Source organism: Lynx canadensis, chromosome D3 (genome assembly GCF_007474595.2).
Source record: "Lynx canadensis isolate LIC74 chromosome D3, mLynCan4.pri.v2, whole genome shotgun sequence".
Taxonomy (NCBI): Eukaryota; Metazoa; Chordata; class Mammalia; order Carnivora; family Felidae; genus Lynx; species Lynx canadensis.
Window position 1 is genome coordinate 57,757,490 of NC_044314.2, and position 1,123,878 is coordinate 58,881,367.

At 42.0% G+C, this 1,123,878-nt stretch overlaps 2 protein-coding genes, 2 long non-coding RNA genes and 1 other non-coding gene across 5 annotated transcripts; all 5 read left to right on the top strand.

The window, feature by feature from the left end:
* The first annotated feature begins 7,617 nt into the window (after positions 1-7,617).
* Positions 7,618-57,563, top strand: LOC115498662. Its single transcript, XR_003963901.1, has 4 exons — positions 7,618-7,862; positions 34,740-34,872; positions 51,101-51,162; positions 56,400-57,563. It is a non-coding gene; the product is annotated as an uncharacterized LOC115498662 (long non-coding RNA).
* A 6,331-nt stretch (positions 57,564-63,894) lies between these two features.
* LOC115528722 lies at positions 63,895-78,661 on the top strand. The gene is made up of 3 exons (XR_003973356.1): positions 63,895-63,987; positions 68,512-68,652; positions 78,499-78,661. It is a non-coding gene; the product is annotated as an uncharacterized LOC115528722 (long non-coding RNA).
* Positions 78,662-90,244: 11,583 nt separating this feature from the next.
* Positions 90,245-885,046, top strand: PTPRM (protein tyrosine phosphatase receptor type M). The gene is given in 36 exon segments (XM_032595357.1): positions 90,245-90,553; positions 288,523-288,645; positions 390,337-390,608; positions 419,005-419,083; positions 440,266-440,381; positions 464,387-464,561; positions 470,643-470,936; positions 573,015-573,323; positions 581,799-581,908; positions 591,178-591,379; positions 594,599-594,701; positions 619,038-619,311; positions 620,385-620,421; positions 626,978-627,052; positions 657,012-657,144; positions 736,007-736,158; positions 740,482-740,556; positions 740,787-740,813; positions 744,940-744,951; positions 745,665-745,852; positions 783,623-783,710; positions 800,436-800,441; positions 800,444-800,511; positions 803,248-803,284; positions 826,361-826,458; positions 852,915-853,031; positions 853,755-853,805; positions 858,088-858,242; positions 858,559-858,694; positions 860,609-860,758; positions 861,485-861,658; positions 862,659-862,790; positions 866,180-866,305; positions 868,237-868,400; positions 875,411-875,546; positions 884,200-885,046. Coding segments are annotated over 36 exon segments (4,521 nt in total). The 5' UTR covers positions 90,245-90,480; the 3' UTR covers positions 884,254-885,046.
* LOC115498904 lies at positions 847,104-847,210 on the top strand. The gene has a single exon (XR_003964011.1). It is a non-coding gene; the product is annotated as a U6 spliceosomal RNA (small nuclear RNA).
* A 170,156-nt stretch (positions 885,047-1,055,202) lies between the features above and the next one.
* RAB12 (RAB12, member RAS oncogene family) lies at positions 1,055,203-1,082,080 on the top strand. The gene is made up of 6 exons (XM_030336179.1): positions 1,055,203-1,055,443; positions 1,070,500-1,070,560; positions 1,077,180-1,077,318; positions 1,078,593-1,078,682; positions 1,079,306-1,079,410; positions 1,080,855-1,082,080. Exons 1-6 carry the CDS (start codon positions 1,055,218-1,055,220, stop codon positions 1,080,966-1,080,968), a joined length of 735 nt encoding a protein of 244 aa, XP_030192039.1. The 5' UTR covers positions 1,055,203-1,055,217; the 3' UTR covers positions 1,080,969-1,082,080.
* The last annotated feature ends 41,798 nt before the right edge of the window (positions 1,082,081-1,123,878 follow it).

Genomic DNA, 1,123,878 nt, shown 5'->3' on the forward strand with positions numbered 1-1,123,878 from the left:
ATGATGTTTTGCTGAAACTGGATCATTGCTCGCCACATGGCTCTGGTACCAACTGCTGTGGCACAGGGGGTTTCGAAATGGGGGAGGCCTGTCTGCAGGCTTCTAAGCCAGGAATCCACTGAGCCCAGGGCATCCTCATATTCATCACATTTCTTCGTCTTCCTAATTTTCGACAAGGGTGTTCTGTCCGTAGAGCTGGGCTTTTATCTTGCTGCTCTGACTTGCACTGAAATTCCTTCTTCCCTCAGATGAATCCCTCCTTAACTGAGTCTTAATGCCCTGGGATGGAACTCATTGGCCCATCATGAAGTCAATGTTGGCTCCTGATCAAACCAACCGAGGCCAGGAGACAAGATCCAGTGGTGCTAAGACGATGGCCGCCTCAGCATTCAGAAGGATGGGGAGGGGGGGTTGCAATACAGAGATGGACACCAACTTCAGAGAGTAATATGCCACGGAGAAGTCCTACATTTTTACTCTAGAACCAATGCCATGGGAATTCTGATGCATGGCCATTAGGAGACATGCATGAGGATCTTCGCTGAAGCATTGTTTGTGGGGGCAGGGTGTTGGAGGTGACCTGGTTCCCGTTGCTGGGAAGGCAATTCACAGCAGATATGCACCATGGTCTACTGTGTGACAGTTAGAATCAATGGAAGTCCACACATCAATGGAAGTCCTGCTCACCAACAAATGAGACAAAAGCCATTTGAGGGCCAATGATAATGATGTCCCTGAACATTAATGCTTAATGAGGGTTTGCATCACCAATCTGTGCCCAAGGTAAAAAAGAAGAAAAAAAAAAAGCAAAAAGAAGGGAAAGAAGAGAAGAAGAGGAAGAAGGAGGAGGTAAGAAGGAAGAAAGAGTTCTAGACACTCCAGGTATCTGCCACACATACAAATTACAGAGATTCTTTCTAAAATCTTATTTCACAGAACAAGAAAAAGTATTTTCAAAGTTTCCATTAGCAATTCTGGCTTTAAAAGGCAACAGGAATATTATTTGAATCCTAATTAGGGACAGCTATTTGCTGTAAAAGATGTAGCCTGACTGAGAAGAAGGTACCATGGATGGATAAAGATTGGGAGAGTGTCAAACTTTTCAGATTAAAACACTTTTTCTTGATTAATAAAAATTACATTTAAATCCCCCCTCCCCCATAAAAAGAACAGCTATTTGGACTTTAGCAGTGCCTACCAAAAGCCTGCCTAACTTCCCACAAATCTACATCTTAAAAAGTAACCCAGCTGTTACTCTTTGATGTGTCCAAATGCAAGTCTACCAACCCTGATTTGAACATAATGAACATGAAGCTATTGTTTATTGCATAATAAGTTCACACACAGCTTTATCTTTTCAAACCCGAATAGGCTGTGCTATTTCAGTTACATCTGAGAGAGACACTCTAGTCATGATTCATGAAAACATTTCATTAACTGATGGTAGATCTTGTCGCTTCAGTGGGGGGGGGGGGGGGGGGGGGGGGGGGGGAGGAGACTGAGACGTGCACTCCTGACCTGAAAATCCTTCCGTACAGATGGAGTGACATACCAAGTGTCACAATGGGTTGCTAGTAAGAGATGCTAAAAAAGTGACATTTCTTTCTAACCAGACATCAAACACATATTCAATAAGGAAATGACGTCCATAGTCATCTTGGGATCGATGAAAATCTTTTAAGACTTTGCAGAGAAGTTTTAAAAATAATGGCTTTGTGTACACAAGAATCACCACTGGTTGATACTTAATGCCAAGGCATAAAAATAAGCTTGTTATGGTTTGGCACTGAATCGAGGTTTCATCTTAAATTAAATCATAGCGATAAGGTCCCTATTCTCAATATGCAAATAAATTGTAGGACATCTTTCAGCTGCATGCAACAGCTACTGTCTTAAAACTATCTTCTGTGAGGTCCCATACTAGGTAAAGTCCCCATTTATGTAACTATCTGTCATATTATTCACGGTATAAATAGTTTGCTTCAATATCTATGTGCTGTTCCAATGTTCCAGTTCCTTGCAATTAGGCGGAACCAATTTTTCTGGTCAAAAGGCTGTGAGTAGGAGTGATGAAAGTCACATCTGATCTAAGGAACTTAAGACCTGTTGTATGGAGCTCACCTGTGAGTCATTAGAGCATCTGTCAGCCTGGGTCTCTGAGAAACCATGATGGGCAAGCTCCTCACTGGGTAAGGACGGTGGATGAGAAAGAAACCCCTGTTCTGTTAAGACACCGAGATATGAGGAATATTTGATTATTGCAGCATAACCTGGTCTATACTGACTAATATTCAAATTGAATGGCTTAATTAACAAATAACCTAATTTATCCCATCTTGGGAGAAACAAAACAAAATTTAAAAGATAACTGGCATTGGAAAGTTAAGCGACAATATTTTAAAAAATACAGAAGAGGGGGCCCTGAGTGGCCCAGTTGGTTCAGCATCCAACTCTTGATTTGGACTCAGGTCATGATCTCACAGTTCGTGGGTTCGAGCCCTGCATGAGACTCCTCACTGACAGTAAGGAGCCTGCTTGGGATTCTCTCTCTCTCTCTCTCTCTCTCTCTGCCCCTCCTTTGCTCTCTCTCTCTCTCTCTCTCTCAAAAATAAATAAATTTTAAATAATACAGAAGAAAAAATTCTTGAGGTGACTAAGTGAACTGTGAGTGAGTAAGGGCTCCAAGTTCAAAAGAGGTGTCACTGGGCTGCAGGGCTGGAGTAAGATTAATAAAATAAGGTGGGCTTTAAGCTAAGCCTTATAATTTAGGCCAAATTTGGAGAGGCTGGAGCAAGAATGTGAGTAAGGATCTGCAGTTAAGCGTGGACCTTCAGGGGCCCCTCAGTGGCTCGGTAGGTTGAGCATCTGTCTTCGGCTCAAGTCATGATATTATGGTTCATGAGCTCGAGCCCCGTATTGGGCTCTGTGCTGACAGCTCAGAGCCTGGAGCCTGCTTCAGATTCTGTGTTTCCCTCTCTCTGCCTCTCCCCCACTCATACTCTGTCTCTCTCTCTCCCTCAAAACTAATTAAACATTAAAAAAATTAAAAAAAAAAACGGACCTGCAGTAGTCCAAAGAGAGTGGAAAGAGAGCTTCTGTTAGAAGAGTAACTGGAAATAATGTTTGAAGATATTTTAATATCATAATGTGAAGCCCACTGAAAACTGAGCTAAGGATTTTGTACTTATATTAAAGGCAACAGAGAATATTTGGCTTTTCAAATATTAAGCTGAAAACAGAGAGAGTGAGAGAGAGAGAGAAGCTAGATACTTTTCCTATTTCAACGGTAAGTGAAATTTAGGAGCTTAAACTGACATTAACGGTCAGGGCAGATGTGAGGACTGGACTGGACTCCCACCTAGAAGTTGGGAGAAGGTTTCCTAGGGTTATGGTAATGAAAATAGAAGGCAAGACAAGACATGAAAGTCATCATGAAGAATCTATAGATATTAGTGACTTAGCAGATGCAAGAAGAAGGGTGACTATCAAGTCATTCATTCATTCATTCATTCATTCATTTATTCATCATCAAATACATAGTCAGTACCCCCCACAAGCCAGACACTATTCCTTGGAGGGAATGTGGGGTTTACAGGATAATTTAATGAGAAATATGATAGCATTCTTTTATACTGATAGGCGTGATCTACTAGAGAAGGAAATTTGACAGCACAAGAGTAAGAAGAAACAATTACAGCAGAAAACTCCTTGAATAGGTAGAAGGCAATAGGCTCCAGAGAATTACTGGAGGTCGTGTTAAAGAAGACAATTTTATCTTATAATTTGAGGGATTATTTCAGTTTTATTTGTTTCCTGTGTCGAGTTAATAATGGAGTCTCTGAATGTTATCTCTACTTTCTATTTTTGACTAAGCTGAATTTGTATCTATGCTTCTTGTTGGCAACTATGATGAAAAAAATTAATATTTTAAATGCTTTAGAATACCTGTTTTAGAATAGTGGTGGGGAGATGATGTGGAGAGTGAAGAACACTTTTCAGGGATATCAACGTCCTTTGATTGGTGATATACAGAAATTGGATGATTGATCTAGTTGTCTAGTGGAGTGCTTCCAAGGAAGCCAAAACATTGCTTTACACATACCACACCACCTTAAAAAACCTCAGTCACTGTCAGTATGCATTGGTTTTGTTTTAATTGTGAAACTCCTCAGTTTATCTACCAATGCCTCTTCCAATCTTAGTTGTACAACTTCAGACATATTCCAATTTCCTCATTTGTAAGATGGGGGTAGTAATACTTCCCTGACCAAAGGTAGGTGCTCACCGAATGCAATATTAGGCAAGCTGTTATCGACTTATAGGATATTCATTCCAACTCCTTCCCATTGGGGAGAAACCATGTTGTTTTGATAGTACTAATTCTACTTCTAGCTCTCTCTTTCTGTTTTAGGAAGAAAGCATCTGGAAGTCACCTTGAATCCATAAAGGGAGTCAATCTTAAGATAAAGCTGAGAAAGACCGAAGAGAGGTAGGAAGGAACCAGATCTATGATGACACGTTTGAGTTACTAGGATCAAGCCAACATTTAAGTCAGTTATAAGAATTAATTTTCATTGTTTTAGCCCATATGAGTTGGACTTTCTATTACCTATGTCTGAGGGAAATAAAGAAACAAATACAGACTCAAAGTATACAGTAAGATTTTGTCATTTACCAACAGCTGAATGCCAGAGGGAAGGAGGAAGCCTTCTCCAGGCAGACCCAAGGAGACCATTACCCTCTATTTCCTTGACTGGCTGTTAGATTAGAAGTCTATATTCACAAGTATGGCGGGAGGTGAATAGTGGTGAAGGGCAATAGGTTTTTTCGGTCATAGTAACTCCTAAGAATAGCTCATTATGGCAAAGGGTCATAACATAGCAAAGTGTGTGATTTTGAATAGAAGGCAATCAACTTGGAGAGCTCGTTATCCAATGCTGATGAACACCCTGGGCAAAGGAATCACAATTCTGTCCAAGACGTTTAACACCCAAGGCTCTTCGTGTGTTCAGGCTTTAACCTTTTCTCAAACTATGTGATGCCTAACTCTGTTACGGGGATGATAATAACAATAAAAGGTTCTAATTGATACACAGAATAAAGTCCAAACTCTTTCATCCATCTTCCCTGTGACAGCCACTGGGAAGGATGCTGGGGGAAAATAGTGAGCAAGATGAGAATGTCTCTGTTCTCATGGAGCTTATGCTGCAGTGGAAGACACAGACATTTACATTCAAAGACTTACAAATCCAGGAATCATACACACAAACAAAATATCAGACCAGTGGGAGAGCTATAAAGGAAAGACATATGCTGTGATAGCACCTAAGTGGTGAGTGACAGTCCTAATGTTCCCTGACACACTCTCCTATGAATGGTGGTAGTGGCTTGTTACCCATGCTTTGTCTCTTATCCTTCACCAAACTATTTGAGTAACTTGTCACTGATGATTTCATTAACTGTTAACGTCGTTATTGGATTGTCAGTAGGAACCTTCAGGTAAATCATGAGTAAGTCAATTTAACTACCTGTGAGCAACTCTTTTTTTTTCCCCCCTTGAGAGGGTTAATGTCTAATAGCACTTGGTTAATTTTTATTTATTCAGTGGTTAAAATATGGAAGTATTGGTAAGCGATGAAGAAACAGGCCTACTTATGCAAAATCAGAGAAGTCGTAAACTGATACAACCAGTTTCAAGGACTATTTGGCAATAGCAAAATTATGTGTGTGTATGAACTTCAAATGTATATTTTGTAACACAAAATTTCCATTTCTAGGACACTCCCCTACACAAATATTGATGGGTATACACAAAGGTTCTTGTATACAGGTGCACATTGCATCATTGCCTTTAGCAGCTAGGTATTAAGCACAACTGAAATGCCCATCTATATAGAAACAGGTAATTTATAGAACATCTATATGCAAAATACTGTGTAGTTTTTAAAAAGAATGATGATTTTTGTAGAGGGATATAGATCTCCATGGAATATTGGATAAGAAAAGCAAATCATAGAACTATATCTTGTGAGTTTTCATTTTTGTAAAAAGTAACTAGAAGCATGTTTATCTGTGCATGTATATATGTAAGAAAGACCCGTGAAGATAACAGCTACCTCTAGGATGGGAGGATGTTAAGGGAACCTTAATTTTTCACTGCAACCTTCAGATGTTTTACATTACTACTAAAAGATTTCTTTAAAGACTGGAAAACAATAGTTACTTAAGCATATTCTGGGGGTTCTGGAGGCTCTAGCCAGCATAATAAAAAAAATTTAAAGCAATTAAATATACAAACATTAAAAAAGAAGGCAAAGACCTGTACATTTGTGATAAAATGAACATCAATTGGCAATTTTATTTTTATTTATTTATTTATTTATTTATTTAAACGTTTTATTTATTTTTGAGACTGAGAGAGACAGAGCACGAATGGGGGAGGGTCAGAGAGAGAGGGAGACACAGAATCTGAAACAGGCTCCAGGCTCTGAGCTTTAGTACAGAGCCCGACAAGGGGCTTGAACTCACGGACCGAGAGATCGTGACCTGAGCTGAAGTCGGTCGCTTAACCGACTGAGCCACCCAGGTGCCCCTCAATTGGCAACTTTAAATGGAATCAATGGGAAAATAGTTCAATGGTAGCCACTTACTAAACACCCACCCACCCACACACACACGTAAGTAAACCATGAGTATGCATATATGCACACATAATCACACTATGCATATAATCATATATGCATACATACTTTATATATGCATATATACTCATACATATAATCATATACGCACGCATACGTGCATGCATAATCACACACTAATGCAAAACTTTTAAAATCTATTGGCCAGAAGAGTAAGGAAGAGAGGTGGAACCAGGCTTGCAATCCTGCCCAATACACCCGAAACCACACTGAAAAGTCAGCAAATCCCTGAAAAGTCTCACAAATGTCTCCAGATCTAGAGAGAAGGAAACAGTATCATAAATCATTTTCTTTTTTTTTTTTTTTGACTGAAGAATTACTAAAACACCTGCTGGAATGAAATTGGCAGATGTGGAGCAGACATGGGAGGACATGGGACAATGCTAATCCTCAGCCTGATACATAGTAGGGGAAAGTCCTAAATCTGAAACATGGTTTTTTAATAGCATAATGATGCTGAATGGTTAGCATCATTACTTTTCTGAATTCCAGAGAAAAATTTTCTAAAACAATGTATGTTGAGACAAGGACATATTTATAGAAAAGCTAACAATTCTTTGCGGGTTCACTGCAGTTCCTTTGTTCTATTATATTCAGGTAAAATTTGTTAGTGTCAGGCGTTGTGCGGGGTGAAGATAGGAGTTAGAGTCAAAAAGAATTTTTGCAGTTTAAGGCTTTATTGGGAACTAAGGTAACGGGCGAGGTTCCGTGACTCAAGGAGGGAGTCAGGAAAATCGCGCCCGGGTATGGTGGGATAGGGTTTTTAAGCTGTAGCAGTTCCGGGTTTAGGCTCGGGGTGGGTCTTTCTCTCGTGCCATGTTGTGCTGTCACTCGGTAATTGGTTGACCTTCAGTTCGTTCTGGAGAGCCACTGGGGGCTTTCCCTTGGATTGTGCTGGCACTCGGTGATTGGTTGACCTTCAGTTTGTTCGGGCGCGCTGGCGAGAGGGCCGCCCCCTTCCAGGGACATCCTAACATTCCAACCTCTTATTGGTGATAATGGGCAATGGATCTGATCTGGCTGCTTCCTGCGGTGTAAGGGCAAGGCCATAGTATGTGGGGTCTGAGGTTGGGATGCAGGAATGGGGCCAGACCACCATCTGATGAAATGCGACCTGGGAAACTTCATGAATTCGTTTCCGTACGAAACGGAGAAAACAAGGTAAGAACATATTATACAGATAGCAACTAGTGGGGTGACTATGGGGAGGAGCCAAGTTAAGAGGGGTGATTGCCACCAGGAGGTTAGGGGGTCTGAGGGTCCTGGGCGGGTGGATAGAGTTTTTTGGATTTCCTTTAGGTGTTCTATATTGGTTTCAACTAAGCCTGATTCATTGAGGTAGTAGCAACATTCTTCCCTCAGGAACAGGCATGTTCCCCCTTTTTCTGCTGTTAGGAGATCTAGGGCTCGTCGGTTTTGTAGAGTGACCTGTGATAGGGAGTTGATCTTCCTTTGTAAGGTGGATAGGGAGGTTGCTGAGGCTTCTATTGCGATTTGGAGCCTGTCTGACAGGTCCCTGGAGGAGGTAATGGAGTGTGCAAGGGAGCCGGTCCCAACCCCGGCAGCCAATAGGGATGTGGCTAGGGATAGTCCGACCATTAGTGGGAGGAAAACGGCTCGTTTTTGGAGACGGAATTCGAGGAGTTGATGGAGTTCTTCCTGTCCGTATAGGGTGAGTTGGGGGATAATGGTGACTGGGAGACAGATAAAAGCATTTTTGGGCGTTTGTTTATAAGCTGTGCCATTACACCAATAGAATCCCCCTGGGGGAGGGTGGTGGCTAGGCATAGGCAGGGGGGAGGGGCAAGTTGGGGAGGCATGAGAGGAGTAGCATATTGGGTGAGACGTGCTGCTTTGAGGGGTCTCAGTGAGGATGGGAATCTGTAGAGAGATTTGACTTCTGGGGTGGTTGATGGAGTTAGTGGTGTTGGGAAAGGGGGTAATGGGTAATGGGACAGCTATTACTGGATCCCGCTGAAGGGATGCACAAAGAAAGCAGTGTGACAGGTTGGTTAAGCCTGAGTGGTTAAGCAGGATCGCTCCTTGTCTGATTAATGTAAGCCATGAGAAGGGATGTTGTGCAGGGGGTGTCTGTAGTTGTGTGTTGAGCTGGTCTTCTTGGTCCGTGATTACTTGGGTAAGATCTTTAAGGTTGGAGAGGGAAGGAGACATAGAGGGCTCATAGGTTCGATAGATGGTTAAAGAGGAGATGGGGTTAGAGAAATGGCCGTTCTGATACAGTTTGCCCTTTATTCTGGTTTGCCAGCGGGTATCCCATGGATCAGGGACAGTAAGGGTAAAGTTGCCATTTTTTAAGCAGAAGCGGACTGTCCTTGGTCCTGTGAAGCAGTATAGGTTGAGCCAGTGTATGTTACAATAGTTAAAGGGGCATCCTCCATATTGGTTGGGGGAGGTTTGGGAGCATATTTTGTTGGTTCGGTCATATAAAAAGCAAATGGTGGGAGTAATCCACGTAGAGGCTTGGAGGGTGTTGAAAGAGGAGAATTTAAAGGTGACTTGATTTAGGCACCCAATAATGGGGCAAGGGGTAGAGGATATGATAGAGGTGTGTCCATTAAAAGTTTCGGATAAAAAAAAAAAAATAAAAAAATAAAAAAGTTTCGGATATGTAAAAAAACCCACCTATAGGAGGGTTGTGAGGGCATAAGGGGGATGATATTAACAAGGAGTAACAAGGGAAGTATCATCATGATATATAAGTATGGTTAGTAAAAAGGTAAAGGAGATTTCTACGGGGGAGAAATTGGAGAGTTCCCTGAAGCCAACAGTTGGAGACCCAGGAGAGAAATAAGGGGAGGGTGATGGGGTCGGATGAGTGGGAGAGTTGTAGCTCGTGTAATATTGTGAGTGTGAAGGTGGAAAACCGAGGGGAAGGGTCCATCATGAAGGGGCCTGTTGGGTTAGAGGGTGAGGGGGCCGGTTGGTTGGGAGGTCCACGACTCTTCTGGTATAGGGGGTAAAGGGGGGGCCTGTTTGAGGTCGGAGGTGTGAACCCACGGGGTGTGGCCCAATAATTTAGCAGCCGTGGGGGTTGTGAGTATGACTGTGTAGGGACCCTCCCACCAGGTGGGCAAGGGTTGGTTTTTGTCTTACTCGAAGGAGCACTGAGTCTCCTGGGTTTACAGGTAGTGAGGGAGAGGAGAGACCGATGGGAGCTGGTAGAGTGAGGTCAGCGTACTGGCGAATCAGGTGTCGGAGCAGGCTGAGGTAAGGGAGATGGGCAGCCAAAGGAGGAGGATCTTTTGGTAGGGGTTGGGGTAACAGGAAGGGTCGCCCGTATAGGAGTTCAAATGGGCTGAGGCCTGTGGGTCCTCGGGGAGCGGCTCGGAGTCGGGTGAGTGCTATAGGTAGGAGTTGAGGCCAAGAAAGCCGAGTCTCTATGGGGAGTTTAGTGAGATGGTCTTTTATGAGGCCATTGGCCCTTTCAACCTTACCCGAGGACTGGGGGTGGTGTGGTAAGTGGAGTTTCCAAGTGATACCCAAAGCTTTGGAGACCTGTTGGGTGACTGCTGAGATGAAAGCGGGCCCGTTGTCAGACTGTATCCTTCTCGGTAGACCAAAGCAGGGAATGATGTCCTTGAGTAGGATCTCAGCCACTGTGGAGGCCCCTTCGGATGAGGTGGGGAAGGCTTCTATCCACCCTGTAAAGGTGTCAATTATAGTAAGGAGATACCGTAATTTTTTGTGTTTTGCCATGTGAGTGAAATCTAGTTGCCAGTCTTCGCCCGGGAGATGGCCCCGCATCTGATGAGTGGGGCCTGGGCACCTCATTCTCCCTTGGGGACTGACTGCGACGCATGTGGTGCATTGTTCGTGTGTTTTGGCCATCAGCTGTCGTAGGTGGGGGTGGTACATAATGGGCTCAAGGAAGCGGAAGGTGGCCTCCAGCCCAATGTGTAGGGTTTTGTGGATTTTTGTTAGTAGGGAAGGGACTAGACTATTTGGGAGGGCCAGTCGGAGGTCCAGCATTATCCAGCCTGCGTTGGTGTGGGCATCGGAATGGGCCATGTATTGTTTTTGTTCATCTGGGGTATAATCGGGAGTTGTATCTTCGGTGAGGATGCCCATAGGAACTGGGTCAAGAGAGAGAGCTGTTTGTCTGGCAGTGTTGTCTGCCTTGTGAATTCCTATAGCTATCTCTGTGGTTAGGGGTTGATGGCCCTTGCAGTGGACAATGGCCACTTCCTGTGAGAGTTTGAGGGCCTCAAGGAGTTTCGCCATGAGTGGCCCGTTGATGATGGGGGTACCCTTAGTTGTGAGGAATCCTCTTTCTTCCCATAAGTGGGAGTGTGTGTGTGCAATAAGGAAAGCATATTTTGAGTCTGTGTATATTGCGACCCTTTTGTTTCTGGACAATTGGGGAGCCCTAATGAGGGCTGTGAGTTCAGCCTTCTGGGATGTGGTTCCTGTGGGTAGTGTCTGGGTCTCTAGAGTTTGGTTTAATGTAACTACAGCGTATGCTGCTCGTCGGTGGCCCTTGCAGTCAACTAGTGAGCTGCCGTCTACAAATAGAGTGAGATCAGGGGAAGTGAGGGAAAGGAGAGAATATCTATAAGTTCAGTGCAGGAGTGGAAGGGTGGCTGTGAAGTGTCTTTGGGGTTGATTTGTGGAAGTAGCGTGGCAGGATTGAGTCTGGGGGAGAGTTGGAGAGATATTTCAGGATTTTCAATAAAGAGCAGATGGAACAATTGTACGCGTGATGGGGAGAGGTGTGCCAGGGCCTTATGTGTAAGGAGATCAGATAGACGGTGCAATGAAAGTACCATTAGGGGGCAGTGTAGGGTGAGTTTGAGTGTGTCTTGGGTTAGAGTGGCTGCTGCTTCAAGTGCTCTGAGGCAGGGTTACCACCCCCTGATGGTAGGGTCCAGTTGTTTAGAAAGGTAGACGACAGCTTGTAACTTAGGGCCACACGGTTGGGTTAGGAGCCCTGTTGCAATTCCAGCCCTCTCATCTGTATATAAGAGGAAAGGCTTTGAAACATTAGGGAGGGAAAGGACCGGTTGAGTGACTAGAGATGTGACCAGCCGTTGGAAGGCCCTTGCGACCGATCCCAGGCTGGAGAGTGGGCCTTGGGGGGTTTCTTTGGCTGCTTTGTATAGGGGAGCTGCGTGTATAGCAAAGTTAGGGATCCAGTGTCGGAAGAAGCCTACTAGACCCAGGAAGGAGAGGATTTCGTCTGCATTGGTAGGTGGGGACAGGGTCTGGAGGGCTTGGAGGCAATCTTGGGTTAGGGCCTTGGTAGTAGGTGTGAGTGAGACTCCCAGGAATGTGACTGCATTAGTCCAGATTTGGGCTTTGTGTGGGGAGACTCGATACCCCAGGTTAGCCAGGAAATTTAGGATTTGGACTGTATCTTGTTTGGTGTGGTCGAAAGAGGTTCCACATAATAGAAGGTCATCTACGTACTGTAGTAGAGTACAGTGACTGGAGAGTGGGGCTTTGAGGAGATCCCTGGCCAAGGCCTGCCCAAAGAGATGGGGACTATCATGAAATCCTTGGGGAAGTACCGTCCGTGTGAGTTGGCAGGCCAGAGAAGTGACTGGATCTTGCCATGTGAAGGCGAAGAGGAATTGGGATTCAGGATGTAAGGGAATGGTGAAAAAGGCATCTTTGAGATCAAGCATTGTAAAATGGGTCGTGGATGGGGGGATTTGGGAGAGGAGGGTATATGGGTTGGGCACTACTGGATGGATGGGATTACAGCTTCATTGCTTATTCAGAGGTCTTGAACTAGTCTATATGAGCCATTTGGCTTTTTTACAGGCAAGATTGGGGTGTTGCAGGGGGAATGACATGGGATTAGGAGGCCCTCCTTGAGTAGGCGATCGATGATGGGCTTCAGGCCTAGTCGGTGGGTGTGGGAGATTGAGTATTGGGGTCTAGACGGGAATTGTGATGGATTTTTGAGTCTAATGAGGACGGGTTGGTGATGGGTGGTGATTGTTGGGGTGGATGTATCCCATACGATTGGGTCTATTGGGAGGTCTGGGTGTGGGTTAAGGCTATGGTCTGTGTCGTCCGTGATAACAGCCAGTAGGAGATGAGTGGGGGAGGGAGAGGAGCAAATAGCTGGTAAATGTGTAGAGGCTTCTAATTTACTGAGGATGTCTCGGCCCAACAGGGGGATGGGGCAGGAGGGGATGACTAGGAAGGAGTGGGAGAAGTGGAGGCCATCCAGGCAGCAGGTGAGTACCCGTGTGCATGGGGGAATGGAGGGGGTGCCATTTATGCCCATGACCGAAACGGAGGATGGCGTGGTGGGGCCGGAATAGCTCGGCAGGACGGAATAGGTAGCCCCCGTGCCCAACAGAAAGGAGATGGACTTACCCGCTACCTGGAGTTTTACCCTGGGCTCAGCATGGGTCACCGGAGTTACTGAGTCTGGGCCTCGTCAGCTGTCGTCCTCCATCTCCAGCAGTTGGAAGGCAGAGTCCAATCCGGGTGAAGCCTCGTCACGTGGGAGGCATTGCGAGTCTGTCGTCCCTTGGGTTAGGACAATCGGATTTCCAGTGGCCCATTTGTTGGCACAACGGGCATGGACTGGTAGGCTTTTTGGGATGGGGACACTGACGAGACCAATGGCCTTCTTGGCCACATTTAAAACAAGGCCCCGGAGGGGGCCGTGGTCCAGAGGGCTTTACTGCGGCTGGCCTCAAGGCAGCTACCAAGGCTTGGGTTTGTAATTGTACCTTTTGTTGGAGACGGGCCTGTCGCTGTTGTTCTTGAGCTTCCTCTCAGCCATTAAAAACTTTAAAAGCCATCTTTACCAGGTCGGCCATAGGGGTTTGAGGGCCGTCTTTGGCCCTTTTTAGTTTTCTTCGAATATCAGGGGCTGATTGGGAAATAAAATAGGTGGCCAATACCGTGGCCCCGGCAGAGGTGGTAAGGTCTAGTCTGGTATATTGGGTAAGTGCCTCTGTGAGCCGGCTAAGGAAGGCTGCGGGGCTTTCATGGGGGTCTTGTATTATTAAAGTTTGTTAAAATTTACTGATTTGTTTGAGGTTGCCCTCATGTCTGCTAGTAGGCATTGGATCATCTGGTCCCGGCGCCGGTGACCATTGCCTGCATGCTGGTCGTTCCAATTGGGATCGGCCGCTGGGACAGCATCGGCTCCTACCGGCGTAGTGGGGTCGGTCACGTGGGTTTGGTCTGCATGCTCTCTGGCTGCGGCCTGGATGCGCTCCCTCTCCTCAGGGGTGAGGGTAGAGGTGAGGATCACATGAATGTCATGCCATGTGAGACTGTAGGCTTGGGCGAGGGATTGGAATTCCTTAATGTATTGGGTGGGGTCTGCTGAGAATGACCGTAGTCGCTTTTCGATGGCAGACAAGTCTTGGAGGGAGAAAGGGACGTGAACGCGAACCAGGCCTTCAGGCCCTGCCACCTCACGGAGAGGTAAGATGGCCGCTGGGGTCTGTTCGCTGGGAGGGGCCTAAGCACCAGTTCCGGATGATATGGGAAGCGAGGGCGGGACGGCTGGAAGTTTGGGGTATGGAGGGGGGCGAGGGCGGGTGGGTGGCGTGGCTAGATCCTCTAACGGGTGGGAGATCGGGGAAGTTGGTGAGGTGGGGTCATCGGGAGGTTGTGGGCGGGCAGGGAGCACACATGCAGAGGGGCAGGAGGAACATAGGTGGGGGCGAGACCTGAGGTCCCAAAAGGCCATAACATAGGGTATTTCTCCCCATTTTCCCAGCCGATGGCAGAAATTGTCCAGATCGGTTAAGATTTGGTATTGTAAAGACCCCTCAGGTGGCCATTGAGAATCATTATCTAATTTGTACCGAGGCCAGACTACAGTGCAAAGGCGGACGAGTCGGTTACGACGAAGTTCGCCTTGTAAGCCTAGGAGCCGGAAGTTTTTTAACAGACATTGGAGCGTTACTCCTCATTGGCGTGGCAAGGAGAGGCATCCCTCGCCTTGCGATAAGGGGCCTTGCTGGCGTGCGGGCCTTGCGGCGTGCGGAGGAGAGGAGACTGACTTGCGAGACGTCTCTCGTGGGTGTCAGCCGTAGCCGGAAGGGGAAGGAGGGGTCTGTCGTACTTACCGGCTCCTGTAGGCTCTTGAGAGTAGGGTGGTTGGCATCTGGCTTGGTGAGGAGGGGGGAGTTCAGCCAAGGGAGGCGAGCTACCACCTCCTCCCGGGTTTCGGCACCAAATGTTAGTGTCAGGCGTTGTGCGGGGTAAAGACAGGAGTTAGAGTCAAAAAGAATTTTTGCAGTTTAAGGCTTTATTGGGAACTAAGGTAACGGGCGAGGTTCCGTGACTCAAGGAGGGAGTCAGAGAAATCGTGCCCGGGTATGGTGGGGTAGGGTTTTTAAGCTGTAGCAGTTCCGGGTTTAGGCTCGGGGTGGGTCTTTCTCTCGTGCCACGTTGTGCTGTCGCTCGGTAATTGGTTGACCTTCAGTTCGTTCTGGAGAGCCGCTCGGGGCTTTCCCTTGGATTGTGCTGGCGCTCAGTGATTGGTTGCCCTTCAGTTTCTTCCCGCACGCTGGCGATGTTTCTTCCTGCGCGCTGGCGAGAGGGCCGTCCCCTTCCAGCGACATCCTAACAAAATTAAGAGTACTATTTGTATTAAAAACATTTTTCCAACTGCCCACCATTCTGAGCACATGCATGGACAGGTGTCTACAACAATGTTCACTGAATGGCATTCAGCAGTACTTTTAGGACTTAAGATAGCATTTTACATTTCACCTTCATACTTTTCCCACATTATTTGAGTTGTTTATAATGATCGTGTGTCACTTATACACAATTAGTGCAATCAGTAAAAGAAAAATTTCCCCTCTCTTTGAGCGCAGTACACTTTGGGTTTTCTCTCCTCTTACAAAAAATATATATATTGGTCTTGTCTATTTTACAAGCCCCCTATAATCATTTTGTAAAGTCACATTACGTTTTTTTTTTCTTCTTACATAATTTTCAATTATCAATTACTATAGTACATTGCTGAGAGATAGTATACTATCTAGATAAGATAAGTAGATAAGAGGACAGACTCTGGGGCCTGACTGCCTGTGTCCACTGGACTTACTCTGACCTTGGGCACGTACTTCGTTTCTTCAATTTCCTATTTGCTATGAACAATATCTACCTCACAAAATTAAGCAAGTCTCCCTGTGCAGAGGAAACGTTCACAACAGTTCTCTGTGTTTACCATTGTAATGCTTTCTCTATTTTATTTTTATTTTAATAATATAAGCAAAATACGTTCACTTTAGAAAAGAAGTAAATCTCAACTAAGCAAAAAGGACAAAAAAAAAAGATTTCAATCCCTTTACCTAGAAATAATTACATCTCATTGTGGTACTTTATGTATTTACTTATACCTTTATCTTAGTTTCATTGTGTTGTGATTCAGGAAAAAAGAAAAACTACGAAGTACTTTTTCTTTCACATTTTCTTCAGGAAATTACCTTTTGACTAGGTATTAAAGGCACACAGTCGAAAAGTCAAAAGGTACAACAGGGTCTGTCTACACTGGAAGGTAAGTCTCCCTCCATCTCCAGCCACCACCCAGTTCTCCTCTCCGGAGGGAACAGATATGAACAAATGAATAAGTGAGTGAATGAATGAATACACTTTTTTGCTTCTAATACTTTCCTAATGGATTTTTTTAATGTTTATTTATTTATTTTGAAAGAGAGAGAGAGAGAAAGAAAGAATGAACAGGGGAGGGGCAGAGAAAGAGGGAGAGAGAGAATCCTAAGCAGGCTCCGTGTATCAGCGTAAAACCCTACGCACAGCTCAATCCCAGAAACCATGGGATCGTGACCCGAGCTGAAATTAAGAGTTAGCTGTTCTACCAACTGAACCACCCAGGTGCCCCGTCCTAATGGATTTCTAAAATTGAAGTATAATTAACATACTTCAGGTTTCAGGTGCACATCATAGTGATTAGATATTTTCATACATTACAAAATGGTCTTCAATAAGTCTAGTTACCATCTGTCACCATCTGTCACAAAATTACTACATTATTTTTTTTTTATTTAAAAAAAAATTTTTTTTTCAATGTTTATTTATTTTTGGGACAGAGAGAGACAGAGCATGAATGGGGGAGGGGGCAGAGAGAGAGGGAGACACAGAATCGGAAACAGGCTCCAGGCTCTGAGCCATCAGCCCAGAGCCTGACGCGGGGCTCGAACTCACGGACCGCGAGATCGTGACCTGGCTGAAGTCGGACGCTTAACCGACTGCGCCACCCAGGCGCCCCTACTACAATATTATTAACTACTTTCCCTGTGTTGTGAATTTCATCCCATGACTTACTTTATAACTGAAAATTTGTACCTCTCAAGCCCCTTCACCTATTTTGCCCAGCCCCACAACTCTTTCCCCCTTTCTGGTAACCACCAGTTTGTTCTCTGGGTCTATGAGTTTGTTTCTGTTTTGGTTGTTTTGTTTTTTTTTTTTTTTTTAATTCCATATGTAAGTGAAATCATATGGTATTTGTCTTTCTCTGTCTGACTTATTTCACTTAGTGGAACACCCTCTAGGCCCATAAATGTTGTTGCAAATAGAAAGATTTCATTCTTTTTTTATGTCTGAGTAATTTTCCTTTATATACATAGAATATATGTCATGTATGTATTGTAATATATAATATATATTGCTTCCATGTCTTGGCGATTATAAATAATGCTGCAATAAACATAGAGGTACATCTATCTCTTCAAACTGGTGTTTTCATTTTCATTTGGCTAAATACCCAGAAGTGGAATTGTTGAATCATATGACATTTCTATTTTTAATTTTTTGAGGAACCTCCACACTATTTTCCAAAGTGTCTGCACTGACTTATATTCCCACCACCAGAGCACAAGTGTTCTTCTTTCTCTATATCCTTGTCAACCCTTGGTATTTCTTATCTTTTTGTTTCTAACCATTCTGATGGGTGTAAGGTGATGTCTCATTGTGGTTTTGATTTGCTTTTCCCTGATGATGAGTGATGTTGAGCAGCTTTCCATGTGTCTGTTAGCCATCTGGATGTCTTCTTTGACAAAATGTCTGTTCAAGTCTTCTGCACAATTTTAATCAGGTTGTTCATTTTTTTGATAGTAAGTTGTATAAATTCCTTATATATTTTGAATATTAGTCTTTATTGGATGTATGATTTGCAAATACCTTCTCCCATTTGGTAGGCAGAAATTTGTTGTTGTTGATGGTTTCCTTCGCTGTGCCTAATGAATTTTTTTTTAATCACACTCATTTCTTCATGGAGAGGGCAGAGGAAGCAGTTTCATTTACCCACGGTCAACCACAGTCCAGAAGCAGATGATCCTCCTTCTGACATATCACCAGGTCAATAGCAGCCTAACGCTGTGTCACACACCCACATCATTCACCTCACTTCCTGTCATCATGAAGGCATGTTGTCATCTCACATCATCACAAGAAGAAGGATGAATACAGGACAATAAGTTATTTTGAAAGAGAGAGAGGACCACATTCACATATTATTTTGTATATTGTTATAGTTGCTCTGTTTTACATTGTTGTGGTTAACCTCTTACTGCGCCTAATCTATAAATTAAACTTTATCATAGATATGTACAATTAACCCTTGAACAATGCCAGCTTGACCTCTGTGGGTCCACTTATACACAGATTTTTTTTTTCAGTAAATACAGTCCAGTACATATAAATGTATTTTCTCTTCCTTCTGAATTTCTTAATCCCATTTTCTTTTTTCTAGCTTACTTTGTTATAAGAATACAGTAAATAATATGTGTAAAATAGACAACGTGTGTTAAGACCTTTATGTTGTTGGCAAGGCTTCCAGTCAAGAGTAGGCTATTCCTAGTTAAGTTTTTGGGAAGTCTAAAGTTATATGCAGATTTCCAACTGTGCAGGGGTCAGCTGAATGGGGTTTTGTACCATCTGCAGTTTCAGTCGTCTCCTGGAGGTCAAGGGATGGACCCCCTGCAGCTAAGCATGACTACTATATCTGACCAGTTCTTTCCTTTTCCTTCTCATGAATCTTTGAGAAATTCAGGAGAGATCTTTGGCTTCCCCAGGCACAGTCTAAAAAGGAGTGGCTGCTCGCTCTAGCCTGGGGCCTTCCCAGATCATCCCTCCCTTATGATTTGGGGGAGACTGCTAGCCACAAATCTCCTCCACGTCCTCTCCAGACAGGATTTCAGGGTGGCACAGCCAGTGAACCCTCCTCCCCTAAAAGATACAAAGTTCTGAATCCATTGTTCTTTTTTTTTAAATTTTTTTTTTCAACGTTTATTTATTTTTGGGACAGAGAGAGACAGAGCATGAACGGGGGAGGGGCAGAGAGAGAGGGAGACACAGACTCGGAAGCAGGCTCCAGGCTCTGAGCCATCAGCCCAGAGCCTGACGCGGGGCTCGAACTCACGGACCGCGAGATCGTGACCTGGCTGAAGTCGGACGCTTAACCGACTGCGCCACCCAGGCGCCCCTTTTTTTTTTTTTTTTTTTAATTTTTTTTTTTCATTGTTCTTTTATCAACCCTTCAAGTGGAGTTTCTTATTGTAAAAGTAATAAATGCTCATTCATTTAAAAAACTGGCAGAAAGGGGCGCCTGGGTGGCGCAGTCGGTTAAGCATCCGACTTCAGCCAGGTCACGATCTCGCGGTCCGTGAGTTCGAGCCCCGCGTCAGGCTCTGGGCTGATGGCTCAGAGCCTGGAGCCTGTCTCCGATTCTGTGTCTCCCTCTCTCCCTGCCCCTCCCCCATTCATGCTCTGTCTCTCTCTGTCCCAGAAATAAATAAACGTTGAAAAAAAAAAAATTAAAAAAAAAAAAACTGGCAGAAAACATATCACAATATGAAAAATAAAAATAAATGTCTGGATATGTGTAAATTCTACCATTTATAGAATTGGGGTTCATTTTTAAATATTCATATGGCTACTGAGCTACTAATTGAAAAGATACTAAAGCAAACAAAACAGGAGAGTTTACACCACATCTCAGTCACAATACAAAGAAGGGGGCGGTGAAAATGTCTCAAATGAGAATAGCCATTATTTTAGTCATTTTAATAAGCAAGATTCTAATGTGATATTTGGGCTAACTCAAGATTCCCTTACCCCGCGTCCTTTCTGGACCAGGATGGAAGCATTTGGGAGTGATAAATATACTCCTTGAGGGTTGAATTTTAAAGCACATCAGCTGTGCCAAATAATTATCATATGTGAAGCCTAGTCTCATTGCATTGTTGGCATGTGGTTTGCTGAGCTCCTTTGTAGAAGTTAGACAAGATGCTTGCCCCGCCTTTCTTTCTTTGACTCAGCCTCTTTCTATTAGACAAATCAGAAACGAAGATTGTCACTTCACAGAGAGAGGGAAGACAAGGAAGTCAAGCCGCCAGGGTAATTCAGATTCTGTGTGAGGACCGTGACTACGTGTGGCTAGGGGCTGGTTTTCCAAACAACTCGGTCGTCTTTTACAGCTACTCTAACTTAATAGCTCAATCAAGATAAAATGTTGTGAACATTTATAATAACAAGCCGGCCTCACTTATTTTTTGGAGTCAGATAACTCTTATTTGTTCACTATAAACAACTATTTTTTTAATCCGTGTTTATGTATGCATAATAATGACCTGAACGCTTTCACATCGTTTCAAATGAAATATTCTGGGTTTTCTCCCAACCAGTCCAAAATAGTGAGATTTTTACTGCATCCAGTATTCCAGGAATTTGCCTTTTTTTTCCTTGTAGTTCTTATATACATTTTTAATTACACACGGTATGTGTCCATTGTAGGGGGAAAAATGGGAAAAATAGCTATGTTTTAAAATATTTATAAGATTTGGAGGTCTGAACTTGAGCCAGAGGTGAGAAATAAAGTGAAGATATCTAACAGAGATATTTTTTTTTTATTAAAAATTTTTTTTTTCAACGTTTATTTATTTTTTTTTGGGACAGAGAGAGACAGAGCATGAACGGGGGAGGGGCAGAGAGAGAGGGAGACACAGAATCGGAAACAGGCTCCAGGCTCTGAGCCATCAGCCCAGAGCCTGATGCGGGGCTCGAACTCACGGACCGCGAGATCGTGACCTGGCTGAAGTCGGACGCTTAACCGACTGCGCCACCCAGGCGCCCCTCTAACAGAGATATTAAAATGAAATTTGAGTTAATTTACCAAGACTTAGGTATTTAGAATGCACAGATTTATCAGACACCTTTATTTTACTTTAAAATGATTTAATGTAGGGGCGGCTGGCTGGCTCCATCAGTGGAGCCTATGACTCTTGATCTCGGGGTTGTGAGTTCAAGCCCCACGGGTGGCATGGAGTTACTTAAAATTTTTAAAAATATCAATAAATAATATGATTTCATGTTGACTGTTACCATCAAAGTTGCTACTATTTTTTTCCTCTACTAACCAAATAAAGATGTTGACTAATTCATCCCATAGGCTGAACTATACCCAGTTAGTCAGAAGCAAGTGATTTTTAATTCCATTTATAAAATATGCAAGGGAAAACATTCCTACTTTGCCCAAATAATCTGTTACTGTATTTCCTTCCTGTCCTGAATAGCTCTACCATGAAGAAGCTTTTCATTACAGTTCATTTAAATCTCTTAAGCCACATCTTCACCCCATTTCTTGCGGGAATCAAATGTATTTGAACCTATTGCCTGTGACTTTCACTTCTGTCTGGGCATTTGTCTCAGTTTCTGGACTATTTTGGCTTTTCCTTGCCTGTAATCCACTTGTGTTTATTTGTTTGACAGAAACGACTGTTGGAGTCGTGTGCTTGTAAACACATAACCACAAATTCTACTTCCAAGCCCAATTTCTGAAATTGCTGGTAAAAATTTGTAAAACCTTGTAAAAATTCCACAAGAAATACACAAATACATTCTTACCGTAGAAGATACACTTCCTCTCACCACATTGATTTCCTAAGCCATTTACTGTCTATACTTTCCACCCAGTTCCTACACATTGTCAGCCTGTTTTGATTTTTTCCCCCCTAAGACTTAAGCAGGATTTATTTTCTCTGTCTGTATAACAGTAGAATACAGATCTATAGAATCAAAATACAGTTCATCATCAGTAGATAAAAGGTTTTTATGTCCTCCCATGGAGGCTGGATACTCACATCTAGTAGCTGTTATTTGACCCAGACCTGCTGAGTCATACCAATGGTCCACTGTCTTCAGTGTCCAGTCTCTGATAATTGAACCAGGACTCAGACAGAAGAGCTTGGTAGATATCCTTAGCAAAACCCCACCTTAGCCCCCACCCCTCAAAAAGCACGATTTAGCTTCAATTACCCTTCACTTCATTTAAATAGTGTTTCTCTCCATTAACTAGCTGAGTGACTTTGGGAACATCAGCTAACCTCGGGGGCCTCATTTTATTATGTACAAATAGGGACACTTGGGTGGCTCAGTCAGCTAAGCATCTGACTTCGGCTCAGGTCATGATCTCACAGTTTGTGAGTTCGAGCCCCGCATTGGGGTCGGAGCCTGGAGCCTGCTTCAGATTCTATGTCTCTCCCTCTCTCTGCCCTTTCCCCACTTATGCTCTGTCTCTCTCAAAAAGTAAAGAAACATTAAAAAAAATTTTATTATGTATAAATAAATCAGGTAGTCATAGGATGCCATTTCTAAATTTTCTCCCTGCTTCTAAAATTCTTTTATGTCCTTTACTTATCTCAAATGAGAGGCTGAAAATAAGATAATGATATTGGTAACAATAATTTATAAAAACATAGCATGTATTTTTCCCTAAGGAATTTTCACTTTGTTTCCCTATTGAAAATATTGATCAAGAGATTTTGACATCAACAATCTAGAAATGATTCCTATGCTGGGGTCGGAGTGAACCAAGGAGTCTGAGAGGACAAGTCACTGAGAGGACAACAACCAAAGGGCAGACTGGATTCCAGTTTGAGAAGAGAAGCAAAAGTTCAAAGTCAAGAAAAATTTGTCAAAAGTCAAGTTCCGCAGAGGAGGCGAGGCCATAAAAGAGAGAGAAAGTCACGTTTCAAAAACGATCAGAAATAGACTGGGTATCAGTGGGAATAAAGATAGTGTCATGGTGGACCATATGAGGCTTTTCACATTCTATACTGGTTATCTATTGCTATATAACAAATTACCCTAAAATTAGCTGCTTGAAACAACAAACATTTATCTTCTCATATGCCTTCTCAGGGTCAGGGAGCTGAAATGACTTAGCTGGATTTTGTGGCTCAGGGTCTCTCATGAGGTTGCAGTCAAACTGTTGTCTAGGACTACAGTCTCTGAATTCTCTGAATTCTTGACCAGGGCCAGAGGATCCGCTTCCAGGCTCACTCACATGGCATTGGCAGGTGGCTTCCTCTCCACCTGGGCTTCTCCATGGGGTTTCTTACAACAGGATTCCCCCAAGCCAGGTGATCTGAGTCAGATGCCCAGTCAGAGGGCAAGAAAGAGATCAAAATGAAACAGTAGTGTCTTAATAATGTAATGTCAGAAATGGCAATCACTTCCGCCATATTGTTCTGGTCACAAACACCAACCCCAGTACAATGGAAAGAGAACCACATGGGGGTGTGAAGGCCAGGATCGCTGGGACCATCTTAAGGGTTGGCTGCCAGAAGTCCCATGCTGCAGCCTATCTGTTTGGGGATAGCTTTTTATGGTGTCAAGGGAGAAAAACTCAGAGTGGACTTAATACATGAACAAAAGCTTCACAGTGTTAGGAGCTAAGCTCAGGCTCAAAGGTAACCAATGCTAGGGGCTGCCAAGTGAGGGGAGGTGGACAGGGCTATAGGCATGAAAAGAGCTAACAGAATACAGTAGAAGTTGTCAAACTTCTTGTGGAAAGGTCTGGATAGAAAAGATCCCAAGCTTCATGGGCCCTACAGTCTCTGGTGGCAATTACTCAACTTTGTGTTTGTAGTGTGAAAGCAGCCATAAACAACGTATAAAGGGATGAGTGTGGATGTGTTCCAATAAAACTTGCTTTGAGGACACTGAAATTTGAATTTCCTATAATTTTCATGTGTCACAAAATATTATTATTTAGATTCTTTTTAATCATTTAAAACTGTAAAAGTCATTCTTAACCCGTATGTCCTACCAAAAGAGACCGTGAGCCAGATTTGGCCAGTGGCCCTTGGTTTGTGGATCCAGAATGAATGTAGGCTAAGTAAGACCTGACTGAAACATGATTAATATGGCAAAGTGCTATTTTTCGATAAAAGTTTTAATCCTAGTAATATGCTGAATACCTAATGTGCCGCCTCAAGTAGTTCAAACTCAAAATATGTAAGATCCCCTAAAAATGTTCATTAGCGCCCTTAAACTCCTGCTGTTTTAGTTAGTAATGTTGGAGGAAATGGAACCAAAACCAAACATGGAGGAGACCAAGGTTTAATTAAAAACTCATCTCATCTGTTTTGTTCATTTGTTTTCTTTCTGAAATTCCATACAAAACAAACAAAGACACAAACAAACAGAAAAAACAAAGACAAGCAAAAACCCAGACTCTTAAATACAGAGAACAAAGTGGTAGTTACCAGAGAGGGAGTGGGGGGATGGGGGGATGGGTGAAGTAGGTAAAAGGAGTTAAGAGTACACTTACCGTAATAAGCCCTGAGTAACGTATAGAATTGTTTGATCACTATATTGTACACCCAAAACTAACATAACACTGTATGTTAATTATACTTCAATAAAAAAAAAAAACATCACATCATCTTTTAAAAATGAAAATCCAGTAACTGCTATGTAAATATTTGATCACATTTATTTGTTGCAAATCTTTTCCCCATATTTTAATAAAATAATTAAAAATAATTTAATAAATAATTAGAGTGATGTATGCAATTTAAGCCAAATTTATTTCCCTAGGATAAGCAAAGAGTCGTAGGAATTTGAGATCAAGAACTAATCTTTAAAGCACTGAATTTTTGAAACCAATGTGATTCCCAAACAATAGACACTTTGAATTCATGAACCAATGATAACAGGATAGCAGGACCATTCACTGAACATTTCCAAGTGTGCTATGATGGCTTAGGAGAATGTTAGTGCTAATGTCTGAACTCTTGCTCTTCTGAATTTTATTTTATCTTTTATAAATACGAGGAATACAATAGGAAAAGTTATTGTGCATATTATTTGAATTTTCCAAATTGGAAAAAGAAATTGAATTGGTCTGTTTCCTTTGATGATTACTTAGATTTCATTTTGAAAACATGCTGAATGCAGGTCCCTTTAATACAATAATAGATAATAAACCATCTGCTGGGTAGTATCTTCCTAACGACCAATGGCCTCAGAGCACGGAGCCCTCTCGACCATTCCCAGGGCAACTCATCTGAGAAGAAAAGACCTTGAACTGGCTAAATTGCCACAAAACTATGCCACCCGATTTCTCAGTCTCCTTCATTCATTCTTCCCTCCTTGATCCATCCATTCAAACAACTACTGTTGCTTTCCCAGCCCTGGGCTCCACATAAGAGAGCTTCTCTCCAGTGCAAATCTGACCTAATCTCAGCAAGGCTACAGAGCCCTCATCTCTAATAAGACTTTTCTCACTTATGTAGTGAGAGAAACTCAATTCATCTGTTTGCTTTGATGTCACCTATAATAAAAGTCAGTGCCTTCTTCATTGACTTAATCTTTGTTGTTTTTAAATGTTCCTAGTCAAAACTAGGAAAAGCCCAATAGCACATTCTTATACTGATTCATAAATGAACCTAGTATTTATATGCCTAACCTAGTACATATATGCCTACCAACTAATAAACTGTAGCATTAAATTAGGGGGGGAAACAGAAACAGGAAAAAAAATCTTTTTTAAAAAAAAAGATTTTATTTTTAAGTAATCTCTCTACCCAATGTGGGGCTTAAACTTACAACCCTAAGATCAAGAGTCACATGCTCTACTGACTGAGCCTGCCAGGCGGCCCCAGAAACAGTACTTTAACAATTCTTTTACCCTAATCAGGGTGTCGCGTAATAAAAAAAAAAATACGTCTCAGTTAGCTGGACAGCATTCTTAGTTCAGAGAGTCTGTGCTTTTAAGTGGACAAAAGGACTGTCTGGGTATGCTGCCTGGTACTATTCTCACTTCTCACATCCAGCGAGCCAGCGTGATATGTCAAAGACGTGAGAAAACGTGCCGAGCTAGAATTGAGGACTCTGCTCTTAAAATTGTACAAGCATTGTCAGTTATCAGAAGGAGTTATTTTAGTTGGAGAGGCTATTGGGATGCCCTAAGGAAATCTTCTGATTCTTTGTTGATTTAATTTGGTCAGGAGATACACTGCTCTGTGAACCACTGACTCGACTTCATTCTTACGAGGTGGGGCAATTAGTTAGAAAGAAAAGAAATGTACTCTTTGAACGAAAGACCATGAAAAGGGGCACTCCCTTGCTCGAACTCCTAACAATCCATTAGAGATCAAATAAAAGTTGGCATCTTTTATGATATCTGAGCGGGGATGGAGTGTGAGAAGACAAACACCTCTGGGTCATCGCTGCCTACGAGGCCCTCCATTTTCCCACGCGAGCCTGTGCAGCCATTAGCCCAATGTCCTCCAGCTCATTCCTCTTTCTGCCACATTCTGACCTCTGGAAAATTAGGTCCGTTAGTACTTTGGGACATTTGTCCTAATGATAGTTCTGAACTGATTTAGATAAGAAAGAATGCATATAATTTTAAACAATTTCTTTTATCATGCATGATATATTTATCCATCGTCATAACTGAATGAGAAGAAGAAAGGGCATTCGTCATCAAGTGAGGAAAGAAATATTTTCACCATTAGCAAAAAAGCTGTATATTTGGTAAGCACCTAACTGCATATCAAAGAGACTTACACATCTTGTTTCTTGTCTTTGAGGAGCTGCCCATTCTGAGAGGAAATCATGTAAATGAAACAGGAACTTTGGCATAAAGGCAATAAACCAATTCATGAATATGCAGTGCCTTATTTACATCAACTCCAAGTCAAAAATGATTTAAAGACAGGGATTATGAATAGCAGTCTATCTGGGGTAGGACTGGGGAGCTTGGGGGTACAATTTCAATTCTAGTCAAGAGGGAGAAGTTTTAAACTCTTTATAATCAATACAGAATTTTCCTTGACTGTGTACCTAAAACAGCAAACTATGATTCGAAATGATGACCCGAGAAAAGGGTCACCATAGTTTCTTCTTAGAGTCAAAGAAAAGACAGAGTCCCCTTCTCTTGCTCAGAGAGGGCCTACTCTTGCACCTGGGGAATTCACCTGTGTGTACTCACAGACCTGAGGCTGAAAGCCTGAGGCTTTCAGTGTCTTAGACTGGATTTGGGCACAGTAGTTTACTCTGGGGGTGACCCTCAGAAGCAGAAGTGAGGGGAAAAAAGTGGGCAAGACAGGAGGAGCAAGCCACTATGGTGTGTGCTATTGATTGCTTCTCTGGACTTTTAAGGCTCAGCCTTATTGTAGGAAATGCCCTGAAGGCCCATGCGGAAAGTAACTCTAAGTCATAGCACCCAAAGATGGGAGGCTGGTCTATTCATTTACGACAAAGAAGCCAAGAATACACAATAGAAATGATAGTCTCTTCGATAAATGGTGTTGGGAGCACGGAGCCTGCCTTGGATCCTCTGCCCCCCTATCTACCTTCCCCTCCCCTGCTTATGCTCTCTTTCTCTCTCAAAACCAAATAAACGTCAAAAAGAAGTTAGGGCTGCCTGGGTGGCTCAGTTGGTTGAGCGTCCAGCTTCCGCTCAGGTCATGATCTCGCAGTTCACGAGTTTGAGCCCCACGCTTCCATGCTTCATCTGGAGCCTGCTTCAGATTCCGTGTCTTCCTCTCTCTCTCTGCCCCTTCCCCACTTGTGCTCTGTCTCTCTGTCCCTCAAAAAATAAATAAGCATTAAAAAATGATGCTGGGAAAACTGAAGGCCACATGCAAAAAGCCGAAACTGGACCATCTTACACCATACACAGAAATAAACTCAAAATGAATTACAGACTTGAACGTTAAGACCTGAAACCATAAAATTTCCAGAAGAAAACATAGGGGGTAAACTCCTTGACATGGATCTTGGAAATGATCTTAAGAATTTGACACCAAAAGCCAAAACAACAAAAGCAAAAAAAAAAAAAAAAAAAAAAAAAAAAAAGAGGATTACTTCAAACTAAAAAGCTTCTGCACAGCAAATTTAATTATCAACAAAATGAAAGGCAAACTACTGAATAGGAGAAAATATTTGCAAATCATATATCTGATAAGGGGTTACTATTCAAAATGCATATAGAACTCATACAACTCAATAGTCAAAAAGCAAAACAAAATAAAACCCAAATAATTCAACTGAGGAAGTGAATAGATGTTTTCCAAAGAAGACATACAGATGGCCAACAGACACAAGAAAAGATGCTCAACATCACTAATCACCGGGGAAATGCAAATCAAAATGACAGTATTACTTCATACCTGTTAGATTGGCTACAGCCAAAAACAAGAGATAACAAGAGTTGGAGAAAATGGAGCCCAGGAGCACTGTTGGTGGGGATGTAAACTGAGGCAGCCGCTATGGAAAACAGTATGAAGGTTTCTCAAAGAAATTAAAAATAGAACTATCAAATGATGCTGGAGTTCACTTCTGGGTATATATCTGAAGGAAATGAAAACAGAGCCTCAAAGAGATATCTGCACTCCCTGTGTTCATTGCAGTGTTATTTATGACAGCCAAGATATGGAAATAACCTAAGAATCTATCAACGGAGGAATAATGAAGATGTCACACACACACACACACACACACACACACACACACAGTGGAATATTATGCAGCCATAAAAAGGAAATTCTGTCATTTGCAACAACATGGATGGGTCTTGAGAGCATTATGCTAAATGAAATGTCAGAGAAAGATAAATATGGCATGATCTCACAAATACATGAACCTTAAAAAATAAATATAGAAACAGATTGGTGGTGGCCGGATATGGGCAGGGGTTTGGGGGGAAGGTGAGAGAAATGGATGAAAGTGGGAAAAAGGTACAAACTTCCAATTATAAGATAAATAAGTCCTGGGCATGTAACGTATAGCCTGGTGGCTATAGTTAACAATACTGTATTGCGTATTTGAAAGTTGCTAAGAGAAGCAATCTTAAAAATTTTTTATCACACACACAAAAAAAGTGTATGTTCGGTGATGGATGTTAAACTTATTGTGGTAATCATTTCACTACATGTGAAATCAAATAATTGTGTTGTATCTCAAATCATTATGTTGTAAATCTAAAACCACTATAATGTTACATGTCCTTTATATCTCAATAAAAGTTGAAGAAAAGCAAACATAGGAGGCTGGGCATTATCAATTAGGTTCTATCTTCTGTTACTCTGGGGTGGCTTCTGAAGGCATTAAATCCCTCGAGTTTTCCAGCTACGACGTCCCCACCTGAGTGAGCTCGCGTAGCTTCAGAGAGAGTTCTGAGATAGAGAGAGTTCTAAAAGGTGCTTGAGACAGGACCCTGCAGCATAGATCGAACTGTCCACCGCTCCTGTGGTGAGAATCGGAGGCAAGAGGTGGGGTATGATAACGAGCACCACTCATGTCTGCTGGCCAATCTCTTGCAGCTGTCAGATCTCGTCATGTCCACAGTGGACCCACTGAGTCGGACGCGCCCATCCTGGAGCACTTACGTGATGCCCCAGTGAATTCCCTGAATTCCAGATATGCGTCTCCCTGTCACATTGCAGCAGCAACAAGCAGCTTTTCATGATAATCAGAACTGATTTCTCCTGCCGGTACGGGAACTCCTTCCTTGCCTGGTAGTCTCCCATCTTGAGACCAAAATGCCCAGGCCGCCAACTTGCTACAGTTTAGCTTCCATGGAAGCGTTACTGTGCTCAGGTCAAAGCAATCATCTGGAACCAGAATTTTCAATCCATTAGAACTTAGAGTCACAGGACTGATGGGTGCTGATGGTGACGGTGAGAAGGGCAATCCTACTTTTATCCCTTCGTCCCTGGACCCATGAAGTCCGGCTATTAGAGACACAGCACTCTGCACCAGCCAGCAGTCCCATCCTGAAGGACAGAATCCCCAAGCTCATGCCTTTTTGAAACCTTGAATAAGCCATCCCAACGTTCTTACTGCTTCCAGGTAATGGGAGAACCCACTGTATGGGTGGGACAATGGGTGCCCTTTGTCATACTTCCTTTGCCATAAAATGGGTCTTTTGGTGCAAGACAATGTTAATCTGGGGTCCCATGCCTATAAATGAAGCACTCTGTAAGCACTCAGACCACTGCACTCACAGATGTGCGGCAGGTGTGCAGTGCAAACCCACATCCAGGATTGCTGTCAGTTCCGATAGGGACAGATCGCTCCTCCTTCCAGAACGGACTGTGTCCAGTGTAATTTACTTGCCATCAAGTGGCTGGCCATTCAAACATATCAAAAATAGAGCTCCTGATATTCTCCCTCAAACCTGTTTTTCCTTGATGTTCCCGTTGTAATTTATGGCAACTCTATCCTTATGGTTGTTCAGGCTAAAAACTTTGGGAATACCCTGGACTCCTCTCTTCTTCTCACATTCTACTGCTGATGTGCTAGCAAATCATGTTGGCTCAGCTTTCAGAATATATCCAGAATATGGCTTCTCCTTCCCCATTTTTACCTCCCACTCCAAATTTACCTCTGTCAACTTTTATCTGGATTATTGGAATAGTCCTTAACTGGTCTTCCTGCTTCTGTCTCTAGCCCCACGAAGTCTATTCTCAACGTGTCATCTCAACCCAATCAACCCTGTTAAAACACAATCATATTATGTCATTCCTCAGTTCAAAACTTTCCAACGGCTCCCAGTCTCAATCAGAGAAAAAGTCAAAGTCCTTACAAGGGCCCATGTATCCCCTATGTGATCTGAGTCTCTGTGGCAGACAGACTCCCAGGGGTCCCCATGCCTTTGTGTGTCCATGCCTTTGTGTGATCCCCTCCCTTTGACTGTTGGTGGGAGCTGTGACTGGCTTCCCCCCAACAATACAGCAAAGGTGTCAGATGTCACTCCCGTGATTACATTTATGTAACTTCATGTAGCACTCCTCTGCTAGCAGACTCTCTCACTCTCCTGCTGGCCTTAAATAAGCAAGCTGCCATGTTGTGACCTGTCTATAGAGTAGGCCATCTGGTAGAGAATTCTATGCAGCTTCCAAAACTGAGAGTGGGCTCTGCTGAGGCCCAATGAGAAACCCCTACAGCTCTCAGTCTTACAGCTGCAAGGGAATGAATTCCAACAACCTGAGTGAGCTTGAAAGTGGATCCCTCCCTAGTTGAGTCTCCAGATGAGAACACGGCCCCACTGCCACCTTGACTAGAGCCTTGTGAGACCTCAGCAGAGGACGTTAGGCTGAGAATGGACTCCTGGCCCAAGAAAACTGTAAGCTAATAAATGGGTGTTGTTTTGAGCCTCAAAGTCTGTGGTCATTTGTTAGCAGCAACAGGTAACAAACGTAGTCCTGTTACTTTTCTGAACACATCCCCTCCAACTGTCCCCATCATACACTCTGCTTGAGCTACTTAGGCTTCTTCATTGTGTCTCACACGAGCCAGGTACGTGCCCATCACAAGACCTTTGCATGTGAAGTGTTCCTCAGCTTGGGATGTTCTTCCCTAAGATGTACACATAGCTCTTTGTCCTCACACACTTCTTGTTTTCACATAAAAGCCATCTTCTCAGTAGGCCAGCTTATCTAAAACTTTACAACCTTCCCTCATCCCGTAACTTCCTTCCCTACTTTATGTTTTCTCCTTGGAATTCATCTGTAACTCCATGCTATACCTTACTCTATACTTTAATGCTTTATCCTACTTACTGTTTTTTCTCTCTCCCTAGAATGATAGCTCCACGAGGACTGGGATCTTTGTGGTTTTGCTATATTCACCCCACAGCAAATCCAGTGTGTGTGGCGGTGTGATTCCTTTCTGCCACGCTAACTCACTCTGCAGCAGGTACAGATTTAGAACATATCTGGGTTTAGCCAGGGTTGGCGTATGATGAGAAGACAGAAGGGCAGCAGGGCAGACAGGCCGTGTGTTTTCTGAGGAGCAGTGACGCGACAAGATCAAGCGTAGGAGGGAAGGAGGGACATTCAGGAAGTGGTGTGTAATTTGAGGTTTCATTAAAATCCGGGAATTCCTGGGCTGGGATTACTAGATATGCAGGAGACTAGGAGGTGATGTTTGGAGAGGTGGCGTTTGAAACTGAGATGGTAGAAATGCGCTGGGTAATAACAAGGTCTAGGACGTGGCTTTGTGATTGGGTGGCTGAGATGAGGTGGAATAAGAGATCAGTGGCTGGAAAAGAGTCAGGAACTGAGAGACCAGTGTGTTGGGTGGATGGTGTCTGAAATTCTGAAGTCTCCAAGAATGGTGAGAGGGTTGAGAGAGAAGTGACTTAAGTACTCAAGCCACTGAAGAATAAGGCACATAACAGAGAGATTGGCAATTCATAGCTGTGATTTAGGACGACCGCAAGAGGGAGAAACCACCTTCGCCTGAAAGCTGAGGCAAACAGGAGTCCTGTGGGGGGGTAGCCAGGTTTTTGTTAGATCAGGGATTGGAAAGCTACCACCCTTGGGCCAAGTCTGGCCTGCCCCTGGCTTTGTACATAAAGTTTTATTGAACACTTTGTTGACGTGTTTTCTCCGACTGCTTTTGCACTAGAATGGCAAAGTTAAGTAGTTTCAACAAAGACTGTATGGCCCGCAAAGCCTAAAATAGGTACTTCCTGGCCCTACACAGGAAATGTTTGAGTTAGAGCAAGAAGAGGAATGGAATGTTCTGGTACACTAGGACTTTGTTGATAATGGACTATGAATTTCAAAGGGACCTTTGGGAATGATTTAGGAGGAGGGAGAGAGGTGGAAGATGAGGTCAGATGAGGGCATTTTAGGGCAACCTGGCCAGTGATGGTGATCTTGAGGCTTAGGCTTCGGATGGTGACTGAGGCAGCCAGGGAGGTGAGAAGGTGCGATGAGCTGGATCTCCAGCACACCCCAGGCTGGGGACCTCCCATGCATGGAGGTGCTGAAGCAGCTCTGGGAGTCTGCAGCCACTGAAGACCTTGGAAGCTTGATTTGCCTTCGGCTGATGCATGGGAGCCCGCAGCAGTAAACATCTCTGGGCTCTGGGCTTGCTAGCATCTGATCTGGGGTCATCCTGCACAGCACAGGCACTACCAAATTCCTGAACGTGTTCCTGGAACACAGAGGAAGGGGTAGAAGGAAGGAGAGAGGGAAAGAGAGAGAGAGAGAGAGAAAGAGCGCGCAAGCAAAGCAGGCAGGCAAACCAACAAGCCATATAAATAAAGGTTAAAATGACAACTCTGGGTTACATCTATTAGTTCTAGAAATTCATAAGCCAGATCAAATGCTAGCTGGCATGGATTTCATATTAAAAAGTCTCTTTATGACCTGAGACAATCAAAGTAAGGAATCTTATTATCATCAGTGCTAGGACCTCTTCCAGGACCTAAAAGATCCATGGCTCAGTGACAGCAAGATACAACGTGTATCTTACTCTCCTTTAATCTATTATCCCTCTAATCAACTACCTGGAGCCCTAGACAGTGATTAGGGTGCTCTTTTAAAACCTACCCAGACTCTTAACTGTGTCAGAACTCTTGCAGGATAAATGAGTAACACATGGCCGCTGGCTAGCCCTGGCAGAACTGCTTTCCTGCTGTTAACTACAACTTCTACCTGTCTCAGCCACAGGCAACCTTTCCCACCTTCCATCCGAATAATGATGGGGGAAGGCATTGCTTCTGTGTCAGCCCCATTGCGCAGAGAAGACCACGCTCTACTGCTTTGAGTCCTCTTTTCTGGCTTCCCATGAGGATGCACGGTTTTGTTACACGCCCCCCCCCCAGCCCCCGAGAAACTTAACCCAAATTCCCAGTAGGGAACCGCCAATTCTAGAAGATTCCACCAGTTAATGACTGCATTTTAATACATTTCCGTCTTCATAAGAGTAGAACGGCCCCCTCCCTTCCCTCGCAGTCCCGGAGCTGTCTGCTGGATTCGCACACTGTTAAATATTTCTCAGCTTTGCTGCCTTTAGCAAAGGTTTCTCCCCTACAAACTTGCTCAGAGCAAAGGGCCACTCAGCCAGGAAAAATAAAAACAAGATTCTGGAAAGATTTAATAGAAATTTTCAGCCAGGTTGATCGGGTTTCGTCATAGAATGCCTGACATTCCTCAGGGAAACCTAATTTAAAGGCAGAGAGTGAAGTCACTCTGAGAGCCGCAAGTTCTGAGAGCCAAAAATGACATCTAAAAATCATATTTGTAAATGTACCCGGAGGCTATGGCGTGATGGGCACCCATAGGAGCAGGGCCCTAGGCATCTGCCTGTGCCTCTGGCTGCTTATGTTGATTGACCAGAAATAGCAACAGCAAGTTTTCACCTAGGTTTCTACCATCATTCCCCCCAGCTACAAATGTTACTCCCAACCCAAGGATCAAAGTGATTTCTCTTACAGGGAACGTCTTCCATCCCCTTCATGGGCAAGTCCACATTTTGCTACAGTGCACGGTCTGTTCTCTTTGGAGCCAATGAATTTCTGTTATCATTCTTACAGCGGCCGTCTCCTGTGTTATTATATTTACTTTTCTTTGCTTCCTCATGTCTGTGTGCTTTCTCTATCTTTCCTGCCCATTCCTACCCGTTCCTTTGGGCCTGTTCCTACCTAGGAGAGGAGCAATTAATTCTAACAGAATGTGTAATATTCTAGGGAGAGGAAACGGGAAACAGGATAATGTAGTCACTTGGTATGTTCTGAGACCTATGAGCAGTTTACTGTGGCTGAAGCAAAGGATATGTGCAACATGGGTCAGACTGTGAACCTTTATCCTACAGGCAGAGGTCAGTCATGACAGATTCCCTGCCAGTGACATAACTAGGTCAATACTGTAGAATAATCTCTGTATTAACGAGGTCTCTAATAGTTATTTGTGGTTGCATATTAACAAATCATTCCAAGATGTAGAGACTGAACATAACAAAAAATTTGCTATTTTATAGTTTCCGTGGGTGAGGAATCCAGCCCAGCCTGACCGAATGCCTCTCTTCAGAGTCTCTCCCAAGTCTGCAATCAAGGGGTCAGCCAGGATGGCAGCCTTCTCAAGGCTCAACGAGGGGAGGATCCAATTCCAAGGTAACTCAAGTGGTTGTTTGGAGGACTCAATTCCTCACTGGCTGGCTATTGCTTGGGGGCCTACCTTAGTTCCTTGACACTTCTATCTGGGTTTTTCTATGGGATACCCACTTTCTGTGGGTTTCTCCACAGAGCGCCTCAAAATATGGCAGCTGGCTCCATCAGCATGAGAAACTGAGAGAACAAGTAAGACTTATTCTCTTTTTGCAACCTAATCTCAGAAGGGATATCATGTTATTTTTGATGTGTTCTGTTCATCAGTAGGAAGTCACTAGGTCCAAACTCTCCTCAAAGGGAAAGGATTACACAAGGACATGAACACCAAGAGGTGGAAATCACTGGAACTCATAAAAAAATAAGAAGGGAACCAGGAGACCCTAGTGTCCAGAATCCAAGAAGAAGATTTCAAAAAGTAGGAAGTTATACATAGCATAGAGGTGTCAATGCTCTCTAGCCAAAGCCTGCCAGGAACCTACTTGTAGTCGAACAAATTGGGTGTATTACTTGTTGCAGGAGGGAAGGCACACACCATGGGGAACCATGGGGTGTCTCAGCAAAATGTTGTTAGAAGCTATATTGGATCTGGACTTTGGATGAATGATTGGGGTGGGGGGAGTCTAAGGAAGCAGGGGCTCACTGTGGACTGGTTGCTGTCAGAGAGTAGGGTCAATTCTATAATCGTATATCTCAACGAGTCTTATCTACAGGGAGGAAGAATTAGAAGGAGGATAAAGTTGTAATCGGTCAAGAAGCCATCACTCATTTTGGCTGAGAGAGGGGATGGTTGGCATTTTGTGGTGGCACAGTTACCTTGCTGTTGTCTCTTCTGAAAATTATGACGTGGCCTTGTTGGGGCTCATTTTACCATGGTCTAAGGGTGGCCTTGTATGAGGTTACTGTTCTCTAAGACCATTTATGTCCAATAGGAGGATAACATGACCTAGCCATGAGTGCCAAGCCAGCTTCAGAATGTCAGGGGAAGACAAGCAGTGGTTAAGAACATGGCTCTGGAACCAGACTACCCGGATTCAAGTCTGGACTTCACCGCTTACTAGCTCTGTGACCCGGGTCCATTGGTAAACCTCCTCCGTGTACTTTAATTTTCCCCCTTTAGAGTAGAAACTGTAATAGTGTCTATCTCATTAGCTTGTTACAAGGATACATGAATTAATATACATGTAAAATATTTAGAACAAAATGGGCATGTGACAACTATCTCCATGCTGATTATCATTATCATCCATGACCCTTGAAGGAGCAATGTTGTTAGAGTAGTAGAAGGCAGAAGCCAGACTGCCATGATCAAAGATAAATGGTAGTTGATGGAGTAAGGTCATCATGTGCCAGACAGCCCTTCAAGAGGAATCATGACAGGAAGATCTGGAAATCGTGCAGAAAGGGGAAGGAAATTGGTTTATCCAAGGTCAGTATAGAATAGTGCCTCTCAAAGAGTGTTAGAAATGCAAAATCTCGTGCCCTCCAGGGGATTCTTTTATTTCAATACCTTTGTGGAAGTATAACTGATATAAAGTAAATCGCACCTATTTAAAATATAAAATTTGGTAAGTTTTGACATAGGCACACGTCATCAAACCATTACCAGATCAATCAATAATGAACATCTTCATCACCCCTTGGTAATCCCTCCCTTCTGTCCCCCGGCCCCCCATCACTATCCCCCCGTGGTTCTGATGCTGACATGTGAGAACCACAGGGGATGTGAAACAAATTCCGTTATGAAAAGGACCTAGAGTTATGGCTCAAAAAATAGTAATAAAGATGAAATCCTAACAGTGAGGAAAGGAAGGAAATGGGAGACACGTGTTGAGATCAGAGTCTGGGAAAGGCAGAGGAGGCCTGCCAGCCCCAAGGCTGCGAACAGGGCGTTTGCTGAGCTCTTTCACTGGACCAGGAGCGCAGGGAGCAGTGAGGACATTCAAGGAGCTTTTCAAAGGCCACCACTCATGCGCTTCTGCTAGGAGAGTGTTTCAACTCCAGGTCTCTGATCATGGCACACCCCTGCTTGAAACCATTCAGTAGATTCTCTTTTCAGCAAGGTGCAGTAAAAACAAATAGATAAACAAACAGCAACAAAACTTCAGCCTGACTTTCAAGACTTCATGCAATCTGGCTCCCTGCCTTCCAACGCTGTGTTTCCCTTTTCCACTCCAGTTTGCTCCAATATTGTCCCATGAGTTTGCTTCCTGTTCTGCAATATGCTTCCTCCTTTTCTTCCTTCAGAGAGTGTGTCCTCCTCCTCCCGAGTGTCCACCACCCACCCATGTGAACCCTGCTGTGTCCCTAAGCCTCCTCTGATGGTGCACCTGGGATGAATCTCTCTTTGCTCTGAATGTTTCTAAGATGGTCTTGTTGAGAGTGGCAGATTCCAAAAGGCTAGGACTGTGTGCACCTCATCATTGTCCCCTAGCCCCTGGCCTGCTGCCTTGAACACACTCGCTGAATATTTGCTGATGAGTGAATGGATGAACCCATGAATTTGCCTGGAACTGTCTGTCTTTCGTGTATATGATGGTGTCAGTACACCAGGATTTTTCACCCTTGGCACGTTTGACATCTTCGGTCAGATAATTCCCTGTGGTGAGGGCTGTCCTATATGTTGTTGGATGTTTAGCGACATCTCTGGCCTCTACTCACTAGGTGCCAGTGGCACTACCTTCCCAGTGTGACAACCAGAAAAGTTTTCAGACATTGCCTCGGGGGGCTGGAGGGGGAAGGTAGAGCATGACCCTGGTTGAGATACTTGAACATTAACTTCCCAGGTTTTCGTGTAAAATATTTATTATAAAAGGATAGTGGCAGTGACCTAATTGAGGTCAAGGAAAGAAGGAAAATGTTTGACACTTGGAACCCTTCCTAAGTCTTAGGAAGTCCCCTACGCTTTTCTAAGTGGCTTTCTCCCCGTTTCCCCATCCCCTCCCCACCCCCGTCCTTTCCTACTACCTGGTGCTTTATTCTACTAGACTGTCCATCACTTCCTGTGAACAGCAAAGGAAAATACATCACGAACCAGAGTAGTGCAGCTTTAAGAATGGAAAGGCTTCAAGTTGGTATTTTGAAATAGGGTACCCATTAGGTTTCTCAAACTGAACTATGCAGGTACCACTCACTTTATCTCCTCGTAATGCCTGCTGTGCATGATCTACAACCATCTGTTCTCAGGAACTGAAGATGGTAAATCACTTCCGCACATTTGTTAGGAGACAAAACGTTCCCCATCTTGACTTCATGTGGACAAGTTCTGAAAGTGACAAAGTCAGGAAACACTGATTCATGCTCCGTCTCCCGGAGCTAATCTAGATCTCTACAATCTTAAGTATTTCCCCCTCCGTCTCGTAGGCCCAGTCTTAGTTTTAATACAGTCATTTCCGTCCTTATTATAATCTGATACACGGTGTTCATTTTGCAAGTCTAAGTCAATGGACTAACTATTCGCTCAATGGGCTAGTAAAATGGAGGAATGGTCTGTTACCCCATGCCTCTGTCTGATTGCTCCAAGTCTCAATGTACCTCCGACTAGCAATACTCACTGCCCCCACTGTTTTGCCCTCCCCAGCCGCAGGCAGGCTGCTGCCGATCTCCTTTGGTGCCTCTTCTTCCCACTTCTCCCTTTTCTTCTTTACTCTCGATCTATTTCACGCTGACATTCTCCTTTGATCCATGTATGCTTTATAGACCCTTTGTCTCTGTTCTTGTACTCAACTTCTGTCTGTGTTATGTGCTTCAATTTCAAATCACCAGGAACATAAGCTGCATATCACTGTTTTCCTCCTTTAGTTACAAAAGCAAAGAGAAAATAACAAGGAACTCATCTTTCTCCCTGAGTGAAGCCTCATTCATGCAGTTAGTCAGTGGGTCTGTTGCTCAACACCAGCTGGAGTGAACACTGGACACGATCATCTTAATGAGGGAATTTCTGATGCAAATGAAAAGCATATGCTTGCGGGAAATAGCCTGGAAAAAACATGGCAAGATACCCATCAGTAGGAAAATCAAACTTAGTAACAGTATTTTCGTTGTTTTGATATCATGACAATACTCAGCTTTCCACAGAATCCTAGAATTTGTCCTTGAGACGATGACTTTGGAGTTCTCACTCCAAATGGGAACTATCTTTGATTTGGGTCATTCATAAGCAGTGAGAGATTCAGCTAGCTGAAGTCAGAACAGCTCTTCGGCAAGAATGCCCCTAGAAGGCAGCCTCATGGTGAAGGATTCTGCCGTTCTTTGCAGGTCACTGTGTCTGTATCTATCTGTTTCTCCCATTGTTGTGAGGAGCATCCATGGCTGTAGAAGGCATAAACTATCCGAAATGAAGAAATGAACACATAACCAGAAATGTGAGTGTACATATAAGAGCGGCTTAACAAATGTCACAGACCAGCTTGGAGAGCAATGATCCACTATTCGTTCCTAGAAAAGCATTAAGCTCTTTCCCACTAGCCCTATTCTCTTTTGAACTCTTTTATCAACTTGTCACTGTCCCTGATTACATATGCAGCCTGCAGAACCTAGAACGAATGATCGTCCAGGCTCTTGTTCCAACGACCAGAAAAGTCTTTTCAAAACAAAAAACACTTATTTATCTCTTCAAACCCCAGGGAAAACTGAGAGTTTGACAGCCAAGCAAGCTTAAAAGGCAAATGTGCTTCGCCTAAGAGGGAAAGGTGATGGCACGTTTTGCACATGCGGAAACGCAGACTGAAGCCTATCAGAGAACCGGAAGTAAAACTTGAAGACTTAATATTAATGCCTCCTGAGTAGATCTTCATAACATGACCTCAGTATTTCATTTGATATGAATTCCCTGAATAACAAATATATCCAACTTCATATTGCAATTCAAAATTTATTTTCCAAACCCAAATAGAAATAATCTTTAATATCCATGCTATTATCTTTCAATAAAAATAAAGGTATTTTTCCTTATGCATTTGTTAATCAGAACATTTTAAAACCTAGCTGATATTTAAAAAATGTATAATTTCATAATATAATATAAAAGCAGTGTCAGTAAAAAATACCTCATCTTTATTATGACATTGACATTTTTCTTCATGAAGAGAAGTAAGATAAAGCCAATACTATTTTAGCCTTCCTCCCTTATGAACTCAATGAATTCATAAAGATAAATACCATAAACAAACATTAGTGATCATGCAGTATATATTACAAGGGATTTCATTTTGATCTGACAGGAGGTTTGGTTTCGCAATATTTTAACAATTATTATAAAATTTCAGAGGTTTTTTGTTTTTAATTTTAGCTTTTCAGCTGATATAACATTTTCTTTCTCTATTATTCATGAGCTTTCTTCCTTTCTTCTTTTTTTATTCTCTGAACTACACTTGTTTTCTGAGACTGGATCTCTACCAACCATGTATAAATCTACTTTCTATGTTTCTCCCCATTCTCAATTGTAATGGGTCCTTGAATTGTAGCCCTTTGGGAAATAAGATTCAACGGTCCATAATCTCAGGTAGTCTTCATGATATTCTGAAGTAAACACATGACAAATTGTCAAATCTGGAGGTGAGAAAGGGAATACTTGCAATAGCCCCATTTGAGCTGTTATAGACTTCAAAGTGTTTTGCAGGAATCCAAAGATACCCCCAACACGGAATGCCAGTGATGTGATTTTACATGAGCTGTACCATTGCTCAGAGCTATGGCTTCCTCACATAATAATGGGACCCCACGTTTATGCAGAAAGTGGATATGAGGACTAGAGCATGAGTAGAACTCGAAACCACCCAGCCAGAGTAGGAAAATTGTATCAGCAGTTCGAATACACCAAAGTACAAACTTTAAATGTTGGTATAACATCAGCAGAAACCTGAATGGTGGGAAAGAAGTGGTATTAATTGTACTGTTGGAAAAAAAGAATCTGGTGACACTGGAGTAAGCAAAAGGCACTTATGGAGTGTTATTATGGTTCACAAAGATTCTTGAGAATTTGCCATTATGAATAAATAACCAACCAGCATTGCTTTTGAGAGGACCCAGGAGCAACAGTGAGTCATTATTTATTTAAAAATACCCCCAGGAGTTGGGTAAAATGTAAAGGATAAGAGGATAGTGAGGATTCTGGACCACAGGAAAAAGCTAGTATTAAATCAGCTCTCCTCATCATCTGTTGCCGTGTTCTTGATTCTACCTGGTATAAAGGAGGAAGCTGATCCCTAGTGGCATCACAGGAAAATAAGGTATGATCAAAAAAGTCCTTATAAAGCAGTTAATAATTACAAAACACTAAAATAAAAGTTGTTGGCTAGAAGAGGCTTCCAAGATCCTTTCTGTCTTTTGTGAGGAAACAGGGGTAAAGGGAAGGCTAACTATAATTTATTAAACACTTACCATGAAAAGACAACCATTTAAAGCTTCTGCAAATGGTCCTAAGGGCAAAGAGCAAATGAACAAAACATCGATGCAAGAAAATCTATGAAACTTTGCTAAGAAAGATGAGAGTCTGTGCTGTGTGAACCAAGACTCTTCTCCCTTCTGTCTCCCTGCTTAGCAAGGCGACTTCACTCTAGTCTGCTGCAGCCAAGAATGCAGGGCTGTCTCTCCCGGAAGCTCCCAGTAGGAGAGTTTTCTTACCAAGAGGAGCAGAACCTCAGTATTTCTCATTCCCCATCCTCTCACTGCCTACTGCTGAGGCTAGATCCTAGACAAGTGTGGTCAGGAAGTAGGGATTCCCTTCCTGTTCACAGCTCTAACGCATGGGGTGGAAGCTGTATCTTAGTCACAGCTCACTGAGAATTCTGGAGCCCTGATAGCTCTTGCTTCACCTTGTGGCTCCATGAAAGAAGAAACAAGCCAAGAGAAGTTCAGGCCGCTGCCCCTCTCTGCACACTTCTCAGTTCACCCAGCACTCAGCTCCTGGAGCAGCAGAATCAGAGAGAAGATTGTCGTAATCCCCACTTCAAGTTTCAGAACCCTATTTTAGGGATTTTACGTAGGGGGGAGAAAAGCAGGCTGTAAAACCCATATGTCTCAATCTCTTCCTAAATATATTGACTTCATTTGCAACAAAGATGGAAAAGTTTAAGCCTAAACTGCTCCCAAGAACAGTGGAAGTTGTAGTAAAAGACACTGGAAAGAAGATTCAAACTACTAGCAAAATTGTTATGCCATAGGGCATTGTTGAAAGCACGATAGCAATGAATCAGCAATTACTAAAGGTAAACAACTGGGTGTGGTCAGGGAAATGGGTAATAGAGCCTTATCAAAACCACTGCAATTCTAGTGTCACTTTATAAATTAAGATGTATATGGTAAACCCTGGAGCAACTCCTGAAACTCAAGAAATATAGTGACAAATGAAAGTGCTACACTACAAAATGAAAGGAAGCAGTAGAGGAGGGCTAGAGGAAGAAAAAGACACAAAACATAAAAACAAAACAAAAAAAAAAGGCAGACATGAATCCATTTATATCAATAATAATGTTAAATGTAAATGGATTAAAGAATCCAATCAAAAGTCAGAGATTGCCAGACTCAATTTTAAAAAGTATGATCAGGAGCACCTGGGTGGCTCAGTCAGTTAAGTGCCTGACTTCGTCTCGGGTCATGATCTCACGGTTCATGGGTTTGAACCCTGTATAGGGCTCTGTGCTGACAGCTCAGAGCCTGGAGCCTACTTCGGATTCTGTACCTTCCTCTCTCTCTACCCCTCCCTTGCTCATGCTCTGTCTCTCTCTGTCTCTCAAAAATAAACAAATGTTAAAACAAAATTTAAAAAAAAAATTAAAAAGCATGATCAAACTATATGTTAACCATAAGATATAAATTTTGGTTTAGTTTAGTTTAGTTATTTTGAGAGAGAGAGAGAGTGAGCATGAGCAGGGGAGGGCAGAGAGAGGAAGAGAGAGAGACTCCAAAGCAGGATCTGCACTGTCAGCACAGAGCCTGACATGGAGCTTGATCTCACAAAGTGCAAGATCATGACCTGAGCCAAAATCAAGAGTTGGACTGACTAAGCCACCCGGGTGCCCCTAGGATGTACATTTTAGACTCAAAGATACAAATAAATTGAAGTAAAAGGATATAAAAAAAAAATACCATGCAAAAAACAATCACAAGAAAGATGTAGTGACAATACTGAGCAATTAACTTTAAAATAAGAACAATGTTGCTAGAGATAAACGTGGACATTTTATAATGATATGTATGAATCAGGAAGAAATATAAATTATATATATATATATATATATATATATATGCACCTAAAACAGAGACCCAAAATATATGAACCAACAATTGACATAATTGAAAAAAGAGACAATTCAACAGCAATAGTTGGAGATTTTAATATCTCACTTTCAATAATGGATAGGAAATTAGACTGAAGATCAACAAGGAGATAGAAGACTTGAACATGTCTTGTTCATGTCAAGAAATCTTGAACAAGACTTCTTTATAGAATACTATAAACTAACTAGACCTAATGGACATTTTTCATAATCCCACCCAATAACAACAAAATATGCATTCTTCTCAAGTGCACATAAGATATTCTCCAAGATAAACTATATGCTAGGCTATAAAACAGGTATTGTAATCATTTGGGACATAAGATTCAACAGTTCACAATCTCAGATAGTATTCTGAAGTAAAAACAAGGCAAATTGAAGGATAGAAATAATACAAAGTATATAAATGTAATAAAATGCAAAGAATCACAATCCAATCACAATCCAATCACAATGAAATAATATTGAAAGTAATAGCAGGAAAATATTAGGGAAACTCACAAATATGTGGAAATTAAGCAACACACTTCTAAATAACCAATGGGCCAAAGAAGAAATCACAAGGAAAATCAGAAAACACTTTGAGATTAATGGAAATGGAGATACAACATATCAGAACTAACAGAATGCATCTAGAGCACAGTTTAAAGGGAAATTTATAGTTGTAAATGCTTATAGTAAAAAAGAAAACAGATTTCAAATCATGACCTTAACCTTCACCTTAAGACACTGGGAAAAAAAAGAGAAAACTAAAGCAAAGAGGAAATAATAGAAATTAAAGCAGAAATTAACAAAATGGAGAATAGAAAAACAAAGGGGAAAATCAATGAAAGCAAAAAGCTGGTTCTTTGAAAAGGTTAACAAAATTGACAAACATTTAGGTAGATTAACCAAGAAAAAAAAAAAGCAAGCACTTAAATTATTAGAATCAGAAATAAAAGAGAAGACGCTACTATTGACCTTACAGAATTGTTTTAATGGATCATAAAGTAATACTATGAATGGTAGTATGGCAACAAATTAGATAAACCAACTAAATTTGGACAAATTTGGACAAATTCCTTGAAAGATACAAACTACTCAAACTGACTTTAAAAAAAGATAGACAATTTGAGGGGCGCCTGGGTGGCGCGGTCGGTTAAGCGTCCGACTTCAGCCAGGTCACGATCTCACGGTCCACGAGTTCGAGCCCCGCGTCGGGCTCTGGGCTGATGGCTCAGAGCCTGGAGCCTGTTTCCGATTCTGTGTCTCCCTCTCTCTCTGCCCCTCCCCCGTTCATGCTCTGTCTCTCTCTGTCCCAAAAATAAATAAACGTTGAAAAAAAAATTAAAAAAAAAAAAATAAAAATAAAATAAAAAAAATAAAAAAAGATAGACAATTTGAATAAACCTATTGCAAGTGAAGGGATTTAATTGATAATTAAATACTACCCACAAAGAAAGGCTCATACCCAGCAGCAACCTCACTGCTGAATTCTACCAAACATTTAAAGAATTATTATGAATTCTCAACAAACTCTTCTCAAAAGTAGAGAACACTTCCCAAATCATATTATGAGGCCAATATTACCTGATACCAAAACCAAGCTAAGGAATCACAGGAAAACAAAAAACCTATATGTCTTATGAATATGGACACAAAAAATCCTAGCAAACTGAATACAGCAGCACATAAAAAGAATTATACACCATGACCAAGTGGAATTTAACCCAAGGATGTGAGGTTGATTTAACATCTGAAAATCAGTTGACATGATACATCGTATCAATAAAAATTAAAAACTCACATGATCATGTCAATAGTTGCAGAAAAAGCATTTGACGGAAATTCAACACCATTTTATAATAAAAATATTTGATAAACTAGGAATAGAAGGAAATTTTCTCAACATGATAAAGACCATATATGAAAAACCCACATCATACTTAATGGTGAAAGATTGGATCTTTTCTCCTATGTCAGTAATAGGACGAGATGTCTGCTCTCGCCACTTCTATTCAACATTATACCTGAAATTCTCATTAGGTAAGAGAAAGAAAGAAATAATCTAGATTGAAAAGGAAGACATAAACTGTCTTTACTTGGAGTCAACATAATCTTGTATACAAAAAACAAATCCTAAGAAATCCGCTAAAAAACACAATAAAACAAAAAAACAGTGAAATGGTTCTGCAAGGTTTCAGGATTCAAGAGCAATATACAAACATTGATTGTATTTCTGTTCACTTAACCAATCTGAAATGAAACGAAGAAAACAATTCCACTTATAACAGCGTTATAAAAAAATATTTAGGGATAAATTTAACAAAAGAAAAGCAAGAGTTATATTCTGAAAACTATAAAATGTTGTTGAAAGAAATTAAAAATCTAAATACTTGGAAAAACACCCTGTGTTCATGGATTGGAAGACAATATTGTCAGATGACAACTCTCCTCAAACTGATCTGCAAATTCAGTGCAATCCCAATCAGAATCCCAGGTGACTTCTTAGTAGAAATTGACAAGCTGATTCTAAAATTGATATGGAATTGCAAGAGACTCAGAATAGCAAAACAAACAAACAAACAAACAAACAAACAAAAACCTTGAAAAAGAAAAACAAATTAAGAAGGCTCACACTTTCCAATTTCAAAACTTACTACAAGGCAACATTAATCAAGCTAGTATGGTACTAACACAGGAGTAAACACATAGATTAACGGGGTAAAAATGAGAGTCTAGAATTAAACCAATACATTTGTTGTCAATTGATTTTCAACAAGGGTGCCAAGATAATCTGATGAGGAGAAAAATGTCTTTTTACAAATGATGCTAGGGACACTGGATACTCATATAAAAAGGATAAAATTGGACCTTTACATCACACTATATATAGGGATTAACTCAAAATGGATCAAAAGACTAATTGTAAGAGTTAAAACTATAAAACTCTCAGAAGAAAACATAGGGACAGATCTTCATGACCTTAGATTGGCAGACGATTCTTATATATGACACCAAAAGCATGAGCAACAAACAAAAACATAAATCAATTGGGCTTCATCAAATACAAAAAGTTTCGTGCTTCAAAGGATTTTATCAAAAAAGTGAAAAGAAAACCAACAAAATGGAAGAAAATATTTACAAAGTATATATCTGAAAAAGAACTTATATCCAGGATATATGATTAATCCTTATAATTCAATAACAAAAAGACAAATAACCCTATTTAAAAATGGACAAAGTATCTGAATGGACATTTCTTCAAAGAAGAATGGCCAATAAGCACATAGAAAGATATTTGATGTATTGATCATCATCAGGGAAATGCAAATTAAGAGTACATACAATGAGAGACCCCTCTGAACCCACAAAAGTCAGATAACAAGTGGTGACAAGGATGTGAAGATATTGGAGCTGTGGGGGAGGAAAAATTTTTCTCTCCCCTTGTAGATTCTTTTGGCTGGCCTATTAATTAAATTGACACAAGACCAATTAACAGAGGAGAAAAACAAATTTAATTTTGTAAGTATGGGAGCCTCACATAGACATGAGGGGTTCAAAGACAATGAGGCAATTAAGGTTTATAGGCCATCCTGAGCTAAGGAGAAGGGTAAAGAGGTCTGGGGCTTCAAAGGCAAGGAAGACAATTCACAGGAAGATGGGAAGGGCAAATGTTTGGCAAGCAAATATTTGCCGTGCCCTGCAGAGACAATGGGACACAGAAAGGAATTTAACAAACAGGCCCTATGGAGCTCCTCCAGCTTAAGGTACTCTTTTTTTTTTTTAATGTTTATTTATTTTTTAGAAGGAGAGAGAGACAGAGCACGAGTGGGTGAGAAGCAGAGAGAAGGAGACACAGAATCCGAAGCAGGCTCTAGGCTGCGAGCTATCAGTACAGAGCCTGAGGTGGGGCTCGAACCCACAAACCATGAGATCATGACCTGAGCTGAAGTCAGATGCTTAATATACCAAGGCACCCCTAGCATATACTCTTTGCAGTTACCTGCGGTGATAGCTCTCTTCCTGAACAAAGCCCTCTATCTAAATTCTCTTAGGCAATTAAAAGGGAGGTTAAAAGCTCTTCCTGAGCCCTTTGGGCCTTGATTGTCTTCTGCTCAAAATAATCCACATGCCAAAGTGGCACATTCTTGGGCGACTTGTTTCAAACCCCTTAAGAACGTTTGCATATTGCCAGTGAGAATGTGAAGCGGTACGACCTTTTTGGAAAGTGGTCAGGCAGTTTTTTCAACTATTCAATGTAGAGTTAGCGTATGACCCAGCCATCCCACTCCTTAGGTATATATCTAAGAGAAATAAAGCATATGTCCACAAAAAAACTTTTACACAGTGTTTATGGTAGTGTTACTCATCATAGCCAAGAGGTAGAAACAACCCAACATTTGAATGGATACATGGAGAACAGTTAAACAACATGTGGTATATCCATACAATGAAATATTCTTTTGCCTGACTAAAGTACCCATACGTGCTGTAATTTAGATGCATCTTGATTAAACTATGCTAAGTGGAAGAATACAGAGACACAAAAAAGACCACATATTACGTGATTCCATTCTTAAGAAATGTCCAGAACAGGAAGATCTGTAGGCACAGGCAGTAGATTAGGGATTGCTGAGGACAGAGCGTAAGGATAAGAGAATACATGAGCTGGGAAGGGGCAGAGAGAGAGGGAGACACAGAATCTGAAGCAGGCTCCAGGCTCCAAGCTGTCAGCACAGAGCCTGACGTGGGGCTCGAACACACGAACTGTGAGACCGTGACCTGGGCCAAAGTCGGACTCTTAACCAACTGAGCCCTGCAGGCGCCCCTACACTAACAATTTGTGCCTAACAGTATCTCATTTCTAGGTTCCCATTCATCAGGTGAGGAAACAGAGGCTTAATATGTTTAAGTCTGAAAGTCACACTGTGAGGAAGTAGAAGAGAGGCCAGTAGAACAGGAAAACTGACTCCCAGTTCACTGTTGGAATTGATATTTGCTGGATTTGATTATGAAGTGAAGTAACTGCTTTTGCCTGTATTATACCATTTAACTCTTGAAAAACCTGCTTTCCTCATTTTAGTAATAGGGAAACTGATATCCACAGAAAGTATGTAAACTGGCAAAATTTCAAAGCCGTTCTTTTTACTGAAATTGCCATGCTTATTCCAGCTCATCAGAGCAAAAAGTCACCTGCCTCCATGACAGTCAGTAGAAAGTGGCTGAGACCCAAATATACCAACCCTCTGAGCATAATGTTCATATTAAATGACAACTTTTTTTTTTTTTTTAAATTTTTTTTTTCAACGTTTATTTATTTTTTGGGGACACAGAGAGACAGAGCATGAACGGGGGAGGGGCAGAGAGAGAGGGAGACACAGAATCGGAAACAGGCTCCAGGCTCTGAGCCATCAGCCCAGAGCCTGACGCGGGGCTCGAACTCACGGACCGCGAGATCGTGACCTGGCTGAAGTCGGACGCCCAACCGACTGCGCCACCCAGGCGCCCCATAAATGACAACTTTTAATTACCTGCAAAAGAAAGAATAGATCCAAGCCTAGAAAAAAAAAAATACACCTTATACAGTTAAAACGATGTCATCAGTGACATCTTTTTATTTATTTACTCTATTTACTTATTTATGAGTTTTGGTCTCAGCTTGATAGGCCACATAAATGCAAAGGCCACGCTCCTAAAAGCCACAGTTTTCAAATGACTAATGTGATTCTAGAGTCACGTGTGTTAAGCCTGCTTCTTATCACCACTTATTTATTTAGCTGAATTACAGATCACTTCAAAAGTCCACTAAGGGTGAAATAATCCCTTATTGGGAATAAGGGAATTGTACAAAATCAGTACTTCTAAAGAGAATAAAATGCTTTCTAAGAAGATTTGTCTTCCGAGAGTTTTGAAATTCAGGCCTACCGAGCCAACACGCATCTGCCAGCAGGACCCACCAGGTCAGCATCCTTGCAGCTTTCTAGAGTTTTCCTAAGAAGGGCCCAAAGAACGATAAGCAGGGCCTAAGGCTTGGAAAATAAGCGGGTGATGGGCAACAGGAAACTACTTCTGGGATAGGAGGAAGGATATCCAGCAGGGGCTTCTTCATCAAATTATACTCCCTCCTCCCTCCCCAGCCTGAGAAATGAACAAAGAGGCTGACAGAGCTGAATCCTCTAGGAAGAGGACAGAAAATCTGCATGGAACAGCAGAGAAGCTGCAAACTCTACTTGGTTTTGCTTAAAGTAGGTCTTAGGCAAGAATTCTTATTGTCCCAGGGTTATGTTCAAGGTATAAAAGCATTGGTTTCTGTGTAAAGATAAAATATCCTGTTTCTATAGAAGAGTGTAAGAACTATATTTAAGGGCCACCAGTCAGGAAAATCTTTTTGTGACACCATGGGTGGCCTGCAAAAGTGGATTTCGTGGGAGCAGCCTTCCTCGTACGCAAAATATTTTTTTACATCATTGCCTCAACAAGGTACTTATTCTCTTTAAGATTCTTGGAATGCCAAATGCAATACAATCTTTTGAGAAGAGGCGAGAAAAACCTCAGGAGAGCTGATTAAATACCTGTGCAAGTATTGTCTGAGAGATATAGGGTCATTGGGCATTTTCCCAGAAAAGTCAGTCCTCCCACTGCTGGCTTGTCAGATTCCCAACCTTAGACTTTTAGAGAATTCCAACTAATGCAAGTGTAAAAAAATCTTTAAGACCCTAAAAGCTTTCGGAAAAAAGTGACAGCCTGTTAAAGTTAAGCAAAACTCAAATAAAGGCCTAGGTTATCCGTTCTCAGTGTGTTGGTAACAGAAGCAATCAGCTTTTCTAAAACAAAGAGATGCCTGCTTCATTAGAGCCCATACAAAATGCCTTTCCCGAGCATGTCTTCTCTTGGCTTCAGCTTCCAGCCGCAATCTTGAATAACTTGGAAGATGTGTGAGGGAGTGTTTCAGGTATCCATTACTCTTGGTGGGAAAGGAAGGCCTGAAAATAGACAAGGAAAGTCTGCTTGGCTTCTTCCCTCCCTCTCCCAGCTCTGTCGCTGTTTTCTGCAAATGCTTTACCATAGCTTATCTAGACAGCAGCTGACACGGGCCACTGATTCACTCTGGGTTGAAAAAGTGACCTCTTGAGGATAGTAATCTCTTTAGTCTGTGATTGTAGAATTGTGACTCACTCTTTCTGTAACACCAAAAAAAAAAAAAAACAAAAGTCAACTTAGAAACAAACATATGTGAAAGTTGTCAGTAATAAACTTCAAAGGTGGTCAGTTTTGTTTTTGTTTTTGTTTTTTTAAATTTATAGCATTAGATGGATGAACATAGTGTGATGTAACTTCCAGCTAATTGTCATTGTCCTCCCAACTCATCCTAGCTTCGGCTTTGGCTTCCTCTTTCTGGTTGGACAAAGATTAGAGTGAGGGTAGGATCATGTTCCCAGGTCTCTTGTCCACATTTCCTGACATTCTTTGGCCTTATGGACCCATGGAGGGACTTCCATCAGAGTTGGGCTCCTGGCCTCTCCCACCTTCACCTCCATGGGAAGACTTGTCACACCTCGCTGGATAGCTCAAGGGAAAGATTGACATGCTCGGGTCAGGCCCCTCTGGACGCCCTTCAGGGTCTGCCTGTCCACTGAATGGGTTAACCTGCACCTTCACATCCCAGGCTGCTCTGCTTCTTTGGGGGAGGCCAAGAGCATGGGAGGGACCTGTGTTTGGCAGGTGCTTGAGTGAGTTTAATTCTGGGGTTATTTAGAGTTAAGAAGCCTGTTGTAGGCACACATCTAAATGGCATCCCCATAGCCCCTTAACCCCTCCAATCCAGTATTTATTTGTGATAATACTGATTTTTTTAAATCTCCTGCCACAGTCAAATCCATAGAGACAGGAAGTAGAATGGTGGCGGCTAAGGCCTGCGCCTGAGGGCGAATATGAAGTTATTATTTAATGGATATGGGGTTTTGGGTTTGCAGGATGAAATGGATTCTAGAGATGGCTGATTGTAATGGCTACACAACAAAATGAATGCACTTAGGTAGGTGAATTTTATGTTATGTGTATTTTGTGTTATGTTATGTATTTTGTTATGTTTATGTTATGTTATATATTTTAACACAGTAAAATAAATGGAAAAAACAAGTTCCTTCCAGTTTCTTTGCCTATGTCCCCCAGGACTGGACACATCATACACTTAACTTTCAGTGACTTACAGGAACCAGAAGCTGGAAATGTTACAAAGGACACTTCATCCCCCTTTGATGAGGGGACTTCTATTCTTTTTTTAAGTTATTTTTATTCTATGAGGGGACTTCTCCCCACTTTCTCACCCACTCCTTTCCTTGAGAGGAAAGATGACTTTCCCTGCTAGGCGAGCTCTCACTCACCCTCAGATCCAGCTGGCCTGGAGAAGGCTCCTGTGGAAGTCTTTCCATCTCTACAGGAGATGTTTCAGGGTGTCCAGATTTTCCTTGAACTGGATGGGTTACTTGAATTCTAAAATGAAATATCAGGAAGCCAATTGCATTGTCCATTATGCTGCATTCTTCAACCTAGCTTTTTTTTTTTTCTTTTAATTTTTTTTTTTCTTTTAATTTTTTTTTTTTGTTACATTTATTTATTTTCGAGAGACAGAGCGTGAGCAGGGGAGGGGCAGAGAGAGAGGGAGACACAGAATCAGAAGCAGGCTTCAGGCTCTGAGCTGTCAGCACAGAGCCCGACGCGGGGCTCAAACCCATGAACCCTGAGATCATGACCTGAGCCGAAGTCAGGCACTTAACTGACTGAGCCACCCAGGCGTCCCTCTTCAACCTAGCTTTTACGAATTTGTTCATTAGCCAAATATTCATTGACTACTTATGTGTTCCAACTCTTCTGAGCACTTGGGACAGAGTGATGAAGCTATTATTTTTAATCTCTATCTGTCCAGTTCCTGGGTATTAATGCTTCATTAGGGAAAGAAAACAAAACTGGGGAAGGAAAGAAAAATGTTCAATGCATTATGTATTGAACCCCTTAAGCCTCTACAATTAACATATTCTTTGTTTAATGTAGAATTGATTAATATTTGTTTATTCAATATATATTGAGTCCCTGTGATAAGTAAGTCACTGAGATGAACAACAGTCTTTGTGAAGCTCCAAGTCTAGTAGGGAAAAAAGAAACACCAGTGAGTACATTCAATACATTATAACTGATGGATAGTGTGGTATGAGCAGAAACAGGACTGTAATTAGCATATTCTTATTTTAAGTAGTTCAATATGGAATACATATCAAATTCTCAATATACCCTTAACTGAAAGCAGTAATCCCCACCACCTTCTTTTTAAAATTCTGGCAAATGCGAGAAATAAGAAATTTAGAAAGGAAGACTAAGGGTAACAGCAAAAACAACAACAAAACCCCAAAAGCTTTACCTAAAATTAGGACAGAGTCAGATATTGTCATGCTTAGAGGTTAGTGCAAACAGGAATCAACACAAAATGGGTACGATTAGCCATCTGCAGGAATCATGGCAGGAAATAAGCCACCCAAGAGATGACTCACAAATGTATTGCTAGCAATTCAAGGGTGTTTTCTACATATCACCAGGGGTCTTAGCATGCTTCCCTAAAAGGGAAGCCATCAATTTAAAACGTAACTAGTAGAAGATTAGTAGTAATTTAAGAAATCGCAAACTGTCATAAGGAAATGATAGAGGATTTGGATGACAGATAAAAAGTATGAAAATGAATAGTACAGTAGAATTTGTCAGTGTGTCCTCACAATCTCTAGGGAAGGAATCTTGCTGATTCTAAAGGCTAGTAAGGGATATCTTAGCAATATTCCTAGGACCGAGGAGAGCAATTTGTCTCATTTGGTAGTTGGATAACCCCTAATTGCAGCTGAGTCTGTTCTTTATTCTATGTTCACTAATTAACTTGCTGATCCAACTGTTGGCCAAGCACAAACTCCCATTGAACTGGCCCAGTAGTCAGGCACAAATGACTACTAATGGTCATCCTGTTAGATATTATCCTCAAGGTAAATTAATGAATGGATATGCTCATGGCTAAACCACTTAGTGAGTTGGATTTAGGGGACTCACTAAGACTCTAGAGCCTGCTCATCTTAGATCACTAATAAAATTAATGTACATTCTACATGTGTTGCTCTCATTCAGATTCAGGGATATTAGCCATGAGACATAAACAACTAGTATGTCTGTCTGTCTGTCATTCTTTTCCTAATCCCCTCAACTTTGTTCATTTTCCATCCACTCAGGCCTGAAATCATAAAAACTTTCTTTGAATTATCTCCATCATAGGCTAACAATAATCCCATCCAATTAATTTTTCCTTCTTATTCTTCCTTTCACCTAAGTCTGGGCCTTGAAGATATCACAATTATGTGGTGACAAAGTATTTCCAAGTACAAATTGATGTGATTACACACGCCCCACTCCTATTCCACCTAAGTCACTCATTTACTCCCTAAGAGCCCCCCCCTCCAGATGAGCGTTAGACAGACACCCATTGCCACTGTGGACTTAACGCAGAACCAGCAAAAGTGGAAAGTCATTATTCTTAATTTCAAAACCTTAGAGGTGATACTGATAGATTCAGTCCACATGTGTGACTTTCCCACCTAGTCTAAAGAAAGAATCTCCAAGCTGGAAAAGAGGGCAATCAAGGGAGGGGCTGCCAGAAAAAAAGAAATAAATACAAGTATAAGAGTGGGGCCCTGCTTCTGCCCCCTCACGACGAGGCCTGAGAGAGGACACTGCCAATCCTCTTATTTATGTTTGGGGACCCATGCAAAGAAAGTTGTTCTGTTGGAGTAGGGCTGAGAGATAGCAGACAGTAAGAGTGGGGACAAATTCCCCTCTTCCTCCTCTCATGCTGCCATCATTAAGAAGAACCTGCCAGGTGAAAATGGTAACATGGATGCATTTAGATGCTAGCCGGAGACAGTCTACCTAGTGTCATGAGCTGGAGTGGTGTGGATGGTATCGGAAATCTCCCACGGCCCTCTAGTTCTGAACACTGAGATCGTCTAAGACAGGGACCTGCAAAGGTCCTCATCATCTGAATAAGGGCACATCTCAGAAGGAAGATTCTGTGTGGACAGTCTCTGCTCCCAGTGTCTGTCCCATGCCTATGTAGAGGACCACAAGATGAGTGAAATCATGAACAGGCTTCACCATAGTGTGGAGAAAGTTAAATGGAACATCTCTTTTGTCTACCTTCCCACTCCTTTCACCTTATCTTGAAATGATGGAGTTAAACACCCTGAAAAAAAAAAACACAGAATAAGACTTGTTTTACCTGGAAGTGACTCGAGTAAATTTTATCCAGCAAGAAAAATGGAGCTGAGCTCCAGAAATTAAAATGAATTATAGAAAATGAAGACAGTTATGGGTCTTGTTTTTGTTGTTGCACACTTGACTAAGACCTTTAGAATTTGTACCTGCTACTTTCATATTACTAAAATATCTTTTTAATAAGTTCCCTGCCTCTATCTTACATACCACTGTCAAATTAATCTTCCTAAATGCCTACTTTAACAGTGCACTTGATGACTTCCTATTGCTTTCAGGATGAAGTCCAAGCTCTTCATCCCCGAGGCATTGTGAAAGGCCCCACACCATCTGCTCCCCAACTACTTTTGAACATTTTACCTCCTGCCATTTTCAGTAGGAATCCTCTGTTCCCAGAAAGCCATCCCTCTGACTTCCAGCCTCAATACCTTTGTTCAACATCTTCTCTTACCACCTTCATCACATCTAAAGTGTTCTCCCTGCTTCTTTTATAGAAATCTCAACTTACTTCATAATTTGCTTAAAAAATTGTTTTTACAGTCCATCCTTGCAGTTTTCTGAACACACCTATCCATTTGCATTCCACTACATGGTAAGAAAAGTAGTGATGAGTTGCCAGGGGAAATGAGAGGAATCCCTCAAGATGGGGTTGTCAGAGAATGCTTCCTAGAAAGTGTGCATATATGTTGGGTCATAAAGGCAGGTAAGATTTATATATATAGGGATGGCAAAGATGGGGGAAAAGCAGTCTATAGGAAGAGATAAAATTATAGGCAAAGATATTTTCCATACATTTGGGGATTATTGAGTGGTTGAATCAAGCACAAGCTTGATTTTCTTAACTTCTAAAAGTTATTTTCTTAACTCCTAAAATATTTATTGTCCGTTCCACAAGTTTAGTATGTAACTGATATCTCTGTCTATACCATATCACCTCTCTCTATATACCACATTTTGTAGGTTATGTATCAACCTACCTATTGGAATGTCCAGGTACACGTACATGACTTGTCTCCAAGTAGGAAAACATTGCTTGGCATGTTTGGGATGTCTTATCACAGATAATTTCTGATGAGTATCACCACCTTAACCAATGATAATACATGAAAAGTAAAGGAAACTTGGAATCTGTGTCTGAGCACTGACCTCTCAGTAGCACTAATTGTCATTTATTTCTCATTTAGAATTTCTAGGAAATGAAATATCTAAGGTGTCAGATGTATAGATAGTCAGAATTAACAATGATAATTACAGAATCTGGAGGTAATAAAAGCAACTAGAGAGAAGATAGTGGACATGGAAGAGAGAACAAGATGATCCAACATGAGGATAACTGGTTATATAGATACAGAAAACTAAAACAAACAAAACAAAATAAGATAGTGCAAACATGTAACAAAGATTTTTCTAAGTGAATTATTCAATAGAACTTGTGATGCACAATATCACTGCTGACAGAGTCAGTTCTTCTGGGAAGAATGTTGGGCTCCTAATGTTACAAATTGAAGAATTGAAACTTTTCCCCCCCATGGAAAAAATAAATACCGGCTAAATTCTTTTAGGTTTAGTTCAAGTAACTTTTGAGTTGAATGAGCTTTTGCAGGCTGATTTAGGTGCAGAATCAATGTTTTTAGAATAGTTTCTATGTGGAAATATGTTCTGAGTGTCAAAGTCCTTAGAAATAGACTTCTAGAACATAAGTCACTTTTTCATTTGGAAGCTATCTATATTTCTTTTGTAATGGCTTCAGAGCCTAGCAGAAAATTATACTTAGAACAGGAATCTAGTAAATACCTGTTGGGGGAAAAAAATGAATGTATGCAGGTGCTTAATTCTGAAGTCACTGGGTGAGACTAGTAATGGTTTGTGTACTGGATGGGAAATGCTCACATTCTTCAAATGATAATTATGAGAAATCACAAGCACAAAATACCTACTACACACTAGAAATTTTAATAAATCTTATCATAACAGGTCAGAAATAATTGTCTCCTCTTGGAAGCCACTGATGGGACAAAACTTTGACATGGATCTGCAGAGTGAAAGGAATGATTCAAAGGACTTTGGAAGTAAAATGCATCTGGGAATCCACAACATTTGTTTCATTTATTCATTCATTCATTTGTATACATTTATGTATATTCTTTCATCTATTTATCCAGCCTATGTATTAGTTTTCTACCACAACAGTAACCAATATCACAAATTTAGTATTTTAATATAACACACATATAGTACCTTACAATTATGTAGGTTAGAAGTACAGGTGAAAATCAAAGTATCAGCTGGCTAGGATCTCATGTGGAATCTCAGAAAAGAATCTTGTAAACTTATAAACCCATTCAGGTTGTTGCCAGAATCCAATTCCTTACAGATGTAGAGTGAGGTTTTCACTTTCTTTCTCACGGCCAGCTGGAGATTTCCCTTAGCTCCTAGATATCCGTCTCTGATCCTTGCTTATGGCCTTCTACATATAGGAACCAACAACTGGGCAGTCATCCTTCTCATACTTGGAATCTCTCCGACTTCCTGTTACCAGGATAATTCAGGAAATGGTCCACACCATCTTAGGGTTCATAATCTGCATTATATCTGCAAAGTCCCTGTGAATGTAACACATTCACATCCAGGGTGTGAACTTCTCTGGAGGGCCATTCTGCTTACCAAAGCCAACAGTAATTATTGTTGCTATGGACCTTTTCTATTTTCAATAAATTCTATCTCAATGAATGGAGGAGGAGGGCTGCTTGGTAACCTTGTCAAAGCCCTGCCAAGAAGTGACCTCTTAGCCACAGGTTTCATGAACAACCTCACATTTTAACCATTAAAAAAACAAAACAAAACAAAAAACAAAACTCATTTCCAACCCTGAACTATGTTAGTAGTTTTCTACTGGTTATTTAAAAAATTATCAAAGTGTATTTTTTAGTTTATAGAATCATAAATAGCCGACAGAAATTGCACACAAATATATAATAAGGATATGACTTGTGTAACTAATTTATTGCTAAATCTTCTACCTTGTGGGGAAGTGGGGATTCTCATACACTGCTACTGAAAGGTAAATTTCTGGAGTGTGATTTGGCAACATATAGAAAAGACCCCAAATATGTATAGTCTTTAACACATAAATTGTCATTCCAGGAATTTCTCCGAAAGAAATAACAATGGAGGGGCACCTGGCTGTCTCAGTCAGTAGAATGTGTGACTCTTGATCTCAGGGTCTTGAGTTCAAGCCCCATATTGGGTGTAGAGATTACTTAAAAGATAAAAAATCTTAAAAACATATATTTAAAAAAAAGAAATGACAGCAGCTATGGATAAAGCTTTCACTACAAATATAGTCAAATGAACACATATGAATGTAAAGTAAAAAAATAACGATATAAATATATATGAAAATGGTTACAAATTATGCTTCTTCCATACAATGAAATGATGTTTTATGACAAAACTCGTAGACAGGTTTGGAGATCTGACTTCACAGGGAACCTGTGTCCCCAAATCAGGCCAAACCTGGGAGAGCTAGATAGGGCCCAAATTTTTCCTTGCCCAATAAACAAAAGAAGAAATATCTACATGGTGAATCTGGGCCAAGTTCTAGTATAAATCAAGAAGCATAATTTCCCTTATCCCTGGTGGGACATAGTTGTGGTGAAAGACCTTGGACCGTAACAGGTCTTGAAAACTCCAGAACATCACAGGCAACCTGCCCAAGTTTCCTGAGGGAGAAGCCAGACCGGGAGAGACTTTGTCGTCATGATTCCTACAAGGACCAACAATTGAGAACCTGGCAGGTAGGAGTATAATTCTATGCAAGCTCCCTGGAACTTTTAGATGCAATCCTAGGGCAGGGAAAAATCATGAATTGACAGATTAGTTTCTGCTGCCAGTAGAATGAGAAATAAAAATTAAGGTGAATTATGGAAAATAAATTGCATTTCTTGCATATCTGAGATTTCTACACACAATACATGAACAGACAAAGACTGGAAGTAGATATTCTATAACAGTGATGGTAGCTATCACTCTAGGTGTTATCATTATGAGTGATATTGACTTTATTGTTTGGAATTTGCATTTGTTAAAATAATGGAATATGTGTGGGTCTCAAATGTGGAAGAAATAATATAATTCTTTATTTTCTCATATACTCTAATAGAAGCATCATCCCTATCTAGCACGGGCTCTACCTCAAATAGTCTGGAGCAACCCCCATGTTGAATCAAGCTTCTGAGCCTTATGCTACGTAAATGTGTATATATGTGTGTATGTAGAGGAGGGCCCCCCATCATCATGCAGTTTTCTGTCCACGCTGTTTCCATGTGTGTCATCCACTGTCACCCACCCCATAGTTCCTAGAATTAAAAAAAAACACAAAAAAACCTCTTTTTCCCAAAAAATTAAAGTTTATTTATTTATTTTGAGAGAGAGACAGAAAGCATGAGCGGGTGACGGGCAGAGAGAGAGGGAGAGAGAGAATCCCAAGCAGGCTCTGCACTGTCAGTGTGGAGCCGAGTGTGGGGTTTGAACTCACAAACTGTAAGATCATGACCTGAGTTGAAACCAAGAGCTGGATGCTTAACTAACTGAGCCACCCAGGCACCCCTTCTTATAACCCTTTTTAATTCTGTAAGGACAGCAGTGATGTCCCTTTTTTCATTACTAATTTTGGTAGTTTAAGTCTTTCTTCCTTCCTTCCTTCCTTCCTTCCTTCCTTCCTTCCTTCCTTCCTTCCTTCCTTTTTTTTGTCAGTCTTGATAAAGGTTTGTCAATTTTATTGATCTTTTCAAAAAAGTAACTATTGATTTGTTGATTTTCACAATTATTCTTCTACATTCTATTTCATTCATTTCTGTGCTAATCTTTATTATTTTCTTCCTTGTATTTGTTTTGGGTATAGTTTTTTCTTCTTTTTCCAGTTTCTTAAGGTGATAACTTAGGTCATTGATTTGAAGTCTTTCTTTTGTTTCAAATATAGGTGTTTACAGCTATAAATTTCTCTTTAAGCACTGTTTTGACTATATGCCATAAGTTCGATGTTAACTTAAATCAAGTTAGTTTTAACACTAACTCGGTTTCAATAAAATTGAGAGAAACTGGCTCAAATATATCTGTATTCCTTTTCCCTTTCTTTGTGCTATAATTGGCATATAAATTACATCTTTATGCATTATAAATCCAGCAACACAATTTTGTAAATATTGTTTATGGAGTTGTTTTTTGAATCAGATAGAAGAAAAGAGTTACAAAAAATACACTTATATTGCCTCTTATATTTACCTATACAATTACACTTACTCACGTTCTTTACTTCTCCGTGTGGATTCAAATAAATGTTGAGTGCCTTTCCACTTCAGCCTGCATGGCATCCTTTATTATTTCTCGCAGGGCAGGAAGTTGTCTACTAGCAACAAATTTTCGGTTTTTGTTTGTGTGAAGATATGTTAATTTCACCTTCATTTTTGATGCATAGTGTTGCTGGATATAAGACTGCATTGACAATCTTTTTCTATCAGCACATAAATATATTTTCCAAGGGCTTTCTGGTTTCTATAGTTTCTGATGAGAAGACAGCCCTTAATCGCATTGAGGATCCGTCGTACATTATGAGTCATTTTTCTCTGGCTCTTTTCGAGATTCTCACGTTTGTCTTTGTCTTTCAACAATTTGACCAGGTATCTATGTATAGAGCTCCTTGAATTTATCAAGTCTGAATTTACTGAGCTTTATTGATGTGAAGGTTGGCTTTTAAATCAAACTTTGGAAAATTTCAGCAATTATTTCTTCAAATATTCTTTCTGCCCCGTTTCTCTTTCTTCTCTTTCTGAGATTCTTATTATGCATTGTAGTACATTTCTTGCTGTATCACAGGTCTCTCAAGCTCTGTTAACTTTTCTGCCTTCTATTTTCTCTCTGTCCCTCAGACTGTACAATATCAATAGACATATCTTCAGGTTCACTGATTCTTCTTCCAGTTCAAATTTACTGTAGAAACCCTCTAATGGATTTTTAATTTTATTTGTTGTATTTTTAAACTCCAGGGTTTCTATTTGGTTCTTTTGATAATTTCTTTGTATTGTTATTCTCTATGTACTGACATATAGTTGTCATACATTACATTAATTCTTTAGATTTTGTTTCCTTTAGTTCTTTGAACATACTTACTGTAACTGATTTAAAGTCTTTGTCTAGTAAGGCCAACATCTAGGCCCTCTCAGGGGCAGTCCTGTTGACTGCTTTATTTTCTATGTACAGCCACACCTTCCTGTTTCTTTTCCTGTTTTATAATTTTCTATCAACACCTGCACATTTTATATACTATAATCTGGTAACTCTGGAAATAAGCTATCCCCCCCACTCCCAGCAGAATTTCATATTGTTACAAAGTGTTTTTTGTTGTACTTGTCATTGTTGTTTTTTCTACTTGTTTGTTTAATGACTTTCCTGGACTAATTCTGTATTCCTTGTGAGGCACAGCCACTGAAATCTCTGCTCAATTAGTTTGGTTCTCAGGTGATGTTGGTCAGAGACTTTCTCAGCCAATTGGCTTGAAACAATTGGTTTGCACTAACAGATTTTCCACCCTTTCATGAGGGGCTCTGTGTGTGTGTGTGTGTGTGTGTGTGTGTGTGTGTTTTGGGAACACCTCCACCAGTCTGCCATAGCCTTGTTCTTCTGCTTATGCAAAGCCTCAAGAACCACAGAATAGAGACTACCATTCTCTCAGATCTTTGGTAGACATGCTCACAGCCCTACCCCTGTGTGTGGCCTTCAACATCCCCAAGGGCATGACAAAGTGTTTCAAAGCCCCTTTGGACATCTCATTCCCCAGAACGGCCTTTTCACTTTTTTGCCACCTCTTATCTGCCCCAACTGTGAAGTATCACAGCCTCAAGTAGAGGTGATATTAGACAATTACTGATGGTTATTTTTGAAAATTGCTCTTGGGGTTCTGTGTCAGGTAAAATAATGGCAACACCCTGTGAATAGGGCTTTTCCAGGAAGCTGAGAGACAAGTCAAAAAGGGAGAAAACTATGAGAATAGGACTTTATGAGGGGCTTCAAATCCAGTGTGCCTCCCCTGGGGCCTATAAGGCAGCTCGTTTTTGAGGTTATTGTGGAGTTGGGGAGATGAAAGAACAACACAGTTCAGCTTTTGAATTTAAAGTCTGACCGTTTATACCCTGACACACATACACACACACACACACACACACACACACCCCGTTTATGTTTCCAACATTGACATCAGAAAAATACAAAGACAGATGGTGACTTAAATATCCCTATCCATTTGTTAAGGCCTACCTCAAGTGACCCCTTTTGGTTTTCTCATCAATTCTGTCTTCCCTCTGCTAATTTAAATTCTCCTTCCTTTCGCTTGGTCATGCCCTTTTCATATCACTTTTCAACCTGTGTTACTCTTATTTGTATGTGTCTTCCCAGTATTTGCACATATTGTAGGAACGAAAAAGAAAGGAGCAAATGGACACAATCACCTCCAAAAAGGATAACATTCAATAATAAGGTAAGAGGAAATCCTTCGGATTTTATTTATTTATTTATTTATTTATCTATTTATTTTGATGATAATGTTTTTACAGTTTTAAAAAGATAACAGCTCTGTCTCTATGAAGAAACCATATCGTAAGAAGACCGCTCAGTAGTAGAGGGTTGGTTATAAGCATTCCTGGAAATGAGGCCTAATTTAGGTATGCCTACTATGTAAAGACTTACTCCTAGCCAGTTGGACAAAGGGAGAAAAGAAAGGAGGTAAAGAAGTGTGGACAGGGGAAAAACGAAAAACCTGAAGCATGATTAAGTAGATCTATAGGTGGTACATTAGTGGTCCTCCCTGTTACCCATGGCTAGAACAGGCCTTGACAGTGTGTGCATCCTAAAGGAGGCATCATTCTGCAGTCAAGGGCACCCATATGGGTTATAGACTCAGCTCCTGGGAAGAAACAAAGGCCCTCTGTAAGGCCAGTGTTAGAACTCTGAGCCTATTTCGGTAACAAAGAATTTCACCTAAAATTACAAAAGATGACTTAATATGGAAGTGTGTCTTTTATAGATGTGGTATATGTGGAAGCCAAGTTTAGTCTCTTTTGATATTTAAACTGAATAGAAGTTTCTCTTTGGATCCATGCCACACTTGGAGCTTTATCTCCATGCTGCGGTGAACTCTTATTTCACATTAGAGGTCTACTGGTTTGCAGCCCGATCGAATGGAAAGGAATAGATTCTGAGTCAGAATATAAAGGATGTAAGAACAATGTAAAAAAATGGCCAAAGTGGGTTAAAAATTCTATGCCATTCTCTTCAAGTCTAAGTCTTTTAGTTCTGATTAAAAAGATCACAGAGAATGAATTATTTAGATCCCTTCCTAAGGGGCTTGCTAGCTTAGAGACCACACTGATAAAACCAGGAAGATTAACTACACTCCATTTCTGATATGTGGCCCAGACTCCCTTTGGGTGAATGATGGAGTCAGGCTTTGGTTACAAAGATCACCGACTAAGATTTTTCAGGTGTGGACAGGTAAGAATAAGCAAGAATAATGTACATGATGTATCCAATTGTGATCTTTCTTTATGTATGTAACTCTATGAAAATAATGATATAAATATGTATACTTGTTTATATTAATTTATTGGAATAAAAGTGGGAAAACATTAAAAAATACACCAAGGCAGAGTAAATTTTATAATCATCAAACTTTGATCAATACATTTAATAGAAATTTATTTTTCTCATGACTAAATAGAAAATAAACTCTCCAATCAGTTTGAGTTTCCATTTTTGCTCAGAACCTTTCAGGGCACCTGGGTGGCTCAGTTGGTTAAGCTTCTGACTGTTGATTTCAGCTCAGGTCATGATCATGGTTTGTGAGTTCAAGCCCCGAATTGGGCTCTGCCCTGATAGTGTGGAGCCTGCTTGGGATTCTGTCTCTGCTTTTCTCTCTGTCTCTGTCTCTGTCAAAAATAAATAAACTTAAAAATTAAAAAAGTTTTCCATTCTGCTCAGTCATTACATACACCGGAAGACTTTAGAGCAATAGGATATAAACAATTGTCACTTTGGGGGCACATGGGTGACTCAGTCAGTTAAGCATCTGACTTCAGCTCAGTCCATGATCTCACAGTTTGTGGGTTTGAGCCCCACATCGGGCTCTGTGCTGACGGCTCAGAGCCTGGAGCCTGCTTCAGATTCTGTGTCTCCCTCCCTCTCTGCCCCTCCCCTGCTCGGGCTCTGTCTCTCTGTCTCTCTCAAAAATGAATAAACTTAAAAAAATTTTTTTTAAATAAATAAAAAGAAAAAAAATTGTCATTTTGGTCTATTGTGCCTTCAAGTAACAAAGCCTATTTTATCTGCTAACTTTAATTACTGTGGATGGTTTCTTATCTGTGCTTGCCACTGGCTAATCTTGTCCTTCTCATCATGGTCTCAGATGACACTGGCTGACATTCAGAAGACATTGGATATCTTCTCTTCTAGGGCTTGGAATTTTTCTACCCAGCTAAGAAGGCAACAACCCCAAGATCCCTCCATGGAAATGGTACTGTCCTTCTACTTGGCTTGCTTACTTGGTAACCGTATGAGTGTATCACTTATTCACTGGAAGCGGACTTAACCATGGCAATTGCTTTGTTAAATCCTAAGTTCCCATATTTTACAATCATTCACAGTGCTTTACAGAATCCCTTTTTATCTAAGGGAGTTTTGCCCTGCCCTTTTCCCCTTTGAACCATATTTGTATTATTTAACCTTAGAGATAACATACTTATGAATATTCTACCCTCTCAAACTCACATTCACTTGTGAATTCCAGACACTTTGGGCTACGGTTGGAATGTCTCTATGTCCATGATATTAATTCCTCACCATTCAAAGGGCTCTTTCATCTCAGTCTCAACTGGGCTCTTAGCAGTAAAGTCAGACTCTTAGAAGAGCCAAGTGAAAATGTAAATTGGTGTTCTTTTAGTTAACATCATTCTTGCTTCCCATTGATGTAAGCCTTCCATCTGGGTACTAGAATACAACAGTTTTTGGTGAGGACTAGAAGTGAGTCAAAAGGATGGCCAAACGATGAAAAAAAAAAAAAAAAGATGATTGGGAAAATGGGTATAAATTTCTAAGGTAGTGTCTCCCCTCCCACCAAAAAAATAAATGCTGCAAATGTTAGTTAAGTAAGGGACAATTGCATTTATTGTATGAATATAAAACTTTATAATACTTTATTGTTAAAAGTGCAAACCATAATCTGAGCTCTCAGTAAGCCATAATCACTGCTCACAGATCACCCACAACAAATATAATAATGATGAAAAAGTTTGAGGTATGAGAACTACCAAAACGTGACACAGACACACAAAGTGAGCAAATGCTATCCCGGCAAAAAAATGCTGCAAACAGACTTGCTGGAGGCAGGGTTCCCACAAGCCTTCAGTCTGTAAAAAACACAATATCTGCAAAGCATAGTAAGGCAAAGCACAAGAAATGAGGTATGCCTGTTTTTCATATTGTGAATATATTTGTTAAATATGAAAATGTTAGGCACTATGCTTAGGGAAAAAGAAGAAATTGAAAACTGCTCATAAAAAAAAGAAAATTGCTCACAATCCCATCACTTGTAAAATTTGGGGTGCTGGCCTATTTATTTCCAGAATGCATGGTATTCACAGTTGAAACATCGTGATACTCAACAGGGTGCAAATTATAAATACTAGGTAGATAACATTTCTCATTAAGGAGTTTCTAGCTTCCATTATTTGAATTTTAGCAAACATTTAAATTATGTCTATAAAAGTCTTCTTTCTGTATTCCACCTCTGTGTCTCCCTAAGTCCCTAAAGCCCAGTAAAATGTAGTCATTTTAGATATGGTTTATGTTTGAAATGACGGCTCTGAATACAAACAGATATTCATCAGCTAACAGTGGTTGGCAATCAAATGCTTATGAGGGCCTGACAATTCCTAAAATTTCCTGGGCAAAGATGTAGTAATACGAACTCCCAAACTTGCCCAAGCTGGCCACAATTTCCCCAAATGGCCCAAGGGCAAATTCAGAGTTGCCATAGTATTGCTCACTAGGGGAGACACTGGCTCACAGGCAGAGGAACAAATGAACGCAGGGGCTAATCTGTGCCCTAAGTGAGGACATCTCTTCCCCATGGATCAAACAATGCCAGTTTTCCTCTGCCCTCCAGCAAAATTACACAAAGGGAAATTATGCCTGACTTATCCACAAGAGTTTTTGAGAGTAAATAATGAAAAGGCTAAGGGAAAATTAATAGATTCAGTTAATTTAAACCTTCAAAATAAAATCTGGCTGTTTCAAAAGAAAGGCAAATGAGCCATCTCGGGTTGGGGAGACTGATATTCCGTCCTAGCAAAGAAATTTCGTTAGCGTTGACAGTTTGGGAATAAATAAACTGGCAGAGCTCTGCATGGTTCAGCACTGAAACTGATCTTACTTTAAATTTTACAAAGTTTCAAAAAGGTGGAAATATGGTAAAATGTCTAAAGGTGCACTTGACATCAGGCTCTCCTATGAATCAACTTGCTAAGCCAAATGGAAATGAGAGGTAGATCTTTTGAAGCTGAAATGAGTCATTGGGAGAGCTTCAGTCTGGGTGAGGAAGGACAAATTATAGGAATAGTGACCTAAACTGTGCTGCTCAGGTTACAGATTTATCAGGGAACTCTATTAGCATCTTATTTCGTGCTGTGCACCCTGTTAGATGTTTTCACACATTATTTTAAAAATAATTCTTAAAATAGATCCTGCACAATTATGTATTCTCATTTTACATATAAAGAAATTGGGATTAGGACAGTGTAAGTCATGTAGCCAAGGTCAGAGAGCTAATAAGAGGCCCAGCCATCCTTGAACTGTCTTCATAGGCCTGTCAGTTTTAATCCCCAAAGAGGTGTGGAAAGTATCATAGACTTCACACCACATACTCTGGAACAAGCTCCTACTCTAGCAAACACTGTTGATACAGTTTTTTAGACACAATCTGAAGGAATATTTGAAAGCAAATAAATCTTAATCTTAATATCATAGTATTTTTCTATATGGAGTATAATATGTGTGATCGTAATGCACATCTCTTCCAAAAAAGATACGTTGGAGCTGGAGAAGGTCCAGTGATTGGCAGGAAAAACAAATCTGCTCTTAGGAAGTGATGTCTGTTCAACTAAGTGTATCTGTGATTGTATGCTGCTTAACAACATAATCACAGCAACAAAACAAGTTCAAGGGCACTGTTATAATAGTCTTTCATATAAATATTAATTTGCACCTCCTTCTGTCTTCTCTTTTCAAACCTGAAATGGATATCTGCTGTTTTTGGCCTCCTTTCCCCAACCAGTGTCTATTTGCAGATATGCTTTGCTTTTGAGCAGTCTTCCCCTCCTCCTGCACTTGGAGTTCATTTGCCCATGTTCTAAGAACAAAAGGGATGACCTGGACTGACTTGTCCATTCTCAGTGATTGGCTCCGTTTGTCGTGTGACTCAGGATGGTCAAATCAAAGTGAACCTGTTGTATTAGTTTCCTGCATCCGCTCTAAAGGATTCCCACAAACCTGGTGAAAACAACAGAAAACTCACTCACAGTTCCTCTGAAATCTATCTCACTAAGACCAAAATTAAGGTGTCAGCTGGGCAATGCTCTCTCTGGAGGCTCTAGGGGAGAATCTGCTCCTTGCCTCTTCCAGCTTCTGGCGGCTGCCGACATTCCTAGATGTGTGGTCACATCACCTCCATTTCTACCTCCATGGTCACATTACTTTTCCTCTTCTGTGTGTGCAAAGTCTCCCTCTACCTTCTTCTTATAAGGACACTTGTGATTGCATTTAAAGTGCACCTGGGAAATTCAGGATAATTTCCCATGTCAAGATTCGTGGGACACCTGGGTGGCTCAGTTGGCTAAGTATCCATGTCTTGATTTCAGCTCAGGTCATGATCTCACAGTCATGGTATTGAGCCTGGCATCAGGCTCCACACTGAGCGTGGAGCCTTCTTGGGATGCTCTCTTTCCCTCTCTCTCTGCTCCTCCCCCACTTGCTTGTGTGTGTGTGTGTGTGTGTGTGTGCACTCTCTCTCTCAAAAAAAAAAAAAAAAGAAATGTTATTTATTAAAAAAAAAATTTTTTTTACATTTATTTATTTTTGAGAAACAGAGTGAGACAATGCATGAGCGGGGGAGGGGCAGAGAAAGGAGGAGACACAGAATCTGAAGCAGGCTCCAGGCTCTGAGCAAGCGGTCAGCACAGAGCCCGACGCGGGGCTCGAACCCACAAACTGTGAGATCATGACCTGAGCCGAAGTCGGACACTCAACCGACTGAGCCACCCAGGCGCCCCAAGAAATTTTAACAATCATATCTGCAAAGACTTTTTTTCCATTATAAAATAGTATTTCCTGGTCTCAGGAATTAGGACCTTTTATCTTTGGGTGGCCATTGTTCAGCCTACTACAGCTGGGCAGAAGTAATGAAAGGAAACGTCATTTTTATTCTGGACTCAGGCGCTGAGTGTATGATCCTGCAGACATATTGCCACCAAGGGAATACCTGCCTGAGAAGGACCAGAAGGAGAAAGTGGAGCCCAATACAGAAGGAGTGGGGACCTAATGATATACTTTCAGGTGTCTCTCAGGGTCTCAGGTAGGCCAGCCTCTCGACATCAAGTTATTTGAGCTAGTAAATTCCCTTTTTGCTTAAGCCAGAGTTTTTAAAATTTTGCCTAGAGAAGGACTAGCATAAATTACATCTCCACTATTAAAGTGTATCTTCCAGAAAAATACCTCACATTAGGCCCATTTCATAATCACAGGGGATTGGAAATTTCTACTTAAACCCAATATTTTGGAATACATGTGCATGCCTTTTAGGAACACTGACTCTGAGTGGAAGGTAGAATCAAGTTGTTCCTGAGTGCTGTCGGGTTTTGTTTTTGTTTTTGTTTTTTTACTTTTTCCATTGTTCAGAAATGCTTCTTATTCTCTCCTATCATGCTGTTTTTCTTTCCACATCACCTGACTCCCACTCGATTTCTTTTCCTTTCTCACTTCAAAGGTTTCCTAATTGAAATGTGCCGAAGCAATTGAAATGTGGTACCTCAGTGAATTACTGTCAGACACCGTAACCTTTCGACCAGCTAGAATCTTGTCGTGAGAGGAGACCGTGTACGTTGGTGAAAGTTTAGAAAAAAGAATCGTAAGTAATTTCACACTGGTAAAGTTCTATAGGATAAGAAGATAATTTTTAAAAAATTAAAAAATTATTCATTGACGACTTAATTTACCTTTTGTATTTGTTCTACCTATTGACAATGAATATTTGTGATATAAAATATTCTGAGCATATACGGTAAAATATATGTTGCAGGGACAGAGATTTGGAATAATGTGAAGCAATGTAGCTTTCAAGATTTAATTTTTAGAAGATGGCCTTTAAAAAGTTTCTTCCAGCATTTCTATTGACAAGATGGAGGAATCTGGGCTAGGCAGGTAGACGTGTGGCAGGTTTGTGACCAGGTGAAAACTAGATTAAGGGGGCTCACCACCAATGTTTATCCAGAGGGGGGTCGCTAGGCTGTTTTTCATTTGATGTGTTGATTAATAACTTAAATCAGGCTAGAATGGTATATTTGTCAAGTTCAAGTGTGACATGTGTTAGGGTCAGGCGTAAGGCAGGGTAAAGATAGGAGTCAGAGGCTAAAAAATTTTAGCAGTCAAAGGCTTTATTTGGGAACTAAGGTCTCGGGCGAGGTTCCGTGACTCAGGGAGAGAGAGAGAGAGGAGTCAGGGAAGTCGCCCCCAGGTGTGGTGGGGTGGGGTTTTTAAGCTGCAGCGGTTCCGGGTTTAGGTCCGGGTGGGCCTTTTTCGTGTCAGGTGGTGCTGTCCCTGGGTGATTGGTTGACCTCCAATTCGTTCTGGCACGCTGCTAGGGGCTTTTCATTGGGTTGCGCTGGCAAGATGGCCGTCCCCTCTACTGTGGTTCCAAGGACATCCTAACAACATGAACTGGGAGAAACAAAGATTATATATTGAATGACCGAATCCAAAATGAAACCGACAAGCTGGATCTTGAACTAAATCTAATGAAACCAATTTGAAGTGGCCTCTACTGTAGATTAACATGTAGCTTCACAAACCCAAGATGAGGAAACTATGGACTAACAGCACTTTCTTAAAAAACAAGCAAACAAACAACTTAATTTTGGTTAATTTCTTGATCGACATGAGCCAAAAATGTGAAAAAGTTACCCCGAGAGTTAACTGAATCATGGTTTTTGGACAGATCAGCAGAGTCCAGGCCTGCAGGAACGACCTTGGACCTCATCTCCAGAGTGGTCACTGTACTTGCAGTGAGACTCAGGTAAACGATGTTTGGTCCAAAAAAACAGTGACCTGGTGATGAATGGCAGGAAACCATGCCATTTGAGGCAGTACTGAAAGAACAAGGACGTTTAGTGAGAAAAATTAGAATTCTCAAATCTTAAAGTGTGTTTTCAAAATTTTAAACTATATGGGTTTCCAGGCCCCGTTCTCAGAAATTTGGATTCAGTAGTGAGGTGAGAGCCTTCACGAATCTTTTCAAACCTCTCCCAGGCAACAATCAGACAGATTAATTATTAAAACTCAGATTCTAGGACTTCCGGACTATCTTCCAACTTCCTTTATGCTCCTAAGAATTTTCGCTTCCTGAACTGTACATGTACTTAAAAATATTCCTTACAATGGATCTCTCCTTAAATATACATAATGTGTTTACTTTTTGCCAAATACCAAGTTAGATTCCAGGGGATTGCTACAGTTTCTCACACCCTGCCCGGACCCCCAAGCCTCTACTCACTTGAGGAACTTTAGAAAATACCACACCCAGCAAGCAGCCCTGGAGACTGAAAATACAAGGTGGGGCCTGAGAATCTGTCATTTCCGGAAAGCTTCAATGATACATAGAATGTCACATTCAGTGAGCCCTTTCATTTGCTAAAGAACTTTGTCTTTTGTAAATGGACAGGTTTTATTTCAGGCCCTGCTTAGGTATCAACAAAGGCTAAAAGGTTAACCAACACCATTTGGTTAATCAGTTACAGTTCTTTTTTTTTTTTTCATTTTTTTAAATGTTTATTTTATTTTTGAGAGTGAGAGCGAGCTTGAGCGGGGGAGGGGCAGAGGGAGAGGGGGAGACACAGAATCCAAAGCAGGCTTCAGGCTCTGAGCTGTCAGCACAGAGCCCAACGCGGGGCTGGAACTCACCAACTGCAAGATCATGACCTGAGCCGAAGCTCAACCAACTGAGCCACCCAGGCAGCCCAAATCAGTTCCACATTTCCATATGTGGTGGGCTCTACACATCTGCATGTGGCACAGAAGGGTCTGGGGGATCAGATCTATCATTTGTGCCCTTTAGTTGGTCCTCAGGATTTCACGTGTGTCAATCCCATTACTGTTGATGTGAGTTATATGCACTAGGCTAGGGAAGAGATCCTTGATAATTGTGGGATTCTGTGTTTGAAAAGCAAAGTCACATTTACTGTTTCAGACTTTTGTGAAGGCTTCCTGGCAGCCTTATTAATTTGCTCTTATTTTGGTAATCACTGTTCTTTCGTCTGAGTGGTTATTTTAAAATGGGAAAGGAACCTAAATTAGTATTTTACATCTTAAGACATACATTTGCATCCGTCATAAACTTTAATTTATACTTTGGCCAAATAATTTTAACAGTTGCTATAAAATCAGTTATTTAATAATAGTTTTTACTACCATATTGAATGCAGCAGGAGACAAGCTTAATAGCCTCGTGTCCACAACAAATTTCTAGCTATTATTCGTACATCCCACATGCCTTTGACAACTCCACGGACTAGTCAAATTCCCACTGATTGCATTATTTGAATCTTGCTAAAAACCAGTTTACCATGTGCACACAGTTTTTTAGTGACTACATCTGTTTTCCAACCTCAATTTCTTTTGCTTTCTCAGATTTACATCATTATAAAAACTACTGTTATTTTCAATAGAATAATTTTCCATAATCATATATGTGCCCCTTAATAGGACATCTGGAATTCAATTCTAAAGCACAAAGAGGATAATGTGTGTAAATGAAATACACTTAACATTTATATTTATATTAGTAAACATAAGAGAAGATTTCTTCAAGGGGGTTAAAATTAAAAAAGCACACTTTAGACACATGCCAGGACAGTTCAGTCAGAAATTTTACATTGGGCATTTAAGAAAAAAAAAAGAAAAGTAAAATAAGAAAGTATAACAGTGTAAGACTAACTTGATCTCTGTTTTTGGCAACTTGCTCTTTAAAATTATGTTCATTTGCTCAAAAGCATAAATACAATTTAAAGTGACTTATTCAAACCTGAGATAACTTTATCTGAATTTAAGAAACTCGAAAATTACTAAATCCAATTAAGGGACATACTCAACTTATCTAATTCGTATCTTCCAGAACACATAACACACAGTGCAGTTCTTGACCTGTGGAAACAGAGTACAATATATGAGTGAATAAATGTAAGAACTTATCAAAAAGTTAAGACTTTTTGAACTTGGATTGTAGGTTTAGCTGACATTCTTTTTTTTTTCATTGATACAATGACCCTTTATTTTTTAATTTATTTAATTCAATACGTACTGATTGAATACTCATTATAGGTGTTTAGGATACAGCAGAGATTTACTGTTTTTCCTAGGATTATTCATTAATTGGTTAATTAATATTGACGTGTAGTTGACACACAATGCCACATTAGCTTCAAGTGCATAACACAGTGACCCAACAACTCTACATGTCATTCCATGCCCACCACAAGTGTCACCATCGTCCGCCCTCAATTTATTATATTTCCTAGGCTGTACTTTTCATCTCCACAACTTATTTATTTTATTACTGGAAGTTTGTGTCTCTTAGTCCCCTTTCCCTGTTTTACCCATCCCCTCCCCCACCATGCCTGCCCCTCTGGCAACCACCAGTTTGTTCTCTGTATTTATGAGTCTGTTTCTCTTGATTCCACATATAAGTGAAATCATATGCTCTTTGTCCTTCTCTGACTTATTTCACTTAGCATAATACCCTCTAGGTTCTTCATGTTGTCCCAAATGACAAGCTCTCATTTTTTTTATGGCTGAGTAATATTCCATAGTATATATATACAGCACATCTTCTTTATCTACTCTTCTGTCAGTGGATACTTGTGTTGCTTCCATATCTTGGCTATTTTAAAAAATGCTGCAGTAAACATAAGGGTGTATATATCTTTTTTTTTTTAATGTTTTTATTTATTTTTGAGACAGAGAGAGACAGAGCATGAGCAGGGGAGGGGCAGAGAGAGAGGGAGACACAGAATCCGAAGCAGGCTCCAGGCTCTGAGCTGTCAGCACAGAGCCCGACGTGGGGCTCGAACTCACAGACCATGAGATCATGACCTGAGCTGAAGTCGGAAGCTCAACCGACTTAGCCACCCAGGCGCCCCTATACCTTTTTGAGTTAGAGTTTTCATTTTCTTCGGATAAACACCCAATAGTGGAAATACTGGATTATATGGTATTTCTGTTTTTAATTTTTTGAGGAATCTCCATACTGTTTTTTCACAGTGGCTGTATTAATCTACATTCCCACCAATGGTGCCTGAGGGTTCCTTTTTCTCCACATCCTCTCCAACACTTGTTATTTCTTGTCTTTTTGATTCCAGCCATTCTGACAGGTGTAAGGTGATATCTCATTGTGGTTTCGATCTGCATTTCTCTGATGACTAGTGATATTGAGCATCTTTTCATGTATCTTTTGGCATTTGTATATCTTCTTTGGGAAAAAAAAGTCTATTCAGATCCTCTACCCATTTTCAACCAGATTATTAGTGGGTTTTTTGGTGTTATTTATATATTTTGGATACTAACCCCTTATCAGATACATCATTTACAAATATCTTCTCCCATACAGTAGGTTACCTTTTTATTTTGTTAATGGTTTCCTTTGCTGTGCTTTTTATTTTGGTATAGTCCCACTAGTTTCTCTTTGTCTTTGTTTCCCTTGCCTGAAAAGACATATCAGAAACATGTTGCTAAGGCCAATGTCAAGCTGGCATCAATTCTTGACAAATGAAATGCTTTTCAATCTTTGAAAATTTGCAGTGCCTCAAAATAGTGTGTGGAAACAAATGAAGACCAACCAAATGAGAATAAAGGGTATTTATTAAGATCTTGCTGTAGCAAGAGTGGCAGGTACCATCACTTGTGTTTGCCCAGGACGCAAAGACGGGTAGAGGACAGGGAAAGCTTTATGGTGGGAAGAAGACATGGCTTCAGGTTTGCCCTGCTTGGAGAATCATGGCATGGGGGAGCCGTAAGCAGACTAACTAGAAGAGAGGCATCCTTTGTGATTGGTTAGGAGTGCGAATTTGGCTTTCACTGGTTGGTCCTAGTTGGAAGCAGGAATAAAAACTAGAACAGCTGTCAGTTATTAACCAAGTTCTGGCCATTTGGAGCCAATTGTTATATGGGGTAACAGTCTGATTTTCTACAAGGCTGAATTATAGCAGGTTGCTCCCTGGGCTGGTTACTGTAGGTCATGGGTTGGTTTCCTAGACTGGCTGCTGCAGGTTGTGGGTCAGAGTTCTGTTTTTATATTTGGTCTGGCCACTGCCCATTTGTAAATTCAGTGTCTCAAATGCTTAGAAATGGGGCAAATTGTATATTCCAATGAACAAGAACAAATTAGGGTTGAGAAACTATAATGTTTTCCCCTATAACAAAAATATAGTTTGGCAATTTAGCTGACTTTAAGGAATTTAGTTTATAGTTGTGTTATAGTTCCATATGCACAAAATCTGTAATGATGAGCACATTATGACAACACACACACACACACACACACACACTTCCTATTCTTAGGGGCAATTGCGTTAAACTCTTGGCCATTTCTTTTGATATTGATCTTCACATATCTAAATATCATGTTTACATACTGCTAATTTAAGACTTTGCTATTGATTGTCCACCTTGGAAGATAAACATTCAGCTCTCTGTCATCATTACCTCTCACAACCACCACCCCTTTACCCCTACACGGTGGAACCACTACACTTCTGTGCTCCCATTCTCTCAACACACTTATGTCCTCATTTTGGTCGATAAGCGTTTATTGTTCTGATCATCTAATTTCTATCGCTAGTTTATTCCAAACCCTACCTACCAATATCTAAATCTCGTCTCAGTATGTTTAAACACATTAAAGTATTCTATTAATTTCATCTTCTTGGAGACACCTCTTGTGGACCTGCTGACTCCATCCAGTCTTCCTTGGTCTTCCTCACAGCTGTCATCCTGAGATCTCCTTACATTATAATCCTGAGAATTCTCTTTCTTGCGCTGAATCTCGTGTATCTCAAATGCTATGCCCTTTTGATGCTTGGTTTGCTGTCAGTAGTTTCCTTAGAAGGAGTTTATTGTTCTGAAACTTTGCATATTTGAACAAGTTTTAATTTCACCCTCACACTTCATTGTAGTATGGCCAGGAACGCAATTCCAGACAGGAAATAATTCCCTTGCAGAATTTTGACAGCTTTGTTCTATTGTTTTCTAGCCTTTTGAGTGCTTAGTGAGAGGTTGAAGTCATTCTGTTTCACAATCCATTTCCTGAAGCCATTTTTTCCTTCTCTGGAAGCTTGTGGTATCTGTTCTTTGTCTGACTGTTCTGGAATTGCACCACCATGTGCCTTGGTCTAGGTCCATTTTCCTCCATTATGCTTGGCACTCAAAGGGCTCTTTGAATCTGGAGAGCTGTGTCCTTCATTTCTGAGAAACTTTCTGGCTTTATTTGCCGAGGATACCTTTCCCACAGTTTTCTCCTTTCTTTCCCTTTGGAACTTCATTTTCTAGATGATAAATGTTCCTCACCTAATACATTTCCTTTATTTCATCTCTTTGTCTTTCTGTCATTCTTCCATAGGAATTAAATCTGTTCTCCTTTCACAAGTGAGTTCATCAGCTTTATTTCCCATCCTTCTTATTGAATCTTTAATTTCGGCTATTGTAGTTTTAATTTCCAGGAATTCATTTTTGTCCTCTGGATATTCCTTTTATACGGTAGCATCCTGTTCTTATTTGAAAGAGGCTCTATCTCATTGCTCTAAGAATGTTAGCAGTAGCTTCTTTTTAAGTTTTCAAGTCTTTCTCCAATAACTGGTGTTGGTGTTTTCTGTTTATTATTGTTTTCGGTTAATATGATGTTTCATATTAGAGATTTTCCTCAGCATTCTGGTAGTCTCTGGTTCTTTGCTCATATTTAAAAGCGGGCATTCGATTCACTGCTTTGTGGGCCTTTAGCTGCAGTGGGGGTGGGGGGTGGGGGGACAGTCTCAGCCTTGTAACAAATGTGCTCCTTTGTTGCACGGTGGAAAGTCTTCTCCCTACCCCCTTCCATCACAAAACCCGAAAATGGCTCTGCAGCACCATCTGGATGACTTGGCCAAACTAAATCTCCCATCCAAGTACTAACCAGGCCCGACCTGGCTTAGCTTCCGAAATCAGATGAGATCGGGCGCGTTCAGGGTAGTATGGCCGTAGACTGGCCAAACTAAATCTCATGAATCTTCCTCACCTTTTTTTTTTTTTTTTACCTTAATATTTGAATAACTTTTAGTTATTTTCAGCCAAAAAAAAAAAAAAAAGTGGGGCATTTGATTCCCCCTTAGTGCCTCTGGGAAAGGATTTTTAACATCAGTACATGTGCTGTGGGTCCTGGGGTGGCCTCCACAGCCCTCTGCTCAGCAACAGGGTCTTGCTAATTGGGTTGTCACTGGATGAAAGTGCTTGGGATTTAAGTTATTATCCCCTGGCTTTGCCCAACCTCAGTGACTTACTTGTAAGACTGACAGTGAAATGAACCGCATAAATCCTGGGGGAAAAATAAATAAATAAAAGTGGGGCATTATTTTATGATTGCAAACTGTACCTCAGTAGAGCTCTAAACGGACAAAAGAAAAAGAAGGGGGGTTATGAAGCTGACAGGAAGTTCCAAGAATGCGGGTGAAGCTTGTCACCTTTAGTTAGCTACTGTATGGTTTCATTGTGGGAACCCCAAAGTCAGAATAACCCCAGGAATTATCTCTTCGTCTGGTCAGAGTCCTCAAAGAATCTTCCCACCTTCTATCTGGAGAGTAAAAGCCTGGTTGTCCATGTTCTGGAAGCTGAATGGGAAAAATGGGTTTCAAAATTCATGCCCTACACTGCCGCATAAGCTCTGTCTTCAACATGGTAATTCCCACCCTTAGCTGTACCTGATGTCCCTAAGCAGTGCAGATACTGACTGTCATGACTTTGCCAGAGCATTAACCTCTAGCCTTTAGCCAGAGCAGATCAGCTGGCTACGTGAGGAAAGGATGACGTGGGTGGGTGGCTGTCAGCTCCATTTAAACCAACTTAACCAATCCTTCTGTTTGCAGCCCACTTTACCCCACTTCTTGAAGCCATTGGGTCTTTAGTGGTACAGATTGGGGTGGTTCTTGGGTTTCTCAAATGGCAGCTTACGATTTATTTTCCCTTGTCCTGCTGGCTAAGTTGCCGGTCTTCTTCCTGCTTCCCCACTTTCAAAATTTAGTTGCCATTGCTTGTTCTCCCATTTATTGTCTTTGTGGCTTAATCCCATTTTCTTTCCCTTTTGCCTATGTCTATTACGATTATCATTATTTGGGGCTTTCGGGAAGAGGCAAAAGTAAAAGTGTGAGTTTGATATAACAGCTTTGACCCAAAGCACTGATAAATTTGTTGGCCTTTCTGCTCTCAATATCTTTTCCTATAAAAAGGAAGTGAGATATAGGCTCATGATACCATTTATAAGATACAATAATTTTCATCTGTATACCACTTTACACCATATAAAGTTTTCACGTGAATCTCACTTCATTCGCCTGATACTTTCATGAGTCAGTTAAGGCGGATATTGTTGGTCCTTTTATCTAAATGGAAACCTAGGATTGGGGCTCCTGGGTGGCTCAGTCGGTTGATTCGGCTTGATTCCGGCTCAGGTCATGACGTCGTGGTTTGTGGGATCGAACCCCACATTGGGCTCTGTGCTGACTGTGTGGAGACTGCTTGGGATTCTCTCTCTCTCTCCCCCTCTCCCCCCCCCCTCCACCTCTCTGCCCCTCCCCTTACTCACACTCTCTCTGTTTCTCTCTCAAAATAAAAATAAACATTAAAAAAAAAAAACCCAGAAACCTAGGATGGTGGAGGTGCACGTGCCCAGGGGTCACCCTGCCAGCAAGGGGTGGCATTAGATGCAGAGCTTCTGTGTGCCACAGGGTCTAACGGAGCTGTTTGAATGAACAGAGGACAAGGAGAGCAAGGGAGCACCAGAGTTATTCTGGAAACTGAAAATGTCCACATAATTTGACAAAAATGAGAGTATTTGACAAGAATAAGAGATCCCAGCTTCTGTCAAGCAAACAGTTTAAAAAATTCCAGGTAGGGGCGCCTGGGTGGCGCAGTCGGTTGAGCGTCCGACTTCAGCCAGGTCACGATCTCGCGGTCCGGGAGTTCGAGCCCTGCGTCAGGCTCTGGGCTGATGGCTCAGAGCCTGGAGCCTGTTTCCGATTCTGTGTCTCCCTCTCTCCCTGCCCCTCCCCCGTTCATGCTCTGTCTCTCTCTGTCCCAAAAATAAATAAACGTTGAAAAAAAAATAAAAAAAATAAAAATTCCAGGTAAATCAATGGTTAGGGAAACAGAATGAAGCCTGGAAATTTAATCAAGATTTCAAGACACCCAATTTGATTCCCTGGTGAGGATGCATATGACATAAGCCGTTATCTACGCACAAAGCCTTATTTCTTAAGGTTAAATACTGATTTCCTTATCTTAGTTGTCCTCTGGGAATCTTAGTACCTTCATGACCATTCTTCTATATTAAAGTAGCACCGAAACCTAAAGTGAACAGACAACATCAACTAGGATCTCTCTTTTCTGCTGAGGAAAAAATACAGGTAACTTTGGAATCTATCATCCTTCGTTGCTTTCTAATTCTGTTATTTTTTATCTTCAGCCCCTTATTCAATCAACTAACAAAGACCCATGGAGTACCCCGGTGGGGGCCCCAAAGAAGATGCAAAGAAGAAAAACACAATCTTTGCCCTGAAGGAGTCGTCATCTTTTGAGGAAACAAAACATCATGTCATAGTTATACTGTAGTGAGCTCAAGCTCTCAAACCCAATAAAATATAGGATATTCACATCCTGTCAAAATTTGTTATTCAAAACAATTCATTCATTCATTCATTCACTCCCTCAACAAAATTGAAGTACTTTCCTGGGTAGCTACTCAGTGACTATGGCTGACCCACTTAGATTAGTGCCATGTTAAATTTGGGGCGTCTCTGCTCTCAGAGCAGAGCTGTGGCAGGAAGGGGTTGGCTCTCCACCTCCTGTTCTCTTTGACATGAATTTTCACAGTATATCTTCCTCCTCTCTGAGGTGACACCATTCTGCCCTCTTAGTAGGGTTTGTAGTGGTGTGGCAAGGAGAAAAGGCAAGGAGAAAACTCTGCTTATTGGGAGTATAAAGAATATCATCCCTCTAACCTTGCCAAATGAATGAAGCATTTTGAAGGAAACAAACAACATGCTACGTAAAAAGATAAGAGGAGAGACCTGTATTTATTGGGGTGGTTAGAGAATTGTTTTCCACAGAGAAGGCGGTAACTGGAACCTGAAGGCTCAGGTAAAACCAACCATATAAAAGTATGGTTCCCAGGCAGAAAGAACCATAAAATAATTCCAAAGGAATAGTATAAGTCATGTCCTTGAAGTTGTTAATTAGGATAGATGTGCAGGTGGGGCATGAACTGGGACTTTTGGGTGGTATTAGGGGTCAGTCCACTCAACAACCATTCCCAAACATTCTACCCTGCCTTCCTCCACCAGAGAGCCTGGAAAACTCAAAGCTAAAATTCCCAGCCACCATGGAAGTGAGGGCTGGCCATATAACACCATTTTTACTGACAGGCTATAGGAGGAAGTCATTTAGGGGGCCCGCCCTTCCCAAATAAAATCCAAAAGTCCACAAGAAGAAGTCATCTGATCTGGCGCCTTTCCTTTCTTTCTGCCTGGAATGCAGAGGGGGCCACTTATGTTTTGCAAAGCTGAGAATGAGCAGTAAAGACAGGAGGAATCTGGGTCCTCGATGGCATGGTGATGTGGCTGTACCACCGGAGCTGTCTACCCCCACGTGAGAAACTATACAATGGCAACTTATTTTATTAGCATTTTCTAAGAGGTTGACTTGAATTTATAGTTAATCCTCTTAAGGGCTTAAAAAAGTGAGCGCATTGTTATTCCAGCTTTCAGATGAGCACACTGAACCATAGAAAGGTTGAAAAATGTACCCAAGATACTCAGTGAGTGCAGAAGTTGGACTTGACCTCAGGCAGTGTGCTACTCAAACCTCTACCTTTAGCCATTGTTCTATATGCCAGTGTTGGCTGGGTTCTCTGTTACCTACCGATGATTGCAATCCTGACTCTATTATCTTTGAGGAAGAGATGACACTTAGACGGAAGCTTTTAGATCATCGTATAAACAAAGATGGGTACAGCAGCCAAAGAATGGCAAGTTAGACAACAGTTTGACGATGAATTCATTTATCTATCTATTTATTTATTTATTTATTTTTGATAATGAATTTATGGTAGGAAAAGAGACACAGATGAAGATGGAAATGCAACAGAGTGGTCAGGAAAAGGACCTCAGGAAATCAGAATATTTGCCTGCAAATCACAGCACTGCTAGTTAGTAGCTGAACAAACGTGGTCTACTTGTATTATCTGCATGAGATCTAAGTCATTCCATGTTTAAAAAATTTTTTTTAAAACATTTATTTATTTTTGAGAGACGGAGACCGAGTGCCAGCAGGGATGGGGTAGAGCGCGAGGGAGACACAGAATCTGAAGCAGCTTCAGGCTCTGAGCTATTTTTAGCACCGAGCCCAATGTGGGCTTGAACTCATGAACCTCGAGATCATGACCTGAGCAGAAGTTGGATGGATGTTTAACAGACTGAGCCACCCAGGTGCCCCTAAGTCATTCTATTAAAAAAAAACTTTTTTTTAAATATTTATTTTTGAGAGACAGAGTGAGAAGGGGAGGAGCAGAGAGAGAGGGAGACAGAGAATCTGAAGCAGGCTCCAGGCTCTGAGCTGTCAGCACCGAGCCAGTCGTGAGCTCAAAGTCACGAACTCCAAGATCATGACCTGAGCTGAGGTTGGACGCTCAACTGACTGAGCCACCCAGGCACCCCTAATCATTCCATTTCTAATGCTCAGCTTCCTCATCTCTACAACGGGCATAACAAACATACATGTGTTTCAGAGTTTCGATGCCCTGGCAAAATACTTTTTTCATAGTAAGCCTCCAGTAAATGTTAGCCCCCAAATCACACTGAAATAAGTTTGAATGTTTTCCTCTAAGGCTTGTCTCAACTTGACAGTAATGACTGTCTAGAAATCTTCAATTCAAATGCAACATTTGGAAACTTTAAAATATCTAAGATGAAGAGAAAGAAAAGATGATCTTTTCTTTGATGTTCGCAGTGAAATGTTTTTTTCATATTCTACGGGAAACTCAGCCTTGTTACAGATCACAGGGCCTAGGACTCCATTGTTGCAATAATTTAATCTGAGGTAGGACTGACAACGTAGCGTAACATTTCTTAATAGTATTAGTCAAGCAGAGCTTTAAGGAACATACCTATTGACTTCAAAGGATTTGTTTTAAAGAAAGCGAAATAAAAAGGAAATAAGAATCCACGGGGACAGGACACAGGACCATGATTGCCACCCCAAGTTTTGGAAAATCTCACTAACCTCCAAACTGTGTTCTGAGAAAAACAGTTGTTTTATACAAAGGCACAAGAACTAATAGAACACATTAGTTCAAAGCCTCTGGGGGAAAAAAAAGAGGGACACAAAGTCACTCTCTCCTTTAACGAACCCCCACGTGGAAAGTAGCTGCTGCGGGTGAGCTGGTGCCTGTGCCTTTGAACTGACCGTGATTCAGACAGCAAAGTGTCATTTCATGCTCTCCGAGTGAGCTAGCAGACCTCTGAAACTTCTCAGCTCCGAGAAGAGATTACAGAAAGCATTTTCTTCCAGGACTTGTTGACTTACACATAAGAAATAGAGTGACTGTCGAGTGACCACCAGGGGACTGCGATGAAATCTTTGCAGATCAGTTTCCTTCTTTGTCTTTTTCCATATCTAAGGAACCAGCCTGACAACCACCCCTGATGTGTGGGTGGGAGGGTGGTTACTGTGTAATGTTGTCTGTGCCGCCGGTCTGTAGAGCCCAGCTACCAGACAGGAAAAAGCCAGTGGCTGGCTCCCTTGTCCCGGAGGGAGGGGCAGGGCTGACAGGCTATTCTGGTCAGAGGAGTGCTTCGTGGGCAGACAGTTGTCTCCCCTCAAGCAGGATGCAAGAGCGGAAGGGTACGCATGACCTGTTTCCCCAGAGTGTGCCTCAGGGTAAAGTAGCCCTAGTGTCCTGCCCGCACAGGGCAGGAAAGTCGCCCTGAGCTGTGTCCCACACCGTATACAAAACAACCCGCAGAGGCCACAGAGACCAGACTGTCCCAGGGATTCTCCAGCGGGCCCCTTCCTGTATCTGCTATTCCTGGGACCTCCAGGTTGGCCCTGGCTGTAAAAATGCTATCTTCTAGGGGCACCTGGGTGGCTCAGTCGGTTGAGCAGCCGACTTCGGCTCAGGTCATGATCTCACGGTCCGTGAGTTCAAGCCCCGCGTCGGGCTCTGTGCTGACAGCTCGGAGCCTGGAGCCTGTTTCGGATTCTGTGTCTCCCTCTCTCTGACCCTCCCCCCTTCATGCTCTGTCTTTCTCTGTCTCAAAAATAAATAAACGTTAAAAAAAAATGCTATCTTATGGGGCGCCTGGGTGGCGCAGTCGGTTAAGCGTCCGACTTCAGCCAGGTCACGATCTCGCGGTCCGGGAGTTCGAGCCCCGCGTCGGGCTCTGGGCTGATGGCTCAGAGCCTGGAGCCTGTTTCCGATTCTGTGTCTCCCTCTCTCTCTGCCCCTCCCCCATTCATGCTCTGTCTCTCTCTGTCCCAAAAATAAATAAACGTTGAAAAAAAAAAAATGCTATCTTCTAGAACATTGAGACGGCCATGGAGGGCCCACCTTTCTACGGACCCCATGACAAAGGAGGGAGGAGTTTGTCGAGAACATCAACCTGTCGACCTCTTTGACATAAAATAGTGAAAAGGTAAACATTCCAATCAGAAATAGGTTAAAAAAAAAATGACTTATTTGCAAATCGTGAACTTTTGGCCTCAGGTGGTAAAACAGAGTAGAAGGGCTACCAACGAGACTTGAAGCCCAGTCACGGAGGGCCCCGTTTATAAAGGATGTTTGTGCACACTGACATTCACTCCCTTACAGTGCAGTAGGGTAGTCAGGACAGAAACTGTTCTCATTTTGCAGATAAGCACACAGGAAGGGCCTGCCATGATACACGGAGTAGTTTTATTGCACATAGTCAGCTCTTGGATCTATCAGCTAGGAAGCTCAAAGAAGACTCTGATAAGCAGGGACAGGAGTATCTGTTGAAGGTCTTCCCAGCTAACTGGTCTCTGGGCCTGGTTAGATGCTTCTACCCTATCTCCACCTGCACAGAACCCCAGCATAGAACTCCCTGCCTACTAGACTCTCTTTAGTATTTGATCTTAAAAGTCAGTGGTTATTAACAACATCTTATACGTCACTAATAAGGCGGCAGGGACTGTATTAAACACTTCACATTATTATACCATTGAATTCTTATAACTCTGCGTAATGGGCACAATTATTACCTTCATTTTACCAATAAGGAAGCGGAAACACAGAGAGGTTAAATGACTTGCTCAATGTCACACAGACTAACAGTGTGAGGGTTAAGATTTTTAAAAAGAATATGCAAATGTACTGCCCTAGTATCAACATTTCAGGAGATTAATTTATATTCCGAGGGTATTGTGGGCAAAGCAAAGAATGAAAACCTATTACTTCTCCCCTTTTAATTAGGCCATGAGAAGGAATTCCTGGGGCATCTAAAAATTCATCCTAGTGATTTAAGCCTTTATACAAAAGTGGCTTTGAACTATGCTTGGATGAGCTTTGCCTTTTGTCAGTGACAGGTTCTGACCTCAGGTGGGATATAAACAGCTACAAAAAAGGGCACCTGCCCTCGTTCTTTTTTCTTCTGTTCAGGTGAGAACAGGGCTTCACTGGTGAAAGTTTAAATGACCTGGTTTCTTCTGACCCCTGTGAAAAACTAATGATTTTCATCCTATTCTCTCCAGTTTCGGGTACAGCAGCACCCCCCCCTCCCCGGCCCCTTATCTTCTGGGAATGGGAATACCTTCCAAGAACCCCCAGTGCATGCCTGAAGCCACAGTTGGTTCTGAACCCTATGTATACCATGTTTTTTTCCCTATGTATACATACCTATGTTAAAAATTCCATTTATAGGGGTGCCCGGGAGGTTCAGCCAGTTGGGCTTCTGACTCTTGGTTTCAGCTCAGGTCATGATCTCACGGTTTCGTGGGTTCAAGCCCCACATCAGGTTGTGCACTGGCAGCATGGAGCCTTTGGATTCTCTCCTTCTCTCTCTGCTCCTGCCTTGCTCATGCTGTCACTGTCTCTCTCAGAATAAGTAAAGAGACTTCAAAAAATTTTAAAAAATCCATTTATAAATTAGGCATAGTGAGAGATTAACAACAAAACCCAATAATAGCAGGGAACAACTATAACAATATACTGTCATAAAAGTTATGTGAATGTGGTCTCTGTCTCAAAGTATCTTTTTAAAAAATATTTTTAATGTTTATTTTTGAGAGAGAGAGAGAGAAAGAGAGAGTGCACAAGTGAGGGAGGGACAGAGAGAAAGGGAGACACAGAATCTGAAGCAGGCTCCAGGCTCTGAGCCGTCAGCACAGAGCCCGACATGAGGCTCCAACTCACAGACTGTGAAATCATGACCTAAGCCGAAGTGGGACGCTTAACCGACTGAGCCACCCAGGCGCCCCTCTCAAAATGCCTTATGGTGCCACCCTTCTTGTGATGCTGTGAGATGAGAAAATGCCTGCGTGATGGAATGAAGTGAGGAAAGGGCATGGGAATGTGGTGCAGTGTTAGGCTGCTACTGACCATCTGACCGTATGTCAGAAGAAGGATCATCTGCTTCTGCTGGGGCCGTGGGGTGGGGGGGTTTGACCACGACAACTGGAATGATGGAGAGATACCAGGGATAAGGGGGGACTTCTGTATATACATTCATAAGTGAGCACACCTGCGAAGTGAAGTCCCGGGTGAAAAGTTGTGCCTGCTCCTCTCCCGTCTGAAACGAAGTAGGGTGTGTGCAGCACTGGGCTCCGTAATGTGATGCTCACTTCAAGCCTTGTTTATAACCAGAGATCAATGCAATAAGTGATCAGGGTCAGTGCCTCCGAGTTCACACAGAGCTTTCACATGTAATACCATTTCTACGAGCCAGGAGACAGAAAGTAACTAATTTAAATCATGCAGGTGGGCCTCCATGAAAGTGGACTCCAAATTCTGAGCTGCTTTCTCCTTCTCTGAGTCCCTCTCTTCCACCTTCCTTCCCTCCGTCCATTCTTCCTCCCTCCCTTCTTCCATCCCTCCCTCTTTCCTTCATTTTTTTTTCAAGGACATGCTATCTTTGATCAATGAAAGAGAACACAGCACACCATTGTGGAAACCTATACAAGCATGCTTATTTACATTTCCTATTATTTCAAAATACTTTCATAATCTAAATGCATCTCTAAAAATGGGAATTAATCATTGTAGTAAAGCCCACAAATGAGAATATGAGTAATAGAAACAATGTCAGTCTTCTCCTTTTCTGTGAGGTCTGATAGCCCCAATTAAGTGACCCTGGGGAGTATTTACATGATTCTGTCCAGGTTTTTTGGCCAGTGTGGCCACTTTGGATGGATTAGGAACTTTCTGCATGTGGTTGACCTCCAAATTCAGCATAACATTTCAGATAGGTAGGCATGAGTTGGGAAAAGATAAGTTTTCTTTTTTTTAATATACATTTGACTTTGGTGGGGTTTGGACACGTCTCATGTTATCGCTGCTAAAGACATCATCACTGTATAAGGATGGTTGGCCATTCTTCCTGCAGACCCGGCAAAGTGAGCTCCTGCCCCGGGGTGTGCACCTCACAGGGCCCTGAGTATCACAACGTGTACAAATGAATTTATTAAGGGACACATGGTCACCTCGGTTGCTAGGGATCTGGTGCTCGGTGCTGAGAGAGCATAAAACAAAACCCTAAATATCCAATCTCAAAATGAACTTCTGTTCAGGCCCCAGAAAAACATCACAACTGTGTCCCACGGCCTTGAAACAGCACTGCGAAGGTTTTTGGTGTGCCCTAACGTGGCAGATGGACAGTCCTAGTGGTGGAGACATTTAGTTAAAAGTCAAATTAATTCCAAATCAAGTCCTTTCTTTCAGATAGCAAGTATATTCGTCTAAAATAATGAGTAGCATTTCCAGGGAGTGTCAACCATCAATTTTCTTGCTTCTTCTCATGTTCTAATCCACGGTTCTGGAAAGACTCACACATTAGCATAGTATTTGCAAATAGTTGAACATGGTGATTGAGGAACGTGTCGCAAAATTAAATAATATCGCTATTAAAATGGTAGATATGTAGTTATAACATATGTGAAACATGATACTGATTCTTTACATTGACAAATGGGGGATGTTGAATGCTAGAATTGCCACAAGTTTTCCATTTTAGTAAGAAATTTAATAAGGTATAATTGCATTTTTAAATATGAAGTAAAAATTTTAAGCTTTTTCTGATAAATTTTTATTTAAATATCAGCATTCTGATCAGAATCTGTAGTTTGTATTTAATTCTCATAACTTTGAGCCATTTGGAAGAAAAGAACTTTCAACAATTACACGACACTAATTTTACTTTTCTGATTTGGAAATTTTAATTTACACTTTTGATGAAAATATATACTCAAATTTTGTATAATTCAAATACACTAATCTTTTAGCATTGTTGTCTAATAGACCTTTCTGTGAATGAAAATGTTCTGTATCGGTGCTATCCAATTCAGTGGCCACTAGCCATATGTGGCCACTGAGCACTTGTGTCACTGAAGAACAAAACTGAGATGTGGCTAGGTTCTACATACAGAACAGCATAGTATCAGATCATTGCTGACACTGGAACACAACTTATGTGACAATCCTTTTGTTTGTTTTTTAATGTTTATTTATTTTTTAAAGAGAGAGAGAGAGAGAGTACAAGTAGGGGAGAGTCAGAGAGAGAGGGGGAGACACGGAATTCGAAGCAGGCTCCAGGCTCCAAGCTGTCAGCACAGAGCCCGACACCGGGCTTGAATTCACGGGCTGCGAGATCATGACCTGAGCCCAAGTGGGACACTTATCCAACTGAGCCACCCAAGTGCCCCTGTGACAATCTTGATTATAGCAACATATTAGTGATTTTACTAAAATAAAGGGGAAAGTCAATTTTATAAGGTAAATATATAATAATGTATGAATCACCTATGCTTTTACCACTTATCCATACAATCACCAGAAAATCTAGATATGCACAATGACATATTTAGATGTCTTTGATAATCATTTTGCTGACTTTTGTCATATAAAAACTATAGATTTTCTTATCTTTCAATACTGTTGAATTTGATAGGAAGATACGACATATATATAATTACGTGCTAGCTAGATTAATAGCTTTGCAATATTTAGTATGATGTGTCTCCATTTATACTTTTGCTCCAAGCCCAGGAATATTAGGGGCTGGCTTGAAAGCCCTAACTCTAGACCAGCCATTCTGCAAATGTCACTACTGTCCCCAGAGAGCCGTGAGTATCCTGTGGCGTGACTAAAATAAAAAATCTCTCCTGCTGAAAAAAGTGAAAGCAAATGTCCCACTGGGAGGATTCCTACAGCATCCCTTCCTTGGGGAAAATCTAATCCATTTATTTCCAACAGAGGCCTTCTATTTGGGCTCAAAGTTGCTTTGGCGAGTTACCTATCCCTAAGAGGGAGCAAATAACCTGTTGTCAAGAATTGGAAAGGGAAGGAGCGGCTGGTGTAAAACCCCTGTCAGCTGTTTGCCATGTGGATTGCAGGCTAATAAGGATAGAATCAGAGTATCATTGTAATGTTTAGGAAACAGACATAATGGAACTTCACTGACCCTCCCACTAAGCTTTAAGGAACAGGAAGAAGGGACAGGGTGTCCTCAGGTTACCAGGGTAGAAGCAGCTGGAATCTCTGCAGGGTTTTCTCTCTTCTGGTACAAGGAAAAGTTGTAAGTGCAGCTGCCTTCCAATCCACCACCAAGCCATCTTCCACATTTCTTGCCCCTTGGGGGTGTTCCACTCTGAGGCTGTTCCACACTTTCCTCCTGAGGTCTCCAGGCGGTTGAGTCCCACTTGCCCACAGTAGTACCCTGCTCATTAATACACCGGCATTGGCTTATTTTACTTTATTTTTCCCTCTTGTCTCACTTTCCAATTCCTTTTGGACTGCTTCCTGGGATGACTTTCCCAGTAGGTACCACTTGTACGTACATCCTTACCTCCAAGGTCTGTTTCTGGGGGAGCCCAGCCTAAGGAAGGACAACCTCCAGCATGCACCAGAGTGCCTGGCATACAGTATGGCCTTAATAGATATTTGCAGAAATAATTAACATAGTTTGCAAATGAAATCCTACACGAATATTAACTTCACCCACTTTAAAGAAGTTACTCAGAAGGAAAGCAACTAGATTGGCTTTTACCTCCTTATTTGGAAGCTCCACGTATCTACTAGCAGAAAAGTTCCATTGGAAAGCACATTACCATTCAAAGCCGGCAAATTTGGGCTCCCTCACATGCACACATGACCTCAGTAAACGGAAAGCCCAGGTTGCAGACTGGGCCATCCATCCTCACTTGCTGATCCTCTGAGGTATGCGACTCCCTTCTCTGATACTTCACCGTTCATTTTGCAATAAAGATAAGGCTCAACAAGTGCCTATTCGTGAGAGGTAGCAAGATGATGTGAAGTCATATTAAGAAGTAAATGATTAACACAGAGCCTTTTAAAGAGCACTCCTGATAAGGATCCACTAAGTGGAGTTCCTGAAGAAAGGGGAGTTTTGGGTTGGGACACCAAAAGCAAAAGTCCTCTCCTCCCTAAATCTGCCCCCAAGAGGTCCTTGACTGTCGATGGGGTCCATGGGAGGCCAAGTGGAGGTCTGCATGGGGTCGATGTACTTTTGGGGCCTTTATAAACACGCACCAGGTGGAAGCAGCGCAGGGGCGCTCCGAGGCGCACCTGCCTCATGGGTTTGCCTTTTTGCCAGTGTCATTGCCCTTGCTAGAACACCGCGTTACTTTCCTTAGTTACTTTGGTTTCTAATGCAACCTCGTCTCAAGCCCCTTTACTGCGTTTACTTAGCAAGGAGTGGCGTCTCCAGCTGCTTGGTGCTGCTGGCTCAGCGTGCTTGTTCTGAGGGAGATACAAGAACCACATTCCCCCCGCCCCCCTTGGTAATGTTACAAAGCGAACCTCTTGACTGAAAAACCGAAAGCTTTGGGATTAATAAAATAGTCATCTCAGGCACAAAATGGTGAGTGAAATATTCCAAGACATGGTGTGATTAATTTACCCACGCCTCCTCCTCACCCGTTCCCAAACACTCTGCACCTCCATCAGAAACCACGGGTTATGTCCAAAGCCTCGTTTCGGCGAGACCCCCGCCTTCGGTGCATTGCCCGCGGCTCGCTCCGGCCCACGCGGGGCTGCCTAGCGGCTGCGGGGGCTCCGGGGACGGGCGCGCGTGTCCCGCGAGGCGGGCCGGGCTGGCTGGCGCGCGGCAGGCTCGCGGCGCTCGCGGCTCCCGCTCCGCGCCCAGAGCCCGCCAACTTCCCTCCGTCCGCGGCCCCTCGGAGCCTCCCGGATCTGCCGGCTCGCTCGTCTTCCCCCCCGCGGCGGCCGGGAGCGCGGGCCCTGCGACGCCGGGGCGCAGCGGGCCCCGCTCGGCGACACTGCTGCCGTCCGGCACCGGGCGGCGGGGACGGTGCTTGCCTCGCCGCGCCCGCGGGGCCGCAGGCCGCTAGTCCCGCCCGCCGCTCGCACAAACTACTAGCGGCTCACGACCCAGGACAAACTTCTTTCTGGCTGAGGCGCAACCCTCGCACAGTCGGTCACCCTTCCGGAAGCCAGGCACAGAGCACAAGACGCGGCTGGGGAGAGGAGGGAGAGAGAGCGAGGGTGGAAACAGTGTCGTCGCTCCTCTCCGCACGGGTGACGCTGCACCGGCGGCGGCGGCGGCCGCCCCCAGCCGAGCTCCCTCCCGGAGGCACCGCGGCCGCCGAGCGCAGGGGCGCGGGCCGGCGGGGCTGGGCGCTCACGCCCTCTAGCGGGCCGCGGCGGCGCCGGGCGGCCGTGACGTGGGCGCTCCCTTCAGCCGGCCTGCGGGGCACCGCCAGTCAGTCGGGGAGCAAGAGCCCCGCGCGGAGCCGGCGCGGGCTCGGCCATCCGCGCACCGCCGCCCCCGGCGCTGGGCTCGTGGCTGGCGGCGGAGAGGGGGCGGGCAGGACGCACGCGCCCACCGCCACGGCCGCGGCCGGCGGCTCAGGTCCCGAGCAGGGGAAGCGGAGCGGCGGCGGGAGCAGGCGCCGGAACGGAGGGCGGATTTTGGCTCCGCGGGCGCGCCCTCCGCTCCCTCTCGCAGCCGCGCTGGACGCCGAGTGGGGCAGGCGGCGGCGGAGGAGGACCCAGGACCCCGAACCCCGGAGCCGCTAGAGTTCGGACTTCTGCAACTGTTGGCACTTCGGGGCTCCGGCTCTGTTTTTGGCTGTTTACCTTTCTCTTCTGGCTGCCTGGAAACCCAAGCTCCCGTCCGCCCTCCGCCCTCGCGCGCCCACCCAGCGCCGCCTGGGAGCGGCCCGGCGCACACTCGGCAACATGAGGAGACTTGGGACTTGCCTGGCGACTTTGGCCGGACTTTTGCTAACTGCGGCAGGGGAGACATTTTCAGGTAAGCGGGACCGTTTGTGCCGCCGCCGGGGACGCGCGGGCCGGAGCGGGGGCCCGGGACGCCGGCAGCTCCCGGCGGGGAGAGCCCGAGGCGGGCTGCGGGTCCGGGTTGGGGGCGCGGTGGGCAGACACAGCTGCTGCCCGTTAGCCGGCGCTGGGCGAGGGGCCGGCGGGGATCGCAGGCATCGGCGATTCGGACGGCCGGAGAGAGCGTGCCCCGAGCACTAGCCTCGAAGCGGGGAGCCCCTCCTCGCTCTCACCCCTCCGGGGCCTGGGCTCGTGCTCTGGCGAACCGCTGCCACTGCGAGTCCCTGGCCGGCTCGTAAAAGAACAGCAGAAAACTTTGCTTGAAGTTCGGCGCTGCAGCCCGGGGCCGCCGGGCGTGGGCGCTGCGCGATCCCTACGACCCGGAGCAGCGGCCGGGCCTGATTGCCGGTCCCCGGCTGCGCCCGTGGCGATCGTCCAGACCCGGTAGCAGCTCCGGTGGTGGCGACCGCCCGGCGCCCTGTGGTCCCTGCTGCCGCCCCCCAAGCTCCTCTCGGCCGGTGACCCCTGGCTCATCCAGGCGGTTGCGCAGCAGCTCCGGAGAGCCTAGGCGGGCGTTCCTCGTCGGTCCCAGCGGGAGGACCCGGCAGCCCGGGAGGGAGAGGCCAGGATCCCAGGCCCCGGGCCAACGCGGCCTTGCGCCCTCAGGGCCCCATCTACCCGCCTTCGGCCCCCAGCGGAGCGCTGAGGCCAGTGGCAACTTGTTAACCCAGCCGCGCCGCCGAGGGTCCCAGGTGGGAAGGAAAGGGACTGTGCGTGCAAGTGTGTGTGTGAGTGTGCGCGCGCGTGGGTCTCCTAGCGCGGCCGGGGGCGTGCCGAGCCGGGAGGGGCCCCTCGCCGAGAGGACCTGTAGACTCCAGGTGTGTGTGTGTGGGGGGGGGGGGGGGGTGGGGGTGGTCAGGCGTGAGGCCCAACGCCGCGCAGTGTTAGGGGGTTTATCTCTAGGTTGCCATCAATACCTGGAGCACACACGTGGGTGGATGGGCCAGACTCGTGCACATTTGCACACTTTCTCATGTGTATTAGTTTCATTAAGGTCCACGTACAATGGTGGCGCTGGGCTTCTTGTTTTTAGTTAAATAAAAACCCCGCTATTTGAGCGTAAACTTGGGTTGCATAATAGGTTTGTATCATTATTAGGGAGGAATGAATAAGTTGGACCTTTTAAAAGAATTTTTGGTGAAGGAGCTTTTCACTGACAGTAAAACGCGTATTCTAACCATCGGAGAGGTTTGGCTGTCTAGTCTGTGGAAACGTACAGTTTTACTTTTTTTGGAGTCCTGGGTTCACAGAGGCACAGACGCCTGTGTCCCGTGTGTTGCTGAGCTACAGGACCCTTGACCACAGTTGGCCGGAGAGTTGAGAATGAGATCGTGGTTGGCAGATTGCTCTGTGCTGTGAAATCCAAACTGTCAACTTCAATAAAGAAGTACCCTTTCCCTAAGTTTAATATTTCCTTAACTGTCTAGTAATTGCACGTGCTCCAGAGGGCTTAAAATGATACACTGCTGTCTGATATAAAATTGATGCAGATTTTGGCCTTATTAGCGAATTATGGAGTTAGACTCACCAGTTTTAGAGCCTTGTAACTCATTAGTGTTAGAAGCCAAATATGAGGGCCTTAGTGATGGTTTTCTCCTTATTAAGATTCATAAGTCCCTGCCTGGGATTTGTTAAAAGTTAAGCCTGTCGAATAGCGTTTGGGTGGATTTTTAAGTTGTGTGCAAGGGGATGGAAACAAATATTTATGTAGCTTATTTCAAGCCTCACTCATTCATCATTAAAAAAGGACTTCAGCATTAGATAGTACTGGCCTGTGTCCTTGTTAAGGCTGATTTAAACTGTCAAACCCCAAGAAACTTTGACTAAAATTTAGCCATATTTTTTTTTCAGAGGAAATAATCTCATTCTGTTTGTGGGTGTGCTTACCTTTTGTTTGGAAAGCCAGAGTTATTCTAGTGTGTTAGTGGCTAAAGGGGAAAGGAAGGGCAATATGCGAGAGACTGCTTGGAGATGTTGAAATTCTAAATATTTGAAGTTGGTAAACTTTGTGTGTGCGGCGATCAGGTATGTTGCCATGCATTATGGTTTTTTCTCTCCACTTTGCATTGTAGGTAGTATAGGCATGAGGCACTTAATGCTTTGGAAAAGTGAGTTTCTTTGTGTATGCTGGGAAAGTTATGAGCGACAGTGATGCTTATTTCTTTTTAGGATTCTTCTGGAAATTGTAATAATTGGCTGCTTTTTTCCCCTGACACACCTTATGTGATAATCAGTTTTAGAGGTAGAGGAGATAGATTGTAAGCTCCTTGAAGGCAAAGTCAGTATTTTTTTCCTTCTTGGTTCCCCATAAAACCCTTAACATGAAGCCTTAGATCTAACAGGCAATCACAATTTTTAGACTAGAACACTAACAAGAACGCTGACCATTTGCAAACAGTCGCTTTGTATCTGAATTAACTGACACAGAAGGGAGGGAGAGGAATGATTGTAGGAAGTTAGACTTGACTGACATTTCTCTGCCTTTGAAATGAGTATTTTCCAGAAGGGGTTCTCCTTAGCTCACCCAATGGCTTAAATGACGAGATTTTGTGTGAATGGTGGCAGGTTTTTTGTGTGACTAAGATTTATACACACGGGACTTTGCTCTTCCCTTTCTGCAGTGCTCATAATCTCGTGTCCTCTTCAGGAAGGACTGGAATTTATATATTTATTAATTAATCATTTCTAGAGGCGGACTATAGGGAATTTGGAGTCCAGAGATCAGAAATAGAATGCTAAACTTACTAGAAGAAAAAAAGAATTCAGTGTGTGGTTCATGTGGGCTTTATGTACTATAAACATGCCATTTAAAAAATGGTTTTCCATCTTTACAATTTCTAATTTGTTAATATTCTTGGAATTTCTAATTCTAATATTCTTGTTGGAGGCTCACTTTCCTGCCTTCTAGGCTTTTAATGGTCATTAAAAATAACTTGTTGGGGCGCCTGGGTGGCTCAGTTGGTTAAGCGTCCGACTTCGGCCTGGGTCATTCGGCCTGGGTCATGATCTCACAGTTTGTGAGATCGAGCCCTGCATCAGGCTCTGTGCTGACAGCTTGGAGCCTGGAGCCTGCTTTGGATTCTGTGTCTCTCTCTCTCTCTCTGCACCTCCCAGCTCATGCTCACACTCTGTCTCTGTCAAAAATAAATAAACTTAAAAAAAAAAAAAAAAAAACTATTGTAAAAAGGAACACAAGTCAGCCTCAAGAAAGTTAAGTCATTTTACTTTTGTTTGAAATTCTCCTTTTTCATGTGAGAAGCCAAATAGCTGGCAGGTCATTCTTCTTTGACCCAATTTCTTAAAAGCTGAATTGTAATATATTTAATACAACAGAGTATTTAGTTTTACATTATAATGGGACTGGTGTGTTAAGTTCTCTTAAAACTCTGGTTTGCAGAGATAGAAATACAAGCAGATCTGGCCCTTTGTTCCTACCACAGTGTTTGGAATAAATTAAACCTTACCATATCCTTGTGAATTTGGGACTCTTGTGGAAAAGTTTATTTTAAAAATACTCTTTAAAGGCTATTTGGGGAAAAACAGCCAACATCTGAATAAAAAGTCTATAGTTTAGTCGGTAGTCCTGTACCAATGTTTCATTTCTTAGTTTTGGACTTTGGTGAGGGTTATGTCAGATGTAAACATTAGGAGAGGCAGGTGAAGCGTTGTACTTGGAAGATGTACTATTTTTTGCAGCTTTCTTGTAAGTCTAAGCTTATTTTAAAATACAAAAAAAAATTAAGGTACACTTTATAAAGAGTGGGAATAGATTTGTTGAACATTGTGACTTATTTTTCTTTTTCAGGTAACTATAGTCATGACACTTTATATTTTTATGGTGCTTTAACTAGATTGATAATTCATGTGATGGAAATACTTCAAATTTAGATCAGTGAGCATGAAAGAAATATGCGTAGAAAATTACTATAACATTTTTAGTGTTATGTGTATGTAAAGAAGTATTTACTGCTTGAGCGTAATAAATTGTGCCGATCTGGAAAATTACAGGTTTTAGTCTTTCATGTTTCCAACGGGTTATTATACAGTTTTTCAGAAGTGGAGTTACTTACATATCATGATGTATGGGTAAGTATGTATATAACTTGAGTAATAATGAAAGTTCTGAAAGAACTTTCCTTAATGGACAAATAATCCAATTTGTGTCTTCAGATTATATAAACACTGGATGAAAGAAGCAAAGCCTTTACTTTTGGCAAAAGTTGGTTTTAGAATTTAAATATTTCTGTGGCAATTCTGTAAAAGTTGATGGCTTATTCAAATTTTTCCACGATGGTTCCATAACAATTTTAGTAACATTCCAAGAACCGATAGGCTGTATGTGACTGTTTTGGTAGAGGAATTGTGTTTTGGATTAAGTATTGTTTCCTTTCAGTTTTCATTTCAGGTTTTATCAAGTTTTCTAGAATGAGCATGTATTATCTGAATCTCCTAAGACTTAGCTTTCAGCGAGGGGTCAGGCACGTTGATAAGTAGTTACATATTTGTTCAGCAGTATAACATTTTTCTTGAGGGTGGTGTCTACAATCCCAGGCTTTTTACTTTAATTTTGAGCTTCTTGGCTTTGAAGACCAGCTTTCCCACCAACTTTCTTACAGTTTCGTCTCTCAGTTGCTTATTATCTCCACGAACGTAACACATTAATAAGCTCATTTTGTAAGTGAGCAAAGGTTTCATTACTAACGTGTTTCAGACTCAGTAGTGAAACATTTAAAAAGATCCAAAATAATAGAAGCCTCGCATCATAAGAGGGTGCAGCTTCTTGGGTTCCTAAAATCTTGCTGTGGTTTCCAGTGTAGTGGCCAGAAAGCCCGAGCTTCTTCTGTGGCTCTGAAAAACCCAACAGAGAAAAGTAAGTAGGGGCTGGTGTTGGGCGGGGAGCAGGAAAGCGTTAGTCACCAACCTTGGGAGTCTGTAGTGCCCCCGCCATTGAGTAGAAGTGTGTAAGAGACAAATGAAAGAAGAAAACGGGTGTGAGAAGAAAAGTGTTGTGTGCTCAGGCATCAGTGACATTAGTTCTGGAGGTCCTAGCAGAGGAGGGTCGCTGCCCTTACACCCTCCTTGCTCTTAAGGATGGAACTTGTGGAAAGGGAAGGGAAGGGAAGGGAAGGGAGGGGAGGGGAGGGGAGGGGAGGGGAGGGGAAGGGAATCAAAAGAGTGACAGGTAGGTCGTTCTTACATCCTGCACCTCAGCAGCTTTAGGTGGCCTTGGGGAGGGCCTGGGGGTATTGAGCCAAGTGTTGATGGCAAGCCGAGTTTAAATCTGCACTTCTTAAAACTTGGTGTGCTCCAGGAGCACCTGCAGTGGCCCTTCCCAGTGTTAATTTCTAGGGCTGAGCTATGGCGATTGTAAGGTGAAAGGTTCATGGAGGGTCTCCAGCATCTCACCACGTAATCCTGGTTTGTGGCCACGTTTTGGGACATGTTGATCTAAAAAAGCAGTTCTTAAAGTGCTGTCCTTGGACCAGCAGCGTGAGAGCATCCCTTTGGAACTTGTGAAACATGCCCGACTCTTGGCCCCACCCAGACCTGCTGAATCTGAAACTGGAAGAGGGTTTCAGGCTGCTGTCTGTGTTGCAGGAAGCCCTTGAGAGCGTTCAGATGCTTGTAAGAACTACTTTTCCCGAAGAGCCAGGATCCTCCTTTTGCAATGTCAGCCTACCTTGACAAGAGTTGAAAGAGAACCATGGGTAAAAATAGAAGTCACGTTCATGCACTTATTGGCCTCCTGATGAACACAGCCAAAATTATGAACAGGCTGACGTGACTGTGCTATGATTCTCAGCCTCTTAGGTGAAACCGCCAGTGTGACATTTCAAATGATAGTCTTATCTGGGGAAGATCTTGGAGCCAGCCGGTTGTTAAAACTTAAATGAAAAAGTTTTCTGTAATTTTACTTACCCCAACATAAAGTTTTAATTAAAACTTGTGGTAATGATTAGCCACTGGAAATTTTTCTGGGTGGATATTGTGTATAGAAGGTATTTGTTGGTTTGTTGTAATAAGTGCACAGCCCAATGTGTCTGTAAAATAATGCCTTTCGTTCAAGTAAATATTGAGCACTTCCTGTTTGTAAAGCCCCTTGACAGGGGAGCATTGGGAGGGGTGGTAGTGGGCAAAGATAAGAAACATACAGTTATAATGCTTTGTCCATTTATGAGAAGTTTCCAAACCCACTGAAATAGAATAGAAACAGTTCTGTCTTTGGAGAGCACTGGAAATTAATGTACGTGAAATCTGGAGTTTCAATGTGGAAATCAAAGGAAACTGTGCCTTTGGAAATGAACTCAACTTCCAGATAGAAAAAGGGTTTTCATTACCCTTCTCTTCAGGGTACCGCCAGTGCACATCCGAAAATAGAGCTGATTTCTGTTTTCCGCAAAAGACAGACATCGCCGTCTCTGTCATTTAACACCCCAGGTAACTAAAAGCGCTTGGCACGTTACTTAACAGATTTATCTTGACAATGTTGTCACCAGACTTTCCGAGAATCAAGGTGCCGAGTGCTCCCCACAAGGCAGGCTGGCCTCCTGCTTCCTGCTCCTCCTGCTTGTGATCCGGAGCTGATCACTAGGTGTAGCTACATCCTTAGACCCACCTGCCTGAGCCGGGAGAGGCCCAGCCTTACCCACCTGAGGCTTCCTGCTCTCATTTACTTACAGCTGAAGGAAGGATGCTGTTTAGTGCACCTTCCTCTGCCTGTCCGCGCGTCTTACTCTTTTCTGTAAGCTTAAACTCTTTCACGGAAGTTTTGGTTCCAGTAGTTGTAATCTTTAGTTTGTTGTGGTGCAGCCCTGACCCAAAGGCAACTTTAAACTGGTCTGTGATCCTCTTTCTCGTTTTTCTCTTTTGCTGTATCATATGTTGCTGCTATTCTATATATAGCAGCGGGGCTAGAAGAAGTAGTGTATGTCTGCCAAGTAAGAGTTTGTGTTCACCTGTGGCTGTGCTCCATCAGGCCTTTGAGCAGTAGCCCAGAAAGAGGCAGTGGGGTGTAGAGCCAGGGGCAGGTGTGTATCATCGGTGGGAAGTGGCTGTGGGCTGTTGCTTACTTAGCCTGCGAGAGATTACTTCTGTGGCATTGCGGTTTAGGTTTATAGTTGGGGAAGTCCTTACAGTTTGCACTGGAAATCTGATCCAGTTAATTTTCCTGCTTACAACGCGGAAGACTAATGAGTCATTAAACACTTTTTATATGAAGCTCAAGTGTTGGAAGCAAGGGGAAGGCGGAGGATGTGATGGAAGGCAGGGTCACTCACTTTATATCTGGGGCTGATGGGGGGGGGGCGTGACCTCGAAGGCCAGAGAGCAGTGATTGCAGCATGTGAGGGAGAAGATGAATGAAAGCAGAGTTGTCAGGGACTTGTCAGAACAGATGAGTTTTTGGCATCTCCCTTGGAGGAAAAGGCCACCGTTTAACAGAGTGATTTATTTCAAAATGCAACAGCCTAAGCAGAAGCAAAGCATTTACTTTTTATGGGCGGCAAAGCATAAAAGCTTATAGAGCATCAGTTTGTTTTCAGATGGGTGAATATTCATTTTGATCTCTTTCCTAGTCAATATGCAGAAAGCAGATTTATTGCACTGAAGGAGGAGAATGTGTTTTAGTTTGCATCACCGTGGAAGGCAGAGACCCCATTCCTTCTCCCCAGCTTCTAGCTGTGGAACCCAAGCAGGTTCACAGGAAGGCTGCTGACAGCAGGTGACAGGGAATTGGACCACACCCAATTGGCAGTCGGTGTTCCATGGATCCTATTAGATCTCTTTTCTCAGTTGGAGTGTCTTGAGCTACTTTAAATCATGTCCCAACCACGTGCTTGAGATGAACTCATTGTACATTCTCTGGATACAAAATTATAAAGTAGCCTAAAGCATTACCTTTAAAATAAATTATACTGATAATATATAAAATAAAAATCAAATCACTGAGCAATGTTTAGCGTGTATTAATGTGTATCAATCACTTAATATATTTGTGGAATGAATATGGAAATGAATTAAATTCTCTTGGGGAAGAAAAATATAAAATGACTTATACTTACTATGTGTTTTTTTTTTTTTTTCCTATCAAGTTTAGCTTTTTTGAGCATCTGGCATAACTTTAATAATAGGCCCAGGCTATGGATTTTGTGTTTGGTACCCTTAGCAATTTATAGGCATGTAGATAGTATTTAGTTGCTAAGTTTAGAGGAGAAAGTGTTATTTTTTGTTACCTGAATATATGAAAGTTAAACTGTAATTTTATCATGTATAATATAAATGTATTAATCAGGTACTGTTCTACAGCAGAAGTTTGCTAAAAATGGAATTTATCATATGGTAGGTTTATCGTGACTCTAGGAAGATTTGATTTTAGTCACTGGTAAATTAAAAGAACTGTGGTCTCACCAGTAAGAAGGTTCCATAACAGGGTGTCATGTATATTATCTCTGCTGGTTTTATTTCCGGTACCGAATGAAATTAATTATACTTAGAGCCCACTTTCGCACATTAACATCCAGCTCATCTTCAGTAGAGTCGGCATGCTCTGGTTCCTTTTTCATTCGGTATGGTATACACTCAGGTGATGAAACTTCATAAAACGAGGTCACCTTGACAACAGTCTCATAAACTGTGTTCTCTGCTTCCTTGACTTTTGAAATCTAGACCACTGAATATGGTGTGAGATCTCCACAATTATCCACTGGCATTATGGCCTGTGTGTGTGTTATGGGAGTTCTTGCCCTATTTTCTCAGTCAGTTACCATTTTCGTCCTATTTGCCTGGGTTTTCAGGGAGCCCCTCCTTGTCTTCCAGCAGGGGGTCACTGTGCAAGCATGTCCTGTGTTGCTGACCCTCAGAAGGTTTGGAGTGGGGGGGTGTGGGGGGCCTGCCTGGCTGTAGAGGGCCTTTGACAGCTGGAGGATGTTGAGGCTTTGACGTCAGCTATGGGTTCCTTGGGATTTGGAAAGAAGGGCAGTTCTCCCTCCCCCCCGGCCCGGCAGATCAGGTGTTCCTGATTTTGGAACAAGGCTTCTGAATTGCCTTGTGGCCTTGGGTATGCTGTTGAATTTTTCTGAGTCTTAGTTTTCTTTCTGGAAAAGTACCTTACAGGATTATCATAAAGACTAACCAATGCCATGACATTAGGAGGGCTCTTGAGGTGACAGGGTTGTGTCTGTTTAGTCATGAGGAAGAGAGGAGATTGGTCAGTTCTGCACCGTCCATGTCCATTGTGGGTTTAACCGTGTGAACCCACTGTTCTTGTAAGTCAGAAACGGTCGACTGTTGACAGTTTCATATAGTTCAAACTAATAGGTTCCCTTTCTGGGTCCAAGGGGTTGATAGTGGTCATACCTGGAGGCTGTAAAAGTGACATGTATGTCAGTGTGGTTATACACATATATATGTTATAAATACGTGGCCAATATTGTGTTTTAAAAGGAAAAAAAAAGCTGAAAGTAGCAAAGTGATCACCTCGAATTGGAACCATGCAAAGCCAACACTACTCAATAGCATGGAAGGTGGTACTCCACCTGTGTTCAAGTCACATGAGGCTCCTAGACTCATATTCCTGGCCCCACAGACCCACTGAGTCAGAATCTGTGGAACGGGGCCACAGAAACTGGTGGAGAAACATCTCAGATAATCTTGATGCTTGTAAAAGTCGAAAGACTACTAGTAAGAAAATAGCAGTGGCTCACAGACCATGCCCTTGGGAGAACTTCTCACATCTTCTCCAGTTAGTGTTAAGAAATCATCTAAAGATCATCACATGGATTTTTAGACCAAATTATCAATTGACTGAAGAGTATTTCTTTTATGAAGCAGAGGCTTTCTGGTATCAGAAGAAAACATGAATTATGAAACAAGGCATTTTATAGAAACTTGGCTGTTTTGTACCCTTCTTTCAACTTGGTGACCTCTAGTAAATGTGCTGTCAGTCTGGAATTTTTAGGATATAATAAAAGAATAAAGACATTTCAGGGTAATCAGAACACAGTGACTTTACATCTTCAGATTTGCAGCTCTGAGCCGCATTTTGAGATGACTCACTCATAGAAGAGAATGAGACAAGATGGCATTGGGAATAATATTTTCCAGCACTTATTCCTTTATATCATGTTCATTGAAACATGGACACTGTAGAATAATTGGTCTTAGGGGCCCCATAAGGGGGCCAAAAGCTTGGCATTTTGATTGTAGTAGTTCCTAAAAGACTCACAAACCTCAAAATGGGAATACCAGTCTGCTAAAGGCACTTGAAATTTCTACCAGCTCATCATTTTGACCAAGGAAGAAAGGTGCTTGTTGAAATGTCATGTCTGGGAGAGGTGGCTCATTAAGTCATCTTAATATGACATCCCCAACTAGCTGTCACCTTGATAAGTTGACATCCTTAGATGTCAGATTTCTTACTCGTTAAATGAAGACATTCGATTCAAGGATCTATAAGGTCTCTCCAATCACTTAGACTATGAGGATTGTCATCTTAGTTCACATTAATTTGTCAGATAGCATGGTGTTAAAAGAGTCAGACCTGGATCAATGGGATATTTTTGGTAGATGAGGATGGGAGAAATGTCTAGAACATTGGGTCCAATCTAAAAGAGTACCTGATACAGCATGAAGTTGCTTGTTAGAAGGAAGTTGGAGGAATGTCTGAATGATTTTAGATGCTTCCCACATTTGCTGTAGCTGCCTCTGCACAAATGAAGCTCATTCTTTTCCTCCATGCAGAGAATGTATTTGCCATTCATAGGTGCCATCAAAGGCTTTGCTGCAAGCAGACTGAAGTCTGTGATTTTCTACTTAAATTGTGGCAACAGATATAAGCCTCATTTCGGGGGCTTGGAATTGATAGTAATAAGTGATAGTCGTGTATTGAGCACTAATTATGTGCTAGGTACCGTGCCGAGAGAATATGATATTTTCAAACCCATTGCTGCACAGTAGCTAATAAAAGCTTGGCTGAGAGCAGGGATGAGAGCTTTGGGAGGTAAAGCCGTCTCTGTTTCTAACAGAGCGGGTCATCTGGGCATAGGGTATGTGCACCATACATCCTCCCTCCCCATACACACAGGTGCAGAGTGGCCTTTTCCTGATTTACGCTTTGATTTGATGCTATCCATCTGTAGCGAGGTGTGCTCTATGCAAAAGTGTTTCTGATGGAGTGTCGTTTCAACATGTTCTGATGTTTCAGGACATGCTGTGGAATCTTTTTTTTTTTATTTTTTTAATTTTATTTTTTTATATATATATATGAAATTTATTGACAAATTGGTTTCCATACAACACCCAGTGCTCATCCCAAAAGGTGCCCTCCTCAATACCCATCACCCACCCTCCCCTCCCTCCCACCCCCCATCAACCCTCAGTTTGTTCTCAGTTTTTAACAGTCTCTTATGCTTTGGCTCTCTCCCACGCTAACGTCTTTTTTTTTTTTTTCCTTCCCCTCCCCCATGGGTTCCTGTTGAGTTTCTCAGGATCCACATAAGAGTGAAACCATATGGTATCTGTCTTTCTCTGTATGGCTTATTTCACTTAGCATTATACTCTCCAGTTCCATCCACGTTGCTACAAAAGGCCATATTTCATTTTTTCTCATTGCTACGTAGTATTCCATTGTGTATATAAACCACAATTTCTTTATCCATTCATCAGTTGATGGACATTTAGGCTCTTTCCATAATTTGGCTATTGTTGAGAGTGCTGCTATGAACATTGGGCTGTGGAATCTTTATAATGGCCTTCTGGGGAGATTTCCTCCTGGGTCTTAGTTCCAGGAAAAGGTGTGACTCTTCTGTGCACTTAGTTTCTTCTTGTGGACATAGAATTGTATATAACCCATCAAGTTTTCCTCTTTATGTTGGCTGTTAGAAAGCCAGATTCAAATGTGTGTTCTGTGATGGTAAGGACATTTTTGAATGGGAAAATCTCAGTTAAAGCTGGCCTTCATCGGGGCGCCTGGGTGGCTCGGTCGGTTGAGCGTCCGACTTCGGCTCGGGTCATGATCTCACGGTCCGTGGGTTCGAGCCCCGCGTCGGGCTCTGTGCTGACAGCTCGGGGCCTGGAGGCTGTTTCGGATTCTGTGTCTCCCTCTCTCTCTGCCCCTCCCCTGTTCACGCTCTGTCTCTCTCTGTCTCAAAAGTAAATAAACGTTAAAAAAAAAAAAAGCCGGCCTTCATCAAACGGGGAATTTGTTGGCCCTCGTGAAGGCTCAACACAGCCATTGGGGTTCTGAGCCTTCTTCTGTAAACATCTTTCCTCTTTATGTGGTGTTTCTGAGGGGTTATAGGCTGAATCCTCCAGCTCTAAGCCTAGTGGGAAGAGAGATTCTGTACCCCCAAAGTACAGACCACTTCTGCTAGTGGGCTCACTGAGTCAGCTCATATCACCTGTTTCCACTTTAACCTCATGCTCTGCTTGACCTGCCCACTGGACCAGGCATGTGGCCAACTCACATGGACCACATAGACCAAGAGTGAGGAAATGGAAGTTTCTCCATGGAGAAATGGGTTCTGTGACCAGTTGAAGAGAGTGGATGCTGGGTGGGCAAAAAGCGGTAAAATGCCCAGAGTGACATTCTGTGCAATAGAACCTTGTATCCGATTTCTTTTTCTGACCTGATACTTAATCTCCTATTCACTTTTCTTACTTCATTCTAATGTATCTTGCTGTATTTTATGTGCCATTATAAATGCACTAAATCTTTGGAACTAAGTGATGGTAACAAAGTTAATGAGTTCCAAATCTTAACATCAGGGTCAGTTCAAATGCAGCTTTGGTGTGTGTGCATTTCTTTTACTTCCTAGTGACACCATAGAACACATTCAAAGCTCACTCACTGAAGAACACAGGTAGGAAGATGGTAGGGGTGGTTATTATAGCCCAGTGTAGTACTTCTCCAACTTATTTTTTAAAGCACCAGAATATTCCCATTAAGCAAAATTTTACATAGGTGGAAAAGCATAACAATATTTTGGTTACACAAAATTTTATATGAGAAGATTAAAACAAAAGATTCCCCAACTTGGGAAGCAAGGTATAAAGGGTGGTTATTGCTGTGTAACAAAGCTCCCCAAAACTTGGTAGCTTGAAGCAACAAGTTTTCTGTTTTTTTTTTTTTTTTTCTGTTTTTTATGTTTTATGGGGGGGAAAGTCTGGTGAACTAAACTGGGATTGGTATACTTTATGTAAATGTCTTTACTTAGGTGACCTTGGCTGGGCTCTCTTGCTGTTTTGGGGTTGGTTGACTGCAGGCTGCTGTAGGGTAGCCTTGGCTGAAGCAACTGCCCTCTCCTCCATTATTTTCCAGCACGCAGGGTTTCCAAAGAGAGTGGAAATGTGCCAAGGCCTTTTGGCTTATGCTTGGGAAGGGCACGTTGTCCGTTTTACCTTGTTCTTCTGGTCAAAGCCAGGCCAGCCTAGAGCAAGGGTCGGGAAATAGACCTCAATCGTTGGTGTATGGGGCTGCAGGACCACATTGTAAATAGGGTGGATACAAGGAGAGGTGGAGAATTAGGCCCCACATAGGGTCTGCCAGGCCCCGGTGCCTGTGCTTTGAGATGCCTCTGCTTTGTAGAGCATAGTTGGGAAATCACTGGCAGCATGAGAAAAAAGGAATTTGAGACTGAAAGATCTGTATTCAGGGTCCACCCTGACACTGTCATCTGAAAGGGAAGCTGTTTAATCCCAGTGAACTCAGTCCCTTGTCTGTAATTAGGGTCATTCAGTGGCATTCTGATTCATAGGTTTGCCTCTAAGATCAAATATGATAATGGGCTGTATAAAAAGAAACTTTTACAAACTGTTGTACCTCGGGGTATTCTGAAGGTGATCATAGACCGATTAAGCCTGAGTTCTCATCCTGGCTGTGTCATTTACCAGTTGTGAAAGTCACAGTGCCTCTCGGAGCCAGTTTCTTTATCTGTAAAGAGGGGATGACATCTGCCTCCTTGGTCATCCTTTGGAAAACATAGTGCCTGGTCTGTAAAGAGCTGTTGTCATTGTCCTTAGAGCCCTACGACCACAGAATAACCTTCAGTCATTGTCTTGTGTGTTTCCTTTCTGTCTGCAAACCCCAAAGGGTGTGGTTCCCCCAGCTCCAGGTTTTCTTCCATTTGTAATCCAACTCATAAAGCAGCTATTTCCTCTGGCTTCCCAAGGGCCAGGGCAAAGAAAATAGGAACATCGCATGCCACCTACGTGTGGGTCCTTTACATGTTATTTGCTACCAAAGCAGTCCTCTAAGGTGCAAATGGTGGCACTGTCATGTTGCGGTTTACGGAACTGCGGCCCTAACATGTGTTAAGGTGTAGCCCAGACGGTGGATACAGCACTGTGGACCCCAAAGGGCTCCATTCCTCCAGTGCCTCTTAAGACCAAACCTTGTGCTCTTCTTCTCGCCTGCTGGGCCCAAAGCACGTGGCATAATTTCCAAGTGTGCTTAACCTGTTTGGTACAGTTTCTCATTTTGATCTTAAAAACAATTGTGAAGTTGGCTTAGCTTGCAGTGCACTGTGGCTATTTTTCAGCCCTCTGAAATAGTAAATTAGAAGAAAAAGTACTTGGCTCCTAAGTAACTGGAATGAAACCAATTGATTTAGAGACACTATCCATATTTTTCACCAGCAGAGGAGGGCAGTATGTTGTCTTCTCTGGGGTTTCAAATCCTCTGAATTATGTTTTTATAATTTTTTGTGTTTTGTGGGGAGGAGTGTTAAATCCTTTGTAAATCTCTCATCTGTGTGTGTTAGCAGTCTCAGGGGCAAAGTGCCACTAAGGTCAGCGACAATTTATTTTTAGACCTTTCCCTGCAAGTGGAGGTAGGCTGGCCTTTGGAGATTGATGTTAATTACCTTCTGTGGAACAAATTGCATTTTCTTTTGAGGTTGGACAAAGACAAAAGAAGCAAGTAGATCCATATTTGAAGGACCTTTTTTTTTTAATCTGAGAGAGACAGAATGTGAGTGCGGCGGGGGCAGAGAGAGAGGGGGGGAGAGAGAGAATCCCAAGCAGGCTCTGCACTATCAGCACAGAGCCCAATGAGGGGCTCAAACTCAGGAACCATGAAATCATGACCTGAGCTGAAGTGAGATGCTTAATGGACTGAACCACCCAGGCACCCCAGTATTTGAAAGATTTAAAAGCATCTAATGAGTTGGGTCTTACTGTAGTCACCATGAGAAAGAACTCTTTGGTATATAATATTTTACAATGATTATGTGCATTGCTTAAATCACTTTTTTTTTCAACATTGTTAGAGATAATTACACCAAAATAGAGTGACTAAATATTAAAAGAATATTAATCCTTCGCAGTGATTTAAAAAAGTTCTGGGGTGCCTGGGTGGCTCAGTCAGTTAAGCATCCAACTTGGGCTCACAGTTCATGGGTTTGAGTCCTGCGTCCAGCTCTTTGCCGACAGCTCAGAGCCTGGAGCCTGCTTCAGGTTCTGTGTCTCCCTCTCTCTCTCTGCCCCTCCCCCACTCATGCTCTGGCCTTTTCTGATTCTCTCATAAATGAATAAACATTAAAAAAATTCTAAAAATATTAAACAATTCTGGATTTAGATTTTTCACCAAAATCATTTGTGAAATGATGATGACTGTAACAGATGCATATTTATTTCATTTTATTCTTTGGGCAGCTCTCTGAGCAGCTGGAGGTGAAACGAGGTGGTGTGGTCATTGTTAAGGATGAGAGAGATCCTGGGAACGGACCTCGGGGCTCTAATGTTGGCTCCTGCTCTCGTGTGGCATGTGATTTGGGTCTGGTCTCCTAATTGTGACTCAAGTCACAGTAGAATAAAATGGATATTAAAATAACTGCTTACGGGTGCCTGGGTGGCTCAGTCGGTTGAGCATCTGACTTCGGCTCAGGTCATGATCTCGCAGTTTGTGGGTTCGAGCCCCGCGTTGGGCTCTGTGCTGACAACTCAGAGCCTGGAGCCTGTTTCAGATTCTGTGTCTCCCTCTCTCTCTGACCCTCCCTCGTTCATGCTCTGTCTCTCTCTGTCTCAAAAATAAATAAACAATAAAAAAAAACTGCTTAAAGTGCCTACAGAGATTGCGAGGATCCAATGAAATAATTTAAAAACCTGCTTTCTCACCCGTGAAGTCCTGGCCACGGCCAGCTGCCTTTGCCAGACACACCCTTGTTTGGCTTTGTTTCCGAGTTTCCGCTGGAGTTGGGACGCTGTGTGGGGCTGACCTGTGTTCCTCCCCCTACCCCTGTGGCCCTCCTGCTAGGCCTGCTTTTGGTGAAACAGAAAAGCTACCAGCCACCAGGTGATTGTTCTCTCTTTATAAATGGGAAATTGCTATTAAGTTGGCTTTTTGTTTTTTCCTCCTGGGATGCTTTCGGAATGCATATTATTTTTTCTGTGCTGGACCCAAGGTTATTCTTTCATGCTTCAGTTCTATAGATTAAAATCAAGCACAGGGGTGAAAAATCCTCAAAGACTGGAGGTATTTGCAGGGCACATTCTTTTCCAAAGAGTAACTACGATATATAAATAATTACCTAGGACTAAGAGTGAGAATGAGGCAGGATGAAGTCTTCCTACCATAGCAAGTGGCTGTGCCTTCTGTGCCAGAGGACTGATGGGTGAGCTCCGTGTTGGGGCCCTGGGATGTGCTAGGTACTGAGGATATGAGCATGTCCAAGATGAGGGTTGGCTCAGAGGAGTTTACAGGAAAGCTCGAGGGGCACACAGGCAAGTTGAAGGCAGGCCTGGCAAGGGAGCTCACAGCTGAGCGTGCAGAAAGAAGGGAGGACCTTGAGCAAGAGCTCTCCAGTGGTCAGCTCACACGGTCCAGGGTTGCAGGTTTCCAGTGGAAACCAGGCCCTGCCCCAGAGGCCTGCGGGCACTATTCAGGGTACTGTTCAGAGGGATGGGAGAGGGTACTATTCAGAGGGATGGGAGAGGGGTGACCTCTAAGTATTGTCTTTAAACGTTTTGAAGTTTTTTTTCTCTTAGATGGGACACCTCCTAAGCAGGTGTTTTTTTTGTTTTTAATTGAAGTGTAATTGACATACAATATTTCATTAGTTTCAGGTGTACAATGTATAGTGATTTGACATTTATATACATTATGCAGTGATGACCATAATAAGTCTAGTTATTGCCTGCAAATGAGTTTTTGAGGTAGTGGAGATGCAGAAGGGGAGAGGCCTGGGAAATTGGAAAGAGGAACAGGCTTCATAGTTGTTGTTTTTTGTTTTTTCTTTGAATTAGAAGATCATGTTGTTGGTGACTTGGCATCTTTCCCTTCAGTCTCCATGCAGTAGATCTTATTTGCTGCTATATTTAAGGATGAGCTTGTATAGGATGAGAATTTGGCCAGAAGTAGGAAAAGTGTGGGGTGTTGGGGGAAAATTTGGCTTGTTATTCCCATGCCTGATGTCATGGCCCCAGTCTTTCTCTTTTTCTTGTTTCCCGTCCTCCATATTCATCTCGTATAGTAGGTGGGTTTTAAGAGACAGTGGTGAACTAAACAGATATCCATATCCCACTGCACCGTCACCACTCCTACTGTATTGGAATTATCAGAGGACAGGTACTTGGCATCCTACTTCTCCTCTGAAGGGTGTGGGCAGGACAGTGACTATTGACAGAAAGAAATGGTAAGTGAAAGTTTAACCACTACCATGTCTGTGTCAGGCATTGGTTGGTGCTCTATGTACTTCATTTCTACTCAGCACAGCAGTACTAAAGGGTAGAAGTATTAGAACAAAAGGAAAAGTAATGCTTATTGACTAAATGTCTAGGCATTATTTTATGTACTTTTTTATAAGTATTACCTAATTTAATGCTGATAACCACCTAAATTACCCCCATTTTACAAGCCAGGAAATAAACTCAGAGGCTAAGCAAAGTGCCCGAGCTCAGACAAACTGCAAGGGCAAAGCTGGAGCCTGAACCTGAAGCTGCTAAGCCACAGTGACCACCAGTTCTTTGTATCAGACACAGAAGCACTCTGCACACACCATGAACTTGAAATGCTTCTTTTCATGACCCAGGGTTGAAGGATGGATGCTCCAGATGAACAGGGCATTAGGCCCTGAATTGCAGAGTGAACGGACAGAGGAAAATGCCAACTCTTGGGACACTTAGGCTGGCCCCAAGTGGGAGGATGACTCAAAACAGAGTCAACAGATGGGTTTACTCATTATGGAGACTATGTTAAAACATAGCCAACAGAACTGTTAGAGTCAGGAACAAAAGAAGGGCTAGGTACTGCTTACTGAGATCTTGGTCTAGAGAAATGATTTCCTTGAGCCAGGAGCCGATGCTGGTAAGTTCCAAGATCTGTGGGCCACTGACCCTGGGTAGTCTTCTAACTTCACGCTTGTGTCTCCAGTCAAGTGACTTAAAGAAATTGGACAATTCCTTGAAAATTGATAAGTTCACGTCTGAAATTTTTCATCATAAATTTATACAATTGAGAAGGAGGGAATTTAGGCTCTATGGTAAATATTGACATTTTAATATAAAACAACAATCTTTTAAAGCATCCTTCAGAAACAGCATCAGAATACCAAAGAGATTTGATTCTCTCCATTGTCCATTTAAAAATACATGAACAAGCTTGTATTTAATTGAGAGATATTTTACATGCTTAATTTTTCTTCTTTAACTGCTATTTACATTTTATTTCCCCATAGAATCTTATCCTATTACAACATGTTTAAGCTTGAGAGTCTTTTAGTGATTACTTATCAAACTTCTCTGCAACAAAAATGTGTATAAATTGAGATTTTAATTCTGTCTTTAATTTTATGGGACCATAAAGCAGTAAGTGCTAAATTTTATCTAGTTGAATTGTCACTCTCAAATTATTTGGATACAATTGAATCATGGTTGAAATTTATTGGAATAGTATTTTAGATATCAGCTGGGTTTTAAAAAACAGTTAATGTAGCTGTGGATAGACATTATTTACCATTAAATGGGGTTAAACCTAAATTCTATTTTCAGTTTTCATTTTTATAAATCTGTGTTGAGAATTCTTTCATATAAATAGGTAGAAAGGACTAGAGAATTGCTCTACCTGTTCCACTTTGAATTCTTTTCAAGTTATATGCCAAGATCCCCATTGAGTTATAGCATTAGAAATTATTTGTAATGACCAGTGTGATTACTTTCATTCTTGACCATATTCAAAGCAAAAAATTGGAAACCAACTATTCAGTAAGGGATTTTTTTTCCAGTTATGCACCTTCTCCTTTGCTGGTGAGTAATCCAAGCAGACCGCCTAAACCAAGATTTATCACTACCTATTAATTACACCTGTTATTTTTATTTAAAAAAATTTTTTTTAACAATTTAATTATTTATTTTTGAGACAGAGACAGAGCATAAACAGGGGAGGGTCAGAGAGAGGGAGACACAGAATCTGAAACAGGCTCCAGGCTCTGAGCTGTCAGCACAGAGCCCGACGCGGGGCTCGAACTCACAGACCGAGAGATCATGACCTGAGCCGAAGTCGGACGCTGAGCCGACCGAGCCACCCAGGTGCCCCATACCTGTTATTTTTAACCTAAAGCCACCTTGTTTAACCCAGAAATACAGAACTATCCAGACATGTTGTGAAAATAAAAATTAATACAAATTTTAACGTATTTTAGCCAATGTATGCTTTAAATATACATATACATACACTTACATACCTTATGTACATAGACATATATATATGTATATATATATATATATATAAATACACATATACATATATACATATATACACACACATTTTTGTCAAACCTTAGAGGTGAAGATTTAGGCTAATCACTAAGTGAAAAATATCTATTATATGATTTGGTTTGCACAGCGGTCCTCATCAAAGCTGTCAGTCACATCAGCTTTACTTTTTATGAGAAAAGGTCTTAGTTTTTAATTTCAAATAAGTGTTAATTTGCATTTTGAGGAAAAATTTAAAAAACAGTAAAAAGAAATATGACAGGTTATTAAAAGCAGTTTAAAAGATGCAGATTCAATGGAGTTAATTATATTTTATAGTAGGTATGTTGCTTGAACCATGGCAAATCTATTCTGTTTCACATTAACTTACAGGAATGTAATATCATGGACACCTAAAATTATAAGGTATTACAGAGTGAGGATTATAATGAAGACACCTGCTGGTTTTCTGGTAAATATGTGTGAAGGTCTGTATTGAACTTCGTGTTTGACTTCTGGGAACAATTAAATAAGAATCACGGACATACTTCCAGAAATAACTATATCAGTTTCTAAAGAGTGCAGAATCCAACTTTTCCTGTCTTTAATAAAAGAAATGCTACTCAAAGTAAATGGGCACAGCAGCAGATTGACCTAGGACATTTTTGTTAACATGAGATAGAGAATATTAAATATTTTATAAGATGAAGGTTGATTTTCATTGGACACATTACCGCATAAATGAATGTTTGAGAAAGTGGATTTTAATTATATTACTGTAAAGTGCACACTGAATCTAAAGTAAGCCTCACATATTTTTAGTTGTGAATTTCGTCCTGTAGAATGTGAACATTTTGGAAAGCAGTGCCATTCTTTTTAGAAGAATCCGTGTCAGTACATCCGTATTTTCAGTTGTTGGATGCTTCTTTTATTTCCAGCTGATGTCATGTTTGAGTGTGAGTGTATATGCTAAAAAAAAGAATCATTACATTTAGGTACATTTAAAAGTAATTTTGGGGCATTTAATATTTACCAATGTCATCCTTCTTATAATTTCACCAATTCTTCAGCTGTGAAATGAGTTCTTTACGGTCAAGGGAAGGAAGATGTGTGGTTGTTAACTTGTGTAATATATCTGATTTTATAACATTCCACAAGGGCTAAAATATTCTATCTCTAGTACATTGTTTCGCCCTTAAATGAAATATGGATATGACAGGGAAAGGCACGAAGCCCCACAGTGAGTGTCTGGTGTTTGATTAATCATTAAAGAATGCTTCCTTGAGAGCAATAGCTCACGTTGTATCTTTGATGCCATGGATGTTTTTTATACTCTCGGGGCACGCCTTCCTTTTGTAAGGTGTGAGGTCTGTTGGGAAAGGGCAGACAGGAAAAGAGAACCTATCTGAAGCTAGGATGGAAATTGGTGCCTTTTTCCCTTCCTGTGGCTCCTGTGTGGCTCTGTTGGGACTTTTACACTGACCGTGGAACTGAGTGGACCCCTATGGCCAGGGGTCTGTAGCCTTTTTCTTTCCAGATAGAGACCTACATGAAAAAAGAAAAAAAGTTAATTTTTTAGAGCATTTTTAGGTTCCCGGCCAAATTATGAAGAGGAAGGTACCAGAGATTTTCCATACGCCCCTACCCCCACGCATGCATAGCCTCTCTCATAATCAACATCCCCCACCACTTGGTACATTTGTTACAATCGATGAACCTGTACTGACAGTTTATTATCACTCAAGGTCCATAGTGTATATTAGAGTTCCCTCTTAGTGTTGTACATTCTGTGGGTTGGACAAATGTATAATGACATCTATCCACCATTAGAGTGTCATGCAGAGTGTTTTTACTGCCCTAAAAATCCTCTGTGCTCAGCCTGTTTAACTCTCCCTTCTCCCCCAACATGAAAAGGCAGAAAGCAAGCTGGTAAACTCTGCTTTATAATAACTCAGTTCTGGTTTTGAATCAGTCTGTGACTTTGACAAATATCTTATGTCTCTCTGCCTCAACTACCCCTTCTGAAATCGAAACAGGTCATTAGGACTTAAAAATAATTTAGATGTTAGGAATCATTAATAGTGATATGAAAACTGGGGTGCCTGGGTGGCTCAGTCGGTTAAGCATCCCACTTTGGCTCAGGTCATGATCTCACAGTCCGTAGGTTTGAGCCCTGCATCCGGCTCTGTGCTGACAGCTTAGAGCCTGGAGCCTGCTTCAGATTCTGTGTCTCCCTCTCTTTTTGCCCCTCTCCCGCTCACACTCTGTCTCTCGCACTCTCAAAAATAAATAAACAATAAAAAAATAAAAAAAATAATCCTATGAAAACCAGGCAATGGAATAAACTCCTCATTTGCCCTGAAGGAATCAATGTGACCTGAAAGAATCTTGCAAAAAACAAAAAACAAAAAACAAAACCCAAAACAACAACAAAAACAAAACACAAGAAAACAAGAAAATTTGTTTCCCGTTATGTAACTAAGTCTTCCAGACGATCGGTACTTTCCAGCTGAATTCTTACCTTGTTTCAGGAAGCAGAATCTGAGGAAACAAGCAGCACAGAGAGTTGTAGAGATGCTTAAAATGGTCTCCAAGGCACTTTATTATTTGAGATTTTCTGTATACTCGGTGTGGTCTTTCTGATGGTTTCTTTAATGGGAAGTGGGTGACAATTATCTTATTACATGGATCTTGAAGCACAGGTTAAATGGTTTCTTCAGGCCCCAGAGAAAGCCAGAGCTCAGGTTCCCCTGTGAGTTCTAAAGCGAGGCAATCTTTTGTAATGTACTACTTAGGAAAATGATGAAGCACATTATTATCCCTTTACTAATATTCAGTGACATTTCTCCCTTAAATTTCTTTCAGACAGTACAACACTAGCACCTTGTGAGCATTTGAGCAATTGTCATACATAAGGATATTTAGAATGTGCTTTGAGTGGGACTGAAAAAGATGGCAAGATGGTGGGTTATCCAAGGTCAACCCACTGGCCTGCAGTTGTGTCCAGAGTGATGGGTCATCTGTAGTAGAGCGTGCACACCTGGAGTGTGGAAAGATGATGCCTTGGGATGCAGAAAACATGGAGCCTTTTAAAAATGTGATAAATCCATACTAAGGAAATAAAAGTGGGCATGCAGAGAATCCCCTGCATGCAGAGATATCTATATTATCTACAGTAGCGAAAAATGGGAAAAACCTGACTATCCAACAAGAGTGAGAGGAGTAAGTCATGGTGTCTTCATGTAATAGAATGCCATACAGCCACCAAGAATGATGACAAAGAGTATTTAAGGACGTCAGATGATCACAATATGGTGACATGGGAGAAAAACGAGTGACAAAAATCACGTGTATAGGAGGATGCCAATTTATTTAATGATTTTTAAATGTTTATTAAAAAAATCTGTGGAAATGTGTAAAATACAAGCCAAAATATTAATAGTAGTTATTTTTGGATAGCAGATTTATTGATATTTTTGCTTTATTTTAATTTTTCTACATTTGCCAGATTTCCTTCTGTGTGTTCGTATATCCAATCTTATGTATGATGAGAGAAAGTGACTTACAATAGTTGTTGTGTAAGAGTTGAGTCCATGGGTATTTAACTCAGTAAAGCACTGTGATGATTTTGTGAGAGTGATGATCATCCCCCACTTCTAGAAACCGAACAGGAAAAGAGGAAAGTTCTCAGGTTGGCACAATTTACCTCCATTCGTCTTTGCTCTGAGAGGTATAAAACACAAAACACATAAATGTAGATGTGAAAATGCTTGTGCCACAGTGTGATTTTTTAAAAACAGCTTGTACCCTCAGCCAGTTGTCTTCTAATCCTCATTTGGCTGGCTCTTCCTCTGGAATTGTTTCTTTGCTAGAGTGTTAATGGATTGGTTAATTTGTGAGCAACACTCCTAATTGTATTAAATCTCTACAACCTTATTAAGCATTTGTGCAGAATTAGATCAGAGAGCTTAGGGAAGCAGCGTGCCAGTGGTTGAGGGAAGGGAGGGAAGGAGGGAGGGGTGAGGGAGGCTAATAAGTGTATCTGTGCTCTGAGCACCCCCCTAAAAAATAAAATAACACAGATTGAAAACCTCACTGCTGAAAGTTCAGAAGTATTCTAAAGCACATAAAACAGCTTTCTTGCTGTATGTTTAAACACCATTAATGACAGAGAGAGAGAGAAATAGACACTGAGAAAGGGAGAGCCAACTTGTTTTCATTTAGATCTGTTAGGATGTACTTTATCTGGGGGAAAAGAAATGGTCAAGAATTAACAAAAATCTCAAGGGAGCTAGATTTAAATTCTGGTGGCCTGTGTTTATATTTAGACACCAGGCCACAGGTATTTGTGCTTAGAGAGAGAAACAATGTCAGAAAATATAGTTGTACCATGTCTGTTTTGAAAACTAAAGATAATAGCCTGAAACGTACTGAGTTTTAAAAACCACTGCTGGCTGCTGCTTTCTTCTGAAAGTAGGGTGCATGAATTCAGCCCCGCCGCCCCCGCCCACGAGTGCTTACCGTGCCTTCCAGCAGTGAGGATGGAGAGTGGATGAGGAAGCATTAACACTGACCTCTGGGGGCTCTGTGTGTCCCATTGCTTATATGTACTTACGGGTGTTTCTTTCCCAGAAATGTTTACAGTTTATTACTCAGCATTATTGCAACCATAATGGAACTGGAAATGAAGAATTTTAGCAGCCTGTTGTTTGATTCAAAGTTACTGATTCCTAGGGTGCCTGGGTGGCTCATTCGTTGAAGCATCTGACTTTGGCTCAGGTCATGATCTCATGGTTCTTGAGTGTCCAACTTCAGCTCAGGTCATGATCTCACCATTTGTGGGTTCGAGCCCTGCGTCGGACTCTGTGCTGACAGCTCAGAGCTTGGAGCCTGCTTCGGATTCTGTGTCTCCCTCTCTCTCTGCTCCTCCCCTGCTCACACTCTGTTTCTTTCTCTGTCAAAAATAAACATTAAAAAAAAATTAAAGTTACTGATTCCTTGTATTGTGTATGTTAGCACTTCTGGAGTAAGAACTACTGATAGACCATTAAGGATAAAAAACTATTCAAGCCCTGAAGCACTCAGAATTTTTACTTTCTTAATAGTTCTGCTATACCTCGCTAAGATTGCCTTTTTTGTTGTCATTGTTTTAGATCATACAGTTCCATGGGTTTTAAGAGGCACCTGGGAAATAGAAAAATAAAGGCTGTAATTAATTTTTGAGCTTTTACACAATTGTGTTTGTGCAAGCAACGTGAGCCTGAAGGGTCAGTAAGATAGGAGGGAAAGAGCGGAGTAGGTGGTAATTGCCTTCTCTACTCTCGGAGAGCTTCACTTCATCATGGATTCCACATGCCCCATCGGGCAATTTGTGGAGGTATCCCAAGGGTGTCCCCCAACTTTCCTGTCCTCTTCTGAGCAGGGTCTGCTGTTTTTGCTGCCTTGAATGCTGTGTGGGTGGCCCTGCCCCTTATTGCCACAGGCACAGACCAGTGTGGTAGCCTGACCCTGCTCCTCTCTTCTTGTAATGTCCCACCTGTTGTGGTGTTTCCTGCTCCTGAGCTGGCAGGCTGCTGCCCCCCTGAGGTGGGGAGCCCCACACCCAGTTCCTGGCTCACAGGGGCCTTCACTGGGTCAGACACATCACAGGCCCCTTCACTGAGGCTGTTGGTGAATTGGCCTGACCTTTATAGTCAATGGGGGCCTAGAATGGGGGAGTCTAAAGATTGGAGTACGTGGTATAAAACAGGGGTTTAGTTAATAAGTAAAGGTGGTAAAATGTGTGTGTGGTGGGGGGGGCAAAGGGAATTGAAGTGAGATAAAATTGCCCTTTGCTTTGGAACCTTCTAGATGGCTCTCCATATTTGTGAGAGGTGAGAGAGGAATATGGCTTCTATCATCACCCGGACTTGACCATTTTCTAGACAGATGCAGCAGGTTCCTTCTCCGTGCAGGTTTTCTAGGTCCTTGTAATGATGTAAACACATTTCATATAATTTTTCAGCCAGTTAAGTAGATAGGATGCTTCCTGGAATAAAATCTGTGGCAAGGAAAGTGGCACCTGACTGCTTAGTTAATAATTGCTGGCGTGGAGTGTTCTGTTACTTTGCTTTTCTCCCCTTAATTGGTTGAGTATTAATAAACTCATGGTTTGTTTCAAGGGCACAGCTAGTTTTTAATGGTCTTACAGAAATTTCAGGAAGAAAGCTAAGGAATTAACATAATAAATAATTATTGCTTCCAGAGTTTTTTGTTGTTAAGATAATAAAATGTTAAAAAGCAAGCCACTTGAGCAGAAACTAATTGCCCTGACAGGCACCACACAGGCGGCATTCACAGCGAAGCAGCCCTTCCCTCAATGTCAGCCAGATTTGCGTCCCACGTAAACGTTTCCTCACATTATAGAAATGTACTTTTGCTATCAACAGCGGAGAATGAAACTCCAGGCTTCTAATTGATCTTGGCTGACGTTAGATTTCATGCCCAAGTTGAAGGCAAGAGGCAGAGGGTCTCCCCACCCCCCACCGCCATGTACATGACCACAGGCAAATCTCTCCATTAATGTCAAATTGCATCTGTGTGTCTCATTGTCGCTGCCACATGTCAGTCATTAATGCATTAGCAATCACTTAAGTCCACTTTCTACCCACTCGTTCCCTGCTGGAGGAAACCACATTGCAGGAATTTTACTTTGCAAGCCTTTCACCTTGAACCTTTGTATTAATGACATAAAGAGCTTACTCAGATATAGTGCTTTACACATAATAACTTGCTTGTGCCTGTTCTACTGGTTGTGAGTTTTAACAGCTTGGCGAGGAAGGCCATATACTCACAAATCTTGGAGATCAAGATTCAGAAAACCTACCTAGGTACCTATGTAGCTTATCTAGGGATTCGTGGTAAGTGAGAGTGGAGCTGGGATTTGAACACAGACCTTCTTCAGTCGGGCGTACTAATCTTTTTCCTTTTTCCAGAGCTCCTTGAGGATAGCATTAAGTCTTAACTTTGTCTCTCTCTCTCTCTCTCTCTTTTTTTTTCAGGGCAAGCCTTAAAGTTTTTGTTTAAACATTTACTTATTTTTGAGAGACAGAGATAGAACATGAGTGGGAGGGCAGGGCAGAGAGAGAGGGAGACACAGAATCTGAAGCAGGCTTGAGGTCATCAGCACAGTTCGACGCGGGGCTCGAACTCACAAACTGTGAGATCATGACCTGAGCCAAAGTCAGCCCCTTAACCAGCTGAGCTACCCAGGTGCCCCATTAACTTCGTCTCTCTGTAACACCCCCTCCCACCTTTTCCTCAGTTTTTTATTTTAGGTGGATGTTAGGGAATCAGTAGACATTTTAATTTTTTAATTTAATTTATTTTTGTAATTTACATCCAAGTTAGCATGTAGTACCATAGTGGTTTCAGGACTAAATTCCTTAATGCCCCTTACCCATTTAGCCTGTCCCCCCTCCCACAACCCCTCCAGTAACCCTCTGTTTGTTCTCCATATTTAAGAGTCTCTTATCTTTTGTCCCCCTCCCTGTTTTTATATCCTTTTTGTTTCCCTTCCCTTATGTTTATCTGTTTTGGCTCTTAAAGTCCTCCTATGAGTGAAGTCATATGATTTTTGTCTTTCTCTGACTAATTTCACTTAGCATGATACCCTCCAGTTCCATCCATGTATTTGCAAATGGCAAGATTTCATTCTTTTTGATTGCCGAGTAATACTCCATTGTGTGTGTGTGTGTGTGTGTGTGTGTGTGTGTGTCACATTTTTATTCATTCATCCATCGATGAAAATTTGGCCTCTTTCCATACTTTGGCTATTGTTGATAGTGCTGCTGTAAACATTGGGGGGTGCATGTGCCCCTTCAAAACAGCACACCTGTATCCCTTGGATAAATACCTAGTAGTGCAATTGCTGGGTCATAGGGTAGTTCTATTTTTAATTTTTTGAGTATGGAGATACTGTTTTCCAGAGTGGCTGCACCAGTTTACATTCCCACCAGCAGTGCAAAGAGATCCAATAGACATTTTTGATTGGCAAAAGAAAAAAAAATCAAATGTATAGAAGAAAGAGTAAAACCAGTTTCATTTAAATTACTTGAAGCGAGGCATAAAAGGGTAAGAGAAATACTAAAACAAGAGTATAAAAGAAAGGTGTATATACCATTAGATCCCGGTTTTAAGCTACCTGTCAGTTCCCGGAAGAGGGAAAAAGAATTCCTATTTGCCGCTCCTAGGTTTCCTCCGAAGGCTCTATGTCAGCAGGTTGAATGATGTGATGGGGGATGTTCTGCCCATGAACAGTTTTGGTGTCTTTGTAGCCGCAAAGTACATGCAGCTGTTTTGTTTTTTTTTCCATCTGACCTCCAAATTGAAAGAAAACCTCCAAACTGAAACAGCTCAGTGAAGGCAACTCTATGGGAGGGAAGATGCTATATAGCTACTTTGATTTAAGGATAGAAATCAGTGTCCACACCTAGCAGGGGGAAAAAAAGTGCTTGTTTCTCACATTGTCATCCTTGAAGCCCACTTCTCTGAACCGAATTTTGACAGTCCCGGGCACAGCAGTCCTGTCACGGTGCCTTGGAGTTCTAGGGTCTTTCCACTGTCTGAATGGCTTGTTCAAGGACATCAGCCAGGCTGGACGTGGGCGGGAGCCAGGGTTCTCTTCAGGCGCAGCCAGGACTTGGTTGTGATCCCAGAGCTCCCCATGGGTGATGATGGCAGAGATGGTTTTTGCCTGGAGGATTTTGGAGCAGGTGGTGCCCTGGCAGTCACCATGGCTATAGGAAAACCTCAGGAAGATGCCCATCAAGTGTTGAAACCTAAGCAACATTGGTGCCTTCCTGATGCGCCTCTGAGGAGGAAATTGGCTGCCAAGAGCCCCTTTAGGAGTGAAACAGATTGACCTGAGTATGGAATGGCATTTTTATTGGGTACTTAAGTGTCTGTCAAGCCGTGATTTCTGTTCTGGTCTAGTTAATGTTCATCCGCTTTTGGGGGGACAGTAATTAAGGGAAGGAACATCAGTTCATGATAGCCTCATCTTGGGAAAATGCAGCCTTGCAAGGGAGGCTTGGCACGTCAGATACATTTTATACAGTCTCAGGTGGTTACATTAATAGAAGAATGTGCTGGTAGCACAGACACTTAAGTAACAATGTGGCTCTGTCCCCCTTTTTAATATGTATACTGTCAGTAGCAGATGGAGATCTTTTCCTGGATTATTTTATGACTCCTTCTGGTCCGTATTCAGGTCTTTGTCTTGCTCTGCCGTTCATCTGTGAAAATTTGGATTTGGTATACGTCTTCTGTCCCGAGGCCCCTTGAGGCTGAAGCACAGTATAGTCTTCACATCAATATAAGAATAAAACATTTCTGAAGTTTTGCAGTTTTTGTTTTTTTCTTTTCCCCCCCAAAATTAATTCTGTCCTAAAAAATTAATCCCACGAGATTGGTAATAGCGCTCACATTTTAGAAATAGGGAAATATGGTTAGGCCTGGCATGGCTAGTAACTAGCATATGCCAGGATGTGAACACTGGCTTTTAGGGTCCACACTCAGTCTTCTTCCCATGGCTCCACAGGGGCACCCATCTGGAATAGGAGTATGTGATTCATTTAAAAACAACAACAACAAACCCAATTGTTTGTATTTTAGAGAGTGTGAGCTGGGGGAGAGGGATAGGGAGGGAGAGAGAGAAAATGAATGAATGAATGAATGAATAAATGAATTAATGAATCTTAATCAGGCTTCACGCTCGGCACAGAGCCCAAGGCGTGGCTCGATCCCACAACCCTGGGATCGTGACCTGAGCCGAAATCAAGAGCCGAACGCTCAACCGACTCGGCCCTCAGGTGTCCTGGAGTATGTGATTCTTCATGCCTGTTTTGGAGGTGGTCTGAGCAAGAGAGTAGTATGTTTCTTTGAATGAAGCTAATCTAACTCGTGAGAAAATTGAGACTTAATTATCCTTATGTTTTAATGAGCAATCTGTCTTCTCATACCCAGAACTCCATGGCTTTTACTTACCTTTCCTTTTAGTCCATGAATGCTAATACTTGCCAAGTATTGGGGATTAAAGGGTGAGCAGACAGGCCTGGCCAGTGGAGGGGGGCACACAAGTGTAGGTCAAATGCTATAGCAAGATGATTGCTACAAAGAACATCACACAGGAAACTGGGAGCTTATAAAATGGGAAAGGCTTGAGCTAATCAGGGAAGGCTTCATTGAAAAAGTGACTTTTGGGATGATTATTCTTATTGCCATAATGAGAATGCATCAAAGAAAATATCACAGAAAAATTTCCCCCAGTTGTCTGTTTGATAGAGACTAGGAGAATAAATACATGGTAAAATGCCAAAATCAACTTTTTTTACTTTTAAAAGGATTAAAGATATTGAAATGGAGACCCAAAAGTGAACAAGGCAAATTGAAATGTAATAAATTAGTTTTAGAGTTACTTAAATATATATATATATATATTATATGTTCTTTCTAGGTTTCTCGTTATTGAATGCATTTTCAGTGAATATTTAGCCCCAAATTGGGACTAAATATATAAACTTGATTAATGTGGGTGAGTTTGTTAAAAAAAAAAAAACAAAAAAAACCCAAAACTACTGGTAAATGTTGCTCAGTTAAAATCTCATTTGCCATTTTTAGACAATGACCTAATTTATTTTGGAGGTAACTGCTAGATTACTGTGTTTTTTTCTATCCATAAACTTTTTTCAAGGTGTTATGTCCTCTCGCCAATTAAGTAGGAGGGTGTTCCTTAATCAGTCCAGTGAAGGTTCTTGCCATTCAGGTGCCTAGTTTATAATTTAGTTGTTTTAAGTTAAACTTGGTCATTCTGTGTCCCCAATGGATATGGGGCCTGTCAGACACTCATTTCTCTGATAAGTGAGTTTCATAAGTTACAGCATTGTGTAGCTTACTTTTTATCCTAAAACCTCTTTAGCAGAAATGCCTTGTACAGATAACCTTTTAAATGAATTTGGGCATATATTTTGAATTCAAATCTTCTAGGAAGATTTTAGTAGAAACACTTCTTTTTTTTTTTTTTATTTAAAAAAATTTTTTTTTTCAACGTTTATTTATTTTTGGGACAGAGAGAGACAGAGCATGAACGGGGGAGGGGCAGAGAGAGAGGGAGACACAGAATCGGAAACAGGCTCCAGGCTCTGAGCCATCAGCCCAGAGCCCGACGCGGGGCTCGAACTCACGGACCGTGAGATCGTGACCTGGCTGACGTCGGACGCTTAACCGACTGCGCCACCCAGGCGCCCCTAGAAACACTTCTTTACAGTTTATTTTTTACTTTTTATTTATTGTATAGTTTCTTCCTTAAGCTCATTTTTTAAAAAAATGTTATTTTTTTTTTCATGGAGACAGTTTGGAGAACAGTAACAATATAAGGAAGAAAAGTAAGTTTATCATGCTGCCACTCATCATTACTATACTTCAGTCTGTTTCCTGTTTATTTGCAATTCATGCGTGTTTAAAAAACTGTAAGTCCTGTATATAGAATTCCATCTTTTTCTTTCTTAAACTTAGTCTTAAATTGTTACCTTAAATTAAATTAACCGTAAATAATCTTAAACTGTATTTTCCTTCATCCATAAAATGTAAGAAGACAGTTGAGATCATATTTCCTTGGCTGACTAATCCTCCTTGCTAGAGAAGAACATGCTTGTGACACAGTTTTTTTGTGAGCTGAATATTGTTTCCAAGCTACAGATATTACGTATAATGGTAACTTGTGCTGTGGTAAACATTTTTGTACACATGTCTACTCTTTGCACGTGCCTTATTTTTTACATGGGATAGTGACCATTAATGTATTCATAGATTTCTTGACAAACTGTCCTCCAGAAAGGTTGTGTCCCTTCTCTTCACAGCCCCGAAACACCCCAGAAGTATTTTAGTCTTTGCCAAATGTTTGCCAAAAGACGGCGTTCTTTGGAAATGTATTTGAAAAAAATATTGGTAAGTTTTATTGGCCACTTGTGTTTATTTATTGACTTGTCCTTTGGTTTTTTTTCTACTGGTGTCATCATCTTATTGTTTTGTTAAAATTCTTTCTGGAATGTCACTTACCTTTCTCTACAAAGTACATTTGGCCCTTGAACAACTTGGGTTCGAACTGTGTGGGGTTACTTATACACAGAGTTTTTGATGAATACAGTTCAGTACTGTAAATGTATTTTCTTTTGCTTATGATTTCCTTATTAACAATTTTTCTCTATCCTCTTTTGTTGTAAGAATATAGTATATAATACATGTAATACACACAATATCTGTTACTCAGCTTGTTTACGCTATTAGCAAGGCTTGTAGTTAAGTTGTTGGGATGTTGAAAGTTATACATGATTCTCGACTGCCTGGGAGGGTGTCAGCACCCCACGTCTCCTGTTGTTAGAGTCAACTGTATTTTCCCCTGTTTTTTTCATTTATCTTTTAATTCATAGCATTTTCTTTTCTTTCTTTTTTTAAGTTTTATTTGTTTTGAGAGAGAGAGAGACTTGAGAGTTGGGGAGGGACAGAGGGGTAGGGAGAGAAAGAGAATCCCAAGCAGGCTCCAGCACGGAGCCCAACATGGGGCTCAAACTCATGAAACTGTGAGACGATGCCCTGAGCTAAAACCAGGAGCCGGATGCTTAACTGACTGAGCCACCCAGGTGCCCTGGATTCATAGCTTTTCTTAACACAGAGAAACTGAACTGTGTGCATGTGTGGTCAAGGGAGGGTGAAGAACTGCTTTGTGGTCAGTAGCAGAGGCCTGAGGTCACTGATGGAGAGGCGTGAAGTGGGCTGGCAGGAAGCTGTCTTTCCTTTCTTGGCCATTTCCTCTGTCTCAGATGTGGATGCTAATCATTTCTTCATCCCTCCTATGATTATTGTAATTGGAGGTAATTTTTGTCGAAAATGGGCAGACTAATGAGTTACTCTAGTCGGTTGTTAGGCTTTTTTGGTGGGACAATGCAGGTAGGATGAAATTAGACGCAGGGCACTGGCTGCTGTCATAACCCAGAGGTCATCTGAAGTTTCTTAGAGGGTTAGTTATTTTTTTGTGCTCACGTTTCCGGCTTCCTCTCCCGGTCCTTTCTCCGCTACACTGCAGTGGCCAGACAGGAAGGGGAGGACGACCATCAGTGGATTACAGTGTGTCCGGTGGGCCTAGATGATGCATAATTCAAGTTTCTAGTATTAGCCTGTATTACAGATGTTTTATAAAATGCTGGTTTAGATGTACATAAGCACTAGATTTTCTGCAAAGATTTCAGAAACCACACTATTTAAAAAAGAATGCAGATTTGCAAAGAATAAAAAGGTGATGATGGGAGAAAAGTTTCTTCCCTAAAACTGTCCAGATATGGCTACTTTAGGATTATGTGTCAAGAGTATTTATAATAAACACATACCAGTATTAATGCATATCGAAATGCTTAAAACCTGGAACCATGCATTGCATTTCTCAAAATGGGGTATTTTACATTTTGAAGATGGCCTTTATACAAGGAGCCCTTTTGAAATTAACAAGAAACTTTAGATAACATTAGATCAGACTCTTCAATGAGACAAAGGCTCCTCTTTTTAAAAATTCTACTTATATAAAACTAAAACAAAATTAAATCCTTTTGAACTTAATCAGAATATATAGATTGGTTGGCATTTCTTGTGTTTGAGCCCAGAATTACCCAGAAAAATCTTTGGTTTCCCAAAATTCAAAATGTTTATTATTGACAGCTAAGTAATATCTTCTGGTAAACAGTGTAGTTCCAAATTATGATCTTATGTTTAACTAACTGAAGTCTGAGTTAAGTGCTTGTGATTGTATTTGAACTTACACATACTTTCATAGGAATGAACACAAAGCATAATTCTGAAGTTAAGATAAATGTGTGTGGTATTCATCATCTCTACTGATCATGTCTACGTGTGTTTATGGATCATCCACTATATGCTCAATTCAGTTGCTTAGTTCTTTGGGGTGAGGCGGGAAGAAATTAGGTACTCAGAATTTTCCAGAATTAAGTAACATTATCTTTTAAGCGGATATAAAATAGTGCTAATCTTGTGTCCTTTTATAACAGGGTTCCCAGCCATTGTTGAGTTTTGCTGTATTAATAGCATTGTTGATGTCAGCACTTTCTTGGGAGAAGTGTTTTTTGCTTATTCAACCTTTGCCTCGTGTTAGATTTTTTTCTGCTAAACATTGTGTTATCTTAGTGGTTTTGTTGTTGTTGATGATGATGATGATAAATGGCTTTTTGGCCTGAAAATCCAATTTTGAATGTTTTCTTTCTTCTTTCTTTCTTTGGTTTTGTTTTGTTTTGTTTTGTTTTAAAGCAGCATAGAAGAGTAAATAAGCAACCATGTGTCCCTTGGCACAGTAGCTAATTTAATGTGATTTATACATACTTACTTAGCAGTAAAGTCTTATTCCTTAAGGATATAAACCTTATATTCCTTGTAGGGACACTTGATTTGTTGGAACTCTGTACATGTTAAAGTGTTCCCAAATTTTAGACCAAATAAAAATATTCTGCTTGTTCTAATTTTTGCCATTCCAAAATGCAGTGGCCTTCCATACCTTGTGTAGTTTAATCAAGTGTTTAGAGTTTCTTGGTTGCAACCTGAGGAGTTTAACTCAGCTATTGTTGAGGGAGGTCATTCTTCTGCTGCTATTAAGTTTTGTTAAGAGCTGTTGAGGAAAAAAAGAACTTTGATGCCTTAATTAGCAAATTAGATGTACTCATTGTGTTTTGTTTTGAGATCTAGCTAAGATATATATATATATATATATATATTTATTTATGTATTAACTTGTCTTATTTTTTATTTTTTTAAATTTACATCCAAATTAGTTAGCATATAGTGCAACAATGATTTCAGGAGTAGATTCCTTAGTGCCCCTTACCCATTTAGCCCATCCACCCTTCCATACCCTCTCCAGCAACCCTGTGTTTGTTCTCCATATTTAAGAGTCTCTTATGTTTTGTCCCCCTCGATGTTTTTATATTATTTTATTTTTATTTTTTAATTTAATTTTCCATTTTTAAAAATTTACATCTAAATTAGTTAGCATATAGTGCAACAATGATTTCAGAAGTAGATTCCTTGATGTCCCTTACCCATTTAGCGCATCCCCCCTCCCACAGCTCCTCCAGTTTGGTCTCCATATTTATGAGTCTCTTCTGTTTTGTCCCCCACCCCGTTTTTATATTACTTTTTGTTTCCCTTCCCTTATGTTCATCTGTTTTGTCTCTTAAAGTCCTCGTATGAGTGAAGTCATATGATTTTTGTCTTTCTCTGACTAATTTCACTTAGCATAATACCCTCCAGTTCCATCCACGTAGTTGCAAATGCCAAGATTTCATTCTTTTTGATTGCCGAGTAATACTCCATTGTATATACATACCACATCTTCTTTATCCATTCATCCATCGATGGACATTTGGGCTCTTTCCATGCTTTGGCTATTGTTGATAGTGCTGCTATAAACATTGGGGTGCATGTGTCCCTTCGAAACAGCACACCCATATCCCTTGGATAAATGCCTAGTAGTGCAGTTGCTGGGTCATAGGGTAGTTCTATTTTTAATTTTTTGAGGAACCTCCAGACTGTTTTCCAGAGTGGCTGCACCAGCTTGCATTCCCACCAGCAGTGCAAAAGAGATCCTCTTTCTCCGCATCCTCGCCAACATCTGTTGTTGCCTGAGTTGTTAATGTTAGCCATTCTGACAGGTGTGAGGTGGTATCTTCATTGTGGTTTTGATTTGTATTTCCCTGATGATGAGTGAAGTGGAGCATTTTTTCATGTGTCGGTTGGCCATCTGGATGTCATGTTTGGGGAAGTGTCTATTCATGTCTTTTGCCCATTTCTTCACTGGATTATTTATTTTTTGGGTGTTGAGTTTGATAAGTTCTTTATAGATTTTGGATACTAACCTCTTATCTGATATGTCATTGGCAAATATCTTCTCCCAATCTGTCGGTTGCCTTTTAGTTTTGCTGATTGTTTCCTTTGCTGTGCAGAAGCTTTTTATTTTGATGAGGTCCCAGTAGTTCATTTTTGCTTTTGTTTCGCTTGCCTCCGGAGACATGTTGAGTAAGAAATTGCTGCGGGCAAGATCAAAGAGGTTTTTGCCTGCTTTCTCCTTGAGGATTTTGATGGCTTCCTGTCTTACATTGAGGTCTTTCATCCACTTTGAGTTTATTTTTGTGTATGGTGTAAGAAAGTGGTCCAGGTTCATTTTTCTGCATGTCCCTATCCATTTTTTCCCAGCATCACTTGCTGAAGAGACTGTCTTTATTCCATTGGATATTCTTTCCTGCTTCATCAAAGATTAGTTGACCATATGTTTGTGGGCCCATTTCTGGGTTCTCTATTCTGTTCCATTGATCTGAGTGTCTGTTCTTGTGCCAGTACCAAGATACATATTTTTAATTGCCACAGGGCAGTGTTCAAACTTGAAATAAAAAAAAAATGGCTCTACTCCTAGGCAGATCGAATGTGTAATTAAGAGCTGACGTGTTATAGAGCGTAGATTGTACTAGGAGAATTAATGCAAGCCTACTTAGTCTCAAATGATTCTGCAGTTTGTACAACTGCAAGTTTAATAAGCAGTGCAATATGGAAATTCCACTGTTTAATAAGGGCCCTTCTATCCTGTGCCTGGACCATGGCTACAGTGGTCCCATTTGCCACAGTTGAGTTTCTCCAACCTTAGGGTTCACAGTATCCTCTGGTGGGGGTGGGGATAGCTGAAGCACAGAGAGCTGGGCCATGCTGAACAGTTTTGATTCAGGATGCTGGAATGGGACCTAGAAATCTGCAATTAAAAAGAAAAAGCATTTCAGGTGCTCTTAAAGCCCTCTTAAGAGAAAGCAAAGGCCTTTTTGTGATCCAAGGTTGGTTTGGCCTCCTTTCCCATCACCTTTGGTGAATTTCACAGGCCACTCGGAAAGATGGCTGTGCTGTTCCTGATGTGCCTTTGGCTTCCACCTCTCAGCCTGTTCTCTCACCCAAGTTCTGGTGTGAGGTCCACCCCACCTCCCTCCTGGCCATCACCTCCCCATCCACAGTCTAATTTCATGTCACTGCTTCTCTGTACTGTACTTTTCTCCCAAGATACACCATACCTGGGTGTGACATCAGCCACCCTCTCATCTGTGTTCACGTTGTGCTTTAGCCACATCTCCTGTCCCCTTTGACATTTGTTGCAGTGGCTAAAAGCAGGACTTCGAGGGGCGCCTGGGTGGCGCAGTCGGTTAAGCGTCCGACTTCAGCCAGGTCACGATCTCGCGGTCCGGGAGTTCGAGCCCCGCGTCAGGCTCTGGGCTGATGGCTCAGAGCCTGGAGCCTGTTTCCGATTCTGTGTCTCCCTCTCTCTCTGCCCCTCCCCCGTTCATGCTCTGTCTCTCTCTGTCCCAAAAATAAATAAACGTTGAAAAAAAAAATTAAAAAAAAAAAAAATAAAAGCAGGACTTCGGGGCTTTAGTGCCTGGGTTTAAAACCTGGTTCCTCCCTTCTAGCTGTTTGATGAAGGGTAAGTTACTTAACCTCTCTGGCCCTTAGACGCCTCCCATGCATTGTGGGAGAATAGTGGCCACCTCACTGTCCATGGCGAGGATCAAATGAAATAATGAGTATGTAGGACTCAGGACATGGACTGTTAAGTAAGAAGCATGCAGCAAAGGTCACGCATTGTCTTCCTGATGGTCTCTAATGTTATTTCAAATGCAAATACCGTTCCTGGCTTGACCGTGGTCAGACCTTAGCAGCCTGTGGCTGTAGAACACATGTCTTCAGGACCCCCTTGGAGCCTCTCTAAAGGACATTAATTCCCTTGTTCCTAAAGCAGTCTCCGTGCCAAACCCTGCCCTTCCTCTGGGTCCTCATAAGCTGCAGGGCTGAGCACCTGTGGCAGCTGCCGGCCAGGTACACTGTGTCTACACTCAGGACGCTCCTCCTGCTCCCCTGACAGGTGCCTGCAGCTTCCACAGGCTGCACTTGACTCTCCTGGGGCCTCCTGGTGCTGCCTCAGAGAAAACTGTACCTCCATCTGCAGTGAGCACGGCTTGCCTAGGAATGAGCTCATCCCAGGAACCAGAGCCTAATTGCACATCTGGAAAAGGCAGTAGTCGTCCACAGGAGGGGAGCCGTGAAGAGCCCCTCTGCATTGACAGAGCCTTTACTCCTGAGTTACGTGGCTCTGCCTTGCAAGGGAACAGATGTCACATTCCTCCCTCTTTGAAAAAACCGCCCAAAGTGGCCAAATGATCATTTTCCAGGACTGTAGAGGTTGTACATGGTTTCACAGACCTTGGGCCCATATTGCAATCAGCTCTTCCTCCCCCTTGGCATTTTCTGCAAGAAGTATAATTCTCATTGTGGAAATTTCTCTTCCCCCCTTTTACTTCTTGCTAAACAAATCACTGTGTATTCTTGGGTGTGTTAGTTTCCCGAGGCTCTTGTGACAAATTCCCACAAATTTGGTGATTTGAGACAACAGAAACTTATTCTCTTGGTTCTGGAGGCCAGAGGTCTGAGTTCGAGGTGGCTGCCTCAATTCAACAGGGTCACGCTCCTTCTAGAGGCCCTGGAGGACGGTCTGTTTCACCCAGGCCTGTCCCCTCGCTCTGTGCTGTGACAGTCCTTGGCTTGGCATCGCTCCTGTCCCTGCCCCTGCCTCTTCACCCGGCCTCCTCTTCTGTGTGTCTTCTCCCCTGCGAATCGCTCTTAAGGACCCTCATTATTGGATATAGGGCCCACCTGAACAATCTAGTTACGTTTCCATCTCAAGATCTTTAATTATAGCAGAAAAGACCCTTTTTTTCAAGCAAGGCAATATTTACAAGGTCCGGGGTTTAGGATTTGCTATCTTTGGGTGGCCATTAATCAGCCTGGAACATACCGGGTGATAAGTGTTGACATGATCACGTGTTGTTGCATTATACCAATTTCCTAAGCTATTTGTAATTTTGGTAATCTGGTTGCTGCCCTGAAATTTTCACAGTTGAGGGAGAGAGAATAATAACAATTACAGAAACAGAAGAGTTTTTGAGCCCTTGCCGTGTTGTGCCAAGTACTGTGATATGCACCAGCTTACACTGCCCTGGGAGAAAGGTTCTACCAGTATCCCTGTTTTCCCTGATGAGGTGACAGACATGTGGGTTGGTTCAGTAACTTGCTAACGTCTGCTTTTCTAGTTGGTAGCAGAGACAGCAGTATACTCCTGGTTGCCACCTTCAGAGTTTGCTTTCAAAGACTGTCGGAGCTGCAGAGAGGTGGCTGCACGTCAGGGCTGGGGAGAGAGGCTTCATGTCCTAGTTTCCACCATTAATATGGCGATAGGACCACGAGCAAGTTACTCTACCTTTAGGAACTTGATTTTCAGTCTTCCCCAGTAAAAGGACTTTGAAGAGGCAACTAATAAAGGGGGAAAAAATCAAAAGAAAGCCAGTGAGAGGCTTTGGAGAAAGGCTTTATTGGCTTAGGTTGAGCTGAACATTAGATGTTTGGGTTATCTGGGAAATTTGTGACAAAGCTTCTGCAAAAAGCACTGTATAAACTATTAGGCACTGTATAAATGTTAAATGATACTGTTATTCAGTTAGCCCCATTTCCCCTTGTACTGTGACCTTGGCACCTTCAAATGAACTTGTTGGAATAAAAAAATGCTTGTTAACGCTTCAGTGAGTTTAAATATATACGTCAATATTTGACATTAAACATATGAGGAGAAAATGATAAGGTATTAGGAAAATATTTAAGAACGATTTCTTTGGAATGATTTTTATAATCTTTGTTGACTTTTAACTTTATGGTAAAGAAATAACTGGAGTTTCCCTTAACTGTAGAATTTGTTTAGTCTCAATCTACCACAAAACTCCGAAAATACCTTTTCGCTGCTCCAATATATAGGAGAATCGCTTGGCATCTTTCTGGATGTGTCTGGTTGACTCTTGAGCTAACTTTTGCTGGGGGCTCCTGCCTGTTAACATCTGCCAGGCCTTTGGCTGTCTGGCACTGGCTTTTCCTCCCAGCCTTGATGGGAATCAGTGAGCTCTGGAGAGTCTGCTGGACGGGCCCTGAGCAGGGCAGAACCTCGGAGTTCCCTCTCCCTCCCTGCTTGGCTGTAGGACAGTCTGTATGAAATCTACCCATTCTCTCTGTTCCTCCGGCTCTATTTATTTTTACTGCCCGTTAGTAGCTTCGGCTTTAAAATGGACAAACCTCCTGCTCCCCTGGTTCAGAATCAGTGGTTTTTATCCTTTAAGGGATCTTGCTGGGAAACACACAGTGGCCTGTTGAGTTTCTGCCGAGCCCGCGGGCTCACAATGAAGCATTGATCCCCGTGGCTGAGCGGCACGCACACTTGTGCAGCTCAGTGCGAGCTCCGGGCAGAAAGTACCGTCAGTGGGTGTTTAGATCTGACACGTTGGCTTTTGTTTCTGGCTAAACCAGGGGCTTGCTTCCCCTTCACCCCCACGCTTTATGATGTGGTGACTAGCTGCCGTAGAGATTTTCGATGCCAATATAACCATTTATGAAATCATCATCCGATGCGCTGATTGTTTTTTCCCTCATCCAATAAGTGATTTCCAGTTGATGTATTGATCAGTGTAGTTGCTGTGAATTGAGCCCGATCCATTTCTTCTCTTTTTTGAGATTACTAAAATTGCCTCTCTGTTGGGGAGGTGGGGGGGGGGAACCGAAAAATGATCCAGGTTGCCAATGAGTTGTTCCAATTCTTTTCATGCCGAGCAAGTCGCCATGCTAAATTTGGGACCTCAGGAGACAGATTTAGGATCCGGAGAGTTAAGAGTGAGACATGGTAGCTGCCTGGCCGCATGCCAGATACCAAGAGGTAAGGCTGGATGGAGGTTCCTGAAGGGGTCTGGGCATAGCTGCTGCTCTGTTAGAACAGAACGAACAAAACCACCCCAACTTGATTCACGTGGCATATGTGCTAAAATCTAGAAAACCAAGATTCTCTGGTGTGGGAAATCCCTTGGAGTGCCCGGCTTTAGAGGTAGCACCTGGAAATACTCCTTTCAATTCACATTATTCTGAAGTAGGCTCCTTAGGGGCCACAGGGGGAAATTTGCAAGTGGTGTTTGTTTAGGGAGATGTGAGGTGTTGATGGGGATGCCAAATGTATGAATATTGAAGGAATGTGTGCACTCAGGAGGAGGAAATAAAAGGATTTAAAAATTTTATTTTGACATCACCATCCTGTGAAATGCGTGGTCTGGCAGTAACTGTAAATGAAGATAGAGGCAGTAGAGGGTTTGGTTCCTGTAAGATGCCCAAGCGGCGGCTGGTTCACCTGTTGCCACATACATTTCCCTGGGAATATGGGGCGGGGGGATGGCAGCTTAGCAAGCAGGCACAGCTTCCTTCAGCTGTAGTTGGGAGACACATATTTCTTCCACGTTCGTTTTGGTTGGAATGATAAAACAGTCCTAATAGTCTCATACTTCTCGGTGGAAATACCCAGTAACACACACTACCCAGGAATGTAAATTTTCAGTGTTCAATTTACATTACATTAAAGCTTTCCTAGGCCCCTAACATAGAGTTTTGGCTTTTCTCTTTGCGTGCTGACACTTTGGTGCAATTTGGACTATTGAGAAAAACTTCCAGTGCAACACAGATTAATTTTTAATGTGATCAGCTAAGTCATTTTTTACTCACTACAATATTAATAAATATTATGTAGCCAAAAGGCTTGTGCTTATATAAAATTTCAGTGGTAACGTCTCAGAAATTAGCTATATTCATCACCTTCTCATTTATTTTTTATTTTTTGGAAATCAGCAAAAATGTCACACATACCACCCTCCCCCACACGCCTTATTTTGGTAGTGTGCTTCGTAGCAAAAAGTCTTAGAAAAAGAGGAGATGTTTTTCTTCGTCGCACATCAATGTTGTTTTCTCCAGTAGAATCCTAAGGGAGGCAGGGTGATGGTTTGTCTTTTCAAGACTTTGCCGTGGATCGAGCCAAATCTTCGTGGTTCTTCCAAGGATTGGTTCCTCGGTTACTCTGCAGAAGTCAGTTGTGTGGACTGTATTGGGGTTAACGTTGCATAGCTCATTCTGATGTCCTCTCTCCTGGACAGCTTCAGTTTTGCATAGGTTGTGACGTACTAGCCATCGTGTATCAGCTCTGAGGCCTGTGGCAGTGATTTGGGGAAGGGTCCGCTGTGTTGCCAGCCCAGCTCCCCAGGGCTTACCTGGCTACAGACAGAGGGATCATGTGAGCTCAGTCGGTGTGTTGGGTCCGGTTCTCATCCTGGGACGAGCCTTTGCAGAACAGAATAGATAGGGTTTGGAACCAGGGGAGTGCTCCTGGGGATGAGCAAGGCCCGGGAAGTGAGGAAGGCAGGAAGTGCTTCTGGAGCCCCCCAGAACAGTCATTCTCTTCACCTGTCCTCTGGATGGAGCAAGGCAGGGAGGGGGCGGGCCCTTAGCGCCTCCCACGACTGCAGGGTGGCCACCTTGCTACCTGCTACCTGCCCTTGCTACCTACCTTGCCACCTTCCTAGCCTTGTTGCTACCTCGCTACTTGCCCTCTCTCTGGGCTGAGATTGAGACTGAGACTGTCCCTAAAATTCTCAAGGATATAATGGCCTGCACTGGATGTTTCGGAGAAGGCTCTTCTGGGTAATGGTGTTGGGGCTGGAGAATTCAGTGGTTGCCATCCCTGGTTCCTGCACACAGTTGATTTAGGGGGCCTTTTGGGTCCACACAGCTTCAGAAAGAAGAGGCCCTCTCTCCGTGGTTGCCTCGGGGTCCATCACCTACCTTCCTTGAAGGACACAGATCAGCCCCGCTCTTTTTTTCTTTTTCCCCTGTTTTGAATTGTTGAGTTCACCCAAGGGTTACAATTCCTATGCATCCTTCAGGCACACAGTCATGCATACCACACACTAGCAGAGTGTGGTAATATTTTACAGTACCTACTTTGTGGACACGGGCAAGTTTGTATTGGTTTAGAGCATGAATTGGCTATTTGGATGCTCCTCCCCTTCCATATCTTTGTAGTTCCTAAGCTTTTTCTCTAGACCCAGACCCTGGCTTTAGTTGAGGGATGGGTGTTTTGTTTTTATTTTTTTAAAGCTTATGTATTTATTTTGAGAGAGAGAGAGGAGAGAGGAGAGAGAGAGGAGACAGAGAATCCCAAGCAGGCTCTGCGTTGTCAACGCAGGGCCTGACATGGGGCTCGAACTCACAAACCACAAGACCATGATCTGAGCTGAAGAGTTGGATGCTTAACCCACTGAGCCACCCAGGTGCCCCTGTTTTGTTTTTAAGGTTTTCAGTCTGCCCAGGGATGCTGGAGGAAGCTCCCTTGTTAGTTTCTGATCTCTGGATTCCCTCAGAAGCAGATTTTTCTGACCTTGGCCTTGGTGTCTCTGCATTCTCCCTTCACCCCCTTTTGATTAAAACTTCTCTGCTGGAGGTCCCCTAATCTGTCAGCTCATCCAGTGGCTCTCTGAGTTTAACTTCAACTCTGTCCCTGACCTCCCTTTCTGCTGCTCGCAGACACTCAGGTGGCTTCCCTTGGGGGTTCCTAACCCACACCTGGAGTCTTCCACGTGGACTTCACCAGGGGCCTCTGGCAGGTGGAGAGGGGGCTGAGTGTGTACCAGCCCTCGGTGCAGTGTCGCACAGGTGCCGTTGCATTCACTGTTCACACCAGCTCCTGAGGGGAGACGCTGCCGTTCCCACCACTGTATGGCTGCAGAAACTGAGGTTTGGAGCTACAAGGAATGCGGATCCCTTACTTGTATTTCCTACAGAAATTCTCGCTGCAACCAGTTGATGCTTCCTTTCTTTGCTCATTGCACGTGGAAGAGCCTGGGGATAAATCGTGGTGAGAGTGATGGGCTCCAGTGTGCCGAGCTGTCTCCTCTGGGTGCATCTTCCAGCTGGGGGAGGCAGCCTGTGGTGGGGCGTAGGCCACAGCTTACTCTCTGGAGCCAGATTTCTGGTCCCCCGAATTGTTGTGTGGTGTCATGCAAATTGTCCAACCTCTCTGTGCCTCACAATTAGGGATAGTGGTTAAATAAATGAAGCATTTGAATACTATCCTAATAGTCTCCTACCAGAAAGTGAGCAAACATCCCTTCTGCATGTACCGGCTTGATCTGGTAGAGGATAGGGTTGTGGGGCCTTCTCTGTGATCGCCTCTGGGCTGTGAAGTTTCAAGTTGCTGACTGCCTGCTGAATGCTAAGAGGTCACTTTCCTAAAATAGGAATCCCAGATGCCATAGGTAAGCTGCCTGTTCCTCTCCCTGCTGTCCTCAGAGAACTGGTCATCCCCTATACATATAGCAGAGTCCTGAAGATGCCACAGCAGCGCCCCCACCCACCCCCGCCACAACCTCAAACGTGATTTTCTTCTGCCCGCAGTCTGATATTTAATCCCGAATGGCCTGAGGGTAGAGGGGTGGAAAGCAGCTTAGTAACTGGCTTATTTCCCTGCTAGCCTTACCGGCTGCCCATATGCTGGCCTTTTAGGGACATTGGACCCTCTTGCTCTGCAGGATCTCTCTCCCACCTGTTCCAGTAATGAATGAAACCATCAAGCCTTGCACAGAGCTCCTGAGACAGGCATCACATCAGCTGATACTCACATCAAAGGAATGAGCATCCCCTTTGCTTCTGAGTAGTATGTTTTAGAGACGGCAGGGTAGGAGGACCGTGAGAATATTGAGATAAAATGGAAGTGAGAGGCAGGGATAGTCCGGAGAGACGAAGAATCATTTTTCCTGATTCAAGTTTTATTTCAGGCTGGCATGCTTCTGCACACTCCCGACATCATACCCATTTAAATACAGCTTGTTTCAGATAAGAAAGGTTTCTACTATTTTTTTTTTTACATTCCATTTTTATGAAAAATTTTAGAGTTCTAGGCAAAAGGCGCCCTTGTTGATTTGTGAGATTACATTAAGAAACTGCTGTGCTGGTTATCTGATTTTTTTTCCCCCCATTGAAGCTCCACAGTGATCTCTGGAATTAATGTCAATGAGCTTTTGAGGTTTCTAAAATGAGAGTGGGAAGGACCTGGCTCTTCGTCATCCCCGATTAGGTGACTGAAGTTGGTGTGTGGTTATCTGGAGTCCAAATTTCCTTTGGATTTTCCACGTAACCCCTTAAGCTTTGGGAACAAAGCACTAAATTTTCCCCTGTGGGGCTGTTCCCATTTTTGTGGCCCGTTCTTGAGCCATTGCAGGTTTGGGGATGAACTGAAGCAGTTGCATTCAGCTGCTTTCAACTATCTTGGAGGAGGTGAAAAATTGCAGTAATGTTATCTGCTCTGAAACAGCTTTGAAAACTTTTAGATGAACTCCCTTGGGAACCAGGGTAGGGGTGTGGGAGTGGGGTGGTCTGATTAAAGAGGAGCCTCTCCCAGTTAGAACAGATGTAAGATGTAAAGAAAGAGAGCAACTCCAGTAACATCTGGAAAATGCTGAAGTGCAGACTCGTCCCCATGCACCCTGGAAAGTCGGCCTATCAGAAGCAGTGGAGACAGATGTCAAGGTTAGCTGTCTGGGATGCCCTTTGTCATTCCTGTTCTCTCCCCCAGGGTATGTTTATGCTATTATTAAATGATTACACACATACTTGTTCATTCCTTCTTAGTGTATATTTTCTGGCTAATGCCGTTGAAAGCTAAAAATAAGTCTGTAGTCCTTAGAGTTCCTGAGATTTTTCTGCCCCACTCTCTTCTAAGATTTTGGTCTTCCAGAAATGCAGTGAATGTTGACCTCACGTTCTTTTTTCCACTTGGTGTAAATGATGAGAGATTCTTGATGATGAAATGGACTTCTCAGCTCACGAAGAAGCCACAACCTGTGTGGGGACCGGTGCCCAGGTAGGTCCTGGGTGATGCGTTGCCTCCTACTGCTGCCATTGGCTGCCGGTTACCTTGGGCCACTGTCTCCCCTTGCGGAGACTCAGCATACTCTGGTAGAATGATGGCGGAATAGCAGTGCAGGCCAAAAAACTGCCCTCCCCCTTCAATAGTGGAGGATGTGCTGTCTTCAGTTTTATATGGAAGCTCAGTTTAGAAAAATGTGTGTACATGGAACTAGTAGTCCTTCTGTGTCACCTTCCCTCAGTTCTTATCGTGGTCCCTCAGGCCCTACCTCCGGTTGAAGGAAAACCCAATTTTTGATCTTTTGGAATCAGAGGTCCCCGCTCCCTCCCGCCCCAACCCCGGGGGATTTCTGGGATTTCTAATTATCACCCAGATGTGGCCATTAGCCTTCAATTAGGGAAAATACTTCCTCACAAGTAGAAAAGTAGTTCCGGGGCATTTCTAGTGGTTTGGGGGAAACTGGCCTCACCAGATGGTGAGAATTTTACTAAGAATGACTGTTAGCAGGATACTTCCCATGGTGCTTGTGGGAGAATGATGACGACTTTGTTTCTCTGGGGAGGCCCTACACAAATGGCTTACACTTCTTTGTTAGTATTGGGGGTTGGGACACATTTTCATGCAAGTGATGATTACAGACATCAACAGGGAGACCCCTCAGAGGGACATAGAGGGACGTGGAAGGCGTTGAGACACATTCTGTAGGACAGTTGGAAACCTTGATAAGGTAGATGGTCATTTTAGGGAGTGTCTCATAAAGACTCCTTGAACTGAAGAATTTCTTTTTTTTTAATTTTTTTTTTTCAACGTTTTTTATTTATTTTTGGGACAGAGAGAGACAGAGCATGAATGGGGGAGGGGCAGAGAGAGAGGGAGACACAGAATCGGAAACAGGCTCCAGGCTCCGAGCCATCAGCCCAGAGCCCGACGCGGGGCTCGAACTCACGGACCGCGAGATCGTGACCTGGCTGAAGTCGGACGCTTAACCGACTGCGCCACCCAGGGGCCCCAAGAATTTCTTATACTAACCTAGAAATTAGGGCAAACTGACAAGTTTGATAGAAATTATGGGGCTTTGCACAGTCGTTCTAAATGGGGTTCCCAAGCTTGAGTTCCTGTGATAGGTCTCTGTGAAAGTTCAACATGATTTGTAAATTTTATATTGATGCTCTAAAAGTGTATTTTATCAGTGGTAAAGTCTTGAAGTCTTTCTAGTTTTTTAGGTCAGTGTTTCTCAAGTCAGGGTTCCCAAGAACCCTTTAGTAGGACATTTTTTGGGTCCTTGATATCTTCAGAAGGTTTCTAAACCTTATTCAAATTTCAGAAGCACTGACTTTGAGGGATATTGAGGTAACTGATGCCACAGATTACGTGGATTTCTCTCATATCTGTTTGGAATTGCTTCTTTCTTTCTTTCTTTCTTTCTTTCTTTCTTTCTTTCTTTCTTTCTTTCTTTCTCTCTTTTTTTCAGGAGACAGAAAGTAAAGGGAACTAATGTGCACTCTGTGTGTGTGTGTGTGTGTGTGTGTGTCTCAGTCACAGAATGGTCTACTCTGTGCTACAATTTACTTTTGCTTTTTGTTCTGAGGAAGTGTCCAAAACATATATGGAATCTATAGTTGAAGTGCTGGTCAGATTGCAGGGACCTTAAGGACAGGCGATCCTTATGCTGCTTGGAAAGTCCTCACTGACTCTCTTTGCACTGCATTGGATAATTTATGTCTGGGTTCTGGCCTTTAATCTTTCTGGTCCATTGCACTTTCCACTATTTCCCAGCTTCTCTAAACCGTGCCTGTCAGGCCTGTCCCACAAAACCACCTTGATTCTGTCTACCTTGGAACCTTGGTTCCTATCAAACCCCTCATTTAAAATGTCTCCTCTTCCATCCAAATCCCGACCATACCTTGACGTTTGTACCAACCCATAGCTCTGTGATGAGTGGGAGAGAGGCTACGGTGTAATCATCACGTTCATGCCAGGTCCTGCAGAATTGGATACGCGAGGAGGAGATGCTCATGCGACCCTTCTTGTGGCCCTCACTCATTTCCATTGTCCCTTCCATTGTGACCTCGGGGGTGCTTTAATTCTTCCAGTGTGGTATGGACGAGGCTGGACCACCTCAAAAATGCTTAATAAAATAACATGCAACTAGTTAATTGGGTTAACAAATTAGAATTTACTCAGCTCAACTGGGAGGTTCCCTTCAAGTGTGTTTGCCTCTCAGACTCCCGCCCTGCCGCCATATCTGTCCTCAAGAGAGCAGGCCCTGGATGGTGACAGACATTGCTTTCCCATCTGGCTAAGGAAACCAGCGTCCTCTCTGTGACGTTACCTTTTTTGCTAGTGGTGGCCACTATAATATTTATGCTCTTTAGGGGAGCTGTCATCCCAAATACGTAAGAAAGTAACTTTACTTATGGCCTCAAGGGACAATTAACGAGTCTCAAAGTTGGGTCTATAAGATAATCTATATCTAATGTATATATTGGATCTCTATATAAAAATCTATAAATTAAGTAATTAAGTGTATAAATATTGGGTCTATATGTAATCTATAAATTAAGATAAACTCTTAAGGGTTAGACGCAGTTTAACCCTCAATTATATATTGTCCTACTCACTTCTGTTTCATTCAGGAGGCACTCAATAAACAATGCTTGCAGCTGATGCTGACCTAGCCACCTTGTGTCTTCCAGGAGGTTGAATCTCCCCCGAGAGCTGGGACCATGTTGCCCGTGCAGTTATTGATTAGGAAATAAATGCTTGGTTGCTTTCAGTGTAACAAAGAGGTGACCCTATTTGATTAATCTCCTGGGATGGACGATTACCATTGTCAGCTCCCACAGGGCTAACCCATAATTTTTCACTTGAAGCAGGTAGATAAATTGTAGTGTTGCTTAGGTGGAACAGGCCCTGTGGAGTGGAAATCTGAATTTTCCCTGGTAACATCGATAGCTTTATTTGGATTGCTGCATGGTTGTTGGAAAAAAGAAGGCAACACATGTGTGCTTTCGTGGGAGTCTGCTGGACCCAGCTCTCCAGCGGTGAAAGCAGCAGTGGAGAAAAACCTCTACCCATCCTAGAAAAGTTTAGGGTAAGATGCAGAACCAGAGAATGTGTGTTCAGTAGATCCAAATCAAACCTCCTAATTGTGCAAATGATTTAAGGGTTATTGCGGAAATTTACGTAAACTGCCGACTCAGCGTAAAACAGCACAAACATGAGGCAAAACTGGCGTTGCCATAGTAATAAAGTACACACAGGGTAATGAGCCTGTGGGATATGCAAGGCGATAGTTAAAACACATCTGGAATGCTGGTTTCAGAAACAGAAAAAGATGCTAGAAGTTTGATTCTGTGTGATCAAAGATCATTTCAAAGCTAAGGAACTGAAGGAATATTAAAGAACCCGGGATGTTCGCGTTTGAGGTGATTAGGGCTTCTTGTAAGCTTAGAAGCAGGGAGCGCATGGTAAGTGATCCTAAAAAGAACAAAATAGCTTGTTGTTACTCTGAAGGGTTGTCTTCCTTCCTGTTTAGAGAAAATTGGATCACTTATCGGCAATTGATCCGGTTAATAATCTGAATTTTATCAGACCCAACCAAATCATCTGGATGAATTTTTCCTGCCTTCCCCTGCCTAGTGTGAAAGACTAGTTCAGTATACCTCTCATTTTTCATTTAGAAATTGTCAGCTGCTGTTGACAAACAGATAATGAGCTTGACACAGGATCAATATTGCATCAGTCGCGTTTATCCCGTAATGTGGCGTCTGCATGCATGGGAACACATAGATAAACTCATTTTAACAACTGTTTTTAGAAGTTCATTCAAATATTTAAGAGGGTTGATCAGTTTTTCACTGTTTTGCACTTTGTGATGAGGCGAGTTGAGGCTTTAACTCAAACACTACTTGTCCACCCGCCCTTGCCAACACACAGCATTATAATAAAATTAACAAATGGCCTATTTCTCCATTTTAAAATTTCAGGTTGATGTTCCAGGAGGTTAACACTGAGTATTTTAGGGAATGTTATCTTCAAAATTCCTCGTTGCTTAACTCTAATAATTTTTCAGTGTGGGCAATTGGTTTGATGTCACTTTAAAGAAAAAAACAACCTCCTCATTTTAAATACACCTAATTATCATTTCATTGCAACAGTAGAAATAATTTGGGAACTCGAAGGGGGAAAGATTCACCCATGCTCTTATCACTAATAGAAGTGCAGCGATCGTGAGTTATTTTCGTTCTGTTTTTTTTTTTTTTTTTTGGGGGGGGGAGCACAGTTTCTTTCGCATACTCCGTTCTTCCCTTTTATTTGTTCTTCATGTGCCTGTTCAACACTTAGCGAGTGGAAGTCAAATGCAGAGAGGTGACCCTGGCCCTGCTGGTTGTCTGTGACTGTCCCTTCACGTACAGAGTGACTATCTTGGCTTTGAGGGTCAGGAGCTGGTACAGGGGGAGAGAGGCCAGCCCTTCTAATGTGCAAGGGTGAGGGGCCAAAAATGTAAGACCACTGGGGAACAGGTGGCCCTCCCCCAAGGCATCGTCACTGCGTGAAGGGTGCTCTGAAGGATTCTGTTTCCTGTGGCGGTGCTCTTGGGAGATTTGTTTGCATCAAGTAATCTTGACTTGTAACCATTTCACTGTATGCCTAAAATGCCACCTATGTATTGATATTTTCCATGTGTATGTTTTCTGTGAAAACCTTGCAGCTGTAAAACCTAATTGGCATAGCCAGGCCTCACCGTCAAACCAGGTCAGCCAAATATGACTTCGCTTTCTTCGGAGAAGTTCTGACTTTGTTTTTTTTCACATCACAGATGCCTCTGTCCACGCTCTCAGGTGTGCATTCTGATTCTGAAATAGAAAATGAGTCTGGGGACTCTGTGAGCACATTCTGCCCCCTCCGTCTCTGATGTTCTCTTTCCTTTGCGCTCCAGTGACATCCCACAGGTGGCATGGGGGGGGCGGTGATGAGGAGACAGGCACCGCTGTAAGTTGAGGGTGCAGGAGAGCCTGTTTTGGGGAGCAGTTGGGTTGCGGTGAGAGAAGGTACGAGCAGGGTGGGGGGAAGGGGGTGGGGGAGTGCAGACCATGGGCAGACGTGGCGGAGATAGGCCAGCATTAGGAAGGGCTCATCTGAAACGGATTCCCTTGTCCAGCTCAGAGTATCTTTCAGAAAGGCTTTGACTGCTCCCCTTCCTGCGAAGCAGAGGGACCTTCCTTTGAAGGATCTCTGCGCTCCTCTGATAAACAAAACTCTCCACAGGTTGCTTATTTGTGGAGCAGGAAGTAGTTTGAGATGACCTGATCCTTTTAGAATCAGCCTTTATTCTTCAAGCCTCATCCCTTTATTTCAGCTAGCATTGGAAAACTGCAGTTCATTGAAGACCTGCCGTTAAATGTACTAGAAAAGTCTCTGTCCTTAAGAAGCTTCTAGTCAGTGAAATTGCTTACAGCACAAATTAAAATCCACCAACAGCACTGCCACAGTAAAAAGTAAGAGGACACTCAGAGTTTTCCAGGTGGGCATTTTATTTTTTTTATTTTAATGTTTTTTAAATTTATTTTTGAGACACAGAGACAGAGCATGAGCAGGGGAGGGGCAGAGAGAGAGGGAGACACAGAATCCGAAGCAGGCTCCAGGCTCTGAGCTGTCAGCACAGAGCCCGATGCAGGGCTCAAACCCACAGAGTGTGAGATCGTGACCTGAGCTGAAGTCGGACGCCCAACCGACTGAGCCACCCAGGTGCCCCTCCAGGTGGGCATTTTATTTATTTATTTATTTTATTTTATTTTATTTTATTTTATTTTATTTTATTTTCAACGTTTATTTATTTTTGGGACAGAGAGAGACAGAGCATGAATGGGGGAGGGGCAGAGAGAGAGGGAGACACAGCATCGGAAACAGGCTCCAGGCTCTGAGCCATCAGCCCAGAGCCCGACGCGGGGCTCGAACTCACGGACCGCGAGATCGTGACCTGGCTGAAGTCGGACGCTTAACCGACTGCGCCACCCAGGCCAGGTGGGCATTTTAAAGAGGAGTCTCTGATGTGTGTGGCTGCAGGAGGGACAGCAGTGTTCCCTGGGGGAAGGTGATGAAGGGGCAGGCCTGTGTCCAAAGCAGCAAGGAATTTTCTTGTAGTGCATTCCATCGGTGGAATGGGCTGGTTTCTCTTATCCGTTATGTGGGATGTGGTAACAGGTTTTACATGAGAAAAAAGTTGATTGTTGTCCTGAGAGACGTGTTTGAAACAGGCCTGAAAAGGTTGCTTTATTGAAGTCCTGGGTGCCGGATGTGTACCTTGACCCTCTAAGATTGTGATGGTTTACAGAATATCCCAAACACACTCCCCCATGGAGCCCTGGTGTCCCTTGGGACACACTTCAGAGTGTGCCGGAGTGACAGATGGATAGGTGCCTGCTGCCAGTTGCCGTCCACGGGCAAGCCTCGTGGGCCCTCTTGTTGTGTGCATGGAGGGGGTGAGCCCTGGAGCCTTTTCTTTAAAAAAAAAATTTTTTTTTTGTTACTTACTTTTGATAGAGACAGAGCACAAGTGGGGGAGGGGCAGAGAGGAGACCCAGAATCCGAAGCGGGCTCTGGGCTCTGAGCCAGCAGCACAGAGCCCGACGCCGGGCTCGAACTCAAGGACTATGAGATCATGACCTGAGCCGAAGTCGGTCGGACGTTTGACCGACTGAGCCACACAGGTGCCCCCCTGGAGCCTTTTCTTAAAGCCAGGCGTGTGCTTTGATGAGACAGGGAGCCAAAGGAAGACTTTATGTAACAGAATGAAGCAGGGTTTTGGACCGAGGTCCAAACCGTGTCACCATTTGCATCTTGCCATCTCAATGCAGTGAGGCTTGGCGGAAGTAGAGCCTCCGTGCTGGACCCGAAGAGCCGTGTCTCACATCCGAGGGGACAAGGAAGAGAGCAGAAGGCCCGCGCCTGCCGTCTTGTCTGGCGCAGCCAGAGGATGAAGGAGCGGGGCTAGTTCTCTCTTCTTTGCAGGAAGCTTTCCCTTACAAGTCCCTGGCAGGAAGGGACTTCGTGAAACCCTCCGGGGATTCCTGTGTAGGGCTGTGGCTTCTGCTACAGGCCTGCCTAGTAACACCCTTCCTCGCACGGTACATATCCACAGGCCTGACCCACGCTAACAGCCCCAGAGCCTCGGGGATTGTTTGCTGATGTCTTTTGATTATCTAGACTCTGGCTGAGTTCAGCTGAAGAACCACCTTCGATTCTGGTTCTCAGGAAGGCCCCGTGAGGCTCTGCAGAGCTTCGGGTCCCCTCCCTGCGTGCCAGCCTGAGCAGTGCGTGGGTGGCGGGTCCCTCCCATCTCGGGCCCCCTTTCCTCTTTCCTCCGGTCCCGGGGCTGGCCTCCTGGACGTGCTCTAGAGCCAGCGGCCAGTTTGTGCTTGGTCTCCTCCCGCTGTCCCCTCCTGCCTGCCGTCCCAGGACAGCAGAGCTGCTGGTGGCTTCTGGGGAGAGAGAGGACTTACGGGAGGCCCAAGGCGACCCGCCCGTTCTCACCACTCACATGGCCAAGTTGTTCCCGGTGTCTCTTGTTTGTCTGGCCTGCTTTCCTGGCCGGTGCCCAAGACGAGGATTTCTTAGTGTTTCCACATGTGAGTGGCTGGGCTGTCCTGGGCTGTCTGACTTTGTTCTCACCATCGGCACCTTCTTGATCAAAAGAAGTGCAGAGAGGGAGGTTCGGTATTCACAAAAAGCAGATGGGAACTTAATGTATTTGAGTAGATGCTTTAGAAATAGTTCACAGCTGAATGGGGCCTCTCTCCAATGTAAGGAGGACTCTGTCCCACATCAGGTGGGGCTGGTTTGAAAGGCACCCAGCCGTGTCGGTGGGCGTGTGGAGGTTATGGTTCCCGGCACAGGTCTTCAAAGGGGGATGTTACAGTTTTCAGGTGAGTTTGGAAAAGGAAATGTGGGAACCTTGAAGTGATGGGACACATATTTTTATTTGTAGGTTGAAAAATTAAAATCCTCTACCTTCAAGTCCTTGCTTAAATGTCACCTCTTCCCTGAAGCCTCCCTGGATTCTTCCTGACTCGAACGAATATTGCTTTGCTGGATGATTTTCCAGTGCCCCAAAATATATGACCACCGCGCACTGCAGAACTTACTGCTTTTGTTTAAATGACTTTCTCCTCCATGAGTCTGTAAGCTCTTCGAAGGCATAACTTCCCTTTTTCCGTTCTGTTTCCCTGGAGAAAAATTAGACACTCAACAAAGATTTATTGAATGGAATCAAAATCTATCAGATAGTATTTCTCTTTCTGTTTTGCGGAAAAAGATGTAGTTTTCCTGAGTAAATTTAGAAGTTGTTTGCTTACATGCAAAAAGAGAGGCCTTAATCAGAAAACTAATTTTAAAGAGGGTTTACATCAAGCTTGAGCACTGGGAATAGACAGAAATACATAATACGTATTTCACTATAAGCCTTTCGTGAGAAGACAATAATTGTTAACCACATGAGTTAGTGTGGCGGAATGTCTGGGAAGTGGGAGGTTCAGGAATGCTGCCTCGTTGAATAAATTGTGAACATTTCTGGTTTCAATTTGGTTTACCTACTCTTGGTCTGCAAGATCTGGAACGCCGCCCTGGACTTTTGGTTCTGTGTGAATTGGCTCGGAGGAGGAGGAATGTTAGAAGTAGCTGCAGGAATTATGAGTTTCAGGGATCACGAGAAGTCAGTGGACTGGAATCTGTGTTCCAAGATGTTGCCTTGAGTCTGACTGGTTGCTGACAGCCTTGCACTGGAAATATTCTTCCACTGCTAATAAAAATGTTTTATTTTCACATGCAGCTTGCTAATAATGTAGCCCCAAATCCTAAAACAAATCACAACCTCCCCCTGCTCCCCCTCCCCCTGCCACAGAACAAAACAAAACAAAAACAACCCACAAGAGCTTTCTGGAAGTGATTACTTAATAGTTCACATTTCATAGACAGTTGAGCAAAACACTACGGTAAAGAAAATGTTATCTTTCTTTCCCTGAGGGAAGAGAGGCGGGCTAACAAGTTTAAATATAGAAGGGTATTGCCATCAAGTATGTTTTCATGCCTCTGTCTTTCCCTTCCCTTTTCCCATTACTGCCCCTTCTCTTTTCCTGATTTATTGACTATTCATGCTACTTGAATAATGCATGTTTAGGGTATCCCCCCACCTTCACTCTGATTTAACACATTTTTAGAACCTCTGTTTAACATATTAATAAAATTAGCTTGAGTAGGAGTCCTAAGTCTGGGCTGTAACACCTAGATTGAGTGATCAAGTTGGCTAGGGAGTGTGCCTGGGGCATTGGTGTTTTTGCTTTTGATTATCCTTCTCAGGTTCTTTTACCTGAAAACATATCCTCTTTGCTGGCACCTGTCAAGTGCACTGTGCCCACGCATGGACCTTCACCCCTTCGCTTCTGTACAGCATGTTGGATAGCAAAGAGTCAACAGGAGAGGATCGGCTAGCTTGGAGAAGGCGTGTTTCCTAGCGGAAAGATCAATTCTCAGCGACAAGGATAATACAGTTTAAATAATGACAATCGTAGCTCTTTAACTTCAGAAGCTCATTTACCTTCTCAGTTAGTTTAGTTTGGCCTAATGTCCGAATTAGTTTGCCACATTAAAATAGATTAAGGGGAGAAGAGTCCCCAAATGTGGTAAATCAGTAGGAAAAACCAGATTAGGATTAAAAATACATCTTGAATAATGAGGTGACCTTATCAAATAGGAAGTCTCTGTAGTTAGGATATTATTGACAAAGTCTCAGGTTTTTATTAGGGTGCTTCTGAATCTTTTGGTCAGGAATAATAAGCACTCACTTCATATTTTCATTGCCCTTAATAGCAAAGCTAGAAGGTGCCCTTCTGTAGTAAAATGCTCAACTGTTAGAAGCAAACCCAATATAAAAGGCTGTAAAAGAAAAAGGAAGTTATGATGTGTATTTGATTGTTGACCTACAGAATACCTGGAAGTAAAAAACACAAAAGTACTTGCTCTAACATGATTTGAAAATGCTCTCTTTTTCACACTAATATGTATGGACTTCTGAAGGGTGCCTTCCAGTTGTTGGCTGGGCAACAGGTGTGTCCTAACATAAGCCATCTTTAAAGCACCAGTCAAGAATAGAGGATGGAGACGCCTAGGTGGCCCAGCCAGTTGAGCGTCTGACTCTTGATTTTGGCTCAGGTCATGATCTCGCAGTTGCTGGGCTTGAGTTCAAGCCCAGCATTGGGCTCTGCGCTGACGGTGCGGAGACTGCTTGGGGTTCTGTTTCCCTCTCTGCCCCTTCCCCACACACATGCGCACACTCTCGCGCGCTCTCTCTCTCTCTCTCAAAAATAGGCATTAAAATAAAAAGAATAACGGAAGTACGTTTAGAGAAAATAGTGTCCCGGTGTCATAAGAGGTATACGGAGGTTTGCACAGAAGGAACCATTATTAAATAGACAATGTGTCATTACTGTTTTTTTTTTTTTTAAGTCAAGAGCCCAGGAGGTACCAACTATGTTTTACTTCACAACAGAAGAAATATGGAAGCTATTCCTCCAAATGACTGACAAAAGAAACTGATTTTATGGGGAGTGGTACCAAGGTAACGTCTCCAGTAGAGAAGAGCTTGGTTAGCGGGTCCCAAAATGTAGGAACATAACTTGGGAGATTCATCATTGGTGGTTCAGTTGATAATCTTGTTCCAAGGTTTTCCATGAAGGAATTGTTATCTTGATGCGTGCACACGTGTGTTGGTGGGTCATGATCATGGTGAAGGAAGCATTGGACATTATAGAGCAAATGTACTGGTTTTCCAAATAGCTCTCTACTGAAGTAGGTAGGTTGGTTCTGAGAAGTTTTACAAGCACATAAATTACCAAAGGCTGAAAACAAAACAACGTGAAAAAACCAATCCAAAAATCAATCCCAAACCTTTATACTCCACATCAATGATGTCTCAAAATCAGACAGTAAGGATGTCAGTTCTACAACATCTCTTTTCATTTTTCTTTTCGTAGTTTAGTGTAACCTTTGATTTACATTCAAACTAAATGTTTGGTGCCAGCTAAAACAAACGGACCTGGAACTGTTCATTTTGAATCCCTTCAGAAAAGCTCGTGTAAGGGGGCGCCTGGGTGGCGCAGTCGGTTAAGCGTCCGACTTCAGCCAGGTCACGATCTCGCGGTCCGTGAGTTCGAGCCCCGCGTCAGGCTCTGGGCTGATGGCTCGGAGCCTGGAGCCTGTTTCCGATTCTGTGTCTCCCTCTCTCTCTGCCCCTCCCCCGTTCATACTCTGTCTCTCTCTGTCCCAAAAATAAATAAAAAAAAAAAAAAAAAAAAAAGAAAAGCTCGTGTAAGGCATCGTTGTGATCAGATGTCACCCCTGTGCCATTAAAATGGATGCTCCCCAAAATACGGTAGCTGGCTAACCAGCTCCATAGACCTTGTTAAGCCTTTTCCGTTCTGCAGAGGCAATAGCTCTGCAATACAGAAGTGATTGCATTAAATCCTTGGCTGGCAATTTTGTGTGGGATTGGGTATTGAAATGCAGCAAAGCAAATAATGAAGGCATATGTTTACCTATAATTCTTTTTACCTTGGGAGAAGGATTAAATAGGAACAGTTTGGTTGTTGTCAAATTCTTAACAGTTGCTTTCAAGCATGAAACAGTCCCTCGGCTCTCGGAGGATTTACTTAGCAGTTTGAATAGAGAGGTCTTTACCGCTAATGGAACTGAGATGGCAGGCTTAAGCAATGGGGTGCTTTATAGCGTCTTTAGCCACTTGAGAAGATGTAACATCAAATAGCGGCAACCATCCTGGTCTCCATTGGTGTTTAGGAAGTTGTGCAAAATTGGTGAATAAATAATTCAGGGTTGCATGAATGTCTGGATGCCAAAAGTGTTGAGAGTATCTAAAAGCTTGATTCACGGAAGGTTTAGTTCTGGGAGAAGCTCAGCGCCTACTTGAGCTTGGCCCCAGGGAACATTTACAGACGATGACATTTTCTAAGGAAGAAAGAATTTTCACTTGGGATTGACTGAGCTTTGTAAAGAAACATTTCACTGGGGACTCCAATCCTGGAAAAGTGTTATTCATAAAAAAAGAATATTTTATTTTCAGTACAGATGGTTGGCAGTTACTGCTTGTGTTTGTATGCATGTGTGTGTGTGTTTAAAATACAAGATAGCGACGATTACTTGGAGTCTTAAGTAACTGTTTAAGCTCTGTGCTATTTAAGGGTTAGCTTTCAGAAAACAGTTGTTGAAGAGGTGGGAGAGAGTCACCGTTTGTCTAGTGGTAGCCAGTCAAAGCTTCTGCCTCGCACTCTCTAGTCATTCTGTTCCCCAGCCAGGGACCATGGTGGCGACGTTTCTCGAATATATTTTCTACTGAACAGGTAGAAAGCAGGTCTTGGGGACCTCCTGGAAGCATGGATGTTCACAGATATTCTGACGCTCTCTCTTGGCCTGGAAGACTGTATTTTCTGTCCATTTGACCATATGTGGCCATGTGACTGACTGGCCAATTCAATGTCAACTTCTGGGCAGAAGCACTAAGAGCCAGTGTGCGTTTCACCATTCCCTGTGCCCGCTGCTATGGCAAATTACCCTACATTGGCTCTAGGGTGAGGGTGACTTGGAAAGAGCCCCCAGCCGACCTGCAGTGAGCATGGAGTATGGACGAGAAGTGACCCCTGGTATTTTGTGATTGTTACTGCACTGGAACTCAGCCTACCCTGACTAACATACACCACAAGGTACTAGATTCTTCTTGAGGACGAGACGGGGCTCAAGGGCCTGTTAGTATTTCAATGGCAGTGAGTAAAGCAAGGCCCGTGCTGACATGTTGAGTGGTAAGTGAGGAACAGACAAACCTTGCTTCCTGCACAAGAACAGCTTCCATGGGGGGAATTGGCCTTTCTCTTTAGTTTCTTTTTTTTCCCCCTGTCATGGGTCACCTCCAATGATCTTGTTCTTCTTCTTCCCTCTACCAGTTGGAGGAGAAGACCCCCAGTGAACTCTCATGGGACTGTGCCTGAGCTTTGTCAGTCTGTGATGTGCTGTCCGGTGGAATCTGACGGGGCACAGATTGCCGAGATAGGCCTGGCTGACGTGTCCCCTGGGGGCTGCACTGTGGCTGCGCCCCAGATAAATAGGGTGGTTACAGAGAGGCAAGCCCAAGAGGGTCTGGCAGCCCATGAGCCGGGGGCAAGAGAGAGAGCAGGCCCCCCACCTCAGTATTGAGTAGGAGGGCACGCTCCCAGTGGTGGGTGAGGCCCTTAGCGAAAGCTGGACGCTTTACCCTGAGCGAGTCAAGAGTTAAATGCTTGACGAGGCCTGGCTTTGTGTGTGTCTGTGTGTGTTGAGAGAGAGAAAAAGAGAGCAAAAAAAAAAAAAGGGTTGTTGAAACAAGCCTAAGTTCGGCCAACTTCTTCTCTGAACCCCAAATCCCTCCAAGATATTTTTTCCAGGCATAAGAGGAAAAATCATTTTGTAAAACTTTCCATTTCTGATTTTTCTGTGATTCTGGGCAGTCACTTGTATAAAATTTTTATACCTTTAACATTTTTTTTTTTAAATCCTCAGTATGTTAGGCTTGCTTATTTTTAATGCTATTTGAATTTCTGGAAATTATTGTTTTTCCATTTTTCTTTTTGATGTAAGGGGATATTTTATTGGGGTGTTATTTTACAATTTAGGGACTTTAAGATGGTTTTGCTTTTAGTGTAAATCTTAACTTTTTTGGAAAAATGTATATTTTGTCAAAAATCACTTTGTATTTTTAACCTTTTTCCTGACTGTATGAATCCTGTATTGTTGGTCTAGGAAAAACTAGAAGATGCCAGAAAGTATCAACAATAAAATAAAACATAATCGAATGACTCAAAGAAGCAGGATTAACAGTTTGTTGTATTTTTTCTGGATTTGTGTGTGTGTGTGTGTGTGTGTGTGTGTCCATCCATGTGTGCTCCCGTGCACAATAGTGAATATGTTATGGATGTGATTTTTGCAGCTTATTTTTTTCAGAGGTGAAGTCATCACTACTTTTCCATGCTGAGAAATCATTCTGGAAAATATTATTAAATTTTTTAAGGTTTCTTTATTTATATTAGAGACAGAGGTAGGGGGAAGGTGGGGCAGAAGAGGGAGAGAGAGAATCCCAAGCAGGCTCTGTGCTGTCAGTGTTCTCAGTCTCACAAATCGTGAGATTGTGACCTGAGCTGAAATCAGGAGTCAGACGCTCAACAGACTGAGCCACCCGGGCGCCCTGAAAATACGATGTTTAATAGCTGCATGTGACTTTAATAATATTCTGCAGCTTATGTATTCTCCCTTCTTTTAGTATTGGGCGTTTGGGTTGTTAGCAGTATTTCACTATCAACAGTGCTACATCGAGGGTCTTTGTTTCCATGTTTTTGTGAGGCTTAAGAGTTTAGGTAAGAGACAATTAAGGCCTAGAGTAATAAAAATAGCTCCTATTCGTAAGTTCCTCACAGCCAACATGCACTAGACCCTTTATGGGCCTCAGGGACAACGATACGAAGTGAATGGCATTGTTTCTCCCAAAGACACAGTCAGACCAATCCAGTGCCCACAGATGGTAGGCCACAGACATGCACCCAGGACTTCCCAGGTGAAGCCCCAACTCTTCAGTGCTCCTCTGTCCCCGCTTGGGCATGCCTGGGGAACAGGGGGACCGAGAGGTGAGAGAAGAGTGATGAGGATTTTATGGGAAATGTCATGATTAAACAAAAACCTGCCAATGTTGGAAGATCTGAAACCGGCTCAGACATGAATGTACTGGAAAGTATCCTACTAACCCTCCTTCCCCAGCTTCTGGCATTTCAGATTAAAAAAACAAGGCCTTGTGATTTTTCTGAGACCACACAAGTATTTATAGGTGCGAGCAGGACCATACCCTCCCCTATTGGTCTCCCACATTCTTCCCTTGCACTGCCCGAGACTCTCTGGGCCCTGAAGAATGACGAGCTAGGAGTCCTAATTGTCTATTCATGAGGAGGTCAGATTGCATCTTGCAAGGGACTTTTGCCCATGTTCCCAGTTTGAAAGCAGCCAGTATCTATTGAAGTACAAGGGTAGCAGTACTGTTGACCTGCTAGGTTGGAATCCCAGCTCTGACATTTCCCAGCTGTGTGGCTTGGGCAAGTTACTGACTTCTCTGTGCCTCCATTTCCTCTTCTGTAAAGTGGAGACAAGAATAGTATCTACTACACAGGGTTGTTTTGACGACACTAGAGAGCGTATGCAGGGCTCCTAGAACTGGCCGGTGCCCAGTGAGCACTGTGTGCAGGTGAACGGCTGCTGTCTGAGGAACCAGCCATGATGATGCCTGTGCCATAACCTCCTTTGGCTAAGATTTTCTTTTCTTTTTTTTAATTTTTTTTTTAATGTTTATTTTTGAGAGAGTGAGAGCGAGAAGGGTGAGCAGGAGTGGGGGAGGAGCAAAGAGAGAGGGAGATAAAACTCAAAGCAGGCTCCAGGCTCTGAGCTGTCAGCACAGAGCCTGATGTGAGGCTTGAACTCATGAACTGTGAGATCATGACCTGAGCTGAAGTCAGGCGCTTAACTGACTGAGCCACCCAGGTGCCCCATTCGGCTGAGATTTTCAAGGATCTAGATGGAATCTTTTTTTTTTTGCCTCTAAAAAAATTTATAGAAACTTTATAGGAGCTTGCAATATACCTATAGCTACCATTGAAAGTATATATTTAAGGGGAGTAATGAGGTAAAAGTGTGTGAAAAAAGCTTTAGAAGGCTAAGAAAACTCCCAAGTTCAAATATCTTTTTAAGCAGGCAGTAGAATGTAATCTCAACTATGTTTCCTTTGTTTCCTTATTTGCAAGTTATTGGGAAAAAAATTAAAAACAACCTAATAGCATGTCCAGAAGTCAGAGAATTTCAGATTTCCTGATTTATTTTCACCTACTATTTTCCAGCTCTTATCACAGTGAATGCAAATAGATGTTTTTATTTGTTTTTTTAATGTTTATTCTTTGAGAGAGAGAGAGAGAGAGAGAGAGAGAGAGAGAGAGAGGGAGAGAGAGAGAGCGATAGCGCATGAGTCAGGAAGGGGCAGAGAGAGAGGGAGACACAGATTCTGAAGCAGGCTCCAGGCTCTGAGCTGTTACGACAGCACAGAGCCCGACGCGGGGCTCAAAGTCACAGACCAGGAGATCATGACCTGAGCCAAAGTTGGACGCTTAACCGACTGAGCCACCCAGGTGCCCCCAAATAGATGTTTTTAAAAGTCCCACACTACTTAAATCAGTGTTGCTATTTTTGTCTTAAAAATGAAGAAGGAATAGGGCCTAATACTTGCCCTGTGGTGAAATTATATTGTGAGGTAAGAGAATAGAAAATCCAGCTTCCATTATAACTTTTTGTGCCTTCTTGAATGAAAACATTGGGAAGTAACAGAGGTTCCACAATCATCAAGATGCACTTAGTCTGTCCTTGTCAGTCACTGGAGAGGTTATGGTGAGGCCACAATGGTCAGTGTGAAGGTCACTGGCAGTCACAGGCCTGGGTTTGAAACCCATATCCACAAGTGTGCAGCTGACGGACCTGGGACAGGTCACCTCCATGCCTCCCAGCTTCATCTTGTCTTTCTTTTCTTTTCTTCTCTCATTTTTTTTTTTCCCGTAACAGAGAAAATACTTCGTACTGCAAAGATTGAACGGGTTAATATTTGTGAGATAGCTTAATGCAGAGGCTCCCCTGATTTCACACCCTTTTACTCTGATAATGTTCACTAGGGGTAGCCAAAGGAAAGGCTGCACATAGATCCAGCTTAATTCTTATCAGGACTGTGTCCTAGATTTGTTTTTAAAAATAGATTATTTTCTGATACTGGCTGATCAGGTGCTATTACATAGGAAATGGCATGCCCTCTGTGGGACAAGCACTCCTCTTTGGGAAAGATCTTTGTTCCCGCCTCCATTTAAAAGGTTTAATCTTTGGACTCTGGCAGGGTCCATACAGGCCTGACATAGAGACTTCAGGTGGAGAGAAAAGTATGTTTCACTGTCTTGTACATAGCGACCCAAAAACCGCTATCAGAATGGTCTTCGGTGAGTTCACCTGTCAATCTGTGGGTGGATGGCCAGAAGCACATGTTGGGGCCAGAATTTGCTCAGAGAATGGGAGCAAGCATAGAGGTAACTTCTACTAGCACAACCCCCACAGGACCCCCATCCCTGTAATGAAGCTGGTGACTTCATGAACAGAAGAGGCCCGCTAGTCATGAAGTTGTGGCATGCTCGCCCAGGGTCTAAGCCTTACCTGTGTTACTGCAGCTTTCACACGTGGGTTATACTTGTGAGGTTTTGGACAAGCTCTTATCTCAGTCTGATTATATCTCCCATTAGGAAGGCTGCCCCTTACTTGGGGTAGGCCTCATAACTCTGTGTTGGTGGCTTAGTGTCCTTCTTGTCTACAGAGGAAATTCCCTGGTCTCCTCCTATTCTGGTGGCTCCAAGATGATGCACAATAAAATGGTGGTGGAATTAGGATTCCTTTTGGAAGCTGTTGTCTCCATCTGATGCTGTTTGTGCCCACCTCCTGACCCCACTCACTGATTGGTGAGTCACTCCGTCCTCACTTTGGGCAGGATGTGTTCTCTTTTCAGGTTTTGAACACCAAACATCACGGTTCTCTTGGGCCTCAGAGGGTTCTCTTGACCCTCCCTCGTCAGGGTCATGGCTCCCTCCCTGGAAGACTTGGTTAAGCCAAGAAGCTGAGCAGGATAGTCGCTTACATTTTGCTAATGTGGGCCGGGTGTCCTGTCCTAGGCCATCCTGTCTTTGGCCTCCTAGCCCCTGGAGGGAGATTCTGTCTGCCTAGAGCAATGGCCTCTTCCACCGCACAGCCATCTGTTGGGTGATGGTCTTTGTCCTAGTGTTTTAGGGCTGTACTATGGGCTTTGGGGTATCATGCTTCCGTGGACACCTTCAGGAGACAGATAACCCAAGGGGCCTGTGGTGATGTTCAGTCCACTCCAGCAAGTATCTAGGAAGTACCCGCTCCCTGCCCAGCCCCATGCTAGATCCTAAGGTAATATGAAGATGGGGCCTCTGGTGTATACCAGGGGCACCAGAGTCCAGGTACTTGGCGATGCTTACCTTAAATGCTATTCTAAATAGTTCAGGTGGGAAGTTTTTGTGGTATGGAGTAGAACTGAACGTGAGCCCAGTTATTTTCCCTCTGAAAGGACCAGCAAGGTGACCAACAGAACAGATTAGTTAGGAAGCAGGTTGTTTGTGGCCATGCTTGAGCAGAGTTCTGTTTATTCCTAATAAGGGGCCCTGTGGAAATGGAAATCCTAGTCTGGGTAGCTCTCCTTTTGAAAACAAAAAAGCCATCTTATTTTTCCTAAAATAGTTTGGAGAATTTTCAAATGGCCATATGATAAATGTACTAAATATACTTAGTATATATTTCAGTAGTGATATAAAAAATATATATGTTGGGATACATATTCTATGAGCCACTATTAGGTTTCTGTATACCAAATTGGATTTTCTTAAGCGACTGAGGCAGTTGCTGTTTTTCACCTTAGTATTAAAACATGGAGATAATTCAGAAACAAAAAATGTTAAGTAGTTTAATGATTCGATTTAAAATTAATGCAACCGATTTAATGTATTTCCGCTATTCCCTAGTGTCCCATTGCTGCATGGTGGATACTGTCTTGGAAATGAGATTTGAAAAAGATAATATAGCTTTCTGAGCATTGCAAATAAGGTACAGAATCTTGATTCTAAATCATATATTTCTTATTCTATTTTATTTAAACACATGAGACATTTGAATCACTGTATGATACGTCAAAACCATTAGTTGCCATTTTAAGCGTCACTTAAACAATATACTTTAATTTAAACTAAAAGGACACTACATTAGAATGCTTTTCCATCTTCCGTCTATTGTTTTTTTCAGCTATCTTCAAAATTACATATTTTCTTCTTTTAAATTCTGCTTTTGCCCACGACTGTTAATGATTCAGTCATTCAAGAAACAATTGAATGCCCACTCTGTCAGGTGCAGTTCTGAAAGCTAGCAGTGCTAAACAAAATTGACGTGAGCCCTGTCTTCAGGGAGCTCACATTCTATTTATGTACGTTTCTGTGTGACAGGCAGCGGGCTCGGTGCTTTCCTTGCATGAGCTATTTTAATCTTTATATTGACCCAAAGAGGAAGGCACTGCTGCCATTTCAATTTAACATATGAGGAAGCTGAGACTTGGTGCGGTTTGCAATCTTGAGCCTCATAAGTGACGGGCTAGGTTTCTAGCATGTGTCCGTTTTCCCCACTGCTGGTTTCATGACCAATGTCTAGTTGAGAGAGACCTTTTGAACCTCTGAGTTAGCTTCCATGGGAAGATGACCTGGAACCATTTTAATTTGGCTTTAGGAACTATACTTAAAAATGGGGGTAGGGGCACCTGGGTGGCTCAGTCAGTTAAGTGTCCAACGTCGGCTCAGGCCATGATCTCACGGTTCTGTGGGTTCGAGCCCTGCATCAGGCTTTGTGCTGACAGTTCAGAGCCTGGAGCCTGCTTCTGATTCTGTGTCTCCTTCTCTCTCTGCCCCTCCCCCGCTCGCACTTTGCGTCTCTCTCTAACAAAAATGAATAGACATTAAAAAAATAAAAATGGGAGTAGACTACGGACTCTGGGCTGTAATGTACCAATGAGTTCATCAGTTGGATCCAGTGTACCACTCTGGTGGGGGATGTTGATATGGGAGAGGTTATCTATGTATGGAGGCAGAGGGGGTACATGGGAAATCTCTGAAACTTCCCTGCAGTTTTGCTATGAAACTAAAAGTGCTCTAACAATTTAAAGTCTTTAAAAAAAATAGTAGCTGCATGGAAGCAGCTTCACAAGGAAACCATCAAGATGGTGGAATGCTAGCATGTCCTAGGAGGAGATTTTAAGGAATTATTGAACTAGACCAATGGGTAGAAGGTTCAAGGAGGCAGGTTTCAGGCCAACATAAGGAAGAGCTGTCTAACCTGTCCATAGGAGGAGTGGCTTGCCTCATTAATGGTGATCTTGGCCCCATGGATGTGGTCAGGAGGAGTCAAGTGGTTCCAGGGATAATTGTTCATATCAGGTCCCTGTACCTGCTCAATAGAATCACATGGCTGTTGTTGAAAACTTGTATTCTGGCTACTCTGAGATGTTTGGGTTCCTTAGGCTTAGGGTAGGGCCCGATCATCTGAAGTTTTTTTTAATGTTTATTTTGATGGGTGGGAGGAGAGTGCAGAAACAGGGGAAGGGCAGTGAGAGAAGGAGGGAGACAGCACAAAGCCTGATGCGGGGCTTGAACCCATGAACCGTGAGATCATGACCTGAGCTGAAATCAAGAGTTGGACGCTTAACCAGCTGAGCCACCCAGGTGCCCCCTGATCATCCGTATTCTTAATCAACGTAACAGATGTTCCATTTGCGGGGTAAGGAGTGGTGGTGGTGGTGGTGCTGTAGCAAAGGGCACTGATGTATGAGAGCCCTTTTTTGGGGAGAGTGTATGGAATATTTTAGAAATTAAAAGGCCAGCCTGTCTGTAACACAGAGAGAATAGGGTGAGCTGTATCAGAAATTGTGGAGATGTAGGGGGGAGCCCAGAAGTGGGGGAGTCTGCTGAGCCATGTGAAATATCTCAGGCGTAATCGGAAACCACTTGCGCCAAGAGCAACATAGGCTAACAAGATTATACGTGTGTGTGTGTGTGTGTGTGTGTGTGAATGTGAACATTCACACACACAAATACACAATGTTTTTAAAGGTCACTCAGGCTGTGAAGAGAATGGATTTAGAAGTGTGGTGGAGAGGGCAACGGTGGACTGTGGTAGATAGGTTCATGGGCGATGTCAGTATTCTAGGTGAGTGACAATGGAGCTAAAATCAGCAGGGTTTGGTGATAGATTGGATAACATCGGTGAGGGAAAGGGGAGAATTCAGGGTGGAGGGAGATGCCATGTACTCACTGAGGGAACGCCAGAGGAAGACCAGGGCCGTGGGAATGTTTTGAATGCATGGAAGTCGAGGTGTGGGAGACAGCCAATCTGAGATGGCCACTGGGAACTCAGGAGGGGAGTCCAGGTGACTGAAGCCAGGGGTGGATGAAATGTCTAAGGAGCAAGGAGAGTGGTAGGAGAGGATCCAGGGAGAGGTATAGACCCTCCTGACGTTGGACGCCTGGTGGAGGAAGAGGAAATACAGGAAGTCCAGGGAAGAGAGGATGTTCCAAGATGGCGAGGTGGTCCAGTCAGGAGGGAAGACAGGGCTTGAGAACAGCCTTTGGCAACTGGCCTGGAGCGGCCAGGAATTTTGCTGTGCTGGAGGCTGTAGTCAGCTGCAGGGGCGAGGGACCCACAGCAATGGCAGATGATTCTCCTGAGAGGTGGGGTTGCAAGGAGCAGCGGAGAAGTAGGACAGTTGCTCGGAGGAAATGTGGAAGGGAGTTTTGAGACATTTAAAAAAGTGGAACAGACTTGTAACTTGTTGGCTGATTTATTTTAGAATTGCATGTGAGGGGATGAGAGAAAAAAATTTGGAGTGATGCTTTTCAAGTTTCGTCTTTGTTATTTTAAAAATGCTTTCTATCGTGAACTCTGGAGAAATCCTTGAGAGGATGATGGATTTCCATGGCCAGTCTCTTAACACAAGTGACCCTTGTGGAGGGACTTTTTTGAGACTGAGGCTTTGTTTTTCTCTCCTTGAGATAAGATAAAAACACTGTTAATGCCACATTTTGTTTTATCTAGGAAGGGAAGGATGGTTCCAGATGTATGCTGCAGCACTAATATGAGCCAGTGGTTTTGTGCCGGGGCCCGAGGTCAGCCCACTTTACGTGCTGCATGGAGGTGGGAGCCCACATCCAGGACCTGATTTTCCTCTTTAATTGGGTATCACATTAAATTTGGGAGCCTCAGGGACCACCATTCAGAACCATTTCCCTCATACCGATTTGCATTTCTGGTCTACAAGTCCATGTCCCGTTTCATTTAAAACAAATGTAAGTCTTTAATTAAGAAGGTTTTAAAGTCATGAGATTACAAAGTAATCTTGAATCCAATCCTCTGGAATTTTAACCAAATCACCCAATATCTTTAAGCTCAGAGGCCTTTCAGCTTTAAATTGAAACTGAATCCCACCGAGAAAATATAACCCAGTCTCATCAGAACCTGTGCTAATTTCCTTCTTTGTTTTTACCCTTCCTTTCTTAAATAATCAATAAACTTGATTTTCTACAGCAGTGATTCTCAACTTTAGTAACTGTGATACGATATATTTCTTCCTACTAACTTGGCTGTAATTGCACATTTGTATTCAAATGGACAGGGAATTAACTAACACAAAGCTGACTTTTAAATTTCATAATACACCAGGGGATTCGTTGGGGTGCTTTGGAGGATTATCGAGTCCAGTTTGGGAGTTAGATAATGGTCCAGAGATATGGAACCATTTCCTAAGCCGATGGGTGATTTCCCTGACACCTTTCCCTGGACTTTTCCTGGGGATTGTTCTGGTTCTGCATACCCATCAGGGGTGAGGTAGTAATAGTAGCTGTGCATCTTAATGACATTTTTCCCAATTTTATTAAGGTGTAATTGACAAATAAGCATTGTGTATACTTAGAGCATACATATATATGCACATTCGATATACATGTTCATCGTGAAATGATTAGCACAATCAAGCTAATTATAATACATCTATCACCTCACATAGTTCCTATTTATTTTTTTGTGTGGTGAGAATGTTTAAAATCTATTCTCAACGAAGTCCAAGTGTGCCATGCAGTATTATGGATTGTAGTCATCATGCTGTGCGTTAGATGTCTGTAACTTACGCATCTTTCCTAACTGAAATTTTGTACCCTTTGACTCATACGTCTCCATTTCCACCCCCCCGCCCCCTCCAGCTTTTGGCAACCACCATTGTCCTCTCTGCCTCTGTGAGTTTGCCTTTTTCAGATTCCATATATAAGTGAGATCATGCAGTCTTTTGTCTTTCCGTGCCTGGCTTATTTCACTCAGGATAATGTCCTCCAGGTTCTGGATGTTAATGAAATTTGATTGTCAATATATCCTGTGCTGATTGTGCTCACTCCAGTTACACAAAGTCACAAGGTGCATTTGGTAAAAACCCAAATGTCAAATGTGAATCTATCAGTTTACGACGAGAATGCGGTATACAGCATTCTCTGAAAGGCACATCGTACCCAGATCTAAACAACCTAAGGGGAAGCTAAGTCAGAAGGTTGGTTGTGTATAACATGGAGGCATAATGTCAATGGCCAGTTGTCATCAAACTATTTGACTAGCGTATCTGTTTCCACTGTAGTGACGCACTTATGGCAGGAACCAGACCGTGGTGTTTTCTGAATCCATGGCTGTTCTGTTTTTCTAGCAGTGCTCCACTAGACATTTTATATGCAAAGGCGTGAAGTGATAGCCTTATTTTATAGAAGAGCAAGTGAAGCTCAGGGAGGTTGTCTAATTGGCTTAAAAGTTGCACTGATGGAGCACCTGGGTGGCTTAGTCCGTTATGTGTCTGACTCTTGATTTCGGCTCAGGTCATGATCTCATGGTCATGAGATCGAGCCCCACGTTGGGCTGTGCACTGCGCATGGAGTCTGCTTAAGATCCTCTCTCTGTCTCTGCCTCACTCACACACTCTGTCTCTCTCAAAAAAATTTTTTTTGATGATAACAGTGGTCATAATTATAACTGGATCTCCTGTTTAATTCCAGTGGCTGTGTTTCTACTCACTGTGCTCATACCGTTAACATTTGGGTGGCCCTTAGGTCTTAAGTGGCACAAATCTAAGCAACACCCATGTGTCAGCGCTGGATGGCCTTTTCGTGACCAAAGCATCTGGTTCACTTTGCTGAGGCATTTCTAAGACGGGGTGGCCACATCTGTTCTAATTAGGGACGTGTGAAATCTAGCCATCAACTCTGTCTGAAGTCTGGATGGGGTGAATACAGCAGATAAATGGTCTTGGGCAAATTATCCGGATTTAAGGATGGTATTTGGGAAGCAGTTGTAGAGATGAAAGAGAGTTTTAATGGTCTCTCACCACAGCTATGTGCTGTTTACTGTTGGAATTAGCGTGACTGATTAGTACAGTGCTCTGAAAAGCTGTGAAAACATCTAAAAAAATTCAGCAATTGCCTTGGTGCCCTAAATAGTCTTATGTCAGCAATTAGCATTAACAGTCTTTCATTAATCCATCAGATTTCTGATGCTGCACATCCCAAAGCAGGAGATAATAGAGAATCCTCAGGATTAGCCACCGATGCATCACACTACAGTGTGTCATTACAGCGGTGGTGTTGAGACAGCACTTGGAAGCAGAAAAATGGGGGAGGCAGTAATTCTCTGAAAGCAGCAGCGCGTTCCTTTTCTTCATTCAGTTCTGAGTGCGACATAACATGGCGATGACTAAGCAGTAGTCTGTATGGTGAACTCTTACACTCTGTGCAGGTGAGTGGGCTTCTTGTTGTCTTCATGAGACATTCTTGTAAAAACAAGACATTCCAAGTGCCTCCTGGAAAGAGCAGTGTTGCTGCTAAGTGCAGAGCGGTTCAGATGGTGCCACTATTACTTGCTGACACGGGCTTTCCGTCACGTATTTCATGAACATGTTCTATTTTAGCGGCATCGTCCACGTTCTCGTTCTTACTTTCATCCCTTTTTGGTGGACTGTGTATGAGAATAACTCGGCAAATATTCTACCTCTTTTCTGGTTTCTTGAGTCCCCACCCTTGTTCCTGGCATGGCGCTTTACCTTCTACTTGACTTTCCTTTTCTTGTCAACTCTCCCCCGCCTCCCTTCGCTCTGCTCAGAACTGCTCGTATCGTGCCCTGTTTGTTCCTGCGTCTCAGCCTCCATCAAAGCTGAGTAGAGCGTGTGGGCATTGGAGTTTGACAAATCTGACCTGCTGTATATTGTGCTGGCAGAGTGAGCAGACGCCACGCACGTGGAACTCTGGATTCTCCCATCTTTCTTTCTAGATGGTTGTCCTGTTTCTCTCTCATCTCAGTAAATGACGATGCCCTTCGTCTGGTTCGCAGGCTAAATAAGCAGGTTGCAGTCATCCTTGTTTCCTTTGTTTCTCTCATACCCACCTTCAACCTGTTAGCAAATCCAGTTGACTGTACCTTTGGAATGTTCCCAACCACCTCCCCTGCCGTTAGGTGGGTCTTCTTGGTGTGATTCTTCTCCTGGATTATTACATTACTCACTGACCTTCTGGTTTCCATGTTGCCCCCATGAGGGTCTTAGATACTTTTGAAACGTGAATCCATTTATGGAACCTTCGATGACTTCCCATTTCACTTGGCAAATTACAGAATCCTTGTCAAGGCCCCATAGGAGCCATATGACCTGCTCCCAGCACTTCCCTGATTTCATCTCTGAGGCTTAGCCCTCAATCCCTTCTCTGTCACATGGCCCTACTACCTTGCACACCCTCACACACTTCGTCCTTCGAGCCTGTTCTTGCTGTTCCCTGCCTGGAATCCACATCCTCCACTTTCCCCAATTCCTGCTGACCAAATGTCAACCCATATTAAAATACTACCCTTATACATCAAATTACTGTGTTGTTATTTATTTTTTAGATGTCTGTCCTCCATGAGAATGTTTGTGCCATAAAGAACAGCATTTTATTCCCATTTTGTTTGCTGCTACATCTGTCTCTACTGTCCCCCTCCCCGTGTGTCCCCTCTCCAGTTTGAGAGATGCAGACCAGTAAAACAGAGTTCCAACTCCTTATGGTGGCATTCAGTCTTCTCCACAGGGCCTGGTTCCCTATTTAATTCAGGCCATTACTGTTAGGACATCCACAGGAACCCTCATTATACCTGAAGGTTCACCTGCCCCCAGGTTTGCTTGTCTGCCTTTGCCTTGAGTGAGGACAGCAGATGCAGGAAAGTTCTCTCCTCATTTTTACCTGTGAATGGCTTATCCCTTATCTTTAAGGCTGAACTCACTTGCCACCCATTGAAAAATGTCTTAGATTCTTCCCGATAAAAATGTCTCTCTCTCGCTCCTCTGAATTTGGCTGCCACTTACATAGCATAGATCACATTGGGCCTTGCATAAGCTGTTTTGAACCTTTCTCCTCATTATCCTTGAAAACTCCTTGATGATGGATTTATTTTCATTTCCTTTTTGATTGTTGTATTCCTGCTTATCACCTTATACGCTGTGTTTATCCAGCTTACTTACTGAAACAGCTCCAAGTTCATATTTCAAATGATCTCAATTAGTGTGGGAATTGTATGAATTATTTACTTGAACAAGAAATAACATGCATATAATAAATTGGAATGTGTTATTTTCATACTAAATGCCTCTAAGATAATAAACAATGAATTATTAATGTGCACACAGGCATATGTCTTATTCTATTTTTTTGTTTTTAAAATGTAAAAAAAAAAAAAAAGCTAAATTGGTCTTAATAGGGTCCTATTAGGGTGTTTTTAGGATTTCAGGGAAAATGAGTATTTTTAATTAAAACAGAATCAGTAATTAAAAAGAAAAAAACTTTACATTGCATTGAGACCTCTAAAATTTTGCCATGTATGTATTTGAAACGTATGCTCCTAACGAATATTGGAGTGGGGCCCCTGGCTGGCTCAGTCGGTTAAGCGTCCAACTTCATCTCAGGTCAGGATCTCACAGTTTGTGGGTCAAGCCCCACATTGGGCTCTGTGCTGACAGCTCGGAGCCTGGAGCCTGTTTCAGATTCTGTGTCTCCCTCGCTCTCTGCCCCTCCCGCAATTGCCCTCTGTCTCTGTCTCTGTCTCTCTGTCTCAAAGATAAATAAAACATTAAAAAATTTTTAAGAAAGAATATTGGAGTGAATGTTATATACATGTTAGAGTTTTAAATATGTTTTACAAATTGTAGAAATATAAAATCGACTTCTGTTTATCTTAAGATCAACATTTATTTATGTTCCAATAGTTAACGTTATTCTGACTTTAATGTCTAAGGCAATTTGACAGTACAGGGCTCAAATCTCATTTTCTTCCTGTCTGTTGTTTCCCCCCACACCCCATGCTCCAGATAAGTAGTACTTCATGATTTAATGCACTAATATTTTGTGTAAAGGGCTTAGCATGGTACTCTATGCTTAATACATAGTAAACACTTAAGAAAAGTTAGCTTTTATTATTCATAAAGAACTGACCTTCCCTTTTCGGACACCTTCTTGACTTGTCATTCATCATACATTGCCTTATGTCATACTTATTTTTATATGTCTTTTCTAGCTAACTGTATTTTAAGATTGTAGAGAATTTTGTACATTGTAAGGGATTGATAAATTATTTATCCACTGAATAAATAATGAACTTGTGAACATTCTTTTAAAATGTAAGTAGCTTTGATTGTTTGATGTTTCATAACATTGAGCCCAAACATGGTGGAAATGCTACAGCACAGACAAGTTAATTCCTAAATGATCCCAGAAAAGCCACTGGAGACAGAAGGAGCCCCTGGGGACTAACCAGAAGTCACATTTGCCTGTCTATGGCTTCCTTGCTGAGGCAGTTCTACTAAATTAACAGGGGATATATTACAGTGTTCAGAGACCTCTAAGGCACCGTAAAACCCATAGAATGCCCACTTCAACTAAATTTGATAGAGTTACCCATTTGGTTAAGATTAGTTACTCAGTTTATTTATGGTTAATGACTCATTTGGTTTCCATTTGTTAGAGAGAGGTAGGAAAGGCAATGGAGAGAATGTTGGGGACTGTGCACAGCAGACAAGTGCTTCTATTTTCTGACTGTGTAGTCACATGAGAAAGAGGGCCTTTCAAAAGCTTTTGCCTGGTGCCTCGCATTTAGGATGAGAGCAGTTGGTCTTTAAGAGCTGGGACCTTGCTTGTGACAGGTTCTGCTTTGTGGTAAAGTCTGCAGGACTTGGAATATAGTAGGACTTGGAATATGGTAGGACTTGGAATAGAATAGGCATTCAAGGAATATTTGGATGGCTGGGTGACAGGTGGAGGAAGTTGTCCCACACTTTGGAGATGGCTCAATTTTAAGCCTCATTTGGATCTCCCAAGGCTCTGTGTTTTGCCGGAAGGCTAAATCATTTTCAGATCAATGAATGGAATTGATCATTACATCATCATTGTATGATACCATTTACTTTCAAACAAAACAAGTCTTCCTTGTCATGATTATATTCATTTTATTTATTCCCTCAATGATGCTAAAACTGTGTGTCTCAGAGAGTTGGAGGTCATTCTTCTGGGCAGTGGTGGGACTAACCTACATGAGATGCATTTTCTTGAGATGCTTACAGCCTCGGAGGAGATGAGGGCTGCTCACATCGGCGTCCCGATGGGACAGAAAGCCTGCTACCTGCTGAGGGCCTTAGGAGGAGGGAGGCATGATGTACAGCTGAAGAAATCCGAAGACCTTCAGAGAACTTGCATTTTGAACAAGGCTTTGAAGGAGACTTTGGATGTAAAGAAATGGATGAGGTCGGAGATTTATGGAAAGGGCATTGCGGTGAGAGATAGTCGCAGGCATAGTAATTAGTAACTGTGTGATCATGTCTATGAAGTTATGGGATTAAAGGTTTCATGTATTTGCTTATGTGTATGTATGGAAGGAAACGATGTGCTTTGTCAAATTGAAGATAAATTTGATTCTCCCCCTTTTATCTTCTTTTGATATAGGACATATTTCAGAATGAAAATTTTGTTTAGTTTTTTTTTTGTACTTTTACTATTTTATTTGTTTTTAAGTATTGGGGTTGTTGGTAATCAAAATAAAAAAGGAAACATAATCTCCTGTTGTGCTATGTTGGAAAAATGTTATGTTGGGCAATGTCCCTGATAGAGGTGAGGAAGTTGAAATTTACTGTTTATGAGTACGCACCACCTCTTGTCCTCATTCACTTACTCATTCATTCATCAAATATTTATTAAGCACCTGTTATGTGTCAGGCACTATCTAGAGCTTGCCTGCCTTATATTACGTTTTATATTCTTTTTCTTTATTCTACTCCATTAACCTTTCCTTGGGGAGTATAGTAGATTCTTAATAATCATCAAATAAGTGCATATTGAGAAGTCTCAGAAGGGAATTAGGACATTGATGAACCAGATGGACTTGTTGAAAATGCCGTTACAGTTTTGGGACTGGAGTGCAAATAGTAAGTACTGTGTTCCATAGAGCTTTGCTAGAAGGGAATGCATTCACTGCTTTTGCTTTGCATTAATTTAGCACATGAGTCCATAAGTGAAGCAGAGCAGTGTTCAAAAATACAGTTTTGTGTTTTGACCCAGCCTCACCATCGAATGGGGTTTTGGTAGTTATTTAACCATGAAGGACTTTTTTGTTGTTGGTGGTGGTTTTTTTGTTTTTAACCAGGAGAACAGATATTTAAAGTTCTTTACACATTTGTTAATGCTAAAATGTCTTTACCCCATTTTAGCTCTTCTCTGATTTGAAGATAAGTGGAAAACAAGTCAGTCAACCAAACAGAAAACTAAATATTGATTAGTTAAAACCTCACAGGATATGTGTTCCTTCTACTCTACCCCTAAACACCCAGGTAATCACATTCATTGCAGAGACCCAGCAAAGCCGGATTAGTCAAACAAGGTCCAGAGTAAAATGTCTCGTGAAGAGCATTATATCTATAAGCGGAAACTCTTTTGGAAGACAGAAGTTGCAGGTTAATAATTTTGGCTTTATGTGATTAATCTAATCGCTTCATTTAAAAATTTATGCTTAATAGTTTGGGCTAGGGCTTGAGCTTCTTGGAATTGGAGAAAGACTGTGTGTGAGTACAATGAACAGTTTCAAAGTCTGTTAAAGAGAACTATCTATGTTTCTGCCTGCCCTGTGTTGTATAAAGTTCTCAGAGGCGTTATGATTTCCTAAACATTGTTCCAATGATATGTGTTTGCCAGCATCCACCTTTTGTGTCTATTCCAGTCTTTTAATGATTTTAAGTTCATTTTTATTGGTTGACATTTTATTTATTGTCCTTGGAGGCAAAATCACGAAGTGCTACATTACAGTATTAAGTTATTTAAATTAGAATTGTAGTTTTAATCCATTTGTTATGTGAGTATTATTAGGTTGATTCTTATGTTAATTTTAGATTTATTAACAGATATGCTTGTGTCTGCCAATTATTAATTTTTTTCTTGATTCAGCAATAATTTGTGTAGTCCAAAATGCATATGCATTTCTCATAGTCTTTTAGAAAATGTTTTTCTTTAGATTTAATCACTTGGTACAAGACATATTTCATTAATAACACTTCTATAGTTAATTAAATATGAAACTTTTCTACAGGCAATGATCGTTATAAACTCTTTTCTCACAGCAGAAAAGTTGATCTTCTTAAATAAAGTTAACCATGTTTGTTTCTCTAAAACTGTAGTATTTTACCTTGTATTAAGTTTTCTTGGTTTCCAGGTGATGCATTTAAACTAGGTATCTCATTTCCACTTTTTAATACCTTTTTTTTTTTTTTTAGCATTTATTTATTTATTTATTTTTTGAGAGACACAGAGGGGCAGAGCGTGAGCAGAGGATGGGGAGAGAGAGAGAGACACACACACAGAATTTGAAGCAGGCTCCAGGCTCTGAGCTGTTTGTTAGCACAGAGCCAGATGCAGGGCTCGAACTCATGAACTGCGAGACCATGGCCTGAGTTGAAGTCAGACGCTCAACCGACTTAGCCATCCAGGTGCCCCTTATTTCCACTTTCAAAGCATGTTTTTCTGATTTGATCGACTTTTACTATTCTAAATGCTTTTTGTTCTTACGTATGTTGAGCAAGCAGATATACTGTCCTTATGTTTTGGAACATGCTGTTTCTTGCTATTTCCATCGACTCATTTCCTGTGAACAAATAGAATGGCTTTACATAAGTTTTCTTGTCCAGCAAGAATATATCTGTGCTTGCCAACTTACCCCGAGAAGGCTGCTACACCTTAACAGGCAGGGTAGGGAAACAGCCTTGTTACTAAGCTTTATTTTACTTGTAACCAAATACAAGCTACTAAGTCATTCAAAGGAAGTGAATAACTAGTCTTTTCCGGGTAATTTATTTGGTGTGAATAGTGGTGACAGAGGTGGTCTGTAGTGAAGGATGGATGATAGAATGGAGTAATAATTGGCCGGGACAGATATTGCCCTAAGAAAAGGAGAATGATACTTAAAAGAAGTTTCCTCTATTTTAGAAGGTCAAAAAAAATGTCATACACTTTATTGTATCAACAAGTAGCACTTGGGGTCTATCTTCTGCATCAGCACAGGCAGGCAGTTTGAAAACCAGAACTTGCTACAGATAGCAACTTTTCCCCCTGTCCACCTGAAGGACTAATAATTACAAATATCTATACTAGTCCAAAGTATCAGATAATTACATAATTTGAAACAAATAATTACATGAAAGGAGCTTTAGAGATGATCTCATTGGGAGGAGTTTTGGGAGAATGAAGAAAACTAGAGGTTCAAGAAAGCTTAATTACACAGATTGTCATGTATTAGGATGCTTTCAGTTGCAAGGACAGAATCTCCAGTTGAAACTAGCTTAAGCAAACTTTAAAATAAAAAGGATTTATTGATTTATGTGACTGAGAAGCCGAGAAGTGGGTTTGGGGCCTAAGCAGCATTGCCAGGATGCATGCTTCCATTCATGCAGGCATTTGCTCAATCCCCTCAATGACAAAAGGACATTACAAACTAGTACACAATTGTGCATCTTCTTTGTGTTTCCTACACCAGGTCCCTGAGCCAGTTGTGAATTTTGTTAAGAGTGGCAATGGAGCCTGTTCAGATTAGCCATCCCAATAAGAAAGGAGTGCAGTTTTCTCCTAATATTGTGGCTGTATTTAAAATAGCAGGAAACAACCTGATTTTCCTGCCTTGGGTCATGTGCAGCTCTCCTAGCCCATTGCTGTGGCTGGGTGTTCGGTATCACACTTCAAGGTCATGGCCCCATGCCTGAGGATGTGATGGGGAGGGGGGGACATGTGGTGACAGCTCCACTGGAACCACGTGGAAGGGGACAAGCAGGTCTCTGGAAAAGGAATCAGGTGACCTAGAATAATCGTACAGTTGCTGGTGGAGTCTGGCCTTTGGACTTCCAAGCTAGCATCATTTCCATCAAAACCTTAATATGTTGATCTAGGGTGGATGGATGGATTAGAAGGATACCTAACCCTTAGTTGAGAAGATTGTCTACTTTTTCTCACCCAGAAGTGTGGGTTCCAAAGCCTTGACTTTAAGCCAATAGAAGTGTATAGCTACAGACTTTTGGAGGTCAGGGCATTTATAAAACAAATTCGTTGTCGGGGCACCTGGGTGGCTCAGTCGGGTAAGCGTCCGACTTCAGCTCAGGTCATGATCTCACGGGTCGTGGGTTCGAGCCCTGCGTCGGGCTCTGTGCTGACAGCTCAGAGCCTGGAGCCCGTTTCCGATTCTGTGTCTCCCTCTCTCTCTGCCCCTCCCCTGCTTGCGCGCGCGCTCTCTCTCTCTCAAAAATAAACATTAAAAAATTTAAAAAAATTCATTGTCAATAATGGGATAAGTGTAGACCAGATTAAAGCATAAATCTATTAAACAGTTAGAAGTTATATGTGTGTGTGTGTTCTAATGAGAATGAAATAACTTCTGACAGCATGTAAATCATGATCTGTTCCACATGAAGTTTTTTTTAGCCTCTCCCTCCTCGTCTCAGAGCAAACCTGACCGTGGCTCTGTGTGTCCCACCTGGGGCTGTGGTCCTGGCCCTTTCACGGAACACATCCTTACTTGCTCCGGCCAACACATGCCTTCCTTTTCTGGGGGCCTGTTTTCATCGTCTGGACCACTTTCTGTTCATTTCAGTAGATGCTCTTTTTTCCCTTGCCAGATTTTAAGTGCCTTGAGAGCGGGGCCCATCTTGAGGTTTTCTGTGTTCCTGTTTTCCCAAGGATAGTGCTGAGTATGAAGTAGGAGGTTCGTGAATATTTGTTGCATTTTTGATTTGATTTGTTGTTGGAAGCATCTTTTACATTCAAGGGCCTATGCTAGGCTTAATTATATTTAACTAGTTCTTCATTTCCTTAGTCATATAAAAGTTCCTATGCTATTAACCCACAGAGAAATAAGAATTGCATGGGAGAGAGGTTGCCTAAGTATAATAGATAGGTAAGTTTCCTCTCAGCCAGTAGATTTTGTCTTTTTATATTAAATAGTAAGTAGGTACGTGCTTATTATGTGTATGTATTGAAGTTTTACATTTGATTCTTCCTAATTATCCTTGGTGAGTTTTTATAAATATGATCGTAAATGTTCCATAGTATCAGGAAAGAAAGGAAAAGACCAGAAAAGATTTATTTCATTCAAAACTGCATAAGATATCAAGATATGATTGCTGTCACATAACAGAATGTTTCTCACTTGATACTATGTTCATATCTTCCAGATATTAATGACAAAAAATGTATATCCTTTAATTATACCCCATATGTAAAACCAGAGGGATAGCATGAATCCTAAGAAGAGGGTAATTATGCAACCCTGTATTTCTGTATTAGATGGATAACTGTAATCACTACTCTTTCTTACAGGATTTGTTATGATACTGGGAACATAATGATTAATCAAAGGTAACGGTAGAATGGAAGACTTTTATTTATAGGCTTCGATTAGAATCCGAGAATAGGGCAGTAAAAAATAGGTGAAAATTTTATTGAATACTGACTGTGGGTCCAGTACTGTGCCTTATATAGATTCTGATTCATCTTCCCTTCTGTCCATGAAGTGAGTACTATTACAGATAATACTCCACTTTAGAGATGAGGAAACTACGGCTTTGATAGGTCAGTAAATCATCTAAGGCGGGTCCAGGTCTGACCACATGCCCTTGGGTACCATGGGGTGTGGAGGATACACGCTGGAGCACTGTCTACATGAGATGCATATGGAAGGGCAGACATCTGACTTCCCAGCCACCCGTTCGTTCTTCTGCCTGCAGAAGAATGTCCATGGCAGACATTTCCCCAAATATCCTAGAACTTAAAAGCAAGTAGCTGTATGAGGCTTATTGACTTATGGTTCTGCGAAAAAAAGAAAATTGGACATTTGTTTCGGAGAAAAATTGTACCAAAGTAGAGAGTGCCTTTAAATTGTATTGACTTTCAAGAAGTGTTTTAGGCAGGGAGAGGCACCCATTTTTTTGTTTTTGTTTTTGTTTTTCCCCGAGAAATGCTCCACAGTGTTGTGCCCTGGGAGGAATGGAATATACATTAACCTCCTTCCAGAGAACTTATTTGTTCCCTTTTAGAGACAAGATCAGGTCTTAAAAGTTGGGCAGACTTCACATCTAATTATTCTACTGTTGTTACAATTCCCTATCCTAGTCCTAAACCCCTTAGAGCTTTTATTACAGTGGTTGGTGGCATTAGCCTGTCAACAGCTGGATGAGACAGAAGTTGGAAAATGGACTTTTCGAGGTCAGGAAGCTAAGCAACCAGAAGAACCAATTTGTCAACTTAAATCATCTTGGGAATGGAAAAAGTTATTCCACAGAGTGGGAAATAAAAGACAGCAATGAGCTTCTGTTTTTTTTTTTTTTTTCCTTCTTTTTCCAGTTTGTACGTTTTTGTTCATAGCAGCATCAAGTCTGGATAACAGAGTGTTTAAATGTTGACTTTATTTGTGAGAGTCCCTGGTATGTGGTCACTGTATGTGCTAATGTGAACATTTATTATGAAAACTGGGTGATTTTTGCCCTTCTGGCTTAATTACCTGTGGCCACATCATCTTGCCAACATTTGAAAGCAAAAGGGACTTGAGACTTCAGGCATAGCCTCTCATTCCACTGTTTTATTACTTAACAACAACAACAACAACAACAAAAAACCTTCCATCTTTGTATTATTTATCTTCTGTTATTGAGATATTGATTTTTTTCCATATCTGGGATGACAACATGTGGGGAATGAACTTCACTTGCTGATTTGATAAAACTTACTCTTTCACAATATTTTGGAATATATTTAATATAGTATCCTATAAAATTTAAATAGAGGCTTCTCTTAAAATAGATATTCTTTAGGCTTTGTTGTAAGAGCAAAGTCAGATTCCTTTTTGAAACCATGAGATGGGGGTGATCATGACACGAAAACTCATGTCCTCTCACGGGATATTGGCAGGGTGTTCCCTTTCCATTACTCATGCTTTTTTTCCCCTTTAGTATAATACTTTGTAAAATGAAACTTTATATATTGGCATGGCACGAGGTAAAAGGCATTATTGGAAAACCTCTGCTTCTTTACATGATTCAAAGCTACATTTCTTTATTTTTAGTGTGAATCCATATTTTTCAGGTTATTTCAACGAACTGTGAAATCCAAATTACAGTTTCTTTAAATAGTAAAGCAAATATGCAATTTTAAAATAATCTGAGCATTTTTTTTGGCAGCTCAAAGAAAAGTTTTACATTTTTCGTCAGATTATCTCTTTGTCTGCCATTGCATCTGTATATCTAAGCAAAATTCATGAATGGATAATCTATGGATTAGTTTCAAAATATCATTCTATTATGAAAACAATTTAATATTGATAAGATCAAGTTAAAAAAAAGTTAAAAGCCAAGAAAGCTTGTAGTAACCATAAATATGCAGCACCGATTTAAATGTAATAATTGCATAGGAATTTGTTTTTAGACAAATTTCCTGCACACAAGTATAACTTATTATAATAATAATGTTTTTCTCTTATAAGTTTCATATAATTGAAATGTCATAAATAGAATATTTTGTGACACTTTGGGGTTTTTACTTACTAAAGATGTTCTGAGATCACTTCTTTTGCAAAGTAATGAATGAGCTTTAAAAATAAATAACCCTGTTACTTGTGTTTATAGATTTCGATAGTTATATACTAGATTATCCTTTCTTAGAGTGAAGTACCCTTGTATTCATTTTATTTCCAAATCAGAAAATCTTTATTTACTATGAAAACATTTAAAAATAACACAGTTGACCAACTTATACTCTCTCTTACTTCAGTAAAACTTCCTAAATAATGTCCACTCTGGGCCATGTACATAGCATTGTATATCTAGAAGAATCAGCTGTATATGTTCTCAATTCTGTTTATGCCAATTGTGTTTGCAATTTAATTAATTGGCAAAATTACCCTGTCAGAGAAGTTGATGAAAGTTGAGTCGGGGATGGAGAGAGAGTTGACCTACAAACATTTAGATGGATTTTTTTGGGAAACACTAAAGGCAAGCTGCTTTAGAAAAAGAAAAAAAAATGCTATTGCACTAAGGTAAGCAAGTCAGCTGAAAAAAAATTAGAAAAAGGATTGGCGGAAATCTAAACTGGAAATCTGAGAAGGAGCATTCATGGTTGAGGTCAGTGCAAGAGAGAGGAGTGGGGAACTCTGATCAGCAGATCCATACTCTGAGAAAATACTGGCCATACACGAGATTAGAGAATTATATGCATTTATAGCATTCAAGTTTGAAATACATTGTTTAATTAATTTATAATTTTTTTAAATCTCGTTTTGAAACTGCTTTCCAATTAACTAAAAGAACTAATCATTCCTTTGGGTTGAACAAGAGGCTTTCCACACTAATGATTGTCTATTAAATATCCAGTATACATTTGCTTTCTTTCAGTTAATGTGTCCACATAAAACTTTTGTCAACTCTTTTAAACTGGTGTGTATCTTCTGTCACATTACGGTGGTTAAGTAGAAAAAAGATTTTGTTACTCCCTAAAACTCTTCAAATACTTACATGATTAAACTTTGGAGTAGTTTTGCAGAAAGGTTCTGTTTTTAAGTGAAACCCAGAAAGTATTTAATTAAAATGAAAGCCAGTTTTTAATCTAATTCTGTAAAATCTAATGTTAAGTCAGCAGCCTCATTTGCCACTATTTGTTAGGGAGTAGTTCAGTGTCACGTGCACTTGCATGCCTATGATTCAATTGTGTTTCAGTTCTAATTGTGTAACCATGTCCACAATTCAAGGAGAATCCTTAGTGTTGAGAAATGAAATTGACCCATGACCCACCTATTTTATCAAAGTGGTTAAGCTTTGCTTTTCGTTTGATTGGATCATGTCTAGTCATTAAAAAATAAAAGATACTTTGAGAGGGCCTATGAAGTAAAAGTTAAAGCCATGTTAGTGGTAGAATGCTGAAATACATTTTGGTTGTTATAAAGCTTTAAAAGCACAAATGCTAATACCAGCTGTATAGTCTCAAATGCAATAAATGCATGAGATTTCTTCTGTGCCGCTAAGGAATCCTGCTCATTTTGGCTGTCAGTACAATAATAATTCAATATACAACATAGATAAAGACCATCCCACAGTGCTGTTCTGTTCTGGATTTATAACGCCTGCGGAAATTAAAAGAAAAAGTCCATTTAGTGAGCGACATTGTAGAGCAATAGACTGTTTAGCTGCCCAGATAAGCCTGAGAGGGCAGTGTCTCTTTTGTGAATTTGCTAAGATCCAGAGCCTGGCCTTTGGTCTTTGGAGAAGCAGATGCCAGGTTTTCTCATTTCACCAGGATTGAGTCTTACCCAAACTAGAGTCATACTGGTATTTTATTATTTATAAAGAACTGGGCACTCACAGCCTTTAACCAGGACAGCCTTTCTTTGTTGGTGAGCTCTGTGGGGAACCCTTTAAATCACACTGTTCTCGGTGGGCCTGGAAGCAGGGAATGGAACGTACTGGAAGGCTTAGGTTTCTTTTGTAAACATACGCCCAGCTTTTAAACTGGGGTCAAATTAACGTTGACAGTTATGCATTCTTGTCCCCTCCTGCATCCTACACTTGCTGATAAGCTGTGCAGGCCCGAGTCCTTTCCTTACAGAGCTTGCCGTCTGGATGAAGCCATCTTGAATACATTCCGAGACAGTGAGCGTGTGAGATGCAGGGATCAAACCATGTCTGGGGGCCTTGAGGACCTGACAGCCATCTGAGACCAGAAAGAAATGAGGGCTTACTCGCATGGAATGAAGGGCAAAGAGCACAGGAGGGAGAGAAGCCCTGTGTACAGAGGCCCTGAGTTGGGGAGAGAGGGAGCTCCAAGGAAAGTGGAGAAGGACAGTGCTGCGAGTGAGGTGAGTTCAGGAAGGGGGAGCCAGGGGGCTTCAGAGCCAGCATCCACTGTCCACCTGGGTGACCCTGGCCCTGCCTCACTGCCTGCTGGGTGCCCCCACTTCCTCCGTGGCTGTCCCCTGTGCCCGAGTGAGGACTGCCGTCTTCCTTCTGCTGTCACTTTCATTAGAGGGGATCCCATTCAGTGATGTTGGTGGCCACAGTTGTCAGTGACACGGTCATTGTTTTTTCACACTCGGATCTCCTCTGCATAGAACTTGGCTGTGAGTGGGAATCTGAAGCGGGAGGCAGGTTTCAGCAGCTCTATCGTGGTTCTGAGAAGTGTCTCCCTGTTCTGATGAGGGAGGTGGCACTGCTGTCTTCAGCCTCCCTGTAAGATCCTTATTTTTTGTTTCTTTTTTTTTTTTTAACGTTTATTTATTTTTGAGACAGAGAGAGACAGAGCACGAACGGGGGAGGGTCAGAGAGAGGGAGACACAGAATCCGAAACAGGCTCCGGGCTCCGAGCTGTCAGCACAGAGCCCGACGCGGGGCTTGAACTCACAGACCACGAGATCGTGACCTGAGCCGAAGTCGGCCGCTCAACCGACTGAGCCACCCAGGAGCCCCTGTTTCTTTTTTTTTTTTTAATTTTATGTTTTTCATCGTAATAAGTTTACTCGTTAATCCTCATCCCCTATTCCCCCCCCCCCCCCCATTTCTGGGAACCATCAGTTCTCTATAGTTAAGAGTCTGTTTTCTGGTTTATCTCTCTGGTTTTTTTGTTTTGTTTTGTTTTTTCCTTCTATGTTCATCTCTTTTGTTTCTTAAATTCCACATATGAGTGAAGTCATATGGTATTTGTCCTTTTCTGACTGACTTACTTCGTTTAGCGTTATACTCTCTAGCAAGATTGCAAATGGCAAGATTTCATTCTTTTTTATGGCTGAATAATATCCCATATATATAGATATATATACATATATATATCTATATATATGTGTGTGTGTGTGTATATATATATATATATATATATATATGGCACATCTTCTTTATCCATTCATTAGTCGATAGACACTTGGGCTGCTTCCATAGTTTGGCTATTTTAAATAATGAGGTAGTGTTTTTATACTTTTTGGGTAAATAATAATGCAGTTACTAGACTGTAGGGTAGTTGCAACGTTCATTTCTTGAGGAAGCCTCTTGGAGCCTGTCTCTTATTACATTGGAATCTGGCAAGTGGTGATTAAGGACACTGGCTTCTGTGACTTTGAAGTCAAAGTGTGGTGATAGAAGTAGTCATATAGAATAGACCAGGTGTTTTCAAACTTCAGAGTGCACCACAATTACTAGGAGGACTTGTTAAAACACAGATTCCTGGGCCTACCCCTAAACCCCCATTAGGGGGCCACAGAGTCCTGGGCCTACCCCCTATTAGGGTAGGACTTAATAATTTACATTTCTAACAGGTTCTCAGGTGGTGGTGGTTGTCTCTGGCCCACACTTAGAGAACCATTGGTATAGATAGGTATGTCTGAATGTTTTGTAAGCTAATTCGATGATACTCTTGGAATAAAAGGTGGATTTCAATCTCCTTAAATTAGCCCTATACATTTTTTTCTATAAATAAAGGGATAAAAATGTTTAAAACATATCATTCACTGTGTCTGAAGGCAGTGAGTATTTTGTTTGCTGAAATTCTTAATGAAAAAAAAAAATAAAAACAAACAACATCTTGATTGTGTATTTGGTCCCTTGCTGAAATGGCATAGAAATTACAGATTTTCCCCAAACTGTAATTTATTGTGGTTTTGGCAGGAAAACTTAAAAATTAATAGGAAGCTTACAGGTCTTAGTTTAAAAACCTTTAATTTTTGGATTAAAGATCTTTAACAGTTTATCTGAAATGGGCAATGATATTTTTCTTTACCCTTGTCTGTGACTGACCCATATACGCTCATTACCAAACAGAAGCTCTTTGTGTATAGTACTACAGTGATAAAGAGATCCATGATCCAGACAAGACTAAAACACCTGACAACATCCCATTTATTCATTCAACATTTGAACCATAAAAAGTTGAAGGAACTTTATAAACAACACTTGGGTCTTTTCAGTAAGTGGTACTGAAAAAATCAGACATCCACACGCCAAAAAACGAATCTAGACACTGACTTTATACCTTTCATAGTAATGAACTCACTGTGGGTCATAGACCTAAATGTAAAGTGCAAAACTATAAAACTCCTAGAAGATCCCATTGGAGAAAATGTAGGTGACCTTGGATTTGTTGATACCTTTTTAGATACAATAACAGAAGAACGATCCACGAAATGAAAGGTTGATAAGTTGGTCTTCTTTTCAAATTAAAAACTTCTGTTCTGCAGAACAACATTCTTTTAAGAGAATGAAAAGACATGCTACAGGCTAGGGGCAGGTATTTGCAAAACACGTATCTGATAAAGGACTAGCATCCAAAGTATACAAAGAACTCTAAAAACTCAACCATAAGAAAACAAACAATCCAGTGGAAAAGTGGGAAAAGATCTGAATTGGCACCTGACCATGGAAGATACTAAGATGGAAAATGAGTATTTGAAAAGATGCTTGGACAATATAATATGTCACTAGGGGATTGCAAATTAAGACAGCAGAGGTACCATCACACGCCTATCGGAATGGCTCAGGTACAAAATAATGCCAAAGGCTATCAGGGTTGTGGAACAACAGGAAATCTCCTACGTTGCTGGCAGGAATGCAAAATGGTGCAACCACTGTGGAAACCAGTCTGGCAGTTCCTTACAAAGCTGAACAGTCGTATCAAATGACTCCACCGTTGTGCCCCTCGGCGTGAGTTGGCAACTTACGGCCGTACAAACTCATGCATGACTGTTCATACCAGCTTTATTATTCATAATTGCTGAATTATGGAAATTGGAAACAACCAAGGTATCCTTCAGTAGATGAATGGATAAAGAAACTGTTGTGATTTATATAACATAATACTATTCAGCAATAAATGCATGTTCCTTAAGTGCATATTACTCTATGTTCCATATAATTCCAATTATTTGACATTCTGGAAGAGGCAAACTTATAGAGGCAGTAAAACAATTAATATTACCTTATGTCCATTAAGACAATGACTATCCAAAAAAAATAAAAACAAAATAAAATAGCAAGTGTTGGTAAGGATGTGAAGAAATTGGAGCCCTTGTGCACTATTGGTGTGGATATAAAATGGTGTGACTACTATGAAAAACAGTATGGAGGTTCCTCAAAAAGCTAAAAGTAGAATTACTATATGATGCAGGAATCCCACTTCTGGGTATATACCTAAAAGAGTTGATTAGGGTGTTGAAGAGATATTTGTACACTATTGTTCATAGCAGCATTATTCAAAATACATAAAAAGGTAGAAGCAACTCAAGTGACCGTTGATAGATGAATGGGTAAACAGAATGGTATATACATAAAATGAAATATTCAGTTTTAAAAAAGGAAGGAAATTCTAACACATGCTACAACATGGATAGACCTTGAAAGCATTATACTAGGTGAAATAAACCAGACACAAAAAGAAAAATACTATATAATTCCACCTATATGAGAGACGTAGAGTAGTCAGATTCATAGAGACAAAAGGTAGAATAGTGAGGCTCCTGAGTGGCTTGGTTAAGCATCTGACTTTGATTTCAGCTCAGGTCATGATCCCAGGGTCATGAGGTCAAGCCTTTCATGAGGTCACGCCATGTTGGGCGTGGAGCCTGCTTGTGATTCTGTCTTTCCCTCTCCCTGCCCCCCTCCCCCTGCTTGCTCGCTCGCTCTCTCTCTCTCTCTCTCTCTCTCAAAAAAAAAAAAAAAAAAAAAAAAAAAGTAGAATAGTAGTTGCCAGGGCCTAGGGGGAGAAGGGAAGGAATGGGAAGTTATTGCTTAATGGGTGTAGAGTCTCAGTTTTGTAAAGTGAAAAGAATTCTGGGGTTATATTATGTATATTTGATCATAATTTAAACAAAGACAAAAAAAGATCAGTGGTTACTAGGGGTTGGGAATGGGGGGAGAAATGACTGGGGATTTTTAGGGCAGTGAGACTGTCCTAATGGTGGATGTATGACATTATGCATGTGACAAAACCCACAGACCTGTGTAACACAAAGTGAATGCTAGGGTTAACTATGGACTCAGTTAATAATAGTGTATCAGTATTAGTTCCTCAGTTGTAATAAATGTACCACACCAGTGCAAGGTGTAATAATGGGGGGAAACTCAGGGTGGAGGACGGGAGAGGAAACAGATACATATTCTCTGTATTTTCTGCTCAATCTGTAACCCTAAACCTGCTGTAAAAAGTAAAGTCTATTAATTAAAACAGCAATAAACACACTGAAAAAAAAATCACGTGGGCCTAAAGAACAAAATAGTACAATTAGGCTAGTTTTTGAAATAACTCACATACTGGAAGTAATCTGAGTAAAACCAGCTACCTGAGATAATTGAATCATTAATATGGGGTATTGTTAAATATACTCCCTTCTCGTTTCCCTTCCCCACCAGCCCCATTACCACATTGAAGAATTCAGTGCTACAGTGGAAAGAGAACAAATTCTTTGTTTTGTTAGCAGAAGTGCTAATCAGGAACATGATTGATGAAAATACCTTAACATACATTAAGAACCTTTTTGGAGGTGTACTCATTCTGTTCTCTGGCCATTTGGTCATCTGCCTTCTCCCTGCCCACCCCCCACCCCCAGATGATTGGGTTCTTCTGTATTCCTTTTTCTCTGAGAGAAGGAAGAAAAGGTTTTGGTTTTTTCCTGTTTCCTTAGTCAGGGAGGGGATTCCCTTGTGAAAGAAGTTTTCTCTTCTGTCCAGCACTTTTTCTCCTTGTGAGGGGAGTAGTCTGATTGTGGTAGCAACAGCTTTATCTTGTGGGGCATCTTGTGGTCTTGCCCCGGGCTTTGACTACTCCCCAGAGAATGTGGACTGTCCTAACTCCGTGTTCCTTCCATTTCCATTGGGAATCTTTCTGCTTCTTACTGGCCCGACTTTTTCTGTCACAGGGTGGCCTGCCCTTCCTTCCTTCCTTCCTTCCTTCCTTCCTTCCTTCCTTCCTTCCTTCCTTCCTTCCTTCCTTCCTTCCTTTTTTTCTTTTTTCTTTTCTTTTTTTTTCTTTTCTTTTTTTTTTTTTTCTTTTTTTTACATAAATTTTTTAATGTTTATTTTTGAGAGAGAGAGAGAGAGAGAGAGAATGAGCAGGACAGGGGCAGACAGAGAGGGAGACACAGAACGTGAAGCAGGCTCCAGGCCCTGAGCTGTCAACACAGAGCCCGATGCGGGGCTTGAACCCACGAACCGTGAGATCATGACCTGAGCCGAAGTAGGATGCTTAACTGACTGAGTTGCCCTTACGGGGTGGCCCTTTCTGCCAAAAGTTTGATTTTTAACCTTTTTTTTAAAATCACCTTATTGTTGTAAATTTTGTTTATTTTTGAAACATAGATTTTATGGATGATTCTGGAAGCCTTCAATTTCCATTCCTCTTGTTTCATATAAATCATATAACAGAGAGGTTTTTGTTGTTGTTTTAAAACAAGAGCTGACTAGTTAACTCATGAATTCTTAACATTAGGATTCTTAATCGAACAAAAGATTTCTAGGAGATAGTTGCGTCCCTGTCCATTTACCGTTCCATTAAAAGATGCTGAAAATTACCCTTCTTACCCTCTGAGCGTCTCCCAAATTGTCGGCTCGGTTTGAAGGCCAGGGTCCTTGTGCGCTATTTCTGGATCTCCCATTGACAGCATCCAGATGATAGTGAAACCCATAAACTGACAGTTTAGGGCAGGCATGCTGTTGCCGTAGGCAGTCAGAGAAGGCAGCCCTCTCCATCCTTCCGACTTAGGACATTCATTCCTCCTGAGGTGGCTTGTCCTTTCTGGTGATGGATTGAGGGAGACAGGCAGCACATGGGCAGACAAACACCCCGCCTGGGCATGTGGTGCCATTTAACAGTTTCTTCCTGCTCTTGACATTTTCATTTCCCTCTTTCACCCCGCTCATCACTAACTGTTTGCATCTTCTTTTCTTTACACAGCAGTAATACAGAATGACAGAATACACATATGAGCTCCATTACTCATTTCATATGCTAGGTTCTGGTCAGATTACACAGTGGGTTTTACATGAGCTTGGCCGTGACAGGAGCATTACAGTTTTAATTATATGCTGGCCTTGTGCAGGGTATCCTTCACGATGGACTGAAATTTTCATGAAGCAGTCCTGCTCAAAAAAGCAGCCATGAAACAAAAAGGTGTTGCATTTGTGTTTCGTTCACACCAGCTTGGGCTTGCGTGTTTATCAGGAAGCCTCTTTCCCAGGAAAGAACAATGACGATTTTTAGTCGTATTCCTTTGGGAAGAGGACCCTGATGGCTGCTGTTTATCCTTGAATGCTGTACTGAGCTGCGGGGTGACTCAAATGTAGCTACACAGGATTTGCCTCTTTATCTCCAGAACGATTCCTAGGAGGCCTGAGTGTCTATTTAAAACTTTGAGACCTTCTAAAAAAGGTAGCTTTCTTTCTTAAACATATACACTTAAAAAGTACATCAGCTTAGTGCAGAGGATGGCAGAAATGCTCAGTGATTTAGGCAGATGTTTTTCAGGGATTTATGTTTCAGACTTGGATTGAATCAATGGGCCTCTCTACTTCCCTATTTCTTTAAAAAAATTTTTTTTTTAATTTTTTTTTTTTCAACGTTTATTTATTTTTGGGACAGAGAGAGACAGAGCATGAACGGGGGAGGGGCAGAGAGAGAGGGAGACACAGAATCGGAAACAGGCTCCAGGCTCTGAGCCATCAGCCCAGAGCCCGACGCGGGGCTCGAACTCAGACCGCGAGATCGTGACCTGGCTGAAGTCGGACGCTTAACCGACTGCGCCACCCAGGCGCCCCTAAAAATTTTTTTAATGTTTATTTATTTTGAGAGAGAGAGGAAGAGAGCCAACAGGGAAGGGGCAGAGAGAGAGGGAGGGAGAGAATCCCAGGCAGGCTCCAGGATGTCAGCATGGAGCCTGAGTGGGGCTCAAATCCACAAACTGTGAGATCATGACCGGAGCCGAGATCAAGAGTCAGACGCTTAACCAACTGAGCCACCCAGGCACCCCAATCTACTTCCTTATTTCTGACATCCCCATCACCAGTTTTAGTAGGTTTGCACACTTACTGTTGTCTCGAGTGCTTGTTTTCTCCTCCCTTGTAAAGACTTTGTATTGGTAGGATGGGAGGTTGGACCTGAAGTATGAGAAGACTTACAGGGAAAGTGGAGCACTCAGTGTCTTACTCATTGTGGGTCCTCAGTTTCTTATTTGATTCACTTAACGAAGAGCTGAAGGCATGAGAATGTGCTGTTTATCTCATGTGAAGTTTTCCTCTAAATAGATGGAACAGCAAATATCCGCAGAAGTTGTATCTTCCCTCTCTTTTGGCTACCTTACTTTGGTTTCCAGGAGTTTTTGCATTGGTTACCTCTCTGGCTTTGTCTCCTTCCCTTCTTATTCTCTGTGCTTCGGTTACCATGATGACATTTCTAGTCTTTAACCCTCTAATTTTGTGTCTGCCTCAGGGCCTTTGTACTTCCTGTCTTTCTGCTTGGAGCTTTGCCTATAGCTCTTCAGATGGCCAGTGTTTCTATACACAAATTTCCATTCAAATGGCACTTGGTTGCTAATGAGGTGACCTTATTTAAAGGTGACCTTATTTAAAATTGCAAGTACACACATACATACTCCCTATCCCTTCCTTTGCTTTACTTTTTCCACAGCCTCTTTTCCATCTTACGTATTAAATATTTTCTTTATTTTGTTTGTCTCTTGGTAGAATGTGAGTCCACGAATTCAGGCATCTCTGCTCTTTCCCTTCTCCAAACTGACTTCTGAATTCTCAGGGTCTAGAACAATGCTTGGCACTGAGGAAACTAATAAATATTTATTGACTGAGTGAATACATGGTGGCCCTCCCTGACCGCCCTGTCTACAGCATCATTTCCCTTACCTCCATTCGTTTTCTGCCTACGACCGGAAGTTGTCTTGTTCGTTTGTTTCCTTACCTGTCACCTGTCTCTCCTTCCTCTAAGTGGAGAGAAATTTCCAAGTGAGGAAGGGCCTTGGTTACTTAGCTGACATTCCAGAACCTACAGTAGTGCTTGGCAGTCAGTAGCTACTCAGTAAATGGCAGGCAGGTCACCGATCGGTTATTCTTCCTGTTCTCCCATCTTCCTCGTGTGGCACTTTCACGTCCGTTCTTCACAGAGCAGCCTCGTGGAATAATCTTTTTCACACTTGGGACGCGTGGATTTTTGTCTGACCTTGTGGTACTCTGTGGACAGTGAAAACCCAGGTGTGGATAGGCGAGTGGAGACGCCCTGTACCAAAGAAAATGACTCAGTCTTTGCAGACTGGCTTATTCTCAGGAAGAAGCCTTAGATTGTTCCAGAAGGTCAATGATTTTGACTCTTTTGCCTCATTTTAAAGTTGTCTGTCATGTTTCCTCATTTTGTGGGGTTCAGAGGGGTCTTTAGACAGCGTGGCTGGAAGAGTTTTTTCTCCACCCAGCTTTCTAGAGGGTGCCAGTAGACCCCAGAAGGTGCTGCACTTGGACGCAAGAGAGCAGATAACAGAGAGCCCATAGAAGGGAGGCTTATAAGGAGAAGCCCCAGAGCTTTTGCAGGGATGTCCAGGGACAGGCAGAATTCTTTTTTTTTTTTTTTTTTCCTTTTCTTTTTACTGTTTATTTTTGAGGGAGAGAGAGACAGAGTGTGAGTAGGGGAGGGGCAGAGAGAGAGGTAGACAGAGAATCTGAAGCAGGTTCCAGGCTCTGGGATGTCAGCATAGAGCCCAACGCAGGGCTCGAACTCATGAACTGCAAGATCATGACCTGAGCTGAAGTCAGATGCTTAACCGACTCAGCCACCCAGGTGCCCCAGTTCAGGCAGAATTCTTAAGCCCAATGTTAGATTTATCCAAACACCTGGAAACCTAACCTTGCCAGGTACACAGCTCAAGGAGAGCCTGAGTTCTGTCCTACCCTTGAGGAGAGCCCGCTGGCTTTGCTGAGACCACAGAAGAGTCATTTTCTAACATGCCCAAGTCAGCTTCATGGTGGGATGAATCACTGGGGCAACAGGAGAAAATCTGTACAGGAAAACAGATGGTCTTTGCACAGGGCAGAGGCACGAGGAGGCAAAGGGAGAGATCTGTTTCAGAAACGATTGATGCTTTTGCAATGGTTTTATTTTTAAAAAGCTGTTTTTCTTTTCATGAGAAATGAAAAGATGTGGCACCAATGTGGCTTTTCGAAGCTCTCATTACAGATGTGGTTCAGTTTCTGAATTCCTCCAAGAGAAAAGAAGACCCGAGATTGGCAGTTGGTTCTGTCTCTTGCATCAGCTACATCTGTGGGCCATTCATGACGCTCATGTGGGATTCTTGCCAACGAGTTTGCTGCTCTAAAGATCTTGGCCCGGACTGAGTTCTCAGTAGGGAAAGGTCGGGAAGAGTCCTTGGAAAGGCAGTGACAACGAATGTGCCAAGAAGAGGGAGAAATGTGTCTCTCGCCAGTTTCCAGGCTAGTAAATGGAAACATAACCCATACTTGGTCAGAAGAATGTCTTTCACCCAACCATTCATGAGAATGAAGTCATGGATAGAATTGAGCTGGGTGGTCCAGAAAGATCCCATAATCCTGTGGAAAGGTGAGCGTGTTCCTACTGCAGATTTGTAGCTCCTGCTACATGGAAAACCACTTACACTGCCAGCATCTGGTACTCCTGGTAAACTCCTGCTGTATACCTTCTTTGTTCTAGTTGGATAAATACTGAGTGGCGTCTGAGGATGAGGGGCAATGTGGCGTCATGGAAAACACATGAATAATGCTCATTACTGTCGTTAATGGTTTTGTTATCAAGTGGCAATATATACTTTGTCAAGCATGTTAACGTATATAATCTTTTTTTTTTTTTCAATGTTTATTTATTTTTGGGACAGAGAGAGACAGAGCATGAACGGGGGAGGGGCAGAGAGAGAGGGAGACACAGAATCGGAAACAGGCTCCAGGCTCTGAGCCATCAGCCCAGAGCCCGACGCGGGGCTCGAACTCACGGACTGCGAGATCGTGACCTGGCTGAAGTCGGACGCTTAACCGACTGCGCCACCCAGGCGCCCCTAACGTATATAATCTTAATAAAAGGTTAATGCTAAGGACCATGTCTTATTCATGTTTTCATTTCCTTTAATGGCCAGGAATACTTTGCATTTGGTAGACGCGTTGTCCGTGTTTGCAAAATAAATGCATTATGTCCTCTGCTCCTCCCTGCGGGACTGTGCAACGGGCAGGGTGATCACAGGCCAGAACGCTGTATTCTGGGGGGGTAAGTGAATGGTGAGCGTGAGGAAAGGCAGTGTGGTCTGCGGGGTGCTGACCTGGTGCCCTCTTCCCAGAACCACCACGCCACTAATGGCCATGGGGAAGGACCACGGCCTTCCCAGGCACACTGGCCATCAGTAGGCATGCACTGCACACCTTCCAACTACTCCTCCCTCAGTGTTTTAAGCTAGTAAAGTTTTCCTGTACTGGTCACCTTCTTATGTATGGCCCATCTAAAGATAAAATTTGCTCAGAATGGGATCTCAGTTCATTGAGCAAGCAAGTATTTACCGGGCAACTGCTAGGTGTGAGGCACTGCTCTAGGTACTGGGGACACAGCCATGAGGAATACACTCTCAAAATCACTTCCTTCACAGAGCATGTGTGTGCATGCCTGTGGCAGGGGCAGGAGTCAGGAGGTAGACAGCCAAACGAGAGTGTTCCAGTTAGCTTTTGCTGCACAACTGTCACCCTCAGACTCAGCAACTAAAAAGCCTAACAGCCATTTCTCTTGCTCTGGAATCTGCAGTTTGGGCGGGGGCCCTTGGGGAAGGCTCATCTCGGCTTCAGGGGGCATCTGTTGGGGCAGTTCACATGAAGGCTGCAGCAGGCCCAAGGCATAATGAAAACCAGGAGCCCCTTGTTGGAAGAACAGAAAAAAGGGCTGTTAAAGGTATTAAAATACAGAACGTTTTTTCCTCCTTTCTCTGGACTCTTTCTGAACATGTCATGGTGTTCTCTATTTGCCTTGTGATGATGAGTTCCCTCGGACTTGGGAATACTTGCTGAGCAGTGCAAACCCTCACCAGCAGCTGGGGGCCTTGCCTTGTCACTCAGCACATGCAGCCCACCAGCTTCCAGCTCTGGGATGGGTGCCTCATGTCCCAGCCCAGGGTGGGGAAGTCAAGACAGGCTTTCCCCCTTCACTTGGACCCACCGATCGCAACCTGTGGTGCACTGGTGGTGCTGAGGGGAGTTTAGCCTCCATGCAGGATGTGCTTGGTCCCTGGATCGAGGGTGGAAGAGGGCTTGTCCGCATCAAGTCACTTGTCATAGGCACCATGGCCGCCAGCTCAGGGTGGGCATGGCTTCTGCCATGCTGTACCTTGAAACATCATAGGATGCCCTCCCTGTGTTTGCACCCAGGGCCCTCCCTGGGGCACAGGAGGCAGCGGTCACTGGGTGGGGGTGGGCAGGTGAGCCAGTGGTTGGGGAAACGGGCAACCGTGAACCTGTCCCACAGATGAAGGACCCCAAAGGGGTCAAGGCTCCAGGTCCCCAGCTCATGTTACATTGTCCCATCAGGTTTCACATGCAGAATACAGATTCAAAAGTAAAATTGTTAGGAAGTTCAAGACTGAGCCCAGAGCGTTAAACCCCAAGTGCAAGCCCTGGTGAGCGCAGGTCCCTGTGTGACTGTGTGGGCATCACATCCACAGGCTTGGGCCCCAGTAGGTGCTTTCAGGTGACTCACTCCTGGTGGACGAGTTGGTGCTGGCTCTCAGCTGGACTTTCTCCATATGAGCCTTCTTCATGTGGCTTGGCCTTCTTTGCAGCATGGTGGCTGGAATCCAAGAACAAGTATCCCAAGAGAGCTGGGCGGAAGCTACATTGCATTTTATGGTCTAGTTTTGGAAATCACAGAGAGCCGCTTCTACCACACTGTGTTAGTGGAGGCCATCGCAGAGGCCCACCCAGGTTCAAGGGAGAGCATATAGACTCCACCTCTTGATAGGGGAATGGTGGGGTTCTACAGGAACATGTGGGTCTGGATGTATTGTTGGAGCTCTATTTTTAAAAGACAACCTGCCACAGTAAGATTGTATGTGAGATGGGGAGAAATGCTGTGGGAAAAAAAAATAGTAAGGCAGAGAAAGGCAGCAAAGGAGCATTGGTGGGGGTGGGTGGTTTGTACCAGTAAATAGTGTGGTCAGGTAAGGCCTCCCTGACCTTTGAACAAAGTTAGAGATGGATCCATGCAGATTGTCTGGGGAAAGAATATGCCAGACAGAAGAGAGAGCCTGGCTAGGGTGAATTATGAAAGCAGAGAGGCAGAATCAAAGTGAGGGTGGAGGAGAGTAGCAGGAGGGGGGTTCAGAAATGGAACAGGGACAAATCATTTCCAGTCTTGTAGGACATTGTATGGCTTTTACTTGCACATGGGAAGCCATTGAAGAGTTTTGAGCCATGGTGTCATATGGTCTGACTTACCTTTTAAAAGAACCACTCTGTCAGTCTGGCTGCTTTTTATAGACTAGACTGTACCAGGACAAAGGTGGAAACAGAGTGACCCATTAGGAAACTATTGAAATGTTCAATGCAAGAGTTGATAGTTGCTTGAATTAGCTGGTAACAATGGAGGTAAAAAGGAGTGATCAATCTCTGGATATATATTTAAAGGTAGAAACAGTAGAACTTGGTGACAGATTGCTGATTTCACTTAGGAGTAGATGAGGTCAAGAGTGACTCCATTGTCTGGCGTGAGCAGGTAGATTGATGTTGTTGCCATTAACTGAGCTGTGGAAGACCATGGGAAGAACAGGTTTGGGAGATGATGTGTGATGGGGAATATTAAGAGTTTGGCTTGGGCATTTTAAATTTGACAGGTCAAACAGGTATTTAAGTGGAGACACTGAGTATGCAATTAGACCTATAGGCTGGTGTCTGTGAGAGAGGTCTAAGTTGGAGATAAAAATTTTGTAGCTTCACCAAGATAGCAATAAGAGAGTGAATAAGAGAGTGAATGTATTTCCTGGGAGGAGTCCCCTCATGCATGTAGCTACTTTGCCATTGAAGGTGGATTTTCTTTTTACCTTTAAATTTTTTTTTAATGTTTATTTTTGAGAGAGAGAGTGAGCCAGAATGTGAGAGGGGAAGGGCCAGAGAGAGGGAGACACAGAATCCGAAGCAGGCTCCAGGCTCTGAGCTGTCAGCACAGAGCCTGACGCGGGGCTTGAACTCATGGACCTCAAACTCATGGACTGCGAGATCATGACCTGAGCTGAAGTCGGACGCCCAACCGACTGAGCCACCCAGGGTTCCCTCTTTTTACCTTTAGACTGATGAGTAAGTAGGTGCTATTATCACCTTTCCTCAACCTCTATGTTTGGATAGATAGAAAAGACTTTCAGTCAGCCAGCTAATTTTCCCAACTAATTTTCCAACTAATGGTTGGTGTTCCCATGTATGTATGTATATGTATTACATTCTCAGAATCTCAACCAATGAGCTTTCCTTTGAGATATTGGACATTTATGAATTTATTTTAGCTGATCTAGATTTTTAAGATGTTTAGAGTTTCATTTTAATAGTTATTTGTTTGCATTTTATTTACTAACTTGTACATTTGATCAGACATACTATGTAGAACTTGGCTTCTGCCTTAATAGTGTTTCAAAGTTGGGAGACCAAATTATCCCTCCTGCTGTCTTCCAGCAATGTGCTTCTTTTTGAAGGTATCATAATTTAAAAGTGCATTTAAATTAGGATCTTTGTAGTTTTTCCTTGGATGCGTATGCTTAGCCTTCCCATACTCGAATCAGGGTTTTATAGAGCAGATTTATTTAACTTTTGCTAATAATCTGTGAACATAGGTGGCAAATATTCTATTAGATTCAAACAATGAGGTTAATTGATGGAAACTGTGTTTTGATCTTAGGAGAAAGACATGCCATAAGATATTTCAAATATATATCATTAAGATACATTTCATTAAATCAAGAGTGTTTTGATTTAAAACACCTGAAGAGGCAAAGCTACTAATGAAAGTTTGGTTAAAAAATGCTTATTCCTGGATTCAACATTCCTTTTGTCTCTCTTTCACCCTTTGCCCCTGAGTATATATATTCCCTTCCTCCCCTTTGATTTCTTGTTTCTTTTCCCTTTCTTTACCTTCTGGTCCCTTCTCTTCCCAGAACAAAAACTGGATTCTTGCTTGCACGGGGGAAATGGAAAAGTAGGTGGGAGGGAAAACCCAAGCGAGACCAATAATACTGCTTCTATCTGTATTGCCTGTGCCTTCCCCTGTAACTACCCGAACAGGCTAGGGTTACCAGGGTGTGTTCTTGCTAGGATAAACACTGGGGCAGCCTTGCGCTTTGGTCAATAATTCTATTTTAGTTTAATTAAGGGAGAGGTTCCTGTGCCCACATAATCTTCAGAACACTTTGTCCTAGCTCTCAGGATTGTCATACAGATTTAATTCCATCCTCTGTAGTTCTAGGCTGAATCTTCTGGATACCCAGCAGATGGTTTTTCTCTGGTCCTACACTCATCCATCTTTTATCTTGGGAATATGGTCTTCAGACCAGGGCCCTGGTGTTTTGGGCTAAGTCTTCTTGTTTTTATTTATCTTCCTCAACCAACTCCCCCCCCCCCCACACCACTATAACCAATATAAACAATTTGCATGGTGGTTTTCTAAAGGCTGCTAAACCTTATTGTATTTGGAGATTCCAAGGCAATTGGTAGACTTTTTGAGGGAGTGGGTGGGTGTTGGGGGGGGTAGGTGAGAAGGTATTCAGAGCAAGTCAAAAGCCAGGGACTAATTATTTTATTTTAGGGGTGGCCTGAGAGACTCCTAGGGGAAAAGAGTCCGCCGTTCCAGGCCACAGTTCAGGTACACACTAATTGTTTTGTTATTGAAGCACATTTTTAGTAAACAATACCAGGGGCCAACTCTATTAATATGCTCAGCTGAGAGGGAATTTAGCAGCCACTTGACTGATAATGATGCCGAGCATTTTCAGGTGTTAGAATTTCATTAAGACTATGTGTTGTCTCTCACCGTACCATTTACATTTGGTGTCAGGTATTTCAAATTAATCACGAGCATAATTAATAGTTGTCGTAATTAGATTACCATTTTGTGATGCGCTGTAATGTAACAGTATGTGAAGGAGAAAAGAGAGGGACCACTCAGTATTCTTCGCTATGGGAAACTTATCTAAAAACAGGTCACCTCTGAGGATTAACGTATTGGTGTTTCATTCCACCTGGGCTTATTGTCACAGCTAAAAATGGAGACAATTTTAATGGGAAGTGGAACTCTCTGAGGTCCTTTCATCCCAAGCCGCCAAGACTGAATTGTTTTAGGAGGACATTATTGTAACAATGGTTTTAGTAGGTTACTTTTGATAGCTGTAGAGAAACCAGGAAGCACATATATGGTTTCACCTCCTGATAAGCTTAATTGAGCTAAGGATTAGTGTGCATAATCTAACCAAAAGGAGGAAATTTGGTATTTTAGAACCTTAATGAATTCTCGAACATATTTCAGACAATTTTAAATAGCTTTTTGAATATCTCTTGTTAACCTAAAGAGACACTTAGTTAACTATCCCTAGACTAATAGGAAAAGGACATTTGCATGGAAGTCACTTTTCAGCCATAGTTTACCCTAGAATGATTTCGAATGATTGTATAATGAGGGCAAAAAGTTGCAGGGCTACATATAAACTGCATGCTACTTAATAAATTATTCATGTTAGCCCAAAGGTATAATTATTCAGTGAAATGAGAACTAAGAAAATTAGTTCTGTATTAATGTTTATTTATACAGATAATTTTTTTTTTCTTTACATGGTCACATTTTCCTGCTAGAGGTAATCTAAAGGCAATCCACACAAAATGTTAAATCTGGTTGGAATTCCCAGGGTCATTTGTGTTCATCTTTTTCTATTTCTATTGTTACTATCATTTGTTTGCCTTTAGAGAAAATTTTTGTTTCCTAAAAAAGGGAAAATAAAACTGTCCTTAAAAGCATCCTTTTTTTTTTTTTTTTAATGTTTGTGTATTTTTAAGAGAGAGGGAGAAAGAGAGAGAGAGCATGACTTGGGGAGGGCTAGAGAGAGAGGGAGACTGGAATCCGAAGCAGGCTCCCAGCCCTGAGCTGTCAGCACAGAGCCTGACGCGGGGCTCACACTCACCAACTGTGAGTCAGAACGACACCATTTTCTGTCCTGGGCAAGATGGGCTTTCCCGAAACCACGGCTCCCACTCTATGGCTCTCCTCCCTCAGACCAGATCAGAAAGCAGGATTCTTATTTTTCGTTGTCTTAGTTGCTGGTATTTGGCTTCTAATTGCCACAGTACTTAACACATTTTAGTTGAATAGTCTCTGCTTCTACTACCCTTGACCCCTACAGCAGCCAGAATAATAGACAGGGTGGTTGGTTCAGAGAGGACTCAGAGCAAATCATTCTTTTGCTTAAACTCTTCCGGCACATTCGCCTCTCAGAATGAAAACTGAAGTCCTCCCAGTGGCTCCCAAATCCTGCCTGGTCTGTCCCTGTTCCCTCTGTGCCCTGTCACTCAGCCTCCCACCCAGCTGACAGCTGCCACACTGGCCTCCTTTCTGTATGTGGACATGTCAGCCGCACTTCCCCACATGGCTGTCTCTAAGCACCCCCCCCCGCCCCCGCGTATGCGCCCTCCACTCGCTTCCTTATGTTTAGAGGGCTTTGTGTAAACCCCACCTTCTGAGCCTCTCAGTATAGCTACTGCACCCTCAGTCCCAAGCCTTCCTGATCTTTAACCCACTCTGCGTCTTTTCTGCTTAGCATTCATTAGCTTCTAGAAGTCTACATAATTAACTCTTGTTACATTCCTTGTTTATTATCTGTCTACCTGCTTAAACAGAGGATCTCCGTCTCTCTCGTTTGATTGTTTGTGCCAGATGTCTTAGAACAATGCCTGGCACACATTAGGAGCTCTGCTCTTTAAGTATTTGTTGGATGAATGAATGTATGTGTATCCTGAAACTCTTCCATGAAAATGCCACATCTGCTGCCCCCAATGTATTTTGGAGAGTGCCCAAGCGCCATGTTGTGAGTGCCCTATGACCTACAGGAGTTTCTAGTTGTAGAAATCTCGGGAAGTCAGGGCAGGAAGATGGGAAGCAATGGAAGCAGTGGACAGCTTGAGTAGGCTTAGTGCTAGAATTTAGCATAGCCCATTTCCCCACCCCTTTGTGGTGACTAATCCCATGGAAAGAAGGCCTCTGTTTGGCCACAGTCATGTAGGATGAGAACCACACGTGTAGCTTGGGTGTTGCGTGGGTGGCCTGATTTGTGCCAATGTCCTGTTTGCATTCAACCTGAGAGAATTTCATGAATTCCTCAGGTGTCTGCCATTCCCATACCTGTTTGGATCCCAGCATTTGTAGAGCAGTGGGATTGCCATAGCTCCCCTGATCTATGAAGTCTGTGCTTGCTTCCCAGAACACTGGATCACTGTTTGCCTAGAAAGTTTCCCAGCAGGAAGCAGCAAAGTGGAGGACATTTTTGCAAGAGTTAAATGTCAGAAATGAGGCTGAAGGAGAGGAGCTGAATCTTTTGTTCCAGTAAAACCTTCCTGATGGACAGCTGTGCTGTTTCTTCCCGCTGCAACACCCACAGGAGGGTTAGGGAGACCATGCACGTTATCTTATACCTTCTTTTAATCTAATAGATGGTTGAATTGTCTCATTGACTACTTCAACATTAGTCTATAAAACCCACACTGTCCAGTAGAAATATAATGTGGACCACAATTAAAAGGTAACATTTTCTAGTAGTCACATTTAAAAAAGTTAAAAGCTTTACTATGGTTTAATCCTATATTTTAATGTTTTATTTAACCTGAATGTCCAAAATATGATAATTTGAACCTGTCATCATTATAAAATTGATTAATGTTAACTAAGCTTTCAAAATGTGGTGTGTATTTTATATTTATATCTCAGTGTGGACTAGCCACCCTTCAGGTATCAAGAGACATGTGTGGCTGGAGGCTATTATATTGGATGGCGTACCCGTAAAGAGTTTGTGATAAGGGGCGCCTGGATGGCTCAGTCACTTGGGCATCTGACTTCGACTCAGGTCGTAATCTCATGGCTTGTGGGTTCCAGCCCTGTGTCGGGAACTGTGCCAACGGCTTGGAGCCTGGAGCCTGCTTCAGATTCTTTGTCTCCCTCTCTCTCTGCCCCTCTCCTACTCATGCTCTGTTTCTGTCTCTCTCAAAAATAAATAAACATTAAAAAATAATTTAAAAAAAAGTTTGCGATAAGATAAATAGCTTACTATGTATAGATTTTTCTCTCACCCACTTTCTCTCTTTAAAAACTTTGCTCAAAGTATATTTTCAGCCTGTGAAAAGAATTATGTTGTAGCATGCTTGATGTTATGAAGTCAAACTGTGGAACACAGAGAATGTGTATTTCTCTGTGGCTGATCATGAACATAGTTATTAGCAATTGTCTTTCACCTTAATTGATTGGTGAATCAAACAGCAAAGATATATCCAGTAGAAGCAGAGAAAGCAAGAACTGTGATCTATAAAAGCATTCGTGTAACATTCATGTAGCAGTCTGGTCTGTGTTTCTGTTTGGGTACATGAGACTTTATAGAGGTCTGGCTGAAGAAATCATGTGCTATTCTTTGCATATGGCAATATCGTTATCATTTCAAGACTGAGCTGAAGCTTGTATAGAATAGTTCTATCTTGGACCTCTTCCAAGGAATTTTAGCTATTAAGCACCCTAAATGAATTCTGAAGATTGTATTCTAAGGATGCGTCGTGGTATGACGAGTAACTTGATTGGTTATTGTAATACACACTGAGAATCCTACGGTGATCTTGAGAAAGACGATGAAGAAGGGAAATCTTCCATCAGGAATAAGGACGTTACATATTTGCTTTCAATCTTCTGAGAAAACCAAAGGGGATGCCCTTTAGATTTAAAACAAAACATCTGTTGCTCGAAGATGTTAAAATGCAATAGAAAATCTTCAATGTTGGAGTGGATCTCTGGGTCTTAGCTCCCTATTACGTCAGGTCCTCTAGTTGGTTCTCTTCTGTAATCACTTTGCCCCTACTTGTGCTGTTTGCCTCTCCCCACCCCCGATTCAGAGAGACAGGTAATTATATACACACTAGCTAAATGTCTGGTAGAATCTCCGGGAAAAACTGAGTTGACTTGCGTGGAACTGAATTTAAAACCACTTGATGGAATATTGCTTCAGTCTCTGAACACTTGTCAGGTTGCATTTCCTGCCTTGCCTCCATTAGCAGGACATGTGCTTTGGTCCTGAGAGAGCTGCTTTGCCCAGACCTCCCCCGCCACCACCTCACCCCTTCCTTCTGACTATGTAACTCTGGCTTCTGAGGGGTCATAATTTAGCAGCTCTTCATTTTGTCACTCTCAATTAGAAAAAAATATATGATAGCCTATCTGAATCTTTTTATACCTAGACAACTGTCTTTGTACAAAGTAAATGTTTACATTATGAAATAGAGGAATGTTTCACTGTTGTGTAAATGAGGTATATCATAATATGGAATATATAGCAATTATTTCTAAAGTATTCTCCCAAAAGAAAGTAATGGGTTTAGAGAAACTCAGTGACCATTTCTAAGTGAATGCTATGTGGTTGGCCGTTGTGCTAGATCATGGTTTTACATTTGAGGTTGTACTAGCTGAGTGGAAGATAAAGCTAGACATTTGAAAGTCCTTATGATTGCTGTAGTTTAATTTTGTTCTGATTTTAAAAAAAGGAACAAATAAATACAAAACTTACAACATAAATGGAGACAAGCTTAGAATTTTATATTGGCTGGTATTCCAAAGTACACAAATAGCGGAGATTGTAAAAGCTTCATTCGTACCTGGCAAGGTGAAGAGAGGAAGGTCGTCATCTGTAATCATCACTGTTAAGTTTTAGATGTAATTTCTCAGGGAAGAACCTACCCTCCTTAAAGCACTCAGCCTGAATTTATTCAGGATTAAGTTAAATGAAAGTTAATCCATGGCATTGGTAAGGATCATAATTTTCCAAGCATATCTTTCAAGAATCCATTTTTTAAAATGAAGTTCAGGTTCAATAAGTATTGGAATCTGTGGTCACTGAAATGGGGGGAGCCTTTTCTCATGGGGATTGTTATTAAGTAGAAAGCAAAATGTATATTTATGACTTGCATATAAGGTAACATAGTAAAATATAGCAAAAATAATTTGTTTTTTAGAAATGAGTTCAGGCTTTGGAAATATTCTGAATATTCAGAATTGAAGGCTAAGCATTTTTTTTTTTTTCATGATTTGATCAACTTAATAAGACTTTTGGGATAGTTAGGATTTGGTTGGCTTTACTAAAAAATGTTTATTTGGCCTTAGTTTAAACTGTTTAAAAATGAAACAAAGACTTAGTTAAAGATGGTGGAGCAGAGGCATTTTTATTCCATTTTTCTGTGTGAAGCTCCCAAAAGGAACAGAGAATGGAAAAACAAATAAGAAAATACTGTCTCCTGCTAAAAAGCTACAACCCCCAGTCACAACCTATAAGGAATATCTGCCAAATGTAGCAAAATTTGGACCAAAGAAGAGAAGCTGGTGTGAGCTTACATAATCCTCAAATTTTGGGCAGGATACAGATTTCTCAAAGACTCAGGCCTATACAATTAAATGGCTTCACTAAAATGATAAGATAGGAGAGGTGGGACTCTTGAGGTAGCAGCTTTGTTGAAGCTGATTGAGGAGAAGAGCCAATAGGTAGCATTAGGCACGTTGTACACTGAACAATTCTAGGGACTCCATTAACATCAAAGTCTAGGTGAACCGAGTCCACTGGGGTGAGTGCCCAAACTGTGTGCCTACTTTGGTCACCATGGTGGCCATGTGTCACCTTAATGTGTAGTATCCTAAAAGTGGGGGACTGCTCAGTGTGAGGCTGGAAGAGGGGTCAGGTAGTGGTGGTCATGAGATCACCACACAGAGAGCCTGTGACGTGAGGGGCTTCTCTCTAATTTACAATGACTCTCTTGCCTAAGCTGAAGAGAGTCACGTCGAAAGCTTGAGTATGAAGTACTCCCAGGGTACAAAGATGTTGTTAGCAGAGGGGGAGAGATTGTTGGAAGTCCATTCTGGATTTGAAGCTTGCTCCTCTTTTCTGTTACTGTTTGGCAAGCTGGTTGTCTTCATCTCAGCACAGATGCTTTCTGGTTAGTACCACACGTTGGCAAGAGAGTACAGACTTGTGGAAGAAAGGACCACAGACAAAGGCAGAGGAAGAGTATATATCAGAAGGCAAATTATCTCGCAAACAGAAGACACATTCTGACTTCTAGTCCTTCTTGGTCTCAAGGAAGAATAATAACTGGGTTTTCTACAAAACAAACAAAACATTTAAGGAAAAGATACCTAGAATGAAAGAAAGGAGACAGAAACTGAGCTGATCAGCCTTGGTAAAGAAATGAGAGAGAAAAATTAAACCATTTGAAAGATGAAAGTCACATCAGAAACCACAAAACATAATAAACACCAGTAAAATCAAGGGATATACTGGTCAGACTTGAGAGCCTCTTATGAAAAAACAAAACAAAAAAACAAAACACAAAACGTAGAGGAAAAAGCTGAGATAAAAATGATTTCCCTGAAGATAAAACACTGAAAGACAAAAGATGATCACATATTCACATATTTGCTTATTTTTCAAAGGTGAATAAAATGGGAACAAAAAATATTCAAAGGCATAATAAGAGAAGATGTCACTGGTAAAAAAGAAAGATTGTATGTGGAAGCCAGAAGGGCACGCTGTTTCCCAGGAAAAAACCTAGGAAACATGGGTGAGAAGAAACGTACCCCTGAGTGGTCAAGGACATTATGGAGAGCGGGACTGGGGAGACTGCTGGCATTGGCATCACCGAGGGCTGTGGTGAAAGTGGTACCAGGTACCAGGAGGACAGTTTGGCAGAAGCTGGAATAAGCTGGGGGGAGTAGGGAGCTGAAGGTGAGGAAGCAGAGAAGAACATAGGCCCATCTTTTAAGAAATTCGTCATGAAGGAAAAGGGAATATGAATGTACCTACAAGGGACGTGGGATTGAGGGAGGGTGTTTTTAAGATGGGAGAGGCTTGCAAATATTTAAATACTCTTAGAGGACAGAGGAAAGCGGTTTTCAGCTTTGCACACGGGAGGCATGTGGAATCTTCCAAAAAATACTGATGTTGGGTCGCACCCACAGAGGTTCCCCTGTGATTGGTATGGGGCATGGCTGACCTTGGGGTTAAAAAAAAAATGTTTATTTATTTTTGACAGAGAGAGAGCCAGCGAGCAAGAGCCAGGGAAGGGCAAAGAGAAAGGGAGACCGAAGATCTGAGGCAGGCTCTGAGCTGGCCATGCAGAGCCCGACACGGGGCTCAAACTCATGACGTGAGCAGAAAGAAGTCTGACACTTAACCAGCTGAGCCACCCAGGCGCCCCTGATGTTGAGATTTTTAAAAGCTGCCCAGGTGATTCTAAGGAGTAGGTGAATTTGAAAACTATTCTCATGAAAGTTGAAACAGCGTCCCAAGAAGATGGGAGGGAAATTGATCCTAAGCTTGGTAGAGGAATTATCCCCAAATAAGAGTCGAATTTCCTCTTCTGTTGTGGCTGCAGGAAATGGTGGTGGAAGCCCTTTCAGTCAGATGGGAGCTAATGGGATTTCAGCTCTGGCTTCTGTTTTCTCTGTGAAGGGGCAGAAGGTGGGGAAGCATGCTGGGAGGAAGATGGGAAGGTTCTGAGGGGAGGAGCAAATGTGCAGCAGTGTTATGGAGAGCAGGAGAGAACACGGTGGGGGGGGCGGGGCACCCAAGCCCTTGGCCAACAGTGTTGAGAGGCTGAAGTTCGAGGTCTTAGACTTACACAGGCACTTCCTTCTCTTTCCTAGGCACACGTAAGGCAGAACACAGATGATGGAGCAGTAAGTTTTCTAGCAAAGAGTAGAGAAGTTAGTTACTTGGGAGGTTTTCTAATTTTCTGCATAACATAGAGCATCAGATACCGGTGGAAGTAAAATAAATAAAGAAAAACAATGCATTAGATTAAATTCCGTCTAAATGCCCTTCAGGAGGCTTTTCATTCTGTTTCTGTGCATACCACAGAAACGAAGGAAAACATCATTTTGATCAGTTAAATGGAAAGAAATGACTTTTCGTTCTAGTGGTTCAGAAACACAAGTAGGAAGTGCTGAAGATCCTTACCCTCTCCCTAGAGTGACACTTTCATTCTAGAGCCTAGTGTGTGGTTTGCAGTAGAGAGCATGTTGGAACTATAGTAATTAAGTGTTGAAACAATGTGCACACTCAAGCTGTATCTAGAAATTCGCTTTTAGTGAACTTGGCAGAAGACATAAACTAAATCAGTTTTAATAAAACCATCTTGCTTTGTAAATACTGCAAATTGAAATGTGTTCTTGTTAGGTGTTGCTGGCGGGGTCCTTAGAGTACAGATTTTTATTTTACCTTAAGGCCTTCATTCTTTTAGTGTTTTAAAACACTATTTCAGTTGTGCAGGTAGTTTGCATTTTAAATCATCTCACACAGCTTGCTAGAAGTTGTCCTCAATGCTGAGGACATTGTGACATTTTAAAGGAAAACTGAAAAACACTGGATGTGTGAGTGCCCTCATCCACAGAAAGAACACTGGGGCTGACGTTCATGAAGAGCCCATGGAGAGCCCCATGCATTATGAAGAAAATAAAAGTGTACATAAAAATTAAATCCAGAGCATACAGTCTAAAACATCTCTGGAAGTTTACTGATGTCACAGCTTCTTTTCATTCCACTGTTGAGGACAGAATGAACATTGACTGCTTGGACATGTTTGCAGAACAGTTTCCTGATCCTCTTATCACTTGGTGAAGAATACAGATACTGTTTACCCTGCGTCTGACCCTTCTCCACATGCTAACTTTTGCAGATACCCAGGATTACACGAAACTCGGCGGGTGATGGAAAAAAACTTTTGTTTACTCTTACATTCACTAGATTTTTTTTAAATTGTGAAATTGCTATCGACGTGAGGCATCAAGGGAGGAAGACATAATTCAGACTTGGCTCATGTTCTCAAGAAGTTTAATGTAAGCTTCTAGAAGCCCAGGGAAGCAGGGACATTTTCTTTGGCTCACTTTTTCAGTGTTTCCATAGCATTCTTGGCTGTTAGAAAACCGAAATCATTTATTGCTGGGATTGTTGGAAAAATTCTCGTGTCTCCTGATTATCTTCTTTAGTGACAGGTTAGTAGACAGATAACCTCTTAGTTACCTCAGAACCCTGGCATTAAGAAAATAAAAGTTTGGGGGCTCCTGGATGGCTCAGTTGGTTGAATGTCCTACTTTGGCTCAGGTCATGATCTTGCGGTCTGTTGAGTTTGAGCCTCTTGTTGGGCTCCCTACTGTCAACACAGCCTGCTTCAGATTCTGTCTCCCTCTCTCTCTGCTCCTCCCCTGCTTATGCTCGCTCTCTCTCTCTCTCTCTCTCTCTCAAAAATAAATAAAAAAAAAAAAAGAAAATAGAAGTTTGGTGCCTGCTCACAGTTCCATCTGTGGGGCCATAGTCTTCCCTGTGTCCTGTGTTTTGGTGAATTTGAACTTCATATCTCATCCTTGTGCTTTAGCCCAGACTTACACTGTATCTAGTTTGCAAAGGTCAGCTATAAAGGATTAATATGTAGCCGAAATCAGCATTACTGGCTTTCATATCTAGAGTGTCATCTTCCCACCCCTCATGAAAATTTTATGTCTCAAAATAGTTGATGTCCCATCTGGGCAAGTTTTCCATCAGCTGGAGGGTGATTCTAGCCTTGTGTGTATATATATATATATATATATATATATATATATATATATGTATGTGTGTGTGTATGTGTGTGTGTGTGTGTGTGTGTGTGTGTGTGTGTGTGTGTAGGGTTAGAATGTTAAGAGGATCCCCCCAAATCTAAAGATTTAACTGCGTAATTCTTACAAGTGTTTTACAGACTTGAATGTGGCCAATTATTTAAAACAATATGAATGAGATGATTTTTGTTAAGTCCTGAGAATATGAAAATATTTTTTAAAAAGTGCTTTTTTTAGTTCTTTGACAGGCACTTAAAGGTCCTTGAACTGATTATTGTTGTTATTATTATTTTTGGGCTTTGCACAGTTTTGCCTGTGAATTCACTGATAAGTCAAGTGTAGGGACAACTGTAGAAATGATTTGGGAATTTAATTTGGAATTTAATGACTGGCATTTTCTCTTAAAAAGCTGATACTTTTCTAGACAGACTACATTTAATATCCTATTCATCCCAAATACTGTCCTCTTTTACTATGATCTTTCTCTTTCCAGTTTGATAAACCAGTTGTGTAAAACCCCCATGTTGTTTCTAGAATTGCCCCAAGGCAGCCAATGATTACACATTCCTTACAGTTTGTAAAACCCCACCGGATTCTTCCCCCAAGACAGGCTTTTGGAATTGTTTGGAAGCTAATAAGTTCCCTTGTGCAAGGGAACTACTTTACTTTTTCAGCAGGAATGTTGGACTCTTGCAACCAAAAATGACTAGTGGTTACTGGCTTAAGAGCTGTGTGTTTAGGCAGGTATAGCAAAACAGTAAGTTTTAAGATCTACGTGTAGGGATGGGACCCACCAGAACTTACCTTGAGCAAGACAAGCAGATGGACCCCAGTTGAAAAGGGAGTTGATGAGAGGCGTGCCTTTTTTAGAAGGCTTTTCTCTCTCTCTGGTTGATTAATATCTCTCCCCCCCCCCCCCCCCCCCCACCCGACACTAATTCCATTAAGACAGAGGCTGTTCTGTTTCTGATCACCATGTGGCAGAGTTCCTGGGACATGTGACTTGGCTCATTTCTTGGAGTAAAACGCAAAGTCCTCTGCTGCATGAGCAGGCCCACTGCCTGCCTCATGCCTACTCTTTGAGCACCATGGTCTTCTTTGGGAGTCCTCTGCTGCCATTTCTCCTGCCTGAAATGCTCTGCTCCCTCTTCCTTAGATCTCTGCTCAAATGCTACCTTTTCAGAGAGGACAGCCCCACCTCCCATATAAAACAAAGCAGCTCCTTCTCCCATCAGTCGACGTTCCCTGTGCCCTACTCTGACTTATTTTTCTCTGAGGGGGCTTATCACTCAACCTATTACGTATCTGTCTCTTTATTGTGCGTCCAGCCCAAGCAGAACGTGACCTCCAAACAGATAGGGTCCATGTGTACTTGGTTATTAGCTGAAGGAGAGAATGAGGGAGTCGAGGTTCTCAGTGTGGATTTGGGGAATGAACAACTGAGTGAGGAGGAAGTGGTGCTTATGGCACATCAGTGGGGAAGGACTTCAGACATTGTCCCTTAGAAAGCAGGTGGTGATTGTGCTGGGTGGAGGAAGATTCCCATCCCTGAAGAGGGGTCCTCTTGAGGAAAAGGGGTGGTTAGCCAGTCATGGTTCAATGGTCATGGGCAAGGTGACTGTACATCTTTTTTCTTGGGAGAATCTTGGCCTACACCTATTTTCTAGCTTAATATTTCATAGCACCCTTTTTAATCCTCAGAAGTTTTCCTTGTTGGATTATAAGATACACAGATGTTCCCTGACTTATGATGGTTCCACTTATGATTTTTTTTGACTTTATGATGGTGTGAAAGTGATACATATTCAGTAGAAACTGTACCTTGAATTTGGAATTTTGATCTTTCCCCAGGCTATCTGTATGCAGGATGACATTTTCGTGTGCTGGGCAGTGGCAGGGAACCTCGGCTCCCAGTTAGCCATGCTATTGTGAGGATAAACAACCGATACACCTACCACTATTCTGTACCCATACATCCATTCTGTTTGTCACTTTCAGTTCAGTGTTCAGTTAATTACAGGGGATGTTCAATGCTTTATTATAAAATAGACTTTGTGCCAGATGATTGTGCCCAACTAAAGGCTAATGTAGGTGTTCTGAGCACATTTAAGGTGGGCTAGGCTGATCTGTGATGTTCAGTAGGTTATGTGTTTTACATGCATTTTTTTTTTTTTTACGTATGCTATTAACAACTTAAGATGGGTTTATTGGGATGTTAGCACATCGTAGATCAAGGAAGATCTATATGGGTCATCTTACTTGAGAGATTTGATTGCATTCAGGGATGCAGTTCTGTAGATGAGAACACAAAAGTGGGAAGCAGTAAGAGAAGCAACACTGGGGACACAAGCAGGTTTCATCCTTGACTGAAGAAGGCCCTGGGGGAGTGACAAGGTTTTCCTTCAAAGAACCACTGAGCCTGTGCAGTTCTGGACCAGCAAATGCTATCACGTTGTCTGTGAGGTCCTGTAGAAGTCGAGTCAGCAGTGACTCAAGAACAGTAGTGATCTGAGTTGATTCTAGCTGTCCACGTGGTCCATGCAAGCCAACCACCCCCAACCCTCTCACTCCCCCGCCCCCTGCCATCCTGAAAGCCCCCACCCTGGCCAGCTTTTACCTCTAGGAGACTGGAATAATTTGGTGGTGGTGGTAGCCTGCTGATAGGAAGATTGTGCCATTAAATGAAGAAACTAACAGTATGATTAGGGGTACATCCTGAGTTTGGTGAACAGTCGATACCAGGAAGTTATTTAAAAAGAATATCACATGGGTGACGCTTTTGTAGGTAGCAGTTAATATTTAACTAAAACATTATATTTGTATATGTCCACATATAGTGTATGCAGTGTATCAATCTAAACTTTATCCTAAACCTTTCAACTCTTCTGATTTTTATTACAAAATAATTTAGACTTGCTATTAAAACAGTTAAGTCATCTTTCTCTTTAAAACTCAGTTTTTTGAGGTTTTCAATGTGAACACTTGGGCTTATATCTCTTTACATATTTTCTGTGCTTAGGCAAAAGTATATAAAAATGTACATATATAAAGAACACTTCTCTGTTTTATTTCAAAGATATGGAATTATGTCACACCCAATACTTATCAAAGTCTTTTTCACTTAACATTTCAAAACATCTTTGCAGGTCAATACATATCGATCTCCTCCATTCTTTTTTAATTGTAGCTTAATATTCTATATATGGATATATCATCATTGATTCAATCATGTCCCTGTGATTGAACAAAGCTATTTCTTTGTTTGCTGTTATGAATACTTTTTAAACAAAAGATACCTATCTGTATCTGTCCTTAAATGCTGATGCTTTTATTTCTATGGACTAGACTCCTGAGAGCAGGATTGCTGAGTCAGAGGGTATGTGCATTTTAAATTTTAACTGCCATCACCGGGTACTTCCCCAAAGGATGTATAATTCATCCTCCCAGTAGCAATAGGGGTCATACCTGTTTTTTCCTACTTTTGCCAGCAGTAGATGCTCACATTTTTTTATTTTTTCTAATCCTTCAGGTAAAAACTAAGATTATCTTTACTTTTGCTCTTTATTTTTGAGTATGTATTTTATCATATAGTCAAGTGTTGCTTTCTGTATCTCCAAGATGACTGCATTAGACTTTATGAGCCGGAAATGATGTGGTCACATATCATAACAGACATTTCACCAAGGAAGATACACAGATGGGAAATAAACATCTGAAAAGATGCTTAACATCATATGTCATCAGGGAAATGCAAATGAAAATAACAATGAGATGCCACTGTATACCTATTAAAATGGTCAAAATCCAAAAGTCTAACAGCATCAAATGCTGGTGAGAATGTAGAGTAACAGGAACTCCCATTCAGTGCACATGGGAAAGCAAAATGGTACTGGTGCTTTGGAAGACAATTTGGTGGTTTCTTACAAAACTAAATATACTCTTACCGTACCATCTAGCAATCACACCCCTTGTGAAAGGATTTGAAAACTTAGGTCCACATAAAAACCTGTGCTTGGATGTTTATAGCAGCTTTTTTTTTTTTTTAATTTTTTTTCAATGTTTATTTATTTTTGGGACAGAGAGAGACAGAGCATGAACGGGCGAGGGGCAGAGAGAGAGGGAGACACAGAATCGGAAACAGGCTCCAGGCTCTGAGCCATCAGCCCAGAGCCCGACGCGGGGCTCGAACTCACAGACCGCGAGATCGTGACCTGGCTGAAGTCGGACGCTTAACCGACTGCGCCACCCAGGCGCCCCGATAGCAGCTTTATTCATAATTGCCAAAACTTAGAAGTAACCAAGATGTCCTTCAGTAGATGAGTGCATAAATAAACTATGGTGCATCCAGACAGTGGATTATTATTCAGAGCTAAAAAGAAATCAACTATCAAGCCATGAAGTGACAGGTGGGAAACTTAAATATATATTACTAAATGAAAGAAGCCAATCTAAAAAGGCTATATTACTATATGGTTCCAACTATATGACATTCTGCTAAAGGCAAAACTATGGAGGGATCATAGTATTTCCCAGAGTTGGAGGGTGGAGGGAGAGATGAATAGGCAGAACACAGGATTTTTAGGTCAGTGAAAATATTCTTCATGATATTACAATGATGGACACATATTATTATACTTTGCCCAAACCCATAGAATTTACAACACCCGAGAGTGAATTGTAATGTAACGTATAGACTTTGGGTGATTATGATTTGTCAGTGTGGGTTCATCCTGGAGAAAATATGTAGTACTCTGGCAGGGGATGTTAATAATATGCATATGTGGGGCATCAGGAAATATATGGGAGATTTTTGTACCTTCCTCTCAATTTTGCTGTAAACCTAAAATTGCTCTAAAAAAATAAAATCTTTGATTAAAAACACATGGAGAACTGTGATCCATTAATTTGTCATGTAATTTTTAACTTAATAGTTAACTCTGGCAATGGGCTTTATTTACCCATTATCGACGTGTAATTTAGTGGAAGCTATGCATTCTAAATATTTCAAATGTAAAGGAATCAAATGTGATGAAGAGGAAGAGGTTAATGAGCCACGCTATGGTGGAATTTCTTTTTTTTTTTTGACGTTTATTTATTTTTGGGACAGAGAGAGACAGAGCATGAACGGGGGAGGAGCAGAGAGAGAGGGAGACACAGAATCGGAAACAGGCTCCAGGCTCCGAGCCATCAGCCCAGAGCCCGACGCGGGGCTCGAACTCACAGACCGCAAGACCGTGACCTGGCTGAAGTCGGACGCTCAACCGACTGCGCCACCCAGGCGCCCCATGGTGGAATTTCTATCCCTTAAACCAAAGGCAACTATGTGAATAGCAGCTTGCTTACAGCAGCGTGCTATATTCAAGGTGGCGGGTTTCTGTCCCCAAGGGCCTTGTTGTATTGTGAAAACTTCATCGATTGACGCTTGAATTGTTGCCGCACAACAAATATAATATATTGTTGTCTGGTAGTGATGAAGGGAATTGTGTTACTGCACATCATGCTTGTGAGGGATGACATTTTCGAGGAGACATAGGAAAAATATTCCTACATGTTAGAACTGTTGTATACTTCCTCTGTCCAAATGCAGATAGACAAGGGACTAATACATTGGGAAATGCTTCTTTACGGTGTTACCTGGGAAACTGGGCATTTTTTGCTCGCGTAGAGAAAAATGAACAAATATCTATTGTCTTACAGCTTTATGGTATAAGTACTCCTTGAAAATAATGGATTGTATCCTTCTTTTTGGTCCTCATAACTTGTGCTAGCCATGACCTCACCTGACTATGTGCCGTGCAAGGTGTCACTCTTCCTTCTTTTACCCCCGCAGAATTCCATGTCTGCTCTGGGTGGCTGGTTCAGCATTTGGCTCAATCCATAGTGAACCCTCCCAGGCCCTGGGAGGTAATCATTTCTCCCGTTCTCAAGTGGTTGCAGACATACTTGAATCTTGGATTCCAACATGGAATGTTTGGGTCAAGGGGAAATACGAGTGAACTGAATGCAGAGGTCATCTTTCAGCTCAGAGGAAAGAGGACACTGTGCTTAGGAAATCTTTAACTTTATTAAGGTTAACATGCATAGAAAAGCAGCAATTTGTCTTGAGGTTTTTCCCCCTTTTTGTAATGTAGTTCTTCCTAAAATGTGCATCTCAGAATTGGCTCAATAATGATGGATAACCTTAATGAGTCCTTCTTATCAACTGTTATGCATTATCTCATTTAATCCTGAGATAATTCTGAGAAGGTTCTCAGGTTATCCTTTTTGTTGTTGAAGAAATTGAGATTTAGTAGTGTTTAAAGTATCTCACCAGTAGGGCAGTCCAAGATGGTGGCATGGGGAGACTCTGAACTCACTTCTTCCCCTAGACACAGAATCTACATCTACATATATAGCAGCTCCTCCTGAAGAAGAACCAAGGGCTAATTGAATAGCTTCTGCATAACAAATGACAGAGGGACCACATAGAGAAGAGTAGGAAAGATGGAGAAATGTTAATAATGATAATGATGGGAACCCTACCCCTGACACAGCAACCTTTGGTAAGGAGGAATATCACTGAAGGGCTCACTGCAGACTTGCCCAGCCTGGGGCATAGAGAAAAAACAGTGGCGTAAAGGGCAACTAGAATTTAAGTGAAGGAAATCCAGTAACTCTACAGTATTTGCCAAATTGGAGAGTAACTGCTGGAACTGTCTCTGGTGAGTGCCATTTTTTATGTTCCCTCTCCACCTTGATAGCGCCAACGGGAACAGGGTCCAGGTGTTCTAGCTGGCCTGTTAGGACAACGCCAGTGCACCCAAGGCCCCCAGGCTCTGTCTGCTCCAGTTCCAGCCATCCTGAGGCAGCCTCAGGCGGCAGGTTCTGAGACCTTACCCCTCACTGTCACCTGCATGGCTTGTGTCCAATACCATTCCAGTTGGACTGCCAAAACCACCAGGAACATGCAGTGTATACAAGGGATGCTCCTGTATAAGGCCCCAACTTCAAGACTGGGAGAGGTAGCTTATTCATAGCCACAAACACAGAAAGTCAAACAAAGTGAAGAAACAGGAATATATTCCAAATGAAAGAGCAAGAAAAAAACCCCAGGCCAAAAAACCCCTAATGAAATGGAGATAAGTAATCTATCTGATAAAGAGTTCAAAGCCATGGTCATAAAGATCCTCACCAAACTTGGGAGAAAAATGGAGGAAAATGAAAAAAAACACAGTGAGAACTTAAAGAGAAAATATAAGAGCGAGACTTAAGAGATGAAGTATACAATAACTAGAATGAAAAATACACTAGAGGGAATCAGCAGTAGATTAGATAATACAGAAGAATGGATCAGCAACCTTCATGACAGAATAACAGAAATGATCCAATCCAGAACAGCAAAAATAAAAAAGAAATTAAAAACATGAGGGTAGTTTAAGGCACCTCTAGAACATCAGGTGTACTAACATTCACATTATTGGGATCCCAGAAAGAGAAGAGAGAAAGGGGGCAGAACATTTATTTGAAGAAATAATGGCTGAAAACTTCCCTAACCTGGGGAAGGAATTGCAGAGAGCCCCAAACAAGATTAACCCTAAGAAATCCACACCAAGACATATTATAATTAAAACGACATAAATTAAAGAGAAAGAGAAAACCTTAAAAGCAGAAAGAGAAAAATAGTCACATACATGGGAAACACTGTAAGACTATCAGCTGATTTTTAAGAAGAAACTTTCCAGGCCAGAAGGGACTGGCAGGATATTTATAGCACTGAAGAGGAAAAACTTAGAACCAAGAATACTCTACCCAGCAAGATTATCATTCACATTTGGAGGAGAGATAAAGAGTTTGCCAGACAAGCAAAACCAGACGGAATTCATCACCACTAGATTAGCCTTACAGAAAACACAAAATAAACAAAAATGTTAAATTGTCTTCTTTAAGCAGAAAAACAAGGGCCATTACTAGAAATAAGAAAATATATGAAAGAAGAAAATCTCACTGGTAAAGGAAAATATATAGTAAGGCAGTGATTAGCCACTTAAAAAGCTAATACAAAGGTTAAAAGACAAAAATAGTGAAATCAACTATAACTTACCTAAAAGTAGGTAAGGGGTACACAAAATAAAAAGATATAGGGTGCCTGCATAGCTCAGTTGGTTAAGTGTCCTACTGTTGGTTTTGGCTGAGGTCATGATCTCATGCTTTGCGAGTTCAAGCCCCACATCAGGCTCTGCACTGACAATGTGGAGCCTGCTTGGGCTTCTGTCTCTCTCTTTCTCTCTCTCTGTCTCTCTTTCTCTTCCTCTCTCTTTGCCCCTCCCCCACTCATGCTCTGTTTCTCTCTCAAAAGGAGGTGTAATGTATGACATCACAAACAAAACAAGACAAGGGAGTAGAAATGTAATGTTTTTAGAATATATTTGAAGTTAAGTGACTATCAGCTTAAAATAGACTGCTGTCTGTCTGTCTATCTATCTAGATAGACAGGAACTTCAGGGTAACCACAAACCAAAATCCTATAATACTTACACAACTGCTTTACACCATAAAAAGAAATAAATTCAAAATGGATAAAGAACTTATAGGCAGTGAGCTCTTTGACATCAGTGGTGTGTGTATTTATATTTATGTGTGTGTGGGTATGTGTGTGTGTATACATATACAAATATATATATATACATATGTATATATATTTTTTATATATATACATATGTATATATATATATATATTTTATTCTTTGGACCAGTTTCCTCAGGCTCAGCCACGGGCAACAGAAGCTAAAATAAACAAATGGGTTTACATCAAACTAAAAAGCTTTTGCACAGTAAAGGAAACTATCAACAAACAAAAAGGCAACCTACTGAATAGGAGAAGATATTTGCAAATTGGATATCTGATAGGGATTAATACCCAAAGTATTTTAATAACCTGTACAACTTAATATAAAAAACCCCAAACAACTCAATTAAAACATCAGCACCGGACTTGGATTATTTCCATAGAAAATATACAGATGGCTTTGGAGGAGTAGGGGTTGGTATAATTGGTGGAAGGGATTAAGAGGTATGAACTTCCAGTTATAAAATAAATAAGTCATGAGGATGTAGTACAGCATAGGGAATGCAGTCAATAATATTGTAATAATTTTGTATAGTGACAGATGGCAACCACACTTATCATGGGGATCATTTTGTAATGGGTAAAGATATCAAATCACTATGATATACACCTAAAACTAATAGGATATTGTATATCAATTATACTTCAATAAAAAATGAAAGTAGCTTGCCACAGTTAATCACCACTAGAAAGTAGAGGGTCTGTCTGCCTACAAAGCCCCCATTTTATAGGACTTTGAGGAAAGCATTTTTTCTTAATGAGCAAGTTTGCAATTATTGGTTAATGGGCAAGTGGAGCCTATTGGCATGTGCCATCAAATTTTCTCCTTATAATTTTGTTTTTAGCATCAATTTGATGCCTCTCTCTCTGCTCAGTAACTCTCTCACCTACTGTGTTTGGAAATTAAAATAGTGTTATATTCTTAAAAAGAAATCTTATTCACATCCAGAAGTGCTCCCAAACGCACTACTGGTTTACCTACTAAATATCGTTAATTTTCATTGCCTTCCAGATGACTGGAACCACTTCACTAGCCACGTTACCTGCTTGATTGTTGGTAACTTTTCTTTCAATAACAACTCTGAAGTTTTTACATTCATTTAACAGTAATTTTACATTTTTAATTAGGTACTAAAAACGTGGTCCTCTCATACGTATGGCTGGAGGTGAGTATATTTCTGGTTTACGTGGGCATATGTACAGATGGAGGACCCTAGAAGAGAAGACCCTAGAAGTCTCTTCTTGTTCATCATGCACTGGCAATGGCCGTAGAGGGGAGTGTGTAAAAATAACAGAGCAAAACGTTCATCAGAACTGGTATTTATAATTGTGCCTTACACCTAGTGAGCGCTATGTAAGTGCTTTGTGAGTGTTAATTTATTTCACCTCTACCATCTTATGAGTGGTACTGTGATCCCCATTTTCCAGAAATTATATACCATTCTCAAGACCACTCAACTAGGAAGGGCTGGGATTCCAATGCAGTTGGTCAGATTCATGAGTTCCAGTTCATAACTCATAGGTTGGATTTTAGCCTTATCCTGGTTCACATGTATTTAAATATTCTGGGGCTGGAGAGTATCTCAGGTAGAGCTATATCAAGGGAATACCTAAGAAGATACATGAAATACCTTTATAAAGTGGCATTAAAAGCATACTAACTGGCAGTTTTTTAAAAAGTTTATTTATTTATTTTGAGAGAAAGAGCGCAAGAGTGCATAAGAGAGTGAGGGAGATAGAGAATCCCAAGCAGGCTCTGCATTGTCAGCACAGAGCCCGATGTGGGGCTTGAACTCAAAAGCTGTGAGATCATGATCTGAGCTGAAGTCAGATGTTTAACCAACTGAGCCACCTAGGTGCCCCTAAGTGGCAATTTTATTTAGAATCATTGAGCTGTGGGGGTGTATGTCATCAACATTACAAAGTTTCCTGAAAAAACAGGAATAAAGAAAAGCTTGTAGCATCTTAAATTTTACTCAGTTTTGTTCCCTGACTTTTATTAGGCTGGACTTGATTTATCCCAGCTTTCTCAGGATATGGGACAATTGTTATATGACTAGTACACTGTCTTTTTGGCTTGCATGTGACAGTAGGAAGTATTTAACCAGCTCTGTTTGTAAGGTGCCAAAAGACAAAACCATAAAACACCCATGGTGGTGTAATTGTAGGGTTGATGAGCTATATGACCTCTTCAAGTTACTTCTCAAATGCATCTTACAAATCAAACATTATTTTTAAGAAATCACAAATACTTTTTTTTCACAAATAATTTGCTCAGGGGATTAGTTGGGGGATTGTTTAGGAGTTTTAATTTTAAGTAGTACCTTTGTGAAGATATCTTTTCCTTCTGTCTCAGGGTTTGTGAGGTGTGAGTGTTGTTGGCCAGGGGGCCCTGGGACCGAAGCCTCCTCTTGGGTTTCTTTAGTGTCCTTGTGATTTAGTTTCCTGCAGTAGTTTTTGGGTGAGCATAATTTGGGATGCATTTAACCTTCAAAATCCAGTTTGGAGAACACTTTGTTTCTTGTGTGCTTTCACCTCCTGTTCTGTAGCTTTGAACTTCTATGCAACCTAATATTTGTGGGGCCAACTTTCTTTTTCTGTGAAATGAGGATGCACCCTCTGCCATTAGGACTATCCTGCAAATTCATTGAAGACCCCTTGTGACATCCCCTGCACTGAATTGTCACTCATTAATTGTGGCTGTCCTTTCCCTTCCATCTTCCCCTTTGGTGACTTATTGGGCATGGGAGGTTGGTAGAGGATCTTATTGGGCATGGGAGGTTGGCAAAGGAACTTGGAGGATAATTGCCCAAAGACACTTTATTTTCTCTGGGAAAACACCAGAAGCCCTGGTACGAGAAGTAATTTCAGCTGACCAAGAGTTTCCTGATTGAGAGATCTATTCACTTTCTATTGTTGCATGACAAGTGGCCATAGATGTAGCAGATTAAGACAACATGTACTGAGTAGCTCACATTTCTAGAAGTCAGAAGGCTGGGCTGGCTTTGTATGCTTGGGGCACCACAAGGCCAAAATCAAGGTGTCCCTGGCTGAGTGCTTATCTGGAGGCTGTGGGGAAGAATTCACTTCTATGTTCATTGCTGGTGGAGCCCAGTTGCTTGTGGCTATGGTCTGAGGACCCCACATCCTTGCTGGTGTTCAGCAGGAGGTTGTTCTCAGCTTGTCTAAAGCTATTTGCATCCTTCTCATGGCCCCTCCATCTTTAGGGCCAGCAAGGGTGCATCCAGTCAAATCTTTCTGAGTTCCCCCTTTGGCTACCAGCCTGAGACAGCTCCCACTTTTGAGAGCTCAAGATTAGATCAGCCCTGGAGGTGAGAATGTCTCACTCTTAAGGTACACTATGCCATATAATAATACGGCATAAACACATCACCATAATTATAAGTATGCACATAATGATAAGCATAATAATGAAGAAATCAGGAGTGGTATGCCATTTTCACAAGTTCTACAAGGTATGGAATCTAGGGGTGCATTTTTAGAAATCCACCCACCATAAGGGGTATCTCCGAATGCCTCCAAGTGCTCCTAGCTCTGTCTGAACCCTGCTGGAACAAGCCTGTGTGGCCCAGCAAGCATCTTCTATCAGTAGGACTGGCTAATTTCATTTGACTTTAAGGGGTTTGTGGGCAGAATTTTCAGCTAAAGTATGATCGTTATCTTGATGCCTCAAAGGGCATTAGAGATCCCTAACAATGATTGTGAAGGTATTAGAAGAAGAGAGAGTATTGTTCAAGTCTTTCCAAACTGTTTATATCCAGACTCTTAATGTGTTTTATAGGTGAGACAGAGATGTATTATAGGTCAGTTCACTGCTCGCTTTATTGTGCGAATGAGTCTGCGGAACTAGGTCACTTGTGGTTTTTACCAATATAATTGAGATAATAATAGGTCATAAGTTGGAAGGCCCATTATATAAATGGGCAAATGTAGCATTACTGTGTTGATCAGTTACCAAGTCCTGAGGCAACTTGGCAACAGCAAAGCCCTTAGAAGCAGTTCTCCTAAGGCTATTGATTTTTTTAAATTTACCTCCTAAGGCCTCCTCAGGGCCACCGAGCAAGGTCAGGCAATAATTCATCTCTTGGAGGGGCACCTGATGGCTAAAATCGAGTCAGCATCCATTACTTTATCATAGAGATAATCTCACAAAAGAGCACCTGTATCAGAATTCTTTGGTTGCAAGCAATAAACTTGGACCACAGTTAATTTAAAGCAGAAAAGGAATTTATTGTAAGGACATGGGGAAGCTCACAGAATCCAGTGTCAGGCCAAAAAGCTGGGCTCAAGATGATGGCTGTCAGGAGCAATCCAGAGTAGTTTTAGGGAGCAAGATTTATTACCTAACTACTGCCCTGTCTTTTCAGGGCATTGCTGCAGACAACAAGATGGAGTCCTTTTCTCTCTCTAGGCACCACAGTAATCAAGACTCAAAGCACTGAAGAGAATGTTCCATGGACCTTTCTCCAGAAAGGCAGGGACTCCAAGTCTGCTCCCACTGATGGAGGGAGGCATACCTTAAAGGGACTCAGGGTGCAGTTACGAGGCATGAAGGGAGGAGATGCTGGGGAAAAATCCTAAAACAAAAAGCAGACCTTTTACTCAAATCTTTTTTCTTAAAATGCCTTCTCAAAAACTATTCTAAAAAAATTTTTGAGTAGTGATTAAAAAACACACACTTCTGCCTTAAACAAGACAGCCTTTTATTGCTACACAATTGCTGTCTTAAATCATGGAAACCCAAAAGCCCCCGAAAGCTAATGTTAAATTAGAATATTGCAGGCAAATTCCTTTATTTGCATAATATCAATGAAATCCTTTGACTAGGTAGATAAGAAAGGACCATTTAGCATATGACAATGAAAACCTGTGGCAAAAAACCCCACAAAATCTGCAAGCAAATAACACAGAAGCAAAAAATCAGTGTTTGTTGTCCTGGAGTCATGTTAACTGATTATTTATTTGTAAAATGAATACAAACTACAAAAATAATCCCCGTTCTATTTGTTGCCTGATAATAGCTTTTAAAATGAACAACATTTGTGTCTAACATAAAAAACCCTCTGTGTCTGACAATTTATGGGTAAGTGATCATGTTGTAATAGCATTGTATCAAAAGCTGCTTTTCTTTATAAACCCTTATATTTAATCCCTCCAACCAGCCAACAAGCTACATGCTTCCTAGGGAATTAATTTAAGATTGAAGATAAAAAAAGAGGCCAAAGTTAATGACATCAAAGAGAAAGCTCCTGAAAGAAGTAATAGTTTCAAAGATTTTGACTGTTTTATGAAACAAATATAAGCTGCTATAGGCAGAAATGGTGTAAAAATAAGGTTATTGCTTCTGACTTATTCAAAATGATTTTTTCTAGTTTATAGCCTCAACTAATCTTGTGATAAATGTTTTAAAGTAAAATTTTAATGTGTGCATTGGGAATGCACAAACTGACCAGTTTTACTATTATATTGCAAAAACTTTTAAATATTGATAATGTAATTTTGACAAGAGCAAATCATTACTTTTGATAGCATAGAATTTTTATACTTGAAGTATGAAATTTCTAAATGGATAAATAGGCAAGAGAGGGTTCATTGGTGAGTTAGATAAAACCCAAGATTTAATTGTGTTCTGACGAGGAAATAAAATAATGGCAAAAAACTACCAATGTAAATTAAAAAAAAATCACTTTGGTGAATGTTCTGTATTTTAAATAAAAGCCTTTCCATGTAATGACTTATACCTATCGTGTAATTGAAGCCGCACATTATTTACACATTTAATTTTATTTTGATTTACTCTAATTTATCTGATATCAGCAGCCTGTTAGATGATAATTTAAAAATCCGCTGCTACTGTAATTGCTTTAGGAAACCTTCCTAATGATAATTTTATTCCCTAGAATAATTTAACTTTCCATTTAAAATGCACATCTAAACACGATAAAGTATGTATTGGCAACAGAAGATGTTTATGTTCATGTAGAATGATAATTTCCATTAAGGACAGCAAGCAATACTATGCTTCATATTTTATGGTAATGGAGGTGGACTAAAACTACTTTTTATTACATGTAACTTCTATGTTTGTATGTAGCATAACAAAGGAACTATAAGATTTTAAAACATTAAAAGAAATTCCCTAGAAGGGTGTTCGTGGAGGCACTCTCATATTATGACATCATATTTTATCAGCCCTTGCATATACTCCAGCTAAAGCTACTTCCCCAGCCTGGTAGCACTTTTGAAGACCTGTGTCTGGTTCTTTCCTGGAAAGATGGACAGAACTGGTTCTTTCTCAGAAGCCATGATGCCATGTTTCCAAATCTGTGCCCCACACCTGAGAGACGCTACCCTCTCTGGCCCATAACAATGGCTCCCCCGCAGGGTGCTTTATTCCACAGGGAGGAAGTGCTAGAGAAATCTTTGAATGTACCATCACTAGAAGGAAGTGCTAGAGAAATCTTTGAATGTACCATCACTAGAAGGAAGGTGAGGGAATGATGGAGACTCTCCAAAGGAAAAATGGTGATGGAAATACAGAGATACTCCTTCCAGAAGATCTCTGGGGATGCTTTCCCTCAAGCTTCTGAGGCTGCTGAGTGTCTTCTGCCAATCATTGAAGGCCTGACACTTCTAGCTTAGTTCCTGCAAATGTTGATTGCAGGGTGTTGGGGAAAAATAAATCCCAGATGATGGCATTCAGGAGAATCCCAGTGTTCATGTGTGATGAAGCAATGTGAGTTGTAGAGGAAGGTTGAGAAGACTTTATGCCTGAGGTATCAACTGAAGCAGATGCTTCCAGACTTAAGGAAGACAGCAGTCCAAACACTTTCAAGCCATGAGGATTTGTTGTAGGGTGATAACAGTTGCCCCTTGGGCATCTTTCCCTGTGCTTTTTACTTGTATTGGAGCACCAGGGCAGGCAATAATCATTGGAGGGAACTGCTCGCAAGAACTGTGACTTTCATACATGTATTCAAGTGGTGCCAACCCATGTTGATGGAACCCAACCAAAGGCAGAGCCCACGTAGGTTGCCCCCTGAGCACGGTAGAAGGGTAGAGAAGGTGGGGGGTAGGTTTAGTAGACAGTGGAGAATATGGAGCACAGACTGTATGTAAAAGTGGGAAGTGTGCAAATTTACCTACTATTCCATGTTATGATGAATAGTTTAAAGCATGATGAATTATACATGAAGTTTACAGATAATATTTAGTTTATAAAACCTCAGTCTTGTTTCTCATTCTTCTGCATGTGGGTGGGTAAACAGAGGAATTCATCATATGGTATATTTCTTGACACTCCAAAGCACTTCCAGAGGTGTAAGGATACTGAAAACACAGAATCTAAACACAGGGGTAGAAGTCTGTCGATACTCCTCTCTGTAGAGAAGAGGAGTGGTTACTTACCTAACCATGGAGACACTGAACCATGATAACTTTTCATCTTCCTTTTCTGGCATTATATATATATATATATATATATATATATATATATATATACACACACACACACACACACACATATATACATACACACACATATACGTATGTATACATATATATTCATATACATGCATATACATATATATGTATACATGTATATATGTATACATATATATTTTAAATAATTTATTTTCAAGTTAGCTAACATACAGTGTATACAGTGTGCTCTTGGCTTCGGGAGTAGATTCCCGCGATTCATCACTTACGTACAATACCCAGTGCTCATCCCAACAAGGGCCTTCCTCAATGACCATCATCCACTTTCCCACCCCCTTCCACCCTCATTTTGTTCTCTGTATTTAAGATCTCTTATGGGCATTATATTTTTAAAAGATAGGAAGTTACTAGAATTTGTGCCATCGGAGGCTTTATAAATGAAAAGGAATTTTGTAAACAAACTAGGACCATAACATGAAGTTTTGAGTGGAGAACTGAAGCCTTTGAGGGGGAGATAGATATAAACCCCATATCTGGGGCTCAAGATGATGCTACCTACCTCTCCTCTTTTTGTGTGGTGACCCTGATTGTTTGCTTTGTATCTTGTTCATCTGTAGAGTATTTCTTGCCTCTAGTATTCATGGGCATATTGCTAACTCAGCATTTTCATATATTGCTCAGAATATTCTGGATTACTTCAAATTTCACAGGTGCTCTAGAGAAGCATTTTTAATTTGAGAAACAAGATAGCAAGTGTGCCCAACATAGCGCAAGGGAGAAACGTTCTTAGGAAAATTATTTAGCTATTATAAGAAAACAACTCAGGACATGATAGAATGGTATTAAAGTTCCAGGAGAACATTTTTGTCATGCAGAATAACTCCTGAATAATAACATTTTATGTGTCTTTTAAATATGCGATAATAAAAATATGACCCTTAAAATATGTTACAAAGGTAACAAAGCTAGTGAGGAATTATGCAGGAAAGTCTTGTACTGCATGTGGATTGAATCAAAAATACTAATACCATATGCTAATAAATATAGTTACTGTTTTAGGAGTAAAGACTATTACAGAAGATGGGGACCATATGTTATCTTTATCCTAAAAAGAAAATGTTATAAAATATGCTTTTAATTTAACTCAAATATAATTTGTGTGCTAAATCTGATATTGAAGCTAAGTAGAGAAATTTTAAAGTAAAATGCATATGCTGTTCAGCTTCTTAAATCGTGGTAATCTGAAGATGAATTCTTGCATTGCATTAATTTGGGTAATTGTAGGTAAAAGTAGAGTGTGTTCAACATCTGAGATCTATGAGTCCTCTTCCTTTGCTGCAGAGAGATGTAAAATAGATTAAAGGGCACAAACTTGTGCCATACATGTTGGATAAGTTGTTAAATAATTGTTTAAACAAAGGTGTGTGTGTGTGTTTGTTTGAGTGTGTGTGTTTTATCAAAGTGAGGCTGATGTGGTTTCCTTGGAGGTTATTTTGACTTTCATCTTAAGTCAAAGCAAGTGCAGTAATAGTGTTTGTACTTTTAATACTTTCCTTATAGTCCACTTGTATCAGAATTTTCTTGATAATTGTAAACACACAGTGAGGGAGTCATATATTATCTTGATCTCATTTTACTTCCCTTGGGAGGTCCAGGTGAGTAGAGATCACATATTAAGTGCACTGAGCGTCATAATCATCTAATTCATATATTGCAGATGGTGAATGGGGGAAAAAGTTTCTGGAGAAAAATATAAAACACTGAAACTCCCTTTTTAAATTGTTCATGCTGTTGTATTTTTTTGAAATATAATTGACATCAATATCCTGTTAGTTTCAGGTGTATATCATAGTGATTTAATGTTTTATACACTGTGAAATGATCCCCACTGTAAGTCTTGTTACCATCTATCACCATACAAGATTATTATAATATTATTGACTATATTTCCCATGCTGTAAATTACATTCCTGTGACTTATTTATTTCGTGACTGGAATTTTGTACCTCTTAATCCCCTTCACCTATTTTGCCCATCCCCAAACTCCCTACCCACCTTGGTAACGAATAGTTTGTGTCCTGCATCTATGAGCCTGCATCTATGAGCCTGTATAGTTTAATTAATTTATTTTTGTCTTGTTCTTTAGATTGCTCATATAAAGTAAAGTCATATGAACCTGTTTTTTTCTTATTCATTTCACTTAGCACGATACCCTCTATGTCCATCCTAGAGGCAAGATGGCAAGATTTCATTATTTTCTTATGACTAATATTCCACTATGTATATATTTATATACATCTTCTTTATCCATTTATCACACTTAGGTTGCTTCCATGTCTTAGCTATTGTAAATAATGCTTCAGTTAACATAGGGGCACATAATATTTCTTCAAATTGATGTTTTCATCTTCTTTAGATAAATACCCAGAATTGGAGTTGCTGGATCATATGGTAGTTATATTTTAAATTTTTTTTGAGGAAACTGCACACTACTTTTCATAGTGGCTGTATCAGTTGACATTCACCAACAGTAAACAAGGGTTCTATTTTTTCCACATCCTTACTAACACTTGTTTTTTTCATGTTGTTTTGATAATAGCCAATCTAATAGGTGTGAGGTGGTGATTTCTCATTGTGGTTTTGATTTGCATTTTCCTGATAACGAGTGATATTGAGCATCTTTTCATGTGTCTTTTGGCCACCTGTATGTCTTCTTTGGAAAAATGTCTATTCAAGTCTTTGGCCCATTTTTAAATCTAATTGCTTGTTTCTTTGTTATTTAATTATATATATTTTTTTATATACCTTGATATTAACCCCTTATCTGATGCATGATTTACAGATATCTTCTTCTGTTCATCAGGTTGCCTTTTTGTTTTGTTGGTAGTTTCCATCACTGTACAAAAGCTGTGATACGAAAAAAGCTGTTTGATATAATCCCCTTTGTTTATTTTAGTGTTTGTTGCCCTTGCATGAGGAAACTGGTCCAAAAAGATATTGCTAAGATTGATGTCAAAGAATTTACTGCTTGTGTTTTCTTCTAATATTATGGTTTCAAGTCTTATATTCAGGTCTTTAATCCATTTTGAATATTTACATTTGTATATGCTATAAGGTAGTGGTCCCGTTCTTTTGCATGTAGCTGTTCAGTTTTCTCAACATCATTTATTCAAGAGACTATCTCCCCCATCATATATTTTGCCTCCTTTGTCAAAGATTAATTGACCAAATATGTATGGGTTTACTTCTGGGCTCTCTGTTCTATTCCACTGATCTATGTGTCTGTTTTTGTGCCATTGCCATACTGTTTTGATTACTATAGATTTATAGTGTAGATTGAAATCAGGGAGCATGATGTCTTCAACTTTGTTATTTTTTCCTCAAGATTGCTTTGGTTATTTGGGGTCTTTTGTGGTCCCATACATTTTAGGATTCTTTGTTTTATTTCTCTGAAAAATGCCATTGGTATTTTGATGGGGATTGCAATGAATATATAGGTTGCTTTGGGAAGTATGGAGATTTTGACAGCATTAATTCTTCCAGTCCATGATCATGGAATATCTTTCAACTTACTTGTGTTGTCTCCAGTTTCTTTCAAGAATATTATATAGTTTTCATGGTACAGGTCTTGTACCTCCTTGGTTGAATTTATTCCTGGATATTTTATGCCTTTTGATGCAGTTAGAATGGGAGTTTTAAAATTTCTGTAGCTGATAGCTCATTATTATGGTATGGAAACGAGCAATTTCTCTATGTTAATGTTGTATCCTGTGACTTTAGTGAATTTATTTATTAGCTTTAATAGCTGTTTGGTAGAATATTTAGGATTTTCTATATGTAGTATCATGTCATATGCAAATAGTGAGAGTTTTACTTCTTCCTTTCCAATCTGGGTGCCTCTTATTTATTTTTCTTGCTTAATTGCTGTGGCTAGGACTTACAGTACTATATTTAATAAAAATGGTAAAAGTGGGCATCCTTATCTTGTTCCTGATCTTAGAGAAAAGGCTTTGAGTTTTACCGTGGAGTATGATGTGAACTATCATGCTGTCCTCTTCTTTAAGTATAAAACACTGCTTTATAATTCTCAGATAGTATGAATAAAATATCATGATAATAATAACTTTCCTAATCATAGGTAAGTAATAAATGTGGTGTAGATTTTCACCTAAGTATGTTTGCTAGAATCAGGCTTAAATGAGCCAATATGTTATTAAATTAACGTGTGTGTGTGTGTGTGTTTGTGTGTGTATGGTAAGCTTCTGGGAGAACTAATCATTGAAAAATAATAGATTTTTAAAAGAGAATGGCAAATTGAAAGAGAATCGGTATAATTTTTAGAGGGAGAAAAATCGTTTCTCCAATTCATTCCAGTGAGGGACCCAGCATGACTGAGTTCACTCAGACTTTCAGTGGGAATCAGAAAGTGCTTACATTCAGCTCTCTCTGTTCTTGCTCATCAGACACTGACCAGTTTCCACTTTTTATTCTTATTATAGTCTTACTTGAATAATTCATAAGCACCAGTTATGAAATGACATAACCCTAAAACGACACAATCGAAGGTATAAGTTGATAATATCCTGAGATATTTTGCAACTGAAACCACAAATTAATAATATCCCGCGATTTTTAAGTTTACTTGCTAACAAGTGAATGTTTTCTTTAGTGTTGAATTTTCATTCTATTCTATTTTTAGATTTAAAATATACATTTTCAAAAATTACAAATGCTGTATAACTTAAATTGATTTTAAATCTTTGAAGATAATTTTGTTTTTCTGTTATACTTTGATATAAATTTAATAAGCATATAATATTCAACAAATTAACACTGTAAGAGGTTTGATCTAAAGTAACCAAACTTTTTGTGTATGAAGCTGAAATTAGTTTCTCAGTCTAGTCCGCATTCAACACTGACTAAACAGCTATTTCCTCAGTGCTTATAATTGGCAGGCTATTTTGTTAGGTACCATGAGGGATAAAGAATGAATTGGACTGATATTCTGTTCTTTTGTAGCTTACACCTAGCATGTGAGATAGATTAAGTAGTAAGATTTTATAATTTAAAGTAATAAATTCCAGAAAAGAGTTAAAGATGCATTTGCTCACTGAACACAACTAATGAGAATTTATTAGGTGTAAGCACTGTACTAGACATACAGTAATCATATAAAAGGCTATATAAAAGGTTTTGAGAAAATGAGACATGATGGGTGACCTTAGGCGAGCTCATCCCTCAGCGCCTGCGTAGGGACTGTAGGAAAGGAAAGGAAAGGTGCCAAATTCCACGGTGCACGGATTGCAGTAGCCAATTACGTGGGCAAGATAGCTGGGATGGGAGGAACGCAGAGGACAAGAAAGTTGTTAAGTATGCTTGGGGTAGGAAATGCCTAAAGAAGGCCTGGACAGGTATTCAGAAAAGTTGCTTAGGGTCACATTTTGGAAGAAAGAAGGGGGAAATAACCGTAGTAAGGAATTTAGACTTTAAAGGCAATGAGGAGCTACTGGAAGCTTTTAAGCAGTGACTCAATCTGAGTAAGATCAATCTGAAAACAGATTGGACCATGGAATTGGTGCATTGAGGAGAAGTTAAACAAGAGGGAGCTGAGTGGCACGTGTACCTGAGCTCTGGGCAGAATGACCTCTGACCATGAAAGATTGGAGTCCCGCTGCTGGAAAGAGGTCTCACGCCCAACCATATGGAGTGCCTGTGCCCAGCCCCCCCCCCCCCCCCCCCCCCCCCACCGCTGCTGCAGTGCCACAGATCCACCTGGCCCTCCGACCTACGGCAGCAACCTTCTCCCACTCCGCTTATCCTTCTCTTTGAGGCAGCTTTTTGGATTTTTTTCCCCACCCAGGAAAACTGCTAGTCTCCTCCTACATGGGAAATACTACACAAACACTTAGAAAATCCAAATCCTCCCTCCTCTGGCTCTCCTTATGACCTCCCACACCCTTTTTCATTGACTTGATCTTAGATCTGAAAATAACCAGGCAGATCTCTTCCATTTTGTGGATTATTTCTCTGGGCAGGTCTTCTGGAGTTATTGGTCAGTCCCTTGGGACTTTGTGATTTCCTGGTTTGTAACTATGTGCCACCCGGCTGGACGGCGTGGAGAACATTTTTGTTAACTAACTTATGTTTAGGCTACCTGACAGCAAAGGGATGCCGCCACCAGTGGTATGACTGTCCTTTGCAGACTGCAAAGCCTTTTCTCATAAATTATCCCCTTTGATTCTTCCAACAACCTACCTCTGGGGCAGGTGATGCTACTGAGCTTAGTTGAGAGTTGACACAGCTACTGTGAAAGATCGTGACATGCCTGAGGGTTCACGGTAAGTGATGAGGTGGCAGTTTTTTGAACAGAGTGCAGAACCTGAGAGGTCATGACAGAGAACTTACGGAGCAGGAGCACTGAAATACAAGCACGCTTTCATTGCATTTCTAAGCACCAGACTTTGTGCTAAGCAAATGACTTATGTGCTCACCTAAGCTTCACAACAGTCCATATTGTAGAGATAAGGAAACAATTTGTCCTGGGTTAAAAGGTGTCAGCGCCTCACCTAGCCCTCCCACAGTGCAGCCAACAATTCCAGTACAGCGTGGTGCTTCACCCCACGCTCCGTGACCACACACTGCTGTGTGTTGTTTCCGTGTAGTGGCGAGGAGCGAAGGGGACTGGCACAGACCAGCAGCCGTGTTGTGTGGTGTCCGTACCTGAGCGAGTTGAGTGAGCAATACACACGTGAACTTGACATTTAACAATGATCTGCTGAAAACTTCATAGGCAAATGTCAGAAAAGAAGCAACCAGCGAGACCTGCTGCATGAATTTACTTTCTTTGTCAGTTGACGTTCCTGGCTTTATTCTTTTTTTTTTTTTTAATTTTTTAATGTTTAGTTAGTTTTGAGAGAGAGAGTGACAGACAGACAGAATGCGAGCAGGGGAGGGGCAGAGAGAGAGGGAGACGCAGAATCCGAAGCAGGCTCCCAGGCTCCGAGCTGTCAGCACAGAGCCCGGTGCGGGGCTCGAACTCACGAACCGTGAGATCATGACTCGAGCCAAAGTCAGACACTCAACCGACTGAGCCACCCAGGCACCCCCTGGCTTGATTCTTATGTATTTCACTCATTAAAGTTGTAATTAGTAGTAAGTCTATTTTAATTTTTTTAAAAATAATTTTCATAGTTCATATCAGTGCTTTATACTCAGTGCATTTACTGAATAATGTACATTCCCAAAAAGGGCTTATTAAAAAAAGGGGGCTTATTTACCTTGAAGCTGATAAATGTATTATCTTTTATCATTGCACCACAACGAGCCCAATTAAATCATTGTCAAATAGCTCTACTTAGCTATCTTTCACATTCAGGTATCTTAACTTAGGCATATGTACTGTATGAAGAGATAATTGTATTGATACTTCGTTTGATGGTCATGGATGAGCAGAAATCAGAGAAGGATCCATATGCCACTTGGGTACAATCTAGATCTCTTTTATTAATAGCTTTAGAAATTAATGTCATTCAGTAGCAAATCCTGAACTGTGATAGGTGAACTCTCTATGACATAAGCTCCCAGAGGTCAGACATCTCTGTTATGATTCCTATCTGGAAAGCACATGGAAGTAGATACAGATTCACAGTAGCCTTCAGGTCACAGGTGGCTCCCAGCATGGAGCAGAAGGCTGCATTTCTATAATTAACTTGTTGTTTGCAGTGGTTTCTGTAGAAAAATTGTACTTAAAAAATTTTTTTTAACGTTTATTTATTATTGAGAGACAGAGAGAGAGAGAGCATGAGCAGGGGAGGGGCCTAGAGATGGGGAGACACACAGAATGTGAAGCAGGCTCCAGGCTCCGAGCTGTCAGCACAGAGCCTGACGCGGGGCTCGAACTCACAGACCGTGAGATCATGACCTGAGCTGAAGTTGGACACTCAACCGACTGAGCCACCCAGGTGCCCCGAAAAATTTTACTTTAAACCATGGTTGGGTTCCGAGGGCAGCTCCAGAGCTCATATTTAACGACTGTGTATTCTTCCATATTAGTATTATTTATATATTATATAATATTATATATTATTTATATTATGACATTTGGTGCATTATTTTATACCTGCTTTTCTTTGTCTGTATTGCTTACTGGGCTCAGAGTTCCCTATGAGCAGGGACAGTTTGTCTCAGAAAGTGCTCAGGCCTATTCCTGACACATATGATTCATTATGATTTTTTTTTTTTTTTTGTACTGATTGCAAGTCTGGCATTTTGTAAGTTCTAGTGAACTACATGTATAAATGTTTTCAAGAGAGAAATCTATTCACAATTCAAGTCTGGAAGCCACACAGTACTCCTGGAATAGGTGAATTGAGATTATCTGCAAGCAATATAGTTCAGTATTTTAAAATTACCGTTGTTACCTAAGCTTCATTAATTCTGACTGCCTTGATAAAGCCTTCAGGAGAGGCCTAACATTTCTCCAGCTGCACTGTGATCAGAAATGAAGGGTTAGTACTGAGCTTTAGGACAGGCTTTGTTTAAATCTGTAATTCTTTTCTAATCCAAAGGGAAATTAAGTTATGATTATATGTTGGGTTCTTTGTTTTCTGGAATTTTAATGGAATGTGAATAATGCTATTTACGATAGATCTCAAAAGCCTGGCCCTATGACCCAGAAAAATACTTACCTTTTTTTCACTTTGGGATGGGTATTTCCTAGATGCCATCTGAATTAAGTAATTTTAAAAGATAATTGTTTAGTATAGATGTTTTGATTGTACATTTTTGTATTTTAAGACCTTTAATTACTTTGGCCATATTTGGGAAAATACGAAAATCAGGGTGCTTTTATATTTGGAAATATTGGAAGCAAAAATTTAAACAAATTTTGTGTTGAACATATGGGAACAATATGGAAGTTTTTGAACAGTGCCTTAAATAAGAACTTGAATTGGGTTATATGCTTATATTTTGAAATTTAAGTCTCTATTGGACTGGACCCCTTTCTGACTGCAAGCCCCTGGAGGAGAGATCCTGTCTTAAGTTTTCTTTTTATCCAAAATGACTTTCACAGAGCCAGGCACATAATAGGATGTTTGTAATAACATAATTTGATGTTTGTAGAATGAACAAATTATGAAAAACTGACTCAGGCTTGTTTTAAACTATACATTAAGTATTATTTTGCCTTCTCTCTCTGGGAAACTATACTTCATGCAGTTCCAACGTTATATCAAAATCTCTGATACTACCTTTGATTAAGCCTAAGAAGTATTAAATAGCTTTAAAAAGTCAGAGTGTGGATAGCAGAATGTTTTAATCGGAGCAGAAAATGTATTTCTATAATGGCATTATTAAGGACCACCAGCATATTCATTTTGAATCATTATGTGGAAACAATTGAGTAATTAGAAACTTTTAAGTGATTGGGAAGCCAGCCATGATTATCCTTGGATTTCATGGATGAGTGCCACTAGTCATAAAGTCCTAACTTTCTCTAGTATTGCTGGTGAAAACCAAATTATCTTCGGTTTTCTAATCATGCTGGGAGCATGCTATCCCTGTATCCACCTGAAGACATGAATTACCTGGTAATTGAGGAAAAATGCCATGATCCTCTAGAAGTGACATTATTGCATAGTATATATGCATGAGAGAATGGGGTGGGAGAAGGTAGATTTTTCCTTCCTCCGTTAACTTTTCAGCAAGAAAGAGAGTTGGAGAACAAAATCATGAATGTTACAGAGGAATATGAAGAATAATGATTTCCTTGAATTGGTTTGCTTACACTCGGGGAGTAGTTTTTCTGGGGCCTTGAGTTCACACCAGTGTCTTATCAAGTATGCATTGCCCAGAACGAGTACAAATACTGTCGGGGCTCACTCTGAAGATGACTGTGTTGCGGGCTGACATGGGCTGCAGACCAGCTTGCCTTGACCTTGCTTCTTGTATTCTGCTGTGAGGGAAACTTACATGAATTTACATGTGACTTACATGAATGCGGGGTTTTTGTTGTTGTTTTATGAATGTGTTTCCATAACCGTTTTAATAGCTAACACTGGAGGGGTTACTACTTGCTGAGCACCCCATCTGCACGATCTGTTCCAATTCCTGCTCATCCTTTGAAGGCAGGAGCTTCATCTTCCACTTTGACATACACCTCAGTTGTTGGGAGTAACTCGTCTACAGTCCCACAGCCAATATGTGGCAGAACTAAGATTGGAAACTAGGCAGTCAGATCCCAGAGACTAAACCGTCCTACTGTTTTCTCATGACCTCCTGTTTTAGGACTGTTAAAAGGCTAATGAACAGAAATAAACAGAAACACACACGGCACATTTGGTAGCCAGCACTATATCTGTAACATTTAACTTAATCCACTCCTTCTCCCAAAAAAACGTATTGACTCTACACCATGTGTGATGTTGTGTGGAAAACATGAAGACGAATCCCCCACAGGCTCTTTGTTCAGGGAGGGAGTAGGGTATAATAGAGGCAATCTAGAAAATCACTAAAGAACTCTAATTCAAAGTGGAAAATACATGCTTTTTAAAGGCTATAATGAGAGAGTAATTGTGCTTATGGAGAATCCAGAAAGGTGTTGTGGAGGAAGTGGAATTTGCACTGGATTCTGGAAGGCCAGGTGGGCTGTCACAGATGCAGCCTAGGGCTGTGGGGTGCAGGGTGGGCCTACAGAAGGTGGGACAAGTATGAATAAATACAGGGAAGGGAGAGATGGGACTGGTATTTTCAGAAGTGGGAAGTGTAGCTTGAAGTGTAGTGCATTGTAGAGAGAGATTTGGTGGTACCGGTCTTAGAAAGCCGCAGGACCTCAGGGTGGTGTTCAGAGGCAGCGCAGTATCACAGAAAGCCTTGGCGTTGATTTGTTTTAGGCGTGGCTGGTCCCCGCTGTGCTGGTCTCGTGATCGAGAGTAGCCCAAGTGATCCCGGAAGCCTGATAGCTTGCTTCTGGGGGGTCCGGTATTCCCGGGGCTTGTAATGACCCCTCTGTTTATATCATTTTCCCTTTCTGTTGTCAACTTCCCTTAAATTTGAGGACTCCCCAGCCCCAGAACATAGGAAGGATGTGTGTTCTAGTCTTAATAATTCCATGTGTCGCATGTTTCTGTAGTCATTTTCCATTCTGTGAAATACGAGAAAAGGATGGTCGTTAATGACAGTTGTTCCTCATGATGGAGACTGCTTTGGGAGACACTTAACTTTGATTTTGATTAGGTGTGGACAGTTAATAGTGGCAAACATGGGAAACTCCTTTCCATAACAGTATTAAATATAAGGAGAAGGAACAGGATATAAGAACGTGTTCATGAAATGTTACATGGATGTGGTAAGTTTTAAAGGTCAGAATGTATACATTTAAGACAGTATTTTAAAAACTGAGGTTAAAGAACAGCTTTAAAGAGGGGTGCCTGGGTGGCTCAAGTGGTTGAGCGACTGATTCTCGATCTCGGCTTGGGTCATGATCTCATGGTTTTTGGGTTCAAGCCCCGCATCCGGCTCTGCGCTGATGATGTGGACCTGCTTGGGATTCTGTCTCTCCTTCTCTCTGACCCTCAGCCGCTTCTGGTCTCTCTGTCTCTCTCAAAATACATGCATACATATATGCATACGTACATAACTTTAAAAAATAGCTTAAAGAAAAAAGAAATCTCTGCAAAGCTTTATTGAAGGCCTATGGAGAGTAGCCCTGTGCTGAGTTTTTCTCAGGCTTTGTCTCATGCAATTCTGACAGTAGCCCTGAGCTGGAAGGGCTGTCGTTATCCCCCTTTTGCAGATGAGAAAACAGAAGCTTAGAGTTTGGTTGACTTGACCAATGTGCTGGAAGTGCTAACACGTGGCAGAGATGGGGCTTGAACCCAAGATAACCTTCCTCCAGAAGCTGCTGTTCTCTAGCTAACCTTCCCTATAGATGGACAGTCAGAGCTGCTCATCACAGCGGTAAAATCCTCTAGCAAAGCATACAAACCAAAAATGAGTCCCAGGTCCTTGAGTTATTCCTGGTATAAAAAGGTAATTTTTAGGGGTGCCTGGATGGCTCAGTTGGTTAAGTGTCTGACTCTTGGTTTCGGCTCAGGTCATGATCTCACGGTTCGTGAGTTCGAGCCCTGCATTGGGTTCCGTGTTGTCAGTGCAAAGCCTGCTTGGGATTCTCTCTCTCCCTGTCTCTCTCTGCACCTCTCTCACTTGCTCTCTTTGTCTCTCTCAAAATGAATAAATAAACTGAAAGACAAAGGTAATATTTTTAAATGTTTATGTATTTTGGAGAGAGAGAGAGACAGACAGACAGACAGACCATGAGTGTGGGAGGGGCAGAGAGAGAGGGAGACCCAGAATCCGAAGCAGGCTCCAGGCTCTGAGCTGTCAGCACAGAGCCCGGTGTGGCGCTCCAGCTCGCAAACGGCGAGATCATGACCTGAAGTCAGATGCTTCCCCTTAAGTCTGAGCCACCCAGGCACCACCCCCCAAAAAAGGTAATTTTTAAATGTCAGATTGATTTTGATAACACTTTGCCCCTTACTGTCGTTGGCCATGTTTACATAAGTGCAGTGATGCACTGGGCATGGTTCCCGATAGGCTTCCACACAGTCTTTTGTGCTACGCCACCATGCACCAGTCGATGGCACTTAATGCTTACAGGGGCTGTGCGAGGGCTGGTGGGCGGGTACCCTGCCTTGCAGTCGCCTCTGAAAGTTTTGAGTGCAATCAGCAGTCCATGCTACTCAGGAGGTTTAGGACAGTTTACTTGAGGTTTCTGCACACCATCGTGTAAGTTTTAAGCTTTAAAAATGTCCTTGTCTGTCTTTGACATACCTAGACAGAAGTGTCTGATGCCATGCTGCTTAGTAAGGTAGTTCAGGTGGTGTGGCTGGTGTGGCTCACAATTTGTGGCCAACCTCCCATCTGAATGCAGTTTTCTCTTTATACTGTCTTCAGTGAAGCTAATGGGCTTTGACAGGAGTGTTGGCATTCCCCCCATGATGGTTTGAGGATAAGTAGATAAAATTTTTGCTTAAACTCCTTAATGTAAAATTAGTTCGTTATAAAAGTTCCTTTCTCTGTGCCTCAGTGACACTGACAGCCTTATTAATACTTTTCAATATTCTAATGTCAGCAGCCATTTAATATCAATTTAATCATTTTAATGGTTAATGTTGGCTTTTTAGCGTGATCATTTAAATGTCCCAAAAGATTGGGTTTATTATTCCTCACCAAGTAGATTCATTTTAAAGTCAAGAAAATCACATTACTTACAACATCAGACATACCTTTTCAGGGATTTTTCTTTAAATCATTCTAATTTATTGTTCTGACACTGAGTTATAGATCTATTTTGACTTACTTCATTTCTTAATAGGATCACAAAAAGGCTTTTTTTTTTCTTTGCAAATTAAGCCGTCAGAAAATGAAAACAATCTCATGTTTTTCCCCCCCGATTCTAGCAGTACTCTTAAAAGTTTAGCACACAGTATCTCAATTTAAGTTTTCCTAGGAACAGGTTTGCAAAGTAGATATCTTTTCATGTACAATAGCCTGTTTTACCTGTGCCACAGATAATTGTTGGAATCAGGTTTATCACTTTACTGACATATTTTGATGTACTAATTCATAGGAATGTGTAAATGTTTCATTATTATAGATGTTCAAGTGTGCTATGTAAGAATCATCAAGGGGCGCCTGGGTGGCTCAGTCGGTTGGGCGACCGACTTCGGCTCAGGTCATGATCTCGCAGTCGTGAGTTCGAGCCCCGCATCGGGCTCTGTGCGGACAGCTCAGAGCCTGGAACCTGTTTCAGATTCTGTGTCTCCCTCTCTCTCTGCCCCTCCCCTGTTCATGCTCTGTCTCTCTCTGTCTCAAAAATAAATAAACGTTAAAAAAAAAAAGAATCATCAAAAACTTCTAATGGCATGTGTGTTTTCATAGTTACCAGTTCACACTGGTCATCCTATCGCTGGGTCTTTGTTTATGCACGTTTCTATGCAGAGCCCATTCATGGGGCTGTCTTTACTGCGCAGGCTTTATACTTGCAGATGATCCATAGAAACACAAACAAGGAATTGTAACAGCAGTATTTCATTCCTAAAGCTGAATGATGGCAGGCATAATGACTGTGACTAACATCTGGAGTGGTTTATTAAAGGGAAACCTGCCAAGATTGTTAGCATATACCAAACAGCACTATCCATATGTGCCATTTCATCACTATTGAACGTTGGGGTGTGTTAGTATGAAGGGAAAACGAATTCAATCCAGCAAAGTATCACTACTAACACATTATCTTTCCAGAGCCGATTTTGGTTTAGCTCGTCAGAGTAGTTTGCCAGAGATTTTTAAGATCCTGACCATCACTCATCTGGAGGGGTTCTAAACATACAAGTACTTGGTTACTTGATCTTTCCAGAATTAAAATGTACCCCTTCATTGAACTCCTGCTGAGTTCTTGTTCTATAAATGTCCTCCAAATTCTAAAAAGAATGAAAGATTATCATTTACAAATACATAAAATTAGCAGATATTGAGGACCTACTACATGTTCAGTCTTATTGGAAGCTTGGTACACACACTGAAGGAGTTTAATAGGGACCTTGTCCAGGGGGGTCAAGGAAGAGCACTGTGGTGCCATTGCCAAATTTCTTGGAGTCATACTGACTTCCTCTTCACTTTTTTCATTATCGCGTAGCTCTGTAGCTGAATAGAGGGTATTAAGTCAGTGGGTTGGTCCTTATCAAACTATAAAAGGTTCAGTTCTTATGAATACTATACTTGTAATAATCTGGCAAGTCAGTTTTATTTAAATAATAATCTAGGGAGGCTACCCTAATCTGGCGTGGTAATATCCTCATTAGGCCTAGTAGAGGGTATTAAGGCCATCTACATTCTGTCCGTGGGAATGGAGGGAGACGACGCAGATCTTCAAGAATCGTATTTGGATAGTTTTTCTTAGAATGGAGAAAACGTTGTTCGCCAGAAAGGGTTTCCCCTTTGTTCCAGTCATTGCTAGGTGCTGCCGAAGACCGGAAGAGAAGTGAGCGAGAACATCGCCATCTTTTGGTTCCATCGTAATCGGGGTGATTGTGTTAGTAAATAAGATGTGCAGATAGTTCATGAGTTGTATGGTGGAGGTGCTCGCAAGTATGGAGGGAGCACTGTGGGAGAGATGAGTGGTTTAATGTGCTCGTTGGACAAACTTAGTCTCTTGCAAAATCTCATCACCTCTCCTTGAAACAAGCACAGCAAACGCCCTCCCAAACCGCCCATGTGGTCTGTCATTCCCTCACCCTGTGCAGCTACTCTTTACAGTTTGCATTGAATAGGAGTTCCTCTCCCCACAGAAGTCCTGCTGCTGCTCTCACCTCCCCACCCTCCCCCGTCTGGGTCTCTCTTCTCTAGAACCCTATGGCTGCAGCCCCAGGGCAGCCCCCTTCCTAGCTGGGACTTTGAAGTCGGCTCTAACTGGTCTTTTGCTATCGGTCTCCCTTTGCCCCATGCCATCTGCCATCTTGCTGTCATTCATGCAGTGCGTATGTCATCCCTTCCATAAACACCAGACTTCTTGGGAAGACCCCCATGGCCTTCTTCCATTCTTCCCACATTCTCACAGCAGGCTGTGATGTTCACTCTTCTGAGGCTTTCACTCTGCCTTTTATTCTACCCAAAGGGCTCTTTCCCCTTTGTCCTGTGGATTCCTTGTCAGCCTTCAAAAGGAAGGTCAGGCCTTCACATTTTCGCTTCTAAGTGATGGAGCTTCCTCCTTCAGGGTCTAGTGCCCCTTCGATACCCCAGGGATGCACATCTCCCATAGCATTTCAACTTTCTGTTTCCTCCGTATTCTGTGAACTGCTCGAGGGTAGGGATTTGTCTTAGTCAGCTGTGCATTCCCAGGGCCTCACACACTGTAGGTGTACAACCGGTGTTTTGGAGTAAACCTGACTGAGGTGCTAATTGAAAGTGCCCTTGAAGGAGTAAAATTTGTCAGTGAGGAATACGAATTAATATGCATTCACCATTAGACAAACTCAGGCAGATACCTCACTTTTAGAAATGTGTTTTAGCAGCATAGACATCCTGGAGGGATATTGAAAGGCCTGCATGAAGCCTGCAGGGAGAGATGGGGCATTTGCCACCGTTGTGTTTCTGTGACATTACAAGTCTATGTCTTAAATGTGTGCGGTTTTAAATAATCAGTTACATAGCAGTGTTGATGTGAAGCTTTTAACCCATTTCTTAGATATTTGGCTTATTTGATTTCCAGTCATTCTTATTTCTGAATTGTGATTTTGCAGCTTTAGAAGGCACCAATCACCAATGCTTTAGTGGCTCCCATGTGTGTGCACATGTGCACGCCCACATGCACAACACACATATGCACAACATACATCTGTAGCTGGAGAAGGTTGCTAAGGTCCTCTGATCCCATATGTCACCCTGAAGACAGGTACACCATTGGTAAATATGCACAATTGAAGAGGTACCAACTTGGGAATTACAGCCTCTGGTAATGCGAGTGTCTGCAGTTGTTGTGGGCATTTCGCCATTCCTAATACTGGCCATCTTTTCTGTCTTCTTTTCTTGCTTTCTGCTGCTTCCTTTCCCACCTTTTCTCTTCCTCTGCTCTTGCCTTTGCTTGTCCTTGCTAGTGACTTCCCCACCCCCTCCAACACGCACATACTGTTTATTGCTTCCTGGTGAGCTCCTAGTTGAGAAGACTCCTGGTAAGCAGACAAGTCAGGCCAGAAATGATGCTATGACACAATCCTATGTGCAGGAGGACTTTAGGAGGCTCACTTATTGAGGCTCAAAATTGTGGAATGTACAAATGTGTCCAGAGCACTGACTCAAGACCGTGTCTACCACTGAATTTTTGTTCTTGAGGTAGGTGGGTGGAAGGGAGTTTATTTGCAGTTTTGGGTTTAATAGTGAATTTGAACATCAGCTGAACATTTATTGTTCATTTGTATTCCTTCTTTTTAATACCATTTGCCCATTTTTCTGTGTGTCTGCTTTCGTTTTACTAACAGAAAAAGCATTAGGATTCCTGACAAAGAACTATTTACTTGGCGTATCCCTTGTATCTGTAAGTAGCTAGGTACATGGGATGGCTGGAGCAAGATGTTGCTGGGGAGAGTTGAGAATAAAATAGGGATCTTTGAATTTCTGAGCATCCTGCTTTGTTGATGTTTAGAAGTCAACTTCAGAGCTGAGGTGGAAAATATCTCTATATTCTGTTTTTTCTGTTTCTACTGAATATTAATAGCATGAGTCCACCCTTCCTCTTAAATGGCCCTGGAGGTGACATTTTGTTTACTTGGTGTTTTATTTTGTTTTGTGTTGGTTTGGTTTTGCATTGCTTTTTTCTGTAATCGCTTTCCAGAGACATACATTCTGGCTCAAATTACTCATTATCCTAATCCCAGGATTTTCCTGTTTTACCTAGTTCCATGCAGTAAATCTTATAATTCATACAAATACCTTATCCATCCAGCATGATGATAGAAGGAAAGATATTATAACATAAGTAAAATTTTCTTGGATGATTGAAACTTATTAAATACAAAATTTTACAATTTAACTATTTTATGGGAATATTGCTGAAAATATATTACCTATATCAGACTACTAACATCTTAATACCATCATTATTTTCTGGTAGGTATATATCCAGGAGTAGGATTAATGAGTCATACAGTATGCATGTGCTAAGCTTCAGTAGACACAATAAAATAGTTTTCCAATGTTAATGTGTCAATTTCCAGTCCTTCAAGAGTGTTAGAGTGTTTTGGTTTTTCCACATGCTCACCAATACTTGGTCTGTCATTTTTATTTTACACATTCTGGTGACTGTGGGGTATTGTCATGTTGTGGTGCTGGCTTACAATTCCTTGATGACTGAGGAAGTTTATCACCTTTTAATGTATAATTAGCCATTTTAGCCATTTGAATATCTTTATATGAAGGGTCTGTTCAAGTCTTCTGCCCATATTTCCTTTGGATATCCTGTCTTCTAAATACTACTTTGTAGTAGTTTTTCTAAATTCTCTATGCTGTATTGGATATATTTAATGAAAATATATTTTTTCATTTGCTGTGTTTCATCCTTACTCTCTTAATGATGTCTTTTGATAAACAGAAGCTTTTGATTTTAAGAGTCTAATGATTAAAGTTGTTTCTTTAATAGTTAACATTTTCAGTGGCCTCTTTAAAATTTTTCTTGCCTGTACAAAAGTCACTAAGATATTCTCCTATGTTTTCCTTTAAATATGTTCTTATCTTTCACATTTATATTTTAGTTCTTATAGAATTGATTTTTGTGAATTGAGTGAGGGAAAGTCAATCTACCTTTCCTCCACATCCAGTTGACACAGCACCATTTATTGAAACAAGACAATCCTTTTCCCCATTGCACTGAAGTGTCATTGTGATAAATCACTCTATTGTGTTGCTTTCATTGTGGAATACTATAAGGACTTGTAGAATTTTGTACCTTTCACAAGTTTGTTTATGAAAATCTGTATGTTACAATATGCCATCAGAGGGAGTTGATGTGGAAGGTCCCTTATTTTTCCTTGCTAATAGAAAAAAATAAAAATATTTTATAAAGATAAATATTTGTCTGAGATTGAAAATAAGGAAAGACAATCTGTAGGTGCCAAAAATAAAGTAAGGAATCTTGGTGGTGAAAATAATCCACATGACTGATAAAGATAACTAGACCAGATAAACCCTTTATATGCTGGAGGCTTTTTTGTTTTTAACTGTTTATTTTTGAGAGAGAGAGAGAGAGAGAGAGAGCGCGTGCGCGCGCACAAGTGGGGGAGGGGCAGAGAGAGAGAGGGAGACCCAGAGTCCGAAGCAGGCTCCAGGCTCCGAGCTGTCAGCACAGAACCTAATGTGGGACTTGAACCCAAGAACTATGATATCATGACCTGATCTGAAGGTGGACGCTGAACCGACTGAGCCACTCAGGCACCCCTATGTGTTCGAGTTTAAATGTCTGACAGAACCAAGTGAATATGAGAAAGAATTAGGCTTCCTGCATAAACTGAACAGCCTGGAAAGGGTGGCAAAATTCTACCTGCTGGCTAAAGGATGAGGCATAGAAACTGAAGTCTCAAGACAACAGATGTAAACAAGACCAAGTTATGGGGATTAGATATTCTAGATTGTGCAATACATGCATTTGAAACGGAATTCTTCTAATGACTCTGGGGAAGCCCTGAACTAAGAAACCCATATGAAATCTAACTAAGTACTCTTTTGTGACATTGAGCTGAGGTAAAAGTGACCATGGGATCATTCCACAGGAATGCTTCTCAGGACTGTAAAAGAAAATAATTTGTAATTAAGATGGTAAAACTATACAAAGTTTTCAGGTAGAAATGGAGAATGTTAAGGGCTTTCAAAGAGAATGGGCAGATTATTGGCAAAGGAATAGAAGAGTGAGTATAGATTGAATAATAATAGATTATACCAGACATTGGAATTGAAAGTGCTAAGAGAAAATGTGTTGACCTATAATTTTATACCCAGCTAAATTATCACTCAGACTTAAGGATGAAATTAATACATTTTTGACTTGAACAGGAATACAAGATAATTAAAAAAATACAAATAGGGAATGAAAACAAATAATTAATGTTACTCATAATTACAGAGATAAATATTAAAATAACAATTTTTTACCTACTCACTCCATCAAACTGAGATAGAGAAGAATCATGTTGACAAGGCTCTAGGGACATTTAACTGCCTCACACTTCACTGATAAGTTTACATTGCTACATTTTTTTAGAGAACAAGACAGCAAAGACCTTAAATTGTACAAGGTCTTTTAACCTGCAGTTTTACTTTAGGAATATATTCTAAGGAAGTCATTTAAATCATATTTATTTAGCTACATAGTTTTCATACCAGTGTTCTTAAGAGTTCAGGGTTGAAAATAAATGTCCAACATGGGATGATTATTAAATCTGTAATAACAGAATACTGTATAATCACTAAAAACAACATTTCAGTGATATGGCAACTGATATAAAAATACATTAAAATAAATACACTAAATGAAAAAACTATAAAATGTTAATAGCATGATCTCTTTTTATAAGTGCATATAATTTACACCTAAAATATTTGAAGATACATCAATATGTCAACATGTATATTTACTTCTATATGTAGCTCAAAAGTTTTTTTTAACATTTATTTTTTATTTTTGAGAGAGAGAGAGAGAGAGAGAGAGAGAGAGAAAGCATGAGTGGGGGAGGGGTAGAGGGAGAGGGAGACACAGAATCCAATCCTCTGAGCTGTCAGCATAGAGCCTGACGTGGGACACAAACTCACCAACCTGTGACATCATGACCTGAGCCGACATTGGACACTTAACCGACTGAGCCACCCAGGTGCCTTGTCACTCAAAGTTTTAACAGTGGTTGTACTTTGGTTTTTAATATTGTGTAGTTTTTTTTCATTTTTTATTTTTTATTTTTTAAACTTTTTTTTTTTAACGTTTATTTATTTTTGGGACAGAGAGAGACAGAGCATGAACGGGGGAGGGGCAGAGAGAGAGGGAGACACAGAATCGGAAACAGGCTCCAGGCTCTGAGCCATCAGCCCAGAGCCTGACTCGGGGCTCAAACTCACGGACCGCGAGATCGTGACCTGGCTGACGTCGGACGCTTAACCGACTGCGCCACCCAGGCGCCCCTGTATTGTGTAGTTTTAAAACATGTTCATTTGTCTCTGTTTTAATAATTTTTCAGAGTTATATTATTTTGTAGAAGGAAAAGAAGAAAGAAATTTCACTTTGGAGGAAACACACAAAAAAACATCGTGAGCATTATAATGTAATACTTAACATACACAGCAGCTTCATAGAACTGGTGATCATCAGAGTCCAATGAGCTGTGGCCAGTTCATAGTTTTTTCATTGATTATAAGGATTAAGATGAAGTTATTTCTGCATTTTAAATTCCAGTAAATAATTTTAATTTCTTAAATTAAAATTTCTTTGGGGTGCCTGGGTGGCTCAGTCAGTTGAATGTCTGACTTCAGCTCAGGTCATGATCTCATGGTTCATGGGTTCGAGTCCTGTGTCGGGCTCTGTGCTGACAGCTCAGAGCCTGAAACCTGCTTCAGCTTCTGTGTCTCCCTCTCTCTCTGCTCCTCCCCTGTTCACACTCTGTCTCTCTCTCAAAGATAAATAAAGATTGAATAATTTTTTACATTAAAATTTCTTTAAAAACTCAAAGGTTAAAGGGACACCGTATTATTTAACATACAGAGAGTGTATGAATATTATTTTTCTTATTTTGTTCAGTAGTTCTCTTCATGATTCTCTACTCCTGTAATTGTTTTTATACATTTTCTTTTTCTGTCTAGATAGCCAAGGGACATTACTTTGGGCTCAGATCATCTGCGAATGACACATAGTGATCATCTGTTACAGGCAAGAGGGTGTGAGAGATGTCAAGAATAAGGCAATAATGAGGGTTTTTATGTGCCAAAACTTTTTCATTGAGATTTAAAAATAGCTTAAGAGAGGTGCCTTTTCAAATAGAAGATAACTTTAAAAGGATTGGAAGCCAAGATTCTGATATGGAAGAACAGACTGTCCCAGTGGAACACAATGCAAACTATACCCTTGTTCTTGCCAAAAGGAAAGTTGCTTCCACCTATGTAAAAGAGATTATCCTGAAAATAGATACTGCACATACTGAGAATTTTGAGACTACCGGGGATGAGACATGAGTGGAAACAGAAAAAAATTATATGAATTATTAGCCATCTAGCTTTTAAACTTTTCCTAGGAAATTTTTGAGGCTAGCCATGTAAAAATCCTTCAAGATTTGGGAGTGGGGGAGGAAGGGAGTTGAACAAAGACAAAAAATTTGACCTTTACAGCAGCGAGTTTTAAATCATTGATATTTGGTGACTCTTGATGCCTGAATTCCTTTTGGAGATAATTGTGGAATCAGTTTTAAAAACGTACCTCGTATCTGAGACAGCATTTGTAAGCTCATTATAGAAGAATATAAAGCATTATTCGTTACTTGAGGCCCTTTCCTTTTAACTTTGTATTATGCAACTTAAAATCATGAAGGAAAGAAAAAAATATTTTATTAATCACCTGCAGGCTCTTTTTAAATGACTTAAGGGAACTTTTCCCCTGGGTCTTTAAGCAGAATGTAAATGAACATCCAGTGCCAGCTACCTAAAAATATATTGTGTAATTCTTTACAAGATGTGTCCCACATTCTCTTGTGTTAGCTGTGGTTTAGAGAGAGAACAGAACAGGTGGAGTTCATACTTTAAAAAAAAAATTTTTTTTAACGTTTATTTATTTTTGAGAGAGAGAGACAGAGCATTAATGGGACACCCAGAATCCAAAGCAGGCTCTAGGCTCTGAGCTGACAACACAGAGCCTGACACGGGGTGCGAACCCACGAACCGTGAGATCATGGCCTGAGCCGAAGTCGGACGCTTAACCCACTGAGCCACCCAGGTGCCCCAAGTGGAGTTCAAACTTGATTGGGAACCCAAAACTATTTCTGGCTCTACCAATAACTGGATGTGTGGCTTAGAAAATAATTTAATCTCCTTGAGTTCAATTTTTCTGTCTATTATGTGAGAGGGTTGAATGTATTAGCAGGTGATCTTCAAAGTCCTTGCTACTACAGTATTCTATTTGTGTGTTCAGACACAATGATTCCAAAAGTTGATACTCTATCTGTTGACTTTTCCAGCATTCTAGCAAGAATTACTTTAGCACTAGAATATTGCAGAATCTGCTATTTAAAAGTGTTTTCGATTATTTATACTCAACTGCTTTATTCAGCTCGTGATTTGGCTTTCAGAAAGCATACAGAAACGTTTTTAAAGAAAATGAATATCGGACTATAGAAATATACATTAAACAGGGGATTAAGAATATATATTTTTGGTAGTATATCTGACTTTTACAATATCATATTGAAAGCCTTAATTGTAACCAAATAATGTTTTCCAGTCTGTGTTTAACTATACATCAACTCAGTGGACGATTCATAAAGAGTATAATTGACAGCTGGTAAAACCCTTGCAGAAATGAATCAGCTTTTAACTCATATTAAATTATCCTTTTCTAAAAGACTGAAAACTATAATCAAGTTCTTTCTGTATAATTTGCTATAGATTACTACTTTAAGAAAATAACATCTTTTGTTAAGAAGGCTTTTCTATTATTGGCTTATGGTGTCCCCTACTCCCACTGAATTAAAGCTTTCAACCTGCTGCTAGATGCCCTGAGCTTCTCACCTGAACATTTTTACAATGAGAGCATAATGAATGTTGAAACTGGCATAGATTATTTAAAATAGCCTTAGATTAGCTCTCTATTGCTGCTCTTGACCTACCCAGAAAGAAAAGAAACAAGTCCTTTAGTACAGAGATGGAATTGTTGTCAAATGCTTTAAAGCTTAAATTGTACAGATGAAGCCTGTAGCTTCCCATTGTTGCTTTCTGTTTATTTGAGTTCACTTATTAGATGAGCAAATATGAATACTCTGACAATTATAATTTACTCATTGTGTATTATAAACAGCAGAAAACAATGTAATAATTGGTATATGGAAGGAACAGGAGCTTAAAATTGCTCATTTATGCATTTATCAAAAATAATACTAAACTTTGTGGGTGAACATCCTGTAAATAGAGTGTTAAAAATGCAGCCAAGGTTTCTGCCTTCACAGAGACTTTGGGATTTTGGTCAAGACGTTTATTTTTATTCTTTTTATAGATGCTGAGGGTTTTTAACAAAATTCAGCACCTGTTCCTAACTTTACAAAAACATTAAGAAAAAAAAAACACCCACAACTCAATAAAAGAGGAAGTGGTAGACCATTCTATAATGTTAGTTAAACATTAGCTAAAATATTTAGATCAGCATCTTTATTAAAATTGAAATGTGAGAATCATTCCCAGTAGCCCCCAAACAAGACGAGGATTACAGCATCGTTCACTCTGTTTAACTTTATATTGGGGGGATTAGTCAATGAAATCAGACAGGAAAGATAATTAGAGGCATAAGAATTGTACAAGAAGGAATGAAGACTATTTCTTTGCAGGTGATACCCGGAAAATCCAAAAGAATCAGGCAGGAAACTAACACAAACAATAAAGAATTCAGGAAGGTACCAGGATATAAGATTAGCTTACGAAAATCAAACATTAACTGACCAGAAGGTAAAATGATAGAGAATATCCTATTTATGACAGCAACAACAATAACAAGGAAATAAAATACTTGGTAGTAAAATTAAGTATATGTGTGTGTGTGTGTGTGTGTGTGTGTGTGTGTGTGTGTGTATACACACACACACACACAAATCTATATAAGGAAAACTGCAAAACTGTCTTGGAAGGTTTAAAGTGGACTTGAGCAACAAATAGGTAGTCATAACTGTGTTCTTGGATTTGATTACTCAACGTGATAAAGATGTCATTTATCTTTAGGTTAATCAATTTAATGCAATCAGTAAAAGTGATGGATTTTTACTTTGAGCTTAACAATTTGATTCTCATGTTCATACAGAAAGTAAACATGCGAGAATATTTAGAAAAACATGAAAGAAGAATCACGGGGGGAGGGGTTGCTTTTTCTGCTATTCGCATATCCTCAGGAAGGAAATAGTGCCATGCTAACGAATCAGGTGGCCATTAGGGGGAAAAAAATCCAGAAATAGACCCAAGGGCATACAGAAATCCAGTACAATGAAAGTAGATTCTCCAACCAGTGGGAAAAGATAGAGTATAAAAAAATAGATTTTATTTACTGTTTTCATTTTTAATAGTGGTAAAATATATATACAATTTACCATCTTAGCCATTTTTATATATACAATTCACTAATGTAAAATATATTCACATTGTTATGCAATCAATCTCTAGAACTCCTGTCATCTTGCAAAATTGAAACTCTATACCTGTTAAGCAATATCTCCTCGTCCCCCCAACCCCAGCCCCTGTAACCACCATTTTTCTTTTTTATCTCTATGAATTTGACTACTCTGGGTACCTTATATAAGTGGAATCATTCAGTATTTGTCCTTTCATAACTGGCTTACTTCACTTAGCATAATGGCCTCAAGCTTCATCCATGTTATAGCATGTATGAGAATTTCCTTTCCTTTTAAAGATGAATGGTATTTTATTGTATGTATAGACCACATTTTGTTTATACATCCATCTTTGGACCCTTGGGTTGCTTCCACCTTTTGGCTATTGTGAATAATGCTGCAATGAACATGGGTGCAAAACATTTATTTGAGACCCTGACTTCAGTTTTTTGGGGGTGTATACCTAGAAGTGGAATTGAAGGATCATATAGTAATTCTATTTTTATTTTTTTGAGGACCCATCATATTGTTTTAAGCAACAGTCACTCTTGTCCCTCTTGTCAAAAATCATTTGATTCTATATGTGAAAGTTGATTTCTGGGCTGTTTATTCTATTCCATTGTTGTATAGACCTTATTTTTTTGTGTAGTTTAGGTTTATAGAAATAATTGAACAAAAAGTACAGAGAGTGCCCATATATCTTCTCTCCCCCTAGTTTCCCCTGTTTTTCACATTTTATATCAGTGTGGTACATTCGTTGTAATTGATGAGCCAATATGATAGATTACTATTAAGTCCATTGTTCACATTAAGATCCACACTTTGTGTTCTACATTTTATAGGTTGTGACAAATGTACAATGACGTGGGTCCTGCATAGTAGTAGCCTATAGAATAATGGTTTATCTGCCCTAAAAATCTCCTGTGCTCTACCTATTAATCCCTCCCTTCCTTGCCTCCCCACTGGCAATCACTCATTTTTGTCATCTCCATGGTTTTTCCATTTTTAGAATGTCGTATAGTTGGAATCATCTAGCATATAGCCTCTTCAAATTGGCTTGTTTCATTTAGCAGTATATGCATTTGAAGTTCTTCCACGTCTTTTGGTGGTTTGATAGTTCATTTCTTTTTATTGGAAAAGATAGAGTTTTAATAAGTGGTGTTGTGACAAATGGATAATCATCTAGAATACATAGAATAGGGTTCATATTACACAGCATACAGCAGAATACATTTCAGTTGGATCAGGGATCTAATTGTAGGAAAAATTTAAAAAAGGAAAAAGAAAGAAAAATCAAGGGGAAAAAATGAAGCCGGACAAATACTAAGATGAAACATGGGTGAATTCATTTATAAATTGTATATAAGGAAAGCCTTTCTATGACTCAGAAGCCAGATGGAGTAAAAGAAAAGATTGATAAATTTATAACAACATAAAAAAATTAAAGAAAAATTTGCATGATAAAAACCACTATAAGCAAAATCAAAAGAGAAATGACACACTGGGAAAGAAATACCTGCAACATGTCAGAAATAAAGGAACAGTCTCCATCATATTAAAGAATTTTTTTTAAAAGTCAAAGAAGAGACCAAAACTCAGGAGATAAATGGATAAAAGACATGAACAGACAGTTCATGTAAATGGTTATGGAAATGGCTTGTGCCTATGTGAAGATGTTCAAGTTCACTCAGAAAAAGAGAAGTGCAAATTAAAGCAACATTTACACTGAAATACCATTTCTTATCCAATAGACTGGCGAAAATTCAAAATCTTGAACAAATTCTATCAGCGGAGCTCAGCTAAAACAGGCTCTAGTGTGAGTGCAAGATGGTGCCCACTTTGCGGAGAGATATTTGCTAAAGTCTAAGAGAATCACATTCCTGGCTCTGTCCTTGCCCCTTCCCTCCTGCCCACTTATGTTACAATATACTGTGGAATTCTCCCTCCCCCCACCCTTGGACTTTGGTGGTTTCCTCTGCCTACTGTCATGGCAGGCTGGATGGAAATGCCTGGGAATTAATATTCTCTGGGACAGGCTGTCACCCAGTGTGTCCCGAGCACTGATGTAATTCCTCAGGTGAGATTATTTTGCAGCCTGTTCTATGCACCATTTCCTAGCGTTTCCCTTCAGGATTAAGCACCTGTCTCTGCTAGGACAGCAGGCTCAACAGAGCATCCCTGCTTGCCTGCATTTGTTTCCTGGTCACAAGGTCTGCTTCTGAAGAACCCAAAGAAAGACTGTATTACATACGCGCAGCTGCCCTTGGACCCAGCAATCCCAGGCCTTAGAGTTCACCCTGAAAATGAATCTCCTCAAAGTGAAATAACATACACTCAAGATTACTCACTATGGCATTATTTGTATTAACAAATTAAATGCCCAACCCTGGAAGTCTGACTGAATGAACCACGGTACATATATGAAATGGAATATTCTGGAGTCATTAGAAGTAAAGCTGAAGGTCTCTCTGGACTGCTATGGAGTGGTTTTCAGGAAATATAGATGAGGGGAAAGAAAAAGTAAAGAGAATATGTAGATTATGCTACCTTTTATGCAAGAAAGACGTGTATTTGCTGACTTTTGTAGAAGAAGTACAAATAAAAAAAAGTGGAACAATGTTTCTCAAGACATGGGCATGAGGCAACAAAGGACAGTGATCCCTGACAGGACTGAACACTGGAGGCAAGCCTTCTCCTGATCTCTCCTGACTTATGGGGAGAATTTCCAGACCACAGTGCAGGAAAGGGCAGTCTGGAACCTGGTGGAGTCCTTGAGGAGACAGGGATATGAGTCTGCAGAGACCAAGGTGGCTGGTGTTCATAGCACAGAGCATTGGACAGGAGAGAGCCACCCAGAGAGGGCACCCTGAAGATACACAGTGTGCCCTTCCACTGTGCATCAGCCCAGTGCGTGCAGGTGAGGAAGCTTGTCCAGTCTGGTAAAGGAACCATCGGGAAGGATTGGTAGGAACAGTGCCTAGGTGCCCACACAGCGCCGGGAGCAGTGCTTGTCCTCCTCAACCAGACAGAGAAACCTTCTGGACTCAGAAGTGGGGAAACATTAAACCTAGACTGAGGTCCATTTTAGACACATTTAACACAAATCATTAATGCAAGAAACTCTTTCCAGAACAAATTATGGAAGGGTATAGGAGTGTTTATGTAGTTTTGATTTTGGAAAGATGTAATGTTTTAAATATTCAAATTCAAAGTTAAGTTCAAAGGAATAATAAGAGTGAACCAGAAAATTAAGATTAGACAAATGAACCTGATGATGACATAAACACACAAAAGGTGAATTTGAAAGTGAAAATTATTTAACTTTGGGATCCAAATGCTATATTTCTCTACAGGAAAAACCACCTAACTGCAGAGATCTTGAACTCTCCTTAGTGGTATTGATGTACTCTAGTAATGTCCTCTTATAAAAAATATGCATTTTTTTGTACATATGTGTACAAAATATATGTATTTTTTTTATAAACTCCTGGAGTTTATGAAAAGTGTGACCCTTCAGAGTCAGGTATTGTTCCTTGCACATAGCTGTTCCTCAGTACATATCTGTTGAATGGATATATCCGTGTGTGTGTGTGTGTGTGTGTGTGTGTATGTATGTGTATGTGTATATATACATGTACATATATACATATACACATACGTGTGTATATATTTGTTGTTGTTAAAGAGCTATTATGTTAGGAATTACAGATAAAATGACAATCATGATAGTTTCTATTGTTGGAGAAGTGTGGCTTTAACTTTTTTTCCCACTTAAATTTTAAAATAAAAAAAAATAGTGGAAATACTGACCCAGTAAAGCCGAATTTAAATTAGACCAAGCCGACAAGAAACCTGCCCCTCTGCATGTCGTGACTGTTGTAAAAGGGAGTTGGATTCACTTACGTCATCATTATACCTGTTGATGCTGGTACATTGCATTATCCCTGTCACAGGTTTTTTTGATATTGATTTTGATCAATGACTTGATCTTGACTGTAACAATTTTTCAGAATCCAGCTGTGCGCTTTTATTATATTTGAACTCCATTATGGGTACACAGTATTTATACAATCCTGCATGGCCAGAGCACATACACTGAGGTCAAGTTAACAGTAAGAGTGAAGGCAGCTGTTTAATGTGAAGACAGAGAGACTAGCAAAAATAAAGAAAGTGGTATTAAATGTTTGTTGGCTGTTCCTGGTATATACATATATTTGAAGTAAACTTAAAAATTTTTAGGGTAATGGGACTCTAGCTCTTATTTTAAACTACTTACTGCTATTGTAGTGTTATTGAAGAGTAAGTGTTGAATTAAAATATTCGGTTCTTATTCATTACATTGACTGGTAGTATTTTAGAGTTGCATTTCACTCTAGATTTAAACAGATCCAGATGATTTTTCTCAGTTGTGGGCATTCTGTGGTAGCTACTTTGGAAGTTTACTCAGCTCCTCTCTGAACTTGCTGTCTTTAGCAGTGAGATAGACCGTTCTGATTATTGACTACATCTAAATGATGGACTGTCATACTTCATTCTGTCTCATTCTTCTGAGCATTGATGTTTAGGTCTGCTTTCTGAAATGATACAGAGTGTCATTTCTTTCTTTTCTTTCTTTTTTTTTTTTAAAACAGCTTTATTGACATATAATTCACACACCATACAATTTACTGATTTTAAAGTATACAATCATTGGTTTTTGTATATAGAAAGACTTGTAAACCATCACTATGATCTTATTTTAGAGCATTTTCATCACCCATTAGCAGTGAAACCCCATTTCCACCCCTCAACCTCAGTCCTCGGCAATTACTAATGTACTTTGCTTATTTCGGACATTTCATGTAAATGGAATCCTATAATACACAGTCTTTTGTGACTCCTTTCTTTTACTTAGTATAATGTTTTCTAGTTTCATCCATATTGTAGTATGTATCAGTATTTTATTCCTTTTATGGCTTAAAATTCCTTGTGTGAATATGCCACATTTTATATATCCATTTATCAATTGATAGGCTTCTGGGTTATTCTCTCTTTTTGGCTCTTCATGAATAATATTGCTATGAATACTGGCATATAAGATTTTGTATGCATGTATGTTTTCATTTCTCTCAGTTATTTGCCTAGAAGCAGAATTTCTTGGTCCTATGATAACTCTGTGTTTATATTTTTAAAAACGGCCCAACTTTTCCAAAGAAACTGCACCATTTTCACTCCCACCTTCAGGGCATGAGGGCTCCATTTTCTCCACATCTTCTCCAGTGCTCGTTATTGTCCATCTTTTTGATTTTTGCTATCCTAATGGGTGAGAAGTGGTACTCACTGTGCATTTGAGTTGCATTTTCCACAGCTAATAATGTTGAGTGTCTTTTCATGTACTTGTTAGCCATTTGTATATCTTTTTTTAAAACATCCGTTTATTTTGTGAAAGAATGGGGAAGTGTGCTTACAAGCAGGGGAGGGGCAGAGAGAGAGGGAGACAGAGGACATGAAGTGGGCTATGCACTGACAGCAAAGAGCCCAATGTGGGGCTTGAACTCAGGAACCGTGAGATCATGACCTGGAGCTGAAGTTGAATGCTTAACCGACTGAGCCACCCAGGCACCCCTGTATATCTTTTGAGAATTGTCTCTTCAGATCTTTTGCCCATTTTTACTTGGGTTGTTTATTTCTTCTTGAGTTTTAAGAGTTTCTTTATGTATTCTGGATATCAGTCCTCTTATTAGATACATGATTTGAAAATATTTTCTCCCATTCTGTGGGCTGTTGAGAGTACCATTTGTTTTAATTTTTTAGCCCTCATAGCCCTTCAAATACTTAAAGATTACTAATCTGTGACTTGCACAGTGCTGACACCTAAAAGGTTTCAGCTGAGGTTTATGAGTAAATCATGTATCTTCACTTCTCTTGTCAGCCCTCTCACTACACTAAATGTACTTCATTTTCCCTCAGTTGAGTCTCAGAATCCTGCCATCTCTCACGAAGCATGGGGGTAGCCATTCTCTGGAAATCTGCTAATTTGTCCTTGTCCCTGACTGAAGAGTGATGCTCTGAACCAGATTTCTAATTTTTTTTATTGTTTTTTTTAATTGTTCTTTTATTTTTTGAGAGAGAGACAGAGAGCAATCTGGGGAGGGACAGGAGAGAGAGAGAGAGAGAGAGAGAGAGAGAGAGAGAGAATGAATGAATGAATGAATCTGAAGCGGGTTCCAGGCTCTAAGATGTTAGCGCAGAGCCTCATGTGGGGCTTGACCTCCTGAACTGTGAGATCATGACCTCAGCGAAGTCAGATGCTTAACTGACTGAGCCACCCAGGTGTCCTATCTGAACCAGATTTCTAATGCAGCATCACAGGTGAAGGTACACTGGGACCATCACCTCCTTTGAAAATGACACCACTTTTCTATTTCTGTTTTCTATTTCTAATTTTTTAATGCAACTCTGTTATTATTACTATTATTATTATTATTGCAAATAAATGAGCTGTAATAGTCTACCTTGAATAGCAGATCTACACGATGCAAAGCTATGCCTTTAGGTTAAGAAGAATCAGTATATGAGTAACGAACAGAGGGCATCAGCCTTGGTTGCATTTCATATGACAAGACCTGGGTTTTTCAGTTAACCCATTAGCTATAATCTATTGGTAGGACAAAGCTTTGCTTTGGTTTTATTTTGTTTTGTTGTTGTTGGTTTTATTTTTAATGAAGAGCTTCATATCAGCTAGAGCTATCAAAAAATGGAATGAGTTACTTTGAAAAATACAGAGTTCGCTGTTGTTGACAGTATGTGAGCAGAGGCTGGATACACATTGACCAGGGATATGATAGAATGGACTCTTGAACAGAAGGACGATGAACTTAGTAACTTTTAAGACAAGCCTCTTTCTCCTCTAATTCTGTTACACATCAAAGATACTTATGAGAAAGTTCAATTTATTTTGTGTTTGTGTGAATTCTGAGATTGTATTTTCAATTTATTTTTTCATCGGACACTTTTAGCCTCAAAAATTGCTTTATTTTCCTTCTAAAATCTTTAGGCTTATAAGGAAGATATTCTGTCTTTGGTACTAATCCTTAATGAATTTACGTGTATACTCAGATAAATTTTGCTTAGTTGGGTATTCTTACTTTTTTTTTGTTAAGTTTCACAGCTGTATTTAGTATAGTCTTTTGAGAGACAGCCAAGTAGCTGATTTTTTTTGTAGCAAGCCAATAGCATGTCAAATTTGAATTTATGTTGGAAAGCTGTTTTGCAGGCACAGAAGTCCAAATAAACAGCCAAATTACCATTTCTCCCCAATTTGGATGTGGGAAAGTGAGTATGTGTTTGGCTTTTATTTCTAGAATAACTTGAGAATGGGTAAATAGGTTTTCCTGTGTGCTGTTAAACATTTGCAATTCTGCAGCAAACCCAAATGTGAGAAATTTAACCCCAAAGAATTATGTTAAGTGGTTGAAAAATATCTATTACTTAAGTTCATCTACTGTGTGCCAAGTGTTTTACAAATGCTGTCTTTTACAAATGTAATCCCTGAAATAGCACTGTAGGCATTAGAATCATTTCCGTTATGGGCACTTAAATCAAGGGCATCAGGTTAGGGTAGTTTGGTCAAGGTCACAGTATCAGTAAGCATGAGTAACTAACTATTGGGGATTAGAATCCAAAGACCGGTGTCTTTTGTTTTGAGACTTCTCCACATTCTTCCAGTTTCAGTTCATAATAGGAGGTGATCTTTAACATTCAGATATTTTGATATTTAAAAATATTACTTCTGAATTATATTACAGTATTTCAGTGGGTTTAATTATTCTGGTTTTTTTTTCATGACTATTTAGCATCCGGAATAGCAGCATTTCTCTATTTCAGTTGATGGAAACAGGAATAATTTTTCTGTACCCTGAACTGCTTCTGAATGCCACCTCAATTTAAATGTATATTCATAGGTAAAAAAAAAAACCAAAGGATCATCAAGAAACTACCTATTGATTGTTTTTGAAAGATAATTTCCCTTCAGGTTTCTATATGGGGTATTCTTGAATGGGATGCCTTAACCTTTGTTGTACAGCAGAGAAATGGAGGAACTTAATATGGCTTAACTTTTCCTCAGAGGACTTTGCAAGGATGCTTGTGTGTCCCTGATTCCAAGAAGTAGATGATCAACACAGGGTAGTTTACAGAATTATGCTCGAGGCTAGGCCCTGGGTGTACTGTTATCTGTAATTACAATTATTCTTTAATTTTCTGCTATAAGCAGAACTTCTGTTGTACTTGAAAAGAACATCTATTTTGTAGTAAGTCTGAAGGAAAAGCAAACAGTAAAAAAGTTTCAAAAGAATATGGTCAAGGTGCAGTTCCCGCCAGAAGCAAGTTGTACCATACATTGAAGTAAAGCAATTAAAAATGACCTTGGGACTCTTAGTTTTACTTTCCCTACTGTTTGTTCTAAAACTGTTCTAGGTGTTTTCTCCTTATTGTCCCAAAGCACACATTTGAATTTGTTATTTAAATTATTATCCCAAGCAGCTGCTTTGATTTTTTTAGATAACCTGTAACTTTGCAGGTTTTTAAAACCTCTAATCATAAAGAGTCATATAAAGCTCATCTGATTTTATATCCTAGTCTCTTTTTTATCTTAATGATAAAATAGTGAACTAAAATCAAGCTTGGACCTTGAAGTTATCTCTTGTGTACTTAGTGAAAATAGATACTCTAACATACTTTAATGCTTATATGAAATGCCTGTCAAATGTCAAACATTTATTGAAGATATTCTGCTTTGACTGTAATCTTTACTATGCCTAAAACCTCACTACAACATTAGGTTAAAGTGCGTGTGTGTGTGTGTGTGTGTGTGTGTGTGTATACATACATACATACATACATACATACATAGTTGTGGAGGGTCCCATTATTATAAATATTTGGCATTTATGTAGTAAGATCTGTTTTGTAAGGACCAAAAAAGTCGACTCAGTATTATGCTGGAACACATAACTTTAAGGATTATTCCCAGGTTTTTGAGAGTATGTCACCATGGGATGATCGATGCTAGAAATTAACCATGTCATGGTCACATTTCTTCTGTTGAGCATTTATTTAAAATTGTTTTTAATGTTTACTTATTTTGAGATTGAGAGAGTGGGGGGAAGGGCACAGAGAGAGGGAGGGAGAGAGAGAATCCTAAGCAGACTCCATTGTGTCAGCACAGAACCCAGTGTGGGGCTCGATCTCACAAACTGTGAGATCATGACCTGAACAGAAACCAAGAATCGGATGCTTAACTGACTGAGTCACCTAGGTGCCCCCTCTGTTGAGCATTGAAAACAAATTTTTTTGAGAAATTTGGTACATAAATTATTTTCTTGAGCTGTTTGAGTATTAAACTGCCAGTCATTTCTATGTTAGTTCCTACATTACCTTCCACATTATAAATTCATGTTTTTATATGGCAGAGAAGTGTCTGTGTTCCCTTACACCATGCAAAATTTGAAATGTAAATGTGCTTAGTACCTACAACTAAATAACACCTGTATTGTACTGAAAGTCCAAATGATTATTTTTGGATTATATACTATTTAGTTCTATAGTCTCTTCCTTAAATTTAGACCAGGTTAATTAAAAGTCATTTATCTGTTATTGTTGTATTACTCAGGAACATAAAGTGCAAATTTCTGTACCCGTACCTCATAGTAAATTCTTTCCCTAAAGGTGAATAATCATGGAATGGGAAACATTTTTTTTTTTTTTTTTTTTTGCCCCTTGGGGGCAGGGCTAGGGTTGCTTGGAAAGCTTACTTAGAAGTTCAAAATCCTGCCAATGTGTTGAGACAGTTTCGCTTCACTGACATCTTGATTGCACTTCACTCACACAAAATACCGAGGGACTGATTCTGTAAGGTTTCTGGCCTTCCCCTTTATCATAATTGTGTTGTGTCACATTGGTCTGATGGAGATAGATTCAGAACAGTTGTTGATTGGAAGCTCTTGATGAAGACAGGGAGTTCAAACATAGGCTCTGCCTGGAGATTCAGCCTGCGAACATCACTCATCTATCATAATTTAACAAATGGAAAAGATCAAGACAACTTGCCATCCATCATATCTATTTAACTGTACTCCAGAGTGGATTAATTGTATTTAACAACTTTTATCTTACAGGATTACGCACTCTGAAAGGGACTAACACTTCTTCATCATGGTTTTGCTTTCTGTTTATCACTGGGAGAGTTTGAAATTTGTTCCAAAACATTCAAAATCTAGTAAATTCTTTTCAAAGTCTTTATGGCCCTCAATTTTCCCCCCAATTCTGTTTTTAACAGAGTATCAATTTAGTAGAACAGCGATCAAAATGCATTCTTAGGCTACAATGGTATAAAATAGTCACTTATTCTTAAATAGCATTGCTCTGAATTGGAATAGCTTGGTTGGTATTGCAAGTATTAATTTGGAGCCCTTAAAGAAACTTTAAGAGGTATCATTTCAGGACCACAGAGAACTAGAGTTTAAAGAGCACCTAACGATCTCATCCAGTGCCTTTAGTTCACAGTTAAGAAGACTGGGAGGTAAATAGTGTCACAGGCTTGTCTAGATCATCTGCAATAGTGCTGGGATATGGATGCAGATTTTCCAGTTTCCAGGGATAGATTTTCTTTTCATCCCCCACCCCCCATACATCTTCATTTATTGAGTCTACATGGATTCTGTGAACCTCAAGTCTTATCGGTATCCTGGGGATTTAAGGGCGAGCGGAAGGAGGATCGTGGTGAGAAGTAATGTAACTGACTAAAAACTTGGTGCCATGAACGTTGAGTTAAGAGGAAAGATGTGGGTAAAGAAAGGGAAGGGAGAAAACTCCTTGTTCTTGATTCTGTCCAGCTTATCTAATTAACACTTGTGAGCCGATGAAAAATTTATGGACTTTGCTAATGGAGTTGTGTGTTGGCCTCTTGGAGGATTTCTACGTTTGCAGAGGCAAAGACCAAATACTTAAGTGTTCCTTTTAAAGAACAAGTAAATCCAATAAGAAAACATTTTCTAACATCTTGATGGAAATTATTGGTAGAAAACATTGTTTTAGTTAGGATTGGATCTAACTCAAGGTGATGGAAAACACAGAATAAGCATGATGTGAGCAAATACAACTATATTTTATCTTTTAAGTGGAAGGAATGCAGAAATAAGTAGACTGTGCCTGGTATGGCAGCCTCCTCCGTTCTCTTCCCTCTACGAGCCTAACATGGCAACTCAGGACTCAAGATGACTGCTCAGGGTCCAGTCATCACATGCAAATTTTAGGTAGCATGAAGGAGTAGGTCATGAGGAAGAGAAGCAGGGAGAGCAGGAAAGGGCCAATGTGAGGCAGGTTATAAGTTGATTTCTGGGAGCAGCCACATAATACTTCCACTTATATTCATTTTCATTAGTCAGAACCGATATAAGAATACATTCTCCTGCGAGGAGGACCGGAAAATTTAGACTGGTTTTGGAAAATTCTAGGTGGCAAGAAGTCCGGCTCCATCAGGATTGCGTTACTGTACTCGGTTTTGGTAAATTACAGTATTTGAATTTGGCAGTTCGGTCTGCCATTTTTTTTTTTTTTATTGGCCTAGATTTAGAGTGCCATGTGGAGACTTTGCCATTGGTGTCCAGTGGTGCCATTTAAAGTTCTCCATCTCACATTCTGTCTATAGAGTCCATGTTCAGAGGCAGTTCATTCTCCCTTGCCAGTCCATCTTTGTTTCATGAGCCTAAAAATGAAAAGTACTTTGTAAATGCCCAAGAACCTTCTATCAAGGCTCTTTTTGGGGAACACATGTATTTACTTTTCAGTTGTCTTTGATTGTCTCTTACTTGAAATGAGTAGTACAACTCAATGAAAAGTCAGACCCTGGAAGGATTTCTATGTTCATGCCCTCCCAGTAGTAACAGCCCATCACTAATAGACCTATATGCATACAAGGTACAGGGCTGTCGACACAGAGGAAGAGTCTCTTTGAAGCTTGATTTGTTTGTAAAGTATATTTGCAGACTTCTTTTCTCCCCAGCTAGACCCTTGGTTCTTCTTTCTCTGGACTCATGCACCACCTTCTGAATGCCTTCTCCAGCCTCCCCATAGCTTAACCTTGCTATATCCTTGAGAGAGGAGGTTCAGAGCAGCTCAAACCAGTAGGGGACAATTGCTTCTTTAATCTGCCTCATCTACAGAAACTCGTGGGGAACATATACACAGTGTGTACTCTTGGGTCCCATATCTGAACCACTGAATCAGAATCTCCGGGTATAAAGCTTGTAGGTTAGTTTCCAAAGCTTTTCCAGGGCTCCTTAGGCAGCCAGCTTCCTGCTGTGTGTTTAGGGACCCTTTGCGCTACCACAAAGGCATTAGACATAAACCTCCTCCCCAAAAGAAAAATGCTATCCACAGTAAACATTGATACCTATGAAAGGCTTGAAATTCCCAATCCTATGTTCCACACTTCTATCCAAACCCAAATGAAGCACAGTCCAGCTGATGGGCTCAGAGGAGAAATGATTAGTATTGATGTCAGGCACCATGGACAAGGACACAACGTGGGTGCCCCAAATTGGCATGTGTTGGGGCAGCATGGTTTGGGGAGGTATTGGGAAAGGAGTTAATAGGAAAAGAAGAAACAAGGTAGTACATTGTTTCTGTACAAATTAATGAGTTTGCAGTAGAAATACATCCCATTCACCCATTCGCTTTAAATAGGTTTTGGCTTATCTCATAAATCTGGAATATGTTATATAATTGTGATTTTATGTATACTTAAGAGTTTAATTTTATAGTTAAGTTGCTAATAGCGTTCTACTAAATCAGGAGTAGCGTGTATTTCTGTAAACAGATAAAAATTTGGGGGGCAAGGGCACACAAATCTGGATTCCTAGTAGAGTTGATACTTGAAATTTATCAGAGTTGTACTTTTTTTCTTAAGAATTAAAACAGACTCCAGATGCACTGTATCTGTGAATTAGAAAAGGGGAGAAAATGGGATGGAATTCTCCTACTGCTTGAAAAAGCCTTGCTGGTATCAGTGTTTTAGGAGGTATTGTGACATTGCTCAAGTTCAATTAAAAATAGTCTATGGTCGCCCCATTGGCATACTGGGGAAAAAAAAACACCTTAATTCTCTGAAGACTGATGGTTCCAAACTCATTAGAACATAAGATTACCTGTCTTCCTCTGGGTATTTATTTTTGCTTCAGCTTGAGCTCCTGTCTTAGCTGCATTGCCACTTTATAGCACGGACAGCTCATGTTCCATGGCAAGGGCCACAAACCCAGATGACTCTTCAGGCAAGAGACAAGTGACATTAGTGAGTGAAGCAGGCCAGATGTAAGAGGGGCCACCCCTGCTCAGCTCCAGGTGGGTACATAGGTCTAGGTTTGCCAGATCTTCTGAGTTTTCATAAAAGCCCCACGTGTGGCATTTTTAAACTGAAATTTCCTGATCTCTCTGTGCTGACAAGTAATTCAAATGAAATGTAATAAAGAGCACTGGGTATTCAACACGTTGTGAGCAAAGTCAGACCTGAATGTGGCCTTTAGGCCACCCGTTTGCTTTTTCGCTGTCCTGTGGTGGAAAGTTTAATTTGACCCCCCAGATTAGATAAGACTCCAGACCTCATATTCAGCCAATACACAGCTAATGTCTAAAATGGTACCATATCTGTGGATTTGTTGATAAGGAGCTGCAACCTGATGCTCCTGGGGAGCTTTGTGTGTGATTGACATGGGGTCCTGTACCAGCCCCTTGTGGGTCCAGCCTGTCCCGGATAATTTCTCTTCCCTCGCCCCCATCCAGTGTACCCTTTAGGCCAATGTAGACCCAGGTGGGGGGGATGTGGCATTTCCAGTGGGTTGATGGTTAGATGCACTGAAAAGCAGATACCTGGTGCCCAATAGGCCCTTTGCTTCCCCAGCCCCAGGTGATGGCTGTTGGCATACCCCAGTGTAGCCCTTTGTGGCCTGTTGTGGGCGCTGTGGCTTCCCCAGTGACCATGCTCATCAACAATTCAGAGTTCTCATAAAAAGCTTTCTCGGTGTATTTTGCCTTTCATTTAGAATAATCTTCTTCCTTGGACACATATTTCTGTTTTTCATCCCTTTATATTAATGATGCTTTTCTCTTGATTCGTAGACCATTTTCCTTTTGCTGTCTCCTCAACCTTACGATAATGTGGGGAATGCACACTTCTGCTTAGAATGTTCTTCTTGCTTCTACCACCTCTGCTGGTGTAGTCAGTTCTGCTTTGATTTTCTACAACTATGAAGTAATGTCTTCTTCCTTGAATTTTTAAAGGAAGAGGGTTCATCTGAATGTCTCAGAGAATTTATTACTCTATATTGCCTGTCCTGTATTGACACTTAGGAGAAAGTCTTTGGTCTTTCCTAAATTCTAAGGCTGCCCTGTCTAATATGTTAGCTGCTACATTTGGTATTCAAATTTAAATGAGTAAAAAGTAAAATTAAAAATTCACTTCCTCAGTGACACTAGCCACATTTCAAGTGCTCCCTAGCCACATGTGGCTGGTGAATCCAGTGTTGGGACAGTTTGGAACACTTTCATCTTCAGAGAAGTTTTGATAGAAACAAGGCCGCTCTCAACTCTTTGAGAGCTTTGTCTGGTTTTCTCCACCCCACCCGCAGCTCCAGCCATGAAGTATCATGTCTGCAGCCATCCCTGTTTTTACTGGGGTTGCAGGGGAAGCAGTGTGGGGTATTGGTAAGTGTGTAGACTGGTGTTGAACTACCTGGCTTTGTGAACTGAAGCGAGGTGCTAACCTCTTGTAGCCTCACTTTCTTCATTGGTAAATGGAAATACTCATAATACATAGAATGCGTTGTGTTGTCTTGAATACAAAATGAGATGCTTCATGAAAAGCTCTTAGCCTAGCGGTGGCCATATAGTAGGTGTTCTGTGAATGTTTTTTGCATACAGGACGTGTTCAGTGGGCATGACTCCCAAGAGCTCATACCTCCCCATTTTGGCCATGCTCAAGCAGCAGCAAGGTGGGCAGCCATCTGCTCTGCAGCCGAGGGGTGGCATCAGTTTTACTGAAGATGGGGAGACCCCGTTCTACCTGCTGCTGTGCCTGCCTTACTCCAAAGTGAACGTTTGTCACTGCCACAAAACCAGGTCTCCCAGACCAGAGCATTTTAAAACACTGACAGCAAGAAATTAATTCTGCCGTGCACCATTTCCTTTGTGCTTTTTAATAAAATATTGTATTTGTCGGTCACTAATACTTTCAGTTAATGAAAACACACAAAAATGGCTCTGTGTTTCCTGTATGGCTTCTGTGAAGCGCTCAAGGTGGTCATTTTTGACCAGAATGTTATAACTCTTAATAAGTGGCTTGACCTTTGAGGCCTGGGAAACTAAATCTTAAGGGGTTTTCATCTCACCAAGGTGCCTGTGCCTCTGATGAGATTGGTTTCATCTTTCAGGGCTCTACTTTGAAAGAAACCGTGAATTCCTTTAGTATAAATGAAACCTTATCCCTGGCTTCCCCTGAACAGATGCAGGGGAAATCAGCCTCTCAGTCCTGTAATTGCTTTCATCAGTTCTCAAAGGCAACAGCCAAATTACAGATCCCAGGGGAGGAAGTTTTCCTGCAGGGAAGTTCCTGTTTACTGGAATGGCTGTGCCCCCATTTGTCAAGAGCTATTGTTATTCTGATGTGCCACATTCTATTCTTCCCCGCTCTATAAAAAAAAACATGACATCCTTTACAGCCTGATGACTTATGTCATTAACACATTATTCCCCGCTGTAGCTTCCTAGAGTTTGAAGGAAGACCAGATATGGGTGTGTGGGAAGCGATGGAAGGATATTTTCCAATATCTAAAACTAAAGGTGATCAACTTGGAAGTTTCTGGAAGAAGGTGATACGTGATAGCATAGTGTGAATCCTACATACAGTTTTCATCTGTCCATTTTTAAAGCATCATGTACATTTAAAATGGCAGAATGTAAGTTGCAGTGAGTGAGAAATAAGTTGGATATTTCTAACAACTTCAAAAAATCATCAGAATTGTGGGTAAATGGATGTAAAAATGGGCTTTGAATTTATGTTCTTATGTGGTGCCTAAGGTCCTGGGATTTTCCCACTGATTGTGTAAAATGGTTGAGTGCCTGGATTTTTCGTGTCCAGTGATGGGTCTTTCCATTCATCGGTCATCTGTAGCCGGGGCACAGGGGTGCAAGAGCACCTGACTGTGGGGTTCCAAACAGACCAAGTTCAGCTACTCGCTGCTGACAAAATCCAAAGGCAGAGAAATGATGGTGGTAGAACAAGAAAGGAATTTATTTCAGTGAGGCCAACATCAGGAAGGCAGCAGACTAGCGTTCTCAAAGGCTGTCTCCAAAGTGCCGAAAGTACTTCCAGATTTATATAAGTGAAATGTGGACAGAGGTGGGTGGGCACAGGCAGGTAGGGAGTGAAGGTCTGTCAAATCGGTCCTTGTCTTAAGATCAATTACACGTGGTCTGCTGGCTCAGCAGCCCCTATTACAGGAGGGGTTAGTATAGGTTCCCTTCAGGGGATGTTTGCCCGCAGGGGTCTTTTGCTGAGTTAAGAGATAATCTGGACAGAACTTTATCAGTTAGAAAGTACAGACTGAGGTCCAGATGGAGGTACTGGAAGACCTCTTTCACATCCATTCACCCAAATCTCTGCTCATCATTTGTGTTTAAGATACTGTATTAGGAGATTAGATGGGTAAAAAGATGCATATTTGGGAAACAAAGTTGATCTTTTTTAAAGAACTGCTTTGGAAAACAGACTCAAATATAGAGAACAAACAGATGGTTACCGGAGGGGAGGGGGTAGGATGGGGATTAAGAGGAATACATGTGTCGGGGCGCCTGGGTGGCTCAGTCTGTTGAGCATCTGACTTCAGCTCAGGTCATGATCTCACGGTTCCTGAGTTCGAGCCCCGCATAGGGCTCTGTGCTAACAGCTCAAGGGCCTGGAGCCTGCTTTGGATTCTGTGTCTCCCTCTCCCTGCCCCTTCCCTGCTCACACTCTGTCTTTCTCTCAAAAATAAATAAAGATTAAAAAAAAAAAAAAGAGTACATGTATCATGATGAGCACCGAGTGATGTATAGAATTGTTGAATCCTTTTATTGTACACCTGAAACTAATATAACACTGCATGTTAATTATACTTGAATTAAAAAACAACTATTAAAAAATAAAGAGCTGCTTTGGTTTGAAGGAGACCCTAGGATTCTGTGTAGCAGATCTGAGTTTAAGCACTGAACAAGCCTCTGAGGCATAATTGAATTTTTTTAAAATATAATTTATTGTCAAATTGGCCTATATACAACACGCAGTGCTCATCCCAACAGGTGCCCTCCTCAATGCCCATCACCCACTTTCCCCTCTCCCCCACCCCCATCAACCCTCAGTTTGTTCTCTGTATTTAAGAATCTCTTGTGGTTTGCCTCCCTCCCTCTCTATTTGTAACTATTTTTTTTTCCTTTCGCTTCCCCCACGGTCTTCTGTTAAGTTTCTCAAGATCCACATATGAGTGAAACATATGATATCTTTCTCTGACTGACTTATTCACTTAGCACAATACCCTCCAGTTCCATCCATGTTGCTGCAAATGGCATGATTTTATTCTTTCTCATTGCCAAGTAGAATTCTATCAGATGGGAGTGTAAAAAATAGAGATAGATGATGGTAAGCTTAAAATTATAAAACTGTTAATAATTTCTGCTGAAAGTACAAATTTAACCTGAAAATTAGAAAGTAATTTGTATATGGGGTGCCTGGGTGACTCAAGTCAGTTAGGTGTCTGACTCGGCTCAGGTCATGATCTCACGGTTCATGAGTTCAAGCCCTGCGTCGGGCTCTGTGCTGACAGCTCAGAGCCTGGAGCCTGCTTCAGGTTCGGTGTCTCTCCCTCTCTTTGCCCCTCCCATGCTCATGCTCTATCTCTTGTCTCTCTCAATAATAAATTAAAAAAACATTTAAAAATATTGAATTATTACCTACTACATACTAGGCAATGTTCTAGGCCTTTGGGATATATTTTAATAGGGGAACAAAGTAGAAACATAAACATTACAAATAAGCCAACTATGTAGATCTAAGTTCTATGGGAGGAAAACAGACCTGTGTGAAAGGACTGAGGGAACAGGACGAGAAATAGGGAGCAGACTACAGGACTTCACTTTTACGTAAGACTATCCAAAGTACAGTTGATATTACTCCACCTCACTCCCCCTCTATTCATCATAAGGACATGCTTTACAGACTAATTGAGCCTTTTTTTCACCCGCAAAATTCAGTTTCCTGACACCTTTTAAATGCTTCAAACAAAAACCTCAGCACCCAGGATTACAGTGTACAGGAAAACAAATAGACTAATTATTCCTTTGCAACAGAATCCGGTATCCACACTGTGGCCTTTATGAGCCCAAAAGCTGCAGAGAAATATGGTCCGATTTTTCAAACCTGATTTAACTTATTTTTTTAAACAAAGCCTTTTAAAGAAGCTCTACTGAGTAATTCTTGAAAATATATAGTCTAGCTTAGGCTTTGAAAAGGATTTCCCCAGTCAGTCTAAATAACATAAATCCAAGTGTGATGCTTTCTCCCTAATTGCAGAAAAATCTAAGTCAGAAGCCTGATTTCATGGTAATCATTGCCATTTGTTTGATGAATTTTACAGTTATTTCAGAATACCCACGAAGCCTCTCAGATAAGAACACACTAAGCCCAGAATAAGAGCTATTGAATAATGTATTCCTGCTTTTATGTAAACAAAAGTATATTAATTTTGATAGCTTCTATGGATATTCTTAATCTACAACTTAAAAGAGGAACCTACATTTCTATATAAACGAGTTTACAAACCAAAACGTATGTAATAATTTATAGTACGTATAAATTCCCTTTTTGTTTGATGTCCAAAATATTTAAGGGAAAATTCACTGACATTAGCCAGCTGCACATTTAATCCTATAGAGGGAAAGCCCTGTCCACCTCCTAAATAAGGCAGGAGTTCTGTTTGTCTAGTTCGTTTAAACACTGGATTTTAGCCAGCCTTTCCCTTTTTATTTTATGAATATAATATTATTCAAAATTCATCATGTTATTGTCTCTATTTCTACCACTCTGGTACTCACAGCGATCACATCAGTAAATATTCAGGAACAAATTGAACAACTCAATGACATTAGTTAGGACAGAAGAATTTCTTAGACTGATGTCAAAGATTCCATTTAAAAATGCAAGTGGAGGGGCACCTGGGTGGCTCAGTCAGTTGAGCTTCTGACTCTTGATTTTGGCTCAGGTCATGATCCCGGGTCGTGGGACTGAGTCCTGTGTCACTCTCACTCCGCTCTCTTCCTGTCCCTCTCCCCCAACTTGCTCGCTCTCTCTAAAATAAAATAATAAAAAATAGATAAATAAAAATGCAATGGAACTAAATATAAGAATATTTACAGTCATTTATGTAGTATGATGCATTGCACCAAACCATTTTTTACATGCATTATTCCATGATATCTTCACAATGGTGTAGTATGTTTGATAAGACAGGTATTACAATTCCCATTGTTGTCGGTGATAAAAATTAGGCAAGGAATACTTAAGTGACAATTCGTGGTCACACAGGAGGTAATACTGAATTGGATATTTGTACTCTTTTCCTTTCTACTCTGAACCACTTAAGAACTAAGCCCTGGACTCTAATCATTCCAACCTAGATTTTAATGATTACAGTTAAGGAACATGTCGGTTAACATTTTTGCCCCTCTCTTTTCTCATCAGTCAAATGGGAATATGATCAGTGGTTTCACCGCATTGTCATCAGAATTATATCAGAAAAATCATATATAGCATTGTGACTGGTATCCAGGTAGTAAGCACATCTTCTCCTATATAAATCTGTGCAACTTAATTTCTAATTTTTTTTAATCTTTATTCATTTTTGAGAGAGAGAGAGAGAGAGAGAGAGAGAGAGAGAGAGAGTAAGTAAGTGGGGGACAGGCAGAGAGAGAAGGAGACACAGAATCCGAAGCAGGCTCCAGGCTCTGAGCTGTCAGCACAGAGCCCAGTGCAGGGCTTGAACTCACGGAGCATTAGATCAGGACCTGAGCTGAAGTCGGCTGCTTAACAGACTGAGCCACCCAGGCGCCCCTAATTCAATATTTTTTGAATGGATAAATGAACAATCACTAGGGTCTTATCTTCGCAGTCCTCAGTTTATCTGTCTAAAAAATGAGAACAATATTGGCCACCTCCAGACATTTTCCCAGAGAAACTATGAGGATAGCTCTGATCATAGACAGTACCTTAGTTTCAACTGAAATGTGATGGTATCTCAAAATGTCATTTGTTTGAAGTTCGAATTTACTTTGCCATAGGAAAACAACAAAACCCAATGTATTTAGATTCTGAACTCCAGTAGAAAGAGCATCAGGAGGGTGGGATTTTGAAGTCAGAAGACTAGCTCAGAACCCCACCATGCCATTTTCTGAGTTTCTTTATTGCTTAAGTCATATTAAGGATCAAATCAGAGAAAGTACAATAAGTAGTGGTTAAGAGACTCAGCTCTATGGGGCAGCTGGGTGGCTCAGTCAGTTGAGCATCCAGCTTGGCTGTGGTTCTGATCTCACAGTTGGTGGGTTCAATCCCGGTGTCAGGCTCTGTGCTGAAAGCTCAGAGCCTGGAGCCTGCTTCAGATTCTGTGTCTCTCTTTCTGCCCCTTCCTTGTTCGTGCGCGGTCTCTGTTTATTTATAAGTTCATAAATAAACTCATAAAAAAAAAGAGAGAGAGAGACTCAGCTCTAAAGTTCTACTAAACTGTTCTCAAATCCTGACTTAGTCTTTTGGTAGCTGATGAGCCTGGGTAAATTATCAAATTTAAACATTCATCTTCTCTGATAGAAAATGCCAGTAATAAGTAGTACTTTCTATAGTTGTTGTAAGGATGGAAATAAAAGTTTATCACCCCATAAGTTAGTGGCAATAGAACTAAATTGTTTTAGGCCAACCCTTTTGCTAAGAACAATTAGAGAACTCGACTATATGTATATATACAGCTATCTTTTTGGCATTAGCAAAGGTCTGCTAAAGAGTAGTTGTATGATTCAGGAGGCCTAGATCTGTGAGCCCAGCATTTAGGGCCACTTTTCTCCTCAAGACTGAGTGTCACAGACTCTCAGGCTGTGCTTTTGTAATTGACAATAGATATTAAAGAGTATAGCTTATAGGAGACTGACAGTTGGGATAGGGCAACTAGATTGAAACTTAGGGCCTGCCAAAGAAAAGGTAAATACACCAGGCTTTGAGATCCCAAAAGCTACATCCTAGGTGTTAGGGTGAGTAGGAAGTAGACCAGCTCAAAACCTTTTTGTTTTAAATGTTTTTTAATGCTTATTTATTTTTGAGAAAGAGTGCGAGCTGAGGACGGGCAGAGAGAGAGGGAGACCCAGAATCTGAAGCGGGCTCCAGGCTTTGAGCTGTCAGCACAGTGCTGGACGCAGGGCTCAAACTCACAAACCGCAAGATTGTGACGTGAGCCAAAGTCAGACACTTAACCGACTGAGCCACCCAGGCGCCCCAGCTCAAGTCATCTTAATCTTAATCCAGGTGGTCTGGAATGGCTAGTACCCCAAATCTATCTTCCGTCAGAAGCCCATCAGAGATAAGCAGGCATATGAAGAGATGGCAAACCGATGACCGAAAACCAAGAGCAAATAAAGACAGTAGAAACAGATCTACAGGGTATCTCAAATCAAAATAGGAGTTGAGGTATATGTGTTTTAAAAGAACTATGATTTTATATGTTAGAAGAATTAAAAGACAAGTTTCAGAACTGACATCAGTTACACAAGATTCTAAAGTTGAAAAGGGTAATAGCTAAAATTAAAAACCCAGTAGATTAAATACATGAATGAAAAAGTAGTTAAAAGACAGAATAAAATAGCCAGACTGATGAAAAGAGAGACAAAAGATAAAAGATACAGAAAAGAACCTAAGAGATATATGGACGTGGTGGATACATATGACTTAGATGGAACTAGAGGCCCAGAAAAAGCAGAAAGAAGAATGGAATAGAAGCAACGTCTGAAGAGATGATGCTTGGGAATTTCCCAAATTGGTAAAAGATATCTCATAAAGATTGGGGGAAATTACCTCAACAAGGTAAACACAAGGGACACTATATCTAGGGGCATCAAGGTCAAATTGCTGAAAATCAAAGACAAAGAGAAAATGCTAGAAGCAGCCAGAGGAAGAAAGACATAAGATCTTCAAAGAAGCAACAATAAGAATTTGAGTTGATTTCTCAACAGAAACAGTGGCATCCAGAAGACGGTGACATGATATTTTTGAAATCCTGAAATAATTCTGCCAATCTAGAGTTCTGTATTCAGTGATGACAGGCTTCAAAAGCGAGGGCATAATTCAGATATTTTCAGACATAAATTTTTATCAGCTCACTACATTCTTTAGACCCTAAATGGGTCCACAGAGCAGTATTTTAAATCATAGAATCTCACCACAACATACTGTGGTCTTTGCGTAAAACAGTGTGCCGAGTTCCAACTTGGGATACCTAGAACACCTCTTCCCTCTGCCTTTTCACCCCATTATAGCCTTGACAGTAGGGCAAGGCTCCCTCCCCACATTTCTGGTGAATGTCTAATGACTATTTCCATGGAGAGCTTGTTCTAGCAAGGGAGTGAGAAGGGGGGTGGAAAGGCATTAGGGGCTGTATATGCGTCTTCAAGGGACAGAGAGAAGATCATGAAAACCTCTGTGACTCCAGGGTCTCTTACAGGCATGGACCCTCAATTGAAATAGTCACATGTGGCTAGTAGTTCTGAATTGAATGGCCCCACTCCACACAGTGGCTATGTGTGGAAATGCTGTGCACAAATTCCCCTTAGTTGTCTTTAGGGGAGGGAAGTGCCCTTATCTCCCCTCCATCCTCCTTCATGGACTGTGAATGTGCTGGGTGGGGCCCGGTCCCAACAGTGCAGATCTAGACTATCCCTTCAGACTGTGAAATCACAGGCTGGAGGGAATTCAGCGTCTCTGGGGACATTATAGAGCACAGTTCCCATATCAACCCTAGACTACTCACACAGACTTCATCTGTTTGGGAAGGAAATATTCTGGGGTCTTGTTTAACCCACTGCCATTTGGATTTCCTGCCCTTTTTGATGAATCAAATCCTAATTGATACAAGGAGGCAAAAGCCAAGTATAGCTTCCCAGCCTCATTAGTGATGGTGATAGCTTAATATTTTATGCCACCCGAAATCCTTGCTGTCACCATTAAAATGAATCCCCTTCCAAACAGGAGGCAGAGTTCTTGACCTCAAGACCCCTAGCCTTCTGTTCCCATGATTGGAGAGGGTGCCATTAAGGATGTCCCTTTCTTCCCTCCCCTGTCAGAATTAACCTCCAACATTGATGAGACATCTTGGAAACTTCTGTTCAGTGAAAAGTTTAAAGCAATTTGCCCGTGTTTCACTCTAGGATAGTTTTAGAATTCCTCCGTTGATATTTCCTGATTATAGCCTAAGTGGTCTAAGTTTGCTCAGGGTGAGACCGCTTGCATCTGAGGAGCAATCTTACTTCGTGTGACATGCTTTGAAGGTCTACTAGCTGCTGTAAGGTTTGCCTTTGTGGTTACCTTGCCCAGATGGCCTTGTTAAGAACCAGGGAGCTCTTCAGGAACAGGACTGGGATATGGCCAAGTGAACCACTGTTTGAAGGGGGTCCACGGGAGGGGGCAGAACGGTTCTTTTCTCCCTTACCCCATTAAAGCACCATTTAGCTGGCAGGATCACCACCCACTGTTTTTGTTGACAGCACTACTGCAAGCTGTGTGTGCTAAAAACCACCATTTTTTTTGTCAAGCTGTTTTGACAGGGATTCAGTCTTTAAATAGTAATTGCTCATTAATTGCATTTCCCCCTACAATCCACAACCTGCCTGGTCTCCTTGTATACTTTGGCATATCCAGAGATGTAAGCCAATAATAATTTTATTTTAACTGAGATTCTGGGTGTGTTTGAAGAAAATTCCTTGGGACCACGTGGGAAATGCATGTCTTGCCTGCGGTAGGACTTTGAGCCCTATTTAAGTGTAATTACAGTCTGACCCCATTTGCTCCTAATAGCCTGAGCTGTCGTAATGGGCTGGCATATGGTTTGTGCTTACAGGGTCACAGGCAGGAAGATGGGGCTTGCTGGGAGTCACTTACTTTAACGATGATTTACCTGAAGCTCGTGCTTTGTGGTTTATAAAGCATAGATATATAGTCTCAGTCTCCATGTTAGGGATATTAACAACAGTGATGACGACAACAACAACAACAACAACAACAACAACAACAACAACCATGAAAACCTTTGCAGAAATCCCTATGGTTAAACGATCCTGTTTTTAAGTGAAGCTGGTGAGGCCAGATCTGTCTGTGCTTGGTCAAGCACTGAAAAATTTCATTTAAAGCAAGTCGGATAAGAGCCTCTGTTTGCAGATGGCTTAAGAAGGCTGGTATCTAGTGTTATAATATCAATTAATGTCGGTTAACTGCTGCTTTTTTGACTTCTTAAGCAAGGTTCGTGTTCCCTTTAGCTTTTAAGACCTGGTATTCGACTTGATAAGGGTTTCCACATAAATCCCCCAATACGTAATCTCTTTCAAGGTTTTGCCAAGAAAATTGGAATTACAGGATAGTTTTGTGACCAAAGGATATTTTTTCTCTGTTATCATTTTAATAACTGTAAAAGGAAATACCATGGGGATGCGTTTAGTTCTGATAGGCTAAATTTGAATTTATATCTTTTGTTTGCTTTTAAATTCTGTTGTTTTATTTTTTTAATTTTTTAAAAATGTTTATTTTTTATTTTGAGAGAGACTGAGAGAGAGAGAGAGAATCCCAAGCAGGCTCTGTACCGATGCAGGGCTCGAACTCAGGAGCCGTGAGATCATGACCTGACCTGAAATCCAGAGTTGGACCCTTAACTGACTGGACCACCCAGGTGCCCCTGTTGTTTTGCCCCCCAACTTTTTTTAAAAAAAATTCAAATGATTTCTAAGCCTCTTAGTGAAATGAACTTGTTACAGTCTATTTTTTAACAGACCATCTTTTACATGCCAAATCTAACTCCAAAACATTTGGTGGATTTAAGCATTTCTTCATTTTGAAGCTGCCCGTGTGCTCATTGGTGATGGCTCCTCTCTCTTTTGTTCTGGTTCATACTGTGCAGCTCCTGATGGAGTACTATTTGTCACATCAGTCTCTGCTCAGGTGTCCAAAATGGCTTGTCCCTGGCCATTACAGTAAATACAACTTTTCTGTTTGACATGTAGGACCCCCCCCTAGTACCCTAACACCTGACATTCTTACCTCAACTGTGCCACACCCTCATTTTATCCTACCCACCTCTTGGTCACTTCTGGAACAGTTCTTTTCTCCACAAATCCGGATAAAATGTGTGCCATGACCAGTTTATTTCAATCCGATTTCTTCATTTTTGGACAAGTACCTGTCCACCTAGAATTACCTCCTTCACAGTCTCTGCTCGCAATAAAGCTGAACTCCAGCTGAACTCCCAGCATAACTGAGCCTTTCGGTGTCCAGGGTTGAGCATGCACAACCAGAAGTGATCAAGATAGAAGCAAGTCCCTTTGGGATAGAAACAAAGATAGTTTCTTCTTGGTTCTTAGGGTGGAGCAGAGTTTGCCAGCCTGTGTACCCCAAATGGGTTCGGGGTGTAACTTTCCCTGCAGAAGGACAGAGAGTGAGATGTATACATATTTGTTTTCTGTATGTGCTGTGACGTGAGGAAGACCGGGTGCCCTACGGTCAAGACCAATATCAGTCTGTCCCCAGCTAACCTACTGAGCCTGTATGTATGTATCCTATTGGTTCTGTTTCTCTGGAGAACTCTGACTATATGGCAATTTATTATATGGAATTGGCTCACATGATTATGGAGGCTGACACATCCCATGATTTGTCACCAATAAGCTGGAGACACAGGAGAATTGGTGGTGTAGTCCTGAGTACCAGAGGCTAATGATGTAAGTCTCAGTCCAAGGGCAGGAGAAGGCTGATATTTCAGCTCATGCAGTGAGCCAGAGAGAGCAAGTTTTCCATTCTTCCACCTTCTTGTTCTATTCAGGCCCTCAATGGATTGGATGATGCCCATCCATTCTGGGGAAAGCCGTCTGCATTACTCAGTCGACTGATTCAAATGCTAGTTTCTACTGGAAACACCATCACAGATGTACCCAGATGGAATGTGTAGCCAAATATCTGGGTGCCTCGTGATCTAGACAAATTGACACAAGATAAACCATCATAGCCACTATGGCTGCCTCCAGAGGGGAAGAATCAGGAGGGAGGTGGTGTTCTCTCCCTTCTTTGAACTCCTTTGGTGTGGATTATCCTTTGCCCAGAGCATCACCTCTGTTTTATTTTGTTTCTTCACAGGATCATGAATCTCTCAAACAGAGACCTTTAAAGAAAAGGCAAGTCTTGTTCACTAGGCGGTAGGTTCTCGCTATTAACCATTGAGCTCCATGAGGGCAGATACTGCTTCCATTGTGTTTACCACCATATCGCAGAGTACACAGCCCAGCACATACCAGGGGCCTGTGCATATTTGTAGAATGAATGACTTTTCCATCTGGTATTTACCAAGCCTAATAGCATCTTTTTTTGGATTGTTTTCCTCCCTCCAGTTCCCCCTCCAACACACACACACACACACACACACACACACACACACACACTCACACACTCACACACACTCAAATGAATTTAATGTTTTTGGTGTCGACTCCTATTGAAAATCTCATCTTGTAAGGATTAGCCAAATTTCCTGCCTAAGTTAGTAAACGCAGTTGAATTCTGCTGAATGCATTTTTGTATTTTTTGGATCTTGTAAGATTTGTGGTGTGACTTTGACGCCACTTATGCTTGGACTATGAGACATTCTAGGAAAGTACATATGATAGGCCATGAATACTTCTTTAGAAAAAATATTTCTGTGATTTCTACAAGTGGGAAACATGAAGGTAATGGTTGATTTTAGGATTTATTAATGTTGGACGTGAACTTATGAGCCATGGAAACAGCACTCTAGAAAACTACCTTCTCAGCTCAGATTTCTTTTGGTTTCTTAGTTGTGGCCACTTGGCAAAGAATGTGTTTTCTCAGTTCATTAGTTACTTTGATGGATGCTCTTGGCTTAAAATCTATTTTGCTTATTATTTTTTTGTGGGGGCGGGGGAGTAAATATTCTTAAATTTCTAACTCCTATTTAAAGGAAAAAGCCATGGGGCACTTGGGTGGCTCAGTCAGTTGAGTGTCTGACTCTTGATTTTGGCTCCGGTCATGATCCCAGGGACTGGGATTGAGCCCTACGTTGGGCTCCACACTGAGTGCGGAGCCTGCTTGGGTCTCTCTCTCTCTCTCTCTCTCTCTCTCTCTTTCTCTCGCTCTCGCTCTCCCTATACCCTCTGCCCTGCTTCTGTTCTCTCTCTCTCTCCATAAATAAGTAAATGACCAAGACATAGAAGAATAGATTACAAATCTTTGGGTGAGTAGAGTACCTAAGCCAGTTTGGAAGGGGATACAGATATTTTTCTAGCCATATAAATTTGATTGAAACCGTTCGGAAAAATCAGTAATTTTGTAAAACATCTCTTGAGAGGTAACCAGTGATCTCTGTATCCCATCCTGTATTTGTGAGGGGAAAAAAAATTTGAGGTGGTTAAGTTTTGAAGGCAGGCACATCTTGTTTTGATGCTAGTTACTGTTAACTTGCTTATCTAATCTCAAGAAGCTTATCTCTGCGAGCTGTAGTTTGCTCATCAGTTACATGACCACAATAATTCCTGGTAAGGTTGTTGAGTATGAATACTAAGTATGGTATGATAAGTAAGGGCTACATAGTAGGTGATCAGTTAAGTATCATATTTTCTTGTCATTCTGTATATGTAATGTACCCAGGGTTTGAATCAACAAAATGAGCCATTTCACAAATGACTGCAGAGTAGCTTTGCCATACTACCTTTGAGAAGTTTCAAATGGTTAAATTTGCTTCTTTTTAAAATGCCATTTTTTATTCTTGTTCCTATCATTTGGTTTTGGCCCTCTTTGCTAATGTTTTTGGTGGAATCATACCATTTTCTGTTGGCTTAATTTATAACTCTATTTTCTTTTTGGCTGTATGCATACTATTTCATTTCGGGACCCATTACACTGTTGGATTTTTGGCTTCACTCACCTTTTTCCCCCTTTCTCCTCTTTGGCCCATCTCCTCCTATTTCATTTTGGCATCGCTGACATAACCGTTCACGCGTATGCTGTAATTCTGCCCAACACATCTTTAATGGTGCAGTATTCCTTTTTATTCTTTTTTATTTTTCAAAATGACAAGCTTGTATTTCAAGTGTGTGAAAATGCTCTAGAACTTCTTGTTGAATATAAATTAGTTGACATTTTAAATGTTAACCACTGTTGTAGAGTTGGGTTTTAGTTTTCTGTTTCTTCTCTGCCCTTTTCGTCATGTACCTCCTAGTTTCTGTCATCAACAAAGGATTATTGAGAATCCTCGAGTTTGTAGCCCTGTGCTGGATCTTGCATGGAGCAAGTGTAAAGCCCTGTACAGTCACCCTCCATTCCGTGTGTTCTTATTTTATGAAGAATTTCAGAGAATACGAATTGTCATCTTCGAGGTGCTTGAATCTAAAACAAACATGGACGCGTAGTCCAAGCAAATATTTGAATGAAGGTATGTGTAAACAGTAAACAAGTAGATACGAGCATCATTTACTGTAGACCAGACTTCTGGCTCCCAAGACGTTACCTGCCTTTAGTGTCTTCATTTTCTCTCACTGTTGAGATGTCAGGCTCCCTTCCACATCACCTCGAATAATTGCTAGGCAGTTGTGCCACTTGGAAATGAGGTAACAGGTCCTTTAATTGGACTGGCAGTTGCACTGCTTGTGATGGCATCTTTCTAGCACTGCTGCTTTATTCTCTTCATGATCTGTTCTCTTGAGAGATAAGCAGCAGGGGGTAGATAGCAAGGGTTGGGGGGATCTCCGGACAAGTCGGATACAGGACCCACCTCCCTGTGAAGGGGCCAAAGGGAGATGGGGAGTCCCTCTGTCTTCTCTCTAGTAGCTGGAATGTGGTTCAGTGACCACATGCAGCCAACGAGGAGCTTAAATGCAGGAAATGTGAACTTTAAGGCAATGACCAGTGGGACCAGTGAGTGATGATTCACTGTGTGGCTTTTGCAGAGCAGAGTAACATGAGAGTCCAGTATTCCTGAGCAGACTGACTCTCTGTCTCTCTCTCTCTCTGTCTCTTTCTCTCTGTCTCTCTGTCTCTCTCTCTCTGTCTCTCTCTCTCTCCTCCCTAGATCCCTGCAAAGCATGTTTCTCTAATCTACCATTTATTATTTACCCTTCTGATGAATTGCGCTTCTATTTAGATTACCCAGGCTTCATGATATTTGGAGCCAAGAATCTGAACATAATCATCAGACAAATCAAACAACTAGTGTAGTAGAGGGACATGTCCCCACTACAGGAAGGGGTAGAATGATCAGGGTCATCTGGGTGGCTCAGTCCATTGAGCGTCTGACTTCGGCTGAGGTCGTGATCTTACGGTTCGTCAATTTGAGCCCTGCGTCGGGCTCTGCGCTGACAGCTCAAAGCCTGGAGCCTGCTTCAGATTCTGTGTCTCCTTCTCTCTCTGCCCCTGTCTGCCCCTGCTTGTGTTCGTTCTCTCTCTCTCTCTCTCTCTCTCTCAAAACTAACTAAATAAGCAAACAAACATTAAAACAACAAAAGAAGAATGATCAGTGAAAATTGGACTGACAATAAAAGGACCAGCCAGAAGGAGCCAAGGTGGATCTATTAGTAGTGAGAATGGAAAGTTGTGGCTGAACATCAGAGAACTTAGCAAAGAAACAAACAAGTATGGTTTTCATCTCCTAGGTCCTTCGAGGAGCTGGATGTTGTAGTCTGTTCCGTCCACATGGTTCTTTTCATAGTGAGAAGAAGGACCAGAAATGAGAGGAATAAAGAAATGGCAACACACCCTTTTAGGGCACGGACAAGGATCATCTGCCCCCTGCAGCAAGGGGAACGTGTCTGGTCCACACGGAGGAGTAATTGGAATGCTTAGTAGCTGATTGAATTTGGGTCCAAAGCAAAAATAGGATGTGAAGACAGTGCAAGAGTTTTGTGCCCTGTATGTCACTTGGCTTTTAAACTGAGGCGAAATAAAATGAGATGAGAACAGTCTGCCCTCATTTCTTCGTTTTCTTAAATACTGTTGGTCCAGCGTGTGACCGGACCTTTTATATAGAAAGTCCTGCCTTCAAAAAGTGATGCGATACAATTATGTTTGTGCTCTTCTACATATTTATTTTTTTATTTTGTGGTCCCTTTTCAATTGTCGGCTGCTCTCTATGTGGGAGGCAAGAGTAAGAGGCAAGGTAGGAGTTTCAAGAACATGGAGTTTTGCTCTGATCATAGCCTTTTCAACACAAGCCTTGCCCTCCCTCTGGAGTTTCATTTGGACAACTTTGTTCCAGTTTGGATTCTTCGTAAGGTCCATCTTCATTTCCTCTGTTCCTATCAGATCCCTATGTTTCCTTGAACTTCTTGACCAAACACCATTGTTTTCTTCCTGCTGGGTGGAACAGTAGATGCTGTTCCAGTTTCAGTATTAATTTCCTTTCTGGTATGGTACTTCTGAGCTGGAGTGCATTAGCATTTCTTTTCAATTTTGAAGGGAGATTTGATCTCTCAGCACCCTGCTTCAGTGTCTACGCTTTAGTGATGGTTCATTGTGGCTGCTTTACTTGTAAGGGCAGGTTTCTGATGTAAATGGAAAAGCAAACAAGCAGTTAATTTTGCATGCCCCTGTATTTTGCCGTAAACATGCCTACCTCAGTGTATTGCTTCTCTAAGCGCTCCTGCTTAACATGCTTCAGTTTGTAAAGGATCGATTTGTTCGGCAGAATTATTGGTAGTTGATGGTGGGAATGAATTTTCTCTGGTATCTACTTGAGGAAATAAATCTCACTTCTCTTTTGCCTTCCCTTCATTAACTCCATATTGTTGCCATCAAATCTTTATTTAATAGGTATGTAAAGGATCTTCGGTGGTGTTAATATGTCAATGCTGTTTGGGGATAAAATTCAAGGATGACATCCAACGTGTCCGTTGTAGTAAAGATGCAATTTACTTATGTAGTAAATGCGGAAGGAGCATCCATGGAATAGTCACTTTACTGTAATTGTGTACAACAATTTTACTGTAAGGAAAGCCTGCGTCTTGCCATTATCCACTTCTTCACTGTAAGCAAGTCAGATCAGTATTCTGACCTCTTCCCTTGTCTGTAACATGGGATGCCTTTTTTGCCCTCCTTCGTCACCAGGCTGCTGTGGGTGACCATATCGGAGCGTGAATGTCGCAATGTGATAATCTCATTCCCGGCACTATCCTGCTCTGGTTTGCCTTTGCAGCCTAATTCAGCCCTTCTTCATATTATTCATGCTGAAATGAGCCTTGATTCCATGCCTTCTTATGGTGTATGTTTCTCCCCTTCTCCCCTTTGTGTTGATGCTCTCTTGAATCTCTGTCTGCCCCCTCAAAACTTGACCAGTCCTCCCAGCCACACCTGAAACGCCTTCTCCCCTGTGAATTCACCCTTTTTCTTCCTAATCTGAAATGGTCTTTTAGTAATCTCTGGTACCACGTGTCCTCATCACAGGGCTGAACTAGAGTTGGTTACATATGTGTTGCTAAGTATACTAAAATTGAGGATTGGGACCCTCTGTTCCTTCTTCTTATTTCTCTTTTCTTTTCTTTTCTTTTCTTTTCTTTTCTTTTCTTTTCTTTTCTTTTCTTTTCTTTTCTTTTCTTTCCTTCCTTCCTTCCTTCCTTCCTTCCTTCCTTCCTTCCTTCCTTCCTTCTTTTCTTTCATCCATCTGTTACTACACTGAACAGTGTATGGGTCCTGACTTACTGGATGGTGACCGGAGTGCTTTTGATAAATCAGGCAGCCCCCACCACTGTCTGCCTCATTCTCCTCCTTGCATAACGCTTTGGAGGATCTCCAGTTTCTTTTCGGCATTGCCCTTGGACATGGCTCAGGTATAGCAGTGTAAGTCACATACTACAAGTAGCTAAGGAGCAGCCACCCTGGATGGCCAGGCATCGCTTCTTGCATTAAGCCCAGGGTGCTCACCATGTAGTCTGTGAGACCACTGAACCCCATACTGAGTGAGAAGAGGGACGATCTCATTCATGGGAGAATTATGAGCTGATAACACAGGAACAGAGAGGACACCTAGTCCATTTTGCGGCAATGGGTCTTATGGACAGGTGAACAAGACTTTTCTGGGCAGTTGGCCAGGAAGTGGATTGCAGATGTACACAAGAGCCCAAGAGCCTGGTGTGCATGGAAGCGGGGGTGGCTGTGAGCAGAGCGTGCAGAGAGGGTGTAGATGCTGGTGGAGATGCCCTTTGGTCAGGGGGAGATGACAGAGGCTGGGCTCCTCAGGAGACAGGTAAGCGAGTACTGGGGAGGATCTGTTTCAGAACGAGTTGATAACATGAGAGGAGAGGAAAGTGACCAGAGTAGAAGATGGGACTTGCCTTCAACCAGCAATAGAATCACCGGGAAGCACCTAAATAGAGCCCCAGCCTCTCCCTCAGCAATTGCTTCCATAGGTCTAGGGCAGGGCTCAAGACCTGTGTTTTAAGAAATAATCTGGTGATTCTGATATAGGTAGTCATCGAACTGCCTTTCGAGTAAATGAATTGTTAAGAACTTTGTAAACTCAAGGAATTATAAAATTTGCATGCGCGCGCGCGCACACACACACACACACACACACACACACACTTGTTCTGGAGGACAGATCATGAGTAGCTTTGTTCAGATTCTCAAAAGTATCCATAAACTCCCAAACGTTTAAGAATCACCACCGAGCTAGGAGGAAAGCTTATGTGCTTTTCTTAACCTGGTACAAAATGAGAACAATGCTATGGCAGAGATACTAGAGATTGGTACCCCTTAAAAAAATGTTTTGTGATACAGGGATAGTTGGTATTTTCAGGAGCCCTACTGTAAACACATGGGGAAAAGTGCAGACTTGCCCAATTTGCAAATTGGGACTTATGTTTGGATTAATATCTCAGTGTCTCAAGAAGATAGTGTTTGGTCGATCCAGAGATTTAACAGTTTATCTGTAATAGGGTTTTTTTTCAAAAGACTTTTTTTTTTCTGACCTAATTAAATCTTCTGGTTTCCCCTGGGTTTTATTTTTTAATTTTGAAGTTAGCAGTATATAAAGTTCAGTATAATGAAGGTCTTTATTGAGAATTATTAGTAATGGTGCCAACTTTGCTCTCCTGTGGTTAAAGTCCTATCTGCATTTCTAAGATAAACATCTTTTTGAAATTTATGGAGCATATGAGAAAAAATGGATACTGATGCACTTGGATTTTACTGTTCACCCAAGCTTTGTGTCAGTAAGCGTGCTGCTAAAAATGTTGCCCTCTCCCTCATTTCCTCCTAAACCAGTGGTGAGTTGGGAATATTGTTTATCCTGCCAAGATCAGTACTGCAAAGGGACGCAATGACTCTGGCGGGGGGCTCTGATCAGAGATATGCTTCCCAGTGAGGGCTGAGGCTGGGCAAGGCACTGGTAACTACAGCTTATTCTTAGCAGTGTGGTTTGGGTCCCAGAGCCCACATTTGATCATTGGCTTAAATATTACAGAGATAAAGTTGGAAGAGATAAACTGTGAACTTCCCTCTAGGCAAATTTCTGCCACTATGAAGGGTTACTAATTCTTAAGCCTAGTCAATATTATATTGATCCACAAAGTTTTTTCTCAATTTACGGGGTACCCAGTGCTAGGTTAGATGTTGTTAAATGTATGTGTCCAATATGGCCAAAGGCCAACAACAATAAGCTTACTGAAGGAGAGTCCCCTAAGAAAGATCCAGGCTAGGTTTAACCAAGTGTAAAATTACACACTCAGATGCTTAAAACCAACTATATACTGACACTTTGATTAATCCCAGCAACCATGGCTTCTTATAAAACGTCTTATAAAAAATAATAATAAATTAAAAAGACCTTCCTGAGGGGCACCTGGGTGGCTCAGTCGGTTAAGCCTCCGACTTCAGCTCAGGTCATGATCTCACGGTCTGTGAGTTCAAGCCCTGCATCGGGCTCTGTGCTGACAGCTCAGAACCTGGAGCCTGCTTGATATTCTGTGTCCTGCCTTCTCTCTGTTCCTTTCCCCGCTTGTGCTCTGTCTCAAAAATAAACACTAAAAAAAATTTAAAAAAATCTTCCTGAGAAGCAGAGTTCTCTAGTTTCTTGGCTTTATATTACAGTTAGGCCAATGAATAGTTTCTCCATATTATGGAGTCACTGAATTTGATACTAGCTTTTTTTGAACCTGTTCCCCTTTGACTTTTCCTGTGTTTAATGCCCTTAAGTGATCTCTACCAAATTGGAAATATTTAACATCTAGTTATTTGTATGTGTGGATTGTTTGCATGGGCCCGAACATGGTCTAAATAAATATTTTTATTGGAGTAGATGTGGTTACAGGGCTGGTGGTGTGAATCCATTCCCGTATAGCTTTTGTTTGAGTTTTGGATTCTGAGCCTCTTTCTTATAGACTTTGAAAAAAACATAAACTGATTCAGATACTTTAAAAAATATTTTTTTAATGTTTATTTATTCTTGAGGGAGAGAGACAGAGTGTGAGTGGGGGAGGGGCAGAGAGAGAGGGAGACACAGAATCCGAAGCAGACTCCAGGCTCGGAGCTGTCAGCACAGAGCCTTACGTGGGGCTCGAACTCAAGAGCCGCGAGATCATGACCTGAGCCACCCAGATGCCCCTTGATTCAGATACTTTTAGACATGAGTAAGCAGCTGCTGCGGAGTGGGGCAGGTTGAGAAGAACTTCTGTTAGATATTCTAATATCCACCTGACAGATGGGATGTAGATCTTTTTGGGGTTGATTTGGATGTCAGCGATCCCCCCCCACATCAGTTCCAGCTCACACAGATTTGAGAAGAGCAGGTGCCTGGTCCTGTGAATTTGTGTTCTCTGCTTTTCCTAGGCCAGGAACCTGGCCAGTCATCATGCAGATGTTCCTACCTTTTTACTTCTTCACCACCTCTACCTTGAACCTTCTCTTCTCTCTTTAAAGTTGAGCTCTGCTATCCTTTTTGCCTATATTGTGTAACATTATTTTTCTTAGGTTTTATATTATAATCAGACCCCTTCCCAACCACATACCTAGATACACATCAACAGATTTTAACCTCCATCATGTTCCTGATAAAGAAGTATTAGATTTAGGAGAAGAGAGAAAAAAATAATAGAATGTATAATCTTAGAATTTGAAAATCTTACCCTAGAGATCATCTAAATCTGAAGTTGTCAAATACTGTTAAATATTAACTTTTTATGGTACAGTTCTCTTATTGCCCATGGAACACCAACATTTAAAGTAAAGGAATGTTGAATATATCAGGTTGAAGCAGGGTTTTAGGAAGGCCGGCTGTAGACTCACCTTTGCAATCTAAGGCAGTCTAAGGGTTCTGAGAGGCACACTGAAGAACCAATGATCTGGTTTATCTGTGCTATTTTATATAGATCAGAAGTGAGGACCAGAAAGGAAAGAGAGCCAATATTTACTGATTTACTGGACAGATAATAAGGAGGATACGTAACTGGATAGGTTGGTAGGTAGGCAAATAGATGGTATAGATGTGTATATGTATAAACACGCACATATATACAAAGCTTAATTCTTATAATATTCCAGAAAGTAGATGGTTTTACATATGAACCGAGGAGGAAAGCTTCTAAATGGATAGGGTTGTTACTTACCTCAGGTCTTTTTGGTGGTTAATCTACATTCTGCCCATTGTATCTCCACATTGCCAGCTGGTTGCCTCGCTCAAAACCACACACAGGCCAGGGCAGGACTGGGACCCAGACATTCTGCTTCCTGGTCCAGGGTTATTTCCTCAGACCACTTGTTGTCTTTAGTAGTGGCAAAATAATACCTGCTAAAAAGGGAAATAGAATACTGAGTAAATAAAAAATGATAGAATGAAAGGCGCTTTAATTGTTTTGTCCTTCAGAAGGGTTAATATTCTTAGTTCCCTATATTTTAGCAACTAATTGGTCATGTAAAATGACTGGAAGGAAAGCTGATTCATAGCCATTTTTGCATTATATAAGTGTTGCTCTTAGCTTTGAGAATGCAGCTTCCTAGTTTAAAAAATGATACAATGAACTATTCTTCAAAGTTTACTTTCATCATGGCCTGCGAATTGAAGTTTGATATTGAGTCCTTATTCACTACTGTTACATTTCATAAGTGTGAAAGATATATGGCATGTAATCATTAGCATTCTTTTTATGTTTGAAACATAAAATCAAAAACAACCGACTGAGGCATTAAACCAGAGTTCCAGTATGATACACAGAAAATCCGTATGCTTTTTGTTGACTTATGCTGAGGTCTGCCAAATAACAGCCTTATTATGCAGATTCTCAGAATAACAGGCCATGGATATTTTAGATTCTCACATCTAGTTGCTGACTCTCTGGTTTTCTTTTTATCTGGACCATTTAGGGACAGGAGGCCTTCAGGATGAGTTTTTGGTCTTTCTCTTGGCTCCTGTAGCATTTTTCATATTTCTCCTTTTTAACAACTTCCTGTCCCCCAAGTTGCCTTCCCTGAGGACAAGAGCTTCTTTTTCATCCGCTTTGTACTTGTTTTTAACACCCTCTCCCTTCCTCTCTTCCTCTGCCTGGCACATGAGTCGTCTGTTGAGAGGAATTGGGCTGACAGGGAGGGAGGGAGCAGGGAGAGAAGGAGATGCCATGAGTAAGATCAAAAAGTCAAGAAAGAGCTCTAGAATCAGAATTTCTTCTTCCCCTGGTGCAGTGAGAATGTTGAGTGAATAGAATCCATTAGTATTTTTGTTCTTCAGTGTTCCTTTCCAATAAAAATATAGCAGTAAATGGTTTTTGTGCTTACCTTTGTTATAGAAAACTCCACAAAAATTCCGTTAAATCTAGCAGGTATTTAATGAGTATCAGGCATCTGTCTAGGACTGAGGATACAGAGGTGAAGAGAACGTTGCCCAGACCCACGGACCTCAGAACGCAGCAGACAACAAACTTGCCCACAGTCATGTTGCCATGTGGGGTAATAAAGATACCTAGAAGACTTACATATTTTGCAGTCGTGGTACATTGGAAGGAGTGCTTGATTTTATCTGTGAAAAGGAATCCAAAACAGGTACCCGGGAGACGTAGCATCTGAGCTGGCATTTGAAAAGTTAAGAGGAGTGTGCCAGCCAGACTCTGGAATAGGTGCAGAGATGGTGTCCCAGACATGTGACATGTGGGCAACACGGTCCTTAGAGTGAATCTACAGATGGTCAGGAATTACTGGAGCATACTATTACAGGGAAATGGTGGCAAAAAATGAAGATAAAGAAGTATACACACACACAGTTCAAATCCAGGAAATCTCATATGTCACCTGATAACATTTGAATAGTATCCCATGGGCAGTCAGGGGCCCATGAATAATTTTAAGTAGGGAGAGACCATTTTTTGGCTGTGTGTTTTATAAAAGGTTAGCTTGCTGGTCATGTGTGGGATATACCGGGACAGGTTAGAGTCTAAATGTGAGGGGATGAGTCAAGGTCAGTGAGGAAAGGAGCTGAAACTAAGGTTGCAGTGTGATGGGAGTAGCGGAATTGTCAAGAAAAAGATCTGAGAAGGTGTTTGGGGGGGGGGGTAAGGTATTGGGCAGAGAGGTGGTTGAGTCACATTCTTGGCTTGAACCTCTGATTTGTGGTGACATCAGCCCCCATAGGCAGTATCCACAAAAAGATGTCTGGCACCTTAATTTCCTGTTTCAGCCAGCACATACCAAATTTGGCCATGGCTTTTTTTGAGGTTCATCATCTTTTAACAGTGACTACGCTTTCAAGTGCCCCACCGAGTTCAACCTGCACCAGTTTCCCTAGGAGATAAGTAATAAATTGTTCAAAAGAGTCATATCTTCTGTAGGACATAAATCCTCAGGGAGTTGCCTAAGGTCAGAATTTACCCTGGAAAATCCTATAGGGAACTTCTGAGTTGAAGACTGTTGTACTCTTTCTCAGTAAGCCTAACAGAGCCAGTCTCCAACCTTTGCCACGGGAATAGATGCTGTTTCCTCACTTGAGCACCAAATTGGAGGAGACTTGGCATTTGGACTCCTGTTGTATCAAAAAATGCAAACCTTTGGACAGGAGAATTATGCCAAACCCATTGTGATATGCCCTCTGAGAAAGACATGAGGAATGAAGGAACAGTGGCTGGCAGGTGGGGTGGGGGGTGCCAGTTCCTAGTTCTTTCTTCACACTCTTTGGCATATGAGTGTTAGGCCCTTGAACTAAATAGAAAACTTCTCTATTTAAATCCCCCCATTTTCATCATTGAAATCATACACATTAATTGCTCCCACGATGTGAGATTTGCATCTCGCTTTTTCATACATAGAGTATGACACACAGTCTGTGACTTGTCTGAAGCTAGAACAAGTAGTTGACAGATCCAGGGCTTAACGTATCCTGGGTCTCAGATTCCAATTAAATAGAGTCAGTCTTACAAGTTACCAATTTTTGTTTTAGAATAATTACTCCTAATGATAGGAAATTGGGATGAATGTTTTGCCAAGAGGATATAGGAAATTATATTTACTTTTTCCTTATAATATGATTCTACCCAATGAGCGTGATATGTAGAAAAAAATGTTCATTGAGGGAAATATGTTTAGTTGAGTTTAGGTTAATCAGCATCCAGTGAAAATAAACAATTGGTTGCCTGTTTTAAGCTGAATAACATGGCTTGGCTATAGTGCATTTGGGTGAATTCAGGAATTTATTTTATCGGCTTTCCCAGATAATGATTTTGTGCTAATAAAATCATCAAGAGATGGATTTATAAATCATACTAAACTGGCAGGAGCGCTACTGGGCATAAAATGAAACACTGTTTTTTTATTAATTTCCTGGGTTTCTCTGACCAACAACCAGGATCATTTTCTACTTAGGATATCTGCTTCTGTTGAGCAGTTACACTTAGGAGAAAAATTACAGATCGGGGGTTTCTTAGCATGAAATTAGAGCATGGAATTCAGCACTTTGATCAAGCAGTGTTATTCTGTTGCCCTTATTCACCTGAGAGATATTTATGACTAAAAGGAGTTATTTAGAGCAGTGATCTCCAAAAGGCTTTCTCTCCACCCTTTGAGGTGTATAGTACAATCCCTTGGTGCATGGAAGAAAATATTTGAACTTCAATTTATATTTACTTTGTAGTTTGCACTTGAAAAGGTCAGTTATGTGTGTGTCCATAATAATCTACATTATATAATTTATAAATAGGAAAACATAGGATGGTTGTGCCTTTTTAAAAAACTGATAATACCTTCTTAAAAATGTTTGAAGCCACTGATCTGAAGCAGTTTTCTAAAAATGGGCCAATGATTAGATTATTCTGGGAATTTTTTTAAAAGTGCCGATTCCCAGGGCTGCTCCCAGAAGAGTCTGGTTAAATAGGTCGGTCTGGAACAGTGGTTATCAGACATTAGTAGGCACCAGAATCACCTGGAGGTCTGGCTTGTTAAAACACAAGACTCCAGGGGCACCTGGGTGGCTCAGTTGGTTAAGCATCAGACTCTTGGTTTCAGCTCAGGTCAGGAACTCGTGGTTTCATGGGTTCAAGCCCCAGAGCTCTGTGCTGGCAGTGTGGAGCCTGCTTGGGATTTTCTGTCTCTCTCCCTCTCTCCCTCCCTCTCCTTCTTCCTCTCCCTCTCCTTCTTCCTCTCCCTCTCCTTCCTCTCCCTCTCTCTCCCTCCCTCTCTCTCTTCCCCTCCCACACTCATGCTGTCTCTTTCGAAATAAATAAATACACTTAAAAACAAAAAATCACAGGACTCCACCCCAAAGTTTCTCATTTAGTAGGTTGGGGGCAGGGCCTAAGAATCTGCATTTCTAACAGGATCCCGGGTGGTACTGCTGGTCCAGGGGCCACTCTGAGAACCATTGCTCCAGTGTGGGACTCAGGACCCATGCAGCTCCAAAGATGAAGTGATAAATACTGGTCTAGATTTGACCGTCTTCTCCCCTAGATGGTTCCTGCAGATACCCTATCATTTCTTCCTTCCTTCCTTCCTTCCTTCCTTCCTTCCTTCCTTCCTTCCTTCCTTCCTTCCTTCCTTCCTTCCTTCCTTCCTTCCTTCCTTCCTTCCCTCTTACTGCTGTTGCTATGATAGAGGCAGACAGCTGTTTTTCACAGTGTAGTTTTCAATATTGGTGTGGACAGTAAGAGGACCAGTGTTAGATTCAGGTAAACTTGGATTCATAGGGAGTGGTTTAATTAAATCCTGTAGCAACTCTATAAAGTTATTCATTGATAAGTGGGAAACTGAGACAGATCCCTAATGATTTGGGTGCGTCTATACAATATTTGGGAATAGAAATGATACTGGTACCCATTGGGGTAAAAAAAAAGATTTTAAGATCAATAAGAAAAATGCTTGGTTGTTTGTTGCGATCAGGCCTTTTTAAAAATTAGGAATCAATAGATGGATATGAAATGAAGTATACAGTAAGTATAATAAGCCATAGACACTTTAAGAACAAGACAGCTCATTTCCTTTGAATTATATAAAATATATCCATTGGCAAATAGCACTTTTTACAATAGAGCTTAGCATTAGCCATTTAAATGCCTGTGCAACGTGTAAAAACTACTTGCTGGATTAAATTATGTAGAAGAGCATTTCTATAATGCTTAGTGTCTGATTCACTAACCGTCACCGGGGCACTCAAAGTTTAAGAGGCTTTATATACTTGTATTGTTTGGCAGGCAATTAAATGTAGATGTCACTGGGATTGATTTATAAGAAGAAAGCAGTGGCTTCACTATGTTGCTGCAGGTTTGTTTCTTTAACTCTTAAAACAATTATGTATATTACAGCTCACTTTCTGTTTATCGTTTGAAGTGTATTAATTTCTAGCCATTTACCTGACAGCTTTAAATTTGAAATAAGTGGATAGGACCACCTGAGATTACACGTATTTTAGGAAAATAGAACATATAACATTAATTTTCTTTGTGGGGTGCATTAGCACTAGTTTTCGATTCGCCCGCTCTGTAGAGAGACCCATTTAATACTTTATGCATTTGGTAAAGGCTGCCTTAAATGGGGTCATTCTGTATTTAGAACAAATGAGAAAAATGTTCCAGAAATCTCCTCAAGGAGTATTGCCATCTTTTCACAAAATAACTTTAAATGGACTGTAATTATACAAGAACTTGATTGCTAGAATATATGAGTCAATTTAACCTGTTAAAGGCAGAACAATTCAAAATGTGTGTATATCTTAGAAGTAAGTTTATGAAATTAACATTTGATTGTCCTCTACTGGCTTCTTAGAGGAGCTTATTTGCAATGCAGTTCATGCAACAATCATTATATAAATATTACACATTGTTTACTTATTGAGGTGCATTCAGAGTAAAAATGTGCAGATTGGAAAGAATATGACCTTTGGACTCAGACATTGGGTGAACTGCTGGTCTTACATTGAACTCTGTGTGACTTTGGGCAAGATAATTGACCACTCCAAACTCCCATTTGTAAAAACTGGGATGTATCAATGAATTTCCAGGCAGGAGACAGAAACCACACAGTAATTTGAACAGGAAGAGTCTCATATAAAGAATAATTAAGTAGGGGCACCTGGGTGGCTCAGTTGGTTGAGTGCCAGACTCTTGATTTCCATTCAGGTCATGATCTCACGGTTCATGAGATCCAGCCCTATTGAATAGGGCTCTGAGTGGACAGTATGGAGCCTGCTTGGGATTCTTTCTCTCTCCTCCTCTCTCTCTGCTTCTCTCCTGCCTATGCTCTCTCTCTCTCTCAAAAAATAAATAAGTTTTAAAAAAAAAGAATAGTTAACTATAACAGTGGATTGGAATATAGGAGATTGGCTAGTACGAAGTAAAGTGAGCCTTAAGAATAAAGGAATAGTAGATACGAGAGGCAGGCACTGGTCCAGGGAAGTAAGAGAGGAGTCAAGGAGGAGATCCTTCTAGAGCTGATATCCAGGGCTCAGTGGATGGTAGGGAAGTTGCTGTGGGGCCACACGGATGAAACCTGGAAAAAATGGGTCCTCTAGAGTAGCAGGGGAAGCCGTTCATGGGGGCATTCTTCTGGGGGGGCACTCCCCTCAGAACTGCAGCAGGGTGCTGGGGTAAGTTCCTATCTGCAGGGTACTGCCTACCACCGTGCACCAGTCGAGCTGGACACTGGGAAGCCTCCTGCATCGTGGGCTTGGTGCTGGAGAAACCTTGTGTGCTGAGGGGCCTTCCCTGGAGCCCTGCAAGCCCCCCACCCACCCCCCCCCCCCCCGCTGCCCCGCCTTCCTCTCAGAGTGCCTCTTCAGAACCCTCTACTGTTAAAGCTCTCTGTCTTACCCACAGGGATAGGAATGTAGTTAGAGAGGTTGGATATAGTTCTGCAGAGCAAGAGATGAGAAGTGAATTTAGAACTGAGAGGTATTAGATTGATAGCTGGCATAAAGGATATCAATGCTTGCCTTTAGGGGTTTTAAGATTAAGTAATACATGTAAACATATGCATGGTTTTGTTACGTAACAGTTTCTTTGAATTGAGACAAATGTCTCCTAGTGATTGTGCAGAGCAAATGAGATAATGACTGTGTATTGCCTTATGCAGAATCTGACTGGCATGGCAGATGTCTACAAAATGGTAGCTGTTAATACCAGAGAACTTTGTAGATCACAGGTTGTACTCTGCCTTAGTTGGGTTCTCACGTGGTGGTGTTGATTAGTAACTTCAAGCAAAATAAATAGTCCTAGGTAATGGTTCTCCTTCCCAAACCTTAAAGACGCCAGGTAGCAACCTTTGAAGACCTTGAAGTCAGGTTAGTAGATCTGGACCAGCCTTTTACAAAACCAGATAGAACAGAGATGATATGTATCAATGTACCTCAGAGATAAATTTGGTTTGCAAAATGTACATGTATGTGTGCTGGGTCAACATGTCATGACCCATGTGGGTCACTGTGTATAGAATTGTGGAATCATTATATTGTACATGTGAAACTAATATAATACTGTATGCTAACTATACTTCAATTATAAAATACTGCTCTAAACGATGGGCACTAACTCTTGTCAATTTATTTTCTTTTGTCTGCTCTCCAGGCCTGGCACTTTTGTAGGACATAGGTGGTCATATGAGAGATCTTTTGAGGTTTCCTTTGGGGAAAAAGTGGACCATCCTCTCCTTTATAGCTTATCTCTTAATGATATCATACTATTCTTGGATCTACTGAGTAATTCTTTATTACTCCAAAGGAAAGAAGAAAGATAAATTCCCTTCAATATGCAAACACAATATTTTATTTTCATGGATCAAGAATGACCTTTATAGACAACTAGTCTTGCTATCTAATTATTGCCCCCAAAAGAGTTCGACTTTTCTAAAGCAAAAACCATAATTTATGGAGACTTAATTAACATTTAACCAACTTACAGTTTTCAGCCATAATAAAAAACGAACATGTTCACTGATTTAGTCATATTTGTAGCTTATTCATCTTGGAATACACCAGGATGGGGCTGGGTGCTTTGTGGGGGCTATATTGAGATTGTTTTCATTGATTAAGTGGGTATTACCTTGTGCTTCTTTTAAATGTGTCCAGCCAAAATTGTTGCAGCCAAATTCTGCATAGAATTTTGGGGAATTCATTACCCGTTTTTCTAAAAAGCATTTATTGGGTGCCTACCATGTGCCAGTTCTAGACATTACCAAGATGACTAAGAGTTACAACCAAAATTACTTTTCAGCAGAATTCCTACTGCCTATAGGCTTTCATGCACCTTTCTTTTAGAGAGAGAGAGAGAGAGAGAGAGAGAGAGAGAGAGAGAGAAGGAGGGAAAGATCTGGGAGAGGTTGAGAAGAAGAGGAGGGAACAGAGAGGGGGGAAGGGACAGAGAGGGGAAGGGAGAGGGAGAGAGGAAGAGGGAGATGGAGAGAGAGACAGAGTGTGAATGATGACAACCAGCACCCCACCTGGCTTGCATCACCTTTCCTCCATCTTGCACATGACTTTTGGTTTAGTACTGATTTCCCTCTGCAAAAGGAAAATGATTTAATTTGATCTGATAGAGGAATATGGTCCAGCCATGAGCTTTTGGGCATTAGTCCAAGTAAAGACAGTTCCCGGGAGACCTTGGCAAGTCCCTTGCTGGCCACATCCTCCTACGTTCCTGTACAGAAACCGTGTTTTTCTGAAAATCGAGGATATTTATTTTTGGAAGAGCTTCATTTCATTGCATTTTGGGAGACGTTGCTTCCTTATCACATTCTTCATTGGACCCAGAGCACTTACTTGAAAAATCTATCAGCTCTCTCTTCTTTGCTCTTACATGGCTTCACGGAGGAGCCCACAGGAGTGTGCCTGCATGAATGCTCACGGCTCTTCACCTTCCAAGGACACACACTTCTTAATTTCCAAGTAAATATTCCAGTTATTTGCAATGAAATGAACCCATGAGGGTCATTGTTATAAGAAGGACTTCAGAACTAATGATAAACAGGTACTGGTTGAACATGCCTGACCGCATGATACACATTTGCTCTCTTATTGAATCACCAGAAATGCCATGTGAAAGATGTGTCATCTGCATTTTATAGGTGGAGAAACCAGGATTCAGAGATTTCTCTAAGTGATTTGTCTACAGTCACAAATCTAGTAGTGTAAGAAGAGGGATAGGCCAGATGTTTGACCCCGTTTGCTTCCCCACTGCACAGAGCTGCCTTGAAAACCAAGATTTAATTGTTGTCTTCTTAATTGATTAGTTTAATTCAGATGTAAACACCTTAATCTCATCTCATTTTAGCTCAATAAACCACCTTTGCTATTTTTAGGGTCTCAAATCTGTTGGATGAGGCCAGTGGTGGCTCTGAAAATTGGTGTGCGGGGGGATATATCTTGGGGCAATAGGAAATTCATACTGTATCCTATTTTCCAATGGTTTGATAATCGTACATGGGTCTAGAAAGAACCATATCATACATTTTATGTTTCCTTTCAAGTGATAAAAACAGCTTTATGTAATGGGAAAGTATATCTTTGCACCAGGTTTTTGTATCAGCCTTTGGGGTTTGCTATCAGCCATGCATGCTTTTGCCTTTATATTTGGTTATATCTTCAGTGCCAATGGTGGTTTTGTAAACCAGGTCTTTAACCAGCTTCGAGTTGTTTTGTGGATGCCGATAGCTATGTTTCACTGTTCAAGATTGCACTGCAGGACTTTCATCAAAGTGCTATCTGTGTTTCCATGGGGGGACCCCGTTTCTGTCAAAATTCATGGTGGTTTCTTTCTGTCTGAGTATTATCAGTGTTACTGCTGTGTGAGCTTATTCCTACGGTACCGAAGCTATTTTCTACATCAGAATTAGGGTTTGCAACCAAGGGAAAATATTTCTCCTAGATGTTTGCATAGTCTTCTAACATTTCTTACCCCAAATTGGAAAGTTGTTAGTATTATGTGCTTTTAACCAAATCCACTTTGTTTCTGAACTTGTTAAAGCTGAGTAGGAGGGAAGTATAAATTACCAGTTGTTGTCAAGGTGAAATATTAAGTTAGTGCTGTATCTTTGTAATGAGTTTCTGTTTTCAGTGGAATGTTTAATTGACCAGTTCTGTGAAAGTTTCACAGAAGACAGTTTCCAGGGTCACTAATTTCACTGTCATGCCTGAAGCTAACAACTAAGACAAAGCTAGAAAGCTGGGAGAGACCTAAAACAGTCTGAGGTCCCTTGACTCTGCCCTGTTTAACATTTTTTAATCAGTGATTTGGAGGCAGACATAGAACGTGTGCTTATCAAGTTTGCAGATAATCCCAGTCTAGGTAGGATGACTAATACCCGAGTGGTAAAATCAGGATTCTAAAAGCTCTTAACAGGCTGGAGTGAGGCATGGAAAACAATGAGATGGGATTTAGTAAGGATCCATGTACAGCCCTGAGTTCAAATTCGGGAAGTCTTATTGCAAGAGAGGGGAAATAGCTCAACAGCAGTGGTATGAAAAAAAACATACGGACTTTAGGCTTGCAGAAGCTCGGAATGGACCGCCACTCTGCCTTGACTGTTGAAAGAGCACGAGGTCCAGGGAAGCAGCCAGTTGAATTCTGGCTCCAGTACTGGGAGTCATTGTTCTGGATGAGTGCTGATAACCCTGGGACTAGCCAGAGAACACCGGCCAGGGCAGTGAAAATCTGAAAGCCTTCTGGTAGGAGGAACTGAGGGGAGCAAAACATGTTTTGCCTGGAGAAGTGAAGACTTAGAACATGACAGCTCTTTTCAAATAATCAGCTTTCCTGTGTGAGAGCGGAGACTTTTTTCCCTATTTCTTCACAGGGTACAGCTAAGATCAAAAGAATATACATTTGAAGAAGCGGAGTTTGGGCCTTTTTAAGGGGGGGGGGTTGTCTACAAGGTAGGGATGCTTTTCTAAATTTCCTGAGCGCCTCACCGGTTCAAAGCTGTCGATCTGTCTAGAAGCTTGTAGACTTGACATAAGCATTTGGATGGAAGTTGGCCCCAGGTGACCTCTAACATCTGTCTTTACCTCTGAGTTTGTACAATTGCTATTTTATTTATCGTCTTGCTGCCAGACATAGTATTATTGCACTGCAGACATAGTGCAATAATGTTCTTATTTTTTTTTTTTTTTAATTTTTTTTTTCAACGTTTATTTATTTTTGGGACAGAGAGAAACAGAGCATGAACGGGGGAGGGGCAGAGAGAGAGGGAGACACAGAATCGGAAGCAGGCTCCAGGCTCTGAGCCATCAGCCCAGAGCCTGACGCGGGGCTCGAACCCACGGACCGCGAGATCGTGACCTGGCTGAAGTCGGACGCTTAACCGACTGCGCCACCCAGGCGCCCCAATAATGTTCTTATTTTTGTGTTGTCTTGACCAGAGCCCTAATTCTCCTCATTAGCAAGTAATTGTAAGTAATACTTTTAATGAGTATAACTAATAGCGTTATATAATGGACATTAGAATTTTTATAGTAATTAATATGACCAGTAAAATCACTCCCTTTTGCAACGTGAAACATTGGTGAAAAGATTTGATACCGTACCAATTCAAAGTAACAGGAGACATTGAAGAGGATGTGGGCGGGACTGAAAATCATCAGTGTGCCCCACGATGCTGAAAGAGCTGAACTGCTTTGTAAAATTGCATTTGCTTTTATTCTTTCTTTCTTTAAGTAGCTTCATTTCTAGCACCAGAAGTAAGCAGATGTTTACCGCATGGTTAGTTTTGAACTTATTCTTGCCGTTAAAAAGCATGTGGACTGTAAGCAAATTTATAATCTGTTTTACTTTTGAGGCCTCAAATCTCCAAAGTGTTAAAGTGAAACCTCTTTTTACCTTAGGTTTAGAATAATCCTTAGAGAGTATGTTTTGAAGCTATGTTCATGGTCTCTACTGTATTTTTTCCCCCTGACATTGTGCCAGTATTGCGGTGAAAGCCTTTCTCTTTTCATTTTTTTTGGACACATCATGATGTGTTTTTATTGAAAACACATTGAATGCCTAGGGCAACCCTATTAAAGTTTTGAACATAAGATCAATTATTCCAAATTCCTGCAAATCTGGAAAATATGAATTATAAATTTGCTCAGGTCTAAACTTTCAATTGGATTATATGAACACTGGATTCTTTGGAGGGGGAACAGTATAGTGTAGCAGTACTGGCAAGGCATGGTTAATATTCTCGATTAACACTCAGCACTTAGGGCACAGTAGGGTCAAGTTCCATTGTACCTGAGCACAAAGGTCAAATCAAATTTGGTTCAGTATCAAGTAGGTTTACAGTGACCTGCAATCATCATAGCTTGTTCCAGAGGTCTGTTTGGTGCTCACATCGCTTTTCATTCTTTTACATTTTAGGTGGTTGCCTCTTTGATGAGCCACATAGCGCGTGTGGATATAGTCAGGCCGAAGATGATGACTTCAACTGGGAGCAGGTGAACACCTTGACCAAACCAACTTCTGATCCGTGGATGCCCTCAGGTTTGCATGCAGTTTTAAATTTTCTTTTTTAAAACTGAGAAATTAAATTTTCTTTTTAAAATCAAAGCTTCACAGGAGTCTTAATCACAGTAAATATTCCTTGGGTATTGGTGGAATGAGTGGGGATGATGGTCTTTGAGTGTGGCACTTCAAGGTGATTAACTGGTACATTCCCATTGTACCATAGTCCAATTAAGAGGACCAGTGATGATGTACAAAGAGTTTACCTTGGTATCTCTTCCTTTCAAGTTTAATTAAAGTTTACTTCCTTTATCTTTGGGTGCACCTGAGCTAGTTTAATGGGAATTCCCCAGTTGATCCTTTTCCAAGAAGTAGATATGGGAAATAGATGGATGCCTCTTCTGGCAAATGTGTCTAGTGGATGGAACTCTAGCTGGGAAATCCAAACAACAAAGTCTCCTTCACAAATGGGAGACCTTGGGGAAGAACTTAAATCTTGTCGCCTCAGGGGCTCACTTGGCACCAAAGATGAAATGGTGATGCACACATGTGGATACTTTTTCTCTGGAAGAAGTGCTTAATAAATTTTCCCATGAGTGAAAGACATTTGTTCCATGGAACACCAACAAGAATTCAACTTCCTGTTTTGAAGGAAGAGTAGGGAGTTGGTGACGAGTGAATGTTAATCACATTGAACTTGATCATTTTAATGACCACCCTTTTCAGGTGGTGTATTGGACATCCTTCTAAAAGGTTACATTTGCTGATTTATGGTACAAAGGGGTGATGAGTATGCTGTATTCAGGATTCAAAATGCAAAACATTGTTCTGATTTGGATTTTAGATAAAACACATTTTTGAACTCTTGGTAACTGTAAAGTTCTTCAGTAATACACCCCGGTGTAGCAATAATTGCATTGAGTAGGTCATCTTATAAAGGTAGCTTTTCAACAGGAAGTAGAGTTTCATGTTGTTCTTCATTACGCATTAACGGTTAGGATGCCCACCATGTTCTTGCTCTCTCCTTCGCACGTTTAACTTCTTATAACTTCAAAGAAGGGGACACTGAGCTCCTCAGCTCTATGGCTTTGCTGGACTTCAAACGATTCTAGCTCTTGGTTATGTCCCCTCCGCTGACATTCTCCTTTCCTGTGTCTCTTTTTCTCTTGTACGTGTGTATGCTTTTGAATATGACTTGTGTTTGAAACAGTGGTACTTGATTTGTTTTTACAAATTTCAGCTTTTGCTCTCATGCTGGCCAGTGAGTGGGGAGACAGCACTTCTTGTGCAGGGATGGCCTTCCCTAAACAGGCTTTTCACCCCAGAAGGCCTTTTGGGCATTGCCTGTTCTCTCCCGAGGATCTAGCCTGTGTCCAGAGAGTTGGGGGATGGCTGAGGCCATGAGAGGTGCTCAGATTTAGTCCTGGGAGAGTTCTCCACAAGAGTGACTCGGGCTTTTCTCATTATCTTCTAATATGGTTTTAAAAAAAAGTTGTAATTTTTCACATTAGGCAGTAGAGGTAATTGTTGTGGTCCTTTAGTTTGAAGATGGTCTTGGGAAAATTGACTTTTACAAAGGAGCCCCAATATTGCAGTATCTCTTTCAGTCTTCACTGGTTCTGTTTTTGTCACATGATGACCTACACCCTTCTATAAAGGGAGGGAGAGGTATCATTTCTTGCCACCATCTTGTCCTTCACTTCTTTCTGATTTCCCACAGTAGAATCTCAGGCCAAGATGTCCAAGTTCTAAATGTAGAAAGGATGGGTTCCTAGCATAGGCCATTATAAAAATGGTAATAAAGATCAAAGACCAGTTGTATCCTGGAACAATTGGTTGGATAAATGAAAGAACAAAGAGGAAGCAACTTTGCAAACTTCTGGCTTTTGAAAGCTCTTCTGCCTTTGGAAGAATGAAGTGGGGGCATTTATACATTCTGCTTGAATTTATTCTGCTTGCACTGACTAATGGAATACTTAGTCCTTCGTCACTTGAGATCTCTGAAGGTTATGCCTTCCAACTTGTTTGTCAGTTCCATCTGATTTTTGATAGTTACAAATGTGTGCCCTCAACGGCCATCCCCAAACAGAGTGCAGGTCACTGTGGCGATACTTGGGTGGTTCGGGCCTCTGACAATGTCAGTCAGTGGGCATGGGTCCAGATGAGATTTTTGAACATTGGTAGTTGTTCCATCAGGCTAACTAAATTTTTGCTATAACATAGGATGGTATTTTTTCCCTCCTATTCATTAAATGAACTTTAGCCATTAAAAAAAAAATTCCTTTGAGCACTTTGAGTATATGCTAATCATGATGCTGATTACTGTGGGGGATGAGAGATTGTAAGAAATGAGTCTTTCTCTCTAGGAACTTAGGTGGTTGGGAAAGAGAGTTACAAAAATACAATTAGGGAACAATCTAATTGTATTTTTATATAATTGAGTGTTGTATAGACTCGCAGCGTTTTAAGAGCAGCAAGCCCTTATGGACTGGTGCTCCGCTGACCTATCTGCCTAAGGTGAGAAGTTAAATTCTTAATAAAATTTTATCGTTAGAAATTAGGAAACATCATCTTACAGACTTTGCATATAGTGTCCTAAGGTATGGATTTTAAAACAGAGTTTCCCATGTGTTTAGACCTTACAGCCATGACCTGCTTTAAATGCTATTTAAGTTGCAAGGGTTTTCTTCTCCTCCTTTTGCTTTAAGGTGTATAACATGACTTATCTATTTCAAAAACAAATTCCAAGGCTGGCTCTCTTACACTAAAACAAAATTAGTTTTATGAATTTGTCAGTGTAAGTGGGTGGCAAAATCAGATACAACCAAAGCTTCCTGAGGGTTAATTTCTTTAAACCTTTGACTCAAAATATTATTGGGCTGGGGGCACCTGGGTGACTCAGTCGGTTAAGCATCTGACTTGCTTTCAGCCCAGGTCACGATCTCACGGTTCCTGAGTTCAAGCTCCATGTCGGGCTCTGCACTGACAGTGCGGAGCCTGCTTGAGATTCTCTCTCCCTCTCTCTCTGCCTTTACCCCTTCCTACTTGCTCTCTATTTCTGTCTCAAAACAAATAAAAATAAACTTTCAAAAAAAAAAGATTAAAAAAAATATTATTGGGTTTTTTCTCACATGTGTATTTGCGTGTGTTCCCTCTTGCATAGCCTGGTTCTGCGATGCCTTAGACTGGAGGTTGGCCATACTATGTCCCACAGGCCGGATCCAGCCTCCTGCCAATTTTTGCATGGCTCGAAGGCTGAGAATGGTTTTTATTTTTTTCAATGGTTGAAAAAAGATCAAGATAATAATAATATTTTGTGACATGTGAAATTCAAATTTCCGCATCCATAAACAAAGTTTTACTGGCACACAGCCTTGCCTACTTGTTACATATAGCGTGTGACTGGTTTCAAGCGACGATGGCAGAGCCCAGAACGGACACTGCAACAGACACTGACTGTAGGGCTCACAAAGCCTAGCTGTTTACTGTCTGTCTGGTCCATTATGGAAGAATTTTGCTGACCCCTGTCTCAGACCATTTTGACATCAGCCTGTAATTGTTGCTTTGGACTCAGTTTATATTGTTACTGTTTTCTGTGTTCCTGTTATAATTATTCACAACCAAGTACTATTTCACATTTTCTTTTACTTTCAGATGATATAGTTTCCAAATATTGAGCCATTAGAATCAGTCCGAAAAAAACCTATCATGATGAGGGGTTTTCTCTATCTTTCTCGTAGATTTGCTTTCTGTTTAAAAACCGTTGAGATTTTCTTTATTGTTTAATCTCATCATCCTTGTGGGCCTATTGTGATTCTAATAAGCAAATAATCCATCAAGCTGATTTTTAAAATTATGACCACAAAAGGCTACAATTTGTACTTTAAATTTGCTCTAGTTAAAGTTTTACTTTTTCTGGGTCTTTTTTTGACGTTGATACTTCAGTGTATGTAGGGTTTGTTTCTCTGAATCTTCACATGTGAGGTTATTTTTAGCCATATTAAAAAAAATTTAAATACAGTCTGGAGCTTTATGTAAGCTGACTTGATAACTACTCTAAGGCTGTGACATTGGTCCTGGAAATACATATTTAGGGCAAATAAATACCAAATGCCATTTAACTTTTTATATTTGAAGCTAATGTTTATGTTACAGATTATACTTTTGCAGCTAGCTCTGAGCCAATTTGTTTGATGGTGAAACTATGCCACTCATAGGTTTTCTTTTCTGGTGAGTGTGAGGTTCATTTCCTATGGATTGGTCTCCACTGGCAATGGGCAACTTTCTTCAACTTTATCATAAGGATTACTGCTTTGAGTGCAAGAGCCTTTGATTCAGTAACCAAATAATAACCTGGTACATTTTGTTAACCCTGTTGTATTCTGTCACTCTCTGTACTGTGGCACATTGTATTATCAGAGTAGATTAAGACGTATTGATTAAGAAGTGTTTTTTTCATATAAAAATGCCTGCACAGTTTGACAGTATTTGATGTGTTTATATTTTATTAAAGGATAATAGTTGCACCTTCATGCTCCAGTTCTATAAAATGGATATTTAACAAGTTCTATATCTGATGTCTAAGAAAATGCAACTTTATTTCATATAAAGCATTAAAACAACCAATCTATCCATAATATTAAAAATGTAATCGTAGCTTGTAAACATGGCCATTTGATACTAATAATATTGATGTTTATTTATACCTGACTTGGTCCCTTTAAGAAATCATAACTCTAGGGGCGCCTGGGTGGCTAATTCGGATAAGTATCTGACTCTTGGTTTCTGCTCAGGTCATGATGTCCTGGCTTTGCGGGTTCAAGCCCTGCATCGGGCTCTGTGCTGACAGTGCGTAGCCTGCTTGGGATTCTCTCTCTCTCCCTCTCTCTCTGCCCCTCCCCTGCTCTCATTGTCTCCGTCTCTATCAAAATAAATAAATAAACTTAAGAAAAACCATAACTCTACCAGGGCTGTAATTAAGTGAATTTGGTTTCCAGTGCCAGGAAAACTTGACACATTTTCCAGGTGGTGTAGCACGTGACCAGGGGAAGCTCATATAGCCTTCCACACTTAGTTTATATATTGCACACTGGGAATGGTGGTGTTTCTGATCTTCGTGGAGATGCTATGACTAAGGATTGCATCATTCCTGCGGATGCCCCTGTGAAAGGCAGAGAGACGGAAGTGCCGGACAGAGGGGCAGTATGCACTTCTAGTGTGATGACCCAGAAAATAGAAAAAATGACTACATCTGTTTATGTGGAGTCAGTTTCACATTTGGGAAAGATGACGGATTGACAGACAAAGGAAGTGAAGTTTCCTCTTTGGGTGCATTCGTCAGGCATATTTACCTCTTGCTAGGGAAGACTTCCGCACGTATTCACACTTCAGGGCTTATGCAAGGTTTAATGAGTGATGAAGAGGAGACTGTGGGGTTGAAAAGGCATTTTTCCTCCTTAAATTTCAGTGTGTATCTAGTGAGTAGTATTTTTGGCACAGAATATTCAGACAGTTGTCTAATTATCTCATTCATTCTTTGAATCTGTCAACATTCAACAAATATTTACTTAACACCTGCGATGTGCTAGGCATTGTTATTCATCACGTCGGGATTCATCACTCAGCAAGCCAAGTAAAGACCCCTCCCTGGTGTCCCTTTCAGCCTCAGTCTGGTAAGATCCTTCTTGGATTGCTCAAAGATTATATCCTATAAGACCACGTTTTCCCTCATTTACTGATGACTTTCTGGAATTGAATACTTAAAAGGTAATACAGAATTTAGTTCGTCAGACTCGGCACACTATATAGCATCAAATTTAGCTTTCTTGTATACTTTGTCCCTTAGAAAAAATAAAAACAAAAGCAAAAAAGAAATCTGTATTGGAGGCAAGGGGCAGGCAGTACCCTCTGATCATTCTCCTTTATCAAACAAAGAAATCGCGTACCTGTGAATGACTCAGCAGTTGACAAAGTTTGCTTCCTTGCTGTCTGTCTTTGATCCTCATGATGACCTTGGAAGATCCAGAAGCATTTATCTCTATTTTATACCTTAGGAGACTGCAGTTCAGAGAAGGCATTTTTGCTTATTTGTTTTTGTTTTTTAAAGTTTATTTATTTTTGAGAGAGAGAAAGCCCAAGTTGAGAGAGAGAGGGGGAGAGAGAATCCCAAGCAGTCTCCACACTGTCAACACAGCCCATTGCGGGGCTCGGACCCACAAACTGTGGGATCATGACCCAAGCTGAATTCGGACAGTTAACAGACTGAGCCCTCCGGGCACCCCTGAAGTTCAGAGAAGTTAAACCTGCTGCAGGCTTACAGATCAGAGAGCCAGCCCCCCGTTTTGCTCTCCCGCGCACCATGGAGCAGTCTTCCCACATGAGCACATGCATCTAGTGAGGGGATAGATGGTCTTCATCCCAGATGGAAACTTTCTGGATCTTCTGAAAATGGACATGAAGGCTTATCCAGTGTGAGGGCTGCCAGCCGCACCGGGTCAGATGTCACTTCCATCACTTTGTAGTTCCTGACCTTGGGCACGTTCTTAAGCTCTCAATTTCCCAGCCTCCTCATTTGTAAACTCGTAGTAATATGTGTTTGTAGAGTGACTGCCACGGGCCTGGCTGTCTGAGCTGGAGCTGCAGGACAGCTGTCCCCTTACTGATTGCATCCTGTGGAGGAGGAAGGCAGGAGCTAATAAATAGAGACACACACTGATGTGGGCACGTGCTAAGGGCTGGAGAGAAAAGCTACTCCAGGATCAGGGTCTTCCAATTGATGGGAGCAGCTGACAGGACCAGCCTCTCTGCGGGGGGCTGATCTGGAAGCAGAAACTGGGATCCTTTTGAGGACAAGGAGAACATGGAGGCTGAGTGATCTGGGCAGAGAGAAGAGCAGGAGCCATGACTGGGGGCAGAGGTGAGCTCTGCTGGATGGAGCAGGGTGGTCAGTCTTACAGGATCCCAAAGACTGTGGAAAGGTGTTTAGAACCTGCTTCGTAGGGTTGTTGACCAGGTGAGACAAGATGACTCACTTTACGAACTTAGTCTCGTATCTGGCCTAGCACGACATGTAAGAAATTTCCTTGTTTTATGATTGTTAAGTAATTCTTCAGTAGTAATTTGGTATGAATTCATCCCGTAGCTTAATTTGGATTTCTGAGCAAAGTGGGCAATCAGACCAAGTTTTTATTTTCTCTTCTAAGTAGTATCGAATAAGAAGCAGTAGATATACACCTTCATATAATCTTTTTTTTTTTTTTGAGAGAGAGAGAGAGAGAGAGAGAGAGAATGAGAATGAATCTTAAGCAGGCTCCACAGCCGGCACAGAGCCTGACACCGGGCTTGATCTCATAACCATGAGATCATGACCTGAGCTGAAATCAAGAGTCAGATGCTTAAGCAACTGAGCCACCCTGCCCCCTGCCCCCATATAATTTTTGACTGAATTAAAAAAGCAAGCTGAAAGAAATCCATTAAAATATTGTCAGTATTTATTTCAGGATGGGAGGGTGGGGGTAATTGCCTTACGTTTCTAATTTTTTTTAGGGGTGGTCATTGAATTGGCATCCTTTGAGTTGATTCTGAATATTTCCAGTCACAGAACTCAGAAAAGAAAAACAGTTTTGCTGTCCTTGGGAACCTGATTCAAATGCCCCATAGAGAGGTGCCTGCCTGCCATCCAGATGTAAGATAGTCAATGATGGACACTCCTTCCTACATTTTACTCAGATTGCCTTGGTGAAGCTTGGGATGGGTTTCCGGTGAGCTTTTTTTTTTTTTTTTTTTAAGTTTTCTTAATGTTTATTTATTTTTGAGAGACAGAGAAACAGAACATGAGTGGGGGAGGGGCAGAGAGAGGGGGAGACACACAACCTGAAGCAGGCTCCAGGCTCAGAGCCATCAGCACAGAGACCAATACGGCGCTCGAACTCACGGACTACAAGATCATGACCTGGGCTGAAGTCAGACACTTCAACCGAGTGAGCCACCCAAGGCACCCAGTTAGCTTTTAAACAGTAAATGATGAGACACAGTGAGAGAAATTGGACTGGACTTGTATTCTCGCAGTAGTTTCTAAATTATAAAATTTAGAAAAAATGACTTTAGAATGTAATAAAAAAATACCCCTTTCAGATCAGTGATCTGAATGGAGAGTTCTTAGTTAAACAGGATGGGGCTCTGGGTAGCCTCACTTTAACATGGGTGCAAACAACATAAAATTTACCATGTCAACCATTTTTAAGGGTTCCTTGGCATTAAGTACACTCACCTTGTTGTACAACTATCTCCTCCCTCCATCGCCAGAACCTTTTTTTTTTTTTTTCATCTTCCCAAACCAAGACTCTGCACCCATTAAACACTCCCTCCCCATTCCCTCCTCTGCCCAGGCCCTGGCTACCACTTCCTGTCTCTGAATTTGACTACTTTGGGTCCCTCGTATAATTGGAATCATATAGTATTTGTCCTTTTGTGTCTTGGCTTACGTTGCTTGATGTACTGTTTTCAGTGATTCTGTTTTTATACGCAAAGACTTTCAAGTTCAGGGCGGTCTTTTTTTTTTTTTTTTTCTTCTTTTTTAAGTGTCTTGATTTTTTATTTTTATTTTTTTTTTTACGTTTATTTATTTTTGAGACAGAGAGAGACAGAGCATGAACAGGGGAGGGTCAGAGAGAGAGGGAGACACAGAATCCGAAACAGGCTCCAGGCTCTGAGGACAGAGCCCGATGCAGGGTTCGAACCCATGGACTGCGATATCATGACCTGAGCCGAAGTCAGATGCCCAACCGACTGAGCCACCCAGGCGCCCTTAAGTGTCTTGATTTTTAATGAGCGTTTCATGAGGGCCAGGGGCCATTGTATTATGTATGATAGCTAATTTCAATCACTTATATTCAGTGTTCAACAAATGTTCTCCTTTAAATTTGTTCTAAATTCTTGTCTTGGCTGATTGGAAACTGCTACAAAAACAAGAACAGTGGCTAGCTATTTTTTTTTTTTTTTTAGTATTTGCTGAAAAAGATACAAAGGAACCTGTATTTATAAATATGTGTTTTCAAAATACGTTTACTTCTTGCCCGATTTCCCATAAAATTGTACAAGATGACATCATAAGAGTTATGTGAAGCTGAGTAATGGAATGAATAGGCAGGCCAGTCATGAGAGGCATTGTAAATCTCTCAGAATCTGGGGGCGCGTGGGCGGCTCATTCGGTTAAGCGACTGACTTTGGCTCAGGTCATGGTCTCACGGTGAGTTCCAGCCCCGCCTCGGGCTCCGTGCTGACGGCTCGGAGCCTGGAGCCTGCTTCGGATTCTGTGTCTCCCTCTCTCTCTGCCCCTCCCCTGCTCATGCTCTGTCTCTCAAAAGTAAATAAACATTTACAAAAAAATGAAAAAAAAAAAATCTCTGAGAATCTGAGTAGAGGAGGGATTCAAGAAGTGAGGTTCACATGGGGCAGTAGCGCGATGGGGCAGTTACTACAGCCAGCCTGAGAAAGTCATAGCGAGGAGGTGGTCATCTGTCACGCATCATGTGTTCTGTGTGCAAGGCCCCCTGGAGCTGGGCACGGCCGAATTGTTGGAAAAGAGTTCGCTCTGGCAGAAGAGCCAAAAGGCGGGCCAGGGGGCTTTGATGTGAGACTCTGGGACCCTGTAGGTCTTTGGAGCACACATTCCTCACTGGCCTGCAGGGGGTGGTGGGGTAGGGCTGGGCTGATTTGAAAACGGTTTCTCTAGAGACCAGAGAGCCTGAGGCCTGAGGGAGACTGGCCACGGGGTCTGGGGCTGTCAAGCAGCCGCTCTGCTTTACGGAGGGAGGGAACTTTGGGTCATATGGGTTGGGTGTGGGCCACTGATATACTAGCTTGCATAGCCACTGGTAGGTTAAGGTTGCCCTTGTGCAGCACTGTGGGGGGGGCGGGGAGCGAGAGGCTTGGAAATTCTGTGTGGCCCAACCGCCCTGGTTCCCCCCAGTCTCCTCTTGCTTATGGAGTCACAGACACAGGCTCCCGTGAAGTGCCTCCGAGACCTTCCATGATCGAAGGAATCAAATAGAGGAATAAATTCTCATTTTTTTTTTTAAAGTGTATTTATGTATTTTGAGAGAGAGGCGGGAAGGGGAAGAGAGAAAGGGGGAGAGAGAATCCCAAGCAATCTCCGCTCTGTCAACACAGGGCCCAATGCAGCTCACAGTTCATGAGATCGTGACCTGAGCCGAAACCAAGAGTCAGAAGCTTAACAGACTGAGCCAGCCAGGTGCCCCGAAGAGATGAATACATTTAAATAAGAAATGGTTGAGCCTGAATTATTCCTTTTACCTGAAGACCAGGAAGAAATGGAAGGCCTCTTTTGGAGCCACAGCTGTGTCTGAGGCCCTGAGCTGTATGTTCTGGGCCCTGAGGGTACAGCCGTGAACAATGCCCAGTGCTCCAGGAGGCGTCGAAGTGGCGTGGCCAGTGCTCTGGTGGGGCCGGGCTGCTGCCCAGACACAGCCTGGTGGGTGAGGGCGAGCAGAAGGCCCCCAGGAGGAGGTGCTCCGAGAGGGGCCATGAGAGCATGAGGTGTGAGGCCAGAGCAGGTGGGCATGCTGGGCGGAAGGAACATCCTGTGCTGAGGCAGTAAGTGGAGCTTGGGCAGCAAATGCACTCAGGAGGCTGCTCAGGAAGCTTCAGAGCATCAGGGAACAACCTACATCATAGCCTGGAGGGAGAAAGGCACTCAAAGGCTGTCCCGAGCTGGTGAAGATGCGAAGCAGAGAGGCAGTTTGTTGATTGTTGAATGTGCGTGTGCACATGTGTGTGTGTTGGTAGAGTGTGCAAATGTGGGAACATGTTAACAGTCATTAAGTCTGTGTCCAGTGTATGTAAGTATTTACTGTACTACTTTTTCAACCGTTCTGCAGTTTTCTAAGGAAAGATTGCTGTATATGTGGGGACACAAGGGGCATCGGCGTGAAGTACCCCAACTCGGTGCCATGCCAAAGCCATCATTGTACAGATGCAATTTAGGCAGAATGCTGTCCTGTCAAATCACATTGAAGATATTTATATTTGTATTTTAGAAAACTAAGTTGACCCATGTCTTCCCTTTCGGAGCTTATCAGGATGATTCCTTGGTCTCTATTGGAGAGGTTTAGAGGAGCCGATGCACTGATTGAGAGTGACTAACTTCAGGGATGTAATTTTAGGACTCTCTAAAATAGGACACACGCTCTACGCTGTGGTCTTATGCCTCAGTGAGTGTACTAAGTATAAAGATCTTTATCCTATTGGTAGATATTTTGGTGGCTAGCTGAAACTTTGCAAGAAGATGCACAAGGAATTATTAATTTTATTTTTGGATACATGCCTGCATTCATTTGTATCCTGTCCATAATATAGGGCTGAATACAGAAAAAATCATACAGCATTTTCTTGGCAAATTCCATGAAATGATTGTGCAGATCATTATTTTAAATAAGTGGCCTTTAATGCATAGTTGGCTGATACTTTATTCTGGAGATTGTGATAAATTATATCTTAAAGTGATATTTAAAAGCTTAATGGTTGACAGAGAAATAAATATGGCTATTTAATTCATTGTCTGCTGGACAATCATGATACCTCTCTCTGGTGGGTGGACAGATTGAGACAACTGATAATGTCTGAATCGGCTATGTGGGGTAGCACGCGACTATAGCAGTAGTCTTAAATAGGACATCACTGGAAATGAGTCTTTCAAATGGCCCGTCCTTATTCGTATGCTTTAGGTTGTCTGATATGGGTTTGTTTCTTTTTTTTTTTTATAATTTTTTTTTTTCAACGTTTATTTATTTTGGGGACAGAGAGAGACAGAGCATGAACGGGGGAGGGGCAGAGAGAGAGGGAGACACAGAATCGGAAACAGGCTCCAGGCTCTGAGCCATCAGCCCAGAGCCTGACGCGGGGCTCGAACTCACGGACCGCGAGATCGTGACCTGGCTGAAGTCGGACGCTTAACCGACTGCGCCACCCAGGCGCCCCGTGGGTTTGTTTCTTAATTTTATTTTCCCTCGTTCCTTTTAGGGAACTTGAAAGAGACATCTTTTGTATTTACTCCATTACCCATAGACAACGTACAAAATATTGGAATCCTTGGCATCAGACTTGGAGACATAGACGGGGTTCGATTCAGTGCATTTTAAAGCAGATAGACACCAGTGACGTTTCTGGTAGTCATTCTGGGAAATTATGAAATACCTCTTATAGCCATTCTTTTTCATGCTGTTTTCTCCTTCCATCTCTGTTGACTGTGATGCTCATCCTGTTAAACACACATCTTGTGGAAATGGAAATGGAGTCACCTCCCCAGTTGTGCTTTATAAACACAACGTGCCTTAGTTCCTCCTGATGGTCCTGGCTCACTGTGGAGTGACAGGCTGCAATTTGCCAGCAGGTCAGCGACTGAGCTGATGACAAGTGACCTTTCTAACACTGCAATCAATGCTTGTTATTTGGAAAACAAAATGATACAGTTTGTATTTTTCAGGAGATGGGTCATTGGGTCAGCCCACCATTGACATGTGGATTTGTTACTTGGGCTGGGTGAGTCAGTTCAGACAGGAATGTTAATTTATTTGAATTGATCTTGGTCTTGCTCTTATGAAACAGTGTTGGGCATTTGTTAGTGGCACGAATTCTTAAAAATAATTGGTTTTACACATCAGTCAAAGACTTTTGGAAAGCCTGTTTTACGCAATGGCATCGTATACCAGCTTAGGCAAATATACCATAATATGTTTTGTTTGGATTTGATGTTTCTTGGTTGTCTTGAAAGAAAATCTTAAATATGTGAACTCATATGTGTCATATTTAAGTACTCTTTCTCCATGTGTTTCCTGAAACGTGTTTCATGAGGCCCCATCGGTACATAGTCGTGAGGCTGAATAATTTCGGGAAAGGATGCTGGGAAGGTATTAGCTGCCCGAAGAGATAGCCTTGTGGTAGTGTTGTTGAATAACTGCTTTCGGCTTTCACCCTCTAGATACATGGGAGGGTTGTGTGTTTCTGTCCCCTTTGATTTAGATGTGGCTACACCTGATTTGGCTGGTGAAATGTGAGTAGAAGTGACATGTGTCACTTTCAGGCAGAGCTTCAGCAGCCAGTATGAGATTCCCCATGTTCTCTTTCCTTTATCCTGCCTTGCTAATTGTGGAAGCATTGGGATGCTTTTAGCCTGGGTGCCTGAGGGAGGAAATGTAGCAGTGACTTCTCCTCCCCACATATACGTGCACGCACACACTCAGCTGACTCCAGGGGGCATGTGCCTGAGGGAGACAGAAACTTCTTTGTGTTCTGCCACTGAGATTTTGGAGTTGTGTGTTGAGTGGTTCTCAACCTCTCTGGTCTTAGGGACCCTTGACATTCTTACATAATATTTTTTTGAAGTATTTAAAGAGCTTTTGTTCATGTGGGTATTTTCTGTTTATATTTTCTGGATTAGAGATTAAAGCTGGATTAGAAATTTTGACAGCAGTGCATAAGCATACATTCCGTTAGCCATCGGAGCAGTGATGGACATGTGTTAGTAATTGAGAACGAAATGAGGATAATGAAGTCAAATAATGTCATATTATTATTGTGAAAGCTGCTTTGACCTTGTGGATTCCTTGGGAGGATCTCAGGGATTTCAGGGTCCCTGGAAGACACTTTGAGAATCATTGGCCTAGACCATCTTAAGTGAAATGCCTACGTTGGCAATTTAGAATTAAAGGCTCAGAGGACTCTGGGAGGAAAACAAGAAGGGAAAATGATTGTGGAAATATTGCCAAAAAGATATCTCTGAGTGTTAAAACTCACTTTTTCTTTTTGAGTAAAGACAGTATAAATACTTCATCCTTATTACTGCAAGGCATTTATTCATTATACCAAAAAATACCCATTTAAAATAAAATACTCCCCCCCCCCAATCACATTGTACAAAGCCACGTAACTGTGAGTCTTACAAGTTCTCTGAAGGTCTAGTTTCTGAAATGTCATGCTCTAGAAAAATTTGAAAGTAGGATTAATATTCATATATTTGAAATTGTTTGGGTGGAGGCATTCTGGACCACAGAAGGTTGGATAAAGTGAATTATTTAAACTTAATTGTATGTAGGGAAGTTATATAAAATCATTGGTAATGCTACTTCTGAGATTTGTAACTGTGGAACTGTCATATTTATTGTCATGATAAAATAATTTCAACTCCTTTTATTATGAAATGTGCAGTGACAAAGTGATATCAAGATGGCCGAACATTATTCAGGGATACTTGGAAATTGTGCTTGATAGAAACTGCATATGAACTGATAACAAATCCTGCAGGTGAACCTACCAGTCATATATCTCCCTGATATCAGTACCCACATTTATGTAAGATAACACATTTATTTCCAAAGATATGAATTCTCACAGCATTTGCTAACATTTAAAAGGCATGATAGATAAACATTTTCTGAGTTGAGTGTTAACATAGCCATGGGAATAGTTATCAGGGGAATTCGGTGATCTTTATAGATTTGTTCATCTATTATAGATAGTTAATACTTAAGCTTTAGGAAGAAGACAGAAACAGATGACCTTACTGGCTCTTTCTAGCCCTAGGACCTTTTCTTGTTCGAGTAAATACTCGTGAAGCACCTGCTGTGGGCAGGCACTGTTTTTGTATCCTAGAAGATCAAGACCATCATGGATGACCTAAGAGCAAGGAGGCGATGTTCTTTTTTATTTTTTATTTTTTAAAATTTACATCCAAGTTAGTTAGCATATAGTGCAACAATGATTTCAGGGTAGATTCCTTAATGCCCCTTACCCATTTAGCCCATTCCCCCTCCCACAACCCCTCCAGTAACCCTCTGTTTGTTCTCTATATTTAAGAGTCTCATATGTTTTGTCCCCCTCCCTGTTTTTATATTCTTTTTGCTTCCCTTCCCTTGTGTTCATATGTTCTGTGCCTTAAAGTCCTCATATGAGTGAAGTCATATGCTATTTGTCTTTCTCTGACTACTTTCGCTTAGCATAATACCCTCTAGTTCCATCCACATAGTTGCAAATGGCAAGATTTCATTCTTTTTGATTGCCGAGTAATACTCCATTGCATATGTATACCACATCTTCTTTATCCATTCATCCATCGATGGACATTTGTGCTCTTTCCATACTTTGGCTATTGTTGATAAACATGGGGGTGCATGTGCCCCTTCAAAACAGCACACCTGTATCCCTTGGATAAATGCCTAGTAGTGCAATTGCTGGCTCATAGGGTAGTTCTATTTTTAATTTTTTGAGGAACCTCCAGACTGTTTTCCAGAGTGGCTGAACCAGTTTGCATTCCCACCAGCAGTGCAAAAGAGATCAAGGAGGCGATGGTTTACTTGAAAGACCCAAGTATTAAAACAGAATAAACCATTGACCAGAAGAAAAGAAAATTAAATTTATGAAGTGGCAAAGACTCACTAAGGATTAATTTCATCTACTAATTGCCTACCCGTTATCGTGCCTTCTGAAGCCTGGGACTCTAGAAAGTCCCTATTCTTTGGAGTCCCCCACAGTCTGGGAACACTTCGACAAGGCTTCCTGAGAAGATTTGATAGATGTAATCAAGAGCCGGAAGTGGCCATCTGCCCACTTGTTGTAGCTGGCATCCGTAGCCGCCCCCATTAGGTTGAAGATGTAGGCTTCTTCCTTCAGTAGAATTGTATGAAGGGAGGGGCTGCCTTCACTGAGCCCTTCACAGAGAGAATGTCTTTATTAAATGCCTGCATTTGGCTCATGCCATGTTTTCCCTGCCACTGAAAAGAGAAACGGCGTGTTGTTTCAATTCAACCTTTAAGTAACAGAAGTATATAGTTGTGATTGGTGTGACCAGTCACACGTTCTTGCACCTGCCACAGGATAGTATTTTCTTTTCTTATTTAATTTGTCTGATAAGATTTTCAGTAAGTATTTTCAAGTCAAGTCACATATCTAATTTGGGTAATTCCTTATGTCCTCCAGCAGATGGAGACGTGTAATTCTTTGCTTTTTTAATTGGATGGGCTGCTCTTGCCCCAGCTGACATTGCTCCACTTCTCTACTTAAGATGAGGGGTCAGATTTTGCAAATGAGCTAATGAATACGCCCTCTGCACTTCTCTTCCTCCCCTCCTTTGGCCCGTTAAGAGTTCTTATTTTGCATTTCATAAGATCTTTATCATTACTGACCTTCCCCAGTGGCCTTTAATGACGTGTCCATGGCAAAGCAAAGAGCAGAGAGCCCCCAGAGCTTCAGGGGAGCAGATTTAAATCCTCTGTGATCCTTTCACACCACAGCCTACCCCGTGTTTTGATTCAGAGTAAATCCCAGGGGTCAGATCTTTTTTCAGGCAGCAGGGTAAACTTTGGTTCCAGATTTTCTGAGGGCAGTGTAGAGGGTAGAGAGAGGCTGTCCTCATTTGCCTCTACATACCCACTCGCCCAAAGAGAGGAATTTTGAAACAGTGTTAGTTTCAAGGGATCTTCTGATTTAAGTGATTTTTTTTTCCTCTTTCTTCCTTAATTAACTTACCCATTTAGTTCAGGTGGGTCAAAGAAGAGATCTCTAAGACTTCATTCTTGACAAATTCAGCAAAACCTTTCAAAAATATGTTAATTATCTTGAAGCCCTTTAGAGTCTCCATTTGTTGCATTTCCTGCCTTTCTTGCTATTTCTACTAATAATGGGGGAAATTACTGTTTTTCAAGTTCTAAGACTGGTACTTTCTAACTTGATGAACATTCTTCCAATTCATTAACAAAAAAGAAAGGTAACACCCTGAGGGAATTCATAGGATAGCTGCTCACCCTTAAGAAATGGCAATGAAAATTGGTTCCCAAAAAATAAACACAGAAAACAACTCACCAACCACCCGAATGATAATTAAAAAAAACCCAACAAAACCCAGTTGTGACCAAAAGCATTGTTCTTTAAGGAGCTAGTAATTTATCATATTTTTGTAATATTAGGCTTTCTCTGTAATTTGAAGATGCAGTTTATAAATAGGTTGTTTTCCAAGCTAAGTAATTAATTACATTCATGGAAGACATTTTCACTTACTTTGTAAGTCTTTGTAAGAGCAAATGAAATGATTATTCCACAAATGTCTATTGACTTATTGAATGAATTCTGAGAATAGGATACATCCAAATTCAATAGGTCCTGTGATCTAGATCCTTGTTTTGAGATTAAAGAGCTTTCTAAAGAAAATGAAGCTCTTTGTTTTTGGCTAAGAATTCATTGAGGACAAAAAATGTACTAGACATTGGGACAAATAAATCCCCAAATTTCGGTGCCTTAACACTGTAGACCCTGATTTTCCATTCGTGTAGCAGTCTAGGGTGGTTCCAGGTCGGAAGTCTCCGGGTTGGGAATGCCCTTCCTCACAGACGTCCGTGTTGCAAAGGACGCTGCCATCTTTAGCATGTGTTCTCCAGGATTACCCTCAAGTGCACATCTTGGTGGCAAAGGAGAAAGTCCGTGGAGGATTGATGTGGGAGGCTGCCGTGGACCAGATTCAGAAGTAGAGAGAACAAAGTCATGTGCAGGTTGCAGGGAGTAGAGTTTGGTTGGATGCCCCGGAGGAAGAAGAAAAGAACATTTAGTGACTGGCTCGTGGCCTCTGCCATTCTTGTCCTTAGAGGATTTTATTTAACAAAAGCCCAAAGTCCTGGTGAATTATTACAAGAGAAAATTACTTGAAATTGAAAATAATGATGATTTTTTTCTTTAACATGAAAGCCATCTTTAAAAATCCAGTTAATTGACCAAAATAAGTTTTGAGAATTCACTTTAATTTGTGGTGTGCTGATATAAAAGCCAGGGAAGAATTAATCTGTAACTCGTAGATATTGTACACCTAGAGCCTTTCCTAAGCTTTCTGTCACTAAACCATGCCCTAATATTTCTATAAAACAGATATTCTTTTACCTTAACTCTGAGAAGATAATTTTCCAGATATAGCCAAGATATATGAGCATATATTGCTACTTAATTCAGTAAAGTAAATATCATTGAATAAATGTCAGCTTTTCCAGGGAAATCACTGCATATAACCTCTCTGGATAATATATTTATCAAAAAATCAATACTAAGGGTAAACAGATTTTTAATACATCTTAAGGAGCTTCCTAATAAACCAGAATGCCAACCCATAATTTAAAGCTATTGATACCAATAGGTATTTACAGATGACATCATCATAATTTGTATAGATTATTCTTCATGGTGGTCTGATGCAATATATTAAACTCGGTTTTAACCTTGGGCCTGGGAGAAGTGGTTTATTGTAGAGGCATGTGAAGAGCACTCTGGCTTCTCTTTCTAGGTAGGAAAACTCTAGAGGGTCAAGAGCACACAGCACTTACACTGTCTTCCATTCTGTTTTGTTCTGTTCAGTGCTGTGTGGTTTGGCTTCTCCTACTGTCCCTCTGACATCCATGCTCATCTTTCTGGGGTTCATACCTCTCATTATATGAAACATGTATTTCTCAAACTTCTGGTGCCTACTGATTATATGGCTGACACATAATACATATTTTTAAAGAAAGATCAATTGCAAATTTTAAAATAAATTTTGAAAGGTCGTATTTTAAATTAAGAAAAATAAAAACAGTTTCTTTCCCAAGAGAGAATTTTTTAACATTATTTTCAAGATATCTACATTGCTGGACCTTGAGATTTCACCCTGCAGGCTATACAAGGACGACGTTAAAGGAACATCCACAACTAAAAGATGGAAATTTGGATATTTTAACTTGGAGATGATAATAAATAGGCTCCCACACCACAATTTGGCTGTATTAAGCTTTAGAAAATATTTGTTTTACTTTACTGAAATATTAGGCTTGGGTTTTCATTCTGTTCTATTATATGCCCAATAGGAAAATTACTGTTAGCTTATTACTTCAAGCTTTCTGACTTTAGCACCTTCTAACTGTGTGACCTTGTTGAAATTACTTGGCCTCTGTGAACCTCAGTTTTTTCATCTGTAAAATGTAGAAATGAAAACTCATGTCATAATGTTGTTGTAAGAATTAAATGTGAGAGGGGTGCCTGGGTGGCTCTGTCAGTTGAGCATCCGATTTCGGCTCAGGTCATGATCTCACGTTCATGGGTTCGAGACCCATGTTGGGCCCTGTGCTGACAGCTCAGAGCCTGGAGCTGCTTTGGATTCTGTGTCTCCCTCTCTGTCTCTGTCCCTCCCCTGCTCATGCTCTTGTCTCTCAAAAAATAAAAATAAAACATTAAAAAAATTTAAAAAAGAAACGTGAGAGAATATGTACAGAGCTTAGAACAATGTCTAGTGCAGAGTTCAATTACTCATTTTCTTCTTTCATGGAGGATGCTTTTGTTGTTGTGTCTCAGGATCAGGCAGATTTCCTTTTATGTTTTCTTTTAAAAGTTTTAGACTTACTTTCCTCCTAAATATCTTACACTTAAGTTTAGTATGTATGCAGGGTAATAATGGTGTCAGGTAAGGGTCTATGTGGATTATGATTATGATTATTTGCACATGTAAATCCAAAAGTCCCAGTCCCATTTGTTGAAAAGACCATCTGTTATAAATTTAGTTGTTCCCCCAAATCCATGTGTTGAAGGCCTAACCCCCAAATGTAACTGTACTTGGAGATTAGGTCTTTAAAGAGGTGATTAGGTTAATATGAGGCCCGTTAGGGTGAGCTTTAGTCCAATGTGACTGGTGGTCTGGAAAGAAGAGGAAAATATACCGGCGATGTGAGTACACAGAGGAAAGGCCATATGAAGATATGTGAGAAGATACAGTGAGAAGAGAGCTATTTGCAAGCCAGGGAGAGGACTCAGAATAAAGCACCCTGCTGCACCTTCATGTTAGACATCCAAATCCTGGAACAATGAGAAAGTACATTTTTGCTGTGGTATTTTTTTTGTGGAAGCTATGTTTGTTGTTGTTGTTGTTTTTGTTTGTTTTTTTTTTTTTATGGCAGCAAACTAATATACCATTCTTTCTCCATCGAATTATCTTGGTACCTATGTGGGTTTATTTTTATCTCCCAGTTGTAGAGTGAGAAGCTGTTCAAAATATTGAATGTGTTGCTGAAATACACAACTTGAGTTGGCCATATGAACTCACAGACTACCTTTCTTGACATTGTCTGTGACCATCTCAGACATTTCATTGCAGCAAGCGATTCTCTTTCTCTTTCTCCATGCATAGTGTGCTGGAAATTTAGCTAAAGTGTGGTCATTTCCCCATTTGTTTCTTTTATTCAATAGTGAATCAATATCAGGAGGCTTATGATTTGAGTCCACCTGAGTGTGGTAAGTGTCATGGGGTGAGGGTGGAGGGACAGGCAGGACAGGAGGCAAGCCTCACACTTAGACTCTCAACATTATCCTCAAAAAAGGATAAGCTTTCAGGCACAGAGACACAAGGTGGAAAGTAGAATGTGTTGATCATATGGCCAAGTCTGTGTCTCACTGCTGGATCACACTGCGTATGATGTACCAGAAGTTAGTATTTTTGATCTATTTTATTGTATGATGAATAGTGTAACTCTATTGCATTATAATATTTTGAGTCTTTAAAGTGTTCCTATGTTAAATATTTAAAACAACACCCTTTAAAGTTGTATGTTGGCATCTCTGCATTTTTAATGTGCCAGCGATTTCAAAAATAGCATTGGCATGAGACTCCTTGACCCCCAGTTGCCCTGTGCCAACTGTTGCCCAGGAATAAATCAGGGTGTGGGGTGGTAGCCAGGTGCGGCTCTGAGCTCCTCTGATGGAAGCCTGGCTAGAGCTCCAGTAGGGTGACCTCAGAGCACTTTTCTAAGTCTCCATCATGCCTTTCAAACAAGAAGCGAAATGCTCTACTCCTGTCAAAACACCAAAAATGTAGGGCAGTTCTCCCTTCTAGCCCCACATGTTCTAAGAGCTGATTCACAGACTACATTCAGTGGTTCTCTCCTGGGAGATGCTGTGGAAAGCAATTGTCATTTTCTATTGTATGACTTTGATTTTCTGTTGCCATTGTATTTTGTTATTAGATTGGTGGCCAGCAGTGTCATTTGATGCAGGAATTCTGCCAGGAGACTCTTCTGCTTTCTCTCTGCACATAATACGGTTCATCAACCTTGCAGCTGGCTTCAGGAGGCTCTCAAAGTGTGATTTGTACATGTATTTTTTGTTCCCTTTGAGAACAGTTTTGAATGGTGCCTCTGTAATTGAGGGTCTTCCCTTTCTTTCATGACAACATTCTTTAGGTTTGTAGAGGGAATTAATGTGCTTGTTTTGGAAAATCCCTATTGGATTACCCAGAGTTGCCACTTTGAAAATGTTGCCAACTTTTTGTTGAACCACTGTTTATGAAAGTTTTGGGACGGTCCGTTTACTGAGAACTGGGGCAAATGCATTGCACACAGGACCAGTTGAGTCTACGTTGACATACTTCCCATCTTTCCCCCTATTTGCACTTGATCTATATTGGCAAACTGTATGATACCATCACTCTTTTAGGTGCTCTGGTACCAGTACATACTAACTTGTGTTGTATATTTGCATTGTGGGTTTTTATTTTTATTTTTTTAATGTTTAATTATTTTTAAGAGAGAGTGAGACAGACAGAATCTGAAGTAGGTTCCAGGCTCTGAGCTGTCAGCACAGAGCCTGATGTGGGGCTCAAACTCACAAACTGTAAGATCATGACTTGAGCTGAAGTCGGATGCTTAACCGACTGAGCCACCCAGGCGCCCCGCATTTTGTTTTTGTTTTTTTCCACCAAGATATTATTATTTTGAACTGTCAAATTTGCTACTACCTTTGTCATTAATTTTCATTTTAATAAACCACTTTTGAAAACTGAATTTTTGATTGCAAATTTGAGCTAAAGCACCACCCAGTAGTACGAAAGATGTTAGACTTAACAGGTGCAATTAGTAGCAAGACAATGGTATAAATGCACATCAACCACCGTGACCTGCGAACCTCGCTGAACTTGGCAGAGATGAGCCAGCTTAGTGCTTGTGGGTGACAGGTGCATGTAATCATCATTCAAGTCACAGGCTGTGGATCAGGTCCCTCTGAGTTGAGAGGGAAGAGGAACATACACATGCATAACCTTTTAGATTTAGCAAAAAGGCTTCCATGCCTGCGTGTACCTTGACTACATGGCTCAGGAAGGGCAGATGGGAGCTGACTAATCTAGGTGAAGGGAAGTCAGAGCTCACTTCACTTACCCCTGGAGGTCTCAGCAAGGACAGTGGGGAGGGTCACCGACCAAATGGAGTGTTTCTGATACACTGGATCATTCCTAGGAGAGAGGGTCAGACCAAAGGCCATTGCCTCTCATGGGGCTAATGGGTGTAGTTAGTTACTCTTATTTCAGCAGAACCTAGGCGTCTCTGGTGCTGTCGTCAACCTCATGTCAAGTCAAAGTATCCAAAGCTAAACTTCTATTATCACCATAACCTGTGATTACAGGTTTCCACCTGGTGACCATCTCCAGGGGTCTTTGTTACAGAGCCTGAGAATACCACCCTCAAGGGGAATGTTCTTGTGCTCCCCCGCTGGGTACACCTGTATAGTGCGTATATAACTTTTAGGAGCCAGACAGTGATAAGTATCCTAACAGGATGACTGTGAACAAGATCCTTATTCTTCTATTTCAAATCTGTGGAATGTGTGTAAATAAAATGGCTTCAGCCCCCTTTCCTCTGCAATTGCCATATTGCCCGGGGACCCCTTTGGTGGACCACCCACTGGAGATCACCAGATAGAGTTAAATGTTTTATGAGGCTGACTGTGAAGGAGACAGTTGCCACCACTCATCTCTCTTTTCCGCGGAGTCACTAGGCTTCTAGGTCTCTAAAAAGAAGATGGAAATGCCTTCTATTCTAGTAGAGTGTTGGGTGTGGGCTTGAAAATCAATGCAGGTGGCCTCCGCCCTCCTTGCTGTCCTGAACCACTTGCTGGTGCCTGGCCTTGCTTGTCTCCAGTACCTTTGCTGCTCAAGACACGCTCCTCCCCGATGTCCCTCTGGTGTTTGCTCCCCGTGCTGTGTGCTTCTGCTGCTTCCTGCTGAAATTTCTGGGGTACTGCTCCTCTTTCGCTCGTGTGTGGTGCTCTCTCCCTAAGACCCAGGGTGTGCCCCCACTGAGAGCAGTCCCATCTTTGGCCTTTAGGTTTGTTTGTTTAACATGCAGTGGCCCTCTGTAATTGAAGATGACAGCTTTGAGAAGAATTAATTATGCAGATTGTGCGCTGTGGCTTAACAGCTACTTAGATGCATGTGAACTATTGTAGGTTTTTAGGCTATTGTCTGGTGCCTTGGAAAGTACTTAATTGAGCATAACCCTCACTTTTCTCTAGTCTCCCCATCTGTGGGAACACCATCAAGGAGAGCGCATGTGATCCCAGGAGGAGCAGAAACCCTGGGAACTAAGCCCCCAGAAGCAAGCTTTTTCCTGGCCCCAGAAGCCTGCCTTTTTCCTGGCAAGGGCCTGGTGGCTTCAGCGGTGGTCTGGGCAGTCCAGAGGGTTCTTTAGCCACAGTCTTGGAAGGGGCTAATCTAAAGTTCAAGGTGTATTGCTGCTGTCACTATAGCTGCCCCTGCCGCTGACCCCTCCTTCACACTGAGGAATCTTAGCTCTGCCTCTGGGATTTGATTTTGGTCTTGATTTGCCTTCAGATGTCCTATGCTCCTTTTATTAAAGCAGAGGAGGATCTCCCATTCAATTTAAGACTCGAATTAGACTCGTCCTATTGTCTGCTGGTTATAGTTAGCCTAGGCTTAGAACTCCCTTGAGTGACAGAAGTGCATGAGTTTGTGATGTGCTGTCTTAGCATAAGAGGGCAAATAAAATACCCACGAAGATTGATAGTTTAAAAAAAATCAGAGATTGATTGCACAACAATGTGGATGTATTTAACACCACTGAACTGTATACTTAAAAATGGCTAAGATGGTAAATTTCATGTATGTATAATTTATCACAATTAAAAATCTTAATTATGTAAAAAAATCATCTCAAAGTCTTTTCCAGGCTTTCAGTGATTAGGGATGAATTAGAATCCAGAAACATATTTATTAATCTTCTCAGTAGGCTAAAATCTGCTTCTCTAAGCCCAGGCAACCAATATGCATTTTAACAGTTCAATTTTTCTACCATTTGCTCATAATAATTTTGATATTTTTTGTTAGTAAGAATTTATGAAATAATACAGTATTTCATAAATATTGTTCTTTTATCATCAGTAAGCTTTTGGCCTCTAGTTATAAATATTTAGGGTATATTTTTCTTTGCAATCAGACTTCTATTTTTAGTAGCCTACTAGACAGATACTTCAGACTCAGGATGTTCAATATTGCATTTATGTTTATGGCTTGATTTTGCCAGTCTCTAGTAAATTTACCGAAAACACCTCCTGCTCAAGAAAACAAAGTGTTAAAAGTGAATATTTCAAGTACCCATTTTGGAGTTGGATTTATAAAATTAGTGGAATGTGAGTGAACCATAGAGCATTTGGCAATATTTTGTTTTAATAGGCATGTTTAAAGAACTTCCTTGCTTTTGCTTAAGTTCTAGTATTTTTTTAAAAATTTTTACTGTGTTAAAATATATTCACAGTGTTGCACAACCATCACAACTTTATAGTTCCAGAACATTCTCAATACCCCAGATGGAAACACTGTTTATTGTCACTTTGCATCCTCCTCCCCAAACCCCCACCAACCCCTGCCCCTGGAAACCACTTATTTCCTTTTTGTCACTAACGATTTGCCTATTCTGGCCATTTCACACAAATAGATAATATTACTTTTGAAACAAAATTTAAATTAGTCTTAACATAGTTAAACCTGTTCTCTATTTTGTGTGTGTGTGTGTGTGTGTGTGTGTGTTATGTGATTGTGATATTTAAAAAAAATCTTTTTTTTGTTAAGTTTATTTATTTTGAGAGAGACAGAGATAGCACAAATGGGGGAGGGGCAGAGAGAGAGGGAGACAGAGAATCCCGGACAGGCTCTTCACTGTCAGCATGGCTTCTGATGCGGGGCTCAAACCTATGAAACCGTGAGATCATGACCTGAGCCGAAACCAAGAGTCGATGTTTAACTGACGGAGCCCCAATGATATTTTTAAAAAATCTTAATGTCTAGCAGCCTTGGGTTGGCTATACTCTGTAGGAGGCATTCCTATGTTAGAAGACTCTAAAGCCATTAAAGGAGGCTATAGATATCTACTTACTGACATTAAAACTGCATATAATATGAACTAAGGGAAAAATCAGATTACAAAATTATGTGGTGTGATTGCATTCTATAAAATGACAGGACCAAAGACAGCATCTGGAAGGATATAACAAGGGTATTGACAATGATAGCTGAAGTAGATAGTTTGAGTTTTCTTTATGACCTTTCCATAGGTCCTTATTTTTTGATTTGTGTGAACATTGACTTAAATGAGAAATAATGGCTTATCTGTTACCTTAATCAGCACTAAAATGATGAGTGTAAGACTTCTTAGTATTTTAAAAATCTAACCAAAGTGTGTTAATGTTCTTTTAATCAATTACACTAGACACAAATTCATTGCCCATACAATTTTGAAAATGAAAATATTGCAAGTGCATTAGTATTGGATCCTTTAGCCTATCATCACAGAATGCAGTTGTGGCAAAATCAGTGTTTGAATTTTTAAAAACGTTTTTAAGAGAGCTCTATAGATTAGCTCAACTAATGTAATTCCCAGAAAAGGGCAGACAACTCAACCAAGCGGTAAAATAAAGGAGTTAGACGAGATATTTCAAAGCCCTTTCATCCTGCAGTTATGTGGTATAGTGATTTTAGTTCTCATGTTACCCGTTCTTGTAGCTGTAAAAAAAGAGCATCTAAATATATGCCTTGTGCAGTAGTCATAAACCTGGCAAAATGATTGAATTAAAAGAAAGACTAGCCTATTAAATGATCCCTTTATGTTATTGTGATGGAGAATGCAACATCTTTTCAGAGACATATTTAAGATGAAATCATCAGTTTTAGTCTAGAACTGCTCATGTCCATTATTTGTCTTTAAGCTTATGATAGATGTTCTCAGATCCTCTACACATCAGGGTATAGAAGAAATTATAACCGTGTCTTAGACTAGTTTAAATTGCCATGTTCTAATGTGAATCGTTTTCATTGTATAATACTTGGCAATCATTAATAAGATTGGACATATTTCAGGCTTTTCATAGCTTCACATTCTGTGCCTCTGGTTTGCCTTTCTAAACACCTGCACTTCAGACAGTTTTTGACCATGTGTTTCCCATGATACATGATGATCATTCATGGTTATTTTATGTGTATTTTAACCACTTCCAATTTCTAAGGAAATTCAAGGAAAAGTACGCAGTATTTGATATGACTGGGTGTAGGATCTTCCATATTTATGTGCTTCGTTGAAGTTTTGGTTTTTGTAAAGCATTTCTATTGTGAACTATAATATACATACCAGAAAGTGAGTAAAATATGAGTGTACAATTAAATAGTTTTGATGCTGACATCTGCTTAACCATTACCCAGGTCAAGAAGCAGAACACTGTCCATATCAAAGAAGCCCCCAGGGTTCAATCAAATGGCATCCTGAGGCAGGGAGACCCATTGGGGTTGGGGGCGCGGGACTGGGATGTTTCGGCAGAAGCTGAGTCAGGTGCCAGGTGAGGGGGCGCGGCCGGCAGACCCCAGACTCAGGTTCACGCCAGGGCTTAGAAGGCGGCGGTCTTGCCTCAAGGAGGAGCTTATGAAGCGGGGGTGAGTGTGGCTATAGCCCTGAAGGCCCTCGCTCCACATTACCACCACCCTTCCGTTTAAGGGGCTGCACAGCATGTTTGGGAAGTCTGATGTGGCTTCTCTCTACCCCACCAGCTTCTTGAGCAGTTGCAGGCCGGGCACCAAAACTGTTTGTTTCCTTGTTTGGGAAATAGGATTAACTGTCTTCCGGATTGCGTGGGGTTGTAGTGGGGATTCGGGGACGGGATCAGAAAAAACAGCCCTGTGTTGGGTGGTCCCTGAACCTAGTTGTTTGCTAGGTCTGGCACGTTGCAAGTACTGGGTGCTTAGGGCGCGCCTTACAAAGTCAGAAATTGAAGGTAGAGAAGGATGTACTTCAGTGTTGGTTGAGCACCTGCCACGCATTCTGCGAGGACCATTCTCATCACCACTTCAGGGCAGCATGGGGTGGGGAAATGGTGCATCGGCATTTGTGGGGTGGCCACTGCAGCAATTTGTATTCGTGCTTCCTCAGTTCAGATCTGCTGGTCTTTCTGGGCTTCTCCAGGCAGAACTTAAAGCTTTTCCTGTGAGCACCCTTGGCACCTTCCTTACAATTCTTACTCCATTGGATGTAATTTGAGTGTAGGAACAGTTACCTTTGTACATCCAAGGCCTATACTTGTGCTTTCTGTGGTCACTCCCCAGACTTTGTTATAAGCAGGGCACTGGGGAGATCCAGGAACGCAAGAGACATGGACTTTCTCAGGTCTGGAATGGTGGTCCTTCATGGAATAAAAGCATCTTGGCACAGGGTAGAGAGTGCTGGAGTGGGAGGCAGGGCACTGATTTTTAAGTTTGGTTTTGCCACTGTCTTTACAAACCTGGGCAAGGCGAGATTTGTCTTCATCTGGAAGGGTCATCTGAGCCCTTCAGATTTCTAGTGTCTTCTGGAAGTGTTAGGAAATTGTTCTGATTCTTGGGTCTTGGGAGGTGCTTTGGGCAGGAAGTAGTCCTCTCCTCGCTTTCCACTTATCCTTACTTGCTTTTCCTCCTTTGATTGAATAATTGCACTTCTATTACCTGCTATGTCAGATTAGAGTTACTTGGTTTCACTCACATTGAGTCTCTGGGATGGAGCTTTTCCATTAGCCTTCCAAAAGGATGTTTTATTGCCTTTAATGCTCGATTCTGGTAAAAGTTTAAGAATTTGGTCCTGAGCACTTGGGTGACTCAGTCGGTTAAGCATCCAACTTTGGATCAGGTCGTGATCTCGGGGTTCGTGAGTTTGAGCCCCACCTCGGGCTCTGTGCTGACAGCTCAGAGCCTGGCACCTGCTTGGGATTCTGTGTCTCCCTCTCTCTGCCCTTCCCGTACTCATACTTTGTCTCTGTCTCTTAAAAATAAGTGTTTAGAAATTAAAAAGAAAATTAAAAAGAAGCCCCCAATTACCCCTTCCCCATCGTAGTGCTTTCCTCCCCCCAGATGTAACCAATACCTTTTGTTTTATATTAATAACTTCATTGCTTTTATAAAAATAATTTTAACACTTACTCATATGCCATACCCAATTTTTAGTTTCACCGGCTTTTGAACTTGGTCAAAATGGAATCATACTCTCTGTATTAGCTTGCATCTTCATTCTTTTTCTCAGTATTGTTCAAAATTCATGATTGTTGTGTGTAACTGCATTAATTCCCTTACATTGCATAGTGTGTGACTGTACCTCATTCTGCTTGTCTGTTTTACTCCTCCTGGACCTTTGGGTTTTTTTTCTGTTTTCAGGCTGCCATGAAACAGTGCTGCCATGAATATTCTTGTGTATATGTCCTAATGAACAAAATCACATGGAGACTGAAATTAAGTATACAGGATATGTGACTTTTTCTTTATTTTCATGACTGACACACTTTTTTTCAGCATGACTGTATGAATACACCCTCTCAGTAACAACCTATGAGAGTTCCTCTTGGGCCACATCTTTCTAATGGTGGATATTGTCCATTTAAATTGTCAGCTTTAATGACCAAGATGATAGGTATGCAACAGAATTTTACTGTGGTTAAAATTTGTATTTCCCTTATTACCAGTTACATTCACAATTTTATACTTGCAGCCATTTGGAGTTCCTCTTTTGTGAATCTCTTTTCTCACTGGTTTATACTATTTTCCTAAATATTCTGTGTAAATCCTCTGTTAGTTGTGTGTTAGCCATCTCCTCTCATTCTATGGCTTTTCACTCTCTTCATGGTGTCCTTTAGTGAATAGAAGTCTTTCCTTAGTCAAATTTACTCATTCTTTCTTTCATAAGGAAAACTAGGTTTTGTGTACTATTTAAGAAATCCTTCGGTATAACAAGGTCTATAGGATATTCTTCTATATTATGTTTAAAAACATGTATTTATTTTGTTCTTTTGTTGTTTAATCTACATAGACTTTATTTTTGTGCATGATTTGAGGTAAGGGTCAAATTCTATTGTTTCCTCCCTTCCTCTCTCTTTCTCTTCTTTCCTTCCTGCTGGCTTCCAATATGGAAACCCACTTTCTCCAACACCATTATTTAAAAGACCATTCTTTCTTCTCTGTTCTGCACTGCTACCTTTGTCGTAAATTAACATCAGAGTGTAACTATCCACATATCAGTAGTTGTGTATCCAGGCTTTCTATTCTGTTCCACTGGTCAGCTTGTCCATTCCTGTACCAACGACTATAGGCTTGACTCCTATGATTGTGTGCTGTGTTTTCATATCTGCTAGACTAAGTCCTACTTTGTCTTTGGTTAGAGTTGTTCTTGGTACCTGATATTTTTTTTGATGCTGTTATAAATGTTATATTTAAAATTTTTACTTTTTAACTGTTGCTGGCACATGGAAATATATTTCTTTTCCATATGTTGACCTGGTGTCTATCTCCTTTGTTAAATTCACTTATTAATTCTAGAAGTTTTTCTGTATATTCTTTTGGATTTTCTATATACATAGCATCCTTATCACATTCCTGATCTTAAAAAGGAAGGATTGCAATGTATCTTTATTAATCCATGATTAAATCAGTGGTGTTTGTGGAGACTCCCCTAGTGCTGTCCTCATCTGTGATTGGGGAACATTCCATGGAAGTAGCTGTGAATGTGGGATGATGCTACCCTGCCCCAAATCTCTTAAGGAGTATGGGATATTTGGACTTGTGCTTTATACAAATATGAGTCTAACCTAATCCAAAACTGATAAATTCATCCCAGTTATCCCAAATCCTTAAAATTAATTGTGCATCCTATTACTATGACGATAAGCTATTTAAATCCCAAATTGAAAGCATTAAATATCCCTCCCCCCGCAAATGCTAGCAGTTACTTTCTGTAAGCAGGTGAACCCAAGATCATAAACCACATTTATATGGCATTGTCCAGTAGAACTTTCTGTGATGGTGGAATTGTTTTATGTCTAGCCACTGGCCACATATGGCTGCTGAGCACTTGAAACTTGGCTAGTGCAACTGGAGAACTGATTGGTTTTTTCATTAATTAAAATTTAAATTTAGATAGACAGATGTAGCTAATGGTAACTATGGGACTGTGCAGAAGAGAACACACATTTAGAAATATTGTTTTTCTTCTCTTAAATTTGGCAGCTTTTGGCCAGAAAAAACTTCTTATTTCTCCGGCTCTCATCTTTCTAAGACTTTCTTTTACCTTCTCCAGCTTTAGGCAGCTTTTAAGCCTCCTTTTTTGGCCTCGTTTCCTGAGGATCCTTGCAGTGGGTAGCGTGTCCTGGCCACGCGTTTCTTTTTCTTACTCTGCTTATTTGGGATCCTGCTGCTTCCTCATGGTATTACCTGCAAAAGGGGTTAAGTGTGCTGTCTCTCTCCTTAGGGCCACTGGATTAGGGAATTGTGTTATTCACCCAGTAAAGTATTTCAGAATTTTCAAAGGGCATGGGGACGGTGGAGATGAGATCCCATCACCTGGGTGAATCATTGAAGCTACAAAGGTTGGACATAGCATTGGCCAGTGAGGATTACCACTGAGATGATAGGGACGAAGGGGCAAACTCGGTCCAAGAGAGACCCCGTATATTCTTTAGCAGCAGCATCAGAGTTCATCATTTCTGCCTGGTTTTCTGACATTTGTATATAACAGCCCACTGCTGTTATCACAGATGTACAGCATTTAATATATATCGCAATTTGAAAAGATTTGTGGACTAATCTGAGCACTTGGTGACCACTGATGTCACTTTTGAAACCAACCTCCCGGTACATTGCATTTGTCAGTAATTAGAAAGCTGGTCTGTTTGAATTCTAGAGAAAATACTACATCTCTTCATTGATTCATTCCTTGATTACATCATTTGCTCAGATAATTATTGAAAAGCTATCATGTATCAGGCACTCTACTAGGCAGTGTATATTCAAGAGTAAACAAATGCTCAAGGGAATCACAATTTATTGAGGGGTATAGACAAGTACGGAGGTAATTCCAGTTGTTTACTGGCAGTTAGAATTATGGAAAACCAGTGCCAGGAATACCAGGTGTTACGGAGGCACAGAAGAAGGATACCTAATAGTGGGTTGTTTATACAGTGCTTCAGAAAGGAAGGGGTGTCTAATTTGAGACTGGAAGGGTGGTAAAGATTTACAGTGAGAGAGTGTGGGGAGGCAGAATGTTCTAGACAGATAAATTAGTTTCCCGTTGTTGCTATAACAAATTACCGCAAATTCTGTAAATTAAAAAAGGAAAAATTATCTTCTAGTTCTGGAGGCCGGAAGTCCAGGAATGGATCTCACTGGGATAAAATCAAGGGTCAGCAGATCTGCATTTCTTCTTGGAGGTTCTAGAGGAGAATCTGTTTCCTCGCTTTTTCTAGCTTCTCAAGGCTGCCTGCTTTTTTGGGGGGGAGGAGTGGTGTGGGGGGGCTTGTGGGTCTTCTTCTGTCTTCAAAGTTAGCAGCCTAGCATTTTTGCATACCTAACTCTGACTTCCTGTCTGCCCTGCCACTTGTAAGAAAGGACTCCTGTGATTACCTTGGGCCTTTCTGATCATCCAGGATCACCTCCCTATATCTAGGCCAGTTGATTAGCAACCTTAATTCCATCTGCAACCTCAATTCCCATTTTCCATGTAATTTAAATATTCCCACAGTCTGGGGGTTAGGGGACTAGGGGATCTGGGGATTAGGGCATGGACATTATTGGAGGTGAGGGGAAGGTGTTATTCTATTATAGGAAAGAAAAGAACATGGCATATTTGAAGAGCCAAAAGTCAGAATGACTAAAAGCTTACTTACCTCTGTGAGGGAGCAAATAACAAGAGAAAGGACTGGAGAAGAAAGTCATGAAACATGATTGAATTTCACCCTAAGGAAAATGAGGAACCATTAAAGAGTGACATAATCAGATTTGAGTGGTTGAAAACTTTATCTGTCTACACGCGGAGCCTCTTAACTCATACATAACACATGCCTACTTCATGGACTATAAATTGAAACTAATTAATTTAAAATTATCAAAGCTTAATCTGAAATCTGAAATAGTAGAAAAAATGTGTATTATCAGAACACTGAAACCACAGTTCTGAAAAGGCAAGATGACAGTCTCTTCAAAACACTGATCAGTATTCGGATCAGGACTTTTTCATCTAGTGAATATTCAACACAGGTGGACCCAAAGTACACAGGAAGATTACTGAGTTAAGTAAGTGAAATTTCCAAGGATACTTCTTCAGGCATAGCTGGGTCCAGGAGCTCAAATAACACCATTCCTGCTCCCCTCTGTGTTGGCTTCCTCATCCATCAGACTAGGCTCTTGCCTTGTGGAGACAAGAAGTCTAATGAGAGCTCCAGGCTGTAACGCCACTGGATCAGTCACCACAACACTAAGGGTTGGCCAAGGATTCAGGTGAAAGTTCTAGAATTGAGTCTCATTGGACCACTTCGAGTTCTGTGCTCATTCCTGAACTAATCACTCTGGCCTGGAAGATGTGAAATATGAACTGAGCAGACCAGGTAAACAGTTGTCTTCTCTGATATTTAGGCAATGGTATTTAGACAGTTTGCTTCTGAAAGTAACAATACGTTTTGAGAGTTGTGCTGAGCTTTGTAACCAAATTTCGATTAAAACTGCTCAGATGGGCGCCTCGTCTAAATGTCTTTGTCACATGTTATCATCAGTATGGCTCCAAAATCTATTATATGGTTTGCTAGTGTCTGATTGCTCTGTATAGTTGGACCTGGATTTGAGATCTTAAGAAAGATGTACATGTCTGTGTTCTGCAGAATTATGATTTAAAATCAGCACAACGGCGTTTGGTAATTGACATCATTTGCCTGACTTTGAAAATGGAAATATTTAATTAAACCTCATACAAAAATGAAATAAAATCATGCTTTTATTTTAGATCACTTTCTTCCCTTAAGCAACTGACTGTCTCTTTCAGTCTCTGTCAGCAGATTTAATCTCACTTCCAGTAAATCCTTTTCAGTCACATTATCTTCATTTAAATACAGATGTGCTTTAGGATAATTCCCATGTTCTTTATACGTCGAGCATGTAATGACATCCAGCTCCCAGCATTTCTGTCATTTGTGCTTTAACATTTGTAAATGGGCTATCTCTACTTTGTTAAGGGCGCAATTTTATATTGAGCAAATGGGAAATATATTAGAGTGTGGTTATTTCTCTGATTGGTTTTCTTTATGTTAAAAGTGACAGAAACACTTGAAATCGCTCTCCGTCTTTATTATCTTCTGTTCTCAGGCACTGCCATTCCCGACTCAGTCTTCACCAACGTTTCTATGAAGATGACTTAGAAAAACATATCTCCAAATCCGACACCATCCTCCATATCCAGCTTTGTTTTTAACATTTATCTGTGGGTACCACTTTTGTATAAATGTAACATCTCTAAAACTGACCTCCTTCTCTCCGATTTCGCTGTCGAACTCGCTCTGTCGAAATTCCCAAGGCTCGCCGTTTTTTCCTTCAGTTTCTGTTCGTTTCTTTCCAGAATGAATGTTACCGACCTATTCAGTTTCTCATAAGATTTCTGAACCTCCTCAGTAATGTGAACTACTTCCGTCTCTGTTCCTTTCACTTCAATCTTGGTACGATTGAGATAAAAACTTTCTTAAAAACTGTTAAAGTTCAAGGAGTTTTGAGAATTGAAAGGCGCTTTTGCCAGCAGGTTTAGAAGCAATTTTTCTTACCTTCCTAACCCTTGGGGATTGAGTTGTTTGTTTGATACTTATTTGTTCTATGTGCGGCTGGCTGTCTTATCTTCCAGTGTGGACTGTAAGTTCTCAGAGGGCAGAAGGCATAGTTAATGCTTTGTGGTGTAATGTATGTACAGAACCAAGTACTGATCTTTGTAAAAGGTTGATGCTCAGTAAATTTCATAATAAGATTATAAAAGAGAGTTTTGATGGGGTGCATGGGTGGCTCAGTTGGTGAAGTGTCCGACTTCGGCTCAGGTCATGATCTCATGACTTGTGAGTTTGAGCCCCACGCAGGGCTCTGTGCTGACAGTGTGGAACCTGAAGCCTGCTTCAGATTCTGTCTCTCTCTCTCTCTCTCTCTGCCTCTCCCCCGTGTCTGTCTGTCTGTCTTCTCTCTTTCTATCAAAACTAAATAAACACCAAAAAATAAAAATGAAAAAAATAAAAGAGAGTTTTGAGGTTAGTTGAGAGACTTGTCTTTCTTCAAGATGGCAGAACCAGTTGATGGGAGTAGCCTTCCACTCCTAAAGCAAAGGAAGTTCTAGAAATACATGAAATTTTTCATATTCAAAAGATTTTAAAAATACATTCTCAAGGTTAGTCTTGGAAAAGGGGTATCTTAGGTGCTGTGAATGAAGAGAAGGGCCACAGCATTGAACTGCAAGGGAGGACTTGAGCAGATGTGTGCTTTAGGGTCTAGAATTTTCGGTGGAAGCTTCCAATTTAGGAAATGGGCTTAGATGTGGGCAGGGAAGTCCCAGTGGAAAAACCCTTAACTCAATCCATGCTGGAAATTGGACCCCCACATTGTCCTTTCATGTTTGGTGAGCAAAGTTTTTATCATATGGAAACTCTAAGCTCAGGAACGAACGTGAAATTTGGTCTGCAAATCAGTGAACCTGTAGAACCCCAGCAGGGATACCTCTATAACCTAAGAACTCCATGGGACCTCCATGGGGAAAACAAATTCTTAATTATTACAAGCTCACAGGTGAATATCATAAACATATCTGAAAATCCACTGTCATGAGGTATAGCCAGCAGGTACAACAAATAAGATCAAACTAATCAATTATATAAAGAGCTCACCAAACTCCATACCCGAAACACAAATAATCCAGTGAAGAAATGGGCAGAAAACATGAATAGGCACTTCTCTAAAGAAGACATCCAGATGGCCAGCAGGCACATGAAAAGATGGTCAACGTCGCTCCTCATTAGGGAAATACAAATCAAAACCACACTCAGATATCACCTCACGCCGGTCAGAGTGGCTAAAATGAACAAAACAGGAGACTATAGATGCTGGAGAGGATGTGGAGAAACGGGAACCCTCTTGCACTGTTGGTGGGAATGCAAACTGGTGCAGCTGCTCTGGAAAACAGTGTGGAGGTTCCTCAAAAAATTAAAAATAGATCTACCCTATGACCCAGCAGTAGCACTGCTAGGAATTTACCCAAGGGATACAGGAGTACTGATGCATGGGGGCACTTGTACCCCAATGTTTATAGCAGCACTCTCAACAATAGCCAAATTATGGAAAGAGCCTAAATGTCCATCAACTGATGAATGGATAAAGAAATTGTGGTTTATATACACAATGGGATACTACGTGACAATGAGAAAGAATGAAATGTGGCCTTTTGTAGCAACATGGATGGAACTGGAGAGTGTTATGCTAAGTGAAATAAGTCATACAAGAAGGACAGACTGCATAGGTTTTCACTCCTGTGTAGATCCTGAGAAACTTAACAGAAGACCATGGAGGAGGGGAAGAAAAAAATGGTTAGAGAGGGAGGGAGCCAAAACATAAGAGACTCCTAGAAACTGAGAACAAACTGAGGGTTGATGGGGGGTGGGAGGGAGGGGTGGGTGGGTGATGGGTATTGAGGGCACCTGTTGGGATGAGCACTGGGTGTTGTATGGAAACCAATTTGACAATAAATTTCATAATAAAAAAAAACCTAATCAATTACAGATAATAAACACTAAAGGAATACAATCTGTGAGGCACAATGAAAGTGTTTAAACAGAAATCACAGGCTACTTTGGGGAAGGATAATCTAGAAATAAAAATAGAGCCATTTAGTTTTTAAAAATCGTCAATATCTTGGTTCAAGAATATGGGCCAAACACAGCAAGGAGAGGATTAGCATACTGGAGATGGGTCTGAGGCCCCGTCACTGTTGATTTGTGTAGAGCTGGGCTGTGACCAGACACTGTGGCTTCTCAATCCATAGATGGCGCTGCTCAGGGTTACTCATTCTTCACTCATTTGCCCCCTTTTCGGTGGGCATGGGGTCACAGGTCCAGAACTCCATGCTTCATTGCTTTTTTTGCCCTCTTTCCTTTAAATTAAGGTGATCTTATGTTTGTTTACTTGTGTCTGTGGAGGTAAGTGGTAACCCTTGTTCATGAGGAATGGGGCTACCACGTTGGTAAGACGATATGGTACATAAAATTGTTCCAGTGATTGAGGGGAGAGCACCTACGTGAACAGGGTTGCCTTCTGGAGGATGGAACACTTCTTTCTTCTTCTTTTCTCCTTTTCCCCAGCTGCAGTGTTCTCTGCCAGGTATTTATTGTCCTCACGACCCCCCCCCCCCCCACCACCCCGCTTGAGATAGCTGCAAGTAGAATGTAACCCACCGTGGATACCTGGGCAGTGCTCCTTCTTCTGGGAGGTCTTGCTTTGGGAGGCATGCGCATCACGAGATAAGCAATTTTCTTTCTGTATTCCCAGCTTTTTCTCCTTTGATAAACCTGCTTCCAAGTATTCATATTTTTTCCCACAGATTCCAGTTTTCAGAGTCAAAATTGTGAGTGATGTCATTATTTTTCTTGTGGTGCTGACATAGAGTAGATTTTTTTTAAAAACCTGCTGAAATGTCTTCTTTAGGAAATATGATTTCCTTTTATCCTGACTATGGAATGTTGGTAGCAGAAATGGGAAACAGAACACTTGGGGCGCCTGGAGAGCTCCGTCGGTTAGGCGTCCGACTTCAGCTCAGGTCATGATCTCATGGTTCGTGGGTTCAAGCCCCGCGTTGGGCTCCGTGCTCACAGCTCAGAGCCTGGAGCCTGTTTCAGATTCTGTGTGTGTCTCTTTCTCTACTCCTCCCCCTTCCCTGCTCATGCTCTGTCTCTATGTCTCTCTCAAAAATAAATAAACATTAAAAAAATTTTACAAAAAGAAATGGGAAACAGAAAAATTAAACTTTTTATAAGTTTACTTGACTAAAGTTAACCTAACGTTAATACATGATATTAGGAGGTCATATGACTCTTTCATTGTCACCTTAAAAGCATCAACAACAACACCTGATAACTATAGGTTTTTAAAAAGCTTGTTTGCTACCCATCCACATATCCATGTGTCTGTTCTCCCCTCCTGTGTTATGTATTGCACCATCAAGGATTTTTTGATGTCTAATTAAATTATGACTCAAACATCAGAAAGGCACCTGAAAAATAAAGTTATCTGTGCCTGCAAAGTGGTTGCTTGCATTTCTTCTTTGCCATTGTAATCTTAATTTTGTCATATTTAAAACCCAAGAAGCTTCCTGTACAAATGAGTGCACCACCATGTTGATAAATGAAAAAATATAGCGTAATCTGCTAGGACCGATCATTGATTTTTGGTGGTTTTATGTGTTTGAGGAAATAGGCATATATGAATATATGTAATGTTTTACTTTATTTTTATACTTGATTCTGTGGGTAGAGTCTATGCAATTTTACCATCTATTACATGGGTGTAGGGTATGCCTCACATGATTACTCTGGAGGCACAGATGTAGCCTTTTATTTACTTATTTTTGCTCTCAGATTCTTAACATTGTTTTCCAAGCTTGAAAATAAAGTAGTAAATCTTTGCAGTTATCCCAGGAAAAGACACGTTTTCCTGTGTCCCATTGTCTTAGGCATGTTAATAAAATTCTGCCGTCTGTCTGTCATTGTGGGTTGGGAGGAGCTTCTGTGAACATACTGAAGGCATTTCCCAAACCTCACATGTGACAGTATTTCTTTCTTTCTCTCTGTTTCATCAAATCTGTGATCTAGAAACAAAATTGACAGAGTAGAATTTAATTTCCCCTCCTTATGACTTCACACACTCTTTTGAAGAAACAGAGAAGTGTGATAAAGTGGCTGAAAAGCTGTCAGCCGAAGGCAGAGAGGGGCAGTGGGTGGGGGTGCCGGCCTTGGTGGACCCCTGTCCTTGACCACAGAGATGCAGTTGCGTGACGGGGTTGGTGGGGTGGGGGACAGATTTTACTCCTCAGGAGACTCTGGGCGATGGTTCTCTGGGCGATGGTTCCTGGACAAAGTCTGTGTCTTACTTCGTTGAAATGGATGAAGCAAACCACATACAAAAGCTTAGCCTGCATCTTTTAAGGCAGTTCTACCTTTATGAGGTTTACAGCAAAGAGTTGTGCTAAGTTTTAAATTCTTCACTGGAGTCAGGTAGAAAGTGAACCTGAATTTGGTGACGTCCTTTAGACTTTTTCCTGCTGTGCTCAGTCTTACTGTTTGAGGAAGGACCAAGATTGAATTGTTGAAATTGCATGGGCAGTATTGGAAGATTTCAGCTACCCTTGAAGAAAGTTTTTGGATGTACAATTAAGCTCTGAATATGAGAAATGAAGAATTTTTTGAATAACTAACATTTGGTTAGCTTTTTTCCAGTATTCCATTATAACTGTCTCCTGAATTTCCTCCAAAATGTAAATCTCTAATGTACTATAAATTAAAAGGGAATAGACTGAGAAGGAAGATATTCACCTCTAATTTGTAGTATTTTTCCTGATTGGAAGGAATAGAAGCAATACAGAGAATCCCAGACTTAAATAATAAAGGTATGTATATAATATAATTATAATAGTGACCAATTAGAGTCCCCTGCTCTAAGTCTGCTGTGGTGCTAAGTTTTCATGTGCAGTAAACTCTTAGTAATCATTGCCCATGTTGGACAGTTAGGGACCCTAGACTTAAGAAGAGGCGCGAAAGCTGGTGTCAGCCCGTGGAACTGGCAGGTGTTCTGTGGGCACTGATGAAGCACTCGGCAAGTTTGCCCTTTCTCTTCCTTCCTACTCCCTTCTGTGGACAGCTGCTGGCCCTCCTCTGTGCACACCTGCTCTCAGCCTCATTGTTGCCCTTCCTGGGTTGGGGCAGGGTGCACATAGAGGGGTAACCCTGTACCTGCAGCTCCTCTGTCTTTGTTGTGGCCACTGCTCTCCCACGGTTACTAGGCCCTGTCTTCTTTATATATATATATATTTTTTTTTTTAATGTTTATTTATTTTTGAGAGAGAGAGAGACAGACAGATGGAGCGCGAGCCGAGGAGGTACAGAGAGAGAGAGGGAGACAGAATCCAAAGCAGAATCCTGTGCATTGGCTTTGCACAGGATGCTGGGAAGACTCAAAAATCAATGTCTGCATGATGGTTGCAACCAGGTTGGGGCTGCATTGTATGAGCGGGGCACCGAAGGGAGGGGCACAGGGTCTGGCTTCTCTACGATGATGTTATACCAGCCAGACAAGCATCTGGGAGCTTCATGTGGGAGGTACAGTGGGTCAGTCAGGATCTGTATCCTGAACACTTGAAAGAGTTTATGTAAGCAGGGTGATTTTGCACATCTGTGGTAGAGAGGTCCCAGATAGCTTCATCTCATGGATTCCTTTTTGCAAAATTTATATCCAGCTTATGTCTTTGGGCTGAATGTGAACCCTGGTTCTGTAACCTTTTGTATGATAGTTCATGTCCGTCAAGGCCCTTGCTCCACTGATTCCTAATCAAGAAAAAGTAAATCGAATCCAGTTGCAGTTTAATGTATTTTCATTACTAAACCTAGCTCTGTGATGCCATTATTAGAAAAATGAGATATTGTTGAGTGACTGTCACTTACTCCTCCAGTCCCCAGCTCCTCTGTGGCCATCACTCACTTTCTTTAAGGCTTGCTTTTTCCCTTATTTGAGCTTTTCAGGTGACTTTGAACAGTTTTTAAATTATGTCAATAAGGCTGTAGGTTCTATTGGGTCTATTTTGTGCTGTTATTGGCCCCTGCTTTTTTTTTTTTTTTTTTTTTTTTTTTTTAATCTTTCCCCTTCCATAAGCAGGAGTATTTCTTATAAGCTGCTTTTCTTTTTCCAGCCCAGGTACCTAGAAACAGCCCCATTAGTGTATGTGGGACTGAAAGAGAAGAACGCTCATTCACAGTGGGAAGTGAGACTCTTAAATCTTAAGCTCCATGGGTTTAGTTCAGGAGGGGCATAATCTGCCCCAGGCATCTCCTGCAACTATTTATAAAAAGGTGTACTCTTTCCTTAGGGGACGGAATATGATGGACTGTCACAGCACTGTATGAAAATAAGACTCTACAAAGTAGTATTGGAGAGCTGTGTATGCAGTCCAGAATTTAAAAGTTCCAGCTGCCAACTTTACCCCTGAATGTAGAAAACCAGGACTTGGAAAAGATTTTTTTTTTTTTTTCATTTACAGTGATACTTATTCAAAGTACATCTGCTTACGAAGGAGGAGTTGGGTGTCGATGGTCTAGCCCTTTGGAGAGTGAGCCCTAAGTACCACTACATGGTGTGTAAAGGGGGTGTGAAATGATAAGGAGTGGCAGGAGCACAGGGATGTGTAGTAAAACTTGTCAGTCTGAGGTGGGACTAGAGCAGAGAGAAGGGCATTGCTCTGTTGTCGCTTGTTTACACTGTTTCTGTAGAGTGCAACTAACACTGCTTTAGCCACCTCTCCTGTTAGACATTGTGCTGATGAATTAACCCCTGTGACTTATATATGACTGCAGATTATGTTCATTTTGGTGAGGTTTCCCTTCAAGAGGGCCTTTTAGAGAATTTCCTGTTAAGATAAACATATGCCAAGACTCCATTCCTATAGTTTTGCTTGAGAATGAAAGTAGGAGAGAGTAAGGACCAGTGAGGACGAGGCAACAGAGAGAGAAGGAGAGAGAGAAAATGAGAGGAATGTGAATTAGAATACAGTAGAAACACGTTAGCATGTGATGACTTCAAAGTGGAATATTGCAGCAGAAACTTTACAGAGATTGACAAAGGTAAAAAGCTTGGATTCAGTAGCCAGTAAGACCATTTCTCAAAGATAGAATCAGTCGTTCATTTCTGGGCTCTCCTTCCATGCTGTAGTTTAAATACAACATTTTTGGTAGCCACACATCAAATATTTAGGTGTTTAAGACAGAGGACCTGGCTCCAGGGAGCTTCTTATCCAGATATGAGCCATTGTTCCCTTAATCCTGTTTGGAATTTCATGAGCCCTCTTGACTGAGGACATGTGCCTTCAACTCTGCACGTTTTTCTTCTATTATTTCGTTGGTCTTTTCTGTTACTTTCTATGTTTTCTTCTTTCAAAATTCATACTGGACATTATCAATAATGCTGACAAGTATAGAACAGAGTGCCAAGTGAGTGATATGTATACTTTCCTTTTTGGTTTCTTCTTTAACCATGGTTTATTTTTTAAAAATTTTTTTAATGTTTATTTATTTTTGAGACAGAGACAGAGCATGAATGGGGGAGGGTCAGAGAGAGAGGGAGACACAGAATCCAAAGCAGGCTCCAGGCTCTGAGCTGTCAGCACAGAGCCCAATGTGGGGCTCAAAATCACGGACCGTGAGATCATGACCTGAGCCAAAGCCGGACGCTTAACCGACTGAGCCACCCAAGCACCCCGAACCATGGGTTATTTTTGAAGTGTGTTAGTGTGATAGAAACATACAAGTATTTGGAGATTTTCCTTATATTTTTATGTTATTAATTAAAAATTTAACTCCACTGTGGTCACAAAAAATTGTCAGTATTATTTGAGTCCTTTTTACGTGTATTAAAGTTTATTTCTAGTCCAGAATATGTACTGCCTTGGAAAATGCATTTGGAAAGAATATGTGTTTTGCTGTTTGGATATAATGTTCTATAAATGGCAATTAGGTCAAGTTGGTTAATAATGGTTTTCGAATCTTATCTTTACTGATTTTCTGTCTACCTGTTCTGTTAATTACTGAGCAAGAGATATTGAAATCCCTGATTATAATTGTGGATTTGTTTATTTCTTCTTGTAGTTCTGTCATTTTTTTCTTTATATATGTGGAAGTTCTATTATGGTGTGCACAAATGTTTCGAATTTTTATATTCTCTCGATGAGTTGGTCATTTTATAATTGTGAAATGACTTTCTTTATCCTTAGTGATATTTCATATTTTGAAATCTATCTTGTGGCCATTCCATGGGTGCATGTGTTTTCCACCATTTTACTTTTAGCCTACCTGTATCTTTGTATTCGAAGTGCCTTTCTTGTAGGCACCATAGAGTTGGCACCATATAGTATACAGTCTTTTAATCGGCATATTTAGACCATTTACATGTAATGTAATTATTGATATGGCTAGGCTTAAATCTGTGATCTTGTTATTTGTATTATGTTTATCATATTTGTTTTTGTCGATTTTCCTGTCTTGTTCTGCCTTCTTTTATATTATTTTTTACAATTCTATTTTATCTTCTTTGAAGCTTCTTAGCCATAACTATAATAGTACTCATACAGTATATGAATTTAACATCACAGGCTGCCTTCAAGTGACCTTATACCACCTTAAGTACAGTGTAAGAGCCTTCAATAGTGAATTTCCATTTCTTGACACCGAGTCTTTATACTGTCATCATCGTACATTTTCTTTTACATATTTTATAAACCCCACAAATGCCTTGTTTTACCTTTAACTTTATACAGTTTCTTACTTTATATAATCTTTTATTTTGAAGAGATTTAAAATGATAAGTAAAAAATGTTATGTATTTATCCATGTAATTATCATTTCTGGTGTTCTTCATTCCTGTGTATAGAACCATATTCCCATCTGGTATCTTTTCTTTCTGCCTAGAGTACTGTATTCACTTATTACAGTGTGTATTCATGGGTAATGAGTTATTTCAGCTTTCATATGTCTGAAAATGTCTTTATTTTACCTTCATTATTTTTTAAAGATGTTTTTGCTGGATATAGAATTCTAGTTTGACAGTTTTACTCTCAATATTTTAAAGATGCTGCTGCACTTTCTTTCTCTTGTGCCATGTTTGATGGGAAATCAGCTTTCATCTTGACCTTTGGTTCTCTACTGTAAATATTATATCTTTTTTTCTCCTCTGGCTGCTTTTAAGATTTTTATGTTTATCACTATTTTGTTGCAATTTGTTGATGATGTACCTTGACATAGTTTATGATTATTTTTGTCAGATTTCTTGTGCTTGAGCTTCATGAGCTTGTTGGATCTGTGCGTTTACAGTTTCATCAGACTTGGAAACTTTTTCTATTATTCCTTGAAATACTTTTTCTCTCTGCTCTTCTTTCTCTTTTTCTTGGGAATACCAATTATATATTTATTATGCCTTTTGTGTTCTGTTGCCATGTCTTCAAGTTCACTCATCTTTTATTCTGAAATGTCTAATTCATAGTTATTCCAACCCAGTGTAGTTTCCATCTCATACATTGTGAGTTTCATCTCTAGAATTTCTTCTTTTTTTTAATGTCTTCCATGTCTCTACTTAACTTTTTAAACACATAGAATATAGTTATAATAAGTATTTTAATGTCCTTGTGTACTAGTTCTAATATCTAAGTTTTGGGTTCATATGAGTTGATTAATTTATCACCTCATGATGGGTCCTATTTTCCTGTTCTTTGGATACTTGATAACTTGATTGAATGCCAGACACCGTGAACCTTACATTGTTAGGTACTAGATATATTTGTATTCCTATAAATATTGCTCTCTTTTGTTATGGGATATGTTAAGTTATTTGGCAACAATTTGATTTTTTAAATGATGTTTTTAGTGTTTATTTTTGAGAAAGAGAGAGAGACAGAGCACGAGTTGAGGGAGGGGCAGAGAGAGAGAGAGGGAGACACAGAATCTGGAGCAGGCTCCAGGCTTTGAGCTGTTAGCACAGAGCCCGACATGGGACTTGAACTCATGAACCATGAGATCGTGACCTTAGCTGAAGTTGGATCCTTAACCGACTGAGCCACCCAGGTGCCCCAACAATTTGATTTTTTAAAATCTTGCCCTTAAGACTTGTTAGGCAGAACTGGAGCAGTGTGCTGTCTAGGGTTAATTATTCTACATTAGTAAGGCAAGAACCTCCTGAGTCTGGACAATACTCTGTGAATTAAGAGGTTTTTCAGAATGGCCAGGGGGAACATGCACTATTCCTGGACCAGTATGGACATCGTCAGCTCTATTCCTTTTGGATAATTCATTTTCCATACTTGGGTTGATTCCTTATGGGTTTGTGTTGACAAGTGCTCAACTAAAATACTCGAAGAGAATGTGGATTCCCAGAGCTTACTCTCTTTCTGTGCAGCTCTCTTTTCTCTGATATTTTGTCTTACGAACTCTAGCCACCTTGACCTCTCTGAACTCTCTCTTCTTAGTCCCTTCAGTCCAGGGAATCTGCTAGGCTCTGCCTGAATTCCTTCTACCTGCGTACATCCTGGAGTCTCTCTCAAGGGAATAAATTGGGGTAATTTTAGACTTCATCTCATTTGCTTCCCATCTTTCAAGCATAGTTGTCCTTGATTCCCTGGAGTCTTATGTCTTATAAGCTGTTGTTTTGTATATTTTGTATACATTTTATTTGTTTCACATGAGATGGTTAATTTGGACCCCATTACTTCATCTCTGTGGCAAGCGGAGTTCCTTCCGTTTGTAGTGTGTTTCAGATTTTGAACATGGAACCCTTTTTCCAAAGAGTCTTTAATTGGACTAGCATTGCCTTTAGAAAATGCCACTGTAATAAGAGAGAAGGTTATTTCCTGTTAAGTAAGCAATATTTCTCTGGAGTAGTAATCCTTAGAAGCTGGAGTCTCAGTGTTAGCATAAAGAGTTGACACAAAGATTCTCCAGTCTAGTTGTCTTCAAACTAAAGAAAGGTTTTTAAACAATAATGTACTCCCTTTGTGCATTTATAAATTGGCATGCAAAGTTTTTCATCATAAGTTGCAATATGGGTAATGGATGTAATTCCAATAAATTATAAAATTGATGTTCAGATAAAATGCTTTAATTATTCTTTTAGATATATCACCTGGAATCTAAATACCATAGTAATTTTAAACCCATTATTTTCATTTTAAATCATGAAGTTCTCTTTTAACACCGAAAATTTTACATCCGTCTTCTTTCTTGTTGCCATCATATTTTTATTCCACTTTCCCCACCGAATTTGTTTTAAATTATGTGTGTTTGCTTCTGTAACACATTTATGGATCATTCTCCTTTATTTGTATCTAAAATAAACATAAAAATGAAATTAACGTTGTAAAATAATTTCTCATGACATTCAACTTCTATGTTTTAAAACCCAATTCTTCCGGATTCAGTTGTCATTACAATGATCTGTAGCACACAATTGATCCAAACAACATAAATATATAAAGGACTGATAAATAACATTTCAGCATAATGACTGAAATTTTATTTGACATGCATCATCTCTTTGAGAAGAGAGGGTCTTTTATTTTTTCTAGTTTATTTACCTGGACAATAATTGCTTATTGATGGAATACAACCAGGCCAGTAGATCGTATTGATAATCCAAGGTAAATTTAACATTACAGACACATGCAGTGGTAACTCTTGAAATATTTACATATTGTATGAAATAAGTGGGTATAAATATAATGACATAGCACTTCCATACATCATGCATTTGAAGTTTTGTAAATTTCGGAGGCAACTGTAATTTTTGCATGGCGGGGGTGGGTATACAGTGGCAGTTGGTACCATGTTGGGCTACTTTTGTATTGCTCTTTGGTAGTAATTGACAGTTTGACCACTATATGCACCTAAAACTCACACAATAGCTAAAATGTAAGCTATGGCTTTTATTGCAACAAAAGGATTCCTAGCTTTGTGAAGGATTTTAAATGACTCAATTTACAAAATGATTTCTCTGCTGTTTTTCATATCTACTCTGTGATAATAATGCATACCTCTGTAGGGATGCACTTTGGCTGTTCTGTTGTCCTGTAACAGTATGATGGATAGAACCATCTCTGGTAGGATGATTGGGGTCACACTGTAAAATTGGACTTGTCTTTGCACCATGTGATTCTTAGAAGTCATGGAATTCGAGCACGGGTCCAGGGCAACCTGTCACGCGCTTCTCTGAGCGGCGTTAATCTCCCTGCTGGTGTTCACTTGGAATGAGTTGCAGGGAAGCTGGCAGAGACCGAGGCTACTGACCTCTCTATCTGAACGCTTAAGGATGAAAAAGGCTTCAAGCTGGGAAGGAATGGTCTACCGAGCAGATGTTACAGGTGGAAAATGGTGTCTGTTCTTAACCTCATACTGGCAGGTCAGATTGGCCTAGGAATTTTACAAGTTCTTTCCCCCTTCCCACAGGATGAAATTAGTTTACTTTTATCTTGGCCAACACCCTCTTGGGAGGAAGTTTTCATCTAATGTTTTCAGGGAAAGATGTAACTTAATTTCTGGGGGCATAGGATTCTGTACAACAACACTGTTTCTCCTAAACTAACTTGGGTTTTTTTTTTTTTTAAGAGACTCGGGGTGAAAAGTAGTTCAGATATTGCTTCTCAATGAGAGCTTTAAAGTTTATCTAACCGCATTCACTTTCTTCATTCCATCCTTCGAGAGCGATTTTGACTCCTTCCTAAGGTAAAATTCACCCCTCCCTTCTTTGTGCCTCATCTTCCCAGGCACAGACTGACATCTTAGTGCCTAGGACACTTAATTGAACTGTAATGTATCTTGGGGACTCTGGGGTTTTATTTATCTTTGCATCTACCATAGAGCTCGGCACATAGTGGATTCTGGGAGTGAATAAATGAAGAGGCCCTAAGCACCTCTGAATCCTTGCTTGCACTTTGTAGGTGTGATACCTTGGGGGCAGTTACCTACCTCTCTGGAGCAGGTTTCTCCACCTCACAATGGAAATAATAATCATAAACTCTGCACACAAGAGTTGTGGTCAAAATGAAATGTCCAAGAAGCACTTACTCCGTGTGTGTGCCTGTGAATGCCCTTAACATGAACTGCCATCCTTAGTGTTAGGGATGGTGTTGAGGGCGGGAGTGCACGTGACTACGGTCCTGACTTCTGTGCCAGGTACGCAGAGAGTGAGCCGGCTCCTGCCACGGGGAATTCACAGTCCAGGAGAGTGACACGTGCAACTCGTGGGGGAATCACAGCTGGTGGAAGGGTTTTATTAGGAGCCCAGGAAGACTGAGGAGCAAAAGGCTTATTTCTTTTTAAGGTTAGGGTTAAGAAAGTTTCTCTGGAGAGATCAGCCCTGGGCAGTGATCTGAGGAAAGAATATCAAAGTTTTCTAGATGGTCAGTGAGGCAGAGCAGAGATCATAAGCTTGAGGGATTTCAAGTGGTTTAGCGATTTAGGGGGTGACATTGGAAAGGGGAGATGGGGCGCACCTGGGTGGCTCAGTCGGTTAAGCGTCCTGACTTCAGCTCAGGTCACAGCTCGTGAGTTCGAGCCATGTGTCGGGCTCTGCACTGACAGTGTGGAGCCTACTTGGCATTCTCTCTCTCCCCCCTCTCTCTCTCTGCCCCACCCCAACTCATCCTTTCTCTCTCTGTGTCCCACAAAATAAATAAAAAAACTTAAAAAAAAAAAAAAGGAAAGGGGAGAGGGGAGGAAAGAGGGAAGCAAGCCCCTCCACAAAAGGCAGCCAGGAGCCGCAGAAGAGTTTTATGAAGTGTGGTAGTTCATGGTCAGATATTAATTTATGAAAAATTAATACCAGATGAGCCCCCAACTCTGTTGGTGAAATATATTGCTGATTTATACTTGCTGTTGCACCTTAAACTAGCAGTACAGGATCTTCCTGGAGAAAAAGTGGGTGGATCTCCTTTGGTATGTCCACTACCCTTTCCCCCCACATTAGCCACATCCACCCGGATGAGCTCCCTGCTGTGTTTCCTGAGCCCTGACTGTGCAGGATCTGCTCCAGGAAAAAATGAAGTGTTGTGTCTGGATTCTAGCTACTTCAGTTCACTCCTGTCAGTTGGTGTCCCCAGCCAAACCCAAAGTAGTCGTGTTAGAATGCGGCCTTAGAATTCAGACAGGAACCCCCAAAGCTGCTCACTATACAGTTAAACGTGCTTCGCTTTTATTTTTGTGCGATTCCTGGGGGAAGAATACTTAGAGTCTGTCTGCAACAGATACTGATCTTGAATGTAGAGGAAATTATGATGACAGAGCCCCCAGGTCTGCTAGAAACTGGCCCCTGCAAGGCATCCCCCAGAACTCTTGCCCTGGGAAGCCCCACTGAGCAGAAACATTCCGTCAAAGACTCCAGTCTTCTCATGCTGCCAGGCTGCTGATCCGCTGTGCATAGCCTCTTCCATCTGTGGTTCTTGCTGCAGGTTCCCTGCGGCCTGGGGGGAAGGGCAAATGCTTTCCCCTTGGCTCCTCTGTCTTGGGTATTGGTTTGCCCTTCCTGTTGTTTCTTGGTGGCACGGAGACCAGGCTGCCATTTACAACGTGACTTTGCCGGAGGTTCTGCTTCAGTGGAGGGATGTGCAGCATGGGGGGCATGCAGCAGGTCAAGACCTACTCGTGGCGGGCTCCTGCTGGCTCTAGCCTGCCTTTAGTGACAGGGGCCAGCTTCCCTCCCACAACCGCGAGCCCTCCACGAATCAGCTTACCTCCTCCCGGTCCCGACTGAGGGGATTATTGACTCTAGAAAAGAGAAGGTCTTCTATCTCTACATTTCCTGCTAGGACTGATCTCAGTCTATGCGATGGGCAGAAAACCCATGCAGTAGTAACCGCCTTCTCCCCTGGGACCGTGGTCTGACTTTGTGGCCCCAGCAGGGCAATTCCATGATAACTCAGCTATGGACAAACTACCTACAGTCTAGATTCTTTGGAGTTCAACAACACAGTATGGAACGCAGTATTCACAGTATATGTGAAATATACAACAGTCTAGCTACAAGTTGGACTTTTCTTTTTCATACTGTATCACTTAGAATTTAGGAAAAATGCCATATGACATACAAAGAAGACCTTCTTGTTATTCAGTGGGTTAATGTGTTAAAGCAGCCTATGTGAGGTGGCTGTGTAAAGCAGTCCTTTCCTTATTTATGGGACAGATGGATAGAGATGAGATGGAGTGTTAGCATTTCATAAATGTATCTGTTTGAGATGTGATTCTACTTGTATTTCCTTTCTTCATCAAGTAATTTGTTTCACTTATATTTAATGGTAACACCCTATCCATATGATCATATTTAAACTATATTTTCTCTATGAATTTTAATATAATTTTTTTTATCCCCATCCAGTTTCATTGTAGGCATATATATCTAGAGCTATTGAGGCAAATAGACAAACAAACAAAAAAGAGTGCTTCAGAATGCCTGTCCTGGGCTATAATACGGAAGTATTCTCTTTTTTCATTGAGATGGGTTTGAGTCATAATAATCTCTAGCTATAACATTTTGACTTCTAGGTACACTTGGGTGGCTCAGTCAGTTAAGCATCTGACTTTGGCTCAGGTCGTGATCTCATGGTTCATGGGTTCGATACCCACATTGAACTCTGTGCTGACAGCTCGGAGCCTGGAGCCTGCTTCAGATTCTGTGTCTCCCTCTCTCTCTCTTCCCCTCCCCCGCTCATGCTCTGTCTCTCTCAAAAGTAAAGAATAAAAATTAGAAAAATTAAAAAAAAAAAACAAACCCTAACACTTTGATTTATAGTGACCAAAAAAAGCAACATTAGTAATTGTGTTTGACTTAACAGTTTCCGTTCTGAATGCTACTTTATATGCTATGTACTTACAGAACTATATCTATAATTTTGCCAATAGATAGGTTAGCCAAAGAATGTTGCCTGTGACATAAAGGCATACACAAGTAAGTATTTCTAGGTGAGGGTAAGTAGCTGAAGCTGATGATTTGATGTGGTCTATGGGCGAGAGAGAATCGTCACCTCCAGCTTATCCTTTATTGTCATGTTTTAAAAAAATGAACAAAGTCTTCATGGGATGCCTTTTGTCATTACCCTTACATCTAAGTCTCTCAAGGCTATGAACCTCAAACTGTCAATTGTAACGGCCTCAAATCCCTTTTGCACTGAAGAAGGATGTAAATAAATAAAATGGCCAAATCCAACTCCGTCTCTTAATTTTCAGGCCCCGCCTGCTGAAATGCTCGGCCTCCTGAGGCTTCCCTGACATTGCACTCTTGAGCTTGTGTTTTGGCATCCTTCTCAAGTCTCTTCAGGCTCCTTTTCCCTCACCTGCCCTCAGCACATGGAAGTTTCCAGAACTCGTGGGGCTCCTGGGTGGCTCAGTCGGTTCAGCGTCCAGTTTAGGCTCAGGTCATGATCTCGCGGTTTGTGAGTTCGAGCCCTGCATCAGGCTCTGTTCTGACAGTTTGGAGCCTGGAGCCTGCTTCTGATTCTGTGTTTCCCTATCGCTCTGCTCCTCTGTATCTCTCTCTCTCTCTCTTTCTCTCTCTCTCTCTCTCTCTCTCTCTCTCTCTCAAAAATAAACATTAAAACAAATAAAAATAAATAAAAAAGAATTTTCCAGAACTTGTATCCTAGGTTGTTTTCACACCACCTCGCACACTCTTTCCTGCAGCAGTTCTGTGCTGTGGTCCAGACTTGACTTGACAGAGACAGTTGTGTGCGTGCGTCTCTGCGCCGTCCTGTTGCAACGTAGATTGTCTAGCTGCATCTCTGGCTTCTACCCACCAGATGCATGCAGATGGATAACCCCCAAGGTAATCAAGAAATTCTGTAGACTGTGTCTAATGTCCACTGGGTGATAAAACGGCCCCTGGTTAAGGACCACTGTCCTCTGTCCCTCACGTTTGTAGTGTAGTATCCATTCCATTTTTGATACCTTATTCAGAATTTGATATTTTGACGGGAGCACCCAAAGCTCCCCCTGCACAGAACCACGCTTGCCTCCCTTCTCTGCAAAGACATAGAATGGAGGAAGATTACAGGGTAGTGTTTACCCACTTGAAGACAGTATGGAAACTTCATGAATACAGACTAAGAAAACAGAAGGATCTCCTGTAGGAGCAGAAGAAGAACAATGACTGTGTTTCACACATGTTCAGTTCCATGGACAGAAGGGTGCTGCTATGGAAAGTCTGTGTCCCTCCTACCCCCAGACTCATATGCTGCTACTATAATCCACAGTGATGGTATTTGGAGATGGGGCTTTGGGAGGTAATTAGGTTTAGATGAGGTCATGAAGGTAGAGCCCCCGTGATGGGATTAGTGCACTTATAAGGAGATGAAGGGAGCAGAAATCACCGCACCCCCCTACTGCCATGTGAGAATATAGGAGGAAAGTGTCCCTCTGCAAACTAGGAAGAAGACCTCACCAGGAACTAAATTGGCCAGCACCTTGATCTTGGACTTCCCAGCCTTCAGAACTATAAGAAATAAATGCCTGTTGTTTAAGTCACCCAGTCTATGGTATTTTTGTGACAGCAGCCTGAGCTGACTAAGACAGATGTCCATGGGGGTGGCCCCCAGCAGGCTATTGTAAATTCAAGCTTGGAGCAAAGGGGCCCTGAGCCCAGACCCCCCAGTCAGGCCTGCTGGCTGATCATTTTGTATTGGCTTCACCCACTGGTCTGCAGGAGAGTCTCAGCAGTAAATGTCCCCGAGCCCTCCCTCTATGACATCTGCCATCCACACTCGTGACCACTTCCATGTCACCCATCAGACAAATTCCTGTCTTCGTGTACGTGTCACAGTGGTTCCCCATTCTGCTTCCCTGAGGTCAGGCCATAGCTATTCTCCTATGAGCATGACCTAGACCCTGCTGTGGGTTGGCCCCACTTTCCTGTGCAGCACTTACGTGCACAATGTCAGTTTACAGAATAAGCTCTCTAGAGGAAGTATGATTTCTCACTGATGTGTAAGGCATTGCCAGTCTGGAGGACTGCTCACCAGTCACGGTGGAAACATATGAACAACGATGGTGGTCTGATGGTCCTTCCTAACCAGTCCAACAGCAGTTGGAAGCTGTTGCAGTTTTCTGGTGGTGATTATTTTGTTTTGATTTTTGCCCAATAGCATTCTCTTTATTTCAGAGAAGAGATTCTTTAGTATTTTTTTTAAAAAAAGTTTACTTTATCATTTGTTTTTTCTGCATAATTTTCAGGGTTTCTTCTCATTTCCTTTTTTCCCCTTTCCTTTCAGTAACTAGTAAGACCAGTCCTGTTAGCAAGGTACAGTTTTTTTTGTTTTTTGTTTTTTTAATCTTATTTTTGAGAGAGACCGAGACAGAGACAGAGACAGGGTGCGAGCGGAGGAGGAACAGAGAGAGAGGGAGACATAGAATCCGAAGCAGGCTTCAGGCTCCGAGCTGTCAGCACAGAGCCCGACGCGGGGCTCGAACTCACAAACCACACGATCATGACCTGAGCTGAAGTCGGATGCGTAACCGACTGAGCCACCCAGGCGCCCCTCAAGGTACATTTTAATTTTTTTTTTTCAACGTTTATTTATTTTTGGGACAGAGACAGAGCATGAACAGGGGAGGGGCAGAGAGAGAGGGAGACACAGAATCGGAAACAGGCTCCAGGCTCTGAGCCATCAGCCCAGAGCCTGACGCGGGGCTCGAACTCACGGACCGCGAGATCGTGACCTGGCTGAAGTCGGACGCTTAACCGACTGCGCCACCCAGGCGCCCCTCAAGGTACATTTTAAAATTCACTTGTACGTTATATTTTCCTTAACTAAAGTTAACAGCTTTGCCTTGCTATTTATTATAAAACAAAACACAACCTCAGATGTGGATCTCCCTGTCTCTTGGGAGGTGGTGAAAGGAGAAAGACCTCATTCTATCAGCATGTTTTGCCCAAACTGGCTGAGGACATGTTAGGTACCTGCTTTCAGGTGAACGGACCCTGGCCCAGGAGCTTTTGGGGAGGACTATGCTACTGAAGCAGGCTCTGGTTGCCTGCTGGGGCTCCCGGGTGAAACAGATCGCTACTGTGCTTTCCAGACTTGAGTTTTTCTTCATGGAGTATTGCCAAATGCTTAAACGTGTCTGTCTGTCTGTTTGAAAGATACAGAGATATTGATCCTCTCTTGCTTCAGTTGATATAAGGCTTAGTGCCATTTCACATGCAGTGGTTAGCAGTACTGCTGGGAGCAGGGGTCTCTGCCCAGCTATTAAAAGAGGAAATTGGCTAGGAGGGGGTGGCAGAGAGACAGATACTGAAATAAATGGCTTTTCTTTTCTAATTTCGTTGCACTTTATCCCGAACAGAACAGGAACCAATCGCTAAAGCCCTGGTTCCCAAACTGTGTGCCAAGGCATTGTGGAGCACTGCAACAAATATAAAGGGGTATGGTGGGATGTTTACGTTGTCAAGAGAAGCACAATAAGATCAGTTGGACACCATGCAAACAAGGTAGTTCTTTTGGCCAAAGGGTACCATGAAAAGGAAATCATGGAAATACCAAGAGCACCACAAACTGAGAAATCTTGGGAACCATGGGGGCCCCGAGGCCCTTTAGAGCCAGGTGTTGAGAGGGATGGCAGAGTGATCGGAAGGAGGATGAGGGAAGAGGAGAAAATGCAGATTTGGAAATTGAGTAATTGGGTCAAAATGACTCTAATTTAAAAGGCTTTCTGGTTGGCTGGTGACCACTGATAGGTATAGTGGTCTGGACTGGAGCCTCTTTACGCTCTGTCTGCTGTGTCTGAGACCTGATACTTCTGTCCCTGCTGGTCACTGCTACCCTAAACCCCTCAGACCAAGCACTTCACCTCTTTATTCTTAGCCCAACATTTGTTCACTCACTAAGTATTTATTAGCTACTACCTATGTGGGGCGATAATAGTAAGCGCGGAACAGATGGGAATCCCTGATGTCTTGAAGCTTACATTTTTCTGGGATAATATTTAATAGGATGTTATTGGTGCTTACCATGAGCCAGGCATTGTTCTAAAAGATTTGCATACATTAACTCATTTAATCCTCACAAAACTCGTTTCAAAAGTGTAATTACTGTTGCCATTTACACGTGGGTGGCGTAAGGGTGACTCTCAGACCGCTTTGCCCCTCTTACTCATTGGACTCCATCGTCACTAACTTGGTGGCAGTCAGGCTAAACAACAGCATCGAGAACCAGAATGAAACCTGGTCCATCAATCTGTTCACATGTATCACCGTGGGATGCTCGGTATTGCCTTACAGCAAACTATACACTTTACACTGGCCCGAAAACGTTCTGAGTGTATCCTCCTCTGCACGTGTGACACTTACAGTTCACACTTAATGGAAGCTGCATTAGCAAAATATTAAGCCTCTTCGTGGGCACGTCCCCTGTTCATGTGCCTTTCTAGGGCTTACTCTAAACACAGCATTCTGGGGTGGACGTAAAACCCACGTCCAAGCTTCTACCCAAGCTTCTACTTCTGATCAGAACGATGAGTGTCTTACTTGTCAGTTGTTACCTGGTGAAGTCCAGCGCCGTGACTCCAGAAACATAAACTGGACGTTCTACAATGGTTTCTTTCCATATGTTGCTGCGCTCAGTCAGTTGTTCCCTTGAAAAGCAGAAGTCAGCAGAAACTAAGAAGTTAAGGAGGTTGGAGAGTTGATGGTGACATCAAATGAGATTTCCATGAAACAAACAAAGCTCAGGCTGTTGTTCTCTTTCCCATAATGAAAATGTGACTTGCTCCTCTTTGAAAATACAGAAAGTTTTATGGCAAAATAGGAGTAACTCCAACCATGTCATCCAAAGAAAACATCCAAACATTACTTTTGGCATATTTTCTTTTACTTTTTTTTTTTTCTCAGCCACGATATGCTTCCTTTAATAAAAGCTTATTGCGCATTGACTGTATGCAGGGCATCATGGTTGCATTTGGGTGCATAAGCATGTGTTCCCCATTAATATAGATATAAAGAAATGCAAATTATTAAAACAAACAGACCGAATCTTAAAAACAAACAAACCCAATACTTCTCCTCAACCACACACCCCCCTCCTTTTTTCCTCACAGCCATGAACGTGATTTCATTAAAGATAGCTATGGCTTATAGCCCTTCTCAAATTTTCATTGAAATTCACCTAATGTCAGAGGCAAAAGAAAACGTGTCGTGTCTTTACCCCTTTGCTATAATACTTCCTATAGCTGTGCTCTGGCTTACAAATCTCTGTCCTCTAGAGCGAATTATTTGAGTTTAGGGACTATGGCTTATCCCATCTCTTTACCCTTGGAAAGTGGTAAGTGTTGAACAATAAATGTACGCATCTCCTTTCTGCTAGAGCCTTGCCCTAGGGCATCAGTGGTCTTGATTGGGCACAATCACTGAATACGAAGGATCACGTAAACTTTTATGACAGAAACCAAAGGGGAACCAACCCCTCACTGAACCTCCAGGGAATCTGCATGCCTTCTTATCAGGGCCCATCTGCATGGTTGTACATGTGTCCATGGCAGCGCATGCTTATCCATAATGGACACACGTGTCCTGAGATTATCAGGAAACATGGTTTCCTTCTGATTGTGGATACTGATTGCGGATCAGTCACCTGCCAACAGATCAATAGACATAATCCACTTGTGTTATACAGGGTGCTTTTCCAGATGCATCAGGGTTATAGAGAGGAGCCAGATAGATTCTATGACCACAGGCCATTTATAATCCAGAGCAGTGTGACAATGGCTGGCACATCCTGGCAGATGATCTGAATCATTTGGGAAGTCTTAAGAAAATTGTGCTTGTGGAAGTATGTGTATGTGTCTATAACATTTACACTTGATCCCACTTCATGCTTACTCAAATCAAATAGCTGCAGGGATCTGGAATTTTAAAGCTTCTCTCGTGGTTGTAATGAGCAACAAGGTTTAGGGACTACTGAGTTAGAATCCTTAACACCAAGAAAATTTTGTGACAGGGGAAATTGAAACCTGAAACAAACCTGCAACAAAACTGTAAAGCCCTTAGAGCAGGGCCGTGTCAGATGTTTACTCATATGTGTAGCATCTGGCCTGGATCCCCTCCTGTAGCTGGGAAGGCACTTCATTCATGAGTTCTTTGGAGCTGGGTTGAGGGTGATAGAAGTGTATCGTGCCATACATGTGGTGGGGAAGATGCTATGTTGTTGTAGGCTGAAATAAGAAATAAGCAGGATGATGGGAGTGAAAAGATTATTCCAGTGCAATGGAGAAATAGTGCTGTGGAAGCCATCTAGGAACCGGCCGTTCTGGTACTATAGTTGATCTAATACGTGCTCCTTGTAGTTGGTGTTTTGAAAAGATAAATGAAGTAACAGGCACGAAGAATATTTGTAAAAGGAACAACAATTACGTAAATGAATGATGGAATTCTAGGAGTACTGCAATAAGGAAGCACTTTTCTTCTCTTTTCTGTCTGGCTCCAGTAAATTCCAGCAATCCTCATTCAGTGCTGCGCAGTCCCACGATACCAAAGCCGTGCATGGACTGTCAAGACCAAACTGTATTTTGAAATCAAACTGAAATAACTTTCATATTATCTGCATTTGGATTATCTGTACCATTTTTATTATAAATAATGAAAACCTGAATATAGGTGATGATAATAATAGTGATATCTTTGCAATGATGTGTATGGTTCAAAGCTCTTCTGTGTGGAGAGGAACAAACAAAATAATATATATAAATGTTAGACAGCTTTGTGAATAATATTTTCAGGACACCTGAAAACATGAGTACATAATAATTATATATTTGCCTGCCTTAGAATTCAAGATGACACTCTCTTCACATTCAAGATAACAATAGATGCATATTTTATTTCGAGGAAAATGCTAGTATATTCCACCTTAGCTAATGAAGGTATTTGTATTCCAGAGGTGGGTGGCCAAAACTAGATTTCTAATGTAAAGTGGCATTTTTATAGTGTAGGTGTGTAGATACATAGAATAGCAATTGAAAAATTATATGTATAAGTAGCCAAAACACATGTTTGTATTATGTTATTGAAATGTTAAAATGTTGGCTGTGAGATCACTCTTAAAGACATGTCAGTGTGACACGTAAATCTCAAACTCATAAAGGATCTACAAGAGCATTTGCAAGACCCTTGAGTATATGTAATTGCGGGTCTTATGACACGGACATTGCTTTCAGTGGGTCATAGAGAGGAAGAGTAGAGACTTCCATGTGGTACTTAGAAATTCTTTTTTTAAAAATTTTTAGTGGAACTAGATTGCTCCTTCTTGGGAGAGAATTACCCAGCCATCATTCTTTCCCCCTTGAGAATTCATATTGATCTTCTTTCAGTTTATTTATGTTTGTATTTATCTCTTCTGTCTTCATTTTGGTGTGGGACATTTTGAGTATTGATTATCTTTATTATTTACGTTCAGGTGGTAATTAAATAATCATTTAACAAATACTGTCTTGTACCTTGTAGAATGGATGTTCTGGTTATTCTGGACCTAAATGGGATGCCTCCATTTTTTTCAAATGTTGTGAGTTAAATCTCGTAACATAGTTTGATCTGCTTTATGGATCTGATAAGTGTAATAGTACAGAATGTAGCAAATGATGTGTTTTGCTTCCCTGTATCCATTTCCCTTCTTTTCGGTAACACAACCCACATGTCCTTTGGCCCCCAACTGTCTTACTGCTGACCGTGTACTTCTAGTGGGGCTCCGCTCCAGCTGCAGTAGTGGGACATGTCACACAGGGCTGGCCACAGCCTCAGTTTCCCCCAGCCATAAAGGTCGCTTGAGACGTGGGAATCCAACTTCAGTATTGCAAGTCAATGTAATCGCATCTCGACAACTACCACTTATTTAGAGACAGAGTTCATTCGGTTAGAGTGAATCATGAGACTTATGTCATAGTTGTTGGAAGACAGGCTGTCCCACATAATTGTGGGAAAACTGGAAGTGGAACCAGTGGAATCCTTGAGTAGGTAAGATATAGGCCCATTGTGCTTGCCAGTCGTTCTGACTGAGACTAGAACAGAGATTTCAGCCGGAGGCGTCATTTGAAGTGTTTGAGTCCTTTTCACCCAGCATCTGGGAGCATTTTTATCCTTGCATCTGTTAGTTACATGAACCTATGTATTGATTTGGGTTCTGTCACTCCTGAGCAGAGTAGACACTGCATTTTGTTTGTTTTTCGGGTAAGATGTGGAGTATATCCTGAATCTTTCAGCTCCCTACTTAAAAATTTCAACGACAGCGATAGGATTTGTAAGGGATTGACTTGATTGTTCCAGAATAGTGTTTAGGCAAAATTGTGGGATGAGGTGGGGGAGAGTTTAAGTTTCTTGAAGGTTCTAGAAAATAACAATCTTCAATCTTACTGCACTTACTTTTGAGGAAAATACATATCCCTTTCATTTTCAACAAGGGCTGGATTGCAGTGGTCAACTATTGATTATCTGTTCTAGGAAGTGGGGCTGTGGTCTTAAATATTGCCAAAGGTTATTTATATTTTACTTTATAATAAAACCCTTGGGGAGCAACTCTGCCCTCCTTCTCGTGCCGGTCTTATACCAACACAAAAGTGTATTTATTTTCTGAACATACCAATTAACATTCCAGGCAGGATTGCTGATTGGCAGAAGAAGGCTTCCTGAGTTTTGAATTTTGTCCTGTACAATTTACAAGGAATTAGTCAAGAAATAAGTTATATTACTTGTTAGAGGGCATGTGCATATATAGTCATCAAGCAAATCCTTCCTTTGAAGGTGTATCTTGAAGCTTTTGGGAAAGACATCTGGGGTCTAGGAGAATCACTTCGTAGGTCTACCTCCAAAAGTCAACAGGGAAAATAATCCGCATTTTTCACTGTTCTGGCAGAGTCTAGGCTAGAAAAGCCATTGGCAATGTGTCCATTCTTTCCAGGCATGATTCAGCTTTCCATTCAGACTTCAGAGCTTGCTGCAGCAAGAAATTGACAAATGGTCAGAAATATGCCTTCAGTGACGAGCCTCTGTGATGTGTTTTGTTCAAACGATGAATTGGCTTTATGTAGAGTAAAAACCATTAGAAACATATGGTACAACAGTTGGCTGCAGAATTTGTTTGTTTTGTTGTAATTCCAGAAGCTGCTACTGTTTGGCTTTGACATGCCCTTGAAAATTCAAGATGCTTTGGTCAATGTGTTCGTTGCATTAAACTTCATATAAATTTTATTGGGACGTCTGCTGTGTAAGACAGGCTTCACTTCTTTGTTTTTAATTTCATGTTGATCTGAGGTGAAAGGACAAGATCCAGTTTGTAAAGTACAAGGAAAGTAATTGGAGAAGCTACATGCAGAAATCAGGCTTGTTATTTTATAGTCACATGGCATTAGTTTAAGTTTCTTGAGTGAAAAAGCCGATCATATAGAAGGGATTTCTATCAATGCTGAAGCTCAGGTTGAATTGTAAGTGATCATAATATAACTCAGACTGTGTAATTCAGAAAGACCTAGGGATTATTCTGGAGCCTCTCTTCTGCTTAATGCTTCTTTACAAGAACAGAATAGTTGTATTTTTAACTTTAGGTCAGTCAGATTAGGATACTTGGGCTCAAGTCATTGCTTAATGAGAGGCCTGGTCAGCACTTGATTATTGAGAGAGCAATTTGCAGATTATCTGGCACCAGAGTTGGTTGAAATACTCTGACAGGAATATAATCATGAAAAGAAAGTGACTTAATGCTGTTGATGCCGTGAATGGCCTTTGCTGGGTGATTTGAGAATTCTAAGGATGCCAAATTGAACCTTAGATTCAGAAAGTTTGAAAAATGAGCCCCTTGGCTTGGGAGTGAGAGATGGGGTTAGAAAAATAAAACTATTTAACTTACACTTTGAAATTCCTATCCTGTGGGCATAGAAGGATATTTGCACTGCATTGTTTTTGTTTTTTTCTCTCTTTACTACTCTTGGTCAATTTAAACTATTTCTGATGTTACCGGAGTATGTACTATTTAATCTTTGTAGAACCCGAGGAAGAGTCACCATAATAAGTATTTGACACATTTAAGTGCCAACACTTTGGGCTTACCTTTATTTTAAGACCCCCCCGCTTTTCCCTCAAATGAATGGTGTACTCTCCTAATTTTCAAAATGGAGTTATGATAAACATAAATTGGCTTTTCTTGCTGAGTCCTAATTCAGAGAGTGAGTTGCTGTGACAAGCGTGAATGTAGGGTCTAGTTTCCGAGCAGATGAGGGCACCCAGGGCTGAAGAGGATGATGATCTGGTCCTGCTTCCTCAGAAACGTCCAGCAGAAACGTCCCTTTCTTTTTTCCTTTAGAGACACTTTCACATAAAGATGGGGTGAAGCATGAGGCTACTGATCCCCTGGTTTGCAAGAGTAATTTGTAAGTAATAACCAAGGGACACAGGGGTGCTCTTTATAATTATGTAAGAACAATGGGTATAAACCAGGGCTGACCAGGCCATGCCATGGTTATCCCAGTACTAATTAGCTTGCATTGAGCCTTTGTGATCTGCCCAGCATTGTGCTAGGGACCTATGGGTATTATCTCACTGAACCCCAGTGAGAAACCCAATCAGGTAGGTACTATATTTTATCTCTGTGATGGTTAATGTGGTATGCCAACTTGGCTAGACCCGGGTACCCAGTTGTTTGGTTGAACTCAGGCCTAGATGTTGCTCTGAAGGTATTTTTAGATGTGGTTCACGTTTAAATCAGAGGATTTCCAATAAGGATTAGCAGTTAAATCAGTGGAATTTGAGTAAAGCAGATAACCTTCATAAGATGGGTGGGCGTCATCCCATCAATTGAAGGTTTTAAAAGACTGAGTTTTAGGGCCCCGTGTGGCTTAGTCCAGTGAGCTTATGACTTCAGCTCAGGTCATGATCTCTGGGTTCATGAGGTTGAGCCTAGCTTCGGGCTGTCTGCTGTCAGTACAGAGCCTGCTTCGGATGCTCTCTCTCCCTCTCTCTCTGCCTCTCCCCAGCTCATACTCGGGCGCACGTGCGTGCTCACTCACTCTCTCTCTCTCTCAAAAATAAACAAACATTAAAATTAAATAGTAATAAAAGACTAGAGTTTCTTGAAGAAGGAATTTACTTCAAGACTGTAACCTAGAAACCTTGCCTGAGTTTCCAGCTTGCTGCCATGTGGAATTTGGACTTGCTGTCCTTAGCAATTGCCTGAGACAATTCCTTAAAATCTCTGTCTCTCTGACATACTCTATCATATAACCAATATGTAGTATTGGTTTCGTTTCTCTAGAGAACCCTGACTCCTGCAATCCTGATTTACAGGTGAAACAAAGGCACGGGGAGGTTAATTAACTTATCGAGAGGCAAGTCGCACAGCTCATAAATGGAAAAGATGAGATTTTGAATCTAGGTTTTTGGATTCCAGGGCTCAAGCTCTTTACCATTAAGCCCTGTTGCCTCTTATCAATCCAAGCCTTGGTGATAGTTTTGTATTGGTATGACCCTTGGGCACTGGTACTTCTGGTCTAGACTATGCCTTCTTCAGTTGCTGTCCTGCAAAGTTTGGTCTGGGCCTATGAAAGAATATCCCTGTGCATTTTTTGAATTTATGATAAGTGTTTGAGCAGAAGGCTTCCTCCACACCTGTCAATAGATTGTCCCTGTCATCATTAATTTGTGCTAATTCAGACATAGGCTGGCATTTTTTAAGCCTGTGAGAATGAGGAGCTCTCTGAAATTAATACCATGCTAGGCATAAAAAATACTGAAACTTTTATTTTTATATTACATTGAGAGGCACATTTTCATATGGAATTTACAATCAACATTCATAGTTTGAGTCACAGGAATATGCGTGGCTCGTTATTATCTTTCAGAGGTTCTGTGTGTCAGGAATTCAGGCAGGGCACAGTAGGAATGGCTGATCTCTGCTCCGCAATGTCTGGGGCTTCAGTGGGAGGTCTCAAAGGCCAGGGCCTGGAATCAGCTGTAGGTTTGCTCACTCACGTGTCTAGCAGTCGATGGTGGTCAGCTGGGGACCTTGCTGTGGCTGCTGGCTAGGGCACCCACATATGGCCTCCTCACATGACCTGGGATTCCTCACCACATGGTGACCAGGTTGGACAGGCGAGCATCTTTTGGGGGGAAAGGTGGGGACTGCATTGCGCTTTATCACGTCACACAGAATCACTTCCACCACAGCTGCAAAGGCCTTCCAAGTTGAAATGGAGGGAACATAGACCCCACCTTTCAGCAGAGGCATGTCAACATCACCTTTTAGGAAGAGTGCGTGAAACAGGATATATACTGGTGTAGCCGTCGTTGGAAAATGCAGTCTGCCCAGCATCCTCTGACCATAACCATCCCTATCACGTCCCTCCCACATGCAAAGTACACTCACCTCCACTGCCAGGAACTAAAATCTCATTTCATAAAAGCATAGGCTCCAAGTCCAAGATCTCACCCTCTAAATCAGGCTCAGGTGCAGAGGAACCGCCTCTGGTGAGGTTTCGTATAGCTCCTCAAATCCAGATCTCCTCAGACTGAAGATCTGTGAACTAAGAAGACAAATTATCTGCATCCCCTCCCACCCTCAACATGCAACAGTGGGCAGCCATGGGGGAACTGCCATAGAGGGCCTTCTGTTGAAAAAGGGCTGGAAGGAAAAACACACAGGAGTTGCCAATTCACAGAAATTCAGAAACACAGCCTGGCGTGCCATGCAGCTCCTTGATTAGGACTCAGTCCTACCATCTAGAAATGATTCTCCGTGACTTTTGGCTTCTGTCTCAGTCATTCTTCCTCTTCCATAAGAAGTGGCCAACTTTTTGGAGTATGTTTCCCAACCTGATATCTGCTTGGAGTAGATGGAGTATTCAGTGGTCTCTTTTTCATTAGAACTGTCTCTATTTTAATCTGAGCTGTCAGCGTTTCTATCAGTCCTATTTTCTTAAAAAAAACCTGGTGGGTTTCCCCTGAATTTAATAAAGGTTCACTTATTTGGAGGAAAAAACACACCCATCATTTTGAGATAAGCCCTCGAGCTTCTGATGAGGAATGTCACCCTCCGGACATTTAGAGACGGATGGCACTCTGAAATGGACAGGATCCGTGAGGCATGCCATTAAGAGCCTTAGCCTCTTGTAGAATGGCACAGTTGTCTGCGGCCCTGGATTACTCTCTCTGAGCTTCTATTTAAGGACAGGTGCACCCTTGGCTTCATTACTGAAAGTTGTTTGCTGGGTGGAATTCATTATCGTCCATCCTAGAAGAGCATTATCCTAGAAAAGTGTGAGCTTCGGAAATTGCTCTTTCTTGAAACCGCAATTAGAATGTGACCAGCCATGTTCAGAATTGTTGTAGGACCTTGCACTGTGTACGTCTCAGATGAATGTGCAGTACTTCTGTGAACTTTATGAAAACATGACAAATGTCCAGACCTGGATGCTTTCACCTACGTTAGGTGGTGTATTCCATCACTTTTTTATGAAATGATGGACTTTGACTTGTATTCTCACTCATGTGTAAAGCATCTCATCTTCTCATGACCACACGGGTCCTGCGGGATTTTCTTATCAATGCTTTTCTTTTGTGAAAAATTTTCAGTACCCTATAACCTAAATATCTATGGGATAAATGAAATAGCCTGATTAGCAATATCTTTCTATTGCTCTTGATTTCTCTTTTTTACAGTTGTAAGCAAAACTCTCTTTTCCTGGAAATTTGGCTGGACCTTTTTATATCTGCCCCTCATCTTTCAGTAGTGGAAATTTAGAAACAAAAGTTTCTTCTCCTTCTTTCTAGAATCCCTGTGGTGTTCCCAGTGTCTGCAGACACGGCCTACTGTTGCAGACTGGGCTCCTTGGGATCCATATTAGCGTGCCGGATATCCCTTAAGAGGTGCTGTTGGGATCAGAGTCTGGGGAAGGGAAAGGAAAAAGCAGCTTTACTTCTCTCCCTGCCCAGTCCTGCAATGCATTCTCAGCAGAGGTCTCAGCGGACCCCGTCTGAAGCTCTGAAGCCTCAGCCAAACCCATCTTTGACCCCTGAAGCTCTCATGGCCTTTCAGAGTGGTCCTGAATTGGGGGCAAGGAGGCTGAATCTTTATACCCTAGTGTTGACCAGTCATTGGATGTGGGTCACCTTGGACAAGGTAACTCTTCTCCATCCAAGGCAGTATTAGAGACCAACAGCTAATGGCCAGCAGTGTTCAGTATTCAGTCCTAGGGGTGAGGAGGGATCTGGGCAGCCTATCCGTGCCTACTATACACACTTGAAACAGAATGAGGTGGGGGAAGGCCAGATGAATTATTTGTATTTGGTAGTCGTAGATCTCTCATGAGATAGAACACATGATCTGTTCAATGTTGATTTGTTTGGTTTTATTACTAAATCAAGAATTATTCTTACATCATTGTGCAGCAAAGAAAACAATGACTTACTTTCCACAGGAATTATAGGTAACGGGAAGCACCTTTGATGGTCTCCCATCATTCCTACAACTAGTAAAAACTGTTTTCTCTAGGATGTTAGGGTATCATTATAGCAACAAACAGTCTATGCTGTGCCCTCTTCCTTATCTGGGACCACGGGAGCCCCCCCACCCCACGCGTCTACATACATAGCAATAACTGGTGTGTAACGTGATTATAATGCTTAGTTACAACGTTGCTATTCCTGGTTTCTGTGTCCTTGTCCCACAGTGGATTGGAAGGCTTGGGCCATGTTTTATTAACCTTGTCTCATCTGCCTAGCCAGGTGCCCAGCACTCGAAGGCACTCACAAATGCTTCCTGACTGAGTCCTGCATGCTGTAGCTGCCATAAGGCATTGTCTCACTTTCCATCTTGCCTTTGAAACTCCACTCAGCCATTCTGAGTAGTTGCTGTCTGCTCCTAATTCTAATCCCTAATCTTACAGGGGTTTCTGGGCCTGTAGCTGATGTTGGTTCCTCTTCTGAACACTTGCCTTTTCCCTTATTTCAACTCTATTTCAGCTGCTCTCTAATATATCTGGAATTAATCTGCCTTCTCTGTGCAATCTCTCTACCAAGTTCAGAGTCTCACTTTATTTTCATGGACAGAACACCAAGCAGGTCGATGAGTCTCAGGATTTAATTTGTAGCTATTTATCTAGTTGTTGCTTCTTGACTGGCAGAGTGGTATTTAGTGTTGGATGTAGAAGGGTGTTCCAGTCTCCTTGCTTGATTGTAGTTTCCCAATCTCAAATCTAGCTTAATCCTAAAGGGGAATTTATTGGCTTATATAGTTGAGAGTGGGGGGAGGTAGAGAATGGCCTCAGGCACAGTTGGATTCAGGAGCTCAAACAATGCCAGCCAGGCTCTCTCTCCTTTTCTGTAGCTCAGTTCAACTCCCCCGATGCTGTGGTTTTATTCTCTGGCAGAGTTTCTCTCTGTGGTATGAGAGACAACTAATGATGACCTCAAGCTTATCTCTGTAAAACTCAAGATTGAAAAACGAAAGGGGCCACCTTTCTTCCTCTCGGCGTTCATATTACACATTTCATGGAGAGGATCACATACCCAAATCCAAACAATGCCCTCAGTGTTACTAGGCAATGGAGAATTCTTATTTGCCAGCCTGAGGCATCTGGTCATCTTGATGGACAGACTGACACAGACTATGTGCATTTGGAGAGTCTTCTCCAAGGAGGACACGTGTCATCTGTCACCAAAGAGGGAGAGTGGCTACTCACATAGAGAGAGTTCTTTCAAGCAAGAAATGGACGAAGTGAAAATAGACAAGCGTTTCATATCACAAGTCCCTCACGTTGATGACTTAATGAATCAGGATTTCAAATACATTACTTTTCAAAAATTGTAGCCATGGGTTTCCTTCGCTTGTATTTTTACATTTACCTCTTTTTACAGGAGTTTGTCTACTCCTTGCATCCCCTCCCCACTTGGCACCGTGCCCCGCCTGTAGGAGGTACCACATAGTCATCTGCTGGATACACTGGACTGGGGATCAAGTTTTAATTTGCATCCGTACTTAAATAAGTAGACTCTTTCAGAGTCAGACTGGCCTGGCAGCTCTGAGAGATTGTATGTTTCTGTGGTCAGATGAACCATTGAGAAAAATGCTTGATGTAGTTTCATCATGCGGGTTGTCATGATGCTGATAGCCTTTTCTTCTTCAGTAACAGGCAAACCTCCATATTTCGCATGGAAAAAGATGCAGTTTACTGTTATTGAATGCCTTTGTTTTCACTAAGTTCTGAATTACAAGGAGTTGCTTAAAAACAAAAAATAAAGAGGATAAACCCACTGCTTCTGAAATGAAATATTTTCGTTTTCGTTTAAAACGGTGATAATTTATTATATGAAGTAGCACATTAACTTCTGGAAGTTATATCGCTTTCATTGTAAATGTGGCAAATTTCCTTACAAATAAACTCTCAAGTATATTTCAGCCTCAGTTCTGGTTTAGGAATTTGAAAGTTCTCAGTTCTTTTCCTCTCCAGTGTCACAGGGGAGCATATGGCTGATTTGGCTGGTTCTTAGGTGGCATCTGCCTCATTAATATGTATATATACATTCTTTGTAGAATATATTGCACCCAGAATGATTCTGACTTTCCCTCTTACTGGGAAATAGATTTTCCTCCAGTGGCCGACTGTGATGTTTTGCTCATTTCACTTTGGGTGAAATCCATATGTCTGTGATTGTGGGCAGAAAGTCTCGTCGATTTCAGTGGGGATCCAAAGTGTTTCAGGTTATCAAAAAAGTGCTCCTCTCAGAAAAAGTCTGATGTGTGTTTTAATGACGTTCTCCCTGTGCCTCCCTCATGCACCCCATGCTCATTCCTGCCCTTGCCATCTTTATTAAGCAAAGAGAAGGAATCCTAGATTTGTCTGTTTTAGAGTTGTAGACATGAAAAGCGCAGTTGAAATATTCAGATCTGGTAAATCTCTAAAAATGTAAAAATCTAGCTCCAATTCTTGAGTAGGAAATGAGGGAAGATGCTGACTGATGCATTCCTCTGGGCCGCCTGTCACCAACTACAAGGTGGGTTTCGAGCTTTTAGTCTATATCTCAGTTTAAATGAAATGAATGGAATTGGGCTGTTAATATGTTCCTTTGTGGCTAAGAAATGTAGACTTTTTGAAAACACCTTAAAATAGTGAAGTACAGGTGGAAACTGTGGGGGAATAACTTAAAAGAACAGAGTGGCCAGGCTGCAAAAATTGCAATGCAATGTGACTTTACTCAGCAAACGTTGGGAGCCAAATATGGAAGCAAAAGGGAGCCTTCAGAAGTAGCCAACTTAAGAGAGAAACTTCCAGTAAAAACCAAGGAACTGCCTTTACAAATGCATCGTATGAAAGAAAGATGCTACTTATGTTAATATTTGTTTTAATAATAATAATTGTAAGTTTGCTGATGTCTCTTCAGTTTTCACTACATATGATGGAATGTACTTTCTTAAATATTTCCAAGTGCTTTCTTTATATCACAGCTACCTATGTTCCAGGGAGTAAAATCATCCCTATTTGGCAAATAGTGAAATGGATATACACTTTCAGTAACTTCTCCAGGGCCTGAGGTTTGATCCCAGGCAATCTGCAGATGTGAGTAGTCCACATACCCTTGCATCATCTGGAATAAGGTCTTGCATTATATATGCCTCTTTACAACAGTTTGTCGCAAGGTGTATTTTAAAAGATACGCGGTTTGGGAGAAAATGAAGTGAGAACTTAAGATTCTGGGCTTTGTTCTTGAGCTTTAAGTGACAGTGTAGGAATTCTATTTCCAGCAGTGGCAGTCAGCTTGTTTGGCCCGTTCTTCATCTAGAACAGCTGGACACTCTAGAAGGGATGAAGGATATTCATTTGAAAGCATTGAGATTTGTAAAAAAAAAAAAAAAAAAAAAAAAAAATTTAAACACTTATTCATTTTTGAAAGGCAGAGAGAGACAGAGCACCAGTGGGGGAGGGGCATAGAGAGAGGGAGACACAGAAACAGAAACAGAAGCAGGCTCCAGGCTCTGAGCTGTCAGTACAGGGCCCGACACAGGGCTTGAACTCACAGAGCGTGAGATCATGACCTGAGCCAAAGTTGGCCGCTTAACCGATTGAGCCACCCAGGTGCCACAAAAGCGTTGAGATTTGTAAGACAGCAAGGATTTGTGGGCTGACATTCCAGGGAAGGTGCCCCCAAAAGGTGAGCCTAGTATTTGGTGCCACTTTCCTCATTCAGGCATTTGTGGAACTAAAAATGTCATCTGGAGGCTGAGGAGTAGATTGGAGCCTGTGGAAAACTAAGAAGCTTTGGAATTCAGGTCTTGCCTGATAAACAGCCCGGCTTTGAGTTCGGGTCCCAACAGGTTTCACTGAGAGAATAGGGATGAACCTGAAGAAGGCTAGTTTTCAGGGTGACTGCAGTCTTGGAATGATATAATCTGTTCCTAACCCATCCATCTGCCAGAAGCAAAAGTAAATGCTCTCTGGAGAAAGGGACCATCCACTGGACTCTCAAATTTTCTCTGTAATCTGTCGTTTACAGTGCTATTCAATTAAAAATAGCCAGGTACCCCAAAACGTAGGATTCAACTAGAAATCAATAAGGCAGAAATCATAGAGGTAGAAACCATTGGGTAACCTAGATATTAGGGTTATTTAACTTAAATATGGCATTAATCAAAGGACTTTAAAATAATACTGATTAAATTATTGAGGGACTTGAATGGCAATATGGAAAAATGTCAGAGAACTGATTCTATAAAAAGCCCATCACATGGGGATTCTACCCTGAAAATTGATAAATAATTTTATAATACATTTTATAAATTTATAAATAATTGTATAAATTTTATAGATAAAATTTAATCTTATAAGTTTATAAATAATTTTATAAATTTTATAAATAAAATTTAATTTTGTAAATAAATTTATAAAATTCATAATAAAAACCCAGTGGGCTGATTTAACAGAAGATTGTTCATAGCCGAAAGAACCAATGACCCAGAATTTGGACAGAGAAAATATTTAGCCTGGAGTTCAGAGAAGAAAAAAAGGAAGGAAACACAAGACATGGCAAATAGAAGGTCTAGTATGCATCATTGGATCCCAGAAAGGACGGACACAAACAGGGGCAAAAATAATATTTAAGTAGGTAACAACAGAAGTTTTTCCAAGACTGACAAACAACATCAAGCCACAAATGTAGAATTACAAACCTAGCATGAGAAATGCTAAGAAAATTTAAGCACATGTTAGTCAAACTGCTAAAAACCAAAGACAAGAGAAGGTCTTTAAAGCAGCCAGAGAAGAAAGATGCATCCTCTTCAAAAGAGCAGTAGTAGAACTGACAGCTGCCTCCCAACAGAAATGAGAAGAGCTAAAAGTCCGTGAAACGGCACCTGTAAGGTACTGAGAAAATATCTACAAACATGAAATTCTCCTTCTAAGGAAGGTGAAACCAAGTTATTTTTATACAAAGCATAGAATGGAAGGCTGAGGAAATTAGTTACCAGCACAATGGCACTAAAGGTATGCTAAGGGGGAGGAGGGTTCTTTAGGCAAAAGAAAAATGATCCTAGGTGAAGCAGGAAGGTGCACAAAGCAATGAGGAATCATGGCAAGGGTAAATCTGAGCTTAAATCTGAATAAAAACGGATGTGAAAAACAAAAATAATTGTACCTTTCTGGGTCTCACCTAGAGATTTAAAATGCATGGCGGCTACAGCATATAAGTCAGGAAAAATACAATGGAATTAGAAGTATTTTAAACTTCTGGCATTTTTGGGAAGTGGTGTCAGTACAAATTGATGTTGAGCCTCAGTAGTTCAGGGCGCCATATTGTAATCTCTGGGGTAATCATGAAAAGCATAGAGAAAAAAAAATATGTAAATAAAAGCTACCAGACTGGACACTCCAATAATAAAAACCCTAAATCCAGAAAGGGGAAATGAAAGGGAGAAAAAGGAACAAAGAACACATGGCTCAATGAAAGTTCAAGCCCCCAAACAGTTGAAATCATATTAATATGCACAAAGTAGTTCTCTGTCAAGGCAAAGTTTGTCAGCTTGGATAAAAAGGACAGGGGTAAGAAGAAGCCTATTTGCCACTTACAAATGCCATATGTTACATAAAAAGGTAAAGAAAGGGCAAAAATAAATGTGCATCCTCTAAACCAAAGAAAAGCTGACGTACTAACCTGAAATCAGAAAACAAGTTGACTTAAAAGGCAAGAGACATTAGTAGCAATAGGAAATTCCACGGTGATGGAAGATTGAACGTAACCAGAAAATAGAACCCTTTTAAATGTTATCTGCCTAGTAGCTCAACTTCAAAATTTATGAAAGCGTATTACCTAGTCTTCTGGCAGCTTGACTGTAAAGAATAGGATTTGTCCAAGGCAGAGCAGATAGCTGGCTGGGCATTGGGAAATACTGACACTGACTCCATCTTTATGAAGCTTTAAGTCCGTGTCATTGGACTTGGACACCTAGGGCTAGTTGTCTGTCACCTCAGGTGTGTAGCTGAGGAAATGGGACATAGGGCTTGATGTAAGGTGAGGGAGAACAGACTTGGCCCGCTTCTCCCAGGGGTTGAACTTGGTGCTCCACGGACCACACCCGGGAGTGCCAGGTAACGTCCAGAATTGGTAGTATGACTGTTTGCTTTTGTGCGTTAGTGGAAATCTTACTAGACGTACATCGGCTCCAGAAGTAGCTGGGTAAAATGAAAGAATCCAGGAGGAGTGAGAAGCCCACCTTCCCTATTATTTGGTGTTTCACAGTGCATCAGAAATGTGAATGTAAAGAAAATCACAGTAGGTTTTTGAATCTCTTCTTCATTTTGTTTCCCATATTCCTGTTGATCATTGCCTAAAGAAAGCATCCTCATTGACTAGAAATGATGTAGGCATGTGTGTGCCTTTGGAAGGGAAATACAGAAATTGAAAAAAAAAAAGTATTCTTGAAAGAGCTTAAAATAATATTCTTTACCAAGCTGATTCTCATTAGAACTGCTGTTGTCCACCAAGATAAACAGCTTCAATCAGGGAGCAGTTTTTTCTAATCAGGTTTACAGCTTTGAACTTCAATGAAAACTGATTTTCTAAATTGTCAGTCAGTGGGATTACGTTTTCAGTCTGGTTGTCTCTTCGTTCAAAGAAGCCTGGCTAATGAGAGCAGGTGTTGGAGAGAAAATGAGCCATAAAATTATCTTTCTCTATCTGTTGGACCTAGACTGCTGAATTGGCTATTTGTTGAGATGCATTTCAGGATTTCCCCCTGAAGTTCTACAGAACAGAAATTTGAAGCAATATTAGTTTTTATATACCATAAGGGAATGAAAGAAAATAATTCCTTTAGTTAAAGGAGATGATAGATGTAGTTGCTTTTTAAAGAAATCGTCTACCATTTTCCAGTAAATGTCATTCTTTTTTTTACCATGTGACCTCTGGTTTTCTTATTGCTGAAATATAGGAGAAATAAGAGCATATTAGGGAAAGAATTCTATGAACTTCCAGTTCTGGTCTCGTACCTCTTTTTATCCAATCTCGGCTAAAGCAGAAATAATGAGGATCCGGTATGTTACTCCTTTACATTTCTGCAAAGGTCCCTCTTAACTTTTGTAGGAATCAACTGAATTTTCTATGTAAAATTTTGACAGGTCTTGTCCAAAAAATGTAGTGTGGAAAATGTAATGGAGCCTAATTTCATTTTACTTGAAACTCCATTACGGAAGGAAAATTTGTGGTATGAGACACTGGCCACTACTTGAAAATTCAGGTACCACACCAGAACTGTTCTTTTGCTTGCCTCCCAAACTTAAAATACTACTTAAAGATGAATCTAATATCTAGGAGTACACATACGAGTTTCTTAGCATTTGGTCATGTCTGAGGCACGGAATTAAAGGTTTAAGAGAGTGAAAGACATTTTAGTTTTGCTTTTTACACTTTAGAAGTGTTAGAATTTTGTACCCTGATGTGTTATTTTTAAGAAGGGGTTTTGGGGGCTCTTGGGTGGCTCAGTTGGTTAAGCATCTGACTCTTTTTTTTTTAAATTTAATTTACATCCCAAGTCAGTTAGCTTATAGTCCAACAATGATTTCAGGGGTAAATTCTTTAATGCCCCTTACCCAGTTAGCTCACCTCCACTCCCACAACCCCTCCAGTAACTCTCTGTTCTCCATATTTAAGAGTCTCTTATGTTTTGTCCCCTTCCCTGTTTTTATATTATTTTTGCTTCCCTTCCCTTGTGTTTGTCTGTTCTGTAAGCGTCTGACTCTTGGTTTCAGCTCAGGTCATGGTCGCCCTGTTCATGGGTTTGAGCCCCATGTCGAGCTCCATGGTGGCAGTGCGGAGCCTGCTTGGGATTCTGTCTCTCCCTCTCTCTCTGCCCCTCCTGTGTGTGCACTGTTTCTCTCAAAATAAATAAATTAAAAAAAAAAAGATTGGATTCTTAATGACTGAGACATTTTTGGTATAAACATTATATAAGGAGTGTGGAAGAGAAGCTTCATTTTCTTTTACTTTGTTCAGAAGACCAGATTTTGATCTTTATTGGACAAATTTGTTTCCTGGGAAATAAGTTTCACTAGGGAACCATTTTACATCCATATACCTGGAGGGTAGGTAGTAATATCCCGTCTTCAGGCATTAGCCCACCCCCCAACCTTGTAGACAGATGACGACTTTATGTTGAAAAGTTGCCAGGGGAAAATTCATGGCTTTATTTGCTATGAGGATATTCTTACATATATATATATATATATCTTACATATATATGTATATCTTGCTTATATATATGTATATCTTACATATATATACATTTAATGTATATGTATATATATGTATACACACACACATATACATATATTTTAACAGACTCATGCTACAATGTTCATTTCCTTTCTCTCTCCCCAGTGGAGAAAATTATTAGCCTCAATGTACATGGCCTCTTAAGTTGTTAAAATGCCGTATATCAGGGTCTTCGCTTAAAGTTCAGCTGTACTGCCTCTTTTCTCCTGAAATCTCTTGATTGCAATTAAAATATAAGCATAGGGAGTGATGTCACCAAGAAGGCAAAATAGCTCATTCCTGACTCCCCCTCCTTCCCCCATAAGAAGAGCAACTAACAACTGTTCAAGGACAAGGCACCAATGAGAGAATCCGAGAACACAGGGGTGAGACTGGAGCACCTTGCACCACAGAGACCAAGACAGGCTGCATTAGAAGAATAAGAGCAGCGGCTACACATTCATCGTATTGCTCCTTCCCCAGGACAATGAGCACCACGCACAGAAGTCTCCCCTGAGCCTGAGGCTTCTCTAGTGAGAAGAAAGAACTCAGCGAGATAATCAGCCCCCTGCCAGCATTGTAGAAGCATTTACTCTGATCTGGCCCCACAGGAATTGCAGGGGAACCTGGGGGGCTCAACCACTGGTATCTGACTGTGATAAAGAAGTGGGGGGGGGGGGCGCTGTGCTACCACCAGCATACAGATCATGGCACACCAAGTTCATACCTGTAGGGCCCCAGTGGTAGTTCTAACCAACAAATTTGTTCACCTAGCAGAAGCAAATCAGGAGTGCGTTGCGACCAGGGAACTTGTTGGGGTATAGATCTGTCTTATTTGGATCTCCAGTGATGAGTTTTGCCGGCCCTAGAGCTTGGTTGCCCATGCACATGCCAAGGGCTGAATCATAGCCCCACCCCCTGTGAAGGGGCTGGTGACAACTTCTAGAAACTGTGTGGCCTGGCCCAGTGGTGCTTGAGCCAATAGGCAGGAAGGCAGAGCTGATCTCCAGAACAAAGATTGTGCTGGGTGCGGAGGCTTACCCTACAATGCAAAGGAAGGGGTAGCCAAGGCTTAGGGTAGCTCCTAGTCCTTCCCAACAGGAAATCGAGAATTGGGAAATTGAGAGTAGTTCAGGGCAGATCCCTCTCCTTCTGGCCCAGGCAGGGGGGCTGAGACAGAGCACCACCTGCTGTGGGTCCCAGGCCCACCTGACCGGAAGGGCTATTGAAAACCCTATGCAGCCTGTGGCATTTGGGCAGAGAGAAGCTTGGGCACAGCCAGTAGTTCGTGGGGCAAAGCTGTGGCCCTGTTTGGTCGGAGAACTTAGGCTGGTGGTCTGTTTGACTTAAGACAGACACAAAGAGCTTCAGTAGCTTTAGAGTTGCTTTTCCTGCTGCACTTGGGCAGGGAATCTAATTTGTATACCTGTTCCTCTCTGCATATAGCCAGTCTCACCAGGAAACCTAACCAGAGTACAGGAGAAGCTGTGTAGCCTGTTCAAGAGCCCTACAATGTGCACTGACACTTGAACAGGCAGCATAGTTTGTGGCTTGCCCCATCCACAGAGCAAAACCAGTGGCCTCACCTGGCCAGCAAATTCATATACTCTGGTCTGATTCAGGTCTCCACTGAACTATACAGCCCCTGGGGCCTGGTCTGCCACTCTGCCAGGGCAGGGAAGCTAATTCCTGGCTCCATCTATTACTAAATGGAGTACCGAGTCCCAACCAACTAGTAAGCCTGACCAGAAACTCTGGGCATTGTAGCCTCACTTGGGAAAGGCACTAAGCCAGTAGTCCTGTCCAGCTGTTCTCAGCCTGCAGCACATCCCCCTATTCCCATCCTTAGAGCTCAGACAGTTGCCTCACCCAAAACTAGACCATGAAATAGCAGGTCTCACCTGCCCAAGGACTTTACCAGCAGACACACTCAGAAACCCAGGCTGAGCTGACTGGTGAAGAACTGTCTCTGCCAAAGAAAAACTATAAAGTCTGGAAGATGAGCCTGGTTACCCAAAGCACAGATACCAATGTAAAGAATCAAAGATCACAAAAAAATTAGGTAAAAACAGTATCACTAAAGGAAACTAATAAAGCTCCAATAACTGACCTGAAAGAAATGGAGATCTATGAACTGTCAGACAAAGACTTCAGAATAATCCCCTTGAGGAAGTTTAGTGAACTACAAGAAAACAGACACAGACAATGAAATTAAATTAGGGGAAAAACACATGAAGAAAATAAGAAGTTTGATCAGCAGATAGCAACCATGAATAACAAACAAAAATCTTACAGTTAAAAAGAAAAACAATAACTGAACTGGGGAATTCAATGGAGAATTTCAAAAGTAGACTTCACCTTGCAGAAGAGAGAACCAGTGACTGGAGGACACGACATTTTAAATTACAAATATGAAGAGCAAAAAGAAAAAAGAAACAAAAGAATGAAGAAAGCCTATAGGAATTTCAGGACACAATGCAGAGGAATAATATTTGCAATATTAGAATTCCAGATGGAAACAAAAACATGAACTTGAAAAGGTATATGCACTCCCATGTTCATAGCAGCATTATCTACAATAGCCAAGATATGAAAGTGACCTAAGTGTCCATCAATGGATGAATGGATAAAGAGGTTGTGGTACAATGGAATATTACTCAGCAATAAAAAAAAAAACAGGGAAATTATACCATTTGCAACAGCATGGATGGAACTTGAAGGCATTTTGCTAAGTGAAAAAAGTCAGATGCAGACAAATACTGTATGATCTCACTTCTGTGTGGAATCTGAAAAAAAAACCCCACTAAAAACAAACTCAAGAAAAAGAGATCAAACTTGTGGTTACCTGAGGCAGAGGGTAGGGGGAAGAGGAAATGGAGAAAGGTGGTTGAAAGATACAAACTTGGGGTGTGAGACAAATACTAGGGATGAAATATACAGAATGATGACTGTAGCTAACACTGTTGTGTGATGTATGGGAAAGTTGGTAAGAGAGTGAATATTAAAGTTCTCATCACAAGGGAAAAAATAGTTCAGCTGTACTGAGCAGTGTCCCAGACATTATGTGATGTGTGTAGCAAACAGTGATTAATGAGACATGGTGTCATACAGTGTTGTCGGCATGGGACTGAGGTTTTGTGGCTTTGGAAACATTGCCTGATTCACGTCTGTACTTAGCACGCCTCTGTCTTAGGGGATTCCTTCCCACCTACCAAGCTTCTCCCTGCCCCTTTTCTTTCATCCCTTCCATGCTTAGGGCATGGGACCCACATAAAGATGGAAGGTGACCAGCCATGATACAATAGACACAGAGACTCAAAAACCGACTAGCCCTTGGATCCCATCTCTACCCCTTTGTGGCTGAATAATTTGGGGCAATGTTCTTCTTTTCACTAAATCTTACAATATCATTTGTGAAATGGAAATAATACCAAACTCACCTTGCAGCGTCTTCTGACTATGTGAGGTTTTTTGGTCTGTAAACAAGAATGGATCAGCTTCTTAGTAACTGAGCTCCCAAAAGACTTGTATCAAGTTGAATTCCAATTTATTATTTTGCAATGAAAAAAAAGATAACCATCTTCTGGCTGGCACACTAACTACCTGGAGGGACATTTGGGTAATCTAGCAAACACAGAATCAGAGTAAGAATTAATGGCATAATTCAGATGTTTAACGTTGCCTGGGAATGTGGCTGAAAGCGTCATCCTCACAGTGAGTAGGGCGCAATGGAACAGTCACAGACTTGGGAATCCGATATACCTGGATGTGGGTACTTCTGGCCTTGGTGAACCAGAGTAAGTTATTCACCAGTTCTCAGCTTCTGCAAAAGGGGTGTAATACCGCTCATTGGCTTGGTTTAATTATTAAATCGTTCAATGTGTATAAAGCCCTACAGGTGCTACACATCCTCATCCCCTTTCAAATATGAGTCATAGTGGATACATGATTAGCGAAGTTAATATAATCCAATATTCTGGATTCCCTTTTACTTTCCACGGGAATGGAAAAGTTTCCTGGTCCCTGCTCTGTTCTTATTTGTGTCTGTTTATATCATGCTGGTCTTGAAAACAATATATTTGTCCTGATAACAAAGGTTTACCAAGAAAACACCATCATATGTTATACATACACACTCAGAGGTATGTGATACAGTGGTAGTAATGAGTCTAAAAGTGGAAATTAATAAGTCTGTTAAGTAATGCCCATTAAGTATTGGACCAATTTAGAAAATCATTCAAGTGTCATTTATCTGTCCAAACTGCAGCCAGCTGTTACATTTTCAGGGGAGCAAGGGCAATATCTATTCCTGCATAGGCAACACTTATCTCAAACAGGTCTGATATGTAAGTAACTCACAAAGAGGAGCATTATCTCCAGCAGACCTCCCCTTGCCTTTGCTCCTAAGGCCACTTTTTGGAAAACCTGTGGGTCCGGATACTTTCACAGTTCTCTCGTCTTTCTTTCCTTTTCACTTTTCAAGCTCAGATGCCCTCTCTTTTAGGAAAGCCTTCTTGACTTCTGCAGAGAGAACGAGTTTATGGCTTCTCTGTGCTCTGAGAGAACCATGGGAGGCCTCCGTGGTGAGTGAGTAGAGGCACATGGCAGGCAGGTTGACAGATGGCAGTTCTTAACAGGTAGGCTGGGCCCGGTTTGAAGGGTCCTTTGTGCCACGATAAAGATGTTGGGCTTTATCTCACAAGCAACTGGGAGACCAGGTTTTTAAGCCTTGCAATAAAGTAACCAGATGCAGTGTTTAAAAATTGTGTTAAAATAAGCAGCCCAGGAGACATTGGCACTGTGATCTAATAGATGTGCTAATAGGTAGTCTTGCTATACAGCTGGGACAGCAACTTCAGGGAATCTGCATGTAGGAAAATGTTCCTGCAAGGGCTGAAAATTATAGGAAAGAATTATTACAGGGGGCACCCGGGTGGCTCAGTTGGTAAAGTGTCCGAGTCTTGATTTTGGCTCAGGTCATGGTCTCATAGTTTGTGGGCTCGAGGCCCACGTCAGACTCTGCTGACAGCGTGGAGCCTGCTTGGGATTCTCTCTCTCTCTCTCTCTCTCTCTCTCTCTCTCTCTCTCCCCCCCCCCCCTTCCTCCCTCCCTCCCCCTCTCCCTGCTCGCACACTGTCTCTCAAAATAAATAAACATTATATAAAAAAAGAAGTATTACAACAAATGCACAATTAATTTGCTGAAAGAGGAATGAGGTTCTGTGTGTGTTTGCATTTCACTTTGGGGTACCTGTGGCTGGAAACATGGGCCTTTGGCAGGAAAGCTCCGTCTCCCCCATTTGGTCTTCAGGCAGGTGACCTCACTGCCCGCTCTCCTCTGGGCTGTTCATCCTCCTCCTGGGACTCCGTCACATTACCTTTCAAATAGTAGGCCTACTCTTTGGCTTGCATATAGCTGCTTCCACAGTCGACTTGTGTGCGTCAATATAGCACTAAAACAATGCCCTTGAACACAGACATTGGAGGTGTGGGCAGGAGTCAAGCTAAGATTACATCATACTGTGCATTCTTTAAAGCTGCAGACAGAAATAGAGAAGCAGATGACAGGATCCTCACAAACATGGAGCAGAGAGAAGGGGCTTACTTATTTTAATCTCTCTTTCTCTCTCTCTCTCTCTTTTGTAAAACTGCTTCTAGAAGAGAAAGAGAGGGTGAATCTTCCATTTGACTTTTTCTGACTTTTCACGTTATAGGGCTTCTTCTCCTTGGTTCTTAGTACTCCAAATATTAAATCAAATCCCATTAGGCTTAGTTCATCTTAGAGTTTATTATGAATTTGATGTCGGCTTTACTTTTCTTATCAAATATGGTAAATAAAGATGAGGTACAAGAGAAGGTCACAGTACAGATTATGTCACCAATGCCAGTTTGACCTGTGACCCTTAGCAACTGCAAAATTAAGACCTTGTGGTGGCCTGTTTTTATTATGGTGATGGGAGTTACCAATATAACATGATCTTATCTATCTATTTATTTATTTATAATTTTTTTAACTTTATTTATTTTTGAGGTGGGGGGGTAGGGTGCAGACACACACACACACACACACACACACACACACACACACATACACATACACACACACACAGAGAATCCAAAGCAGGCTCTAGGCTCTGAGCTGTCAGCACAGAGCCTGACGGAGGGCTCGAACTCATGGACCTCAAGATCATGACCTGAGCCAAAGTCGGGTGCTTAACCGACTGAACCACCCAGGTACCCCTGATCTAGTTTATTTTAATAAAAGTGTTGATATATGTAAAATACTTAGCACAATGCCTAGAAATGTTTTAGAGGGAAATCGTGGTGTAAGAAAAGGAACTATAGTTATTATAATGGGGAATCACGCAATCCTTGTAGGCTAGCTTCATGCATTCCACACACTAGATAAAGCTTGTGACATGGTTAGCTAGGCACCTGCGGGTGCTAGATGGTGTGTTGAGATGCGGAGGATACCTCTGAACAAGTCCTCCTGGAGCTGACATTCCAGTGGACAAGTGGCCAATCAATCTTCAATCAAGAGAGGAACAATTTGGGATTTAATTTACTTGTGCTAATCATGTGACTACTTCAAAATACCGCATCATTTGATTACAGAAGGGAGTCCCTGGGGTATATAATTGCTGAAGCCCTCTCCAAAGTGCAGGAAATGTGAAATCGGGGCTTCCAGGTGAGATTTGAACAGTTTCACCTAACTCACAACTGGAATAGCACTAATCAAGGGAGAACACCTCCACTGAGGTTCCATGTCCTGTGTAAGCCGCTGCAGTGCAAATTCTAAGTGGTTCATGTATGGGTATTTAATAAAAACTGAAGCTGAAGCCACATGTTTATTTTTTTATGTTTTTTTAATTTATATTTGAGAGAGAGAGAGAGAGCAAGCATACACATGAGTGGGGGAGGGCGAGAGAGAGAGAGAGAATCTGAAGCAGCCTTCAGACTCTGAGCTATCAGCACAGAGCCCGACATGGGGCTTGAACCCACGAACCATGAGATCATGACCTGAGCCGAAGTCAGATGCTTAACTGACTGAGCCACCCAAGCACCCCTGAAGCCAAATGTTTAATGTCTACATTAGATATGCATCTATGTACAGGTATTTGATATGTATGTTAATGTACACATTGTGCTGGACCCGGGTTTTGCCATCTTCCAGGCACCTCCTGCTCCCGCTTTTCTGATACACTTCACTGGTATCCCTCCAGGGAGATTGCCTGGTATCTGCTGCATTCTCTAGACACAGAGGACAGATTCTATCTGATGCTTCATAGTGGCAGCCATGCCATCATGGTGCCTCCCTGGGCCAGCCTGGCCTGCTACCATGCCTGTCCGATGTCACTCGTGATCACGAGCCACCACTTTCACCTCACGCATCTGGGCTTGCCTGTGCCTCTAAGGTTCAATGTTCCCTGTGACCCACTGATGCTCCCTGCACCCCTGAGTCTCATAGTAGATGCCACTTCTGCAGTGGGCATCAGCCACAAGAGGAGCAGGGGACGAATTCGAAATATGGGGGGTTGGTGCCCATCAGGCAGACGTTGACCATTGGAGGAGACCAGAGCTAGGGAGGAAATTCTCTCCCCATGACAGGCTGTCTTCTGCAGATTCAGGGGTTTTTACAGCTATTGGGCCTGTGGAGCGCGTGCAAACTCTCTAGGCCCGTGACCAGCCAGCTCCCTTCTCTTGCTCTCCCCCCTGCCTTTCCCTCTCACTCCTGCCTTCCTCACTGCCTTCCCATACAAGCCAGCAAGCCTTCTAAGGCCCTGTGTTTGGGGACCTCAGGCTGAAGTAGAGGTGGAGGACCAGTGGGTTGGGGGTTCATATTTGAGAAAGCTTGTGGAGAATTTTCTCATCTTTGCTGAACTGTATTTCTACCAGATTTCTTCATTTTTCCTCTTTTAATTTGGGAGGGATAAAACAGATTCAGATAAACAGACAGGTTTATGTGGTCAGGTCTGTCTCCTTCAGCCATGGATTCTAGGCAAAGACCCGGTGCATACGATTTGGGAAACCCTGCTGCTAAAATCAGAGAATGCCTGGCTTTGCCACATGAGAATCACCTGCTCAGCCTCTCCCCTCACTGTTTTGGCTTGTCTGTGTTGTCCTTCTAGAATACTCGTGTGTAGCAGAAACAAGGTTTACTTACCTTGCAGGGAAATTATTTGAGATATATGTTAAAGAGGAATAATTTTATTTCACATGTAAGGATTTGCACCAAATTTACCCCAGGATTGTGATGCCCTTCAGCACAGTAAGCCTACTGTTGACTGGATCTCAACTTGTCAGTCTTTATTTTATAGGCCATCACCTGCCCTCTGGTTCCTGCCCTTTGGTTACTGCCCCTGCCATTTCCAAGGAGGTATACCAATCAGTGCTCTCAGTTGCCTCCCACTGGATTCCTTATTCTTGTGATTCTCTAGGTCAGATGGCAAACACAACTTTTAAACAGAGATGGAGGCAAACTAAAATACAGAGAACAAACTGAGGGTTGATAGGGGTGGGGAGTTGTGGGGCAGAGAAAATGGGAGATGGGCATTGAGGAGGGCACTTGTTGGGATGAGCACTGGGTGTGGTAGGTAAGCGATGAATCACAGGAATCTACTCTTGAAGCCAAGACTACATGGTATACATTGTATGTTAGGTAACGTGACAATAAATTATTTAAAAAAAAAAAAAGTCTTCCTCTGAGAGGTGCCTGGGTGGCTCAGTCGGTTCAGCATCCAACTCCTGATTTCAGCTTGGATCATGATCTCGCATGGGTTTGAGCCCTGTGTTGGGGTTTCTGTGCTTACAGTGTGGAGCCTGCTTGGGATTCATATTCATATTCTCTCTCTCTCTCTCTCTCTCTCTCTCTCTCAAAATGAATAAAATAAACTTAAAAAACAAGTCCACCTCTGAGAAAGAAGCCATTTCTGATCTGACCTCCTACCTACCCCATCCTTCCTACTTACCCTGTATCTTTGTCCTACCCCTTTGTGCTTACCCTGAACATCCTACATGCATGCCATATTCCTAGTATGCCTCAAACACGTCTGCATTTTGCTACAGGATGACACAGGGCTCCCTGAGACCCAGGTTCTCATCCCAGTCTGCAGTGAATCTGGCTCCTCGCTCAATGTCTAGACCATTAGTAAATGCATTCAGAGTGACTGAATATATGATTTCTCGGCGTCTCAGCCTTCCCTGCAAGGTTTTCTTTTTTTAACTGGAAGTTGGAAGTTCAGTAAATGCCCTAAAATTTTTTCTGCTTTGTGCTTTTAAGTTTCTAAGTAAACAGAATCGTGATTAAAACGAAACACACTCAGTATTTATAGTAATGTGAAAACTAAGTGAGGCTAACCATTTTTCACTGAGGATTTTCATGTCTTTAATATTTGAATGCAGTCTGGCTTATTGCAGCAGGCTTTCGCAAGTGACAGTGTAATATTTTAAAATATTTATACTTGCACCTAATAAGCATTTTCCACATCTTATTTTGGAAAAATTGAAATGAGCTTAAAACTACAAAATATACGCAGAGCGACTCTAAAAATCGTCACACGTTGAAGGCTTCTGTTTAACTCCTGTGTGGAGGGAATAGTGGATTCTCCTTCTGAGGATGTGGTCTGTTTTGGGAGGTCAAGACTCAGCTGGGCATACAGATCTAGTGTGTGTGTGTGTGTGTGTGTGTGTGTGTGTGTGTGTGTGTGTGTGTGTGTGTCTGTATCTGTATCTGTGTTAGTGAGAGAGAGGGAACCTTCATATATCCAGGAAGCTCAAGTGTTGTTGGAGACAGCAGTACCTACCAGGAAAAAACAAACCAAAAAACAAAGCAGACAGGAATTTGTAGGCTATATGTCTGATTGAATATTGGGGAGAAAAAACTCTCTTCCAGGTTTATATTATGTTTAGGGGCCTGAAATGCTATGTTTTTGGAAAACATCTTTAAAGTGCAGATGGTCTTAAGGGAAGGGGAATCACAAAGAGGTGAACGCTTAGAACATGAGTTTGTAATTGCTTCTATGCTGTGGACAGCCTCAGCAGCTGGTGAGCCCCTTCTCACAGTTCCGAATGCATCAAATAAATCTGTATGGTTACAATGGAACCAATTAAATTGAAATGAACGAATCCAAATCCTTAAAAACATCCTGTGGTATAATAAGAATGTCTTTATATATCATTGCACTGATCTGAATACACCTATCAACTCTGGTAATTTCAAAGTAGTTAGTATAACTACTTTGGTCATATGATAGGAGAAATCTCCATGCTTTTCTATCTGATGATAAAGTCACAGTGCTGCTAATATGATTATGGTTTATTGCCTGTACTATGTTTAAAGGAAATGCCAAAATCAGAAGGTATTAAATATTAAAATGTAATTTTGTTCTCACGCAAGTGCAAGGACCCTCTGAATTTTAGCCATAGGCTCCTCCCAAGGATGACTCTGATTTTAGTTGAAGAAATTTTTTTAAGTTTATTTATTTTGAGAGAGAGAGAGAGAGAGAGAGAGAGAAAGAGAACATGGGGGAGGGGCAGAGAGAAAGGAGAGAGAGAGAGAGTCCCAAGCAGGCTTCACACTGTCAGCGCAGAGCCCAATGAAGGGTTCGAATTCACAAATAGTGAGATCTTGACCTGAGCCAAAGTCGGACACTTAACCGACTGAGTCGCCCAGGTGCCCCTAGTTGAAGGAATTCTTAAGTAAATGAATGGAGGGACATGGAGGTGGAGGGTAGGAGATGTAAAATGGGGTGAGGAAGGTGAACTTAACACTTCTGTTGGGCTTCGTTGTGCTAAGACTATCAATGATATCCCTGTGCTCTTGAAGAAGCTAAGTGCAGTTCCTCAGTAATGGGACCAAGTCTCTGGATCATTGCACCTTCATTTGCATTTAAGAGGAAATCACCCCCCTTTCATTGATACAGAATCATGTTATCCCCATCAGCAGGTCTCCCTATGCAGCCTGCTGGGGTAAATTACCTGGGGATTAGAGAGGCAGACCCTATGACCTCTCTTAAGTCGATTAGGTTTCAGAAATCACCGGAGAAACTTTGGCCAGAAAAAAATGCAACATGTACATACCTGTTCGTTTCTATGGAGGAGGGAGGGAAATTTCTATAGAAACTCTGTAGAGCTTCCCATAGTCATACTTATCTTTCCGCCATTAGGTTTGGGTGGGAAAAATTTGGCGATAGCATTAGTCATCAGAATCTCACCACCCTTTCACTTCAGTGCTTGCCTTTTTTTTTTTTTTTTTTTTAGGTATAAAAAGGTAATATAAATTACAGGTTTGATTTAATTGACCTCAGTTTGGTGGCTTCATGTGGGTAGATAAATGATGAGGATTTACATGTTTTAGATTTTAAGCTTCCTTAGGAAAGAAATGATCTTGTTGGTCCTAAAGTAGCCTGTAAGTGGCAGGTATTAAACCAAAGGCTTTTTTAGGAGTGCTGATTTCTCTGAGCATGTTCTAATGCAAACATTTATTGGATGCTTTCTGTGGTTTAAGTGCAGCCAACAGTTTGGTTATCCTACCACGGGTAACATTTCATGGTTACAGATCTAGAATCTCTTTTAGTTCAAATCTCACAGATACCTGATAGAATCAGTGAGTGGCCTGGAGGGCATTTGTTTATCCATTCAGGGTTTCTGTTTTGGTATCCTCACTCCCTAGGACTTAATTTTTCGCATTGCTGATAAATAACTTGGTGCTTTTCATTTCACTGCCATAAAGTCAGATAGATCATTTTAAATATAAAACCAACAGAGTGATTTTTATTTGAATGTATTATAAAACCATTTAAGTTGGTTTTTTTTTTTTTTTTTCTGGAGCATTTTTAAGTATTCTTTCCTTTAGTTCAGTTTTCTCCTCTGGGTGTGGGAAGTCATTCTGCCTAATGAAAAGGTTTAAAGATGCTCTCTCAAATGCTCTCCGAAAGAACTGCCTCTCTGGCAGTTAACTCTCACGGGGGTAAAGTACCTTTCAAACCCCTCACAGTGATGTTTAGTTTGAAAGTATCTGACCTGTTTGTGTGCCAGGTGGGAGTTCAACTCCCTGGAAGACCACTTAAGGCAGCAATGCAGCTCTTGAAAGAAGTTTTATAAAAGCAAAGCACCAAGGTGTAAAGAACAAAGCGTTTAATGTGAGCCACTATTACTTCTGGAAGAGCTCAGTTGCTGTCCTGGAAAGACACACTGTGATTTCTAAAACCACTGCAGAAATGCTGCTCCTCGTGGGGTCAAAAATCGCATCTTGATTTCAGTTGTTGAATGCTGGTTAATCCTTGCACAGTCTGCACAGCCAAGAAAGTGAATTGCAAGGATCCTTCCATCTTTCAAGATAAGGAAGACTGTTATTTCTGTTTTTGTGGTGCTTTAAAATTTCCCGGTGACGGTCCAGTTTAGTTCTTAAACGACCCTGACAGTAATGCTCAGGTTACATTAGCCATTCTTTTCTGTAGCAACTTCTCTACTACTTAGTACTTGGAGTGTATCTCTGACATACACTTGTGACTTTGCATTCGGATTATTTGCTTATGTGGCTGCCTACTCTTTTAGACTTGACGCTTCCAAAGGGCCATGGACATGTCTTCCTCATACTCAGTATCAGTGCCAGTTATCTGTAGGGGCCTCACAAATGTTTGTTGAATGAACTAACGCAGAGCCCCTATACCATTTTCTTTCCTCCAGTGCTCTGGCTAACTGTACATCCAGGGAGACTCAGCTCGCTCGTGAGAGCCATCAATAATACCCACCTCTCTGAGTTCACTTTACACCCCTTTTCTCTGTGCTCCGAATGATTGTTGGAATAGCTCCATCACTGCTGACACCATTGCAAGATCTAATTCTTGGCCCACCCTGCTGGACTTAAGAATGGGGCTTCAGTCATTACTCAACTTGGAATTCCATGATGCCTACTACAGTGCCTCGCACGTAGTAGTTACTCAGGACATGTTTATAGATTTCAGAAGTGAAAGAAGATAAGCTTGTAATTATAGACTGGTAAGACCTTGAACGCCTTCCTCAGAAATTCAGAAGAGAATTGAGGTACTTGCAAAATGCTGAAAGTGTGGTGTTTCTTCCTAGCATGTTAATTATATACATGATAAACAGGAAAAATTAAAGAAAAAAAATATTCCTACTGGTAAGATACAGGGATTGATTTTAAAATACATCCATTTCAGGGCACCTGGGTGGCTCAGTTGGTTAAGCGTCTGACTTCAGCTCAGGTCATGATCTCACGGTTCGTGGGTTCGAGGCCCGCTGTGCTGACCGCTGAGAGCCCGGATCCTGCTTCGGATTCTGTGTCGCCCTCTTTCTCTGCCCTTCCCCCACTCACACTCTGTCTCTTTCTCAATAATAAATAAAACATTAAAAAAGAAATTAAAATAAATCCATTGAATTTTTGTTTCTAATGTATTCCAGAAGTTAATTCAGCAGCTAACAGAGTGCGTTCCTTATACCAGGTAATATGCAAGGTTGGGGATATAGAAGTATAACATGTGCTATTTTCCTTTTTGTCAGGTAGAATTCAGTTGTCAGCATAATACGGAATCTGTTCATCTACCTCATTTGGGCTGAGAATCATACTGGAAACCCTCAGCTTCTTAGCCTCTCGGTATCCGCTCACACATAAACAATCTTTGGTTGTAACTTGAAATGTCCCTTTTATCCTTCCCCTTCTCCAATATCATTGGTCTACTACTCCTAATATTTCACCTATATGTTAACATAAAAAAGTTATAGTATTGTGCACTTACATTCATTTCACTTTGTAATTCTATTCAGTGTGTTTATGTCTGCGTGGTCTGTTTCTTCATCTGGATTAAGAGCAATGCCTGTGTGAGTTATTCACAAAAATATTGGTTAAGTGAAAGAGACCTTGGTCTTGAATACAAATACCTAAGATAATCAACATTTCTTTCCATGTCATTAGCAGCACCCCGTGAATGTATGACTTGTACAGTGATAAATGCTGGGAATGATTCTCATGGTGACTTTTGACATAACATGTGAATGGGGGACTCTTTGTTGAAGAAGACGATGGAGTGTACTTAGGACCATCAAGTACCTTTAGGATTCTGACCCCCCAGACTCTTTCCGCACTTAGCAGATGATGTTTGCCTTCTCTAGGGTTGTGTAAAAGAAGGAAAGTGGACATCTGTTTCGAATGATTTGACCTTAAATCACACTTTTAAGTAAAGCCACGTGAGTGTTATTGTATCCTTTTATTGCATTAGGAAGCAACAAGAATAAACAGTATCCTCTGGGTTTCTGAAGAGCTCCAGGGGTTGATCTAATTGTTTATACTATATTTTTTTTTTTAATTTTTTTTTTCAACGTTTATTTATTTTTGGGACAGAGAGAGACAGAGCATGAATGGGGGAGGGGCAGAGAGAGAGGGAGACACAGAATCGGAAACAGGCTCCAGGCTCCGAGCCATCAGCCCAGAGCCCGACGCGGGGCTTGAACTCACGGACCGCGAGATCGTGACCTGGCTGAAGTCGGACGCTTAACCGACTGCGCCACCCAGGCGCCCCTTGTTTATACTATATTAAATGTCTTATTTAAAATTCATATTTTCCAGTAAACCTTGGTAGTTTTCAAAGAAATAGATTTTATTCTTATCTCCTTATTTTGCATTTGGTGCTTACCTCTTTGGTTACTTGAGAAAAAAATAACAGAACTAGTTTTGGCTCCAAACTGTCATCTTAAGCATGGTGGGTTTTAATTTCTGTTCTTAAGTAAGAGAATAGCTCCTGTGGTTTGAGAGTCAACTCATTTTATGTTTTAAAAGTTACAATTCGAAGCTGAAGCTAACCCTAGTAGCTTCTAGTGTATTTTGAAGTTGTTGTTCCTCTATTTGTAATTTTCTCCAGAGAGCAGGCACCACAGATATTTGGTTACCTGACTTTGCAACGTGCTATGAAATCTTGATTACATGTTGGGTTAAAAACATCAGCCCTAGAATCAGACTGATTGGATTAAAATCCTGATTTTTCTGTGTGGCCTGGGGAAGATTTTAGCCCTTCTGAATGTAAAATAATGATAATACTCTCCTCAATGCGTTGTTGAGGGAATCAAATAAAAGAACAGGTATGGAGAACTTAGTAGAGTGAGTGACACATAGCACACATGCGGTAGAGATTCAGAGACAACAGCGGTTCTAATGGGAAGACGAAGTCAGGATTGCTGTCTCACTTAGAACAGAGAAGGCCAGGAGACCGCTTCCTCTGGGCTCAAACCCTCTGTGCCATTAGCCAGTCTACTGTTAGTCTGAAGTAACAGGGCCACTTTATGTAAACCACTGACCATTATTATTAATAAATAAAACATTCCTATTGTCACGTCTGGAACAATTGTTTAGTATTTATATCCAATAAATCAAAACATTGGAAAATTAGGGGTGCCTGGGTGGCCTAGTCGGTTAAGTGTCCAATTTTGGCTCAGGTCATGATCTCGTGGTTCGTGGGTTCGAGTCCCGCATTGGGCTCCACGCTGACAGCTCAGAGCCTGGAGACTGCTCAGGATTCTGTGTCTCTGTCTCTTTCTGCCCCTTCCCCACACACGCTCTTTCTCTCTCAAAAATAAATAAACATTTAAAATTTTTTTTAAAAAATTTTAAAAAGTATAATTCCATTTGGCCAGCAACTTGGGCCAGCAGGATCCTATTCTACAGAAATTAATTCATATGGATTCATATGGATAGCTATTGGAGTATACTTTGTAGCACTGGGTACTAAAAACATGGAGCAGGGTCCATATGTCCATGTTGGCCTAAAGAGCGGCCCGTGTTATATTATTGACTAAAGGACAAAGCCAACTGCAGGGGAACATGTCAGGTTACTGTCTTTGAAAAACATAGGAAAAGGCTAAAGAAAATACTCGCCTCCGGTATGTAAATATACATTTGTATGTATAAAATAGAGTTTTGAAGGAAATACACCATTGCCTTAGTGGGATAAGTGTGTGGCCATTTAAGATATTGTGAGCTTTTTCTTTTAAACTTTTTTTATCGTTTAAAACTTTAAAGATGAAAATGTTCATAATACACAGGGCAGAAATCATATTTCTGTGTAGTCCTCACCTAGATTCAACCAGCTTTGTTAGCTTTTGCTGCATAATACACTGTCTCCAAACTTGGTATCTTAAAATAATACCCGTCGCTGACAATTCTGTGGGTCAACAGTTTGGGCTTGGCGCGGTTGAGTGGTTCTGCTGATGTGGGGGCTGTGCGTGGCTGTTCTTGGCTGGGCTCCTTTATGCAACAGCAGTAAGCTGTAAGGTTAACTGGGACCTGGGTGGGAAAACGTATGTCTGCTTCCAGGGTCCCTCTCCTCCAGCAGGCTTGCCGGGACTTGTTCACCTGGTAGTGAGCAAGTTTTCCTTTTCCCTTAGATCCTTAAGTTTCTCAGAATTGGACTTTACTTCTTTATACACACACAAACACACACACACACACACGTACGTATATACACACACAATGTATATGCACATACTATATATATACTACATATGATATATAGATGCATTGACTCAAGGGGATATAATGTTCTTCCTAAAATTATCTAACTTAAAATAAAAAAAAGATAAAATAAATAAAAAAAATAACTAAGGTACTGATTCATAAACTGAGCGGCAACATGGTACCATGCTCAAGACCACAGAGTTTGAGTCACTTTGCTTTGGGTCACATCTCACATCTACCATTTAACTAGCTGCATGACCTTGAACAAGTTAATTAACCTCTGTACACCTCAGCTATCTTATCTTCAGAGTTAATGTATGTACAGCACTTAGGAGAATGCCTGGTACATAGTAAATAGTATATGTATATTAGCTCTTATTACTCCTATTAATAGCCAATATATATACCCACGTAACTATTTGAAAGTTTTTAATAATTAATTTCGTAAATGCGATCGACCGCTTCTGCAATCACCGCTAATTATTGTAGGTGGCATTTTACTCTTGTAATAAAAAAACGTACATTTATAACTCAGTGGACTTGGTAAAACGTTAACATTTAATCACATTAGATTTTTCACCTTGAAACGTTAACATTTAATCACATTAGATTTTTCACCTAGAGTTAAATCTGGAATGACTATGTATATTTGAAAATTAATGTTTAGATATTGAAAATAAATCCGAATGCCGTAGCGGGTTTGTATTGCTGACCTTGTTATGTTGAACAGATATGGATGGTGGCGGACTGTGCAATCAGGCGGTTGTTGATACGTGTAACTACAGGGGTGCCAGCAATTACCTTGAAGTAGGCCTTCAGCTGTCTCATCTTCCTAAGCTAAGGCCAGATACATTGGGATGAAAACTGGAGGCAAGGCCAGATTTTGGCACATGCCTGATATGCGCCAGGTGCTCTGCTCGGAAGGATTCTATGTGAATTCTCTCATTGAATCACTGAACAGCTTCTTTGAAATGGGTACAGTTTTATCCTTACTTCCTAGACTACGAAACTGAGGCATAGTGGAGTTAGCTAACTTGCTCCGTGGCATCGAGGACATGGCTGAGTCAAGATCCAAGTGTAGGCTTTGTGGCTGCAGAGCTCAGTTCTTCCCACCGAGCTCAGGGAGCCCCTGTGTGCTGTCCTACACGATATGAGCACTTCACCCACACTGGCCCACCTGGCCCTCAGAACGTCTTCCTTTTTTACATTATGCATGAGTAATCTCAGGTTTAGAGTACTTTCCATAAGGTCACGTAAGGCTAAGTAAGATGTGTAGGTGAGATTTCTCTTCTAGCCTTATCTTAGAGGGGCAAAGAGCACGACTCTCTTTGCGGTCTTTCCTGTTGGAATTTTATAATAAATGGCAGTGTTTCCTTTCTGAACACCTGCAGGGGCTTCACCCGAACCTTACAAACGTTTGGTTTTGAAAGTTTTATATGTCCAAGACGCCTACGTTTAAAATTATGTCCGACATTTGCTTCAATTTAAGTTTCTTGATTTAATCGTGAGGATGACTGTTTTCCCAAGACATCTCTTCACTAATTATATTTTTGCTAATGCAAATTGCCTTTTCATATCGTTTGCTATTTATTTATTGGTATCTTGATGTTGTGTCTGATTAATTGATCCTACAGATTCCTTAAATTCCAGGATTCTATTTAGATCATTTATAAATTCGATATTCTATCAGCTGTTTAATGTGGAGGTCAATTTCATTTCCTCTACTGACTAACCTTGTCCAGTTTTGATAACTCCTTCTCTCTGCCCTCTGATCAGGCAGTGCGTGTCACTGCTTGGCTCTGGCTTCTGACCAGAAACATCTTGCGCAAAATCTTTGGTTTCTTCTTCCGGATTATGGGGAATTCTCAATCATCAATGCTAACAGAACCCTTGGAGTGTTTTGCAGAAATATTTTCTACGGCAAACAATGGTTTAGCTAACTTCTTCTGAACACCCCTAGCAGGTTTCTGTTAAATCAAAAATGTCAAAGGTGATGAATTTTTAAAACAGTTAAGTTTGGTTCATATTTAATAGAGAAGCTAACTGTAGCATTTCTTCTTAAAGCAAGACCGTTTAGCTGCTAGCCTGTCACCAGATACACATGTGAAGAAAATGTCGTCTCAAAATCAACAGTAATTTAGGGGCAAAAAACAAGCAGAAGCTTACATTGTGATGATTTGTGTCATTCTGAGATTTAGAACAAAAATGAACTGGTTTCTAAAGATGTCAATCAATAAAAAACGTGACGAATGGGGAATTAAGCAGTCTCTTAAGAAAGTTCTCAACGGTAAGTATACCTGTCACTTCTCCATTGTACTTGTGGCTCATTTTCTAAGATACAGTCATTAGCGTCGGCAGCTAGTAAAAAGGTTGTGTTTGCTTTACTCTGTGTTTGTTTTTTACTTACAAATTATAAAGCACTCACATAGTATTTTCCAGCTAAGTCGCTGAAGCCGTTTGGATGACATACTGTAACATGAATTAGTTCTCAATAAAACTTCACTCTTCTTACGAAAAGAGACCACATTCCTCCTCTGGATGGAACCCCCAGGGTTTCTTCCATTTCCCATGAGCCTCTTCCTCCCTGCTTTGCCTCGTATGGTAACTGTGTCTCAAAATTCTTGTTTGACAGTTCTAAGTCCACGAATCTTACAGACCCTTGGGTTATGGTTATGTAGATATTGGTAAGTTAAATGGATCAGATTTGTTAATTCTGTGGGATTTTTGTCTGTGCTAACTACAGAATATCTAAAATATTTTAGATTACAGCTAAGCTGTGAGGTTCTTGCTGGAGGAATTGTTATTGTTATTGTTCATAGTCCTCAAAATGCCCAGTCTATAGTGGGCGCTCATGTGTATCCCACTATGGCTGAAAGTGACCAGGTAAGGCAAATGAATTTATTTTGGTCAGATCAGTATTTTTATGAATAATCAATCATAATAATACCCATTCATTATGCTGTGAATCGCTTAACTGACAATTGTATATCGTTTGGGTATTTAAAATAAATATCTTGAAGGGCGGCCTGGGTGGCTCAGTCGGTTAAGCGTCCGACTTCAGCTCAGGTCATGGTCTTGTGGTTCGTGAGTTCAAGCCCAGGTTGGGCTCTGTGCTGACAGCTGGGAGCCTGCAGCCCATTTCGGATTTTGCGTCTCCCTCCCTCTCTGCCCCTCCCCCACTCACACTCTATCTCTCTCAAAACTAAAATAAAACATTAAAAGAATAATTAAAAAATTTAAAATAAATATCTTGAAGCAAGTGTTCTATGCGCATTTTCACTATATGCTATGCTTGTAATTCTGCTTATTATGCAAGAGTATGCTATGCTTTAGCTATGCTTATTGTTAACTTTATAGCACCTAGATTGATGTGGGATTCCCTTGGGGGGGGATAGAGAGGGCCGTGTGCTAGCCGGTCTGACTCGTAAGAAGGCCCCTGCCACAGGAGCCTGTCACCTCCTCTCCCAGCGAGAGCACCAAGTAGGGCAGTCGGTCCGCTGGTTTGCTGGGACTTCCCTGTCGTTGGGTGTTACTTCCTTACCATCTTTCCGTATTTTCACCAGCCCATGCGGTCCATGGCAAAAATTCGTGCGGCTAACAAATGGTTTGCCATTTGTAATACTTGAGAATCCAAGAGAAAGGCAAGGCGAGAGAGGGCAAAATAGAAAGGCAGCTATGACATTTGGTGAAAAGACAATTATTTTTCAATTAAAAGCTTATTCTCCAGTAGTTGCGAGATAAGTATTTCACGTTTGTACCAGGATGGAGTCTTTGAAAGGGACACAGAAGAGGCAGGAGCTGAAGAACGCTGCTTGGCATCCGGTCCATAGACTATGGATGTGGCTGCGGCTGTGGTTTCTTCAGGCCGAAATGGGTGCTAATAAGTATTTTTCAAGTGACGGTGGCACCTCCCCACAGAGGCTTTGTTCCCTTTGAGCTTTGCTCCCTGAGTTCATTTACTTCTCCACAGGCTTTCAACTTCCTTATTTCACGAGGTTTCTCACCGGAAAAGATACATTCTTTACGACCATTGTTAGTACTGGCTGAGGGAGCAGGAGGGGGATGTCAGCTGGTATTTTGATATTTGAAGGACGAGGTCAAATTTAAAATCGCAAATGAAAACTGAAAAGCTGCCTTACGAAGGAGGCGGAGCACAGTTGAGATCTTGTTGGTTTTGGTTATTGGGAGAAGAGTTGTGTGCGGTGTGACCTTGAAGCGTCCGCATGCCGTGAAGTCAGCTGTGGGCTGCACCCAGCATTCATTTACTCATGTACATTGCAGAATGAAGCAGAGGAGGACAGGAAAGATGAGTATAATACACACACACGATAAGAAAGACAGTGACACACATTTCTTCGTGGAAGTTTTGTGTGTGTGTGTGTGTGTGTGTGTGCGCGTGTGTGTGTGTGTATGTAGGTAAACGTATGTAGGCACACGTAGCATCAGATGCAGTGTATTTGGTACTATGATGAGTCAATATGCTTGAAGAATATTGGCTTTAGAGCATTGCATTTAGCGCTTGAATGTAAAAAATTCAGATGCCCTTTAGCTCAATCAGATGCTGTTGGCGGACCCTTTGGCAAGTTCACTATTCTCTGTGTTGCTGCGGGTGTTTACTGTTGTGAGGATTTAATGCGGTGGAATAGACGTAGCACCTGGCCTAGGCACTGGGTGGCACATTTTATGTCCTTGCATTCTCCCGTTCTCCTTAAGAACCGCCAAAATATGTTCTTGGAGGCGTTCTCTTCCTCTCCTCCTTGCCTCAAAGCTGGCTCTTTTCTCAATTCAGCCTTAGAGTGTCTTTCCATTTCCCATGATCCTGTTTGTTTGCTTCTCCACTTGCTTCTCCTTCTCCCTTTGTGTTTTCTTCTACCAATGTCTTTCATAGCCAAAGGGCTGGGCTTGATCGCCTTTATCTTTGAGTTAAGAGACCAGAAAATTTTCTTTTTCTTCCATTCTCTCAGGTTGTCTGTTCTCAGTCTTTTTCTTCCCTGTTGAGAATAAAATGTACACTTTGGTACTTGGGTACCCAGAATGTTATACCGTTCAAACTTTAAGCCTATGCCACTTGGTGGGTCTGCACATCAGAGGTAGGCCATGTAGTGTTCCTGCCCATGACCAATATGGAAATTGAGAGTAAGTCTTTAGAAAATTTTATAGGAATTTGACAGAGTGATTTCACATTTATTTAACTCAGCAACAAATTTGGGTTTGCATTTTGCATGTTTTTTATTTCTTCTTTTTTAGAAAACCATATTTATTGCATTTTAGATAAATTTGATCTGAGGTGCATCAGGTATTTTTAAAAAAATGACCCTTCGTCATGGGTTATTTGAGAAGCACTGCTCTAGATAACTGAATTGTTGCAACTGGTATGTATAATAGGTCGGAAGAAGATAATGAGATAATGGCCTTGTAAACTAGAGTCAGTATGTGTACTAGCAAAGGTGGAACTTGTAAACTTTCTATTTAGCTTTTGGATTTTAAGCCTATAAATTTGAAGATATCATAGAGAAAAAAAAAAATGAAGACAAAACAGCCAGAGGAAGAGAGAGGCCAATGGTCTGTGTCCTTTTACTAAAATTAAGAGGTTTAAGAAGTGAATCTTATAATGGCTTTTAAGTTTGCAAGAGCGGACAGTTTTTCTTTCTTGCCTTCATTGGGGAAGAAAGATTTTTCTCCTGCCCTTCAAGTGTTTTTTTGGCTGGCCTAAGAACTAAATTGACATGAGACAGATTAGCAGCAGAAAATAAAACTTAATTACATGTGCACGGGTGTTCCATATGAATTTGAGGGTCACAGGCAGTCAGGAAACTGAGGCTTATATGCTCTCCAGAGCTGAGGAGAAAGGGGTAGGCATGTGAGAAGTCAAAGGGAAGAAAGACAATTCACAGGAAGATGAATGTTTGCGGGGTCATGCAGAAACAATGAGACATAGCGAGGAATTTTAAGAAATGGACTTTTCTAAGGGCTTCCCTTTCTACCACACCTACTTCATATTATAGTATAACCATCTGTGGTGATGGCTCCCTTACTGGAGAAGCTCATCTATCTAAATTCTTTTAGGCAATTAGAGGGAAGGTCAGAGTCTCTTCCTGAGCCTTCCATTTCTTAAAAATAATCAGCCAAAAATAATCCATATGTCATAGGGACACACTTTCTGGTGGCAAGTTTTGCTCCTCCACAGAACCTTCTAGGTTCTTTGGCTGGTCTAATAATTAGATTAATATAAAACAGATTAACAGGAGAAAAACAACAGAACTTTAATGTCATGTATACTTACTTCCTTTGTACATGGGAGAGACCCTGGAAAGGAAATGGCTGAAGCCATCGTCTTAAATACTATCTTCAGCTAAAGTCCGAGGATGTTGGAGGTGGCAAGTCTGGGAAGGAAAAGCATAGTCAACAAGGGTAAGGTTGTTATGTAAAATGTTAAGTCTTTGCCTTCTTCATTGACAAGAGTTTCTAGAAATTTTGTCACCCCCCTCTTCTTGATACAGAAAGGGACACACTGTTACAAATGGACCTTCCCCTTGTAAGTGTCTTTTGCACCAGGGTAACTCCTACTCAGTTTTGAGAGCTTCCCCCGTGTGTGCTGTTTCTTAAGAAGAACCAGCTCAAAATAATCCCCATGCCAAAGAGACACATTTTAAGGGGGAAAATCTGCTCCCTATCAGGTTCATAAAACACTGCTTCTCTGCCAGCCAAAGTATTTAATAACACACGTAATTCTCTTCCTGCTGGACGACGGAAACCGCTCCCTTTTTTGTTGACGCACAAAGTTTCTGAAACGTAAGAGAATTCACGCGGCTTCCTCAGCCTTTAAAACTCTAGAGCCTCTACCACACCAATGCAAATTTTAATGATGGGGTAGAAAGGAATAACTAATTATATGTAGCTTTTGCTGCTGTCACAAACAATGATGGAAGATAGTCCAATCAAAAGCATTTGCCGGTGGTCGTGATTAAGCTAAATTTAATTCACCCAAGGATTCAAGAATATTGTATGTTCTCATAACAGAGTTTTCCTTTTCAGAGAAACCAAAATCCTTACTCTTAAAGACTTTCAAAGCGTGCTTTAAAAACTGCCCCTTTTGAAGCTGGCTCCCTTATGTGGAAGGAACTCTTTCCATTTGCAGGCGATGTTATATTCTCTGCTTCCACACTTGTGACTTAAGAGTGTTTTGTTATTCGAACACAAACAGAACTCCTATGCTAATTTGAATTCTGATTTCTTTTATTTATTTGCCCAGTTGGAGTGTTTTTTGTAGGGGAAAAAATGAGGTAAGAAAGTACCTACAGAGGGAGACCCAATTAGTCTTTGAAAATGCATTTCCTCACAGTCAAAACATTGAAGCAGGAGGTGAAAATTAAACATTCAGCCATAGAGGGATATTTTTCGAAACAGGCTTAATAGCTAAAATTGAATATAAATGCTCTGGATCCTTTAAACGTGGGCGAGTTGACTTGACTTTCATATATGATAGGTGATAAATTCCAACACTTAAAAGGCATCTCATCCCTCCCGCCTGCCATTTTCTGTATGTACAAGTGTGAATTTACCCCTTGGATTCTGGGTTTTCCAGATTGTGCTAAACCTGAGTGTTGGTACTTTCTTCAGTAAATTCAGAAGACAATAGGGCAGCACTGTCAGGAAATGCTTGTGTTGCTAAAATGTTATCTTCTCTACTTCATTCTTTTTGATCACCGAGTAATATTCTATTGTACAATTACACCACATCTTTTTTATCTACTCATCAGTCTGTGGACATTTGGGCTCTTTCCATAATTGAGCTATTGTTGATAACGCTGCTATAAACATCGGGGTACATGTGTCCCTTTGCATCAGCAATTTTGTGTTCTTTGGATAGATACCTAGTAGTGCAGTTGCTGGGTCTTAGGGTAGCTCTATTTTTAATTTTTTTGAGAAACTTCCACACTGTTTTCCAGAGTGGCTGCACCAGTTTGCATTCCCACCACCAGTGCAAAAGTGTTCCCCTTTCTCTGCATCCTCGCTGGCATCTGTTGTTTCCTGAGTTGTTGATTTTAGCCATTCTGACAGGTATGAGATAGTATCTTACTGTGGTTTTGATTTGTATTTCCCTGATGATGAGTGATGTTGAGCATCCTTTCATGTGTCTGTTAGCCATCGTATGTCTTCTTCGGAAAAGTATCTATTCATGTCTTTTACCCATTTCTTCAGTGGATTATGTTTTATGGGTATTGAGTTTGATAAGTTCTTTATAGATTTTGGATGCTGACCCTTTATCTGATACATCATTTGCAAATATCTTCTCCCATTCCGTTGGTTGCCTTTTAGTTTTGCTGATTGTTTCCTTTCCTGTGCAGAAGAAGCTTTTTATCTTGAGGTCCCATTAGTTCATTTTTGCTTTTGTTTCCCTTGCCTCTGGAGACCTGTCTAGTAAGAAGTTGCTGTGGCCAAGGTCAAAGAGGTTGCTGCCTGTGTTCTCCTCTGGGATTTTGATGGTTTTGGGTCTAATATTTAGGTGTTTCATCCATTTTGAGTTTATTTTTGTATATGGTGTAAGAAAGTGGTCCAGTTTCACTCTTCTGCATGTCGCTGTCCAGTTTTCCCAGTGACATTTGCTGAAGAGACTTTTTTCCATTGGATACTCTTTCCTGCTTTGTCGAAGATTAGTTTGCCATACATCTGTGGGTCCATTTTGGGGTTCTGTATTCTGTTCCATTGGTCTGTGTGTCTGTTCTTGTGCCAGTACTATACTGCTTGATGATTACAGCTTTGTAATACAGCTTGAAGTCTGGAACTGTGGTGCCTCCAGCTTTGGTTTTCTTTTCCAACTTCACTTTGGCTATTTGGGGTCTTTTGTGGGTCCACACAAATTTCAGGATTGTTTGTTCTAGCTCTGTGAAGAATGCTGGTGTTATTTTGATAGGGATTGCATAGAATGTGTAATTTGCTTTGGGTGGTATAGACATTTTAACAATATTTGTTCTTTCCATCCGTGAGCGTGGAATGTTTCTCCATTTCTTTGTGTCTTCTTTAATTTCTTGCAGAAGATTTCTAATCTTACCTCTTTGATTAGGTTTATTCCTAGGAATCTGATGGTTTTTGGTGCAGTTGTAAATGGGATTGATTTCGCTTTATGCTGTTTCATTATTGGTGTATAGAAATGCAACCGATTTCTGTACGTTGATTTTATGTCCTGCGATTTCGGTGTATTTATGTATCAGTTCTAGCAGTTTTTTGGTGGAGTCTTCCGGGTTTCCCGCATAGAGTATCATGTCATCTGTGAAGAGTGAAAGTTGACTTCTTCTTTGCTGATTTGGATGCCTCTTATTTCTTTTTGTGGTCCGATTGTCTTCTTCATCAGTCAGTGTTATTTCCTTTTCAAACTCAAGATGGGAGCAGAAGCTTCACAGTTTCTTCTTTTGCTCTTTACAGATTTATCGAAAGCTTCACAGAGTGGAGAATGGCTCTTGAAACCACTGAACTTCTTGCCATTTCTTCCCCTGAGTGAAGGCACTTGTGTGGGGTTGTAGCTCTGTTTAAAGGTCATCATGGAGGCCTTTATTTAGATCCCTCTAAAACCTTAATATCCTGCAGAAAGTCACACAGGAATCCAAAGGACTTCTGTGTTACATGGATGTCATTCCTCTATTTGCTAATCCTGTTTGAGCTCATCTGCACTACAGAAGCACACTGTGTAACAAAACACACTATTTTCTGGCTCAGAAAGATTAAAAAGAAGAAAGGGATATAAAAGTTAGGATCATTTGAGTATTTGTAACTTAAAACACCTGAATTTCACCTTGACCTCAAGTTAAAAAGTTCTATGTACATTAGACAGCTCCAAAAGCTGACGGAACATTTTGTGCTGGAATGGAGTATGATGGGAGATGGGCTGCACAGCGAGGAAGATAGTATTTGGGGGATTCCAGGTGAGTCCCTGAACGCTAATGGTAGAAAATTATCCAGTTTATACCAACGTGTAAAAAAGAGACTTCTCTGTTTCAGCTTCATCCAGGCATACAAACTAGATGTTGCAGGATACGGAGGCACACACACTTTTGCCATTCTTTGCCTGTTGCCATGTTTACCACCCATGGCCACCCAAATTTCACTGATGGTAACTCTGCAAGCAACAATTTTCTTGGCGGTGTGGCAGTACTAAAGGTTTGAGTGATTCAGCATTGGCCTTAAGGCCAGGTCACGGTCAGCCCTGTCAGTAGAAATATACACAGCAACTGTGTTGCAGGCAACAGAGCCCGGCGTGATAAAATATGGAATCAATCTGCTTCTATTTATTAGAGGAGAAAAGTACGATTTTTAACTTATGTTGTAAACCCCAACAGCCAGCTTTAGATTTGTGATGGGGTTGGTCAGCCCTGAGTATTTTGAAGATTTTTTTTTTGTACATTTTGTAGAATATAGCTAACCCAGATCATTTCAATGATATTCTCTTGCCACTTGTTCATTTTCTGCGCCCCCAACTCATTCTTAAATCACATTTGCAGCTCTTCCTTAATACTGGAATGTATGTTCCATAGATAACCCTTCCCTTGTGGCCTGGCTTTCATATTTCCAGGTGCGTAACATTCATCTCCTGAAAAATTGCTCTGTTTTCAAAGAGCGACTATAATTTTCCTTCACTGTCGTGAAGGGGTTTGTTTTCTTCATATATGCTCAAACGGCACATGAAGAAACATGGGCTTATTGGAGTGTGACAGGGTGAATAATGGGTTGGAAACTCAGAGGCTCAAAGTTTTGGTTTGGCCGCTAACTCATCCTGAAACCTGGATAAAACTACTTCCTAATCTCTCTGTCACTCAGTTTCTGTTTATCATTAATACCATTAACCCTACCTAACTCCCTTTACGGGGTGGCGAGGTTAGGGTAACAGCCATCAGCAACCATTGTCCAATATTGATCCCTTAACTAGCCTATTAATTTATAAAGGATATATCTACATGTATGTTTTTTATTCAGTCCTTAAAATAATTCTCTTGGAAAGGTGGTCTTCTCCATTTGCTGTTTAGGAAATCACAGCTTGTAGACAAGATAAAAATTTCACACTTTCTCTAGTAGTGGATGTATGTTTATAGATATCTGCTGGGTATATATTAAAGTAAACCCACACAAACATACAAACACACATCTTCTTGAAAATTATGATTCACAGTGAGGGAAGTTCTTAAAAGGTATACTCAACGGGAGGTGGGGGGTGGGGAGGGTGGGAATAGTCTCCTTACTCAGTAGAAATCATGAGTCCAGTCACATGTGACTAGTATTTCTTTTTTCATCCTTATGCTCCAGATTTAGGTGTTCTTTCCCCTCAGAGTTTCAATACAGTTTTCCTCCCTGCCCGAAAGGCTTTATAATGCCATGTTTTCCCTTTTATCCTAGAACATTTTGCTTTTATTTTTCTTTATGTACTATATAATATTCATATAATTATTTTAATTGCCATTTTTGTTGACCTTAGACATGGGGCGGGCCAAGTGACACAGTTGATGCCAGGGTATCTGAATAGCTTGAATCCATGCGGAAACTCTTCAGCAGTCATGGGCAGGCTAGTGCTGTATATATAAAGGTACAAATTGCTCGTGGAGTTGTCTGAGAATGACCATCCTCCGATTGCAATGATGATTACATCCGTATGCTCAGTCATACCAGTCATGAAAACACCGCCCCCATCAAGGAGTCAGCTGTTACAGCAACGGGGCAGGGGTGGTGGTGCTGAACTGGAAGAGAGTTACATTGATGGCAAGGAGTGTCACAGGGCCAGTAAAGTTTTCTAAGATTCCGCAAATCGGACCAATCTGCTTCTGTAGGTTGCACGAGAATATTAAAGTGGCTGCAATCACCAAATGGTGGCATCATTCTAGAATAGCATTGTCCCGTAGCACCTTCTGAGATGGTGGAAAAGCTCAGTATCTATGCTTCCCAACGTGGTAGCAACCAGCCAGATGTGCCTATTCAGCACTTGAAACGTGGCTAGTGTGGCCAAGGATCTAAGCTTTTAATAGTATGGAATTTAAGTTAATTTTAATGTAAATAGCCATCTGTGCTAGTGACTACCAGATGATCAGTGCAGGTCAGCGAATTAATGCCTAGTTTTGTTACTTAGAAGGCTAACTGCAGTAACTTCAAGGAAACTTCCCATTCACTCATCATTTTTTTGTTGTTGTTTGTTTTAAATGTTTATTTATTTTTGAGAGGGAGAGACAGGGAGAGACAGAGCGCGAGCAGGGGAGGGGCTGTGAGGGAGGGAGACACAGAATCTGAAGCAGGCTCCAGGCTCGGAGCTGTTAGCATGAAGCCTGATGTGGGGCTTGAACTCACAAATTATGTGATCATGACCTGAGCTGAAGTCTGCTGCTTAACCTACGGAGCCACCCAGGTGCCCCACCCACCGCCATTCACGGATCTTGAGACTGCTTTAGGGTGAAAAGATACGAAAGGGATGGGACTCTCAAAGCGTAAGTAACACACATGGCATCGCAGTGTCAACCCATGTAAATGACAGTGGCTTGGAGAAATGGCCAGAAAGTAGTATTTCAGGTTGTAACTCTCCTTTGATTTTCTTTTTGCAGGCTCTTTCATGTTGGTGAACACATCTGGGAGACCTGAGGGGCAGAGGGCCCACCTTCTCTTACCTCAGCTCAAAGAAAATGACACCCACTGTATTGATTTTCACTATTTTGTATCCAGCAAGAGTAATGCTGCTCCTGGGTTACTCAATGTCTACGTGAAGGTCAACAACGGAGCTTTGGGGAATCCTATCTGGAATATATCTGGAGACCCTACCCGCACATGGAACAGGGCAGAACTGGCCATTAGTACTTTCTGGCCGAATTTTTATCAGGTATGCTCTTTGTTTGCATTTCCTGTTTTGATGCATCTTCTGAAATAGTTTTTTTTTTTTTTTAATATTCGTATAAACAAAGAATGTATAAGAAGTGTAGGTATTTTTTATACCAATGTTAGGAAAGCTTGTGCTATTTGATAAGGGAGTGTATTCAGTCTTTGTACATTACCTTGAGAAATGAGTAAAAAAAACACCTTTCAACTTTGTTTATGCAGATATTTTAAGAAATTAAAAGCAAAATCAAGGCAAAAAAGTTGTTTTTAGTAGCCTGCAGCAGGGCAGGAAGCACTATCTGCAAGCACTATATTAAGTTAGCCATATCTGACCCATGGAGACGTAGCACTTGATTCTAGAAGAGGAAGCCCTATTGCTCATGAGTTACTGGCAGGAGCAAAGGAGTCATTGAGAAGTGAGCCTCATGGGCCAGCTAGCAAGGGGCAGCTTCCTGTTCCCATCCCTGTAAGCAACGGGAAGAAGATAACTTGTGTAGGCTCAGTCCTGTCATGGAGCAGCTGCTGTCCTGTTATTTGGGATGTTCTGTTAAGACCCACATGACCCACTTGGAATTCTCAGTTAAAGTAAGTACATGGTGGAGGCAGAGACAGTTAAAAAGTGGTACCAAAGTGGACCTGATGTCATGTCCCTGCTGTCAGAGAGTGACTTGTGTCACAAGAGCATCCTGACTCAGGATTGAAGGTGGGAAATTAGTGACAAGGACATTGGTGCTCCTTTTTTTCCCCCCCTTTTGTCCATAGCACCTTCAAAAAATAACTTGGGGTCCCTGGGCAGCTCAATCAGTTGAGCATCCGAATTGGGCTCAGGTCATGATCTTGCAGTTCGTGGGTTTGAGCTCCGCGAGCCTAGAGCCTGCTTCAGATTCTGTGTCTCCCTCTCTCTCTGCCCCTCTCCTGCTTGTACTCTGTCTCTCAAAAGTGAATAAACATTAACAAATTTTTTAAAAATAACTTGATATTGAGAACACTAAATTTCACGCTAAGAAGATTCATTAAGTGGATTGAGATATTTTGCTTTTCTCTTTCTTAATTCCTTTGGCTTGCTCAAGAGCCAGCTGGAACATGTATCCAAGGTCCTCTCTCATATTTAATTGAGGTGCTTGGCTAGACTCAGGGAAGGGAAAACTGAGTCCTCTACAGGTCTGCTTGTCTTCCAAATGGCTTTCAATGTTGTACCTAATGTGTCTCTGTACCCTTTACCTACAATAATTTCTAGAATTTAATGAATGATAAATAAATGTGTTTTGAGTAGTATGCATGTAAATTGTTAAATAGTACACAGGTAAATTGTTAAAAATCTTTCAAAAGGACACTTAAGCAATACATTATAGAAGTTAAAAATTTAGATCTGGGGCATCTGGGTAGCTCAATCAGTTAAGCATCTGACTTTGGCTCAGGTCATGATCTCATGGTTCGTGAGTTCGAGCCCCATGTCGGGCTCTGCGCTAACAGTTCGGAGCCTGGAATCTGCTTCAGATTCTATGTCTCCCTCTCTCTCTGCCCCTCCCCCACTCGCACTCTGTCTCTCTCTCTTTCTTGCTCTCAAAAATAAACATTAAAAAAAAATTAAAACACAATTTAGAAAGATCTAAATTTGGCAATCTACTGTTAGGAGTTCATCCGAAGGAAATAACAGAGAATGGTTGCAAATTATTGATTACAAGAATACTCATGGCAGTTTATTTATAATAATGAAAAATCAGAAACAGTATTATTTCCAACATTAGATGGTTAGTTAATTTATGTTGCCTCAATACTAAAATGCGTTTTGCAACAATTAAGAATAATGTTATGGAAAACCATATAGTGACCTATTTAAGCCTATGTTGTTAAGTGGGAAAAGTGGTATAAAGCAGTAAATTTCACAGTTTAAATTTTGTATATTATATATTTTTTAATTTTAAAAATACATAATAAAATATATATATGTTTATATGTTATATACTTATTTATATATTCTATATAATACTTACATATATGTTTATATAAATACATATATATATAATTATACATATATAAAATAAAGACTAAAGTATATGCTGAAATAAATATATTAAAAAGTGGTATCTCCTTGGCTAGTAGGGTAACAGGTGATTTGAACTTTTTTTCTTTCTACCATCTGTCATATTCTAAATTTTCTTCAATGTATATTTTACTGCCTTTATTTATAAAACCCCAAAGAATAAAATATAGTTTTTCTTCCATAGGGAAAATATCCTATTTAACAAATAAAATTTAGTTTATAAATATATTAGCAGTCAGTCATATAATTAACAAAATATGGCCTCTGGGACAAAGTTTCTTCTTGCATAGTATTAAAATCGAAACAGAGTGGGGGGCTCAGTCCGTTAAGCATCCAAGTTTGGCTCAGGTCATAATCTCATAGTTCATGAGTTCAAGCCCCATGTCGGGCTCTGCACTGACCGCTTAGGGTCTAGAGCTTGCTTCAGATTCTGTCTCCCTCTTTCTCTGCCCCTCCCCTACTTGTGCTCTCTCTTTCTCTCTCAAAGATGAATACATAAACATTTAAAAAATTATTAAAAAATAAATACATAAAATGGAAGCAGGGGAAGTGGGTTTGGCTAAGCTAGGCTTCAAAAGACTTTTTATATAATGGACTAGGCTAAGAGGCTACATGTTGTTAGAAATTTCTTTTGTAGGAGACCTTCCCAAAGTAGAGAAGGTATAGGTCTGTGATGTTCCCACTGCCTCCCTGGAACCTGCACTAGTTTCTGACTTAGTCTCCAGGCATTTGCTGGACTGGGGCCAGAAGACAATCTTCCAGGCAAGACCAGAAGGTATTCTGCTCATCTGTGCTCTGGTCTTCTTCTCTTTCATGTCAGCACTGCCACCCAGAATCTCTAGGAGTGAACTCTCTTGGGCCCCTGACAGCCTCCAGAATCTAATGCATTGCTATAGTTTTGACATGGGCTGCAATGCATATATTAAAGTTTTATTTTGTCTTTATCTAAGCTTGGGCATCTATGACAAATATAGACTGGGTGCCGCCAATGATAGACATTCTTTTCTCAGAGTTGCGGGGCCTGGAAGTCCTGTAGGATTCTCATGGATTCAGTTCCTGGAGAGGGCCCTTTTCCTGCCTTATAGGTGGTGCCTTCTTGTCTTCTCATGGTGTGCTCAGTGGCCTTTCCTCTGTGTGTGCATCTGGAGAGAAAGAGCTCTTGTCTCCCTTATTCTTATTAGGACACTAATTATTGGGGCTCCACCTTCATGACCTCATCTAAACCTAATTACCTCTCTAAAGCTCCATGTCCAAATGCCATCATGTTGGGATCAGGGCTTCAACATATGAAATGGTGGGGCAGGGGGTAGACACAACATTCAGTCCATAACAGCCTTGGTGTACCTAGCTCAGACAGTTGGAATTAAAGGAATTATTGAGTGTAATGGTCTTAGAAGATCAGCCTTTAAAAAAGGATTATGGAACTATAGTGAAAGTGAGGTGGTCCTATATATATCAGGCCATTGTGATTTTCAATGGGTTCTTCCTTTCTTGAGTTCTTTTAAGTAAAATACGTCACCTCCCCAATTGTGAACCTCTGACCCCACCCCCCAAGTCTATCTACTTTCCACTGTCACCTCTCTTACATTACTGAGCAGTACCTAACATACCAAATCCAATCAGAACCTAATTCTCACTCTAGCTCTTTGGTTCACTGGTTGATTCATCAGGAATAGCTTTCTGGTTTGGATTTAAAAGTGGACTGGTAGTGGCGCCCAGGTGACTCCATCAGTTGAGCATCTGACTCTCGATTTTGACTTAGGTCGTGATCCCAGAGCCATGGGATCAAGCCCTGCATCAGGCTCTGCACTGAGCATGGAGCTTGCTTAAGATTTTCTCTTCCTCTCCATCTGCCCCTCTCCTCTGCTTGCTCTCTAAAATTAAAAAAAAATAAAATACATTTAAAAGTGGATTTGTAAAGATTTTTTTTTAATGTTTATTTTTGAGAGACAGAGACAGAGAGAGAGACAGAGCACTAGTGGGGGAGGGGCAGAGAGAGAGGGAGACACAGAATCCCAAGCAGGCTCCAGTCTCTGAGCTGTCAACACAGAGCCTGATGCCGGGCTCCAACTCATGAACCAGGAGATCATGACCTGAGCTGAAGTCAGATGCTCAACCGACTGAGCCACCCAGGTGCCTCTGTAAAGGTTCTTTAATACAGCATTGCTAACTTTTTAAGAATCAGGTGATCAGCATCTGTAAAGGGTTTAGAGCCACTGAAAGTACACTTGTTGATTTAATTTCTAAGCACTCCAACCAAGCATTAGTTTTTAAAGTTTTAAAGGCATAGTGAAAGTAGTACTTCCTTCATATTTCTCCTTTATCTGCTGGGCAGTAAACACACTGGAATCATTACTCTGATAGCAACACAAGCTATCAGGTAAGTGGTACTCTGTAGGTGATCCAAGAGAGATATCAGCAGGAAACTTCCCAAACACAGAGCATTAGGCCTTACAATCACCCTGTGAGACCTGAATGATGCTTCCCAGTTGAGACGAGAAAGACAAACTGTGTAACAAAGGTGAATAAGAAGGAAAACACCTACCAAATCCTTTTTCCACCCCTGGTGGCCCAAGGTGTCAGCTTAACTGGAGACGATCAGAAAAAAACTAGAGAAAGAAGCTGTCCGTGCTGGCAGCATTGCCCAGAGGAGGAGCTTCCTGGCACCTTATGGCCCCCAGTCCACTGGACAGCACACATTCATTGAGGAGATGGCTGTCATACCCTGATGCTCTTAAAAATGGGAATCATGCATCAGCCCATCTGCTTTTGGACTAATTTCCCAGATATATTTATCTATAAGAAGTTCTGTGCTGGTCTGAAGATGTGAGTATGCTCTGTGGGACTATAGTTGACCCTTGAATGACATGGAGGTTAGGGACGCCAACCTCCCATGCACTGGAAAATTCATGTATAACTTTTGACTCCTTCAAAACTTCTCTAATAACCAATTCTTGATCAGAAGCCTTACCAATAATGTAAACAGTTGATTGGCACATATTTTGCATGTTATATGTATTATAAGCTCTATTCTTACAATACAATAAGCTAGAGAAAATGTTATTAAGAAAATAATAAAGATTTCAGGTCTCACATTTAGGTCTTTAATCCATTTTGAGGGGTTTTCTGGTATATGGTATTAGAAAGTGGACCAGTTTTACTTATTTATTTTTGCATGTAGCTTTCCAGCTTTCCTGGCACCATTCGTTAAAAAGACTTTCACCATTATATATTCCTCCCTACTTTGTTGTAGATTAATTGACCATATAGGCATGGTTTATTTCTGGACTTTCTATCCCATTCCATTGATCTCTGTCTCTGTTTTTGTGCCAGTACCATACTGTTTTTGTTACTATAGCTTTGTAATACAGCTTGAAATCTGGGACTGTGGTACCTCCAGCTTTGATCTTTCTCAAGATTGCTTTGTGGGGTCTTTTGTGGTCCCTTACGAATTTTAGTATTATTTGTATTAGTTTTGTGAAAAATGCTGCTGGTACTTTGATAAGGACTGCATAAGTCCTTTGATAAGGACTGCATTGATCTGTAGACTGCTTTGGGTAATAAGGACATTTTAACAATATTAATTCCAACAATCCATGAGCATGGGATATCTTTCCATTTGTTTGGGGCATCTTCAATTTTTTTCATCAGTGTCTTCTAGTTTTCAGAGTGCAGGATTTCACTTTAGAAAGGAAGTATGTTTGTAGTGCTGTTTCATAGTTATTGAAAAAAATGCAGGTGTAAGCAGACTCACACAGGTCATACCTGTGTTGTTCAGGAGTCAACTGTATTATGTTTTTAATCGCAAAGTATGAGAAATATTTTTCTGATGTCGTGTACATGCATGTGTCTGACAGTTTGCTTATGTACATGGTTTGTAAGAGTCAGTATCCAAATAATGCATTCTTAGGGTACAGATAGGCCATTTCTGGGCCCAAAAGCTGAGGACAAGATAGTACCCTATCTTTTCTGAAGAAAGGGGTACCCCCTGAGAGACCCTCTCTCAGTGCACAGGGATCAGCTTTCCCCAGACATCACTTCTATGTTAGAGAATTTAGGCTGCAGGAATACGTTACAGAGATCTAAAACGTTAGTATAAAGTGAACATATACTTGAAATGTTAGCATATTAAAATATTTTATATTCCTACAGCACTTTATTTCTAAAAGTTGCTTTTTTCCCACTGTATTAAGTAGTTTTGATATAATGAGTTAAGATTGATGAATTAACTTTTAAAGGAATTTCATAGTATTAAGTAGTTTTGATATAAGGAGTTAAGATCGATGAATTAACTTTTAAAGGAATTTCATAGTATTAAGTAGTTTTGATATAATGAGTTAAGATCGATGAATTAACTTTTAAAGGAATTTCATAGTGCTTAGGAATGGGCAGCATCATAGAGTGTAGTAAAAGAACGTATGCTTTGGGTCAAACAGAACTGCATTTGAATATCAGCCCTGTTTACTTGTAAGTTTGGGCAAGTGACTTAAACTTTTAGAACCTCACTAATGATGAGACTCAATATAAAGACTGTGCAGGGAGTGAAGATGAATGGAAGAGCACATTGAGGATGTGCTAGCCTTTCCATAAATGGTGGTAGTTTGTTGAGATTAAGAATTGTGGTAGACAGAAAAACGGAAACAGCTAATATTTGAGTGCTTTCTCCTGCTAAGTCACTCCTTACATGTGTTAAGTGGAATGGCAGAAGGTACTCAAAGAAGAAGTGTTACAGGAACAAATCCTTCCATGAAACTAGGTGAAATAAAATGAACCAGGTTTCTTTCCCCCAGAACATTCCAGAACTTGCTGTCATACAAAAATGCAAGGTGAGGCTTCCTGAGTGTTCCTGGTATCAGCCTGCTCTGGAATCTGTCCCATGCTCCAGATGACCGTCTTGGGAACTGCTCCACTGGGCTCCTTCCCTCTGTCCCGTCCTTTACTCTCCTTGTTGTCAAGAATGCCCATTTCTCACTGGGCTTTGGCCACTCCGTACTAGTCATTTCTCAACTTGGTCAGAGTCTGAGTTTTGGGGAGGTTTTCGCTAAAACTAGACACAGCTGCCCTTTTTCCTTTTGCTAAACAGTAAATTTCCGTGGGCATCCCTTGCTTTCCTAGTCTTTCCCCTAACATTATCTTTACTAGGTGTTTATAGAGTTTCAAAATGTTTCCTAGCAAAATATTCTCACCATAGCGCTCATTCCATGTGCCTTTTCCTATTTATAGGAGAGTAGTATTCTACAGGTACAGATCACAATGGTAAGCTGCATGGAATACAGCTAATTGTAGGTTAATTGCTGTTCATGAAAACATGAATTGTCAAGTATTTGGTGATTAACACATATTTAATTTCTTAATTACTGTTTGTCCTCATTGCTGCTACTTGCAACGTGCTCCTGTGTTGGGTGGCAGCAGGTAAGGACTGCCGGCTACCTGCTTTCATGAGGGCACCTGGGCTGGAGGACCATTTCCTTTGATTTAGACATTGACTTCCTGCCATGTTAAGAATAGTATTTTCCTCTCACAAGCACCCTCTTGCTTTATTGTGCTAATGAAAAAAACAGAGAGAGAGAGAGAGAGAGAGAGAAGGGGGTGGGGAAGGATTTCCCTTTGATTCTGTATCTTTCTCTTCTGTCTTCTCTTTCCCACCCTTCAAATTTCTGGAGGCTATGTATTGATTTCTCGGGGTTCCTAACCCCTGCCTGCACCCAGAGATGCCTGGGGAATCACCTACTCACCACCTTCTCCCTACTTTTAGAATACAGTGATAATGAATCCAGTCAGAGGCAACGAAAGCAGTGATCTTTAAGACAAATGGTTGCTTTGAAGAGAAAAAAAAAAGCATAGATGGCTTTGAAGTCCCCTTCCCCATGCCTCTCAATAAAGGGGTTGGGGTGGGGGCAGATGGGTGGTGACAAGAGGTAATGTGGGGACCAAGTCAGATTGATGACAGTCCTACTGTTTGTCTAGAGCCTCCCAGTTAAAACAAATTCTGAGATATACTGAAGGGTCCTGGGAGAAGATGATGCATGGATTCCATCTAAGACCAGCTCTAAATTCTCTGTGCAGTGAGGACACAAAGTATCTTGCACTTTGGGAGAGGCTAATCCAAGATTGGCCCTTTACCAGTCAGACATCTTTCCTGGTAAATGAGGAGCTGAGGGAGTAGGAATGACTGGATCATTTCATCTTTTTCACACTGAACTCCAACCTCTGTTTCCTACCCAGCTGCCTTGGATTATTTGCTGTGTTTGCCTTCAGCCCACTTATTTTGCTAGAAAGTCGCAGAAAGTGACTCTGAGTAGCATCGGCTCTATCTACGTTTATTGCACATGTTACTCATCGATCTGTCACAGACACTAACTCAGGAAATGAATGGGTGAGCGCTGGAGCACTGCTGTGGCCAGCTGCTCTATCCCAGGAAACCCCGAAGGGGCTGGACAAATTGAGAACATAGTCCCTGGCTGGGTTTGCCAGCACTGTTGCCCGACAAACTTGGATAAACTCCTTACGAGAGAAGCCAATAACTCAAGAGACAAAGACTTGGAAAAGAGAAAGGGAGAAATTTAGTTCAGGGGCTGGCGTCCTGGGGGAGTGGCAGGCTCAAACCTTAACAACGCACCTATCTGCTCACAAGACGGACACCTAGAGTTTTACAGGGAGGAAATCTGGGGCTACATGCAAGAGAGCAGGGAAAGAGCATGTGATCACGGGTGGGGGTCGGTATGTGTTCAGTGTGTGATCGTGGCCAAGGAAGGGGACAGGTGGGATGTGGTTTTCTAGCATTCTGCTACTATCAAGGTTTTTCTGGTCTGGCAGTTGGAATATTCCAGTCATTGCAAAATGTTTTCGTCAGTGCCTCAAAAAAGTTTGATAAGAAATAAGAAGAGTAGGGTAGACCAAAAGAAGTCGATTCTGGGGAAGATGGTGGAGTAGGAGGATTCTAAGCTCACCATGTCGTATGGATACAGCTGAATAAAACCTAAATTAGTGTAAATAACCCAGAAAATGACTTGACAACTGGCAGAACAGGCTCTCCATAGCTAACTGTGGAGAAGAGCACAACAAAAACAGAGTTCTGCAAATTGGCTCCGGTCTCCCAAAAGCACCCTTGCACAAACCTTGCTAGCACCGTGTGCCCCACCCTTGCGTTCTCCTGTGGACTCTTGCATTCTCCCTCTAACCTGCCCTTGGCAGGAGTCCATCCTAAGCAATGCCATAAGCATGGCATTGTGCAGGTAGCCCTGGCAGGGGCTCATGCCACTCCAAAGTGATTCCTGACCTGGGGAGAGGGGAAGATAACCAGACACACACCAATTCAGCCGTGGCCCCAGCAGTGGGCCAAGGGCAGACGTGGTTTGACTGCAGGTCCTGCCCACCAATGAAATCCTTTCAGGGGACAGTGCAGGGGAGAACACCTTGGCATTTGGTACAACTGTAGCTCTGGCAAACGTCTGGTCTGACCCGACTCAAGTCCGAGGAGGCCCCAGACTGGCCCCTTAACAAAGCAGACACCAAACCCTGCCCACAGCAGGCAAAGAAAGCCATTGCAGATGACTGGACTGAAAACAAACGCAGCTCAGTCGCAGCAGTAGGGCACACGCAACACAAATAGGAGACGTTCCTAATGTGCCAGGTTCTGGTGAACAGGGGATATTGCACTGAAGAGCACTACAGGGCTTCTTTTTTATAAAGCCACTATTTTCAAGAACAGGAGACATAGCTGACTTTCTGAAAACAGACACAGAGTTGGACAAAATGAGGAGTCAGAGAAACATCTCCCAAATGAAAGAACAGGACAAAATTGCAAGACAGCTAAATGAAATGGAGATAAGTGGTATGCCTGATAGAGAAAATTTCAAGTAATGATCTTAAAGATACTCACTGGGTATACTCTCTCTTTGAGAAAGGAGTGGTGAAATTCAGTAAGACCCTCAACAAGGGGATAGAAAATATAAAAAAGAACCAATCAGAGCTGAAGAAATCAATAACTGAAATTAAAAATATGTAGAAGGAATAAATGGTAGACTAGAGGAAGCAGAAGAACACATCAGTGAACTGGAAAGGAAGGCAATCAAACTGAACAGGAGAAAGAAAATAGATAAAAAAATGAGACTAGGATTCTGTGCTCTTGGATTGGAAGAATTAATATTGTTAAAATGTCCATATTGCCCTCAGCAATCTACAGATTTAATGCAGTCCCTATCAAAATGGCAACAGCATTTTTCAGAACTAGAACAAACAATCATAAAATTTGTGTGGAACTACAAAAGACCCCAAACAGCCAAAGCAATCTTGAAAAAGAAAACCAAAGCTGGAGTTATCATAATCCCAGATTTCAAGTTATGCTACAAAGCTGTAGTAATCAAAACAGTATGGTACTGGCACAAAAATAGACACATCGATCAATAGAAAAGAATAGAAATCCCAGAAAAACAAAAACAAAAACAACCCATGATTATATGGTCAGTTAATCTTTGACGAAGGAGGCAAGAATATGCAATAGGAAAAAAGTCTCTTCAACAAATGGTGTTGGGAAAACTGGACAGCTACATGCAAAAAAATGAACCTGAGATCACTTTCTTACACCAGTCACAAAAATAAATTCAAAATGGATTAAGGACCTAAATGTGAGACCTAAAACCATAAAAGTCATAGAAGAGAGCACAGACAATGATTTCCCTTACATTGGCCATAAAAACATTTTTTTAGATCTGTCTCCCAAGACAAAGGAAACAAAAGCAAAAATAAATAAAATTTGCACAGCAAAGGAAAGAAACAACAACAACAAAAATAAACCCAAAGACAATGTACTGAATTGGGAGAAGATAATTGCAAGTGATATATCCAATAAGAGGTTAATATCAGAAATATATTAAAAACTTACACAACTCTCTCTCTCTCTCTCTCTCTCTCTCTCTCTCTCTCTCACACACACACACACACACACACACACACACACACACACCAAATAATCTAATTAAAAAAATAAACAAGGGGCACCTGGGTGGCTCAGTCAGTTAAGCATCTGACTCTTGGTTTCAGGTCAGGTCATGATCTCACTCATGGGTTTGAGCCCTACATTAGGCTCTGTGCTAAGTGTGGAGTCTGCTTGGGATTCTCTCTCTGTCCTTCTCCTACCCTGCTCCCTCTCTCTCTCTCTCTCTCTCTCAAAATAAATAAACTTTTAAAAAAAATGAGCAGGAGACATGAAGAGACGTTCCTCCAAAGAAGATATTCAGATAGCCAACAGACATATGAAAAGATGCTCAACATCACCACCATCCATCAGGGAAATGCAAATCAGACCCACCTGTCAGAATGGCTAAGATCAAAAACACAAGAAACAACGAGTGTTGGCGATGATGTGGAGAAAAAGGAACCCTCGTGCACTGTTGGTGGAAATATAGAATGATATAGTCACTGTAGAGAACAGTATGTAGTTTCCTTAAAAAATTAAAAATAGAATGACCATACAGTCCAGTAATTACACTGCCAGGTATTTACACAAAAGAAACAAACAAAAAACTAATTCATAAAGATATATGCACCTCTATGTTTATTGCAGCATTAGTTACAATAGCCAAGATACAGAAGCAACCCAAGTGTCCATCCGTTGATGAATGGATAAAGAAGATGTGGCATGCATATATAAAAATATATATATATATATATATATATATATATATATATCTCCAATAAGAGGTTAATATCCAAAACCTATTTTAAAAAAAAAGTATACAACCCAACACACACAAAAAGCAAATAATCTAATTAAAAAATAAACAGAAGGGGCACTTGGGTGGCTCAGTTAAGCATCTGACTCTTGGTTTCAGCTCAGGTCATGATCTCACTTGTGGGTTTGAGCCCTGCATTAGGCTCTGCGCTAAATGTGGGAAGTATATGTATATTTATATGTATATGTATATGTGTATACACACACACACACACACACACATACATACTGGAATATTACTTGTCCTTCAAAAAGAATGAAATCTTGCCATTTGCAACAACATGGGTGAATCAAGAGGGTATAACGCTAAGCAAAGTAAAGTAAGTCAGAGAAAGACAAATACTATATGATTTCATTAATATGTCGAATTGGTATTCATTTAATTAAAAAAGCAGACTCTTAACTATAGAGAACAAACTGGTGGTTGCCAAAGGAGGAGTCAGTGTAGGGATGGGTGCAATAGGTGAGGGGAATGAAGAGGTACACTTAACATGAGTAATATATCAGATTTTTGAATCACTCACTATAATGTACACCTGAAACTAATATAACAATGTATGTTAATTATACTGGAATCAAAAAATAATATAAATTAAAAAAAATAAGAACAGTGGGATTCAGTTAGAGCATGAGTCAGGAGGTCTGTTTCTGGGTTTAACTGTTGGGATCTAAAGTTAAGCAAGAGGGCTTGCTAACAGATCTCCACCGTCAATATTTCCTTCCATTTTTATGGGAGTATGACCGCCATTCTCCAACTGGCTACTTCCTGCCGGATAGGGGAGATGAAGTGTTTTTGGTTTTGGTTTTGTTTTTGTTTCAGTGGAAGAAATGTACCTGTTTCTGTGTTAATTGTTTCTGACTCGTTAAAGAGTGTGAATTGAAAGAATGTAGCAATAGGTACACATCACAGGAAGTCTGAATCCCAAATAGAACCCTGCTACTTGAGAGTACAGTGGTCAAGCCCATTTTGATTATTTCTTTGAGGACAGATTCTACACCTGTCGGTATCCATGAAAATCAACGTGAAAAACAATCTCTGATTCTTTCCCCTATTCCATCCAAGGAAAGGGTGTGCTGGCCCATGGTTATTGTAACCATGTACCTTGCTGTCTAATTTTCTTGATGCTTGTTTCCACCTCTGATGAAGCATTAATATAGGCACAGCACGATGGATGAACAATGACATAAATTCCCCCTTGCTCAGCTAGGATATACAGTTATCCAGGATGACTTTAGTACGGGAATCTGATGATTTTTTTTTTTTAATTTTTTTTTTCAATGTTTATTTATTTTTGGGACAGAGAGAGACAGAGCATGAACGGGGGAGGGGCAGAGTGAGAGGGAGACACAGAATCGGAAACAGGCTCCAGGCTCCGAGCCATCAGCCCGGAGCCTGACGCGGGGCTCGAACTCGCGGACCGCGAGATCGTGACCTGGCTGAAGTCGGACGCTTAACCGACTGCGCCACCCAGGCGCCCCGGGAATCTGATGATTTATGATCATTAGCCATGGTGGTTAGAATCTGGGACAAGTCGTAAAGCACATGATGATGCACAGCAACCTTCCCCCCACCTGCCACCATGGCAACAATGTATAGCCAAGGAAGTATTCATCTCCATCAGGGATGTTGCCTGGGAGGTCATGATCTAGTCTGGTAAATACCTGTGGGGAACTGGCCCAATGCTTAAGTTTCTTGAGCAGGATGAAAGGAGAAGGCAGTCACCAAGGTGGCCAGAAGATAATGTATAATGGTAGAAGAATTTGTAACACAGTCTATGGCCCAGGGGACTCCATTTAATTTTCAAATAAAAACAAATCCAGCCAGAGCACGATGACAAAAGGTGGGAGAATCGGCTCACCCAAAGGGCAACTTGTCCCATCCAGCCTCTGCCCAGCCGACCCTGGCTGTGAATGTCATCCATAGCTGGAAAAGAAACACAGCGTTGTTTACACATAGGGAGTTGGTCCTTCATGTGGTATCTAATTGGGAAGTATACTCCCGGTTTTGTCCTTTGAAAATTACTTCCTTTAGTACATTAATTAGAGGGACTGTAAGACATGGGGGTACCTTTAGATCATCTTGAGAAAACTCTAACTATTCTAACCCTATACATTATTGTCCAGGCCTTAACGATTGGAAACCAGTTGCGTTCATGGACTCCTGAGGTATTGTAAACAGGGGGGACCAACGGGTCTCCATGGTCCAATACTGATTGGGCTTTTAGACACATCCAACAATTGACAGCACATGTAGTTGACTGGGTTACCCCAACTAGTCCATTATTTTTCCAACCTAGGGAGAAAGATGACATGGTTCATACAGAGCACAGAAGAAACATGTTGTTATGGGTTCTTTTCTCTAAAGAGATATTTTAAGTCTTGAATAGGGTGACTTTCCCAGTGGAACAGCTTGGTGATCTCTTCTGTCTTCTCCTTTTCTTTTTTTTCCCTAATGTTTATTTATTTTTGAGAGAGAGAGAGAGAGAGTGAGAGAGAGAGAGAGAGAGAGAGAGAGAGAGAACTTGAGCAGGGCAGGGGCAGAGAGAGAGGGAGACACGGAATCTGAAGCAGGTTCCAGGCTCTGAATTGTCAGCCCAGAGCCTGATGCGGGGCTTGAACTCATGAACCGTGATGTCATGACCTGAGCCGAAGCTGGACGCTTAACCGACTGAGCCACCCAGGTTCCACTTCTTATCATTGTACGGGCACCATTTAACTCTAGTGTGATGTATCCATAGCTTCACTTTGTCCCATTTCAAGGGGAATGGGGGACAAGTAGGACATCATAAGGTCCAGTCCATTTTTCAGTTAATTCTTGGTCAGGTCCATGTTCATTCCAAGTCTTTAATAAGATCTTATCCTCAGGTTGAGACGGGTGCAGTGGTTCTTGCAGCAAGAAGGCCGTCCTAGTGGAAGTAAACTAATGAATCATGGTTAATATTTGGTTCAAGCGTTAAATTTTGTTTAATTTTTCTTTGGCCCCCTTCTGGGTAGAGGGGGCGAAACTCAAGAGGCCAGGAATGGTCTCCCGTATCCAATTTCATAGGCGCTCAATCCAAGCCCACCTTGAGGTGCCCTCATGCAGAGAAGGCAAGCGGCAGTACCCTATCTCATGTTAAATGAGTTTCTTGACACAGCTTTGTGATGGTCCTTTTCAAAGTATGGTTCATTTTCTCCATTTTTTCCCATTGACTATGGGCTGTGAGAAATGGACTTCCTTGTTTCATATGCTTTTCCTCCCTAAAGCTAAACACCTTAAAAGCAATGTGCACCAGCTAAGAAGAGTTCACACCTACCGCTCCCTCGACCTTTTGCAGCTTCTTTCCTATATTAGGGGCACTTCGTCCCATAAAGGTCGAATTAACCATTTTCAGATTTTCAAAAGCCCCAGGATCCTCACTGGGAATATTTTTTTTTTTTTTAAATTTTTTTTTTCAACGTTTATTTATTTTTGGGGGACAGAGAGAGACAGAGCATGAACGGGGGAGGGGCAGAGAGAGAGGGAGACACAGAATCGGAAACAGGCTCCAGGCTCCGAGCCATCAGCCCAGAGCCTGACGCGGGGCTCGAACTCCCGGACCGCGAGATCGTGACCTGGCTGAAGTCGGACGCTTAACCGACTGCGCCACCCAGGCGCCCCCACTGGGAGTATTTTTGATAGGCTTGATAAATCCTCTCCAGAAACTCAGATGGATCAGCATTTAATTTCTGTTGAATTTCCTTGACTTTATTAAGACATTTTTGCTTTGGGACCCTTCACTTTAGTTCCGTAAACATATATCTTAGCAATGGTTCAGAAGAACCATTCCTTCAGCAACATTCGGGTCCCAGCCAGGTTTGGCCACCAGGATTGCCCCTGCTGGTAAGGGGGTAATACCTGGATTTTCATGAGTCAGATGCTGAGCCTCCTCATGGGCTTTATTAATCAGTCACTGTGGGTTGCTCATTGTCTATAGAATACTTAAGAGTCTGCGTATCTGGGGTACCTGGGTGGTTCAGTCAGTTAAGCGTCCAAGTCTTGATATCAGCTCAGGTCATGATCTCATGGCCGTGAGTTCGAGCCCCGCGTCGGGCTCTGCACTGATAATGCGGACTCTGCTTGGGGATTCTGTGTCTCCCTCTCTCTCTGCCCCTCCCAACTCATGCTCACTCACTCTCTCTCTCTCTCAAAATAAATAAATTTTTAAAAAAGGGTCTGCATATCTGCCTAAGGAGGCTTATCAATGACAAAAATAGTGGCTAACGATTTCAGACGTTTTCTGAGGATCCTCTCTACAAGTATGGTTTGAATTTTTCCAATTTAAAAGGTCTGAAGTAGAGAAAGGACTGTATGTCCAATAATATCTGGCAGACTATCTCTGGGGATTCATCCCTACGGGATAAGGCTGCAAAGGAAACGTCCTGTTTCATATTGGGGGGTCTCCTGACCACATTTGGTGTCTTAGCAGGTCTTAAAAGGGAGGGCCATTCTTGCCCCTTGAGGGTATAAGTAGGAGGAGGAGAAACTAGGGCAGAGGGGGCTCCATCCACATTTGGGGTAGGTAGAATTCCAGGGCAGGGGTCCAAAGATTGTAACAAGGTCTGTTCCTCATTCTCTTTTTCCTCATTTGACCTGCTGTCCTCACACACTTTAACCTTTCTTTGCATCATGAGCTTTATGTGCTGAATCTCTGTTACCTACCAGCATAAAAGCCTGAACATATAAGAATGTCATTTCATTTCCCAGATCTTTGACAAAATAATTCTAATTGGAGGATAGTATGGTAATTTTCAGACCCACTCAAAGGCCGATCTTTTTTCTGATTCTAGTATGTACGTACGTGAGCCATGCAGTGATGCAGTAAGAAAATCATCTTCCTACTCATCGGCTTATAGCTATATGTGGACCGTGCCGCCAAAGCGCACCACAAGGGACTGTCAGGGGGGATGGAAGTAGCATTTCCCACCCCCAAAAGAGAAGAAAGGAAGGAATGGGAAGTGAAAGAAACCGAACCAAACAGAGTACTCTTCCGTATTCCTGCATAGGGGAGCCAAATTCCTTGGTGAGATGAAGTTGGGACTCCTAGACTTATAACCACGTTTTTGCACCACTGGGTACCAAGTGTTAGACAGTTTCGCTCCCAAATAGGAATGGGAAACTGATCAGTACTGCTGCAACTTACCCAGAATACTGAAGCTCAGTGCTTCCCAAACTTATTTCTCTTTTCGAACCGCACATGAAGCAGAATACCGGTCAGCAAGGGTAGGATAGGGACCTTTCCCTGCAAGTGGCCCCAACAGCTGCTGGGACTTTACCTTTTCTACCCCTCCAAGGCAGTCTAAGCAGCGGCAGGGGCCGAGGCACCTGCCTGGTCAGGAGTCTGTGAAGACAATCACGCTCTGAAGCTGCATGCCCTTCCTGGCTGGCTTGCCAAAAACTGTTATCCACCTGTCACAGCCCCTAACTCAGGAAAGAATGGGTGAGCCCTCGTGGCCGCCCTGGCCAACTCCTCCCACCCCACCGGAGGAATCCCCAGGAAATTGAACAGCTGGAAGCACAGCTCCTAGCTGGGTGCGCCCACATTGTTCCCAAACAAACTCAAGTAAACTGGCCCCAAGAGGAGCAGATAGTTCAGGAGAGAAGAGTTTGGAAAACCCTAGGGTGCTGGCAGCTGGGGTGGTAGCAGGCTCAGGCATTAACAATCCACTTCTCCCCAGCAAGGTGGATATGGAGGGTTTTACAGGGGTGGATACATTGCACCTTGCACGTAGAGAGCATGATGATGGTGTGTTTAGCAACACCCCCCTCCATCCTTCCTACCTCTTGTGTGTCCTCTTCTTTATATGTAGCTGTGGAATGTCTGTTCTGCCAGTCTTCTGTTTTCTGGGATATTTATACTGATGAGGGTGTTATCTAGTTGTATCTGTGGGACAAAGTGACCTTATGGTCCTCCTACTCTGCTGCCTTTATTGGAGGTCCCTGTCCTCTGCATTTTTTGCTTAAAGATGAACAGTGTGTTACAAGAAATCAGTGGGAGCACACTTGGCTGTCACTTTAGTAAGGACCTAGAGCTGCATTTGAGAAGTGTATCAATTCACGTGTGTTCAAAACTTACCATATCTCTGTTTCATTCTCAACTTGTACTTATGATTTGATGATCAAGGATAGGTACTTGTTCTGGGTCCCCATCTCAAACTTCTTTGTGGTCTGTTGCTTCTTGTTCATCTTGCCCTTTTCCTTATAACTTTCCTATTTTTCCCCCTCAACCTTAGTTTTCTTCCACATCTTGTTTTATAGAATGAGTACTTGAGCTATGATTAGAAAAGATTTGAAAAGAACACTAGTTCTTTTTAAATGTGAAAGGGAAAACAAAAAGTGAGGAAAGCCATGTTTATTGGTTGAAAAGCAGATGAAGTCATGTAAGAATGACTTAAATTAGCATGACAAAGCCCCCAATAATTCACTCCAGTGAGACCCCTGCTGTCCTTTGAATACCTTTAACTTTGGGAAAGTGGGCTTTTACTTTACTCTGATAATATGTCCATATAAACAAGTATTTCACTATTTTGTTCCTGATTTTTTAAGGTCACATACGTTGCAGTTTGGCTTTGGCTCTTTGTCGTTATGGAGAGTTTTATTATGTATGTTTTAGTGAATGAGTATGGTCCACCTTTGCTTTTTATTTAAATCGAAGACAGAAAGGATCTCCCAGGTTTTGGGTGGGAGGACAGACGTACGGTGTTTCATCCCATTTGTCCTGGGGAATTGACAAATGGCTTGCACCAACACATTTTCTGTGGTGAGTGTTTGTGTTGGTAAGCAAACCCCTTTTCTTTGCTCACACATAGCAAGGAAAAGTGGCAGCATGGAAATCTAATTTTGCCCTTCACTGAAGCAGGGAGGATAGGGGAGGCTGCGGTGTTAAACTGCTTTCGTCTCTTGTTTGGAAGGCATCTGAAGGATAGCCTCATGTCAAGCCCCTCGCAGGCCACCCTCCAGGATGGCTTTTCATGAGCCAGTGAAAGAGCCTTAGTTAGTGGTTTAACTGACAGTTTCCTACCTGAGAGCAAATGGCTTTTCCCAAAGGCTCCAAAAACAATGGGGATCCAACACCATGTCTCCTGAGAGGTTATTTGTTGAGGTATTGAACGGATATCGATTCTCTTTATTCTACATTTCTTTACATCCCATTTCTTACATCTACATTTCTTTACCATTTGGGAAGCATCGGTAAAAATGAGCATTTTGTCCTTCCTGTGCCCGAGTATGTTAATAGAAATGAGGGCACGATGTGAATCCAGGCACACTAATGCAGTTGATTTCCATTCATGGTTGTTATGTTCTGTGAAGTCACAGTGAGTGAGTACTGAATTAGTGAACACTGAACTCTTGGTTGCTTCCATGGGAAATAAGGGATTAGTCCTGAGACCCTCTGGTCACAGCATTTGCATCAACTGATCAACACATAACCTTGTTTTAGGAGTCTTTCTGTTAAAGACTCCTTACTTAACGTACATTGTTGGGTTTTTAAAAAAAATTTTTTTAATGTTTTATTTATTTTTGAGACAGAGGCAGAGCATGAGCAGGGAAGGGGCAGAGAGAGAGGGAGACACAGAATCCAAAGCAAGCTCCGGGCTCTGAGCTGTCAGCACAGAGCCTGACGTGGGGCTCGAACTCACAAACCGTGAGATCATGACCTGAGCCGAAGTCGGACGCTTAACCAACTGAGCCACCCAGGTGCTCCTCATTGTTGGTTTTTAACACTGAACAGCCAAAATGATGACTTATGCCCAGATGAAAGTTCCCTAACACATGTATTTTCACGGTAAGTCAGCTTAAGCCTTGTGTGCATAGGAATGCTAGACGACCCCTCAGCACTGCGCTTGGGCACCGTTATAAATAGCAACATCACCAATAAAAGGCACAAAAATATGAAAAAAGTGGCACTAAGTAGATTGGGACAAGGACACTTGTTTATGGTGTGAGAACCGAATCAAAAAGCAGAGCATTGCCTTGACTGACCTCAGCTGGGATGTGGGGCTTGAGCTATTCAAATTTTTGTCACTGTGTGCATATCCACAAATGACCAAGAAAGCTTTGCAAGTATTGATTTGGGGGTTTTAAATAAATTCATGAGTAGGCAAATTCACAAGTACAGAATCTGCAAATAAAGGGGATTAATTATATTTTTTGTCCAACCAAATCCAAAAAAGAGGAGGACAGAGATATAAGATTAAATACTGTGTGCTGGTAAAATTCTTCCAGAATAAGCTAGGATGACTTTGTGATCAACCACTTTAGCTTTCAGCTTTTCAAATAATCACAGTTTAGATGGAAAAGACATTTTTCCTAAAATTGTATGTATCTCAGTAAATACAAAGACATTTCACCAAAATATAGCTCATGCCAAAGAACATTGTATAGAATGCTGAGGGTCAGGTTTTAATACGAAAGTGTTCTACATTCTCAGTAGTTCAGTTGCTTTGTAGAAGATTTGACTGCTAAAATAGTTGGGTTTTATTTTATTTTTAGTTTGATTTAATTTTTTATTCAGTGTTTTGAGGTCTATAAAGTAATCAATTTTAAAAATTTGTTTAATGTTTATTCTTTTTTTTAAAATTTTTTTCTTAATGTTTATGTATTTTTGAGAGACAGAGACAGAATGCGAGTGGGTTAGGGGCAGAGAGAGAGGGAGACACAGAATCCGAAGCAGGCTCCAGGCTCTAAGCTGTCAGCACAGAGCCCGACATGGGGCTTGAACTCACAAACTATGAGATTGTGACCTGAGCCGAAGTTAGACGCTCAACCGACTGAGCCACCCAGGCGCCCCATTAATGTTTATTCTTGAGAGAGAGAGAGAAAGAGAGAGCAAGAGAGCACGTGCGCATGACCAGAGGAGGGACAGAGAGAGAGAGGGACATAGAATCTGAAGCAGACTCCAGGCTCTGAGCTGTCAGCAAAGGGCCCGACACGGGGCTCGAACTCATGAGCTGTGGGATCATGACCTGAGCCAAAGTCGGATGCCCAACCACCTGAGCCACCCAGGTGCCCCTTAATCAGTGTCTGTGGTCTTGTTTTGGTATATTGCAATTACGCTTTTTAAAAAAAAAATTGGTAATGAGTACGCCTGGGTGGCTCAGTCAGTTGAACGTCCAACTCTTGGTTTCAGCTCAGATCATGATCCCAGGATCTTGGGATTGAGCCCTGGGTCAGGCTCTGTGCTGAGAGGGGAGACTGCTTAAGATTCTCTCTCCCTCTCTCACTCTCTTTATCCCGCTCTCCCTCTCTCCCCCACTCGTGTTCCCAGCCCCTGTTAAAAATAAATAGATAAATGATGAATAAATAAATAATTGAAATGGTACTATCAGCTTGAGTGGGCATTGAAATCAATACCCATGTAATACAGTTGAAGCAAGTCAAGCCAGGAGAGGGTTTCTCCCTTGCCACACAGCTGGAATGCATTGCTCCCACACAAAGTGCAGGGCACGTTGTGTTGTGCTGTGACAAGCTATGCGTTGTGTTGCAGTCCATGACAAGCATGCATTGATGCATGTTTTCTTGTTATCCAGGGTAATGGCAGTTATTGGGGAGCCAAGCGGGAAAGTTTTCTCTTAAATCCGGAAGTTGGGTAGTTGTAAATATTTCAGGCCTTGTGGGCCAGATGGTCTCTGTGGCATCTACTCAACTCTGCTGTTTTTGTGTGAAGTTGCCATAGACGATACACAATTGAATGAGCATGACTGTGTTACGGTAAAACTTTATTTGTGGACACAGAAATTTCTATTTCACATAATTCTCATGTATTGCTAAATATTATTCTTCTTTTGACTTTCACCCACAGTTGAAGACTATAAAAACCATCCTTACTAGGTTGGGCCGATTTGGCCTGTTGACTATAGTTTGCTGACCTCGGTCTTAAGATTTATGTTGTTAAAGCTATGTCTTATAACCATTCCTTGCATCTACATTTCTAGGTCAAATAGATGATTACAAGATTCCTTACTTAAATCTGGAAGTAAAAATTTTAGAACACACACACACACACACACACATTAAAGATGTATATATTTATGTGTGTGTGAATGCATGATTATGTAGTATGTGTGTGTGTGTGTGTGCGCGTGTGTGTGTGTGTGTAGAGAGAGGCATGTATGTATGTATGTATAGGTTAGGCATATGTATATGTGTGTATATTCTACATATATGTAGTCTCCCATGCCTGCTAGTTAAGGCATTCAGTAACAGGAAGTGTCCAGACTGCAAAGTAAAATAGACCTAGAATTACACCCTGACTCTGCAATATACTAATTTTGTAACCTCAGAAAAATTACTTAATTACTTTCTGAGTCAGCCTCCCCATCTCTAAAAGGGAATGTACTTACTTACCTTGTATGGGTGACTGGGGAAAATTATATAATATGCACAGAAGATACTTGGGACATAGACATGCACAGTATATAAAGTTTTTTTTTTTAATTTTTTCAAAAAGAAAAGGCTTTGTGTGTTTCTTAAAGAGACCCAAACCTCACTTATAATAGAGATTGTCAAGGTAGTTTGTTGTGTTTGATAAAAGTAAGCGTGGGCACAGCTGTACCCGCCTCTCTTACTTCCTTTTCCAGTGGCACCATTGGCCTTCTCATGTCGCTTCCTTCCTTGGACCTCAGTCTTTTTGGCCCAGTGTGCTGGCATCTTCAGACATCCCAGGGACTCCTTCTGGGTTCTGCCTACACTTGTTATACTTCACTAGAGCTATACCTGTACTTTCAATAGCATGCTTCCTTATTTAACAAAAACAGACAAAAATATTTTTGCTTTTGAAGGTTTCTTGGTAAGGGCACTGGTTAGAAAAAAAGTACAAAATGGAAAACTTGCCAGGTAGCAAGACTTCAAGACAAGGAAACCTTTTCATGAGATTCTAAAGTCTGTTTTTAAGAAACCTATTTAAAAGAGGCCTTGGGTGTTTAGCTGTGTGTTTGAACCCTCTTGTTTGTCAGAAACCACAGAGTGAATCTGTTTTTTTTTCCTTTTTTAATTTTTTTAATGTTTATTTTTTAGAGAGAGAGAGAGAGAGAGACAGAGTGTGAGCAGGGAGGGCAGAGACAGAGGGAGACACAGAATCCAAAGCAGGCTCCAGGCTCTGAGCTGTCAGCACACGGCCCAAAGTGGGGCTCAAACTTGGGAATGGTGTTCTGGTGATCATAACCTGAGCCGAAGTCAGAGTCTTAACCAACTGAGCCACCCAGGCGCCCCCTATGAAGGTTATTTTTAGAGACACTATTAAGTCAGTGTGGGAACCTGCCAAGTTTTAGAAGTTTACCTTCCAGAATTTCTAATTAACTGAAAGGAGAAGTCCATTGTTCTCTTGGTATATTTGCACTTGGATGCTTTGTGGTACTCCAGCTAGAAGACCAAGGGGGGCAAATAAACTTTCAGAAATAAGCCAAAGATTCTTTTGTTGTGGCCTCCCCTGGCAAGTCGTCTTGCCGGGAATCTCGCTTGCTGCTGAACACTCACTCACCGCCTCGGGTCTAGCAGAGACACTTGTAAGTCCTTTCTGGGGCAGCTGTGAGTTTAACGAGCAGGCTGAAAAATTGGGTGGAAGGTTGCCTTGGCTGGATCCGAGGCATCCTGGTTGGTTTGGTAATGAGGAGGTGACAGTTCTATGGTGGAGAAAGATCACAGTCCTAATAGCCCCTTATTGTTCCCACCTGTTAGTTGGCTCCTGTCTTGTTCTTGTCTGTGTTCCTTATTTTTTGTGGAACTAAAGCTTGAATTCCATAAAATTGTCTAGTTTGGTTTTTTTTTTGGATCCCTCTCAGAGCTTACAGTAAATATCCTATTAATAGTTGGACAGTAAGACTCCGAATCATTGAGTGTAAAACTTTTGAGGGTCATCATAAATTCTATTGAAGTGATGGGTGAGAAACCAGATTCAGAAGTTTTAGGGTGACTTATCGAGATGTCTAATTTCTTCTCCTCCTTCCTTTCTTAGGGCCATGGTGCTGTATTGGTTTAAATGAAATATTGTGCATTAAATTTTAGCACATAAACTTCAAAAATAGATCCACATGAGCATGTTTTACATGTACATTCTATTCTGAGAGTTAACATATCCCTTTAAAAATACAGATCATTCTCTTTTTATAAGAAGCTTCAACTCTTATAGTTGATAATGCGAAAATACAGTTTTTGGTAAGAAGGACATTTTTGCATCTGTTCTGTTCATGGTGCTTATCACAGTACTTATGCCAGTGCCTGGAGTAAAAAGGACACTCAGTGGAGACATGAATGAGTGAGAGGGAGGGAGGGAAGAGGGAAGGGGGATTAGCTGGGAGAAGGGAAGGCTGGATGAGCAGTTCTTTTTTTTTAGTTTTTAAAAATTTTTTATTTGTTTTTGAGGGAAAGACACAGAGTGTGAGCCGGGGAGGGGCAGAGAGAGAGGGAGACACGGAATCGGAAGCAGGCTCCAGGCTCCGAGCTGTCAGCACAGAGCCCTGTGTGGGTCTTGAACCCATGAGCTGTGGGTTCATGACCTGAGCCAAAGTCAGTCAACCAAATGAGCCACCTAGGTGCCCATGGATGAATATTTCTGGTTTGGGCTTTCAAAATAGCCTTTTCGTGACCAGAGCCATGGAGTTCTTGGGTAGCTGATGGTCAGGGACATTGGTCTGTGCAGTGGCCGTTCTGAGCAGAGCAGCTGGCTGCTTCAGTACTGCCTGCTGTTGCTGCCTCCTGCCAGGCAGGATAGGACCATTTCGCAGGGGCCCAGCTTTGAGGGCGTCCGGAGGGCTTTCTCCCCTACTTGCTCTCAGTGTTCATCTGCTTTTTGTTCCCTCGACTGTCGTCTAGACTTTAGCACAGAGAGAAGTAGGCCAGATCCCATTGTAATAATGTGCATGCATCTCTGCCTCTCTCCGGGTCATCAGTGGAAAAAAGATACACTTACGAACAGGACAACGTTTTATTTCATTTCTGTTCTACTTTGGGCCTCTCCTCTCCCGTGTGTTTTGTATTTCAGTGCGTTGGCATTGTAGCCCAGTGTCGTCTAGTCTCGCGGGTGTTTCTGGGATGACTTCTTGTCTAGGGAGCCCCTCGAGCCTTTCCATTTTGGGCTCTGCTGATGGCTTTCTCCATTTTCACATCCATCGCACACACATAAATAATGCAGTCGTAGGGTGGAAGTGTTTGTTCAGGCAATGTGTAGTAGCAAAAACAGCATGATACATGATGTCCGGAATCAGAAAGACTGAGTTTTTAACAATTATCTTTTATCTGAATCTCTTAGTTCTTCCTTAAAGAATTTTCACAAGAACTAACAAATAAGAGAATGGAGTGGTAGCTATTCAGTGTATGTAACACATCCTGTGTAATTTACAGTTACTTCATTTAAGTTGAAATTTTTGTGGAGATCATTGTGGAATCAGATGCGATAACAAGAAATAATACATGGGGCTCCTGGATGGCTCAGTCAGTTAGTTAAGCGTCCGACTTCAGCTCGGATCGTGGTCTCGTGGTCCGTGAGTTTGAGCCCCGTGCTGGGCTCGGTGCTGACAGTTCGGAGCGTGGATCCTGCTTCGGATTCTGTGTCTCCCTCCATCTCTGCCCCTCCCCTGCTCATGCTGTGTCTATCTCTCTCTCTCAAAAATAAATAATAAACATTACAAATTTTTATGAAAAAAAACAACAACAAGAAATGATACAGATTCCTGTATACGTAGTACCCAGTTTCCTCCAATGGTAACATTTTGCAAACCAAAAGTATGACATCACAACCAGGATAGTGACATTGTTGAAATCTACAGAGCTTTTCCAGATTTCTTCTTTTACATGGACTTGGACATGCATGTGTGTGTAGTTCTGTACATTTTTTCACGTTTTAGTAAAATGCAAGTAACAAAATTTATCATTTTAATCATGTTGAAGTGTATAGGTCAGGGGTATTAAATACCTTCTTGATGTTGTGCAGCCAACACCACCATCCATCTCCAGAACTCTTTTCCGCTTGTGCACCCACGAAACAGTCACTTCCCATCCCTCTCTCCCAGCCCTGACAACTACCATTCTACTTCCTGTCTACTTCCAGGTAACTCGTACGTGGGATCTTACGGTATCTGTCCTTCTGCGGCCGACTCATTTCACCTCGCATAATGTTCTCCAGGTTTCTCCATGTCATAACATGTACAGGAATTTCCTTCATTTGTAGGATTAATACTCCATTGTATGTATTTACCCCGTTTTGCTTATCCATTCATCTGTCAATGGATACTTGGTGGCTTCCATGTTTTAGCTATTGGAAATAAAGCTGCTATAAGCTGTACAGTTACTTATAATGTTTATTTTTGAGAGAGAAAGAGCACACGTTTGAGTGGGGGAGGGGCAGAGAGGGAGCGTGGGGGGAGAGAGAGAGAGAGAGAGAGGGAGGGAGGGAGGGAGGGAGGGAGGGAGGGAGGGAGACAGAGGATCCGAAGCAGGCTCTGCACTGACAGCACAGAGCCTGATGTAGGGCTCAAACTCATGAGCTGTGAGATCATGACCCGAGCTGAAGTTGGACACAGGCGCCCCTGAACTATATACAGTTTTATTGCCTAAGTAGGTTTCTGCATCTGCCACCACAGTGAAGACCTTAAAGGTCACAGCATCACAGGGATTACTCACATTGTCCTTTTGTGACGACTCTCCCATCCCTTCTCCCACCATCCCTCAGCCCTGGCAACCACTAATCTGCCCTCCCTTCAAAAACTGTTACCTTACACAATGTTACATACATGGACTCATCAGCATTATTAGATTCATCCAAGTTTTGGGTGCATCAGTAGTTATTTCCTTGTTATTGTTGAGTAGTATTCCATGCTGCGGATGTACCACAGTCTGTTTTATCACGTACCATTTGACTGCATCTGGGCTGTGTCCAGTTTTTGGTTACTATGAATAAAGCTTCTCATTTTGTATTGGTTTTTATGAGAATAAAAATTTTAATTTTCCCAAGAAGTGCAGTTACTGGGATGTTTTAAGACTTAGCATATGTACCTTGCATGAGCCACGGTTTCTTTGCTGATGCAGGTATGTGTAAATGGAGGTTTAAGTGATGTCATGCGACCTTTTTAATCAGAGGCTGACAACAGACAACTTTAAACAATCGTAGTAAGAACATCGATAGCTTCTTACCAGTTCTTTCTTTCTCCTTTAGCCTCAATTTCTCTGAAGTGGTTCTACCATCTCAAAAATGTCATTCGTTCTGAAAACTTAAGAGCATGTTGCCCTTCTTTTCTTGCCTCACCTTTCCCACAATCAAAAAGTTGCCAAAGACCTCTTGGTCTGACTACTATAGAGATTTTTGTATCATTGTCCTCTTAATTCATACCTCTGCCATCTGAATTTCAGTGGGTGTAACCTCTTAATGGTGTTATTTTTGATGCTTATTTATTTATTTTTGAGAGGGGGGAGGGAGGAGGACAGAGAGAGAGGGGAAAAGAATCCCAAGCAGGTTCTGTGCTGTCAGTGCAGAGCCTGATGCGGGGCCCGATCCCACGGACTGTGAGATCATCACCTGAGCCGAAATGGATGCTTAACTGACTGAGCCACCCAGGGGCCCAAGCATCTTTATATTATTAATATAGTGTCTTCTTTTGAATCTCTGCTCTGTGAGTAGAGCTTCTGTAACCCAGTCACAGCTTATCTTTATAGCTATAGGTCCCAGTGCTCCTCTTCATGGTTCTGGTCATGTCCAGCTCAGGGCCTTTGCACATACCCTGGAAGAAGCCTTACTGTCTTTCTTCACTCATATTCAGATCTTAGCTGAAGTGCTACCTCCTTATGGGAGGTCCTCTTGGTACATGTTACTCTAATACCCTGTACTTTTTTTTTTTTCACAGCACTTACAGTGGTTTTTTCATTTTAGATGTATAAAACCTAGGGCCCCACACGGTTCAGTGTAGTCATAGAATCCCCTCAAAGGAGTTGACCAGAAAATGTGCTATCTTAAAGCAATTTAAATCTTTAAAAAAATTTTTTTTTAATGTTTACTTCTGAGACAGAGAGCATGAACGGGGGAGGGTCAGAGAGAAGGGGAGACACAGAATCCGAAACAGGCTCCAGTCTCTGAGCTGTCAGCCCAGAGCCCGACGTGGGGCTTGAACTCACAGACCGCGAGATCATGACCTGAGCCGAAGTTGGACGCTTAACCAACTGAGCCACCCAGGCACCCCAAAGCAATTTAAATCTTAACATTGTCTCTGGTAAATAATTTTAAGCCTCTGTCTTCTAAACATTGGCTCTTAACTGTGGTATTACCTCCCTTATGAGGTGAATCCTTGATGTGGGATGCTGTCTGTCCCATCCCTTCTCAATAACCCCCCTGAAAACTGGGTTTGTGTCTTATTTATCTTTTTCATCTTAGAACCTGAAATGTTGACTGGCAGATATTAGGTGCTCCACTAATATTTGTTGGAAGCATGGGTGGATGGATAGATGGATGGATGGATGGAAGGAAGGAAGGAAGGAAGGAAGGAAGGAAAAGAAAGAAAAAGAAAGAAAGAAAGAAAGAAAGAAAGACAGACAGACAGACTATGTGTCTTATGTGTCAGCACACTTGGTAAAACTCTGACCAAATGTGTGAATAATATAAATCTTGCTTAATTTTCCAGGTGATTTTTGAAGTGATAACTTCTGGACATCAAGGCTACCTCGCTATTGATGAAGTGAAGGTGTTAGGACATCCATGTAGTAAGTTGCCTCAACTCTTGCACATTTGGGTTCAATGTTGGGGGCACTTTTATGCTCCAGATTAAGAGAAGACACTAAAACCTGAGGAGACGTGATGCGAAACGTGTTCCCCGACAAGTCTTTAGGCATTGCTTTGCCAGCCCAGAAGTCCAAAAACATCCATTTTGTGTGTCATTAATTGTATCTAAGCGCCTCTGAAATGACGATCAGGACTGGAGGCTAATGGGCCACTTTGGTCGACTCAGATATCCTTGCAAAGATTTTTAGATTTCCCTTTTAAATGGTAGCACAAGGTTAAACATTGAGAATCTGTGCATTTTGTTTCTATGTCTAGTGCATTACTTGTATACTTTTAAACAATATGGCTCCAAAAAGGCCTGGGACCCGTCAAATGCAAGAAATCTACCTAAACCATTTGGGGACCCCAGAAATAGTCTGGTCCTCATCTTTTAAAAATTAATACTTTAAAAAAGTCCCATGGGTGACAAACACACACTTTTCCTTTTACCGCTCAGTATGAACAGCTATTAACAGGCTGTCATATTTATGTCTGAGCTGTTGTCCTTAAATCAATAAAATATGGCACATAGCCAGTCCCGTTTCTCCCTTGTCTCTCCTTGGGGGGAGGGGGGTGTCACAGGGACGAGCTGCTGCCCCCTCCATCTCTAAGGTTCATATTCCACCAGCAGCAGAAACAGATGTAGCTGATTAAAGCAGAAAAGCTTTGCATAGAAAGGGAATTGGTGGCAAATAGAATCACGGGGAACATGGATCTAGGCTCCAGGAGTGGATAGAGATTCAAAGGGAGGCTCTGTAGCCAGAGCCATGCTGGCACCTATGTCTGAGGGGCCATCCATGGGGGTAAGGGTGCTGCAACCTGCTCTCTGACCGTTGCCACCTGCCTCAACATTTGTCACTGTCTCTATGCCTTTCTCCCCTCAGCCTTGGTCTCAAAACCCTGAGTGGGACTGTGAAAGTTGGCCAGCTAGATCATGTGCTCATTCCCTTGCTGGAAAATAAGGGTCATCTAGGAAAGCACACTGTGGCTTTTTCACCTTCTATCCTGGGGGTCAGGCCAAGACTCCTATGAAGAAACCTACAATGGAGACTTTTCCACCCCCAGATGAGTGGTTTCAGAGCTGAGGATCCAAAATGCTGAAAACCTCTGTGTGTGTGCATGCATGTGGGTATGCTTTTTCCCACAGTCAGTGTGTAGTTCATAAAAAGTAAGAAAGTAATGTTTTCCCTTTTGTAAATTCTAATGAATCATATCCAACCATATAAATTACTCTGTATTTTTTCCCCACTTAGCATTATGTTCTTTAGGTCAACCTGTGATATTCTATCAGATGAATATACTGCGCTCTGTTTTTCTGTTTTTCCATGAACATTTAGTTTCTTTGCTTCCGTTTTTTTTCTCCGACAAACATGGCTGCAGTGAAGATCCATGTATGTGCCTCTGGGTACAATGTGCAAGACCCTTGGTAGGATACATTCTTAGAAGCAGAATTCCTGGAATGTAGAATAGAAACACTTTTAGTTTTACTCGATGCTGCCAAATTGCTATGAAAAGTCTGCACCAGTTTATATTCCCACCAGCAGTGCATGGGAGTTTTATTTTCCCTCTGTCCTTGCCCAAAATTGATCTTGTCAGACTTTAAATCTTTTGGCTATGTGAGGGATGGCAGCCTGCTTTATTTTTAGGGTCTCCCCAGCATTAAAGAGAGACTGGCTGGTTCATACATTCCTGGATTTCTGCTGATGGTCCTTACCCAAACTCATGAGAAAATGGTTATATCTACAATGACATTAAAGATATAAACACTTGCAGGAGTGTCTCTGCTTTTATTGCGTGGATTGAAGAGATCATGAGATCATTCCCTGTAGTAGTTACAGAGAGCCCTTCATGGTTGTTATCTGATGAAGGTATCGGAACACAGTCATCTGATTTCATCCAGAGGGATTTGCTCTCTCTGAGATCTTTATCCTGGTGCTCAGAGCATGCCACAACACCAGAGTTCAAACACTGCAGTCACGTCGTTCCTTACTGAAGCAGACATTACTTTTGTGACACATTGCATTTGCCTTTCTTCTGTCAGCAAGATTGGTGAATTCAAGAAGAATTTCCCCACCCCCCCCCCTTTTTTTTTCTGATAAGGCAGGAAAACGAATGATGCTGTACCTGATTGGAACAGCAGGGAAAATTTAGGAAGTGGAATATAATTACCTGAGTTGGAACTTAGCCAGATCCATGGAGTAATAGCCTTGGGCTTAGAAAAATGCCATGGGATCTTCTAATGTGCACAATTGATCCTGTGTCAGATTCACCTCTTACCAGGAGGTTAAAGAAAATAGATACAGTAATGTTGCACACCTACTATGTGCTGAGCACTCCCTGTCACTCAGGGCAAACTTCACCCCAAGGCAGATGTTATTGCTGCCCTGTTGCAGGTGCAGTGGATGAGGCCAAGTTTGCAGGGGTCTGTCTTGTTCTGTATCTTGGGGTTTGTTCTATATCTGGCCATTGGCCAGCAAAAAGCTCCCATTCTGCAGAAAACGAATCACTCACTGTCTTCAGTAAGATAGAAAGTCTCAATGCTTGTCCTTCTATCAGAACCTTCTCCAAATGTGTTTCCCGCAGTTTTGTTCATTCCTTCCGAGCCCAGGTGCCTGTAGTCGTAGAAATGGTGTTTATGGTCTCGTCTTTGGAGAATACTGGTGCTAATACCTAACTGGCTTTGCAAACTGCTCTTAAGAGACACAGAATTGCAAAACGGGCTCTGTACCAAGGTGATGTATGGTACAACAGCATTTTGAACTGTAAGCTTTAAATGGTTTTGATGATGGCCCTTCTGTAGTTATTTTTTCCTGAATCTCTAGGTTTATGGGGAAAACATGCAAATAAAGATTTTAAAGAAGGCAATAGTTTGGTCTTAAAATGTAAAGCTTTGCAGATAATATTTTAAGGGCTTTCCTATCAAGATTTCTAAATAATAATCAATTTTTTGAAATCGTGGTGGTCATTAGATTTAAATCACAAAGGAACATAAATATTTCATATCCAAAATTATGCTTTCCAAAGAGATGCAAAACTGCTGAACTTTATTTATTTACTTCACTCTAAAGGCTCCTGTTTGGATTCATATAGGTTTATGAGTAGGCATTTCAACATTTTTTAAAAGTACTTGTTCTGTTAAGAGTATACAGTTGCTCATAAAATTGATTTTAATGTAGTGACAATAAAATGCAGGCTCAGCATGAAATGTGGATATGGCTGTGCAGAATCAGCAGCTCGATGGCTTAAGACCACTTCTAATGAACACAGATAATTTTTGTATTTGGTATTCACGCTAAAAATATATTTCGAATTTGGTTCAATAATCCTAGTAGGAGCACCTATCAGCTTCATAATGTTGTCTCCTGTTTTTAAGTAAGTTATAAACTCTGCATGCCTGGGTATTTCTGTTATTACCTTGTAGTGCCCGTATATATCTTTATGCCTTTACGAGCCATGCTGCGTTTTAACAGGTTTATTGAGATATATTTCACCTGTCCTACAATTCATCTGCTTAAAGTGTATGTTCAGTGTTTTTAGTAAATCCACAGAGTTGTGTAACCATCACCACAATCAATTTTAGGGTATTTTCGTCACCCAGAAAGAAACCCTGCACCCACTGTTAAGTCAGTCTCCATTTTCCTTGGCCTCTACCCCCAGCCCTAGGCAGTTACTAATCTACTTTCTGTCTCTATAGATTTGCTTGCTTTCCCATATTTCATTTAAGTGGAATCATACAATGCATGGTCTTTTTTGTCTGGCTTCTTTCACTTAGCACAACATTTCATGGTGCCTGTGTGTTACAGAACATTTCAGTACTTCTCCTTCTTAAAGCTGAGAAACTTTCCATTGTATGACATACCGTATGTTCTGTACCTATTCCCCAACGGAGGCACATTCGACTTTCTAATTTTGGGCTATTGGGAATAATACCGTGGCAAACATTTCTGTTACAGGCTTTTCAATTCTTTTGGCTATATATTTAAGACGAGGATTACTGGGTCATGTAATAACTCTATGGTTAGCATTGTGGATAACAGTGAAATTGTTTATCAAATTGGCTGCACCATTTTACAGTCCGAGGAGCAGTGAATTCTTGCCAATATCTGTTATTTGTGTTTTATTTTTCACCCTGGTGACTTTGGGGTGATAATTCTTTATGGTTTTGATTCTTTAATGGCTAATCTTGTTAAGCATCTTTTTGGGTGTTTATTGGCCACTTACATACCTTTTTAAAGAAATGACAACTTAGATTCTTTGCCATTTCTAATTGACTTATTTATCTTTTTTCTTATTTTATTGAGAAATAATGGAGATACATTACTATAAAAGTTTAAGGTATCAGCATGGTGGTTTGGTTTACTTATATCATCACATGATTACCATAATAAGTTTGGTTAACATCCATCATTTCATATAAATACAAAAAGAAGAAAGAAAAAAACCCCAATATTTCCTCCTTGTGATGAGAACTCTCAGGATCTACTCTTTTAACAACTTTGCTGTCTCACACAGTGTGTATTCCTGTTGTCCATTACATTCCAAGTACTTACCTATAACTGGAAGTCTGTGCCTTTTGAACACCTTGCTCCATTTCCCTCTGATCTCCTTTCCCATGAGTTTGTTTTCTTGTTTGTTTTGTTTTAGATTCCTCATGTAAGTGAAATCACATGGTATTTGTCTTTCTCTGTCTGACCTGTTTCACTTAGCATAATGCCCTTGGGGTCCATCTGTGTTGTTGCAAATGAGGAATTTCCTTGGTTTTTGTTGTTGTTGTTGTTGTTGTTGTTGTTGTTGTTGTTGTTTAATGGCTGAATAGCATTCTATTGTACATATATTCTACACCTTCAATTGATAAATACTCAAGTTGTTTCCATGTCATGGCTGTTGTAAAGAAAACTGCTCTGAACGTGGAGGTGCAGATACCTTTTCCATTAGTGTTTTCAGTACCTTTGGATAAACTGGTAGAAGTGAGATTCTGGATCATGTGAGAGTTCTATTTTTAATTTTTTGAGGATCTTCCATACTGTTTTCCACAGTGGCTGCTCCAGTTCACAGTCCCATCAGCAGTGCACAAGGGTTTCCTTTTCCCCAGATCCTCCCCAGTATTTGTTATCTTTTACCTTTTTGATGATGGTCATTCTAACAGGTGTGAGGTGATACCTCATTATGGTTTTAATTTGCATTTCCCCAATGGCTAATGATGATGAGCATCTTTTCATGTACCTGTTGACCTTCAATGTGTCTTTTTTGGAGAAATGTCTATTCAGGTCCTTAGCCCATTTTTTAATTAGGTGGGTTTTTTTTGTTTTTTGTTTTTGTTTGTTTTTTGTTTTTTGTTTTTTTTTTTTTTGCTCTTAAGTTATATGAATTTTTTATATATTTAGGATATTAAACCCTTGTCAGGTGGTTTACACACATATTTCCCATTCTACAAGTTTCTCATTTCACTTTGTTGATAGTTTATTTTGCTGTGCGGAAGATTTTAGTTTGATATAGACCCACTTGTTAACTTTTTATTCTTTTACCTGTACTTCGGGAGTCATATTTGAGAAATTATTACCAAGACCCGTGCTGAGGAGCTGTATTCCTTTGTTTCCTTCCAGGAGTTTCATGGTTTCATCTCACATTTCAGTCTTTAACCCATTTCAAGTTAATTTTTGTGAGTGGTGTAAGATATGGGTCCAATTTCATTCTTTTGCATATGAATATCCACTTATCCCAGCTCCATTTGTTGAAAAGACTGTCTTTTCTTCATTGAGTTGAAAAGACTGTCTTTTTTTCCATTGAGTATGCTTGACTTCCTTTGTAAAAATTAGTTGACTGTGTATTATGGGGTATTTTTCTGAGCTCTTGATTCTGTTCCATTGGTCTGTTTGTCCATTTCTATGCCAGTATCATGCTGTTTTGATGACTATGGTTCATAGTTTAGCTTGAAATCAGGAAACGTGGTGCCTCTTGCTTTGTTCTTCTTTCTCAGGATTTCTTTGGATATTCAGGGTCCTTTGTGATTCCATAAACGTTTTAGGAGTGTTTTTTCTACTCCTGTAAAAGATGCCATTGGAATCTCAGTAGGGATTGCATTGAATCTATAGATGACTGTTGGTAGTATTGGCATTTTAAAAATATTAATTCTTTCAATCCATGTACATGAAATTTCCATTTATTTGTGTCTTTTTTTTAATGTTTATTTATTTTTGAGAGAGACAGAGACAGAATGAGAATGGGTTAGGGGCAGAGACAGAGGGAGACACAGAATCTGAAGCAGGCTCCAGGCTCTGAGCTGTCAGCACAGAGCTCGACGCGGGGCTCGTACTCATGAGCTGTGAGATCATGACCTGAGCCGAAGTCAGACTGAGCCACCCAGGCACCTCTCTTTGTGTCTTTTAAGTTTTTTTTTAATCAATGTTTTGTTTTCAGCACATAGATCTTTTACCTCCCTAGCTAAATTTATTCCCAAGTATTGATGCTGTCATAAATGAGATTGATCGCTTTATTTATTTTTTAGAAATTTGCTGTCAGTACATGGAAGTTCTCCTCATCTTTATATGTTTATTTTGTAATCTGGGACTTTACAGAATTCTTTGATTAGATATAATAGTTTTCTGGTTGAGTCTTTAGATTTTTTTCTATATAAAATTATGTTACCTGCAAATAGAGGTAATTTTGTTTCTTTCTTTCCAATTCTGATAACTTCTATTTATTTTTCTTGTCTGACTGCCCTAGCTAGGACTTCTAGAACTATGTTGAATAGGAGTGGCAAAAGTGGCAACCTTGTCTTGTTCTGATTTTAGAGGAAAAGCTTTCAACATTTTACTATTCAGTGTGGTAGTATGTGTGGATTTGTCATTTGTGACTTTTACTGTGCTATGTTCCTTCTGTGTATAATTTGTTCATAGTTTTTATCATGGATGGATACTGGATTTTGTGCAGTGCTTTATCTGCATCTCTTGAGATGGTTATATGATTCTTTCTTTTCATTCTATTAATGTGATACATTAATGTGGTACAATCATTGATTTGCCTATGTTGAACCATCCTTGCATCCCAGGAATAAATTCTACTTGATCATGATGCATGATCCTTTTAATGTGCTGCTGAATTGGTTTGCTAGTATTTTATTGAGGATTTTTACATCTATATTCATCAGGAATATGGGCCTACTTTGTTTGGTTGTTTGTTTGTTTGTTAGTAGTGTTATTTTCTAGTTTCAGTATCAGAATAAGGCTGGACTAATAAAATGAGTTTGGGAGTATTTCTTCCTCTTCAATTTTGTGGAAGAGTTTGAGAAGGATTGATGCTAATTCTTCTTTAAATGTTTGGCAAAATTCACTGGTGAAGTCATTTGTCCCTGTTACTGGGTTGGGGGATTTTTTGATTACTGATTCATCTCCTTACTCATAATTGGTCTATTCAGATTTTCTATTTCTTCCTGACTTTCTCTTGATAAGCTGTCTAAGAATTTTTCAGTTTCTTAAAAGTTATTTGGTTTGTTGGCAGGTAGTTGCTCTTAGTAGCCTCCTAAGACCCTTTGAATTTCTACCATATCAGTTGTAAGGTCTCCTATTTCATTTATAATTTGTTGATTTGGGTCTTTCCCCGCCCCCCCCCTTGGTTAGTCTACCTAAGGGTTTGTCAATTTTATATTTTGAAAGAAGCTGCTCTTAGTTTAGCTAATCTTTTCTAATGTTTTCTGTCCTTTACTTCTACTCTAATCTTTGTTATTTCCGTTTTTCTCCTAACTTTGGGCTCAGTTTGTTCTTTTTTAGTTCTTTAAGATGTAGAGTTAGGTTGTATATTTAAGATCTTTATTGCGTCTTAATGTAGGTATTTATTGCTGTGAACTTTCCTCTTAGAATGACTTTTGCCGCATCCCACAAGTTCTGGTATTTTGTGTTTACCTTTTTTTTTTTTTTATTTTTTTTTCAACGTTTTTATTTATTTTGGGGACAGAGAGAGACAGAGCATGAACGGGGGAGGGGCAGAGAGAGAGGGAGACACAGAATCGGAAACAGGCTCCAGGCTCCGAGCCATCCGCCCAGAGCCTGACGCGGGGCTCGAACTCACGGACCGCGAGATCGTGACCTGGCTGAAGTCGGACGCTTAACCGACTGCGCCACCCAGGCGCCCCTTGTGTTTACCTTTTTGTCTAAAGAAACTTTTTTTTTCTTCTTTAATGTCTTCTTTGGTCCATTTGTTATTTAGGAGAGAGTTGTTTAATTTCCACGTGTTCATAAATTTTCCAGGTTTCCTCTTGTTATTGATCTCTAATTTCATGTTTTTGTGGTCAGAAAGATTTTTGGCACCATTTCAGTCTTCTTCAATTTGCTAAGACTTGTTTTGTGGCCAACTATATGGTCTCTCCTAGAAAGTATTCGTGTGTGCTTGGGAAGAATGTGCATTCTGCTGTTGTTGGCTAGAGTTTTTTACATGTGTTCGTTAGGTCCATTTGGTCTAGAGTGTCGTTCAAGTCTGCCATTGGGTGCTTCACCACTATGTATGTAAATTGTATCTTCTTGATGTGTTAGACCCCTTTGTCATTACATAATGACTTTCTTTGTCTCTTTTTACCATTTTTAGTTTAAAGTCTATTTTGTCTAAGTATAGCCACCTCTGCTGCATTTTTGTTTTGTTTTTGTTTTTGTTTTTGTGGTTGCCATTTCGTTGAAATGTCTTTTTCCATCCCCTCACTCTCAGCCTATGTGTGTCTTTAAGGCTAAGGTGCATCTCTTGGAGGCAGCACATTGTTGGTTCTTTCTTTCTTTCTCTCTTTCTTTCTTTCTTTCTTTCTTTCTTTCTTTCTTTCTTCGGACGTTCTATGTCTTTTGAGCCATTTACATATAAAGCAACTATGGATAGGAAAGGACTCACTATTTCCTTTTTGTTAATGTCTTTCTGGTTGTAGATCCATTGTTTTTTTTCTGATTTTGGTGTCTTGTGTGTGTGTGTGTGTTTTGATGTTTTTGGTTTCAGTATATTTTGACTTCTTTATCTTGTTCTTTCATGAAACTACTAACATTTTTTTCTATATAATTCCCATGAGGCTTACATAAAATATCTTAAACTTATAACACCCTATTTTATATTGATAACAACTTAACTTTAATGGAATTTTGAAACTTTACACTTTTACTTCTCCTCCCCCTCACATTTTAGGTTATTGTTGTTACAATTTATATATTTTTATATCGTGTAACTAATAAAAGATCATTCTATTTACAGTTATTTTTACTATGTTCATTTTTTCATAACTTTTAGAGTTGTAAGTGAATTATGTACTACTATTACCATATTGCAAAATCTAACAATGAGTATAAATTTACCATTATCAGTGAGATTTACTCTACCATTTATGTTTTTATGATGTTAATTAGCCTTTTTTTACTTCCATTCAAAGAACACCCTTTCGCATTTCTTTTTCTTTTCTTTTCTTTTCTTTTTTTATTATAGTATAGTTGACATACAATGGTCTGTTAGTTTCAGGTGTACAACATAGTGATTTGATAATTCTGTACATTATGTAGTGCTCACAGTAAGGCGTAGTTACCATCTGTAGCCATACAAAATTATTTAAAAATATTATTGATGATATTCCTAATGCTGTACTTTTCATTCCTATGACTTTATTTTTTCATTGCTATGATTTTATTTTATAACTGCAAGTTTGTACCTCTTAATCTATTTCACCCATTCCCCCACTCTCCTTTAGCAACCACCAGTTTGTTTTCTGTATTTATGAGCCTGTTTCTATTTTGTATGTTTATTTATTTGTTTTGGTTTTTTTTGACTCCATATAATATGTGAAATCATATGGAATTTGTCTTTTTTTTGTCTGACTTATTTCACTTAGCATAATACTCTATGTACCAATGTGTATTGTCACAGATGGCAATATTTCATTTTTTTATGGCTGAGTAATATTCTGTTCCATTATGGAATAGAACATTTTCTTTATCCATTCATCTACCTATAGACACTTATTTTGCTTCCATATCTTGGCTATTGTAAATAATGGTACAGTAAACATAAGGTGCCTCTACCTTTACAGATTTATGTTTTTGTTTTCTTTAGGTCAATACCCAACGGTGACATTACTGGATTTTATGGTATTTCTCTTTTAATTTTTGAGGAAACTCCATACTTCTTCCCATAATGTCTCCACCAATTAACATTCCCAACAATAATGCACAAGGGTTGCCTTTCCTCCACATCTTTGCCAACCCTTGTTATTTTTTGTCTTATTGATACTAGCCATTCTGACTGATGTGAGATAGTATCTCACTGTGGTTTTGATTTGTGTTTCTGATGATGAGTTACGTTGAACATCTTTTCATGTGTTTGTTGGCCATCTGTATGTCTTCTATGAAAAATGCCTATTCAGGTCCTCTGCCTATTTTTCAATCAGATTATTAGTTTGTTTTGTTTTGTTTTGTTTTGTTTTGTTTTGTTTTGTTTTGGTGTTGAGTTGTATGACTTTCTTACATATTTTGAATACAACCCTTATTCGATATAACGTTTTCAAATATCTTCTTTCATTTAGTAGGTTAATTTTTAGTTCTGTTGGTGGTCTCCTTTGCTGTACAAAAGTTTTTTAGTTTGATGTGGTCCATTTGGTATTATTGTGAGGTAGTTCTGGTGATAACGAACTCTCCCAGCTTTTTGTTGTTCAGGGAAGTCTTTTATCCCTCCTTCATTTCTGAAGGACAGCTTCACCAGGCATAGAATTCTGGATTGGCGGTTATTTTCTTTCAATATTTTGAGTATATCAATCATGCTCTTTTGGCCTCAAAAGTTCATGTTGAGAAATCATCCACTAGTCTTATGGGGGTTTCCTTGTATGTGACTTCTGACTTTTCTCTTGTTGTTCTTAATGTTTTTAATTGTTTTTTAATTTTTACAGTAAGTTTTAATAGGTCTTGGTGTAGCCTATTTGAGTTCAACCTATTTGGTATCTCTTGGACTTCATGCATCTAAATGTTTTTTTCTTATCCCGGGTTTGGGAAGTTGACAGCCATTACTGCTTTAAATACACTTTCTGTCTCTTTCCCTTTTCTTTCCCTTCTAAAATTCCCATGATATGAATATTGTTTTTTTCATTGTGCCCTATAAGCCCTGTAGCTTTCTTCACTCTTTTTTCCCCCCTCTAATTGTGTAATTTCAATGTCCTATTCTATAGGTCACTTATTTCTAATGTATGGTAGAATCTACTTTATAAGGAAGCTCCTGTCCTCTGGTATAGGGAGGGTACCTATCACAGTGGAATTTTATGGCCTATTTCAGGGGCAAAGGGTGTGGGAAGATCAGAGTGATCACTTTACTACTGCCATTTTCATATACTTTTTCATCTTAAAATATCAATATGCCATTTCATGAACTTTGTCATCCATTAGATCATCATGTGGTTTTGTCTTTTATTTGGTTGGTAGGGTGCCTTATACTGATTGATTTTTGGATGTTATATCAACCTAGAATTCCTAGGATAAATCTCACTTGGTTATGGTGTATGGTCTTTTTTATATGTTGTCATATAACACATTAAGTGCAAAGTGATTTGCATATATGATACCTTGAATTCTAAATTCTAAAAATTACACAGAATCGTGCTCCATTATTTTTCTTCCAATTCAAAAACATAATAATATAATGGAAAAGATTGAAAACAAAAACCCACCTGCCATGTATTACATGAAGTGAACATAATGAACCTAGGACAGTGCTGCACATTCTAAGAGACCAATGAAAGTTAGCTGTTATTGTCGTTCCTGTTTTTAGGCACTGCATCCTGATTGGCCCACTAGAATACGTTAGCTGCAGATTAAATGCTAAAATCATTGATTTCTTACAATTTATCAATGTCTGTCTTAAAACTAAAAGAAGAAAAATGTTTGCAGAATGTACTGTTTTTCAGTGTGGGCAGTACCATTCTGTTCTTAGCACTAGCTTCCTTGTTTGAGGACAAGTACACAGAGAAAGGAGCTGACTACTTTGTCTGGCATTTTGGGAATGCCTCCAGTTCATTTCAACCTATGTCATTACATTAAAATGCAAATGAAAATAAAAAAGGGTTAGGACCCAGTCCTCTTTTGCCCCACTTCAGTTTGCACTTTGATCTCGCAAATTATCGTTCTTTGATTTTGTTGTTAACATTTTGGTGCAGACTTTGAAGGATCAATAATATGAAACATCTACAAAAAGAGTTGCATCTTGGTCAATAATTTCTGGCTTTGAGATCAAAGGCTGATTTGAGGTCAATTAATACATGAAAACCTCTGTTCTTTTAAAAACTGCTTTCTTAATAATAAGCAACAGAATATGGCAGAGATGAGAAAATAGGAGAGTTGTAGTAAAACTCCTGTTTGATATTCATGGAAGATATTTCGTTTCTAGAAATCCTGCAGATTTTAGAAGAAAGCTGGCATAGCATTTTGAAAGGGTATCCGGGAGACGAATGGGCCTATAAATTTGGAGAGAGAGAGAGAATTTTTCTTTTTGAATATGGGATACATTGAAAATTTCTACTCTAATGGTGCTATACCTGGTGTTACAATTAAGATAGTTTGGCAGGATTCAGAGCATACAGCTCAGCATGGGAGCAAAACTTCTCTGGCTGCAGAGACTTTTTTTCTTGGGATCTTTTCCAGTTTCCAGTGGTAGATTAGTTATTTTAAATAGTAATGAACATTTTTGAGGGTACCAGGCACACAGAATACCTTCCTGGCATCATCTTGTTTAATCTTTTCCCCAACCTTATGTAATAGGTACTTTTTAAAAATAAAATCCCTGTTTTTAAAATTATATATATATATATATATATATATATATATATATATATATGTATGTATATATATATGTGTGTGTGTGTGTGTGTGTGTGTGTGTGTGTGTGTGCCCATTAAGGCTTGGGTTGAGGAACTTTTGCTTCTGTTCAGAGGTAATAAGGGGCTAAAATAATGATGCTTGAATGCTTGAACACACATGGCATAAATCCAAATCTTAAGAAAGATTGGCCTTCCCAATCGAAAACAGTTCTAGAATTCCTATCACTGGACAGGGAGAATCCAGACATCTTAAAACTTTGGAAATATTATATAGGCCTTTAACATTTATTGAAAAAATTAAAAATGCCATTATTAGAAATTTTGACTTTCATGTTCTTGGAAGAACTGATCTGGAAAATAGAATTCCACAGTTCCTTTGTCTTGTGCACCCTGTTGGATGAGTTACTATCTTCCACATAGGTCAATTAATTATGTTTAATCTGAGAAGGATAAGTTTCTTATAAAAGTGTTTATGCTTAATGAGTTTGCATGTGTTCATCTGGTTTCCATTTGAGTTGTGGCTTTTATTATCTTAGCCAGATTATTTTTTCTGGCAGTCCTTTTCTCAACCAAGCAATGCTCTTTCCCAAACTAAGGACAGTCAACCCATTCCAGAGAAGGGCCCTCCCAAAATACAGTTTGGACAGAGGCATAAATTCCTTGGACTTTTAACCTTACCATGTGAGTAATACGCACTGGCAGTCTTTCAGAAAGCTGTTTTGAAGACCAAAACAATTCTAAAGGAAAAGTGATAACCTTTGATCCAAAGATCATATCTTTGGCCCCCAAATTAAAAATGTAAGTTATATCCTAACAAACAGCCCACTGGAGGCAGTAAGTATTAGCAGATTGTATTGATAAATGAGTTTTTCTGTGTTTTTGTTTTTGGTGCAGTTAGCCATTGCTGGAAACAGGGCCCTTAGGAAAGTAGGTTTCCAAGTGTGGACTTCCAGTGGATGAACAGATCAATGGCAGAACTAGTGACAATTGTGATGTTCAGATTATTGTTATGAAGTTAACTGATAGAGCAGAGTACATGTAGTTCGTAAGTTTCTCAAGACAGATTACAGAAACTAACACTTAGTATTTTTGAGGGGGCGGCGAAAAGAGCACTTTTGTGTACCCTTCTGGTAGAGATGCAAATTGTTACATGCTTTAAGGAAGGCGGTTTGGCAATTTGTGTCAAAAGCCTTTTTAAACTGCATTTCTTTTGCCTTATTAAATTCAGGTTCTAAAAATTTATGCTAAGGGAGAAACAGAAAGTATATATGATGATTTAATTATGAAAAGTTTTATCTTGGCATTATGTATAGGAAACCAAAATGTTCAACAGTACAGGATGATCCAGTAAGCTTTTGTCTGTCTAGGCCGTATGCATCAGGACTTATCAGCCTTGACCATATTGACCTTGTGGTCAATATTGACCTTTTTTGTGGGGGTTGTTTTGTGCATTACAGGATGTTTAACACCATCCATGGCCTCTTTTCACTAGATACCTGTAGTACCCCTACCATCTTGATCTCTGTTGTGACAAACAGAATGTCTCTGGACATTATCAGATGTTCCCTGGCGGGTGGGGGGTGGGCATTGCCCCAGTTGAGAATGATTGATGTATATCAGGCAGAATTTCAAATAGTTTTAGATGAATATTTAACAAGGGAAAATGCTGATGACATTTTGTTAATTTTTTAAGTGTATGGTTACTTCAAAAGGGGAGAAAGAGACCAATAGACCATATTAGATGGAGTTCAGTTTTCATAATGGCAAGGGGTTGTTCTGATAGTGAAATGCAAAGCCGAAGTTCCCACCAGAGACCTCAGAGCAACCCATGAATAACATAGCTGCTCATAATATGCTCCCAGGATTCTGTCAGGTGCTAGAAGCTTCCTTTTTGGTTCCAATGGAATTTTTTTTTTAACTTTCATTTAACCCCCTCACCACTCCTACCCCATTTTTAAAAAATTTTTTTTAAACTTTTTTTTTTAACGTTTATTTATTTTTGAGACAGAGACAGAGCATGAATGGGGGAGGGTCAGAGAGAGAGGGAGACACAGAATCTGAAACAGGCTCCAGGCTCTGAGCGGTCAGCACAGAGCCCGATACGGGGCTCGAACTCACGGACCGCAAGATCATGACCTGAGCCGAAGTCGGCCGCTTAACCGACTGAGCCACCCAGGCGCCCCACTCCTACCCCATTTTTTTTTTTTAATTTTTTTCAACGTTTATTTATTTTTGGGACAGAGAGAGACAGAGCATGAACGGGGGAGGGGCAGAGAGAGAGGGAGACACAGAATCAGAAACAGGCTCCAGGCTCTGAGCCATCAGCTCAGAGCCTGACGCGGGGCTCGAACTCACGGACCGCGAGATCGTGACCTGGCTGAAGTCGGACGCTTAACCGACTGCGCCACCCAGGCGCCCCTCCTACCCCATTTTTAACCGTTCTCATGATTTGGCTTTTAATTTGTCTTTTTCCCCAGTGCAATAAATAATCTTTATGAACCGTCCTGAATTCACTCTTAGCCTGGGTCAATCAAAGGTCAGTTTCCAGCCTTCCTCAGATTGCCCAGGCTTTGGGTCAACATGCTATATGTCTCCTCAACAAGTTACTGGACACGTTACATTAAAAAAACAAAAACAAAAACAAAAACAAAACACTAGTGTGCAGAAATGCATGCATATTTTAAAAGTTGCTTCTTAGAGATAAATTTATGTATGATTAAAAAATTAAATACTTCTTTATTTTTAATATTTATTGTCCAAAATATTTCCTAAAAGTGAAAAATAAGTTATTTAAATCACAAATCCTAGGAAGAAATTGAATTGATTGCCAATATATTGGACATTCTTTAAATATATTAGCCATATTAGGAGGCAGAATATGTAAATTAAGTTGGTCCAGGTTAGGTGTTTTTGGAGGCCATTCAGATTTGGGGAAGATTGAGTTCTATTATTTCTCAGGCAGTTTGGAAACATATTATGTGTTTAAAAAAGGAAAAAGAAAACTGTATGATATCCCACCCTTGGTGTTCCAAAAGAACTCTCCTGCCATGCTAAATAAGGAATAAAATTCAAAATTTCAAGATTTGAAATTCATTCTCTGAAAATTATTTTAGTTCATGGGAAACCTACTCTTCAAACTAAATGTATATTCAAACTGAGTGTATTTTATCTTTCCCCTTGCACCACTCAGAAGGTATAGAAGCCTTTGAAGGGCTGAAAATCTGTAATGATTATAGCAGGAAGAGAAATGTTACTATGTGAAAGAGACTCTTCCTTGCATTTCTACATCTGTAGGAGGAAAAGTGGGTGGTGGTGGGGTGCCTGGGTAGCTCAGTCGGTTAAGCGTCTGACTTCAGCTTAGGTCATAATCTCATGGCTTGTTAGTTCTAGCCCCGCATCAGGTTCTGTGCAGATGGCTCAGAGCCTGGAGCCTGCTTCAGATTCCGTCTCCTTCTCTTTCTGCCTCTCCCCTGCTTGCTGTCTATCTCTCTTTCTCGCTCAAAAATAAATAATAACAAGAAAAAATTTTTTTTAAAAAGTGGGCAGTGGGCTCTGTTGGTCCCACACACCTTGACTGGCCCTTCTGGTTGAGAAATTGTAGTGCACTCACTTGTAGTGCATGAGAAAAACCAGAGAGATTTGGAGAAATTTGGAGGCATTGGGGAGTGGGGAGGGACAAAAAGGAGAGAGGAAGGAGTCATAGGTAGGGTGCAGGGTGAGAATCCAAGGTCTAGGACATATATGAGTAACACGTGGAGGTTTTGCAATGGACATTTTAAATGTTTAATTTTTAGTAGCTTACCCATGCAAGGATATACCAGCGATGGTACTCAAAATACTTCGCAGACTTTCAGGACAGGCTTGAAACTGATCCTAGGCTTAACCAAGGGGGTGGGGGGTAAAACTACAGAAGAGCAGTTCAGGTGTAGTATCCCTTTAATGCAAGTTATCGTGACAGATGGCGACACACTCAAAAACCTTGTCTTAGGGACCCAACTTACCACAGTGGCCTGCAGCAAAAGGTGAGCAGAGTAGGAGACCATGAGAGGGACAGGAGAGGGCAATATTAGTGAGACGTCCTGCTGTCCGAATGTGCAACATAATCTGTCTTTAACAATCCATAGGAATATGAAAGTGGGGGTGCTCCATGTATGTGGGAGCCAGCTTGGAAGATTTTCTCAAAGGAGCCATCACAGTTCTAAATTATCCTTCATAAAGGCATGCCCACAAGAAAGGAAGCAGACAGAGTGAGCCCCACACTGGTGGGGCATGTAGGCATCAGAGATTTGAAAAGGGGCATGTCAGCTGACTGAGCAATTCCAGTGAGAGGAGGGATAAAATAGGAACAGGAGAGAGGCCAAAACCAAAACGGGGCAGAAGAACTTCCAGCCCAAGAGGCACCTTCCAAACAAGGAAGCCTGGGATTCTAACCCAGATTCAGGGAGTATACTCATTCTAAATATGATTCAAACCATAAGCCTTTTTACAGTTTATCCATGGACGCAAGAGTTGTTGTCTCCAAAGAGGGCGCCGAAGATGCAGCCCTCATACCCAAAATATCCAAGGACAAAGAAAGCAAGGTCCCCGTTGTTGCAGGTGAAGCGCTACTAGGGCAATGGGGGAAGAGGTTACAATGGCGACTGTAAGACGCCAGTCGCAAACGGGGTTCCCAGTCTACCTGCCTCTCTGCCCAGCCAACTGCAAACTCTGTCTCCACATATGGCTCCCACACTAGCCAGCTCATACCATGTTCTGTCAGTCTCAGTGTTAGAAAACTCTTCTTTACTCTTAGGGAGCATGGCTGTCCGGAGTTTCTGCATACTGGGTCCATCTCATAAAATCAGAAGTCAGCTATCATTCTCAATTGTCCCTACTTCTCCTGTGACCCAGTTTTTCAGTCACTGGACTGAAGGTTCTGATTTAAAACACACACACACACACACACACACACACACACACACACACACAATCTGTTCCTAGGACAATAGTTCCCTGTAGTATTTCTTAGCCTCTGTGCACACGTGGCTTGTGAGTTTTCATGTTGGTGTGACCCCATCAGTGGATCTGGCTCCAACACTCAGCTGACCGAGGGGGAGTACGTGGCTGTTGTTTTCCTTGGTGTGGATGCCCTCCGTCTGGGGTGTGGTCAGGTTTGACTCTGGAGGGGCCTGCCTGCCCTTGTGGGGGCACCCAATTAACTGGAGTGGCTCCCAGGCTCCCCAAAATGGAGAACTTTTCTTTGTGGCTAACAGGAGTGTAGCTCAGTGATCTGGTCACAGGTTCCTCGTTTTGAAAAGCCTCATGTTAACTCCGTCGGAGCAGGCGGCACCTACCAGTACATACGCTCGGAAAAGGGGAGTGAACAGAGTTCTAAATCTGAGACAAATCGACATTTAGAGTAGAGCCCAAAGAAGAATGAACAAAGGAAAAAGCTGAAGGAAAAGGGTTTTGGAAGTAGAATTTTGAAAGTTTTTTGAGGAAGTTTTGGAAAGAAATCACTGTGGCCGAAAGCATTTTCCCTTGGGAGACAAGTCAGGAAGAGGAAGGAAAGAAGGCTGTTGGGCCTCTTAGGGGCCTGCTGATTAACTGAGGAGAGCAGTTTCTATAGACAGGCCAAGGCTGTGTGACTGGCAGACCCCTTGAACAAAGGGCTCCACCAAGTCTCGGGAAGGTTGACAGGAAATGGATCTAACAGCTCCCTCAGGAGCCAGCAGGGCAGGGCAGTTGTGTGTGTTTGTGTGTGTGTGTGTGTGTGTGTGTGTGTGTGTGTGTGTGTGTGTGTGTGATTAAAGGCTGCAAAGCATAACCCTTTCCGATGAGCTACCTTCAAAACCCTGTGAAGTAGCTAAAATCTGCTCTACACACACCAGCGAACAGAAGAGTTACTACTTCCATATTTTTCTTCTTTTTTTCAAATGCTTTGTACGTGGTGTAGTTTGATGTCCATGTAGCTAGGGGCAATGTGCTTAGAATTATTTTACAGGCGAAAAACAGTTCAAAAAGTTTCCAGGTGATGACAGATGTATCATAATGGATGTGTTGTGTTGGCTTCGAAGTAGAATATTCCATTTGCTTATATGATTTCTTGACAAGCAAAGAGCTTTCTGGCTTTCAATGTAGTCCTATTAATTTAGTCAGATCTCAAATTCTTAATGATCCCTGTTAATATTGGGAACCGCTAATGTAGGTAAATCGAAAATAATTGTTACAATTTTGTGTAGCAAAGTTTGTTCGTTTGTGTCAGAGGTGAGGTTGGGAGAGAAGAATTCTACAGAAGTTGAAATCGCAAGTAAATAATTTTATTTTATGTTTGTATGTTTTAAAGTTTATTTATTTTGAGAGAAAGAGAGAGAGAAAATAGGGGAGGGGCAAAGAGGAAGGGAGAGAGAACCCCTAACAGGTTCCACGCTGTCAGCGCCGTGCCTGACACGGGGCTCAAACTCATGAACTGTGAGATCGTGACTGAGCTGATCGTGACAGAGTTGCACGCTTAACTGACTGAGCCACCCTGGCGCCCCGCACGTAAACAATTTTAAAGAATGTAAATTCAGTTTCACTGAATAATACAAACTCAATTTAAATAATATGAAAGAAGCCAACGTGTCAACAGTGAGGCAGGGAGGCACTCTCAGTGGGAGAGCATGGGGGACGCAGACGCAGGTGGGAGGCTCGCAGAGGCAGTGCCATAGTGGGCTGTGCGTGGGCTTTGGAACTGTTCGTGCTCTGGTTCTGACACTCGGTAGGCAAGTACGCATGAGATCTCCCATCTGCAAAATGGAAAAGAATACCTACCTCACGGAACGCTTGTGCATATTCCGTGGGAAATATTCTGGTCCGTGATGCTCAAAACATGTTACCTTTTTCCATTTGCTAAAACCAAAGTTCTTTCAGCTTTTTGGGAACAGAGACTAGAAGAGAAATTTGTCTTAGGGACTTTTTACAGAGGTCTTTAAAAACCATGGCATCGTGTTATTCTTGGCCAAGGATAATTTAAGGTAGTGAAAAATAGGTCAGAGGACATTAAATTAATGTATTTGTATTAGAAACAATGACCCATGGTTATACTGCTCTTTTAGAAGTTATTTAGGACATTTTGCATGCTAAGCAGCATGAATGCAGTTTTCGAATTACTGGCGGCCTCCACATTAGTAAAATGGGCTTTTTCCTTGTGCGTTATTGATATTAAAATGCATTTCTCTTTGTTCTTGAGTAGTAACCCACTTCCATTCTTAATTTTGTTCTGCACAGGCTAATATTAGTGCTAATTTATCACGTTTGGGCTCTCAGTAGTGGGGCACGACTCTTTGAATGTGTCTAGACATGGCCTAAAGACACATTGACCATGGGGAAAAGCTGGCATAATAAGTTTATTCTGGTTATTGTCCAGAATATTTATCCATCCCTCCCAGAAATACCAGCATCCTGTTCTCTTCCTTTTCTACCCCCTAACCTCCCCCTTCCCAGACCCTTGCTTTTATACTGTCATTGCTGTGATAAGAGACTTTTTCCTAACAAAAATAGAAGATACCATAAAATGCAATTCCTGGCCTGTCATTGCAGTTCCTTAACACACGCGTTCAGTGTGTTGCAGAAATTTGGTCTGGGCTTCTCAGATCAAATAGAATTATCCTTTATTCAGAGGGCTGTCCCCCATGGACACTGTATGAGACTTGACGTTGTTTAGCATTTGGAATCATTCTTTTCTCTTGAATTGGGAGTAAGAATCAGCAGAAACTGCTGTGCTGTGGCAGTCCCAACCTAATTCCACAGAGTCCGTCTATGGGGATAGTATTTTTGGTAGTTGGGAAGTATTACATAGGGAATACTGCATACCAATTAGTTGTATTAAAATATATATTACGCACAGCTTTGTACTCGGCTCAAAAAGTTTCCTTGACAACATCATTTAACTTCTTACTGTTCTTTTCATGTTGCTAGTATAAATATCTAATATGTTTTTGTTCAAAACATCAACTAGGCTTCAGTGTAATCTTTATTAATACAGATTTGTTATTACAAGAAGACTGCTGAGTTATGATAATTTGCACAGCAGGAACAATAAAATATCCTCTGTCTTCTTGGTTCTATCCCAGAATGCTTGGCTTCTCTGTTCTTTCAGAGCACACCAAAACCTTCCATGATACCCTTTACAATCATAATGAAATCTCAGAAGCATTCTTATAAGCAAAAGCCGTGTGTTTTCAAAGGTAAACAAAATGGGAAGGCCCAAAATTGCAAATAGATTCAAAAAGTCACAGATAAGTTACAAATGTCCTCTTTTAATGCCTTTAATTCTCTCTGTTCATGTAGCCCGAACTCCCCACTTCCTGCGGATTCAGAACGTGGAAGTCAATGCCGGCCAGTTTGCCACCTTCCAGTGCAGTGCCATCGGCCGGACTGTGGCGGGCGACAGGCTCTGGTTGCAGGTATGGTAACTCTCTGTCTCCTCCAGAGGCAGGAGTACACGCCCCCTGGGAAGGGGCCCGGGGGTCCGGGTCAGTGTCACGTTGCTGATAGAAGGTTGATGCCCTGAGTTGTCTCTGTTCCTTTCCTTCTTTATTAATAAGTTATCAGATTACTAAGAATTCTAGATAAACGAACTTCTTCGCAGACCTTTAAACATTTTTCTGTATTTTTTCCCTTCGCTTCTGCTTAGCCATCTTGCTTTGAAGATCTGGTTGTCAAAGTACTTTCAGAGCAGGATATTAAAGTACCAGATATAGAGCTCTTCCCTACCCTTCCTCTGGAGAGATACCCAGAGCATCGCTTACATGTGCGAGTGCACACACACGCTTGTAGGCCTTTTTATAATTTGAATTTCCACAAGGGGAAAAGCCTCAGCTTAGAAATTAACAACATATCTTCTACTTTTAAGTGTTTAAGCATACGTTTTTAGCGTAGTCATAACTTGTGTGTCTTGTTTTCCAATCCTTCAAATTCCCCCATACATATTTTGCGTGGCAGATAGTTTCATGGATTTGTCCACGGTCGTGGGAATTCTGAGAGAATGCGTGGGATTAAGTGACTTGTCCCCTCTAACCAGAATGCCACCCGCTTCTTTAGGCTCTGAGTTTGATTCCCTTAACCTGTGGCATTCTCCAATTTCATTCTTGTTTCTTCCTTTTATGCACTGATCTGCAGGATGCTCACTCTTTACCGGGACTAGTGTTGATTCCCGCCCACCCCTCTTTCCTTATGGATCCTGTAGTTGACTTTGTTTTGGTTTGATTAATTATATACTTATTTTAGTTTGCTGCTGAGCTAACTTCATGATTTAACCCCTTTGTGTATCTGTTCCATTCCATCATGGCTTCCACTTCACGCATGCCGACCTTTCCTCTGTGCATATGACCTCTCCTCCTCTCTTCCCTCTTCGTCAGTGTCACAGTGACTGTGCCATGTCACATTTGCATGACACTCTATAACTTTGAAATCCCTCTTACCTTTTTGTCATCACAAGTGAAATAAATGGTCGTTTTTATTCCTCCACTTCTGGGGAAGATGGAAGATGGCCAAATGTCCTCTCCCCGTATTCAACAACATGGTGACAACTGGGGAATACGTTCTGGAGGATTCTTCAATAGTCTTGGACCCTCTGCATGATTCCTCACCCTTCTACCTTGATGTCATTGTTTTCTCATCTGCTACTCTCCCTGCGAGAACATCCCTGGCCAGGAAGGAGGAATGTAAGCAGAGGACTGAGATTGCATGCACCAAATTCATCTTTACCATTTTCTTCTCTCTAAAAGTTTGTACTCGTTACTGTAAGAGATGTTGCAGCCCATGAGAACTGTGCTCAACCCTGATCGTCAGTATTTGACTTTGCTTCTTCCTTTATATCCCACTTCCCAGTTCTTTTAGAATCTTGATGTGAGAGACTGCAAATTATTTTTCTTAGTTAGCGGTTGTTTGGTATTTAACTCCATCAAGATGGTCTGTGTATGGTAATTGATGAGACAGACATTTTTAATTGGCATTTTCCACAATGCATTAGCTGCCTCCTAAAAATGACACTATCCTGTCATCTTTGATTAATCTCTAGAAATCTTAATTTTTCATGGAAAATAGTTTGGGGCTCCTGATATTTGTGTTAATGTTACTTCAGAGAACACAATATAAAATCTAAGCTTTGGCCTCAACAGAGTCTTAGATATTCCTAAGAATTTACAGGCACATTGAGGATACAATTTACTTTTTTTGTTTTTGCAAATGTCCTGGGTTTGGGATGCCCTTGGTTCAACTTCAGCATTGCCTTGGGCATTGGGGATCTGTAACTACTTTCTTCTACAGAGTGGGAGACTTTTTAAAAGAGAATCTGTCACATAATAGGGAGAGAGCTAGCTGTTGTTTTGAAAAACAGGTCTAAATGCAGCGTCTGAGCCCTCACTCCATGAGAGTCACATAGGGAGTTTTTAAAAACTTCCTGATCTACATCAGGATTCTGATTTAATTGGTCTGCGGTAGGGCCCTGCATTTGGGGCTCCCCAGGTGATTCCAGTGTGTGCCCGGGGTTGACGATCACCAGTCTGAAGCAAAGCGCAACACATGTTCCAAATCAGGAAAGAAAAAGCCAAAACCTAATGTTGTATAACTGGTATCTGTATTCAGTCGCCTCGATCTGACTGTCTTGTTGAATTTCCCATGTCCCCAGACTCTTGTTTTTGTTCTATTAAATTTGATCATTAGTGTTGATAAATTGTTTTTACAATCCATCCACTAATGCCTTCCATCATCTGTTACCCAGTCTTTCCTTGCCCTTCTTGGCATCGGTGACCACCTGTTGCCCTGCGGCTTTCCACATGGTCATGCCCTAAAGGGCATGATGCACACAGGTGTTGTGACTTTGAAATTCTCAGTGAATCTTAGTCTCTCCTGGACACGGCATGCTATTTGGTTTGTGAATCTTTGTGATGTGAGAATAATTTTACTGCTGAATGATTTATTTCCTCTGGTTGCATAGGCATCTTGTAGGGAGGTGTTTACTTTATTAATAACTGAGGAAATAAGACCAGTGTCCTTCACTTGCAAGAATGGTTTCTATTAAACTGTATTTGTGTAGCGTGGCTTCCAGCAGTAAGGAGGATTTACAGCATGTGATGGTTTCACGGAGCCCTCCTGCCCTCCTATTGCCCATGCCCTGGCCTTTGCCTCGGGTCTTTCAGTAGAAATCGTGGGGAGAAGCAAACCTGGAATCATGGACCAGGTCTTTCTAGTCTAGAGGTACGAATATAGGCATGTCTTCATTACCCCATTGCTATAACAGTTTCAAAAATGCTTGTCTGCATACAAAGTCACTCACATCCTCAAAGAAACGCTGAGATCCAGGCAGAAAAATGAATGAGAAAAATATTTTTAGCTCTTTTTTCCTGTAATTTGAATCTTCTCAATGGTAAGTCAAGGTTTTGAACTGAATAATACATTTTTCACTGGGGAACATTGATATTTTGGAGTATAATCATTTGTAATAATTTGGTTTACTTGTATTACCATATTTTGAGTTCTACCACAGGCATTTGCATAGAATTTCATCCCTGTATCCCATGGTCTTCGACTTCTTTTATAGATGGGTTTGGGGTACAGGATTGTGCAGGGTCACCAAAGTAAGTGGCATAGCTGGGGCTACTACCTCTGTTTCTTTTACCTCACCACTGCTTGATTCCACCATCCTATGCCATCTTCCCATATCCCAGTGCTAGGTGAATAGGTAATATGTACTTAGCACCCTGTTGGAAGAATTTGGATGTGACTGACCTTGCATGATTAACATCAAGGAGCCACCGTGACCTCCCCCCCGCCCAAAATGCATATGTATTACATGTCCATATCGATCCACCTCTATGAAAAATGGCCAGTGGCTTGATTGTTTAAAATACAGATTAAATATGATCACTGTCAGAGCCTTTCACAAAAACACGGTACACATAAATCTGATGATGACACTAATGAAGAAATGTTTATGATTAACAGATGTGTCCCATCTGCTTACATTTTCTCCCATCTCAACTGTGGGCTACAGGTTATTGTCATCATAGAATTGGGTGTTCTAGAATACAGAATAGCAAAGTAAAGCACAGTTCACAAGCATCAATTAGTATAGAAGCAAAAGACTTCCTACTTTCCAGACAATGAACAGTAGGAAGACCGCATCTACAAAACTGTTTTTGTTTTTTTTTTTTGTAGTTCAAAAGTGATGTGCAGTGCATTTGTCGAAGATGCTTGCTATATGCTATCAGATACAGCAATCTATGCATACAGCAGGGACTGTAACTGTGGGAGATACTCAGATGAAATGTATGTGTAAAATCATTCAAGCACCCAAACACGACAGTATTGCCCGTTACTATCAACATTCTGATCACTGCGGAGCCTACCATTTGAACATATCGTGGAGTATATGTAGATATAGAATACAGAGAAGAGAAAATGGGATTTTATATGTTCTTTTTTTAAGTTTATTTATTTATTTAGAGAGAGCGAGAGCACGCGTGCACAAGCAGGGGAGGGGCAGAGAAAGAGGGGGACAGAGAATAGCAAGCAGGGTCTGACAGCAGGGAGCCCAACTTGAGCCGTGAGATCATGACCTGAGCTGAAATCAAGAGCTTGCTGCTCAACCAAATGAGCCACCCAGGTGCCCCTAGATGTTCTTTTGTTTTACTTACATGTTATGCTGACAGGCAATTTCTGACATACGTGTTTTTTATGTAGTCCTAAAAAAACCCTTATGATTGTATGATTGTATTAAGATTACTGTTGTTCTTTCTTAAGTATTTTATTTTAATTGATTTTTCTTTATTTTCTTTATTTATTTTGAGAGAGAAAAGAGAGTGGCATGGGGGAGGGACAGAGAGAGAGAGAGAGAGAGAGAGAGAGAGAGAGAGAGAGAGAGAATCCCAAGCAGGCTGTGCTCTGTCAGCATGAGCCCAGCATGGGTCTCAGTCTCAGGAACTGTGAGATCATAACCTGAGCCGAAATCAGGGGTCTGATTAACCGACTGAGCCACCCAGATGCCCCTTAGATATTTAAATTTTTATTTTCCTACATAATACTGTTTCTCCTGAGATTAGTGTTTATAACCTTTTTTAAATTTTCAATAAATAAAGATGGTCACCAAGGCTAATACTGATGGTCACAAATGTGAAGATGGCTTGTGTACCTTCTTTTCTAGGGAACACAGACCACCTTGCCCTCTTCCCCTGAATCTCTGTAGTTTGGGCATTTTTGTAATTTTTGTTATTTAATTCATTTTTGATACATTATGGAGGCTCCTCCAAATTCCTTCCCCTTCTTACTCAGTGTCTTCGTTGGTTTGGGCTGTTGTAACAAACTACCACCGGCTGGGTGGTTTAACCAACAAACATTTCTCCCACGTCTAGAGACTAGAAGTCCAAGATTAGGGGACCATCATGGTAAAGTTTCAGTGAGGGCTGGCTCCCTGGTTTACAGACATCCTTCTTACTACATCCTCACATGTGGAGAGAAAGCTCTCAGCATCCCCTTTTCTGGACACCACTTCCATCATGGAGACTTCACTCTGATGACCTCATCCAAACCTAATCACTTCCCCGAGACCCCACCTCAATAGCATCACATTGGTGATTAGGTTTCAGCCTATGAATTTTGGAGAGACACAAATGTTTGGTCTGTAGCCTTTGGCTCCCACATCAAATTCAGAAGTGGGTGGGAAATGAAAGCAGTCCAGCCTCTAGGACAAATGGCAGAAATCAGGGAGGCAGTGTAGATGTCTTCTTAACAGTAGATAATATGGCAGCTCTGATCAAGCCAGGAACTGACATGTACACGTTAGGTGAATAGTCCCTGGCAAAGGAAACCTGGAAAATAATAATTTTCTGTCAACATATCTTAGGGGCCCCTATCCTTTTTCAGGAGCTTACTTTTTAGAATCACAGAATTACGTTAACATCAGAATGTGGAACAGTCTTCAAATTAAATTCCTTATTTTATAAATGAGAAAATGAAAACTCAGAAAAGGTAGGAAACTTTACCACTATCATATATTAGGTATTTATTATGGTGTGTATTAAATACAATTTCACTTGCTGGTAAAGGTCAATTATAAACCTAAAAATATTTACAAATTAGTAAGTTTCATCATGTGGACATTTTTCTTCATTGAGTACTTGTCTTTCTAATAATAGTGTTTTGCTTTGTTTTGTTTTAACCAAATATGTTCAGGTTAACTGTGAAAAATATCTGTGTTAACTTCGGGACCATCATAGTGCAACATAATTGAGTTTTACTTTTTTAGCACATAGAACTTAGTGTTTGTTAGAAGTAAGGCACCAGAATAACATTTTTAAATGATTTCATAAAATAACATCTGTTCGGGGGTGCATAGGTGGGTCAGTTGGTTAAGCATCCAACCCTTGATTTTGGCTCAGGTCATGATGTCACAGTTTGGGATCAAGCCCTGCGTCAGGCTCTGTGCTGACAATGCGGACCCTGCTTGGGACTCTCTGTCTCCCTCTCTCTCTCTGCCCCTTCCACTTCTCCCTCTCTCTCTCTCAAAATAAGTAAACATTAAAAAAAACACAAAAATACGAGTTTTAAAAAAACACACATCTGTTCGTAGAAATATAAAAGGAAATTGGATGGTGTTACTATGATGTACTATATTAAAAACATCGGTTGCAAGGTAGCACCTAGAATTGTACCTATCATGTAACAAATGCTCAGTAGAAACCTGCTCATGGCACTTGGCTTACTGACTGCCTGAGCAAATCATGTGTCTCCTCCAGGTGAGTCTAAGAGATCCATCGTTGGACCAGCAAAACAGGCACAAAAAACAGGCGCAAAATCGTTCTGAGATGCTTGTTATATGGGAATGATTCATCTCCAAGGGATGGTTTTGAAAAGAGAAGGGACATATAGAACCTAGTAGTGTCCCTTTTGCTGATTTTTCAGAGTATGCTTCAATTATCTTGCAGCGTTAGAGTAATTTTGGAAACAAATGTGGTTAATATATCATCTTTCCTAAACCTTCATTTCTTATACGTTTCCCCTAGGTGTTTTTTTATTCTGTTGTAAAATTTTGTTTTCTGATTCACCCCTTAGGAAAAAAAATCCTTGTCCCAAGACCTTAGTTAAAGGTAATAGAAATATACCTCTCAAGGATAATGTGTTTGAGCCCTCACTGTGACAATAGAGCTGTGTCATAGAAATTGATGGATGAACCCACCGCCCTCTTTTCTTTCTTTGTTTCCTTCTTTTTTCTTTTTTTGGTGTGGAATGTAATTCAGTGTGAGCTCTAAGTTTGGGAAGACTTAATTTCTAAAAATAATGTTCACTTAGGATTAAAATTTTTTTAGTTGTTGGCCTAGAGATTTTTTTTTTTTTTTGAGAGTTTGATACATAATTCCACTTAACTGGGTATGAGTTACCCAATTGTGAAAATAGTATTTTTCACCAGCTTAATAAATTTGTCACATTTTGCTCAGCTAGATTGTTAGACCTTTGGGTTTTGTTTGTTTGTTTTTGTTATTTTGTTTTGAGAAAAAAGAGAAAATCTAGATTTTTGTAATTTAAAATGGTTTTCAAGAGGATACGTCCTCTGACCTACTACAGAATTTGATTTGATAATGAATAAATTATAAACTATATTACTAGCATTTATATTACTGACTTCAACAGATGTGTTTGATTTTTTTTAATGTTTATTTATTTTTGAGAGAGAAAGAGAGAGAGAGACTGCAAGCAGGGAAAGGGCAGAGAGAAAGGGAGACACAGAATCCGAAGCAGACTACAGGCTCTGAGCTGTCAGCACAGAGCCTGACGCAGGGATTGAACTCACAGACTGCAAGCATCATGACCTGAGCCAAAGTCAGACACTTAACTGCATGAGCCACCCAGAGCCCCTCAATGGATGTGTTTGAAATAAAGGAATTACAACTCCATTTACTGAGTGAACATTGCTGTGTGCAAGTACTCTGCTAGGCTATGTACATGTACTTTTTTTCTCTGAACTGTTCCCTGGGAGCGCTCTCTTACATGCTCATAGAAGAAGAAACAGGATTGGGAAGTTGTAGTAATTTTTCCAGTAGCACATTGGTAGTAACAAGAGCTAGGATTTGAAACAGACCATCTAATTCCAGAATATACGTCTTTAACTATAATGTCTCTTGCATAGTACAAAGACCCAAACATTTCCTTGTGGATTCATAAACATCATGTGGTAATTCAAGTGATGGCTTTTATCAGAATTTACAATTAAAATTGTATTCATGTGTGTGGATGTGACCTTCGCTTTTGTGTTAGGGAATGTGTATGTTTGGTCAACCTTTCTTGGTGGCTTTTAGTTTCCTTTATAAATTGTGAGGGAAAAAATCAGAACTGTGTATCAGACCAATTTTGCTGTTATATATAAAAGCCATAAAATGATTTGAAAAGAAGTAAAATTATGGTTCCCTTGGCAAGCTTAACTTGGCTATTTTATACCATATATATTAAAGCATAAATTTCACATCACTTACCATCATAGAAAATAACAGGAATGCACAAAGATGACTATCTTCAGTTGCTATAGGAACCATTTGCTCCTTAAAACTTTGAGTGGTTGAAATTATATGCATTATTGTTTTAGTCAGTTGAATATCCATATATATATATATATATATATATATATATATAGTACAATACAGAACATTCAGCCTGAGACCACCAAAAACCTTCAAAGCATATGCCCTATGTTTTAATTTAGTGTGATTTGGGATTAGCTGAATTTAAAGGTAAAGGCTTATTTTACATTAAAACAGTATGACTTACCTAGATCGATTCCAGGAGGCATTAATTAATACATTTTATTTTGTGATATTACCCAACTCAATGAAAAGAGATGTAAACTGCTGTTGCCTCGAGAAGGATGCCCCAGAAAAAGCAGTTGGAGAGCTTTGTCTTCCACTGCAATCCAAAGGTCTCCGGGCCAGGATGGGAAGTTGTGCTTTGAAAACTGCAGGTCAGGATGGTTCAGTTTGGAGGGCAGAAGAGAAAGGCATCAGCTGGTCCCCTTAAGGATTGCTTACTTTGGACTCAAGAGCCATAAATCCCATGAAAGCAATTTTCTGTTGCTTTTCTCATATTCATCAAATGGGTCATTTGTTTCTCTTGCTTCTAAGAATCCACAGCTCTGTCATGAGAAGAGAAGACAGGAATGGCTGTGCTCCGGAATTTCTGTGATTGAGGGCTGAGAATACTAATGTCCTGCCTTTCTATCTCGTTTTATTGATCCAGGCCTTGGACTGAGGGTCCTGGAGAGTTTGGACACTATTAGGATCTCTAGTTTTTTCCTATTCTGTCTCTTTTGGAAGGAGTGGGAAACATGGAAATGTTTTACGTAGGAGGTTTGTACATCTGCCTTAGGTGGCCTTCTGGAAAGTCCTAGAAGATTCCAGTCTTGTAATCTGGAATCATGTACAGAGGCAAGAAAGAGAGGTTTCCTTAACTCCTTCCTTGAGATGGAAAGAAAATTTGGCAACTTTGGGTGGGCTTTGATTTGAAAAACTTCTTTCGGACTGTAGAAGGGAAACAGAACAGAGCATGCTGCATTTAGTCTAGTTGTGACTCAGTGTGAGACAAGACCACGACATCTCTGACGGGCACAGTGGCAGCCAGGCAGTTCCTACAGAGGGTGAACTTTGAAATCGTAGCGCAGATTGTTACTCTCTTCTGTCTCTCTCCTACTTATAAAACTGCCATCCTTCCTTCCCTTCATTCAAAAGAAAAGAGATTGGCTATTGTCCAAGCGTAATAAAATTGTCTGTCTCTGTTACAAGAAGTGGTGTCCACTAAACACAAAGGACAAGTGACTAATTAATGGAGTTTCTGTTTATTCTTAAGATTTGGAAACCCATGATTACTTTCCCTCAAGAAATGTATATTACACACTTTCCATGTGCTGGGCATATGCTCATTAGTTATGCAAATAGGCCAGCCTGACCTGGGTTATGGCTCCCCTTTGTCAAAGTGCATTTTCTCTTCTACTGTTGGTGGTACCTTGATCGTATAAATGGCTTGATGCATTTGCAGGAGGTGGATGGCATCTAGACAAAATAGTTCTACAGCACTGGAATATTTATAAGCCGGCAGCAAAATCATCTGTTTTCCTGGGGAAATAATCATGGTTAAACTAGTCGTTCAGAAATACAGAGAGATTATTTTCTAATTGCTTCTTTGAAGAAAAGTTTATTTTTACTTTTATTGTAGATATTGTGAATATGTATAGAGGTAGAGAGATAATGTAGGAAACTTAATACACTCAGCGTCCAGCTTCACCACCTAACAATAGGTGGCCAATTGCTGACTTTCTGTTTCCACCTGCTCCCCTTCTGATTGTTTTGAAGCAATCCCAGTCATTGTATCATTTAACTTGTAAATGTTTCTCTAAAACAGGGGCTGGCAAACATTTTCTGTAAAGGGCCAGATAGCAAATTTTGCCAGCCAGCCAGTCTTTGGTACAGCTGCTCAGCTCTGCTCTTGTAGCAGGAAGGCAACCACAGACAACACGTCCATGAACGAGGGTGGCTGTTTTCAGTGCAGCTCTCTGTGCAGACATTGGAATTTGCATTTCGTGTGATTTTCGTTGTCAGAAAATATTATTCTTGCTTTTGTGTTTTTAATCATTAAAAAATGTACAAACCATTCTTAGCTTTTAAGCTGTACAAAACAGGTAACAGGCTGGATTTAGCCTCAGACCCCTGCTCTTAAAGATAAGAGCCCTTAAAATAATAATGATAGACACCGAGTGTGCCCTGGAAAAACAGCCGGTGCTCAGATTTCCTTGACTGTCTTATAACCTTATTTCTTTTAGCAATCTGTTTGCATCGTGATAGCAGTATAGTTGACACTTTACAATGGCACGATGAGTCTCTTAAGTCCATTTTATCTTTAGGTTCTCCATCCATTTCCCTGTTTGTGATGGTAGTGGTTGTTGCTGAAACTGTGTTTGTCCTATACAGTTTCCCATATTTTGGGTTTTGCTTGCTGCCCTCTGGGAGTGACAGCTAATGTGTTCTTCAGTTGCGTTTCTTGCAAATTAGGTCCCTTTTTGTGATGTTATCAGCCAATGATGACCATTTCTACATTCATTAATTCATCAAGGGTTGCAGACTGGTTCTGTGATATCCTCCCTTCTTGGTTCAGTAGCTAGAACACTTCTAAAAAGAAAAGCTCTCCCATATCAAATATTTGGTTACCCTACTATGTAAATGATAAAGGGAAGATGGTATAAATGCTTGATATTTTGTCTTTTTCCAGCAAGCTTTCAAAAATAATGATGCAGTTCACTGGCATCACCAAAAAGTGACCAAGGGGGTTATTAGTAATATTGTTGCTGTCACCAACATCATGGGCATTGTCATCACCACCATTGTCGTCACTGTCATTGTCCTGAACTTATGGATTTAAACATATTCGATGTGTTCTGATCTATCTTACGTATTATCTTTATTGCTGCTCAAAGAAGTAGGGCTTACGCAGGGTAGGTGACCCCTGTTGTGGGCCATGTCAGATGGCTTTCTTACTTTCTGACAATATATTCCAGGCCTGTATTTTACATTTTCCACCTCGATGACCTAGAATTAGCTATTTCTCCAGGGATCCTTGGTTCTTGTTTACTGGGAACTGATCATTAGAAATTACAATCTGAGCATAAGAGGTACTCATTATCACACTCTTTTGTTTCTGGATCTTCGCATTGGGCTCCGCTTGGGTATATACATATGCACACATACATACACTTAAGAACATGTCCTGAGATCGTATTGACAATTTCAATTGAAATTCCAAACCATGAGGCTTTTAGCCTCCTTTATCTTGCATCTTTAGCTTCTTTCAGCTATGTTTTCAGAAAGAGTTGTGTACTGTACGGCATATTGATTGGGAAAAGTGATGTTCTTAGCCATCCATATTGAGGACTAGCCCCGTCTTTTAGATCATGAATGATGATGCAGGCCCTGCCGTCTTCCTCATATTACAGAGCCATTATTACAGCTTTAGAATTAAAAGTCAATCCCATGCCTTGCAAACCCAAACCTTGAAACTAACAGGAAATGTCAGTCAGTGTCACGCCTCTTAGTGTCCTGTGGCTGGGTTAATCCAGGCAACAGCTGGATATTTGACTTTAAGACTTGTAATTTCATTGGTTTCTAACTACTGCAGTTACTGTATATATCCTATATTATTTGGATGAACTTCTCTATAAAATTTAAGTAACATTATTGAAATATTACAAATATATAATGAAATGGACTACATCTATCAGAATGAGATGATAAATTTCCGTAATCAAATTTTTACTTGAAACTGACTATAAGACTATCACATGTTCGAAGAATATGCAGCTTTGGATATCTCCGTGTTACTTTGGCTATCCGTATATTTTTTTAGCCAATTGAAGTATACTTGTCGATGTATATTCATAGTATATGGTAATAAAAGTAAGAACTTACGGTTCTCCTATTCCAAATTGGTAAATATTTGGGTTAGCTTGGTTATGGCCTAGAAATCAAAGGTCAACAGTACCTTAGTTATTAAAATTAAAAAAAATGGGCTCCAGAAGGTAGAATTTTTGAGTTACTCAATTATTATTGGATTTAGATTACATAAAATGTTTTCAACACAATTATCCCGGGCCCTGCTGATAGTATTATGAACCCAGTGGTAAGAATTTCAGTCAGTATCATACAAATGAGCACATTTGCAAGTGGGATAATACAATTTTCCCTGTTGGATAAATGAAGGTGCATTTCATCCCCACATGTACGGCTAAGGAAGGGTGACTGGCCAGTATCTCTTCCAGGCTTGTGCACTCAGAACGCCTTCAGAATGCCTGGGATTGAATAATCTGATCCAAATGCTGCTAACGTCCCAGACCTCAATTTCTTTCAATCATTGCTCTGATTATGGCAAAACTATTTCCAAGAGACTTAATATGTATCTTTTTGATGGTAAATTACTGCTCATTTAGAAGTCCTACAGTGAGTCCCTTGCATAAAGAAGGTTGTAAGCCTAATTTAAAGGACTGTCAGTACTTTTTTTTCTGTAGCATGCTCAAATTGAAATACACGCAAGTTTAAAGATACTCTTGCTTTTATACAAAGCTGGATTTAACCCCCTAAGATCATTTCCTCTCAGACATGGCCATTATGGTTGTTTCATTAAGGTGACAAAAGATGGGTCGGCAATTTCCTTAATAACCCTGGACGTGTAGGTGCCAGGCTGTGCATTAGGTATGGGCCTTTGTTCCTGACAATCATGTCCAAGGTTCTCTTTCGCTACGAGCTCTAATATTCTACAGAGCAATCTGGATTCCCATCTTGGTGATGCCACATTGTCCTGCTGTAATGCTTTTGAGAACATGGAGGGCCAGTCCTTGGTAGGGCAGCCTCTTCCTAACTCGGGGAGAATTCAGAGAAAACTTCTGGCAAATTTTCTGTCTCTACCTAGTGTACATTTTCATCATTTCAGTCTGCCAGGATAGCAGAAAGTTTCCCATAGGCTCTGAGATGCTTAGGATTACCGGAGGTTGTGAACACATTGTCCTATCTGGCCATTCCTGTCACGGAGAAAGACACATGGGAAAAGGAATCCCATGCCTTTTTCTGTCACTCTATATCAGAGAAAAGAGGCCGTTATTCCCCATTCTTCCCTGTTTATTTCTGACCTGAGGAAGCGTATCCGAGGATCAAAAAGCATCTTAAAAATCAACTTTTCCAGTCACCCATTCAATGCCTAAGTCCCTTTGATATAGCCATCAACCGTCCCTTGGATGCACCAGGCATGGTTTTTGTGCTAGAGATATTATAGAATTAAGATCTCTGCCTCTGTGGGACTTGTATTGTAGCAGGGGGTGAAAACAATGATCTCTGCCTCTGTGGGACTTGTATTCTAGTAGGGGATGAAGATAGTGATCTCTGCCTCTGTAGGACTTATATTCTGGTGGGGGTAGGGGGAGACAATGATCCCTGCCACCATGGGACTTGTATTCTAGTAGGGAGAGATAGACAATGACCGTGATAAGTAAGCTATGTAGTATGTAAGAAAGTGCTCAGTAGCATTAATAGAAGCAGCTAGGCAGGACACAGGGCATCAGCCGTGCCATGCAGGAGAGGTTTCGGTTTTAAATCTGGGGCCCAGGTAGGCCTCCTTGGAAATGTACTTGAGCAGGACTAGAAGGAGATGAAGGTGTGGGCTAAGGGGATAAGTTGGGGAGGGCCTTCAGGAGGACCAAGGCAGAGAGACCTCAGGGGAGGAGCGCACCTGGGTGGGAAAGAGCACGGAGCCCGGTGTGGCTGGAGCCCAGGTATCCAGCAGACTTGTGGGGAGTCACAGCAGAGTGGTATCAGAGTGTGTGTGGGGGGGTGGGTAGGACTGGTTGTGTACATTCTTGGAGGTCACTGTTATTCCAAAATCTAAAATGGAAAGTTCTCCATATCTAATTTAGTAGCAAAACTTGCCCAGTTTTGTAATTTGCTTGCTGTTAAAACCTGACCTGAAACTTTAAAAAAAATTTTTTTTAACATTTATTTATTTTTGAGACCGAGAGAGACAGAGCATGAATGGGGGAGGTTCAGAGAGAGAGGGAGACACAGAATCCGAAACAGGCTCCAGGCTCTGAGCGGTCAGCACAGAGCCTGACGCGGGGCTTGAACTCACGGACCGCGAGATCATGACCTGAGCCGAAGTCAGACGCTTAACCGACTGAGCCACCTAGGCGCCCCTGACCTGAAACTTTTTAATGGTTTGTTTTTGGTCCTTATAGTCACATGTTTGATGAAGAAATATCAATGTCCCTGCAGCATCACATACGACTCTTCTGGGCATCACATAATATACAGTATAGAAACCTTTTTAAAATTAAAAATAAATATGGGGTGCCTGGGTGGCTCAGTCAGTTGAGCTCCAGACTTCAGCTCAGGTCATGATCTCACAGTTTGTGGGTTCGAGATCCGCATTGGGCTCTGTGCTGACAGCTCAGAGCCTGGAGTCTGCTTTGGATTCTGTGTCTCCTCCTCTCTCTGCCCCTCCCCCACTCGCCCTCTGTCTCTCTCAAAAAGAAATAAACATTAAAAAATGAAACAAATGAAAAACCTGAATTCTGGACCACATTTTACCCAAAGAGTTTCAGATAGGTCATAGAGCCCCATGGCCGTGACATTCCAAGGCAGTGCCTGCGTTGCACGTCCGGGCTTTCAATTTTGGAAGGCGGCTGTCCTCTTCCTCTTGGGTCCTCTGTTTCCAGGTGCTCACCAGCTCCTTACCTGTGGAGATAAGTGCTGTACCTTCCTCTGCGTAAGCCTGCTTCTCGTATGCTCCAGAAAACGGGGTGCCCAGAATGCTGTCTCCTGGGGGTGTCTCCTGGCACCGCCTCTCCAGACGCTTTATTTCTATTAATACGACTGAGAGCGGAATTAAGTTTGACAAAAATCTACTTCACAGTCTTCATATACATCGTACAGTGATAAAGGTGGTCCAAAATCACGTCTCTAATTACCCACTTGTAAAGTCAAGGATGTACAAGATTGGCTTACATTTATTTTGATTGATATTTATCTTGTTAATTTAAATTCATTGCTAGGCTTTGTAGATATCTTTTTCCTTTATCCCATTTTATTCATTCACGCGCTGGTTAGTTGTCACCTGTGCATGTGACAAAGATACCTGTGACTCTGTCAACGACATTAATAGACGTGTTGGAGGAGGAGTCAAGGATGTAACCCGTGCCAAGGCTCCAGAAACATGCTTCAGCACCCATGCTGACAAGCAGCCAAAGACTCCGGCCATTCACAGGCTTCTAGTCCATCCAGCCCTCTTGGCATCTGTCCCACATCGCTCTCCTCTTGTCTACAGAGATGTCACAGGCGATGCTGCCTGGTGCCTTGCCAACAGCTGTAAACACTCTGTCTTCCTCCTTTCTAACAACCTAAGAAATAGGATTTGACACTAACAAAGTGAAGGGTGAGCACTGTCTCGTCCTCCCCCCATCCCCGATATCTCAGGACATTCTCTCATGCCTCCTCCATCAACCCAGCTGTGAATTGCTTCTTCATGCATGTTATCAATCATTGAGCTAATATAGTACCTAAAGTTATGGTGGGACCTGACAGAGTTTTTTCAGCTTCAGGAAACAAGGAGACTGTTATTAAAATGTAAGTGTCAGAATTTCAAAGGAGACAAATAAATATCGTCCAAGAAGTGGGTCTTTCCTTCCTGTGTGAGTTACAACTCTTTCTCCAGTGTGGGCATTTGGTCTGCTCTCCTTTCTGTGCCTCTGCTGCCTCTGTCCCCGCCATCTTTGATCCTTTCTTCTGCTATGTGCCCTCTTTCTTCTGTCACCTCACCCAGCTTCTCTCCACTCCTTTATTTTTATTTTTATTTATTTTTAATTTTTTAATGTTTTTATTTATTTTTGAGACACAGAGAGACAGAGCATGAGCAGGGGAGGGGCAGAGAGAGAGGGAGACATAGAATCCGAAGCGGGCTCCAGGCTCTGAGCTGTCAGCCCAGAGCCCGACGCGGGGCTCGAACTCACGGACTGTGAGATCATGACCTGAGCTGAAGCTGGACAGTTAACCGACTGAGCCACCCAGGTGCCCCAACACTCCTTTATTTTTAAATGTTTATTTATTTTGAGAGAGAGAGAGAGAGAGAGAGAGAGAGAGAGAGAGGGAGCAGGGGAGGTGCAGAGAGAGAGGGAGAGAGAGAATCTCAAGCGGGCTCTGGGCCGTCAATGCAGAGCCTGCCGTGGGGCCCGATCTCATGAGCTGTGACCGAGATCTCATGACCTGAGCCGAAATCCAGAGTTGGACACTTAACCGACTGAGCTACCCAGGCACCCCTCTCTACTCTTTTTGACTGTCTGTGTTTACACTACAGCACCCCCCACCCCCCTTATTCACAGTTTCAGTTACCTGTAGTCAACCGTGGTCCAGAAACAGATGCTCCTCCTCCTGACATACACTGAGGTCAGTAGCAGCCTAATGCTGTGTCACATGCCCCTGTCACTCCCCTCCCCTCATCCCATCACGTGGGCATTTTGTCACCTCACAGCCTCACAAGAAGGGTGAGTACGGCACAACATTAGACCGTATTCATGTTTTTACTCCAGTATATTGCTATAATTGTTCTGTTATTAGTCGTTGTTAATCTCGTACTGTGCCTAATTTATAAGCCAGACTTTATTATGGGTGTGTATATATGTGTAGGGGAAAGGTAGTTTTACAGGGTTCAGCACCTACCCGGGTTTCCGGCCTGTGCTGGGTTCTTGGAACACAGCCCCTGGAGATGAGGGGGGATGACTGATTCCCACCGCCCCCCCCCCCCCGCTTCTCTCCCTTGTACATCTCACTTTTCCTTCTTTTTTACTCGTATTGTTTCCATCTTCACACCTTTGTTCTCCTATTGCTCCCCTGCCTCATTTAGGCTTTTGTGGTCTGTTTTCTGCTCATTTGGTTCACGTTACGTGATGCCTGGATATTTGCCAGACTTCAGGCAGCTGTTCCAGACATTTTCGCAGTGGAATTTTCTGCTTGTGTGAAATTACTGATGATGCCACAAATTTAAATGAGATGCATCAATCTGAGTGATTAATCTTAAAGATATTTAAATATTGCCATGCATCCCTAATTCTAAGTATACATTTTAGTAGTTCTACATGCTCTTCAGTTAAATTATCTTAAGCACACTTAATCTTATTTAGTCTGGTTTATTTGTTCCATTTTTAGAAATATCCACTTGTGGATATTGAAGATGTGAATTTCAAGGAATATCGTTGCCTTGTGGAAAGAGGTCAGTATACACTGCACCTCAGAATATTGCAGAGAATTTATCATTCTTGAAAATATTAAAAATGGGATTCATTTTAATTTTACAATGCTATCTAGGAAGAGAGTAACTGAATTTATACTGTGGAAGGCCTGCAGTACCACAAAAATAAATGTGATTTTTTTCTGAATATTTGATCTTTTACCCAAGATAAGCGGAGAGGTTTTTTTCCCCCCTACTTTATACTGTTTTGGAAATATTGTAAGCAAAGATCAGGGATTCAGGCCAGTTTTCTGTCCTGTTTGATCTGTTTGTAATATCTGAAAGGAGATAGAAAATAACTTGATTTTAGGAACCATTTGAACTCACTCTCATTAAAAAACAATTCTTGTAAATAGATATTAACTCTCTGTAAAGCCTTTCGTGTTATTTATAAAAAAAAAAAAAAAGCTTTAAATTTTTCATTCTCTTTAAACCTACAATTTTGGGAATAGAGATTGCCTAAACATCATTTATAATAGTGAAATATGTGAATAATTTAAATGTATAGTGATAAAGAAATATATAAATAAATAATAGCTATACCCATAAAGTGGGAAACATTAAAAGGCATGTTTTTGAAGCCGTCTAAGGGTGTAAAAAATTCTGTAGATATCACAGAGATAAACCACACACATATGACCACCATTTCATATTTTATTTAAATTAAAATAATGTGTCAGAAAAAGTAAACTAAAATACCCTGAAATATGTACAATATTTATCTTTAAGTGATTAGATTATCTATAGTTTTTAAATGTCTGTTTTTTTTAATATTTTGTATTTAAAAAAGTTTCTGTAGTAAGCATTAGGTTTTATTTTTATTTTTTTAAAGCTATCTTTAATTTTTTTTTAATATTTATTGTCAAAGTGGCTTACATACCACACCCAACAAGTGCCCTCCTCAGTGCCCATCACCCATTATCCCCTCTCCCCCCAAAATAGTTACAAATATTAGATTTTACAAATTCATTTCTCTTTTTATCATCTTTAAGAATATAATTTTTAGATCCCACATGAGTGAAATCATATGATATTTGTCTTTCTCTATCTGACTTATTTCACCTAGCATAATACCCTCTAGGTCTGTCCATGCTATTGCAAATGCCCTGCCCTTTTTTAATCGGATTGTTTGTTTCTTGTTGTTGCTGTTGAGTTAAAGCACTTCTTTACATATTCAAGATCTTAATCCCTATCTTATGTATGATTTGTAAATATTTTCTCCCATTCCATATTGTTTTAATCTCTTAATAGTGTCCTTTGATGTACAAAAGTTTTTTGTTTTTAATTTTGATACAGTCTAGTTCATTTTTCCTTTTGTTGCCTGTGATTTCGGTATTATATTTAAGAAATCTATTCTGAATCTAACATCATGAAGCTTCCCCCCCCCCATGTTTTCTAATAAGATACTTACAGTTTTAGATCTTAATTTTAAGTATTTGATCTATTTAATTTTTTTATGCAGGGAAAGATACCGGTCCAGCCTTAGTCTTTTGTCTTGTGGATACCCAGTTTTCCTAACACCAATTATTAAGAAAACTATTGTTTCCCCTTTGAGTGGTCTTGGCACCCTTGTTGAAAATCCACTGACTGTATGTGTATGGGTTTGTTTCTGGGCTCTCTATTTCATTGGTCTGTGTCTGTCCTTATGCCAGCGCCACACTGTGCTTTTGATTATTGTAGCTTTGTCCTAAGTTTTGAAGTTGAGAAGGGTGAGTCTTTTAACTTATTTTGTTTTGTCTATGGTAATGACTTGTGAATGGAGCTTTTGCTAGCCCCTAAGACCTAAGCCTATCTAAAGGATTTGCTTATAGCTCTGAGAAATCAGGATGCATGACTATTGTACATCTTCGAAAAGCCACAGGTTTTTTTTTTTTTCATTATCCTGATGGTCACTGTATTCATGCCCTATTGCTTCTCTAACAAATTACCACAGATGTAATGGCTGTATTTATCTTACGGTTCTGGAGGTCAAAAGTCCTAATATAAAGTGACGGCAAGACTGGTTTCTCCTGGAGGGTGGAGATTCTGTTCCCTTTCTTGTGTAGCTTTCAGGTTTTGGCTCATGATCCCTTCCTACATCTTCAAAGCCCATCACTCCAGCCTTTGTTTCTGTGGTCACATTTCCTTCTTCTGCATTCGGCCCTACCTTCCTCCTGCCTTGTAATTCCATTGGGCCCATCTGGATAATTTAGTATAATAGTCCCATCTCCAGATTCTTATTTTAATTACATCTGCAAACTTCCTTTTGTGATGTGTAGAGAGCATATTCACACATTCTGAGAACTAGGCAGTAGACCTCTTTGGGGACAATTACTCTGCCTACCACAGTCATGATGAATGGTCAGTGTTGCTGACTGAGGGACACATAGAATCTCTAAAATATCTTTATTTTCCGTATTGGTCTCCCTTGTAAATAAAGACTAGTTGTCCAGTTTTAGGATCTGGGATATAAATCTGTTAGTTTAGCAACCTCATATTTCTATTCTGCCTATGGAACATTTTTTTCCACTGGGGTTATGATTTTTAGAGTCAGCAAATATTTATTGAGTTGTATTTCTCGTGTGCTCATGTACACCAAATGAATGAGATCTGTTTCTTGACCTTGAGGACATTACATTCTGCTAGAAGAGGAAGATGTTACTAAAGTATAACAACACACTGTTTGTCGATTTGATTTCCTAAATGTCTTTAGAATCCTTCCATCCTCTCTCTCATCCCTCTTTTTGTCATTTGTTACTGTGATTTCTAAACAAAATTACCAATTTCCCTTGACATCAGTTGGGGTCCCACATTCTTTCCTTCAGTCTGTTACTGTACCCATAGATGTGTTCATGTCACCCCTTTACCTAAAATCTTTCCATTTCTGGCATCAGGATGAACTAAATCCTCAATTCTTTGGTATGGCCTGTGTTGTGCTCATCTTTCTGGCTTCATCACCTGTCATTCCAGCTGCATTTTTTTCTAGCTGCATGGGATCAGTTGTACTTCCTCTGTTATGCCCTGCTCTCTTGGCTGTTGACTTTTGCAAAGCTCTTCTCACTCACTGGGCTCCATTTCTCCTCCTTTCCTTCCTGAGAAACTCCTGTGCATACTCTAGCCTGGCCTCTGGTAGTGCTTTCTAGAATGCTGACCCAACCTTCACAGCCTTCACCAGTGTGGTTCCCTTTTTCTGAGTTTGCTGTGTTTTGCTGTTCATTGCTCTTTACTAGAATCATTGCCTTGCTTGTCTGTTTTTCTAGCCAGACTGTAAATTCAGTTAGGTAAAGGACTCTTCTTTTAACTCCATGCTCCCCCTATATGATACAGTGCCTGCCTCATAAAAGAGTTTTACTAAGTGTTGGTTGAATGGGTGCTTGGATCCATATACATTTGAAGTATTTAATACAAGATGACCTGCAGATTTGAGCAAGAGAGATGATTTGATACGGATCCTAAGCTAAAGTGATTACTAGTTAGCACTTGGTTTCTCCTTGCTATGTACTATTTCTCTTGAAGAAACTAAATCTGTTTCTGTATGATTTCAGGATGTGGGATTCAAAAAGAAAGCTGCCGTCCTGAGAATTCATGTATTAGAGTTGTAAGGTTGTTCGTTTGAAGCTGTTTATATTAAAGAATAAATCTGTGGCATGAAGGCAACTAGGAAGTAAAACTCTTCTCGACATATGTATAAATCCAAAAAGGAGGTTTTCCTAAACTTGAGCGCTCTCAGTATAGCCTTGAATAGCTGTGAGTGATCAATAAGTATATACTTTAAAATTCTTTTGAATGAACCTTCTTTTGAAAGAGGCTTATTCTAGTAGGAAAACTACTCCAGGATTACCGTTGAAGTATATTCTGACAAGATTCATGCCACAAGTGAGGAAATAAATAAGTAGATAGCCCTTTTTGTTGCTCTTATTAATAAATACAGATAGGAACTCTGCCTTTCTTTAGGGCTTAATTTTTTTTTTTTTAAACTGGAGATTAGATTTTGTTTGGTTTGGGTTTTAGTTTGGAAAAAGACAAACTGAATTTTATAGAGTTAGTAGATATAAGGGTAATCCTAGTGGTAGAATGTGATTATTTCTTTGTGAGGAAGGATGTGAGGCTGTATAGAATACAGAGAGGAATGCCTTCCCCCGTTATATTAATTAATAATGCTAGATCGATTTTATTGTGTTTTGTTTTCCTAACTTCTTGGTGCCCTCCATCAGACCAAATTCAGGGGATTAGTAAAAACCAGGACATGCATAAGACATGTAACATATATATGGAACTTCATATTCTGATTTATAACTTTTTAAGCTATTAACAAAGCTGTTTTGACAGGTAATACGAAAGGTGAGGTTGGTGGAACTCTTCTTCCCCACTCCTGATGTTTCCTTCCCAATGGCAGGAACTGTACCAGTGCAGCACTCTGATGCCTTTTCCCTGCCCAAGCAAGAGCTGCCTGGGAAGGAAGCTGTGAGCATGCAGAGCCCAGCCCCTTCTTTGGGAGCTAACCCCCTATAGGAGCCCTGTTCTTCCATCCTGTGAGTTTTACAGCAGCACCCAACATACGGGAAGCCTTGTGGTTTTCTAAGGTGGCCTGTGGCTGGGTGAGTGAGTCTGTTTAATTCTGTGCTTCACTATTAGCAAGCCCATTGTTAACTGCACATCAGCCATATTCTGCAATACCAGGTTCATTAGTAATAAAAGTGGTATTTTGACAGCCTGTCCACCTTCCTCCTTGAACTCATCACTCAATTAGTCCAGAATTCGGGTGGGGATGTGTGATGCCAGTCATGAAGCCAGTGTCCTTGTATATATCTTTGGAGTCTCACAACTGCCCTGCAAGTGAGTTGTATCATCTTGTTGCAGATGAGGGAAGGGAAGCTCTGAGAAGGTAAATCACTTTAAAGGTAGCCAGGGCACCCTGGTCAGTCTAACTTCCAAATTCATATCCATTAGGGCATACTGCCAAAGAAAAAAATCATAGCTAAAAGCCTTTAAAAGACTTTGCATAATATAAATCACAGAGTAATATAGATGAGTTTTATTATGTGTAGCCTAGCATTTTCATACTCCTACATAAAAACACTTTAATATAGCCTGCAAGTCTCTGAATGCACGGGGGTTTCCTTCCCTCCCCTGTTCCACTGGCTGCCTTAACCTCATCCAAAGCTTTCATTTCTTTCTAACCATCTCGGGCTTCCTGCATAGTTTCCTCTGACTAGAATGCTTTCTCTCTCCCACCATCCCCCTTTGCCTGGTTAGCTCCTCCTTTCCCTTCACATCTCAGCTCACTTCTTCAGACTGGCCTCCCACAACTACCATATCTAAAGATGGTGATTTCTGCCAGTCATCTGATCTGTCCCTTACCCACCGCTGGCCATCATTCGTGATTCTGTATTCATTTCCAGTCTCTTCTACTTCCCTCTAACTAAACTGCTGTGGGCATCACCAACCACTCTTCTGTCACTCACCACTGTGAGCCTAGTGTCTTCACACAGTTGATAGCACCTGGTTGGCACCCAAAATGAGTTCTGGTAAACAGATGGACAGAGTGCTTGGCATCATGCTTTAGCTGTGACGTCTGTGCCCACTGTTTTTTACTCAATCTTTGGAAATAACATATTCGAGATAGCCTCTTTCCTGATAATTGTAACTCACTGTTATAGAACTGAAATGCTTGGGGTGTCTGGGTGGCTCAGTCAGTTACACATCCGACTTCAGTTCAGTTCATGATCTCATGGTTCATGAGTTCAGGCCCCACGTTGGGCTATCAGCTGTTAGAACCTGCTTTGGATCTTCTCTTTCTCTGCACCTCCCTAGCTCATGCTCTCAGTCTCTTTCAAAAATAAATAAAAACATTTAAAAAAAAAAGAACTGAAATACTGTAGCCTTCTTTTGAAGCTTTAAACTATAGGAAGCGTAGAATGGATTTCCAAAGGTGCGTAACTAAAGGTGTGCTTAATGTGCTGGGGATGGCGTAAGACAAGGTTGGTGCACTAAGGGAACATGCTTTATGTGGTTTTGAGACTATGGGATAAAGGGAGAAGCTTGTCTTGTAGCACTCAGGTAATATTAAGCATGTATTTGGTTTTTGTATGTCCTTGAAGAACATAATAAAGCTTAGAATAGTCCATCAGACCTGTTCGGTAAGCAATATGCTAATACCTACTTATGTTTTTAATGTCCTTCTTAATAAATTGTTTATTTGTTCGTGTATAAAATGAGGTCAGCAATAGGGTGGTGTGTGAATGAATTTCATTTTCTAGCCAAGCATAAAAACATAGGATAAAGTGTTATGCAAAGTCCAAGTGGTGATCGTTTGGGAGTGAAACAAAGACTTTTTCCATATGCATTTTTTTTCTCCTCCTGGTGACTTCATTCAACATAATTAATATCTTGAAGGGGCAAATGTAAGACATCTCTGCACACTTCATTTTGCATCCCTCAATCTCAAAAGTGTTGACCATGGCAGAATTTCAGTTTCCTGGCCAGCTGTTTTCCTGGAACTAGGGCCCATGGGTAATAAACAACTAAACCAAGATCCACATGGAAATAACATGGATAATATGCTATCAGGTGTCTTCGTGTTTCCCTATGACAGCTGACATTGTTTCTTTTTGTCCCCCCTCCCCCAATTATACAGGGCATCGATGTACGAGATGCTCCTCTCAAGGAAATAAAGGTGACTAGTTCCCGGCGATTCATAGCTTCATTTAATGTCGTGAATACAACAAAACGGGACGCTGGAAAGTATCGCTGCATGATTCGCACCGAAGGAGGTGTTGGAATATCAAACTACGCAGAATTGGTAGTTAAAGGTATTTAACGTCTTTTTATATCCCTGAATAGTCTATTAAAATAGACATGTCAGATGGTTGTGAGTTCATTATTTGTTTAAAGCTCAAACTTTTCCTTGTCTGTTTCCAAACAGTAGCTTGGTGACAGGTTACATTGATGGATTGCATTTTAAGTACAAATTTTGCACGTGCACAATATTTTTGAAAAATGCATTTTATTTATGTTGGTTTAGTTGCATACAAAGCAGCGACTGTGCTCTTGGCAAGTTCTTCTGCCAACTCTGTATACAGAGATTACAACCTATAAATTTTTTTTTTAAGGAATGAAATTTTTTTTACTGATAGAAAATCACTTAAAATGCAAATATTCACCAGCCAGCGTGTTTATGATAGCAGGGTGGTTAATAAAATGAAGCAATGCCAGTATAAAAATGCTCAGTCATATCACACAAGCCATATTGATAATACTGAGTTAACATTCATAATGTTGCAGTTATGTTCCATTACTATATTTTGCGTGACTGAAAAATTGAGTCATTATATTCAGGAAAGGGCAGTCTGAGGGGGGGGAAAGAGGGGAAATAAGTTTCTTCTGCTGGTCTAATGCTTTTTTCGTGGGCTGGGGAGTTTATGATAATTAAAGTTGCTGGGGCTGTTCTTGGTCTCAGACAGAATAATTTGGAGTTCTAGAGGTACTACAAGGCATTTTTAGATAATTTCTGGCTGGCCATTGCTGTTTTGTCCTAGGAGAACAGAATGATGCCTGCTTTTGACATTTTTTCCCCTGCATTTGTTAAATATGAAACATAAAACTGATCTCTTTTGGATGGGTTAGTACTTTTTATCAGCAAATTTCTCTGTGCAAGCGGTTTTAAAGACTATAGGGTTCAAACCCCAGAACTAGCTATGCGGGCATGGGCTAGTGGCTTACCGTCTCTGTGTTTCTGTTGCCTCATGTATAAAATAGACATCAATAATGTCACCTGCATCATATGGCGATTAGGAAGGTCAAGTGCAAAAAGCATATGAATGGCACTTAGAACAGGTACATAGTGAGAAGCCAGCACCTGTTAGGGCCTTGACGGGAAGGAGGAGGAGGGCAAGGTGATTCTTACCCTCTGCTCCTGTATGTCAGTGATGCATGTTTAGAGATGCTTGTCATTGCCACCTTTCTGAATTTTAAAACATATAAATGTCTGCCCAGCTATTCTCCCCCCGCCCCACCACACCCATATTGAATGAAAATCTCTGGGGACATAGCCTCTGTTATAAAATCTGTGCGTGATTTTGGCATATGCTTCCTTTGTAAAATCACTGCTGCCAATATTAGTCACTCCTGGCTTATGAGAGAAATGTTTATTGGCGAGGCTCCCCCCAGGCAGTATTAATCTGCAGCAACGACTAATGTTCTGCACATCGAAATATCTACTCCACTAATATATTTTGCCACGTCAGATTCTTACGAATTTTGGTTTATGGTGAAACTTTGGCTGATCTGGCTAGTATTTGAGTTTAAGTTTATTTTATTTATTTATTTGTTTGTATGTTTATTTATTTATTTGAATGTCTATTTATTTTGGGGAGAGAGAGAGAGAGAGAGAGACAGCACGAGTGGGGGAAGGGCAGAGAGAGAGGAAGACCGGACCCAAAGCAGGCTCCAGGCTCTCCTCTGACAACAGAGAGCCCGATGCGGGGCTTGAAATCACAAACCATGAGATCATGACCTGAGCCAAAGTCAGACATTTAACCAACCGAGTCACCCAGGCGACCCTGAGTTTAGGCTTAATAGCTGTAAGAAAACAAATTCTTCAGAGTAATGCACACCCTACTTTGTAGAAGGCTCTTTGAGAAGCGAAGAGTCACAATGTAGAAATGGACACCATTTACCAACAAATCCAGTAAAGCAGTAGCCTCAGTGTTCCATGGCTGAGCCCTTTATCATCATTATTATTACTTAATGTTCATCTGGGCTTAGCTCTTCGTGACTATGTTCTGTTTTCTTATTGACAGTTGCTGCAGCGTTTCACTATGACCAGCCATGTTCTTGAGGCATCTGCTTTATCAACAGTATAACATAAATCTAGTAACCTCGCTAAAAATTGCCCCTGTGGAAAAGTTCATTTGTTTGGTGGCATAAGTAAATCATAAATTTCTAGTCTTCCAGAGCAAACATGAACACAAAAAATGAATGGGTTCTTACTCATATTGATGCAGCACATTTTCCTGTCAGGACGAGGGGCGGTAGCTTGGCTCATTGTGATAAAAATGTCCAGGCACCTCTTTCTATCTCTGCACACAGTCAAAGCCAGGGATTATTGGCTTGCAGTTGTGGCTCAAATCTGAAATTGACTTTTCCTCCATTTGTAATTTTTTAAATGTTTATTTTTCTATTTTGAGAGAGGGAGAGAGAGAGAGAGAGAGAAAGCGCACATGAGTGGGGTAGGGGCAGAGAGAGAGGGAGAGAGAGAATCCTAGGCAGCCTCTGCACTGTCAGCACAGAGCCCAACACAGGGCTCAGTCCCATGAACCATGAGATCATGACCTGAGCTGAAATCAAGACTAATCAAGAGCTGGACGCTTACCCAATTGAGCCACCTAGTTGCCCCTCCATTTATAATTTTACAGCCATATTTTTCATATATTTTATTTTTTAATGAGATAACATGCTGAATTTTGCTAGCATGTTACACTTAATAAAGTATTCACTTGAGATAATTACTTTGAAATAATGCAATGACATTTTTAGGCCACCAGTATATAATTTAACTTTTTTATATGCATGCAATATTTGGAGTAGTGATTTCCTAAAAATGGGAAAAACTAAAGTCCATAGAGTTCGTTTCTTTCTCTTTCTTTCTTTCTTTCTTTCTTTCTTTCTTTCTTTCTTTCTTTCTTTCTTTCTTTTCTTCTCTCTCTCTCTCTCTGTCTCTCTTAATTTTTTTTTTTCAACGTTTATTTATTTTTGGGACAGAGAGAGACAGAGCATGAACAGGGGAGGGGCAGAGAGAGAGGGAGACGCAGAATCGGAAACAGGCTCCAGGCTCTGAGCAGTCAGCACAGAGCCCGACGCGGGGCTCGAACTCACGGACCGCGAGATCGTGACCTGGCTGAAGTCGGACGCTTAACCGACTGCGCCACCCAGGCGCCCCTCTCTTAATTTTTTTTGAGTTTGTAACTTTCTTGAGATCATGCGCTGATTTGACACCAACCCCCCAAATGAAACCCAAGTCATTTTTTATCTTCTTTCCTATCTTATTCATGCCTGCCACTGCTTTTGAAATCTGGAACATGAAAAAGAAATATTTAATAGAGTCTCCATAATTTGTGTGTATGCATCTATATCAATATTATTTAATTATGTGAGAGATATATTAGGGATTCACATGCATATCTATTAGCTGTATGTTTATGTATCTGTATGTGCATAAATTCTTTCATTGCTGGCTTGGTTCGGAATTACAGTTGACCCTTGAACAATCAAGAGTTAGAGGCACGGACCCCTGCATAGTTGAAAATCTGCATATAACTTTTGACTTCCCAGAAACTTAACCAATAGCCTGTTGTTGACTGGAAGCCTTACCCATAACATAAACAGTCAATTAACACACATTTCGTATATGTATTATATCTGTATTCTTACAATAAAGTAACCTAGAGAAAAGGAAATGTTATTAAGAAAATCACAAGGAAGAGAAAATACATTTACAGGACTGGAAAAAATCCGCATATAAGTGGGGTTATGCAGTTCACACTGTGTTCGTCAAGGCTCAACTCTTTTGATCATAATTTTCACTGTCAATTGGTCACATATTTTAAATTGCTTTTTATCACTTGGTATAGATTGAATTCCTTCCTCCCTCCCTCCCTTTCTCCTTTCCTTCCTTCCTTCCCTTTGGGAAAATGTATTCAAAATTTATATATTGACTTATTCTGGGACTGATTCTTCCAGCAAACCCACAAGTATTTTGGGATGTCTGTTGCAATTGTTTGCAGGTTCTAGTTGAATCTTTCATTTGATTTCACATATTTGGTACTTTTCTTCATGGGGAATTAATAGAGAAAATATTCTCAGGTCAAACAAGCACTAAAGTTTTGTCTATTTTAGGACACTATTAACAATATCCTAAATGAATGGGTGTGCTCAACTAACCTTCGTGGCCTTGCCCCTGAGTTGTAGTTTGAATGGCAGCTCAGCAACCCTTGCTAGCATTTGTGACTTCAAAGTAATTAACTGCTCTTTCAGCCTGACTACATCACTGCCTTAGGATATACTATAAAAGGCCCATTTCATGTCTCGGTTCAAGGAATCGCCTAATGATATAAATTGATGTTAAATCATGATGAGTTGAGTAAGAACTGTTTAAAGAAATGAAGAGCTAGCACAAAGTTGTAGTTTATGAACAATAGGAACATAGTTTAGTAAGTTTACATGAATTTTATAGTCCTCCAAATACGATTCATCCTTTAGTGTCTATTTTGACTCGGTGTAATGAGATTTCCCAGGTATTTTAGAAAGCCGATATGACTCATCACACTCCATCCGCCAAAGAGAACTGATGTTGCTGTTTATATTAGATTAGTTTAGGCATCTACCAGGTGTCATCTCAAGGGCCAAGGTCAGGTGGTCCTGGCTGCCCTGAGATCCCTTTCAGCAGGAAATATGATCATGGTCAATTGGCTGTGTCTGCTGTTGGAGATGACAGAATTTGCATCATGCAAGCTAGCATAAGCCAGTAGTGGAATATAGCAGACTTTATTTTTTGTGCACTCATGAGCTAAATGAGGAGTTGAAATACACACACACACACACACACATACACACAGGCACAAACCACCTGTGGAAACATTCTTGAAAACAAAATTAGATCTTACATTTCTTCTTGGATAGAGATTCACTAAGATAGAAATACATTATTTTGTACCTTACCTCCTTTCTCAGTATCATGTGTGGCACCACTTCTAGTGACATTGGGCACACAGGATGCCTTCATTTGGTGCCTGGCAAGCCACTCAACCAGCACCTCACTAATAAACTCAGAATGCTATTAAAAAAAAAAATTACCTACTTCTCCCTTTTCAGACAATGATCTAGAAAGAGTCCATCTCAGATTTTAAAGAATGAACGAGATTTTTTTTTGGCTTCAAAGAGTATTAACTATTGATTGCCTAGAATTTTACCAAATTGAGCACAGCTTGCACTTTGCCTTAGAGCTTTTCTTTCTACTCTCTGCTTGAATCAGACTCATTCCTGAAGGTTCCTTGAACAGCAGCAGTGGCAGGCAGGCTTTACTGCCCAGACTTCTTACTCCTCCCGTGGCTGAATGAGTCCATTGTGATGGATTTTTGGGAAACAGGTCGCCCTGGAAATGCATTTATGCCGAGATAAACTATAATTTCGGCCGTGTTTTCAAACTGATGATATCTTTGGGATATAAATATAGGGAAACTGAATTTAATATTCTAGATAACTGGCACCTTTGATGATTTCAAAGACATTCTCAGTGAGGAAGTTGGCAGTAGAGTGCCTCATGGAGCTTAAGTACTACCACTGAGAGAGCTTTTTAGCAAGTTACTTTTAGTGGGGAAAAAATCCTTTGGCACCTTTGTAGGTGTGTGAGAAAAATGAGTTGTGTCCTAAAACGACCTGGGGGTATACCTCCTTGAGCGATCTTAGGTTTTAAAGATGGTTTACTTCACAAATTTGAACATTATGAAAAGCTGCACCAGTACACTTCTTAAAAATAACCTAAACCAAACTATTCTCATCAGTTCACTCCCGAAGTATTCATGGCTTCTGTACGTTAATACTTGATGCACGTTTAGCTATTTAAAGTTTTTTTAAGCTTATTTATTTTGAGTGAGAGAAAGAGCAAGCGGGGGAGGGACAGAGGACAGGGGGAGAGAGAATCCCAAGCAGGTTCCACGCTGTCAGCGCAGAGCTCGATGGGGGGCTGCATCTTACAAAGGGTGAGGTCATGATCTGAGCCGAAACCAAGAGTCACGGGCTCAAGCGACTGAGCCGGCCAGGCGCCGCACACATTTAGCTCTTTTAAAACTGAAGAGCCAAGTGTCTGAAAGATAGCTCTGTGGTTTGCCTTTCAGAACCACCTGTTCCCATCGCTCCTCCCCAGCTCGCCTCTGTGGGGGCAACCTACCTGTGGATCCAACTCAATGCCAACTCCATCAATGGGGACGGGCCCATTGTTGCCCGAGAGGTGGAATACTGCACGGCAAGCGGGAGCTGGAATGACCGGCAGCCAGTGGATTCCACGAGTTACAAAATTGGGCACCTGGACCCGGATACCGAGTATGAGATCAGCGTGCTGCTCACCAGACCCGGGGAGGGCGGCACTGGGTCTCCTGGGCCAGCTCTCCGGACAAGAACAAAGTGTGCCGGTGAGTAAGGGAGACCTGGGACTCCTTGTTACTGCCTTTCTGGCATTGACCTACAGCACGGTGTTTATCAGGTATTAACCTGCTCCCCAGCTCTGTCAGCATCCTCCGCAGGAACAAATAATTCCCTTTGCCCGGGAACAGTAACCCAACAGGACTTTGGGACCTCAAGGCTTGGTATTTCCAGGCAGCCTTCACCTCCTTTCTTTCCTTTTCCCTATTTTTTTTTTTATTTACACCTTCCTGTGAGTATCATCTAGTTTGTATAGGAATTCTCCCTAAGGTTGATGTAAACTGTCTGCTTTGATGATGTCTGCTCATAGGTCACATCCTCTCACCCTGGTCCCCTTGTTTTATGTTTACAGTTAATGCGCTTTTAGCCTGGAGGGGCACCGGAATAATAGATTCCGTCTTAGTGATAGCTTTAAAGCTGTGTTTTTATTGATGGATATTTAAATTTTTTTTCAACGTTTTTTATTTATTTTGGGACAGAGAGAGACAGAGCATGAATGGGGGAGGGGCAGAGAGAGAGGGAGACACAGAATCGGAAACAGGCTCCAGGCTCCGAGCCATCAGCCCAGAGCCCGACGCGGGGCTCGAACTCACGGACCGCGAGATCATGACCTGGCTGAAGTCGGACGCTTAACCGACTGCGCCACCCAGGCGCCCCTATTGATGGATATTTAATGGAGGGGCTGCTTGCCAATGACGTGGGGCCCATTTGTAAAATAAGCAAGGGTGATTTGTGGGCTGCGTGCACTCTTCAAGTTTAGATTATAAAGTTCTAATTGACTGTGCCGAGCCCATTCTGCAGCTTAACTAAAGTGGGGTTGATGGAGGGAGAGATGTAGAGTCTTAGAAAAATCAAAACCCGAAGAAAGCTCCCGTGAGAAGGTGTAGTGCTTTCTGTGTGGCTACTTTCTGCCAGGGAAGGGGAGAGAAATAATACATGGGGATACTCAAGTGTTCTTTCCTCATTTAGATGAAGAATCCCTATATTGAACTGTGGGTTGTGGTGAGGAAATGCAATAAATTTTTATGGAATTAATTGAGTCCTCAGATAACATTCTTTAAGTAGACACATCAGTATGTTTCGTTTCTTTTTTTTAACTTTCGAAGGTACTCAGCACAGTCTGACCCTGGCTGGTAGGAGAAATGATTAAATCTGAACAGGTGTAGATGTTTCAGTATTTTTCCTTTATACTGTGGAGTGGGTACTGTTTCCACAAGTTCAAAACTTTATGGAAGAATTCTGTATTTGTGTTGTTGTTGTGTTTTTTAAAAATTTCATTAGAAAAGGGAACAGCTACTCCCCCCCCCCTCCCCGGGGATACCTGATGGGCCTGTTCTAGCCAACTGGGTGTCCCCCACTGGGTGCTCAAGCCACCTGCCATGCAGGGTCTCTGGAGTAAACAGCAGTTCTGGACGGGCCCTTCACACAGCCCTGGCTGATGGCTCCAAGGAGAAACGAGTTTGAATACCCATTCTCTTCCTCACTTCTCCAAATGATGGCGTCTCCTCTTTTTAGTTGAATAAAACTGCCCTTCTTTTTTTTGTGAAACAATTTCTTGTATTGTCTTATCATCTGTTGCAGGGCAACCAGTGGCCATGTATAACACTGTCTATATCATTTCGCAGTAGAGGCATTGCTCTCAAATCTGTTATTGATTTGATAACTGCCTTGTAAAGTCTCCAGGGCAGATACTGTCACCCCCTTTTACGGGTGGGGAAATGGGAGCCCACAAGGACCCGCTCCCCTCCAAGCATGCTCTGTTCACAGTACGTTTAGTATGATTTCACCTCAGTGTGATTTTAAGGAATCCTATTTTGAGCATGGCAATATATAGTCTCCCTCTCTGTCCAAAAAAAGGGTAGAATTCCATTGTCTAGACCAGAGAGATGATACCATCTGTTCCATTCTCGTCACTGACAACCCCGCCTACGTAATGTTTCCAGTCCTGTTCTTCCTTCCAGATTTTGTCTTTTCTCTTGGTTCTCTGCCTGTTTCAGCTATTGACACAATTGTTCTGTACATTTCCCCTGAATATAATGCTTGTATTTTTTTTTTTTTTTTTACTGCTGCCTGATGTGTACGTGTATAACTCTCAAAGAGACGGCGTGCCTTTTAGAACACCTTGTCAGTCCTCTTGAAGAGATTAAAACCAATTTTGAATTGATATGTGCATGCCAACACTCTGCCTTAAAAGGTTTTAAACCTCACTTAAGCAAGGAAGCCTGATGATAAAGCATGCTTTTTCATCTTACTGTTTGCAACCTCAGGTTGAACTACTCTGTCAATGTCATGTGCTGGTGTTGAACATGGTTGAAAGACCTGCAGTTGGACAAGTCGGTCTTGGGAAATAGAAGTATGTTAGGTCAGAGAGTCAAAGCTAGAAATGAGAGGGGGAGGCATGATAGGTGGGCGAGGAAAGTGAAGTCCAATTTCTCTTTACTGTATGAAGAAATACAGGTTCACCCTTTCTTGACCTGAGGCTTTTGAGAAAATGGGAAGAAAAGGCTGGTGGCCGTGGCTGATAAGCAGTGGGACGTCGTGGAAGGCAGGAATGAGTTACAAGGCAGGATACAGGTGCTGCAGACTATAGACTGAAAAGTGTGGTACGGTCCCAGACTGTCACTCGGATGGTTTGTGGGCGTTTGGGGCTCACAAGAAACGAGTCATGGAGCTTATAAGCGGGGGTGGGGTGGGGAGGCTCTAAGCGTGCCGCCAAGTAGATGGAAAATGTCCGTGGCCGGGCTTGAACATGAACACCGAATGAATCTGATAGGGTGATGTGTGGTAGGAATAGTTGCGCATTTCATCCTGTATGGTTTAAATCCCAACAGTACTACTGTAGAATTAGAGTAATAAAATTTAGCAGCAGAATATACAAAAAAGAGATTGAGAATTTGGCTTAAATGTGTGGGAATCCATAATATGACCCATATCACTCTATAATGCTATTTCCTCAGCCCTATCCCTCACCAAAAACAAAACAAAACAAAACAAAACCTACTATAATTTTAGGTTGCGTTAACAAAGCCAAACACTCATGTTGAAGGAGGTGATAATCTTAACGTACCGGTGCTAGGTTGCCTCACTGTAATTATCACACTATTTCTGATCCCTGAGTTTTAAGCAAGAGAGCACGAAATGGACTGTACTCCAGGGATAGCACCCAGGTTAGGAAAGTTTCTGGAACCTTGCTCTACCAATGAGGAATGATGGAAAGAATTTAGAAAGGTGGTGGAGAAGAATAGAGGGCCTGTGCAAATTTGACAAGAACTGAATCACGAATGGTGAGTTTGCAACGGTTGATCCCTTCAAGCAGAACCTGACATTGTAGAAGGTGATTTCTGTATTCAGAAAAGGATTGAACTGGTTGACCCTGCAGATCTCTTCAACATGAAGATTCTGTGATTCTTGCATTGTTCTCTTTCTAATGAGATGGCCCATCGAATGTTTTTACCCTGAAAGTCTTTGACTTTCACTTTTATTTTATCTATGTCCAGATATTCCCTTCTCGTGCTTGTCAAGTCCTGTTCTGCAGACTAGTGGAGGTCTGTGATGACATTTACAAAAATCTAAGCTCAAAGGGGGAAAATACTGCATTTTTAGCACTGCTAAGTAAATTAAATTTGAAGAGATGACTCTTATTTTGAGATACAGCACCTGGTTTTTGTGTTAAAATATCCTTTTTATGAAATGATAATGCTGGAAGTTACTCAAGCCATAGTTAGCAGTCGAAAATGGAGGCTCTGGGACCAGGCTGCCAGGGTTTGAGTTCTGGCTCTGCCCGGAGCTATACACGTGACCGTGGGAAAACTGCTTACCTTCTGTGGACTTTCACTTCCTTATCCATCAAATGGGGATGATAATAAAAATATATATCTTGGGGGTGCCTGGGTGGCTCAGTCGGTTAAGCGTCCGACTTCAGCTCAGGTCATGATCTCACAGCCTGTAAGTTCGAGCACCGCATCAGGTTCTGTGCTGACAGCTTCTGATTCTGTGTATCCCTGTCTCTCTGCCCCTCCCCTGCTCACGCTCAGTCTTTAAACATTTCCAATCAAAATAATTAGATGTTAACAACCTGATTTTGTTGCCCTGGATGTTTTACAAATAATTACTTACCTGGTAAATTGAAAATCTGAGGACCCGTTTTATATAACGGCTCATAGAATTCTCAGCCTTAGAGCACTGCATTCATGACAAACGTCATTTCTCTCATTTCTTCTATGAGATCTGTTTCTTTTGGACAAGTTTTTGGTTTTCATTTCTGTGCCACACCACTGAGACCTGTCCTGTCGTGTTTTGGTGACACCCATGAAAATGTATTTGACTTCTTGCATTAAAACGGCAAAATCAGTATTTATTGTCCTTCTCTGAGCAATGGAATTGATTTTCATGTGCGGCTAGTAGACACAATCTCATTACCTGGTCAGATTTCTTTCAAGAATTGTAGCACACTTCTAGAGCTCTTGCTCCTTGTGTTTCTCAGAATTGTTTTCAAATATATGCACAGGCTCTGTGCGTGTGACCTCAATCAAATCACTTAGCTTCTCTGGTTCTGTCTCCTTATCTTTAAATAAGGGCCATGACACCTGCTCTGACTGTATCAGAGGTGTTTATGAAAATCAGGTTAGATCTTATCTGTAAAGGTATTTTACAAATGATAAATATATTCTGCTTATGCAGTGTAGGGTATTTTTTAAAAAATGATTACGATAAGGAGCAAGTTTCAAGATTTATACACATACCCACGTATCTTCCAGTTTTGCTGTTCAGCTATAGTTGGGTAACCTCGGAGAATTGAAATTACTTCAGTATATCCAGTTAAGCAAAATATAATTTAGTTTGTGTTTTCTACTATATCTTGTATTCTTATAATTATGTACAGCTAGATCCCACAAGCCATTAATTGGTAGCTCCTTGAAAAAGAGAAATGGGAGATGCTGTTAGATTAATTTTCACAGTGGACTTTTTATGTTTTATTTTGGGATCTTGATTTTATGTATCCTGCTTATTGTTTAACTGTGGCTGAGTGACTTGCTAATAGCTGGCCCCAGGAGTTAAAGAAGGATGGTGGTAAACTAATGACCTAACAATTAAGATCGGTAAGAGTGGGGAAAAAAGCAAAAGCAAAAACAAGCTGAACCGAAATATGTTCTTTAGAATTAACGTAACGAAGCAGGAAAAAAGAATGATTGTGCCTTAAAAAAATGTATTCGTGAAATATTTATTGAACACCCAGATTTACAAGGCTCTGAGGGTAGAGCAACTGGACAAGGTCTACCCTCCGAGCTGATATCTTTGGGGTATGTGAGGGAGGAAATGTGCAGTCAATAAACAAATATATATACATACATATATACTATCGTAAATGCTGCACAGAAAGAGGAGCTAGAGATTGGAGGGAAGCAGGAGATTTTTTTATTAGAGTATCTTTTATTTTTAATTGTGGTAAAATCACATTCCATAAAATTTGCCATCTTAACCATCTCTAAGTGTATGGTTCAATAATGCTGAGTACATTCAATCTCTAGAACTGATTCCTTTTGCAAAACTGGAACTCTGTAGCCATACAAATTCCCCAACCCCCCTTGCCAGGCCCCACCAACTACCACTCTACTTCCTACCTCCATGAATGTAACTACTAGGTGCCTCTTATAAGTGGAATCGTGTAAAATTTGCCCTTTTGTTACTGGCTTATTCCATTGGCGTTATGTCCTTAAGGTTCATTCATATTATAGCATGTGTGATTGGACCTTTTTAATTAATCTGATAATTGTATTGTTTATACTTAGTTTATGTGACTTTTTGTAAACTATTTTGAGACTTTAAGCACCAACTTGGGCTTTTAATGAAATTCGTAATGCTCAGTGTATTAATTTTTTAATGTTTGTTTTTTTGAGAGAGAGACCAAGCGTGAGTGGGGGAAGGACAGAGAGAGAGAGGGGGAGAGACACACATGAAGCAGGCTCCAGGCTCTGAGCTGTCAGCACAGAGCCCATCGTGGGGCTCGAACCCATGAACTGCAAGATCATGACCTGAGTGCTCAATGTATTAAAAAACACTTCATCTTTATGACTTATGGAAGCCTTGCCTACTTAAAGCAGGTAGTACTGTTGTGCTTCCAGAGAGTCAAAGTACAAATAAGTACTCTAGAAGTACTGTTGCAGGTGGTACAGCTGTCCTGTCAGCCGTTGACCTTCTGTTTGTCAAGAATAGGGTGATACAAGAAATTTTAGATTGTTTTTTACAATGTACCATTCTTTTAAACTAGTAAAGGTGGGTACATTTTATGCCTATTTGCATAGAGGTGTATATTTGTTCTATGTATACCTCATTGGAACCTTTACATCATTGTAATAGAAACTTCAGAGTGCCTGGGTGGCTCAGTCTGTTGAGTGTCCCACTTCGGCTCAGGTAATGATCTCACAGTTCGTGAGTTCGAGCCCTGAATTGGGCTCTCCACTCTCAGCATGGAGCCCACTTGGGATCTTCTGTCTTCCTCTCTCTCTCTCTCTCTCTCTCTCTCTCTCTGCCTCTCCCCCGCTTGCTTGCTCTCTCTCTCTCAAAAATAAATAAACATTAAAAAAAAAAAAAAAAGAAACTCCAAACATATGTTACATTAAAATTTCTTTTTGGTCTGCTCAGTTACTTCCATAACATGTAATTAAAGCCCTCTTATCTTCAGTGACACGAGACGTGGGCCATGGTTCCCATGTGCTTTTGGGTCCCTACCCCTTCAGATACTCTATGGTCTGGGACAGATTGAGTTTGTGCCCAACCCATTGTGGAATATTTTCATGTATCTCCTGTTCTTTGTGACAGCAGTTGTTCTGTTGCACGAGAACAAATATATTTGCGTATATTTGTTCTCGTGTGTCCTTGCCATGGGCTTTGATGAACACGTGTATACGTGAGCAAGGGCTCAGAGGCCCTGACCATGGAAATGCTCTGTGGAACTACAGGGCTGGAGTTTCATGTTGTCTTTCAACACACACCCTGAGGACGTCTCTTAGTGTACTTTTACAGTAGTACCTTCTGTCCTACCTGCTCTTGTCTAAATCTCACGAGATTTTGGTTAATATTGGTTTTGAAATGTTAATCCCCGGGTTTGCTAAATGTGACACTGGAGAGAGTGGTTTTATTTTTATTCATTTTTAATTTTTTCAAAGTTTATTTATTTTGAGAGAGTGAGAGCAGGGGAGGGTCAGAGAGAGAGGGAGAGAGAATCTCAAGCAGGCTCCATACTGTCAGTGCAGAGCCCGATGCAGGGCTTGAACTCATAAACCATGAGATGACCTGAACCAAAATCAAGAGTCAGACGCTTAACTGAGCTACCAGGCACCCCAAGACTGGTTTTAAATACACCTGAATGAGATTCACATATGGGAAAAGAGGAGTGATAGCTTCTCAGCAAGGGGGCCTTACATGATGCCCAGACTGTGTGATACTTGCATTCCACTGAAGGCCAGCATCTCTGTGTCTTAGTTCTACTTGTGGGAGAAAAAGAATCATTCTGGTTGCAGTGGGGCTGATCTGAAATTATACCCTGCCAAGGGTTGCCTGGGTGGCTCAGTTGGTTAAGCGTTGACACTTGATTTCAGCTCAGGTCCTGATCTCACCTCACGGCTCATGAGTTCGAGCTCCACGATGGGCTAGTGTGGAGCCTGCTTGAGATTTTCTCTTTGCCCCTCCTTTGCTTGTGCTCTCTCTCTCTCAATAATAATAATAATACCCCTGCCAAAATCTGATTTGTTTTCTTCCTGTATCAAGGATAGCCTAATTTGTCTTTTCCGTACAAAACTGTCAAAATATGAATTTGGACTTACACGGTTGACCCATGGGCCCTCATGAGCAGGAGGGAGCCTCTCTAAGATCTAACAATGGCTGCTATTCATGGGAAATACAGGCCAGAGACCTCACTGAATGGAACATAATTTATTTTTAATTTAAATTTATTTACTAGGGGAAAAAGTAGTGTTCTAGTTCTACTTCTGAAACAGCTCTGCCAAAGGGCATCATGTTTTTAATGCATTTCCAACAGATGAAACCATTAAGAACCTTTTTTAATTACAAACATTAAAAGGGCATACGAAGTAGTTTCCCTATGAGGCTCTAGATATAAATACATTGCATTAAGTAGCATCCTTGCATTTGGGCAGAGGACAGACTCATCGTGGCAATGCTGCATCTTCTTTTTTTTTTTATTATAATATAATCAGCAGGTGTGTACAGGTCTTTATGCCCAGAGGCTGCATAGTAACCTCCACCTCAGATCCTGCTGCCTTTAAAGACTGGGTCAGCACTTCCCCTGTGTGTGAACCCACGGGCATGTGGCATCGCCACCCAGGCACCCCTCTTTCACCTTAAAGTCTGACTGACTCGGGTAGTTCTGATACTAATAGCTAAAAACAGCTCAACAAATTACTTCTCTGTTCTGGACCTAACCTTCCAGGTAATTCTAGTCCCTGGCACCTTCTTCTTCATAGCACTGCCAGGAGAACGAAATGGGCTAATGTATGAAAAACGACTAGCCGAATACTTTGGTCACATGGCACGCCCTGAATTCGAAGTAGGCTTGCTAGTGGATTCTGATCAGTTTATAAAATTCATAAACTTGTCACCACCTGAGGATAGTACTACCATGGCAGAACCCTCCAGTAGGACTGTTAAACCGAGCAGGTTGGGTTTTATTTGGCACACCTACATCAAGTTGCAGTTTGTTGTAAGTAACACAAAACATGCATGTATGTCCTCAAGCTAATGTCAAAAAATGATTACACGTTCACTGGAATCTGGGAGAATGTTGCATTTGGACTCTTTCAAGTGTCGTCAGGGTAGAAAACCGCGTACGGCCCAGAGTCACTGGAGGGTAGCAAAGAAAACAGGGTAACTTTGAACTTCACGTGCGAGACATCGTTATTCTGTGATAGTCGGTGTGTTGCTATTATTAGTCGTGACTTGAGGAATGTTCTGACACTTTAAACCTTTGAAGAGTACTGCCCCCGACCCTGTCACCTCTAAGTTGGCCCAGAACATGCCAAGCTTGACAACCACAGTTTGATTAGAGCAACAAGGCAGCCTGTGGAGTATGAGTGTTTTGGGGGGACGTCTTTCCTTTTGCCTTTGAGCCACAGACCTCAGGTAGTTTGGGGATCCTTATTGAATGAGATCGGAGATGAGTGTTCTGATGCTCTGGATGGAAGGAACTCAGGTACACAGGAAAAATCTTCCACTGTGAAGACTTTCTGAGACAGGCTAACCTGTGTTCTATGCCCCTGACCCAAGAGCAGAAAGATCTAGTCTCAGAATGGCTTTTATCTTCAGAACATCCTAGGAAAAGTTCACTCATTCTTAACTTCCCAGGTATACCACGTGTTTGTACCTGAGCCCTCAGATGCAGCATGTCCAAAACCAAGGTCAGGCATTGGGAAATACAGTAGACGGATTTCATCTTTGACCTCATACTCCTGTGTGCCTCTACCCATCCTTCCCTAGGCATGCCCAGATTCATTCCCCTCTTATCGAACCAGCTGTCAGCATATTTGTCCCCATTGATGTGGACAGATAACTCATCAGAGTACATTCTATGGCATTTTGCCTCCAATTAGAACTTGCCTGCTCTGTTCTGTAAGGATAAGGCTGTTCGTGTGGTTAAAAACTAAGTTAATAAGTAAAATACATGAGAACTAAGACCTGCACAGTCATAACAACAATTATGAAACCTTGATGATATGTCAAGATTTTAGTTTATGAGGGTCAACCATGCTCCTTCGCTTGTTTTTTTATAAATATTTTTTATAAGTGAATTTTAAGAATATAAAGAACTGGGAATTACATCCCATATTAGAATAAATTGCGAGGGAATAGATGACTTTAAAAGTGAATAATGCATATCAACTAGATTAAAACCACAAATACAAGAAATTTTATTAGGAAGTATGGTTACACCTTTTCTTAAAATAAGAATGATAATAGAACTGTTTGATATCAAAATTGCTGATCTTCCAACCATGTTATTACACTTGTAGAAGGAATAATATAAGTAATAGAACTATTCAGATAAAATATTTCTATTGACCAAATAGCAGCTCTTCTTCTATATAGATCTAGAAAAGTGACTGTAGACACAGATTTCCAGTGGGCATTGAAAAGCCTCTCTAGCTTAAATTAGCAATAGAAAAGATACAGATGTTAATATATATTTCTGCTAAATATTATATATTGCTACTTCACTACTTGTGAGATAGACTATATTGCTTTTAAGTTGGATCATGAATCATCAAAAGTAACATTTTATTTGTTAATGTCTGTATCTTTTTGTCTATTTTAATTACTGAAGTAATAAGTGCCATATAAGGCGGCAAACAATACAGAAGTTAATAGATGCTCACATCTTTCTTTCAGTTTCTTTCCTGGGGATAATACTTAAGTGTTTTCCTTGCACATCTCTCTTTATGCCCGTATAGGCATATAAATATCAGTATATGTCTCAGATCTGTTCCTTACTGCTCATTCTATCAGAATGAGATCATATTGTACATGGTATTCTGCAATTTTATTTCACATTTGTCGATAGTTACTAAACATCTCTCCGGTTGCTAGAGTCTAGTACTATAAATATATATATATATATATATATATATATATATATATATATATATATAAAATAGTTAAATTATATATATAATATATATAATTTATATATATAATATATAAATTATATATATTATATATATAATTTAACTAATTTAACTAATATATATATATATATATAATTAACCAGTTTAACTAATTCTGAGGAGTAGCTATTTATTTTTCTGGAATATGGGTACTTTAATTACTCAGCTCTCCTCCCTTTTCTTTTTTTATGTGAGCTCTACGCCCACTTGAACTCACGATCACAAGATCAAGAATTGCATGCTCTACCCACTGATCCAGCCAGACACCCCTCAGCTCTCCTTTTTTTGATGGGTAGGGAGGTCATTGTTTTCTATTAAAATGAATATTTCAATAAATATTTGTACATATATTTCCTTATATTAAAATATTTTTATTTCTGTAGGTTACAGTTTTAAGGTAGGACTGGTGGGACAAAGATAGATGCATTGAAGATTTTAGGAGATGTTGTCAGATTACTCTCCAGAAGGTTCTAGCATCAGCAATGTATGACAGTTGATTTCTGAATGTACTTTTGAGCAGTGAATATTAATTTCTTAAATTTTGTTTTTATTAGCTCACATATGGCACATCACTATTTTAATTTGCATTTTACTTTTTCTCGTGTTTCTAATTGACTTTTTATATTACTTCATCATGAACTTACCTATTTCTATCCTTAGGATACTTTTCCAATTGTTCCCTTTTCATTTGGTAGGAGTGTTTTATATAGAAGGATTGTTAACCATTTGTCCTACGTTTTTTGAATATTTTCCCTCATTCTACTATTTGCCTTTTGACTTTATTCATGGTATATTTTATTAAAGAGAAATGTTTAAATTTATGTAGTTAAATCTATCAGTCTTACCCTCCAGGGCTATCCATATACTTTAATATATGATAAAACTGTCATTAGAATTTAAATCAATCCAAATGGAAGTGAATTTATTATCAGTAGATAGCCAGATATGAAGTAACATTTGCTAATTAAACTCATATTTTTCCCTGTGGCTACTCACTTTCCAGTCTTGTTTTAGAAGTTATTTTCCCACATTGTCTTTGAATATTTTAAAGAGTTTTTACACTTAGATCTTCAGTCTGAAATTCTGGTCAGAAAGTCTTGCGGGGAAGACTACAGGACTGGGGAGTCTTCTGTGAAGGGTTCCTTTGCTCTTTAATTATGTACAAGCAAAAATGATCTTTTCTCACCTTTGCTATGGGATGCTATATGATGTGGTATCCAGGAATGCAGCAGGTATCAATTGACCACCAGGAAATCAGCTGAAAGGATACTGAGTAGGAAAGCTGAGTAGATATAATCAAAATACTCTCCATCCCTCATTTTAGTTTGTTTCATTTATTTATTCATTTATTAATTTATTTGACAAATACTTATTAAGACTCCATGATTTGACAGGTATCCTCTAGGCTTTGGGAGAAGCCCAAAATGGTGAGAAAAACAAATGAATACATTGCCCTCATGGATGTAACTTTCTAATTCAGAAAGTCTTCCATTGGTTTTTTGGGGCGCCTGGGTGGCTCAGTCAGTTGAGCGTCCAACTTCAGCTCAGGTCATGATCTCATGGTTCTTGAGTTTGAGACCCTCGTTGGGATCTGTGCTGACAGCTCAGTGCCTGGAGTCTGCTTTGGATTCTGTGTCTCCGTCTCTCTCTGTGCCTTCCCTGCTCATGCTCTGTCTCTGTCTCTGTCTCTGTCTCTGTCTCTCTCTCTTTCTCAAAAGTAAATAAGCATTTAAAAATAAAAATAAAATCTGCCATTGGTTTTCAATGCATGCACATATTTAAGTGAAGCAAGGCTTGCATAGATTACCCAAACAGTGTAGGGAGGAGGTTCTGACAGTAACCATAAACATTAGGGCAGACTTTACAAATAAATCATTTTTATTGGGGTGCTTTGTGCTGCAAGTAACATAAAGCCAGTTCATATAAATTAATAAGGAAACTTCTGAACTTGTAGTAACAGGAAATCCATAGATAAATCAGTCACACTTTACAGGTTGTTGATTTGATTTCTCAGTAGTATTACCCGGGACATGAGTTCTTTCCAAATCTCCCTTGCATTGGTTTCACCCCAAGGCTGGTCTTCTTCATGGTCATAAGAAGGCCTTTAGAAGCAACTAGGAAAATATGCTTTATTCAAATCTGTCAGAAGGGGAAGAGAAACATTTCCTCAAATTTAGAATATCATTCCTTTCTTTCAATCTATTAGACCAGTAAGGACTAATAATAATTGCCAGGAGATTTTTGTGAAATAGTTGGCTTAGTGTCCTTATTCTCAAACTTTAATGTAGTTTAGTGATGTTAATGTATATCAGAATCACCTGGAAGCCTTGTTAAAAGGCAGATCTCCAGGTCCCATCCCAGAGTTTATGATTCAGTAGGTTTGGGGTCAGGCTCAGCAATGTATATTTCTAACAGATTCCCAGAGGGTGCTAATGTTGCCGGTTGAGAATTGCTGATTTGGAGGAATGCAGATATACCTTTGTATCACACACCTGTTAAAACTCAGGACACTGACAAAACCTCTCGCTGGTGCGGATGTAGAGCAAGAGCAACTCTCAGTCGTTGCCAGTGGGAATGCAGAACAGTACAGCCACTTTGCAAGACAGCTTGGCAACTTCTTACAAAATGAAATACGCTCCTGTCGTGCAATCCAGCAATAGGTCTTCTTGGTATTTACTCAGAGGAGTTGAAAACTTATAACCGCCCCCAAACCCTCACCTGGATGTTTATAGTAGCTTTGTTTATAATTGCCAAAACTTGGAGGCTACCAAGATGTTCTTCAGGAAGACACTAAACAAACTGGCACATCAAGACAATGGAATATTATTCGTTGCTAAAAAGAAATGAGCTATCAAGCCATGAAAAGACATGGAGGAAATGTAAACGCATACTACTAAGTGAAAAGTCCAATTGTAAAGGCTACGTGTGTATACTTCCAAGTATATGACATTCTGGAATAGGCAAAATTGTGAGATGGCGAAAAGTTCAGTGGTTGCCAAGGTTTAAAGGGGAGGGACGGATGAATAGGTGGGGCGCAGAGGATTTTTAGGGCAGTGAAAATACTCTGCATGATTCTGTAATGGTGACTACATGTTACTATACGTTTTTCCAAACCCAGAGAATGTACCACACAGAGAGTGAACCCTGATGTATACTGTGGACTCTGGCTGATAATGATGTGTCAACGTAGGATCACCAGTTGTGACAAACATACCACTGTGGTGGGGGAAGGAGGTATTGGGAGAAACCGCACATGTGTGGGGAGGCAGGCGTATATGGGAAATCTGCTCAGTTTTGGCTATAAACCTAAAACTGGTTTAAAAATAAAAAAGGTATATTCTTGGGTCTGGAGATGGGACGAGCTATCCCTGAGCCACAGGGCATGGAGAACAAAAGCTGAATGAAATTAGAGATTTGGGGAGCTAGTGGGAAGGATGAAGGAGAATAAATGCTGGATAAGAACCAACAGGGTACTTTATGCAAGTTGATGAATTGAATGCGGTATTTATAGTCAAATTACTATTGAGAAATTCGGCAAGGTTTATTTCTTATCTTGAATAAATATTAAGTACGATCTGTGAATCAGAATTGATATCTGCAGAGAACCTTGCTTTTAATTTAAAAAAACACCTTGATTTTACTAGGGATGCTAGAAAAGTTTACTATAGGGATTAATTGGAAATCCATTCTTTATACTCAGTGTGGATCGAACCTTGAGGTCAGTTATAATGGGAGAAATTTATATTACCTGAATTGTTTTAGAAGATGTTGGGATGCAATTTGCCCTGGGCCTCTCATGCTTCTACATATCTTCCCAGCAGAGGCACCAGTGCCCTTTGTCCTGGGCTGTATTTTCAAGGATGTTTGGACAGGGAACAGCCTTGAAAGACAGAATTAGTGCCTCCCGCTGGAGCAGAGAACACGCTATATTACTGTTCAGTATAATAAAGATAATATCTCTCTCTGGAGCAAAGGGCAGACACATTTCCTTACACACGTAATAAAAGATTTGGATTCCCTACACCATGGTTCTTCAGATGTAACAAAAACCTATTGCAAGTGTAGCATGACTTGGACCCTGGGACTTTGGGGGCATGGGGAGCCCACAGGAGCCAGAAGCTCATGTCACTTCCTGTGCCATTCGTAATAAAGTCCTTTGTCTCTGACCTAGGAATCTCACATCTTCTGTCTGTAGAACTGGGACAGGTAACTTGTTAATTTGGAAGTTGGGTAAAATCTCAGCCCCTTTGCAGTTCCTGACAGAATATACCTAAGAAGAAAAAAAGATTGAATTCTTAGTAACTCATTTGACTCCTACATTTTGTTGAGTGGGAAGTTGAAACCTGGATATCTGAAGCAACTTGCACACGTGCACCACGAGTCTGCTTGCACAAGTGCACATGGATTCTGTTCACAAAAGTGCACAGCGAGCCTGTTTGCACAAGTGAAGCGAGTCTGTTTGCACAGGTACACATCAGTCTATTTGCACAAGCGCACAGTGAGTCTGTTTCACAACTGCAATGAGTCTGTTTACATAAGTGCACACTGATTCTATTTACAAAAGTACACAGAGAGCCTGTTTGCACAAGTGCAGTGAGTCTCCTTGCATACGTGCGAGTCTTTTTGCACAAGCGCACAGTGGGTCTGTTTGCTCAAGTGCAAAGCAAGTCTATTTAATAAGTGCACAGCAAGTCTATTTACACAAGTGCACAGCGAGCCCATTTGTGCAAGTGCACAGCAAATCTGTGGCTGCAGAAGCAAGCTTGTGGCTTGAGGTGCACTCTGCCTTTTGCCTCACTACAAAACCCGGCTCCAGAGTCAAGCCTACAGCCCTGGTTCAGAGTTGATTTAAAGATGTGATAGGACATAAAAATCTCTCATTTCAAGATAGAAGCAGATGAAATTGACATAAACTGTGTGGGGTAGTTAGTTGTATATAGCATACAGATAGAAACTGACAGGATTATTCAGCACTAAGAGCTACTTGAAGGAATAAAAGATAATTATCTGCCAGGGTCATTGAGCTGTAAATCTAAGAACTACAATGCAAGATTAGGCAACCTTCTCTATTACTTCTCAATTTGTGTGTTTGCTTGTTGCTGCAAATCTGAGGCCGGGTGTCAGTTTGTTTTAATTTGTAAAGTGGAACTCTGACCATCAGGTATTACACATGTCTTCTAGCCTAAAGGATCTATAGGTGATCACATTAAATGTCGCATCCTCACATTAGCAAACTTGACCTGCTCATTTATTAGGTGTACATTGGTAATACTTCTTTTGGGGGGGGGATTGTTTTGAAATATCAGTATGTATCTTTTGTGCTTTAAAAAGAATTTCTTTATAGCACTATGAAATCATAACTCTTGTTCTATATCTCATCAATATTATATCTTACCTGTAGAACATCCTGATCAAATCTCAGCTTTAATTATTTAAAAGGTTTATATCATAAGGGTAAGGTTGAGATATTAACTATCATGAAGGGTCTGTAAGCAGGGGACAGAGGAATCTTTCATATCAATTCCAATACTGCTTCATAATTTTTTAAAAACAAAGGCACATCCTTCTCTCCAAATGGGCTATAGCACCTTTTAAAAAGCAATGCTTCACTATGTGAGGCTGACAGAACATGGCTGTAGGTACTACCCCTGTGTTTTCACTGAGCCATAGGCCTGTGGCAAAGAAAATTGAATGTTACCTGGGTGAGCTATCTGTAAGCTGGGTCTTTAATTTCATTGTGACTATCGAAGCTCTCAATGTAGCCAAGGTGAAAACAGAAGTGAGGGCAGAGCAGTGATTTCTGCAGATGATCTGTGTCCAGCCATCAGAAGAAATCATTGACCCTCTGTTGTAGTTTTCTTTCCTGACCACCTTTGTCTAACCCGCCTAAGCATATAAAACATACATATGTTCTATTCTAGGATAGCATCCTGCAGTTTCTCAGAATGACTTTAAAATAAATCAGAACTTAGATTACTCTGTATACAAAATTATTGGAGATTGGGAAGCAGAAATATCCAGCAGTTAGCAATTTATAATTCCTTCTGATAAGGTCATCAGTTGGGCACCTTGGAAGCATTTTAGTAACAGTTTTGGAAAAGTATACCTGAGTTACTCTTTGGGAAAGATTATGAATCGAGGTGTTCCATTTGAGATGAATAGTTAACATGTTACATAAAGTATTTATTAGTCCAAATGAAAAACGTTTAGATGAAACCTTCTTCTCCCAAAGAGAACATAGAGCCCTTAATACATATGCGTTACTTCTCTTTTTTCCAGCAGTTTATGCTCAGAAAGTGGTATCGCTTTGAATAATTAATAGCAGAAATGAAGTATGAAGTAAAAAATGAGGATGGGAAGGCACAGGCTCCGGCGTCTTGGTGCTGTGACTCCTGGTCCCTTGTCATGGCGAAGTCGGCCGGCAGCGCACAGAGAGGGTACACAGGGGAGGCCGGGAGGGGTTCTCAGGAGGGTGTGGGATGGGTTGCGCTGGCATGTCAGTTGAAGCGGCTTTGGACCCCTTTCCTCTTCCCGGCTGAGATGGACTTCAGGGCAGGGCCAGCTCATCCACATGTGGGTTCGGTCAGTCCCAGGGTGCGTGCAGGTCCCCCGCCTTGTCCTCAGCCCAGCCCGGAGGGGCTCCAGACGCTGCCTGCTGGACACGCTGCTGCCTCCACGGGTGCTGGACACCCCGCTTGCATTACCTGCGTACCTGCAACTCCTCATCCCCGAAGTGCAACCAAGCATCTCCCTCTTGCCCGGCAGCCTTCTCCTCCCAGGCAAATATTTTACTGTCAGTGTCTCTCGGCTCAGTAGTAATCCTGCATACCCACTCGTTCTGGCCAGAAAAGTATGACTCACCCTTGACTCTTTCCACTGCTCTGCCTCCTATGTGGAATCAATCGCCAAATCCCCCCACCCCCATTCTTTTTCCTAAAAATGTGGGTGTTCGCGCAGTTTATCTGCAATGCCACTGCGCGGCCTCAGCTACACCCCTGGCTCACAGTGTTTCCCTCCACTTCAGCATCACAAGCTCCTTTTGTTCCCCTCCGGGAGTTTCTCTCTCCTGTAATCAGAGCTCTTTAAAACTGCAAATGTAGGGGCGCCTGGGTGGCTCAGTCGGTTAAGTGTCCGACTCTTGGTTTCCGCTCAGGTCATGATCTCACAGTTTGTGAGTTCAAGCCCTGCGTGGGGCTCTGCGCTGACAGTGTGGAGCCTGGTTGGGATTCTCTGTCTCTCCCTTTCTCTCTGCCCCCTCCCCCATTTATCTCAAAATAAATAAGTCAACTTTAAAAATAAAAATAAAGCTGCAAATGTAACGATACCAGGTCTACACAGAAAGACAGGGAAGTAAGTACAGGCTCCTCACCATGCTGCGGCCCTGAGCGCTCCTGTCCCCTCCAGTGCTTTAGTCTCCATTCCTGTCCTCACAGGCCAACACACCGGGTGCTGGCTTCGTGTGTTGGTCTGTCTCTGTCCACCAGAGTGTAAGCACGGGGAGGCCAGGGCTTTTTTTTTTTTTTTTTTTTTTTTTTATCATCTTGCAGTGCTTGGGGCATCGAAGGCAGGTGAGGAACGGGAGTGAACAGCTGGCCTAGGTCCCCCCGCCATCCGGCTCTGGCCTTCCCTGGCCCTCAGCCCTCCCCAGTGGCCCCTCTGCCGTCTCCCCTTCCCATTTATAGTACTTCCTTCTCTCCATTCAAGCTGCTCTTTCCTGCCTGAGAAGCGCCGTGAAAGTGGTGCCCCCACCGCCAGGCTCCCCCACTGTTGCCCCTGTGTATCTGCCCGTCAGACCTCTGTTCACGGATCCCTTCCTCAGGGGGCCTTTCCCTAAGCTCTCTCTGGGCGAGGGAGACGTGCATTCCCCCACAGCCAGTTTTCAAACCTCCAATCTCTCCGCTACACGAGAAGCCTCCAGGTTTCAAGAACAGTATCTGTCGTATTCACTGATGTACACGCAGCACCTGCCCAGTGTGCACGTTCAGCAAATACTTAGTGAATGAATCCGTGTCATTTAGAGTCTGGATTAGCATCTAACGAGTGGTGAGTGATGAGTTTTTTTTCCTCAAAGGAGCCACTTACATCCGTCAAAGTGGAGGGCAGGCGGGCCAATACCCAGGTCCCCACCAACCTTTCTCTGCCTGAACTGATCTCCCAGCTGATGCCTGTGACCCCCAGGCTGCCTCCTGAGGGGTGGTTGCCACGTGATATAGCACCTGTGCCCAAAGGGGTGTTGCATGTATGGAATTTTCTCCAGAGGTGGTTGGAGCCGGGAGCTTTAGCAAGTCCTGTGAGGGACTTCGCACTCAGGGCTCCAGGCACCTGACCAGCCCCTCCCCGACAGCTTCTGTGTCAGTCACATTGGACCTTTACCGCTTCCCAGAGCACAGTGGTTCTCTGTCACATCTCCACACCATTTCACGTGCCATTCCCTTTTCCAGAAATTCCTTTCTCCTCTGCTTGCCGAACACTTAGCATATCCTTTGTATAAAGAGACTATGAGGCCTTGTCATTTCTACCACACAAACCAGCACCCTGCCCCTGTCCTGTGTCATCCTTTGAACCTATCTTTATTAGGGCGCTTGAGTCTCCTGTACTCCAGATATGTTTCCTGTCCCTGGCTCCTTCATTAGTCTGTTGGATAAAGAAGACAAAAACATAGGCTTACGTGTCTCCATCTCGTGTCTCCATATCGTCTCAGTTCCCCGGCATGCACAAGGTGCTCAAGAACATGCAGGACATTTAGTTCTGTTTAGGTCAGGCCACTTTCTCCTTTTCACACATTTTCCTGTCTTCTTGCCACCAGCCTTTTTGGAGAAAATAATCTGTGGAAGGTCATTATCAAGTTCTATCAGCACGTATTTAATGTGTGTTTAGCTGCTTTACTGTCACATAAAAACGTGTGGTAGTAAAATAAAGTAATAAAGCTGTCAATAAAAGCTCCACTTCCACTCAATATTTAATGCTAAAGAGCAAGAGACATTTGAGATATCCACCCATAATAGTAAATCGGCATTATCAAGGTTGGTAGGTGATCAATTTGCCTTGAAATACTGTTAACTTGACGAATAAAAATGTAAATTGTTATAGCGTGGCCTAGCAAGCAGTGTGTTTCAGCAGTCCTTATGGAATAGTCTCCAAATAAAGCCAGGTATGAAGAAGCTCCATGCCATGAGGCCACGTCGTGGTTTTAAAGGGCAGTGAGGACTGCAATCACAGTCATGGAAGAATCAAGAAAAATGCCACCCCCTCAGTACCCCTCACTAGTGCATTATAATTTATAAGGCACGGTACATCCATTTTTTTGCCTGATCCCCCAAATGACTGTGAGGGAGTAACAGTGTCCTTATTTTTCAAATCAGGAAGCTGATGTCTCAAGAGGTTAAGTGATATTCAGAGGCCACACAAAACTTGGATACAGTTCCCTATGTGTCTGGCTCCAAAGAGGGTTCTTATCTGTTAGGGCATAGCTACTTCACTGCTAGGGAACTAAAATTTTCAGATTGAAACAAATTTAATTTTTTTTAATGTTTTTTTTTTCTTTGAGAGAGAGAGACACACACACACAGAGTGTGAGCAGTGGAGGGGCAGAGAGAGAGAGAGAGGGAGACACAGAATCAGAAGCTGGCTCCAGGCTCCGATCTGTCAGCACAGAGCCTGACGCGGGGGCTTGAACTCACGCTGAGATCATGGCCTGAGCTGAAGTCAGATGCTTAACCGACTGAGCCACCCAGGCGCCCCCAGATTGAAACAAATTTAGAAAATATGTAGAAAATCTACCATCGCGAAGAGTAACTTGACATAGTGTTCGGACTAGGTGAACTCTGGAATAGTTGTTGTCCTAACCACCATGCAGGGAAAAGGAATTGGAATACAGATGTGAGTTCTTTCAGAGTCGGGGATACATTTCTAGAAACGTCATTCCATTGTCCCTGATGGTCTGAAACTTTCAGAATTCACAGGAAAGTAAACCTTTATTTCAAAATTATTCTTTGAAGTTGGAAGATAAAAGGAGAGCTGTCTGAGGCCCAATGCTCAAATAGAGGGGCTACAAACATTTAAAAAAATTCTGGAGAGCTTATCAGAATTTGAAATGAAGGTGATAACAGATCCCCTATAGTTCAAGTCCTCAGTACTGTGTAACAGGGTTTAAAGCAGCTTAGCTCAGTCTGACACACACAGAATCAAAGCCTTTTGTAGGGTTTTTGAAATGCGTTTTCATTCTCTCTGGAAAGAGAAAAGCAGATTCCTGACTTTTTTGCACCTGGTTGCCTAGGAATATTTTCTATTCAGTGGTTCTGGCCCATTCTTAGAGCAACAGAGAAACACAATGGCACTTATTCAAATCTGTCATTGCCAGCCATCACCTGGCAGTGTTTCCCAATTCTTCTGTGTGCCAGAAAGAGCCGGTATTGTCTCAGTGCAGATTGGAAGCTCAAACCCACCACTGGGAGCAGGGGACGCACATCTCCAGCCAAGGCCCCCTGCGTGAAGGAGCTGTGGTTTGTTAGAGATTCAGCAACCGGGCGGGGGTTAGAGTTAACCCTGCATCAGTAAGCAAAGGGGGTTAAGTGTGGAGTGGGACGGTCAAAATTGAGCAAACGTTTCTGAACTTGGATAATACCTTCATACACAGTAATTACTAGTGTTGTTCTGAATAGGTGTTTGGGGCTGAATCGCCTTCCCCATACATTCATATATTGAAGTCCTATCTTCCCGTTTTCAGAATGTGACTGTTTTGGGAGATGGGGATTTTAAAGAAGTAATTAAGTTAAAGTGAGGTCATTAGGTTGGGTCCTAATCCAATATGACTGGTGTCCTTATAAGAAGAGGCCATTAGGACACAAACATGCGGGGTGTGGGAGACGGCCGTCTGCAAGCCAGAGACCGAGCCTTCAGAAGAAACCAATTCTGTTAATACCCTGATCTTAGCGGGCATTTCCGGTTTCCAGGCTCCAGGACTGTGAGAAAATCAATTCCTGTTGTTCAGACCACCCAGTCTGGGGGAATTGGCTATGATAGCCCTAGGAAACTGATATGGTAGATAACTCCAATGTTCAGACAGTCAGTTAAACACAACTTTCAAGCTGTAACTACACCCCCAAATCTATATTTCCCTACTTGCCACAGTGTGCCTCTGGAGAAACGTGTGTAAAAGTTTATGTAAGCCCTTGTTAGGTTGTGTTTGAAGACGGGTTTATAAGGATTATTCTTACATTATAATTAGAAGAAGGGTGACTCCCTTGTGATTATGTGAGCCGGGTGAAGCTGTCTAAGCCACTGGTAAAGAAACAAGGGGAGAAATATTTACTATGTCTAATTGTTCTTAAATTTTTAATAGCATAAGCTGTCACTTCAAAATACTTAATACATAACAGACGTGAAAATCAGTGATGGGGAAGAACAGTCCTGAGTGTTTCTTGGCAGTGTTCTTGTCATTCCACTGTGTAACCAATTTGCAGTGAGCAGAGGGCAGACCTGCGGCCAGCGGCTGTCCGTGATTCTGGACACACGGGCAGGGGATGGGGACTCCCGGTCTCCAGGACAGAGTGAGGGCTGATGTCGAAATGGACCTGGGTGATGTTTTGATTTCTATTGTACCTGGTCTAGAAAAACCCACAAAGGGGCACCTGGGTGGCTTAGTAGGTTAAGTGTCCAACTCTTGATTTCAGCTCAGCTAGTGATCTTACGGTTTGTGGGTTTAAGCCCCACATCGGGCTCTGCGCTGATGGTGCAGAGCCTGCTTGGGATTCTCTGTCTCCCTGTCTCTCTGCCCCTCCCCTGCTTGCACTCTGTGTCTCTCTCAAGATAAGTAAACATTTAAGAAGAAAAAAAGAAAAACCCATGAAAAGTGGTTGCATTTAATGCTCTTGTTAATATCATGCTAATTTTTAAAACATATCATTAAAGATTAAAGTGTTTTATTATGATTCATTTATTTTCGTTCACAATGCTTATTATTTTTGAAGTTTTAAGTAAAAAAAAAACCTTTTACTCTCCTTTGATGTCCTCAAAAGCAAATACATATTTGAAAGTAAAATTATTTAGAGATCCTTCCAATAACCTAAAAATTTTAGTGAAATAGATGTAATCCTTTTATAAGTTTGTAGTTTGAATAGACTGAATAAAATTTTTCTAGATTTGATTAAAAGTCCTAGGAATCCCTAGTAAGGGCTATTAATTTTTTTTATTGTGGTAATATACACATAACATAATATTTACCATTTTAACTATCCTCAAGTTTACAACTCAGTGGCATTAAGTACATTCACAATATTGCCTAATTGTCACCACTGTCTATACCTACAATACTGCTATCATCCCCAACACATTTCCATCATCTCCAAAACATTTTCATCATCCCCAGCTAATTTCTACTTCTCTCTTCTCACAGCCACTGGTAACCTCCATTCTATTTTCTGACCCTTTGATTGTGCCTGTTCGATCCTTCATATAAGTGGGATCATACAGTACTTATTCCTTCATGTCTGACTTATTTCAGCATAGTGTTTGAAAGGTCCATCTGTGTTGTGACATATATCAAAATTTTACTCATTTTATGGTTAAATAATATTCCGTTGTATTCATAGTTCGTTGTATTCATTGTATTCACAATTCATTGTATTCCGTTGTATTCAACATTCTGTTGTTTATCTGTTCACCTGTTGATGGGCATTTGGGTTCTTTGCAACACTGCCCTGAACATTCATGTACAAGAGTCTGTTCAGATTCTAAGGAGTTTTGAGACGCGTTGGCTTTAGGCCCCATGAAATTTTAGGCTGAGTTCAGTGGAGGCATGGGGAAGTTCAACCACGGAGTAAATAACTATTGCGAACACGTGAAGGTTAGAAAACATGGTACCTTTTCTAGATGTTTATATATGCCTTGCCTACTGCATTCATATATATCCAATTGATATTTATTGGGTTTGCATAAGTTGAAATTAGGTGTGTGGTTGTGTGTGGGCTAAGTACGTACCGTGTTTGGTTGTCTAGGTGTTTCACTCTAGCCAGTTTATCTGAGATTATAGTCTAACATAGGAGGCTCACGTGTAGGCAGTCTACAGTGATCATCTAGACAGAGGGGTACCTTTCTCCTACACACACTTTTTTATAAGTTGTCTTTTTCCTCTCAAGAATATGCTCTATGTTCATGTCAGCCCATTTCCATGTGTATAAATAAATGATGGAGGGGCCTTGGGGCAGGGGTACGGGTGGACTGCAGGAAGCTTGTCTCGGTGTGCCAGGTTTTACAGGTGACGGTGTTTTTAATGGTTTCTTGCATGAATGATTGTTGCAGCTAATGGAGACCTCATGGAAATGATTCAGATAAAGCTCATAGTCTGCTTGAAGCTTACAGACCCAGTATAATTGAGTGTACTTCAGTGGAATCGGTGAATTTATATTCTTACAATTAATATAATGTACTGAAATTGAGAATGAAAAAAACCATGAATGGTGTTCCTAATTTGCTTTTCTACATATGCCCTGACTTCTAGGGAAGTATTATGAAAGAATTGGGGATAGTGAAAAAAATTCTCTTTACAAACCCTTCTCACCCTGCCCTCTTTTTTTTTTTTTTTTATGTTTATTTATTTTTGAGAGAGACGGAGACAGAATGCAAGTGGGTTAGGGGCAGAGAGAGAGGGTGACGCAGGATCCGAAGCAGGCTCCAGGCTCTGAGCTGTCAGCACAGAACCCGACGCGGGGCTCAAACTCACGAGCTGTGAGATCATGACCTGAGCTGAAGTCGGACGCTGAACCGACTGAGCCACCCAGGCGACCCTCACCCTACCCTCTTTAAAAGTCTGTTCGTCACCATTCTTTAATTGACAAGTAAAGCACATAGAGGCTGTAGACTTTATTCCAGCGATGCTGTGCTTTTAAAGTGCTTGAGGACTGTGGTGACTTTGGCGGTAATGTTAATGCAATTGCTGTTGTTTGTGACTGGAAAATAGCTCATGATTGGGGAGGGAAGAAAAGAAAGGAAGGACCGAAGGAAGAATGGAAGGGAGGGAGGGGACAAAAACAAATCTAAGGCAGTCTTCAGAAGTAACTGTAAAGTGAAACAAATAATTATTTGCAAGGCAGTAGCACATAATCGAACCCAGGGTCTTGCTTTCATTAACATCCTTGTGGCAAAGACTTTTCCTTAAGGAAAGGAACTAGCTGCCCCACGTGGATTTCTATTTCTCAGTGGCAACCATTTCTAGCAACTTCACATAGACTGTCTTTGGTTTGGTTCTGTTGTAAACTAATGAGATGTTAGATGCCTAACTCAGGAGATCTTGTTTCCATTAATAACTATTTGACACTAATGTTTTTTGCTGATGATCCACGTGGTTCCTGACTCCCAGGAAAACATGGGCAGTGAATGTTATAAAGGCTCGTGTGTAGGAAGCCCATAACTTAACAGAAATTATGTAGGAAATAACCCACCAGATATATAGGTGATGTTTCAGGTTCTTAAGATGAACAAACTCTTTAGAAGTATGTTTGGCCAAATGTCTGGGCATCCTGCGGTCCGGTCAGGTTTGACATGTGAAATTACCATCACAATCATGAATGCCAGAAACACACATTCAATTTGTAAATAGTTGAAAATTGTGCAGATTTTAGGCAAAAATCTATATGAGTAAATATATTTATTAAAGTGACATATGTATGTTATTAATCAAATCCATTTGTTTGTGCCACTCTCTCTGATTTGTTATAGCCTTACTATGCATCGATTAAAAAATGTGTTTGGATTTTTACAAGTATATTTGAATAACAGGATTCCTATTTCTTATGAGAGCCCCAATTCACATTTTTATGCAATAATAATCATCAGTCTGGGACAGAGCCTTAGTTAGGCAAAGATATAATCACCCTCTATAACTCAGCTGGAAATAGGATGCTTACAAATAAATGTTTATGTTTATGGGCATTCGTCTAAGGATCTTTGACCTGCCTTTTAAGACCAAGTTTGAGAGAAACATAGAGTTGTACCTTACAAAGGCTGTCTCACTCATTGCAAACTATACATCATGGAGCCATAGGAAGAGAGAAGAAAACAATCCATTCTGGATGGCAGCATACGCTACATGTTCCAGTATATGACGTCAACAGAGCAGTCGGCTTTCACGACAGCTAACATTTCGCGTTGCTTTTCCGAAGACTTACTCACCTTCTTCAGGGGTGGCAGGCACTTGAATCAACGTCTCGAGTCAGGACGCAGCAAATGGCTTCAAGACACCTGAAGAATGGTGGCTGGAATACATTGGAGAGCCACGTGGTGGGCCCCACAGAAACGGAACACCTTTTCCAAGCTCTTCAATGAAAACTGACATTTCAAAGCAAGCTGAAAGTGTCCGATCTGAGGCAGAAGAGTGAGCGATGGAAGCTTTAGAGAGCCGCGTGCTATGCTTGATTCAGCACGTGCCCTGAGCTCAACAGCCCTATAGCTGCACCCGTCCCGACTTCTCGTGATGGCGTTGGCGCCGGAATGAGCCATCACAACTGTCTGCTGAGTAGGGCTGGCGATTTTCATTCCCACGTCCTCTCTGAGGGGACAAAGTTGTAAGCCTCCCAGGAACTCCAGGCTGGAGCTCTGGTTCCGCCTGGGGGTGCCGGTTGCATTGCTGCCAAACGACCTCCTCGACTTTGAATGACCAGAACCATAGCGATCGCGGAGTGTTTGTGAGCGTGTATGTGCCTGACCTGAACGGTTTTCTGGAAGTTCTACTGGAAATGAACAATAATCACCTGAGAGACTCGACTCAGGCAATACTTCCTGTGCTGACAGAAGTCTGGATGAAAGATGTGGTTTTTGATTTGCCTCTCTACCAGTCTTCACACACACTGACTTGTGACTTCAGAGAGCTATCCTCAGATATATATTCCAGAATTAGAAATCATTAAGACATTATTCCAAGAATCCCATAGTCAAGTCTGCATTGCTCAAGAGCCACACACCCCTTTCTCCACACGGACCTTTTCTCAGTGAAAAGCCAGGCAGGGTCCCTGCCTGAACCCCAGCGGCAAGTTGGCCTGATGAGGTCGCTGATGTCAGGTGACTGTCAGACATGTGGAAAACCTGTAGGCAGAAGGCTTTAAGGATGGCCTTCCTGAACAAATAGTATCTACTAATGTTAACACATACATTTCCGTCTCTAGCTCAGAGGTCACTGTCAGTGCCTGTTGTGCATTATAATTGACGTTTTCCTTTCCTCGAGCACTGCTGTCTCAGCTAATGTCATCAAGGTTCAGAATTTAAAAAGAGTTATTGTTAAATGTTGAAAACTACTCTTGATTACTTTGGCCATCAATGGACCACATGGGATGGATAATAGGAAAATTTCAGGTCATCTGTCCACTCAGATTCAAGCTCTATTTAGATTTATGAGGCCCTACCCCAAGGCAATAAAACCACACACCTAGGATGTGTGGCTAATAGATATTTAGGTGTCTGAGTGCTGGGTACACATATACACATATAGTTTCTGTCTTCTTTTCTTTTAAAAATTTTTTTTAACGTTTATTTATTTTTGAGACAGAGAGAGACAGAGCATGAACAGGGGAGGGGCAGAGAGAGAGGGAGACACAGAATCTGAAACAGGCTCCAGGCTCTGAGCTGTCTGCACAGAGCCTGACGCGGGGCTCGAACCCACGGACCGTGAGATCATGACCTGAGCCGAAGTCGGACACTTAACCGACCAAGCCACCCAGGCGCCCCTCTGTCTTCTTTTCTTATGTGAGCTTGGTTTCTAAAAACCTTGGGAACACTGAAAAGCAAGCATTGAGAAGGGAATGAATATCCTGCCTTCAGAGTGATACATTCAGGGAGCAGAGCAGGCAGTTCCTTAGCAGGTATGACCTTGACCTAAACATAGACTGCCTCCTTAGCACCCACCAGCACCTGCTGTTGATTGGTAGGAATTGGAGCCAGTGGCAGAAATGACACAACATTAGGTCATCGGATGCCTGATGCGGGATAAAAAGTGCTGGTAAGAAAGAGATGTGGCTGGGAGGCGCTGGGTGTAGGTTTCTCTGTTCTTGTGAGGACCAGCCCTGGAATACTATGTAGGGGTTCTCAAAGTGTGGTCCCGTGACCAGCAGCTGTAGCATAATGTGAGAACTTACTAGAAATGCATATTCTCAGGCCCCCGGCACAGAGGCATTGACTCAGAAACTCTGGGCGATCGGGCCCACCAGTCTTGTACTAGCAAGTCCTTACCATGATTCTGAGATGTTCTAAAGTTTGAGACCCAGTAAGTAAGCACTTCCCAAAACAGGTGAGATGAAGTGAATTTCATCTTTCCATGATCGCAATCCTCAGGCTGCTGTGAGGGGTAAAAAATGTTCATGCCTCCCTGCTCGCCAACACTACCAGCAACTCCAGAGACTGTTGGGTTTGGGGAGTGTGTTTTAATTCCAAATTTTCCTCTTCTATTAAAAACCAAAATACGAAGGACTATCCTCTAAAAGTTGTCTACTGGGATCAAAAAGTAAAATGAAATTGGGGCCCCTGGGTGGCTCAGTCGGTAGAGCATCCGACTTCGGCTCAGGTCATGATCTCGCGGTGCATGAGTTCGAGCCCCGCATCGGGCTCTCTGCTGACAGCTGGGAGCCTGGAGCCTGATTCAGATTTTGTGTCTCCCCCTCTCTCTGCCCCTCCCCCACTCACACTCTGCCACTCTCTCAAAAATAAATAAACATTAATTAAAAAAAATTTTTTTTAATGTTTCTTTTTGAGACAGAGACAGAGCACGAGTGGGGGAGGGGCAGAGAGAGAGGGAGACACAGAATCTGAAACAGGCTCCAGGCTCTGAGCTGCCAGCACAGAGCCCGGTGCGGGGCTCGAACCCACGAACCATGAGATCATGACCCGAGCCAAAGTCGACGCTTAACCGACTGAGCCACCCAGGCGCCCCTAAAATTTTCTTTCAAACCTAAAAAAAATGTACAAAATAGTCTGACATTTGCTTTGGAGCATTGATTATTCAGAGTGCTTCTCACTTGCACATGGTTTCTACACTTGCAGAAGGTCTCCTCTGAGCTTCTTACATCTGCTCAATGAGGGACAGACCAGACCCTTCCCTCCTGCCATCTTGAAGATTACAGAGGCGAAGCGAGAGGTAAACTTCTGCTAGACTGTCAGAGCTGTGGCTCAGAGCTCTAAACTAAATCTCTGGGAGTTAACTAGTTAGGAGCATTATAGATTTTTAAGAGAGTGTCTTTCTTTACATCTGTGTAAGTGTACCATTAGTTCCACAGCTTTATTCAGTACACATTTGAGGACCTATGACATACAAGGTGACCTTGATTATGTTCTCCTTGTGCTGCCTCTTGGCCTTTTGCCTGTGACCATTCTATTTAAGGAAACTTATGGCGAAAAAAAAAAGAAATATTCACTTTCCTTTTCTTCCCCATGGGAACACCAAGTTCAGCCACTCATTTCCTGCCAGAAGCTCCCAGACTACAATAATAGTTCTTGGCAAATGGGAGCTGAGTGAATTCTTCCAGACTTGAAAAGCACTTCCTTTAACTTTTCTGATGGCCAGGTGTTGCCTGTATAGAAGTTGCATACCTCTGGAAAAATGGAAATTCTTTCTTCAGGGACTGACCTGTTAACCTCCGTGAGCCCCATGTTTCCTGAAGAGCGAGTGACAGTGGGGGAGTCTCAGCTGTGCATTGAATTTCTCTAATCCAAATCAGTTTCTCCGATTTGATGGTGAATTGAGAATTGTTTTGAAGGCTAAAAGTGATTTGAGCTTTAAATTGGAAACAGCCTGTCATTTAGAGTGAGGGTTGAGAGGTTGCATGTTATAGAAGCCCCTTGTTTTAAAATAATGAAGGAGATGCATAGAATCACTGTAATTTTGTAGTTCGTGGATTTTCCCTGTTCTTATGTAAATTGTGTGTGTGTGTGTGTGTGTGTGTGTGTGTGTGTGTGTGTGTGTCTGCATGGGAGTAGTGTCTATCTTGTAGGGAATTGGATAGAAAAATTGCTCAGGCAATTCATATTGATAACATTTGGCACTAGTTAGCATATTTTGACTGGCTGTTTGCCTGCGTAGCTAGTGGACTTAAAAAACACAGTAAGTCAGTAAAAGATGTCTTCACAGGCTTGGAACTGAGTACTACAAAGATGGGGTGGGTGTGAGTCTGAGTTAGTATCCTTTCCAACCCCCAGTAATTCAGTTTAGAAGATGGCTGACTTCCAACATGACAGAAGAAAGTCAGAATGAGGGGAAGAGAAACTTACAGCACCAGGGCAAGATGAGACACCTTAACCACTAATTGCCATAGATTTCACAAATCCAGAAGGAACAGTGAGGAAAGGTCATGACTCATGGCATAAGTCAGAATAAACCCAGAATCATATGAAAAAACTCAGCCTACTTTTACAGGAAGCATGAATTTGTTTTTGTTTACTCAAGGATTGTACGCGTTGATGATGCTTTTCCCTTAACTGGTTCCCCCTTAGCCTTGCTTTTCAGTGAAGAATATTTTCGCAGTGCATTTAAATAATGGCAAAATTTGCATTTCGGTAGACTCCAGCTGTCTGGTTATGTAAATGATGAGCATACACTGTATTGTATTTTCCGAAATCATGTTTGCGACTTGTATAGCTGAACGTTAAATTTATTTCAGAGCTTTTTAAAAGGATGGTCTATTGGGTATGGCTGGTGAGTTGAGGGACAATATACCTAAAGGCAGGGTAACAAAGCTGTGGAACAGGTACACCTCAATTAAGGAATCCCCTTTGATAGCCGTATCAACTATGTTACAAATAAACAAAATCCTCTCAGGAGGAGCTACCAATTTAATAGCTGCATAACTAAAAGAGCTTCCTGTACTGAATCTTTATCTTGTTAAAGCAAACAGGCTCACTTTGGACAAAGTCATATCTGGGAGGTTTTTCCTCTCTGGCTCTAGCCTCCTCACGCACAAATACTGCTTTACCTTGATACATGGCTGTATACATTTCAGATGCTTTTACAGAAGTCATTCCATCCAGTTCCCGGAGAAATGGTCGTGGTTGGTATAATTCCCATTGTATAGATGGATAAAGTGTGGTTCCGCAAATTGAAGACTACCCCTGAATTTTACTAATGAATGGGGGACATAGATTTGCATCCAGAATTCCTACCACCACTGTCAATGGTATTTGTCATCGTAGAAAAGTGACTTTTTGTTACATCAGGTCTAGCCTTGCCTGTTTTAGAAGCCTAGTAGTTCCCGGGGTGCCTGCTTTTTTGTACCCCCTGATTACAGTTATCAAGTTGTATTGACATTATTGTATTATAATTATTGTGCAGCTGGAACTCATTTATACTTAAGCACTGCCTCAATCCATCTTTTATATTTTAAGCCTTTTAATTTCTCTTTTTAATTTTTTAATGTTTATTTTAGAGAGAGAGGGAGTGGGAGAGAGGATCCAGAGCAGGCTTCAGGCTCTGCGCTGACAGCAGAGAGCCTGATAACACAGCTCAAACTCATGAACCACGAGATTATGACCTGAGCTCAAGTCAGACGCTTGACTGAGCCACTCAGGTGCCCCAGCCTTTTTAATTTTTTTTTTTACATGTATTTATTTTTGAGAGACAGAGGAAGACAGAGCACAAGTGGGGGAGGGGCAGAGAGAGAGAATGAGACACAGAATCTGGAGCAGGCTCCAGGCTCCAAGCTGTCCGCACAGAGCCCTCTGCGGGGCTCGAACTCACAAACCTTGAGATCGTGATCTGAGCCAAAGTCAGACGCCCGACCGACTGAGCCACCCAGGCGCCCCTTTAATTTCTAATGTTGAGACAAGTGGCTTTTTTTCCTTACCAAAGTGATTTCAGGAGCTCCAACGGGCAAACCTCTACTGGAGATGGGGATATCTTTCTGAGTGTCCCTCCCTCCACTGGATCTGTGGAGCTCTACCTGTAAGTGGGAACCGAGTTTACTTGGTTTTAAGGTGACTTAAGTGTGCAAAACATACGAAGGATTGTGATCTCTTCCTCTTCTGATGCTTGCCTGTGGCCGTTGAAGGCCCGAATGAGGGTTTGTTGGAAGGATGAACTTGAGACCTTGCGAAGCAGCTCCTGCTGGCCTGCTGCCAACTGGCACAGGTTTACGTGTGGTTTGATTATCAATTAGAAAACTCTGTTTTTGCGCGGCTAATCACTACCACTGTGTGAATTCCTAGCCCATGCCCTCTGTGCCGTGTAAACATTTATAAACACTTTGAAGAGATGCCAGAGAAATTTCAACTTCTTTACAAAACTTTATTTTACAAAGAATATAAACTCTATAATAACTGTGCGTGTTGTGTGGGGAGAGCTCATAGCCCTGATCGGTGTTTTTGTGAGTGAGGCCCTCGTGAGTTGCCGTGGTCCTGTCGGCACAATGAATGTTTAGCAGAAAACATTGGCATATTACATTATGAGGCTCCCTGTCTGGCCTTCCTATTCTTGATTAATCACAAATATATTAGAAAGTCCTTGCATCAAAAAGATCGTGGTAGGGAGGGCAAAAGTACATGTGGTGAAGGCAAGTTCCTGTCCTGCTTCTCTTATCTGTTGGTTTTTCTGATAGTGGAAACTGGTATGTTCCTGGTCCTGTTTTCAAAAGATGAGAGCTAAATCTAGTAAGAACTTGTATTCCTTTAAATTACTTTTAAAAATGTTTTTAATGTTTATTTAATTTTGAGAGAGAGAGACAGACAGACAGACTGTGAGCAGAGGAGGGCACAGAGAGAGGGAGACAGAATCTGAAGCAGGCTTCAGGCTCTGAGCTGTCAGCACAGAGCCCGATGCGGGGCTTGAACCCATGAACCATGAGATCACGACCTGCGCCAATGTCAGGTGCTTAACCCACTGAGCCACCCAGGTGCCCCTGGACTCTCTTCTCCAGTCCAGAGGGTCTGAAGCCTTATTTCAGGAAACTGATCCCATTACATTATTTTGTTCTCGAAACACTTTATGAGTTTAATTTCTATTTCAGTTCTTTGCAGGGTATTTGTGAACTTTACCCCAGTGGAAAAACTGGATCCCAACCCTTCCCTCCAAAAATTAAATAATGTCACTCTAACCAGATGACTGTGTATTAAATTCCATAAGAACCAGGACACTGAACAAAAATGTATTTGCCCTTCTGTCCTCTGCACGATTACCCTTGACCACAACCAATGTGCTGACTCCAAATCTCAGGGGCAGGACCTAGGATTCTGCATTTTCACAACAGAGAGTAATTCTTATGACCGGGCAAGTTTGGACCATGGTACTAATTTCATGGACAAATACTTATTACACAAATACTATCTTTCATTTTCCCTACTAACTTATGCTGAAAAGCACTTGATGCAGAATTCTGTCTCTATTACCGGAACATCCTTGAGTGAGTCAGGTAAATAGCTGATCTCTTTTTCAGGCAAAATGAAAACACAGCAAAGTCAAGTGACTTACCTCAGGGTCCCCTGGAAGCCATCAGGTGAGAATGGAACCAAGAGGGCCTTCGTGACCGATGCTCATTCTGATTTAATAGATAAGGAAAAACTGGAATTAGTCAAATGTTTGAGATGCCATGGTTGAGGTCCTGTTTTGTGGAGCATGAAGAGAGCTAACAGTATAGAATAGTGGTGTGGGCCCCAGTGTTTGAGATTCAACGTGAGATTCAGTGACCACCAGGAATCTTAGTTGTAACCATTGAAAGTTACCACTGAGTGGAAAGCTGTAGATAACGTGATTTCATACAGTGTGATTGTTTCTGGTGTTAGATTGTTAGGGATTTGTTAGAAGAGGAATCGATCCTGGTTCTTTTTATTAATTTGAATCCCCCTCAGTAATAGCCTTCTGATGCCTAAGCTGCTGGGTGCCTTCCCCCATGTGTGGATGTCCTCACTTTTAAAGTGACAGCACATCTTTGCTTCTTTATTAGGGTCTATGTAATATCTAAGAAACATGTCTGTGGGAATTATCGCTGCACTACATATGAGGGATTAGCAGGTGGCTTTGTCTGAAGAATGGAAAATCAACTGAAGTGGCTTTGTATTAGAGACAGTGCCTGCTTAATCACATGATAATGTGGTTACTGTGCTTCTAGGCAATCTCAGGCCCTCCTCCTCCTCCTCACCCTGAAATTGCAGAGTACGTGTGCAGTGGGAGGTCGGCAGTTCAGTGCTCTGCTATACAGAATAAATTTCGGCAAAATCGATAAACAGCCGCTGACAGGACTAACTATGGAAAAATTACAGGCTGACGAAGAAGGTTGGTGAAAGGTTAGATCTTTCAGCTTAAAAATCTTAAGAGAAAAGCCCCCTTTTTGATTTAGAATTTTAACTAAAATGTCTTTACTTATTGTTTTTAGGGATAGATAATTAGAGAATAAGAGAAGAAAGCGTTGCCTATCCTAGCACTTGAATGCCTTGGTTCAAAACTTAAATAACTGGTAATGTTATTTCTTTGTATTGGGGGTGATTTAGGGTTTAATAATGTGGTTGGTTGACAGAAAAAAAAAATAACAGATTGTTCTCTTTGATTTCATGTAGCTTTGGACGTGATTTTTTTTTTTTTGCTTTCCCCTGAAGTTTTGGAGGCTTGCTAAAACAAAAGCATTGTTGCCAAATGCCCTGACTTGTTCATGCTCAACTCCATGGAAACCAGCAAGTGCTTAGAGATCCATGCTGCTGTCACTCCCTTCTTCTGCCTTAGTTTTTGTGTATGTGTTATTCAGCAGGCACTGGGAATACAAAAAGGTAGCAGAGTTAAATCCTACCCACTCAGAGTTTAAAGTCTGGAGGGAAAAGCAAAGGCTAAAAATTAAATGCTTAATAAGAATGTCAGGAGGCTTCAAGCCAGGGATGAATGGCAGTGTACTACCCATAGGTCCCACGGGTTTGCACTGTAGCCCCGCAGAGGCGATGTTTGGGTTAGCAGTGGTCCCAGGAGAAGGCTTTGAGCTTGGAAAGGCAGGCGGTATGTGGAGAGGTATCCGATAAATGGGGGTAGGGGGGGTGGGGAGAGCAAGGACCTTTCCACACAAGGCAACATCTACAACAGCCTTCCTCATTTATTTTATTTTATTTTTTTTAAATTTTTTTTTTCAACGTTTATTTATTTTTGGGACAGAGAGAGACAGAGCATGAACGGGGGAGGGGCAGAGAGAGAGGGAGACACAGAATCGGAAACAGGCTCCAGGCTCTGAGCCGTCAGCCCAGAGCCTGACGCGGGGCTCGAACTCACGGACCGCGAGATGGTGACCTGGCTGAAGTCGGACGCTTAACCGACTGCGCCACCCAGGCGCCCCTATTTTTTTTTTTTTAATTTTAGCCTTCCTCATTTATAAATGGATCTTGTGTCCTAGGTGGGTTTTCATGGCAAAGTATGTAAAGCATAGAGAATGATATCTGGCACGTAAGGTGCTCAGTGAGTATTAACTGTCATTTTGAAAGATTCTGGTTAGAAGATGAGGCATCATGAGACCATAAATGAAGCAGCTATATTTCTTCGGCTTCTGTAACTTTTATTGTTTATCATCATCATCACCATCATCATCATCCCTGGAACCTAGGGTCACTAAGTAGTAGGGTCCCTTACCTGCTCTAGTTAGAATCCTGGTTTGCCAACAAACAGCTAAGAAACCAGATCAATCCCCCTGGCTTTAAGCTTTACTTTTCTGCTACGGAAAGCATGTCATTTGGACTGAATGACATCACTGCACCTTCCACTTTGAAACAGAGCAATTCACTTTGCTGTAACGAATGAGGGAAACTGGGACTGGGGACAGGAGAGTTAAACTATGTGGCCAGTTTCCTGACTTCTATCTTTCACTTAAACTGTAATACCTATTTGAATGTAAACTCACTTTGCACTCCTACTAATAGTAAAGCACTAAATTATTTGGGAATGAAATTTCAAGAACAGGTATACGGATGAGTGTTTGTTGGGCATTTCTTACACATAAATATCTGTTGTATCCTGAAACCCACAAAAGTGGAAAATCAGAGACTGTCTATTCTGAGGAATGTTTTATGGCAGATGTGACGCCCGTAATAGCATGTAATGCAGAGACTAGAGGACATTCTAGACTAAGTGACTTTATAGGGTTTTTATTGTTAAGATGATTCCTGTTCTCTTCCCTTTTTTTGATGCTATTACCAAATTTGTTTTCCTAAAATCTCTTTGGTCAAGTCAGTTCCCTGCTCGAAAGTCTTCAGTAACTTTTGTGTCACAGGTTAAGTACAAAGTAATGGGCTTTCTTATCTGGGTTCACCTTCTTTTAAGTGTTATCTCTTACTATTTTCCTTTATGGAATTTCTGTTCCTACCGGCATCATTAACACACAGACCTCAAATATGTTCTGATTTTTCATACCATTCTGGCTTTGTTGGAAGCAGGCTCCCAGCCTAGCCAGACTCTTTGCATCACAAAAGACTCAGCTCCAGAAAGAGGATTCACCATGTTGAAAAGAGCAGGAGTGGAGAAGGAAATATTGAAATGTTCATATTCTGCTTCTCCCTAGGGTATATGACAGTAGGCAGAAGGGGCAGGCAAACACAGAGGGTCAAAGAAATTGTAGACTCATTGGAGATGGAGAGAGGTTGGGATTGGGGAGGATAGGATCTAAACTAAAGATGTTGGATTATTTGTGTTTTGGGTGTGGAGTTTGGTGAAAGAATGAAATCTGGCCATTTGCAGCAACATGGATGGAACTGGAGGGTGTCATCCTAAGTGAAATAAGTCAGGCAGAGAAAGATACCATATGTTTTCACTCATGTGGATCTTGAGAAACTTAACAGAAGACCATGGGGGAAGGGAAGGAGGAAAAACAAGTTACAGAGAGGGAGGGAGGCAAACCATAAGAGACTCTTAAATACCGAGAACAAACTGAGGGTTGATGGGGGGGTAGGGGAGAGGGGGAAGTGGGTGATGGGCATTGAGGAGGGCACTTGTTGGGATGAGCACTGGGTGTTGTATGGAAACCAATTTGACAATAAAATCTATTGAAAAAATAAATGAAAAAAATAAACGAAAGATGTTGGGTGGAGCATAATTTGAGGCTAAAGATGTCTCTGGAATCAAAGATCAAAAAATAGAGAGAGGGAGGGGATTGGGGATCTCTGAGCCAGATTAACCTTTCATGTGGCTCATACGCATACAGAGATTATAGGCTGGAGGAGATGAAGGGCAGGGGAAAGCTGTGAGCTGGAGGTGAGACTCCACTGGGAAGATGTTTGATGCCATGGGAGTAATTTGTCAACATTATCTTCAATGTGACAAAACTGGTATTAAAAAAAGAAAAATCCAGAAGAGAGAGGCCCTATAGTGCCCAACCTAGGATCCTTTCCCATAATGCAGCATACTTAGGAAGAGGAAAGTATTTTGATTTAGGAAAATCCAAATTAGAATAAAGGGAGTGCCTGCTTCCAAAGAAACAGGTTTTCCAGAAAGGACTAGAATATTGAGCAAAATAGGGGAATATTGGGGCTTGCAGAGCAGTGTAGGGCTTCATCCGGTTGAAGCTATATGAGGAAAGACGGAAAAGAGCAGATCATGTCCACTTCAGGCTGGAAGGGAGCTAGACAAATGTTGGCAGCGGAAAACCACAGCAGGAACATCGATGATCCAAACCCCTGGACTTGGGCTTGCCTGCTGGCAGGCCACTGGGAAGCAGGCAAGTCTTTCCTTATACGGGAGAGACTGTCTGGGACACATTTTCTGATGATCAGTTCTTCACGGCCAACCATCTGCAGCTTTTAGCCCCAGTAAAAAAAAAAAAAAACAAAACAGGGGGCGCCTGGGTGGCGCAGTCGGTTAAGCGTCCGACTTCAGCCAGGTCACCATCTCGCGGTCCGTGAGTTCCAGCCCCGCGTCAGGCTCTGGGCTGATGGCTCAGAGCCTGGAGCCTGTTTCCGATTCTGTGTCTCCCTCTCTCTCTGCCCCTCCCCCGTTCATGCTCTGTCTCTCTCTGTCCCAAAAATAAATAAACGTTGAAAAAAAAATTTAAATAAAAAAAAATAAAAACAAAAAACAAAAACAACTCTTGCATGGTTTCACTTCATACCAGTAAGTTTCTTTTAACCCATTTTTAGACTCAATGAAAGATCCAATAATTTCCAGTGAGTTGTGCTTCTAATGCTTTGGTCTGAGTCACTCTTTGCCCAAAGCCAACTATTGTAACCTGGAGGGACTTTTGCAGAATTATGAAACCTGTTTCAACAATCCCCTTATATGCTCCTTCTACCTTAACTTTCAAATGCGAAGGCCTGCTTAACCATTAGTAAATAATTGCTTCAGGAAATTGTTTCAGGTGATATGCAGGACTTGTGGTGGCTAATGAACTAAACAGGAATACCAAGAACAAAGTATAAACTATTATGTTTATGGGACCACTGGGTAGCTCAATCGTTTAAGCATCTGACTCTTGATTTCGGGTCATGATCTCACAGTTTGTGAGTTCGAACCTTACATTGGGCTCCATGCTGACAGTGTGGAGCTTGCTTGGGATTCTTTCTCCCCCTCTCTCTGACTCTCCCCAACTGGTGCCCTCTCTCTCTCCAAAACAAATAAACTTTAAAAAAATAATTAAAAAAAATAAAAATAAAGTATTAATGTTTGTAACACAACTAACAACAATTTAATGTTTAACTATTGGTCTTTGCGGACATACCTCCTTCACCATTAAAACAAGAAATTTACATTTATGAGTAACTCATCTTAAAATCATTTCTAGTAAAATGACCAAATTATAGTTACAAGAATAAGTATGAAATGAAAGATATTCTTGTACATTTTTTTTCTTTCTCATATTTCACCTTCCCTCTCTTAGAGAAGAAAATCAGTATTTGTTGTTGCTGTATTTTCTTTTCTGTATTTCTGGCTACTCTCTAGGGGATCAGTCTGTGGGATCACAGTTGCCTTGAGTGAAGAGATATGACCGTAAGGTAACGTTAATCTGTGAAACTCGCAGCACGATAGCAAGTTCTCATCTCTTTCAAAATGGTAATTAGACCTCTGGTAGTTTATTGTTTTAGACACAAAGTTTTCTTTATTGATTCCATACAACTCTGGGAAATAGTACATCTGTTTTTATTTCAAACTTAAGGGTTATTATAGAAATCTTTTTGTTTGTTTCTTGAAGCTCTAAAGGATATGTTTCTGTGATAAATTGACGAGTTGTGGAGAATTTCTTGAGAATGGTTACTTTGCTTCTACCAAGATGTCCTCTGGCATTCTACGGTCTTCCAATGATATCATTTGTGTTCTTTGCATGAACACCTCTGTTGTATTTGGAAATACTCTCTGTTGACAAAGGGAATCACACTTCATTGAATATTGTGGCTCTCAAATAGGAAGTATGTTTTTGTTTCACCCAGAGTATGGATGAGTGGGAAATGCAGGGAAAGAGCTAGACCACTCAAGGGCGATTGGTGGAAGGCTCCAGCCTGCTCTTTGGGGGTGGGGCGGGTGAAGGACTAAGAGTGGAAGCATTCACCAGTCATAGCCCTTCCCTGCAGGGCATACCTTGATGCATACCTTGATATAAGCACTATTCTTAGTACATTCATGTTTAGAAGGACTGGTTCAGTTTTCAACAGCATGAAAACTTTCAGAAAGCAGTATGAAAATAATATTAAATAACAGCTGGGTTTTTTTTAATTTGTAGCAACCAAAATTCTAGATTTTAGTCTCCTTAGTTTAGAAAATACCTGCCCCTGGGTGACTCAGTCCATTAAGCATCTGATTTCAGCTCAGGTCATGATCTCGCGGTTCATTGGTTTGAGCCCCGTGTTGGGCTCTGTGCTGACAGCTCGGAGCCTGGAGCCTGTTTCAGATTCTGTGTCTCCCCCTTTTTCTGCCCCTCCCCCACTCATGCTAGGTCTCTCTCTCTCTCAAAAATGAATAAACATTAAAAAAAATAATAAAAAAAAAAGAAAGAAAGAAAACACCCGCCCCTTATGCACCTCCCTTTGTTTACGTCCCTGACAGAGGAATGCCATTTGTTCCAGCCACTAGTTCAATGCCCACATGTCCTTTTAGGGAAGAAAATCTATTTGGGCTTCTACAAGGTTTTTCTACAGTTTCAAAAATATCAAACTGTAGGAGTTATATCACTTTGCTTATAGAGATAATACTTCTTAGCATTAAGAATGTCGGTCTTTTTAGAGAAAGGTACAAATATGTTATAGGCACAGAGTTCTTTTACATCCATTAGTGAAAATTATGTTTACACATGCCATCTCGAAATTCAAGGTTTTGTCATAAACAACAAATTCAATTTAAAATTAAAAAGAAAAAAACAAAGGTTTTAGTATCAGTTCTAGTTTTCCTCTTCTTTAACATAGGCAATATAAGAAGGATGATATTTTATTTTGGTGTAGATTATTTAATTGGATTTTGAGGAGATTCAGTAACTTTTTACCTGTTAGGATATAAGAAATTAACAAGGGACCATGTACATATATGTATATATGTATATGTAATATATATATATTATATATGTGTATGTATATATAATATATATTATATATATATTATTACATGATATTTTTAAAGCTTGATTATGTAAATTCCTGGTGATAGATAAATTATATATGTATATAATTTTTAATTAAGAAAGCCAAGGATTCACTTATTTTAATAATTAAGCTATCTCTTGACTGGAAATTTTATTTTTTATTATTTGTGATTCCAAAGATATTTTGTTTTGTTTTGAAAAATTGACATTCTCCTGAATGAGTGAATTCTTTAAAAACATATTTTCTGTCTACATTTTTTTTTTAAGCTGGTTTCTTGAAGAAAGCAAACATTTGTATACACACACACTTAAGGAAAAAAGAGCAAGTGTTACAACATAATTAGAACTGTTAGGATAATTGCCTTTTATGGACACATTATGCTTCAGTTGTTTACTGCTAAATGAAATGTTAAAGTGGGTACTAGACTAAAGAATAATGCACAGAATACATCTAAATACAAAAGACATTGTGTTTTTTTTGAAAATTTGTAGACAGGTCTAAATTAAGAATTAAGAATATATATGTTATATTAATATATATTAAGAATATATATATAAGAATATGTATAACAGAATATATATGTATGTATGTATGTGTATATATATATATATATACATAACACACATGCACTTATATGCATTCAGCAAATACACTGAAACAAGTCTATACTTAGTGTCAAAACTTAGTGGTAGAAAACAAAATAACACGTGTTACTTTGTTAAGTAACAAAACTTCAATTGAGTATATTTTAAAGATCTGATTGGCATTATTGAATGGCTCATGAATCAGGCAACATCCGGAGACTCTAGCAGATAGAGAGGAGCTCCAAAGGGTTACAGAAAGGGAAAGGTTTTCAAAGGCTGAGAGGGAAGAGAAACAGACACGTCGTTTTGGGCAAAGTCCCCTTCTGAGGGGAAAGGTGATTATCAGCTGGTAAACCCTTAGTGCTGACCAGGAAACTCCACATTCCCGTGTTAAAGGTCACATTTCTGGGAGAAGCTGAAGTCATAGCCAGGGCAGGTCAGGTATTAAGTTTTTGGTGGGATTTAGCACAAGGGGGGAAGGGGTAGAGTGGAGGAGAGGGAGAGAGAGAATCCCAAGCAGGCTCCTCTTGTTGTCATAGCCGAGACCGACGTGGGGCTCGATCTCATGAACTGTAACATCATGACCTGAGCAGAAATCCAGAGTCAGACGCCTAACTGACTCAGCCACCGGGGTGCTGGCTGCTGTCTCCTTTTTAACAACTCTCCCATTGTGATCAGACTCTCACCCTGAGAAGTGTGATCAAAACGTAAGACCTTATCGTTGCTCTCAGCTACTGCTCTGCAGTACCTGTAACTTTTTGTGAAATGTTGTTGATCCTTTGTGTGGTATTCCTAGGTCATGTCTTTTTTTTCTTTAATCGCTGTGAGCTTCACAGACCACGACTTCAGGTTCACACTCTCCAGGTCATTCATTCTCTTTGTTCCTTTTCTGATGTTCTTCTCTAAAGAGGGAGATTATTCGCGTGGTGGATTGCATGCTTGGTGGTAAAGACGCCAGTGGAGGAGTCTCCTTTTTAAGCCAAGAGGCATGCTCAGTGATCTTATGGAACTGAGTTTCATACTCCCCGGAAGTGTTGATCCAAGTACGGCAGGTGGTGTTGGCCACAGCACAGACACCTTGCTCAGCTAAAAGGTAATCAAGGGCTAGTCAGTCATCAACAACAACTTTGGCAAGAGTCTAAGAATCTTTGTAGGGCAGCTACTGTCTTACCCGTGGAATTTGCAATATCTTGGAAGTATGGCCCTGCCAAAGAAAGCAAATCCTGAGTCATGTGACCGTGTCCTGTAAATCCAGGGGAGCCAACCAGTGAGATGTGTGATTTTGCTTGTGCAGTATCAGGGGCACAGGTGGGTAACCTCAGCATTGCCCCGCGGGGCAACAACTCTCCAGGCATGTATAGGCCCCAGGAGAGTGAAACCCATCAGACAGACAAGCCCTGTGAAGACACAGACCTCTTCCTATTAAGGTGGCCCTGTGGGTGGATTCATTCTCAGGAATTGTTGCATTTTCCCACTCAAGCCAGGGATCAGTTAGGTTTGCTCTGAGCCTGAAATAAAAAGTTGTTTTAAAGTCCAGAGGTTATCCCCATTAGTAATGGCCTGTAATATATGAATAATGATGTTACATTTGCAAGCCAGTGCCAGAACAAAGGTAGGAAAAGGAAGAAGAAAGGGTTTCATGCTGGAGTGTGGAATGTTAATCCAGTGTCTTAAGAGCAAGCAGTCTATCTTGATATCAGCTACTTCTCTCCCTTGTCAATTTGATATGGAAGTGTCTAGCAATTGTGTAAGACCAGATGTCAGGTGGGACCTCTTTTAGCTGTGAGATATGCATCCAAGGTTCAAGTCCTTGAAGTTTGGCTGCCATCTGGGTCATGAAGATGATGGCCTGGGACAGTCCCTTTTAAGGAGATTTAATTGTAGCCTTTGTTCTTAGTGATTCCAGATCAGAAGGGTAGGAGAAAATTGGAAATGTTAGTTGGGAGAGTTGTAGTTGCATACTTGAGGAAACAAGAAGAATTCAGGACTCAGTCCAGTTTACAGGTATATAACAAAACCTCAAAGAGGCAATTAACAGGATCAGAATCTAATGTAGACAAAGGTGCAAACACAATTTTTGTCTCTATACATCATCTCCATTTTTTACTAAAGATAGTCACAGTAAAACTAATTCATTTGTATTAAACTTGGCTGATTATTTACAAAACTGGCAAGAATAGTGATTGACCATATAAACTCTTTTCAAGACTTGTAAACAAATTACCAGGCTAGTTTTTTCTAAGCAGTTTTAAAGCCGTGTGATCATATCTGAGTCTATGTACGTCTCGCTCAGCTAGGACAATCCAGCTAAAACATTGGTAATATAACTTGTATCTCCCAATTGTGTCCTGTTACAAGGAGAACAGATTCTCTCTGAACTTATGCACATAGCTAAGTGTGTTGCCATGAAAAGAATACGCAAGAGTTTCTAAATTTTGGAGGGATAGGTAGGGAAAAAAAGTAAATGTTTCATCTTTGTTTACAATGGTATATTTTACCAAATTGCCGTAAGTTATAGATAGCTTAAGAAAAAAGGCCTCCTTAAATCTGGAAAAGCAGACGTTAGAAAACCAGAGTTCAAACAAGAAGTCATAAAAATTATAATTGTCCTCCTCAGTTTATTCAGTCCCATGTTATTTGTGTTCTGCTTGAGTCCACTTTTTCCACTGGCTCCAGAAATTCTCACCCAGTTCACTTTTATTATCTTAAGGTAACCAGAAACCTGCATTTGTCAAAAGTCTTGTCCATGAATCTCCCTGAAGATGAAGTAATTTTTGCAGACACTTTTGTAAACAATGTTTATCATTAGAGTTCTGATAAGAGTTCATTATAATAGAATTGACAAGGAAATTTGGTTATTTCCATAACATACAGCATTGTAAGGTAGTAACTGGAATCTTAACTGATTTAACATTATACCAGGACATATCAGATTTCCAGGAATTTCGCATAATTTCTGGAACACTTAGAACACACATCTATACAACATAAAGAAAGCTTAGCATTACTTTTCAACAGCGTCTGTCATGTAATTTAACATACCTAATGCCCCTGATCAGTTTCACATCTCCCTTTTTATAAAGAGAGAGAACAAATCCTTTGAGATATTACAGGGTCCTTTCAGGAAATTTCAATGTTAGTTCAAGGTCAAAAAGACTTCATTTAGAATTTGATTTGGGGGAAGTTTGTCAAAAATATCAAAAGGTGTGGACACTTGATCAGATTGGATCACAGGTCATTGTGAAAAAAATGCTTAGTTTTCCATTTAACCAAAGTGACATTAAGACTTTGCAGCAAATACAGAAAGTGAAATAGTTGTAAAAACCCTTAGCTTTTTTTAACATTGAAAAGACTGTGTTTTTTTCTTTAAAGTAATCAAAGCCTAATAAAGACAAAACATAGAATTTTTGTGTTTCTAGGCAGATAACATTAAAGGTAAGGAAAAACCCTTTCTTACAGTTTCTTATTAAGAGCAGACCAGTAATCCAATAAAACTTTGTACTTTTAAGAAAGAAAAAAAAATTCTAGTTTTGCACCAGTATACTTTAGATAATAAATCTCATTCTTAAATAAATTCATTTTAATCTTAGCCAGTTTAACCACACATCAGAAATCCTTTTCAATGATTCCTTTTTCACAAACCAAACCTTCTACAAAGGTTTCTTTTTTTACATTCTTTTGTTTTTACATTTTTTTTTACATTCAGATTTTGTTTTATGCTTTGCCTCAAAATAATCATCCTTACATTTCATTTCTCCTACGTTTCTTTTTTCTTTTTTTTTACATTCAGATTTTGTTTTATGCTTTCCCTCAAAATCTCCTACCTTTCTTTTTTCTTTTTTTTTTTTTACATTCAGATTTTGTTTTATGCTTTCCCTCAAAATAATCATCCTTGCATTTCATTTCTCCTGCCTTCTACCAAAAACACTGGGGCACCTGCGTGGCTCAGTTGGTTGAATGTCTGACTTTGGCTCAGGTCGTGATCAAATGGTTTGTGAGTTCGAGCCCCACATTGGGTTCTGTGCTGTCAGTGCAGAGTCAGCTTCCGATCCTCTGTCCCCACCTCTCTCTGCCCCTTTCCCATTCACACTTTCTCTCTCTCAAAAACAAATGAACATTAAAAAAAAAATTTTTTTTAAAGAAGCACACACCTCTTCTTGCATATGGAGATGTTTTCCTTATTATGTCTAGTAGCTTTAATCACGTATGTTGATTAGAATTCATAGCCCTTAGAAACTAACAAGTAAACAATTGAGAACTGCCTTTTATAGTACCGCTGTGTGAATTGGCAGACTTATAAATATGACCTCTAAAAATGTGTTCATAGAAAATTTCTCAGTGTGACATAAAACTTGTTTACTGATAGACTTACATGTCTTTAGTTCCTCTGTAAAAGGAAGCCAAAGATGCATAAATCCATGTTCAGTAATTAATGTTTCAGTATTTTATCATATTTGGAAATTATCTGATGTTCAGTAAATTTAACGTAACTCATCACTTAGCAAAACTTTTTGGTTCCAGGTTACCAAAAAGATTTGGGAAAACTATTTAAAAAGTTTGCCTAAAAATTTTTATCCTGCTTACATCTATTCAGTGTATTTGTTCTTTTTCTTTTTTTCTTTGTTCATTTTGTTTGTTCTTAATTATTTTTAGATTACCCACAAAAGCTTCATGAGATGAAATCAGCCAAATAATCCCAAGCTATTATTTTGTTGACCTTTTGTAACAGAGATAGCATGAATTTATTTGATTAGTAAGCCCAGGTAGGGGGAAACTGTAAAGATATACCTGTTTTTACTAAATCAACAAGCCTAATTTAGCTGTAATACTGAATATCCTCCCAGATCATCTGAATCTGAATAGCATTTTGGTTAATGTCTGTTATATTTCTGAGATTGAGAAATGCTTAATTTATCATGTGCTTATTGTTTAAGTAAATTAAATGGTGCTCATAACAAATTAATTTTAGCAATACCATTCAGAGGTAGAAAATGCCACACATGTATAATCGATATATACATGCATAAACATAGGAATACAGACCTTATAGCTTTTGTTTTAAAGTTTTTAGCCATAAGATGGGTATGATAATGTAAAATTCACCCATTTATTAAGGAACAGTTAGGTCCATACTGTTTTTCTGGCAGATGGAACAAGTTAAGGTTACTGCTCGGATGACTAAAGTATTTTCTACTAATGTGCGTGGAGAAGACACATGATTTTTCATTTGTGTAAATTTCAAATAAACTTTCACCCTATAGTTCTATTTTAGATAACAGTTACCTCCCTGAGGTTTGTACTTCTAATATTTTCATCTCAAAGGCACTGGGAAAGAAAGCAAGTTCCCCCAAGAAGGATTTTGGTTTCTTACGGCCAGTAATTAACAAGGGATTAGAGATAAAGAGGGGAGGTTTTGGGGTTGGTAGAATGAATGCGTGAACTTTGAATTACCTCTAGAACTGCATCTCTGGTTTTGCCATGATTTGTAAGATAAGGGCAGTTGCTTTTAATTTCTCAAAGCATTAGGATATAGTGTGGGTATCTAAGGACTTACTATATTGGAATGTTTTTCTTTTCCTCAGGTGCATTTAACTTAGCAGAGAAGGCCTTTAGTTGGCCTTTCTTTGGCTTCCATCAGTTTTTTTCAGGACCCCATTGGAAGGTCCTGAGGAGGGTTTGAAGGGGAGACCATACTTCTGATACTTACTAGGATTTGGCAAAGTTTTTATTTGTTTGTTTTTTAAACTTCAGTCTTCCCCCTGGCTGTTTAAGAGACTAACATAGCAGTTTACCAGAAAGTTCCTTAGAATCTCATCATATCTGAGAGGGGCTCAAACATCCTCCTTTGAAGGCAGATACGGGGGTGTCTGCGAGGCCATTACCTTGGCTGACTTCTGTGCACAGTTACATAAAGATTCAACTGAAGATAACTAGAATGAGTGCTCAGATAAAGGCCGGAGGAAGTGGTTGGAACAGCTTCAGTCTTAGAGTCTCTTGTTATGGAGTCCTCTTGTCTTTAATTTGTCATTAGCCCTTTATGACAAATCTTCCAATGAAGCTATTTTGGAAATTTGAAACCCTTTTAGAAGTTTCTGCATACCAATGAAAACAGGTATCCCATTCTGTTTAATTTGGGAACTATGACTTTTTAAGCGCACTTTTTTTTTTTTTAATTTTTTTTTTCAACGTTTATTTATTTTTGGGACAGAGAGAGACAGAGCATGAACGGGCGAGGGGCAGAGAGAGAGGGAGACACAGAATCGGAAACAGGCTCCAGGCTCTGAGCTGTCTGCACAGAGCCTGACGCGGGGCTCGAACTCACGGACCGCGAGATGGTGACCTGGCTGAAGTCGGACGCTTAACCGACTGCGCCACCCAGGCGCCCCGTTAAGCGCACTTTTTAAATGATCTCATGTAATTGGAACATTCCTCATAACAGCCGTTGTCATTTCCCTGAGGGTTGGCAGCAGTTTAGTAGGACCCTTAGCCGGAGTTAGCCCATATTTTGTTCTGCCGTGTGTGGGGGCCCACAACCTGATGGTTCCCAAGCCAGGCTTTCAGGACACTGTAAGATTTTACCATTTTAATAGATATTTACGGCTTCCTGGACTGTAGTTCTTAGACATAAAATAAGCAGATGTGCCAGAAGGTGGTGTGCTTGACTCTTTAGAAATTAAAGATCTATTTTATTTTATCTTATCTTATCTTATTTTATTTTATTTTATTTTATTTTATTTTATTTTATTTTATTTTATTTATTCATGGTGTACCTCACTGTATAGAAATTTTTTTTTAAGGCTGGTGGGTGACCTTGTGTCCATCTAACCGATCCCATGACCAACTTATCCTAACACCGGACAGAGTCTTAGGTTAGGTGGCAAGTACTCCAGCAGCTCTTAAACACTCAGCCCGTGCCCATCGATTTCTGTGGCAAAGCCTCTGAGGTTTCCATTAGCAATCAGCCTAGAGCCATGTGCATGATGATTACAACCAGCAGTAACTGAGGAAAGAAAACTGGGGACACCAGCTAAGGGCTGGGGAAGGGATTGAACCAGCAGACATCATAGCACATGGACTTATTCCACATACATGGAGAACTGCAGCTGCCAGCAGCAGTTCAAAGCCTGTAATCTGAGGACAGAACCAAGGCGTGGGATTTAGGACTTAACTGCAGAATGGCCAGTGGTCGGCTGTGTACTCACCACCAGCGATCCCCACGGAATCTTGGACTGTGGAAAGGGTTGAGCCAGCAGACCTGAACAAACAGGGACTACAGCTAGAGCTGGGGGGTGAGGGGGTGGGGAGTGGTCACATGGATGGGGAACTGCACACTGCCACTAACGGTCTCCCGGTGGATCTTGGGACGGAATTAAGGACTGAGGATTTCCACCCAAAAAGCCGGGAATTGCAGACTGAAAAGCCAGTTAGATCAGGAGCTCAACTCAAAGGGAGCAGAGCTCAGAACCTAGAGGGAACTTACCAGGACCCTAGAGAACAGTGAGGAAGACAGTGAACTCCCCACACCAGTGTTTCTCGTTGTCTTTAAAGCTGTTGGAAGTCTCCTTTGGTCCCATCACTGCCACCAAATCTGTTAAATATCAACAATTTAGCTGAGTATATTTTAAAGATCTGATTGGCACTATTGAATGATTCATAAATCCGACAGCAGCCACCCCCTCTAGCAAATAGGAAGGAGCTCCAGAGGGCTACAAAAAGAAAGAGATTTTTAAAGACAAAGAAGGAATGGAAACAAGGAAATTATTAGCAAAAGATGAATTGTTTTGGGCAAGGCCATCTTCCTAAGGGAAACAAAAGGGGGTCTAACCAGGAAACTCCAGGTGGGCAGGTTAAAGGTCACATTTCTGGGAGAAACTAAAGCTGCAGTTAGGTTAAGTCTTGGCGGGGTTTAGTGTAAGTGACTCCGTTTTGGGCCCACCATCTCCTTTTTAGCAATCCTTTGTAATGGGTCATAGTAAGTTCCCTGTAGGTTCTGAGCTCTCCTCCCTTTGAGTTGAGCTCCTGATCTGATTGGCTTTTCAGTCTGCAATTCCCAGCTTTTTGGGTGGAAATTCTCAGTCCTTAATTCTGTCCCAAGATCCATGGGGGGACTGTTAGTGCCAGTATGCAGTGTCCTTTCCACTGCTTTCCAATAATGCATTGCTGTGAATCCAGAGGAGTTTGTCAATTACAGAATTTATTTTTCAAGCTCCACTACTTAACTGGTGCCTCAGAGAAAAGGGCTCTGCTCATCTCAGCCCCTCACTTTTGATGTCTGGGAGTGTTGTCTGTGTTCATCAGCAGAACTTATTCTTAACAAGCTCACTGAGTTTCAGAAATTAGTGAATCCACACTTGTGCATGTAGTTCAGTGAGCCTACTGCTGACTCAGCCAAAGTAAGAAAGGGCACAACACTTCTACATGACGACCAATACAGGGGCGGGTACCGATCATTCAACATTGACCCCAATTTCTTGCCTAACACAAAGGTCCTCTCCAAAGAACAGGTATAAGACAAAATGAAAAATTGCTGCTCACAGTATTTCTGTAATTTATTTTATTTTATTTTAAATCTGACAGAATAAATATGCTTTCCAAGCCCTGGTTGTTTTTTGTTTTTTGCTTTTTGTTTTTTGTTTTTTGTTTTTGTATTAAATGGGATTTTCTCATTTTTTTAATGTTTAATACTTAATTCAAAATGTGAAACATAGCTTCAAATTCAACAAAGAAAAATGTCCCTAATGCTTTGAATAACTCATTAGGACTTGAATCTCTGGCAACCTAATCACTGTAATTGACAACCTAGCTTACTTTGATCGAGTTCATGGTAGCCCCCTTTATCCACAGGGAATGTGTTCCAAGTCCTCCAGTGAATGTCTGAAACCCAGTGTATGCTGTTTTTTTTCTATACGTACATATTTATGAGTAAGTTTAATTTATAAATTAAGCACACTAAGAAGTTAATAACAGCAGTAATAGAACAATTACAACAATACACTGTCATAAAAGTTATGTCATATGGTTTCTCTTTCTAAATAACTCACTGTATTGTACTCATCCTTCTTATGATGTTGTGAGATGATTAAATGCCTACGTGATTGTGATAAAGTGAGGCAAATGACATAAGCATGTAACACAGCATTAGGCTAACACTGACCTTCTGGCAATACGTCAAAAGGAGGATCATCTTCTGGACCTCGGCTGACCACGGGGAACTGAAACCACAAAAAGCAAAATCATGGAAAAGGAGGATCTGTACTTGACTTAGTATGATAGTTCTAAAAGTGATTTAGAGCAAATCCCTTCCATGGGATTTGTGACAAGAATGTTTAAATACTTAAGTGGCAGAAAAGGAAATGATCTTTATGTAGATGCTCCTAAGCTTTGAAAGAAGATTATTACTAATTATTTTCAAGATAATATATACTTGAACATGCATCATTTTAAAGCCTTTTAAATTGGAATTATAGTTGAAAATGCCAACCCCATTTTTCCAAAATCCCCATAACTTTTTAGGTGCCTCAAGATAGGAAGAATTTGAATTTACCACAACCAGCCTTGCAATGAATACTAAAGCTAGTTGTAAAATCTCCTAAGGTAGATAAGTATAATCAATTAACAAAAGATAGTGCATAAAATATCTTCTAAGATGTGTAGCCTGGGGTTGCCTGGATGGCTCAGTCGGTTGAAAGTCCAAAAAAGACTCTTGATTTCGGCTCAGGTCACTATTCCAGGGATCGAGCCCCACATTGGGCTCTGCACTGAGTGTGGAGCCTGCTTAAGATTCTCCCTCTCTCTCCCTCAACCCCCTGCTGCTCACACATGCACATGCTCTCCCTTTCTCTTTCTCTACAATTAGGAAAAAAAAAAAAAAAGAATAGCCTATTAACTAGGATCCTGTGTGTGTGTGTGTGTGTGTGTGTGTGTGTGTGTGTGTGTACACTGAAATGAGATATCAGAGCAAATCTGAGGTGGTCCTGAAGTACTGTTACTATGAGAAGAACTCATCGGTGGAGGGGCTAGATGGTTGGACAGGGAAAGAGGAGAGAACTAGAATTCTGCTGATTGATTGAAGTAGAGAGACGGTTGGGTTTTTGCCCTTGAGTGTTTGACGTAAACACCCTAATTTTCCTCAATTAAAAAAAAAACACTTTAAGGAAAGTGTTAGAGCATTATCAGTTCCCTCTATAAGCAGATTCTTTCTGGTGCATTCAAAAGGTAATGATTTCTGACGAGAGGAGAGTTGACAACAGCATATAATTAATGCAGCTGTTGATACCATTTCATCACTAGAAAGGGACACTTATTTTTAAAAGAACATTTCTGGGGCTCCTGGGAGTTAAGTATCTGTTCAACTCTTGATTTCAACTCAGGTCATTATCTCACAGTTTGTGAGTTCGAGCCCCGTATTGGGCTCCACACTCACAACACAGAGCCTGCTTGGGATCCTCTCTTCTCTCTCTCTGTCTCTCTTTCTTTCTGTCAGCATAAAGAAACTTTAAAAATAAATAAAATTAAGATAAAACAACATTTTTGTCCATATAAATAATCTGAAAACAATGACACATTTGTTTTGTTTGTTTGTTTCTTTTTTTTTTTTTTTTTTTGAGAGAGTGGGGCTGGAGAGGCAGAGGGAGAGGGAGAGAGAGAATCTTAAGTAGGCTCCATGCTCCACATGGAGGCTGATGCAGAGATGCTGAGATGTGGAGCTCACCATGGGGCTGGATCTTAGGACCCTGAGATCATGACCTGAGCCTAAATCACATGTTAGATATTTAACGACTGAGCCACCCAGGTGCCCCAATCACACATTTACTTTTTTTTTTTTTTTAAGTTTTATTTATTTTGAGAGACAGCAGTCAGGAGAGGGGCAGAGAGAGAGGGAGACAGAATCCCAAGGAGGCTCTGTGCTGTCAGCACAGAGCCAGATGTGGGACTTGAACACAGTGAATAGTGAGATCGTGACCTGAGCCGAAACCAAGAGTCAGGCTTAACCAACTGAGCCACCCAGGTGCCCCGCCAATCACACATTTTAAACCAAGAGTGCAAGTGAGGGTTTTAGGTTAGGATCCTGCTTCTCTTAACTTTCCTCCATCTATGTCGCTGGCCAGTATTCATGCGTAAGTAGATATGGTTACTTCCCTGCTACTCATGGTTACACGGTTGCTACCATAGTCACCATGAAGATTTTGTATGTTACTTTTGTGAATGGATACATTCATCTCTAATGAATTTTTTTCCTACTCTGTTCATCTATAAATTAGACACCAGTTGGGTACATTCTGTTTCCTGCTGATTATTATTATTTTTTTAATTAAAAAAAATTTTTTTGGAATGCTTATTTTTGAGAGAGAGAGAGAGAGAGAGAGAGAGGGAGAAAGACAGAGTATGAGTGGGGAAGCGGCAGAGAGAGAGGGAGACACATAACTGGAAGAAGGCCCCAAACTCTGAGCCATCAGCACAGAGCCTGACTCGGGGCTTAAACTCATGACCTGTGAGATCATGACCTGAGCTGAAGTTGGACGTTTAACCGACTGAGCCACCCAGGTGCCCCTGTTTCCTGCTGATTTCTGAGAGTATTCTCTTCAAGCATGTTTGTAATTAAAGTGGAACAAATAAGTGATTATACAGACCATGTACTTATCATTTCCAGTGTTTCACACAGTATACAACATTTCATCTTCCAAAACACACACACACACACACACACACACACACACACACACACACGTAGGATTCTTTATACTAATATAGCAAAACATAATTTTCAAAGTGTATTTTCAGTTATGCTCTGGCATCAGGAAAACAGTTTACCAGAAACCAGTATCATTGGCCCATTTTACGGTGACATGCCTGAGGTGCATATAACACCTGTACGTGGCCATTGGAGCCCTGACTAGACCCAACAGTCTTGCAGCTCAAGGGTTCACTGTACTGCATTTGCCATGCATCTGTAGCTAACCTATCTGAGAAACAAAGAGGGAAGTGTGCTGGGGGAGGGGGTGTGTGTACCGAGATAAAATATGCCTGGTCCCACCTCTCAAGGGGTTTACAACCTTAGGAAGGATAGACATATAAATTACCAGGGAGCAAATGAAAAATGCTTGCTCAATAGAGGAACTACTAGGGGGCGCCTGGGTGGCTCAGTCGGTTGGGTGGCCGACTTCGGCTCAGGTCATGATGTCACGGTCCATGAGTTCGAGTCCTGCGTCGGGCTCTGTGCTGGCAGCTCGGAGCCTGGAGCCTGTTTCGGATTCTGTGTCTCCCTCTCTCTGACCCTCCCCCATTCATGCTCTGTCTCTCTCTGTCTCAAAAATAAATAAACGTTAAAAAAAAAATTAAAAAAAAAATAGAGGAACTACTAAAACATGACATGACCCAAGCGGAGCAAATGCCCAAGCCCATAGTGTGGCAGCAAAGACTGACCTGAGGAGGAAGGATGTCTTTCTGCCAAGCCTTAAAGCATGATTAAGATTGTGTTCTTGATAAATAAGAAAAGTGGGTGCATATTCCAGCCTGAAGAAATGACCTTCACAGAGGCATAGAGGGGTTAACGTACGCTTTATTTTTGTTTTGAAGTATCGAGGTGAATCCATTAAGCGAAATGGATGTGTCATATATTGAGAGCTTACAGCCTGACCTTGATGTGTGTGTTTTTCTTAAATAATTGTTATTTTTACTAAGGGCCCACCTTAAAGATTGGTTTCTTGATCAAAATCCAACTAAAATAGGAGCCTGATTGTTACTGATGCTAAGAGTCATTGGGGAATCTATAGGAACTTTTCTAAATGGCAGTTTTTTGTTTTCCATGCATTTGTAAAAAGAGGAAACGATATCGTGAACCCAGTTTGAGCAGAGACACAGGATGTTTTGTGGTCATTTGCTGTGCTTCTCTCACTGTCACAGAGCATTAGACTTATCCTCCAGGCAGACACAGACATCTGCTCCTGATAAACAGGAAAGGAGACATTTATCAACATAACTTCATTCTTCGTAAGAATTCTTTAAGGAAAGGAAAAATAATTAACTACCATATCAGGGGATCGACTCCTTAAAGAGGGACAAAATATTTGAGGGTCAATTGCTGGATAAATTTATTTTCCTTTCTCATGTAAAATTGTTGTGACATGTTAAAAATAATTTATGTAATTATAGGAGGAAATTGGATTTTCTTTCAACCGTAATGTATGAGTGTGTGGTCATCAGATTGAATATATACTGAATATTATGCTGGAAACTGATGATTCAGAATGGTATAGTTGACATTTGGTTTCATTAAAGATTAATAGTCGCTTGGCCTTGTATACGTATCACAAAAAGCCAGATTTAGTGGCTAGGGCTCTGGATTATGTATTAGGTGGCAAGACTTCCCATCCAAACCGCCACTCACACGCTGACATTCTGCTCACCACTGCTCATTTTAATTTTCTCGCTCGTAATAACAATGGTTACAACATCCAAAACTAGCGTACCCAGATAAATGGTGAAGATTAATAAGGTAACGTCCGTGACAGGCTTTAAACTTCGTAGAAAAGTACTGAATAAAAACACAACAGAAAAAAGCCTTCCGGAGAGCATATCATCAGTCCTCTTCATTCTTTATAGGAGAAGCACATTTACTCTTGACTGTACAGTATAAATTCCCTCTGTAAAAATGAATGAGGGAAGGAAGTGCGGTAGAAGGCAAAGGTTTGCCTTTGGAGTGAATTTGTGACTCGTTCTTTGCATGACTTGGGACAAGTGACTTAATTTGGTGGCGCCTGTTTTCATCCTCTATGACTAGAGATAACATGCATCACTCAGACTTAGAAGAAGTAAATGAGGTTAATTAATTTGTTACATTTAGTATCACTCCCAATCAGAAAACTCTACCTAAATTTCTCTCTTCAGTTTGGACCCACATGGGAAAACACATAAAAGATATTATCCTTCACAGTTAACAAAATGGTAGACCATAGTGTGGTTTGGTTGTACTTGAATTTGGCCCTTTTTGTCTGTGGTTTCTCCATCCCTCTGTACCTTATTCAATATTTTTAAGCTATGCAGCAGTGGAAAAGAAAACACATTTTATCCCCTCTGCTTTTTCTTATCCCTTGTTGACTGTCGTGGAATTAAATAAGGAGGATTAGAGATCATGTTTTACTTTTGGAAGGCCGACTTGAAGTTTATTATATATCTAAACATGGAGCTGTTGAGATTGTTCTTGTGACTTAAATCCCTGTGACTCAAAGTCACTGAAGAAAAGATTCTCTCAAGAGACTTGATTATTATTTAATAAGGGAACACTATTACTTTTTTCCAATAATCTAGGGTAATGAGAATTAATGCTGTAAAAATCTTACCAAGGAGAAGCCTTAAAGATGAGTTTTAATATATAGGAATAATTTATAATTAACTGTTGATACTAACCCTCATTAGTTTTTAAAAAAAAATTTTAACATTCATTTTTGAGAGGCAGAGAGAGAGGGTAAGCAGGGGGAGGGGCCGAGAGAGAGGGAGAACAGAGTCAGAAGCAGGCTCCAGGCTCTGAGCTCTCAGGACAGAGCCTGACGCGGGGCTCGAACCCACGAACTGTGAGATCATGACCTGAGCTGAAATCGGATGCTTAACAGATTGAGCCACCCAGGCGCCCCTGTTAGCTTTTTTCATTGAAGTCTTTCTGGAAAAAAATGTCTGAAGTATCTGTGTTCATTACTCTCCACATCACTAAGCCACATCCTACCCATCTTTTTTATGTGCCTATGCCAAAGTCGTCCCAGTCCTCTGTCCAAGTAACCGTTCATTTAATTTGAATCACATTAGTAGGATTCTCATTGTGTGTGGGTTCACGTGGCTTTGTGGCTTGAGGGAAGAGAAAGAGAGAGCCAAGGCACAGTCTTTTTAGCATTACTATGAACTATGTCTGAAGGATAATGCATGTGATCAAAAAGAATTTTTCTGGTCCTGTGAATATTCAAACTTTGAGGGGGGGAAAAACTGGAAGAGTTAAGCAATGCTCCATATTATTGGTTGTTTTTTTTTTTAATGACATTTAAGCAAGGTGAAAATACTTTTGAAAATATTTCTAGATCCCCTGAGAATTTTAAGGACCATTATGGAACACGAAGCATTCTCTGTGCTACATAGGATTGTGGGTATCTTTGCTTAATCAGCTGAACCACTTCTTGGTCTCTTAGTGCATTTCCAGCCCAATTATGGTATATTTATATTGTGCTGCAAGCTATTCTTCCAGAATTTTTTCTTCCACTTTTGTTGGACAGATTTGTTCATTGGTGGTATTAAAAGAAAAAGATGACAATCATCCAACGCGGTAAACACCGATTTTGCATATTGTTTCTGTGTAGCAGATGAGCACAGAATCCGAATGTGCTCAGCAAAGTATTATTTGGACTAGTTCTGTACAGGACTATGATTTTTTTAAAGCTCTGGTACTTGTGATCACCGAAGCTTCCTGGGCATCATTCCAGTGGTGTTCTCTGAGCTTTCGTTTCCATTGCAGTAATGGGACTTGGTAATAACTAAGTAAATTCTGCTAATAAATATGTGGCTATCCTGGCCAGAAACACCTGTCAGGAGGGTTTAGAGAAAAGTTGTTATGTTATGGCAGTCTTCTAAGTAGCAATACCTCATGTCCATCCTGCTCCATGCCGTGTTGAAAAACTGCACTGGGCAATAAGAAATATTTATTTTCTGGGGCCCCTGGATGGCTCAGTCGGTTAAGCATCTGACTTTGGCTCCGGTCATGATGTCACAGTTCGTGGGTTTAAGCCTCGCGTCAGGCTCTGTGCTGACAGCTCAGGGCCTGGAGCCTGCTTCGGATTCTGTGTCTCCCTCTCTGCCCCTCTCCTGCTCAAGCTCTGTCTCTCAAAAGTAAATAAATGTTAAAAAAAAAACAAACAAAAAAACAAAAAAACTTTCTGTTCATGGTGACAGTCCTTGATCTAGGCCTTGGTTCATTTGAGGTGGCTGCTTCACACAGTCTTACAGGAGCTGTGGAATACTAGTTAAGCTACTCTGACTCTGAGTTACAAAACCCAAGTGATAAGTGCTTAAGCAGAGAAGAGACATAGATGGTAAGAATACAGACATGCCCCACAGGGAAGACTGATCCAGGACCCGTAACCTGTGTGGAATGTAAATTAATACTCTCTCCCTCTGTCATGCATCTCTGCTTCCTGTCTTCATTTTTCTTCTCTCTGAGGGCCATTGTCTCCTTTCCTGGAGGTCTTATAGAAGATTAAGAGACTGTCCACAGCTCCCAAATTGTACCCCCAGGGACAAGGGTGCTTTCAATAAAGTTAAGTCTGCGACTTACCTCTGTGGTAGAGAGGACCTGTTAGAAAGACTAATCGTGAACTTGGCAAAAACCCCTAAAGCCATCCGCATATGCTGATATGTTGTTCCTAGCATTTCTCTTTCTATCACTATACATTGGCAAGAGTGTGGTACTGAGCTGTCTGGGGTATGCCATGCAAAGGGAAAAAAAGGAATCTTGGGAAGCATTTTTTAAAAAAATTTCTGTGAGGCCTGAGTTTTGCTCATTATACTCCGCACGTAGTTCCTCTCATTTTACGGCTCATGGCACATCTCTCTTGAATCTGAATCTTGGAGGGATTTTTAGACATCCTCCTCTCACCTCAGCCACAACCTTCTGTACAGAAACCACGACGGAGTCCATCCACCGTTACTAAAGTACACAAATGGGTGAGACGTTTGCACCTTACGTTAGTAGCAGGTGGCTCTGAGCTGCCCTCCTCTCGATCCCAAGTCTGTCTCTCTATAGCTTCCTCCCAAGGTTCACATTCTCCATGTGGAACAATGTAAAATCAGTTGTATCCTTCAGCCATAGGAATGATCTCCCAATTCCTTAATATGTAAGAAATCCCGCTGCCGTTCATCTAAAGATGTTTAAGTGCCTAACCTTTCCTGGGCATCGTGTAAGTGCTGTGGATATGAAATGCTTGGCGAACGTTTAACTTAGAAACTGGGCAAGCTCCTGAGGGAATGGGAGAAGATAGAAGAGAAATAGAAGCTTCTGAATGCGGTCTCAGCCCCAGGATGATAGGGTATCATCATTATTTAGAGCTACCCAGCAGTTTACAAAGTCTGCAACACAGGAATGAGAAGTCATAAGATAGGAGGCTGACACAGGAACCAGGGTCTGCTGTCTGAAGGTAATGAGAAGACAAGGGTCAAGGGGTTGTGAGTTAACAATGACAATCATTCATGGGATGAACAGACCCCCACCCCACCCAACCCCCCCATCTAGAAGGGAAAGAAGAAAAAGGAAGGAAGGAAAGGGGCGAAGAGCCTGAGAGAAATGGACAAACAGAAGAAACAGAAGATTCTATCCAAGGTCGAATTTGGAGGATATGTTAATTCCAGGTAACAAAAATGTACTTATGTGTTCCTAGGAACATGGATTGCTGAAATCATATACTGATGTAGAAGATCTGTAGTATCATCTGATCGATTTTAAAACAGACCACACTTATCATATTATCTATATTTAACTTAAGATAATAATAGGTATAGTTTTTATTTTAAGTACGGTTGGTATATGTGAGTTTGCATTCACAATTTGACACAAAGGATTTTATTCTAAGAACCCACTAAATTTGTTTTTATAGTTCATTGCAGTAAATTGGTATATAAACGAACAGTTTTAGAGCTGTCTGCTGTTTTTCCTCAGAATTAAACTAAATGATGTGAAGAGTCTTAGAAAATTAGAAAATTAAATGAAAAACTTCAGCAGTGTGACATCATCAAGATGGGGACATAAGCCATTCATGACTTCAGTCCCCCTCATGAGAAGACCAGCTATCAACTATTCATAGACAAGACACCATTTTGAAAATCTTAGAACCTGGGTGTGAAACTGAAGCACCCCCCCCCCCCGCAGACCACAATACTGAGAAGGATCACATGGAAGAAAGATGATAGTCTGACCAAATACCCCTGTCCCAGGCCAGCACAGACCCTCACCAAGAGGGCCTCCCTGGGCATATGGTTTCTCCAGTGGAAAAAAGAGAACCAAGATGGACATGTAGCTTTCCCAGCATTATGAGATGCTCCCTGGTAGGCCAATTTGGATATCAGGGATCACTGAGTGTATTTGCAGAGCTCATCCGCTGGGGATCAGATGGAGCTTACAGCAACCAGCACTCAGTTCTTGGCGGACCGCATCCCTGCTTGCAGCAGCACCCATGCAGAAATCCCAGCCAGTGGCTACAGCCATCTATAGAATTGAGCTGGTGGCCCTGTCTGGCCAAGGGACCCACTTAGAAGTGCTGCCTGGTTTGGATCCCCAGCCAATGGGCCATACTGGCTGTGGAGCCCATCCTGTGTTCCAAGGTAGAGAAGTAAACTTACAGTTGAGCTTGGTATTCTCTCTGGGAAGCATGGCCACAGGAAATGTGGACCACAGCCTACAGTAGGATAGTATAGGCACAGCCTATGGCCCTGCCTTCTTACCGACCGCAGTACAGTAGTACTATAGTACTAGCCTAGCCTATAGTACTACCCAGCCATGGAGCACAGCCCACAACACCACCCAGTACCAGAGCCCATCCTGGGGCTCCCCCCAATTGCTGAATATAGCCTGGAACCTCACACAGGCAGGATCCCAGCCAGTGACCCCACACAAACATGGAGCATAACCTGTGGCCCAGCCCAACCAGACAACCTGGACAGGGACCCCAACTGACTGCAGACCACAGTCTCCAGACTCACCCAACTACAGGGAATACAAAAGGCCGCTCTTGAAAAGAGAGCACAGCTAGTGACCTCACCCAACAACGGAGCATAGCCAGTGGCCTGCCCAATCACAAAGTCCAGCCTGCAACCCCACCCGACCTCAGCATGGCCTTATTATAGACCACAGCCTGAGTTACTGTCTGACTTCAAAACCTGGCTTGCAGTTCTACATGAACACAAATTCTAGCCACTGGCACCATTTGGTTGGAAATCACAGCCTGAGGCCCCATATGCCCACAAGCAATTATGAAGTACGGCCCACAGTCCTGCCCCATCATGGAGTCCATCTAGAGGCATTGTCCCGCCAGGGAACACAGCCTGTAAACCTGCCCAAACAGAAGTGATTTCAGAGTCCATCTAGCAGCCCCACCTGACCCATGGGAGCCCCACCCACAGCAAGAGGCAACTCAGCAGCCCCACTTGAATGTGGAACAGAACCAGCAGACCCATCCAACCACGGAGCCCTGCCAGTGACACAATCACCCCATGACCTTGGAGCATGGACAATGGCCTCATTCAACTAAAGATATCAATCACAAGCCTTCCTACTTATGGATGATACCAGCTGGTCCTTCTAGTACCCCAAGCTCAGCTGACCTATGAAGGTCTTTCTTTGTTGACGTGAACCTGTGAAGTCTAGAAAAGAAAACCACTCCCAAAAATGGGCAGATACCAAAGCAAGGAAACAAGGATCGCCGTCAGGTAAATATGATGTCTCCAAAAGAAACTAATAATGCTGCGATAACGGACTCTAAAGAAATGGACATCTGTGAACCATATAACAGATTATGAATAAGGAGTCAAAGCATAATGTCATAAAAGTCCTCAAATCACAGAGGAAGACAAAGACAGGAAGTGAGGAGCCAAAGATCTACAAAATATTCAGAAAACAGTTAATAAAATGGTAATAGCAAGTACTTTCCTGTCAATAATCACTTTAAACATAAATGAATTAAATTCTTGAAACACAAGACAGAATGGCTAAATGGATTAAAAAAAAACAAGATCCAAAGACATATTGCCTACACGAGTTAGGCTTTAAGGAATATATGGACTGAGAAAGAAGTGATGGACAAAGACATTCCAAACAAATGGTAACCAAAAGAAAGCAAAAATAGCTATATTTAGACTTTATACTAAAAATGATCACAAGAGACAATATCATTATATAATGATAAAGTAATTAATATATCAAGAAGATATTTATGGTAAGTATCAACACACCCAGCATTGGAAAACCTAAATATGTAAAGCAAATACTAACAGAATTAATAGGAAAAATGAATGCCAATACAATAATAGTTGAAATTGTCAGTACCCTACTCTCAATAATGAGTGGATCATATAGAGATTCAATAAGGAAAAAACAGATTTGCACAACACTGTAAACAATGGACCCAACAGACATATACAGAACCTTCCATCTAAAAGCATAATACCCTTTCTTCTCATGTGCACACAGAACTCTTTCTCCAATCATATTTTAGCCCAGAAAACAAGAGTCAACAAATGCAAGAAGATAGAAATTATATAAAGTATCTTTTCCAGCCACAGTGGTATGATACTGGAAATCAATAATTGAAGGAATGATAGAAAATTCACCAGTATGTAGAAATTCAACAACACATTCCAGAACAACCAGTGGATGAAAGAGGAAGAAATCAAAGGTAAGAAAATAATATTTTGAGACAAAAACACAACATGGCAAAACTTATGGGACAGCAAAAGCAGTTCTAAGAGGAAAGTCTATAGTTAAAAACTCATACATCAAGAAAAAAGAAAGATGTCAAATGAATAACCTAACATTATGCCCCAAGGGACTAGAAAAAGAAGAACAAACTAAGCCCAAAATTATGAGAAGGAAGGAAAAAAATAGATGAGAGCAGGAATAAATGAAACAGAGAATAGTAAAAAAAATAGAAAAGATTAACAAAATTGAGGTTTGATTTTTTTGAAAAGATAAGCAAAACTGACAAACCTTTAGCTTGACTAAACAAGAAAAAATAAAGAGTCAAATAAGTGAATTCAGAAATGAAAGAGTAGACATAACAAACAATATGACGGAAATACAAAGGTTCACCGGAGACCACTGTGAACAATAATATGCCAACATATTGGACAGTCTAGAAGTAATGGATAAATTTGTGAAAACATACAAAGTTTTGTGGGGTTTTTTTTTGGGGGGGGGAGAGAGAGAGAAACAGAGCGTATGTGCAACAGGGGAGGAGCAGAGGGAGAGGGACAGAATCTTGAAGAGCAGGCTGCATACCCAGCACAAAGCCTGATGCAGGACTCCATCTCACGAGTGTGAGATCATGACCGGAGCTAAAGTCAAGAGTTGGGCACTTAACCAATTGAGCCACCCAGGTGTCCCCAAAACTATACGATATTAATGGAAGAACTTGAAGAAGACATAAGTAAATAGAAATATATACTGTTTTTGTGAATTAGAAGAAATAATATTGATATGATATCCATACTATACCCAGAGCCATCTGTAGATTCAGTTCAACTGCTGTCAATGGCATCTTTTACAGACATAGGAAAAGCAATCCTAAAATTCATATAGAACTATGAACGACTGTGAGCAGCCAAAGCAATCTTGAGAAAGAAGAACAAAACTGAAGGCCTCACATTTCCTGATTTCATACTATGTTTAAAAAACTACAGTAATCAAAACAGCATGGTACTGGCATAAAAATAGACACGTAGACCAATAGAGCAGAATCAAGAGCCCAGAAATAAACCACCACAAATGTGGTCAGTTAATGTTTGACAAGAGAGCCAAGAGTACTCAATGGATTAAACGTTGTGTCTTTTAATAAATGGTGTTGGAAGAGCTAGAGTTCACATGCAAAAGAATGAAATTGGGCTCCTTTCTTATGCCACTAACAAAAATTAACTAGAAATGGATTAAAGACTTAAGTAACACCGGAACCATAAAATTCCTAGGAAAAAGCATATTGCAAAAGCTCCTTGACTTTGGTTTCAAAATGTTTTTGTTTTGTTTTGTTTTATTTTTTGGAATGACACCAAAGGCAAAAGCAATGAAAACAAACAAGTAGAACTACATCAAACTAAAAAGCTTCTGCACAGAAAAAAGAGCCATCGATAAAATGAAAAGACAACCCTATGGAATATGAGCAAATATTTGCAAGTATCTGATAAGGGATTAATATCCAAAATATATAAGAAACTCACCACGTAATAGCAAAAATACAAATAATATTATTTAAAAATGGGCAGGGGTTCCTGGGGGGCTCAGTTGGTAAAAGGTCTGATTCTTGATTTTGCTCAGGTCATGATCTCACAGTTTGCTGGGACGGAGCCCTGCATGGGACTTCATGCTGGCAGCGTGGAGCCTGCTTGGGATTCTCTCTCTGCCTCTCTCTCTGTTCCTTCCCTGCCAGTATGTGCTCTCTCTCTCCCAAAATGGATAAGGAAACGTTAAAAAAAATTAGAAAAAAAGTAAAATAAATAAAAAATGGGCAAAAGACCTGAAAAGACATTTTTCCAAAGAAGATATACAAATGGTCAACACGTACAGGAAAAGATGATCCACAACGCTAGTCATCAGGGAAATGTAAATCAAAACCATCATGAAATATCACTTCTTACCTGTTAGAATGGCTGTTATCAAAAAGACAAGAGCTATCACTTGCTGGTAGCACAGTGGAGAAAAGGAACTCTCGTGCACTGTTGGTGGGGTTGTAAATTGGTACAGCCACTGTGGAAAACAGTAGAAAGGTTCCACCAAATTTTTAAAAAGAACAACCATATGATCCACCAGTCCCACTGCTGGGTATATATTTGAAGGAAATTAAATCAGGATCTCAAAGAGATACCTACATTCTCGTGTGCATCGCAGCATAATTTGCACTAACCAAGACCCAGATACAACCTAAATGTCCACCTGTGGATGAATAGATAAAGAAGCCATGGCGCATATATATATATATATATATATATATATATATATATATGATGGAATATTATTCTCCCATTAAAATGAAGGAAATCCTGTTACTTGCAACAACATGGATGAACCCCGAGGCCGTTAAGCTAAGTGAAATAGGTCAGACCAAGAAAGACAGACAAACAATGCATCATGTTACTTATATGTGAAATCTAAAAACAAAACAAAACAAAACAAAAAAAACAACTCATAGAAATAGTAGATTGTCGGTTACTAGGTGCAGGGGAAACGGGGGAAGTTTGGAGGTAGGGGATAGTTGAAGGTGGTCAAAGCGTACAAACTTCTGATTCAAACATGATTTAGTTCTGGAGATTTAATGTACAGCATAGTGACTATAGTTAACAGTGCTGTCCTGTGTACTGGAAAGTTGCTAAGAGAGTAAACGTAAAAGTTCTCACCACACACCCTAAAGTAGTAACCGCGTGAGGTGATGGATGTGTTGACTAATTTTATTAAAGTAATCACTTAGCAATATATATTTCTATCACATCATCACACAGTACTCCTTCAATTTACACAGCGTTATATGTCAATTGTATCAACAATAAAGGTGGAAAAAAGTTCAGTGTTAGGCAAGTTTTGTTATCCTCAAAGAAGAAGGCTTTAAGTTTATTAAGAACGGCTGAAATTGAACAGTTTTTAATGCTTATTTATTTTTGAGAGAAAGAGAGAGAGAGAAGGTGAGTGCCCATGCAAGTAGGGGAGAGGCAGAGAGAGAGAGGGAGGGAGAGAATTCCAAGCAGGCTCCACACTGTCAGCGCAGAGCCCCACGCAGGGCTCGATTTCACAAACCATGAGATTGTGACCTAAGCCTAAATCAAGAGTCGGATGCTTAACCAACTGAGCCACCCCGGAGCCCCTGGAGTTGGACATTTTAAAAATTGTAGTGGATAATGTGCAAAGTGAAAAATGGGTAATTAATTATTTACCAGTTTATAATGGTAAATTATCAGCATACATACATGCATACATACATATGCACACAGGTGTGAATCTGCTACAAGTGAAGTTTTCTGACTTTGGGTTTATCCTCTTTGGTGAAGGCATTTTTCTATTATTTTAATCAATAGAATGAGAGCAAAGTCAGTAATCAATATGACTGCTTCAACTTATCATGTGTTTATTGATCAGTGGCCTAGATGCATGCCTTTATATTGGCCCTATGGGTTCATATAAAAAAAAATAGTAGAAGCTGCTGTATGTGCATTAGGAAGTCTCATCTGTGGATTATGAGGGCAGAAGTGATTTTACATATCTGCTATGAGATAAGCTCTGTTTTTATCTTTTTTCCTCATTGTTAATTTCCAGCTTTTTTTAGTATTAGTGACCCTATCCATTGATTTGAACTTTATTAGTTGATTTTCCCTTTCATTTTAGGTGACTATTTCAATTAAATATTCAGATGTCAAATTCCTGGCAGCCTTACTGTCATTCTTGGCTGTCATTCTCGTTGTCCCATGGCGTATGGTCATTCTGCCAAAGACAGCTATCAGACTAGAATATGGTGGCAGTTTCCTCACTGATAGACAAGGTAACCATTGACTTTGTAATCCAGACTCAGATATGTGTGGCTACTAATAATTACTCCAGAATAACAGGCTCAAACCTGGGACCATCCATTGTAAACCAGGACATATGGGCGCTCTACTTAACAGGTAACTATGTTTCAGCAAATCACTTTTGTACTTAAGACTGCACTGGACAAACTTGGAGACCTGTGTCCTACTTCACATGCAAAACTATGGGGTACAAGTGGCACCTTGCTAACATAGTGATTTTAACCAATGATAAGTAATAATTCTATCTTATATTCAAAATACTTTTATGGAGGGGAGACGGTGTGGCTCAGTTAAGCATCTGACTCTTGATTTCAGCTCAGCTCATGATCTCACGGGGTTTTGTGAGTTCGAGCCGTGTGTCCAGCTCTCTGCTGGGAGTGCACCGCCTGCTTGGGATTGTCTCTCTCTCCCTCTCTCTCTGCCCCTCCTCCACTTGTGCTGTTTCTGTCTGTATCCAAATAAATAAACTTTAAATATATTTTTTTATGGAATAGAATCCCAAGTCTGCATATTTTTAAGATAAAATTTTGAGTCCAGGGAAGCACCGTGTTTGTGACAAGTTGGTTCTTCCAGCCTCCTCAGATCTCTCTGTTCTTTCTTCCTTTGTGAGCAGTACTTTTGTCTAAATGTTTGAAAAGAACTGACTTAAGTGATCTCAAATTTTGAAGATGAGAAAAACTGTTCTGAAAACATCTGGACACTTCTGGATCTCCTTTAACCTCTACTAGGGCCATAAAGGTTGTAACTGGAGGGATGGGAAGACCACCTCCTTTAACCTCTACTAGGATCTCCTGGATCTCCTTTAACCTCTACTAGGGACATAAAGGTTGTAACTGGAGGGATGGGAAGACCACCTCTTGAAACTCTCTCTTGAAACTCTGCCTAATACGCAACAAGAAGTTTCCTCTTTTGAGTTAATCATTGCCATTTTCTTTAAGTTTCTGCCAAAGGAAACACTCAGAGAAGGTATTCGTTGATTCTTTCAACAAATACTTTTGTGTACGTATTTGCTGTGTCTGGGTATCATATGATATAAAGTATTTTACAACTGCATAAACATAAGAAATTAATTATTCCAACAGCTGGCCCCAGACTAGGGAAGGGACTTCGTTGGGGAAAACACCTTGGTAAACTGCCTGGTTGGGCATGGAACCCAAGGCCGTGGGTTTTCAGGTGCCAAGGAAATGATAGCTAACCCATTCCAAGTAAAAACAGGGATTTGAGATGGGAGGAGGGAGGAGAGACAGGGATGAGCTTCAGGATAATAAAGAACCAAAGGATGTATCCTTATTAATATTTATTTCTCTACTACATGGGTCTTTTATAAAATCGTTCCTTTTTATTCCACCGAGAACTTCCACAAGACCTGTTATCCATGTAAATGCCTGTGTGAAAAAGATTTTCAGCAGAGAGCACAGGAGAAAAGGTGTTTGTTTAGTGAGTATCTGTCAGCACCAGTGCCCTTGGAAACAATCACAAGATTCATTGACAGAAGGAATTTACCAAGAGCTCAGAGCCAAAACGAAGAGAAAATATATTCCTACCTACTCAAGAATCTTCAGAGAAATTGCTAACAACAGACACAGGGCCCCCTTAGACTAGAGTACTGTGTTGAAGAACATTTCTTTGGTATTGCAGAGGCAGGGTCTCTTGGCACACCTCCAGGTTACAAGTTTGTAACATTATTTTTGCTTCCTTATACGGTAGGTACATTCTGGGAATGGTATAGCCAAGAGACGGGGAGATTTAGGGAAGAGAAAGCAGATGGTATCAAACATCAGCTTCTTTTTCCCTTTGCTTAGACATAGCCAAGTCTTTGAGTCTTTTCCCAATACCTGATGTGTGTTAGAACTCTAAGTTGTATGGTATAGAGGAATTAAAACAATACTTGGGAGTACTGCGTAGTGAAATAAGAATATGCTAAGTACAAAAAACTTAGGATCCAAGATCACACACATTATTAAGAGTCTCAAGAAAAGTAAAATGAACAATAACAGTAGTTATGTTTGCTTAATTTCATTCTAGCTTCTTAGTGTATTATTTTAGTTCTAATATTTGCAAATTTTGGTATGCTTAAAATAAATGAAAGCATGTCATTTAAAATATGACTTATGTGGTCTTCGCCGAATAAAGAGCTTGTATTACAAGCTACCTGGTGATATATTTAGAAACAAACTATTTCCCCATCAAATAATCTTTTAAGGGGCACCTGGGTGGCTCAGTCGGTTAAGCATCCGACTTCAGCTCAGGTCATGATCTCGCAGTCTGTGGGTTCAAGCCCCACATCAGGCTTTGTGCTGATGGCTCAGAGCCTGGAGCCTGCTTCAGATTCTGTGCCTCCCTCTGTCTGCGCCTTCCCTACTTGTGCTCTCTCTCCCTCTGTCTCAAGAATAAATAATAAATATTTTAAAAATAATAATCTTCTAAAAATATGGATGCCAATTCCCCCAAATTATTGATATTTAATGGTACACAAATTTTCATTGGTACTAACTTCCCATCTTTTGTATTATGATTATGAAATAGAAGGCCTTTGTCTGAGTTTGATAATACTCAGTTTCTTCATCAAAAAACAAAATTCTCTTCTAACAAAACGTTGTACAATATTGTTAAAGTTGATCAAGTCTTGATCTATCCATTTATGGATTAGTCTTTTAGAATTTGAGTGACATAGAATTTAATCTGTTTTATGATCTTAATATAAATACATTGGACGGACTTATTTTGTGTTCCTGGTTATATTCAGTTTTTATGTAGAGAGGTGGCTTGATAATTATCTTATAATCTAAAATAAGAAATTTATCCCTTCAGAAAATGGAGGTCACTACATCTTTGGCATAGGAGAGTTATTAGGATTTTATATTCCTCTGGAATATATTTTGTATGGAAATGTGTACATTTGTGAGGTAATAACCTTTGTGAGTCATTTTGTGAGTCAAATAAATTTCTATTTATTCAGATTCTGCTCATTTCTGCTAACATATTTCATAGCCAAATATATACATGTATAAAAATATCTGTTTATTAGACATTAAAGAGACTTGCCACATAGCAAAATAAATAATAATATCAAAATAGAAAAACAAAAACACAAATCAACATAAAACTGGAAGGAGATTGGGGCGCCTGGCTGGCTCAGTTAGTGGAGCGTGAGACTCTTGATTTGGGGGTTGTAAATTTGAAGCCCACATCAGGTGTGGAGATTACTTTAAAATTGAATCTTAAAAAAATGGAAGGAGCTTAAGTTTTAAAAATTTGGATTTAAAAGAGGAATTAATTTCTGAATTAGTATGGAAAACTTGACAAATGGAACCAAGGGTAAAGTGATAGGTTTACTATAGTTTTAGGAGGACAGTTGATTAGACACAAAGAAAGTTCTTCTATTTGGAAACATTGTTAATAAAAAAATCTTTGGGCTTTCGAGCACCTGGGTGGCTCATTTGGTTGAGTGTCCAACTCTGGATTTCAGCTCAAGTTATGTTCCCAGGGTCATGGGATCAAGCCCTACATCCTGCTCTGTGCTGAGCATGGAGCCTGCTTAAGATTCTCTCTCTCTTTCTCTCTCTCTCTCTCTCTCTCTCTCTCTCTTCCTCTTCCCCCCTTGTGCTCTTTCTCTCTTAAAAAAAAATCTTAGGAAATATTAGGGTTTCTTTCCATCTCTCCACCACTTGCTCTTCTTCCAGTCCCATCTGTCCCCTCTCTCTCTTTCCCAACCCCCATTCCTTCCTCTTCCTTCTCTGTTTTTTTTTTTTTTTTATTTTTTAAAATATTTATTTATTTTTGAGAGAGAGCGAGAAAGAGAGGGGGGTGAGGGACAGAGAGGGAGACACAGTATCTGAAGCAGGCTCTAGGCTCTGAGCTGTCAGCACAGAGCCCGATGCAGAGCTCGAACTCATGAACCATGAGATCATGACCTGAGTCGCAGTTGGACAGTTAACTGACGGAGCCCCCCAGGCGACCCCCTCATCCTTCTATGTTACCTTGTACCACTGCCCACTGCTTGGTTGTCTTCATCCTGCTTGATAAGGCCATTTTTTCTTTCTTTCTAAACAGATTCCAATCTGATTATCTCTTCTGATTATCATTCTTAGATGGAGAAATCCCTAATCTGATAATCTTGTCTTTTTGTTTTGTTTTGGTTTGGTTTTTGGAGAGTACCCAGTAGATCCTAGCATAATATTTGGCACTTAGTATCACTATAGAAAAATGTATTCATGAATATAGATACAACATGTGCATTTTTATATTTATAGATAGTTCCTTCAACGTGTTTTTAATTTATGGGCATGATCAACTTGTCCATTAAAACCATATATACACTATTATCTGTGCTGCCTCCTAGACCCCTACTTAGCAGTTCCTTTATTCAATAAATTATTCATTAATTAAACTAGTATTTATATAGTACCTACTGTATCAGACACTGGAGTTACTCATTGTAATAGTCTAGGTAAAAGATGGTAGCTTTGTGATGTTGGAATAGACGTCCATCCATGGAATGGACATTTCTTTCTTAGGAAAGAAAACACAGAACTTGAATTGCATACATGGGGAAGGGAGAGGGAATAAGTGAGGTATGAAAGTTGACTTCTTTATTTCTAGCATATTCAACTAATTGAATGCCAATAGTTTTTACCAAGAGTATATAATGGAGGGAGACAAAGTGTGCAAAGATTATGAGTTCAGTCTTGAAAATGAGCCCCCTTCATTAGGCCTTTTAATAATTTGGCAGTAACATCTCCAGTGGTGAAACATTTCAATTCAGGCCCGTTGATTTTTAGTTCTAGAACATTGTGATCCACCTAAACGCTCCAGAAAAATGAAATTGCAGATTCTGTATTCTCTTTTCCTCCGAAGCTCTGGGCTGGGCTTCCTTATGCAAAGGATTGTGCATGTGTTTCCTAAATGGAGTCTGCAGTACCTTCCTCTCTGATTTCAGTTTTTTAGTTTCCTTCACCTCAAATCCACCTTGACCTCCTTGATGTTTTTGTCAGGCTTGGAGTGTCCCTCCCAGCTTTGCTTGCTTGGCCACCATCTGTCTATTGTTCTACTCTTGGCTCCCATGTGACCTTCTTTGGGAAGCCTTCCTTGCATTGACCCCCTACCACTCTTCCCTCATGTCCCATTTCAGAATTCATTCTTCCTTCTCTGCACTCTTTCGTACCTTGAATATACTTGTCATTGCCCTGATACATTGTTTTGTAACTCTTACAGGTTTAAATGTCCCTTTCCACCACGGAATGTGAGCTCCTTGAAAGTAGGGATTATGTCTTACTCCATTTTGTGTCTCGAGCATCCACATAGTGCCTGACACACAGTAAAGCCTCAGTAAATAGTTCTTGAATTAAATGTTTTCCTCCCGTGGGTTCCTGATATCCAAGGGATGAAGTTCAAGTTTGAGTGCAGCCCTGGGTAATCTGATCTTCCCCGTGATTGAGGCAATCTGTATACCTGGTCCTGGTCCTTGACCCAGACACGCTAATCTCACATCAAGCTTTTGCCAGTGATGTTGTCCTTACCTAGAATGCCTTCTTTCTTCGAATAACCAGTTCAGACCATCTCTTCCTTTAAGTGAGAGCCAAGATACCAATCATCTTTGTAGGCTGTAAAGCCAGTTCCAGCCTGTATTATGTCTGTCTTCTTAGAATAGCACAATGTGGACATTATGTACCATCTTCAGCCACGTGTTCCATGTATATTAGATTCATACCGACCACAAAAACACACAAAGTTTTATATTCCTAGCAGCACTGAACACAGTGGTGGGTCTAATGGTTAGGTATTCAGTAATTCTTGCTGTATGTAGAATAGAATGGAAAGTGATTTGCGGGCCTAGAACCTGATCCATTGACTACCCAAAGTCACTTCTAAGTAACTGTTTAATAATTCTCCCCTTGCCACGTTTCCTTAAAGTGGGAATTTACTCAAAACCTCATGTACAGAATCCTGTATATGAGTGTCCATGGTGTTTCTGTACCACACATACCTATAGTAATAGGTTAGCATGCTGACCCTGGGGTTCTCTTAAAGGTCATATGTCTATTTTAAAATAATAAATTTTGAAAAAGTAGGTCCCTTGAATGTGAGACAGAAAACCATCAAAACCCTAGAGGAGAAAGCAGGAAAAGACCTCTCTGACCTCAGCTGTAGCAATCTCTTACTTGACACATCCCCAAAGGCAAGGGAATTAAAAGCAAAAATGAATTACTGGGACCTTATGAAGATTAAAAGCTTCTGCACAGCAAAGGAAACAACCAACAAAACTAAAAGGCAACCAACGGAATGGGAAAAGATATTTGCAAATGACATATCGGACAAAGGGCTAGTATCCAAAATCTATAAAGAGCTCACCAAACTCCACACCCGAAAAACAAATAACCCAGTGAAGAAATGGGCAGAAAACATGAATAGACACTTCTCTAAAGAAGATATCCGGATGGCCAACAGGCACATGAAAAGATGCTCAACGTTGCTCCTTATCAGGGAAATACAAATCAAAACACACTCAGATATCACCTCACGCCAGTCAGAGTGGCCAAAATGAACAAATCAGGAGACTATAGATGCTGGAGAGGATGTGGAGAAACGGGACGTTCTTGCACTGTTGGTGGGAATGCAAATTGGTGCAGCCGCTCTGGAAAGCAGTGTGGAGGTTCCTCAGAAAATTAAAAATAGACCTACCCTATGACCCAGCAATAGCACTGCTAGGAATTTACCCAAGGGATACAGGAGTACTGATGCATAGGGGCACTTGTACCCCAATGTTTATAGCAGCACTCTCAACAATAGCCAAATTATGGAAAGATCCTAAATGTCCATCAACTGATGAATGAATAAAGAAATTGTGGTTTATATACACAATGGAGTACTACATGGCAATGAGAAAGAATGAAATATGGCCCTTGGTAGCAACGTGGATGTAACTGGAGAGTGTGATGCTAAGTGAAATAAGCCATACAAAGAAAGACAGATACCGTATGTTTTCACTCTTATGTGGATCCTGAGAAACTTAACAGAAACCCATGGGGGAGGGGAAGAAAAAAAAAAAGAGGTTAGAGTGGGAGAGAGCCAAAGCATAAGAGACTCTTAAAAACTGAGAACAAACTGAGGGTTGATGGGGGTGGGAGGGAGGGGAGGGTGGGTGATGGGTATTGAGGAGGGCCCCTTTTGGGATGAGCACTGGGTGTTGTATGGAAACCAATTTAACAATAAATTTCATATATTGAAAAAAAAAAAGAAAAAGTAGGTCCTTTTAATTCCATTATTGAAAACCTCTTCTGTCTCCTCTCGATAGAACACAGAGGGAATTCCTAAGTGAGGTGTCCCTTCCCCAAAAGTATGAAAAATAGTTTCAGCCTTATGAATAAGATGAAGACAAGATGAGGTGATTCAGAGAAAATTCTTAATCTAATAACAACACATAGTAGGTCCTCAATATAATTGTTGAATGGTGAATGAAATGATTAAATCTTGGTAAATCTGTGTATGTTTTATATACAATGTAATAAATTCTGTGTCACCCTTTTTCAAAACACAGACTTTCTACTTCTAACGTTGGAATAGGTTACCTGCAAACTACCCAGTCTTTCGTTCCTATATTGCAATAAGGAAACTTGCATTTCCTATCTTTGGGTTCTTTTCCTTTCTTTTCTTTTGAAAGAGTTTATGCTTTGTACGTATTTTCATTCTTTCCTTGGATAACAGCGGCCATTTCATCAGATCTTTGAGGAACTTAAACAATTGCTTAGCATGTATTTCTGTCTTCCCAATTTTTAGTAAGTTTCAAGCAGTGTAGGGTGTTCAGTAGTCAACATTCTAGTTAGCACATGCTGACCACACTCTTAAATCCTCACCCACTTGGAGATAACTGATATAACCTACTGGAAATTAAGGCTGTAAATTTTCAGGTAGGGATTTCAGTGTTGCTGCAATCAATACTTTGCAGATAGTGCTAACAGTTTTTCCTATGAAATATGTTGGCTAGTGGTTAGAAAATCAATGCCTGGGAATGAAAAACAGGTGTCAAGTTTGATAGGAACATCATGCATTTGATGTTTGGAGGCCAGAGGGTCCTGTCAACAAACACAGCAGTAATTCTGTCAGATACAATATGCGTGGAATTAATGAAAATGCCAGAAACAAAGCAGTCTGGACAGCAAGCCAGTTCTGCAAAAAGTCAGGGCAAAAAAAAAGTCTTCCTCTTGCATCCATAGTGACCACGTTCTAGAAAGACGATGTAGGAGAGTTACAGGGGAGGCACATTTGCGGTACTGCAGGCTCTGGTACAAAGAGGAAAATTAGGCAGAGGAGGAAGAGGTGGGCCTTACCATCAAAGGGACTGTAACAAGCATCTGGCAGATGTGTGGAGATGTGGTCAGTGAAGTTAACAGAGTGCCGTGGTTGAATTCAGGAGTTGCAGGTCTTTTTCTTTTCTAGTCTTTTCTAGGCTAACCAGTCTTGGTCTCATTCTGGAAATGATGAGGGCCTGAGTTAGCCAAGAAGGTAGAAGGAGCAAGAGAGAAATGACTGATGACACGTTTATTACGTACGAAACACACCAGGTACATAATCATTGATGTCCTGCAGTAAAAAGAAAAAAAAAGAAAAAAAGAAAGATTCAGCTATTCAGTTTTAGGGAACTGTTTATCAATTTGATAAATGAAGGGGAAATTTTAATATTTTTAAAAGAATAAAATTGTCTATTACTTTTCTTCATAGTATTCTCTTATTGGAAAATGTAGAAGCCGCCCTTGAAAAATAATTAAAACTGGGGCACCTGGTGGCTCAGTCGGTTAAGTGTCCGATGTGGCTCAGGTCATGATCTCATGGTCCGAGAGTTCGAGACCATGTCCGGCTCAGTGCTGACAGCTCAGAGCCTGGAGCCTGCTTTGGATTCTGTGTCTCCGTCTCTCCCTCTGCCCCTCCCCCACTTGTGCAGTCGCTCGCTCTCCCTCTGAAAAATAAACATTAAAAAATATTAAAAATAATAAATAACTAAAATTAATTAAAATTATTATGAGAGACCAGTAAAATACATAGTTACAAAATAAAATCTATAAAAATCACGAACTCTGGAGCTACATTGCCTGAATTCAAATCATGGCTCTGATGTTTATCTGTTGGTTATATAATCTTGGACAAGTCACTTAATATTCACACTTCAGTTTCCTCATCTGTGAATACATTATTATATTTAAAGCCTTGGAACAGTGCCTGCCACATGGTTAGTACAATATAAATGTTTGCTTTTACTGTCGTTTTCACTGCGATTCCCAGCTTTCCCATAATCTTGGAATAAAATGTAATAAAGAAGATGCCATTTACAGCCCTACTAAAAAGTATGCAATGCCTAGGACAAAAGCTAACAAGAAATGCTGTAATAAATGGAGGAAATCTTCATATTTTAAAGATGTCAGTTCTCCCAAAAGTAACTTTTAAATTTAATATAATTTCAGCTAAAATCCCAATAGCTTGTAGGGACTTGCAAAATACTTTTAAAGTTTATCTGGAGGATTATAGACATAAGAAACACATCCAAAAAATTTTGAAACAGAAGCATTCATGAGAGAGTGATATGACCCACACATATTAAAACATGTTATATAGGTATTGTAATAAAAATAATTACATTTCAGTGGGACAAAAACTAGGAAGTACAAACATATTAAATTTATGAAAGTAGCATTTCAAACCTAAATAAATTTCTTAAATCTTTACTAATTTTGCAGGCTCTCAGAATGTACTTAGGAGGAAAAATCTTTTGTGCCTCAGATAGTGGCTTCTTCAAGATGTTTGAGGATTTCTTCTTTTCAGATACAATTTTGATGTTTATTACTGAGGCAGCATCCCATCATTTTTCTGTTGCTGATTGAACATCTCAAGTGTGAGACTATGTTTAGTCAATCAAAGTTATTAAAAAATACCCATTTCAGGGGCATCTGGGTGGCTCAGTCGGTTAAGCATCCGACTTTGGCTCAGGTCATGATCTCACAGTTCGTTGAGTTCGAGCCCCACATCAGGCTCTGTGCTGACAGTTCAGAGCCTGGAGCCTGCTTCAGATTCTGTGTCTCCATCTATCTCTGCCCCTCCCCCACTTGTGCTCTGTCTCTCAAAAATAAATAGATGTAAAAAATTTTTAAAAATACCCATTTCACTTGATTTACTACATTTCTCATTTTGAGAAATGAGTTAAGTGTATATGTAAATAAGGCAGTCTGAATTCTCCACTCTTATAGACATAGATCTTCCTCAACTTACGATGGGAGTCATGTCCAGATAAACCTGTCATAGTTTGAAAATACCATAAATAGAAAATACATTTAATACGCCTAAGCTACTGAATATCACAGTTTAGCCTCGCCTACCTTAAACGTGCTCAGAATGCTTACACTAGCCTACAGCTGGGCAAAGTCCTCTGACACAAAGCCTATTTTTACAATCAAGTGTTGAATAGCTCATGTAATTGATTGAATACTGCACTAAAAGTGACAAACAGAAGGGCCGTAAGTCTATCATTGTTTAACCCTGGTGATCTCATGGCTGACTGGGAGCTGACGTCACTGCCCAACATCACGGGAGAGTATGTACTGCATATCCCGAGCTTAGGAAGAAATTAAAATTCCAAGTTCAAAGTAAGGTTTTTACTGATTGTGTATAGCTTTCCCGCATGGTAAAGTTGAAACATCTTAGGTCAAACCATCCTTAAGTCAGGGACGGTCAGTGTGCCCCCTATAATAGTATTGCAAATCTTTCTAGGTTCTAATTCTCTGATGACTTTTTTTCTCAACCCAATTCAGAGTGGCAAAACTTTTAAATGAACGATATTTTCTTCGGTTAAGTCCACGGTGCTTTTTATTTTTTTTTAATTTTTTAATGTTTTTATTTATTTTTGAGACAAAGAGAGAGCATAAGCAGGGGAGGGGCAGAGAGGGCGGGAGACACAGAATCCGAAGCAGGCTCTAGGCTGAGCTGCCAGCACAGAGCCCGACGCGGAGCTCGAACTTACGGACTGTGAGATCATGACCTGAGCCGAAGATGGATGCTCAACTGACTGAGCGACCCAGGTGCCCCCTGCAGTGCTTTTTAAAAGCTGAGTGTGAACTATGGTAGCAGTGCACTTCCAATCTAAGCGAGAGGAGGTCTGGAAGAGCGACTGCACCTGCTAGAAAAGCCCACATACCCAAAAGGTTATCTGGAACAGTCCTGAGTTAGAGCTGCATTGTTTTATGTTAGCTCTGGGTCACTGATATTTACTCTTAATACTTTTGCACTTTTCTTCCCCCTCTCATGTGTTGCCATTGAAAGAACACGAAAAGAATTTGTACTTTTGAGATTATTACTCTGTACTGAAACTATTTATGTATGACTGATGTAATGGACTCTGAGCTCCTTATGATTCATGACACATATGCTCATATGCCGTTCATTGAATGACTGAAGATTTCCCCCCAAATGCTGCTTGTGAATCTTCAGATAGAATGAGAGGTGTAGCTACTTCTGCCTTCCCCCTGACTCTAATAACATCTCTGTAATTTAGAATGAGGTTTGTTGTCACGTTAATCAAATTTTCATTGGTTTGAGGAGGAGGGAAACAGCTGCATGGGTTGACGAATGCGGGAAGCCTACAGTTTTAAAAATATATACGGGCTTTCTGGGATTTTCCCCCTTCTGCAGTTAGCTTCTCGAATTTTTAGCAGGTAACCATATTTCTAATCATAATATTGTCACAGTATTAGTAGGTTTTCCAGTGTTCATTTACTCAACCAAGTCTTTTTTTTTTTTTTTATCAGGAGAGTCTCCCTGTTTCCCCCCTTTTAATTCTGTGAAACTGGAAAGTGATTACAGTTATACACATAGCCAGAATTAGGGTATTTGCTAGAGTTAGTTCTAACAATGTAATCGGTGGTAAAACACGTCCTTGTAACACTTGAAAAGGTCTTAATATTAATAAAGAGCTGCAACTACCTTCCTTAGTTTATTTTTTTACCAGAATTATGTTAGAGAAAACCGGATACATTTTATGATTTCATGCAACTCAGAAGTAATTACCAAATTCATAATTCTGTGAGTAGATTTTTAATACCTGTATTATTAGAACATACTGGATTTATTGTCTAGAAGCCAACCTTTGAAGTTAATAAAATGCAGTTGTCAGTGTTGCAAATACCCGTTAAATCTTGTATATTATTTTGTATGCATATAAACCATTCATGAGGAAATGAAGCTTCATCAGAAATTCCGGGAACTTTTAAAGATTACTGTATTTCTCTCCTCAACAATTTGATCCTTGTCCAATTCTGCTTCCTTATTTACATTAAAGGAGGGTTGATCTTAATCTTTTATTTCCACAAAGTTTCAAGTACAATTTTAGAATTACTCCTTTAATATTTAATTAATAGTTTTGCTTATATATATATATATATATATGTATAACTGCTTGGAATACTGCTTAGAACATAAATATTCAAAAAAGGTTGATATTCTCTTTAACACTGTTATTTAAACTGTGGTACTTGGCACATATTTAAACATGGTTAGATCTATATTGTTTTCCACGGTAGATATTCAGAGGTAGTGTGCAGTTTAGAAAAAGCTAGAAGAGCTGAGCCTGGGTGGCTCAGTTGGTTAAGCATCTGACTCTTGATTTCAGCTCAGGTTATGACATCAAGGTTCATGAGTTTAAGCTCTGCAAGGGACTCTGCACTGACAGTGCAGAGCCTGCTTGGGATTTTCTCTTTCTCCCTCTCTCTCTGCCCCTCCCACACTTGCTCTCTCTCTCTCTCTCTCTCTCTCTCTCTCAAAATAAATAAACTTAAGAAATAAAAGAAGGGGTGCCTGGGTGGCTCCGTTGGTTGAGAGTCCCAACTCTTGATCTTGGCTCAGGTCATAATCTCAAGGTTCATGAGTTCGAGCCCCACATCGGGCTCCATACTGACAACACGGAGCTTGCTCAAGATTCCCTCTCTTTCTTTCTCTCTCTGCTTCTCCCTCTCTCCCAAAGTAAGTAAATTAATTTTTTAAAAAAATAAATAAAATCTAGAAGAGGCCTTGAGATTTCCTAGAGTTGTGGATACGCATGCTCTGGTCAAAAAATAAAAAAAAACAGGGGCACCTGGGTGACTCAGTCGGTTAAGCGTCTGACTTCAGCTCGGGTCATGATCTCACAGCTTGTGAGTTCTAGCCCCGCGTGGGGCTGTGTGCTGACAGCTCAGAGCCTGGAGTCTGCTTCAGATTCTCTGTCTCCCTCTCTCTCTGCCCCTCCCCTACTCACACTCTGTCTCTCTCTTTCCTTCAAAAAAATAAATGAACATTTGAAAAAAACAAAGCAAAATGAAGGCCCCAATAGAAGAAGAAAAATATTTTGGATATATTGTCAACTGGACATATTACAAGGGAATAGAAGAAGTTAGGGTTAATAATTGAATCTTTTTTCATTCATAGCTTTACCGAAGAAGTAAGAATTTTCATGAGATGGCAAAAATTGAAAGCTTTAGTGGATAATTTCCCCATAAGTTGAGGGTTGGGTGCATAGAGTGTGGGTGCCTCTCCCTCACTGACCATTTCTTTCCCATGTACAGCTTCCCTGGGCTCTGACATGCCTCCCACCTCTCCAACTCAGGGCAGCTTCCTCTTGTCCTTAGCACCCTAGGGAGCGAGATGGTAGTATCATTCCTACCCACTGCAATCCCTTCTTTTAGCTTTGGCCTCATGGGTAACCCATCCCAAGCTTCAGAACTGCAGCAGGACCTCTAGGAGGGTGCATATTCGCCCATGAGAAGTATGCTGTCTGGCATACTTTCTCTGAATGTGTACCATGTGTTTGGATGTGTGGCAGCCAGGCATGAACTTGCTCGCCTCATTTTCGGCCAGATAGTGTTTGCATTCGTAATTATTTTTTGGTAGATGGGTGATTCCCCAAAGGGAGAGCCAGCCACTCCTATTTCCTGTACTATGATTGGGTACAAATAAGTATAAGGTTGCCTCAGGCTAGCAGTCTGTGCTACCATTAAAATGATTTAGGAAGTCAACCAAGAGCTGACTTGGAGTTGACAGTATATACATCATGGTCATTGGTAGTGATAGAGTTTAAAAGAAAAGAACCACAGGCCTTTTTTTTTTTTAAGTTTTTATTTAAATTCCAGTTAACATACAGTGTAGTTTTAATTTCAGGTGTACAGTATAGTGATTCCACACATATACAACACCCAGTGCTCATCACAAGTGCCCTCCTTAATCCCCATTCCCTTTTTCACCCATCCCCCCACCGGAAAAGAACCACAGGTTGTTTTGAGTGATACAGGTTTTCATAGGGGGAGGCAGGGAAAGAGTTGGGAGTCAGTCAAAAAGTAAAAGCGAATTTCTTTTCATGTGTTACCTTTTAATCTTAAGTTTTTCAGTTTTCACCGCTGTGCTCTGCTCTGCCCTGTTGCCAGATGTTTAAAACAGTGAACCACAATTGTGTGGCGAGAGAGCTATTTCTGTTCATTCTGGGCCTGAATGCAATGAGCAGTTCAAAGTTTCTTTCACCAGTTGATCTGACGAATATCGTTCATTTATCAATTCCTGCATCTGAGAGTTAATTTGCCATTGCTGATTTCATTCTACATCCCTTGGCTCAGCTTGATTCTACATATCAGAATATATCCATTTAGAAAAACATTAACTCCGCTAGGCGGCCATGAACCATTAATCGATAACATTTCTTTAGCATAGATTTATATGGCCTTGTAGTCTTGTCACTTTGGTTCAGTGCAATCTTGTCTTCTCGACTTAGCTAACATTGCTGGGGATAATGACTTTGAATTAATGCAGTTGTGTTAGCGGCTGGAAACTGACTGTCCTGCTACATCTTCTTCAGACTGATGTATGAAATAGCATATCCCATTTATTTGTGTACAACATTATAAACCACATCTGTGCCTCTGCTCTCCTGGCAAGGCTGGAGCAGCTGAAACCTGAGAAGATTTATACGGTGGTTTATCATCTTACCAGGTGATTTTCATGGCAACCTTCAAAGCTTAAACCAGGAGCTTAAAGTATTGCTCAGGTGTGGCTCATGGATTGGCTTAACTAATGCCTTGGAAATCAGTTTACTCTTTCAGCCATTTGGGGCGATACGAACACACATATGACACCAGATGGGTCTTTGAATTTAATTAGGGGCATCTTAGGGTATGACCTTAAGTTAAATAGCCTACATTGAAATGCCTTTGTTGTGACCAACTTAAAAGTGGCCCGGCATATATATCATTTTTAATACAGTGTGGTTATGTTTTTTGCCTTCTGAAATGTGTAGGTTGAAGTTCTTCATTATGTTTATGCACCTCTTAAGCCCAGGACCTCTTTTTTTTAATGTTTATTTTTGAGAGACAGAGTGTGAGCAGGGGAGGGGCAGAGAGAGAGGGAGACACCCAACCGAAAGCAGGCTCCAGGCTCCGAGCTGTCAGTGCAGAGCCTGACATGGGGCTTGAACCCACGAACGTGAGATCATGACCTGAGTCGAGGTCAGACACTTAACTGACTGAGCCACCCAGGGGCCCCTTAAGCCCAGGACCTCTTATGAAGACCCTGTCATTATGCCATTATTAAGTTCAGTTTTGGCTGGTATTCTGCACCCCTGCAAGTCTCTGGCTTGAGTCGAAGGGTAATTGTCAGCCTCGTTACTTTTTGCTGACTGAGATATGTACCACAGTACCTGGGGTATAATTGAGGCAAATTGTCTCTGACATAAGGGTGAAGTGAAAAGTATATGTCTGTAGTCTTTTATCTTTCGTTTAGCAGCTAGACACATGTTTCCTTCATGCAAAGGAAAGAAAATCACAAGAACCCATGCTTGTCTCTCTTTAGAACTCTCTAGAATTAGCTTGTCATGAAATGTAAAACTAATGTGCAGTTGTAAAAACTGCTGCCAGCTTTTCGCTCACTACTGCCTGATGGCTAAGTAGATTTGGAAATGAAAGGGGTTATTATAAAGTGATTACTGAATAGCTAGGTATGTCATTTTAAACAAGCAGCTAAAATCCCTCTGTTAGACATTCAGGCTGTATGTAGTCTTGTTTTGTATCATTCATATTTAAGACATGATTTTGATTGTGGAGGAGTAATCAAGCACTAGGGGTAATTTAAGAAAAAAAATATACTGGTGATATTTCCTTTCATTCCTTATTAAAATACATTAGAATTTAAATGAGGCATTCTCTAAAATGTGTAACTATTAAGTATGTACCAAATACAAAAATCCAAATACCAGTTGACTCTAGTTCAGAGCTGAAAATTCTTCGCTTGATTAAAAACTTACCTTCTTTTAAAACTCAAGTAAAACCTATTGTAAACTAATATATTGAAAAGGACACGTATCAAAGAATGAATGGTTTAAAAATTGTAACTCTTAATATCTTATTACTGTGGGTTTCATATGGGAGTGTAAATGCCTTGAGGTATCTTCAAAGGAAAACCTAAAATCAAAACAAAATGAAGTTCAGCTAATGGGGTCTTTTCCTTTATTTCTCTCGTCCTTGTAAATGCTTTTCCTTGGAACCGCCATCTATGTTACTGGCTTGAACAGTCACATAAACTCCTGCCCTTTAACCTTGACCTTGAACTTCAGGTTTACCCTAAGTGCCATGCTGTGGACACTGTGGACTTCTGTGGACACTGTACAGGCAGAAAACAGATGCATCACGACCCAAGCCCTTCCCCCTTTGTCACTGTCCTGGAAAGACTGCCTTTGGTTTGAGTGATTTTCTTATTTGTGTATTTCCTGTCTCTTGTCCCATCCTTCTTTCCCATCCCTGACCATCTAATCAACTACATTTCATGGTTTGTGTTTCCAAGACGTGTTTCTCAGGTGGCCATTCTCCTGGTACAGGCTGAGCTTACCATTGCCAATAAAGTCCGCCTGTGGGACCTCTGACCTTGCACCCTTCCCCCTCCAGTCCATCCTCCGCTGGCCACAGGCTGGTCACCCATGTCTGCTTCACAGGCTCATCAGAGCTCCACTCCCTGTAGCAGGTCCCCTTATTCTTCACCGTCTCCAGGACCTTGACTGACCTCATGGCTAGGACATGCAGCTCATCACCTCGTCACTTTGTTCAGGCTGCTTTATCAACTTGCTCTACCCTAGTGATAAGTGAGCAGATTGGATCTCAACTTACACTTCATGTCAAGCAACTGGATGCCTGTCTTACTGCAGTGCCTGACCCTCTTATTAATATGCCTCATATTTTCCTGGATCCCATTCTGTACCCAGGACTTTGCTAGTCAATGATAGAATTTCCTAATGTTAACTTGATACTTCTGTTTTAGTCTGCAATATAGACATGGCATGTGATCACCTGACATTGTGTCTTCATTTATCTGTGGTCCACTCTACCTGGATTATCTCTGCTTTCTATTATTTGGTCCTATACTAATGTCTTGATAAAATATGCTTGCTATTGTGTTTTACATTAGAAATAAGCTCTGTGTATAGTATGTTGATTTTCTTTTTTCCTTTTTTTTTTAGTTATGTTATATATTTAGTTTGTTTGTTTGTTTGTTTATTTATTTATTTATTTTACATTATCTATGTTTGGGGAATGGCTATTCTCTACTCCTGATGCTTCCATAGAGGGGAAAGGACTTGGTCCCTGGCCCTTGCCTGTCCTTCATTTTAGCAAAGATAAATCCAGACACTAAAGTGGTAAAGACCGATTTTAATCATACATGTACTATTGCAATAGGGAAAAGAATCCAGCATGAATTAAACTCAACTTGGATTTGCTTCGAGATACTTGTGCCTTTAAAGGGAGAATGGAAGGGGTTGAGCAGGGGTTTAGTTGAGTCAGGGAAGCAAACATTTACAAAAATCTGGAAGGGTATGTTGGTCCATATGACAGCCATACGGTTTGCCAACTGGTACTTATCCAGGTTAGGTTGGTCCCCTCCCCCAGAGGCTGGGACACAGGAGTCCTGTCTTCAGGTGTCACTGGAACAACCATCAGTTCTTTGGGCAGCCTTGAGTCTTCTCAGGCAGGCACTTTAAGGGAGACAGGTCATCTAGGGATGCAGCCTTGAGTGTTTGTTCAAGTCTTTATAGGCCAAGGTGAGGCCTAGGGGAGGAAGAGCTCAGGGGAGCCTGGCTGGAGTTTGGTCACAAAATCTTTGTCCCTCTCACTCCTTCACATGTGAGAAGAGGTGACTCAGAAGGACTTTTAGATGAGGACTTTTGCAAAAGGAAGTGAGAATATTGGTCAACTTCTTCTGGATGTGGTCCTGAGGACACAGATATTCTTTTCTACAACCACCGATGAACTGACCTCCCCTAGGTTGGGGTTAAGAGTGTTTGGATCTCCCAGGGATGGAAGGGGGTTGTGTGAATTTAATTCACAAAGCAGACTCCTAACTACAGAGAACAAACCGGTGGTTGCCAGAGGGGAGACGGTTGGTGGGATGGATGAAATAGATAAAGGGGATCAAGAGTACATTTATCTTGATGAACACTGAGAATTGTATAGAATTGTTGAATCATTATAATGCACATCTGAAACTAATATCACAGTCTGTTAATTATACTTCAATGAAAAAAAAAAGAAGGGTTCGGTACACAACTGCAGTAATCAAGACAGTGTGGCATTGGCATAAGGAAAGACAGATCGTTGTGATGGAATTGAGAGTTTAGATAAACCGTTGTTACATTTATAGTTTATTTATAAATTTATTTATAGTTTATTTTCTTTTTTTTAATACTTCATTTTTTTAGGTCTATTTATTATTGAGAGAGAGAGAGAGCAAGCACATGAGCAGGGGAGGGACAGAGAGAGAGAGGGAGAGAGAGAATCCCAAGTAGGGCTCATGTTGTCAGTGAGGTTTTTTTGATATGACAGTGAAAGCACAAGTGATGAAAGAAAAAATGTACTGGACATCATGAAATTTAAAATGTTTGTGTTTTAAAGGGCACCATCAAGAAAATGAAAAGTCAATGTGCAGAAAGGGCGAAACTTTTTGTAAATCATGTCTGATAAAAGACTGGCATCTAGAATATATAAGGAACTCTTAGCACTCAATAAGAAGACAAGCCACTTAAAAATGGCCCAAAGATTTGCACAGACATTTCTCTAAAGAGGATATACAGATGACCAGTAAGCACAAGAAAAAGTGCTTAACATCATTAGCCAATAGAAAAATGAGAACCAAAACCATATGAGATACTTCTTCATTGCTGTAAGAAAAAGGTAAAATAAAAAGGTGTATAAACATGTATACACACACACACACACACACACACACACAAAACACATCTTTTATTCTTATTTATTTAAATTCCAGTTAACATATAGCCACTCTGGAAAACAGTATGGAGGTTCCTCAAAAAGTTAAAAATAGAACTACCCTATGATGCAGAAATTACATGACTAGATATTTACTCAAAGAATACAAAACATACTAATTCAAAGGGGTACATGCATCCCTATGTTTATAGCAGCATTGTCTATAATAGCCAAACTACCCAAGTGCCCATTAACTGATGAATGGATAAAGAAGATATGGGGTGTGTGTGTGTGTGTGTGTGTGTGTGTGTGTGTGTTATGAAATAGTACTCAGCCATAAAAAAGAATGAAATCTTGCCATTTGCAATGACATGGATGATGCCTTTCTATTTTTTAAATCAGAAAATTGAGCTTTCTCATATTACCTGATCCTTACTATGTGAAAAGTTTAGAAACATAGCAATGCAAAGTCATAAAGGTGGGAAAATGGCATAACCCCACACAAAAACTTCTAGGGTAGCTAAAGTGGTACTAATAAGAGAGCAAAATCTGGAGAGATTTCAGCAGAAAAGTAAACTACAATTTATAAAAAGAACACTTTTTTTAAGTTTTTTGTTGTTTAAGGGAACAGAAATCATTTCCAATTAGGTTATTTGGTTTCTTTCTTCTTACCTCTTTAAAATAGAAGAAACTGGTTCATTTCTTTTTATGGTAGTTCCTCTGCCTGCCCTGCAATTATAATCCCGAGTAGGATGTTGGCAACCTGCAGTCCTTCTAGAACTGTGTGTTCTACCTTCTCGTTATTCCAGGTGTCCGTAGAAAACAGATTTTTAATTACAACCTTATCAATCATATGTGACTCTAAATTGGAGAAAGCTTTTTTTTCCCCAAACAAGTTTTTGGTAAAAGCTAAGACGAATCCTAGGATAGTGATCAATCTAGCATGATTGAGTGGTCTTTTGTGGAACCATTTGCCCAGACTCATAAACAACCTCAAACAGAAAACTATGCAATCATAAACAATCAGAAACACCAAATAGGAGTCTCAGAACAGGTAAAAATGTTTTAAATAATATGTATCTGCTTAGTAGTAACTAGAGAGGATGGTTCCTATTGGTGGAACTAAAATTGTATATGATTGACTTTTTTCCAACACAAGTCACATTATTTCTGTAACCAAGAGTGAATGGTTGGGGTACTCTTTTGCTCTGGGTAAAACAGCACATCTAAACTCCCAAAGCTTTTTGTGGGTCTCACAGATTGATAAGGGTCAGAAGAGGTCAAAACCCATTCCAAACCAATTTTTGACAGTTCTGTAAAACTCTGTGGAAATAATTTTGCCTCCTCCTATTTTATGTAGTCTGAAATAAATACCAAGGAAGTCTTTTACTGCAGATTCATTTTTATTTCATACAAGTGTGTTCTTGTAAAGTTCATCTATAGGATGAATTGTAGTTTGTTCATTCCAGCTGCATCAAAACAGTTGAAGATTCTAATTTTGCTGTAGAGCGATAATGTTCCTTCTATCGGGATGAACTTGACACTTTGGAAATGTCACCAGGGAGCTCAGGCCAAAATATTGACAAGGTCAGGGATTAGTGGAAGTCATATTTATGGCATGACTTCTTTAAAGCAATAAAGTGAAACAGAGATGCAAGTCAACACACAGAACTTGGAAGGGCTTTTTTGTAGAACATCAGTAAATACTTAAGGGAGGGAGGTGTTCCCTGGATTGACTTAGGAAAACAAAGTAACTGAGCTGGATGCCTGTCACTTACAATTCTGTGTTAGTATCCTTTTATCAAATGTGTTGATTAGCAAATAGGCGTCTTATAAGGATAAAGCATTCTTACTAGACCTGAGAGCAGTATTGAACAAACTTGGTTGTTATGGAACACAATAAAACATAATCAACATATGAATGGTAGAGTTTTGACCGTGTGGGTCTATGAATGTCTGTGAGTTTTTATTTTAACTAAGAAGAAATAGTCGTAAAAGGGTAAAAGGGATTGATTTTCAACACATTTGAAAAGAATTAAGTTTGGAAGGATACTTTTTGGCAGATAAAAAGGTGACTATTACTGAGGACAGAGATATTTAATTTTGGAGGGAGAACCTATTTGGATTACAGCGTATAGATTTGCCTGAATGGTGCATAAAGCAGGAATGATTCTTTTAAGTTTATTTGTTTGTTTTTTTACAGAAAGGCAGACAGGTAGAGAGAGAATCCCAAGCAGGCTCTGCACTGTCAGTATGGAGCCTGATGTGGGGCTTGAACTCGTGAACCATGAGATCATGACCTGAGCCAAAATCAAGAGTTGGATGCTTGACTGACTGAGCCACCTAGGTGCCCCAGAAAGTGGGAATCTGATAGTTGTGAGTGACTAATGAAAACATTTTGATTTTGGCTCATATGAGAAGAGAGCAGCAATTAGAAGTCCTCTGATTGATTCAGATGAACTGTCACATATGAAAGGCATCCTGGCAGTGCATGAGGAGCAGATAAGATTAGGGAGAAATAACTAGAATCGTACCTTTGTGAAAATGCAATTGTAGTGCTTTACGTGCATATATGAATATTGAAGTCTGATAAAGGCATCAGTGGTATTAATTGGCTGAAAAAAAATCCACATACCTCTGTCAATATGCTACCTCACGGCACATTTATTTCTGTAGACCTGGTGTATCATAAGTTTTGAAATTTCTCACTAAAATGTCTTCTCTAAGAACTTTTAATATGTGTAGCATCTGATATGTATATGTATATAGATAAATATCAGGTAGAAAGCATATCTTTTTGATCACGTAACTTGCACATTTTGACTACCACACACACACACGCTGATTCAAACAAGGCCACAGCATACAGTTGTGCAAGTCCTGAATTGTGTAAACACACAGTGCCAATTCATAGCATAAGCTGCATAAACGTGCGTATTTTTTTGTGGCAGCTTTCCGGCTGATGACAAAAAGTGCTTTGAGGAAGAGGCACTCTCTCTAATTTTCACAAAGATACCATATGGGCTAGCCATGGCCTTGGGCAGTTACCTTCCCCGGTGCTCTCCCTTACTGTGGCAGTCCCAAATTCAGTTTTAAACCTCCCTGTGAGTATCCGAGAATGAAAGAGAGTGAGGTTCAGAAGTTTGGGCAGGGGGAATGAATGTAACACCTGAACCATAAGTGTCAAAGCGCGGTGAGCACAGGATTGAGACACAGCTTGCAGGACCCAAAGGTCAGGTTTCAGGGATGAAGGCCTTCTGCTGTGAAGCTGATGACACTTTGTGGGAAGAAGGCTTTGTGATGCTTCTCAAGTCAGAGGTCCCCATCCAGGGTGCCAGGATGTCTATCCAGGATGGTTAAATATTTTTTGAGGTTTATTTAGTAATTTTGAGAGAGAGAGAGAGAGAGAGAGAGAGAGAGAGAGAGAGAGAGAGAGAGGCAGGAACAGAGAGAGAGAGAGACAGAGAATCCCAAGCAGGCTTCATGCTGTTGGCACAGAGCCTGATGTGGGGCTCGAACTTACCAACTGTGAGACCATGACCTGAGCCAAAATCAAGAGTCATATGCTCAACCAAATGAGCTACCCATGCACCCCCAGAATGGCTAAACCTTTAATGAGATATTATCTTGCCTCTCTCACGTCTGCTTAGTAATAACCATAGTCTTCCACCCATGAGAACCAAAGATCCACTATTCTCCAGAAAAGAAATTTCAGAGAGCCAACAACGTTTCCAGAATATTCATGGCTTCTCTATAGTAATCTTTTTTGAAGTTATAATATAATATTTGATAGAAACCAAAGAATATATGCAACCTGCATAAATTGTGTGGCATAAGAACAATGGACACCTCAGCTTAAAAGCAGAACATCCCTAGAAACTGCATCTAATCTAACTGCATGCTTCTTCCCATTGCATCCATCTGCCTCCAAGTCAGAGGTGACTGGTGTCCTGAGTTTTCATGTCAAGTCTTCCTTTGCTCCTGTCTTACTTGGTTGTTTTATCACATCTGTATGTATGCTTAAACAATTGTATTTTGCTTTTTTTTTCAGTTTTATAAAACTATATCCCAGTGGTCTTCTGTGACTTGAGTTTTGTACCAGTTCTGTACTTCTAAGGTTCATTTTTGCTTTTTTTCATTTTCTCTACCATGTAACTTTCTTTTTTTCTTTTTAATTGTTTTAACGTATTTTTTTTTAAATTTATTTTTGAGACAGAGAGAGACAGAGCATGAGCAGGGGAGAGGCAGAGAGAGAGGGAGACACAGAATCTGAAGCAGGCTCCAGGCTCTGAGCTGTCAGCACAGAGTCCGATGCGGGGCTCAAACTCACGAACCGTGAGATCATGACCTGGGCTGAAAGTCTGACGCTTAACCGACTGAGCCACTGAGGTGCCCCACCATGTAATTTTCCATTGTATGAGTATTTGACTGTTTTCTGGTCAGTAGATAATTGGGTTTCCACACTTTCCTTTCTTATTCCTTTGTCAACAGTGCTGCTAAAAAACCCTTTTCTGTAGGCGTTTCCTGGTGCCCATAGGGAACAATGACTCCAGGGATGTGTCTTTCAAACTCTTTTGCTACAATGTCAAATGGATTTTACATTGTATTGCAGTTACACAGACTCCTGTGAATTTGCAACAAAAAATTTGCACAATACAGCCCTCACCTTTGGACCTGAAATTCGTTCTTTGGTTTTCTTCCCTATTCTCTTTCTTTAAAACAAATGTGAGTTTAAGACCTACGGACCCAGCCTTCACTCTGAAAAATAATCTGAATAAGAGCTTCTTAAGCTGTATCATGCAAAGGCAGATTCCACTCTGGGAGGTGAGAGGTGGGCCTGGACATCTGCGTTTCTAATGAGCCTCCATGTTGTGGCCCTGTTTGCTGGTGTGAGAACCATACTTTAGGTAGCAGGGTTCTAGGCCTGTTTCCCAGACTTCTCTGGGGATAAGACTCACCTGGGCTGCTTCATCAAGATGCGGATTGTGTAGGTTCAATACAAGATCACCAAATCAGAATCTCTGAGGAAAGACCTAAGAAGTCTGATATTTTAAAAGTGTTCCAGAATGTTCTTATTATCAGAGAAGTTTTAAAGTGTTACTCTGGGACGTATACCTGAATCTGTAACTGCTAGGTTGCAGGGCATTCAAATATCTATCTTATGAGATGATACCAGGCATTCTGTAGCTGTCCCGTGTCACATTCTCATTAGTGGTATGTGTGTAAACCTATATCTTGCCAACGGTTAGTATGACTAGACTTCTCAATTTCTGCTAATCTGCTTGGTATAAAATGGAACCTTGCTACAACCTTCAATAATTTGCTTTTCTCAGGTAAATATGAAGCTTGAACATATTTTAAACATTTTATTTCAAGTTTGTTTATTTATTTTGAGAGAGACAGAACACAGCACGAGTCAGGGGAGGGCAGAGAGAGAAAGGGAGACATAGGATCCCCAGCAGGGTTCATGCTGTCAGCCCAGAGACCTGCGTGGGGGGCTCGAACTCGTGAAACTGTGAGATCATGACCTGAGCCGAAACCAAGAGTCCAATGCTTAACCCACTGAGCCACCCAGGCACCCCTGAAGCTTGAACATATTTTTATGTTAATGGTCTATTTTTTCCTCTTCTGTGAAACTCGTGTTCTTAGTTTCCACCCATTTTTCTTTTGAGTTACCACCTTTTCTTGTGATCTCTGGACATTCTGTCTGTATCCTGGATATATGTCCTTTGTCAAATGGTTGCCAAGATCTTCTGCCCAGTGGCGTACCTTTTCACTTTTCTATGAAATGCCTATTTATATCTTTTGTCCTTGTTCTATTTGGTTGGTTTTCTTTCTTTCTTTTTTTTTTTTTTACAAGAATAAGATGATGTCTTAGCTTTTTTATGGTACAGCTTAATAAACATACGTTCTTGATTTTAATGTGGTATAAACAATTAAGCTTTTCATTGACACTTGGTGCTTTCTTGTTTCTTATTTTAAAAACATCTCCTCACCCTGAGATCAGAAGGATAACCACCCCATACTTTAGCATACATTTTACATTCGGTTTTTCATCTTTAAGCTTTTAATTTCAGGAAGAATTGATTTTTGTGTGGTGTGGGGTGAAGAATAGGAATCTCCTTTCATTATTTTTGTTTTCTGATGTGGATACACAGGTTCCCCAGCACTAACTGTCCTTATTCCAGGGGTCAGAATAAGGATTTCCACCTCTATCGAGACACCTGGGTGGCTAAGCCAGTTGAGCTTCCAACTCTTGATTTCAGCGCAATCTCACGGTTTGTGGGTTCGAGCCCCATGTCGGGATCTGTGCTGACAACACAGAGCCTGCTTGGGATCCCCCCCACCCGCCCTGCCCCTATCCCACTCTCTCTCTCTCTCTCTCTCCTCTTTTTCAGAATAAACAAACAAACAAACAAACATTAAACAACTTTTTCTACCTCTGTCCTATCAGCTGCCTTCTAGGCAGAATGCAGAATATTGCCTGTTCTTTCGGCAATACCACTCTGCTTAAATAACTCTTGCCATCTAATTGGACAAGTTTCTCTACTCCGTTCTTGGTCAGGAGTGTTGTGGCTCTTTGGGGGCCTTGGCTGTGTATTTGGTTTTGAATCAACTCATCAAGTTTCTCAAAACCCTAATTAGGTTTTGATCGGAATTGCACGGATTCCAGTGAGTACGTCAGGGAGAGCTGATACTTTTACAATGTTGAGTCTGCCTGCCTGTTCATGAACATGATCTAGCTCTGCAGTTATGTTGAGTCCCATGAATGCTTTTCAACAGAATTTTGGATTTTTATTATTGTTCTTTTGCAAGATTTGTTCCTGAGTCACCTATATATTTTGGTCCTTTTGTGAATATTGTCTTTTGTAAAATTGGTGATTCAGTTTGTTATTAATATGTAGAAATACAAAGGATTTTTTAATATTTACTTATTTTTGGGGAGAGCACAAGTGGGGAAGGAACAGAGAGAGGGAGACAGAGGATCTGAGGTGGACTCTGCCCTGAGAGGTTGCCAGCAGCGAGCCCAATGTGGGGCTCGAACTCATGAACCTCCAGATCATGACCTGAGCCGAAGTCGCACACTCAAGCAACTGAGCCACCCAGGTGCCCCTATGAAGGATTTTAACTCTAATTGTATATTTAGACACCTTGCTAAACATTTGCTGTTTCTTATAATTTGTAGATCTTATGTGTGTGCTGACATTTACGTTGTGTATAACTTGAGTTTTGTTTTCTTCCTTTTCAAATTCTATTTTATTTTTATTATTAAAAGAGAGAGAGAATCTTAAGCAGGCTCCACGCTGTGCAGAGCGCAGGGTTTGATGCCGTTGATGCAGGGCTCAATCCCACAACCCCCGAATCATGACCTGAGCTGAAATCAGGAGCCAGATATTCAACTGACTGAACCACCCAGGCACGCTCCCTTTCAAATTTTATACCTTTTATTTCTTTTTAAAAAAATTTTTTTTTTACATTTATTTATTTTTAAGAGACAGAGTGAGACAAAGTGAGAGTAGGGGAGGGGCAGAGAGAGAGGGAGACACAGGATCGGAAGCAGGCTCCAGGCTCTGAGCTGTCAGCACAGAACCCGACGCGGGGCTCGAACCCACAGACCATGAGATCATGACCTGAGCCAAAGTCGGACACTCAACTGACTGAGCCACCCAGACGCCCCTATACCTTTTATTTCTTACTACATTGGCTAGAACCTTCAGGAAAATATTCAGGAGACTCGGCGATAGCTTGCATCTTTGTGTGGTTCCTTTGTGTGTTACCATTCAGAACAATACTTGCTGATGCAGGCATGTGAAATTTCATTCTGTTCTTAATTTGCTAATTTTCCTTCTAGTGAGTGGACATTTTGACGAATACACTTCTCTGCGTTTGTTAAAACTATCGTATGGTCTTTCTTCCTTAATTTGTTAATGTGATGAATTACATTTATAGACATTTTATGTTAAACCATCCTAATTAATCTAACTTGGTCATGCAGTATTATCATTTTTACGTATACGGTGGATTTGAATATTTTGTCCGTAATTTACTCATCGATGCATGAATGAAATATGTTGCTCATACACATTATCCTTGTTTGGTTTTGTATTAAGATATCAAATGCTTCATACACTCTAAGGCTATCTATCTTATGGTTGCGTAAGAATTTACAGTTCTTTTTATCTTTTTGATGAATGTTTTCTTCTTTTGATGAATTAAAACTTTTGTCATTATGTAATGATTCTCTGTGTCCCTTACTGCACCTATTCTGTGATTCTTATGGTCAGTATTTGCCAATCACCTTTTTTTTTTAATAGGATTTTACTTTCAGATTTCCGTGTACAAGTGTCTTCGATTTATTCCTTCTAAACAACATGTAGCGAGGTATTGATTTTACATTGAGTGTAACTCTTTGGATGTTTTAATTGACAAGTTTCCATTTACATTTACTGTGATTTGTGATGTATCTGGACATGTTTCTACCAACAAGTAGAATTGCTCATATAGGTATTTGACTTATTTGTTTTTCCTATGAATGTATGAGGTTTTTAAAAATTATTATTCTTTATAGTTGCAAAAGGTCACCTACTGCTATTTTTGTTGTGGTTTACTGTAGAAAATTCATCCTGCATACTTTAAAAAAGCCTATAATTAATAACTTAAACCCCCACATTCCCAGTGATGTAAGGATCTTGTACTATTCCGACGCTGAGCATTGCCTTCTCTGTCTACACTACTCTTATTGTTAGTAGTTTAATTCCATGCTATTTTTAAAATTTTTTTTTTCAACGTTTTTTTTTATTTATTTTTTGGGACAGAGAGAGACAGAGCATGAATGGGGGAGGGGCAGAGAGAGAGAGAGACACAGAATCGGAAACAGGCTCCAGGCTCTGAGCCATCAGCCCAGAGCCCGACGCGGGGCTCGAACTCACGGACCGCGAGATCGTGACCTGGCTGAAGTCGGACGCTTAACCGACTGCGCCACCCAGGCGCCCCTCCATGCTATTTTTAAAACCTCTCACATTAGACATTATTTTTAGTTTACAAATACAAATTTAGATATTTTTTCCTCATCTCATTTCTCCTAGCATCTCAGACTTTCCTTCAAACATCATTTTTTTTCTTCCTGAAGTTTATCCTTGAATGTAGGTTATTTGTAGTAAACTTACTCAGTTTTGATTCTTTGAAATCATCCTTTGGCCTTTACTTATTGAAAGACAATTTTGTTAGATATACAGTTGTAAGTTGGCATGTTTTCTCTCAGCACTTTGAACATATTGTTCCCATTTTCTGCCTTCCATGGATGTGTTGAGAAACCTCCTGTCAACCTAATTGCTATTACTTTGTAAGTGATATGTCTTTTCTCTCCAGATATTTTTAAGATCTTCTCTTTGATTTTGGTGTCTGTAGTTAAACTACATGATGTCTAAGTGTGTACTTAATTTGTGCATGTTATACTTTCTTTATATTTTCATTGATGTCTTCTGTCAGTTCTGGAAATTTCTGACATTATATCTTCAGGTAGTGTGCCTCTCCTTCTATTCTCTCTGTTCTCCTCCTGGCGAGATTAGAAATGAGTCAGCCTCTCATATTCTGTTCTGCATCTCTCTTTCCTATTTTCTACTGCTTTCCTGTTTCTGGTTCTCTGTGCTGCACTCTGGATATTCTTCTCTGATATATCTTCTAGTTCATTAATTTTCTCTTAAGCTGTGTCCAATCTTGTTGTTTTATTCATCCTTTGAGTTTTTGTTTTATTTTAATCTTTTATTTCTAAAAGTTATATTTAGTTGTTTTCACAATCCAGCTGGTTGTTTTTCATGGTGGCATGCTTATTTTTGTGATTACATTTTTAAATTTGGAAGTGGTACTCCCATTTTATACTCTTCGTCTACATCGACATCTGTTGTTTCCTGTTTCTGCTGACTCACTGTGGCAGTTTTCTGGGGAATTTTGGTGATCTCCACTAATGAGCTCATATTTGGCTGGTCTTTATCTTTGAAAACCGTATTTAGGAATGATTTTGTTTCCGAGAACATTTGTGTTTTTGTCTCCTGGAATCCAAGTGGTAGTACTGACTATCGACTACTACTGTTGACTTGAGCTACTTCCAAGTATCTGAGATTAACCTGGAGCCCTCAGGTTTAGCTTCCCTATGCTGCCCCTGGCCCAAGGGTTATTCTTTAGATTGCAGAGAGGAGGTAGGCAGCTATCATGTTATTTTATTGTCGACAGGGAACACGGTGTGAGGTGCCACTGGAGATATATTACATTCTGTGCAATTAAAAAAATATATATGCTGGATCTAGTTGTGTGGAAGTGAGAGTCCTTCATAGTAAATGATGTGCCATTTTGTTGTCATCAGAAAAATTAACAATTATTTTATGGATATATTATCCATCAGTTCATTAATTTATCTAGTTCTCTATGTGGTGAGTTTGAATTTTTTATTTTGCTTTGGGCAGATCCACATAATATGATGTGATGAATGGTTATTGGGAGAGACTCTTAACATAAACACGTGCCATGCAGAGTTGCTATCGCTGAAGGAAGATAGTTCTGTACATAATACATTTCCATTTCAAAGATTATATCATATAAATGAGACAGCTCCTAAAATGGTCCCATAGTAGACTTTGCTTATTTACATTTTACTGGAACCAATACCAATAATTCAAGATCTCGCCTCAGGAAGGGGCTTTAGCTTTTTAGCCTTGAAATAGAATCTCGCTGAGGGGAAAGGAACGTCTGAATGTTGTTTTCCTTTTGGAGAGCAATTCGGCATTATCTAGTACACTTGAAGACGTACAAACTCTACAGGCCAAGAGTCCCACATTTTACTGAAGGGAAATGGTGGCTAAGGAACATGTGTGCGAGGATGTTCCTTGTACGGTGCTTGTGACAGAGAAAAAGTAGACTCACCCTATCTGTTCTCAATGGAGCGACCTATAAGTAAGCTATGGCTTGTTTAATAGAATTCTATACACCAGTTAAAATTATAACTAGATTTATATTTTTAAACTTGGCTAACATTGAATGAATTTTCAAGCTGCAAAGAATGGTAGCATTTATGTAAAGTTGTAATCATCCCAGATATATGTAAGGAAAGTATAAAAACATGTCTGGGAATGAAACATAATAACCTTGGGATTGCTTGCAGGAAAGTGGCAAGAATTTATATCAGTAGTATTTTCTTTCTTTCGTAAAAACTGATCTGAGGCAAAACACAAAAACACATTTGATATTAGTAGGTGCACAGGTGATTGTTTTACTTAGGACTTTTCAATGCTTTTCCAAGGTTTTATTACTTTAAATTTCAACGACCTTAAATTAACGCCAATGAAAAGAATACTCATGCTTAACAGAATAACGTCTTTCAAGCATTGTGGGACTTCTGGCTTTATTCTGTGCAGTTAATCAATGCAGGCAGAATAAAATATGACAAAGGCTATTGCTATTGAGTGCCTTGTCAATGCATAAATTTCTTTTCTTCAGAAGTTGTCAACAGTAAATTGTTCACTGCCTCTTTTTTCCACCTGCCTTTCAACAAACTTTGCTTAAGAACGTTACACTAAAAAAAAATTGTTTAAAAAATATTACCCGGAAAGATTTGGTGAAATTATCCTCAAAGCATGCACGTTGGGTGATTAACCAAACACCTGAGATAGATAGATGATAGGTAGATAGATTTTTTTTTTTTTTTTTTTTTTTTAGTGTGCAAACCAAACACTAAGCAAAGCATCTTCCCACTCTGCTCTTTGAAGTATCGCCTGACACCACTAGAGAATTCTCCCCCAGGCTGTAAGTGGTTGCTCCTAGTTAGAGTGTGTGTATGCAGCCTCAGGCTCCTTCCTGAGGGTCTCACCTTCGAGTAGTCACTTTGTCATGCAAGAATCCTTCACATTTTCCTTACAATGTGAATAGGAATTTCGGCTTTCTCCTGGGAGGGAAATGAAAACTATCAATAAAAGTGGTAGGTGGATAGTACATTTTCCAGCAACATGGGCCAGTCGATTACATACATACCTTTATCATTTAGGCCAAGTTCAAACCCACACTTGGAAAGCACATGGGACATTGTGAAGAATATGTCCGTCCTCGACCAAGGAAGGAAGGAGAATGTTTGATTATGTGCGAGCCTTAGCACTGCTATACTTCCATTCATTTGTTCAGTGAGCCTGTTTTTTCATCTCTTAAATCAGTATGATGTTTGAAATTTAGGGTTTTTTTGTGTTTGGCAAGAAACTGTTCTTTCTATGTAGCATTGTGTGAAATATTTCGGAAAAATAGACAATTTTCAAGTACATTTCTTGATTTTAATTATGATACAATCCAAAAACAATTCACATGATACCTGTGAAAAGTTTTATGGGGGAAAAGACTATTCATATGGTGACTTTTAACTTCTACAATTACATCCCAGATATATAGATGCCTGTAAGGTAGCATAAATTAAATTTAATAAATTTTATGAATTAAATTTTCAACTTCACTGACAAGGGACACTTTTTAAACTCTGGAAAACATTGACTGACTCAAAGACTATGTTTATGTCACTTGAAAACAGTGCCGTGTGCCTGGAATCTTTGCTTCTGAGGAATATCGAGTGCTTGGGTAAGCCGATATAATATTAATTAAACAGGTATTTGCTCTGATTTAACTGGCTAGTAAAGAAAGCTGTTGGATTATTATTTTGTCTCCCTTTGTGTGACTGACAAGGCAGAAACACAGTAGCTGAAGGTGCCAAAGGGGACCTACCATGCCATTCTGGTTGTTACTGCTTTTATTGTAATAGACCTCTGGATAGTTCATGAAGAGGAAGAAAAGAGAAACCTGTTAGCGGGAGCATTGGTTGTAATCTATGTATTTGATTGTCAATGACAGGATCCTAAAATTACACCCAAATATCTCTCACAGGTTCTGAAATTGAGTTTCTGAAAAAGCACCGTAGTTGTAATAGAAGTAAAGAGCAGAGTTCCAGAGAAATGAGCTGTGAATTGAACCTGCAGTGGAAATTGATCCTCCCAGTCAGTTTCTGCCCTTATTCGTAGGAAAACAGGACTGAGTGTAGAAGGAGCCAGGATCACTGATTAAATAGGATGCTAAAGTGCCGGAGGCTAGTACTGGGCTTGCTGGTCCCCCAGGTCAGGACTGTGACTGTCAGACTTCTCTGCATGAAACCTGGCTGGAACTGGCAGAAAGAGAACAGAATGAAAAATGCTGCCGCCAGCCTGGGAAGCGGTAAGAACTCCCTGACTAAGCTTCAGGCATGACAGCCATTGCTCTCCTCAGGGAGGCTGTTCTAGTCTCTTATCGTGAGTCACTGGGCCCAGGTTGGGCCGCCTGGCCTCATGATTCATGCCAGTGGGGCCTGTCATGAGACCCATTCCAGTGTGGGCCAAGGGTGTGAGTGTGAAGAAGAACGGCCTTGGAAGCGACTCGCATCCCCAGTAGCACCTCCAGGATCATGAGGAAACAGAAGCAAATATCTGCCTAGTGGTCCTGTGAATATAATTAATTACCCTGTTATCTAACCCTAAGAGATTTATTTTGTGCACATATAATGGTAGTAATATATTCCAAGTGTTTTTGGCAGTGCTCACATTCTGCTCCTAGAAATGCAGTATGAGTTGTAATTAGCCGACTGAAATTACACATTTCTGGTTATGAAGTTGCCATTTACTGCCTACGGTGTGATATATTTCTACAACAATGCCCTTCAAAGTCTGCAGCGATCATCAGTATAACTCACTGGAGTAAATGTCCCCATGGAATGCCTCATTCACACTTAGCAGCGCGCTAATCGAAATGGTTCCAGCAGAGGCATTGAAGATAAAGGTTCTATAAAACACTAACTTAAGATGTAACCATTATATACCATTTCTGGATCAGAGCTTGATTTTCAGAATGGCAGAAGAAACGAAAAAAAGCAATAAAATCAGGCCATTTGCTTAGCATGACTTGAAAGGATTGTCAGATTCCCTTAGTCCTTGTACTTATCCTGTCAACGTTACCCTCAAAAAAGAATGTCATCACAGGTAGTTGGCAACTCACAGCGTTCAGTTTATGTTACCAGTTCCCATTTTCCCATCTCACTTAACTAATTCTTACCTTCTGGCCCTGGTGAGAGAAATGACAGCTCTCCATCTAAGGTGGACCTCGTTGCCTGCGTTGTGGTATTTTTTTCTAAGTTTACTTATTTATTTTGAGAGAGAGAGTGTGTGTGTGAGCAGGGTGGGCAGGAGGCAGAGAGAGAGAGAGGGGACGTCCCAGTCAGGCTCCACACCATCAGTGCAGGAGATTTTGATCCCACAAACCACGAGATCATGACCTGAGCCAACATCAAGAGTTGGGCACTCAACTGACTGAGCTACCCAGGAGCCTCTGCATCATGGTATTGATTCAATTTCTCTCTTAAGTTTTCCACTAGTGGAGAAGTCAGGGGATGGCTGGAATGGAGCAATAAAGTGACATTCATCCCTTCCCCCTGTTGATATGATGTGCCCCTGCCATTTTGGCGTGGACATATTAGGAGACACAACAGCATTATACTCCAGGCAAAGGCCCAAGAGAACATAAATGGTGATATCTTGTTTGTAACAGCTTCTGTAAGATAGTGTTGTTCTGGTGGTGAACCAGAATCTTGAAGATTCAAGCCAATGAGCACACGCCTCTTTGCATCTAAGGTTTAGACCTCAAACAGCCTCTGTCTCTAGTCTGCTAGTTACCCCTTTTGACAGTAGCAACTCTGGAACCTTGGCCACAGATGTGGTTGTTTTGTGCTAGGCTTAGCTGTTTTCTTTGACAAATTTATGGGAAGTTTGAGACATGATTTTACCATGATGGAATTTTTAGAGGTATTAACAGAGGGGAAGCCAGCATGCATTTCAAGAAAACTTGACCAGTAAATAGACTGAACCCTTGGCTTTTTTATTCCTGGAACTTAGTCCACGCCTGTATTTTCTTGACTAAGAACTTGGTCCATGTGTGTATTTTCTTGACTAAGAAATGATGCAGGCCTGTTTATGTAATAGAAAGTAGTTTTTTTTTATGGAAATTAAGTTAGAACTGCATTGTTTAAACTAATATCTGAAACATTTAGTCATTTTATTAGTAAGTAGAATTGATGAAAACCTTAGGAAAATGCTTTAGAACAGTTCTCTTGGATACCTGTGATTAATAAGGAAAGGGGCAAAGAGATGTTTGTTAATCTGTTTATTTATACGTATAAGGGATCTGGAGCATATTAAAAGTTTTGTAAACGTTCAACTAACAAAGCATTATATAAAATTAGACATTTCCTTTACATTGCAAAACGTCATGAGACTGGAAAAAACTGTCAATGTTATTTACAAATAACTTATTTATGATATTTCCCCTAATACTAGCAATTTAAATATAAGACATTGATTTAGTAGTAAGGTGCATTCCATGAGGATGCCACTCAGGATTCTCTGGGGGAGTTTTTGTCTCACTCGTCCTTGGTTCCTAGAATTACTATAGGACAGAGTAGCATGATGATCATTATTAACCTCATTTTATGGTTTGAGCAGATATCTGGCTGATAAATCCCATCTTGCACATATAAAACCAAGGTATTATTTCTGTTGAAGTGTTTTCATTTGTTGGAGGTCACCGGAAAGGAAGTAGTTAGTAGTTCTAGGTTCTCCCTACGTCCTAAGTGATGGAGAAAACAAGGAATTTATGCACAAACGGAAATCAAGAAATGAACTTCAATGTTAGTCCAGACAAATCTCCAATATCCACAAAGTATAGATAGAGTTTTCTGGCAAAGCTGAAATGGGGAACATGGCGTAGACCCCTCTTCTATGGAATTAGAAAGAGAAGAGGAAAGAATCTTCACAAGCACTTTTGTTCAAAGATTAAATGCATGCGATCTTTATTATATTTTACAGTCTGTGGTCATGTTTTAGGTGGGTTTGGGGATATCTTGAACATTCTAATTTAAATCTAATAATTTCTTTATTTTGGTAGATACTCTGCAGTAGAGAGTTAAAGCAACACGGTTCGTTGTCAGACATATATGAATTCAAGAGCCATAGTGAAACCTTGAACCAAGTTCTTGGACCCACCTTGGCTGCAATTTTTTTCATCTGTATATTGGGAAGAATAGCACTTGATTCACAGGATTGCTTTGAGGAATAGAGACTGTATAGAAAGCAAGTCACACAGAATAAGTGCATATACAGTAAATAGCTATTATTTCTCAAGTTTTCATGCTGATTTTCCCTTACCAATCATGGATCTCTTTACATTCATGTGTGATGACCACAATTCAGGAAAACAAAAAGTCAGAATATATGGAGTAAGTATATTTATGGATAGTCCAAAACAGAGCATTTTAGATGAGCAAATCCACGAAAGGTAAACTGCTTAGAAAAGTGTATAGCAAATAGTAAGTGCTCAATAAATGTTATGTATCTTTTTTACATGTATTCATTTTATTGAGAGACAGAGGGAGAACACAAGCAGGGGAGGGAGGGGCAGAGAGAGAGAGAGGGAGACACAGAATCTGAAGCAGGCTCCAGGTTCTGAGCTGCCAGCACAGAGCCCAACACAGGGCTTGAACCTACAAACCATGAGCTCATGACCTGAGCCGAAGTCGGATGCTTAATGGAATGAGCCACCCAGGGACCCCATGTTTATTTTTAAAGTTTGTTTTTTTGAGAGAGAGAGACAGAGAGAGAGAGAGAGCATGAGCAGGGGAGGGGCAGAGAGGGAGGGAGAGAGAGAATCCCAAGCTAACAGCAAGGAGCCTGACACGGGGCTTGATCTCTCGAACCGTAAGAAATCAAGAGTTAGATGTTTAACCATCTGAGCCACCCAGGCACCCCAAATATTATGTATTTAGTACTGTGGTTTTCATCATCATCTCATGAACAAGTTAAAGCTTTCTCTGTATATATTCTTTCTTTTAAAACTTCTAAAATACTTATATAGTCCCTGCAAATCATTTAGATTTCTAAGTTTGAAACTCTGTATCTGGAGCTTGGGCTCAGCAGTAATATGAAGACATTGTCAGGGATAGGAAAGAACTACTTGTAGAGTAATTGCATGAAATTCTATGCAAATCAAAACGCAGAAAAGGCCTGGAGTCCTGTTCAGAGGTTTATGCTCTCTAATAGTTAGGTTATTTCATGCTGAATTCTCAAGCTTTTTCTCTTATGTTTTCCAATTACATAATTGTAAATTAATTTTAAAAGATAAAACATATTTGTCAATTCACATTGAGATTGGTTTCATGTGTCAGAGCCTCAGAGGAGAAGAGCCTTAAAGAAAAGCACTGTATTTCCCTCTAATGAAAATTTTGGAAGTTGTCAGTTCAGGGATAGAATGGTAACTCAGTGATTATTAGAAACTCTGGGTCCTTCATCATTGCTTTGAATGGTTAATGTTTATGTGCCTCATGGCCCATCCTGTTGGCATGAGCGAAAAACATCATATCCTCAATCCAGCAAACAGGAAGGAAGAAGGAGAAAAGATGGTGAGCTCCTTTTAAGGACGCCTCCCAGAAACCGTTCTCGATCTCATCTTGTATGCCAATCACCAGAATTTAGACACAGAGCCACACCTCGCAGCAGAAGCCACTGAAGATTCTGCTCTTTATTCTGGGTGGCTTTATGCCCAGTTACGATTTAGGGATTTCGTTATCATGGAAGAGACCAGATATTCGGGACAACTAAGACTATCTGTGACATCTGGGCTTCACCGACCTCTTACAATTCATTTCTCTTCTGTTTCCTTGTTCCTCCTTTTCTTTTCTGTATTAGATCCCATGCGTGGCCCAAGAAAACTGGAAGTGGTGGAAGTCAAGTCTCGACAAATCACCATCCGCTGGGAGCCATTCGGATATAATGTAACTCGCTGCCATAGCTATAATCTCACGGTCCACTACTGTTACCAAGTGGGAGGGCAGGAACAAGTGCGAGAAGAAGTAAGCTGGGACACAGATAATTCACACCCTCAACATACGATCACTAACCTCTCACCATACACCAACGTCAGCGTGAAACTCATCCTCATGAATCCCGAGGGACGGAAAGAAAGTCAAGAACTCATAGTACAGACAGATGAAGACTGTAAGTACTTTTAAATGATATGTTTACATGAAATACATATTCTTTCAAAGAAACAGCCCGTTACTTCTTTTAGGTTGAGATCTCTGTAATGAAAGTGAAGGAATGAGTTACTGTGTTGAAAAATATAAATGTGTATCTGTGCCTCTGAATTTAAGCACCGATGTAAAAGGGTAAAGGAGTAAAGATACAGAAGTTTATTTTAATTCTTTATGCGTCATACAGTTGCCTTTCTATATGTAATTATTCTATATTACTCTAAATAGTTCTTCATTCAAATTTTATTATCATGCTAGACCTAAGAGTTGTTGTTTGGGTAGGAGATTATATGAAATGCTTATTTAAATATATTTACATGGCATTCTGAAACATATTTCATAGTTCAGATAAAAATTCAGCACAAAATAGAGGCTGCCCTTGCTTTTCAGCACAGTGCTGAGAAATTACCTCATTAGGTTGCTGACCATGGAATAGATGATACTTTCTCATAGGACCAATATTATAATTGGATATTACCTCAATAAACAAGGATTTAACAAATAGGCAGTGCATGTCACTAGCAACTCATCAAAGAAAGCAAATACAGAGTTGCAGTAAACCTCTAAAATAATTTAACATAGTAAAATTATCCATTGAATCCCAGAGCATGGACACAAATGAGCTTTTACATTGATTATACAGGGGACCCTCGCGCACAATAACATGTACATATGGCACATAAAATATGGTGGTAGCATATCATATATTTGGCCTAAAATTTCTTTGCCAGGCATCAGAATAAGATGGCAAGGAACTTGAGAAGCCCATTAAGTGAATACACTTACTTATTCCTGGGCAAAAGATATTTCACTTTTTTCCTTTTTCTTCATGCAACTGATTATGCAGTGATCCTTGATCACCGATTATGGGAACCAGCCAGAGTAAATGATGAGCTCATCCCACAGATTTCTCTTTTCTTTTCTGTAGCGCCATCAAGCCCTGCCTGTGCTGGTTGCTTTCAAATAGTTGTCTCACTGCAGTTATTTTTGTCAGGAATATTAGCTTCCTTCAGGTCACCCAATCAGGGCTGAGACTTGGGGCCCCGTCTCTGTTTCTCCGAGTTCTTGTCCATCTTCCAGAAAAGTGGAATAAGATGTCAACATTATCAGTTGGCCACCTCTGACCCCCACCTCCATATTTCTATGCTTAATTTGGTTCTAACTCCTGTTGTTTCTACTTCCAAAATACTAACTTGTTCTTTTCTCTCAATTTCCACTACCTATATCCGGATCCTCGTTATTGCATGCTGAAATTTCTTTTCTTTTTTAATTTTTTTTAATGTTTTTGTTTTATTTTTGAGACAGAGAGAGACAGAGCATGATCAGGGGAGGGGCAGAGAGAGAGGGAGACCCAGATTCCGAAGCAGGCTCCAGGCTCTGAGCTGTCAGCACAGAACCCAGTACGGGGCGCGAACCCACGAGCTGTGAGATCATGACCTGAGCAGAAGTCAGACACTTAACTGACTGAGCCACCCAGGGGCCCCTAATTTTTTTTTTAATGTTTATTTATTATTGAGAGACAGAGAGAGACAGAGCATGAGCAGGGGAGGGGCAGAGAGAGAGGGAGGCACAGAATCTAAAGCAGGTTCCAGGCTCTGAGCTGTCAGCACAGAGCCCGACGTGGGGCTTGAACTCATGGACTGTGAGATCATGACCTGAGCTGAAGTCGGAGGCTTAACCGACTGAGTCATCCAGGCGCCCCTACATGCTGAAATTTCTAACCTTCATGGGTGGTTCCAGCTTTTGCCCATTCTAATGTTGCCTACTCAGCCACAAAACATGTTTAAAATACTCCTGCATCTCTGTTATTTCTCCTCCTTCGTTTCTGATTTTATTTAGTTGAGTCCTCTCTCTTTGACATCAGCTGTGGAGACATTTTTCTAGGTATGTCTCCTCTGGCAAGGTAAAAGAAAAGGAAAATTGAACTGTTGGGACTGCATCAAAATAAACAGCTTTTGCGTAGCAAAGGAAATAATCAAAACATCAAAAAGGCAACCTACTGAATGGGAGAAGATATTTGCAGATGATATAGCTGACAGAGGTTAATATCAAACATATACAAAGAACATATACAATTCAGTGCCAAGAAAACAAATAATTCAATATAAAAACAGGCAAAAGACCTGAAGAGACATTGTTCCAAAGAAGACACACAGATGGCCAAAAGACACATGAACAGATGCTCAACATCACTCATCATCAGAGAAATGCAAGTTAAAACCACAATGAGATGTCACCTTATACCTGTCAAAATGACTAAAATCAAAAACACAAGAAATAACAAGTGTTGATAGGGATGTGGAGAAAAAGGAACTCTGTGCGCTGTTGGTGGGAACATATACTGGTACAGCCACTGTGGAAAACATTATGGGGTTTCCTCAAGAAATTAAAAATAGAATTAACATATGATCCAGTAAATCTACTACTGAGTATTAATCCAAAAAATTGAAAACACTAATTAAAAAAGGTATGTGCACCCCTATTTTTATTGTGACATTATTTACAATAATCAAGATATAGAAGCAACCCAGGTGTCCACATATAGATGGACAATATATGGAACATTACTCAGCTGTAAAAAAGAATGAAATCTTGCCACATGGCATGGATGGACCCTAGAGAGTATAATGCAAAGTGAAATAAGTTAGAGAAAGACAAACACCATATCAAATCACTCATATGTGGAATTTAAGAAACAAATGAACAAAGGGGAAAAAAAAAGAGAGAAACCAAAAAACAGACTTAAATACAGAGGACAAACCGGTAGTTGCCAGAGGAGAGGTAGGTGGGGGGGGGATGGGTGGAATAGATAAAAGGGATTAGAAGTACACTTTCGCTGATGAGCACTGAGAAATGTATAGAATCATGGAATCATATGGTGCACCTAACACTAATATAACACTGTATGCTAATTATACTTGAAATAAAAAAGTTTTAATCACAATATGAAAGTACATTTGTATCGTGTCACTCTCTCCACAGAGCTGTCATTGACTTTGTTTAAATCTTGGCTTCCAAGGTCTTCTGTTTCCTGGCTCATACTCTAGAACTAGTGACTTTTCCTCCAGTGCAGATCATTCTGCCCAGAATGTCACCCAGGCAGCAGGTCTGGTAGGCCATGTCCTTTCCATTCCACGCTCTTCCTCCAGGTCTGCTCTCCAGCGCCGCCTGCCGTCCACCTGGCTGCATCTCGCTTCCGTTTCCTCTGCTGCCCTCCAAAGGGCTCCTCAGGCTTCAGGTCCTTCACAAAGCTGCCTCCAACTCCTCCAGCCTGTAGCACTCTCACCCCTCTGACCTCCTTTGCACCTGATAAGAATCTTTTAATCTATGGGCTTTAATTCCCTCATCTGAAAAGTGAGAATAATAAGAGTTGTCAAGCATATTAGAGTTAGAGGAAATTTACATAGAGAGCCATTTGTAGCTGACAGAGAGAGGCCTTTAATGAGCGATCATTATTGTTGTTGCAGTGATTCAAAGCAACTCCTTGTGACCTTTCCTTGCTCTTTTTGTTATATTTAATCTTTTCGTCTCTTAACTACAAACTGGAGAGAAGAAGCCTTCTATTCTTCTTCTGTAACAATAGGCACGATCCAGATTGCGAAATAAAACACTCAGAAGTGTTCTATTCGTCTTTAGATGAAACAGTAAAGTTTGCTGATCATCACCTCATTGAGGTTTTCATCAACAGTAATGTTTTAACCAAGGAGAGGGAAGATGATATGTAGTCCTTTCTAGAAACGAGCAGGTGTGTCTTACTCAAAGCCACGTGAGCGAACCCAGTCACTACTTTTGGGTTTCGAATTGAGAAAGGACAGGAGATGGGAGTTCTGTTAAGTTCCATCAGAACATGAGGTAAGAATAACTTACCTTTTTGTGTAAATTACCTTGCTAGTCCCAGAAGTTGGGGCACGCATGACTTCCAAAAAAAATTCTACTGTGTCCGTAGCACACAGGCATGCAGTTAATTAGAAAAGCTTTTATTTCAAATTTTATTTCCTAACAACAAAGACTTTGAAAACAGAGAAAGAGAAAAAAGACAAAAATAGAATAATTGTCATTCCTGAGTTTGAAAAAAATGGGGTGGTCACTTTATGTGTCTACCATTATAAAAGGCTACAGTTCATTGAACATTATGAATTTTACTCTGGTAAAATATGTTTATTGAGTATTTATTTCATGAGAAAGTACATGGAAAAAATTACCTCTTTATCACTGTTAAAGGTATCACAAGAATAGAGCTCAGTTCCACAAACTTAGAAACATCCCAAATCCTGAATTTCTAAGAACTTCTGAAAACAGGTAGTAGACCTAAGTTCCTGTGAGACACTGTTATTCCTAATTTATTCAACTCTTCCGGTAGTTTATTTTAGTTTACTTTGTCTGCTCCTGACCTTAAAAATATATATGTATATTATGTATATACATTCATTTATATATTATTTAATTATTATTATTTAATCATTTATATATATTCATTTATATATTATATATGCATGTATATGTACATATATTATATATATAATTATCTATAAATATAGTGTACATGTATATTTATATAATATCCATATATATGATATATATACGAATCTCAGTTAGGTTTTCTTGTTAACATGTCCACAGTGCCATCAAGTACAGGATCTCCAGTACATTTTAATAAGTTTACCCCTTTAAGTTGTCCTCTCTTCAGCATAATTTTGACTTTCCCATTTTATTTTACTATGATTTAAACTAACTGAATGAAACCAAAGATATATTTTTTTCTAAGTCTTCACCTCTTTACATCTGCACATACATATTAGTAAGTATTCTCAATTAGGAAATATCATCTCAGAATAATAGAGCCACTCATATTTGCCTTGATACCACGAGAAGACTGATGATGATGTCATAATAAACACTTTCAAGGTCAAGAGGAAGAGACTAAGTAGAGTTTTCTCTGGCATGGCCCATTTTACTTCAGCTTCTGATTGATGAATATTACCATCTTAAATTCTGGACTCTGAATTTTCTTAGAACCTATCAGTGTTATAACTTCTTAAATGTGTTGGTTTTCTTTATTTCTGCATAGTTTCACATCAGTTCCTTCAACCTGAGATAAACAATTATTTTCATATTTATGTATTATTTAGAGTTTGGATGGTAGAGGTGAACTTAGTCCAACTTCCTCATTTTAGACATGAGGAAACTGAGGTCCAAAGAGGTTCAGTGAATTGTCCAAAATTGTACACTTTAATTACTGAAAGTCTTGAGGTGCCTGAGTGGCTCAGTCGGTTAAGTGTCTGACTTTTGATTTTGGCTCAGGTCGGGATCTCAGAGTTATGAGATTGAGTCCCACATTGGGCTCTGTGCTGGATGTGGAATCTGCTTGAGATTCTCTCTCTCCCTCTTCCTCTGCCCCTCCCCCCTCAAAAATAATACATAAATAAATAATTACTGAAAAGTCTTAAATCATAACCCAGTCCTCACGTCTGAATCTGAATCTGTACCTTTTTTTTTCTGCCAAGCTATACTTAGCTGTGTTTAAAATAACTATAAAATCTTACATCTACCTCAGTAGCCCCTCAACTAAAAAAATGTGTACTACCTATGAGTCCTTTTGAAATTCTAGGCAGCCTTTCCAACCTCGGACATCTTACCAACCCTTAAAGGTCTATTCATATCCTCCCACAATCTAAAACATTCTCTAACCCCCTTTTTAAACTGTGTTGAGATGTGTTTATCCGTTCATGAGTTGATGAACATTTGGGTTGTTTCCACTTGAGCTATTATGAAAATGCTATTAATATTTATATATTAATATTCATGATTTATTTTAATATTCATATATAATTTTTTGAGTAATATATGTTTTCAGTTCTCTTGAGTATGTACCTAGGAGTGGAATTCACACGGTACATTTATCTGTGTGTATCTGTTTGAAGAGCTGCTAGGTTGTTTTCAAAGGAGCTGTATGATTTTATATTCCCTTCAACATGAGGGTTTCAGTTTCTTCACATTCTCAGCAATGTTTATTATTTGCCTTTGGATTATCCCATTTTAACAGTGTGAAATACTATGTCATTGTGGTTTTGATTTGCATTTTCTGGCTGGCTACTGATGTTTTCATGTGCTTATTGGCCAGTTGTGTATCTTTTTTGGCAAAGTGTTTATACAGACCTTTTGCCCATTTTTAATTGGATTATTTGTTTTCTTACTGGGTTTTAATAGTTCTTTATGTATTTAAGATACAAGTCTCTTGCCAGATAAATGATTTGCAAAAATTTTCTCCTATTCTGTGTGTTGCCTTTTCACTTTCTTGGTAATGCCACTTGAAGCACAAAGCCTTTCATTCTGATGATGTACTTTATCTACTTTTTTTGTGTATGTGTGCCTTTGGTGTCATGTCCAAGAAACTGTGGCCTAATCCAAGGTCATGAATATTGACACCTGTGTTTCATTCTAAGAGTTTTGTAGTTTTAGCTCATACATTTAGCTCTTTAATCTATTTTGATGTAAACTTTATATATGGTGTGAGGTAAGAATCCAACTTCATTTTTTTGCATACGGATATCCAGTTGTCCCAGCACCATTTGTTGAAAAGGTTATTATCTCCCAATTAAATTTTCCTGGCACCCTTCATGAATACCACCTGACTGCAAATGTAGAGATTTGTTGTTGTATTCTCAATTCTCTTCCACTAATCTGTATGCTTATCTTTATGTCAATACCACACTGTCATGATATAATAGCTTTGTAATAAGTTTTGAGAAGTGTGAGGCCTCTCCAACCACTCTTTGATTACTCACACTGTCACCAAAAAATTTGATCATGCACCTTCAAATATATGTAGAAATACTACAGGTATACTACTTTTTAAATAGGATAGAAGGATAGACACACCAATACACTAAATTATATATAATATAAAGCATATGTGCAAAAAAGGAATTTAAATGAAGAGGAGATAAATAATATTTTTAAGCAATATTAAATGTTATAGAAAATTGGCAGGTAAATTTCCACCTTCCCTTATGCCCATTAGATTTTTTTTTTTTTGAAAACTAGTTAGTTCAGGTTTTTAAAAAAGTCACACCAAAGGGGCACCTGGATGGCTTAGTTGGTTAAGTGTCCTGCTCTTGATTTCAACTCGGTCATCATCTCACAGTTTGTGATATTGAACCTCATGTTGGGCTCTGTGCTGGCAGTGTGGAGCCTGCTTGGGATTCTCCCCCTCTCTCTCTGTCCCTTCTCCTCTCTCTCTCTCTCTCTCTCTCTCTCTCAAAATAAATAAACATTTTTTACAATGGCATCAAAATTCCCAGTTTTTGTAATCATTAATACATAAAATATTTTTTTAAAAATATTTATTGCATATTATTTCATCTATATCACATCGTTTTAAAACATGTATTTTGTGCATATGTAACACATTAAAGATCAGTGCAACAGTTCATATCTATTTTTCTTTCACATGCTTTTGTTCCTCAATAATATAAAATATATAAAAATATAAAATTATAAATATAAAATCCATCCATGATAATGTACATAGCTGCCATTTATTTTCAGTATTTTTTTGTATCATATTGTATGACTAAAACTTTCTTTCCTACCCTTTGGTTTGTCTCCAATTTATTATTTTTATTAAAAAATGCTCTGTTGGGCACCAGGGTGGCTCAGTCGGTTAAGCTCCTGACTCTTGATTTTGGCTCAGGTCATGATCTCAGGATTCGTGAGATTGAGCCCTGAGTTGGACTCTGTGCTGACAAGGCGGAGCCTGCTTGGGATTCTATCTCTCCTCTCTCTGCCTTCTTTCCTGCTCTGCATGCATGAGCGCTCTCGCTCTCGCTCTCACTCTCTCTTTCTCTTTCTCTTTCTCTTTCTCTTTCTCTTTCTCTTTCTCTTTCTCTTTCTCTTTCTCTCTCTCCCTCTCTCCCCCCTCTCTCAAAAGAAATAAAATAAACATTTAAAAAATGCTGTATTGACAATAACTGTATGTCTCCTGGTGTATATGTGCAAGAATATTACTCAGAAATATACCTAGAAGTGGGTCACATGATACATGCCTCTTTAACTTTACTAAGTACTACCATTACCAAATTGTTTTCCAAAGTGGCTGTACCAATTTCCACTCTCACAAGCAGTGTGTGGGAATTATTATTGCTCTGTATTTTTCCTTATTTCTGAAGAATACAAAAGTTCATTTCAAAGGTAATTACTGATCTTTGTGTAATTGATTCATGTTTTAAAGAAAAAAAAATGATGGAATTATTTTCTTTATAAAGACAGTGCTAAAACCATTTAAATGGTTTTAAATTTCGTATTTTTAAAAGAAAACTGAATGTATCTGTGGCCTATTAAATCTTATGTCTCAATTGAAAGTTAAAAATCTAATATATCTAGAAAAATCTAATTTTGAGGGGGGTCACTCAAACTTTTATTGATTTCCCCCCCCTTCTAGTGCCAGGCGCTGTTCCCACTGAATCCATCCAAGGAAGTACTTTTGAAGAGAAGATATTTCTTCAGTGGCAGGAACCGATTCAAACATATGGTGTCATCACATTATATGAGGTAGTATACACATTCATTAGTAATTTAATTTTTATTATAATTTCCATGTAGCTAGACTGTCTAGTATTTTTAAAAACGCATAATGGCATCATGTCTTTTAAGAAGTTTATTGTCTTTGATAGTTATAATGGTTACTGCATAGAAGCAAAAAAAAAAAACACTGATTTTTTTCAAATAATATATCATTTCAGGGTGTATATTTATAATGCTTTGGTTGTTTCTGGACTATATGCTATTATATGTAAAGACACAACATAATATTTTTAAAAAATAACCTGTATTAAAAACAATAAGTATTTTGTAACGAGCATTGATTAGGAGGCAACCCCATCTTGCTAGCTATAAAATATTTTACTACTGAATTATAGAAGAACGGTGATTATCCAATTAGCAAAGTCAATAGACATTGTCTCAGGGATAACAATTGAATAATGTCTTTTGGTTCTTAGTATTAGCAAAACATCCTTTCGGCTTCCGTGGCATAGTTTTGTCTACTGAGGCATATCAAATGGTTGAATGGTAGAGAGCAGAGAAGAATTTGATGAATTGTTCAAGAAAAAAATAACAGCAGTGACGGGGTGACAGTCATCATCACATCTGTACGAGCATCATTTCGCTGTGCCTATTGTCATAGAAACAAGCAGGTGCATTTTTTTTAAGCTAGCATGTATTTGAATGCAAATGTAACAAAATTATATGTTGTTAGGTTTCTAAAAATCGCGACTGTTCCTCTGGTGGAGCCTCTGCTTGAATACCTTTCAGAACTCCTGACAAAAGCCTGAGCAGATTAGCTGTCAGACAGTAATCGCTGGTAAACCCCTCCCTGACCCAACAAGCCTCACATTTATGTTGCCTTATACCTTTTGGAAATTGGTATTGAAATGCAAAAATTAATAACAATAATAATGTTTTTAATTGAAAGCTAAACAAAGTAAGAGAAAAGGAAAAGTTGATTTTCATGTTAAGTTATTGATGCTGTTCATTGGTTGCTTCGTTGTGAAAGAATTCAGCGTTAGGAACATCGATGGCTCAGCCTTTTGAGAGCTAAGTTTTTTTTTTTTTTTTTTTTTTTTTTTTTTAAATTTTTTTTTTTTTCAACGTTTATTTATTTTTGGGACAGAGAGAGACAGAGCATGAACGGGGGAGGGGCAGAGAGAGAGGGAGACACAGAATCGGAAACAGGCTCCAGGCTCTGAGCCATCAGCCCAGAGCCCGACGCGGGGCTCGAACTCACGGACCGCGAGATCGTGACCTGGCTGAAGTCGGACGCTTAACCGACTGCGCCACCCAGGCGCCCCTAAGTTTTATAATCAAATCAAACAAGTTCATATTTTTTTTTCTCAATGATCAGAATCTTTCAGTTAATATTTTTTGGCCCCAGGACCATTTTCTGGCCTCAGTTTTGGAAATTCCTACCTAAGAGTAACAGAATATTTTATGAGAAAAGATAACAGCCTTTGAATCAATGTTAAGTTCCAAGAAATAAGTCTATCTGTCCCAGAAGCCACATGTTCCTATCTAGACAAACAGAAAATAATAGCCAGAACCTTTCTTTCTGATCCCACTGAGCATACATCTTTGTGTAAAAAGTAACTTTAACATGAAAACAATAGGAAAAATAATTCAAAAGAAGAAGCTATTAATCTCTCTGAATTCAGCAGCCAGGGTCTCCCAGCTGAACACAGATCTAAATGCTGTTATAATGGGGATACGTGAATGTGTCATAAATCAGGGTTTTAAACATCAGATATAGTTAAGTAGCACAGGCTGGTTCATTTTTCTAGGTACCAAAGGGAAAATGTCAAATGTGTACGTTTTCTGACCACCAAATCTTTCTCTGTCTTTCCCCCATGCTTTCCAGAAGTAGGAAAGGGGGTTTCTGTTCTCAAAATAGGGCTTACATGGTGTCTCATGAGGAAGCTCTTCTTTAGTCAAGATGTACTGCCTGTGCCAGAGTCAGTGATAGGCACAGCTTCCTCCTGGAGCTAAGGACTGTTGTTGAATGTTCCTCGGAGGACCAGAGGCTCTGGGGACTGACATCATGCTAAGGAAATGGAACAGTTGTCCAGAAAAACAAAAACAAAAACAAACAAACAAAAAAACCCAGCGATCTTAGGAACAGTAAGTTCTGTCATAGAAACACATTTGACTATAGGTAAAAACCAGAAGGCAAGGTAAATTATCCTCATTGGAAAAAACTTAGTAACAAATGATACAGATGTTTCCTTAGGGCAGGGAGTATGCTTGGATCCTTTTTGCAGAAAAGAAGAGAAAACAGGTTGAATGCAGTAGATGTTGTACATGAATATGCTGTGGGTTCAGGTTATTTTCAGGTTCTCTCCTTACCTCTCATGAAAGATGCACCAAACCATTAATGATCAGAAAATGTCAACATCATCGTTTTCTGCCAGACGTTTTGGCAATTGACAGCATGAAAACACTCTTCTGATCTTACTCTTTGCCTCTCCGTTTTATTCCCCTAAGGTCCATCTTCAGTGTTCTCGAACTAGCCTTTCCTCTCTCTTCTCCCCACCTTTGTTTAGGCTTTAGCCCTTCACATCCCTTACTTTTTGATCAGCCCTTTATTTTTATCAGTCACCTGCCCGAGACCTAGACTGACATTTACAGACTTCCTCAACAGCAATCAAAATTTTTATTTTATTAAATTAGAAATGTAATATCACTCTCTGAAGGAATATTTTAAGTACAGAAGTATTCAAAATAGTATCCTTGCTTCTTCCTTGCACTTTACAGAGGTAACAACTGTTAACAACTAGGTCATGTCCTTCCAAAATGTTATGAGGTAGAAATTATAGTGCAAATTCACTTATGAATAGAGATCAATAAAATTTAATAAATATTCACAAATCCAGCATTTTTTACAAGAATAATATACCATATAAGACATCTACCTCACACCATACAAAAAAAACTCCTACCAAATGGAGTCACGTTCTAAACACAAAAGTTAAAGTACCAGAACACGTTAGGAAAAATAAGGACGATATTTCTATAATATATCTTACTGTGCTTGACAATAAAACCAGAAAGTTCAATTTTAAAAGATTGACAGATTTACCTATATAAATATTTAAACTTTTAAATGACAAAAGATACCACTTGGAAAGTCTAAATACAGACAGAAGACTTGAGGAAATTATTTTCAACATTTATAACAGTCGATGGGCTGTTGGCTGCAATGTATAGACTTGATACAGATTGATAAGAAATAGACAAAGCATTCCATTAGAAAAACTGGACAAAGAATAAGAGGAGACAACTCATAGGAAAAAAAAAAATCCAAGTAGCATGTAAGCATGTGAAAAGGTACCTACCCAATCTTACTAATGATTCAGAAATGAAATAAGTGCTACAAAAAGTTTAAGTCTGTATAATATCAAGGGTTAAACAGTGATGTGGGGAAATGCATATGTGTTTAGACTGTTGGCGGGAACATGCATCTCTTATGTAGATAATTTGGGAGAACCTTTCAAAATGTAAACATTGCATATCAAGTCGATTTCTAGAACTTTCAGCCAGTAATACTCCCAAGTACACAGTACTCAGGGATATATACATGTCCAAGCATTTTCTTTAAATGGCTCTCAATTGCCTAGTGAGTAAACGCCAGACTCCTGGTCATGAGAGTAACGCATCTACAAACTTTGAAATACACACACACACACACACACACACACACACACATACATATCTTTCTATCTCTCTGGAGATACACAGCTCATATATATATATATATATATATATATATACACACATATACATATATATCATTGACATACTGTATTTGTCCTGGATATTTTCTTTTTCACACACACACACTTCTCTCTCTTTCTCCCTCTCTTTCCATAGAGAGAGGTGAACCAAGAAAAGGACTCTTAGCTGTAGAGAACAAGCAGATGGTTACCACAGGGGACATGGGAAGGGGGATGGGTGAAATAGCTGATGGGGATTAAGGAAGGCACTTGTGATGAGCACAGGGTGATGTATGGAATTATGAATCACTAAATTCTACACCTGAAAGTAATATTACACTGTTTAGTAACTAACTAGAATTAACATAAAAACTTAATTCCAATACACACGCACGCGCGTGTGTGTATGTGTATTTAGAACCTGAGGCCATAAACCAATCTAATGTGTGAAGAGTATAAAGTGCAGTGTTGTATGGGTATGTAGCAAACAAAGTAGAATGGTCTGGGCTTGTCAAATGATTGAAGTATTGACGAATCAAGAGTTGAAGACATGTCCAAATCCCTAGCCTGGATAACTGGGCTCAACTAATCATTACTGACTAAGATAGGTAATAGAATAGAAAGAAGTAGAATTTAAGGGCCCTGTTAAGAAGTTTGGTTTTAATATTCAAGGCCTTCCATGATCTAATTCCAATTTACATTTATTACCCTGTCTCCCATTATTTTTTTCCTGGAATTTCTGGAATTTAATGAGCTATGTATATGGAATTTTAATCCATCACACCTTCTTTCTGTCATTTCCTTCTGTCTTCCTGATACTGTCCCCTCTTCTCTCCTCCTCTGGGACTTCTGCTTATATTTCAGTTTTTCATTCAAATATTATACTTTTCCCTTAAATATTCTAGGTTCTTTTCTCCCCCCCCCCCCAATCAGATTTAATTATTCCTTCTTCCGATTGCTTATCTCTCCATTAAAAGACTGTATTTAACCCTGGCTGAAATTCCAATCAACTCACCCTTCCTAGAAGATTTTGAATCCCCTCATGGTCAAAGATGGCATGTTATTCCATTTTGTTTTTCTATGAATCTTGTAGTTTAGGACCTGAGACCACAAGTAGAGGAGGGGAAGACAATTTGGGAATATTTCAGGCACCTACATACAAATCGGAAATCATCCAATACAAGCTGCCGTTGACCCCCATCTCACCTAACTCTAACCCCCCACCTGTGTTATTTGCATTCCCTTTTGACTTGGGGGAATTGTATAAAATTGCCTAGACCCAACATGGAACATCAGTGTTTTTCATAGAGGCTGCACGAAAATTGCCTTATCCCTCAGCCACAGTGCAAGTGTGGAAGCAATCCCAGGCATTCCTTCTGGGAGTTTCCTGCTGCTTTACTACAGCCTGCTAGTTAATAGAACTTCATAAACATGAGTTGAATAAACAATAAACAAATGAAAAAAAAAACACATGCCAAAAGGACATGGTATGATACGTTTGGGTGTGAGTGTAGAGTTGTTTTTTTGGCGTCCGTTAAAGTAATTGCTTGGATAAATGTATATGGAGCATCCACTATGGTAGGAGTGGATTCTAGAGTTGACTGCTCCTGTTCCTGAAGAGCCGGTTTTTTATTCCTGGTATTCAAACTCCCAGAGCTCTGGATGGCTTTGAGGGGGATCGATGACCTTTCTGACATTTTGTGTCCACATATATACAACATACTTACTTGTTAGGGAGAGGATCCATAATTTTTAGGAGTGCATGAGTTACTGTGCATGGGTGGGGGAGAGAGGATCTATGAGTATTAGCAATTTCTCAAACGGCTGTGCCTGAAAGACTGTTACTAAGCCCCATCTAGCTTATCCTGTTGACCATGGCCATAGGTGAGTACAGTGGAACGATGGGTCCTTTGATAAAGCATTTACTTTCTGCGCTGTAGTCATTGTGGGGGCGGCCACATCCTACTCTCGGTCGTGTGAGCATTTATGTGAGTGCATGCACACACCTCTTCTCCCCAGGAGTCTTCTTGGGAAAATATCTACTGAGTGCCAAATATTTACTCATCACCGTGGGCTCAGAAAGAAGAAGAAGACATCAATCACTCCTCAGAAAGAAGATACAATTACATGAAAAATTCCAATTCCGTTGGCATATTTAAATCATGATTTAATACTACAGAAGAGCTGTGACAGTGCTCCATGATGTATGGCCAAATGAACTTATGAATGCAGTGACAACATCAGGCATTCAGCTGGTCCAATGATTGTTAGGCCAGATTTTGGAAGGCTTTCCAGAGAAGTAAAATGGGAACTTTAACTTTAACCATGGGCGGGCAGACATGTTTTGCTCCAATCTCGCCTGAACTCCCAGTGTCTTTGAAAGCATTTCTTTCTGAAGACCCCTTTCCCCCCCTTTTTTTTCCTTTTGATTTCAGTAACAGCTCTCTCTGTTGGCCTTTCTGGCTCATTTGTTGGTTTCTCCTCCTCCACCATTGATTACATTAAATATCGGTGTTCTCCCTAAAATCCTTTCCCCAACGACCTCATCCCTTCCTAAATAATACTATTTCAATGCTGATCACCCCCATATCTCTATTTCCAGGCCAAACATCTCAAATCCCAGCTTATACAATGCATGGTATGGCCACAAGCCAGCAGTTCGTTTCCCCTCATTCATTCCATCCCATTTCAGTAAAGGCGGGGCCATCTTTTGCTTAAGCCCAAAATGTGGACCCTGTCCTTGACACTATCCTTCATAGTGTCCGCATCCAGTCTGTCACAGAGTTCTGCCCATTTTCACTCTCCAGTATGCCAGTTCTCTTCATTCACTGTGCTCTTCACGGTGCTCACCTTAGTCCCAGCCACTGCACTAGCACAGGAACTAGAGGTTTCCCTCGCGGTCTCTGTGGAAGCTCCCAGTGGCCTCCCTACTACCATTACTGCTTCCTTCCAGCAGACCACTTCTCCCCTTGGCCGCTAACATGGTCTTCTCCTAAGGGCAGTCAGATCATTTTGTTTGCACGCTTAAAAATGTTCAAAGGCTCCCCCGTGTGTGCATCCATCCTTCTTATCTTAGGGTATAGAGCGCTGCATGTTATGGCACCTGCCCACTCCTCCAACCACTGATTGAGGGACCATGCTCACCTCACCTGCTGGGCCACAGCCACACGGACCTTCTTTCTGTCCATTGACTGTGCACAGAATGCTCCTGCTTCACGGCCTTAGTTCATGCTATTCTTTCCCAAACTCTTGGCACAGCTGGCTCTCTCACAAGTTCAAGTCTCCTCAGATTAACTGTCATCCCCTCAGTGGCCCCTTCCCCAGTGGTTCTTGGTGGCTGTGCATGTATCCCTCCCTGCCCCCAATATTCTTTATCTTAGCACCGTGTTTGTCTCATCTACTGAATTGCAGTTTTTTTTAATTATTAATTTACATACTGCATCTCTCCCAGCTCCACCCACTGAAGTCCAGTTTCTTAACCACCTGAGGGCAGGACCTGTGTCCACCTGCTGACCGTGGTGCTCGCGATGTCAGTGCTATTCCATCAATATTGGGATGGAATGAGTGAATCAGAGTAGGTAGAGAAAACGGGTCACAGATAGCCCTTTCACATTCCAGGCAGGTGAAAGTTTATGAGGAAAAACAGCGTCAGAAAAGCCCAGTGTTTGTGGTACAGTAAATCTTTATCCCCCGACCAGGACAGAAGGTAATATAATATCATGGTGTCGAGTATGCAGAAATAAGTTTGAAGAAGAAGATGTCGGTGGGTCTTAAACCCAAAGGTAGGGAGTTTGGACTTTGTCCCATATATGATTGTGTACCACTAAACTTTTTGGTAAGGCAATGAAATGAACAAGGAGATGTACCTAGCCCTGACGGGTGGTGCTAGTCCTCGTTTTAATTATACTGTATCTTAATTGTTAAATTGCTTCTCTACTTGTCTACCAGACTGTTACCTCCCCCGGGTCAGGTACCGTGTCCCAATCACCAAGTGAGATCCCAGCTCAGAGCACAGGGCTTGGTGCACCAGAGACGTACAGTGAATAGGTTTTGAATGGGTGAATGAATGAATGAACTTTGGGGAGTGAATATGCCATCAGAGCTTAGAGCTGCCCTCTCTGAACTACCTTTTTCTCGAGAAGTGTCAGAACAAGGACCAAGTAAGCAACTAAGCACACAGGGGTGACAGCGCTAAAGTCCCTCCCACAGCAGCTGGTGGTAGACAGGGTCTTGTCTCTTATAAGGGAAGTCTGCTAAAGGGTTAACAACAGATATGCCACCTGACTCTGAGACTGGCATGCACCGCGGTGATTAATATATACAGCAAACATTTTCTTGCCAAAGCTGAGATGATTCAATCTAAATATTCTTCCAGAGAGGTCTCCTTAATTATAATGACATGGTATAAATATAAGAAGAAAGAATGTCAATTATCACTTCGTATAATAACAGTGTTAGTGTTCATGCACATAAATTATAAGTAAGTTTACCTATTTAAAAGCAAGGAAAAGTGCTCGGTTTTGCAATTTAAAACTTTTGAATATGCCACATTTAAAAATTATGTCATTATAACCAGTAGGAGTTAGTAATCACCACTAAAATGCGTGTTCGTGAATAGGTGATGAACTACTTATAGTGAAATTCTTTTAAAAATCACTTGAAAGGACAGATTTAAAGACACCTATGTTATATTTATTTTCATGCATTCCAGACTCATCCAATGTGCTTTGAACAGCTGTTAGTTACATGGCATAGATATGAAAGCTTTTAGAGTGGCTCAGCCTGAAATGGCAGCTCCTAGTCGTGCATGGTGATTTAAATTTAAATTTTAGTTAATTAAGATTAAATAAGATCAAATTATCATGTCCTCAGTCTCACTAGCCACATTTCAAGCCACCTGTGACTGGTGGCTACTGTCCTGAATAGTGCAGAGTAGAACTTCCCTATCATGCAGAAAGTTCTCTTGGACAGGGTTGCTCTAAAGAAAAGAAGTAAATAGGACCCGTCACAAGCACCACAGTCATACCATCAAGAGCTGCTGACATGTGTCTGGGATTTATTTTGAGAGCAGATATCTTTGCCCACATTGATGAACACATTTAAAAGTGCCCTTAGTTTCCAGTAGACAATAATCCTATTCAGTGCTAAATCAAACTGGCCACTGGCTGAGAGAGGAGGCCTTCCCCTTGTAAGGTCCTCATCTGTTTGAGCTAGTTGTACATTTTGTGATGTTGTTTGAAGCCAACTGTAATGTAGTTTTCCAAAGTGACATTTTGAAAGCAAACAACTTCAAGGTATTAGCTTAAACCTGAACTCATCCTTTATGTTCTAATCTACTGGCATTCAGTTCCTCTGTCTATAAAAGTAATAACTCATAACAGTTTTGGCTGAATTCCTGTGCCCCTTCACCGGATCCAGGATTTGAAGAGTCTGAGTGAGTAGAAGAGCTTATCATAAAGCATCTGACAGTGCATACATCACAAGGGTTTACTGGATAAAGATGTGATCCCGGTCCATCTGCTCCAGATATGTTGTCACATTCTTATTCTCTTGCAGATCACCTACAAAGCTGTCAGTTCCTTTGACCCAGAAATAGACTTATCCAATCAAAGTGGAAGAGTTTCGAAACTGGGAAATGAAACCCATTTTCTATTCTTTGGACTGTATCCGGGGACCACGTACTCCTTTACTATCCGAGCTAGCACAGCTAAGGGATTTGGACCTCCAGCAACAAATCAGTTTACCACCAAAATATCAGGTATTATATATACATTCATGAGTTATGTCTTTTTTTTTTTAATTTTTTTTCAACGTTTATTTATTTTTGGGACAGAGAGAGACAGAGCATGAATGGGGGAGGGGCAGAGAGAGAGGGAGACACAGAATCGGAAACAGGCTCCAGGCTCTGAGCCATCAGCCCAGAGCCTGACGCGGGGCTCGAACTCACGGACCGCGAGATCGTGACCTGGCTGAAGTCGGACGCTTAACCGACTGTGCCACCCAGGTGCCCCATGAGTTATGTCTTTTATCGGAAGTAGCATTTTTGTACTTTTTCATTCCCATTGTCAAGGACACAAAGCTGATACCATCTTACACATTGTATTCAGATTCCCACTTTGGTACGTATGAAAATCAGATTCCTGGAATTGAATGAAATACTGCAAATACTTATAATTTGGGAGCTTAAGATCCTCCTGCATTAGGAAGCAGCCATGTTTTATCAGTTTGCATCGGAGAACGGGAGCATGGGCGTTGGTTCTGGTCTGTATGCTCCTACCCCCTTCACAGTACAAGTTACCAGAGCAGCAGTGGTGGAAAGATCTCTGCAATGAGCTGTGAATGACTGAGCGCTCAGCAGATAGACAGCATTATATGGAGTCTGCTTCCAGAAGGGACCTTCCTTGGGACCTTCACCATTAGTAGTTGCCCATCCTTTGCAACGACAGAGGGGTGGCACCAGGCACTTACAGCCTCCAGCTTTTTGCTGGTAGAGACTCAATTACGCCATCCAACCAAAGACATAATTTGAGAAGAATTTCTGGGCATGTGCAACTGTGCAGAAAATGTCTTTGTGCTTCAGACTAGAGGAAATGGAGTTGCCATCTGCTCTGGGATTTGTAACAGCAGTAAACACAATTCCACGGACATTCCCTTTTTCCATTCTTTTCCCCTTTGGGTATGAGTGGGGGAAGTATTTGAGTTTTGGCTTTGCCTGTTTTGGTTGGGGGTAGATGAGCAGGGGGCAGGTGAGGGAAGTAACTCTTTCAGTCAGTCAGTGTTAGCTAAATAATATTTAGCCTGATTTTCACATATACTGTCCCTCATTTCTAGTTCTTGGAAAGTTTTTTGCTTAGAATCAGAGACAGGGAATTGCTTACAGCTCGAGTACTATAAGCATTATTAGGTTTGGACATTGGTTTTAAGCAGCTATAACTTATGGGGAAATTTTTGATCGTGTAAGATTTTATTTCTAAGCACAAACTTGACTTGAAGTTTAATATATGTTGATAGTTCATAGAAAGCATCAGGTGATAACAATATGGGGAGTTGGAAGAAGAGGAAGAAGTCTTTGGGAGGTTAGGAAAATGGCATAGTGTATAGAGCTGAGCAAGTAGAGAAACCACTAGATTTGGAATCAGAAAATATGGTTTCTGGTTGTAATTTTCCATGTGCTCCTTCTCTGATCTTGATTAAGTGCATTGATACTTGGATGTAATTAAGATGATATCACTGCTGCTTGAATTTATGATGGAGAATAAGGTGGGAATGTGTGTAAATATATGTATCTCCAGGCCCCTGTCCCCCCCCTTTTTGGTAATTTTCCCCTATGGAAACTGTATTTCAAAGATTATTAACTTTTTTTTAATGTTTATTTTTTGAGAGACAGAGAGACAGAGTGTGAGGAGGGGAGAGGCAGAGAGGGAGACACAGAATCTGAAGCAGGCTCCAGGCTCCGAGCTGTCAGTACAGAGCCTGACGTGGGGCTTGAACCCAAAAATTGTGACATCATGACCTGAGCCAAAGTTGGACACTTAACCAACTGAGTCACCCAGGCACCCCTTAAAGATCATTATCTTAAAGAGGATGTTCTTTTAGAAAAAATAATTCATTTTTTGCTACTTTTGTTATATAAAAATTCTGGTTGATACGAGTCTGACCGCCGTTAGCCCAGCAAGTTCATACAGTTCTATCCAGAAACAAAGACAGTTGACATTTTAGTTAGCCTGCAGACTCATCAAGAATAACTATTTGATTTTTATAGTTCAAAGAAAATTACAGTTTATGGGCCCCAATTTTCTAGTTTCGTGGACCTCAAATAGAGAACTATTCTCTATACAAAATGTAATTCTGTGTTATGAATCGGAGTTAATTTTTAATAGAATTGGAGTTAATTTTTAATGCTGAGAAAATCCAATAAATGGAAATGAGATATAATCCATGTCTTTTACATAAAAGCTTTTTATATGTAAGAGATTTTTAAAACTGTATTTAAAAAAAATTGATCTCTAGCGTTCTCATCAGGTACCTACACCTGTGGGTCTTAAAAAGACTGTGTGCCCTCCCACATCACAGGCTTCATGAAATGATTTCTCTTGTCCACGGCGATGACAAAATTACTGAAGAGCTCTGTCGTTATCTTCTCATAAGACTGAACAATCTAGAAAACAAAGAATGCCAGGAAATGGAAATAGGATTCACGTGGAGTAGAGAAAAAGAACTAACATTTGTAGAATTATATTTGCCTGGCTCTCTTTATTATCTCTTTGAATTCCCATGATAACCCTAGAGGGTAATTTCTCCTGTTTTGAAAGAAGAGTAAACTGAAGCTCCAGAGATAATTGATGTGCCTCAGCTCTTGTGCTGATTAAAACAAAACAGCAAAAAGTCCAACCAAGGCCTCTCTTACTTCAGTTCCCGTGTCTTCTCCACCCGCTGCTCTCCCTGAGAGCCCACTAGTGGTCACTGATTTCAGCAAGCCTCCGTGGCTCCTGTAGTCCTCTGCAGATCCCTAGATGGATCTCTGGCCCACACAGCCTTCCACCTTGACTCAGATGGGAGAGCTATAATGTTCAGTCTTATGATCCTAGTGATTGTTTCTTAAATTTGCATTTAAAGTCATTTTTAAAGAAAAGCATTCCTACCAACAAGTACACAGATTCTAAGCCCACAGCTCGCTGACTACATCCATTCAGCGAGAATGCAAATCAAGACATAATATTAACTAACACCGCCCGAGCCCCCTCACACTCCCACCCTACTTAAACTCAAGATGAAAGAAGTCAACATATATTGGTTCTAGAAGTGCTTCCTCGTATTCTGTGTAGGGCATGTATGTAAAGGCTGCCCGTTGTTGGTTCGTAGCTGCAATTTAAGTGCACTGTGCTCTTCATGTTCTTTGGAAATGGAACTAGGAAGGAAACTGAAAAAATCAACCAGAAATATAATGAGTCTCCCATCTCACACATTCTTCCCCCAGCACCCTCTATGCCGGCTTATGAACTGGAGACCCCTTTGAATCAAACGGACAACACAGTGACAGTCATGCTGAAACCTGCACACAGCCGGGGCGCACCTGTCAGGTACTGAGCAGAGGAGGGGTGGGCTGGCTCTAGAGAGATAGGAACTAAAATCAAATTGATTAATTTCTTGAACGTGTTTTCTGGGGTTTTGCTACAAACATCAGTCAGCTTGTAAAGCCAGTATCTTTATTAGCTCTAATTAGATTAGAAAGGGAAAGTGCTTTGAACTGGGGTGACCAAGTATTGTGTATGGAGTTTGATTCAGATGCAAGTGCATTGTTCTTTGAAGATAAGGAACAAAAGCCTTAGTCTGTGGAGAGGTGGCTGTACTTCTAAAAAGTAATTGCTTGCTGAAATTTAGTTACCCAAGGGCAGATGACATTTTTATCCTGAGCTCTACTCCTTAAATGGATGTTTGTGGGTTTTCTGCTTGTTTGTTTGTTTACTTGGGGTTTTAAGTCACTTAACTTATGGTAAATGGGCTAATTTGTCCATTGGATAAGTGGTATATAGTTGTTTTTTAAAAGAAGCAGATGATTGGAAAGAGCATTGTGAAGTCTTTATTTGAACATATTTATTACCAACAGGTAGGCCCCATTTCTCATTCCATGATGATTTATACAGCTGAGATATTACCAAGTGTAACTTGTACAGTGAATGAATACAATAAATTTATTCTTCCTAGGAGGGAGCAAAGGAATGCCTGAATAACTCTTGAGTATGAACTTGTCATAAGCTCATTAATCTATATAAAAGAAATTTCTACTTGTTTCGGAGGGATTTAGATATTCTGTACTATCAGAATAGATCCCCTTCAAAATAACCTATTATTTTGAAGAACATACTCCAAGGAAACATTTACATTCCCATTTAAGGCTATGTAGGGATTATTTGCCATAATCTTTTTGTAGAGTTTTAGTCCATTAACCTTTTGAAACCCAGCTCTTTTGGATCACGTTTTCACTACAATATCAGAGGACAGTCAGCTGGACTTCTTTCTACCTGATCAGATATGTGCAAGTTTCAATTCATGGAGTCAAGATTAAAAACAGAATAGCGTTAATTGATGGTAAAGTCAGATTAGTGTAGAACCACAGAAATTTGCATTTGAAAAATCTACATAATTTTAGTCTATTCTGTTGTTGAGTTACTCAACATAGTAGTAGTTCACGTAAGGGATTTAGGACTACCACTCCTAAGTGCAGTTTGTGAGAACACCTTGAAGTAAGTGAATGCTTTCTTACGAATTTAAGATACTATTACTGCTAGAAAAGTATAGCCACCGACACTACCTTGGCCCTTTGGGTTGACTTGAGTGCAGTGTTGTTGCGTGCCCTATTCTGAATGACCCAAGCCACACGCTCATTAGATGGTTGGCTGAGATCCAGGTGTACCTATGTCTGTGAGTCAGACTTGGTTTCACTCCGGAAAGCTGAAGTGTTATTAAATGATAAATTGATGCTCTGGCCATGGCCTTGAGAGCGTCATTTTCTTGTGACCAATTTAACAGGGGCCCAAACTCAGTACTGTGGGCTTTTACGTCAGGGGTCAATGTTCTCCAGAAACATCATGATAAAATGAAAGGGTAGAGGCCACTCACTTTCAATGCCTCCAAATGGAAGGAATCTGAAATCCTAACCATTTCTCCAAAACAGCTAGTTATTTCCGATTCTACTTTATTCTCACATAAACTCCTTTTCATTTTCTATTCTTCTCACCTCTTTCCTTCAAACCCTTTCAGTCAGATTTTCATCCACGTCTCTGTGTTGATCTTTCTGAGTTTTCAAATAATATTCCTTTGGGCAATCCATATCAGCCCCCTCCCCAATTCTCCTTTCCTTATTTTTTTTTAAAGTGCTTCTTGCATTCCAAACTACTATTCGTGTTTTCTGTCATATGCCTTGTTGTTTTCGTTCACACCTTTCTAGTTGTTTTTGGAGACTCTGGAGCCCTAAATAGTTAATTGGAGATATCCTCAGGCTCTTTTTTATTATGTTATAAAAATGCACATTCAAATGCTTATCCAAGTGTCCAAAATATCTGGCTTCACCACAGTTTCATATCATTTCATGAGGGCCAGTCTCTGACTCGGCTGAGATTTCAGTTTATGTTAGCACACCCTCCTCCACAGCTGTCTTGATGCTCTATTTCCAAGCTCATCATTGATTAGACATCATCTTGTTATTGGCTAAACATTCCTTGAATTTGCCAGGGTCACTTTTCTTTCTGTCTCTATTATATCTTCTTCCACAACGTTAGCATCTTGAAATTAATAAATGTACTGTCTATGTTCATCATCTAAATCTATGCTAGATTCAGAATCAGTTCTTATGGGATACTATTAAGTAAACATTACAGGCAAACCCACTACAGATACGACCTTAAGTGAAAGGATGCTTCTCTTATCTTAAATGGGTAAATCTGATTGGCACAAATTTGAGAAGGGAAATTATCTCGACCTCACCTGTCAAAAAGTTGTTTGTTTTGTTTTGTTGCAGAAAAGTGAACATTCTCTCCAAGGGATTTGGTATTATAGTACAACATAATGGGACTGATTATCTATTGAGTCGATGCAAGACCAATATCTAGAAAGACTAGTTTGGAAAAAATATCCATAATACTCTCAAACTAAATGGGGTATATGAAAATTTTCAATTTCATTTAATGCTTAGAGAAATAAGAACTCTGATTAGGGAATCATAGGGACCTAAAATATAAAGCCATAATGTAGATTAAAACATTTGAACACATCTGGAAATTTGCAAAATGCACATGTAATCAAACTGCAATACAAGAAAGCTTTTCCCAAATGATAAGATAAATACTAGAAGAAGGAGGGAAATGAAAGTGAACATCTGTTTGCTTTCCTGGATTTTGCACAGTATTATGTGCTCAAAAATACTGTCATTGTGCGATTTCCAAAACCAATTCTTTCAATTGATTTGAGTTTTCTTTAATCCATAATCATTGGTGTTAAAAATTCAGTCCTACTTCATTTATGCACTTCACTAAGATGGTTCTGCATTAATTCCACTACAAGCACTCGTTTTGCTTAATGCAGATTCTTAAAATTGCTCTAAACTCTCCATGTAAACGATTGTTGTCTTTTTATTGATCAACACATCAACTCTGTCACATAAAATTATCTAAATCCCGAGATGGCCAGGAAGAGCACAAATTCCATCATTCCAACTAGTAAACTAGCACCTGGGACAGAATTTTAATGTCTGTTCGTGGATTCAATTTTTTTTTTCTTTAATAAGACAAGGAAAAGCTTAATTTTCTTTGACTCATTTAGAATCACCTCATTTCTCTCTCTTCTCTCCACCGTTCATTACATGCAGACACAATCCAACAGAGAAAATCCTCGTAATTTGCCAGCAAAATAGCAGCCCTAAATAAAGGATGAGTTTTACACAAACTGTGTGCTTTTCTTGCACTAACAAATATGCTCTCTGTGATTTTACTCTTGTGATATATATCTGCTATGTGCAATATCCCTCATTAATGATGTTTTATACGTTCTAATGGTCTACAGCATGAGATTCCATCACATGGTTGAGCCTTGGGTGATGGTGTTTTCAAATGACTCTCATTTTTGTTCTTTAGGCATTGTTGCTTCAATTTATTCATAAATGTGTGGGAGCTATATGTCTTCTTAATTAAAACTCAGCGCTTGAATATGTTAATTAAACGTTCGGATATTCATTTCAGTAAAATGTTAGAAAATTGCCATTTTAAGTACTCATTCTTTGATTCATTCATTCAGGAGAAACTACCAAGTGGGGAAAACATCTATTACAGTTGTCTGTCCATGGGGATGGGAGGTGGGCAGTCATCGCAGCAACAACCAAAATATTAAAACTGATGGCTGAAACATGCGAATACACACCTTGTTCTTCTAACAAAGCTAGTCCTAATTATTTTAATGCTGTAATTTTCTTGTCATTGGTAACTTCTTATACTATGGTGGTCTTTGCAATGAACGCTTCCTCGACAGTTATAGCTAAAAAGCAATTTGTAAAAAAAATAATAACAAATAATAAATAAAAATAAATAAAAACAAAAAGCAATTTGTGACGAGTTCCCATTGCTGAGAATCAGGGCCACAATCTTAAAGCAAATAGGAACTTCACTGCATTATGAATGGGGAAGAGATGAGGGCATAAGGAAGGAATGAAAGAAATATTTTGCCTTATTTTTTTAAAGCATGGGTCCTGGCAAGTAAGATTCAAATGAGATAGGAAATAGTTTCTGCTAGTAGAAGACAGGCATACATGTTTTATTCATCCACAATACTTGTGATTTTTTTTTGAAAAAAAAAAAAAACCGTACCATATGAAAACTTCAGCTTCATATATAAATTGAGAATTTACTTACTTTTGTATAATGTGGCCAGATTTTCATTAACTAGATTTCACCTTGAATTCATTACCCTGGGAGACTTTACCAATATGTGATGTTTTCATTTATCTCCTGTCATTTTTTCCTGATGCTGCTTTGCCTTAGGTAGTTAGCCAGCAAAACGTGCACGGATCTTAGTGCTTCATTGTTAACTTCTAGTATTGCTTGATTTACCCAAACTATTCATCAAATATTCTTTTGAAACAAATCAGACAGATAATTAAAAATGTATTAAAGGATGCTATTTTTTCTCATAACTGAGCTTTTTTTCCTTGAAAACTCTGTGCTGTGTTCTTAGAACAAGGTGAAGGACAGGTTTTCATTCCATTGAGGATAAATAGTCAGTAAAGCAATTGTATGGGTTTTAAGAAAATTTGTTACACTTCCTAGAAATGTCTGATTTGATCCTCCAGCTGTATGGAAAATGAGATTTATTCTTCTTTGTGGCCATCAGCTTGCACTCATGTTCCCAGCTGGTTGTCACATAGAAGTTTTTCTTAAAGGGATTCGGCAAGAGAGTGTCAGGGAGTCTGTGAAAACTGCCACCTCAGATGGACAGAGACACGGATCTTTTGACAGTAAAAGCAGGGAAAGAGATCATTATGACTAATGAATGATAGGAGATAATCATGCATTTTGTTTTAAGAAGTTTCTTATGTTAGAGCGGCACCTGGGTGGCTTAGTCAGTTAAGTGTCGAGCTCTTGATTGCGGCTCAGGTCATGATCACACGGCTCGTGAGTTTGAGCCCCGTGTCAGGCTCCATGCTGACAGAACAGATCCTGCTTGGGATTTTCTCTCTGTCTGCCCTCCCCAGCTCTCATGCACTTTCTCTCTCTCTCTCACTCAAAATAAATAAGTAAACTTTAAAAAAAAAAAGATGTTTCCTATATTAGAAATTATAGTTGTTGGCATACAATTAATTATAGTTTAGAAAGTTTTATATTAGGATGTAAAGACCAAAGACCAATTAAAAAAAAAAGACTTTTTTTAAGACAGCAACAATCCATTTGATTGTCTGCCATCAGTAAGTCCAAGGAAAGACATTTTTACTCTATGAACACCACCTGCTTGGGCATCTCGTTTTCTTCTGCTTCATGCAAGGAGCCTTTGAGCAAATCAACATGATGATGTTCTTGTGAGGATTAATGGAAGTAGTGTTTAAAAAAAACAACACTCCAAACTGTATTTCACACAGACTAATGCCATACAAGTGTTTTTCTACTGCAATACTTCCAAACTGTGTCAGTAGATGGTTTGTGGTGTGTCCCCCACCCCCCCCCCCACATACCCACATAGGACAAACTCTGGTTCGCTAGCTTTTCCTTTGTTTGTGTCATTTTTTTTCAAATCTAATATCTTAATTTTACATGAAAAATAAATTAAGGATTTAACAATTGTCTCTATCAATAAAGTCATAAATAATAGCATTACAATAAATTCTGGTATCTCTACTACATGTTAAATTTTGGTTATATCTGGCTACCTATTTATGTATGCATTTGCAAGTCTTTGGGAATTGATATTATAAATAGGTAATGAACTCTTCCCTGCTCCAGTTCTGTCATACAAGTCTTTAAAAAGGTTATATGTTTCCCTGTTGGCCCCTGAATCATTACCTAATTATGGTTATGGCCAGCTCTACTGAATAAAGTTAACTATAGAACAAAAGGAAATGGGTCTTCTATTTATAACCATCCTGAAAGTGAAATTCACAATATGGCACTAATGGAGAGTCATTGAGACATGGAACTTGCTTGGCCCAATGGTGTCTAATGTTCTGTTCACCTTTGAAGAATCTGATTCTTCTTCCCCTTCCTTAAAAAAAGAAAAAAATACTTGTGATTCAAGTACCATTTTATGGTACAATCATTAGGATTATGTTAGAATATGTTAGAATTTATTCCCTAGATTCTAAAACTTATCTTTTTATTCAGAATAGAGTTGTCCAAGAATTTGATCTTGGGTCAGAGGAACCAGTTAAATAGTGATTTGCAGATATATTTTTTTAATTATTTATTCCCCCAAATTGTATCCCTTTTCTTGTTGGAATGACTATTATTTTGAGAAAGGAAAAACTATAATGTAAAACCTCACAATGCAGTTTACCTTAAGTTCCAAAGCTTCTGTAATATAAATTTAAAAGTAGCTTCATATTAAATTAGCCTATTATAAATCCATGTATAATTTCCATATCTAAACAACGCTTTGCCCTACATTAATTAGAAACTACTGAATCTATCAATAATTGATCAAAATCATTGTGGACGAAAACATAAGATACTTTCAGGTGTCATGCCTGTTAGGCAGGCAGAATCACTCTTTCCTCCTCTGGCATATTCTAAAAAAGAAAGAGTAATATTCAAGTAATTACTCTGTTTTATGTGTCACATAAATCGTGGACCTAACTTTTAAAATGAGCCGCAGGATATAGGGAAAGGACATACTCTGAAGTTAAATAAACGTGATTTCAAATCCCAGCTCTCTTAACAACTACCTGTGTGACTATGTGACTACGTGACTATGACTATGTGACTACATTTCTTAACATCTGTGAGCCTCGGGTCTCTCATCATTGCAGAGCAAAGTAATATCACCTTATCTCAGGGAGTTGTTAGGATTATAGTTATTAAGCGCTCACTAGGTTCCAGGCACTTTACTGAGTACTGGGAACACAGAGGAGCCTGTTAGGGGCTCTTTTCTTCAGGAGTTAGCAATCTAGATGCGACCAGCATGTCCTCTCTCCCCCTACTGCAGGGATAAGTACTGGCACAGTGAGCCCAAGGGGAGGGGTTGTACACAGGAGGGTCAGGTAAGGCTTCAGAGGAGCGAGCTCTGGAGCCCAGCAGCTGAATCTTGCAGCTGGATATTGCCCGAGGTTGGTCATGTATGTATGTCATGGGGAGGTATTTGCAGAGCGGGATAAGTGTATGGCAGGGAATAAATAAGGGGTAAGACAGATGAATTCCACAAGGCCAGGGAGGACTGAGCAAGTTGGCCTCATCTGGGAATGGGAAGGGTGTTACAGCTACAGTGGAGGATGGGGAGGTTGGGGAGCCACAAGAGAGATCGGGGCTAGATTGGGCACCCTTATGCTCCACGCCCAGGAGTAGAGATGTAGCCTTCAGGCAGTGAGTGGCAAGGGAGAAAGATGTAAGGAAGATCAGCCCTGCAATGGGGGATGGGATTAGCCAGGGAAGGAACATAGGAGAGCTTCCCAGCAAGTGCAGCTGGTGGATGTGCTGAGCCCTCCCGCTGTTCCTTTGACTGGGCCCAGTTAAGACATAGCTCACCTTTAGGCATGAAGGGAAGGGGTCTGGTAAGTTCCACATGCCAATTTATATTAGAGACAGGATTTAAAGGAATCAAAAACATTTAGTCCTTTTTAGAGGAAAAAGCGTTATTAACTAACCAAAGCAATTGGTGATATGAACTGTTTAGAGTATTGTTAAAGTAGACACTAGAATACTAGAAATTTAAAGTCAATCTTGGCAGTGACTATCTAGTAACTTCCTGGAAATTGCTAATTGTATGAATCTTTTTAAATATCGATTTTCATAAGCAGTAGAATGTGGCATTATTAATCCCAGTTGCTGAGAAGCTTCTGGATCTTTCTTAATGGGTGGCCGTGGCTAGTTCTCGGCTGGGAACAGGGAAGACCCGAACGTTTGATCATGTGATAACTCGTTTCTGCTATGCCCAAAGGAACCCATGCTTGTCTCTCAAAAGATAGGTGCCTGAGATCGGAACTACAGATTACATGAAAGCCTTTGAATGTCACGTACAGTAGTGGCCAAAAGCTATTCATGCTGTCTCCCAAAGGTGAGAGGAAGTAGTTGAGCACATTCCCCGCTCCAGACTGACCACCCGCCCGGAAACCATCCATCAGGGTGACAGAGGCAGGCATACAGGTTGATCTCATCTTCCACTGACCGTTGAGAAAGGGACATGATGTGTCTTTCCCCCATCTATCTGGTCCATCTAAATGTTAACAGTGAAATCATTGACAAGTAGTCTTAGTTGCATACGCAGAACACCAAAAGGTTGCAAATGCCTTGAACGGAACACTGCATCCCCTTAGTTATGAATCACAAAGCTGCCGTGCCATTTGCTCTCAGGAGCTGCTGGTCTTCCTAATCACAGTTATTGATTCCAGGGAATTTAAGGGATGAATTTCTACAGGTGTTGCGAGCTAAGACTGATAGCCTTGGGGAGTGAGGATCTTGGAAACTCTGACAAAGACTAATTGATTTGAATATAGATGCCTCCCTTTTGCTTTTTGAAGGTGCTAAAATCACATATAGTTGAGAGAGAAGATCCCAGGTTCTCGAAGAGGCTGATCGAGTCACGTATGGGGCAGAGAGAGAAAGCCAACTGGGAGTGCTGCTTATAGCCACTTGCTTTCAGAGCTGAGGAGGGACCCAGCGACGATCTGACCACTTTCCTCATGTGACAGCACTTCCTATTTTGGGAGCATAGCCATATAAGGAACAATGTCTTGCGTCATCCTCTTCAGCAGAAACATTTCATCAACCAGCACTTATAAATACCTTCACTATAATTGTGTATGATGAGAACATCAAAGCACACAAAAATATTGACATGCCTTCTGTTGCATCAAAAATGATTTTATTAAGTGTATTATTATATGGTGCCTGAAGGTCACCTGTGTTTGGTTTTCAGCTACTTAATTACCACTCAGTTCCTCAACCTGTTTGGTAGCAGAATGATAGGGAGCAATGTGAGTTTTCCCGTATCACCACATCCCTTTTGTGTTGTTCTGTGTCCCAGGCATTCAGCTTCTCTGCTTTGCCCTGAAAGTGTTTTCCTGACCAGTGTCAATGCTGTGCTTTCTGCTCAATGAGAAATGATAAGCGTTCTCTGCAATTATTCGTCTCAAGTTAAAATTCTTGCCAGTTTTAGCCTTGCAAAGTGTTACAGGAAATCTCACAGTTGACCTTTGGCCCTTATTTGTTCATTCTTCCTTCTTTCACCGAATATCTACTGATCAAGCCGGATAGAAAAGTCCAGAGTACTCAAAGAGCATCAAACAGAGGACAAAATCTCAACAGGGGATCAGGATATGCTCTTTAAGCTGAAACGCAAAAGAGAAGTAGGAGGTGGCCAGTGGGGGGTTAGATACAGGTGTAGGTCCACCCAGAAGAGGAACAACCTGTAGAAAAGCCTGGAACATGAGAAAGTAAAGAGATGTAAACAGTGGTCATCTTAGTAAACACAATTAAAAACACACACATATAGAAGAATGAGGTTTGACCAGCACTCAGGAGTATTAATTAGATTTATGCATTTAATGCTGAAAGTGAGCATTTTCCTAGGGTAATCATTATGTAAAATATATGTAAATGTAATAGAAAATGCAAAATGATCACAAAATGATTTTCATAATTTAGTTCCTGAATATCATTCAGTACCTCAAACCTAATTAAGTGTGCAATAAATGTTTATTGAATTGAACCTCATCTTCTTCTTGTTGAGCAAAAGTAATTATCACTGAAACTTTCATAGATAAGAAGCCAAAGGACTGAAATCTCCTTTTAACTGGTTGGACGTATCAGGAAGGAGAAGGATTTTAAATTTATATTTTCATCCCTAAATAAAAGTTAAATACCATGTCCCATCCGTATAGCACAGAAGCATGAAAGAATACCCTATCTTTACCCTTGAATCAATTCGTTGTTGGTTTTTTTTTTTTAACTAGAAGAGAAATTCAGAAAAGCCACTTTCAAATAAGCCATTACTCCAAATTCACATTCCATCAGGACGGTCCCTATAATCTTGCACATCTGCACTGACTCCTTTGGACGCTATCCTGCTTCTCACTTCTCAAGGTCACTGACGCCCCCTTTTCTCTTTTACTCATCACTGCCTCAGCTCATACTTTTGCCTTTCTCGGCTCTCCAGTTCCCACTGCACAGTGTGGCTGCAGGGGTCTTTGGCTCTTTGGCTTCAAAATCCATCAGGGTTTCGCCACTGCCCTTAGGATAGTTCCAGACTTTGTTTAATGTGGAAGGTGTCTATCATCCAGTCCCTTCCTGGGTCAGCCTCCCCTTCAGGCCATCCTCCGGCTGAAAAGATGTAAATATACGCTCAGCACTGAGAATATGCCAGGTAGCTTTGATGTATTTTTAGCGTAGAATTTTCTTCCTTCTTCCCTCTTCTGCCCACCTGCCACCCTCAACACACATAAATCACGGGACTGTAGGATTTTTAATGGGGCAGAGATATGATTGCATTTGCACATTTGGCCACAGAGGAAGGAAAATTGGCCCATGAGGCATCCTGGCAGAAAGTTACCAGGTCACCCGGGTGGGTGTTTCGGTGCCATGACTCCCACCAAACACAGAGGTTATTGGGTGGAAGGAGGCTGGCAGGTGCCTACACGCGCAGTTTTCTGCAAATGACCGAAGTTTTACTTTGAGTGGAATCTGGTGTTTCTAAATGTAAATCATTCATAGGACTTCATCTAATTAAAAGAACACTCAGGGGTACCCGGGTGGCTCCGTTGGTTAAACGTCCAACCTCGGCTCAGTCATGATTTCGCGGTTTGTGGGTTCGAGCCCTACGTCGGGCTCTGCGCTGACAGCTCAGAGCCTGGAGCCTGCTTCCGATTCTGTGTCTCCCTCTCTTTCTCTGCCCCTCCCCTGCTTGCACTATGTCTTTCTCTCAAAAATAAATGTTAAGAAATGTTTTCTTTTTTAATTAAAAGAACACTCAGCATGGACCAGAAGCCTTGGGTTTGTGAGCTTGGGGCATCCTGTGAACTTTCGAATCTTTCTTCGGTTCTAACATTGGAGTCCATCACATGCTCCGCCTGTCTCACAGCATTGTCATGAAGACTGATACAGGCAACAGCTCTTTGTAAACTTAAGTGCTCAAAAAGGGTAAAACTATGGGGGCACCTTGGTGGCTCATTCAGTTAAGTACCTGACTTCAGCTCAGGTGATGACCTCTCAGTTTGTGAGTTTGGGCCCCACATGGGGCTGTCTGCTGTCAGTGCAAAGCCCACTTCATAGCCTCTGTTTCCCTCTCTCTGCCCCTCCCCTACTGGTGTATGTGTGCTTGCTCTCTCTCTCTCTCTCTCTCTCTCAAAACTAACATTAAAAAAATTTTGTTTTAAAGGGGTAAAGCTGGAGTGCCTGGGTGGCTCAGTCAGTAAAGTGTCCGACTTTGGCTCAGGTCATGATGTCACGGCTTGTGCGTTCGAGCCCCACATCAGACTCTGCTGACAGTTCAGAGCCTGGAACCTGCTTCCGATTCTGTGTCCCTCTCTCCCTCTGCCCCTCCCCCGCTCATGGTCTGTCTCTCTCTCAAAAATAAATTTAAATAAAATAAAGGGGTAAAAGCTATGATATCAGTATTTGCTTAACAAAGCATGTTGGCTAGATTGCTATTTAGTCTTGTTTCCTTTATATCATGCTTTTAGTAATAAAATTTCAAATCTATGTATGCATGTGCTTATATTTTTGAGAGAGCATGCACACAAGTGTGGGAGAGGGGCAGAGGGACAGAAAGGGAGAATCTTAAGCAGGCTCCATTCTCAGCTCAGAGCCCAACATGGGGCTCGATCCCATGACCCTGGGATTATGACCTGAGTTGAAATCAACAGTCAGACGCTCAACTGACTGAGGCACCCAGGCGCCCCGTAAACTTCAAATTTCTAAGCATCACTTCCCTTTAACTTTTATACCCATATACTGTGATTATCACTTGAATAGGATCTATGTTCTAAAGGTAACCCATATTCTGACAGTAATTTTATGGAAGCTGTAAGAACTGTGTGTGTGGTATTAATAATACACATTCATTCTGTAAAAGCATCGAAGTTTCAGAAGACCCTTGGTTCCATCAACCACTATTGGTTAGAGTAGTTACAAATAATAGCTCTTTCCTGGGAAGGAGGGCACAAAGGTGTTCAGAATCGTAAACAATGCCGCCAACCACAGTGTGCAGTTTGATGGTCCTGGGTTTACATCCCGGTGCTTATTTGTGCCGTAACCTTAGACAAATTGATGTAACTTTTTTGAGTCTCATGCTCCTTCCTCATCAATTAGATGTGAGTAAGAACCTACCTCAGAGGACATGAGAGAATTAATGACAGTCAGCAAAAGCACTCAGGGTGGTATCAGCACAGATGTTATCTGCTCAACGTAGGAAAGCTTTACTTATTTATTATTGATGTGATTCTGGCCTCTACTGATGGCGATAACAATAACTAGATAACCTGGTGGCCCCTTTTCTTCTGCCCACATCTTGGGAAATTTGCCAGGTCCTACTATGATATTCCTGAACCTCAGTTATGATCTGAGCAGTATGTCCTACAGGAAAAATAATTATGATAATAAAAAACGAATAATCATTGAGACTTGGAATGAGTAGCTCTAATGCATCAGGCCGATGCTTGGTCCTTTATGAGGTGATTCCTAATCATCAAGAGCAGACTTTTTGTCAGATGCCAGCATCCTTGTGCACGGGAGGAAGTGAGGTCTGTGGAGGTGAACAGCCAGCACTCTCCCCTGCACAGCATCACATGACCAGCGAAGCCATGTGAACTTCAGGCACCTGCTTCCTCCCAGGAGTCCCCCCCCCCTGCCCCCCGTCCCCTCGTCAGCCCTCAGACATCTTCCCTGCAGATTCTTTCTGGAACCAGACTGGTTACACCTTCCTTTGCATGGATGAACCACTCCACAAATTAATATCCTGTCTTCATTGTCTCTTCTAGCGTTAAGAAACATATTAATTACACCTTTAACTTTAAATTATGATCATCAGAATCTTTGGGGTTTATCCCTGTTACTTAATTTTAGGAGGGTCTTTTTTCTTATTGTTTTCTTCTTCTTCTTCTTCTTCTTCTTCTTCTTCTTCTTCTTCTTCTTCTTCTTCTTCTTCTTCTTTTGGTGAAGCCCAACGCCATTACAATTTACTCAGTGTTTAATTTTTTTTTAATGTTTATTTATTCTTGAGAGAGAGACAGAGACAGAGCATGAGTGAGGGAGGGGCAGCGAGTGAGAGGGAGACACAGAATCTGAAGCAGGCTCCAGGCTCTGAGCCGTCAGCAAAGAGCCCCATGCGGGGCTCGAACTCACAAGTTGTGAGATTGTGACTTGAGCTGAAGTCGGAGGCTTAACCAGCTGAGCCACCCAGGCGCCCTTGATTTACTCAGTGTTTAACGGTACAGTTTCAAACACTCGAAGGGCATGGATTAAACAAATTTGCTTTAGTGTATTGGATCATTGTAATCAAATTAATCAGTCTTTTTTTGTTGATGTGCATGTTCTCCTTCAGTTCCCCATTCTTAATAGTCTCCAGAGAATCAAGAAAAAATATACCATTTCTTTTAAAATGCTTATTAGTGGCTTTTTAATTGTTCCCTTTTATTTATTGAAGAAATGAGAACTGCAGGACCATCATAAACCCTCTGGGCTAAATGTTCTTTTGCCAGTGTTTGAACTTTTTGAAAGACTCTATCTGGTGCTAAAATTGTTTTAGAAAAAGAGTTCTAAATATCTGACTTCCTACCTAATTTGTTTTTTCTTTTTTCATCGGGATACCCATAGTCACAAAGACCAAAATGTCATTCACTGGTAAAACTTCAATTTTTTATTACTATATTGGCTTGGGTTTTTTTTTTTATTACTTATTATAGCTGAGTTGCAACTGTGTGTTAACAAAAGGTGCTAAATCTCTTATTACCACCACTACCATCCTTCCCCCACATGATTTTAGGTGAATTTTATTGTATTAAAAAATAATACTCTGGATTCCTTTACTGCCGGGAAACAAAGATCATTTTTATTAATGTTGCTTCTAGGATGACAATGTCAGTCATCTCTTTGAAAATTCATTTTGGAAACTAAGTTTGTTCTTCAAGAACCCTTGAAAAGAAGCTTTAAAAATGGCAGGGGAAGATAATAATAATAGAGTAGATGAATTTGAGCGTTTATACAATGAAACTTAATTTAACTTTCCCTCAAACTCCATTTCAAACTTGCTTTTGTGCATGAAAATATAGTGCGCAGCTTTCCTCCCCCTATTTTTCAAATGTTCTTCTCTTCAGCATAATCTCCTCTGAAGGATTCTGTGTATTAGATCAGAGCGCCAGTCTTATTACCGGGGCCTCCAGGGCAGGTGCACCAGCGAGCCCCGCCCCCGTGCTCAGCTAGGCCTTCTGCAGAGAGAGGCAGCCTGTGGACAGGGACAGCCCGAGATGGTTCTCAGGCCCAAACTCTGCAGCCGCACCCCCCGCCAAAGCACAGCAACGCCCACCTGGAGTTACTTTGATTTGACCTGCGTGATGAAAATGGATATCAATTGCAGTCCTAAATTTAAGACATTGTGCATCTTGTGACCTGAGGAGTGATTATACAGGGCAGGAAGAGTACTTGCAAATTTGCCTGACTGATTTGGAGAGAGGTAGAATGGAACAGAGCGCAGGACTGTGTGCCCTTGGGCGTCTTCACCCTCCCGCCCCCAGAGAGCAGAGACCGCTAGGTGCTTGGCCCTCACCTCAGGCATCACTGGAGGCTGTGGGAGTCAAGACGAGGAACGCTGCTCGTCGTCACACCCTAAGGTGCGCTTTTGCCAGGAGCTGGGCAGTACTGAAATTGTAAGGAAAGCCCTGTCACTCTGGGGGTTGCTCTTGAGGTAACTTGGGGAACCCTTGGGGCACACCGGCCAGGACTTCAGGAGGTATCGGGGCTGGGCATAGCCCACTCCCTGCAGTCTTTTGTACTCTGGATGTAGAGTCCTTGTGGGCTCTTGGAAGCTGTTGCAGGCAGTCATTAGTGAGTGTGCTGGAAAAGCTTGTTGGAACTTTGTTTGCACAAGTGGTTGGAGAGAATGGGGACTGTGTAGGGAATCTAAAGACATTAGCTTTTCTGTTCCCATCCCTTTATGTTTAATTTGGGAGACAGCTGGTGGCCCTAGGCAGTACCGCCGTATTTGGGTGTTAGCGGTGGGAGTGTTTGGGTGCTAGGTCCAGCCCAGATGTCCTCCATGAAGCAGATGCTCTAAGAGCTGGGCATAAACATTGTCACTCCTTCCCTGTGTCCCGTTACGCTAGGGTTTGTGTACGTGCTATGTGTGTGTGTGTTACGTACAAATCCATGTCAGGTGCCTGTCACAGCAGTTCTTTGTTGGAGCGACCTATTTCTGATGCCCTTAGGCTGGTCTTCAAGGACAAGGGCAGTGAGTGACCAATTCCTCCTTTTTTTCTTCCCCTGTGCCTGGCACAGTGCTTGACACATGATAAATATTGTGAAAATGGAGGGTGGAGGACATGGAAATGAAATAATTTTCTTCTCATGTATTGATGTGGAGAGTCGCCTGATCTTGTGTCAGGGGTCATAAGATGTCAGAACTTGAAAGGACCTTCCTGGTCAGTCGATGATTTAGTGGCAAAGCTGGACCCAGTTGCCTGTGGTATGGAGACTCTCAGTTCATTGTTCTCTCAAGGGTACCCCCTTTGGTTCACCTGCCTCGTTGATGGTGGCATTTCTGTTCCAGCTTACCTAGCCTGCAGTCTTAGGACTTCGAGGGACTGAAAGATTCCGAATTGAGTATAATACAAACATGCAGTAATGAAAACATTTAGTGTGGCTTTGGTGGCATTCAGTTTCCATTTTTATTCAAATCACTAGTGCTCTTTAAGAAAACACACTTTAATAGTAGTAGCTGACCTTGAATTATAATTTTTATAATCATATGTTTGTTATGAAATTGCGATGATTCGATTATGATTAGCTTAGGGGAAATAAAATCTGCAAAGGAAAACGGCTTCATTTGTTAAAACGGGGAGAATTCCGTCTTAAAGAGGTTCCATCTAGGACTCATTTACTTGAAATGTGGTGCCTGTTGTGAAGATTAATAACAGGTGGCCTTTTACAGAGCTGCTCAGCCTGAGTCTAATGTTTTAGTTTTTACTTTATTATCCCAAACCTCCATAACTAAACGATTTTTTCTTCCTGTCCTTTGTGCACGATATGGAACTGTAATCGACTTCATATTTCTCACCCAACCTTTCAGCTGTAATTAATATTTTATTGTATCAGATTTTATCACTGACTGGCAGAGCAGCAGGGTCCTGGACGCATGCTCGGGCACACTTGCACACGCACGATACACGCATGCACACACGCGCACACGCGCACACGCACCCACAGAACGACGGTAACTTGCAGATGCGAGGCTCGCTCCTTATGATGAATCTTGGCTGAGAACATAAAATATATTTGTGGTGCCCGCAAATATTCCAAAGCAATTTATGGCCAATCTTACCTAGAAGAGAGCAGGACTAAGAGAAATTAAAGTCGCTAACGTAGAATATTCAACCCCCAGATCTATTGAGGCTGCGAGGCATGTTGCACAGTGCCCACTGTCTGTGTACAACTAGGTGCCAGTTGGCATTTCTGATTTAGTGAACAGCACCGTGTTAGGTCAGCTACTTGCATTACGAGTGTTATGTGAAGGTCTCTGAAGAATCCTAGTCATGATGATCAACACATGGGACATAGTGAACTGACCTTTTTTCCCCCTAACTTTTAACTGATGACAGTATTTTTAAAACTTCGTTTAGTTGTACTAGGCTGTTTGAATGATTAGGGTGTCATTCCAGTTAAGTGCCGACAGGTTTACAAAAAGAGAAGGACCAAACCAAGAACGGGGAGAAAATAAATTCTGTGTTCTTGCATGGCAATAAACTTTAATCACACATTTATATTACGTGCTTTGCATAGAATTTATATTTTCCTCTTCCATCGCCCTCCCACCCTCAAAAAAAATAATCTTCAGGAAGATAGTATTGCTAGTCTGTATTCTCTTTTTTGTACATACAGAAGAGACGGTTTTACCAAAAATTGCAAATTAAACTAAAAGGCACTATGAGGTACCATGAAATGAACAATATTCGAAGTCTAAGTCTGAAATGATCAGAAGTGCAGACTTTAAAAGATTAGCAAAAGCAACAATGAAATGGATCGTTAACTTCTCTCCCTCTCTCCCCTTTCCCTCACCCTCTGTTCTGTTATCCAGTTGTATAACCCTCCAATATTTTATGCTGATAAGAAATAGAATAAGTGGATAAGAAAAATGGACTTACAGCTAAGGGTTTAATCTTGAAATGAATTAAGACCCAAATTTTAAAGTCAATTTCAACTCTACAGCAGGCTTCTCCTCAACGTCTTCAAAGTTAGAAAACACCAAACGTATCTCATCACATTTGAACTTTCAGGTTTAACAGAATACACGAAAGATGTTCTGATATTCTTTTCTAGGTTATACGTCGTCGTGTGCCAGTCTATATAAATGCAGATTCCTTATTCTCCTTATAAAAGCCTTAGAGTGTTGTTGTAGAAAAGCCTCGCATAAATGAAACTTTAAATTAAATTTCATTCCAGAAGAAAGTTATGATCTAGTGATGCCACATTTTTGGCAGAATCATCTTCACTGTGGATCATGCCTTCAGATTGCAAAAGCGATAGGAAGATTTTACGTAACGTTAAATTCCAGAAGAGTGGGATAAGGATAGGCATGGTGTGACTTTAATAAACAAAAGGAGCATGAGTAATACATTAAAAGGATAATAGAATTTTAAGTCAGCCCACTAAGCTAGAAACTTCTGCTTGGTTTTCGATCCTTGAGAACTTGCTTTGTTAAATCTTTTTAGAAAAACCATTCAAAGAGTAAGATTTTCAAAGCTACTCTTTGAGATTACAATTGGGGTTGCACAGATTTTATGAAATTCACTAGTGAAATGATGGTATTGGCACCGATGAAAAGCCTATCAGCCAGAGAGTTCTGTTGAGGTGCCATTGACCTAGGTGCCAATAATGTGTTAATTTCCATCAGCGAGACAGCAATGTGTGGATATTGGGCAGCAGATAGGATTTAGCTATTTTTCATTAGCGCTTGGACGTTGATAAAGGGGAATAGAAAAGAGCTGCTTGACCTTTCAGTGCTTAAATTATTAAAGAGCAAATAGATTTGAGGTCTGGATGCTTGCAAATCTAATTTCTCTTGTGGAGCCAGGATGAAAAGACATTTTGGGTTTGAAATTGCTCTAGTCAACTTAGTTCTTCCTTTAATATATCTGAAGATGACTAGATGGTAACCATTTAAAAAGTAATATGAGTGGAGTGGAGTATATAACATAACAGATCTATTGGCTATTGGCTAAAATGGGGGTCCACTAACTGAAGAGTGTGATACTAAGTGAAATAAGCCATACAGAGAAAGACAGATACCATATGGTTTCACTCTTATGTGGATCCTGAGAAACTTAACAGAAACCCATGGGGGAGGGGAAGGAAAAAAAAAAAAAAAAAGAGGTTTGAGTGGGAGAGAGCCAAAGCATAAGAGACTGTTAAAAACTGAGAACAAACTGAGGGTTGATGGGGGGTGGGAGGGAGGGGAGGGTGGGTGATGGGTATTGAGGAGGGCACCTTTTGGGATGAGCACTGGGTGTTGTATGGAAACCAATTTGACAATAAATTTCATATATTGAAAAAAAATGGGGGTCACTAAATAATCATTTAATTCTAAAGTTTTCATCTAACCCTCATAAAATTCCTGCTTGGAAAAATCAATATTTTTTTTTTTTGCCCGTATTCACTTAGAGGGTATTTATTTTTTTTTTAAATTTTTTTTCAACGTTTTTTATTTATTTTGGGACAGAGAGAGACAGAGCATGAACGGGGGAGGGGCAGAGAGAGAGGGAGACACAGAATCGGAAACAGGCTCCAGGCTCCGAGCCATTAGCCCAGAGCCTGACACGGGGCTCGAACTCACAGACCGCGAGATCGTGACCTGGCTGAAGTCGGACGCTTAACCGACTGCGCCACCCAGGCGCCCCACTTAGAGGGTATTTAAATTACAAAACAAAATTTTCTCTCCTTAGGGAACGTGAAACATTGAATTGTTCAAGTTAAAGTACTGCCAGGCACATAGTAGGTGCTCAAGAACATTCCTTGAGTTAATAAGTGAGTAAATGCACACACAACACTCACAACACAACACACACACAGCAGAGTTGGGGAAAAGATGGATGGGAAGTGAGAGGTGAAGGTTTGAGAAGAGGGTAGGAAAACAGAGAGGCAGCTTTTGATTCTCTCAGGGCTCATTATTCAATTCTGAGTTATCCTGAATAAACTTACAATCTACCCTGCATTCTCTCATCGTAAAACCTGTTTCTTGATCATTTCTTCTTCTGTTAGCTCCTAGGTATTCAAGAAATGAATGCAAAGTAAACTTAGTATTAAATTTTAGTAAAACAGAGCATATTTGTGATTACCGGTGTATTTCTTCCCTACTACTATATATAATGCATATAAACTAGAAATTACTTCTGGATTATATTATGCTCCAAAAATATGTATCTCATGGCCCACTTCATTCCAAGTGTGCTGAGACACAGAGATGACTAAACTGTAGACCTTTTCCTCCAGGAACTTGAGGTTTTTGGAAGTGTTGATAAATAGACACAAATGATTATTAGTCTTTACAAGAAGTATGTTTTTGTGAGTGTGGAGCAGAGCAAGAGTACATCACAATCGGGGAGCAGATCATGAGCCCCCGACAGAGGGTTCATGAGAGGGACTCACTCTTTTTATGAGGTAGGGTCAGTCCTTTTATGAATTAGGGTCATCTGCTGAGAGCAGCAGAGTATTTCAGGGTGTTGGGGAGAACACCATTTCAGTAACAAACTTGGGTCCAGGCCAGGGCAAAGGAATAGAGGACAAGGTGTTTGTGATAGAATTCAACATGGTGGGACTCGGACAGTCTGGAAGCGACGGTGCTAGTCTTTCAGAGGAGTTAGACATGAAAAATGAGTGATCACTGTCACCGATGGCACCGAGGTTCCTGGTTGGGATCGAGAGCTGAACAGGACACGAGTCAGGTGCTGGCCTCCCTGCAAAGTCCAGGGATGTCCTCCCTGGAAGTTATTAATGACTCGGAGAGAGATGGGAGAATGAATTGAGGTCAAAGGTGTAATTTCCATCTGTAGCCCCATTGATGTGATAAAAGAGAAAGAATCTCTCTAACAGTACTGAAATTGTTGATGGGAAGTAGGTGGGAACCAGTTTGTATGTCGGTTGTAACCGCAAAAGCGGGGCAAGATGCCTGTGGCATAGACGGTTCAAGTGAGCACCTTAACCAGGACTTGTAACAGGTCGTGCTACTACTACTGCCTTGTCTGATGGTCATGAGACCACGTCTGCTACCTCATCAGCTGTGAGCCCCGGATGGAATGGGCGCTTCACCTCCGAACCTCAGTTCTTACATCATCAAAAGGGGAAAACAAAGCCTGCGTGTGCCAGACTCCCCGCCTAGCACTTCCTGTATGGAATAGTTTCTGCATCTTTTTTTTTCTTCATGTGTATCTTCGCATTTCCACTTTGTCTGGTATACAGGTTTTCCAGAGTTGTTTCTAAGGTGAAATTTTGAAAATAGTGTCATGTAGCAAACAATTCGGAAAAGCTGATAAAAGGGAGCCAGTGTTAAACATCATTTTATTTAATGGAGAGTCCCTTTGGAAAGCAGTTAATTATTCCTTTGCTTTATCCATTTTCTTGAGAGTAGCTCTTGCATGCTGACTAAAATGCTGAATAAAAGTATAAAATGCACCTTATAGATCCATCTAACTCTTTCATTTCATTGGGAAAAAAAAAAAAACAAATTAAGACCCAAAGGAGTTAATTTAAAACCCCAGTTGTTAGCAGAATTCAGATAAGAGCATAGATCAATGCACATGCCACTCTCCCCCCAGCCCTACAAAAGGCGTTTCAAGAGAACAGTCACATTTTCTCAGTGCTGTATGTATTTAGTGGCAGACTAGGTTAAACTTCTTCATGAATCAGCTGTTGTCTGCATTGTGCTATCTTTTGCTTTGACCTTGACCCCTTACTCTTGTTATTGTATGACCTGATATTCTGCTTTAATATTTGCTACATATCCAACTACTCCAAAACTCAGCAGCTTAGAAGAACATTTCTATTTTGCGGCGATTGTGTGGGCCAGCAGAGGGTTGGCTGGGCAGTTCCTGCTTGGCGTCTCAGGATGGCCATCATCTGAAGGCTCCGCCTTCAGAGCCTTCCAAGATGGTCCACGCACATGGCTGTCAGTGATGCCAGTTGTTGCCTGGGAGTTCTTTGGGACTGCAGTGCAGAGTGCCTGCAGGTGGCCTCTCCGGTGTGGCAGGTTCAGGGTCATTGGACCATTTACATGGTGGCTGGCTTCTTCTCCCAGAAAGCTAGCTCTCCTGGGGAACCTGGCTGAAGATGCATAGCCTTCTCTGACCAGCACCTTGAGAGTTACCAATGACCCCTTTGTTACGTTCTTTTCATTGTATGTAGTCATTAAGGTTGGCCAAGCCCATTCTTTTGTTGTTGTTGTCGTTGGACACCTAAGCACTTTATTTTTTTATTTTTATTTTTTAATATAATTTATTGTCCAATTGGCTAACATACAATGTGTAAAGTATGCTCATGGATTCTGGGGTAGTTTCCCATGGTTCTGGGGTAGTTTCCCATGGTTCATCACTTACACTTACATACAACACCCAGTGCTCATCCCAGCAGTGCTCATCCTCAATGCCCATCACCCATTTTCCCCTCCCCCCCACCCCCCATCCACCCTCAGTTTGTTCTCTGTATTTAAGAGTCTCTTACGGTTTGTCGCCCTCCCTCTCTGTAACTATTTTTTCCCCTTCCCTTCCCCCATGGTCTTCTGTTAAGTTTCTCAAGTTCCACATGTGTGTGAAAACATGATACCTGTCGTTCTCTGACTGACTTATTTCACTCAGAATAATACCTTCCAGTTCCATCCGTGTTGCTGCAAATGGCATGATTTCATTCTAGATGGGAGAAGTGTCAGAATTTGCAGATATATTTTAAATTCGCCACATCTAACTATACACATAAGAAGTCAGGGAGAAGGGGGCAAGAAATCCAAGTCCACTTTATCTCCATATGTGTTCTTGTCTTCCCTAGAGGAAGATGCTTCCTACGTGCGTCCTTTCATGTCAGACCCATTATGCACTGAGAATTACATCAGATTTGGTGGAGCAACTTAACATAACCAATAGAAAGTCTCTGATGTTAGGAGGTTAGGAAGCAAGAGTCATATTTCTTGTTTTTATTTATTTATGTTTACACCACACTCAGAATTCGCATTATCATTACACTGTGAACCTACTGTACCACCTGTCTACTGAGCAACATTCTGTTGATGTTTTACAACAATTGATTTTTCTTTGGGCAAGATTACAAACCGAACAGCAGCTGCTGGATTGCATTCCTGTAGTAGAATGTGCTAAGTGGTTGTACTCCCAGAAATAGGTGATTTCACTGAATGCACATTCAGAGGACACAAGGGCGAGACCCAAAGAGGGTCCCAGGCCGCTGGGGATGGTAGGCTCCTCTCACCGGTTCTTCTTCAGCATTAAGGAGTCCCAGTGTGAGCAACTCTAGGATTGCAACATCGTTCCAGAGAGAGTCCTGGTGCTTTTCTGGTACAGTGAGAAAAAGATGCATTTCCTTGCCAATCTATTCTGGATTCAGTTCTTGAAAGCTGCTGGCAAGAGTTAGTTTTTCTCAGTATCAGAAACTCTTTTTCCCCACCCAGACTACACAAATGTTCATCATGCCCTTAAAATATATATCTTCACAGAAACACCCGTCTCTTCAAAGTTGGTCTCATTCTCCTGTGGTTACTTCGAAATTCAGACATTGGTAGGGGGCAGGGAGGAAGGCGGGTAGGTGCTGGAACTCCTGTCCATACAGGCATCTACAGAGGATGCCATCCCCATCTAATCTTTATATGTAATTCAAATAACCCAGTTCAGGATCCAAGGCCTTGGCATCTAAAATTCCAGTCTGTTTTCTCAGATCTTCTTATGTCCTCTCTTTCCACTGCTCTGATATGGTGAGGGGCAAAAGAATGTAGGAGAATATGGGTCATTAAACCTTGCTTAACGTGAATCGTTATATACTGTGTTTTGTGACTTGTTAAAATGTCACATGCATTCCTTCAGATGTCATTGAAGAAAATAATACGTTGCCTTTTTAATTTTTTTTTAAATTTTTTAATGTTTACTTGGTTTTGAGAGAGAGAGAGCGCGCGCAAAAACGAGCTAGAGCAGGGGAGGGGCAGAGGGAGAGGGAGACACAGAATCCGAAGCAGGCTCTGAGCTATCAGCACAGAGCCCTGCATGTGGCTCGAACTCACGAAGCATGAGATCATAACCTGAGCTGAAGTCAGATGCTCAACCGACTGAGCCACCCAGGCGCCCCTACATTGCCTTTTTAAAAATAAACTTACAGTTAATATAATTTCATTTGTTAGGTAAACTGAGTTAATTTTCTATAAATTCATCTTCAGTTACATGTGAGAAAAACATTATTTTAGTGTCTGCCTCACATAAATAGCAGAGATTGTTATACATGTGTATAAATTGTAGTTTTGGTGAACTTTGTTTCCCCTCAACCACATTGTATTATTGGGGGTGAGAGAGCTATTTTTTTTAAGATTTTTAACTTTTTTATTTTTGAGAGAGAAAGCATGCTCACAAGCAGCGGAGGGGTAGAGGGAGAGAGACAGAGAGAGAGAGAGAGACAGAGAGAGAGAGAGAGAGAGAGAGAATCTTAAGCAGGCTCTACACCCAGCGCGGAGCCCGATGTGGGGCTCAATCCCACCACCCTGGGATCTTGACCTGAGCCGAAATCAAGAGTCAGACGCTCAACTGACCGAGCCATCCAGGCGCCCCTGGGGTGAGAGAGTTCTGTGGGAGAATATTAAGCCCCTTCCTTCTCTTTCATTGAGCAAGTGTTAAGGGAGGATCTGTTATGTACTTAGTACTTCTTACTGACTAAATCCAGTGCATTCTTTATTTTGGATATCCTGCGGGTCCATGCAGTTGAAATCAAAGGGAATCAGCTCAATCATCATAAAATATCACTGACAATACTTTTTTTCCTCCCTAGTGTCTATCAAGTAGTTGTTGAGGAAGAACGACCTCGAAGAACTAAAAAGACAACTGAAATCTTAAAGTGTTACCCCGTGCCAATTCACTTCCAGAATGCATCAATTCTGAACTCACAGTATTACTTTGCTGCAGAATTCCCAGCAAACAGTCTCCAAGCTGCTCAGCCTTTTACTATTGGTGATAATAAGACATACAACGGATACTGGAACACTCCCCTTCTCCCCCATAAAAGCTACAGAATTTATTTCCAAGCTGCTAGTAGAGCCAATGGGGTAAGTTTTATAGCTGGCTGTTTACCTAGGCTATTTAGGGTTATTAATGGGAACATAGATTAAGGACGATAGTGGTAAGAAATAAAGTCATGCTTTTGTGTGTGTGTTTACTTGGAACAAATGTACGTGGTTTTTTTTCTTTGTAAACTTATTTTCACCTAGAGAAATTTATGGAAAGAAATGAATAAATTGGTATTTGTTTTGGTAGGGAGAATATGTTGTCAGCATGATGGTTTTTATTTTCAGTTTTTACTTGGTACCAAAAGTTGGCTAGCAATTCTGCTTCGCTTACTATTTTACAGGGAAGTAGTATAGCTACAACACATACATTCAGCTCATTTAAAATTTTGTGAGATACACAACATCTGTCTTTCTAGCATATTCTGTCCCATTTCTTTGGTTTCAGAAGAGTTTATGCTTCCTATAGCTGTAACTAAATTAGGTATCTTTTTTTTTTTTTGAGACAGAGAGAGAGAGAGAGAGAGAGAGAGAGAGAGAGAGAGAGAAAGCAGCTTTAGAAAGATTAGATGAAAGCAAAATAAAAACTATGGAGTCGTTCCTGAATTCTTTCCCCCTTTCTGTTCAAACCGACCCAGAACTCTGGTAAGATATTAAAATCTCCTTAGAAAGAAATGGGAGTTTTCTGGACACCATGATGGTTTCCCTCCTTCACAGCATGGGTCTAAGTATCATTGACTTGACTTTTGCCAGTGAAAAGGGGGGAAATCCAGGACCCAGAGTTCTTCTCCAGTAGTATCTGCACAGAGTGAGCAAGGGTCTGGAGAAGACAGGGCCCCCAGGCAGAGACATTGTGTGTGTAGCCCCTCATTTGTCACCCGCTTCAGAAATGCCCATGGCCACCAGCTCCAGAGCCAGAAAATGTATCTGAGCATGGTACAAGGAGTAATCATCGTGTGAGCATGTATCTAAGTGCAATTCATCATTGTGTGATTAACACCACACTCGGAACAATGAGCTCTTTTCTTATCAGCATTTAAATAGAACTACAGATATTTTTATTTGTTTTAAATAAAGCACAAATAGTAATTTTCCCCCCTCTTTATTTGACACAGGAAACCAAAATAGACTGTGTCCGAGTGGCCACAAAAGGTAGGTTGAAATTGTGGGATGCTCTCCCAGTTTATGTCCTTTAAATTTTTAGATGGTGTTTCAGAACTTCTTGTAAGGTTAACTTCGTTGAAATAAGCGTGTCTATCTGTGGGTGCATGTATTAGAGTCTTAGCAGTTAATACTATTTCATGCCAATACTTTTTTTAAATAAGGAGTCGTGTTACTGCGTTCCAAGGAGTTTTCAGTGGTTAGCCTTTTCAAAATTCTTTAAAATAAAATTAATGTTTATGTGCTTTCAGTACATGTTTTTTAAACCATAGTAGCATATGCAGTAGTCCTGTGACTAATGAATCTTCGTATGCAAAGTAGGAAAATACTGCCTGCTGTTTTTAAGCAAGTACCTAGTGATAAGAGCTCTCCCAAATGGAGTCTGCATGGGCTTTTTTCACGGAACACGGGGCAATTAAACCCAGTAACTGGGTGATTTTAGTGGAATTTCTGTTTCCCAGGCCTGGTTAAAATCCTGGGAAAATGTGATCAAGGACAAGATGTAGAAGTGGCTGGGGTTGAACCGTCATAAGCTCACCACACACAGCCTCCTAAAGAACCAAGTATGGTTGTATGTATGTATGTATCACGAGCTGTGATGTCATCTTGTTCACCTTGGAGTGTGATCTTAACCAGGGCATGGGAAATGTATGAGACAATGCTTTGAGACATATAAAATCCCACATTAAAATGAGGCATTATAAATTAACACCTGTAGTTAAGTATACCCTCTCAGACCATCACAAGTGACCCATGACCATGAACTTATCATGTGTGACTCAATTTAGAAATGATGGCACGAAGGCATCCTTGGGTCTGTCACACTAGATGTAGTCAGGCCAGAGACAGTCACCTGAGTTCTGTTGGGTAGAAATACCTTGTTATTTCATTGTTTCCCTTGCAGGGAGTATAGTTTGATATATCATGGACATCCATCTGCATGTTGAAAGTTCACATTGAATTCTAATTTCATGAAGATCCAGGACCTTTTTATTCCGTTAGCTCCACAAATATTTCTTGGTTTCATGGTCTGTGCCAAACACTGCCAGGTGCTCATGGGCTCATGTTCTAGTTCTAAGAATCTATTTGTCTTGATTTTGAAACATTAGGTTTTGTAGTATCATATTTGTCTTGATTAAGTGCCTTTATTTCTAGGGATAAATTAACAATAAATGAAATTACAGAGATTGGTGTATTTCATAAACTGTAATACGATCTTAGCTATTAATTACTAAGGATTATGAAGCCCTTGAATGAGGTATCAATGCTCTTAGGCCTCCATCCAGACCACCACCCGTGCTCCAGTTGTTGTACTGAATTCGCCTTACCCTCAAGGTCTGAAAGAGTAAATCCGCTTCCGCAGTGCCTAATTTATAATGCCTTCCACTGAAATCACAGCTAAAATGTTTGAAAGCACTTTCATACCTGTCTCACCTAGTTCTTCAACATTACTGTGAGAAAGGAGGCAGGTATTTCTGCTTTTATTTCTTAAATGAAGAAAATGCATATTTTTAGAGGTGAATTGACTTACCAGGGTCACTCAGCTGATAATCTGTGGGTCAAGGCTTAATCCCGAACCTTTGAACTCCTACCCACAGTGTTTCCTCTGTATTTCACGGCTTTTCACCCAGCAGATCCTCAGACCAACTATAGTATTGCATTGTATAAGTATCTGCTCTCCCCTTTATTAAAATTGAGTCCCTGCCTAATTCACTCTGAAAGCAATGAAATTTGTCATCACGTTCATTTACATAGCTAAATAATTATATAAATAACACCCTCGTAGATATGGAAATCTGACGTTGGCTGTTTTCACAATAGATTGAATTAGATGGTGATTTGGATCATTTTCTTCCATCAGCTAGATTTAATCAATATTGTAATTTGTTTTTCAATTCACCAAAGGATGATTAGGCAATCGGATGACCTGATTGACTGAATATTCCCCACTCATATTTTCTAAGTCATTTGCAAACGTTCATTTAGCCACAAACTCTATCCAAATAAACTCTATTGGGGAAAGAGGGAAACCAGTGTTAATAGTCATTATGTAACATTGTCCTTCCATTCGTAAAAGCATAGTATAGGAGGTAACCTTGGGAGATATTCTCCTTGCAGGTTAAATCTGCACTGTCTGGTCTTATTTTATTCTATTATGTTCTACGTGTACAGATTCAGTGAACTTCCTTTATAGCGCAGTCTAATGTTTCACCACTGCTACAGTCAGATAATTTTTCTTTATTCATGCTAAAAGCTCTTTCAGTGGTGCAGGAAGCCATTCTATCTTGACTACGTAGTCAAAACAGAGAAATAGGCAGTTCTGATAACTTTATTGGTACCCTGCAGGAAGGATGCTTGCAATTGAAAAAAGTTCAAACTTTCTGTGTTTTGGCCACATATTGCTGACAGTGTGGTGGCTTAATTGCATTTTCAGGCACGAAGCCACACTCCTAAGCAGCGTTTTGAATTTACAGAGATGTTGATGTTCTCATGAAACAACTGTTGACAAGTATCTTTATAGAGAAAGTATGGAGGTGGATTTGTTTTCACAGGAAGCTAGTTTGTAATTTCAAGTATGGGTATGTCTCTTAAAGATATATTTCATACTCTTTATAAATTTAATGTTGTGATTATTTTAATCCTATTCCAAGGGTATATTTTGACACTAATATAAAGCCTTATAAAAATTAGACATGGGGGGAAAACCTAAGGTATGTTCTTACCTATCTCCAAATGTGTGGGGGATTGCCTGTATTTTCCTGTATCCTTTCATTTATATATCTAGATTCCTCATAGGTATATGTGACTGTATTTTGATTGTTGGCTATAGGCAAACTCATCACAGAATATTCTGTCTCTTCAGTTAAAAGATAAAGACACCATACAGCTATAGGATATGCATAATGTTTGGATGTTACCCTCAACCTGTGTGGTGGAGTTAACAGAATAGCTTTTAACTGTTTTTAGATCCTCTTAGTTTTATTTTGATTTTTAATCACATTCACATTTTTATAGTTGGATTCTTTTCAAGACCACCTGGTCCGACTGTGTCTTAGCAGTTAGTATATGGGTTTTCTTTGACTTTTGCATACCTAACGGCTGCCTCGCGGTCAGTAGAAGGGCTAAAACTCCTTTTATGCTAGTTCTGGAAGGCCTTGTTGATTATCAATTCTAAATGGACAGGATACACTAAAATATCAAAACCTTTCTTGTTAGTAAATTAGATTTCTCATATTAAATGAGGCACATTCTTTCTAATTGATACAATAATCAATTTAAATGGCATATTTTGCATCGATCTTCCATACAATAATATTTTCCATAACACGATGCCAGTAATCTTTCTCCTAGACAGTGTAGTCATTTGGCATCTTCCTTGTTACACATTCATTTTAAAACATTTGTGAGCTCCTACTAAAAGTTAGGCATAGTATAATCTGTGAGACTTCTTAGGTACATAAATATATCACTTTTAAGTTTTTGAGGATTTTGAGTTCGTAAACGTTTGGGGTTTTTTTTGTTGTTGTTGTTTGTTTGTTTTTAGTGCATGGGGGCTGGAGTCAGATGTGTGTACTTATTCCTTTCTTTGCTATGATTTGGCTGACGGTAGGGTAACTAGAAATCAAAACAAAAACCTCATGAAAACACATGCTAAATTCTTTCCAAAAGCATTATAGGAGTTACACTGTAAGTCTTAAACAGAAAGAATACAAACTATTATTCTAGTGTCATATTTTAAGGTGAATTTTTTGTGCAAAATACGCTTCACTGTTTTTAAGCTCAGTAATTTATTTAACTTACATTTGTACTCCAATGTGCATATACTTTGCTGGAAGACCTTCAGAAAACTTTGAAGGACTTCCATTGTCCCAATACAGTTTCTAACTAGACTCAGAAATTTGAATGTTTCTTTTTTTAATCACTAGGCTCTTTGAGAAGTTTCTCTACACTGTTTTCCTGTTCACGGTTTTGTTCAAAGAAATACCATCGTTTCTAGGCCACAATGCTCACAGAACGAAAGCACACCGATAAAAAAGCTGAAAAGAATGTTGACATGCACAGCTAATTAAGATTCCTTTTAATTGTTCATATTCAATACACGAGAAAACAAATTATATAGTAAGACCACTCATCTATGCAAATCTGCTATCATTTAGCTGTGGATTTAGAAATAGAAATATAGATATGATCAACATTTGTCATTCAACATTTTAGAGAGAAAGTATTTTCTTTGCTTGATCTGAAATGGTCTTCCTAATATACATCATGAATATAGCCAGGCCCCTGAGAAGTTACCAAGGAAAAGAAACCTGTTTAACTTTGTTCAACGCTATGTTTCCCAAATATTTGACCCAAACTCAATTTTCCAAGGAACACGAAAGTCACGCAAAAGAGTTTGGTAAATACTGGTTCATCAGATTCCACAAGACCCCACTGCATGCAACTGAAATGGTACTTTGTAAGTCTGATATACTTTTTACTCTTCCATACATACTTTTGGACCCAAAAGAGACCCTGAATTTATCAACTATTAGATACTGTCTTCATAGCATAGGATTGGAATATCTGACTTTATTTTACCAAATTTCTCAATATTCTCTTTCATAATACAATGTAATTGACCTTTTAAGACAGAGGGTGGCAAATTTTTATGTAAAGGGAAGATGGTAAATATGTTAGGCTCTGTGAGCCATGTGATTTCTGCCACAACTACTCAGCTCTACCATTGCTGTGCAAGAGCAGCCGTGGGTGATGTGTGCACAATTAAGACTGACTGTGTTCCAATAAAACTTTATTTGCAAAAGTAGGCGGTGGCCTGGCTGACTCCTATTTTAAGGAAATTTGTAGCAGACTCAAGTTTTGTCCTTGTAACTAAAAATAATAGTCACAAATGGACACTTTACCATGCAGAACCTAGAGATCATATAAAAATCCCTCCTGATACCTATCATGTACTTTTTCTATGGGGGACTTTGAGCCTCTGACTGCAATTTGCCCTTCATTTAGTTGTGAAGACATGGCTGCCCAACCTCGCCATTTTCAAGTAACTTTGCATCCATGTTGTTTACCTTTTTCAGTATTGGATAGGTGCTCTGTTTCTGATAAGACAATATAGTTTTTTCTCAAAAAGCAGAGTAGGTCACATTCTCCTGTGAGTAGCAGAACACCACACAGGAACTTTGGTTGAACAACAGTCTGTGACCCAGCAAATGTTTTATGTATAAACTTGGTACCGACCCTGTAACAAGGCTTAGAAATAACATTTTACTGTTTACAGTGTGCCATCTCAGTATGCAAAACTGCATACTCTATCCTATCGAGAAAATTATCTCCGTAGTACCCTGGGGTTTCTCCACTTTCTGACCCAACTGGTAGTTTATTCATCTCACTTAGCAAGACTAGAAAGTTTTCATTAATAACGTGTGAAAGACGATTATCCCACTCTTGAACCCAGTTGCTACAATTGTCTAGTTACAAGAAGCAGCACCGTTTGAATGGTGCAGAGGGATATTTCAAAATATTATGCAGCAGCAGTTTTGGGTTTAATTGTCTGCAGATGGTAGATGATCTATTTTCCTTACTCGCTGCCACATTTCTAATAGCACCCAGGCTGTTCCATGTAAATTAGTAATCTTTCATGTAAGCCTGTCCTTAATTTTCCAATATTTTTTCTTTGCATCATTTTCCAGCTGTATCATGTTAGAACTGACGTTTTAATTTTCTATTTTTTTCCCCGATATCTGTGTGTCATGAATGTTAACCATTTAAACACAACTGCTGAGCTGTGCAGCCAAACCAAGAAGCTCGACTGGTCTGCCTCCAGAATCTTAATCGTGTCTGTGGTCACATGTTAACCATGACGACTACAGCAAAGGCAGTTACTAGTTTTTGGTTTTTGAACCGACCAATGCTTTGAGGTGCATTTTTCCCCAGTCCCTTAATGTGACAAAATAAGGTTCCTAAATGGAAACATTCTCCGCGAAATTTAGTTATCAGAGAAATCCCTCTGTAGAAAAATGTCTCTAATGAAAGAAGATCATGTTCTCCACAAAGGTGATTTTAGCAAGAAGAGAAAATATTGTGACTTCAGCAGCAGAATTTCAAGTAACCTAATAAATTTTAAAAGCCTAAAGTTTGGATCATCAGAATTAGCAGCGAATCACTTATACACCACACTCAACAGCACTTGGAAACACTGTTCAGTCTAGAGCCTTATTTAGAACGTATGTTTTGTTTTTACTTCCCGCCCCCCCCCCCACATCTTCGGTTGACCTACCCAAAATATCAGCCAAAGCTTGCAACTGTGTCATAGTTAGAAATCTAACTGCCTGACAAAAACTTGTTTAAGGGAAAAGAATCCAGAAAATTCAACACTTTGCTATGTTTTTTTTTTTTTTTCTTTTTTCTTTTCTTCTCTTTTTGTTGTTTTTGGAAACAAAGTTGAGACAATGTGATATACTGATCGAGATTCTCCTTGCTAGCCTAGCTTCAGTCTGGCTTTTTCTTCCCTCATGCATGCTGACCTGGGAATCTTCCTTTGCCATAGCTGCGATAATCGTGACTCAGCTTACAACACCTTACATTCGCATCGCCCCTGCCGCAGGCGACGACCAGCTGACAGGTCAGATGTTCAAGTATAGATGAGTCATCTTGCCCATTTCCTGCTCATTTTTCTCAGCTTTGTTTCCCCTCTACATTTCCTCCTCTGCTTAAGGCTTGTTTACAATGTGTCAGGCTCTTGGTACAGACCTGTGCCCGCATTAAATGAAGTGATGTGCTTGGCCTCTTCTGTGTGTGCACATTGATACCCATGCATTAAGCACAACGCCACTGCATGTTCTCATTGTGTGTTTGTCTGTCGGTGTGTTCCTTTCCAGCCTAATGTTGTACAGAATGAAATTTGCTGGACTTGCGATAGCAATGCCATCAAACAGGATTTCCATCAGAGTACATAAAGATGTATGCCCAGTTATGCAGATTCACCTAGAAAGGCCCTGTGGTGTCAGGGTGAGCGAGCTTTACTTCCCACCTCGTAGGGTCTCGTGTGCACGCGCACGGAGCCATACACAGTCCTGAGATGAAGCCACCCAGAGCCGTTTGGGGTGACGCTGTTCAAACAGCTTTGCGTGTACGTACAACTGGAGCAGAGCTGTCTACATTCCTTATAGAGCCTTGTTTCGAAGTGTTTATATAGAGCAGTGGTACCTCTGCCAGTCAAATGCATTGAATAATTTAGGGAAGTTTTTAGAAAATCGAATGGCTTAGAGTCATGGAGTTAAACTGTGTGCTTCTATATAGAAGAAGCAGCACACAGAAAGAGAACGTAGCCAAGAGAAATTAGCTTGTCCGTTCCGTACTCTCTCTAAAGGTGTATGGACATCAGCATAAACTCCTATAGGAAAAGAGTCCAGTAAATGACTCCAGATGGAAGGTGAGTGGTCAGAGAACCCCAGGAGACAAATTTTTGTCCTGCAGTAAAAGCAAACCATTGTCAAGATTTCTAACATAATTGCGTGGGCAGGATTCAAATTCTGGTTTCAGAGACATCATCAACATTGTAGTTTATGGCATGTAGTATAGGCATGGTTAAAACTCAGCTGTTTTCCATAGAATTTCCACTCCAGCAATTGTTTTGAGTGTATGAAACAAGGGAATATACTCTAACATTTAAGAAAATAAAAAAGTATAGCTCAACTCATGGTAAGAATTCACAAATGTTTACGTTGTCCTGTGAGCTTGTTATTTTGGAAAAATAAAAGCAACTGAGACTCAGCAAATTTACAGACTGATTTTTGGAAGGTAATGAAATGGAGGCTAATTCTACTTCTTTCCCTACTGGAATTCCACACATATTTTCAGTCCTCTGTTTCGGGGCCTAAAAGCTATAAGGTTATTATTGATAGTTCTGCTTCTCTTTGTTTTCAAGGTTCTTCTAAGCATATTTCTTTTACGGGTTGAAGTTCTGCTTGTTACAGACCCTTTCTTATCCTGAACTTCTGAAGTTCTCTTCCCAACAGAAGTACTTACGGAGTAGTGTAGCATCTTTCTTAAGTCCTCTGTTTTAAAACCTTCGTATTTAAGGACTGGCCCATGGCCCATGGTCGGGTTAGGTGTCCATCTTGAAAGTAACCTTCAAGTCTGACTACCAGCTGAATCTGAACTGGCCCTATGGTTGTAGCAAACCAATAAAAATGGCCCCACTATCTGAAAACAAGTGCTTATGGGCAATGTAGTTCAATAGCCCCCTTCTAAGGCTTTAGCTGTATCTACAACCTTCATATTAAGCATGCTGTTTACTAGGCAGTGAAGTAAGTGAAACTTCTGAACATAGATTTCTCTCCAAAACTTGCATAAGTAAGAAGATAGCTCATAAATCAGCCTCCTTCATGGTGCTTTCAGATCCCGGGTATCTTGTTATTTGGGAACTAGTCTGTGAAGGACACATACATTGCTCGAGTGTATGGCCGCCATTCTTTTAAGGGCTGCAGGCGATCTCCATCATTTACTTTGGTTTATTAGGGATTAAAATGATGGAGTGTTAGAATAAGCCTCAAAAAAAAAAAAAAACCCAAAAAACTACTCCTGATCTTTTTTTAGTATTTACTGCTTGTTTTAATGATGGGTAATCTTACCCAGATAAATTCAAAATCAAGTAATATTTCTTTTGCATTTTCCATTTGCATCAGCCATCAACTGTGATAGCAGTAACACTGTCTTTTTTAATAGATTTATTCATGAGTCATACTGCAAGCTTGAGACTTAATGCATTCAATCACTTAGCTGACATTTATTGAGCACCCTCTGTGTGCCAAGATATAGATCTACTAAGTCTTATAAAGAGTTTTACTTTGTGTGGTTGCCCAGGCTCTTGGCATCAGGCATTTTGCATCAGTCACATCAAAACCTACGTACCCACATGTTCTTAGGAATGAAAAATCACTATCATGCTGGTCATTTAGCAGTTAGGAAAGGACAATAGTTTGGTAACTAATGGGCAGACAGGACATGTATTTCAAAACCTTTCTCATCATGTGCAGCAGCTTAGGAAATGGTCAGTGGGACGATTCTGAACATTGCACATCTGTGACCGATTGGCCAGTTGTGGTTTTGTTTATTAGATCAATATGGTGCCTTCCAGAAGCCAACAGGAGATGCATGAGGGATACATTGTGAAGTGCCGTCAGCAGTGTTTTTGTTCATTTTGTTTTAATTGTGCTGACCTCCTACTCCTACAAGTGCTGTTCAAGGCTGTACTTACACTAGGAAGCTCTGATGAGATTGTCCTCCGCAGCATAGTTCCTTTGTCCCAGAATGTGGCACATGCCGCTTGGGCTTTCCTTGGCCCAGATGGGACCTCACTCGCTCGTCTAACACCAAAGTAAACAAGCATCCTGGTGACCTGGTGTCCATGCCAGGACCTCCGGACACAGCAAAATGCTCGTGAATACTAGCTGATCTGATTCACTGAACGAAGGCAGATCAGGCTGCAGAATGCTGGTGTGTCTGATGGGCAGGCCTGTCATTGCACTGGGGAGTGTTTCTGAAATTTTTTGTCTTCAATCAACGGTGAACTACATCATTATCCAATATACAACATACACATACACAGAAGTTAACTGAAGAGAAAGCATTGGAAACCTCACTGCCAAGACTACATGCTGAATAAGACGCTCTCTGATTCGTTCCATTCTGTTCCATTTCATTCTATTTCATTCTTTAAAAAATTCCAGTCACTACCTACTAAACTGATTTCATGTCCCACTATTGGGTTGCAACCCACAGATTTTAAAAAATGCTTTATTAAACCACTGGATATAGGAGATTATGAAAGGAAATGATATATAACTGGAATAAAGGTCCCATCTACCTCAAAAGCACTCTAAAGAGTGCACATAGAAAAAGTTCTAGAAATTGGAAATGGTTCTGGTTTCTACTTTGTTCCCTTTACTATGTGATTAATTGTCTGTAATAATAGAAGTGCTTTAGGAAGAAAATTAAAAGCTGTACATGCTAGAAATTTCTCTTTGAGATTTTTTAGTTAATTTTATAAATATCTCTAGGCTGTTTATTTTATATTAAGATATTTCTGTTTATGATTTAATAACCCAGCTAGCTCTGAAATGCTATGGAGAATGTTTTCCTTAAACAAATTTTTTATCATCCCATTTGGTTAACCCATACATCTAATATGATAAGATCTGTATCCTAGAATATTTATAAACAAAGTGGCTTCTGGGATTCAAGTACAAATCAGATATATCAGAGCATGTAGAATTACTTGCTAGATATAATTAGTACTAAAAAAAAAATAGATAACTAGCCAAAGACTATTCCCACAAAGTTCCAAGTTTTAAAAAGATATATGTAGCATATCTGTATTGTCAAAGATAAATACAGCTGGACATTAAAGCTGTAAAAACAGATTTATTCAGTAACTCCGGACTATAGGGGATAGAGGTGGGCTCCATTTTGATTTGTGCAGAGTGGACTGACTTTTTTTTTTAAGTTTATTTATTTTGAGAGACAGAGAGAGAGTCGAGGGGGGAGCAAGGAGAAGAGAGGCAGAGAGAGAGAGAGAGAGAGAGAGGGAGAGAGAATGCCAAACAGGCTCCGTTCTGTCAGTGCAGAGCTGAAGTGGGGCTCAAACTTATGAACCATGAGATCATGACCTGAGTGGAAATCAAGAGTCGGACGCTTAACCAACTGAGCCACCCAGGCTCCCTGAGGGGCTGGCATTTTAAAGGGAGTATGAAGGGGGGCTGTGAGCAGGGGCTCAGTAGAGTCAGTGTAGTGAAAAATTATAAAAAGCAGGAAGGGTGTATTGGTCCAGGAGCTACCCATCTGGTGACCAACTGGCACTTATCAATGTCAAGCTGCTTCCCTCTCCTCCATCCCCAGGGCTGGGACACAGGAGCCCTGTGTTCAGGTGTCACTGGAACAAACCATCATTTCTTCGGGCAAGCCTTCAGTTTTCTCAGGCAGGCACTTTAAGGGACATGGGTCACCTAGGTATGCAGCTTGAGCAGTTAGAAAACCATCAGTGTTTGCTCAAGTCTTACAGGCCAAGGTGAGGCCTAGGGGAGGAAGGGCTCAGAGGAGCCTGGCTGGCATTTGGTCAGAGAGAGAATCTTTGCCAATGTCATCTTTGCCAATTTGGTCACAGAGAGAATCTTTGCAAAGCGATCATGAAATAAATCCCAAGGAATTTCTTTTTCTCCCTAATGTGGCTCTTAAAGCAAGAGTTTTAGGGGTGCCTGGGTGGCTCAGTCAGTTAAGCGGCCAACTTCGGCTCAGGTCATGATCTCACAGTTTGTGGTTCGAGCCCTGCGTTGGGCTCTGTGCTGACAGCTTGCTCAGAGCCTGGAGACTGCTTTGGATTCTGTGTCTCCCTCTCTCTTGGACCTTTCCCTGCTCATGCTTTGTCTCTTTCTGTCTCAAAAATATATACAACATAAAAAAAATTAAAGCAAATAGAGTTGTTGTTTTTTTTTTTTTTTTAGTGTAAAATATAAAACATGGAAGTCACTGAACTAGATCCCTGCTGAGGAAGTCAAGCAACTGAGCATATTCAGAGAAGCTCCTGTGGTTTGGACCCTGTGCTAGAAACCTCCACAGGCATTATTTCGCTAAGTCCTCACAATGGCCACCTGAGAGAACATCATCACACTTTTCAGTTGAGAAAAGGAAGCTCAAAGGCATTAGATTCAAGTACACAGGCCTCAGAGCACTGATACGCAGGGAAGTCAGGGACAGAACTCTGATCCCAGCCTTTGTGACTTGAGCCCTGGGCTCCTCTGACCTCAGTGTCTGTTTGAACTTCTCCCTTTTTGCCCCGTGTTCTCCTCTCTCCCTCCTGAGCCCTTCAGGCCTCACCTGCTCCCCCACCCCCAGCCCTGACACCCCATGCAGCCCTTTAAGTTGGGTTCTCACTGACACCTGGGCCCTCCTGGCCCCTTGCTCCCTTGTCCCCACCACACATCACACTAACCCCAGCCTGAGAAAATCTCATTGCCTTCTTTCTTGGCTCCTGGTTTCATACTTCCGGGTGTTATTTGACAACCAGCAGAGGTTAATTCAACTAGAGGTATGTTGAATCCCGCCTTGATATGTTCTGCTGATCAGTGAATGTCCCCTGTACACGCAATGGTAGCGCTCCCACCCAGCGGTTCCCTCAGCCTGAGCCCTAAGCTGGCTTGGTCAGGCCTCCCCTCCCATCGCTGTGCCCACTCTCCTGGGCGGGCAGCTCTTTGCCAACCATGGCACTTAGGCCTGCCCTTACCCCTGGGGGTCCTAGCTATTGGGTCACAGAGAAGGACACCTTTTCCTTAGGAACAAAAACCAAAAGTGAGGTTCACCAGCAACAGCCCAAGGAAATTTCTCAGACTCTCGCTGAGGAGCGGGCCTATGGCAAATACCATCTTTGCAGAACACAAGTGTGTCCCTCCATCTTTACAAAGAATGAAGGAGGGTGCTAAATTCTGTATGTCTCAGCCTATGGGTTTTGAGCTCGAGTCAAGGGCTGACTCAGATGGAAGCCTAAGTGAGGACCTAAGTTTGGTGGTGACTGTGGGGGGAGGTACAATGGAAAAAAAGGTGACAATCTCAAATCCCCGTTTCACAAATGCTCATTAATTGGTTGCTGGAGACCATCAGGGGTGGAAACCTTATAAATTATCTGGTCAAGTGGTTCTCAAACAGTGCTCTGTGGGGTTCCACGGGAAAGCCTCAGGGAGCTACTTCACATGCAGGCCTCTGGGCTGGGCAGCAACTTATTAAAAACCGTTATGCATAGGGGCGACTGGGTGGCTCAGCAGTTAAGCGTCCGACTTTGGCTCGGGTCATGATCTCACAGTTTGTGAGTTTGAGCCCTGCATCTGGCTCTGTGCTGACAGCTCAGAGCCTGGAGCCTGCTTTGGATTCTGCGTCTCATTCTCTCTCTGCCCCTCCCCAACGTGTGCTCTGTCACTCAAAAATAAATAAAAATGTAAAAAAAAAATTTTTTTTCTTAAACCATTATGGGTAGCATAACTGTTGGGCAAGTGAAGAATTAAACTGCTCGGGTTCACATCTCAGCTGTGTCGCCTACCAGCAGATTGACCTTAGGCAAGTTACTTTGAATCTCTGTACCTCAGTTTGCTCATCTGTAAAGTGGGAGCCACAGCTTTACCCACAGTAAAGTTGTCAGAATTACGTCCACAAGTAAAGTGCTTAGTACACACTCCGTAAATGTTAGCTATTATCGTTTCTCTACCTTAACACGTTGTTTTAAAGTATGGGAATGATGAACACCCTTTTATTCCTTCACTGATGCACCGAGCACGTATTTCCTGAGTAACTGCTATATGTCAGGCACTGAGTGAGGCTCTTGAGATATGTCAGTGAACAAAGCATATAAAAACTCAGATATACTGAAAACGTTTACTCTAAGTCTAGACTGACCTCATCCCCAGCCCATGATAGCCGTCTTTCTCTCTATGTAAATATATACAATATATACAGATTTTTTTTTTCCCACTACCGTGTATTTACTTAACTCTGTCACTTGCATTTTGCACTTACTAAGTAAAGTACACTTATTAGGCTTCTCCTTCAGGCCAATATATATCAATCTAGGACATTCTGTTACCTAGTTGTTCCTCTGTAGGGATAGGTGAAGATCTGTTCACCCAGTCCCTTGTTAATGGGCCTTCAGATTTTCACCACTTTTAGATTTTTTCCTACTCACAGCAACAACCACCAGAAACTGGAATACATAACCTCTGTACATGTTCTTTCCATTGTCACTTTATTGCTTTTTTTAATGTGTATTTATTTATTTTGAGAGAGAGAGAGAGAGAGCTGAGGAGGGGTGGGGAGAGAGGGAGAGAGAATCCCAAGCAAGCTCCACGCCGTCAGCGCAGAGCCCGACGCAGGGCTCAAACTCACAAACCGTGAGATCGCCACCTGAGCCGAAATCAGACACTTAACTGGCTGAGCCACCCGGGGGGCCCCTGTAACTTTATTTCATAATGATTCTCAAATATGGGTCAAAGGGCAAGTTTGTTTTATATGTAGGGCCATATTCCTTTCCTTCCCAATTGTAGCAATTCATTCCCCCATTCTCCCGCTAAGTGCCTGCTAAGTGCTCCCCCTGCACTGGATGTCTACCACGCCATGTTTCCTGTATGGTGCGCTAACGTCTCCTGACGTTTCCTGAAGCTGGTTATCTTCGCCTGTGTTTACTGGCCATGTGCACTTCTTCTGCATCTGTTCATGCTTATTCCTGTCAATCACCGTTCTTTTTTTTTTTTTTAATATTTTTAATGTTTGTTTATTTTTGAGAGGGAGAGAGACAGAGTGCAAGCAGGGGAATTGGGTGGAAAGGGGGACACAGACTCTGAAGCAGGCTCCAGGCTCTGAGCTGTCCGCACAGAGCCTGACGCGGGGCTCGAACTCACACATCGTGAGGTTATGGCCTGAGCTGAAGTCAGACGCTTAACCGACGCTTCGCCTGGGCAGAGCCACCCAGGCGCCCTGCAATCACTGTTCTTTTGACTTTACTGTGTCTTTTGGCATAAAGAAATTCTCATTTTCAGATAATGAATATGTTTCCCATTTTCCTCTATTTCTCCAAGGTTTTTGTTTTGCTGGAGAAGGTATCCCATCTCGATTATTCAGCCATTCACCTGAATTTTAGTTCTTGAATCTGTCTAGAAACTACCACCGATATGGTGTGGTGTATTGCCAATGGAGGAGGGCTAGCTTTTCCAGATAGACAACAGCTAGACCGGCTCTTATTATTAAATAAACAATTATTTCCTCACAGAAGTGAAATGCCGTATTGTCATATATTACGATACATGTATATGCACTATGTTATGGTCCTCTTTGGGTCTTCCTACATTATTAGCATAACTTTTTTTTATTATACTGGTTTTTTAGGATAGTTTCTTATGTGATAAAACTGACATTCTCTCCATCTTCTTTGTCAGGAATCCCTCACATCCCTCCTTGTCTGCTTATCAGTCCTTCCAATGGCCTGGAGTCCTTACAGCCTTAAATGATGGCCCCACTCCTCTGATTCACTCTCTACCTTCTTTCCTCTGCCTTATTCCACACCAGCTACCCTGACCTCCCTGTGGTTCTTTGGCTACATCAGCCATGCTCCTTTCCTTGACCTTTTGCTCCCAGTTTCCCCTTGCTTGGGAATATTCTTCCCCACATATCCACTTGACCCTACCTCCTGTAGTCCTGGCTCAAATCTACGTTCTCCACAAGGTCTTCCATGAATACTTAACCGTCTTCATGCTGCAGCCTTCCATGAGACCTTTCCCCATTCTTTCCATACAATCTTCCCCCCCTTAGGCTGCTTGCTTTCTTCCTTTTTCCAGCACTTCTCACTTTACATGCTCTGTCTTCCTCCCCCTCCTACAATATAAGCCCCCTAAGGGCAGACATCTTCATCTGCTGTGTTCTGATTTATAATCCAGTGCACCCCAGGCAGTTGGGTTCCAAAAATGCCACTGAACTTCTCATTGGAATCTTATCAATCTATGTGTTACCACAACTTTAGGAATATGATCGATTTCTCCAATCAATTTCAAATCTTGTTATAAGACTGGTAATACAAATTCGGAGTTTTCTGTAAGGGGCAGCCTTGTCAGGTCTCCCTCTAAAATGTATTCTAGGTTCGATGATGTCTCACCTTCTCGTGGCCACCACACCAGCCGGGACCAGTGCAAACGTGTCCTTAACTACTCTCTTGGCTCCCTGTTGACTCATTTGCCACATGGCAGCCGGACTGACTTTTGGAAATTGAAGTCCCTTTCCATCACTTCTCTTCTTAATGCCCTTGGATAGCTTCCTACTGCACTAGCATCAACATCAGAAGTTGTCGCCCAGCAAAGGGTCCCGCGTGGTCTGGCCCCTCTCACACTGGCCCTCATCTTCTGTCGCTTCCCATGCTCAGTGCTGGTCTCCTTTCTCTTCAAAGCAGCATGCCAGATCCTGCTCTGGTAGTTTGCACTCCCTCCACCCTCTGCTGAAACTCTTCCCCTAGTCTTCGTATTTTCAGCTTCTTCGCAACATTCAGGATTCAGTGTAGACATATTTTCCCCCCAAAGTCTCCCTAGACCAGCGTCTTGAAGTCAGTGCCTTGTTGGCCCCCAGACCACTGTCCCGCTCATCACTCGGCTTTATTTTTAATTTTTTAATGTTTATTTTTGAGAGAGAGGCAGACAGAGTGTGAGCAGGGGACGGGCAGAGAGAGAGGGAGACACAGAATCCGAAGCAGGCTCCAGGTTCTGAGCTGTCAGCACAGAGCCTGATGTGGGGCTCAAACCCACAGACGGCAAGATCATGACCTGAGCCGAAGTCAGAGACCCAATCGACTGAGCCACTCAGGCGCCCCCTCTGCTTCTTTTTGAAGTGCCCTGATGACTGTGTGTCTCCTCCTGGAGCCCAGGCAGGCAGGGCTTCGTCTCTCTGTCTTGTTCCCAATGTAGCCACACAGGCACCTAGCAGGTGGTCCACTGTATTTACCAGATGACTGAACAGTTGGTGACCTTTCTTGTTAAACTTATTCCCAGGCATTCTGTAGCTTTCATTAATCATTAGTAAATTTTGAAAAATTTTGATGAGGATACGAATTTTAGAATCTTTTTATTTTGCTACTCTTGACTGATTTTATGTTAGTTGCAAAATTCATGTCTTCTTTAGAATATATACACATATATATGTGTATATATTTGAGTCTGTAGACCATTATACTGCAAATAAAACAAACCCATAGTTTTTTCAACCCATTTTTATTTTTGTTTTTTTTTCATGTTTATTTATTTTGAGAGAGAGAGAGAGCAAGGCCATGTGTGTGTATGGGGAAGGAGCAGAGAGAGGAGAGAGAGAGAGGAGAGAGAGGAGAGAGAGAGAGAATCCCAAGCAGGCTCTCGCTAACAGCACAGAGCTTGAACCCACAAACATCAGATCATGACTTGAGCTGAGTCAGAGATGCTTAACTTACTGAGCCACGCAGGTGCCCCTCAACCCATTTTGAAAAGCACAATTTTAACCAACCATTTATTTTAGCAAGAACCATAAGAAGTTTTAATGTTCATTTTATTGTTTTCGAGAGTGGCCTACTCACTCGCACCAGCATCATCTGTTTCTTCCAGCTCCCCAGACCTCATCTGACCCACTTTTCTACCTCTGCCTGTCAGACCCAGCCAGTAGGTCTTGGGTAATCTTTAGGAGCAATAAGCTGGGACAGGCCTCAGTGCAAGTAGACATATCTGCCCTTCTGTGGACCCAGGTTCTCTATTTATAAAATGAAGACATAACTAAAATCACATTTCAGCTGCACTGAGTAGCACAGAGGACCGGATGCAGCTTGAAGATGGTGTGTTTGTTTACTGAACTTGAGCTTAATCTGGGGCAGAGAAACAGTGAGTGCAAAGGTCCTGTGGTGAGAGGTAGCATGACCCAAAATTGAAACATTGCCAAAAAGGCCATCATGGCGGGAGAGCAGAGAGTGAGATGAATGTGTGGTGAGCGGTCAGGTCGTACAGACAATCAGAGGCCACGCTCCTCTGGCTAGGCACACTAGAAACGTTGGAGGGCAGATGAAATTAGGCCAAAAGACTGGAGTAAAACTCTAAGAAATGGAGGAATGTCTGCCAGCCTAGAGAAAAAAGGATAGTGAGTAGAAATGGATTGAGCATGAATAGAAGAGCTAAATGCCAGAAAATTGGTGCAGCCTAAGTGCCAGCTCTGGGGTCCTGATGATCCTCGATCAGCATCGAAGAGTGCACTGTAGGGAATTTAAGGGACAGGTTCAAACATATCAGAGGAACACTTTAAGTACCTTAGAGATGGAATGCTTTCATTCAGCCTCTTGCCTGAGTTATCCACTTTATTCATTTTTGAGAGCTATTTACCAGGGTATTCGTATGAATTAAAACTGACAAAGAACATAAAGGGTAATAAAACTCAGCAATGCTGTTTGAATATATGGTCACTCCGATTAAAATCTCACCACTGTTAGCTGCAGACAGTTATATTTTGCCCTTTTAAGAGTTCAGTCATTAGATTTCATAAAGTGTTGTCTTGGAGAGAGTTCATTTTGTCTACTAGGAAATATGTCCAGAAATGTTTTTTATCTACTACTACAGGGGCTGTATTTCATTTATCTTGGTATCTTCCACAACTGCCACTCAGTGCTGGGCACCTGAAAGACCCTCAGAGACCAGCTATAAATGTCAGATGGAATGAATTCATTTGTAGAAGATAAAATTCCCTTAAAGGCGTGAACTGATTTCCACACCCCTTTTTTTTTTTAAGAAAATAGTATTTGCATCACAGAGGAGCTCCCAACTGTGACTCAGGGAGATGTGGGCTAGACCGTGTCGCATAGACGTCCCGTGGTCACGTAGACGTTCGTGGTCATAGACCAGGGTCACATAGACGTTCATGGTCATAGACCAGGGTCACATAGACATTCTGTGTTCAGACATGCAGGTCCATCCCAATGGAACTGTTACAGCTTTGCCATCATTGAAATATTCAGCTTTAGGGACATAGGCTCTGCACTGCTCCAAACATGTTCACTGTCCATACTTTAGAAGAGAAGTGTCACCCATTCATCCCTTACATGAAGATCTCCTTTGTCCCTCGGGAAGCTTGCTGTGTAATTACCTCTGTGTTAAGAGATGCAGAGAATTCAGAGAAGTGTTATGTATACTCTTTGCTCTCAACAAAGGATCTTTGTTAAAACCAACATCAACAGTTGACTAATATTCTGCGTCAACAAAATCCACCAGTTTCTTGAACCATTTGTAACAATGATAAATGCGTAATGAAGTAAGTTAGCATGTATTCAGTTGTGCTCTAAAAACATACTATCTATATGATACCAGAGTCCTTCTCAGTGTCCGGAGCTTTGAATAAATATCTTGAGAGAATTTGGGGTAAAAATAAAGGGAAGATAATGCCTCCATTAGGCTTCCTCGTAAAAAAAATAGCCAACCTCTTCATTTAAGCTGATAATCTATTTATAGGAAACAGTGACTGAATTAGAACAAACATTTTCCAATTAATTACATATCCTGATTTTTCAGGCGCATTGTCATATCAATATGGGTGATTAGTAATTCACAGGCTGCCTCATGTTAGGCAATTTTTCTTAAACAATGAAGGACGCATCAGCGCTATATATTTTGGCCATGGAGGCCAACAGAGAAAGTTAGCGAGAGGAGAATTTGGTTGGAATTTCGGCATCTCTTAAAAGGGTTGCTTGAGGATTCTAAAAATTTCCCTTTCAGCTACAAAGGATGTAAAGTGAGGGGAAATTTTTATTCTCTGCAACACCAGCTGAATGCATTTTAATGGGCTGTAGTGTCACTGGTGATTTATTACCCTTTTTGTTCTTTATGTGTTATATTTGTCATTTTGCTATGGCCAGTTTCATCTATAAAACAGTATAGTTACAAGAAAATGGTGAGGGGATACAGGACTGCCATGGGACAGTCTGTCCTTTTTCCTTGTCATTTTGGGGAATGAAATACTGAGTCAATGTCAAGCAATTTAATTTCAGAAATAATACATTTTAAAAGATGTATATTGCACCAAAACAGTATTGTTTTCCATTTTTGCTACATAAACTTAAGAATTTCTGTGTAACGGTTTTCAGTATAAAAGAACTTCAGTTTTAAATATCCTTTGCATTTTCCTTCTATCAGCAGGATGATAAAGGAAATAAAACAATGTATTAACTTTTATTTGCTTAAGGCATAGAGCTTTCTGGCCTGAAAGCACAAATTGAAAAATGTTATATTTTAGGGAAATCTACCTTTTAATTTCACTATTAATCTGGTGCATTGTAACATCGCCAACATGGATGCTGCAAGTGAAGTTTCAAGCTCAAAAGAAACCAAGTTTTTGGGAAAAGATTCAGCATAGTGGGGGAAAAATAAGATTTTTGCGTGAAAGATATTATGTTTATCCGTTAAATTATTCTTACCTTTTTAAGTATGGGAAGATGTTATTTAAATTTTATAGTAAAATTAAGTTAGTTCATCCTTGATAGTAGTAAATGTGGAAAGGACCTGGATATTTTTAAAATATTTATCAAAATTGAATGGCACTATCTGCTTCTGTAGGTCATTCTCTTCACCCTAGTGCCCAGCATGGAACTGGATACATAGTAGCTATTCAGAGGTATCTACTTGTTGGTAGATACTTCCTTCATGACATGCTGATTTCATCCCTTGCTTTAAAAAAAAATGTCACTACAGGGGCGCCTGGGTGACTCAGTCGGTTAAGCATCCAGCTTCAGCTCCGGTCATAATCTCATGGTTCATGAGTTCGAGACCCACGTCAGGCTCTGCTGACAGCTCAGAGCCTGAGCCTGTTTCAGATTTTGTGTCGTCCTCTCTCTCTGCGCCCTCCCCCCCCCCCAAAATAAATGAAAAACATTTTTAAAAATTAAAAAAAAGAAAAAAGTCACTACATTTATGATATAAGGCATCAAGATTAATTGTGACAGTTTTATGTCTAAGACACTCTTCATTTCATTCAAAAATTTTAGGCAAAGGGCATGCTCTGCTGTTTTGGTTGGCTTTAGACTAGTCTCCTTCATATGAGTATTTTTAGAATCCTGTGAAAATAATTAGTATTTGTGAGAGACTTTCTTTTCTTTTCTTTTTTTTTTTTAACTATTTATGGGTATGATCCCATATACGTAATCAGGATGGGAAGGAGTCAGAAATTCCTTCATGACTGGGACTCAGCAGGATGTAGAAGAATCAACAGATCAAGAAAATATCAAGGATAGATCTAGAATAAACAAAGTTCCCCTTTTAGAGAAGAATTCTTATTTCACTTGCTTACTGACCTTGTAAATGAGTCAGGGGACAGTCAGGTCATGGGCAAGTGAAAAGAGAAAAGCACAGTCCCTTCAACAAGATTGCCTCATTTCATCTGCCCTCTTGACAGTATCAGTCAATGCCAGACGGGTCCTCAGCGACTCTAGTGACTGAGAGGGAGGCCTCTTTTTATTTTATTTTTTTCATTTTTTTAAATGTTTATTTATTTTTGAGAGACAGAGCACGAGCAGGGGAAGGGCAGAGAGGGAGGGAGATACAGAATCCAAAGCAGGCTCCAGGCTCTGAGCTGTCAGCACAGACCCCAATGTGGGGCTCGAACCCACGAACCCGAGATCATGACCTGAACCAAGATCATGACCTGAGACGAAATCAGAGGCCTAATCAACTGAGCTATGCAGGCACCCCTGAGAGGGAGGCTTCTTAAAATTCCAACATGTTAAAATCCGCCCCCCCACCTCACCCCAATACTCATGCTACTTTTAGAATTGTCATCTTCATTACCAAGGTGAAAGGATCTTGGGTAATAATCTGATTCGTACTCAAACATGGCATTTCTAGCTTAGCCACCATATATTCTTTTTTCTTTTCTTTTACTTTTTTTTTTTTTAAAACACAGAACACATTTACTTTTATTTGGAAATGATGTCAAACTTTAAGTTGCAAAAATAAAAATATCACAGAGAATACTGGTATATCCTTTATCAGATTTCCCTCTTATAAACATTTTACCCTATTGGCTGTATCATTTGCTCTCTCTCTGCATGCGTGTGTGCCTTGTGCCTGCACACACGCACATACATCAGTTGTTTTTTTTTTTTTTTTCTGAAGGATTCAAGGACAACTGAATATGTCATGACCCTTCACTTCCTAAATATCTCAGTGCATATTTCCTAAGGATAGGCATATTCTATTATGTAATCATAGTACAGTGATAAACTTGATGAATTCACATTAATTCAGTACTTTACTGTTCTTACTCCCATTTGTCAGTTAACCTAACATGCCCTTTGTACATTTCCCTCCTCCACTATAGGATCTAGTCTAGGTAGGTCAGTTATGTCATTTGGTTTTCATGCCTGGTCAGCCTCCTTTAGTGTAACCATCATATTCTTAACCATGTGGCCATTCTCTCTCCAGGAAAGCTGTCCTAAGGACAGGGGGAAGAGAGGTTGCTCTCCTTTACAGAATTGTATTTGGCCGCTTTCCCATCTCATGTGCTTGTCGAATGTGAATCTATGACATCATGAAGATATAGGGCCAAGGGAGTCTCACTTTACTTGATAAATCATTCAAAACAATATTTTTGTTAAAAATCAACATGTCATGAAGTAAAATGCAACATTTGCATGCTTTTTTATCTTTATTTTTTGAAAATATTGAACAACAGACTTCAAAGAAATTTCATGCCAGTAGTAGGGCTGCTTAGGATAAACCTCCGGTTTGCAGTGGTCCTTGTCCTCTCTCGTCTGCCCAGTGAGTACAAGTGAGAGAAAGGTGTAAGAATTACGCGTCCCTTTGACCAGCTCATGGGGAACAGTGAGTTGAGGGCCCTCAGGTTTAGATTCCAAGATCATTTTCAAAATCACACGATTTCCTAGGGCAGTTTTCAAACATATCCGACAGGAATCTGGGCCTAACGAGTCTCTGTATCGGATTTTAGTAGAGTGGTTCACCCAGGAACTCTGGCTTTCAATGCACATAATTTAGAAAAAATTTGTTTTATTTTCTGCTTATTTGTCTGTTACACTTACTTTAGATAGAAGTTAATGAATCCAAAGTCCAGGTTTCCTGGACAAATCTCTTAAACTCTAAATCTCAGCTTCCCTATCTGCATAACAGAGAGATTACTTTTCTTAGCTTCTTGGTAGGTTTTGGGAGAATGAATACAATGACAGATAGAAAGGACCTGCACAGGGGCGCCTGGGTGGCGCAGTCGGTTGGGCGTCCGACTTCAGCCAGGTCACGATCTCGCGGTCTGGGAGTTCGAGCCCTGCGTCGGGCTCTGGGCTGATGGCTCAGAGCCTGGAGCCTGTTTCCGATTCTGTGTCTCCCTCTCTCTCTGCCCCTCCCCTGTTCGTGCTCTGTCTCTCTCTGTCCCAAAAATAAATAAACGTTGAAAAAAAAAATTAAAAAAAAAAAAAAAAAAAAAAAAAAAAAAAGAAAGGACCTGCACAAAGCTGGCTCAGGGTAAAGAGGAGGAATTGGCCATTGCTAGCAACTTCTTGGGTAGCTTTGCTCTTATCCCAATAGAAGATTGTTTTATGGCTCTCTGATCTTTCAAGAGAACTAGGTCATTAACCTGGGCCACCGCCACTCCCAAATTTGAGGGCTGCAGCCCTTCTGAAAGGTGCAAATGTGAACTTATGGGAAAATGAATGGATTTCTTGATGCTGCGGAGGGTGTTATTTACATGAGCACCATGCACATACTGTGGTCTCCAGGAGCACTGGAGCGTGAGAGGAACGTTATTATTCTATCATATGTCAAGGCTTGTAATGAGTCCCCCACAGATGATATTCTCCATTTGCCTATCTTTGGGATATAAACTGCATCAGCATGACCCAGGCTATTATCTTGCTACTGGCAATAATGGTGATGATGATAATGATGAAAACGTTACCACATTTTCAAAGACAACTACTTTATTTGAAGCAGGAATAGCCCAAAGCAGTGTATAACCTATTCTGCTCTTCCCTGTGCCATAGAATAAAATGCCAGGCTCCCTTTGTCATCCTGGCCATTTGGAGTTCCTTTGTTCCTCACTGTCCTTGGTGTATATGTGGACACCTCTCTCTGATTTGCCCTTCAGGTACATCAGTTCTCAAGGGAGCACGAGAGGATGCACTTTAATAGCACTCCATTAAGAAGGCTTCTAGATTATCTCATTGAATAACTTTTTTAGACATTGAATATGAAGTTGGAAGAATACACAGTAGTTCGTAAGGGAATGAGAAGCAATGCGAGTTTTCTTCCACATGTTGTTTTCCTTTAGGAGAGTAAATAACTATCCCTGAGAAACAATCTTTGTAAGTAAGCCTGGCGCTTGTCTCAGAGTTAATAAATGGCACCTGTTCAGCACATCTATCAGTATCTCTGATGAGTTTTTCCATTTACTCCTAGTAAATATTCAAGCAGTACATCACTTCAGCAATGTAATTGATGTTCAGTCTAATTTACTTATGGTGTTGCTAATGATGCAATTATTAATTGTGGTTTATTATTAATTATAACAGCTTCCTCGGTTGGTGCTCTTGGTCAGAACATATACTGGCATATCAGTTATTACTTGGGATTTCGCCTGTCTTTTCAGGGTTTAATTTTACATTTCTACCCAAGATATATGACTTCACAGTAAACATGATAAACAAAATTACCTTTGATATTGCTAATCTAGTGGATTCTCCTTTTATGTCTTTTAATAATTTCTTTAGATACTGGTGTATATTTATGTACAAATGCGTGCATGCACACATGTATAGAGACCTCGTCAAAGTGGGTTACATGTGTCTTTTAGACAGTTTAGGGGATTAATAAAGAGAATTTTCAGATTTCTACCTTGTTTCTTCCTTGGTTTTTTTTTTAACAAGGAAGTTAAAAAATACTCCCAGAGCATGGTCATAGAAATGACATAACCATTTTATTAAATCAAATTATTCTTAACAGTTTAAATCATGTTAGCATGATCTTATAAGCTTCTCTTTTTTTTTTCTTTCTAAAAAGGCCCAGACCATTGTCATTATTCTCCAGCAGAAATTTTGGCCAGTTGAAAGACTTCTAAAACAAATTCCATATATGATGGTGAAAAATGGTCTATAGCTACTTAATCATTACGAATATTGAGTTCATAACACTTTATTCTTGACAGATACTCATTTCCTGTCTCTCTGATACGTACCCAGTTAACTTTCTTGTCATTGATGGATATATATTTCACTGCTTTGGCACTGAAAATATAACATTTTGTCACTAGTATTTATTTCCATGCTCTTTTTATTCTATTAATCGCATTTTATCATTGATGAAAGTTTGGCCAGTAAATTTACTGGCTTCTTCCGTGTACTGGCTGTTTCTTGGTGTGCTCAGTGGAACCAGCATTCAGACGTGTTCCTTCTTTCTCTGGGTATTGTCTGGATGCCCGTGTAAGGTTATCTGAAGATCGCTACAGATGCGTTTTATCTTCCTAATCGCCCTGCTACATGCTGGAGATCAGTAGAGGAAAGACCACAAAATTAGGCCTGTTGTCATCTTTACTTAATTATACTTCCATTTTTGTCTCTTGTTTCTTTTTTTTATATCCATCGTGCTACCTAAGAACATAAATGGGAAAAGAATAGGTAGATTATGAAAAGAGCACAATTTCAGAATGCGATTAATCACGACAGATCTTCCATTCAGCACGTGTATTCTCACATGTACTGTGGATACATAATAAGATATTGGGCCAGGTCAGATGAGGGCCAAAAAGCCAAAAAAGCTTTGTGTCAAGGCCCTGATGTTAGCAGATGATAGAAGGAATTTGCCAAAATGACTGAACTGAGGGTAAAAATAAGTTCTATGCAAGAAGGGTAAAGCAAGGTTCTATAGCGGTACCGCGGGATGAGGAGTACTTCCTACAAAGCAATCGAGACAATATTTGGGCTGGGTGGCCTTTGAAAAATGGGCACAGTTGGAACCTATCAAAAGTGAATAGGGGGATGTTTCCATGGAGAAGGAGCAGCAGGAGCCCTGAGAAGGGGAAATGTTGGATGTATGGAGAAAACTGAACATGTCCATTGGGTTGGAACATAGATAAAGGAAAGTGAAAAGAAGAAGGATATATAGTTAGGAAAGGGGGTTGGAGCTAGCTCATGGAAGGCCTTGATTGCCTTTTGAAAGAAGCATTAGGAAACTCTTGGGTTTCTTGTTGTGTTTTTAAATGAAAGAGTGACCTGATTAGAGCAGTTCTTTGGGAAGACCAATATAGCTGCAGTGTGTAAAAGAGACTGGAAGGGATGTCTACCTGGGAGTCAAGTACAAAAGTCCAGAAGGGAAATAAGCCAGGTTCGTGGTGACAGGAATGAAGAAGAGATAAGAGAAAGAGAGTATAACTTTTTTTTTTTTTTTTTACTTTTTATAGATTGGGTTGGGGGGTGAGAACTGACCTGTCTCATGTCAGGTAACTATTCTTCAACCCAAGGATAGGAATGAATAAACGCTCCTTTGTAATACATTTCATTTTTATGTGCTGAGGCTCCAGATGCCCTTTTATGGACAACCAAAAGTCATTTAACTGGCTCTGACTTTTATTGAGTACATGCTACATTCTAGGCACTAAGAATATAGAGAAGAAAAGACACAGCTTTTCTCTGTAAAACGAGAGCTCCCATGCTTGTTTAAACCTACGTGTTCAAAAATATCCTGCATACAGACATAGGTCCCATGTGGTCACTACTCTCTTTATAAATACCGGCTGTAGTTTAAGACATTCATTCAGTAAAGACTTACTAAGTGACCACTGTGTTAAAAGCATTGTGCTAATCGTCGGAAGTCAAAGGTGGGTAAGAAATACTCCTTTACTCTTGGAAAGCTCCAGTGGAAGACTGCATCAGGGCACCTGCTGGTCTCCTCCTTGGTTAGGTAAATGATCTTAATTCCCTGTCTCTTTTTGCATGGTCCTTCTTTTCTACCCTGTTGATCACTCGTCCTTCTTTTCTTCGATTCCTTTTTAGCGTCTCTACCTTGAACAGTGCATTGTGTTCTGGCAGGGTCATGTGCTTGTCACTTCTTTGGGGCATTTTCAAAATCACACGGACTGTATTACCACGCCTTTCTTTTCTGCACTTAGGCCCATGACGCCCATGTCCTCATATATTTATCTTCCTCTTCTTGCAGGATTTTAATTTCCTTATTGCATTGTTCTGCACTTCGGTAGTATGTTTTCATTCTTTTCTGAGGTTCTCCTCTTTACAGCTGATCAAGATAATTTTCAACTTGAGTGTTATCATTCAGAGTGTTAGCAGGAGTCGCCCAAGTTTTCCGTGTTACTGGGAAAAGTTGCGATGCAGTGAAGCAGGCATAGTCTCACAGACTTGCCTGGACCCAGTGCCCCTCACTTCTCACTGTCTGAGGACAAGCTACTTCTCCTGATCGCTCCTGCTGCCTTAGTTTCTTCATGTTTAAAATGGTATTGATTACACCTCATGATATAATATTAAATAAAGTTATATAAGATACCTGGTATATCTTATATAAAGTAGGACTTCAAAAAGGTCAGCCGTAGCACTTGGGCAGTTGGCATACCTTAAATTCCTTTACAATTAGCATTCAATCTCTACTTCCTATGGCTACTCCTAAGACTAGTGTTTGATTCCATGAGTTTGTCTTTTTTTTTTTTTTTAATGCTTATTTATTTTGAGAAAGAGAGAGAGCAAGCAGGGGAGGGACAGAGAGAGAGACAGAATCCCAAGCAGGCTCCATGCTGTCAGCATAAGGCCCAACATGGGGCCCGATCTCACGAATCATGAGATCATGATCTGAGCCCAAATCAAGAGTCAGACCCTTAACTGACTGAGCCACCCAGATGCCTCCATAAGTTTGCCTTTTAATTGTGTCAAAGGATCATTTAAAATAGTGCACTGGGGCGCCTGGTGGCTCAGGTGGTTAAGATTCTGACTTTGGCTCAGGTCATGATCTCATGGCTCAGGGTGAGTTCGAGCCCCACATCGGGCTCTGTGCTGACAGCTCGGCCTGGAGCCTGCTTCAGATTCTTTGTCTTCCTCTCTTTGCCCCTCCCTCACCTCAAGAATAAATAAACATTAAAAATTTTAAAAAAATAAAATAGTGCACTGAAAGTTGCTGACAAAGTGAGACATGAATATATTGGGAGGTGTTTTTAAAATCAAAACCCAATTAAATATTTTTCCCTTTTTGCCATTGTCTGTGAATACCTTCCTCACCAAATATTTAGGACCGATGAGGCTCTCAAGTGGAATTTTTCTTCATGTTGTATAGGGAATCACCTAGGGTGGTACATATAGATTCCTAGGTCCTACCCCAGACCTTTGATCCTGAGTCCCTGGAGAATCCAGCCATCTGCATGTTTCAGAAACACTTCCAAATGTTCTTAAACTCTCTATACATGGAGAACTTCTGTTCTAGAAAAATTGCAGAATGGCACAATTAAGAACTTATTAAAGAACTTTATTAAAGAACTTCATTGTTTAAGGAAAAGTTGTATGCTTACTAAATGAGTATATGGGGGGGGGGCAGATTATGTGACCCGAATCTCTCCTAAGAGCCCAAGGATCCTCATTATGTTTCTGAGGGTCACCTTTGGTGCAGGTAGCTTACTGGCCATGTGCAAAGCCCCTCACGTTTCTGCGTGCAGTGCGCTAGACTCTGTACATTTTTTGAATCTCAGAAATAATGATTTCTTCTAGCAACCACGTAGGATTTATTAAGTATACTTATTTTTTGATAAAATAGTGAATGACCAATTTTAGGCAGCAGCAAAAGCTACAAAGGGTTTGGGTAAACATCTGCTACTTTGTGCAGGAAGCTATGAGGATTCTTTCTCCCACAGGAATGATTTTTAAGAGCTAAAAACATAAGCTAGATCATGACCCTAGACACATCGTCTGGAGGAAAATTTGAGGGACAGCACATTTTTATTTTAATGCCTTTAAAGTTTGATTTCAACCAAAGCGGGCTCTTAACAGGTGCATCCTCAAAAACACCCACTCACGTTCCCTTTATGGATTATCCACTTTGTCTGAAAAGTGAACACAGTTGATACCTTATAATTGACAAGTTGTGTCCTCATTTTATTACTTGACCATGGTTTGAGAAATGCAAATAGAAAAATAAAGCTATTTCATCAGAATAGGAACAGCACTAATAATTCTCTTGAAACTTTTAGTGCCCAGATAGTAAGTGATAAGGCTTTGATAGATCATCTTACCCACAGGGTTGGCCACATCAATAAATGAAAGCAGTAACTGTCATGAAATTAGAACAAAAATAAAAAAGTAGATTAATTTTTTAGAGACAGTATATATCAAACAATCCCGTAGCTCAGTTTTATATGAGAAATTATATTTCTGAGTATTACTCGTAAGCCATGCATGTTCTGCATGCCCTACGGTGGAAATTAGGGACAAAGGAAGAGTTATAAATTCAAAAGCATAATCAGGTTACAAATAATACATAAAGTGTGAAGGGAGATTATTCCAGAGTAGTGATTGACTCTATATTCCCAGGAAGAAAAACAACGATATGTAATTTAAATGAAAAATCTTGGAGATGCTTCGCGATTATGTATAACGTTAAGGTACAGCTGAGAAAAATGAAAAACAGACTGCAAGGAATTCTAATTCTCTGAGCAACAAGACGTGAATTAACTGCCTCGCAGTCATGTTTAAAGCCGGGATGTTGCTATTTTTAAGAAAAAGAAAAGAAATCTACCTCCACAAAAGGTGGAAACCAAACCCCTATGAAAAGTAACTAAAATAGCTTCGGAAGTCCGTGAAGTCCTAAAAGTGCCAGCACAGAGTGGCTGTGGCTTCCTCAGTTGACATTTTAGAGTATCTTTGGGGACCCAAGTGCTCTGAAGCACGCTTGGGGGACAGTCATCTCCCATGTTTCCACAGCTGCCATTTTATTTTCTACTTTTGTTTTGCCTCCTGTCTCCTCTTGAAAGGCGGCCCCACCTCCTCGGTTTCTCTTGCCAACGGTTCCTATAGTTGCTGCCCCCAACTTTTTCTCCCCTTTCCCTCCAAATGCCAAGAGTGGTAATTTGGTATTTGGTTTGCCACCGAAACCATTCACATGTGGTGGGAATGGAGCATTTGGTGGCTTAGATTCCATTTAAACATTGAACCCACACACACGTTTTCCCTGGCAGGAAGCCGACCGCATATTTTCCATAAATGGCACCAGCATCCACCCCATGCTGGGCGTCTGAGACCTGAGCGCACCAGTGTGCGGCCAGCAGGGTGCCCTCTGTGAGTCCCTTGTGCCCTGTCAGTTCCACTCGCCCCTTTACCTCAGACGTGTGAGGCAGTAGCCTTTCCAATGGTCCCTGAAAGCCCGACCTTTCCTTTCTTCCATGAGCCTGCGTAGAACTGCCCACTTCCTCTTCTCAAGGCGCAGCTCTGTTATGTTCTGCGGCTTCTTGTTTCTTAAATTCAGTACAGGCTGTTCTAGACAGTAAGCAAAGCCAGTAAGCAAACCATAAAGCCTCAGTTTCTCAAGCCTGTCCTCCACTACTCCCCAACCTGCACCCGGGCTTTAGCCCAGCCAAGTGCGTATCTGATCACAGAGATATCTTTGTGCCCTCCACCTCTCTGTCTTGGCTTACGAGGCCTCTTTCTTTGGAATCCAACCCGTCCTTTGAGCCCATTCATATTACAACCTCTGGCAAGGAGCCTTTCCAAGCCTTCCTATCCCTCTCCTCACCTCCCTCCACCTAACTCTCCCCCTCCCTCAACCCCCCCGTGGGTTCTGTAGCTCACTCATGGCACTTCACGAGCTTCTGGTATTGTATGCTGAAGAATGAGGTACCAGCCTTCTTACTCACCTTGAATTCCCCTGCAGATCCTAGTCATGGTACTTTGAACATAAAAGGTAGTCAGGAAGGAGTTGTTAATTTGCAGATTATGAAAACCAAGTTTAGCTTTATCACAGGAGTTGGATTGCTCCAGCAAGTGTCCATTCCAGGAATGTTTCCAGCATGAATTTCGACCACTGTCCTGCCCCTCCCCACCTTTGGGATATAATTCCGAGTAGTGTCATCCTCTGCGTTTTTCTCTTCCTCTTCCTCTTCTTCATTCTAGTTATGAGGAGTGAGGAGGGAGCCCTAGAGCTCTGTGCTCCTGGATAAACCCACAGCCTCTACCCCAAGCCTTACATCTCCCCATCACCCTCTGCCTTGAGACCCTCAGGGTTCATCTCATGATGCCTCTTTCTCAGCAAGCCCAGGTATCTAGCTCTCCCTTCTTCCCCTAGACCTTCACCCCCATACCACTCAGTGCATCCCTGCCTCTTTCCTCTCTCTGTTTTCAGAACCCTTCAGTGTGCTCTGGGACTCAAGGTTAGTCACCGGCCAGTCCCATACATCTGTAGCCTCATCCGTTCTCCTTACCACTGCTACCGGCAACTATTTCAAAACGTATGCTCTCTCCCCACTTTACCTACACCTCCTCCCTCATCTGCAGCCACACCTGACCATCTTGCTTCTGCTGCTGGGAAAACAAAGCAATCAGAAGAGGCCATTCAAATGTCCTGCCCCTGGACCATCCCATCTGCTCACCCCCAGACCTCTGTGCCCGTGCTTGCCATTCTTCCTGTTTGTCTGGGTGAAGCGTCTGCCCGGTGGCTGAAGCCAGTCCCTCCCTTGGGCACTGGGGCCCATCCCTTCCTGCCCCTTCAAGCTCCGGTGGTCTTCCTTTCTCCCTGCCTCGTCAAAATTTCCCTGTTGGGTCATAAGCATTCAAAAATGCTGTACATTTTCCCATCTTAAAAAACAAACAGGGGTGCCTGGGTGGCTCAGTCGGTTGAGCGTCTGACTTCGACTCAGGTCATGATCTCACAGTTTGTGGGTTCGAGCCCCATTTGGGCTCTGTGCTGATAGCTCAGAGCCTGGAGCCTGCTTCAGATTCTGTGTCTTCCTCTCTTTCTGCCCCTCTCCTGCTCATTCTCTCTCCCCCCCCCTCAAAAATAAACATTAAAAATTAAAAAAAAAAAAAACTACTATTCTTCTCTGGCTTGTCCACACTGGTGCTCCCTCTGTGTGAATTCTCAGTGACCTCTTCCTTGCTGGTTTCCATCCCTCGTCAATTGGCTGCTCCTTGTCGTCTCCATTACTGGTTCCTCCTTGTGACCTGTCCCCCAATTCCCCTCCTAAGTGCCCTCATTCAGCCTTACGGCTTTACATGCCATCTTTTGTTGACAACTCCAACATTTATGCCCTTATCTACCTGGATCTCTCTCTCCCCTTTGTTGCCAGCTGACTACGTGATGTCTCTTTTGGATGGCTGATGCCTCGAAACTAGCCCCAAACCAAATCCCTCATTTCCCCACCTACCTCTCCAAACTGCTCCTCTCAGTCTCCTACATTTCAGTCAAGGGCAACTCCATCTTACTCGGGTCAGAAACCTGGATGTCTTACCAGCACAGTCTACTTCGCGTTCATGGGCAAACACTGAAGACTCCACTGTCAACATATACCTCAAGGTTGACCGTGTCTTACCACCTCCACTGCTACAGTCTTATTCCAAACCATCCTAATCTCTTGCGTGGATCATTGCAATAGCCTCGTAACTGATCTTCCTGTGCCCACCATTGACCCTGTGCTCTATTGTAAACCCCTCTCCCAGCATGATCCTGTTAAAACAAGCCAGGTCACATCACCCCAGCACTCACAATCCTCCCATAGCTCCTATCTCATGCGGAGAAAAAGCCAAGTCCCCTCGGGGATCTGTGGAGGTGCCCCCAACTCTGCCAGTGTGTCCACTGCAGACCCACATCGGTATTTCACAGTCTCATCTTGTACCTTTTAACTTTTTCTTCCTGCCTAGAATGCTCCTCTCCCTGCTTGTCAGTAGAGGTCACTCCCTTCCCTCTTTCAAGTCTCTGCTCAAATGTTGTTTTCTCAGTCATTCTTTCTCCGATTTCCTGTCTCGGTCGGAGCCGAGTAGCACCTGCCCGACCCTCACAGTCCCACCCCAAAGAGCATGCTTCTCTGGAGACTGGCCCCGATTAACATCCTGCAGACAGTATTTGTTTCCATCCAGGTCTGCCCTTCCCCACAAGAGTATAACTTCCACGAGGACAGAGGCTTTGATTATACCCATTTGTTCACTGTTACATCCCTAAAACAGCGCATGGCACCGTTGAGGTACTCAATAAATACTTAGTGAATAAATGAAGGATATTGCTGATTTTCTCCCACATTGAAGGACAGCCTAGCACTAGTCCCCATGATGCAGATATTGCAGGGAGCTAAGCTGGCCCTGGGCTATTCCTATTCTTCACTCTTGCTATGAGGAAGGCTTCCTGTTTTCTCAAGGTGAGGCAGTCCCAGTGCTGTGGGCCACGCGATCAGTAACTCCAGGCAGCAGTGGTGGCTTTCATGGCCTTCTGGGCTGGCATCCTTGGGTCTTCTGGAAAAATTTCTGCAGCCAGTTCGGTAGTCTAAATTGGGCCCAAACCTCAAACCAGTGGCTGAGTACATCGTGTTCTCAGCCTGGCGTGCTGCTGTTTTTTAACATCGGACACTGGGCCAAGACTCACTGTTTTCGGCTAAGTTGAAAACCAACCAAATACTGCATGGGATAAAATAATCCCCTTTCTTATAAGATTTCTCCCATTAAGTGTTTTATCTGAAACCTTAAACAATGCACGTCTACTGGAATACCACCCTTTATCATTTTCTTGGCCATTAAACAAAACACGGAAAACCCAGAGCTATCACGAGGAGTCAGTAGAGTGGGCATCTGTGAAGATTATGCTCTACGATTTTAGCAGCCTGTCACCTTCAATCTCTGAAATATTAGCTTATTCATCATTTTAATGAATACGTTCAAGCCTAGATAATGCCCCCCGTTAAATGCATACATTAGAATTTATTCCCCTCAAAAGGATCTAAACATGCAGTAAACTAACTCTAAAGGGAACACACAGTGGAAGAGAAAAAAATGCTTTTCCACGAAGAATTAGAATTGATACTGAAAAAAAAAAAAAAGAATGAAAGTTCATACCATTAGAATCTTGGCAAGAAAATAACAAGACAGAGGGGAAAATATTATGAAAACAACTCTTTTGCCAAGCAGTTTGTAAATTATACTGTTAAATTCATAGATTTGAGGGGGGGGGTGGGAAGAAGCTATCCGTTGCAACCACATTCTGTCACAAATTATTCTCTGTCACAAATTATTCTCTGTCCCAGGCTGACAGCTCACAACCACATGGTTCCAAAAAAAAAAAAGTGGAGAAAAGAGCATCCTGTGGAAAGGGATCGTAAAGATCTCCATTTCAGGAAAGACCGAAAGGGCAGGGCAGGCAGCCAAAGGCAGGAATGGCAGACACCCAGCGTGAACTTGAGATTCACGATGCACACCTCTGTGAGATTACCTCAGCCTGGTGACTTGTGTCATCCCAACTTGTATGCACGTTGATGCTTCCCGGATCAGTCCCCAACCCAGACATTCCCATCCCCTTCACTCTGGCACTGTCACAATGATCTGGTGGCCGTGCCCTGTTGCGGGCAAAGGGAGGGTCGCTCCCAGACAGCTCGGGGCAGCCCTCCTCTCCTTTTCTGAGTTGCTCTCCCATTTTGCATGATTGCCGCCATAATCTCATTGCAACTGTGTCCTGCGGAGATGGAACATTTCATTTTCTTGACCTGCAATGTGAAATGAGTTAAAAGTAGGTGCTAAAGAATGATAATATGGAGCTTATGCTAGCTGCATAGCAATGGGCTTGTCTGCTTTCCAAAGGGAATGAAAGGCAGCAAGGGAGACTCTTTTCCTGTCCTAAAGATGTGTAGAGTATTCACCAGTTCTCATGGAGCAGGCCAAAGTGTTGGCTAAAGTCAAATACAACCAGTTGTTAATTAACAGAAACAAACATGACCGTTGACAAGACAAACTCTTCCCTTACTGTTTACAATGTATGGGTTGTATCCGTGTTGTTTTTTATACTTCAGTATTTTAGGCTAAATAAAGTTTTTCTAAATCTCTTTCCCAAGTGCTGTATTTACTGGCATAATTTAGTTATAAAGAAACTCAGCCAGTCAGTTATTTAGAAAATATATTTGGAGCATTTGAAATCTATTAACTACTGAGATAAATAGAATGGCTCCCAATATGCCAATATGCCAACATTTGGTAGAATAAACCAATTTCATTTTATTGTTTTAAAGTTAAGTTTTTTTAATTGAACAAAAAAGCCAAAATTCAAAAGCATGGCACCCTTTTTCCCTCTTGTGAATTTTATGTGTTATTTATTTTACACGGATTTTTAAAAATTTTCATCTTTTTATAACGTACATATTTTCTTTAAATCTTCCTGGCAATTTATTTAATATTACAATATCCTGCAAACCCACTGCTTGGCTGTATGTTCCAGTGACATATTGGAGGGGTATACTTAAGATGTAATTACACTAAAAGTAGTAAGCATTATTAGTTTTAAGGTTTATCTGGATAACTAGTTTGAGGGATATCCATTCAAACAAGAGAGCAGGACATACCCCTGAAGTTGTCAGAAAGAAAAATGACCTGAAACAGGCTATGCAGAAGGGTTTGTATCTGATAAGGAGTGATTTTTACATCACGCCTGCTCTCATTACAATTGTCACTTTGATCGCAAAGCATGCGTGGATAGAAACTTATCTTCTGCCTTGTGTCTGTCCCCAGTCTTGACTAGCTTCATCTGTCTGATGGCCACAGCTGGGTTCAAGATGCAGAATCTCTTATAAAATCTTAATATGAATACCTTTTGAAAGAAACACAGTTTATATGTTTCCAGTGGAAACAGATGGAAAGCTCTAGCTAGACACTCCCTATTTCCCTGTGTCAACTCATCTTGGAATAAGCCCAGCCTGCAATGCACCAGACACAGGGAGGGCTAAGTTTTTCCAAGAATCAGGTGAAGCGTGAACGGGAAACCCAGTGAAAGGGTAGAGAGGGGCGATATCAATATTCAGTTTCAATTACATGGTTTTTTTTTTTAAACCAAGGAACACAAGAAGAAAATTCTAAGGTGAGAGACTTGGCCATAAAATTCCTGCTTTCAGAATGATCTGTCCTGACCACGTGGTGAGGACAGTGGCTGGCTAAGATGCTCAGCACTGTCACATTCTGATTAAGAGAGTAGAAGCCCTTAAAAAAAATGGATTCTGCGTAGTGAGTTGAACATTACATTCCTAGTATTTTCTCGTCCTGAACTCGTTTAGCTGAGGAAATGGATATTTCATCAGACGTGGATTTGACATTCCATCGTATTATGCCATAAACAGGACAAACGTTTGGGAAATGGGAAAGCAGGCGAGCTAAGACAGTAGTCACTGGAAGGCTCTGGTTATCTCATTTAAACAGATATTAAATGTGAGTGCCAGTAGTGTGATCATCAGCTGCTTCCCACTTTGTGCATAAATTGCTTAGAAGGAGTCTTTTGCCTACCAGATGTGACCTAGATTTAGAATTCCAAAGGCAGGGGAAAAATCTCTATTGTGTTAAAAAAACAATTGCTGGTAAAATGCATGGAAAATGAGCTTATCTCACTTTTCCAGGTGTTTGGGCTAATATGTTATAGAATTACTGCTTCACTTATGAAAAATAATTGAGGAAAATGTTCCAGCAAATCAAATTTGGATAAAGGCTTAGATAGCTATTGTGTTGTTAGCAGTTTAAAACGGCAGAAAGGGCAGGGAGCCAATAGAGATAATAAAAATATAAAAAACTGTTTGAGAAGAGTCTCTTCTAAAAGGGTCAGTGCTGGGGGTGCTACCCAACTTCTGTTATGGCTTAGTAAAATATTGAAGAACAATATGAACAATTACCCTCCTTTCAGTGCATATGAAAGCTGTTGAAAAAAAATCAAAAGCTTGTCTGTCTGCTGGCTCTGATAAGTCGTATTACCCTGTTAAATGCAGCGATTTTTTTTTTTGTTTTGTTTTTAAAACATAACATCTTTATTCTCTTACCCACCATCTGTCCTTTTTCATTTCCTTTTCATCTTTAGGAGCTGCCACCCCGAAGCCAGTTCCAGAACCCGAGAAGGAAACAGACCACACGGTCAAAATTGCTGGAGTCATTGCCGGCATCTTGCTGTTCGTCATTATATTCCTTGGAGTTGTGTTGGTTATGAAGAAAAGGTGAGCTCCCAGCTGTTGCCAGAGATGTGGTTCTACCCTGTCATCTGCCAGTTTGCTTTGCGTGTGTGGGTGGTTTTCATGGCTAAGACACATCTGTGACTCTATTGGTATTTTTCATCATATAGCGTGGAAGGTTATGAGGCAAAATTTAGAGTAATGGCTGTGGAGTTGTATGAATATGCAAAGTATATCATGCCAAGGTAACCTAAGACTGTGTCTTCCCACACGTTGGTACGTAAAGCTCTACAAAATCTTTAAAAACATCTATCCGTCAGGGAATTTTTATTACCGATTACTGACGTACTAATGTAGTGGATGGTCTCAAGGACATGAGAAAGAAGAGATTTCCTTCTCATTATAATGAAGATAATGGTGAATTTATCAAGCCCATGTTTCGTGTAGGCACCATGGTAGGGGCTTAATCAGCACAACACCCCATGACAAAGGAACTCTTAGAAAACAGCCTGATAGGAGCCCAGGCCATGGTGTGACTGAAAACAAGAAAAACTCATTAAATGTTGTCGAATGGCTCTGTCTAACTGGGGGGTCGTGTGGGGGAGGAGAAAATGTGGCTATAGCCGTTGTGGCTATAATAAGCAATCCTCACCTCCCACACTTAAAAATATACTGTGTCTATTGTATATAGAAATGAGTAAAAACTTAACGATACAATGTTCAACTTATGCAAAAATTATCAACATAAAAATATGTGGTAAGCAGTAGCATAAATTTTCCCCTCCAGAGATACTACTAGGTCTTAATCCTTTTCTCTGTAGTTTAAAAACAATTATAGACTGGAAGTAAGTCATGGATAGTAGGAGGTGAGGATGGAGAGGTCAGCAAAGCAAGGTCTTGAAAATCTTGTCTGTCATCTAAGGAGGCTGGTCTTGGTCCTGAGATCCACTGGTGGCCTTTAAGCAGGTGGTAATGTGATGTAATTTTTGTCTTAGAAAGATCACTTTGATGTTAGGGTTGAGCACCATGAGGAAGGAAAAGAGCTCAAGTTAGGAAGACCAGTTGGATGAGGAGGGGGCAGCCTTAGAATTATTAGGTGGTAAGTTGTAGCATTATTAGGTGGTAAGTTGTAGTTTGAAGGCAGAAGCCCAGAGAAAAGGAGCAATTATACAAAGAGCCTCGTTACTGACTTAGACAACTTAGGGAAGATGTTCCCAACTCAGAAAATGCGGAGTATGGGAAGTAGACATAGGCAGGGCACGAAGTTTGGAGAGGTAGGCATGTCACTTTTTCAGTTCACTGTTCCTATTAAGGTTAGTGGAAATGTCCGCGGGACAGTTGGTTGTGCTGGTGTGGACTCGGAATAACAATTTCCATAGTCAGGTCAGCACCCTATGCCGGGCTGAAGTCCTGGATTTGGATGAGATCACTCAGTGTCATTGTAGAGTGAGAAGGAAGTTAAGGATGAAGGGTAAACCTTGGGTAACCCAGTATCTAAGGGGTGAGTTCTTATCTATCTATCTATCTATCTATCTATCTTTTAAAAATTTTTATTACATTTATTTATTTTTGAGAGCCAGAGTGAGGCAGAGCATGCGTGGGAGAGGGGCAGAGAGAGAAGGAGACACAAACTCCGAAGCAGGCTCCAGGCTCTGAGCAAGTGTTCAGCACAGAACCCGATGTGGGACTAGAACCCACGAACCGTGAGATCGTGGCCTGAGCCGAAGTCGGACACTTAACCGACTGAGCCACCCAGGCGCCCCTCTATCTATCTCTCTGTACCACACACACATATGCATCTTTTCTTGCTCTGTCCTTTGTCTTATGTTTACTGTTCTACATTGGCCTCAGGACAAACCATCGCTCTGTCTCAGCTGCACGTTACTAATGAGTCCCCATAGTTTGCCACTTCTTTCCCACTTGCTTTACATCCTCAATTTCTTTCTCTCTTTTTCCACCCATCATTTAATTTCTCCTCTTATTTTTCTTCCCATTTTTTTGTCTTGTGATGAGAACTTTTAAGAGCTACTCTCTTAGGAACTTTAAAATATGCAACCTGGGATTATTAACTATGATCGCCATGTTGTACATTATGTCCCATGACTTATTAGTTTATAATGGAAGTCTCCTCATTTTTAATTCTTTCTTTTTTCTTTCTTTTTTTTTTTTTAATTTTTTTTTCAACGTTTTTATTTATTTTTGGGACAGAGAGAGACAGAGCATGAACAGGGGAGGGGCAGAGAGAGAGGGAGACACAGAATCGGAAACAGGCTCCAGGCTCCGAGCCATCAGCCCAGAGCCCGACGCGGGGCTCGAACTCACGGACCGCGAGATCGTGACCTGGCTGAAGTCGGACGCTTAACCGACTGCGCCACCCAGGCGCCCCATTTCTTTTTTCTTTTGATTTCACTTCCCTGTAACTTCCTTCTCTTTATCCTTCTTCTTCTCTAGCTATTTATCTCTTTATTTCTTTCTCTTGTCCATTTTCTTTTTTTTATTTCTTCTTCTCTTACTTCTCCATCACCTCTTATGCATTTTTCTCCCAGATGTTTTGCATTGCCCCCCCACCTCAGTGTTCATTCAGAAGACTTCTCTTTGCTACCAATGGTTAATCCTGTTTTTTTTTTAAATATTATTCACTATAAAATCAAAGTAATGCTAGGCCTTTCCATGCCTGGATATTCAAACTAAACATTCTGAAGGGATTTATTTTTAGTTGAGGGAATATGTTGCATTTCTGTGTCATCTGGCAAGCTCTCTATGAGGAATAGCCTGAAACTACTAATCCAGTTGCCCTTGTGACCTTAGCTAAATGTCATTTCATCCTCCAAGGGTCTATTTCTGCTGGATTAATTCATTATTCTACCTAGGTCTCTCAGGTAGTCATGGAGGTTATGTTATAAATTATGCATTTGAAGAGATTGCCTCCGGTAACATATGGTCTTGATACAACATTAGACTAAATACCAATAACTCATATCAAATTTACATGATTATTTACTAGGTAATGATCTTAAAAGGGTTGTTTTCATATCATGGGCCACTTTTGTATTTGTTTTTTCTGAAATACAGAATATGCTCTCTGTGGGGTAAATTTACCAATATATCATTCCTATAAATATAAAACTTACAAGATTTAGACCTGAATAGTCATATCATATTTAATAGGAATTCTGACAAATTCTAAGTGTTCAGGGTTTTTTCTCCAAAATTTTAGTCTAAATTTTAAGTTGTTTTTTTTTAAATAGTTAAAACATGATATTTTATCTACCTATCTAGGGAGAGAGAGCACACATGTGAGCAGGGGAGGGACAGAGAGAGAGAATCCCAAGCAGGCTCTACTCTGTCAGCATGAGCCCAATGCGTGGCTTGATCTCATAAACTGCAACAAGGTCATGGCTTGAGCCGAAATCAAACATCAGACATTTAACCAACTGAGCCACCCAGGTGCCCCTAAAACAACGTGTTAACGATGGATAAGTTGCAGATGTATCATTGATAGGGAATAAGCCACACTCTTTGGTTAGAAGAACACTGAATTGTTTTTTGTTTGTTTGTTTTTTTATAGAGGTCTGCCATATGACATTGTATTAGTTTCAGGTGTATAACATCATGATTCAACATTTGTATATACTGTGAACTGATCAGCACAATGAATTTAGTTAATGCCCCTCTCACATTGTTACAAAATTTCTTTTCTTGTGGTAAGGACTTTCAAGGTCTCCTCTCAGCAACTTTGAAGTATATGCTACAGTATTATTAACTAGGGCTGAACATTACTTCCCCCGACTTACTTATTCTATAGCTGGAAATGTGTACCTTTTGACCCCTTCACCCGCTCTGCTCACCTCCCACCACACGCAGAAGAACACCGAATTTAGACTTGCAATCCCTAGGTCTTTAAGTTTGTGATTCTGAGCTTCTCTGGGCCTTGGAGTCCTCATTTGTGAATTGAGAGCATAACATGGGATGATCTCTGTAGTTCCTCCACTTCCAGTCAATTGGTCAGGTGTTCCATATGTAGTGGCCTATGGTGACACTGTACGTTTGCTATTCTGGAAATACAGTGGGTGGCTTATTGCCATATTTCATTATTTAAACATACTCCATAGTTCTTCCAAAGACTGTCTTTGTTCAGTTGGCTCAAGTCTAGAAGTGTTACTTGGTGAAGAGCTTATCTCTTAGCCCTGTGTCCTGCTGTCACACAGCAGGCAATTAAAAGGAAGGAGCAGGGAGGGGAATGAAAATGGGGAAGGAGAGAGAGGGAAGGAAAAGAACTGCCTCAGGTGCAGTTAAAGCCTGATGCTAATCGGAGTCGGAGTCCTTCCTGCATGGGCGATTTAGTCCACGTTGCTTCTGCCCTCAGCGCCCGGCCACAGCCCACGCAAATATGTGCCATTGGTCATAAAGACAGACTGGGCCCAGGAGAAAGGGTGCTGAAACAAACTCATCAATATTTCTGGAAATACAATTGGAAGTCTGTCCTGCTGAGGAAAAGTCAGTAGTTACTGTCTGTGTTTATCAGCACTCCAGGCCAGATGGGCCTGAGCCCCTGGGAGGTGGGGGACAGCAAATTTAATTAGGAGGCATTGCCAATTATAAGCTTAGCTCAGATCATATTGCTTTCTGAAGGGTAGGCCTTTTATAAAAAGTGGTTGCTGGGGCGCCGGGGTGGCTCAGTTGGTTAAGCTTCCAACTCTTGGTTTCAGCCCAGGTCATGATCTCACGGTTTCTGAGTTCGAACCCCGCCTCCAGCTCTGCGCTAACAGCACAGAGCCTGCTTGCAATTCTCTCTCTCTCTCTCTCTCTCTCTCTCTCCCTCTCTTTCAAAATAATAAACAAACTTAAAAAAAAGTAGTTGCTGAAGGTAGGCCCTAATACATAAAATCCATTCGATTCATGTTAACTCATGGAATTCTTTCACATCAAGGCAATAATGACTGAAAACTGAGATAACCATCAGTTTTATTTGGCTATAATGTTTTACAAACTTACCACAAATGAATGACTAATTGTTCACTTGTTTATGAATATTAATTTATTGGAACCTTACCTGGACTAATGTACTATGAAACCACCTTTGCCTTGAAAGCTGTTAGCAAAACCTTTACGTTTATTTTTTATTTTATCCTATAAGCAAAGCAATTTCTTATTTTCTCTTTCGCAAAAATATGTGTTCTTCGGAGGGTGCAGTGTTTTGTTGCAGCAAATGTTGATAAAGGTTAGAAGATGGATATGAAATTAAAGTTTCATACAGAGTCATATGACAATGTAGAGGTGACCCTTGAGCAACACTGGGGTTTGGGGCACTGGCCGCCCCTCCCCCTCCCCCCCCCCCACTGTCAAAAACTCATATAAATTTGGGCTCCCTCAAAACTTAACTACTGCTAGCCTACTGTCAGTTGACAACATAGTCAATCAACACATATTTTTTATGTCATATGTTCTATATACTATATTCTTACAATAAAGTAAGCTCGAGAAAAGAATGTTATTTGGTAAATCATGAGGAAGAGAATATACATTTACACGACAGTACTGAAAAAAACAATCCGTGTGGACCCACACAACTCAACCCTGTGTTGTTCAAAGGTCAATTGTATTTTCGAAATTAATATGAAATAAGTTGAGTAGGAGATACTTAGTATTTATCATTTTTCATCCATGTATAATTAAATATATTTCTATAAATGAAAATACCTGCATTTTCAACATTTTTCATAGCGAATAATTTATCTCAATAACATGTTTGACAGAATTTAGCATACAAACACCATCCATTTTTACCCTGCTTAATTATATTTACTATTGTTTCTAAAGTTGATATAGATCTTTTAGAAATTTGAGAACATTTATATTAATTACGGTAATATTCCTGTCTCAGCTATTGAGGTAAGTAGAAATTACAGAAGTTGTGGCTCTATGAAAATAATTAAGGAAATATGCACTCTTAGTCAAAGTAGCAAATGTTAGCTATTCAACTACAACAACACCTGTTTTAGGTAAATGTAACTGTTTTAATCCTGAAGCACTCTACCTCTATCTCTTTCCAGAACATATTTTAACAAGTGTACATTTTGCAAATGCAGCACATGCCATTAAATATTTAGAGCCCATTCTATTATATTTAAACAATACTGATACTGAGAAAGAAATCTCAATAAAAAATAGGAAGTATTTCTGAAGACACCATGAAACAAAAAAGATAGAGAGAAAATTTGATGAAAGCTCTATTTTCAAAGGGATGCCTGCAGCATGTGGCTGGAGGCAAGTTGACATTATCTATAGCTCTTCTGCTATACTTGTTTACATATGAGATAGGAATTCTTTCCCTCTATAGCTCAGTGTGAGTCGTATGTGGAAAATGTCTTAAGTCTGGATGCTCTATTGTTTCAAAATCACACTTTCTGAAACTACATTGAGAAAGTTTCTTTGTGATTATTATTTAGAATATGTGTACTTGATACGCAGCTGTATAAATAACCAGATGCTGGGACTTTCTGCTCCAGCACAAGCTTTGGCACGCATGAGACAGGATATCTGGGTACACAAAGAAGGATGCGTATGTCATCCTAATCTGTCAATCAGCTAATGTCCTTCAGTTTTCTAGATGATAACTGGATGGGCTTGTGGTACAGAGGTAAGTTAAACAAACTGACCTTTCTCAAGGCCTCCTCTAACCTGGACTTTATGTGATTATTCTAATAGCTCCTATATTAGACACTATTTCTGGACTCAACTGAATGGTTTGACTATGTTCTATTACCTTCCATCAAGGGTTCTTTGGCAGCTCTTTATATGGAAGATTTTATTTTAAACAGGAGGGTGGGGAATATAGGCACTCATTTTTTATTTTATTTTTATTTTATAGGAGAAAAGTGTCAGAATGGTAAGGGGCAGCCACTGGGCTTTGGAACCTTAACAGATCTGGTTTGAATCCCAGCTCCTACTTGGTTAGCAGTGTAAATGCGGATGAGTTACTTACCATCTCTGAACTTTTGCAATGGGAAATGTGGTGATGAGGCTACTGTGTACTTCACAGGGGCATGAAGATTAAATAAGATAACTCATTACATAGCTGGTGCTGGATAAATAATAGCATAGGGGCCTAGAAGGTTGGGAGATTGTTCAAGGTGATGCAGGTAATACAGGGCAGAGCCTGGCATAAATCAAATGTATCTGGTTGTTAACCACCCTGCTCCACTGCTTATGGCCACAGCATTAAACTCAGAGATGCCTCCTGCTCTGTTCAAACTCAGGTACTGTCCGGATCCATTAGTTGGAAACACAGTGTAGTCATCAGCTTACCACAGTTAACCATCACTCTAAGTCTGCAAAGATTTGAAATCTGCCAGCATGCTTTGGAAAACAGCTAACTAAAAGCTTTTTCCACTTCCTCCTTTATAGAAGTGTTTTTTAAATCCTTTCAAGTGTGTGTATTTTGTCCTTTTTGGAACAGTAGGTTTCCTTCGGGTAACTCACAATAGTTGAGGGTGCTGTATCCTCGTCTGGTTTAGTGACTGAGAGAACTTTGTTAAGTTTCATAGTAAGCCGTGAAGGAAGGGAGTGTTTCACTCCAGGCCTTCCTCATCAGAGACCAACTCTAGAGTCTGGGAGCAGAGTGGAGTTACCAGCCATCCCTAGGCACAGCCACCTACCTATATCACACCTTGACCCTGTGGCTTCCAAGCTGTGTGACCGTGGGCAAGCCGCTTGGCTTTGTGTCCCTCGGTCTCCCCAGGTATACCAAGGGCAAAATAAGAGTACTTACTTTGTAGGAGTGTTAGGAGAAGAAAATGAGTTTCTACTGTCAAAGTGCCGGCCCCAATAAATATTACCTACGTTGACAATATACATAATCTGCTACCTCAGTATATGAGCCGTAGCTGACCCTAGGTTCAATGTGCATTGCACGCATGCCTCAAAGTTTTTGTTTCCATACTCAAGAGACGAGGCAGGACAAAAGGCTGTCTGTCCTGTAGAGGGAATCCACCTCTCCTTTGCCCATGGAGAACATGGGTCTTTAACTGTGAGGATAGCAAGGAACACAGCTATTACAAGGAAGGCAGCTCACGGTTCCTGTAGTTGGAGGCCAGGCTTTGGGGCAGGTGCTACAGCTGCGAGCACGAGCGAAAACCACTCTTGGGCCAAACTCACCCAGCAGTGTGCTTTCTGCACAGGCCACTGCTCACTCAAGGGGAGGGATGAACTATGGCTTACAGGGAAGGAAGTAAGCCAGAGTCCTGGGGCATCGATACGACTGCTCTTGGGGAATTCCCTCTAAGCCCCAAATTCTCCAGAGCGGTCATGGTCTTGGCAGTCAGCACAAATACTTTGTGTATCCAGACCTATGAGACCCAGATCTAATAAGGGGCCGAGCAGTCCTCCTCCGGGGTCAGAACAAAAGGGCAGCATTTCTCTCTCTGGTGTGCTCAGCAATGTCACACATCTATTTGGAGTCCCTGCACCTGCCTTAGATCCTGCTCAGCCAACTACCACAGGTCAGGATCAACCTCTGGAACTATCTGGAGTGTGGACCCTCATGCCTTGTTACTCGGCACCAGCTCCCCACCTGCACACATTGAGCGGGGTTCTTAGCAGCCATCTCAGGGTACAGTTGTCCTGCTGATTTGTGTTGTTAGTGCCTGTAACTTTCTAACACAGCTCATTTTTATCCTATACTCATTAGCATAGCTTCTTAAAACTTGTTCTTTTGGTCTGTCTTACCTCTAAAGCTTAAGTCTAACAGTACCTAAGAGGGTGTTAAGAGGGAGGTGATATTTACCACCAAAATTGACCATTCTCCACAGGCGATCTCCCCAGATGATGTGCGTTGTATGCATTGATATTTCCAGCTCAGTCCCACCCAGGCTCTCCCTGTTTCGTAAAGAGTGTATGTCTCCATTTATGTGGACATGACTTCACTTTCCAGTTTGTAGAGTGGGAAATGCCCAGGGTGTGAAAGCTGAGGATGACTTTAAATCTGTCATCTTGGTTAGTGAATCCAAGAATTCAAACTTGATATGATCATTTCTTCAGGGCACCTGGGTAGCTCAGTTGGTTGAGCGTCCGACTCTTGATTTCAGTTCAGGTCATGATCCCAGGATCATCAAGCCCCGCATTGGTCTCCCCCACTGAGTGTGGAGCCTGCTTAAGATTCTAGATCTCTCTCTCTCACTCCCTGCCCCTCTTCCTCTCATTCTCTCTCTCTTACAAATAAATAAATAGATAAATAAATAAATAAATAATCAATTCTTTCTGTTTTGTTTTATATTGGTGACTGAAACAGTAATGAAAAAGAGTATAGGAGAAATATATATATACATGTAAATATATACATGCATATATGTTTAAAATTGGCCATTGTCTAACCTGCTTCTTTAGGCAACATTTGTGATCCCTCTTCTTCTAACATAGATCTAAATTTCTTTTTAACAAGGAAAGGAGTTATATCTGAAATCTTTGACTTATGTTCATTTGTAGAAAATTACATACAGTTAAATTTTAAAGAGGATAGAGAGGGACCACTATACTAATGAGGAGAAGAATGCTTTCTCCCTCCTTCCGTCCCTCCCTCCCTCCCTCCCTCCATCCTTCTCTCTCCTCTCTCACTCTCTCACTCTCTCTCTCTTAGCAGATCTCAGCATTCCAGATGCAATAGTCTATTAAACAGTGTATTGAGGTGAATAGGAAAGGCATGGTTTTGCCCAATGCCCTTGCCTTTAAGGTGCCCAGGGCTTCACTAGATCCATTGGAAGTAGTAGTTGTTGTTGTTTTTTCATATATGCTGTTTCCCCATCGACACTGCTGTGGTAGAACTGAAGTGAAGCTATTTTTATGGCTTTTACTGCAACAAGCAAAACTTGACTTATTTATTAAATTCAACATACTTCTATTTGTTTGTGAAAACAACACAAAGCATAAAATTGGCAAAAATGTAGCCCTAGTTATCGTGTCTAAGAATGGCCCATTTTATCACTCAGGCGTAAGAGCAGGCATGAACACAACTCCCGGACATTAATTACGTTCCCCAGGCGACTTGAAGCAGCACCTGCCTGAACACCAGAATTCCAATTTGGACGCTAGGATTTGGTGCTCTCGTTACTCACCCCCTCATTACAGCACTCACATACATTCTCCTTGCATGCAGACTCTTGAGTTACCTGGGTCTCCTCTCTCTTTTCTGTTAGATTACAGCATATTAAAAGCTGTGATGTGATTTTTTTCTAACCATTTCTGGCACTCTGCTCTCATGCCCTTCAGGGTGTTTTGCAGGTAGTAGGCATGTAGGTTATTTAGCAATTACAGACAAAACTCTTCTTTAATGCAAGCCCTTCACTGCAACACTGGACTTTGAATTGCTTTGGCTTCTTATTTATTTGGGAGATGTATGTTTTATAATAGCATAAGATATTTGTGGGGCACCTGAGTAGCTCAGTTGGTTAAGACCAGGCTCAGGTCATGGTCTCACAGTTCATGGGATCAAGCCCTGCATCCTTGGGCTTCAATGCTAACAGCTGAGAGCCTGCCTGGGATCCTCTCTTTTTGCCCCTCCCTGTCTGTCTGTCTGTCTGTCTGTTTGTCTCTCTTTCTCAAAATAAATAAATAAAACATTCTTTTAAAAAGATATTTTTTAAGTTTTGGTGGACAGATTCCCTATTTTGAATAGCGTGATTTTTTAAAGTTTGTGTAACAATTACAGTAAAACCTTGGATTATGAGTCCCTTGTTCTGCGAGTGTTCTGCAAGGTGAGCAAATATTTCTAATAAATTTTAACTAGATAAATGAGTGATGTCTTGCAACACGAGTAGTACATGATGCGAAACATCACATGATCACAACTAAGCCAATAGTTCTTGAAATTCGCTTTGATATAGGAACGCCTTGGATTACAAACGTGTTTCTAGAACGAATTACACTCGCAAACCAAGGTTTTACTGTATTTACATTGTTAATTTAATATATTGAAACAGTTTCAATGAATAGGAATAGATTTAAATTGAGAGCTCAATTAAAAGAAAAATGGGTTCATAACTATGATTTACTTAAATTATTATTTATGTTTAAACCACCTCTGAAATATTTCTTATAAAGTGTGTACTCCTTTGGATAGTTTTCACAACCAACATCAATTTAGATAAAAATCATCATATTCAAAAAATGAATAAACAGCCTCAGGATGAGTTTTTTTTTTTTTTTTTACACGTGAGCATAGGCCCTAAATAAATTAAAACATCCAGTTTGTCAGGTCTTCCTTTCAGTGGGTTTACGATGGAAATGTTCAGACTCCTGTCTTCAGTAGCTACGCCTGGGCTTTCTGAAATTCATTCGGGTTTTCTCATTTCCAGCCCTTTGGCCACTAATAGCTCTTTCCACCAAAGGAAATTGTTCCTTTGAGTGTGTGCTGATTGGAGTGTATGATAAACATTGGTTCACTGTCCTCATGTCAGAAAGAAAACATTAACAGAAACAAAATCAGGAAAAAGCCATTTACCCAACAGCTCAGTGTAAGGATATAGTTACTGGGAACTATCAAAATGGCCTGTATTTTTTTTTTTCCTGATTTGCCTAAAAGCCTGGGTCATGGATCCAGAGTCTGAGCTCAGTCATTGAAGAAATCAGCCACTCCTAAGAGAATAGGTCAGTTATCAGTGCCTAATTCTTGGGTACTGCCTTAACCTTTACTTAAAAGGAAGAGAGAGCAATCTCAGAAATATTTAAGATGCGTTTTTAAATGTTTATTTATTTTGAGAGAGAGAGAGAGAGAGAGGATCCAAAGTCGGCTCTGCGCTGACAGCAGTGAGCCCAGTGTGGGGCTTGAACTCTCAAACCGTGAGATCATGACCTGAGCTGAAGTTAAACCCTTAATCGACTGAGCCACCCAGACGACCCATAATATATTAAGATTTTGAAAATGAAGTGCTGACATAGTATTAACTGAAATTCTTTGCTCAGTGACTATCATGTGGGAGTAGTATTACTCCCTTAGGGGACACTTGGAAATTCATGAGGGTGTCTTTGTTGAGAATTGCTTAATTGAACTTGCATCTGTTGGTTGTATAGTTGTGCAGCTAGAATACTTGAGATTGTTCTTTTATGATTTGTCAAGCTAGAGTTGACTCAGAATTCTGGTCTTAAAATGGCAGTAGGTACAGTTTAAGGGTCAAATCAGATCTGCCTGTGGGGCCTGTAAAGGTGACCCAGGTGAGGGGCGCCTGGATGGCTCACTGGATTGAGTGTCTGACTTTGGCTCAGGTCATGATCTCAGGGTTCATGAGATTAAGCCCCGCGTCTGGCTCCATGCTGGTAGTGCAGAGTCTACATGGGATTCTCTCTCTCCTCTTGCTCTGCCCCTCCCCAACTCGTGCTTTCTCTTTCTCTCAAAATAGGTAAATAAACTTTAAAAAAAAAAAAAAAAAAGACCCAGGTGAGTAAAGGTGAGGCCCCGGTGGAGGGCGTATCTCAAGAAGGCCTCTGCCATTCAGTTTCGGTCAGGTACACTATGCTGTCACAGATCTTCCTGTCCCCTCCACTCAGGGAAACAAGAAATCTCAATTGGTGTTATTAAATCTTGTAATGTTTTTTATTATTGGCCATCAGTCAATTTTTAAATTTAAATTTTGGCCAAATAAAATGGGTCTCTAGTCACCAATCTGTGATTCCTAATTCTATTTTAAGATAAACCAAGCAAGACACAGTTACAGGACCACATTTTACAATTTTCCATCACCTATGTTTCTAGCTATAGGTTTTGTCTTATACCAGACAAGGACAATAGACTCCTCACCCATGCCTCTTCTCTGCCCAGCTTCTCATTAATACCTGTGATGCCCTCATATAGCAAAACTGGCCTGCAAAGCATTTTGTAAATTGGTGGTTCATACTCGGAAACACACAACAACTTGAGCTTCACTTAGCTTGTGGGTGATGTTGCCAGGTGGCTTGGATTAAGTGTGCCTCCAGTTTATAACTGGGGCATGTCCCCGCTTTCTTCACTTAGAGATACTGTTGACTCCTGTCTCTCTTTCTAGTCCAGGGTTGAGATCTTTGGACTGTAGATGAACTTCCGGTAGTAATCTCTATTCTAGCGTTTTCACCTGATAAGATGTCACCTTAATCATCTTTCTGCTCCTTTAAAACAATTCCCCCAGGGGTGTCTGGGTGGCTCAGTCGGTTGAGTGTCTGACTTCAGCTCAGGGCATGATCTCACAGTCCGTGGGTTCAAGCCCCGCATCGGGCTCTGTGCTGACAGCTCAGATCCTGGGGCCTGCTTTGGATTCTGTGTCTCCCTTTCTCTCTGCCCTGTCCAGCTCATGCTCTGTCTCTGTCTCTCTCTCTCAAAAATAAATAAACATTAAAAAAAAATCCCCCAGTGTAGAAGAGGGGACTAGGCTACGCTCAGCAATGCTCATCTTTGTGGATGGGCTCTTGGGAGGGAAGCCAGCCCACACCAGCAAGGCCTTCCTTCCTAAGGTGACTTCCTGATGGACTGTGCCCTGGGTGCTTGGGTTCTTCTGCTGCTTAGTCTAGCCTGGGTGACAAAGCCAGCAAAAATTGGAGATCACGTGAGAACAGGGGCTCTGTGGCCCTATAACACTATGGCTATTGATTTCCTTATGCTGAGCTTGAGGACTAATATTTACCAATCTGTAGTAATCTGAGAATAGAAAGAGTATATCTCTCTATATTTCCTTTCTCCCCACCCCAGCACGCGTGCGCACGCGCGCGCGCGCGCGCCACACACACACACACACACACACACACACCTTTATAACCTGTCTTTAAGAAAGAGAATCCAAATTTAAACAGTTTCCAGTGCCCTGCAGCTTTGAGCTGCCCACGTGTCCAATCCACAGTATGGTGACCCCGCTTCGTCTTGACAGCAGGCTACAGTTATGAAAATGGTCTGCTTTTATCTGTGGCAAATTCCAGAGCCCTCAGGGCACATCTAACAGACGTGCCCCACAGCCCTGCCACCCCATCCTCAGCCAGCAGCTAGCACCTCCTGAAGAGCCCACAGCAGCCTACGAGTCAAGTCACGACCATGATGCGGCTCATTCGTCAGGCCGGACCAACCCACTTTCATTCCTTGGCAGGAAATTGCTCAGGTACCTGAACTCCACCAGCTTCGCTTCAAGAGCAATTTAATTTTCTACACCCTAATTGCTGTGCTGGTTCATGGACTCAGATGATACATCCCTTTGGGTCTCCAGACAGTTTCTAACTCTTATCCCCAAACTTCTCCCTTAATTCTGAAACTGATTTTTTTTTTAACGTGGAACTTCGGCAAGTCTAGCTTATTGAGTGTCCCCTCAAGTCGCGACATAGTTACCAGTATTGCAGTGGTGAGGTCAAGGCTCTGTCACTCCACCGTCAGTCTGAAGCGCCCCTCTGCTGTCCACAGCTGATACCAGATTGTTAGCGATAACTCCCAAGGGAAGTGTGCCAAGCACAGAGGCCCGGACAACGTTTTAACAAAGAAATGCAACCTAAATGATTCGTTCTTATTCTGTGCACCCTTTTACTTTTTTGATCACCACTGCTGGGAAGAACAACAGGGAAACAAAATTTAACTGAAGTTGTAAGTTGCTAAGTGAAATGATAAATCATTATGTGAAGGGAGAAGCCGATTAGAGGAAGAATGTGACTGATTAATGAACATCATTAACAAGTTCAGTTTCAAAGGTCAAAATTATAGATCTGATTATGTGCAATGTGACACTCTTTATTGATGTTCAGGTCCTTTTGCTAACAGAGCTAAAGGACATTACCAACAATTACTTTAATACCATGTGTTCTATGACTTACGAAGTTTTGAATTCTCAAATATCTTTTAATTAGTGTCCTGACCAGAGCATTAGCTCTAGCATTTTCAGTTTAAATTGAGGGCACTCAGCAATCATTTCTCTTTCAGAACTTACGTTGCTAATGTTACCAATAATGTAAAGAACCCACAACAATGAAATTGGAGTTCTGAACAAGTAACAAATCAAGTTAAACTAAGGTAAATGAAATAGCCATAATGAAGACCCATAAAGTAAGAGAGAAACTAAGAAGGGGTCCCTGGGTGGCTCAGTTGATTGAGCCTCCGATTCTTGATTTTGGCTCGGGTCATGATTCCAGGGTGTGGGATCAAGCCTCGCGTCCAGCTCCACACTGAGTGTGGAGCCTGCTTGGGATTCTCTCTCTCTCTCCCTCTGCCCTTCCCCTACTTCCTCTCTCTCTCAAATAAAAGTATTTTTTAAATATTTTTTTAAAAAGAGAGAGAAACTAAGAATTTAGAAAACAAAATTTGTGGATTCTGAAATGTTTTTTACTATGATAACTTGAGCCCACTCGAAGAAGTCTCTTCCTGAGGTAATTTTGTGACTTGGCAAACACAATCTGTTGAACTGATTTCTCTAGCAACCTGCAATCCCTTTTTGAGTTGTGCATGAAATGAAAAATGTACTACACTGGGATCCAGAAATGCAGCAGCACTTTTATTTATTGTATTTATTTATAAAAACATCTTCCTAGTATATACTCAAAAGAATTGAAAGAATTGAAATCGAACAGATATTTTTACACCCATATGGTTCATAGCAGCATTATTCACAATACCCAAATAGGTGGAAACAACCCAAATGTCCACCAGTGGATAAATGGATAAACAAACAGTGGTATATACATACAGTGGGATATTATTCAGCCTTAAAAAGGAAGGAAATTCTGATCCAGGCTAAAACAGGGATGAACCTTGACGCCATTTTGCTAATGGATGAACCTTGACGCCATTTTGCTAAGTGAAATTCACCAGTCACAGAAGGACAAATACTGTCTGATTCCAGTTATATGAGGTATCTAGGGTGGTCACATTCCTAGAGACAGAAAGTACAGTGGTTGCCAGGGGCTGAGGGGAGGAGGAAAGGGGGTCACTGTTTAAAGGGTGCAAAGTTAAGTTTGGGACGATGAAAAAGTTCTGGAGATGGATGGGGCTGATGGTTCCGCAGTGATACAAGGGCACGTGACACCGCTGTACTGTGCACTTGAAAATGGTTCAGTTAGAAAATTTTGTGTTATAGATATTTGACCACAGTACAAAATGTTTTACTGTTCAGTGGTGGACAGAATGATGTTTAGGCAGGTCTTGCACTCAGCTCTGCCCTCATCAATCAACGCTCAGCCTCAGAGCACTAGCCTAGCCTACAGTATTGCAGACGGGGCTTGTAATGGACTGTCGGCCTTGTGGGCTGTCAGGCCTGGGCTGTCCAGGACCGTTTCTTTGTGCAGCTCATGCCAAGCGAATACTGATGCTGCTGGTGCATGGCTCTCTGAGTCTAGGAGGACCGCAGGAAGACATCAAGCCATATTCAAAGAGTGCAGCCTGAAGTATCCCAGAAGTTTTACTAACAGTGGTGACAGTGAGAAAACCATAGGTGCCTCTGAAAACCACCTCCTGAATTGGTACCAGCATACCCGTGAAGCAAGGCAGGCTGGCCATCAACCTGGAACCAGCCAGGACACGTGTGCCCAGATCACTGCTGATGCACTGAATATAGTCCCAAGTGAAGAAAACAGTCTGTCCCTCTGTATTATCTTTAGACACCAAAGAATGAAATACAGGTAGTGCTAGGTCAGTGGCTTACACGACTGGCAGTTGTTTCCTTTTCTTTACGGGTGACGGTGGCTATGGCAGAAATCGTCTACAAACAGAATGTGACTGTGTCCAGCATTCTAGAAGCTAGCAGTGCTTCAAATGAAAGCCACATTGCACCCCACATGCAGGCCTCAGACTTTGTATAATTTCAGTCTCATGGATTTGGTTTAAAAAAATAAAACAAAATCAATTCAGTATATGCTGCCTAAAACTTACGACTAGGGTTCCCCTCGGTTGAAAGAAGCCTCAATTCGTGGATCCTGTGTTATCCTCTGGTTTGACTATTTGTAAGAGCCTTTTTATATGGAGCAGACCGGTGGCCCTGAGTTGACTGGAGATTCTCTGAGGGCAGGAACTATGGTTTAATTATCTCCTGTAACCCAGCCTACAGAACCGTTTGTGGGTCATTGAAAAAGTGAGTAACAGCAGGTCCTACCATACGTGAGCCCCCTTGTCCTCTTCCCACCCGTATGGCCCATCCGCACAGCCTCTAAAAGAGCCATGGCGGACTCTACACTCACTTCCTGTCATTGCTCAGGGAAGGAGCAAAGCCTATTCTTGCTTTCCACTATCTTCTTCCTGACAAACTCCTTAGCCTGAACCCCTTTTAGTAACTGGAGTCACCATGAAGAAGACAGAGCCCTACCCATGGGATTTTTCTCAACCATCTTATTTGAGACACTATATGTTGGTATATATGATATGCGACATCTGTGAGAAACTTTGTACACAGCCCATCTTCCCTGGAAACAAGTTTATTAACCAAAAGAGATGATAATGCCCCCAAGAAAGATAAAAGCAATTTACCTTCAAATATGTAAATTACTAGTAACACACCCATGAGTGAACGTAGCTTAACCCTTCTAAATAGTTATTCCATCTATAATTGTTACTTACATAATAATAATGACAACAACGGTGATGATAGCAATGATATTACCCAACATGTGATAAGTTATTTATGAGCATTGGCACCGTTAGGCCTGTAACAGCTCTGTGACATATGGACTGGGACCCTGTTTTTACAGTCCAGGAAGCTGACACAGAGAAAAGTAAGTTGTTTAAAGTAGCAAGGTCAGTAAGCCACAGAACCAAGAGGCGAAGTCAGGCCACCTGTCTCCAGAGCTGTCATTCTGAATCATGATGGATCTTTCATCGAAATGGAATAGAGATAGGAAAAGATGGACCCTGTACCTACCCATAGAGCTGGAAAGAAGCCACAAGAGATCCTATGACCTATATTGGCCAGTATTCCCGTATTTCTCACCTCACACATTTTGCAACAGAAGAAAATCGCACCACATGTGAAAGAGGAACCCTGCAGAGCCAGGTGGGCAGTCTTGAAGCTGCCCCTGGACATGAGCTCCTGTCGGGAAGCAGATGAGGGCACCCGTGCCCCTGGGGCTCCTTCAGAAGCCTTCGGTGCATCAGGCATCTCCGCAGCCTTGAAATGCACAGCCAAAGAATGGCCCTCTTCATGCACAACTAATTTCCAAGCCCCATGGTACCCACGTTGTGAAAATGCAAGGTGATTTGGCCAGTCTGTCTCACCCAAATGCAGGGACTACTTGGTATGGAAATCCTGACAATTCACCCACCTCCAGCCCATACATACGACATTAAGTCCATGACTCATGACGAACAAGGCTTGTGTTTTTGCCATGTATACACCACATTGCCCCAGAGAGCCAGGCTCGCTGCTTCTCAGCCTTGCCCTGATCAAGCTGCTCACCATTAGGACTCCGACGTCCAGAACTGTACCATTTCCAACCCACAGAAAAGCCTGGAACTTGAAACTTCCAGCAGTCCCCTTGCCTTTTCTCACATGTGGACATGTTAGATTTTGAGAGGAGAAGGCAAGGCTGCCGGGCTGTGGACAAGAACATACTCTGGCTCTTTGTTTCGTCTCTGCTGGGCCTCCTCTTGAGGAGGACTCACTTGCTTGAGTTAGCGGAGGCACCTGTGACATCAGGTTCAGTGTTCGCGGAGGGCACCCGTGACCTCAAGTTCAGTGTCCTGGCCGAAAAGGTGCCATGCGGCGTGAGGTTTGAACTGCAGCAAGACAGATACGGGCTCTCAGCGCAGGCGGCGGACGCTTCCTTCAGAAACAGGTGCTCCAGCAGCTCTTTATTTTTATTTATTTTTTGTCTTTGCTGACCTAATGTGGCATCTGACGCCGACGATAAATGTTATCTTCCAATGATGTGGGAAATGGGACGTTAAGCCTTTGAAGTGACTTACACCTTGCCCTTTGGGCGGGCACTGGGCTCTAACCTGCTTTTCCTACCAGCCCTCCTGCCCTTCCTTGCTGGTTCCCAGCTGTAACTATTCCCATCTGCATTCTGTTTCTGCCGGGCAGGAAACGGTCTCAGGTTCCCAGCGCAGACAGAGCAGGGTATGTTTCTAGCACTCAGTTAAAAATATTTACTGGCATCTCTATGCTGTTGTGTTTTTTTTTTTTTCTCATCTGTTTCAACATTGTATTATAGTATTTATCTTCGTCTGAAAGGTATTTCCTGAGCGCTATTAACTATTTTTAAATGAATTTGATGAGGGGATATTTTCATCTTTGATCACGTCTAAATCTCCATTTTATGCCAAACTGTTTTTTTTTTTTTAATGTTTATTTTGAGAGAGAGACAGAGCATGAGCAGGGGAGAGGCAGAGGGGGAGAGAGGGAGACACAGAATCCGAAGCAGGCTCCAGGATCTGAGCCGTCAGTACAGAGCCCGACGCAAGGGCTCGAACTCATGAACCATGAGATCATGACCTGAGTTGAAGTTGGATGCTTAACCGACTGAGCCACCCAGGCGCCCCTAAACTGTTTGGTTTTCACATTAAACCTGGCAGCCCCAGACTGCCTTATGGCCAAGACTAAGTAATAGGAAACTATGGTAAGGTCTTCATAACATGTTTTGTAATCCTTACAAAATGTACTTTGAAATATCATAACTCTTTTAAATTAAACCTAGCAAAAACAAATGTGTAGGCTACATTTAGTGCATGCGGTACTCTTAGTTTTAATTTTTTTTTTCCCTCTCACTTGCAAATTCGCTGAATTTGTAATTTGCAGACTGTTTCTTCTTCATTAGTGAGAAAAAATAAGTTAGCTCCATAGTCATTTTTCTTAAAATAACTATTTTCTAAAGTCCCCTTTACAAGTAGAATCAACACTCAATTATTTGTGTTAATGGAGGAGGGAAAAGATCCAGATAAAACAATAGATAATCATAAATTGTTCATATAAGGGGAAAGTGCTGAATTGGGACAGAACAAAGCTGATTTGTGGGCCACTTACCCCTCTCATAGTAACACCGATCTACATAATGACAAATCTCATCGCGTTGGAACCCCCCCCCGCCCCAAGTAGAGCTTGATGTTGTACCTCCCACCTCACTGTCATACAGATCCCCTGTCACCACAGGTAGTTTATAGACAGGGACATTTGCTTACCCATAATCCAGATTCACTTCAATATCATACATGTAAGCTCTGCCTAGTCTCCATGGAAGAAGTTAAATAAAATATATTGCATTCCTGTTTGACTTTGGAATTAATTTCTCTATAAATATCGCATCAACCCCCTTAGAGATAGTTTCCTTTAAGAAATATTGTCAGCATGTGGAAGGAAAATGAAGCCTAAGAAGGATAAATGTCATTGACCTATCACAGTGAGAAACACAGGAGACAAGTGTCCCATTTTCCCTACCATTTTCTGTTCATTATTTTTTCTCCCTTCCCCAGAAAAATTAATTTAGAAAGTCCTGCTGTGGTATATGACAGACACATGTTAGCAGTGGCCGCCCCAAAAGTCACATCTGCAAAAATAACCATGTTGAAGAAGGCCATTATCGCTTATCAAATTAATAAGACAAAAACTTTTCGTGTGTTGAGGGGGTGAGGGAAGGGTAAACATAATGGATTTATTTAGAACTACCTCCCTGCTGCTGAGTGCATTCTCTTATAAAGTGTATCTCCATGTAATTTTCCCACATAGCAGAAATGTAGACCTAGAAACAACATTAGCAACAACGAAGAAGAAACATATCTTAACTGCCTAACCTATAGCTATCATGAGATTCCATATAATTTACAGGATTGGTAAGAATTTCACCCAGGGCAGGAATTTAGTGTGGCACATGCATGTACTTTTATTTAGTCTTGCAGAATGATATGGATTGATTGCGAATGTGCCTTTTTTTTCCAGCAAAACTTATATATTCACATAGGCTGAATGGATACTAATTCCCTGAAATGTGAATTTTTTGTTGTTGAATCCATTCTTTGTTTTCTGTAAGTGCTTATTCCTGAAACAACAGTGTAAGTAATTTGGAACATGATTTAGTATGCAAGTATTCGCTTTACATACTATCAGTTGGAATGCATTTAATACACAAGATTGTTCAAACTAAATGATGCATAGAATTTCCAGAGCCACAAGGAGCCTTGGAGCTCATCCCTTCCTAACCTCTCATTTTATAGATGAAAAAACAGAAGCTCAGATAAGTTAAATGCTTTGGTGGGTAGGGGGGAAGGGAAATCCACAGCTGTGAATCCCAATTTGCAATTTCTGCAGATTGCTTTAATGTGGCTTTTCTGGGGACTGCTTCACTGAATGATGTCAGCTATGCTAATTTCATGACATGTCACTGACAATGCAGGGGCCACAAGATTAATTTGAAAACGTCTGTATTTTTCTAGTGCAGCTAGGTGAGCTCCACTAAGCAGGAAGTCTTAATCTGTGACAGGCCCCAGATGCCTGGAGAAAGTGCTCAGCCCAGAAAAGCTCGAGCGGTGATTGATGGCTGTGCCAGCCACACAATTACAGTCAGTTACAGTGTCGGCTCCCTCAAACTACCACGCAGTATATTCGTATGCGGGCTGAGCATCCGTTGTTCTCAAAGCTTCGGTTGACCGTTTCCTCTGTGCGACAACATTTACCATTAAACTCCACGGAAAAAAGTAGCCGCCCTCAAAAAGTACCTACTGGCAGTCTTGGGGCTAACGCTAGTTTGTTTGGGGCCCTTAAAAGTGATACACAATGATTTGTCTACCTTTCATTCATGATCACAAATCAAAGTTGAGACTCATGGCCCAGGGTAAGGGGAGAGAGAAGCTCATGGAAGCAGACGATTACAGGAAAGATTCCTGACAAATTAATCTCTGGGCCGGTCTGGGCACTTCAATTGTGTCCATCCTGGCATTTCTATTATAACTGGGGTAGAAAGCCTTTCCATCCCTCCCGACAGCCATCAAAGGCATCCACACTTCTAGACTTTTCAAGGGCCAACTACAATTGAAGGTGGTGTGGACAGGCCCCTGATTGCCAAGACTGGTCCAGAATGAACCTGCTCATCCATTCTGACTTCTGAGTCACTCAGTCACTTTGCTCAGGGCTAAGAAAGAAGGGAAGGTCCTGGGGCTACAGTAGGGCCAAAACACTCACCTTCCCAAGAACAAGTTTCGACCATGCAATTCCTGGACAATTAAGGCGAAACAAAAACTGTTCATTCCAGACTAAATAACCTTTTCTTGCTAAAACTTTTTTTTTTTTTAAGTTTCAGTGTTTACTGTCTGAGAGAGGCTTATGAAGGCTATGCTTCCTGCATCTAGCATGTGCAGAAAGTCTACAGCTATAAATGTCTCTGCAGCAAACGGGCTGTGCGGTGTGTGCTGCAACCCCAGCCTGCTAGGTAATTTATGTTGCTTAGGGACTGTAGTTTTCTAATAGATTGAACTGTTAGTTTCAGGAGGATTTAATGAAATATTGAACCAGATGCCACTGGTCTGCCATGGATGTGAGACTATGAGAAATGAGGAAATGTTGCTTGGTAAACAGCTCAGTCCTCTGTGAGGGGGGGGGATATGTTGGGGCCTCAGTGAAAGCGAATCGCAGGCAAGAGAAGACATGGCAGGTTCGTATAAATGTGTCTGCACACATGTCCTGTGCTCGTTTAGATAATAGGAGGCTGTGTCTAGCCCAGGGCCCTTTGGATTTTCCAGAAAATTGTCTGAATCTGGAGGTGGGAATAGGGGCTGAAGTTTTTCTGGGTCATTATTGTTGTCCATTGTTAATCCTCTGAATAGCCCTATAATTCCGCTGGATAGTTTTTGCTGGATTCCTATTTTCAATAGTATTATCAGATAATGGACATCAGGATTGAACTAGCAGAGTGTTGCAAAGGAAACAGTCTCCTTAGAATGAAATTCTTATGTGTCATTTTGAGGGCCCTGACAATTTAGATTCCTTCTTAATGCTTTAGGACTCCTACCTTTTTTTTCTTTTTTTTAACCAATGTCAGAGCAAGAGATTGTTTCTCAAAGAAAAACAAAATCTTTGGGGTGCCTGGGTGGCTTGGCCGTTTAAGCGTCCCACTTCAGCTCAGGTCATGATCTCACAGTTCGTGGGTTCAAGCCCCGCGTTGGGCTCTGTGCTCACAGCTCAGAGCTGGAGTCTCCTTCAGATTCTGTATCTCCCTCTCTCTCTGCCCCTCCCCCCCTTGTCAAAAGTGAATGAACGTTAAAAAAAATTAAAAGAAGAAAAGAAATCTTCAACTTGTGAGTTCAAATGTTTATCTTTCTCTTTAGGAAAGACAATTATTAGAGAGATTTTTTCTCTATAAGTAATTACTTCAACTTTAAAGACTTTTTTGAGCCTCATCCAGTTTTTTTCACTTCAGAAGTGGTCCTATTTTATTTTCTCATTTCTTTTCTTTTTCTAGAAAAAAATATGTTTCAGGTGTACAGCATAATGATTCGACATTTATATACATTACAAAATGCTCACCATGGTAAATTTAGTTACCATCTGTCACCAAAGTTATTACGATGTTATTGACTATGTTCCCTGTGCTGTGCTTTTTATCCCCTTGGCTTGTTTATTTTACAACTGAAGGTTTGGACCTCTGTATCCCTTTTCCTAATAAGACAACCTTCTAGTTGTCCTTTTTTACAGAGCATTTCTGTTTCTGCATTGCCTATCTAACCAGCGCCTAAGAGCACTCCGCAGAGAGCCACACGCGGTAAGAAGGGTCCTAGAATAGTTCTGTGTTAAGTTTGCAAATGTACGTGCCAATTAAAACAAAATTTGTGTGTGTAAGATGGATAGTCAAGCCCACAAAGATTCATGTCCATGGGACATTCTCTGTCTAAATAACTAAAGGTTCCGTGTAACCTAGGTTAACTTTTAACAAAATGAAATTAAAAGTCATCAGCTTCCTCTAAATACTTTTTTTGGATAGGAGTGATGACGTCGTGGGGAAATCTCGTTTATGTAATCCTTTCTAGTCCCGGGACAATCCTTAGTAGTTGATCCTAGAAAAGAGGTTGAAAGCTAAGGGAAAGAAGGTATTTCTTGTCATGTTAAAACCACAGACTGCATAGATTTATTTGTACCCATTATAGGACAGGAGTTGTCTTTCCGGATCATTCAAGGGAATCCTACTGGATAAAAAATGTTAAGGTGCTTCTGAAAATGATTAAGCTCACCCTGGTTTGGACGAACAGGCATTCATGTGTGTCCAGGGGACTGGATTTTAGTCTCAGCAGGGCCACTAAGTCACCGTGACCTCTGGCAAATTGTAGGACCTCTTTTGCTCTCTGTTGGATCTGGTCAAGAACTGCAGATAATGCTTCTGGTTCCTTAGCACGACTGATAACTGATTGGAGAACATTAGCAGCTCTGATCTTCACAACAAAGAAATAGATTAAACAACTAGACACAAATAGCTCCTATGAGAACTCTAGTCCAATTGTGTTCATTTCCATGACTCTCACTCCAGTCTGTCAGATCTGTAGCCACAAATGAATAGGGAAACTTGTTTCCTGTTCTATAAAGTCCCCATTTTGGCTACAAATAAAGTTTGGAACTTCTTGAATATACTCCCCATGCACTAGCTCTTGCCCTCAGCTACTCCTTTTAGAGAAATAAGGACTCATCAGTGTTCTAGCCTCACGCACGTCATGTCATTGGCTTAAGGGAAAACATAAAATAATAAACAAAGATTGACAAATACATTTTCAGATATTTTCCCTCACGTCACTCATTTACATGATGAATAATGGCAAGTAGTGTAAACAAACCCAACTACTCCTGCGTAGCATTTCAAGTTTAGACCCGTTCTTACCTCAGGTTAACCCATTTCCTGCAACACATGGAAGATATAGATCATCCAGTCTGTTTTATGGTCTTACTGCCATTCACAGCCAATTGGTAGCTGGCTCTTTGGCACATTGGGAAACTTGGCATTATACAGATCAGAGCTGTTTCAGGGCACAGAACTGTGTTCCTTAATGTGTGGCCGGAGGACACCTTTGCCTCAGACTCACCTTGGAGATTATGAGAGTGAATACTTCTGGGTCATAACCTCAGACATACTGGATCAGAATAGAGGGTGGAGGGAAAGTGTATAACATGTTTTCAGGTGATACGGAAATCCTTACTGCCCTAGAGGGTTGGGCCAGCTTCCAATATTCCTTGTATGTGAAAGAATTATGGGGAAAGTTCTGTCAGAGTGTTGGCTTAAACCCCACAAGAACAAGGTGCTTAGCCTCAGGATAGCCAATGGGAGCAGAAGGGAAATCTCAAGGGAACCTTATTCTGTGGCTCTGATTTTCCTGGTACCGTGTGACCGTCCTCTGCTGGTCTTGAATGGGGCCCGGATGGACTCACCAGACACTATCATTAATTGTATCTGAGTGTGATGGTACAGAAAACAAAGCTATGTGTGTATGTGGACACACAAGCACGCAGACTTTTTCTCAGTTTATGTTATACTTGTTTTATCATTCTTACTAAGGAATTGTGCTCAGTTCAGGGTTTAAGAGAGGTCAGGTGACACACGGATTCATTCAGTGAATACTGAGTGTGTGCTTATTCAAGGCACTAAGCTAGGGTCGTGGGAACAACACATATCAGACTAACCCAAGAATCTCAAGAACGTTATATCTGATAGGAAACAGAAGCCACATACATAAAGATAATATTAAACTGAAAATTTAAAACGCCATAGGATATATACATAAAGTCTCTGCAAGTTCAGAAGGAGAATTTCCTTTCAGGTGCAGGAATTATGAAAACTTTAGGAGGAAGTGGCAATTAGGTTGAAATTTTCAGATTACAAAATGTAAAACAGTACGTGTTGGAGTATTATCATTATTAATATCATTTTCGGGGCACCTGGGTGGCTCAGTCAATTAAGCGTCCGACTCTTGATTTCTGCTCAGATCATGATCTCAGGGTCATGAGTCCAAGCCCCGCGTTGGGCTCTGTGCTGACAGTGCGGAGCCTGCTTGGATTTCTCTTTCCCTCTGTCTCTGCCCCTCCCCCGTTCATGCTTGCTCACTCATGCTCTCTCTCTCTCTGTCTCTCTCTCTCTTGCAAATGATAATAATAATTATCATTTTCATAATGTTTCATAGCACTTGCTGTAACAGAGTGCCTAGTTTGCTCCTTCATGTTGTATGTGTGCAGAGTGATCAAAACAAGTCAGGTCATAAGAGAATTGCTTTCCATCAGGGGACGTCAATCCATTTACCAAGCAAGCAAAATGAGTGTGATTTGGGAAGTGAACTTAAAGATCAAAGCAAAGCCAAGTGGGTTTGGGATTGTGCAACATAAGAATGGGTACTACAGTTAACTTGATAGAAGAAGCTATCGACCTATCAGAAGTGTGATCCCAACAGAGTGTAGAGAACTCTTTTAGTTCAGAAATAGTAAGGCAGTAAGAAGAGGGGAAAAATACCTAAGGAGAAAGTACAATTTGCCGTCCCTCTTTAAAATAAAAAAATGAATTGCTACATGAGTAAGAATGAGCGTGCTTTCTTATTAAAAATAGGTTTGTCCTTATGATTGCCTGTTACTGTTTGAATCATAACTTCCAACTGCTGCTTTCATTCAAAAGAAGCCATTAAACTCACATACTTCTTGAATGTGCCCAGTGTGTGAAAGCTTTAATTAAATCTACAAGGAGAGCCTTAAAAGAACAAGAATCAAATTAATTGCAACATGGGCCACGCATTTGTTTCTCTGACAGGCCCTGTGCTTTGGAGAGAACGCAATCTGGGTGCCTTTATCTGAATTAGTAAACTCAATATCACTTTCCATTAGCATGGCCGCTCTGCGCCATGCATCTTGTCCCTGACACTGTTACATGTTAATGCCCTCCCAAATAGAGTCTGTTCCAACTGGTTTGCAGTAGGGTTCCAAAGCAGTAAATCCATGAGGTGGAATAAGCAGTCTTCGGCTCTCTGCATCACTGGCTTTTGTGCGTTCCTCTCTGGATTGAGCTTCATAATTAGACTGCAGAGTAATTAAGGCAAATTCAGCACATGCAAATAGGGCAAAAGGATTTGCTGCTAATTACGGTTGTTACACCATCGTCAAGAAAAATTAATTTGTAATATTATTCTCTGGCTTTTCAGTGACCTAAAATCTGAAGTAATGAAGTGATGTTTTGTGCTCAAGCAGGATTTCTACAACTGGAGTTAATAAATATTTGTCCCATGAGAAATTAGAAATAAAAGTTATATATTTGAAATTTTACCCCCCCTAAAAAAAAGCCTCCAGAATTCCTATAAAAACTTCAATGTATAATCACTCTGTCTTTATTTTTGTGTTGCTTTTGGAAGATGCTGTTTTTTACTATGCCAATATAATAGTATAATCACACTAGCAATCTGTAAATACCCACATGCCACACCAACTTGTGACATTTGCAATTGGGAGTTTAATTAGTGTATAATTTTCTTGTTTTAAGGTCTTGACCTATTAATACATTGGGCCAAATGTTGAAAGCCAGCGAACTGTGACTGGTTATATTCAGCTTCCATGAAGGAACTAATAGCCTTAAGCAAGGTGGCCTGGTTTAGCATGCTGAATGAAACAGGTATCTGAAGGTAATTTTTTTTTGGCTGCACATAGTTTAGAATTAGAATTGCAGGGATTTCCACTTTGAAACGTTGCATATTTTAGTGTGGATTGTTTCACAGGCAGAGAATTACATTTTCTCACTGAAAATGTAAAGCAGATTTATTTGTGAGCTGTCTGCCCTTGCTGCTACGTGTTTTCTTACTTGCTTCTCGTTTCTGTAATGCCAAAGACCAAAAAGACAAGCATGTGTTATTTCTATGACTGAGAAAGGGGGAAGCAGCATTTTTAAGAGTTTGGAGCTCTGCATGTTAATTAAGAGAGGCAATATTCACAGCGTTTTAAAAATTAAAGATTTAGTCCATCCAGGGTCAAATTGGGAAATTTAAAAATTTATGAGCTTATATTGTTAATAGTTTCCTAAGGGCAAATTCATCCCGTATTTTGAGCAATTAATGAATTGCTTCTTGTATGGCAGTATAATAGAGAGAAAGAGTACAGTTAGACATAATCTAGAAGTTCTTTTTGGAAACAAGCTAACAAGGGAGGCTGTGTAATCTCTATCCAGTGCAGTCTCTAAAAATAGGTTGGATAACCATCTATCTTGAGAGATTTCAGAGTGATGTGCCTGGAGGCAGGGAGTTAGATCTGGAGACTTCTTAAGGCCCTTCCATTTTGTAATTCCCATAATTCTTCTTGCAAATATAAATACAGACAACATGATTTTCTTTGTTCTGGCTGTCACGGTGTGAAAAAAAAAATCTCAAAATGAGTACTCCCATTATAGAATGTTGCTGTCAATTATTAAGCTTAACACCAATAATAATAAAGGGAACCAAAGTGCACATCATCACCAACAGGATGGTAATTTGTGATGTCTTTTGAACTTCCAAATGACTATTGCATGAAGGGCTGAGAGAAAGGTCATGCGAAGATTAGCTTCAGACATACCCCATTGTTACTCAAGAAGGATTTTGCTCTGATTAGCAAAATACCAATGGCCAGTCAGGGGAAAAAAGATCAAGGCCAGTAACCTTCCGAAAGGGAAGTCAGCCCCAGTAAGGAACAAGAGCTGCTGTCATCTCTAAGGACTGCAAACCCACACAGAATTGATTCAGAATATCCTGCACTATAGCTGGAAAGCCTTGTTGACGGCTTTAGTTCTAATTATTTGTGGATCAGATTGAACAGAAATACATCTGTTTCTTTCCCATCTTTTCTTCTTACCCTTTCTCCTGTCTGTCCTTTCTTTGTACATATGGTGATTTCTTCATTATTTTTTTTTACTTCTTTTTGTGTTTTTTCTTCCAACTCCGTATTCTCCCACCTTTCTGAGGAGTTGTGTTTTCTTTTTACTCATTCAAGTACCTATAGGCTTTGGGAACAAGCAAAATTATTATAAGTTTTGGGGTATTTTTTACCTTTTTAAAAGTATGAAAAGCAGGGTGCCTGGGTGGCTCAGTCAATTAAGCATCTGACTCTTGATCTCCGCTCGGGTCTTGATCTCAACGTCATGAGTTCAAGCTCCATATTGGGGTTTCACACTGGGCATGGAGCCTACTTAAAAAGATAAAAATTAATAAATGCATGAAAAGCTTTCTTAGACTCACAGTATTTGCCTTCTCAGCCCATCATCCACTCAACAAAATAAGCGGTTTCTTTAGTATTTCTTTACAAAGTTTTCCATGCCTCTTGATTTATGTATTCATTCAACAAATTGAGAGTCCATTGCATGCCGGACACTGTTCTAGACATTGGGAATATAGCAGTGAGCAAAATAAATGGAAATCTTGACCTCTCTGGCGATTCAAAAATTGCATCAGGAATTTTGCAATAATGAGCAAGTTATTGGGGGAGGAAAGCGTAAGAGTTAAGAGTGCTTTTGTCTTTCTCCATCTGTACCCCAATCTTCTTCATTTTGGATGCTGTTGGTTAAGTGATCACAGTCTGCTAAGACCAACCCATGGCAGTGACCAAGACGAAGACGCATTAGCGCTTCTTGAGGACTGGGAAGGAATACAGGGACCAAGAGGGGGAACAGGAGGAGCAGGCGTCCTCTGGCAGGGCTGCTCCCTGCTGAGCCTGTCACAAGAAGGCAGAGACCTCTGTGAAAGGGATGTAGGTAGGAGCAGCACGACCGACCAGAGCGGAGCCGTGCCTACTAGAAGATGTGGGGGCCTCGCAGAGGATCAGAGCGAGCGCTTTGTCCTTCCCAAGTGCACGAAAGCCGGGGCTGATGCACTGAAAGGCAATGAGGCTGAACCGGACTAAGTGGAGAAGGCAAATGACCTAGTGCAAGAAAGGTGACTGCCTTGGGCAGCTGCGATTCTGCCTGAGTTAGTTATTTTCTGCTGCTCGTGCATCTTAGAAAAGTAAAATCGCATTAGGAAATATCTCCATTGGCTACTCCCCATGACCTTTGGCTGACTCAGACAAACCCAGGGCCCCTGAGGGAAGGTGAACCCGCCTCGGCTTTTCCCCAGGTTACTAGTTCAGGACCCACTTCTCCTTCGTCAGAGCCGCCAACGTTGCAAACGTAGCTCTTGTTGCCGGGCATCCTAAAAGTAGTTCAGCGTGTTAATACTTCTTAAAAAAGAAAAAAACTGCAAATCAAAGGGAGCTTGTTCTTTTAAAATGTTTTGATTCGGTTTTAGAATGAAAAGGAGCAGCACTAGTTTGGGGGCTTTAATTATAATGGGTCTCTGGCTCACCTTACCAGCTGCCTTTGATATTTTCAGTTCTTATTCTAATTTAATTATGTTTCCTGTGCCGTGATTACATCATGAAAGGAAGTCCCTCAGATTGTTCACTGCAGAACAGAATTGAATGGGGGTGTGGATGTATTTATAGTTGCTGAATATATTAAAGAATCACATTTATCACTTTTTTTTCATTTTTTTAATGTTTATTTTTGAGAGAGAAAGAGAGAGGCAGAGCATGAACGGGGGAGGGTCAAAGAGAGGGAGACACAGAATCTAAAACAGGCTCCAGGCTCTGAGCTGTCAGCACAGAACCCGACGCTGGGCTCGAACTCACGGACCACGAGATCATGACCTGAGCCGAAGTCGGCCGCTTAACCAACTGAGCCACCCAGGCACCCCTGCTGGGCACCGTTCTAAGGTGGTTATGTAATTAACATGTTTAGTCCCCTCAAACTCTCTCTTTACCCCATTTTACAGCTGAGGAAACGTAGGTACATGTGCAAAGTCATACGGTTGACCAATGATGGCCATAGCATTTGAACTGAAGCCAGCCAACTCCAGAATGTTTGTTTCACCACCATATTGCACTCAGTGGGCCAGGCACAATGCAAGGTGAAGTACAGTGGTAACCTAAGGCAGCCTCAAGCCTACCTTCCTGGGCCTCACACTGTAGTTGAAAAGACTAGGTATTAATAAAATATTCACAGAGTGAATGTGAAAATGCTCTATGACTGGTATACCAGAAGGTGAGGCACAGGGTATTCTGTCTATATAACCTCTTAACAGGGGCAGTGACTTAGCATGGTCAGAGAAGGCTTCTCTCAGGAAGAGACACCCGTGAAATCTACAGGTTGAAAGGAGTTAATTAGATGAAGTTAAAGGTAGAGCATTCTAAGCGGTGGAAACATCTGCCATGGACCCTGGGTCAAGAGGGAACATGCCAAGTCCGAGTAACCAGGAAGAGGTCAGGGAGAGAAGGCTTCTCAGGGAGGGAGGCAGAGCTTGTCAGGCAAGGAGGCTGGGGAGGCACGCTGGAACTAGACCACAGGATGTCTTCTAGGTCAGGGGGTAGAGTTTGGGAGGAACAGAAGGAACAGAAGCTGCTGTTGTGTTTGAAGTCAGAGCATGATGTGAACAGGTTTGTATTTTCAAAGCTCTCTGGTGACAGTGTGGAGAGCAGACTGGAGTGGGGCCAGGCTGGCTTCAAGAGACGTGTAGGGAAGCAGTTGCAAAAGAAAACGGAAGCCTAGACCAGTTGGCAGTGAGGAGAGGGAGAAGAGTGGACAGGTTTAAGAGGTGAAATTAACAGGAGTTGGATAGAAGGCAGCTAGGGGGAGGCATTCGCAGAAAGAATGGCAGTGCTGTGCACCAAGCTGGCCAGAATACGGCAGCTTGAACTTGAAGCCAAACACCAGGTGTGGCATCTGCACCCACCTGGAGAGCATGTGGACTTCGGGTCGGTTGTCATGAGAATCACACACATTTCTTTATGAGCTGTTTTACCCTTGAAGAGCAGCTCTCCTGTGGGCATTGAACAGTACATCATGCTTCATTCCATTTGCCTCTTGGAGATTTGTATGCAGATGGCAATTTCAGATGCTTATATCTAATATTATATTTCTTTCTGTGTCTTTCCAGCCATTCTTGAAAGTATACAAGCTTTCCATCCCATGAGCCTAAAAATAGATTTCGTTCTGTAAACAGAAGAAACAGTGTCAGAAAGTGTAGGTTCCTAAATCCAAAAATAAATTAAACTTGCTAACATTAATTATTTCTCAGATATTGACGGAGAGGTGGAAAGGAAATGTTCAGCACAGTGTCTCATTTTTAAAAAGGTAGAACAAAACAAATCCAGAAGGCACACAGTTACAGCATAAAGCTAGCCATGGTTGTGCATAAAATTTGAATACTGTGTAGTCAGAGGATGGCTCCTTCTGCGCTTTATACAAAGGATGCACACAGCTGGAATTTTTACAGTCCTTTATTATAACAGGAGCCAACATTTTCCTGCCCGCTATAACACTGAACCAACTCATAATTTTGAAGCAAACTCTGTAGGAGATATTTAAGTGAATAATGCTGTTCTATAATAAAGAGGGTGCCTAATGCTTCCTGTGTATAACAGCGCATTACCATAATGTTAAAGAAAATGTCCGTCTTCAGGATCTGTCCCAGGTCGTCACGGTTTGCATATATAGTGTTTGCGTTGAGCTCTTGAAAGACAGTGACCGAGGAATGCTCTATTTGTTGAAATTTGGCAAGCACAAATGATTTCACAGGAAAGACCATTAAGTGGATGGTCTTTACTGCGCAATTTCTCTTGGTTACACTACAACCAGTTTAACGGACAACATGTAATTTTCTTAAAAATGAGGGAGTGTGGGGCGCCTGGGTGGCTCAGTCGGTTAAGTGGCCGACTTCCGCTTGGGTCATGATCTCGCGGTCCGTGAGTTCGAGCCCCATGCCGGGCTCTGTGCTGACAGCTCAGAGCCTGGAGCCTGTTTCAGATGCTGTGTCTCCCTCTCTCTGACCCTCCCCCGTTCATGCTCTGTCTCTCTCTCTGTCTCAAAAATAAATAAACGTTAAAAAAAATTTTTTTTTAAAAATGAGGGAGTGTGCATCAGAGACACCCGGAGAACTTCTTGTCTTCGATCCAAAGATTCAGACTCCACCCCAGACCTACTAAGAATCTTCCGGGGTGATGCACAAACGTGTTTGAACGTTTATAACATAAAAAAAAAGTGACACCTCTCCCAGTTAAAAGCCATTGGATTAATAAAAGTAGTCATGGCCACAGTCAACTAATTTTTCAGAAAATGCCTTTCTAAAGATTACTGGGTCTATATCATTTTGGTTTTATTCATTCAAAGACCTAGGGATTCAAAGGGAAATGGAGAAAGCATCTCTTGTTTTTTAGAGCGATCAGCTCATATCAGGGGTGGTTACTGGTATTTCTAAGTGGTAAAGACAAGGACATACTAACTCTGCAGCACATCAGTGTGGACAGTATCTTGAAAAGCTAAACTATTTCTGCTAAGTCAGCCAGTTTTCTTATTGGACCTTCAGCCCAAAGTGAGACAATGACAAAGAAATTTTTGAGAACTATGTATCTGTGCCTGGGATTGGCATTCTTCAGAGCCGGGATGTGAAACCTTCGTTTTATTCCTTCCTTGAAGTGGAGTAGAGGGAATGTAACCCACTGCATGAGACGTGCGGAGGTGGTCACTGCCCGTGGGTCACCTCTTCAGCTGCCCTGACCCCAGAGAGATCACAGGGTGGCTCATCACCCAGACACTTTAACTTTTCGTAATCTTTATTTATTTATTTTGAGAGAGGGAGAGAGTGGAGGGAGTGACAGAGAGGGAGGGAGAAAGAACCCCAAGCAGGCTCCATGCTGTCAACACAGACCCTGATGCAGCGTTCAAAGGTAAGAGCCGTGAGATCCTGACCTGAGCCGAAATCAAAAGTCAGATGCTTAACCAACTGAGCCACCCGGGTGCCCCACCAAGACAGTGTAAAGAATCATCTTTTAAGACACAATGAGATACTACTTTTTAAAATTTCTTACAGTGTTTTTGTTTTTGAGAGAGCACAAGCAGGGGAGGGGCAGAGAGAGAGGGAGACACAGAGTCCGAAGCAGGCTCCAGGTTCTGAGCTGTCTGCACAGAGCCCAGCGCGGGGCTCGAACTCCCAAACTGTGAGATCATGACCTGAGCCAGAATCGGACACTTAACCAAGGCTTAACCATCACCCAGGTGCCCCACAATGAGATATTATTAGTAAACTTAATTTATTGGCATATAAGTTGGCTGTATTATAAATTGTTATGAGTATGTCCCTCTTTTATAGCTGCTTTTTTACTTTTAATTATTTACTTAAAAATTAAAATTAATAATACCACATTTGAAACACATAATACCGTGTTAGACTAGGTTTGCCTTATCTCATTTTTTTCAAGTGATAGCACAGTTCCAGCCACTAACATGCTTTTTCTAATCTTTGCCCTAGACTTCTTTGCATTTCAAAAACACAAAGGTAATACAGTATATTTAAGAATCAGTAACTAAGGGGCGCCTGGGTGGCTCAGTCAATTGAACCAGTTGGTTGAGCCACCAACTCTTGATTTCAGCTCAGGTCATGATTTCACAAAGCATGAGATCAAGCCCGGTGTTGGGCTCTGTGCTGGAAGCTTGGAGCCTGCTTAAGATTCTCTCTGTCTCTCAAAATAAATAAATAAACAAACATTAAAATAAAGAATCAGTAACTAAAATATATCTGAATGTCTTATATTTTAGTCTGTTTGGAAATAATAAATCCAAGTTCTGCTTATAGGTAGTAATTTCATATAAAATGCAGTTAATGTACAGGTATATTAGATTTCAAATATATAGATATCAAAGGTAACATACAAAATGATGGCTTTATTGAGGGCAGATAGTTTTACTTCCAGTGAATATATATGGAAAAATGTGGAAAACTACTTAGTCATGGCAGATTTTTTTCCTAACAACCAGACTTAATTTCCTTTTCATGAAAAAAAAATTGTGTGCGGTCGTGAAAATGTCACATGGAATAAGTCGTACCTTAACTGCTATAGGCTGGCATAGAAAAGACTAATGCCTTCTTTTTTTTTTTAATTTTTTAAATGTTTATTTATTTTTGACAGAGAAAGAGAGACAGAGTATGAGCAGGGGAGGGGCAGAGAAAGAGGGAGACACAGAATCTGAAGCAGGATCCAGGCTCTGAGCTGTCAGCACACAGCCCGATGCGGGGCTCGAACTCACAGACCGTGAGATCATGACCTGAGCTGAAGTTGGATGCTCAACTGACTGAGCCACCCAGGCGCCCCTATTTTTTTTCTATTTTTTTTTATTTAATTTTTTTTAAAGACTAATGTCTTCTTAAGTGGACACCTACTAAAAACAGGATTAGGAAAGCAAGCTGGCCTCTGGAGAGGTGCATTTGCCATGGAAGGACTTACCAGGGAGGCTGCAGTGAGACTGAGACTGTTTCCAGCTCTGCCAGCCAGCTACGGTGGTCACCGAGTTCACCTGCCTCCCTGGCTTTGGTAGGATGCTCTTTGGGTTGATAGCTCTTAGAGTAGGCTGTGCCACTTGATACTGAACCAGTGTGCCTGGAGGTTGAGTTTAAGGTTAAGGCGGGTAGAACACAGGAGGATGTCCGAATGCATATCCAGTGTTTTCACCGTAAACATCTTTGCTGCAAGCATTTTTGCTGCCAGGATTTTCGTCACCTAACTGATTGGCCATCAGACATTTTTGCTGTAAAAGATAATATCAGGGCGCCTGGGTGGTTCAGTCAGTTGAAGCATCCGACTTTGACTCAGGTCATGATCTCGCTGTTCTTAAGTTCAGGCTCTGCATCAGGCTCTGTGCTATCAGCAGAGAGCCCCTTCAGGTCCTCTGGCCCCTCCCCAGCTCACGCTCTCTCTCTCTCTCTCTCTCTCTCTCTCTCTCTCTCTGAAAAATGAACATCTAATAAATAAACAAATAAGTAAATAAATAAATAAATAAATAGGATAAGATAAAATCATGAAAAATAAAAGAGGGACATTTCATTAAATGAAATTAGAAAAATGAACGACAAAACCAAAAAGACTGTGGCAAAATACACAACATTTGAATACTGTTTGTGTTTGAAATGTATACAGATTCATGGCAATCCTGTGCAAATACCTGATTTTATTTTGTGGATTGTACCTTAGCAATGTACCTTAGCAATGTACCTTAGACTTGTCCTCAAAGTCTTTCCTTCATGGTGTTATACAGTTTGTTTGGTTTTTTTGGTTTGCTGGTCCATCTTCTCATTCATCATTGCACTTCTGTTTTCACTGAAATTTCTTCCTTTGTTACATGAGATACCAGTTTCCAGATGCTACGATACATATTTGTAACTGGGCTTTGCACTGCACTGCGAAAGCTTTCTTCGCTATTGTTTGTTCTTGGCGTATTGTCACATGTCCGTTCATAGACATTCCCCAAGCTCTGTGGAAAACGTGGGTTCAGACGTCTGTGCCACTGTGTAGACCATTACGATAGCTGTTTATGTAATGGAAAAATGGGAGTGCTGCATCAACAGTGAAATAAAAGCAAATGGTCAACCGGCTGATGAAACCAACAGTCAAGGCAAACTGCCAGCCAGTTATGTTTTTTTATCTTTTATGGCAAAATTGCTTTAAGGCCAATTAGTTATGCAACAGAAACTGCTTACAGCAAAGACACTCATGGTGAAACTCCCTAGAACCATCTGAATGGCCCATCTTCTTGAAAAGCTTTGAGAAACTATGGAACCACCCACTACAGTAGTACACATCTATAAAAGCAATGGAAAAACACTGCTCCGAACAGAAGTACCATGGGGTGACAGCCAGAGAAGGAGACAAAGGAAAATCTATAGAAGGATTCCAGCTAATAAGTGAAGAAGGGACGATAGGATTAGAATGCCACCTTTTTGAAAAGGTCAGTGAAATAGGAGGCTCAAGTGATTATGTATGGAGTGATACATTCTGAGTAAGAAAGAAAGGGGAGTAAGTAAATATATGTGTGTGTTTGTATTAGCACAGCGCACAGCACACACACACACACACACACACACACACACACACACACCGTGTGTACATGCACACGCACGCACACATCATTGTTACATAGTATAAGCCCAAAACACCTGAAAATGGTTACCTGTGTGGATAGGTGAATTGGAATGCCGCAAAGGGTATGAAAGATAATGAGCAAGAAACTTTTCTGAATATAATTTTTATATAGTCTTTACTTTTGACTCATGTAACTGTTTTGCATAGTCCAAAAAACTTAATTAATTAAAAATATGAAACAGACTAGTCCTGAGATTGAATGTAGATGGAAACAGATGAGCTAAGCATATATCAAATCAATAGTTCTACCATCCAGAGAAAAAAATGAATTCAAGTAACTTTGAAGGCAACTGTGGCTGTATATTCTTAGATATATTCTGAGGACAAAAAGATCTGAAATGAAATCTTACGCTTTTTTAGTAGATTTATTTTTCATAGTAATACTGCTATTGTTATTTTACAAATTTTTATATATAGGAGGATAAAGCAAAGAAGCCAATGTATGAATATGATTAGGACCAAAGTTTTCCCTGCAAGACAAAAGAAGCAAATACTTAAAAAAAAAAAAAAAACAACAGGAAAAGCTCTGTGAATTTGAGTTGGAAATATTAGTATGATGTCATATTAGTATGATGTCATAATTTAAATATATACGATCTATAATGCATACAACATATCACGCGTTCCATTTGCTCAAGTGAGCTAGTCACCATGAAACTCCAGTTGCAATGGCAATCCTTAACACCGAGATCTTAATTTCTAACTTCTGTTCCCCCCCAAAAACTAGGGCTTCTCAGAGAAGTGACTATTTCCAGGTCTAGGTCAAGGAAAAACCAGGTTAGCCTGTAGCATCTTCTGCCAGGAAGCAAGGTTCTATTCAACAAGTAATGGGATAATGTCAGAGGGACACTGGCGCCAGTTTGAAAGGCCTGGCATAGGCCAAGTTCGGGACAGTCTGAACATCCGAAAGAATAATGGCAGTAATTGATGATAACACGTCACAGTTTTTATTTTTTTTAATGTTTTATTTACTTTTAAGACAGAGAGAGACAGAGCATGAGTGGGGATGGGGCAGAGAGAGACAGAGACACAGAATATGAAGCAGGCTCTAGGCTCTGAGCTGTGAGCACAGAGCCCGATGCGGGGCTCGAACTCACAAACCGCGAGGTCATGACTTGAGCCGAAGTCGGATGCCCAGCCGACTGAGCCACCCAGGCGCCCCTATGTCACAGTTTTTAAAATTCATGTATCTTTAGTACACTTTTAAAAATAAAAAAAAATTACAAAGGAGTAGAGAGAAAGGGACAAGGGAAGTTTTTCTTTACAGAGTAATACCTGTGAATAAATGTGGATGTGAGAGGAGTTACAAGATCACCATTCTACAAAACCCAATGTGATAATTGAGTGAGATGAGAGTCATCAGTGCTTGTTAAAAAGACTGGAGGAGAGAGGCTCTGGGAGTCAGAATAGCCACACGATCTTAAATTGTCACCCTGTAGATTATCTTATGAGGGGGAACTGAGCCTCTACAATGGAAAGATCTGGTGGTCAATGGCCCACTCATCAGATTTAGCAAAGACAGTAGTGGCACCATTTAACATTAAGTGCTTCCTAACGTGATGAGATTAGAAGGGCTCAGAATCACCTGTGTAGCAGTTATGGTATAAACGTTTAATCCGGAAACAATCAGAAATATCTCTCTAGAAGGAGAGACATTGTGCAATACAACTAGCCTGGATGCTTCAAAAACTGTGTTTTTTTAAAAGGGGAAATAAAAAACATCAGGTAGACTGTTCCAGATTAAAGGAGGCTAAAGAGATAAGACTAAAAGCAGTGTTTGAGCCTGGATACAGAGTTTTCCTAAAAAGGCATTTGGGGGACAGTTGGGGATATTGAAATGATACAGACTGCATATTAAATGACATTATAGAATCAGTATTTTTCTCAGTTGTGATAGTGGGATTGTGGTAATTAATATAGGAGATGCATGCTGGAGTGATACTTAGGGATTTAAGTAATATCCAAAACTAACTATCAAATGCTTCTGGGAAAAAAAAAAACCATGTAAGATATATAGATGATCACAGATATTGAAAAAGAGAAAGCAAATGTTCAGAACTATTGAATCTGGGTGAAGGATATTCAGATGTATATTGTACTATTCTTTTGCCTTTACTGTAGACTTGAGAATTTTCAAGGTAAAAAGTTTTGGGAGAAGAAGGCCATAAGTAGTACATTCATACAGCTGCATTTTTCCTTCCCGTTGCTTAGAAGTTGATCTTGTATTATTTGTATTCTTTCCGGTTTTATGCTTTTCCGGTCTAAAAGTCAAGTCAACAAAAGGTGTGTACCTCCCAAACCCCTTTAAAAAAATATGACCAGATGACAGGACAAGGGTTTCCTTCTCCAGGTGAATTATGGGGAGCTGCAATGAGCATAAGCAGCACCCCACCCCCACGCCACCCCCGCCCTGGGGCCCGTGGCCAGCTGCCCTCCCCAGCGTGTCCTCTTGTGCAGACTCGGGTGCTTTTGTCATGGGGCCCGGCGTGTGGGGAGCAGGGAATGGAGACCAGCAGTGCGCAGCCTTCTGCTTTAATTAAGATGCAGGATGGCAGGGACGGACAGAGGGCTTCCTGGGTTAGAAACCAGGGCTGCGTGCCAAGGTGTAGAGGGAGGCTCCTGCACTGACTCCATTCCAAGCTCATTGGCTGTGGGGGCAGGGCCCTCAGCCTGTGGCCACTCTCTGCGTCTTGGCCTGTCTTACAAAAGTGCTGGTTTTTAAATTGTTTCAGACATACCATGTCTTAAATTTTGAATTCTCGTGGGTGCCATGTTAAGAAAAGGCACCAGGCCATACTGATCTGGTACATCTGGTTCGCACCGATGCCGAATAATCTTCTCTTTGGGACACTCTGTAATGTCACAGCCCTACAAAGGTCCTCTGTGTTACACAAGGACATTTGTGAAACCAAGCAACAACTTTTATTTCCAGCTATTCCACCTCCTAACCTCTCCCCCTTATTTTACACGTCTAAACACCACAGTTGAAAATAGGTTTAGAATATTCGATTCAGCACTAAAACTCCTGTGTCCTCTCCTTTCCCTCATCTTTCTGGCCTTGTCCCCAAACCTCCTCTGGCACTTTCTGTCTGTTTTCGAGGCAGCATGCATCCGTAACAGTCAGACAGCCAACGTAATAAGCGATAGTGACCAACGTAATAAGCGATGGTGACCAACGTGATAGACTTACCCTGTTTGCCAACAGTGTTTTGTCATCGGTGGAGGAAGTGTGAGAAGATTGTTCAGAACAAAGAGATAACATGCGGAAAACAAGAAAAATTTAAATAGCAACGTTCTATCTGTCTCCAGAAAGTTCTGTCTGTGGAAGTTCATTCGTAAAGAAACCAGGGCCCTATATGAGCAACAGCGGAGCACGATGGCTCCAGCGTGGAAACAGACCAGCCCTTTACCAGTAGGAACGTCCTGATCGGTCTGTGGTAGCAATGGGTGTTCCTTCATTAGGCCGTATTTATTGTTGTGATTGCAGGAGTAGCGGCATGATTTATGATGTAGGCCTCTGGAAATGATGTGAGCAGGAAATAGTACAACCACGGCTGCCTTCATCTGACATATCCTGTCTGTTCAAAGCAAATGTAGAAATCCACTGCTCAATGACATTTTTGTGCTGCTTTTTTATTTTTCTTGCTTTTGAAATACCGTGTTGTTCAATGCAGTCCTGTCTGGAAATGCCACGTGCTCAGGATGAAATAGTGTCGGTCAAACCAAGACTTGGGCTGTGTTTCTTGGTTTCATCCGATCTGAGCTGCAAGGGCCCTTTTTATCACAGGGAGGGTCAGGCATACAAATCCTTCTTCTCAGGAGACAGAGATCTCCTGGGAGGACCGCCTTTCTGGCAACTGAGATTCCGGCTGCCCCGGGACAGGACTCTGGTCTCTGGCACAAGTGTCTATTTTGCTTTGTGACTCCCTCACACGTGAAATCGGTGTAAAGTTAGTGAGGGATGACTGCCCTGGAGCAGGGCTCAGCAGCTGTTGTGCCACAGAGAGGCTCTACCAGCACCTCACCAGCTATCTGTTCTGAATGGGCCGTGCGATGGTAGGGGAAAAATGTAAAATCCGTCTTGACATCGCAGGAGAAAAAGTGAAAAGGGCACATTTGAGTCTTTACCTAAGCTTGAGCGATTTCGTGTTACTTGCTCGTGTTCCTTTCCAGTTAAGTACTTTGTCCGTGGCAGACGAGGGGGAAAGACTTCAGGACGTAGAATTACAAACTCCTCTGTTTGCATCGAGTTAGCTGTCCTCCAGAGTCCACTCTGTTGTTCGGGTGGATGGCACTGGTGGTCGGGGAGGCTTGTGGGATCACCTTGCACCAGCACCTCCTAAGAACTCTGGGATGAGGCCTTCCATGTGAGTCCTTCCAACGGTGTGTAGGGAAGCCTGCCTTCGAGTACTCGGCTCAGTCAAAGGTCTTTACCACAAACGTAGCCAAAGCCGTCAGGTCCCATCTCTTTTTTCAGGTAAAGCTTCACCCCTCTGTTCTGGAATGCTCTGACTGTGCCCAGGTGCCGGTAGGAGGAAGTGAAATGAGCAGTGCTTATCTCCTGGGAGAAAAGTGCTCGGTCGATACAAGGGAATGTCAGTCACACGGGGGGACGACACCTCAGCACACTGGTTTCTGCAGTGCTCAGAAAGAGTCCAGTTTGCACGTGACGTTTGCCTAGAATGTTCAGCTATCTAGGATGCGTGCCCAGTATGAGGGTTGACAGGAAAATCCTCACTGTAGTTGGCTTTCATACTGTTGTTCATCTTTGACAGCAATTATGGTGAGAAAGACCATGAGGTTATGTCAGAAAGCAGTTTGGGGAAACTTGTCCATTGGAGGGACTCCAGCACTGATATTTGTAAATGGTGTATGATGTTGCCGTGTTTCCATGAACTCGGGTTAGAAGCCACTGTCCTTCTGAACCATGACATCACTCAGAGAACACTCAGGGACCGCCACGGGCCCTCAGAGATTCAGAATTGCATGAGGCACGTGGTGGGACAAAACCTGTCTCACACCTTGGACAACAATCTGACCTGAGTGTATGCAAACAGGCAAACAGGAGGGCCATTAATAACTCTAAATTTCGATTGCCTTTAAATAGTTGATTGGAAGCATGGTAGGTAGAGAGGCAAATAAATACCCATGCCCATGCCAAGTGCTTTGAGGTAAGGACAGTATTTGATTCTGGTTTGTTTTGAGAGATTAGAATAGTTTGTACCCACAGCAAGCGCTCAAAACTATTGGTTGACCGGGGCACCGGGATGGTCAGTCAGTTAAGCATCTGACTTCGGCCCAGGTCACGATATCGCAGTTTGTGAGTTCGAGCCCTGCGTCGAACTCGCTGCTGTCAGCACAGAGCCCGCTTCGGATCCTCTCTCTCCCTCTCTCTGTCTGCCCCTCCCCTCTGTCTCAAAAATAAGTAAACATTAAAAAAAAAAACCCTCTGTGTTGACTCTTCGAGTGAATATCAAGGCAGTAGATAACGTTGCGTTCATGGTCTTTGTTAGCTCAGGCCAGTGTTCCATCTAACAAGGTAAATCCTTCAAGGTTCTTATGTATTGTTTTAATAATAATAATACTCCTACCTACCCAGCGTATGTTTCAATGGAAGACAGGGTGTTCCACAGATGCTGTGTCATTAAGCTAGGCATCTATGGAGTATAACTGATAATCACTCAGCTGACTGTTCATATAACTCGTAATGTGGTCAGCAACACTTAAATTGCTGGAAGGAGGTATTTACAATGAAAGGATGGGAGAACTAAAAAAAAACTGTTGCTTTCTATCACTTTGTGGAATTTCATGAGCCCCTACTCTGGCACTTTAGTGTTGTTCATAGGACAAGGTGAAGAGAAGCAGAATTAGGAAGTTGCTTAGGAGTAAGCTTTTCTGTTTGTTGGGAGCTGGTACTGAACATTCATAAATTTATAATCTGCATTATGTTCCAGCAATATGTTAATGCTGAGTTCATAAGATTAATCAGGCCACATGCTGTCCTGTGGTTTCACTAATATAGTTCTGAGTTATATCAGCATTTTCTCTTTCACACCACACACAAAAAGCCTTACGGAGCAGTATGTAAGCAGTCCTAACAGGCAAATGTTCAGACATAATTAAAGATGAAGTTTAGCTTTTCTGTTATGGTTGGTGAACAAGATAATGTTCTCTAACTGTAGGACAGGAAAATAGGGCCAAGGTGGTTGGCTGCCAAACACATTCTCATTGAAACTTCATGCAGGACTTCACCAGTTGCTGGAAGCTCATTCCAGCAATTCCAGCCTCTAAGGGATTCCCTAAGAAGCCTGGTAGAACGAGAACGTTCCAAGTCCGTTGGGTGGAAACAGGTCAGCCCTGCTCTTTGCCCCCATTTTTCTACGTGTACTCTGCTTCTGGAATTTTCAGTCACTGGATATCCACTGGAAGATCAGGTCCTTTGGTTAGACTGCAAATTAGGGAGATATGAGCTTTCGTTCCACTAACGGAAAATTTTGCCACCGATGGTTAGAAATTGGATCTTAATTTTAAACTGAAGTTGTGTCTTCTTAATTAAAGACATTCCCCCAACTTATAACAAAATAAACCAGCTGCAATAATCATTCGTTCAGCAGATGTTTCCTGAGCACCTACTTGGGCTTGGAACTGTGTTAGTGCTGGTTCAACAGTGGTGAGACCAACAGTCTATACCTAAAGTAGCCGGAGGGGTTATGTCTTCTGGATAAGGAAGCAAGTGCTTTCTGCCTTGGCTTTGCGGCTGTCACCACCTTGACAGCCTGCTTCCTCATCATCTCTGTTGAATACAACACTGCCTGCCCAGTTACGTGGGCTGAAATACTGACAGCCTCTGAAAATGCCAGATTCCAGAATCAATTATAAACACAACATTAAGTTGATGTATTTACCCAGGGTGGCTGGACTGACTTGTCCAAACTTGCCAATTGTTATTGGGTTGTGTAGGGATGATAAGCAAAAGAGGATCTGAGGTGCCTGTGTCAGAACCTGCCTGGAGGAACAGGAAGCTAGCCCTACCTCTGCCCCCAGAGGTCAGGCAGCATTGGAAAGAGAGGTTTGATCGGACCTGCTCCAGTTCCAGCCATCTTACCCTCTCCCTCCCCCAGCTGCATACTCTCTTGATTATTTTCTATATAATAATGATGATAATCCCACTTTTCCAACCCTCCCATGCAGTGCCTACTGGTCACAATTTTAAATATTATACAAGTGTGTTTTACAATAAATATTTTGAAGCCGTGTTCAAAAGAGGAGATCCCTCTCTGTGCTGTGTTATGTTTACCATATTCTGTTTATTCTGGATCCAATATGAGCCCAAAGAAGACTGAATAATGTCCATTCAGTAATTAAGCACGTCTACTCTTTTGCCTACCTTTTAGCTCATATCCAGGAATCTGTATGCAAACACACACACACACACACACACACACACACACACACACCATAAACCACAGGCGTGTCTATATCTTGAATAGCCCTGCCCTTTAAAATGCTTGTTTCATTTTAGTCAAACTTAGAATTCTTCCTTCACGCCTTCATTTATTCTCCTCTTATTTTTTTCGGAAATGATAAGAAATCGGCAGACTTCTTCCTGAACTCGCTACGTTTAGCAAGCTGCTGGTAATTTATGTCACCTGTCCACCGTATCAGATCCCTGTCTCCTAACAGCCTTTTATTTCTTCAGGGATTCAAGAGCATCATTCTATTATTTTAAGTATTTTTCTCCTTTACACTGTCTCTGCTGTGCTGTTGTTCCCCTTCTCCTAGGCAATCACCTTATCTTAATAAAATAGAACTAAAGCTGCACCTAATTCCAGGAGGCCTTCCTATTTATACCTGAAAAACCTCCCCGTCTCGCTCGCCACTTGTCTCCCTTCCTGTACACCGGTCCCCGCACGCGCTCCTCCGCCTGCCTGAGGGACCCACTCACCTCTGTCCGCACGCAGCTGTGATTACTTTCCCATTCATCACCCCCAAAAATGAGTTTGCACTTACTTCATTTGCAAATACGAAATATATGTATTTGTTTACAGTGAATTAAACTGAATGCATATCTGTGTAATTACCGTGAGTTTGGATTATTTTAGGGAAAGGCAGAGAGGGACTCCCATCCGATGCAGTTATGTGGTGCAGTGCCTAGTATAACACTGTTCTTAGATCTTGAAGGCCACATGATGTAACTGGTACTGTATATATTCAATTCATAATGTTCCTTTGCTCTTTACAATAACTGGAACTAAGAAAAGTGTGGTACAAACTTCTATGGAGTGAATTCCTCAATATATGTCATGTTCAAAAAAAAAAACAGATTCCAGGAAGTTTTTATAAAACAAACTGATTTGGGGACATCTGGGTGGCTCGGTCGGGTATGCGTCCGACTTCGGCTCAGGTCATGATCTCACGGTTCAATGGTTCGAGCCCCGCATTGGGCTCTGTGCTGACAGCTCAGAGCCTGGAGCCTGCTTTGGATTCTGTGTCACCCTCTCTCTGCCCCTCTGCCGCTTAAACTCTTTCTCTCTCCCTCTCAAAAAATAAATAAACATGAAAAAAAATTGTTCTAAAGAAAAAAATATTTGTATTCTTCAAAAAGGTCAGCGTGGTGAAAGGAAAAAATTCAAGGGACTGTTCTAGATTAAAGAGACTAAAGAAACATGACAGTAAATGTGGTGCATGATTCTTGATTGATTCTAAGCAAAAAAACAAAAACAAAAAAATACAACTATAAAGGATGTTGGTGGGATGATTTGGAAGATTTGAATATGCATATATATTATATAATGTTTTTGTATCATTGTTAGATCTCTTCAGAGTGATGATACTATAGTTTTGTAAAATTCCTTGTTCTTAGGTGGTACATGCTAAAGTATTAGGGTATGTTGTCCTAATGTCTTCAACCAATTTACAAATGGTTCAGCAAAATAAGTGTATATATGTACCTACATGTGTACATATATGTTTATACATATGTTCTTACACAGACATTTTTGTCATTCTTTATTTTTTTTAAATGAAGGAAAGATAGGTTTCTAAGTGAACTTTCCTGATGATAAATACGAGAATTTTTTTTTTGTATGGAATAAAGGGTATGGGCAGTGGGGGAGGCGAGCATATCTGAGACCTTCCCTTTCAAGGAGTGGGTGGAAAACCCATCCTATTGGCCTTCTCCTGCATCCTCCATACTGTGGATCATTCCACCCCTGCAGACTTTTTTTTTTTAAGTTTATTTATTTATTTTTGAGAGAGAGCACGCATGCAAGAGAGCATGAGTGGGGGAGAGGCAGAGAGAGGGAGAGAGAATCCCAAGTGGGCTCTGTGCTGTCAGCGCAGTGCCCGATGTGGGGCTCAAACCCGCAAACCTTGAGATCATGACCTGCGCTGAAATCAACAGTTGGGCACTTAACCCGCTGAGCCACCCAGGCTCCCCTGCGTGCGTGCAGACTTAAACCAAACTGCCAGCTAACTGTAAGAGGTTCTTCTCTATTTCTTAACAAAATGAACCCAAGAAATTGAAATCACTTGATGCCATCGTCCAAAAAGAGTTGCCAACTTTTGCCGTGTCGTGCTCTTGCTTTAAGTGGAAAGGAGGGGGGATGGGTGAGCTGCACTATTGTTCGCCCCTTACTTTCTCGGACTTTCAGAAGAGCAGCCCCCCAAACGGGACACTGTTTGTCATCACTCTTCATACTTTTGGGTGTAGCCTGCCCTTCTCCGTGTGTGTTTTATTGTGTGGGAAGGTGCATGGGCTCTTCAATTTTGAAATTAAACTGGCTTGTTTTCTTTGTAAATTCCCCTAATTGTTTAGTAAAGTAATTCGGTGGGATTTTTTTCACTGGTATATAAACAAAAGGAAGATTCGTTTGGGAAGCATAATGCCATCTTAGAAAACACCAAAAAAGGGGTGCCTGGGTGGCGCAGTCAGTTAAGCGTCCGACTTCAGCCAGGTCACGATCCGTGAGTTCGAGCCCCGCATCGGGCTCTGGGCTGATGGCTCAGAGCCTGGAGCCTGTTTCCGATTCTGTGTCTCCCTCTCTCTCTGCCCTCCCCCGTTCATGCTCTGTCTCTCTCTGTCCCAAAAATAAATAAACGTTGAAAAAAAATTAAAAAAAAAAACACCAAAAGAAAAAAAAGGGGAGAGAAGAAAACTGAAGCTTATGTCTTGGTGTCAGTTACAGCTTTAGGGAGGAAATTCGGGGAAATGGCCCACAGCCTGCTAACTGCCTCCGTGCAGGGCAGCACTAATGGGCCAGGGTGAAGGGCATGTGGCAGGAGGGCCATTTGCCTGTACTCTGCTTCACTTAAGAGTTGTCCAAAGCTGCATTTGGACTTCATACAGAAAATGACTAGATTGAGAGCTCTTCTTCATAAGTAATCCTTATGTGGTAACTTTAAAAAAAGTAACACTTCCCATCATGAAACTAGATTTTTTTTTTTTTTTAGATTTTACGTCCTCTTGTTTTCTCTCTCATGTGTCTGGTTTTGTGACTCTTCTGCCCAGAGTGTGGAAAGAATTTCAGTTATCGGCATGTACCGCATTCTGTCCGCATTCTATTTGTCTCATAGGCATTTGCGAACATAAAGTGATATTCTACTGTGTACGTTGCGGTTAAGTATTTAGATTTTTTTTTTTTTTTTTTTTTTTTGTAGCGCTGCTCTTACATTGTTATCAGCCAAAATATTGTATGGCTAAATGATTGGAGTTCATTGAATTTGCTTGATAGTTAGACAACATTCTAGCCTTGGGAACAAGCTGTATGTTCATCATAAAAAAAATTAAGAATGCGATCAAAAGTTCAAAGCTGAAATATTAAACGACTTAGTGGAAAGCTTTAAGAACTATGCACTTAGTCTGCAAAGAAACCATTATTTCTCAATGCTACCAATTCCATTCTTGTCCATGAAGGAAAATATATCAAGCTTGGCTATTTGATACTAAATACAAATTCCATTAGGTCACCTTTTTTTTTTCTCTAAACATCCTGTTTTTCCTACATGCATGAATGGCCTTAGGTTATGTTTATATTTCGGTCTTAGAAATGTTTACCAAACACGCATATGGTTTCCATTACTAGGAATAAACTACACTAAGTTCTTTGGATTTGATTTCTTTATTATATGTTTAATTAGTTACGTACTTTATAACTTGAAATATTTTGGCATTTTAGAATACAGCAATATGCTATATTTCTGTGATCCATACATAGTTCTATTTGGAATGATATGTTATGCCTGAGTTATAAAAATAATTTGACACATCCACTCTGTTCAGTGGATATTATGTCTGCCAAAAATATTGCCATTTACACATTGCTAGCTTTCATACATAATTACTTACTTGTTCATCTCAGGACATAATGTCAGCTTGTACTGTGTAACATAAAATAATCTCATCTAGATGCATAACAAATTTCTATTATCCAAGAGTTGTTTCTATTTGATGATATTTTCCTTCTTGGGGAAAATATATTTCAGTGAGAGGAAAATTACAACATTTTTTAAATCAGTGCTATTTTTTTTTTTTTGGCATGACATTATGTTTGAGTGTCCAGAGATTAGGCTCACTGTTGTTGAGTGTCAATGTGCTGAAATCAGTGCAGTGTAAGAATCTCAGAAGACATCCTATATATTGAAAGGTAATTAATTAAATAAGATAGGATGAGGCGAGGATGCTGGTCGCTTTGGAGGTCAGAGATAAATGAGGTCACCAGGGACCAAAAGATTAGATGTGTCGGGCAGGGCACTGAGCCTTGAAGAATGGGAGAGATTAGGTGTTATGGGGGTAGAGTGCAAATGCTCCAAGAGATGAATGGAGGGAGGGCAGTGGAGGCCACAAAGACTCCTTTCCAAGCTGAATATTTTGTGAGCAACAAATGGCTGGTATCCTTACTGCAATCCATTCACATCCATGAGTGACACACTTAGACTTAGAACTGATGTATAGAAAGGAAATGCAAGTGATTAGTATATGTACTAAAAGCTGTTCAACTTCATTAATAAGCAAGGATATACAAATGTAGAAAGTAACATACTCTATTTTTTTTTAGTATTTTTATGTTTATTCACTTTTGAGAGACAGAGAGAGACAGAGTGTGAGTAGGGGAGGGCAGAGAGAAAGGGAGACACAGAATCCGAAGCAGGATACAGGCTCTGAGCTGTTAGCACAGAGCCTGACACAGGACTCGAACCCACAAACCGTGAGATCATGACCTGAGCCGAAGTCGGACGCTCAACCGACTGAGCCACCCAGGTGCCCCTCTGTATTTTTCATATAAAATTGACAACTGCTTGAAATTTTTTTTTTTTTTACTGTTTATTCATTTATTTTGAGAGAGGGAGAGGGCGGGAGCATAGGTGTGCAAGAGGGGGAGGGACAGAGAGAGAGAGAGAGAGGGAATCCCAAGCATGTTCCACACCATCAGCACAGAGCCCGACGTGAGGCTCCACCTCAGGAATCACGAGATCATGACCTGAGCCAATATCAGGAGTTGGACACTCAGCCAACTGAGCCAGCCAAGAGCCCCAACAGCTACTTTTAAAATCCAATAGGGTATAATGCAAAGAGCATCCTCATTCATTTTCTGGCAAGAGTAGAAATTGGTACAAAAGTCTTTTAAAGTAATTTATAGTTTGCATCAGTACTATTTTAAATGGGAATTCCAATTAATCCAATGCTGCTTGGAATTTCTTCCAAGGGAATTTTTAGAGTTAGAGATAAAGATGCTCATCACAGGATTACATATGACCGTGAACAATTTGGAAGCTACTTAAATTTCTAATCACAGCATGAATGAATGTTATTTTATTAAATATCATTAAGTCATTAAAACCTATGCTTTCAAAATAATTTTAGTGACATGTGGAAGTCATAGAAATAACTGGAACAGTAATATGCAAATTTTATTTTAAAAAGGGGTGCCTGGCTGGCTCAGTTGGCTAAACATCCAACTTCAGCTCAGATCATGATCTCGTAGTCTGTGGGTTCGAGTCCTGCATCAGGCTCTGTGTTGATAGTGAGAAGCCTGGAGCCTGCTTCGAGTTCCGTGTGTCTCTCTCTCTCTCTGCCCCTCCCCTATTCATGCTGAGTCTCTCTCTTCTCTCTTTCTCTCTCTCTCACTCACTCCTCTCACTTTCTCTCTCCCTTCCTCCCTCCCTCCCTCTCTCTCTTCCCCTCTCTCTCAAAAATGAATAAACATTAAAAAAAACACATTTTTTAATAAATATGCTAAGGGGCGCCTGGGTGGCTCAGTCAGTTAAGTGTCCAACTTCAGCTCAGCTCATGATCTCACAGTTCTTGAGTTTGAGCCCCACATCAGGCTCTCTGTTATCTGCACAGAGCCTGCTTTGGATCCTCTAAACCCATCTCTCTTTCTGCCCCTCCCCCACTTGTTCCCTTTTTCTCTCTCTCTCTCTCTCAGAATAAGTAAATAACTTAAAAAAATAACATATGTTAAAAAATACTGAATTAAAATATCACAAACTGTTAGCAGTTATTATACTGAGTGGTAAAATTATGAGTGATTTGTATTTTCTTTAATCTTCTACTTTCTGTATCCGGTTTAATGAAAATTATCTTTAGAAAAAGTATAGTAAACTTTCATCTATTTTAGCAATTTATTGAAACAGAACAAATAATATAGTTAGGGCAAAGTCCCAAAGAGATGATTTTATAAATCAGTAAATGCCAGTGTTATCCCTGGACCAGCTAATGAAATGAAGTTGCTGAATAAAAAGCGTGTGTGTGTGTGTGTGTGTGTGTGTGCGCGCGCGCGCGCGCTGATGTGAAGAACAGTGTTCAGATGGAGCCTGTGTTGAGGAAGGTCTGGGTATTGTCCACAGTCTGGGGGCTAAAGAGGCACTTAGAAGGGAGTTGACATACCCAGGGCCAAAAATGTGAATGGGGGTTGGAATAGCATAAGAATCAATGCACACAATTATCAAGAAACAGCATTGTTTAAAATAATGAAAACTTTATAGAGAACAGAGAGCTATAATGGCACCCATCTTGTATAGTAAGGGGAGAAATTATTCTAAGAAACTTGCAGTCATGTATTTATACACAATTATTTTCAAATGACTTTGTAACTCCCAAGAACTAAATGCCCTTTTCAGAGTCATTTTTTGGCCCCCCCACACTTGGCCTGAGCTGCCAATATGTCAACATGTCACCATCATATCTCATCAGTTTGACAGCATCGGTGACTGGTGAAGTGATTCAGGCCTATATTTCAGATACAATGGTTGCTTCTAAATACTTACCATCAAATATCAGCAAAATCCTAGATGACACATAAGTGAAAATCCCTTTGGGGGCTCTTTTGGTTGAAATTCTACCACTTACTGCAGCCACTCTGGAAAACAGTATGGAGGTTCCTCAAAAAAATTAAAAATAGAACTACCCTACGACAGTTGCACTCCTGGGTATTTATCCAAATGATACAAAAATGCTAATTCAAAGGGGAACATTCCTCCCCCAGTGTTTATAGCAGCACTATCAACAATAGCTAAATTATGGAAAGAGCCCAAATGTCCATCACCTGGCAAATGGATAAAAAAGATGTGGTATGCAATGGAATACTACTCAGCAATCAAAAAGAATGAAATCTTGCCATTTGCAACAACGTGGATGGAACTAGAATATACCAAGCTAAGCAAAGTAAGTCAGAGAAGGACAGATATCATGATTTCACTCATATGTGGAATTTTTGTAAAAAAAAACAAAAAACAAAAAAGTTTAGCAATTTGAAAGGTATGCATTTGGTCAACAAATATTTTTAAGTTAGATATTATGTCTAAAGTCTTTAAGCGTCCGTGGGAGGAAAAACAGGAAATGCCAGGTTCAGAGGAAGTGAGCAAGGAGTTAGAAACCAAAGGTACAACAAATGTTAGACACTGTCAGCAATCACAATCACAGACCTGGGGTCTTTTCAAACTCATGCCCTTCCTGACCTCATGCATGCCCATGTACATGTGCAGCTACGCCACTCAGTATACAATACATTTGGGATGCAAGTGAGTCATTTTAATCCTACAGTAAACACACTCATGTTGGCAAGTACACGTGTAGATGCTGAATTATGTGTTCTTTACTCATTTAACAAATAGCAAGTGAGCAGCTAGAACGAGCCAGGAAGTGTTCTAAGCTCTGCAGAACAGAACTAACCAATTCCTTCTCTTGTAGAGCTTGCTTTCTGATGAGAGACGATAGACCATAAAGAAAATAAGTAACTTACCTGTATTCTCAAGAACATAAAGCTGGGAAGGTAGACAGGGAGGGGAGAGGAGATAAGTTGGAAGAGATTAGACATAGATAGAGAGTGGCCAGAGAAGGCCTCCATTTTGAGCACATGACTGAAGAGGGAGAGTAGGTGAGCCCAGATGTCAGGGGAAAGAGAGTTCAGGCAGAGGAAGGAACTGGAAGGCCAGTGAGGCTGCAACAGAAGGGGCAAGAGGAAGAATTTTTGGGGACAAGATCTGAGAGCCAATGCACAAGCTGATGGAATCATGAAGGGCGTAGCAGGTGTTGTAAAGACCTTAGCTTTTATTAATTTTGACAAAAGGAGTGATACTCCATTTTTGTTTGAAAACAGAAGCACTTTCTAGATATGTCTTCAGTTTCTTTTAAAAAGCTAAATGTGGCTGCTATGTTATGAATAGACCATGATGGTGTGGACACTTTAACAATGTTAATTCTTCCAGTCTATGAACATGGAATGTCTTTCCATTTATTTGTCTCTGCTTTCCTTTCTTTCATCAGTGTTTTGTAGTTCCCAGTATAAAAGTCTTTCACTGTCTTTGTTAGGTTTACTCCTAAGTATTTACTCCCCATACCTCAGAATGTGACCTTACATGGAAATAGGATCCTTGTGTAGGTGATCAAATTAAAATGAGGCCATTGGGGTGGGCCCTAATCTAGTATGACTGGCGTCTGTATAAAAAGGGGAACTATGGGCACAGACACATATAGTGGAAAGACAAGGTGGACAGACACAGGGAGGAGGCTCTGGGAAAACAGAGGCAGAGACCGGAGTGGTGTGGCAATCCAGTACTGAGTTTTTTGATGTGATGGAGGAGGTGGGGGGCCTAGTGGCTGAGTGCATGAGGGAGCCATTGTCATGACTGGCCGTGGGATATGACCTGGGTCAGAAGAGAAGTGAGGACATGAGAAGATAGGAAGACCTTGTTGAATGAACGGGTAGAGAATTTTTTTTAAAGAAAAAAAGAAACTGTCATCTCAAACAAATCACAGTCCAGTAAAGAAAAGAGTCTTAAGAACAAGACAATTGGTGCTATGAAAGAGGACCATGGAAGAGGCAATGGGAACATTCCCAGCAGAGGAAAGGTCACCTCTGCCAAGGGGAGGGAGACCAGGAGCAACTTCAGAAAGGAAATTATAAACAAGGAATGGAAATGTGACAGATGGATGGGTAAGGAACGAGCAGGTACAAGGAGAGAACGTCACGTGCAAATGTGATCCCCAGGATTACAATGATTGTATGGACTGCAGGTAATGCATTCATTAACACACCTAGAAACGACTTTCTTCGCTCTCCAGGATTCACACTCACCTAGCATTCTGTGGCCAGGACTTTGACAAGAGATTTCATAAAATGGATTCCTGGTCAGCATGCTTTTGATAGTTCACAAATGACAGGTCATCAACAAGAGTCCTGGGATTCAGCTATTTGTACTACTCTTGACCGGGTTAAACTTTGAAATGGAGAGTAGTCATGTAACACTCTAAATCCAGGACCAGATGATGGTGGAGACCGAAAGAATTCCCAAAGCCACTGGGATTCTCCCCCATTTAAAATACCAGCCCCTCCCCAGAGAGTGTTTGTGGTGGTGGCACTTTCTCCGTCAGGAGCCAGGATCCTATGAGCCCAGCCTTTCATGAAAGGCATACAAAAACCCTTAGTAATTCAGAAAGTTGGTCTTCCTGTGATCACTGAATGATATTACAACCCCTGAAGTCCTATAAGAAAGGGTCTGCTTTTTTTTAATGTTTATTTATTTTTGAGAGAGACAGAGACAGAGACAGAGACAGAGACAGAGCGTGAACAGGGTTGGAGCAGAGAGATAGGGAGACAGAATCAGAAGCAGGCTCCAGGCTCCGAGCTGTCAGCACAGAGCCCAGCGCGGGGCTCGAACTCACAAACCACAAGATCATGACCTGAGCCGAAGCTGGACTCTTAACCGACTGAGCCACCCACGTGCCCCAGAAGAGGTCTACTTCTGTTTGGTGGTGCATTTGTAAGGATACAGTGACACCATGAATCAGCAATAACATTAGGTAGCAGAACCACAGCTTTGAAAGTTGGAGTGATAGTTGTTTCCAATTTTGTTTATTAAACTGTGGTTAGAAGATTTGGTTATTACCCAAACTTTATGACAACAAAAGTACAGGATTGCCTTAAAGAACTTACCAAACTCAACACCCAAAAAACAAATAATCCAATGAAGAAATGGGCAAGAGACATGAATAGATACTTCTCCAAAGAAGACATCCATATGGCCAACCGACACATGAAAAAATGCTCATCACTCATCATCAGGGAAATACAAATCAAAACCACAATGAAATATACCACCTTACACCTGTCACAATGGCTAACATTAACAACTCAGACAGCAACAGATGTTGGTGAGGATGCGGAGAAAGGATCTCTTTTGCATTGTTGGTGGCAGTGGAAGCAGGTGCAGCCACTCTAGAAAACAGTATGGAGGTTCCTCAAAACACTAAAAATAGAACTACCCTATGACCCAGCAATTGCATTACTAGGTGTTTATCCAAGGGATATACGTGTGCTGTTTCGAAGAGACATATGCACCCCAATGTTTATAGCAGCACTACCAACAATATCCAACGTATGGAAAGAGCCCAAATGTCCATCGCTGAATGAATGGATAAAGAAGATGTGGTATATATATATACAACGAAGTATCACTCGGCTGTCAAAAACAATGAGATCTTCTCATTTGCAACTATGTGGATGGAACTGGAGGGTATTATGCTAAGCGAAATTAGAGAAAGACAAATAATCATATGACTTCATTCATATGAGGACTTTAAGAGACAAAACAGATGAACGTAAGGGAAGGAAGCAAAAATAATATAAAAACAGGGAGGGGGACAGAAGATAAGAGACTCTTAAATCTGGAGAACAAACAGAGGGTTGCTGGACGGGTTGTGGGAGGGGGGACAGGCTAAATGGGTAAGGGGCATTAAGGAATCTACTCCTGAAATCACTGTTGCACCATATGCTAACTAATTTGGATATAAATTAAAAAAAATACAGACTGCATTAAGTGATAATTTTGTATTTTTTAGCACTCTGTGTTTTCTTTTTCTTTCAGTTGATCCTTTTTTTAAATCTTCAGTGACTCTGTATTTTTGATCTTTTAAATCCAGACTCCAATTGAGTCTTCAATGGTTTATTTGTACTTTTCCTACAAAATTCAGACCATCTTTGTTAATGACTTAAATAGATACATGTGTAGGATCAAACTTGATATTCTTTGACTAGTACCATTTGACCACTTCATTAACCCTAGCAACTAGAATGAAATTTGAAACTTAATGCTCTTTAAAAGTATACCTTTATGGTTAAGGAACAAGATTGAGAAGCAGTAGGAACAGGTGACCTATGATCCTTAAGAGTTATATCTCTATTCTGTAACACAATAAAGATTGAAGCCCCACACGAACAGGCCATGAATTGCACAAATATTTTTAAATAGTAATAACCAGTATTAGGCAATAATTGTCATTTACCATGTCTTTTTTGGCAGGAACTTTTCAGGATCTGCCACTCCCAAAATTTCATGAAGATGCTTGTAAAAGTATTTTCCCTAATTCCTGAGAATATGCATAGTAAGAGCCATTGTCCCATTGTTGGGCATTACACACAATTGTTCAAAGCCCTTCTGATTTTAAGACTCAATTATTCCCTCATTTTAATTCTTTCCTCTATCCTTACCTCCCACTTGTTATCTGGTTCCCTGAGATGCAGGGTAACTTGGCTGCTTTGAATGAAAAAAGCTTGGAATAACCTTTATGTAGCCTACAACGTAGTTCCCATGACCTCCTCCCCACCAATGATAACCATGGTTACTTAGCCTCTGCTAAAACACATGCCAGGGTGCCCCCTCACAGAGAGCGCAGTTCTGTGGCCCTGCTTTCTTCCTCATTTTCCTTCATGTTGATTGGTTTTATTGCAAAAACCTCTATTTCTGCTCCATTTTTACCTTACCTTGGTTTTCTATTTCTGACCCTAAATCTCTCTCTCTCTCTCTCTCTTTTTTTAAAATTTATCCCAGTAGGATTGTCTGGCTCTTCATATCCACTGTATCGTACATTCTCCCAATGACCTCAGGTATTTGGAGATAGACATTTTAGGTGAACTAAAATTTTGCATAAAGAGAATTTGTGGTTGAAAGGCGATCACTTAATTCATTTCAATAAATAAATAAGTTATTTCTAGAACCACAGGTCATATCTACACACAACAGCAATAACAGTTCAGATCTATAAAACCTCACAATATCCTGGACAGTGAAGAAAACATCCTGCTAATTCCTTTTTTTCTGCTACTCTTTCTCTGATTCAGTGTGATTGTGTTGATAGTCTACCTGTTTTAGTTTGTTTTCACTCATTTTTCATGGTTTTTTTGTGTGAGGGAGGTTGTTTTGTGTTGTATTTTTTCCTGAAAAACCAAATCTCTCATTTGGTTTCTCTCTTTCAAAATTTTGTTTTTAGATACAAAGCATGTTTTAATTTTTTGCCCAACTGGTTTACAAACTGTGCCTGAGTCATAAGGTGACATATTATTTCCACAGGCATGCCTAAGCACTTTGAAAGAAATTACAGGCACTTCATAGAAATGGCTGCGCGCTCTCTCTCTCTCTCTCTCTCTCTCTCTCTCTCTCTCTTTACAAAGAGCTGGCAAAGATTTTTATTTTAAATGCATAAACCAATATGCTGTTGATATTCATCAGGAGTTATCAAGTAACTCTTTCAATACAGCAAAGATGGGATGCTTTGGAGAATAACCGACTTCTCTCTGGAAAATCGATTAGAAGGGCCCTTGTGTACGTACACCCTGGGAGAAAGGAAATGGAAGTGCTTCACTCTAGAGCTGAGTTGTTTATGGAAACGGCCTTGTGTGGACTGTTTGACTCTTAGGCCATTTGGAAACCTTCTTCCTTGGCAATATATGTATCTCTTTCATTTAATACTTTGGCAAGGTTAATAATATTTACACATACTTTACTCTGTGTTGTGAGATGTTAGTATAAGTTGGGACATGCTGGCTTGTCGTTTTCTAAAGTGAATCAGTTTATCTTTGGTTTAGCCTGAAATTGCACCAGAGAGTACACTTCCTCCTGGGATCTGAATGTAAAATAACTGAAGCAGATTGAAGTTGGCAGTGACTAATGAAGTCTTGTGCAGAAGTTGGCAAGCCAGTGGGTTTCCGCATATCAGGGAGGAAGAGCGGGAGAAGCCTGAGCCTCTTGGAGATCCAGGCATTTCTTCCTTTCCCTCTGAGCTGGGCTATGATGGGGGGAGGGGGGCTTAAATATTCCTCCTACATTCTTTCTAAAGACATCAAATTCATAGTATACAAATTTGTTACATTACTGATAATTCCCAGCTAGCTTCCTTGTTTAATGAGCCATTTTAGCTGCCTGAAGGTATTCTACATACAATAATTTTAATCAGTCACATAAAATTTATGAGGCTGAGATCCCAGGGAAAATTAGCATGAATTAGAATAGTGTTTCTCCGAGAACTCCTTCGGCAGGCTGGCCACCTTGTTCTACCTTTGGTGTTCTGGAAAGGGCTCTGTGTCGGTGAGGGACATCATAGCGACCACCTTGCTCATTCCTGAGTCTCCTGAGGCACAAGGGTGGCTTCGTTGTTGTTTGGTTTTGTATGTGGTCAGTATCTGCATATATTTCCATATATCCTTTACACACACACACCTTTACTTTAGAAAATATCAGAGTAATTTCTCTGTTTCTCTCTTGAAATGCTTTATTTTTGTGGCTCTTTTCTTTTTTTTTTTTTTTTTAAATTTTTTTTCAACGTTTTTATTTATTTTTGGGACAGAGAGAGAGCATGAACGGGGGAGGGGCAGAGAGAGAGGGAGACACAGAATCGGAAACAGGCTCCAGGCTCCGAGCCATCAGCCCAGAGCCTGACGCGGGGCTCGAACTCCCGGACCGCGAGATCGTGACCTGGCTGAAGTCGGACGCTTAACCGACTGCACCACCCAGGCGCCCCGTGGCTCTTTTCTTAAAGCTACCAAATGGTTTCAGGAATCCATAGTATCACGTTGCATTTACTAGATTACACATACACAATTTGCTTGGTGCTTTTAGAAATATGCTTTGAAAGAAATTGGTGTGCCTTCGGTTCATCTCTCACAGCCCATGCCCACACGGAGAGCAAGATTTGTGTTTTCCAGCTCATTAAACTGACAGCAGAGATTAGTTTGTGGTATTAAAAACTAAAAAGTTAAATTACAGCTACACGTGTCCTTTATGCAATGGGGCGTGTGGAAGATGTTTGATTTTAATGTTTGCTATAATGGAGAATTTAAATTACAATGTTTGTCAAATCTCTAATCTTTGTTACAGAGTGGAATATTAATTACGCTTTTAACTATGAGAGGTAAATAAAATGAGCATCCACTGCACGCCCAGGGGTAAATTGCAGATTACCGACAACGTGACATAATGCACTAAATGTCAGTTTTGTCAAACAAATTTAGAGGAACAGTTAAACTATTAGCTTCCTGTTGTTCCAGGGCTTTTCTTGCAGCAAGCGACTGTTTTGAGCAGCAGGGACACTGTGCCTTATGGAAGACTAAGGGAGTTAAATTGAATAAGCAAGATGAATGAGGAGACAGCACCACAGACGCACTCAATTAGTCCATAACTGTCTATTAAACTTCTCTGGGTGGTTGCGAATAAACAGATTAACTGCTGCACTTTTACGGGGGACTTGGGGAGCCATGGCAAAGGGGCAGTATGGTGCTCAACGCAAAGAAAGATTTTCCGATTCTTCTTTTTCTCCGTCTTCCGTGTTCGTGATTTTGTACGTGAAGCGGCGGTAGTGGCTGTCAGAGCCTTCTGTGGGCTTAAAGGAAAAGGGTTGAGGAGCAGAACAGGAGCAGTCAAGGAGCAACACACACCCCGGTACTTCTCTTGGCTGTTCTCGCGTGCAACAGTGGCATAATGCCCTCCAAAGAATATATAGAAATTCAGGCCGCTGTGAACCTGTCCTTGGGAAAAGAGGAATGACTCATGGCTCTTAGATACAGGAAGAGGAAAAACTGTCCATAAATGATCAAAGCCAGGGTTTCCTTTCTCGTGCTGAGGAGTATGGAAGGAGAGTGCTGAGCAGAGGGGCTCCTTCCCTCATCACAGCAATATGGAGCATCACAGGATGTTTGAAGTCAACCTTGCTTCCAGTGAAGGCACACGCATTCTCATTTCAGTTTTACGCACACTCCAATTTTCTTTTTTTTTTTAATTTTTTTTCAACGTTTATTTATTTTTGGGACAGAGAGAGACAGAGCATGAACGGGGGAGGGGCAGAGAGAGAGGGAGACACAGAATCGGAAACAGGCTCCAGGCTCTGAGCCATCAGCCCAGAGCCCGACGCGGGGCTCGAACTCACAGACTGCGAGATCGTGACCTGGCTGAAGTCGGACGCTCAACCGACTGCGCCACCCAGGCGCCCCACACTCCAATTTTCTGATGCTCAGCTTGTGAGCATTACCAGCTCACAATCCTTGTGGAAGCATTACACGGTACGATCATTAGATTGCTATCAAGAAGAACTGCGAAACTTAACATGAAATTATTAAAGAAACAGTGTGGATTAAAGGCAGAGGGAGGGAAGAACAAGACCAAGAAAGCGTGGGAAAGTAATGAATTCAGAAACTTTAAAGTGGTTCTGCTGTTTCTGAACCCATGTCCTTCAAATATGCATACCAACTTCCTTTTTTGGCCATTCAGACATTACATAATGCAAGCCATTTATCAGAATCCTTTTATCTAGCACAGGGCAGTCATAAAATACTCCTGTTTTCATTACACACACACACACACACGCACGCACGCATGCACACACGCGCACTCACGCACGCACACAAAAGGATCCATTTTTCACTTTCTCTTGAAAAAGCTAAGAAATTTACACCAAATGCTCCCCTTGGCCACGTTGCAACATTCCTCATGGAGACCTGTCCCATTAGAAGTAACTGTCAACAGAGAATCAGGAAAAAAAACACAAAGTATAGTAAATGGGTCCACTAAATCCACATCATTTTTTTGAGTTAGGAAAGCTGTAGTTTGTCCTGAATAAGACGCATTTGGGGAAAAGAGCTAAGACTTAATCTAGCTCTTGGATATCTCTTTTGACACCTGTGACCATAATTACTGGTTCACTTTATAATAGGAGTGTTTTCTTGATCATCCCTTGAGTTACCTATCCAAAGATCATTGATGTTTTTAGTACCTAATTTTATTTTGGATCAAATGTAAGCATTTATGTGCTGATGGATGTTATTAAACACTACACCACCTTTATAGTCATTAATGAGAACCATCAGAACGAAAGTTTACTTATCAAATACTGCACCAAACCCTTAGGATAGTACAAAGCGAGAATAATCAGGTGAAGTAATAGTCAAATGATGGCCCTTGGAAAATTGAGGCATTTTGCTTACCATGAACTTGAACTCTTTTTCCTCTGTTTTTTTTTTTTTCTCCCCTTAGCTGTTGCTGATTTGAGAGGATGTTTATTGTGTAAACTGCTATCAGGAGAATTTGTCATAGCAGAGTAGGATAGGAATAGACACAAAGAAAAGCTTTATCCAAATGATAATCCAGAGTGTATTCCCTCATTTTCCTGTGTGCCCTGATACTTTTTGGAGGCTATATTAAACACGCTTTATTGGCTGTTGCCTCGGCTTTTCCCACATGCCCATCTATCCTAGCAGCTGCGAGTTTCTCCAAAGCAAGGACTGTCATCTTCACCCCATACATACCCTAAGCTGCTAGCACCTCTCACAGAGGTTGCCCATAAAATGCTGAATGAATGAATACTGGGAAAGAGGAAAGACATCTCTTATGGATACCCAGATACCCGAGAAGAAACAGCAGTGTTGTATAAATAGCATTCAGCTGTTAGAAAAGGATGTGGTCTCATTTCCCTTCCTATCTATCGAGTTTTTAGCAAGTATTACCAAGGGTGCTTTACGTGTGTTCTCACTTAACCCCCCTAATCACCCTGGAAAGTAGGTGGTATGCTCTTTCCATTGTATATGGGGAGATCCAGACAATGTTTCTATGTCTTTCATACAGAAAGCCTCTGGCCAAGTATGTGCAGGAGGGGAGGAGGGGGCTTTTCTCTGGTTGCTGCTCTTTGCTCAGTGAAATATGAAGTATTCATCTGGGGGCACCTGGGTAGCTCAGTTGGTTAAGCACCCGACTTCAGCTCAGGTCACGATCTCACGGTTTGTGGGTTCAAGCCCCACGTTGGGCTCTGTGCTGACCATTCACAGCCTGGACCTGCTTCTGATTCTGTGTCTCTCTTTCTCTCTGCCTCTCCCCTGCTTGCACTCTGTCTCTCCCTGTCTCTCAAAAATAAATAAATGCTTAAGAAAAGTCTTTTTAAAAAGAAGTATTCATCTGACAGGAGAGGCAGAGGTAATGGAGGTATGAGTTGATAAGAGAAAATGGAAAGTTCATTTTCCTAAAATATAATCCCTAATATATTATTTCCTGCTCAGCGTAACTCTTCTTGTCTCAGAATTATTTGTTCAACTTCTCAGCTTCACCTCCAAAGCCTTCCACAGAGTGACACCAGGACTGCACCATAGGCAGCTCATACCTTGTGTATCTTTTTTCTGAAAGTCGTTTGGCTAATTATGAATAAGCTCTGACATGCATAGCCAGATGCAGCAATTGTGAGAATTGATTATTGTATCTTGTCAGAATGAAATGTCAACAGGGCTTCGTATCAGTGGCCTAGAGTTGATGGATAGAAATTCAACCAGTCTTTCCAGTGGATAGTTTAGCAAAAGGTTTTTAACCCTATTAATCTTAATATGTGAGTGTCAAATACTACAGATCCTTTTTGCACACATTTTGTAGTTCTAAACATCATTGGCAAGTGACATAGTGAGGATCCTCCTTGCCTCAGTGAGGAGACCCTTCACAGAAGAACACGGCCTGGCACAACTCCCAAGCAATCCAAACTTACGTGACTAAAAAAAGAAATCTGCATGTGACGGGCCCCATCTTTGCTGTTTCCCCCACCCCCAGGAGCCTTAACGATCAAACTGCTCAAGACAACGCCTCATACGATTGGGAATTATGTCAAACGTCAATGCACGTCTGCTGTCATGCCATTTAATATGGAGGGGAACAAACAGTGGTTTTAGAAATGAAACAAAGTCACCAATCTCTTCTCTGTATATATAGTATGTGCAAGAGAAGTTTTCAAATACCTTCTACCCAGTGCCTGTACCCCTTTAACTCTTGGTGTGAGTGAAGACCACCATCGCATGACACAGACAAGTCATTATGTGTGAATTAGTTGGGGGTTCAGAGGGGGATGGTAGAGTTTTTCTCTTTGCATCAGAAATCAAAAGAAAATGCAGTACCTGCTGGGTACATATCCCCTGAAAGTTGCCAACACTGTCCACGAGACAGCTCCCAGATAAACAGATGTCTTCTTTAATGATTAAACCCAATTTTTCTAAAATGCTAATTAGTTAGAGAAAGATAATTTGAAAGTCTGTTACACATTGCAGGAAATGTCTTTCATGTCTGTGTTATTTGCTCCAAAGAATCACACAGCTTTCACCTGATTAGGGTTCAGTTTCTCTCTTTTTACTTAAGTCCTGTGACTCTTCAATCACAGGAAAAGGGGAAAGATAGTCAGTGAGAAGGAGAACTCCCTTTCAAGACAAAATGCTCAATTAAAAGGAAATTTAGTTTTCTTATTTCAAAAATCAGGCTTATGTTACTTTTTGAACTCTGCGTTGGGAACAGTCCATTCACCGACTTCATATGGCATGTGCATCTCAGTTCTTATTTCTATGAATTTCCATTAAAACATGGAAAAATCAAAACGCCTGTATGAAAGTTCATTCTGATTATGAGCTTGTCAAGCTAGAGGTCTTGGTCAGAATGTGTTAGAAACAATGAAGTAAAGTAATGGAGACCTAGATTTTGTCCTGGTCACTTAACTTCTCATACATGATTCTTCATTCAGAACATAGAATAATATTTTGTACTCTATCTTATTTGTTTGTTGAGTAAACCATTCATCCTACAGAATTTCTTACATTGTGAACTTGGCTGATGCATTCTTGTAGTGTCATTTAACATGTCCTTTTATTATCTGTATTTTCTATTAACTGGGGCAAGAGCTAGACTCTTCATTAGATTCAAATTTCTTATTTTGATAAGAGTTGTTCATAGGTGATGCTTTGTACTTCCTAGTAGCTTGCATCAGGAAGTGCATAATACTCAGATTGATTAGTGGGTGGTGGTTTTGTCAACCGGATCCATCCATTATAAAGTTCCACATCAGCCTGTCACTTAATGGTTTTTTAAGCTACTGATGATGATTGCCTAGATCTATTATTTTATTAGGGATTTCAAAATGGTGACACCCTAATTCTTTCATTCCATCTGTATTTATTAAGTACCATTCTCTACTTAACTATTTGCTTACCTTAAAATACAGTTCATACAGGAACTTGAGATAAATGTTTTGTTTCTTCCCTTTATTTTCAAATTTCAGAATGAATTGGTGCCATAACAACTTTATACATTGGCCAACAATATCACGATGGGCTCAGAGATGTTAACATGTTTGATATTTGGGAATAGTTTACAGTAATGCGTGTTTGGGTGTTCAAAGTATCTAATCTTTGGTCAGTAGGAGCCCCTTCAGGTTGTCCTTGTGTTCTTTTGACATTACTCCAGAAATCTTTGAGAGCTTCCCTATTTCCTGGCACGACTGAAGGTTCTCAGTGCTTCTTGTGCATTGTCTTCCCCATGACTGGAACCAGCTATTGCTTCCAGAAACTCTGGTTTCTTTTAGTAAGGAATGGCAGTTAGAGACCACAATCTGGCTGCAAAGGGTGATCACTGAAGCAAGACAGCCATGCTTCTGGACCTACAGCAACTACTTTCACCAGCATCTTTTACCCTGTTGTCAGCTTATCTTTCTGCCATATGCGACAAGCCAGCATCTAACCCATCCCCTTTGTCTTTGTCACTAGGAAGAAAAAGGTCCTTAGTATGTAATAAAATATAGATATTCTCCTCTATGACCTCAGGTAGGGAACACTTCAAAACTGTAATAGACATAATTGATACACTTGAATATATCAGAATTATAAACTGCTGTAAACCAAAAACACCATAAATAAAATTGAAAAATAAGCTATAGATTTGGAAAAAATGTTAATATTTATATATCAAAGTATGTACTAGTGGCCTAAATATAAAAAACATTTGGACATCAATAAGAAAAGACAACCCAAATAGAAAAATGGATATAAAATACACATAGGCATTTTATAGATAGCAATGTATAGCTAAGTAATATTTGAAAGATAATCAGCCTCCCACACAATCAAGTATATGGAAATCAACACAATATGAGATACCATTTGTATACCCATCAGATTAGCAAACACTTTTGTAAGTATGTTGGAAAACACAATTTGTTAAAAATACTAACTCAGAACAATTTTGGTGATACTTTTAAGATTTCATTTTAATTTTGAAAAAAATTCCCTTTGTTTCCCATTATCCCCCCTACACACACACACACACACACACACACACACACACACACACTCCACATATACACACACAGCATGTGAAGGCCAGATTATTTGCTTTTCACATTTTTATTAACGAGTAAGAACTTTGCACTACCAGCATACCAAAATACTATAAGAAATCTATTTTGTTTTGCCTTTATCTATAAGAAAGAGAAACTTACAAATTCACAATCACAAGTAAAAATTTTTAAGTGTGATTTTTATATTTTTTTCATGAAGGAAGGAATATTTTTGACCACAAAGTGATCATTTCGGATATGTTCATGAGAAACTGTAGGCGTGGGTTGGGAAGAATGATTGATAAATATGTTTTAGAAAAGCCAAACGGTCAGTCAAATGTCCACATAAATGCCTGTAAAATATTAAATATTCAATATTTAATAATTTAATAATATTTATAATATTAAAATTCTGAGCACCGATTAACTGCAGCTATATTAGCCTCCTATTGGTGCTATAACACATCGCTACGAGCTTGGTGACTAAAACAACACAATTTATTATCTCTAGTTCTGTAAGTTAGAAGTCTGACAGATTTCCTTGGCCTCAAACCAAGGTGTTAGCATGACTGCATTCCCTCTGGAGACTCTAAGGGAGGATCTCTTTCTTTGCTTTTTTCAACTTCTAGAAACCACTCAATTATTTGGCTTGTGACGCCTTCCTTCAAAGCCAGCAAAGGTGGGTTGAGTCTTTTTCATACCACATCTTTGACCTATTATTCTGCCACTTAAGAAGCCCCATGATTACATCAGGCCACCTAGATAATTTAGGATAATATCTTTATCTTACAATTAGCTGATTAGCAACCTCAATTTCTTCTGCAACCTTAATTCTCTTTTGCCATGTAGTGTAACACATATTCATAGGTCTCGAGATTAAGAGATTAATCTTCAAGGGGCCATATTCTGCCTAGTGAATGACCTCTGGATCCAAGCACAAGGGGACATCCCTTTGTGGGTGAAAGCTAGTGCTTCTAGAATAATCTCTTTTAGTTGCTCTGTTCCATGATGATTGCTAGAGCCCCTAAAGAAAGAGGTTGTATTTGTTCCAAGATAAATTAACCAGCAGCTATATTTTAAACTTGAAATAGAATGATTTTGTTCAGAACTTTCATCCTATTTGTTTATGAGCTTCTTGGATACTTAGTTCTGCATATCCAAGGGGTCATCTGGATTTTATGGTATTATCACTGCTTAAATTAGAATACAGAACATGCAGTTTTCTTTTTCATTGGTCTCCAGTCTCCCTATGTGTGGACAGCAACAACTTGCTCTGTTTTTGTTAGACACAGGCACTCCAATTTCTTAGTGAGCTTAACAAATTTCATCAAGAAGAAACTGGAGGTATCATTCCAATGTGACATGCATTAAAAATTCCTTTCTCACGTGTACTTACAGTCTGATAGAGGATCAACAGGACACCAATTTAGTCTCGCTGCAGAGTGACATTTTTGAAACCATTGAATTTCAAGTTAATGTGCACACATGGAATTTGGCAACATAAGCTGCCTCGGAGTAGGGACCCGCCATCACTAATGTCACTTTATTCCCAGTTTGCTCTATTGTGGATTGTACCCGTCTCATATTTTCTGTGTCGTGGCTGGTTCCAGTCCCTCTGGATCCATATTGCCCTGATATGAGGAATAAAACTAAACAAAATATTACTAAGGATGACAGATACTGCATCCATTATTTTTACTACTGACTTTTTTTAGTGTTTAAAAATCTTGGGCTGGTTTGGGAAATTACCTTAGGTGCTCATATGAGCTGTGAGTTACTCCCAAGAGGAGGATATGTTTGTCAAGAGGGCACTGTCTGCAGGTGGATTTTGGAAAGAAGAATGTGTGTGTGTGTGTGTGTGTGTGTGTGTGTGTGTGTGTGCGCGCGCGCGCGCGCGCGCTGGTCCTTGCTACAGCATGTGGTCAGAGCAATTCAGCTTAAATCATGAGTCAAATGATTACAAGACAGGAGCTCTCACTGTCCAGGCACAAGAGCCAAATATAGAATGAGGGGCACATGGGGGCCTGAGAGGCTCCCAAGGAATTTCTCTTTGGTGGGAAAGAAAACCTAGGGAAGGGGGAAAGGTGCCTGAGCACATAGATGAAAATGGAGGAGAGTGATAATAAAGTGCATTTCAGGATTGACCCTTTTCCTCCCAGGTGGGTATAGGAATAATGTTAAATTCAAATTATTTTTGGAACGTTGTGTTTTTTTAATTCCTTGTCACCACTTAGAAAAAGGTAAAAAACATCTACACCCACAAACTGGCTGTGTATTTCTTATTTTTTTTAATATAATTTATTGTCAGATTGGCTAACATACAGTGTGTAAAGTGTGCTCTAGGTTTTTGGAGTAGATTCCCATGGTTCATCACTTACATACAATACCCAATGCTCATCCCAACAATTGTGCTCCTCAATGCCCATCACCCATTTTTCCCTTTCTCCTACCCCCCCTCCCATCAACCCTCAGTTTGTTCTCTGTATTTAAGAGTCTCTTATGGTTTGCCTCCTTCCCTTTCTGTTTGTAACTATTTTTTCCCATTCCCTTACCCCATGGTCTTCTGTTAAGTTTCTCAAGATCTACATATGAGTGAAAACATGATATCTGTCTTTCTCTGACTGCCTGACTTCACTGAGCATAATACCTTCTAGTTGTTTATAGCAGCACTTTACTGCTGCTGTTAACTGCTGATAAACCCAATCTGGATGAATCTCAAAATTACGCAGAGTATAAGTCAGACACTATAGAGTACAATCTGCATGGTTCCATTTATATCAAATGTAACCTACTGGTTGGTGACCATGTAAGCAATTACCAATATAGAGCAGTGGTTGCCTGGGGCTATGGACGAAGGATACTAGGCATCTTCTGGGAGTGATGGTTTCAAGGGCAAATATGCTGCCAAACCTCACTGAATCATACACTTTAAATGGATGCAGTTTAGTGCATGTAAGTTAATTCTTAAAAAAGCTGATAAGAGAGGGGAAAAAAGAGATGTGGTTTATATATACAATGGAATACTACTTGGCAATGAGAAAGAATGAAATCATGCCATTTGCAGCAACATGAACTGGCTGTGTATTTCAAGCCATGAGAAATACATGTCATCTGCAAGCTCTAACCAAGGTACCTTCAAAGTCTTACGTGTGTGTCAGAGTTTCTCTCTCTCTCTCTCTCTCTCTCTCTATCATTCTCACACCACACACACACACACACACACACATTTATGGTCTTCCTGTATTTTGTATGATCAGGAAATAAGGTATCATGATTAATCAGATACTCAGAATTTTAGGAACAAGTAGAAATATTTGTTGAGTGCCTACCCCATGTCAGAGACAGTTCTAGGACAGGAAATACAGAGCAAAGCCCTGTTCTCATGCAGCTGACACTAACATTGGCCAAGTAACATAGTAAAATACCTGTTGGCTGAGTTATGAAAACAATGGCTCCCAAACCATATATGGGTGATGCTTTCTCATCAGATGTTCCTTTGAAATTCAAGGGTGGGGGAAACTTTACTTTTCATCAGCTGAACCTCTACTGTTCAGAAGCTTTAGGTACTCAGACCCAATTCAGAAAATAGCAGCTTCTTCTATTCATAACTTTGTTAATCCCCAAAATAGTGTTGAATATGTGAGAATATTGAAATTGGTTTTGTTCCCACGTTTTAATGTCTTTCATTGTAATAAATAACATTAGAATTCCAATTCCTTTATTTGTTATAACTCACGCTAATGACTGTCATCACAGTCATACAAAAGATGTATGTCATGATTTTGAAGTGATCCGAGATTGTAATTCATGTAATTTCAAGTTAGTTTAGAGGAAAGTCATTTTTTTCCGAATACTTCCTATTCAATGTCTAAATTTGGAAGAGAAAGACTAATTTTTTTTATTAAATTTGTATACTAGAACTCTGTTCTTTGAGCCTCTTCAACATGAAATACACAGGGTTATGCGTGTGTGTGTGTGTGTGTGTGTGTGTGTACAAAGAGAGAGTCTGGCAGCTACTTGCCTACAAGACTGCCATTGTTTTTCACTTCTCTTGCTAGTGCGTGTTCCTTTGCAGATGCCCTGACTTGCCAGTGAGGCATTCTAGGACATCTTCATCACTAGGTCACCTGAAATAAAGCTGTGGCCTAAAGGGATGTGTTAGTACAATTTGTCCCCACTTCTCAGTTGCAGGGTAGGAAGACAAGCATCTCAGCCCTCCTCTGTCTTCCTTTTGCCACACCAGCCTATCATTTCATCTCATCACACAGTCAAGCGGTAAACTCTGAAAGAGACCCAACGAAATCTTGACTTGTCTTACCATGAAACTGTATTCTTTGTGATAAACACACACCATGTTTACTAGTCAGTATTTACTGGTCAGTGAAAACTAGGAGGCAGCCGGGCAGATAGTGTGTTTTACAGTAATGTGTCTGTAAGAGACAGAACGAGTGCATTTCTAAAATGATGATACAGTTAGCAGTGATGATAAAAGAACACTCTTACCTCAGTCAATAACTATTAAAGTCCCAACCGGCAGGGTCAATAGCCATTGTTTTTGGCATCCAGATTTAAGCATCTGATAAATTTTCGTCAGTGATGTCAATGACACTCTCATGGAGATGATTTTATCTCAACATGGGAAAACAATGACAGGTGTCTGGAGTTCTCTAGCCATGTGACCTTGGGAAACTTCATCCCACTGTGCCTCAGTTTCCATCTCTCTGAGATAGGAGTGATAATAGTAATTTCCTCACTGGGCTGTTGTAGGCACAAACAGAAGTTAATGAACGTAAAGTTCCTGGTGTATCTGAAGTTCTACATGAGTTTTTATAATTATTGTCATTGTTTTTCTATTAGTCTTTGTAGTGCTAGTTCTTTTGAATTGAAATAATTAAATGTCAGACCACTGTTGTTTTTTCCCTTAAAATTTTACCTTTAAAAACAACATTATCTGGTAATTCTCTCAGATCCATCTTTAAGGAGACAGCCCCTTTTTCACTTAGGTTTATTCAGCTGAATCTTAGCAATTTGGTATAATGTATGCATTCTTTGACTCAGCCAATATCTATTTCAACCCTACTGTGAGAAAAATTAAATACTTCTTCTCGGTTCCAGCCTCCGCCCCAGTCCTTAATTAAGTCAGAGCACACAGTTAATTGTAGAAGCCAGGACCAGAAAGCCATTTGCCTCTTCATTCTTATGTCTATATACAGTTTGAAAATCCTCAAGTTTTGCCATCGCAGTAGACTTCTAACTGACAAATAATTTTAAAGTGAAGACACCTTTTCTATAGCCAACCACTGATCTTCAGGTCAGTGCTACTAAGTCATTTCTCAATCACTATCTTTGTTGATATAACCCAACATGGCAGGATCCCTAACAGGGGTGAGGAGGCAGCAGCCATGCTCTTTGGTGAACCACATCCTATCACCCTGAGTCTCGATAAACAGAATGACTAGAATCCCTATGGAGGTTGAGCCTTGGATTCCTTTCCCTTGAATTTGCTTGGTACTCATGACAATATGTCCTTCTAACCCGATCCTCTCACAATTTCCACTCTGTTCAGTTTCAGAGAGGAGAGGGGAGGAAGAGTTCTTTCTGCTTCCTTTTGTTTGTTTGTTTTTTTAATTTTTTTAACGTTTATTTTTGAGAGACAGAGCACAAGCAAGGGAGGGGCAGAGAGAGAGGCAGACATAGAATCTGAAGCAGTCTCCAGGCTCTTAACTGTTAGCCCAGAGCCCAGTGTGGGGCTCGAACCCATGAACCATGAGATCGTGGCCTGAACGGAAATCAGACACTTAACCCACTGAGCCACCCAGGCGCCCCTGCTTCCTTTCCCACCATGCTGCACTTGGGTCCTGATTGGCAGCCATTGTGTAAGACACCAACGATAAAGAGTTCATTCTTCACCATGCTTCTTTACCAGTTCTGATTCATACCATCACAAAGTTAATAACTTGCCAAGAAGTTTTCTCCCATTTCTTTCACCCCCATCCCATGTTTTTTTTACACCAAGAAATATAAGAGAAATCATGGAATGTAATGAACATGAAGTACCACACATTTAATATGAGTTCATCTCAGCACTTCTTTCCTTCCCCACCTTTATTCAAGTTTGGAAATTTAGGGCTATAACTTTTCCCCCCTCTGATTTTATTGTAGGCATTATTGTAATTTTTTATTTTTAGTGCACTTCTAAGTTTACAGCAAAATTGAACAGTAAGTGCGGAGTTCTTTTATGCCCTCTGCCCCATATACACAACCCTTCCTCACTCCCAACACCCTGCACTATGTTGGCACCCTTCAGACAACTGATAAACCTACATTGACAAAGGACAATATGTGGCCTTTCCAGATTGACAATTCTTTCACTTCATAACGTTCATTTGTTTTCTCCGTGTCTTTTTATAGCTCGACAGCTCATTTCTTTTTGGTGCCGAATAACATTCCATTGTCTGGATGTGGCACAGCATGTATTTATCCATTCGCGTACTGAGAGTCATTGTGGTCGCTGCCAAGTTTTGGCATTTATGAGTAAAGCTGCTATAAACATCTGTGTGCAGATTTTTGTGTGTACGTAAGTTTTCAACTCTTTTGGGTGTGATTGCTGGCTCATATGATAAGAGTATGTTCAGTTTTGTTAGAAACTGCCAAACTACCTTCCAAAGTGGCTGTACCAATTTGCACTCCCACCAGCCATGTGTGAGAGTTCCTGTGGCTCCACATCCCTGTCAGCGTTTGGTGTTGTCAGCGTTCTGGGTTTTGACCATTCAGATAGGTTCGTAATCATATCTTGTTACTTTAATTTGCAACTCCCTGATGACGTATGATGTGGAGCATCTTTTCTTTTTCTTTTAATGTTTTTTACTTATTTTTGAGACAGAGCACACGAGTGGGGGAGGGACGGGGTGGGCAGAAGATTTGATGTGGGCTCTTTGCTGTCAGCACCGGGCCCAGTGTGGGACTTGAACTCATGGGCCCTGAGATCATGACCTGAGCTGAAAGCTCAACCCCACCCAGCCACCCCTAGAGCATCTTTCCATATGCTTATTTGCCATCTGTTAGTCTTCTTTGGTGAGGCGGCTGTTAAGGTCTTTTAAGGATTTTTTAATCAGATTGTTTTCTTGTTGCCTTCTAAGGGTTCTTTGTATATTTAGATTTAGATCTTTATTCCTTTCTAATATTTGCATTCAATGCCAGAAATTTCCCTCTAATCACTGCTTTTGCTACATCCAACAAATACTGATAAGTTGTGTTTACATTTTCATGTACTTTAAAATATTTATTTTTTATTTTTATTTATTTATTTATCTTTAATATGAAATTTATTGCCAAATTGGTTTCCATACAACACCCAGTGCTCATCCCAACAGGTGCCCTCCTCAAAACCCATCACCCACCCTCCCCTCCCTCCCACCCCCCATCAACCCTCAGTTTGTTCTGTTTTCAAGAGTCTATTATGGTTTGGCTCCCTCCCTCTCTAACTTTCTTTTTTCCTTCCCCTCCCCCATGGTCTTCTGTTAAGTTTCTCAGGATCCACATAAGAGTGAAAACATATGGTATCTGTATTTCTCTGTATGACTTATTTCATTTACCATAACACTCTCCAGTTCCATCCACGATGCTACAAAAGGCCATATTTCATTCTTTCTCATTGCCACGTAGTATTCCATTGTGTATATAAACCACAATTTCTTTATCCATTCATTAGTTGATGGACAGTTAGGCTCTTTCCATAATTTGGCTATTGTTGAGAGTGCTGCTATAAACATTGGGGTACAAGTGCCCCTAGGCATCAGCACTCCTGTATCCCTTGGGTAAATATTTTTTTTAATGTATCCTGAGATTTCTTCTTTGAGCCATGTGTTGAAAAGAGTGTTGTTTCATTTCTATTCATTGTGGGACTGTCCAGCTAACTTCTCTTACTGATTCTTAATTTAGGTCCACTGTGGTCTCAGAGTAAACACTGCATAATTTCTATTCTTTTGAATTTATCATGGTGTGTTTTATGACCCAGAATATGTTCTATCTTTGTGAATGTTCTCTGTGAACTTGAGAAGAATGTGTATTCTAACATTGTCAACTGAAGTATTCAATAGCTGTCAGTTATATCAAGTTGATTGATGATGCTATTGAGTTCAACTATGTCCTTACTGATTTTCTGCCTTCTGGATCTGTCCATTTCTGATAGAGGGGTGTTGAAGTCTCCAACTGTGATAGTGGATTCATCTATTTCTCTTTGCCAGTCTGTCAGTTTTTGCATCACGTGGGTTGACGCTCTGTTGTTAGGCACATTAAGGATTAGGTCTTCTTGGATGAGTGACTTCTTTATCATTGTGTAATGCCCTTCTTTACTTCCGATAACTTTCTTTGCTCTGACGTTGCTCTGTCTGAAATTAATGTAGCTATCCCTGCTTTCTTTCGATTAATATTGTATATTTTTCTCCATCCGTTTACTTTTAATTTGTACGTATCTTTATTTTTAAAGTGAGTTTCTTGTAGACAACATATTATTTTGGTCTTGTTTTGTGACCATTCTGATGGTTTCTGTCTTTTAATTGGTGTTGGGACCATTAATACATAAAACGATCATTGATATTATTGAATTATTTTCTACCATGTTTGTTATGCTTTCTATCCATTGCCCTTCTTCCTATTTTTGGTTTTCAGTCTTTTTTCTGACTTTGTGGTTTTAATTGAGCATTTTATATTGTTCCATTTTCTTTCCTTTCTGTGTTTTTTTTTTACTTTTTTAGTGTTACCCTATACTTAGCAATATACATTTACTACTAATCCAACTCTACCTTCACATGACATTATTCTGCATCACAGATAGCGTAATTTTAGGTAGTTCATTTTACTTAAACTATCATCAATTATATTGTTGCCATTATTATGTTGAAGAAACTGTTATTTACTGGATCAATTAAGAATAAGTAAATAACAGTTTTTATTTTACTTTCATTTATTCTTTCTCTAGGCCTCTTCCTTTTTCATGTTGATCTGAATTTCTGATCTATACCATTTTCCTTCTTTCTGAAGAACTCCATTTAAAAATTCTTGCAAGGCAGATCTACTGACAACAAATTCCCTCAATTTTTGTCTGAGAAAATCTTTGTTTTTCCTTCACTTTGAAAGGATAATTTCACAGGGTACAGACAGAATTCTAGGTTGTTGGTTTTTTTTTTCTCTCACTATTTTAAATATGTCACTTTTCTATCTTCTTGGCTCATGGTTTCTGAGGAGAATTCAGATACAATTCTTATTTTTGCTCCTGTGTAAGTAAGCTGTTTTCTCCCCTGTGTCTTCTTTCAAGATTTTTTTTCTCTATCTTTGAAGTATTTTCAGTTTGAATATGATATGCCTCAGTGTAGATTTGTTGGTATTTATCCTTTTTGGTATACTCTGAGCTTCTCCGATTTATTCCAGTGTCTAACATAATTTGGGGGAATTCTCCATCACTGTTGCTTCAAATATTGTTTCCATTCCTTTCTTCTTATTCTGGTTTCTCACTACATGTATATTACACCTTTTGTAGTTGTTCCATAGTTTGGGGGTATCCTATCTTTTTTCAGTCTTTTTTTCCTTTACTGTTCAGTTTTAGAAATTTCTAGTGTCCTATCTTTCATCTCAGAGATTCTTTCCTCAGCCATGTCTGCTCTCCTAATGATCCCATCAAATGCATTGTTTGCATTTGTTACAGATTTTTTTTATCTCTAGCATTTATTTTTATATTTTTACTTAGAATTCCCATCTCTGCTTGTGTTATCCATCTGTTCTGGCATGCCTTGGCATATTAATCGTAGTTATCGTAAATACCTTATCTGATCATTCCAACATCCCTGCCATCTGAGTCTTAGTCCAATGCTTGGTCTGTCTCTTCTGTGTTTTTTGCCTTTTAATATGCCTTGTAATTTTTTACTGACATCCAGACTTGATGTACTGGATAAAAGGAACTGCTGTAAATAGATCTTTAGTAATGTAATAGTGGGTACTGGGGGAGGGAAGGCATTCTATAGATCTATGATTAGGTCTTAGTCTTTTAGTGAATTTGTGCTTCTAGGCTGTGACCTTCTCTAGTGCTTCTCAGTAACCCACCACTGGGTGGGACAGGATGGCTGTAGGGAGCTGGAGTTGGAGATTTCTTTTCCCCCAGATAGGTTAGGCTTTGATAAAACCCCAACAGGTTAGGCTCTAGTAATTCTTCCTCTCGAGGGCGATCTTTTTCAAGAAGCACAGAAATGCTCTGCTCTGGGTGTATTTCAAAGTGGCTGCTTTCCGTCTCCTTCTGCTGGAAGCTTAGGGGTTTTTTCCTCCAATCTTTACCTTGATGATCTGGTAGGGCTCTTAAGGATACAACTCACAAAAGTGTGGGTACCTAAGACTAGACACCCCTCTAGAGTTTTTAAGTCTCAGACTTGTCCACCTGAGCCTCATTAATTCATTAATTATGGCTTAAGCTTTCCTACTCTGGTGCTGGTTCTCACAGAGCTCTCTGCTCATCAGTTTCTGTTCTGGTGGATTAGGTTTCTTTGTATTCACCTGTTTGTCTCTGTGGTTTTGGGAGCCGCAGTTTGTCCTGTAACCTCAATTATCTGACAAAAAGCTAAGAAGAGTTGTTGATTTTCAGTTTGTTCAGCTTTTTACTTGTTAGAACAGACTGATGACTTCCAAGCTCTTTACATGTTGGACTGTAAACAAGTCTTCTCTCTAATTTTTTATGATCCATTTTTAGATGTTGTTAGAAATTTGTTATTATTATTATGGGCCTTTGAGATTAATGGAACTACATTTGGAGATTGGAGATTAAAAATATTTTAGGCAACAATCTGTTAAAAATCAAAATGGGAAATAAATTTCCTTGTGTCTTTAAATAAGATTGCAGAGAAAAGTCCTTTCACTTTAGGGGTTTCCCTGCACAAAACACTTTATTTCATTATGTTCACAAAGTTTTTCTGACAGTTTTAGAAGTTTTCACTTAAAAAAAATCCAGATCTGAAACACAAAGCTTAAAAGAGAAATAGAAAAAAGAGAAAAAAAACTTCCATTTATCCACAGTCATTTCCAAGCCTCAGTTCTAAATCCAACCTTCCTCAGCAATCTGTAATTATGGACCACAGCATTTAGCTGTCTATGTATAAGAAAAAATGAAAATTCCAAGCAATAACTCAAAACCTCCATAACCAAGCAAGCTACTTTTGATACGTAGGTTGTAGAAAATAATACTGTGGTACGATAATGATTAATTCCATTAACAAGCATATTGAACACCATCTCTTTGTGTAATTGGCTAGGTGCCGGTAAGTTAATCTTACTTTTCCAAAGCATTATATTTACTTATGAGAAGATAGAGTATTCATACAAGTTGGTATTAATTTTAATGTAACTTGTAAGGAAATGTAATGAAATCCTTCACTAGAAATAACATATTGTTCTGGAATGGGTGTCTTTGGGGTCAAGGGATCTGGGGTGCCATCTGTGACATTTGGATAAGTCACCTTACTTCTCTGAGGCGCCTCTCCTTCATGTGTAAATTAGGAAGTAAGAGCTCTTACAGGATTACTAGGATCAGATGAGGTAACACTTGTAAAGTACTGTCACACACTTTCTATTGGGCATTATATGTTAGTTCCACTCCCTTCCATTCTAATACGTATATAAGTGCTCCTACATTAATGGAGAGCAGAAGTATTCTTTTGTTGGGGCCACATCGTGCTTTAATTTTCGAATTTGAATGATTTGACAACATTTAAAAAATTAAAGGAGTCCACATAAAACCTGGATTTCTGTTTTTTCCTGAAATTTACAGTGTCTGGGACCTCCATGGAGGATCCACCTGCTAGAGCTTAAGGGCATTGTGAGCTGGGTTTTGAAAAAGGTTCATGAACAGAGTATGTGCTTAATATAAACTTAAAGCTGTGGGTCTCTGACAGGACCTCTGATTCGAGCTGGCTCTCATGGGTCCTTAATGGGTTTCTTTTGTGCTTAAAGATGATCAGCAATGAAGTACGTAGCTTGACGTTACTGACATTCATCCACACAGATGGAGGATTAGCAAGGAGATAGATCTTTTCCAGTCCAAAGCTTAGCTTTTATTGGTGCACACATCCCCCAACCCCCTTCACCACCAGAAGCACATTCGCTGTCATTTCTAACCTATAAGGATTAGGTTAGAACACAAATAAGAAAAGACAAAGAGGGAAGGTTGGTGAACTTGGCAATGCCCTTCTTCATAGGCAGAACGAAACAAGACTATTGAAGCAGGTATCTGCATAAATCAGTCCAAAACAAATCAAAGACATTCCGGCATAAAGGGGATGTTTTGTAAAGGGGATGTTTTGCCTGAATTATGGAGCTAATTATCTCAGTCCTCCACTTCAGTGTTCCTGGGGGGACCTGGCTTAAGAATGCTTTCCCAATGAGCTGCCAGATTCAGAAGTGCAGAGAAAATGTGTTATTGTACCCGCAGCTGCGGAACCTGAGCCCGGTTGCTGCCTCTGTCCAGAACACCTGTTGAGAACAACCAAGCTCAGACTAGCATGGCAGGCTAGAAAATAAGGCGGGGGGTGGGGGGTAGGGTGGGCTTCAGAGAAGACCATCACGGTCTGCACGCTGGCAAGAGAAGAATGCCAGCTCCCAGAGAAGCCACTCCAGGTTGCTTTTTAAAATCTTTACAACTTTAATGCTGTCATAGAAGTTATAGATGATTTTCATTTTTCTGTTTAAAATGGATCTTTTTCTCCCACAACTTTTAGTCATAAAAAGGGCAACTTATTAATGCAACCCTTCTGCCTTCAAAGTATGAAATTAAAAGATTATTATAACTACAGGCAAGAAAGCATTTGGATTATGTGGCATTTGGAAATGACAATAAAGATTATCCATATGGTCTAATGTTGTCAATGTCTTACATTGCATTAGCAATCACCTAATATGGGCGTGATTTTGATTATGTGACTCATTTTAAATTCTGCTGTGTCCTAGGTCAATCAGAGTCAAGATGATTTACTAGAAATAGCTGCCATTTTCTTTTGTAAATGCTGCTGAGTGCTTTGGCGGAATTAGAATATTTTAGGACGTAATATCTTTGGCATTATGGGGCGATAGTCTTAAACCTTCTCACTTTATACCTTTCTCTTAAGCATCTCTCATTCTATTCTTGGCTGTCCCAGTACATAAAACAACCTCTGGTAGTAAGAACTGTAAAAATTTGCTTCATCTTTTTATTTGTGTGTCACTTCCCTTACGTTTTTATGGCTTTGTCCAGGTATCTGTAACTTGAGATTATGAGTTTTTGACGGTCACTGAGCAGGATGCAGAGGCCAGAATTAAACCGTGTCTCTAAAATAATGGGAAATCTCTCTAACTTCCGTGACCTTTTTGTATTCTCTTCCATCGAGGGAGGGGACATAGGGACTTACTCCTTTGCTAAACTCTCCACGGGACGCCAACACCTTGAAATTTCATTACCCTTTGCTTTGTTGACCTGCCTGGGTGAGGAACTAGTCTGGAGTCATGGGGAATTTAGTCATGTCACAGCCATCTGAGAAGTCAGGATATGCCATCCGATGCACCCGAGGCCTGAGCTCCCCTGCCCTGGGTAGGCTGTGTGTCATGCCTTCTCCCTTTCTGCACATCACCCAGTTGCACTCCTCTCTTCATTCCTTGCCTACTTTTGTTTTTAAGTTCTACAATACGCCTCCTAGATCCGTCCCTGGATTATTTCAGTTTTGTTTGGCAGATATTTACTAGAAGATCTACTCTTTGACACTGAATGTAGAAAAAAATATAGTATAAAGTAACTCTAGAAGCTTCTCAGTTTAATGGATTATGATTGTATTGTGCTAGGGCCATTGGTCATTTTAATTTAGCGTATAGCAGGAACACAGAAAGTAATATTTTAAGCTGTATATTCCTGATGGCGCTGTGGGTTTTTTGAGGACGGGCAGAGGATGTTTTTCATCTCTGTGTCCGTGCAGTTGGCAGAGACCCTGACATCTAAAAGCCACCATAAATAGATGTTTTGAATGAATACCAATAACTCCATAGAAGTTATTCCTGCACTCAATACACATGTCAAGGCCCCATCTTCCATTCACATTGCATGTCTATATAATGAACTCTTTGTCCTAAGGAAACTAGCCAAGAAGCGGAAGGAGACAATGAGCAGCACCCGGCAGGAGATGACCGTGATGGTGAACTCAATGGACAAGAGCTATGCCGAGCAAGGCACCAACTGCGACGAGGCGTTCTCATTCATGGACACACACAATCTGAACGGGAGATGTAAGTACCTACATTTCTTAGCTTCTAACACATTTCTGTGGTTCTTCAGGATGCTGGATAGTCCTGGGCAATTAAAAAAACAAACAAAATAATAAAACTCCCTGAAGAATCCTTATGCCCTGTTGGTTTCACCATCCCCTTAAGTGATTCCGAAAACTTCTCTGGGAGCGCTGGATTGCCTAGGAACGGATGATACTGCGAAGATGGTAGGACCAGAGCAGGGAGCACAGGTAGCCACAATTAAGTTTCTATAAAGCCTTAGAGAGCATTAATGAGAAGGCTTTTTTTTTCTTGAAGGAGAAGGCACCTGCTTCTCATCAACCTTTTTGTTGTTGAGTTCCTGTTCGTAAGCTAGCCAGGTGTGGAATTGCACAGTGAAGCCTGTTCTAAAACAGTTCGCTAAATTGAGTAACAAGTTAGTTGTTTATTTGTTTAGCTGACAGGTTCTGCCTTTATTATAGGGCTATTAGCGGCAATTAATAAGTTAAACTGTATTTGCGCTTCACAAGTCTTCCATCTCACACCAGGTGGGTAAACCGAGTTTCAGCTAATACCTTCCCGTACTACCACCTGTGATCCAGGTACAAGGCATTATTTTAGAAAGCTTCCAATCAGATTGAGTACATGAAGAACAAAAAGGAGCAGTTGTTGTGTCCCTGGTGATCTTCTCAGAGACCAGAAGTAAGTCCCACGTTGGATGCCTGATTCTGTAGTGCATGGCCATGCTGGGTTCAAGGTCAGAGGTTTCTTTCCTGTGTGAAATCCATGCCCACAGACTGCTGCTGATGCTGGCTGCAAAATTCAGCAAGAGGATGGAACAAAAATGCAGCTATCACCGTGCAGAAAGGCTGGAACCGTGACTGGGAAGCACGGAATTGGGGTCTCGGGCTGGGGAGCAGGGAGAGGCCTTATACCAGCATGGACAATGTATGCCGCATCCTGACCACCCTTGGCCTGTTCTTTTCTGCAGCTCTCAGGCGCCTCCCCCCATCTCCCAGCCCCTTCTCCAGTCACTGTGTGGTCAGTGTCCACCTCTCCCACACTTTGCCTTTCTCCTAAATTCAGTGAGGCTCCAGAGAGTTCTGCCGCTGACTGCTTTCTGTTTATGGTGGCTGTAGTTGCCTACCTCTTCCTACTTAGAGGCACTACATTTATTCTTCTACATGCACACCTTGCCCGGTGGACCAAGGGTTCAGCAGGCATGTCTGTCAGCTGTCACCCCAGTGGGGAGGGTGGCTCTCCTCACCCTCGGTCATTGCTCTTTGCCCTTTGGTGTCATTTTCAGTGCAGGTGACATAATCTATAGTACTCCAGTATCCCACAAACTACACCCCCTTTTTTCATAGAATCTTCTCTTTTTTTGTATCAAATAGTTTATATATATATACATACATATATATATATACATACATATATACATACATATATATATACATACATATATATACATACATATGTATATTGCATTCAGTGACCAAATAAAAACAATTTGCGATGCACTCTTGTGGGCTGGGATGGGAAGAGTCCCGCCTACCACCAACAGGGTCAGAATCCTGGTAGTAGTGATCATTTCTTCAATGTCATTATGAAAGAGGCCACACAGAAAGGTGTTCTCACTTTCTAGGATAACCCATTAATGTTCCAAATTTCCTATTTCATGGTGAAACTCCTCACGCATAAATTTACTAGGAATTACCTGCCCAGAGTGGAAACCTACATGAGTAGTTTCTAGGCTTTTGAAGTTTGAACAACAGGGGATATTTGCCTCTGGACAGGAAATTTAATTTGGCAGTTACTTTTCAAAAAGTGAGAGTATCTGTAGAAATCCAGAAATGCTCAGGCAAAGAGGTTGCTGCAGAAACCAGCATCAGCTTCCATGGCTCATCTGCCATGAGCCATTATCTTGTGCCTCCTGTCAATAAAGCCAGTGGAGGAGGAAACACAGCAGTAGGCGTTCCATTTGTCCCCCACTCTTTGAGCAATGACAAGGTGCCATCGAATCCCCAACCATCAGGAGTGACCCTGACAGCAGACTTTATCGTAGTGCTGTCTTAGTGCCTTCAAAATAAAAGGCGAGCTGCTGAGGGAGGAAATGTGCAGGAGAGGGGTTCATTAGACCCCTAGGCGTCCAGCCCCAAACCAATTGCAAGTCTGGGTACGTCTGACATCTTTTAGGGTCATGAGGCAAGTAGCTTTTAGAAATGAGACACTGAAAAAAAAATGCAATTGGAAAATTTAAAAATAAGCACAAGAATATTTATGAGAACGGGGGATCTGTCCACCAAAGCAAATGGGAGTTGTACCATCTTCTTTTAAATTTTTTTTTAGTGTTTATTTATTTATTTATTTATTTTTTAATTTTTTTAACATTTGTTTATTTTTGAGACAGAGAGAGACAGAGCATGAACGGGGGAGGGTCAGAGAGAGAGGGAGACAGAGAATCTGAAACAGGCTCCAGGCTCTGAGCGGTCAGCACAGAGCCCGACGCGGAGCTTGAACTCACGGACCGCGAGATCATGACCTGAGCCGAAGTCGGACGCTTAACGGACTGAGCCACCCAGGCGCCCCTAGTGTTTATTTATTTTTGAGAGACAGAAAGGTACAGCGTGAGTGGGGGAGGGGCAGAGAGAGAGGGAGACAGAGTGTGAGCAGGGGAGGGGTAGAGAGAGAGAGGGAGACAGAATCCGAAGCCGGCCCCAGGCTCTGAGCTGTCAGCACAGAGCCCCACACCAGGCTTGAACTCACAAACCGTTAGATCATGACCTGAGCTGAAGTTGAACACTCAACCAGCTGAGTCACCCAGGTGCCCCTGTACCATCTTCTTTTAGTATGTTACACCAGGGGGGAAATAAATGTGTATGGTGGGATTGGGCTTAATTTTTACAAAAGACAAGAGTATTTAAAATACATTTTTTTAAAAAGTGAAAATAAACACGGCTATTTTGTATCTGCTTTGCGCATGTTTACCAATGACATAAAAATGTCTGCAGGTAATAGGCGTTCTTCTCGCTGACCCTAGCACATTTTATAAGTACTCAGGTTTTTTGTTCTTATTTTCATCAGTTGCTCTCTTTTTTCCTGGCAGTTTACCATAAACATGCATTATAAATATGATACCTCTTTAATTTAGAAAAATATCTTATAAATGACAGGCAGTCTGGATTCTGGTTCTTGGTCTGTCATTTATTAATTCTACATTTTAAAAATATAAACAGAAGTTTAAAAACACCGTCATGAAGGAACTGCTTTAGGAGAGCTAAAATATATTAACGTGTCAGCAGAATAAAGATAACACACAGGTTTTTAGTACTGTATTTAGTACTGTGTTTAGTACTGTATTTAGTACTGTGTTTAGTACCTAAACACAGGTTTTTAGTACTTCTTCCCATAATAAAATGATGTAATTGGGTATTAGTGTCCTGATCCAAAACTTTAGCATCAAATAAATCATATAACTACATCAGAAAGTTAAGATTTAGATTTACGTTTAACCAGCTTAAACACTTGAGCACAGTCAAATCATTTATCTTTACACTTTAATGAAATTAAAGTGATTGTAAAGCACTAATCAATTAAGATGTTGAAGAGAGTTCACAAACTACTTTTAGAAAAGGAAATATCCACTTTAAATGAAATCAGATAAATTGGATGGGATTGACTTCCCCTCTCCATAACAGGGAGAGAGAAGAGGTCTAAGAGTTAAATCCTCAATCTTTCGGAGGAAAGTTTCAAAGAAAAATAAGCATTTTTTATAAAGATTTAAAAGACTAATAGCGCGATATACAGGCATGCAGCTTTCATCTTAAATATAGTGCACATGAAACATCACCTTTATTTTTCATAAACCAGGTCATAACTTTGTGGAAAGTTCTCAGAATATCCAAAATAGGAGGAAGGAGAGGAGTCAGCAAACTGCAAAAATTGACATTAAAATTCTTCAAAAGCCACGTGTAGACACCTTCTCAAACCCTTAGTTTAAAAAAAGAAAAAAAAAACAACTTGGTGTGATGCTAGAATTCTACAAGCAAAGGCTAGAAGTCAAAATAAAAGTCTAATGAATTTCTCGATTCAAAATGGGGGTTTTTCCTCATTTGTGGGGTAAGAAAACCTTTTAAGCGATAAAAGGGTACCTGCCTCTAAAATACAAGTGATTCCCTGGAGACAGCAGGGAATGATAAGATTGACCACATAGGCTTCAGTAGATGTCTGGCGTTTCTTCAGTCAGGTCTCTACCAGTATGGTGTCCTTCTGAGTGACCTTGGAGGGCTGTGTTTTCAGGCTTTGCCTCCTGCAACTGCTGACTAGTTCCTCTCTCCTTTACAGCTGTGTCTTCACCATCATCCTTCACAATGAAAACGAATACACTGAGCACATCGGTGCCCAATTCCTACTACCCAGGTAACAGATTCTTCCACTGTTGCATCCGTGCATAAGCCCTTAGCAATCAGTATCAGTCCACGCTCTCACTTTGCTGTCCATGATGCTTTAGGAGCTTAATATGTGTGATGTGTTGTAACCCGATGCTTTCTATGGCTTTCTGCGGGAAAAGTGGGGGGCCTTTCATCAGTCATTTACTGTTCTCTCTCTTTTTACTTTCTCTGCATTGACCTGCTTATGATGTATGACAGACCCATTTGTGCCAACTGCAATTTTAGGTGAGAACATTTCCCTTTATCACAGTTTATTGCAGGAGTAATTTACAAAGTCAGAGGCCACTCTGTAGGAGCCTGGAGTTCTAGTCTATATGATGCAGTGATTGTAAGCAGGACAAGGGGGTGGCGGGTGGCCTGGGGGGAGGGCAGAGATAATAAAAAGACTTTCTCCAAACAGTCTCCATTGATAAGAAGGGTTAGCCTCATGTTATGTTGGAAATGATACCAAAAGACTCACATGAACGATCCCAGCTCTAGTATTTTCCCTTTCTGTGTTCAGAACTTCAAGTCAGATTTGATCCCAAGGAAAAACACAGTATGTCATCACTCAGCTGTGTATTTCTAAGAGCTGAATTCTGTAATGTGAGGTCGTAAAAGTAAAAATCACTTCTTATTTTCACTTATCACTAAGCGCTAAAAACTTCAATTTCAAAAATAGCATTTTTTCTGATTATGCCAAATGTTATGCAGAAAAATGATCACAGTCGAGTTTTGGCCCCCTACCCCTCCTCCACGCCACTCACGGCCCCCGCCCCAGCATTCCAAAGTGTCTGTCACATGCTGGAATTTCAAAGGAGCTGATGTTCTCAGCAGCAAAGTGACAAGATGGCACTTTATAATCACATGGTGTATTATGTGTCAGATGTCACGAGAAATGAAATAAAATGTTAGCCCAGTGGGGCAGAATGCAGTGAAAATATGAGCTGTTCCCAGCCAGGAGCTGCAAAAAAAAAAAAAAAAAAAAAAAAAAAAAAAAAAATCCCGTTTGTCCCATGTAAGAGGGTTTTGGAGAAATGGCATTACCTGGCTATAACCAAACCAACATGAGCTGCTATTGCATTTGAGATGCATAAATAACCCAAGTGTATCACAGCTGTGTTCTCTTTCTACTACTAACCTTACCGAAAAGGAGCACAACACAAACGACTTCAAGGTATATACCAATTCACCGTAGCAAGACTTTCATCCACAGCTGTTTGACTTTGTGCTTCCTAATTCTCTTTACAAGGGTTGATATCTTTGCAACACAGTTTTTCCCCCTGTGCTTCTCTTTTCTCTGAGTTGTTACGATTTTCGCATAGAGGGTCATTTGTTTTCCTTACGGCGTTTTCTGGGCTTAAGCAAGTTTGTGGCCTGAGTTCCATAGGAACTCAGACAGAAGTTTGAGAACGGACGTAAACCCAAATTTTTGAATTTGCATCATTTTGAGGGCTAACAAACAGAGCTCACCAACCCCCCTTCCCCCCCCTTAGAGTGCCAGCTATATGGGAGAAGGCTGCATTTTTATTCTTTTCATACATAAGGGGCACAAGCTAATTTTAGGCACCCGAACAATGTACTCTACATGCAGATGACATTTGCAGAATCTTTCGAGAAGCGAAGATTTGCGATTTCTTTGTGTGCCGTGGCATTCATCCTGCAGCTCCTCCAGTAGACGTTCTGACCTTGGGGGAGCTGGAGTAGGGAGGGCTGAGCTGTGCACCGTCAGAGGGAAGAAAACGTTCAGATTGCACAGCAGGATTAAGATAAGCTTATTAAACAAATATCATTTTTTAAAGTCGCTGCTTTGTTATTACAAACACTAATGACATCTTTTAAACTTGGTTAGGCTTCTCTACCAAAAGGGAATCACTCGAACAGACAATTCAAGTAGCAAACATGATGTACGTTTGTGAAAAGTAAGTCAGCCAGATTGACAAGTAAGTGTGATCACGTCTGGCTTACGTATGTACCAACGCAGCACATGGCAGTGTTTGCGAACTGCTCCCCCCACGAGTTTGGTGCAAATGTGAGTCTGTATATCCCATAGTAAGCATTAATGAGGTTATGCCTTGATACCATGGGAAGAAGATAAGCTGTACATCTACTCTGGCACATTTGGGGAACAACGCTATTGCAATTTACAATTAAGACGAGCAAATGCTCACAAAATTTTTGTGACTTGGAGCTTGGCACCCTAAGATCCTCTGTTATCTCCACCTTTTATTCTTATGTGCTGAGGTGCCCAGCTTAACGCACAGAGTTTTAGTACGCCTTTACATCATTGTCTTGCCAAGACAAAAAGAGAGACAGAGAGAGAGTAAGGGAGAGAGAGGGAGAGAGATTGATAGGTAGATAGATAGATAGATAGATAGATAACGATTGATAGATATAGATCTTTCTCGGTAAATAAATGCTAATAGATACTGATATCAGGATAAGTAGATATAATAGCACTCAGAAACATAGCACTCATTTCAATTCTAGTTCTTTCAGCTGGTTTGTTGAGAATTCAAGATAATCTATTAAAGGATATAGGTAGAATTAATTCCCAGTTCTTCAAAAACCATCAGAACTGTTAGTGAGAAGCTGTGTTCCTGATTTCCTCTTAGGCAAAGTTTGTAACTGAAAAACATTGTTAGTGGATAATTTTTAGGCAAACACAGGAAATCAGTGACAAATGGTATATATGTTATCAGTGATCATTCTTTTTAAAAATCACTAATTAAATCGCTAATTTTAATCATGAATCACTAATTTTGGTGGAATCAAAAATTTCTAATAGGGTAGGTGACCCAGTTTCATAACACATATGGCACAAGAAACCTTCTATTCCCCCCTCGATATCTATGTACTCGATAATAGCACTCATTTCTTAGATGGCCTCGGTAGCGTTTAAATGCATAAAGATGGGTCCGCACGCTAGTTATGAGGCCGAGATCATAATGCGGCGGGGGGGGGGGCGGGGTGGTGACGAGCATAATGGTAACAGTGGTTGTCGCTCTGGGAATTAAACCTTCCAAGAATGCCTGGCCCTAGGACCAGAGTTGTGTGGGAAGTTTAGAAGGTCAGTCCACAATGGAGGCCATTTAATTATGTTCCTCCCAAAAGGTACAGAACTGAGAGAAGGAGAGATGCACAGGGGGGAAACTAATTAATGTTCCATTTATTTTAGTATAAAGAACAGGACTTCCTGCTGGAGTGGCTAAAAGCTCCACGGGCTCAGTACTTCAGCAGGGACCCTGCACCCCCTTGATGAGCTTGGCAGTCGCCAGCAAGCAAATGTGATGTGAAAACATCCCGGCTTACTCGCGGCTGTCCTAATAAAATGGGAACATCCGAGTGGCTACATTTCAAAGCAAATCCAAATGAGAGACCAACTCATAAAATCAACTTACCACCCTTTTTTATTTTGTCTTTGTGTCTTTAGCCACCTTGTAGTGACCCAGGTGCCATTTCAGCAACAGCAACATAACTACACTTGTGTCCCACCTTTCATACCATGCATCCCCAGGTGCTTTGCGATGCAGATAGTACTGAGGTTTGAAAACCAGGCCCAGCTAACCGAGTGTCCTTGAGCTAAATTTCCTTTGGAGCTGAATCTCTCAGTTAAAAAAAATAAAAAAGGAAAGAAAGAAAGAAAGAATACCCATGGCTGAATTCCCTATATGGATAAACAATCTGGTAATTTTTTTAAAAAATGAACATACCCGTTTTTTATGGATGTTTTAATTCTTTATACCTGAACTCAATTTTGATTTAACATTCTCGTTTTAAGTGAAGGGAGCATTGTATTTTGTGAGACACATCCTCAGTCACAAAACGGCTAAAGGGATTCAGCACTATAATGAGCTAACCTGTAGCACGTCCAACTCTTAATCTAATAGCACCTTCCTGCGTAAGACGTTTTTTTTTTTTTTTTCCAAAGCTACAATTTCTGCAGTTCATTAATCTAATTTGCTAGGAGTCTTCCATTAAAATATAGCCTCTTTAGGCTTATTTGACCAAATTTTGACATTAGTTTTGTCGTACCATTTGGTTTGACCTGTTCGAGGAATTTAAATGAGAAAATGTGTCAAGTACAAATAAGACTTTTATCTAGTCGTTACTTAGTTCATGGGGGATAAAAAAGCGATTATGATACTATTTTAGCCTCCTTTTTGTTATTGAGTGTTTAAATAAGACACCCCCATCCTAACATGATGGGAGACTTGAGGCTTTGACCTCTGATCACCTACGAAGAGAAAACTTAACTATAAAAGTAAAGCACAGAATTAAAACGACCTGTAATTATTCACACAGTACTATTGCTTATGCCCTGTTTCCTTTTTCTCCTCCTCTTTTCTCCTGATATGTACCTTCTTAAAAGTGCCAATAAATGGTAAGTTCCCCCATTCGCCCACGGAAAAGGTGTGGAGGGATCGGGAGTGTGTGTCTTATCTGTAGATTCGGACAAAGCCAGCTGGTTCTGCTGCGTGCCGGCCTGCATGTTAGCTCTTGTAGAACATTCCATGTGTGATGTGCTGGTCCACAGTCTTCTGTCAAGCTTTCCGTCACTGGCGCATGCAAGGGACCCATCAGATCCAGTTCCGTTTTCGATTTCCGCTTTCCTTGGATTTCATGTGTCAAGTTCATGTTTTCATCGCTAGCTTTATAAGCCAACCCATTCTGTGCACTTTTATTTTGCTCACGGAACATTTGTACGGAGTTTGTTTATTACTTCATCATACAAACTGGTCAACGGATCTTTGGAAGAATAAATACAAGGCTGGCTTCGCGCCAGGCCTTGGTGAAGTTTCAGGCTGAAACTTCCATAAACCTCAGCACCCAAAGGCTGAAGGGTTCCTCCCAACTAGCTTTGTGAAAGCGATATATCGTTTGGACTGCTTTGTAAAAACGGAGATCTCTGCCTCATGCCTATCAGTATCGCCAATCCCATTCAGGTTTCTAAACATTTAACTTTCCTCTTTGGCTGGGCCACCACCGTAGGGACTGTGGTGGCCGTAGGTGGAAGGGATGGCGCCGGCAGCTTCTTCGTGTTCTCGGGGGCCCCGCTGGGCCTCCCTCACGCCCTTCATGGCCTTCTCTTCCCAGACGAAAGCCACACGATGGCCAGCGACACCAGCAGCCTGGTGCAGTCCCATACTTACAAGAAGCGCGAGCCGGCCGACGTGCCCTACCAGACCGGGCAGCTTCACCCCGCCATCCGCGTGGCAGACCTGCTCCAACACATCACGCAGATGAAGTGTGCCGAGGGTTACGGCTTCAAGGAGGAATACGAGGTGAGAGCCAGCTCCGCGTGGGGCTCCTTCTTGGCCCCCCTGGCCTGCTGCCAGGCACTGTGCTCCCCACTGCTGCAGCGGGGCGACGGGACCCTGTATTTCATCTAGACACCCGTTTCGACCTGGCGATGAGACTTACTGCTGGGAAGGTAACGTACGTAAAATGCAGAGAGGAGGGAGGATCCCTTTCCCTTATTCCCCAGAAGCGCAGCAAGAACAGAGGCCTGCCAGGGTCTCTCCCCCCATTCGTGATTATCCTTCTTGGCTTTTTGTGTGATTAAGAATGATGTGAAGTCCTAATGCTGTTGTGGTGGCTGTCCGGGAAGATACTGTCCCCTTAACACAATTACAGGCCAACCAGTGATGTCATGTGCTGGAGACGAGACCACAGTGAAGGGACTGGCTCATGTCACGGCTGTGACAGCTGTTGTCCCTCCAGCCCAGAGAGCATGTGGCTGTAGCAGGATCTAGGGCAGGCAGCTTTCGGGAGCATCTCCAGGCATGGTGACGTGCTCCTACCTTACCTGAAACGCAGGGCTCTCTTTACCACCTCCATCGTTAGCTAATTCTTTCCATTGGCAAGTCATTCAGGAACCGGAGGCAATTAACTGATCTGAAGAAATCTGTTTCAAAGAGGTGTACCATCACTGGAGTGTGTGTTGGGCAGGGCGGGGGGGGGGGGGGTGGTGGCTGGTGAGGGGCAGGACTTCTCTGTGTACCTTAATGAGTAAAATTCACACTCATTGGTGAAGAAAAAGTAGCAGCATACATACAATAAAAACAAGGTTATATATACATCGTAGCTTTTTACGTTTTAGAATGTGTTTCTGGTACTGCCTTTACCTAACCACCTCAAAGCTGCAAAACATTTTGTCTGGAATTAAGAGTATTTTAGGGGCACCTGGGTGGCTCAGTGGGTTGAGCGTCTGTCTCTTGATTTTGGCTCAGGTCATGATCCCAGAGTCATGGGACCAAGCCCCGCATTGGAGTTCAGCACAGAGCCTGCTTAAGATGCTTTCTTTCCCCCTCTGCCGCTCTCCCTCACTCTCGCACTCTCTCTCTCTAAGATAAAAATAAAAAGAGTATTTTAAAAATCACTTCCTCCCGCCTCTTACCCTACGAGTTTCAAACTCTGCTTCTTTCTCCTCTCAGGGACCTCATGATACTTCATTTCATGCCCCAGATGCTGCGTTGTCTTGAGTTTAGCTCTGTTTCTCAGCTGAGTTGCCAAAGATTTCATTACAGCTGCCAGAGCTGCCCCACTGCTCTCCTTCTTTAAGACTGGCTCTTGGGGCGCCTGGGTGGCGCAGTCGGTTGAGCGTCCGACTTCAGCCAGGTCGTGATCTCGCGGTCCGTGAGTTCGAGACCCGCGTCAGGCTCTGGGCTGATGGCTCAGAGCCTGGAGCCTGTTTCCGATTCTGTGTCTCCCTCTCTCTCTGCCCCTCCCCCGTTCATGCTCTGTCTCTCTCTGTCCTAGAAATAAATAAACGTTGAAAAAAAAAAAAAAAGACTGGCTCTTTAGGCCAATGCGGACAAATGGACAGACACACACGCTCCGCTCTACTGACAAGGGCATCCTCGTGTGTTCCCAGTGACCTCGGCTCAGAAGGCTGCTGAGCCACAGAGACTAATGCAAACCAGGCCTTGAGGGTTGGATTTCAGTCCAGGTGGTAGTTTCAGATGAAGTTCTGCATTTTAGCAACCCTGGAATTCTTACATCTACCTTTAGCAATTTAACTTCTAACTCGGTGAAACTGACTGCCTTTGCATATTTCCTCATGCACTTTTAAAGGCTACCTTAGGAATTAATAGGATTAAGAAGAAGGCTTCCAAAAGCATTAATATCTTATGAAAGACAAAATTAGGTTAGGGAGAAAATAGAAGCGTAACAAACAGAGATAATGTCTCCGTTCTCTCCAATATTCTGAATGCGTACGTTGCTCAAATGTTTATTAAAGATGTTAAAGTCAAAGAGATTAGTTATAGGCTCAAATAACAATTCATAAAATAACCTGAGTCCAGTTTTTCATGAACTGTATCAAAATACCTCGAGACTTCCTGTAACACACTGTAGATGATGCCTATTTGAAAGTGCACAAAAAAATCATTTCCCACTCATATTTCCTGAAGAAATAAGATTTATAAGTGCAAACTAAAACAGCAGATACTCATTTTAAACCTATTATAATTGATGATTTATTAAGGATTGCTACACTCTGAAATAAAATGTATTAATTAATTACATTTCAAAGAACTTTTTTTTTTCTCTACATTCAGTGGATCAGAGAAGACTGCTGAAAAGTAACGTATATGTATACCAGATCATCCCACTGCACACCTTAAACTTACACAATGTTACATGTCAACTATATCTCAATAAACTGGGGGTAGAGATGCTTTCAAATACTTTTAAACACCCAAACCATTACCAGTTGGTTGGGTTCTTTTAAAGAAGGAAAGAAGAAGAAAGGGAAAAAAATTTAAAAGAACCTACACTAGTGAGAGAAGCAGGAACAAACAGGAAGGTATTATGGGGAGAGTTGCAAAATGGAGAGTTCTCTTGGGGATAATCCTAGCACTCTGTAACTTTCAGGTTAAGTCTCCCCACCTCCCACTGCCACCATGGAGCGGCGCGGGGTGGGGGTGGGGCGCTGACATAGGAGAGGGGGCCGTGGCAGGACACGCACAAGGCATGTGACGCTTGTGCAGGGGTACCCATATGCGGGGTGCTGCAGGGACGAGAGTCACCCCCGGGCGTCCCACCTGAAGTCCTGCCCTGGCCACCCTTCCTGGTGCATCGCTGAATCCCGTGCCCTCATGTTTTTAGAGGCACAACTGAACAGACAGGAATCAACAGGGCAGGGCAAGGTCCCGGTTACAGTTACCTTGCTTTACTTTCTCAATCCTCAGGGGACATTTACTCTAGCGTGAACCTGGAAAACCCTTAAGCGTGTATTTTTCTGAGTTTATTTGGCTTTTAGAACCCTAATGCAACACACCTCTGTGAACCACGTGGTCAAGTATGCATTCTTTCGTTTTATCGACTCCGAAAGTCAGGAGTGCCCTGTCTGCCTGGTGTGGTGTCAACTCTCACAGATCGAGTCCTGAGAGGCTATGGTTTGGGACACAGGCTCTGGTGCCGGACTGCCTGTATTCCAGCCCAGCTCTGCTTCTTTTGGGCTGTGTGACCTCGGGCAAGCTACGTAACCTCTCTGGGGCTTTAGTTTCCTCATCCCTAAAATGGAATAACTATAGTGTCAACCCCATAAGCTTGTTGTGGGGATTAACTCATTTAGCATCATAAGTACTAGAATTGAATCCGGCACTTAGTTGAAGGTTTAACTAGTAAAAGAGAAACATACTAACTTATAGTAAGATCCAAGAGAGACTTCACACAATGGGCTTTACAGGGAGACTGTGTCATTTTTGTGGCTTCATTCCATCTCTGTCATTCTTGTGGTCAGCACTCTGAGGATAGAATGAGCCAATCACTTTATGGCACAGTACATTTTCGCTTCACCTATAGCACTAGGTGGATTCCTTATCATGTTTGAGGTATCATCAAAAGTTCCCATTAAATGGGGTCACTTGGATGGCTCAGTCAGTTAAGTGGTCCGACTCCTGGTTTCGGCTCAGATCATGATCTCACGGTTTCTTGAGTTCAATCCCCACAATGGGCTCTGTGCTGACAGCGCAGAGCCTGCTTGGGATTCTCTCTTTCCCTCTCTCTCTGCCCCTTCCCTGCTCACACTGTCTCTGTCTCTCTCAAATAAATAACTTACACTTGATCTTAGCCAAAAGGCCGAGAAGCGATCAAATAAATAAACTTTAAAAAAAGTTCCATTAAAAAGTAACTTAAGGGGCGCCCGGGTGGCGCAGTCGGTTAAGCGTCCGACCTCAGCCAGGTCACGATCTCACGGTCCGTGAGTTCGAGCCCCGCGTCGGGCTCTGAGCTGATGGCTCAGAGCCTGGAGCCTGTTTCCGATTCTGTGTCTCCCTCTCTCTCTGCCCCTCCCCCGTTCATGCTCTGTCTCTCTCTGTCCCAAAAATAAATAAACGTTGAAAAAAAAAATAAAACAAAAAAAATAAAAAGTAACTTAAGGAAGTAGGTAGGTTTTGATTCTATGGACAAAGACTTGGAGAAAATAGTATTTCAATATATGCTGTCACCTTTTGTTGCTTAAAAGAGTATTTTCATATCAAAATTAGGAAAGTCCTAGGGAAGGTGTGACTACAGACCACAAAATGCTCTTATTTTTAAAAAAAGTTTCTGGTGGTATCTTTGGCAGCCAAAGATGGAGGAGGGGCGGTTAATTCAACAAGTTGCTGCACTCATTAATTCACCAGCAGTACTAAGCCAGTGCTGTGAATCTGCTGCTGCTGGGTGCTGGGGATGTGGAAAACTTTCTGGCCCTGCCAATGGGAAGCTCACTGCGCTGGAGGAAGCAGCCATGCAGGGACCGTGGCGCGGCCATCAGGTTAAACCCCACAAATAGATTTGCAACAGTTCTTTTCGTTGACACTGGGGGCACGCTGCTGAGCCTAGGGGTACCAGGCTGGGCTAGAATGACTCTTTCTTCAAAAAGTAAGTGGGAGTTCAATGTTTATAGCAGCACTCTCAACAATAGCAAAATTATGGAAAGAGCCCAAATGTCCATCAACTGATGAATGGATAAAGAAGATGTGTATATATATATACACAATGGAATACTACTTGGTGATGAAAAACCATGAAATCTTACCATCTGCAACAACATGAGTGGAACTGGAGAGTATTATGCTAAGTAAATAAGTCAGAGAAAGACATATCATGATTTCATCCATATGTGGAATTTGAGAAACTTAATAGAAGACCATAGGGGAAGGGAAGGAAAAATAAGATACAAACAGAGATGGAGTCAAACCATAAGGGAATCTTAAATACAGAGAACATACTGAGGGTTGATGGAGGAGAGGGGTGGGGGGGAGGGAGAAATGGGTGATGGTCACTGAGGAGGCATTTGTTGGGATGAACATTGGGTGTTGTATATAAGTGATACATCACGGGAATCTACCCTGAAGTCAAGGTTACACTGTGTGTGAGCTAACTTGACAGTAAATAAATTTAAAAGGAAGGAAGGAAGAAGGAAGGGAGGGAGGGAGGGTGGAAGGAAGGAAGGAAGGAAGGAAGGAAGGAAGGAAGGAAGGAAGGAAGGAAGGAAGAAGTGAGAGTTAACTAAGAAAAAGTGGAAGAGGGAGACTCCAGGTGGACACAAAAGCAAGACAAAGTGGCATACTCAGAAATGGCAATTAGTGCCATGAACCCGAATCCCAGGAAGGGCTAGGGGTCTGATCACAAAGCGTCCCACCAATAAGCTTGAACGTCACTCTGAAAGCCGTGAGAAGCGAAGAAACAGGTAACATGAGTCTCTCCGGTGTTTGGATGGAGACTCGTTTCTGCACTATTTAGCACAACCTAGTTTGTAAACCTTATTTGTACGAGGCGAATTGCTTGAAAGATAATAATCAGTACCAGGAAAAGTAAAGGAGAGAGGGAAACTATTTACAGAAAATGGAACGTGAACTACAACGCCCCGTTCCCATTCAAAAAGATGCTATGGAATGCTTGGCTTCAGGACTCACTGAAGCAATGAATGACGATACCTCTCTGGGGATAAAATGTCAAGAAAGTGTTCAATTGCGGCTTTGACTCAACAAAATGAATCCGTTTGTCTTCTGGTTTTCTTCAACCCATGTATATTGGGGAAGACCAGCGATGTACCTTGTAAAATAGTTTTGAAATAGTGACCTGCTCTCTGTTGACACTGTTTCAACCAATTCGCCTTTATCTTTTCCAAGACAGCAATGTCTGAAAATCGTCCTAAAACATGAGGAGGATTCATTACTGTTCAAGTAGCTGACAGAAGTGTGTCCAAACAACAGGGAAAACATGTGGTGGGGGATGAGACCGAGCAGCACTGAGCGCAAATTTTATATTGATTTTGTTCTAACAAGATCGTCATATGGTGTATCTCACCAGGGAAATGCAGTAATTTGATTCAAAAGAACTCAGACATGAATCCAATAAAAAAGTAAACATGCTGAATTGGACAGAAAATGGCAGGTTGTCATCACAGAGCGGATCAGGGATCTCGGAGAAAGACCGAGCAGAAAGGGCAAGTTTGTTTACATTGCTGCCGAAGAGGAACTGTTCTTTTTCCCAGCAAGCAAAGAGCCGTCTGCGCTCACCCCTCGGGGGAAAATCTGTGGGTTTTCTGTGCCAAAAATAGGAGAAAGGAGATAGCTGTGCACAAGGATCACGAGGTAGGACTGAGCCATCCTGCCCCTGCAGACGTGGGGCTTTAGCAGCTGGAGTCAAGGTGACTCTGCTGTTCCTCTCTGAACCTACAGGCCCCATCCTAGACATGGCTTTCCTGGGCCCTGTCACTTACTGAGCTAGCAGCATGCTCCTTACTTGCCACAGAGAGCCTCCCTGGGGACCCCGTGGGGTTGGAAAGCGAATTTCTATCCCTTTGGGGATCCAAGCAGGAAGGACATTAACCTTATGGAGGACCACAATCATTTAATTCCTGAAAGAGCACATTTTGCTATCATCATAAAATTAAGATAAAGGAAGGACAGCAATTTAAACTACTCCCAGATAGGGCGTCCTGAAAAACACAGATGGTACTGTTTCGTTAGCTAATAATCAATATTGCTCTGGGGGCACCAAAATTTATTTCCAATTACTGGAGCTAAAACTTATAAACCTAAGTAACTCTTTGCAGCCTGCTCTGGAAATGAAAATCAGTGTGTACATATATATGTAAATCTGTTTAGAAAACTATTATTCTCAACCCCACCTACCTCTCTCCTATATATTTCTCAAGTGTACGAGCACTGGTTTTTAATTTTAATAATTGAACATGGAAAATGTTTTTTCAGCTTAATTGAAACTGGGGAAATGAAGATGTTATGCTAAAATCTACAGGCTGAAGTACAGCCTATGCATTTATCTCCTATAAACGCTTTAAAACGAATGTAGGATTGGATATTTTCCCCTCTCATCCTTCCCCACCCCCTTTTTTCTAACTAAATAGCTGATTTTGTTACGTGGAAGCACAACGTTAACATTTGATGCTTTTGTTCCAAGTTGTGGCCAAGTTCAGAAGGAAGTCCCTCATTAAACATCTCAGTTGCCCTTCAAAGTCCGTTTTTTGCTAACTTGCCTCCCACCACAGGGAAGCCAAAGAAACCTAAAAGAAAACCACCCCATGAAAACCACCCACAGTCTGTGGACATTGCAGTTATAATTCCTTGATCAGGTTAGATGTCCCTTAGATTGGAGGCGCCCTTGGCTGGGAAGACAGATGTGGATCCTTTGAGGGGACGACCAAAGATTGGGGGAGAACAGCCCTCCCTGGTGGTGCCTGTCTCTCCCCTGCTTGAGGTTGGTTTGGCATAGGGAGAATCGTACATACTTCTAGAAAAGTTTTAAGACCAGTGCGCAATCAGCGTCTTTGTTGGGTTTGAAACAGAGGCAGGGGCAGGTGGAATAAAAGCTACTGTGTGTTACTTAGCTGATAGAACCATTGCCTGGCACGGCTGGTCCGTGCTTCTGTGCACAGTCCAGGGTGGAGGCACCCCCTCCCCGCTCACCTCCAGCCCACACACTTTTCAGATGTGCTTTTCAGTTCCCATTTCATATTCGGAGGCACCAGCTGAGTCAATCAATTGCCACAATCAGTGCAGGTTATTTTCTGTTCCACAGGATACAAAACAAACAAAGCAAAACCATTGAAAGCTTAAGGATGGGGAGTCGGGGGAAGCATTGGCAAGCACTGTAAATGCATTAAGAATCACAACAGCTGTGCCTCCGATGGCTGTAGCAGCCAAGTGAGTTTTGACATGTTTTTTTTCCTTTAATTATTACGGTGATGCTCAGCCGGTCACAAGAAAATGATAAAAAACTTCTATCTGAAATTCTGAAGCTGCTTCAAGCTATTTGGGACAAGAGGACTGCATGTGTTATAGATCCTGTCTTAATAGATAAAAGTTTCTGCGTACTTCTAAATAATGCAATACAGAGGGTTGATTTTAGTGGGAGTACTTGGTTTATTTTCTTCTAAACCGTGACTCGAAAAGGGTCTGTTCTATTTGTCACGTGCTTCATGTTGCCACATTTGCTTTCAGGACCTCGTATGTGTAAGCTGGTTTTTTTTAATTCAGTTGCCTTTTTCCCGTACCCCTGATAATATCATGTACAAGCTCAAACCTCAGAAAATTTGACTAAAAATTGTTATTTCCTGTGATTCTGCCTCACCGCTCCCCCATGAATGTTGATGGTGGTAGACATTTGCCAGTTTTGTTAGAAGCACCTCTGGTCAACTGTCTGGTTTCCCATTTGGAAGCTCGTTGTTAGAATTTTCTTTTCTACCCTGGGAGAAGTTGAGTACCTTTCCCACTGTTAACATGCTTTTAGTGTCAGATGCCATTAGGTACAGGACCCGTCCCAGAAGGGGCTGTAAATGTGCATGTGTCCTAGCTCTCACTGACCTCATGGGTGTCAGAATCAGTTGGATGGAGTCACCACCCACTAACTCGGTCTAGCTCGGTCGTCACTGCCCACTCCCTCACCCTCACGTCCACATCAGCAGGTTACAAGTCCTGAATGCTTACCCTCCCCACCATTCTGACATCCAGCCCTTCTTCTCCAACCCCACTGCCTGGTCCTCATGTCTTGTGTGAGCCATCACAAGAGTCCCCTAACTTGTCTCTCTTCTTCTCTCCTCTGCGGTCAATCTTCTTTGTAAAACAACGTGTTATCACATTTGATGCTCAAAACTGTGCTGTGGGTTCCTTCCATAAATTAGAAACTCCTCAGCGTACTAGTAGGACCTCCACGACATGACGTCAGCCTGCATTTCAGGCTTTAATTTTACCTGCAGGCACTTTCCACCATGTGCCTTAGATCATTTCTCACACTCCCAAGTACTTTCATGTCTCTGGGTGGTGCTTCACCTTGTGGCCCCTGCTTAGAGTGACTTCCAGCTCCTTCTTCATGTACCTGATGCCCTCAGACCCAATTCAGATATTACCTCCTCCTGGCACTTTCCTGGATCTCCCAATCAGAAACAACCAGACCCTCCATAGTCTCCTATCTCTGAGCTCAAGTAATATAGTAGGTAACATACTAATTGATAATACAGTGGGCAATATATTAACTGATAATGTGGCAGGCTATATATTAATTGACTTATTCAATAGATAGTTGACGAATACTGCTAAATGGAAGTTACATTATATTTGCTAAATTGATTTCTGTGTGTTTAAACACATACACCCTTAGAAGGGAAGATTAAATTAAGGGTGGATAAAATTATGACAAAATAGGGGCGTCTGGTGTCTCAGTCGGTTAAGCATCCGACTCAGTCATGATCTCATGGTTTGTGAGTTCAAGCCCCATGTCGGGCTCTGTGCTGACAGTATGGAGCTTGCTTGGGATTCTCTCTCTCTCCCTGCCCCTCTCTCACTCATGCCTCTCTCTCTCTCCCTCCCTCTTTCTCTCTCTCCAAATAAACTCAAAAAAAAAAAAAGAATGATGACAACATATATGCTCACAGTGATTTAAATCATCATATAGGATTGAGCGAATTAGCAATAGCCAACCAGAAAAAAAGTGTGCTGACCAAGTAGAACTGTACCAGTAACCAATTATTTAAAACTAGTACCAATGGACATGGTTCCAGCTGTTCATTTCACTCACCGAATGTCAACCATGTGTTTAAAAATTTTAGAATGAATATTTGTGACCCTTGTTTGCTTTAAATTTCTTATTTAATTTAAATAGAAATAATGTTGGGGTGCCTGGGTGGCTCAGTCAGTTAAGCGTCCGACTTCAGCTCAAGTCATGATCTCACAGTTTGTGGGTTCGAGCCCCGCGTCGGGCTCTGTGCTGACAGCTCAGAGCCTGAAGCCGGCTTCCGATTCTGTGTCTCCCTCTCTCTGTTCCTTCTCTGCTCGCACTCTGTCTCTCTCTCTCTCAAAAATAAATAAAGATAAAAAATAATTAAAAGTAAATAAATAGAACAATGTAGGATTATTTAGGTGAGACTTTAACATTACTATTCCAGGAGAGATACTGTATATCATCATACAAAGTTTCAGAGCTCATAAAGCAATTTGTGTTTCCATGGACATATTTCATCTGGGAGCAAGGTTTTGAGGGGTAGACTTTTCATAAAGTCTTACTTGCTCTTAGCGTTTTGATGATGATGTTGATGGTACCTCCCTCTAATACCTAATGTGTTCAGTACTGTACGGAGATTCATGTGCACACACACATACACGCGCACATGCACAGGGATATTTCTAACCACAAAGCTATTACATTATTATACCCATTGTACAGTTGAGGAAATGATTTCAAAAGGCCATGCTGCTATTGAATGGTAGAATTTATCCCATGTCTGTTGACTTAAAGCCTGTGTTCTTTCCATTGTGCCAATCCCTTGCTCCTGCAACACCACAGAGCTACAGACCTATGGAAATTAACCTTGTGTTTTATTGCTATGACTTGTGATTTCATGGCAGGAGTGTTATTTTTCCTCTCTGTGGTTTTGTTTGCTTTGAAGTGTTCTGTCCTTTGGCAAAGGACCCATCCAGCCCTGGGGTCCCTTTGTCAGTGCCAACGCTGATACGTTTCAGCATTTCGGCAGCAGCAGATGCTACCCATTAATCTCGCTCAGTGCCCAGATCTGAGAGTGAGGTCACTCCAACATTGCTCTTCTCCTGCTCTAGTTTTTTGTTGTCAGGAAAGTACAGGAGACTCATCCTGTAGATACCAGCCAGCCTGGCTCATTGGAATTCACCAGGACCAGTTTATAAGCTAAAATCAAGCTACAGCCTTGGAGAGCATGGATTCTATATGCTGCTTCCATCAATTATTACTGCCAACCAACCCAGTAGAGGGAAGAAGGGAGGGAGAAAATGAATGTGTGAACTTGAGCTTTGTGTGAAAGCCCAGGGTCTTCTAAAAGATCCCTTCTGAAAGGTGTTAAATTTCTTTTCAATGAGATGATACAACACAAGGATGACAGTGTTGTTAACTGGATTTCTGACCTTCAGGCGGAACCAACACCTTTAAGCTTTGACTGAATGATACAAAAAATAACTAGCTGGAAAATCAATCATTTTTTCCAACAGTACTGCTGTGTAGTAGAAAGGACAATAGATTGGCAAGCAGAAGACTTGGGTCCCCAGTCTTCAACCTGTCATGTCGCTGAAGAGTCTACTGAGACAGGCCCTAATGCTGGACCCTTGAGCAAATCACTCAACTTCCCTGAAGGAGTCCAGTCAGTTGTGAACACCAAGTGCTCACTAATGTGATATTAGTGATCCCCTCAGGGATGCCAGACTTCCCGCTTGGTTGACATGTTTTCACGGATGGGATTTTTTCCAGCAGGCACACTGAGAGCCACAGCCTGGCGGTCACTGCTATGTAGAGTGCCAGCACTCAGGATCCACGGGTCGTTCTCTGGCTCTCCCTTGCCAACGGTGAATTTATTCAGTATTTCCAAATGGGGTGGTTTCCTTCCCATACGAACTTTCTATCTTTTCCTCCCCTCCATTCCTCCAACTCAACCCCTTCCCAGTCTCACTTCTAAACCCCATCCCATCTCCAAAACACTAAGAACTCTGGACATGAGAGGGTAGCTAATAATATCAGTACACTATTTTTGTATGAAGCCGTCACAATGTCTGAAATGTGTTTTACATCGTAATTCCAATCTATCTTTAATCCCCAGTGTCCCAGTGTTTAAGGATCATGAATAATAAGGAAATCTACAGAGTAAATGTTTTGAATTACTTAATTTATTCCACATTTCATGTGGTATAAACTCACATTATTGCTACATGTATTATTCAGACCAAAATATAATGTTGAATGAGAGCCCATAATCTTTTTGACCTGCCGTATCACTAAAAAGAAAGTAAAAGTGCTAACTTCTCTGGTTTCTTCTTTTGAATCTTTTGAAATAAAAGAAGTTCTACATCCATATTGAAATTCGCCCATATTACTCAGTATCTTATGCATTTAAAAAACTTCTCACTCCTTTTATCTTTTATTGTTTCCCTTTAGGGATACATGGAAAACCTTTTATCTGTTTACTTTTGGGAAATTATACAAGAGATATTGAACAATTATAATGTAGTCAGTGTTAATTATAATATGCAGTTATGTTTTATATGTATTGTATTTATGTGCTTTGGGTAATGATGTGTTTTCCAGTTCTAAGGCCAAAGTATTTCACTTGGCTGATCACTACATGTATTTTAAGCTTACTTCTTGAAACATGAAGAGAATAGACTATAAATCCAATTAACGTAATTTATCTGCCTAAAGAGTACACTTGCTTTTATTTTTTTCTCCATTTTAATGATGAAAAACATTTGGAGGAGACACACGAACAAAATATGCTTTTAAAGGTTTCCAGGTCCCGATTTTATTGTTATTGTTGGTTTCCTCTAAAAGCAACACATAATTTTTGAAAGAAATTTGGAAATGTAAAAAAAATATATAAAAATCACCCATAAACTCACTACTAATTTTCAGTACATTTTCATCCAATATTTTAATGCATTAAAATCTTATATAGTTTCATACCATGTTTTCCCACTTAATATTGTATTACAGATGTTTCCTATGTCTTTGTCTTGAACACTGCTCTGAGTTATTCTATGCATTTACTGCCATTGTTTTCTATAGATAGATTCCCATAAATGGAATTACTGGTTCAAAGTGTATAAGGTGCCGGGCACCTAGGTGGCTCCCTTGGTTAAGCATCTGAATCTTGATTTTGGCTCAGGTCATGATCTCACAGTTCATGAGATCAAGCTCTGCACCAGGTTCCTTGCTGGGTATGAAAGAGCCTACTCGGGATTCTCTTTCTCTCTCTGCCCCTCCCCCAAGTGCACGCGCGCCCTCTCTCTGTCTCTCTGTCTCTCACTCTGTCTCTGTCTCTGTCTCTCTCTCAAAATAAACTTTAAAAAAAAGTGTATAAGGTGTGGGGCACCTGGGTGGCTCAGTTGGTTGAGTTTCTGACTTTAGCTTAGGTCATGATCTCACGGTTTGTTAGTTCGAGCCCTGCGTCCGTCTGTGTGCTGACAGCTCAGAGCCTGGAGCCTGCTTCACTTTCTGTGTGTGTGTGTCTCTCTCTGTCCCTCCCCCACTCACACTCTGTCTCTCTCTCAAAAATAAATAAACATTAAATTTTTTTTAAACGTGTATAAGGTGCTTAAGGTTCTTAATACATATTGACAACTTGCTTTCCAGAAAGGTTTGTACCAAATCACATTAATCATCAATAGTCTCCTTCAAGAATGCTTGAAGAATGCTTACTTCAACCTACCTGCACTACAATGAGAAATAGTCAGTTTCATTTTATTTTATTTTTATTTTATCGAGCCTGACGTGGGGGCTCAAACTCATAAACCATGGATCATGACCTGAGCTGAAATCAAGAATCAGACGCTTAACCGACTGAGCCACCCAGGCATCCCAATCAGTTTTTATTTAAAACAAAATTTTTTTAATATTTATTCATTATTGAGAGACAGAGACAGAGCATGAGCAGGGAGGGGCAGAGAGAGAGAGAGAGACAGACAGAATCTGAAGCAGTCTCCAGGCTCTGAGCTGTCAGGGAGGCTTGACGCAGGGCTCAAACCCATGAACCACGAGATCATGACCTGAGCTGAAGGCAGACACCTAACTGACTGAGCCACCCAGGCACCCCAGTCAGTTTTTTTTTAATCCTTGCCAGTTTGACAAGTGAAAAAAGAGTATCTCATTATTGTTCCATTTGAAACTAAATATGTCTTCATATGTTTACTGGCCATTTGAGAATTTTCTTTTGTGAATTGTTCATATCCTTTTGCCTCTTTTTTTCACCACCGTGTTCAAGTCTTAGTTACTGACTTGTAGGAGCTCTACTATGGCCTACCTTGTTCTTCTTTACAAATGTGTTGGCAGTCCTTAGGCTTTGTGCTTCCATAATCTGCAAATCACCTTGTCCATGAAAAATGTGGACGTTTATACAGTTGGCTTCATGAAGAACTCTGTGTAATTTTGTTTGGAATTGCATGGGATCTATTTGTCGATCTTGGGAGAATTGAACTCTTGGCAATACTAGATTTTCCTATTTGTTAATATGGTTTGTATCTCTGTTTATTTGGGTCTTTTATATTTTTTAGTAAAGTTTCAAAAAGTTCTCCATAAAATCTTTTACATCTATTAGTTGTCTGTACTTTTTTGTTATGGCAGTAGTATAGTATCTTTTAAAGTTACATTTTCTTTTAATTGCAAGTATATATAGTATATGCATAAATATATAGAGGTGTATGTGGGTGTGTATATATGTTTATGTATACAAACACACACACAAACACACACCCAAACACACACACATGCACACGCTATTGCCTTTTGTATATTGCTTCTGTGATTTTTCAACTATCTTTATTTCAATCATTTGTCTGTAGATTATTGCAGAATTTTCTGTGCGGAAATCATGCCAACTCTCATAACCATGTTTCTTTTTAGTCCTTATACATCTTACCTATTTTTTTTCTTGTTTATAAAGCTGACTAGCATATTCAGTACAACATTGAATAAAGCTTAGGTTGGTAAGCATCATTGTCTCGGTCCTGATTTTAAGAGGAAATTCTTGTGATGATTAATAATTAGTTGTGATTAGGTTAAGGATATTGCCTTCCATCCCTGATTCGTTATTATTTACCATAGATAAATATTGAATTTGATAGAATGTCTTTCAGCATTTATTGAGATCTAAAATACTTGATTTCTTTAATATGTCAGTGTGATGAGTTCGTTAATATAATTAATATCCTAATATTGAACCAACTCTTCATTCATGGAATAAACCTAACTTGGCCATGATACGTATGAAACATTGCTAAACACTGTTCGCTGGGGATTTTTTGCGTCTGTGTTCACAAATAAGACTAACCCCTTATTTATCCTTCTTCAATTTCCGTTTTTACATTTTAGAATGAAGAGTATAGCTACTGTTTTAAATGAATGGGCTAGCACTCCGTATTTTTTTTGAAAGATTCAAATTATCTTTAAATTATTTTTTTAAGTTTATTTATTTATTTTGAGAGAGAATGTGAACAGGGGAGGGGCAGAGAGACAGGGAGAGAGAGAATCCCAAGCATGCTCTACACTGTCCGCACAGAGCCCAACATAGGGTTCAAACTCATACACCGGGAGATCATGACCTGAGCCAAAATCACGAGTTGGATGCTTAATCCACTGAGCCACCTAGGCGTCCCCAAATTATCTTTAGAAGTAGCCTGTAGTAGTGACTAGATTTGGCATTTTCCTCTTGGTAAAATTTTAATTAATTTTTCAATAGTTATAGTTAATACATTCATAGGAATTTGTGCATTTTGTCTAACTTTGTTATGTAGAGGCATGTATCTGTTAATATTTTATGATCTTTTTAATTTGTACTCTTGTTCCTTTTTTCCTTTTTTCATTATTAATGTTTATTTGCACCTTCTGTTTTTCTTGTTTCTTGAATATTCTTGCCAGAGATTTGTTAGTTTTATTATTAGCCTTTTCAAAGAACTAACTTTTGGCTTTGTTGATTTTGGATATTGCATTTTTAAGGATTTCCTCTGTTCCTGCTCTTTATTAATTTCCTTCTACTTTCTTTGAGTTTATTTTGCTTTTATTCTTAAACAGAGTGTGAAACACATAAATTTTCTATCTTTTTTCTAATGTAAGCATTTATTTAAGGCTATCATTTTTTCCTGAAGAGTTGAGTACTGTGATCATCGAGTATTATCCCTTTAATTTTTTTTAATTTTCATTACCATTTCTTCTTTGACCCATAAGTTATTTAGAGCATGTGGGTGCATGAGTATGTGTTTTATTTATCAGTGCACAGGAAATCTTTTTTGTTGTCTTTTTATTAATGATTCATAACTTAATTGCGCTATGGTCGGAGGAAATTCATCGAAATTTGTGGACACTAGAACGTTACACGTGGTTGATTTTCTGAACTATTTTATGTATTTTAACAACAGCGTTGAGTGCAGTGCTCCATACTGTCTTCAGGTCAAGCCTTTTAGAAATTTTGTTCACATTTTCTGTATACTTACTAGCTTTTCGCCTGTGCAATCTATTAGCTACTGAAAGAGGCATGGTAAAAGAAGGCATGTATTTTGCAGCTAAGCTCTCTCATAAATACAAGTTTAGAACTGTAGTCTCTTCCAAGTGAATTGAACATTTCATCATTAGTCTGTGATGTTACTGTCTTTCATAATACATTTGTCCTTACAGTTTATTTTGTCTGATTTCAATAGAAGTATGCCAGCTTCCTTCTAATTAGCATTTTCCTGTATATATCTTCAACCTTTCTATTTAAATAGCATAGAGCTGTATTTTATTATGTCAACCCAGCCTTACGCTTTTACCTTTACACTCAACCAGTTTACCACTTAGTACTGGTAATTTGTTGTGCACCCTGATCTATATGCGAATTCCTTTCCATCACCTTGTTTTGTGAGTTACGTTTGTTGTACTTCGTCTTACACATCTTCCCCCCCCATCAGCTTTCTTTGCCTAGCTTTAATTCACTGCAATTTTATTTGTCTCATTCTATTTTTACTCTGCTAGTTTGAAAATTACATACTGTCTCGTTTTATTAGTCACTATAGAAATTTGAGCATGCATATTTAAGTTTCAAAATCTAGGTTGCATGTAATCGTTTAACCTTATCCTCATCGATCTCTTTCTTCTCCTCTAAATATCTCATGGTAAGGAAATTCCTGACAACCAAGATTACCTGGGATTTGGAGCATCTCCAGGTAGTATTTCTTTAATTTGTGCATTCATGCCCCCAGCAGGTGTTTACTAAGGACCCTCAAAGCTAGCCCCGAGGGTGAAAGAGATGAATAGATCTGGGTTTCTGTACTTAAGACAGTCCCTTTTTGTTTTTCCCTCTAGGAGTACCCAGGCACCTACCCTGGACTGCATATCTTCCTTATATCCTACAACCATGTTTTCAGCCTGGTTGTCACATAGTTCCAATGGCTGCAGGTTGCAAGGTGGCACGAGACAATTGCACATAGCAATATTGGCCGTGCCTCCCTTACGTCCTAGGCCTCTGCTAGCCTTTGCTGTTAGGTACTGATGACAACTGTCACACTTGGCCGCCATCATATTTTTTTCCATTATCAGAGGTGCTTTCTGCAGGAGCCTCATACGGCATTTCTCTCATCCGAGAGCAGACTCCTGACCTCTGTGCCCGCTGGTTTTGTTCCTCGCCTTTCCACGTAGGACATGCGTGTGAAACGAAAGTGAACGGTCCTCATTTTCCTTTATCGCATGGATCGCTCCTGTCTTGATCATTTGTGTGAGCACCTTGCCAGCACAGTTTCCCTCTGTGGTTGCAAGGGTTTTGAAAAAAGGGATTATATGTTCCACCCCATGTGCTCAGTTACCCTTTCCCTTATGCCTCCCTGAGGCGCACCATTCATCTTCCTCTCTCTTGTCACTGCCCCCAGCCAGGACCGCAGCCTGGGCCACAGTCCCCCACTGCAACTGCCATCCCTCCACCTCTTCCTTCCACTGCTCAGATCCTTGTCTACAAGCTCTCATTTTCTAACAAAATCGTCCTAGTGGGAACATCTTTATGGTCAGAGGCTGGAGGGAATCAGCAGCTGCAATAGTAATAGCAGGTGTATGTGGGTCTGTCACTCTTCATGTTTGCGACTCGTGACTGCCTGTGTTTAAACAAAGCTGCACTCACGGTTCTTTCTTTTTTTTTATTTCTTTTTCTTTTTGAGAGAGAGAGAGAAATAGAGCATGAGTGGGGGACGGCCAGAGAGAGAGTAGACACAGAATCTGAAGCAGCTCCAGGCTCTGAGCTGGACGCGGGACTCGAACTCACAAACCATGAGATCATGACCCAAGCCGAAGTCGGCACTTAACCGACTGAGCCCCCCAGGCACCCCACGGCTGCCTGTATTTAAACGGAATGCAGCCTGCACCCTAAGTCTGATGAGCAGCTAGGAGGAAAAAATGGAGCTGGATAAACTATTTAAACTGAATGGAAAAGTACTTTGCTGAAGAGCCCCATATAGTTTGCCCATTTTCCTTCGCCCTTCGGAAATTCCTCCGGACGTTAGTTTTGACTGCTGGCATTAGGTCCGGTAATGTTTCATTTCATCACCCAGCACTTGCACGGCACGGCGACTGACCCACTCCCAGTGTGCCTGTAACCAGTGTCACTGTGCTCCGAACACCAGTGTCACTGGCAGGTGGAGCTGGCTGCCATTGCTCACTGTCAGGCAGCTCCGTGCTTCGTTCGGGAGTAAATCTTTCATGGAGCCTTCCGTGGTTTATGCTTTGTTCAGCGTCTCGATGTCCGATGCTTGTCCAAATTTTTGTTTATAGCTTGGCACAGATCTTATTAATATTATTGACCTCTTCAACATTTTAGAGAGCATAGGGTGGGTTGGAGAACATGGAATTTGATCTATTTTGCACTAAATAAAAATTTTCAATTTATGTATTTGAGTTCAGCCATGATGACTGCATTGGTCAGATAATTTAATGCTGTTTTTTTTCAATGCCAATATTTGACATCAGTCTTCCCATAAAATAAACAAATGATTCTTATAATTGCTTTTCCAGTGCTTTCCCCATTTGATTCTTTCCAATAGGTTTCCCTCCAAATTGTTTGAGTAGTGGCTGTCATGATTCTTGTGAACTGGCAATATGTCAAAACAATCTAATCAGTGCTTGAGCTGTGCTGGCATTGCTCTCGGAAGGCCATTTTTCACTGTGACATTCCTCTATGCATTGGTAAATAATTAGACCTATAAACACTTTTCCCACAAGGACCCTCACAAATACCATTAGACATTCAGAACCTTGGGGACAGAACTTATGCACATTATAAGTGCCAGAACACCCTGTTAAGCAAAGTTAGAAAACTTAAGGCCAAGGGTAAATAATGGTCTAGAAGTTCTCTGTCCTCAGGAAATACTCTTGCAAGAGCTTGCATACATTATTAATCAAGGAAGAATTCATTGGGATTTTGATTGACATCAGATGCCATTCCAGCATCACGTGTTGAAGGCTCACTTGCAGGGTCTCCCCTTTAATTATGGGACATACGTGATCATCCTTCAGCCCACAGTCATGTGGAAAGCATGTTTCTTCTGCAATCTGCAACCAGTAGACGCTGGAAGAAAGTGACTGCTTAAAAAATTAGTAGTAGATTTTAAAACTGTGATTAAGTGGCTATAAAAATCAAAGCATCCTCTTTCAGATACGTCCACTTGATTTATGAGGAGGTTTATAATAAGACTCTAATGGTTCCAAGAGTTTCTCATGTGTTCAGACCTTTTCAGGAAAGCAAATACGAAAGCAGGTAAGTAGAGAAATGGTTCTGATGTTTAGGTGAGGCTTAAATGAGGGCAGAATGTCTTAAGACCTCTCATCTCCCGGCATTCTCTGGTGCTGCCTTTTGCATGAGGGCGCTGCGATGTTTGTCCTTCTGGCACACCCCTCAAACCCTCCAATCCTCATTACAAAGGGAATTGATGTCTCCATCATAGAGCTGTCATGAGAATGGTGCTTGGTATATACATTTCTGTGAAAGCATAAATAGATTTTTTTTCACTGTGTTCCAAAACTGGGTCCCTCCATTCTTGGGTCACCGCCAGAACCACCTGGTCACCATCCCTAATTGAGTTAGTTGACAAGTCTTCGCTGTCTTGAATAATATGTCACCCGCTGAGATATTATTCACTCCCTCATGCTTAGCAACCTCCAGTGTCTGAGGCGCTAGGTGGTTCTGACCCCCCCATCAGGTGAGCTTTGCCCCACCTCTCCTAGTAGCCTTTGTTCTGTAGTAAAAATCTTCCACTCGGGTCAGATCACCTCCTCCCTTTCCCACATTGCCGCAGCTCTGTCTTCGTAGCTGGCATCACTTGCCTCTGCTTAAAGCCCCCTTCTGTCTCCCCTCTCCCTTCCCAGATTCTTCTGGTTGGTTCTCTGAGGACCAGCTGGAGTCCCATCTCTGTGACGCCTTCCCCCACCCACCCATCAAGACCTCACAAGAATCTCTCCTTTCTCCAAACCTTTACCACAAGTGAGAGTCTGGGCCCTGTAATTTAGCCTCTGTTTTCTGCTCTGCCCTGTTTGTTCTGTTTCATGAGTGTTAACACCTGAGCTGTATCTTCCTCAAGGATGAAGGCCTCCTCCTTTTTGGTGTGTGTCTGCAGTGTCCAGCACTCTGCATAGCAACTTGGTAGCCACAGTGGTTGACTGTTCAGGTCAAGGAACTCTTCACGATCATACGATCATCTTTTGTCAACACAGGGCCCGTGATGCTGAACTTTAACGACCTAATCAAATATAATTTCATGGTTTTAGAAATCATTAGAACCAGGTAGCGGGCCATCTTCATGGTGGTGGTAAAACTAATCAACACTTTTATCATAATAGCAACTAAAGTTAGTTGAGCATTCAGCCATGGGCCAGGCAATGGACCAGGCATTTCCATGTATTATCTTACTTAGAGCTCCCCACACCCTCCTCACTATGGACATGGGGAACCCAAGGCCTAGAGAGTTCCATCTCTTACGGTGTTGCAGCACTCATGGGAAGTGTGGAATTTGAAGCCAGCACTGCTTGCCCTAGGGCCCATGCCAGCTTCTGAGTACAGGAAGGAAGTAGAATCTCCTTCACCATCTCCCACATACTCTGGGCCTGTAAAACCTGAAGGGGTGGAGAAAAGGAGATAGTTAGAAAAGGGATTCTGTGTGCATCAGATACGCAGAATACTTGGCAACCTTCTTTATTTTTTTAAAATATTTTTTAAATGTGTCTTTATTTTTGAGAGAGCACAGGGGAGCAGAGAGTGAGAGAGGGGGACAGAGGATCTGAAGTGGGCTCTGTGCTGACAGCAGAGAGCCCACTGGGGGCTCAAACTCACAAATTGTGAGCTCACAACCTGAGCCAAAATCGAAATCAGACGGCTTAACTGACTGGGCCATCCAAGCACTGCTTGGCAACCTTCTTTCAATTGTGAGTGGCAGGTTGCGATTTCCTAAAATATAAGCAAAAGGGAAGAAATGTTAGAAATTAAGTTTACTGACTGCATGACTGCAGGGTATTGATTTAAGAATTTTTATCTTGCAAACTGATCTTGTTTTATTTGTTATGTGTAGACACTTTGCACTTTATTTGAAAGTGTTGCAAGTCAGACTTGAGTGTAGACTTGGCCCAGTCAACACCGAAGAGGCAATGTAGGAAAAGGTAAAGACAGGGAAGCAGGTTCATCCTTTGGTGCTGGCCGCCAGTGGATGCGTGTCCCACTCAAAATGCTGTAATGCTTTTTCCAGTAAAGACAGTATGTGTGATCAAGTAAAGGAATGGTGGAAAGTAGACATGGAAATATTTGTCAATGTTCAGTATAGAAACACATTTCAAAAGCCCATCTGCAGGGGCGCCTGGGTGGTGCAGTCGGTTAAGCGTCCGACTTCAGCCAGGTCACGATCTCACGGTCCGTGGGTTCGAGCCCCGCGTCGGGCTCTGGGCTGATGGCCCAGAGCCTGGAGCCTGTTTCCGATTCTGTGTCTCCCTCTCTCTCTGCCCCTCCCCCGTTCATGCTCTGTCTCGCTCTGTCCCAAAAATAAATAAAAAACGTTTAAAAAAAAAAAAAGCCCATCTGCCAATTATACAAACTTTCAGAATCTAACTAATTAAAATTCTCCAGGGTAAATGCAAAGCTTTTCATTGATCAAGATTTTTAACAGCTTGCTGTTTTACCTGGTGTGTGTGTGTGTATGTGTGTGCGTGCACACACATACGTGTTTTTGTATTTTTAAAGTTCTCTTGGCATGGTGACCTGAAAAGTGTTCCACTGATTATCACAGGTATGCTACTAGAAGAACTACAGCTTTTAAAATCTTTTCTGTTTCTAGCACCGTAATTGCTTTTAAAGTATTCATAGAACAATGATTCAAGTGGAAAAGCCAATATATTTTGTGTGCCTGTAACTTCACATGAGTAGGAAGAAAAGTAGGATATGAAAAGAAAAAACTGGGGCGCCCGGGTGGCTTAGTTGGTTAAGTGTCTGACTCTTGATTTCAGCTCAGGTCATGATCTCATGGTTCCTGAGATCGAGCCCCTCGAGACTGAGGTTCGAGACCGAGCCTGCTTGGGATTCCCTCCTCTTCTCTTCTGTCTCTCCCCTGCACATGCTCTCCCTCTCTCTCAAAATAAATAAATAAACTTTAAAAACAAATTAAAAACTATGGAAAAACATGAAGATGTCTGCACAGTGGGATTTTGGTTTCTAATATAAAGTACTTGGTTTTGGCATTCTGAATGGGTTGGACCCCATTATCTCTTTTTCGGCCATCCTCTTATATATGCTTAGTACACACTCCATCTGCAGTCTGAGAAACCACCTAAATCAATGTCCAGTGGACCTAATGTTAGAAAGGCCTGGCGTCTTTGTAAAGATAATATTATATAGCAGCCAAAGCTTCCTAAAAATTTTTATTTGGGGAGCAATGCAAAACCAAAAACACCTGCTATCTCCTGGGCTGAACTTTTGTCATATTTTACAGCAGCTAATTTCACTTGACTGCACAGTTCTAATGAAGGACGTTGTAGGATAAAAGGAAGAGCTGAAATGCGTATCTTCAATGCCCTTGCAGATCTGATAAACTGCCATATTTCCCTCAGCTTATGCAAAACAGAAAGTGAAGAGGCATATTGCAGAAAACTAAATTATACATAAAGTCATTAAACCTCCACCTTCACTTCTGATCGAGGGATTGCTGCTGTCGTGAGAGCAGAGGCAAAATGAAAAAATAAATAAATGAAAGACCTGATCACGTTGTACGTTTCAGTGGAAATGTAATTGCTTAGAAGTTCGTTTGAAGTTCTCGGGTACGTGCAGAAAAGCCGCTGAAAATAAGAAAAGGGCCATGCCGCACCACATCCTGCCGAACTCTGAATACAACCCTCACACACGAGTACGGGACATAAGGCACAGGCTTACTGTTGACGCACCTGCTCAAAGCTGTCTATCTTGATCGGTCCCAAACTCTATCTGTTGAGATGTTCACTCCTTTTCTTGACCTGGTTTTCCACCCGGAGACGAATTTATGCAGATGATATACACTGCGTACTCCTCTTTTCAAAGGGTTTTGCAGCTGCCTCGTTTGAAAACGTGTCTACATAGGCACACTCTTTAGGAAGGTTGTGAAATCGCCTTTTTCAAAGAAGATATATCCTGGAAAATGTTCTCATCTGTCAAGGATGATCTAAATGTGAGCATTTTGTAAGGATGGCCATGCAGTAATGACCTCTCGTGGGTCATCTTCTGCCACTAGGAATACGAAATGAAAAAGTTGGCACACGCAAGACTTCATAGCTTTGAGACCCGACGTAACAGGCAGATCTGGAGGAAAGCAAGAAGACCATTTTCTGACTCGCTTAATTAACTGCCAGGACCCTTTGGCATCCCCGTATAGTTCTTAATTAAGTCTAGCTGCCGGATGTTGCCCATCGTGACAAAATAAGCCTCACCTGACGAGTGGGCTAATAGCCATGATAAGCGGACCACATTGCCTTTCACTTGATGCTGTGTTTTGAAGGTTGTGGCAGTGGGGTGTGTCTGCCTCTGTGAGTAGGTCTGTTTTAATCAACACATCACAGGATTGTGGTATTGGGAACAGGACGTCTCCCTGCTTGCATGCCCTATGGCTTGACTAAGAAATCAGGGACAACAGACCTCCAAAAATTAAGACTACGCATGCTCACTCCGGGAAAGATGTTCAGAGAAGCAGAAATTGCATGGGCGCGTCCAGCACTCAGTATCAGCCCACAGAAGAACTGTCTGCCGGAAACCAGATTTTCTCAGTTTCCTACGCTGAGGTGACTTATCTTCCCAAAGCATTCCACTTGCTTTACTCCAACCCGGTGTGCACCGAGCTAGCCTGAGCGTAACAAGTGGTTTTCCAGGCAGTGTCGTTACACATGGCACCGTGGCTGGAACCGACACGTGGAAAGAGAATATCCCCCATCTTAAACTAGTACATTGGAATTCTGGGTTACACATCAGAATCACTTCATTTTGATATCTTTGCCTCCATAACTGGAAACAATTCATATCGAAGCGTGCCAGGTATTTTAGAATGCTAAGGCTGCCACCACAAAATACCACTGGCTTAAACAACAGGTATTTATTTTCTCGCAGCTCTGGAGGCTGGAAGTCCAAAGTCAAGGTGCCAGAAGACTTGTTTTCCTCTGAGGCTCCCCTTCTTGGCTTGCAAATAGCCACCCTCTTGATGCCTCTTCATATGGTCATCCCTCTGTAAAAATGCCCTCTTCTTATAAGGACACCAGTCATCTTGAATTATGGCCCGCCCGTATGACCTCATTTTAAAGTAACTGCTCCTTTAATGGCCCTGCCTCCAAATATAGTCACATTCTGAAGTGCTGGGGATTAGAGCTTCAAGATGTGAATTGCTTGGGGGTGAGGGGTGCACCGTTCAGCTCATGACACTGATAGGATCACATGTCTTATTCAGGAAGTCTGAGAGATCTTGAAATTTGAGACCCAACCAAGGGGATTCCCTTGAGAGTTTCCTCCAAGGAATCCTCCAGCAACTCCTGCCCATCAGCCCCATTGGTTTGTCCCTATAAATCCTAACTTGAGCTCTCCAATATGGTGGCTACTATCCACACGTGGCTATTTAAATCTAAATTATTTTAAATTAAAATTCAAAATTCAATTCCTCAGTCACCCTGACCTTGTTGCAAGTGCTCAATAACCACAAGTGGCTGGTGACCATTGTATTGGATAGCACGGATGTAGAATATTTCCATCATCATGGGACCCACCATGATCTTCTACATCTGGTAGCACCTTGCTCACTAGCTTTGGTAGTCATTAAGGAAACCCTGCAGCCTACAGCCACCTGCTCTGTACCCAGCTCTGCGCTAAGTAGGTTAAAAGTGGAGACACGGACCCTCTCTTCAGGCAACACATAATCTGATTGTGGTGATAAAACAATAAAAGGTTATATATCAGATCAGTAAAGAAAAGTTAAGTAGCACATACTCATAACTACAATAGAATTTTGGAAGGGAAAAAAAAATCATTGGGAACCAGAGAAGAAAACTCATGGAAGAGGTGGGTTTGAGCTGAGTTACAACAGATCAACTTTTCAAGGCAAGACAAGGAAAGGAAGGACCCCCTCCTAGAGCAGCATCATATCCCACAGAATTGGGACATGGGAAGACACTGACGACAGCTGTTATGGTGCCCTCTTCTTGGACCTGCATTAACGTTGCTTTGGTTTCCTCCTTTTTAGCTTAGCTTCTTAGCTTCTCTTGTTTCTCTCTCAGCCTTTCCTGTCATTCATTAGTACAAACTTGGGCTCTGGCACATCCTGGCAGGTCCACAATGATATCCTCCATTCTGCTGTCTGTCCCCGGAACCGCTCTGTCTGCCTCACCCACAGTAGAATGCATGCTGCAGAGATTACCTTCATGACTGCCAAATCGATTGAGCGTGACACTTTCTGTAAGCAATCTGAACTATCCAGTACCGTGGCCACTAGCCATTTGTGCCATTGAGCACTCTTGGTGTGGTTAGGGTGACTGGGAACTGGGCAGTAGGTTTGGAATCCCTTTGGGTTGTTCAGGGAGCTTGGCTGAGCCATAAACCGAGAATCAACAATGTCTTAAAGAACATCGGTATTCTTGTGGACAATAGTACGTCTGAGATGTTATGGGTAAAGAACCTACAATAGTATTTGGAACATAGCAAGTGTGCTGCACTATCTTGTGCTATTATTAATGTCATCTATTCTGTTCTTACCATTATCCGTTGTTCTTATTAATACTACTGAATGGATAGTTTATTGTGATTTCACTAGAAGAATACTTATGTAATCAAAATCTTCTAAGCCAAAGTTTCTTCCTTGTCACACGTCTTGGCAAATATTCAGATTCCCTTTCAGGAATTTTCTTTGCTGCAACAACAGTCTCTGGATATTGTGTGAAAGTTCATTCTGTTTTATGATGGGGATGGTAACAGGTCTTCTGAGGGCATTAGATCTTTGTTGTTTGCATTTTGAAACTGACCCTCAAATTTACTTTAATTTGCTTTCAAGTCTCTTGCCTTCTCTAAAATACTTTAAGGCAGTACTTCTAATGACATGAAACATCTTATTTTTAGTTCAATCCCAAACCTTGTAGGCTTAAATAAAAAAAAAATTGAACCATGTGCCCCCAAGGTTTTAATCTAATATCTGGTTCCCTGAATATGGGCCAAGACTTCATTTTTTAAAGCATCAGCAGATTCTAAATACAACTTTCGGCAACTTCCTTTTAGCATCTGACCTTGATTCACTTAAGCTAATTGTTGTCCTTTCAGCAGATTGTAATTCTAAAAAACAACAACAACAAAAGCTATATATACTATAGGACTTTAGAGGGATTTTGAAAATTCGTACAGTGCCCCCTCCATCTGAACTGTGCCTTTTCAGTATTGCTTTCTCAGTCATGATGGTAATTTATTTAAAACTAGATAGGAGCATATAATTTTGTAAACGTTTTTAAGAAGCAGGCCTCAAAAATATTAAATTCAAATTTATGACGTAGGAATCTTCTGATTTGTAATTGTCACCTCTTGATTCATTAGTGCTTATGTAGCTGCTCCTATGTGGGAGGGACATGCTCAGTGCTGAAGATATGCAGAGGCTCAGTCCTCCCCTGTGAGGCTCATGGTCAGGTTAGAGACCTGTGCTCTGTGCTTTTCTGTTAAAGCTCTACATGTTACATACATTATACTGGCAACGTGACAGTTGTATGGCACTTCATGTGTACAAGCTCCTTACATGTTCTTTTTCTTGAAATTCATTGGTTTTAATATTAAAAGCCATCCTGTTAAGTAATTTAAATTGTTATAGTATTCCTACTATATAAACTGAAAATCACATTCAGTACCTGACCTGTGATCACATTAGGAATCAGTCAGAGCTGGGACTTCAACCCAAGTCTTCTAGTCTTGGATCCTATACTCTTTCCTCTTCTACACCCTGTGTTGTGAGCCAAGATCGACGGTGAGTTCAGATTTCTCCCCAGGCATGAGATGCAAGCAACGAATGGTGTATAAGGTGCCTTTCTAGGAGGTCTACTCACAGCACTGAATTACAAGGTGAGAAATGATTTCCTGTCCAGGTAGTTCTTCAGTCCTGAATTATCAGTGAGCTTTGATTTGGAGCTAGAGTGTCTGCTCCATCTCTCTCAACCCAACAAAGAATCAGAAGACATCCAAGCAGTATTGCCAGGCTGAAATAAACCCCACTGTTTGGTTTTTATTCTATTTCCTTTTTCTATTATCTTTACCTGCAGTGAGTATCTTGGCTTTCCATTTACTGTAATGATATGAAATTTCATTTCCAAATAAGTGTACTGTCTTTACATATATGGGTTAAATTTAAATCCCTAAATAAATTAGAGGAAAGTGGTCGGGGAGAGGGAAATCGTGGAGGTGGTACACAGTGACTCAAATTCCTAAGAACTTGTGGATTGCGGCTAGCCAGCATCCCTTGCCTTCCAGATTCTTGTTTCTTTTTTTTTTTTAATAAATGTTTATTTATTTATTTTTGAGAGAGAGCATGAGAGAGTGGGAGAGGTGCAGAGCAAGAGGGAGAGAGAGAGAATCCTAAGCCGGCTCCCCGCTGTCAGTGTGGAGCCCGACATGGGCTCGAACTCACGAGCCGTGAGATCATGACCTGAGCCGAGATTAAGAGCCAGATGCTTAACCGACTGAGCCACCCAGGCAACCCCAAGATTCTTGTTTCATCTTTGTGTTCACCTACTTGCAACTTCCCAATCCCGAAGTATCTTGATGAAATGACAACAGTTTGTAGGGAATACAGTCAGATGAACAAAGAATTCTACCCAAGGTCTATGGTAGGATGATTGTAACCAATAACGTTTGATCTGTTCTGAAAGATGAAGTAGCTATTTGAGGATTCCCCACGGAGGCTGTGAGTGGCTCCGTCTCTCAGGGCAGGAGAGTGAGGGGTGGTGGTCAGCAACTCCTGGAAATTTCTACCACGCCAGGATCTCTGTTCTGTGCCTGGTGCAGGCTCATTGTTTTGACTCTGTTTGGAATCTCCTCCTCACGCCCATCGACTAGGGCTGAAAGCTAAGACTTTCCTCACCAGCAGTAGTCTGCGGACCTCTAAAGTGATAGTGTCCCCAATCTTTGATAAGAAATGATGTTTGATAAAACATCAGCCAGTAAAGGAAAACAGCTAGGACTCTAATTTCATCATGGGTTATAATTTTCAATAAAAATGTTTTCTTTTAAGAGTAGAAATTGAACTTTTGACAGCGTAAATTAAAATGCAATTATTATCCACTAAACTACTTGAAAAGGTATTTCTAATCTTGATTTCCAAATTTCTAAAGTAATTCTCCCTTCTAAATTTTTTATCTTTAATCGCCTATGACTTAGGTACTGCAGGAAGAGCCTGGGAATTGTTCTGATAGATTTTGTAAATTAATAGATGTCAAAAAGAGCCACAAACCTCTCATTAAAGTTTCTTTTCCTGCTACGCTTATTCATTTCCAAATCTGTCATATCTAAAAATGTATCCTTAGACTTTCAGTCACATTTGATGGAGTTTACGTGCCGTGATTTCTGAGGTGAGGACGTTTTTAAACTTACAGCTCTCCAAGAAACACCATGGAAAGGACGTTCAATTTTTTTTAAGAGGGGGCAAGAATAAAACAGTAATCCCCCCACTTCTGCGTACTTCGTAGAATCCATGGAGGAAAAATACAGACCCCCTGGAGGGAAAAAAAAATGGGAAGGATTATTGTCAGAGAGACAGTAACAAAAATAGCAGCAGAGTCAGTTTAAGGATTTGTTGCCATCAAAGCCTGAAGCTTTCATATGAGAACATGAGCGGTAATTGCCAGCACCCTGATTGAGCGTTCACTGTGCATTAAGCGTGTTGCACATGTGGAGTCTGTCAGTCCTTATGACTGCCATGTTGTCAGTAGGGAGACATGGCTGGGGTTTCAAACAAGAAAGTGCCACGTGCCCAAGTGTGTTTTAAAAACTCACTCTGGAGGAAGTGTATAAACTGGTGGGCCGCAAAAGCAGCCAGGCAAGAAGCTCCTTCTGTAATCATGCAGGCAAGAGATAAGTCGAATTCAACTTTTCTGACTGTCTCAGAAGGAAAGGAGCCAGCTAGACTTCTACAGAAGCAACTATTTGTTCTCTCAGTGTCTTAGAAATTCCTTTTTCCCAAAAGGGGCTCTTACTCATCTCTGAAGATCTGGGTACCTTTAGCCCGGGCTTCCTGACAAATCACTCTTTCTGACACCCTTTCTGATTTCCTGACAAACCACAAAGGCAGGTGCGGAGGTAGAGGAAATTACAGTTCTGGAGAGGTATTAACACCTCAAACCCTGGCAAGATCTGCATCTGAGAGGAAATGAAAATTGCTCTCTCTCTGAACTGTGGGTGGCAATCCTGGAGGAAGGACTCCGGCCCAGAGTGATTTAGAAAAACTACAAAACAGTTGAACCCGGGGCGCCTGGGTGGCGCAGTCGGTTAAGCGTCTGACTTCAGCTCAGGTCAGGATCTCGCGGTCCGTGAGTTCGAGCCCCGCGTCGGGCTCTGGGCTGATGGCTCAGAGCCTGGAGCCTGCCTCTGATTCTGTGTCTCCCTCTCTCTCTGCCCCTCCCCCGTTCATGCTCTGTCTCTCTCTGTCTCAAAAATAAATAAACGCTAAAAAAAAAAAAAATTTAAAAAAAACAGTTGAACCCGGTGCTTTCACCGGCTTTTAAAATAAAGCAGTCCTCTTGTTGGTGCTGCTGTGACAGGGCACTCACTGGCATCGCTATTTTGACACTCCATCCAATTACCGTGGCGTCCTTGGACTTGCGTGGGTAATACAGTGAGGACAGGGCCAGGTCCCAGTTCCAGAATCTTTGCAAAATTAATTGATCTTATGATGTCCCCCATGACCAAGAGATAGGCAATGCCGAAGTCAAAGACGTAGACTTTGGCCAACTTGTATATACTGAATTAAACAGTGCTATAAAATCCGTGTGCCATGCCTGTCCTCCCTGCGTGTAAGCAGCAGAGCACCCATCAGGACCATCTAGAAAAATCTATGTGCAAAAGCAGCCCTGGAGTTTTCAAACTGAGAAAGGTCATCCTCGTGGTTGACCCTTGAGAGCCGTTTTGAGGGCAAGTGCCCGGGAATCAGGGACTCCCCAAAACTCTAAGTGGCCTCTGCATCATCAGTGGGTGTGAGCTTTGTCATGTGTGCGGGAGGACAGCGTCCATCCCAGAGAAGCCATCCCACACCGGAGGGGTCGCTGGGCACTGCTAAGAAGGTAGAACTTCATCATTAAGCACTCTTCCAGAGTTCAAAGAGAAGAAGGATGCGGGACAAAAGGGCTGAGCATCCCCAAACAGCTACACTCTGCCTCTTAAAATTAATGCTCAATAGCAACTCACTCTAGATACATCAAAGTAGCCCCCCTTTTAAAGCCACGATGGGGCACCTAGGTGGCTCAGTCGGTTAAGCATCACACTTCATCTCAGGTCATGATCTCATGGCTTCATGGGTTTGGGCCCCTCATCAGGCTCTGTGCTGACAGCTCAGAGCCTGGAGCCTGCTTCAGATTCTGTGTGTGTCTCTCTCTCTCTGCCCCCACCCCTGGCTCTCTCTCTCTCTCTCTCTCTCTCTCTCTCTCTCTCTCTGTCTCTGTCTCTCTCTCTCTCTGTCTCTCTCTGTCTCTGTCTCTCTCTCTCTGTCTCAAAAATAAATAAACATTCAAAAAGAAATTTTTAACCTGTGTTACCTGCCTCAGTCTCTGTAATTCCATGAGCTGTTGTCCCCACCCACTGAAGGTTCAGCAAGAGCCACTGCTGTGCAGCTAACATTGTCCCCACTTTTCCTCCGTCACTCAATTCAAGAGTGGTACTTCTCTCTGATCAGTGGTGTTCAGATTGTTTTCTGCTTCCATACACTTGAGGGATATGTCACATCATTAGCAGGAGCTTACTACCGCAGTGATTCTGAAGGTGGAAAGAAAGGAGACTTTGGCATTAGGCCCATTTCAAGAAAAGCAGGTAGACTGAGGATCCCTCCAGAGTGCACATGGCTTCACATCCCCTGAGGAAATTGCTGCGCGGATGGCGCAGAGCTGTGTGTAATCGAAGAGGCTTATTCCACAAAGAACGGAAACTAGAAACGCTTGGTGGCTTATGACCCACGACCAGAGTGACTTCAAACTGCTGCGTGCACAGTGCAATGCAGTGGGCACAAAGCCACGTGTTCTTGCCAGCTTTGTGGCCAGCGAGGGGCATCACAGGGTTCAAAGCTGGGGTCCAGGTCCTAGCTTCTGCTTGCTGACTGTTTCTGGGCATGGAAACATCATATAATATTTTCAGGCTGCAAACCTCAATTCCGTTGTCAAAAGAGACGGAGACGTTAGGTAAAGAAAGGCAGTATGACTATTGCCAAGATCATCGCATGCCTGGATCCTCTTGCAAAATAGAAAAATTCTGCAAAATTGGGAATTGGACTCTGTTTCAGTGAAACATGGCCATTTGAAGCGCTGAGAGTGATTAGCCGCTTCCTTAAAAATGCCAAGCGGTGTTCACATTTAGATTTCAGGTGGTTTAGCCATAACACAGTTTGTGTGTCTAGATTTGGGCTTTTACCCTGCCCCAACCTCATTTGCCCATAATGCATCACATGCTCCCTCCGGCTGCCTCTGTCCAGGACACAGGAGAATGGCTGTGACTGCAGACCACACGGGAGCACATCTTGGGGCCACCTTCCCATCACCACTCCACTCTGAGCCATCAGGCAATTTTAGGTGTCTTCAGCTGCTTTTGTATGATAGCAATAAATGGTTTACATGGCCCTAATAAAATGCAGTGCCTGGAAGAAGCAGAAGAAGTATGTGCAGAAAACAAAGAAAGTTCAGAGACTTTGCATGCCCCAGCAAGTCCATCTTCCTTCTTTCAGGGTGACGGCTTTAGTCATTTTATGTGCCCGGTTTTATTCATATGAGAAAGGGAGGAAAAATTCCATTTCAGAAGCTTTCTGAAAAAATCTTGACCCCGCACTGCCTGAAAACATACTGTACATTATGCACAGCCTTGACCTGCATCCCTTTCTTCCTGGCAGCTTTTCAGTTGAATAGGATTTTTTTTTCTCCTTTTTTAATATCTGGGAGCTGTGGCGTTTGTAACAGACTGCATCATTTTGGAGTAACGTTCTCTTGAGGTGGGCAACTGAGATGTATAATTATATCTCATGGAAAATGATAGTGGTATGTGGGGTGGGGGAGGAGGTTATTGAATCACAAAGACATGTTCCCCATTCAGAAAAAAATGACTATATGCGGGATGTTCAATTTCCTTCTGCTCTCTGCCCATGGAGAGCACAGCATCTTAGAGTGGAGAAGTCATTGGTATTCACTGGAGCTTGCCTGGTTTCATTTTTATTGTTTCTGAGACTTATTACTCTTTCAGAGTGGTTCCCAGGTTTGCTGCCTTTTTCTCAGTATATATGAGCTAAGGTAGTCAGAGGAAACACTTTAATTACATTTTAAGTAGAGCCAAAGCATAAGTATATTTATGAAAATTCTAACAGAAGGTGCAGTGAGACCATTAACTTAAATCCCCAAAATACATAAAATGTTTTTTCGTAATAAAAAGTCCATTGTTGGCGTGTTAAATTGTATGTGCATATTAAAAATCTGTGCTAAACACTAAATATTGCCTAAATGTCCATACTGTATTTTAAATTCCTCCTATAAAAAAGTGTCCTGGGAATGTGGACCGTCATCGTCGGTCTCCCAAGCTTGTCCTTATGTGGCTGTCCCACTGTCTCTCACCGGACCGCTTTTTCAAAAGCACACCTGCGCCTTGGTTAAATTTGATTTTAATGAACCTGCTCGTAACTGTCAAGCAAATAGTATGAGACAAGAGATCAAGGAGCTGGAGTTTGTACTTGAACTTGAACATAACAGTTGGTCTCGGATACAGGGAAACATAAGGGGCGGTAAGCAGAGAACCCCCTCCCCCTCCCCCAAACAGACGCCAGACATTGGCATGTGCTCAGGAATCCTCTGATTCCTTCAAGGAACAGAGTTCCATTTTCTCAGCACCAGGAGGGTTCAAAACCTCGTTGGCTTTACTTTCAACAAATCTGATAGGAGCAGCCCTTAGTAGATACCACGTAAAATACATGGTGACTATACTCACCTCCCGAAAGATACTTGGTTCAGAGTAGAGGTCTTCTCAAAGCAGTCAATTTATGTAATTTTAAAGGGACACATAACTTTTGACCTTCCTGAAGATGAGAAAAAAAGAAAAAGGATAGCTGAAGAACCTTGCCCAGGTTAAAAAAAAAAAATCCACAGAAGAAAATCATATGAAAGAAATGTGGGTTGATTTGCTTAATTTATTAGAAGATATTTAAGTACCTCTCTGAGTTTGTGGACGCTAACTAAACTTACAGCAGGAATCACTTCACAAGATTTGTACCTCACACCATTATGCTGTACTCCTTAAACTTACACAGTGCTGTATGTCAAGTGCATCTCAGTAAAACTGGAGAAAATGTATTTAAAAGTCAAGAGTTAAGTGAAATAGGACTTGATAGAATGATTGCATCACAAAATTACTTCATTTTCCTCGGGTGTATTTCACTGGTAGGTTTATTGGGGACTATTGGTCCATCTCACGGTCTGAAAAAAAAAGGGGTGCGTCTCAGTGGTCAAAAAGGCTCGGGCTCTTGGGAGAATGAGGAGTCTGTGTCAGGCCTCGCTATGGACCAGATGGGATGCAATATTCTAGAGCCTTGATGAACTGCATTCCTGCTTTGATTATGATTCTTGCTTAGAATTCCCAAACCAGGAAAGCAGGGGCTCACAGTGCGGAAGACCTATATATCATGTCACAGTTTCTTGGAACGCCCAATGGCCCTAGAGCTATAGATAAAGTTTTATTTTCTAACTAGAAATTGAAACAGGTGATGTATGCTAACAAAAAGCCATAGCATTTAAAACTGGGTCCATCTTAGGAAATAAAAAATCATCATCACCATTGACAAAAGGAAACAGAAGCCAAGTTAGTCAATCCAGAAAGCCCTTTTTTCCTCTCTCTGTACTCCCCATAGGTATATTTCTTACTTTCTAAGCCAAAGACAAGGACCTGTGGTTCTAATAATTGCAGATGTATTCAGGGGGAGATTGGCTATATAAATGGAATCCGAACTCTTCCAGAAAACGCAAGACTGGTCACAATGTCCCTAAGGAGTCAGGACGCAGTGGATAACACTAGTCACCTCATCTTTTTCATGGAGCAGCACTTTTTGTTGTGTTTTGTTTCACCTTCAAGAAAATAATACGCTTGTCTGCTTAAAAGTAATTCACATAATTCCTGGATAGGAAGGTGAAGAGGCTTATTGCAAGAATTCCCTCCCATTTCTGCTCGCCTGCTGCTGCTTCCCTGCCATGATCACATTATCCTACAAGATCAGAAAATTTCTGTTTTTGTAAGAGGGAATGAAGTTTACTTGACATCTCTTCTATTCTCTTGTTGTAAACCTTCATTTAGAGACAAGGAGATGTGATCAAGATGTAGAAAGCAATCATTGGCCACAGATATTGAAAGAGGGTTTCAAGTCCTTGTCAGGGGAGGTGTGGAACAGAAAAATCCGTGGATTAAGAGTCAAAAACCATTGAGGCCTGACCCAGGCCTGTGTGTTATGAGCTGGTTGTGTTCTTTCTACATCTCACGTCCCTCAACTTGAGAGCAGGGAAACATCCCTCCGTGCCTGACCGCTCTCCTGAGCTTTAGTTGAGACAGTGGACTCGTTCATTCTGCAAGCACTTAATAAGTACACAATAGTAAGTGCTTGGAAGTGGGCCCCAAGTGGGCTTGGACTTGGGCCCCACCTTAGGAAAACATGCCGTGAGCTACATGCCATGATCAAATGTAAGGGGATACGTTATCGTTTCATTGTTTGTTTCTGTCTGCTTCCTGGCCACCAGTTACCTGAAAACATGAGGTTAAAATAACTGTTTTTAAAAGCAAGGGCTATCGGAAGGCCTGTGATTGTCACAAATGCTAAAGAAATAGCTGTGATGTGCCCGCCTTCCCCACAGGAGAACATCTTCTTGTTAGAAAGGGAAGGGATTCATGTGGCTTTGCCTCAGGTGACCTAGGAGCATTATTTTTACTAGTTGTACAAGTACCTGTCCCCCTCGTACACTGCTGATACTCCTCTGTCTCTCTCTTTCTGCCTCTCTCTCTCTTTGTGTGTGTGTGTGCACGCGGGTGTGCCCAACACACACACGCACACACACACACACATACATGCACACATGCCCTAGGATAGTGTTCACCAGAGGCCGTGGACTCTCCTGGAAGACTTTTCCCTTCTTCATCTTCCTACAAAAAAACAAAACCTGAAAACTTTTAGATGGGCGGAAAAGGCAAAGGGGATTGAAATTGGCAATTACATCATGACAAACTCAAAGTAGAATTAAACTGTTATGAGGGCAGTCAGATAATAGTTATTACTCAACTGTAAAATAATTGTCATTCATAGGGTAACAAAGACACTATTCAGAAAAAGAGTCTGACTCTAAAAGCCCTGAAGCTATTTTTAAATGCGTATTTCATAGCAGAATAGAAGTTACATGTCTGAATAAATCCTTTATCATATGATAGCCTTGTTCCTGAGGGAATTAACTAGTGATTTTCATTGCTAGTATTTCTATTGACTTAATTTATTAATAACCTGAAAATGTTTTTCCTTGTAATTTGTCCTACATCATGTGGTATTCACCCTTCAATTAACAATGTATGCTGTGACTCTGTTAATAGAACTATAGGTAATAGGACGTCTGATCCTCGTCTGCCGCCATGTTGTTTCAAAATGATAAATAGAATGTAAGAACTATTACGGTAATAAGGTGTCAAGGATGATCGTGACTAAGGTACCTTAAATTAAGACAGGCAATTTAAAACTGTAATGCTTATGTTCGCAGTGTTATTTTTTCACTGTTGCGTGTTACAAAATGGAGTGTCCCTGCTTCTTTGTTGTATGGAGGGACTGATACCAGTGGTTCAGTGCTGGGATAGGGCTCTTTTCCAGCCAGTCTCCGGTGGTCAATGAGCTATTTGGTTAACAGCAGGATCAATACACATCAGAAAAAGGGGTGGACTTCACACACGGTACATAGGCAGGTTTCCCAGGTATTTGAGCCCCTCGCACACTTAAGCTACACAAGTAAAGCTTCATCCATCACCAAACACTGTGATCGCTCATTCACTTAATAGCCAATTATTGGATTCCTGCCATGAGGCAGAGGTTGTGCACAGACAGCAATGAAACCACGCAGTCCCTGCCCTCAGGGAGTTTATAGTCTGGCGGCAGATACAGTAGGATGAGCTGCACACCATCCACTTCGTGGTCAGGTCTGTGCAACACACCAGGAGGTGAGGTTCCCTCATGGGGCCTCTGAGCAGGTGGGTCTTACCCCCTGCAGCAATACTAATGCAGTTTTACTAATGAGCCAGAACTGGACCCATAGAAAGTGATACTAAGTAGGTCCCATTGAACCACAGACTGATCACTAAATATTGGTAATGGTCGGAAATGGACAAGATGGCCAAACACTGTAAGGAGGACAGATGAGGAGTTTCAGTTCTAAAGAGAGAACTTGAAAAGCCACCCTGGGCATGTTTGAGGGTGTGAGTTCCTGAAACCACATCCTCTGGCCCTGAAGCATCTCAGAATGGTGCTCTCATCCATCCGCTCTACCTTTCTATCTTCTCCCTCCTCCTCTCCTCTTCTTTCCCAGTGGGTACCAAGAAGGAAGTGGAAGAGTAGCTGTGGCAAAGAGAAGAAATCAGTTTGACTAACCGCTTCTTACTTCCGTCCTTCTTCCCCTTCCCTCTCTATACACTTGGCTACACAAGGATAAAAGGGAAGGTGAACTGAAGTGGAAATACAAGTCTCGGACTTTTTTTCACTTTGTCAACTGATACCAAAGGATATATTCGTTATCATTTGAACAGGAAAAATATATCTGACTAATAACATGAAGATTAAAGACCCTGGTCATAATAATGCCAAATCCTTAAATAAATGGACATCTAAGCTCCATTGAAAAGGAAGAGAAAACTCTGGCAGGATTTATTACGGGATTTTAGCCTTGAAGGCATGAAGTCATAGCTTACCCACCTTGACAGTTTTAACCAAAAATCACCTTCTTTCAGTTAGCGATTGGGAAGAAAAACGACATCTTTGCATCTCTGAAGAGAATAATGAGAAATGGTAATATAATTAAGACATTGAGGGACATGTTCATTCTTTTTCTGTATTAAATTGATTAAAGTCGGATAGGGTGAACTCGACCATTTTAATGGCCTGTGCGATAAACTGTGAATTCACACTTCAGCCCCCATCCATGTTTGTAATGTAGCAAGTAAAGGAAAACAAAGTTAATGTATTTAATCCATTCTCTTTCCTGTGAACATCCTTTTCCCTTCTTGACCCTTGCTGTACATTTTTTAAGAACATCCTCCATCATTAAGATCCTGTGTTTACTGCACCAAATTGTAATTCTCCGTGTCACTTTTCTCTTTCTTCCAGAGCTTCTTTGAAGGGCAGTCTGCACCATGGGACTCCGCTAAGAAAGATGAGAACAGAATGAAGAACAGATATGGGAATATCATTGCATGTAAGTGTTGACAGCGTGATTGTGCTGTGGTATAACTTTCTTTTCGCATCTGCTAAGATTGACCACCAGCCTCACGCAGTGAGAATTTACAGTGCAATTACCGCCTTCATCCTTCTGGAAAAGCCGGTGTAATGCTTGTATTCAAGAAAGGGAAAACTACCTAAATACCCCCACTCCGTCATTGTGTCTTGCTGTGGGGCTAGTTTTACTTTCAGATTTAAGGTTTGGGTGATGTAGGTAATGTGAAAATGCTGAGGAAGAAAATGCATTTTAGGAGTAAGCATAATAGTCTAATGTTTCCCAGCTGCTACATGAGGATGAATGGAAATAATGATGTGCAACAAGCCTTAATGCACGGGGCTCAGAGTTCTCAGCAAGCATTAACTCATTAATCCTCCAGACACTTGGGTTAGGTAGGTCAGTAATAGCCCCGTTTTAAGGACAGGAAACCGAAACTCACAAGTTAAATGATAGTCCTCATATCGCAACACTCATTAGCAAAAGAGTGAGGATTCTGTCTCAGAAATTCCCAGTTCCTGTGAAGCCGAATGTTGCCAATCCATAATGCCTCGGACGGTGTTTAAATGGAGCCCAGCCTCATTAATGTGCCGTAACGATGCTGAGACGCGTGGTGGATTGATGAGTTTCCTTCTCCCAGGGCTGGAGCCATCCATCCCCTGCATTAAACTGCTCCAAGTCACACAGGACTGCCTCAACGTACTGACAAGTACTAACAGAATTAACGCTATTTCTGAAGATACGTAAATTCAAACAAACAAACGATGTGAAAATAGAACTGGAGAGTGTGTAGCACGTGCCTTGCTGCTACCGAAAGGACCAACTGGAAACATTTGCACAGTCCAGGGAACAATGCATTAGCTTTATTGATTGTGAAAGTACAGCGACATTGTATGCGTCTAAGTTAACGTTTCTTGGAAGGACAGGAGAGACCGCCCAGTAGAAGTTTCTGTGACTGTAGAAGTCTTCTGTGTCTACGCTCTATGAACCAGTAGCCACACGCCACATGAGCACTTGAAATGTGGCGGGGGCCACTGAGGAACTGAGATTTAAATTGTATTTAACTTTAATCATCTTGAATTTAAATGGTACACGAGACTGGCGCCCCCATATCGGACAGTGCAGAGCAACGGTGTGTGTGTTTTATTGTGAGAAAGGAGGGGTGGGGTTTACACATAATAGGAACGAAGCATCCTGAATGCGCATGAGCTGGCTCTGTTCTCCCTCTGGCCACTCATAAGTCCCAACCACCTTTTGCGGGTGACACGTGCTAGCTTCGAGCGTTCTGTCTGTTCATTTACTCCGTGCTTCCAGTGGTCCTGTCAGAGTCCTTTTTAGGGAGAAGATGTTTCCGATAGACCCAAGGCTTCATTGCCCTTCAGGGGATTCAGTCAACACTTAGGGAGCACCAGACACCGGACCCACAGTGAGGATTCCCAGGTGACAGGGATGATGTCCCCGCCCGCAGGACAGGGTAGACCAGGCAGGTAACAAGAGCCCTGTGACACCAGTACCCTGCAGTGACACGGCAATGTGCCGGAGCCGTGGGTGTGGTGATGTCAAGGCTCAGGGAAGAAAAACATTATTTCTTGCCATGGGAAGAATCGCTTGAACATTATAGATCCTTCCAAGTTCCTTCATATTCTCAGGGGAGCCGCTAAAGCTTTGTACTGTTCAAAGAATGCAGATTTCTCATAATGGCTCTCGGGGTTCTCTCCAGGAATTCTTTCAGCTCTACAGCAAGGCTCCAAGGAGGAGTCACAAGATCAAATAGGGAGTTCATAGCATGCTCCTGGGCCTCCCTCCATGCCAGGTGGAAGTGGGTGTCAGTGAGCCTATGTCCTGCCCGTCCCCACAATAGCCCAGATGTGGGCCTCCCGCTGTGCATCCAGAAAGCTGTGTCAGTGAGTGTGAGTATAGGGGGTGCTCAGCTGGCTGCTGTCCAGTATAACTTTGAACCTGCTCCTATCCTGAGGCAGAGCTTAATACCTGCACCTTGGTGGGCATTCGAGGAATAGTTTTTGAATGATCAATGAAAAAAAAGAATAAACGCGAACACTTATTGAGCACTTCCTACGTGCTAGGACACGGCTCTAAGCACTTCCCACGTGTTAACTCATGTGAACTCACTTCCTGTGACAATACCATGAAACGGGTAATGTGACTGTATCCGTTTTACAGATGAGGCAGTTGAGTGAAAGGTTAGGTTAATAACACGTGGAGGCAGGATTCCAATCCAGGAGCATCTCTTATAACCACTGTCCGGTGCATGGTTAGATGGTTGGTCCCCTCTGCTTCCTAGCCGTTTTGAAGTTTTCTCCATTAGCGTCATGGTCTGCAAGGGGCCAGTGTGGGTGACAAGAGGCAGCTTCAGGAGGCTTTAGGCCCTCTCCCCGGTCTCCCCAGGCCACCCCAAATAAATATACCAACTAAGTAAAAGCTGGGTACCTGCCGTCCAAAGTTTCAAGCTGTTCCTCCAGCCCCCAGGCTGACCCCTGCAGACCCCTTAGACAAATTCCAGAGCTGCCACTGTTGAGGGTCTTCTGAGAAGCTCTTTTTGATGCTTTCATGTCTGTTGTCTAAGAAGGATAGTGGGGACAGGGTCTAATGGGGTGTATCCAGTTGTTCGTCTATTCTCATTAGTTGTCACCTAGCTCTGAATGAGCTCTGAGGGGAACGAGGATGTCAGAGGACATTTAATAACAGGCCAAGTGTGAGGAAGGCAGTAGCTGACATGGCTGTCCGCATCCTGCCTGGTCTAGGGGACCGCTCGCTGGAGGGCAACTGGCCAGCACATTGGAATATGGGGTGGGAAGGGAAACAGAACAAAGGATAGCATGGTCCTAAACCTGCCTCCCAACATTATTGAAAGAAAAATTTATAGTCTCCTATAAAATCAGTACTTACCCAAATCCTGTTACATAGGCACTCATATCAGTAGTTTCGCTATAGGCTTGGGGAAGAGTATTACTACCCACCCTGCACCCTAAGGAATGATATAATTGTTGAAAAGTTGGTTTACGGATAAAGAAGTCTGCTTCCTAGCACCCAGGGCCCTGGGAATGACCACTGACTATGATGAGGAACTGAGGGTTCCGTCAACGTCAACGTATCTTAGAAATTCTCGTTAGTGCTTTCAGAGAACATAAGAAGTGTTCTTAATGATCACATTCATTGGTTTTGTAACATCGTTTGCATATAAAATGGTTTTAAGGGTGCTTAAAAACTGTTGATTGGCTTTTGCTCTTAATTAAACTTTTTCCTTATTTACACTGTAAATTTGCTGGGCTAGTCCTTTTCAAATGTAACAAATACCCCTTTCACCGTACCACAAAAACAGCCTGTGGCAATTGTTCTCCACGGTCCCTACTTATAATTAACTCTGAGCTTAAGATACACACCAAATCTCCAGGCTAAGGGGCCCCTTGGAGCCTGGGGTCCTCTTTTCTGGGGACTGCAGTTGAAGATAAGGAGCCAGAATCTGCAGGCCCTTCTGAGGCTCCCTCCTCCCTTTCTGTGGTCCTTTCAACAAAGACATATTGGTCTGCCATGGGCCAGGCTCTGTGCCAAGCTAAAGGAACTCTTTCAACAGATATTATTGAGTGCTTGTTACATGCCAGGCACTATCCTAGGTGTCAGAGACAGAGCAGGGAACAGAACAAAATTCCTTGCTTGTACAGCACCTGACATTCTTATGGGGGCAACAGAAAAAGTCACTAAGTAAACTGTATAATATGATAATGGAAAGCGACGTGTGTAACAGGAAGTAGGGCAGGGGAAGGAGACGCGTTAGGGCAGAGGTTGTAGTTTTTACCTTGTGGTCAAGAAAGACCATCTCTGAGAGGATAAGATGGAAGCCAGGGCCTGAGACAGGTAAGGAGGGGAGCCAGGTGCAGGCAGAGGCCCTGAAGGGGCAGGCCTACCTCAGTGTGGTGCGGTGGCGGTGCTGGGAATGGCAAGGAGGCCAGTGTCACTGGAGCAGGGGCAGGGGGAGCCAGGGGAAAGGTAGAAATGTGAAGACTGGCATTTTCCAGGGAAGGCAGGGGAGGAGAGACTTAAGTGATTATACAAAGGAATTAAACGATTATACAAATTAATGAAATAAAGTTAAGGGCCACGAAGGAGAGGGACAAGGTACCATGAGACTCTGTCGTGTGAGGATTAACTTGTTGAGGCAGTGGGGAAATGCTTCCCGGAGGATGTGAAATGGAGAACCACTGAATGAAGGGTTAGAGCAAGGGGATGTTTGCAGACAGGGGGTGCATCACATGAACATATCTTCCACACGAGGGGACCCCTTGAGTCTGAGGCCCTGAAGGAAGGGCAGGTGGCCGGAGGTGGGCAGGGTGAGAGTGGGGTCAGGCCAGTGAGGGGTAGAGGGAGATGGAAGCCAGACCTGCAGGGCCTTCTAGGGAGATTCAGGATTTTAATGTTTGTTATAAAAGCAAAGGGAAACCTCATCAAAGGGTGTTTTGAGGAGAGGGGTGAGGATTGTTCATCAAATTTGCATTTGAGAAATTTAATCTGACTGCAAAGTAAAAAATGAATTTGAAGGGGACCCTGGTTAAGAGATTTTCTCAGTAGCCCAGGTGAGAAGCAATGATAATGTGGACTAGAAAGAAGAGAAATCGAGGGACTCCAGAGAAGTAATTGATCAAAGTGGAATGGACAGGATGTGGGGTGAGGGAGACAGAAGAAGTCAGAGATGTTTCTGTTTCTGACTCACAGGAGGATGGATGGATGGTTGGATGGACAGATGGATGGATGGATGGACGGACAGATGGACAAGTTGAAAGATGGGACATTTACTCCAGTCGGTTACACTGAAAGGGAAGCACATTTGGCGGGGAGCTCAGGGATAGGCATGATGTTGGCAGTAGCAAGGAAAGTGTATGAATTGAATCTGGGGATCTGGGGATACACTGAGATGCCTGCAAAACATTCAAATGAGATGTCCAGTAGCCAGTTGTATGGACTGCTCTGGAACCCAAAGGAGACAGGTCTGGGCCCAAATATAAACTAGTGAATCTTGGAGCATAGAATGGTGGCTGAAACCACTGGCATGATAAGATTATCTGTGGAGCAAGCAGGGAGGACATGGAGAAGCCTAGGACCCAGCCTGGAGGAGCTTCAATAATGGGAAATAGTGAGGCTGAGGCAAGGCTGCCTAACGTGTCGAAAGGAGCATTGTCTCCTTTAGAGACGATGAGGGTATCAGGAGCGTCCTGTTGAAGACTCCAGTGCAGTGAAGACTGATGTAGCAACATGAGAATTACTCATGAAATTAGCAAACGGTGCTTTGAATGGAGTGGGCAGGGGGTGAGGAGGCAATGAGTTGAGGACATGACAGGAGGGGCAACAACTCCAGAAGGGGGTCCCTTCTGAGCTTTGGTTCTCATCCTCACGGTGTTCCCCGTGCCCTCTTGCCCCATTTTCCCGGCTCATAGGGGGTATCTGAGAGAAGAGTGAAACGTGTGACCCCATCTATTCCACCCAATTCTTTCAACAAGTAACCCAATCTTGATGCTCATGCTGAAGACCACTCTTTCCGGGGTTTGTGGTTCCACAGTAATGTGCTTCTTTCTGCCAGATGAGCCTCTCCCACAGTCGCTTCTGATGATCACTCCTGTCATGATCCAGTTTAGGAATAAAGGCAGGTGAAGGGAGGATGGTGGGACAAGGGGTTAGTTGGATAAGATGGCCGGCATGGAGAGCCTTTGACATTAACATTTAGATGGATGAGAATCAGGGTGAAACCAATTGACACACCATGTTTAGGAAAGCAGAGAGAAAAATCTGGAAGAATTGGGCAAAAGAAGAGTCAGGGGGGTCCTACCAGGATGCTGAAGATTAAGGACTGAGCATGTCTGATAGAGGGTCTAGGTGAAAACAGGACACGGGCAAGACTAAGTAACACATAAAACCAACAGCAAGAGCAAAGATGCACATTGAGTCACCTACCACTAAACTCGAAGGTTCCTTATTTGTTTGGTGCTCAGAGCTGGCGTGGCCTGAGCGTCCAGGTGGTGGGCACAAGTAGGGACACCAGTCTGGCGTACAGGTCACGCAGGGTAGGGCGCTGAGCCCTTCCCATCCGTCACTGGTCCCTCCTGCATCTTGCACCTTGAAACCAATGCAGCAGCGGTCCTTGGCAAGAGTGTAACCACAGGAGGAGCAAAGCCATTATTTGCAGCCATCAGTTGTAATTAAAATTAATTTTGAGTCTCCTCTCAGAGGGCAAATGTTACTTAAATCATTGTGATTCTGAGTTACCTTAAATATGTCATCAAGATTTAGCAGAAAGAGAGAAGTGGTTGGAGGTGAATATTATCAATGACACACTCCACTTCCGCTGCTATAGTGATATCTCATTACATACGAGTTACAACTGCAAGGCTATTACCCATATCCATTGTGTTTAAAATGAAAATGTTAAAATATTTGAAGCTACTTAGAAGTGTTTTAATATAATGCGATGTGACAAAAGGGCATAATTAACCGCTTTAGGGGCTTACAATAAAGCATGGAGACCTGCTTTAAATGTCAATTACCCCACCTCTAATGTATGAATGCACACATACATAAATGCATGCGTACACACATCCGTAAACACACACATGTATACATAAGCGTATGTACATGGGGAAAAGCACCAGCAGATTATAATTTTTCAGTAATGAGCATGGTTTGTTATGTTTTATACCAGGTCTTTATGTGCCTATTTCTTACCCAAAAAAAATTATTTTTGCCCTATTTCTTACGGTAAAGGCTTTTTTGAAAGGAATGAGAGGAATTAACAAGGCCTTTATGCAGACTTTCTCAGAATGTCAGTTTGTTCCCTTTTGTGATGGGCTAACATTGAGTGGTGATTATAATATAAACATTAGTTGGGTTTTGATCATATTCCAGTCATCCATGGCTAAATAGGTACTTTTTTTCCCCAATTAGAAAGGCAATTCATACACATTGAAGAAAAATTACCCAGTAACAAAAAGTTGGGAAAAATTGCTCAGAACCTCACCCACTAAGTTCAAACCCTACTATTTTTATTTTGTTTCCTTCATCTCTTTCTATTCTCTGCCTTGAATTCGTTGGCTTTAATTTTTTAAAGAAAAGTAAGTTTATTGTTTCATTGCTGATTATAAAGACAGTATAGGGGGCGCCTGGGTGGCTCAGTCAGTTAAGCCGTCCAACTTCTGCTCAGTCATGATCCCACCCTTGTGGGTTCGAGCCCCACGTCAGTCTCTGTGCTGACAGCTCAGAGCCTGGAGCCTGCTTCATATTCTGTGTCTCCCTCTCTCTCTGCTCCTCCCCTGGTCACACAACGCTCTCTCTCTCTGTCTCTCTCTCCTCAAAAATAACAGACATAAAAAAACTAATAAAAAGACAGTATAAACTGTGTACACAAAGGGGTTACACAAAATCATCAAGATGAAAATAAATATCACTCCAAATTTCCCACCCTGCAGAAATCCTAACCCACCCTTCACTTATCCCACCAAGCGTTTCTGCACACATATGGCAATTATTTTATATAAACAGACTCTTACAAGACACGTGCTTTGTAAACCCACTCTACTTCACTCCGCAGTCTGTCACAGAGATCTTTCCAGGTGAGGAAATTAAAGCTATAGTAATACTTTTTAATGATTGTGTCACATTCCATTGTTTTAGAGACTGTTGCTATCACAACCCTTTGGGAGCTTCCTGGGTTAATCTGAAACCACTCCCATACACAGAGGGCAGGGAGCGACCACAGAAGAGGAGGCACTCTAGTATGTAGCTGGGAGTTTTAACAAGTAAAGGGAACTTACCTCCAAGGCTCCTCTTGGACGGCAGCAAGGCAAGTGGATCCTTGCATCCCTCTGCCAAATCTGAAAGGTTTAATGAAGAGGCCTTACTGGTCGCATATACTGATCAAATGTTCTCAGCACCATATCACTGTCTCAAAGCTATGTCCTTGGAGTAGCCTCTGGGAGCAGGAAAGACAAGCAGAACCCACATTCCGAGGGGGAGATTGGGTGAGGAACTTCAAGTGCCCAGGTCCAACTCATGGGTCAGCCCTGATCACATCTTTTCAGTGATCTTTCCAACAGAGACCACTGTTGATCAGTTCCCTGTTGATATCCCTGAATGGTTTCAACTAGGTGAGGACAGAATGAATTGTGTTTTAGAAAAGCAGCTCACAGCATGAATTCACTAGAGAAGGAAAGTCTGGAGGCAAAAGTGAAATATTGCAGGTAAAATATTATCAAGTCTTGAATTAAATTATCAGCAATAATGATACAAGTGACAGCTCGCTTTTACTTAGTTCTTACTATGTGCCAAACACTTATCAATGCATTACTGATATTAACTCAGTTCTCACAAAAACTCTACATGGTAGGCCCTATTTTAATTTCCATTTTACAATTAAAGGAACTAAGACACAGAGAGGTTAAATAACTTGTCCGAAGTCACACAACTAGAAAGTGCCAGAATTGGGATTCAAACCCAGGGATTCTGACTCCAAAGCCTATGATCCTACCCCCCATGCTACACTGCGCAGAAACAAGGATGGAAAACAAAAGTTACTATCCCTGATGAACTTAGATGCAAAAATCCTCAAAAATATTAACAAATCAAAGTCAGCAATATAGTAGAAGGATAATATATCATACTCAAGTGAGGTTTATTCCAAGAATGCAAAGATGGCTCCATATCTACAAATCAATCAGTGTGACACCCCCCATTAACAAAATGAAGGATGAAAATAATGTAATCATCTCAAAACATACAGAAAAAGCATTTGACAATATTCAGTGTCCTTTTATGATAAAAACTCTCAACAAAGTGGGTATAGAGGGAACATACCACAACAAATAAAGTCCGGATATGACAAGCCCACAGCTAACATAATGGTGAAAAGCCCACTCCATGGTGAAAAACTGAAAAATTTTCTTCTAAGATCAGGAAAAAGACAAAGATGCCCACCCACTCTTGCCACTTTTATTCAACAAAATTTAACAGTTTAAGCCACAGCAGTTAACAAGAAAAAGAAATAAAAATAAAAGGCATCCGAATTGGAAAGGAAAGAGTAAAATTCTCACTGTTTGTGGATAACATGATTTCATGTATAGAAAACCCTAAAGATTCCACCAAAAACACATTAGAATAAATGAATACAATTTTCAGGGTACAAAATCAAAATACAAAAATCTTTAGCACTTCTTTTTTTTAATGTTTATTATTTTGAGAGAGAAAATGAACAAGTGAGGGGGGTTGCAAAGACAGAGGGAGACACAGAATCTGAAACAGACTCCAGGCTCTGAGCTGTCAGCACAGAGCTGAACCTAGAGCTCAAACCCATAAGCTGTGAGATCGTGACCTGAGCCAAAGTCGGATGCCTAACCAATTGAGCCACCCACCTGCCCCTTGCATTTCTATACACTAACAACAAACTCTCAGAAAGAGAAATTAAGAGAACAATCAGATTTATAATTACATTAAAAAGATTAAAATATCTAGGAATAAATGTAACCAAGGAGGAAAAACACCTATACTCTAATACACTGATGAAAGAAATTGAAGACACACATAAATGGAAAGATAGTCCATGCTCATGGATTAGAAGAATTATTATTGTTAAAACGTCCATACTACCCAAAGCAACCTATAGATTCAGTGCAATTCCTATCAAAATTCCAATGGCATTTCTTTACAAAAATAGAACAAACAATTCTAAAATTTGTATGAGACTACAAAAGACCTTGAATAGCCAAAGCAGTCTTGAGAAAGAAAAAGCTAGAGGCATCACACTCCGTGATTTCAAACTACATTACAAAGTGATAGTAATCAAAACAGTATGGTATTGGCATAAAAACAGACATATAGATCAATGAAACAGAATAGGGGATCCCAGAAATAGCCCACATGTATAATGGTCAATTAATTTACAACAAAAGAGGCAAGAATATACAATGGGAAAAGAAAGAGTCTCTTCAATAAATGGTGTTTATATTTATTAACTTGGGCACCATATGCCAAAGAATGAAAATAGGCCACTATGTTTACACAAGATACAAAAGTTAACTCCAAATGAACTGAAGACCTGAATATAATCCTGAAACCATTAACTCCTAGAAGAAAACGTAGGTGCTAAGCTCCTTGACATTGGTCTTGGTGATGATTTTTGGATCTGACTCTAAAAGCCAAGCCAACAAAAGCATAAAAAGTAAGCAAATGGGACTACTATCAGAAAAAAATCTTCTGCCGGCAAAGGAACCATCAACAAGAGGAAAAGGCACCTATGGATGAGAGAAACTATGAGCAAATCATATATCGGATAAGGGGTAATATCCAAACATACAAATAACTCACATAACCCACAGCAGATAAAACAATCCAATTTAAAAATGGGCAGCAGAATGTGAATAAATATTTCTTCTAAAGAAGACATACAGATGGCCAGCAAGCACATGAAAAATGTTCAACATCACTAGTCATCAGAGAAATGCAAATCAAAACCACAATAAGATATCACCCCACACCTGTGAGAATGGCTGTTATCAAAAAGACAGGAAATAGCAAGTGTTGGCAAGCTATGAGAAAGGGGGCCCCTTGTGTCCTGTTGGTAGGAATGTAAGTTAGCAGCCACTATGGAAACATTATGGAGCCTGCCTCCTCAAGAAAGTAAAAGTAGAACTACCATATGAGCTAGCAATCCCATTACTGGATATTTATCTAAAGAAAAAAAAAAAAAACACTAGGGGCACGTGGGTGGCTCAGTCGGTTAAGTGTACAACTTTGGCTCAGGTCATGATCTCAGTCCATGAGTTCGAGCCCCGCATCAGGCTCTGTGCTGACAGCTCAGAGCCCGGAACCTGCTTCAGATTCTGTGCCTCCCTCTCTCTCTGCCCCTCCCCTGCTCACGCTCTGTCTCTTTCTGTCTCTCAATAATAAATAAACATTACAAAAAAATTAGGGGCGCCTGGGTGGCTCAGTCAGTTGAGGCATCTGACTTCTGCTCAAGTCGTGATCTCACAGTTCATGGGTTCGAGCCCCGCATTGGGCTCTGTGCTGACAGCTCAGAGCCTGAAGCCTGCTTCGGATTCTGTGTCTCCCTCTCTCTGCCCCTCCCCTGCTCATGCTCTTTATCTCTCGCTCTCAAAAATAATAAACATTTTTTTAAAAATGCTAATTTGAAACATATGCCCTCCTATGTCCTTGCAGCATTATTTACAATGGTTAAGATATGAAACCACCTAAGTGTCCATCATGGATGAATAGATATGATGATGTGAAATAGATTAGATAGAGGATAGATAGATAGATAATGGAATACTATTCAGCCATAAAAAAAGAATGAAATCTTGCCATTTGTGACAACATGGTGGAATTAAAGGATATTATTCCAAGTGAAATGAGTTATACAGAGAAAGACAGATGATGATTTCACTTATATCTGGAATCTAAAAAACAAGCAAACAAAGCAAAACAAAGCAAAAATTGACCCATACAGAGAACAAACTCTGAATCACCAGAGGGGAGGAGGAGGGGGGAAAGACAAAATAGGTGAAGGAGATTAATGAGGCATATAGTCTTCAAGTTATAAAATAAATTAAGACTTGGGAATAAAAGGTACAGCCTAAGGACCATAAGCAATAATATTATGATGAGAGATGGTAGCTTGAGTTACTATGGCGAGAATGTTGTAATGTATATAAATATCAAATCACTATATTGTACACCTGAAGCTAATACAATATTGGGGTTGCTAGAAGGAGGGGGGTTGGAGGTAGGTGAAATGGAGGAAGAAGGTCAAGTGATACAAACTTCCAACTATTAAGTAGCAAGTCCTGGGGATGTAATAATGTAAGCACGATGATTACAGTCAGCAGTATTGTCGTATATACATGATAGTTGCCAAAAGAGTGAATCCTAAAGTCTTCATCACGATAAAAAAAAAAAAAAAGTTTAACTTTGTATGGTGCCAGATGTTAACTGGACTTATTGTGGTGGTTGTCTTACAACATATACAAATATCAAATGATTCTGTTGTACACCTGAAACTAGTATAAGTCAATCATACCTTGATTTAGGAAAATATTTTTTAAAATAAAAAGATAGTTGCTGACTAGATGCCAGGGGACTAAGTTGTAGGAGCTGTTTAGGCATATCTGTCCTGTTTCCACACCTTTTTTCCTATTTCCTCTTTAAAACTAGTTCAAGCTCATCTTTCCCGAAGATTGGCTGCTTTCAGTGCGCAGTTTCCCCTGCTCTGCTGACCTCCAAACAAGCATCCTGGGCTCTTTGTGGGTTCGAATTGCTAAGCAATAACGATGTCACTTTTATTCACATGAGAGGGATAATTCCTTTTTGATGGGAACTGTCCTATGGTCCGTGCACTTGGACACGTACTTCTCACTTGGTCTTCCTAACAATCCTGTGAAGGTAGCCCATCGTCAACCTCTTCTTACAGATGAAGTGCAGCGAGGTTCAGAATTATATCTAAGTTCATGCTTCAGGGGAGTAGTACATCCAGTATTCATATCAGGTCTCTGGGCCACCTAAGCTAAACACTACACAATGTCAACATGAATGGCTTCGGAATAACAAGGAAAAAACACCCATACCAGGAGAGAAACAAGGATGTAATTTATAACTCTAAAGCTCAGGTCTTTCTACCTTACTAGACTCTGTCTCCTGAAATACCAAGTCCTTATAGTCTTGACTCCTTGGCCTTCATGAATAGTTGACCTTTTGTCAGCCACAAATCCCATTGGATTTTTCGAACTTTTATACCCAAACAGGTGAACTCTCCAAACGTCTTCCTTTCAACCCAAATGGTAGTTTTCTGGTACTGAGAAAGGCCCTCTCCCAGCTGGTCAGCCTCCAAAACAAAGTAGGGATAGGAGCTCAACCAGTGGGCAGTGGTTATCTCTGTGGATCCCTTGTCTAAGAGCCTCCCATATTTGTCACATGCTGGAAATGTCCTGTAGGCATTTCCTCATTGTCATTTGATACTATTTCACCTCAGAGTGCCCTAGGAGAAGGAATTGAGTTTTCCTAAAAGAACGTTTGCTATATGATAGCCTTCTTAATTGGCTTGTGATTTAAGGTGAATGAGATTTCAAGAAAAGATGGCAGTGAACCTCCATGTACTGACTTGTTTGCCCCTCAACAGTCTATATTATTGCTTTCCTAGCCAACTGAGAGCTTGATCTAAAAGAGGATACCTGAGAATCACCGTCTCTTTCACGGAGGCATTTTCAGAATATCCAGCAGGAGTTTAGGGAAGGCTCTCCTGACTGAGGGACGTATCAACTTTCTTCTTTTGCCTTCACTTTCACTGACTCAGTATGAGTGATAGTGAGACCTTTCTTCTCATTTTATTGCTGCTGTTGAGGGAAGGTGATTTTCTCATTGGCATGCCAGAAGGCAAAGGATTACTTTGATAAGGGCTGACCCAGTATAGCCAAGAGGGTAATCATGCCATGCCCAGCCTAATCTGGCTGGGCAGAATTCATGTTCTTTTGTTCTTCTCCACAGCCAACTCCTTCGTCTGAGATATTAAGCCCATTCCCTCTGCGAAAAACATCTCTCCTCCCTGCCTTAAGATACACTGACTTATCCAGACTTGCACATTTTATCACTGAAAGAAAAAATACCTCCTAAACCTATTTCAGTAATTCTTAAACCATCTCCTGAGTACACATAATAATGTCTGACAGTTGTCCTCTAGCGCAAGCTCTCGAGGCACAGCCACCACCGCCTTTTTTCATCAGGGAAAAGGAGAAGCAGGGGAACTCCCAAGGGCTCAGAACTATAAGTCCCACCTTGGGAGGTGCTGTTTCTCAGGACATCCGGGCTTAGAGTGGAACTTGGAGACATATTCTACAAGGGAGGGGTGGAGAAGGTGGACTCCCCCTTTTTTAAAAAATATGGTAAAATACACATGACATGAAATTTACCATATTAACGATTTGTAAGTGTCCAGTTCAGTGGCATTGAGTTCATTCACATTGTTATGCAACCGTCACCACCCATTGCCAGAACTTTTTCATCTTCCCAAACTGCAAGTCTATACCTACTCAACACTAACTCCGTGCTCCCCACCTCCCTGCGCCCCCTGCAATCACCGTTATTTCTTTCTCTATGAATTTGACTATGTTAAATACTAATATAAGTGGAAATCATGTAGTATTTACCCTTTTGTGTTGGGCGTATTTCACATAGCATAATACCCTCAAGGTGGACTATTTTATTTTATTTTATTTTATTTTATTTTTAATTTTATTTATTTTTGAGAGAGAGAGAGACAGACAGAATGCAAGCAGGGGAGGGGCAGAGAGAGAGGGAGACACAGAATCCGAAGCAGGCCCAGGCTCTGAGCTGTCAGCACAGAGCCCGATGCGGGGCTCAAACTCACAAATTGTGAGACCATGACCTGAGCCGAAGTCGGACACGTAACCGACTGAGCTACCCAGGTGCCCCTGGACTCTTTTAGTTTAAATAGTGAAATATAGGTACAGAACAGGGCATACAGCATCAAATACAGTTTAATAGGTGGTTGTAAAGCAAACATTCAGGACCATTCTAGTACTCCAGACAGCCCCCGTGAACCTCGCCTGACCACAACTTGCCCCTTCTTCCACTGAGGCAGTGACCATCAAGACACGGTATTCATTAGTGAGGTGAAGATTCCATGCGTTATGCTCACCTGCTGTTGTGTTAGGGCCACTGCATGTGGTTGTGCATTGCAGACAGTGCTGTGAAGAGAGGCCCCGGGGCTCGGCACTGTGGCCTCGGGGAAAGGTGCTCATAGGGTATTCGGAATGAATACCATGAGGTCTCTGACCCCCGAAAGGTCATAACCTAGTAGAATCACACTTTCGAATGAAGAAAGGATACTACCATGCACATAAAGAGAAATAAAAACAATCTCAGTCTGCCTAGGAAATACCGCTGTACATATGTCTTGTGTGTTCCCCCATCAGGAGGAGAGTAAAGCGATTAATCTAGAGAAATAGCTGCCAAGTTAAAAATAAAATTAAATTAAAATAAAATAAAATAAAATAAAATATAAAATAAGAGTGAGGGAGGGAGGGAGGGAGGGAGGTAACCAAGCGAACAGTAGGAGATGATGGGGAAACTCTTTATTTCAAAGGCTCTGTTATGGGAGATGAGAGTGCAGTCTTATCGGAGATTGAAGTCCCCATGTAGAACATTCCAGAACAATTTGAGAGGCCCAGGGGTGATAAATCACAGGGAATGGGCGGCATTCATCCTGAGATCTAAGAGAAATAAAGTGTGAAAGAGGGGCGATTCTGACAAGGAGATACATAGATCTAAGACAGTGCTGCTTCTGAAGATTGGGGAGGCTCTAATGTGATGCCTGCCTTTTTAAAAAAACGTCCCAGGGAAAGTCAAGCAGTACAGGGAGGCAGACCTAATCTCCCTTCAGAGGAGCTGACTTAAAGCCTGATGTGTGTAGAACAGCCATGATTCAGGTCTATTGGAGCATCTTCATTCGGGAGGCTCAAATGGCTTTACTGCCTGAATTATTACAGCCCTGCTGTAGCTGTGTGTGAGCACTGGCTCTCCTAATGCAAAAGCCGGGACAATCCACACATACCAGCACCCCAATTACTTGCCTCACCCATTGCCACTGCAAAAATATGGATAGGGGACCTCTGGTTTAAGCAAAGTGTACTCTGAGAAATTGGATCTTAGTGCAGGTCACCATGAGGGAAACTTGGCCTGCATGTGGGTCCATTTCTGGTGTTACCATCTGTGTGGGCATCAGCGGTACAGATCGTGAGAACCGTCTCATGTCTGTTCACAGCACATGACAAGAGCACCAACTGACATTTATCCATCACTTACTATATAACCAGTGGTTTTCTAATCTTCTTTTCTGTTTTAATGTCACAGTGATCCCGTGAGGCAGACACTGTTAATCCCCATTCTACAGATGAGAAAAACTAAACCACAGGAGAGCTAGTAACTTGTCCCAAAATCACAAGTGTGGAGATTCTGACCACACCATGCCTGACTCTGGACCTCACACACATGGTGCAGAGAGCAGTGTAGGGAATTCAGGGACGACAACTGAGGTTAGGTCCATGTTCGCACCTCCGAGGGCGGGGCCGTGGTTATAGCCATCATTTGTCAAGGCGGGTGCCATAGAAGCCTTCAAAATCTCAGGGTTAGTTGTGATTTAGTGAACTTGCTCTACATTCAGTCCAAGAAATATTCTGTTGTGATTCATATAGGACTCCATGTAGAAGTTTCAAACCTCTACCCACGCAGCGCGTCTGTAAATGGTCAAGAATAACTTCACGATAGTTGCTGCAAAATGCAAATAATTCTAAATCCTTCCCAGCTTCAAGAGCAAAATAGGAAGTGTAATAGGTGTGTAGTGTTTAATCTTTGTTTATCGGTAAAGCAGCATGGATGTGAATGATCTCTATGTAATGTGCTTGCATTCTGGGGCTCGAACAGCCCAACGATTGCTTTAATTCATTGTTTGCTTGGGCACCTGGTGGCTCAGTCGGTTTAAGCATCCAACTTTGGCTCAGGTCATGATCTCACAGTTCGTGCGTCGAGCCTGCCGGCTAAGGATCCTGTGTCTCCTCTCTGTCTGCCCCTCCCCTGCTCATGCAGGGAGGGTTTTTTTTTTCATTAAAAAAATTTTAAAAAATCATCGTTTATTTTCCCTTGCAGATGATCATTCCGGGTGAGACTACAGACCATAGAAGGAGATACCAACTCCGACTACATCAATGGAAATTATATCGATGTATGTATTTTAAAACCGTCAGTAAACCCAACTGTTCTGCCACATTCCACATCGTGTGTCTGCTATGGTACTGGTGGGCACTCACTGCTCCAAATCCAGAAGCAAACACATTAACGTTACTTCACAGCCTGCAGAACTTTACGGTGGAGACATGGCCACTCCTGTTCTCAAGTCGGCCTACTGGCTGCTGAACTCCTCTGTGACATTCCGTGTCTTCCGTGCTGCTGTGGACCAAGGATAGCGTTTCCATGTTTTTGTCAACAACTTAGATTATTTGACACTTTAAAAGAAATCTGTTTACATATTAATAAGATAAAACTCTCTTAATTCCTAATTCGATGATTTGCGATCTCTCGTCATTACTGCACTTTTAAGTTGCCTTCAAAGTAGTCTGCAGCTGTTTAACCAGGACATCGAATGCACACAAGACATGTCATTAAATATGTAGGCTGTTTAATTATTGAAGACTGCTTCTTTGTTCATCCTGCATCATGTTAACTTAATGTCTTACATTAGAATAAATTCCTGAGGAGACAGCATGTTTCCAGTTGAAAGAATGAATGAACTCAAAAGTAGCCTGAAAATGAAGGGAAAGTCACTGTTACTTTCAAGGCTCAGGTTCACGTGAAACAGACCTTTGCTCCCTTGCAGTTCCCAGGGCACGCTGTGCTTGCCTTGGCCATCACACTGCCTTCTAGTCCATTAGTACTTCCACGGACAGGCTTTACCCATACACGTGAGTTCTTTCGTCTTCTTACTTGAGTATAATTCAGATGCTACTAAAAGTACTAGCATCACAATCTCTAAGAGTTACCTAAAAAAAACATAAGGATGTTATTTATAGTACTGCTTGGAAAGGTTGTGAAACTTTGGTGATGGATCTGAGGGTAGGGCCTACAGGAGGACTGTCTGAAGAGTAATTCGTATCCCATTCGTCGAATGAAGCCCCCTACGCTGCCACGTTGGATGATGGTCCAGAACACACACGGCCCAAGTTAGATATCTTTTTCTGTTAAAGCCAAGTTCCTTCCTAAAATACATTGCACTTATTCCTTTATCCGGTAGATGTTTAGTGAGTCCCTTGTGGGAGAATTCAGAGGTGGCCACGACCTGTTGCCTTCTCCCCAAGACTTCAGAGTTTAGAAGCTGACGTAAGAAATGTCTTCTCTATAACACTCCTTCCCTTGGGAGATTCCAAGGGAATCCTGTTCATGCTCCAGTCCCAGCTCCTAGAGCCCCTGGGGGCTTGAGCACAGGGGCTGTATCCTGTGCATCTTGTACCCCCTGCACCTGGCACAGGCCTGAAGTCTGTAAGCACTTAATAAGTGTTTGATGAATCACTGCCTGAAGGAGTAAATGTAATCAGATTAGGTTTTGTGGCAGAAGTGATTTTAACTTAGCTTTAAAGAATGGGCAGGTAGAGCTACAGAGGAGGAAGACATAAAAGTAATGAAAATACCAGATTAATTAGTTTTAATTTTAATAGAGAAAAGAGTCAATATTCAGGGCCCTTTTATTCACTTAGTCAATAAGATTTTATTGAGCCACGTGTTGTATTATATGTCAGTTGCTGTTGTACGTATTAGAGTGTTAACTGTGTGTGATTCAGACCACAAACAAAAACAATGGACTGAGAAATGACCACTGTTTAGCAACATAGGTCATTTGTGGACTGTGTGGATTATTTCCGTTTCATAGATGAGCTCCTCCTATCTCCTAGCGCCTTGCTAGAACTGACATATGGAGCCGCACATCAGACAGGGTCTTGCTTTGTGAAACTTATCAGCTGGCAAGACATGAGTGATTATCTTCATAATCCTATTTAATATCTGTCAAGAGTCTATACCCACAGCAGGTCAGTTGTATAAAAGAATGTGTTTGCTTTTGCTATTCATTATCAATGACTTGTTTTAAAAGCAAAAAAAAAAAAAAAAAAATCTACCAGATACACATTGAAATGGTCTGAGAAATCTGTATTTCCTCTCCAAGTTTCTCCTGTTTCCCATCTGGCTTCAGGCACACTATATTAGGTAATCTCGGGGAACAGAAATGGAAAATATTAAGGTCCGTGGCGATATTACGTTACCTGTGTGTAATTTTCTCCAAATTGGTTTTATCTTCCCCAGATATTGATCCTGTGACGTTCTTTGTTCCCTTCTGTATTTGGTCTCAATTTTCATCTTTTCCCCTCCTCACAGGGTCACGATAAAAGGAAGGGGCCTTGCAGAATTTCTGCCTCATTGCATTTCTGGCCCTTGCCACGGCAGCGTGTCATGGCATTAGCAGTGTTTAAGAATGATGTTCAGTATGACTATTGATGTAGCTGCCTATACCGGTAGAACAGGATGTGTGTTAAAGCCTTGGCATGTTGCCAATAGCATCCCGAACACACATGAAATCCTATTGCACATTCCCAGCCTGTTTGCAATCTAATAAGAGTCGTGGTCGTGTTATTTCAGAGAATCCATAAGTTGTTAGTGTTGATTGCTCACCCATCGTCTCATAGCTGGCGTATGATTACGTTACTCCCACCCCATGTGTGAGCCACAGAACTGTTAGCTTTGATCCCCCTTTGCTTTTTCGAGTCACTAAGCGGTACTGGGTCTGGCCATTTCACTTTCAACCGGTGCGGTTGTTGGTATTTGTATGTGCGTTCATTTTGGCAAACTTAGTGGGTGACTTCTGTGCTGCTTACCGTTTTAAGGTTGTCAAATATTCTTTCTCATTTATTTTTAGGGTTATCATCGACCCAATCATTATATCGCTACCCAAGGTAAGTCTGCTAGAGCCTCGATGCCTTTCTTTGGTTGTCTACTCTCTGTCATTTCGTCCCTATGTCATCCTCCAGAATGATATTCCCCACTGCTCTAGCCCCATTTATTGCAGTTCTAGTCATCAACACATACACCCTTGTTTTCCCATCAGAATGTGATCATTTAGTTAGAACCTGATGTTGTGATCTTTAGAAGTGTATTCATCCAATTCATTATTGGATTAATCTGTCTGCCTTCAGAGTGAATCTGACATCTTCATAACTAGGCATATAGATAATCACTAAATAAATCTGTGCTGAGTACAGTCTATACAAAGACCTGTGCCAATTGCTGCCGGGAGTGCAAGCTGAATTCATCAATTACTGTCTCTCACATCAGTTGTGGTTTGATGGGGAAGATACGGGGTGACCTGTACATTATGACAAGCAACACCAGTTAGAAATTTATGCGAGAGGTGCAGAGAAAATGTTAGGGAAACTTGGAGAAGAAAGAAGTTACTTTCAGATGGGATTATCCATAAACTGCTTTGTGGTAAAGGTGAGTTTGGGAGGAAAACTTCTAAATGGCCGAGACATCATGAGCAAAGATCTGAAAGTAGGAAATCAGTATTCCCAGGTGAAAAGCACTGGGTGGATCACTTTGGCTAAAGGAAACAAGAAGAAACCTAGAGGAAAATGTTGGAGAAGCTCATGGCAAGAGCTTTTGTGATGTCTTTCCAGGACATTGACTATGGAGAATGAGGATTGTGAGAGGGCTGAGGTTGTTTGGGAACGAAGGCATCGTAAGGGATGAGTTATTGCATCTGTTGAATGAACTGAAGAAATGCCAAGAATCAGGAAAGACCCAGTTAGGGTTGAGAGCATGCATTCTCTTCAATTTTGTTATTTTATCATTGTTTCCAGTATGCATCATATCCCAGAAACAGGAGCCGGGAAATCACAAGGATATGACTTGCCAATGGTCAGGGATGGCAGGTGGTGCCCAACAGAATATCAAGGATCAAGAGAATAAAGGGATGACAAGAACATTGGAAAGTCTAGGTTTGGAGGCAGGAGAGTTGGAGGTGTCTGATGGACCATGAGGAAGAGAGAGTAGCTAAAGACTGAGGTCAGGTTCAGTTAATGGAGTCAGTAGGTTGTAGCCATGAAGCAGAATTCCAACACTTAGGGCAACACTATCCAGTATAAACTTTCTGTGAATGGTGAAACCTTCTGTATTTGTGCTGGTCTATATGGTAGCAGCTAATAGACACTCTAAAATTATTATGGGGCCGCTGGGTGGCGCAGTCGGTTAAGCGTCCGACTTCAGCAGGTCACGATCGTCGCGGTCCGTGAGTTCGAGCCCCGCGTCGGGCTCTGGGCTGATGGCTCGGAGCCTGGAGCCTGTTTCCGATTCTGTGTCCCTCCCTCTCTCTCTGCCCCTCCCCGTCATGCTCTGTCTCTCTACTGTCCCAAAAATAAATAAACGTTGAAAAAAAAAAAGTTTAAAAAAAAAAAAAAAATAAAATAAAGTAAAAGTTATCTACTGCTGGAAATCTGTATCTGCACTGGTCAATATGGTAGCCACTAATACATACTCAAAAGTATCACTATGAATGAAGAACCGAAGATTTAGATTTTAAGTATGGATTTAATGGCCTGCATTTGGCTATTCCCTACTGGCTGTTTGGACGGCAGGGGCTCTGGTTTAGAAAAGCTCCAGTATGGCTGAAATGGAGCCACTGTGGGACCTTGTCCTAATCCCGACAGCCTTGGCCAGTACCTGGGTGGCACCATACATAGAGTCCGCAGTCTCATGTCACCATTTTCGATTCTATGCCTGGGTCTAGGTGACCTACTTAACCTTCAATATGTTTCCTTCCCTGAAATGAAGTCAGTAATGGCTCCTTCCAAGGTCACTTGGCTAGTCAGAAGAAAGTTCACATGGGGAGTGGCCAGCTTGAACTGGCAGGAGACAGACCTTTACATAGGAATTGCTAAGGAGTTGCAATACCTAGCAAAACTCCCACCTGATGGGACAGAACAAGAACGTGTGTCCAGGGGCTCTGAGTGTAGTCCTGGTTGCCTTCTCCTATACCCTGCTGCTTTTAAGCTGAGTCCATTGATGCTTTTAGAGGAACCCTTTGTTAGTTCCTTAAATCCCTACTAATGGATTCCAGAATATTCCAAAGTAAGGATCGTAACAGATCTGATCTAGTAAACATGCTGATAATTTGGAACTAACAGTGTTTATAAGTATATGCAAAAATTTGGTCATAAAATATACAAAATACTACTGAGTTCTTGATTCTCAGCCCACGTTTCTATAAATAACGTGAATGTAAAGTTAAATCTTATTTGAATTTTCAAAGTCAAGGACCTCTACATTAATGTTACTCAACAGCTAGCCAAAGTAGAGATTGAAACCCCCAAAGTCCTACATGTGGCCCCTCACCTGGCATTCCTTTGCTCTTCCTCTCTGCCCCTCTCTCTCTCTGAGGGAGATCATTCTTGCAGAAACTACCATTAGAGAAGCCACTTTCTGGTACCTTCAGAATTAGTTGGCATCATACTTAATTGCTCAGTAGCCCTCTTCAGGAGCATTCAACCCATCAAGTGTTAATGAGTAAATATATTTGCTGGCAGCTAAGAAATGGCAAATGTAATCGCTTTGCAGTAGACCACCCAAGTGCCCTTAATGGAGAAGGATGCTATATGATGCCCTGTTTACCAGAGCATGGCACCTTTGCCAGTGCGGGGTGATCTACAGATTGCACTTTGAAAACTGGCAATACTTACATCACTGCTGTTGGCTCAGGGCGAGGGGCAGAAATGAGCAAATGTTTTTAGTCTAACATTCAATCAAGACAGTACGCATCATATTAAGAGATGTATTCAGACCATGATGTTTAGGTTAGAAAGTTAGAGGCTTTCTTCTAGTATATTACACAAACATAATGTAACTGATAGCCTCAGATTGCCAGTAATAAAGATTTCTGATCCTCTGCAGTAATTGGCAAGGACAGTTAGAATATGCCTATGGATCACCTTCATAAAAAAAGAAAGAAAGAAAGAGAAAAGAAAAGAAAGAAAAGAAAGAAAAGAAAAAAAGAAAAGAAAAGAAGACCCACAAGCGTCTGATTCTAAGAATCCAACAAAATGATGATAAAGTCTAACAAGCAGATGCAATTTTAAAAACTCTCCTTGTTCTTTTTTCCTATTGTGTGCTGATATAATTCTTTAAAACCTTCATAGCAGGAACCCATGAAACTACATGAATGTTCCAATTTAGCGACAACCAATTTTGTTCCCATGAGTTTAAAATATGTAGATTTTCACCAAGTCCCTTCAATCTAGAAGACATGTCATGAATTATCTCTTCGATCTCTTCCTCCCCTGCTTCCACTTTATTGATTTTTGTACCAGTAACTGACTTTGACCTTTGATGATAACGGTATTGTTTCTGCAAAGTGAAGGGACCACAAAAAAGCCAGAGCTGTGGCTTTTTTCAGTATGTTCTTCCTGTCCCCACTCCGTTTAATTGTTTTCCATCTGCGACTAATATATTAATGACCCAGTATTGACTTCATCAGATCTGCCTGACAATCCATTAATATAATTGTAACATTCAGGATCTATGGTTTGGCATACCAGGAATCAGAAGAGTAAGTCATGTCTGTTACTGTGTCTGTACTCAAGGCCAAGGCAGAGTTGGGATTTCAAAAGCAGGGTTGTCAGTGAGGGGCAGATGAGCACACGGGTGGGTAGGATTACCCAGAACTGATCATATTTCACTATCAAAGGATACCCCATGAAGACCACAGTGTGGGCCATGAGCTGGAGGAAGCTTTACACATTGAGAATTGCTCCTGCAAAGTGATTCAGGAGAACACCTGCCAGCTATGTGGTTTTATTTTTTAAATTTTTTTTCATGTTTATTTATTTTTGAGAGAGAGAAGAGTGCACGCAATCAAGGGAGAGGCAGAAAGAGACGCAGACACGGATCTGAAGCAGGCTTCAGGCTCTGGGCTGTCAGCACAGAGCCTGACACGGGGCTCCAACTCACAAACCATGAGATCATGACCTGAGCCGAAGTCAGACGCTTAACCAGTTGAGCCACCCAGGCACCCCTGGTTTTATTTTTAAAACTGACTTCAAGACTCTTGCTTTAGAAACTCAGGAAAGATGATGTCAGGTAGTTGGGGAAGGAAATGCTGTCAGTCTGTGATGGATATGGCCTGTCCCTCTTCCTCACTACCCGGCTCTTCTGTGGGCTGGAGGTGTACCCAAATATCAGAGGATCCTGCCAGAAGAACCTGCCTGTAATTCTTCAGGGGAGCCGACAGGCATCGTGAAATCTGGGGAGCACCTTCTAGTCATGTGGTGGTGCACTAGCACTTGGCTGGGATTTCTGGGAGCCAGAGAAAGGAGAAAGGGCATCAGTGGGGTGAGTGGGGGAGGCAGGTCTTCAGTCATACTTGAAGAAGTTTCCTTTGTCAGAGGAAGAGGACGGGATGAGCAGGTAGGCTACCAAGGTCAGGGAGGAGCATGGAGCCCTGGCAGAGGGCACGAGGGAGACCTGACCGTGGATAGAAAGGGTCTTCACCTCCATGGCATCTTGGGTCTTCTTGGTCGCTGCTTGAAATGGGTCTTCTCTCAGGAAGAACTCCCACATACACACAATTTTACATAGACATGCAGGTGTTCACAAACCATTAAATCCAGCCTGAAAAAAATCCGTACGCCCGAGATAAAAAAGCCCTGAGTTACAAGCGTGAGAAAGAATGACAAGTAAGGTGAGGACATTGGTTAAAAGGCTGTGAATGAGGAGTATATTTAATGAAATGAAGGGCAGAGAAAGGAAAGGAAGGATGTTTCTGAGCCACGTGGGCGTGAAAGCAGTGCTTTAAGATTAGTTAGTATGGAATTAGCCTGCAGAGAAAACTGGAAACGAAGGGAACAGTTAGGGGTAGAAACAAATGACTCAGACAACAATAAGGGCCGTGTTGCAATTGTAGCTTTTATTTTAGTCAACAATCTAAGTTGCATACAACTAAAACATCTTTTCTAATATCAAATATATTGTAGTGTCAAAACTGTTGACTTTTAAGTGTGTTCCTTCTCATTTAATAATAAGTGATAAGGGGCGCCTGGGTGGCGCAGTCGGTTAAGCGTCCGACTTCAGCCAGGTCACGATCTCGCGGTCCGGGTTCGAGCCCCGCGTCAGGCTCTGGGCTGATGGCTCAGAGCCTGGAGCCTGTTTCCGATTCTGTGTCTCCCTCTCTCTCTGCCCCTCCCCCGTTCATGCTCTGTCTCTCTCTGTCCCAAAAATAAATAAACGTTGAAAAAAAAAAATTTAATAATAAGTGATAAATACATATCAGTAGTTTTGCTTCATATAATACAGTTAGAAACTCAGCATTTTCATTTGTCCTTTCATTCAATAAATATTAAGTGCCTATTAAGTATAGGCTTTGTGGTATAACTAATTTTCTATCCTCTAATTTAGGTATTACTCGTCTCATTTCACAAATAGAGGAAAGAGGGCCCTGGGGAGAAGCAGGGGTTGAAAACAGAACTCACATGTAGTTGAGTGCCTGCAGTGAGCCCACAAGGGTCCTGGCTGTTTTCCTTCTTTTCGAGCTGCATAATACCATGTGATTCTTGCCCTCAAGAAGAGGCTCAGGGCTTGTGCTCTTTCTCACGTACTGAAGCTCACCCCTCATAATCGAGAACCTTCCTTCTAAGTTATGATGCTCCCCCTCCCCCAAAAAAGTAAATTTCCTATGATACAGTCATATCTGAAAATATCTCTTCATTAAAACTGTCTTCTTAGATGTCCTGAAATAGGACACTGAGAGTCCAGAGTCTCCCTGTTCCCCAGCAGGCCTCTGGGCACCTGTTTGAAGACCCACTAGCCCAGGAGCTAACACTGATGGTGAGAGAAAGAGACTCTACGTGGCAGCAAGATCAAGGCTGAGATCAGAGCTCCAGTGGGTAGCCAAGCCTGTCAAATTAGCACAATCCCGGACAAAATAAATGATAAACTGGGGGTCAAGGCACCTATACTCAAGAAGAGTAAAATGCATGGATTTTAACAACCTGAAGTTAGCACATCTTTTGTTCACAGAGACTCTGGATGCTCAGTGTCATATTTCAGGATGCCAGTCACACTGGCATAGACCACAAGAACTGATACAGAAAACCAGTTACCGGATAGTTATTACCATGAGAGCTACCACTGTCCATCAGACAGAACTGTGTCGCAGGCCAGCTAAAGAGGAAGATGCCTTGGCAGAAGGTTACCTCGTGTCCTGGCATCAGAAGAAGGGCCACAGAGTTCATTTGTTGGTTCAACAGGCACACACCCACTGCCTGGAGAGCTGGCACCAAGCAGATGCCCAGTGAGAATACAAGAATAAGTGAGTGAGGGAAGGAATGAATGAACGAATGAATTGGGAGTCACTGGGCCAGACACCAGTTAGGCAGTAGAACATTCCAACCAGGCAAGAAGGACATCTCATGTCAGCCTGGCACAGCTTCTACTGACCTGGGTGGATTCGGGGACCATGATCTCCAACGTCCGCGACTCTTTCTTTCCAGAGTTACAGCTGGTCAACTCCAGTTCTCATGAACACTTTTTTTCCGATGTGCCAGCCAATCAAGGCAGTGTTTCTGGAGATAGTCCATTCTGTTAAACAACTTAGCTTCTCTCTGCCCTGACCCTACATCTGCATATCCCACCTTCCATAAGCACTTTATAATCCATTTTATTTGTCCATGATTATTATTTACTGATAATTTGAAAAAGAGAAGCCTAAAAATAATGTCCTTCAGAGACTGAGCTAGGAGCAAACTTCTACATGAAAATAACCAAAATGTGGAGAACGAAGGTTTATAGCAGAAACAGCACCCAATCTTCAACTATCGCACTACAATTGAAGCTTTGCTCTAGTGACTTCCTCCTGTTTGCCGTTGATCTGTTTTCTTCTACATTTCTGCCGCATACTCCATGTGGTCTGAACATTTTAAATAAGGATTCTCAGAAAGATAAATATGGTTTCTGTTTTCCCAATTCCAAATTCTCCCTCCAGCCTCTGAAGCAGTCAGTAATGGTGCTTAGAATAGGTATACTTAACTCTCCTTGGCAACTCATACTTGGGGCAGAGACTTCCCAGTGTTGATGCAAGTTCTACACACTCTGTGAATAAGCTCTTGTCTCCTGCATTCTGGCCTCCAGATGGAGATGAACCCTTGAAATGATTTCGCAGTACCATTGAAAGAGGAAAAAAAATGTTTTAATCAAAAGCTAAGCCTTCAGTAAGCAACTTCTGTTTTTATTCTTTCAAATACCAGTGTGTACATTACCTGACATTGTTCTGCCCAGCTAAGCTGTTCCCATATTGCCAATGAGTTGTAGACTTACTATATCCTCTTTGAGGTTGATTTAAAAGTATTGCCTGGTAAAATGGAGGATTCTCTAGTTGTCAGCTTGAAATAGGGAGGCTTTGAGGATGTGTCATTTATACCTGGGCAAACAGTGACCCCTCATGAGGTCTACATATTCCATATTCCCAGTGCCAAATTCTCCATGCAGGGTCCACTGCATGTTACTCTCCATGCATAGTTTTCCAAGGGAAAATGAACAATTGCAATTAACAGCCTATCTACAAACTTCCTTTGAAACTATAATTTTTCTTCACCAGATTAATTTCAACAGAGACTGGCCAATTAGCCAAAAGGTCAGACCATAGACATTTCTCACCCTATGCTCTTAATAAACTCGCTCATTAGTAGTGAGAACGTTTAAAGACAGGTTGCAAATTAAAAGATAAAACCAAAAATAGATTGCAGTAGGTGACATCCACCCTATTGTTATAGATGCCTTATTGCAAACAGGTCCCTCGAGTAATGGAACATAAATTAACACAGAATAATTTGAAGAAAAATGATGCTGCTGTCAAGCAAGCCCTCAGTTTTGGATTGTTTCAAATGCCTTTTAAATCTGTAAGAATAATTTACAGGTGTTCATTTGAGGTAGAAAATTCTAGAATCTTATCAAGCTGATAGAAACTCTAAAAGTCTTGAAACCCAGCTCCCCTGTTTTGTCATTGAAACAGACCTTAAAGCAAAACTTGATGTAAGTCGCTTTCATCCATATTGTCCCAATGAGTCATGTATACAAAAGTATTTGCAAACTATGTGGATTGACGTTCATATTTACATAGATTTACATGCGGATTTACATGCAGATGACATACATTTACATGCAGTGTCCAACATGGGAGAAACCTAATGTGTTTCTGATCTCCTGAGGGCCTTTTTGTTCAATAGCGAAGAGACAATAGGAGGTCACATCTCTCTTCCAGGATCAGCCCTTTGAAAATAGAGCTCTGGCTGAATACCCAGGGCTGCAGGCCCTGGTGCTGCCTTCCTGGGCCTGCAACATCATGGACCCTTTCAAAGCAAAGACATTGCTCTCAGACCTAATTTATCCAAAATTGTACAAATATTTCTGTGAACCTACCAAGTGTCTGCCTCACAACCGTGTTGGGAATACAGCAGTGACCTCAGGAATTACATAGTGCTGGTGTATAAATAAACAACCGTCGCTACTCTGTGATTTTGTAAGAACACCAGGTTTGGGAACGACTTTAGGCTATTTCTCTCCCTCACCCATCCTCCATAGCAGGTGAAAAAGTGAGACCCAGTGCAGAAGTGGAACCACTTTCCTGTCACGATCAGGTTCCTGTATCACACAGCGACACAGTTTTGAAGAAGTGTGCAGCAGACAATTTAGGAAGTTTCTGGCCATCGCAAGTTGCTTTTGTTTCTTGCCTTCTTACTCAAAAGGATGCTTCTGGAAATTTCTTCATGCAGTGCCCCATGCTGCCATTGAAAATTTGAGATTGCCTACACTGAGCTATGTCTAGGGAATCAACTTCTATTTTATTCATTTATTAGAGTTACTCTCTTTTTTCTTAAATAAAAGCAGATCCCACTTGTATACTGAGAAAAGCTTAGTTAAAGGATTTAGAGACTAATGAAAGCTTTTATTTCTCTGCCAGTGGCCCCTGAAGCATATGAACATAGGTTTTTCCCTTTGCTTTATGTCTCCTTGACAGAAGGCAGCCAGATCCTGTGGGTCACCAAACCCCTCCATTCTGAGGGCCGCCATTCTTCTTTTTTCTCCTTGATTGCCTTCTCTCTGTTCCCCTCTTCACAGAATGAACAAGTACTCAAGATGAGTTTATGAGGGTTCTCTTTGGAGACAGGCCTGATGAATGCTCTGTGACTCAGCCAGCAAGAGGCTCTTGTGGTGTGAACATCTGTCATGTTCCTCCCTTCTGAGGCTACAAACACTTTCTCATGCGCCTCTTCCCAGCTCTTCAGGCAATATTGCCATACAAGCCCTCCCAGGGATCAAGGACCGAAGGTCCCTCCGGTAGTGGGGCCTCTATCTCTGCAGTGTAGAGCGCATTATTGCCACACGCTGCCTACCAATCCTTTCATTCTTTTCTATATAAGAGTTTCTCTTTGGAGGCCTAATCTTTACCCCTGTCACTCAGATCTGATTTGTCTGCCTTTAGCGTTCAGCTTTCCCTGTCAGGAATGATAGCAGCCTTTGCCTTCCCATTCACAGTGGTACCACCGGGAGCCGAAAATGTTTATGCACCTGCTAGGAAGGCATGGTTCTTAGAGGAGGGCTGGCTGTCATCCCAAAAGAACAAAATCCATATAATGGTTCCATCTAGGTAAATGGAGTTTCCAGAAATGCTTTGGAACATTTTAGTTTTAGGTACAAGTCACGCTAAGAGTCACCCCCTTGCTGGTTTTATTCACACATATTCCTTTGCTTATGCAGTATGGCCACAATCAGATCTTTGAAACTGGGGTCCTAAAATTCCTTCCATATACTAACAAACACTTTTTATGTCAGTAACTAGGACAAGACTTCTCCCGTCCAAGAGGCAGTGGAAAAGAGAGGCTAATGAGCGTGGATACCAGAGTTAGGCTGGCTAGGCTCAGATGCCAGCTTTGCGAGCAACCATTCAATAAATATGAGCTATGATTCTTATCTTATCATTATCATTACATGAATTCCAAGAGACACATTTTCAGTAACACATAGGCAGTTCAGGTTTAACCCAGGAATAGTGTGTACCCATATAGTTTTTGTAAAAATGAATAATTCTACATGAATTAATGCTTCCTTCCAGAAGGATGTCTCAAAGGGAACCACTTATATTTTCACCAATATCCTGCATCCTCCCCAAAGTGCAAAGAGTATCATCATCTTTAAACAAAAGACAGACATGGGTTGGAAAGACAATAAGCTGTATCACAAGCTTGGAGAAATCTATTTTCCTTCCATTGTTGAAGTCTTGCAGAAATTGAGCAGCTCCAATAGCAGCAAAGGACACCAGCCTTGGTGTTCTGAAGGCTTCCCTGAAGCACACAGAGGGTCAGATTGTAATCAGTGAAAACAGCCATATTGCAAAGGCCAGACAGGTTTCTTCACAACAGGCTTTGTCCAGACTACTTTCTGAGATAAGAATACAGAAGGATATTTTAGAGAGGAGTTTTGTAAGGCTGAGAAACTCCTGGAGAACAATGGGGCTGAGAAATGATCTCGTGGAAGAGAGAATAACAATGACAGAGGAGCAGAGGGGGGAAATAAAGGGAAAGATGGGTGCTCTTGGCCTCCTTCAACCTGTGCGTTGGGTGGGGCTGGTTAGACGGGTACCACCTTCTGCTTGGCTAGGGGTTAACCGGATGCCTAAAAGTGGTCAGTTACAATCTGCACCGAAGAGCCAGGAGCAGTGTGGAGCTGAAGCAAAAGGAATTCCTGCAGACCACTTCTGAGATCCATTTCACACAGCAAATTCCCAGGAAATGCAGGTGTCCCCAAGCACTGCGTGTCAGCTTAGGAAAAGGACTGAGGAGTCCATAGTTAATGGGTGTACGATGAGTTTAAAGAATTACTGTTCTTTTTAAATTACATAACAGTATCATTGTTATGCTCTTTAATATTTTTTAAGTTTATTTATTTGTGAGAGACAGAGACCGCGTAAGCAGGGGAGGGGCAGAGAGAGAGGGAGAGAGAATACCAAGCAACGTACAACCTGTCAGCACAGAGCCTGATGGGGGCCTCGAACTCATGAAACCGTGAGATCATGAGCTGAGCCAAAACCAAGAGTCAGGACGCTTAACCGACTGAGCCTCAGGCACCCCATGGTTATGTTCTTTAAAATATATGGAGATACCCAGTGAAATATTTATATGCAGACAAGAAACCATAAACACTACACTCGCAAATAATCCTTCCCATGGCTTCAAGTAAAGGTGACTTCTACCCTGACCCATACCCAAAGCCTCACTACTTACCCAGGGGAAAGCAAACAGGATATTAAATATTTTCACCAATAATTTATTAACACGTTTCCAAAACGAAATTCCTAGCAACACAGACCAACCTTATTCCACTTAGGTTTGACATATAGACAGATTTTTTTTCTACGCTTGCTTCACATTTAGAACACTTCGATCACTTTCGAAACCTTTTTAGTTTTGAGTTTGTGTGCCAGCATTTTTATAGAGAAAAATATGTTGGTGTTCTTTTCTTTAGCAAAACCCAAGATTGTAATTTAAGTCATCATATGGCGTATGTGGTATGAGAGAAGCCAAAGTTATTCTTTAAACTTGATTTGGGATTTTAGCATTCCACAAATTTATCTAAATGGTTAAAAGTGTGTACATGCTTGTGTGTTGAAAATAACTTATTTGAAGACTCCCAAGGGTGATCGTATAGATTTTTTTTTCGAAAGGCTTTATTTAGGTTAATTTTAACACGTGTGGCTTTTATTAAGGAAAGAAAACTTCTAAAAATATTATGACAAACTTAGATGACAAAGCCACTATTTTCATTTATTTCCTTATTTCCAGGTCTTAAAATTCCTGGTAGGGGAAAAGGAAGAAAGCACTCAGAATACCTGACTCATTTTGTTTTCAGTTTCCTTTTTTTGAAAAAAACGTGCTTCTTTATTTTTGCTGTGACTTGTGACATAATTAAGACTGGTGTGGAAATGCAGGAACTGTATCCTAGCAGGGATAAATTAAGGAAAACCACAATAAAAACTGTGAAGGTATGTAAAAATTTACAAAAGAAAAGAAAGGAACTGTAATAATGACCAAAGAAGGTAGGATGGACTCATACTGGAACTGAGATACTAGACAATACGAATATGAAAAATGGGAAGGTAGAGATTAGAATTTCAAAATACCAAGTGCCTTGTATTTCTTAGGAAGAAAATTGGGACCGATTAAATGTATCTCTTTGTTAAGACATAGCAAAGAGTATCTACTGTATCATTCGTTATACTTTTTGTCGTTAAATATTTCATAACTCTTTAAACCGAGTAAGTAAGACAAAAGACACATTACTAACCAAAAATAAAGAGATGATGGTGGAAGGTTTATGACCCAGACAGAGGCTTCCCGGGCTGTTTTAGAATCTGCGTGCGGCCTGTCCATTAGGGTTTGGTTTGTACCAATTTTCTCTTAGTTAAACCCGACGTGACCTTTTGGGGTCCAGTCAGGATGGCATATGTTCTAGTAATGCACCTGGAAGCCCACATTCCACGACGCTTATCATCTAGGGAAAGCCCCGAATATTTGCACAGTTAATGTTGGCACACTCTCTGATTTCAGCCTGAAAGGCCAATTTTAGGGAACGTGGTTGCTCATGGATATGGCAGGAAGCGTGTGCCTCATTTTAGGTTGTAAGAGGAGCACGCACCTGTGAGCCAATCTAGAAGAAACAGGGTAATTGGCAAGCAGCTGCTAACCTGAGTGGGCCAGGCAAAGGGGAAAGACCCACAGTGGGGAAGCCTCCTCCAGGGTAAGAAGGGATCTATCTTTGTGCGAGAACCACCGAAATCAGTAGCTGCGCACGCTATTTAACAGCGTGATTTAAGTCATCGCTTTTGACACTACTAAAAAGGTGTACTTTATGCCAATTTTCTCTTTTGCTGTCACTAAGTGAAAATTCCAGTAGGCTGGTGAACATTCCGAACCCTGTAATTCTGGGCGTAGAGAATGCTTCCCGTAAGAGCTATTCTTGGAAATCCTATTTTATCATTGCTACCAGTTATATTTTTGAATTTAGTTAAAGAAAGTATTCCCAAGTTTTCCCCATCACACAACAGTCCTCAGTGTTTGCTCCTAATTTCTTCATTGATTTCTGTTGTTGCTTTAAAACGGTAATATCTGGGAGGGGGCGATATTCTTAGCAATTCAGGAAAATGAGCAAATCACATCTCATGCACCCAGCCGTCTCAACTTCGGTTTCCACTTTCTGCAGCTGAAACCAAAAATTATTCATAAAAATTCCATGATTTTAACATAAGTAGCCTCAGGGGAGAGCAAATGCACCTATCAAGTAAGTATTGTTAAGGATTATTAATGCAGAAGCTGACTGTTTTCTGTGTCACCATTATCGTTTTTGTGATACACGAGGCAGATTCAGTCCGTAAGACATGGTGGCATATTTTACCTTTTACATTTCACTACGGCTACAAATGAAAAGCTACTCAATGTAAAATTATAGATGTATTACAGAACTATCATACTGAAAAATCACATAAACTTTTCTAATAAAAACTTATTCAGAAACCACTGAAGGGACATCTAATGCTCTGAATGTTGAATAACTGACTCCATAATACTTATTCTAGATTATTGCCAGCAGCAACAGTAACAATAATGGATCAAAAATTTAGGACCACTTTTATTTATGAGCAAGAGCTTTAAAATAAATGCATAAATCCTAGGCTTGTCTTTTTCCACATTCGTATTCCACCTTCAGTGGCCGTCTGTCCTAATGGAATGAACTGGATGCTGAAGGACTTGACCGAGCCCAAGCCAGGCCAGTGCCCAAAGCAAGGGCTCCTCGGTTTTCTGCAGCCACTTTGCCCTTAGGTTCCCTGCCCTCTCCCTCTGTACTTCCACCATTCGGTGTGTACCCCACACCAGACACAGCCCCCCTCCCACGCCCAGGACCAGTCATGTCACATAGGTGGAGAACTGATGTTCACAACGAGCCTTCCACCCCGGTCTGTTGAGGTCATTCTGAAATTTAAAAAGTGCAGGGCGCCCGGGTGGCTCAGTCAGTTAAGCATCTAGTACTTGATTTTAGCTCAGGTCATGGTCTCACGGTTCATGGGATGGAGCCTCACATTGGGCTCTGTGCTGACAGTGTGGAGCATGCTTGGGGTTCTCTCTCTCCCCCTCTCTGTCTCTCTGTCTCTCTCTCTCTCTGTCCCTCCCCCACTCACGCCCTGTCTCCCTCTCTGTAAAAAATAAATAAAGTTTTTTTTTTTTTTAAGTGCAATTGTATTGACCTGAGTTGGAATCCCAGCTTCAAAGGCGCCCAGGTGGCTCAGTCGGTTAGCATCCGACTTCTGCTCAGGTCATGATCTTGTGGTTCGTGAGTTCAAGCCCCGGTCGTGCTTTGTGCTGACAGCTCAGAGCCTGGAGCCTGCTTCCAATTCTGTGTCTCCCTCTCTCCACGACCCCCCTATCATGCTCTGTCTCTCTCTCTCTCAAAAATACCTAAAAACAAACAAATAGGCACTTATTCTCTTAAGCCTGGTTCTCATCTTAAAATAGAAAAGTACACAGTTGCAAAGATGCATAAACGAGACAGTACACATAAGACACACCTGGCCGGAGGGGCTCATCACTGCCTCTCATTTAATTGTTCACTATCTTTGTCATCCTGCTTCCCAAGTCCCCTTTACTTTCCAGCCCAAGGCCCTCAGCTCCTTTGCACCGGGGACAGCAAGAATCCAGCTCAGTGTTGTCCACAACCGCCCTCCAAGGGCAGCCCGTCTCCCCGGTCTGATTCAGATGGGATCCCCGTCTCTGCACTAGGTCACCTTGAGTGTGCCAGCTGCGCAAGGCCATCCGGAGGCCGGTCACCCTGCCCACCACTGTTCTGACCTCCCTACCCCCATACGCCACACGCTGCGGAGGAATCACCATGTGGAGCCATGCCACCACTGTCTTTGGGATTCCAGACATTTCCACACTGCCTGGACATTTCCACTGCTGGTCTCTGCCAGCCACCGACATGTCCAGGGAGCCATCCTTGGAACAGTTCAACATTTTTTGATACACCTAGACTAAGATATTTAAAACGTGCCTTTCTCATTACTCGTTGCGTTATCTCTATTTACTCTTTGTTTGCTGTCAGATTCGACATAGTCGTGTTTCTTGAGAGTTTTTGTTCAGTAAATAAAACAGGTCCCTCCACAATGGGCACACATCTGTCTGCCTGCTGCGGGAGAGCTGAGCGGCTCCCTCTGGACTTGACCTTCTGGTAGCTGGACTCCCTACTTGTTAAAAGGAGATAGTATTAAATGTTTTCTAAGATGAAATGAGGACTGATGTAATTAGAATAAACACTTTATGATATGTGATAAATATTTTGACTGCTTTATAGACTTAAGCATATCTAACCCGAAAGAAAACACATGAAACCTCCAACCATGGGTTTCACCCAGAAAAATATGGCACTCAAGCCAGACATTCCACTTCCATTTATTTTTTTTTAATTTTTTTTTAACGTTTATTTATTTTTGAGACAGAGAGAGACAGAGCATGAACGGGGGAGGGGCAGAGAGAGGGAGACACAGAATCGGAAACAGGCTCCAGGCTCCAAGCTGTCAGCACAGAGCCCGACGCGGGGCTCGAACTCACGGACCGCGAGATCGTGACCTGAGCCGAAATCGGCGCTCAACCGACTGAGCCACCCAGGCGCCCCATTCCACTTCCGTTTAAAAGAATAAGTGTTACCAGCCTCTACTGCTTTCAAGTGTTCTGAATTCAGAGCATCCCAACATGTACCAAATTACTCCAATTTTTTTTTCATTTTTTAAATGTTTATTTTTGAGAGAGAGAGAGAGAGAGCGAGCGAGAGTGGGGGAGGGACAGAGGGAGAGAAGGAGGCACAGAATCTGAAGCAGGCTCCAGGCTCTGAACTGTCAGCAGAGAGCCTAGCACGTGGCTCAGACTTCACGAATCATGAGATCGTGACCTGAGCTGAAGTCAGACGCTTAACCGACTAGGCCACCCAGGCGCCCCACCCCGACTTCTACAATGATCAAATACAGGTTTCAATGGCATTGTTTAACAAATAAAGTTTTCTCTTTATTTAAAAAAAATACTCCATTTCTAACATCAAGTTTTACCCATAATAGAAATTTGTTTCAGACAAAGGAGGCAGGAAGCCCTGTGATTTTTCAGAGTCAGTATTTCAGTCAGTTGCTTTGTTTCAGACCTGAGCAGCACCCCACAGTAGTCTTTGAGATGGGTAAGAGTTTTGTCAAGTGCAAGAAAGCCCGTTGTACATGGGGGCTCCTTCTCGGGGAGATCAGTGTTGATGGCGTCCGTATAGACTTAAGTATCTAGAAATGAATCCTTCTAAAACTAATCATGTACCCCATGGAAAATCTCCATGTGTCTCCAGAAGTGTGCATAGCTCAGTTTGAAATGCAAGTATCTTAGGATTCTTACTTTACTTCCCTTTAAATGAGAATGTAATATGTCCTTGACTTTTCTCTACCTTCTACAACTACAAGCTTCTTGAAAGTAGGGGCTATTCTTCTGTAATTCACCTTGGCACCCCTTCTACACCTCAAAGAGTGCCTGGCACAGAGCAGGCTGGGTGCTCACCTATAGATACAGGCTGCACGCTCACATTCCCACCAGGGGCCAACAAGGGGGTGTGAATGAGGGAAGCAAGCTAGGTATGAGACCATTGGGCACAGAGAAACTGTGACCCGAATGGGCAGGTCCGCGTTCACAGACCTCTAAGGAAGACGTACATTAAGAACAGACTGGCATCACTACTGACTGTAAATGTTTGAAGAAACAGGGAGCCATGGTTTGGGTCTCGGAACACTTGCCTGACGAGGTGACCTTCAGTGGGCCAAGCGGAGACAGATAGCAATCGGAGGAGGGCTTCTGCACTGCAAATGCTCCCGACTGCTGGCAGCTCAGGACCTAGGAGAAGTAGGGGCAGTGGAGAAGGGGACTGCGGCTGGCCATACTCAAGAAGTTGGATTTGATTCTGTGGCAGGGGGACCCATGGGAGGCTGGAAGGCAGGAATCACCCTGATTACAATTATGCGTGTTTGAAGAGGTATTTTCAGGTGGTCGACGTGGGTTTTCTTCTGTGATCCTCCTGCCGGGATCATGATGACTGCGCGCACACCCCTGTCGGTTAGAACCCTTCTGAGTTGCTTTTGACATTGCCACGGAGGCAGCGTCACACAGTGGGGTAAGGCCTCACATGTCAGCTCTGCAACCCACGAGCCACGTGCCCTCAGACAATCTGCCTGACTTCCCCGGGGCTCCTCTCCTTCCAGTAACATGCACCTGTTACACTGGAATGCAGTCTTTTTAATGAGTTACTTTTTAATGAGTTACTACACGTTAAACTACTTCAAACGGGACCTGAGAAACAGCAGGTGCCCAAAAGAGGTTAGGTATTAGTCTGTTCATGACGGGATCACATTTTGAATTTGCACTATCGTTCTTCCCTTCAAAAAACTCCAATATGCCACTGTGAGCTTAAGGACCTTGATTTCTTGGCGGTTCTGGTGAGCACAGAAAACACACCATATAGAAATTAGAACATGAAGAAAAGGGATACAAGTCTTCTCTCAAGATTTGAAATTACGATTTTTTTAATATCGCTCACTTTCCATGAACTGAAGAACTCACCTTACTCAATAGAGCCCATCCTTGAATGTCTTTCATTGATGCTTGTCATTGCTTTTAATTTTTTTTTTTTATTGTGCTCTAGTCCCTCCTGACCTTTTTATTGTTGTTGTTGTTGTTGTTGTTGTTGTTGTTCCTTCCGGGCTCAGTGGTGGTAGGAATGGCCCCTGCACACATTTTCTTCTCGGCAGAGGTCCACGTGAGTCCACCATTGTGAGGGAAACAATGTATTATCGGCCTGATATTCTTGAAATTTTGATACCTTCCCTTGCACGCTTGAGTCCCTAGGGGGACAACTGCTGGGAAGAACTTTCTTGCCTATTGTGCAAACATCTGTAAAATGCAGCCACAGCAATCTCAGAGGCTCCCACCCAGACACAAACTGCAGAAATCAGATCCTGGGGCTGTCGGTCACAGCCGTTCGTCCCTCGTGAGGGAGGTTTTCCGGAGTCCTTTGCCTACCTCTGTAGATTCCTTGTCTTAGGAGTTTAGTTGTTTGTCCACCCTGGAAGCAATCCCCAGTGACCTCTCTATATTTGTCCTCGTGGTAAGGGCATGTGCCACACCAGCTTCTGGGAGACAGACAACAAAGGCAGAGGAATACTGACTCTCCCCTGGTGTTCCGCCCTAAATCTCAGCTCTGTCAGGGCACAGGTGCCAGGCATAACCGCCTTGTATCCCGGGCATTTATCTGGAGGCTCATGGTGACCAGGGTCACTCAGACCCCACCAGGAGCTACCAAAATCAAAGGGAGTGGATCTTGGTATCAGTAAAGCCTGTCCTGTGCTGGCCTCTGGCATGCTTTTTGATTTTTGTTAGAAGACATGTATCTCTGAGTCATAATTTATTCGTGTCTCGGGAAATAATTTGAAATACATTATTCAGTATAATTGGAATAATTTCAAAAAGGAAAGAAAAACAGGACTGATCAATTTTGCATTAAAAACCTTAAATTCCGGGGCGCCTGGGTGGCTCAGTCGGTTAAGCGTCCAATTTAGGCCCAGGTCATGATCTCACAGTCCGTGAGTTCGAGCCCCTCATCAGGCTGTGTGCTGACAGCTCAGAGCCTGGAGACTGCTTCAGATTCTGTGTCTCCCTCTCTCTCTCTCTCTCTGACCCTCCCCCATTCATGCTCTGTCTCTGTCTCAAAAATAAGTAAACGTTAAAAAAATTTTTTTTTTAAAAACCTTAAATTCAGGTGCCTTCCTTCTTCCTTTAGTCCCCTTCCCCTCCAAAAAAAGCATGAAAACACAAACCAAGATTTGAATGAACATTCACGAAAATATCTTGCATCATTAGTCAAGAGGACAAAACTCTCCAGTGCCCACCCCCGAACAGTTTTGTTGGTGAACCGCCATGGTCACCAGATCAGGGAGGTCATGTGGTGTGTCAGAAAGGGGGCTGCTCTCAAATGACAGCACAGTGGCACACACGTGAAGGGGAGAAGAGACCAGGAAACCAAGTCAAAACTACACCAGGGGAGATGGGGACCCTCTCCTTGCATGTTTTTTTCTTCCTGGGATCAACTCAGAATAACCTTTGTTTTCAAATTCATTTTCAGATACTAGCCCAAACTGTTACAGTTCCTCTGGATACTGATTCTAATTTTAGCATTGAAAAGAACATCACCTATTTCATTTTTCTAGCCCAGTCTTTTTTTAGTCTAATTTTTCTATCCTAATTGTTTTTTTTTTAGTCTATCCCAATCTTTTTTTTTAAGGCAGCAAGTAAGAAAATCATCAAGAATACCATTTATATCACCCAAGCGAACCACTAATGCTTATAAATGCCCTTGATTTTAAAGTTAACCCATGTGTAGTTATGTAAACATTAAAAACCCCTATCACCTTAATAGCCTCTGAGTCCCCTTGGTGAAGTGATACAGCCATGTTCCTAGATGACATTTTATGTACGAAGTTCCTTCTAAATCAGAGAGAAATGGGATTCCTCCATTCAAATTGCTGGTACACAGAGTTAGACTAATTAGTAGATTCAAAACAAATCTTCAGTGTTCCACAATTCACCTCCTCCATATGAGACCACCTGATAGGTCAGAAGGTAGAGCCGAATGTTCCTGATGCTCTGGATCCGTGGTTCTCCACCAGGAGAGATTTGAAAATACACCCAGACCTAACCTCACCCCAGACCAATTAAATCAGTCTTTCGGGTTAGGATCTCAGATTTTTTTTTGAATTTTTTTTAATGTTTATTTATTTTTGAGCTAGAGGGAGACAGAGAATGAGTGGGGGAGAGGCAAAGAGGGAGGGAGACACAGAATTGAATCAGGCCCCAGGCTCTGAGCTGTCAGCACAGAGCCCGACGCGGGGCTCGAACCCATGAGCTGTGAGATCGTGACCTGAGCTGAAGTCGGACGTTTACCCACTGAGCCACCCAAGCTTCCCAGAGCTCAGAAATTTTTAAACATTTCTTAAACATTTTTAAACAGTAAAAAAAATTTTTAACATTAAACATAATGTTTTTTAACATATTTTTTAAACATGTTTTTTTAAACATAAAAACAGATTTTTAAACATTAAATTTAAACATTTAAATATTTTGGGAGAGAGCACAGGGGAGGGGCAGAGAGAGAGGAAGTGAGAGAGAATCCCAAGCAGGCTCTGTGCTGTCAGTGCAGAGGGAACACGGGACTCAAACTTACAAACCGTGAGATTATGACCTGAGCCGATAACCAAGAGTCGGACGCCCAGCCGACTGAGTCACCCAGGCACCTCGGATCTCAGAATTTTTTAAAAGCTACACAATAATCGTAACCTGCAGCTAGAGTTGAGAACCACTGCCCTCGGTAGGGAACAGTTACTGGAGGCCAGGACGGCACTCTGGTTACCTCGGGAAGTGGACTGAATTAAGTTGAGAGGCAAAGCCTTGAGTCTGGGAAACAGAGGAGGGACTTGGTGGGTGGTTGGGAGCAGTAGTCCAGTCACAGCACTCTGAGGCCTGCCTGATCACTGCTCTCACACATTCCGAAGAGCCCCTTGCAGAAGATGCCCCCTTTCAATGAACTGGAAAGGAGTGAAGCCAATGTGCTTTCCAGCTTCTATAGATAGTCTCCAAAATAGAAGTCGAGGAAGGAAATCATGTAAATATGATCTATTAATATTCCTTAATCCTGAGATATGTTTTAGTATGTTTAATAGTAAATAATACAATTTATACATAAGCATATAGGCTCACTTCTTGATTCACTTATTCACTGAGCTCCTGCTATGTCCCAGGTGTTCCATAAGGCACTAAGGAAATTGTAGTAAAACCACAGCCACAGCCATGTTTCCCTCCAGGGGCATCTTAAATAATCACAAGGGAGTCTAAAGCTCAGAAAGGGGAAGTGAGCTGCACTTGGGAACCGGCCCACAGCCTGGAATATCCCTGGAGTGACTCCTGTTTGGCACGGAAGGGAGACGTGGCTTTTCTTCTGCAGGCACATGCCATCCACAATGCTGGAACATCTGATTCATCCACCACAGCCATGGTCATCAGAACTCTTTCTGCAACTTGCAGACTAGGTGGCTCAGGCCCGTGTATCTAGTGAAGGAAGCAGAAAGTGCCTGGGCCGCCTCTTTGCGGAGGGGGAGGGGAGTCATGTTGGGAAGGCTATCTGTGTATACGAAGATAGACTCAGGGTATATTTGTTCTTGTGAATGAGCGACAAGCGGTTCAGGACACAACGAATGCTCCTGTCCACAGGCTACAAACGTAGTGATGGATGGGATCCAGTGTTTACGTGTCCCCTCTGTAACCTTGGATTGAAGTCGTTGAAATCCTCAGCCCATACCTCAGGAGAATGGCACGTGCGTGGGCTGCAATGGCGGGCACAGCTTCATGAGAGGTGGCGGGCCTGGACCCATCAGGGGACAAGACACAGAGACATCAGGAGGTGGAGTCAGTTTTCACGGGAAGGCTGAGGTGTAGTCAGAGCAGCAAGGAGGAGTGATAGAAGCTTGTGTTGTAGACAGAAGGCAAGGAGGTTTTGATGGTGAAACTGGAGAAGAAAAATTACCCAAGAACCAGCTGATAATTGGTCAAGATGAATGGGAGGTACCTGAAGGGGGGCCCCGGCTGTGCCACCATTACTCAGTGTCCAAGCCTTAGCCAAGGAAGGACCACTTATAAATATCTTTGAACACACCTTGTCTTCGTGTTCATGCTTTGCTATTTATAAAATGCCTAGGTATGCATTAGCTCCACGACTCCTCAAAATAACCCTGAGATGTGTCATTGAAATCAGTGTGTAGATCAAGAAAGATGAAAACACTGAAGCTTACAGTGGCTAACTTGTCCAAAATCACACAGCCAGTGAAAAGGTAGAGGCAGATCTCAAAGTTAGATATTTGAGTTCCAGATCCAGTAATCTGCATTGTCAAGATCCTATAGTACAACCGGGTCCTGGTCCCAGCATGTGCCTGACCATTTGTATGATTCCCCACGTATCATGTGGCTCTTGTGCCTTTGAGGTTGTGCTCCTCTCGTTTCCTTGCATTTCTCCTTGTTCTTTAAAGATTTGTACTGTTACGCTTACACCCTCAGACATGCATGAGCATCAAGTAGAGATTAGGGTTTTTACAAATCTGGTTTCGATGAAATGTTATATTCCAACTTCCTGTACCTGCTTCTGTAGAACTGGCATTTTGTAATGCCCGCCTCCCCCCTCCCCTTTTTCCCGGGTCCATAAGAAAGAGCTTTGGAATACTCAGATCCCGGGAGTTGAGCAAGGAGGTACTGATCATGTTCAGTGACAGGAAGTACATCTGCTTAAAAGTCTAATTTCTCTCTCATTTTTGGAAGTCAGGTGAAAAAAAAAGGATTAATTTGACAGATGGCACAGAATAAGAAAAATATTAGAAACAAGAAGAGGCCATTTTTCCTACAGAGGCTCATTTCATTCTATATACCATTTCCCTGGGATATCTGCCAATTGTTAGCAGGAAGAGTGATGTTATCCATTTTTTAAAATTTCACTCTTGAGTATTATGGAGATAAATAGCTAAATGATGGAGAAATAACTTTCTTTCACAGCAGTCGTTTAAGAGAGGTAAAAAGAGCTCAAATGCAGAGATGTTTGATGACATGCAAAAATTCAACCATGCATGAAAAATTCAGTATCTCTGGAGGTGCTGTTTGAGCAAGGGCACCCATCAACACTAGCATCGGTACTAGAAAGGAGAGCTAAGTCCATCTATAAAAGTGAAGGGACTGCATGCGAGCCTTGATAGGTTTATTTGCAAGCCCCAGAAATTGGCCAGTTGCAAACTTACAAAGAGAAAAAAAAAAAGTCTGTGTTCTGTTTTGCTGCAGGACCAATGCAGGAGACCATCTATGACTTCTGGAGGATGGTGTGGCACGAAAACACCGCAAGCATCATAATGGTGACCAACCTCGTGGAAGTGGGAAGGGTAAGTCGGCTGTCCGCCTCCACGGCCACATGTTCCTTGCTCAGTTGGTAACGTGGAGTAAGGCCAGAATAGGCTTTTGAAGTATTGTGTGTACTTTAGCAAACGTTAACTACGACACCTCCTCCTGTCGCTTGCTGCACTTGCTTATAAATTATCAGTAAACATAGACTGAATTGCTTTCATTTGTTGCGATAGCAACAGACAGGCAAGGCACTCAGGATTTAAAAGCAGTTGTTATCTGGCTATATTGAGCACATGAAAACACCTCTAAGCGCGAGAACACTTGTTGCTGGGTGTCAAAACACAATGGGTGCTGCATTAGACGCGACTGCATTCCCTAGCTCCGGAACATTGACTCTGAAAACAGAGTAAGCCACTGGATGCAGTCCTGAGCTTGGCATTCCAGCATCTCCTCCTGCTTAGATTTTACTTTCCTGCCTCTCTGTTTCTGAACCTGCCAAATAGAGATCGTCGTCTTCCCCCTGAAGTCTTGCATGACTTTATCTGTAGGAACTGGTCACGAGAGCTGTTTTTATTAAAGAGGGAAATACTTAAGCAGTTATAACCTAGGTAGTGGTACGCTATAGGATTATTTCCAAAGTGAAATTTATAAAGGAGAAATACACAGGGTGCAATTGCTTTGTTTTATAAGAGGGTCAATTCCATGGCTCTGCTCAACTCAAGAATCCGTTAGTTCTTTTTTTTTTTTTAAGTAAAAGTTTATAATTTATTATGTACTTTGATTTGCATGTGTCATCTCATTAATTGTCACTTTGACGTTGTGAAGTAAGTTGGTGTAACTTCCTAGGTTTTTTAAATTTATTTATTTAAATTCAAGTTAGTTAACATACAGTATAGTATTGGTTTCAGTAGAACCCAGTGATGTGTCACTTACATGTAACACCCAGAGCTCATCCCAAGTGTTCTCCTTAATGGCCATCACCCATTTAGCCCATCCCCCCACCCACCTCCCCTCCAGCAACCCTCAGTTTGTTCTCTGTACTCAAGAGTGTCTTATGGTTTGCCACCCTCTCTGTTTTTATCTTAGTTTTCCTTCCCTTCCCCTATGTTCATCTGTTGTGTTTCTCAAATTCCACGTAAGTGAAGTCATATTATATTTGTCTTCCTCTGACTTATTTCGCTTAGCATAATACACTCTAGTTCCATGCACATTGTTGCAAATGGCAAGGTTTCATTCTTTTTGATCCCTGAGTAGTATTCCATTGTATATATAAACCACATCTTCTTTATCCATTCATCAGTGGATGGACATTTAGGCTCTCTCCATAACTTGGCTGTTGTTGCTAGTGCTGCTATAAACATCGTGGTGCATGTGCCCCTTCAATTTATTTTGAGAGAGGGGGTGGGGGGGGCAGAAAGAGAGGGAGAGAGAGAATCCCAAGCAGGTTCCACACTACCAGCACGGAGCCTGACACAGGGCTCGATCCCATGACCCTGGAATCACAACCCAAGGTGAAAGAGACAGATGCTTAATCCACTCAGCCAACCCATTACTTCATAGAAAAGGTTGACATTGTGAGATTGACCCTCAGCAGCAAAGGTAGCCTGGAGATTAGCCTAGAAGTGAAATACTGGGGCAGAAACCATAAAGGGGTTGTTGCTTAAGATTCTTGGTCAGGCTTAAAAAAGAAGGAAACCCTGCCATTTATAACATGGATGAACCTGGAGAACATCATATAAGCCAGTCACAGAATACATGATTCTACTTCTATGAATTATCCAAAGTAGTCAAATTCATATAAGCAGAGAAATACCATAGTGGTTGCCAAGGGCTGGGAAGAGGGAGAAATGGGGAGTTGATGTTCAATGGGTACAAAGTTTTGGTTACGCTAGATAAATAAGTTCTGGAGGTCTGCTATGCAAAATAGTGCTTATACAGTTAACAATACAGTTTTGTGCACTTAATTTGTTCAGATGGTAGATCTTACATTGTGTTCTTCCTACAAAAACAAAGAAAAAGGGACACAGGAAACTTGGAGAGGCATTGGATATGTCTGTTATCTTGGAAATAGTGATGATACCACGTGTATGCATATGTTGAAACTCATCAAGTTGTGCACATAAACATTGTATATTGGGGGCACCTGGGTGGCTCAGTAGGTTGACCATTCCACTCTGGATTTCAGATGAGGTCATGATCCCTGGGTTGTGGGATCAAGCCTCGTGTCATCAGGCTCCACACTGCATGAGATTCTCTCTCTCTTCTCTCTCTCTCTCTTCCCTGCTCATACTCTTTCTCAAAAAATAAATACATTTTAAAAAATAAAAATAATTATTTTTTTAATGTTTTTATTTATTTCTGAGAGAGAGAGAGAGCGCGCAAGTGGGAGAGGGGCAGAGAGAGACACAGAATCCGAAGCAGGCTCCAGGCTCTGAGCTGTCAGCACAGAGCCCGACGCAGGGCTCGAACTCATGAGCTGTGAGATCATGACCTGAGCTGAAGTCAGAGGCTCAACCAACCGCGCCACCCAGGTGCCCAAAAATAAAAATAATTTTTAAAAAATAAACATTGTATATTGTAATCATGTATCAGTTATACTTCAGTAAAGCTGTTTCCAAAAAAAAAAAAAAAAAAAAAGGATTTTCAGAAGTATCAGGAGGTGCAAATCAAGAAGAGAGACATTCAGAAGTGGGAGGTACTTTCAATTTTAGCAAAAATAGCAAACTAAATAACCTGAAAACCCTCCTCCTACAAACATCTAGAAATTCTAGATAAAATATAAATATATTTTAATAACTTTGTATATTATATGTAAATCATATGTAAATATGTATGTTAAAAATATTTGGCTTAGCTTTCAAGAAAGGAAACTACTAGAAACCAGAAGAGTGAGAGCTAGAGGCCAGACGGAGAGCGGACACTGCCACTGTTCTTTGGAGGCTGGGCAGGTGGGTGCGTCAGTCTTGGAGGGAGGGTGGGGGACCTCAGACTTCATGATTTCGGACCTTGGGTTTTACACCCACCCAAAAACAGGAGATAACGTGTTAGGCCTGTGCAATACGAGGAATTTGAACTCGAGATTGCCACCTGACACCTAAGCTCACAAAAGGTAGGCACTCAGAGAAGGGACAGTGGAGGGGGACGCAGAGGGAGGTGGAAGAGGGAAGCCAGCTGGGCACCGGAACAGGGAAGTGAGAAAAGACAAATCAGTCTTCACTGAGGATCTAGATGAGAAAGCATTTCCCCAACTCATGGGTCAAAGCAAAATGCCCTGATATGAATCAGAACTTACTGAGAACTGTGAATCATAGTATCATAGAGTAAACTTGTAGGATGCAGATAAAATGGTACCTAAAAGGTGTATATGTTTTTAAGTGTCATTAGAAAAGAAGAAAGACCAAGCATCTAAATCAAAAAGATATGTGTTGGGGTACCTGGGTGGCTCATTCGGTTAAGCATCTGACTTCGGCCCACGATCTCATGGTTCGTGAGTTCGAGCCCCGTGTCAGGCTCTGTGCTGATGGCTTGGAGCCTGGAGCCTGCTTTGGATTCTGTGTCTCCTTCTCTCTCTGCCCCTTCCCCACTCACACTTTGTCTCACTCTGTTTCTCAAAAATAAATATAAATGTAAAAAAAAATTAAAAAGATATGTGAAGAACAGAATACAACTAAAGAAAAAGGAAATAATAGAACAGAAAATTATTAAATTAAAAGCAAAGAAACAATCATGAAAATCAACAGAATCAAAAGGGTTTTGTGAAAAGATTCACAAAAGACATCTGGCAATCTGAAGTACAAGAAAAAAAGCCAAAAACTCTCAATATTTGAAATAGGAAAAAGATTCTTTTATCATAATAGATAATATGAATAGCTAACAAACTTGAAAAATTAGAGAAGTTGGGTAATTTTCTTAACAAGTATGATTTTCCAAAACTGATTCAAAATGGGACAAAAATTACAGGGCACCTGGGTGGCTCAGTCAGTTAAGCGTCCAACTTCGGCTCAGGTCATCATCTCATGGCTTGTGAGTTCAAGCCCTGTGTCGGGCTCCAAGGTAACAGCTCCAAGCCTGGAGCCTGTTTACAATTCTGTGTCTCCCTCTCTCTCTCTGCGCCCTCCCCCATTCACCTCTGTCTCTCTGTCTCTCTCAAAAATAAATGAACGTTAAAAATTTTTTCTTAAAAAGTCTGAGTAGACATTAATTAAAAAGTAAACAATGGTTAAAAATTGACTCAGGGAAAAGCACCAGTCCCCAAAGTATTAACAGGTGTGTTTTACTAAATATTCAAGGAATAGATAATTCAAATCTTACGAAAATTATTCGAAGGGAAGAGAAAAGGAAGACTTCTCCCCCACTTTAAGAGACTTGTATAACCTTGATATCAAAACCAGACGAGGACATAGGAAAATAGAAAATTATAGGTACCACAGATTGGGAAGAGAGAAATAGACCAACAGATCAAAAAGCCCAGATGTTGACTATAGCCATATGTAGGAAAATGTGTAAATAGTGGGGAAAGCACGAGGTTTTCAATACACTGAGCTAGGAAATTTGCTTATCGGTGTGGACAAAAGAAAAAATCATAAAACACCAAAAACAAATGCCAAATAAAAAACAAAATGTAGGGGCACCTGGGTGGCTCAGTCGGTTGAGCGTCTGACTTCGTCTCAGGTCATGATCTCGCGGTCTGTGAGTTCGAGCCCCACGTCGGGCTCTGTGCTGACAGCTCGGAGCCTGGAGCCTGCTTCGGATTCTGTGTGCGTCTCTCTCTCTCTCTCTCTGCCCGTCCCCGCTCATGCTCCATCTCTCTCTCTCTCAAAAATAAATAATATTAAAAAAATTTTTTTAAACCCAAAATGTAGCTTTAAATTAAGCTTTAAACCTTGTAGAAGAAAATATGAAAGAAAATATTTATGACCTTTTTTTAAAAGAATGTTTCAACGATACCTAAAGCTCAACGTGTTAAGAAGAGAATGGGGAAATTTGACCGTATAAAAATGTAAAACTTTCTCTACGTAAAGGATATAAAGTGACAAGACACTGGGTAGACGCTCTGAGACCATTATGTAAAGTATAAAAACATACAAAGCAGTATTTTATGTACTGAAAATACAAAACTGTTTTTGTCTCAGTTCCCTCTGCTGGGAGACAGAGCAGGGGAGCTGGCTTAGAGACTGGTGCTCACCATGTACCTGGCCTAAAAGGGGCCACCCCATGTCTCTGCCACCCACCTTTCACCTGGGCAGTGGGGATATCACAGCACCTGCTTCCTAGGGTTCTTGTAAATTAAGTGAGTTTCGACATGTCAGGTGGTTAGAGAACTTCCCGCCCCATTCTAAGGACTTCATAAATATAGGTATTCGTGACACCCTTACCTTTCCACCAGCAAACCTAAGACCTACAGTGATGTCTATATTTACCTTTTTTGTCTCATTCTTTTGCTATGAAAGCAGTAATGACTCCAAAAAAAAAAAAAAAAAAATTCAACGCCACCAGAATTTTTGGTCTCTGCCTTCTGGCACTCAGTAACTGCCCAAAGAAATGAATGAGGGAGGTTTCTTCTACCTTAGTGTCAGAGAGCAGTTAGCCTACGCTAGGTTAATGTGAAACAGCCAACCTACAGATTTCCTGTTTTCATGAACTTGGGTTTCTTTCCCTGAAATGTATGATGGATTCGGAATCCTTCATTTCACAAATATTTGCTGACTGCCTGTGCCTGATAAGAAAAGATCTGCAGACTGCTGTCACAGCCTTGAAAGTTATTCACCCCCTCAGAGTCTACATATTTGCATCAGAGCCCACTGAAAATAATCCCAAGGTAAATTAGTCTGAAAAGTAGATCATTTTAAAATAACAAGTACTACGGGTTTTAAGAAAATGATAAATAAAGGCATACATGGTCTTTTCTCGCCTAATTGAAATTCCCAAGGTTACTCTCCTCTGGACACAGTGACTGAAGAAGTGAGCTAGTTTCATATAACCCTTTTACTTTAAGGAGGGATGAGGACAGTATAGTTCTTTGGCAGAAAGGTCAAAGAAGACCGTGCTGTGAAATTACTACAATGACAAAAGGCAAAACAAAACCACTCACACACTAAAGCCCACTGTCTCATGGACACGGCCCATGTTGCAAGGGAGCTAGTTTTCATTCTGAGTTACCTGGCTTTGGAAAAAAAAAAATAAAGGCCCTGAGGTGATGGTCTGTTCCTTCCATCAGGCACTTGGACCCATCCCATTCAGGGCAGTCACTGTTGGTTTTCTTGCTGGAAACAATTCCTTCGGACAAGTAACCATGGAAATTCCAGCTAAAAGTATGCAGCTAAAAGGGGGGAGGGTGACTGGGTTTCAGATTAACCCATAAATGGAAGCCCACAGGAGTAAAGAAACCCATCATTTTAGGTCTGGTAAGTTTATTTTTTTTTAAAAAAAAATCCTTCCACATCCTTACCAGGTTTGTAGGGATGCGGTTAGCCCTGAAGAATCCTCACCTTGTTACCATCAGCCCGGTGGATCGGTCTGTCTTCAGTTAGTAATGAATTTAATGGCATCTGCCCTTGAAATGTCAGGTGTGATTTGGGGGGGTTTTGACAAGAGGTCACATTCCCTCCGGGAAAAGGCACTGCCCTTTATTCCAAGCCACTTCCCGTTGTCAATCCTGCACATTTGTTTAGAGATTACTTCCCCATTCTCCATGCTTAAAAACAGCAACAACAAACCACCGAAGAAATCAAAATGACACGGTTTTTAAGGGCCACCACTACCTACTTAACATGTTTACCGCACATGGTGTGTCCTTCATGAATAGGCATGAGCTAAGCGGATGCCTGTTTGTTTACACAGACTTGCTGCTGATTCATTAAGTCAGAGCTGGGAACCCGCTTTCCCCGATTTTGCCCTGAAGCGCTCTGCATTAGGCGGCTGTAATTGCCAGTGCTGGAGCCTCTGGGAAGCCCTCCCGGTTGCCACACCTGGTGCAGAAGACACTTACGCTGCACTTCCCTCCAGCGGGGTCCCCGGTACATCTGCCAGGACCTGTCATTATCTGAGACTTCCTTGTCACCCGCCATGCATCCCCTTTCAGCCGGTGTGTTCTGGGGAGGGACCCTTGTCAGTTTGCCTGGCACCTGCCGACGGCTGCACACCTGGCATTTCAATTGCTCTGGAATGTGCTGTGATTGTTTTCCCTCTTTAATGAACCCACCTGAGGGACATTTCGCTTTTTATCCAGTCGCCTGTTTCCCAGGCATTCCCATTTACATCGTTTGTGTGGAGATTCGGAAACTCTGTTGTGCTGTTGGGCTAATCCATCTGCCAAAAGTCTTATAACCAAATCTGCGGGACTCCCAAAGGAGATTTTTGCGCTGGTAATTTAAGCTAATGATTTCTAAACATATTTAGTCAGTTTTATGAAGACCTCATTAGAATGTGACTGTTTATTAAAAATCCAAATGAGGTCTGATAGTCATATAGGAAAATTATTTTTGAGTTGCTCTGAATAGTTCTGATAACAGGTGATAAAGGGTTTTGGGACTAAGGGAAGTGAAGGCCAGAGGTGTTAGCCTCTCTCAATAGAGGATGCACAGAACCACCTAAATGGATGCTTTAAAGATTATCAAACCAAAGACGCTGACCTCTGATTTCTTTCGTAACATTTGTCACTAAAAGAATAACAAAAGAAAGAAGTGTAAGATGAGCGCTTCATGTCAGAATTAACTTTCTAATTCACATGCAAGGAAGGTATATTAAGATTCCAAGTGCCCCCGGTCATGTACAACAAAGAACATCTGCTTCTCTCCACAAGTCACCAGATTTAGGATCAACAAACGAAGCAAGAGAGAGGCAAGGTTGCCCCTTTATAAAATGCGGAAATATTGCTTACTAGTAAGAATAACATAGGTAATGCCTAAAGGTACAAAATACCAACAATATTTGTATAAAATCTCTGGAGTTCTTCCAAGACATCAAACTCATACCCAAAAGGGAAGAGACAAGTTCTTTTTATAGACATAACTAAAATTTTTCTGTCTTGAACTCTCACCATTGCCTTTTATAGATCTTTTTAATGAACTGGATATTTAGATGATATTTTATGACCTGGATAATTATAGTACTAGCCTTTGATTAATTTATACTCGTTCAACAAACCTTCCTCTCCATTTCGATTTACCATCACCATGTCAAAGATCGTATTAATGTAGCTGATTCAAGCCTTACCTCCCTCTGTAACTTTAACAAAACTAGGGAGAAAAGAGGTAGTTGGCACTATAGTATGTGATGATTCCCACCCAGGCACTGCCACACTTCACATCACCTACCCCCAGCATATCACCCAGGAGACAAGGACTGAGCTATCAGCAGGAGGAGAGGGACCCTCTATAGACCCCCCATGCCAGCCAGCCCCTCCAGAAGGATGCTTCCCTAGCTGCCCCACTGAGCCTTTGAGGTTTTCTCTGCCCAAAGATTTTCTCAGTTCCCCTCTTTAAAAGTTAGAAAATTCATGAAAGAGCCCAGTTTGTCTTGTTCACAAATTAAACTCAAAGGTTGCTTTCTACTCCCTTTTCAGCCCAGCGTCTCCAACATTTAATGATATATTTACCATATCTATGGCTTTAAGAAATGCAAAGATGTTTATGATGCCCTTGTCCTCAAGGAACAGGCAACCACTGTAGAGAAAACACAGAGGGGCGCCTGGGTGGCTCAGTCGGTTAATGTTCGACTTCAGCTCAGGTCATGATCTCGCGGTCTGTGAGTTCGAGCCCTATGTCGGGATCTGTGCTGACAACTCGGAGCCTGGAGCCTGCTTTGGATTCTGTGTCTCCCTCTCTCTCTGCCCCTCCCCTGCGTGCACTCTGTCTCTCAAAATAAATAAACATTTAAAAAAGAATTTTTAAAAAGGAAAACACAGAGAAGGGAGTAGATGGCAAGATGGGAAGGAGCGAGTAGTCTGACACAGCTGTGAGATCTGATGGGGAGTACAGCTGAGTCTGGAGGGCTAGTTGCGGCCTTCCAAGGCAGAGGCAAAGGTAGATGCAGGAAGTGAGTGCGTGTTTGCTGTAAAGGAAGGCACCGAGCTGGTGAATCGTGTGTTTCTAATTAGTGCTTTTGAAAGGCAGTTCTAGCAGCCACTGCAGAAAGGTGACCGAAGGCATGGAGACAAAGTCAGGTTGGAACAAGAAATCGTGTGTCTAATTAGTGCTTTTGAAAGGCAGTTCTAGCAGCCGCAGAAAGGTGACCGAAGGCATGGAGACAAAGTCAGGTTGGAACAAGACTTTCAGACTCTCAGTGAGAGATGATGTGCACTTGAGTTGTGGCCGTGGCATTGGGAATTTATGGGAGACACACAATTTGGGTGTTATTTGGGGATGCTAATAAGGGAAAAGAACTGAATTATGCAACAAGGTTTCTACCATTGTGACTTGGAATGCTATAAAGAATATTGACCAAGAATGAGTATGTATCCCTTCTCTCTGCCTCAGCCCCCCAAAAAGAAAAGCAAGTTTAGGAAGAAACTAGCATGATTCATATTGGACATGCTGACTTTGAGATGCTGAATGAACAGTGTGGGGCTTTCCAGAAAGTTCTAGAGGGATACATGTGCTGAAGACATAGAGACTATTAAATGTGTGATTCTCCCTTCGTTTACGGAGTATCTACTGTGTGCTAGGCTTTGGACTAGACAAAGGATAACAAGATGGAAAGAGATGACATGATCTAAGAGCTAGAAAGACCGGCAAACAAAAAGTTATAATGCAAGGTGATAACCACTGTAACAGAAGCATGGCATTCGTGGGCAAAAAAACAGGGAGAAGAGAAGGACCAAAGTCAGAGTACCAGTGAATATCTGTATCTCGGGGCAGACAGGGAAAGAGGGACTCAGAATGGAGACTGAAAATGACGTATGAGAGAAATAAGGTAAGAACCAAGAGACTCCACAATAGTGACTAAGAGACGATACAGTTTCAATGAGAAGGAGAAGGTAAGCAGTGTTGACAAAAGCTGCAGAGAGGCCAGGTACCTCTAGGGAAAGGTAGGTCAGCAAAATATATTGAGGACCTATTCTGTGCCAAGCATTCTGCTAAATGACTGAACAAGCCTTATTTCTTTGAATTGTCATGGCCACCCTATGAGATACATACAAAGATTTCTATTTTCAAAGTTAGCAAACTAAGGCTCAGTGAGGTTAAATAATTTGGCTAAGGCCACAGAGCTGGAATGTCTAGAATGTCTCACTCCAAAGGCCATGCTCTCTCCACAATTCCACAAGGCCCCCGCTCCCTGTCTTTGGTACATAGCTTGTTCTTGGAGACGTAAATCAAAGAAAGGAGATGGAACAGCACCTAGAGGTGAGAAAAGGTCAGGATGTGACATAATGGGGAAGCACCCATGTGGGCAGGCAGTGGTGGTGGTGATGCGGTGGACATGAGCAGAATTGGAAGTCTGAAAAGAAGATGTAATTGGAAGCAAAGATGAAAGGTACAGGTAAAGAAAGGGGCAAGGGGACAGAGGAAAATCACTGACAAGGTGGAGGGGGGAGGGTTCCTTCAGGGAACAAGCCAGTGCAGGATACCTGTCAATGTATGTAGACACAAGAGGCCAGAGCTACAAAGATACGTTAAGCATGTCCACAGGAATGAGGAGGCAAACATGGGGACCCAATTCTATGACAGAGGTTTCAGAATGCTCGGGTAGTTCATACAAGAGTCACCTCCCGTCAGACTGGAAGGTGACGTTGGAGGGGTTTGCTAATAAATGCTTCCCGGAGGAATGTGGTGTATGGAGCTGAGTGCGGGGGCAGCAACTAGGGTTTAATCAGCAAGGGAAGAAAGGAAGGGAAGAAAGGGTGCTCTAGGCAGAGACATAGTTTCCCTTAGTTTCCCCAGGGGAGACTGCGGAGATGTGTTCAAAATGAACATGGCAAGAATGGACGCTTTATCACAGAGAGCCGGGTGTGCACTTGAGGAGTGGGAAGCAGAGAGCCAGCCCCTGAAGGATTGAGTGACAGAATGACATGGAAAAGGGGACATAGTGGAGGTTCTGCAGAAGGAGAGTATGTAAGGCAGAAAAGATAGCCATTGGATGTAACAAGGAAAAGTCTTTGGTAACCTTCTGCCTGAGTAGCTTCAGAGGGAAGACCCATCAGAGCCCTTCAATTATATGCAACAGAAATCAACTCAGGCTCATTTAAGCCAAAGGGAAATTTACTGGAAGAACATTAGGAGCTCAGCACGTTCATGTGAAGAATACGGCTTGCAAACAGACAGGAAACAAGGCACCAACTCCAGAGGGCCAGTGAGTGGAGGGGCCTCATGGCCAGTCTGGTCAAGGTGCCAGCACGGAGAGGATGCGTGCCGACAACTTCTGGCCCGTTTTCACTGTGCTCAGGATTCACATTACAGGGACCAGAGCATCTGACTCCTCCAGGTTGGTTCATATGCTCATCCCTCGCTGGCCAGGGCCCCTAAATGGCAAGCCACCCGTAGGGAGGAAGAAGTTCCCCAGAAGGAAGTCAAGAACACATTAGAGAGCATGAGTGGGTGAAACGGAGGTTGAGTGACCTAATGACCTGTAGGCACAACAGACAGGGAGGACGGAAGGCAGTCTGCAGAGTCAAGGCCACGGCAGAAAACGAGAACACACTCTGACGGAGTGGGAGCTCGTCAGAGGCTTAGCTGAGAAGGGGAGAGAGAGAAATATGGCAGCACACAGAGGACCATTGAACAATCAAAGGCTATTTTAAAGGTGGAAGGCCTTTGAAAGTATTATGGGTTGAGGAAAGAATCGGGAGAGGGAGAGAAACTGAACATCAGCACGTGGACAGCCAAGGGAGTTTTCTCCCCGAGGGGGCAGGAAGCAGGGCATCCAGAGCGCTGGTCTTCAGTTCATCCTTATGAGAGGTGACAGCGTTTCCTCTGAGCCAGGAGAACAGAGACAGATGAGGGTGCATTTAAATAAACGGAACCAAAACATAAAGAGAAAACGTGAACCAGCACCCTCTCCTGATGGTGTCCGTTTTCCCCGGTGACGATAGGAGCCAGGCCCTGGGCTGAGAGACTTAAGGAAGTTGGACAGATCACTATTTTAGGGAGGCCCAGGAACGCCGGGGAAGGGGGGCAGCCTGGAGTAGGAGCTGGCATGTTCCTGTCTTAGGAAGAAGGTACGAATCGGGGAGGGTGTCAGCAAGATGAGGTCGGTGGCAGCAGGACCAAGCTGCACGGGAATCTGGGGCGGCCAGGAGCCAGAGGCCTCGCAGAACTGACAGAGGGGAACACTAGGGCCTTGGGGGCATCTCTCAGGGACTAAAACAAGCGGGTTCTCACCGCCCAGCCTTAGTTTACACATCCTCGCGACGAACAGAAATGGGCCCAGTGACCTCTAAAATTCCGTGTTTATATGAGGAACGTTTGTATGTTTCTTGTTTACGTTCTGGCTGGAGACCCATTTGAATAACAGATGGCATCTGCAGCTCAGATCTGTTTTAATGCCCGTGGCCTCCGGACCTCCCTGGCGCTCACTGCCTCCTCTCTGAACACCAGCAGCGGGGAGGAAAGTGTGGAGTCTGGATTCTCAAAAGGGAATGAATTCAGTAGAAGGACAGGAGGGTCGCTTCCTCAGGACAGAGCTGTCCACTCCTATTTATTCCGCACTAGTATACATGAATTTTGTAGGTCTGGAGCAGAATACTGCAGTGGGTGATTAAGTACCAACGGGACGAATTCTGTCGGTGTTCTATGTATATTTAATTTGTGCAGACCGTAAGGATGCTCGGTTTATAATTTATAAACTTTCTTTTCAAAATGATCTAATCTGACTACAGTAAATTAGGATTTTGAGAGAAGGTACTCTTTTCGAAAGTTCTCAAAAATGTCTATAATGATGCCTTGGGTTAGCAACTGGCACAATCAAGCACTCTTCCCTTCCACACACATTTCTGACCAGCAGCACCACATCTGTCTCCTTGCATGCCGCAGGAAGGGGGTTTGGGGAGAATGTGGCTCCTTTGGAGAACTCTTGCAGTCATCTAATAGAGATATCTATGTACACCCCATCATGTTCTGTGTAGCTGCAAGTATGACTTTTGCATCTGGAAAACTATCTCCTTATGCATGCAAATAGTTATCTTACTCTCCCCAGATCCGTTAGAGAACCCGATTGTTACTTAAGGCCCATCAACCCAGTTTGGATAGCCAATTTATTTAATTGAAAGGTAAACTGTGGTATAAAGGACATGCAAAAATGGATACAGTTGTAAAATAAATTCATTTCACTAGGAGACACTTCATCGACTACTAAATTGAGTGACAATTTTGAAAAATGTGAGACTAAAGGAAACAGATACTCTCAGAATAAAGCAAGGAGAAAACCACGTAACTTTATTCTTCAATCTTAGTGAAGGTTTATTATGTCCTTTTTAAAATATTTTTTTAGGGGCGCCTGGGTGGCGCAGTCGGTTAAGCGTCCGACTTCAGCCAGGTCACGATCTCGCGGTCCGGGAGTTCGAGCCCCGTCCGGCTCTGGGCTGATGGCTCAGAGCCTGGAGCCTGTTTCCGATGCTGTGTCTCCCTCTCTCTGCCCCTCCCCCGTTCATGCTCTGTCTCTCTCTGTCCCAAAAATAAATAAAAACGTTGAAAAAAAAATTAAAATATTTTTTAATGTTAATTTATTTTTGAGAGCAAGAGAAAGAGGACGCATGAGTGGCAGAGGGGGAGAGAGAGGGAGACACAGAATCTGAAGCAGGCTCTGGGCTCTGAACTGTCAGCACAGAGACCAATGCAGGGCTCGAAGTCACAAACTGTTGAGATCATGACCTGAGCCAAAGTCGGCCACTTAACCAACTGAGCCACCCAGGCACCCCATGTTTTAAATTAAATTCTAAGTACTGCATTTTAGGGCTTAAAGTAATGAAGTTTTTTATGTAAAATATGATACCTCTAATGCTAACCCCAACTTCCAGAAAATTTCTAATAGCGTGCCTGTAAATAAATATGCGTGTTTATATGAGCGTGTGTGTGTGTGTGTGTGTGTGTGTGTGTATGTGTGTAATACCTACATTTTTTTTTTTAAGACTAGCTATTGCCCTCCTCCACATTTGCTCACTTGGGTAACTAGACTAGACCTCTTTCAGAACTGCCGCAATCCCTGTACCTGATCCAAGTTTCTTCCCAAATATATTCGTATCTCTCTCTTTCCTTCTACCTTCCCCCCCCCCGCCTCCCTCCTTCCCTTACTTGCACATCCTTACCTCAGTTTCAGAAATGCTCTCTGCCTTATTGGGAACAACCAGCTGTCATTCGTTCTAAGTGCCGACCATTGTGTCTTCTGGATTCTGTATGCATTGTCGCAGCGAATTAATGAATTTCCTGTGGGGAAGACAGGATCAGGCTCCTATCTTTTTCACACACCTCCTGTTTCTCTGATAGTATCCACGGCAGAAATCTTAACCCCTTGGAGTCTTTGTCCATCTCTCCTGTGACTCTTCCGGGACAGTTCCTTAACGTGCAGGTATCAGATGACCTCTCAACCTGCTGTAGGTGAGGGCCAGAAAAACAGAAAGGAAGATCCCCGCCTTTAAGACATTTACAATCCAGGGGCGGCTGGGTGGCTCAGCTGGTTAAGTGTCCAACTTTAGCTCAGGTCATGATCTCACGGTTTGTGAGTTCAAGCCCTGCATGGGCGGCCCTGGGCTGAGAGCTCAGAGCCTGGATCCTGCTTTGGATTCTGTGTCTCCTCTTTCTGTCCCTTTCCCGCTAGCACTCTCTCTTTCTCTCTCTTTCTTAAAAATAAAAATAAAAAAAATTTTTAAAAGGTTTAAAAAAAAGACATTTACAATCCAATACTAAAGGCAAATCACACAGTTGCACACAAGAGAGAACAGCACACCTTTGGGTACCATTTTGCCCTCCCCCACCAGACCCCAGGCCTCTGTGAGCAAAGACTAGCCTATCTCATCTGTGAGTCCCAAAAGGCCAGACACATAGAAAGTACTAGAAAATAGTCAGTAAATGTTTTTGAAGAAGTGGAAGAATAGTTACAAAAGAATATAAGCTAATGCAAAATAACCTATTTGGTACAAGGGAGATTTCTCTTTATTGATCTCCTTCCCTTGATTTCTTCCATGTTGGGAGAACAGGCTGAAATCTTAAGTCACACATGTGCATACAACACGCTCATTATGGACGTGAATGAAGTTCACTGCAGCTCTGTTGGTTATGACAGAAGTAAATCTACATTCAGCCCACCTAATGAACCCTTTTGCATTAAGTTCTTAACAGTTCGTCCTAATCCATTATGTCCCTTTCAATAAAAAAAAAGGCGAAGTGATTTTTTTACCCAGCTGATGACGAGTTATAAATCAGGCTTTGGAGCCAATGCTTTACCTGCTCTAAGTTATCTGATGCGTTCCTATCAGCCATCTCCAATATTGCCACAGCGGCAGGATATTATAGGATGAAAGCAAATTTGCAGGTCTGAAGAACAAGTGTTTCTCCAAATACACTCTCCTGGCTCCCTGGGTAACTGCCAGCTGTGTGCAGTTCAGCTCTTTCAGTGTGGCCAAACCCATGGAGATGACTTTGTCGGAGTGCTGGCTTTTATGGTCATTACTGTCAAGCCCTGTCGCTTGCTGAACTGGCAGGTCCTGGAAAATCCTCGTGTTCATCTGTGTCGGTCCTTCCACCATATTCCCTGTTTTACCGGGCTGGCCTTAGACCCTCTCTCGTCTCACTCCGTTACGAACTTTATCTGCAGTTGTCTCCGGGGTGCATGGAGGTGGTCACCTGCCCTAGCGTCTATAAAATGCTTAAGAGTGTGGAGGCCCCGAGTGTGTAGCAGATGGACAGTGCACCTGGGACAAGAGCATCCTAGTTTGAGGCTTTTATAGTGCAGCCCCGGTCACATTTGTACCTGCACAGGCAGCATACAGCTGTAGTTTGTTGGCAGTGTAATTGCATGAAATATGGGATGATCTCAAGGCTGCAGTAGGCCTCCACCTTTGTTCTGCTCACATGAGCACTCGGAAATTGGTTTTTCCCCTACTTTGCGCACTGCAGGTATATCCTATTCTTGAATAATTTGTTGAAACCCACAGTAAATGGTGTCCTATCTGGAATGCAAAAAGTTTTTCCCACGTCTACTTTTTCGACCTGCTAACTTCATCTTCTGAGGCCTTGCTCTGCCTTTTAAGGCTTGGGGTTATCTGGCCAAGTAAATATGTGAGTAAATGTTGGGGGCCTCCCAGAGAAGAGGGCCAAAGACGCGAAATAGTTCAGTGAATGGTTTTGTGACTATGCACAACTTCATTCTTTGGGGGTTTACCTCTCTTAGCTTCAGACTCTCTACCTTGAAATAGAAACAGAACCCTTATCACTTAAAATTATAGAAGGACAGAGAATTTTTCTTCTAGAAAAGCATGGTACGTTCATGATCTCACCAATGATAGATTCATTTCTGATGTTACAGGGTAGAGAGTCCAAAAACAAGAGTGAGTTTGTAGACGTTTCAATCCTTTCAACTGGTTGAATCACCTATTTCCCAAACTTAAAATACACTTATATAATGTACAGTCAAGAATTAGGCAGGTGCCTAAATTCTTCAAAGTCTCTTGCTCTGTTTAGCAATTCCTGTGATGACCTAAGGAAGAGTGCAAAGGAACAGATGAAGATATCGAGGCCCCCAGGGAGGCCGGTGACTCATAGAAGATCCTCTTTCGTGCTTCCTTCACCCTTAGAGCTATTTACCTTCCCAAAGAGATTCATTGGAACAAGAGTATATCCCAGAGTATCTCAGAGGAATTTACCCCAGATCCATGCTTCTGAAATTAAAACTCATTGTCTTCCTTATCCTGGCATAGACTAGAGAGTGCGAGCTGTTGTTATCAATAGAGCACCCGGTGTGTTAGACTATGAGCTATTCCCTTTTTAGTAATAGAGGTGTTGACACAATGGTAAGAGGGCACAATGCCAACCCCCACTAAGAGCTAGTGGAAATTCCTCACAGGCTAACCAATGTGGTGGGTCTCTAGACCCTTACCATGGCTCTGTGATACAGGCATTGTGCTGTCCCCATTTCCCAGATAATAAACTAAAGACTTCAGATGTTAAGAAACTGGCCCAAAGTTCCACAGCTGGTAACTGTCAGTTCACGACTGGAACTCCAGAACCACACTCTTGACCACTAATGCAATGTGGCTTCCAAAGAAACTCATTCTAGAGTCATGTAATTGGATCATTCTCAAACTTGAGATCATTTTAACAGTCGTGTAATCTACTTACCTTCTTCCGCAAATAAGGAAACCGAGGACCAGGATGTTCCTGTGACTTTCACAGGGTCACACAGCTAGGTTGTAATACAGCTAGAATTAGCCCCAAGCCCTCCTGCATGCCAACCGGGCCTCTTGCCATTACACTATGCTGTGTCATCATTAAATATATTTTTCAAGAGAGGTTAGAAAAGCCTTTTTTATCAGTGGTCCTTAAAAATAAAATGTTAGATACCTCTGCCTAACAGAATGTGTGTATGGGTGTGTTTTCAAGAACATTTCTGGTCCGTAACTAATCCCTAGAGGTCACATCCTGGGAGCCTAGGAGAGGCATCTGGCCAAGTCCCTGAGCTCACCTGCTCTAGGAACCCTGAGGTGCATCCGTTATGGTGATCACCCCATCTGGCTTTTGCAGGCCGCTGTCCGCTGTCTACCCAGTGGCTGGTGACAGAGATGCCTGACATGTGAACCTGGGCAATCACCTGTCCCTAGCTCCCCTGTACTCAACCCACTCATACGTGCATCCCAACGTCCGGCTTGCACTCTGCGCTTAGCAGTCCACCCTGCACGGCAGCTGGCTCGGCTGCACAGAGCCCCGAGGTGGTTCCAGTGATTATGCACGCTCACACAAAGGGACTAAGTACCCTTTAAAAATGTGGGTCCTGCAGAAATCCATTTTCTGCATTCTCCTCCGCTGCTCGAATACTCACCTTCTATCCCTACACCATTTCTGTTATTTTAAATCATCGCACCAAAGTTAGCCAGGACAGTGTCAGAACAACTGGAGACCATGAAACGGGAACTGTTCTTACTGCTGTTGGGAGAATCCCATCCTTCCGGGCACCACCACCCCCTCCCGCCAGCCCGACAGGGACTCCGGACCACTCAGGCTTCCTGGAGATGCCTCTGCCAACTTTCACCACTTAGAACACCTTCCCTAGTCCGTCCACCCATGGAAACTGAACTTCATCTTTCTGTTCTCATCTGTGATGTAGTCTCCCTTGTACAGGTTTGAATCTCTTCCTTTAGAATTGATATTCTTTCCTCTGACTTCCAATAGCAGTTTTTATTTGTTAATTTTCACAAACACTCACTTGTGCCAAGCATGTTCTCAGAGCTTTACAAACAAGAATCTAGTTAATCTTGATAAAACTTTATTATTATCCCCATTTTACAAAGGGAGAAACGGAGCCACAGAGAGGTTTGGTAACATGCCAACGGTCACACAGCCGAAAAAAAGAGGCCAAGCTTTGAACCCAAACAGTTGGCTCTGGGGAATGTATCCATGACTACTAAGCTTGCCTCTCATTCTGCTGTGAGTCAGAGTCAGATTTGTAATTTACATACCTGTCTCTTCACAAGCATTAGAATCATAGCTCATTCCTCTCTTTACCCCAGCGATGCCTGGTTTGGGTTCTGCTCATCATGGGCTTTTGAGGCTGTCTGGATGATTGGCAGGACAGCCTAGATGCCACTGTCGTGAGCTCAGACACAGGCTTGGCTACATCGAAGGCACAGTGTTGACCACCTAAATTTCTAAGTCCATCTTTTCATATCTCCAAGCTTCAGATTATGCATTCATAAAATAGAGATAATGCTATAGCCCCACAAAATTAGTGCAAGGTGGCATGCAATCAGATCATTGAACTTAGAATGATGGTAACCTCCGTATGGTCTAGCCAGAGCTCTGTTTGCGACTCGCACCAAGTCAACAGTTAGAAAACTTTATGAACTGAGAAGTCCCGTGTAGATCTAAATTGTTACCCTGGTACAAATGAAGACTCCCAATGAGAGACAAAATATGGATTCTCTTTCTCAAAAAATATCAGATTTCACTCTAAGAAATATCGCCTCGGGAGATACATAGATATAAACATAGATGCAGATGTAGATATAGATACGCACGTGATGTTATCATTGCTTAAAAGGTTTCTGAAACTCATCTTTCAGAATGATCTTTAGAGTATGTGACCCGCTCTTTCTGTTGTCCTTAGCAGTGGGAAATGTCCCTCCTATGGCGGGAGGACTTACATTTGGGGAATAGCTAAGGGTCAAAGCCAGATCTACTGAATAAGATGAGGACAAGCCGTATGGATATATGTAGAGCTGATGCTTACTGGCCTAGCTGGACTCTAGATCTAGGACGCTATTCATCCACATGAAGTAGAGAGAAAAGGGACAAGACAGATTCCTCAGGTGGTCCACAGGTGGACATTTAAAATCCCACAAGAGTCACATCAGCCCATGCGTTTCTTTGCAGTTGGTGAAAACAAACGTTACGGACATGGGTGTGGCCTTGTGTGTCATTATAGGCAGTGTATGTAACATTAATTAATCGGTGTGGTTGGCAAACCAGATAGAAAGCCAGAAGCTTTGCGGGTGGGGAGGGGAGTTCAACAGGAGCTTGAAGGCGTGAAAGGGGGATTTACTCAGGCTGTGAAGTGCTTTTCTCAAATTCAAACTTTCCCGACCTCCAGAAGTTCACGACCTAGTGCCAGTTTCCAAACGGTTTTCAAGGATGTTGCCCAAGGGAAGCCCCAGGGCCATAGGAAGCAGGTCTGGAACTAGGAACTAGGAACTAGGGACCCTCTTATGAACCAGGTACTTGTGCAAAGTATTGATATGTATTATCTCAGGTGATATTCCCAACCTCCCTAAGAAATCAGTGCTATTGTCTTCTTTTCCGCGGGAGACAACTGGGGCTCCCAGAGCGTAAGTCACTGGCTACGACACCACAAGCTCACTGGCAAGAAAAATAAAGCTTGTCTATATGTCTATATGACTCCATCACACTGAGACCTAAGCAATCTGTATTTTCAGGGTATTTAAATGAATGAATGTTTTTATTGCTGCGAGAGCACTATATAAAATTGGGGGAGGGGTCATAATAAATCTGTTCTCTTGGGATCTTGGCTGCCAGCTGTTCTTGGCTAGGGCTCTTTTTGGTAACTGTGCTTGTAGCAGTGTTCTAGCTCTTGCTATCCCAGATCTCTATCAGAGCTGTACTCAGCTGGCCCTGAACATAGGACTGTGGTCGTTCTGTCTTTGGATGGCTCTTGTTTGTTTGTTTGTTTGTTTGTTTGTTTGTTTGTTTGTTTTAAAAAAGAAAGGATGTTGAAAACCTCTTGACAAATGAAAACTTTAAACAGTAACTTTTTCTTTTTCTTTTTCTTCTCTTCTACCCCTTTACAGATGTGTTTATTAGATCACACTATGGTGCCCCCAGTTTAAGAGCTCACAAGTAATTCCGTAAGCCTTCTTACTCATGAGTTTCTTAGCAAAACGAGTCCTGGGACCCATGCACAGTGCACATAAATAGACCTTCCCATTCTGCCCCAAGCTCCTTCCTGCCAGGTGCTAGGGTTGGTGATACAGAAGGCACCAGCAGAAACACAGCAGTTTGTGATCCTGGATAAAAATGAGCAATGGGTGCTCGCTTCGGCAGCACATATACTAAAATTGGAACGATACAGAGAAGATTAGCATGGCCCCTGCGCAAGGATGACACGCAAAAATGAGCAATGGTTTCTGTTCTTCCCTCCAGCCCCCAGCACCCGCCCAGCATACCCTCTCTTGCTCCTGATGAGGCAAGGTAGCTAAAATTATTGCTTTCCACTTGGTATCGGTTCCTGAAGCCAGACCTGGAAGAAATTATAATCCGCTTTGAGTTCCCTCTGCACAGAGAGCCTTGAACCTGGGGCCAGCGCCTGGGTCTGCAGCCTCTCCCTCGCCCGCCGCCCATTTAGCTCATTTCCTGGAGCAAGTCCCTAGCCCTCCCTGTGCCTGCCTTTCTTCTGTTTCTTTATTTTCGGACAGGAGAAATGGAAGGAATGAAGAGGACAGGAGGAAGGCCGGCCCTGACCCGTGCTGGCTCTCTCTCTCTGGCCAGTCGCTTGCCCTCCCTGAGCCACTCTGTGCAGCCGCAATCAGGAGAACGCAGTGATTTCCAGTGCTGAAATCCAAGCATGAAAGCCTTCTGTGCGGCAGCTGTAATGGTCTTGAAATGAGTGTTTGGAAGCTGGCTCCTCTCTGGGACTCCTCCCAGCTCATTGGATAGGAGTCTCCTCCCTGCAAATCACAGACACCATTTCCTAATTCTGTTGAGAGTTCATCAATCACCCTCGTGGAAGACTGGACTGCTCCCCAATCCTCCTGGTCCCCAGAATATTGTTTGCAGGGAAAGAACAGTAAGGAAGCACTGGAACTCTACTGGTTTTGTTTTCCCCCTCAGAAACAGGCACACAGTCAAAGCGTTTTCCTTCTTCCTCCTCCAGAGAACCCACTTCACCTCTCTAGACTTTTTGTGGACTTCTTGCCCTCTGAAGTCCCGTGACACTGTAGTCCAGATCACAAAATTATCACTTAATAATGAAAAGAGGCTGCCTGGGTGCTCAGTCAGTTGAATGTCCAACTCTTGATTTCGGCTCACGGTTTGTGAGTTCAAGCCCTACGTTGGGCTCTGTGCTGACCGTGCAGAGCCTGCTTGGGATCCTCTGTCTCTCCTCTCTCTCCCGCCTCTCTCTCTCTCTCTCTCTCTTTCTCTCTCTCTCCAAAATAAATAAATAAACTTTAAAAGAAGAAGAAGAAGAAAAGAAGAATATCCATTATTTGAATGAAACATCACTGGAACAGATGTTTTAACTACATTATATCCCTTAATACAGTGGTTGCCAAACTTCTCTGCACTTGGGAGTCGCCTGGGAAGCTACAAGGAACTAATGCCTCTGTCTCACCCCAGAAATAATGATTTAATTGGCACAGAGCACGGCCTGGGCTCTGGAATTTAATAACCACCCTCTAAAGTGATTCTAATGTGCAGACAAATGTGGCATTCCCTCCCTTAATCTTCGAATGACTGACATAGGAACTGAAATCATCCCCTCTTTACAGACGAAGAGCCGAAGGTGGAGCAAACTTGAGTCCTTACCCAGCCCCATATCAGCCTTAATGAGAGCCAGACTCGGCAGTCAACTTGACTGTTGTCCGAATCCGGCTACTCGGTGTGTGGTCCACAGGCCGGCAGCACCACCTGGGAGCTGGTCTGAAATGCAAATTCTGGGCCCCACACTGAATCGGAAACTGGGGTGGCACCCTGCTTGTTTTAACAAGCCCTCCAGGGCATTCCATTGCCTGCTGAAGTTTGAGAACCTGCTCAAGAGATGTCAGGATGCCCCCTCGGTAATGGTAATGCGCTGCCAGCCTAAGAAGCATAAAACCCCTAGGGCTCCTTGACTTGACTGTATATGGGATCATCTGGGCTGCTGGTTGAAAATGATCAGCTTCGAAGATTTTTTTTCTTTATTTTAGGCAGTTAGAAATGCCGGAACTATTCTGCTTTCTGTCCTGTTTCATGTTTGTGAATTTTAAAGCCAACAAAGACACGCCCACATCATCTTGGAGGCAGAGATTTCCTCCTGCACCCCCGAAGCTCTCCCTGGTGATGGGCGGGCAGCAGCGCCCAGAGGCTGATGCCTGGTTGATAACCCAGTGGAACCAGCCCTGGGGCGCCCAGGTAATTAGAGGAGCCTGATCAGAGCCTTGCTTTCCAGGATGGAGACTGTTGCCTTCCATAATCGGAGTGCATGGGAGGCACAGCCTGTCCTAGAAGCTGGGCAGGTAGCGCCCGCTGCAAAAGGCAGCCAAACCTGGCGAGAGATCAGAGGAAAGAAGCATCTGGTTCTGCGATCCCTGGGCTCCAACTGGTGCCCCTCAAACCATTGGGCCTAACATCTCTGTATGCAGACCCTAGAGGCCAGGAGGTGACTCAGGCCCCAGATTTCCCCAGGCATGGAAAGGCTGCATCTAGAAAAGCATACCTTCCTCTTACCTTTTTTTTTTTTTTGGTAGCAAAATAATAACTTGACACCAGTCCAAGCAGTGAAAAAGACACTAAAAGGAACCCAATTTAGAAAGGTTTTTAGTAGGCTAAAAACAGATGTGGCAAGCCATTTCAGGATATTGCGGGAGATGAGATGGAGAGGGCGGGATTCGAAATGGCTCGTGGGCCTCTTCTGGGCCCGCCCAGCCAGGTGGCTCTGCACAGGACAAAGCTCTGCCCGTAATGCCTTCTGGAAGGAAGCAACCCCAAGGCTTCCTTTCTGCTAGTCACGGGTGGTGTGATGCATGCGGCGCGGAGTTAGCATGGGGAGCACTCAGAGCTGCCGGGGTCTCTCGCGGGTCACCTGGAAGGCAGCGGCACTTGTCCCTGGGGGGCGCCGCTGTAGCCAGAGCCCCAGGGCCACCTCCTGGACCCCAGGACCGCTTCCCGCCACAGACCCGTGGGGCGCCCCGGCTGCATCTGACTGGTGAGGGCAGGGGGGAGGGGGATGGGAGGCACAGGGGATGTGGAGGGGAGAGCAGGCAGAGCCCACCACAGAGGGCGCATAGGGGTGACATTCCCTGTAGAACCCCAGCTCGCCCGAGGGAATCGGAAGAACGGTCCCAAAAAGAAACGCTAAGCCTTCAGTACATTGCAGGGGCTTTTGGTGGCCCTGCCTCCAAGGTGTTGAAGCCCCTGGCACCCGTATCTGTTGAAAATCTTTAGATGGGGAGGATAAGGGACTAAAATACAAGATGACCTGCGAATATGTCCTACATCGATTGCATTCAAACAAGGCGTCTTTATAGATAAGATACACCCAGTACACATAGGAGGCAGGTGTGAGTGTTTTTATTCTCTTGTAATTTTCAGAGAAATACGTAGGTATTTTTTTTAATTATACGTTCATAACATCGAAACTTATATTTTAGAAGTGCACATACATACTCCATTGTAGCTATCCACTGCGTTCGGCTTGCGTAAGTGGAATCACAAAAGGGTAAAACAAGTCTCCCAATATAGAAGGGACCCCCCCCCCGTACGTACCTTAATAAGTGTCTTTGTTCCTTAGCCTGTGAAGCACTGTGAAGTAATTGTGTGTTCTGTGTGCGAAATTAGGGTTGCCGTCAAATTAGACATCACCGCAAATATGCATGGTCTGCCCAGATTCACTTTACGTGTAAGAGAGGAACTGGAGAAATTATCCCTGTTATTCTGGAGTATTTTAAATGCAGCAAAGGCATCATAATGTAAATCTTTGGCATATTATATATAAGCCATAATACTTACATCTATAGTTTATAAAGTCACAGATAATGTTTCCAGGAGGAAAAAAAAAAAGACTCCCAAAGAAGACTAAAAATTTAATGAGGACAGGGACTGTCTTTGCCTTAACACTGCACTGTGTCCCCAGCCCTGAACATGTCTGGCTTACATCTTGCCAAGTAAAGCTAATAAAGCTTACGTAGAACTGAACTGAATCAGCTGCCAGAAAGTTTCCTGAGGAAGCAGCTAAGATAATGACCACTCCTGTCCCACACTTGAAACATGAGTATACCAAGGTGCTTGGCCTTCTGGAAAAGGCCATCTCAGCCCACACATCTGTTTGTAAACTCTCCCAATCTGGGATTTTCCTTCCTACGCTGATCCTATGATTTGCTCCATGAGATCAATTCTACATGGATCTAGTTTAGCACGTAGGGGATACAATGGCAGATTTTGCAGGACTTGCAAAAATAAGCAATTGAACACCCTTTGCAAGCTGACCAGTAATAAGCAGGACCAGGCAGTGTAAGAAGGGGGTCCTACTAACAGAACAGGCACGCTTTATCAGAGGATCAAGAAGAGAGAGAGGTCCGGGAGCTCACATCTTTAGAGGAAACACTTTGAAGGGGTGTGGCATTTGAGATGTACTCTGAAGAATGGATAGAATCTTCAGCTGGGAGGGTACGAATGGGAGAATAGTCCAAGCAGAAGGAATGGGATGAGTAGCTGGGATCTGGGCAAACCATTTGTCTTTAGACATCAAATATATGGTGGTAAAAAGGACAGTAGTAAAAGATATAGCAGAAAATGTTCATTGTGGCCAAATAAATAAAAGGTCCTTACATACGGGGCTAAATTTCATTTCTGTTTAATTTCACGGGCAGTCATTGGAAATAGAAGCTTCTTGAGCAGAGCGAGTGAATGCCACTGGGATTACACTTTGGAAAGGTTCTTCTGGGTTGGTATGGGGAGAGTGTCCACGTAGGAAGTACCAGAGCCTGAACTAACCTTGTGACAGAGGGAACAAAAAGTCAGAAAACATATTGGAGAGAGAATTCAAAAATCCTCTTAGACTTGGCCGTTGGTTTTGGAGAAGGAATAGGCAGGTTTTGTGCCTGGGTAACTACAGAAATCATAGTGTCGTTGACCTGGGGAGTCAGTGGAGGACAGCTGATGGGGGACCAGGGATCCTCTTTTGGACACATTGCCTTTGTGGCGGTGCTGGCAGGACCTCCATGGGAAATGCCCACAAAACAAGTTTGAAATTGAATTCAGTACTTGGAGAAACAGGGCCAGAGGTACAGAAGTCATCCACGAAGGAACAGCGACAGGAATGGATAAAAGCTGTCGGGAATTCAGGACAGAATTGCCAAAGGCTAAGGACAGAGCTCCAGGGACAGCCCCCTTGGCCTGGCCCAGCCTCCTGCTCTTCTTCCAGGCTTCCATGAGCTCTGGGAGAGCTACAGGATGAAAAATCAATTTCTAGAAGGGGCCAAGTCCAACAAATTTCTTCCACCTGAAATATCTTTAGATTACAGGCTTCTGGTAATATGGAAAGACGGCTCATATTTTACCAAGTTTTGTATATAGAATTTACTTAGATTAAAATGAATGTGTAATTTTAACTTGGGAAAACCACATAGTAACTTTCTTCTTCAGGAAAAAGAAAAATCTCTAATCTTTACAGTCGGCTCTTTCCTGCGCACGCCTCCTCAAAAATGTTCAGGCAACTTCTGACCTAGAAGGAATTTTAAATTCAGAGGAGCTAAAAAATGTTGTAAACTACCTTTTACCGTTTATTTTTCCAGGCGCTTCCCTGAATAGAGATAAACAGGAAATGAATGGTCACGGTACCTGGGATATTTGCAGTATAAATATAACTTGTTAACTTTAGATGATCTTCCTAGGCTTTACTACTCTTAGAACTCAAACTTCGTTTTCTTCTGGGGTAAGAAAAGAAGCACAGGTGATCTAAAAAAAAATAAACCTTGTTCTTAGGTGGACAACTTAACTTTTGTTTTCCTGTGCAAATTTTATTCCGTACGTCATACTGTGGCCCATCATTTGGGGAACTCCAAAAAAGAAAACAAAAAAAAAAAAAAAAAAAAAAAAGGAAGACAACCCTAAAGCCTTCATTTCCTTTGTGTTTTCTAAAGGTCAAATGCTGCAAATACTGGCCAGATGACACAGAGATATATAAAGACATTAAAGTGACCCTAATAGAAACAGAACTACTGGCAGAATATGTGATAAGAACGTTTGCTGTTGAAAAGGTAAGTTTTCACACTACTTTGAAAAGCTATGATCAGATGTTAGTGGTGCTAGCCTCATTAACTTCTCTAGGATAATTTATACCTGGTCACACCTGAATGCAGGTAGGCTCTATCTAGTGATTTCTCAAGATTGCATCTTGCCTTTGGATTCTATAATAGCTCAGTTCCATCTTTGAAGCGAATCATGCCCATTTCATAAGAATCTATGTTTTGCTACCAAATCAAAAGATAACGCCGATCTATCTCCCTCTTCCATTTAACCTGGTTGATATTGTTCGGCCCATCGCTCTTTCTTTGTTCACAGTTTGATAAATGTCCTTCATGTCGTACGTCCATATGGGTTTCCCAGTAGTGAGTTAGTATCAGTGCTGAGACACAGGTCCTAACCCCTCCTGGAACCACCCCCCCCCCTGCTGCCCTGCCCCCCTGCTTCCTTGAGGCTTTTCAAGCCTACAGTTCCGTGTGCACTGTTGGATCTTCCAAGCGGAAGTGACCTACCTGGAAATATAAGTAGACGTGGGACGTGTTGCATGAACCAGCCCCTTCATTCATCCTCACTGTCATACTGGTTTTAGCCTTTGTACTTGCTGGTGTTGGGTCGTGAATGCTGTGCTATGGCTCTACTCTGCCTCATCCCATGTGCATGGATGGGGCCTCTTCTCTGGGAAGCACTGTAGGGCATAACAGGGAATTTCCTTATTCCCCCTCTTTCTGCTGACATAGGGAGGGGCCGGAGGTGAAGCAAACTGCAGTCCATCCACAGAAGTGGCACAGGTAGGCTGTGGGGAGAGTGGAGGTGATGTGGCTGAGAAACATTCTGCCTTCCAGTCCTCATCTTGCCTTTGGTGAAGGGGACACACAGTTTTGTCTCAGAGGTCCGCAGACTTCTGCATCAAGAGCTGGTTGTCCCTAACCGAGCCCTGCGCCAGAAGTAACAGTTTTGTCGCGGATTTGTTCAGTGAAAGTTTGTTCTGATTTAATAACAGCAGGTGGCCTTGGAGGACCCGGGCTAAAAGTACACCGCTGGGCAGTTGGCCCTTGGCCTTCCTCCTTACTCTAATTTTCGTCGCATCTAAGTGCACTTTTTAGATTAACGAGACCCTTTTTGGAAAATCAAGGAAATTGCCACATCTGCTTTTCGGCTAATTTACCCTGATGTTTTGAACTACCCATCCCGGTTTTCAAATCCATATTTGTCATAGAATCACAAGGCTGAAAAGACTTTAGTTTATTTTAATCTGTTTCTCATACTATTTAGCATTTTCTTTTCCTTAGCCTGTCTTTTTTAATAAGCAGGCAGGAGGCTTGGAGACTTCAAAGAATGTGGAGTTCTGGTTGACTCAGTTCTTCAAGTTCTGAACCTCACGCTTTGATGTCGGGTTTTTTTTTTTTTTCCGTCTTAGGCAGGATCGGAAAAAAAAACATGGAGGATTTTTGTATGGCTCTTGGCAAGAGCACTCATGAATAACTGCATTAAAACAGATAGTGATAAAAGACCCTCGATATTTTTTTCTTTAAAAAAAAATCATCCAAAGCCATCACTTAAACATGGAGCTCTTTGAACAATAGTGGGCTCTCTAATAAGCTGAAAATGCATCTCTGTTGCTAAAGGAAGGGTTTGTTTGTTTCTTTGCTCTTTTTTTAACCTCTTATTGTACTCCCCTACATTCCCAGCTGCACAGAAATGTTTCTGAAATACCCAGTTATTTTCGTCATCAGACAACCAGCAGAGAATCAGTGGAAGGAAGGGAAGGATGAGGAGCTTATTAAGGATTTGGGAGAAATCAAAATGACATGTTAGTGATTTTCTAACTGGGCAATTGAAATCGTTAAGGAAAACAAATCATTAGTACTTCTGTGGATCATTTCTTGTAGATTTTAAACTTTCTCATTAGAAGAGAAAGAAGAAGAAGAAGGAAAAAAAAAAAAAAAACAAAACAGTCAAGCATGTACTTTGAGAGGCCTGCAGTTCTGATTCTATTTTGAGAGTATTTTGCATCAAGGGACCTAAGGTGAAAATGGATCTGGGCTCTACTCTGCAAAACTAGCAGACAATTGCAATTTGAAAACTGAAGAGTTCTCGTTATGCATGGATTGTCATCTTTCCTTTCTCCTGCAGCTGATGACTCAAAGCTAAATAGATTTTAAATAACAAAGTTGCCATTCTGTCAGGAGGAAGACAGCTCAAAAGTCTCGTGGATCTAGGCTACCGGGTGAATCTATGCCCTGCCCTGACCATCCTGGCAGAAAGGAGGTTGACAATGGCCACCAAAGTCTCTCTACCCGGGAGATGCCTGGAACTCAGAGAAGGCAGTAGGAATACTGCCCTGCTGTTTGACCTGCTACAGGCAGAACATGTAGTTGGTGATTCATTCATTCCACAAATATTTCTTAGCACCCCCTTGGGCTAGGCACTATTACGTCTTGGGTTCTTCCTTCCTATTGTATTTACATGGAAAAGGAAATAAATATCATTTATATTTTATGTAACATTAATCCTTGTTATAACGAAAAGTAAACAAAAAATATAACTGATACAAAGTTGGGATATTGAGGCTGCCATCAGTGATCACCTTTGGTAATTTTTCCCCCCAAAATATATTACAAAGCAGCAAATGGAGAAATTTCCACGTCGATCAACAAGAATGAGAGCTGGCTCAGAAGCAATCACCTTTGCTAATCTTGTCAATAGTAAACATATTAGAGGGTAGAGGTTTATTTAAGGAAAATGTTTTCTGCATCCAAGAAACTGGCATTTGCCTGGCTCAGAAAATGAGTCATAGATCAGTGGGGGGCCCATCTCCTGATGGCTGGGGTTCCAGACTTGGAGGATGCTGGAGCTGAAAATTAGCAAAGTTAGGAAGAGAAGATCTCAAAAACTAAAAATAAACCATGTATGGGAGAAATAAAGGCCCTCTTGTCCTCTTTGGAATAAATACATGTATATTATAGGCTTTCCCATTTCATGGGACCACCCCTGCCCCAGTCGTCACATGTAAAGCCCAAGGGGGCTTTCTAAGGGGTTTGGTGGGTGATACAGGCTCAACCATTTGTCTTCCGGTAGAGATTTGGGGACTGGTGCAGATTACATGGTTTCAGTAATAAGAGATGTAGGCTCCCAACCACCAAGTGATACTACTCTGGAGCCACAGAGCATTTTTAGATTTTTTTTTTTTTTAACGTTTATTCATTTTTGAGAGACAGAGACAGAACATGAGCAGGGAAGGGGCAGAGAGAGGGAGACACAGAATCTGCAGCAGGATCCAGGCTCTGACAGCACAGAGCCCGACGCAAGGCTCGAACTCACGAACTGCGAGATCACGACCTGAGCCAAAGTCGGATGCTCAACCGACTGAGCCACCCAGGCGCTCCAAGTCACAGGGCATATTCAGTAGATGACATTGTTGATTTTCATTTCTGAACCCCTGATGGTTTAATTAATTCCTTAATGCTTAAACTCCATTAAAGAATAGCATAATTTTCAAAGAGAAGTAAAGCTTCAGCATTTGTGGGTTATTAAACTGAGACATGGGAACACCTTGACAGCATACAAGTCTTCTTTTAAAACCTGTAATTGCTTGCCTCTTCTAGTCTTTCCGAACACATTAGAAATTCTGAATTTCTCCTCTGCTTGCTAAGTATGTATGAACAATGACCGATGGTGAATGTGACAAGGTTAGTGGGTATTTAACGTTAAGATACAAGAAAACGAAACTCAGGGCCCAACACAGAGATGGTATTCAGTAAGTGGTCATCAACTAAGAGACGAGGTCATCAAGAGACCTCGTCTCTTATTTGATCCCGGATTTACAATCCAGCCTTGATTCTGGAAGCAATTTTTGTTTTCAAAACAGATTTTTGTTGGGGCGCCTGGGTGGCTCCGTAGGTTGAGCGTCCGACTTCTGCTCAGGTCATGATCTCACTGCTCGTGAGTTCGAGCCCTGCGTCGGGTTCTGTCCTGACAGCTCAGAGCCTGGAGCCTGCTTCTGATTCTGTGTCTCCCTCTCTCTCTGCCCCTAACCTACTCGCATTCTGTCTCTGTCTCTCTCAAAAATAAATAAACATTAAAAAAAAACACAAAAAACAGATTTTTGTTTTACAACAGAACCTTAATACGTAGGTTCATAGTTAGAAAAAAATTGATGCATATAAATCAACTTTATTATTTTCAAAACAAGAGTAAATTTTTAAAAAAAAAAAAGACACTTAGAGTCTTTTTCTTTCTGTCTCCCTTCAGTTCACTTGGAGTCAACCCACCTTTTTCAGTTTACTGATCTAACATAGAATTGCAGCCAAAATGCCTCTTGATTTCCAGACACCCTCCCTTTTTCCCACAAGCCAACTGTCATGGCCACTCGAAGGCAGGAGGCGCTGTCTTCACATCTCTGTGACCCCAGCATCTTGAGTCATGCCTGAAGCATTTCATTCACTCAGATTGTTGGTGATTGGATGCGTGGATTAAACGTTTGCCCCAGTTAGAAACCTCACAAACTTGAGGTGCAAATGGAAATGAGTTCTCTGGCCTATGCAGTTGGAAAGTGGTCCTTGCTCATTCTTCCAGTGACGTTCTCTGTGCACCCACAGCGGCGGGCACCCGGTACAAAGACATACCAGCACACGGAAGAGCTAAACAAACCTCCTGCATTCAGGAGCTGGTCTTGAGCGCACAAGTACCTTTGGTGTCCTTCAGGTCCCTGCTCTGTGCCTCTCTATCCCTGTGGACTTGCACTTCACACCGTAGTGACACAAACTGTGAACAGAGCCTACTTTGTAGAAAGGAATTTCAAGGAACCAGAGATGCATCCATCTGCTGTGGTTGCACCTGTAAATTAGCGCCTTCCCCAAACATCACCTCCCTTTCGCCCCCGCAAGCATCCCCCTGCCTACAATAAGGCTTTCCAGGTGTGTGTTACAGCTAAGAATGACCTTCTTCCCCACAAGGCACAGCTTCCTGGCCCTAGGCCCACTGACTGTTTAAGGGTACCGGACGCTCCCAGTCGCTCACCATTTGTTTTCCTTTGTTCTCTTCCTTGCTGTGCTGACCGACTGACGGCAGAGAGGTGTTCATGAAATCCGAGAGATCAGACAGTTTCACTTCACTGGCTGGCCAGATCACGGGGTCCCCTATCATGCCACAGGGCTTCTGGGGTTCGTCCGGCAGGTCAAATCCAAGAGCCCGCCCAACGCAGGCCCGTTGGTGGTGCACTGCAGGTAAGCCGAGCGCCCGGAGCCTCTCCGGGGGAGTGCAGTGGGCAGCCCGTGGGCTCTCCTTTGGGGTGATGACAACGTTTTTGGAACTCGATAGAGGTGGTGGTCGGAACTACACTTGATCTTAGCCAAAAGGCCGAGAAGCGATGGTCGGAACTGAATAGAGGTGATACATTGTGAGGGTGCTAAATGCCACGGAACTGTACTCCTTCCCGTGGTTCATTTCATGTTATGTGACTTCCACCATAGTAAAGATGTAAAAGAAGGAGAAGCACAGGGATCCCTTTTCCTCAGCTGACAGAGCCCTCTTTTCACTCAGTGCTGGTGCGGGGAGGACCGGCTGCTTCATCGTCATCGATATCATGTTGGACATGGCGGAAAGGGAAGGCGTGGTAGACATCTATAACTGCGTCCGGGAGCTGCGGTCACGGAGAGTGAACATGGTACAGACAGAGGTACGGCTGCGCCCCGCCCATCCTCGGGGTCTGGTCCCCCGTGCCTCCTGCACCCCACCTCCCAGAGCCGAGGGGGGAAGAAGCTCCGGCAATTCTGTCTCCAAAAGTCCCCGTAAGAAAAAGTCATACACCTGGCGCTCTCTTTCCTCCCTCCCTTCCTTCTTTTTCTTCTCCTTTCATAAACAAAAAAGGCCAGGGCTTCTCCCGGGGAAGAGAATCTGCAGCCAGAAGCCTAAATTAGCCCCCACTTCTATATCAAGGGCCCCAGTAGAGTCTCTACATTAAGCTTCAGGGATTCAGTACTATTTCTTTTTATTATGTCTTTTAAACTAGCTGGTAACCAGAGCAAGACCACTCCTGAGAATAGCCAGGCATTTGCCAAATGGCTTAAGGGTAATCTCTGTACATTTCATTCCTCTCCTACTGTCCCTAAAAATTCTGCCCAGTGGCTTGGCATCATGGGAGTTTGCGTGTTTTGTAGAAATACTCTATACTGACTGGGACTTCAATAAATTAGAATTCAAGGTGTGTCAGGAATTTAAGTGTTTGAGAAAAAGAATTCATAGTTGATATTTGCTTGTTTTAAGTAGGCATTACACCCACAGTAGACCAGCAGAATGAAGAATAAATAAGATTCCCTTCCATTTAGATATTGCATTAAAGTTTACAAAAACCTAATTCCTTTTTCAAATAGCCTAAATAAAAATAGCAAAAACTCTAAATGCTTTCATGGTCTTTTTTTTCTTTAGTAGAGGGATTCCTAGCTTTAGAGATAATAACGTATTTTTTAATGGATTTTACAACTGATTAAATGTTGCCACATCCCCTGTCTCTCTTGATCCGTTTCTGAGGTGTTGTTTTTGAGAATTAAGAGTCCTAGTTATTGGGGCGCCTAGGTGGCTCAGTCAGTTGAATGTCAGACTTCAGCTCAGGTCATGATCTCATGGTTCATGGGTTCGAGCCCCACATTGGGCTCTGTACTGACAGCTCAGAGTCTGGAGCCTGCTTCAGATTCTGTGTCTCCCTCTCTCTCTCTGCCCCTTCCCAGCGTGTGTGCTTGCTCTCTCTCTCTCTCTCTCTCTCCCCTCTGTCTCTCTCAGAAATAAATAAACATAAAAAAGAGTCCTAGTTCTTGATAGAAATTAAAGTAAAAAATAATGAAACTCTTTTCACATCTCACGTAATTAAAGATGAATAATAAATATTGTAAAACTTTGCTGATTTATTATAGGGAAAGTCAGTGCCCATTCAGAATTAGAGTTTGTAAGCTGTGGACTTGTACATACATCAAAAACTCTTCTCGGGACACACAAAGACTTTTGTCATTATCACATTAATGTTTCAAAACAAGTAGTTTTAAGTGCTCGGAACTATTTATTTTTCAATAGTGCTACCAAGTCGTCCTGGACCTTCTTTGCACTGTTGATTTGGTTAGCAAATTCCTCCTTTCATTATATACAGGTAAGATTCTGCTCATTTGCTCACCTGAAATACTGAGTTCTAAACTCGTGGAATCAGAATTACAGAGGTAGTTAAGCCACAGCTACTCTGGCATGATCGTGCTTACTCCGGTATTTATCAGTGTCTGAGCGGCTGTGATTAGTCTGTTTCATGCTTCTGTGTTGAGCCCTTGTGTCTCTTCTTCCTGTGACGCTCCACACATGGCCAGTCAGTAACATGTTGGCCATCCCACATGGGCATCAGCACTGCTGGTCCCGGGACCCCCCCCCCCCCCAACCCCGGTCACGGAGCAGTCAGTTCCTTACACCTGGTGTCCCTGTGCCAGGAATGCATTGTCCACGATGGACCGCTGTCACATTATCTTGTCCGTGGGGGGCTATCCTCCCTTCCTCTCTAGTTCTCCTGACCTACCTTGGTTTCTCCATTCCTAACTAGTCCCCTCTGCTTCTCCAGGAGCAGTATGTGTTTATCCATGATGCCATCCTGGAAGCCTGTCTTTGTGGAGACACCTCCGTCCCTGCTTCCCAAGTTAGGTCTCTGTATTATGACATGAACAAATTGGATCCACAGACTAACTCCAGCCAGATTAAAGAGGAGTTCCGGGTAAGTCATGCGAAAGGGAGAGGCAGATGCCTATGACTTTGCTCCTTCAGAAGTATCTCAAAGTCAAGTCTGGGACCCTTGAGCCAACACAGAGCTTCTCACCCTCAGCATTATGGACATTTGGGGCCGGGTAATTCCTTGTTGCGGGTGCTGTCCTATAGGATGTTTAGCAGAACCCGTGGCTTCTACCCACTGGATGCCAGGAGACCTCCACCACACCAGTCGTGACAACCAGAAACATGTGCAGACATTGCTAGTGGCCCCTGGGAGCAAAGTGAGCCGGTTGAGAACCCCTGGTCTAGCGATCTCTCCCCTTTGCCAGGCGGTCCTACAGGGTAACGTGGGTGCAGCCAAACCAGGCAAGATGCACTCGCGGCACTTGCTGGGCAAGAGTTCTTTGTGGCCGTCCTCATATCCACGTCCAGTCCACGTGTACCTGACTCTAAGTCAAACCGTATCCAACCTCTTACTCCCAAGCACCCAGATGTCCGACCCTAGTCAGACCAGACGGCAGTATTCCAGCAGATCCATGGTGGCCCTTATATCTGATGGGTGCTGTCTGTGGACCAGATCCAAGGGGAGAGAAGAGAAGTAAACATCAAACTGTCTGAATAGGGGGCAGGGAGCGTCTGTGTGGTAGTCAGCTGCAGGAAACTTGAAGTCTGAAGGTGAGACGGTGTGCCGTCCAGCGTTCGCTTCCCCATGTGCCTGTGTGCTGTCGTGTAGACCCTGAACATGGTGACGCCCACACTGCGGGTGGAAGACTGCAGCATCGCGCTTCTGCCCCGGAACCATGAGAAGAACCGCTGCATGGACATCCTGCCCCCGGACCGCTGCCTGCCTTTCCTCATCACCATCGACGGGGAGAGTAGCAACTACATCAACGCGGCCCTCATGGACGTAAGCCTGCCTGCCCTGCCCCGAAGGAAACGGGAAGCCGTTCCTCAAGGGGAGCATGGCCGAGCGGGGCCTGGGTCTTCTCCTTCGACTCGTTGGCCCTCGTTTGCTTGCTTATAAGACACACGCTGTTTTCCCAACAGCACATTTCAGATTCCACGTATGTTTCTGCGTCGGGGGCGACATTCTCGGTCTCTCGGAGACCACCAGCCGGGAAGTACTGACAAATGAAACATGCCCCAGGTACTCTCTGAGCACTTAAATTTTTAACCCGCTGGCCGGAGAGCAAGAGACAGCTATTAAGTCTCTAAGGCAGTGAAGTGGGATAATACGGTTTGCAGCATTATTTTCATTCCCTTTCCTCCTAATTTAGGCAGTAATTAACATGGGGAAAAAATGGTCTGTCGGGATAGATAGCACACAACTCATTACTTCCTGTCAGTCTGTTTACTTCTAACTGAATGAACATTTGCGATTCAACTGATGGGAAAAGTAAATGGATATTTGCGGAAACTCTAATTCCACGGGCGCGATAGCAGTAAAAAGGTACTTAAACTCACTTGAAACTCTCCAGAGCTGTAAAAGCCATGTGGACCCTTCTGTGGCAGGAATAAGTAACACCGTCACATGTATAAATGACACTCGAACAGATTTTAGGAAAAGTAGAAGTATTTTAATTGTGCATATTTTGTAAAGTAAACGTTCTGCATTAAAATAATCACGGATAGGGCCGATATTGCCTTTCTAGCAGATATAGCAAAAAAATTATAAGAGATACTTATTATGTTTTCTGGGTATCAAAGTGAGAATATGTTGTCATTATCATTCCGCAGATAAGTTTATATTTAGTCTGTTTTGGTGTTGACAGTGATGCTAGGATTCAGCAGCTGTTAAATGTGTCCGGTGTCCTGTGTCACAAGCCTCCACGTGCACAAGATAACGGAAGCTTCCTCCCTTCACACTTTCCTGGGTATATCTGGATCTTTCTTGTTTGCGTTTGCAGAGCTATAAACAGCCTTCGGCTTTTATAGTCACCCAGCATCCTTTGCCAAACACGGTGAAAGACTTCTGGAGACTGGTCCTGGATTATCACTGCACGTCTGTGGTTATGCTAAATGATGTGGATCCTGCCCAGGTGAGACTCAAGCCCAGGGTCAAATTTCTGTTCGTTCTGCTTGCACACTGCGAAGCACAGGCCCCCGTGCCAGCTCGCAAACGCCAGGTGAGGGTTGGGAGCGGGAGCTGAAACACAAACGTCAAAAGCAGACGGAATTAGGGACGGGGCCAAAAGTTGTCGGAAACTGAAAAACCAGATAGAGATCATAGATGGTGGAAGTGACAGGGAAAGACAGGGTCAGAAATTCGCTGTTCCCCGAGGATGGAAATTCCAAGTAGAGAGAGATACAGGTAATGGGTGGAGTCAGAGCTGCTGGGGGTGGGGATATCGTAACACCTGCAACCAAGCGGAGGCAGCAAAGCAGGGAGCACAGCAGCACGAGCCCAGCTCTTAGCCCCGGGAGGATCCGTGTACTTCCTGGCAAGGCTCACCTGGAGCCTGCAGGTAGAGATTGTCATGGTAGGGTGACGGTGATTTTAAGGGACGAAAATGACTTTTGTCAACACTTGGGTAAAGATATTAAAAAGAAACAAAACCGGGACTCGAACATAAGAGAAGCTCAGAATGATACATGGGGCTTTCCCATAGCTATTTTCCTTACACACCAAAAGAGAAAGAACAGGACAGTAACGACTGGGTACTAGTAATGGGGTCAGAAACATTCCCTTAAAGGGACTTGTCAGGCGAGCATTGGCACAGTGTCCCTTTAGGAGCTGAATTTATCCTGTTCGGGTACAGCGACACCAGTCTCCCACTTAACCACCGTGACAGAGGGCATTATGGGACCTGTGGACTTCTCGTGTTTTAAGAATAAACGTGTTCTGAAACGGAATTAATTTTCTATCTGGTAGAGACCAGCTTAAAAAAGAAAAAAAAGAGGTCAGAAGTATTTTGGCATCCAAACTGGACAAGAATTTTCCTTCCTAAAATCCATTTTATTGTCATCAATCGGCCATAAATTCCACGGACACTCATTTCGATTCTGTAATGTTTTTAATTGTGTGTGAGGCCCTACACTATATTGTTAGGGTTCTCGCCTGAGAGCTAGTGGATGAAATAATAACGATCATCCTTGTCCTTATCTAGTCCTTTTTGCTTAAGAAGCTTAAATATTTCAGAAGTCTTCCACAGTGATCCCCTCCCAAAGAGAGAATGCAGCCACTTTTTAAAGACAAGCAGACCACAGTTCAGGGAACTTCAAAGACCCAACTCAAAATAGCACCAGGGATCCTGATCTTCTAACTCACAATGCCACGGCTTAAATTTCACTAATTCAAGATTCAGTGAAAGAGTGTTACAGGACAAGGGACTATTCCGTCTTCAGAATCATTCTTTTCCCCCTAATGTGAATCCTGACATGTGGTGATAAACTGGGGGGGGGGGGGTTCCTATTAGTGAACCAGACGTGAGTGATTTCCACAAGTTCTTCTTGAACGACTGTATTGGAATTCTGAAGCTGCATGCTAAGCTCGAACTGTCTGGATTCAAACCAAGCCTCGGCCGACCCTGGTAGGGGAGACAAAGAGTCCAGTTCCGCTCGGCAGACAGAGCTGATTTTCAGAGTGAGAAGAAGGGGCTCCTGGGACATAGTCATTTAGAGAACACTAAACTGAGCATTTGAACTTAAAGTCTTTGCAGTTGTACGAGAATAGCACTCAACTATTTTAAGTATTTATAGGTCCGGTTCATGGACGTGTTATGCACCATTTAAGCCATTTTCTACACGGTTTACTTGAGCTGAGTGCAGAATGTATTGTGCCAAGAACCACGCGCCGGCCTGGGCCATTCATGTTTCTCTGGTGTGAGTGATGAGCTCTGATCAGGGCTTGAACCGAGAGAGCAAGCAGAAAGTAAAGCTAACTCAGTCCGAAGGAAGAAATGGGCAGAACAGTTCAAATGTGCATGTTAGGACTTTTACTACCATCTCGGCTTCCCATCCCGATACTCGTTAATTTTCGCAGTGGTTACCCTTGGGTACAAAGAGAAACTAAGCATCAGCATGCTATCATTTGACACGGCAGTTTTAGAATTTGTCACCAGCAAGTGCTGGGGAGGAAGGGAGCATTTTACAGAAGACTTAGTTTAAAATAAGTAAATGTGATTTTTAAAATACTGCAGACGCAGCTAAGGTAGGAAGTACGCTTAGGTAACCGACGCTCACTCTCGATCGTAAAGTTCAAGCCTTCACCTTATTTGTAATAGAGACTGCGCGCCATTGCCCCACTGTGAACTGAAAACTATCTTGCGGTCTTGGGCGTTCATCAACCTTCGCAACCTTTGACGATGAGCTTTTAGATACTTTGGAAAATAAAAGTCATCCAAACAAGGAAATTCGATGAGTGGATTCTCCTTTTGTGGTACATCATTCTGCTTAAAATGAGATACGTTTTTCATCTGCGCTTGGCCCAGTAGAAACCACTTGTAAAATATTGAAGTAATTGCCTCATGGCTCCCCCATGTAAATCCGAAAGATAAAAGTTTAACTCTGCTCCCCGAAACATCACTGGATACCAAGTCCCAAAAGAAGTTTAATTCCAGACTTTAAAGGCCTAGTAGCGTCTCAAGGCTTTAGGAAAGGTCTGTGAGAGGGAAACGTCACGGGAGGTGGTCTCCCCACCTATCTGCAAGCTTAATACTTCTATGGGGTCATAGCAAACGAAGGTGCCTCTTTCATAAGCTCCCCTTCCCAGCATCCCTCCTTCCATGCTAACTTGTGTGCCACATTCACACAAAGTTCTAGTTACCTGGTGTCACCAATACCTGGCCCCTGAGACTCTAGGAAATTTGTGATTTTAACTAAAACCACCTCTAGATAAAACAGCAAAGCATTGACTCTTCTTATATCAGGTTTTCTAGATCTGAGCTGGGAGGGGTTGGACCAGAGCATGAAAATGCAACCCAGCACTGTTATCAGTATCTTGTCACTGAATGGCCCTATTCGCAAAAGTGATTACAAGTTACAAAGCAAGCCCACATGGGGGAGGATGGAGATATGGGTGTTAACAGGTGTGTGCACCTTCTCAAGTATCTTAGCTCTTGTAGTGGCAGCCAGTGGCATCTCCCTAGGGCCTGACAAAAGTTCCTTTACGAATGCAGAAGAGATCTTACAACGGGATGCGTTGAACAGCATCCATGTGGCCTCCTTGGAAAGCAGAATGGTTCGTGGCTTAAAGATACTTTCTGAGAAAATGAAGAAGGAAGTACTAGGAGGACAGGTGGAGCTGAGGAATCAGCCAACAAGAAAGTCCTCAAGTCTACTTCCTGGGAGGAAAAGAGAGAAAGGAAAGAAAATAAAGTGCATCAAAGAAGTGTTAAGAATTAGCGAATGTCAGTAGTGACTTCATCCGAACTGTTAGGAGTCAGTTTATTCCTATAATTAACCTCGTGTTTCTGTGTTTTGAATTCAGTTGTGTCCGCAGTACTGGCCAGAGAACGGAGTTCACAGACATGGCCCCATCCAAGTGGAATTTGTTTCTGCTGACTTAGAAGAAGACATCATCAGCAGGATATTCCGTATTTATAATGCAGCCAGAGTAAGAATCGCAGCCAACCTCACTTATGTTCTGGTTTCATTATTTTCTCATTCACCAAACATTTAGAGTGCCCACTTGGTCAGTCACCATTTAGGAGTTTGGAATACATTCTAGGTGTTTGTGAACAAAACAAAGTTCCCTGACGTTATGGAGCTTACATTCTAATGAGAGAAAACAGACAATAAATAATAGATATAACAGATATTATAATACAGTATGTTAGAAGCAATAAGTGCTATAGGGAAAAAATGGAGAGGTAGAAAGCACTTGGGCCAGGAGGGAGAGCAAGTCTCTGTCTTTAAATAGAGGTGCTGTGTGACCAAAGACCCAACCAAAGTGAGGGAGTAGCCATGCGGATCTCTTTGGAGACTGCTTTATAGGCAGAAGCGATGGTCAGTGCAAAGGCCCTGGGGTAGGGCCTTGTCTGGTGGGGTCCAGCAACAGTGAGGAGGCTGGTATGGCTGAAGCACAGTAAGCCAAGGTGAGAGTAGCTGATGGAGTTATCCACCTTGAAGGAAAGTAGCCAAGTGTTTGGGGGGGGGGGGGGGCGGCGAGAGACAGAGACTACGTAGGGCCTCACAGGCCACTTCTAGGATTTGGGCTTTTGCTCTAAAGGAAATAAGGAGCCGTTACAGGGTTTTGAGTAGAGAAGAATCCCATGATATAATTTACCCTTAAAAAGAGCACTGTACCTTCTGTGTTGAGAACAGACCCATCAGGAAGCCATTATCATAATCCAAATAAGAAGTGACAACAAGATGAAGGCAGTCACTGGAGGTACCCGAGACAGAGAGATGCCGATATATCCCGACAGCAGAGCCAACAGGATTTGGGAATAGGCTGAATCCCAGGGAATAAGGAGTGGATCTCAAGATTTGGGTCCTGAGAAATGGACCACTGGAACTGACGTTAACCAAGCTGGGGAAGGCTATGGGGATAATGCGACTGTTTGGGGTAGGGGGACACGCATTAGAGAGAAGGTCCGGAAACATGCCAGGTTTGAGATGACTATCAGGTACCTAAGAGGAAGTGTCAAATAGGCCCAGATCTATGAGGGGGGACATTTAGGAGAGGCCCAACCCAGAGATGTTGGTGACTTTGATGACATTGACTTTGTTGATGACTTTGACAACTCACTGGAGTTTTGAAAGACTGCATAAACTCATCAGGTGAGAGGGAGAGAAGACAGGGGGCCCAAGGACTGAGCCTGGGGTTTCCATCAGCAAGAGGTCTGGGAGGAAGGGAGACTGAGACAGAGGGCAGAGAGTGGAGAAAGGCCAGCTGGGTGAAGAAAGTGTCAGCGAGCAAGACCAGTCACCCGTGTCAGAGGTGCTAAAGGCTGCAGGAGATGTGATCCAAGTGATTTAACCGCAGCCAGATTAAAACCGCTGCCACTTCTCTAACACTTTCTTTGAATACTCCAGTTCCATTTAATTATGACTAAAGATTAATTGACTATTGATATCTTAGCAAGACTCACACCAATACACAAAACCATGTTGTGTTTGCAAGAAACGCCATGTAACCTCTATCACCCTGAGCTCACACACATCTCCAGATTATAAATTATTCTCTCCCCTCCAATTACCTGCAATTAAAGTAAACCCATGTTACCCCTTACTGCCCAGTGAGGTCAGTGTTCACATTGTACGTTATTTGTCACTTGGCTTTTGCAAAACTGTAAGCATTCTGCTTCGCTTTTGTCTGGCCTGTCATTTAAAACACCTGTTTTTTTATAACGGCTCGGGGTTACAACGCCTAACGCTTCAGGCCAGTGGAAGCTTCCTTCGTTATTTATAGGCCGGCCTGTCCCTTAGTAATGGCCTCCTTTGCTGAGAAGTCCAAGCAGGTGGACTCAGCCTGCTGGAATCCCACCAGTAAATGATGCCTGTGTCCTTTCACCTCCTTGACTGTTGCCTGATTCCCCGCAGCCCCAAGATGGATACCGGATGGTGCAGCAATTCCAGTTCCTGGGCTGGCCCATGTACAGGGACACGCCGGTGTCCAAGCGCTCCTTCTTGAAGCTCATTCGCCAGGTGGACAAGTGGCAGGAGGAATACAACGGGGGCGAAGGCCGCACGGTTGTGCACTGCTTGTAAGTGCTAAGGAGGGCTCTGCACCTAAGAAGGGCCAGGCCAGCGTTCCGCTGTCCCCCCCATGGTTCACCATCCCTTGCCTCTCTATAAACGGAGAAGAAATAAGCAGGCCTGGATGAATGGAGATGATCTGCCTCCTCGTTAAGAATTCGGTTTGCTTTCCAGAAAACAAAATATGCACATTTTGCATTGGGATAGGGTGTCACTGCTATAAAAATAAGCCCTGACCTTGTGGTCATCCGCCCCCCCCCCCTTAAAAAGAAACACCTGGGTGGATTCCCTGGGCTCCTACCAGCTCCTGAGAGTCCATTGGTAAGTTTAGGGAGTTTTCTGAGCTGGTAGTTAAACTGTTGGTAACTTGCAATCAACCCCAGTGGAAGTATCTAGGACACTGACGTCAGCAGATGTTACAGATCAGGCCCCCCCACACCCCGCCCCGATTCGGCAAAACTGGTGGTGGCAAACAGCAGGTGTATCAGCACACTAGCTGGTAATTCTATAGGAAATCATGCCAGAGGCTTCGAAGGAACTGTCTTTCAAAGGAATTGTCTTTGAAGAGAATTTTGTTTATGTCTTGGTTTTTGCCTGAGAATATAAATATATGTGTGTGTGTGTGTGTGTGTGTGTGTGTGTGTGTACAGGGAAGATTTGGCTAGAGCCTGTATCTCCAAAGTGTGGTCTCTAGACCAGCAGTTCTAGGGGGTGCTCAAACGGGAAGACCTCTGCTACAGAGCATTGAATCCCATTTGTGACTGCACATTGAGGATCATTTGGGGAGATTTTTATAAAACAAAAACAGGGACGTCTGGGTGGCTCAGTCGGTTAAGCATCCGACTCTGGCTTAGGTCATGATCTCAGGGTTCATGAATTCGAGCCCCGCATCGGTCTCTGTGCTGACAGCTCAGAGCCTGGAGCCTGCTTTGAATTCTGTGTGTCCCTCTCTCTCTGCCCCTTCCCCACTCATGCTCTGTCTCTCTGTCAAAAATAAATAAATGTAAAAAAAATTTTTAATCAATGAAAAACAAAAACAAGCAAAAAACCATGCCCAGGCCATACCCAAAGCAATCACATCAAAATCCCTAAGGATGGGCCCCAGACAGCTGTGTTTTTTCAGACTGCCAGATTATTTCAGTGTGTGGCCAAGGTTGAGAGCCACTGAAAAGAGACTGCCTTGCTTTTCAGAGCACCATCACCTGCATTTTCTCATTGGTGATGATATGTAGCTAATCAGCCAGCTGGGATTGGCTTAATGGAGCAGGCAATTAGAAAGTCATGGCAGTTAGGGAAGGTATTTAGAGAATTTGTGGAAACTTATAAGCTTATGTCTCTTTTCAGGGGCGTATCATTACAAGCCCACAGTGAGATCTCTCCCAAACGGAAGGGGAAATAAGGTTTAACTCTGGGAAGAGCAACCCTCGTTAAAATGACAAGCTTGCCTAAGGACCCCGGTTACTCTCCCCTCAAGGCCTGTATCTCATGCCGTGCCACTCCCCCCGGGGGCCCAGGAGGGTCCATGACACCCCAGAACTCTGCCCTGCTTCCCAGGAGTCAGAAAGTGGCAGAGTTTCATCCTACAGAAACTGATATGCCCTTGGAAAGAGTCTTATGAGCCTGTTCACACTTACCCTCGACCAGAGCCTCCAATCCTTTGTCCTGCCAGCTTACTTTTCCCTTCCTCTCCTGGATCCAGCTCATTAAAAAACATCTCTACCAACAAAATGCCAAGGAGGATTGAGTCACAGCTGACATCCCCCAATTTATTTCTTCTAAATGCAGATAGAGCTTCTGATCAGAATATGATCAGAGGGTCACCAGTGTGAGTTGATACAGTCCCAGCAGGGAAAACTGACATTTTAGTTAGGGTTTGTATTATATCCATTAGGTTTTTGGAAAAACTCAAAACAGTCTGCAGACACCCATTTCTGTGTCTGGAGTCAGCCAGTATCTGGAACTAGGAGTATAATGCGTACATGGCACCCGCTTTGATTAGTAGCTTTCTAACAGGGGCCAGTGCTGTAACCCAAAGGGCTAAGTCACACCGGGGGAAGTTGAGGCACCAGGACAGGCCTGAGGGGAAGATACAAAGACCCCTTAAATCACTGCACCTCATAGACAGCCACCCACTATACTCTCCCAAGGCCCAGCTGTGACCCCAAAACTAAGCAATTGCATTGCCCTTCTCCATGATGTCTACAGCGGGCTGTTCCTTATAGTGCATGGCGGCAGGCATCCCATTGTTTCTGCCCTCTTGCCAGCCCAAAGAACCTTGATCTTCCCTTGGGAAACATTCTTCCCAGTCCTGAAGTCCCCTTGGTTCTCATGGGGCTGCCTCTGGCTCTCTTGGCATCAGGGTGGGCATGAGACCCATGCCTCGTAAGAATGTGTATTGTTTCGATTTATAAATCTAAATGAAGATTGTTTTAGTTGTGAGAAACAAAGTTTAGTTGAAGTCGTATCTTCCAACATAGTCTAGGAAAGAATGCTTTGAACCACAAAAGCTCTCTGCTGTTCATTTCTGAGGTAAGAATGTTGTATTCAGCATAACGTAGTGCTTCCTAATGGCTGTGGGCAGAGCAGTCCCTGCCCGAAACAGACCTCCACATGCTACAAGTGGAATGGTTCCTTGAGCCACGCATATACTCACAGTGAGCAAACAGGGTTGTTGTTTTTTCTTCATACGTCTTCCAGCTCATAAAGCCAGAAGAAATGGATAGAATTAAGATATCACCATTTTGTAACCCTTCATGAAAATACGGGTGTAGACAATGGTCATCAAGAACTATTGGAAGCATCAGGTGAAAAGCTGGTGGGGGAAAAGCAGTGTGGCTAACAGTGCGAAGACAGAAAGTAGGCTAATGGAGCAGAAGAGAAAATCCAGGAATGGAGCCACACCTCAGGGTCACCTGATTTACAACTAAGACCCCACAGTATTACGGGAGGTGGGGGGAAACAGCCTGCATACCTGGTCTCCCTCCTCATGCTTCATACAGAAATCATTTCCAGATGGATCATGGACCAACATGTGAAAAGGAAAACAATGAAGCTTCCAGGAGAAAATCTTCATGACCATGAGGTAACCAAAGATGATGATACCCAAGACAGAACACAAGCCATAAAAGAGAATATTGAAAAATTGGACTTCATTAAAGTTAAGCACTTCGGTTCATCAAAAGACACCAAGGAGACTGAAAAAGCAAGACAGCATGGGCAAAGAGTTTTGTGATACATGCATCTGACAAAGGACTCGGAGCCAGAATGCCTAAGAACTGCTGCAAGCAAAGAAGCAAAGATAGACCCAGTTGTTTGAGCAAAAGACTTGACAAGAGCTTCATTTTTTTAAACAAAGAATATGCACATAGCCAATAAACATAGAAAAGGTACTCAGCATCATTCATTTCCAGGATAATACATATTAAAACCAGGACCAGACGCCCCCTGCACACTCAGCAGAATAGGTGACATTTAAAAGACAAACAAGGGGGCGCCTGGGTGGCGCAGTCGGTTAAGCGTCCGACTTCAGCCAGGTCACGATCTCGCGGTCTGTGAGTTCGAGCCCCGCGTCGGGCTCTGGGCTGATGGCTCAGAGCCTGGAGCCTGTTTCCGATTCTGTGTCTCCCTCTCTCTCTCTACCCCTCCCCCGTTCATGCTCTGTGTCTCTCTGTCCCAAAAATAAATAAACGTTGAAAAAAAAAAATTTTTTTTAAATAATAAAAAAATAAAAAAAAAATAAAAGACAAACAAGGGCGCCTGGGTGGCTCAGTCGGTTGAGCGTCCGACTTCAGCTCAGGTCATGATCTCACAGTTTGTGGGTTTGAGCCCCGCATTGGGCTCTGTGCTGACAGCTCAGAGCCTGGAGCCTGCTTCTGATTTTGGGTCTCCCTCTCTCTCTCTGTCTCTGCCCTCTCCCCTGTTCATGCTGTCTCTCTCTCTCAAAAATAAACATTAAGATAAATTGAAAAAATAATAAAATAAAAAATAAAAGACAAACAAGTAAATGATAATACCAAGTGTTGGTGACGATGCAGAGCAAATGGAGCACCCCCTACACCGCTGGCAGGAAGGACAGATGGCATGGAGATTGGGATCTGTTTGACAGCAATACCAAATGCTAAAGATAAATACATTCTCTGAGCTCTTCCCCTCCCAAGTACACGACTACAGAAATGAGTCATTTATGCACCATGAGACATTTTTAGAGCAGATGGACTCATAATGTTGAAAATTAGCAACAGCCCAAATATTCCTCAGCTGTTAGGTGATTAAAATTATACAGTAGTAGATCCATTCAGTGGAATTGTTCTCAGCAATATAAAAGAAGAAGCCAGTGGTGCAACATGGATGATTCTCACGGAGATAGTATTAAGTGAAATAAGCCAGACTCAAAAGAGTGTATACTGTATATTCCCTTTATACAAAATTTGAAAACAGACCGAAGACATTTACAATGCCAGGAGTGAGAACAGAGATCATCTTTGGGGAATTGATGGTATTGATGACGAGGGAGTCTGAAGGAGGTCTGGGGGGGGGGGGGTGGCGCTGATCCCGGTCTGTGTCTTGATCTGAGTGGTGGTTACGTGGAACATGAATTTGGAAATTAACTAAGATATGTACTACCATGTGTGGTACATATCATTAACTACTGTTAATTGTAGGTCTGTTATACTTAATTTAAAAAAAAAAAACTGATTTTGAACTTAATGTACCAAACTGACATTCTAACACAATGATCCATCTTAAAATCACAAAACAAAGAACAACGTGATATCTTGTGCCTGCTTCCTTAAAAAGTATGCTTATAAGGTATCCTGTCTTAAAAAAAAATTAATTCTTAGGAAGCTGTGGACCTAACTGCTAATTTATAGAATATAAGGATTAGAAAGAAACATGTTAAATGATTCACAGAGATGCAATGAATGAGAACAACTGAGAATATGGGGCTCTCTACAGGAAAGATGACCCATTTCCTCCACAGAAAAAAAGAGCAAAAAGGGACCTATAGATTAAAATGAACTCTCAAGCTGTATCAACCAATTACTTTGCTTGGATGTGTATTTGAAGAAATCAACTGGAAGAAAATTTGTGAAACAATCTGGGAAATTGGAACAATAATTAGAAATTCAAGTATCTATTGACACAGTAATATTATCTTAGGTGTAATAATGATACTGTGTTTATTTTTCTTTCAATCCATTAGCTCCTTGGAGAAGTGGTTGATCTCAGAGCTGGTGCAGGGAAGATGTAAGATGAGTTTGGAACACCTTGTGGTCCCAGAGAGTAAGAAAGTACTCAAAAAATAACGGAGGCCTGATGGAGCTCCTAATGGCCAAAACCAGAACAATTTCAACAACAAAAATAAATATTGATACTATTGGATTTTAGCTCATTGAACAAAATTAACATGTGTAAGTCTAAAGTGACATAAATAGGGGCACCTGGGTGGCTCAGTCAGTTAAGCATCCGACTTTGGCTCAGGTCATGATCTTACAGTTCATGAGTTCAAGCCCGGTGTTGGGCTCTGTGCTGACAGCTCAGTGCCTGGAGCCTGCTTCAGATTCTGTGTCTCCCTCTCTCTGCCTTCCTCCACTTGCTTTCTCTCTCTCTCTCTCTCTCTCTCTCTCTCTCTCTCTCTCTTTCTCTCTCTCTCTCTCAAAAGTAAATAAACATTTAAAAAAATTAAGGAAAAAATAAAGTGACATAGATAAAAAGATAAAAGATATAAGCAAATAAATTAGTCAAATAGTGGAGAAGAGACAGCACTCTCTCGCAGTAGAATATTGAAGGAGACAGGGAAGTAGAAAATCAAAACCACAATGATCGTTGTTGCAGACAGGATCCACCAATGGATCCTCAACCAGTGGGTGAAACTTTGAGGAGAACTGAGGTATTTGCAGAATCCCAAAGTATCTCCCAAGATATTAACTACTAAGAGAAAGATAACGATTACATAGGAAAACATTTCTCAGGCACCGTCTTAAGAAGTGATGAAGGTCAACATCACCAGCAAAATAAGCCATTCAGCATCCTGAATCCCTGGAAGGATGAACAGCCCCTCTGTGGTTCTCTGGCCAAAATGCATAACTTCATTCCCAATCATGAGAAGGGGACATAGTTCTACATTTCCACATTCTACAATTTGTATTTTGTAATGACTTCTCAAATTGTAGCTGGGCACCATGGCCACTTTCTACATCTACATTCTAATTTTTTTTTTATTCTACAAAAAAACTGACCAGTACTCTTCAAAAGTGTCGAGGTCAAGAAAAAAAAGGAACGATTGAGAACCTGATGGACAGGTAGCAGAGACTAAGGAGCCAGGACAAGTCAATGCAAGGTGGGGTCTGGGATTGGACCCTGGACTAGAAAAAGGTCATTGGTGACATTTGACTAAGGCCTATAGTTGAGGTAATAGTATTGCACCAGTGGTAACTTCCTGGTTCTGATCCCATACTATGATTTTGTAAGATGTTCGCATCAGGGGAGGTGGGTATGCCGGGGACCCCTCCGTGCTGTTTTTACGATGATTCTGCACATTTAAAATTAGTTCAAAATGAAAAGTTTCATTCAGAAAGAGCTCCTGTGTTTTAGAGATTAATAATGAAATAATAGTGGACTTCTGTAAGGCCAAGTCCATCTTTGAACACTCATCACCAACTTTCCTGGCAGATAGCAGATAAGGTGTTTGTTCGCTGGAAATTTCCTGCAGTGGGCCCTTTCAGTAAAAACTGGTAAGTTTTTATGAGATTGTATAACTGAGATCTGAGGTGAAGCTAGGAGAGCAGAATGTGCCAGTTTCTCATCACCTCCAGTGAGGTGACCCATGGGCCCAGTGCTAAGACTCATTAACTCCATTTGCTTTAATTAAAATAATTGGCCCTGGTGGAGTGATCGCCTGGCCTCTGAGGCTTTCACCATTGCCTGCTCTCCAGGGTTCAGGAGGCACGTGAGGATGCAGCGTGAGAGCAAATGCTCTCAGACCTTCTCTTAGACCATCTGATTTCTCTTCCGGCAGGAACGGGGGAGGCCGCAGCGGGACGTTCTGCGCCATCAGCATCGTCTGTGAGATGCTCCGGCACCAGAGGACGGTCGACGTCTTCCACGCCGTGAAGACGCTGAGGAACAACAAGCCCAACATGGTGGACCTCCTGGTAGGACCCTTCCTCTGTCCCGCAGAATGGGGTATTTTCCTGGTTGGCTAGCGCAAGACAGCTCTCCCCCTCCGAGTTTGCGCTGACACTGATTCATGGGGGGGGGAGGATGCTCGTTTTCAGAAACATAATGTGATCTCTGGGCTGGCGAGGGCTTTTCTCCCCTCTTCCTCTCTCCCTGGGCTTTTCACGGGAAGGCTTCATCTCCACACACTGGAAATGGGGAAGTCGTTGAAACTCACAAGCGAACATCCTTATTAGTTCCCGTTCCTGGCAGTGCCTTCCACGTGCCTAAGCACTTCGTCTTCATGGAGAAGAATCCTACTACACGAAATGCCAGATTTTCAAATTATATATTTTATAAATAGCTTCATCACCTAACATTGGTCAAAGCTGTGAATTTCAGTTTGGCACCCAGAATGTTGCAGTTAATTTTGGTGGCCATATCTGAGAAACAGGAGCTGAGAAACAAAGGACTATGTGCAGCTATTTTCTTAGAGTATTTCAGGAAATCTCTTTCTTGTGTGCAGCTATTGAAATGCCAACCACCGAGACTGGAGAACAGTAGAATAACGTCAAGGAAGAAGCTTTTAGATTAGTCATTTGTACCTCTGTCAGTGGAAGGAGGAGCTGAACGAAACAGTAGGACTGATCCCAGAGTTGGAGAGTGGCCTGGGGTGCGGAGAGGGAGGAAGGGATGGCTGGTGCCGCCATGCCTGGGAAGCCCGCGTTTCCCGGCCCACAATACTGCAGCAGTGGGCTTCAACTTTAAAATATAATAAAGGCACCGAAGAGCTAGTCGAGATTCAAGGTAAAGGTGAAGAAGTAGGGGCACCTGGGTGGCCCAATCGGTTAAGCGTCCGACTTTGGCTCAGGTCATGATCCCGCAGTTTGTGGGTTCGAGCCCCGCATTGGGTTCTGTGCTGACAGCTCGGAGCCTGGAGCCTGCTTCAGATTCTGGGTCTCCCTGTCTCACTGCTCCTCCCCTGCTCACACTCTGTCTCACTCTATATCAAAAAACGAACACTAAAAACTAGATAGATCGGTAGCGTTGAGGAAGTAGCCATGGTTCCTGGTCATCACAGCAGTGCCCCAGGCTGGGTAATGATAGCAACTGATGCTGACTGACTCCTAGGACACGTCCGACTCCCACAGGTCACTCTGCAGAGGCATCTGCTTCCTGCAGGTACGTGTGTCCTGCTTGATGGGCTGTTCCGCGTCCAAGAAGCACTTGTTGCCTGAGGAATTTGGTAGAGGGCCGCCTGTTTGGCCAAGTGCAGACTCCCAAACCATCAGCAGTTAGCACCTTGGTTTCTGTGGAGAAAGGACTGCGTCCCGCAAACTGCTGCCCTCTCCTCTCCTCCCTTCTGGAGACCCATGAACACCCAAATTCGAATCTCAGCTCTGCTACTAATTCAAGTCAAGGGACCTCAGACAAATTAACTTGGCAATTTAGGTCCCCTCGGGCAGGTCACTTAACTTCCCTGAGCCCAAGTTATGGAAACCAGGGATAAGGTTGGCTTATGGAGGTGATCCTGTGAGCCAACATATATGAAAGTGTTTTTGGAAAACTGCAAAAACTGCAAAGGTGAGACAGTGGTTCTCAAGAGTGCAGGTGTCCACAGGGCATCCCGCAGCCAGCAGGCATGTATTAGCATTGGGAGAGGAGGGGAGGGGGCAGTGAGCAGCTGGCATTCACATGGTGCTTAATATGTGCCAGACCCCATGCTCAGTGCCTTATACGGAGGCACAGATTTCATGTGGATGGGCTGACAGACTGGCTGGCCTGTTCCCTGTGCAGGCTTCACTAGAAACAGCCCCTCCCAGAGGCAGAGAACTATCTCACTCCCTGGCACCACCCATGGGAATTTTAAAGAGTTGTACCACCATGGAATTCTCAATCTTCTGGGCTAGGGGCCACTGAGATAGGGCAGTTGGGCAGTCAGAGGAGGCCTGAGTTTGGGATGGATAAGAAGGTTGGCAGAAAATGGAAGCCAACGCCTAAATTAAAATAGTGCCACCTCATTGGCACTTAACCGCCCAGACTGAGGGACAGACTTGTAGCTTCTAGACTTTTGTTGGAACTTGGGCAAAGCTGACCTTGATGAAAAAAATATATATCATTTCCCTCTCACTACAGCCTGAATTAAGCAGGTCATTAGTAATAGACCCTTCCAGGCCTTTCCGCTAATGGCCCTGGCTGCAGCTTTCATCACTCACGAATTTTTATGTGCAGAAACAATGTGGCTTTTTCCAAATCAGTGGTGCAGACTAAACGATGGAGGTGATTCTCTGTGAACTGAATGGACATCTAGGTGGTTGGACCAGCAGGGAGCCCTCTCTTCTATAATAATTTAGGTGTCTCTGTGATGATGTGTTACTCTAATAGAGAAAATAGGATCTTCAGATGCCCAAACTTCTGAGGGTCAGTCACAGTTTGAGGATAAGGTCAGTGGCTGAGAAATATAAGGAGAGTTTTCAATTTCCTGGAAGAATGTCTGATAAATTTGTCACAGTGACTGTTAGCAAAATAATAGATACTGTCTGGTGACCGGAGAAAAAAATGTCACCGTGCTGTTTTCAGTAGGCTTGAAGTTTCCTGAATTAAAGGACTCCTGTCACTTGTTTGTTTTTGCTTATAAGTACAATTTCTATTAGTTTGTTACTCATATGTGTATGTTGGCTAATTAATTCAGGTCGGAGAGATTAAACCCAATATAATTTCATTGGGCATAAAAGACCATCTGAGACCTGAGTTTCTCCTAAACACATAATGTTATACCAGCAGCTGAAAATCCCAAGAGTACTGAGTCTTCCTGGCTGCCTTTTCTTAGAATGATGAAGTGGGTTCCAAAACTCCTGGGGTGCACTTCTGTCCTGGCTGGGGAGGCAGAGGGGATAGGGTTGCGGAGGGCCCTGGTCTGGGCCCCACTGGATGTGCTCAGTTGGTGAGGTGGGGGGATGGGGGAAAGGGCTTCCTCCTACCTTCTACTTGCCTGGTTAGATTCAGATGGAATCCCCAACCCCTGAGCTCCTTTGAAATTTCAGGAAAATTCAGGCTGCTTCAACAAACATCTCCTCTCTCACCTGTGTCCTCACTCAGCTTTGGAAGTTTCCAGGGCTCTGTTTTAACAGAGAAACAGCCTTTAGGGAACAGATCTTTCCTAAAGAAACATATTCTCCCCTGGGAGGTGGTGGGAACTTTGGCCAATGTGATGAGATCTGACATACATATGCATTGTAGAATGGTTACCAAGATCAACGTAATTAACACATCCATCGCTCCACTAAGGTAACATACTTGACTTGTGTGTGTCTTTAGTGAGAATCCTTAACATCTATTCTCAGCAACTTCCAAATATACAATACCGTATCATTAAGTATAGTCATGGTGCTACACACTAGATTCTCAGAACTTATAACTGAAAATTTGTACCCCTGGCCAACATCACCTCATTCCCCCACCCCCAGCTCCTGGCAGTCACCATTCTATTCTGTTTCTATGAATTGACTTTTTTTTTTAATTTTTATTTTTTAATTGACATCTAAGTTAGCATATAGTGCAACAATGATTTCAGGAGTAGATTCCTTAATGCCCCTTACCCATTAAGCCCATTCCCCCCTCCCCTAACCCCCTCCAGTAACCCTCTGTTTGTTCTCCATATTTAAGAGTCTCTTATGATTTTGTTCCCCTCCCTGTTTTTACATTATTTTTGCTTCCTTTCCCTTATGTTCATCTGTTTTGTATCTTAAAACCCTCATATGAGTGAAATTTGACTTTCTTCAATGAGAGGTTTAAAGAATTCTGAGCCCTGGGCCCACCCCAGAGACCATGATTCAGTTGATCTGGGGTCTGGCTGTGGCAGCAGGATGTTAAAAGCGTCCCAGGTAACTTTAATGTGTAGTAAGGTTAAGAAACTTAGTGCCCAGTCTAGGATGGCTCTCAGCCAGGACTGCACACTGGAATCGCCTGAGGTGCTGTCACAAATGCCAAGGCCCAGGCCATGCCCCAGACCAATTATGGCAGATGGAGCCCAAGGCGAGTGAGCTCGATGGGCTGCAGGGGAGACCAGGGCTCAGCAGGGTGAACAGGCCATCCCTTTCCTCATGCCGGCTGCTGGGCAGCTCCAAACCTACCTCCAGCCCTCCGGCCCTCCTGCTCAGACCCAGTCCTCTGCCAGCATCTCCCAACATCCGTAATTTAGAGCTGGCTACCAGACTCAGCCCCACCTGCCCCTTCTGTGTGCTAAAATAATATTCGGTATAAGGCACTCCCTGCAAGATGGCATGCGGTTAGGGCCTGCAGCTCTCCCTCTCATGCAGAGGACACAGTGAGTCTAATAACTTCTGCATATACACTGCCTCCAGAGGTCTACCTGTGAACTGTGAAACATACAGGCTATTTGAAGGGGTGGGGGGAGGATGTGTGGGGAGTGGGGGAGAGGGGTATGTGTATAGGTATATGTGTGTGTGTGAGTGGGGGGGGTGTCGCAGGTACAGGTGTGTGGGTGGCTATGTATCTGTGGGTGTATGTATATGTGAGTGCGTGTGCACGTATAGGGGTGTGTGTGCATGTAGGGGGTGTAGGCGTGGATGTATGCACATGTGTAGAGGTGTGTGGGGTGTGTGCATGTGCATATGCATGTGTAGGGTGGATGTGTGTGGATGTGTAAGGGGGTGTATGTATGGGTGGGTAGATATATTTATGTATATGTGGGTGTGTGTGCATGTGTGGAGGTGTGGGTGTGCATGTGTAGGGGTGGATGTGGGGGGTGTGGAGGTGTGGATCTGTATGCATGTGTAGGGGTGTGAGGGGGTAGATGTTTGTGCATATGTAAGAGGATGATGGTATATACATGTGGGTATATGTATATGTGGGGGGGTGTGCGTGTGCATGTGGGGGGGGGCGTGGGGGTGTGTGTAGGTGTATATGCATGTATAGGGGTGTGGGGGTGGGTATATGTCAGTATATGTGTCTGTGGGTGTGGCTGGGGGTGTCAGTGTCAGAGTGGAGGATGTAGGCCCCAGATGGGGAGTCAGAGAGGCACAAGGCCCATCTCTGGAGACACTGGGAGGCATTCCACTTTCCCTGGCCCAGCCACACAGCCCCTGGAGAAGCAGCCACTCTGCCTGAGTCCTCCCATGGCAAGTCTTCCTGCAGTCTCAAGGAAGTAATCTCCGTGTCCCCACCCCTGCCGTAGACTCTGACCTCCTTGAGTCAGGGGCTGGCTGCCCCCTCAGTACCAGCAGAACTCCTGGAGGGGCCCAGGACAGAGCTGAGTGACAGCACGTTTCTTCCCTGCACCTGGACGCTCCCCCCTCCTGAGCTCCCCTCGCTGCTCTTAGAACCTGGGGAGGCCATGGCTACCCACTGATGAGTCTCAACAGCAAACCAGGCACAAACCACCATGCGTGGGAAGAACGTTCTTTGAGGGAAGAACGTTCTCCCTACATTTTTAAAGGCATAAATGAGAGGAATGACCCATTCTGCCTGTTGTCAGACACACCCCTGTCTCCTCAAGGGGTCTCCTTGGCTGGGAACCTCCCGGAAACATTGAAGCAGACGGCTCCACCCATGACTGTTGGCACCCTGGGGACCAACTGACCCTCCAAGCGGGAACATGGGTAAAAGGGTTTTTCCAGACCGTAGGACCTATTAGCACGGGACCCAGATGAAACGGTGAAATTTGTTTTAGGTTCAAAAAGCAAGTGTATCAGAGGGGGAAGGGTTACCCCAGGTGAGCCTGCGTGCAGACTACTCTCTGAATCTTCTCAGGCAGGCAGCGTGGGGCACTGGAGGTTCCTGGAGGGACCACAGGTCCCCTAGTTCCTCAGACACAACACAGGGCAGCAAGCCCTGACGCGGCTACAGCTCGAGCCCTTCAGGGAGCCCCCCCCCGCCCAAAGCCACTTGGCAGGCCTCATGGTCTCATGACGCCCTCAGTGAATGAGCAGAGCGGGGACATGGGGGGCTTTTAAAACATAACCTCACTCTTAGGTGCTCCTTTAGATTTCACTTTCTCCCTCTGCATGAGAACAGGACGGTAGGTCTGCAACAAAAGTGGGGTCAAGGGCTTTGGAAGGGAATAGCTGGCCGCCCAGGTTACGGTCCTGCACGAGGATAACCCCTGCTCCTGTCACTTCCTCATGCCCAAAGCCAGTTAATGTCACTCAAATCAGGAGAACTTGGGACCAAGGCAGAAATGTTCTTTTTTTTCCCCCCTGAGGCACAGGGGTAGCTTGTGCGGCTTAATTATACCGTTCAGAAGCAAGTGAGCTGAGAGAAGAAACGGCAGAAGACAGGCCTGTACCTGGCGATCAAGGGTAATCAGTTTCCAACACAGGAGGATTTCAGGCATTTCCTGAGGTGTTTGGGGGAGGGCATGCAACAATTTATGGTCTTTCTTCTCAGCCCCCCTTATTTTTCTGATTCAGAAACCAGTCATCACAGAATCTCTTGGGATTGACAGTGTGCTTAGGAGGGACAAGATAGATGATAGCAAATTCATTTTGAAAATTATAGTCATGCCTAGGACAGGGCTTCCAACAAAGCAGCCCCTTAGTGATGAAGCCCAAAACCCGAAAGGTAAGGCCGGGAGCTACCTTACCCTCTAAATGCATGTTTGTATGTTAAAAGGATGGTTTCTAGTGGGCACTAAAATTGCACAACCAGGTTTATGCAAAACCATGTTTATGCAATAAGTAATTGGATCTCTCAGATTTCCATGAAAAACATGGTCTCTGTGAAGGAGACAGGAGAACAGGACTGAGCACTCATGTCGGCTCAGTGATCTGACCACCTGGCCTTTTAGAGTTTTGAAACGCGAATGATTTCTTTCAACTCTTTTGAAAATTAAAGTGTCAGATCCTGGAATATGAATCAGCTTTGGTGCAGCCATATTTCCAGCTCTCTTGGGCATCTACCTAGGAGTGGAACCGCCGGGTCAGAGGGGAACTCTTCTGTTGAACCTTTTGATGACCTACTAGACGGTTTTCCAAAGGGGCTGCACCACCTCACATTCCCACCAGCATGCCAGTGTCTCCATCCTCACCGATGCTTGTTCTTGTCCGTCTCTTTTAATCATAGCCATCCGGGTGGGTGTTACTGCGATTGACGTATTAAGCTTGGGGCACCATCAGTATATTGACATGGTCTGTTTGCTTCCTGTCTTCCCCTTCAGACTGTAAACTCCTGAAGGACAGAAGCTACATCTTAAAATCCCTAGTCTCTAGCCTTCGGGGTGCACTGTGCTGCTAAAGCCCATATTGTGTCGTCATTTACACATACAGCCAACATTTGACACCCCCAGCTGTGTGTCAGGTTCTGTGCTAAGGACTCGTGTGTTACACACAAGGGGACAAAGTATGGCTCTGGTCTTCAGATAGGTTGGACGAGTGGGACCTTTAGAGAACAAAATGCAGGTGAAGACAAAGCTTCCATGACTAATTAATTAGACATATATCCAAAAAATGGAGACTTAGTTTGAATTAATTTGGCAAACCCAAAAATAAGAGATCCATTTCTTTGGTTGCGGCCGTTGTGTCAGGCAGTGAGACAGTGGTGTGCCCTCTTACAACTTGTGAAAGTGAATCTCCTTACTGAGGTGGGAAGAGAGCCTTCTAGTTGCTGAGCCTCTCTGTCCCAGACACTGCACTGCTGCGGGATGGCAGGTGGAAGCATGCTCAACCCCTGTGTCCCTCTGCTTGGCTCAGAGGCCACACCCGGGTGAGCGTCCATCATACAACCACAGGTGCAGAATGCCGCGTCCTCCGCCTGAGACCCTCCCTGGGCCAGGACCTCACGCGGGCCTTCCTCAGGCCAAGGTCCATGATGTGAGAAAGCTGTGCTCCAGAAAAAGGACTTCACTGCCTGATTAACAACTGCTATGTGGTTCCCAGAGGATATCAAACACTTGCCCCCTGGGTCTTTCCTTATCCTGTTCTTCTACCTGGTATGCCTGTTTTAACCCCCCATTGGGTATTTGCAGTTTGTTACCTGCTACCTCTTGGAAGATCTCCCCTGGGAAGTTCTGCTCCCTCCTCCACTGCACCCATGCTGGGGTACCATTCACAGGCCCTGCTCAGCTCCATGCCATGTGTTGTCCTTGGGTACCAGTCTCAACCTCTTCATTGGACCATAGACTTCTCAAAGTCAGGGACCAGGTCAAGGTGCTTGGGACTTAAGAGGTGCTTGATAAATTCTCTATGAAAGACATCCTGCTGACTGAAAGTTGAAGGTATAGTTGGGCCAGGAGTGAAGACACATTTATTTGTTGAGACCCCTGGTATGAGCAAATCACAAAGATGTTTCTTCTCCCAGACCTCATTTGTTTTTCCTTCTACCTCTTGATTTTCCCATACTTTGTAAACGTTTATATGGGGACAAACCTGTATGTGTGTTCCAGTTGCCTAGAACTTTCCAGGAATTCTAGTGAACGTAGATGTCAAAATACCTTGCATCAGGACTTGTGCAGAACATCCCCAGACAATGGATATGTTTGCAGCTCACAGCCGTGACTTTCTGATTCATGTCTGATTCAAATCCTTCCCAGTTTGCTTTCTTTCCATTAAAACCCTAATCTGGTAGAATTGCTTTAATGGACCCAGCATTTGGGAATCGCGGAGCTGACATCTTCTCACTTCTGCTTTCCAGGATCAGTACAAGTTCTGCTACGAGGTGGCCCTGGAATACTTGAATTCTGGCTGACGGCATAAACAGTTCTGCAAACCAACCCTTTCATCCCACAAAGCCAAGACGTTCCATGGTATTTGTGTAGATGAGATGAAGACTTCTCACTATGCTTATTTTGCTTTGCGTAATTGGCTCTTTTTAAGAGCCCAAGAAAGCGTTTATAAAACTGCTTTGCACTGCCCAATTCCCAGCAATGCTGCTGCCTGACAGAAACACACACACACAGCAGAGTCGTCAAATACTGTCTTAGGCATCGGCTTGTTAGAGCAGCGTAGACATCTGGTAAATCGAAGAGCACAATTATATTCTTATGAAGGAAATTTGTACCTTTGGGGTATTATTTTGTGGCCCGTGAACCCTTTGTTATTGTTACAGCTGAGTGTACATTTTTGTTTTGTGGAGAATGCTACCTGGCATTATGATAATATATTATTTTAGTTAATATTTGTATTTTAACATGTTGCATAATATAAGCTTATGTACCTTTCCAAGACTAACAGATAAACGTATAATGAACAAAGATATGTTGTATGAGTTGTTGTTTCTATCAGATTTGTATTGTTTCCAAGGGAAAAGCTTGGGAGGAAGTCAATTCAAAAATGCAAAGCTCGATGATCAGATTCATGGATCCAAAGCTTTTCCCTTTGTTTATATTGTAAATATTTTTGATTTCATCAAATTATTTATTCATTAAAAGAAATTTTTGTGAAGCACAGTGAGTGACAATCATTTTTATGAAGCGCAGGAATGGATTGACTGTATGATGTGACCTTGTGTGAATTCTTTCTCAATAAATAAAGACCCGTGACCAGTCTTGCTGTATTCCTGGTGTCCCAGCGCCCCAGTGGTGGGGGCAGCTCCCGTCACCCCAGACCCCTGGCACAGAGATGGGGTCTGCTGGCCTGGAGCAGGTAGAGTTGGGATTTTTGAGAGAGAAATTCTGGCAATGAGATATCCTAGCCCATCCTGGGGTCCTCCCTGGGGCTTAGGAAACACAAGCCACAGGGCAGCCCGACCCCTAACCTGCTGGGCATATTGCTGAAGAGTGTGCTGGGTGGATGCTAGGGCTGTGACTTGATGACCAGGGCAACCTCTTCCTTTTTCTGTTTCACCTCAGCAGGGGCAACTTCTGCCCTCTCCAGGCCTCATTTAAACCTGAAACTTGCTGAGAGAACACTTTTTGAAGGCTGAAGGGATCAGAGCGCAGTTAAGCAGGATACAAAGCTCAACAAGACAGTTCCTGCCAGAGGGAAAGATCACACAGGACAGCCTGCTCCTCGCTCCTCGAGGGCGCTGCCTGACCCCTGAAGGAGGAGGCTATGCTGTGCACTTACAGTAGGAGTTCCAACTGAGTTGCAGGCCATGTTAAATGATTTCCAACAGATGATGAGGATGAACTTTTACCAAACACCCAATTACACATCTGAAAACCGTGCAGGGCGCCTTCCCAAGAGCAGCAGGTGTTCCCCGAGAGAGTAATGGAGCCATCTTATAGCTAGAGAGACTAAGGTCGGAACAGATTAAATAATTTGTCCACTGTCACCCCAGCTGGCCAGTGCCGGGTGCCTCCAGGGCCTGGGGGAAGCAGAGGGCAGCAGCAGGAGCACAGATACCCTTGTTACAGTGCACAGTGTAGGAAATGCCCCTCCTGCTGAGACCAGGAGATGGGAGCCATCGCCCACTCCAGAAAGTGGGGAGACTTGAGGGTGGTAATTCCTGCCCGCTCGGGGGACCATCGTGACTAAGGACGAGCAGAGGTCGTCCACCAAGAGGACTGAGTTTGACACCTGCACTGCTTTGCTGTGTTGCAAGTACACGATCCATACTGTCCCGACGGGAGGGATTTCCCAGCGCCCCTGAAGGGGGTGGACCCCACACGTGCAGGAAGAGCAGGTCCGCGTGGAGCTAGGGATCCAGACCAAACGCCTCACTGCTGGGCTTCTCCCAGACCATGTGCTCTCAGCATCCCTGTGCACTTCTGTCTGATATGCTCCCAAAATGTTAAAAACTGCTCTTTGTGTACCTCTTCAACATGTCTTCTCCAGGATGCAAGACTAGGGATGAATACATATGAAAAGGTGTCCCCATTGTGTGCCAGCTGGCCTGTGACAGGAGGGGAAGCACCCTCAGTTCTCTTCTACAAAGTCATGGCTTGGGTCTTCATCCGCTTAGGTGGGGTGAGAAGAGATGTTCAACATGGCACTGAACTGGCCTGAGATTTGTGAGTCTCACAATGCAAAACCCATTTCCTCGTCAATCCCTATATCATCAAACTTGATCTCCTATTGAAGCCAATAGTTTCCTCTAGACTTCTGAATCTCTTGGATTTTATCTTTCCCTTGGTTTCACCTCTTAGCAGAAATAGTGATAGAAGAAAAGGGACATTTTGTGGCTTTTTCTGATTTCCCATGAGACCTTGCAGCATGGCTGAGAGTCGTTTCTTTCAGTACACAGAGTTAATTCTCTGCCCCTGGCCAACAAAAGAAGCTAACCCCCCGGCCAAGCATCCCTTCTCTTTCTTCTCTCAGTATTCTGGGTCCTCCTCCACAGAGTCATCCTCAGCCTCTCAGACCCGTCAATGCTTGTGACAGCTGGGACTTCTGACATGGTCCCGTTCAGGGACTACATCTTAACAGCCTTCCATGTGCATGTTATGGTGGCTTTGCACTATGTTCACTTGGCTTCACTGTGCTGTGTTTCCTGGATTGCCATTCTCTATGCACTCTCAGTTAGCCGAGCCTCGGGGGTCATTTTGTGCAAGAGGCAGAAGGCAGAAATGAGGCAGCAGCTGTATGGCTTTTACACTCAGAAGCAGCTGCTGCCATGTGCCAAGAAGGTGAAGCAGCAGGTAAGTGACAGTGTGGATGAGCTGCCCACCAGCACACCCCCTGCTGTCCTTCTAGCTTTTGCTCATGGTTTGGATCCAAACTCATACCTATATTTAGGTTTTGTGAAGACATCCCAGTTCCAGGTGCCAAAATCAACATTAGTTATCTACTGCTGAACAAACACATTGCTAGAAATACCAATAGCTACTTACTATCTCATGCAGTTTCTATGGGGCAGAAATTCAGGAGTGGCTTAGCTGGATGATTCTGGCTCTAAGGTCACTCATGAAGTGACTGTCCAAATGTTGAGTCAGGGCTGCAGATACTTCCCAGATACAAGGGGAAGTATCCTTCCCTATCCTTGCCATCCCTAGTCTTGTATCCTGGAAGCAGGGGGAGTAGAGGACCCACTTCCAAGATGGCTCACTCATGCACCTGGCAAGTTGGTGCTGGTTGCTGGCAGGAAGCCTCAGGAAGGGGATATACAAGGGCATAAATCCCAGGATGTGAGAATCCTTGGGGGCCATCTGAGAGGTTGGCCACCACCTGCCAGCCTGCTTCAGACCTCCCACATCCTCTGGCACCTCTACTTATGCAGGCTGGTTAGCTGCAACATAGAAAATCTTATCCCTGGAATGCCTAGCCTGCCAACCAAGCTCACTACTCTCCTATGCTGTCCTCTCCATGCAGCTGTACATTTTTGTCCCACCAGCTTCTACTATTGATATAACCTCTAGTCATTTTCACTGCTCTAAGGAACCTTTATTCAAGGGTCAGTAAACACCCCCCATGGCCTGGATTAACATAAGGCTCTCTTTCCTCCACTCCCAAGGAAATGGCCCCATCTGAAACTCTCCCAAGAAGAGGTAAGTCATTCTTCCACATTTCAAATACGTGGTCAGTTTCTCTAATTGCCCTTCAAACTTGACTTGAGCCAAATGATAACCACATCCTGTGGTTTATCACTTTGAACTACCCCTCTGAAATCTTAAATAAACGTGCCAAATTCTGATCCCAACATCTTCAACTGCTAGGTTCTCTTTGCCTTATTCCTACCATCCTTGTGCTTTGAATTTTTGAAGCCCTCCAGTCCATTTTCTGAGTATGACCTATCCCCTTCTTACCTTCTTTCCCAATACAACTTAAGCCTCATCCAGTTTTGCCAACACCCTCAATACTCTTGACTCGTTATAGTTCCATCATTTCTATCCTACAAAAGGTCGGTTTTAGAGAAACTCATCCAGGACCTTCAATCCCAGACAAGCTAAAGTAACAAAGATTACTGCACTGCCCTCCTAAACAACTGATACTGGGGAAAATATACTTATTTTTATTGTTTTTTGGGGAACCTGGGTGGCTCAGTCAGTTAAGCGTCTGACTTCGGGTCATGATCTCATGGTTCATGGGTCTGAGCCCCGCAACAGGCTCTATGCTGACAGCTCAGAACCCAGATCCTGCTTCAGATCCTGTGTCTCCCTTTCTCTCTGCCCCTCCCCTGCTTGCTCTCTCTCTCTCTCAAAAATAGGATGGCGGCGTAGGAGGACGCTGGGCTCACCGCGTCCTGCTGATCACTTAGATTCCACCTACACCTGCCTAAATAACCCAGAAAACCGCCAGAAGACTAGCAGAACGGAGTCTCCGGAGCCAAGCGCAGACGAGAGGCCCACAGAAGAGGGTAGGAAGGGCGGAGAGGCGGTGCACGCTCCACGGATTGGCGGGAGGGAGCCGGGGCGGAGGGGCAGCCTGCCGGCCAAGCAGAGCCCCCGAGTCTGGCTTGCAAAAGCAGAGGGGCCTGATGGAGTGTGGTCCGACAGCAAGCGGGACTTAGCATCTGGGAGGTCATAAGTTAACAGCTCTGCTGGAAAGCGGGAAGGCTGGAGGACAAAGGGAGGTAGAGTTGCTGAGCCCCGGGACCACAGAGCTCAGTTTGGCGGGGAACAAAGGCGCTCGCCAGTGCCATCTCCCTCGCCCATCCCCCAGCCAAAATCCCAAAGGAAACCGGTTCCTGCCAGGGAACTTGCTTGCATCACACAAACACCCAAGCTGTGCTTCTGTGGATCCATCCCTCCGGCGGGTCTGACTCCCTCCCAGTGCCACAGGGCCCCTCCTGAAGCGGATCTCAGAAGGAAAAGTGAGCTGAGCCTGCCCCTCCCGCCCCTGTGCACCTTGCCGATCCGCCCCAGCTAATACGCCAGATCCCCAGCATCACAAGCCTGGCAGTATGCAAGTAGCCCAGACGGGCCACACCACCCCACAGTGAATCCCGCCGCTAGGAGTGGGGAAGAGAAGGCACACACCAGTCCAACTGTGGCCCCAGCGGTGGGCTGGGGGCAGACATCAGGTCTGACTGCGGCCCTGCCCACCAACACAAGTTATTCAAGACAGCACAGGGGAAGTGCCCCGCAGTCCCGCACCACTCCAGGGACTATCGAAAAAGACCAAACGGAAGAATTCCCCTCAGAAGAACATCCAGGAAATAACAGCTAATGAACTGATCAAAATGATTTAAATATAACAGAAAGTGAATTTAGAATAACAGTCATAAAATTAATCACTGGGCTTGAAAACAGTATAAAGGACAGCAGAGAATCTCTTGCTACAGAGATCAAGGGACTAAGGAACTAAAGGAGACTAAAGGGACTAAGGAGGAGCTAAAAAATGCTAAAAATGAACTGCAAAATAAAATGGAGACAACTACAGCTCGGATTGAAGAGGCAGAGGAGAGAATAGGTGAACTAGAAGATAAAATTATGGAAAAAGAAGAAGCTGAGAAAAAGAGAGATAAAAAAAATCCAGGAGTATGAGGGGAAAATTAGAGAACTAAGTGATGCACTAAAGAGAAATAATATACGCATAATTGGTATTCCAGAGGAGGAAGAGAGAGGGAAAGGTGCTGAAGGTGTACTTGAAGAAATAATAGCTGAAAACTTCCCGGATCTGGGGAAGGAAAAAGGCATTGAAATCCAAGAGGTACAGAGAACTCCCTTCAGACGGAACTTGAATCGATCTTCTGCACGATCTTCTGCATAGTGAAACTGGCAAAATACAAGGATAAAGAGAAAATTCTGAAAGCAGCTAGAGATAAACGTGCTGTAACATATAAAGGGAGACCTATAAGACTCGTGACCGATCTCTCTACTGAAACTTGGCAGGCCAGAAAGGAATGGCAGGAGATCTTCCATGTGATGAACAGAAAAAATATGCAGCCGAGAATCCTTTATCCAGCAAGTCTGTCACTTAGAATAGAAGGAGAAATAAAGGTCTTCCCAAACAAACAAAAACTGAAGGAATTCATCACCACTAAACCAGCCCTACAAGAGATCCTAAGGGGGACCCTGTGAGACAAAGTACCAGAGACATCACTACAAGCATAAAACATACAGACATCACAATGACTCTAAACCCATATCTTTCTATAATAACACTGAGTGTAAATGGACTAAATGCGCCAACCAAAAGACATAGGGTATCAGAATGGATAAAAAAACAAGACCCATCTATTTGCTGTCTACAAGAGACTCATTTTAGACCTGAGGACACCTTTAGATTCAGAGTGAGGGGATGGAGAACTATTTATCATGCCACTGGAAGTCAAAAGAAAGCTGGAGTAGCCATACTTATATCAGACAAACTAGACTTTAAAGGCTGTAACAAGAGATGAAGAAGGGCATTATATAATAATCACAGGGTCTATCCATCAGGAAGAGCTAACAATTATAAATGTCTACGTGCCGAATACTGGAGCCCCCAAATATATACAACAATTACTCACAAACATAAGCAACCTTATTGATAAGAATGTGGTAATTGCAGGGGACTTTAACACTCCCCTTACAGAAATGGATAGATCATCTAGACACACGGTCAATAAAGAAACAAGGGCCCTGAATGATACATTGGACAAGATGGACTTGACAGATATATTTAGAACTCTGCATCCCAAAGCAACAGAATATACTTTCTTCTCGAGGCACATGGAACATTCTCCAAGATAGATCACATACTGGGTCACAAAGCAGCCCTTGATAAGTATACAAGAATTGAAATCGTACCATGCATACTTTCAGACCACAATGCTATGAAGCTTGAAATCAACCACAGGAAAAAGTCTGGAAAACCTCCAAAAGCATGGAGGTTAAAGAACACCCTACTAAAGAATGAGTGGGTCAACCAGGCAATTAGAGAAAAAATTTAAAAATATATGGAAACAAACAAAGATGAAAATACAACAATCCAAATGCTTTGGGATGCAGCGAAGGCAGTCCTGAGAGGAAAATACATTGCAATCCAGGCCTATCTCAAGAAACAAGAAAAATCCCAAATACAAAATCTAACAGCACACCTAAAGGAAATAGAAGCAGAACAGCAAAGACAGCCTAACTCCAGCAGAAGAAGAGAAATAATAAAGATCAGAGCAGAAATAAACAATATAGAATCTAAAAAAACTGTAGAGCAGATCAACGAAACCAAGAGTTGGTTTTTTGAAAAAATAATCAAAATTGATAAACCTCTAGCCAGGCTTCTCAAAAAGAAAAGGGAGATGACCCAAATAGATAAAATCACGAATGAAAATGGAATTATTACAACCAATCCCTCAGAGATACAAGCAATTATCAGGGAATACTATGAAAAATTATATGCCAACAAACTGGACAACCTGGAAGAAATGGACAAATTCCTAAACACCCACACTCTTCCAAAACTCAATCAGGAGGAAATAGAAAGCTTGAACAGACCCATAACCAGCGAAGAAATTGAATCAGTCATCAAAAATTTCCCAACAAATAAGAGCCCAGGACCAGATGGCTTCCCAGGGGAGTTCTACCAGACGTTTAAAGCAGAGATAATACCTATCCTTCTCAAGCTATTCCAAAAAATAGAAAGGGAAGGAAAACTTCCAGACTCATTCTATGAAGCCAGCATTACTTTGATTCCTAAACCAGACAGAGACCCAGTAAAAAAAGAGAACTACAGGCCAATATCCCTGATGAATATGGATGCAAAAATTCTCAATAAGATACTAGCAAATCGAATTCAACAGCATATAAAAAGAATTATTTACCATGATCAAGTGGCATTCATTCCTGGGATGCAGGGCTGGTTCAACATTCTCAAATCAATCAACGTGATACATCACATTAATAAAAGAAAAGATAAGAACCATATGATCCTGTCAATCGATGCAGAAAAGGCCTTTGACAAAATTCAGCAACATTTCTTAATAAAAACCCTCGAGAAAGTCGGGATAGAAGGAACATACTTAAAGATCATAAAAGCCATTTATGAAAAGCCCACAGCTAACATCATCCTCAATGGGGAAAAACTGAGAGTTTTTTTCCCTGAGATCAGGAACATGACACGGATGTCCACTCTCACCGCTGTTGTCTAATATAGTGTTGGAAGTTCTAGCATCAGCAATCAGACAACAAAAGGAAATCAAAGGCATCAAAAATGGCAAAGATGAGGGGCGCCTGGGTGGCGCAGTCGGTTAAGCGTCCGACTTCAGCCAGGTCACGATCTCGCGGTCCGTGAGTTCGAGCCCCGCGTCGGGCTCTGGGCTGATGGCTCAGAGCCTGGAGCCTGTTTCCGATTCTGTGTCTCCCTCTCTCTCTGCCCCTCCCCCGTTCATGCTCTGTCTCTCTCTGTCCCAAAAATAAATAAACGTTGAAAAAAAAATTTTAAAAAAAATGGCAAAGATGAAGTTAAGCTTTCACTTTTTGCAGATGACATGATATTATACATGGAAAATCCGATAGACTTCACCAGAAGTCTGCTAGAACTGATACATGAATTTAGCAAAGTTGCAGGATACAAAATCAATGCACAGAAATCAGTTGCATTCTTATACACTAACAATGAAGCAACAGAAAGACAAATAAAGAAACTGATCCCATTCACAATTGCACCAAGAAGCATAAAATACCTAGGAATAAATCTAACCAAAGATGTAAAAGATCTGTATGCTGAAAACTATAGAAAGCTTATGAAGGAAATTGAAGAAGATAAAAAGAAATGGAAAAACATTCCATGCTCATGGATTGGAAGAATAAACATTGTCAAAATGTCAATACTACCCAAAACTATCTACGCATTCAATGCAATCCCAATCAAAATTGCACCAGCATTCTTCTTGAAACTAGAACAAGCAATCCTAAAATTCATATGGAACCACCAAAGGCCCTGAATAGCCAAAGTAATTTTGAAGAAGACCAAAGCAGGAGGCATCACAATCCCAGACTTTAGCCTCTACTACAAAGCTGTAATCATCAAGACAGCATGGTATTGGCACAAAAACAGACACATACACCAATGGGATAGAATAGAAACCCCAGAACTAGACCCACAAACGTATGGCCAACTCATCTTTGACAAAGCAGGAAAGAATATCCAATTTAAAAAAGACAGTCTCTTTAACAAATGGTGCTGGGAGAACTGGACAGCAACATGCAGAAGGATGAAACTAGACCACTTTCTCACACCATTCACAAAAATAAGCTCAAAATGGATAAAGGACCTGAATGTGAGACAGGAAACCATCAAAACCTTAGAGGAGAAAGCAGGAAAAGACCTCTCTGACCTCAGCTGTAGTAATTTCTTACTTGACACATCCCCAAAGGCAAGGGAATTAAAAGCAAAAATGAACTACTGGGACCTTATGAAGATAAAAAGCTTCTGCACAGCAAAGGAAACAACCAACAAAACTAAAAGGCGACCAACGGAATGGGAAAAGATATTTGCAAATGACATATCAGACAAAGGGCTAGTATCCAAAATCTATAAAGAGCTCACCAAACTCCACACCCGAAAAACAAATAACCCAGTGAAGAAATGGGCAGAAAACATGAAAAGACACTTCTCTAAAGAAGACATCCAGATGGCCAACAGGCACATGAAAAGATGCTCAACGTCGCTCCTCATCAGGGAAATACAAATCAAAACCACACTCAGATATCACCTCACGCCAGTCAGAGTGGCCAAAATGAACAAATCAGGAGACTATAGATGCTGGAGAGGATGTGGAGAAATGGGAACCCTCTTGCACTGTTGGTGGGAATGCAAATTGGTGCAGCCACTCTGGAAAACAGTGTGGAGGTTCCTCAAAAAATTAAAAATAGACCTACCCTATGACCCAGCAATAGCACTGATAGGAATTTACCCAAGGGATACAGGAGTACTGATGCATAGGGGCACTTGTACCCCAATGTTTGGAAATGTATGGAAAGAGCATACATGTCCATCAACTGATGAATGGATAAAGAAATTGTGGCTTATATACACAATGGAGTACTACGTGGCAATGAGAAAGAATGAAATATGGCCCTTGGTAGCAACGTGGATGGAACTGGAGAGTGTTATGCTAAGTGAAATAAGCCAGACAGAGAAAGACAGATACCATATGTTTTCACTCTTCTGTGGATCCTGAGAAACTTAACAGAAACCCATGGGGGAGGGGAAGGAAAAAAAAAAAGAGGTTAGAGTGGGAGAGAGCCAAAGCATAAGAGACTCTTAAAAACTGAGAGCAAACTGAGGGTTGATGGGGGGTGGGAGGGAGGGGAGGGTGGGTGATGGGTATTGAGGAGGGCACCTTTTGGGATGAGCACTGGGTGTTGTATGGAAACCAATTTGACAATAAACTTCATATATTGAAAAATAAATAAATAAATAAATAAATAAATAAATAAACATTTAAAAAATTTAATGTTTCTCAAGACACTGGACATCAAGTAGTAAAGGAAACAGAATATAAATTAAGTGAACCCTAGAATTGTACCAATTTACAGCCTGAAGAGAATTTCGAGACAATGGTGCAGGGCAAGGGAATCCAGTGTAGCCCAGTGGTTTTCCTTTGAAAAAGAGTTCTCTAATTTGAGCTGAGAGTTTGAAAAAAATCAAAGGTGGTTAGAGTTGGCAGGGCAGGGCAGCAGAGATGAGAGAGCTGTATAGAGTTCTGAACATCTGCAGATTTCCCTCATCAAGTCTTCCACTAAGTACTAATCAGGAGAAGCATGTAAGAAAATTATCTGAGGCCAAAGAAAGAACTACCATAATCATTAGAGGTAACAATAGTCAGAGTTCACGTAAGGCCAGATTAGCTCCTGTTCCCGCTGGATAGAGAACCCAGAAAGATTTTGCCTCGGTAAATGGGGCAAAATTATCTTTAGACTAAACACAGCTGTAATCCTGCCTAGCAAAGAAAAAACTGAAAGGATCAAACTTTTTCTAAGTAACTTAACTGCATCACAGAACAAAGCTTGACAATAGTTACTAGAATACGAAAATATCCAGCACCCAAGGAAATAGAATTAACAGTATCTGGCATGCAATCCAAAATTACTAGGAAGACAGAGAAGGAAAACATGACACACACACACACAAAAAAAGAGGGAAAAATCAATCAGTTGAAACTGACCCAAAAATAACAGATGATGGAATTAGTAGACCAGTACATTAAAGCCATTATTTTATATTATTCCAGGTTATCACAAAGCTAGAGAAAGTATTTAGCATATTTAAGCAAAAACATGAAAGATGTAAAAAAGACACAAACAGAACTTCAAGAGATGAAAACTACAAAGCCTGGGATAAAAAAAATAGATTAGTGGGGTTAATATCAGATTAGAATGTAGAAGAAGAAATTAGTGAACTTGAAGACATCAATAGAAACCGTTCAAAATAAAATAAGAAAGAAAAAATTGAACAAAAATGAAAGTGCATCAATGAACTATTGGAGTCTCCCCAGAGTGGGGGAAAAGAGGGACATAAAAAATATTTGAAGAAATAAGGACCAAAATTTTCCAAATTTTATGTAAATTATAAAGGCACAGATTCTAGCAGTAGAATAAACTTCAATAAACTTCAAGCAGTAGAAACATAAAGAAAATTACACCACGGTACATCAAAATCAAATTGCTAAAAACTAATGACAGAGAGAAAATCTTAAAAGTAACCAGTGACAAAATACACTGCAAGCAGAGAAAGTTATGAATTTCAGCAGACTTCTTTTTGGACACAACAAAAGCCAGAAAATAGTAGAGCAATAATTTAAAGTACTGAATGGATTTAAAAACTGTCAACCTAGAATTCTATACCCAGCAAGACTATTTACCAAAACAAAGGTAAAATAAAGACACTTTTTGACATACAAAAGCTGAAAATATTCATATCAGAAGACTCATGAATATAAGAAATGAAGCAAATGTCTCAGGTGGAAATCTGCATCTATGGAAAGAAATGAAGAACATTGGAAAGAATAATGGCTAAACGCAAAAGGCTCTTTTTGTTATTATTTAAATATCTTTAAAAGATAATGAACTGTTTACATTTGCTTAATAATAAGGTAATGTGTGATTTATAACGGGTAGAAAATTAAGGTATGACAACAATCACATAAAGGCAGAGAGGGGAGAAATGGAGGTATACTGCTGTAAGATTCTTCTAGAATACCCAAAGTGGTAGAATATCTACCTTCAAGAATCTTAAAGGTAAACAGTGATAAGTAAGTTAAAGATGCTTTAGTAAAGTTACTATAAACCCTGCAGCAACCACCAACATCACACAACAAGAGTTATGGCTACTAAACCAACGAAGGAGATAAAAATTGAATCATAAAAAAGACTCAATCCAAAAGAAGGCAGAACAAGACCAAAAAAACTGAAACAAAGAACAGATGGGACAAATAGAAAACAAAGAGCAAGATGGTAGATTTAAACTACACTATATCAATAATCACATTAAAATGTAAATGGGCTAAATGCCCCAATTAAAAGTCAGAGATTGTCACAGACTGGATAAGAAAGCAAGACCCAACTATATACCGCCTACAAGAAACCCACTTTGAACATAAACAAAGAAACCTATCCATCTGCTTTCTGTAATACACCCAAGCTGCTAAAGCTGCAGAAAAAAATTACACAAATGGGCGTATTATTGCTGTTGTAAATTCTCAGGATCCGTCCTTTCCTTCTAACTCTCCATGGCAGATAGTTTGAGACTTTCTGCACTCAAGCCACCTGTGGGGCAACAATGCCTTTATAATCTAATTCACAGGAAAAATAAATGGGTCGCCTCACAGCCATAAGTGTATTTATCTCTACATCCATCCTTGCTTCCTTTTTACCAAATTCAGAGAAATAATCCTTCAAGAGATAGGTTCTGAGGGCTCAGGACAGCGGATGGATGGTGGGTTTGCTTCCTCTCCGTTCCTGGGCGCTCCTTCTCATTGCCTCCATGTCTGACATCCTGTTCCCCCAGGTGCTTCATTAGGAAACATGAGCTTGTCAGACTATCTCCTAAGTAGCTCTCATATCCATCATCCCCCTGCCCACCACCACCAAAACGAACACAACACTCTTCTAAGCACCTCTTCTCTGGCCTCTATGATGGCCTAAAAATTCCTCTCTGGTGTTTGATCATGGCCCTTCCAATCCACTCCCTAAGCTTCATCCAGAGCATCTTCTAGAAAGCCAAAGTGATCCTATCACCCCCACCACCTCTGCTTAACTTCCCTGCCCACCCACTGCATTATATTCGAGGTAAAGCTGTGGCTCTTCAATCCACCTCACGCGACCTAGTCACCTCATCCCCTGCAGCCTTTCTGGTCCTCTGGGCCACCGTCTTCTTTCACAACCTCCTACATCTCAGGTCAAAACGCTCGCACATGCTCTTCCCTCAGCCTTGAAAGCCACTCCCTCCTGTGACTCCTCTCCTGGGCCCAACCTTCAGCTTCAGCTTTGTTTTAAATGTTTCTCCCTCCATGGAGCCGGAGGGCTCAGACTACAAATTCAAGGGATTCAAGAAGCTTCATCCTAGTTTTCAAATCAACTTATATCTGACTCCAGCCCCCATCATGCCAGACCAGATAGAAATTAGATCTCAATCTTTCTTGAGGCTTTTATTCTACCCACCCCCCAAATTGTACAGAATCCCCAGTCTTAGTAGTCAAGATCCCCCCACCATTTGCCCAGATGACAACCAGGAAGACCTCATTCAATCCATGTGATCATCAGGCCATGTCAACCTCTCTGAACCATAGGACACAGCGGGCAGCCAGACGTCAAGGGTCACATCTCCAGGAGTATCACACAGCCAGCCCTTCTGGGGTCTTGCCACCACCTTGGTTTGCAACCACGGATGGCTGCATAGCCTCCTGCACCGAATCTCCAAGAATCCCCAGCTCTCTCTCCCCACCCAGTCTTGAGACATCGTTCCTCTGGGTGCTGGTTCTCCCAGTTCCTCTGCACCCCCCATCCCACCCTCAGGACACCCAGAACAAATCCCTTCAATTGGGAGGGTCTCACAGGCAACTTTTACTCTACTCCCACCCACAAGGATACCCCGTGGCCAGGGTTGGAGCACCTCAGTCCCTGCTTCCATGGGGAAAGAGAAAGAAACCAGAACTCCAACAGGAAGGAAACCCCAATTCAAAAGATATCCTGCCTCATTCCAGAAAGCCCTGCCCTGGCCCTGCAGACTAGATTGCTCCATCTCTCAGGACTCTGCCATCTCCTTGGTAACCTTCTGTGACCCTCTCTACCCATTCGATGTGTGCATTGCACACCAGACAGGAGCTCCAGGGCAAGCCACGTCATGCTTGATGAGACTGGTAGGATTAGTAGTAGATAAAGGAGTCGCTCCGCCCTTTGGAATACACAGGCAAGTCCTGTATACTTGGAGACAATGTTTTGGGACTTGACAAACTCTGAAACATTAAAAAAAAACAAAAACAAAAAAAACCCAAAACCAAAAACAAAACCCCACAAATATTTGCCCTTACTGGAGAAACTGCTAGAAAGCCCGGCTTGCCTGCGCTAGAAGGAAAGGCATTGGTATTGATCTTGGTCCTGACAGAAGGGGAAAAAGGGAAAGCAGAGAGAAGTGTGCATGTTCTGAAGTAGAGAAGTTAAAACTCAGGCAATTAGCAGACAATGTGTCTGTTTTCACTCTGTTTCAGTTCCAGCTAATGGCATGTAAATGACGATGGTGATTCAGCATGTTTCAGCCCCGTGTCACACGCTCTGCGAGGAAATCTGAGCGTGCGGGGACATCTGCACAGGCTGTCGTGTTCCACGTCCAAGATAACAACTTTAGCTTCGTCCCCCGCTGTCGTGATGAGAGGGCCCTGTGGTGGCTTTACAAATAGGTAAATATCAGATTCTCTGATAGCCTCCCCGCAAAAGGTGGCATCGAATTCCCCTCATCTTGAGACTGTTTCTTACGAACGGGAGAAAGTGGAAGGGAAAGTGTGACTTCTGAGGTGAGGTCCTGAAAAGGCACTACAAGGTCCTCACCCCCTCCCTGACCACTCATCTTGGGGGAAGCCAGCTGCCCCAAGGAACACCTATTTGGAGAGCCCAGCAGGTAAGGAGCAGAGGCCTCCAACCAACAGCAGTGAGGGACTGCGTCCTCAGCCAACAATTTCCAGATTAAGTGGAAAAAGGATTTTCCAGCCCCAAATAAGGCTTCAGATGACTGCACCCCAGCCTATACCTCATGGGAGACACTGAGCTGGAAACGGTCACCTAAGCCTCCCCCAGATCCCTGACCCTCAGAAACTGTGTAAGATAATAAGTATTTGTTATTTTTAGCTTAGGTTTTTAAGGATAATTCAGTACCTCTGATGTAGGTTCCAATTTGGGTGCCTAATAGAAGCTTCCAGAAAAATGTCTAACCTAGAAATGTAGGTTAGACCTATACCTAGGTCAATGCTCTTAATTATCCTCTGGGTTCTGGAACCTTCTACCCAGGTGTTGTATCCCAAAGTGTGGCACAGAAACCATAGCTGGTTCATGAGGTGATTGTAGCTGGTGTAAAGATACACATTTATTTTTATGTTTCTGAATTTACTATGTATTAGTAAAGTACTGATTTTTCATTTTCATTGCTGATGGATTTCTTAGTGTCTGAGGAGCATCATGCACAGAAAGGAATACCCACTACTAATTGTAACTTAGGCAGTGGCCCAACTATTAATCTTAGGAATTTATTAGACAATTAGCATTCTTTTAGATATTAAACAACCAACATTGCCCTAAATATTTACAATTACTTACTACTAACAAATAAAAAATTATGGATTTAACAAAATGAATGTTCCTAATCAATTAAAAACCTAGATTACTGGGGCGCCTGGGTGGCGCAGTCGGTTAAGCGTCCGACTTCAGCCAGGTCACGATCTTGCGGTCCGTGAGTTCGAGCCCCGCGTCAGGCTCTGGGCTGGGCTGATGGCTCAGAGCCTGGAGCCTGTTTCCGATTCTGTGTCTCCCTCTCTCTCTGCCCCTCCCCCGTTCATGCTCTGTCTCTCTCTGTCCCAAAAATAAATAAACGTTGAAAAAAAAAATTTTATAAAAACCTAGATTACAAACTTAACCCAGCACTTTTAGACAGTTAATTAAAATCTTGAATCTAACATATTAATTCCCTTTAATATTCAAAGACTTTTTTTTTTAATTTTTTAACGTTGATTTATTTTTGAGAGAGAGAGAGAGAGAGAGAGCATGGGCTGGGGAAGGGAAGAGAGGGAGGGAAACACAGAATCAAAAGCAGGCTCCAGGCTCCAAGCTATCAGCACAGAGCCCAACGTGGACCTCAAACTCACAAACTGAGAGATCATGACCTGAGCCGAAGTCGGTCGCTTAACCAACTGAGCCACCCAGGGGCCCCTCAAAGATTCTTTAAATGCAAATCGTCACACAAGAAATGTAAAACTACACAACTGACAAATGCCCTTACAGCAAATGAGGTTATTACAATGATATTGATACTGTGGCTTTAATTTGTTTTCTTTGTTGATGCTTACTCTTATCCTTACACATTCCCAGCGTCACATGCTTTACGTTGTCCTAGGATTCTGATAACTCTATCAGATCAATAACTGGTATTTTACACCTTTCTAGGATTCTAAAATGTGCCAGACCCCACAGTAAGAGAATATGGCTTTGATGCCACTGGGAGATGGCAGACATTGTGCTGGCAACCCATTGATTGTTGGTCAATGCACGGTCATACGGGCCAAGTTCATTCAAACCTGAGCCACTAGTCATCAGAATGAGTTTCTTTTTAATGCAAGGTAGCTGTACATGTTCTATCGTGGGACGTTTCGCTTCCTATCTTCCCTGACAATGTTGACTCTGAGACTCGAAGTCTTTTCCAGTGATGAACTGGTCTCTAGGTTTTGTATGTGGCATCTACTTATTGTGCAATAATTAAGATTTGTTAGTCTGGGCTCACCCCTAATTGGAAGCTCAGGGACATATATCTTATTAGTATCTCGTTATAATTAACGGAGTTATCCAGAGGCTTCATTCCTTGAGAAAAAAGGGAGTAAGTCTGGGGTTCGCTTTTTCTTCTTTTAAGGACATTTGGCTAATTTGTTATCTGGGAATGCATGTTTGGATATTCTTTAATTGGTTGCTACGTGGGATCACTAAAGCTGGCCTATGGCTACTTCACCTTCCACTTGCTCTCTTGTCCATGGCACGATTCCTTTTTACACTGGGCTTATTGTAGTGACTCACCAGTTTCAAGTCACTCCTTCCTGCTGGTCCACATCTATATCTGACAAATAAACACAGGCTCCCCAACAAAACAGGATATCCACAGAGACCACAGGTAACACTTTCCCTATTAAACACACCCTTTCTTGGAATAACTCCATTTTTTCACACTGTATATTACCTATCCTAATGCTTTTTATCCTTGCTCCAAAACATGCATGCCACCCTCAATTTAATCATTTTCTTTTCATTGGAGAAAGGTGTTAGAAACCAAAATCTGGGCCCCACGAGTGTGCAGGAGCCTGCCAATGTTGGAAGAAATGCTGTTTCTGTTGATGTGGTTGGGACATTTTCCCCAAAATAACTGCCTATGATATTTCTTAAATCCATGCATTCACATGATGATTCCAAATTTAGTGTTTTGTCATGTTACTTGATCTGTCTAATAACATATGATTCCATCAGTCACCAAGACTGTGGGGCACCCGGGTGGCTCAGTCGGTTAAGTGTCCAACTCAGCTTCAGCTTAGGTCAGGATCTCACGGCTTCGTGGGTACAGGCTCCACAAAGCCTGCTTGGAATTCTCTCTCTCCCTCTCCTTCCCCCACTCATGCTGTCTCTGTCTCTCAAAATAAATAAATAAACTTAAAAAAAAAAAGACTTTGTCCCCAAGATTGATGTACTACAGGGTTATACAGCTTCCTTTTAAAATATATTCAACATTAAAAACTGAGGCAGTTAAAAAAAATACATTGTAAATAATATCACTGGGATGAGACAAACACCCTGAGTGTCGATTGTGAATGAGTGAAGCTCTGAAGTTGTCCACTGGTCTGTCCGCGTGTGAGTTCCCCACCCCAGCACGGTGGATTAGGCTTGTGCGCCTGCCCCAGAGAAGCATCACAGATCAGGAGCTTTCAAACAACAGAAATGTGTATTGTCTCAGTTCTGTGAGCTAGAAGTACAAAAATCAAGGTATTGGCAGGGCCACACTTCCTATGAAACCTGTAAGGAAGGATCTTCCCTGCCTCCTTGGCTTGCAATTCTAGCATTCCAAGATCGGTGTCTGACACCACATGGCCATCTTCTCTAGCGTGTCTGTGTGCCTCTCTCTTCTTATAAAGATACTACTCATATTAGAGTAAGGCTCGATCTTATACCAGTATGACTTCATCTTAACCCATTACATCTTCAGTGGCCCCTATTTCCAAGTAAGGTCACATTCACAGGTCCTAGGGGTTATGACTTCAACATATCATTCAAGGGACACAGGTCAACCCATAGCAAAAGGCAAGGCCTAGCTGGAAGCATAGCTCAGATATCTCCTGAGGAACATTCTAGCCTGGCCTTTCACTCAAGGTGACCAAGAGCAGAGGCTAGGACTTAGAGGCTGGAGACAGTGGTGCCCCAAATATAGAGGGCACATGGCCCCATGTGGGCCCAGGGCTCACCAAACAGACCTCAAACTTGCTCCTTATGGTCAACAGTGCACAATCTTAACCAGAAGGGTGGTTGGTTGATCAGAATTAAAGTTGGCAGTGGAGAGGTAGTTTGGAAGAAAGGAGAATGATCTTATTGATGACTTAAAGTTTCTTAAACTGTAAGTAAATTGAGGAGATTGGGCTAATTCCGTTTTCCAATTTTGTTCCAGGGAGTAATCTTGGGCCCCTGTACAGAAAGGTGAACAGCATGACCCGCAACAGCTCTGCTTTTGTTTCTTTTACCATTTGTACAACTGCCTACTCTGTGCCCAAATCAAGGTTTGGTTCCTTATACATATTGTTTATCTTTTCTTTTTGTTGGTGCATATATGTAACCTCAACTTTACCCTTTTAAATATTTTTTAAAGTTTATTTATTTTGAGTGTGTGTGTGTGTGAGAGAGAGAGAGAGAGAAAAGAGAGAGAGAGAGAGCAGGGGAGGGGCAGAGAGAGAATCCCAAGCAGGTGCTGTCAGCACGATCCCTACACAGGGCTCGAACCCACAAACCGTGAGATCGTGACCTGAGCCAAAATCAAGAGTCAGACACTTAACCGAATGAGTTACCCAGGGGCCCCTTAACCATTTTTAAGTGTACAGATTAGTGGCATTAAGTACATTTACACTGCTGTGCAACCATCACCACCCTGGATGAGGGTGGTCGAAATGGGTGAGGGAGGTCAAAAAGAACAAATTTCTGCTGATAAGCTAAGTAAGTCATGGGGATGTAACGTACAGCACAGTGACTATAGTGAACAATACTATATTGTACTATTGAAAGTTGCTAAGAGAGTAGATCTTACAAGTATGCATCATAAGAAAAAAATAATAACTATACGTAGTGATGGACGTTAACTAAACTTATTATGGTGATCATTTTGCAATATATACATCATTATGTGATACACCTGCAACTAATACAATGTTATATTTCAATTTTAGCACAATAGGAAAAAATTATCTGAATTTACAGAAGTTAAAAAAAAAAAAAAAAAACCCAACTGGGACACCTGGGTGGCTCAGTCGGTTAAGCATCTGACTCTTGGTTTCAGCTCAGGTCATGATCTTCCAGTTCATGGGTTGGAGCCTGTGTAGGGCTCCATGCTGACAGCACCTGCTTGAGACTCTCTCTCTCCCTCTCTCTCTGCCCCTCCCCTGTGTGCTTTCTCTCTCTCAAAATAAATAAACTTAAAAAAAAAACCAAACAAACAGAAAATGGTTAAAATGATACATTTTATCTGGTATAGTTTTACACAATAATACCAAAAAATTTTTTTCTTCCTCTTTCCTTTCCAGGTAAAGCCTCCAGGTACAGAAGTCCCCCAGGCTGGGGAGCCTGCTGGGCTCATACTCTGCCTCTTGCTTACACTGAACCATCCCTCTTGGCCTCTCCACCACACTGCCCCCTCGGTCCCAGTGCCAATCACAGCCTTTGCCTCTGCAGGTCCTCGAGGGTTCTGTGGGCTTGAATTTCCTCTCTGCATGGAGCCCCCATTGGTTTTTAGGTTTGCCTTTGTAGGATTTCAAGTAGGAATCAGAGTGTTTATATTTTTCATAGCAGCATGAAGTGACAAATGCAAATGACTGGTAAGAACCTGGCTGGGACACGTGCATGGGGAAACCTCCAGACCCTCGTGACCAGTTCCAGATCCTTCCAGCTCACCGCAGCCTGCAGCACCCCTGGGGCCCTCACTGAGTGTCTCGGGGGATCTCATCCTTCAGGAAACATCCATGTCAGGCAGCATATGGAAATGTCAGCCCAAGAGAGGCTAGATAGTAGCTCTTATGACAAATACTCCCCATCTGCCGGGACTTCTCTTCCACGTATCTTCTCTTTACAAGATGCCTGTCTCTGACCCTGCCTTGAACCTCCAGCTCTTGCTACTGTGCTAGTGCTGAGCTGGAACCCACTAAATCATAGATGTAGCTTAACAGAGCCCTTTCAATATGATTGGGTAATCATGTGCTGTGGGGCAGGGAACACTGAACCATTGAACCCCCTCACCTTTTCCTTTAAGAGAAATGGCGTGGCCACCTCAATGCTATTGAGTTGTAAGAATCTGATGCACCATTTACGTCATGAGTCATCCTAGAAACCCAATGTCATTGGATGTTTGCTGAGTGTATTTATAAAAAGAACAAGACAGGAGGAGCCAAGATGGCGGAACGACATGGAAATTTTCTGTGTCTCACATCCATGAAATACAGCCAGACCAATACTCAGCCATCCTGCATACCTAGAAAACTGATCTGAGGATTAACACAACAATCTACACAGCCTGAACCTCAGAATTCAGCAGGTATGTGGCGCGGAGAGCTGAACTAGGGGAGCGAGAAGCCGTGGCGAGCAGGGAGGTGCTTTTGCAGGCGGAGAGAGGACGGAGATGGCCGGGGGCCGGGGGGGGGGGGGGGGCGGGGAAGAATACGGGAAAAGCGCCCCTCCCCAAAAGCAGCTGGAGAGAAAGTGGAAAATTAGAAACAGTCGCAGGGACTAAACTAAAAAAAGGAGAAAGGAGAGGGTTTAAATTCCATTAAGACCGTAAACAAGGGGAGCGCAAAGGCTGCAACTCTGCAGCTTGATACCTGGCGGTGCTCTGGTGGGAAGGACAAATCCCCAGGAGCAGAGTGGGGTCCTGGAAGTTCTCAGGACACATGGGGAAAAGTGGTTCCACTGGTGGAAGTACATTTGGTAGAGACTGTTGAAGCCACCTGGTCCCAGCAGACCCCAGAAAATGGCCACATTCGCTGGTGCTGGAACAAGGTCGTTAAGGGTGAAGCCTGGTGCCAGATGTGTGTTGTGATTTTCCATAATCCCTGAAACGCTGCTGCTACACTATCTCCTGAACTTTTTCTGAGGCGGGCTGGCGCCTGGCCACAGTCTTGGGGCACCAGCAGCAGGGTCCCACAACCATTCCTCGGTGCAGCCAACGTTCAGCAATTGCTCAGTAAGACCCTCGCGCAGAGGGACGGAATGGGTCAAAGCCGCAGTCCTTCAGAAGTAAGGCGCCGGGGAAAACAGCTGCATCTGAGACAAAACTCGGGAGAGAGGTATGGCCTGGGGCCTGGTCACAGAGAGTGAAAAAGTGGGGAGTGGACCAAAGCTGAAGACAGACGATGAGTGCACTATTGCTGATCAGGGAGAACAGAGTTCAAATACTAGAGATTAGGTAGGGGGGCAACGCCATTTTCACTTCTCCCACGCATACGGACCTAGAGTGCCACAACACTCCACCCCAGTAGGCTAGCAGCACCATCTAGTGGAGAACGGAGCCGTTCTCTGGTGCAGCGACTCTGGAAAACAGTATGGAGGTTCCCCAAAAACCTAAAAATAGAACTACCCTATGACCCAGCAATTGCACTACTAGGCATTTATCCAAGGGATACAGGTGTGCTGTTTCGAAGGGACACATGCACCCCCATGTTTATAGCAGCACTATCAACAATAGCCAAAGTATGGAAAGGGCCCAAATGTCCATCGGTGGATGAATGGATAAAGAAGATGTGGTATCTATATACAATGGAGTATTACTTGGCAATCCAAAAGAATGAAATCTTGCCATTTGCAACTACGTGGATGGAACTGGAGGGTATTATGCTAAATGAAATCAGTCAGAGAAAGACACAAATCATATGACTTCACTCATATGAGGACTTTAAAAGACAAAACAGATGAACAGAAGGGAAGGGAAACAAAAATAATATACAAACAGGGAGGGGGATAAAACATAAGAGGCTTAAATATGGAGAACTAACTGAGGGTTGCTGGAGGGGTCGTGGGAGGGGTGGATGGGCTAAATGAGTAAGGGGCACTAAGGAATCTACTCCTGAAATCATTATTTCACCATATCCTAACTAATTTGGATGTAAGTCTAAAAATAAAAAAATAAAATAAAATAAAAACAATTGGTTTGATCTCCAAATAAATAAATAAATAATAAAAAGAACAAGACAGCCTTTCACACCACTTACTCTTCTCCTAGGAGAGCAGAGACTCTATTACACAGCCCCCCATGCCCCCTGTCTGATCAAAATGAAACTAAACTTGCCACCGTCCACTGGGGGCTGCCTGGCTGGCCACTTCCGGGCCTGCATTCCCCCACATGCGGGGAGGCAGGGTCCTTCCCATTTTTCCCACAAGGATGTGGTATGGAACAAAATGAAATAGGAAGGCTTGGTAAACATTAAAAGAGGCACCTAGCGGCGCCTAGGTGGCTCAGTCTGCAAAGTGGCAGAGGTCATGATCTCACAGTTGTGAGATCGAGCCCCTCATCGGGCTCCAGGCTGGGTGTGGAGCCTGCTTAAGACTTTCTCTCTGCCCCTCTCATGCTTGAGCGTGCGTTGCGCACACACTCTCTCTCAAATAAATAAACAAAAAATAAAGCATTAAAAAAAAGAGCCACGTGAATGTAAACCGCAGCTGATAAGGTTATCAGACATAAGGATCTACAGAAAGATTTTCACACAGAAAGAAGTAAAAGTTGCGGTAAACAAAATTTTCGTTAACAGAACTAACTACAGTGGGCGGACATATTGCGGCATCTGGACAGCCATCCAGCATGGACTCTGGGCTCTTCCAACTGTTCCCACGAATGAGATGGGCCCCCCAGGCCTGAGAGCTCAGAGAGCAGCCGGCTGGGCCCGTAAACAGAGATAACACCACAATGGAGCCACAGATGCACTGCTTGGCGTCTGTAGAGGCTTTCTCTTGGTTCATTAAAGCAACATTAAGATGCCCCTTTATCCCTCTATGTTCATATAAATAATAGAATGAAAATGTAATTACCATAGCAACTTAATTAAGAACATCCCTGAAAGTTGCCCCCTTGCTCCTGATGTACAAAAGACCGGATTTGGGGGCCCTTTGTCTGCACCAGATCTGTGGTGGACAGCACCTTTATTCCCCCAAAATGCCCCCAGGAAGCTGGTTTTACCAGCCCGGTTTTGCAGGTGCAGAAACTGATCGTGGGGAAGGGGTGTGGCTTCCCTGAGGCTGCACCATCGCCAAGGGGCCATAGCAGGACTTGAACTCAGGTCAGCTGCATGCATGTGTCCCCCGGGCCCTCCCTGGAGGGTCTGGGGCTCTGGAGCCAGCTTTCTAGGTTCAAGCCATGGCCACTCGGCTCTTTGGCTGTTTGATCTTGGGCAGATCTCTCTGTCTTAATTTCTGCATCCAGACAACTCAATCAGATGCTTCCTGGAAACTGGTATGTTTTGAGAAGCTACGTGGGCTCTTTCCTTCCCTTCTTTCCCCCCGTCATTGAACACGAACTGCTGTCTTACGACTAGCCTAGCCTTGGCAGTCTTACCCCAGGGCATTTCCACAGAGGTGTCTCCTTTCACCTGCTCCCACGTGGGACACAGTGGATTTGCAGCTAATTCACAGGATGAAGAAAAAGGCAGCTAAGAGCAGCGAGCCTGTAAACACATGAGGAGTGCCAGGGAAAGAGCTTTCACTGCAGCCTGAGTCAGACAGTGGCCTTGGAGAGCAGACCAGACTGCAAGCTTCCTGGGAGCCCTGGCTCCCCGGGCCATGCCCAGTCATGCAAGGATGGAAGCGCCCTGAGTGGGAGCGGAGTCAAAGCCCGCTCTGGGCCAGCTCAGACCCTGGCACATACAATAGGCGGAGGTGTGCCCACACGCTCCTGAGCCTCTGATCTACCCAGAGTTCTCTGGCCACCTGGAAAGAGCTTAGAAACAGGCTTCACTCTGACGCTCAGCTTTGCCCTCTCAGATCACAGCCCGGCAGCACAGAGGGGCCCTCTTGGATTTGAAAGACTGATTGGCAGTTTCACCTTCTGCGCCTGATGTGCCCTGGTTTCCCACCACACCCACCTTGCCCGGCACCCACTCCTCGTTCCTCCCTGAACCTGGCAAAGGATGGAAGTGTGGGGTCCTGTGGGAGCACTGGGACGGAGGCTCCTCCAGTGGGGAGGCTGAGGGCGGTCCCTCCTCTTCCCCGTCCCCACAGGCCAAAAGAGCGCAGCTCCTAGGAGGCAAGGAATCCCTGCCCTGGCCTTGGCCATGGCACCTGAGAATGGCTCTTTTGAGAAAGTGGTCCCCATGCATGCACTGAATGAGGACGGTGGGCCCAGTCTAGAGGTGGGGGTTGGGGGAGCCATCTCTAGGTGGACATGCAAGGGGTCCTTTTCTGAGAGTTCAGTCCCAGAGTGCAGCTAGCATGAGCGAGCACCCTGGCATCCCTGGGTGAGCAGGCGACTGCTGCTTCAGGATGGCGTTTGGGGCCCACTCGGCACCCCCAGAGAGTATGAGCTGACAACCTGAGAGATCAGCCTAGTCCTCCCTCAGGAGGTAAGGCCAGAAGACCCAGCACCCCAGGTAGGATTCCACCCTGCAGGTACCTCTGTCCCAGAGCCAGGCCAGCAAGGGCGGCTGTGAGTTCCTGGGGGCCGGCTGCAGCCTGGCAAGGGAGTGTGCAACTTGCGGGCCATGTGAGGGCTTCTGCATCTGGGTCACCAGATCCCAGATCCTGAGACCGAATAGCCCCTGGCTGGTTGGCGGGCTGAAGAGGTTCTCCTGGTGCTGGAAACCTATTAGATCAGGGTTTTTGCAACCCAAGTGCTGGTTCTTCCTCCCTGACCGGAGACAGAATGCTGGGGTCCCGCTCACCTGCTGGCTTTAACGAGGGTGGGTGTCCCCTCGCCCAAGTCTCCCCGTCTTCCGGATGCAGCCCTCCATCTATTTCATAAAACACCAATTTATTGGATATTACCCTCATTTTAAATTATACATATTCATTTAAACATAACTCACCTTCTCTTTCCAATCCCATTAGCTTCTAAAAGCATTAGCAAATTGTCATACGTTTAAATGACCGTGTAATAGGTATTGGTTTTAATTGTCAGTACTTAAGTGGCCATTATAACAAAGTGTTTTGCTTCATAAGTCAGGCAAGCCCCTCACTCTCCAAGGAAAGATGCTTGATACGTAGCTGCTGAAAAGCTTGGAGTCCGATTTGTAACACGTACACACATACAGCATGCTGGCATTTTGACATTGGCCTCGAGAGCCTTCTTATTTCATTTTTTTTGTTGTGGTAAAATATACATAATGTAAAGTTGATCATTTTCACCATTTTAAGTTCACTTCGGTGGCACTAAGTACATTCACATTATGTGCAACCATCACCATTATCCACCTTCAGAATTTTTTCAGCCCATATCGAAACTCTGCGCCCATTGGACACCGACTCCCCTTATTTCCCTCCCCTCAGCCCCTGACACCCACCGCTCTACTTTCTGTCTCTGTGGATTTGGCTACTCCAGGTCCTACATGTAAGCGGAATCATACAGAATTTGTCCTTTCACGACTGGCTTATCCCACTTAGCAAATGTCCTCAAGGTCCATCCACGTTGGAGTCTGTGTCACCATCTCCTTTCAAAGGCTGAATAATGTCCTCGTGTAGGTACAGACCACATTTTGTTCATCCATCCCTCTATTGATGGACATTGGGCTGTTTCCACCTTTTAGCTGTGGTAAATAATGATGGGATTGGCCTAGCGGGTCTTAGTTTTATGCTACAGCCCTATGTTTTCCTTTTTCTTCCTCATGTGAAGTTTATGCTTCCCTGTGACTAACGGTGGACTCTATCATGGCCCCTCGGTAAATTCTGTTAACCTGCCAAAGCCACAGAGTTCTGGCATCAATGTCAGAGAGAAGATAACAAGATCAAATGAGCCTTCCTATATACAAATGAGTTTTTGACCATTTGGGGGGTCAGAATCTAAAAAGTTTAAACACTCTTTCATTCAAAACACACACACACACTCCCACAAACATTACATTTTTCATGTCCATGGACACCCTGAGGCCCATCCTTAGACCACAGGTTTATTTCTGCTACAGATAATTAATTTCTTCCCCCAAAAGTTATACATCAAAGATTTATATGGTTGAAATGCTGAGTAAAGCAAATAATCACTTCTGGCTTGACAATTATATATAAAGCTGAACGTCTGTATTTGGAACTTTCCAAACATGGAACACCACAGCAGAAAGATGACCTTGGGGATTTACAACTCATCTCCAAGACCTGGGAGGTTGAATGCAGAACACACGTTCCCATCCCAGACACAGAGGAGGTCAGGGACAGCAGGCACGGAGAAAGAAGGGCGGGGGAGGAAAGCTTACCCCTCACGCATTCTGACTGGAGTCTTGCCCCATGCCTGCCCCTCCCCTTCTGGTCACCGGCAGCGTTGGCCACAGGGCCCCATGCTGACCCCCCACATAGGCACAAGCATTTTCCCACTTTCCCAAGGAATCAGGCAGGGAGTCGGAGCCCTTGGTTTCCAATTCAACTGCTCTCCCAGTTTCCATGCCCCCAGAAGGGGCTTCAGCGGGCATGGAACACCGTGCCCCTAAGGGCAGAGCCAGCTGAACAGACCATGGCTGCAGGTACTTCCCAGCTTAGTCAGCCAGTATCTGATCTGAGGAGGGGGTGTCTCCTAAAAATCGGCCGTCTGAACGGGAAGTCCAACGTCCTACTGGATTTAACACCGAGCTGGTGGCTGAGCCAATACCAATGCCAACACGTGCTGGAGGATTTGTGCCCTGTTTTCCGGGCATCTTTATGGAAGGTGATTGGCACATGAGAAATGGGTCCTCAGGTGTGCATATCTGGGACAGAGCCGGGTGTGTGTGTGTGTGTGTGTGTGTGTGTGTGTGTGTGTTGGGGGGTGAAGTGGAAAGAGGACCACACAATGTTTTGTGTCTGGTCCCCATGGAGGGCAGGGCTACAAAACAAAACCTAAAGACCTCTTGTCCTGGAACACTTGTGGCACTCTTCCTAGATGCTCCACAGAGCAAGTGACCAGGACAATCTGCTTTTTTCCTTGGCCAGGGAATCCTGAGGGCTATATCCTCATGTGCCCTTCAAGGATTTGTGCTTTGGTAGAAAATGGCCACCATATTGGGGCAGAGGTGAAACCAGCTCTTGGGGGACCCACCTGGGCAGCAGGGGCAGACGTGATAGGACCCATTCTCCTCCCTTCCCCAAAACCTTAGAACCTCTTGGTCAACTAACACAGAACCCTAATGGCACATCAAAGTCACCTCGGGGGAGCTTCTAAACCATTCTGATGCAGGGAGCCCCATTCCAGAACTATTACATATATACATAAAAGAATCTCTGGGGATGTGGCCTGGGCATAGGTCATTTTTCAAGTCCCCAGGTGACTCTAATGTGGAGGCTAGACCCATTGACAGCCTTTCCACTTTTATTTCCATGAGCTCTCCTGACTTTGGTAATGCACGCTTATATGACTGTCATACCGAGCCAATTCGATAATGCACATTATAGGATTCAGATAGGGACGTTTCTCACAACACTGTCAGGCAAGTGACAGGTATGACAACCTTCATCCCGTGGTCGTCACTTTGAGTTATTGGCGTTATTGGTACTACACCCAGTGAGTTTAATTGCTATTTAAAAATATTCTCAAAAATATTATGCTGTGATTTGGCCTTGAAATGAGAAAATACCGTGTATGTGATGAGCATGGGCACAGAGCAGTGGGGCGTGAATTTGATGTTAGTGAAGCAAATATTTCACATTGCAATTTCATGTTTTCTTGCAAGGCAATGGCCAAGTGACTTAACAAAGGAAGGCACTCTCAAAGGGTGATCCGTGAGAACAAACTGCTGATCCCCATTAAAAATGTAGCTGGAGGCCAGGAGATCACCAAACCCTAGAAATACCTTTATAAGAAATGTTATTCTCTCCTGCCCTTTAAGGCCCAGTCGCCATGGGAAACACGGCCTATGCCCTGAACCCAAAAGGGATTCCATGTCGTTGAATGTTGAATGTTGATGCTGAATGCGGAGAAGTTTTAGAAACACTCTAACCAGGGCCATCTGGGTGGCTCAGTCAGTTAAGTGTCCAACTTTGGTTCAGGTCATGATTTCAAGGTCCATGAGCTTGAGCCTCACATCGGGCTCTGTGCTGACAGCTTGGAGCCTGGAACCTGCTTCGGATTCTGTCCACCCCACCCCACCCCTCCCCTCCCCTGCTTGCACTCTCTCTTTCTCTTTCTCTCAAAAATAAATAAACATTAAAAATAATAATAAAAAATACTCTAACCAATGTATTTCACTGATTTGCCTAATTTTAAGCACAAGAGTGACATATGATAAAAAAAAAATCTACGTCTATGAAGTCCAAATGAGCTGTTAGAATAAGTATAAAGAAAAATTTGCAGTGCTAAAAAAGCCAAGTGTCTGTTATTGGCAGTTTTTCTTACTCAGAGATCCACAAAATGGGTGTATCTTAGAATCAATGGTTTCTTCGTTTTTATGAAATGGGATATTTTACTAGCAGGTACAAATTCCCTCAGGTTTGACCTGCCATTTGCACGGCCATCTGGACTCCAGTACTGTGGCTCTCCTCTGCACTCCCCAAGCTTGTCAGGTCTCAGAGATCTTCTCTGTAGCCGATTCCTGCTCTCAGGTACATCTCACCTCGCCCCGACCACGGGGGGAGGGGGGGGCAGGGAGAGAGAACCCCCAAGCAGGACCCATGCCACTGGCACAGAGCCCAAAGTGGGGCTCGAACCCACAAAACCTTGAGATCATGACCTGAGGTGTGAACCCAAGAATTGAGGCCCAACCAACTAAGCCACCCAGGCACCCCTCCTGCTGCTTCTTTCTTAAAGTGTCTCTTTCTGAGTCACTCCAGCCTATTCCCACCACACAGCCATGCATCTGTCTCCAAAATGAGGGACAGTAAGATATGGTGATTGAAAGCATGGATTCAATCCAAGCTCTTCCCTAAAAATTGGTGATCTTACACGTGGTACTTCACTTTGCCTGTCAGCCAGACTGCCTTCATCTGTAAGAGAAGAAAACTAATCACCACGCCATGGTGCTGACCGGGGGATTAAATGAGATCACATGTCCATTGCAGACTCCCCCCACCCCCACTTCAGGACACTTGCTCCCCGGCATCTTTTCTAAATGTGGCAACCATGGTGCTGGGTGTGATTGACCAGGTCAGGACTTGATTGCCTTAATCCCAATCATGGGACCTAGGACAGGTGACCTAGATTAGTCCAATCAGAGTGAAGCTCAGGACTTGGATGGTTTGGGGAAGAGAAATGTTCTTTTGTTCTGAGGGTATAGGTTCTGAGTCCTGTAACCCTGAGAGCCATTGGCTACCAAGGAAGCCTTCCTGAAGAAGAGGCTGATCGTGGAAGGGGGCAGGGTAGGGAAAAAGCCCATTACAGGCACATCTGATCCCTACACTATTTTAGTTATGTGAGCCATGAAGTTCCTTTTACTCAAACAAATTTCAGGGTGCCTGGGTGGCTCTGTCGGTGAAGTGTCTGACTTTGGCTCAGGTCATGATCTCACAGTTTATGAGTTCAAGCCCCTCACTGGGCTCTGTGCTGACAGCTCAGAGCCTGGAGCCTGCTTTGGATTCTGTGCCTCCCTCTCTATCTGCCCCTCCCCTGCTGTCTCTCTCTCAAAAATAAACACTAAAAATTTTTTAAACAGAGGGGAGGAGCCAAGAAGGCGGAAGAGCATGGAAGTTTTTTGTGTGTCTCACGTCCATGAAATACAGCCAGACCAACACTAAACCATCCTACACACCTAGAAAACGAATTGGAGGATTAACACAACAATCTGCACCACCTGAACCACAGAATTCAGCAGGTACATGGCGCAGAGAGGAGCGAGAAGCTGCAGAAGGTAGGCAACCGCTTTTGCGGGCGGAGAGAGGAAGGAGACTGGGGAGGGGGGAGAATACGGGAAAAGCACCCCTCCGCAAAAGCAGCTGGAGAGAAAGTGGAAAATGGGAAACAGCCGCAGGGAGTAAACTAAAAAGGGAGAAAGGAGAGGGTTTAAATTCCATTAAGACCGTAAACAAGGGGAGCGCAAAGGCTGCAACTCTGCAGCTCCCTACCTGGCAGTGCTCTGGTGGGAAGGGCGAATCCCCAGGAAGGGTGGGGTCCGGGAGGTTCTTGGGCCACACAGGGAAAAGCGGTTCCACTGCTGGAAGAACATTTGGTAGAGACTGTTGAAGCCACCTGGTCCCAGCAGACCCCGGAAGGCGGCCACATTCGCTGGTGCTGGGGCAAGGTCGTTAAGGGTGAAGCCAGGTGCCAGATGTGTGTTGTGATTTTCCATAATCCATGAAATGCGGCTGGTACACTGTCTCACAAACTTTTTCTGGGGCGGGCTGGTACCTGGCTGCAGTCTCGGGGCACCGGCAGCAGCAGGGTCCAGCAGGCGTTCCTGGGTGCAGCCGGCATTCGGCCATTGCTCGGGGAGACCCTTCCACAGAGGCGCGGAATGGGTCAAAGCCACAGTCCTTCAGAAGTAAGGGGCCGGGGAAAACAGCTGCATCTGAGACAAAACTCAGGAGAGAGGTACTGCCTGGGGCCTGGTCATGGAGAGTGAAAAAGCGGGGAGTGGACGAAAGCTGAAGTCGGAGGACGGGTGCACGATTGCCGATCCAGAACAGACTGGGTAGCTGACTGGCGCCATTTTCACCAATCCCACGCATGTGCACACGCACCTACGAGCCCCGCAACAATCCACCCCAATAGGCTAGCAGCGCCATCTGGTGGAGAGTGGAGATGTTACACTGAGCCCCACCCAACTGGGCCAACTTTGCTCTTCAAGAACACAAGTCTCACTGCTGGTTTAATTTATGGACTATAAAGAGCTACATAGACTGACTTTTAGGGGAAAACGAAATAATTTAGGTCCTACTTCAATCTGTTAACAGGTTCATCTATTCCATTTTCTTTCCTCCTTTTTCCTTTTCCTTTTTCGCTTTTACAATTCTTTTCTTTTTCTTGAACACAGAAAACATTCATTATTATTTTCAATTTTTATTAAAAATATCTTTCTTTAATTTTTACTGCTATATTTTTTACTTTTGTGTAATTTTTTCAAATTCTGCTTTACTTCCATTTTTAGTCTACTTCAGTGTATTCACTTTTTCAAATTTTCAAATGATTTCTTTTTTTCTTTTTTTCTCTTTTTCTCTCTTTTCCTTTTTCTTAAATACAGAAAATGAAAAAATTCATATTCATTTTTAATTTTTATTAAAAATATTTTTCTTTAGTTTTTTTCTACTATATTCTTTACTTTGGTGTATATTTTTTCAAATTCTATTTTACCCCCATCATTTCATTTTAGTCTATTTCAGTGTATTCATTTTTTCAAATTCTCAAACGATTTCCTTTTTTTTCTTTTTCTCCGCCCCCCCCTTTTTTTCTCTAATCTGTCAAACCACTTTCAACACTCAGACCAAAACACACCTAGGATCTAGCATCATCTATTCGATTTTTGTGTGTGGGTGTTTAATTTTTAATTTTAGTTTTTTTTAATTTCAATTTTTCTACCTCATTAATTCCTTTTCTCCCTGCAAAATGACAAAATGAAGGAATCCACCCCAACAGAAAGAGCACAAAGAAACGACAGCCAGGGATTTAACCAACACACACACAAGCAAGACATCTGAACCAGAATTTAGAACGACGATAATAAGAATACTAGCTGGAGTCCAAAATAGATTAGAATTCCTTTCTGCAGAGATAAAAGAAGTAAAAAATAGCCAGAATGAAATTAAAAATGCTGTAACTGAGCTGCAATCATGGATGCAGTGGCGGCAAGGATGGACAAGACAGAACAGAGAATCAGCAATATAGAGGGCAAACTTACAGAGAATAATGAAGCAGACAAAAAGAGGGAGATTAAGGCAAAAGAGCATGATTTAAGAATTAGAGAACTCAGTAAATCATTAAAAAGGAGCAACATCAGAATCATAGGGGTCCCAGAAGAGGAAGAGAGAGAAATAGGGGTACAAGGGTTATGTGAGCAAATCATAGCAGAAAATTTTCCTAACCTGGGGAAAGACACAGACATCAAAATCAAGGAAGCACAGAGGACCCCATTAGATTCAACAAAAACCGACCATCAACAAGGCATATCACAGTCAAATTCAGAAAATACTCAGGCAAGGAGAGAATCATGAAAGCAGCAGGGGGGGGAAATTCCCTAACCTACAAGGGAAGACAGATTAGGTTTGCAGCAGACCTATCCACAGAAACTTGGCAGGCCAGGAAGGAGTGGCAGGATATATTCAGTGTACTGAATAAGAAAAATATGCAGCCAAGACTTCTTTATCCAGCAAGGCTGTCATTCAAAATAGACGGAGAGATAAAAAGTTTCTCAGACAAACAAAAATTAAAGGAGTTTGTGACCACTAACCCAGCCCTGCAAGAAATTTTGAGGGAGACTCTCTGAGGGGAGAAAAGATGAAAAAACAAAACAAAACAAATAAATAAAGACCAAAAGCAACAAAGACTAGGAAGGACCAGAGAACACCACCAGAAACTCCAACTCTACAAGACACATAATGGCAATAAATTCATATCTTTCAGTACTCACTCTAAACATCAATGGACTCAATGCTCCAATCAAAAGACATAGGGTAACAGAATGGATAAGAAAACAAAATCCATCTATATGCTGTTTACAAGAGACCCACTTTAGACCTAAAGACACCTTCAGATTGAAAGTAAGGGGATGGAGAACCACCTATCATGCTAATGGTCAACAAAAGAAAGCCAGAGTAGCCATACTTATATCAGACAATCTAGACTTTAAAATAAAGACTGTATCAAGAGATGCAGAAGGGCATTATATCATAATCAAGGGGTCTATCCACCAAGAAGACCTAACAATTGTAAACATTTATGCACCAAATGTGAAAGCACCCAAATATATAAATCAATTAATCACAAACAAAGAAACTCATCGATAGTAATACCATAATAGTAGGAGACTTCAACACCCCACTCACAGCAATGGGCAGATCATCTAATCAAAAAAATCAACAAGGAAACATGGCTTTGAATGACACACTGGACCAGATGGACTTAACAGATATATTCAGAACATTTTATCCTAAAGCAACAGAATATACATTCTTCTCCAGTGCACATGGAACATTCTCCATAATAGACCACATACTGGGACACAAATCAGCCCTAAGTAAGTACAAAAAGATTGAGATCATACTGTGCATATTTTCAGACCACAACGCTATGAAACTCTAAATCAACCACAAGGAAAAATTTGGAAAGGTAACAAATACTTGGAGACTGAAGAATATCCTACTAAAGAATGAATGGGCTAACCAAGAAGTTAAAGAGGAAATTAAAAAGTATATGGAAGCGTGTGAAAATGATAACACCACAACCCAAAACCTCTGGGATGCAGCAAAGGCAGTCATAAAAGGAAAGTACATAGCAATCCAGGCCTTCCTAAAGAAGAAAGAAAGGTCTCAGATACACAACCTAAACTTACGCCTTAAGGAGCTGGAAAAAGAAGAGCAAATAAAACCCCAAACCAGCAGAGGACAGGAAATACTAAAGATTAGAGCAGAAATTAGTGCTATCGAAACAAAAACTAAAAACAAAACAAAACAAAAAAACAGTAGAACGGATCAATGAAACCAGAAGCTGGTTCTTTGAAAGAATTAACAAAATTGATAAACCACTAGCCAGTGTGATCAAAAAGAAAAAGGAAAGGACCCAAATAAATAAAATCAAGAATGAAAGAGGAGAGATCACAACCAACACAACAGAAATAAAAACAATACTAAGAGAATATTATGAGCAATTATATGCCAATAAAATGGGCAATCTGGAAGAAATGGACAAATTCCTAGAAACATACACACTACCAAAAGTGAAACAGGAAGAAATAGAAAATTTGAACAGACCCATAACCAGTAAGGAAATCAAATTAGTAATCAAAATCTGTCAAAAAACAAGAGTTCAGGGCCAGATGGCTTTCCAGGGAAATTCTACCAAACATTTAAGGAAGAGTTAACACCTTGAACCTGTTCCAAAAACTAGAAATGGAGAAAAACTTCCAAACTCTTTCTATGAAGCCAGCATTACCTTGATTCCCAAACCAGAGACCCCACTAAAAAGGAGAACTATAGACCAATCTCCCTGATGAACATGGATGCAAAAATCCTCAACAAGATATTAGCCAACTGGATCCAACAATACATTAAAAAAAAATATTCACCACGACCAAGAGGGGTTTATACCTGGAATGCAGGGCTAGTTCAATATCTGCAAAACAATTAACATGATTCATCATATCAATAAAAGAAAGGACAAGAACCATATGATCCTCTCAATAGATGCAGAGAAAGCATTAGACAAAATACATCATCCTTTCTTGATAAAAACCCTCAAGAAAGTAGGGATAGAAGGATCATGCTTCAAGATCATAAAAGCCATGTATGAACGACCCAAGGTTAATATCATCCTCATGGGGGAAAAACTGAGAGCTTTCCCCCTGAGGTCAGGAACAAGACAGGGATGTCCACTCTCGCCAATGTTATTCAACATAGTATTGGAAGTCTTAGCCTCTGCAATCAGACAACACAAAGAAATAAAAGGCATCCAAATCAGCCAGGATGAGGTCAAACTTTCACTCTTCGCAGATGACATGATACTCTATATGGAAAACCCAAAAGATTCCACCAAAAAACTGCTAGAATTAATACATGAATTCAGCAAAGTTGCAGGATATAAAATCAACGCACACAGATCAGTTGCATTCCTATACACCAACAATGAAGCGACAGAAAGAGAAATCAAGGAATCGATCCCATTTACAGTTGCACAAATAAACATAAAATACCTAGGAATAAATGTAACCAAAGAGGTGAAAAATCTATACACTGAAAACTATAGAAAGCTTACAAAAGAAATTGAAGAAGACACACAAAAAAAAAAAAAAAATGGGAAAAGATTCCATACTCCTGGATAGGAAGAACAAATATTGTTAAAATGTTGATACTACCCAAAACAATCTACATATTCAATGCAATCCCTATCAAAATATCACCAGCATTCTTCACAGAGCTAGAACAAATAATCCTAAAATTTGTATGGAACGAGAAAAGACCCTGAATAGCCAAAGCAATCTTGAAAAAGAAAACCAAAGCAGGAGACATCACAATCCCAGACTTCAAGCTAATCTACAAAGCTGTAATCATCAAGACGGTACGGTACTGGCACAAGAAAAGACACTCAGATCAAGGGAACAGAATGGAGAACCCAGAAATGGACCCACAAACACACGGCCAACTAATCTTTGACAAAGCAGGAAAGAATATCCAATGGAATAAAGACAGTCTCTTCAGCAAGTGGTGCTGGGAAAACTAGACAGCGACATGCAGAAGAATGAACCTGGACCACTTCCTTACACCATACACAAAAATAAACTCAAAATGGATGAAAGACCTCAATGTAAGACTAGAAGCCATCAAAATCCTCGAGGAGAAAGCAGGCAAAAACCTCTTTGACCTTGGCCGCAACAACTTCTTACTCAACACGTCTCCTGAGGCAAGGGAAACAAAAGCAAAAATGAACTACTGGGCCCTCATCAAAATAAAAACTCCTGCACAGCGAAGGAAATAATCAGCAAAACTAAAAGGCAACCGACAGAACAGGAGAAGATATTTGCAAATGACATATCAGATAGAGGCTTAGTATTAAAAATCTATACAGAACTTATCAAACTCAACACCCAAAAAACAAATAATCCAGTGAAGAAATGGGCAAAAGACATGAATAGACACTTCTCTAAGGAAGACATCCAGATGGCCGACCGACACATGAAAAAAATGCTCCACATCACTCATCATCCGGGAAATACAAATCAAAACCCCAATGAGATACCACCTTACACCTGTCAGAATGGCTCACATTAACAACTCAGGCAACGACAGATGTTGGTGAGGATGTGGAGAAAGAGGATCTCTTTTGCATTGTTGGTGGGAATGCAAGCTGGTGCAGCGACTCTGGAAAACAGTATGGAGGTTCCCCAAAAACCTAAAAATAGAACTACCCTATGACCCAGCAATTGCACTACTAGGCATTTATCCGAGGGATACAGGTGTGCTGTTTCAAAGGGACACATGCACCCCCATGTTTATAGCAGCACTATCAACAATAGCCAAAGTATGGAAAGGGCCCAAATGTCCATCGGTGGATGAATGGATAAAGAAGATGTGATATATATATATATATATATATATATATATATATATATATACATACATATACAATGGAGTATTACTTGACAATCCAAAAGAATGAAATCTTGCCATTTGCAGCTACGTGGATGGAACTTGAGGGTATTATGCTAAATTAGTCAGAGAAAGACAAAAATCATATGACTTCACTCATATGAAGACTTTAAGAGACAAAACAGATGAACATAAGGGAAGGGAAACAAAAATAATATAAAAAACAGGGAGGAGGACAAAACAGAAGAGACTCATAAATATGGAGAACTAACTGAGGGTTGCTGGAGGGGGTGTGGGAGGGGGGATGGGCGAAATGGGTAAGGGGCATTAAGGTATCTACTCCTGAAATCGTTTCACTATATGCTAACTAATTTGGATGTAAATTTTAAAAAATAAAAAATAAAATTAAAAAATAAAAACAAAAAATGAAAAAAAATTTTAAACAAATTTCAAGTGTGTTTTCTGTCATTTGCAACCAAAAACATTCAGATTCAGGTATGAATTTGCAACCAAAAACATTCAGATTTAGGTATGAAACGTACCTAAAGAGTACTTGATCAATGGTAGCTATTGTTATCAACTCAGAGTTTTGTGGGTTTTTTTTTAAGTTTATTTATTTTGAGAGAGACAGAGCAAGCAGGGCAGGAGCAGAGATTGAGAGAGAGAGAGAGAGAGAGAGAGAGAGAGAGAGACAGAGGATCCAAAGTGGGCTCTGTGCTGACAATGCAGAGCCCGATGTGGGGCTAGAACTCACGAACCCACTGAAATCATGACCTGAGCTGACATCAGACGCTTAACTGACTGAGCCACGCAGGTGCCCCTCAACTCAGAGTTTAAAACAGATCCTGTGAATGAGGGTGAGTCTCCCCGACTCCTTCCCCCCCCCTTGTCCTCTCTTCTAACTTTTCTGCAGCAATATATCTGTTACTCAAAGTGAACCTTCTTTCCCTAACAGCAGCTGAGCCTCTGTGCCTGCTCCAGGATTTTGCCCGTAAATCATCACCACATGGCCCGTAGCCTCTGCTCTGCCAACCAGAATGCTCCTGGGCTCCACACTGGAAGTCAGTGACTCAGTGACATCCTCTTCCTACGAGGCTGGGGTCAGGGAAGAAAGGTCATATGCAGGGTCCAGTCCCCATACAAATCCTACCCGCCACCCAAGGCCATCATGTGTCCCACCTCTTCCGGGGGATCCTCGAGCCCACTCAGGCCATCACCTCTGACTCCTCTCAACTCAGAGCACTTGCCATCAGGCAGGTGTTTCCACATCCGCCCGTGTGCTGCTCGCACATCAGTGGCATTGCTGCCACGGTGTCCATATGTAGGTGCTTTGTGGGGACTCCTTAAAGTTGGGGGCGTGCTGACCTCACTTTTAATTTCCTGAAGAGCCTAGTAGGATGTTTAGCACATAACCAGCACCTGGTGTCTTTTGGATAATTGATTGTGAGTCTCATTAAATGAACCTCTTGGGGCACCTGGGTGGCTCAGTCGGTTAAGCGGCGGACTTCGGCTCAGGTCATGATCTCACGGTCCGTGAGTTCAAGCCCCGCGTCGGGCTCTGTGCTGACAGTTCAGAGCTTGGAGCCTGTTTCCGATTCTGTGTCTCCCTCTCTCTGACCCTCCCCCGTTCATGCTCTGTCTCTCTCTGTCTCAAAAGTTAATAAACGTTAAAAAAAATTAAAAAAAAAAATGAACCTCTTTATATCACTCTCCATATTAGATATATAGATATATTAGATGAAGAACTATTACCTGTAGCTATAGATCTATTTATATGATTATGTATATTTCTATAGTAATATAAAACACTGGCTCCAAACCTCATTTATCCCTTAAACTGAGCACAAGAAATAGGAAGCCTCTGTTCTTCCATGAAGCCCCACAGACTCTGAACTGGACACCTCGAGCCGTCCTTGGGCTGGACAAGCAGAAGCCTGGGCTTTTATGTCCCAGTAAAGGAAGGTGTTGTCTTCTTGGAGAAGTGTGGCCTCCAGACCTACTTCTGGAGTGATCCTTGTCTGGCCTGGGGTCTGTCGTCCTTAGAAAGAGAGAACCTCCCACAAACTTCCTCTTTTCTTCCCCTTTTCCTTCCTCTACTCGGCCCTCGTGCTCCCCACGAGGAGGCCGAGCCAAGTGGCAGAGGCAGACATCTGTGCCCCTAAACAGACATCAAGCACCAGGACATCCCCATAGCAGCAGCCAGTGCCTCCTGGCCCAGCCTGCCATCCTGGGGGTGACACATGAGTGGCCCCCTCCTCGGTCACAAACTTGCCTGCTCGCATAGACTAATTACAGCAACACAGTCCGCGTCACCCAGTTGTCACAACACCACTGGTGTGATTTGCAATCCAGTTCCTCAGGGTGGGGAGAGCGAGCTGGGGGAGGGGGGGAGGGGATCCCCCGGCAAGAGCAGAACCAAGGACAGGCTGCAAGGATCAACTCTTCCATCAACAGGCACGAAACGTGCTCATAACTTTATCACTGTACCCAGGGCTCTGCTCTGATTCCTATCTTCCTCGCGGTTAATGGCATTTTAGCCCTACTGATGCCACATAACACGCTTCATCCATCCAGAGGGAGACTCCTCCCGCCCAGAGCGGAAAGCCGATTTGTAAATACAGAGTGATGGATTTTGTCAGGAAATTTATATCGGAATGAGGCAATAACTTTCCCACACAAATTAATGCATCTTAGCAGATGTTTAATTCTCGAATGTCCTGTTTTGAATATATATTACCTGATAATGTATATACACTGAAAGTATTTTTTTTTTTATTTCTACTCATTAAATCGCAATCAAACCAGTAAACGTCTCCAACTACAGAGGCGCAGAAATTCCGCTGCCCTTCTCATCACACAGCAGCAGTTTACTGTGGTGCAAAGTAAATGAACTGCCAATACAATTTAAAAAGAACAATAACAAAGCCTAGGTTGTCCTGCATTTACGTATGGAGTGCTGCCATGGCTGGGGGCCTGGGGGCAGCGCCTGGTTTGAAGTCTACCTCCGCTGGGAATTCTACCTCCGCTGCTTCCTGAATGATCACCTCCCTGCAACTCTGTTTCTCCCTCTGCGGAATGGGGATAATCATCATGCAACTTACAGGGTCGTGCAAAGGATTCAGTGAAATGAATACGTGTATTTAGATCTCTTCCTGGCAAGCTTCTGCACAGCAAAGGAAACAACTAAAGGCAACCAACGGAATGGGAAAAGATATTTGCAAATGACATATCAGACAAAGGGCTAGTATCCAAAATCTATAAAGAGCTCACCAAACTCCACACCCGAAAAACAAATAATCCAGTGAAGAAATGGGCAGAAAGCATGAATAGACACTTCTCTAAAGAAGACATCCAGATGGCCAACAGGCACATGAAAAGATGCTCAATGTCACTCCTTATCAGGGAAATACAAATCAAAACCACACTCAGATATCACCTCACGCCAGTCAGAGTGGCCAAAATGAACAAATCAGGAGACTATAGATACTGGAGAGGATGTGGAGAAATGGGAACCCTCTTACACTGTTGGTGGGAATGCAAATTGGTGCAGCCGCTCTGGAAAACAGTGTGGAGGTTCCTCAGAAAATTAAAAATAGACCTACCCTATGACCCAGCAATAGCACTGCTAGGAATTTACCCAAGGGATACAGGAGTACTGACGCATAGAGGCACTTGTACCCCAATGTTTATAGCAGCACTCTCAACAATAGCCAAATTATGGAAAGAGCCTAAATGTCCATCAACTGATGAATGGATAAAGAAATTGTGGCTTATATACATAATGGAGTACTACGTGGCAATGAGAAAGAATGAAATATGGCCCTTGGTAGCAACGTGGATGGAACTGGAGAGTGTGATGCTAAGTGAAATAAGCCATACAGAGAAAGACAGATCCCATATGTGTTCACTCTTCTGTGGATCCTGAGAAACTTAACAGAAACCCATGGGGGAGGGGAAGGAAAAAAAAAAAGAGGTTAGAGTGGGAGAGAGCCAAAGCATAAGAGACTCTTAAAAACTGAGAACAAACTGAGGGTTGATGGGGGGTGGGAGGGAAGGGAAGGTGGGTGATGGGTATTAAGGAGGGCACCTTTTGGGGTGAGCACTGGGTGTTGTATGGAAACCAGTTTGACAATAAATTTCATATACTGAAAAAAAATAAAATAAAAAGTAAAAGAACTCTGCCTGGCATTATGCATTTGCTCTTACTGTTATATTGTATTTTTTTAAATTTTTTTAATGTTTATTTTATTTTTGAGAGAGACGGTATAAGCAGGGAAGGGGGCGGCGGGGGGGGGGGGGGTACAGAGGATCCAAAGCAGGCTCTGTGCTGACAGCACAGAGCCCGACATGGGGCTCCACCACACGAACTGTGAGATCCTGACCTGAACTGAAGTCAGGTGCTCGACTAACTGAGCCACCCAGGCGCCCCATCTGATTATTATATTTTAAATGGCACTAAAGGAAGAAGGAAGCAAGGAAAATACTTTGTCCTGTATCAGGTGTTAGGAATGCCAGCATCTGTTTCCAGCCTTCTGCTCCCTAGTGTGACTCCTGAGAAGCAGACCCTGGGTTTCCCCAAGTGCAGGTTTGGACACACATCCGGAAGGTGCGGGGCCCACGACCAGCTACGAGTGCTCTCTGAAGCGCCCGCAGCTGACTGGGAGCGAGGAACAAGAGACCACACTTGGCCTCTCCCCTCAGCCTTGGGCGGCCAGAAATGGGCCTCGTGGATGCTCCCCAGCAGGACAGAGAATGCCAGCTCAGTGTGGTCCCCAGGGCTTCCGTCAGTCGTTTTGTTCTGGATCTTCCTTCCCCGGCACTCCTGTCCCGGCTCTCTGTTCTTTATCTCCTCTCCTCTTCTGAGAACACATCATTGTATGTGCTTTTCTTTCCTTGCTGCCATTTCTGACCTTCAGTTTTGTGTTCTTTGCTCTTCTGGCTTTTCTGATGACCTTCCTGGGCAGCTCACTCCCAGAGCTTTACTTCTGGAGGAGTTGTCTAACGTGGTCTGGCGTGGGCACTCCGGGGGGGGGGGGGGTGCGTGTAGAATGAAAGCAGAGACTGTTGGGCTGAGAAGACCTCAGGGCTCCCGGTGGGCCACGAGGGGAGCAAGGTCCCATGTGGTCAACCCTATCTCCCACACGGCCTGGCTGGGAGGACAACCCAGCTCCTTCTCCAGCCCGGGATCCCTCCACCCACCATGGAGATGGACTGGGTTGGACTGGGGGATGGGCAGAGAGACCTTTAGAAGCTGACCTTTGAGTGTGTGCTCTGTGCCAGGCATGGCGTAAGCTGCCTTGAGACAAGAAGGCCTGGAATCCTGCAAGCCTACCCAGGTAACAGTAACAATGGCTGACACTGGTGCGAGGCCTGCTGTGTGCCGTGTGTCTGAGTTCTTTACTGTACTAACTATTGAATCTTCACAAACCACATTACATAGGTCCTTTTATTATCCTCACTTCATGGGTGAGGAAACTGAGCATAGGAAGTCTAAGGAATGTGCCCAGGGAGCACGGGTTGCCAATGACAACAGAGCCAGAGTTCGGTTTCAGGCAGTCAAGGCCATACCATGCACACTTAGCCCCCAGTAGCCAATGGGATGATTTCTGCCCCCTTGGGTTAACACATTGGGAAACTGAAGTTCAGAGAGACTGAGTAACTTACCCGAAGTCACAGAGCTACGTAGAAATGTCAGGTCCCCACCCAGGCATGTCTGAATGTCAAGACCATGCTGTCGACCACTACATTTCTGATTCAAGAGCTTCCTAGAACATCCTGGTCACCAGACAGACCTGCCTGTACCTCCTGTACACCTAGGCAAGCTGAAACCCTTCCCCAGGTCTGTGCTGTGGGGGGTTTGTCTACCCCCTCCCTCCCATCCTTTAGAGTGACTTTCTAAAAATTCTGTCTCTGATAATACTATACTACTACTTGAAATTTGCTAACAGACTAATCCTAAAGGGTCCCACCATGCACACGCAAAGGTAACTATGTGAGGTGATAGAAATGTTAATTAGCTTGATTGTGGTAATCGTTTCATGATGTGTACATATAGCAGAGCATCACGTCATGCACTATGAATATGTACATTTTTTGTCAATCATACCTCAATCAAGCTGGAAGGAATAAAAGAAGCAGTTGAAATTAGAAGCTGAAAAAAAAAGAATTTCCATCTCTCTCTGGTGCCTGGGACTGACCAAGGCCGATGGTGTGGTCCGGGCAGAGCTCCCTAAGCCTGGATTTGGTGGGTCCTACCTGAGTCCCAGCTGCCAAAAGTACCTACTTAGAAACTGTCTAAGCCTCCTCTGGTGGGTGCGGCCAGCGGAGGCCATCCACGCCGTGTGGGGGGACAGGTGCACCCTGAACAGATTCCACAAGGGACCACGTAGCTACACCTTCCTGGAAAACGTCTAAGTCTCCATCTGGTGCCTGGGACCAGTCAGGGCAGCAGGACCGTCCAGGCAGGATGCCCAAGCCCCCTGGGACCCCATCTCCACTTCCCTTTCTGGGTACGCTCTGACCCTCTATCCTATGCGGGGGTTCGCCAGGTGCCCCAAGGAGTTCTAGAACTGGAGCCTGCAGGGTTCCCCCATGCCTTTGGGCCAGACGCCTGGGCCAACAATGGAGATCACTCCTGCTGGCCTGCATGGTATTTTTGTGTGGGATTGTGCGAACGGGCTGCCAGCTAGTTCTGAGCGACTCTCTCACATGGGGTGCAGGAAGAGTTCCAATTCTAGGACAGTGACAGTCTACCACCCATCCTTGGGCCTGAACTTCACCTTGAACTGTTTTCCTGTGCACTGCCACTTCTGGACTACAGCAGCCAAAGGGGCAGGGGCAACTGCAAGCATCTTTCACCATACCGTCTACCCCCACCGCTGGCACCCAGGTGCCCCCCCCCACTGCCGCAGGGGACCCCTGGGTGCCCACACCCTCTCCCCAGCACTTCAGAGACTGCCACTCTGCAACCAGTGTGCCCATCTGATCCGCGTCCTCTCCTGCCCCCATCAATGTAGTGACATCTTGCCCTCCTGCTTGGTCTTGTGCTGTGTGTGCCACATGAGGGACAAGTGTTCCTCGCAGGATGGGACTGATCTTCTTGCTCTGGGGGGGTGGGGGGGGGTCCCTGGCTAACATCCCTGGTGCGGTTGTTACAGACTGTGTGTTTTCCCCCTAAATCCATATATTTCAATCCTCCCCCCTCCCCCCGAGGGGGTGTTAGGAGGTGGAGCCTTTGGGAGGTGATTAGGTCAGGAGGGTGGAGCCCTCGTGAATGGGATTAGTGTTCTTAAGAAGGAGAGCCCAGAGCTCTCCCACCCTCTTGCCGCCACTTGAGGACACAAGGAGAAGTCAACATCTGCAACCCAGAAAAGAGCCCTCACCAGAACCGGGCCACACTGGTGCTCTGCTCTCGGATTTCCTGCCTCCCAAACTGTGAGAATAAATGTCTGCCTTTTATGAGCCACACTGCCTGCGGCACTTTGTTATAGCAGCTCCCCAGAAGGACTAAGAACTAAGATAGCAGTCAACATTGACAGGGATCCCGTTCTAGGGATTCGGCATTTCTGCCTGAATAGGTCAAGAGAGACATGGTTGGAAGGCGGTATTCTCGGTACAGGAGTCAGCTTGAGCTGCCGTGACAAAGTGCCACTGTCTAAGGGCTCAAACAACAGAAGTGTATTATCTCACAATTCTTGAGACTGGAAGTACAAGACCAAGGTACTCCCTCTGAGGGTTTCGAGGGGAAAACCTGTTCCAGGCCGCTCTCCTTGGTTCGCTCATCAAGGGCTGTCTTCAAGTTCATGTGGCGTTCTCTTTGTATGCAAATCTGTCACCAAATTCCACCTTTTTCCTAAGGACACCAGTCAAGTTGTGGTACAGCCTGCCACGGTAGCTTCACTTTAACTTGGTAAATACCATATCTCCAAATAAAGTTATATCCGGAGGTGCTGGGGTGAGGGCTTCCACATACAAATTTGCGGGGGGACGCAATCCAGCCCATAGCACATGGGTGGTGGAGGGACATGGCTCTGAGGGACGGTGCAGCAGCATCACAGGAATGATCTTAGGGGGCCACAAGGGCAAGGAGGTCTCCATTGTGCCAGCAAACAGGTGCCCAGAACCATGGCATTGTGACTTGCGGGTGCATGGCTGCTTTTGCTCAAAATGGGCTATGACATGCGCCGGGAATGGAGACTTGACAAGAAAGAATGTGAAGAGATAGTACCTGGACACCACAAAGAATCCTAACACTAGACAGCGAATAAGGAAGTATTTCCTCCCACCCATTAATCCAAATGTCCAACAATCAGTCACTAAACCTCACATGGGCTTGAGTTTTTAATATGTTTTAAGTAGAATTATTTATATAGACAGAGACCCCATAAAAAACATTTTCCCAGGACCCTCCCATCCAAGGGGTGGTTATTTCTGGGAAAGACGGCTGCTGGCCTGGCCTCTGCTCTTGGTCCTAGCAGCCACCTCCCTGAGTCCCCTCTCCTACCAGGCATGTGGTTCTCATTCATCGTCAATGAGATTGCACCGCAGCACTACTGTCCACCTTAGTGACATCCAGGTTCCCCCCCCCAGGGGGGATTTGTACTCTCCCAGGAACAAATCTTAGCCTCCACAGAAAGCTTCCCTCAGTGAGGGGTGTCCGGTTGCCCATATGCCCTCACCCTTGTTCTCTAATTCAAAGGTCCTTTGACATATTACCCAGGAACTGATTCTGCAACTTGTGCCTCAGGGGTTCCATTTCATCCCTGTGTGCTATGGCATACATCTCAGCTCTGAGACTCCTGCCCAAACTTCTCAGAGTGTCCCCTTCCTCCAACAGGTAGGGACAGAGCTCCTGTTGCTAGAGGACCTGCTCAGTGCCCAGTGCCCTTGCAACATGTTCCCTCACAAGAACCTGGGCTTTGTACACGAGCACTTGCTCCAGGCAATGCGGCTGTTATGTGACAGAGGCAGGAGCTAATGCAGGCATCGCTGGGGCTGGTGCAGTATCTAACCGTGGAAGGGGTGCTCAGTAAAGGTTTGAAGGGCATGAGCAGATCCAGGTTTTTGGCGACATGAAGCTTATACAATGTGGGGGGTTCGCTTGAAGAAAAAGAATGAAACTTACAGGTACAAAAAAGGGCTTTGGAAGGGGCCCATGCAGGCCAGAAACCCTGAGGCTTTGACGTCAATAGCTTTACAGTGAATCTGCTGCTGAGTCAATCAATAAATGAGTAGGTGAATGAATAAATGAAGTGCAAAGGTGTATACTTGCCGGGCCCACAGCACCTAAAAAAGTACCTAGACCCAGCTCCTTTGTCTACGGTTGTAGAAACTGAAGCCCAGAGGAAGTAACTTTCCCAAGAACAGACAGCTCGTCGGTCTCAGCAAGGTGAAGTGAGGCTACCCTATGTCATCATGACTGTGGCCTGGTGTTGTTCAACCCAGATCAATAGTCTTTACTCTGCCACTGATTCCGTCCCTTCCCTGGGAATCGTTGGTCCTCGTCTGGCAACACAGCCTACTTCTCCAAATTAGGACTTCTCCAAGAGGTGCAACATCAAGGGGCCATTCCCGGTGAGGTCTTTGTGAACGGATTCCCTGGAGTTATGAGGTACTGAAGCTGGATGGCCCTACACAGCAGCCCTGATCCCACTACTGATCTTGACCTCCTCCTGGACGGGAAGAGGAAAAGTGCCTCTGCCTTTCCCATATCTCACTCCTCTTGACTTGTGTGAATTCAAGTAACTTAGTTGTATACCAGTTATCAACTTACTGCCTCTCAGTTCCAAATTCGAAATGTATTGCCCTACTCTGCAAAAAATGGAGGTGGGACCTGCAAAATATTTCCAGGGTCAGCGGGTGCAATGCTACTCTTTGTCCGTAGAGGGCGCTGGAGGGAAGGGGGCTAAAGAAGGCGTTTTCTCTCCGGTTGTGTGTGCCCCGGGCGCGAGGCCGCTGCAGCAGGCAGCTTCTCCAGGACAGGCCTCTGCCAGTCCAAAGGCCAGCGAGAGCAGCCATCCTCAGGATGCTGGAGAGCAACCTTGCTGCAAGTTGTGAGATGCAGCCCCTCGTTGGGGACAGCTTCCCCAGTATCTCAGAAGGCAGATTTCCATCTGCTGGGGAAGCACCTCAGTCACATCTCCAGCCACCTGTGAGCTGCGACCATGCCCTCTACCCCCAACCAGGGCTGAATCTCAACTCCTCGCGGGGTGAGGGCCTCCTCCACAGGTGTTCTTTCTCAGCCTTTGGGGTGTGGCTGCCTCCTGTGTCTGTGATCTTTGAAGTTCTCTTTGCTTCTTCCCAGCCACTCTCCCATTACTTCAGTCCCCTGTAGTAGTTAATGATTCTTTCCATTCAGCCTTCAAATCTCTGTGTCTTTCCTGTCCCCTGGCTGGATCCTGACTGACTGTCTTTATGGGAGTTGCTGAGTTCCGAAGCCAAGGGCCTCGGGTGTCTGGCCTCTCTAAAGCCCTGAAGAGCTGCAGGCTTAACCAACCCAGCTGAACTGCTGGGACAAAATCCTGCCTGGGTGCTGTGCTGCCCCAGACTAATGTGACACAATGTGACGGTTAGGACAAAAGCCTGCACACCCACCCCAGGCAAGCATGATACAGATGAACCCTGTCACAAGTGCATGTACAGGACGTGTGTTTATATAATCCAAATAGGAAAAGGGATACACTGAAAACACGTTTACAGATGGGCTCTGTACAACCAAGTTTAAGGATTAAACTCAACATTCAATCTGTCCTGAGGCCTCAATCTCCCTGAAACATATGTTTGACACAGGCAGTGGGCAGCTCAGAGCCAGAGTGAATGGGCCATGAACATGAGAGCTGGACGTCACCCTGGAGAGCCACAGTCAGCCCCTCCAGATATGTGGCCGGAATCTTGCCACAGGCCACAAAAATGTTTACCTGTTTGCTCACAAAGGAGGAGCAAGGAAGATCTTATAAATGGATGGAAGGACAAGGAGGGAGTGAGGTTGTAGGAGAGGGTGTACCCTCTGGCTGTGCCCAGAGACAGACCCGGCGCCCGGTTACGACGAAGAGGGCAGGATCCTGACACTTTGCCCAGATGTAGACATCACAGATTTTTAAAGACCTCAGACTTTTTAATTTCACCCCTCCCTTTCCCATTTTACAGATGAGGAAACTGAAGCCTAAAAATCTGAAGGAATTTGAGAGAAATCCAACTGCAGTCCTGCAGAGCTCACATGAGGAGGGGGTGGTCTGGCATTTCTCAGAGTGGTTGTGGAGACCCCAAACAATGACCATGAAAGAGACCTTCGAACAATCATAAAACACGTGCACCCCTCCCCCCCCCTGCAACCCTACAGGGCATAGTCCCATTGACCCAACTGCAAAATAAATAAAAATAAAAAAATAGGTTTAAAATTTTATTTCTTTTTTTTTTGTTGTTAATGTTTGTTCACTTTTGAGAGGCAGAGACAGAGCACGAGCAGGGGAGAGGCAGAGAGAGACGGGGACACAGAATCCGAAGCAGGCTCCAGGCTCCGAGCTGTCAGCACAGAGCCCGACACAGGGCTCAAACTCACGAACGGTGAGATCGTGACCTGAGCCGAAGTTGCCGCTCAACTGACTGAGCCACCCAGGTGCCCCTTAAAAATTTCTTAAATATAATAATCACATTTTAGCTGGCCCCTTTATAACCGATATAGAGCTATTTTTAAGTTTATTTATTTATTTTGAGACAGAGAGAGAGAGAGTGCATAAGCAGGGGAGGGACAGAAAGAGGGAGACAGAGAATCCCAAGCAGGCTCCATGTTGTCAGCACAGAGCCCAAATCAGGGCTTGATCTCATGAACCATGAGAAACCAGGAGAAACAGAAGCCTGCAAACATTCATGAACTTGGAAGTGGATCCTTCAGTCCCACGGTCTGGCCAACAGAATTTGTCTATACACTTTCCTAGTCTGTTCAGGCAGCTGTAACAAAATACCACAGGCTGGGTGACTTATAAATAACAATTTATTTCTCCAAGTTCTGGAGGCTGAAAGTCCAAGAGTAGATACCTGTGTGCTCAGGAGAGAGCCCTGTCCAGGTCGTAGACTTCCTGTTGTGTGCTCACAGCAGGGGCGGGAGAGGGAGCTCTCTGGGGTCTCTTATATTAGGGCACTAACCCCATCCATGAGGGTTCCACCATCATGAGCTAATCATCCCCCAGAAGCCCCACCTCCTGAGACCATCACCCTGGCAGTTGGTTTTAATATATGAATTTTGAATCAGAGTACACACTTTAACTTTGTCAATCTGATAGGTGAGAAATAGTATATATATTGTGTATATGTATATATATACTATATATATATACAGTATATACTAATATATATATTAATGTTTATTTATTTTTGAGAGAGAAAGCGTGAGTGGGGGAGGCGCAGAGAGGGGGGGTGGGGACAGAGGATCCAAGGCAGGCTCTGTGCTTACAGCAGTGAGCCTGATATGGAGCTCGACCTCATAAACTTTGAGATCGTGACCTGAGCCGAAGTGAGATGCTCAAATGACAAAGCCACCCAGGTGCCCCGGGAAATAGTATATTTGAATTCATTTTAATTTGCCCTCCTGTTATTAAGAGCTATGTTAAACTGTCTTACATGTATTTAAGGAACATCATTACATATTTTTGTGACTATTCATGTCTTTGCTCATTTTTTCTATCATATGTATATGGAGAAGCAATTCTTCATCTGTGATATATGTTGAAAATATTTTCTCCCAGATTTTTATTTTCTGTGGATATGCAAAGGTTTTTATTTTTATGTGGTTGAATTTACCAATCTTTTCTTTTAGTTCGCTTTGCTTTTGAGTGATAGACAGCTTTTCCCTTTACCCGGGTTGTAGGTTATAGAGGAATTCGTCCATGTCTTCCTCTGGTTATTGTGTGATTTCACTGCTGATATTTGGACCCCTAACCCCATTTCTTTTTGTGGATGGTGTGAAATATGGATCTCATTTTTTTAATCTTTTTCCAAATGTTAACCAGTTGTCCCAGCATCATTTACCAGTAAGTTCACCTTTGTCCCAGTGATTTAAGATGCCACCCTTACCACATACAAGATTTTTCACACATAGTTGGGTCTATTTCTGGTCTTTCTGATCTATTCCACAGCTTTTTTTTGTCTACTCATGCACCAGTGTAATCATTTGAATTATAAAGGTTTTATAGAATGTTTTAATGTCTGATAGGGTTGGTTCTCTTCATACATTTCTTTTTTTAACATTCTGGCTGTCCCCGCGTGTTTATTTTTTCATATAAGCTTTAGTGTCAACTTGGCTGGATTTTGTTTTTTATTTTATTTTTAACTTTTTTAATGTTTTATTTTCTTTTTTGAGAGAGAAGGAGAGACAGAGTGCAAGCTGGGGAGGGGCAGAGACAGAGGGAGACACCGAATCCGAAGCAGGCTCCAGGTTCTAAGCTGTCAGCACAGAGCCCAATGCAGGGCTCGAACTCACGGACCGTGAGATCATGACTTGAGCAGAAGTCAGACGCTTAACCGACTGAGCCACCCAGGCGCCCCCAAATTGGCTGGGTTTGAAAAGCTTGTTGGTATTTTATTGGGATTGTATTAAATTTATAAATTAAAATAGAACTGACAGCTTTATATTGCTGAGTTGTCCAAGCCCAGAACAAGGGTTATCTTAATATTTGTTCTGGAGGCAGAAGCCTGTGTTTGATCTCAACTCTTTCATATTATTTTTATGTTAAAATCACGACATTATGTTGAAAGGGCTCTGCTTCTTTTCCTGTGTGATGTTCTTTTCTTTGTTCTTTTAGCTTTTAATTTTCTTTTGGTATTTAGGAAGCCTTAACATTTACACTAGTGGCTGCCTTTTGCATTCACACCTTTTTAACTGCCACTAGTCTCCAGTTACTTGATTTTGTTTTGTCTCCTACTAATTGCCTATTCGACAATCAGTGAAATTATTTTGCTTTCTTCCTTTCTGCTCCCTTCTCCTCCACTTTTGATAGGATATGTATAACACATAACATATAACCTATAGCATAGGAAATACTATTCTCCGGCCCTCATTCTGACTTACTGGAGTCATGGACCTACAATTATACAAATGAGGTGCTCACTGTAAGTCCTTTTGTTCAAGTTTTTCCCTTCAGTTCCTTTTTTGCCAGGGGTGGAGGGTCGGTGGGGTAGTGGTGCTGCTTTAACTTGACGCTTTGCCAGTAAGAACCTTTAAAGCACCTGCAAATAGAAGAAAAGGAACTCAGCAAAGCCAAGGCCAGGTTAGCTGCTGATACGGACAGGAAGGGAGCTGGCAGGCAATGTCACCCGAGACCCAACCGCTCTGCAAAGCGACCATCAGGAACACCGCACAGGCATCAAAACACGAAACTAAACTAAAAACAAAGACAAACTGCAACCTGGCCAACTTGTAAACAAGGAAAGCATTTCACAGGTTCCAATTTCAACGGATGGAAACACCCTGAGGTTATTTTTGTCCGTCCAGCCCTGATTTAAAAGTACAGCTGGCATAAATACGCAAGCCGCAGCTGTTGACATCCTGAGCAAGTCTTGCGAGAAGCAAATCCCCAAGCCTCACTGTCCCCAAGATGCCACAGGAGGAAGATCCCTTCTCTCTCGAATTCCACCTCACTTCTCTCCTTCCCTCACTCCTGGAATATTCCTTGTTTCACATTTGGCGCATACAGTCCTGGCTGCTGCACATTCAGACATGGGGAGACTGCAAGGGGGAGGCAAATTCTCTGAGGGTGCTGCAGGCCCCTTGGACATCCTTCTGGGTTGTCCCTAAGACTCTAGTCACTTCTTCAAAGGCACCACCCTGTGCCACGAGTCTTGTAGTTTTTGCATGGACATTTTCCAAGGCTGCCTCGGGCCCATAGGGGAGCGTGACGAATTTCCAGTGCAGTTGCACGCAGTAGTGGTTTCGGAGGTCCGGCTGGTGCTTGTGAAGGAAGCCAGAGTCCTGCGATGTTCTTTGGGATTGGACGTTTTCACATGGTAATTTCCTTGCAGGAAGCAGGGAACTTGGCCACTTGCTGGATCCAAACAGAGACTAGACTCCCAGTTTATTGTAAAAGGAAGTAACTCCAGAACAGCCAGAGGGCAGAGGTGCTGGGACCAAGGATGGGGATGGGGCAGAGCTGGTGTGCTCTCTGAGGGTGCCACTCTCCCCATACCTCCCCATGTTCACCACCCAGTTCTTGACCGGATGGAGCTCCTCGACTCATGGATTCTTCCAGAAGGCCTCACAGATGGAGCATCCCCTACGTTCTTGTTTGTTTAAAACGTTTTCCATGTCCTTCATACTTGAAGAATGGGTTGGCTTGATAGATCTTTGATTCATATTTTCCATGTATAATACATGTATTTCCAGTATTTTTTTTTTAAATACCGCTTACTTGTTGCCTTACTTGTTTGTCATTTTTGGGAACTCTGATGCAAGTCTTCTTCTCCTGCTTGTGTAAATTATGCTATCTTTTTCTTAGAAGCCTTGATTTTTTTTTTTTTAAATCTTACATTTGAATAATTTCCCTAAGACACTGTCTCAGGGTTGGTTACTCTTGTCCATTTTCCCCAGGTACTAAGTGGGTCCTTTTAATATGTAGATTCAAGGTTCCCTTTATTTCTGGAAAGTTTTCTTGCATTATAATTTTCAATGTTAGCTTTGTTCCATTGTTTGTTTGTTTGTTTGTTTGTTTGTTTTTCTTCTTCATGGTTTCCCATCACATATGTTGTTTTTCGTCGGCCTCTCTTGCACTCTGGTTGCTTTCTCTCTGAGCATTTTTTGCCTTTTTCTGTATACCATTATCATTCACTCAGCCACTTTCCTCCCTTTCTTCAACGCTGTTTATTAAATTTTCATTTGAGCCTATTCTCCCTTACATACCTTACAGCTTCTTTTTCATTTCTGAGGTCATTTTGTCTTTTCTTTCGTTTTCTTCCCTGAGATCAATCATCTCTCTTTTCCTTTCTTATTTTTCTCTGCTTCTGGGTTTAGCGTTTGAATTTCTGCTTCAAGGCGGGACCTTGTATTCTAAAATACTTGCTTGATGAAATTTAATTCAGTTTCAGGGGCTTTGTTATACCTTTATGTTCTGTTTTGTAATCATTTGGGGGAAGTAGATTTTTCTCAGCTAAAGGGTTCTTTGGCTTCAAGTCGTGTGACACATAGTCAGTCTGTTTTCCAAGTTCACCCTGCTGCGCGACTTACGAGACTCCTCGCTGGAGGGCACCTCTTGTGTCGCTATGCCACAGTATGGTTTCGTGGATGGATGGCTCTTTTGGAAGGGGAATAGAGGAGGGATTGTGTGATGGTTTCTTTGCTCCCCTCTTGCCCAGAGCCCTAAAACCTTTTCTTCCTCTGACTTCTTTCCTCCATACCACCCACTCTCCAAAGGGTACATCTCCCTTCCTTTATAGCTTCCCCCCACCCCAGCCCCCAAAGCAATGCTTTTTTGAAGACTGTCCCTTCCGGTCATGTTTGCTCACTGGGCATTCCTGCTCTTCAGAAGGACTCTTTTTGGGAAATTTAGGTCAATTTTAATTCTACCCCTAGGTTCCCTCTTCCCTCTTCCATTCTGTTTTTCCCAGAGTACTCTTGTCTCCCACTGTCTTGAGGTGGGAGCATGAAAAGTAGCTAAGGTTGGACATTTACTTTTCTGCTCACGGGTTCTAGAATTCTCTGTGCTCCTGTTCTGCTGAGAGCTGGCCTGCATTGCTCTTCTGAAGGCTGCTCTCCATTGACTTTTGGAGGATACGTTGGGAGATTCAGATTTATGCAACTGCCATTACTTCAGCCACCCAGAATCTTTGATATATTTTTAGTTAACATTAAAGAAAAAAATTTACTTGATTTTTTTTAGTTTAAAAGCCTATCGGCAAAATGAGATGCACTATGATTTTCAACTTTTTGGAGGCTCTGGGTTGTCTTCAGTTCCAACATAACTATGCAGATTTAATAAAATCTCTCAAAATGTGATATCTTTGTCTGGAGAAAGGGGAACCTGCGTGCACTGTTATTAAGAATGCAAACTGGTGCGGTCCCTCTGGAAAACAGTGTGGAGGTTCCTCAATGAGTTAAAAATAGAAGTACCCTACAATCCAGCAATCACACTGCTACATATTTACCCAAAGAATATAAAAAAGTAATCCAAAGGGATACATGCACTCTAATGTTTATAGCAGAATTATCTAAAATAGCCAAATTACAGAAACAGTCCAAGTGTCCAGCGACTGATGAATGGATAAAGAAGTTGTAGTATATATATATTATATACATATATATGTATATATATATATACAATATATATACATATATATGTGTATATATATTATATACACACATATATTATATATTATATATGTATATAATATATTATATACACACACATATATATATATATAAATATTTCTCAGCCATAAAAAAGAAGAAAATATTGGGCGCCTGGGTGGCTCAGTCAGTTCAGCATCTGACTCTTGATTTCGCCTCAGTTCATGATCCCAGGGGCATGGGATTGAGCCCCATGTTGGGCTCTGTGCTGAGTTTGGAGCCTGCTTGGGATTCACTCTCTCCCTCTCTGCCCCTCCCCCACTTGCACATGCTCTCTCTCTCTCTCTCTCTCTCTCTGAAATCAAAATTTTTAAAAATGTTTTTAAAAGAATAAAATTCCCATTTGCAATGACATGGATGGAGCTAGAGAGCATAATGCTTAGTGACATAAGTCAATCAGAGAAAGACAAATATGTGAATTCACTCCTATGTGGAATTTAAGAAACAAAGTGGACAAGCAAAGGGGGGAGAAAGAGACAAACCAAGAAACAATTCTTAACTGTAGAGAATGGACATGATTTGTTGGTTCCAGAGGGGTGTGGGGAGATGGGTGAAACAGGTGATGGGGGTTAAGGAGGGCACTTGCTGTGATGAGCACCGGGTGATGTATGGAAGTGTTGAATCGCTATATTGTACACCCGAAACTTATATTACATGGTATGTTAACGAACATGAATTTAAAAAAAAAAAAAAACTTAAAAATAAATAAATAAATGAATAAAATAGAGGAATTGATGATTTAAAAAAAAAAAAGTGACGTCCTTGGAGGGAAAAACCATGTGTCCCCAGTGGTATTATTGTCAGGAACTTCTGGGGTGACCCCTCCTGACTCTGAAATGCCATCGTTCTGATCACACCACAGTGAAACTGACGGAAGGTGTCACCGGAGCTAACAAGGCGAATAAATATGGTCCCTCAGGAGGCCTCCCCTACCCAGCATGGAGCCCCCAGTCTCCGCTGTTTACAGCCCTCTCCGGGTGTCTGTCTGGGGTGTTCCTGTTCACATAGGCACCAAATTATAATTCACCGACATCCTGGCATTTTTCCCAATGAACGAAAGAAAGACGCTGAGTCTGTGACCAAGTGCAGCAAACAAATATGCGACTTCTTTGCCACTTTTTCTCCTCACCACTAACAGAGCAACATTTGTCTACCAGACAGACAAATGGACAGAAGTGCATGCACAAAGACACACAGACCCAGAGGTTTGCTGAGCTCCAGCTGTGCCAGCAGTGTGGCTGGCTCTCCCTTCAGTCCCCCTCAAGGGCAGTGGAGACCTGAGATCTAACAGTCCTCATCAAAGCAAGTGACTGGCAGTTGTCAGTGCCGCTTCTGTGTCCCACAGAGCTGAGCTCCTGCTCACGGGGCTGCACAAAGGTCAGGCCCTCAGGACCACTCAGGGCTTCTATCAGCCAACATACCCTCCAGGGGCCAGGGCCACTCTCTTTATAAGAGAACATTGGTCCTCACAGAGCCATCCTGCACTGATAAAGGGAGTATGAGGTGGAAATTAAACTCTGTAAACATTGGGAACAAGTGGCGACCATTAGGGACAGAGTGTGGGGGTGGTTCGCGATGAGCAGCAGGCTGGCCCCCCCTTGTCCCCTCTCTGTGGACCTGACCTCATGCTATATCCTTTCCCATTTCCTATAAGCTGCAAAGGGCGGGGTTCCTCAAGCACGGGAAAAAGAAGGAAATTACAATATGGAAGATCTTTTCTCTCTTTTCTGCAATTTTTCTGCAGTTCCAAAGATCTCTTTTGTACAAAAAAAAAAAAGTCTTCTGTCTGCCAAGATTTCTACTTATCACATATGAAAGGGTATCGTCTTCTACACATTTTGAAATGTCTTAAAAATGGGTATCAAAGAGTCCGAGGCCCATTAATCTAAATTGCTCTAACACTTAGAGAAGAATAAAAGGCACTTTCTAAAATCTGCAAATGAGTGTAACCTACAAAATTACAGATTAAATGCTGAGAGAAAAAAAAAAGAAGGCTTAAGTTGTTGGCTTGGAACAAGCATTTTAAACGGAAAGAGAAATATTACTTCAATATTTTAAAATCATGTTTTGAAATAGAAGAGAAAAAGAAAGGGATGTATGTACTTAGACACAACGGAAAGGGACAGGGAAAAAAAAAATCTAGTCCAGCTCAGATTGGTCGCCATTAAATTTCCTTCGATAAAATTTCCCAAGGAGAAATCAGCTCCATAGACAGACTATTTTTACCACCTTTGCAGAAACCCTTACACGTGAATCTGAACTACCAAGTCATTTCCTCCCCGTAGAAAAAGACAGAGTTCTCAAAGTTTAGACCAGAATTCTCAATGGATGCAATTGGTAGAAAAGAGGTCATCCTACTTTTCCGTCTCTCCCATTTAAATTTATTAGCCGGTACTCTGATAGTAAAAATAGAATGAAGGGCCTATAATATTTGATAGTCTTGATTTTGCAGCCCCAGCCAGGATGAGAAAGCCATAATAATGTAATAACACCTTAAATTTACATCCTGCGTATCTCCATAGAACTAATGGAGCTTTACCAGGCAATTTTCAGATCTAATTAATCCTATCATCATCCCTGACAGGTAAATTCTGTAGAGACCGGGTCTGTAGGGCCCTCCCCCCTCACCAGGTGATGAAGTGTCATGGAGGAGGAAAACCAACTTTGCATGCCTGCTATGTGCCAGGCTCTGCACTCAGCCCTTTGCATTTTGTCTGTCACTTAATCCTGTGTCATCCCTATGGGGTTGACATACGGGATAGGTTGTAAACCCCCCCCCACAATTCTCCACCCTTCCTGTAAAGAAGCAGAGTCCAGTTCCCCATCCCTTGAATCTGGTCAGCCATGTTACTCACGTTGGCAAATGGAATGTTAGTAAAGGGGATATAAGCAGAGGCTTCAAAAGCGGGGAGGCACACTCAGGCTTCTTAGAACATTATGCCCATGTAAACAAACCCTGACCAGTCTGAGAGGCATGTAGCCCAGTCACCTCTGTCACATTTGGCCACCACACATGAATGAGGCCATCCTGGGCCAACCAGCATACAACCTGTCAGCTGACCTTACACACATGTACAAGCCCAGCTGAGATTAGCCAATTCAACCTAAACCAGAAGACCCATCAATCAACATTGTGAGCCTAAATAAATGGTTTTTTACCCATGACATTAAAAAACAATCAATAATAAAGGCACCTGAGTAGCTCAGTCGGTTAAGCGTCTGACTTTGGCTCAGGTCATGATCCCGCGTCGGGCTCTGTGCTGACAGCTCAGAGCCTGGAGCCTGCTTTGGATTCTGTTATCTCCCTCTTTCTCTGCCCCTCCCCTGCTTGTGCTCTGTCTCTTTCTCTCTCTCTTTCAAAAATAAATAAACATTAGAAAACAATCAATAATCAATTTACAGCATTGCTATCCCCAGTTTACAGAACAGAAGACTTGGGCTCAAGAAGAATTGGTAATTTTCCCAAGGTCTTCAAAGTCAGGACTGTCTGGTTGCAATGCACATAGCAGAACCTATGCCACGGAAGGAAAGTTGAGAAATCTCCATATGTTAAGCTTGAACATGCAAATATTTAAACATTATGGTTATCCTCAAAGATTCCGAAAACAGTTGAAAAGAAGACGAAGTAGGCATATATTTTGCAGGGCCAAGGAATAGAATCTTTCAAAAAAAGCAACAATCTAAGTCAAAAAGAGAAAGAGAACAGTGACATCCAGAGTTACTTACAATAGAATATCTGACCACAGAAAGAAATCCATTAGAGTCCACATGACAACCCCAGAGCAGCAATTTCCTCCTTGGGGATGATGTTGGTTTAGAGGGGAGAAAGATACCCTTCCCTACTCCAGGGTTCCAGAGAGACATGAGGCTTCAGACCTTCTTTGAGTGTCTGAACAATTCAGTCATTGTGTGTAAAGCCCCGGGCACTTGAAAAGAAATTTGGCCAAAATGGAAACGCACATCACACCTGAGGTGGTCGCTTACCTGAAATGTCTTGTCACCCACTTCCTTTGGTCTTTGGGCAGCGGGAACTTCTGTATTGCACAGGTGAAGTCTGGCCACATGTCAAATGACAAGTTGGGCTGAAATCTTGGTCTTTTCAATCATAGGGGAACTTTGGGATTTTTTTTTTAATTTGTTAATGTTTATTTATATTCGAGAGAGAGAGAGCGTGCACGCTTGAGGGAGGTAGGGGCAGAGAGACAGAGACAGAATCCAAAGCAAGCTCCAGGCTCCGAGCTGCAAGCTGTCAGCACAGAGCCCGATGTGGGGCTCAAACTTACCAGCAGTGAAATCATGACCTGAGCCCAAGTCGGACACTTAAGCGACTGAGCCACCCAGGCACCCTGATTTTTTTTTAGTGTTTATTTATATATTTTGAGAGAGTGAGAGAGAGGGGGAAGTCACCTGGGAGGGCAAAGAGAGAGGGAGAGAGAATCTCAAGCAGGCTCTACACGGTCAGCACAGAGCCTGACGTGGAGCTCGAACTCACGAACTGTGAGATCGTGACCTGAGCCAAACTCAAGGGTCCAATGCTTAGCTGACTGAGCCACTCAGGCGCCCCAATTATAGGAGAACCTTGTAAAATCTGCCCCCACTGATTACAGGCAGAAATGCAGCTCCTGTCATCACAGGCTGCTGTGCTGTAAGGGTTCATCCCCCCTTTTGTTTGTCTAAATCCATTCAGCATGGGTTTCCGCAGAACAGAAGTCACCAGACTTACCCCGGTGTGGATGGATTTGGGCTCGCCTCTCAGGAGGAGGGTAGTACTCAGCCTGACCTCCCGTCCATGGGTCTCTGCTTTTCATAAGAGGCCACCCAACACCTCTGTGCGATACCTCATCAACACTCTTCAGTGATGGCGGTTTCAGTGACTGGGTGATCTACAAATCTTTTATGTTTGCTTGTATCACTATGCTTGAATATAATTCTGTGTTACACCCAGTGTTACTTTTTGGTGAGGAAGAATTATACAATGATTCAAAAGAATTATAATTGTCAAGCATAAACCTGACGATATAGGAAACATAAATAAAACACACCTCCCTAGACTGTGTTGAGAATTTTGGAGAAAAAAAAAAAGCAACATAACTGCAAGGAAAACTCCTTTAGGAGAAAATGATTGTCACTCATAGTATTGTGTTCTGAACACTGGATGGTAGTTTGTGGAGGAATTTCACACCTACAGAAATCCTATTGAAGTATGATTCAGCCACTAAGAGGGCTTGAAGTTTCCTTTTAATCAGTTTGTTCAACTGTTTTTTCTTTTTTCTTTTCCCCTAAAGTTCATTTATTTATTTTGAGAGAGAAAGAAGGAGAGAGAGAGAATCCCAAGCAGGCTCCACACTGTCAGCATGGAGGCCTGTATGTGGCTCGAACTCACAAACCCTGAGATCATGACCTGAGCCAAAATCAAGCCGAGATCATGACGCTTAACTGCTTAACCCTCTGAGCCACCCAGGCGCCCCAACGGTTTTATCTTTGAAGGTTGCCTCCTTAAAGAAAGACATTTGTCTTTGGCCAAAATAATCAAGCCCATCCAGTCACTTGAACTACTTCAGATTAAGCGTTTGTTGGGGCGCCTGGGTGGCTCAGTCGGTTAAGCATCCGACTTCGGCTTAAGTCATGATCTCGCTCATGGTTTGTGGGTTTGAGCCCCACGTCAGGCTCTGTGCTGACAGCTCAGAGCCTGGAGCCTGTTTCAGATTCTGTGTCTCCCTCTTTCTCTGACCCTCCCCTGTTCATGCTCTCTCTCTGTCTCAAAAATAAATAAATGTTAAAAAAAAAAATTAAAAAAAAGTTTGTTGGGGCGCCTGGGTGGCGCAGTCGGTTAAGCGTCTGACTTCAGCCAGGTCACGATCTCGCGGTCCGTGAGTTCGAGCCCCGCGTCAGGCTCTGGGCTGACGGCTCGGAGCCTGGAGCCTGTTTCCGATTCTGTGTCTCCCTCTCTCTCTGCCCCTCCCCCGTTCATGCTCTGTCTCTCTCTGTCCCAAAAATAAATAAACGTTGAAAAAAAAAAAAAAGTTTGTTTTGTTTTATTTTTGGACCCTGCCCATCAATGGCCCTGGGCATCTTCTGTGGACTTGAGCCTGTGTTTGATGCTCATGGATGCTTGAGTGAGCTGGTATGTTTGGTGTTAAGGAAGTTTACAGGGAGATTTCCCACCCCAACCCCCGCCCCCCCCCCCCAGCTTTCTGATATGATCATCAACATATAAGCCTGTGCCATTGGGAGAGAAAACTAGAACAAAGCACACAAAGTGGCTCAGAGAAGAAGAGTGTTCTGTTCCCCCAGAAGCTGCTCTTCCCCACTCCTCATAGTGGGGTCCTGCAGACCCCAACCCTACCCCAGATGTATACAGAAGACCGATGAGTTTGATACTGAAAAGGCATTACTTTTAGTGATGGTGATAAACAGCATGGAGAGTCACTTAGAAACTAAATTATGGAACAAAAGCATAATCCTCACAAACCTCTGTACTGTTTTTAGCTACCAGCGGTAGTAAAATAGCCATCACTACTGTTAGATCCTTGTCAGGGTCTCAGAGCTGCCCCTCTCACATTGAGATATGACAGCAGCAGGGTTTGGAACACTGACTGTCATTTCTGTTTATTGCTTATGGTCTTTAATGCCAGGAAGAAACTGCTACTGAGTTTCTCCCCTAGATGACTGTCATTTAGACCTGGTGGTTCATGACTTCTCCCTTTTTCCCTTTGTTCTTCCAAGGAAGGTAGAGTCTCTTCACCTGTGGTTCTTCTCCTTAAGCCAGAACTCCGACCCCATTCTCCTCATCCTTCTTCTGGGTTCAAAGTAAAGACCTCCACATGTCATACTATGGCAGCTGTGCCCTTTCGGAGAGAGATGTGGGTTGGTCCAGCTCCAAGGCCACAAGCAACAGCTGAGAGGAGGGAGGAGGAGGAGGAGAGCATTCAGAGACAATGTCAACAGGAAGATCTAGCTTAATTTTTTTTTAATTTTTTTTAACGTTTATTTCTTTTTGAGACAGGGAGAGACAGCATGAACGGGGGAGGGTCAGAGAGAGAGGGAGGCACAGAATCTGAAACAGGCTCCAGGCTCTGAGCTGTCAGCACAGAGCCTGACGTGGAGCTCAAACTCACAGACCGTGAGATCATGACCTGAGCCGAAGTCGGACGCTCAACTGACTGAGCCACCCAGGCGCCCCAGGAAGATCTAGCTTTAGAATGAAAAAGGCAAATAGATGATAAACATTTGGGACAGGAAGTGAAAATGAGTGTCGGTCTCAGGGACTTCCTCATTCCAAAAGAAGATGGGAGAAATTCTATACGCATGCTGTCCTTAGCTCAGTACACATGCAGCAAGAGTTGTTGTAATGTAAAGATTAGAAAAAAGGTTTCCTGGAAAGAGACATTGGGGGGAGAGAGAAAGTACTTTCTTCTCTCACATCTAGTTTTCATGAAGAACCCATAGAGAGCTTAAGTTCAGGGCTGCCTTATATGCTCATGTGGGTTGACCTGTACCAAAACACCTGGTCAACAGGTAAGCGGGAGTTACAATCAAGACCTGTCCCCTCACCACGCCTTGCACACCCTGCTATAGGAGTTGCATCTTCCAGGAGGTAAGACCTCTTCTCAATTGCCACACCCAGGCACACACGCATACTCACATTTATACTCACCTGGGACTAAAGTCCTACAGGAAGAGATAGGCTAGGAGCTATTTGCCCATGACCAGGTCCAGGTCAAATAGTGAACCTGGCTCAGGCAATGGTGTGCTCTGGAGGGTTGAGGAGATCCCAAAGAAAAAGGCTGGATGTGGCCACTGGATACCCAGAACCTGGGGGAGCTTTCTAAGGGCACCCAAGGGAAGAAAGTAAAGTTACCTTAGCAGGTATGGTTCCAACAAGTTCTATCCCACAGCAGCGGGCTGCAGTAACGGACAAGCATTCATCCCCACGTGGAGAAGCACGAAGACAGAACGATATACTGGTTTTCATCACATTAACAAATATTCCAGAAACAGTAGTATTCAAAGCTTGTGAAGGAGAAGTGAGATCCTTGCATGTATAGAAAGAAAATTTTTTAATGACCCAAATGCCTAACATTAGTACAGAAAAATTAATTTCTGTAATTCCAGTTGAGTATTTATAGGCATTAAAATTATGTTTATAAAACATTTTAAGGCCTAAAACCATATTAAGTGAAAAAAGGTGGAGTTCTAACAATAAATGGACAAAAAGACCAGGAGAAAATATAGCAAAATGTAAATGATGGTTCTCTCTGGGTGATGGGATTTTGGGGGGACTTTCCTTCCTTTATACTTCATCATATTTCCCACAATAGATATTCTTCTTTTTTTTTTTAACATTTATATATTTTTGAGAGACAGAGTGTGAGGTGAGGAGAGACAGAGAGACAGGGAGACACAGAATCTGAAACAGGCTCCAGGCTCTGAGCAGTTGGCACAGAGCCTAACACGAGGCTCGAGCCCATGAACCACAAGATCATGACCTGAGTCAAAGTCATGACTGAGTTAACCGACTGAGCCAGCTTAACCGACTTCACTGACTAAGCCAGCCACATTCCTGGATGTGTATTCTTCTAATGAAAGAAAGAAGAAAAAATTTCAGAGTGAAAAGCTCCATGGGCTGCTGACCGATGGCCTGGTGGCCTGGTTAGCTGGATGCCAGTGCTGATGGGGCTGTGGTGTGTAAGGCATGTGGCCAGGCATGCATGTGACTCTTTGGACCCAGTTATGCCTGACAGAGAGGCTTAGGTCTGAGCATTGTGGCCGCTGGCAGAAGCCTATCCTGGCGGGCACAGGGTCATGACTGCAGGCAGCTGACATGGGGGTCAAGGCTTTAGATGAGCCAAGACACGTTGGATGACAGCCAAACCTCAGATTCCAACTGTGTCCCTACCTTAAATGCTCAGGCTCGTCACAACTTATCTGAAAGACCGATCATAGAGGATCCCGAGCAAATGCAGACTTTGCTCGGGAATGTCTGGACGGGAGCCTGAGATACTTCCTTTTCTATCAAGCTTCTAGGTGACAGAGACACTGCCCATCTGAGGACCTCCTCCGAGTGGCATGGCTCTAAAGCAGTTTCTCAAACTTCAGCCCACATGGGACTCCCCCAGGCAGTTTGTTAGACACAGACAGCTGGGCCCACACCAACATTCCAACCTTCTATCTAGGTCTGGGCAGGGCTGAGTAGTCTGCATTTCTGACGAGCTCCCGTTGATGCTATGGTCCACGTCTCAGGGAGCACCCCCAACCCTCCGTTCTCAGGCACCTTGCTCCTCAAAAAGTGTCCAAGAATCAGGAACAGCAGCACTCGGAAGCCTGCCAGAACCGCGAATAACCAGACCTACCGAACTATAGTCTGCATTTTCACAAGACCCTGGGTGATTTTATGCACCTTGGAGTTTGGGACACTGATCCGGAGGGGAGTCTCAGAGTTGAGTGAGAGCATTTTCCAAATGATCAGTTGGGGGCCTGCGCCTCCCAGCCATCCACGCTCTCGGTGAACGAGGCATTCCTCCAGGACAAGCTGAGCTGCTCCCTGTTCTCCTTATCATGGTCACATGGCTGATGACCCGCCCACAAGGGACAGCTTCGGCCCTCAGCTCATTGCCTTGAGTGGTGCTGACCGTGTCCTTCAGAAGAAAAACATCTCAGTTGCCATGGAATCCTTACCTCATTCCCTTAAATCAGAACTCCTTGCCCAGATAAGTGGAAGTGACCAGTGGAAAAGATTTTTCAGGTAAGGGAGACAGTGCATGAATGCAACAAGGAATTCTGGGAGCAGCTAGAAACTTAACTTATCAGTTGCTGGAAGGAATGTAAGACTGCTTGAGATTCTTGGTTGTGGGACTTCAGGACTAAGAGTGAGAGAGGCAGTTCTCTTGTTTGGGGAACTTCAAAGCCATGCTGTGCTATAAAGAATTGTGAAATCATTTCACCGGAATGATTTTCCTGGAAAATATCCTGGCCTGATTTCTTTTTACTGTACCCCAAATTTAGGAGGGGGGGCGGAAATCCCCTTTCTCAAGAAGGTAGACTATTGGAAAAGAAAGAAAAAAATGTTTTACTTATAGGAGACATTTATTTACTAAGGTATTTTCCTTAGCCCTGAGCAGAATAAGATTTTCTCTTGGCTTGAATTTAAATGCAGTGTATGTTGTCATATTTCCTACTAGTTGAAGGTGTTTTTCTGTTTTTTGTTTTATTTTTAATCTGACAGGAGGATAGGGAGGGAAGCTATTCACCAGTGGCTATTTGAAGTTTAGTGATTGCCCAGAAAGGAAAAAAAACAAAACAAAACAACCCACAACAAAATACTCTAATGTTATTTTTGAGCAGTGAATATTTTTCACTCTGCTAAGAAATTACTGCAATTTGACACATGAAATCTAAGGCATAGATAAGTGTGATCTTGAAAAATTGTCTTTTGTTGGCTTGATGGTAACAAAAAATAGTCATGTCGATGCTGGAAGTATTTCCCCATGGTTTAGTGAAAATGCATCCTGTGAAGCAGAAAACCTTACACCACTTTCTCCACACTGTTACAACAGGAAAGTGGGGCTGACTGCTAGAAATGATGGGGGTGGCCAACCTGCCTGTCGGGTAAGGCAGATCATGGTTATCACTTCTCGAAAGAAAATTATTTCAAATGACTTCAAATCTGAAGATGAATTACACGGTCTGACATACTTAAAATTCTGCCTTTTTATGAAAGATATCGAATTACCCAATTAGTGTTCTTTTTCTGGTTTTATTTTCAGGAAGAATCCATTTGTCCTCCATGTAATACTGAACACATTTGAATAACTATATATATATGTGTGTGTGTGTGTGTGTGTGTGTGTGTGTGTGTATTTAAGTTTTCACTTACCAATGGACATACTAAGTACAGAGGCGCCTGAGTGGCTCCGTCGGTTAAACATCTGACTTCAGCTCAGGTCATGATCTCACGGTTTGGGGGTTCAAGCCCCGTGTTGGGCTCTGTGCTGACAACTCAGAGCCTGGAGCCTGCTTCGGATTCTATGTGTCTCTCTCTCTCTCTCTCTGCCCCTCCCCAGCTCACGCTCTGTCTCTCTCTCTCCTTCAAAAATAAATAAACAATTTAAAAAAATTTTTAAGGAAATACTAAGTACAAATCTCTGAATGTAACTTCTGCCTTTGATAACTCTCCCATGCAAATTACTGATGTTCAGGGTCACTGTATACACTGGCATTCTCCAGAGGTGACATAATAATGATTTTTGATCCTGCACCCCTGGACCTCAGAGCTGAAGTGAATGATGAGGAACCAACTTTGAGGATGGTCTCTCTGCATCCTGGATCTGAAGGTAAAGGACACAACATCCCCTTTTAGACTTGCAGAACTTTGATGACAGCGTAGTTATGCGTGTGCGTGTGGTGAGAAGGGGTGTTTCTATCTAGTTTTTTTTTTCCTATCGCTAAGAAATTTGGTGTTATTTTATTTTTAATTTTTTTTATTTGAGTTTAGTTGACACACAATGTTGCATTAGTTTCAGGTGTACAACATAGTGATTCAACTCCTCTTATAGGTTGTGCTGTGCTCACCAGAAGCATATCTACCGTGTGTCACAGTAAAACATGATTACAATATCATTGCCCATGTTTCCTATGCTGTGCCTTTTATTCCTGTGACTTATTCATTCCATAACTGGACCCCTGGGTCTCCCCCTCCCCTTCACCCATTTTGCCCATCCCCCCACGGCCTCCCCTCTGGCCACCATTAGTTTGTTCTCGATATTTATAGGTCTGATTCTGCTTTTTGTTCGTTGATTCGTTTGTTTTGTTGTTTAGATTCCACATATGGCAGCCTGAGTGTCCACTGATAGACAAACGGAGAAGGAAGATGGGGTATACACACACACACACACACCCTGGGATATTGCGTGCCATGGCAAAGGACAAACTGCTGCCATTTCTGACACCATGGGTGGACTTAGGAAGTATTACACTAAATGAAATAAATCAGACCAAAAGAGATAAATTTTTGTCCAGTTTTCCTGCACAGAGCCAGTTCTTGGGAAAGTAAGCTCCCCACAGTGCCGGTTGGAGCCTGGCTTGGCGAGAAAGGAAGCACTGAATGAGTATGTTCCTGTGACATGGGCCCGAAAAGCAGACAGCTGAATCCTGTCTTGGCTCCTTGAACAGTGCTCTAAACTCCTGGCAACCCTCAAGCATCAGAATGAAAACATCTCACGAACTGCTCTTCTGTTCTTTGCCGTATTATCGACTCCATTCCGTTTGGAAATAATGTCAGAAAATCTCAAGCCTTTCCACTTCCTGTTAGATGAACTTAGCAAGTGTCCCTAAGCAATGGAAGAAACAGTCTCCAGAAAGCTGCTGGGTTGTGAGTAGAGAGCCGGTCGGGGGCCATGTGTATGATGATGGGGCATTATCGAGTTGTTGGGTTTCGTTTTCTGAGACAGAAAGAGGAGTAGAAACAGTCCATTCAACTTTTGTAATTTCAGAAAAATACGTGAGATAAATGAAGCAAAAAGTTTTCATGCGTTTCCTGTCCATACTGTGATCAGGGAAAAGTAACATGACAGTCGTGAGAGGGAGAAATCAGGAGAGGAGCACAAACAAAAAAGGAGTAAACACAGATGCGGAGAAACACTCGGACCGGGACCCAGAAAGAAGATGGACACACACAAAAGTGGGGTTGCCAGAATTTACTGCCCACAAAAATAAACAAAAACTGGTTTCACTCTGTCCTGACAGTGAAAACACAGATGTGACAGTCTTCTCTCTCCGTCACGGCAGGAAAGCTGGCACCACCAGCTTTCTCCGACCCTCTGGAACCCAGTTAGGGTCTCCGTCAGGGGCAAGACGGTTGGTGCCAGAATGTATAAGCTGCTAAATTTTGAACAAATTATCAAAAAGAAGTCATTACTCACTGCATGGGGATAAAAAGAGAGCTTCGACACTGACACGGCACTAGTACGTAGGTATAAAGAAAATTAGATAAAAGGAAGATCTTTCCTCCTTTCAAGTGGCCTTAACCTTCTTTTTCCAGAAGGATCCGGAGCCTCCAGTTTCTGTAAACAGATTAAGAAACCACACGTGCACAAACGTGCGTAGGACTCAAGTGAAGACAGTTCAAGCATGGATTCCCTCAGGAAGGAATTTTAATAGTTTACCTATGCAAAGAGTGCTTTTAGATCCTGTGAAAGCATTTTGAGGACCGGGATCCATTGGGTATGTGATTTCTGGGGTGCCTGGAAGGCCATAGGCTCCCAAATGTTCCTGGAGCTGACATTCCCCTGGTCCTGCATGCTGACCAGCCCACAGTGGCCAGTCCACTCCTCCATGTTCAAAATAGAACCCCTGGCTTTTCCCCTCTGGATGCCCTTTCCCCTTTAAGATCCAGAATGTTCTCATTGAGAGATGTCTTCCTTCAACTTAGACCACTTAGACCTCTCATTAAAAAATTTTTTTTTCAAGTTTTATTTATTTTTGAGAGAGAGAGCATGAATTGGGGAGAGGCAGAAAGAGAGGGAGACACAGAATCTGAACCAGGCTCCAGGCTCTGAGCTGTCAATACAGAGCCTGATGCGGGGCTCGAACTCACAGACTGTGAGATCATGACCTAAGCTGAAGTCAGATGCTTGACCAACTGGGCCACCCAGGCACCCCAGACCTCTCGTTTCAAATTGCAGCCAACCAGGAGTAGAGTCCCACCGTCAGCCACATGGGAGGGAACTCTCTGAGAACAGACATGTGAGGGAGCTGGGAGAGGACCTGGGAGGGCACCCAGCTCACAGGTCTCCCCTGCATGCGTTTTGCCTGTTTCCCCTCTCTAACGCGACTCTGCACTTGGGCCCAGCTTTCTCGAAGAGCAGGGACAGAGTGACTATGTTTTTGAGCGGGACCACAAGCAATGAAAACTGGCTGGCCTCCTTGGTCAGTCCCCTTGATTCAGTTCCCGACTTTAAGGCCCGCCTACTGCTGTAGAAAAAGGAACTTGCAGGGGCACCCACGTGACTCAGTCAGTTGAGCATCTGACTCTTGGTTTCAACTCAGGTTGTGGGATCCAGCCCTATGTCAGGCTCTGCACTCAATCGCTCGTGATCTCTCTCTCTCTCTCTCTCCCTTTCTCTCTAAAAAAAAAAGAGAGAGAGAGAAGGGAAAAGGAACTTGCAGAGACCCAAATGGTTCATCCAAAGCAGCGACTCTGCAGTCTTGGGCATGCTAGGTCCCACTGGGACGATGGCAAAAGAAGGCAATGAGGATCCCCCCCTGAGGATGACAGGGGGAGAAGGAATAGTAGGGTCCCTCAACAGGGCAAGCAGTCCAGGAGGGGAGACACAGCTGGAATGTAGGGTGTGGGGGAACACATTTGCTTCTGTTATTGCCTCCCCCCTCAGCATCTCTACCCAAGAATCTGTAAAATGGGGATTATGATTCAGCCACATAGCCGACCCACCCAGCCACTGATGGCCGCACAGAGCTTTAAAATCGCCAAGGGCAACGTTCGAAGTACCAAGCAGGCCGTGCCAGATGGCTCAGCTGATTGAGTGCTGAACTCTGGATTTCGGCTCAGGTCATGGTGTCACAGTTCCTGAGATGGGGCCCCTCATGGGGCCCTGTACTGGCAGTGCAGAGCCTGCTTGGGGTTCTCTCTCCCTCCTTCTCTCTCGCTCTCTCTCAAAATAAATAAATAAACCTTTAAAACAAAAGAGTTATTTAAAGTACCAACCAGGATGTTTCTCTAGTGAAAGAGGAGCCAGCTTTGAAGATGAAGTGTGGTGTTTCCTGATTGGCTGAGGGGTGTTCCGGGTGACAGTGCCTGAGACGTAAGGGTTGGGACAGAGAGCAGGGGCAGCGGTGGGGAAGACCAGCGGAGGTCCACTCCTGAGGAGTTGCAGCTGTTTCCCTGGGTTTATGTCCTGATTAGCATTCTAATGTGCTTGTGTTAATGGTGGCCCCGAGGGTCAGATTAATCAAAGAGGAAAGCATTTCTCTTTCAATTGCAATTACAACCATTATTTATGTTATTGAAATCAATCAATCACTATTGATGGCCTTTACTATTTTTATATCACTTTGGGGGACCCGGACAAACAATCTCCAGTCCCTCCCAGGGTTGGTAGGTGGGAACGTTCTCCTTAAAAGGTAATGGGAGAAGGAGGGCCGTGTGGTTATTAAATTTTTAACATGCAATTTCTGTGTAAAGCAACATGTGATTTATGTTCTTATATTCTCTTGGCCAAGAGCTTAGGCATTTTTTAATAGACCTGTATCCGAGACATCAGTCATCCACATCAGCACCAGACTGGGGCGTGTGCCAAAGGAGACTGGCTAATATGACGTGACCATTATGCTCGTTGGGGGTATAGGAACTACGGACAGACCATGGTTCCCAATCCCCCCACGGAAGTACCTGCGTGTAAATTGCAGAAGCACCCACCCTGGTCTCTGCTAGTTTTAATGTGTAGCAGCACTTTTCTCCTTAGCCCGACAGAAAATGGATTAAGTTTGCCAATGTGGTGAAAATCATATTCACATTTTAAGCAAGACAACTTCGCGATGGGGAGTTTCGAATACCTTCCGATGGATGGGACTTTCTAAACATGTATTTATTTCTAGCACCCTGTTTTATTCTTTTTTGTTCTCACAGCTGGGCCAAGCAGTCATTAGGGAGCCACATAACAGAGTAGAAAGAGCAAGGCTTTCGGCATCAGAATGAGGAGTGTTGGAGTGTTTGGTGGGCCACTGTCTAGTTACATGGAACAGGGGACATCCAGGTCGACTTTGCAGTAGGACTCCACAGGGCGGGAAGATAGGGCAACCAACTCATCCCGATAAGCCTGGGCTTTCTCAGCGTTAGCACTTTGAGTCCCTCACTCAAACCAGGGAAAGCAGGGAGGGCTGGTCACCCCGCAAATGGTGGAGTGATGAGGGCATTCCAGGAAAAGCAGTGGATGAATGTGCAGTTCATCCCAAAGTCTTCCCGCACGGGGAGAGCTGGGGGGGAGCTGGTCAGCGGCAGGTGGTGTAGGAGGTGAGACAAACCTAGATGGCCCATGCTCTCAGGGGTGGACAATGGCTGGAGACTGGGAGAAGGAGAGGGCTAGGACAGTCGTGCATGTTGGCGCCTCCCTCTGGCCATGTGTGGAGGGTGCACCGGGGAGGCCAGGCTGGTTCAGGTAAGTTAGGATGGTGACACCTTAAATGAAGCTCTGGAAGGCTCAATGAGAAAAAGATGACTTCCATTGGAATGCAATGGGGAAAAAAAACAAAAAACAAAAAACAAAAGCTCGCTGGAATCAGCAGAAACAACAGCTACGATCGATTGATTGGCCCACATCAGGGAAAGTGGGGCTATTGGAGGCTCTGGCTTCTTTCTACCTGTGGGGTCCTCCTGGTCTGCCCTCCTGCAGCCTCTGCCTCACCAGTACCTAAGCAGCTGGGATGTCGATGCTATAGCCGGTTCGGGCCTCAGCCACTCTGCCCCATCCCCAGGGGGAATGAACATCCCTGCAGTGGCTCACTCTTTTTTTTTTTTAATTTTTTTTTTTTAACATTTATTTATTTTTGAGACAGAGAGAGACAGAGCATGAACGGGGGAGGGGCAGAGAGAGAGGGAGACACAGAATCGGAAGCAGGCTCCAGGCTCTGAGCCATCAGCCCAGAGCCTGATGCGGGGCTCAAACTCAGGGACCGCGAGATTGTGACCTGAGCTGAAGTCGGACGCTCAACCGACTGAGCCACCCAGGCGCCCCGTGGCTCACTCTTTAGAGCAAGGAAAATCCTCCCCCTCAGGGGCCCCCCAAAACTTTCCCTGTGGGGAGTCCTGTGGCCATTCCTGAACCAATGCCAGTGTCCGGGTTCCTGGCCCGCCCCTTGGTCATCTAGGGGGCTTTCCCTGAAGTTTGGGGCCTGTCCGGTGTCAGGGCGGAAACCTAAACAGAACCGGGCACTCTGAGAAGAGCAAATGGGCACCAGCATGGCACCCCCAGACAGAGAAGTGGTGCAGAGAAGAATGGAGGACATAAGCTATCAGTTGGAAAGCGGGCCTGTGGGGTTCTGGCTACCCTCCAACAATTCAGTTGTGCAGTGAGTCAGGTCCTGACTTAGGCATTGACAGCCCTCGCCCTGGCCCTTTCCTTAGGCCTCCGGGGGCGAGGTTTACATCCCAGAAGCTGTCTCTGCAGGAAACCCATCCAGAGAGAAGACAGGGACAGAAGGAAGGCAAACCTGGACCAGGACAACTGAGGAACTGTGTCTCCCCCTGCCAACCAGTTCACACAGAGGGTGCTCAGAACCTACCCCTTCCTGAGGCCGGGTAGGCAAAAGAGGGAGTCCTGGGAATCCCTGCATGTTTTACAAAAGCTCAAAGGGAAACTGCCTCTAAAGTTTCGCATGGGGCCCTTCGGGCTGTAGTTGGTTCACTCGTAGCCCCAAGGTTGGAAGCTCCTGTCAGGAAGAACACGGGCTCCTTGTAGCCTAGTGCGTATCTCGTCCAGATGTGTTGACTTTTCCCCTGCAGATTTCTCCAGAAATCTCTCACCCAGCCCCCAGGCCCTAGATCTCACAGCTGGTAAAAGTCCAATCCCAGAAGCCCCCCCCCCCCCCCCCCCCCCCCCCGCTCCACCCGCTGCTATAAACACGTAGTGGTGATGAGTCTCTGCCACCAGCAGGGGATGTCACTGGACCAGCTGAACCAAGCCCACCCAGAAAACAACGTTCCCAGCCCATGGCCGGGAATCTTTGTGGGTAAAGACTAAGCTTCAGTTGAGGATATCGCCCACCCAGGATGCTGCCTCTTGTCCCCAGAATGGGATGAGGGCTGATGGAGCCCTCTGTGCATACTGCCGTCATGCTTCCCATTATATTGAAATCGTGTCTCAGTGTCTGTCTACCCTTCTCGCCAACCGGGAGGTTTCGAGGACCAATCTCTGGCAAAGCACCGTGGCTGAAATTGAGCAGATTCTCAGTGTGTTGAACTGAACTGTATCCATAGAAAGCAAATCCTGTGTTCATGAATGTCAAGCCTGTCACCTACTCATTTGGTTCCCCGGCTTTCTTTCAGTTAAGAATATGAATGATCCACTGAAAATTAGATCAACGGCAGGATCAATAATCGCCTTGCGAAACAATTTATCCTTTGTCCATCCACATATGCCCAGACACCACAGGCCTTTCGGCCTTAGCCTCAGGGTCACTTTATTAACCGTACAGATAAAAGGATTTCTTGGCTCTCAGATCCTATTTGACTTTTAAAGCCCCTACCAGGATTCCTAGCAGAGCAAAATACATTTTTCTGTGTTTTGTTTTGTTTTTTCTTGGAACATGTCACGTTTTGCTGTTAAGCCAAGAGCTTCCTCGGGATTGTTGATGGTCTAGTGCTGACACCTGGAAGTGTTTCTCTGCTTCCCCTTCAGAACATGGTAACAAGAACCAAAACCTCTGTGCCAGATAAATCCCCTCCCCATCCCTGTGTTAGCTCTGCTCTAAAACTCGACCGTTCACAGAACAGCATTGTCTAAAGTCTCTGCAATCTGGTGCATCGGCCATCACAATTGCAAGCAATTCTGCCCTGATTGCTATAACCTAGATGACCATGCTTTTCGCTGTACAGGGAGAAGCTAATGAGATGGAGAGCTTCCTCGGATGTGAACCTACTGGCCCACTGCCTAACGCGCCATGGCAGGGACCTCTGGGAGCCCACCTCCCGGATTGCCGATGTGCCTGGTTGCAGCAGAACATGCTGATGTGTCTATCGATTGCAATACGATGGAAGTGGACTGTAAAATAGAGCAGCAGGTGAACGGAGGCCCTGCGGGGAAACAACTAAATGGTTCCTCCCAGCACACTCGATATTAGCATTATCGCTAGAATAGCCTCTTCTCAATAACAAGGCAGTTATCTGCCCAGACTGCACATTAGGAACACGGTGCCATGAAACCAGGCGGGGAGAGTGACAGTCACTGGTCTGGGATGCAGCTTTCCGCTCGCAGGCACCGGAAGCAAAGCTTTAGGCTTGGAAACCTGTGTCAGGGAGCAGAGTTACGTTTTATTCTTAGAAACAATTCGCCTCGTGGCCGCTGGTTGCATGCTTGTTAGTGTTCTTAAGGTGAGTCCAGATTGTGGGAGGAGCTGGTGACAAGTTCTCCTCTGAACTTGTTCTTTCTAATTCGAAGGGGAAGGGATCAAATAAACTGGAAACGGGACACTGGTGATTTGTCTCTTCCTGAGGTCCAAACACTGTCAAAAGAAAAGAAGGGATAACAAGAGCCTGGACAGACAACGTGCAGGGTCTCCAGAAAAGATTAGAAGCTTCTAGAAGCACATCTCCACCTGGCTGTCCCTGAAAGAGGCAGGCAGGATATCGACCCTGATAGTGGGTCCCAATCTTGATATATGACGGAATCACAGCCATGTTTTCCTTGTTACCAGATTTGACATGTCTTCTTATCCAACCTAGTTGTCTGTTGGGATCAGGGCTAACATTAAATCAAGCAAATAGGAGGGGGAGAAAAATGCTCTGCTCTGCCCTGAATCTTTCTGGGAAAAAAAAAAAAGAGCCACCAAAACCACTTTCTCCACCCTATTTGCTGAATCCCAGGATGCTCAGTGTGAATGCAAACCTAATACTTATCCTTCTCACATTTCTGTCTGCTGGGTTATGAGCTGAATAAAATACCTGGGGAAAGAGGAACCACTTCCACATCTGTGGCCAGCTGCCATCCCAAAGCTCTTGTCACTTTTACCTGGCAATAGAGCCCACATACCAACCGACTCTCCCCAAAGCACACAGCGTCTCCCCGAGACAGCCTTTGGTTTCCATATGCTCAGCTCTGCACTTTTGGCCACCACTCTGGAAGCTGTCACCAGAAAAAAAGTGGGTTCAGCCTTGTCATCTGGGAAGAAGAAGGAATGTGATATTCTGTGGCCAGATACAAAAGAAATCAACCCCACAATATAGAATCCGGTGCAGAAACTGAGCGACAACAGGGCTTTTCCCCGGGCTGTCCTCCGAACCGAGAGCAGAACTCCTGCCATGATCTCTACGGAGACCAGCTGCCGGCACTTGTGGTTTTTAAAAGGGGGCGCCCACCTTGACGCTACGCTCATTAGATCTAGCGTTTGGCAGAGGATCTGGGGAGCTCTGCTCTCTGCCTAGCTTTGGAGTACTCATTGTACCAGCCTTCTTCCAAGTTCCAGAATGCTGCTCTCCACTGCTGATGAGGGGTACCCCTCATAAAGGGGTCCCCCCTTTATCCGTGGTTTTGCTTTCTGTGGTTTCAGTTACGCACGGTCAACCTCCACCCAGAAGCAGATGATGCTCCTTCTGACAGATTGTCAGAAGGTCAATAGCAGCCTAACGCTATGTCACACGCCTACATCACTCACCTCACTTCGTCTCATCATGTAAGCATTTTCGCATCTCATATCATCAGAGAAGAAGGGTGAATACAGCACAATAAGATATTTTGAAAGAGGGACCGCATTCACATCACTTTTATTATAATGTATTGTTATAATTGTGCTGATCTTATTGTTGTTCATCTCTTACTGTGCCTAATTTATAAATTAAACTTTTTCATAGGTGTGTATGAATGGGAAAAACATAGTATATAGAGGGTTCTGTACATTCTGCAGCTCCAGGCACCCACTGGGGGTCTTGGAACATCCCCTGCAGATAAAGGGGGACAACTGTACTTTGATCTGTGGACTGACTGTTGCTCTGCTGGGTAGTTCCCTGGGAAGGATATCTGAGTTCTGGGAGCCAGGCTGGACATGGGACTTGCAAACACTGGTAAGGTCACCTCACCCCAAGCTCTCTCATGGCCATTATTATCTCAGCACACTGCGATCTGCCCTGTAATCACAACGGAGATGGGTTTTTCTGTGCATGACGCTTCTGAGCTGCAAAATTGAGACCCACACAAAACCTGTCTGGGGCACCATCAAAACTAGACGCACACTTTTTGAAATGAGTATACTTAGTTTGATGGGTCCCTAACCGTTAGTTTGATGGGCCCGTACTTTGTGCAAGATGCTGAGTTGGGTACTCAGTGGGTTGATTCTCTGAGTCCTGCCGAGGCACTAAGGATCAGGTACAGGGCTAAGCCATTGACACTGGAGGATGACACTGACAGGGTGACATAGAAATTAACACATGGATGACAAGAGCATGGAGCGATGGCTTCTTAGTGGGTCTCCCCTGTGTTCCTGTGCTTAGCAGCCAACTGCAACATTATAGCTGGCTATGGGGTGCCCTCCAGGAAGCAATGAAACCTATCACTCTTACATGAGACAAAATCCTTTTGCAGGAAATAAAATCCTGTTGGCCTTGGTTATCAGGTGAACCTGCAGAACCAATAAATATTTGTTGTATGAATTAGTGAATCGTTAATCCTTCACTCCTACATCCAGCCGGGAACTGCTCCAAATACTGGCCTTGCCCTCAGCAAACACATGCTTACTTTTATAAAGTGTGGCGGGGTCTAGGGATTATTCAGAAGTGCCTTCACACAGCAGCCAGAGTGATGCTGGAGCCGGCATCTCCCAGGTTGGGGAGCTGATAGTTAAGTATGCATGAGTTTTGTGAGCCACGGGTGAACCGTTGGTACACGGTACCACGGAAACCCACAAACTCTGCACCCCAGGGTCATCTTATCTTATTGCGTATTTTTGTGTGTCCGTGTACGAGCACATCACCGGTTCAGCCACTTAGCTTTTCAAAGCCCGTTTCCTCGTGTGTTAATCTAGATAATGACACTGGTTTCTCAGGTTTGCTGGGAGGGTTAAGTGAGAAAACACACATCAAGCGTGTACTACAGTGGCCGGCACAGGAGCAGGTCACATTAAATGGTAGCCCGTTAGTCTATGTACATGATGGGACCCGCCCTTTCCCATAGTCTAAAGACTGCTTCAGACCATAGTGATTGCCAAACACCCTGTTCTCCCCCAGAAGGAAAAATACCACTATTCTAGTGGATCTGTGCCATCTTCTGGGACTTGCCATGCTTGGGAAGTCTTTCCATCTCTGAACAGACCGCATGGATAATTCCCAGGACGAGGACGGGCAGCTCGAGAGTTCCCACCAGCAGAACCGAGGGATCAAATGAGTCACTGCACGCTTTGAAGTCTTAGGAAGCTCAGCCACTACTGAGTCTCTGACTGATCAACAGGAAAAACCTATAATGTGCCCTTTTATAAAACTTGGGTTGGTCTCTGCTCAGCTGATACCCTCCTCAGACATGATGAGTACATGCCCCTCTCCTCCCCTTGCCTCCGGCGGCCAGCTGCTCCGATGCAGCTTCCCCGGCACATAAACCACCACTGTTCTCTCAGGTGCTGCTAGTTAACCAAAAGTGTGAGCTAATTTTAAGACTCTTGCAGGGGACACTTATGTTCCTTATCGAAGTAGTGTGTCTGGTGTGCTTCGGTATATCAGGAAATATTTTATTCAGTGTTTTACATTAAAATTTACTTTTGGGGGCCACCTGGGTGGCGCAGTCAGTTAAGCGTCCGACTTCGGCTCAGGTCACGATCTCACGATTTGTGAGTTCGAGCCCCACACCAGGCTCTGTGCTGGCAGCTGGGAGCCTGCTTTGGATTCTGTGTCTCCCTCTCTCTCCGCCCCTCCCCAGCTCACACTCTGTCTCTCTCCGTCTCTCTCTCTCTCTCTCTCTCTCTCAAAAATAAACATTAAAAAAGAAAAAAATACTAAAAATAAAATAAAATTTACTTTTTTTTTTACAAATACAAAATTCACACAGTTGTCTATAGAAAATTAGGAAATTGGCTTTCATTCTAGGATAAAGGATATTTGTACTTTGAGTTTGCTCAAATACATCCCAATAGGTCTATTTCAGCGGTAGAATATGTAGGAGAGAAAAAGTCTAGTGCCAGTTACTTTGCCATTCAGGGGCCTTTCTAAGAGGGGGCAGGAATGAGCTGGTAAATTTGGGGGCACATATTTTGAGGATGAGGCTATGTATTGAATTTTTTTTCTAGCACCTTTGATGACAAAACATGGTATCAGGCTATTTAAACCTTTAAACCTCTTTTCTTCATTGGTGAATTCTTCAGTTGGATGAAGCCTTCCTCATTGGGCACCCAGTTTCCAGGAGATAATGAAAACCTGACCACCCTTTGTACTCAGGAATACGTTTTCCTTCAGAGCCATCAGAAGACCAGATTCATTAAGCTAATCAGGAACTGGAGGTGGTGATATTGTATCTTCCAATATGCAAGTTAGTCAGCTAGGGTAACCTAGTTTTGAATTTTTGCATCTCCAACCCCATTGTCATCATCTTGGAAAACCAGGTTGAGCCTTTGGATGGCAAGAGCCATAACAGCAGGGGAAAACACCAAAGGCCCTGGGAAAGAAGAATATATCTGGATTTATCCAAAACAGCCAGAGTTTAGATGTGATTTGATCTGATTCGATTTGATGTTTTTGCTAGATAATTCCTATGGTGTGGTACTCAGGAATGTTGGCAAAATAGTGAATAAATAGATGAATAGTGAATGCCTCTCTGGGTGGACCCATAAGCCTAGATAGTAAGTTTATCGTTGATGAACATTGTTAATGATGGCTAAAGCCCTCCCATTTCTTACATCTTGTGCAATTCACTTAAGTCACTCTTCTCCATACACATCCACTTGCCATCTTCCTTTCCTTATCGGCCAGGACAGCACTCATGACCAGAGAGGGAAGCCAAGATAATCACCAATGTCCACCTGATGCTAAGGAGTTAGAAAGAGTGTGTTACTTTTTTATTGAGTACTGGCGATTGAAAAGAGAAGCCAACAGACTTTAAGACTTGGCCGCGTCTATGAAATCTTCCGAGGTGGTTACTGGTCAAGTGAGGCATGTGGCTTCTTAAATCCTACCTGTCTAGGTGAGATAAGACAAGCTATCATCCTTGAAGGTTGGGGATACCCCAATCTGTGGTCTGGCCTCATGCAGAAGGTAGCAGAACCTGATGTGTCACTATAATTGTCCTATTAAGGAAATCGAAGGGAGTCCGTGCCTCTTCAGTAATTTCAGTACTCCATGCCCCAACTCTAACAGCCAGGTTATTTTGAAAGGTAGTCTAGCAAATCTAAAAGAGAAAATGGTGTTGACTTTTTTGGTCTTGTTGGACTGAGAATGCTTTTAATCTGAAAAAATAATTCACAAAGTTATGACTGTATGAAGTAAAATAACTTCCACATTCACTGATATCTGATCTATTTTATAATAGAGCCATATGATATCACCTCTTATTATTTGCTTCAGTTTTTGACTCAGTTTCCATATGTCTTTATGATTGCTTATTGTATATTTTTCTATCTGTGATAGCCAGTGGGGACAAGAATGAAAAATGTATATTAAAAATTCAACAAGATGCATAGTTTGAGGCCTACAGGCCTGACTCGTGGTATCACTAGAATGCTCTATTCTTATGCAAAACCCTTCAAAAAGAGGTTGAAAAAAAAAAAAAACCTTTAAAAGCACAACTTAATTCTTGTGATATCTCTATAAAGGAAACATTATATTCCCTGATTAATAAGTGAGGGATTAGGATTTGAAGTAGTTTAATAATAAGACATATCTTCTTACAGACTCATGCTCAAACTCCCAATATGAAAAAGCACACTGTGCCATTTACACACACACACACACACACACACACACATACACACACACACAGGAGCACACACCTGCATGCACACATACACATACACTTATACATGTGCCCCAATAAGGCATTGGGAAAAAGAAATGGAAGCTTTTGCTTTTCTTGACGAAAAAAGGTATGTTATTCACCCACTTTCCCAGACTTCCCCTTATACTGCCATCTCCCTGTCCCTTCCTCTCCCTCCTCTTCTCTCCTTACTCTGACATGCAGCAAAGCCATTTCCCCCCTTCTCCTTAATGGCCTGGTAAACAGATCTTCATGGAATCTTGGTTACACCCCCATCAGTAACAATGCTTACTGGGTGCCAGCCACTGGTTAATCATGGGACAAACACTAACTCAGCTAAAATCCCCACCTCGTTTTATGGATACAGAAATGAAAACCAAAGTCACCCAACTGCTAAGTTGCAGAGCTGGGGTTATGTAATCCTCCCATCTGGCCTTCAGACCCCTTGAGTGGAGCCTGAACATCTGTGAGACCAAACATTTGTTGAGCACTTACCGGTACTAAGCTCTGTATTGGGCACTGGAGATGCAGAATCCCCAAGGAGCTCAAAGGGCTCCCAGCTTCTATGGGGGTTGGGGGGTATGAGAGAGAGGGAGAGGGGAAGAAACATACAACACAATGCTTTAAGCAATATGCTAGACCCCCACACCTGGTGTCAGGGGAATACGTAAGGGAGCACCCAGCCCAGCCAGGATGGGGCCCTGGGAGCCTTCAGAGAGGAAATGATGGCAAACTGAGTCTTCAGACTACATGCAAAAGGCCAGGCTGGGCAGGGTCAACCACAAGAGCAAAGCAGGGCAGGTGCAAACAGCTTGGCCTCTGGGTGAACCATGAGGGCCCTATTTCCTGGGGTATGTAGGCTCAAGTCGGGGTGGCTAGAGAAGAGGTCACAGGTAGTGAGATGGAAGGTCATGAAGCCCCTCGGGTTCCATCCTACACTGACGGAGGGGTGGGCAGCACTGAAGCATTTCCTCCCTTGTTGGGATTAATGGTGGGACTTCAGGGAAGGTGAGGGCCAAAGACAGCAAGGTCAGTTTGGGACTTGGATTGAGATGCCTGTGGGACACCCAGGCCACAGCAGCAGGGTGTGTGGCCCTGGGGCTCCAGAGTACCCTCTGGGAGGGAGAGATGAGAGGGTTCTGTTGGTGGTTTCAGGCCATGGGAGACGCTGTGCTCCAGGAAGGTAAGAGTGCGGGCTGGGAGAAGGAGGGGACACCAGCGTTGACAGAGCGGCAAGAGGGAAGGGAGGCTTCAAAAGGGTCGGAGAAAGAGTGGTCAAACAGTTCTCAAAAGGAAAACCAGAAGAGGAAGTAAATCGACTCACCAATTATAAGCAAATCGGTTTTAATTTATATTTTATAAATCGATAAAATAACTAATATAAATCAATAATATAAATCAATCTAAATATATAGAAATGCTGTAGAGAAAGAATCTACAAAAAGGAAGAGGATAAAGAAGCATTTGGGAGAAGGGATGATTGATAGAATTTTGTCCCTGAGGAAGTGAGAGGGTGCAGGATTCGGGGCACAAATGGACAAATTAGCCTTAGAGGGGTACGGGAAAATGTGACTTCTACCAGGGTTTGGGGAAGATAATCATGGTCCCATGCTCCTTGCCTCCCTATTTGTAACCGGTTGAACAAGAGACACCAGAAACTCACATCTGATTTATTATGATAAGAGAGCTTGGTTTATTTTGGGACTCAGCCTTTCCTCTCACTGTGCTCTCCACCTCACCCAGCACACACTCAAGAGGACCTATGTCATCCTCCATCAGGGTACAGGACAAGCTGTAGATCACAGCATCCTGTGTCAGAGAAAGCTGCTTACCAAGGAGGAGATACCCGGCTTCCCAGGAATAGCCATTCCAGAGAGAGAGAGAGAAAAATGGACATGACCCCTGGACTCATGCCTTCTCCCAAACTCACCTCCTGGTGGGACTGAGTGAGGAGGTGGAGACAAAGGCAGAGAGCCTCTTCCCAACTTCTGAATCTTTCCAGAAAGCTAAAATTCCTAATTTAATGGACCTAAGCAGGAAGGACAAGAGACGATAATGACTTTGAGATAATAAAAATTTGGCAGTAGGCAAACAAGAAAGGTTTGAAGGGTCCATGACCATTTATGCAGTTGGTGATGGGACCATCTTCGGACAGTAAGCAACAACCACCATGACTCAACAATAACTATACTGTTGGTGAGTTCCTCATACACCTGGCACTGTGCCACTGTCTCTAATCCCGAGGACATCCTCCACCAGGCAGTTATTACTGCCTGTTGACAGATAGGACAACTGAGGCTCAGAGGTTCTATTGCCTGGCGGACGCCAGTGACTGAGCCAGATGGCTTGAGGAGGCTGGAGAAGAAAGTGCTGTCGTGGAGCCTGGGAGAGAGAGCTGACAGGGGACCCATCAGAGGACTGGCTGAGCAGCGTTGAGTACCCAATGGAGACTGGAAACTCTACACTTGTAATGGTCCGAATCCGCGTGATTACATGTGCTCAGCAGCCCAAGTTTAGAAGTGGAAACAGCAGAATGTTGGACTGATCTAGGACTGCAATTTTGCTGGGCAAGGCAAACACTGAGGAAGCAGACGTGGAGTCGAGATGCTTAGAGCGGTAAATCTCCATCCTGACTCCGCCTCCAAATCAGCTGGGGAGCTTTAAAAAACATAGGAATGCCCATCTCTCAAGATTCTGGTTTAATTAGCCAAGGTGGTCCCTGGGCATAGCTGGCTTATAAAGCTCCCTGGGTGATTCGAATATGCAGTCAGGGCTGAGAACTCTCAGAGTGGTGATTCTCAAGTGTGGCCCCACATCAGGACAATTAGCATTCCCTGGCTATTTCCCAGAAATGCAAATTTATGGGCTCCACCCCAAACCAGCTGAATCAGAACCTTCGCGGATGGGGCCCAGCCAGCTGGGTTCCAAGTCTTCCTCTGGGAGAGTGTGATGTACCCTAAAGTTTGCAAGCCACTGGCTTAGAGGACCTTAATAGGAAGAGTAGAGTTTAAGATCTTTGGAATTGGAGTCACCTGGGAATTAGAAAGGTCCAGGATGTGGGTGGCTGACCTGGAATCAAGACTCAGATCACTGACTTTAGGGACATAGGGACGCTCGGGAGCCGGACTGTTGTGGGACAGCGAGCTCGCTAAGGTGAGGTGGGGCTTTTGATAGAGAGTATAGGAGCCTCGGTACACAAGGGGCGTAAGCAGATGAAAACATTTTAAATGACAGTTACTGTGAGCAGAGCTTTTTTGAATGGGGCGTGTGTATAATTCCTTAAAAATGGCCTAGGGAGCGGGCGAATGTTGACAGGTTTCTGGGGCCAAGCTGGCAGAACCTCTCATGTCACACCCACTTGAAGAGACGACCACCCACCTGCTCAGTCTGGAAACCCCTGGGTTCACGCTTCACGCTCGGCTAACTCTCCTGGCCCGAGTAAACGTGTGTTATAGACGTCATTATGGCCACTGAGGGAGAAGGTAGCTTTGCCAAAAACAACCCACACAGACATGACTCTTAGGTCACTACAGCACTGCACTTAGTTTTTTCAGGAAAACTCTGTTTTCCATAGTGAAAATGAAGAGCTACCTGAGCCTCCAGAAACTGCCTTCGCTCTTGAGACCTTGAATTAAGTGCTTTCCAGTTGAGTCAGGCCATAAGAACGGTGTGTTTCTTGCCTATTTATATCAGAAACCAACCCATTTTGAAAACTGCAGTGAGGGGGGATTTCTAGGACAAAGATTGTTGAAAGTACAGCTTTGTTGAAAGATTGTTTTAAGTACAGCTGATGCTCCCCCCCCCCCACTTTAAACAATGTTTTTAAGAAAAAAAAATGGTGGCTCCTGGAACAGTCCTGTACAAAATATCTGGATACAGATGTGCTTTTATATGGGGTTGGTATCCTATTTGACACATTAAAGTTCCTAGTAAATTAAAAAACCATTAAAGAACAAAAAAAGCACTACCTCTCTAGAACTTACTCAGGATGGAGCATACCTGTCATCACTATCTACAGCACCACGCTCAGGCCTGGCAAGTACTTGCTTCCAGCTAAAGATTCCCTAGTAGGCACCTTTTGGGGGGGGGGGGTGCAGAGATTTAGCAAATCCTTTGCTGTAGCTACAGAGCCATCTTGTGGTTCTGCGTGGCATTTGTTACAAGGAAATGCATCACGGGGAGTGTTTCTCAGTACATCAGCACTGCTAAGAGGCAGCCGGGACAAATCCTTGTTGGTGATCAGTGAAATCCACTATGTAAGTGTTTGTAGGACCCTTCTGAGTAGGGAGATGTGAACAATATGGAAAGAGCAGGCAAGGAGGAGGACGAAAGCTTGACGTTTGGGAAATCTCTCAAGCTTTAGGAATCACATGCCCATCTATCCATGTTCCCGCACAACCAGTTTACTGGCGAGGCCAGGAGGAAAAGCCATGTAGCCTTTCCTGGGTGACAAGAAAACAGTAACAACAGATAGGAGACATTTCAGAATTTTCAACAGTTCTCAAGCCCCGAAGCCTGCCTACCTTTGGGAAAAGAAATTTCAGCAGAATGTGTCAGATGTCTGGGTGTTTTAATGTTTCTGTCAAACAGTGTAGGTCAATGTCAGTGCTCTGGAATGCGATATGTATAGGCCTCCCTCTTGCCTGGCATTATCTGACTCTCAGGGAGACATGCACAGCACTGCCTGTGAACACGCTCTGTGGCCTTTGGATTTGATGTATTCTGGTTTGAATGACAGCTGGGTTTGTTAATTACAACCGCTACCGAGCCTGGAGAAAATCTAATAAAAATCTTTATCAAACCATTTAAAAAGAAGAGTATAGTAACTTCTGTAGATAGAAAGATATTATGATGATTGAATTTTTTTATTAACTTTTCAAAATTCAATAGGTGTTTAGAAATGAAAGCTAAATGTATTAGAAGGGACTTAGAATCTTGGGATATCTTTGAAGAAGTTACCTGATTCCAATGATACGAATCTATCAGTGCCATAGGAGCTTTGCTGGGCAAGCTCTCAAGATTAGGAGATGAACAGGGCAGTGCTTAATTTGTGGTTCACTCACCTTCTGGAGTAAGTTCCCTTCTTTTTTCCAGCTATCCAAGCTCCACCCATTCCCACTTGTGATTTGCAAGGCATAGAGTAATCTCAGATTACGTGGCACCCACATGTATCCTCCACTTACCCGTTATGGGGCTTAATTCATTTCCTTCGCTTAAAGTGTAAATGAATTTTTTTCACCTTTAAAATGCACCTGCTCTTGATAACAGTAATGCATTAAACTGTTATGGATCATAATTATCTTGATATGAACTAATTTATCAGGTTGTTCTCTCATCCCTCCTTTCTTTTCTCCATCCCCGCTGAGCAAAGTTTTATGTATATAAGCACTCTAAAATGTCAAATAATTTTGTAACAAAAACAGAGAAGTCCCCTTCTCCAGTCTTCTCTGACTCCATATAAAGCAACCTCTTAAGCTTTATCTTTGGTTCTTGTTTCCATATTTTCTTTCTTTTTTTTTTTTGCTTAAATTTTTTTAATGTTTATTTACTTTTGAGAGAGACAGACAGAGAGCAAGTGAGGGCGGGGCAGAGAGAGAGGGAGACACAAAATCTGAAGGCACAGAGCCCAACGTTGGGCTCAAACTCACAAACTGTGAGATCATGACCTGAGCTGAAGTCGGACGCTTAACCTACTGAGCCATCCAGGAGACCCCCCCAACTTGTTTCCATATTTCTAAATAAACTGTGAGTACAGAGATTTCTCGATTTTTCTTTCAACTTTTAGATAGTACTTATTGATTTCTGTTACAGAAGATTAAACTACAACTTTTTTACCCCAACCCACATAAACACACACACACACACACACACACACACACACAATCTCGAAGGAGCCCAGGGGCACTAGCTAAGGCTCACATTCTTATGACAATTAAGTATTATTCACAGCTGAGTCATATGCATTCACTAGTTACATTTCTCTTCTTTTACAACTTGTTTTGTTGTGGTTTTTGTCTGAGTTTCCTTTGTTAATTTATCCTCAAATTCTCTGTCATTTATATAATCTCCTCTCAGTATATTCAAACACATCAAATAGTCTTCCCAATTTAATTTTTTAATATGACTTCCTTCTTGGATCACCATCCTGTCTTATTATAAACTGGGTGTCTCCCTGTCAACTGCCTTTCCTGGAACAGACTGCCTGCATGTGCCCCATGGCTTCCTTTTCTGAGCTCACTCCCTTATTTTGGTGAAGGACATTTAGTAGCTTTCTGAGAAAGAATACATACACAATAAAATTGGAGACTTTCACATCTTAAGTCTCTCTCCCTTACCCTCATTCTTTTTTTTTTAATGTTAATTTATTTTTGAGAAAGAGAGAGAGAGAGCATGAGCATGAGAGGGGCAGAGAGAGGAGGAAACACAGAATCCCAAGCAGGCTCCAGGCTCTGAGCCATCAGCACAGAGCCCAGTGCAGGGCTCGAACACACAAACTGAGAAGTCATGACCTGAGCTGAAGTCAGACGCTTAACCGACTGAGCCACCCAGACACCCGTCCTTTACCCTTATTCTTGATTAATAATCTGACTAGATAATAGAATTTGAAATTAGGATTTATTTTCCCTGTGAATTTTAAAAGCATTGTTCCACGGGTTTTCTAACATCCAATGTTGCTATTGGGAAGTCTCTTGCCATCCCAATTCTTGATCCTTTTTCTGCCTCCTGTTTTTTAATTTGGAAAGTTTAAGACTCAATTCTTTTTCCTAAAAGCTTTTTCTGAAAGCTTATGCTACTGTACCTTTACATATGACCTTTTCCTCTACATTGTGTTTAATATTCAATGAGCTTTTTCAGACTGGACACCATTACTTATCTCTCAATTCTGATAAATCTTGAATCCCTTGTGTGATCATTTTCTTCCCCCTTTTCTCTATTCTACATTTCTGAATGCCTATTATTTGTTTGTTGTACCTCCTGAAATGGTCACTCAAGTTTCTCATTATTTTCCTCCTATATTATATCTTTTGTTGTTGCTCTACATTATAGGAGATTTATCATCATTTTATCACCAATTCCTCTTTTTAATTTTTCATGTCTGCTATCAGAGTTTTAATATTTCCTGATGAGGGATGGACCCACTGTTCTTGCTTTGTGAAGCTATGAATATATGAGTTATAATTTTGAAAAATTTTTACTCTGTTCTCCTTGCTGTCACTATCCTCTGACTTTCCTTCCTTTCTTTGTTTTGATTTCTGTCTTTCATGTTGCTGTCTGGTGATCTTTGGCTGCCTTCTTTGAGGGCAAGACAGTCAAAAATTCATTGGAAGCTCCCTGGGGTGGGGTGGGGTATTATTTACTGTCCCCTGGGCTTCACTGTGCAATGTGTTGGGTTGGTCAATGCATTTGAGCACCTCCCCACCCCCACCAGTTGCCAGCATCTCTTGGTCTTTTCTCTTGGTGCGATTAGGTTCTCCTAGGAGGAACCCTGGGAGATGTGAGTCTGGCTGTGAACATCCCTGGAGCCACATGGGGAAGGAAGCTAAGGCTTTCATCTGTTGGCATATATTCTTTTATCTAACCAACCTCTTCTCAGCGCTGTAGCCCTGAGTTCAGCCACGCCTGGTATCCCCAACTCCAGACATCCTCTGGTCCAAATTCTCTTCAAGTCATACTCTGGTCCTTCTGTCATGGCTGGGGAGAGGTAGTCCCTTAGCTGCATGGAGCAGGGAGGCCTTGTGGGGGCTCATGGTTTCCCAAGCAAATTTTCTTTTTTTTTTAAAAATTTTTTTTTCAACTTTTATTTATTTTTGGGACAGAGAGAGACAGAGCATGAACGGGGGAGGGGCAGAGAGAGAGGGATACACAGACTCGGAAACAGACTCCAGGCTCCGAGCCATCAGCCCAGAGCCTGACGCGGGGCTCGAACTCACGGACCGCGAGATCGTGACCTGGCTGAAGTCGGATGCTTAACCGACTGCGCCACCCAGGCGCCCCTCCCAAGCAAATTTTCAAACAGCCCCACTGTACCTCCACCTGTACCTCTATTTTCCCAGGTCCCTGGCACTTATAATTCCTGAGACTTTCCTTATTTTGTTTTTGTTTTGTTTCATTTTCTGAATCAGACTGCTTCTGCATATCCCCGAGTCTGGGTACAGTTTTCTCCTTTCTCCAGACTGCTAAGTCAGTTAGCACTTTTCCTTCTATTCTCCACCTTCTAAAGCTTTGTCACCAGCAATCCTGACTTTCTTTCCCTTGTGGATTTTTGCTGGGGGTGGAAAAGGAGAGTGTGGGCAGGGAGCTGTTCTTGTTTGTTTGCACTCTTTACATAAAATGGGAGTCTTTTCATGACAAAGAGTCAAAGTGGATTTTTTTTTAACAATTAGGGTTTTTTTTTAAGTTTATTTATTTTGAGAGATAGAGCATATGCACACCAGAGGAGCAGAGAGAGAGGGAGAGCCTCAAGCAGGTTCCATGCTATCAGCCCAGCTCCCATCGTGGGGCTGGATCTTGAGAACCATGAGATCATGACCCGAGCTGAAACCAAGAGTTGGATGCTTAACTAACTAAGCCACCCAGATGCCCCAAGAGTCAGCGTTTTAATGGAATCAGGGGGAGAGGAGAAGTTTACGGCATTAGTTTTTGCCCATGCAGGGCACAGGGAACAATGTCAGAAATCAGGGCAGTCCTTGATGGCCAAGTAGCAGCCTGAACACCCAAGGATCACTGAGGATAGAGGCTGCCAGGAAGAAAAAGAACAGTAAAGAAGGAAGATGAGAGTGTCAAAGAAAAACTGTTACTTTAAAAGGATGCAGTAGGCCAGCCAATACAATTGAAAGACATTAATTCACAAATGTTCTGGCTGCCAGGAAAGGCTCTGGGAGTAGAGTACAGTGTGAGCCCCAGCCCTAGCCCCACCTGCATCACAGACTGACAGACAGAGCTGGAAGGAACCACAGTGATCTTTCATCCAGCCCTTTCATCGCCAGGCTCAGGGGCCCAGGGCTATGTCTAGGTTCCTGCATGTAATGAGTGACACCATGGTGACTGGAACCTAGAGAGGCATGATGACTAACAATGCCTGGCATTGGCATCCCCAGCAGACAGGTGATACTTACTGCCCGAGTATTCTCTGGCAACACACAGCTTCAGGCATAGGAAAGATGGCAAAATCCCGCACACTTGCCCCACTCCCCCAGCTGCAACCCCGTGCCCCATCAGCAACTACAGTCCACCCACCAGCTCCCTGGGGCCCCTCAGGTCTTCTGAGTCACCATCACCTTTGTGCTCAGAGCCTTTGAGATATCATTCTCTCAGGCCCCCTTTGGTTCCAAGTTGCATTTTAACATGGTTACTTTTGTCGCTTTTTGGTGAACGGGTTGGAATCAAAGCAAAAGTGAAAGGACGCTTCCGTGGTGGTCCAGGCAGATGGTGGGCTGGACAAGGTAGACACGGCGGCCAGAGAGAGAAGTGGACAAATGCAAATTGCTTTTCCAGGACACCCAAGAGGACTGGCAGATGGGTTAGTAATGAAAGTGAGGAATCCAGCCTGATTCTTAGATTCCAGCTCAAATAATTGGGGGAATCTTGGTGCCATTTACTGTCTTAGGAAAAGTCGGGGAGTGAGGAGTTGGTTTTGGAGGGGAAATTAGAGATTTCGAAGACATGTTAATGTTGCAGTGTTTCGGACAGTTGTGCATAATCCTGAATCCTTTTGGGTCTCAGGTTTGTCCCCTGTGAACTGAAAAGAGTAAATACGATCTCCATTGCTTCCCCTGACCTCCAAACAGCCTTCATTCCAACACTGCAGTCTAGGAGGGTACCCGTCTGTGGAAGCTGGCAGTGGAACTTGTCAGTTTCTATCTCAGAGGAGAAGTCTAGGGGAAAGACATGCATTTGGGACCCGGTGACATAAAGATTGTCCTTACAGTCCAGGGAACGTCTGTGATCATCTGGGAAGAAGGGTTGGGAAGAAACCTTCCCAAAGGTTTGGGAAGTGCCTGGGTCTGCCTGAGCCCTGAGGAATCCCACCGTAAGTGGTCAGGGAGATCACTTCAGGTTTTTCAGCATTTCTGTAAGAAAGTAGGCAAGCAATAGAAATTCCGTTAAAACTTAAAATGGCACACATTTCCCCTGTAGTTGCAAAGTAGAGACAAAGACGATGACTATTACCTAAAACCATAAATGCAACCATGAAGTTGCTTTATCTGTGAGGGTGGTGACCCAGTTAGGTCTAGAGAGTCTCCAACCCCCAGGGAAAGGGGTTTTTAGGGAAAGACCCTTTTTGTTAAAACCACTGGAAACTGAAGATATGACTTAAAACGGTTTGGCAGTTGGTTCCATGGTGGAATGTGTTCGTGATGCACAAGGAAACAGGTGATGATAGAAGACATAATTGCTTCTGAAAGAGGGAATTACAGAAGGTTGTTTGGGCTTCAATAATTCTTCAGAGGGTGACAAACATAGGCTAACGACCAGGGTTTGCCCACATACAGGGAGACGTGGAAACCATCAATAAAAACAGTCAACCCAAACAACAGTGAGCACAGGTCCAAATGTATGTAATTCATCCACAAGGCAATTTGCTGTCGTTTTTTTAATGTAAAATTGGGCAGCTTCCCCAGCATCTTTCTTTTTCTCATCAAGATAAGTAAGTTTTCTGCTCCATTGAGTATCAGGCTAATTCCCAGCTCCTTTGTATATTAGAAGTAAATTTAGAAACTACAATAGGATTAAAAGGAAGACATGGTGCTTATGCACACACTTTCATCTTAAACCATTTAATTTCCAAACTGCCACCTAAACCAAAATGGACAAGATCATTTTAATTTTCAAATTACATGTTTCTAAAAAACAGTCCAGTGGCTTCCAGCTCACGAAAATCCTCTCACTACGAGTGTCAATGAGTCATTTATGACTGTGAAAAATAAAACTTTAAAATTGAGATTTGTGGGGTTTTTTTTTTTGTGTGTCCAGACTCTACTCAGTGTTGCTGCTATTCTTAAGTCAAAAATAACTTCAGCTGTGTTAGGTCCATGAGAATAGTGCATAGTTTATCTCTCCAAAATGGGGATTATCAGACCCGCCACCGTATCAGAAGCCAGTGTATAGTATACTTCTAATGCAAAGAATTGGGATGTCTTTTTTAAACACTAATATCCAGGGGCACCCGAGTGGCTTAGTCAGTTGAACATACGACTCTTGATTTCGGCGCAGGTCATGATGCCAGTGTCGTGGGATCAAGCCCCATGTGGGACTCCATGCTGAGTGTGGAGCCTGCTTAAGATTCTCTCTTAATATGTCTCTCTCCCTCTGCCCCTCTCCCCACCTCACGTTCTCTCTGTGTGTCTAAAATAAAAAAATAACAAATAAATAAATAAATCAATCAAATGAATATCCAACTTCTGTAGCACAGCATTTTTCTAGACTCCTTTTGGCTTGTTGCGAACTAGAATATCCTAAGTTCTATAAAAATTGCTAATATAATAGAGAATAATTTGACTGTGTTTACTATTTGTGGGAAAGGATGTTTTACATGCTCATTCTAAAACAAAATGTAAACCATACAGGAAAGTAGAAAAGGAAATACAGGCCATGGCAACTGTATAACCTAGAGATAGCTATGGCCAACATTTCCCGTGCCTACTTCCAATCTTTTTCTCTACAGGTGCTTTTGCAATCCACACCGTAGACACACTCCTTGCCATATACATGAAATTGAGATCACATTGTCAACACTGCCTTGTGATCTTTTTTTCCTTAGTATATCATGACCAACTTCCTTTGTGATTTAATAGTCAGCTCATGATTTTTAATGTCTGCATAGTATCCCATCACATAGTTATACCAACATTTACTTAGCAGTCCCGGATTATTGAACGCTGGGTGTATATTATTGAAAGGTGCAATGAATATCTGTACATGTAAAGTATTATTTACGTCTCTGATGACTTTCTTAGAATAAATTTCTGGAAGCAGAATGATAGTATCAGAGAACATGTTATACACATGACAAACAATTTTTTTTATTAAAAGAATATTTTTAGGGCAGGTTTAGGGTCACAGCAAATTGAGAGGAAAGTACAGAGATTCCCCATATTCCTCCTGTCCCCATACGTGCACCACCCTCCCCATTACCAATATCCTGGCACCAGAGTGGTACATTTGTTCCAAATTATGAACCTACAATGATACGTTATTATCACCCAAAGTCCATAGTTCACATTAGAGTTTATTCTTGGTGCTGTACAGTCAGTGAGTTTGGACAAATGTATAATGACATGTATCCACTTTTATAGGATCCTAACGAGTAGTTTTACTTCCTCCCAAATCTTCAAGATACTTGCATGTTAAAGAGGTTTGTGGTATCATTATTTATCATTGAAGACAGTGGGAAAACTTGTATTTTATTTATTCAACAGACACTAATATAGCACTTGCCATGTGCTAAGCACCATTCTAAGCATTTTACAAATATGAACAGATTCAATCCTCCTAACAATGCTGTATCAGTTAGAATACACAAGTTTCAGAAACTGTAACTCCATCAACTTAAGAAAATAGGAAAGTTCATCTCTCACATAATTCCAAGTCCATAGGTGAAAAGCCCTGATATGGTATGAGCAGAAACTCAAAAATGTCATCAAGAATCAGGGTCTTTCCTCACTGAGGACTGCCATTTCTTGGGTTAGCTGATTCTTCTCATGTTTGCAAGATGGCCACATGCTCCCTCATACCTACTCACAAGAGAGAGAAAGAACACAGGGCAGAGAGTGGCCCTTCTTCCCTAAGAATGGTCTCTAAGCCCTAATCTTCAATCTGGGTGATAAGTTTAGGTTATATGTATGTTCCTGGACCAAAAACTGTTACCAGGATAGAGCCAAGTTCCAATGGGCTTAGGTTGATCAGTATCTCCTTTCAGAGCAGTGAAGGGGGTAAGTAACTGAAGGGATCTGGGATTATGTTAGGATGGAAAAAGGGAGAAAGCGATGTTAGGAAGGCAACCAACATTGCCTACTATGAAATCTAAAAAGCAATGAGATTGATCATACATATTCATGGTACATCCATGGGGTGGAAACATGTATATCTGTCAAGAAGAGTAAGGTATGGAAAGATGGCAGACTAGGAAGTACCAGGAATCTGTTTCTCCACCTAGACAACAATTTTACTAGTGGAATATGTGTGATAGAACTATTTTGGAATTCTGGAGTCTGTTGAAAGTTTGCAACTTCCAGCACAAGATTTAGATGGTAAATTGTGGTCGGTTTTGGTTAATTTCAACTTTTGGCACAGTAGTAGCTGCTCTTTTCCCCACCCCCAGCCATGTGGCAAACAGCTGTGCACATGTCCCTGGGACAGTTTGCACCCAATGTGTGAGAGTAAGCATGGGCAAAAAGGAAAACTATCTCGTAGATATCAAGGATTTGTGCTCTGACTGCTGATTGCTGCTTCTGGTCACAGAGGTACAGACAAAGAAATGGGCAGCCATTGTTGTTTCAATACCCACTTCTGTTGCAAGGTTCTCTCCCTCTAGCTGAAGTGACTTCCAGGGGATTTAAAAGGTTGGCAGCCTTTATCCGCCTTTATTTATCTCTTTTTCTCCTTTTGGGAAACAGACATTAAAGATTAAAACACTCAAAAACAACTGCATGTATAGGAAAAAAGAAAGTGGCCACACACACTCAGGGAAAAGTACAGAAAAGACCTGGGAGGACCTTGCGTTTACAGCTCAGGCTTACCCTTAGCAGAGAGGCAGCCTACAATAATAAAAAAACGAATGTAAGAATGATTGTTTAAAAAACTTGCAAACCCTGAGGAAAGGAGAGAATGCAATTTCCAGAGTAATAACATTATTTCAGGTTCAAATGTCCACTTTTCAACAACAACAAAAAAAATCACAAGGAATATGAATAAACAGGAATGTATGTCCCATTCAATGGAAAAAAAATCAAGAGAAACTGTCTCTGAAAAAGGCCTGATGGAGGATATACTAGGCAAAGACTTTAAAACAATTGTCATAAAGATGCTCAAAAAAACTAAAAAAAAAAAAATAAAGTCAAGAAAACGATGAATATACAAAATGGAATATCAAGAAAGAGATGGAAACCCTAAAAAGAAACTAGAAAGAAATTCTGGAGCTGAAAATACAATAACTGAAATGAAAAGAAAAAAATCACAAAGGGATTCAAACGCAAATATAAGCAGGCAGAGAAAGATTCAGTAAACTTAAAAATAGAACAATGGAAATTATTATTGAGTTTGAGGAAGAGAAAGAAAATGATTGAATAAAAGTTAACAGAGGAGACCTGTGGGACATCATCTAGAAGATCAACATACTCATTGTGGGCATCCCAGAAGAAGAGAGACAATGAAGCTATAAGAATATTTGAAGAAATAATAGCTAAAAACTTTCCAAATTTGATGAAAGATATACATATAATCATCCAAGAAGCTCAATTGACTTCAGCTAAAATGAACTTAAAGAGATTTACACTAAGACACATTATAATCATTCAAAGGCCAAAGGCAAGGAGAGATCTTGAAAACAGCAAGAGAGAATCAAATCATTGCATATAAGGAAGCCTCAATAAGATTATCAGCAGACTTCTTATCAGAAGCTTTGGAAGCCAGAAGGCAGTGGCAGTATTCAAAGTGTTAAACAAACAAACAAACCAACCCCTGTCAACATACAATCCTACTTTAGGCAAAACTGTCCTTAAAAGTGAGGCATAGGGGTGACTGAGTGGTTCAATGGTTAAGTGTCTGGCTCTTGATTTCAGCTCAGGTCATGATCTCATGGTTCATAGGTTCAAGCCCTGCATTGGGCTCTGCATTGACAGCACAGAACCTGCTTTGGGTTCCTCTCTCCCTCTCTCTCTGCCTCTCCCCTGCTCACATGTTCTCTCTCTCTCAAAATAAATAAACTTTTCAAAAGTGAGGTAGAAATTAAGACACTCTGACATAAACAAAAGCTAAAAGAGTTCATTCCCACTAGAGGTGCCTTGCAAGAAATGCCAAAATGGGTTCTTCAAAGTGAAATGAAAGGACACTAGACAGTAGCTCAAATCCAGATAAAGAATTAAAGATCTCAGTAAAGGTAAATACATGGGCAAATATAAAAGCTAGTATTATTGCAACAATGATTTGTAGTGGTACTTTTTGTTTTCTATATGATTAATACATTTGAAGAAAAAATTATTAGTCTAAAATCTTGTGTTATTGTAACTTTACTTTGTAATTCTAAATCTTGTTTTCCACATAATATGAAAGTAATGCGTTTAAAAGAATCATTTGTTTATGGTTTGGGGCACAGAGTGTGTAAAGATATAATTTGTGACATTAACAACCAAAGGGGTGGGGCTGGAGCTATAAAGAAGCAGAGTTTTTTATGTTAAGAAGTCAAGCTGCTATAAATTCAAATTAGAGTGTTTTAACTTTAGGATGTTGAATGTAATCCCCATGGTAAATACAAGGAAAATAGCTATAGTATATATACAAAAGGAAATAAGAATGGAATTTAAACATTTCATTACAAAAATCAACTAGACACAAAAGAAGATAGTAATGCAACCAATGAAGGACAAAAAAACTATAAGGCATACAGGAAACAAATAGCAAAATGACAACAGTAAGTCCCTCTTTATCAGCAATTACTTTAAATGTAAATGGATTAAACTCTCTAATCCAAAGAGATAGGCAGAATGAATAAAAACACCTGATCCAACCATACGCTGTTTAGAGGAGACTCGCTTTAGATCACAAAAACACAGACAGATTGAAAGTAAAAGTTTGGAAAAAGATATTCCATGCAAATAGTAACCAAAAGAGATCAAGGGTGGCTATATCAATATCAGACAAAATAATTTTACATGTAAAAAAAAAGTTTATAAGAGACAAAGAAATACATTACATATTAATAAAAGGTTCAGTACAACAAAAAGATATAAAAATTATAAACATTTACACACCTAACGACAGGGCATCAAAATATATAAATCAAAGAATCTGACAGAATTGAAGGGAGAAAAAGACAGTTTTAGAATAACAAATGGAGACTTCAGTATCCCCACTCACAAAAATAGATAGAACAATCAGATAGAAGATAAGTGAGGAAACAGAGGACTTAAACTCCTTAATCAACTAAATCAAATCAGATACAGAAAACCACCCAACAGCAACAACATATACATTCTTTTCAGGTGCACATGAAATATTTTCCAGGATAGACCATATGTTAAGCCACAAATTAGGTCTCAATAGATTTCTTTAAAGATAGATATCATACAAAGTATCCTCTCCAACCACAACATGATGAAGTTAGAAAACAATAACCTAAGGAAAACTGGAAAATTCACAAAGTTGTAGAAATCAAACATATGCTTTTAACCATGATCCATTGATCCATTTGATCCATTGATCAAAGAAGAAATCACAGGAGAAATTATGAAATACTTAGGGACAAATAAAAATGAAAACACCACATGCTAACACTACGGGACACAGCAAAAGCAGTGCTAAGAGGAAATTTATAGCTATAAATGCTTATAGTAAAAACCAAAAAGAAATATCAAATCAGCCACTTAACTTTTGTATCATGCAGTGAAAGGAATACAGAACTGTAAGGGAAATTAAAAGCACACCTGTACTAACAAATTTAAAACTCCAGTAGGGATAATATAGGCATGTCCTAAAATAATAGCAGTAGAAGTTAGAATGTGATAAATTTGCCCCAAAGTACAAGGGGAGACAGGAGTGGGGAGAGAGAGAAAACATAGCTGACTTTGAGGGTGGGTCAGACTTACCCATTTCTTTATGTTCTAAAGTGAAATTAAATCCAAAGCAAGCCTCCATCTTCCCAGACTAATAGAAAACTAATATCCCAAACATTATTCCTTTCCCAGCTTTTCCTATCTCACTAAATGACAGCTTACCCATATAGCTATTTAAATCTAAACTCAAGCTACACTCCTTGCTGCCTGTGTCTCCCTTCCAACCCCACACATCTATCATGGCTATGGTTATTAGCAAGTTTGATTTTCCAAAGCCAACCCAGCTTGTCTACATCCCCATGGGAACCATCACCTTCACCTGCCTGGACCACTTTCACCTGACTGGCGCCCCTGGTTACTTTCTTCCTCCGTCTGCCCTGCCAAAGCCTCCAGAATGATCTTTTAATAAGCATGCCATATTCCTACTCAAACTCAAAGGCTTGCTCAGAGGAAGCCCCTCAAATGGTCCTGGGAGGTTTGTTTATTATGAATATCCATAACGTTCAAGAAGCTTCTCATTTTTCCTTTGGAAAATCCTTGAGACTGAGGAGTGAAACACACAAAGAATGGGGAAAAGTTTTGAGTACACATTAATTATACTGCATAATACTATACTATAATTATAATATATACTATCATTATAATACAATACTATACACATAAAATGAAAACTGAATGCAAAATTATGTAAAGAAATTGATTATAATGTTTTTAATGCATAGAAAAACTCTAGAGAAAATAAAATATTATTAATGGTTGTTTGGGAGACAGAAACGTAACTATGGAAATTCTGACTTTTATCTTTTTTTCAACTTTTCTGTATTCTCTACATTATATGCAATGAGAGTATGCTGCTTTCATATAAAGTTTTTTAAACCATATTTTTAAAAACACTTTTAAACCCAGAATTCCATATCTGGCAATTTATCATCTGAAAATATTCATGAATATGCATATAGATCTCATTACAGAATCTTCACTAAATAATTTTCCATAATAGTGAAAAAGTTAAAAGCAACCTGACCATCCCCAAATAAGAGATTACTTATAATGGCAAAATACAGACTGGCCTTAAAATTTATGCTGTAGAACACTGCATATTATAGAAAATGTTCCCTACGTAGATAGGTTAAAAAAGAAAGATTACAAAACATAATGTGAATCCATTGTTGTAAATATATACACGTACTTAGGAGACAAAATCACTTCCAAGTCTAAAGCAAAGATAAGCTTTCATTATTGCTGAGTTGTAGGTATTGAAGGTGATCCACATTTGCTTCTTAGTGCTTACCTTTTTCTTTTTTTCCTTTTTTCCTTTTTCTTTTGTTTAGGAACATTATAATTACTTTTCCAGTAGGGAAAAGACAGCAATCGAAGTTATATATATATTTTTAAAAGACCCTCAGAATTGTTCATTGATGTGTGGGAGAGCCAATGTCCTGGGCAGGGGTCCTTCAGGAGCCAGAAGGCCAGATGGCAGTTCTCAAAACAGGGACAAGGATTGCTTTAGGATCTCAGTACTTCTATTCACATCGTGAGGAAATGAAGCACAGAACTTTGGCCCCATCTGTGAGCTGTTGAGAGCATAGCTTTTACACACGGACACTTGGGCTCACTACTACTACCTATTGTCTCTGAGACTCAGACACGTTACTTAACCTCTGTATGCTCTCAGTTTCTGCTTCCAGAAAATGGAGCAACGATACCTACCTCAGAGATGTCTCAGTGCTTGTGTTAGATGAGGCAGTTTATGTGATGTGCTCACGGCTTTATTACTCATTATTACAAGATGGTGGTGATTCCCAGGGACCCAGCTCTAACCACAGGTCAGTGATTGTGCAGGGGCTTGCCAGCTCCAGTAACCTTGGAACCTTTGGTACCAAGCCCAGTAATCTCATCCTGCCAGGAACCAAGAAGCTCCGTTTGGCCTTGATCTTAGCACATTGCATGCAGTCTCCTCGAGTGAGGGCAGACAGTGCCTGACCTCCTGCCTCAACAAGGCAGCAGGGTCGCCAGACTGGCCAGGGGACAGAGCAGGAAACCCCACCCTTTCCCTGGCTTGGCTGAAGGCACTGCTGGCCTGTTTACATGCTGATGTCACCCTGTGCTGCTTTCTGTTCTGGAATTCTCATTTTTCCTGTGAGTTTCCGAGCCCTAGAGATAAGGGCCTGTGGTTGTCACTAGCTCTTCCTGCCTCTGTGCGAATTCATTGTGGGGTCTTGCCTGACTCAGAAGTGCTCCAGTGGCCCACTCCCCACCTTGAAGACCTCTCAGGACAGCCACCCTTCTCCTGCCTCTTTGTGCCCCAGGCCACTCACCTGATCACAACCTTAACTGTGTAATGGTGTGTGTGCGTGTGTGTGTTTTTCATATATCATTAACCAGGAGCTTCTGCCAAAAATGTGCTGTAAATACCATCTTTTTACCTTGTTTTCCATTCTCTGTAACTTTCTTGAGCTGCATTTGGCCAGAGTTTCAATATGTGGCGTCATGGGAAGAACACAAGCCTGGTTGTGTGACCCGACATGAGAAGAGAATCACTTAACCCCCACACCTCAGGTCCCCACCTGCCAAATAGTGGAATACTACCTGCCACAGGAGCTCCAAGAGGATTAATTGAGACATAGGGACACTCCTAGTATGGCACCTGGCATACAGTGGGTGTGTAATAAATTCTCTTTACTTTAGCTAGCTTTACAAGACCCTCTAGAAGTTTCTAGAAGTTTCTACCTAAGATTTTACCTTGGGCTGTTATCCATCAGCCTCTCAAGAAAAGTCTATTTTCCTGATGAGAGCTGGGGCAGTACTACAAGAGAAATAAGTGGGGGCAGCCCAGTGCCTAGAGGAAGCCGGGCTGAGGGAGTGCCTTCCCCTCTTCCTGTCTCCTCCCCGTAGCAGGGGTGGGGTGCCTCACATCTGTCTGGGAACTACTGGCTTTGGTGGCACAGAGAGACGCAATCTGATGAAGCATTCAGGCAATCTCCGTTCTTCGCACTTGCTGAGCTGAATAATCCCCCTCTGGTTACATAGACGGCAATGCAGAGAAAGTAATTTCAGGGACTCAGAACAATTACAATGACTTTAAGCAACTGCCTGCCAACCGAAGAGATTTCTACTTAATGTCGATTAGCTTTTACTGAAGTACCTTCCAAAGATGGTTAGACAGAGGGATGTAAAGGAGAGCTCTGGAGGGAGGAAGAGGGGTCTCTGAGAAACACATCTAGGACATTCTGAGAGAGGATAGGCTGAGTGGGTCTTTTTGCCACGCCGCTTCTCAGACCTCTGTTTTCTCAGGTGCCTTGTAAGCCTCTCAAGGGGAAATACCTACAGTGATTCCCAAACATGGGTGACCTTTTTGGAAGACCTAGTTTTCTAGAACTAGGATTCTTCTGTGAGTGATTTCTAGAAACAGTGTTGGTTTTTCACAGCCTTATAAAGCATATCTTACATATATGTCTTACATACTTATAATTTACTCATTTCAAGTGTACAATTCAATGATTTCCAGGAAATTTTCCAAGTTGTATAATCATCATCCGTTTTAGAACTTTTCCATCTTTAGAACTTTTCCATCACCCTCAATGACATCTTAGTGCCCTTTGACTGTTAATCCCCATTCCCACCCCCCAGTTGTTGCCCAGGCAACAACTAATCTACCAACTGTCTCTATCATTTTGCTTTGAGAATTATTATTTTTTTTTTCTTGAGAGAGAGAGTGTGTGCATGCAGGACAGAGAGTCAGAGGGAGAGAGATAGAGAGACTCTTAAGCAGACTCCAGCAGCTCAGTGTGGGGCTCCATCCCACGACCCTGGAATCATGACATGAGCTGAAATCAAGAGTCAGTTGCTCAACCGACTGAGCCACCCAGGTGCCTCTCATTGCTTTATTTTTTACTGTAGTAAAATATACATAACAATATTTACCATTTTGAAGTGTACAATTCAGTGGCAGTAAGTACATTCACAACGTTGTGTAACCATCATCACCATCCATCTCTAGAATTTTTCATCTTCCCAGTCAGCAACTCTGTACCCATTAAACACTAACTCCCCATTTCCCCCTCCTCCAGCCCCTGGTGACCACCATTCTACTTTCCTTTGCTATGAACCCTGCCAGTCCAGGTCCCTCATATAAGTGAATCATACAGTATCTGTCCTTCTGTGTCTGGCTTATTCCCTTAGCATAATGTCTTCAAGGTTGACCCATGTTGTAGCATGTGTTAGAATTTCCCTTTTCATTTAAGGCTGAATAGTATTCCAGTGTATGTATAGACCACATTTTGCTTATCCATTCATCTATTGATGGACTTGGGCTTCTTTCACCTCTTAGCTATTGTAAATGCTGCTATAAGTGTTGGTGTATGTATGTGTTCAAGTTCCTGCGTTCAATTCTTTTGACTGTATACCTAGAAGTAGCATTGCTAGATCATATGTTTATTCTAGTTTTAAACTTCTGACGACTCACTATACTGTTTTCCACAGCAGCTTCACCATTTCACATTCCCACCGGCAACACACAGGGCTTTCAATTTCTCCACACCCTTGCCAACACTTGCTATTTTCTGTCTGGGTTTTTTATCATGGTTGGATTTGTTTTTTATAATAACCATACTAACGGGTGTGAAGTGATATCTCATTGTGGTTTTGATTTGCATTTCTCTAAAGTTTAGTGATGTTGAGCATCTTTTCATGTACTTGTTGGACATCTGGATGTCTTCTTGGCAGAAATGTCTACTCAAGTCCTTTGCCCATTTTTGAATTGGGTTCTTTTGTTGTTGCTGTTGAGTTGTAGGAGTTCTTTATATATTCTGGATACTAATCCCTTGTCAGATATATGATTTGTAAATATTTTCTCTCATATTATGGTTTGCCTTTTCATTCTCTTGATGGCATCCTTTAATTCACAGAATGCTAATTTTGATGAGGTCCAATTTATCTATTTTTTCTTTTGCTACCTGTGCTTTTGGTGGGAGAAACATTGCTTTTTGCTTTTTAAAATTCAAACAGAAAAAAAGCCCACCTGTGAAATTCAAACAAACAACAACAAAAAATTTCCTGTTATCATAAAAAGCATTCTTATTTTCCCTGTAAAAATAGTAAGAACTCCTCAAAATGTAGTTGTTTCAACCATGTGACTTGGTATGTAGTTAAACAACATTTGCCACCATTACTGAATATCTGTTATGCACCAACAATTTGTCAGATACAATCACAGCAGGAGATACAAACAGATGGCAACTCTGGAGCTGTTTGTCTTACATGGGACAAGAGGTATATTTATTAGTAAAAACTCTTTCCAGTTTAAGTGACAGAAAACCAGTTTAAAATGGTTTCAGTAGAAAGGGGAATTCACCAGAAGAAATTCCTTCTGAAGAAAGACTTTATAATATTTCATATCTTGAATAAAATAATGATCTGAAGAGAACATGACAAAATGTTAATGCATGTGTTCATCTGAATGGTGAGTAAATGGATGTTTGTTTTTTTAAAAAGTACTTATGCATTTAAATTACCTCTCCCCTTGTACTGGGAGAACTGCCTGATGAGTATCCATTCGGTTTCCTTAATGCTTTAATGACACCATTCACGAAATTTTAAAAGTAGGAAGTGAGGAAAATATGTTTTTTAAGCCACTTTTCCCTTCCAGGCAAATGAACAGAACTGGCAGGAGAATGAGGAGGAGGAGGAGGTGGAGGAGGAAGAGGAGAAAGGAAAAGAAAAGAAAGGACAAACTACAGAATGAAAGAATGAGAAAAGGCAAAAGGAGGAATTCACTGCATGTAAACAAAATGTTGACAAGTATAATGGTTTTAACTAAATCCAGAGGCTATATCTCATTTCCCTCCCTCCCTCTCATTCCATTGCCTCTCTCAATTTCTTGGCTCTGCTTTTCAGCTTCCTTTTCCCACTGACCTCTTTCCCTCCTGCTGTAAATAACTTCCTTTATGCATCTTGGGGAAGGTAATGAGCAACGCTAGCATATATTGCCTTAGTGTACAATCCCAGTAACTGAATATTAAATCCCAGTAAATACACTGAAAGGGCCTCTTTGGATCATGTGTCCATCTCAGATCCAATCACTTATGCCCAGGTAAGTGGATTCTGATTGGCTAGCGTGGGTCACATACCCAAACCTGTGGGGCTTAAGGGCTGGTAGATGGAGGATTTCTGAAAAGAGGGATCCCTGCAAGAAATCCACACAGAGACACTGGAGCACACCTGCCAGACAGATATTGTGCAAGTATTTACTTACTATTTGCCTTGTTTCCTTTTAGTGACCTCTCCCAATTTTTCTCTATTAGTAGAATTGTAGAATTTTGCAAATATGAGTGGGAACATTATGGCTTTATAAATGTGGGAAGTATCCTTTGATCCAAGAAAGTTCCAAGTACATGGAGAAGCTCTTTACAGGCATGAGAAATGCACCCGTAAGCAATATAGCTGAATGAGCACAGTACACTAGAGTGAGAAACTAAGGCAGAAAACTGAGTGTTGGTGACTAATCTTTCAGAGAGCAAGAAAATTGAGAGAAACAGTAACAAATGTGATTATTAGAAGAACCTCGGGTTACTTGTGGTTGCAAGTAATGGGAAACTACTTTGGTCTAACTGACTTGGTCCAAAGAAGGCAGTATTCAATTCATGTAACTGAAGAATCCAGGGATGAACTGGTTTCAGGCAGAGCTTGATCTAGGACTCAAACAATGTTTGCAATAACCATCTCTGAGCGCCACATCCACTCGTTAGACAACTTCTCCGGTTTTCAGTGAACCCCTAGTACAGTTCCTGGCACTCCCCTTATGGCACAGCAGCTCCAAGCCTCCCATCCTCACACTATTGAGCCTCGGAATAGAGCATGTAGGTACCATTATTCCTGGAAGTGGGCTTGACGTTCTCTGTGAACAGACAAGCTGAGATCATGGACCCACTCCTGGATGAGTCACTGTCATCAAAGGGAACTACTGGGTCTCTCCCTGAACTACATCCCCAGTCACTAGCTAGAAGACAAGAATATGCTAATTGACCCCCTGGACCTGAAGGTGGGGTCAGTCCCATCCAAACCACGTGGCTGAGAGCAAAGGAAAGGATAGTTTTAAAATACCAAAGCAAAACAAAATCAACAAAACCTTGATATTCTTGTCAGGAAGGGAGGGGAAGTGTTCCAGCGGCAAACCAGTGTCTATACAGGAACAATTAATTTGATTATTCAAGATGAAAGTATTGTAGAAGGGTAATAGAGGATAAAAGTGAATGACCAGGTCAGTGTTGACTAACAAAGTGCCACTTGGGGCTAATTACGAGGTTGGCCAAAGTTTTCAGTCCTTAAAAATGTCGTCTTGCGCCTGCAGATACCCACTAATTGGTTTGTGCCCCTTGAAAGCTTAACACAGCCAACTTTTCATGGGCAGCTAGTGTGTCATGACTGTGGGACCAGGTGTGGTCATCCTGCCCTCCAGAGCTCTCAGATAAACCCAGCTGTGGCCAGAGTTGTGGACACAGACATCCCTCAGACTCTCCAGGACAGCAACCACAACACTGTCCTCTTCAGACCACAGGCTTGGGTTCAGAAACTGATTTTCAAAAGTTCTAGAGAGTTTCATGGACATGAGCTAAGTGGAAGGTGAGAAAACCAATGTGCAAGCCTGAGACGTGTGATTGTTGGGTAGAGAAGAGTCTTCCCAGAAGGGACAGGAGGAGGGGACAGAGCGCGTTCTTGGCAGAGGAGAAAGGGAAGGAAGGCACATACAGGAGGGAACTGCTGGGTGTGCATTAGTGCAAGGCAGGTGCTGGGAGAGCTCGGGGGGACAAGGCCAGAGGGCAGTGGGGCAGTGTGACCAAAGTGTCCAGGGCCTGATGGAAGTGGGTGACAGAAACCTCCATAGGAGTTTTGGACATGTGATCTATGGCACATGATTTTCAGAAACAGAAAGAGACCTGAAGGCATGTTGACCACTTTGCAGCAAAGGGGAGAGAGGCTGAGGCCTGAATTAAGGGCAGAGGGTAAGGAATGGAGAAGAGATGATTCTGAAGGAAAACCAAGGTGCTTGGAATTTAGCAGCTAAAAGAGAGAGCCGAATAAAAGTAAAACTAACAAGCACATACTCATAAATGGCTCCAACTGAACATTTTTTTCTAGTGGTTTCTCTGCAGGGAAGTTCCAACTTATTATAGATCCTGTTCCATTTGAAATCATGGCCAACATGGTTCTTTCTGTCCAAGTTGCTCAAGGCCACACGATCTATAAAAGCCCTTCTTGCTTCCAGAAATTGGTTCCCATCTCCACAGCAGAGTTACCCATGGTGCACAGGGAAAGAGAAAAATTGTCCTGAATTGGCTTTTAGGGAGTCATGGGAAGAGACTCCTAAGCTATGAGGTCCTAAGCTAAGAGACTCCTAAGCTATGAGGAAGAAGGTCTCACTGGGTCTGCTCCCACCCATGGACAGCTGGGGCCAGTTCTGGGCATGCCAGGATGACCAGTTCTATGCCATGGACACCATCAGGAGGTGCAAGCCACTTGCAAGAAGGAAGGCCAAGACCAGGGTGGCAGCAGAGCATTGCCTATTGAGTCTTAGCTCCCTTTTTCCAAAACACTTCAGTGACCATCTCATTTTGCACCCCTATTTTTCAGTGATGGCACTTTTGCCAGGTGAGGGTCTCGGAGCAATACCATGGACAGTGTGAGAGAGGATGCTGCCCTGTAGCAGGTGTGCAGAGGTGTCTGCATGAGGAACCTCTAACACACCATACAGCTGGGGCACCAGCCTCAGCATCTTGCTCCTTGACGGGTTAAGGTTCTTCAGAAGTAGCTGCAGAGATCCCATTTCCAAAAACTGGTCATCTCTTTCTTCTCTGGCTTCATATCTTGATTTAAAAATTGTGCATTAGATGCTAAAAACATATTCCTAACACATTTGTCCTAAAGAATATGATTTATTCAGTTATTTTAAAAATCCAATCCAGGGGAACCAGGGTGGTTCAGTCAGTTAGGCGTCTGACTCTTGATTTTGGCTCAGGTCATGATCTCATGGTTCATAGGATCAGGCCCCACATCAGGCTCTGCACTCAAAGCAGGGAGATCCTGCTTGGGATTTTCTCTCTCCCCCTCTCTCTGCCTCTCCACTGCTGGCACTCTCTCTCTCTCTCTCTCTCTCTCTCAGAAGAAATAAACTTAAAAAATAAAAATAAAAAAATAAAATTCCAATCCACCTCATCATTTATTATTGTATTTTTGTCATCATGTGTATTTAGACACATTCCTTTAGTGGATTTAAAATGCTTTTATTTTATTCCCTTAATAAATATTCATTTCAAGGTGACAGACTGATGGGCTTCAGGCAGAAAAAAAATAGTTTATCCTTTGAGCAGATTTATTATTGGTGGATTTTCTTATACACTGTCATAAAGGCCAGTCTCTCACCACACATTAATTTTATGACTTTACTTGTACTTCACATGAACGCCAAACTCCAATTCACTTTTCTATCTGCTCATGGACTGGATCATTTTGTTCTCCTTTGCAGAAAAGAAATGTTATATTCTATTAGGCATAAATTTATAGCAGGCTTAAACATTTAGTTTGCTGGAAGATCTCTTCCAGGAGGCAACGTTTGTAAAAGACTAATTCAGCTTCATGGCAGGACAAGAGTGTTAGTATTCCCAATCATTGAATTTCCAGTGGAAGCCTTGCTTCAATTTGCTACAATTTTGTTTATTGGCTGTATTCATACTAACTATGATACCAAGTACCCCCTAATACTCCGTCTATCAAGCTTCGATAGCTCTTGTCCATTCCCCATGCTTGTTCTGCTCCATCTTTTGAGGAATGATGCCAACAGTGATGCATGTAGTAGAAGGGATTCACCAATGGCCCCCCAGTTGCAAGGAGACCTCAGGGTGAGGAGTGTCTATACCGGCTATAGACAGCTGCTTTATATGCACCATTGACGACTATAGAAACATCTCTCTGAACAGGGACGTGATCTCAAATTGAATGTCATCTCTTCTTTCTAATATAATCTTGCTGAACAGATTCATCTTCCTTTTGTTCTCCAGCTTCAGATATTTCCATCCTATGGGCTGCAATAATTTGTACTAAGAAAGATGAATTCCGTTTATATATTAAAAATAGGATGCTAGATTAGTGACATTGACAGATAAAGCATACCAGTGTATTTGAACCATCTTGGGTTGGATGATTGGTGTGAGACAGGGCAATAAGGCACACCTAAAACCTTAAAATCTATAAAACTACCTTTACAGGACAGAGTGTGTTTGCCGTGTGTCACCTGAACCTCCTCCCATCAAAGACAGCCCTCCTATCCTGTTTCCCCTTTTGGGGTTGCTGATATTATCTCATTCCTGAAGAAACGGAGGAGGCAGCTTGCAAAGCCTACCCCTCCCCTCCCCAGAGCCCCCTCCCAACTCCCTCCAAAAACTCAAACCTTCAATTTCCGCTTAGTTTTCTGAGTGTGAAAGCAAAGCAAAAAATATCGATCAGCAGCATGAGCCAGTCAGCATCTGGGAGCTTAAGAGGATTTGGATAAGGAAATAAAATGGGGACAGAATATAAGAAAGGATGGGAAGAGTTTGGAACTGAGCCTTTCCACGGGCTGATCTCAGGGACATCTCCTATGTGAGAGAGTTGCTCTTCCTCAAATTAAAGATGAGGCTGAAAGAACAAATGGAGAAGGGTTCCCTGTCGGTGGCCAAGATCAAGGTAGGCTAGAGAACATATGGACTTCAGGCAAAGACTCTGTCTAGTAAGGGAGGGATCAATGTGTCTCTCAGTCTCCAGTTGGGCTCTGACAGGGCATATAGCAACCAACGGGCTAGGATTTGTCTAGGAAGCAGGACTGATGCTGGGAAAGCAGCTGAAAGACCAAGTATCCAGGATCCATCAGACTAGGGCCAGGCCTAGGGCTCAACCAGCTTGGCCACATCCACTGTGGAGGCTGCCACATCCTTCATCCAAATCCTCACTCTGGCCCCAACTGGATGGCTCTACAGTTCTTTCCAAAGGTCTAGACCTTACCTCTTCTCAGTGCAAACAACCTCTCTGAGGATACTGTGGTTCCTCAGTCCTTTCTTATTTGGAACTGGAGTCTGAGTGTCTGTCCTAGCTCCCAATATGGCACCCAAATACTGATCATTAATAGAAAATGTGCCTCTGCTTATTTTAGATTTAAGAATAAGTCTGTATTACACACCAAAAACACATTCCTCAGCCATGTATGATTACAGGAAACCTTTTATTAGAGGGCACCCTGAAACTTCACTCATGCTAGTAAACACTTGGGTATTTAGGGATTCCAGATTTGAAGCGTATATTTCTATACCTTCTGGGGAAACTGCTTTGAGTTGAGCATAAATAATATCTTAGTTTTTTAAGCTTAAAATAATTTGCATAATACTCTCACATCCCTGAATTCATTTGATCTTAATAACTGCTAGTGAGATAGACCAAAATGTGATTATTCTCATTTAACAGGTAAGAACAATGCCTTCATTAGTTAAATGACTTTCTGGAGGCTTCACAGCTACAAAGTGGCAGGTCTGATCATTGGAACTCATGGGCTACACTTTCTCATCTTAGAGATTTTGGTCTCTCCAAATTGGTCTTCATTCCCCATTGTATCCCTTCAATCTGATGTTTATTTGTGTGTTTGTTTCTTCGAGTGGCTCAACCATCTCCCAAAAATAATGCATCCAGTCTGAAATAGCCCATATCCATTACATGGTTTCTCATATGTTTTTCAAGTGAATTTTATATCTAAGCTAACACTCCGAGTTTTATTAAAGTAATTCTCACTTCTCAACTTCCTGCCTTCTCTAGCAATTTAAATGACCATGCTAAGATACTCCTAAAATCTGAGGCAGTGAGAAGTCTTGATCTGGGTATAACAATTGCACCAAAAGTCATCTGTAGTACATGAATATTTAGACAGGAAACCCTTAAAAAGGAATGGGCTTCAACTTTGATTTTCAGGAATCAATCGAATTTTAGTAAGATTCCAAACCTTCTACTTTGAATTACAGCAACTGACTTGATCTCGTTACAGCCTTATGTGCTCTGGAAGATGTAAGAGTGTGGGTCAGTCTATATTCTTCAGGTGAACCAGCTAAGAGAGTGCTATTGCCTCCATTGGCCATAAAAATGACACATATGGTTATACTCCCTGCTAATAATTCTCAAATTTTAATTTTTTAATGGAAACCGAAAAGGAAAGAGTGAAAGATGATGGACCAGCTGCTCATTGTGCTGCTTATGTTCATTCTCTTTATCACTTGCCTAAAGCCATTTTCCATTTAGAATTCTTGAGGCTTAAATGACCATGTCGAGATACTCCTAAAACCGTAGGCTTAGCAATGCATTGTAATTTTCATCTTCATAGAAAATTTAAGCAAGAGAAATCTCTGCTGCCACATTCACACTCTGATTAACTCTCCTTTACTCCTCCAGAAGATGCAATAGAAAGAGTGTCTGAGTGTTAAGAACTAAGTTTTTACCAGGGCACCTGGGTGGCTCAGTTGGTTAAGCGTTCTATTTCAGCTCAGGTCATGATCTCATGGCTTGTGAGTTCAAGCCCTGCATTGAGCTCTGTGCTGACAACTCAGAGCCTGGAGCCTGCTTCAGATTCTGTGTCCCTCTCGTGTTCTACCCCTCCCCCAATCATGCTTTGTCTCCTCTCTCTCTCTCACTCAAGAAAAAATAAAAAAAAAAAAAAGAACTAAGTTTTTACTATGAGTCTGCACCTTCTTGTCTTAGCCTCAAGCAAATCACTGAACCATCTCTGCAGGATATCTTCCACTGTCTGCAGCCCTACTCACATCTTCTTTACCCTGCTCTGTGCCCCGGAGGCTGACCTGGGAGGTCAGCATCAACCAGGCTCTGCTATTGTCTGGCTTCTGATTAGTGTCAGCCAAGAAAGTGGAGGGGACGTGGGAGAGGTCACCATAGGTCAGAGGCCAAAGAGAGGGAGAACAGAATAGGTACTCCTGAACAAATTGCTGTGGCTGGCTGAGTTCTTCTACCTAAAGCTCCAGTTGGACAGCCCTCTCCCAGAGCTACATGCTCTGGGTTCTGTAAACTGCTTTCCTTTGCATCTTCAGAGGAAGGGAGGGTAGCAGCTCCCAGATGTTGCTGTTCCCCTACACTGTCCATGCATTGAAAAACAGTCCCTTTATTAAACTTTCTTCAAATTACCCATTTTGAGTGTGTTTTATGATTCCTCCAGGAGCTCCCTGATCCTTGATTTTCCTATCTATAGATGGGGATGGTAATAGTTCCCCTAATGGCCTCAAGAGGTAATGGAGAATCACTGAAGACTGTAAATGGGAAAGTTGTATTAGCTGTAATGGGCTCTAGCTTTACAGTGTAAGGGAATTATTATTGTGCAACTGGGCACATTTGTTCTGTCTAGAATGCATATTCTGGAACCCCACATCCTTTAGAAAGAATGCTGTTCCCAGTATCTCTTATTTTACCTTTCAGTACTCACTAAAAGGAAGAGACATCAAAGGAGGGATTAAATAATCCTGTTGATAAGTTATTTAAAAATTTTGAAGTCTCATGAAGTTTTCTTATAGTTTACAGTTCCCGATTATCTTCTACTTGCTGTAATATATGAATTAAATGTTAATTTATTTATCAGTGCTTCTTCTTTTCAAGTTGACTCCATTTCTGAAGACTTCATACTAATTATCCCCCCTCTTGCTTCCCTAGGTAACACATAGATTACCCTCCCTTCTGATTTGGACATGCACCTCACTGACATCACAGCCATGGGAAGTGAGCCTCTTAAAACCATGACAAAGAGACAAATATACAGTATGGAAAAAAGTAAATTCCCATAGAGAATTAAAATAAAGACCGTGGTACTTCCAAAGAACAAAGTAGTCACAAGCAAGCCCCTCCCACTTAAGTGTGGGCAACTCTTAACAATCCTCAGGACTGAGGAGGTAACAAGTTCTTGATCACAGAGATCTCCCCAGCAAAGAAAAGGTGGCATTTCCTTATCCCATGTTCCTTTCAGGGCATGTCCCTTAGGAAAGACCAGGACTCGAACTCAGTTTTTGATGTAGCTGTGGCTGTGCAAAGTGGACAGCTCCTCCAGAGATTACGCCTAACCACACGAAGCCATCTGCATCATTCATTGCCAAGGAGCACTTCCTCACGCTGATAAAGGTTATGGTTTCTGCTGAAATTCAAGGTGAGCTACACAGAGTTGAGGCCCTAAAACGCCAGAATGTTGCCAACAAAGCTAAAGTCAAACTTCCCCTGTGTGCAGAAGGAGACTTCCTTGAACGTTGATAACGTCGGAGCAGGGAAACCGCAGGATCTGTGAGAAGTCGCAACTGTCTTCTGCCATATCAGAGTGATGCATCCAGATCCTTTTATGGCCAAAGACACTCTCTGTGGAATTGAGGCTCTGAGAGCTGAAAATATCATCATTGAGCATTGCCTTATAGCTAAAGACATAGCTTTCTCAGAAGGCATGTCCTCAGATTTTTTGGAAGACATATGCTCAGACTTGTCAGAAGATGCATTTGAAATCCCCCATTGAATAGATAAGCCCAGCTAGTGGTTGAAGAATGCTTGCTTCTGCATGAGAGGCTTCGGGAATACACCCAGCCTGACTTTTCAGAGCATAGAAGATATAACTAAGGCTGAATCCCTGACTCTTAGTGATCACATGATTGTCCTCTGTCACTGAAAACAGTCACACTCCAAAGCCCAGAAGTTAGTCTTAAAGTGGAAAATGTGACCATTAGCCATGCCTTTTCTCTAAGGAATAGCATCTGCACATTGAACCTGACCTTTGACACCCACCTCACGAATGGTTGTTCTTGTTGGCCTTGCTGGAGCCTTTGCCTCCATCAGCAGGTTTCCCACAGCTGCTGCAGTCCTTGCTCAAAATCAGAGGTGTTTAAAATCACTTATCATTTTCTTCACTGTTGTACATTTGCCAAAGGTGATCATGATGCGATAGGTGTTTTGCTTTGTCCTTGATATGCTTGCAAAGCAGTGACGCAGTAATGTTTTCAACATAGCCACAGTACTCTCCTTTCACTTAAAGCGAAATCACATTTATTAAGCAGAAGGATTTATTTGTTCTAGACTCTTGGGTCACCACACACAATTCTTCAGCCCATATTTCCCCAGGTTCGAAACCACACTTCTTCAGCTGCCTGCCTTAACTCTAAACAGTAAGTGGCATGCAGTAACCACTCAATAAACGTTTATCGGATGAATGGAAGAATGCACACTTTGGTTTGCTAGCACCTATGTTAGTGTTTCCCGTCTTCCTACTTGCTCCCGACTCTTCCTTTAGTGGGAAAGACACCATTGTCCACAGCTGCAGGGAAGAAATCGAAGTATCACTCTCAACTCTGTTTCCCTCACCACTTCCAATCGATCACCATGTCCTACCAATTCGGTATTTTTTTTTTCTCACCCCATTCATTCTTTCTCAGTCCCTACTGTCATTCCCCGTGTTCACAGCACCATCTTCCCCTGCCTGGAAAGCCACAATAGTCTCCTAACTAACACCCCTACCTCCAGTCCTGTCCCTTTCCAATCTACTCTCCATGCACACCAAGAGCAAGTCTGATAAACGAAACTGAAAGAAATCTTTATTCTTCGAAAGCCTTCAAAATCTCTCTATTTTCATAGGATAAAGTCCAGATCCCTTAACCGAGTTTCTAGGGTTTTTCATGAGCCAGCCTCTAGCCTGTGATTTCCTCTCTCATCCCCAGTATGTTTTTCCAGTATTCTGCTCCAGCCAGACAAAACTATTTCTGCTGCCTCCAACGTGCCTTTGAATCATAGGATACGATATGGCCTTGAGTGTTGTCTGTCTCCTTTCCAGGGATAACTTCCACTCCTTCTTCAGACATCAGCATAGACATCACTTCCTTCAGAATGCCATCTATGAGCTCCCAGTCTAGCTTAGCCTCTCTCCTGAATACCACAGAATCATCATAGCATGGCAGTTGGCAATAGAGTTGCTGCAGCTAGACAAACTGGCCACTTAACCTCTCTGCAACCTCACGTTTCCTCCCTGTAGAATAGGGTGGTATTAATCCTGGTCTAATTATTGTTGTAAGAATCAAATGAGATTATCTAGTAAGCACTTAGAATACTGCCTGTGATAGAAGTAGAGACTTGTTAAGTGCATGTTCAACAAGTGTGTCCCAGCTGCTTGATCCACTTTCTCCTTTGGTCTGTGTTTCCAGGAATGAGGGCTAGATTAGTTATTGGGGCTTCCTCTGTTGGGCATTTGTGGCTCATCTCTTTGTTCACACTATACGCCGACTGTGAAGTGCTTCTCTTCCCAATCCCATCAACCCAAACACTGCTCATTCCTCAGTCCTGCCCCACTCACCTCTACCTCTCCCATGACTATGCTGACCTTCACTTGTGAGCCTTCCATTGTGAGTTCCTAGAACATTATTTGTCTATTAATGACAGCAGTTACTTCCTGAGTGCCTGCTGTGTGCCCTGCGCTATAATGCATGATTGACTTTTGATATCAATTTTATTCTCTGAGAGCCTCATAAAGGATGAGCTGTTATCATCCCCACTTCAGGTGAGGAAACGAGGCTTAAGAAAGGTCTCATAAATCCTCCCTGACTCCTGTGCCCTGCCACCCATCCTGGTGATCTCACTGGTTATAATTGTAGATTTGCTCTTCTCCCTTCCCCAGCAGAATGAAAGCACTGTGGTATCAGAGAAGGACCATCTTAATCCTATTCACTAAAGTATGCTTGGGGAAATGGAATACAGAGCAAAGAAGTGTGGCAGCTGGCCAGATGGATGAGCAGGACAAGCACAAGGTGACCTAGAAAGGGGGGCAGGGTGTATCTGGGTGGCTCAGTTGGTTGAGCATCAGACTCTTGATTTTTACTCAGGTCATGATCCTTGGGTCATGGGATTGAGCCCTGCATTGGGCTCTTCACTATGCACGTAGACTGCTTAAGATTCTCTCTCTCCCTTTGCCCCTCTCCCCCATTCATGCTTACTCTGTCTCTCTGTCTGTCTGTCTCTCTCTCTCTCTCTCTGTCTCTCTCACTCTCTGTCTCTCTCTCTCTAAAAGAAAAAAGAAAAAAAAGAGTGTGGGGAAGGCAGGCAGGGAGGGACAGCGTTTGGGAGCTACAGTTGCCCTTCTCTGCAGTTCTATGGTCTGTAACTTTGGGGGAGGGGGAAAGAGGAGAAAATCCAAGATCTAAGAACAGGGCCAGACCCTGAGAGGGATTTGAGCACAAGTTGCTTATTTGAAAGGTGATTCCAGTGGATTAGGCACAGAGACGCAGGGAAGGAAAGGAAGCAAATAGAAGCCAATAGAAGCAAATGGGCTCTATCTCACTGGAGCCCCCAGGAAGATCCTTTAGACCTAGGGTCAGAAACTATGGCTGAATCCAGCCCACTAAAGCTTAACTGCTTTTGTATGGCCCATGAGCTAAGAATGGTCTTGACGTTTTTAAATGGTTGAAAGATAATGAGGAGGACACTTTTAGGGATGAGCACTGGATGTCATATGAAAGAGATGAATCACTGGGTTCTACTCCTGAAACCAAGACTACACTGTATGTTAACTAACTTGAATTTAAATAACAATAAATAAATAAAACACTTCTAACCTACTGAAAAAAAGGAAAGATAATGAAAAGACAAATAGTGTTTTATGAGATGTGAATGTTATTGAAATTCAAATTTCAGTGGTCATAAATAAAGTTTTCTTGACATACAGTCATGCCCTTTTATTTACAGAGCATCTATGGCTGCCTGTTACCCTATAACAGAGGAGATTCTTTGCAAAAAAAGACCATTTAGCCCCCAAAGACTGAAGTACTTATTACCTGACTTTACAGGAAAAGTTTGCCAACCCTGATATAGACTGTGCTTCAGCACTGTCCCGTCCAAAGGGCAAGGAGCTCCTCTTTGTCATTGCTTGAGAGCTGTTCCCACAGCTTTTAACTCCCTGGCAGGTCTAGCCTATCCCTGGACTGAGAAAACTCTCAGGCAGAGTCACAAGGACTCAGTAAGAAGCTGTTGCATGTTTGGAAAACAGTTGGGTGCCAAGGGCACAGACAGCTTCTGCTGCAGGGGCAACTTCGCCAAATGGGGCTGGAATCCTCAAGGCCCATTTTTACTGGGCATCAATCATGATGCACAGAGGAGTCAGACTCATTTGAAGACATGGGGAGGAATAAATAGCCTAAGACAATTGATCTGTAAATAAAATGTCTTATTAATGTCTAGAATTTCTCTACAGAGGGAAGAGGAGAACTGGTGCACTGTTTTGATGAGCATGTTCTTGCATCCCATGCCGGTAACAAGATGAGGCTGGGGGGCTGCCCAAGCAGTAGGCTCAGTAGCGAGCTTAGCACAAGCGAGAAAATATGAGAATGGCAGCCTCAGAGAGGCTAGCATCTTGGGGCCACTCTTAAGACTGCCCTGCCTTGGAGGGCACTTGCTGGGATGAGAACTGGGTGTTGTATGTAAGCGATGAATCACAGGAATCTACCCCAAAGCCAAGAGCACACTGTATACACCGCATGTTAGCCAACTTGACAACTCTGTAGTGTGTCTTAGGTGACACATGAACATTATACTTTGGACTTGGGGAGTGAGGCAGGAGTTCGGCCAATCAGAAAAAGAGAAACAATCCAATAGAGCAAGAAAAAGTGAACAAAAGAGACAGAAAGGAAAATTTTCTGGGCAGGTGCAAGCCTTTGTGTGCTTTAAGGTCAAGACTCTCTAGAAAGAAGCAAAGTGGATTGTGTACCTCTTCTCTGAAGGAGGTATCAGAGTGGATCGGGTGCCCCTTCTCTATGGCCATGTTGGAAGTGGTGGAAAATATTTGATCTCCCAACCTCCACTCCCTCTGATTCAGGGATCATGAATAGGTGGTCTTCAGCGAGGCTGCTTAGGAGATCCACTCTTACTGTGGACTGAATTGTGTCTCTCCCTTTGCCCCAGATGCATATGTGGAAGCTCTAACTACCAGCGTGACTGTATTTGGAGGTAGGTCCTTTAGGGAAGTAATTGTTAAATGAGATCATAAGGGCGGGGCCCTGATCCAGTAGGAAGTAGGCCCTTATATGAAGAGGAAGAGAGACCAGCGCTCTCTCTCCACATGCTCACACCAATGAAAGACCATGTGAGGACACAGCATGAAGGCAGCCATCTGCAAGCCAGGAAGAGAACCCTCGCAAGAAACTGAATTGCCTGGTACCTTGATTTAAGATTTCCAAGCCTCCAGGAGGCACCTGGGTGGCTCGGTCAGTTAAGCATCCGACTTCAGCTCAGGTTCATGAGTTCAAGCCCCCCTTCAGGGTCTGTGCTGCCAGCACTGAGCCCAGTTGGGATCCTCTGTCCCCTCTCTCTCTCTTTGCCCCTTCCCCCCTTGCACTCTCTCTTTCTTTCTCAAAAATAAATAACCAAACAGAAAAAGATTTCCAAGCCTCCAAAGCTGTGAGAAATAAATGCCTGTTGTTTAAGCCAAGACGGAGTAAAACAACGCTTCTCTAATTCTGTTCAAAGTAGGCTCTAACAGTGGAACTTGCATACCTCAGTGACCTATGGTACAGCAGATTTTGACCACCTGAATGGTTCTCCATGTGTTTGTGAGTGCCTTGGCATCCCTACCACACTCTCGTAGGAAGCCCTCTGCTCTTGACTACAAGCCTCGGGTTTCCAAGGAGCCAAGCATGCCCCTGTCGCTCATTAGCTAACTGATGACAAGAGCCTTATGTAGACAACATGAAAGTGTCAGATGCACTTGAGATTTGCAAGATGGTGCCATGAGTTATATGCTGGCTTTCTAGGTTCCCAGTGCTTATACTGGAAGATATGACTCTTTTCAGTCAATCATATTTGAATTTTCTAGTTTTATAGAACAAAAAGGTTAGAAGCAACATTTGCTTTTCCTAGATTAACACTTAAAGCATTTTTAAAACTTCTGTGACGGGGCGCCTGGGTGGCTCAGTCGTTTGAGCGGCCGACTTCGGCTCGGGTCACGATCTCGCAGTCCGTGGGTTCGAGCCCCGCGTCGGGCTCTGTGCTGACAGCTCAGAGCCTGGATCCTGTTTCGGATTCTGTGTCTCCCTCTCTCTGACCCTCCCCTGTTCATGCTCTGTCTCTCTCTGTCTCAAAAATAAATAAACGTTAAAAAACAAAAATTAAAACTTCTGTGACTAAAAAATATATACCAAAACAAAATTGAAGACGAGTGACAAATGGGATGAAATATTTGTAACGGTTATGACAGACAAATATTAATCTTGCAACTATGTAAAGAATTCCCTCTAGTCAATCAAAAAAAGACAGTCTAGTAGGAAGGAAAATGAACAAGGAAAGAAAAAGAAAAACCAGAGAAAATGAAGTATAAATGGCCAATAGATATATTAAATATCTATTTAATCCCTTCATCAGGAATCAAGGAAATGAAAACTTTAAAAAATGAAATACAATTCTCGCACATTGTAAAGAAATTATTATTTTGTTGTTGTTATTTTAAAAGTATTAATGGTTGGTGAAGGTGTGGAGAGAGAATATTCTCATCATTGCTGGTGGGAATGAAAATCTTTATGACATTGTCGGAGGATAATTTGGCAGTTCTACAATTAAAATGAGCCACCCTTTTAACCCAACCATTCCACCCTGGGAGTTCACCCGGAAGAACACTTAGGGTGACAGAGGTTATCAGTCCCCATTTCCTTTCCTTCCTCTCTAACCTCTGTGCAGGATAGTTTTTCAAGACTGTTGCCCTCACTAAGAGGAAGCACTGAGTCAGATACACTGGGAAAAGACAAATACCCAGGAGCTAACTTCCATTTTTCTTTACTATTCTAAACGACACACATATGTGCACCTGCACCTGTATGTCTGTCTATAGCCTGTCTATAGGCCCGTTTTAATCATATCTGTATCTGCAAATTGGCATATGTGTCTATACCAGCCCTGTCACAACCACTTCTAAAAAAAAACAAGTGGCCGGGTCTACAAGCTACAAGCATAACTCCAGAGAGATCAGGGATGGGGACTGATCAATATTAACCACTCCAAACCCTTTCTTTCCCGTTGTAATGTGCCAAAGTATATGCATGCTTGGTAATTAACACGTATATGTGCACAGTGCCGTCCTATCTGTGGCAAATGTGATTTCGTATGCACGATCTATTCAGAAGTGGAAGTGATCTTGGTCAGCTGCCACTGGGTGTTCTAGAGCCCTCGGTAAAGGCAGTGACTTCACCCAGTGCTGTAAGCTCTTTAGAGGGTGTGTGTCGGGTGTTAGTACCTCCAGGTGTTGGAGCGCCCACTTATGAGAGAGGCTCACAGGCAGGTGGAAGAAAACCCAATGGCTGGAACAAGTTCAGGAGGGCAGACGGCACTTTCTGCTCCAGCAGCTAGATATCCCAACCACCCATTGTTCTTATCCTTTCTTACGTTTGTTTCTCATCCCTCGGGGAGCCTGACAAAATGAATATGAAGATAGGGATCTTGTGCCTTGCTGTTTGCCACAGCTCAGTGATAAGCAGAAGTTGAAACCATGTCTAGATTTTTATTTATTTATTTATTTTGAGACAGAGAGAGAGAAAGAGAGCGTGAGAGAGCATGCGCACCAGTCGAGGAGGGGCAGAGAGACAGAGGGGGAGAGAGAGAGAGAGAGAGAGAGAGAGAACCTTAAGCAGGCTCCACGCTGTGTGTGGAGCCCGATGCAGGGCCTGATCTCATGACCTTGAGATCATGACCTGAGCTGAAACCAAGGCCAGATGCTCAACTGACTGAGCCACCCAGGTGCCCCATGTCAAGGAAGATTTTTCGCTTCTCCCTTTTTCCAGACACATAGGAAGAGTTTCTGGTTTTGAATCCTGGGTCAGCATCCTCTGACTGAGAGCTCTGACTGGCCTGTGCCAGGAAGGGATGCTTGTGTCCCTGGGCTTCCTGCCTCTTCTCACAGAGAAGTGTATGGCAATCCCTTTTCTAGGGGACTGGAAGGTGGCTTGGGTTTTGGTGTTTGGCACCTAGGAGCAGTAAGGTGAAGCTGCAAGAAGCCATCTTTTTGAACAAACTCTCTCAGCGGGAGAGCGAGTTGCATTTCTCGACCAGAGCTATTGCTCTAGGACATTCTCCCTACCTTTCCTTTCTTCCTTCAGTGTGCCTCAGTCACGTATTATTGATTTCACAAAGCAAAGCTCACTTGGGTTACTAGAGAGTGGGGGGGGGGGGCGGGATAGACAACTATGCTCTTGCTACAGTTGTTTGGAATATTAAAGTTAGAAGTTTTTTTTAGCACGTTTTTACAATTCATTCACTTTTTATTTTGAACTTTCAAAATAGTGATACAGTGAACACACCTAAAATCCATCACCTGCTGACACGTTGTCAAGCCCACTTCACTTCTCCCTCTGCACGCTCGCCTTCCTCTTGCCAAACCATTGGAAAGTAGGGTGTGGGCTACCTACAACCTTGCTCCCACCCCTAAAAAAACAGTGTAATTGGTTTCAACCACAACCCTGCTCCCACCCCTAAAAAAACAATGTAATTCAACTAAATAATCTAACACCACCTCCCCAGCTGTCCCAATGGCGTCCTTCCTTTGTGTTCTCTTTCAACTCAGAATGTAGTCAAGGTTCACACGCTTGCATTGGGTATTATGTCTTGTTATTCTCCCCTAATATAGAACAATCGCCTCACCGCTCTCTGTTCTTCATGATGGCGCGTCCTCTGAAGAGTCCCTGCAAAACGTCCTACACTCTGTGTTTGTCTCTTTCCTTGTGATGACGTTTAGGTCAAACATCCCTGGCAAGAATCCTGCTTGGTGAATTTATGCACTTCTCACTACTTCACAACAGGAACACAGATACTGTTGGTGTCTAAAGCCATAGTATCAGATCGACCAACACGGTGTTCTTCCACACCTTCCCCCTTCTACTTCTTCAACTGAAAGGTTCCTAAAACATGGATATGTTTCCTCATGTGTTCCGGTCTATAATTCACACCCAAAGAGTTTTGGGTTTAAAATGCCAATACCCTTATAAAGAACCCATACAATATCAAGGTTATAATTTCTTTGCTTTTTCTCTCTCTTTCTCTACCTCATCCTTAGAATATATTCCACGGAGAGTGGGGTATATCAGTATCTATTGTCAGCGTAATACGTCAGCATATTATATTTGTTACTCTAATTACTTATTTTTTGCACAGCACATTATAGACAATGTCAAAGAACGTCCTTATGTTAAAATAAATATAAAAATGTCAAGTAGTATTATTTCCCAGTAAAACAGAGAAATCAAAAAGGAAATGTAAGCAGAACCAAGGAATTTCAACAACAGCCTGGAAGAGAAGTGGTAGCTGATCCAGCAGAGGGGAGGAAGCCCCATCCTAAGGATTTACACAACAGAAAAGGAACTGGCTCATCCCCTGAGCAGCCTATTACCTGGGGCAGAAGATGCAGTGGAGTGCTGGGCTGAGGCATGGAGAAGAGAGGACGGGATTAGAGGAGAGTCTTCATACAGAATAACTGGTCTCCCAGCCTCCCAGCCTCCCCATCTCACCCTTTCTGCAGAAATGCCTGGAAGCCAGGTGCTCACCCTGAGAAGGCTTCCGGAGGACTCCCTGCTGGAGACATTGAGTTGTCCCCTAGAGAAAAGATCTCTGTGCCAGATGTTCTCCACTTGGTCCTTCAGATCTGTCCTCTTCCTCCCTCTTCTATGTTCTGTTTCAGGAGGAAAACCCCGACCCACTGTGTCATGTGGGCTCTCTCTTCTGCTGGCTTCTGGGTGGGTCCTGCTGGGTTAGGGGTGCACTGGCATGAGCATGGAACACTGAAAAGGAGAGATGGTTGGAGTATTTATTATCTCCCTTCGTGCCAGGCTAGAGTTGGCATGCTGCATTCCCCCACCTATAGTAATGAAAGGGCGGGCCTACGCCTGCGGACTCCACCTTGTTCTGTGTCCTTCACCTTGACCACGCCTCCTCCCCTTGAGTAACCTCCCGCTCACCTGCCTAACAGGACTCGGACCCTTCCCCAGCCAATCGGCTGAGGCCACAGCCATTACCTCACCAACTGCCCCTAGGCCCCAATAAAACCTTTGTCCTTTTGAAACTCGCTCTCTCTCCCCGGTATCTCACCGCTGGGTCGGTGCAGGTAGGGGATTGAGCTCAAGCTAGCTCGAGTAAAGGCTCTTCTGCTTTTATATCGGACTCGGCTCCCTGGCGGTCTTTGGGGATCGCGAATTCTGGGCATAACAGTAACAGTTCCTGTTGAGAAACCCCTCTCCCACAGCTTTAAGCTTTATCAGATTTCAGAAACTTCTAATCTCCCTGGTCTCTTCAGGTGTCAAATGACAATGGCTCCCTAAACACCAAGTGCTTCACCATCCATTGTTTTCCGTAACTCTATTGTTAAATTCTCTCCCAGTCCCTTTCTTAAGTGCCGCCTATTTCCTGATGGGACTGGCACAACCTCCATAGACTAACTGTTGGCCCCACAAGATATTTGCTACCCACTCAAAAGAGAAGCCTCTTGGTCAACTTCCAATCTTCTTTCGAGTGACTTACTCTTAAATCTGATTTGGCAACCAAGGATCACGATACATCCAAGGAAAGCCCACTGTATGGAGGCAAAAACAAACAAACAAATGGAAAAAAGAAGAGAACCAGCGGAAATAATTTTTCAGGCAAAAACTTTAAAATATAAATTAAAATGTAAATAATGTCCTCGGAGAGCTTTGAGATGATATTAAATCCATAAATCAAGTAATGGATGAATCAGAAAACAAGAATGCAATCTTGCTATTTTAAAAACATCATGTGTGATTGAATGTGTTATTATCCACAATATTCATTTCCCCTCCTGAAGGAGGACTATAATTCCCTACCCTATGCATGGCAGATTTAGTCATGGGACATGCTTTGGTCACTGAAACATAAGCAGCGGTGTCTGTCCAGGAAAGAGCTTTACGAGTTAATGTGTGATTTGCATATGCTCCTTTTTTTTCTCTCTGCTAGGAGACGAGCCATGTTCCAGGTGTGAATCCTGCCATCAGCTTGTGTCTCAGTGGGACAATAATGCAGAGCAGAGCGATGCTGACCCTCAAGGGATGTGTAGCTTGAACTAGAAAGAAACCTTTGTCATTTGATGTCACTGAGATATGCTAGCCTATCCCGACTGATAAAATATTCAACACTTTAAACATTCAACATTTTAGTATATGTGCTGCCGAAGTGAGCACAAACATTCAACATTTTAAAAATTCATTAAAATGTTTGAGAGAGAAAATCAAGAAAATCTCCTGGGAAGTATAATAGACAAGAATATGGAAAATAGACAAGATAAGAAAATTAGAGATTCATCTCCCAAAAGTCAAATATCCTAATAAGACGTGTCCTAAAATAAGAGAACAGGGAAAATTATTGGGACTAATCTACCCAGGAAATACAAAAAAATATGAACTTTAATTGAAGTCTCTAGAATTATTGGGTCTATCAACAGCCATGCACCATTAATAAAAAAGACCAACACTAAGGCACATCTTCAAGAAATTTCTCATCACCAGAAAGAAACAATGCTATATGCTTCCAAAGAAGAAAGAGAAAAAAACAAGATATATTAAAAAAAAAAATCAGAATGGCTTCAGGCCTCTTAATAATAACACAGAATTTAGAAGATAGCGGAATATTTTCTTTAAAATTCTGAAAGAAAAATATTTGCAAATTACAGTTCTATATCAAGCCAAACTATCAACAACATATGAGAACAAAATCGAATCTTTTCGAACATGCAAAAACCTAGAATATTACTCCATAAGCTGTTTTTGTAAGAAAACTCCTAGAGAATGCTCTCCTAAAAAAGTGAGAAAGATGAAGACATCGGACCCAGGAAACAATGGATCCAACCTATGACAGCAGTGAAGACAAAACCCAGAATATGCTGTGTATATTCCTGGAAAGCAACCAGTCCATGTTAAAGCAGGACTGTGCAGGGCTCTAAGGGGACGATTATGACTGCTGCTAACTGTTTACTGAATGATGCATTTCCATCAGCAACTGGATAGCAAAACAAAGGCCATATTTGTCTTCCCTAGACCTCTCTAGATCTTTCCTAGAGAAGGTAGCACAAATAAAAAGGCTTTACATTATTTGGTGACCATAAAATTCTAAGTTGGGGGGCATCTGATTGGCTTAGTCAGTAGAGCACGTAACTCTCAGTTTTGGGGTCATGAGGTCGAGCCCCATGTGACTTAAAAAATTTGTAAGTTGTACATAAATATCTATCGATGGCTAAGTGTCTATGGTAATCTATTCAGTAGCTATGAAAAAGAATGAGGTAGGTATATGTGTACTGATAAATAGTAATCTATTAGATACATTATTAAAGAATAAAATCAAGACAGAATAATGTGCAATATGCTACCATTTATGTGGAAAAATATATTTATATCTGCACACACACAAATGTTTGTACATGCAAAAAAAATACTATAGTTGAAACAGGGTTTTCTGATTTAAAATCACAGGATGCCTAGTTAAATTTTTATTTCAAATAAACGATGGATATTTTTTATGTCCATGCAACATCTGAGACAAACAATTATTTACTGTTCATCTGAAATTCACACTCAACCGGGCAATCTGAATTTATATTTGCTAAATATGGTAATCCTAATTGAAAGTGACGAAGTATATGCACTTTAATAATCTGCTGTCAAATATTTAACATGATGGGATGAGCACACACAGAAAAGGAAAACAAGAGCCCCTTTCAAACACACATTCCTGCGTGGAATCTAATTTTTACCGCGTCCCCTGGGTTGTGCGATGTAGCACCCTGGGCCCAGCGCAGGAAGTGGAATTGCTACAGGCAGTCCTGCTGGTGAAGGCAACTCGTGGCCAGGAAATCACTGGCCCTCGCTGTAAGCAGACTGCATCTGTTCTCCAGGCACCAGTATTGCTGGGGGTGATTCCAGACCTTGTGTGCAGTTCAGATGCTTCAATATTTTTCTCCTGATCTGACTTGAAGAAGAGCCACCCCAGGGAGCCATAATCATCCAGTACCTCCCAGTAACCTCCCAGTACCACATTCTCCCCCTCCTCCACCCCAAGTCACCATTGTTTCAGATGCCCACATGAATTAATGCTTATCTGTTGTTGGCAATTAGATCCAAATACATGACGGTGTTTTCGCTTGAGAGATTTTTAACAATATTAGATTCCTTCTGCAGCCGGTTGTAATTATTTATTTTGTAACTTTTGTTCAGATTCATTCCAACGGTGACTGCTGACTGCTGCTGCATGGGTGTGAGTAGCAAATTTCTCAGAGGACAAAGAAATCATTGAAGCCGGTTCCCCTTCCTCTCCTTCCGGGTGAAAGTAATACTTCCCCTTGGGTACAAAGGCAATGAATGCTCCCTCCATCCCTTTTTCAAAATCTCTGCTTAAATCAAGAGAATTCTTTCCCTGCCAGCAGCTTGATTGCTGAAAGCCTGGGTTTCCAGTATCATTTCTAAGCGCCCCCAGAAACACGGCAGTCAGAACAAGGCTCATTTCTGCAGAGGCAGACAATCCCAGCTGAAGGGACCCATGAGACGATCTAACCCCGCCTATCCCTTGTGGTTGAGGATCCTAATGGAGATGCCAGGTGACTTGGCCACGGTCACAAGACTGGTTCTTAGCGAAGCCAGGACTGGCCTGCCTGCCATATGGGACGTGCACCCTGTGTACCTTCCCAGCTTCTTTCTCTTCTCGGTCCACATGACCCACATGCCCCTCCCCCCAGCTCACTTCCTTTTCCTCTTCTAGGCTTTAATAAAATGCCACACCATAAGGATCTAATGTCCTGCATCAGCAGTGAGGAGCAGATGATGCCTCCTGAACTCAGGGAAGCAGCTCCCCATGGAGGGTATCTTGATCTGTTGGAAACAGAAGTAGAAGAGAAGTAGGCAGATAACGTCACCATCCTCTTCCACCTTCTCCCACCAGACTGCTCCAAATACCATCCCCTTTTGCAGACACTCAGAGATGTCCTCCCTCTCTCTTCCTCCCTCTCTTCTCTGAAATCCAGGGGATGACTACTGGATCCTCTATTGTCCTACCTACTCTCCCACCAACACATTCCTCACATCTGCTCCGTCATTTCTGCCTGTGCCTGACGCTCCCCACCATTTCTCACCTAGACCCCTGCAAGAGCACCCTAACAAGGGCCACAAACACCACCATTCTAAGACAGAGGAGATCTAGCCTCATTGCACCAGGAGTCTCTGAGGGCATGGAAGGAAACTAGCGAGTAAGCCCATCCCATGGCCCTCCGACCCTTCCATGCTGTCTCATCTCAGGAACTCCTTCCCTCCTTCCCAACTTACTAGCCTCCCTCACTGGGCTCCTGGCTGTCTCCAAAATGCCCTGCTTGTTCACCACCACTCAGTGGATAATTCCTGAGCTCCATAATCCCAGGCCCTATTTTCAGGAGCTTCTGGTCTGCACAGTTCACTGTTCTTGTGAGGGAGCAAGTAAAGGAGGAGTATAGGCTACTGCGAGAGCTCTGACCTCGTCAGGGCTGCAAGAAGTGAGACGCAACCTCGCAATAGGTGCGATTAGCTAGGGTGAGTGTGTCCACTGCAACACAATCTATGTTTTGGCTTGTAATGGGCTGTCTTGTGCATTGCGGGATACTTAGCAGCATCCCCAGCCTCTGCCGGCTAGATACCAGTAGGAGCCCCCAGGTCATGATGGCTAAAACATCTCTAGAGACTGTCACACGTCCCTTGGAGGAAAGAGCAAAAATCAGCCCCATTTGAGATCCACTGAGCCAGAAAGGAGGGGTGAGGTGGGCAGAGGGGACACAGAGGGCCTCCCCAGAAGAGGCAACGGCCCTTGTGATCATTTGCTTGACTTTTCCATACTGGGCCCCCTGCCTAAACAGCCTCGCCATGCCTTTTCCACCTGGACAGTCCCTACAGGTCCTTAAAGATCTGAAATGTCCCCTCTTATTGGCTTTTCTAGGCTTGCTTCTTCAGGATCCAGGATACTCTGGGTATCAAAGGGAGATATTCTGGGCTCTAGGAGAGAATCTGGTTCTTGCCTCTTTCACCTGCTGGTGGAATCCAGCTTCTACGGGCAGGTCCTTGGTCTGTGGCCATGTTGCTCCAACCCTTCCCCGTCTTCACTTGCTCTTGTCTTTTGGGAGCAACAAATCTCCCTCTGCCTCACTCATATAAGGATACGTGTGACTGCATTTAGGGCCCACCTGGATAATCCAGGATAATCTCCCATCTCGAGGGCTTTAATTTCATCACACCTGCAAAGGCTGTTCCAAATAAGGTAATGTTCAACTCACGGGTTCTAGGGATTGGGGCAAAGATATCTTAGAGCAATTGGGGAAAGGGGAGAGGGCATTTTTCAGCATATGATGGAAGACTTAAAGTTAAGAGAGGATGTTCAGGGGAGCCTGGGTGATTCCATTGGTTGGTGTATCATTCTTGATTTCAGCTCAGGTCATGATCTCACAGTTCATGAGATCAAGCCCCATATCAGGTTCTGCGCTGACAGCGTGGAGCCTGCTTGGGATCCTCTCTGTGTCCCTCCCCTGCTTGTGTTCTCTCTCTCTCTCTCTCTCTCTCTCTCAAAATAAACTTTAAAAAAAGAGTTGGGGGGGGTGCCCGGGTGACTCCATCAGTTAAGTATCCGACTCAATCTCGGTTCAGGTCATGATCTCACAGTTTGTGAGGTTGAGCCCCTCATCAAGCTCTGTGCCCTGCTTGGGATTCTTTCTCTCCTTCTCTCTGCCCCTCCCCTGCTTGTGTTCTCTCTCTCTCTCTCTCTCTCTCTCTCTTAAAATAAATAAGTAAACTTAAAAAAAATAGTGGGGGAGGTGCACAGCTTCCCCATCAGCTCCCTGAAGCCATTATTTACGTTGCCTGTGTTCTGGTACTTTCTGTAGCGCTACTGGGAGATGGCATCAGGTTACCATATCCCCAGCACATAGGAAATACTCAACAAAATTGGTTAACTGAAATACTAATGTGACCTGATAAATATAAAAGAAACCCTTGAACCTCACACATCTCTAGATACTTCAAGATGCTCATAATGCAGATTTTTGCTTCTAAAAAAATATTCAGCCTATTTTTCAAGTAGGAACAAATCATCTGTCTGAAATGATTCCCTGTAATAGGACACAATTTACTTGGCCCGACATAGTCATTGTTGTTCATAATTCACAGTGTGTAATGCTTCATGTGCTGGCCCTTTATATTTTTTTAATGGTTTACGGTAATTTGCTCCTCAGATGGGCCGGCAAATGGTCCCAACCTCAGTGAATGGAGGAGAGCGAGGCCAAGAAGACCCTGTGACTGACTCATAGTCCAGGGTGTGACACAAGATGTGTCGTTAATACAAAGCCAGTGCAAGTAACACAGATGAAGAGTGTGACTTGTTCCAGCCTATGAAGACAGGACGACGTGCTGAATCATAGTTCTATCAAAGCAGAAAGCCTGGCCTGGTTGGGGGCAGGAGGCAAGAGCTGTGTACCAGCAACTGGTTTGCAAAGGAGTCTCCCTCAGAGAACATCTGAGTTCCCAGTGCTCCATGAACTTGTCTGCTTTTGTCTTTAGAAGATGTGTGTGCCCTTGGGGTGCCTGGGTGGCTCAGTTGAGTGTCTGATCGGTTCAGGTCACGATCTCACGGTTTGTGAGTTCGAGCCCAGCATGGGGCTCAGTGCTGACAGCTCGGAGCTTGGAGCCTGCTTCGGATCCTGTGTCTCCCTCTCTCTCTGCCCTCCCCTGCCCACACTGTCCCTCTCTCTGTCAACGTTAAAAAAAATTAGAACATGCGAGCGCCCCCTACACTTCCTTTCTCCTCCCCAGTCTTCTGATGACATCGGGCCCTGCCATGGCTCCCATGAAACCCTGTCTGGCATCGGGCAAGTGTCTTCCTGACTGGTGCTGATGTTGCTATGCTCACTTCCGCAAACTCTGCCGGTTTTCAGTGCTCCAAACACTGCCCACCTGCTCTGCTCCTGCTTCCTGTGGCTGCTGCTCTGTCACATGGCCACTTTGCTTGGCCACAATTGGTAGCAATGACCTGCAACAGTCAAAGGGAGGATTTTTGTGGTGTGTGAGTGAGAGGCAACTAAAATATAACAGAAGCTCAAATGTTGGCATTTCAGAAGTGGGGTTTAAAGCTGAACTATTTCAAAAACTCTGGAACATTTGCCTGTTATAAGTCGTGGCAGATGGGAAAGAAATGGGCTTTGTTAAGTGGTACAAGGGATACCTATCCTATAGCTTGTTTTCTTCCCTCTGGATGCCATCATCTTGACTCTAATGTTCAGGTAATAGCCAAGTGTTCCCGATGCCTTATATCTAGCAATATGTGACCAGTTTCTTTAACTCCATTTGCAGGGAACATTGTCAGTGACCCACAAATAATCACCTAAACTAACAGAAGTGCTGGAAGGGGTGATGGTCATAGATATATGCTCTTGTGACCCCTGCAGCAGCAGGATATACTCTGCTCCAAGCTATGGAAACTATGACCAAGCACCAGAATGAAGAAACCAGGAGAAGTCAGAGGACATAATGTGAGACAAGGTGGATCCTGGCAGCACAAGGGGTGGACTGTGGTGGGCACTGTCCTCAGGACATGTCTCCTCAGAGCCCCCCTTCACTGGCTTCAGGATTGCCCAAGCCTATGACTCTTCCTTAGAGGACTTCCCCTCACTACTCAAGTTGGAGGTGTTGGGACTTCGCATCCTGCTGGGCGGCTCCTAGCCAATAACTGAAGTCCCAGGGCACATACGCCCGGCTCCCTTGCCCTGCACACATAGCCAAAGCTTTCCTGTGAGACTTGCTGCAATCATACCCCTGCTTGGTTTCCACCACGCTTCTGCCCATTTTACCCCTGTCCCAGTGTCTCCTCGGAGCACATCCTCAGTAAATCACACAGCTAGAAATTCTCATCTCAGTGACTGCTTGTGGGAACCCAAACCTGAAACATCATTAAGTTTAAAATCATTTTTTTAAGATATTGAGCCTTATAATCTCCTCCTCTCAGTCACCAGGAGTCCACATGGGGAGCAAACAGGACATGCAGGGATGGTCATAGGCAAATTTAGGGACAGGTTCCAATTTAAAAAGACCAGGGAAGAAGGAAATGTCTGTCACATGAGTAAAAACAGTGATGCATGTGAACCCCTTTTCCTGCCTAATTTTCTAGGCTGTGCTATTTTAGGACCAGAACACAGACTCTAATGTCCTATTTTTAAACAATGGGTTAAGGTGAAAGAAATTTAATTTGTCCCTAAGGTAATTGGCTTATTCTTTTTTCTGAATTAGCTCAATCAACCAGCTGTTAGGTACCATATACATAACCTTGAAATTTACAAAATGAGTCCTATGAAATAAAAGTGGCCAAATTCTCTACTGAATAATCACAGAAATCACCCTCAAAGACAGACGCTTGTTCACGAAGTTATGTCGATGTATCATTCCAGGATGGTGGTTTTTGAAAATTCGTATTTAATGCCTTTATTAGATATAACTCTATTAGAGAAAGAAATAAAAGAGGAAATGCCTCTTCTGTTCTTGTCCATTAGGCTAATTTAATCCTCTGGTCAATCATGAAATTTTGTGGCTATTTGAATGAAATGGAAAAATGAAGTTGATCCAGCTGTGTCAATCTAAGCAGAATTGTAATATTGTGTTTCGAATGTAACATGTCAAGAAATGATGCACCTGATACCAGAGTAAAGGCTTATTATAACAAAAACAATTAACCATGCTTCGGTGGCTGTTGGAGGCAGCTGAAATGTCTTGGAGGTACTGTTTATTTGCATCAGTTCCTAAATGGAATTAACATCCACTGCCCTTCGTATCTTGCTATGGGAGCACCATGCTGTCTAATTTGTAGCTTCTTCATTGAGATCAATTCTCTTCCTTTGCACAGGGCAGGGTAATCTATCTCCAAGAGAGGGCCAAGGTCAAAGGTGGTGCAAACCCACACGAATCACCACACCCTCCCGCTTCCCAACACTATCATACAATTTGCTGACATAAATTAAGATGTCTTTTTCAAAAGAAGAGGACAAATATTTTATATGTTCAGAAAAAACATCTATTTTTCTACTTTTTTGTTTACTTCTCTGGCAGAATTTTGCATTAATATGTGTAACTTATTTCTAGAACTCATTCCATCTGCTTGTAGATCATTATTTGAGCCCTGAAGTCTTTTAAAAGCAATGAATATCTAAACAATATTGTTAGAAATATGATGAATATACAGGTCATGACCTCATGGTTGGTGATATCGAGCCCTGCCTCTGGCTCTGCTCTCTCAGTGGGAAGATTCTCAGCTGCTTGGGATTCTCTCTTACCCCCTCTCTCTCAGTCTCTCTCCTGTTCGCAATCTCTCTCTGTCTCTGTCTCTGTCTCTCTCTCTCTCTCAAATTAAGTAAATAAACATTAAAAAAAGAAATACAAGTGGCGCGTGGGTGGCTCGGTCGGTTAAGTGTCCCACTTTGGTTTAGGTCATGATCTTTCAGTTCGTGAGTTCAAGCCCTTCATCGGGCTGTGTGCTGACAGCTCAGAGCCTGGAGCCTGCTTCGGATTCTGTGTCTCCCTCTCCCTCTGCCCCTCCTTCCCTCCCTCCCTCTCAAAAATAAATAAACATTTTAAAAAAGCTCTATAGATGTTAAGTTTAATATAAAGGTAAATTTTTGAAGAAATTTTTCGACATATAATGAAAATAAAGTAGCAGTCCATTGAGGATGTATGTAACTGGTTTATGGTCATACTTATCAAATTGGAAGTCTGGCTTAGTGCACAATACAGTGGCTTTAGCTAAAGCTGGGTTCCTGATTCCAGCACTCATTGTAATGGGTGCCCACCCATCTTCAGGCTCATCACTTTCCAAAAGAAACTAAACCCGACTTTATCTTTGTAGAGTATGTCCCTGACATGTGCCACACAGCCCTGTTGTGGGTATCACCTGAGATACTTGGAGAAACTCGAAACAGATCCTCCAAATGTTTTTTATTCAATCTGGATTAAAAAGGTAGCTGACCCAAGAGGTCCCAAGTTTTTGTCTGCTTTTTTGTTTTTTCTTTGTTTTAAGCAGGAACTTTAAGCTGTAGATACAAGCGATTCTGAGAAGGCAAAGCCCCACGTTACCCATTGTCTCTCATTTTGAAAGACAGAGGAGAGGGTTAGGAAGGATTCACATGCAAGTTACCATCAAGTCTAAATGAAGTCTATATGGATTTTGTATCTTCTCATCACAGAGTTGAGTTTACCTAAAAGAGCAAAGAGCATTCCTGTTTCATTGAAAGATTTGTGAAAGAAAGTTACAAGGTATATTGACATATGACCTTGAGATTATAGGCATTTGTTATAGGAAACTATGTTCGTTGCGAGCTTTTGCTTACATTAAGTCGAGTATGCTTAGTACCCTTAGAGCCACCCTGTAGGCGACAGATTTTGTTATGATTAATACAAGCATCAGTGATTGTGCACATTGTCTTCAACTCTGGATATATATAATGCGTGGTCCCTCCAACCCCCCAAAAATTATTTTGCAAGTGAAATAAGAAATGATTGGTTGTTTTAACTTTAAAAGGTAATATAGAAATTCGACTTTCCATGCATGCTAAACGTATAGACTCTTCATAAAGATCTAAGTGCAAGCTGTTATCACAACTTAAAAAAAATTTTTTTTAATGTTTATTTTTGAGAGGGAGAGACAGAGTGCAAGCAGGGGAGGGCAGAGAGAGAGGGAGAGACAGAATGTGAAGCAGGCTCCAGGCTCTGAGCTGTCATCACAGAGCCCAACTCAGCGCCCAAACGCCGAACCACGAGATCATGACCTGAGCCAAAGTCGGATGCTTAATAAATTGAGCCACCCTGTTATCACAACTTTTTAAAAAAAAGAGCCAGGAGATAAGAATTTTTAAGTAATAATGGCATATAATACATTCATGAATGCAGAAAGGCAAATATTTTATTTATTTCATTTTTTAATATTTTTAATTTTTTAATGTTTATCTATTTTTGAAAGAGAGACAGAGCACAAGCAGGGAAAAGGCAGAGGGAGAGGGAGACACAGAATCCAAAGCAGGCTCCAGGTTCCGAGCTGTCAGCACAGAGCCCGACACGGGACCTGAACCCATGAACTGTGAGGTCATGACCTAAACCGAGGTCACTCAGTTGACTGAGCCACCCAGACGCCCCGAAAGGGAGATATTCTAAAGATGATTCTGATGATTTGTACTCGTCACCTACACCATATAGGTATTAAAAGGGTTGTTGTTATTTGATGAACATCCTTGTCTTTAAATTCTATTGGTTGATTTCCTTACGTCTACCCAGTACCACCCTTCCTCTCTCCTGACCCTTCCTCATTTCTCTCCCCGCATACCAGGGTCCCCAAACTCCACCTGCCAGGAGGAAATTGAAATGTTCTCGTTCTGAATTGTGCTGGGTAATCGAAGTTTCCCTTAACTCTCCTATCCTCTCCCAAGCAAGACGCACACACGTGCGAAAAGCAGCCTGATGTCAATGGGCCCATCTCCCCACGACCAGCGCTGCTATGACCTGTCTGGCACAAACGAGAGGGCCCTGAGAAATGTGGGTTTCCTCTAAGCAAACCTTAGTGACTCATGCTAATAAATAAGCTACTATAGCTTCTTATATTTTGGCCACCCAAAGAGCCGCACTTTGGGAGCCCTCCCTGATACGGTGCATAGAGGATCTGGTTGCAAGCAGGTCGCTTCGAACCCCACAGAAGTGGAGGCGACAAAGTGCAGCTGGGTCTGAGTGCTATTATCAGTTATTGCCACTTAACCGGAGCCCCTTCGAGGAAAGAGACGACCCTCTTAGAGTGCTTCTCGGTATTGGAGTAGCGACCCTAACAACAGGTGTCTCCCTGACAGATCTGACAACAGGTCATGAGAGCAGACGCCTGGGAACATGTTAGAATGGCCCCTGATGGAAGGAGTACCAGGGAGGTTACATAAGAAACGCATACACACACGCAAACGCGCGCACGCACCCATGTGCACACGGGCGCCTACCCCATGCAAGGGCCAGGACTATCTGTAATATTTGATGGACCTTGAGCAGGAATAACAATGTAGACGCATGTGCCATATGGTCTAAATATGCCAATGTTACAAATAAACCTAATAGCTGGAAAATAAAATATATCCTATCCCCTTACCTTGACAAATATTCCGTCCTAAACACGTGGAAGGCCAGTTTCACATTTAGAGTGCGCGGGCTTCTGAGAACTTTGCCCTGAAACATGGCCACACATGCTCCGTCCTTCCTCTTTCTACCCTCAGCTTCACTCTGCACCAAAAGGGGCCTCTTGGATGCCCAGTCTAGAGATCTCAGCCCACACACCCAGCTTCTATCCCCCCTTTCCAAACAGCCACCCCTTGGCTACTGTCTAACTCCTGGGTGCATGCAGTTAAGATGCTATTCACTTTGGCCTGGAAAAGAAGCCGGTACAGGCCCCACAAGCAGGCTCAAGGGCTACGTGGGTGGGAAAATCCAGGGTCCCAGGTACTCAGAACAGAGCTGAGGAGAAGGAAGCACGGGCCCCAAGTGGGCACTTGCCTTTGGCCCCACGACCCCACCCCGTGTGGCAGCAGAGGGAGATGGAGGTGATGGCTAGGAGGAGGTGAGGGTGAGACGCTGAAGCTCCAGGGAAGGGAAGGAGCCCTATTGCCTGAAGCTGAGGGCAGTGCTGACAAATGTTGCCAGGACAAAGTTGTAACAAGAGGAGTCAATTATTTACAATACTTTGAGCCACAAGTGGCTTCTGTTTCTTCCAGGTGACGGAGGCCGTTTTAATGGGTCAGAATTTTACCCTTAATCCTCCAGAGTGTATATAATGCAAAAGTGTATATAATGTAAAAGCCATGGAATTTGTCCTCCAGACCGCGTGACCAAGAGTCAAGAAAGTTGGCATTTTGTGCAGGTGGACGCTACAACTAAATACTCGCGGGGGCTCTTTCTCTTCTCTTCTTTCTCTCTCTGAACAGTAAAGTCCAAAGCACGTTAGGTTGAACCAAGCAAAGTGGGTGTCTGCCCGAGGTAGGGGGAGTGCCTAAAATGTGTTTCCCTCAGAGCCAGAGTCCCGAGAAGGGCGAACATGTCTCCCACAGAGGCTGACCTGGCTCAGAGTATCAAAGCGGAGTAGAATGAGAAGGCCCTGTGCTTGGGGGGGCCAGCCTGGTGTAGGGTGAGAAGGGTATCTGCACGGGCATGCAGGTGGGAGAGGCAGCAGCGACGCAAAGTTGGGCACAGCTTGGGAAACTGACCAAATAAGCAGCTGTGCTGAGGATAATGGGAAGCAGATTTCTTGCCATTGGAGAAGTGAAAAGGGAGAAGCCCAGCGGGAGCATTGTTTCTTGATTGGAGTTAGAGGTTTTCAAGACATAAAGATATGTACCAAAATAAATATAGATGTAAGTGTACATGTGGGTTTGTGCAGGTGCACGTGCACATACACACATACATGCCTTAGCCCTGTGCACAGACAGGGCTGGGAACACCAAATATCCCAACAGCAATGAGCACATTTAGTGCCCACATCTTGGTTTCTGAATACCATTTTCCACTCAAAAGAACGAGGCCACCTTGGAGAAGTGGCTGATTCTAGCACCGCAGCAGGAAAAGTCCAAGATGACCCTGAAATCTTTTCTTGTGCCAGAAAGTATGGCGGTACTCAAAGAATGAGAAGAACTATCAAATGGACACAGATGCCAGCCTCAAGGGGTTTCCACTGACCAGATCTGGCACATTTCTGAGCATACAAATAGTAATAATAATAATAATGACAGATTATAAACCATTGAGTAAAAGTGGGATCCACAGGTCCATGTCAATATAAATAACAAAATAAGTAACTTGAAAATTTCATGAGGAATAGGATATTTACATAGAATCAGAGAACTTTCCTCCAAAATACTTGGTATTTACTACGAGAAACAAAGAGTAACTTTAGAGCGGGAAACTGACAAATACCACCACAGTAAGTGATCCAAGTAAACACCACCAGTAATGAGAGAAACTGAAATGAGTCACATGGAAGGATGTAATGAGACCAGAGCATCACCTCTATGATATTCCTGAAAAGATGCACAATCTGATTTTAATCATGAGAGAACATCAGACCAATCCAAACTGAAGGACATTCTACTAAATAACTCACCTATAATCCTCAAGGTCATAAAATCAAGGAAAGACCGAAATTATGCGAGATTGAAGGAAACTGAAGAGATAAAGAACTGCCTATAATGCAAGACTTAGATTGGATCCTTTTGCTTTATAGAACATTATTAGGATAACTGGCAAAATGTAAAGAAGGCTTGAGGATTAGATGGTAATGATGCATCACATTAATTTCCTGATTTGAATGGCCATAGTTACATAGGAGATATACTGGTTATAGCAAATACATCTGGGTGAGATGGGCCATCATAGGGGCAAAGTATTCTCAAATGGTTTAGGAAAAAATAGTTCTGTTCTGTACTTACAACTTTCCCCTAAGTTTGAAATTGTTTTAAATTTTTAAAAATATAGAAGAAATATTTTAGGAAAAATAAGAATCTGGCCCCCTTTAGAACCACGGGATAAAAAAGCTGGTTAAAGTTATCGATGATGGTCAAAAGATAATCTTTCCAGATGTATCATGCATGCATGCTTAGCATGGTTGAAAGGGTGTCTCCTTTTGGAAAAAGGGATCAGGACAGTTAATATTTTACATCGTTTCAAACGGGGAATTATAATAGTTGGTATCATATTTTTTTATGCTATGGAATAATACAAGGGGAAGTCAAACAATTATACAAAAGAAATGAAAGAAGATGAACAGACAAGGGAAAAGTTAAAAGTCTGTTGCTTTTTATAGGGGTAAAACTATCTAGAAAGACATACGAAGTGGAGTCGATGTTAATGGGAAATATTGATCAGAGGGACAATCTACTGCACAGAGAAAGGAAAAGCCCTCAGCAGTGATGAGCAGAAACAAAAGGGTCGTCTGTATACTCAGGGAAGATTACACAGATCCACCTGAGTTTGGGTTTGGGGGATAAAGTGGTGAAGGCGGGAGCAAAGGCAGGGAGAGTCACCTGGCAGAACTGGGGACTGGTTTGCAGTCTACAGAAGAGAGGTAAACCAAGGGCAGACATAACTGGAGTTTGAGCCAATGAAACACAGTGAGTCAGAGTCTAAACTGAACCTGTTCCATCCCCAGTTGCCTGGCTACAGGACCCTCTCATTATGTTAATGGACTGAAAGGAGACAGAGCCAAAGAAATGGAAGTAAACAATAATTACAGGCAGGCCCACGCGGGGTCTGGTTGCTCCACGAGCAGGGCATGGGGGATGTCTGGGAAAGAGCTCAGTGGTAATTTGTCCCTTAGTTCAAGGAAGAAGGAGGAGGGTTTTGATTTACTGCAACCGTGTGCTTGAGAGGCCACTGGTTCTGCTGATCTGCTTTCTGCAGCCTCTGATGAGTTACAGGGTATAATGCATATGTCCGCCGCGCACCCCCCCACCCCCACCCCCGACCCCGTTTCTAATCCCTGGCCTTACCATCTCAAGGGAAGCTTAGTTCGGGATAACACCAAAGTGCACACTCCTGGGGCCTAGATGAGGTCGTTCTGGGTCCAGAGCAACACAGGCAACCGTTGCTTACCTTGTTCCCCTCCTTTCCGCCACCCTAAGGGCTGGCCCAACAGAGAGGAGTTGGCCCCATCCCCCTAAACGGTGGAAGCAGCTGCAAGCTATTTCCCTCTTTAAATCATATCCTTTTCCTTTCAGCTATATGTATCGCCCAGTACACACAGCCTCCATTTGCAACTCTAATTTGACACTGCAGAAATTCTCTGAACTCGGCGTTCTCGGATTATCATGTTTTCAGGCAGGCGTTCCAATTACTTCGAAAGTAGGTAAAACTTCCATTCCCAAGGAGGAAAGTCTTTTCACTGTTTTTCCCAAACTAGAAAACTACACCTCATTTATGGTGTGGCAGGAGATCCCACAAAGCAAAGCAATTTTCTGCTAAACATTATTTACCCTTTTCTGTGAAATTACTGACATGTTGGGATAAGCACAATTGAAATTTATTCAGAGATCACGTTTTAACGCTAAGCAAATTGAAAACATCTAAAAAGACCTCTGGAATATTCCGCTCTTCTGTCAACATTTTCAACCTGGAATACCAGCCATTTACACTTGGTTTTGTGTAACTGACAGATTCAAAGCACACTTGGCAATCGTGTGATATGCTTTTTCTATGACACCGGCATGGAGTGGTCAGGATTCTCTACACATCCGCATTCAGTCTTTGTTAGATGTGAGAGCATTCATGCACAGCCTTTTAATAGATAGGGAGAAGATGATTTTAAAATCATTCAAGAAGTTACATTCTTTACACACACACACGCACACACACACAAACACACTCTGTTAGAACTATTAAATTCATCAAAGTTGCACAATATGAAATCAACATGCAAAAATCAGTTGTGTCTCTACACACTATGAGCAATCTGAAAAGGAAATTAAAAAACAAGTCCATTTACAACAGAATCAAATAATAATGTACTACTTCGGAATTATTTTAACCAAGGAAGCGAAAGACTTGTACACTCAAAACTACAAAACATTTCTGAAGGAAATTGAATAAGACATAAATAAATGGAAAGACAGCCTGTGCTCATGCGTTGGAAGACTTGATATTGTTAGGATGATGATACTATGCAAAGTGACCTATAGATCCACCACGATCCTATCAAAATCCCAGTGATGTTCTTGGCAGACACAGAAAAATTCATCCTGAAATTCATATGGAGTCCCAAAGGATCCCAAATAGCCAAGAACTATCTTTTAAAAAGGGAAGAACAAAGCTGAGGTCCCAAGCTCTCTGATCTCAAAACTTAATACAAAGCTACAACAATCAAAAGGGTGTGGTACTAGAATAAAGTGGATATGTAGACCAAAGGAATACCACAGAGAGCCCAGAAATAAACTGTCACACATAGGATCAAATGATTTTTGACAAGGATACCAAGACCATTTAATGGGGAAAAGGCAGAATTCTCAACAACAGAGTATCTTGTACACTGTTGATGGGAAAGTAAATCGGTGCAGCCATTATGGGGACAGTATGGAGTTTCCTCAAGTAATTAAAAACAGAACTACCATATGACCCAGCCATTCCACTTCTGGGTATGTATCCAAAGGAAATGAAATCATTATCTCAAAGAGATATCTGTATCCCTGTGTTCACTGAAGCATTATTCACAATAGCCAAAGTATGGAAACAACCAATGTGTCCATCAATGGATGAATGAATAAAAAAAAAATATAGTATATATACAATGGAATATTATTCCATTTAAAGAGAAGGAAATTTGGGCGGAGGGGGCGCTTGGGTGGCTCAGTCAGTTAAGCATCTGACTTCAGCTTGTCATGAGCTTACGGTTCCTGAGTTAAAGCCCCACATCAGGCTTCTGCTGTCAGTATGGAGCCCGCTTTGGATCCTCTGTTTCCTTCTACCCCACCCCTACCTCTCCCTTGCTCATGATCTCTCTCTCTCTCTCTCTCTCTCTGTCTCTCTCTCAAAAATAAACATTTTTCAAAAAGAAGGAAATTTTTATTTCCCTTAAAAAATGGAGGAAATCCTGTCATTTGTGACAACATGGATGAATCTGGAGGGCATCATGCTGAGTGAAATCAGCCAGAAAGAGAAAGACAAATACTAGGTGATATCCCTTATATGGGACTCTTAAAAAAAAAAAAAAAGTCAAACTCTAGAAAAAAACTAGAATGGTGGCTTCCAGGAGCTGAGGAGGTGGGGAAATAGGGAGAGGTAGTAAAAGGTACAAACTTTCAGTTGTAAGATGAATAAGCTCTGAGAATCTAGTGCATAACGTGATGACTATACATGATAAAACTGTATTGTATAAGTAAGATTTGCTAATAAAAGAGTAGAACTTAAGAGTTCTCACCTAAAAAAAAAAAAAAAGTAAATATGTGAGGTGATGGACGTGTCCACTAACTCAATGACGGGACTCTTTTCATAATGTCTACATTTATCAAATCATCCCATTGTACACTTGAAAGATCTTACAATTTTATTTGCCAATGATACCTCAATAAAGTCTTAAAAAATTAAAAATGGAAAGGAAAGTCATTCTGACACAGGCCACCACACGGATGAACCTGAAGTCCATTCTGCTATGTGAAATAAGTGAGTCGCAAAAGGACAAACACTGTATGGTTCCAATGATATGAGGGGCCTAGAGTTGGTCATAGTCATAGAAAAACAAAGTAGAGTGCTGATGCCAGGGGCTGGGGGAGGAGGGAATGGGGAGTTGTTTAATGGGGACAGGGTTTCAGTTTTGCAACATGAAAGAGTTCTGGAGATGGACGGTGGCTGTGGCTGCATAGCAGTGCAAATGTGTTTAATGCCACCGAACTATACAATCAAGTATGGTTGTAGCGTATAGAATAAATATATGTAGTATATATACTATATTAAGTAGTATTTATAGTATAGTAAGTAGTTCAGATAATTTTTTTTTAACGTTTATTTATTTTTGAGACAGAGAGAGACAGAGCATGAACGGGGGAGGGTCACAGAGAGAGGGAGACACAGAATCTGAAACAGGCTCCAGGCTCTGAGATGTCAGCACAGAGCCCAACGCGGGGCTCGAACCCACAGACTGTGAGATCATGTCCTGAGCCGAAGTCGGATGCTTAACCGACCGAGCCACCCAGGCGCCCCAGTTCAGATAATTTTTATGTTGTGTGCATTTCATCACAATTAAAAATAAAGTCTAAAAAGATATATTCCTTCTAAACTAGCGCCTCTTAATATGATTTCATCTAAGGCCGTGTTAATAATACATCCAATAAACAATAACGCAACACAATATGTTGTCGTAACCCTTAGATTGAGGATACCAAGGCCAACCAACCGCTATTTCTATATTTCTGCACATTGGAAGCTACAGAAAAGCCGATTTTGACTCAATGAAGTGAGTAATATAAGAGCGACAACAAAAAGTCAAGATCACATGCTAAAAGATTAATGGTTCAAAGGATAAGATGCACCAAAACAAGGCAAATTAATGCAAGTCACTTTGCAAGTCTTAGAATTGTAAAAGTGCAATGGCGGGGTGCCAGGGGCAGGGGAGAAACCGGGTGCAGGGATGTTGCCAATGTTTCCATAGCACCTGGCCTGAGTCTCCAGGAATGAGAGACACCCCGAGGGATTCCTGTCCAGGAGCATGTGTCTTTGTTGCCCTTGATATGAGACCCAGAGCTGCTTCCTCCATCGGACCGGGACGCTAACTGAATAATCATTAAGATAATAGCCACGGACACCATTTCTTGAACTCTGCTGCGTTAGGAGCATGCTGGACTCTCACGTGCATCCCTTATCCAGCCCTCATTACAGCTCAGCACCTCACAGTGTGGCTGGCACAGAGCAGCTGCTCAAAAAGTAGTTGTTAAGAACAGCGCTATGAGGTGAATGGTACCATTATCGGCACCAATTAGGGATACAACTCCAGGACTCAGAGGGGTTAAGCTACATGTCAAGGTCATCCAATTGTAGAGCCACCACTGTTCTAGTTCCCAGATCCAGCTCTGCCTTTCTAAGGCTCCCCCAAATCTTCTGTTTCCCATACGACATTCAGGGGGATTCCGTAAGGATGTAAATCAGATCGAGTAACTCCCCTGCACTCAATCTGCCGAGTTTTCCCATCCTACTGGCCCTAAATCAAATGCAAAGTTCTCTCCCTGGCTAGGAGGCCCTGTATGTGATACACAGGCGCCTGGCTTCCACCCCAGGCCCCCGCCCAAGACCATCCCTATCCCTGCAATCCACCCTTCAGCCCCGCCCACGGTGCCCTCTTGAGGCCAATGCACCTCAATCCCGGCCTGAGTGCTCCTCCAGAAGTCCCTGCAGGTGGAAACTCCACTCAGGACCCTGTTCAAACTTCACTTCCTCAGAGAGACCTTTCCTGCCCACCTTATCTAAAGAGGTATCACAAACACTCTCCAGCTCCTCATTCTGCTTTATGCCCCCAAATCATGTTGCATAGTAACTTTTTCATCGGCTATGGTCCCTTCCAGAATAGAAGCTCCAAGAGTTCAGATAGTTCTCATATTTTGGTCACTGAATCCCCAGAACCTGGAATTCAGTAAATGTTTGCTGAATGAATGAATGAATGAATGAATAAAAAGCCCATTCATTCCACTGTTTCATTTTGAGGACGGTACTTGATTCCACCCCAGGTCAACTAACTTCCTATAACCATAAACCTTGTACAATATGTCCTCTGAGCACAGAAAATCATGTCATATCACAGACTTGCTGAGTATGAGGGCCCCTCCTCTGCCCACATATATACCATAACATACTATATACCATACCCCATATCATGCCATATACCATATCACACCATATACGATATGCCATATTTGTCTCATCTTGTATACACAGCCCAGATTCCCAGACTTTCCACCCAGACTTTCCACCCTTGGTGAGGTGCTAGCTGAATCACTGCAGACCAGCTAACTGAGCCATCCCAAGGAAAGATGCTTTCACAGTTCAGGAACCAAGCAGATGTTCTCGGGGCAGAGGACAAGGAAGAGGTAGTTCAAAGGAATGTGGGCCTCCCTCCTTCACTTTACATTTTCTCTGGACTCAGGATTACTCTAAAAATAAAATAAGTTCCTCATTTTCACCATTGTTGCTTTTAGCTAAACATAAGAGAGGGCATGTCACTAATCAGAGATCTCTAAATGTAATGGGCTACAATAGAGCTGGGGATCTCTGCCATGGGGAGCCAACAGGCAGAACAGGACCAGCTGGGCCTGGTGGCAGAGGCAGGTTGGAGTAGATAGCTCTAGGGGCACTAACATTGCTAAAATTCTCCAGTGTTTTCTCCCTTTAATTGACTATCCCTGCTATTCCTATTACAGGCTACTAGCTGGTAAGCACATCTATGCACCAGGCAGACATCACCATCTCAAAACATCCTTACAAAGTGCTGAACCTTCTTGTTCTTGCCTGTATCAGTTAGCTTCTGCTGCATAACAAATCATTCCAAAACTTAGTAGCTTAAAACCACCATCATTAATTTGTTCACAATTCTGAGGCTTAACATTTTGAGGTAAGCTCAGCTGGGACAGCTGGTCCCCGCTCCATGCAATGGGGGCTGTGCCTACAAACGTGTTTGCAAAATTATGCAGTAAACTGGTTTTAACATAAATGGGAAGAATTTGGGGCAATGTTTACAACCTGCCATGCTTCCTGTTTCAGCACAATGTTACATCTATGAGAAACGTGAGTCCCACTTCCAAAGAGGAAAATGAAATTGCAAAACACCCAGCAGCAACATGTTCTAGAATTCCTTACCCATCCAAAGATCCCAAGTCCCAAACTTCAAGGCAAACTTCAGAACCTTGTTTCTATCTTACAGCCAGAATTCCAGCCCATGCTGACTCTTCAATTCTCTGTGTCTCTGCCCCACCTCCCACTTTCCATCGCCTTCCAGATCGTATGTGTATCTTTTCTCTTCTGCCCTGTTGATAGTTGCCCTCCACTTACGAGCCTAGTCAGCACCATAAATAACCATGGCAGAGAAGTGCAAACATAAAATCCCTAAGAGGAGTCAGGAAGGATGAACATACATACGGTTTGTCACATACAGATGGGGACACTAAGTCCTAGCAAGACCATCCAATGGGTAGTGGGGCATCTGGTATCAACTTTGCCAAAGAAAACTATGCAACCCCTGAAGCTGTCACATCATTTTTAAGACTGTGATCCCTTTGGTAGAACTTAATGAGTTCTCCTGGAAAAAGCTTAACATAATGATTTCCGGTTAAAAAAATTTTTTTGTTGTTGTTGTTTCTCTAGCACAAAAAAAGATTAAAACAAAAACAAAACCAAAAAAGTTGCATTCCCCATAGCAAAAGCAGGTGTGAACCATGGGATTCCTGAGAAGACTGGGGGAAAAATAGCGCTAAAGTTAATGACAAATGTTATGCCCTTGAGTTGCCTGGCTGTTGAACAAAAGGAATGAGGTATTTAAACATTTTTCTTTGGGGCACCTGGGTGGCTCAGTCGGTTAAGCGGCCGACTTCAGCTCAGGTCATGATCTCGCAGTCCGTGAGTTCGAGCCCCACGTCGGGCTGTGTGCTGACCGCTCAGAGCCTGGAGCCTGTTTCAGATTCTGTGTCTCCCTCTCTCTGACCCTCCCCCGTTCATGCTCTGTCTCTCTCTGTCTCAAAAATAAATAAACAATAAAAATAAATAAAAATTTTTCTTCATGAACTGATAATACCGACGAGGCCAGGTATGTGATTTCAAGCAATTTACTCAGGTGATACAACTCAGCAATATAGACTGAAGCTTAAACAGTCTGAACTTTCCACTTTAGAGCTGGATAGTACAATTTCTAATGTGGAGGGTAAAAAAGAAGGTTAAGATTAAAGTTTAGTATCTTTATATACTTGGTCAGAGACCATGTCGATATGCTGATATATAACATTGTTCTTTGATTGCAGGAGAAATAATTGAAGGTTTATGCCGCTGTGGATTTAAAAACCCCATCCAGGGGTACCCGAGTGGCTCAGTCACTTAAGCATCTAACTTCAGCTCAGGTCATGATCTCATGGTTGGTGAGTTCGAGTCCTGCGTCAGGCTCTGCACGGAGAGCACGGAGCCTCCTTCAGATTCTCTGTCTCCCTCTCCCACTCACACTCCCTTTCTTTCAAGAAGGAATACATAAACTGTTTTAAAAGTAATAATAAATAAAATAAAAATTACCCATCGAAATAGTGTCACAGTACATGAAGAAATAATTCCCAGAATGTCCACTGAATATTAGTAAGATAAATACAAAAAGACTCCCAACCGTGAAGAATTCGAAGACTTGAGGGCTTGATCAGAGGGCTTCAAGACTTGAGGACTGACCAAGGAAAAGACAGGACCAGGGGAAGCAGGGATACCGAAAACGGTAGGATAATTTAACCAAATTTGGCTATGATTAGTATAATTTAACCCAAGAAGGTATAGGATAATGAGAGAGAAAGGAAAGCAGGGAGAGTGTTTGAACACTAAACCTTGTTTCCATGACTGACAGTTAATAGATCATGTCTATGGCAGATAAATCCAGAAACACTAAATAATAAATTTCTCTCTCTCTCTCTCCCTCTCACCTCCCCTTCCCTGCCTCCACTTCTACCTTTCTATTTGTCACTTTGAATATTTGTTCCATTAATGGGGAATAATAAAAAATATATTGTATTTGCTACAATGACTGTATGTTACGTTGATTAAAAATAATAAAAGCTACCTAAGTGAGAAAGGAAATGAAGGGAGAAATGGAGAGTGGAAACCATTCACCTGTAGAGCCTGACATACACATGAAGCTTCCTGAGACCTCGAGACCTGGGGGACCAGCTTTGATCCTGAGGCCATTCGTGCAACAAATTTACCTCCCCTCTTCAAAGGCGCTGCTGGTTCGTTTTTCTATTTGTTTGCTCGTTGATGTAGCCTGAAAATGTGCTCCTTAGAGGAAGTGTGTGTCTTTCCCTTTTACCTCTTTGCTTCTGATTTACTGGGCACACTTTGGCCGAAGCCGGGTGCTGGGATCTCTTTGGCTGCTATGTGACCTGCAGGGTCCCAGTCTTCATGAGATTTCATTCTTTCCAGTCTTGGAGCTACACCAGCTCTGCGGGTGGTCTGTGTCCACACGTCTTGAAATCACGTGTCCGTAAACGTGTGTAGGTCAGGAGCACAGTTGTCCAGCCAGCCGTGTATTTATGAAGGACCTCTGACCTTCCCACCCAGAAGGGCCTTGCACTGGCGTCCAAGGTACCATGAGGCTCCCTCCCCCAAAGAGTTAGACCGCCTCAAAGGGCGGGACACTGATAGATTTCAATCAACCAGCACAAACCTCCTGATCTTCTTTTAAATAGAATTGCTCTTAGAATCTGGCATCAATTCTGAAAATATTAGAGATCTCAGCAGTTCATCCTGGCCTATAAATCAATCTAAAAAATAAAACCTTCAGATCACACTGTCAGTAAGCTGCAAAGTTTTCAGGGGCACTGTCCAGGTCAGCGCCACGGTGACCTTGGTGAAGGGTTGGGGAACGGCGTGGGCTTCAGCCAAAAAGGAGGGGCGTAGTTAATGCCCGAATTCTGGTTCAGGAGGGAGTTCATAATTGGATTGTAATCATTGTTTTTACTTTCCCAGAGCGCGGCTTCCTCTGGCCTAATTTCCTCTGGGCCTGGAGCCCACTGCCCTCTGGTAATCACGGCTGTATTCGGGCCTTTTGATGTCAGAGTGTTTCAATCTGTCCTGCTATATGCCGTTTCGTGTTTTGAAATTCTGTCCCCTCAATACAGATTTTTTTTTTTTTAATTAAAACAAATTATTCTTGAGACAGAGAGAGAGAGCACACAAATAGGAGAGAGGGGCAGAGGGGACAGAGAGACAGAATCTTAAGCAGACTCCACACTCAGTGCAGAGCCCAATGCAGGGCTCGATCCAATGACCCTGGGATCGTGACCTGAGCTGAAATCAAGAGACACTTAACTGAGTGGCTTAAGTGGAGCCAGGTGCCCCCCAGTACAAATTTCAATAGATTTTTCTCTATTTCAGAATTGCCATGCATGCTGCCAAAAGTTTCCTTCGTTGGATTTCCAAAATGTTTTTGGGTTGCCAATACCCATTCACTACAGAAATTGTTGGATGCGAGAATTGTTTGTTCACAATTTATAAGATAAGAATATATTTATCTTACTTCTAATAATAGGACTAAAAACATTTAGGGATTTAGGACAGCTTATGTCTGTGCTTTAAAAATTAAAGGCCTTGAAGTTGCAGGGCAAGGGGGAAAGGGAAAGAATTTTCCAAGCAAAGGGGTCAGCATGTGCGAAGACTCGGGAGCAAGAGTACAAGGAAGAAAGGTGAAGCTTGAGCAGTAGGTAGGGACTCAGTGCTAAAGGGCTTGAAAACTAAGGACATTAACCTGTGAAGCCACAGCAGAAATTGAACAAGTCAATATACATGTAGAACAGCCCAGGATGAGGCTGGGGACAGGTCAGATGAACAGATGCATTTCCAATGAGAAGAGTCAGCAGTGTCCTGCCTACTCACATTTCTTCCTAAGTGAGACTCCGACTTTCTTCCTCAGAGTCACACTTTTAACAAAGAAGGCGTTCAGAAAAACCCATGTGACTGGACCCAGAAGGTAACTAAGAACAAGATGGACAGTTGTTCAAGCTGTGCACTACACAGGACACCACGTTCAAGAAGGAACTGTTCACATGAGAAACATCTTTATTATCGTGGATTGTTTATGTCTGTATTATACCTTGTACACTTCAAAGATGGGCAATTTGTATAATTATTATGACAATTTTCCAGGAGATGGCAGTAATGTGTCTTGTTTTAACAAAATCAGTATATGGTCATCATTTTTGATAGAAGAAAAGTGGCTTGTAGACTGTAGAATATATATGATTCTTCATTAACTTCTACAGAGGAAATGAGTCAATAATCAAAGACCTGATCATCTAGCCCATCTAAACAAACCTGTGCTTTTAAAAAAGGAGCTTTTTTCCAGTCTGATGTGCTAATCTGGGAGGATCTTTCAAAATATTTTAAAATTCTGTATTGGTAATAGTGCCGTGACTAAATTTTGCATTTTATGTTGCAATTTCAATCATCTGGTGATTGTTTACTATTCCAAAATGGTAGGACTGAGTTCTCAATTTAAATCTACAATACTTCCATTAAGATGTATATGTCTAAGGAAAAAATTTTTATTTACCATTAATCATCCACAAATGATCTGTTTTAATATTGCAATTGTGTAATTTGCTATTACAAAAATTTTGTCAGTAAAAAATTAATTGCTGTTAAAATTGAGACTCTTGTTAAATACACGTTATTCTTAAAAGTTAAAACTTCTAAGATAAAATGCTAAACTATTATGTTGTTTCCTTCTGAGATGGCAGGAAAAATTTTTATTCATCATTAGGACCACTAAACAAAAACATAAATCATTAAATTATTTTGATTGTTAAGTAAATCTTTAAGAAAGTAAGTAAAAAATGTGCGAATAAAATAAAGCAACTCCAAAGGAAATTATAACACAGCTGTGTCACTGATAGGCAGGGTGTGGTCAAATACATTAACTCCATATTAACCATTACTGACGCATTTCAAGAAAAACTGCAAGAGGTTTTTTTTGTTTTTTTTTTTTTTGTTTTTTAGAAAATGCACTAAACCGAATATATTTTCCACCTATCCAAGTACATGCTCGCAGGATTTGAACTTTACACACCAGAACTTCTTGTTGAAAATTACCCACCTCGAGAGAGTTTACCCAACTAAAATTAGTTCAAGAAGCAAGATTAGAAACCCATTACATGCAAATTCTTCCCAAATGGAGGAAAGAAATCACTGTATCCTCGTTACTTTTTCTATCGCAAAAATTCAGTATATTGTCTATATTGCTAACTCTTTAGGGATGAAAACAATCAACTGAAGAATGATAATGGTTGCAAACGTGGTCAGTAATTGTCACGTTTTGCAGTGTCAGCAATTGCCAAACATGAAATAAGTGAAATGCACATCTTCAACAACATCTTCCACAGTAAGTATTTAAAAATAAAAACTCGTTTGGAAAAAAATGTACCTGTGTCCACTCAACAGGATGGAAACTATATGAAAATGGAAAAAATTATGGGCACACTGAATGAATAATATATACGATACAGCTCTTTTAATGTTCAAAGGGTGATCTAAGAACATTTATCTATGTGATGGGGGAATTTTCTCCATTTGGCAAAAACCATGACTAAAATTGAAACATTATAACAGAACATTTACCCAGAATACAAGGATCAATGCAAAATATTACACATTATTTAGGGACTAAAACACAGAACCCCATAGGAGTACAACAGGTGTGGTGAGTAAAATCATTTTGAATAAGGTGAGAAATGCAAAATATTACCCAGTTGTTTTAGATAAAAGCCCATATGGAGAACAGATAATTATTGATTTCTGGATTTCCAAGATGCAAATATTATGTGTGCAGAGATTTTGTGGGCTTTTACCCAACAGATGATATGGCTGATGAGGATTTATGCATATTCTAATACCAAATTCAAATTTAGAGAGAAATATTTGCAGGCCATAAATATGCCTAGAAAATAGAATGGGAGGCAACAGCAGAGTCATACACAAAAATTCTAGGGCATTCGATATTCCTTGTTTTGCACATTTTCAAATATGTCAGTGAACGTTGCAGCAAAAACTTTTGACAACACTGAATTCTTGTTAATATCTGAGAACTGTACAACTTCTTTGCTGCTTCAGTAAATATTGGATGTATTAAGAACACATTTGCCAAGCATAAATTTGAAACCATTAAATCTTCAGTGAGAAGGCGGGTGGATGCCATCAGGCTTCAGATTAACCCACTTAGAAATTGTTGAAAACATAAAGAAAGGTACACATTTTAGAATGCAAGCCTGAGTTATGATATTTTAAATGGCTATTTTCAACTGTATTTACCCAGTATTCCTTTGAAATCATAGTTAAAGTGAAATTGGCATTATAAGCAAAGTGATGCAGTAACAAAAATGTAATACACTCATGCCCATGAAAGCATCAGAGGGATTAGGAAATTCTGTGAAGAAAAATGCAGTAATATTTACTTCTTTTAATGTTATTTAGGCGGAACAAATTGCAGTCTTCTGACATGAAATCAACTTCTCAAATATGGAATATTCTAGAAAAAAGAATACTCATTTAGACTACAGACCCCATCATTTAAGACCCCAAACTCAATTTCAAAATTAATTTTTCTCTTTCCCATATTAGATACAACAATAGCCTCAAAAGAAAGTTTTATAATATCGAAAATATATCATAACCTTTTCATTGTTTGGAAGGCATATGTAATTTGAAGAATACAATAAACATGCATTCTTATAACTATGTTCAGTTTACAGTTGAAATTGGCTGAGGAAGATGGTAAGGAATGTTAAATTAATGGGATATTGACATGAGGAGCTAAAGAACTTGGACGGTTTTCTAATATTTAATGTGACCCTCTTGAAGAATTGCAATGTATTTGCAACATCAATTTACCAGACACATTTGAGTATTTCTGAAGCTCCTAACATATATCTAACTTTGCCATTTTCAGTTGCCTGTGGGGAATATAGATTCTCAAAATTAATCTCTAAAAAAAAATTACTCGGGATCTACAGTGTCACTAGAAAATCTAATGGTCATTTCTGGAAAACAGTATCTTGGAACAATTATGCATTGGAATTTCATACAGGGATTTTCATATCCATGAAAATCTTCATTATAGCCTAATGATTTGATGTTTCTAATTATTGTTATAGATCATTTAAATTTTTTGTGCTTTGTGTTCCTTTATTTGACTTGTGTGATTTTGAAATCATTGCCTGTTGTATTTTTTAAATTAAAAAAATTTTATTTGAGAGAGAGAGAGCGTGAGTGGGGGAGAGAAGCAGAGAGAGAGAGAGAGAGAGAGAAAGAGAGAGCGAGAGAATCGTAAGCAGGCTCCACGTTCAGCAAGGAGCTATTCACAAGGCTCAGTCCCACAACCCTGGGATCATGACACGAGCTGAATCAAGAGTCAGACACCCAACCAACTGAGCCACCCAGGCACCTTGCTTGTTGTATTTTTATGAGAAGTATGTAAAATAGTAAGATTTTCCTTGAGGAAAAGGTTATCTTTTCCATGGGCAAGTGGGTTAGCATGGCCTGGACTCAGAAAGCTGCCTGAACATTGTCTTTGATCTGGGAGTTTCATTAACCTTGTCTTTGATCTGGGAGTTTCATTAACCAGGTTTCATTAACCAGTGAGAGGCAGGATAGGGCCTGGCCAGCCAAAAGGAGGTAGTTGATGCTTCCTGGAAGAATCACCCAAGCCAAAAGAGTCAATGGGCCAGAGTTCTTTGCCATGAATTTCTGCCTCAGAGACCTCAGGAGCCCCAAGGCCCTGTTCTGTGAAGAAGCCCCCGTAAGCCCTTCCGCTAACCCAAACACCGGAGAAGAAGGAAAGGAAGCAGGGGCTGGGGAGGTCCGCGGAGACCGCGCATATTACAAAAAACAGTCAAACATTTCCAAAGTGGACTGGGCCAAACTGAATAAAGTTTTGGCTGCGTCCCCTATGCGGGAAGGCCAGATCAGTAAAAATAAACTATATTTTTATTATAAACATCCAAATTATAGTTCAAACAAGTGTGTGACCTCTCTGTACTTCCAAAAAAAGAGAAACTTCCCTTCCTCTGAATCACTCCAGAGGGAGGGTCCTCCTGAGACTGACCAGAGTCCACCCTGAACACCAGGAGTTGTTTTCCAAACGACAGGTGAAATGGCATTACTTCAGATCTGGCTGATTCTGGTGCGGTTTTTCTGGCACGCAGCTCAAGGCCCTCATTAAAGCTTTCCTCCATGTGAGGGCTGAAATGAGAAAGTAAGAAAAGAGTAATGACAGAAAATTTGATTACAAATGGATAAAATCATTTGTTCGTGTGCAGCGCTTTATTATTCTGTTGACCATGAGCAACTGGGTCAGAGGTACCGTATTTTGATTCTTTCTTAACTTATTTTATTTCTTTAACTTTTTTAAGTTCATTTATTTATTTTGAGAGGGGGAGAGGCAGAGAGAGAGAGAGAGAGAGAGAGAGGGAGGGAGCGAATCCCAGGCAGGCTCCATGCTGTCAGTTGAAGAGCCCCAAGCAGGCTCGATCCCACGGACCTCGAGATCATGACCTGAACCAAAGTCAAGAGTCAGCCACTTAATCGACTGAGCTACCCAGGCACCCCTTTCCTAACTTATTTTACAAACAACTGTCTAAAACATTGATTCAGAGATAGGGAATTAATTTATATCCAATTGTAGACATTCTTTTCCTCCCAAGATCCCACTAAAATGACGAGAAAGGTTTAGGTTTTTCTTTGTTGTTTTTTTTAAAGTAATAATCCCTCAAGGACGAAAAAGAGACAACAAAATTTAGTCTCTAGAAGCAGATGAAAGAGTGATAAATTACTCAGTAAACCCAGGGAAATTGGATCTTAAGCCAGCAGCAGGGAAAGCTGAGAAGAAACATGATACACGGCGATGATCCCTCCAAAGGACTCAGGAATTAAAGCATAGGTGAGGACAATTGGCTGTATGTTTAATTAAAAAACAAAAGGCCCAGCCTCTTTTGTAATTCTATGCAGTGGAAACCTCCCTCTCCCATCTGACAGAAGACAGATTTATTCTCTGCGCAGGTAAAACAGAGGGTCCCTGGAATAGGATAGTCTCCAGAAAAAGAGAATTTGACAGAGTATTGCGGTACAAGTTCACTTTTGCCCTTCTGGTTGCTGGGTGGTTTGAATTTGCATTTCACCAATTGTTAAAAGGGTCGAACATCTTTGCACAAGATCGTTGACATCTGCAGGGCACCTGGGTGGCTCGGTCGGTTAAGCGTCCGACTTTGGCTCAGGTTATGATCTCGCAGTTTGCGAGTTCAAGCCTCACATCAGGCTCGCTGCTGTCAGTGCAGAACCTGCTTTGGATCCTCTGTCCCACTCTCTCTGCCCCTGCCCTGCCTGTGCTCATTCTCTCTCAAACATAAATAAACATTAAAAAAAAAAAGGGGGGGGGTTTTAAAGGTCATTGACATTTGCAGTACCTCTTTGTAAAATGTTTAAATATTTTACCCATTTTTTCTGTTGGGCAGTCCATCTTTTTCTTACCTACAATGGTTCTTTAGGTACTCCAAATGTGCAGAAATCCTTCCTTTCAAATGCAAAGTATCAATTTTTTTCTGTATGCATAGAGCTCTTTGTGTTTTGCACAAGAAATCTCTCCTCTCTAAGGTCATGCAGATTTGCTCCCAAGTGAACTTATAAAGCCACATATAGTTTTGTCTTACCATTTAAGTCCCTGATCTACCTGGAATTTGTTTTGAAGGATCGTGTGAGGTAGGGTCTAATTTCATTCCGTGGCCATGTGGATGCCCGACTGTCCTAGGTCTGGGGTGGGAAAACACACTGTCCTATGGTGCACCTGTGTCATAAATCAAATATCCATACGTGTGTTTCCAGGATCTTTGTTCTGTCCTCGTTGTTTGTCTATCCCTATACCAGCACTATACTGTTTTCATTACTCCTATTTTATAACAACAAATTGGGTATTTGTATAGATGTTGACTACTTTTAACGAACCCCAGTTTTACTGGCTAGTTTGGATTCATCAGGTTTCTCTGGCAGCCCCACCATTTCTCTCTTTGGCCGTTTCAAGCCCAGGACCCTAATCCTTGCCAGTTACTTGTGTGGGAAACTTCCTAAGCTAATGCGATCACACAGGGCCCTCGGCTGCTTGTTAGTAAATGGTGGCAGCCACCAAAATGGTTGAGGCGGGTGAAGGTCACCCGCAACATTGCCGCTAGAGTATAATGAAAGCATGTCTCAAAAGAGACATATGGATAAACACATGCAAATATCGAATAAACAAATACTTCTTCGTAAGAAGGCACAAAGTGGGGCGCCTAGGTGGCTTGGTCGGTTAAGCGTCCGACTTTGGCTCAGGTCATGATCTCGCGGTCCGTGAGTTCGAGCCCTGCATCGGGCTCTGTGCTGACCGCTCAGAGCCTGGAGCCTGTTTCAGATTCTGTGTCTCCCTCTCTCTCTCTGCCCCTCCCCCGTTCATGCTTTGAAACCTCTTCTATAAGTTCTACGAAATCCCAAGTCAATTTCCACCCTCAAGGCAGATGCAACAATTTTTCAGCCGTCTGAAACTGTTACCCTGATAGTAGGTTTTAGGCAACCGCTTTTCCTGCTAACGGGAGGTTATGACACAGGACTATTTACGCATCACGCTCTGGGTCTCATCTCTAAGTGGATAAGTCATAGACCTTCTAGTTCTTACACCCTGTTCATGCGAGAATAGCGTTTCTACTGTATTTCAGCCCATCTGTACACCTTGAAGACCTTGCATTTTGCTAGTTCACCTGAAGTTCGAGTCTTGCTCCTCCCTGGCCCCCAGTCAACGAGTCCTGTGCCACTGCCCAGAAATCCATGTTTACCCATCCCTTCAACGGCATCTCCACACAAGGGAACAAAGAAGAATGTCACTTGCAGCTCTGCCCCCGGCCGGATTTTCTTTCAGCACTATCCTTAAGGCCACTCGTGAACAGAGCTGTTGTGTAGCGACATGCCCAGTTCCAAAATATCATGATAACGCATCCATAAGCCACACCTGAATCTTTGCTTCCTCTGCCAGCTAGCGAGGGGAAGCCTTCTTCCTACCCCCTCCCCTGTTAAGCCCCAGGTTTCAGTTGGGGCGCAGGCATTATCGTCGCAAGGCTGTTATTTTGAGATTCTGGGCCACCTGTTTAGGTAATACTTGCGTCTTCTGAGCCCGCCAGGACCGATCTCGAATGTAGCGTTGCCTGCTAAGCTTGTGACATGGTGGGTCTGACATACCAGCTCATGATGGTCAGCTCCGGTCACACAGGCACTGGGTATATCTCTGGTTAGCGAGCAAGTCAGTCTCCACGAGAACCCGAGAGCGCACCAGGAGCTGTTTTCCAAATGGCAGGTGGAATGGCATTACTTCAGAAGTGGGGGAACTTGCCATCCAGCCTCCTTATCCGCCACGGATACTGCTAATACCATCAGTTCTGCTGGGTGAAATGGCCTGGGAGAAGGCTGGCCTGGGCCTTCTCCAGAACTCTCTCCTGCTCTGAGCCCCACTTAAAACTGGTAGCCTTGTGGGACGCCTGAGTGGCTCAGTCGTTTAAGCGTCTGACTACGGCTCGGGTCATGATCTCACGGTTTGTGAGTTCGAGCTCCGCGTCCCGCTCCACAGTGCGGAGCCTGCTTGGGATTCTCACTCTTTCCTCTCTCTCTGCCCCTCCCCCACTCTCACTTTCTCTCTCTCAAAATAGATAGGTAAACTTAAAAACCTGGTAGCCTTCTGAGTCATACAATAAACAGGTCAGAGCAGTGCGGCATGTGCTGTATCCAAAATCCAGAAAGTCTCACCGCGGGCCCTGTCTTTCGGGGGTTTTCTGGTGGTTTCTTTTAACTGGTAGAGGATGCAAGGGGCAACCACTTCCCCTTTTCCTTAGACGGGACTTCCCTTCTTTCCCCAAACCATTAGATCCCTAAAATCTTTACCAAAGCGGCAGATTCTTGCCCCTTCACGGCATGCATCTCTAATCAGAGACACCCGTATTTTACAAAGGCAGCTAGAATTTTTCCCATTTGTACTCAATACATTCAATACACTGGGTGCTGGGAGTGGTAGGCAGATACAGAGGAGACCCGTGTTTTCTCCTGAACTGTGAATTCTCAAAAGGCGGGGATCCTTTTCTAAACCTCCTTTTTTTTTTTTTTTTTAATTTTTTTTTTCAACGTTTATTTATTTTTGGGACAGAGAGAGACAGAGCATGAACGGGGGAGGGGCAGAGAGAGAGGGAGACACAGAATCGGAAACAGGCTCCAGGCTCTGAGCCATCAGCCCAGAGCCTGACGCAGGGCTCGAACTCACAGACCGCGAGATCGTGACCTGGCTGAAGTCGGACGCTTAACCGACTGCGCCACCCAGGCGCCCCTAAACCTCCTTTAATCAGCTAACACAGGAGTGTCCGGTAGACTTACTCAGTAACATTTGTTTGTTGCATAAACTGATACATTCATTAGATGATAAAGCAACATTGCATGGGAAGACCCAGGTCACATTCAAAGGTGCAGCAGCCCTGAAAGGAAAAAACGTTGCCATAATGTCCGGCCGGCTGGATCGTGCCTGGGTGCGGATTCTGGGAGGTCATAGCAATGCGGCATCCGTCCTGACGTGAGCTAAAGAATACAGGGGCGCCTGGGTGGCTCAGTCGGTTAAGTGTCCGACTTCAGCTCAGGTCACGATCTCGCGGTCTGTGAGTTCGAGCCCCGCGTCAGGCTCTGGGCTGATGGCTCAGAGCCTGGAGCCTGTTTCCGATTCTGTGTCTCCCTCTCTCTCTGCCCCTCCCCCGTTCATGCTCTGTCTCTCTCTGTCTCAAAAATAAATAAAACTTAAAAAAAAAAAAAAAAAGAATACAGCGCAGCCCCCTGACCCTTGACTCCAGGACTAAGAGTTTTTATAGGCGCCATATTACTGCTAGAAAAACCCATATTCTCTCAGTGTATTTCTTAGCTATGTAGTCAGAGATGTGAAATTGAAGAAGTCATCAGAAGAAAAAGACCAAGGTTAGCCCACTTCCTCAAAGAGGCCGGGTGGCTTTCTGCGGTGAAGACCACGGCTGGACGTGTGGGTGGGGCTGCAGGGGATTTTCTGTGCCTCCCGTCCAGGCACCAGGAGGAAGGACCATAGGAAGAAGAGGCAGACCTTAATTTCTGACCGCCAGTGCTTTTAGGCCCCTCTCTCCCCAGCGGGGGAAAAATAGAGGCTCAGTCACCAAGCAAATGCTAAGATGCACATCTTCAGTTGGACTAAAGTTGGAGTGGGTGGTTTATGCAGAGAACAAAATAGACAGGGGGAAGGAGAGGGAAGAGGGGGAGGAAGAAAGGGAAAAAGAGAAGAAGGTGAGATTTTTTTTTTTTAATTCGCACTTTTTTTTTTGAAGCAGAAAGCCACAGCTCCACCATTAAGAAGACATTATTCCAAATAAAATGATTAGTCCCAGTAAGGAGCAGTGACTTCAGACTTTGGAAGTACAATTAAGGTGGCAGTGAAAGAAACATGTATTGTCTGTGAAACGGAGTGGTCTGGCCCCTGACCTCCTCGCAAACACCCTGCATAGGACAGCCTCACTTGGTCTCATGTCCACATGTATGAAAACACTCCTTGAGAGACAGCGTCGCCCGGAGAGCAGTCTTATGACACGCCATTAATACCTTCGAATGTGTTCGGTTATTAAAATACAGCATCATTGAGATTAATCTTCAAATTGGAATGCCTCCTTTCAGGGAAAAACAAGAAAGATCTAGTTTTTTTTAATAGTATCATCATCAATGAGTAAATCTGGAAGAATTTCTGAACCATACGAAAAACTGTAATCTCAGGGCACCTGGCTGGCTTAGTCTGTGGAGCGTGCAACTCTTCTTCTTTTTTTTTTTTTTATGTTTATTTATTTTTGAGAGAAGAGAGAGACAGAGTGTGAGTGGGGGAAGGGCAGAGAAAGAGGGAGACACAGAATCCAAAGCAGGCTCCAGGCTCTGAACTGTCAGCACAGAGCCTGATGCAGGGCTCGAACTTGCAAACTGTGAGATCATGACCTGAACGGAAGTCAGGTGTTCAACTGACTGAGCCACCCAGGCGCCCCTAGAGTGTGCAACTCTTGATCTTGAGGTTGTGAGTTCAAGCCCCACGCTAATTGTAGAAATTGCTTAAAAATAAAACTCTGTAGGGGCACCCAGGTGGCTCACTCAATTGAACGTCCAACTCTTGATTTCAGCTCAGGTCTTAATCTCACAGTCATGAAACTAAGCCCCGAGTGGGGCTTCGTGTTGGGCATGGAGCTTGCTTGGGATTCTCTCTCTCTCCCTCTTCCTCTGCCCCTCTCCCCCAGCTCACGCGCTCTTTCTCTCTCTAAGAAAAGAAAAGAAAAGAAAAGAAAAGAAAAGAAAAGAAAAGAAAAGAAAAGAAAGGAAAACAAAAACTGTAATCTCGATTGAGGTGCAAATCTTCCAAAGTTTTAAAATCCTTCGTGCACTTTCTTGCTTACTTACAGGCTTGAGGTAGACACAAAGGGACACATTATTCACGGCTCTGTCTTTTTTCTGATGGTTCTTTTATGTCTCCTAATTCTGAGAAGTTGAGTACAGAAACAAGCAATTTGGAAGCACTCTTTTTTTTCCAGCTCGAAAGTGCTACATAAATGAAAGGTATTATCATTTCCAGTGTTAATTCTAAAGCAGAGTACCGCATAACCCCTCAGATGTGTGATGTTTAAGAATGGATGCCAGGCGAGCAAAGCATTGTTGCATTTTAAAATTTTCAAAAAAAAAAAAAAGGCTTTCAAGGATAAAGCAATATTTATTTATTTATTCACCCATTCATTTATCCATCCATTCCCTTAAAATTAAAGAGGAGGGGGCATTCTGTAGTGTATTGGAGGATATAAACATGCAAGTTTGAGCTGAGACCCTGACATCAGGAAGATCATAGGCCAAACTGAGCTTCCAGATAAAGATGCTTGCTTTTAAGGTAAGTGGTGAGAAACCGTAATCCTGGCCTACACTGAAGATCAGAATGTGGGGAGATTGGGGGGGATTTGTCCAGAGGACTTTTAGAGAGAGCTGTTGATGTGCTTTAAGTCCCAGCCCCTGGGGGAGTGGTAGGGGACACTTGACCTCAACTCGATTGCTGAGAAAGGCATTACGGGAGAGCCTAGTTTGTGTCCCGTGCAGTGGCGACCCCGGAGACCGGTGTCTGGTTGCCACTTGTAGAAATATAGAAGAATGAGGGATGCTGTGCTCCACCAATGGCCCAGGGGAGGGACAGTGGCTGTTTGGGGGTGGGGCAGGGGGTGCTGCAAATGGGCATGAACGCCTCCTACCTATGAGAAAGCCATTGCTGGTCAGGTCTTGTCCAAGAGAGCCCCCCGCAGGGGCAAAGAGTGGCAGGTATAGCTCTGGGCAAAACACAAACAATGAACCAGAAGAAAATCATCACCCCCAACTAGGGAACTGCAAACGGGAGGTGCCCCCTTGGGTGGGTGGCTGAAGGAAGACTCCTGAGGTACTCATACAACGGCTCATGAGACGGAATCTGCCAGCACCAGAGAGCAAGAAGCCAGCTCATGACAGTATCAGCTTAATACAGACCATTTCTTCTCTTGTCTCCCCATTATCCCCAGGTAACCCCCAATCCTGCAGGTGTCAGAAGCCATGGCTAGCAGGGGCGCCTGGGTGGCGCAGTCGGTTAAGCGTCCGACTTCAGCCAGGTCACGATCTCGCGGTCCGTGAGTTCGAGCCCCGCGTCGGGCTCTGGGCTGATGGCTCAGAGCCTGGAGCCTGTTTCCGATTCTGTGTCTCCCTCTCTCTCTGTCCCTCCCCCGTTCATGCTCTGTCTCTCTCTGTCCCAAAAATAAATAAACGTTGAAAAAAAAGAAGCCATGGCTAGCAAAGGGACGAGGTTTGGAAAAAAAAAATAGAACAGAACATTGGAGGTCTCTCAGCCATAGGCTTCCTACCTGGTAAGGGACAGACACCTCAGTCGAATCAAGTTTGAGTTACGAAAACTGCCAGCGACTGGAAATCCTCATTTCTGTACTGAGACAATTTGTATTACTTAGGAGTGAACCCAAAGCCATCAGGCTGCCTGTGTTTTTATCCAGGGATGGAGAAAAACTAGTCCCACTGAACAAATTTTAAAGCACAGGGACAGATAAGATAAAATTATTTCATGATGGCACCCCATGAATCAAGTCTGTTCAGTGCACAGGTGATAAAGTGTTCAGAAGACAGAAATAAAACTTCAAAAAATGTGATGTCTCCTGAAATACTCCTCTTATTACTTTTTAAATATAGTGATTTTTGACAAATGATAAAAGTGGACTCACATGAGAACTTAGAAAATACACAAAAATATTAAAAGAAAACCTAGAGGGGCGCCTGGGTGGCTCAGTCGGTTGAGCGTCCGACTTCAGCTCAGGTCATGATCTCGCGGTTCGTGGGTTTGAGCCCCGCATCAGGCTCTGTGCTGACAACTCAGAGCCTGGAGCCTGTTTCGGATTCTGTGTCCCTCTCTCTCTCTGCCCCTCCCCTGCTCATGCTCTGTCTCAAAAATAAATAAACATTAAAAATTTAAAAAAAAGAAAAGAAAACTTAGAAACACCCACACGATCCTACCACTGTTTCTATCTTAAAGTGTGGATAGAAAATGTCCTTTCTCAGTGAAAAGAAGAAAAAAGTATTCAAATCTTCCAACTGTTATCTCTACATGGTATGATTATAAGTCTTCTCCCCATTTCTGCCTGTTTGTGGAAGCAGACGGCTGTAATTTTGTCTCCCCAGCTCACAGACCACATCATCTCCACCATCCCTCTGCACTTTTCTGGAACTGGCCTCCCCTGCCCATGAATCTGTTTACATCAAGCTGTCCTGTTCTTAGGTAGGGCTGCCTTCTTTGCTGCTCTTTGCTGGTCTAAAGGTGGAGCACAGACCCAAGCCAGGACCACCAGAGGCTTTCCCTGTGACTTTGGAAATGGAAAAAGAGATGAGAGTTTATATGTTTTCTTTCTGGGAGCTGCAGATAGCCTTTTCCTCTTCTCGGAACTGGGAAGCAGAGACAGGTAACAAGAGAGATCCCATGGAACTGACACCCGACGGAGGCACTGGATAGGAGGTGAGAGAAAATCCTGATGGTGTTGGAGTCTGGCGCCCGTTCAGTCCCGGGCTCCACTTGTGTTACTCTGTGGTTTCCATGAGCCGTGCCCAGAGCCTAAAACTCAACTTCCCTTTCTTGCTAAAGCTTGTCCCTGTTCAACCGAATACATCAATTGGTATCTTTACATTTTCTAAATTTCCTTTTTTTTTTTTGTTTTTTTTTTTGAGAAAAAGCATGTATACTTGCTTAGGTAAAATGTTCCAGGGACATTAGACCATCCTTATTTAGAGGTAGGATCTTCATCTACCCTTACAAGACACACACAAAAGCACACTGGATGTTTCCTTTCCATTCTGCCCCCATGTGTGTGCATTTGACTGTGTTTGAAACGCAAGGACAGTATTAAAGCAGAGAAACATCACAAAATGACAGCTGAGGACTGTGTGCGTGTGCGTGTGTATGCGGATGTAGGTGCGTGCGTGTGTGTGTGTGTGTGTGTGCGTGAACGAGAGAGAGAAGCTCAGTCCTGCTCTTTCCCTGCTCATGATTAAAGTCCTCACAGACTTATATGTCCAATGGCATCCAGGCTTTTTGGAATAAGCTGCTGGAGTCATGTCTTCCCACCATTACGTTCCATTGTCCATATACCAGTTTAGATGAAGAGGATATAAGAAGTTTGGGCCAGGGCCGCCTGGGTGGCTCAGTCGGTTGAGCGTCCGACTTCGGCTCAGGTCATGATCTCACAGCTCGTGAGTTTGAGCCCCGTGTTGGACTCTGTGCTGACAGCTCGGAGCCTGGAGCCTGCTTCAGATTCGGTGCCTCCCTCTCTCTCTGCCCCAACCCACTAGCATTCTGTCTCTGTCTCTCTCAAAAATAAATAAACATTAAAAAAAATTTTTTTTTTAAAAAGAAGTTTGGGCCACTCCAATGGACCATATTGTGCTGGCTTTGACGATTACACTTTCATCTCTAAGATTTGCTTAGAACAACTACAGTAGCTCACTCCTTGGGACACCTGCCTCAGCCCAGCCCCTGTACCTGAGGGTTACTCATTGCGGACATCTCAAGCAGATTGGGACGGCCAGGTTTCCACCCTTCTACCCCAACAGCCATAGCTCTTGTCATACCTGGATGGACATTTGACCCAACGGAGTTAGTCAGGTTCTCTCTTTGGGAGACTGAAAATGGTTTGAGGCTGGAGTTGAGACCAATCATCTGGAACCAAGGGTGGCAAGACCATCTTTGTCGTATTTGCACTACGTCCAAGAAAGATGTCTGTAGATGCAGATAAATGGGGCAACGGAACTGAGGTGAGCATATAAGAGAGGTTATGGATACCACAGATGTGGGACTCATAATCTAGTGACCTGTGTATGTGAGTTTGCTAGGGTTGCCATAGCAAAGTCCCAGGGACTGGGGGGGCGGGGGGGGTGGTGCTTAAACAACAGAAACATATTTCTCACCACTCTGGAGGCTACAAGTTCAAGAGCAAGGTGCTGGTGGGGTTGATTCCTCCTGAGACCTCTCTCCCTGGCCTATAATGTAGATGGCTGCCTCTTCCCTGTGTCCTTACATGGTCTTACCTCTGTGTGTCTGTGTCCTAACCTCTTCTGATGAGGACAGCAGTCATATTGAATTAGAGCCTACCCATATAACCCTATTTTACCTTAATCACCTCCTTAAAGGCCTCATCTCCAAACACAGTCACATTCTGAGATACTGGGGGGCAGGACTTCAACCTCTGTATTGGGGGGATCTAGAGAGGGACACAAATCAGCCCATGACACTCTGTTTCTGACTTTCCAATTCCTAAATGTATCTCATCATGGGGCCTGTTTGTACCTCCCATTTTGGGGTATAAGACAACAAATTCTACTTTTGACTTGTGATAATTTGAGTAGATTTCTACATCAAATAATTCCTGACAAAGGTAATTACTCTTCTAAAGCAAAACTTGCTCTGTGATTTTCCAGATTGTGAGGGCCAGAAATATTTCTACTGCCTTTATGTAGGAATTTTTTAATGTTTATTTATTTATTTTGAGAGAGAGAGAGAGAGAGAGAGAGAGAGAGAGAGAGAACATGAACAGGAAAGGGGCAGAGAGAGAATCCCAAGCATGTTCCACGCTGTCAGCCCAGAGGCCGACGTGGGGCTTGGTCCCATGAACCAGGAGATTGTGATCCGAGCTGAAACCTAGGGTGGAACACCCAACCAACTAAGCCATCCAGACGTCCCTATGCATGAATTTTAAACAAGAAACAATTTCTAGGTAACTGTCCAGGTTTTCATCTGAGCTCAGCCTTTTTTCAGTTTCTTCTTCTTCTTCCAATTGAAATCTACATTCAGGCTTCCACATATTATGCCAAGATCAAAATGCAGTCATTAGCTTTCCTGCCATCACTAAACCCATCTACACAGACATTTGGGAGCTACCCTGTAGTTCCCACTTTCTGAGTTTTGTGATGTTAGGTGTACTGTCCTGATTAGATACTTGACATTCTCAAGAAAAAACAGAGGACCGTTTTTGGATAGAAGTGTAGGGGATTCAAGGAATTTCAGAGGTGATCAAGGAAAAAGACATGACCACCAGGTGACAGTAGCACATGCAAGCGTCATCGGGCTTTTGCATTGCATGTGAGGAAGTGTCTGATGGCAGGAGACTGTCCAGAGACCCCAGCTCAGCAAGGGAGCTCCTGGGCAATAAGAGGATCAGAAAGGGGTCTTCCATGGCTGGACAGAGTCTCTGGACAGAGTCCCTGGATCAGAGAGCTCCAAAGAGCAGCTTGGGGTCTTCATAGTCCTGGTTTACCTGAGCCATGGCTAGCAGAAATTAGGCACATTTTCTTGGGCTATACAAAGCAAGCAGGATCTAAATGGCTAAAAATCTACTCATTGAGGCTATGGTTAAAACAGCTGGATATAGAAAAGTTTATTTGGCACCTTCAGGCTTTTGAGCTAATGGGTCTCTGCTGATGTGAACACATAAACCACCGAAGGACCATAGTACCAAGGCCACCTTCAGCTCATTTACATACGAGGAGGCAGGAGAGGTTGGAAAGAAGAAAGAAAAGAAGGGTCCATCACACGCATCTCATTCTGTCAAAAAGAAAAGCCACTAATTGATGGAAAACAATAGACTGTTGCAGAACTTCTGATTAATAATGGAACGATTCAGGGGTGCCCAGGTGGCTCAGTTGGTTAAGCCTCCGACTTCAGTTCCGGTCATGATCTCACAGTTTGTCAGTTCGAGTCCCGTGTCAGGCTGTGTGCTGACAGCTCAGAGCCTGAAGCCTGCTTCGGATTCTGTGCCTCCCTCTCTCTCTGCCCCTCCTCCACTTATACTCTGTCTCTCTCAAAAATAAATAATAAAAACATTAAAAATATAAGAATTGTGGTAAAATAACAAATTAAAAAACATAAAATAATGGAATGATTCCGATTCAGTAAACTCTCTAGGGAGAATGAGCATATCATCCGTATTTGTTTCCTTTGAAGAAAAAAACTCACATCTAAAACATCTTGACAGGGCACCTGGGTGGCTCAGTCGGTTAAGCATCTGCCTCTTCATTTCGGCTCAGGTCATGATCTCAGGGTTTGTGAGATGGAGACTCTCATCGGGCTCTGCGCTGACAGTGAGGAGCCTGCTTGGGATTCTCTCTCTCTCTCCCTTTCTCTCTCTCTCTCTCCCCCCCTTCTCTCCCCTTCTCTGCACTCTCTCTCAAAATAAATAAATAAGCTTAAAAAATAAAATAAAATAAAATAAAATAAAATAAAATAAAATAAAACATCTTGATGGGGACCTGGGTGACTCAGTTGGTTAAGTGTTAGACTCTTGAGCTCAGCTCAGATCTTGATCTCATGGTTGCTGGTTCAAGCCCCTACCTGGGCTCCACACTGGGTGTGAAGCCTACTTAAAACAAACAAACAAACAAACAAATAAATAATAAAACATCTTGACCAAAAGGTGGTTGCCTTTGAAAGTACCCACTTGCGTTTTTTGAAGCACCGTGTATATGTGTGTGTGTAACTTTCTTTCACAATCCAGAATGCAAGATGTTAATGTAGACTCCATTGTATGTAACTACCAGAATGTTCAGATTCCCCATTTTTGACACCATACCCCCCACACACATATTCTAAGGATCACTTTATTAGGCAGCATAAACTGCAATAGTATGTTATGTTATTAAATAATAAAATGGAGACAAGCGTATTATTCCAGTTGAGCCATTTCAAGCAGGTAAAAATATTCAGGTCAAATGAAAGGCAGTATCTAAAAATTTCAACTGGAAATATTTTCGTGTGGGAAAAACTAACATAGTGATAAAGCGAAATAAAAGGAGCAGATGGCATGTCATTAAGAGACACGTAGGTGACCCGTAGTAATCCAACAGGGTTGGAACTTGAAGAATAAGAACTCACCCTCGCTCTCTCCCCACTTCTGATCTCCTCCTGTTGCCTCAAATGGGCCAAACCCCACCTGGAAGCCGGAGGGTGACAGGCCTGTCCTGGCATCCTGGACAGGTCACCTCCTGGGCTCAGAACAGACTGGGAAAGGTCGGAGAGTGACCCTGGGAATGTCCCTCACGGAGACTGCATCCTCTTGTCCAGGATTATGCCCCCAGGCCCAAGCACTTAAGAGGTGATCGATTTAAGCATGTTGAATAAATGAGTTATTTAATCTTCTCTGATTGTGTGTCTCTTCTTCCAAAATTCCTGACCCCTACTGGTCCCAAAACATGTGGTAAGCATTTGTTATCTCTCTATCTTTGTCTGGGTCCTAGTATCCAGCTCAGGCTGTTGTTTGCCTTTCCTTACCTTACAAGTAGGGCTGTGTCAGCCAGAAACCTAGGACTGGGAGAGTGGATGCCAGAACAGAAGGAAGACAGGACAGTCATGCAGGCAGGACCTTCTTGCTAGGACTGGATGGCTGGGGTGAAGTCACAGACAGGTGGGTTCGCAAGCATAGAAGGAGAGCAGCCAACATGCTGCCATGTTTGAGGCCGGCACTGACAGTAGGAACTGTTGGATGCCTACCCAACATCCATTCCCACCTTCTTCCTTGCTACCCAAGCCCTGATTTCACTCGGGTGTCCAGCTCTCCCCCAGTAATTCATGGCGACTGACGATATACCCAGGACAAGAGGTAACCTTTGATGATGGACCTATTTCCTTTGCTGGCAATTGGTTTCAAAGCATGTGACCTCATTCTGGCCAGACGATCTTCCGAAATTCTAAAAGTTCTTTCTAGAGGAAATGCAGGATTTTGACATGGAAAGGCCATGAATTAGAAGAGGCCACTAGAGGACTTGTCTCTCAGCTGCTTTTGCACAGCACTTGACATAACATTGAAAAAATGTCAAATAACTATTTGTCAAAACTGTACAGAGGTGATAGGCAATAGAGTATGGGGTGGGGTAGACACCGATCCTCACAAGTCACCTTGACCGTGCCTTTAGCTCTATTGTTGGTCACTTTCCCCGGACCTACTATGTCCAGCAGTGAAGGCTTCCTGGTGTTGAGGGCACTTCTATCATCTAGGGGCAACACGGGTTCAGCCAGATTGGTTCTTGGGATTCCAAGGCAGTAACTGGCTTTACCCCAGAAGTGAGTCCTAAAGGTAGAACATGGACTAGTGTCTTGGTGACAACAGTCCATCACTGAAAATCTTATGGGATCAGAGAGAAAAGAACTTCAGTTCTGACAAATACAAGGGCATACCAAGGTTGTACCTAGAGCATCAGGAAATCAGAGGCACCCAAAAAGATGGACAAGGAGCAGAGTTTTAGGGAAGAATTTCGTATCTTCTGAAAGAAACAAAAAAAGCATTGAAATAATTAATCATGACAAAAAATCAGAATCCCTTGGTCCTTCACATCACAGTTGATCCTTGAACAACATAGGTTTGAACTGAGCAGGTGTGTGTGTGCATGTATATATATGTATATATACATATACGTATACTTATACATATACATATATATACACATGTATAACATGGGTTTTTTTTCCAATAAAGACAGTACAGTACTATAAATATATTTTCTCTTCCTTATGATTTTCTTTTAATGTTTTCTTTTCTCCAGCCTATTTTATTGTAAGAATGCCGTAGATACATATAACATGCAAGATATGTGTTAGTTGGCTGTTCATGTTATCAGTAAGGCTTCCAGTCAACAGTGGGCTATTTGTAGCTAAGATTTGGGGGGGTCAAAAGTCATACACAGATTTTCAACTGTGTGGGAAGGGGGGAGCATCAGCACCTCTAACCCCCACACTGTTCAAGGATCAACTATAGTTTGCTAGGGCACCTGCAGCAAAGGACCCTGGGCTGGGCGGTTTAGAACAACAGAAATTGATTCTCTCTCCAGTTCTGGCGGTCAGAAGTGGGAAATCAGGCAGGGCCATGCTGGCTCTGAAACCTGCAGGGGTGAACCCTTCCCTGCCTCTTCCAGCAGGTGTCCTGCCAGCAATCTTTTCTTTCCCTTGACTTACAGCTTTAGCACATCAATCTCCGCCTCTGTCATCGCACGACCTTCCCCTTCATGTGTCTGTGCCTCTTCTCTTCTTCACGTGAAGTCATGCTGGATCTGAGCCCACCCAACTCCAGTATGACCTCATCTTAATTTAACTAATTACATCTGCAACGACCCTATTTTCAAATGAGGTCACATTCTGAGGTGCAGGGGTTAGAATTGCAACATAACTTTTTGGAACACACATTTCAACCCCTAACACCTTTCTTAAATTTGTATTCAATTTCCTCTGCTTTGTCTTTTGCGTTACATACAGAGAAGGCACTGGAAGACGACATACTCTCCAGAGCTTATGGCTTCCAAAGGTCTTGATCTGGACTTGGATTTAACCATAGTGATGGTTAAGAGGTCCTGGGCATCCTTGAGATGCTTTTCTTCTCTCTTCCTTGTAAACGCGTTGATCATCACCCACTACCTCCCTTCCCTGAGGAAAGGAACAGGGCTCAGTCTCCCATTTCTTCCAGGGTTTGGCTCTATTGATTATTCCTTCAGTAAATTTCAACCTCTTTCTTGTCAACAAACTCTTATACAGAATCCTCAGGTATGAAACAGGTTCCTTTTTTAAGTGTAAATACATTTTACACGTTCATATTTGAGACATTTATTCATCTTAATTGAGTGATGACAAGGAAAAGATTATTTTGACTTGGGTTAGTATATAAGTGTGGAGTTGGGATTTATGCAGCTGCAGACTTATCGTTAAGTAATGAAGCTTAAGCTTCAGGACCCTTCATTTGCAGAGGCCTGGGAAGGATCCCAGCACTGTGTTCTCATAAGCAAGCGTCTATAATGTTTGGAGGAGAATAACTTTACTGTAATTGGTTAAGGCTGTTGCCTCTTCCTATGCCTTCTCTGCTTCCATCACACTTCCCCATGTGTCAGTCATATTGCAATGAGAACATGTCCTACAAGCTGGCACCAAAAATATGTGGACAGGGGTGCCTGGGTAGCTCAGCCATTTCAGTCATGTCATGACCTCATGGGTTTGTGAGTTCAAGCCTCACATTGGGTTCTGTGCTGACAGCACAGAGCTTCAGATCCTCTGTGCCCTCTCTCCTGTGTCTCTGCCCCTCCCCTGCTCACGCTCTCTCAAAAATAAATAAAAACATTAAAAATATATATATATATAAGACAATGGAGGGGAAGTGACAGGTGCAGTCAGAAGCTCACCTGAGGAGCATTCTTCCACTAATCAGAAACACAAAACCATAAGGAGAAAATTCAGTCCTCCTCAGTGCACAAGCAACGTGGAATCCTCTCCAGTAAGGGATGCACTTAATAGTGAAGTGTAGACAGTTATAAACACACGATACATTTTGTTTCCTTTTTTAATGAAACTGGTGTCGATTAGGATTCCTGTGTTTGCAGGACATAAGCCTATAGCAGAATCACAAAGAGAATATTTCTGGATATGAAGTCACATGTTTTTTACGCATTCCAGCTACCAATAACAAAAATTTAAAAATTCCAATCAACCATACCAGAGGAAAGACTGCCTTTCAATTCTCTCTGTAAGCGATATTACAAAAGTATTATAATATAATCAGATGTATGCAGTCAATAAATGTAAAAAAATTACAGACGTGATTCAGGCAATTAATGAATGAAAATACCAAGTTTTGAAATTTTGTTCAGAGCATTTGTCAGCTCTTTTAAATTTGTGAATTATCATTTATTTTATCATCCAGAAAAAAACGTTTACTTTTTACCTAATTTTTGTTGGAAGGTCATTTTCCATGGGTCTCTTGTGCTTCTGCAGATCTTGGAAGCAGGGGCACTGACTTTTGTTCCTGACCATCTTTTCAGGGATGTTTGTAGAGCAGATGACCTTGGAAGAATGAGATCCTGGCTCCCTTCAGGACAGAAGGAGGACCTGTCTGCTGACCAGTGTAATCGACACAACGACTCCCTCCTGACAGGCTTGCTCGCAGCCCCATTAACGTCTGGGATTCCCGCTGTGGTGCAAACCCGATTCAGCACAGCATCCACCTGGACCCAGCCCCACAGCACCTGTGGGGCTTGGGGACAGAAGAAACTGATGTGAATACGACATTCATGCTGCCCACTGTGCTGGGAATAATAAAGTGATAAGGGAAACTAATAAAATGCGTTCCGCGGTTGGTGGGAATATAAATGGGTTCAGCCACTATGGAAAACAGTATGGAAGTTCCTCAAAATTGTTTATAATAGCCAAGACATGGAAACAAGCCCCGTGTTTATGGACAGATGAATGGATAAGAAAACGTGCTACATTTTCCATACACAATGGAATATAATTCAGCCTTTAAAAAGAAGGAAATCCTGACATTTGCAATAACAAAGATGGACCTTGAGGGTATCAGGCTAAGTGAAATAAGTCAGAGAAAGATAAATACTGCATGACCTCATTTATATGTGGAATCTAAAAAAACAAAAGTCAAAGACACAAAAAACAGATTGGTGGTTGCCAGAGGTGGGGCTTAAGGTGAAATAGGTGAAGGGGGTCAAAGGGTACAAAGTTCCAATTATAAAACAAGTAAGTCATGGGATGTAATGTACAGCATGGAGATTGTAGTTAACAATACTGTGTTGTACATAAGAGACTCTTAAATCTGGAGAACAAACAGAGGGTTCCTGGAGGGGTTGTGGGAGGGGGGACAGGCTAAATGGGTAAGGGGCCCTAAGGAATCTACTCCTGAAATCATTGTTGCACTATATGCTAACTAATTTGGATATAAATCAAAAAAATAAAATAAAACAATAATGCGATGTATATTTGAAAGTTGCTAGAAGAGTTAAAAAACTATCACAAGAAAAAATATTATAACCATGTGAGGTGATAGATGTTAAGTAAATTTGTTGTGATCATTTCACAATACATACAAGTAGCCAAGCATTATGTTTCACACCTTGGACTAAAGCAAGGTTGTATATCAATTATATCTCAACAGAAATGGAGGGGGAAAAACTGTGTCTTGGCAGGAACAAGACTGAGACCTGCTTGCTTCTCTACGTGTCCATGACTTTGACCCATGAACCTCCTGTCTTCTGCCAGCATCCATAAAACTTAAAAAGGGACCCTAAAATTGTCAAGCCCCACAAAACCTGGGTCTACTCTCAGTTTTTAGATGATCCTTGTTTTGTATCAGTCTCCATGTCCGACAGAATGTTACTTTGGCTTCCAAGTTGGGGAAATATATTGCATTTGTAATCTTCTCTAGCTAGTCTGCCCATTGCCTTCCCTTCATAGCTTCCCTCACACAGCCCAATTCTGAACAGCAGGAACATGAAATACTTGTATGTCATGAGCAGTTGCCAGGCACATTACAGGTAATTTGTTATGGATAAAGTACGTTCTTTTAAAGATTGGGGCTGATTCAAGCTTACCTCTATAATGTCATATTTGTAAGCATGCATTCCTATATTTGTTAAGATTCCTTCAGCTCCCAAATATGAAAAAACCTAACTCAAAAGTCTTAAACAGCAACGGGATTCATTGCATCGTGGGGTAAGATGTTCCTAGATGGGGTGGAGGCAGGTTGTCTCCGTGGTTGGTTAATTCGGTGCCTTCCCAACCACATCACTCCACTCGGCCATCTACAACCTGTCAGCCAGCTGTCTTCAAGACAGCAAGATGGCAGAAACTCCTGTAAGGATTATAGCCTTCGCACAAAGGGTCTAAGGCAGAAGAGGAATGATCCCTTCCTTGGGTCTTTTTTTGAAGAGCTACAAACCTTTCACCAGAAGCCCTTTCCTCCCAAAGATTTCTGTGAATTTCTCATTGACCAGCCTTTGGTCATATGCCCTTTCCCGAGCCACTTACTGGCAAGGAGGGTTGAATATGAGTGATTGACTGAGATAAAACAACATTCTTCCCCTGTTCCTGATGCTTGGGCAAGCTTTACCTGAAGCCCATGATTTCACAGAGCAGTGTGAGTGTCTGGACAAAACGCAGAGCTCTGCTAGCAGAGAAGAATAACGCAATCTGATTCCCACCCTCTTTATAATGAATGCTTTCTGGTATAGACGGTACTCTCTTTGCAGGCTCTGATAAGCAGAAATTCCAGTTACCACAATTTAGTTAAATGACACCATTTCCCCAACAGTTCAAAATTCCCTTGCCACAGTATATTAACTGTGAGTAATCGCATAGAGCACAAAGTTCCCAGCTAGCTCTTGAGCCCACAGATCACTACAAAGATGCCAGCTGTGCATCGGAATCAGTGACCAACAACATGCCTGTCAGGACATACTAAAGAACAGGATGGACTCCCACCAATGTATGGTATGGATGTCAAGACTGACGACACCTTGCATTTGCCAAGAGGGATGCACTTGCTTCTCAACACTGCTAAATGGTAAAGGGGGGGGGGTCACTACTCTCATTCCTAAAACAGAGGAGAGAAGTCCACAGTTCAAAGTGGTCACTTGACTGTGAATGATGGAGCTGTGTTTAGAATTATAGAGATGTGGGGTCCTTGGGTGGCTCAGTTGGTTAAGCATCCAGTTTCGGCTCAGGTTATGATCTCATGGTTCATGAGTTTGAGCCCACGTTGGGCTCGTTGCTGTCAGCACTGAGTCTGCTTCAGATCCCCTCTCTCTCTCTCTGTCCCTCCCGACTCTCTCTCTCTCTCTCTCTCTCTCTCTCTCTCAAAAATAAATAGAAAATAGGGGTGCTTGGGTAGCTCAGTCAGTTAAGTGTCTGACTTCAGCTCAGGTCATGATCTCACAGTTTGTGGGTTCGAGCCCCACGTCAGGCTCTGTGCTGACAGCTCAGAGCCTGGAGCCTGCTTCAGATTCTGTCTCCCTCTCTCTGACCCTCCCCCCGCTCATGCTCTGTCTCTCTCCGTCTCTCAAAAGTAAATAAATGTTGAAAAAAAATTTTTTTAAATAAATAAAGTTTTTAAAGAATAAAAAATAAAATAAAATTATAGAGATACAATCATATTTTAAGTGTCCTAAGAACTAGTAAAAAAAAAAAAATAGTGATTGCTTTTGGAAAGCTAAGGACTCTTGTATAAATGTAAACTTCCAATTAATTTGTGGGCAATGTAAGATTTTTACAAATCAGGTTTGTAGGGTAACATCCACACGTACTACGCATTACCAAACCCAGTTCTAAATAAAGCTGAAATTCGGTGGGTTACCTGATCATTCTCCGCAAATGCGCCAGGTCCTATCATATTTAGAACCCTGTGTTCTGAGGCGCTCAAGTTCACGCTGAGGAATTTACTAAACAAATCCCTGGCAAGGGATCCCTCGCAGCGATTTTCTGGATCCTTAAATCCTTTCAAATAGAAATGGCAAAACACCCTGCCTGAGTCCATAATTCCTGAAGTTTTGTAGTGTCAATCTTGGAGTTTCTGACTACTGTTTGAGGTCTCACTCTCTCCCCCAAAGAAGCATGCCATTTATTTATATCAAAAGTTAAATGGAATAAAAACTTCCGGACTCTGAGTGAGGCAGCAAAGCTGGGCTAAAAATACCTGATTTCGTGTGTCTTCTATGGCAAAGACACGACATTTCTTCCTATGAAAGACAGACATGGCAAGGAAAGACGAAGAAGTTTACCTACCATGGGGAGAAAGGGGGGTTGGCTTGTGATTGGGCCCAGGCCCAGGAGCCTCCAGGTGGCAAGGTGTGACGGACAAGGCCTGACTCGGGGGACTTGCGAGAGTCCCGGCAACATTTGAGTTTGCAGCAGTAATTTGGGAGACGTTATACTGAGAATGTAACAGGTTTGGGGGAGAGATGGCTAATAAACAGCCATGGTGTTTGGGGACTGGATTTAGTGAAAGAAGAAAAAGGAGGAGTGATAAAGGGAAAGAAGGGAGGACGAAGAAGTAAGAGAAGAAAACAGAGTCGACAGAAAAAAAGGGGGGGGGGGAGAGCAGTGAAAACAGAACAGCAGGGATACAAGACAGCAAAGACAGTTGCATACAAGGAGAAACCGGCAACGGCAGACCCGGCTCGCAGGGCGCGCGGTCCTCCCGCCGACAGGAGGCGAGCGAGCGCCGGACCGCCCGCCCCTCGCAGGCCCCACGCCCCGCCCCGCCCCGCCCCGTCCCGCGCCTGCGCTTCCTGCCCCTCCTCGTCCGGGATGCTGCTGCCGCTGCTGCGGAGTAGCTGCTTCCCTTCCTCCTCTCCCGGCGGCGGCAGCGGCGGCGGCAGCGGCGGCGGCTTGGACGCGGGCGCAGGGGACCGGCCGGAGGCACAGCTGCAGCGCGGAATCCGCGGGCTGTCGGGGCCGCTAGAGCGGGCGGACGTCGAGCCCGGGGCCGACTCCCGGCGTGCGGCGGAGGCCGAGGGGGCGCCGGGGCCCGGGGCGCGCGGCCCGGGAGCGGGCGGCGGCGGGCGGCGGGCCGAGCGGGAGCCGTATGCGTGCATGGATCCGGCCGCCGCGCTGCAGAGGCGGGCCGGGGGCGGCGGCGGCCTGGGCGCGGGCTCCCCGGCGCTGTCGGGCGGCCAGGCTCGCCGGAGGAAGCAGCCCCCCAGGCCGGCCGACTTCAAGCTGCAGGTCATCATCATCGGCTCCCGTGGCGTGGGCAAGACCAGCCTGATGGAGCGCTTCACCGACGACACCTTCTGCGAAGCCTGCAAGTCCACCGTGGGTAAGGGCGCCGGGGCTGGGCCAGACCCCAGCTGGGCCCCTCCGCCGCAGACTCTGCCCTCCCGCGGTCCCCAGGGCTAGTGCCCTGCGCCCTGCCGGCCTCATTTCTCTTCGCGTCCGTGAGCCTTTCCCTCTTCAGCTGGGTGGCCTTGCATTTGGAGGATGGGCTTCTCGGTGAAATCTAGGGGGAGGGGCGGTCCCAGTGGAAGCCCCTCCATCCTGTTCCCAAAGCCAGGCCGAGATTTTCGTGTAGTCTCCACGCACACTTGCCCTTGGGGCCTCGAGGCCCTCCATCCTCGCCCGGCACAGACCCCTCACGCCCCTCCCACGTCCCTGATCCGAGCTGGTTATTGAACCAGCGTCCCCTCTCGCACCCCCCAAGAGCCGGTCATGAGACCAGGGTGATACATTGGTCCTGTTCCGCTCTCAGGGACTGTGAGAATCCCTCCACGGAAACTCCTGCCCCTTACATTACTCACCCAAGAAAAAAGGTAATGCGATGTGGGAAGCAGGCAGGCAGTGCAGAAGCTGTGCCCTTGGCCAGATAGCCAAAGTGGGTCATCTATAGCCAATTCTGGTGCCTTAGCAGTGCCTTGTGAGAACAAGGGCTTATTTTCTAATTTTGAACTCCCATTTTCTGATGCGCTGAAATAATGAAGCTTGAAATTCCCTGTGGAGGATCTGGGGAGAATATTAAGACTAAAACTACACTAAATTTCTTGTAGTAACTGTGAATGCGGGACAGAGGGACTTCAGCTGTACTTGTTCATGACCTCGGGTAACCCTAGGTCTTGAAGAAATGGGGAGGTGTGCGCCAGGGTCCTCCCGGTGGGTGAAGTACAACGGTGATGTAAATACAGTAACTCTCCAGGTCAGAAAGTATTTTGTCCTCGGGATCTAAAATCGAAACTGTAGGGGAGTTTTTTTGTTTTTTTTGTTTTTTTTTTTTTAAACGAAGTTGGATTTACAGGAGTTGGCCTTGAGGTTGGTCAGGTTGGTGTGGGTAGAAGTTGTTCCTGTGGCAAACCCCTTAAAGCTGTCAAAGCTAGGGAACCCCATAGATGAGGTAATTCTTCAAAGTAAAGGGCAGTCATCTTCAGTGATAGGCAATACAGGATTTCCCCAAGGAGGTCCAGAGGTCCAAGAAACATTGGCAGGTGTTAAAATGTGAAATACAGAATTAAAAGTATCTTCCCACATACTTATACACATATTTAGCTTTGTAACTAGTGGTACCCACCACAGTAGAATTTGGGGATGAATTGATTTTTTAAATGTCCTATAACAAGACATTACTACATTTTCAGTGTCTTATTGGACAATTAGCCCCCCCAAATTTCATGTTGTCTTTTTTGTTCTGCCTTTGAGAAGTGTTTCCCTTACTGCTTTTTTGGAATAGATTATTTGAGAAATATTTGTGCTGTCTGTACCCTTTGTTTTTAAAATGACGCCCTTGGGACCATGATATTAAAATTCAGTAACATAACTATACCCGTTTTAAATATCCAGTCTTGGATCATGTAGAAGAACTGAACAATCAAATGAGGTTTCACATGGTTATTTTAGTATCTGATGTCAATAGAGTTAAAAGCAATTCAGAAGTATCAGTGTTTTATGGCTGCACACTTCAAACTATATAAAAATGAGGGATTATAGGGTTGTACCGTGTGATAAAGAGAAATCAGCACAGGCATTATAGGTGGTTAGATGAGGGCTTGCGTGGGTGGAGGGGGTGTTTAGGAAATGGACAAAAGTGTACTTTAGAGTGGGAAAGAGGAGGGGTGAAGAAGGGTTTTCTAAGCAGGGGCCACAGTGGAACATCACCCCCACTCCCACAGGTTAAGAGATAAGTTGTGCAGAACTGCCCCCTTCTTCACGGTCAATCACAAGTGCAGGTTTTCACTTGTGTTTCTGACTGACCAGCTGTAGATCAGAGACTCCCATAACCACCTTCTTAGGTTTGATTAATTTGCTAGAGCAGCTCACAGAACTCAGAGAAACTTCCTGTGTACTAGATTACCAGTGAGTCATAAAAGTACGTGATTCAGAAAGGGGCCCGGTGTTTATGTGGTCTCGGAGCATGACACTCTCCCCAAATATCCACATGTTCACCAGCTCCAAGCTGGAACCTGCGCTTTTGGGTTTTATGGAGACTTCATTATGTAGGAATCATTGGCCAGTGGTGATTGGGCTCAGTCTCCAGCCCCTTTTCCCTCCTTGGGGTGGGGGACAAAAGTTCCAACCTTCTAATCACTTAGTTCTTCTGTTGACCAGCCCCCATCTTGGTGAGGAGCATTCTAAAAGTCACCTCTGGGAGCGGTCTAGAAGTCACCTCATTAACATACCAAAAAATACTTTTATAATTTTCTCCATAGAAAAGCCCAAGGGTTCTAGGAGCTCTGTGACTGGAATGGGGACAAAGACCAAATATATATTTCTTAGTATAAATCATCATCTCACAGACACATTCTGGAAAAGACTCATTAGTGGACCCTGGGAATAATGCTTGAAGCTTCCAGACCTTGCCTGCCATGCTAAAGAGCATGGGCCTTATCCCATAGCAACTAGAGCTGGAAAGGCCTCTGAATACAGCATTGGCATGGAGACAGCGAAACTAATTTGGCAGGATTACATAGGATATTTATTGGGGAATGATGAAGAAACAGGAGGCAAGGAAACCAGGCAGTTTGGTTCTCTGTCCCCTTAACAAACAAATATACACACTTCACATGTCTCCCACGCTGCCACCACCACAGGGTTCCTTGTGCAGTTGGGTTTTTGTTTCTTCCAAACATAGCCTATAGTACTTGACTCGATAAGTTTTTAATAATTGTGGGAAGTTCACAGAAAGTTGATAACCTATGGTCTGACCCAGAGTATGAAGACAGCTGAAGAATGCTAACTAGCTGCCCCCTGCCCCTGCAATCCCTGCCTGTGTTTTTTTTTCCTTCCAGCTATCAGATCATTTACTGAGCTCCTACTGGGTGTGAGGTACTGTGCTACCCAGTGGTAAGCAGGACACCGTCTCTGTCCAGAAGTGGCTCAGAGCCTGTGGGGAGCAAGATGCCCCTGTTAGTAAGAGCAGTGGTGGAAATGTGTATGAAATACTCAAGGAGCACAGTGGAAGCCCCTCCAGTGGGGGAACCTAAGAAGAGGGCCGTGTCTGGGAGGCTTCCTCCTAATCGGAATGCTTCATTCTGCAAGTTGCCTTAGAAAAATGGTATTTTGGGGTTCCTGGGTGGCTCAGTCCATTAAGCATCTGGCTCGGGAATTTGGTTCAGGTCATGATCTCATAGTTAGTGGGGTCGAGCCCCACATCGGGCTCTGCACTGACACAAAGGAGCCTGCTTGGGATTCTCTCTCTGCCCCCTCCTCCACTAGTGCGCTGTCTCTCTCTCTCTCTCTCTCTCTCTCACTCTCACTCTCACTTTCTCTCTCTGTCTCTTTCTCTCCCCAAGTAAATAAATAAACTTAAAACAGAAACACACACAAAGAAAAGTGATGTTTAAATGTCGTGTTGGGTGTGGTGTGGAATTGTGGTCACCTGACCTGAAGGCCTACGTCTGAGCGGTGAGCTCATAGCTAATTGTGCTTCTGAGGCCAGTTTTCCAAGTTTCAGTAGTAACATTGGATCCACGTAGAGAAAGAGCCTCTTCCACCGAGGACTTTCCCTTACCCTGTCTGGGCTTGTAGATGTGTGCTCCTCATGACTCCGTACCCCACAGCATGGCAGGGAAGAGTCTCTGAGCATGCACCAGCCCAGGTGGGTCACTAAAGTGAAGGACTCATGTAATTCAGAATCTACAGGAGTGGCTCCGTGCGTGCCTTTTTACAGACAATTAGGTTCACTTGAACTTTTTATAAAAGATTGTAGTGGAGGGGTGCCTGTGTGGCTCAGTTGGTTGAGCATCCAACTCTTGCTTTCAGCTCATGTCATGACGCTGAAGTCGTGGGATCAAACCTTGTGTCGGGCTGTGAGCTCAAGATTCTCTCTCTCCCTCTGCCCCTCTCCTCTCTCTCTCTAAAATAAAGAAAAAATTTTTAAAGAAATAAATAAGATTGTAGCTGAAATCCCAAGGGATTTCATAAAATTATAAATGAGCAAATGTTGATTTTTTTTTGTTCTGGTTTAAAAAACACAAAGTTTGGGGCGCCTGGGTGGCGCAGTCGGTTAAGCGTTCGACTTCAGCCAGGTCACGATCTCGCGGTCCGTGAGTTCGAGCCCCACGTCGGGCTCTGGGCTGATGGCTCAGAGCCTGGAGCCTGTTTCCGATTCTGTGTCTCCCTCTCTCTCTGCCCCTCCCCCGTTCATGCTCTGTCTCTCTCTGTCCCAAAAATAAATAAACGTTGAAAAAAAAAATTTTAAAAAAAACCAAAAACACAAAGTTCACCAGGGTATAAAAAGCTAGAAAGACTATTTACTAATTGACTTATTTAATGCAAATTGTCTAGGATGGAGTATTACTTTCTTTTTTTTTTTTTTAACGTTTATTTATTTTATTTTTGAGACAGAGACAGAGCATGAACGGGGGAGGGTCACAGAGAGAGGGAGACACAGAATCTGAAACAGGCTCCAGGCTCTGAGCTGTCAGCACAGAGCCTGATGCGGGGCTCGAACTCACAGATTGTGAGATCATGACCTGAGCCGAAGTCGGCCGCTTAACCGACTGAGCCACCCAGGCGCCCCTGGAGTATTATTTTCAAGTGGGATTTTGTACTCATGGAATTGAATTAATCTGATATAACTAGCATAATTTGACAGGTCCTTTAAAAAGTGCAGTAGAGTTTTTTTGACGTTTAAGGAAATAGAAACAAGTTAGTTCTGCTATAGAAATTTATAACTATCTGACATATAGGAAACAAATCAATTAAATTTTATATATCTCAGCACTTGTTTTATTTCTATATAACTGTTGGAAACTGTTAACTTTGAATTGAAATGATTTCACCCACCTTCACCCCCACACCGGCAACAGTGGATTCTAGAGAAAACACTGGCATATGAATGAGGAACCTGGGCTTTTGAGTTAGGTGTCAGTAACTAGCTTGTGACTTTGGATAAGTAATTTAGTTGTCTGTGCTTATAAAATGTAACATTCTATTACTAGTAGCTACTATTTGTTGAGTACTTACTATGTGCCAGCAAAAGGGACACTGTCTAATCCTCACAGCAATCCTGAAATGTATCCCCATTTTACAGATAAGGAGGCAAAGGCCCAGAGAGGTAAGCAACTTACCCACATGTCACAGCTGGTCAGCAAGTGATCAGGGCCAGGGTTGCTACTACAAGTGAGTTCTTTCTAACCGCTCCTTAGCTTATTTGGAAATTTAAAGTTACTTTGCTTTGTGAAAACTCTGTGACTCCAAATCAAACACCATGAAGTCCTTCACAACTTAAGCGAGGCCCCCTACAGGCCTGTGAAGATAGTGCTGTCATTCATCTATGGTATCAATGAAATTGACTTTTCTGAAACTATGCCACTATCATCACTTGTCACTTGCCTTCTGGATTTTAACGTATGCTCTAAGAATTGTATTTCTTACCTAAATATTCGATCATTCGAGCATCTTCAGCCTCTTGCATATCTATTAAAATGTTCCAACATTTTATACGTATATATATGTATAAAATATATTCATATATATTCAAATATATTCATACATATGAATATATGAATATAGGAGGAGAAGTAGGAGTAAGGCAGTCTAGAACAGAATTCTGATTTTCCTGGGCAGTAAAATTTCCCCTAGAGTGCTGGAAGCCAACCTAGGATTGCCAGTTCTTTTACTTTGCCAGGTAAAGACATTTTTTTAAATTGCTGTCAGCAGCTTTTCAGTAGAAAGAAAGAAAGAAAGAAAGAAAGAAAGAAAGAAAGAAAGAAAGAAAAGAAAGAAGGAAAGACAGACTATCAGGATTAAAAAGTTCTTTGAATTTAGTTCCGAGAACCTCACCACTCTTCATTTTTCTCATTGCGCATCAACACATCAGACTTCACAGGCTGGCCCCTGAGAGTGACTGGTCATAGATGATGGTGCTTTACTGAAGCCTGTTTTCCCTCAGTTACTGGCCATGGTCCCTGTGTTCTCTTTGCCAGACTCCTCCCTTTTGTCCAGAGTTAAGATGAAGGTGCACTGAGGATGCTTGTTCCATGGGCAGGGAAGCTTAGTGGTACAGGTAGGTGGCTGCGTTTTATCAGGAAACAGGTGGGCATAAGTCCCCTGCAGAAGCGGCTCTTGTGGGTCTGGCCTTGAATGTTAGGGGACATGATGGAGCAAATGCAGCCCACAGGGGTCTGGTCGGCTTTACCTGGAAGCAATGGAACGGCTGCTTCCATTGCTTGGAAGCTGCTTGTACTTCATTCTGGAAACAGGTCAGACATTTTGCTGGAAATCCCAGAATGAGCATCTAATACTGGATTAAAATTCCAAATGGTGTATTTTATTTTGCTCTTGTGTGCTCATATGCAGTCTTCCATGCCATGGCTGATCTGCCTAATTGCTTCACTTAGAAGAGAATTAGGAGAGTTGTCCAGAATTCCCACCCCAAGAGCCCAACACTGAGCCTCTCCAGTGCTGTCTCACTCCTCTGCCAAAATGATGTAACACGATGACTCAGGGAGATGTCAGTGTGAAAGGAACAGATGCGAATGGTTAACATTTCGTTTTTATACCAGCAGATGCTATGCATTGTCATTAGCTTGATTTATTTAATGAACTCAGTGCAAACGGATAGGCTTTGTGCAGAGCACGTACGTCCCTTTTTGTGGAATAGTTAGCTTTCAAAGAAAATATGGAAATTTAGTTGTCTGGTTGTTCAGGTTGAATAAAAATTTATTTAGAGACCTGGCTTAAGTGCGTTCAGCCTTTCTTTCACTGTTCTGCACTGAAGAAGAAAGGTTTTATTATGCATGATAGAGATCCAGATTCTTAGAGATTGCCTCTCTCCCTCCAGCCGCATGGAATCTGCCAGGAGCAATCTGTTAGCAGATCTTAGAACTGGCTTCAGAAGGCAGAGTAGGTTCCTTTGAGAACTGCTAAGTCCAAATTATTCTCCAGCCTTGGGTGCCAGATACATTGTTCTAATGAAGCATTTGTTGGAATTTATAAAGAAAACGTAGCTTCGTATAGCCTAGTCACTCAGTAGGTGTTATCCAGGAGGCTGTTTGTTTTTCTGTAAGACACCATTCTGCTAGCTATTCTAAAGGCACAAAGCTAACACCTCCTTACCTGGCTTGTCCTTTTTCAGAAGGGCAGGTGAGTCATGGAAAGAGCCACAATAAAACCTCAGAAAAGAGGTAAAGTGCTATATGCTGTTGTGCTTCAACAGAGGAAGAAATTGATTATGCTCCTTTTGTCCTTTTATCGCACATCTTTGACATTTGGAAAACCAAACTACGGACCTCAGATAGTGCCCTTAATTGAATGTGATTATGTTTGTCAAAAACCCCTTATCCTTTAAAACCAGAAAACACACCAGCTGAATAGAACACTCGATTCCATTGAAAACCTTTTCCCCTCCAAATCTGACAGCCTCCAATGTTTGGTTTGTGGTGCTTATGTAATGCCTTCTTCGTTTTAAAACCAAACAGATTCTATTTCCACCTCAAGCGGGCTTCTGGCGGAAGTAACTGATGAATCAAATTCTCCTGGTTTGCCCACCTTAATTTAGGATCCAGGACCCTCTAAGCGGAGACCCAGTGATGGAACAGGCCTCTGTAAACCAGGAGCTCTGTCATTCACGTGCTTCCTCTCCCTCTTGAGGCGTGCCGCACCCAGAGCCCCCCTCCTGGCTGACTGCTAACCCATCACACCTACAATCAAATTTTCACTTTTAATTTTCACTTCTAAAGGAAAGCACTCCACCTTCTCCTTGGCCACTCCTCCTTCTAGACAATGTTCTCTGCCTCCCACCCCAATGGTGTGATTTCAAAGGTGGATACAGGGTCCCGGATGTGAGTCCTGCCTCTACCACAAGCTGTCTGTGTGTCTTTAGTGAGCTACTGAATCTCCGTCTCCGCACTCATGAAAAGAAAGAAGAAGGACTTACACGCTTTTCTCGTCTCACGTGCGGGAATAAATGGAGATGAAATCTCTTAGGTACCTGGCTTGGAAGGGACAATTATAAATGTCAATTATGTTCCCATCTCCTCCTAATCTATACCATAGATGCAAAAAAAAGTGTCTCATAGATGAAACAGTCCCAAGAAAGAATCTTTATCCTTTAGAGATACATACCGAAATGTATACAGGTGAATATGAAAATCAAAATGTAAACACATGACCTGGCTAAAGGGCAAAATGCATCTGACAGTGCCTGCATTTTTATGGACCCAATCTGAATAGTAGTCAAGTTAATGTTTTTTTGCATATGAAGAAAATACTACTGATCCACTTTTCCTCGTCTAAGGTTTTGGTTGTTGTTTGTTTGTTTTCAGATTCTCCTCCCCTCCCTCAGTATTCTCTTCCTGTCGTGACTCAAGGCACGTTGTCCCCACCTTTTGAGAGAGGGGTATGTGTGTCTGTAACCAGGGAGCACAGGAAGGCTTCCTGGTGCAGGAACAGCATGTCCAAGGCCACCAGCAGACCTCACTTAGTTTTTAAAAATATTTCCTTAGCAATGCAGAACTTTTTTACCATGAAAGATAGCTTTATATCTTGCAGCCTTTCCCTCCTTTTCTTATCAGATGAGGCTGCCCCGGTGAGGTAAGAGTGTAGCCTGGAGCCACCCGCAGGGTTCAAATCGGTGCTCTAATACTCATCTGCTCAGTGGCCCTGGGCAGCTCCTAGCCCCTCTGACTTCAGTGTTTTCATCTGTAGAATGGGGACAATAATATCTGCCTCATAAAACTGGCAAGTGCAAACACTGCAGTGAATTAATGGACATAAAGCCCTTAGAATAGTACCTGAGGCGTAGGAAGCAGCATAGAAGGGTTCTTCGTCTTTTTATTACGAAGGGAACAGACCCTTTCTGTGAAGTGCTTTCCTAAATGTATATACTTCGTGAAAATGCAGCCGCCTGCCGGTTCTGACGGGCTCTGTGGGGCACACGCTCTGTTCCCTCCCCGCCTCTCCTTTGAAGCGATCGCCTCGGACTCCTCCCTGCCTCGTGGAGTTCGTGGTGCAGGTGTCCAGCCAAGTGCCATCTCTTCGTGCTGCGTGTGTCAGGGATGGCGAGATGCAGTGTGCTCTTTCTTTGCGGGAGGAAGAAGCAGATCTTACTCCTAGGATGGATGCTTGATGTCCTCAGGCCTGATAAACATTTTTTTAATGTCCTACCATCACTTTCCTGTGTTCCTAACAGTCCCTACTGCTGAGCCGATCAGAGTGTTTTATAGTCATAGCACTCAGTCTCTATGTTACTGAATCCTTTTCTTTATGTGGTGCTTTCCTGTGGGGACTTAGGTTGTACTCTTCCCTGGCCGGTGGTGTTTAGGCAGAAGACTGGCCCCACATGCATTCAAGTGACTTGTTTTCCAGCGTTAAATGTACCTCCCTCTGTGTGACTTTGACTCCTTTCTTAATTTACTTTCTCACTCAGCGCCATGAAAACACTGGAAATCCTCCCCCTTAGTAGAAAGACCATGTCCCAAATTGGATGACCCTGTATAGAATCTATGTCCTTGGAAGAAACGCCACTGTGTGAACTTAAGATAGTTATTATGAAGTGTCCGTAACATGACAGCCACCGTTTGAATTGAGACTTAATTCCAAAGTCTGTGAAATCTTTCAACGTCCTAAAAGTGTTAGGTAAAGAAAAATCAGATCTTTGAGGAGGGGGAGGGAAGCAGGGCAGAGAAGAAAAAGAGCAGTCCATTCGGCTGTAATCACAGGTGTGGACCACGGTGTTATTTTTGCTTTTATTTATTTAGCTTTTTTCTGGAAAGGAATGTGAAGAAAGAAGCTTCTGTTTATTTTTGCCATTTTCACTTTTGTAACCTCTTGTGGCCCAGCAGGAAGAAATACGGTCATGTTTTAGAAGTGTTTTGCCTTAAGGGGATCTTAGAATTCGTATCAGCAGTACCTATGCCAGTCCTTTATGCTATTTGCTAAGATCTATGGGAAACAAATGCAGAGAAGACCAAGTGTAAAGTTAGGCTTTGTTCTTTAAACATCTCCATCAGTGTGGTTCTGGGTCATTCACAGAACATTTCACACCTTTCCTTTTGTTTTCATGCATCTGACTCTTAGTATAACAACTTTTCATTGCGGGCAATGTTACAAATTTGAATCTAAGGTCTGCCACTCGGCTAGCTAGCACGGGATATGACCTTAACAGCCAAATACCTTATCCTGTCTCCACTCTGGTGTCTCCTTCGGTAAAAGGAGGACACTAGTGCTCACTTCACTGGGCTGCTGTAGGATCGATCCCATGTCAGCACAGAGCGTTTGACAGACGTCCACTATCATTGTTATTAAAGGAAAACAAGACTCAAGGGGCGTCTGGGTGGCTCAGCCGGTTGAGCATACGACTTCAGCTCAGGTCATGATCTTGTGGCTCGTGAGTTCAAGCCCCGCATGGGGATCTGTGCAGATAGCTCAGAGCCTGGAGCCTGCTTCAGATTCGGTTCCCCTCTTTCTCTCCCTCCCCTAGTTGCGTGCGCTCTCTCTCTCTCTCTCTCAAAAATAAACGTTAAAAAAAATTTAAAAAAGAAAACAAGATCAAGGAGACGTGGTGACTCAAATGGAGCCATCTGTGCCCATTGTTATAGGAATTATAACCCCTATAACCTGTGTTCTTTATGATTAAAAAACTAAAAAAAATTTTTTTTTAAATGTTTATTTATTTTTGAGAGCGAGAGAGACAGAGCATGAGCAGGGGCGGGGCAGAGAGAGAGAGGGAGACCCAGAATCCGAAGCAGGCTCCCAGCACTGGGCTGTCAGCACAGAGCCCGACACGGGACTTGAACCCATGAACTTCGAGATCATGACCTGAGCCAAAGTCGGATGCTTCACCAACTGAGCCACCCAGGCACCCTGATTAAAATATTTTTTGAAAGACTCTCATAGCATTAGCAAGCGTCAAGAAAAGTAAGCTGCTTTTGCTAGAGTAATTCACTTAGTGGACCACTTCCTGTCTAAGTGACTGAATCCAGTATTACCATAATAATCCCCTGGGGTGGGTGTATGGAGGGAGAAGTTATAAGCATATTAAGACTGCCCCGGGGCGCCTGGGTGGCTCAGTCAGTTGAGCGTCTGACTTCCGCTCAGGTCATGATCTCGGGGTTTGTGAGTTCGAGCCCCGTGTTGGGCTCTGTGCTCACAACTCGGAGCCTGGAGCCTGCTTCCAATTCTCTGTCTCCTTCTCTCTCTGCCCCTTCCCCACTCATGCTCTGTCTCTGTCTCTCAAAAATGAATAAATGTTAAAAAAAATTTTTTTTTTTTTAAAAAGACTGCCCCATCTTTTAAGGATTTACCGTCAACAATAAGAATTGTAGGAGAAACGAAATACTGTTTCTGGAATGACCTATGGGTACTGGGCACCAGACACTCAGAACATCTGCCTCTCCTTTCTTCTAAAGTGTTTTGTGTGAGTTTTATTGTTTTGTTTTTGCTAAACAGTCATAAATTTCCTTAATTTTTCCCAAAAATAGTCAGCATTTCTTCTTACGTATCTAGTATTTGATGGAGAAGAGAGGGTGGCTTTCATTCATCAGATTTACCCAGTTGCTGTTGTGTGCCAGGCAGTGTCCTAGGCTGTAGGTAGTCAGGCATGACTGTGCCCTCAGGGAGACACCAAACAGCAAAGAAGGAATGTTGTGATAAGGGCCAGGAGAAAGTTCAGGTCCAAGAACACCGTACACAGATGGGACTGTGGGGCAGGCAGCCGGGTTCAGGTTGGGAATCAACTGGGCTGTCAGAGGTTTCTGGGCAGACAAGGAGGTTCTCTAAGAAGAGAGAACAGCAGAGAAAGGCACTTCTTTGCCAACCACATGGGGTGTCGATTTAGGCCAGTATGACTAAGCCCTTTGAGGGCAGAGACTGTCCCCATCAACCAAGGTAGGGCTGATTGCTTCCCCTGGTAGTCAAGTTACCTGTAGGAAACTGGGTTTTCAGCAAGGGCTGGAAATGGGCGTGCCATTCTTTTTGTCCCTTACCTGTTCATAAACCTCGGTCCCTGGAGCTCTTTCTCAAGGCCAGCTCTGTGCTGATTTTTCCTAAAATGAATCACTGAATATCTGAGGCTACGGATGACCTAATATCTTCTATTAAGGATCATTATAATTTCTGTGGCATGCAAATTTTTAAGATAGACAACCTTAAGAGATTTTTGACTTGATGTAATGTTCTTAGAAATGGTCGTATACTCTGGTACAAGTATGTGTTTCCAAGCCATAAGTTAGAGTAAGTTTCCAGTTGTTACAAGCTACTGAGTGGCTGTTAAATGTGGTAAAGGATATTGCATTTAAGAGAGAGGGCTATTTTAATGGGATTTTAGATTTAGACTATTTTTCTGTTGTTAGTGAAGTTGTCATTAAGCAACTCACTAGAACTAGATAGTCTTTTTTTGTGTGTTTTGTTTTTTACATTATTTTTATTTTTGAGAGACAGAGCATGAGCAAGGGAGGGGCAGAGAGGGAGGGAGACACAGAATCCGAAGCAGGCTCCAGGCTCCGAGCTGTCAGCACAGAGCCTGACACAGGGCTGGCACCCACTAACCATGAGATCATGAGCTGAACGGAAGTTGGACGCTCAACCAGCCAATCCACCCATGTGCCTGAAACTAGATAGATGTCTTCTTGGCTCAACAGACTCTTAATCCTGTTCGCTGTGGGTTCATCTTTGTTTTGTTGTCCTATTAAAATTAGTAACCTGTTTATAATCACGTGATGATAACATTACCACTTATTTCCTGATTTTGAACACTAACAGCCTTAGCTTTTACTCTTATTCATTAGACTTGGTGGTTACAAAAGAGTCCTGGTATAGGATTGTGAAAGTTGTATAAATCGTTCAAGTAGGTAGAAAGGGTCTGACATGTTCGGGTTCAGAATAATCCTTAAGCAAAAACAGCCTAATCAAAACAAAAATTATTGACTCTGGCTGTTTCAAGGGATTCTTTTAGTTGATGTGAAGCAGAGCTCACAAAAGAAGTTTCATCTGCCAATTCTTTTTAATAAAGTAGCAGCCACTGTGACACGTTTTACAAAAGTTACAGTCCCCTTAGCTGAAACTTAAAAAAAAAAAAACAACAAAACCTCAAATTGGAAACAAGTAAAGTAGAATACTAGTCATGACAAAAATATGAATTTGACTTGTAGTTTGCCATCACAGAGCAACATGGGGAGGCCCTAACTTTAGCTAATATCAGGAGGACCAGTGTTTTGTCTTTAAGCTGTGCCTGTTTAAAATCAGAATTTATTAGCAAATATCTCCAGGCTGTTTTTTGTGCCTTGTAGAGTATCACTTTAAGTTACATTCTTCCCTGTGGTTGCGTCATTCAGGAACTCCGAAGATACTGGTAATGCACAAACATGCTTTCTGTTTCTAGGCTGGTTTAGAGTGTCATTTGACTTTGAAGAGCAAATCGGTTCCAGAACTGAAAGTGAAATTGAATTAACCAGCTTTTTCTCAGTGACATTTGAAATTATGTCTGGTATAAGAGATTAAGAATTGAAATGCAGAGTATTTCTCTAGCTTTGTTCTCTTGTGACTGTTTATATTCCTGCAACTTCTCTTTGTTGTACAGACCAAGGGCTGGTGCCCCGCCCCCCTCCCCAGGTTGTAAACATGTCTTTCGTATTGCACTGGTGTCTGCAGTGTGTTGCTAATTATAAAACGCAGTCACATGTCTTTCACTTCACCTTGAGAACATCATCTGACTTTGCAGTGTTGCATCAAATCCCTGAGCTGGAGAGCCTGGGAGTAGGGTCCTTACCCCCATGCTGTCCTGTAGCACTCACTGGAGGACATGGGCCCCTGCCCATTAGAGGCCTGACAGCACTGTGATGCCGGATCCTGAGACAGGCAGGAAGTGGTTCCCGTAGGGAGTAATTCTGACTCTCCAATTTAGTGAGCGTCCCTTTGATTTGTTTTTTCAGTTAAAAAAGTGTGTAAAAAAAAATATTGTTTGGAAATGTACAAGTTTTCTGTAACTGAGACCTGTATAAGGTTACATATACAAATGAAAATTTGGTTTAAAAAAATCAGCTGAAGCTTTAAGGGCTGAATTAGGAAAGGATAGTGAGTGATACATGAGGGTTTGCTCAGAATTAAAATGAATCAAAATTACAATTGAGAATGTTAACCTTTATGAGTAAGTTTTTTAAAAATAATTCCTGTTCCATGCTATTCACAATGTGATAAAGAAGTAATGTTTACATATTAACTGACTTCTTTTTTTTTTTTTTAATTTTTTTTTTAACATTTATTTATTTTTGAGACAGAGAGAGACAGAGCATGAATGGGGGGAGGGCCAGAGAGAGAGGGAGACACAGAATCTGAAGCAGGCTCCAGGCTCTGAGCTGTCAGCACAGAGCCTGATGCGGGGCTCGAACTCACGGACCGTGAGATCGTGACCTGAGCGAAGTCGGACGCTCAACCGACTGAGCCACCCAGGCGCCCCTTAACTGACTTCTTTGTGAATGCTACAGAGTTCAATGCAGTGATTTCTAAATCCAGACTAAGGCTATTCGAAATCAAGATTAAGTTTCCAGCACTTCCTGTAAGAATTCTCCCCAATATATCATTCTTTAAAGCCATTCAGTTGTTAACGTAATTGCTAATTTCTAAATGGCTTTTATGCTAAACTGTGGTAGCAATAAATCATATTACGATCAGCAAATGCTATGTAGGTTTGCGTTGTAAAACACAAGTTGACTTTGTACACTTGTATGTGGAAATATAGACTGAGCATCATAGATTTTGGTGGACTTCTGCTTTTCCTTTTGGGATTTAGTAACACCAGGTTTTTTGTCTTACTGATAATGATACAAAATATACACATAGGATTCTTTTTTATGGCAAACTGCATTTTATTCTTTCTTTCCCTTTCTTTCTTTCTTTCTTTCTTTCTTTCTTTCTTTCTTTCTTTCTTTCTTTCTCTCTTTCTATTTACAGGTGTTGACTTTAAAATCAAAACCGTAGAGCTAAGAGGAAAGAAAATCAGATTACAGATCTGGTAAGTGGGGATGTGCACCCAGTAACACCATGTGTGTTCACAGTCTGTTCGCCTGTCTAATACAATTAACTGTTCAAGCTGGCTTGCCTCTCCTACTTTTCCTCTCCTTTGCTCATCTTTAAATAAAATGAACAATGAGGAAATTTAGAAATGTCTGCCCATTTCATATTTCATTTGCACATGGGGAGCGGTGAAAGAACACTGTTAACTTTAATGATTTGAGCCTCGATGCCTCTTTTCAAAGCATTTGACATAATAGCAAAACTGTCATCGCTTAGATGATTGCTCAAATGCGCGTTTTCACATTTTTCCAGTTACTATTTGATCGCCCGCAAGGAAAGTCCAGCACGCCCCTAACCGGGTGCGCGCAGTTTCAAGGCAGATCCCCCGTAGACGGCTGGGGGGCTGCCCAGGGCGGGCAGAGCATGAGCACCGCCGTGCGACACGCATGCTCCCCCTGGACGCGTGGCTGGCGGCACGTGACGTAAGCCCCACGGGTGCCAGCTGGGTGTGAATCCGCGGCCACTTTCTGGAGAGAAGCCCCTTTGTCGCGGCACCACGCCTGGGCGACCGAGCCAGCCGTGTCGCAGCTGTGCGGCGCCGGGAGCTGTCCGCCCCCCCCCACACCCCCCTTCCCCCGGGAGACCGACCTGCGGGGTGCAGCGCGGATCTGGTGGCGGTTTAAACGTGGCACCGCTGAGGGGTTCGAGACCGCCCTCTTGTGTTTAACATCACAGCTGCTGTGTACTCAGCCTACTAACTCCTCTGCAGGTCCGCTCAGCTCTGAGTGTTTGTCCACCATGTGTGTGTTTGCTTTTCATCCGCGTTACTTGCTGCCTCATCTGTGGCATCATCGGTCACCTAATGCTTGAGTGTTAGTGCCATGCCTTCATCCTTCACCCGTGCCCTGGGTGGGGCCCGGCTGCAGCCGAGCGCACTGCCGCCTCCTGGAGGCGTCCCAGGTAATGTCTTCGTTTGGTCTCCTGCGACTCTCCCCCACTTCAAGGCCGGTTTGGGTTTGGGGGTTATTGGCTTGATTTCGAAACATGAACAGTCTTGTCTAAATACTTGATGACAAAAAACGTGGATATATTTTATTAGCCCTTGATTGGAAAGTCCACAACCTTTGTACGTTGCTGCCCATTTTTTGAACTCTGGAGCTAACAGAGGATCTTTCACACGTGCTGTTGTTTCTGATTGTAAGCTCTCTAAGGTAAAGACCATTTTTTTTTTGTTTTTTTGGGGTTTTTTTTGCAATCCCTATTTTTTTTTTAATACGAAATTTATTGTCAAATTGGTTTCCATACAGCACCCAGTGCTCATCCCAACAGGTGCCCTCCTCAATGCCCATCACCTACCCTCCTCTCCCTCCCACCCCCCATCAACCTCAGTTTATTTTCAGTTGTTAAGAGTCTCTTATGGTTTGGCTCTCTCCCTCTCTAACTTTTTTTCCTTCCCCTCCCCCATGGTCTTCTGTTAAGTTTCTCAAGGTAAAAGACTGTTATTAAAAGGATCATCCAGGGGGTGCCTGGGTGGCTAAGTCGGTTAAGCTCCGAATCTTCAGTTCAGGTCTTGATCTCAGGGTGGTGAGTTCAAGCCGGTGCTGGGCATGAAGCCTAGTTTAAAAAAAACAAAAAAATCATCCAGAGTATGTTTACCTCTGTACCTAGCACGTGTGGGGGAGATACTTTTTGAAGGATACTTTATCCTGAATAAAGGCTTATGTGGCTAATATTAGAATGTCTGAAGCTTGCTTACTGAATGACAGCAGTGTCTAAGGGATGAACTCAGGGCCTATCTAAAAAGACATACCTTAATTACTGTATTAATATTTCAGTTTTCATCTCAGGCAGTAGTAATCTGACCTGTGAAAAGTATGTCCAGATGTCCTGTGCCTCCCTGGAACTCAGCCCACTAAGACTCTGTGCTTGCTGACATTGGGTACTTCTGGAATTTCACCACGGCGCCTTTGAATCTGATCTGAGAGGGCTTCACCTTACTCGCCCTACCCTGCGGGGAAAAGCGAGAGGGTGCAGTTCGGGAAATGTACAGGACACCCAGGAACCACGTTTCTTTTGGATGTGACCACGTTTCCCAGAGCCACTCCTCTGCTTCTCCTTGACTCTTTCGAAGATTATTAACTGAGGGAGGAAAATGAGGTTCAGTGAGTGTATTTAAAGGTTGATTACAGGTTTCACACAGGGAATATCCCAATGAGTCCGTGAGGAAGGAAGGACTTCTCTTTTCCCAAAGGGGTTTTCAACAGTGAATAACGTATCCACAAATCACATAACACTCAAAGTAAGATTGTTGTCTTCTGAAGCTTTTTACATAAAGGATTAAACATTTTCTTCGTTGTTAGGCAGTAGATAGAAAGGAAGTATTGGAGTCGTGGTTCACGATTTAAAGTAATAACACGAGTTACTTCAGAGTTAGAAGCGGTGCTTGTACTCTTGCTGTCATGTCTGCTGTGTCGCGGGCATGCTGTCACCACTTTACTGTCACAGTTGAGGGCCCAGGAGGAGCCAGTGTAGTTGGAGAGGGCTCTTCAAAGAGCCTCAGCAGCCTGTGCTCTGCTAATAATAGCTGTGCTCTGATTTTCTAGAATGTCAGTCCATGGACATTCCCAGTCGATTTTCATAGAGGTCTGATTGGAAGAAGTGCATTTTTTCGTGACGATTTCCATCTGAGAAAATATTAACCGTAGGTTCCTAAAAGTGTAAGTTACCAAAATCTACGGATGACATCGTCACACTTTCATGCCACGTTTTTATGTCATGGCCACGTTTTTCAGTTCCTTGATTATCCGTGGTCAGAAAAAGGACCATTTTCTCATCTCTGCATCTAAAATGTTTCTTCATGTGTGTGTAAAAGACCTTTACATAAGTGTAGCTAAAATAAAATGTGTCGACTAGAATATAGGTTCATGAATTTACATTCGAATGCCATCCTGAAGATCATACACAGGGACTTAGAGTTCTTGTGTCGAAATGGACTTTGGAACTATGACGTTTGTCTCCTACCTTTAGGCAAGCAGAATTAAAATGAATCATCCCTGTCTATCTTGCCAGCATTCTTATGTCAACATCAGGCTCGTTTTTCATCCTCTGCTTGGAAGAGATGGGACATTTCATGCACATTGCAGGACCTTGCCCTGCAAATTCCTAATTACATCTTTAAGTGGATATATTAAATACAACAAGTAAGAATCTTTGAATTTTCAAAGCACAGTTGTATTACGAAACTGGGGAAACAGAATTGCAGGAATCTTTCAGTTTGCACCAAAAGCAGAGAGGGAAATGATCACCTCATATTCCTGCTGCAGCAGGTGACAATTTTCCCTGCAGTAATACACTGTAAATGTCGAGAAATCCGCTCTTTATCATTGTAATGAAAACTCGGGTTTATGGAGATAAAGAGGGGAAATAGTAGGATTCTGCATCTTCACAGAAAGATAAAAGCACGATCAGTGCATCGGTGTCTTATTAGCATGTGCGGTTTTGAGAAGCAGGAACTTGTGTGGGATTTTTATGGTACTGGTACAGAGTGGGTATGTAATAAATTCTTGTTGAACTGCATTGGCATTTTATTTCCCTATTCTGTGACCATATGTGGTACAGACAATTTAGCAGGGAAAATAAGCAAAGGAGCTTGAGAGGAAAAGAAAACAAATTTGTACAAGCCACATATTTTGGAAATACGGAACAGTCTCTCAAAGGAAGGTGCTTTTCTACCTCAAGCATTCAGAGCTAGGCAAAAGATGGAATTTAAGGAATGACATTAAATGGGAGTGGTGAACTGATGAATGTTTCCTCATTGGGGTTTTTGTAAATGAACTTACTGGTTCGTTGACTTGTGTTGGAATGATTGCCTCAGATTTTGCATTTTGAGGTCTGCCCTCTTTTTTGTGTCTGACTTAAAGCCAGCAGAGACTGCTAATTTCTTAATGTTTTGAACATTGCTAACTGCGCTCAGGCAACAGGTGTTTTTAACTATGAAAAATGCCCTTTAGGGGCGGCCAAGTGGCTCGGTTGGTTAAGCGTCCAACTCTTAGTTTCATCTCAGGTCATGATCTCACCATTGTGAGATGGAGCCCCATGTTGGGCCCACACTGGGCTTGGAGCCTGCTTAGGATTCTTGCTTCCCCTCCCTCTCCTTCCCTCCCTCTTCCTCCCTCTCCCCCACATGTGTGCATCTTCTCTCTTCCTCGCTCCCTCCCTCCCTCTATCTCTCTTTCTCTCTCAAAAGGTGAAAAACAAAAATGCCCTTTACTCTTCCTATTCTTCAACTGTTAGTTTTTTTATTAAAACCTCTAGAAACTTCTGTACAACATTGTGCCTGTAGATAACAATACTATATTTTATACCCAAAACTCTTTAAAAAGAGAGTAGATTTCATGCCAAGTCTTCTTACCACCTTAAATAAAAGTAATTTTTTATTGTTGTCTGTTATCTCTAATTTCACTGGTTTTGAGCCCCCACTGTCTAGACTCTAATTCATTGAATGTCTATAGAAATTAATGTCAGCTGAGTTACACTCAATAGCCAGATTAAAGTTGCTTAGAGTAAAGGCTTATTAAACTACATAATTCCCAAAATGTTCCTTGAAGGTCTTAAATCTAATTGCTAAATTTGTGGTGTAGCTATATTGGTTTAACAATTCTACTTTTCAAAGTAGAAAAATGTGTTTTTTAAAAGACAAAAAGGCCTAATTTGATCAAGTCATAACTGTGATAGACTGGGAAAACCATGCCGTGAAAGACTGAACTCTTTGTTGATTCATAAGTATTAATTATACCCCTATATATGTAGGATTCCAGAAAGAATTGTATTCATTGATTCCTCATGTAAATGAAATGGTATCTGAACCCGTTCCTTCTCACTTCCCTTCAAGGTGCAGTGCCTATTAGTGTGGTCTTCAGGGTTTCTTAGGAATCTTGAAGAATTCAGTCCCCATCTATCCTATTCATTTTTCCAGTTTTGTTTGGCATTTCTCGGTCAAAAAATAAAGTTTATTTTGCCTTGAAGTGGCGTCAGCGTCGACACTTTAAATCGGTAACCTTTTGTTCAGCATAGGCTTACTGATGGCCCGCTGTGGACCAGGCATTCTGCCGGACCCTGCTGGACAGAAACAGACCAGCCTTGGCCCTCTTGGGCCTTCCAGTCAGAAGCAGCAGGGGATTCTTATATCCTCTGGAACAAAGCAAACGGCTTTGCTTCATGCGAAAATGAATTTGCCAACAAGCTCTTTTGTTTATTTGGCATGATAACGCCATTGCTAATGGGAACTAATTTGGTGGCAAAGCCAGTCTGAACAAAGCCATAAATTACGACCCCGTTGCCAAAGAGTATTTTAGGGATACAGCCCCACAAAGCGCACCTGAAGGCAAGTAGTCTTTGATCAGTTGCATTTGGGAAAATCTGCACGTTCTCACCACCTCTCAAACTCACGTGGAGGCCTTGAATGGCCCTGCAGTGAAGAACCTTGTTTGTTCGCTGCATTGCCCCCGTCTTAGTACACCATGACCCGCCTGTCTCATGTGACCCCCAGGAGTATGCTGTGAGTTCAGGTTCTTTGGGAAAAGCTAAATTATGGATTGTCTTTAAAGACATTCGTCTCCCCATCAGAAGCCCTGCTGTGTCGGGCTCATTCATAAATACATGATGGTTTTTAGCAGTTTCTTGGCTTATTAGATGGAGAAAATATGTCTCAGCCAGCTGCTATACGCTATTAGTAAGCTTACATCATCCTTTATGTTGAAATGATCGACTTCAGCCTGGAGAATAAATACAACTTTTAGCTTTAGTAGCAGGCAATAACGAGCTTTATTGTATTACAAACCTATTTGATGTCTCCTCCCTTCCCCTTTGACCCCTTGTTCTGTTTTAGAAGGATTAAGAAAATAACTACCCTTGGGGCGCCTGGGTGGCGCAGTCGGTTAGGCGTCCGACTTCAGCCAGGTCACGATCTCGCGGTCCGTGAGTTCGAGCCCCGCGTCAGGCTCTGGGCTGATGGCTCGGAGCCTGGAGCCTGTTTCCGATTCTGTGTCTCCCTCTCTCTCTGCCCCTCCCCGTTCATGCTCTGTCTCTCTCTGTCCCAAAAATAAATAAACGTTAAAAAAAAAAAAAATTTAAAAAGAAAATAACTACCCTGAGTTTATGATATTTTTCACTAGTGATGGACTCTCGGTCAGCTTCTCTACAAAATCAGATACAACCATTGATGCCGGTTAGAAGAGTTTGCAGGGGCACCTGGTTGGCTCAGTTGGTAAAGCACGCAACTCTTGATCTTAGGGTTGTGAGTTCGAGCCCCACACAGGGCACAGAGATCACTTTTAAAAAGCAAGAGGGTTTGAAGAGGATGTAGCTCTTTCTGTCATTTTACACATTGTTTTTCTTATTTTTAAAACCTCGGTTTGAGAGAAGTTGGGACTTCTGTTTTTGTCTGAATGTAACTAACTCAGAAAAACTTCCTCTCCTCACCACTAATAATGATGCATGTGCATGGATGGGACTAGAATCAGCCTGCAGAGGGGTGGGGAAGAGTCTCCCTTTTGCTTTGGAAGGTGGAGTTGCTCCCTCTGGTTATTGTTTGGGAGCTGATTTTTGCTGTTTCTTAGGGACACAGCAGGGCAGGAGAGATTCAACAGCATTACCTCAGCTTATTACAGAAGTGCCAAGGGGATCATACTAGTATATGATATCACTAAGAAGGAGACTTTTGACGATTTGCCAAAATGGATGAAGATGATCGATAAGGTAGGCGTTTTGTTTTCCTCTGAGAACCTAGGTGAACCCCGTAGACTGAAAGGCAATGACCTCAAGCCTCAGGGCCCCATTAGGTACTCAGTTTGTGAATCTGCTGGGGTCTTGAGATCTAATGCTCTCCCCTCTTTCATACTTGACTCTTGCCGCGTACCTCTTTATGAGTAAGTGCTGTTGTTTCTTGAGTATTTCCCACGCTCGCTCCGCACCAGCCTCGTCAGGTGGGCACTGTCCCGCTACCCATACATCACTGTCTGATAAGGAGACGGAGACCCTGGAGTAACTAGGCCAACGTCACACCATTCAGGTGCCTTTGCTGCAAACCTGTGTCAAGTAATTGTGTAGAATATGCAAAATTAAATGAGTTGTTCAAGAGACTTTAGTCTTTTTTGAAGAGAGGTCCTACCGTACCTGTATTTTTTGAAAACTTAGAACTGTAGCTTAACTTTTTTTTTTCCTGATTGTGGGATTAATGATACCTGTCACAATAGAAAATTCGGGGAATCAAACATGAAAGTAAATTTAAAAATGTATAGTTTGGGGGCGCCTGGGTGGCTCAGTCAGTTGAGCATCTGGCTCTTGATTTCGGCTCAGGCCGTGATCCCAGGTCATGAGCCCCACGTTGGGCTCCACACTGAGCGTGGAGCCTGCTTAAGGTTCTCTCTCCCCCTCTGCTCCTCTCCCCTGCTTACTCCCTCTCTCTTAAAAAAAAAAAAAAAAAAAAAAAAAAAAAAGTTTCACCATTCTGAAAAACCAAATTGAATCCATATTCCATGTAGTTTTACAGCCTGCTTATTTCCCTGAATATTCTGTCAGGCCAGCCTTCCTGTCCTATTAATGTTCTTCTGAAGCATGGGTAGTTTTGTTTTGTTTTGTTTTTTTAATGGCTGCATTCTTTTTATGTACCTTGACTTATTTCATTCCCCATCTGTTTTGTCGGACTCTCTTCAGTTGATGACCATCTTAAGCATAGAGCTGTGCCTGTTCTGTGAGCCATTTCCTTAGAAGAGATTCTTAGAAATTACTGGTCAAAGGCTCAGAAGGTTGTGGTTCCTAATGCCTGTTACCCCATCGCTTTCTAAAGCCCTGAGCCCTGTGAGGACGTCTTAGACCCCACCTGAACCAGTCCTGCCTAGGACAGGGTAGCTGCTCAGAGATTTGGGGAGGGGATGAACAGGTAATGGTGGCAACAGAGCAGGTTGGCTTACGTTTCCTGTCCGTGTATGGCTGCCCATCGTTGAAATGGAGCTTCTTTTAAAATTCCACAGTATGCCTCAGAGGATGCAGAACTTCTCCTAGTTGGAAATAAGCTGGACTGTGAAACTGACCGAGAAATCACCAGGCAGCAGGGAGAGAAGGTGAGAGATGTGGGGAGCAGAAGGGACATCACTGTCCACGCTGCATTTAGCAGTGGATAGACTTTTTGTCTTTAAATAATTTCTTTAAATTATGAAACAACACAGTCACATTCTTCTCAGTTGTTTGGATTGGAAGGAGCAGGAGGCTTTAGAAAGCATTTCGAAGTGGGGAGAGGATTGTCCACATCAGTATACACTGCATTATTATCTGTTCTGACATTTGCTACAGAGAAACGTTTCCTAAGCCGTAAAATTGCTTTCATGATTTACTCTCATGTATTATATAACCTTCCTTAGGGAATCGGTGATACTCACATTTTGAATGTCAGATGCATTGCAGTTTTAGAAACTTGGGCAAGTAATTTGACTTGAAGGTCCCAGCATCACGTCATCACGTCATCACGTCATCACGTCAGGGATTTTGTTTTGTGTTGTTAACTTATCATGTAGGGGTTTGGGGCACAGTGAACTCTGAGCTAAAACGGGGCTTCACAAACCTTCTGGTCCGCCCCTCCCTGAAAGAGGGAGCCCAAAAAGCTGTGATTCCCCCGGTCCCAGGCCACCTGGCCACACACGAGACCACACTGCACCCCACACAGGAAAAAATGAATCTGTATTCTTAGTTCGCACAGCAGATAACTGGGATGCGGTTCTGTGAAGCAAGTGCCAAGGACAACTTCAACGTGGACGAAATATTTCTGAAGCTGGTTGATGACATTCTGAAAAAGGTAAAATATCCAGAAAATATTTCATCTGAAATTCTTTGTTCCCTCTGTGATGTTTTAGAGAGGGCAGTTAGGGTAGTTATTCGGGGACAGGAGAACCAGGTGAGGTGGTTAACTCGGCTGGAGGCATCCAGCTGTGGTGACAGTCGTGTCCTGCCCAGGGCCTCTCCGTGTCCAGTGTGGTGCCCAGGTTGGCTGAACCCTAAACGTGGTTTGGTGAAGTGACTGGAGCAGGTGTAACGGTGTGCCATGTTTATGTGACCTTTGCTTTCCTTTTTTTCCCATTTTCCCACAAGAATTAGATAAAGACAGTGGGGACCTCCTGGAGCTTGTGGGTGTCTCGGGGAGGAGAAAGCCCTGGGCCCTGCCTCCCCCTCAGTGCTATGCTCCCCAGCATAATGATTCCATTACTCAGGCCTTCCGTGATGCTCAGTTGCAGAAAAATTGCTAGATAGCTTCATTGAACACCAATTTCTTCAAGCATTCGTAGGCTTACAGTCAAAGATTTGTTTAGTATTAAGTGTATATGCTATTACTACATATAATCTACTAGTTCAAGCATAATTCAGAAGCTTCTAATAAAATGATTGTTTAGGGGCACCTAGGTGGCTCAGTTGGTTGAGCATCCGACTTTGGCTCAGGTCACGATCTTGCAGTTGATGATTGAGCTCCGCGTCGGGCTCTGTGCTGACACCTCAGAACCTGGAGCCTACTTCGGATTCTGTCTCTCTCTCTCTCTCTCTCTCTCTCTCTCTCTCTGCCCATCCCCCGCTCATGCTCTGTCTCTCTCCGTCTCAAAAATAAATATAACCATTTTAATTAATTAATTAAATAAATAAAATCATTGTTTATATAATTGCCAAGAGAAGTTTTTTCTTTAGTGAAAGAAACCATAGTCAAATGCAGAACCATTTTTTTTTCTGTATTAATGCATTAAGTTTCCATTATTACTAGGTTCTGGGAAAATATGTTTATGAGATCCATCTGGTTTCTTTTACCATAGGGTATGATGTAAGCTGGGGAGTGTTAGTGCCGTGACGCGAAGTATCCTGAACCTGGTTTTCACTTTTTGCCTTTATATTTGAACATCTAATTAAACTTTGATGATTGGAGATCTTTATATAAAAATACTTTGTTCTGGGGAGCCTGGATGGCTCGGTCGGTTGACCATCTGCTTCTTGATTTGGGCTCAGGTCATGATCTCACAGTTCCGGAGATCGAGCCCCACATCAGGCTCTGCCCATTCCCAGCTCATTTGTACTCTCTCTCTCTCTCTCTCTCTCTCTCTCTCTCTCTCTCTCACTCTCACTCTCTCTCTCTCTCTCTCAAAATACATAAACTTTAAAAAAATACAAACAAAAATACTTTGTTTTCTTATATAATTTGCAGAGCACTTACATACACACTGCATGGTTAAATACATTTGTCTTTTTTCTTTATCCTTAAGATGCCTCTGGATATTTTAAGGAACGAGTTGTCCAATAGTATCCTCTCATTACAACCAGAACCCGAGATTCCACCAGAACTGCCTCCACCTCGACCACACGTTCGATGCTGTTGATTTGCTACTTTGGAGACAAAGTGGAAGTGATTCCTGGAAAGGGGAAAATGTTCTCTTCTGCACTACAATCATCTTGACAATTTCCTTTCGCACTTTGTAATCCAAGTCAGAGCTACACACTAACTTGTAAATATGCAAATATGCAATCCTGGGTAAGTTTTGGTTATCGATTCCACATTTCCCTCCAAATTATTACATTTCATCCATTATCCCAGCCTCTAGTGTACATATACTGGGAAGCATAGTACTTCTAATATGAAGAATGGGAGAAATGAAAGGTATAATGTTTCTTGAAATAAATAATATAATTGTCCTCGTTAATTATATTAGGAGGACAGAAGATATTCTGATAAGAAGAAAGAAAGTGGTGCTTCGCTTACTGTTTTAAAGAAAATTTGTAAAACTAAAGACTTTTTGGGAAAAAAAAAAAAGCTATCATAAGTGCTTTTTCTTTATGCACAAGACCTTTCCCCCCAGCCGTAGCATCTCTGAAGTATGGGAGTATTTCTGCCGCAGGCAAAGTTGCGTTCCTAGCCGTCATCGAGGGTTATTTATTGATGTTATGTCACGGTAGAGTGTCGCTGGTTAGAGGGTAGGGGTCGACTTGGTCCTGCAGCCGCAGAATCCCTCTCATGGTATCCTAACGGACATACCCTGTGCTTTTAAGAACTACAAAGATTCAATAAAGAAAGAAGTGTTTTTGAAACTATAGAAGAAGATTTTAAAACAATGCTGCTGTCCTAAACAAATCCTGTTTAAAGGAATTTTAAAGAGATACATTTTACTATATCAAAGAACATACATGTATTTACCTGAACATTCTATACCTTTGTAATGGTAAAACTTCTCCCCTTTATGGTGAAGCTTATTCCCATTAAGCCTAGACTGTGTTTCTTTTTTCTTTTTTCCTTTTTTTTTTTGGTCTGATAATGGATTTGTGAACTCTACCTTTGGTATATCTTTTATTAAACTGCACTGTTTTGTTTAGTCAAGGTAAATAAGTAATTATGTATTTGAATAACTTGGCGTGTCTTGAGTGTTGTGATATGAAAAGCATTGTGGTCTTTCTACACTAATGAAGTGCAAATAAAATTTTGTATTTATGAATGAGAGGTGAGTTGCCACATTTATTGGTGTAATTACAAATTGTGCATCTGACAGTGTTTTTAAAAAACTCCACATCTTAATCTTTTGAGGGTTTTAGATGAGAAAAATATAGGACCCTCTGCTGTGGAAAATGGCTAGGCAGCTTCTCAAAAAGTTAAGACATAGATCTACAGTTTGACCCTACCTCTAGGTGCATGCCAAAATAACGATTGAAAGCAGGGACCCAAACAGATACTTAAACACCAGTGTTCATAATATTATTCATAGTAGCCAAAGCGGGGGGATCACTGTTCACCAGGCGTCCATCAACAGATGAATGGATAAACCTAAGTCGTCTGTATGTAGAACGGAATATTATTCAGTCTTAAAAACTAAGGAAATTCTGACCCCCAATATGGGCGAACCTTGACATTCTGCCAAGTGCAATAAGCCAGGCACAAAAGGACTGGATTCCATCTATACGAGAAACCTAGAGTAGTCCTATTCATAGAGAAGGTAGAATGGTAGGGCCTGGGTGTCTCAGTTGGCTGAGCGTCTGACTCTGGATTTTGGCTCAGGTCATGATCCCAGGGTCATGGGATAGAGCCCCACATTGGGCTCCGTGCTGACCGTGAAGCCTGCTTGAGATTCTTTCTCCCTCTGCCCCTCAATAAAGTAGAATGGTTGCTGCCGGGGGAGGGGGGGGAATGAGGAGTAGTGTTTAATGGGGACGGTTTTAGTTTGGGAAGATGAAAAGTTTCTGGTGATAGTGGTAGTGGTTATATACAATATGAATGTGCTTAATGCCATTGAACTGTACCCTTTAAAACATATATGTATATATATGTATATATGTGTGTGTGTACATATATACATATATATGTATATATATACATATATATGTATATACTTATATATGTATATTATATGTATATAATATGTATATGCATATATGTATATATGTATGTATATATATACGTATATATTATATGTATTATATTACATATATGTATATACTTATGTATATGTATATTATATACTTCCCTCAAGAAACTACTCTTGTTGGGGCGCCTGGGTGGCGCAGTCGGTTAAGCGTCCGACTTCAGCCAGGTCACGATCTCGCGGTCCGTGAGTTCGAGCCCCGCGTCGGGCTCTGGGCTGATGGCTCGGAGCCTGGAGCCTGTTTCTGATACTGTGACTCCCTCTCTCTCTGCCCCTCCCCCGTTCATGCTCTGTCTCTCTCTGTCCCAAAAATAAATAAACGTTGAAAAAAAAATTTAAAAAAAAAAGAAACTACTCTTGTTAACGTTTGTACCTTTTTTTTTTTTAATTTTTTTTTCAACGTTTATTTATTTTTGGGACAGAGAGAGACAGAGCATGAACGGGGGAGGGGCAGAGAGAGAGGGAGACACAGAATCGGAAACAGGCTCCAGGCTCCGAGCCATCAGCCCAGAGCCCGACGCGGGGCTCGAACTCACGGACCGCGAGATCGTGACCTGAGCCGAAGTCGGACGCTTAACCGACTGCGCCACCCAGGCGCCCCAACGTTTGTATCTTTTACCATCCAACAGTCAGTCCTGGATTTTGCAGATTAGTTACCTGTTACTGCTCTGCCTTCCCTGTGTCTCTGCTCCGTGATGTGGGGCTGGGGCTCTAAAGGACCGTTCGCCAGACCCTCCTCTTCCTCCAGTGTCCCCTCTCCTGTGAGTTCCAGCTGTCCCTTGCGACTAGTGTGTCCCCTGGACCTAAATTAGCTCAGATCTCCCCATTGGGAAAGCTCTCCTGTGTCCCACCGGCTGATGGGAGAGACCTGAGGGGACTGGGGAGCAGAAAAGAGGGATTTGCTTGCCATTTTCCCATCCCGTCAGCCCCCGGCTAGAATAGCCCACGCTGCGCCTTCTGGCTGCCCGCTCCCTGTACCACGCGGCAGCTTTCTGGCATCTTGTCTGCGGAGCCCCAGTCCCGACCATCCCAGCACCTGCTCACTCCCTCCTCAGATGTCTGGCCAGCGGGTCCTGCCCCAGTTCTGCGTCCGCACCTGCCGGGCAGGCAGCGCCCTCCTCAGAAGCTCAGGCCAGGCTTGTGGGGACCCTTCCTCTGACCTTCAAAGTTGAAGCGACATCCCCTCTTCCTTCCCGCTGCCCCCATCCCTGGCAGCAGTGGCTGCTTCCTTCAGTTGTGTGTCACGGGGTTACCGGAGAGCTGAATTAGCATCTTAACAACCACGTGGCCAGTTCCCTGTATTGAATCCCTCGGTTTAAAAATGCCTGGTTCCCATGTTTTCCTGGCCACTCGAGGAGGACACAGTACTTGGGAGGGGTCTCAGGAAACGTGCTCAAAGATGAGTTTAAGAGAAAAAAAATGTGTTTGCCACGGGCATTTGTGGCTTCTTCAGTGATCTGTGGCCTATTATGTTTACAACTAAATCTTAGCTCCCGCGTCCGTGCCTGTCCGCTGTTACATATCCACAAAAGCACCCTTCTTGTTCACTAAGATAGTTTGGAAGTTAAAGGCAGGACTTCGCAAGGTGTCTCAGTGTGGTTGGTAGCTCTTGCCTTTCATTAAATTTTCTCTCGTTTTTCAGTATGCTTTTAAGGCTTTTCTCTAATAAGTAGGATTTTAGACTAGGACTTCTAGAAGTGTCCTATACTATAATGCTCCACAATTTTTTAAGGGTTGGTTATTCAATGTCAATTTTGTGAGCAGATCTCTTAACTAGGGGCCAGTCTTGCCCACATGATGGTCCATCATGTGAGAAACTGAAACTCCGTATCTCTCGATGTTTTTAAAATTTTTTTTAATGTTTATTTATTTTTGAGAGAGAGACAGAGCATGAGTGGGAGAGGGGCAGAGAGGGAGGGAGACACAGAATATGAAGCAGGCTCCAGGCTCCGAGCTGTCAGCACAGAGCCTGACATGGGGCTCGAACCCATGAACCGCGAGATCATGACCTCAGCCAAAGTCAGACGCTTAACCGACTGAGCCACCCAGGCACCCCTTTCGTGATTTTTAAAGGGAACTTTCCTTTTAAAAGACATCTATAAATAATGCATTATGTTTTTATAGCTCATTGTCCTGGGTGAGCGCTCCTTCGAGTCTCAGAACCCGAGATGAATAGAGAGACTGGTGTAAAATGAATTTTCAGTGGTCCATGTAGACGGAAAAGAATAAAGTCACAAAAGGCCAAATAAAAATCACCTACAGCCCCAAGATCTGTAGATTTTGGTAAGGCCACGAAATCCTGCTTCTAGTCTGCGGACTAGGTATTAAGCAGGGTTGGATTTTGCCTGCTTCGTGGAGAATTGACAGCGAGTGAATTCCTTCGAATGCAGCAGGGGAACGACGCGGTTATTCTGTGTGTGAAAATCCTCATCACTTCCTTTTTTCTGCCTCCTCCCTCGTTGTGCTTCTTTCACAGTGGCAGGTGGTTTTGTTTAATGGTTTAAATTTGAATATTAAAATTGAGGGGTAGTATTAGTTGATGACTTAACAAGAGCTAGCCCAGCTTGCCTCTAGCTATAAAACAGAATACCTCACGTTAGTTTGTTCGGGTTTTTTTCCCCCCAAGAGTGACTTGCATTATGGGGGAGAGAGAAAGCAAACGCACTTGAATGGATTATTTATCATCTGAGTGTTGTAACTGGACCCACAAATTGCAGTGCAGGGTGGTCAGGATATGATACGTGGCCTGTTACTTAGTTGCAATGGTGTCACCAGCAGAGTTGAAATGCATTGCGTGGTTGCAACATGTGTGGCCCTGTGCTTGGGTGGTCTGGAGGATGGGACAGTCCTCACCCTTGAGTTCAAGTACAAGAGACAGACGACTAGCTGGAGTTGAGGGCAGAGCCTCCACCGTTAAACAACAAACAGACTCCTAGGGAAGCAGAGGAGAGAGAAGCCGGGGTCAGTGTGGAGGAAGGTGTGGGGAGGTAAGGGCGTATTCCTCCCCGGCCCTCGAGAATGAGCCGACTGTGGCCTGGTGGCCAGGCAGTATATTCAGAAACCCAGGGGAAGCTCTGGAAAAAGACGACATAGCCCTGCTGGCGATTCCAATAGCTCCTTGGCCGCTCCTTGTAAATGTTTGATCAAGCCTGTTCTCATGATAGAAGGTAATTACTGGAAATGTAGTTGAACTGTCTGCATGCATGTAAAGCATGTCTCATTCCAATAAGTTTACAATTGCTACTGACAAGAGTTCTGAGAAGCCGCCTTCGTGTTTTTAGCGAGGGTAAGCTGATGACTCGGATCCATTTGTAGAGCAGCCAGCTCTGTTCCTTTGGCTTAAATCAACCGTTGGACAAACCGAGAGGGTAGACGCCCCGGTTCATCTGCCACTGGCGAAAACCACTCAACGCCCATGTCCCGGGGGGTGGAAGATTCCTCACGGTGCCCACCCAGCAAAGACAGCAGGTGCTCCCAAAAGCCGTGAGAGCTGCATCCCGCCCCTGACGGAGTGCAGGGCCTGGGTGTTTAAATCTTAGTGGGCAAGAGTTAGCAGCAGAATCCCTAGATTTGACCAGATTTCTTTTTTTTTTTTTAAAGATTTTTTTTTTTTAACGTTTATTTATTTTTGAGACAGAGAGAGACAGAGCATGAACGGGGGAGGGGCAGAGAGAGAGGGAGACACAGAACCGGAAGCAGGCTCCAGGCCCAGAGCCCGACGCAGGGCTCGAACTCACGGACCGTGAGATCGTGACCTGAGCTGAAGTTGGACGCTTAACCGACTGCGCCACCCAGGCGCCCCTGACCAGAATTCTTCAATAACAAAAAAAAAAAAAAAAAAAAAAAATCACATCTTTCTGATGCTGGTCCAAATACAGTTCAATAAATGCTTATGACTCGAGTACATTTCATTGTATCAGAGGAGAATGTGGGTTTTGGTTTTGGTTTTGGTTTTGGTTTTTGAAGACCGATAAGGATGCTTGTTCTGAAGCTCCCCTGGGAAGACTGGTCTCCGTGCGTCTCAGCCCTCCAGCCTCCTCAGTTTTCCCCTTCCGGTCAGCTCGTTAAGCCCACTGTTAGGTCAGGGGCCCTCAACCCATTAAGGATCTCTACCCTAAATTGTTGGGATGCCCTTTAACTCCGAGAAACAGCTGTTCATTCCATAATTCAAAGCACAGTTTTAATACATGAACCTTGCTAGTTTGGATTTCCATCCAAACTCGTGTAGTCTGTCATTCGACAAGTACAAAGAACTGGGTATTAGATCTTGCCTTGAACTAAGCTGTGAGCGGAAGGCACTTGGGTATCTGGAGGGGCGTCGTGAAAGTAAGGCCGGAAAAGGTTTAGAAAGAAAACGAGAGCAGAGACAACCCGGGCCCAGTTGGCACTGGGCTGTCTGACTTCAGCCAGGCTGCGACAGAGGTGCCTCTCGGCCACCTTGGGCAGTCCTCCCCCTCAGAGGGCTTCCTCCTTCCACACAGAACCCCAGGCTCTAGGTAGATGTGTTTCCCGGGTGTGCACAGAAGGCGAGTCCCGTCCACCACCCAGTGTCCTCTTTTCCTGTGGGTTCCAGCCTTCCCTTGCGACTAGTGTGTCCCCTGGACCTAAGTCAGTTCAGATCTCCCTGTTGGGACAGCACTCCCCTGTCCCCAGCCAGAGCCCTCACCTCTCCAGCTCCTCTTGTGGGACCCCGTCACCTTCGCTCTCTCTGCTCTGACGTCTCGGGTCCACCTCACAGGTCACTACCACACGGCTCTCCACCAAACGTCACCAACAACCCGCTTGTACTAAACCCGGTGGACAGCCCTCAACATGGCGGATGTCTCTACAGCGCTGAGCACTGAGAGCCTCTTGGGTTGGGACCCCGTGACGTAACACAGTTTCTAGGTCGCTCTGACAGTGGGACCGCCTCCCGAGCAACAGTGTGGCATGGTGGTGAGGAACGTGTCTCCAAAACTGAGTTGTGTGGGTTTGAATTTTGGCCAGACTGCCTGCCAGCTGGCAATCTTTTAGCAGATCGCTTAGCTTCTGTGTGCCTCAGTTTCCTCATCTGAGAAATGGGGATTTATGAGGTACTAGCGACCTCAGAGGGTTGTTATGAGGAGTACGTGAGTGCGTATCCGTAAATTTCCTATAATAATCCTGGCCCTGCAACTAGTATTACTGTTGTAACTTTTTTTTTTGAGTTTATTTATTTTGAGAGAGGCAGAGACAGTGCTAGTGGGGATAGGGCGGAGAGAGAGGGAGACAGAGAATCCCGACACAAGGCTCGAACTCACAAAACTGTGAGATCATGACCTGAGCCAAAACAAAGCGTAGGGTACTTAACAAGACTGAGCCACCCAGGCACCCTTGTGGTAGCTTTATTTTAAAAAAAAAAATTTTTTTTTAATGTTTTATTTATTTTTGAGAGCAAGAGAGACCGAGCATGAGCGGGGGAGGGGCAGAGAGAGAGGGAGACACAGAATCCGAACCCCTGTTGTAGCTTTTTAAAACCTTTTATTTTGGGGCCACCTGGGTGACTCAGTGGGTTGAGCATCAGACTCTTAGTTTTGGCTCAGGTCATGAGCTCACAGTTTCGTGAGTTCGAGCCTGGCATCGAACTCTTGGGATTCTCTGGGAATTCTCTGCTTGGGATTCTCTGTCTCGCTCTCTCTCTGTCCTGCCCCCACTCACACTGTCTCTGCCTGTCTCAAAACAAATTGATAAACTTTAAAAAAAATAAAATAAAAATAAAGCCTTTATTTTTTAATAATTTTAGACTGACAGAAAATTGCAAAAATAGCATTGAGTCATTATGTACCCTTTCCCTGGTTTCCCCTGATGATAGCATCTTCTGTAACTATAGCTCAATTATCAAAACTGGGACTTTGACATTAGCACAACACCATTAACTAAACTACACATCGTATTCCAATTTCGCCGGTTAATTTTTAATTATTATTATTATCCTGTTACCTTTCCAGAATCTCTTCTTTCTTGGCTTCTGTGGCCCTTAACATCAGTGTCCTCAGAATACTTCTGAGCATATTCCTCGGCTAAAGGTGTTCTACTCCCAGGGAGTGGCAGGTTTGGGGCCTCTATCCAACAGTCATTTCTTCACTTCTTTCATTTTGTCCAGGCATCAAATGACCACGTGCTTCCAGGAGCAGCCATGGGGGTGAATCTTAACTGGTGCACACCCACCGTAACTCCATCCCTTTGCCTAGTGAGTGGGATGGGCATGGGACTACGGCCAACAAACGAGTTCAAATCCATGAAGTTCAAGTCTAGAATGGCTTTTATTCTTTTTTTTTTTTTGATTTTTTTTTCAACGTTTTTATTTATTTTTGGGACAGAGAGAGACAGAGCATGAACGGGGGAGGGGCAGAGAGAGAGGGAGACACAGAATCGGAAACAGGCTCCAGGCTCCGAGCCATCAGCCCAGAGCCTGATGCGGGGCTCGAACTCACGGACCGCGAGATCGTGACCTGGCTGAAGTCGGACGCTTAACCGACTGCGCCACCCAGGCGCCCCATAGAATGGCTTTTATTCTTAAAAAAGAGACCCATACACCGATTTTCTGGTGACTCTGCAATTGGTCGTCCTCAGGGATGCTGGGAACTGGTGGTGGCCATCTTGGACCCGTAATGAAATTCTCCCTAAAGGCCAGTCAAGATATTGGAGAAAGAAGGCAGATGAGACAAATGGAAAGAATCCATGATTTTTTATTTTTATATATATATATATATACACACATATATATATGTATATTTTAATGTTTATTTATTTTTGAGACAGAGAGAGACAGAGCATGAACGGGGGAGGGTCAGAGAGAGAGGGAGACACAGAATCTGAAACAGGCTCCAGGCTCCGAGCGGTCAGCACAGAGCCCAACGCGGGGCTCGAACTCACGGACAGCGAGATCATGACCTGAGCCGAAGTCCGACGCTTAACCGACTGAGCCACCCAGGCGCCCCGAGAATCCATGTTTTAGAGCCACTGAGTTAACTGTGTCATCTTGCCATGTAAGATGATAGCGGTTTATACCACTTTGAGTTGGGATTTTACTAACAGCTGAAAGCATCCACACAAATATCCCAGGGTTCCATCCTCAGCCCGCTTTTCAGTGTATACGCTCACCCGTGCCAATGGCTCCAACCCCCACGTGGATGCTGATGGCTTCCAAGTCTGTAGGTCTGGGCTAGACCAGCCGCAGATGCGTGAACCAGGCTACCTACTGATATCTCCACCCTGGTCTGCCACAGACCCCTCGGATTCAACTGACGTTAATTTAAAACTGGTATCACCTTCTATTTGCGAGCCAGCACCTCTAACCTGTCCTCCTGTATTCTGTATCTCAGTGAAAGAACCACTGTCTCCCGAATTTCTCGAATCTGAAACTTGAAAGTGACCCTAGACCTCTCCCTTTTCCATCCTCTGTATCCAATTGATATTCAAGTCCCATTGAACTGACTCTTCTCTCCAGCCTGCATTATTTGAAGCCTCATAGTTTCTCATTTGCATTCCTATAACAGTCACTGATTTGTGTGTATATTCTAATTATTCTCGGTCTTAAAAAACGTATTCTCAACTTGACTACGATTATTTATTAAATTCCCTTTCATCATCCAAACACATTCAGAAATCCCATCTGAGTATTTTCCCCAAGTAGAGAGATTTGTTTTTCCCAACTCTACCCAGGATTCAGAGAAAGCTCTGATCGCTGGTAATATTATTTCATCCATTTGAGCATCGAGGAGATGAGGAACTTGTCCAGACCTGCACAACTAACAAGGGGGTAGAGCTGAGACCAAGCCCTAAGTCTTTAGAGTCCTTGCTGTCTTCTCTCACAGTCTTTGAAAAGATTTAGTAACCCTTTGGGTTAAATATATAGTAACATGTTCCTTATCTATTTGTATTAACTATTCAATGAGCAATTGACTTCCTTCCAAGGGGAAGATGGCCCAAAAAACTTGTGTTCTTATAGTCATGGTTTCCTAAAAATCACTAGTGTGATTACATCACAAGCACGGCTTTTAAATATCTTTTAATTTTTTATTTTATAAAAACTTGTTTTAACATTTATTTAGTTTTAAGAAACAGAGAAGAGAACGAGCAGGGGACGGGCAGAGAGAGAGGGAGACACAGAATCCGAAGCAGGCTCCAGGCTCTGAGCTGTCAACACAGAGCCCAATGAGGGGCTCAAGCTCATAAACCTTGAGATCATGACCTGAGCCAAAGTTGGACGCTCAACTGACTGAGCCATCCAGGCACCCCTAAATATCTTTTAAAAGCAAACATAGGGGCACCTGTGTGGCTCAATTGGTTAAGCTTCCAACTCTTGATTTTGGCTCAGGTCATGACCTCATGGTTTTTGCGTTTGAGCTCCACGTCTGGCTCTGTGCTGGTGGCTCAGAGTCTGCTTAGGATTCTGTCTCCCTCGCTTTCTGCCCCTCCCCCCCAAAATAAATAAATAAAAATTTTAAAAAGCAAACATAAACAGAACACAACTAGCAAGATTGTGAATTTATTCCAACCGTATTCATAGTTGCATTAACTACAAACGGTTTAAACCTACACACTAAAAGATAAAAATTGTTATATAAAAAAGCAAGATCTAACTATATGCTGTCTACAGCAAATCCACTTTAAATAATTCAGAAGTCAAGATGGTAAGAAAAAAAAAAAAGGTATGTCATGAAAACACTGATCAAAAGAAAGCCGGATTGGTTATATTAATATCAGAAAAAGTAGATTTCAGAACAAGAAATATCACCCGGAAAAAAGAGAAGCATTATGTAATGATAAAGGAATTAATTCACCAGAAGACAACAACCTTCAATCTGTATGCACCCAACAACAGAGCTTCAAAATACATGACCCCAAAATTGATCAAACCGAAAGGAGAAAGGGGGGAGGAGCCAAGATGGCGGAACAGCATGGAAGTTTTTTGTGTGTCTTGTGTCCATGACATACAGCCAGACCAACACTAAACCATCCTGCACACCTAGAAAACTGATCTGAGGATTAGCACAACAATCTACACAGCCTGAACCACAGAATTCAGCAGGTACCTGGCGTGGAGAGGTGAACCTGGGGAGAGAGAAGCCATGGAGGGCAGGGAGCCGCTTTTGCGTGTGGAGAGAGGATGGGGGTGGGGGGAGAATACAGGAAAAGCACCCCTCCCCAAAAGCAGCTGGAGAGAAAGTGGAAAATTGGAAACTGAAAGGAGAAAACAAAACAAAACAAAAACAGATCCACAACTGTAGTTGGAGATGTCAATGCTCCTTTCTCTGTAATCAACAGAACAAGCAGACAGAAAATCAGGGAGGCTACCAAAGACCTCAACAACAACTTGACCTACTTGAACTCCATCCAAGAACAGAATATATATTCTTTTCAAATACACATCATTCAAATAAAACAAACTTTAGCAAGTTTAAAAGAAAGGAAATCAGGGATGCCTGGCTGGCTGTCAGAAGAGAATGCAACTCCTGATTTCTTGAGGTCGTGAGTTCAAGCCCCACATTGGGTGTAGAGATTACTTAAATAATCGAATAAATAAACTTAAAAAATGTTTTTTAAAGGAAATCATATACTGGGGCTCCTGGATGTCTCACTCAGTGAAGTGTCCAACTTTGGCTCAGGTCATCATCTCATGTTTGTGAGTTCGAGCCCCGCGTCGGGCTCTGTGCTGACAGCTCAGAGCCTGGAGCCTGCTTTGGATTCTGTGTCCCTTTCTTGCTCTGTCCCACCCCTGCTCATGTTCTGTCTCCTGTCTCTCTCTCAAGAATAAATTTTTAAAAAAACATTAAAAAAATAAAATAAAGGAAATCATATACAATATGTTCTCTGACCATAACTGAATTAAACTAGAACAATAACAGAAAATATCTGTAAAATCTCTAGTTAGAACAATACACTTTTAAACAACTCACGTGTCACAAAGGAGTCAAAAGGGAAGTTTAAAAACATTTTAAATTGAACGAAAATGCAAATACAACATATCAAAATTCGCAGAAGGTAGCTAAGGTAGTACACAGAAGAAAATTTAAATCATTAAGGGCTTATATTAGAAAAGAAAAGGTCTTGGATAGCTGATCTAAGTGGTTTTTTTTTTCCAACGTTTATTTTTGGGACAGAGAGAGACAGAGCATGAACGGGGGAGGGGCAGAGAGAGAGGGAGACACAGAATCGGAAACAGGCTCCAGGCTCTGAGCCATCAGCCCAGAGCCTGACGCGGGGCTCGAACTCACAGACCGCGAGATCGTGACCTGGCTGAAGTCGGACGCTTAACCGACTGCGCCACCCAGGCGCCCCTAAGTTTTTAAGAAACTAGGAGTGAGGGGGAAAGCAAATTAAACTCAAGGCAAGAAGAAGAAGCAAATAATAAAGATGAAGCATAAATCAATGAAATCACAATCATAAAAATAATAGGAAAAAGGTCAATCAACCAAAAACTGTATCCCTACAACTCAACAACAAAAAATAAACAATCCAAGTTAAAAATGGACCCAAAAAAAGTTATTAGGCAAATGCAACACAAACCCACAATCAGATATCACTTCCACCCACTAAAATGGCGATCATCAAAAAACCCAAATAACAAATGTTGGCAAGGATGTGGAGAAACTGCCAGTTTTACACACTGCTAGTGAGAATGTAAATTGGTGCAGCCTCTGGGAAGTGGTATGGTGATTCCTCAAAATGTGAAATATGGAATTACCATACGATCCAACAATTCTATTTCTGGATTTATGCCCAAAGAGGCGAAAGCAGATATTTGCACATCCATGTTTCTAGCAGTATTATAGAAAATAGTCAAAAGATAGAAGTAACCCACCCAGTGCCCACTGATGGAGGAATGAATAATCAAAACATGGTCTGTAGTACATATATAAAATGGAATGTTAATTCAACCTTAAAAAGGAAGGAAATTCTGACATGTGTTACAACATAGATGAACTTTGAAAACGTTGTGCCAAGTGAAATAAGCTAGTAACAAGGGACAAATATTATATGATTCCATTTATAGGAAGTACCTAGAGTAGTCAAATTCATAGAGACAGAAATTAGAATGACAGCTACCAGGTTCTGGGGTAAGGGGAGAGTTAGTGTTTAATGGGTACAGGGTTTCAGTTGGGGAGGATGAAAATGTTCCGGAATTGGATGGTGGTTATGACTGCCGAGCAATGTGAATGTACTTGAGGCCACTGAACTGTACACTTAAAAGTGGTTAAAAAAAAAGTGGTTAAAATTTATATATATTTTATCATGGTAAAAACTTTAAAGAAATGGGAGGGGGGAACCTATCTTTGAAAAGATCAACAAAATTGATAAACCTCCAGCTAAACTCATCAAGAAATACAGAGAGAAGAAACAAGTTATCCATACTGAAAAAGGAGACATCATTACAGACACTAAAGTCATTAAAAGAAGAATAATGAAACACCATAAACTATTCTATGCCTATAAATGTAACAAATAAAATGAACAAATCTCTTGAAAACACAAACTGCCAAATCTCATTCAGACGAAATAGGGAACTTTCTCAACTTGCTAAAGGTCACGTATAAAAAACCAACAGAGTTTGTTTTTTTTCATCATACTTCACGGTGAAGCATTGACTGCTTTTCCTCTAAAATTAGGGACAAGGCAAGGATGTTTGTTGTTTAATGAGTATCATATTCGAGGTACTAGCCTGCAATAAAGCAAGAAAAAGTAACAAAAGGAAATAAAATTGTCTCTAGTCACAGAAGGCATGGTTGTTTACATAAAAATGCAGAGAGAATCTACAACAACGTTTTTAGAACTAATAATAGACTTTAGCTAGGTCACAAGATACAAGGTCAATATATAAAAATCACCTGTATTTTTATATGCTAGCAATAAACATTTTGAGATTGAATTTTATAATACCACTTACAGAGCACCCCTCCTGAAAAAAAGCCGAGAAATTCTTAGGCACAATTCTAACAAAATATGTACAAGATCTGTAAACTGAAAACTGCAAAATCTTGACTGAAGAAAAAAGATCTAAATAAATAGGGACATTACTGTTTTTATGGATTAGAAGTCTCAATACTGTTAAGATGTCCACTCTCCCCAGACTTTCTATAGATTGGACACCAATCTAATTAAAATCCTTACAGGAGTTTTTTGTTTTGTTTTGTTTTTAGAAATCAACAAGCTAATTCTAAACTTCATAGGTAAAATCAAATGAACTGGACTAATCAAAGTGATTTTGGAGAAAAACAAAGTTAGAAAACGCACACTCTGATTTCAAGACTTAACTATACATTTACAGTAATCAAGACATGGCCGAGAAGAAAGGATAGGCATAGAGATGAATGGAACAGAATTAAGTCAAGAAATAGACCCACATATACGGTGAACTGATTCTCAACAAATGTAGAGGCAATTCAACGGAAAGGCTAGGGCGTTTTTAACTAATGGTGCTAGAACAATTAGATATCCACATGCAAAAAATGAACCTCAATCTATTCCTCTCGCCCTATACAAAAATTAACTCAAAATAGATCACAGCCCTAAATGGGACATTTGAAACTACAAATATTCTAGAAGAAAACAGAAGAGGAAAAGTCACTTCCTTCCCCATCTCCCCCATGACTGATCCGAAAATACCTTACCACGGCCTATTCAGAAAAGTCAACAGAAGTATTTAGTGATTGCGCATAAATCGAATACCAAGAATGATGTTGGATGGCCATCCATTCAGTCTAGCGTTTTCATTAGGCTTTTTATTTTGCACCAAAAAATGAAGGCAGCCCTACCATCTGTTGGTGCTTTTAAAACATATGGATTGCTCTTAACCAGCTCCACAAATTACCCACACTCCAAGCTGCTGAAATTGAACACAAGCCTCAAATATCTGCTGCTCAACTTTATCAAAAATCTGTGACACATAGTTCTAAAGTCACCCTCTCTATTCCTTTTTTTTCGTATTACTCCCCAGGTCAAAACAGCTCATAGGAGAGCTGCGTAGAGAAACCCATTGTCTTGACTCCCAGAACTATCTTCCTTGTACTTGAGTCATGTCTTCGACTAACGTTGGAACAACGTTAGGAAATCTCTTGTGGAATCCATTATTACCTTTAGTGAAGGGATGTTGTTGAATACATTGTAAGCCAGAATTTCTCTTTTTTTGTTTTTACTGTATTAGAGTGTGCAATTAATTAAGCCACCTCAAACCCCTAGGGAAACTACTTGGACTATAAAACAATGAAATATCTTAGGGGTCCTGGATAATCTCTGAAGTGCTTCTGCAATAATGAAAACTGTCCATTAGGAGGAGCCAGAGGACTAATGATAAAAAACAAAACAAAACAAAAAACCACCCTGCTGGTTAACATTTCCAAATAGTACCATTATTTCTAAATTAGAGTCTTTGTTACTTTGATGCTTTCTACCATATATAAAAGGCATAATGTGAATATATGGAATAATTTAGAAAGGGAACGTATATCTTTAAAATTATGCCCTACATTTTAACAGTAATTTGAACAGACCTAATGAATTCAATTTGAATTCAGGGGAATTTTCCTAAATCCAAAGCTGAACATTTTTATGCATAAAGAGGTGTTAGAGATAGAGTATAATATAGTTTTAAAGATAATTCTTTCGGCAAACTTTCTTGTATTCTTTTTATCTAGGTCATTTAAGGAAGACAAAACAAAAAAACCACGATTTTATTCTCCAAACTGACTTGGCGTTTGCTTTGTAAATTGTGGCCCCGGACCACACTCAGACTGTGACTCTTGGCTGTGGGCATATATTGCAGGAGCAGTGGAGGAAAAGGGAGGGTTACAGCAAGGGGGTGATGGGTAAGGAATTCAAGAAGCATGCAAGGGATAGCCAAGGGGCCGGTTTCCACAAGGTGGCATAGCCCCTGCAGACGGGGAAAGGATTTGAAAGAGGACACAACAATGTCAGGTACAGCATGAGTAACGAAGGGGCTGGAAGTATATAAACTTTTCCGAGAAGAAGAAAAAAAAGCGGGAGATTTTGAGTGTGTAACCTTGGCAAGAATACCTTGGAGAGATATGCTCTAACTTAGGCCATTTGGAAATACAGCATGATTTCTCTTGCTATGTGATGGCGCTAGGTAATAATTAGGTTTAGGATGTGAGGATAGTAACTCTCCTCTGTTTTTTTTCTTGGCAATTGGGGTCAGGCAGAGACAGTGCTTGGCGAGGCCATTGCCAGGTAAACAAGAGAAAGAGGAAACAGGAGGTGAGGAGAGAAAGGTAGTTCTCTCCTGGCCTCTTAGAAGTTGGGGGATTGTCCAGGCACCTGGATGGCTCAGTCGGTTAAGTGTCTGACTCTCGATTTCAGCTCAGGTCATGATCTCACGGTTCATGAGTTGGAGCCCCGTGTCAGGCTCTACGCTGACAGCTCAGAGCCTGCTTGGGATTCTCCGTCTCCCTCCTTCTACCTCCCTCTCTCTCTCTCTCAAAACTAAATAAATAAACTTAAAAAAAAAAAAAAAGTGAGCCCAACCTGGTACTAAATAGAGTCTTAGCATTGTTTCACTGTTTTGGAAACAATAACACTTAGGTTCATTCAGATGAATTTATATTTTTTAATATGTTTAAGTTTATTTATTTTGAGAGAGACCATAAGTGAGGAAGGGGCATGGGGGGGGGGGTCACGGGGTAGAATCCCAAACAGGCTCCACACCACCAGCACAGAGCCTAACGTGGGGCTCAAACTTATGAACCTCGAGATCATGACCTGAGCCGAAGTCAGATGCTTAACGGACTGAGACACCCAGGCGCCCCAGACGAATTTATAAAGCAAATACTGGCCATTGTTGATCAAGAGTTAGGACTTTTCCAGGTTAGCCTGTTGAGATAGTCAGGAAGACTATCTCAGGGGTGACCTCGATTCAGGCTTTAATCCCATGTCTGCAACTCCTGGCAGGCTGTTCTTTGAGTCCTCTTACTTCAACACTGAGAGCCAACTACTCACCCCCACTGCCCCCCACCCCCTGTCCCGGAATAGTTTAGGTCTCACCAGTGGATAAGAGTGGTCACCGGGAGATCAGATTTGACAAAAGCCATGAGCATCTGCTGGTTTGGCTAACCTAACAATAGAGCGTTCCTGCTCAAAACCATCCTGACACTCTTTTTGCATTTTTGTGCCTGGTATAATTTGTGATGACTGCTTGAAACTGCCACTTAAATCCATTTTCGCATTACAAGGGAGGTCTGATTTCATACGAAGAAATACTTTAAAATTCAAGGCAGTGCAAAATCTCTAGCCATCTGCCGGCGCTGATATAAAACTCTCGGTGTGCTCCCGGCTGAGGGCGGTGGCCGCTATTCGGTCTCTAACACAAGCCGTGCTTTGTCATTGCCAAGGTCGCTCCCAGCCCCTCCCTGTCACTCACTGCCCCAGGCCGCGGGCTGAGGGAGCTGCCTCAGCCTCTTTCCTGTACTTTCTCCCTTGGTTCAAAAGATGCAGGTTGTTGCTTTTTTTCTTGGCCTATTCTCCTTGGGTAGGATTTTAATCTCCACCCTGATACTGTTTTCTCACTCTTCCACGCCTTCGCTTTTAATGCCCAGCAGCTGGCCCCTTACAGGTGTCCTGGTGCTTCTCTCTGCCATTTGTAGGATCTCCTTCGCCACCGTTTTATGATTTTTTCTGTTCATGAGGGGGAAAACATGCCGTCAGTCCCACATACACTTGAAGCTCTTTCTGGAACGGCGGAGCCCAGGGCGCCACCCCCACCCCGCCCTGCGCGAGTTTAGCAGCTGCCGGGCAGAACCCCACCCTGCCGGTCTCCGGGAGGCTGTCGGGTTGCCATGGCAACTAGCAACCTGCCGAGTCAGCTAGTTCGGGGTGCGCTCCGCCGAGGCAGTGCGCGCAGGCCCAGCCAGCAGACCCTCGCTCAGCACTACGGGGAAACAACCCCATTCGGTCCCTACAAGTCCCGGCAGGATCCTGCCCGCTCTCTGTGCTCGCTTGTCCTGGCGGTTACTTGTGAGGGTGAAGCTCCTGCCCGGGTGAGCCCCCCCCCCCCTCCCCGAACGTTCTAGGCATTTCCCCCGCAGGGAAACCAGCCTTCGCTCTGTCCTCAGAGTAGATACATTCAAAAGTCCGGAACAGAATCTGAAATGACGGTGTCCACTTGGCCTTGGTGTCTTCTTACGGGATTTGGCAGGCAGGTGGGTGGTTGGGGGTTGCAGGGGGGCAGGGAGAGGAGAAGCACTCTGAGACACTGGAGGGGTGAAATCTGGTCAGATGTCTCATTTGCAGAGACAGTTTTTACTGCGTGTTCAACATCTTGCCGCCCTGACACTGTAGACATAGGGAAGGGTTCCTAGCAGCCCCGTGGTCTCTCAAATGCTTCTTTGTAAACTAGCTGGAACACAGCAGGGACGATCCACAATCATTTATAAACCACTTTGTAACAAAAGATGTCAATATCACCAGGCCCGACAACGCCCAGGGACAGGGAGCTGGGGGAGGAGGCAGCCACACTGGGCTGGTCCTGTGTGGCCTCAGCCGCCAGCAGCCGCCAGTCTGACCTTAAGATAAAAATCCCTATTGATCCGACGGGTTGTCTGGGCACTTACAGATCGCGAAGCAAAAAAGGGCTTATTCTTCGCCTCCTGTGACTTAGCTACGAATGATGCCGATATTAATAACCATGCTTAAACAGAGATGCCGTTTCCTCACAGGCTGTAAATGAAACAAGTAGCGGCTGGAGACAGGATGGCCGGTGACGTAGCTTGCCTGTCTGAGGACCAAAAAGCCAGCTCAGCTCACAACGTCTACTGACTGTAACTAAGAAAAGGCCTTGCCTGAACTCGAACAGATTTTGATTTTAGCTTTAAGCTTTAAGCAGCAGCCTGACTAACCATGAATCTGGAAAAGTCAGTGGGCTTCCTGCAGCCTCTATCTCCTCCCATCTGTAAGACTGTGAGGAGGGTAAAGCGTCTGTGTAGAGGTCCTGAGATGAATCCTGGCTGGGACAGTTCACACTTCCCCCATTTGGTGCCACAGGGAAGGGCCGGTGCCCTGAGAGGCAGCCAAGCCTGCAAAACAGGCTGGATCTGTTCTTGCCGTCCCCGATGCCCTCACAAATCCTCCTTGGCTCCCCCTCACCTTCCTCTGCATCTGCCCCCCCACCACCACCTTGCAGGCCCAGCGGCCTCTCCTCACAGGAGCCCGGGGTAGGCCCTTGGCTTCCAAGGATTTATTATTGGCCATTTGGAGGCTCTTCAAAGATGACTGTAAAGCATGAAAAGAGGAATAATAGTGATTTTTGCCGGGGCTGGAACAAGAGCCCTAAGCTGGGCTGTGAATACTCCTAAGCGTCCCTCCTACCCCCTGTGCTGCCCAGGCTGGACCAGCTTCTGGAAAGAGGAGCCTTGACAGGGATCTGTGGCACACCCAAGTGGGGCTCTCTGACCTTGGCTCTTGCCTGGCTCAGATTCTGCATGGCTTCCTGGAGGATTCTGGTGGGTACCATGCGAACGGTGTACTCGAAGAAAAAGGCGTATGTGAAAATCCGAACGAAATAAAGTTGGTTAATCGGAGTCATTACAAAATGATGGTAATTTCCTTGCTTTGCAAAATGGTTCACTATCAGATTGCTTTAAATAGTAAGCTCCCTCTCTGGATTTTAAAACATGTGATCTCAAATGAATCGAGTGAGTTTTCAGGAGCACCTTCACACTTATAGCAAGACCTATGCGGCTGGACCATATTTATTTATGTTTTCATTCATTCGTTTATTTGTTCCTTTAGCCTGCTTCAGCTGTCAGCCACACGGGAGCGGAGGGGAGGAAACACCGTGGGGAGCCCCAGCTGGGCTCTGGGTGGAGGTGGGGGCAAGAACAGGAATTGGGAATTGTGATTTTCTTGACTCCACAGGCTGGTGAAAGCTGCTTGACATGGGTCAGAATGACTTCTGGTGCCTGTGTCCCCAGCTGGACTGTTGAGTACTTGAGGGCAGGGCACATCTACTCTTTGCAAAATGCGTGTCTGACGCACAGCAAACATTCAATGAATGTTTGCTGATGATAAATATATCTGGCAAGAAAGAGAGACAGGGAAAGTGGGAGAGAGGAGGAAGAAAGGGAAAGAAGGAAGGAAGGCAGGTAGGAAGGAGGAAAGAAGGAAGGGAGGAAGGAAGGAAAGCAGGCAAGCCATATAATTGTATTTGGCTGTGGTATTTCTGTGTAGGTGCATGGATGGATACATAGATGCATTTAAGCCAGAACCTTCCAGGGCTATGGAAGAATCGTTACTTCTTTATAATTCTGAGACAGAGAAAGAGAAGTCTTGACGCTCATACCAGCCTCATCGTCCTATTGTAACTTGACCGTTTAGCATTAATCACTACACAGAAAGCGAATGTAACTCATTTGTGAAAACACAAATTGCAGTCGTGCTTTTTTTTTTTTTTTTTTTACCTATTAATACAAAGCGAATAATAAATCGGTGAACAACCATCACTGCAATGGATGATATTGACTGGAAGAAGGATCAGGGGAGGTAGAAAGTGTTAAAATGGGGTCCACAATTCCTAGTGATTGCTGGAGGTCAGGCTTTCTTAGTTAAAAGGGTTAATTCCTTGGTCAAGTTCATTTTTACCAATTTTTACTTCCTTCCCCTCCCTGAGAACTTACCCTGGAAAACAGCAGCGCCTGTCACCTAGGAAACTGGCACACACGGGCTGATGGAGACTGAAGACTGCACCCTTTCTCATTACACATTTGCATTTTCAGCTGGGCTCCGGGTGACCACGCCCCTGGGGACAGAGAGTTAATCCAATGGGGGTGAACAAGGAGATGCTGGGGCCCTGTACCGCCCACCTGACATCCCTAGGATGGAGCCCACGGAGCCCACGGAGCCCACGGGAGCCGACAGATCTGCCCCTGCTGCCTCTGTGGGGAGCCTGGTTAAGCTGTGTAAACACGTGCCCAATTCTTTAAAAAAAAAAAAAAGGTAAAGCGTTTTTGTTTTGAAAATGATTTAAAAGTAATAATAATGTGCTCTGAATTGTAACCATGCAGGGCCCGGTGGTTTCTAACTTCGACCACCTTTCTTTGCACCAAGGTCCCCAAGAGCCTGCAGGTTAGCATTGAGCTCGGGAGGGATTGAGAGGAGGACAAAGGCCTCGGATACCCCGTTTATTCATGTTCATTTGAAAGGGGGCGGGGGAGAGTGTGCCTGGACAAAAGGAATCCCTCGGCACTTGACAGCAGGCTAAGTCTTTATTCTGTGGCTTTGGCAACAGCGGCTCCTTTCTCTGCCCTGTTGTGTGCCAGTTGGCTCCGGGGCTTCTGTGGAGAGAGTCTGTGCGCCAGCTGTATGCAAAGTGCGGGGTCCCAGGGTGGGCGCAGCAGAGCAGGGAAGCTGCACGCATTCTCTCTCTACCCCTAGTTCTCCGCCCAGCCTTTCTCCCGCTTGGCTTTGTGTGATAACAACAGCTAACTAACACCTTTAGCTACTAGGTGCTATGCTAAGCACATCCTGTGTATGAAATGACTTAATTCTTGCAACAGCCTGAGAGACGGGCACTTTTTTTTTTTTTTATATTCTGATTTTAGACATGGGGACCCACAGACACACAGGTCTTGTGGTTTGTTCGGCCCCAGAGCCAGTGGTTACTGGGCGAGGGTGGGGCCTGGCTCCAAGACCCTCAGCGCCCTGCCACCAGACTCCATGCACTTGCAGCCGGTGTGAGAGGTTCTGCCCAGAACACTGGGGGCGTGCGAGGCACAAAACTCTGGACGGCAGGTGCTGGATTCCAGGCTTGGTCTGTCAGTCTGGCCCTTACCCAACACCAGTTCCCGCTCTGTCCCCTGGAGGCACAACTGCTACCCCCTTCCACCTCTGAATGTCCCCTCGTGAGCACAGCCTGGTTTCAAGGCCAAGGGCAGCACGAATGCACAGTGCTCTCTGTGGGACAGTTAGAATCCAAGGGAGAAGATGTTTCATACTGGTCCAAAGGGAGGCTAATATATGTATGTCTCATACCCAGGACAACAACTAACTAGTTAAGGATTGCAATGGGGCGCCTGGGTGGCGCAGTCGGTTAAGCGTCCGACTTCAGCCAGGTCACGATCTCGCGGTCCGGGAGTTTGAGCCCCGCGTCAGGCTCTGGGCTGATGGCTCAGAGCCTGGAGCCTGTTTCAGATTCTGTGTCTCCCTCTCTCTCTGCCCCTCCCCCGTTCATGCTCTGTCTCTCTCTGTCCCAAAAATAAATAAACGTTAAAAAAAAAAAAAGAAAATTTAAGGGATTGCAAGAGCCCAGTGCCCAACTGAGCTCCGATGTGGGTGGTGCTCTGTGGAGGCAGCCGGGGGTCCATGCCTCATGGGCTGGGCTTCCGAAAGCGAGAGCAAACCCAAGAGGTACCAAGAAGCATGAGGAAAAGCCAAGGTGGTTGGGCATAGGAAAAACAGTGAGGGCAAAGTGAAGGAGGTGTCTCACTCTTGCTGCTTCAGTGGGTGCCACTATGAGGTCATTGAGATCAACTCTTCCTCAAGGGCTAGGCATTGCTGAGGGGAATAAAGCAAACATGAGTGATTTGGAGAGTACAATATTTGAATCTGCACTGAACTTATAAAATCATTCTTATCTATGTGATGGATCTTATGCAGTTCTCCCTTTTATACAAAGGATGTGTGTGTGTGTGTGTGTGTGTTCCTTAATATTTGAACATGCTTATAATATTCCAACACAATAAAGGAGTGGGAAAGAAAGGGGAAAAAGAAAAGGAAAGGATTTGGAGAGAGAAAGAGAGAACTAAAGATGGAAAAATAGAAAATAATTAGTAAATGGAGCGATGAGGGTTTTATTTTGTTTTTCCTATGAACAGCAGTAATTTATTTTTTATTACCTGTCTCAAAGATAATGAACCCGAGTTCTTGCACTGAAATCTAAGTACAGTGGTCAAAAATCTACAGAATTTTTCACTAAAATTTTTTTTTTAATTTTACTTTTGAGAGAGAGAGAGCGTGAGCAGGGGAGGAGCAGAGAGAGGGGGAGACACAGAGTCTGAAGCAGGTTCCAGACTCTGAGTTGTCAACCCAGAACCCGATGTGGGGCTCAAACTCACGAACCGTGAAATCATGACTCGTGAGTTCATGACCTGAGCCAAAGTCAGATGCTTAACTGACTGAGCCACCCAGGCGCCCCAGCATTTTTCATTTAGCAATAAATACTCAAGTCCTTGATTTTTGATGGGATATCCAGAATTTTCCGGACCCCCTACCTTACACCAGGCACAAAAATTAACTCAGAATGGACCACAGACCTAAATCTAAGAGCTAAAACCACAAACTCTTAGGATAGGACTTAGGAGTAAAATTTTCATGACCTTTAGTAATGGCTTCAGATGTGACACCAAAAGCATAAACAACAAGATAAAAAAAAAAAATAGGTAATTTTAGACATCATCAAAATTTAAGAAATTGTGCTATAAACAATGCCATCAAGGCATTGAGGAGGGTACCTGTTGGGATGAGCACTAGGTGTTGTATGGAAACCAATCTGACAATAAACTGTATTAATATAAAAAAAACAATGCCATCAGGGAAGTGAAAAAATCCATAAAATGAAGTCTATCTGTATCAAAATATTTGCAAATCATATCTGAAAAAATACTTATATCCAGTACATGTAAAGAACCCTTAGAATTCAACAATGAAAAGACAAATAGCCCAATTTATAATGGGCGGAGGAGTTGAATAGACATTTATCCAAAGAAAACATACAAATGACCAACAAACAGATGAAAAAGTGCTCAGCATCATTAGTCATGAAGGAAATGCAAATGAAAGCCACAATGAAAAGCCACTTCACACCGATATGGATGGCTGTTATCAAAAAGACACACAATACCCAAGTGTTAACAAGGATGTGGAGAGATTGGAACCCTCACAAAAGGATAGTAGCTGTGAGTTCAATGGTAGTTAAATGGTGCTGTGGCTTGGAAAAAAGTTGGGCAGCTCCTCAAAGGGTTAAACGCAGAGTTACCCTTTGACCCAGCGATTCTACTCTCTTGGATATATACCCAAGAGAAATGAAAACACGTCCACATAAAAACTGTACATGGATGTTCACAGCAGTGTTATTCATAACAGCCCCCAACCGGAAACAACCCAAATGTCCATCAACTGAGGAACAGATAAACAAAATATTATCTACTCTTACAAAGGAATATTATTCGGCCATAAAAGAAATACAGGCAGTATCCATGGATAAGCCTTGAAAACATTCCACCAAGTGAAAGAAGAAAGAAGCCAGCCACAAAAGACCTATATGCTGTGTGATCCCTTTCATAGGAAGCGTCCACAGTAGGCAAATCCGTAGAGACAGAATGTAGATTAGTGGCTCCCCGAGGCTGGGAGGGAGGGTGGAGACTAGGAAAATAGTGCGGATAGTATGAGGCTCCCTTTGGGGGCGATGAAAGTGTTCTCAGTGTAAGGTTGTGGCATTGGGTGCACAACTCTGTAATGTGCTTGAAGACGCTAAATGATATACTTTAGATGGCTGAATTCTTCGCATGTGGGTTATATTTCTACAAAGCTCTTTTGTTTTTGTTTTTTGTTTTTATTTTTTTTATTTTTTAACGTTTATTTTTGAGACAGAGGGAGACAGAGCATGAACGGGGGAGGGTCAGAGAGAGGGAGACACAGAATCCAAAACAGGCTCCAGGCTCTGACCTGTCAGCACAGAGCCCAACGCGGGGCTCAAACTCACGGACTGCGAGATTGTGACCTGAGCCGAAGTCGGCCGCTTAACCGACTGAGCCACCCAGGCGCCCCTGTTTTTTGTTTTTAAAAAGAAATGTCCTAGAGAAAGGAAGCTTGATTGGAACCCGAGATTCTCCTTGGCCATCCGAGGCCAGCTTCCAGTCTCTGTAAACTTTCCCATTCCCGCAAGTACGCTCATCTCTGATCTCATCTCCTGGACTCTCCATCACACTGGCTTCCTCACCACTCCTGAAACTTGGGGCCATGCCGCCTCCTGCAATCCTGCCTTCTCTTCCTGTTCCCTTAGATGGAAAACTCCTCCACATCCTTCAAAACTTCTGCTCAACCAGGAGGCTGGCTGGTCTCCCTCTGCTTTCCCCTAGCAGGGATACTTCTTCTTTCTTTTTTTTTTTTTTTTTAAATCTTTATTTATTTTGAAAGAGAGACAGAGTGTGAGCAAGGGAGGAGCCGAGGGGAGGGAGACACAGAATCCGAAGCAGGCTCTAGGCCCTGAGCTGTCAGCACAGAGCCCGATGCGGGGCTCGAACTCACGAGCCATGAGATCATGACCTGAGCCGAAGTCGGACGCTTAACCGACTGAGCCACCCAGCCGCCCCTCTCGCAGTGATACTTCTAAAATGAACAGAAATCCAGAGGAAAGAAATAGATGAGCAGACAGAGGATACTGATGCTCTTAGCTGCATGTGCTACGCTGTGACTTTATTCGTATAATCTTCACAACCCTGTTATTTAATGTGTTAGTATTTGTAAAGTGTCTACAACAGTATCTGGCTTATCCTGCTGCGAAATACTTGCTTGTTAAAGCAAAGAAACACATAAATGGCAAAGAGGTAAGTACCGCTGTTATCCTCATTTACTTTGTTAAGTTTATTTATTTATTTTGAGAGAGAGAGAGCATGCGTGGGGTAGGAGCAGAGAAAGAGGGAGAGAGGGAGAATTCCAAGTAGGCTCCGAGCTGTCAGTGCAGAGCCCAAAACAGGGCTCGAATTCACGGACTGTGCGATCGTGACCTGAGCCACGATCAAGAGTCACGTAACTGACTGAGCCACCCGGGTGCCCCGGGTATGATGGCACCGACAGGGTTAGTACGTTGTCCAAAGGTACAAGCCAATGAGAAGCAGGTGTCCTACTGCAGCCCAGTCCTGTAACTTAAGAAAATGGGGGAAAAGAAAGAAAATAAAAAAGTGAGATACTGAGAAAGTAAGAGAGCAAAAGCTTTTCAGAGTCAAATCAACCCCATAGTCTTGCTATCTGTGGTTCCGAACAGAGACTTCATACATGGAAGGAAAGGGTCTCCTCTGTGGATTCCTAGTAAAGAAAGAATGTTTTGGTGGGTTCGAGCCCCATGTCGGGCTCTGTGCTGACAGCTCGGAGCCTGGAGCCTGCTTCAGATCTCTGTCTCCCTCTCTCTCTGCCCCTCCCCTGCTTGTGTTCTGTCTCTCTCTGTCTCTCAAACATGAATAAATGTTGAAAAATTAAAAAAAAAATTTGTTTCATTTTATTGTATGGGTTTCTTTTTAATTTTGGGTTTTTTGAAAGAATATTTTTAAATAATGCTAAAAAATAAATGCGAGATTATATATTTTCAAGTTACATTATATAATAGCCAGAAAAGCCACTTACGTTAGAATTTAAGGAAAAAGGCAGAAAATTCAGTTAATATAGTGTAATAATGACGACACTTGACCAAAAATGCAGGAATCACATGAACAGAGAAAAAGTCGAAGGGACTACATTTAACAATAGCATTTCTTTCAGCAACTCTTTTAATTTGTTATTATCAATTTATTTAAGTAGGCTTCACTCCAATATGGGGCTTGAATTCAAGACCCCGAGACGAAGACCTAAGCTGAGATCAAGAGTCCGTGGCTCAACTGACTGAGCTGCCCTGGGCACCCCCCTATTTTAAATTATGTGAGTAATGCATACTCAAAAAGTTGCTCTTTGTTGAGTATGCGTTATTTTAACAACAAAAACATTAACGCTAAGAATTTAATTTTTGAAAAGACAAAACAATAGGGGTGCCTAAGTGTCCAACTTCAGTTCAGGTCATGATGTCGCAGTTTGTGAGTTCGAGCCCCACAGCGGGCTCTGTGCTGACAGCTCAGAGCCTGGAGCCTGCTTTGGACTCTGTGTCTTGCTCTCTCTCTGCCCCGCCCCTGCTGGTGCTCTGTCTGTCTGTCTCTCTCTCTCAAAGATAAACATTTAAAAAATAATAATTAAAAAAAAAAAAAACCCAGTAAGCCAGTGGGAGGGTGAAGACCTCAGTTTTTGTCTCTGTTCTTGGCTAAAGGGGAGCCTGAACAGCATGTGGAGAGCTCACCGCTCCAAGTGTTCTGAATTTAATGGACTGCTGCAGACAAATCTTCTCTAGGTTTCTCAGGAGCATTTTCATTCCCTCATACTTTGCACATCAAAATGGTTCTTCTATACATTTGGATGAAACATTTCTTATATCGTATGTCTGTCCACAGCCCTTAGCCTCTACAACTGGTTCTCAACCTTCTCTGAACATCAGGATTACCCAAAGAAACCTGGAAGATACACTGATGCCTGGCCTCTGTCCCAAGACCTTGATATAACTTGACTGGGATGGGGCCAGGCATCAGAGTTCCGGGTGGTTCTAATGATCAGGGATGCATGGGGCTTGGCACCATTTGACAGATTGGATCTATTTTCCCCCCGGAAATGTGGAAATTGGGGAAGAATGTTGCCTTCTTGGAGACTGGAGATGAGAAGGAGAGACAGCCAGCAGCAGGGTGTGGAGTCGGACTGGGGCACGGTGGATGTGTGTGAGTTGACGCCACCCGAGGGAGCCACAGGCAGCAGGTTGGTGAAGAGGAGAGAATAATAAAGAGATTGTTGGCAAGAGGCCTTCCCACTCCCCAGGCCAGTGAGCATGCATGAGGTGGTCCCTGGTCTCTTTGAAATGAGGTGTGACGCCTTCAAAGTAGGAAGTTGGAACTTTGCTCCACTGGAAGAAAAGGAGGGAAATGAAAAGGCAGGAAGTAAGAAGCAGAAGATCTCTTGAGAGCAGTTACTCGGCTAATGTCTGTGCTTTATAAGGGAATCCTTGATCTGGAGGTCAGGAACTGAAGGGCTTCTGAGGGTGTGAGTCTTTTCAGAAGTTCAGGTAGAAGTTTCTGGGCATTTGTGCATAAATACATTTTAGAGAGGAGAAGGACTTAAGGCTTATTCTCAAAGGAGTCCACGACCTAATAATTTGAAACAATGACCCTATAGAATGGGACATGTCAATGACATCTATCCTTCCAAACCTAGGAATTTAAATATTTTTAGACGTTTATTTACTTTTGAGAGACAGAGCACAAATGGGGGAGAGGCAGAACGAGAGCGAGGCTCTCTGAAGCAGGCTCCTGGCTGCGAGCTGTCAGCACAGAGCCGGTTGTGGGGCTCAAACCCGTGAACTGAGAAATCATGACCTGAATCGAAGTCAGAAGCTCAATCAACTGAGCCACCCAGGTGCCCCAGAGTTTAAGTATTTTAAAACAAATACTGATTACACTGATCCTACAGAGATGGAGACAGAGAGCAGCAAGTTCCATGCAAAGTTTAAATGATGCGTGTATTCTACGTGGACCTGTGTGTGATTGTTGGAACTTAGGCTGGTTTTAAAGTAAGTTGAAATGGAAGAACCATGCCGTGTGTGGGAGGGACAGAAACACTCATATGCTCTGGTAGGAATATAATCTGGTACAGCCATTGTAGAACCTATTCTGCATTATCTCCTAAAATTACAGCCAACAGAACTGCATGTAACATGTGCATCAAAGAACGTTCATGGCAGTGTTGTTCTTTATAGTCCCAAATGTAAACAATGGAAGTGACCACAAACAGTGGTATAAATAATTAAGTGGTGGCAGTCCTACAATGGAATTCCATGTAGCAATGAGAGTGAATGAAATAGAACACATAGAACAGTGTGTTATGGGAAACTTACAAAAAATAACATGAACAAAATGAACGAGATACAAAAGGAAACACACTGAATGGCTCCAAGTATATAAAGTTCAAAACAGGTCCACCTAACCTGTGGCATTAAGAGTCAGGAGAGGGGCCGCCTGTAGGTTGTAGGGTCTTGAGCAGGCCTCTGAGGCGCTACTAATGGTCTATTTCTTGGACAGTACTTGCACATATTCACTTTGTGATATTTGTCAAGATGTACACTTAAGGGGGTGTTTGGGTGGCTCAGTTGGTTAAGGGTCCAACTCTTGATTTTGGCTCAGGTCATGATCTCACAGTTTGTGGGTTCAAGCCTCACAATGGGCTCTGTGCCAGCAGCAGGGAGCCTGCTTGGGATTCTCTCTCTCTCTCTCTCTGAAAATAAATAAACTTAAAAAAAAGATGTACACTTATGATCTGTGTCCTTTTGTCTCTAAATACCATACTCTAAAACAATATTTCTGCTTGTGTATCTCCAAACACGACCATATGGCATCACATTTAAATGGCAGAGGTCTTGTATACATAGTGTATAAAGAATTGCTACAAACATAAAATATAGAAAGTTGGCGAAATAAATCAAAAGGGGCTTCACAATGGAGTCTTGAGCAGGCATACAGTTCCTAAACAGTGGCACAGAAGGGGTGTGGGGACTTGTCACCCTTCCGTCGTCTTGGCCAAAAAGACGGCACCCATTTCGTGGACTTAGTGTATTTCTCCAGACCCAGCATACAGCAGGAGCTTCTTGTTGGAATTGGTTCCCTCACCCCCCAAGTCCCATGAGGGCTACAGGTGGGGGTCCGGAATGCAGAACACATAGGGCACCCACCTCACAGCTGAGGAACCGCGACCTTAGCTGGACCCCAGTGTCAGTAGCTGTTGGCAAACGGCCATTCTTCCCTCTAGAGAAAGAGACGTTTTCTTTGTTATGCTGAAATGGAAACAAATCTCTGTGGAGAATTGGTGTTCTCTGTTTTTAATTTAAAAACAAATTAAGATTTTTTTTGTCTATCAAACTAAATAAAGCCATTTTCCTTACATATTCTTCAACTTTCATTCTGTATGTTTGTAATTCATGGTAGAAAAAGATTACCTCGTTCACAGTGTTGTCTCCTATTTCTGGTCTAAATATTCTCTGGTTACTTAATTGTCCTGTGTTTGGATGGTTACAGTTTTTTTTTTTATGTTTATTTATTTTTGAGAGAGACAGAGACAGAATGCGAGGGGGTTAGGGGCAGAGAGAGAGGCGGACACAGAATCTGAAGCAGGCTCCAGGCTCTGAGCTGTCAGCACAGAGCCCGACGCGGGTCTCGAACTCATGAGCTATGAGATCATGACCTGAGCCGAAGTCGGACTCTCAACCTACTGAGCCATCCAGGTGCTCCTGGATGGTTACAGTTTTAATCCAGAAGGTGTTAGTGATAAAGTTATCAACTTTAATAAGTTTGAGAAAACAGGGCTGCATTTTTGCACTTATAAATGAAAATTATGGGTGCTATCAGTTTTTCTAGCTGATATACAAGAAGATGTGAAATGTTGCCTTAAATTAGTAGTTGACTAAACTTCATTTGGTGAAGAAAATATTTCACTTAGGAGATTTTGTTTATCCTTCATTTGTACAATTGCCATTTTCCCAGTACAAAAGTATTTCAATTACAAAAAGTATTTCAATTCTGGAGGCCAAAGCTATAGTTTTCATTATCCCTTGAAATTTGCACCCAGAGTTACATGGCCCTAAATGGCAAAGTCAGTGGGACACAGAAGCTAATTCTTCCCCTTTTCTTCAGGAATTTCTATGTTTGGAAAAGAGGACTCCTTACCTGGAGGCTGAACTTGTATTTATAAGTAAGTGTGGGGGTGGGGGTGCCTAGGTGGCTCATTTGGTGAAGCGTCTGACTCTCGGTTTCAGCTCAGGTCATGATCTTGCGGTCCGTGAGTTCGAGCCCCATGTCGGGCTCTGCGCTGTCAGTTCGAATCTGATGTCTTCATCAGAAGACTCCAATCTGATGTCTTCAATGGGAAATAAGTCTTATATATAAATCCACCTTTCAATAGTCTACAAACACTCTTGTTGATCTGTAGAAAAAAAGTGACAAAGATTTTGAATATAATATTGATTTCCCTAATTTTTATTATTTAAAATTTTTTTTTTATGTTTATTCAATTTTTTATAGAGAGAGACAGAGCATGAGTGGGGGAGGGGCAGAGAGAGAAGGAGACATAGAATCTGAAGCAGGCTCCAGGCTCTGAGCTGTCAGCACAGAGCCTGACACGGGGCTCGAACTCACGGACTGCAAGATCATGACCTGAGTCCAAGTCGGATACTCTACTGACTGAGCCACCCAGGTGCCCCCAAGCCCTCTGGGTGATTCTGATGCACATTAAGCTTTGAGAACCTCGGCTGTGTAGTTCCAAAGAAAAGATTATTTTCAAATTAAGAAGACGTTTTCAGATCCAGTTCAAAGCAGGAAAACCAAACAAAACACGGAAGGGAAGAAGGCTGGATAAAAGCTTTTCTTCCTAAAACATATGAGAAGATAAATGGAGAGGTTGCTGCGGGAGCACAGAGGTTCATTATAACTACTGGATAAAATATGATTTTCCATAATTTGGCTGAGCAATCTGAAAAATTATAGCCAACCTGAAGAAGAAAGGGCTACTTTTTTATTTTGAACTTTTCATTTGGTGGTTTCTGTGTCTAAGTTCTTTGAGGAATTACTGGTTGTGAATATGGGAAGCCCTCTAATAAGGGTAAATACAATGAAATATGCTTTCAATATTTTCTTTCCCACCAACATGAAAAGGATTAAAAACGACAGAATTCCCAAAGGAAATAATGTCAATATGTTCTTATGGTGCCTAGTTAGTCAATGGTCGATTTGACATGTGGCAAGGAAGAGTAGTTTGCTTGTAAGTGACACAATCTGAGAAAAAAGTATTTTTTGTACCTTCAGGAAATGATCCTTGCTAAACTGATATACAGTTTACTGCAGTACAGAAAGAAATGCAACTACTTTGACACTAAAATAGACCTAAGTGACTCTTCCTACAGAGCCTGCCCCCTGCCTTGGTGAATAGACCAGAGGTGCACTGTGAACACAGGAGCTCCCAGGGTGCTGTCCGTGCCCCTGGCTGCTGTCTTACGGCAGTGAGGGCTGCAAGCACCACAGTGGGACAAGAATGTCCCGAGGGACCTTTTACTGTGGCACTGGACTGCCATCTTGCCTTTTGGTGTTAAGGTCGTGATGGGTCAAAACTCTACCAGTAAAAACACGGCTTCTACCGACAGGAAGTCCTAGAAATACTGGTAAAATTTAAATTTAAAATAAAACAAAAGGGGAGCCTGGGTGACTCAGTTGACTGTCCGATTCTTGATTTCAGCTCAAGTCATGATCCCAGGGTCATGGGATCAAGCCCCGTGTCAGGTTCCTCATTGAGCATGAAGCCTACTTGGGATTCTCTCTTTCTCTCTCTCTCTCTGCCCTCTCCCCCCACTTGTGCTGTCTCACTCTTTCTCTCTCTCAAATACTAAATAAATAAATAAATAACAAAAGAAAGAAGGAGCGGAGGGGACTAGAGAAAAGGTAAGAAATCTCCTTGAATTGAACATGCCCAAACAGGGACTTGAATTAAATGTTACATTTTTTATAAACCCTTAATGCTAATATTAAGAGCCATGGTCTCTGTTGGGATTATGAAAGGGTTTCCCCCCCACCCCATAAATTGGCAAAAATAATATACATGCTATTAAATCCACATATTTATTCAAACCTTTGGATTGTAGTTAAGCATATGGTTTAGACACTTCAGATTAAGGTACAATCTCACACATTGTTAAGAAAAGAAACAAGAGGTCCAAAATGGAGTCACTTGTGCTGAGCCCCATGCCAGTGAAGCCAGACATAACACCTATCCTAATTGCATTTTCAGCCTCTCCCAGGAGTGGAATTTAAACCAATAAGCCTGGAATTACCTGACCAGTACTAGTGAGGTCATCTGCCCGATAGACCTTAAAGGAAGGAGACCTGGCCTGAAACAATCTTTTCCTTTGCTTATGACTTGCTTGTCCCTGCCCCCTCCTGCCTCTAAAAGGTTCCATTTTGTTTAACTCCTCAGCACTCCTTCCTACTTGCGAAGATGGGATGCTGCCGATTTGTGAATCATCGAATAAAGCAAACTATATCCTCACATTTACTCAGTTGAATTTTGTTTTTTAGCAACACCCATAATTTTTCTGTCACCTTTGCTGCGAAAAGAAAGCCTCTGACAAATGGTCACACTTTCCTGAAGTGTGAAGAGAGGTGTGTGACTATTCCCTGGTGTCCTGAGCTAGCAGACCTGAAGATTTTGCCTCTCCTGTGGAGCCTCGGGACTGAGAACATGACTGAGCCCTGAGATAAGACTAGCTGTGCAGCCAGTAAGGGGGGGGGGTGGTGGGAGCAAGGGTTCAGAAGACCATCCCCCCTATGCTTTCCTGCTAGACATGGTACAGCTAACCAGAATCTTCTACCTCATTCCCTGAATTCCTGATGAATTTTCCAGAAGAACAATGAGGTAGAAAAGAAACTAATCTTTACTGAGTGTCTAGCCGGATGCTTTATGCGTGGAGTGCCACGTATGCAAAGCTTCGAGGTAGGATGTACATGGCTCACTTGCACGCACCCATCGTTGCCTCCCTACCCAGACTCCCCTTCCCGTCAAGGACGCTGGGCCATTGGCCCTGGAGCTGGCAGCATTTCCCCAACCCCCACTGGGTCTGGTCAGATCCCTGGCTCAAGCTGGGTTAGTCAGTTCTTTCTCTCAGGGGAGTTCTGGAACACAAGGAGGAGCAAAAGGAGTCGGTTAGCTATGGGAACAGAGCTGCAATGCCATATGTGGTCGTAGTTCAAGCTATGACAGACTAAAGCCAGACGCAGAGAAAACTACAAGTGAGCCAAGACAGATGGCTTGCAGAGAGAAGGGCAGACAAGGAACTCTACTGCTGTGTAGATGGCAGGAACTCTGATTTTCTAGTGCAATGTGGTGTGATGCCATTTCCTTTCTTAGAGACCTGAGGGAGGAGATTGAATCCTCAGTAAAGCTACCTTCTATTTATGTGAGGAGGTTTTGCCTTGTGTTCCTGGTATAAAAGAATATATGGGCTTAACCCAGTCTGGGAATCTAAGTCTGTATGATATAATTCCCAATCTTCTTCTGGAAAGAAATTAGCATTCTTGATTAAAAAAAAAAAATTAAGGGCCCCTGGGTGGTTTAGCTGGTTAAGCATCCGACCCTTGATTTAGGCTAAGGTCATGATCTCATGGTCCAGGGGATCAAGCCCTACGTTGGCTCTGTGCCGACAGCATGGAGCCTACTTGGGATTCTCTCTCTCCCTCTCTCTCTGTCCCTTCCCTGCTTGTGCACTCTTTCTCTCAAAATAAATAAATAAACATTTAAAAAAATAAAACAATTTCATGATAAACTTTAATGAAGAATGCTTCTGGGAAACCTGTCACCCACCCACTCAGCCAAGTGAGACAAAGGTGATCTTTTTTCTTTTTTTTAAGTTTAGTTATTTATTTTGAGAGAGAGAGAGAGAGAGAGAGAGGAGGGGAGAGGCAGACAGAGAAGCCCAAGCAGGCTCTACACTGTCAGAGCAGAGCCTGATTCCGGGTTTGAACTCACGAACCACGAGCTCATGACCAGAACCAAAGACGGTTGCTTAACTGACTGGGCCACCCAGACGCCCCAAGACAAAGGTGATCTTTAATCAAACATCTTTTTCTTTTTTTTTGAATCTTTAAAAATGTTTACTTATTTTGGGGAGTGAGACAGAACGTAAGCAGGGGAAAGGCAGAGAGAGAGGGGGACACAGAATCCAAAGCAGGCTCCAGGCTCTGAGCTGTCAGCACAGAGCCTGATGCGGGGCTCAAACCCACAAACTGTGAGATCATGACCTGAGCCGAAGTCAAATGCTCAACTGACTGAGCCACCCAGGCGCCTCAACAAACACCCTTTTCTTATGACATCTGGTCTAATCATCTAACCATGCAAGATTGCACTAAATCTTATACTTAAATTGTCTGAAAAGCTTGCTTTAGCAGGAAGCAATCAATCATTGTTCTGAGGCAGTGGTGGTCAAAATGTGGTCTCACCTGGGAACTTGCTAGAAATTCAAGTTCTCAAGTTCAACCCAGACCTACTGAATAGGAAACTCTTGGGGGTGGGGGCCAGGTGATGCTGACACATGGGAAATTGAAGAACGACTGCCCCGGGGCCTCTGAAGCTCATAAAGATGGTTGTTGGATACTTTCAAGAACCACCTCTGGGTTGGGTTGTATGGGAGTGGAGAGACTCTAAGCAGAAACCACCTTTCCATATTCTTCTTGGCACACAGTGGCCTCATTCCAATGAATAAATTATCCTAAAGACAAGGGCTTTGAAATTTTACTGGGTGGACCCCATAAACTGGGCGGGGGGAGGGGCCTTCGGGGGATATGACCCATAGGAACCCCAAGCTGCTGGTGAGCCCTGGCTTCCCCACTCAGGAGGAGGTTGGCAAATAGGCCCTGCTGAGTCTCCCCTTCCAGGGAACATGCCCAAACAAGTCAGCAAAACTCTGCTTTGCTTGTAGTTATTAGCCATGCGGCTCTCCCACTGACACATTTAGTTTGGGGACAATGTCATGTCCCCAAACAGGAGGCCTTAGACTTGACAGATGGCAAGAGCTAGAATGAGGAGCAGAGAAGAAACCTTAATAATTGGGGGAACACAAAGTTGGAAAAGACAAAAATGGTCGCCTCCTCTCTAGACTATTCCTCACCAGCCCCCTCCCACCTTCATCAGTGGGAAGTTGTTTATTCTTTCCTTTGCGCCCCATGGCAGTACCCATCTTCTCTAACACATCCTAATACATCATCCTTGCTTGTATATTGGCTCCTTAATGAGACTCTTTGAGGCCCAAAGCAATGATTAGTCATTTTTGTGTTCTCTGTGTTTGGCAAAATTTATGTGCTAAATGAATGAGCCTTAACTAGGGCTGACTCAGATGTTTGGGTGGGAAATGGAGTCAACCAGCAGATTCTAAGACTCATTCAGTCAAACCTTCCGACTATACAGATTTCCGTTGGACGCATGCTCGTGTTCTCCATCCTACCCCCCCCCGCCCCACCCCACACACACATAAACACACATCTTGATGTGATTTCGGGCAGTTAAAATTTCCTGTCAGTTTAAAAATGCTTCAAAAGAAATTTAAAAAAAAATTAAAAAATTAAAAAAAAAATGCTTCAAGTGGCAGTCAGAGCTAATTGCAACAGTCCATCCAAACAGAATTAGCGTCGAGATAACACTTTTAAAGGAAGGTGGGTACTATGCATGTGTAGGGTCATTTCTGTTCCCAACACTCAACCAAAGAAAAATCTTGAGAATTCATACTGCAGTTTTTTCAACCTTGTCAGTTCCTTGGGGCTGCTCAGAAGTGTACCTTTGAGTTCCCAGCGAACAAAGATTTGCTAAGGAAAGGAGGCGTGTCAATAAGATTAGACACTGTTTTCTTAGCTAAGTGCACTGGCACCATTCAGGGACTTGAGGTGCCATTTACATATAAACAGTATAATTGCAGTGATAGCGGGAGCTGGCACAAATTAGGCGGGTGCCGGATATGCTAATTACAATTCTCTACAATCCAAGGAGGCTGTTTGGAAAGAGAATTTAGAATTGGAGAGAATTGAAACCGGTGAGGTTAAGTGACTTCCCAGAAGGTCACACGGCTAATTAATTGGAACTTGTCTGTGTGTTTGGAATGTACAAAAGGTTTGGCGTACGGTATCTCATTTAACCCTCCCAACAGCCCTTGGGGGAGTATTTTATCGCTATGATTGTCCTGCTGTTGGCGGACAATGGAAGCTACATAGAGAGAAGTTCAGTCACAATTTGCCCGGATTCGCTCAGCTAGCAAGATTCCCTGTGGTCTGCTGAGATCTCAGCCCCGAGGTCAGTCCGGTCCCAAAGCGGGACATTTGCAGGTCATTCTTTGCTTACCAGGGGCAGAGCAAGGTTGGGTGTCCCGATTCTTTCAGTAAAAATAACTGTTAAGTTCTCCACAATTTAAATTAGCCTTCAGGGCGCCTGGCTGGCTCAGTCACTGGTACATGTGACTCTTAATCTGAGGGTTGTAAGTTCAAGCCCAGCATTGGGTGTTTAGCCTACTGAATAAATGAATAAATAGATAGATAGATAGATAGATAGATAGATAGATAGATAAAGTCTTCTATTTAGTTCCCAACCAAATTCACTCTTATCAAGATTTTTATATTTCATTCCATTCCCAGGCTGTCTAAATAGCAACAAAGCTTTAATTAACATTGTGAATCAGGAGCAAAAATTTTTACGATTTTCTTTTCCATGTTCCCCCCCCCGTGGGAGATTTGCAGCGTATCTAGCAGCAATCGATGTGGGATATTCTCCGTCCTTACTTTTCCAAAATCAAAAAAGGAAACATTCACGTTTACATGTTTGGAGAGGAGTACTTATACTTTAGTACAGCAAAAGTATTGGATGAATGAATGAATGAATGAATGGATTCATTCCTCCTTTATTCAAGAAATTTCTTAGTGATTAGCAGGGCATCTCTCAGACTTACCCTGAAATGTGTATACAATCTGGTCCCGGCTGTTTGTGTAGGAAAAATATGGAAATGTTGCAATTCATAGGCCATAAGCCCTGGTTCAGCATTCTGCTCCTGTGCTGTGTCCTGAAGCCGGCCGAGCCTGCAATGACAGGAAATGGGGATCGTCATGACCTAGAGGACCTCAGACAGCTTGGACAGTGTGCAGGGTGGAGGTCAGGGCTGAACTAGCGGCACCATGAAGGAGATGGGTGGCGGCTGTGCCTGGCATATTGAACTTGTTCAAGGAGCACATACTCTGAATTGATTGGCTTACGGATCTTTGGGGAAGCAGAAAGAGAAGAAGACAAGCATTCTGGAGCCCAGAACCAGTTTAAAGGATCAGGAAATCAGCACGGACGAGGGGCTTCTCCTCTTGCGAGCATCTGCTCGCTCCTCTGTCCTCTGAAGGTGCCTTCCAAGCAGAGTTTCAGGGACACGCTCCTGGCCATTCTTTTTCATTCATTTTATTTTCCAGTGAAAATCAATGTCCTCCAAAGCAGACAAACAGGGGGATGGGATTGTGGCAACTGTCTCCCTACTCATTAATGTAGGACAAATGCTATGGGAGACAAGGAGCTAAAAATATCCAAATCTGTGACCCAAGAAGCTAAGTCAATTCCACACACGCATGGAAAATCATCGAAAACCTCATGCACCCTGAAGATGTGATTTTCACATCTCGGATGCTATTACTAGGATTAAGGGCTCTCACAAGGCATTTTGTTAAGTCAGGATTGGATCTGACCACATTGTCTCTGTGCTCAAATAAACGTTTGAGACTGAGATATTTACAGGTTTTGAAGGCATGGACCAAATGCATGCTTCTTATTCATCCTATAGCAAGCACATGCAACCCAAGAGCATTCTTGGTGGGCTGGCGCTTGTCCGTTGTTTCTTTCACCACGTAGCACGACAGGAAACAACTCCAAACCCAGCAGTGTTGTCAAATGGACACTGGAAAATCACAAGTCGTTTCCCTCGTGCCTTAATGGGCTCTGTTTTCCCAAGTCTCAAAGAATCTAATTGCTTCTTCCTTTGCTCCTCTCAAATGACATTCTCACGGGGCCACATTTAAGTTTCTGAAGGGACCTAAAGACAGCCAATTTGGGGGTGGGGGGCGCCTCGTTGGCTCAGTCGGTTAAGCGTCCAACCTCGGCTCAGGTCATGATCTTGTGGTTCGTGGGTTCAAGCCCCACATTGGGCTCTTTGCTGATAGCTCAGAGCCTGGAGCCTGCAGCCTGCTTCGGATTCTGTGTCTCCCTCTCTCTCTGCTCCTCCCCCGCTCCCTCTCTCTCTCTCTCTCTGTGTCTCAAAAGTAAATCAACATAAAAGAAGAAAAAGAGCCAATTTTTTTTCAGGTTCTTAAGGTCAGCCCTTCCTTAGATCACCATACAGGGACAGGCTGTTTCCCCACCTTTTCAATTTCTAACTTCTATAGAATTCATTTGAGCAGAACTCATCTCTCCTGTATGCACTTCACGCGCTCCCAAAGGCCTCTGATTCCTGCTACATATAAAACTCTCCCTCCACCATCATCTCACTCATGAATGGAAATTCCAGAAATGCTCCTGGCTTTCTAAACCCAGAAAGCAGACGCGATATCGTATCATCGGCCTGACGACCCTTAGTTCTTCCCTTCCAGTTCTAGCAGATCTGTCCTCTGTGCATCTTGCAAAGTCAGCTCCCTGTCACCCCTCGGAAAGGTCCACAGCAGCTCCGATGGGTGCCTGACACGCCCGGGTCACCCCACCTGCAGGGAAGGCAGCTGTTTATGCTGCGAGGGAGCTCAAGGCGTGGCCGTGGCTGTGCCCTGACAGAGCACTTCTGAGTGCAAAGCCTGCCTCCGCCCCTAAACAGTGTGGTGGCATTTGCTGAAGTACCCCTTTCCCTTGCTGCTCGGTTTCTTCATCTGTAAAACCGAGAGAACACGCATACCTAGGGCCCATTGATCCATGCGAGAAGCCTCATTTTCTACCTCCACCATCAAGCCTTGCCGGACGTAATTACTTCCCTCTGCATGTTTTCTTTCTTATGTGTGTGTGTGTGTGTGTGTATATATATATATATATATATATATATATATATATTTTTTTTTTTTTAATTTGCAAACTGGAATACCTGTTTATATTTTTCAAGCACATTCTTAGCGGATTTATACAGGAAGCCAAATTACCAACACAAAGCTGGTTGGAGGGCATGCACTCAGAGGTGCTGGTATCTTGAATTCATGATACATTGCTTCAAACCTTCATCCCACCCCCCCCCCCCGCCCCGCCCCAGCAATAGCTAATTTTGATTCAGGTCTTGCGGGGGTGCTGAATAATATGATTCTGTCTGTATTAACAGTATTTAATACTCGCAGTACTACTTGTTTTGTTACTGGTTGTAATCCTCCCAACAGCCCTATGAGTTAGGCACCATTATTACCACCATTTTATAAGAAAACAGGGGCATGGAGAGAACGGGTAACTTACCCAAGGATACAAGTTGGCCACGCTGGGGTCTAGCACCAGAGCCCCAGCTCCCAGCTACTGCATCGTGCCTTCTCATAGAAGTAATTCGGCAAGACCTCGCCGCGGATGTTCACCGCGCTTTGAATCACGTACGCCACCCCAAATGAACTTGGCTGTTTTGATTTTGCTCCTTGATATTTGCACGTTTTCCCCACGCTCGCTTCCCTCAGCTTAGGAGGAGCAGGGAAGGAACTAGGGATTGCGGATCTCCTCTTTGCCTTTGATGTCACGCGTCAACATTTTCTGCGGAAGTGCCAACACCAGGAAGTAATAAGAGTAAATAATACGATAGAGGTCCTTGGCCATCCGTGCTTCTGCGAACACTATACCACGCAAGTCCTGGTCAAAGCAGCTCCTGATTCAAAAGGAAAGCTTCTGGGGATGCCACAGTCCTTGCTTCCTTGGTCATAGATCCACACCTCTCAAATTTTGCAGAAATACTCACCTGCTCCCAGCCGTTTCTGAATTTACAAATCTTTAAAGGGTGTGAATCTGCACTGTAATTCACTTTGAAAAGTTCCAGGCATCTAGGAGGTAGTAAATGCTGATGCTTTGATTTTGATTTTCCATGCTTCATTAACTGAGATTGTAATGAGTTTCTGTTTGAAAAGCTATAAGATAACCATTCTTCTCATCCATTTTCTTGCCCTGGAGGTATATATAGAAGCAGTATAAACGAAAGCTTTGGACTCCATAATTTTCAGTGAATAAGGCCAAAATGAAATCCAGAAGGTTCTACTTGATAGAATGTTGTCTAAGATTCTAGAATCTTGCAGAATGAATAGATGGGAGGGTATCATCCCTGAAGAGGGATTTAAACAGACGACAATGCTATGTTGTTCTAAGTTACAAGTGGCAACTCCCTTGACCTTGATGATGCATCTGTAGAGCCTTTGAAGAGTGGGAGCAAGGAAAGAAAAAGAAAGGCAACTTTTATGATTAAATAAAATCATGATCCGTGCAGAATGTTTCTCAGCATGTGGAATATTCACGATACCAGACAACAACAAAGATGCTATTTTTGTCTTCTTGAAGAATAAAGACCAGAAGGAAAGCCATAGTAATGATGGGAGCTCCTGCACTTCTCCAGTTCTGTAAGTTCTTAGCTGTCTTCCTTCTTGACACCTACTTGCTCCAGTGGTGAGTTCTATTAGTTAGGTAATAGGCAGAGATACACTACATACCCACTGTGTGCGGATTTCTGTATTGCCCTATGGCTCTGTACTTGAGAAGGTTACACTCCGTGGACGACAGCCAAGAATACATCTATAGAGCTGAAAGAGAACCCTTTGCCCAGACCAGAATCTGTTCTGTGGCATTTTTGGATACACGGCCTTCAGCATAGGCAACGCTCTCCCAGAGAACTTGCTGTTGTACTTTTAAAGATAGCCCATTCCATTCTATCTCGCTTGTCTTTTTCAGGACGAAGACAATGAAAACCTTCAAATACTGTGTTTCATTCCTTTGAAATACTGACTAGGCAATGAATTTTTATTTTATTTATCTCCTCATTCTATGCTTCTATGATTATTTCATTTTTCATTACTTGGTAAATTTCCAAACTCCTTGATTATACTTGAGAAGCACCCCACAGAGAAAACAGAAATAAGTAAACAAATTAAGCTGCATGGCAGAAAAGAATTGCGGGTTCATGAAATCACTGAATGCTGCATCGTAGATTATGAAATGGCATTATGTTGGTGGAAAAATTAAGATACTCGTGTCACTGTAGAACAAAAGCAATTTGGGTGCCTGGGTGGCTCAGTTGTTAAGCCTCTGACTTTGGCTCAGGTCATGATCTCACAGTTTGTGAATTTGAGTCCCACATCAGGTGAGCTCGAGCCCCGTTTCTGGTAAGCCCTGCTTCTTTCTCTCTCTCTGTCTCTGTCTCTGCCCCTTGCTCACTTGCATCCTCTCTCTCTTTCAAAAAAAAAGGGGGGGTTCCCTGGGTGGTTCAGTTGGTTAAGCATCCAGCTTCAGCCCAGGTCATGATATGATGGCATGTGGTTTTGAGCCCCGCATCAGGCTCTGTGCTGACAGTTCAGAGCCTGAATCCTGCTTCAGACTGTGTGTCTCCCTCTCTCTCTGCCCCTCCTCTGCTTGCACTCTGTCTCTCTCAAAATAAATACACATTAAAAAAAAAGAACAAAGGCAATTTTTGGAGTTAAAGATTGTCTATTCAGCATCATCTCCACCGTAGGTTTTGATCTGGGCAGCTATTAAGGAGGTTGAGGTGCTCAGAGACTTGTCGTCTTTAAATAGTTAATGATTTTTCAATATTTATATAGTCCTTTTCAAGGACAAACAAGACACATTAAAGCACGAAGGTTATGTTTCACATAGTCATAGATTTGTGAAACACAGAGTGAATACCATATACCATTTCAGCTTGATTCTTTGCCTTATGCTGGCCGTCATAATTATCCGTTCACCAGGGGCAACACCCTGTGGCTAAGTCCGGTTTATTGCTCATGGCAGTGAGGGAGAAAGGACAACCCAGGAGCCTTCAGTAGGAGGGTGTGAAAGAAAACCCAGATTTGGTCTCGGGTGATTTGGGGGAGGGTGTAGTGAAGTGGGACTTTGCTGTTGATTGGATGATGTCAGGAAGTGGGCTATTTCTGAATGGGTATCTTAATGAATCTTACAGAAGGAGGGACGATGGAGCAAGGCTGAAGCTACAATTGGTAAGAAGCAGCAGTCATTCAAATTAGGGATCAGAGAGGGATATTTGAGCATTTGAGTGGTTTAGAAAGTGGTCGTGTTTTGTCTTTGTTCACACGGGACTACTGGGGGAGTGCTCTTGTTTTGGTCTTGACCCATCACGATCCCAGAGTGGCCTTGTCTGATGCTGAGCCTCTGTGACACTGTTTATGTTTAATGGGAGAATACCATGGCCTGGTTTTGAGATCTGGGCCAGATCCCAGGGAACAGGGAGGCCTGGGTGATAGTGGAGGCCAGGTCCAGATGTCAGCTTTTCTCTTCTAATAATCTCCATATGAGATTATGAGCCCCATCA

Coding starts and splice junctions, on each gene's coding strand:
- RAB12 (XM_030336179.1), top strand. CDS start 1,055,218: ATGGATCCGGCCGCCGCGCTGCAGAGGCGGGCCGGGGGCGGCGGCGGC. Junction 1,077,319..1,078,592: donor GGATGAAGATGATCGATAAG/GTAGGCGTTTTG, acceptor AAAATTCCACAG/TATGCCTCAGAGGATGCAGA. Junction 1,078,683..1,079,305: donor CCAGGCAGCAGGGAGAGAAG/GTGAGAGATGTG, acceptor CTGTATTCTTAG/TTCGCACAGCAGATAACTGG.